The sequence below is a fragment of the Eretmochelys imbricata genome, chromosome 1, assembly GCF_965152235.1.
Source record: "Eretmochelys imbricata isolate rEreImb1 chromosome 1, rEreImb1.hap1, whole genome shotgun sequence".
Taxonomy (NCBI): domain Eukaryota; kingdom Metazoa; phylum Chordata; order Testudines; family Cheloniidae; genus Eretmochelys; species Eretmochelys imbricata.
In genome coordinates, this window is record NC_135572.1 from 160,253,177 (window position 1) to 161,392,358 (window position 1,139,182).

Genomic DNA, 1,139,182 nt, shown 5'->3' on the forward strand with positions numbered 1-1,139,182 from the left:
CTCTCTGAACTTTCATTAATGTATTACTCCTCCCTCCCACCGCCTCCAAGAGACAGGGAGATAGATATATATAGTTAGGAAGTAATTAGAGGAATAACTTGTGATCAAGAAGCCAGCTCCTCAGCCCGTGTAAATCAGTATAGCGCCACTGATGTAGCTATTTATGCACACAACACACGGGCTGAGTGAAGAGAAAAGGAGGACTCGGGGAACCTGAGAGACTAACAAATTTATTTGAGCATATGCTTTCCTGAGCTACAGCTCACTTCAGCGGATGCATCTTCTAGCCCAAGATCAGAAACGAAATGATGACCATTTACTATTTATTTTATGTTAGCGCCTGAGGAACACAATCAGGGATTAGGACTCCAGTATGTCACATATACACTCTGTGTAAACAAGTAAAATAAAAACGATATCTGCCCTGGAAAGCTCTCAGCCTAGGATTTGACAATAAAGAGGTGAGCCAACAAAATCGGGAAGACGTTCAAGGTAACAATAAAGATAAATGACTTTGCATGTTAGTAATCACCCTGATCTCAATCGCTATACATTTACATTCATTTTCCATATTAATATGGTATATCGTTTACTGACTTGAGTATGAAGTACAGTTATACGGAATAAATCCTTTGGTTGTAATCACGATGAGCTTTTTAACATAATCATAACACAAATAATAATCAAAAGATGTGAAATCTAACGAGCTTTTCTTCTAACCTGCTGCAGCATTAGTGGTTTTTTTAAACCTCTCCAGTAATGATAAAGTGAGTGCGAGATAATTAAATTGAGATGAAGGTCTGAAACCCTTGAAAAATAATAGGATCCAAGTCCAATCTGCACCCTTTCTAGCTCTTCCTCCCTGTGTTAAGTAAACAGGAAAATGTCCAGACCCAAATCGCAAACCTCTAAAGAATCGCTAAACAATTTGTTGTCCTGGGCAACCACCTGTTCTGTCTTTATGTGTAAGCCAGCCACCAGTTAAATGGCTTAGGAAGGAGAGCTTTGCACTGAGAGAGAGAAAGGATAGGCATTAACTTCCTTCATTATTATAATGAATTTCAGAAGATCTGCAAATGTTTCACAGATATTAATAAATCCCCACAACAACCCTGTAAAGCAAAAAGTATTACCCCCATTTTACAGATGGGACACCTGAGACACCAGCGGGGTCCAGGAGCAACATGCTGGGGAGAAATGCAGATGAGGGTGTTATCCCTGAACATTGCTTAGACGCTCCAGCCCAGATCCTCAGTGGGAGATAGGCACCCAAATATGGGCCTCCAGCTTTTGTATCACATGATAAATTTGAGGTTCCACAACCCTCTCTGAATGCTTCTTACAGCCTCCTGACTCTTTCAGGGGGAGTATCAGTAACTCTGTCCCTCCCACCATCACACATTTTGGAGCTCTTGTCCACTATTCCCACTTGGTCCACGTGCCTCTCTGCTGCTACTCAGAGCTTTCCCAAGAAGCAGCCTAGCAAAGTTGACATGAGTCTTGTCTTTTTAACGAATGTCTATACAGTTCTCAACAGCAGAGGGACACTGACCAGAGGTTTCTTAATTTCATTCTGCTGTTGCCTGGGAATGCTATATGCAGCAAGCAGAAACAATGGAAATGCCTGCTTACAGGCACAGATAGACACTACTGCTTAAGTTCACAGTTGGAAGGTTATTTTTGCACTCAAGGCTTAGACACTATGCTTTTAAATGGAAGCTTAAATTTTGGAGCAATTACTTAGGACCCCTGGCCATGGAAAACTTGCTACTTACCACCGAGAAGTAGGTGAGTGAAATTTTTCAAGTCCTGCTATATCTGGCCTCTCATGCCCTGGAATCACAGATAACAGAACTAGACACCACCACTTGGGTCAAAGAGTCAGACTCCCTGTGTCTAGATTGATAGCAGCTAAACAACTGTGGAAGTGGCATGTTCAGAGCTCACAAGAAAGGTTATATTGCTGTAGTAATGACTTTTCTAGTCTAACAAGGCACAGATAGTGACAGGTTATTCAGTAACCTGATCGTGACCTGTCTAATCATGGTCAATATGAGGCCTACTCGCAACCAGGGGGAGTCAAAGGATTAGGACTCTTTGTGGGAGTGCTGAGAATGGGAGGAATGATCTCACCTTGCCAAGGAAAAGGAAATTAGAAAACAATTTAAAATCCCCTCACAGCAATAAGGGTATATTATGTTAGTCAGCAGCTATATAAATTTTGTTTAAATTCTTGTGCAATACACTAAGTCGTCTTCCTCTGTTGCTAAGATATCTAGATGGTATCTCTGGCTAAAGCAACAGCAGTCAGAAGAAACATCTGTGAAGTAAAAGCTTTCAAAAGTATATAACATATTCTATAGTATCTTCTAGATGTTCAAATGGAAACTAGTCTTTTTGTAACATTTAAATGTAAGCATTTGGTAAAAGTTTGAATCTATCTGGTCCTGTTGCACACAGGACTGGGCTTTTAGAATGCCTGCTTACAAATGATGGGAGTCAAGAACCTTCTGCAGATTGAAGGATTGTGTTTTGTCTTATAATAAATTATGTGTGCACAGCTTCACTGTATTTCCCCACCCCGCCCCGCCCCACTCCGCTCCACCATCATGACAGCAGAACTTGTGTTTGGTTGCACAATGGTTAATTGTATGGGCTCTGCCACTTCTCGTTTCTCCTTTATTCACCCTGGTAGTTTATTCGTTTCTCCTTTATTCACCCTGTGGCCCTGATTCCATAACATGCATGTGAATAGTCCTATTGAATACTCACATGCATGACAGTGTCACTGCAGGATCAGGGTTTATGAAAGCAAGACAGATAACTGAAAGAAGTCAAAGTCCTTCAAAAAATCTGAAGACACTCAGATCCAAAATATTTCTTCCAGGGCAGATCATTTGCATATAGTACATATAAATTTAATACACAACTTTGTGCACAATATATATATAAAATATGAAATGTTGGAAGCAGGTAATCTTAAGTATCTGATTCTCCTGTTTTCTAAAATATCTTTCAATAATTCTGGTTTCTATGATATATTCCTCTTCTTATAAATATGAGAAAGTTATTTGATTTTATTGAAAGTTATTTGATCTATTTTGCTATAGGCATCTATGCGTAGGTATAAATCTATATTTATGAAGACATCCATTTACATGTAGAAATGCAAATTGGAACTTGATTCACCACTGTATTAATCCAGTTCAGTGGAATCATACCAGCATAAAATTGGAGTAACCAATTAGTGAACCAGGCCTATTGTATCCATATCTATTTCCAAAAGAGCCTTCCACTGGTATAAACGGAATGCCCTGTGTGACAGATATGGAGCTGATCTGTAATTTTACGAATATTTTATGTTGACCTGGTTATTGGGATGTTTACTGTATGACTATATTGGGTTATTCCATCGGGAAAACAAGCAGGAAGTAGGTTTGCCAACATTCTACTTGCGCAAAACTGAACACCCTTGCCCCACCCATCTTGAAGCCCCGCCTCTGCCATACCCCTTTTCCAAGGTCCCACCCCTGCTCACTCCATCTCCCCTCTGTCGCTCGCTCGCCCCACCCTCACTCACTTGCTCATTTTCATCGGCTGGTTCAGGGGGTTGGGATGCGGGAGGGGGTGAGGGCTCCAGCTTGGGGTGCAGGCTCCAGGGTGGGGCCAGGGATGACAGGTTTGGGGTGCAGGAGGGTGCTGGGGGTTGGAGCCAAGGGGTTCAGAGTATGGGAGGGGGTTCTGGGCTGGGGCAGGGGTGTGGGAGGGGATATGGCCTTTGGGATGGGGCCAGATATGAGTGGTTCAGGGTGTAGGAGGGGGCTCTGGGCTGGGGGAGGGGGGAGGTGAGGGCTCCAGCTGGAGGTACGGACTCTGGGTTGGGGCTGGGGATGAGGGATTTGGGGTGCAGGAGGGTGCTCCAGGCTGGGACCAAGGGGTTTGGAGGGCAGGAGGGGGATCAGGGCTGGGGCAGGGGGTTGGGGCACGGGAGGGGATGCAGGCTCCAGGCGGTGCTTACCTCAGGTGGCTCCCGGAAGCAGCAGCATGACCCCTCTCCGGCTCCTTTGTGGAGGTGCGGCCAGGTGGCTCTGTGTGTTACCCCATCTGCAGGCACCACCCCCACAGCTCCCATTGGCAGTGGTTCCCAGCCAATGGGAGCTGCGAAACTGGCACTTGTGGCAGGGGCAGCGTGTGGAGCCTCCTGACTGCCTACACGTAGGAGCTGGAGGGGGGACATGCCACTGCTTCCGGGAGCCGCACAGAGCCATGGCAGGTAGGGAGCCTACCTTAGCCCCACTGTGCCACTGGCCAAATTTTTAATGGCCCAGTCAGCAGTGCTCAGGAATACAGCTCAGGAAGTTTGCAGAGTTTTCACCAGGCAGCAGCCTACAGGAAAATTTATTTCTGGATTAGATTTTAATCTAGCAATCATTGATCTTCTGATTCCAAACATTCATACATTACAACCAGCAATGGTTATACATTTATAAACAATGAAAAATCAAACATGTGATGAACTATTATAGCACTTTAAAAACCTCACTAAAACTGTCAGGCTGCAAAGATTATTCAGATATTTGCATAAATTTGCAGGGCTGCAATCCACTTGACCAACACTAGAAAACATATATATGACCAAGTCCATTGATAAGGTTAAGGGTGGTATAAATGGTAAGGCAAATAGTAACATACAGCCAGATTTTCAAAAGTTCTCAGCTCCCACTGAAATATCTAAATGAAGTGGCCAGATTTTCTAAAGAGTTTAGCAGCCAGCAGCTCCCACTAAGAACAACAGGAGCTAGTGGGTGCTGAGCACTTTTGAAAATCTGCCCATTGACCACTTTGGGAGGTTTAAGTGTGTGGAGAGTATAACTTGCATGCTTCAGCCAGTGAAATCTACCTATTTACCATGGGGGTAGCACTGCAGAGTGGGCGCAGGTAGAAAAGGGAATGTGGTCATTTACAAATTGAGGCATGCCCTTCCTTGGCTGCACACACTTACAGCTATACTGTGGAAGTGGAAGTGCACCTAATGGTGACTCGCAGAACTTTCTAAGTTAAACTACCTCCTCCCTCTCCCACACATAAGATTTAAACATGTCTTATTGCTCTGGCCCAACTGCTCTGGTCTGCAGGGGCCATACCTGCTACTTCTGGGGTTGCTGAATATGCTACAGGAAATAAAATCACATTGTGATTGTGGCAAGTAGCCTGGCACAACCAAAACATCTAACTAAGACGTAGCACCTTTCATGTAAGATATCCTGGGTAACACAGAAGTCACTTAAGAACATAATCAGTCTTAAAAAATAAAACTATATTTTCACAAATTTTCTTTTGCATTGAAATGTGGATGAAAATTTAGTGGAAGTTTTAAATGTTGCAATTTTTGGACCACCCTCATATACAGTGAGGCATTTTGTGACATTGCCATATTACGCTGTCCATTCATCCAAACAATAGCTAGGAAATGGCCAGCAGGTTACACAAAGGAAGCAACGGCATAACTCATTATTTCTGCAAAGCCAAATAATAAAGAGTATCTATCGGTCATATCTGACATCCACAATCAATCCCAACAGATTGCCCTCATACAGTTTTTAAGTTATCTACCTTTCTCTCTTTTTCACACTAATTCCTGGAGGAGACTGTGTAGACTGGGTACGTTATACAAAATTACCACCATCCATGAAGATTTATGCTAAGATCTGCAACTTGTTTAAATTCCTGAAACTACAGATAAGTTACACTGTCCTGGGGTTCTAAGTTAGATGTAATGTAACCCCAGAGCAGATGTTCAGAACTGAATGTGGCCCACAGACTTCAGATCAGTGTGTCTGAGTGACGCTTGGCAGGAGGAGGGGGGATTTGGATTGGCAAACTGGGTACAGTACTTAGTAGGATTCATTAACTGTGTTTGGGGGGGAGCTAGAACACAAAGTTTAGCTGTAGTCTGACTGAGAATTTTAATTCAGAGCTGATTCGTTTGGAGTTCTGAAAGTGGTGCTGTGTGTGTGTAAACTTTGCTATTTTTATCTAAAATTATCACAGGAATTATGGGCCAAATCTTGGTCTCATTGAAGTCAATGACAAAATCACCACTAGGACCAGCATTATATACATCAAATTAGGATCATAGAATATCAGGGTTGGAAGGGACCTCAGGAGATCATCTGGTCCAACCCCCTGCTCAAAGTAGGCACAATTCCCAATTTTTTTCCCCCCCTCAGAGATTGAACTCACAACCCTGGGTTTAGCAGGCCAATGCTCAAACCACTGAGCTATCCCTCGTATGTCCACTCTTCTAACAAGGAAATAACCCAGCAATAGGGTTCAAATCTTTCCTGATGTCTCAGAATGATTAGATTTGCAATGTGGGCATATCACCAAGAAAAAATAAATATTCCACAGTTATCCAGATCTTTCTTGCAACCAAACCATGGTCCATTTGACCGGCATATGTCACAGTTTCAGGGGTAAGAGCACCTTTGTCCCCCTTCCTGGTCTTTCTTGAAGGCATCCACGTAAGATTTCAGGTTTCCAACCATCACCTCTCTCAGGTGGACACCTGCACCTTTCTCCCTCCAGACTGGGCGGTTTTGACTTGCAATCCCCCTATACCTCACTGCGATTTCCCTAGCAGGTCTGACCAGGGTCCAGCACTAGTGGTTAATCTTTCTCCAGGGGTTACAACAGTGCATACCAGTTACCAATCAGACTTCTCAAAAAAAAATATTTATGTAAAAGCATTACACAGAAAACATTTAAAACACAAAGACAAAAAAAAAAGTTTCTATGCTAAAAGCTTATGAGAGGTCACCCATCGTCTTAGATGGCTCTAGTGAGCCAAAATCTCTCCAGCCCTTTCACAAGGGTTATCTCCCCCCACACCAGAAGGTCCTGTCCATTTGCTGGATCAGAATGAAGGCCCTGAGTCAGTTTAAACTCAATCTTTTCATACCAAAACCCCTTTCTTTGTCTGATGAACTCTAGGAAACCCAGTTTGAACCAGTGTATGCATCCACAACTAGCCTTAATCACCCTCCCACCCCTTCCCAGCTGTTTTTAATTCCTGGACGAGTTGTGGTAACCCTTGCCCCCTGAAGTTGCATACAACCTCTGGCCCACAATGACATACAGACCATTCATAAACTTAATGCAATATGTTCCCCCAAAGATACTGCAGGCAGTCATAATATCTGTCACAGTGTATAGCTATCAACATTACAAAATATGCTTTGTTAGTATCTTCTTGTTCCTCTGCAGACCTTCATTAAATTAAACATTTTATTGGGGCTAAAGGACAAAGATATAGAATTTTATTTCACTGAATGCACTCCAATCCCAACTATAATCTTAGTTCACAATGTTCTGGGATAGATGAAGCTTTCTGAGTGTTATCTCCAACTAGAAGAACAGTCACTGCCTAAAACTCACACATAATTTAAAAACTGATAATGAACTACTGATAGCTCTGGACGCAGGACCTTCTGCTGAGGTAGGGACAAGGCTGTTCAGGTTTTTAAAAGTTAATTAGTAATAAAAGCACATGCCATCTTAAAGCCATATGGTAACTATTGGTAGATATTGGTGAACCAGTTTGTATAAAATATGAACCAGGACAAAACATCATACATCCTCTTTCAAAACAAACCAGAAACATTACTAAGTTTGAAAAACACTGAGTTATATTTACAAATATTATTACCTGCCTCTGCATTTCAATTTTTCTATTTATTTTAATCTTTGTAGTGGTTCATTGTTTCCTATCCTGATCTGGGCTCATAGATTTCATTGTAACTTTTGTATCTCCCACTGTTTGTTCCAAATACCTAGCAATGAGACTAATTATACTTGCCTATTGGCATTCTTTGATTTCAGGAAACAATGGACCAGGGAAACTGTTCCATTAAGGTAGATTCTCATAGGCAGATAGCCAAAGAAGGCAAAACTTCGAAAACAGCTTAAGAAACTTCAGGTCATTTATAATTGTGTAACTCACTGAAGTAAATGAGATTCGCTGGCTCTTTATATGGGCAGAATTGAGCCATTTTTCTTTAACCAATTTTTTTTAAAGTCTAATTCATTTTTATATTATATCTTTTGTTCTGACATTCAAATAATGCATTACAGGAGTTGGTAGTGCTATTTACAGTTAAGATTTCCCCACACTTTCCATTATAAGACCCTGTTTTCTGTTGCTTATAACTTTGCCAAAATTTAGCTGTTTGAGCTGAAATTTTCCATGCTAGGTATCTTGCCTTCAGCTGAATTATTTTGGAAAGTTTCAGCAAAAACATTTTAGACATTTTAGGTTAAGGAGAAAATATATTGTTTTGCCACTTAAAAAAAATGTGAGCAACCTTTGCTTTGAGAAGCTCCAGCAACTCTGTGCTTTGGAGATGGGGCTTGAAATTTGAAAGGGAGCTTGCTCTCATGTCACAGATGTGTCTTGCTGTTACAGTGAATATTCACGTCAATTTAGTCAAGTTATAAGCCTCTGAAAAATCTGAGTTTGCACATGCTCAGTAGAGACTTGTTAGAGTATAGCAACTAAATTCTCTGAAGACTCCATCTGCACTGAGCGTGCTCTGCCTCCTCAGAACTCCTACATGTTACCGCCCTTTGTATGCACTATCATTATGGGGCAACTGAGCATGCTCCATGCTAGGGCTGCAGAGGCTCAGCTGGACTTTCCCTGTAATTGCCAGAGGCCAAAGTGGTGCTGGACTCAGGAACTGAGAGTAGACAGACTGTGTCACCTGTGGTCTTAATACTCCTCTGGGGGTGCTCAGGCAGCATGCGGGAGAAGGAGGTGGTGGTGGTGGCCGCAACAGCATCTACAATGGAATGCAAAGTGGTAAGAAATGGAGAAATGGGTACAGAAGAAGACCGATTTGCAGCAGCCAGACGGTGCAGAGAAAACAGAGGAGTGGGGACAGAAGCAGGGATTAGGGGGGCTAGATGGGCACTGACAGAGTGTGGGGGGATATAAGTGAGGAGGTAAGGTGTGGGTTTGTCTAGGAGCATGGGGGACAGAGGCAGGCTAGAGGCATGGGGTAGAAGGATCTATAATCACTACAGTACACTCCCCTAAGTAACCTGGAAATTGAACCCAGGATTCCTCAGTCTCCACATTTCTCTGCTGTCAGAAAATAGATTAATAAATTCCTATAATAAATACATAGATTTTAAGGCCAGGAATGACCATTATGATCATTTAGTCGGACTTGAACAACACAGGCCGAAGAACCCTGGCTTATATTTTCTGCATCAAGCCCATAACTTCTTTTTGAGCAAGAGCGTATCTCTTAGAAAGAGATCCTGTCTTGACTTAAAGACTTCAAATGATGAAGGATCTACCAGGTCTCTGGGTAAGTTGTTCCAATGATGAAGTATCCTTGTAAAAATCTGTTAACTGTTTCTAGTCTGAACGCCTTCCGATGGGTCACCATACTTTTTGAATTGTAGACACCAGAACTGGACACAACAGCAGCTGCAGAGCATCATTTAAAGTGGTGCATCCCCTGCCATTCAACCCTCCCACTTGAGTCTTCTTCCTCCTCTCAGGCACCCCCCGTAGAGCCTGACCACTCCTCCCCCACAGGCCAATAAGCCTCCATGCCCCAACCCCTCTCAGGAGCCTCAGCCCTAGAGGGAGACCTCCTATCATCTCCTCCCAGGAGCCACTGCCTCCCCCACCCCACTTCTTACCTTACCCTCCCAGCTGGCAAGCCTCACCCTCGGGCGATGGGTCTGCCCTGCTTCCTGTCTTGTTCCCAGCTCTAAGAGGCGCCATCACTGTTTTGGCAGCTGGTAGGTGAGGGCGTGTCACTGCATGCCATGCACACAGAGCAGGCCACGGGTGCTGGCTGCAGCATGCTCCCAGCCCTGGTGTGTGGCACCACTAGTTACTAGCTCACTGAATGTGCAGCCGTACGCAAGTGCAGCAAAAAACTCTGGCAAATTACATCTCTTAACTGGCAAGAGAGTAGAAAAGGTGGCCAGGGTGGTCAAAAACGGGTCAGATGGTAACAATTTTTTCCACATTTCTGTTTAAAAGTTGCTGAGTCATAGCTCAGGTGCTCCCCTCTTCCCCTGCAGCTCTGCGGCCCACAGGACACAATATTCCAGTAATGGTTTCACTAATGCTGTATCGAGAGGCAATACCGCCTTCCTACTCCTATTTCATATTCCCTTGCTTATACATCCAAGATTTGCATTCACCCTCTCAGCTACAGCATTGCACTGTGAGGTCATGTTCATTTGGTTTTCTACCACAACCCCTAAGTCCTTTTCAAAGTCCGCAATATTATAAATGTGATCTCCATTTTTATTCCTAGATGTATGACTGTGCTTCTGGTTGTTAAAATGCACATGTTATGGTGTAGTCTGCCCCTACTTATCAATCTACCCTGCCACCTGGCATAGCCCTTTACGAGTTTGGGGTGATCTGATACACAAAGACTTAGGAGACCTGGGGAGAAAGGAAAGGGGTCCCAGGAAGAAGTAGTATTTAGAGGGGATCCTGGTACTGTATCTTTATGGGACTGCAACCTGGAGCCATGCAGAAAGGGTGGGGCAGGGCTGTCCTCTTACCCAGCCAATAAGGAATGATCACTACAGTACACTCCCCTAAGTAACCTGGAAATTGAACCCAGGATTCCTCAGTTTCTACATTTCTCTGCTGTCAGAAAATGGATTAATAAATTCCTATAATAAATGCATAAATGCTGCCTTTGACTTCACAACAGGTCAGCTGTTTGCAGATGCTGAAAGGAGTAAGAGGGCCCCTGCAGGGCCTTGAGTTAGCTGGGATCTAAACCCAGCAGGAGAAGATTTCCAAACCCTCTGAACTTGAGGATTAAGCGGGGCCAGTTGCATAGATTCATAGATATTTAGGTCAGAAGGGACCATTATGATCATCTAGTCTGACCTCCTGCACAACGCAGGCCACAGAATTTCACCCACCACTCCTGCAAAAAACCTCACACCTATATCTGTGCTATTGAAGTCCTCAAACCGTAGTTTAAAGACTTCAAGGAGCAGAGAATCCTCCAGCAAGTGACCCGTGCCCCATGCTACAGAGGAAGGCGAAAAACCTCCAGGGCCTCTTCCAATCTGCCCTGGAGGAAAATTCCCTCCCGACCCCAAATATGGCGATCAGGTAAACCCTGAGCATATGGGCAAGATTCATCAGCCAGATACTACAGAAAATCCTTTCCTGGGTAACTCGGATCCCACCCCATCTAATATCCCATCACAGGCCATTGGGCCTATTTACCATGAATATTTAATTATCAAAACCATCTTATCCCATCATACCATCTCCTCCATAAACTTATCGAGTTTAATCTTAAAGCCAGATAGATCTTTTGCCCCCACTGCTTTCCTTGGAAGGCTATTCCAAAACTTCACTCCTCTGATGGTTAGAAACCTTTATCTAATTTCTAGTCTAAATTTCCTGGCGGCCAGTTTATATCCATTTGTTCTTGTGTCCACATTGGTACTGAGCTTAAATAATCCCTCTGATATATTTATAGAGAGCAATCATATCTCCCCTCAACCTTCTTTTAGTTAGGCTAAACAAGCCAAGCTCCTTGAGTCTCCTTTCATAAGACAAGTTTCCCATTCCTCGGATCATCCTAGTAGCCCTTCTCTGTACCTGTTCCAGTTTGAATTCATCCTTCTTAAACATGGGAGACCAGAACTGCACACGGTATTCCAGGTGAGGTCTCACCTCCTTATCCCTACCGGAAATACCTCTCCTGATGCATCCCAAGACCACATTAGCTTTTTTCATGGCCACATCACATTGGCAGCTCATAGTCATCCTATGATCAACCAATACTCCGAGGTCCTTTTCCTCCTCCGTTACTTCTAATTGATGCGTCCCTAGCTTATAACTAAAATTCTTGTTATTAATCCCTAAATGCATGACCTTACACTTCTCACTATTAAATTTCATCCTATTACTATTACTCCAGTTTACAAGGTCATCCAGATCCTCCTGTAGGATATCCCTGTTCTTCTCTAAATTGACAATACCTCCCAGCTTTGTATCATCCGCAAACTTTATTAGCACACTCCCACTTTTTGTGCCAAGGTCAGTAATAAAAAGATTAAATAAGATTGGTCCCAAAACCAATCCTTGAGGAACTCCACTGGTAACCTCCCTCCAGCCTGACAGTTCACCTTTCAGTAGGACCCGTTGTAGTCTCCCCTTTAACCAGTTCCTTATCCACCTTTCAATTTTCCTACTGATCCCCATCTTATCCAATTTAACTAATAATTCCCCATGTGGCACGGTATCAAACGTCTTACTACAATCTAGGTAAATTAGATCCACTGCGTTTCCTTTGTCTAAAAAAATCTGTTACTTTCTCAAAGGAGGAGATCAGGTTGGTTTGGCACGATCTACCTTTTGTAAAACCATGTTGTATTTTGTCCCATTTACCATTGACTTCAATGTCCTTAACTACCTTCTCCTTCAAAATTTTTTCCAAGACCTTGCATACTACGGATGTCAAACTAACAGGCCTATAATTACCTGGATCACGTTTTTTTCCTTTCTTAAAAATAGAAACTATGTTAGCAATTCTCCAATCATATGGTACAACCCCTGAGTTTACAGAGTCATTAAAAATTCTTGCTAATGGGCTTGCAATTTCATGTGCCAATTCCTTTAATATTCTTGGATGGAGATTATCTGGGCCCCCCGATTTAGTCCCATTAAGCTGTTTGAGTTTTGCTTCTACCTCAAATATGGTAATGTCTACCTCCATATCCTCATTCCCATTTGTCATGCTACCATTATCCCTAAGATCCTCTTTAGTCTTATTAAAGACTGAGGCAAAGTATTTGTTTAGATATTGGGCCATGCCTAGATTATCCTTGACCTCCACTCCATCCTCAGTGTTTAGCGGTCCCACTTCTTCTTTCTTTGTTTTCTTCTTATTTATATGACTATAGAACCTTTTACTATTGGTTTTAATTCCCTTTGCAAGGTCCAACTCTACTTGACTTTTATCCTGTCTCACTTTATCCCTACATGTTCTGACCTCAATAAGGTAGCTTTCCTTGCTAATCCCTCCCTTCTTCCACTCCCTGTATGCTTTCTGCTTTTTCTTAATCACCTTTCTGAGATGCTTGCTCATCCAGCTTGGTCTACAACTCCTGCCTATGAATTTTTTCCCCTTTCTTGGGATGCAGGCTTCCGATAGCTTCTGCAGCCTTGATTTAAAATAATCCCAGGCCTCCTCTACCTTTAGATCTATAAATTCTTCAGTCCAATCCACTTCCCTAACTAATTTCCTTAATTTTTGAAAGTCAGCCCTTTTGAAATCAAAAACCCTAGTTGCAGATTTATTTTTGTTAATCCTTCCATTCAGTTTGAACTGAATTAGCTCATGATCACTTGAGCCAAGACTATCCCCTACAACCATTTCTTCTATGAGGTCCTCACTACTTACCAAAACCAAATCTAAAATGGCATCCCCTCTTGTCAGTTCAGCAACTACTTGGTGAAGGAATCCATCAGCTATCGCATCTAGGAAAATCTGAGCCCTATTATTATTACTAGCACTCGTCCTCCAGTCTATATCTGGGAAGTTAAAGTCTCCCATGATCACACAGTTTCCATTAGCATTTACTTTATTAAAAACAGTAAAAAGGGCTCTATCCATATCCAAATTAGATCCCAGCGGTCTATAGCACACCCCAAGCACTATCCCAGGGGAGGCGCTAATAGTTTTCCTCCCCAATGTAATTTTTGCCCAGACGGACTCAGCCATATCCATTTCATTGCTTCTTATTTCTTTACATTCTACCTCATCATTGATATACAATGCTACTCCACCACCTTTACCTTTATTTCGGTCTTTCCTAAACAGCACATACCCCTCAATACCTGTAGTCCAGTCATGACTACTATTCCACCATGTTTCTGTTATCCCTATAATATCTGGTTTTACTTCCTGCACCAGTAGCTCTAGTTCCTCCATTTTGTTACCTAGGCTCCTCGCATTAGTGTACAAACATCTTAATTTTTGCTGTTTGGCCTCACTCACATTCTGTACCCTATTAGGCACGGTCATTCTACAGCCAGTATAACCTATTAGACTGGTATCTACACTGCCCTTCCTCCTATCCATGGCTGTATCCTTTCTTACTTCGTTTTCTTTCCTCTCAATGCTAAAATCCGGCGTGGAGATTACCTGGACATCTCCCGATCATCTCCCCCAAATTCCTTGAGGGAGGTAACTTACTAGCCAGCTCCAGGAGGAGAGCTCAGGGTTCTTGGTAGGGAGAGGGATAATAATTTCTGGAATTATCCAGCTCCAGAAGAGAGCTGAGGCTCCTGCCATGAGGAGAGACTTAAAGAGTGAGAATGCTGAGACGACTAAGAATAGAGCTTAGCAGGCAGGCATCAGAGGAACCTGAAAGCCAGAAGTACCTTTTGTTTAGCTGGGACTTCTTGATTTGTTTTGTTTGTGTTGGTTTTAAGCTATTTATTTAGGAAACTAACAATTTTACAAATCCTTGCCCTGCAAATATCGGAAACAAAACAATGATTACAACAGTTAGTTTTGTTTTAAGAGCAGTTATATAGGAATCTCATCATCAGATCTTTCTATTTAACAGGGTGTTACCATATTACGGAGTGAGCATCATTACAACACCTGTGTCATTTCTAGTGATTTTATTAAATTGTGTGAAATCTCTGTATACACATGTCAAGGTTCCTCCCCCACTCTGAACTCTAGGGTACAGATGTGGGGACCTGCATGAAAAACCTCCTAAGCTTATCTTTACCATCTTAGGTCAAAACTTCCCCAAGGTACAAAATATTCCACCCTTTGTCCTTGGATTGGCCGCTACCACCACCAAACTAATACTGGTTACTGGGGAAGAGCTGTTTGGACGTGTCTTTCTCCCAAAAATACTTCCCAAAACCTTGCACCCCACTTCCTGGACAAGGTTTGGTAAAAAGCCTCACCAATTTGCCTAGGTGACTACAGACCCAGACCCTTGGATCTTAAGAACAACGAACAATCCTCCCAACACTTGCACCCCCCCTTTCCTGGGAAATGTTGGATAAAAAGCCTCACCAATTTGCATAGGTGACCACAGACCCAAACCCTTGGATCTGAGAACAATGAAAAAGCATTCAGTTTTCTTACAAGAAGACTTTTAATAAAAATAGAAGTAAATAGAAATAAAGAAATCCCCCCTGTAAAATCAGGATGGTAGATATCTTACAGGGTAATTAGATTCAAAAACATAGAGAACCCCTCTAGGCAAAACCTTAAGTTACAAAAAAGATACACAGACAGAAATAGTTATTCTATTCAGCACAATTCTTTTCTCAGCCATTTAAAGAAATCATAATTTAACACATACCTAGCTAGATTACTTACTAAAAGTTCTAAGACTCCATTCCTGGTCTATCCCTGGCCAAGACCCAGCATACAGACAGACACAGACCCTTTTGTTTCTCTCCCTCCTCCCAGCTTTTGAAAGTATCTTGTCTCCTCATTGGTCATTTTGGTCAGGTGCCAGCGAGGTTACCTTTAGCTTCTTAACCCTTTACAGGTGAGAGGAGCTTTCCCCTGGCCAGGAGGGATTTCAAAGGGGTTTACCCTTCCCTTTATATTTATGACAACACATAAAAGACCAGGTATGCCTATCAAATGTTAATATTCCAGAAAACTGGACAGGTGTGTTGGTTTTTTTGGGAGGGGGAGGGGGGAAGAGGGGAGGTGAATGTACTTCGTCTGGGCACTGAATGAATACAAGAGAAACTCAGATATTTTGTTACATCTGTCCTCTATCTATTGTGCTGGGTGCATAATTGGTGTATGTATTTTCCATAACCACAATGTTTTTGGGGAACTATTCCTCAGTGGTTGGGCTCTTTCTTTTTTCCAATGAGAGGCTACCAATTGCTGAGCCGCTACTAGCGGATTCATTCTTTATTTTCTTTTTGTGTGACCACTGCCACTAGGAAGCCCCAGGAGGATTACCAAAGGAGCGTTTGGTAATAAATATCCAACAATTTGTGATATTTGGTACGGATTTCCCAATAGTCTCTAATGACTGGACAGGTCTACCAAACATATGCACATAAAATCTCCTCTTTCACCACAGTTTCTCCAACATGAATCCCCATGTAATCTCTCTCTATTTTTAAACCTGACTGGTGTGAGGTATCATTGAAACAGTATCTGAAAGAAATTTTAATTTTATTGTACTACAGACTAAGGTTGCTGGTCCTCTTCTCCAGATCAAACCCCGTTCTCTTGGGGTAATTTGTCTATCCACATCCCTTTCTGAGCATGGCATATGTGGACACTTTTTTTTGTTCGGAAAGCTGTCTGCAAAGCTTGATTATAAATTCGTTTTTTTGTTTTGTTTCCTAGCTTACCAGATGGCATAGGTTCTATTAAAATTAGCTTTTAGTATAAAACAGGCATTCTAAAAAGTTGAGAAACATAATTCCTGACTTGAAAGTACTGGTACCAGGGGAGAATGGGCCAGTTAAAGTTATTTAGAGATCAAAACTAAGTTAGAAAAGTCTCTTTACTGAGTAGCTGGCCCACTGTGTGTATTCCACAGCCCTCCCCAATCTTTGAAACTCTCTGGCTTGTGATTTGGGTTAAGATCTGGATTATTTGCACTGGGTGTCACTGAGAGAAGAGAATGAATTTTCTCTCTAGTCTTATCCCAAATCCATAGGTTGAAGAATGTGTAAATTTCAGAAGGGTCTGTCGTGTGTGGTTTTTTTTTTTTTTTTTTTGTTTTAAATCCATGGTAGTTTACCCATTATTTATATTGCTGCAATTTTCTTCTTCAGTAAAGACCCAGCGTTTTTGGCTGGATTAGAGCACCTCCAATCCACTACAGTGTTGAGCTGACGGGCTTGATAGTAACAAAATATTTGGAACAGCTGGTCCACCCTGTTTAATAGGTCTGTACATAGTGTCTGCTGTCACTCTTGGTCTTTTCTTATTGGGACTTTTTGTTCTGGCCCTTTTGTAGGGGTCTTGTAATAAACAAGCCTTAAGGAGGGTATTATTGAATCAAGCATCAAGAGTGACTGAGGTGGAATTATTGGCTTCTCGAGAAGGAAAACTGAAGTAAAGTGTACTTACAGCATCACACTGACTCAGCAGGGGACACTACAGGGCAGGCCTAGCCTATGACACCATATTTTTCATATGAGTCCACCTACCAAGTGGTCCAGGTCAGTCTATATAACTGCCAAATAGCTGTGACACACACTAGCAAAGCGTATGTCTCAACCCTCTTTAGTGGCTGGTCCACACAGAGGATAACAGCCTCCTACCACTATCAGTTACTCCATTACTCAAGTGGTAGAGATCTGCTGTGGCTCTAAGTAGCCCAAACCTGCTGATGAACCATGTGGGAGTCAATATGGTTCCACGTGGTAGGGTTTTTTTCAGTTTTATATAAGAAAATAGGAAATTACTTTAAAAGAACACTAAGGATACAAAGTCAAGCATTGGAAAGTTAGGGAACGTCACTATTCAGGTTGCCCATGCAACCTTAATTCAGCCCCCTTGTGCATATGCATTACGATACAGCCTTTGACATGATCACATGCCATTTTTTTCCCCACAGGACCTCTGCCTCATTCAGTGCACAAGATAGACTGTCTTCCAGCAGTTCCCTATCTTGTGTTCACCACCTACCTTCCAACTGCTTCCACAAATTAGACAGGGGTCCAACAGATAACCGCCTTCTTCACTACACAATCCTAATCCATTCCAAGAGCACAAAGATTGTTCTCGTATTCAAAGGAGCAGAATGGCACCCTGGAGAATTGCATTCTATCCCTGCCTATGCCACAGAGTTCATATGTGCTTCTATAGAAATTCTAAGTATTCAAAAAAAAAAAAATCTGGTCCTGGGCATCTCAAATTTGGCACCCAAAATCAGTGAACCCTTCGACAACTTTGGGCCTTAAATCTCTGTGCCTCCATTTCCCCAGCTGTAAAATGGGGATACCACCACCTAATCTCAGATTGGTGGTATGAAGATTGATTGCTGTTTGTGAAGCACTCAGATACTCTGAGAGCATTATGGAAATGCCAAGGTGGAAATCAGTTTTGTATTCAGTGCTGGGTTTGGATGGTGGATGTTAAATAAAACCTAGGCCCACACATTGAATGTGGAGGATAAGATGAAATATTGGAAAATCTACCCATTCACTGACCGAGGCAGGGCTTATTCTGTGTGTGTGTTTGGAGGGGGCGGGAGTGAAATAGCATGAGATCATATATAATTAAAGACTGTATCATAATGCAGCTGCAAAAGGGAACGAATTTAAATTTTTATGGGATACCTTGATTATGACACTTCCTAACACTTGTGTCCTTGACTTTGCAACCTTAATTTTATTTTAACACTTTGTGGGATGTAAGAGAGATATTGACAATGTTTTTATGCTGTTTGGTGTGGGTATATATAACACACGTTCATATATACACATTTATAGGTGTGTCATATCTATGTAACTTTAACTATAAAAATGTAACTGTTGGCTGTTGTGCTTGGCAGACTCATTAGTTAATAATAAGCCTGAGTGAAAATACACTTAGAGAAAAAAAAACTTTTGAATGTGAAGCCTGTTTAGCGAGTAAAAAAAGAAATCTCTTAAATTAACTATAGTTGCATCCTATTTGTAAATGGTAAATCTTAGTCCATGTATGTATGTGCACACACACAGGATTAAAAGTTGAATAGAGCTGATAAAACTAGTTTTTCTCCACTTCATTCCCTGCAGTAGAATAGACTATTAGAATACTGAGTATATGATAGAAATATTGTGTTAATGTATTATTGTCATTGCATGCAAGTCTCTCTCATAGAGTACTCTGTCTCATCTATCTTAATAAGACTTAGACTTTTGGATCCTTATAGGTATATTTATCATTGCAGAGAATGACTGCATTGATTACAAGTTAATACATTCTACAGACCTACACAAAAAACCCGGCCTGTACACTGGCCATGACAAAGGGTTGACTGCTCCTGTATTTGAATCTGAATTTCAGGATATAGTAAACATAATCCTATTAGCCAGTCTAGAAAACAAAGAAACAAAACTCATTGCAATGTGGTAGTTAATCCCCTTCAGTGAATTTGCTGAAAATACAAATCTAAAGGGGGAAATAAGAGAGCACTTTCAAGGATCACAGTCTCTGCAGCAGGCCCTAGAAAAGCATCCATATTTTAATCACATAAAATGATCAGGCAACACTCAAGCGTCATCTCAGCACAGCACTTCACCATGTGCTTAACTTTAATCTCAACCCTCTTCAACAAAGCATGTGCTTAAAATTAAAGCTCTGCTGAATCAAGGCCTTAACAAGCCATTGTGGGTTCACCCTACCACACAGAATTATACTAGGAGATGCGTAGTTTACAACAACCACTTGGATTTGTAAGAAATGGTGGCAGGAGTGCCTCCTGCTTAGTGACCCTTGCTAATGTCTCTTCTGCGATTTCCAGGGCGTGAGACGTTGCTGTGTGCTAAACGGGTACTCTCATGGCAACTCTGACAAGGGCAACACTATGGATCTCTAAAGGGTTAACAGAAGATAAATCAGAACTGTCACTCTCCCCTTCATCCCAGACATCCAAAAATTAGAACTATTGCTGTGAAGAAAATCCTATACCTCTTGCACTTGGATTTTAAAGGGGAATCCTTCCAAACAAACAAACAAGCAAAAAAAACCATGAGTGAAATACTTCATTGCAAGGAAAATTAATATTAATGGGGGAGTTCTTCTTACACTATCCCTTGGTGATGAACACAACATATAAAGTGTCTAATGAATTTTAAAAAACAGCTGGAGGGGCAAAAAGGACATGCATGGCTGCTTTGAAGGGAAGAATGTCCTTACTTCATACTTCGGAAAAATCATTCAAGAGCAGTTCATCCATGTGAAAATGTGACCCCTATAATGCTGCCAAGGTCCGTGAGAGCCAGGGTGATCTGCTGAGGAAATGCAGCTTATGCAAGTTTAAAAAAACATACAAACAAACAAAAAAACACACACATCCAAAACCCACAAGAGAGCTTTGAACTTTACCATTTTTTCTGCGAGTAAAACATATGTGGAGAAGAGATGATTGGTAGTGATCATATGCTTATTTTGGAGTGATTCCTTTCCCCTTTTTGTGGAACATTCTCTCTCTTTTTGAATATACAGGCACGTCTCTGTAATTTTTTGTTGCAAAAACTGCTTTGTGAGAATAAAATATAATTAGCAAAACTGCCTACAAGTTAACGCCTCATCCTTCCACAAGAAATATAGGGTTGCCATCTTTCAGTTGTTTGAGTTGTACAACAAATTGCATCATTATAGACAAAGCTGATAGGGTTGCCTACAGTTAACATTGCCCAATGCATCTCTTTAGAATACACTGTCTTTAGTTACTTATAATTTCACTGAATTTTAACCATTTGGGATGAATTTTTCCACGCTGATGGTCTGCCTCAGGTTGAATTTTTTTGGGAAGCATCAGTTAAATGTTCCAGACAGAGAACTAAGTTAGGGAAAAATGAAAGTTCTCCCCTGGTTAAAAACAAATTCTTACAACATTTAGTTGAGAAGCTATAAGGCCTGCATGCTTTGGCTCAAGGATTAGAAAGATGGCAAGGGTATTTCCCTGTAGTCAGTGATGTGCCTTTTACTGTCCCCATAAAAATGCAAATTCACCCAATACATTTGGGTGAATTTTTAAACCTTTGAAAAAACGTAGTTGGCATATGCTCAGAGGCTGGTTAGGATTTGGCAGATAAATTCTCGAGGTTCCACCTGCACTGGGCATGCTCCAATCCCTCACATGTCACCAGCTCCGACCTGTAATCAGACTGCCTCTGTGCCATCCCCACAAAGTGACTGAGCATGCTCCAGCCAAGGGCTGCAGGGGAAACTGGACTTTCCCTGCACTTGCTCCTCCTAATGGCCAGGAGACCGTGCAGTGCTAGAGCCAAATGAAAGCAGGGAGATTCTGTCTCTTCTGTGCTGTCAGGGCTCCTCCTGCTGGCATCTAGGCAGTGTGGAGGAGTGAGAGCACAGGAGTGAGGACTAGAGTAGGGGAGGGAAAGGAGGAAGAGATGCAGAGCAGTAGGACGAGGGTGTAGGAGTCTAGGGGAAAGAGGCTAGGAACAGGACTGGAGAAAGGAGCAGAGGGGGTAGAAGAAAGAGCAGCAACTGAGGACTGGAACAAGAACTTGGGGGAAGGATTGGGGGAGGAGACAGATGCAGGAGTCGGGAGGGCATAAGAGGGGCAGAAGGATCTGATAGACCACTCTCCTCTACAGAACTGGAATTTCATCTAGGGTCCTAAGTCCATACATTTCTTTGCTATATAGCAAAGAGTCGTGAGACCCACTGAAAAAATGTATATCGCCTTCCCCTTCTAGCAGCCTATCCACATAGAGGATAGCAGCCTTTGACTGTTACCAGCTACTCTGTTTGCTAGAGGTGCTGTGTGTGCTGTGGGTGTTCTTCTGAGGACATATGTGGAGGGTCAGTGTGGTTTCCCCCCCCCAATATTTAAGTTTTTAAAAAACAAAGGAAATTACATCCAAAAGCTGTTAAAAGAACATTCAGGTTGCAAAGTCAAGCATTCCTTGGAAATGAATGATTGGCAGTGTCAGCCCCCTTGTTTGGGTGCATTCAGATACAGTCCTGAATTACATGATTACTTACTATTTTTTCCACAGGAAGGATCGTGCTCTAGGAATGTATCAGCGTTATGCAGTGAAATAGGCTGTTGTCTTCAGGACTCCTTCCTCCTTTGTTGTAGAAGTTGGAAGGTGTGTAACGAGTGAGGCAGGAGGCCAACAGGAGCCCTGCTCTGAATGTATAAAGTGCTATAAAATGTAAAGTACTCTGAAAAATCAGAGGCCCAGGGCTTCTCAAACAACGCTCAAAATTAGTTGACATTTTTTACAATTTTGGCTTTGATCTTTGTGCCTCAATTAAAATCTCAGTATAAAATGGGGATAATAATGCCACTTTACTAGAGTGTTATGCAGATAAACTTCATGTTTGCAAAGAACTGAGCTATGCCAAGAGCACCATAGAAAAGCCCATGAGGAAGCTAATAACTCTGTACTGAGTGCAGGGTTTGGCTAGTGTCGGTAGATAAAACTGAATGGTGAGGATACAAAGAAATATAGAATAGCTGCCCACTCAGTAAGCATTGGTCATTCTGTGCACAAAACAATGAAGGGGGTCCTGTGGAAAAAATAGCTTGTAATTACAAATGTATCAACACATACAAAGAGGCTGAAATAAGGTTTCATGGAAAGCCAGCAAGTGCTCCAGTACATGAATTCACTCACCACTGAAGTGCAACCACTTCTCAAGTGAAACCTGGTGGTTCCTTAACAGTGCCCAGCAACACTACACAACAGTTCAGGACAGAAAGCCAAGTATAGTTTATTCACTTAAAACAGCAGGAGGAATTTATGCAAGCATGTTGTCATCAGAACCCTGGATATGTGTACAATGCCTTATTATGTAGGTCAGTTATTCTAAAACCTGGTATTTTCTCAGTTCTGCAGGAATTGTTCAGGTAATGCTGTGCTAATGTACAAAGCGCATAACTAACATTATTGTAACTCTTCCTAGGATATCTAATCAGTTTGCCTTTTCTCTCTTACGCTTTCAGTCTCACTTGGACCTCACCTATTCTTCTTCCCAGCACTAATTCCTTTCCTTCTGTGCATTCCTTAATTGACTCCACATTCTCCATCATCACGGGAAATGGAATCAACTGTTTTTATAGATTTCAGAGTAACAGCCGTGTTAGTCTGTATTCGCAAAAAGAAATGGAGTACTTGTGGCACCTTAGAGACTAACCAATTTATTTGAGCATGAGCTTTCGTGAGCTACAGCTCACTTCATCAGATGCATACTGTGGAAACTGCAGCAGACTTTATATATACACAGAGAATATGAAACAATACCTCCTCCCACCCCACTGTCCTGCTGGTAATAGCTTATCTAAAGTAATCGTCAGGTTAGGCCATTTCCAGCACAAATCCAGGTTTTCTCACCCTCCACCCCAAACTTGGAGAGTGGTCAGTTTGGACGAGCTATTACCAGCAGGAGAGTGAGTCTGTGTGTGTATGGGGGTGGGTTTTTGGAGGGGGGTGAGGGAGTGAGAGAACCTGGATTTGTGCAGGAAATGGCCTAACTTCATTATCATGCACATTGTGTAAAGAGTTGTCACTTTGGATGGGCTATCACCAGCAGGAGAGTGAATTTGTGTGGGGGGGTGGAGGGTGAGAAAACCTGGATTTGTGCTGGAAATGGCCTAACCTGACGATTACTTTAGATAAGCTATTACCAGCAGGACAGTGGGGTGGGAGGAGGTATTGTTTCATATTCTCTGTGTATATATAAAGTCTGCTGCAGTTTCCACAGTATGCATCTGATGAAGTGAGCTGTAGCTCACGAAAGCTCATGCACAAATAAATTGGTTAGTCTCTAAGGTGCCACAAGTACTCCATTTGTTTTTATAGAGACAGTTTAAAGTTGCATCTTAAACTTTCGTTCCATCCTACAAACCAGGACAGACAGAAGTCTTTGTATTACAGTCATCTGTGGCCTTCATCACAAACCCTGTCCTTCCCTCATTCTTCCCATATAAAACTCTTGCTGTCCCCATTAACCCAGCACTTTCATTTTCTCTATTCTTTAAATCTTCCCTTGATCCAGTCCCACTGCAGCTGAGCTATTTGTCTGCTTCCATCTCCTAGAACTCATGGAACCTCCTGTACACTGATACTGTTCTAGCAAGGGATAGTGTTTATTTTTCTTCTCTGTAACTTTGCCCCTGATTGCCATTGGTCTGTTCTGCACCTTGTTATACACCCCCCCCCCCGTATCTGTCAGATTCTGGGAGCCATTAGGAACACAGAGGGGTCTCAAACATAACTTACAGTAGCCCCAAGAATGTAATAAACGAGGCAGGGACCAGGTAGAAAAGATAGTATGTGATCATGTAATTAAAAACTGACTCATAGTGCATATGTGCATTTTGCTCTTGAACCTTTCCAAACCATTTTTATCTTGTGTCATTTTACCATGATAGGTCTCACAAAACAAAACAAAAAAAAACCCCAAAAAACAAAAGTAAAAACTAAACTTTTTAAAATGAGCAAATCCAAAAGTTTCTCCCTTGTCTTCTTTCTTCATGATTTATCTTTGGATCATTTCCTTTTCCTTCCTCACCTTGGCACCTATGCTTTTTCATATTTTTTTCAATTTTTATCCGGCTTCTCTGGCTGATCCTTCAAGGCGTCTTGAGAGGATGATCCTTTTCCTCTCAGTGGATGTTTCTCAGGGTTTTGTTCTTGGCTCTATTTTATTTTTATACTTGCGCTTTTGGCAACACTTTTGCTTCTGACCTGCAATAGTTGTATGCTGATGACACCCAGCTGTGTTTCTCCTTTGTCTGGTCACTACTCATCAATAATTCTATTTGTACCTTCCTTATCTCCTTTGTTTATGAAAGCCAACTACTTTAAAGTAATAATTAGGAAAACAGCAATCCTTTCCTTCCCCTCCAATTCTCACTATTCATCTTCTCTCCTCTCCTTTCTCACTATTTATTATATTCTTATAATTTCAGTTGCCACCACCAAGAGTACATAGTCTCTTTAAAACTAATTATGTTCTTTTTTCTTAACCCTGGTCTCTCAAATGCTTAAAAGATATCTGCATGATTTGATAATTTCCCATCAAAATTACCACCTTCAGTTCTATCAGTGCCATCTTTCATGCACTTCTTGTTTTGTGTCTCAACTCTTACAACATTGTCTATGCCCATACCTTCCCCCCCCACACACCATTTTTCTAGTTGCCCCCTTCAATCTGTTCAAAACCATGCAGCATGACTGATTTTTCACTTTGATCTATTACTTATGTCTCCCAGCTGTTCTGTCTCCAAAGGTTCCCTCTTGCTTTCCTACTATTCTCACCTTATTTTTATTCCTACTGCTCAAAGTACTTTTCCTTCTTCTTCATTCCCTAGCCACCCGCCTGGTTCCTTTATTCAAAAATTCTCAATTTTAGCACAATTTGTTCATCCCATGCTGTTTCTAACATCAAGCTTTCTCCTCTGGCTCCTTCTCTTTGCAAATATGTCCCTTCCCCTTTCACTTTTCATTTCTTTCTTCATTCTGAGTCTCATCTTAAAGGCTTTCTATGTTCTACAACTTAATGCTACAATATTGTCTATGATGCATCAAGATTCCTCTTCTTAGCTTCCTTATGCCTCAATACAGCACTTATACTGGGATCTAGCGGTTGCTGACTTTGCCATTTCTGTTTATTATTTTTCATTGTTTCCTTTGTAACTCTTGTCCAGCTCCACAGAATTACAAGTGATGTATTAAAAACCTGCAATGGGATGTGATGGACTTTTAAGGGTAGACCCCAGATGCAGCGCTATCCTGGTATTATTTCAGCCCAGAACCCAGGCATTTGGGGGGTTGTAGTTCCAATAGGTACCAGTGCAGATATAGTTCACAGCAAGAAATATAAAGAGGGGCAGTCACAAGGGATTCAGAGTGTTGCTAATCCTCAAGATTTTATCTCAAGTCTTACAATATTTGGTGTTCTTTCTGAAGCTCTGGCTCCTGGTGTATGGATAGGTGAGAATCTCAGCTTTCATTTAGGTGGGGGAAACAAACAAACACTTTCTAGCTCTTACGATTGTGGAGGAATGCTTGAAAATGTGACCTGAGTGCACCTGAAAGACTCAGAAACCAAAGGGCAAAAAGAACCCAATATTAAAATAAAAAATCCTTATTTTTAATCCAACCTCATGATTTTTGAACATTTGGGGTTGACAATACTGGATATGAATACCTCACTTTCCTATAACAGAAGAGGTTTGGAAGAGGGCAAGGCTTCTAGAAGGTTTGTCCAGCAGGGCCGCCCAGGGAGTGGGTGGGGAAAAGTGGGGCAATTTGCCCCAGGCCTCGCAGACAGGGTGGGGGCAATTTCGGCGTCGGGTCTTTCAGTCCCTCTCTTCGTCGTCAGCGGCACTTCGGAGGCAGCTCAATCGCTCCGCTTCAGTCTTCTGTGGCAATTTGGCGGCGGGTCCTCCTGTCCTCTTCTTTCTTTGGCAGCACGATTTGGGTTTTTCTTCTTTTTTTCTTCGCTGCTTGGGGCGGCAAAACTAACCTTTTTTTACGGAAGGGGCCTCCGAAATTGCTTTGCCCCAGGCCCCCTGAATCCTCTGGGTGGCACTGTTGTCCAGTGGAAAACTTTGGAAGAATCTAGAGTGTAGTCTCCCTGTCTGCCCAATAAGCGTATGCCTAGACTACATCTGTGAGAGAGCCTCCCAGCATGCATCCACAGACTCAGGATAGTGGGGCTCGTGCGGCTTGTGCTAGTGAACTAAAAGTAGCAATGCAGACATTGCTTTGATGTTGCAGCTCACCTCACCCCCAGGATTCATGGACTCAGCCCCGATGGCTACACAGCTATTTTTTGAGCACGACTGCGAGCGCAGCTAGCACAAGTCGGTGGACCCAAGCTGGGAGGCTTGCTCTCAGATGCAGTACAGACATACCTAAAGGCCCTGGGGAAGGGCCCTGCATGCCAATAGCTTCAGCTGTTGCAAGAGTCATGTGGTGAGAGCCAGACAGCTGGAGAAGGGAAACCTGGAAGGGGACTGTGTGAAATTGTTTGTGAGGGGGATTGCATAAAGACTGAAGCTCTCATAAAACAGTATTAGCTGTAGCTAATTCATATGGGGATTGGTTGTGCCCTCACTCTGCCTTGAGGAAGGGATATTGAATGAGCTGTACCACACCAGGAATGGCCTGGTGAGACATTATTCCCTAGAGACACCTCAATGAGGCACAGTTCTGTTCCTGCTTCTCCCTTGCCCTGGGGGAGGGTGTATGTGCGTGGGACTGCTGGCTTATACCAGCAGCAAATTACAACCCCATATACTAGCTCAGCTGTGCTAGATGGTGTGGTGGGAGATGGAAATAATTCTCCACTCTTGAGTAGGCGAGCATTGTGTACACCACACCCACTTCCACTATATACCTGAACCAAAGTCTGGGTAGCTCAGACCCTGATGTAAGCGGGAGTGAAGGCGTTCTTCCTTCATCCCTTCGTCCGTACAGGTGTGTAGACCAAGTCAAGCTAGCCTATTGTTATCTGCATAATATATTGTGAACTGAACATTAGAGTATGGTGTTATCAAAACACCACAGCATCGCCAGACTTCTTAAAACAATAAAAGACTAGAAATATAATTGAATGTGTTGGAAAAAAAGTGTTCTGACAGCCTGTTGTTCTGGTTTGACGTCACCCTCAGTTTGGCTCCTTGTTTTAGAGTTCTGGCAGTCACTCTAATCCCACTCATTCTGATTGGCCAAGTCAGTTTCTATGGCTGAATTCTAGTGAATTTTATGGTCAAATTCTCTTCTTCAGAGCAGCCTCTCTGCCTCTGTCACGTCCATGTGGACCAGAAGCTGCAGCCTGTACTGTTCAGAAGTTTCTGCCCTACTCTCTGTAAATGAATGGGCAGATTCTGCCACCCTCACTCATACTGAGTAGCTCTTTACTCTGTGAGTAGCCCCATTGAAGTCAATGGAACCATTTTCAGTGTGAGTAACAGTAGCAGAATCTTGCCCTGAAAAACACTTCCACCTCTCCCTGACTTGTTGTCGTTCTTATGAAAAGATGCCTGGTTGAAATGCCCAGGGAATGAAAGATTCTGTTTACTCACAGGACAGGTGCAGCACAGACAGCTCCCTTTCATTGTTTCACCAGTGTGTGTTTAACTTACACTGGAGGACCCTTCCCTACCCCCTCAAGCCCCGCCATGCACACACAAGGGAGAGGAGGAGGCTATGTCTACACTTAAAATGCTACAGCGGCACAGCTGCAGTTGCACTGCTGTAGAACTTCAGTGTAGACACTTACTACAGCAACTCAAGGGGCTCTCCCAACACTGTAGTAAATCCACCTCCCCGAGAGGTGGTAACTAGGCTAATGGAAGAATTCTTCTGCTGACCTACTGCTGTCTACTTGTGGGGGGGGGGCCTAGGCTGCCTTAACTCTGATACTCAGGGTGTGGATTTTTCACACCCCTGAGCAATGTAACTGGGCCGATCTAATTTTCTAGTGTAGCGTTTCCACACCATTCACACTTTAGTCTTTCAGTGGTGAGTGCCAACAGCTGTGTTAATGAGTGCCAAATTTGGTGCAGATGCTTAAAATTGTTGACACCCCCCATCCATTAAATACTGCATTGAGAAACGTACTCATTTCCCACACAGGTCCCTAAACAATCAAATGGTAATAATTTTCAGTCTGTATCAAGCGGGGCTGGATTCAAACCGATGACCCAGAAGTGAAATGTTCCTTGTCACATGGTCAGTCCCCTGAGCCATCCAGACCTGCAATAATTGTTTTCATTATTATTATTTATTGCTGCAGCACCACAGCTGTGCATGGCATTTAAAGATGAATATTAAAAACAGATTGCTCCTTTCATAAAGGAGTTTACAAGGTAAGAGCCAGATTGAGGCTGGTCTGTGAGTAGTCCTGCATAAGGGTAATGAGGGAAGAAGGACCTTTTAGTCTCCCCCCCTCTTAGATCTGGTCACAGTTACAGCATTTGTGTGTCCCTGAGGGCAAGGACAACATATCTAGACATATCTTGTTAATCCATTGGTTGAACACAAAACAAAAAAGTGTATGTAATAATCTAATCAAGAACAGAATATTACATGGTCTTAAAACAGAGAATTAAGCTAATTGAAATACTGAAAGGGTGCAATGAAGGGAAACAAATATAGTTTGAGAATGGCAGTATTTACAATGAGAAACTATGAAGATTGGGATTATTTAACTTGGTAAGAGACTTGACTAAAATAGCCAAGATTATGAAAGAGAGTGAAAAACAGTGTCAGGCACTTCTTTCTTAACTCCTTCCCACAGTAAAAGAACAAGAGGTTCCTTCAGGAGAGTGAAAGGCAATAAATTTAAAACAAACAAACCAAAACACAGTACTTGATTAAATATATCGGCAATCTCTGGAGTTGTTGGGGCCAGAAGTTGAGACAAAGGGCCCATTTGTCTTTGTTCAGCACAGGAACAGGTGGGTTGGGTGATGGAAGGAAAGGTGGCTTTAAGCCACATTTCAATCACCCATTTCTGGGCCCTGCTCAACCCCTGGTATAAGTCAGAGCAGCTCCAGAGTTGCTGCAGTTTACACTCAACTTCCCATGCCCCCTTCCCCCCCCATAGGCCACAGGAAGTAGAAAACAGCTGGAGTGCAGGATCATACTAGTCACACCCCTTCCTGACATGGTCCACCACACACAGACATGCCCCTCAACAATCTACAATAGAGCTTGGGGGAGGCACAAGCATAGCGCCATTCTTTCAGCGACATGTTGTGTGTGTGTGGGCATTACAATGGGCTATGCCCTGAGCGCCATTTCTTCCCCCTTTCACCTATCAGCATATAATATTTATAGCCATGAAAAAAGAAAGATACAAGGGAAATAATTAGGGCTGTGAAGTGATTAAAACATTAATCGCTATTAATTACACAATTAAAAAAATTAATCATGATTAATTGCGCTGTTAAATAATAGAATACCATTTAAATAAATATTTTTGGATGTTTTCTACATTTTCAAATGTATTTTGTGTTGTAATTGAACTCAATATAAATTGTACTGCACTCACTTTATTTTTATTACAAATATTAGCACTGTAAAAAACAAAAAAAAATAGTATTTTTCAGTTCATCTAATACAAGTACTGCAGTGCAATCTCTTTATCACAAAAGTTGAACTTACAAATCTAGAATTATGTACAAAAATAACTGCATTCAAAAATAAAACAATGTAAAACTTTAGAGCCTACAAGTCCACTCAATCCTACTTCTTGTTCAGCCAACTGCTCAGACAAACAAGTTTGGTTACAATTTGCAGGAGATAATGCTGCCCGCTTCTTGTTTACGTCACCTGAAAGTGAGAAGAGGCGTTCGCAGGGCACTGTTGTAGCCAGCGTTGCAAGATATTTACATGCCAGATGTGCTAAAGATTCATATGTCCCTTCATGTTTCAATCATCATTCCAGAGGACGTGTCCATGCTGACGACTGGTTCCGCTTGATAACGATCCAAAGTAGAGTGGACCGACGCATGTTCATTTTCATTATCTGAGTCAGATGCCACCAGCAGAAGGTTGATTTTCTTTTCTGGTAGTTTGGGTTCTGTAGTTTCTGCATCTGAGCGTTGCTCTTTTAAGACTTCTGAAAGCATTCTCCACACCTCAACCCTCTCAGGTTTTGGATGGCACTTCAGATTCTTAAACCTTGGGTCAAGAGCTGTAGCTATTGTATCTGCTTTGAAAGTGTTCTTAAAACCACCATATGATGGATCATCCTCTGAGACTGCTATAACATGAAACATATGACAGAATGCGGGTAAAACAGAACAGGAGACATACAATTCTCCTCTCAAGGAGTTATGTCACAAATTTAATTAACGCATTGTTTTTTTAACGAGCATCATCAGCATGGAAGCACGTCCTCTGGAATGGTGGCCAAAGCATGAAGGGGCATACGATTGTTTAGCATATCTGGAACATAAATACCTTGCAACGCGGGCTATAAGAGCGCCATGTGAACACCTGTTCCCACTTTCGGTGACATTGTAGATAAGAAGCAGGAGGCAGTATCTCCCATAAATGTAAACAAACTTGTTTGTCTTAGCGATTGGCTGAACAAGAAGTAGACCTAAGTGGTCTTGTTTTACATTGTTTTGTTTTTGAGTGCAGTTACATAACAAAAACAAAAAATCTAAATTTGTAAGCTACACTTTCACGATAAAGAGAGTACTTGTACACTACCGTACTTGTATGAGGGGAATTGGAAAATACTGTTTCTTTTGTTTATCATTTTTATAGTGCAAATATTTGTAATAAAAATAATATAAAGTGAGCACTGTACAGTTTGTATGTGGTGTTGTAATAGAAAACAATATATTTGAAAATGTAGAAAAACATCCAAATATTTAATAAATTTTAATTGGTATTCTATTGTTTAACCGTGTGATAAATTTTTTTAATTGTGATTAATTTTTTTGAGTTAATCGTGTGAGTTAACTGCAATTTATCCACAACCCTAGAAATAATACCTAATATTTCAGGCCATAAAGTGTTTAGCATTCAGGAGTTGGCTGGGAAGAAGTACCTTCCGCCATAGAACTGCACATCTGAATAGGTACATTCTCTATGCTTTTGCCTTCCTCAGAGCATCTGAAAGGTAATGGTTTCTTTACAGCAAATGTTGGACCTGGTGTCACAACTCCTATCTTCCTAAAATAAAGAGAGGAATATCTCCCTTCTCTAAGCTCCTTCACTAAGGATTATTATTATTAATTGTTTTATTATAGCACCTAGAAGACCCTGTTTTGAACTAGGACTTTGTTGTGCTAGGTGCTGTACAAACAGAGAACAAAAAGACAGTCCCTGCCTCAAAGAGCTTACAAGGGAAGATCTAGAAGATAGGAGATCCTGTGTAGGTCAATTAGTCTGCTGATATTTTTATTTGACCTTTCCCAAAGACCTGCTGTTATGTTTTGCAATGCCAAGCTATCTTGTCTGAGGGCATTTTTTTACTTTGAGAAAATGAATCAGGACATCTTTATGTATTACCCCAGTAATCTAATAATTTACCTATATTTAAAGAAAGGAAGTTAAAATAATGGTTCAGAAGGTGAAAGATATTGACAAACATAGCAATTAGAGATGGTCAAATTATTCATTTGTAGCCTTGTAGCCATGTTGGTCCCAGGATGAGAGAAACAAGATAAATATTACCTTATCTTTTATTGGACCCAAGGGCACTGACTCCAGGGGCGGCAGGATTGTATAATTTTTGGTGGTGCCCAGAACACGTCCAAATCCCACCCCCACGCGCCTTGTAAGCAGATATATATTTTTTAAATAATGTCAAAATGTGAAGGCTCTGGGGTGGGACTAGTGATGAGGAGTTTGGGGTGTGGGAGGGGCTCAGAGGATTGAGGTTCAGGAGTGAGGGCTGTGGCTGACTATGAGGGGTTCATGATGCAGGAGGGGGCTCAGGGCTGGGGCAGAGGGGTTTGGGGTGTGGAGGGGCAGGGATGAATGGTTCAGGAGCAGGCTTAGGGCTGGGGCTGAGGGTCAGGGTGCAGAGGGGTGAGGGCTCTGGCTGGGAATGCAGGCTCTGGGGTGGTCCAGGGATGAGGAGTTTTGGGTGAAGGCAGGCTGCCCCAGGGTTGGGGCCAGAGAACAGGACTCCCCCCCAGCCCTCTCCCCATGGGCAGCAGTGAGCTCCAGGGGAGGGGCCCTCCTCTCCCCCCCCCACCGGCAGCACACTCACCTTGCACAACAGTCACTTCTAGGGCCCCTCTCTGGTCCAGGAAGCCCCCTTGCTTCCCCTGTGGTGGGTGCACGAGGTGGGGGGGCTGCCATCACATGTGCGCCTCCTCTTCCTGCTGCTGCCCCTCACTGTAGCCTCACAGTGGTGGGGGGTTGGGCTGGGGGGCACCTGTGCTGGTGGAGGGTCCTGCTGGAAAAGGGAAGGATCAGAGGCAGAAACCCAAGGGCAGGATCAGCCTGCCCTGGCACTAGTGGTTAGGGGGCACTAGGACCCTGTGGCAGAAGTTGATGCCGGGAACCAGTAGAGCGTAGCACAGCATGGAGCTGCAGAGGGCAGCCGCCCGCTTGAGGCAGGGACACTCTGGGGCGGGGGGGAGGCGCACAGCGGCGGCAGGTGGGGCCGGGGGAAGAGACCCAGACCTAAGCATTGGTGGAGCTGGGACCCCGGACCCTGAATATTGCTGAAGCCCTGGCACCATGGGCCCATATAACTCGCTACACCTGGCTGACTCTGTGGGTGCTCTGCACCCATGAGCCATAGTGGTTCTTGTCTCACCCCCCGAGTTTCATACCGGAGGTGTCCTCACAGTGCATGCCCTCCCCAGAAGAAGCTCGGAGTGTAGAATGTGATAAATTCTGTGCTGCTCCCAGCTTCTGCCCTTGGGGCAGGAAGTTTATTTATAAACAGAGTCAGGATAACAAGGCTTGTCATTAAATTAATTTAAAGATCATTAGATGATCCTGAAAGCATTGCCAGGCACTCCAGTTAAAAGATAGGAAAGAAAGGGTTGGACTAAATGGTCCATTTTCAGAATGGAGAGAGGTAAAGAGTGATGTCCCCCAGTGGTCTGTACTGGGACCAGTCCTATTCAACATATTCATAAATGACCTGGAAAAAGGGGTAAACAGTGAGGTGGCAAAATTTGCAGACAATGCAAAATTTGCAGACGATACAAAATTACTGAAGCTAGTTAAGTCCAAAGCTGACCGCAAAGAGTTTTAAAGGGACCTCACAAAACTGGGTGAGTTGGCAACAAAATGGCCGATGAAATTCAATGTTAAATTTAAAAGTAATGGATGTGGCAAAATATAATCCCAACTATACATACAAAATAATGCGGTCTAATTTAGCGATTACCCTTCAAGAAAGAGATGTTGGAGTCATTTGCAGTACCCTGGAAGCACTATGGTTCCAGAGTACTGCAAATTTATAAGAATCCCTCTCATTATGCCTGCATCATCCATGTGGAACACTCATTCTCCAGCTTCAGAAGACTTAAAAAATATCTCCAGTCATCAATGGGACAGACGGAACTGAATAATGTAGCTGTCCTTAATGTGCATCCAGACCATACCAGGGAACTAGATTTAAAGAAGATTCTGGATAAAACTCTCAACAAAGCTACCGTAAGATGTAACGTCTTTAAACTCAGATGTTAGTGAAGACAGGTCATACGTGATTGCAATGATTTTAATATACTGTAATGCATGATAATGTAATTGTGATGGGTTCAGTCCCTAGGGGGTCTCTGTGACCATCACCTGATGTGCTGGAATTACCTCCGAGCCCATTTTCCCTACCAGTTTGGGACTCCAGAACCTTGCCTTGTTGAGCCAGACACGCTAGCCTGCTGCAGCTCAGACCCAGGTCTGGTCCACGCCCCCAAAGCTGCAGACTTTAACCAAAAACAGCTCAGCAGGTTTCCTGCCTCCAGCACCCAGCTTCCATTGGGATCCAAACCCCAAATAAATCAGTTTTACTCTGTATAAAGCTTATACAGGGTAAACTCATAAATTGTCCACCCTCTATAACATTGATAGAGAGATATGCACAGCTGTTTGCTCCCCCAGGTATTAATCACTTACTCTGGGTTTACTAATAAACAAAAGTGATTTCATTAAGTATAAAAAGTAGGATTTAAGTGGTTTCAAGTAATAACAGATGGAACAAAGTAAGTCACCAAGCAAAATAAAGCAAAAACACACAAGTCTAAGTATGTTTCTAACATTAAGAAACTGATTACAGGAAAAATCTCACCCTCTGAGATGTTCCAATAAGCTTCTTTCACAGACTAGACTTCTTCCTAGTCTGGGCCCAATTCTTTCCCCTGGTACAGACCTTGTTAGTTCCAGCAGACATCTCAGATGGAAAGCAGGAGTGTTCTCATGACTGGCCTCCCCCTCTGTCCTGCTCCACCCCTTTTTACAGCTTTGGCTCAAGGTGGGAATCTTTTGTCTCTCTGGGTTCCCACCCCTCCTTCTAAATGGAAAAGTACCAGATTTAGGATGGATTCCAGTATCAGGTGAAATGATCACATGTCCTGGGAGACCCCAGCCTCCATTCTTCCTAGGCTGGCCCACATGTACATAGGAAGGTTTGCAAGTAAACAGAGCCATTTACAACCAATTGTCCTAGTGAATGGGACCCTCAAAATTCTAAACCACCATTAGTGGCCCACACTTTGCATAATTACAATAGGACCTCAGAGTTATACTTCATATTTCTAGTTTCAGATACAAGAATGATACATGCATACAAATAGGATGAAAACACACTCAGTAGATTACAAGCTTTGTAATGATACCTTACAAGAGACCTTTTGCATAAAACATATTCCAGTTACATCATATTCACATTCATAAGCATATTTTCATAAATCATATGGAGTGCAACATCACAGTAATTAGGTAGTTCATAACAATGTAATCGTTACTAAAATAGTAATTATACCAATGATAAACACATACTCAATAACTAGAATATGAATGAAGTGTATAACTATGCTGAAAATAGCCTCTCCCAAAACTGGCAGAGTCTTTTCTCCCCTCCCCGCAAACACATACACTTCTTCAAAAGCACCCACCTACAAAAATGAAAGCCAGTGCCTGTGATTGGGCAAACTTCTGTTGGGGGAAGATATAATCTTTTGAGCTAAACAGAGCTCTTCTTCAGGACTGGGGAAGGAAGCAGTGTGTCTGAGCTAAATACAAGTTGGGACAGATAGTTACCCATAAGGGGTGACACCTTGATGGAGGTCACTTGAGATGGAATGGGCAATAAGGGTTAATTGTTATGCAAAAGGGTTTGAAGTGGGCTGTTAAAGGTTAGCAGGCAGGTGTGTGTTACACATTGTTGTAACAGAAGTTGATCCAATAAAAATTATGCATTGGCAATTTAGCCCTTTTTCTGTTTGTGAAGTATTCAGACTGCAACTGGTTTCTACAAATCTATAAATTACTACTCACTGTATAGTTTGGAAGTTTCCAGCCTATGTGTACAATATGGTCAGTCTGACTATTTGTGGTGTGTGACTGTTCACCTGGCTACATATTTGCCTCCTGGTTGGATGACTGACTTTTTAAACGGAATAATGAATTACAGATACCCTTGTTCGAGCATGAACATCCTTGTTTATATGCAAATATGGATATTTGTACAGAGAAGAGCTATTCCTCAAACATTCACATGAACCAAAAGCTGTTCACCTGAATGTTTATGAACAGCAAACAATAAGGACTACATGGACATGATAGTGGTTCAGTATTTAAGCAAACATTTACAAACATTGTTTGGCAATACTTGAACTGCTTTAGTATCCGTGCTCTGTCACCGCTGTACATTTAATGGTCCAGTAACAGGGTGTACTGACCCTTCCAGGATGGTTCAGCTTTACTGAGTTCCTACTTTCAGTACAGCACCAGAGAATGCTGGGAATTGTAGTCCAGGAAACTACTGGGACCTGAAGGCTACCCCTGTATTGAGGGCTGGGAAAGGATATTAAAAAATAGCTACTCTCTCTCTTAATAAGAAAAGGAGTACTTGTGGCACCTTAGAGACAAGGTGCCACAAGTATTCCTTTTCTTTTTGCAGATACAAAGTAACGCGGCTGCTACTCTAAAACCTCTTAATAAGAGGACAGTAAAAAGGAGTAGGAGCTGTGATTGGTATCTTTAGTAAGGTTCCTGGGAGACATCCAGATGACCGAATGAGGAAATCTGGAGTGAGAGAAGTTTTTGGGAAACTGACACCAACTGATTGTAGAGAACCTGTGAACCCAGAAGGAGGGTGCGGAAGTTTGCTTTGTCCTGACTTTTGTTTTGTTCACTTAGATTTTGCCACCAGACTTGAACAGAAAGAATGAGAGGCATGGAAGGTGCCTTCAGGCTGCCTGAGCTGGTCAGACTGGGTAGTCTGGATTTTGAATGTGGTACCCTGAAGTGAAGCAGTTTAGGCTGGCTGGAGAGTCAAATACCAACCTGCCATAAAATGGTATACGTGTTTCTCAATCACAAAGGAAGAGTATCCGGAGAAGTGGTCTGGGTGGAGGAAGCAGAGAGGACAGGAGGCTAGGCATCTGTTTTGTTTTGTTTTTTTTTTAAAAAAAGGAGCTCTGGGCTACAGTTTCCAGAAGAGGGAGAGTGGGTGGGTGGGAGCTTCTCTTCCTCTCCACTATATCAAACGGGGAGCTTGCTACACTTTCTCAGTATAAATCTTGCTTTTTCCCCTCCATCACTTACTCATTTCATGCCTATGAAGTTGTGGCCACGGAGACTTTTAAAATGAACTCTGAAAGACACCCCCCCCTTTTTTTTAATAGAAAAGTAATACATTATGTATCTTTGTCTACAAACACTTCCCACAATTTTTTGAAGGGTGTAAACATCAGACTAAAAATAATAATTTTTGAACACGGTCCAGGGATGTATAATTATAAGTAACAGTGGGAAGCAAACGTGTTTGCTGAAGGACAGACTGAAAGACAGTGTCCCCCCACAAGGGAAATGGTAGAATCCCCATTTCTTGAGTCATATAAGACCAGTCTGAGCAAACCTTTTGAGACTAGCAACTTAGGGAACAAGCCTAGATCAGATTCCACCAAACTATCAAGCCCCATGAATTCTCACTGACTGTAATGGGAGCTGACGTGCATAGATTGGACCCCTACTTTCTTCCATGTGTAACTTTTATGTTAAAACAATAGCAAAAAATTAAAAAACACAAAAAAATCCCCCCACCAATTACTCCCATGTCCACCAGATGTCAGTATATTATAGGTCTACAAAGGGCACTCGATCAAACTAAATGTGATTCAATTCCTGTAAAACAGGTACTAAGGTATCTTAAATGTTTCCCTGCCCAAGTTCAGAAAATAATGGGGATGGTGGAGGGGAAGAACGTGTAGTCTAGTCTCCTTCAGACAGTGAAGGAAAGTTACTGTTTTCTGGTCTATCTGTATCGGTCTCCAAGGAATTGTTAAATGTTCAGACAAATGGCCAAATTTTCTGCTGGTGCAAATTGCAGCTTCATTGGCTCCAGCAGAGAATTGGATTCCGCCCCCAATAAACATTTGATAAAAGAAATAAACTTAAGGATGGTTGTGACACTCTGTACCTCACAGTAGCATGCTGGAACCCACATATTCACCATTGTGATATTATGATATGTTTTGCAAAAAGTGTGCCTTGTGAGGTATCATTTTGTAAGTCTTGATCTGTTGAACAATAACCTCCTATTGGATTGTACATACTATCATTGTATGTGAAGTTATAAAGTATTATGTGTTACTGAAATATCTTGTGAGGTTGGAAACACCCACAACCAGTTACAACAAAGGAGTAGCCATCAATAGCCAAACAGCATTAATGGCTCATCAACACTATCCACTATCCTAGACACTTCTTGCAGAAGGTATATAATAACTCTCGTTACAGCAAGGACCTTTCCAGCAAGCTGGAAGAAAGAGGGGAAGTGACATCACGACTTAACCTCTCTCTCTCCCTCCTCAACACCTGGAAGACCATCCGGAAGACAAAGACTTTGAAGTGGGGGAGGGTGGTCCCAGACTAGAAGGTAGTTCTAGCCTGAGTATCGAGAAACGGTAACTTGCTTGTACCATCTATCAGGGTGAGACATTGATTCAACTCTTGCTTAGACTAAAAGTTTAGGATTTAGAATGCATGCTTATTTATAAATTTTCTTAAGGTAGCTACCTCTGACCTTATAATCACTTAAAATCTATCTTTCTGTAGTTTCTGTGCTTGGGAAATCTCAGCTTGGGTTAACAAGGGCTACTGCACATCCATTACCCTCTTGTCGGAGTGGCGAACTAGGTAATGAGCGTACACTGGCCAGGCTTCTGACCAGTGCAAGATGGTACAGTTCTGGGGTGCAAGATTTGGGAGCTGGGCAGAATTGTCTGGAGCCCCTCTATTGATGGTTCATGAGTGACTGGGAGATCATTCATGTAAGCGAGTTGGGTATGTCCTTGGCTGTGGATGTCTGAGTAAGTGCAGTGCCTTGCAGAGGTTTGTAAAAGCGGCAGAGTCCTGTGGCACCTTATATACTAACAGATGTATTGGAGCATAACCTTTTGTGGGTGAATACCCACTTCATTGGATGCATGTAGTGGAAATTTCCAGAGGCAGGTATAAATATGCAAGCAAGAATCAGGCTAGGGATAACAAGGTTAGTTCAATCAGGGAGGATGAGGCCCTCTTCTAGCAGTTGAGTTGTGAACACCAAGGGAGAGAAAACTGCTTTTGTAGTTGACTAGTCATTCACAGTCTTTGTTTACATCAGCATCACAGTGTGAGATGCAACCCAGGTTGGTGGGTTTGGGGGGGGACTCAGTGGTTCCACAGTCCAGATTGCACCCTTTGGACCTCGGCACAGTGAACAGGGTAAAATGAAAGAGTTTGTTGTTCTGAGTGAGATTTGCACGTCAGACACCGGTGTAGAGATTTTAAGTGAGACTTTAAGTGTGGTGCCTGAGAACAGTCAAGGAGAAGGTTACCAGTTTGTTATTTTCTGTTTGCTTATTTCGGGAAAGGGAAGGTATAAAAATTAGCACTAGTGATGCAGTTGCAAGCTTGGCACTGTACAAACTGCAAGCAGCCAAAAAGGAGAAAGAACATCAGCAAATCTTGGTGCTAAAGCAGCTTGGCACCTGTGAGCCTTAAAGGAGAAGGAAGCAGAGGCTGCCAGAGGTTTGTAGCTTGACATCAGTGTCACAGTGTGAGAGGCAGCCCAGGTTGGTGCATTTTGAGGGCTCAGTGGTCCCGGTCCAGGTTGTACCCTGGGGACCCCATCATAGTGCTATTGTATGAATACCCTAAATAGAAAGGCTTAGAAAGACAATCAGCACTACCCTGATCCTGCAACTGGATCCATGTAGGTGGACCATTGTAATTTTGTATAGCCTCAGTAAAGTCAACAGGGCTCTATGAGGGTACAAAAATCCACCCACACAGATTGAATTGAAGTCTCATATTAATAACAAATTTTCAATCCCTTTGCACCCCCACTCATCCACAGAATGCGATGTTCTAGCAAGCACTTTGCTGGTGATGTCACATCTTCAGCTCTCTGTTGCCTTGTAGGCAAAGGGGAACCAGCAGAGACACAGATCTTCACTATTTGCATCTGCCTCCTTCTTACTCTGGGGATTCCCAGCTTAGAGAATTCTCCTCCCCTCAGTTGCTTGTGCTGCTCCACCCACTGGCAGGAAGACCTGAAGTCTCAAACACTCCAGCCACATTCAGCCCCTACTGCTGGTCCCACTGCAAATCCCACCTCCTCTAATTCTTGTTTAGCCTCTGTAACTGCTGGACTGATAAGAAACAAGTGTCTGTGATGTAACTAGCTCATCATAAGTAGAGGGCTGGTCCAATCTGAAGGGACAGGCCTCTGTGACATCATTGGCTCAGCATGTAGAGCTTGGTAAATGGATCTATTTGGAGTCTCTAGTTCAGCATCTCTACCAGTCTGAGCCGAGATTAGAGTTTATGCTTTTCTGAGACCATTAGCCTGGCAGCTTTAGCAGGCTGTGCCCAAAGCAAGGCATGGGTCTTCTATCTTGCCATTACCAAAGTCTCAAAAATCATGAGTCAGGACCCCCAAATGAGGTGTTTTTTTTTTTAAAAAGAAGTTATATTGTATTTTTGGTCTGGCCTTGGACTTTTGAGGCCCCCGTCCCCAGTGTGACAATTAGTGTTGCCTATGCTCTGAAATGTACTCGGTAGAGGGGATTTTGGCCCCTGCTGCTGGAGGTCTCACTCCATATTTAAGCAACCCCGACCAGGAATTAATTCTACTGCTAATCTCCAGATCAATCCTGCCCCCAGCTTCTGCATCAATTCTACTCCCCCTGTCCCTCAGCCTCGCTTCTGCCGCTCCTCGGGTTCTCCATCCGCTCCCCTCTCTCCGTGTGCCCCAGCCTGGGAAAAGGGACCAGAGGAGCCATTCCATTGCTCAGAGAAAGGGAAGGGGAAGAGGGAGCTGGGCTGCCTGGAGCTGTTGGGCTCTTGTTGCTCCCCTCCTGCGAGAATGGTGTCTGCTCCTAAGCAGAGGAGGAGAGTTCCGTCTGCTTCCTGCAGCAGCTCTGATTGGCTGCTCTTTCCCAGGAGGTGGGCAAGTGGGGCAGGCAGCTATTCAGGGGAGATTTCCCCCTTAGTAGGCCTGAAATTTGTGAGAGGCACTGGAGGTCCTCATGGCTTCCCCAGGCTGGCTCCAGACCCAGCCAAAATCTGTCACTTGTAGGGGGAAAAAAGAAATGCAAGAGTTAGCAACAGTTGTTGTGTGGGTCAGACGCAGAAAGCCTCTGGAAAAAGCAGACAGAAAAACAGTTTTAGTGTGGCATTAGGAGAAAGCTTTTGGGCAGAGTGCTGGCTGGAAAGCAGCCTGGATTTGTGAGCAAGGAACTGCCTGCTGTTCTCTGTTCCTGTTGCGTTGAAGGAAACAGGACTTTATTAACAAAGATGTACACAAACAGGATAGCTCCAAAGAAATCCATGACGGTCATGAATTTCTTCCCCTAGTAGAAACAGCCAGTATTTTAGGCTTTGTGGATTAACTGACTGGGCCAAAAGGAGTGATAGTATATTGGAAATCTGATCATTGTAGGCTCCTGGATTCTTGAGGGCAAGTCAGTGGTGGGGACTCCTTTTTTACCTGGGGAGGAGGGACTGCTAGAAATGGCAGGCCTCCTCTCTATTCTCTCTGGGGGGGGGTGGGGGGAGGGGGAAGCCTCCTTACAGAAAGAGAGGCAAAGATTTGAAGCCCCTGTAGCTGGGGAACCAGCTCCTCTAGCTGCTCGCACTGTAGTATCTTTTAACTGCTGTAGGCTTTGTGGGAGCCCTAGGCATAACTAACAGTGTGAACCCAAAGCTGTGAACCAGAATAGGTCTGACTTTGACAAAACACCAGCACCGTAGGTATTAGCTAACACCAAGTAAGCACATTCTTGACCTGAGAGGATGGTATAGGAACACCTAGCGTTCTCAAGTAATGGTGTAAACACATTCCTAGGAGAAGGCACAGGAACACATGAATCCCAAGTATGATAAGGATGAGATGACAGGGTAACGGATGGGGATGTTTTGTTCAGACTAGCAGTTACAAGGATAAGGGTGGTAACCAGTCAGGACTGTAATATGTAACTGGTTTGTATCAAAGTATAAAAGGGGCAGTCATAGGAAGGACACCTTTGTCCAGCCTAGCACTCCAGCAAGGCCTATACCAGCTATATCCTCATTTCACTAGTCATAGATACTAAGGTCAGAAGGGACCATTATGATCATCTAGTCCGACCTCCAGCACAATGCAGGCCACAGAATCTCACCTATCCACTCCTGCAAAAAACCTTTCACCTATGTCTGAGCTATTGAAGTCCTCAAATCGTGGTTTAAAGACTTCAAGGAGCAGAGAATCCTCCAGCAAGTGACCTGTGCCCCATGCTACAGAGGAAGGCGAAAAACCTCCAGGGCCTCTTCCAATCTGCCCTGGAGGAAAATTCCTTCCTGACCCCAAATATGGCGATCAGCTAAACCCTGAGCATATGGGCAAGATTCACCAACCAGATACCCAGGAAAGAATTTTCTGTAGTAACTCAGATCCCACCCCATCTAACATCCCATCACAGGCCATTAGGCCTATTTACCATGAATATTTAAAGATCAATTAATTACCAAAATGTCTGTGAAGTAGTAAGAGGAGCAACTGCTCTGTGCAAGCTGAGATGCCTTTGTTGCCGGCACCCAGTGCCAGAGGCAAACAACAGCAAGGTTCGTTGCCCGGTGTGCGTCACCCAATAATCACAACGGGGTGGAGAAGCAGAAAAGTTTATTTGTAGCTGCAAACAAGGTACAGGGAGAATAGAATCTCAAATCCTGCACACAGAGCAGGAAGCTACACAGGCTTTTGTACATCCTTTCTTCAGCATACTTATCCAATAGCAAGCTGCCCTAAGTATCCATATAGCCAGCCAATCCAGTTACCAGCTAGTTCCCTTGTTTTTTGTATCATTTGTTAAACCATACATAAAGCTGCTTTATTCAGCATTGTTCTTCCATATCTGCCCTGTTTGGCCTTGTTTAGTTTCAGGCAGTCTGACTTTACAACATATTGTTGCAGATCCTCAGCATAACTGCTGTGAGTGCCTCCAGGCAGGGGGCCCAAGGACACTTGGGCCTAGTGCGAGGGGGCTTCATCGACACTCGTGGTCTTCCATCCCCTCGAGTTACCTAGTAGCCATGCCCCAGTGTCCCCAACACCTTCAAAAGGAGGTGGAAGGCGGAACTCCCTACTCTTTTCAGCAGAAGAGGAAGAGCTGTGCTCCACACTTCTTTAACCTGACCACGGACAGTGTTTCCTTCTGAAATTCCCAACCATTAACTCTTGACTATGCCCAGGATTGGGCTCCTTTCCCTCAGTTTGGGGGTCTCCCTACTTGTAACAGTCATCTCCCTCTGTTCGCCTTTGGAAGTGGGGTAGCTCAGTACTAACTGTTAATGAACTCTCTCCACCTCCATGCTGGATTTGGAATTGAGAATCAGCATCTTGTCATATGGCCACATGAAGAAGCTTGGGTCTGCGCCTGTAGCCAGGCTGTGTAAGGAAAGAACAGCACAGCACATCCTGTATTGGGCAAACAATGAAATTCATTTTGAAAATCATCAATGAGTGTTGCATAGCAGACTGATTTTTGTGTGTCTCTCTCTCATTATACTTTTTTGGCCAGTATATTACAGACTGCCATATGGCCCAATAAAAAAAAAGCCTGTGTATATGCTGTCTCGCATAATATATATGGAGACAGGGTAATTAACACTGATTAAAATCACTAACACATATATGAAACATAACCTTACAAATTAGTTAATTGGAGTTTGTTGGCCAATTCTTTAGCTTTTGGCTGACTGCTAACAAGTCAAAGATGACGTTACACAAAGATGTGGATAACATACTGCCACTCTGTGCATCGCTTGTGCTGTAGAAACACTTCCTGTGCCTATGGATTTTCTTATTCTTTGAAGTAATCAGAGCAGGAGCCTAAATGTGGGCTCACCATTCCCAAGACAATTGGGAAAGCTAGCAGAGTACCTTTTCTTACTGATGTTGTGAAGGCAAAGGAAGCTGAATGAATGATTGAATGAAATTTCTCAAGTGCAACTCTGACTTCAGTCAGGTTGAATTTGACCTATTGTGCATCAGCATTGCATTCAGAAGCCAAGAAAGGAAGCGGGTAACAAAAGGCTGAGTCCCTACGTGATGTTCTCTGGACAGCTATTGTAAAGAGTATTGCAAAAGCATGGTGTATTCCCTATGCCTATGGGACATGAAGAGTGCTTTAGCTTACTCTCCAGGTGCCTAAAGATTAGGACACAGAAAGCTTTGCATAGCTCTCCTATCCAGAAAGAAATATTGAATACATTGCTTTTCTATTTCTTTTTCATGTAGTTGTAGCCTAAAGGATTTCCCCAGCCAATATACTTTGTTTATTTTAAAGAACTTAAGTGTTTGCTGACAGAGGCATAAGGGCTTTTATATGCTAAAAAAGCATCACTCTCTCTCCTGCTATACTCTTATAGAGCTACTAAATCAATGTCAATAAAACATCTGTACTTAACTTAAGATTGGACACCTATCAAGAACTCTCATTGGAAGAATGGAGGGCATGGATCAGTGTTCACGTCGCACTCCCCGTTAGTACCTGACCCAAGCCAGAGAAGCTAATGATTCAACCAGCAGATCAAATTCAGTGATGAATCCTAGTCAGATGCTAGATGAGATATTGCGCATAGGCTAAGAAGATGACTGGTAGAGAGTTTAAAGATCCTATGGGCATGAATGCTTGAAAGGCTCTGCATGGCAAAACGACTTCACCTCCATGGCCAGGTGGGGCTGGGAGGGACAGCTCAGTGGTTTGAGCATTGGCCTGCTAAACCGAGGGTTGTGAGTTCAATCCTTAAGGGGGCCATTTGGGATCTGGGGCAAAAATTGGGGATTGGTCTTGCTTTGAGCAGGAGGTTGGACTAGATGACCTCCGGAGGTCCCTTCCAACCCTGATATTCTATGGTTCGCTATGGATTGAAATAGCACAAGTAGGTCCTTAAAGCACAGACATTGGGAGTCATGGACTGGGTCTGCCTTGTCTCACTTTCACGTAGTGCCAGTCTCACTAACAACCTCTAAACCAGTGAAGGTTGCAAATTAAGGGCTAGATTCACCAGTATGCTTTGGTTGCTCTCCACTTCTCTAGTGGTGCAACACAGTGGTAAATCCAGCTAAAATGTCTGCTGTGCTTCAATCTGATTTTAAAAAGTAAAAGTTATTCAAAGTCTAATTATTTGAAGCTATTTAGTATCACATGGTAGCACCCTCTTTGGATTTCTAAGCTAAAGAATTTTGAGATAAAAACTGTTAAAATGGAATTAAGGCTGAGTGTACATATCAGTAACTTTAAGGTTAAAAAAATTATAGGGATTATAAACCCAGGACATTGAATTAAAGTTACACTTGAAAGAAATCCAAACATGCTAAGGAACCAAAACAACTTACTCTGCCTGTCAGGAATGAGGGCCAGCCACCAAGCCTGGCACTTACAGTTACAACAGAACTGCCTGACTGGCTGAAGGGAACCAGGCAGCACAGGTTACTGGCTGCTCAGCACTTACACTGTCTGGTTTGTTCCCAGCCTTGCTCCAGCCCTGCTCTGCCTTCTGGTTCTGGCTCTTGCTGTGACCCTAAACTCTTGTTAATAGTGCACCATTCTTTCTCTAGCCACATTCCAGTTGCTGGCACTCCAATGTGATGCCAAAGGGGAAGGAGGTGGCATATAGAAAAAAAAAAAAAAGTCAGTTTACTCTAATCTTGATCTACAAACACTAAAATGTCTTAGTCATAACTCTTTGGTTATTGCATGCCAGTGTTAAGGGACAGACAAAATTATTCATGCAGGAAACCTACAATGCTGTGGAATTAAGTCCTTTAATAGAAATGACTTTCTATAACCTTTAGCTTAATGATTCTTTATTTCTGAGGTACATAAATTTTCAACAGGAAAAGAGGAAACACAGTTTGAGTGAAATGTGATAGTTTTGGAATTAAAATGAGTGATCTCTCAAAATGAGAGATTTCTGATAGGCAAGGCTCCACAGGTGCCCTGATTTAGGAAGGCATCTCTAAACACATGCCTTAATCATGCACAAGATATGAACCACTTGCCTATGTTAGCTACACATACATGCACTGCCTCCTTTCATTCCAAACACTCATTAAAAATACTTTAAAAGAAAACAGCAAACTTAGTGGCAGATCCTAAACTAAACAGTGGGTCTTTTTGTACCAACAGCTAATGCCTAATGCAGTGGTTCCCAAACTTGTTCTGCTGCTTGTGCGGGGAAAGCCCCTGGCGGGCCGGGCCGGTTTGTTTACTTGCTGCGTCCGCAGGTTCAGCCGATCACGGCTCCCAGTGGCCGCGGTTCGCTGCTCCAGGCCAATGGGAGCTGAGGGAAGCATCACAGGCGGAGGGATGTACTGGTCGCCGCTTCCAGCAACTCCCATTGCCCTGGGAAGAAAGCTCCAGCAACCAACCAGAGCCAGAGGGGCCAGAAAAGCAGCCTAGGAAGCAGATCAGTGCTGGGAGCAGAGTAACAGAAGCAGTCTGCAGAGCAGATCTGTTGTGTGAGCAGAGCTGTAGCAACCAGAGGCAGAGGGCCCAAAGAAGCAGCCCAGGGAGCTGGAGGCATAGCAGCAGCAGCAGTGCAGAGAGTGGTGGAGCTGGGGCTGGAGCAGTCTGTGGTGAGCAGCTGGGGAGAGCGAAGGGGACCCTGGGCAGCTGGCCTAGCACAGGGAGACGCCTCAGTCAAGAGGCTCTGCAGGCCAGGCTTGGATCGTAACCCCGACAGGGCGGGGGCGACACTGGGAAGAAGGGTCCTGCCACTTAGAGCCTGAGAGCGTGTGGCCACCGCCAGAGCAAGTGTCCAACCCACAGCATCCCTGCAGCACAGCCAGGGCCGGAGAAGAAGGCCTGGGACTTACAAGGAACAGACTGTGACCTGCCCTGACATTCCGGAGACACTGTTTGTGATGTTCTTTGCCACAGAGCGGGGTGACGTGTTTCCTTTAACCTTTCCCATTTTTCCTTATTATTTTTAAAATTAATTGTTGATTAAATAACTTGCATTTGCTTTAACTTGTATGTAATGGTCAGTGAGTCAGAGAAGTGCCCAGTGCAGAGAGAGTACCCCGGAGTGGGGACACCCTAGCCCCTGTCCTAGGTGACCACAGCAGGGTTGGGGGGTCAAGCCCCCAGGAATCCTGGGCCCAGCCTTTTTGGGGTTATGAGGACTCTGCCAGACAGGAGAGTGGAAGGGGAGTCCTCAAGGGAAGGGAGGCCACTGGGTAAAGGAAGTGGGAGCGAGGACTCAGATCCTTTCGCTAGCCCGCTTCATGGGGGTAGTGCAGAAGCCAGGAAAGTTCCCCACAATAGTGGGGCTATTCCCCCGCTTACACCCACACAAGCGGCGGAACAAACGTGGGAACCACTGGCCTAATGTATTAGGTCAGTGGACCTCCCACCCAAGCCATTTCACTTCTGTCTTTGTTATTACATTGGAAAAAGTGTGATTTAGTAATAATGCTTTTTGCTGGTTTAGTGCATTTTCTTCTATTGGTCTCAAAACGTTATGAAGGAGGGTAAGCATTACTCCATTTGTTTTGCAATTGGTCTAGCTGAGCAATGAAAGGCCATGAAACGTTTGTAGGAGAGATGCTGTGGTTTAGTACCTAAGATAGGGATTTGATGACAGGCTTTCATTTCCATCTCCCTAGGCAAATGAGCACACAAATGTAATTTTTCCTACATTCCCACCACAAGGAGCTTTAAAGGAGCATGGATTGGGACTTTTCTGCTTAAAATTAGAAGTTCTAACTATAACCTTTCTGCCAGGTGACAATGGCAGAAACAATGCCCAGGTCCTTTTCTAAAATAAAGGCTAGAGCCCCTGCCAGAGCTCCTACTTACCAATTACTCCTATTTCTGCGTAATTAAAATAGAACCTCCCTGCTCACTTTTGCAAGTAGCTCAGAGTCCTTAGGGATGTGGAACCAATGTATCTTTTGGGAGGGGGCAAGAGAGAGAAGGAGTGGAAAAAAAACAGAAGAAAACAGGTACCATGTATATAGATTTACGGACAACAAACTGAGAAAAACCTAGTCAATGTAGTGAGGCGACGGCGACTCACCAGTGTGGTGCCTCCTGCTGGTTGTCTCAGGAATTAGCTCTTCCAGCCCAGAGCACCCTCTACAGGCCAGTGTCTTGCCTGCCTCTACCCCCCTCCCACACCCTCGTGCCCCTTTATGTCAGGATTCTGCCCTCAGCAGTAACCCACAATCTGGGTCTCCCCACCCAGGGCACCCCCGCCAACCCTCTATCCCCACCTTGCCTCAGTGGCCGCTGCCAGTCACCCTCTAGCCCCCACTCACTGGCGCAGACTGTAGTCTGTAAACCACTCATCGGCATAGGGCTTGGACCAGCTACCTCTGCCCAGTCCCAGTCCACCCCTCTGTAGTCCCAATACCTTTCCTGGCCTTTAGCAAGGCCTGCAGCCTGGGGGTTTTCCAGCCTAGAGATCCCCAGCTCTTCCCCCAGCCCTACTCCACTCCATGTACCCTTTTCTCCCAGGCAACCAGGTCTTTCTCTCTCTCTCTACAGCTAAAGAGAGACTCTTCCAGCTCCTGGCTCACTGGCCTTTTATAGGGCCAGCTGTGGCCTGATTGGGGCATGGCCCCAGCTGTGACTGCCTTCCCAATTAGCCCTATTGGGATCCAGGAAGTGGGCGGGCAAAGCCCGCCCACTGCTAAAGGATCCCCCCCAGCCTAAGGGGGGGGATCCACAGGACCTGGGAAACCAAATAATTTCGGGGGACAACTAATGAACAACAGGGACGGGAGTGCGGTCAAAGGGTCAAACGAAGGGAACCGGACGGGGACATTGAGCAGAGAACCCCGGACAGCGCCCACCGCTCCTCAAAGGCGTCAAGGGAGTCAGTGGAAGCTGCCCAGAGGAACTCTGCCCGGAGGCGTGAACGGACAGAGGATCGGAAATAGGCCCCGCAGTCGCAGGAGACTCCATCGGCCAACCTCCTCACCCCGGTTTTATAGATGGCCACTTTAGCCAGGGCCAGGAGGTCCCGCGACTTAGTGGGGCCACAGACAAGGAGTGCATAGATAAGGAGGTGAGGAGAAAAGTGCAACCAAAACCTTAACAAAATATTCGTGAGGAGCCGGAATAGGGGCTGGAACCTGGCGCACTCCAGGTAGACGTGCGCCAGGGTTTCCCTCACGCTGCAAAAGGGGCAGGTGTCCGGGATTGGGGTGAACGGCGCCAAGTACACGCCCGTGCTCATGGCCCCGTGAAGGAGCCGCCAACTGATATCCACAGCGGGTCTCGGAACTAAGGTGGAATAGAGGCTGGCCCACCGGGGCTCCTCACCCTCTAGAGGTGGCAGGAGGTCCTGCCACTTTGTGTCAGGGCGGGAAGCGAGGGTGAGGACATGAAGGGTGTGGAGCACAAGCCTGTAGAGATGTTGTTTTGGCGCAATCTGGAACCGGACTGGCTGCAGCTCGCGCAGCCGGCTCACGGTGAAGGGGCGGGGGGGGGGGTGTCGGTCGGGTCCACAGGGCAGGGGCCCGATGAAAAGGTCCGGAGGGCCTGGGGTGGAGGGTGGGCGGGGCGCGCCCTCTCGCAGGACCCGGTCGAGGTAAACCCGAGCAGCGGGCGGCAAAGTGGCCCTCGCCTCCTGAAGTACACGCAGGGGAGTACGAGGTCTGGAGAGCCCCATGCGCTGAGCGAGCGTCAGGGGATCCAGCCAGTCTCCCCCATCGTAGTCAAGGAGGTCTCTGACTCTAGTGACTTCTGCCAGGACCAACCTCTGGCGCACCGAGGGGGACTCCGCCACCTGCACACGGAGCTGAGGGTTGTGTAGCAGGGGCTCCGCGAGGAGATCTTCCCCCATGGAGGCCACCACGGACCTGGTCGCTGTGAACAGTTTCCAGGTCCGGAGGGAGGTCCTGGTAGAAGACCGGCAGCCCGGAGAGGTCTCGTGGAAGACCTCTCGGATGGAGATAAAGGAGCTGCCGGTCATATCGGAGCCCTCGGAAGGGGCGCAGGAAGGCATGCGCCAATACGCTCCACGCCGGACTACCTGCACCATAAAGGAGCCTCTGCAGGGCCTGGAGGCGGAAGACATGGACCTGAGTGCAGAGACACTTCAGGCCCTGCCCTCCCTCCTCCAGGGGTAGATGGAGAACCCCTGCAGAGACCCAGTGCAGTCCTGACCAGAAGAACTCCAGAATCAACTTCCGGAGGTTGGCCAGGAAATCCGGGGCTGGAACCAGGGTGTTGAGCCAGTACCAGAGCATGGACAGGACTAGTTGATTGAGCACCAGTGCCCGCCCTCGAAAGGACAGACACCGGAGCAGTCCTGTCCATCTCCGGAGCCGCTCTTCCACCCTGCCCTCTAAACCTCCAATCAGCCTAGCCTTTTCTCACAGCCCCAGCTCTCTCCAAGGGCTGGCTTTAACCCTTTCAGGGCCGGAGCAGGGTGACTGCCCCTCTACAGTCAGGAATATGACCAACACCATAGCCCCAAATATTAATTGTCTGGCCTATTTAAGTCCAGAATTCCTAGCCACAAAACACCGCCACCTATTTAAAACCACACTCACAGTTCCAAGTTGACTCACTAGTAGTTAAGGACGTAAGTAGGTGCTCTCTTCCACCTGATTGCTCCTGTCCAAAGAAGTCTGCACCACCAGGTACTACTCTGATGTGCGGTTACCTGGTTCAGTTCCATGCTGTCAACACTGCTGGTCTCATCTGTCCTCACTGCCAATTCAGCTTGGCCCAGTCACATAGAACCACTCTATGCATAGTTCAGAATACCTAGGTGAGGCACCCTAGCACACAGGGCTCTCCATGAGATAGATGTCCTAGTCCCCAAGACAGAGCCTGCTAGCTTCTTTTGTTGAACTTGAATTCTCTTGCTAAACTATTATACTGCCTATGAAACAAGGGTGACCCACTGAATACAGGATATATCTTGCAAATTTCTGTGCATTTTTAATAACAGTTATAGTAACAAAGACAAATTCCAACTAAACCAACAAAACATACCATGTGGAACTATAGATAAATTATGGGTTAGACTTTATGTAAATGAGGTTGGCCAGTGCTGTTCCCTTCCTCCCCCCATAGGGAAAGTAGACACATTTTGCTGTCCCACCACACCCTGTCTCCCATCTTATGGGCCAATGGGGTACTGAAACAGGTAGTAATCCTTCTCAATAGGAACAGTGTCATTTTAAAGTTAGAGAAAGGAACAGAGGGTCAGAAAAGCTTGGTTCTATTCCTGACTCTGATTTCCCATTTGACCTTAGGCAAGTCATTTTAACCTTTCTGGTGAAGTCCTGGCCCTGCTGAAATCAATGGCAAAACTCAATAGGGCTAGGATTTCACTCTCCATTTCTATTTCTCCATGTGTAAAATGGATAGAACATCCACTTCTGTACAGTGCTTTGAGATTCCTTGATGAAAGGCACTAAGTATTAATAAAATCAGTAGGACTATAAGTGCTTGAGAAATAAGAGTCTTACATTTCAATTCTCAGCCTGCTTACAGGAATGGAGCAGATAGCAGAGGGAAGGAACCGGGTGACTTACACATGATCTCAAAGTAACTCATTTTCCCAGGTCAGTTGATATATAGGTTCCCAACCAGAGAAATCTGTGGTTTGAACCAAGCGACTTGTTTCTTTCTTTTAAATATTATTTAATGAGTAAGTTTCGGCTCTTTGCAGCATTCCTTAGGACAGAAACATTAAACAAATATTACAACCGCATTTGCTCCAACCCCTCAGACAGGGACAAACACCTACAAGATTTCTATCAAGCATTCTTACAACTACAATACCCACCTGCTGAAGTGAAGAAACAAACTGACAGAGCCAGAAGAGTACCCAGAAGTTACCTACTACAGGACAGACACAACAAAGATAATAACAGAACGCCACTAGCCATCCCCTTCAGCCCCCAGCTAAAACCCCTCCAATGTATCAAGGATCTACAACCTATCCTGAAGGATGACCCATCACTCTCACAAATCTTGGGAGACAGGCCAGTCCTTGCCTACAGACAGCCCCCCAACCTGAAGCAATTACTCACCAGCAACCACACAACAGAACCACTAACCCAGGAACCTATCCTTGCAACAAAGCCTGTTGCCAACTGTGTCCACATATCTATTCAGGGGACACCATCATAGGGCCTAATAACATCAGCCACACTATCAGAGGCTCGTTCACCTGCACATCTACCAATGTGATATATGCCATCATGTGCCAGCAATGCCCCTCTGCCATGTACATTGGTCAAACTGGACAGTCTCTACGTAAAAGAATAAATGGACACAAATCAGATGTCAAGAATTATAACATTCATAAACCAGTCGGAGAACACTTCAATCTCTCTGGTCACTCAATTTCAGACCTAAAGGTCACAATATTAGAACAAAAAGACTTCAGAAACAGACTCCAACGAGAGACTGCTGAATTGGAATTAATTTGCAAACTGGATACAATTAACTTAGGCTTGAATAGAGACTGGGAGTGGATGTGTCATTACACAAAGTAAAACTATTTCCCCATGTTTATTTCCCCCACTCCTCTCTGCTCCTCAGATGTTCCTGTTAACTGCTGGAAATGGCCCACCTTGATTATCACTACAAAAGGTTCCCCCCCACACTCTCCTGCTGGTAATAGCTCATCTTAAGTGATCACTCTCCTTACAATGTGTATGATAACACCCATTTTTTCATGTTCTGTGTGTGTGTAAATCTCCTCACTGTATTTTCCACTGAATGCACCCGATGAAGTGAGCTGTAGCTCACGAAAGCTTATGCTCAAATAAATTGGTTAGTCTCTAAGGTGTAACTAGTACTCCTTTTCTTTTTGCTCTTAAATAAAAGTGTCTTGATTTTCAAAGGTCTTAACTACCTACAAATCCCACTTCTATCAGTGTACTACATAGTTCTCAGCATAATTCTATGTTTCTCAGTGCCATATATGATGATGTAAGAGAAACACGTACATGTCTGAACTAAACTCTCTTGATAGGCTTATAACAAAGGGAACATCAGTAAAGCAAAGGTGCAGTGACAGGAGTCTACTCCCTAAACTCTTGTTAGTGAGAGTGAGTGCCAGAGAAATATTCATCAGAAAATCACGGATGTTCTGTACTTGTTTGATAGGAAGTTTTACATAATACTGAAATATGCACTGCCTGGTAACACAGGCCTAGATCCTCAAATGTACAATGTTCTACTCTGCATTGTAATGCCTAACTGGTCATTGCCCTGCTGCCTAGTAGAAATCTCAGCCCTTAACTAGGCTCCCAGGCTCCCCTTACAATGCATGGGAAGACGTAGGCACCTAAAGAGGGAATCTGCAGACTCCAGCAAGCTGAGTCGATAACTGCCTAAGTCAGCAAAGAGTGAAATGCAAAGGGAAGGGGGGTTAGGCACTCAAGTGGCTGACCTGATTCACCTGGTTGATAGGCCAGAGATAGACACCATCTTCCTCTTGGGGTCCTCAGCTGCTAACCCTCTCCTGACACCTAAGCCAGGTCAGCTGCTTATGTAGCCCACACGGTAACAGCCAAAACCATCTCTCTCTCCTGCTCATGCTTGATACCAGTCTCATGCTCACCTTATGCAGGGCGAAGGCCTGGTGTTATTTTCTGTATGAAATAGCATGCATACTAATACTGCCACATACATTATGGAAAGTTTTGGATTTAACAAAACAAACCAGTCCTGCTAAACAAATAAGGAAAAAAGTAGCCAAACTTAAAGAACTAGAAATGCTATTTCTACCTCAGTCATTCAAAAATGAATTAGGCCATCAAAAAATCCTGATATTAGCTTATATCTCATTTTATTTATAAGCTTTAAATTAAGGTTTAAATAAACCCTAACTTGGGCTTCCTTTTATTGGTGTTTGTGGTTTCTGAGTCTTCAGGGTGCACTTGGGCCACATTATGAAGAGTTTCTTCACAACCATGAGGCTTAGAATCTTTTTAAAGGAAAGCTGAAATTCTCATGTAAGCACTTAACTCCAGGAGCTGCCTCTTTAGGAAAGGCATCACAAGACTCACAATGAACCGTGAGAGTTGGCAATACCAAAAAATAATGTTTCTTTCTTTAACAAAAAATGAAGCTACATTCAACTGAAAGAATATTAGAGTGTTTGTTCTACACAATGCTGAGCAAAGTGTGACATTGCTACCCTGGTGTCTCTTTACAGTCTGGAATCTGCATCAAGATTAGAAGCACAGATGTGGGGAGGAGGAAGTGCTAGGATTCAAGCTTATTGTAATACTTACAGCAATCTGTGTCTTCTTTAAAGATAGTTGTGGGGGGACAGGCTTCCATGCCAGCCAGGAAGAGGTTAATGACCTCTCGGGGCACAGTCAACTCCAACCCAATGCACCTGTGAGACCTGCTGCACCTGGAGGAGGCAGCTCCCTATAAGGAAGGATTCCAGCTTAATAAGCAGCAAACTTATAGGGAAGCAGAGTTAGATCCCAGAGCAGAGAGTACTAATTAAGCAAGTGGCTGAAGATAACCTATTGCCTGACTTCCTGTATAAACAGAGGAATCTTTAGTTTAGTTTCTTTTTCTTCAGAGCCTAGAAAGCTCTGCTTGGGCCCTTAGGCTAACAAAGGGTTAGAAATGTAGCCTTATCTCAGAGACACTTGAGCTATTGTCCCTCTAAGAAGAGAGGGGTGACCCTGCACTATGAGAGTGCTCAAGTGTACCTTTTTTATATGGACTATTGTTAACTCCCAGAACAAGGGAGGATTGCCTCCCTGATACTTGTAGGTGGAGAGATGCAGCCCCTTTCCAAGGTGACTGTATAGCAAGCACTGCTGCAATGGGAAATTGTTGAGGATAGAGGAAGTGCCAGTATTCATGCCAATGGGATGCTTTAAAGGTAAAGCCTGTGACCAGTTTAACAGTGGCTGCAGGTGCTGACTCTAGAGCAGGGGTTCTCAATCTTTTTCTTTCTGAGCGCAACTCCCCCCCCCCCGCCCGCTATAAAAACTCCAGGGCCCACTGTGTGGGGGCCTCTGGGCTTCAACCATGAAATGGGGAGCTCAGGACTCCAGCCACCTGTCATAGAAGGACTTGGGGCTTCAGCTGCTAGGACTACAAAACTTCTGCCCTATGTGGTGCCAGGGCTTAGGCCTCAGGGGCTGGGCTCCCAGCTTTAGCCCCACATGGGGGTGGACTTGGGGATTCTGCCGTGTGGGAGTACCAGAGCTCTAGGCTTTTAGCCCCCTGGGAGGGCATTGGGGATTGAGGCTTTTAAGCCCTACAGGGGGCATGGGGACCCCTGAAACCAGGTTGAGAACTGCTGCTCTAGAGAATGCTCAAGACACTGATGCATTGTCTGTGAAATTTTGCCTTTTTTCATCCTGAAAGTTCAAATACTGTAGAATGGCTGCGAATGTTTAACTGCACAAAGCAGTTATTTGTTGCGGGGGTTTCTTATGAAAACTGACCATGGTCAATGAAAACATTCAACACAGCTTCCTCAAGACGGTTTGTTTCATTTTTCAACTTTTTAAAAAAGCTTTAGCTCTCTCTGTTAAGGATCTTTACAACTTATGTGCTGTGAGTAGTTCAGCTGACTTTGTCTAAAGTTAGTCATATCGGTAGACATGATAACATATGTAACTAGTTACTTCATTGATGATCCTCCATGCGTGTGACATACTTCAAATACAAGTAGTCCCATGGAGGTCAGGTCAAAATAGTATTGTGCTAAAGTTTAAGCTTTGTCATGTTTTGCAGTATTAGGGCCTTATGCACAAAAATGTGTCCCAATGAACCAGCTCTTTCCCCCCTCTTTTTCTTTTCTCTCCCCTTCCAAGGCACAGAAAAGCTGTTATGGTCAAATTCATTTATGAGCCCTTGGTTTAATAGAAGTGTGATGTGTCCAGTTACGAGTGTGTAGGTTTTCACTGGTGCTAGGGTTGTTGCCTCTCTTATAGGTGGGTAAGCAGAGGGTTTCCCATGGTCACAAGCATGTCCAAGGTAAAGCTGGCAGTGAAGATGGATATGGCCTGTGATCTTTTGCAGGGTGTATAATAATGTTAGGCTGAGAGATGCTAATGGCTGCCATAAAGGGAGTCTTGGATCCAACGTCCATCCACGACCCCACTAAAGCCAATGGGTGTGCCAAGAACTCTTTTTGGCTCAACAGAAGGGGCCATTGGTCAGCCCCCTATAGTAAAAACTGCTGAAGGTGGGAATCTCCTGAGGCTAAAGCTATGTAGCAGGTCAGAGTTAAGACATGTGGACTAAGGTGTTTTCCCTGGTTGCAAACACAGGGACTCCTATCAGTTGCAAGCTGCCTGCATTGGAGGTAGAAAGCTAGGAGAGGGTGTGAGTGTGACCCTAATAGGAAGGAGAGATACAAGGCTTCTTGAGCATAGAACTTTCTGGAGTGCAGACTTTAGGATTTCTGGGCAAAAACTACCTGCTTTGTGTACGTTCTTCAGCCCAAGAACGCCTCATCGTATCCTACTCAATTTCCCACTTAACAGAAATAACCCTCCAAGTCCCAGAATGCCGGCCAACTGCTCAGCCAAAAGGGCAACGATACTTTGTTCCATTTGGTTAAGAAAATAATCTTGGCAACAGCACCATGAAAAGACTGTAGTAAACTGAATGGTCCTGCAGTGATAGTGGTAACCATCATGAGTGTAATCAGTAAATGGAAATGTATTTTACTAGCTTTAGGAGTTTGAATCTCTGGCAAACAGCTTGCTGCAGCTCTTGTACTCAGTAACAGCCAGCTCATGAAGTTTACCTAAGGGCTGTGATGACTCATGTTTGTTTTGAAAGGCACAGCACTTAAGGCCTGTGAATTATGTCTATTGTGAAAAATTGTATTTAAGTAATTACAAATGCAAAACTAAAACCAATTTAAAAAGAGAAATAATGCCCACAGAAGCTTATGCCTACCCTGCTCCTGAGGTTGCTTGTTGCAGGAGAGTCCTGACTTCTCTACAGCCCCTTTGCTGAGCTCCCTCACTCTGCTTATAAGACCCAGGTGACTTAGAGCTCATCACTTAGCTCTTCCACTCCCCCACCTGCCAGCCAAGAGACAATTAGTCACCCCACAAGTGTGGAGCATGTTGTTAATTCTGATTTTTCCTTCTCTAGCAGAGGATGGGAATTCACCCTATCACAGTTATATCTACAAATAAGCTGTCTCCACACTAGAAGCTTCTGTTGGTACAGCCATGGTGGTCACAAATCACACCCCTCACTGACATAGCTTTGTCAGCAGAAGCTTGTTGTGCAGACCTTGCCTAAGTGACTTGCTCATGATCACACAAGAAGCCTGTGGCAGGACATGGACTCAAATTCAGGTCTTCAAGTCCTAGGCTAGTGCCCTAACCAGTGGGCCATGCTTTTTTTCTGCTTGATGAAGAATAAAGGAAGCTGGTCAAAAATGCTGAAATTTAATCTTGCCTTTTTACTCCACATGTCTAAGATTCTTTTGGTTAGTATTCTGTAATAGCTCCCCACAGCCTCTCCCTGCTGCCACAGGAGGACACTTCTGATTGGCTAAAAATATTTAAAACTACCTCTCCCTTTCAGGAAATACCTGTGCCAAAGAAACATACTTTATATTTGTGGTACCAGAGGCACCAATTAAGATCAGGGCGCTGTTATACAAAGTGTTGTACGAACACACAGGAAGTTGTGCTCACCATCCCAAAGAGCTTACAGCTCAAAAATAAGGGGAAAGAATGAATTTATTGCAAGATCTGACCCAGTGCTAGTCAGTCCTACAGGAAAAGGCTTCTGAAGGGCAGATCTTCAACAAATGAAAATGTCAATGGAGCAGTGACAATTTATGCCAGCTGACTATTCCACCTCCTTCTTTAGGGTTTCTTTCACAGCCATCAAGGCTGTGGTACATGTATGTGCATATAACCTCTTAAGTATGACACTGCTGTGATTTCTTAAACATTAAATGTAAAATATCAGTGATGCAACTGAGGCTTTTCTGAACAGTTCAGAGGATTGGGTATAGCTGATTCTATGCTCCTGAGCATCAATAGCTTGTTTTCATCAAGCACAGTTGTCTGGACATAAGTTTCATTATTTCCTTCTGGGTGGCTTTAACTTTCTAATATTTAAATTTGTAAAGTTTGATGTGTAACTTGGAGGCAGAAATTTTTTGAGTGACAATCTTGTTCTTGCATGCCAATGAATATTGTATGCCATTTTAAGGGGAAAAATACCCTAGTTTAACACTGACATTGTTTCCTATGTTCAAGGATTTCAGCTGGAAGACATTAAGCGTATGTATTTGATCTTTATTGGCAAATAGAAATAATGAAGAGAAATTGACATTTTCTAAAATGTTTGTTAAAGAAAATGTGTTTTTGAAAAATGGTTTGAGACCCGTATGCAGTGGTAGTGTATGGAATTGATATTAAGGAAAACCTGCTTTTTTTATTACTTGATGGTCAAAATGCAACTGAGTGTTTATTTTACAGGAGTCTATTCATCACTGTAGAAAGGTAAATGAGCATTCAAGGCCTCATCTTAACTCTTTTCTGATTGCCATAATGGATCCAGTCCCCCCACAATTTTCCCTGCTGATGGGGAATCTCTGCATGGCACCAGGGATTTGGCTGGGTAGCTTTTATGCCCTGGCAATCCTGCCCCTTGGCACCACTGGCAGCTGGGTGTAAGTTAGAGCAGCACTAAGGTGGCTTTAATGTTGGGGGGCAGGACTGGCCCCTGACTGACCCTAGAATCTGGGGAATGCAAAGGCTTATCTCTGAGCTGATCCTCCTAGATAAAGATGGCAAAATTTATTAAGACACTTAAACTTTCTTTTGTAGACTTTTTATAAATGTAGGTAGGAAATGTTACTTGAGAACTGGTGAGGTTGTTTGTCTTCAGTTATACAGATAAGACATGTTTAATATAGAAATGGTTGCTCTATTTGTGTGACTCTGTACTTAATCAGCTGCTAGCAGATCAAAAAACCTTTTATGTTCAGTTGACTTGCAGAATTGACCTATCATTTTGGTACCATAAACCGCTGCATGAACAACTATTAAATTAAGAACCAGGGAACATGTCACCAGTGACTAGTTAGCCAAATTTTGGAAACAGCCACTGAAAGTTCTTGTGAAAGATAGGCCACAATAAGCAAAATAAAAAATGATAAACTATCAAAAATGTAACCTCCTGCATGCAGTACATAAGTGAAGAGGGTGTTTCACTCCTTATGGCCATGATCCAGTAAACAATTGAGTATGTGCTTAAACATTTTGCTAAATCAGTCACAGTTTATAGCTCCCATAACTTCTGGTATTCCAAACCAAAGGTTTTAGAATTAAATGTACTGGAGGTGTGAGACCCTCTACACTCTTGTTGTGGATTGTACTAGTGTGGCAGGTGCAGACCGAACACTGCCCAGAGGTAATTCTGTGTGTGCTCTGTTTTAAGTTGACATCTATGGTCTTGTCTAAACTTGAAAGTTGCATTTGTATAACAAATTTGGTTAGAGCTGTGATTTTTTTTTTTACACCAAATAGTTTTACCGATACAAGCCCTAGTTTGGATGCAGTATGAAGGTGCTTTATAGCAGTATAGCTTATTCCCAGCATGAAGGGGAATGAGCTATACAGATGACTCACCTTTTACCAATAAGCCCTTCTACAACTGGGGGTTGCACCACTTTGACTATACCAGTATAGTTAAAGTGGTACAACTTCTAAGAGAAGACCAGGTCTAAGTTGTGTGTGCTTTATCACTGATGCCAAGTGACAAGTCTGTTTCTGAACTTCCAACCACTTCCTCTAGAAGGGGTGTAGGGGAAGGGAGGATTTCACTTCCTAACCCAGAGGTAATGTTACAAAGAGCAAGTTGTCTGCTGGCAGACTTTGTGACATGCTTACAACTGATCAAATTGCTCACTTGAAACAACAAATATCACCTAGTGGTTGCAGGAATTTATGTCCCAGGGAACTGTAGTGAGAGAGGGATTAATTTAGTAAAAACTCATTGATCACCAAAGGTAAGATTAACGTATAAACACTATAGAAAAATGTTCCAAAGGCCTTTTTGCAAATGGCAGGAGCCAGTAAAGACCCGCACAAGCATTTAACTTGGTCAAATGGTCAGTTTTTTTTAATACTCCAAAATACAACCTGTCCTGGCAGCAATTGGAGGAAGCAAGCTGGCTTGCTCAGTTTTGGTGCTCAAAACTGGAATAATCTGTCCCAAGCCTGATTAACCCACTTCCACTCAAGGCTTTGATATTTCCAATGCCTTCAGCCCTACACAGGTTACTACACACAAGACCTTGGGCATCCTTCAGGGTCCAGCTTCTTCAGCCGAACTCACAAAAGAGAATTACTTCGTCTCCTATTTTCTCCAAGGTTGGGAGACCAAACCACCCCCCCACAGTAATTCTAACCCTTGCTGCCAGGACAAACCACATAAAGCAGAAATCCTAGGAAAGAAACAAATTTAACATGTATGTACATATACTGAGTAACTAAAGCCTAAGCAATGCACCTTGTGCAATTGCTTCAAAGTCCAAAAGGTATTCTGGAAACTTGCTGAGCTGTGAACTCTAATTCAGAACACACAATTCTGGACACACACCAATCTGTTAGCCCTGATGTTATTAACATGACTACTAGCCTATATTATCGGGCCCTCTCTGATAGTCTGCAACCTTATTGTGGTGGAGAGGCTAGCATAGGCTGACCACCCTCTGAGCTATATTGTCTAGAGCTTTTATACTCCTGGTAGGGTCCCCCTTGGCAAGCAGGTCTGAGGCAAAGCTCCTGACTAACCGTGGTCCAAACTTCAAAAGATCACAATGGTCAATCGGGTGCATATAGAGGACCTTCTAGTACTCTGCAGCTGCAATGGCAGATGGGGGCTGCAGCAGGAGAGAGGACCCTGGTTGCCTTGGATCTCCTTGCCACTGCATTGGGGTTTTCCTTCTGTCAAGTTTTGTGTGGTTAACTTGTATACACTGGTTTCCCCATGTTAAGACTTCACGTGCAGGTCTCTGCCAAAGGGTTCACACCTGCAGAAAGTCCTGAGGTGACAGATGAGTGGTGGGGAAGACGGGAGCAGTGATTTCTGGGAGTCTTTAATCACAAATGTGCACGCAGGCCTCACTCAACTCTGGGGCTGAAATGAGATAAGACCATGAATTTTGCCACCTGGTGTGTCCACACCATTATGGACTCTAAGCGCAGTGAATGCCCAGAAAGAAGAACTGCCATAATTGCTAGAGAACTGACAAGACTCAACACTGACATTGCAGCTCTTAGTGAGACCCGCCAGGCTGATGAGGGCAAATTAAAAGGAGGATGGAGGTGGCTACAACTTCTTTTGGAAGGGAAAGCCACCAGAAGAGACGTTCACAGGATTGGCACTGCCAGCAAAAATAAGATCACCAATTAGCTTTTGGAGCTTCCTGTGGGGATCAACAAGCATCTCATGATTCATTTTGGCTCAAGCATAGCAACAACCAATATGCCATGGTCATCCGTGCATGCGCCCAACACTTAATGAGGAAGACTTTCCTAGAACTCTTGATGCAGTCCTCACAACCACACCTAAGGCCGACAAACTCATCCTCCTGGGAGATTTCAATTCCAGAGTTGGATGGGATTCCCAACTCTGGAGAGGCACAATAGGTAAAGAAGGGGTGGGAAATGTAAACCCCCAATGGTATTCTCCTTCTTAGCAAATGTGTGGTACATGACCTGCTCATCACAAATACCATCTTTAGGCAGAGTAACAAATTTAAGACCACCTGAAAACATCCTCAGTCCAAACACTGGCACCTCCTTGACTGTCATAGTCAGAACCCAAGACTATACCGACATCCATATAACAGGAGCGGTGAGAGGTGCCAATCACTGTTGGACAGATAGATTAGTAAGATCAGTCATGTACCTGCAGCTCGCTCCACCACACTGCAAACACCAAAAGACTAAGCGAAAGCAGTACAACATCAAAGCACTTCAAGACCAAGCCAGCTGCGAGATGTTCCAGTAACATTTGTCTGAGAAACTCTAACCTGCCTTACAACATCATTGACATTAAAGAACACTGGGATCAATTTAAAAACGCCATTCACAAGGCATGTGCTGAAACAATAGCATGTTCCACTCATTGGCACCAAGACTGGTTTGATGAAAACCATGAAGAAATCCTAGCATTAATGCAACAGAAATGAATTTTGTCACTAGCAAAATGATTCCTCTAACAAATGAAAACATGAGGCCTATCACCTGCTTAAGCCAAAGTCAGCTATATAACATCAAAAACAAACGGTGGCAAGAGAGCCTCTGAGATCCAGAGTTTCATAGACCAGGATGATATGAGAAGCTTCTTTCAAGCAACAAAAGCTCTGTGAGCCAAGCTCCAAAGGCCCCAACCCAGGTAAATTCTCGGGATGGCTCCACCCTCCTCAGGGACAATGCAGCTATTAAACAACACTGGAAGGAACACTTTGAGAGCTACTAAACCGCGAATCCACGGTCTCAGAAGACACCATCAAGTTTATTCCACAACGCTCAGCAATTGAACACCTTGCTGATTCTTCCCGCCGCGGCCCCCCCCCCCAAATCTTCTGAGGAAGTCTAGCAAGCCATCACTCAGACAAAAAATCCTAAGGCATCAGGCCCAGACAGCATCCCAGCTGAGGTTTTTAAAGCTGATAGAACATTGCTCCAGTACAAACTTTGCCAACTCCTTGACAAAATCTGGACCTGTGAAGAAATTCCACATGACTTTAAGAACGCCAGCATTTACAATATTCAAGAAAGGGGACAAATCTTTGTGTGGGAACTACAGAGGCATTTCTCTCCTTTCCATCACAGGGAAGATTCTTGCCCAGATCCTACTAAACTGCCTCCTCCCCTTGATGAGGAACTCCTCCCCAAATCAGTGTGGCTTCAGGCCACCCCAAGGCACAACCGATGTGACTTTTGTGGCACGACAGATTCAGGAGAAGAGCAGAGAGCAACACCAGGAACTGTTCATGGCATTCATCGACCTAACCAAGGCTTTTGACTTTCAATTGTGGTGCCCTATGGAGGGTACTGTGTAGGTTTGGTTGTCCACAGAACTTCATTTCCATCATCAGACTACTCCACGATGGGATGACTGCCACCATTTTGTGCAATGGCTCAGACTGAACCATTTGCAGCAGTGTCCGGCAGGACTGTGTCATTGCTCCCACACTCTTCTCCATTTACTTTGCCATGATCTCGATGCTCATTCGCAACCGCATTCCTGACAGAATCAGGATTGTGTATAATATGGATGGCCATCTCCTTAATCTTGGTCTCCAAACAAAATCTAAGATCATGAGAATTGGCATCACTGACCTTCAGTATGCAGATGACTGTCATTCTTGCACACAGAGGCCAACCTGCAAAGAACACTAAATCTTTTTGCAGCTGCCTATCACAGCCTGGGTGTGTGTGTGTCTCTCTCAACATCAGGGGAAAACCAGCCTACCAGACCTAACCTGCACAAACTACTCTTCATACTCCACATTTCACCATCAGCAGAGAACCCCTGGAAAATGCGTACCATTTTTCCATACTTTGACTGCCACCTCTCCCAAACAGCCAGCATTGACATGGAAATCGGATAAAAGATCCGCTGTGCCAGCACATCTTTCAGAATACTACTCAAATGAGTCTTCAATGACAGGGATCTACAAACAGGTACCAAGATCTTTGTTTTACAAGGCAGTTGTCATCCCCACCCTTCTCTATGGGTGAGAGATCTGGGTAATATACAGATATCTCAAGCAGCTGGAGCAGTTCCAGCAGCACTGTCTCAGGAGGATTCTCAGGATCAGCTGGGAAGTCTGACACACTAACAGCATTCTCTCTGCAGCCAACATCAACAGTATATAAGCGCAAGTCAGGAAAAAAAACAACTCCACTGGGCTGGCCACTGTGTACGTATGCTTGACACTTGCCTCCCGAAACAAGTACTCTTCTCTCAAGTCAGGGAAGAAGGGCTCACGGAGGGCAGTGGAAGCATTTCAAAGCCCTACTGAAAGTACATCTTAAAAAGGGAGGCATCAACCCAACAAACTGGGAGGACTTGGCAAGGAACAGAACACAGTGAAGCTACGCCATATGCCAAGCCACAGCTCACTTTGAGGAGAGCAGATGTGCTCATGAGACAGAAGCGACAAAGGAGGAAAGAAAGGGCACAACAGTCCAGCCAACAAGATCTCCAAGATTATACCTGTCACTTCTGTGGGAAAATCTGCAGGGCAAGAATTGGGCTCCTCAGCCACTTAACTCATCAGTGAACCCCATTGGCAGACACTATCCTTCCATTGAGGGATAGCCGAATATGACATCTGAGGTGGCAGGGTGAAAGCACAGAGTCCTGCTTGTGTTTGGCACGTCATTTGAGAGTTAATTCTTGCTGACCCCCAAGCACTCAAATATCATGAGTCTGGCTAAAATTGGGAGAGTTTTTTTAAAATTGTTTTTAATTTGCCTTCTGGTTTCTGAATATCTAGGTTGCATTGGGGTCACATTTTTCAGGCTTGTCTGCAACCATGAGGGCTAGACTTTCTTTTTTTATGAAAAATGAGATACTAACTAACTACCTTAACTCCCAGAGCTGGGGGCTCAAAGAAACACCATATCGCAAGACTCACAATGAAGTCCCAAGAATTGGCAACACGAGGTGCTTCCCCATCTGCCAGCCAATCCCAGCACTCCTAAGGATGTGTCTACACAAAGTGGCAGCCTGTTACAGGAAGTCTGAGCCTGGGATGAAAGATTTGGGTTTATGGGACTTGGGCTACCTCAGTAAAACCAGCTGTGTAGCTGTTGCAGCCTGGACTCTGAAGCCTTGGGAGTGGGATAGGCTTCAGAGTCCAAGCTGCAACATCTACACAGCTGGTTTTACTGAGGTAGCCCAAGTCCAGTGACCGTGAGACTGTCAACCTGGGCTTTGAGACTTGCTGTTGCAGACTACGTAGATGTACCCTTAAAGGCTCTGGGATTAACAGCCCTTCTAGCAAAGAGAAGTCACTGTCACTGGCCAGAGGGCACTACACCTCCACCTTGAGGGTGTGACCTGCCTTCCTAGTCTTGTCTAATAATCTTGTAAAGGGTGGCATGGCCAAAACACTTCTGAATGAAGGAAAGTGATTCAAGTCTCAACAATCCAGTTACCTTTTCTTTCCTGGAAGCTATTAAGTTGTCTCAGAATGATGAATATGATTTCCTAACTCTTCTGCCTGCATTAGTTGAAAATGTCCAAGACTTAGTGTGTGTGCGCATCTCCTTCATTTGCAGATCTGTCAGAAGAACTGGCATGGATCTATTGTAATGCATTCAGGAACATTTGTAAGTCTTGACCATGGATCATTCATATGCAATATTCATTGCATACATTATCTGTTATATCATACATCATTCATTACAGCCATATGCACTGGATATAATGCATTCAGGAGGCTGTAAAGTTGCATTTCTGAAGCATTACAGTAAATATTTAAATTTTACATGGTGTGACAAAGTTCCTCCTCTGCCTCAGTGGGTCCCGCACTTATTGGCGGATTTGCTCGCCTCAGATTCACAGCAGCCCTCAGTTTGGCCGCTCTGGGGTGTGGCTCAAATCTACCATCTACTCAGTTAACCTCATCACTGGCCAGCATGGGGGAAACTGAGAACAAATCCCTGCAGTCTGCGTCCTACCCAGCGGGTCGGGGACAGGGCAGATCCCTTTCCAATTTAAACCTTCCCTTCTGGTGTTTCTCACAGACCAGGTCAACTCCTCCTGTGTCCAACCAGGAGTTGGGGGCGGGGGGGGGGGGGGGGAATGGAGAACCCGGGTCCACCCTATACACCAGGTTCCAGCCTAGGGCCGTGTGGATAGAAGATGTCCACAAAGTTCCCTGTATCAGCTGCATGACAGCTGCAACTCCCTCGGCTACTTCCCTATTACCTCCCCCCCAGCAACTTCTTTATCCTTACTGCAGGATCTGCCTCCTGAAGTCTGATCACGCTTGAACTCTTCACTCCTCCAACAACATACCTTCTCACTCCTAGCGTGCTCCCCTACTAACTGATGGGAAGTCCTTTTTAAACCAGGTGTCCTGATTAGCCTGCGTGCCATAATTGAATCTAGAAAGTTCTTAATTGGCTCCAGGTGTCTTGATTAGCTTGCCTGTCTTAATTGTCTCTGGCAGGTTCCTGATTGCTCTAGGGCAGCTCCTGATCTGGTCACTCAGGGAACAGAAAACTCTTCATCCAGTGGCCAATATATTTGCCTTCTACCAGACTCCTGTATCCCACTGGTCTGGGTCTGTCACAATGCTTACAAAGATTCATTATTGCCAATGAGTACTATGTAGTAGTGAGTCACAATCCCATAAACTATAGTGAGGTTGAAGTATAGGCACTGAATGCAATACTCAAAAATATATATTTCAAGTATATAGGATGGATGTTTAGTGATATGGACTGCCACGGGGGGCAAACTGTAATTCATAGTTCCATTATGAAACCTTGTAGACTAGGCCCAACCCATGGGCAGAAGAAATAAAGATTCATTAATGGCTCATATGAGAGGTTGGTGATTCTCTAGCTAGCTTGCTTTTAGCTATGGGGGTGTTTACTTTAGCATATGACTCTGGGAAAGAAAAAAGGAGGAAGGATGAGGCTTAAAAGAGCCTTTTAGGTCTCCTGGTCTCATGTGAATCCTTCTCCCTCACATAATCTGCCTGCTGCTAGGTTCTTACATTTTCCTCTGAAGCATCTGATATCAACCACTGTCAGACATGTTACTGGACTAGATAGGAACTGCCATATTGTATCCAAATCAAGATCCATGTTCCTAACTAAAGGGGAAATAAGAGAGAGAGAAATTCAAGGCATTAGGGTAAAAGAAATCTCGGTTGGGGTGTGTATACTGCAGCTGGGGTGTAAAAAGAGGCCAGGAAAAGGAAGAGATTAACTAACAGATTTTTCAGGAAGGTGTAAAAAGGGAGGGCAACCTTTCAAAACCTAATCAGATAAGTGCTGAGCTGAAGGGAAATAGAAAGGTGAGGCCCACAAGAACATGGGGGGGGGGGAGAAACTTGTGGTGCAGAGAAACAAGGGAAGAGAGGAAACAAATGTGAATATAAAGAACAAAAAAGGTGGCTTTTTAAAAAGGAAAAAGGGGGGCAGACACAGGAGAAAATGGTTGTTACTTAGGGGTTTTTTGAACTATGGCTTCCTTTAGAACACCTACTAGCCCCTTAAGGTTGGGTGTGGGTGTTTTTTTAAATTGTGCCTCTCTAGCTGTTAGTTTTCAACATGGGTTCTGAAAAGCATCATTTTCCATCCCTGCCCATCACATACTTGACGAGAATGATAGAATTATCAATCACAAGTCAGAAGAAGCAAAAGTATTCAACATATTTGTTTTGTATTCAGAAAGATATAGCATGATGTATTTGTATCTTACTATAATCTACTTCGACGCCATCAGTAACTAGAGAGGATGTGAAACAACTATTAAAGTAAACATTTTAAAATCTGAGGGATTGGATAACTTGCATCTGAGAGTACTAGGAGAACTGGCTGAGGAACTCTGAATCATTAAGGTTGACTTTCAATAAATCTTTGAAATTTCCCCGGTGTTCCAGGGACTGGGAATGGGGGGGGAGTCAGAGTTGTGCCACTATTTAAAAAGGGTAAATGAGATGCCAGTTACCCTGATGCTGATCCTGGGGGGAGGAGGGAATCAAAGGCTGATCTGTGACACAATCAATAAAAACATGGCAGCATAATTAATGCCAATCAATATGGCTTTATGGAGAGTTGGTCTTATCAAACAAACTTGGGTTTTGTTGGTGAGAGACCTTTTTTCCAGCCAAAATTGTGAACTTACAGTTTACTTAAGCTTCTGTAAGACTTTTGACGGAGTCCTGCATGATATTCTGATTCTACTTTTAAAAAAAATAGGACTCTATAAAATATAGCATATATTAACCAGATTTTAATCCATTTAACTGTGCATGGACAATCGTCATCCAGTGGGGTTGTTTCTAACAGGGTCTGGCAAGGATCTGTTATTCCAATGCTATTCAATATCTTGATCTGGAAGAAAATATAAAATCACTGCTCGTAAAATCTGCAGATACTACTCCACCAATTTGTGTCAAATAATGACCGGTCAGTTACCCAGACAGACCTGGATCACTTGGTAAATTGGGCTAATTTGAACAACATTCATTTTTAACCCAGCCAAATGCCAGGTCATACATCTAGGAACGGAGGTCACACTTCTACGATGGGGGACTGTCTCCTGGAAGCAGTGAATCTGAAAGGACTTAATGGTCATAAATAACAAATTGGACATGGACTCACAGTGTGATAATGTAGCTAAAAGGGTGACCATGGTCCTTGGCTGAATAGGCAATGTAATATCAAGTAGGAGTACAGAGGTGGTATTACCTCTCTCTAGTGTTAGAAACAGTTATTGAAATATTGTGTCCATGCCTGGTATCCACATTTCAGAAAGGGTGTTCACACATTGGAAAGAACAACTCGAATGATCTGAGGTACCAAAAATATGCTTTATAGTGAAACACAAAAGCAGCTCAATTTGCTTAGTTTATCCAAGAGAAGATGGAGGTGATCTGAACACAATCTAAAAGTATTCACATAGGGAAGAAATTTCTGATAATAGGTGGTTCTCTAATCTTGCAGAAAAAGGGATAATGCGGTCCAGTGGTTGAAAGGTGAAGCTAAACAAACTCATTAGAAATAAGGCCATGATTCAGCAGTGAGTGTAACTAATCATTGAAACAATTTATTGTGGTACATGGTGGATTCTCCATCACCTGAAGCCTTTAAGTCAAGACTGGATCTCTTTCTAAAAGAGATCCCATAGCTCAAGCAGAAATTAGAGGCTTTATGTAGAAATCCTTGAGTGAGGTTCTTTGTGCTGTTATGCAGAGGTCAGACTAATCATAATGGTCCTTTCTGGCTTTAAAAATCTATGAATCTGTTTTTACTTTGTCCCTGTAGCCACAGGTGCCAACTCTGTGGATTGCTCTGGGGTTGGGGCACCCACAGGGAAAAATAGTGGGTGCTCAGCACCCACAAGTCACAGCTGTTTGGTGGCTCAAGGAGGGTGGAGAACAGCTGGTGCCTTGGTGGAGATGGTAGAGCGAGGGTGGAGCACCCCCAGGGTAAAACAAGTCCACACCTATGCCTGTAGCTGCTAATAATAAATACTTCTCATTTTTCTAGTGCCTTGTTGTCTGGGAAGCTGAATGTGCTTTACAAAGATTAACGAATTCAGCCAGAGGAGAACCTCTATGTAGCATATCAACGTGAAACACACTTCACATAGAAAACTGAGGCACAGAGAAATTAAGTGACTTATCCACGGTTGCACAAGAAGGTGGCTCTAGAGAGGGGCAATTCTTGCTGGCAGTAATAACAAATGCAATATTAATCTCAGGACACTAAAATAGAAGCTGCCTTCATACAGAAACTTTTTGCTTTCCAGCAGCATTTTGGGGAGTGAAAGTGTCTTGTAATCTCCATCTTTGGGTACCTAGATGGTTCATCTACTACAAGTCTCTGGTGTATGCAGTACTCGTCTTCATCCAGAGCAGAATTCCCAGTGATGTCAGCTGGAGGCTTCCACAGGTATCAGATTCAGATTCCAAGGGCCAGAAAGGATCACTGTGATCATCTAGTCTGACCTCCTGTATAACAACTGTCAAAACTTCCCCAGAATAATTCCTAGAGCACATCGTCTAGAAAAACATCCAGTCTTGATTTAAAAATTGTCAGTGATGGAGAATCCATCACAGCCCTTGGTAAGTTGTTCCAATGTAAGTGAGGGAATGTGACTTTAATTAGTAAGTAAACATTATCATTTGTGCAACACCTTATTGCATTCTACACCCCAGCCCCCCCCGGCGCAGAAGGAAAATATGCTTATTTTTTGTGATGTCTGCTGTTGCACCTTTTCTTTCTTCCTTGGCTTGGTCTGCTCCTTTTGTTCTTTGCGTTTGTCCTTCCAGCAAATCCCAACTGCTCCCCTCTCAGCAGAATGACAAAACTATTAGTTTGTGCTTACATCCCATTTTTAAGGCTCTCTACAACTATAACAGACATGGTCGGTGGGGGAACCCCTGGCTTGAGGAGGCCCCTAGTCCCACCCCTTCTGCCTGAGGCCCCACCCCTTCTGCGCCCACAGGAGCCCAACCCCGCCTGTAGCGGCTGGCTCCTGCCTCGTGCCCCCAGCCACCCCCCACTGTGGCTGCTGGCCCCTGCCCCAGGCTAGCGCCCCTCAGCTCCCTACATTCCCAGAGCACCAGGCAGTGTGGCCCCAGCTAGGGTGTGACCTGGTGTCCGGTTTTCGACTGGAATGCCTGGTCTAAAAGGGACCCAGGGGGCTCCGGGTCAGCACTGCCTACTGGGCCGTTAAAAGTCCGGTCAGTGGTCCTGCCCGGCTAAGGCAGGCTAGTCTCTACCTGTTCTGACATCGCGTTGCACAGGTCCAGTTCCTAGGCAGGGGGGCCACAAGGTTCTGTGCACTGCCCGAGCATCAGCTCCGCACTCCCATTGGTCGAGAACCAGCCAATGGGAGCTGGGGAGGGGCAGTGCCTGCGGGCAAAGCAGTATGCAATTAGAAAGTTGGCAACCCTTGTCCCAGCCCCCCCTGGGCCCGGAGCGCTGGGCAACGTGGCCCCAGTCTTCCCAGGCTGCGCCGTCCAGCCCAATCCCTAGCCAGCATGCCCCAGGCCTCGGAGAGCCAGGCAGCTGGCCCTGGCCAGAGCAGCCCTGGGTAGATGGGTGCCATGGTGTGGCATGGCCCCAGGGGTGCACCGCGGCTCCCAGCCTGCCTGCCCCAAGGAACAGCAAGCGGGCTGGGGGTGAGCATGGGTGGGCGGGACGTCAGGCTGTTTAGGAAGGCAATGCCTTCCCGTGCCTACGATACCCACTACCCATGGTAACAGAGTGGCCAACTCTTGCAAGCACCCCCTGCCGAGGTGCACATCTTAGGCAGTTTCAGTGACTCAGCCCTCCAGCCAAGTCACATGCAGTTAATGTGAAATGGAAACAAAGCAGATTCTTTCCTCTTTATCTGTACCACAGAGACCTATTGCAACGCCTCTGTTTTTAAGCAGTCTCAGTCGGGGCCGTTCTTAGGCATAAGTAGCATGCATGGCTGTGTAGGGCACCTGAAAATTTGGGGCACCCCCAGGCTGAGGGGCCCCGGCCAGTTCAGCTTGTGCTGTGCACTGACTCCGCTGTCTCTACCCGTGGGCAGGCTGGCCGGGGTTGCTTGTGTGCAGTTTGTACCTGGTGTCTTCCTTGTTGCACATGTGCAGAGTGAATCAGGACAGCCAATCCATAGGGTGGGTGGGAAACTAAAAAGGTGGAGAGTGGAAGAAGCCACCTGGCCCCTCGCCCACTGTTCACTCCCTTCAGCCCGCCCGCTGGCTGGAAGGCTTCTCTTTGCCCCTTGGGAGATCAACAAGGTAGGAGCTGACATGGCTGTTGGGAGGGAGCCATGTGTGCTGGAGAGCAGCATCTCATCTCAAAGCTGGGTGCGTGGGGCGGGGGGTCCTGGCCAGAGCCTCCATCACTGCCCCCCCATGCAGATTAACACACAGGCCAACAGGGCACATGCCCAAAGCGCCTCCCCAAGCCAATATGGGACCCTCAAAAAAATGGGCACCCAAGCAGACAGCCTAAGCCGGGGGGTGAAAGAAGCCCCAAGCTTGCCTGGGTGCCCCGGCAGAAGCCGCACTGGGCGGGCAGCGGAGGGAAGGGTGGTGCTGGGAGGGGGGAGAGGTGGGGTGCTGGCTGTTCCCCCTAGACATCCTGGGGTCAGCGGCGCCAGCTGGGGACTGTCTTCAATGGAGCCCCTGCCTCCCCCATCCCTCAATATCCCCACTCGGGGAACTTGCGTAGGGCCCCATAAATCCTAAGGACGGCCCTGGTCTCAGTCTTTACACAGTTCTAGCCCTGGTATTGAGTCATACCCCACCTAATCTATCAGTCAGACAAAAGCTACATAGACATCGTAGTAAACTCTAGATCAGCAAACTTAAGTGGCTCACATTCCACCTTAATTTGATGTTTGAAGTATCATATGTACATTTATTCTTTTTGTACACATTTATTTGACGCCTTAATAGGCATAAGTATCTCTGGACTCTATAGTAATAAATGCCAAAGGAAGCCTAAAATATTCAATTATAACATCCTTTCTAAACATCTCAGGTCTTCAGACAGGGCATCAAAAAGAAATGCTATGAAGCAGCCATTATTATTACTTATGAATCTCATGTTACTCAAACAACAAGTAACAATTATGTCATAGAGGAAGTCTTTATCTTGGTGTGTGCCACTGAACTACACTCTCTGGTTTGGCTTTTTAAATTGGTCTATCTTAAGCAGCAGCAGGGACTTAAAATTGAACTGGATTATGGGTGAACATGAGCCAAAGTCTTGCCTGGCAGTGAGGGCTTAATATAGGTCTTAGGCAGCTTCAGTTCCAGGAGGCCTTTAGCTCCTCAGTAGCTCTAGCACCCTCCTAAGCAGGGCCCTTGGATGCCTGCAATGCAGGGCAAATGGCACAGTATCTCCCCCCTACTAAGAGGAGGCTCAAATAGCAGCCTGCTTGGCTCCTGAAGAGCCAGGCAAGGCAATTCTACATAATCCTGTAGCCAGGCTTGCAGTCAGTGGAACCAACCAAGTAGTCCAGTGTTGCTAACTCAGGGATCGGAAACCTTTGGCATGTGGCCCGTCAGGGGAAATCCGCTGGTGAGCCGGGATGGTTTGTTTACCTGCAGCGTCCATAGATTCGGCTGATCACAGCTCCCATGGGCCGTGATTTGCCGTTCCAGGCCAATGGGGGCTGCGGGAAGCAGCGGGAAGCACATCCCTCGGCCCACGCCGCTTCCCACAGCCCCCATTGGCCTGGAACGGCGAACCGCGGCCAGTGGGAGCTGTGATCGGCCAAATCTGTGGACACTGCAGGTAAACAAACCATCCAGGCCCGCCAGTGGATTTCCCTGACAGGCCACGTGCCAAAGGTTGCCGATCCCTGTGCTAACTCTTGAGACTTGAGTTGTGATATTTTTGGTGTTTCTTAAATTCCAGCTCCTGAAAGTGAGAGGCTCTGAGATTCTCTGCTTGCTTTAACAGGGAGAGTGTGTGTGGGGGCGGGGTTTGGGGGTTATTTTGTCATGTTAGCAGAGAAAAGCTTGAATGTGAAGTAAGTTCACTCTAAAGCCTCAAACCAGAAGGCAAATTAACCCCCACCCCCCACATTTTATTAGCTTAAACAAAAAACCTTCAGACTTTTGGAGCCTAACACATGACTTTTGAATGTTTGATTTCACAATAAGCACAATTTCCCTCTGAAGACAGGATGGAATTTCCCCTGGGTCTTTTTGCATGGACCCCTTTGTAGTAGTGACCATAATATAATTAAATTTAACATCCCTGTGGTGGGGAAAACACCACAGCGGCCCAACACTGTAGCATTTAATTTCAGAAAGGGGAACTACACAAAAATGAGGTTAAACGGAAATTAAAATGTACAGCACCAAAAGTAAAATCCCTGCAAGCTGCATGGAAACTTTTTAAAGACACCATAATAGAGGCTCAACTTAAATGTATACCCCAAATTAAAAAACATAGCAAGAGAACCAAAAAAGAGCCACTGTGGCGAAACAACAAAGTAAAAAAAAAAAAAAAAGGGTGGGGGGCAGCGAGAGGCAAAAAGACATCCTTTAAAAAGTGGAAGTTAAATCCTAACAGGGAAAATAGAAAGGAGCATAAACTCTGGCTAATGAAGTGTAAAAATATAATTAGGAAGGCCACAAAATAATTTTGAGGAACAGCTAGCCAAAGACTCAAAGTAATAGCAAAACTTTTTTTGAGTACATCAGAAGCAGGAAGCCTGCTAAACAACCAGTGGGGCTGCTAGATGATCTAAATAATAAAGGAGCACTCAAGGACAATAAGGCCATTATGGAGAAACTAAATGAATTCTTTGCATCGGTCTTCATGGTTGAGGATGTGAGGGAGATTCTCAAACCTGAGCCATTCTTTTTAGGTGACAAATCTGAGGAACTGCCCCAGATTGAGATGTCATTAGAGGAGGTTTTGGAACAAATTGATGTACTGAACAGTAATAAATCACCAGGACCTGATGGTATTCACCCAAGAGTTCTGCAATTTCACATTTGAGTTCCTTTAGGACTACTAACTGTCATCTGTAACCTATCATTTAAATCCGCTTCTGTACTAAATCACTGGAGGAGAGCTAATGTGACCCAATTTTTAAAAAGGGCTCTAGAAGAGACCTCGGCAATTACAGGCCTGTAAGCCTGACTTCAGTACTGGGCAAACGGATTGAAACTATAGCAAAGACCAAAATTGTCAGACACATAGATGAACATACTTTGTTGGGGAATAGTCAACATGGTTTTTGTAAAGAGAAATCATGCCTCACCAATCTACTAGAATTCTTTGAGGGGGGTCAACAAGCATGTGGACAAGGGGGAATAGTGGATATATTGTATTTAGATTTTCAGAAAGTCTTTGACAAGGTCTCTCACCAAAGGCTCTTATGCAAAGTAAGCAGTCATGAGATAAGAGGGAGGGTTCTCTCATGGATTGGTAACTGGTTAAAGATAAGAAATAAAGAGTAGGAATAAAGGGTCAGTTTTCAGAATGGAGAGAGGTAAATAGTGGTGTCCCCCAGGGGTCTGTACTGGGACTACAGTATCCTTTTGCACAGCCACAACACACACCTAAATAATATGATCAAATGTTCACCGTTATGGCTGAAAGCAAAGTGCATGTTGCCTCTTAAGGCTCTTCTGATGTGCTTCAGTGCATGCTATGACTTCATTTGAAATTAAATCCTTTTTTTGAGTTCTTGGTGTACCACTTCCAACAAGCTCACGTACCACCAGTGGTGCAAGTAGCACAGTTTGAGTGCCCCTGCTCTAGACCTAAAGCATCTCAGCTGAATGCATCAGTTCAGCTATTAGAGTGGTGAAGTCAGTGAGGCTGGTGCAGTCAGTGCAGTACAGAATCAATCTTGCTTGCTGTGACTACTGAGGTAGAGAGATGTTAAAGTTCCCTCTACAAAGGTGGGTGTTTTCCATTATCTCCCACCCATGTAGAAAGTGGGGTTTTAAGCTCACTATTTTTAGTCTAAATTTTTTTTGTATAAAGTCAACCAAATCTTAGTCTAACTTTGCCCCCTAAATCCAACTGGGGGTGAATGATGAGGGATTATGTAGCAGTGGAGAGCAAATGTCCATTTTCAGAAGTTACCGTGCATGTAGAATTTTGTTGTTCAAAATAGTGTTAGAATTTGGGCTTAACTGAGCTCAATGAAAAGACACTTTCAATTTTAATACTTTTTTTGTTGTAAATAAATCCTTTTTAGACACGTTTTAAAATTTCAAACACCTCTGTTGCTCCCTTCCCCCTCAAGAAATCCTAAGTAAAAATGTATATGCTTGTTTACGAGCAGCCAAAATAACGGTGAGAGAACATATATTTTTTTCAAACTCCAATGCATCAGTGGGGTATTAGCAGCTAATGGTGAGCAGTTCAAGCAATAACAGTGAAGGCATGTGAAACTACTGATTCGGCACCATAATGTCTAGTTAAATGCTACACTAGCTATTTAAAAAAAAAAAGCAAGACACCTGTGTATGACTCACTAATCACTGTCTGTGCTACAGAGTCAAGAGTACAAATGCCTTTTGTCATGAAAATGCTTGCTGCTTTGATCTCCACAACGTTCTTTAAACAGTTCTACAGAATAAGTAAATCTTTTGGCACATTCTTTGCAAAATAATCATATCAAAATTCAGTGTGGGAGTGTTTGATCCTGAGGAGATTGGTGCTAATACAATTTTAGTAGCAGGTGCATGCTATACATTGCTTTGCCCAAGGGGGGAGGAAAGTTTCCTACTTTTCCTAAGCAGTTAGTTAGAAAAGTGAAATACACTGTTGTCACGTAGAATTTCTATAAAGTGGTTGCCATTCAAATGTTGACATTTATCAATAAATAACACAGACAGCGGCACCGTTTTGCAAATCTATCTTGGCATGCAATACAGGCACACCAGCATATTTCCCAAAATGTTTCAAAGCTTTTACTCTTCAGCTTAAAACTCTAGATAACTTTGTTGGAGAGCTAGTAAAATACTGGCTACTATTCCAATAATCAAGACATTTCTTCAGTAGAAGATGTAAATTCCGTCCCCTCCTTTATGGCTACAGCGTGCAGAAGAGTGGTTCCATTGTGTGAGTGGGGTTACGGAGAAGTCATGAGTGTGTGCAGGGGTATGTACCCCTGGTTTGTATAGAGACATGATTTGTGGAACTCCTCCTTGGATTCCCATTCTCCACCCTATGGAGGGAGGAGACACAACTTCCCATAGAGGTTACCTCAGCCATTGAGGTGCAGTGACCACTAATCAGAGCATTTGTGAAGTGATGAAGTGAGCTGTAGCTCACGAAAGCTCATGCTCAAATAAATTGGTTAGTCTCTAAGGTGCCACAAGTACTCCTTTTCTTTTTGTGAACAGAGGTTTTCCTTTGCCTTCCACAGGTCAGGCTAGCTGGCAGTTTGAGGCTCTGCAAATAGTAAAATCAGGAAAAAGTTTCTCCCTACCTCCCGCCTCCCCTCCAACACGTTTGCCAAAGGTGGTGCTGTTTTCATCTAATTTCACAAGCTTTAGCTAAAAGGGGAAGAAAATATGAGTGTAATGTAAAGCTACCCCATTCAAAAATATGCCACTGATTAGAAGTGTGAGACTAGCATTCCTTTGCCACATTGTGATTCTTGCAAAGTAAAGTTAAAACCCTCAACGTATCGTCTGGTAGCAAGAAATGTTTCTTTTTTGCATTTCAACTGTAATAGTGTAATGAAAGATATGCAGCATATAACGTACACTTTTAAAATGATCTCATTGATGTTCTGTGGGTGGGATGGGTGGGATGGGTGGGATGGGGGGGAATGAAGCTGCTGCTGAAAGTTAACAGCTCTTGTTTGCGAAAGAACTGAGAATAGAATGTCGTGCTCAAAAGCGTGGCTATATAAACTACAGATAGACCAAAACTCCAGATCCATGCACCCCCAACATTATGAATATTCAAATTTAATCTCTGTATCTCTAAAGGGAAGAATCAAACCCTGAACTCTGGATCTGGGTCTAAACATTTTGTCTCAGGTCTATCTCTAATTTAAAACATCTCCCTTAGGATTGTCTCACTGTGAGTACCTGGGATATCACAATGAAACAGTAATCAACTTACCAAACCAAGTGTTACTAAAGAGCCCTCAGTGCCCACTGGCAAAGCCTTCGATGTCATGTGACAGAAACTCTTATCAAGCCTGACAAACTCACTACACCTAACACAGTGTCAGCGTTTATAAAGAATGTCATAAGATATCAAATAAAAGCCAGCAATGCATTGGTGATTGACATCCATTATGAAATCTATGTATTAATGCTACATGAGGAATTATGGCTACTCTTCGATATTATGCCTTAAAGTCTGCATCCAAACAAAGGGAAGAGAACCTATCTTTCCTAGACAAGAGGAAGGATAGTCATCTCCCTGTCTCCAACGTTAACTGAGCACGGCAATACCAGAGACAACTGCTATTCATTTGCATCTGAGGTAAACGCCAATTACCAGGAGTATGAGGCAACAGCATGACATCAGCACACTGGAGTCTGAAATAGGCGGGTGGGGGGGCTCATCCTGGCTGAGACAAAGACCATGAACTTTAGGGAATATATAAGAAGAAGCAAAAGGGCATCTTGTTATCCACAGCTCAGGGGACAAAGAGTGCTGATCTTTGTATCTAAGCCCTGGTCTACACTAGGACTTTAGGTCGAATTTAGCAGCGTTAAATCGATGTAAACCTGCACCTGTCCACACAATGAAGCCCTTTATTTCAACTTAAAGGGCTCTTAAAATCGATTTCCTTACTCCACCCCTGACAAGTGGATTAGCGCTTAAATCGAATTTGCTGGTCTTGCCGCGTCGAATTTGGGGTACTGTGGACACAATTCAACGGTATTGGCCTCCGGGAGCTATCCCAGAGTGCTCCATTGTGACTGCTCTGGACAGCACTCTCAACTCAGATGCATGATTGTTTGCCATTGCTCTGACGCAGCGAGGGGCGACTGACGACACGGCTTACAGGGTTGGCTTACAGGGAGTTAAAATCAACCAAGGGGGTGGCTTTACATCAAGGAGTATTTCAGGCAGGACTTCACGGAGGCTTCCAATAAGAAATGGTGCACCTAAGTTATTGTCCTTATTGGAACAAGGAGGTTAGTCTGGCCTCTGATTGATACATGGCTAGATTTACCTCGCTGCACCTTCTCTGTGAGTGACTGCAGTGTGACCTAGAGGAATGAGTCCCCTAGACGGGGCGGGGGGTGTTTGCAAATGAGTACAAAACAAATCTGGTCTATTTCTTGTTTTGATACACTCCATCTATCTTTTTACATCTTTGGCTGGCAGCAGATGGTGCAGAGGGACTGCAAGCCATCCACATCTCATGGCTGCTCGGCAGAAGATGGTGCAGTAGGACTGCTAGCCATCCTCATCTCTTGCCTGCCTGGCAGAAGATGATGCAATAGGACTGCTAGCAATCCGTATCACCTGCCTGCTCACCATAAGATGGTTCAATAGGACTGACTGCAGGACTAAAGAGAATGACTTGATCAAGTCACTCCAAATTTAGTCCCTGCGCCCATGTCTGCCCAGGCGCTCCTGATCGACCTCACACAGGCGACCAAGAGCACCTCGGACATGACGATGATGGCTACCAGTCCTATTGCACCATCTGCTGCCACAAGGCAATGGGTTGCTGCTGCTGTGTAGCAATGCAGCACCGCGTCTGCCAGCACCCAGGAGACATACGGTGACAGTGAGCTGAGCGGGCTCCATGCTTGCCGTGGTATGGCATCTGCACAGGTAACTCAGGAAAAAAGGTGCGAAACGATTGTCTGCCCTTGCTTTCACGGAGGGAGGGAGGGAACGAGGGCCTGACGATATGTACCCGGAACCACCCGCGACAATGTTTTAGCTCCATCAGGCATTGGGATCTCAACCCAGAATTCCAATGGGCAGCGGAGACTGCGGGAACTGTGGGATAGCTACCCACAGTGCAATGCTCTGGAAGTCGACTCTAGCCTCGGTACTGTGGAAGCACTCCGCCGAGTTAATGCACTTAGAGCATTTTCTGTGGGGACACATACACTCCGATATATAAAACCGATTTCTAAAAAACCGACTTCTATAAATTTGACCTAATTTCGTAGTGTAGACATACCCTTAGAACAGTGGATGAGTGACACTGAAAGGTTGCTTTAGATAAGAAACTTAGGAAGCATGATTACTTTTCATTTGTAACCATTTTCTATTTCTATCATCTCTGCATAGTATCACTTAAAATTGTTCTTCAGTAATTTCATCTTTGTACTCTTATGGTAAAGTGACGGGTGCATCTTCATGAACCCAGCAGGCTGATGTGTATTCTGTCCCTTTGGAGACAGAGGAATTGATCATTTTTGTGACTATCTCGATGCTGCCGCGGAACGCTCTTTCTGGGGCTTTGGGAGCTGGGGGGACCCGAGTGTAACCTGCAAGGCAAAGTAAAGGGTCACAGAGCCCTAAGGAGTTTTTTGGCTGGCTAGCAGACTGGGGTGGTGGGGAGCTGTCATACAGGTTAGCACCAACAAATCCGTCTTTTGGGATGGAAGATGGGTAACGGTGACTTTTCTGGATGCCCAGAGAAAGCATCTCCCCAACAAATACCCTCTGTGAGGGGAGGGTCAAGGATCAGCTCTTCTAGCTCAGGGCATAAGGCAAAATATATATGCTGACATATCTCTTTATTGGGTTTAAGTTGAGGAAATTAGTCTGTCCTTTAGATCTATAATGAAATATACATGAAGGCCTTTACATCCAACCTATATCTACAAGCTGTGGTGCTTCAATTAGTTTATATAAAAGATGGCAAAGGAGACAGAGCTCTGAAAGGGGGATGGATTATGATCACAAATTGAGAAATTTATTTTAATTAGTCTGTGTGCTATTTAGACTGTATCTCTTTCCCTGGGTTCACATTTAAGTTCATATTAATATTCTGTGGTTTATACATGTCTACAAATCTTTCATTTTGTCATCCAATTTAAATAGAAACTCTGGCCTCCCAATCAGTGTTTTGAATCACTAGGATATTGACTAAGTATATAATTCTTATCTTAGACACTGAACAGCTGTTGCTATTTGTGTCAGATATGTAATTACAGCAGGGGGAGCTGGACAATTGGAGATTAACGGGATGCTGCTTAATCTTCCACCACATGGTTCCACTTAAAAAAAAAAATACACTTGAGAAATCCCATTACAACACATGGTATATCTGCCTGTGTCCCTACCCTCTGTTCAGTTGATAAGGCAGAGACAGACCTCTTTCTAAAGTTACTGTGGGACTCGTGTTTGAATCTGGGAGTCTACAGGCTGCTTAAGAGCATTCTAAGCTCTAGCTGGTTTATGGATGACTCCATTCCTATATCTTTTGCCCCATTTTAAAAATGCACCCTGTAGTTTCCCTTCTAACATATACATTAGTAACTTTCCAGAAGGGCAGATGATTTCCCCCTGCACAAGTCAAAGGGAGCTAAATTTAACAGAATTGGGCAGAGGGTATGGCGATGAGACTGTGTCATGCTTTCCCCATGTATTCCTTAATAGGGTTCCACAGTGAGGGCGGTAGCATGTTGCAAGGAAGAGTTAGAGTAGCAACCATAGTACACGGCGTGCTCCCCTCACTGCAGTGAATTTCTGAATCTTCAGTGGGCCTACTCACATGATAATATTAAGCATATGCATAAGGGCTTGCAGGATCAGAGCCAAAGGTGACCCTAGAAAAGACAGCATGTAGTGGAAATAAATATCGGATAAGGGGGAAGGAGGAGCACACTCAAGTCTATGGAGTTGTGAAGTAACACAGACAATACTGTGCGATCTTTTGAGGTTTTATTATTTTTTGTCTAAGAAATGGCTGGACAAGGTAAGTTTTGACAAGAAAGGAAGGGGGAAAGGAAATTGCATGTCATATGGGGCCAAAGGAAGACATTCCTCAAACAGGGAGCAGCATGGGTGAAGGAACAGAGGGGCTTGTGTCAGGAGACAAATACTTGACTGAAAATACTGACTTTCATCAAAGTGTGAAAACTCGTCTCTAGTGTAATGCTACAGGCTGTCAGTTGAATTTCCCCCTCAGTGTTTATCCTCTAAGAGAGTAACTGCTGGCTCGGTGAGCAAATGTGTTGAAGGGTCTCCGGGTGAGTAGCAAGAAGATTGCAACTCTTCACAAATAGGAAGGACTTCTCTCAGAATTACTTTCAGCCAGGAAGTTAGGGGTGAGTTTACACATTCTCTAAAACAGGTAATAAATACAATGGCAACTCACCACCTCCTGCTATTGTTGATGTATCTCCCTTCTAACAATTGACCTGGTTTGTCCATTTAATAAACTTATATGCACTATGATTTTCCTGGGGAGTATGCCTATTTATGAAGACCCACCAGTGAGCAGAGTCTGAGCTTTCCACAGCAACCAGCTGTGATCTTGCAAACATTACTGCACATAAGAATGGCCATACTACTACCAAAGGTCCATCCAGCGCAGTATCCTGTCTACCGACAATGGCCAAAGCCAGGTGCCCCAGAGGGAGTGAACCTAACAGGTAATGATCAAGTGATCTCTCTCCTGCCATCCATCTCCACCCTCTGACAAACGGAGGCTAGGGACACCATTCCTTACCCATCCTGGCTAATAGCCATTAATGGACTTAACCTCCATGAATTTATCCAGTTCTCTTTCAAACCCTGTTATAGTCCTAGCCTTCACAACCTCCTCAGGCAAGGAGTTCCACAGGTTGACTGTGTGCTGAGTGAAGAGGAACTTCCTTTTATTGTTTTAAACCTGCTACCCATTAATTTCATTTGGTGCCCCCTAGTTCTTATATTATGGGAACAAGTAAATAACTTTTCCTTATTCACTGTCTCTACACCACTCATGATTTTATAGACCTCTATCATATCCCTCCTTAGTCTCCTCTTGTCCAAGCTGAAAAGTCCTCGCCTCTTTAATCTCCCCTCAGATGGGACCCGTTCCAAATCCCTAATCATTTTAGTTGCCCTTTTCTGAACCTTTTCTAATGCCAGTATATCTTTTTTGAGATGAGGGGACCACATCTGTATGCAGTATTCAAGATGTGGGCGTACCATGTTGAATATTGCATATAGATGTTGAATAAGCAGGTGTTGAATAAGTAATGGGCAAAAAGTAGAAATGGGGGAGAGATTCATCATGAGAAGCTTTTCAAATATTACATATTTGTTAATATAACATGTCATTTTATGTTTGTGGGGAAAAATAGGAGTGCAAAATTTATGTGAAATGGACAAAATTAATTCTGAATTATAGTAATAAAATGTTCATTAGTTTTGTCCAATGATAAGCCTGAGAGCTTCTTTTGATACCCATAACATTAGTAATGAATAAGGGAAGATACACAGTACGGTATATCAATGTATAATCACTTCTAGATAGGTTTTTAAATAGGTGTCATCAGCTCTTTAAATTTGTCATTTCCATATGCACTATTTCAGGCTTGATTTTGAAGTGCTTTTTGAGCATCTAATATACTTAAGCTTTCATCTGTTCTAGCTCCTTTTTTTAAAAAAAAATCATAACTACAGTGTTCTAAAAAGTAAACATACAGAGTAGTGTTTTTTTTGTTTGAAGAAAATTAATTTACAACTGCATCCCACTTCAGGCAGTTGCTGATTTTCCTATGAATAAGCTTTGGGTCTTGGAATAATTTATTGAGTGAGTTGGCTATTTTGAAATCCAGTGTCGTAGGTTCACTTCTCAGTATTATGACTTCTTTTAGAACACAATTGGAAAAGTGGTGTTTAAACTTAGGGTATCTGATACATGGAGCAGCATTTGAGAAGCATTGTAGCCCATGTAACAAGTCTACCTAGCAGCATAGAAGCAGTTAACAAGGGTCAGTTGCTTTGTCTAACTTGAAAACAACAATACTTCTAACTCAGAGGGTCTTCAATGCTGTGTTTGATGTAAAAATATTAGCTTTGGCATGGATGTTGGAATTCAAAATGGCAGCGATTCACAGAAGGTTGCTAATATCCCCAATTTCTAAATTGTTTTCCCCTTCGCACCCCCAAATTTATCTTTAATCCCTGTCAGATGCATAAAATGTGGTATTGCATCTTTGACACTGGAGAAGGGGAGTGTGAGAGGGAAGAGGTTTGGGCTCTGATCCAAAGCCTATCAAAGTAAGACTCCCATTGGAACAGTCCTTTCTAAGTATTTACATTTGTGAACCCTCTACAAAGCTTGCAGTTCTCAGCCACGGTGAGCACTGTTCAACACCTTTGCTTAGCAGCTATAGTTTCACTTATGTACCCGTTTACAAAACGGTAAGGTAAATGGCAAAACAAACCAAAATTATATCCTGCGCTTCCTGGAACTACTATAGCATGTAAACTATAGAAGAAGGGTGTGTGGCAGACCAAGATCCAAGGGAGGGTATCCTATCTTTCTTGTGGCTGGATCCTTAATAGGAAACACTGACAATATTTATGGAGAAATAAAAGGCTCGCCATTATCAGAGTTACTAAATGTACATGAAAGGCTCACAGTCCAAGCAGTAACTGGGACAGATTCTTCACTTGACATTTCCTCATTGATTTCCTACTGGTTATCTCTCTAAATTCTAAAATAACCCCCCTGCTATTCCAGTATGCCAAATCACCTTGCACAGAGAAAAAAATCACTCCGGGTGCATGGAGTATTCACTGATGCATGTCACTGAGTAATCTTGTTGGAAGGGCAGGGCCTGCTGAGGTTAGCGTTGTGCAGAAGACTCTGGGTGAACTACTGATTCCACACGTCTGGCTGGGGAATCCATTCTTCAGTAGTGCATCTTCCAAGAATGCACTGTCCACAGGCAATTTGCTTATGTGTCTTGCTTACATTATTGGCCATAAAAATCACATGTTGTGTGTGTTTGTGCTTTGTTTTTCTTTTTGTTTCTGAGCTTTCCATGGAATAATGGGCCATTCATCATTTAAAAAAGAGGAAAAAAAAAAAAAGAAGGATCGTCCCCTTCCTCTTACCCCTCAGTGATCAGTAGAGTGAAATTTACTCCTGTATGAGGGGTCAGCGCAGCCCTCTTTTGAGGCTTTAAGTGATACAGAAGTCTTGTGCTGAACCTTTGTGCAAGAATTAATCTTACCGCACTAATACATAACAATGTTTTGGGGAGTTGGAGTGGAAAAATATTATTTGTATTTGAGTGGCTTGTGCATGTTACAGGTTTGGTGAGAGGAGAATGAGGATACAAACTCTGCTCCACTTCATCTAAGCTTTTTTTTTTTAACATTAAAGTAAATATTTGTCATACTTCCTTGTAAAATATGTGAACTGATCACTAAAGACCCAAAACATATCAAACTATCTGTGTTGAAGTTGTATCTTCTCCCTTGAATTGCCCTATTGAAACCAATTGGCCCATGTATGGAGCAAGTTACTATTCAACACAAATTAGATTGGTAGAATTGGGCTGTGATTTATGTAAAGATTTTTATGGTGACTTTTCCTGGAAATCACAAAGTATTCAGGATGGCTTTTTTCTTTTTAAAAAAAGCGACCATCATTCTGGGATGTATTAGCAGGAGATTTGTAAGCCAGACACGAGAAGTAATTCTTTCTCTCTACTCCGAGCTGATTAGGCCTCAACTGGAGTATTGTGTCCAGTTCTGGGCACCACATGTCAGGAAAGATGTGGAGAAATTGGAGAAGTCCAGAGGAGAGCAACAAAAATGATTTAAAGGTCTAGAAAACATGACCTATGAGGGAAGATTGAAAAAATTGGGTTTGTTTAGTCTGGGAAAGAGAAGACTGAAGGGGACATAACAGTTTTCAAGTACATAAAAGGTTGTTACAAGGAGAAGGGAGAAGAACTGTTCTTCTTAACCTCTGAGGATAGGACAAGAAGCAATGAGCTTAAATTGCAGCAAGGGAGGTTTAGGTTGGACATTAGGAAAAACTTCCTGTCAGAGCAGTTAAGCACTGGAATAAATTGTCTAGGGAGGCTGTGGAATCTCCATCATTTTTTAAGAGCAGGTTAGACAAATACCTGTCAGGAATGGTCTAGATAATACTCTATCCTGCCATGAGTGCAGGGGACTGAACTAGATGACCTCTCGAGGTCCCTTCCAGTCCTATGATTCTATAATTCTATGGCCCCTGGGCAAATCCTGGTCCAAAGATCTGGCAAAGCTCCCACTGAGGTCACCAGGACCAATGATCCCATGCAAATACCTGCCACCTAGAGAGGAACTGAGTTACAAGGAAATGCTTCTAAGGCTGGGATGATCAACTTCCTTAGTTTAATTTTGGATACTTACAACCTCATGAATAATAGGATCACCCTAATCTCACACAGTCTACATAAAAAATATCCAGTTGAAACATTCAAAGGGTCTGATTAAACACATCAAACCAACAAGTCTGAATAGAGGATGGTATATAACTTAATCACATGCATGTATTTAAAGAGCTATAAATACTATAACTATTTGATCAGTTATTCTTCCCATTGTTTTGAGTGAGCAGTTTATTATTATTTACCTAATAGTGCACAGATGCTCCAACTGAGACTGGAACCATATTGTGCTTGGTGCTGTACAAACACCTAGTAAAAGGCAGTCCTTGCTCTGGAGAGTTTACAATCTAAATAGACAATGCAATGATTATTGTCCTCATTTTACAGATGAGGGAACTGATATACAGAGAGCCTAAGTGACAGACTAGCCCAAGCGCACAAAGTAAGTGTGTAGAGAGACTGGGAATCGAACCTAGAACCCCTACATCCTAATCCAGTGCTTTAACCACAAGAACAGATTTCCTTTCTTTTTATGTCTGTCAGGTAGCACAAAGCCAGGGTTATATAAGTGTGTAATCACAAGCAAGTATGTGCCATTTCAAGAGGAAATAAAGTTTGTGCATATAAAGATGGGTACGTTTTCTTAAGTGTAGAAGGTAGTGTATGCATTTCTTCCTAAAATCTTTGCGATTGTTTGTTTGATACTTCTTGCAGAATCATTAGAGTGACAACTCATCACAAGCCAACATCTTGGCAAGAAAATGACTGGAGTTCAGTGGTAAACAGTGGCTTATTATGCCAGGTACAATCTAATCTACATTTTACAAATTCTAGTATGCTGCTCACGTCAGACTGAAGTGGCTCTGTGGGAAGTAGTTATGGCACAGTGTGTATTGCTAACTAGTGATGGCTGAAACTCAAGGCTTGGCAGCTTGGTTCAGATGAGATACGCTTCCAAAAGCTTGGATATTGAACCATACCTTTCCCAAGCTGCTTCTGCTCTCCCCCACCAGTTCAGTAATAAAGAAACTAAATAATACACAGTGTACTTGATACACTCCACAGCTCAGTCATCTATAAGTACATATTTCATATGAATCACATTGGCTCTAACATTTGGTAGGATCCACTTTCTATTTCTTCTACATTCCCTGACAATATATTTTTTCATTCTGCAAAAAAGGAAGCTAGAATATGGGGCATGGGCACAGTGCAGAATGAAATATGTGATAAATAGCACGGGCCTAATTCTCCTCTCACTTACACCATTGGACTTATTGCATTGGACTTATTGGCCACTTTGCCATACTCCTGTAAAATGGAAGCAGTTCAGGCAGGCACCTCTTGCGGTTACCAAGAGGTTCCTGAAGGTGATCTGTAGCTACCGTGAGAGACATACAGATATGTAACAGGAAACCTCCTGCTAAAGTTAAATACTACAAATCCATTGTCTGAAGCAGCCTACACCAAAGTAGATAGTCAGTACAGCTGGGGGGAGAAATTTCAACAGAACTATATTTGGACAAAATCAAAATGCTTAGATTTAATTGGTGCAACTTCACTGAAATCTTGTTTCAGAAGAAAACTGTGGGGGGGTGGGGGTGGGAAATTTGATTGTCAAAATGTCTTGTTTTGGTATTTTTGGAATAAAACATTTTTGTCTTTTTGTTTTTAAATGACTTTCCATACTTTTAAAATTTGGTATTATAATACAAAATAACTTCACACACAAAATCAAAATGATTTGTTTGGATTGTCCCATAAATTCCCCACTGCATTTTCTTTGAGAACTTTAAAAGATTAGGATTTTTTTCCTCTGATTTGGAACAAAACCAGATTTTGAAATTCTTTGCGAAACAGAACTTCGATCCTCTGCACAACTGTAGCAGTCAGTGAAATATCACCTCTCTCTGTGTGTACAAAGAAATACTTGCTTAGCCAGGCATTGACATGCTAAGTGAGCTATGATCTTGATCTAATGAGTATCAGTTATCCAATGTGTAATGAAGGGCAATGCATTGTGAATTCACTAGATATATAAGAAAAATTGTCACTGGTGGAAAAATCCTGTTTTCATTGGTTTGCCCTCCAAAATATGTATCTCTTATGTTCACATTTTTTCTATAGCTAAAATAAAACCTGTTTTTTGCTTTATGTTGTTGGGATTTTGTGGTTCCTAAAATTAACCAAATGAGTCAGATGCCGGGCAGAATCAAGCGTCTTCGATACTTTATTCAATTCAGTTCACTAAGACTTTATTCAATGTGCACAAAGGGAGAGCCCCTGGTACAAAAATCAGCCAGAGTCCCTCCAGCAAGGAGCCCCTCCCATTGCTATTTTATAGCACATGGCAGTTACGTAACAAGTTACATAACACAAACCTCTAGCCAATCATATTTAACCTTTCCATATATGGATTTGTTCATCACATGCTTATACTTCTCCACTCCACATGCTGAGCTCATCCCTCTCCCCTTGGCCTTTTCCAGAATGTTCCTAAGGTGTTGAGCCACACCATGCTGCTTTATGCATAGGTACCTTCTAAATCATATTTTGTTTAAAATGAACACAAGCATACCCTTCAATGTTTACCATATTAAATAAATCAGTAACTAAGTTTACAGGAGCTTGACAACCTATTTGCCCATCAGCTAATTAGGATACCAGTGCGTGTTGTGTAATATATTACCTAGAAGTCTCTGGGAAACGACAAATTGAAACATTGTTGCAACTAATGTTCTATCTTACACGTTGGTTTGAATTTCTGCATATCAGTTGGAAGCTAAGAGAAGAAGAGTTCTGGATAGTGAGTAGGCAAGGTGGCTGCTAGTGCACAAAATAAATGGCGGGGCTGCAGGTAACAAGGCCCTCCTTACGCCCCTTCCATTTTTCTGCACAATTGCAGATGGTCTGTTGTGTCCTATGATGACTAAGTGGTATATGTTCACATAGCTACATACATATTGAGAATTTTTCATGGGGAGGTGGCATTTGTTTAGAAAACTATTGTAATCCATGTTCGTTTCTTATCTAAGTGAGGTGTGCTGATCAATGTGCATGCTGATCTACATAAGAGTAAGTGAGGTCCCAATCAGGCTCCCTTTAAGAAATGAATTAACAAGGCCAAGACTGAGAAGGAACTAGAATCTAGTCTCTGAAAGCTTTGTAGGTGAGTGCTCTTCCAGCTGAGTTACAAGATGCAAATCCCCTTAAAATGTGTAAGCATTTTATGTGCAGCTGAGTTCATGCATCGAGGAAATCTTGTACGATAAGTGCAGTAAGGAATATTTGCAATATAGTTTTCCGTTGAAAACTGAAAGCATGTTAGGAAATGCAGCCTCTGCTGAAGCTGAACATTACAGGATGAAATTTTACTCCTGGGTAGAAGGCCAGCATCAGGCCTTTGTACCACTGGACTCCCATTTAAACCTTATTTCAGGGTTTAAGTGGGCCTTCACTGGTGCACCAGCCTTGGTCTGGCCCTCTACACAACAGTGAATATCGCCCTTTAATATGGGTAGTCAGTGCATTTACAATAGACTGACTACATGAAAAGAAAACTCTGGAAATAGGCAGGGGATGGAAATATTTTTCAACTGAAAGCCAAAGCACGCCACAAAAATGAAAAGTAAATTGTTCTGAGAGATGAAATTGGATTTATTGTCCCCAAACTTGCATTTTTCATTTCTTTTTTGCCTGTTGCAGTGGCTGGTCAATTTTTTTTTTTTAATCCTGCTGCATAATGTACTGTTACTTCCATATCATTGGAATTTATTTTCAAGTTTGTCTTAAAACATTAGCAGATGTATCCAAAACCTTTTTTCACAAGCGTCACTTTCCACCACTCCCTTTGGGATTTCACTGTGGCATGGATTCTGTGCTAGACCTCTCTGCAGAGAAATGCATTTCACCCCCTGCTTCATTAGCTCACTCCCAGCATCATGCCTTCCTCTGTTCCACTCCCCAGGCCTGGAACAGTTTCGCAATCACCTCACACGCTCATTAAACCTTATATGTTCCATGATGCTGTACCATTTTGGGGAGTCTTTCCATTGACGTCCAAGGGCTCTTGTCAGGCCCATAATGGCCACTTGCCACCACAACTGTGAATTGCATCGACTGTGTCATTCTTTGTGTTAGCCTGCTTGCAGATCATAAAAGCTTGGGTGCAGGATGATTCTACGTATTTGGCACAACTCTCAAACTGTACAGCACTGTGGAACTATACAAATAAGATTACTATTTTTCTACCTACTAATGGAAGAAATGATATTCTCTTTAGCTGATCTACTTTCCTATTCTGATGGGGTATTCCCCCCCACCGTACAAAATGGGTTTTCTGACATTTCTGTGACCTCTTAGAATTAGATGCACCAGTTACCAAGCAACAGAGAGTCAGGCAACACACTTTCAAAGAGCTCTAATTGCACATAATGGCAAGAACTGCATCCACATTCACAAAAGGCTCATGTGCTAGAGACTTATTCAGTTGTGAGAATTCATTTACCTGTTTATTATCAATATAGGATTAAGCTATAATGATCACTATGTGGAGGAGTTGGAAAACTTAAGGGCACATGGGCTCTGGATCTGCTTTGCATACAGTGAACCATAAAGAACTATTGTCACTCCTTAGAATTCATACATCACATCTTTGAGAATATTTTTAAGTGTTGAGCTCCCAAGAAGATCCATTTGTCTCTACAATATTAAAACTAAAGGGAATGGAAAAAATGACTGACTTAAATCTTTGAAATATTGTGTAAGAGACCAAATAGAGGCTTTATAGCACCATATATTCTGATAGCTTGTCATTTTAAAACCTTAGAGGATATGTTTTAGGATTCCCACAATGAAATCCCTATAGGAGAAAAATACACATGCCTGTGTTGGAAGGTTTTCTTTTTACCCCAACTTGTATCTTGCCGCATGTGAGAACTCAAACACTTAACTCTTTGCATGGTACATCTAGACAGTCGGGGCATGCCTTCCCAAAGCATTCCCATTGTCATCAAAGGTCCATAATAGTATGCATCCAGAGTAGCAACCCTCTTTCCTCACAGGGGTTTGTGAAAGTTCAGCTTGAGCTACAGAATGACTCCACACAGAGTCAGAACTTCTTCTTTATTAGCCGTTGCCCCTTAGTTTCCTGCAGGGACGTGGTGTCTAGTGGTTGGAGCGAAGGAGTGGGATTTGGGACTATTTTCCACTCTGGCATTGGTTTCCTGTGTAACCTTGGACAAGTCATTTCATTTCAGAATGAAGGCAATTATTTGCCCTTCAGAGATCGGTAGATCCTTGCCTGCCTGTCACAGATGGTGTGAGGCTGGCTTAATGTTTGAAAAGTGCTGTTACTATTTTATTTGTGCATTTATTTTTCAAGCACCCAGGTATTTGCAAGGTGCCTCACAGAAACAGGTAAGGATTTAGGGCTTTGCTGAACTACACTGATGTTGATGAAAGTTATGTCCGTGTAAGTGCAGGAAATATCATGCTCATGGTCTGAATCTGAACATGATCTGGTCTAGCTCAACCTAAATTCAGCATGATGCATCAAGTGGAAAAATATTCCAACCTTACATGATATCAGGACCATTTTCTGCACCTTCTTCCTTGAGCCATCCATACCATATCTTTAGCTGTCTTGCCTCCAGACATGAGCTGGTGCAATGCTTTGTAGGAGAGGTGAGCTGTCCAAGGGCTCGATCCTGGAACCTGATGAGTGCACTGGCCCCAGTCCAGCAAAGTATTTAAGCACATGAGCAGTTCCATTAACTTCAGTGAGACTACGCACATGCTTAAAGTTAAGCCCCTAATTGCACAGATACCTGTATACAAAGTAGGTGGATACTCACTAGTTGAATCATCAGGAGAGAAATGAAGTATTGGTTAAATTGCCCACATCTATATGGATTTTTGGAGCTCTCTTTTTCTATTTCGGAACCTTTCAGTTCAGTAACTGTGTAATTACCATGGTTTCTAATAGGGTGACTGTGATATTACCACGTAGTTTATTGCAGAATATCTATGTAATTAACTTGTCTAACCACTGTAAGTGGAACGATCATGATTTTCCAATCCAAAAATCACTTTTTATAACCATATTCTGACACATTCAACAATGTTTCTGCCATATTTTAGTCCCACAACTGGTTATTGCTTTTCAGAGACCCAGTCACGGGGAGAGAATTACTATATTGGCCAAGTATATAACAAAGACATAAATTACCTGCCACTGTTAATGGCACAAAGTTCCTCTGCAATTCTTCCCAGATCATGAAGCTGTGGTTAACTACTTTAAGTAGGAATTGTTCAACTCCTATTGAATTCAATCAGATTTGCATAGATGTAGCACATTTTAGATGATCAGTTGCTTTTTTAAATAGAAATTTAAGTTGGATCCTCTTCCAATTACACTTACCCTCCAGAATCCTGCTCCCCTTAATAATATTATTAGATATTGACATGCTAACAGTTTGCTCAGCATTGCTCAATACATAAATATCAAGACAATCCCTGCTCAGGAGAGGGCTACAATCTAGGACACAGACACCAAAGAGCAAGGTGTGACAAGACACAGGGAGGAGGTGCTGCAGATAAGCTCCTTTCCCCTCTGAATCTATTGACTTTTTTTGTATTTGTGGGCATGAGGGAGAAACAGGTTCTTGGGAGGGATTTAATAATGAGAAGGAGCGGGGTCTGGAAAATTGGATGTGAGGGGCATCGTTCTGTCCATAGGGGCAGCATGGAACAAAGCACGAAGGCAGCAAAAGGATTAGAAGCACTTTTTAAAATTCATACCTATCTCCCACCGAAGTTAATTCATGCCCATTCCTGCAATCCTTACACATGGACGTTACTCACTGGAGTCAATGAGCGGTTTAAATGTGGGAGGGAGTCAGGATCAGGCCTAGTGGGTCTAAAAGCTATTGCTATGAGTGATTTTTCTGCCCTGATATACCCATATATCGTCAACATTCTGATCTGAGAGAGAAATAATAATCATCTTACAGATACAGGGCAATTTCCTTGCAAATATATGGCTAGTACACATTCCATTTTGCATCACGTCATTACAATGAACATGTAAGCAAACAGCACTTGCTGTATATTATTGTACTTTGTATGATGTGTAATCACCAATACAAGTATTAGCCTTGTGAAAGTATATATTTATAATACACTGTAACCAGGGAAGCAGAAAGTCGCTCGGGGTCCCAGAGCCTGGGCTCCAGCTTGAGCCTGAACATCTACACCAAAATTTGACAGCCTGAGCCCGGTGAGCTTGAGTCAGCTGCCACAGGCCAGCGTGGGTGTTTAATAGCAGTGGAGACATACCCACTGGGGCCAGGATTTCACCCAGGAAGGGGAAAACCAGTGTAAAGTATCCATGGGATCTATAACCTCGTGAAGCAACAGTTTCACCAGCTCTCAAAATATTTTCCAGATATTTGACTCGTCCAGAGAAGAACTCAATCAACACGCATACTTGCAAATGACGTTTTCTGATCAATTGGATAATAAGGTCAGAATGGTGATTCCCACTCTCTCTTCTCCCCACCCTTCTTAAAATGGTAACCCTGCAAAAGGTTTTTTAAATCTGCAGAATGAAACCTTTGCTTTCTGTTAGAAAGCTGTGGGGAATGGATTTCATTATATGACTAGCTCTGATTTCTTTTTGCTCTGTTAACGTTCTGTCACACACTACAGTGCGTGCCACAATCTGCCATGAATCTGAGGAGGCGGGCAGGCTGGTTCAGAAGCATTGACAATCCTGTTGAACCTTAATTCATCCCCTATGCAAGACCACAAATTCCCCTTTTGAAGGTTAAGAACTGTTTGCTGGGGGGGAGGAGGGGGGGAGGAGAGAGAGAGAGAGAAGTGGTGACATTACAGCACAGCCCCCTTCTCCTCTCTCACCACTTTCCAGATCCATGACTTCTTACCTGCAGAGGCCTCCTTGGAGGGGGCAGCATGGGGGCTTTCAACATCCCAATGTTACTTTCAGAAAGCAGACCTCTGGTCTCACTGGTCTTTTCAGGCACCTTAAGGAGGCTTTCTAGCAAGCCTTGTTCCCCTGCCTCATGCCCCCAGCATCTTCAGGTATTGCCATGAGTGAAGAACACATCTTCCGCTCTATCTTCAGGAGAATAGACTGGATTGGCCCACTGGTCCCCAAATTTATTTTCCTGGCCTCTTCTAGAGATGACCCTTCTTCCCCATTCTGGAGTAGCCAGCCCAATTATCTCCTCCTCTGGATCCCACTGTTCTAGCTCTTTAAAATTTAAAATCATACTGGAGTAGAATTCCCAGAATGTATTATGGGACTGTGACAACTCAGTTTTGCATGTTCCCTCCCTTCCATTTTTGCACATGATCTGAATTCTCCAACATGATGGGTAACCACGAGGGTTATTCTTTGTGTGTGTGCGCGCTAGTGCTTAGGAAGAATAACTTGGAAATGAGCATTTTACAATCCCATAAGGTTTAGTAATGATCTTTTATTTTACAAATGCAGTACAATATTTTCTAAGTACAGCTGTCAGCACAATGGGGCCTTGATTCTGATTGTAGCTCCTGGGTGCTACCATAATACAAATGAGAAATAATTAATAACATACTAACACAGGGGTGGCCAACCCGTGGCTCCAGAGCCACACGCGGCTCTTCAGAAGTTAAAATGCAGCTCCTGGTGTAACCACCGACTCCGGGGCTGGAGCTACAGGTGCCAACTTTCCAGTGTGCCAGGGGGTGCTCACTGCTCAACCCCTGGCTCTGCCACAGGCCCTGTCCCCTCCCCTGAGTCTGCCATGCCCTCGCTCCTTCCCCTCCCCACCACAGAGCCTCCTGCACGCCACGAAACAGCTGATCTGGAGGTGTGGGGATGGCGCTGATCGGCAGGGCTGCTGACGTATTACTGTGGCTCTTTGGCAATGTACGTTGGTAAGTTCTGGCTCCTTCTCAGGCTCATGTTGGCCATCCCTGTACTAACAGAACTAAAACCACATATCTGCTTTATGGCTTTGTGACACCAGCCTCCTCTTTTGAGCAACCTAGAGGCTGGTGTCTGTGGAAGGAATGGTGAGTCTGGTCATGACTATCTGTCTAATTTAAGAGACAGTATACTAGGTCCCCCTTTTTTTCATTTCACTCTCCTTGCAAATATTTATTGAACCATTTCCCAGCAAAGGCTATCCTTGTTACCAGTCTTGAAACATGTAAGTCTGATACAGCAACGGCTACTTGATCTTCATCGGTCTGGATCAATGGCATTTATCCCATTGAAGCTCAGGCTTTTCCCTCAGCTCAGCCTGTACCCTCAGCTCAGCCTGTATCTGGTACTAATTTCTGAGTGCTTTTTTCATACAAGTGTCTTGCATGCCGTACTGATCTATACACTTTTTTAGTGAATTTACCTTCAGAAGATTGTAACATGATTGATGTGCCCTCAGATTACTAGGATTCGGAGATTTTTAGAAGCTCTGACTGAGGAAAAGGATGACTTATTATGGTCCTGCCAGCTACTTAAGTGATCACTCAGCTGTGAATGTGATGTATACCATAGAATTGTACTAGTCTCTGGAAGGCTTTATGGCAGTGGTCCCCAAACTACAGAGTCGTGCCCCATCTTACCCCTGTCGCGCCCCCCACCACCACCTCCAGAGCTGGGGCTGGGAGCGGGGAGATGTGGACAGGGGTAAGGGGGTCGAGGTTGGGGCCACAGCTGGAGGTGGGTCTGGGCCCAGGGACAGAGCAGCCGCCAGGGGCCAAGGCTGGGGCTGGGAGCAGGCCGCAGACAGGCCGTGGTAGGGACCAGCAGCCAGGCCCTTGCCTGGGTGCAGTTCCACTCCTGGCCCTGCCCCCTCCCCCAACCTTGGCCCCAGGCTGGAATGGAGCCGCACCCAATGGCCGAGGCTGGGGACGGGGGTGAGGCTGGGAATGGAGCTGCCGTGGGGGCTGGCAGCTGAGATCTCGGCTGGGTGAAGATCTGCACTGAGGCTGGGGTCAGAGCCAGGCGTGGAGCCGGGGCTGCAGCTTGGGGTGGGGCCAGAGCAGAGTTGGGATGCAGCTGGATGGCGCTCACTTCCTGCCCCCTGTGGGAGCTGGCCTGCTCTGTTGCACCCCCTGAATGTTCCTCCATGCCGCCGTAGGGGGTGCACCCCACTGCTGTATGGCATTGTGCAATTGGTTGTTTGACATTGGGAGATTTAACGTGCCCTGCTCCTGTTATGTTTAGTTTTGAATCACTGCAAATGTCTCCAAGTGCTACTGGCATTGTAGATACTTTTGGTGCTGAAGAACTGAGGACCGCGTTTTAGAGCTGTTTGAAAATTTTTCATGTTTTTTTTTCCTGGCTTGGACAAAAATGGCTTTTCAACCAAAACAAACATTCATGGAAGATTTGTATTTTGGTCTATGAAAACCCCAATCCTAGAATGTGTTCAGTTTTTGACAACCAAAACATTTTGGGGGTTGGGATTTTTATTTTGTAGGGGGTGGGGCGGAAGAAAGGAGAGAAAGGTAGAAGAATATGGGAGGGGAAATCCCAACATCTTTTTTTGGTAAAAGGGCAATTTTTTTTCATTTTGTTTCCTTAGACTGAAAAATTCCAAAAAATGGAAAATTTTCAGAGAAAAGACTTTCTAAGACTTTTATTTTTCAACCATCTTTACTAGCTTTTGTCCTTGGCTATCATTACTGTCAGGGTGACTTCTTCAGTTTCTGTCCTGGAACCACCAAATGCTATTGCTGTAGACAATTTATTTGTTCACTTCAGGCCCAACATCAAGTTTAAACTTTATAGATAGATTGCTTACAAACAGTGTGGAATCCAAGCTTCTCCTGGGATAGCTGTGACTTTTGTGACCTGCTCCACTGTTCCTACAAACAGGATAGATTAGCACTCCTGTTTCAGTCTGTTTTTATCTCTTAAGTGGATTTGTTACTCTGCATGTTTGGGAAATTATTTGCTTTTCCACATAGGCTCTCAGTGATGATGTGGTGGTGGTGGTGGTGGTGTTTTTTCCTCTCTTTCTCACAACGGGGGGCAGAGGTGACTGTTGCTTTGTGCCAGCTCTCACATAGTTGCTGGATTCTGAACATGTGATGCTAAAATTGTGTTTAACAGCCCATACAAGCTCATCAGTAATTTGCTCAGCCTCTATCTTTATTTGTGATTTTTGTAGCTTTTGAGGCCCTGCAGATGTCTCTAGCTCTTGGCAAACACAGAGCAGGTTCTTTAAATAGGCTTTCTTCTAGTCTTCTACCAGTCATACTAAACACAGTTTTCTCTATAAGTGGATCACTGTCAGTGTTCACAGGCTCAGTTTTGTGGCTTCGGTCTCAAATCTGTTACATAATCTTTTCTCTCTCGTTTGCCCACAAATTAGGATGAGCCCAAAAGTGTTTCTGTTCTGAAACAATGTTCTGTTTAGGATTGCAATTGCTCCTAAACATTAAGACTTTGTGCAGGATGAGTTTCTCATTTCTCTCTCGCTAATGTGGTGTTACACACTTGAAGAATGTGATATTGTTTTCATATCTTTTCTACCTGTCTCTAAACCTTTGTAACAATTTTAAAATATGCTCCCATCTCTTCCAATTCTCTGTTAGGTTGCAACTAGGAACAATGGTGGTGATGGACTCTGGCTGTTCTCTATGGATCTGTCTTAATTATGACATTAATTTGCCGTTTTGTCCTACTTTCTTTTAAATCTGCAGATTCGCTTTCCTTTCCTGGTTGTGCTCATTGTTAACCAGGATCTTGGCACCAACTGTTCTGTTGCTCACTTGTTTCTGCTCCCCACTTTGCTTTCTTTGTCTCTTCTCCTCCCCCACCCCCCTTATTTCTCATCTTGGAAAAACTTGGAGTTTCTCAGTGCCTTAACCACAAATATTACCATTGGGGCCAGATCCCAGTGAGATCAATGACAAAGCTCCAGTTAACGTCACTGGGTCTGGTATTTTTGAGATGGGACAAAACACACAATTCTGCTGTAGGAAACATTTAGAATAGCTCCTGCACATGTTGAATTTCTTCATTTTTATTTTGTTACTCAAGAAACATAAGTATTTTGTTATGGTAGAAAAAAGCCTCCAACAAGACCCTCTAACGGTTTTTGGATCATCACAAAAATGACACAGGCCTGGTTTTTCCTCTTACCTACATCAGTTTAAATCCACTGACTTGAGTGGAGTGATTCCTGATTTATAGAGGTGTGTGAGCAGAATTGGACTCTGCATATGCCCATTTATGTTTGTGTATTAGTGTCTCTGAGCAAGAGGCAATGTTGCTTGTTCCTGTGATTTTTAACAAAGACTATGGCCAATATGGTTCCCTTTGTGATTTTAAAAGGGTCCTTTCCCTGCACAGATCTGTGTAAGCCCTAAATCCAGCCACAGAACAGCACTGTGCTAATTCTGTAATCAGTGTACATAATAATCTTTCAGTGACTGTCTCCTTGCAATAAACAAAAAGTACTGTACATAATTTCCCTTTTTTGTTGTTGTAGTGTGTTGTTAATTGGGCTCTTTAGTATTGAAGTCCCTAATGGAAGGAATAAATGAATAACTAACTTTTATGCAGAGCATACTTTCATTACATAGAAAAGCTGAAAATGTAGTGTGGACTGTATTTAGAGCCAGCATTACAATACAGACTACTTTTATGGATAGTAAAGTAGGAAGCAAATTGTATTGTAGTTCTGCTACCACTTAAGTGTTCAGTGGTGCCTCCTCAAGATTTCCACTCTCTTCTTACCAACCTGTGAATTTCATGTTAAAATTAGTTGAGTAAAATGTAATACTTTCAAATATAAAATCCAGTATTTAAAATGTTCCACTACAGGTAGGGTATGAATTCTGCTTACTCTAAATCAGAATGTGCCTCAGGCTGTTAATCCTAGAGCTGATGGGCCAGGTATGTGTCCATAGAGCGGGGATCGGCAACCTTTGGCATGCAGCCCGTCAGGGAAATCTGCTGGCGGGCCGGGCCGGTTTGTTTACCTGCAGCATTTATAGGTTCAGCCGATTGCAGCTCCCACTGGCCACGGTTCACTGTTCCAGGCCAATAGGGGCTGCGGGATGCGGCACGGGCTGCGGGATGTGCTGACCGCCGCTTCCTGCAGCCCCCATGGGCCTGGAATGGCGAACCGCGGCCAATGGGAGCTGCAATCGGCCGAACCTGCGGATGCTGCAGGTAAACAAACCGTCCTGGCCCGCCAGCAGATTTCCCATATGGGTCCTGTGCCAAAGGTTGCCGATCCCTGCCATAGAGGATGGTGATGGCATCTGAAATTGTATAGTAAATCTGGCATGTTAAGTGTCCTCAGAGCCAGTTTGTATCAGCAAGCATAGATCTGACTCAATACAGGGCAAGCCCTGTCTAATTTCAGGATCTTTCCCTGCATAAGGCCCATGGAAAATATTGTGAATGAGAAGGGATGCATCATCTCTAAGTTTATTGAAAAATTAAGAACTAGATTGTGATTTAAACATCTGCCCTGAGCATAAGACATCATGAAGCTCTGCTGTCTTTGGAGATTCTCCACAAATCCCCAGTTCTTGCTCCAGGAGGGAAGTAATCTACTACTGGTCTATCACACTAGAAGATTACATCCCCCTTCTGGGCTGGCCTCGTGTGTTTGGCTGTGTATGTGGAGTCAAGGCTCTACCCATTTCTCACCCCTGCCCACCCATCTGAATAGAAGGGTGGGAGTAGAGCCCCCATGGAGGCTGCTATTCATCTCCATCTCCCCATGCTGTGAGTCCCAGGAGAGTAAAGGGGCACCTTATAGCCTTTATTTATCTGAGCAGATGCATAAGGGGCAAGACCATTCCTGACCTGACCTAAATTAAACGGGGCCCAATTTTTCCATCTGCAATGGAAGTTACTTGTGACCTGTAGGTAGAAAATTGGAGCTGTGGATTATCCCTGCTGTAACAAGTTTGGTTTGTGTTTCTATGTAAGTTCTTCTGGGAAATAATAAGAGCCAGCAAGAAGGCTAAGCAATTTTATTCAGATATGATGTGACTGTCACTGCTGTTGTCTGAAATAAATACACTGTGTTTGTGATTTTCCTGGGATTTTCCACTGTGGAAAAGATATATAAAATTATTAATATTATTATATAATATACATATATGTATGTGTGTATTTTTATTTCTGTTTCCAGAAACCCCTTTCACCTGGGGAAACACAAGAGGGGATCTATTTTGGAATATCTATTAGCAGCATCTGTATAGCACACATCCCCTTAGGGCCTACTTTGTAGGCTGTATACATTAAAGGATTTTCAAAGCAATTTGCAACGAGCAATTCGAAAACAAGAAAGGTATAAACAACTACATTAAAAGACTGTTAAGGTTGGAAAGTCAGGCACTCAAAAAGTAGGAAACACCAGAACTAAGGTTGCCATTGCAACTTTAATTCTACCTCTTTGTGCATATGCATTATGGTGGTCTTGACCAGTATCACATAAGAAGACTGAAACAGAGCCAGGAATAGAAGCCAGTTCACCTGGATCCTAGTCTTGTGCCTTAACCATGCAAGCACAACTTTTACCTTCTTATCATGTGCACTGAATGCGGCAGGAGTTTTGTAGAACCAAGGAGTATGTGATCATGTAACTGAAGACGGCATCATAATGTTTACGTGAATGGGGAAAGAATTAAGGATGCATAAGCAATCTTAATCCTGCCACTTTGTAACTTTTTAGAGCTTTACTTAACAACATAGTTTTTGTAATTTCCTAGGTTTCTTTTTTCTTTTTCTTTTAATACGTCTGGAAAAATATAAATTTCATTCCAACATGTGAAATCTTGATGTCTTATAAAGGTCATCACAGATTTTAATTCATTTAGATCCACAGTACAGATCTCTCTCACTTGTGCTAAAGAAGGAACTAGCAGCAGTGGTAAGCTTTTTTTTTTTTTTTTTTTTTTTGGTCTGTGGACTAACCCCTGGAAAGGGATGTGACACAAACTTTGCCAGCTGGTTGCACAACTATTTTCTAGAAAGCAGATCAAATGTTGGGAATCAGAATTCCTAGGTTCTGTTCCTGTGTTTGAAGGGATTATAGTCTAGTGGAGACAGGCAGCACAGCCAAGCACATAGATTTGGTGCGTTCATTCTGAGAGGCAATGTGGCTAAGCAGATCAGACTTGAATCTGCCATTTTACGCACAGGATCCTTTTCTTAGCTCTGCCTGAAGTGAAATGGACAATCTCTAAATTACCCCATCTCTAAAGTAGGGGCGGGGGGGGGGGGGGAAGGGGAATTATACTGGCCTGCCTCCTAAGATGGAGGTATGAACCTTGATCAAGAATAATGATTCAGTGCATTTAACAGCCTTTAACCCTAGTTAGTGGAAAGACTGAATAAAACTCCTGTTCTCCTGGCTCCTAGCTCAGTTTATCATCTTTTGTTCCAAAGGGGCTGCTGTGATGGTGTTGGCTCGTGTGCTGTCACTGACCGTGTCAGCGCTCTAGCTGTGTTCCTAAAAGATGGAAAGGGTTGTGGGGCCTGGGAGTATGCTCAGTGCAGTTGGCATGTTGCAGGGTTTTTGGAGCAAGGCTCTAAGCAGCTCTGTTGAGCATGTGCAAATGGCCACTTTCAGATTCTTCTAACTTGGCCCAATTTGTGAGTGTTTTCATAGGGACAGCAAACTGCAACTCACTGATGCTGGGGCCGTTCCACTGCCAAATTTCAAGTCCCTGCTCCAAAGCAATGACTTGCTAGAGCTCTTCAAAGGAAAGGGGGGGGGGGGGAAACTTTGTGACACTAGCAAAACTACCTATTTTCCTGTAACCTTATTCTCAGGAAAGGCTGATCTACTTTAGCTGAAACTTGGGGGCCAGCCGCGGAGGGTGTGGGGGAATGGGGGGTGACCAGCCTCAGGACCCAAGAATGGAAAATATCAGACCAAATTTTGAAAGTTTTTTGGCAAAGTTCTAAGTAATTGAAAATAGGGATTTTAAGTTATACTGGAAAGTGTTAAGAAACTTTAACTATAGACATCGCTATCAGTTGTGCCTCTATCTTTGAAGTGATAGTCTGTGATGAGCTCTTCAGCAGAGGCCAAATTATTCAGTTCCTGTAGTGTACTATAGTATTATAAATGTGTGATGTGATACATTTTTTTAGTTCTGCTCCGTATAAATTGACTGCAGTTTTGGTATCTGTGTACTAGTTTTTGGTATGAGTATGCACAGCTATCTTTAAATAGTGAGAAACAACAGAACAGTATCTTTGTAGTTCAAAGAATAGAAAGTGTTAACACTGAATATATATTGGATCATTCCATTCCCTGGGCCAAATTGTGTCCAGTTGCTGTGCAGTGCTTCTCTGCAATCCTTCAATGTGGGAGGGCATAGGTATAGGTATAAATGAAGGTGGAATTTAGTCAGTAGTTGAAATTTCCAAATAAATACTCCAACTGTACCATGCAAAAAATAACATGGGTGTTGACTGATGACCATCTTCTGTCTGCAGTTTATGAAATGAACAGCAGATGGGAGAGAAGCAATGTATATCGTTCGCCAGCCCCCAGCTAACAATGAAACATCTGAAAAAACAAGGCATTCTGGACCTGAATCAAGCCTTTTATATAATACCACTTGAAAAATGCCAGAATGAAATTTAAAATAAAACAGGTTTTACTTCTAACATTATTTTTTTATTTTTCTTCCAGTTCCATACTCCCATTTTTCTTTCTGCCTGTCATTCATCAGCCTCTCCCCAACAATCTGCATCAAAATATCAGCTTACCTCTGCTCAGGTACCTGTCCTCATTCTGTCAGTCCCTGTCTTTACTTTTTTGTCAATTTCTCTCCTCTCGCCCCCCCCCCCCCACAACCATCTAGCTGCTGTCCATGTGTCTGTCCATCTATCTGTTTGTATTAAAATCTAAATACTGAATATCCATGAAAATAACACAGGTTTTTTCTGGGGACAAGGTCATTTGCATGACACTTTATGATTTCCTCCTGATCTGTGGTCAAACAGAAGAATCCTAAAAAGGGTTGTGACTCAGAACACTGATATCAATTGCATACATAAGCAATTAAAATCTGCTATATTTGCAGCACCCAGCAGGGCTGCCATAGTTAAGGGCCTCTCAGTGTTTTCATTATCATTACCCCTTATGAGAAATCCTGCCATTTCCTTCTCCACAATATTTCTAATAACTGACCCTTCCTTTTTGTCTCTCCAGCGAAAACACTCATCCATACCTTGATTATCTCCTGACTTCACGGCCTTCTCTCTAGTTTCCCTGATTCCCATTTTGCTGCAGCGCAACCTATTCAGAATAGTGCAGCAGCTAAAATTACCATCCTCACCCACTTAAACCACATGGATCCCCCTTTTTGGATCCCTTCACCATCTTCTCACCTTCCATATCCAACTCAAGCATCTTGTCTTTGTCTTCAAAGCTCTGTACAACTCCATCCAGCCCTACACCTCACCTCACCTCTCCTCTCCTCACACTCCCTTTGCTTCTTTAATGAAAACCTCCTCCCTACCCTCTTGTTCTGCAAGCTGCTCAGCCTTGGTGGAACCTTGGGTATATTCTGAGTGCGATTGACTGTGCTGGGGCTCTGGGCACTTGGGCAGGTGTCCGCTTCTGCCTGTGTGGAGCTGCTTGCAGGACTGGGCCTTAGCTTCTTCTACTCTCTCACCCATATGTTTTCTTCCATACTGGAAAGTCATCCTTCTCCCGGTGCACATTATTTCCCTCCCTGAAACTCAGTTCCTCCACTAAGCCCACAGACTCCAACCCTGGATATTTTGGGGTCCGTCTATACTTGCGACTGTACATAGTTACATGTGTGGTGGTGGTCTATAACCCCTGTGTTGTCCACATAAATCCCTTCCGGCTGCTGCGGGGAAGCATACGGGAAAGTGTCCCTTGCAAACACCTATGTGCACCATCTGTGTAGGCTGGGCTTCCTAGGCTGCAACTCAGCTTGTTTTTGCTGTTGTCATTTTAATGTGAAATCTCATATTTCTCACCTGTGAATTTGACACTGTTTGAAATACGTGGGTATTTGACTACTTTTCCACCTTTCCTTCAGTGTTAATGGCCTTCATTTTTAAAAACTTAAGTTAGTTTGAATGAATATTCTGTTGTATACTGTGACAGGGTTGGGCCAGATGGCTACAGGAGAGTAATAGAAGGCAGATATATTAGCCCCAGGTTAAGTAGGTCCCTTTTCCCTGGGTAAGGTAACAGGGAAGGTTCCAGAAAAATCAGGAACCTTCTGGAGACAATTAAGACAGGCTGATTAGAACACCTGCAGCCAATCAAGAAGCTGCTAGAATCAATTAAGGCAAGCTAAATCAGGGCACCTGGGTTTAAAAAGGAGCTCACTTCAGTTTGTGGTGCGTGTGAGGAGCTGGGAGCAAGAGGTGCTAGGAGCTGAGAGTGAGAACACGACTGTTGGAGGACTGAGGAGTACAAGCATGATCAGACACCAGGAGGAAGGTCCTATGGTGAGGATAAAGAAGGTGTTGGGAGGAGGCCATGGAGAAGTAGCCCATGGAGTTGTAGCTGTCGCACAGCTGTTCCAGGAGGCACTCTAGACAGCTGCATTCCACAGGGCCCTGGGCTGGAACCCGGAGTAGAGGGCCTGGGTTCCCCCCAAACCTCCCAACTCCTGGTCAGACACAGGAGGAGTTGACCTGGACTGTGGGTTCACAAAAATGGCCAAACTGAGGGCTGCCATGAAGCTCCAAGGCGAGCAAATCCACCAATAAGCGCACGACCCACCAAGGTAGAGAAGGAACTTTGTCACAATACATATTATAATGGCAGGAGATGGTGGTGGTATGGCTGTCTTAAAATTTCTTTATCGTAGTGTCTGAGCAGTACGCAGTCTTTGAGGAAATCATATATTTGTAGTTAGTTTTATGATGCAGTTTTCTTTTTGGCTGAGCATGTTCAAGCAGTGTAGCACAGTTTGTTCTGTTGTAACAAGACAGATGATGGGATGAAATAAGAAGGAAAATAGGAAGTATTTAGTTTGACCCAAATCTCAGAGTTTCAATACCGTATGGTAGGCATCCCACAACATACAGTCAGGAAAATCCCAGAATACAGAGCCTAATGGCAGCGCAATACCCGATGGGTTGTCTGCTCAGCATTCTGAGCACTTATTTCAAAACAATGCAGCACTTTATGGATACAGTGATTCCAAAGGGACGTGGCTTAATCTGCGATAACAATGTGCTACGGATCCACTGTTCGCGCAACATTGTTCTGGGTACACAAAATCTGCAACAACTTTCAGGTGTAGATGTATCCCTATGTAGAAACAAATCATAGTTGGTCCCTAGGAACCAAGTGGGAAGGGATTGTGTGCATTCTGTTTGTGGCCACCTCTGTTCAAGAACTGGTGCATTTGATGAAATATAAATAATTTACACTAAGAAAATACCCAGACTCAACACCACTGATTTCTTCTCCAACAGGGCACTGACCTGCAAGGTATAGATATCTGCTTCTGTATAATTTCCATTCATTTAATGAATTTGTGGGAATCAGAGGCTCAAACCAGAGTACTTGCACTACTAATTACCTAATTTAGTAATGTTTTAGGAGGAGCAAAAATGAAACGGGAGTCAAGGGGTGAGGGAATCTGGAGAGAAAGGAGCTGTGCTGGAGAAAAATCTTTGGGAGCTGAGAAGCTCTGCAAATTAATCTGCTTCCTGCCCCCACCATAGCTTCTACAGTCAATGTAGCTAAAGAATGCCTTTAAAGTTAAGCATGTGTTTTTGTGCTCTGTTGAATCAGGGCCATTACAGTGAGGAAACTGTTAGTAATAGTAATGTTCTGGCTCACACTGCCCAACCTTTTGCAAACAAATACACAATTCATTTATAACAACAAAAGAAGATATTTTTAGCATTCAATCCCTAATTCATGACGCCCCTCTGGATTGCTTTGTATTTAGGTATTTGCTATTAAATATGCACCTTTTTATGTGGATTTTTAAATGTTGCTTTGTAAGATTTACAGGTTTTAGAATTACCCCAGGTAATTACAAAAGGAAAAGAAAAGTCTTCTGCCTAGCCACATGGAAAAGAAATAAAATCACACTACTCATGCATGTATACTCCACACAGCTACAGGTAGTAACCTGTATTACCTGTCCGATGCATCTCTAGCACCCCTTCCAAATAATGTCTACGCTACAAAATTAGGTCAATCTTATAGAAGTTGTTTTTTAGAAATAGATTTTATACCGTCGATTGTGTATGTCCACACTAAGCGCATTAAGTTGGCGGAGGGCATCCATGGTACCATGGCTAGCGTCGACTTTCAGAGCGTTGCACTGTGGGTAACTATCTGACAGTTCCCACAGTCTCTGCCCATTGGAATTCTGGGTTGAGCTTCCAATGCCTGATGGGGCAAAAACATTGTCGCGGGTGGTTTCGGGTACATGTTGTCAGTCACCCCTCCATGACAGGAACGGCAGACAATCATTTCGTGCCTTTTTTCCATGCAGACGCCGTACTGCTGTCAGCAGCCGGTGCAGTAGGACTGTTAACCGTCATCGTCATCCACCGCTTCTGCTGCAACTCTGCTCTGCTACTCTTGTCTCAATAACGAATTTCTCCATGTTGTCTGTCATGTGCTCCCGGATACTTGTGTTCTTCCTCAGGAAATGTGAGCGGTGCTAACTGTTGTCCTGCATCGCTTCCGCTGCAGCTCCGCTCTTCTAGTGCCATGAATCCAACTCGCAGGTCCTCTCATCATTCTGTATAAATATCTATTCTCGTGGCATCCGTTGTCATCCACCGCTTCCTCTGCAACTCTGCTTTCCTGCAGACGCCATACCACAACAAGCACAGAGCCCCTCAGCTCACCGCTGAGTTGTGAGCATTACAAACACCTCGCGCATTATTCTGCAGTACGTGCAGAACCCGCAAAAGTAGGTGAGGAGGCGACGACAGCGCGATCATGATAGTGATGAGGACATGGACACAGACTTCTCTCGAAGCACAGGCCCTGGCAATTTGGACATCTTGGTGCTAATGGAGCAGGTTCATGCCATGGCACACTGATTCTGGGCCCAGGAAACAAGCACAGACAGTTGTGCTGCATAGAGTTGCAGGTCTGGGACGATTCCCAGTGGCTGCGAAACTTTTGCGTGCGTAAGGGCACTTTCATGGAACTTTGTGACTTGCTTTCCCCTGCCCTGAAGCACAAGAATACCAAGATGAGAGCAGCCCTCACAGTTGAGAAGCAAGCGGCGATAGCCCTCTGGAAGCTTGCAACACCAGACAGCTACCGGTCAGTCAGGAATCAATTTGGAGTGGGCAAATCTACTGTGGGGGCTGCTGTGATCCAAGTAGCCAACGCAGTCACTGAGCTGCCACTATCAAGGGTAGTGAGTCTGGGAAATGTGCAGGTCATAGTGGATGGCTTTGCTGAAATGGGATTCCCAAAATGTGGTGGGGCAATAGACGGAACCCATATCCCTATCTTGGGACCAAACCACCTTGGCAGCCAGTACGTAAACCGCAAGGGGTACTTTTCAATGGTGCTGCAAGCACTGGTGGATCACAAGAGATGTTTCACCGTTATCAACACGGGATGGCCGGGAAAGGTGCATGACGCTCGCATCTTCAGGAACTGTGGTCTGTTTGAACAGCTGCAGGAAGGAACTTACTTCCCAGACCAGAAAATTACCATTGGAAATGTTGAAATGCCTATAGTTATCCTTGGGGACCCAGCCTACCCTTTAATGCCATGGCTCATGAAGCCATACTCAGGCACCCTGGACAGTAGTCAGGAGCTGTTCAACTATAGGCTAAGCAAGTGTAGAATAGTGGTAGAATGCACATTTGGATGTTTAAAAGCGCACTGTCTCAGTTTACTGACTAGGTTAGACCTCAGCGAAACCAATATTCCCATTGTTATTGCTGCTTGCTGTGTGCTCCACAATATCGGTGAGAGTAAGGGGGAGACGTTTATGGTGTGGTGGGAGGTTGAGGCAAATCACCTGGTGGCCGATTACGTGCAGCCAGGCACCAGGGTGATTAGAAGAGCACAGCTAGGCATCCTGCGCATCAGAGAAGCTTTGGAAACCAGTTTCATGACTGACCAGGCTATGGTATGACAGTTCTGTTTGTTCTGTTGGTTTCTCCTTGATGAAAACCCGCCTCCTTGGTTGACTCTACTTCCCAGTAAGCCAACCAACCTCCCCCCTTCGATCACCACTTTCAGAGGCAATAAAGTCAGTATTGTTTCAAAATCATGTATTCTTTATTAATTCATCACACACGGGGAGAACTCGCAAGGTAGCCTGGGAGGGGTGGGTGAGGAGCAAAGCACCGGGTGGAGTGGTGGATAAGGGGAGGAGGGAAGGACAAGGCCACACTACAGTTCAAAACTTATTGAATGCCAGCCTTCTGTTGCTTGGGCAATCCTCGGGGTGGAGTGGCTGGGTGCCCGTAGCCTCTCTCCCCCCCCGCCCCACCCCCCCGCGTTCTTGGGCGTCTGGGTGAGGAGGCTATGGAACTTGGGGAGGAGGGCAGGTGGTTATACAGGGGCTGCAGTGGCAGTCTGTGCTCCTGCTGCCTTTTCTGCAGCTCCACCAGACGCCTGAGCATGTCAGTTTGCTTCCCCCATTAGACTCAGTATTGCATCCTGCCTCCTTTCATCGTGCTCCTGCCTCCTCTTATCGCATTCATTTAACGCTTTCCTGGTCTCTGCCATTGTTTGCCTCCACGCATTCTGCTGAGCTCTTTCAGTGCGGGAGGACTGCATGAGCTCAGAGAACATTTCATCCCGAGTGCGTTTTTTTTTTTTTTGCCTTCTAATCTGTGCTAGCCTCTGGGACAGAGATGATAGGGGGAGTGTAGAAACATTTGCAGCTGCGGGAGGAAAAAAGGGAGAGTAGTATTTAAAAAGATACATTTTAGAGAACAAAGGGAAGACTATTTCACACTGAATCAAGCGATTCACATTACATAGCATATGTGCTTTTGGTACCAGGTCGCATTTTGCCTCTTATATTAAGTGCCTGCTTGTTTGGTGTGAGACATCACACACGCTTGGCTGAGCAACAGATTTCGGCTTTCAGGCAGCCATGGTAAGGCAAAAGGTTTCGGCTTCTTCAACCTTCATAACATGTGGGAACGGTTTCAAACAGCAGTGCCCTCCTTTCCCATATCAAACAAAGCCTGTTGGGTTGGCCATTTAAAAGGAAGGGCTGCGGTTTTAGGGTGAATGTGCAGCACAACCCAACCCAATTCTCTGGGATGATTGCTTCACCCCGCCCTTACACTAGTATCAGGGAAGATCCCTGTCCGCCAAACGTGAACAGCTCAGCATGAACGGGCCTTCCCCCACTGCATGGCTAACAGCGGGGATGATTTCTTTTCAGCCAAACGCAAACAGCCCAGCAGGAACGGGCACCTCTGAATGTCCCCTTAAACAAATTTCCCGTATTTGAACCAGGTGACCATGAATGATATCACGCTCCTGAGGCTAACACAAAGAGATAAAGAACAGATGTTGCTTGAATGTCACCAAATCCCGGGCCCATTTGCTGCGATGCTTTGTTCTGCAGTGATTCCAGACTACTTGCTACTGGCTTGGCGTGGTAAAAGTGTTCTACCATGGAGGACGGAATAAGGCTGACCTCCCAGAAACCTTTTGCAAAGGCTTTTAGAGTACCTCCAGGAGAGCTTCATGGAGAGATCCCTGGAGGATTTCTGCTCCATCCCCAGACACGTTAACAGACTTTTTTCCTGTAGCTCTACTGGCTGCGAATGCATCCCAAGTCTTCAGGGCAAATTAATCATTAAACACGTTTGCTTTTAAACCCTGTATTATATTTACAAAGGTACACTCACCAGAGGTGCCTTCTCCGGCTTTATGGTCTGGGAGCCTGCCTTGGGAGGGTATTGGCTCCAGGGTGATGAACAGTTCCTGGCTGTCAGGGAGAAAGGATTCTCCACTTCCCTGTTGTGCGATATCCTTAACCTCCTCCTCCTCCTCATCTTCCTCATCCACAAAATCCTCATCCCTGTAGCGTGAGACTCCCCCCTTGCAGGTGTCCACAGACAGTGGTGGGGCAGTGGTAGGGGTGCTCCCTAGAATTGCATGCAGCTCATCATAGAAGTGGCCTGTATGGGGCTCTGACCCAGAGTGACCGTTTGCATCCTTTGTTTTTTGGTAGGCTTGCCTCAGCTCCTTAACTTTCACGTGGCACTGCTGTGTGTCCCTGTTGTAGCCTCTGTCCACCATGCCCTTGGAGATTTTGGCAAATATATTGGCATTTCATCTTTTGGAACGGAGTTCTGCCTGCACGGATTCTTCTCCCCATACAGCGATCAGATCCAGTATTTCCCATTCTGTCCATGCTGGAGCTCATTTGCGATTCTGGGACTCCACGGTCAGCTGTGCTGATGAGCTCTGCATGGTCACCTGTGCTGATCAGCTCACCACGCTGGCCAAACAGGAAACGAAATTCAAAAGTTCCCAGGACTTTTCCTGTCTACCTGGCCAGTGCATCTGAGTTGAGAGTGCTGTCCAGAGCGGTCACAATGGAGCACTCTGGAATAGCTCCTGGAAGACAATGTTGTCAAATTGCGTCCACACTATCCCAAATTCAACCCAGTGAGGTCAATTTTAGCGCTACTCCCCTTGCCGGGAAGGAGTACAGAAATTGATTTTAAGAGCCCTTTAAGTTGACAAAACAGGCTTGGTCGTGTGGACGGGTGAAGGATTAAATTGACCTAACGCTGCTAAATTCGACCTAAACTCATAGTTTAGACCAGGGCTAGTGGACAGCATGTGAAATCCTGGCCCCACTGAAGTAACTGGCCAAGCTCCCATTGACTTCAATGGGGCCAGGATTTCACATAATATTTAGAGCAAGCTCTTAAATTCCAAATAAGGAAACTAGTTAGTTATAGGTTTCCATGCTTCACCTATATTAATTTTCCACCCAAGTGTGAGTTAAAATTTGATTACATTAACAATATAAAAGGTGGAAAGAAACATTAATGCATTCTGTCAGCATTTCAAAAGCTAATATTGTACTATTTGTTATGCTAAGTCTTTCATGAACTCCCTTCAAACACAGTAAAACACCTCTCCTTTACCCTGAGAGTTAACCTTAAAAATTAGAAAACAGAGGAATTTGAATTTCAGGAGTTAGAAGTGGATGAATTTCTGCCTTATAATGGAAATGTCCTTAACTATGGAGAGATTCTCAATCTCCTCATTGTGTAGTTTGCAAACCCCTCAGGACAGGGAAGTGGTTTACTTTGTGTCTTATTCAGTGCTGACCATATTATTAGTTAGTATTTAACAAATAATAAAGAATACAGTAAGTGGTTTATATAATAACGCAATCCTTACTCTTCAGTTTGGTCTCTAACCTAAATGGCAAATTATCTGCTCAGAAGAACTATTTTTAGAAAATTTTATTTAGATTTCTTTAGCTATTTTGTAGTCACAAAGTTGCTTTGTTTTTAATGTGAGGTGTTATTTCTCTCATAATATTGTACAATGAAGTATGCTGTCTTTCTTTTAATTTGTATCTTGGAGCCACCTGGCCAACTTCAGAGATGACAGGTAAAATGATAAAACTTAGATTCCCTTTACACACATTCTCCTTTAGACTGTCTTACTCCCACTTAGTGCAAGGAAATTTAAGTTGGTTGTTGAGTTGCCATAAGAAGGAACAGTAGCCAGTTTTAATCTATGCATTCTTACGCCATGGTTTAGTTGTTTGTTTTTGCTGCTCTCTTCTCATTCCTTGGTGTATGAGTAGACTCCCTTAGACTTAGAAGGCCAAATTCAGAGGTTATATTTAAGGTGAAGAGATAAATGTTTGTCTGTAGTGTAAGTGTAAGTGAATCTGATGGACCCTAAGTTGGTGCGCCTTACTCTGCATGTTAAAAAAGACTGGGAAAAGATTACATCATAAGCCCTCTAGACTTTCTCAAGCTTTGACTCTCAAGTCCTGATTCAGTATATGCTCCCAAACATGTACTTCCATTTAAGCACATGCTTAAATGCTTTTAAAGTAGGGATGGGATTATTTGCATGCTTAAATTTAAGCACACAAGTACTCCCATTGAAGTCAATGGGACATGAGCACATTCTTAACTTTTCTGAATCAGGGCCTTAATTTGGCCCATCCACTTTGGTGCATCATGGCATATTTTTAAACAAAATCACTTAAAAGAGCTATTTGTTCCCAAAACAGCTGTCGTATACACAGAGTAACTTATTTGTAGGTATTGTTTTAGTAATAGCATAACTCCTGTACTAATATTATATAGGGAAGCAATGTCATGTAGTGGTTAAAATATGGGATAGGCAGTTCTATTCCTGATGCAGCTAAGTCACTGTGTGACCTTGGGAAAGACACTTTCCATGTCTTTGTCATGTCTGTTAACACTTAATTACCTTAGTAACGCTTTTTGAGATCCCCAGTGAAAGATGCTATCTAAGAATACAGTATTAGTAGAGATGGCTCTGAGGAGTGAAACTTCAAAATCTCCAACTTCGTGCTGGGTGTATAACTTCAGATGTTCTACTTTATAATGCTAGAGAACTCGCATTCCCTGATGTGTCAGAATAGCTTCAGGGTTCATCAAATGAAGCCAATGGCGTATTGCAACTCCTGTGGTTAAAGGGAACTGGTTAAAAGACAGGGAACAAAGGGTAGGAATAAACGGTAAATTTTCAGAATAGAGAGGGGTAACTAGTGGTGGTCCCCAAGGGTCAGTCCTAGGACCAATCCTAGTCCACTTATTCATAAATGATCTGGAGAAAGGGGTAAACAGTGAAGTGGCAAAATCTGCTGATGATACTAAACTGCTCAAGACAGTCAAGACCAAAGCAGACTGTGAAGAACTTCAAAAAGATATCACAAAACTAGGTGATTGGGCAACAAAATGGCAAATTAAATTTAATGCGGATAAATATAAAGTAATGCACATTGGAAAATATAACCCCAACTATACATACAATATGATGGGGGCTAATTTAGCTACGACTAATTAGGAGAAAGATCTTGGAGTCATCGTGGATATTTCTCTGAAGATGTCCACGCAGTGTGCAGCGCAGTCAAAAAAGCAAACGGGATGGTAGGAATAATTAAAAAAGGGATAGAGAATAAGACTGAGAGTATCTTATTGTCCTTATATAAATCCATGGTATGCCCAGATCTTGAATACTGCGTACAGATGTAGTCCCCTCATCTCAAAAAAGATATACTGGCATTAGAAAAGGTTCAGAAAAGGGCAACTAAAATGATTAGGGATTTGGAACGGGTCCCGTCTGAGGAGAGTTTAAAGAGGTGAGGAATTTTCAGCTTGGAAAAGAGGAGTCTAAGGAGGGATATGATAGAGGTCTTTAAAATCATGAGTGGTGTGGAGACAGTGAATAAGGAAAAGTTATTTACTTGTTCCCATAATATAAGAACTAGGGGCCACCAAATGAAATTAATGGGTAGCAGGTTTAAAACAAATAAAAGGAAGTTCTTTATCACTCAGCGCACAGTGAACCTGTGGAACTCCTTGCCTGAGGAGGTTGTGAAGGCTAGGACTATAATAGGGTTTAAAAGAGAACTGGATAAATTCATGGAGGTTGTCCATTAATGGCTATTAGCCAGGATGGGCAAGGAATGGTGTTCCTAGCCTCTGTCAGATGGCAGGAGAGAGATCACTTGATCATTACCTGTTAGGTTCACTCCTTCTGGCGCACCTGGCATTGGCCACTGTCAGTCGACAGGATACCGGGCTGGATAGACCTTTTGGTCCGGCCCAGTATAGCCATTCTTACGTTATGTTATGTTCCAGGTGACAACTTGTCAATGATTAGCATTCAAAGATATTAGCAGAAATGAGCATCAGTAACTAGAGCAAGTTTTTACTGGTTAGCATTCAGTACTGCTGCCATAGTAGGAAGAGGAAGTGGGTGTGTACGCACACACACACACACTCCCCCCCCCCTTCCTCCCCCCCCTAGAGAGAAGAAAAAACATTGCTTGTTTGAGCTGGGGAGTCCAAGGAGGATGCTGAAACAATGATGTAGGTGGCCTGCTGCTCTTCATTTGTGACAGTATCTCTCTCATAAGCTACAAAAATACCTGTGCTGCGTGGAGGGAAGATCGGGTACTTAACACTATGCGTCATCAACATTCCAGTCATGAGGCGAGGAGGTAGCAGCAAGGTGTTTGCAAGAAACTTGCCACTTTTTGCAACCATTAGAAGCTTCATCTAAACAATGTTAGAGGGATTGAAAATACATGACTATTACTCTGATTACATGGTGATTACGCTGATTGGGAGAGTCACTGAGGAAACACTTGGATTTTTTCCTGCTGTTATTTGGGAAGAGGTCCTTTTCACTCTCCTTTTATTTTATAGTAAAATGCAAAGGTTAAAGAATCTATGTCAGGAGAATCTCAGAGAAACCAGGGAAAGCAAGGCAATCCAGAGTCACTTACAACTAACACTTTATGATTTTTACTGGCCTTGGGGGAACAGAGGAAAAGGTAGTCCCAAGGTCACTTCAGATCACAGGCTATTGAGGGGCATTTAGGCTATGCTACCAGAAGAACTTAGCTGGCAGAGATGACCCTCTTTGCTATAGAGAGATAAAAAGACATTAAAAATATATGAATGAAATGGAAAACAAAGAAAATAGCAAGCAATACACAGAGCCCTGGAAACAAGATTTTTTTTATGTCCTACAATTTTCCTAGAAATAAAATGCATTGCAGAATTTAAAGCTTTAAAATTAAAATGAATATAAAATCTGTACAATTCCCCCTTATCTGCACAATTGCACTGTGCAGATCACAATAAATGAAGTATCCTAGAGACAACTGAAAGTTACAACCATCTGATGGTTCTTTAGTGGCTTATGTACCCTTTATTTGTGGTCTCAAACCTGTTCCTAGTTGAAAACTGTCCAGATCACAAAGCCACCATGTTGCGGTCCAAATACAAGACAGAACAAGGCTTTAAGCAAGCAAGCAGGCTGGTCTGCCGACGGGCTGGTCCACCTGTCAGCTTTCCACCCTCTCTTTTTTTTCTCTCCCTCCTCCTGCGCATTACATACTCCAACAGATAAAAGGAATACACTGGCTTTGTTTAATATTCTTATTTACCAATTTCTATCTACCGCATTCCTTGCTCTCGGGCCTTGAGCCCAGTCCTGGGAGGCTTCCCACGGTTCATGTCATCTGGGCGAGTTTCCAAGGTTCATGCCCTTGAGAGGAGCCGTGTGTGCACTGCTCCTACACAACACTCCGGGTGTGCCCTGAATGTTGCCAAGTGCATGAACCCTGCAAGAATCCTACGCACCATCACTAATGGCATGAATGGATACTTGTGCTGGCAGTGTAATTAGAGGTCAAGGACTGAATTGGCATGGATACCAAACAAAACTTGGACATGGGAGGTGCTCCTTCCAGGTCAGGGTTAAGGCAGTTTCAGGAAGCTTGACTGCCACTACCTGAACTCAATCTGTAGATACGAGGCCTTGCTTTCTTCACGTGCCAATGGGGTAACTTTAAGGAGCATTAAATTATCTTTTAACCACCCCCAAAATATAGACATCTGTCAATAAGACACCACTCATTATAGTGGTGCGATAGCGGTGCCATAAAGTAAGAATTTGTCAGAATTTTCTTTCTAAACAAGGCCTTTAACCTTGTTCTATTCTGACTTGAATATATTTGCATTGTTTCTCACCCAAGAGACATGCACATTACTTTGCCCTTTATGGAACCCCATGAAAGAAAGAGTTAAGGTTATCTGGATGACATCTTAATACCTGTATGTTTATTTCTTAGGAGCATGGATGGTGTGTATATATGTGAGGGGTGATGAATGTTCATATATGACTTTATTTTGTATTTCTTGGGCTTTCTGTGGTTTTAAGTTTATGAAAACCAGTTAATGTTGCTAAGAACCTAAGCAAGGTAAAATTTTCAGAAGCACCTAATTGGGAATATGATCTTGAATCACTTGGTGCTTTGACAGACTTGCCTAAGGTGTTTTGTGTTTTTATGTTTCAATAATATTATAAGATTAATTTTAATACCAGCTTTCACAACAGTAGGTCTGAATTTCAATCTGAAGCGATGTTTCTTGTTCAGCTGCAGCAGCTTTGAATTGAAATGTTTACCAGTTCTTTGATTTCCATGGCACTTTGTATGGAATCATTGAGGTGAGGAGTTGTGTGGTTTCTTGCTACACAAACTAGTACAGTCCCCACCAGAGAGAGGTAGATTCTTAAAAATGTGATAAGCATCTTGTACTGAACAGGTCACATGACAGGAATGGCATGTTGTAATCTGAAAGAGTGTAAAACCAATTCTGACTGATCTTGGTATGTGGGTGTGTGTGTGTGTGAGAAATATATATAATCAAACTTTTGTGGTAGCAATATCATCCTCAGAATATAAATGTTTACCTGTTCTTTACTCTTAGTGCTAAATGAGTAACCTAGATGGAAACATCTGGGAGGAGGGATTGGTTTGATGGATTAATTTAGTCTTTGTATAGCACTAGTCTTTTACCTTTTCAGACCTTGGCGTGTGTCCAGAGATTATGGTATTAAGAACTGTATTATGTAGTCATATTTTATTAATGTTGAAATCCGTTGCTGGTTTCAGTTTAGTTTAGAGTACAGAATTAGCCACTCCATCATCCACTCAAAGGATGTTGCACATTGAGCTGCAGGTAGAAATGAGGACCGCTGGTCACTTTTTATGTGAGGAATCCATAATGTCTACGAGTGCTGCTGGTGTCTCATGAGTCGCAAGACAAATTAAAGCATTTTATGGGGCAAAGGGGGTTTGTGCTTAATTTTTTGTAAAATTCTGTTGATGAGTGATTAGTCATAGGTAGTTGTGCACTAAGCTGTATGCTATAGCTGTGGGATATTAGCAATGGAACCTTGTGAGCAGGCTTTGCCTGCCAGGTGTTAAGTCATCTTTAGGATGATCCTTAACCAGTTCTAGAAACTGGCTCTGAGTTCACATATAAGCGTCAAGTTTGCCTACCCATTATTTTTTTAATGCAACCATCTTTCACTGGCCAAAGTGAAACCCAGAGCTCACAAGAGTTAACTAGCTTGCTGTCAGCAGACCAATTAGAGTCTCTGGCAGGCAAAGCTTGAACTCTTACCTCTATTTCATGTGTCCGCACCAGGCCTTGTGTCTTTGCGTTAGTGCTTGACATAATAAATTCATGTTGATCCATGTCAGATCAGATATTTCACTTACTAAGCTCAGTGAGCAAACCCCACTGATGCAACATAGCTGGTTTTGTGTGGGAGTTTTCTTTTTCTTATTTACTTTCAGTACTTACAAATAAAAATTCTTGATTGATCATCATGAGTCATAGGTTTTCAGAGGATAGCTTGGGATATTTGAGGACTGAGGTTTAGAATGCAAACACAGTATAACTAGAAAAAGTTTGTGTATTTAAAATAACTTCAGACTCATAACTAGATATGCAATTGTGTATACGTTATGCTGGACAAAGGGGTTCTTTTCTGGGGGAGGAAAGACCCCCACATGAGTGTGATATCACTCAGAAGACCACATTAAATAGAACACAGTGGCTGGTGAGTCATGGCTGAACTGCAGAGTGGAGAGGGGAATCATATTTTAAAGTGTGATCTACCCATGTCCAATAATCACAATGTCCATGGAATGAGGAAGTAGTATTTTCACACACTTTGCATAGGTCTGTGTGACTACACAAGGCAGTGGAGAAGCAGGCTAAAAATTTCTAGCCCTAATGGTTGCAAAGAAGCTTTTAAAATGAACAGTGTGTGTGACTGATGCAATAATGCTGACCGTAACCTTCAATTGCCCTGTAGCAATAGCTCAAAGAGGCCAGAGTTGCACAGTTCATCTCTTTGGCCAATTTGAAACCTAAAGTTGAGAAATGCCAATGCAGCTAACTTCACTTTTAATCAATTTAGCAGAAACATGCACTAATATACTTATGCTTTAATCCTAAATCATCTCCCATAACTTCCCAAGTGACAAAAGCCTCAACTGTGCCGTACTCGGACGTCAAAACCTCCAGCTTTCTCCTTTGACAACTTCTAATGCGCAGTTCTGCATTTTAAGTAAAAAAAAAATCTGCAATGTACACAACACCGAAAAGAGAGAGAAAACCTCATTGAATTTAATGTCAAAACCAATAGTATAAGATATGGTGCACTGATCGTATTTGTTTTCTTACTGAATTCTATAAGAAACCTCCACTGATGAATTTACCGGAATGTGCAACAGATCGTATTTTACAGTCTACTGCTGGTAAAGAAGGAAAGTGGGAGCACCTTCTGCGAAATTCTAGCTTGCTACCAAGCACCTGGTTACATAATGCGGACTTGGTTATAACTTTAAATGTTTTAGCTTTGCCTGAGGGTAGCAGAGATGATAAAGACCTGACAAACAGGGGTGTCCGCAAGAGGTGCTCATAAGAAGGAATTTGGGTTTGGAAGAGCAGCTGAGAAAAGAAAAAAAAGAATCTCTCTCTCTCTCTCTCTCTCCTCCCTCCCTCCCCTTATAAAATTACCTTTTCTCTATCATTAATACGGGAATTGTACAAATCCTTAGTTAGAATGGCAGTTCACAGGATGTTGATGGGGGCTGAGAAAGGGTCAGAAGTGCACACTTTAGAAGTTAATACATGATGTTTTGGAGCCACTGTCTGTGCCTAAGATGGGGTTTGATAAGTCATTGGGCTAGAGGCTTCCTCCATTACTTGTGGTTATGTCTACACTACAGCTAGGAGCAAGCCTCCCAGCCTTGGTAGACAGATGCACTCTACTAGGGCTCAAGCTAGTGCACTAAAAGTAGCAGTGTGGATGTTGAGTCTGCAGCGGAGATTTTGGAGAGCCACCCAAGCTCAGACCCCAGTAGATGGGCTTGAGAACCTGAACTACGACCCAAGCTGCACGGTCTACGCTGAGGGATGGGTAGGTCCATTATTGTGAGAATATGTAGATTCATTATCTTCTGTAAGCCTCCTCAACATAATATAGGAGTGGGTCAGGAAAGAGAAAATTAATTTGCTGGATGTTTATTTTGATGGAATTAAGATGATCTTCCTGTCAGCATCAGATATCCTATGAATCAAAACCAAAAAGCTAGAAAGAGAGAAGGAAGTTCACTGTCCTCGGATGTTACAAAGAAGAAGTAAAATTGTATGAAACAAAGTGCTGAAGAGAGCATTACAAAATCAAGCAAGATTGAGGTCTGGGATTTTCTTTACTGGCCAATCAGAAGAGGCACAGGATAAAATTCAATCTCCTTGTGTGCAGACACCTTCTGAGCCTTAAATCCTTTCTCTTTTAATCTTTGTCAGACAGAGAACTATTTCCAAGCAATGAAGATGCTTCATAAAAACAAAGAAGGCTGACACTACACGCAGTACCTGTAAGCAAAACTGTCGTGTGTTTTTGATCATTTACTACTGACAAACATCTCAAAGTATCTTGTCTTTCAAATAATAACCACAGTCAGGTCTTTCATTCTATCCATTTACAGCGTCTTGGTTAATGGTAGCTTCCCTCACCTATTGTCAGAATTCTGTAGTAGATGGGGTTGGCGTATGGGGCCAAGTGGCCCTCCCATACCCTGAAATGCCTTATAGCAGAGTGAAAGGACATACAGACATTCCCCGGGATATGCAAACCCGATTTACGCAAATCCGCATTTATGGAAAAAGTTCTGTAAGCTAGAAATAGGAGTTGGTGGTTTTTTTGTTGTTGTTTTGCGTAATGGTCGGAGATACATTTCCGATTTATGCAAAATTCGAGTTACGCAAGGCGTTCCGGACCGGAATGCTTGCGTAAGTCAGGGAGTGTCTGTATCATGTCGTTAATAGGGACACAACACAATGTTGTTTGACAGGCAGAGGGATGGCATCATTGGGACATCTGAAGACGCACGTTACTTTTCTTTACTGAACCTGTCAAGAAATAATGTTGCAGAAGAAAGCAAGTTCCAATACAGTTGAGACTTCAGTTTTTTTACCCTTTTCTTTCTACTATCTTGTAACTCCAAGGTTTTTATCAGAACCAGCACATACCAGTGAGCCACAAAGCATTTTCTTAAAATTTAAATTTACAGAGTAAAACCCTAATAGTAACATCTTTCTGCAAACTTGAGCTGGGGAGGGGGGTGTAATAGGGGTCCGCCTCCACCCTCATCCTCTTCCCTGCAGAAAGTCCTCCAGGTGTGCTGCTGTGATTTCCAAGTCCTCCAGGTGTGCTTTATTTCCAAGTCCCTTTCACCAATATCACCACAGTCCCCGTGCTCACCATTATTTACAGTGTTTGCTGACATTTAGGCCCTCTCAGCAGGACCTGAAGGGAACAGCGGTCTCCCTTCTCTGAGACCTATAGGTCAGGCTCAGGTAGACTTGTTCCTCCCTCTCTCTCCTCTTGTGCCCCCCCGCACTTCCTTCCTGTGCCTTTTATCAGCCCTGGGCTGATGGGGCCAATTGAGTTCTTACCCCCACCCAGCCCACCAGCCTGATCAAATTATTACCACAATCCACTTCTCCTATGGCCCTAGTTAGCCTCCATGTGATCAGAGTGCTGGCTCACCTGCTCACTCCCTACACTCTGTCAAAGAGGGTGTGGGGGGGCAGAGGCGGAGGGAAGAATGGTTTTCCTATCTTGAGAGAATTATCAAGATTTTCAAAATGATTCCCATTCTCAATCTGGATGAAAAATTTGAAATCTCAAAATTTCACAATCCAAAAATCCTGCCCTGTCAAGGTTCCTCCCCCACTCTGAACTCTAGGGTACAGATTTGGGGACCTGCATGAAAACCTCCTAAGCTTACTTTTACCAGCTTAGGTTAAAACTTCCCCAAGGTACAAATTAATTTTATCCTTTGTCCTTGGAATAACCACTGCCACCACCAAACTCTAACTGGGTTTACTGGGAAACGTAGTTTGGACACGTCTTTCCCCCCAAAATCCTCCCAACCCTTGCACCCCACTTCCTGGGAAAGGTTTGGTAAAAATCCTCACCAATTTGCATAGGTGACCACAGACCCAAACCCTTAGATCTGAGAACAATGAAAAAGCATTCAGTTTTCTTACAAGAAGACTTTTAATAGAAATAAAAGTAAATAGGAGTAAAGGAATCACCCCTGTAAAATCAGGATGGTAGGTACCTTACAGGGTAATTAGATTCAAAACATAGAGAATCCCTCTAGGCAAAACCTTAAGTCACAAAAAAGACACACAGACAGAAATAGTCATTCTATTCAGCACAATTCTTTTCTCAGCCATTTAAAGAAATCAGAATCTAACACATACCTAGCTAGATTACTTACTAAAAGTTCTAAGACTCCATTCCTGTTCTATCCCTGGCAAAGCAGCATACCAACAGCCACAGACCCTTTGTTTCTCTCCCTCCTCCCAGCTTTTGAAAGTATCCTGTCTCCTCATTGGTCATTTTGGTCAGGTGCCAGCGAGGTTACCTTTAGCTTCTTAACCCTTTACAGGTGAGAGGATTTTTCCTCTGGCCAGGAGGGATTTTAAAGGGGTTTACCCTTCCCTTTATATTTATGACATGCCCCTTCCCACTAACTCCCCAAAATTGCAAATTGGGTCCATAGAAAGGGTTCAGATGCGTGCAAAGATCTGCAGAGAAATTGAAGCCATTCAGGCAGATGTCCCATCATGCTACCCTGTGGGTCTTCCTCCCTTGGGTAGCCCAGATTCTGTGGAAGCCATGCTGCCAATGGATTCCCTTTCTTTCTGGACTGTGCCGCAGAGGCCATGACAGGGAGTCTCTGGGACTTAACTAATGTTAAACATTAACTGCCTCACATATGTACAAGTAGAAATCTGCAGGGTCTTGAGGGGAGCATGCTCAGACTGGGTGATGCCAAATTCTGTCTCCACCCATCCCCCAGCTTCTCCCTTGCAAATCCACGGAGCTCTGTGTACGTGGATGAGAAGCGGGGCAGGAAAGGAGGGACCGTTCCACATTGGCTTCACTTCCTTCAGTGACTTAGGGACTTTCTGCCATAATTCCCACTGCTTTGGGCCATGCAACAGAAAGGTGCTTGTGACTCTCAGTTGTCACATCCAGGAACTAACTCTCATGTTGCACCTCATGTGCTGAGGGAGTGACTAGATGGTCTTCCTGCATATGCTCTAATTCCGCATAGACGGAAATGTCTGTACTGTCAGTGGATACTGGGAAAATAAGCTGTCAGGAAGCAAAGTATGACTTCTCTGTCATTCAATGGGAAATATACTCTATTGATCAGATTTCTTCAATAAAACATCAGTATAATGTATAATGGCCTGGCTGATAGCTGAATGGCTAGTGCCTATAGTCCCTTCTACAATGGTCTGAAATGCCCCTTCAGCCAGGAAATCTAATGCTAGTGTTACTTTGACTACTAAGGATAGAACTGTAACCCCCACTGCCAAATAACTTAATTTCTGCATCTTTTTGTCATTCTGTGTAAAGCTCTCATGAATGATCTTTTATCAAATCTTTTGGGTTTTGGTAAAATATGTAGGACAATAAAGCTGAGTAGTTTTTGTTTTTTTTCTGGGTTGGTGTCATGGCTGCTTCTCAGCTGCCCATCGCTTGTTTCAGCTTCCATATCATTGCTGATCCCTGTGAGGGAGCATAAACTTATGGACTTATGGACGGAAAGAATTTTATATAATGTGGATAATGGATCAGTCATGTTGCCTTTCATTCAAGGAAGAGTCCTGATCTCCCATCCCCCCCCCCACCCGCTCCAACTGGTACTTAGAACTAAGTGTGTGACTAATCATTCTCCAGATTTTTCATGGGGGTGGGTCCCAATTGGACTCCATCCTTGGCCGCCTCCTCTTCTCCTCCCACACTGTCTGTGTGGGTGATCTCATCCACTAGCCTATCTTCATCTATCTTCATTAAGAGCTGAAAAGCTACCTTTCCTCTCCTAATCCAGTCAGACATCTTAGCCTGTCTCTGACCTTTCTTCCTGGAAGTCTGGCCCTCAATTTAAACGTAACATGGCCAAAACTAAACCCCTTGGCTTTCTTCCCAAACTCTCTCCCCTCCCCAACTCTTTCTCTTGCCCTTATGTATATGTACCCAGCTCTTTTGTGCAAAGAAGAGCAAAAGAATTTGGATTTATTTTTGGCATTTCTAATAATTTTTCATTTGTGAGGAAAGTGAGCTTGTGTACCTCTTACACAGCCATACTCTGCTCAAATTCCCATACGGTTTTTGAAGATGCAACTTTATACATTGGTCTTGCCTTCACAAGAGAAATAGCACAGAAGAAAGATAACTTTTCCTGTATTTCAGCCTTGTGACTGATGATCAATGAAAGGATAAACCCAGATGAATAGAGTGAGCCTATAGGACTTGCATCTTTTTTTGTCAGCAAATAACTTGTAGTAAAATAAAGTACATATGATTTCCTTTAATGTATATTGACCCAAATCTAAATAGGGAAAAACTGAGAATGACACACAGCAACGTCATGGCTTAACGTAAGAGAAAATAGGGGCTTCTTTCACACTGTTCTATGACTCATTCCGGATAATGTCAACAATTATACATGGGTTATAAATCCAACACAACAGCAAACCATATCACAAATCCCTGCTGGGATCTTCTTTGAAGTGCCTAACAGAAATCAGCACCCAAGCCTCAATCTGAAATGTTTCACTAGTTCCAAGATCTGCTGGAGGGTGAAGAGATCTCATTGAAATATGAATCGCTACAGAGAAAAATCTCCAAGTCTTCATTCCATAGCAGGAAGGAACACAAACTGATGAAAAAGATAAATTAATGGAGCAATAACTGGTGTGTTTTTGCACTTTCCATGGTATCAGGGCCTGATCCTCCAGTTTTTATTCAGGTGTAACTCATTGAATCCAAAATGAGCTTTGCTTCAGTAAGGACTGCAGGAGCTGTTCCACAATAAGTTTTAATTTACTTAGATTGGGGACATCATCAAGAAGCTTACACAGAGTAGGCATTAGATACTCTTAACCCAATCACTCAGGGTTTTTGTGATTCCCTACTCCCCCGAAGCCCCAATAAAACTCACCTTTTCAGGAGGCTGGGGGGTGAGGGGTGTGCACATACATACCTGCCCCCCTGAGAAAACCCAGTGACAATATCTACAAAGGTTTTAACAAATGAAACATGGAACACATACTATGTGATTCACTTCATAGGCATCTTTCTTCATCCAGGATTATGCCCAAAATAAAAAGGGGATGGTATGATGAGACTGCCTAAAATGGCATGTAGCTGATCTGCAGCTGCTAGCAGCAAATATCCCCAATGGCTGGTGATGGGACACTAGATGGGGAGGACTCTGAGTTACTACAGAGAATTCTTTCCCAGGTGTCTGGCTGGTGAGTCTTGCCCACATGCTCAGGGTCCAACTGATCGCTATATTTGGGATCAGGAAGGGATTTTTCCAGGGGTCAGATTGGCAGAGACTCTGGGGTTTTTTTTCCTTCCTCTGCAGCATCGGACATGGGTCACTTGCAGTTTTAAACTAGTGTAAATGGTGGATTCTCTGTAACTTGAAGTCTTTAAATCATGATTTGAGGACTTCAGTGACTCAGCCAGAGGTTAGGGGTCTATTACAGGAGTGGGTGGGTGAGGCTCTCTGGCCTCCGATGTTCTGGCCTTAATGTCTATGAGTCTGAGCTTGCAATTCTTCAAGTAAAACACTAGGCCTCCCACTCTTTTGTTTATGCCCTCTGCTTTTGTGATGCATATTTTATTGTGAGGCTTCAGTCAATCTGAATGTAATAAAACAGACTAACACATGGAGTCCCTGGTGTCAAATATCTACTACATTTTGATTGAAGTCCTCTTCAAATTCAGTGCAAATGTTGACATATTTATGGTAGTTGGATGCAAACATAGACAGTCTTCCTGATGGTTTCACTAAGTGTCATTGGGAAGCTGGGGCATTCAATTCCCCCCCCCCCCAGTCATCCAATCCTGAGAGGGGGTGTGGGAGGGGGGGTTGTATGTTGTGGAATAATGTTGAAAAACCTTAATTACCATTGTGACTATGTTTCAATAATTATGATGATTTATAAAAGTCTCACTTTCTGTATCATCCCACACATCAGTATTCTGCTCTTCCAAGTTAATGGTACATTTGATCTTGAAGTATCCAAAGAAACAAGCCTTCCATATCTTTTTTATATGAGCACAAGATCTTGCTAATTAACTCCGGATGATGTCTATCTTAACTTATGACAATGTTCATATTTTGCTTTGAAAGAATTATCTGTTTTTATTACTTCACCCTGTTCGCTCCTAGCACTCCTTTCAACTTTAGATATGTTGAATTGTATACATTCATACACTGATGTGTGATCATCACTAATACTAATCACTAGAGCTGCTGGAAATGTTTTAAATTTTGAAACTTCAACAATTTTGAAATCCAAAATTTTGGAATTAAAAAAAAACCTTTGCATTTGTTGTGAAATCCCCTCCTCACTCCTCCATTTTTCAACCTAGTATATAGTGGATTTTTAATGTTTGAAATTTTGAATTTCTGACATTTCTAACTTTAAAAAAGGGGAACATTTTTTAAATTGAAAAATTGTCTGCTTTTTTTGGTCAGCTCTACTAATTACATACTTGCAGTTTTGATCATCAGCTTTCACATTTAGTACAACAGATTGAAAAACACCTACCCTGTGTACTGAATATTGAAAACGCAAACAGAATAGTAAGACGAACTAGCTAGTTTCATTTAGAACCACTTTATCCAAAGCTATGCAGATCATTCAGAAGTTTCTAGATTCTAGCAAACCAACCCCCGCAATAGTTGACAATGCCACCCTTCCCTCTTTTCAGTATCCAGTGACATTTGATTTCACCCACTAGTCGCCAAATAATTCTACCCATTCTTTTCCCCCCCAGGCTTCTAGACTCTTATTGTTTTTCATAACTCTTTTATTGTTTCCTAATAGGCATTAAGGATTTCAATAATGGAGTGGAGAGTATGCTTATAAAATGTGCAGATGACACCTATCTGGAAGGGGTTGCAAACACTTTGGAGGACAGGATTAGAATTCAAATGACTTTGACAAATTGGAGAATTGGTCTGAATTCAGCAAGATGAAATTAAATAAAGTGCAAAGTACTGCAACTAAGAAGGAAAAATCAAATACACAGCTACAAAATGGAGAATAACTGGCTCGGTGGTAGTGCTGCTGAAAAGGGTCTGGGGGCTATAGTGGATCACAAATTGAATAAGAGCCAACAATGAATGTGATGCAGCTGCAAAAAGGCTAATACCACTCTGGGGTGTATTAACAGGAACGGGTGTGGCCTCAGCTGCAGTACTGTATCCAGTTCTGGGCGCCACACTTCAGGAAAGATGTGAACAAATTGGCAAGAGTCCAAAGGAGAGAAACGAAAATGATAAAAGGTTTAGAAAATCTGACATATGAAGAAAGTTTAAAAAACTGGGAATGTTTACTCTTGAGACAAGAAGATGGCAGGGGAGGGGCTGATATATTTGAAGATTTGTTAAGGGCTGTTATAAAGAAGATGGTGATCAATTGTCCCCCATGTCCACTGAAGGTAAGACAAGAAATAATGGGCTTAATCTGCAGCAAGGGAGATTTAGGTTAGATATTAGGAAAACCTTTCTATCTGTAAGGGTAGTTAAACTCTGGAATAGGATTCCACAGCCTCCTTTGGAAACCCCCTCACTGGAGGTTTTTAAGAACGGGTTAGACAAACACCTGTCGGGGATGATCGAGGTTTACTTGGCCCTGCCTCAGTGCAGGGGGTTGGAGTAGATGAACTCTGAAGGTCCCTTCCAGCCCTACATTTCTATGAAAGCAAGAACTTTAATATTCTCATTACTTTCCTGTTGACATTTTAAAGTAGTTAATTTCATTCAGAATTAAAATAGAATAAAAACTACGTCAAATACTTAATGTTCATATAAATACTTCAGAATGAAATTAGAAATTTAAGAGGAAAACAACCAACACCTAAAGCCATATAAATCTTATGCACGCCCTTCCCTGTCCCCTGAACCAACACCGGGTAATTTATTTTTCCCCGCTGGAAAAAAGGTCATTTTTTGCCAATACTTTCTATCACACCCATTTAGAGGCAGATATAATTTATTCCTGAATGTCTTTCAGTGGAGCAAAATAAAGTCAAATCAAGGCAAGTTTTTTAACATTGAGGGTAATTACCAATTTGCCAAGGGTAATTGTGGATTCTCCATCAGTGGCAATTTTTAAATCAAGTTTGGATTTTCTTTTTAAAGATATATGGTGTAGTTCAAACAGGAATTAATTCAGGGAAGTATCATGGCCTGTGTTATACAGGAGATCCGATTAGGTGATCACAGTGGTCTCTGCTGGCTTTATAATCTGACTCTTTGCACTAAGCAATGAAATAATCCATTAAATTTTGTTGTATTCTTTTTCCAGTTTTTAAACTTCTCCTCTGCTTGCATTTATCTTTTGTTTTAAAGAGAGATGTACCAGAAACTATAGTTCAAAAATAACTCATACTATCTACGTGCTGTTTGCCCTCTTCTCAAAATTACAGTTAAAAGCTTCTCAACAGCCCTAGCTCACTTCAAAAATTGAAATCAGATACCATTACAGTATATTTGAATTGATAATGCATATATCTCATCTGAAAAACAATGCATGTTCACTTTCAATTTTTTTCCATTCACGTTGCTTTATATTTTCATCTTATGCCATAGCAACAAATGGACAGAAGACTTGGATCAGTATTAAATAAGTGATTTCATTTTGGAGGGATAAATCTTTTAGCTTTCAGAGCTGCTAAGTATGGACCACATTTTGATATCCTTACTCATTTGAGTAGCATCTTCCTTCAAGTGTGGAAATATTGGCTTGGATGGGATAATGTATGGCGTAAAAGCCTTATTCTCAATTAATAGTACCATCATAAAGGGACCCTATATTAGAAGAGGGTTTTTTTTTTTAAAAAATCGTATCTTGGTATACAGTAAAGGCAATAAGGAAGTGGTCTGAGGATGGTAATGATGCATGTTAATATCATATCCATCATAAGATGTTGAAATAGCACAGGGTTCTGGTTCTTTTGGGAATTATAGTTATTATAACACCTAGAGGCTCCAGCTGAGATCAGGAATCCATTGTAGTCGTGTCATGGGCTGGCTGGCACTTTGAGGAAAGCTGGGCTCAGCTTTGTTCATGACTTAGCAGCTGTCCCACAGCCTCACTGATCAGTTGGCAACATCCAAGCTAATTAGTGACCTCAGCTGGGTATAATGTCATTTACTTAGAAAATGACCCCAGCTGTGGTGGTACAACAGGGAAACTACCACAAACAGAGCTGGGAACGCCAAGCCCCCGTAATAGTCTCCTTGACTGGATTTCAGTGAAGATAGAGGATTCACTAGGAGTTGAGAAGAAGGATGGGTTGCACTTATTTGAGTTACCAATAACATTTCTTTCATGGATAGGGTGTGTTTGTTTTGGTTTTAAAGGTGCTAAAGGATTGAGGGACACTAACTCAGGTTACCGGTGTGTATGAAGGTTGGAGTTAGCAATACTCTTGTATGAGCCCTCTGGCAGAATCCTATTTTAAGTTTGAAAAAAAGCTACCTCAATCCTTTAGCACCTTTTAAAACAAAACAAAAACACCCTATACATATGAAAGAAATGTTATTGGTAACTCAAATAACAGCACATTACACCTTGGCCTAAACTTACTCCGTAAGCTTCACTGATCAGATGGTTTCCCCGAATAACCTCCACTGTTCTAACCCCTAGTTCCGTCTATCCTGAGATACTCTATCCCCTCATGTCTTGGTTAAAGCTAACAAGAGTTGCCTTCCAGCAGGAGTCAGCAGTAATTAATCAGCATCTTTTTATATGAAGTTCTAGCTCCTGATCTTCAGTGGAGGAGGAGCTTTGATTACACTATAGCAGGACAGTAGTACCTAGGTCTATGCATAGGAATCTAACTTCAGTCAGATCTGTTACTTCAGTGGTGGTTTGAAGGATTTTTGTGAACAATATTAATGTTGCATTTGAAAGACATTCCATTTACACCCAAGAAATTGTAGAACAGAAACCTGTCCATGATGCCCTCTCACCCATAGGCTATGTCTTCATAACAACAAGATGTTTCAGGGAGATAAGTCGTGTGTGTGCGTTAGCTATCCAGCTGTATAACCCTAGTGGATAAAAGGCACGGGCAGGTTTTACTGTGATTTAGCTAGGCCAAGGTCAACTACAGTGGGAGGAAATAGTGTTGATCTCACCTACCTATGTCATAGTAGAAATATCCTTTTTTTGACAGTGAAGACGTAAGACTTGTAAATGGTCCCGCCATGTCAAGGTGAGGCACCATGCTTGGTAGTGTGGAGAAGCTTGCACCTGTGCTGCCTTTGCTGAACATATTTTGGGGGAAAAACAGATTTAATTCTTCAGCACTGTCCATGCTGTATCTTTTACCTTTAGCACAGCAGAGTGGTGCAGTAGAGGTGTGCTGGGTCCATGACTCAGAGGAGAATAGATATTTTTTTCCCCACTTTGTCTGGGCAGCATCCATTGATTCTTTGGACTCATTCTTGGAACAATGGGCATTGTCTGGGATTCTCCTTCTGGTTCTCTTGTAGGTCATATCGTCAAAACATCCCCCTCTCTTTGTTCTTCTTTTTTGCCTCTCAGATTCAGTTTGTGTCTGGGTTCTGTGGCCCCTCCCTCTCTTAATAGGGAGAAGGGTTCTGTTGATTTGGTGGGCTCCAGCCACCAATCCTAGTCATAAAGTAGGCATACACCTTTCACAATCACTAAATTCACTTTAATGTGAACAGAGAAATCTTCCAAGGAAAGACAATGTTTTCCTAGATGTACTGATATAAAGTGATGGTTATTTCACACTGGGATCTCTCAATATGGAAGAGATGCATGATTTTATAACTATTCAGCTTTACAGATACCCAAGCATGTTGAAAATAGGACCACACATTTATGGGAGACCAAACAGTTTCATAAAAAAAAATCTCATTCATGGGTGTATGGTCTAGGGTATTTTGGTAGCCATTATGAAAGAAATGCCCCCCCCATCCCGCCTGCTTTTATTCTGATTGTGAATATTAAAGTTGAAAAATTCCCAACTTATTAAAAAAACCTTCCTTATTTCATACAAAATTGTTAAACTTAAAATTTATATCCTAGTGTTTGGTTATCCGTGCTCACCAAGAGAATCACACAGCAGTCATTAAATCTTATTACAAAGCAAAGTGCCGAAAGTAATTGCCCATATTTGTAAGTAGCTTAGAATTGATTTAAAAATGCATAAAGAGAAACTGCAAAATTTTCTTCAGGCTCAAGCCTGCTAACCCCTTTGGGTAAACACTACACCAGCTCATTCCTCTAGTTACTTTCTCTGTTTTCTACTGATGTGGCAAGATGGGGATTTTCCCTGTTTTTGAGGACAATGAAACTGTATGTGTGATCCGTTTCAAATGAAGCAAAGCTGTACAAGATATGGAAGGCCTAAATTCATATTGAAGTTAAGAAGTGTTAGGAGAAGCTCACCAAGTGATTTAGTTTAAGCTGTTCCTCAGACTATGTCCCCTGTTCCCTCTTCCCCGGCTGCTGCCACAGAAGATTTTATTTTCCAAGTGATGTATCGGGAATTAAGTGCTTCGGTTCCTTGGCTCTTAATGTGATTTTTAGTGAATCCCCTCCACCGACCAACATCACATTGAGACTGTAACCTTTTGTGAGGTTATAGATATCCTTGTGACACTGACAAATAAGGATGCATGTTAAGTATCTGGGTAACTTTAGAAAGTTCCTGTATGTTAGGTTATAATTAGTATATTTGCAAATATTTCTCGAACTAAGTATTTAGTAACAGTCTTTTTCTGGGGAGGCTGAGAGTGGAAGGGGTGAGAAAGCAATTATGTTTGGTACATTTGATATAACAGGATGAAATACGTTAAACAACTTTCTATACTATATTTTGCTTTATTATGTAATCATTTTCCCCAAATGAGCAAGACTTCGTATGAGTTGAAACAAATTCAGGTGCTTCAGAAAAAGCAAGAAATAGTCAAATCTTATGCCATTCAGACTGCAACAAGCAACCTTTTAATTTTAACTGTCACACATTTAAGCTACACAGCATGTCTCTGTCAGTGTGTTCAGAATTCTTAAAATCTGCATTGTGTAATCATTTTCTCTTCCTTTTGGATTCACATTTTTCTTTCAGCAGCGGCTGTGGGAGGTGGTGAAGAGGAGACTGAAGGTTGGGTTTTTTTTTGTTTTGGAACCACTATACTTTCCATCATACACCAGACAAACATCTTATCTAGCTCAGTGACCCCAATACTTTGTTTTGAATCCCCACAGCATTACAGTCTTCAGGTCAGAGTGTGTCCAGCCCTAGGAGAGGCAAGGGGGAAAACAGCCCTGCCCTATAACCTTGGCACAGTGGCTGGGTACAGGAGTCCTTGAATTCTAGGGCTAGCATCCCTAACCTTTGCAGGTAGGGTAAAGAGGAACTTGGCTATGTGCCTCCCTGAAATGGCCACTTGGAATATGATGTGTTTTCTTTAAGGGTGGCATCGAGAGTGCACTCCCCAGGAACAAGAGCACCCATGAGAATGCTTTTTGAGGGAGTGAGCTGTGATTTCTGTGTGTTAATTTACAAAACTGCATTGTATTTTTTCCTTTCTGAACAATGACAATCATCAAACAGATCTAACTAAAAGGATTACAAAAGGATTTTGCTCCTCTCTGTGTTAACTTAGAGCATTTTTGCGGAATTTTGAATAGCCTTTATTCATAGCCAAGCAAAACCACATGGTTTTGCAACTTATTCTCAATTAATGCCGTGCGACTAGATCTGCACAGCTGCCCTTAATGCTAACAGGACTGAAGCCTCACATGTTGTGCTGAGTACGTCCTTATAGAGTTTACTACTGACTTAGTCATAGCTTGCAACCCTAAGAACCCCTCCGTCCCAACTGGCAAAGGGTTCACTGTCAGGCCCAACAGGCCTGACAAATTCATGATACTCAACACATTGCTGTGATAGTATTTATCTATAAAGACGGTCAAGTGAGGTCTTAAATGAAAGTCAGGATCACACTGCTCCTCAATCATTGCATGATGTATGTACAGATATTTAAGAACTAGTGTATATATGCTAAACATATATCTAAACTAAGGCTTGGTTGACACAAGTTTTTGAGTCAGACAAAAGATGTTGATTCACCTATTTTTGCAGTGGTGGCTGTGTAAATTAAACCTTGTAAGCCAACATAGTGGAAGCCAAATCTTCATGTGGCATAAACGGAGCTGGGAAGTCACTGGAGTCTAAACCATCAGGGGTTATCCTGACTCTGGAGACAAAACATTGAACTTCAGGAATATATGAAGACAAAAGGACACATGTTTATCCACAAGTGAGGGAGCAAAAAGGACAGTGCTTTTTTGCATTAAGGAAAGGTGGCTGGATTCCAGTCATATTGGTGTTGGGTTTTAGGTGAGAAACACAACTTTAAAAGGCTAAAATATTTCTCTAAAGTAAACTTTAACTCACTTCTTAGTCTATGCTGCTTATTTTATATGCAACCATTTCTGTTTCCATTATCCTTACTCAGTATCTCTTAAATCTTCATCTTAAGTTTATTATCAATGATTGTCTTTGTGATAACTATAGCCCAGTGCTGTGATGGTATAAAGGACTGGATCCCAAGTTGTACCAGTCGAGCTGTGTGTATTCTGTTTCCTTGGAGACAGCAAACCTGGTGACTTTTGTGAGTGTCCAGTGACAGGGGCTGGATACTACAGGGAAATGCTTTCAGTGGGGAGTGAGGGCTGGGGCATACCTCTTGTTACCTGAAAGACAAAATAAGGGCTGGCTGAGCCCTGAGGATATTGCTTGGTGGGGTGGGTGGCTAACAGACAGGTGGTATTAGGGAGCTGACATTGAGTTAAGCACAAGCAAGTTTTTATTTCCTCACTGAAGTGGGGGGATAACAAGATGACTCGCAGCTTGAGAAGCTGCCACACAGCTCTTTGAATCACGTGATTACATGGGAAACTCAACTTTCATTTAAAATAAAAAGGCAGTATCTAGCGTTGTAGAGAAGATCTTGAAAACATGAACCCTAAAGGCTCAAAACTCAGATGGGCAATAAAAAGACTCCAAAATGTATTTTTTTAAAAAAAACTTTCATTATTTTTAAGCCAATCTCAAATTTTGTTTTTTGTTTTTTTTTTTTAAACAAAGGCAGTATTGCCAACTGCATATGTTTCTTCTGAAAAGAAGAAACACCTCCCTGTGGGGCATTATTTACAAGATGCCCCCAAACAAAAAAAAAACACCACAATTACAAAGTTGGGAAAATTCTGCTGTCAGTCCCAGATCATCCCCTGTGCTGGCTACAGGCATGTAAGAAACCTGAAACTCAGTGGATTTCCACTCACTGAGTTTTCAGCAAATTGTACATTAAGGAGTGGCTTTGACCCCTCTCACAGAGAGCTGGCAAGGGGGCTCAGCCCACAGAACCTGTTCCTAAGAAAGCTGTAGACTGGGACCAGCAACATGACACTGTTTCTGTCTTCGCTCACCCTCCTCTATTCCCCAAGCTCATGTGGCTCTAGTAGGGGCTGAGCTTCCCTGGCAGCCACTGCCCTGCAGCAGGGCTCGAGGGGAAAGGGTGAGGATGCCATGGAGCAGGCATTCTGCTCTTCCTGATCCCAACTTCTGCTCATGCCTGAATCGGGAGGTTTTGACTCCAGCCACAGAAGCAGCAGGGAGCATTTGCCTGTTACTCCAGTGCAACGTACTTGAACCCTAAGGCGGCTGCACTAGTCTAACTGCCCCGTGTTGTATAATGTGCCTGTGGAGAAAGCAGCTGATTTCATTAGTCGGAATATTTTCATATTTGAAAACAAATTAAACTATTTTTCTTATTACTGGTGAAACTGTGATAAAATCACTGGGCCAAATTCCTTCTTGTCTAATTCCATTGACTTCACTGGGATTATACCAGGGATGGATTTTGCCCTTGTTTTGTTTTCCAGATGATAACTTTGAATGATGCTGCTGAATTATAAATAAATCTATCTTGGTTTTTTTATTTTAATGACCTCCTCTTTGGTTTGGCCATCAGATTGTGATGTCTGTAACCTTTGTCACCCATGGACAAGAGGGTGTAATTCAGACCTAGTCAATATGAATGTAACTGCAGCAGTACTAACGCCAGCTGAAGACAAAGGTTTCCTAGCAACTGGAACTCTGTAAAAGCTCACTGAATAACAGTTAAAATGTGTCATGTAGAGCTGGGATGAGGATGTAAGTTAGTGGAGTCTCCTCCCAAATCAAAACAAGCTACACATTCAAAACAGTTACCCCACTTGACAGTAGGTTTTATTAACATAAAGGGTGATTAAAAGTCATTACAGAATACCAGCCTAAGATGCCTGCTCAAACTAGGCTGCTCCTAAGGCTCTTTCCCCAGCTTAAGCCTTCCTACTAGGAGCCTGGCTGCTCCTGGGGTTCATTCTCTCAGGACCTGTCAGTTCCAGACCCAAGCTCCCTCTTTCAGAAGAGAAGTTTAATGAGCCACTCCTATTTTAGTGAATGAGCAGGCGTTAATCTGCAGCACTCTGCAGGGTTCCAACATCTGCTAACTGGATGGGGCATCAGCTGAATCCTGGTGTCCTGACACAGAGAAGAATAGAATAAGTATCTAGATTGCTCAAGAGCCTGCAGAAATCCTGAGTATGTGCCCAGATTTGAGCACTGGGAGGGTACATTTTAAAAAACAAAATACATTTGCAAACCCCTGGTACTGTAAGAATCCCCACCCTATACGTTTGCTGGAGTGCTGAGGAACTCCAAACCTCTTTACATACATGTGCCAAACGTACCACAACTCTAAGGCAAGCACTAGAGGCTCTGGCATCTGGTGGGTGTCAGTAAACATGCAGAGCCATGGCTCACACAACAGGATTGTTTACTGGGGCTGGCAAAAGAGGAAGTTGTTACAAATACCTTAAGTAGAATGGCTTAATTACAATTATCACAGCAATTCCTAGGTTGGCCCCTAGGGGAAGCTGCATTCCCAAGGCCTAAACACCTAGAATACCCCTTTTCACAGTTAGGGATCACATACAGGTCCCAGGGGCCAGGATTCAGCCCCATAGCCTGCTGACTCATTGTGGGCCCCTCCACACAGTTCTCCAGACAAAGCTGCATTCTCATCGGTAATGATTAGGCTGCAAACCCCACCCCACAGTATCTACGATGTATATCTACACAAGCCCTTCTATTAGTACCTTGGAAGTCAAGGTGCTGCTTCTGTGCTCTTGAGTCCTCTCCACTTTGTGGTCTGCAGATGAAAGATACTACAGAGATATTGTATTTTTATCCTGTATCAGTTATTCCTCAGAAAACACCCAGTCTACTAACAGGGAGATTAGGACTCTTGCTGCATTAATCCCCACACATGTGGAGCTGGTTTGATTGAAAACTCACATTTTTACAGTGAACTGTGGGTTTTATAATGTTCCTTTGATCTTTAGCACTTCCAAAATTTCACCCAGCAACATTTCAGACTTCAATTTTCACATCCAAATTTATTTCCTTCTCCAGTAATAGCTCAAAGCAGTAAAAGAACTTTCATGAAAACATGCAATGGAGTTTTGCTTTGACTTTTCACCATAAAAGCACCTTTGGCAAATTGTTCCTAATATTACAAAAGTCATCTTCTTTCATATGGAAATAGCAACATTTCCAAGTGAATAGAAAGGTTTGAGATCTATTCGAGGGCTTCAGGAGATGCAAAGTGAGACTTTGCTATACCTCCCGGAAATGAAAAGATTGAACGCTTGTTCACAATATGTTCAGTGGTTTGGAAGTCTCCACGTTCGCACTGTGGTGAATACTTGATTCTCCATTTCTGAATCAGGTGCATGCATCTTCCATGTAACATCCTGATAGAGTTGAAGGTTGTCCATTGTCTTCAGCAGAGGAAGAAACCAGGAGGTTCAACAATGGGATTGTCTATGAGGTGCTTGTTGTTTACATCACAGCCTGCCCATTGCATCTGCCAGGTGTCTTGTGGGTTGAAGTTGGATGACACAAGATCTGCTCCAGCTACCCAGAATGTTTGTTGGGACTTAATGTGAGTACAAGGCGAGTGAACAAGATTGTCATGGAGTGGGAGCTTTTGGTTAGCTAGCTCGCATAACATAGCTATCTCTCAGTGGATGGTTGGAGGAAAGATGTTTGTGAGGACTGGAAGCCTAGGCAGAAGAGTAGATTTCAGGGTGCCAGTTACAAGTCTCACTGACATTACAAAGTCACATTGCAGAGGGTATTTTGAAAATGCTTTAGGTTCTGGTGCATGGAAACTTCCCAGTTTAGGAAGCACAGTTAAACACGTTTAACTTGAAGCACATGCTTATGCCTCATTGAAGTCTCTATGTTCTAAGTGCATGGTTCAGTGCTCTCCTGAATCAGGACCTTAGTTTCTGAAGGGGATTCTTTCTCTTCATTTTCACTGCACAGCATTTCTTAGCATACGTTAATACTGTCATTACTTTATCAACAACCAATTAGAATACAGGAGAGCTGGAGTTTGGCTAATCACAGCCTTGAGAAAATTGTAAGCTGATATCAGTACAAATAGGCAGGTAGGAGAATTTGCTCAAATACAACTTTTTAGTATCTTAATTAGTGCTGTACCAGCAGTTGATTATTTGCAGAAGAATTAAGATAAATGCTAGTTAAGAAAGTGTACTTGTACTTTACTTATTTCCTCTTCTCAGAAGATCCTGTGGGTGACATCCTGGCCCTGCTGAAGCAGATAGCAAAACTCCTATTGAATTCACTGAGGCCAGGATTTCACCCAATAGGTAAGTGTCTTGTGGATAAAGTATTTGGCTCCCCTGTCTTGGTGTGATACTCATAAATTTAGGATAACTCCCTCAAAATGAAGATTTCCGTCTGTAAGGGAATCTTCAAGCAAGAAGTTCCTAACTGAAGTGCTACATGTTAAAATAAAAATTCCCTGAAAAAGTGATTGGTGCCATAATCACAAAAAGAGCCCTGGATTCAATGGCATCTCCAACACGTAATGCAGGGCAGTGAATACAACTCTCTACATTGCTTTTAGATGCCAGTAATATCAGCTGTTTCAGAAGGACCTGAATGCTAGACAGGTTTAAAAAACATGTCTGGTCCAGATTCTGCTCCTACACCGGAGTAAATCTCATTTCAACGGAGTTATTCCAAATTTAAATCAGTGTAACTGATTGCAGCATCTAACCCTTTCAGATCACAGTTAAACTGAGTTAGGTCTCGATCCTGCAGTCAGATCTGTACCTATTCAGAGCCTCATGGAATACCATAGGTCTCCATATCAGTTGACCTCTCCCCCCACTATGACAACACTGTATCAGGGCTTAATTTATGATGTATAGCTTCACAAATTAATCACAGAGGTTAATCCCATCTTGTCTCCAATCTACATGAGTGGAAAGTCTGGAACACAATGAAACTGGTGCAATTCTATTGCGTACCGGTGAGTAAGACATGAAGTAAAGGGAGAATGCACTACCTCTACACAGAGAGGCCGTGTCCCCTGGATTCCATACAATAAGATGTGGGGGCTTCCTTAGCCTCAGCATGGAGGAGGGAGAAAGCAATGGGTCAGTGGATTCACAAGTACTTGAAACCAATAGCCAACAGACTGTGTGAACTTAAGGTTCTCTAGTGCGAGTTGAAGGTGGAGGTTCCAGCCTGAGGAGACATACCCACGCTAGCGCTGATCAATCAGAGTGTATTTGCAGCAGCACAAACACTGGCAGGGGTTAGCCACCCTAAGTATGTGCCTAGCATCTCAGATAGGTATGCTGCCTTAGCTAAACTCTATTTTTAGCAACCTAGCTCAATCAGTAAATATGGGTATGTCATCTTGAGCTGAGGCATACACTTCCCGCTCAAACTGTGGACGGACCCTGAGAGAATGGGTTCTGTAGTTACACAAGCTTCATTCTGTTCTGCTGGAACTTTATAGTGTAGGGAGAGGATTCAATCCTGACATCACCTGCTTTGGGCATCCTCATTTCACAGCCCGTTTGCCACTCAATGGATCCTGAATTTGATCCTTCAATGATCTGAAATCTCAAACAGTTTTTTCAATGTAGTATTTTGTTTAAAGCATTTCTATTTCTCTCTAAAGAACTAAGTAATTTAAACACAGGCGTAGAATTAATCTTGTGGGCTACATTACTTTACCATGGTGATTTCAGTTTTAGTATGACCTTGTTAATTAAATACAAATGTTTGCTGGACTGGCTATGATGACACTGATTCCAAGGAGAGAATGGAGTTTGTTTAAATGTAAAGAACTCAAGTATGCTTTAGTTTGTGTGTGTCTGCCTTTATGCGATTGCACACACATGCACAAGCAGTCTCCATATTATGGCCTACCCTTTCAAAAGTAACAAGATTCTGAGTGCCTCAATTTTTGCATGTCCTAAAGAAGCAGCGCTCAGCAGTTTCTGTGAACGAAGCCTTTTTAAGCTGTCTCAGATTGGATGCCCAAAACTCACTAGCCACTTTTTTGAAAATGTAGGCCATAGCCATATATTTATATAGATGTATATGTGGACACACACACCTTGCATATAATGCAACCAGGTAAGCTCTCCCTATGATTAGACCAAATGCCAAGCATTAAATATGTTTAATTTTGTTAGACGAGCTCTAAAAATAAAACATTTTAAGGCAAAATAATACCTTTCATTTTTATGCAAGTACCTCAGATGGAATACGGAATACAAAATATTGATTCAAGAGGCTAGCTGTATTGAAAATCAAATGAGTTTTTGCCATTACTGAGAGCAGACAAGCCCAGTAATCAGCCTGTTCAACTAATCATTACCACAGTGCTGTTTGTGGCACTCTAGTTAAGAGTCTGTCAGCAAATTCATTAGAAACCTCATTTTTCAGGGATTTATATCTTGGCTATACAAAGTTGCTCCAGTCTGAAACTTTCAATACATATACTCATGTGGATGGGGATTAAGAGAACTGACTTGCCCAGCTGTCACTGAGAGTCTGCTAGTGCACTATTGAAGTCAGTGGGAATCTTGCTGTTTATATCAAATGGGATTATGATTTGGCCTGCTTGTACCCTATTTATGTTAATGAGAGTTTTGCCATTGAGTTCAAATGGCCTCAGATTGGGCCCCATTACTACTTACCTGCTGCTGATACACGGACCTCTAAAAATGCCTATAAGAAATGGCACTACTTCTTGAGATAACACTACAATGTAACTCTTGGTCGAAGCCTTTCTGATCAGGCATTTCAGTGAGTAAAGTAACCCAACGTAGTAGCACATGACAAGGTTTCGAGGCAAAGGTTTAAATGCAAGATTTGATGGAGGTATTGTGATCTAAGTCAAATTGGTCTTTTTACCAAAGTGCTTCTGTTCAGGGTATACCCAAGAGGAAATAGCAATTCCTATGGGCTATAAGCTAAATAAAATATTTAAAACATTCCCAATTACCTGCAATACATGCATTTGCAAGGTGGAGCTGTCACACTAACCACTATGGAAGGCTGTTAAAGTGGTTGGCTAAATGGGGATCAAAGCTTCAAATTCAGATTTTGGTAGACATCAAACTTCCCATCATTTGGGAGTGTTCAGACCTCAGCTTTTGCTTTGGCCCATTATAGAGAAAGGGCCATTTTGCAAAATTTGGATCTGGTTTCAGTGTTTGAACACCCCCAAACTTCAGGGGTATTTGGATCTGGAGTTTTTGTTTGAGTCCATCTATATGTATTTAGGCAACTTTTACAAATGCACCCTTCCTTATCCTTTCCTAATATGTATTCTGTGAGCACTTAGATAACACCGTAAAGGAAATACTAAGACTATAAAAAGGAAACAAAAAATAAAATAAAACTGCCAATAGTGTTAGAGAACTGACATTGTGATGACCTTTGAAAAAAATTAATCTACCTGTTTCAGAAGTGCCTAAGGGCTAGGTTTTCAAAGGTATTTAGGCTTCTAAAGCTGCAGGTGTATACTTTTGAAAATCCTGCTAGGTGCCAATCTGCATCTTTAGATGCCTAAATACCTTTGCAAATCTGGCCCTGAATGACTTAGGAGCCTAAGTATCATTGCAAGTCAATAGTATTTAGGCTCCTAAGTGCTTAAGTGAATTCTGAAAACACACTTTAGGCTCCAAATTTACAGCTGCGTTTGACAATTTTGCCCTTTCAAGTCATGATAGCATTGGCACTATGGGTTATGGTTCCATTGCATCATCATTTTCTCCAAAAAAACGGGCAACTCCTCTGTTACATCAGTACAATTTCAGTGGGGAATTTGGGCTATTGTGTCTGGTTATTTCAGGTCGCTTCAAGCAGCAAGTGAGAAATACAGTACCTACAAGAAAAGGATAGAAATTAAGGAAACTGGAAATTGAACAGTACAAAAGAATGTCAAAAGGCCTTTATAACATGTTAATTTACTATTTTTAATTGCATAAAAGAAATCATACCAGTCGCAGGGCTGAGAAGAAAAAATACCTACTATATTTTCTCAAAAAACCCCACCATTTGCTAAAGCGAAAACCACCTGCTGTTTTTCTGGCATATACCATGAGGGAGAGACTTGTGGAACAAGAAAGTGGGAAGAAACTGAAGGCAGAATTTATTTGGTGAAGATTATGGTAATAGGACACTATTTCCCTCAATAAGACAGGATTGCAAGCTTATATCCATGATATGAAATATTACACATCTGAGAGAAAATGATCCCTATGTAGATTGTCTCATTTCAAAATATTAGAGTATTACATTATCCTGTGAAAGTATTAATAGACTGTCTATTGACAAAATACGGATTCATCTAGCCATTATGTGACTCAGACTTCATTAGATATGACTAACTTTTTACTATGTTAGATAAAGGATTCATGACATACAGATGAATATATGAATGGTCCTTAAAAAACCCTTCCCAAATACTGCATAATCCCTGCTCTTTACCATTATCCCAATTTTGATATGCCTGGCATTGCCTCCTTATAGTTGAGCATGTTTTTGGTTCTCTAGTTACTGATTAGCTCCTAATCATCTGCTCTGTACAAGCTTTAATGGGTAATTTGCTATTGTATTTTCGTGAGCATTAAGAGCCTTTCTTTTGGATTTGACTAACTTCAGCTCAGCCTCTCTGTAATTTCTAATTTTGCAGAAGGTGGTTGTTTATAATTCACAAGATGTTTGTTTTAAAATAAACAGTTGCTTCAATACTTAGCCACGCTGCAGTCCTGCAGCTTGTTCCTGAGTCAGCTGCTCTGCTTGTTTGCGCCATCATTATCCTGGCTGAAAAAATGTCAGAGTGATGGAGTACCCAACAGCAGCTTCCCTGAGGAAAAAATGAAGGGATTTGCTGACTGCGCATGAGACCCATTCCACAGAGAAGCCTAATATCTGATGGTAAATCCATGAGACAGGACAGAAGAAAGCCTTGTTTCAAGAGGGCCAGTTGCTAATGGAAATGTAATCCTCTTGGAGGGGAGAGGAGCTAAGAAGCAAGAACTGCCTCTCAGTCAGCATTTTCTGATAGCTGTTCAGGAGCCTATATATAAAATTATTTCCCACAAAACAACTTTAGAAGAATGCTAAGGTTGTACAGTCAAGTACTCAAACGTTAGGAACTGCCAAAATTATGGTTGCCCGTACTTCTTTCAATTCAGCCCCTTGTGCACCTGCATTATGATGGTCTTTAATTACACCATTACATACTATTTTTTCCCCCACAGGATCCCTAAATCATTCAGCACACAGGCTAGAACGTGTTCTTTTAACATATGCCTTAAAAATGTAATTTCCTCATCTTTAATCAATCTTAAACTGAAAAAGAACAAATCATATTGACTCTCCGCGTGGGTCATCAGCAGGTTTGGGATCTTTACAGCCACAGCACCGTCCTCTCTACCACTTGAGCTAAGAGTAATTGGTAGCACCAGATGGCTGCTAACCCCTGTGTGGGTCTGCCACTAGAGGGGAATGGAGAGAGACACTGCTGGTAGGTGTCTTAGCCGCTTGCTAGACAGCAAGGGAATGCGGAGATCTAGAACTTCTGGGTTCCATATCAGGCTCTGAAGGAGGGAGTTTCCAGTGGTCACAGACCCTTCTGCGACCTCTACTCTTCTCTCCTGCTGCTACGCATCTCACCTCTGCTGAACTCCTGCCCCATCCCCACACTGTAGCTCTTTCCTCTATCTCTTAATTTCTTAGTCCTCTGCATTTGAGTCAGGCAGGTTCCTACTTCTGCTCCATGCTGCCTCAGTCCAATACATGTGTGGGGTTATTGAAAGTACAGAGAAGACTGTCTCACTGCTCTCAGTGTCTGTGCCTGCCACCATAGGAGCCCCTGTCAGGCAAGAGGAACAATTACAGGGAAAATCCTACTCAGCCACTCCATCCCCTGATGCTTATCTGCCAGTTACTCACTGGATACCTGTTAGAATGTGCAAATTATTTTTTTTAATTTGAGGCTTATAACTTGGCCTAATGTGGGCACTTTTTAGAGATGGTAAAAGCTGCATCCTGGCATTAGGACAATCTGCTTGTCAAATTTCAGGTTCTTGCTCGAAAGCGTGGACTCACTAGAGCATCTCAAAACAGTTGTAAGAATGTCTTTAACAGGAACAAAACAATCTTCTTTCTTTGACCTCATTCTGAGAAATGTCTGAACTATTTTAGCTGAAACTTTCCAAAAAAATTCAGCCTGAGACAGACACCTAAATTGCAGTTTGAATTTGTAAAGTTATGAGCAACTGAAAATAGGATCTTATAATGGAAAGTATTGGGCAACCAGATCTATTAGGGTCACTATCTGCGTCACCTGAAATACTTTTGAGTTAGTGGTCAGGGTCCAGTGTATGTTGCACAGGTGTCCCTGTGACAAACATCAGTCATAACAGGTAACTTTAACAGTCTCAAGAGGGAGGCTATGAACTGATGTGTGTGTTAAGTTGGTTTTGGAGACTAAATTAACCTGTCATCCTTAGATCATCCCTTTGGGTCAGAACTGAGGCTTTTGAGCAAGTCAGGATGGAAAAGCTTGCCTTGCCACTCACTAGACTGTAAGGTTTAGTTTCCTTTCCCTAATAAACAGAAGACCTTAGGTTCTGGGGGGTTTGCTGGGTTCTGGCTTTTCATCCCCTGTGGATACAACAGAACCATGTTGTTTTCCCTGAGCGTAGAACCCCCTACAGCTGTGAAAGGAGGGGGCTGAGACTTGGCCTTAATTTCATCTTAAAAATAAGAGTCTTCTGTCTTACAGTAAATCTCAAATAAATAGAAGAGTGCTTATAGGATTTCTTGGAGTTTTGCATATTAATTTCTCTGAAAGATGTAGCAATCAACTCCATTCTTACTAAGAAATAGATATGTTCCAATCAAGTCCGTTCTTACTAAGAAATAGATATGTTCCACTGCTGGCAAAACTGCTGACACTGCTTGTGGAAATGAGGAAAATATTTTTTTCTGCCCAGTCCTTAAAGCCTCAAAAAAGAGAGCTATAACACCTTTGCTCTGTGTGGCTTTATTTTTCACAGCTCTAAAAAAACAGAAGATGATGCCATTCTGTGGAGAAAGATGCACTATTACTTTAGTGTTTATTGTTAACTGTATGGTTTGGGAATGTTCTTGACTTCCCTAGGGAACAAGCTGTTTCACAATGTACTGTACTTTCTCTAATGATGTTCTTAGTCTTCTAGGATGAATGTGCAAGTAGTCTGGATAGGATGTACTTTTCCTCCTACAGTGCAGATGAAAAAAATTCCTCAGATGGTCTCATAGGACTGTATTGTGTCCCTGAGATCTGCACACAGAAGCTATCCTCTGCACATTGATCTTTCCCTTCCCCCACTGGGTGAGGTGGGGCTCATACATCTTTGCAGCACAATTGTCCCCATCCTGAAACTCTGTACTCGCCCTGTAGAAAATGAGATTAAACTACCTAGAGACAAAGGATAACAAGAAAACATTCTACAAATACATTAGAAGCAAGAGGAAGACCAAGGACAGGGTAGGCCTGTTACTCAATATGTGTGTGTGCGTGTGGGTGGAAATGACAGACGTGCTAAATGACTTTTGTTTCAGTTTTCACCAAAAAGGTTAGTAGCAATTAGGCACTTACCATAGTGAATACCATTGAAAATGAGGTCGGATCGATCAGAGGCTAAAATAGGGAAAGAACAAGCTAAAAATTTCTTAGATGAATTAGATGTGAGTCACCAGGGCCTGATGAAATGCATCCTAGAATACTCAAGAAGCTGACCAAGGAAATATCTGAGCAATTACCAATTATCTTTGAAAAGTCATGGACGACAGGAGAGATTCCAGAGGACTGGAAAAAGACAAATAGTGCCAATCTATAAAAATGGAAATGAGGACAACCTGGGGAATTACAGACCAGTCAGCTTAACTTCAGTATCTGAAAAGATAACAGAGCAAATAAACAATAATTTGCAAACACCTAGAAGATAAGCTGATAACAGTCCGCATGGATTTGTCAAGAACAAATTGTGTCAAACCAACCTAGTAGCTTTCTTTGACAGACTAACAAGCCTTGTGGATAGGGAGGAAGCAGTAGATGTGGTATATCTTGACTTAGTAAGGCTTTTGCTACTGTCTCAGATCTCATAAACAGACTAGGGAAATACAACCTAGATGGAGCTGCTGTAAGGTGGGTGCATAACTGGGTGGAAAACCATTCCCAGAGAGCAGTTATCAGTGGTTCACAGTCAAGCTGTATGATCATATCAAGGGGGGTTCTGCAGGGATTGGTTCTGGGTGTAGTTCTGTTCAATATCTTCATCAATGATTTAGATAGTAAATATTGTTTTAAAGTTCGTGGATGATACCAAGCTAGGCGGGGTTGCAAGTGCTTTGGTGGATAGGATTAAAATTCAAAATCCTCTGGGCAAACTGGAGAAATGGTCTGAAGTAAATAGGATGGAATTCAATAAGGACAAATGCAAAGTACTCAACTTAGGAAGGTATAATCAATTGCACAAATAGAAAATGGGAAATGACTGCCTAGGAAGGAGCACTGCAGAAAACAATCTGGGGGTCATAGTCGATCACAAGCTAAATAGGAGTGAACAGTGTAACACTGTTGGCAAAAAAAAACCAAAAAAAACACACAAACATCATTCTGGGATGTATTAGCAGGAGTGTTGTAAGCAAGATGAGAAGTAATTCTTCTGCTCTACTCTGCGCTGATTAGGCCTCAGCTGGAGTATTGTGTCCAGTTCTGGGCACCACATTTCTCTGGACTTTCTCCAGTTTGTCCACATCTTTCCTGAAGAGCAGCAAAAATGATTAAAGGTCTAGAAAACATGACCTGGAGGGAAAATTGGAAAAAAAAATTAGATTTGTTTAGGCTGGAAAAGAGAAGACAGAGGGGACATGATAAACAGTTTAAGTATATAAAAGGTAGTTATAAGGAGAAAGGAGAACAATTTTTCTCCCTAATGTCTCAGGATAGGACAAGAAGCAATGGGGTTAAATTGCAGCAAAGATGGTTTAAGGGGGATATTAGGAAAAACTTCCTAACTGTCAGGGTGATTAAGCACTGGAATAAATTGCCTAGGTAGGTTGTGAAATCTCCATTGTTGGAGATTTAAGAGCGGGTTGGAAAAAACACCTGTCTGTGGTGGTTGAGATAATACTTAGTCCTATCAGGAGTGCAGGGGACTGGACTAGATGCCCTCTTGAGATCCCTTCCAGTCCTATGATTCTATGCTGTTGGGATCCATGCAGTAGAAGGAGCAGGGGCTGAGAAGGCTGGGAATGGAGTATTGATTGGTTGGGAATTGGGTAGAACTAGGAGGACTTAAGTTGTCCAGCTCCACCTCCAAACTCATCAGCTCTATGGAGATTACTAAGAAAATACAGCCTCCTTTTCTAAGAATCCCCTCTGTATTGGGCTGTCCATGGGTAGCTGTAGCCAGGGGAAGCCCTGGTAGTAGGACTCCATTGAGGCTGTGCTGCTGGGTGTTATGGAACACCAGGTGCACCATATGCAAAGCCTGGATGGTGCTCTGCAGAATTCTCTGTGGATCTAAAGGATACACTGGTTTCTGGGATAGCATAAGGGACTGGGGTGTAGGTGGTCTGGCCTTAGAGCAGACAATCAGTATGTAGCTAGGTCAGATATTCTAAGTTAGACTTTCCCTACTAACATACCAGAACATCACAAATTGGAAAAAGGAGCTGCAGGTTTCACACTGTCAGACAGTTTTTGTTATTGAAACTTACAAATCAGAAAGTTGGGCTCTTGCTACCAGCTCTTTCTTAGAAAAGAGACTTTAATGCAGTCTGAGAATTTTCTTTTTAAATTCCTTCTGTTAAAATAGAAGTGTATCCTATTGTGTTGTACAGGGTCCAATATACAAGTCAGTGACATGAAGCACATTTGTGCATGGGTTCAGTATATTTCTTTAAGTTGAAAACATTGTGTACTTCCAGGATTTTTCAATGAGATCTTTCAAGAAGCGATTTTCCCCTTGGTTGTAGATGGTGGCATTAACCACAACAGCAGCGCACAGAGCCTGACCCCTGCTTCTTGCTGTGGACTGAAGACTTAAACCAGTTTTGAATGGAATAACAAAGCAGTATATATATTCTCTTTCTACATAATATAAGAAAAAGTATATTAAGGTTGCAGTATTAATCGCTCAAGTAGCCACTCACCTTACAAATGGTAGACAGGCCCTGATCCTGCAACTTGTTGCATGTGTACAGTCTGGTGCAGAGCCCCAGTTAAATCAGTGGGAATCTGCATGGATGCAGTCGTTTGCCCTCATGACACAAGCTGCAGATTGAGGTTTAAGGATGCAGTGCACATACAATCTTAACTATGCCCTTGGTGCATAGGCACCATGATGCAGTCTTGGATCCTATGGATCTATGTAATATCATATGGATACTACATAATATCATCTTGCCCTTTAAAGAAAAGCCTTGTAGAATGTAATAGGGATGCAATTAGCAGGTTTCATAGAAATTACTCAAATCTATAGGACATTTACAGCAACCTATACACTTGAGAATAATATTTCTGTTCTAAGAATTCTGTGGACTGGTAATATTCCTACAATTTTTTAAAGAATATTCTCTACTAAATTTTGTAGGGCTTTATGGAAAAGTTCTATATAAATGACATAAGATCTATATATCTGGCATACAAAGAGTAGTAGAAGATATTAAGTGTCTATCTAAGGTTGAAGAAAAAAAGGGTTGGCTGTACCTTCACCCTGAACAAGGACAGACTTAAGTGCATGCAAGTGCTTTCCTGAACCTGGGCCTCCATGTTCATGCTGAATGCAATGCAAAAGTGAACTGACAAAAAAATACTTGGTGACAGTTAATATTTTAACTACTCAGTCAGTTTTCATCAGGACCTTTGCAGTGTCTTTTCAAGATCAAAAATAGGCAGCAAATATGGCACAACCCAGATTTTTCATGGTACAGTCAGTAGTGGGACTGGAAGAAGAGTGTACAAGTTAGCACCCAGCATTTGTGGTAAATTTGCATTTGCACATCTGTTCATTAGACCTGTTTTGGGAATTATTTAACTAAAGTGTACACATGGTTTTAGTGGTTAAAATAAACCTCATTTCTAAATGTTCATAGACAAAGAATGGTGAGTAGGTGGTGAAAGAGGGGAGGTGTTCCTAATCTGTAACATTACATGTACAGTAGTATATATTATACCTCATAAAAGCCTAATCACTTTTTATGGTATCTGTTAATGTTCTTGTAGGTGAAAATTGCTAACCTGCTTTCAGTATTTTATCTCTGAAATTACTAGGGGGAAAAATACCTGAATGTACTATAGGATTGCTCAATAATTTGAGATCAACAAATTAGACATTGAAAACAATCAACACAGCCATCACATTCACACTGTTGTAATCACTGCTCAAATGAAACATTGGAAAGGCATCTAGCTACAGTGCAGGGAGAGTAGTAGGTTTGTTTCAAGCTACAGAATACTCATACTGAGCAAAGACGTGTGGGGTGGGGGGAACCTGGTTCTTGTGTAAGTACAGTGCTAGTAGCACTACCTAGAAGACAGACATAATGTGGACAGACTTTTGGTAAATTTCCCTAAACAGATCTATTGATGCATCTTAGTCTTGTCCTGCTATTACAGGTTATCTGAGCAAATATTGACAGCAGTATATTGCATTAGCTGTGTGGACACATGTCCACAGTGGACTAAGAGGAGACCCATTAAGATGACCCATAAATGCATTTTCACATGTCTCCTAAAAAGAGCTGAATCCAGTTTTCCAAAGGCAAAAGGCTAGCACTCTGAAACATTGGTCTGTCAAGTCTTACAGCAATATACTTATGTTTAAGATTCTTGTTCTCCATGTTCTAGGGTATAGCACTGAAACATGGCACAAAAAGTGTGTTTCAGAAGATTGAGTGAAAATTGGAATTAGATTTCAGGCAAAGAATTTGGTCAATACATGAGCTACTATAGCACTGGAAAGTTAGGCCCTTTTCCAAAACTTTTAATGAGACGTAGCTGGGAGTCAGCTCAGAAAGAAGAACGAACTGCAGCTGACTTGTGCTGGAAGAAAATACTTTTTCATCCTACAAAGAGTACTTCAGGGAAGTCTGGAGAAATAAAATGTTGAGCCCTGCACATATCATGAATGGATCTCAATATCTATAATCTTAATAGCAAAGATTACCAAAAAAATTGTTCAAAATTCAATTTCCATAAAGAAAAAACCCTGGAGAACAAATGACATGAATCCTGGGGAAATTACGCTTAATGCATGTTTATGACAGTAGCTGTCTGCCTAAGAGCAAAAATCAATGGTTTATCATTGCACAAGGTACTCTTGAGGATATGGGAAAGCAAGATCTGAATAACTTTTTTTGAAATAGCATTGGAGTAAGCTTAAAAAAACCCCACGCACCTGAACACCAACCCAGTCTCTGATTGCATAATGCCATATAATACTGCTTACTGCATGCCAGCAACTCTATTTCTATCATGTACATTTCTATTGAGGCTGGGTATGTTTTTTTACAGAAAGCTGGGTTTTTGGTTAAGGTGAAGAACAGAGATACATGGAAACCCTGGATTCAGTTTCTGGCTCTGCCATAGACTTTGTGTGACTTTGGGCAAGTTACTTAATCTCAGTGTGCCTAAATTTCCCCTCTGCAAAATGGGGGTAATAATATCTTCCTATGTTTCATGGGTGTTATGAAAATTCATTTTGTGTGGGAGATGCTCAGTGATGGGAGCCATGTAATGACGATAGCCTGCTCTCCCATTCTACCATATAAGCAGTCTCCGTTGTGTTCCTTTATTTCTCATGTTAATGTTAGTGCTGGCTTCTCTCTCATCTACTGTCATGCATCTTGAGGAGGCCTAATTATAATGCAGTTTACTTCCATAGGGGAAAACTGGTTTTGATTTCTGGCTGGTAGATTGGAAATATTGTACAGACAGCCAGGGGTGAAAGTTAATTAAAGGACTTGCCAGTACGCTGGAGTCCTGAGCAGGTGGCATGGCCTCCACTGGAAGAGGCAGGGCCTTAAATCCCCGGGTCCTTTAAATCTTGATTTAAAGGGCCCGGGGCTCCAGCTGCGGTAGTGGCGGCTGGGATCCCCGGGCCCTTTAAATCACCCCGAGCTACCAGCTGCAGGGGCAGCTGGGAGCCCTGGGGCTCAGGGGCGATTTAAAAGGTCCAGGGCTTCAGCTGCCACTACTGTAGCAGAGCCCTGAGCCCTTTAAATTACTGAGGAGCCCTGGTGGCTCCAGCTGCCACTACTACCCCAGGGCCCTGGGCTCTGGCAGAGCTTTAAAGGGCCTGGGGCTCTGCTGTGGAAGTGGCTGCCGGAGCCCTGAGCCCTTTAAATCCCCTTGGGGCGCCGGCAGCCGCTACCGCTCCGGCCGTTTAAATCCCCGCCGGAGCCCTGCCACCACTACCCTAGGGCTTCCTCAGCAGGGCTCCAGCGGGGATTTAAAGGGCCCGGGCAGTAGCGGCAGCTGGAGCTCTGGGGCCCTTTAAATCTCCACCTGAGCCCTGCCACTGCTACCCCAGGGCTTTAAATTGCTGTCTGGGAAAGCCGGTCCTGGTATGGCGCACCGGCTCTTGGCAGTATGCCGTACCGGAGTGTACCGGCTTACTTTGACCTCTGCAGACAGCATACATATCCCTTGAGAGAGTGTGCATCTGCAGAATGGCTCAGGAACCCTTCTTTTGGCCATTTAACAGCAGAATATCAATCTGTTTTAATTCAGTTTAGTTTATATGAATTTGTTTATCTTTGATAGAGGTCTTGTTGCCAATCTCTCTGAAGCTATGATGGACTTATTTTGGCTTTTTTGTGTGGATGATTTAGCTTTGCCTAAGAAATTTATGAAATGGGCTGCGTCCTAAAATATTATACCCATGTTAGTGATCTCGATAAAGAGCTATTGCTTTGGATCCACCCAGGAAGGAAAATCCTAGCAAATACTGTCATGTAACTTAATTATTAACAACCAGTATTACTCAGACCTCAACAAGTAAGCACATGAAATACAGAACCCCCAGCCCAGTTAGTGGCTGTTTGATACTCTCCTAGTTGACATGCAATAAAGTATAACATGGATATTTTTCTGTTTATTTAACTGAGGGGCACATTTGCTCCAGTGCAGAAGACCTGCATAATCCTTTGAACTCCATTTAAGCTAGTGTGTAGTCTTTTGTTGGCCCTGTGCACAGGGGTTGGGGTAAATATCACCCTCACAATGCAATTTTCAGTCTGTACTCAAATGCCTTCACTTAGTTTTTCAATCAGATCCCCAAATGTCTGGGAGTTTTAGGCATTTGGTCAAATGCCCAAGTGAAATTGGTCACTTGACAAGATGACTGCAAGTATGAGTCATTTGGCCAAATGACTGTCATTCTGTTGTAGTAGTACACTTAGTCACTTGAACTGTCACTGTGTTGGTGGGGCCATTCTGTTACATAACGGACTATACCCTTTTATCCGTGGGCTTCTTCTTTTGCCCAAGCAGTGTTGCCATAGTAACTTCTTGTTTCTTGACCATGTTGTCTTTCTCGGTTCAGGGCTACTTCTATCAGCATGGTTTCAGGAAAGCTCTGGTTTCAGAACGTTTCTCTGTTAAAATTGACTTCTCAGAATATATATTAAGTGGTGGTCTCTCTCTATATTATAGCTGAAGCTGGTAGTACCATCTGTTGAAGGTTGCTCAACACTTTCCATTATAAGACCTTGTTTTCAGTGGTTAATAGCTTTCCCAAACTTTAATCATTAGGGCTGAAATTTTCCATGCAGGGGTTGGTGTGGGGTTTTCTTATGGTTTAAATTTCAGCCAAAACTCTGTGTGTGCATACACTGGCACAGTATAATAGACATTTTTTTTCAAAAAAGCAGAAATATACAATGTCTCAGGTATAAACTTTGGAGGGACCAATCTTCTTTCTAAGCCCAGGCTTAAATTTTGAGAAGTGACTAGTGATTTTGAGTGCTCAGAGACACTTTGAACCCTCTTCTCTCCAGATTGGGAGAGCTATGCTCTCCCACTGTTTGTTTGACCAATGCAAGGAAACCTCCCACTCCTGTTTGTCTACTTTAACCACTGGCAGTTGTTTGGACAAAATGATATAAAGGTTGAAGGAACTGACCAGTGCCAGACTAGAGAATTTGCCAAACCATGGGAGATCAATTCAGAGTGCCAGCAGGTCTTCATAGGCATGAATAGCAAGGGTTGGGGGTGCTGCAGCACCCCCAGGCTTTGCACCCTGTGTGGCCCCCTGGCCGCCAGCCCTGCTGCCACCCACGGTCCCGGCTGCTGGCCCCCTGCCTGGGGGCTCCGATGCCAGCCCCAGGTCCCAGCTGCCAGCCCCAGGTTCTCCCCCTCCCTCCTGGAGCTTGAACACTGCGAATCAGGTCTTCCCAGCGCTTCTGGAATGCCACGAAGGAGGGTGGAGAAGGAGGTGGTAAGTGCAGGGCCACCAGCATGAGAAAGGCACGAGGGGGGAAGGGGACTGGAGGCGGGGGAAGCTTGGCACCAGTGGATGCTCTGCACCCACAGATTTTTCTATATGGGTGCTCCAGCCCTGGAGCACCCACAGAGTCTGTGCCTATGCTGGACCATATATGTTGCCGGACTAGGGAGTGCCAGATTAGAGGGTTTCAAACTGTAACTGATTATGGTGGTGTATGCAGACCCCATCTTCTGTCAGGGTGGATAGTGGGCGTGCAGACACTGCAGTTACTGTCTACCCGACTGTCTTGGGTCTCACCACAGTGAGGTGTCAGGGTCAAAGCAGTGGCCCTTGGGTTCTGGGCTGCCTGGTCTAATGGCTGGGGTCAGTACAGCAGCCCTTATGTTCAGGGCCACATAGCCTAATGGTCAGAGTCAATATAGTAACCCTCAGGTACAGGGCAGTGTGGCCAAGTGTCCAGAGTCAATGAGGCAGCCCTCAGATACAGGGCAGGGTTGCCTAGTGGCCAGGGTCAATATAACAGCCCATACATACAGGGCAGTGTGGTCTAAGGACCAATACCCAAAGGACAGCCATGGGGGAGAACCCAGTGGCCCAGGTATGGGGGCCCATGACCACCTGACTCCACCAGGCCTCAACCCAGGGCCCCTAACAGTGGCAGAGTGGTCCACCACTGGGTCAGCAGGGAATCCCACTGACCTCACACAGGTGGAAGATGTCACTTGCTCACCCTTCCTGGGTCACTTCTCACCATGCTTCCTGAAGCTACAGTCCATGGGGCATTGGGATCTCTGGGCTCCTCAGCGTGGGTAATTTCTTGGGGCTGCATTGGCCACAGATCTCCATTCTAGATTATAGGATCTCCAGCTCCTGCAGGCAAGAACTATGATGGCTCCTCGGCTACAGCCCATACCAGAGGTCATTCCTCTGCAGTAGTCAGCCTAGACTCAGCTAGGCTGCTCCCTTTTATACTAGCATAGCACTTGGAGCATGCCCAGTATGGTCGGGCGGGCGGGACTTCCTCCACCCATAGTGTGGGGTTAACCCCTTCTGGCCCAGTGTGTGGTATGCACACCCTGTCTCAGTGATCATATTGTATTGATGCATTCCACATGCCACTGATGCTGCTGGATGGTGGAAACACAACTCTGTGTCTAGTTTCAAATCAATCTTCTATCATCAGGTTATTGCTGGAGTTTCCCCCAGGCAGCATAGCATTGCAGAAACTGTTTTGTAAAGCACAATATAAGTGTTAAAGTCTGTATTGGCTGCAGGTTGAATATGCAAGTCATATCAGCACCTCCAAATATTAAAAAATTGAGTCAGGCCCTCAACATCATGTGACTGACTTTAAAATCATGAGATTAAAGAGAGAGAAGGGGGCTTGGCAGAAATATTTTTTTAAAACAATTTTCATGGATAACATTTGTTTATTATTAAGCATTTTTTATTTTATTGATTGAAATGTTCATAGCTGCAGGGAAATTATGGGTGAGTCAGACAATTATTTTGGGACCGTAGATGTTGAAGTTCAAAACATTATAGCTTTATAACTGTCAAAACACAAATTGTCAACATCACATGTTAAAATATACCAAGTAAATATCGTTCAATCCAACTCTAAGTTCACAAGCCATATTTGTCTTACTTTTCCTATCTATAAATTTCTGTTACCAATGGAAATATTGTGTGTGTGCGTGTACAGAGAAATCAACATTGACCAACACCGATATACATCCAGTCCTCTCTCTCTCTAAAACATGGTTCTTTTTATTTGCCTGCTAGCTTTTGAGCTTTGAGACTGTGCTCAGCTCATATTTCCAAACTCTCTTCCACAGTCACAGGGACTAGAAAGTAACTTTCTTAAAAATGAAAGCCAAAATTCTCATGTAATCATTTGTCTCCAGATGCTGGGTCTCTAAATAACATATCATGAGACTGGTGATAAAATCCTTCAAGTTAGCAATGCTGGTAAACAAATGAAGCCTGTGATAATGTGGGTTTCCTCTTTGTTTGACTTTGTGGTTGTTTACATGCCACGTGAGCGCTTTCTTTTATTTAATCTGACCATCAGAATGACCAGTCATAGTATATTTTGTAATCTTTGAAGGGTGACCAGATGTCCCAATTTTATAGGGACAGTCCCAATATTTGGGGATTTTTCTTATATAGGCACCTATTACCCCCCACACTCTGTCCCCATTTTTCATACTTGCTATCTGGTCACCTTAAATATTTGTACCTTTTTCAGCATTCACGATATGGACCAATAACCTACCAACGGGGGCTATTCAGACCCTCCTCCAGGACTGTGGAGAAAACATTTCCAGGATGTTTGCCCTGCGTGCCCTGCCCCGTCCCATTTCTCTGTCTCCTTGGGGAAGGACAGCAAATGGGAGCTACTGCATGCACTGAGAGAAGACCTGGTACTCCCTTGTCATCCCAGCTGCAAGTGCAGGGCTGGAGTGCTCCTTTAGCACTCATCCTGCTGTGCTCAGCTGGCTGAAGAGTAGCTGCTCCTTTCCCAGGCCTGGGAGGGGTGATGATCCTGCTGCTACCACCCCCTTTCCAGGTCTATGGTAAAGGCAGGGATTAAGAACTTAATTGTGCTGCCCTGTCCCTCCCCAAGATTTCTAAATTGAAATGTGGTGCTAAAAATGAAAACCCTAGGGAAGTGCCTGAGGGACCTATTACAAATACAATGCGTGGGGCAGGGACGTTATGAACAAAATATCTGGGGAGAAAGAGGTTAGAATTAAATGCTGAGATCTCATTCTGCCCAGTACTCACTACCTTTCTGGGATTTTGAAAGTGATGAGATTGATGGCCATTCGAATGCCCTCCAGTGATGATTTCTAAGACTTTGGCCCTCTCACTGAGAGTCCTGCTCTTGCTTTCCTGAATGCCATACGTACAGCAAATGGCTTCATAGTTCCTGAGGAAAGTTATCTAGGAATAGCTTTATTTTAGACTTGACTTGTGTATAATTAAGCTTTAAACATACCTAGCAGATTGGAGGTAACTCAAGAATTTTTGAGCAGAAAGGTTTAGCAGGGGTCCTGTGGGCAGATGGCCTATGAAAAGACAGATTTCTATACAGAGGTCAAGAAGGGAAATCTCAGCGAGGTTCCCTTATGGAGATTCCCCAGATTGTTCTGTCACAGGGTAGGGAACTGGCTGTCCTTTCAGAATAGGCAACGGATCCCACCTTCAAAAACCACACGTCTTGTGGGAGCTGCAGGAGGCTAGAGTCATCTGCCCAGAGTCCCTGTGTCCTCGCAGCAGTGTTAGGCCACAGAGCCATGTACACAGCCCATGACAGCAAGTGACAGAGCCTGGGCTGACAGATGGGCTTGTGCTACAGCTGTGTAGATGTGGCCCAGGCTTTGAAGCCCATCCCCTGCCCTTGGCTTTAGAGCCTGAGCCCGAACATTTACACAGCTATTTTTAGCACTGTAGTGAGAGCTCCCACAAGCCTGAACCTGTAGATGCAGGCTCAGAGTCTTACTGCTGCTCACTCTGTAGATGCAAGGAGAGACTCCCTTAATTCTGTGGCAGTACAAAACTACTGGACCTCTGCTTTCTGAGCCTCCCCTGACCCTGGCTGCCCACCAGACCTTCATGTAAAGCAGGATTCCCACTGCAGAGGAAAAGGCTGAAGAACAGATAATATATGCCTAGGCTGTGTTTCCTTTTCATAGTAACCTTCATTGAGCAGTGGGCACACCTTATAGACTTCAAGGCCGGAAGAGATTATCTAGTCTGACCTCCTGCATGTTGCAGGCCACAGAACCTCGCCCATCCACTCCTGTAATAGACCCCTAACCTCTGGCTGGATTACTGAAGTCCTCAAATCATGATTTAAAGACTTCAAATTGCAGAGAATGTACCATTTACACTAGTTTAAAGCTGCAAGTGACTTATGCCCCATGCTGCTGAGGAAGGCTGCAACAAGACTGGCTGTTGGAAGAGTATGGTATTTACTAGTTTCTAAATCAACTGCCATCGTTTTTATAGGCTAAGTTGGGGAGGGAGGTGGTAGAAATAGCACTGAGTGGTCCATTTATGGCCTGGATTCTGCCATGTGTTGTACGTGATGAATACTTGCATCTGGACAGAGCCCTATAGAAATCAGTGGTCTCTAAACCCACCTATGTGTAATAGTTTTCAGGATTAGGGTTTCCTGCACCCTGACTTTTCCCAGGAATCTGCAGTATTTCATAGTGGATGATGTATGTAGTACATGTATGTAGTAAGCTATCCTTACAAGCTGTAGAAATACCCTGCACTAGACAATTTCCCTATGAGATGTGTGAGTTTCACTTAATTCTGAAAGTTTACTCAAACTTTTCAGAACTGTTGATTATTAATAGAGTATGGAATATCTGTTCCATATGCAGTTTATAAAGTGGTTAACATCAATATATTTTTGTGTGGTGTGATATCATACTTCATCTGCTTCACTGCAGTAATTTTTTTTTACATCAGTAACATATGGCATTAATTTTTATTCAAGACAGTTTTAGGATTAACTTGACTATTATTATTCTGTGCTGTATCTGTGGTTTTCAAAAACAATTACTAAGTGAAAACAGAATAAAGATCTCACATTATTACTATTAATAATAAACACCTAATGCCATAAATGTGCATAGTATTTTGCAGAATCCAGAAAAGGCATGTTGTTGCAGAAATGTCAAACACATGACTTGCACAATGCGTTTGTGGTCCATGTGGCACATTCAACATTTGCAAGAATCTAAGTTAAAAATAAATGTCTAATCCTTATGGTTCTGAAAAAAACCTTCCAAATGTGAACTAAGTGTAACCAATGTGGTATGACTTTCTTGAATCTGCAAACTGTTTTAAAAAAATGTCTGAAGTGTGTGCTTCCCCACCTAGCATTAATCTTATTGGGGCATTGACATTAAAGCAAAATGACACTTTGAATGTCAACATTTACTATTTCTTTGCTTATTTTAGCTGATGGGATGGGGAAAGAGGCTGGGAGAAAAACTAGGTGGGGTAGGTGAATTGAGAATTGTTGAGGGGACTCAAAGGCAGAAAAGAAAGCAAGAAATAGAAAAAGGAGGCTGGGGAAGGAAGAGAAACGAAGGGCAGAAAGAATGGTGGCCCTAGAGGAGAGCTGTGACGGGGTGTGTAAATGGTTAATGTGGGCCTGCTGCTAATTGTTACCTGGCTGCACCTGGAGAATGGGCCAACCTTCATTAGAGATGAAGCTCTGCTGGGAAGGAGGTTGGTGGTGCTATAGAGGCAAAAAGAGTGGAGCAGAAGGGGGCTGCAGAAAGGAGGGAACTCTGCAGTCACTCTCTGGCCCGGGTGCTAGAGACTGGAGAGACCAACAGGGTCAGCAAGAAAGACCAGGGGGACAATTGGTCCTGGGATCCTCTCCTAAATACGGAAGGCTGACAAGTGACCAGGAGAAGGACAAGAGCAGCCAATGGGGTGGAGCAGGCTTTGGTGGTGAACCTTGAAAAAAGGGTGGGATCTGGACTTCCAGGGAGAGAGCCCTGGGAGGTGTTCAGTTGAGGAAAAAAGCAGGGAAAACCAAGCAGCAAAGAGGGATAGAAGGTCAAGCCTGAGGAGGGGTGAAGTTGGGTTTGTCCATATTTTGGGATTCTGTTGGGAGAGGGATTCTGGGGAAGAGCCTTGAGGGAAGGGTAAACCTAGAGAGGCTGTGGGGAGAAGGTCTGGTAGAAGACTACAGTCAGAAGAAGCGCAGTGAGGTACCAGGGGCATGCCATATAGATAAAACTTGCTTGATCACTATAGGGTCTCTGGGCTGAAACCCAGTGGAGTGGAAGGACCTGGGTTTCCCTACTAGCCACCAGAGAAGATGGTGTGAAGCCCCTGATAAAGGAGTAAGAACAACAGGAAGCCCTGAGAGACAGGAATGGAGATCACGGGCCCAGAGCTGGGGCTGAGATCTTTTGTGAGGACATAGGGCTGTTTTCTGTTGGATTTTCTGTTACCACACAAGGGGTGGACTAAAATATGACCTAGCCAGAGGGCTGAGTTACAGGAAGAAAGGGGCCAGACCAGCTGTCAGCAGGGGGTGCAAGAAGGTGAAAGAGCCTACTGTGCCGTACCCATTTGTAACGGGGTGTGCTAGCAGTGAGTTCACTCTGCTACAGGAGCATATTTTCTGACTGAGTGATGCTGACAATTAAGTTCTGAACAAATAATCAAGAATAACAAAGACTAGCTAGTACATTAAGGCCATGTTCTACACCCATGGTGAAATTCTCTACTCCCCTGAAGTATCATTAGCTTCATTAGGGTCATGATTTCACACCTGCACTCTACAAATCTCCCATTGACTAGAGTTGGTCTGAAAGTGGAATTTCCATTCCACGGGAATTCTGACACTTTGAAACTTGTTTTCATTCTGAATTGGAATGAAAAGTTGAAATTTTCCCATGGAACAGAAATTGAGGAAAAAAATTCATTTGGAGACATTGAATCAGTTTGTTTTAATGTCTAAACATTATAATATAAAATTAATATTTCAATATAATATAAATGTTGAAACAGTGTTTTAAAATGATAGGGTGAAAATGTTTAGTTTTGACTTGATCTAAATGAGTCTAAATTATTCATTTCAATACTTTTCCAGTGAAAATTTCATCAGTCCGTACATTCCTCTGGAACATTTTGATGTCTGTGAAACATCATTTTCTGACATAAGTGTTCCATTGAAAGTTTGGTTTTTTTGTCCAGCTTTATGATCAACACCTTTGGGAGTTCTAGTGTGGATGAGAGTTTATTGTTCTAAATTTTCACTTTGGCCTACAAGCTATCATTCAAAATGGAATTCAGTCCTCTCCCCAGGATGAGATTTATACCCCTTTTTTACAAAAAGAAAGATTAACTCATGATTCAGATCCATTAAATATCTGATGGAGAAGTTCCAGTAGGCACAAGATTTTTAAGGCTCATTCATCAATAACGTTCTGTAGTCAAACTTTGGAGCCTTACTCCTGAAATACTGCTATCAGTATTGCCTCTAAGCAGATTTAGTTGAGCCCTTATATCATCCAAATGATTCCTCTTTCATATGAACTAGAGGATATTGATATAATAGGCATCACAAAAACTTGGTGGAATGAGGATAATCAATGGGACACAGTAATACCAGGGTACAAAATATATTGGAAGGATAGAACAGGTCATGCTGGTGGGGGACTGGCACTGTATGTGAAAAAGCATAGAATCAAATGAAGTAAAAATTTTAAATGAACCAAACTGTATCATAGAACCTATATGGATAGTAATTTCATGCTTGAATAATAAGAATATAGCAGTAGGGATATATTACAGACCACCTGACCAGGATGGTGATAGTGACTGTGAAATGCTCAGGGAGATTAAAGAGGCTATTAAAATAAAAAACTCATAATTATGGGGGATTTCAACTATCCCCATATTGACTGGGTACATATCACCTCAGGAAGGGATGCAGAGAGAGAGTTTCTTGACACCTTAAATGACTGCTTTTGGAGCAGCTTGTCCTGGAACCCACCAAAGGAGAGGTAATTCTTGATTTAGTCCTAAGTGGAGCACAGGATCAGGTCCAAGAGGTGAATATAGCTGGGCTGCTTGGTAATAGTGACCATGATATAACTGTAAGCAGAGTCAGGATGAGCTCCACTCTGACATCTGGTGGTGAGGTGTGGCAAGTTGTGGAAAAGAACTTCAGGGGCTGATCTCATTTGCATAGGCACAACCACCCCACCTAGAATGAGGCCATAGCTGCCCAAATGGTCACTTTAGCTGCTGTGGGATCCCCAGTGTCTTTGTTATTGGTGCAGGAAGAATAAATTGTTATTACCCTGATTATGGGAATCAAGGACAGTGGAACTGCACTTGGCCTTTTGTTATGATGGAGGGACTTGCCATCAACTAAGTAGCACTCGCTAGGCAAGGGACATGGGTTCCAAAACTCTGTGAATGGAGAGAGAGGCTGTGGACAGGTATTAATACTTGGTGGTATGGGCCCCCTGGTGAGGGCCTTACATGCTAATTGTACTTTCTCCTCTCTCCACTGTGGAATATCAGAGCTAATTTTGATTCCATTAGGAGTCTAGTTACAGGCTGCTGAGCTGAATTCACTTTGGGCTAATGGTGCACCAGCACTGAGGCTCCCCTACTACAAGCTGAAATCACAAAAGAGCTAAATTTACTAAGAGCTGAAATCATTGAGTGTTGTGTTAAGTAGTGGGGGAGCTTGAAGGTATATGGTGGAGCAGTTTGCGGGACGGCGAGCAGAGCAGTTTGTTGGATGCCTAGAGCAGCTCATGGGGTGGCTGGCAGAGCAGAACCCCATGGAGAGGTGGGGCCATCAGCTTTGGACCACGTAAGGTGCCCCTTAAACCCCTCCCCCATCTCCACCCAAGTTCGGAGGTAAAACTCTGCAGGTAAACTTTTGAACTCTGGGGTTGCCCTGACCAGGGACAGAGACTTTTGGGACTTTGGGTGATTTGGGGTTGCTGGACTCAAGAACTAAAGGGAAAGGGGCATGCCCCAGTTTGCTTGGGGTGGGTTTTTTGCTCATGGGTTATGTTATGAATCCTGTTGGTGGTGTTTCCCCAACATACTGCCATGTTGTTTGTCTCTGTTATTAAAAGGCTTTTTGTTACACTCAGACTCTGTACTTGCGAGAGGGGAAGTATTGCCTCTTGGAGGCGCCCAGCGGGGGTGGTATATATTTGTCCCAGGTCACTGGGTGGGGGCTCGAGCCGGTTTTGCATTGTGTTATTGGAATGGATCCCCTAGATATTGAACCCGGCCCTTGTTGCTGCGAACTCTGACAGGCAGAAGGGTTACATAACTAAATTTAAACATCCCTGTGGTGGGGAAAACACCACAGCGGCCCAATACTATAGCATATAATTTCAGAAAGGGGAACTACACAAAAATGAGGAGGTTAGTTAAACAGAAATTAAAAGGTACAGCACCAATAAAATCCCTGCTAGCGGTATAGAAACTTTCTAAAGACACTATAATAGAGGCTCAACTTAAATGTATACCCCAAATTAAAAAAACATAGTAAGAGAACCAAAAAAGAGCCACTGTGGCTAAAAAACAAAGTAAAAAAAGCAGTGAGAGGCAAAAAGGCATCCTTTAAAACGTGGAAGTTAAATCCTAATGAGGAAAATAGAAAGGAGCATAAACTCTGGCAAATGAAGTGTAAAAATATGGTTAGGAAAGCCAAAAAAGAATTTGAAGACCAGCTAGCCAAAGACTCAAAAAGTAACAGCAATTTTTTTGAGTACATCAGAAGCAGGAAGCCTGCTAAACAACCAGTAGGGCCACTGGACGATCGAGATACAAAAGGAGAACTCAAGGATGATAAGGCCATTATGGAGAAACTAAATGAATTCTTTGTATCAGTCTCACAGTTGAGGGTGTGAGAGAGATTCCCAAACCTGAGCCATTTTTTTTAGGTGTCAAATCTGAGGAACTGTCCCAGTTTGAGGTGTCATTAGAGAAGGTTTAGGAACAAATTGATAAACTAAACAGGAGTAAGTCACCAGGACTAGATGGTATCCACCCAAGAGTTCTGAAGGAACTCAAATGTGAAATTGCAGGACTACTAACTGCCACCTGTAATCTATCATTTAAATCAGCTTCTGTACCAAATGACTGGAGGAGAGCTAATGTGATGCCAGTTTTTAAAAAGGGCTCCAGAGGAGACCCTGGCAATTACAGGCCAGTAAGCCTGACTTCAGTTGTGGGCAAACTGGTTAAAACTATAGTAAAGACCAAAATTGTCAGACACATAGATGAACATAATTTGTTGGGGAAGAGTCAACATGGTTTTTGTAAAGGGAAAGCATGCCTCACCAATCTACTAGAATTTTTTGAGGGGGGTCAACAATCATGTGGACAAGGGGGATCCAGTGGATATATTGTATTTAGATTTTCAGAAAGTCTTTGACAAGGTCCCTCACCAAAGGCTTTTAAGCAAAGTAAGCAGTCATGGGATAAGAGGGAAGGTTCTCTCATGGATTGGTAACTGGTGAAAAGAAGAAACAAAGGGTAGGCATAAAATGTTCAGTTTTCAGAACGGAGAGAGGTAAATAGTGGTGTCTGTACTGGGACCAGTCCTATTCAGTATATTCATAAATGATCTGGAAAAATGGGTAAGCAGTAAGGTGGCAAAATTTGCAGATGATACAAAACTACTCAAGATAGTTAAGTCCCAGGCAGACTGTGAAGAGCTACAAAAGGATCTCTCAAAACTGGGTGACTGAGCAACAAAATGGCAGATGAAATTTAATGTTGATAAATGCAAAGTAATGCACATTGGAAAACATAATCCCAACTATACATGTAAAATGATGGGGTCTAAATTAGCTAACTCAAGAAAGAGATCTTGCAGTCATTGTGGATAGTTCTCTGACTAAAAATTTAAAGTATCCCTGTTTTTCCAAGTAGTAGTAATAAAACTATATAGAATAAGTCAAATTCCTATGGAGGTGCAGCAGGGATGAATCTGGCCTGAAATAATAGACTTTGTGCATTTATTACGTTTTTCCATCAAAGGCTCCCAAAGCGTGTTAGTAACATACATCACTATTGGGGTTTTGGATGCTTTGCTTCTAAAGTGAATAGCCATAAAAAAATTCAATCTTCAAGGCACTTTTATAGACTCTTTCCTGTTGTTCTGGACATAAATTACTTTTCAGTTCTTGGTAACTAAAGTCCCATGGCATTTAGTGTGGAATTAGCTACAAGCAATTGAGAAATTACAGTTTATTCCTATACAGTGGGGAACCTCTGAAAATGTTCCTGTATAGTGCAGTCCATGTGAGATTTTCAATGAACTCTGTTCATTACTTACTAATTATGGGGAAAAATCAGGTCATGATTGCAGAGCCCTTTGATACCTCAGCCTCATTTTGTTTCCAGTTTTGGGGATGCCTCAGGGGGTGGAAGTTCTTCCTGTGATTCCAAAAAACAAATTCCATAAACTCAATGGAATGTCATGCTATACCTATGCTTTTAGAATCAGTCAACATGTATGAGGAATTTGAATTGTTCCTTTCAACAGGTGCAAGGCATTGTGCACTGAAAAGAACTGTTTGAACTACTCATAAGATTGATGAGCTTTAACTTAACTGTAACCACTCAAGGAAAAGACCAAGGTATCCTTGTGAATATCTCAATGCCTTCCTTCAGTAAAAAAGCAAATATGATTTTTAGGCTGGCATTAAGGATATGATAGAGAAGAATAGTGCAGATGTCATAATGTCCTCATTTTTAATATAGTTCAACTTTTAATTTGTCTCAAAAAGACATAGTACAAATGGGAAAGGCCCAGAGATGGACAACAAAAATGATCAGAGGACAGGAAAGACTTTCCCGTGAGATGAGATTTAAACAAGTTGGAAGTAATTAGTTCAGAGAAGAACTTATAAGAGGAAACCTGATAGACATACATAAAACAAAGAATATTATGTGGAAGGAGTCACTTGGGCTATTGTGTTTACTGTTCCTCGTAACACAATAACAAAGGGACTACCCAAAGAAATTCTCAATAAATAAGGCGAGGATTTTAAAAATGGTACAAGGATTTTTTTTTCCTGTCTTACACAGCACACAGTGTCTTATGGAACATACTGCTACAAGCTATCATCAAGACGAAGGACACTGTAGAACTTCAAAAAAGAATAGATGTAATAGAATATGTAAAATAAAAACAGCCCCAGTTATATTACCTATATTAAAAAATTATGGGGTATCACCCCTTGTGCTTCTGGATATAAGTCAAGTGCTAATTAACTAGGAACATGAATGAACTTCCCACATGGACATATTATTACATAAGTGTCCTTTGTGGGTGTCTCACAGCTCTTCCTGAAGCAGCTGTATAAAATGGGGCTAATAGTACTTACCCACCTTAGATGAAAATTGCTGTAGAAGTGCAATATACTATATCTGGTACTGGACAAGGCTGGAGGCAGATATCGGATTAGATGGATCACTGGGCTGACCTGGTATGGCAATTTCTATGAAAACTAATCAGCACTGGAGTTATGTTGTGCCAGGTGTATTTCATCTAGTATGTTAGACAACTGCTAAATTTGTAGTTTTAAAAGACTTGTAAGTAACAGGATGATGCTGGAAATTTGAAATAAAATATTATGTGTTAGCATCACAGAATCAGCAGAGAAGAACGTATAGTGGAATGACAGAATTTAGAAGTTGGGAAAGACCCAATAGGGTGTGCAATGCAGGATTGTTCCCAACAGTGTGTTTTCTAATGTTTTATCCAATAGCACAGTCACTGGCCAGAAAGGCCCTTATTATTCTCATCTATGTTGTCCCCTTTACACTGCTCTAACTGTATAAAGGGGGTGTAAAGTGGGAGGGAATTACAATTACACCCACTTTAAGGGCTTTGCGCATGGCTAAAGCTGTGTACAGGGACTTAGTGTGAAAGAGATTCAGGCACATTTAACTTCCTGGAAAAGTGCAGCCTCAATACTCATGTGCATCCCATAGTCAAAGCTCAGACACACATTTATCAAAAAGCCCATTATGTAGCAGATGGTAGAATAAAGTGGTTGTTTAAACACAATGTGACTCAGTGTAACCTGGCATAGCACATTATCATAATGTGCTGCATGTGTTTCTTCACAGTTCTGGACGAAAAATATAGCAACTAATAACTTTAAAAAAATCCTGGTACAGCAACGTGCCTTTTTTTTGCTCCTACTGGGATATCTACAGCGTCATAACAGCAATTGCAAAACAGTTGAAGGGCGGGGGGAGCAGAAAATGAATTATGTACATTCGTAGTAATATAGATAATACCCAAAACAGAAAAGAATTAGATCTGTAATCAAGGGGATTTTTCTCTGTTATTCATATGGCGCTTCGCTGAGTATAAGTGGCACAGAAAGAGGGGCCTCTTTCTTACAGCACGGTCATCAGACTGCAGTAGATGAAGTCTCATAGGATTTACCCATGCACTGGAATATACATGATAGGCTAAAACCTGTATAAACCCCAAGCAAATGGAGCCCTTCATAGCAGTATGAGTGTATTGCCTGGACAGTATCCTGCCGATACTGCATCCACAATATCTACTCATGCACAGGCTTCTGGAATAGATGTGGCAAAGTGGTGCATTTGACTGCAGATTTTAAATGCGGAATCAGAGTAGACTTACCTTTCTGGGCTATACAAGGAAACTATAAGCCTGATCAATGTACACTTGTGTAATGAGGCAGCCTTCCCGCATAAGCAATGTGAACAAGTTTCATAAGCCAATAATTGAATGGATTCCCAGAAACCCTCTAAATAAGAAGAATTACTTTAGAAAAGAGAAATCCACACTATCATTTGCACTACATCGGTGCTTTACAATGAGGGGTTAATATCACCTAGTTCTGTGGTTCAAATAAATTCCCAGTGGTTCAAATCCTTAGGAATCTGCAATATATTGGGCTGCAACTTTCATGAGGACAGGCCTTCCCGTAAAGTTTCTGGGGCTTGAGATCAGGCCAAATGTTCTGTAAGAAAATATTTCTGGTGGTATCTTGGTAATTGTACTTCTTGTCTATTGAGAAAAAAATCCTCAATAGGCTGACTGGTCTATAATTCCCCAGGTCTTCTTTGTTCACCTTTTTAAAGATAGATACTATGTTTGCCCCACTCCAGTCCTTTGGGACCTTACCTGTCCTCCATGAGTCCTTAAGGATAATTGCTAATGGTTCCAAGATCATTTCCTAATGCTGATGGGATGGGAAAAGCTGCTGGAAGAGTTGGTGGAACTTATATCAGCACATTGCACTGGGGAGTTTGACTACTATTTGTAAAACAGGCATGCAACATGAGGGTGTTTGATAGTGGGCTACTCTTAGATGCCTAGATAGCAGTTGAGGCCAAGAGCAACTTTTCTTTCACCTGAGCCTTTTCACGCTGATGTGGACCTTGCCACAATTGATTCATGCAATTGCCACCTTCTGATAAAATGTTTGTAATGAGCTTATTATTGGAATATCATGTTGTCATAAATATAAAGGGAAGGGTAAACACCTTTAAATCCCTTTTGGCCAGAGGAAAAATCCTTTCACCTGTAAAGGGTTAAGAAGCTAAGATAACCTCGCTAGCACCTGACCAAAATGGCCAATGAGGAGACAAGATACTTTCAAAGCTGAAGCGGGGGGAAACAAAGGGTTCTCTCTGTCTGTGTGATGCTTTTGCCGGGACCAGAGCAGGAATGCAGGTCAGAACTCCTGTAAAAAGTCAGTAAGCAATCTAGTTAGATATGCGTTAGGTTCGGTTTTGTTTAAATGGCTGATAAAATAAGTTGTGCTGAATGGAATGTATATTCCTGTTTTTGTGTCTTTTTGTAACTTAAGGTTTTGCCTAGAGGGATTCTTTATGTTTTGAATCTGATTACCCTGTAAAGTATTTACCATCCTGATTTTACAGAGGTGATTCTTTTACTTTTTCTTTAATTAAAATTCTCTTTTAAGAACCTGATTGTTTTTTCATTGTTCTTAAGATCCAAGGGTTTGGGTCTGTGTTCACCTATGCAAATTGGTGAGGATTTTTATCAAGCCTTCCCCAGGAAAGGGGGTGTAGTGCTTGGGGGGGATATTGTCGGGGGGAGACGTTTCCAAGTGGGCACTTCCCCTGTTCTTTGTGTACCACTTTGGTGGTGGCAGCCTTTAACCTAAGCTGGTAAGAATAAGCTTAGGGGGTCTTTCATGCAGGTCCCCACATCTGTACCCTAGAGTTCAGAGTGGGGAAGGAACCTTGACACATGCTGTTGAAAACACTTTGAGACCAATTCTCTATTATCTGTGCTGGGTTTCCAGAAGCTTCCAAGAGGAATTAAAGGCATTAGTTTTAACTTGTAAAGCCCAAAACGTCTTTGGACCTACTTACCTGAGAGATCATCTGTCTCTGTGTGGTATATAGCCACAGTTGAGATCACCATTGGTACCTGAGCTGGAGCTACCTCAATATCCATAAGAGAGAATTAGGTCTTGGTATGGTAGGTCATTCTCTGAGCACAGTCCATGGTTTTGAAACTCGCTCCCCATTTTGGTCTGCCAGAGCCCATATTTGTTAATCTTCTGCAAATGGTACAAAACTCATCTTTATTCTTTCTTCTCTAAGGCTGTTGAGGAGGGAGGGTACTGAGGTAGGGTAGTTTTGGATAAATATTTAATTTGTGGGATAGATACCCAGGGCACAGGATATGGGCCTATAGTCATATTTTAAAAATTTGAAGATATATAGCCATATAGGTAGAGATAATGATCAAATGACCTTGCACAAGCCTATGTCTTGACATCACCCCAGGAAGTTGGAGGTGCTGCATCAGTGACCTCACAGAGGCCGGATCCTTAGCAACATCCCAGTGAATTACTATACTGATTCACTGACCTCACAGTGGCTTGTATCTTGAAATTAGCCTAGCAAGCTAGGGGTGTCGAGCCAGTTGGCTCACAAAAGCCCGTGGCTTGTCATCAAGCCAGAGCTGCTGACCCCCAATACCATTGGTAAGGTCAAAAAGACTCCATGGCTGCAGATAGATGAAACACAAACACAAAATTTTCCCCAAAAAATCCAAACACTTTTTTGACATTTTTGAAACAAAACATTTAGATTTTTTTATTCAAAATGAATTTTTGTTTAGATATTTAGTTCAATTTTCTATATCAAAGTTAAAAAAGATCAGATGAAACAGACATTTTATTTTGGGTTGAACAAAGCATTTCATTCAACCTGAAACAAAAAAGCAAATTGACTTTTTCAGTTCAGCCACCAAACCAAAAAAAGCAGTTATTTGCACAGCTCTAGTCACCTGCATGTCCTGTGGTCTTTTACCCCTATTGTCTCACTCTCCTTCCCAACAGCTTCATATAGATGCTGAATATCTTGCGTGTGAGGAATGATGAGGCTTTGTGAGTCTTTGCAGGCTCAGGAACTGTTGCGATTGGTCACAAATCATATGGTGTTTGTTCCCTTATTTGGACAAATGTTACTCCTTATCAGGTTTTGGATATGAATGCTTGTAGAAAATGAATTTGCAATTTACTTCCTGTGAGCGTTCATGCTAGTAAAACTCAATCACACATGTTGACACAAAAAAGGGCCTGAAGACAGCTGAAACAAATCTGTTTTGAGTTTGTGTAAGAATAGTCACAAACATGTTTGCAGTATTTACCCAAATCTATTAAAAGGAATATATCAGTGTGCAACAAAAATGGGATTATGGTAAAGTGAGCATATACTCTAATGCTTAGAACTAACGTGAAAGTACTGGGTATTGTAAACAGTTAGTTTACATAGAAACAAAAGAACATCTGAAGGCTATGAGACAACCAAATAGAAATAAAAGTCATCCACTGGTGTCAGATCCTATTGACTTTAGTTTAGTTTGGTTTTCTTCCTCTCATGAGTGAATATTTATTTCATTGTTAGATCAACTTCTGAAATCAGCATCTAACCTTAAAAGTTTAGCTTGTGACTTAACAGTTCCCCTCTTTACCCAAAATTTGTCTAAATCCCTCTTGAACTAATTCATGCTTCTTTCTTCTGTTGGTATCATTGGCAGCTTATTTTATATTTCAGCCACTCTGTGAACAGAAATTCTGTCTCACCCTGCTTTTGAGATCACCCTCCTTAACCATGGCCTGAGACCTCTTGTTTCTGTCTTAGTTATCTCAAATATCCTGTTGGTATCCACATTCATTTCTTTCTTTTCTCAACCTTTCTGTGCATCAAGTGAGACACCAAACTGATGCCAAATTGGTATAACACATTCAAATCTCAATCTTGCTGCCAAAATGAAAGCAAACAAATTAAAAACTATCTAGCCTTTGAAGTTTAAGAAAAACAGAGGCTGTTGTACAAAAACCTTTATACCCAGTGATATGATGGCCAAGGCCTCTGGGAGGAGTTAGTTTAAAAAACAACAACAACAGAATCTCCAGAACTTTGGGAAACCAGAGGTAGCTGAATTAAAGATGTCCCTATGGTGTATAATGACTACAGTATAGCAAATGTAGCTGTTATGGAAATGAAAATACTGTATTAAGTAGTAATACTAGAAACTTTTTAGTTATTTTATAATAGTGAAAACTAATCTCATGTGAAGCAAAGTTGCTAAAAGCCAAATAATGTTGAAATGTTGCTGCAGAACAAAAACCAGTTGCTTTTAATGAGGTCTAGGTTACATTTGTTCAAGATTTACACTTTGGCTTACTGGGTTGCCCAGAGGTTTAGTAAGGGGAGACATAGGCGGTGGGTGAAGCCCCCGTTCTGGGAGGCTTGCTCCTGGCTCTGCCCCTTCTGCCTGCCCCCCCTCCCCCCTCGCCTGAAGGGGCCCCAAGCCAGCTGGAGCCCTGAGCTCCTCCCCGCACAGCCAGAGGATCCCCGGGCTGGCTGGAGCTGCCTCAGACATGCCATGCCTCCCCTCCCCAGACCCCAAGCTACCCTGCCAGAAAAGTACTTTGTCTCTTCTGAAAGAACCTGAACTTTTATTTGTCCCATGCAGCTTCTAGGGCAGCTGAGGAGGCTGTATGTGCTATTCAGCTTCCCAGGTCCATCAGTCATCTCTCCGGCATCCTCAAGGTCACTAAATAAAATCAAGCCCAGGTTTAGTAAATGGCTGAAAGTTGTTACTATCTGTTGGTCATTTGGTCTCTAGTTTCCAGTGCAAAAATGTCTCTGTCACAAAACCAACCACCATTAATTGGAATTTTTGGCGGTCTCAGCAGAAAGGTTAAGGGCTTGATGCTGCAAGGAAGAGCTCAGCAACATGCAGGTTCAGACCCTAAATGAATATGGAAACTAAACTCTCCTTCCTAGGAGTTGTTCTTTTAGGACAGGCATGAGATACTTTCGTGGATATTTGCTGAGACTTGCATTTCACCTGTTCTGTGGCTTAATAAGATTTCTCTCTCCAAGGCTGTCTGATCTGTCACCTCTCATCAGCCTTAAAATCCACACAACTTGTAGAGGATGCACAGTACATTTCTTATAGCTTCAAAAGTCCTCAGCCAAGTGCTTTCACCTCAAACTATAAAATAGGGATACATTTTAATAAGAGAATGTCAAATATGAAACCAGGTCAGAAAACCAGGTGAGAACCAAGTGAGAACCGGGAAGAGCAATTATCACCCACTTCACCAGCAGCATCAGTACACACAGGGGTTCTCCTGTGGATCAGGTAGTTCATTTTGGTTTATCTGCCGTATTATATAAAGTAAGGTTCTATTAGAGAGAGATTTCGGTAAGAGCAAATACTGATACTTTATAGAAGCTTGTCAGCAGCAGCATAGACAAGATAAACAGCCTCCAGACAAACCAACCCCATAGAATCTTCCACTTGCTAAATTTTAGCAAAATAAATGAAAGAAAAACTACAGTTAAGATGAGAAGTTAGTGGAACCCATGGGGAATCAGGGGGCTGATGCTGCTAGAAGTTGAGTGCCTTTTTTTGACAGACATGGCAATTTCCTGTAATATCTTTGGGGGATTTCACAGTATTCAGTTTATATAATATTGTGGGCCAGGTATTGTATGTAATTCTATGCGAGAAGGTGACCACAACTCCTCCAGGAACTATGCACAGTGTATGTGGGGGTGATTAGACAAATTCACTTAGATTGTAACACCTCCAGAGAGGTACCACCACCTGGAGAGGTTTGTATATACTAATTCAAACTGGATTCTCCAGTGACCAACAGACAAAGTAAGGTTTTTTGGGTAAATAGCCTGAGTTTAAACTGACTCATGACTTTCTTTCTGATCCAGCAAATGGACAGGGCCTTTTATGCAAGGTTGGGGTGGGAGGGAAGGGGGCACTATTCTTCCTGGGAAGGGTTGGAAAGACTTGGGTGTACTGATGCACCATGAGACCATTAGGTGACCTCAACTAAGCTCTTAGCATGCATATAAGGACTTTTATTCTTTTTATATGTTATATGTATTACCACCCGTACTTCTGCATTGCTGCCTGCAGAGTGTGGCCCTCAGCCAGCAGCAACTACTCTCCGGCTGCCCAGCTCTGAAGGCAGCAACACAAAAGTAAGGGAGGCCTGGTACGGGATTGCCATCCTTACTTTTGCGCTGCTGCTGGTGGGGTGCCGCCTTCAGAGCTGGGTGCCCGGCCAACAGCTGCCACTCTCCAGCCACCCAGCTCTGAAGGCAGCACAGAAGTAAAGTTGACAATACCGCAAACCTCCTAAAATAGCTTTGTAACCCCCCCCCCCGCAACTTCCTTTTGGGTCAGGACCCCCAATTTGAGAAATGCTGGTCTCCCCAGTGAAATCTGTATAGTTTAGGGTAAAAACACACGAAAGACCAGATTTAATGGGTGGGAGACCAGATTTTATCGTCTGTGACATGTTTTTTTCTGGCCGCGAATTTGGTAGGGCCCTACTTATAGTACTTTAGAACACTACTACTTTGATATTGTTTCTAGGAAAGTGCATATAAAGACAGCAGATCAACAATTAGTAGATCAAATCCCTAGAAATAATCTATTCCATTATCATCTTGCATGCAGTGTTGAATCAAAATTTTCTGTTGTACAAGGTCCGTACCTCTGTGTCTCACCTGTTTTCAGAACCTTTTTTTTTCTTCAAACAATGCAAGAGGAATTTGAACCATTGTGTATTTGGTGTTTTGAATGTTGTTTTTAGTAAACTAAGAAAAACCAGAGCATAAGAAAAGCTTGTTTTTCCCCCACATACACACAATCCACATTTGCTGTCTAAGCAGAAGTGTTGTGACATCAGAGATAATTGGCCACTCAAAACTCCAGTCCATTTGCTTTTGGGGAGTCACTATTGTCCTGGTTGTCATGGCAATGGCTGCCTTTGGAAACTGATTTCACATCATCATTTCACATCATCCACACTATCAGAGGCTCGTTCACCTGCGCATCTACCAATGTGATATATGCCATCATGTACCAGCAATGCCCCTCTGCCATGTACATTGGCCAAACTGGACAGTCTCTACGTAAAAGAATAAATGGACACAAATCAGACGTCAAGAATTATAACATTCAAAAACCAGTTGGAGAACACTTCAATCTCTTTGGTCACTCGATTACAGACCTAAAAGCGGCAATTCTTCAACAAAAAAACCTTCGAAAACAGACTCCAACGAGAGACTGCTGAATTGGAATTAATTTGCAAACTGGATACAATTAACTTAGGCTTGAATAAAGACTGGGAATGGATGTGTCATTACACAAAGTAAAACTATTTCCCCATGTTTATTCCCCCCTCCTCCCACCCCCTCCAGCTGTTCCTCAGACGTTCTTGTCAACTGCTGGAAATGGCCCACCTTGATTATTACTACAAAAGGTTCTCCCCCCTGCTCTCCTGCTGGTATTAGCTCACCTTAAGTGATCACTCTTGTTACAGTGTGTATGGTAACACCCATTGTTTCATGTTCTCTGTGTATATAAATCTCCCCACTGTATTTGCCACTGAATGCATCTGATGAAGTGAGCTGTAGCTCACGAAAGCTTATGCTCAAATAAATTTGTTAGTCTCTAAGGTGCCACAAGTCCTCCTTTTCTTTTTGATTTCCCCCAGACTACCGTTGGTCACAGGAGGAGCTGTAATGAAAGCAGGCTGAGTCTGGATAAGCTCCTGCTGTGCTCCTTTGGGTTTGAACTGTGGTAAGGTGCACTGGTTTTTCAAAGGACAATTGTTACTTTCCTCAGAAAGGGTTACATGAAAATAATATACAGAATTCCAGCTCCTTTTCCTGTGTATTGTTTATCTGTTTCTTACAAACAGAGGTGCTCTGACTTGCTGAATAGTTACATCTCAAAAAAGCGGGAAACGATAGCTTTGAGTCCATACTCAGTTTTCTGTTACACAGTTAAAAATCTCATTTGGAAGTTGCAGTAAAACTGAAGTTGCATGGAAAAAATGCTGTTTAAATACAGTTTCTATATTGGTCAACATGGCAATAAGGCCCAGCTCCACAAAAGAATTTGGACTCCTAGCTTTCAGTGAAATCATAGGAAGTTAGGAACCTAAATACCTTTGTGGGTCTGCACCCAAATGGAGAAATACAAAACTTCACAAAGATAGCAATGGCAATAAAATATACATTGAAGACAAGAAGTGTGTAAGTAGGGAATAAGCTAAGGGAATAAATAGCATGTATATATTTTTGTTAAAATTCTGTTTAAATAAACTAAGGAAATTCAGAAACAAAAAACCTGATTTAGTAGTTAACTTTCAGTTAAGGTTGCTCTCATCAATAAACCAACAATAAAAAAAAGGAGGAGGAACAACAGTAGGAGGAGTAATCATTGTTATTCATAGTGACAATTCACAGTCCTCTATCATGACCTTGAAGAGACACGGGGCCAAGGAAACAGAATGGAAAAGTAACTCGGGCAATTAGGGCACTCACCTAGGATGTGGCACATCCAAGTTCAGGTCCCTGCTCCAATGATTCTTTAAGCATTACACAAAGTAGAAACGTTTTAACAGGAGAGATTAATTGCCACACACCAGATTATCCCATAGTCCACTAGCTAGGGTGCTCTCCTGCAATGTGCAAGACCAAGTTCCAATGCCTTCTCTGCATCAGATAAAGGTGGCAATTGAACCTGGGATTCTCACATTCCAGATGAAACTAGGCTAAAAGTTATAAGAAGGGCACCATCTCTGGCCATTTTGGGAATCTAGCCCTTTGAAATGATGGAAAAAATCCATTTCAGATTGAACAAACCATGTTCTGCTTGATTCCAAATGATTCTTGTGATTCATTGAAACATTTTTCCATTATTGGTTTCTGTTCAAATTTCGTTGGAACTGCGGATGAACTGAAAAAATCACTTTTTCACCCAGTTTTACCCATGTGCTATCCCTGTCCTTTGCCTGTCGCATGTTCTTACTTGGCCTCTTGGATAGTGAGCTTTTGGGGGCAGGGATAGCATCTCACTATATGTTTGGAAAACACATACTACATTCTCGGCACTATGTTAAGTAAGGTAAGTAATCCAAACAACAATATCGCCAGTTGTATGGAAGCACAGAGAATATCAAAGTCAGATAACAGATTCAGGGGTAGGGCTGGGGAATAGTGTTTTTGACTCCATCTCTAAGGGTAAATGAAATTCCTTGCTGTGGAGAAGACCAGTACAAGGCTTATATACCACTGAAGCCCCACTTCAGCTGTACTTTAGGGTGAAATTCACCCTGTGTTGAAGGATATGTATTATTATTATTCAGTGACAAAAGTAAACTGTTTTACTATAAGAATGGGTTATTTCATCACAGTCCCTCCCTTGCAAAAACCTTGCTGTGTAGGTACTGCCATAGGACCCACTGATGTTAGGTGGTGGTGTTGCAGAGGACTTTGACTCTAGCACCCCCCTGGTGGCCACTTCCATAGCCTCACAATGGCCTGCCTCTGTGCATGTTTTCTAGTGCTTCACCCTCAGCCAGGTCACCTATAGCTTTGATCCTCTTCCAAGGTAACACAAGGTCCAATTCTAAGACCAAATAAATAGCTAAACTAATTATTCTTCTGCCTCTTTTGGGCTACACTGAAATTATCTGATTGTTGGCTCCTGCAGGGCTTCACCTATGCTGCTTCCTCCCTGCAGGTTCCTCCCCACTGCCTCCTTCCTCCAGGGAATCTTGCAGCTTCCCTCAGGGATTTCCCTGCTCCTCACAGACCCTATCTGAGCCTGTCATCTGTGGGCCTCTTGCAGCCTGATTTCCCCAGGCCCTTCCCAGAGAGGGAACTCCCCTGGTTCTTCTTTCCTGACTGCTCTTCCCCTCCTGAGTTTGCAGCTCTGTTAAAGAAGTCCTCTCACTAATCCCCGCCACAGCTGTGGTTAGTCATTAGAATTAAGTCTCCATCACTCTCAGCTACGGGATAGCTGTCTGGTCACAGGCAAGTCTGAGTCAGGCTTGCCTTCAAGGGCCAGCAAACCTGTGACACTTGCTATCTTGTAACTCCAAAATAAGTCTTGTGCACCACAAAAGTACAGCTTGATTAGTGTGTTTCTAGGAACATTCCACATGGCAGTGTCTGTATGTAGATTTGGGGCACAAAGATCAGTCCATTATTAGGGCTGGTTCAAAGTTCTCCAAGGGAAAAACAGTGCTGACTAGTCAAAGTCAACAGTGAAAATATGTTTCACAGAGATGGTCTGATTTCGACTAGGTTGTGATGAAACTCAGGCAGGGTTGGAAACCTGCCTGGTTTCCTGCCAACTCACCCACCCAGCTCCTCCATAGCCTGCCGGTCTGGCTGAAGGGGAGTCAAGAGCCTGGAAGCTTTGGGAGTCCCAGCTTCCAAGATCCACAGCTCTGGGGCACTCCTGTCAGGTGGCTTGCCCAAGAACTGGAGCTCCCTTTCATGGTGAATTTTGAAATCTTTGGGTTTTGTTCCAAATTGAAATGAAACCAGATTTTGAAATCCCAAAATCATCCACAAAACAGAATGACTTTTCTTTGCTCAGCTCTAGCCGTTGGTAAAAGAACTTATTGTCTAATTTAATAAACACATTATGGGCTTTCTTTTTGGTGTGTGCTGAACCTCACCTTCAGTGTTTGTGTGTTCATGCACAAAAGGATTGGTATTTTTGGTGTGCTAACATCAGCACATAGACAATTCATTCGGTCACCTGTGTGCAAGAGTACAAGAACTTGCATGTGCAAAACTCACTGGGTAAATGAGGCTTGTGCCATAAAATTCTATCACCTACAGGCACAGGTGTTAATGCACTAGGGGGCATGGATGAAAAGTAGAATGTCTGCAAGTAGATGCAGCCTGCTGAAAACTTGGCCCTAGTTGCCTAGCATAGCTTTTCTTTCAGCATTTGATTATCCTTTTGGGGCCAAATATGTTGCAGCTTCTTATCTGCATATTGACAGGGTTGACACTGCACAGAGACATTCTCTTATTGCTAACCAAGTTTATAAATAACTATTTTAAGTTGACTCTGGTAGATAGCACATTTTAAATTAGGTTTGAGTAGTCGGCGGGGGGGAGAAGACAGATATTTACTGTAAGTGTAATATTTTGGACATTTTTCTCAGTAATATCAAGCAGCAAATAGACAAATACAACAATGCACTGGTTTTATTGGCTCTGATGTTAGAAGAATGGGCCATGCTAAACACCCTTGTGTTGCCTCTATGCTGTTCTCACATGACATTCCCTGTCCTTGACTTATCCCTTCTCTTGAATCAATGATGACTCCCATCCTAGCCTTTGGGCTTCTCCATGACAGCTTTCAACTGAGCTAGTCTTGTTTATGGTTTCTTACTGCCCTAGTTTTGTGCCTCCCTCCCTAGCTCCCCTCCCCTTTTAAATTCGCCAGCAACTTCGACTAAGATCGCACGTGTGGCTAACGCACAAGCTTTTTTACAACGTGGGAATTTTCTACACCATGCAGGGTTCCTGGTAGAATTCTCCAACCTCGCATGGGTGTCAGTGAAGCATTTTGAGTGGCCTGTTTATAACAGCTATAACCTCCTGCTTCTAAGCGTTCTGACACAAAATGTTGGTTGCAATGCACACAGGAATTCACTTAGATATTTGTGTATAATAGCAAAACAATTCATAATAGCATTGTGGTCTCTCCAGTAGATACAGCTATCATGAGGTAATCACACCCTCGGGGGATTAGAACCACTCATCTGTTCCTCATTCTCTATCACACCCCAAGGATGCGATTATCTCATGCCAGTAGTCTTATTCCTTCTTATGCCTTACTGCTTAATTGCGGCATCCTTTAAAAAAAAAAATCAAGTGAGATATTGTTGAAACCACTTTAAGATAGTGTGGTAGCTTCTGAGCTGTTAGCTATGTATATTAATTAACCCTTCTTAGAGAAAATCCACAGAGGCACGCTAAGAGACAATGTTTTCTTTCCCTTCTTCCCCCACCACCCTCCCGATACCCTGGTGTAGTCTCTCTCCTGGTATCTCATGCACTGCTCCAGGGTGTTCATGTCAAAATATACCAGCTGAGAATGTAGGATAAGAACAGCCAGAGGCTTTCTTCTGGTCCTCAAGACATTTCAAATCTATACTTTCCTGATTAGTATAATACCCTGTATCTTCAAGAGCACAAATATTTTTCTTCTGGTCTCCAAATGGGCAACTTATACAGCAACACACAAAAGCAGTAATATAAGCAGAGAAGAGAAAAACCAGGGAAACAAAAACTATAATGTATATTTACTTTTTACATTATGAGAAATATTTAACCAATTCCTAAACATTTGTAACTACACATCCATTTGGAATAATTGAAACTGAAATGTTAAAAGACATTACAATTTGCTAATCCGTTTACAATGGTATAAATTGCTTCTCATAGCCAACTGCCAGGTTGGCTGCTTTATTTAATAACATTAATGCTAAAGTTCCCTGAGGCAAGGACATAGTTATACCACCAACTGAGGAAGATTTTACTGAGGTCCCCTGGCTATTGTCCAGGTACTGTGTGAGAGCTTAGCTAAAAGGTTCAGTTGCATTCTTTATCTTTTACAGATGTTGCAGCTGTTATACATTTTAATTCAAGATGGAATAGAAAGCAAATAAACAATGTATCTTACCAAATCAGACTTACTTATTACTATACAACAGTAACTCTGTGACTAATAATTTATTATAATACAACATGCATTGCTTTTATATTTAAGAGCCTGGAACTGAGCAATTATGACTGTATTGACCAGTAGAATCATAGAAATTAAGTATTAAAGGATTTTCTAGAAGAAATAGTATCTAGAAAGATAGTGCAGTAGAATAACCATCTGATAGACACTGCTGTCTATAATACAGTTGTCTATGAAGCTTATTCCCCTGGGTCTTTCAAGAACATGAAGAAGCCTTGAGGATTTTCTCTCCATTTAGTTCCTCTCCCTCCACAATGACCCACATTGGGCTGAACTTCTCTTCAGGCTGAGGGCTGGACATGGCCTCCTTGGGCAGACTCCTGATCTCATTTATGCTGCTTTTACATTGGTGTAACTCCAGTGGCTTCAATGGAATTATTCCTGACTTTTATCAGTATACAAGAGATTCAGCCCATTCTTTCCTTGTCAGCTTGAATGTGCTGTCTTGGCAGTTTACATTTAACGAAATATGATATTTAAAAACATGACATTCATATACTCGATATCTTTGAAAAATCAAATTATTCATTAACTTTCCTAAAACCATAACATCAAAGATAACTGCTGACTTTTTTAGAAAATTGTATTTCTAATATCTATTATGCATGTATGTTGTATGCATGATTGTGACTATTTTTGTATACAAAGAAAAGACATTTTTATTTTGAGCAAAATTGTCTGTAGGTCAAGCTCTAAAATCGTTCTCAAACAGATAGTATAATTAAGGGTTTGACCTGCATGATGGAAATAGATTAGATGAAGCAGAGGCTAATGCGACTCATGTCCATTTTTTCCTTTTCTGCTTACGAAAGGAGTGTTTACTTTGCATACTGTTTAATTTCTGACACATTCACTTCTGGGGTGGAGACTAGAGGTAAGAGAACTTGCAGATAGTAAATTTGCAGTTATGGAGGGTGTTCTTCCTATGTGAAATAACTTGATTCCCTGCCTTTAATATAAAAGGTAAGCAGAGATTAGAGTGGACAAACCAAGAAAAATTAAGATAGAGATCTGCTGGTAACCCAAATGTTCCAAGAAGAATAGGGCTATTGGTGGGCTTGGGAGTCTGGCAATGTGAAATGAAGCCTTTGACTTGAACGTCCCTGGTTTGAATCTAACTCTAAATTAAATTCTATCAGGAAACCTACTGCAATGTGCAGTTAAGGTTTTGGAAACTATGAAGTTGCAGCAGCTTCTGAGCCCTGAGGTCATAGTATTTCTGAGTGCTATGGAGTAGAGAGAGAGAGAGAGAGATCTTATGCATTGTTTCATCATGCTACAGTGGACAATACTACTCAAAGAAATTATCTGCTTTGCCATATGTGGGATTTGTTGGAAAATTATTTCCATTGTCAGTCAAAGCTTGTATTTAACCACTTCATTCTGTGAGAACACATTTTCCTTTATAATGGTGGCTTGGTCAAGAAGACTCATAAAATGAACCCCATGTGTATATAGAAGTAAACATGCTTGGATTTATGGGTATCACCTAACAGCTCTTTCTAGGTAATATCAGGGAAACCATCAATTATACATAATCACAGTGTCAAATACAACAATAAAATAATAGAGCCCCCATAAAATAATACCAAAGAATGTCATACAGAACACTTACATGAATCATTCAATGCTTATCTGACCTAAGACTGGGATGATTGACAGAGACATACAGGTCATTATCTTCAAATCATTTCAACTACACCTTTTTAGCACTGTGACAAGATATGACTTGTGTGCACATTTTTCTTTAATAAGATATATTTTTTTGATCCTGTGAGAATTAATGATATTGAAGTTCATGAAGTGTCTGTGGGAAAAGGTGATTCACAAAGAGCAATCTCTTCTGCTGGGTAGAAGGACAGTGCCTCTAATGGGCCTTTTATGACCTATGGTAATGGAGCAATGCACTTTCGAAGTATGCAAACAAAAGGACAACCCTCTCCCAATGACTTGATGTGAACTGCCACCCAATGGTTGTCCTTATGTTATATTCTCCTGAGGTCCACCTAGATTATCATAAAATTGACTTGAGCATGCATAGCCATATTCTTTTGTTTTGTGGATGCAAATCCTGTTTAAGTCAATGAGAACAATGCCTGTTTAACTGTCAGCAGAATTTGGCTTATAACCTCATAGCTGTTGGTTCATCTAGCTTAAACAATTAAATTATTTAGTCTGGAGGCTGGGCATAAGCACAGCAAGTCTCTCTGTTTTGTGCAGGAAGGATGGAGGATAGAAATCATGTTAGATAAGGATCAAACAAAATGTGTCATTCTTGGTGGGTCCCTCTCAGTCACTGATGCACACACTCATTGGTGAGATAGTTGGGTCCTGAGAAAGTGAGGTAAATCTCTAAGATTCCTCGTAACATGTATGTGTAAGTCTTGGCTACAAGGATGCCTGATGTAATTTCATGAACTTCTCTTGAGTAACATCCGGCATGAAGCTGTCCCATTGTGTTTATCTTGTATCTGTGTCTCTTCAGTTACCTGAGCAGTACTTACCAGATAATTTTAGTAATTTGGTTATTTAATTCTTTGTATTTCACGTTTCTTTTACTGTGTACTTTTGGTCTTGTGAATGATCAGAATAAATTCCAACACTATACCGTATTTCACTGTGACTATATACGGGTATATCCATCAGCTGTAGGCTTGTGGAAGCAGATTATCCAAGAGTGAACCAATCCATCATGGATGGTGATGTTCTGAGCCATTTGATCAGCAGACAAGAGTAAATTTGAAGAAGAAATTCAAGAATATAGTGAAACCCTTGTCTTGTGTTGTGAGGATTAATTGATTAATTAGGTAGTTTTGGTAATGTTCTTTGAAGATGAAGTTATAAGTAATATGATTATTATAATCACAAAGCAAGACCAGGAAATGATATCACTGTTATAAAATCTTGAGCATTTCATATAGCTCCAGGCAGCATCGTATGGCCAAGCACTGAACAAGCACAGTATTGAGTTGTCTGAGATTAGACTGACGTGCATACTCGTGGAATCCAGGTTAAGCTAATGTCAGAGAAGACATTCATTTTAGACTTTTTCACTGTCTGGCAGAGATTCAGAGTTAGATGTCACTAAACTTTCTGAAACTCAGCAGGATATAGACAGGCTTTTTGAACCTTAGGGCACTGGAGTATGATTCCCAATGCTTCTTGTAATCTAAAGAATAATGGTAACTATTTTGGCTGTGCTGTGACTATTCTGAAAAAAATACACGACAGAAGAGCATTCTCTGTTTCATTAATAGCACACAGCAATCAGAACACTTTGTTAACTGTCAGTATATCTAAACACTAACTTCCATTGCCTCCAATACTGAAATGACATGCGTGGATCACTTCCAGAAGTGCGCATCACTTCTAGAATAAACTCAAATCAAGTCATATGCTGTTTTACGTGAAAAGCTACTGCTGCAATGGTCTGTAACACTTTGAACATCGTCCCATATTGATCTATTTAAATCAAATTTAGCAGTTTTGTATGACAGCACCAGGAGTTCAGCTCTAGTTGCTGTGGTTTCAAGCTCAACAAAGTGAAAGTCACCTCTGATGCTTTTCTCAAATTTGGAGACTCTAGGAACATACCGAGTCCAAGGCTAATGATGACAGACACAATCACAAGTACAAAGTCTTATCTGTACTACAAGTTTTATTGAAGCAATAAGTAAAGTCACAGTTACCCGTGTGTGTGTGTGTGTGTGTGTATATGTATATATATATATATAAAAATCCTACACAAATCCATGCGAGAATTATAACTGTAATCATTCTCACATCCTCCAAGAGATTCTGGGGTATGATGGATCTTTCACCAGATTATCATTAATAGAGGGATGATTCCTTCTGGGGTTTCCCATGCAGTCGTCCCTGGATCCTTCCTACTTTACCCAACCAGGGAACCCTTTTAATATTGTAATTCTGACTACACCTAACACCTTATGCACATGCATAAATGTTTCAACCCTCTTTTCTGTACTTCCACACCCAATAAATATTGGGGTGCCCTGTTTTTCATAGGTTATTTCTTAGTTCCGCTGACTCTTTTAGGATCTACGCATAACATGTGTCTATGACAACCTGCAGTCAGGACTGAACATTCAAAGATGTTACAGTCAGGTGTCTTGTGGTCTTGGACAATACACTGGGGTCTATTGTAATCTACTTTTTCGTAAATCACCTATTGGCACATCTTTTAGGAGTAATCTTGTAACATTACTGGCATAGCATTACCCACTCATGTTAAGCATCCTTAAGTTTATAGTCTAGTCTGGTAAGCTAAAGTCTTACAAGTCTCAGCCTGTGGGCCTTGCGTTCCAGCCATGCTTTACTTATATACCCAATACATACTCATCACTCCTAAATACCTGTCAGTCTCATACTTCTGTAATCCTACAATTTAAAACCCATTTAGCATACATTGATTTTATATATATATAATAGCATATGAATTGACCATAACACAATGAAAATTAGATGATACAATGAACTCAGAGAATCAGATTTTAAGGCCAGAGGGGACCACCAGATCATCCAGTCAGACCTCAAGTGTATCAGAGGCCACTACTACCACCCCAGTATCCACACACTAAACCTGACAACTGAAATTATACCAAGGTTTTATAGTCCACAGGAGATTAAACAATTATGTGCCACAGGGAGAGATGAGGAGGGGACCAAGGTACACTGATGCCTGGGGCCCTGCAATAGAATCATAGAATATCAGGGTCAGAAGGGACCTCAGGAGGTCATCTAGTCCAACCCCCTGCTCAAAGCAGGACCAATCCCCAATTAAATCATCCCAGCCAGGGCTTTGTCAAGCCTGACCTTAAAAACTTCTAAGGAAGGAGATTCTACCACCTCCCTAGGTAACGCATTCCAGTGTTTCACCACCCTCCTAGTGAAAAAGTTTTTCCTAATATCCAACCTAAACCTCCCCCACTGCAACTTAAGACCATTACTCCTTGTCCTGTCCTCTTCTACCACTGAGAATAGTCTAGAACCATCCTCTTTGGAACCACCTCTCAGGTAGTTGAAAGCAGCTATCAAATCCCCCCTCATTCTTCTCTTCTGCAGACTAAACAATCCCAGTTCCCTCAGCCTCTCCTCATAAGTCATGTATTCCAGGCCCCTAATCATTTTTGTTGCCCTTCACTGGACTCTCTCCAATTTATCCACATCCTTCTTGTAGTGTGGGGCTCAAAACTGGACACAGTACTCCAGATGAGGCCTCACCAATGTCGAATAGAGGGGAATGATCACGTCCCTCGATCTGCTGGCTATGCCCCTACTTATACATCCCAAAATGCCATTGGCCTTCTTGGCAACAAGGGCACACTGTTGACTCATATCCAGCTTCTCGTCCACTGTCACCCCTAGGTCCGCAGAACTGCTGCCTAGCCATTTGGTCCCTAGTCTGTAGCGGTGCATTGGATTCTTCCGTCCTAAGTGCAGGACCCTGCACTTATCCTTGTTGAACCTCATTAGATTTCTGTTGGCCCAATCCTTCAATTTGTCTAGGTCCCTCTGTATCCTATCCCTACCTGCCACCGTATCTACCACTCCTCCTAGTTTAGTATCATCCGCAAATTTGCTGAGAGTGCAATCCACACCATCCTCCAGATCATTTATGAAGATATTGAACAAAACCGGCCCCAGGAGCGACCCTTGAGGCACTCCACTTGATACCAGCTGCCATCTAGACATGGAGCCATTAATCACTACCTGTTGAGCCCGACAATCTAGCCAACTTTCTACCCACCTTATAGTGCATTCATCCAGCCCATACTACTTTAACTTGCTGACAAGAATACTGTGGGAGACTGTGTTAAAATCTTTGCTAAAGTCAAGAAACAATACATCCACTGCTTTCCCTTCATCCACAGAACCAGTAATCTCATCATAGAAGGCGATTAGATTAGTCAGGCATGACCTTCCCTTGGTGAATCCATGCTGACTGCATGGATAGCAGAGAAACGATTAATAACACATACCCAAATAATCCTGGCAAGTGATCAGCACCCATATGCTACAGAAGAAGGTGAAAAAACCACCCCAAGGTCACAGCCAGTTTGATCTGGGGGAAAGATTCCTACCTTGCCCAATATGTGGCGATCAGTAACACTCTGAGCATGTGAGCAAGAACCAGCCAGCCAAGCTCCTGACAAAATGCTGAGCGCCACCTCCGTGAACTGGCCCACCCTGTCCTGTGTCACATGTCCAGCCATGGCCATCTCCAGGGGAAGGAGAGCAAAAACAACAATAGCCACACTCCTTCCCCCCAACAAAAAACAACAAACCCAGAATACATTGGGGGCGGGGTGGGAGATAAATGCCTTTCTGACCCCTAAAGGTTGCTGGCTGAAGCCCTGACACATGAGATTTTAGGAACAGAAGACCTAAAGCAGAAGGGAGTGCAAGGGCGGCTGTGTTCTGATCCCTACCATCACGAGCAACTGTATCATACAATACACTCATACATGTCTCCGGCTCTCTCAAAACTAATTAAGTTGTTAGCCCCCCACAGTTCCTATTGGGAGGCTGTTCCAGACCCATACTCCTCTGATGGAATGAACAAATCACATGTAACAGCACTCCTGGCTGGGTCACCTGCAGGGATTGAACCTGGGATATCTGAATCTAAAAGCATGAGTCTCTAAAAAACCCAAACAAACTGGTCCATTAGCTTTGGGGAAGCAGCAGACTCAAAGAAAAAATAGAGTTTATTGGAAATTTTCTGATGAAGTGTTTTTTGGTTTGTTTTTTGGAAAATGCCACTTTGTCAAAAGTGAAATATTGCATGGAAACTTGACAATGTTGACAATTCCCCCCTCCCCCCCCAATTTTCTTTCTAGAGAATGTTGAAACCTTCCATTTTGATCATTTTGTAACAGAATGTTTAGCATTTCTATTTTGAAAAGACTTTTAACATTAATTTAAAATAAATAAATAAATAAAATGTGAAAAGTCAAAATGCTTCAATCAACCCTAAATTAACGTTTTTCCTAATTTTATTTTGTAGGAAATTTAATTCCTTTTTGATTTCATTCCATTTTGTAAGAGACTAGAAATTTCAAGTCATGAAATACCCCATGAAATGAAAAATCTGGTTCTTGCCCAGCTTTGCTTATAAGACTTAGTGATCCAGCCACTAATGGGGGACAAAACCACACTGATTTAATGTGGGGTTTTTCATGTAACCTATTTCATTAGTTACTACATAAAGGTGGCATGGTCTAGGATCCTTATTAATGTGTAAATTTCTTTTTGGACTCAACCTATTATTGGGAATTAAAACACTCCTATAAAGGTGCGAATGATGACTCATAGTGGCAGGTGTATCTCGTTAACACCCACTAGGCTAGATGTAGGCTTGCAGCTTCCTTATCTACTTTGTGGAGAGAGAATTTGTAGAAAGAAATCTTTAGAACAAAATCATGCTTAAGCGGGAGCCTAATTTTATGTTCTGTGGCTGCTTATGTTTACAAGATAAATTCTTGGAGAGGGAGTGAGTTTTGCACTCTAACCTGTTGTATTGGGGGAGCAGAGTGAGTGCTGTTCAGAGTCACCAAAATGTTTTGACTAGCCCTAGCTGACTTGCTTTCTGTGTACTGTTGGATAGAACGTTAGAGACTCGAAAACCCTGCTTGTTGTAACAGCTTGCAATGAATCATCACCTGTGTACAGGCCTGCTGGACTCAACAGCCTCGCTTTTCAGACAAAATAAGAGTCATGGTGAGTTACGTGACCAACCTTGGTCAGTGTTTTTTTTTTTAATTAATACAAACTCTAATTTAGCTTGTTGTGAAAATTAGTCAGGGAGTCACTTTTTCTTGGACAGGCAACATGCAGCTGCTGCTGTTTTATACAACAGCAGCAGCAACATCCCAAAGAAGATCAGGTAGGGAGAGAAGAGGCGGAGCACCTAGTAGCATGAGAAGTATGGGGAAAGCACCTAGAGAGGTGGGCAGGAGCAATGGAAAGAGGTGGGTGAAGGGAAGAAAAAGTGTGTGGCCAGCTAACAGATGCTGAAGTTTCTTGGCCACTTAACTCTCTGCCACTCCCCCTGAAGAGAATGTTGCAGCTATTGAAGCCACTGTATATGATGGAAACCACTTCAAGCCAGGGAGTACTGCCACACCCCCAGCATCCCTAGTTCCAGCACCCATGCATGTGGGTGTACATCTTAAAGGGAATATTGAACATAAGTCAACACAATCACACACCTTGTAATAGCAATGGTGGGTGACTGCTTTCTTACTTAGCAATTACTGATAAATATTCAAGTCACAAATACTGACTTGAACATTCAGGAAAATAATTAATGGTGCAAGCAGTAAACTAACAATTGCAGCTGCCAGCCACAGCGTAGCCTTTCTCACCATTACCTACAGTATATTTATGCTAAACCTTTTGAACAGCACTGGCATGTTTTTGCATGTCTGAGGATAATGTCCCCCAAAAATTCATGCTGAGCTTGCCTAAAAAAGGCCCAATTACTGGGGGTGGGTGAGGAGCGAGTGGGTATGTTTTCTTCTCTTTTTGCCACGTGAATCTGTAGGTTAACCACTAGCTTTGATCCTAGTGTAATCCAATATTTTAGGAGCATGTGTTTTTGCGGGACACGTGCAGGGAGGAATTAGCTTGTGAATTACTGGTAAAATGTGCAATGTGCTGTCTCCCAGCTAATACAATGTTCCTTTTTTAATCATCTCCATGAATGCATTCTTAATTAATTCTTCTTACTTTTTGTTTGAACAAAAGTCTAAATAAATAAAATTATAGGTATATTAAATAAAAGAAAAGAGCTAGGTTTAATATGGTACTTTTCATCTATACTTCTTAAAGTACTTTACAAAGGAAGTGGAGATACTTATTCCTATTTCTGAAATGTTAAGAGGAATGTTGCTTTGCAGGAGATGAATACCACAACATATCTGTTCACTTTTAAAGAGGTCTGTTTACAGGCATCTGGGCTATTTTTCTTAACACACGCGCACACCCCCCCCACACCCCTCTAATATAAATAGTATTAAAATTAGTTTTACCATTTTAATCTTATTTTAAGTAATGTTTTACAAGGTTCCAACATGCTATGTATTTTTGCTGCCTAAAACACTAAAATTTATTTCTGGCTGAATTAAAACCTTCAGAAAAATGCAAAAGAGAGAGTGAATTTGGGAATTTCACTCACTGGGATTAAAGCTGCTTCCATCAATCATTACTTATGAGACATCAATTCTTTTCCCCACGCCATCCTCAGACTGCATAATGGCAGACAAAGACATCTTGGCTCCTAATCAAATGTACACTTAAATTTAAATCAAATAACTTAAATGTAAAGACAACAAAAAGTTTCAGCAAAATATCACATAGAGTAGCCCCAAGAAAAACACCACATACATACATACTATCTCTCTTTCTTTCTCTCTCTCTCTCTCTCAAGGAGAAAAAAAACTTCTCCTAAGTAACCTTAACTGAACTCTCTCAGCCGTCTCACCTGTTCCCTAAACATAACAACTATATTAGTTTATCTAGATTTCATTACTGGATCCATAAAGACTTGTAAGTAGAGAGCCATACACAATAGTTTGGGCAACAGATATAGGGAGATTGATTAATTAATTAAAATACAGAAAAGTAGACAGAAAAGGAGTTCTTGTGGCTTAGAGACTACTTAGAGACTAACAAATTTATTTGAGCATAAGCTTTCATGAGCTACAGCTCACTTCATTGCCTGCATGTAGTGACAAAAGTAGAAGTAAGCTTCTAGAGGTAGTTTAGTCTAAAAATACCGGAAGGAAAACAAGCAGCCAATACTTGTGGTTCTGCAAGAAGAATTATTATAAAACCAGAACAAAAATCGAAAAAGAAATGAGTGTCAAAAGGGTGGAGAGAAAAAACTAGCAGCCTAGATAAAGTGCTCCCATCCCCCAAGCTTTCTGTGAGAGGAAGCCCCAGAGGCTGGAGTGGATGCTACAAGCATGGCAGTGCACTGGAAGTAGATGCGCCATTAGATGTACTAACAGAAATTGCAGCTTCTCATGCACAACTCCCCATTCACCAAGGCCACCAGGGGTGGCAGCAGCCATAGTTACTCCTCCTGAACAGTTCAGTCTCATTTTAATAGCCTGCCACTAGAGACAAGAGATGTGCTGCTGGTTTCTCTAACTAATTAGCAAAGTATGGAGATGCACTGTGAGAAAACCACCAAGTGATCCTCTGCCATCCCTGAGAGTAGTGAGTCTCTGCTTGCACGAGAGGCTCTGTAACAGCCAGGTGCAGGGGCTGCAGCAGTGGTGAGAAGAGATTTGAATTATTAATAATCAGTGATATCAAGTTGACTGTGAATTAATGGCTGTTCTGTCATTCTTGGTTTAGTGTTGTTTAGAGACCCAGTTTGATGCACTGTCTGTCATTTAAACCCTGATACTTGTTACATTGAGGTCAATGGTAAAAATCCCATTGACTTCAGTGGTACAGGATTAAACCATATTCAGCATTGCCCATTATTGTTTTAATTCACTTACACTGAAGGTGTATGAATAGTTGTTTCAGCTAATGCTGGTAGCAATAAGAAATAAATCAAACTGATGTTTTGTCCCTTTGCTTTATTAAAATTACAGAGGATGGAGGGACTTGCTGGTGGGGAGTGCAACTATTTCTTGTTTTCCTGTTTCATCTTTGGATTTGTAAATTGGCATCTTCCTCATTGTACTGTGCCTCTGAGGGAGGGCCATGTTTCCATTTCCATTACTCATTGTGTCCCTTTCTGCATTCTAAATGAGATCCAGAATAGATGCTCCCTGGGATTTCATCCTTTGAAAGCTGTGACTTGCCTTGGGGGAGTATCACCTCCCCCACCTGCTCACTACTGCACAGCCAGGAGGAAGGGAAAGATGCTTAGCTCCATCGCCGTGCTCTGTCTGTACGTTGTCAAAACTTTACGAAGAATTCTTCACACAAATGAGCTTCCAGCTGATAATATATGTTTTTAATTTAGCTCACACAGTTATACATGGGCAGTTGAGAAAGGTCCTTTTTTTTTTTAATCCTGGTAAATGTATTTCATTTTATAACTTTCGCTTTGGATTAAAAAGCTGTTGCCTTTGGCACTAAACAGCCCAGCAGGTTAGTGAAAGTGAGGTTTCCTTTCATTCCTATGTTAGAAACTACAGTAACCTATCACGTTACTGTAACAGCCAGAAATAAATGAAAAAGTCTAATACAATCATGTAGGCACCGGTAGCCATATAGATGCATTACAGCTAATGCAGATTTTTCACTCTTCCTCTTACCCTCATGTCAATGGATAAAGTGGTCACATATTTTCCACTGACAGGCAGCTGGGAGTTTACTGTTAAGAATCTTTCAGGATTATCTTCATGATCTTCTCCCCTCCCCCCATTTCTTTTTCACACTTGGCTGGGGAACCTCTTCAGGAAGCAACTGACCTTGCCCTGGTGTTATCCACTGTGCTGGGTTCCCTCGTCACTGGTGGCTTGTTTACACAGCGGGTAATGCGCTCTACAGGGGTGTGATTTCTAAAGCGCACTAACATGTTGAGCTTTATTTGGTCCCTTAAACCCTGCTGGTGTGCACTAAAGGTTCCCTAGTGTGCTTTAATGCATTACAGTTTCAGACAGCACCATGTTACAGTGCACCAGGGAAACTTTAGTGCTCACCAGGGCTATGTCTACACAGCTCTGAAGCCTAGACTTCAGAGCCTGAGCTCCAGCCCAAGCTGCAACTTCCAAGTGCTGTCTATACAGAGCAAGGGCAAGAGTGAGCACTGCTAACCTGAGTTCGTTGACCCAGGCTGGAAGGTTCACTCCAAAAAGCTGGGTAGACATATCCCGGCAGAGTCTACATGGCCCAATTAAAGCGTAGCATATTAGTGTGCTTTAGAAATTGCAGCCCTGTAGCACATTACCCCACTGGGTAGACAAGCCCTGAATTAACACTTCATGCTGTACAATAATGTATTATGCAGAGTTTGCAGAGAGGAGAGAGGCAGTGGTTTTTTGCTTTAGGTCCTGGAGTGAGCCAACAGAGATGTGAGTTCAGTTCCTGTCTCTGCCACAGAATTTGTGTGTGGTCATGGGCAAGTCAGTGAATCTCTCTCCGCTTCAGTTCCCTATTTGTGAAATGAGTGATAATTAGAACTGGTTATGAAATGAATTTTATTCTCACAATGTTTTTTGACCAAAAAACCCCAAAATTTTTCTTCAGAAGTTTTTGGGGTTTCATCAAAAACCCCAAAACCCTAAAAGCAAAAATTCCCCCTCCAAATGGTCAAATTTAGATGTTTCCGATTAAAAATTCTCATTTTGCTGAGTGTGCCATTTTTCATCTAAAAATATTTCAGACAAAAAAGTTTTTAACTTGCTCTAAAAATAATACTTTCCCCCCACCTTTTCTCCGTCTTGTCTATTTCAATTGTTAACACTGTGGGGCTAGAATGATTTGTTATTGTGTGCATATATATAATGTTTGGCACAATGAGAGCTGAATGGGGCCACTAGGTACAAACACAAGATAAATAAAAGAATAATACCCATGCTAACACCCCCACTGTATGTGGAGAGGTAAGAAAACATCTTTAATTGAACTTTTTTACACCTTGAAAGCTTGGGCTCAATTTGATTCATGTTGGGGTGAGTTCTCATTTAATCACCCAGTAGGACATACCCAGATCATAGATTTTCCCACTTAGGTGTGCTGTGATTTATGCCTATTAGCTGCTTTAATGCTACCATTACTGGCTTTCTACTCCATTAATGTATGTTCCTTTGAGAGCTAGTTAGTGAATAGTAACATATAGGGATTAATTCCCCTCCTCCCCACCCAGTTTCCACTTTCTGCCATTATTTACTCCTGTACAAAGTAGGTGGAAAATGCTTCCAGATCATAATGGCTGTGTTTTTACACCCATTTTGCTTAAGAGTAGTTGATTACAAAAGGTGCAAGGCAGTGAAGATTCAATCTCATGCCCTTTAATAGCTAATACTGCGCCAAATTTTGCTTGCCTAATGTACAGGTAGTTCCACAGGAATCGGCATAAGCTCTTTGAGGCAAGGTCCTTATTCCACTAGGGCCTGTTCCAGTACCTAGCAAAGTAGGTACCAATACCATAACAGGGTTAAAAAAGAAGTAGATAAATTCATGGAGGATAGGTCCATCAATGGCTATTAGCCAGGATGGGCAGGGATGGTGTCCCTAGCCTCTGTTTGCCAGAAGCTGGGAATGGGCGACAGGGATGGACCACTTGATGATTACCTGTTCTGTTCATTCCCTCTGGGGCACCTGGCATGGCCACTGTTGGAAGACAGGATACTGGGCTAGATGAACCTTTGGTCTGACCCAATAGGGCCATTGTTATGTTCTTATGTTTTAAATGGACATTGGATTGGTCCCTTATTTGTTTGGACAGTGCCCAGTGCACGTCAGTTGCTATAGAAATAATACTCAGAGTTCTCCTCTTTGACTAGTCACTCACATGTTCTTTTACAATAATGTAAAGCACATTTTAAAATATAGATTTGGCTGCCTAAGCTCTGCAGAGTTCTTATAATTATTTATTTGTAACAGGAGTGCCTAGGAGAGCCCCCAATCAAGAATCAAGGCCCCATTGTGCTAGGCACTGTACTGAAAAATAACAAAGACCATCACTGCCCCAGAGAGCTTACAGCCTTGGTGCCAGACAGAGCACAACTAGAAGACAAATAAGGTGAGGGTGAGTTGGGAGGTAACAATAAAACAGAATTCAGGAGGAAAGTAGAAGGTACAGCTCGTCACTTGCCTAATCAATGGCAGATGATAGTGATTTGTATGCATCCCAACAGAGCTAGGCTTTGAGGATGGATGTAAGAGGATGAGATGGTGGCTCCATGAATTTGACAGAGTTTTTTCCCAGTGTGGGAGGTGGCACGAGAGAAAGCATGGAGGTGCTTGATATGGGAGTGGATAGGCAGACAATCAAGGCTGGCATGACTGGCAGAGCAAAGGCTGGGGAGTGACTGCTTAATAACTCAATAGAGTTTTTGGGGTGGAGCTCCCTAGTGAATGGCCTTAAAGGCAAAGAAAAGCAGCTTGTTTTTGGTGCAGTGGAGCCAGCGGAGAGACACAAAGTGGGGAGGAGGGGTTGTGAGCTTTCTTAGATGGAGCATGATGTTGAACCTTTCACTTTAGTGCTGACTTTCATCATGTGACTGCTGGCATTCTGCCTTCCACCTACTCTAGACATGATTACACTGAATAATTAGCTGAAAATCAGAGCTTATTTTCTAATTACCATTTTATACTGGCTGGTAAATGTCATCTTTATCAGAGATTTCGTGAGTGACAAACCTCAGATTCAGATCTGAACTGTCCCATTTGGTTTTTGGATTGAGAGTCTTGATTCAGGGCCATCTCTAGTTTTTATTGGTAAGGAAAAGCTTTCTATCCTGTCATGCTACAGAATGCTTCTACCAGGAAGTGTTAACCTTTTTATTCATAGTATTCAGGAGGGTTGTGATTTTATCACAAGGAATACATTGGTTTATAGAAAAGCAGTTGTATGTAAGCATAATAATCATACACCCAGCATTCTTTCTCCACCCTGTGAAAAAGCATTTTTGCTTTACAAAGGTACAGTCAATGCTGAGTGCAACTGATTTTGTAGTTAACAGTGATATCAGCAGTTGCTAGTGAAAAAACAATACAACTCTACCTATAAATGTTATAATTAATCAGGCACAAAACAATAAGGCTTTTTCATGATTCAGTATTCAGTTGTGGGCTCCTTAGTCTGACAAGGTGCTTAAGTGATAGTGCTGAAAGTTTTTCTAATATACAAGGACATTTTCACAGGTGATTTCTCAAAAACAAGATGTCGTGAAGTTTTATCATCAGATATCATTCCCATCCCTCCTGTTTCTATGGTCCCGTCCCCTCTCCCCCATGAGGTATAAATTAGGACATTATCACTGCAATACTTTTGGATGAATTTCTGTAGCATTGCCTTGCAGAGATGAAATAAAACAAGACCATTCTGAGAAGAGATGGCATTCATAAATAATTTCAGCTCATCCACAGATTACAAAACAGGATGTAATTTGAACCATTTAGTACCAACTTACTAACCTTTAACAGCCTGTATATCACAGTTTTATTTTTGCAGTGATGTAAATTACAGTGGCTTGACGGCTTGATTTGTTTTGGTTCACATAAGATGACTGTGAATAAGATCTGCCAATTTTCATGACAATATGGTTTTTAAAATATATTTTCTTTGAACAAGAGAGAATGTCCTACGGTGACCAGACAGCAAGTGTGAAAAATCAGGACAGGGTGGAGGGTAATAGTGTCTATATAAGAAAAACTCCTGAATATCGGGATTGTCTCTCTAAAATCAGGACATCTGGTGTCCAATGTCCAGTCCTTCTAGATGCTGACAGTCTGTGCTCACACACCGTTGAACTTCTAGGGATCCCATCATTCTCACCTCAGTGTGAAACCCAATAAAAAGTGAATTGTTATTGTTACCACAAAGGCCCTGATCCTGTAATAATCTCATCATGGGCACACCTCCACCTCTCTGTGGCACTCCAGTGAAGTTAACGGGGGCTCTGCATAGGTGCAGGAGTCTGCCAGGATAGAGCCCATTGCAGAATCAAGGCTAAAATTACCTCACATTCTTAGTGATGGGGGAAAAAATTGATATTTCTCATACCAATGTGTGGCAACTGTTTGCAATGTGGATTTTTTTTTAAGGTCTATAGGTCACCAGGCAATCATTAGTTCTTTTTCTGTGGTGAACAATAGCTGTGGAAGCTCCCTGCATCCTGAAATCCATCCATTTAAAAAAAAAAAAAAAAAAAAAAGGAAAACCCAGGAACATATTCGAACAGACTCATGGTCTAACTAGTTCAGTATCTTGTCTCTCTAACAGTGAGTGGTACCAGATGCTTTAAAGGAAGGTGGAAAAACCCCACAGTAGGTGGATACGGGATAATCTGCCCCTAGATAGATCTCATCCTGGTCTCTAATAGAGATTGGCTTAAGCCCTGAAGCACAAGGTTTAATGTCCCTTCCAAAAATGGCCACATAAATTATAAGATTTCTGGATAATCCTGATAGTCCTATAAATGTCCAGTCTCATATTGAATGTCATTAAGCGCTTGGCCTCAGTGACTTTCTGTGGCAATGAGTTCCACAGTTTGGTGGCGCAATGTATGAAAATAGGCTTTCCTTTTATACATTTTGAGAATAAACACAGATGAAATAATTTCATCTTTCTCCTTTTTTCCTGTGCTAGATCCCCCTCAAGTTGGTCTATTTAATTGAGAATATTAACAGAGTATTTAAAAAAAAATGACCCTTTTGCTGCATGAGCCTTTTAAGTGATGTACAGTGCCTCCCAGTGCTTGAGAAGAAAAGGGCAATTTTAGAAATAAAATTATGAATGTTTAAAAAGGATGGAAGTGGACTTTATCATCATCTGATATGCAAACATTTCCACCTTAGAAGCAATATCAGTGGAAGCCTGAGGGAGACAATTTTAAAAAAAATTAAATCCATGAAATTTCTCTTTAATAATATATGAGGTTACCTTAATAAATCCTTATGGAAGTTGTTACACTGGCAGCTAATGACTGGTTTTAGTTAATGACCCATTAACACATTAGCAAAGCAGCCACTAACTGTGATATTTGGTAGGAATCCATTTCAAAGGGACTATTAATATTAAAAACTGACAATGATTTATTAACCAACACATTTTCAGGTATTATTTTCTACCTGGAGCAAAGAGCATGCACTAAAGTGGCCGTGCTGGGAAATCAGTAATTCCATGTGGGTTAATAACCAGTTTTACTCCAATCAGCAGACATACATAAATTAAAATGCTAATACTTATACCCCCACCCTGATTTTATTGTTGAGGCAAGTCTCACTATAGGATGGTGAAATAAAACAACAATATTAACACTGTGGTCTTTCTATGACAACCTGAAGATTTGAGACCTGCAGATGTAAAACCCACTTCTGTCTAATTTGGCCAGTGAAAAAGACCTTCCATTTGTTCCTTGCAGGGATGTCTAGGATGCTAAAAGGAATATAAAGAAAGGGTATCCTCCAATTGCGGGCAAAAGACCTCAGCAGCTGAGGTCACTAAAGAACATTTATTTTCTATACCTGATAGGCATTTGTGGGGGGCGGGGGCACAGTTGAATGGTTCCAATTCTGTATTGCAAACTGATCTAGAGTGTGTCAGCATTCTCCAGTATGCTCCAGAACTCCAAAAAGACACATCTCAGGACTGTGGGGTTCCAGGGTTGCTGCTCTGTTGAGAACACCATTTTCATGGTCACTTCTGTCTTTGGAGAAAGTGAAGCTGCCTGAATTAGTATCCAGACTTTCTTTGAAATTCATAATTGGTGGAAATGAGGATGGTCAGAAAGATGAGAGCCAATGGGAGTACTGTACCACCCATATTCTCTTAACCCTCTTCTTCTCCAAATCCATTCTATTCTATATCAGTTCTTATCCTGCTCTCATCAACATAATGTTTGAGTGCCTCCCTGAAATTTATCTAGCAACTTGACTAACATCCGTCATGTGGTGTTCTCTCATCCTCTGCTCAAAGGGAGAAGTCTGCACAGTGCAATGTTTTCTGTTAGTAGTGTGTTACACACACACACACAGTCTCTATGTGTTTATATTAGAGAGGGCAAGATCAAAGAAAGGCACCTTGCACTTAGAGTGGAAAGTAGTGAGGTTTGTGAAGGTCCTTAGTTCTTTTGGGAGTTTGTTCCTTTGGGACTGGCCCCTGGGAAAGTTCTGTCTCCTGCACGGATGAGCTTTACCCTTATTGTAGAAAGTTTTGTTGTACCAGAGGAGCAAAGTTGCTGACCGTGGTCTTCCTCACAGAGCTTTAAGCTCCCTCCTCAAAACATTCTTTTTTTCTTGAAGCCTATAAAGCCCAGTTTTCCCTTCAAAGAAATGATATCTTGCATGCAGGCACAGCTGAAAAATCAATATATGCTTGGAACTTCCATGATGCACGCATTGCCAACCTGATCAATCACGTAACCTCAGTTCAGTGACCCTCATTCACTCCCACACATAGTGTTTGTAATCAACATGCATCCAGTTCCACCTCAACTTAAACTGCAAGTTCTTGAAAATAGGGATTCTCTTTATTTTGTGCACCATATGCCATTTAAGGAACAACCTTAATAAACATCATTAATAATAGTACCTTGCTCTTATATAACACTTTTCATCAGTAGATCTCAAAATGCTTTACAAAGGAGGGCAGTGTCACTATCCCCATTTCACAGATGAAGAAATTTCATCTGGCATTTTGTTGCCCGGTCACCGAGTTTTGTGAGATCCATTTCAAAGTCCATTTCAGTCAGCTTTGGACTTAACTATCTTAAGTCATTTTGTATGATCTGTAAATTTTGCCAGCTCACTATACATCCTCTCTTCCAGATCATTTATGAATATGTTGAACAGCACTGACCCCAGTACAGCTGCTTGAGGGACCTGGCTATTTATGTCTCTCCATTGTGAAAACTGACAATTTAGTCCTACCCTTTGTTTCCTATCTTTTAACTAGTTACTGATCCATGAGATGACTTTCCCTCTTATCCCATGACAGCTTAGTTTGCTTACAAGCCTTTGGGGATGATGGATCTTTCAAAGGCTGTCTGAAAGTCCAAGTACACTATATCCACTGGATCACCCTTGTCCACATATTTGTTGACATCCTCAGAGAATTCTAATAGATTGATGAGGCATGATTTCCTTTTACAAAAGCCACATTGATTCTTCCCCAACATGTTTTATTTATCTATGTATCTGATAATTCTGTCTTTAACTATAATTCCAACCAATTCGCCTGGTATTAAATTAGGTTTATCAGCCTGTAATTGCCAGGATCACCTCTGCAGCCTTTTAAAAAAATTGTCTTTACATTAGCTACCCTCCAGTCACATGGTACAGATAGTTTCAGTGATAGTTTACATATCACAATTAGTAGTTCTGCAATTTGGTATTTGAGTTCCTTCAGAACTCTTAGAAGAATACCTTCTGGGTCTGGTGAGTTTTTAGGTATTACCTACTCTTCCTGGTTGCTGAGTAGCAGTGGGGAAGTGCTGGAACTACTCCAGGCTAAGACAGTCAGCATTTCATTTCTGGAGGATTGTGAGTTCTGTTTTCCTTTAAGGAAGTCTTTGTTAAGCCTCTGCTCAAGAAGTCATCTTCTCATATAGACAGACTTGCCCATTATAGACCTATTTTGATTCTTTTTTTTTCACAGAAGTAATTGAGAAACTTGTGATAAGACACAGATCTAGCAGTATCTGGAGTTTTTCCATGACCCCAATCAATCTGGTTTAAGGTGTGGGTAAAGCACAGAAACTGTGCCAGATGAAATAGTTGATTTCATGCCAACAGATGAAGATCAGGTGTGTAGGCTGTATTTTGGGGATTGTTTGTTTTGGTTTATTTTTTGGATCTATCGGCTGTCTTTAATACAGCTGGGCCTGGAGGTTTTTGAAACTTCTAATAAGGGATGGTAGAGCTGCCTTGAAATGGCTTCTCTCTTCCTTATATGACAGATTGCAGAGGGCTAATGAAGAGGTGTGGGCTTTGATGCCTTCAGTATACTGATGACACCCAGATTTATTCTACATCTCCAATTCAGATAGTTTGGGTGAGCAATTTGGCCAGAGCCTGCATGAGACTGGGGCTTGGATGAGCAGGCTGAAGCTCATTCTGATGACAGTAAAGGGGGAGGGATAGTTCAGTGGTTTGCGTATTGGCCTGCTAAACCTAGGGTTGTGAGTTCAATCCTTGAGGGGGTGATTTGGGGATCTAGGGTAAAAATTGAGGATTGGTCCTGCTTTGAGCAGGGGTTTGGCCTAGATGACCTCCTGAGGTGCCTTCCAACCTTGATATTCTATGATTCTAAGACTGAGGAAAAGAACTGGCAGAAATTATATCAGCATCCTTGACTGCCTGCCATTTGTTACTCAGCTATTAACCCAAGGGTCTTTCAAGAGCTGCCCCTGCCCCTCTGTGTTCAGCTAGCAGCCAGTTCCAAGACCAGATGTCCCGATTTTATAGGGACAGTCCTGATATTTGGGGCTATGTCTTACATAGGTTCCAATTACCCCCCACCGCGTCCCGATTTTTCACACTTGCTGTCTGGTCACCCTAGTCAAAACTGCATTTTATCATCTGTGCTTGGCAATCAGGGTATAACCATTCTTTCTGTATGTATGCTAAATCTCAACACCATTTGAAACATTGGTGGGTGGGATGTGAAGGATAAGCCCTGGCCTGGCTGCCACAGGCTGAGGAGCACTTGTCTGGGCCCAGGACTCTGCATCCCCGTTGTGTTAAACCCACTTATAGCTCAGCTGGCCACAAACGGAGCAGATTTTAGATGGCCCTGGTCCTTTAAGAGGGAATTGGGCCAAGGGAATATGGCATCAGCCTCTGGGACCAAGGCCACTGAGCGGTGTTTATCAACATGCAATTGAACCACATTGTAATAGGAACGTGCAGCAGAGAAAAGTTAAGGGTCTACAACCTGCCTTCACTTGTACATTCCATGGCATTTTTTCCACTTACATTTTGTTCTTGTCAACCTTTGTAGATGCAAAACAAGGACATTGCCGGTACAGTTAGTACAAATTGTTCAAAGAACCTTTAAAAAGAACTTCGATGTGATCTTTACATATTTACAGAGGGTAAAACTGGCTGCCACCTTTCTTCACAAGGTATTGAAAGTAGTTTTTACATAAAGGTAAGCTATTCACAAAGATCCTCAGTAATGTTACCCCCTGGAACTATCACTATAACAATGAACATTCAAATAGATGGAGACATATAATTACTGACATATTCAATTACTTAGACCATTTTAGAGGAAGAAAGGGCTTGAGAACAAATGAAAAGAATCACTTCATAAATTAGAAGTTACAAATTACACTTGGGAAATCTCAGGTATCTGTAAGAAATTTTTATCAAATATCCAACATCAAAGGATACCTTAGTATATTAATACCATTGCCATGAGAGGAAGGACTGTCCAGTGGTTAAGGCAGTAGCCTAGGAGTTGAGAGACCAGAGGTGAGGGTCAAGTCCTTCCTCTGCCATAGACTTTCTATCTGACCTTTGGCAAGTCACTTAGCCTTTCTGTGCCTCAGATCTCCACCCGTTAAATGGCAATAATAGCACTGCCCTACCTCACAGGGTGTTGTAAGGATAAATACATTAAAGACCGTGAGGTGCTCACATGCCATAGTAATGGGAGCCCCATAAGTATCTAAGATAGATAAATCACATGGAATAACTTGGATTAAACCACCTCTGAGGTGACATCAACATACCATTTTGAAATTGGGTAGCTTGGAGCATGTCCTATATTACTTAACTTTGTGTATTTAATAGCTATGCATTCAGGGTGAGATTTTCAAAAGTATTCAGCATTAGCCTAGCTCTTCTCCTACTGAAGTCATTGATAAAACTCCCACTAACTTCAATGGGAGCAGAGTCAGCCAAACAGCAAGTGCTTTTGAAAATTCCTCCCTCATGCACCACATGACTCAGAAAAGTATCATTCTTTAGAATTAAAATGTGTTATATAGTCAAGTATTTGGGCCCAATCCTGCAACTTGTCCCATGAAGTCAATCACACTGGGATGCCCAGTTACAGGCTCAGGGTCTCAGAAGATAAAGTGTATGTGAGTATAGGAATCATAGGCAGAGAAGAGAGGACAAATTAAATTTCAGTCAGGACTAAAGCCATCAGACACCTTAGCTTCCTCTGCTTGTTCACCAGACAGTTTGCCTATGTCGAAATCAAGGGCAGTACTGGCCTCCACTAGTGATTTATTTATCTATTTATTTTTCAAGTACCTAGAATTCTGGGCCACTTCACCTTGAATGATCCCTAGAATATGTGCTAACTAACTATGCTAAACTCTCTGTTCAACCTTGTATTTAGCTGTGACAACAGTGAGTACCTTTCCCAGACCTGAAGAAGAGCTCTGTGTAGCTCCGAAAGCTTGTCTCTCTCGCCAACAGAAGTTGGACAAATAAAAGATATTACCTTACCCACCTTGTCTCTAGAATTCCAAAGACAGTCTGGCTAGATACATGAGTACTAGATACATATGTTCCAATGTAAAGAAAATCCTATTGGCCTCTAATATTTTTTTTTAAATGTGAGTAGCAATGTGTAGGTAATTGGGATATTGGGATCCTTGAAGATCGAGATATTAAGAGCTTAGCTGCTCTTCAACACTCATATTTTAATACAATGTCTTCAAAAGTGGTCTTCAGTGTTTTAGGGTTGAAAATGGAAGGGGATTTTTTTAGCAGATAATTTGTGGAGTTATGTATGTTGGAGAGACAGTTGGGATAGGTGGAGTAAATGGATCATTTAGCTGAGCCTGAAAAAACTTCTCAGGAAGCAACTTAAATTTAACTAGGCCCCTCCTTATCTTTCATCCTTAGATTTTTCCACTTCTTCTCCCTCTTTTCTATCCTTCCTACCCATCACTCAGACCACAGTATGGAGGTTACTTTTGACTCTTCCATCTCCCTTGCCTCAGAAATCCTGCTGCTTCTTCCTCCTCAGAATTGCCAAGATCCATGCTTTTCATACCACCACAACAACCTAATCTCTTGTCTACATTCATATTATAACCACCTCAACTTCTGCAGGATCCTCCACTTTGGCTTCCCAGATACACACACATCTTGCCTCCCTTCAATCTCTACAAAATACATCCACTGAGGTCAGCTTCCTTGCCTATTAATTTGTTGGCATCTGTTTCCTTTTTGAATCCCTCTGCTGGCTCTCCATCTGCTAATAGCTTGTCACCCCTTTCAAAACATGACACAACCTTGCCTCTCCCAGCTTATCTTCCCTTGAGAAGCTCCATGCTGCCCCACATCATCTCCTTTCCACCACATTCCCAACTTAAACGTCTCACACGATCACCTCCATCATGCTTTCATTCATGGGACAACTTTCCCGAGCCCATCTTCATGGCCCCAATCTTCTTCACTTTTTAAAATCCCTCTTAAAGACCCACTTTTGCTTGGTTGCCTAGAGTGAATAAAAATTACTTTTTACTGTTCCCTTTCCCCAAACCTTGTGTACCTATGAGCCCTGTGAGACAGAAGGTTTTACTCGTGCCTGAAGTTAAGCAGGCACATAAGGGTTTGCAGGATTGGGGTCTGGGATTTTAGTCTAGATCTTAACCCTTGGAGCACTGGCATTTTCTTCTGGCTTGCACAATACAGTTATTGGTTTGACAACTTGATATTCTCTCATTTACTTTAAAATTCAGCTATTTCTTTCAGTAAAAGAGATTGCAAACCCAGTGAGCCTATTGCAACTAAAAAACTACTGTGTAACACACTATTTAAAAATAGAACTGGACAGACATAGGACAGTTTAAAAATTGTAATGCTCAATATGATTTAGTTCAATTTATTTTCCTGATGGTCCCTCCAGTGTATCTTTTTATACATCTTTCTAATAGCCATTATATATAACTATCAAGACCCTAATATAACCAAAAATAAAGTTACTAAAATCCACTTTATTATATCAGTCTTGCTTTTCCCCTCTGTGAAAATTTTCTTCTGCTTTAGGAACGCAGAGGGCTACAACTGACAGAGGCTTGTGATAGGGTTAATACTTTCCTCTGTTCTGCTCAGAGGCAGAGAAGGTTAGCAGAGGGATCAATGTGATTAAAGCTGAAGGAGAGGAAAGATGTGCCTGTCTGCTTGCTTGCTGCCTGGACGTGGTGGTTGAAGGGTGGTGTATATGCAGCCTGGTTTCTGCAGATCTGGGCTGAATATTACCAGGGATGATCTTATGCTTGCATCGGAGGATTTTTTTCACCTGCGGACCTGCCTCTGCAAACCTGCTGGTGTCTCCCTGAGCTAATGACACACCTGGGCTTAAAGTACCCACCTCCCTTTTTCCTCTAGCTGCATCTTTCTGAAACAGAAAGCTAGCAAGCATCAGTGGAGAACAGAAGCTAAAGGAGAGACAGATCTCTTGCTTTAAGGACAATCAGACACATACACACATTCTCCAAGTAGCTACACTGCTACCAGCAAAATAAGCTGGACTGATCTTCCCTCTTAGCTTGCAGCTTTAACCTTGCAGTTGACAAATAAGAAAACTGAAGGCAAGGAAAAGAGTGGAAAGCTAAAAGCACATAGCTGGGAGGATAGAAAGGAGCAGGGGCATGTGGATATTGGCTATCTTCTTGTTCCAGAGCATCTTGAATGGTGAGCAATATAATCATTTAGTTTGTGATTCATTTTATTTCAGCTAGTTGGGTAGGGTGTCAATAGGATGATTTTTTATCTTTTGTATTTAAAGCATCACGCTGGTTGTTGACAGCCATGTAGAGAAGGAAGAAATTTTTCTGTAATCATTTAAACTAGCTTACCTAGCAAAGTAATCATCCATAATTTAACAACATATCTACTACGACTGGAATTAGATGCTGCTGTTTGGGCATTAGTGATCCATGTGGTTTGGTTTTGTTGTGTACGTAGGTTATTTTCTGAAAGAGGTACACAGCTAACTATATGCCTTTCAGCAATGTGTTTATTTAATCTAAAGAAAAATTAATTTCTGTCTGTATTTTGATTTGATTGGCTTAGAATTACAATTATTAATTTGCCTTGCCACATGATTTAAGTGAGGTTATACATAATTTATTGTAAAAAGAGGAAAATATTTCAATTACGTCTTCTAACAAATTTAATCTGGAGACAGTTTTCATGTTTATTGCACTTATGAATATATAATGGACACAAGCAAAAATTATTTAATCAGATTTCCAGAATGTTGAGGAAACATACAGTTAATAAGTTATCCAAGAGCACTACTAATTTCAGAGGACTGACAAGTTTTTAATATTAACTACTATGCGCAGGTAATTACGGGGTTTTGGGTTATTTTTAAATGTGGTAGTGTGGGTGAATTTGATGCTCATTAAAATGATGAACTGATAACACGTCAGCAGGACACAGCGTGTGCAGGCATTCTGCCATTTTCCCACAAAGCTCTGCCAATGTCCATCAGTCTTGATCTGCCACAGTTGTTAATGGTGTTTTAGACCTCTACTGAGCAGAGATTGTTTGGTGGGTTTTTTGATAAGTATCCAGTAGGGACTGAGGTGAGACCACCAAACTCTTTACTTGTAACCTGAACAGGATTTGAACTTTGGCTTCCAGGACTGAAAGTTTAGGCCCCAGTACTGCAAGCTTGTATGCCGGGCACAAGATTCTCAGGGGGAGCAGGAATTTGCTTGTGTCAATTTGCAGGATTGGGATCTTAGCATGCTAACTAGATCTGGTTGAATTTCAGAGGGTCCTGCGGAAAAAACTGGAACACAAAATCAAAATTTCCCACAAAATGAAAATTCCAAAATAATTAATTTTGAAAATATCGAAACCACCTTATCCAAGTGTTTGTTTTGATAAGATTGAAGCGCTTAATTTTTATTTCTGTATTATGAAATATAATAGTAAAAACAATGGAGTCTAAATGAAGTACTTCGACCATATTGACATGAAGCACTTCGACCATTTTTCATCAAAAATTTGGATGAAATTGATCGTTTCCGTGAAACATTTTGATTTAAGTGAATCGGCATTTTCTGATGGAAAATTTCCCTTGGAAATTTTTTGATGCGCTCTAATGTTAATTCACCATGCTTGCAGTCAGTGTTAACTCATTAGCATCTCTACAGCAGTATTTAAAGTGGGACTTTTATACCAGAGCTAACTCTGGGGGAGGAAATTGCATAAAACCAGTTGATGTGGCCAGTCATTAGTGCTTTGATATATAAGGTACTATAAAATAGACAATGTGTACTTTGTGCTTGCTAAGATCTCCCTCACAACCCAGCTTCTCTTTCAGTTTGATCCTGCAATGAATTCATAATCCTATGTTTATGAAAACAAACCTTATTTCTGAAACTGTTGTGATGTTACCAATTGAGCATACTCTTCTTTTACCTCTCACTGTTCTTGTTGCAGTCCTAAGCAGAGATACCAAAATAGTAAAAAGATATTCTCGTGCATTCAATGCATGACAAAAGCAGGAACTACTAGACATCACATAAGAGAGCTTAGTCTTGTTAGATCTTCTAACTAACCCCCTTAAAAATACTCAAATACTCTGGTCAGTTTGGGTCATACCATCTCCATAAAAGATGTAGTAAAAATAGAAGGGTGGTGAAAATGATAGAGGCAAGAAAGAATTCCATATTGGGAGAGCATGTTAAAAATGAGGAGTGCTTAAAGAGCTGATAAATATGAAGGGACATGATAGATACATAACATATATAAGATAAATAAATAATAGAGACTAGACAAACCAGGCACTTCTATTTACTCTTCATAATATAAGGAAAAGGGATATCATGATATTGGGTATTCTACACCTGGTGTCACTACATAGCTCTTCCCACAGTCTTGTGCCTTGTTTTGATCTAGGCCTATGTTTGGATCTAAATTCCTAGAGCTGGTTAAAACTAGTGGGGGAAAAATGCTTTTGACCCATGCTTAAGCCTTGTCTAGATCAATGTCTCCCAGGTGAATTATGTAGCCTCTTTGACTGTTTCCCCTCCTATAAAATGACATTAAAATACTTGATTAAAGTGGCTGCCATTAAAAGCAAACAGTTATCAACTGTTAGCACATTGCTGTATCTGAGATAACAGTTTTTCCTTATACTCACAAAAAGAAATAACTGTTAGCAAATGCTGACTTTTTAATGAGTCACCATTACTTACATGTGGCCAAAAAAAAAAAAAAAAAGGAACTGACAATGATTAGAGGGCAGCTGAAAAAAAATTATGAAATGAACAAGATGTGTGCCAACGATTTCCTTGATCACTCTGGCCCAAATCCTATGAGCTGCTCTGTGCAGGCAGACCCCTGCACCTATGCAGAGCTCCACAGAAGTCAGTGATCAATGTGGAAAGGGCAGTGTCATGATCACCATATGTTTCCCATGTTGCTAAATAGAATGAGATTCCTTGTCCCTCCAACTGTCAAACTCTAGCAGATCTCATGTGTGGTACCAACATGTAGTGAATGTTTCTGAAAATATAGGTCTTAATCTCCCTAAGCTTAAGTTCCCCTAGCTGTAAAATGGGGGTAATGATGCTTTAAACAGAAAAGGCATTTTGGGGACTAACAATGGTTGTAAAGTGCTGTGTAAGTGTACAGTGTTATAAGGGTCATTCAGTTGCAAAGGTAGGAATCAGAAGTTCTGGGTGCTCACAGCCCTGGGTATGTTCCTCTAAGTCTTGTGACCTCTATTGCATGTTCTGTATTTCTTTTCCCCACCTATTAATTCCTTCTTTCGTTCATCATTTCTGCCTATTACTTAAATTAGAAATTCATCCACTGATGTTATAATGATGTCACTGATGTCATGTTTAGTATGGAATATTTGTGACATCACAAATGGCACAAAAAGTGGATGAAAACTTAATATGGAAATGATCAGCAGAAAGAAGATAATTGTTGAAGTCAAAGTTCTCATGATGTATAGGGAAAATTAAAACCTCCAATATGATGTTGTAGCGGGGTCTTATTGGAAAACCCGGGAAGTGGGCGGGCACAAGCCCACCCACTGCTAAAGGCCCCTCCCCCAGCCTAGCAGGAGGGACCACTGGACCCAGGGACCAACTGATTACGGGGGGACAACTAATGAAAAAACAGGGACCAGAGTGAGGGTCAGAGGTTCAATATGAGGATACCAGATGGGGACACCGAGCAGAGAACCCTGGACAGAGCCCACTTCTCCTTCAAGCTGTCGAGGGAGCCAGCGGACGCTGCCCAGCGGAACTCCGCCCGGATGCGTGAAACTAGGGAGGAACGGAAATAGGCCCCGCAGTCGCAGAGCACCCCCTCGTCCAACATCCTCCTCCTGGTATTGTAGATGGAGACTTTGGCCAGAACCAGGAGGAGGTTGACAAGGAGGTCTCACGACTTCGTGGGGCCACGGATAGGGTGTGCAAAGAAGATTTTGGAGGGGAAAAGCAGATGGAAATGCTACAATTGCCCAAAATGGGCAGATGCATTTTATATCTGCTTTTCTTTTCTCAGCTTTATACCCCACCTTTACAATTTTGCTCAGCAACCCTACTTCATAGCTGAGCTGCTTTCCCCCCATCACATACATAAAAGACTTGGGAAGGTTCATCGTCATAGAAATTTTCAAGCAGCAGACATGCCTCTTCAACAGCACATCTACACAGGTGGAAGCCATTAGTGGATGACAAGAATACAGAGGACACTCTGCATCTCCTGAGACATGCAGAACTCTGCTCTTCCTGGCTCCTTCTGCATGCTGATTCTGACCAGAGGAGAATTGGCCCACATAAAGGGTTCAGTTCTATTCTCATTTATATAGATACAACTCTGTTTAAATCAGAGGAGTTCCACACAGGTAAATGAGGGCAGAATTTGACTCAAGATAAACTCCTTCCCACATTATTATAGTACTTAATGGATTGCACTGTAGCAATAGTTAAAAAGAAAGGTCTGCAGACCTCTGAGACTGTCATTCATTTTTGAAAAAGCCTCTTGGAATCTGCAAGACCCCAAATTTCCTCAAAAGCTCCTGTGGCATTTTTAAAGGATGTGGCTATATATTCCACAAAAAACTAGAACCCGAATCTTCCTAGATCCCAGTTATTTGTTCTGGCCACTTGATTACTCAGCCTCTTTTATAATCAAACACTGTTAAAACTCTGACACCCATAATAGATTTACTAGTGAAATTCCTGTGGCATATACTGTATGGTCTGGATAAGTCAATGATTCTGATGCTGCTGCAGTAGTAAAGCACAGGGTTCCCAGATCTAGGACTAACCACCATCTGTTCATTTTTCACAATCAGGGCTGGCGTTAGTGGGTAGCAATCAGGTCATTTGCTCAGGGCCCCATGCCACAGGGTGCCTCCTCAAAGCTAAGTTACATGATCAGGCTTCAGCTTCAGCCCTGTGCAGCAGAGCTCAGGCTTCTGCTCTGGCTCCTTGGTTTCTGCCCAAGGCCCCAGCAAGTCTAATGCCAACCCTGCCTGTAATACTGCAAGCCCAACTTTTTGTGAAAGATAAAGTTGTCTGAAACCTTGGACACAGTGTTCTGATCCTCGACCCTCCGTTACCTTGCATGAAGTTTTTCCTCCGCTCTATCACAAGAACATGGTGTGTTTTTTTTTAATCTACGTGAAGAAGTTAGTCATTCTCTCTCCTACCTTTCTCCTCTTTATAAAAGAAAAAAATAATGCTAGGCATTCTTCCAAACTCTAAGCCCCCACCCCAAATTTCACATAAATGTTGCTGTTTGTATCTTTGCATGTTATGATTCAAAAATTGCCCCAAATGGTCACGTTTTCTTAAATTCTCACAGTTCTAGTCACCATCCTTCCAGCCAATGAGAACTGAGTGAGCTTCCTACCAAAGCCTGTTAGTGATATTCCTTAATCATTACAATTAGTTATTAGTAAAGCTGGTCAGAAATTTTGGAAATTTCACAATTTTGATTTAAGGAAATTGTTGACATTTTGAGGGGGGGAGAGAAATTGAATTTTTTCATAATAATTTTTGCAAAAATGGTGTCCTAGTGTTTGATCAATTCTAAATGTTTAGGAGGCATTTTTTGTTGTTTATCATTGGGTTTTTTTCTCTTCTAATAGAGAAAAAAATAGATTTTTGATAATCTCTGAGCAACAAAAGCAATTTTGGGAAGAAAAGCTCCCAAGAGAATATGAACTACGTATAGTCTTAATACCATTTTTGCAGGTACTTGGTTCTCCCATACTCAATAAGAAATAAGTTCTTTTAAAAAAATTTCCTGCAGGACATTCCTAGAACTCTAGAAACAGAAGCTGCTGAAGGAAAGAGAAACTTCAGTGAAAATACTCATAGAACGACCATTTTGTTTTTCTATGTGCTTTCAACTTTAGTAGTTTTAACATGAATACTATAGTAACATTTATGATGTATTGATTCATGGACATATCATGACTAATAAACCAAGGGTGGGATCCATGAAGGGACTTAGGCATTTGTACACTCAGCATTATGGCACCTTAGTTTTAGGTTCCTAGAAAATCACAGGAACAACACAACAATCCGCAAAGCTGAGTTAGGCTCCCTATACAATGAAAGGGAAGAGATGGGAACCTAAGAATGCAATCCGCAAAAACCAGCACCTAGGTAGGTCCGTGCCTAAGCTTGCCAATAGGAGATGCTGACAAGATGGGCATGTAGTAAGCCCCACCCCTCTCTTGGATATAGGAGCCTCCCTGCAGCCTGGACTTAAGCTCCTATCTCTGCTTAGCGGTCCATGAATGGGAACCTGTCTTCTGGAATCAGGTGACTTAGGTACCTAAAGTATCCTGAGGGAATGAGTTAGGCACCTGCCTCACTCCATGCAGAATGGGCTGGGGATGGGAAGGAGGTGATTGTGGTGGTTCCAACCAGCAATTGGAACAATAACCTAGGATGTGAGAGATCCAGGTTCAATTCCTCCCCCGACCCCCACACACCACCTCTGCCAGAAAAGGAGAGGATTTGAACAGGGGTCTGCCACCTCTTGAGAGTGCTTTAACCACTGAGCTATGGGATATTCTGATGTGAGGCTCTCTGTCTCTCCTGCTGAAGCTGTTTCAATATGGATAAATACTTATGTAGTCACTGGGCCAGAGAGAGAGTGAGACTGAGAATGTCCATTTGTTATGGCACCCATCTGAGCACCCATGTGCCTTAGGCAGCCAAGGCCTAACCTCCCTTGGTTCCTTGGGGTTTAGGCAGGAAATAAGCATGCGGATGTCTTGAGGGAGACAGCAGTGCTCATGCTCAGAGGCAGACAGTGTGCCTAGGGAACTTTTACCCTGAAAACTTAGGCATCAGGTGAGTGTCTACAGGGTTCAGTGGGAGTTTTGTGGATTGCAGTGAAGTCTACCACTGGACTTGGGTGTCTAAACGTGAAATATAGGTGCTTAAAGTTGGGGTTTAGACATCTAAGAACCTTGCCAGTCCCACCCTAAGTGTGTGCAAGCTCAATGGACAAGTCTCCAGAAAATACAAATGTTTAACCAGGTGACAATATTTTTGCATATTATCTTCTTGGAGTAATGTATGCTTTGTGGTGTAAATGAGGAAATTAATCACACATATCCCCTAACATTACTGGGAAAAACAAGACATCTTTTTATCAAGGAATCTTTCCAATGGTTGCACAGTGGAGGACATATAGATTCTATTAGTCCAATTTGTTTTGTTATTTTATGTTCCAAACTCATTGTCTTTCACCATTAAGTTAATAGCAATATTTATAGACCTAGAAATGGCTTTCAGTTCTGAGGTATCCCATTGAAAATACTCTATTTGTGCTGCTTAAATTCAATGTATTGTGATCAAAATGGCTGATTGTGAGTGCATGAAAATAAGTATTAAAACAGTCGTGAGTGAACAGCAAAAGGTTTAGAGATTGGTTCTGACAAGCATTCAAAATTTATCTGAATCACTTTGGTATGAAATTTTGTGAGAACATGTTTTCTCACAAGACTCCTCCTGGTTCTATTTACTTTCAGTCAGGCTGGAAATATGGCAAGAAAAGTCTCCCTCTACCGCACCCTTCACTCCACACACACTTCTTGAATGCATTCTCTTCTAACAATGGCCCAAACTACAAATCTCAGGATCATATGAAAATGAGCGGGGAGGGGAGTTTATCAAGGTTTCTATTTTCAATATTCAGATAGGATTGATTTGGATAAAATTTGAGATTTGGGTAAAAGTTTGGACTGGAATTTATTTTCACCTAACTCATTCACCAATCCTTCATTTTAGCTACCAACAAATTTTTCTGATAAGCCTTTAGCTTAATAAAAAAATGGAACATTTCAGTATATATTGCCATTTTGGGTTTTTTCAGTTGAAAGAATTGTAACTCTTTTCAATGGTACTCAAAGCATCATGACAGGTAAATAATATCATTTGTAAAGATTGCCCTTAATGTTAGCTCTGTTTCTATTAGAGTTGCACCTGTACTGGTTACTTTTACCTAGATGAGAAATTGATAATCAATAATGACCAAAAGATGCAAAAGAGTTTCAGAAGCTGGGAGATGAATGACCCATGGTAATGATCACTGGAGGTCTGTCGTCGTCTTCATCTAGTTTTTTCTCCCATGTTAACTTCTCTACTCTTCTGACCACTTTCTCACAGTAAATTCAGCCCTGTCTCTAAATACTATCCTGGCCTTTTAGAAGTTGAATTGGGAAACCAGGTACATGTAATAAACTGCAGTGAGGTGCTCCATTCGAATTGTTGAACTCTCCAGTGGAAGAGATTTGGGTGAGCTTCTTAAAGCCTTAGGACCATGACATTACCCTACATCTGACTAGGTTGATTATCTCTATTATATCTGATCCAATCAGTCTTTGTGAAAGGTTTTCACAGCAGTCCTTGAGGACCAAATCAGTGTTGGCTTATAGTAGATAGGTCCTCATATCTTTGTCCATAAAGGAAAGGGAATTTTACTTCAGGACCCGATAAATCATCTTAGTAAGACTGGTCCAATCTTATATTTCTTATTAGAACATGAGATGTTCAGCCAGTTAGAATATAGCAACCTACTCAATCTTCTTTGTAGTCATTTTGAGTCCGCCTTTCTTTAAATCATGATTTGAGGACTTCAGTAACTCAGACAGAGGTTATAGGTTTATTACAGGAGTGGATGGGTGAGGTTCTGTGGTCTGCAATGTGCAGGTCAAACTAGATGATTATGATGGTCCCTTTTAGCCTCAAAGACTGAGTCTATGAGATTGCTGTAGTCATTTGTTGGATGTGCTATCAAAATCAAGTATCTAACAACAATACTTCCTATCAAGAATGGGAACAGAGTATATAAAAGATGTCAGGCTAGTCTGCTGACCTTACCACTTAAACCTTCTTGTATTTGTTATTCAGAATGCTGAATTTTGTGCTTTTTGTCCTGGATTTAGTAGTCTTTTTAGCTTAGGTTGTGTTGGTCCAGGACACACCATATTTGGAATATGTGTGGGCAGAATGGTCAGAAAATGTTTTGCTGTTCTAGATGCTCCGCTGGAATCCATTGGCCTAAGTGTTTCAGGGTCTTAATGAATTCCCAATACGATAGTTTGCTGCTTTCATGTTCTATAATATAACATCATCTGGAATGCTAAGTGTTTAAAAGTCTAGGGGGCAGATCCTCAGCTGGTGCAAACTGTCATAGCTCTATGGAAGTCAGTGGACAGACATATTGCAGTTTTCACCAGCTGAGGATGTGCTCCTTAGATTCTGTAAGGTGATCGCTGAACGTTAGAGTAAGGGTGATATTCATGTCCTGTGCAGAAGGTGAGCATGAGATCTGTGTGTTCCTTACATCCCACTAAAGCCCTGTTTTCAAGTACTAAGAGGTATTTATGTGGTGGATAGGGCTTGTGCTGGCCTTCTACACAGGGTTGAATTTCATCTAATGATCTTGCTTTGATTGTGGCCTTTCTGATGGAGCCTAAAACAGCTTTTCTGTCTGATAGAGGGGATGTGATGAAGGACCACAAAGGAACTATAGAAGCTATTTTGATTTTCCAGAAAAGACCAATTTATATTATAAATTTATAGTGTGTGTGTGTAAAATATATATATATATATATACACAAATATACATTTTGACATTTTTCTGGAAAATTCTTGGATTTTTTTTGGTAAGATTTAAAAAAAAATTGCTTTTCCATATCCTTAATCCACAATGTTCTTTACAGTAAAATATACTAAAAGACACCCCTCGCAAATTAATAATACAAAAAAATAAAAATTCTTCCCCTTGGATAAAAATCTAATGCACGTTAAATCCCAAATGATGAGGCTGGCCATTCTTGGCATCCAGACTTGAAAGAGTGCATGCTACCTATGATTTCACATACTCGTATGGGTGATCATGTGGCATTGTTTCTGTTCTCTGATTGGTTGGCTGAAACAGAAACAAAAAGAAGGAAAACAAAGCAATTCAAAGATGGCTGCATGAACAAATCTGGCCCAAATCTTTGCCAAAACTCATTCACAGGAGTATTCATCAGATTTTGCTTATCACCAATGCTTTTGCAAACTAAGAAAACAATTTATGGAAATATTAATATTCAGGGTATTGAATCCCATCAAAGCAAACTGGCTTTTTAAAAAAAATATTTGCCCTTCCTCCCTCCTCCCCACCCTGGGCTTGTCTCCACCCAGTATTCTCCACTCTACTTAGGAAACACTTTTCCCCATTTAACCCCATGAGCAATTAGCTCCTGCCCCCTATTACGCCCGGCTATACTACTTTAAACTAAAGAACTGAGGTTCTTCTGCCTTTCCTGACCACAACCCCAGCTATAACATGATGCAGAAAATGAACCATTTGTCCCTGATGCACTTCGCTGATTTTCATTTTGGTTTTTAGCTTCCTTAAGAATTACAACTGGAGGACCTTATATCATGCTTCTGATACTGTTGAGTCGATTTTCGGTTGGTTACTAATGTACCACAGAAGTCTCTGGACTGTGTATATTTCCTGTCTGGCTATACTAGTGAAATTTCTGGCTATATTCATCCTTTTGTCTTATTTTGGGGCATCCTTTCTTGGGTTGTACTATAGTGAGCAAGGCTGGGTCTTGCCAAGTTGCCATCTTTAAGACCACAAAGCAGGTGTTTTTTAATACTGATGTGTTGTGTGCAAGTCCCCACTTTAAGCTCGTACCCTGCAGAGCTCCCTTTGGGACAAGACAAGATTCTACAGACCAGTAATAAATAAGACTTTTTTTTGTTTCACTAATTTTAACACAAATCTTGAACTCACTAATGCTGCGGTGTAGTTCACGGTGTTGATTCTAGTTATTTTAACGTTTCTACTCTTTGATTGACCGTCACATCATGAAAGACAAGGTAGAAGCACAGATAGTTGTTAGTGAGGCTGCAGTTTAGTTTTTCTAAAAGAGGAAACAAAATCAGGTCCCACAGTAAAGAAACTCTTCAAAGCCTAATTGTAGTGGGTGCTTTAAAAGTGTTGGAAATGGAGTTTACTATTTTGTTAAGAATCTCAGTAAATTATTTCACATGCTTCTTTCTGTGTCTAGGCTATGACCTTCCAGAAGTGCCACCCCCTACTACTTGTCAACACATTAGTCATATAAAACTCAGCTCATGCCAAACGGACGCAGTTCAGCCAACTATAGAAATGTATCATATTCTACTATGTTCTTCTATTCGTCTAGTTTTTCCCCCCGGCTATGGATACTTTCTGCTGCTTTAAGACTGCAGAGGGCTAAAATTGACAGAGGCTTGTGATAGGGTTAATACTTTCCTCTGTTCTGCTCAGAGGCAGAGAAGGTTAGCAGAGGGATCAATGTGATTAAATCTGTAGGAGAGGAAAGATGTGTCAGTCTGCTTGCTTGCTGCCTGGATGTGGTGGTTGAAGGGTGGTGTATATGCAGCCTGGTTTCTGCAGATCTGGGCTGGATATTACCAGGGATGATCTTATGCTTGCATTGGAGGATTTTTTCACCTGCAGACCTGCCTCTGCAAACCTGCTGGTGTCTCCCTGAGCTAACGACACACCTGGGCTTAAAGCACCCGCCTCCCTTTTTCCTTTAGCTGCATCTTTCTGAAACAGAAAGCCAGTAAGCAAGTGTCAGTGGAGAACAGAAGCTAAAGGAGAGACGGATCACTTGCTTTAAGGACAATCAGACACATACACGCATTCTCCAAGCAGCTACACTGCTACCAGCAAAATAAGCTGGACTGATCTTTCCTCTTAGCTTGCAGCTTTAACCTTGCAGTTGACAAACAGGGAAACAGAAAGCAAGGAAAAGAGTGGAAAGCTAAAAGCACATAGCTGGGAGGATAGAAAGGAGCAGGGGCATGTGGATATTGGCTATCTTCTTGTTCCAGAGCATCTTGAATGGTGAGCAATATAATCATTTAGTTTGTGATTCATTTAATTTCAGCTAATTGGGAAAGGTGTCAAAGGGAATTGGATGATTTTTTATCTTTTGTGTTTAAAGCATCACGTTGGTTGTTAGCAGCTGTGGGGAGAAGGAAGAAATTGCTCTGTAATCATTTAAACTAGCTTACCTAGCAAAGTAAGTGCCCATAACCTAAGTGTGTTACTATATATCTTCCTCATTCAGAATAAAACTGTGCTTGGTGAAATAGGGATAGATGCAATTTTTCTTTTTTGGCTGAAAAAAGTACAGAATTTTGCCAAGCAGAGCATCAATCTGTAAGAGCATACTGAGTGAATTTGAAGGGCTTGTATATTAAGCTTTTGGATTTTGATTTTGTTTTCATGTTTTTATATTTCAATGCTTAAATTGTCATGGGATTTAACCAAAATAATGCAGGCTTTTTATTTAAGGGAAAATATTTTTAAATTTTCTCTCGCCATCATTTCTCTGAGAAGATACCTGCTATGTGTTCAACACACTCATTTATGTAAAAATATGCACTGATAAGCATTACATCATCTTAAAAAAGGTTGAAGACTCTTTCAGTCAATTTCAAAGTTATGAAGGGGAAATAACAATGGAAAGACCGTGAAGAATAAACCCTTATTTGTGTACTCCTCTGCAATAGATAAATGTTTTCACAGTTTTTAATGTTATTAATACAGGTGAGGTTTTATATATTTAATACTTAGACTAACTATGTATCATCCTAAGGTGCATATTGAATTATACAACACTTAGGTAAAATGTACATAAATATAGTATCTTTAAGGATAGAAAACAAATTATGGTGTATATTGTGATGCTAGTTATTCCCATTATTTTTCTTTCCTGTTTTCAAATTTGAGAACATAGCTCTGCCTAAAATTGTACACAGACAGTTAAAATAGAAAGATTAAGCACACAATTTTCAAAACAGACAAACCAGACAGAATAGAAAAAATGTTGCTTGAATGAAGGATAATCTCAGGGTAAAGTGCAAAATTTTTCCTGGAAGATACAAATATAATTGAAGCTCCAAGCAAAGGGTGACAAATAAATGCTGGATGAGAGCGCCTTCACATCTGCTTAGGTAGATACTGGATGGGAGAATACATTGACAGGCAAAGCAAATCCAGTATGAATAGATAGAAATATCATAAAATTAAGGCATTAAGAGATGAAGCAGGAAGGAAAGTAAGGGAGTAAAGAAGATGTATCGAGAGGTATGTTTTTATGCACAGTATACTGTACAATGCAAAATGACCAAAATAACCCCCAAACTTTTTTTTTATTTTGAAATCCTCCTAGCAGTAAGACATTGCAAAAAGTTCTGGCATTAAGAATGTATTTATTTATTTTGTCAGATGGCACTATGCCTTTTCTGTATCCTCTGCAGGCAGATATCTTGGAGAAAAGATTTGCTTTTAATAACACAGGATCACTGTGAAAGTATATTTGCTTATCAGGGCTATTCAGTTAAACAAGGATTTGCATAGAAAATTAGAACTGCAACATTTGTGTCCAAAAATTGTATGTCTTTAAAAGACCGATACATACGTACCCTGCACACACACCAATTCACACCCATTTAAATTGCATACTTTTAAGGTAGACTACCTGAAAAAAAATAAAATAAAACCCGCAATTCTGAGGAATAATAAATTAACCTTGTTTTCCTTTTAAGGTTGAAATTGTATGAAAAACAGTTTCTCTCATTTATTTATGTAGTCTGCAGCAATGTCACAGTTTCAACATCCACAAGTGTGGACCAAAATCAAACAGAGAAAATTCTCAGAATACATATTTATCCTTAACACGCTAAACCCAGAAGATACATGTATCTTCCCAGGTTTTATGCTGATATACATACACTTTGTGCGTGTGGGGGTGTGTGTGCGCGTGTACATATATACATGGTACGTATACACCACAATTTTTTAAATCTTACAACACTAGAAATAGCTAATGGATGGTTCAGTGAACCTTTATTAACTTAAAAACTGGTTAAAATGGGATATTTTGACATTATTTACTATATCATTGAAAATTATAAGATAGTAAGGTAGGGGTGTGTGTGTGTATTGCAGATTCTTATATGTACACACCACAGGGTATGTATACCAGCATAAAATCTGGGAAGATGATACTTCTGCATTTAGGGGTGCTAAGGGTAAATATACATGTATTCTCATAATATGATAAGTGTTTCCTGAGGTAGTGTCTGGCTGCATATAAAACATCAAATGCTCACTGTTACTTTTACGTTGTGCTTTCAGTTACACTGTTGAATTTAGAATAAATACACTATTCACATGACTCTAGTAAGATTTTGGTGATATTTTGAAAATGATTAATACTTCGGTGTTTGAAGGAAAATACAGTATGCACAAATGCAAATATTATATACACATTTATTTGAATTGGTCTGCCTTAAGGTAGATTATTTTATATAATATGTGGCACTCTTTTATGATGCTGTATAAAAATTAACTCTTGAAGCTTGACTTCTGTTATTGCTGTTACCCACCTGCCTTTCAGAAGCCCCCTGGGAAATGCACAAATCTACTTACAACACACATGTGCTCTTGCACCCACGTGTGTGTGGCATCTAATTATGTTCTAGATATATTATAAAATGAAATAAAAATCTAGTATATCATGTAAAACTGCTAGTTTTAATTTCTTTTCTTTTTTATTTAACAAACATGGGGCCCAATCCTGCAATCTTTCTATCCGGCAAAATTTCTATTGGAGAGTTACTGGGAGCCATCTGAATAAGGACAGCAGGATTGGCCCCCATATCTCCCTATAATCTCTCAGCACAAATAAATCTCATCACAATAAATGGCACCTTCATTGGATGGACTTACTATCTGTAAAGTATCTTACTTATGAGTGCAATAGAATATTAGTACGCTGCAATGGCCAAATAATAGGATTCCTGGACAAAATTTCCAAATTCTAACCCCAATTGTTATTTCTAACTACTGATTTTATTTATTAACACTTGGTTTCTTAAAACATGGATAAAAAAGTATTATTAACCATAAATACAGTCAAGCCATTTGAGAAGATGGGGGTACCCTTTCTAAACAGTGAATTAAGCTGCATAGCTCCAACTGATGGTAAGGTGAGTCATGCAGTTATAACCCTGAGCAACACACTGAGAAATTTACCTTCTGGGTTACTGTATTAGAATATTCTTGAAGCAAGCATTTAAAATGATTGATCTAAGTGGAAAAAATCCACTATAGTCCAATCCCAATGGGTATGGGCATATTTTATTGATTACTTTATGGAAAAAAATCAGAAAGGTCAAACTTTTTTTTTAAACATCTCAGAATTCCTGCACCCATGCGATACATTGGTTTATTTAAAATGTGGTATTAGACATGCTATTGCTCTGTGTATTTAAATGTCCGTATTTCTTGGTAACATTTTAATATGTTGACGTAAATATGCTGAAACCATTTGCAGGCTTCTCTTCCACTGCAACTCTTGTTTGCCTGTGGTCCATTGATCTGTGTTGAAATCAATGGAACACCAGGATGTAACCAATACAGTACAACTGATACTAAAAATAAATTCCCATTAAAATGATTTCCATTTTGTATCTGTAATGCACGAATCCCAGTGTGCACATGTCCATCTTTGATAAATCAAAGGAGTTTTTACTAGCATATCAGACTGTAAGTGGGACAAGAGCCAGACTGTAAATTGGGATGGGGGCAGAGGGAGTAGACAAACTGTAAGAATGTACAACAGGGGTACTAGGAATACTTGCCACAAGAAACAGTGATCGGTACTGCTAGAAACAAACAGGAAGGCTAACACCTTTACTGAAATAAATGGGGCTTTCCCCCCCAATGGAAGGTTTTTTTGAATAGCTGTGACATCAAAATATAGCTTGAGTAGCCAAAGCCTTGCTCTCAGGTAGTAAGATACTTCATGTGCTGATATATAGTTATTGATGTATTTGTGGATAGCACAATCATACTGATTGATTTTGACCTTGCTACTTCTGAGGCTTTTAATTCTTTTCTTGCAATAAATATTAGTTGGTCACTGAGTGATTAAAATGCAATTTGCATTAACCAGAAAGCTAGATGGAGTGCAACAGAAATCTGCTCCTCCACTTTAAAAGAGAGCTCATTTCCCTTCTTTACGTTTTTAGTAATAGTAATATTCCAGAATATAGCAACTACTGAACGTTAAGAATTCCTGACTAGCTTCACCAAACACAAACTGAGATACTACGACTTGCTGCTTGCATGTTAGTGTGTCAGTGTCACAGGACACTAGTGGGCAGCAAACCACACAAGACTGGCAACGCTTCAAAACAACAGTGGGAATAAACAGTCACTGAAGGGAGGATTTATGAAGGTAGATTGTCTTGCAGGGTCACTATCCCTTTAATTTTCAGAGATCACTATTCTGTTTTCTTTTCCTCCTGTGAACATTGAATAACAATTATTAATGACAAGACGTCTACAGGCTACATTTATATTAAAATTTAAAATGAGGTTGATTTCCACAAATGGCAATAAGCTGTAATGAGAACTTGGGGCTTGATTCTGCATTTATTGAAGGCCGTGGTAAAACTCCCTTCTCTTTAGTGGTGCAGCATCAGGCTTTCGGGGTATTAAAGGTCAGAGGAACTGGTGAGTGGGAAAGCTAATGGATAGCCTGAAGCTGGTTGGTTGATTTTAACCTGCCTACACTCAGCAGTTCCACACTGTATTAAATTATGTCATTTATAGAGGTACCATTCAACTCCCCACACCATCAAACATCAGGCCTTTTCTTAAATTTAAGCTAATGGGTCCTCAGCATTTTTGAAAATCAAGCCATCTATTTAGGTGCCTAAATTATGGATTTGGGAGCTTAACTTTATGGCCCCAATTTTGAAAATCTTGGTGTAAGCCTCTCTCAGCACCCCGAAGCTCAAGAAGGTGAGTCAGAAGTTATTGACTTGATTAGTGTTATAAAAGGGGTCTATAGCAGGGCCAGGAATGCATGGCATGATTTTCAAAGGTGTTTGTAAAACATTGCATTATAAGTGATCAGATACTACAGGGATGGGTACCAGTACAAAACTCTGAACCAGAACAGCCAATACGTTTTTGGCAGTTGCACTAGCTAGGATTAGCATTATTTTGTAGAACTAGTTGATATTGTTTTTGCCAAAATGGTTGTCAGAAGGTGGTGTTTCAACAAATCTGACATTTGTTGTAAAATTATACCAGTTCTAGTAATTTTGAAAAAAAAATAGTGTTTTGGAAAAAAAATTAGAAAAAATGTTTTGCAAATTTTTAAACATCCGATTTCAACATTTTCAGAATGGAAAGTTTTGATTCCCACCCCCCCCCATGACTCTTTTTCAAAAATTACTTTCTTTTATATATAATTTTAAAAAAAATAAAATGTCAAAATTGAAACTAAATATTTAAAATGAATCAAGATAAAATGCCTTGATTTTTTTCTTCTGAATTTTGTTTTGTGAGAAATTTGGAAATTCTGGCTTTTTTCTATATTCAGAATGTGTGTGTGTGTGGTGTGTTTTAAATCTTTTATGGGACAGGAAATCCATTTTCTAATTAGCTCTATTGTTTAAAAGTGGTATCTTTGCTAATTATTCAGATCATAGGTAAACTATTCACACGGGGTTAGGAAGAAACTTCCCCTAAAGGCAGATTATTGTATGCATTGTCCATCACGCGGGCCTTACAGCTTGCGTTGAAGAATCTTGTACTGGCTATTGTTAGAGTGGAATCTTTTCTTTAAGAATGACACTGTTTCTGATTTAGTATTACAATTCCTATAGCATGGCAAAATGAAAATTCCTTTAAAAGGTGTGGGGATTTATTATCTTGCCCTGATTACTTTAAGTTGCAGAATATTTGATTTTTTAAAAATTATTATTCCTTATACAGTTTCTGATACCATAATTTTGTAAAAGTAGCAACAAAACCTTCTTGAGCAATAAGGTTCTCCAATGTACTGCAGACTACAAGATCCTGAATACCTACTCCAAGGTGAAAGAGTGGGTGAAGTCTGTTACATTATTTGTTTCAAAATGTAGTTTGAGATCTTTCAAGATCTCGATGTGTTGACATGGTCTTTATTTATTTTAACATGTGCTTTATTTTTCTTGTGGTCTGTTGAAAGCTTCATTTCCTTGATCAGAGAACAATTATATTATTCCATAAAATAAACCCCAGCTTCTTAACCTTGCTTATTTACTTATATGAGACATCTCATTTCATTAATTCATGGGCCTACACTGTCTTATAGGAACCACATTTAAAGCTTGGTATCTTCAACAAAAGAGCCTTTCGTATCACAAAAAACTATTGAAGAAAATTATCTTTAATAGTAAACCACACATTCCACAGATTCCTGTTACCTGGTGTTTTTTGCCATTGATTTTTCACACTGCTCTCCAGCTATCATACATCATTCATTTTTCATGACTTTCTAAATATTTTCCCCCCTTTAAAGTAATGGCTTAATTACCAGAAAAAGAGAAAATAGTCTGCATAAATATATGTCATAGTGAAATGGGAGAACAGATATTAAGGACATAGACATTGAGATAGGAAGAAAGGAAGGCTAGTGGATGGATAGTCAGATTGACAGAGATTAATGACTCTTGCCTGCGTCCCGATTTAAGTTATTTTTACTCAGGAGGCAGAGAGTAAGATTTAAGAATGAGCCAGCAGTCTTATTTATAGAAAGCCATTTTTAAATGCAGTGGCTTTGAGAATGAGAGTCACCTCCATACTAAACGCCTGCATCCCTGGAGCTTCCTAGTAACTCAGGGAGAGAGCAGTGCAGCAAACTGTGCTGAATCACTGATCAGGCTATCTGCTGAACATTCTAGAAGGGCAGACCACACATGAGCTCAGGAACACAGTGGAGCACAGGAACACCACTGGGAGTGACACTCATGGTCCATGTTTAAATGGCAGCTACAAAGCCAGATGCAAACAAATGGGAGTGCAGCAGCTCAGAGGCTATGTTGATGAAATACCATTCAAGGCATCTGAACGTGCTCTGCATCACCTAAAATGAAGACCAAGCACACAGTTGTTAATCTAACGCTGTCACTGTTACAAGCAGGGACAAAATTATATACAGTAGGTGTGATGGCTTGGAAACTACTGTGTATGGAAAAACAGGATGCTCGCTCCAAAGTCCAACTTTAGGTGCTGCTGCCTCCTTACACTTAATTATACATTAATCCTGTACTGAATGTTTGTCTTAAATTATGATACCTCTCTCTTTGTACTGTCAGCAAATATTGAAAAGTAATATTCCCACAGATTTCTTTTCCAATATCTTTTAAGGAAAGAGTAAAAGAAATAATAATTTAAACAAAAACCAAACACACAGCCTTTAAAAGGTGGCTGTTATTGTATACTAAGAAATTAGAGACATGATTTCTGGAGTGACCAGCAATATTCTAATGGGACAGATAGCGTTGTTAATACGTTCTGATCTGAATTAAAACGTATTGCATTGAAGCTTTGAATAATTTGGTGTCTGTGCATCTTTACTCATAGCTATGGCAATTATAAAGATAAAGCATAGACAGAGCAATTCTGCGACAAGCATCTCCCAGGGTGTGAATTCCAGGGAAAAGAAATGCTGCCGTGTTGTGTTTGCAAATGCTTGACCTATGCTGAAGTCTGCACACTAAGGACTTCTGTCTTTCCCAATGCAGAGTGGCTGCACTCGCTGTTTCGTTTTTTCGTTGCCACAGTATGAAGGGACTTGATGGAGGTTGGCACTGGCTTGTTAGCTTCAGTGTTGCTCTTAAGCAGTATCTTCATGGTGAGCATATTTTAACTAACTTGAGGCCACCAGTTGTTTAGTAGCATCATTCTGTGATATTAAATGAGAGTCTAAGTGGGGTGTAGGTGTGTGAACCCAAGGATATAAGCTGGTTGAGAGGGCCAGCCATACAGTGAAACACGTAACCTCTGAGGAAGCCATACGTTGTTGTTGTAATATCCCCTGTTGTAGACAAGTCAGAAAGTGGGGTTAGTATTTCCTGAAATGAGTCAATTATCTGTGCTTCCAGACAATGGAAGATTATGTATAAAAGTAGAAATGCTAGCTCTAAATCTGATTGACACCCCCCCCCCATGGGTTAGGCAATCAGAGATTATTGTTCCCACCTCACTTCAACAATGTTATTTTCTACAGTTGAAAGCAGAGAGAGGTTTTGTTGTTGTTGTTTGTTTTTTTAATTTATTTAACCTGCTGTAAAAATAGAAATTGTCATGGAGCAGCCAGGAATAAAAATATTAAATTACGTTTTTCTCCAGGCCATGATATCTCATCCCAAATCCTGCCATGCTGTGCAACTGCGGCAGCAAGGGATAGACTATTGACTGTCCTTATTTAGGAAAACATATTTATTCACTTAAGCATAATACAGGGAGAGGGGGAGGGATAGTTCAGTGGTTTGAACATTGGCCTGCTAAACCCAGGGTTGTGAGTCCAATCCTTGAGGGGGCCATTTAGGGATCGGGGCAAAAATTGGGGATTGGTTCTGCTTTGAGCAGGGGCTTGGACTAGATGACCTCCTGAGGTCCCTGATATTCATTCTATGATTCTAAGGACTTCCATATTAAGTGCTGGCTCAAACCAGGGCCACTGGAAGCCTCCAAACACAATGTATGTGAGACTAGCTGAACCTGACAATCAGTCTCCCACTCTTGTTTTTTGTTTTGGATCTTTGCTTGTTTGTTTCACCAGAACCACAACAGTCTCTGGCTGTTGGCACATAAAGACTGGGAGAGCAGGACATGTGCTAGAGAGGGGAAGTACAACGTGCTGTTCTGTTAGGTCAGGCTAATGGTGGTGAAAGAGGAAAAAAGGGAGTTATTAATCCGGGCCAGTTTTGGATATATACAAGGGCCACATTTTAAACAGAAAAAGCCCATCCTGGTTTATCCTCAGAGGGGACCCAGGAGCACTGTACCAAATCCCACTACCACTAAAAACCATGCCCTGCTCTAATGGTTTGTTTCTGTCTAGCTGCCTTAAAGTTTTGTTTAATTGTGCATCCCTCTGGGCCTGGTGAGCTGGAAGTTGTTGGATTACAGGCACAACATTTGGCAAAACTGAAACTTAATGATGCTATGTCATAATGTCCACCCATTAATAATGTCCACACCTAACCAAGGTGTGGGTTATTTTAGGTGTTTCTGGTGGAGTTTTTGGTACACCTTTTTTAATTTCAGTCCACACTTTAGCTTCACTATCTAGGAAGATTCCCTTTCTCTCCTTCCTCTCACTCTTGCTGCATGCTTGAAATAATTTCCCTCTTCTCTAGGCACCAAGCAACATCCCTTTCCTCCTTTATTATTGTCTCTACTGCTGTAGACCCAAAAGCCCAAATCTGGATCACAGCCCCATTGTGCTAGGCACTGTACAAACAAGCTTATAATCAAAATGAGAGGAAGTGGGAAGAGAAGCAAACAGGTAAGGCCTACAAGCAAAGGGAACAGGATAATGGTAGGCTCACATCATAGTATTTGCAGATTTGTTGAGGTTGTGTATTTTCTTTTGGGTTTATTTTCACTTATTTGTTTATATTATGAAAAGTACTTTTAGCCAGCTTTTTTGGGGGGGGGGGGGAGGGGGGCGCGAAATAGCAGCCTTCTGCTGCCAGCTGATGCAGTTAGTCTGGTATCAGAAGTGGTAAAAGTCTGCTGCGTTGCTAGTCTATTCTTACATGATCACTTACTATTTTTCCCATAAGAGCCCTGCTGCATTTAATACATGGCATGGGTCCACAAAGGGGCAGAATGAGGTTGCATGGGCAACCATAAATCTGGCATTTCCTAATCTTCTACTATTTGACTTTGCAACCTAAATAAAGTTATTTAAAATATATATTTTTGAAGTAATATATATCTGCTGTGAGGAGGTCTTATCTACAGTGAATTGATAGGAACCGGAAAATGAATAACTTAAGCATTGAGTTATTGTATAAAATGATCTGGCAAAATACTGGCAGCTCCCTTTGAATAAACAGCAGACTGCAGAGTATAGAGGTACATTGGTGATACCAGCAGGGGATGCTGTTATCTGGCTAAAGATTTCTGTGTAACGATAAGCCAAAAGGAAAAGAATTTTTGTTGTTCATGTACCATGTTATCTCTGACCTTGGCTGTAGTCTCAAACTGTGTTACCAGCTGTTCCTTCCCCACTGTCTGTCTCTCTTTTCCCCCAATGTGATTGTTCTAAGATGACATAGTCTCCTGAGTTTATCTGATTATTTTTTTTTAATTAGCATGTAGTAAAAACAAGTGTAGAGTTAAACTAAGTATTTAAAAACTCAGGAAAAAAAAGATTCTAAAAGTCTTGTAGCTCATGCATCAAAAGATCTGTACTACAACTAAGTGGGCTACTGGTCTGTTGCTGCATGAATGACTGATTTAAATCCAGGAATGTTTGCAACATGGGTGCTTCTCTCTAGATCAGCAGCAAAACAAGTCAGTTGAATTGTACCAGCTCCTTTAGCACAAAGAGATCTTTAGTGACACATCTGCAGAAACTGAGAAAATTCAGCTCTTTATTTTATTTTTAGATTAATATAATGTTCATATTACTTTTAGCCCTTGAGATTTTGTTTTTGGCGTAATAATTTTCCTCTACAGAAAATGAATACTGTACTTTGGGGTGTGGTTCTTAAATTGTGCATACTGAACCATATATTTTAAAATAGCATCCCCTCTAAGCATAATGTGGAGAAATAGTAGGGAAAATAATGGCCGCTGTATTGTAATTGGTTGCCTTTTTTATTAATGTAAAGTTATTTTGAGACACCTAAAGGATTATTGATAGAGGTCCTTAGTGGGGGATATAGTCAATTTAAATTAGCTCACAGTTTATCCCTTATGATCTGGAATCTTTAAAATGTAGGTAGCACCTAATTATTCTGCTAGGTTATATTGTACTGTAGGGAATTTCTTTCATTCAGGGCTTGCTCACTAACATATAATAAACTCCCACATCCCTATATTTAGTACTACTAAACTCAACTAGAACAGTCAATTTGAAAAGGCTAACTAGTTGCCTTAAAAATAACTCAAATCCCATCTTTTGTCAGAATAAAACAAACAAAATAGTTTTTTTTAAAAATATTGTTTAAAATATTTTCCAGGTTTCCTTATGTCACTACGTTTCCCCCACTGTCTCCATACAAATGAGTGTCACTTGATTACTCAGGTAAACATCAAGGGTATGCTTAATGTTTTGCTGCTTCAGGAAATTTTCTGCTGTTTCTGCTTTTATAACTGAAATGGATTTACAACCAAATTTTGCTATTTTATTACACAGAGAACCTCACTTAATGGGTCTTCTTTCCCTCCCCCCCCTTTTAATTGAGCCACCAAAAGCAAGTAGTGAAGCATTGGACTAATTACTACCAATGCAGGGTTTGTAAGAGGACACTAATACTTTACTGTATCCATGAAGGTCATCCAAGTGAACTATCCTTAAACACTCGTGGGGGGGGGGGGGGGGGGAGGAGACTCTCGGAATAAGGTTGGAGATGATTATGATAAAATTGTATGGGCTAAAATGTGTGCCTACTCTTAAATCTTCCTGTGATAATCTTGTGCAGAACTGTCCTTGGGATTTGGGGACTGTCTAAATTAAGAAATCATAGCCATGGCAAATCTGGTTCTAACAACATCTCTTCAGGGTTAAAGAATAACATGCAATCCAGACGACAAACTTAAATTGCTTCTCCAGCACTACAGACCTCAATTTCCTTTTTATTTTATTTTTTTTTAAAAAGTCATCTGTGCACGATCTTGCGTCATTAATGTGCTGGGTGCCTAAATTGTTCCTTCATCTGTTCCTCTAGCAGCTTTCCCCCTCAAGTGATTATGCTAATTAGTGTTTGATCAGATGATTAAATTATAATTCGATTAATCCCGTGTGCTAAACGCTCTGAATGCATTTTCCATTGCCTGAATGCCTTGTGCTTTTAGCGCCCCTGTTTGCAGCCTGATACGAGGCTTTTGCTTTTTCCTGTGGATAGTGCTTTTAAAACAGAAAACACCATTGATTCTCTTTGACATTAGGAAAGGGAGGAGAAGCCTTTTTGTTTCCTACCCTCATTACGAGGCCCTGAAATGTGGCTCCCCCTAGTTGAACTGAATTATATGGAGAGGGATAAAACAAAATGGGGAAAAGAGTTGTCTGATATTTACTATTCACACCCTTTTCATAAGCTCCCAAGAAAAATAAATGCTGTGTTCCTCCTAGATCATCGCTGTGCCTATTCCTGTTCTAAGTGTGCATTTCCTTATAGCAATACCTTCCCTTTCCAAAGCTGAAATGCTTGAGTCCAGAAGACTTTTTTTCTTTGTAGGACAATGTTTGTTTGTTGATTGTGTCAGGATCCCCCACACCAAACCCCGCCTCCTCTGTTTTATCAAGGTTTTGTTTTTACATGTCAAGTACAATAGATAATCTCCAGCAAGAGAAGAACACAGAATATACTGAATTCATAAACTCAGTGCAGTTAAAAGATTAACACTTAGCTGCATTTGTTCCTTTCCCTTTTTTTTTTGAGTGATCTTCAAAGAATCTTCATAAATAAAACAGACGACACTGTTGGCTTTTAAAGTTAATTTGTAGCACATATTTGCATTTAAAAGGGGGACATTTTGGCTTCATTGCGGCCTTTTTCCATCTTTGTCAGTATAGGACAATAACATGTGTAGACACCAGTGGCTTATTGTAGCAGCCACTGTAGAGCAGCAGTGTCTGTAAGAGTTCAGGAAGGGTTGTGGTAGCTCAGGAGGTTGCTTTACCCTGTAATTTAAGTCTTTTGTTTTAATTTCCAATTATACTGCAAAATCTTTTTTCCAACTGAGAGAATCCTACTGAACTGCCTCCCAGGGGAAGTGTGAGAGACAGATTTAACAAAGAGCTGCCAAGCTTTGTGTATGGGGATCTCCCTTTTCTGAACCCCAGCTGCAGCAAGGTAGAGCAAGGCAATGGGGATATTGGGTCCTACACATCCCTACCCCTTTGTTACCTGGAGAACTAGTAACCATTTGTGAAACCCATCTTAAGTGGTGTTCAACCCCTGCCAGGCTGTCCATAAAACAACTTAGCCCGGAAGGTAGCTGTTCCATGATATAATAGGGTATTTTGTTCTTTATTTGTTTTTTTAACCAAGTACAAATCAAAAGAGGGAGGAAGATTAGAGACTGGGGAGTTTTAATTAAAGTGCTGTTGCTCGACAGCCCCTTTCCACATCTGGTCTTTACAGTGCAGAGTCATATAGCAATAGTTGATTTTAATATCTCATCACACAACTAATATGAGAAAATCCACGCACTGACACTAACATGAGCAGAGGAGGTTTTGCCAGAACAACAACAACAACAAAACCCCCCAACACCTCTATACTTTCCAGTGTACCTGTTAATCACAACAGAAGCTAAAGTAGCTATACAGTTTGGATACCTGCAAAACCTTCAGCTTGGGAGACCCTTATTTTCATTTATAATTATTTGTATTTCAGTAGCACTTAGAGGTCCCGGCTGAGATGGAGGCTACATTATGCTAGTCACAATAATACAACTACATAGTAAGGCCTGGCCTACCCACAGTTTTTATACTGATCTAACTGTTTTGGTTAGATTTGTAATTTTTCTACTGAAATAGTTATACCAGAACAACTCCTAGTGTGGATGCAGTTATGCTGGTATAAAGTTGCTTATACCAGTGCAATTTATTCTGCTTCCCTTACGGGAATAACTTAAACCAGCATAAGCACCTTTATATAAATATAACTGCATTCGCACTGCGTGAATGCGCTGCTTTAACTATACTTATGTATGTATAGTATGGTATATAGTAAGGCTTTTCGTATTGTTGCACATGACTGTCTCATAAACAAACTAAGGAAATATTGCCTAGTTGAACTGACTATAAGGTGGGTGCACAACAAGTTGGAAAACTACTCAGACAGTAATCATCAGAGTTTAAAGGTCAAGCGGGAAGGGCATATTGAGTAGGATCCCGCAGGGATCAGTTCTGGGTTCTGTTCTGTTCAGTATTTTCATCAGTGATTTAGATAATGGAATAGAGAGTACAGTTATAAAGTTTGCAGATGATACCAAGCTGGGAGTGGTTGCATGTGCTTTGAGGGACAGGATTAGAATTCAAAACGATCTTGACAAACTGGAGAAGGACAAATGCAAAGTACTCCACTTAGGAAGGTATAATCAATTGCACAAATACAAAATGGGAACTGACTGCCTAGGAAGGAGTACTGCGGAAAGGGATCTTGGGGTCATAGTGGATCACAAGCTAAATATGAGTCAACAGTGTAACACCATTGCAAAAAAAGCAAACATCATTCTGGGATGTATTAGCAGGAGCATTGTAAGCAAGACATAAGAAGTAATTCTTCCACTTTACTCCACACTGGTTAGGCCTCAAGTGGAGTATTGTGTCCAGTTCTGGGCACCACACTTCAGGAAAGATGTGGACAAATTGGAGAAAGTCCAGAGGAGAGCAACAAAAATGATGAAAGGTCTAGAAAACACTGGAAAAAAAATTGGGTTTGTTTAGTCTGGAGAAGAGAAGACTGAGGGGGGACAAATAAGTGTTTAAGTACGTAAAAAGTTGTTGTGAAGAGGAGTAGGATAACTTGTTCTCTTGAACCACTGAGGACATGACGAGAAGCAATGGGCTTAAATTGCAGCAAGAGAGATTTAAGTTGGACATTAGGAAAAACTTCCTAACTGTAAAGGTAGTTAAGCACTGGAACAGATTGCCTAGGGAGGTTGTGTGGAGTCTCCATCCCTGAAGATTTTTAAGAACAGGTTAGAGACAAACTCTTATTAGGGATGGTCTAGATAATACTTAGTCCTGACATGATGCAGGGGATTGGACTAGATGATCTTTCAAGCTCCCCTTCAGTTCTATATTTCCATAGTATATAGTAAAAACAGAATAAGCTTGAGTGTAAAGAATCCCTTATAGAGAGTTACTGCTCCAAAGAGCTTACAATCTAGATATTTTCAGGCAACCATGCAGGGAGGGCAAATGGAAGATATTTTAGCCTGTCTTTTCCAATGGTGCAGGGCAGAATGAGAAGAGGAATGAGAGGTTGAAAGGGTGACACCATCCTATAACCCCTTTCCCACCTTCCAAAATCTGGGAAGCTGCTTTGCAAATATTTTCCATATTCGTGTTAGCAGTGAAGAGCCTTTCACCATTCTAAACAGAGGCATATTTTTATTTCAATGAGAGAGAATGTTTACGTATTGGAGAAAGATTTGAGTCCCTTTGGGATCGGACCCCCACTTTGTATTTTAGTTCAGCAATCTCAATACTGCAGTAAAACACAAAAGATAGGCATCTCAGAAATCAAGGGAATATGTAAATTCTGCTCAGTTTGCTTGACTTTATCAGGTAAAGTTGAGTCTTTTTGCTACAGATATTTGTAGTAAACTCAGTAGGGTAGTGACAATCTGCCTCTGAACTACAATGAAGTGTGTTTAATATCACCACCCTTCTCTACAACTCATTCATTATGTGCACCCAGCCTTGCAAAAAGTATGATGTACAAACAATATTCAATACTATCTCAAGCCAACTTTTTTTCCCTCCCCAAATTCTGAAAAATATACAGGTGAGTTTTTGTATTGCATACTGCAGTATTACCAACATCAAGAGATCAAAAATCATGAGTTGGACCACAAAAAGTCTGTCTATATATCTGTCTATCTATCTAGTGGTTTTCTTTTTCTTTCTTGATTCCCTCCTCCTCCCCCCCCCGCCCGCCCAGCCCTCACTGTGTGAGTGAGAGAGACAAGAAAGACAGTTAGCGTTGCTAATTCTCCCAAAAGTATTGGGTAAGGTGGTTTTGGTGCAGGCGCTCCCCTTCTGTGCATCCTCTATCCAGCAATTAATCCAGCCCCCAGCTTCCTCAGCCTCCCCTTCTCTCCTCCTGAAGGGTTCTTCACCCCGCCCCCCCCCCCACGCCTAGGGGACCTTCAGCTGGGTCCCCTCTTCCCATTCCAGCCTGGGGTATATGTGACTCTAGTGGTTCTGCACACTCCTCTGCCCCTTCCCCGGTTGGGAGCTGGGGGGAATTAGCAGATGAACTGTCCATCCCTGTTATTCACAGGACAGGAGGAGGGGGTAGAGCTTCCCTGAGCTGCTGGGCTCTTTAACTCCCGCCCCTCCTGTGAGAGTGGCTTCTGGTTGCCATGAGGAGGGAGAAATCTGCCTGCAGCACTTCTGACTGGCTGCCTGACCCACTTCTCCACCTCCTTGGGCTGAGCAACCAATCAGAAAAGGGTTGAAATGCACTGAGCTGGAGCTTCTCATGCCATCACCAGACTGAGTCCAACCCCAGCTGAAATCGTGTCTCTCACCAAAAAAAATCAACAATTACTTTGTGTTACTTTGGACAAGCTATTTAGTCTTTGTACCTCAGTTCTCCATCTGTATAATGGGAATAATCATAGAAATGTAAGGCAGGACCCATTAAACCTAGATCATCCCTGACAGGTGTTTGTCCAACCTGTTCTTAAAACCTCCAGTGATGGAGATTCCACAACCTTCCTTGGAAACCTATTCCTGAACTTAACTACCCTTATAATTAGAAATTTTTTCCTGATATCTAACTCAAATCTTCCTTGTTGCAAACTAAACTGATTACTACTTCCTACCCTGGGCAGACATGGGGAACAATTGATCAGAGTCCTCTTTGTAACAACTTTTTCCATATTTGAAGACTGTTATCCTGTTCCCCCTCAGCCTTCTCTTCTTAAGACTAAACATGCCCAGTTCCTTCAATCTTTCATCATAAGTCGTGTTTTCTAGACCTCTCATCATTTTTGGTGCTGACCTCTGGACTCGCTCAAATTTGTTCACGTCTTCCTTAAAGTGCGGTACCCAAAACTGGACCTGATATTCCCTTTTCCTAGAGAAATATGTCTGTGCTGTTAAATACATACAATCTAATGGTGTCTAGCAGCAGAAGTCAGAGCTAATTACATTGTACCAAACACACACATGTACCAGAGTGACAAATCTAAGCGTAAGCACAAGGGGCAGCCATCACCAATCCCTCCCTCCCTCCTCCACACTAGCACCGATGCCCTCTCTATATGGTGTCCCTGGGTTTTTAGAAGTTCCCCCATCCTATTATAGGGGTTTATTTGGGGTAAAAGATTGGTAGTGTGCAGCAGTTTACCACTATAGTGAACCTTTCTAAATACAGCACATCTGGACACAGTGCTGTAAATGTTCCCATCCTTTTAAATTAGGATATACAAAATGATTTCATACTCTTTGCCACTTCAGTGGCATTCTGAAATAACAAAACTACTGGTAAATTTGGCAGATCCCTGTTGTATGCCCTGATTGTTCTATGTATCTGGCACTCTTTTAAGTTTGTTTGGGAAAATACTCAAGCTTCTCTGCTCTATTTTAATGTACAATATATATTTCCCCCTCTCTTTCTCTAGCTTTACCTTTTAAAAAATATAAATAGGTTGATGTAAAATTAGTATCTGGTACTGTTGTCTATTACAGTGTTCTTTTTTATAACTGCTGAGCCCACAGCCTATCATGCTGACTCCTTGTACTCCCCTCCAGATCTGTCTCTTGTCTTTTACTTAAATGATAGGAACTTGGAGCAGGGTTCATCTTCTTGTTCTGTACAGGGCCTAGAACAGTGGGGTTCCGATCCATGACTAGTGCTCCTAGGTGCTATAAGACAAATAATAATAATTTGCCGTACTAGAGCTATACACATTTAACTTGTGTGTGTGTGTGTGTGGCTTGAATCTGGCGCTGCCCATAATTAAATATTTTCTTTATTCTTTTTGTATTCAATATAAGAGAGGCCCCTGGTACATCCAGGGAGATGAGGGGAAGGGGGAATGAGAGATACCAAATGTCATCACCCCCTTCAAAATCCCATTTTCACCTGCTCATGTGGTATGTATCAAATGCTACTTATAGGTAGTGCCCTTTGGTTATATTTTGGGAAACTCCTAGATTTAAATTTAACCATATGTCTTTGTTGTCTGGAGGTGGCTGAGTTTCTTCTATCAATTGTATAGTTAGGAAAGTGCTGTTATCCCCATTATTCAGAGGGGGGACTGTAAAGAGACTAAATGACTTGCCCAGGGTCACAGAGGAAGTTGGTGGTGGAGCAGGGAACTGAACCTGGCTCTCCCCAGTTCTGGGACAGTGCCCTAACCACGGGACCACCCTTTTCTCATCTGTAAAATGCCTTTTGGGGAAAAATTCCATTTAATTATAGTCCAGGTGCTAAAATGTAAATTAAGGATTACAGAATCACCTGCAGCCACAGCAGAGCTCTCTCAAAAATCAACATGTTGTTTGCCTAAAGATCAAAGGGAGAGTGGTCTTTTTATTGTTAACATTATTTATTTGTTCAGGACATTGCGTTCAATCTTGCTCATTAGAAAATATGCTTGCCTTTGTGACCAGGACACTCTGCCATTTGTTCCCCACCTCTCTCATTCACTGTGTGTGTATGTTCCTGTTCCTTTCTTTCCTCTACATCTCCTGCCCTGCAGCAGCTCACAATTCCTACTCCCTTGTTACCTTCATTCTTCTTCTATCTGCTACAAAACAATAAATGAGAATGGGTCTTCTGTGCCCCTGCCAAGAATTCCAAGTATGCTTCCTCTTTCGTATATTCTAAGGCCAGAATGGACCATTGTGATCCTCTAGTCTGACCTCCAATATAACACAGGGCATAGAATTTGCCTGAAATAATTCCCAGAGCATCGCTTTTAGAAAAACATCCAATTCTGATTTAAAAATCAGCAGTGATGTAGACTCCACCACAACCCTTTGAAAATTGTTTCAATGGTTAGTTTCTCTCACTGTTAAAAATTTACATCCTATTGCCAGCTGAATTTATCTAGCTTCAGCTTCCAGTCATTGGATCATGTTATCCTTTCTCAGCTAGATTGAAGAGCCCATTATCAAATATTTGTTCCCCATGTAGATCCTTAGACTGTAGTCAAGTCACCCTTTAACGTTCTCTTAAGCTAAATAGGTTTAGCTCCTTGAACCCTCTCCAATATATCAACATCCTTATTAAATTGTTCTTTTTCAGCTAATTATTCACTGCAACCCCCAAATCATCTTCAGAGTGATTGCTTCCCAGAATAGAATTCCCCTTCCTTTAAGTATGGCTTACATTCTTTGTTCATAGATGTATATGTTTACACCTACCCATATTGAATCACATATTGTTTGCCAATGATCCAGATGACTTTGTATCAGTGATCTGTCCTCTTCTTTATTTACCACTCCCCTAATCTTTCCTCCTCTCCAAGGTGAAGCGTTGTAGCTGCAATCCTTCTGGCCAATGGTGACTGCCTAGGAATCTATCTGGAGTCTTCATACTTCCTCCTACATATGTAATGGTTATTGTGAACTGCAAGGAACTGATCCCCCCCGATCTCAACTGATGCTGAGCCAATGATGGCAAGGGAGACAGAAAGTGGCATAGGATAGATATCGGTATATCCTATATAGGAATGAGCAGCAAATTCTTGTTTTTTAGTTCATAAATAGTTGTCATCTCCATAGTAAAACAAGCAAATGCTGTCCAGAACAACTAAACAGACTTGGAATTATGATCAATGAGTAGAAGCACAAGATAGCCCACTTTGCTCACAACTTATACTATTTAGTGAAGTTAAACAGAGTTAAATCACTGTACTTCACTTAAAGAACACAGTTCCATCTCATGACTTCCTGTCTGTACAAATACATGGGTTGGAAGAAGGAAAACTCACCCCTTACTTTACTTGATTTTTCTTCCCAACCAACTGGTCACTTCACAAATGTAAATAATCAGAATAAATCTGTCCTCCAAGATGCACAAATTGATCTTATTCAATTTTATGTTGTGCAAAAACCAACTTGGTTTTAAACAGCTGGCACAACTTACCTCTGGCCTTTCTTGGAAGAGCTAACTTAATCAAAATAAATGTGCTTCCACAGAGTCAATATTTCTTTCAAGTTTTGTCTATACTGATCTCAAGCTGGTTTAAAAAAATTAGACAATATTTAGAAACCTTTTCTGGTGAAGAAAGAGATCAAAGAGCAGATCAATGAAATTGCCACAGAAAAGAATATTGGAGTGATTTAATTTTATTAACTGGAAATTTTACACCTGGGACCAGTTAAATTTTTCTAGAAACTATAGCAAATAAATTTATCAGACAAAATATCAAAATTAATTATTTTGGAAAGCCTCAAAAACACAGTCTGATGTATAATTTCAACATGCACATACCTGGACAACCTCTGGCTATGACAGGATATAAATAATACCAGCACAACAGCTTACTGTTTGTTTGTATCATGGTAGTGTCCAGTCAGGTGTTAAGTACTCTGTAGAGACACATTCCCTTTCCTAAAGAGCGAACAGTCTTCCCATCTCAAGGGACAAGACAGGCAGACAGATATTTTGACAAAATTGCAAAGATACATGTCTTACTGGTTATACTTTAGTATCTCAAAGCCTTCCCCAGCTTGCTTACCTGGGGCCCCAGCCAACCTGCTCTGCCATTACTGAGCTAAAGTGACTGCCTTCCACTCTGGTCACTCCATATGTGACATGTGCAGGAAGGAACAAATAGGTAGTTCTAAAAAGTCCTGTCAGGGCTGGCTCCTGACAGTCCCAGTCTTCCCTCCTCCACCCTTATCGCATACAAACACCGCTCCATACTGCTTCCCTCCACAGACTGCAATGGTAAGGCAGTAGTTCCCAGCATAGTTTCCCAGGTAAAGGATCCATACTACATATATAGATGTATCTAATACATCTGCTGGGATTTATTCAGGATCAGACAACTATAAGTGCAAGTACTGAATTCAAAGAACTGGCACAAATTCATGCCTTCTTTTTGGATGATGCTATCACAAATATTAACACCTAAAGGCGCAGTATTAACAACTGAAGGCCAAATATAACTTCTCCCATAGAGATATCTATGATTTCAAAATGAACAGGTATTTTATAAACAGTAAACAAAGCAGGAAATGCTTTGAGACTTATGTATATTTGAGTTTTCTCTGCTTAAATCATAAGCCAAAATTACTTGTCTAGAGTAAATGACACATTGATTACCATACTTAAAAAAAAAAAATACCACAAAGCTCAAGAACAAGATATTAGACTTATGCTGGATGAGGAGCAATGGAATGTGTACTTCCCTTTTGAGCACTTCATAACTAACAAATACAAATCGGTGTGATTTTATTTTGCATAGGCTATATTGCACTCCCATGCCTTAGGTAGGATCAACTCTGAATTATCAAATACTGTACATTTAACACCTGGCCAAGATCAAGCTGTTTTGGGATTTTGCCTAAAGATCCAAGTGTTCTGACACAAACTCACCCAATTAATTAAGAAATCAGCTGGATATGAAGTATGACTTAAACCCAGTATTTTAAATCCTTGGTATAGATAACACAGACATTTTAAGATAGGACAAAAGGCTTATGGTACCTACCTCCCCTTTGGAAAGAAATCAAGAAATTTGGGGACTATATCCTCAGTGCACATCTTTTAAGACAATGCACAAAGATTGTGCAAAATATGAAATTGGGAAATATCTGAGTCTTTAACAAATTACCTTTTCAAAAATATAGAGTACAAATTTTACAGAATCCGGGGGTACATATGATATGAGGGGGTATTTATTCATGACTGTAAAACAACAACAAACTTCAGTTAATATCTACAGGCTCTTAGGCATATTGATTGAAAAACTATACATAGTGCTGCTACTAACATTTTAGTTCTATTGATCTGTGGCTCATTATCACTTATGCGATCTAATGAAAGCTTATAATTGATGAAATCTTGGAAACTGAAATAAGAAAAATGTGACTGACGTAATTAATTGGGATGTATATTACTGTGCATATGTAATATTCAACAGATGTACACATTGTTTTTCTTACAATTAACATGTATTAAATTGAGTACTAATTGAGGGAATTCTTCATTAGACATATTTACACTTCATTTTTTTACTAGTGTGTTTTTTTGATTAAGCGGTGGAGTGATGGTCCAGTGGTTAGGGCATAGACTAAAACTTGGAGAGCTGGGTTCAAGTCCCTATGCTGGCACAATCTTCTTATGTGATCTTAGACAAATCACACAAATTGTAGAAGATATGTGCCTCAGTGCCCCCATTTGTAAAACTGGGGATAATAGTGCTTTGATGCTCTCTCAGAGGGCTGGGGGCTGTCAGTTGCCTTAATATCTGCCTCCACTGAGAGGAAAACCTGTTGATGCTTAACTGGGTGTCACTTCCCTGATACCACCAGCCCCTTAGCTACTCAATTTCCGTAGGCCTCCACCAGTCCTTACTTTGCCTTGCAGGTTAACAGTAGGTGGTGTATCCTAGCACCTGAGTCCCCCTGAAGTATCCCACCCCTGTCGCTGGACACTAACAGAAATTACTGGGTTTGTTGTCCACAAGGAAACAGTGTGTACACACCTTGACTAGTACAACTCAGGATCAGGTCCTTTATAATATCACAGCCCTGAGGTATATTTATAGTGAAAATAATCCTAAATTTATTATGAAAGACTAAGATTTAAGAGATAATGAATAAGGATAATGGAAAGCAAAATGTTATAAAACATAACATGCAAGCCTGGGTCTGTACTTATGAATAAAGCAGATTTCCCACCCCATGGATTCAGTCTTTTGCAGAGCTAGCTAGTTTTCATTCAACCAGGATCCAAGCATTCATGAACACTTCCCACTCTTCAAGGGGTTTCCTCAGTGAATGGATCACAAAATGTCCTTTCGCTTCTCCTTCTGTTTCCCCAAGCTCATAATTTTATCCCCAGAGTCAGGATGACCCCCGTGGTTACCTTCCTGGTATGCTGGCTCCATGATGTCTTTACATACATGTGTTGACTCCATATGCAAACTGGAATTCCACTGTGTTGGCTTACAATGCTTAATCTACATATGAACATAGGCAGGCAGGTGAATATGTATCACTTTCTCTGGCAGAACCTGTCAACCCTGCCTGGGACATAGACTCTAAAATATATTTTCAGGACATATACACAAGTCCTTAAATATCATCTGTACGTACATCTTACAATGGTTATGAGAATCAGTATGACAAGCATTTATAGATACTTTACATGATATTCTTTATGAGTAAATACAATGAACATGGTGTGCTAAGTGTAGTGAGTTTGTCAGACCTATTAGGCATCGCTGTCACAGATTAGTGAACCCTCTGCCAGCTGGCACCAATGGGCCTCTGTCACAAGTAGAAAAGGAGTACTTGTGGCACCTTAGAGACTAACCACGAAAGCTCATGCTCAAATAAATTGGTTAGTCTCTAAGGTGCCACAAGTACTCCTTTTCTTTTTGCGAATACAGACTAACACGGCTGTTACTCTGAAACCTGTCACAAGTACTTTCCTACCTCACAGAGGATAAACACAATAAAAACTATGAGGCAATCAGATGCCATGGCAATGGGGATTATATAAGTACCTTAAATAGGTACTAATGACTGATAAAGTTTCTACGCCAGTAAATCATTCCTAAAAACAAACCAACAAAAAATCCCCATTCTAAGAGTGAGAAAAAAATAACAGGTGACTCTCTGTCCAGTAGACAAACAAGAAATGGTGGCGAATTAGTAAATAACATTATAAGGAAGGTCAATAACTCCATGCATTCCTGCTTAGCTATGAAATATTTTTAAAAGCCCTAACAGACCATGCCTACATCTCTTTTAAATACAGTATACCTAGAAGGAAATTGTGTGTTTTATTCAAGTGAGAAATATACTCTCATGTATCAATTTTATTTTTCTTTTTGGAGAAGGGCAGTCCTTTGAGGTAATCTGGTTGCAGGGTTAACTGAGAATTCCATCAGCTGCTTCTGGAAGGCATTGCTCTGTGCACGAGACAGTAATTGTGTTAATCATCCATTTTTAAATAACTACGTTTGAAGTTAAGTTGAGAATTGCTTTTTAGATCTTTAATTTGCGCTGGAAAAGTGAAATAATTCCCAAAGGGGTTGTGCTAATCAATATTCCAATGGCAAATAACCCTGGCTAATACTTGAGCATAGAATGCCCAATATTGTGCTGCTTAAAGAATTCTATGGGGAAAAAAATACACCAGTTCAATCTGTAATTGGCAGGTTAATAATTTTTCTGACTGCCAGGCAAAGGGAGTTTTAGTCAACAGGAGATTCATGTAGTGGAGAATTGCGTTGCATTATCATCTTCTTTTTTACCCTCTTTCTAATATAAATGATGACAAATTGCATAGCTGTAAACTTGAAAGTCTCTAAATGGTGTTTTTGTCAAAGCCTTTAGAATGAAATGCTTGCTTGGAGAGATTTTGAACTTCTGGAGCTGGAGGAGGGGTCCTAATTATTATGCATCTTGACACAATGCATTATGCATCCTGGTTGCTTTTCTGCTTTTTAAACACTTGTTATGGATGATGAGACTAATATAAATGGACATACAGTGAGAGCTTCTGCAAAACATTCTTATGATGTCATATTCTGTTTCTAGGGACTTTCATTGTAGCCTTTCTTGGAAGCCAAAGAATATGCACATTTTAAAAGGCACTTAGAAGCACACTAATTATTAGCTCCTAGGTAATTGTCAAGGCAAAGTCACCTTTAATCAAAGGTGCCCTCATTGTAGGCAATATAACAAACTATAGGTTTAACACTGGCAATGATTTAAATTGGTCTTGCTGTTTTAAATACGTGAGTGCCCGCTCCTACCCTCATTTTCGTCAATAGCAAAATATTAGCTGGCTTCAATGGATTCAGGATCAGTCCCTTTGTGCACAATCTTATATAATGTAGTTCCCTTCCCTATCCTAACTTACACACAATCTTAAAATAGATATTTAAAAGGATGTGGCAGGGCCTTTTAAAAGCTTTAAAAGGGCTATGGGTACTGTCCATGAGGTAAAACTTTTCAATCAAGTGTTGTCAAATCAGGGGTGACTTCCTTGGCTTCCAGGGCAGAACCAGTTTATATTAGGGTTTTGCATAGACTAATAGGGATGTGATGGAAAAGCCATATTGTGTCAGGTGTGGGGAGATTATTTATGTTTTTTAATAGCCTAGGCAATCTCAGTGAATATCTATCTGCTATCAAATCTGAGGGAGAGAAAAAGGTCAGTCTGAGCAGATGTTGAATGAGTCAGCAGCAGGTAGTGGATTAAAAAAATTACTGCAGTTCCGCAGAAGGTAAATATAACACACTATCTCATTTTTGTGGGCTAGGGGGAAATACAATTTCAGTGTCAGTGTTTGCGTTTAAAGAAGATACCGCTCAGTGACCCACTGAGAGTGTTAACACGCATCTCAGGAAAGGAAGTGTGGCAGCTTTTTCCACCCCTTGAATATCAAGAAAATTAATCCATGTGTAGCTGTGCTGTGAATGTTTAAGGGTGTGTTTGGAACTGCTTCTGTGTTACTTGTGCAGGTACTAAAGGATCCTTCCTTTTGATTGGAGGATACTGTCATCCTTAAGAACCAAACTTGAACCATAAAGATTTGTGTTCATTTCAGAGAAAGGGCTGAGGTACAAATAGGGTTGTTTATATCTTCTAGTCTTAGCTGCAATACAGAATAGTTTCAATTTTAACTTGTATTTCTCTCTCCTAAAATTGTGGGTGTCTTGTCAAGGTTTTGTAAAGTTTATCTTGGTGGGTTGTTTTTTTTTTGTTTTTTCCAACTTTATGGTTACAAGAAGATACTTTCCCCCTGCCAATGATTAAAAGAGGGTGACAGCACAGGTTATGGCAAATTTGAGCTCATGTTAATGATGTTACTCAACATAACCTCCTCCAGGGACTCCCTGCTTGCCCTGCACAAGAGAGCTAAAACAGAAGATCTGAGGAGAATATACTGAGAGCGGATCCTGACAAGGGCAGGGAGCATGAATATAGCCCCTGTGCTAAGCGTCTAGAAAGACAGGACTCACTCTGCATCCAGACTTGACTGGGTAATAAAAGTCTGAGAGCTCTAACATAAATTTGCATAAATTTACATACTACATTTCCTCAGTGAGTATCTTTCACGTTATACACACTTGGGAGCATGAAACCTCATTACCCTTCTGGAATATCCAGGAGCACCTTCCTCCCTTCTGCAGAGAGCTGATCACATAAGTTATTCCCTTCCCACGCGGTGCCACCCTTCCCAATACTTCCTTTCTACCTCCCATTTTTATCTGTCCCACTTCCCCCAATGTCCTAAGCACCACATTCACATCTCTCCCTCCCCTTAGTGGTGATCCAGGTTCTTCCCTCTTTAATCCTAATGCAGTTCTCCAACCCCCTCTAGCTCTCAGGGCCTTGATTAGGAGTCTTGCTGCAGTGCCCATATCCCCTTCTCCTCCGACGTTTCCCATGGCTTGCAGAGGATCTTCTCGTATCCCTGCTTGCCACTCCGTAGTCTTTTCTCCTATCTGCTGCTGTGTTTCTGTATATGGGGGCAGATGGCAGAAGAGTAACCAGGTGTAGAGGTTGGTGAGCAGCAGGGAATTGGAAAGGGAGGGAGGGAATCTCTGCATTCAACTGCGGCCACTCAGCAGCCATATGAGAGCACAATGAGGAAAATGACATTTGTAGTGAGCCAGGAAGGCCAAAGACACATGCTTGGGAGGTCAGAAAATCAGAGAAGAGGGCAGAAATCAGCACTTTCCACCAAAAGCCAGAGGCTTTGCTCCATCCTCCAACCTAACACCACAACATGAGCTCACCCCAAAGCTGTGTAGGTGAAAAGAAGAACTCTACAACATCGAATCCTCCCAGTGGGGCTGGAGGAATAACTCCTGGGGGTGAAGAGCAAGTTGCTATCTTGGAACTCTGCAGAGGAAGGAACTGATCCTTGGACTCAGATACCCTGAGGACAGAAGTGGGCCATGTACTTTGGACAGCTTCACTGCTACTTCTCAGTCCAGGAGGCACCAGTGCACTTTTCACAGCATCACTATCTCCTCCTAAGGGGGAAGGGATACAGCATAGTGGGGGGTCCCTAGAGCTAAGGAAGGAGAGCTCACCAATGAGGTGGCTCCTTGTCCCTGTGGGAGTCTCTGGAGTAGCTCACCTTTTTCTGCCTTCACATTTCTGAGAAGACGACTGCAGCTCTTGTCATCCTCAAGAGAACTGGGTGTTACCTGTCAGCTCTGTGCTCATGGAGAACTAGGACCCAGAACTAGGATCCAGCCTGTCTGACTCACGAAGGACCCCCCGCCCTCCCAGCCTCTGCTTGAACCAAAGCTGATCAGAAGAAAGACTTACAAAAGGCAATGAAAAGGCAATGGGAGACACACCTAAACCTCTCCAGACAAGGGTGACAGGATTAAGGCAACTCTCCTAGCCTCATTTGCATCAAAGATGGGACAGGGGAGGCATCTCTATTAGCATACAGAATGGAGAACTGAGATTCCAAGGCAAGAACCACACTGAACTCTGGGACCAGAAAAGCAGGGAAGCACTGCATAATGGGGGATCTCTGCTCCAGATGTTAAAGAACCCATGACTGCACACAGCCAGCTCAGTAGTTATCAGACCAATTCTAGTAATAAATCCTTTATTGGTATCCAAAATACTGAAGCTGCCTAATTGCATTGGGAGCTCCTTCGAAGGAACACCACCCATAGCCAGGAATGATCAGTTCCTATTGTCTAGGCTGAACAAAACAACTTTTGTATGCTTCCTTGAGCCATCAGTTGAGCCATAAACAAATCTAGTGTTTTCCCTTGAACCATTGTTTTTTCTCCTACAAAAACCCCCACCCATGCTCAAGTAAATGTTCTGATGCTTGGATCCAAAATCTGCATCAGTTCCATTGCGACTTCATCTTCTCCTGACTGATTGTGCTGGGGGCTCTGTTACCCTCAGCTACCACCACCACCTGTGACCCCCAATTGATTCAAGCTTCACGGAGTGGTGAGAACCCAACTCTCTCTCCGTGGTGTGTTTTTCCCCCCCTTGCTCCCCGCCCCCCAGGTATAGCTTTCTAACCCTGACTTGTGTGATCAGTTAGTTTTCTAAACCTGACTTTTGTAATCAAATTTAAGCTCGATTTAATATTGTAACTATTTTGTTTGTTTGGCTCTCCGTGTTTGGTTATTATCTGGCAATAAATTACTTTTATGGTTAAGCTGGCTGCTTCCTTCCCCACCCCCCTTTTTTTGTGTGTTTTTTTGGCTTCCCCATTTGCTCTGCAGCAACGCTCCTCTTACGAAAGCTAAAGATCCCTGTAGCGCCCAAAAATCCTGTGGGTTTTGCTCATCAAGTGGGTTACTACCAGAACAACTGTAATGTGAAAGTGGGGATAGGGACGTGCTGAATCTGTGGCATAGGAGGGTGGCAGCTTGGAAGTGCTACTCAACCCAGCCTGCTGAGTCCAGGGACATATAAGGGGTCAGCTTGGGAGTGCTGATTGACCTGGTCCACTCAGCTGCACTCTGTTAATGTGTGTGTGTGTGTGTGTTTGTCTGATTCTGGGGCTTGAGAAACCCAACCCTGGGGAACCTAGGTGCTGTAGGATAGCTTCATTGGGAGGGAACTTGCAGCAGGGAGAAGTAGAGCTCTGTGAGAACACAAGTGACACAAGCAGTACGTTGATAGAATTACAGAACCCCTCCCACCCCGCTGAAGAGAAACTAATAATTGAGCATATCCCAAAGTGACGGGCAAATCTGGTAACAAGGGGAGACACAGTAACAGTTTCTTCTCTTTCTGCCCTCTTCAAGGGGAAGTGAGTCCTCAGGGCAACACATCTTTCCCCTTGCAAGTATGAGAGAGTGAGAGGGTAACTGATGGAAATAAATGGAGATGGGGTTCACAGAGGTGTCACAGTAAGCACATGGGCCTTTAAAAGGAAACTGGGCCAACCTATCTGTCCCTTATTAACAGCCTTGTTACAGGGCCTAATGGAAGGCAGCTGACCCCTTAGTTTAAAGAGCCAGGCAGGAACCTGTGGCTGAGGGGAGCTGTAGAAAATTAGAAGGCTTCTTTAGGTAAGTTCAAGACACCCAGGAACAAGATTTCAACCAGGTAGGGCTGAGAGTGGCCTGCTAACAGCAGGGACTTGAGTTGGATTTTGAGTCCTATATTTGCAAACTTCGAGTTTTGTTTTCAACTTTGATATTAATAAATCCAGACCCTAAGGGTATGTCTATACTACCTGCTGGATCAGCGGGCAGCAATTGATCCAGCAGGGGTCGATTTATTACGTCTAGTCTAGATGCAATAAATTGATCCCCTGAGCATTCTCCTGTCGACTCCTGTACTCCACCGCTGCGAGAGGCACAGGCGGAGTTGACGGGGGAGCAGCAGCAGTCGACTCACCGCAGTGAAGACACCACAGTGAGTAGATCTAAGTACGTTGACTTCAGCTACGTTATTCACGTAGCTGAAGTTGCATAACTTAGATCGATCCTCCCCCCAGTGTAGACCAGGCCTAAGGCAGGGTAAATACACAGAGAGAAGTCTGTGTGTGTGAACTTTATTGAGGAGCCCTGGAAGAAGGGAAGCTGTGGCAGGCTGCTGTAGAGTCGCCCCTGGCCATGTCCGGGTGTGTGGAAGGTGTCTGATTCTGTCACAGGGAGTACAGGGGGTGAGGCACATCTGTCTAAACACTTTGGTATATGGTACTTTGGCAACAAGATGGTATGGATCTAAACACTAGTATAGTCATCTTCAGCTCCCTACAACTGAAATCTGTTGAGGAAAGAGGATCTCTGAAGGAAAGTGTGACAGACTTCCTCATACTTCCCCCATGTCTCCTGATACTTTTTGCTGTTCAGAATCAATAGGGAGCAGGCTTTTAGCTCCTTCTCTTGCCGCATCTGCAGGGAGTGTGTGTGTGTGGGGGGGGGGGCGGGATTGAGATTTAAAAAAAAGTAAAATAAACAAAGGTTCATATTCCCCTGCCATTTGATGATAAAAAATAGCATATTTAAAATCAGTAATGCTTTACTTTGTGGTATGTTGGTAGCTAGGTTTTCTTGCACACCTGTAAATTTGAATAAAATTCAATGAGAGTTGTGTAATATATGGTTCTGTAATAAATGGTTACTTCCTGGATAATGCTTCAACTTGAATGTCACTTATCATACAGGTATGAATGATTTTTTTTTTAATTTCCCTTTTAACAGTAGTGTGTTTACACTAAGTGGATCTGTCCTGGAAGGCTCAATCTAAATGGAAAGTTTATGAAAGCATCTAATGCAGTTTCTGCACCCAATTAAGTCCATTTTTATGCTGTGGGCTACCAGGTCAGCCAGAGGAAATGCTGATGTTGTGATAAACCTGTACTAATTTACAGGACTGACTGCTCTCACTTCATGCCCTTGTGCTATATAGACTTTTTTTTAAAAAAAGTAGTGAAAGGTCTACATAAACAAGTATAGCTAAGATGTAGTGATGCAATTGTTTGTTCAAGTTGTAACATGTTCAGCATCCATACCCTGTTAGAGCTCGACCCAACTCCCACGGAAGTCATTGATTTGTGTGGGAGTTAGATCAAGCTATTTGGAGCAAAGTATGAGCTATATTTTTTTATGTTTCCCTTTTAAATAATATTATAAAGTCAAGCAAGGTACTGTAAAAATGCTTTGTAATAGTTTTGTATAGTTTTGTAAAATAGTTTTGTAAAAATAGTTTTGTAAAATATACTTTTTGCAAGAGAACCTCTAAAATAATTTTTCACCTTTGTATACAGAGAAAAATACAAAAGAAAAATGAATTCCATAAAGCGACCCAACATGTCTCTGAGTCACCTGTATTGTTATAAAACACAGTTGAAATATCTGGCGGAAAAAGCATCCAGTTTAGAATCCAGTCTTGGCAGCATCAAGTCAAAATGAGAGATAAACGGGGGACAGGGTACTGGTTGATCGTCTGCTAGAATTTGTAATGGGATATACAGATGCTCATTTCCAAGTCTCCAGTTTAAATAAAAGTGATGTATGCAGTAATCCAAAATCGTTGCCATCTGATGGCTATTTATTGGCTTGTCAGATTAGTTTGTGGTCTCCATCCAGTCCGCTGGGCATGCATCCACATCACCCCATGGCCCCTTTGTTAGCAGTCTAAACAGAGACACAAGTAGCAGCTCTGTCTCCAGGCTCAACCTAAGTTTTCACCCTTAAACATGTTTCATCTTACTCAGTGGCAGTCCAGGGAAGTGCACGCTGCGCATGTCTGTGCTTCACATTTGCAGATACATAGTTATCTCTCCAAGACTGTCCTGCTAGTAATTTTCACAAACTTGCATTTATGTATTTATTTAAAAAAGAAAGGGACCATTAATCTCCGTTAGGAAGCAAAATGTGTTAAGAACTGACCAGAGCACTACAAGCTATTTAAAATTTAATTTATGCAAAAATGGGGGTGGGGGGAAGGCAGGTTAAGGATATTGCACCGATGCAAACTACAGTTGAAGGGCCCTATCTCATCTATTGTGTCTATAATATATACTTTCATGCACATGTTTCCCATCTCAGTAGTATCTGAGCACCTACCCAGGATCCTCTTGTTCACTATCTTTAAAAACTGAAGTGAGAGCTGGCAAAAGCAAAAAACAACCTGTCAGTGGTTCCATCTGTATCAATTTTACTGCCGAAAATCCTTATGATTTTAAAAACAAATGTCTTCCTGCTGCTGAGCTCTTGTGGAAAGAAGGCTGAGTTGTTTAAGCCACGAGGGAGCTTTGTATCCTGATAAAGATTGAGGCTTCTCTTCTGAAAGTCACTTGTTTGCCTCTTTTAATTAGCTAAATATGACCAACACATTTTTCATGGAAAGATGGGATGTTCACATAACCACCGTCATTATTCACAGGTAATGGATAGAGGTGGTTAAACATTGGAGTCATAATATTTGGCTTCTGTGGAGCCCCTTCTTTTTCCAGTCTGCTACCTTCACAAGTATACCAAGTTTGCAGCTGGTAAATTTGGCTACTATGCATGAAGCCCTGCTTCTGAAAATTTTCCATTAAAATAAAAATGTCAAGCCACTCAGATTTCTTGTGTGCTAGTGAGGTTGTGAGATCCACAATAAGCAGCTTTGTAGTTCCCCAGCTGATTAGTTGACACTTCTACCAGACTTTTGAGGAAAATTTGAAGATGTTGGCCAGGGAAGACGTGCTTAAGTAGTATGGAATTTGGTACAATTAAAAAAAAATGAGGCAATGTCATGGTGCATCCTCAAGGGGCCTGCTGTAAAGCCCATTGATTTCGGTGGACTTTGGATCAGACCCTTAGTCTTTACCCAAGACAAATTCCCCCTTTGCTTTGAATGGGAGTTATGTTCGATTCCGAAACTTCATTTTCATGTTTGATAATTTCATCCCTGTCTTTTAATGAACAAGTCATATAGCTGAAAAAGAATTATGAGCTGCTTTATGCAAGATTTAGAATTTTTCTTTCTGGTACACTTTACCTGGCTGTACCAACTGGCTCTGTTATCAGTTTAATCAAGTTCCCTTAACAGTCACAAGAAAGTTGAACGCAACAGGAATCCACATGATGACAATTAGGATTGGTCATCACTGTGTCCTGACCTATCCCTTTGCAACACATAATTTGTTTGGGCATTATTTATTTTAAAATCAGCTTCTACAGATGTTAACTTTGAGAAATTATGTAGTGGTGATCTCCAAAATATTTGTGGAGAGCAAGATTGGTTTGGGGCCTACTGCTTATTATTTTGTTTTTTTTTTAAGTTGGGCTCGTTACACATATTGGTGATGTGGTAATGTTGTTTGGAGTCTGTTCCTTTAAAATGTATCTAATAAAATAGGCTGTTAAAGCTGAGCAGAGCTTGCTAAGTGCAGTATAAATTCAAACAAATATATTACCTTTGCCTCCTTCTGTTATTTGTACAGGGCCGGACTGTGGTGCCCTTATTCATGCTGAGTGGTACTTTTTCACCATGAGTTGTTTCAGTGAACCTAATGGGATTACTTATGGAATAAGGTACTCATGTTAACTGGTACCTACTGTAGTATTGCTCACACATATTAAGGGCCAGATTGTGACGCTGTTCACTTCAATGGGGCTACTCACCATGAGAGAGGGTATCACATTTGGGTTACGTTTAAACAGCTACAATAGGGGGGAAATGGTGCAATTATTTACAGTATGCTGAACAAAAGTACCCAAAATGGGGCTAGTTCAGTGGGACAACTTGTGGGAGTAACTGTCCAGTGTCAGGACTAAGGGATTCAGAATCTAGTCCTAAATGTGTAGTGATCAAAATACCTGCAAACAGGACAAAAACACTTCTTTGCAAACTGTATTTGAAAATATTTCCTGTAATAAACATGGTTACAAGGCAGACTGCCAAAACCACAGCTTTTTAACAAAACAAGCAAACAGAAAAACCCTTAGGCCATGGGACATGAAATTTTGTGATTCTAAAAAAGAAAAACACTCATTTTGCAAAGGTATGACTTTGTGTAACCATCTGAATTAAAACATCATCATACCCGAGGGCACAGGAAGTCCCAATAGGTAATTCATTTTTAAGCCTTATTTACACAAGTATCTGCAAAACTATTCTTGACCTACATAAATCATTGGCCATAATAAGCTTTTATTTTAGGAAGGAGATTCAATGGGAGACTGTCTGCTTTGAAAATGCTTCTAATATGGTGAGCGAAACATCAAACAAGATTAAATCAAAAGGTGAAATAGAACCCCCTGAAGGAAAAGAAACACATGTAATTCTGCTATTTTTTCCCTTTAACTACATATAACTTTCACATTAGAAATAAACAGTTTAATGTAGCAACTTTATGGGAGGGGGGACCAAGTCTGTCTGTAAGAAGAACTGAGTTCTTCTCTCTGCCCTTCGAGAATATGAGGTACATCGCTCAGAGTAGTCGATTGAGATTTAGTTAGGTCCTACAGATAAATGATTTCCTCACTATCTCTGTAAATTGAGCCTCTACTAACTGACTTAGAAAAATGTCATGTCTTCTTTTACGTGTGTGAAAGAAGATTGTCCCATAACCTTAGTGACCTAGTTTATTGTCCTTCATTTTATATTTTGTTAAAAGTTGAGCTTCAGGAGGTTGAGAGCCATAGCTCAGCCTCGGGCTCAAAGGACACCTTGCCAGTACACTAATAACACTACATTTTAGATACTGCACTAAAAAGAAGTATTGGAGTTTAGATAAATGTTTGAGCTGTTCATTTTTTATTGATGGTAAGACCTGATTATTTCTTTCTATTTATGTGGCATTGCTGACATGGTGCCATACATGAAAATTTTGGTATGTTTTCTCCAGTAATAATTTGGGCTTGCTAGTTATCAGTAGCTTTCGCAATCAAGCTTGTGCTACCAGGGAAGCCCCATTGTTACGGAAGTTTGCGTGTGTTTCCATGGAAAGTATTAGGATGCTCTAGAATGTGTAAACTGCATATTTTGTAAGTAGAACAGAAGAATAACAGGGTTGTGCAAAAAGCAAGGTAAATATAAAAAAACAAAAAACCCAAACTCTGAAGTTGGGGTAGATACTGATGGACATAATGAAATTTCTAGGACCTCTTATTAGGTAAATTAATGGAATTGTAATGGGGTTTTTTTTTCCAAGGAATTTTTTAATCTTGTTGAATGAGAATTAATTTATGGCAGATGTGTAGGTTTATGTAAAATACATCCAGTATTATATTTTCTTTGAACTAAAGACAATAATACTTTAAAGTGGTTAATTAATCTCTGAGGGCATCTCTTCACTCCTGAATTAACTCAAGCATTGACCCTAAACTCAAATTCTGTTCACACATAAAAACTGGCCCCTCAGGGGATATAGGCTACAGCTGGCCCCTCAGGGGGTATAGGCTACAGCTTGAGTTAGCACAACTCTTCAGCTGCTAGTACAATCGCTCTGTGTGGCTCAAGCGTTATTTTGTAGTGCGGCCACTCTCGAGTATAGACAGGGCTTAAATTCTCAGAGCATTTCTCAGAGCCCCCCACGTCTCCTCCCCCAATATGCTATTAAAAACTTCAGGGTAGTTGAAAATATTTACTGGAGCTCCGCTCTGGACAGCTCTGGCTACATGTAAGTTAATTTATAATGAACTCCGCAGTGAAGACAAAGCCTAAACCACATCAGTACCATGAACCTATGTGCATTTCCATCAGTCAGGTTTGATCCCAACAGGAGGATCAAATTACAGCCTTGATCTTGCAAATACTTCTGCACATGAGTAAATGTACTCAGGTGAATATTTTGGCTGAACTCGGACTGTTGATGTGATTTAGTTATGTGTATACATCTATTTGCAGGATCGGAGCTTTAGTAATTATTCTAGCCATCATTTAATCATTCACCTTGAGGTCTGTAACCTGCACCAGTGACTACACACACGAGAATTTTGCTTGAATTTCTAGCATTTGAATTTAGAAGTCATCTCTGATAAATGAGTCAATGTAACAGTTCAGTTCTGTCCCTCTCCTGGGTAGTTACCTTTTAAAAATAATAGTTCAAAGGAGCATTAAGATGATATAGGAAATTTCAGGCTGTTGCTTCCAGTGTAACTATTTATGTGCAGATAGTCCACTATAGTTTTCTAGGACTGTCTGACTGCTGGTTTTTTGAGTGTAAAAAGTAACCAAAAATAGACTTTTATGCTGTATTTAACTGTTATCTCTTCAGCTTTGTGTGCAAAATAGCATAATCTTAAACTCAGTATGCCGTTGTATATTACTTTTATATAGGGATAGACAGTCACTTTTTACAATCTTTCTGACTAGAGAATGAATTGAGCACTGCATTTGTGTTCTGCTGAAGAGAGATTACTGGGGGAAATGGGTGGAGGGAGAATACACTTCTCATGAAAAAAACATGACATGTACAATTTGCAGTACTCCCACTTCCAGCAGAGGTCTTTTTATAGTTAAAGGGCGGGTGGGTGTGTTCCATTCCTCATATGCAGCACACATGATTCCTCTTTTCCTAGAATAACTTTTTCTTCTAATTGGGAGACCTATGGGTAGCTGAGGGTGGGAGAGGGGGGAGAAATGAACTGAAGAATTTGAATATGTCTTTTATGTAACTAGTTCTGCAAATCACAAAAAAAAAGAAACCCCAACATTTCAAACAGGTTGTTTTTGCAAAATTTCAAACTTCTGGAGACTTGCCCCTCTCATTTCTAGTAAATCTTGGATAAAATATTATATCAGAAAATCCAGATTGCTCACAGATAGTTAAACAGTGTAGGTTCTGATGAGATACATTTCTGCCTTTTCCTGTGGGGCTAAATATCCAGTAGTCTTCCATGATTAAACCTAATTTATTTTAATAGAATTGTAAAGTACAAGTTCCCCACTTGCAGCATTGGTTATATGCTATTGAATCTTAGAGCCTGTTTTGTCTGTAGTATATCTCCTATTCGGAGAAAGCTGTGCTGTCAACTCTTGGGATTTTATCAGGAGTCTCATGATATTTAGTGTGTTTCTTGAAGCTTCTGAAGTCATTTGAATACATGAGTCTCTCAGCTTTCATTCAAAATAAAAACATTTCTAGACCTCACAGTTGCAGTGGAAAACTTGAAGACATGACATAAATACACCTCAAAGGAGATAGATATATATCTATAAAAAGTTAAATAAAAAACCACAACATTTTTAGTCCAATTTTTAAGCCTGTCTTAAAGCTGAGGGCTTGACTTACACTTTTTTTAAATGACTGGGGTTGGCAATACAGAAAATAAATGAATCAAGCAGTCAGTTATTTTCGTATATTTCTATAAATATACTGTGTGTATGTTCTAAATAGCATCTGTTTGAAGCTTCTCAGCTGTTTGGAATTTTACACTAAGGGAGCGAAATCAGTTGACTGAGAAAACCAGAGATGGTGATATCAGTTTATCAAGTACCTTTATCACATGGCTCTGCCATTTATCACATGGATTTCACCTCCAGCCATATAAACTATGGATTCTCACTGTTTGATTGTATTACCAAAGTTACCTCCTGGTGTATAAAGTTGGTGGGGGTATGGGAGCTTGTAAAAAAGAGTCCCCTTTGGTTATTCCCAGAAGGTGGGAGACCCTGGACACGCCTAGTTATCTACAGTGTTTGTGTGTGTGTGTGGGGGGGAGGTGGGGGGCTTACACACAAATCCCTGTTTCTTAGACCTTGTAAGGGGGAACCCCACCCTTTTCAGGCCTTCTTAAGTCTCTTCTGATAGGGGCTCAAAAGGAAAATTTAATGTTCCAGCGCACTTGAGAATAACTTCTTGCTAGGGCCAGCTCAAAGGGACAAAGGCCAACAGTGCCACCTTATTTCTGGGCTGTCTGTCTAGCAGTTTGCAAGAAGTCCTTCTGGCTGCGCTGCTGAATCGGCCCCCCTCTGTCAGGTTTACCTTGGGAGCTTACTGTGCTACCCATAGAGTCGGGAGTGGAGATCTCCTGGATGGCACTTCCCGCTTGCAGCTTCAGGAGTCACTCCAGCAGCTGTCTATCTCTTGCCTAACTTACTGTAGTATCCTCCTTTTTAAAGGCCTCATCCCATCATACATGATTGACAGGACTGGAGGAGGAGGACTAACACTGCACACAGACAGGGCCTCTCTGGCACCTTTCCTGTCAATGCGGGGCCTACTCACATTGTCAGAGAGCTCCATAAAGAAAGGTTGGAGGAGATACATTGGTACTGGAGGCCTATTGGGTGCTCTGATGAAGTCTTCCAAAAAACTGAAAATAAACAGCTGAAAACCTTTTTCGTGTTCTATAAAAGTTGTTTACTTGTTTTTTGGAATAACACTTTTGCCCTCTGTTGTGATTTTTATTTCAAATCTTATAGACCCAGCTCCTGGAGTCATGTGATGATGTGAGAATCTTTGCTTTAGTTTAAAAAGAAGGTCGTTTCTAGTCCTTGTGGTTACTGAGATAAGCTTGAAAACATGAACCCTAAAGACTCAGGAGTCAAATAAAAAGACTAAATATTTATTATCTTTTTTAATCCTTGTGATTGTTTTAAGATAACCTCATGCATTTTGGGGGACCTGACTCTTGGTTTTTGAAAGTTTGGTGTTACCAATACTGGAATAAAGGCTGGGAATTTTCAAAAAAACCCAAGAGAATTAAGTACCCATATCCTCCTGAAATTCAATGGGAGTTAGGTTTTTAACACCCATTAGACACCTTTTGAAAATTCCAACCAAAATGTGGACTACAAAAGAGTTAATGCATTAAAGTCAACATTGATTTGAACTCGAGTTGTCGGAGTCTCCATAGCAAACTAAAACAAAAGTGACATGAGAAAAGCAGTCATCCATTGTTGCCTGATGATAGAGAAGGTTTTAAAAATCAAACACTCCGGTACAGCCTGGCAGTGCACAGAGAAAAAGCTAATTAATTATAAATAAGCTGAATAAATAATTTAAATGTATCACTTATTCCTCCTTTATAGTTTAACTCATGAAAAATCATTTCAATTAAAATTTTCAGCTTACTTGGAGATGCAAAGAGGCACTGTGGTTCAAGATGGATGCAAAGTCCTTTATGATTTCTTTTTTTTTTAAAGTCTGTTTTTACAGGAGGGATGATATTACAATAACTAGCAAGGAAGAAGGAAACCACACCAAGTAAAGTTTCCTCTGATAGAGTAACTGAGCTTATTTTTAATTTATGAATTAATAAGCATGTTAATTTTAAGGCCCAATTTGTCAAAAATGTCTTCGTTCCCCTAGAATTCATGTTATATGCATGAAGTAGACACAGTTTCTCCATGAATTATAATTTCGCGTTTTCTCAAGATCAACAAGAGATGATTCATTCCTCTCATCTTCTGGCCCAATTTGGCTCCTTTGCTCTACTGATAAGAGCGTTTTCGTTCATTATGACCTGTCGAACTATTTCCTTTGACTCCAGTCAGTAAACTGGAAGATTGGGGAAAAAGATTTCTATCCTTTTTGCTTTTTTTTGTTTGAACTAAGATGCAATTTTTCTATCAAAAACATGCTTTAGCCTGCAAGTTCCCAGTAAGAGATCCTTGAAACATAAAAATACTTTGTTTCATTGTCTGAAACCTTAGCATCATCATCCTTGACCCTGAACTTTGCTTTTCTTCCTAGCTCTCTTATGCATGTCTGTTTATAATCACAAGTGCACTGCTGTCTATTCTAGCTTGCATGCTCTTGCTTTTCTTCTCATATATGAAGTACGAACACATCATTCTGATTCACTAGTTCTCCCTTAATTTCAAAATCTCATTCAAAATCTCCTTTTTACCCCCTAAAATCCCTCCATACACTTCTCCCAGCCTACATTATGAAGCCTGTCACCAGATGTAAAACAAATATATGTAAATGTGTGTTTGTTTGCAAATGGAGAATTCCTGCTGATCTGGCATGGTCCTATTAGCACTCATTTGCAATTACACCATACTTTCGCTACAGAGGTTTCATCAGGGTAACTTTGGTGTTATCCTGAATGAGTGCTAATAGAACCTTTACACTATGCCGTATCATGTGATTAGTTAATATCTCATGTTAGAGATGGATTAGCAGGCAAAGGGCAGATGAGGTGGTCAGCTGTACATGATAGTGATTTATCATACGGCCCTTCAGTTTATTGTATGGATATCATTTGTGTATGTCTGACATTGCTTGTTTATGTAGGATTCTTGAAACTACCCCATGCCAACTAAAAACAACAACAAGGAAGAGAGGTAAAGTGCAATAACAGAGAGAAGTCAGTAGGTACTACAGAGAAGAACAGAGTTGTTTCATCAACTTGCCATCTATTTTGTCAGAGTTGGAGCGATTCGAGAATTTTTAGATGGGAAAGGCTGCAAAGAAGAAAAAAAACTCATATGCTAACACAAGTACCATTCTATGAAGGGACATAGAGGCCACTGCAAGATGAGCAGGGGGATGAATAGAAAGTGACCAGCTGCATGAAGCAGGTTGGAGCAAATGCACGAAGTATTTTAAAAATGAGAGGGACATTTTGAGCCGGTGCTTGAAAGGAAAGGGTAGCCAATAGAATTGTTTGAGCATTGAGAGATGTGGTCATGATGCCCTGCATCTGAGAAGGAAGACTGCAATGTTCTGCACATACTGAAGTAGAGAATTGCAATCTGGCAAGTGCATATAAAGGAGAACTGCAGTAATCCAACTGTCAGAGATGAGAACTAGCAGAGGTAGTGTCGAAGCAGTCGCTTACATGAGCATTGTTAGAGATGATACCATGTAGATATGTATAAATAAGGTAGGTAGGAAGAAAGGGAGAGAATATATATATATATATATATATATATATGGAGAATCTGTAGGGGTAGGTGTGTGGTATCTGTATATATAATATGCATAGGGTGAAATGCTGGCCTCAGTTAAGTCAGTGGGAGTTTTGCCATTGACTTCAGTGGGGTCAAGATTTCACTCTGTGTTTGTGAATAAATTGACTAGCTTGTAATTGTTCAGGGGGGTTTCCTATTTTTGTTAAAATTCACTAAAGATTTGATATTTTTAAAAGTAACTTTTTTTTTTATATTAGCTTTGTAGAGTGTTTTGGGATACAATTGTGAGAGGAACATTTTATTTACTAAAGCTGTCCTGTACACTTCTGATGCAAAAGAAGAGGTCCCTTTGGCACCAGGTCAGCCAACATAGGTCTCTATGTGCATCAGTTTTAAAGGAAAGCTGTTGGATGATTCCAGCCTCCTTGTAGACATGGAAGTATTTTAGGATTGCAATCTTTAAAAAAACAAACAAAAACCCCCCACACTAGTTATCATTGAAATCCTGATACTCTGGACATGGGAAATGCTAAACCTATGATTAGTATACTAGTCTATGAGAAATTTCAGGGTCTTCTCTTCTGATAGTGCTACTGTAGAAGGAGCATATTGGTTATCCACCACGTGGGGTGTATAATTATCAAGCAAGAGTAGAAACATATTGATCACTAGTTCAGTCCCATACAACCTTACAGAAACTATAACCTGTGACAGAATGTGGTAGACTGTTTAGGTATACAGAGTAATTGCTCTTTTTCTCTACGGTGGTTTATTGGCCTTAGTCACAACTCTTAGAAATGGACGACTTAACTTTTTGCAAAGGTTCTTAATCTTCTAGTGAATTTAATCTCATGTAGTCTTTGTGGCAAGAGAAGCCTGGTGCACTATGGGCCAGGTGTCCGTATTTATGTTTAATGATTTACACCCATTTTTCCCTCTTCTGAATTCCCCGGGAAAAGCTCATCTGTTGCATTTCTGATGAAGCATTTGATGGAAAAGTACTGTGAATATTTTTTTGTCACACAAAGTACATTTTTATGTAAATCTAAAAGTTTATCCCTCATCTGTCTTGAAAAATTATGCTTTTCCAGAACTGAACAGTGGGTAAAGGTGTAGTGGAAGAAAATGGCTACAAAAGAAATATTTTAGTGGTTAGCCTTTTATTTACCTATTACTTTTATTCACTGCTTTTACTCTATAAAACATTAATAGTTAACTTCAAAGGCTTATTTTGTCATTTGGAATCTTGAGACTTCTGCTGGAAAGACTATATCACAACTAGAGCTAGGAGGATAATAGATTTTTTTGTTTCACTGTTGATTCCAAAATAACTTAAAACCTCCTCCATTTTCATTCGTTCAAAATATTAGTTTGACCCCAAATGAAATATTTTGTTTCGGTTTGGACCATTTTTGATTTAAAAAAAGATAAAATTGAAGAAAATTTCAAAATGAAACGTCATTTTGAAGCAAAAATGTGAAACCTTTTTTTTTCTGAATGAACAATTTGGTGAAACTGATACACATTTTGAAAATGTTTTAGGCTTGCTGGATATATATGTCTGTATGTATGTTTTTTCTTTCTTTTTTTGCTTAAAAAAGGTTTCAGCTGAAAAACTTAATCTAGCTCTAATTATGATATTTTAATAGCATGAATATTTTAGTGGATTATGATGCAAAATGGAGACTTCCTGCAAACATTCATCCATTTGACAGTTGCTTTAATGTCATTGTCAGTTTGGCCCCTGAGTAGCCAAACTAGGAAAATTTTGGAAAAATGTCTCACCATTGTTAGCACCGTTTTGGTTCCACAAGTGTTATCAACATTGGGAGCCCACGTGTAGACAGGCTTCAGATCTAATCATTACAGTATTTAAAATGACAGTTGCAGCTGGCAACCCATGCATACTAGTGTTATCACGATTGCTAACACTTGTGGAGCTGAACTGATGTTAATTGCTCGTGGGACACTTTAAAAATATTTCACTACTGCAGAAAAACTAGTGACTTGTAGAGGGATATTTTTTGACATTACACTCCACTACCACTCAGAAGCTTTGTGACATCACTAAGAATCTATTTCCCAGAATTCACAAGTGAAACTTCCAGCAGACTGACTGAGAGGCAATGGTACAACTCTTTTATACACTGGGATAGTATGAACTAGAGAAATGCTAAATGAATTAGTTTTTCCATTTTAAAGTAGTCAAAAGAAGAATCCAAGAGGAATTCCGAGGCTTATATGAAATTACTTGGTAGTCTCAGCCTAAATCTTACAAGGATGGAGGAAATGGCTTCAATAAAATAAGAACCGATCCACAACTTTGTCTAAAATGTGAATTGAACCAAATCAAACTGGAAGCCAACAGCAAGTGTGCCAGTAGTGTGAGAACAAATTGAACATTCTGAAGCTGTTCAGAAAAATCCCCTAGTAAGAACATTTTACGTCTTTTTATTCTCTCCTCGTTAGTTAGTGCAGGTCAAGTACTGTGTAAAGAATAACCAAATGCCGGGGTAGTGGAGACTTTATTCAAGTTTTATAATTCTGCTTCCAGTCACTGCTATAGCTTTCTCCCATCTCTATTACATTTTGTGTGAGAACAGTGCCCTCTTATATCTTGTTTATGAAGAGGTATGCTGGCCTTGGAGCATAACAGTAAAAGCATATTGAACTGGACTCACCTCCATGGGTTTAGTGGAGTACAGTTTGCATTCCTTGCATCTGTAGGAGCAGCTGCACCTGAGGGGGGATTGATGGCTGGTGGGAAAGGCAGATGGAAATACTGCTATTTCCCTCTGCTGAAAGGGGGAGCAGCTATAAACTCCAGCCAGGACTCCACTGTACACTGAAACCCTGCTAGCATTCCCAAAAGCAGATACGAGATGGACATGTGCTGTATCGAGCACATTGGGCTGGTGTCCTGGCCCCTGCCATGTATCTGGTTGACCGTATGGGGGTAGTGGAAGGCTGGTCCTGCCATTTCCTGCTTCTGCTGGGCTTGCTGCTCTGAGGTACCACAGCCTTTGGTTCTGCTGTAAGAAAATGAATGGAGCACCTTATTTTAAAATGTGATAGGGAGGAAGAATGCTGGAGATTCCATGATAATTTGAACATGGCTTTGATGTGAGTCTTCTGCATATAGTAATATCATCTTTTGTTCAGTGTGATTGTATTATAACAACTGGACATGCAAGTTCTCGTTACAGTCTGTACAATTACTACATATCAGTTTTTGAACACACAGTAACATGCAGTTGGTTAAATACTCTCCTTTGCCCACCCCCTTTATAATAACCCTTTGGGCACTTGAAAATAAAAAGTGAATCTTAACTGTTGTTCCTGCAGAATTATATCTGCAGCATGATGTTAGTGCTTTTGGCAAAGGAAAGGTCCTTTTATAAGGTACAAATAATTATATGGACTTTCTGACAGAGAACATTACACTTTGTCTTGATGAATCTTAATAGTGCCTCTTTCATTTGAGTTGAGCGTGGTGGTGAATTTATTCATTGCGTGTGTGGTCTGGTTTCACAATAATAGTTGCCTAATCTCACATTGATATATTTAAATCCAATCAACTATAACAAGCGTGCGTTGTTGTCTCCCAAATAAAACACCCAATTAAAAAAAAAAGCCTATGCAAACTCTGAGTGAGTTTAGGCCCAAGTGGACTTTACTCAGTGCTTAGATATTTAGTCTCATTTTATTAAGCTTAACAAATGCATGTGTGGGAACAGTTTGATAAAGAGTATTCCTGTTCAGTACTATAGTTTTACCCATACCATTCTATGCTTTGGAGAATAAGCAAATCTTCTGTTTGTCTTTCTAACATTAGTCCCCCATTTAAATGTAGTTTATAAGCTACAAAGAAACATACCTTTTTCGTTGTTGTTTTTGTCTTGTCCCATGATAGTCATATCAGACCCTTGAAGTTCAAGCATGATTTGGGTCCTTCATATGGACTTGAGCCAGTGTGTCAAATCTGAAGAGCATCACTTTCCTTACAATATGCCATTTTAAAAGGTGGGCAGGTGTTAACGCCTGCTACCGACACATTGCTGCTGACTTTGATTCCTGAAGTGTGCCCTGTCCGCAAGCTCGCAATAGTGGATGTTATTTTCTGAGATACTTTGATGTCAATCAGAGGCTCTTTTCTCTTTCGACCACGTATTTCAGCTAAATTTTCCTCGATAACATGTCAATGTCCTCGACTGTTGTCATTCCTACCAGAATTTCAACCTTCCAACTTTGGCCAAATCAGCTACCTCACTCCTGTACAAACAAACATATGATGGAATACATTGAAAAGTCAATTTGTTGCCTCCCTCTCTGATACTCTGAGCCTTTTTATGAATTACATTGATGACAACATTCTGGTTTCTTTGAAAGAAACTGAAGTTTGCCGTCTGCAAGTCAAATAATCTCACAACATATGCCTCTTTTTTTCTGCTGTTTGTTTTTTCAGTGCAGTGAGAATAGCTATCACTTCAGCCATATAATTCGAGCGGATATATGCTGAACCAGTGCTTGCTCTTGTACTCTGTCCATTAAGCCACTGGAAGAAGGCATCACAACCACCAACTGCCAGGGTCCCGATGGCCAGATATTTGTATTCTCTGTTATTTACATGTATGTAAATATGCAGTTGCTGCTTATACAGATGCCCATCAGTACTCTTACAACTGTTTGAACATTGTTTGGTGTTGAAGCTCACCTTTTTAGTTTAGAAATGAATATGTAACCTCAGGAAATAGAGCACAAAATCAATGTACATCACAATATCATGTATGACATTTTAGTCCCATAAATAGTTCATCAGTGCATAATGAATTTTACCCTCAAAATGCACCTGCCTTGATAGCTGTTTTAACTTGGGCTGTCAAGCGATAAAAAAATGAATCGTGATTAATCACGTGATTAATTGCACTGTTAAACAATAATAGAATACCATTTATTTAAATATTTTTGGATGTTTTCTACATTTTCAAAAATATTGATTTCAATTACAACACAGAATACAAAGCATACAGTGCTCACTTTATATTTATTTTTTATTGCAAATATTTGCACTGTAAAAAACAAAAGAAATAGTATATTTCAATTCACCTAATACACATACTGTTGTGCAATCTCATTATAATGAAAGTTGAACTTACAAATGTAGAATTATGTACAAAATATAACTGCATTCAAAAATAAAACAATGTAAAACTTTAGAGCTACAAGTCCACTAAGTCCTATTCACTCAGTCACTCAGACAAACAAGTTTGGTTACAATTTGCAGGAGATAATGCTGCACACGTCTTGTTCACAGTGTCACCTGAAAGTGAGAACAGGTGTTTGCATGGCACTGTTGTAGATGGCATCGCAAGATATTTAGGTGCCAGATATGCTAAAAATTCATATGCCCCTTCATGCTTCAACCACCATTCCAGAATACGTGCGTCCATGCTGATGACGGGTTCTGCTCGATAACGGTCCAAATCAGAGTGGACCAATGCATGTTCATTTTCATCATCTGAGTCAGATGCCACCAGCAGAAAGCTGATTTTTTTTTTTTGGTGGTTTGGGTTCTGTAGTTTCTGCATCGGAGTGTTGCTCTTTTAAGATATCTGAAAGCATTCTCCACACCTCATCCCTCTCAGATTTTAGAAGGCACTTCAGATTCTTAAATCTTGGGTTGAGTCCTGTGTCTATTCTTATAAATCTCACATTGATACCTTCTTTGCGTTTTGTCAAATCTCCTGTGAAAGTGTTCTTAAAACGAACATGTGATGGGTCATCATCCGAGACTTCTATAACATGAAATATATGGCAGAATGCGGGTAAAACAGAACAGGAGACTTACCATTCTCCCCCAAGGAGTTCAGTCACAAATGTAATTAACACATTATTTTTTTAATGAGCATCATCATCATGAAAGCATGTCCTCTGGAATGGTGGCAGAAGCATGAATGGGAATATGAATGTTTAGCATATCTGGCATGTAAATACCTTGCAACGCTGGCTACAAAAGTGCCATGCGAATGCCTGTTCTCACTTTCAGATGACATTGTAAATAAGAAGCAGGCAGCCTTATCTCCCGTAAATGTAAACAAACTTGTTTGTCTTAGCAATTGGCTGAACAAGAAGTAGGACTGAGTGGACTTGTAGGCTTTAAAGTTTTACATTATTTTGTTTTTGAGTGCAGTTATGTAACAAAAACAATCTACATTTATAAGTTACACTTTCACGATAAAGAGATTGCACTACAGTACTTGTAAGAGATGAACTGAAAAATATTATTTCTTTCGTTTATCATTTTTACAGAGCAAATATTTGTAAGAAAAATAATATAAAGTGAGCACTGTGTACTTATTCTGTGTTGTAATTGAAATCAATATATTTGAAAAAGTAGAAAAACATCCAAAATATGTAATAAATTTCAATTGATATTCTAAACAGTGCGATTAATCGCGAATAATTTTTTTCATCACAGTTAATTTTTTTGAGTTAATTGCGTGCGTTAACTGAGATTAATCGACAGCCCTAGTTTTAACTTCCTTATTGACCCTTGGTATTTGGTAGCTGCTTTGTCTCTGACCTCACTGTTCACTGTATGCTGAGAGGATTTCTGATATCATTCAGCAGTACTCTCCCAGGATTCCTTAAGGAGCACAGATACTGCAGTAGTCTGTAGAAATATTCTTGATTTATAAAATTCTTGAATAGATATCTTTAAAACCTATTTGATAACCTGAGCCACGTGGACTAGTGGATAGAGCACTAGACTTGGACTCAGGAGACCAGGGTTTTGTTCCCAATTCTGCCACTGGCCCTACTGGGGGACCATGGGAAGTCACTTCACCTCACTGTGCCTCAGTTGCTCCATATGTAAAAGGGGATAATGATACTGTGACCTCCTTTTTAAAGCACTTTGAAATCTACTGATGACAAGCACTATGTGAGAGTTGGGTGCTATTATTACAATACAAACAAATCCTAATTATTCTCCACTTTCAACCTATTTTTTATTTTTAACGTATGGATAACAGTAAAAGCTATGTTTTCTATCCTGCTTAAACTACATCCTGAATATTCATCAGTGCAAGATATTGTATCCTAAAATATCTTTAGCATTTAGTTTTTTCCACCAGAAAAAGCTCCATGCCTATTTGCTGCTTACTTGAATAAAAGGAATATTGTACACTTCAAAATCATGTATTCTTTATTTGGGATCTTACAGTATACTTTTAAGTTCGAGAGTCATTGGCCACAGGTTTCAATAAAATGAGGGCGTGTTTTGATAACTCTTTTCTCAGTGCTCTTATGACTGGGGGCGAGGGAGCTGTGTTGCTGTTTAAGTAAATGAATGGTTTTAGGACTTTCTAATAAAATACCCACAAATTCTGTGTGTATTTGGTATATTGCATAAGTCTTATTTTGTACACACGAATATGGATATTTCTGACTTTGTATCGTATGAGAGGGACCTACACAATGCTTCTTTTCTCCCTGGTGTATTAATTTCTTTTGCCCTGTAACTAGCACATTCGCCTGTATAAATCTAGTTTGCTGGGGTTATCTTTGGAGCCTAAAGGCGCCAATAAAGCATATACTGTTATTATGTTTTCCCATTTTTTTCCATATAGAGGAGTATTTAGTACTTCTGGATTTATCCCAGTGGTAAGAATTCATGTGGAATAAAAGATTCAGAATGAAAGCCTTTTAGATGAAGAACATTCTCCAGTAGTTTTTATATTGTGAAGTCTTTGTCTCTAGATTTGGAATATCCTAAAAGCATTATTAATATTTGATGGCTTAGTGAGAGTCCTAGTAATATAAATGTATAACGGTCACACACATAATCCATCTGAGTTTAAATATTTTCAATCCTATCCTTTTTAGCCAAAGCTTGGCATGTGTCATAGCAAGGATGGTGTCCCACTGAATAGGGCTGTGTATAAACTGGCTCATGCTGGTGAAACTGTTCATTTTTCTTGATTATTTTAATAACTTACAGGTGAGCCTAGTATAAAGCAAAAGCTATAGCACTTTGCTTTAGCGAATGATCTAAGAAAAGGTTAGGATCCCCCCCTTTGTCGCATGGCTTGACAAAATTTCGCGAGGTCCTTAGAATCCCCCAGACATTATGTAGAAATGTCAGGACACCATGGAGTGTGTTAACTCTTTCATTACTGGTCTGATGCGGCTTCTTTCTTGGGGTGGAATCTTGTGGGGGGTTTTCTTTTCTTTTGGGATACATCTATGCTGCAATGGGAAGAGTGCTTCACCGGGAGCGCAGACAGAGGCACTAGCTCTACTTGAGCTAGAGTGCTAAAAATAGCAGCATAGCTGGGGGTAGCAGAGGCAGCAGCTCAGGCTAGCCACCAAGTGCAAACCCACTGGTACCCCCTGGGTTTGTACTGGGGCGGCTAGCCCGAGCCACCACCCATGCTACTCCCTGCAACGCTACTATTTTTAGCAGGCTAACTCAATCAGAGGTAGTGCCTGTCTGTCTACTCTTACAGGCAAGCATGCTCCCAGATGCAGATAGATGTACCCTTATGTGGATGGGGCGGGCAAGCATTGCCAAGTCAAAGACTGCCTAGGAAATGGGGCAGCACTGGAGAGGATTTTTAATTTTTGTTCCAGTTATATTAAGCAACAATGATATGATTAAGGACCAAGTGTCAACCTTACCTTTGTTAAAGTTGTGATATATAAAACAATACCTATACACATGGTCTTTCTATTTAAATTCTGATTATGAAATCACTTATTCTTACCCATTAAAGAAATAAACGTCTTGTATGTTTTATTGGTGTCTTCTGTACTAAGTTATCACTCAGATTATGTAATGCAGGTTACTTAAACCTCCTTGTGGGCTGCTGGATGTAATAAACCAAAGGATTAAATGCAGCATGTTTTCTAGGATAAACAAAAGCTTTGGATTGACCCAGAAGTGCTTTAGTGTGACCTTGTCCAATGATCGGAGAGTTTAGGTAAAGGTGAGTTAACTGTGTGAATTTCGGACCTGAGTTAACTGAAAATGTCTTTCCTCTTATAAAAAGAAAAGGAGTACTTGTGGCACCTTAGAGACTAACCAATTTATTTGAGCATGAGCTTTCGTGAGCTACAGCTCACTAACACGGCTGTTACTCTGAAACCTTTCCTCTTATACTTGTGACTCAGTGAAGTTTTCTGTCATCAACAGACGGGAATATCTCTGGAGCAAAGCCCACCCTCTTGAAGTTAAGATTAGTCTAGAAACAAAACACCCTGGTCTGTGCAGAATGTTTGTAGCATACAAAAGAGGCTGAACTTAGCTGTAATCTGTTCAAAGGTAGATGTATTTTGGTAGTGGGGTAGCCAGTGACTGACCTTCACAAGTCCAGCAGAGATTGTAGGGCCATTGTCAGTCTTTCCAAATCTTTGCCTGACAAACTAACTCTGGAATCAGATTGATTTAGGAACTCTTTTGGGGGCTCATGTAAGTGGAGATTGCATTCTATTTTCATTACTGTTTTGAGACCAAAAACCATCTTGTTGTGGGGTTTTAAAAGGTTTGTTTTTTTCTTTGAGCGATTGCATATATCCATTCCACTTCAGGTGTGTGATCCCTAGTGCACTGTTGTCTGAGACTTTCCCCTCAGTGGTACCAGTCGGGGCAGTGCGTATGCCTTCTGTTGCCTCATGCTGTTGTGTGGTGGTATAAAATGCAGAGGTTCCCTGACCATCCTCAGTTCCTTCTTACTGCCTGTGACAGTTGTTGGAGTGTGTTAATAGGAGCATAAGAATGACCATATTGGGCCAAACCAATGGTCCATCTAGCCCAGTATCCTGTCTTCCAACAGTGGCCAGTGCCAGGTGCTTCGGAGGGAATGAACAGAACAGGGCAACTATCGAGTGATCCATTCCCTATTATCCAGTCTGAGCTTCTAGCAGACAGAGATTTAGGAAGACTCAGAGCATTGGACTGTGTCCCTGACTATCTTGGCTTCTAGCCATTGGTGGACTTATCCTCTGTGAATTTATTTAATTCTTTTTTGAACCTGGTTATACCTTTGGCCTTCACAACATCCCCCAGCAAGGAGTTCTAGAAGTTGACTGCGAGTATGAATCAGAACCCTACTTTGTAATAAGCAGATGAATTTCTAGATTCCCCCCTACCGTGCTTTTGTAAAAGTTCCAAGTAACGGTTACTTAAAGTTAACATTCTCGTGTGAACTCTGAGAACAAATTTATGATTTTTTTTGGATTTGTATTGTACTTAAGAAACATACCTGCTCATCTTTCTTCTCATGTTCATCTTCCATGGGTTTTTCGGGCGAGAAAAGATACTGTAATCTAATCTGACCTCCTGCATAACAGAGGCCATAGATTTCAGAGTAGCAGCCGTGTTAGTCTGTATTCGCAAAAAGAAAAGGAGTACTTGTGGCACCTTAGAGACTAACCAATTTTTTTGAGCATAAGCTTTCGTGAGCTACAGCTCACTTCATCGGATGCATAAAGTGGAAAGTACAGTGAGGAGATTTTATATATACACATAGACCATGAAAAAAATATACGTTGTAAGGAGAGTGATCACTTAAGATGAGCTATTACCAGCAGGAGAGTGGGGTGGGGGGAGAGAAAACCTTTTGAAGTGATAATCAAGGTGGGCCATTTCCAGCACATTTCTAGGAGTTAACAAGAATGTCTGAGGAACAGTGGGGGGGAATAAACAAGGGGAAATAGTTTCACTTAGTATAATGACTCAACCACTCCCAGTCTCTATTCAAGCCTAAGTTAATTGTATCCAATTTGCAAATTAATTCCAATTCAGCAGTCTCTCGTTGGAGTCTGTTTTCAAAGTTTTTTTGTTGAAGGATACTCACTTTGAAGAAACAGATTGACAGAGCCAGAAGAGTACCCAGAGGTCACCTACTACAAAGAAAATAACAACAAAGAAAATAACAGAACACCACTAGCCATCACCTTCAGCCCCCAACTAATACCTCTCCAACGCATTATCAAGGATCTACAACCTATCCTGAAGGACGACCCATCACTCTCTCAAATCTTGGGAGACAGGCCAGTCCTTGCCTACAGACAGCCCCCCAACCTGAAGCAAATATTCACCAGCAACCACACACCACACAACAGAACCACTAACCCAGGAACCTATCCTTGCAACAAAGCCCGTTGCCAACTGTGTCCACATATCCATTCAGGGGACACCATCATAGGGCCTAATCACATCAGCCACACTATCAGAGGCTCGTTCACCTGCACATCTACCAATGTGATATATGCCATCATGTGCCAGCAATGCCCCTCTGCCATGTACATTGGCCAAACTGGACAGTCTCTACGTAAAAGAATAAATGGACACAAATCAGATGTCAAGAATTATAACATTCATAAACCAGTTGGAGAACACTTCAATCTCTCTGGTCACTCGATTTTGATCTCAAAGTGAGTATCCTTCAACAAAAAAACTTCGAAAACAGACTCCAAGGAGAGACTGCTGAATTGGAATTAATTTGCAAATTGGATACAATTAACTTAGGCTTGAATAGAGACTGGGAGTGGTTGAGTCATTATACTAAGTGAAACTATTTCCCCTTGTTTATTCCGTCCCCCCCGCCCTCACTGTTCCTCAGACGTTCTTGTTAACTCCTGGAAATGTGCTGGAAATGGCCCACCTTGATTATCACTTCAAAAGGTTTTCTCTCCCCCCACCCCACTCTCCTGCTGGTAATAGCTCATCTTAAGTGATCACTCTCCTTACAGTGTATATTTTTTTCATGGTCTGTGTGTATATATAAAATCTCCTCACTGTACTTTCCACTTTATGCATCCGATGAAGTGAGCTGTAGCTCACGAAAGCTTATGCTCAAATAAATTGGTTAGTCTGTAAGAGGCCATAGACTTTCACCCAATGACTCTTGCATCTAGTCCAGTGGTTGAACTAAAGCATATTTCTTACAAAGGCAGCCAATCTTGATTTAAAGACCCCTTAAGCGATTAATAATTTATCTAACCCTGTGGGGTGCTGTTCCAATGGTTAATAACCCTCAATTAAAAAAAAATGTATGTAATTTCCATTTTGAACTTTGCAGATTTCAGCTTTCAGTAATACTGTGGCTGAAATGATTTACACCTGCTTCTCATGAAATCCTGTAGTTGAGAGCACTCGGGATGTAGCATTTGTGAGGAAGGCCTAACTGAGCAATGACCATAACCCTGTTTATTTTTGAATTTGTGGACGGTGACTTGTGAGAGCTGTATAACCCCTTGTATGAGAATCAACTCTGTCATGGAAAAAAGATGTAGGATATGGGGTTCAGCAATCAGCCTAAATCTGTAATTCTGAATCTCTTTAAGTGTGAATTTCAGATATGAGGCCAGCATAATGTGCTTTCTGTTGTCCCTTCTCTTACTTTCAATCGGTCCCCACACGCTCCTTTTCCTCTTCTTGGTCTGTGTCCCCTTCTTCCTGTTGTTTCTTTCATTTCCCTCCCTCCCTGCCTTCTTCCCCTTTAACACCCTTCTTCTCCCTGACTCCACTTCTGATGATAAAACAGTAGTAGAGATATGCACCACCTCCTGCAGGAACACACTAGTAACTGCTTGTGAAGGATGTTTTTATGGGGAAGAGATGTGACACTGACTCAGGCTTGTAGGATCAGCTGCAATGCAACCTTATCTTCTCTGAGATTCCAAACTGCACTTGAGGCCGGCATAACAGGCATCGCTGTGCTACAGAGATAGCAACAGTGCCCTAAGTTATTGTGGTTAATTAGAAAATGGGGTAACCAGACATAAGTAGGTCACTTTTGTTTAGAAATGCCATTGGGCAAAAACAGGTAGCAGTCTGCAGATATTTCAGTATGCTCGCTCAGACATTTTGTAGTTTTAAAGCCTACTTGTTTCAAAAACTAAACCGCAGCTTTGATATATTTTTATTGAAAGTCATTTTTCAGAAATATGTCCAAGTGTGGATGCCTCCTGTTACACATTGGTGAGATAATTAGGGGGACTGAATATTTGACAACATTGTTTGCAGTGGTGGTGTAGCCATGTTGGTGCCAGGATATTAGAGACGCAAGGTGGGTGACATAATATCTTTTACTGTAAGCTTTCGAATTGACGCATACCTGAAGAGCTCTGTGTAAGATCGAAAATTCGTCTCTCTCACCAACAGAAGTTGGTTCAATAAAAGATATTACCTCACCCAACTTGCCTCTCTATCTGACCATGTATTTTTTTATATTAATCTTTCCTACGCAAACAAACATACTTCATGGCAAATGTCTGTCTGGAAGAGGCATCTGTATTTTGAGAATCAACTGAGAGGAGGGCACTACAGTCAGTTGTCCTAATGGCACAATCTTCTTCAGAATAAAGGCATCTTCTCTGATGTGTATTGTCCTCACTTCCCACCAGTTCACTTCCCAGTTCACATTGTTTAGCTGACGGCTCCACTGTGGCCATGTGATTCAAACTCAAATTCACTGTTTTTTGTTTTTGTTTTGTTTTAATTCCTGGAATCCGTTTGTTTCTTTCCCCCTCCCCTCTCATTTCAGGTGAATAGTGCTGTACAGACACTATAGTTGCAGTACATGACCTCTGTCTGAATAAAACCCATTAGCAAAGGGGACAAAGTCTGCCAACAAATGTTCGTGTGCGGTTTCCACTAATTATGATGAGATAGGAATGCATGTATCCAGGGCTGAATTTGGTGCATTGGGTAAAATAGATATGCTGGTGTGGCAGTAGCAGTCTCTTCTCTTCAGCGATCTACAGGAGTGTTTGTTTTCCATAAAACATTTTTATATTTATATTTTATAATCTTTCCCAGAGGCCTCTTCTCCCTTCCTCCATCCCACCCTCCCATCTTGCATGTATACCCCCTGTCTTTCAGACCCTTCCTTATCACCGAATTAACTGAAGCTGATTTCCTGCTGCCCTTGTCCCTAGACCTACTCCTCTGTTTTCAGATTTAAAATGCGAGAGCTGCTTTTGTTCACCATAAGATAGTGTGCTATAAATATGATCCATTGTCATTTGCATTCCATTACTTTACATCAGCTGTATTCCTATTGACAAGATGTCAGATGCACAATAATCCAGTACATTTTCACATCAATAATAATTCAGCATTTTATCCTGATGGCAGTCTTAACAGAGGAATTTTGAAACCATATGTTATAAATGGTGGTATGAAACCTTAATATTAACATTCAACTGTGCTGCGTGTTCCTTTCAGGTTTCTAGTGTGCTGTGCATCACTTTTCATTAAGTTTCAGAATGTTATGTAGCTGCTCTTTAACATATTTTACTCTTTAGTGGGTTAAAACCAATGAGACAGAAGAATTTATTTTGGCTTTTCCACATTGCCCATCGGGATGGGGGAGGACTCCAACTTTCCTTGGAGTTGGTCTAATTGCTACTTATTAAAAATAATGAACTATTTTACCAGTTATACTTTCTGCTGTAGATTTAATTAGCATTTTCCCTCCTTTTGCTAGGCTGATAGAGCTGAGAGGAGGGAAACTGAAGCAATTTGAAACCTTGTTAGAAATTTATGAAGTGCTAAAATGTTTTATTCCCAGAGGCTGGTTTGCCAGCTGTCACTGGTAAGCCATTCGCTGCCTGCCTGTGCGTATGTCTGTGATAGCAAGGGGAGGCAGTAGGCCACAGTCAACAAGAGCATGTACATCATTTGGCAGATTATACACTCCTTAATTAGCAGGAAGTAGAGTGAAACTAATTATTTTTCTCCACAATTGACCAATGACATTTCAGAGGAGGACGGATGTGGCATTGGATGAGGGAAGGGCATGGTGATCCTCCAGCTTTCAAATGATAAATGTGTCATTATATGATTCCAGTAAGCTGTTAACCTTGTGTACATGCTAGAAAGGAAAAACTTTCAGATCCTTATGTTTTATTCTGTACGGGACTGACTTTTTTTTGTGTTGATACTTAACTTGTGAAAACTTTCTAACACATAAGTAGAACCAGGTTGTGAAACCGAATTCTTTTGATTGCAGGACAAGTTTATGGGTGTGTTGATTGCTGTTGCTCACACACTAAGGCTTAAATTCTGTGCTTAGATGTACATGCATACCCCAATTCACTTCTTTGAAGAATCAGTCCCTATAGCTGGTTCTGATGGACTATTTATCCAGAAAAGCCAGCTTGTGGCATTTAAAAGGATAAGCAGTTTATTCGGAGATTTAATGCTGGTTTTTATTTTAGATTTCATTAAACAAAACACAAATCAATCTGCTTCCATTTTAGAATAAACCATTCCTCATTTGCATGCAAGGCAGGTGCCCCTTAACGGAATATGTGAACATAGCATCTTGAAAATCACAAGGCTGACCTTTAAAGTCCATTTCTATCTATGCATTTTTTAAGAAAAGACTTTTACAAGATCAGTTCAAAGACCTTTTTATCTAAGTGGAGTCACTTGAAGTACTTGCATGGAAACATATTACTAGAAGAAAAACTACTAGCAAATGGATATGGGAGAATTTAGAAAACCAAAAATAGCAGCTTTCCCTTACCCTTAAAACCAGAAAGAGATGAGATTTTGCTTTCTATAATTTTTCTTCTTACAGATTAAAAGTATTACCTTACAGTCTTAAATATGCCTAGAAATGTCCTTCTGGGTCATTAGTCTACCTTTTGGCATGGAGCAAGATATGTTTTCCTATGCTAGTCCCTCAAGTGTTTTATTGATCATGCTCTTAACACCTCTAATGACAATGTGCCAGCTACCTCCCTAGACAGATCATTTCTTTGCCTAATTACCGTTGGTTAGAAAAAGCATCATATGTAACTTGATTTTTTTTCTCTCCTAATTTGGTTTCAAGGCATTTGTTCCTCATTATGTCATTCCCAATTATTGGAGATGAGCTTGCAAAAATCCTAATCCCTGAGAGATAAAGTGAAGGAGGAGAAAAGGGGGCTGGGGACAACCCAACAGGAAAGGCATTTAAATCTAAGTCATGTAAATATTCTGAGAACTCTCTTTTGCGTGTGTGTGTAATATATAAACATATATGTGGACAACATATTTCTCGCAAATACGTATGATTAAAGTATATGCATTTTTAAATGAAATGAAATATCTTTACAAAGAAACCATTTTAATGGTTTTACTATTAATCAAAAGGAGCAACAATTGGCTTTTGTATACAGAAGGTTAGTTTGTAGTCATTCTACCTATTTCTTAGGGCTCCTGAATTGTGTGTGGGGGTATTTATTTTAAGGTTTGACTTTTGATTTTTGAATGCTTGTTGTTGGCAATACTGGGCATAACAACTCTTACTGAACCTATAAAACTCAATAATTAGGGTACATACTCATGAATCCTGTTGACTGCCATTTTATCTAATAACTATTTACGTATATACAGACATCTCTCATTTACAGAGCACTTTTGTAACTAGAGCAATCGGTGCTAGAAGCCGCAAAGGTGTTTGGGTTAGCACAGAAAGGAGTGATAATTATGTAACAAGTCTCTCTCAGTATATAAGTTCATAGCGTAATCCGCTTCCCTCTAACCCCAACCAGCTGGGCTGCAGATGGATGTGGTTTGAGAAACACTGGAGGAAAATAAAACAAACTATCTGTCTTGGAGAGTGGAGTTCCCTGTTGGCAGTAGAACTGGTCTAAATGAGGGATTTCCAGTTTGTGAGAAACGTTTTGTGTGTTTTCAATATTTGTTTTTATTCTGAATCAGACTCGGGAGTATGGAAGCTCCGAGGCCCTCAGTATGGGGCCTGTCGCATGGTGGGGTTGCCCGAGAGCCACAGACACAGGCTTCTAGCTCCATGACAAAGGTCTTAAAAGTCCTGAGAAGCTCTGGCTCAAGCTGGGATTCTCAGGGCTTCCAGTTGCATGATAGGGAGATGAGCCCTGGTTAGAACCTGGGCTTTGAGAGGCTTTTAGGGTTCTGGCTCCAGAGCAGGGAGTCTGGAAGCCCTGGCATGGTGGGGCTGCCCAAAAGTTGTGGACCCTGGAAGACCAGTGTCCCCAGCAATCAGGTGAGCGTTAATTCACCATGTCTTTGATTCACTTAAAATTCTTGGAACCCATGATGTTTCAACAAAAACGCAACATTGGGTTCTAGGAATCAACATTTCTGATAAAACTGTTTCATTGGACCATTTCCAGCTGGCTCTAATTAGCTGCTCTAGCAGAGAGAGGCACGGTGGGGTGGGATCTCTGGCTGCACTAAAGCTTTGTGTTTTTGACAATGTGCTCTCCCCTCATGCTACAATATCTTATGACTATTGCCAGGTCATGAAAAATCCACTCGCTTCTCAACAGTAGTAAATGGGAAGCTTTTTTCCTTGCGAGAGGAGGAGAAAAGGGTAGGTGGCTTCTGGAAAAATCTAAACTGTAATAACTTGCGAAGAAGAAGTTGGTTCTTAAACAGTGAGCAGGTCGTTGCAGTTATATTGTTCTTTGTTTTCTAGCGAGAAAAACCTGCAAAAAAGAATAAAAGTGAAGATTTCATGAGCGAGCACAGAATATGTGCCTGCTGTGCAGCCTACCTCGAGTTTTTAGAACAAAATGCATTTTGAGAGCATAAGAAAGAGTATCACCATTGTAGCGCAGTGTACTAAGCATGGAAGTTAGAACAATTTACCAAAACTTTCTAACCTAAGCTCTGTTACAGAATCTCTCTGCAGCCAGGATCAAATACCTTCACTTTTCTTCCTTCGCTTTCACATCTTTAAACGGAGCTAATCCGTACACTGGAGCGTTGTGGTAGTGGTGCTTAATGTAAAGGCTTGATTTACCAGTGGAAGTCGGCGTAATGCAGGTGGTAATGTGATGTAACTTGGCGGCTACTCTTTGGAAGCTGGCGTAAAATGTGATTTACTATGTCAGATAGTCTTGCAGAATTCAATTTTTATTTTTTATAAGTAAAATGGATAATATGTTTGGCTTCAAGCTTTTCAAATTTTTATTTAAATTTTTACAGTTGCAGGAAATTATGGGTGGAGAGTCAGACAACGTGAGGGGCCAGACAACTATTTAATAACAGTAGATATTGAGGTTCAAGAAGTTAAAGCTTTATAACTGTTAAAACAGAAATTGTCAATGTCCCATGTCAAAATATAGAAAGTAACTATCTTTAAGTCAAATTCTAATAAGTTCTCAGCAGCATTATTCTCTGCCAGTCTGTAAATTCTGATTATTATTATTACTGATGAAAATATTTTTTCCTTGGTTTGTGTGTGTATGGCGAAATTCACATTTACCAGCTTTTACCAATAAAAAAATCTAATCCTTCCAAGCCTAGTTATAGATGAGCGCTCTTAAATACTGAACTGAATTATGGGGAAAGGATGCTGTCTACAGCTGCTCAGGAACTCTTCAATTAAACATGTTTTTCATCTGAAAATACCAATTAATTGAAACCTAATCTTTTTGCTGTTTATGCATTGGTTTTGACAAATTTTCCAGGAAGATTTCTTAGGTCTAGGTGAAGTTTCTGGTCGGAGACAGATGTACCTCAGCCAAGAGACTTGGTGGTTAGGGCACATGCCTGGGATGCAGGAGGTGCAGGATTCCTTGTCTGAATCCAGCAAAGCAGGGACTAGAACATGGGTCTTACATACCCAGGTGAGTGCCCTAGCCACTGAGCTATTGGCTATCTAGGGTGAGTCTCTTTCTTCCATGGTTCTTCATGAACATTTTTGAAAGATCTCATTTTCATTCCCTAGCAGAACAAAAACAAATTCCACAACCCCAAAACACTGCAAAATAAATTTGTTATTGTCCCGCAAGCCATCACGGTTTGTGGAGAGAAGTCAAAAGGCAGGGCTACACCTGTTGGCATAGGCAGGGGGCAGTTTTCAACCCTTTGTGCCAATGAGGGTAAATATGAGCTCAACATGCCTGAAGTTCTGTATAGGTGGAAAATTCAAGTGGAGAGAGTATGATGAATGACAGAGACAAGCAAATGCAAGGAGGTGGGACAGAGAGATGAGAATGCAGGGAGAAAAGGGGACAGTACAGAAGAGGAGCAAGGGGAAAGACGCTAATATGGGAGAGTGTCAGCACCAGAGGAGGGGGTGAATATGAAAAGGACAGAGGGGCATGGAGAGAGAGAGAAGAGAGAGAATGGAAAAGTTCATACATTCATTTTAACCTGCAAGAAAAAGACCTAGGTGTCACTGTGGACAACTCACTAAAAATATCTGCTCAGTGTATGATGACTGTCAAAAGAGCAAATAAAGGGTTAAGTTTCTGCAAGAAAGGCATAAAGAATAATACTGAAAACATTATAATGACATTGTGTAAACACTGAAATCCTGGTCCCACTGAAATTAATGGCAAAACTGCCATTGACTGCAGTGAGGCCACGATTAGTTCAGTTTTGCTCACCCCCACTCCAAAGGAATTAATAGAAATCCAGACAGAGACAATAAAAGCTATTGCAGGTATGGAGAGACTTCAATAAGACAGGGGAAGAGAGAAATAAGATAATGGATAACTGATTTAGAGCGGGAAGATGATGAGGTGACACGGTTGAGGTGTATAAAACTAGTAAATAGTATGAAGAAAGGAAACAGAGAGTGTCTCATCATTCAATAACTACAGGACACTGAATGAAATTAAAAGAAAATACCACTTTAAGTAATGATGACCTATCCAGTTCACTGCCACACAATATTGTGGAGATAAAGAGCTTAGCTGGATACAAAATAAATCATTCATTTTTATAAATTGGAGAGCTGGTAAATTTCTATCAAAATCAAGAATTGAAAGGGGGAAAATTGTGATATTTGTGTGTGCGGGAGGGAGTTGGGGTGTGTGTGTGTGTGGTTTGTTTTTTTTTCTCTGAAGAGATATAATGAATATTCTCCTCCTCCACCGGTGTATATTTTATTTCTCTTATCCCGAAGAATGGGGGTTGCTATCCATTTAACATTGCTATCCATTTACCATTACTCCAAAGGCTGGTGGCTGAAGTAGTAGGAAGCGCTCTACAAAGGCATATTGTTGCATAACAATCCGTTATGGCAGTTGTGCACCTTCCTGCAGAAGTGTTTGACGTTAGATGCCGTTTCAGACAATGGCTAACTAGGAAGACCACTGTTTACTAAAAGAGAATTGAGAGACTAGGTGTGGTGTGGAGACTGAAGGAGTGGAGAAGGGAAAGGTATAAAGAAATGGAGGAAGGAGGTATGCAAGAAAAGATGTGCACCTTTTGAACTGCTGAATTACATTAAATATACTTTATACTCTTATTGTACTTACCTGAAAGATATCCCAGGTCTCTAAATACGGGGGGAAAGGAATGAGTTAGCTATTATGAACACTTATTTATATTAATATTGAAGGCTACTTTTGATTGTGCAATAAATGAACTGAAGAAAATGACAGTAAAAAAATAACCTAAATTTCACCAGAATTGTTCAAATAATCCTCTGGTTTGGGTGAGGAGAAAGACTAGCAGCCCCCAGACGCTTATCTTATTAAGAAGAAATGGAGTACTTGTGGCACCTTAGAGACTAACCAATTTATTTGAGCATGAGCTTTCGTGAGCTACAGCTCACTTCATCAGATGCATACTGTGGAAACTGAGTTTCCACAGTATGCATCTGATGAAGTGAGCTGTAGCTCACGAAAGCTCATGCTCAAATAAATGAGTTTCCACAGTATGCATCTGATGAAGTGAGCTGTAGCTCACGAAAGCTCATGCTCAAATAAATTGGTTAGTCTCTAAGGTGCCACAAGTACTCCATTTCTTTTTGCGAATACAGACTAACACGGCTGTTACTCTGAAACCTATCTTATTAAGAGAGTTTTCCCTTGAAAAGACAAAGGTTCACACCTCCTGTATGCAGGTGTAATACGTTGTCTTAACCTGTATAATTCATGTGTCCCTCTAGCAATTTGCTGTAGCAATTATGACACCTTGGTACTTACAGCTAGGAAGTTTTTCCTTTTAGCTCAAGTTGTGGGTGTGTGGGTGGGTTTTTTTTGGTACAGAGTTCCTTATTTCGATCCCTGCTGATGACTGTACTGTGTGTATGTGACCACAGTCCTAATAACACTCTGTGCTAAGTAATCATGATTCATAACCTCCTGTTGGTGACTGATGTATGTATGTGACCATAGACAACAACGCTAATAGAGGAGACTGGTAGTGGCCCAGAGTCCACTCTCTTGCCCCTCTTTATTTGTATGTATGTATGTCTACAACTATGTATATGTCAATTAAATCTGGGAGTGGTCCCAAAGAACCTTCTTACAGACCACCTCCAATACCACCAGGCTGGTGCTATGCATGTTGTCGTGTGACCATAGCATTTTCAAATAGGTCTCCAAACAATTATTTGTGGTCCAAATTTAGCTCTAGCCTCTCTTCTTTTTGTCTCCCCTACACTGTTTGAGACTTCCTCTCCCTGCACTAAATTTCTGTCCTGTTATCTGACAGCATTTTCATTATACTTTTTGTACAAAGATCCGAATAGGGTATTTTAAAATGTCCTTGAATTAGCTTTTTAGATTAAATAAACAATTTAAATGCTGCCTTAGATAAATATGCCTGTAAATGAAATAAAGTTGGCAGTCAAATTAATTTGAAAATTGCTTTTTGAATTACATTACTCATAATATCTGAACTACATTACATTGGTGCTGAACTATAAGACCTCGTTCCACTATTGACTCCACAAGACTGATATCACATATATCATCAGCAGAAGAATTCTAGTGGCTCATTTATATAACTTAGGCTCCTCCCTTACCTCAAATAGAGTTTCCTTCCAGTAAATGAATACTGATATCTTTAAACAGACCTCAAATAAACCCTACTTCTAAGGCTATTTTTTCTCCACTGAATGATTGTAGTCCAATTACTTTTTGTCTAGGAACTTCATGGTGTCTGCTGGAAAAAGTGTGTGTGTGTGTGTGTGTGTGTGTGTGTGTGTGTGTGTGTGTGTGTGTGTGTGTGTGTGTGTGTGTGTGTGTGTGTGTGTGTGTGTGTGTGTGTGTGTGTGTGTGTGTGAGAGACAGACAGCCCTCCATAGGAAATCATCAATCTAGACCGGGGTGGGCAAACTTTTTGGCCTGAGGGCCACATCTGGGTATGAAAATTGTATAGTGGGCCATGAATGCTCATGACATTGGGAGTTGCGGTGCGGGAGCTGGTGAGGGCTCCGGCTGGGGGTGCAGGCTCTGTGATCAGTCCAGAAATGAGGAGTTCAGTGTGCGGGAAGGGGCTCCGGGCTGGGGCACAGGGTTGGGGTGTGGGAAGGCAGGGTGAGGGCTCTGGCTGGGGGTGTGGGCTCGGGGTGCAGGAGGGTGCTCTGGGCTGGGACCAAGGGGTTCAGAGGGCAGGAGGGGGGTCAGGGGTGCAGGCTCCTGGCAGCACTTAACTCAAGCAGCTCCCGGAAGCAGGGGCATGTCCTCCCTCCGGCTCCTACATTGAGTCACGGCCAGGCAGCTCTGCATGCTGTCCCATCCGCAGGCGCTGCCCCTGCAGCTTCCATTGGCCATGGTTCCCGGCAAACGGGAGCTGTGGGGGTGGCACTTGGGGTGGGGGCAGTGTGTGGAGCCCCTTGGCTGCCCCTACATTTAGGAACTGGAGAGGGGACATGCCGCTGCTTCCAGGAGCCGCACGGAGCCACGTTACGCAAGGAGCAGGCCAAGCCCTGGACCCTGCTCCCCAGCGGGTGTTCGAGGGCCGGATTAAAATATCTGAAGGGCCACATGCGGCCCCTGGCTGTAGTTTGCCCACCCAGATCTAGTCAAATAAAGCAATATGAAACCCACGAGACAGGGCTGGCTCTAGGTTTTTTGCCGCCCCAAGCAAAAAATTTACCGTCCCAAGCTCCGAGAGTGCAACTGCAAAAAAAAAAAAAAAAAGAATGTCTGGAACGCCGCCCCTTGAAATGTGCCACCTCAGGCACGTGTTTGCTTTTGCTGGTGCTTGGAGCCGGTCCTGCCACAAGAAGCCAGACACGGTTGCACTAAACTGTGCCCTGTTAGGAGAGTTAGTTTTCTTAATGATACTGTACCTTTTCTTCAGAAATATAAGCTACAATCAAACCCACATTCTTCAAATACATTTTTTTTGTTCTTCCCACCACTTCCCTAATTTAAACATAAATGACATTTGTGTCCCTTAAGTAGTTAGTTTGTGTACACTGTGCATGATTCATTAACATAAATATAGTTTGCAGAAAATCTCTAGTAAATTTGAATATCTACAGAACTCTAGTAGAAATATAGATAACACATTTAGTATCTGTTGTATCAATTTTCAGTTTCTGCTGTATCAATTTTCAGTATTAGATATTTAGCAACAATAATTTCATGTTTACACTCTACTCCTTTTTATGAATGTGGTCTATGGTTTGAACTCGTGGTAAAACAGAGCTTTAACCATAAAATCATATCCCCAGATTTGTTTTTCAAAGACCACACCCACACTTCACAAACTTCTTCTCTCTCACACACTCACCCACCAAACAAATGTAAGCAGTTTCTCAGAGAGAGGTTTTCTTATCTCCACGGATCTCCCCAGGAAAGCAAGGCTGTTGTCCTTCTAATCATTTTTAGCTTGCTCTCTAAGAGCTTGTCTAGACAAACAGTGCATGGGAAAATGGGGTGTAGCTCTACAGCACACTAGTGTGTAGTGCACTAACTGTTTGCATGGACCCTGCTATCACTCACTGCAGTTTCCCTAATGTGCTTTTGTAACTCCGACAGACCTCAGTCCTCGGCGGGATCAAACCGGTGATCTCAGTGCATGAGACTCTATCGCATGAGCTAAAAGCGGACTGACTGTTAGCTAACTCTCTCTAAGTGGTCTTGGTGCCACTAGATGGCCAGAACACCACACCCAGGAGTTGTGTGGGTTACCCTTTGATCTTCTTCCATTTTAAAGTGCAATGTTAAAGCATGTCAGCTGGGAGAATATAGACCCCTTGGTGTGGACTGAGAAGAGATTGCTAGGAGTTACAGAGTGGGACATTCAGACTTGCTGGGACCTGACAAGTGGGACACCCCGACAAAGTGGGACCTGCTCAGACTTGCATCATGCCCTCTTTGTTTTTTTTTCCCCTTAAGCTCTAGTAGTATATTGTTGTTAAAGTTCAATTTAAATGTTCAGCTTAGTGAAAAGCAGTAATTAATACCGTGGTTTGTATGCATTCTTCCCAGAAGGTAAGGCATGTTTGTTTATTCATAAGAAGCATGTGCATTGTAAAGATTCCCTAGGGCTAGGAACTGGGAGAAGAAAACCATTTTCAAAGTTCTTGAGGATAAAAAGCAGAGGATTTAAGATCTCAAAACAAATCCCAGTTTAAATTGCCACACCCACTGAAATAGTCAAGACATCAAAACATTATACTTTACATCTGAAGTGATTGCTTTAGAATATAAAATCATGTTACTTTATCAAATTATCACCTTATTTGTTTCTGAGTGGATGTTTTTTAAAATTCAGTTTTACTTGCACAGGGAAACAAATGCTTCTTTTATATTTCTGTCCTTCTGGGTCTATCACCCAATAATGACCTAGGTTCTGAGACTTTTCAGGTAACAATATTCTTTAAGAAAAATGTATGTGGAAAGAAGCCACTTCATTTTTTTTCAAGGTAGCATCTCACTTAATCCAAAAATAAAATAATTTTAAACTCATACTGTCAGATTAAAACTAGGTATTCTTGAGTTACAAAGGTTTCAGAGTAGCAGCCGTGTTAGTCTGTATCCGCAAAAAGAAAAGGAGGATTTGTGGCACCTTAGAGACTAACAAATTTATTTGAGCATAAGCTTTCATGAGCTACAGCTCACTTCATCAGATGCATTCAGTGGAAAATACAGTGGGGAGATTTATATACACAGAGAACACCTTAATTTATGAAACCTGAAACAAAAGCAAAAAATCCTTAATCAGATTATGGTATTTAGCACTGCTTGTTACCTTTTTTTTTTGTTTTCTAAACTTGAACACAACAGTCGATAAATGGGACCTGGGGGTGGCTCAACAGTTTTGAAAAATAGACCACTTTTTATAGGAGTTGAAGTATGGGTTTGAGAAATTACTTAAAAGCACTAAGGTTTGACTCTAAAAACAAAATTAGCCAAAATGTTCAGTATCTCGCACAAAAGAACTTGAAACTGGCTAATGTATTTTATGATGCCTGGGCAGTGGCCCTCCCACTTTTTACTGGCTGTAAGGACAAGTGGCGAGGGAAGCAGCTGGGGCCTTGGGGGGAAGGGATGGCGGTTATTAAAACATGATATTCTGTTCATAAAATTCATACCTTCTAGCAGTATTTTGATTGACTTTTGTCTCTTTTTAATTGTAGAAGTTACAGTTTATGTTTGCTCGCAATTAAGCATTACTTTTGCATGTTTCTATTGTGTTCACTGGTTAGGAGTTGGTGTTCTATCATAGTAGGTCAGTCTGTTGGAGATTTGGAGCTGATACCTGTCTGTAAAGAAGCAGAAGGCCAGAGAAAGGGAAAATGTGGTCTTGGTGGAGGCAGCTGATGGATTTGTCCAGATTCTCTTTTAATTCCTACAAATGAAGAAGAAAATACATTTTGAATAATCATTCCTGAAAATTCATGGTACAACAGAGAGGGGAGGAGGAAAGGGAAAAAGACAGAGCATAATTATCTGAACCAGTAGCCAAAAGTGAGGGGCTGATCAATATGCTCTCAGTACCATAATAAACTTTTCTACACAACATTAGTACAAGCTTCAGAGATGTGAGGGATATTAATCTATACCCCGGCTTTGATGAGAGAGAGAGAGAACCAACCTGAATTCAAAATTTATCTGGGTGAGTAAATGTCAAGGTTCCTCCCCCACTCTGAACTCTAGGGTACAGATGTGGGGACCTGCATGAAAAACCTCCTAAGCTTATCTTTACCAGCTTAGGTCAAAACTTCCCCAAGGTACAAAATATTCCACCCATTGTCCTTGGACTGGCCGCTACCACCACCAAACTAATACTGGTTACTGGGGAAGAGCTGTTTGGACGCGTCCTTCCCCCCAAAATACTTCCCAAAACCTTGCACCCCACTTCCTGGACAAGGTTTGGTAAAAAGCCTCACCAATTTGCCTAGGTGACTACAGACCCAGACCCTTGGATCTTAAGAACAATGAACAATCCTCCCAACACTTGCACCCCCCCTTTCCTGGGAAATGTTGGATAAAAAGCCTCACCAATTTGCATAGGTGACCACAGACCCAAACCCTTGGATCTGAGAACAATGAAAAAGCATTCAGTTTTTTACAAGAAGACTTTTAATAAAAATAGAAGTAAATAGAAATAAAGAAATCCCCCCTGTAAAATCAGGATGGTAGATATCTTACAGGGTAATTAGATTCAAAAACATAGAGAACCCCTCTAGGCAAAACCTTAAGTTACAAAAAAGATACACAGACAGAAATAGTTATTCTATTCAGCACAATTCTTTTCTCAGCCATTTAAAGAAATCATAATCTAACACATACCTAGCTAGATTACTTACTAAAAGTTCTAAGACTCCATTCCTGGTCTATCCCCGGCAAAGACCCAGCATACAGACACACAGACCCTTTGTTTCTCTCTCTCCTCCCAGCTTTTGAAAGTATCTTGTCTCCTCATTGGTCATTTTGGTCAGGTGCCAGCGGGGTTACCTTTAGCTTCTTAACCCTTTACAGGTGAGAGGAGCTTTCCCCTGGCCAGGAGGGATTTCAAAGGGGTTTACCCTTCCCTTTATATTTATGACAGTAAATAAGAGCTACGGTCTTCTGTTTGAACATGTCCTCTGCTTATGGCTTCTTCTCTGTCTGTGCAAGTAGCAAATAGGGCAAGAGTGTATTCAAACTCCTCTCCTGCTGTTGTGTGTGTCTCTCTTTCCCCTCTAAGATTCTGCCAGCTGATCTTAAACCCGCATTTCCTCAGCGTGTGTGCAGACTCCACTAGCTGCATTAATGTCCCCCCATTCATGGGCAAAGTGACCACTTGAAATCCAATACTTTTTGGATCAATCGAAAGCTTTTTCTTTGGCCCAGAAAATTACTCTCATATCATCCTTTGACAGATTAGATCCAGCACTCCCACACAGATGCCTAAATGTCTCCATAATACACAATCAGAAGGATGCTGTTCTAATAGCTTAGTAGTACATCGGAAACTAATGAAACAAATAAACACAGTATGCCATATAGCAATAAATGCATGAAAATGTAGAGTGAAATTCTAGCCCCACTGAAGTCAATGGCAAAATTTCCAGTCGGGTCAGGATTTCATTCAGAGTCCTTAACTCTTCTTCCCTCCTTTCCATTGTGCTTAAGTAGCACATGCTGTGGTTATGTTGCTATTGTTCATTGACTTCTTCTGTCCTGACTGGCTTAACAGAGAAGATTAAGGAGTGTTTGTTGTTTTGAGTTTCTTTGCTATTGCTTCTCTGTTCTACAAACTGAAGACTATGTGTTAAACTAAAAACCCAGAAATCTGTTCAAAAAGGATAAGTTCAAAAGAAGTACCTTTACTACCAATTTGAGGGCCTGATCCTGCACACCATACCACTTCCTACTTCGAGTAATTCCATTGAAGTTATGCAGTTATTCATGGTTGGAAGCCCTTTGCCCGCTAAACCCAGCAACAAAATTGAGACCTTAATTAGTGCTCACAAAATAGAAACAAACAAAAATAAATACATCATAAAGCAAAAGCAAGATATGGGCGTTTTGAAGTGTATAACTTCTACCCTTCTTCTGCCACTGTGTTTTTTCCTCAGAATATATTTTTAGGCACATAGCATGATGTTTACGTATGTATGCACACACAAAAATATATACTCTTGCATATTTCCCGATCTGTCTTTCACTAGCAAGTGTGTGGTCTTCTATGATACGTATTACAGGGTGGGTTGGTTTGTCTGACTGGAAAGGAAGTCTTCTGGTGTGGCTTTTCCTATCTCAGCCTTGTTAGTCAGCGATATGACAATTTTTAAAGGATAGAATTAGTATTAGTTAGTATTAGAATTCTTCATCCCAACATGGGGTCTTCATATCCTTTCAACTATAACACTATAATTTCCACAGATATCTTATTTCAGTGGTCCCCAAACTTTTCATGGTAGTGCTGCCCGCCCTCCCCCTCTCCTCCCACTCCCCACAAAGCCAGGCCATGAATGAGGCCACGGCTGGGAGGGGGGCATGGACAGGGGTAAGGGGGCCGAGGCTGGAGCCACAGGTGTGGGTCCGTCTGGGGTCAGGAGCGAGACTGGGGCTGGGATCAGAGCTGCAGACAGGGGCCGAGGCTGGGGGTGGGACTGGGGTCAGGGCTGGGAATGGAAGCTACAGCCAGGCAGTGGTTGGGGCTGGGACCAGGAGCCAGGGCTGTGGCTGAGGGCGGGGCTGGAGCAGAGCTGGGGGCAGAGCGGGGCTGTGTGACCCTTCCTCCCCGCCCCCTGTGGGGGGTGGCCCTTGGCCCTACCATGATGCACCCCCTGAACGTTTCTCCAGGCCCCCCTAGAGGGACATGCCCCAGAGTTCAGGGACCTCTGCCTTATTTGCACCAGACTAACCTGCCAAAGGTACACGTGGCAGCTGGCATTTTTCTAGACAGCTGGGGCAAAGATGAAGGGTAAAATAATAAGAGGTGGTTAGACATCCTCATGCCAGCTCATAGTCCTGTTCCAGCAGAAAATGCCATTAAATTGTGATAATGATTACACATAATGACTATTTCATACTTTGATTTTGCTTCAAAGATCTTTTATCTCATCATTATTTAGATTTTGAAGTCTGATTTAAAGTATACATTGCTGCCAGTTATATGATGCAGGTACTTAACTAGCCCTGATTAGAAGTACAAGTGAAAAAAAGTATTTTGTCAAATAGGTTCATTTTATTGGGTCTCAGTTATTATTTAATGTGGTTGATGAACTGCAGGTTCAACTTTTAATGAAGACCAACTGCCTTGTTCACATCAACTCATACTGAGTCCCTCAGGCTGAGGGGTAAAAGATGGGTCTCACAGGTCTTTGTTATAAATAATGACTGTGGTGCAGGAGGGCGGCAATGGCATGCCCTTACTAGCATATTTCACCATACCAGTGTGTGAGAAATAAGGAGATATTGGGGTTACTACCTTCTGAGAAGTTAAGGTAGGAATTAGAGAGATACTTGCAAAGCACTGTGCAGATTTTAAGCTATGTAACTAAAACAGCACAAAATGCCTTGAAAATGTACCCTTCAGCTGCTACAAAATGTTTTAATAGAGCTGAAGATACTGGATGCAGTCTGAGACCTTTTCTGTATCTTCTACCCTGGTTAAGCTTTTGTGGGACTGTCTTTTTACAAAACCCCTCACTAAATACTACTCTTGTCGTCGTTTAGAGTATATTTCACTGTCCTATTAGGTAATGTAACTGCTTAGAACTTTAAAGTCACTTTCTCTGTTCCTTTGGGCCTAATTATGTGAGTGAAACTCCCATTGTATGGGACTTGTGCCCGTGACACTAAAGGTCGAACTGGGACGTTTTTCTTTTGGACAGTTCGGGTCTGGGCTGTCACACCCTTTACATTAGCAAGGATTTGGAGGACTGAATCCTTTCTGAATCTCTTTCCATCACTGGTTTCTTGTGATTTTCAACACTCAGATCTTCTGGCAACCTTCCTGGATAAGTTGTCTAAACTTGGTGCTCAAGGTAGACAGTCCAGCATTATCCTGTCTTTGCGTAAAGATTTCTGTAGCTTTTGACAGGCTTTAAAAAAAAAAAATCTTGTGAAAATTTTATTTCTAACTGCTCTTCAGAGAACTGTTACCAAATAGCAACCTCAATTCAACTATTTAACCCTCACCCCTACATCCCCAATTGTTTTACAATCACTTTCAGCCAACAAGAAGAAAATGTTTTATGTAAACAAACTGTTCAAGGGAGCACGAGCGCCCCAGGGCACAATCTTTAGAGTATTATGCTACAGGAGTTGCAACAGAGGGTTTGTTTAAAATGAACCTATCAAAATGCAGTAAATGGTCTAGTTTCAGTCATTTAACTGATACAGGCTTGAAGGAGCATTCCCTTGGGTCAATCATTAATTTCAGGGCATTGACACTACTTTCTACTGGATGAAGTTTAACAAAAATCTAAAGTAGGCAAATCATTTTGGAGCAAATAAGGTACAAGCACTTGGAAGCTGGTGTCCGCTCTACAAAGACAAAGGTAATGTAAGTTTAAGTTAGTATGTATTGATAGGTTTAGCTATAGCACTCATCACTGTGGTATCTGAGCATGTCATAAATGTTAATGAATTCATTCCTGTAACACATCTGTGAGGAAGCAAACTTTCATGCGTCCCATTTTACAAATGGGGGGAAAATACCCAGAGAGACGTAGTGACCTGCTCAAGGTCACACAAGAAGTTTGACAGAGCCAGGTTCTGAACCCAGATCTCCTGAGTCCAAGTTCGGTGCATTGTGCGCTTGCTTTTCAGGAAGGCTATGAAGTCCTTAAGACCAAAGTCTTGTATTTTATTAAGACTATCTAAGGTATAACTGTATGGCAGCGGTATATAAAATGCTTACATACTGTGCCCCGGTTACTTTTTTTAAAAATTCATTGTAAATCTCTGCTCTTCAGCTGATCAGCACACATGATTCTCGATTTTCAAGGACTGAATGTTATCTTAGGAATCTTTCAGAATGCTTGGGAATGCTAATCGGCTGATGATGCAGTGTAGTTGGTCCAATAAAAGATATTACCTCACCCACTTTGTGTCTCTAATTGGCTGATGAGGAGGTTAGTTTTCCTGTTAATGGAATGTCCTCTTTAAAAAGAAAACATTGTACATAAATAGAAAACACAGATTTCAAAGTGAGCCTGAGCTTCCCACTGCCCAAGGATTGATGGAATAAAGTGGTTTTGGTCTTTGTAAGAAATAGAAGTAAATGAGGAATAAGTGTTTAAATTGTTATGCTCTTAGAGACCAAAACGCTGGGTGAAAATCATCTACTTTCTTGGGTACATGTAATTCACCATAGCTTGTCTGGGCTCTAGAGAAATAGAGGTCAAGAGCAGTCAGTCCATTATACTTTCTCTTCATCAAGAGAAAGAACTAAATAAAAATTAGTACTTCATAGCAAACTCCAAAGTGGCTTAAAAAAGCTGATCAGTAAGTGGTAAAGAGGCATCTTTTCTTTCCTATGCCTGACTGTGTTGCAGTATATAAATTATATAATGCCTACATAACGAATAAGCTTTATTCTGATGCTTGACTAAAGTCAGATCATTTTAGGAGTCTTTTTCCAATTTCAATACAGATTCTGTTCCTGTTACAGAAGGGAGAATATCTGCTTAGACCCATGAAGACCTGACTGTATTTGAACTTGTACTCGCTGGTCAAATTGACAGGAAGGACATTTTACTCTGCCTGCACCATGCACTAATTGTGGGCCATCTTGTCCGCATGATTAGAATCTGTGTTCTCTTTGGTGCCCAATCCTTGCATGGGCAATGCAAAGTAGTTCTTACTGTGTTCTCAATGCCTATGTCCTGGATAAAGGCGTGCCACTCTTGTTCTGTAGTTGGGATGTTTGTGACTCAGCCAATCCAGCCTTGTCTAATATGGTGGGCAAACTGACAAAACTAATAAAATCAAATTGAGATCCAGTCCCCAAGGGGAAATGTCTGTTACAGTTGTGAATTAGCATTATGCTACATAATACCCTAAATATACTCCATGCTCTGTAACTGTCTGAAAAGGCACAGCAGGCTAAGAATCCCAAAGGGAAATGACTGTAACTGGGTTTCTAGTTTAGGAAAGGACTGTGTCAAGCAAACTTGGGGCCCCCTTCAGAGTCATTCAGTATGGCCTCGAGTTGCGTGGCCCAAGCCCCAGTTTCTCTTTCCCATCCACCAGTTGAAGCTGGCCCAAGTTGCTCTCCCAGCGTGGATTTGGGGGCTCGCATAGGTGGGAAGCAGACAGATGACAATTTCCTGTTTTGAAAAGGAATAGAGGGTAATTTAGTGTGATCTAGTCAGGGTTGAGATAAAGGAGAAGAAATGTCCCAATTCTCTCCAGAGAGCTCAAGTTATTTGTGTCTCAGCTCTCTCAAAATGAATGAGCATGTACCTGACATAATATAGTAGTGCAGCATATGTTGCACATAGCATTTCAACCTGTCCTTGGTGGGCTGGGGATAGAGAGGGCTACTAGAACCCAGAGGCCCCTTGTAGCTTTAGGTATGGCTCTACTTTCTGAACAAGCTGCTATGTTCAGTAAAGAATAGAATTGGAATACACCAATGCTTTTAGCAATATTGCTATGGTTGCAAATCCTGACTTGCAAAACCTTTACTGCTCTGTTTCTGGGTCTCTATTATACATACTGGGATTAGAATGATACAATCCAAGTTTTGGCCTAGTTCATTCTGTATTTTAGTTTCTTGTTGCCAGCGCTCAGTAATACATATATTGAATGTGGGAGAACATTTTGTAATGCTTTATTGTGAGCCATGAGAAAAATGTGTCCTTCATCCATTGGCCAATATATAGTAATGTGTGTCATTACGCTTTCTGCACCTCCCAAGATAAAATCTGTTTCAGGTTCCACTTTCCTATGTTTTCTACATGAGTTGATATCAGAATGTTATTTGTTATATTTTATAGCAACTCCAGGCTTTCAAGAGTATTGGAACATTTTTAAGAAGGTTTTAGGATCCAATTTATAGAGGTTTTAAAAAAGGAAATCCTATTACTACATTGCCATGTCAACATTTTAATTAGCCAGAGTTGGCTAAGTTTCTAGTCAAATTGGATGGAAAATATAGTCCTGTTTGGAACGTGCCTTTCACTCTGTGTGTAGGACCGTCCTCATGTGACATATGTGCTCCCCTCACCATTTTAGGGCCTGATCCAACTCCAATTGAAGTGAATGAGTCTTTCCATTGACCTCAGAGGCAGTTGGATGAGGCTTACATCAAGGAAAGGAAGGTCCTGTTTGTGACACAAGTAAAGCTGGTATGTAATAAAGTTATGAATACAAAAGGAGCTGCTATGTAAGAATATTGATATGTACCCTAGTTATTGAGAGAGGATGCATAACTTTTATATCGGGGTACTGGAATGTTGTTACACACTGTAATACTTGGATTCAATAGGGGCTGTGGGAAGCACAAATAGGAAAGCAACTCAGTAGCTTCCCAGATAATACCATCTAGATATCACCCTAGAAAGACAAGGGGACAAGATGTTAGTTTCAAGAATCCTGTGTCCTCTGTCTCGAGTGAGTTGCAAACCTTGTTTTTCTAGAACCAGAACTACCTGATTAAAGGGCTCCAAACAATTAAAGTGTCTTGTAACCCCCTTCACAAGAGTCTTGTGAGCAGATGTCTAGGGAGACAGGCTGTGGGGAGGATCCTAGAGGAGCTGGGCCTCCCCAGATCCAGGAATGGTGAGCCTTAGGGAAAATCTAGATATGCGCACAGTCTGTTTTATTATTTAAGATATATTTTATCTTAAATGCTTTTGTTCTGAGTAAATGTTACTCTGCTTTAAGGAAGCTGCCTGACTGCTAATTACCACTGTGATTGCTCAGAGAACAAAAGTGAAGGGTCTGGACATAAATCAAGACCTGCTCAGTTGATCACAGTTGATACACAGGGGACTACAAGCAAGTAACCAGAATCACATGATTCCACACTAAGTAATAGCCTGGGATCTGTGGGGTCAGAGGTGCAGTTTGCCTGGTAACTCTGATGCTCCCCTTTAAGAATCCCTCTAAAATAAAGGGAAGGGAGATAGTGTGGCTGCCCTTCAGCCTACAGTCATTCACTAAGCATAGGGACTCAGAGTGCACTGAGAATAATGTTGCCAAGAAGGATTCTATATTGCTGTTTTCTATATGTAATTATGCACTTGACTGTGCTGTATGTGGTGATTGAACCTGGGATTTCTGGGTTTTTCTGCACGGCCTTGCAAACTACAAACTACAACTACCAGGGCCTGAATTGCAATGTGCCCCAAAGTGCTGCTCTGTAACTTCCCCCATGTGGACACTGTGAGCAGAAACTAAAAGACTCCTAGTTTGTGCTAACATTGTCCTCTTCACTGGGCCTTTTGTGTATGCCCTAGTGTCCAAAAGTTACTGTGTCATACAGACAAATAAAGTTGCATAAGATCCTGAAGGTCTCACAGTCTGAGTAGAGACATGTTAGATGAGGGGAAGACAAAGTGTAGGAAGGAGTCATGAAGAACAAGGTACCAGATGAAATCTTGGGTTAGCTTAGTGATGCTTCAGACATCTTGTTGGTGTTGGGGTATTGTTTTCAGTGTATAGCTGGGGATAATTTAGACGTTAATAAGACTTCTTTGGGAGGGGCAATCAGCAGTCACTGTGGATAGTTCTCTGAAAACATCCACTCAATGTGCAGAAGCAGTCAAAAAAAACAACAAACTGTTGGGAATCGTTAGGAAAAGGATTGATAACAAGGGAGAAAATATATTGCCTCTATATAAATCCACATCTTGAATACTGTGTGCAGATCTGGTCACTGAATCTCAGAAAAGATATATTGGAATTGGAAAAGGTACAGAAAAGAGCAACAAAAATGATTAGGGGTATGGAACAGCTTCCACATGAGGAGAGATTAATAAGATTGGGACTTTTCAGCTTAGAAAAGAGATGACTAAGGGGGGATATGATAGAGGTCTATAAAATCATGATTGGTGTGGAGAAATTAAATAAGGTAGTGCTATTTACTCCTTCTCATAACACAAGAACTAGGGGTCATCCAATGAAATTACTAGGCAGCAGGTTTAAAACAAACAAAAGGAAGTATTTCTTCACACAATGCATGGTCAACCTGTGGAATGCTTTGCTCGAGGATGTTGTGAAGGCCAAGACTATAACAGAGTGAAAAAAAAAATTAGATAAGTGAATGGATAGGGCCCTACCAAATTCACGGCCATGAAAAACGTGTCATGGATTGTGAAATCTGCTTGGTTTTTTTGTCTGCTTTTACCCTGTAGTATACAGATTTCATGGGGGTGACCAGCATTTCTCAATTTGTGGGTCCTGATCCAAAAGGGAGTTGCAGGGGGATTGCAAGGTTATTTTAGGGAGGTCACGGTATTGCCACCCTTACTTCTGTGCTGCCTTCAGAGCTGGGTGGCCAGAGAGCGGCAGCTGCTGGCCGGGCGCCCAGCTCTGAAGGCAGCACCCCGCCAGCAGCATTGCAGAAGTACCAGGCCATCCTTCCTTCTGCGCTACTGCTGGTGGAGGCTCTGTCTTCAGAGCTGGGCTCCCGGCCAGCAGCCGCCGCTCTCCCGCTGCCCAGCTCTGATGGCAGAGCTGCAGAAGTAAGGGTAGCAGTACTATGTCCCCCCTACAATTACCTTGTGACCCCCCCCCCACAACTCCTTTTTGGATCAGGACTGCTACAGTTACAACACCATGAAATTTCAGATTTAAATATCTGAAATCATGAAATTTACCATTTTTAAAATCCTCTGACTGTGAAATTGACCAAATGGACCATGAATTTGGTAGGGTCCTATTAATGGAGGATAGATCCATCAATGGCTAGTAGCCAGGGCAGGGATGGTATCCCTAATCTCTGTTTGCCAGAGAATGGGCAACAGCGAATGGATCACTTGATGCTTGCCTGTTCTGTTCATTCCCCCTGAAGAACTGGCACTGGACACTGTCGGAAGACAGGATACTGGGCTAGATGGACCTTTGATCTGACCAGTATGGCCGTTCTTATGTAGATGTCCAATTGCACATCACGGGCAAGGAATATTTACACGAAGTAGTTCACAGGCAATTCACAGGCTGAAAACTCAAGTCAGCAAATACTTGTAAATAATTAATGTTTGAGAAATTGAGATAATTTTGTAATTCAAAATTAAAAAGGGGCTAAATAATATTTTTATTTGTCTGAATAGGCCACAGAGTGCTGTTCAGTAGATGTTCCTTTTCCTCCTCTCTATCACTTTTAAATCTTCTGGGGGAGACATAAAGTAGCTTTTGGACTCTTCTCTTGCCTCTGAGTAGTTATTCATGATCCTTAAACCACTTTCTTCAAGTCCGCTCATTTCTTTATTCTTACCGTAAAATAACAAATAGGATTCACCTGAGCTTTCCATTGCAAGAGGCAAGAATATCTCATTGAAAACAAGCTAACAAATAAAACTCAAAAGAGCCCTATTAAAACTTCTCTTGTATTTTAAAAAGGAAATGACCAATCCCATCCCCCCAAAAAAATTAAAGTGCCATCACACAGCTTAAAACATTAACTGTTCAATTACAGAATGAATAAGCAATGAAGTATCAGTCCCACATGCATTTCTGTCAGTCAAGACATTATTGGACACAAAATTGAAGGCATGCATTTATACCACAAACAAATGATATCTTCCTTACTAATTAGAGGCTTCCATGCCTTTCACACATGGTATTTGTCATTTAGTATCTGTGTTCATGTCCCTGCCATGCACTATACCAAACAATCCCACTTTTCACACTTCCAGAGATGCAACTCACTTGTGGGCTCCACTTTTTATTTTATGGTTTGACCTGAGGACCTTTTATTTTAATTGAGAAAGCCTTCTTTGATTTTAATATAAAATGCTATCCTGTGAGAATGGCAATGTAAAAATGTGCACTTTTTGTTGTCTTGTAGTAATCTTTTTCTATGGAAAAAACAATTGCCTACTTAATTATCCTCATTAGAGGTTTTGAGGCTGCTTTGGATGAATACACCCTTGGAATAATAAATTGAGAGTAGGCACATGAAATAGGAGTAGCAATTTGGAATGCACAGTCTGGTTTTGTTCCTTTTGGACACACTGTAATTTTATACTTCTCAGCGCTAAAATACTAATAGCTTGACTACCAGTACAGAATACACTACATGGAAAGTAGTTCTACAACTATGGAATGTATTCCATGGAAAGAAATTCTTTGCTTTTTTGAGAGGCACCAGTTACATAAGACATATTAAAACAATATGTAAGGTAACAAAACTTATTTGCACATATTGTGTTCCATATTGTACCTTGATCATTCCATTGCACATTACTGCAATAGCAATGCACTACAGGATTGCTTGAATTTTGTAGAATAGTACGGCCAAAAATTACTTTGTATTTTGAATTGTACTTTTATCATACTGTAAACTGACTCTGAATATTTAAAGTATTTGGTTGCTACAGTGATGCCAGAGAATAACTAGAATTTTCTTGTACAATAAATATAAATTAAGACAGGTGCAGTTCACTAACTGACACTGTGCCAGAACTTTAAAGCAATAAACATCTAATTTCAGTATGGAATTTGACATAAAACAGATATAATATCTATCATACAAGCACTATACAGGGAATAAGTAATAATGGAGAATGGGCAAACAGTCATAACACCAATACATGTGGTTTCCCTCTAGAAAATTGCCCTGACAACTTAATCCATTATCATGATTAAATCTTACCTCATTACCCTCTGATGATACAGTGTATCAAGAAGGTGAAGAGGTGAGTATTAGGTACAAAAGAGATTGGAGTTGGTAGCTGACTTGTTCAGGATCTGTATCATGACCTGAAAGAGGAAGCAAGTAGCATATTAATGGAATTTACAGACTGTAACTGGGTGTATAGACCCTTTGAAATTTAAGGGAAAATCTCTTGGACTAGTATTACTCCAATCCAGGTTTGCCTGTGGCATTAGGGGACACTGTCACTGAGAGAGAAGTGGTCTGGATTTCATTGAGAAGCCGAAACTGCTGATGCTGGCTTTATAGCCCTTGTTTGGGGTCCCATGGATAGGATGGGCTGGAACTCCACTCTCGACCACAACTATGAGAGGTCCTGGCGGGTTCTACTAGTTTCCTTCTCAGAACTTGAAGAGCAGGGCCAGCTGGGATATGTAGTCCAAAATAGCAGCCATATTACTAATCCGAGCTTCTGGCATGACCAGATAGGGAAATAAGGGAAGTATGCAATCAATATCCTTTCCATGATATAGGAGACCTAGAGGTAGCCAGGCTGTGGTTTTTTGCTTAAGGCTCAGGACAAGTAAACACACTATTGAAAATGGACTGGAAAAAATACTGTATAACACAATGCTACAGTAACAGGAAGATGAAGTGGATGTTCACCTGTCTCCTTTTTTATATTTAACTTTTCAGCTTTCTGATTCATGACATTTAATCTGTTTAAATTGATATAATGAGTTCCTGGAGAACTGAACTTACTGGTAAAGCTGGGCAGAAAATTGCTTTTTCCAGCTTTTACTTGCAAAATTTTTCAAGATACTGGAAAAATTTCTTTCCCAAATTGGGATTGAAAAATTGAAATCTAACATTTCCACAAACCAAAAATTCCCCCAATTTTTTTATTTTCAATTTCAACCACTTTATTATTATTATTATTTAATTTTCAGCTACCTTAAATTTCTAAATAAACACTCAAAACTTTGAAACTTTTTCTCATTTTGTTTCAAGTTGAAAAATTTGTGAAAACCAACCCAGCAAAAAGTTTCAGTTTTGACATATTGGCACTTTCAGACAAAAAGACATTTAGTTGAAAAATATTTGACCAGCACTATTTAATTGTGTTCTTCAAGAAAACCATTCAGAGCCACTTATGGAGAGATTGGAGAAACTTGTTCTGTTACTGAGAGCCGGGGATGAGTTAGTGTTTTTTGCCAAGAGATAGGAAGTATTTAGTAAATCCTCTCCTCTAGTAAAACTATCTATTTACTGGTCTGATTAGAACAAATTCTGAAAGTTTTGTTTTGGGGAAAGAGAATCTTATTTTGTCTTCTTTGAATTCCTAAAAGAAAGCAGCATTGGGCAAGTAAATGTTTTTTCTGTTCATCTCTTGTTTGCTTCCAGTTAGACTTAAAATTGTTGTTCCATAGCATATTGGTTTTATTGGTGCTTCCATATTCATTTATATATTGATGGACTAATTTAATATACACATTGTCGGGTCATTGTTAATTATATTTTTTTAATCTCATGATTGTTTGTGCAATTGACTTCATTTTTTGTTTTCTGTATTTGAAATATTTTGTGTTGATCTATCACTCTCCTTATCTCTCATTATTATGCTTAATGCAGCCATTCTTTCCTTCATGCTCTTGGTGCCATTCAGAGAGTCCTTTGAGGTCCCCCTTCTAACTTGCTGTCATTCAATGCCATTTTTCTTTTTCTCCTACTTTCCGCAACATTCCTGAGTGTCTGCCTTATTTCTGCCCTAGTTTTGTTCCTTGTGTGATCCCCATTTACCTTCTCACCCCAAATACAGAGGGCCAGGAAATTCTTCCCTCAGGTATGAACATCCAATTCCCATTGACTTAAAAAGGAGCTGTGTATGCTTCTAAGGTCCGAATTTGGCCATTCATTCATTCATTCATTCAGTCATTCATTCATTTTCTTCTTCCTCTAATACAAATATTTAATATCTATTCCAGTTCCACATTCGCTGGTCACTGGGGCAAGTCCCTAGAGGGAGATATGACCATGGCAAATGTATTATATACCATGCTTCTCTGACGTTCTTCTGGCTGAAGCTACTCCATTACGTCTCTTTGAAAAGTCCTGGCAATCATGATTATTTTCAGTTGTCCATTCAATTTTATATATAATTTTTTTTTACCAAGGTGTGGGTGGGGATTTGTTGGGAGGGGAAGGAATGTTTGATTACATTTAAAGACTTGTCTACCTAATCTATATTTCTTGTATACTATGCCCACTACAGTGATATCCAAGTGCCTTGAAAAATTCTTACAATGGACAAAAGGAGATCTCTGCAACTTTCTCTTTCCCTTCCAGAGTAGTCTTAAAATAGTGCCATTTACTGTGTATAAATTAGTCATTGACCCAGGGATATGAACTTGAGTCTTCCCCCATCAATTGAGCGCCCTGACCACCAGACTGTAGAGTCAGTATCACTTACTCTCTCTGGCCCGATGGCTATTCAAGTATTGGATACAAAGTGCAACAGCTTCAATCAGAGACATTGAGAATGATGTACCCCCTAGCTCAGTGGTTAGGACACACTCTGGCAATATGGGAGACCCAAGTTCAAATTCCTGTTCCACATCAGGCAGAAAGGAGGGAGGATTGAATGTAGGTCTCCCACATCCCAGGTGAGCACTCTAGCCACTGGGCTCAAGGCTGTAAGAGATATCCCACTTCCCACAGAATTTGTGAATCTATCTCTTCCTTCATTTCCATTGCTTTTATTTTAAAAATGCCCAGAGACTTAATGTTTTGTTCAACTAAAATGAAATTTTTGTCAATTTTTTTGATTTGATGACATTTTTTAGCATTAGGAAACCAAACTGACTTTGTTTAACTGCCAATGAACCAAAAAATCAGTTGTTTGCCCAGGTCTAGCTCTGTTGTAAACCCTCATGGCCACCCAATTTCTAGTTATTATTCTGGGTGCCACTTCTTTTAATGCAGGTAACATTCTCTTTTCTTTGCCAATTTTTAAGGAAAGTGAGTATTTCTTCTGAGTCTTTATGATTAATCTATTTCTTTTATCCAGCTTTAATTTTAATAATTTAAGTTTTGTGCATTTTAAATATTAAAGCTGAAGGGATTTGGGAATAGGTATAGATTCTTTCAATATAATCCCTATATATTGTACTCCTCTTGACCAAAACACTTAGTCAAAATTCAGGGTCCTGCAGGCTGTTTCCAACAGGAGGACAAATTGATGCTGGAGTCAGGTATTTCTTTGCTGCAATCTTGTTTATTTACAAAGAATATACACCTAGTCCTGTTTTCCAGAAAACAGCAAAAATAGCAGATGACCTCTTGGCTCACAACTGCAAGCCTCTCTCAGTCAGCACTTTAACCCAAAGCACACTCCCTTAGCTTTTTCTTAGGGTCACATTACAAGTGCTTGTCTGGCTGTGTCCGAGACTTCTTTTCTCTTTCTCTGGGTGCTTCTTCTCTCTCTCTCTCTCACTGACACTCACACTCACACACACACCCCCCTCTGCAATCAAATGAATCAGTCCCCTGCATTTGCATTCACCTGTAGTGAAACCGCTCCACGCACATAGTTTAGATTTCTGAGTGACATTACATGCATTGTGGTCTTCATTTTGGCTGGTGGCTCCTATTGCTTCACTTGTCTCTAAACAAAAGGTTTAATTGTTCCCCCATTTAGCCTGAATGGAGGGCACCTGTTATGCCCACCAGCTTTAACAAGGTTGGACTCTATATATAGGATTAGACCCTACCAGTCTATTTGGAAACTAAATTTAGTACTGAATGGGGGCTGCCTACTTAATTAGTGACACGCTACACCGTATACAATCATGCTCCAGAATCTACACTTGCTGTCTGATGGCTTTCTGGGTGGAGTTAAGGGTGCTGGGTTTTGTCCAGTAAAACCCTAAGTGGCCTTAGACTCCTAAATACTTGAGAAGCTGCTTCTCATCCTGTGTCAATACCTGCCACAGTTGGTCTGCAGAGATGCTCAAACCAGGCCTCCGTAGTTGCTGAAAATCACAAAGGTGATTGCTGGCAGAGTATTCCTCTCTTCTGGAATGTGCTCCCACACTTTAAATAAAAGAGACTCAATCTGCTGATTAGGCTAGCTGGCTCAGCAGTGCACGGGAACATCCTGAGAAGGGAGTGCTGTTTGAGGGCTGATATCCGCTGAAGATGAGTTTTTGTTTTATTCTGCACTGTACAGTTTGCTACTCCTTACTTACACTTTGTGGGTTTGCTGCTGGCTCACCTTTGTTCTTGGGACTTATGCTTAACTGTCAGTGGTGCTAAAACTTCAGAGATAGGCACACTTTGTGATTGAACCAGTTTAAATAAGGTCAAATATTTGATAGCTGACTAATAAACTAATTTCTAGCTCTGGTCTGGAATTTTCTGAAGAAACAGGGTTTAGCTGGAAAATGCCAATTCATTGAATTGGAAGTGTCTGTCAGAAATTTACTGGGTTTGACAAACTTCTGATGAACCATGGGAAGGGTTCTGATGGAACCTACACCAGACAGGTGGCTTCCTGCCAGCTCTCCTGGTGGACTGCTGGGGCCCCCGGGCGTCCAGGGTCTGTGGCTGCAGAGTAGCCCCACTAAGCCATGGAAGCCTTTGGAGCCCCTGCTCTAATGGGGCTTGATCTGGGGCTGCCAGGTGGCAGGTTCCAGCTCCAAGGCAGGAAACCTGGAAACCCCAGGAGGTCTTAAGGCTTTCAGGCTCGTTAAGGCTTCTGGGAGCCCTCCTGTGAGACTGAGTCTGGGAACCCTGGCTTCCAAGCTCTGAGGGTCCTGGCTTAGTTGTGGCTCCAATGGCTCCTATGCTCCCACCGCCCTGTCAGCCCTAATTAACAGACGGGGAGCCGAGAGCCAAGAAGTCCTGGGAGTTGTCTGAGCCAGGAGCCTCAGACCATGGGCTCTCAGGGGATCAATTTTCTTTAGAAATTTTCTAAACAAACTTTCCAATTATTTCTAAATAGCTTTTTGTTTTGAAAGAATTGAAATGTTTTCAGAATTCTGGATTTTCCCACAGAATGGAAATTCTGCCTTTTGACCGGCTCTCCCATATATGTCCGGTGCTACGCCATGCACCTGATGTTCTACTGCACTACTGCTTCAAATTCTGCTGCCACACATCTGCAGTGCAGAACAGCAACAAAGGGTTTAATTATGTCACTTATCTAATCTACACTGACTTTATTTAATGGTAAAATAAGATACGGGGGGTCCTCTTCACCTCTGAACTTGCCCTTCATACATGTCTTATTATGTCTAAATATTTGATGCCAGATTGGATTCCTCAAAGGGAAAATGGGGAAATATTTTTGTGTTTTAAAAAGTTTTATTAGTTTAGGTCTGAATTCTTCCTTACATAACCAAGGGTAAGGAAAGGATTTGGCCCTTAATGTAAAAAATGAAGGCAACATAAATTAGAATGCTGATAAATAATCACTAACTGAGTAATGTAATATTTTTTCAATAGAATTAGTATTAAATTACAATAGCTTTACAACTTTGCACACAGAAATTGTACTATTTAAATATTTGTGTATGCATATTCTGTCATCTATAAATATTGAAATTCAACGATTACTAGAATTGTTGCTGATATTTGGATTATTGTAATTTCCTTTTACATTCCAATACTATCACTTTTAAAATTAGTTGAGGAATGTGTTGTATGACTCCCTACCCAAACTGACAAAGGAGTTTCAGAGTAGCAGCCAAGTTAGTCTGTATTCACAGAAAGAAAAGGAATACTTGTGGCACCTTAGAGACTAACAAATTTATTTGAGCATAAGCTTTCGTGAGCTACAGCTCACTTCATCGGATGCATTCAGTGGAAAATACAGTGGGGAGATTTATATACGCACAGAACATGAAAAAATGGGTGTTACCATACACACTGTAACGAGAGTGATCACTTAAGGTGAGCTATTACCAGCAGGAGAGCTGGGGGGTGGGGGGGGGGACCTTTTGTAGTGATAATCAAGGTGGGCCATTTCCAGCAGTTGACAAGAACATCTGAGGAACAGTGGTGGTGGTGGCGGGGGGGGCGGATAAACATGGGGAAATAGTTTTACTTTGTGTAATGACCCATCCACTCCCAGTCTCTATTCAAGCCTAAGTTAATTGTATCCAGTTTGCAAATTAATTCCAATTCAGCAGTCTCTCCTTGGAGTCCGTTTTTGAAGTTTTTTGTTGAAGAATTGCAACTTTTAGGTCTGTAATCGAGTGACCAAAGTGATTGAAGTGTTCTCCAACTGGTTTTTGAATGTTATAATTTTTGACATCTGATTTGTGTCCATTTATTCTTTTACGTAGAGACTGTCCAGTTTGGCCAATGTACATGGCAGAGGGGCATTGCTGGCACATGATGGCATATATCACATTGGTAGATGTGCAGGTGAACGAGCCTCTGATAGTGTGGCTGATGTGATTAGGCCCTATGATGGTGTCCCCTGAATAGATATGTGGACACGGTTGGCAACGGGCTTAGTTGCAAGGATAGGTTCCTGGGTTAGTGGTTCTGTTGTGTGGTATGTGGTTGCTGTCTGTAAGCAAAGACTGGCCTGTCTCCCAGGATCTGTGAGAGTGATGGATCTTCCTTCAGGATAGGTTGTAGATCCTTGATCATGCGTTGGAGAGGTTTTAGTTGGGGGCTGAAGGTGATGGCTAGTGGCATTCTGTTATTTTCTTTGTTGGGCCTGTCCTGTAGTAGGTGACTTCTGGGTACTCTTCTGGCTCTGTCAATCTGTTTCTTCACTTCAGCAGGTCCAGGCTGAGGTTGATGGTGGGATGGAAATTGTTGAAATCATGGTGGAATTCCTCAAGGGCTTCTTTTCCATGGGTCCAGGTGATGAAGATGTCATCAATGTAGCGCAAATAGAGTAGGGGCATTAGGGGACGAGAGCTGAGGAAGCGTTGTTCTAAGTCAGCCATAAAAATGTTGGCATTCTGTGGAGCCATGCGGGTACCCATAGCAGTGCCGCTGATTTGAAGGTATACATTGTCCCCAAATGTGAAATAGTTATGGGTGAGGACAAAGTCACAGAGTTCAGCCACCAGGTTTGCCGTGACATTATCGGGGATACTGTTCCTGATGGCTTGTAGTCCATCTTTGTGTGGAATGTTGGTGTATAGGGCTTCTACATCCATAGTGGCCAGGGTAGTGTTTTCAGGAAGATCACCAATGGATTGTAGTTTCCTCAGGAAGTCAGTAGTGCCATGATTTCAACAATTTCCATCCCACCATCAACCTCAGCCTGGACCAATCCACACAAGAGATCCACTTCCTGGATACTACGTTGCTAATAAGCGATGGTCACATAAACACCACCCGATTCCGGAAACCTACTGACCGCTATTCCTACCTACATGCCTCCAGCTTTCATCCAGACCACACCACATGATCCATTGTCTACAGCCAAGCTCTACGATACAACTGCATTTGCTCCAACCCCTCAGAGACAAACATCTACAAGATCTCTATCAAGCATTCTTACAACTACAATACCCTCCTGCTGAAGTGAAGAAACAGATTGACAGAGCCAGAGGACGACCCAGAAGTCACCTACTACAGGACAGGCCCAACAAAGAAAATAACAGAATGCCACTAGCCATCACCTTCAGCCCCCAACTAAAACCTCTCCAACGCATGATCAAGGATCTACAACCTATCCTGAAGGAAGATCCATCACTCTCACAGATCCTGGGAGACAGGCCAGTCCTTGCTTACAGACAGCAACCACATACCACACAACAGAACCACTAACCCAGGAACCTATCCTTGCAACTAAGCCCGTTGCCAACCGTGTCCACATATCTATTCAGGGGACACCATCATAGGGCCTAATCACATCAGCCACACTATCAGAGGCTCGTTCACCTGCACATCTACCAATGTGATATATGCCATCATGTGCCAGCAATGCCCCTCTGCCATGTACATTGGCCAAACTGGACAGTCTCTACGTAAAAGAATAAATGGACACAAATCAGATGTCAAGAATTATAACATTCAAAAACCAGTTGGAGAACACTTCAATCACTTTGGTCACTCGATTACAGACCTAAAAGTTGGAATTCTTCAACAAAAAAACTTCAAAAACGGACTCCAAGGAGAGACTGCTGAATTGGAATTAATTTGCAAACTGGATACAATTAACTTAGGCTTGAATAAAGACTGGGAGTGGATGGGTCATTACACAAAGTAAAACTATTTCCCCATGTTTATTCCCTCCCGACCCCACATACATACTGTTCTTCAGACGTTCTTGTCAACTGCTGGAAATGTCCCACCTTGATTATCACTACAAAGGTTCCCCCGCCCCACCTCCGCTCTCCTGCTGGTAATAGCTCACCTTAAGTGATCACTCTCGTTACAGTGTGTATGTTAACACCCATTTTTTCATGTTCTCTGTGTATATAAATCTCCCCACTGTATTTTCCACTGAATGCATCCGATGAAGTGAGCTGTAGCTCACGAAAGCTTATGCTCAAATAAATTTGTTAGTCTCTAAGGTGCCACAAGATCTCCTTTTCTTTTTGACAAAGGAGTGTTACTTTCCACGCAAACCTGCAATGGTTAAATCTCATGAGATACAGTTCAAATAATCTGTAAAAGGTTGATTACTTGTCCAAATCTTTTCAGGCTCCCTCTTCAATTTATTGTTTACTCTCCTTTCTTTTTCATGATTTTACAATAACCCTCAGAACCTTCTCCATCCTTAGAAACATGCTGTGGGCTCGTGGCTCTAGGCATCTATTCCTCCCTCCCTGAAGTATTATTATATAGGATCTAGACCACTCACTTACCTTTTCATTATTTTACAGTAGAAGGAAATTAGGTCTACAATTCATCTATCAGTAGAAGAAACTATGAGCTTTAGAATGGAATTTGAAGAGCAAATAGACAAGAATATAAAAACAAATAAATGTTAGTGTATTCAGTGGCACAGGAAAGACAGCATATTTAAAACTGATAAAAGGAATATACAACTCAGTTAGCCTCAATTAAATTATGTGGCAATGAGTTTAATGGAGTTGGAGAATAATAGGATTGAAAAAAGGGTTGGACACTATATGGATAACATGAATATTTGAGTTGTCATAGCAAGAATAAAAAAAAGTAATGAACAGTTGTGGAGGGGATCTATATCCCCATGATTCAGAGCATAAACCAATAATTAACAAGGGTTAGGGGAAAACTTCCTTGAAACTTTCCCTGGGGCAGATTATCCCATAACTGCTTCCTGCAGGGTTTTTCATCTTCCCCAAAACTGGTACTGATCACTGTTGGAGACCGGATGTTATACTACAGCTAGATGGACCTCTCCACTGGCCTGCATCACTATGGTAATTCCTATGTCTAGCTCTCTCTCACAGTTACTATGACTCCCCCTGCAGACACTGAGTGACCTCATCTTCCTTTTGCCTTTGATCCCACTGTATAATCGACAGTTATAGCGGCCCCTATTGTGTGCTGCCTAGTGCGGTGTGAACTCAGGAGCAAGAGACACCTGTAAACACCAGCAATATGGATCAAGCAGAAGAATTATCAGACTGGCTGGCCTTGTCATAAGACCTTCAAATACAGAATTTGTAGGGACAAGGGAGTCATGATTTATTACAGAGTTGCGGGAACCTAGTGGCTCTCAGGCCGGGAGAGAGGATAATTACTAGACTATACTTACCAAAATGGGTGGCTATTAGACCGAGTCTAACCCTGTAAATAGGTTTTGGTTTGGGGGAGAAAGTTAAAGTCCAGTCTGGATTCATATCAGCTCCAGGGCCCTGCAACTTGCTCCACATAGGCAGACCTCCTGAATCTCTTCAGTGGTGGGTGCTGGGGTCTGCCCATGCAGAACAATTTGCAAGAACATAGCCTAAATTTGTTTACTTGTATCTATAGCATGTTGTGCTCTATGCTGGGAAATGTGGATTGGCTTCTACAAATCAACTTTAGATCCAGTTTTAAAAATAAATAAATAATTGCGTTTCTTGTTTTCTGAAAAGTTTATGGGTTTGTTCCAACATCTGTCTGATTTTCTTATCCTTTGCTTGTATTCATACTCTCTTTCCTATGTCAAGCTTTCATCTCTTTGTTTTCACCCTTAACCTGACTGCCTTCATCAGTTACCCCCTTCTCCTCCGTTCAGTAGCATCAGGTATGGTCTGACTGCTGCTTTCCTGACTAAGCCCCCATATTTTTATGTTAATAGTTAACAAATTTTAAGGTACAACAGCATATAATTATATTTTCCCCTTATCTCAGTTTCAGTTAATTTTTGGTACCTCATCTGTTCTTCTGTTCAGCAAATTACTTTTTTTCTATGAAGCATAATAGATATAGCTCTTTAATGAAAAATACTGCACATTATCCCATTCTGGATTTTTTTTCTGTAGTATGCATCCAAACAGCCTGTACATTGTGCTCAGCAACAAAATACATCTGGATCTTCAGTTTGTGTGTATATTATATCATTACAATTACTTTCCAGGGATTCTTTTTGATATATGCATGTGTCTTCCATTAAGATGAATGTGGACTAGATGCTACTTTAAAGTGAAGCATTATTCTATAGGCAGATGGATGAAAAGTTAGTCGGGAGTATTGAAAGTTGCTACTTGGGATACCATGCAACTGAAATATGTGATATTTTCTTAAAGGTGTATTATAGCATTTAGTATGCATCCAGTTCACTTGCACAGCATTTTGATTTAAATTGTGCATGGAAAAGTTAGGGTCTATGTAAGGCACCAAACTTAATGTCTGATAATTTCTCTATTTTATGACACTGACCATTTGGTATCCGCCTCTTCATCCTAAATCAGAAAACCTACTGGTTATACCTGACCTTCTGTTGAGATGCAGCAGAGCATATTAAGAGCTGGTGATTGTACAGTATATTTATTATTGTGCGTGTCTCTTCTTTGGAGATGAATATTAAAATATGTTAAACAATATTTCAGTTCTAATTATAGAGAATAGCTCTTATAGTTAAATGAACAATGGTGACTTCCATATCTTTTTTCATTCTCTATCCTGTTACAATCAGTTTTGTTCCCTACTTTAAAGTGTGGCTATAATTAGAAATCTGACTATATAGAAATGGCACCATCTTCTTCCTGTATGTATTCAGTTAATCTGTTTGCTTTACTTTAAAATAAAAAAAAAAAATCAAGTTTTGACTATGGCTGAACCAACCTTGAAGGATCTGTTTCATATGTGTTACTCTGAACCAGCACCTGTAATATCTGTTTGCCAGGGATGGCTGAAAGCCATCCCCGTCAGTCCGCTCGAAGAAGATTCAGATTCCTAAACCTACAAGATCATTGCAGCCTGTCTCCCGAGATTTCCCCAGAAATCCCTCTCCACTCAGCTTTGCTGTCTTTTAGGTGGACAATCTGCTTTTCCTGCTACCTAATGTGTCTAGAGGATCTCTCCCATTGAAGTCTTCTGGGGGTGCCAGGCCAACCCTCATCTTTCTTTGTGGGGGTCACTATGAAGGGTCACTTATTCCAACCTATTATGATCTTCAAAGAGGTAGCAGGAAACAACTTATTCCTTCCTTATCACCCACCCCCTTAGTGGGCTGGAGAAGTAAGGAAACCCTCCCTCTCACACAGCCAACCACCATGAGATTGAGTAGCAGAAGTAGATAGCACCCTGTAAAGATTAGCTGTGTGGTTGCTAGGAGTTCTTTATACCCAACACAAGATAATACATTTTGCAGATAAAGGCTAGTATTGAACTCTCTGGCAGATGTTTAATCTGGCCTGATACACAATAGATACCTTTTTAAAACTTGCCAGTTACTCTTTACTGGGTAACTTTACTTCAATGTTTATAGATTCAAGCTGTAGTGAACTGGAAATGCAGCTTATAATGCAATCTTACCTATTTGTTTAAGGTAGAATTGGCTAATTTTTAGGGTGAACACTATATGTATATTAAATGCAAAAATATATTATGCACTAGTATGGTTGTACAGTTAAAAAAATCCCAATTTCTAGAAATGCAGAAGTAAAGCTTCCCACTGACATGTTCTCAATCACAGAGCAGTAGGGAGATGCTGCTGTATTAGAGGTGTAATACTTTGGATGAAACAAAGTGAGGTCCCTTCTGCTTATTTGTGGCTTTCTGGGTAGAAGGTAGTGCTCTCCTGGCTAGCCTTCTTAAAAGAATAGGGGGATAACTTCCTATCCTGACCAATACTTACCCTCTCAGTATAACATGATCTATTGCCCAAGGCCACGGGGGAGCTATTGCTGAGCGAACTATAGTTGACATGTTAGCCTTAAACAGTCTCTCTACTAAACGTATCCAACTCTTTTTACTACTGCTGGTCAAATAATTTTTTTCTACACATTTCTTGTTACTTTTTGCATTAGTTGCTCAGTTCTTCTTATTGCATTGTTTGGATATACATCAGAGATGAAAAATACATAAAAGCAAATTCTGTTTATAAATCTAACAGTCTTTGCCAGACAGCAAACTGTAGTTACTGAAAGTTTCACTGAAGTAAATTACTGCGAGTATTTGACTGGTCTTAGCAAGAATCCTGGATCAGCAATGGGAAAGGTGATCTAATTTGCTTCTTTCCAGACTAATGGTAATCTTGCTGGGGAGTAACGCCTTTGTTTTGTGTTTTGAGATCCATAGCTTTTTGGTTGTTTTATTCTGACAAAACACAGAAACAAATTGTCATATCCTATATTAGGATCCAGTTGCTCTAGTTACCTCCATCAACTGTCATAACAGTTCAAAATTGATTGTGATGTGTGTGTTTTACAAAAAGAAATTACTTAAAGGAGCAGAAAAATCCTGAGCATCACTATATACTACTAAGTTGTAGGTGTAAAATTGTGATATGTGCAGTAATATTTTCTTAGCTGTTAAATACACATTTGTCTGTTTTATCTTGCAGTTTTCAGTGAAGATCTACATGCCAGCCTGTATTTTGTCAATGCATCTTTGCAAGAGGTAGTGTTTGCTAGCACCACAGGGACACTGGTGCCCTGTCCTGCAGCAGGGATCCCTCCTGTGACACTCAGATGGTACCTAGCAACGGGCGAGGAGATCTATGATGTCCCAGGGATCCGCCACGTCCACCCCAATGGCACTCTCCAAATTTTCCCCTTCCCTCCTTCAAGCTTTAATAACTTAATCCATGATAACACTTACTATTGCACAGCTGAAAATCCTTCAGGGAAAATCAGAAGTCAGGATGTTCACATTAAGGCCGGTAAGTATGGTTCTTTACTTCATAACTTCAAGTTGGGCAAGGGAGGAGACCATGTGTTTCTGGCTAAAAGTGGTAGCGATTGTGAACTGGAGCAAAGACTGTGGCCTAGAAGGGCAGTCTAGAGTTCTTAATAAAATCAACTGAAACAATATTGGCTTAGCCTATTTTTATAAAAGAGAAGTTAAAAGTCCCATCCCAAAGTCCATCAAGTTTCTGAAAGATGCCAAGATTCCCAGCTGAACAGTTAGAGAGAGGCCATTGATCAGAATCTATTTACTCTTTAAAGAGTTAGGGATGGGGGAGATGAGGACTCTCCCTGCAATGTTGTTGGGGTTTTTGGGGGGGGGCGGGGAATGAACATGTATATTGATAAATAATAATCAAATGCTATTGTAAATATATAGGAATAGCTTTATGTTTAACTTAAAGTATGCAAAGGATTTTTTGTATTGTGGGCATAGCAGTTTGGCAACTATTTTCTGAGTTGACTGAATAAAAAGGGGTGGACTGTATAAAGGGAGAATTGATTTTAAATGTAATTAGACTCAAGTCTATTACCACTATTCTACTAGTGCACAAAACTCTAAAATCAAAATTTTAATTAAAAAAATTTGGGGGGGACAGATCCTCAGCTGATCTAAATTGTCAAAAAGCACCTGTAACTTCAGTTTACACTAGCTTAATCACCAGTTTACATCAGCATAATATATACCATCTGAGGATCTGTCCTAGAGTATCTGCAGTCCAGTAGCTGTATTAGAGAAATTGCAAACCATGCACAAATATAGCGTTTTGGGGTTATAGCTCTTCTTATGATTATCTGTTTGCAAACAAGGAAAATCCAGATTGTGAAGTGCATTATGTCAGTTAATAGTTTCTGCTTCCTGACTTTTAGTCTTACTAATGCTAAATATTACTTCAAAGACATGCAAAGTGATAATTAGAAGGTACAAAGAAAAACTGACATCTCCAAGAAATTCGTAAAATGCATTATCCAAAACATACTGTCTACAAAAATACATGCATTTTCTGGGTAGAATATGCTTTTTTTGAGTTTATTGAATCTGTGGACAAGAGATTTGATCTTTTTAGGGAGAGCAGATGTCATATCAGCTTCCCTGTGTGGTTTTGCCAATGCATCTGTCTTTACTTCCTTGCAGTTCTTTTCTGGAGCTTCTTTTAAGCAGAAACACTAAAGTGTTGGGTGGTTTCCTCATAAAATTTTGCATGCTAATGATGCTTAAAGATTCAAATATTAGTTAATCAATTTGCAATTCTTTTGTGGATACACTAATGTGACTGCCTAAAGAAGACTGTATCTTGAAACCCGTGCTAACTAAGGCTCTGATGCAATGAGGTCCACGCAGCTGCAGGGACCTATGAAGCAGCTGAAAATGTCTGCATACCTCCACAGGTATATAGGTGTATATTAAGAAGTAATTGTGCAAATAGGTACTTGAATGTGCAAACCATTTTTCTGTTCCCTCTGTGGCTTGTGGGATCACCAAGACACCACCTTAGAATCTAAGGATAGTCTGTGGCACAAAGACAGCGATTTTGCTAAATAAACAAACATCAAGAGCATAAGCAAAGGAAAGAAGGGAATAACTATACCCTCTGCAAAGGATGGCTGCAGCTTCTGCCCAGCCATATTTCACTCATTCTCCCCACGGTCAAAACAGTTTTCCATCCTGATAAACAGCCCAGTCCAACCGGGCCTGCATACACAAATCACAAATGCCCCCTCTTCCTCACCAACAAATTTCAAGAGTATTAGAGCTGCCATTGAGCCAGATACCAGGCTATCTCCACCATTCAGTCTCAGTCCCAGGGATATGCCCAGTCCCACAATTCTGGGAGATATATACCCCTCCTTACTATCCCTACAGAAACTGGATAATGTATTTGCAATGTATAGGAACTGGGTGATATCCCTATAAACCGGGGGCGGGGAAACTTTTTGGCCTGAGGGCCGCATCGGGTTTCAGAAATTGTATGGAGGGCCAGTTAGGGGAGGCTGTGCCTCCCCAAACGGCAGGCGTGGCCTGGCCCCCACCCCCTATTCAACCCCACCCCCGCTTCTCGCCCTCTGACAGCCCCCCTGGGACTTCTGCCTCATCCCCGTTCCCTGACGGCTCCCCAAGACCCCTGCCCCATCCACCCCCCCTGCTCTCTGTCCCCTGACTGTCCCCGGACCCCCCACCCCTAACTGCCCCCCACTGCCCCATCCAACTCCCCTCTCCTTCCTGACTGCCCCCCCCGGAACCCATGCTCCACCCAACCACCCCTTCTCTCTGACTGCCCCCAGAACCCCTGCCCCCATTCAACCCCCCTGTTCCCCGCTCTCTGACCGCCCCGACCCCTATCCACACCCCGGCCCCTGACCACCCCGCGAACCACCCTGCCCTCTATTCAACTCCCCTTCCCCACTCCCTGCCCGCTTACTGCGCTGCCTGGAGCACCGGTGGCTGCCGGTGCTACAGCTGCGCTGCCCAGCTGGAGCCAGCCACGCCACTGCGCAGCACAGAGCACCGGGTCAGGCCGGGCTCTGCAGCTGCGCTGCCCCAGGAGCTCGCCGCCCCGCCGCCCAGAGCATTGCGCCGGTGGCACAATGAGCTGAGGCTGCGGGGGAACAGCAGGGGAGGGGCCAGGGGCTAGCCTCCTGGGTTAGGAGCTCAGGGGCCTGGCAGAATGGTCCCGTGGGCCGCCATAGTTTGCCCACCTCTGCTATAAATAGTTGGGGAGCCCTCTAGTGGGCCTCCCTATTTTCTATTGCAGGAGCCGTCAGAACGCTGCCAGAGTAGCAGTGGGTACAGATAGCAAGGCCTTGTATATTTGTATATAGTTAGTAAACACAGTTACTTGGATCCCAGCTACCAGTGTGGCCTCTGCATATCCTGTTATGAAGAGAGCAAAGAGATGACAAAATGTAAGTTTTGGCAAAGAATACACAGTCCCCCAAAAGTTCTGACACAAAATGCTGGATCATATGGAAGCCTGAAAATGATTCTGACTTGGCCACGGCAGAAAAGAGAACGCAGTGATTAGTCAACATAAAAATGCTCTCTATTTGGTAATTAAATGCAGTATCCTGAGAAAAGGACCAACGACTGGGTCTAAGTCGTACCCCACAGCAGGTAGAGAGAAACCCTGCTGCAAGCAGGATGAAAGCTGGAGTGGCTCTTTGCTCTACCCTAACTCCACTTAAAGTGGGTGCAGTGCCCTCTTTCCCAGCCAATTAGAGGACTTCTTAGAGCTAGACATGTGACTAATGGAATAGCCTGACACAAAGCTAGACCCTGACTGGTCAGGAGAGGCAATGAATCCCTGGCATCCATTGCAGGAAATCCCTGGAGGAAAACTTAGCCTGTCCGGCAGCTACCCTGTGGATTTTTGTGGATGGTGGAGGTGCTCAAAGGGGATGGTTGAGCTGAAATTGTTTTGGCTTTGCACATAATGTAGATAAACTTTCTGGGCAGATCCTCAGCGGGGGTAAATGGAGGTAGGTCCATCTTGCTTTCAAGTGTTTTTTTTTTCCCCAAGCAACTGTGAAAGAGAATTTTTTTTTTTCCCATGAAAGATGAGTCTCATGCAATCAAATGACTCTGGGATCTGGGCTTTAAGAAAAACAGCAAAAATCACAAGGCTCGTGATAAAAATCATGAGGCTTAGCAACATTGTGAATGCATAAAACAAAAAAGTTAGTGCATGTACACAAACAAGAACTGTCTCATGCAGTTTGGGACTGAATAATTACTTTTGTGATCTATCTCAACCTCCTTGGATATTGCAAATTCCAAAGATTAATGGTTTGGTTTGGAAATCTGATGAACGTGTGCCCTCTCCCTTCCCATATGCCAAAATGTCAAGGTCCACATACTGTAAGTCTCCCCAGCAAGGGATTGAGGAAATGAGATTAGTTCTGCCTCTGTCAAGTTTCATTGATTTACAGGTGTTTGTGTATGTTTGCTTCTTGGAACAATTGCCCTGGAAGTGGCTTTTTTAATGACATGACAGGTTTTTGTAACTGTACAAGTAGTTCAGAAAAAATGTGAATCAGCTTGCATTAGCCCTGTTCATAATATTGTGTCATGATACCTTCTCAAAATAGCCCATGCTCTGCGAGCTATCCCTGGAGCATTAGTGGTAGGAGACAGTTAGCCACATAAAGAAGGAGATGCTTGTGCTTTGCGAGCTCTTCACTGGAGCATGGAAAGACGGTAGCTGGCTTCTTCACACGGGAAGAGGCGTTCCAAGGTTGCTACTGTAAGAGAACAGTAACAATCCAGCAAGTTTGTGATCAGAGTTAGTAACTTTGACTCATTATTTATAATCAGTAATATATAGGCTAATGGTGCCATCTTCTCTTAATACTTAATTTTGATTTATTTTATTTTTAGACCTGTTAACCTTTAAACTATATAATTGTCTATGCAGATTGTAAAACTAAAAAAAAAAACCTTTTCTGTTCATGAGCTAGTGGTTGCACTGTAATTTTAAACCCTTCACTATGCTTACCTTACCATTTGAATCTGGCCATATACAAGGTTTTTTTGGAGTAGTTGTAAAGAGGTCACCATTTTATGAATCCATGGCTTCTTTATTCCAGAAATATACATCCAAATACTGGGAAGCAAATACAGCCACACCCACTTAGAGTGAGTGTGTTTATACTTAAATTTTGCTCTCAGTGAATTTTTTTTGTTTAGTTTTTTGTTTTTGTTTTGTTCTGCAGTGGGAATAAAGGAAGTTTCTATACAACGGTCCCATAGCTCTACTGACTTGATTACCTTAGGGCACTGAAATTATTGTCATGGGTAATGATGACTTCTAGACCTGCGTGGCCGCTTTGCCTCTTGCTCCTTTCATCTCTCTTTGTATTCACTGAAACTGGCTTCCCCCTTCTCCAACACCCCTTTTGTAGCTGCGTCCTTGTAGCGGTCTCTTCTCACACAGCCCAGATATGGAGCAGTGGTGATATTGAGCTCCTACTGTCTCACTCATGCCACTTCCCACCTTTTCCACTTCTGAACTGTACTCCATCAGGCATTAATCTCTATCTCCCTCTCCTGTTAGTTACTGTCCACAGGCTTCTCATCTCTATTTTTCATTGATTACAGTGCCTGGATTTCCTCTTCTCCCATTTATCTTCCACCCCCTACTCCAGAAATGCTCACCTGTCGTATTGATCTGGTAGATGCTGTTGCCTCTTCCACTCCCTACCATCTTCCTTTGACTTTCATCTCTGGATCAATTCTCCCAGCTGCCAGCAGGGTCACTAGTACTGTTCCCACTAACGTATTTCACTATCAGAGTTTCCCTTTTCTGATCACTACTTTATTTCTTTCAGTATTGCCCACTCCACCTCCTCCCCCACTTTTCTGCTCAACCTTTGAGACTTTCAGTCTATTAACACGCTTCATTTCTCTGCAAATTTGAGCACCCTTCTTCCTTACTTCTCACTCATCTCTGTTGATTCCATGGTTAGCACCTTCGACTCTTCTCTCTCCCCTCCATCCTAAATTCCTCTCTCCCGTCCTTCTGGTTGTCCCACTTATCCTTGCACCAAGAGAAGGTTGGCAGCTTAATTCAACGGAACCACCATGTGGGAACTTCCCACCAGTATTGGGGGAGCCTGTGCTCCCTCTGGTAAAGTAGAATGCTCAGCTTCTGAAGGAAGTGTGCTATAAAAACCTAAACAAGCTGGCATGAGACAGAGCATCATTTTTTTTTCATGTTGTAGGGAGCCAGGGTGGCTCCCCTCCAAACCAGAGGGTAAAGAGCCACCCTCTCAGCCTGAGTGGGTGGGGCCAGGCCAAGTTTCTGCCAATCCCCAGAAGGGGAGGGATGGGAAAGGAAGTACAAAGGGTGGGGCCCTTTGCCCAGTGAGGAGAGCACCAGGGAAGGAGACAGACGCAGGCTGTTCCCTCGCGATCTTGCTGCTGACCCAGGTGAGGCCCTGGGCAAGGAGGAACCGGACCGGGAGGAAGGCCTGTGGCAACCAGGACTGCCAGCCGCTGAATACCCGGAGGACCTGGAGGGGCCAGGCTGCAGCCCGGGCTGGCGTGAGTCCAACACAGAGGGGGAGCTGGAGCTGCCAGCAGCGGAATACCCGGACGAGCTGGAGGGACCGGAGAGACCCGCCGGAGAGACCGGGTAGGAAGTAGCCCAGGGGTAGAACGGCACCGTGGGGTGGGTGTGTTTGGTCAGCGGGGTGCGGACGGCCCTGCTGACCCAGCAGCAGGACCTTCGCCTCCCGCCACTGACCGGGCCCAGGGGCTGGAACGCAGTGGAGTTGGATGGGCCTGAGTTCCCCTACCCCGGCGCTCCCCTGCCTGAGGGGCGCGCTACAGACTCCGGCCGGCACACCTTCCCCGCTAATTCCCCAGCACCCAAAAGGTGTGACTGAGGCCTGCCAGTGGGACCATAGCTCTCCATCGCCCCCTAGGGGCTCAGAGGACTGACTGAAACCTGTCACAATTGGTGGAGAATGCGAGCAGGCGATCCCTATCCCTGCAGAAAGGGGTTAGCGCGAGGCGGCCTCTGAAGCTCCCCTCCTGGAACGATGGAGATGGAAAGGCTTATCAAGTTCCTGGCTGAGAGCCAGCAACAGCAGCAGTACCAACTCGTACAGCAGCTGGGCGCCCACCAGCAGCAGTTGCTTCAAACCCTGGGGGCCCAGCACCAGGAACAAGAAACCCAATGCTTCCAGCAGCTTGCAACCCTGTGGCCGGGCCATGGTGGTGCTCAACCGGAGCGGGCAGCCACCCCAACCCCTCCCGCCCCACCGATCCGTCTGGCCAAGATGGGGCCGGAGGATGACCCGGAGGCCTATCTAGTGACCTTCGAGCGGGTTGCCTCAGTGGCTGGTTGGGCGCCCGACCAATGGGCGACACTCCTCGCCCCATATCTGACTGGGCTGGCCCAGAAGGCTTACTGTGGGCTCCCAGATGATGAGGCCCGCATTTATGCTCGAGTGAAAACAGCTATCTTGGATGCCTTCGACATTACCCCGGAGACTTTTCGGCGACGGTTTCAGGAAAAGGTCTACCCACCGGGCACCAGACCCCGGGCTGTGGCCCAGGAACTGAAGGACGCAGGTACCCGATGGCTCCAACCCGAGCGTCGAACCGCAGCTGAGGTGACTGAACAGGTCATCGTCGAACAATTCGTGCACATTCTCCCACCTCAGGGGAGGGCTTGGGTGTTGTGGCACCGGCCACAAAGTCTGAGCACGGCTGTCACGCTTATGGAGGACTTCCTCGAGGCAGAGGCCCCGACAGGACCGGCCGCCCGCCCCCCAAACCCTGGACCCAACGCACAGAAACTTGAACAGAGGGGGCCCACCTCCCAAACCAACGCACCCCACCACACCCGACGACCAGATGGCAGCAGGGCCGAGTTTTCCCGACGCCTCGAGTCCATGCCACTCTCCGGCCCTGGACACTTAACCCGACCACCAGGCCCCCGTCCCCTCTGCAGCCCCACTGGTGCCCCCACGCGGCCGGCGCACCCAGAGGTAGGACCTTGTTTCCGATGTGGCGAGCATGGTCATCTGCAATGGGGCTGTCCTGCAATGGACTGCAACTTTGGCCTGGTGTGCGCCGGGGAGCGACGGGCCCGTCTGCCCTCCGTGGCCAAACTGACAGCTCCCATGGAAATTGCTGGGGTCCCCGTGGTGGGTCTAGTTGATTCGGGCTGTGGGCAGACTGTCGTCTGCCAGGCGCTCTTCTCGGACACCAAGCGGACCATTGGGGAAGTACGGATTCAGTGCATCCATGGAGACGTAAAATCGTACCCCACGGTTCGGGTCCCATCACGGTGAACAGAGCAACTCAGTTAATGAATGTGGCGGTGGCGTCATCCCTTACCTATCCCGTGATCCTGGGCCGTGACAGGCCAGACTTCATTGGGGTGCTCCATTCCCTACCCACCAAAGAGGCGTTCGAGGGAGCCCCGCCTGAGAGGAAGACAGGACCTGACTCGAGCTCCGACCCTGGAGCTGACCCGGGTCCCACCCCCGCACCGGATGGCCTGGAAATGGCTGGTCCCCCTCCTGACCTGGTGGACTTTAGCCGGGATCAAAGGGAGGACCCTACGCTCTGGTTTGCCTATGAGCAGCTGGCCCGGGTGGATGGTGAGGTCGTGGAGGCGCGGCGCACCACCCAATGGCCCCGGTTTGAACTCAACTACGAGCGGCTCTACTGAGACCGAGACCCCCAGACCCAAGAGGTCCGGACCCAACTCGTGGTCCCCCGCATTCATCATCGGGCTGTCCTGAAGCTTGCACATGACATCCCGGCTGCCGGCCATTTAGGGCAGGAAAAAAACGGGGCCAGGGTCCTGGCCAGGTTCTTCTGGCCTGGCGTCCACCGTGAGGTGAAGGATTACTGTGCATCGTGCCCGGACTGCCAGCATGCAGCCCCGGCAGGGGTACGGAAGGTCCCCCTGGTCCCGTTACCAGTCGTAGGTGTACCATTTGAGCGAGTAGCAATGGACCTGGTCGGGCCTTTTCCAAAAAGTAAGGCAGGCCATCAATACATCCTCGTCCTGATGGACTATGCCACCCGCTTCCCCGAGGCCGTCCCCTTAAGAAGTATCACCGCCCGCACTATCGCAGCGGAGCTCGTGAAGATCTTCGCAAGGGTGGGCCTTCCACGGGAGATACTAACTGATCAAGGGAACAACTTCACGTCTAAGCTGTTCCGCCAGGTATGTGCCCTATTGGGGATTAAGAAATTGCAGACCTCGGTCTACCATCCCCAGACTGACGGACTAGTCGAACGGTTTAACCGGACCCTGAAGGGAATGTTGTGGCGTTTCCCCACCCAGGACCTCCGCCAGTGGGACCAGCTGCTCCCTCCTTTGCTACTGGCAATTTGAGAAGTCCCATAGGCGTCCACGAAGTTCTCCCCGTTTGAGCTCTTCTATGGGTGGCGACCCCGCGGGGTGTTGGACCTCTTGAGGGAGACTTGGGAACACATCCCGTCCGCAACACAGGGTCTCTTGCAATACGTCTTACAACTGCAGGGGCAGGCGAGCTTGCGAGGGAGAACTTAAACATCGCCCAAAGAGTCCAGGAGCAGCACTACAATTGGGGCACCCAGGCTCGATCATTTGGGCCAGGAGACCGAGTACTCCTCCTTCTCCCCTCAGAGGAATCAAAGCTTTTTGCCCGCTGGCAGGGTCCATATGAGGTCCTCCACCAGGTAGGGCCAGTAACCTATGAGATTCGGCACCCTGGCCACCATAAGGAAAAACAGATTTATCATTTAAACCTCTTAAAACCCTGGCAGGACCGGGAAGGGCTCCTCATTGCCCCATATCCCCCCCGAACCGGAACTGGGGTCCCAACCACCTGAGGAGTCGGAAAATGGTGAGCCCCAGCTTGCAGAGACACTCACTGTCGAGCAGCAAGAACAGGCACCCTGCTTAGTAAGGGCATTCTCCAAGACATTCACTGTGAAACCCGGGCGGACTACGCTCACCTACCATGTGATCCAGACGGAACCCGGGGTGGTGGTCCGACAGACAACCCGGCCATTGCCTAGGCGAATGCGGGAGGCCGTAGAGGAAGAAGTCCAGGCGATGTTGGAGCTGGGTGTTATTGAGCGCTCCCAGAGTGAGTGGCGGAACCCCGTCATCCTCGTACCAAAGCCAGATGGGAGCCGGCGGTTTTGCATTGACTTCAGGAGGGTAAACGCCATCTCAAAATTTGACGCCTACCCGAAGCCCCATGTCGATGAGCTCCTCGACTGGCTTGGGGAGGCCTGTTATATCACCATTTTAGATCTCACTAAAGGGTACTGGCAGATCCCCTTGGATCCCAGGTCCAAGGAGAAGACCACGTTTGCCTTCCCTTCAGGGTTATACCATTTCACCCGGATGCCTTTCGGCCTACATGGGGCCCCGGCAACCTTCCAGCGTTTGATGGACTGGGTGATGCAACCCCACACGGAGTACGCTGCGGCCTACCTGGACGATGTGCTCATCTATGGCAATAACTGGGAGGAACATCTTAACCAAGTAGCGGCAGTCCTCCGGGACCTCCGCGCAGCCGGGCTTACGGCCAATCCAAAAAAATGCCGAATCGGGTGAGAGGAAACCACTTACCTGGGGAACACCTTGGGCTGGGGACAGGTCCGCCCCCTCATCGGGAAAGTCCAAGCACTCCAGGAATGTCCGGTGCCGACCACGAAGAGGCAAGTGCGTCAATTTTTGGGCTTAGCTGGTTATTACCGGCAGTTTGTACCCCACTTCGTAAGCATTACGGCCCCGCTAACGGAGCTCTTGACCAAGGACAGTCCCCGCCGGATGCATTGGTCTGATGAGTGCGAGACAGCCTTTCGAACCATCAAAGAACGGCTGTGTAGTGATCCAATACTCTTCAGCCCTGACTTTCATCGTGACTTTATTGTTCAGACTGATGCCTCAGGCGTCTGGTTTGGGGCGGTCCTCTCGCAGGAGGTGGAGGGGGAGGAACACCCGATTGTTTACCTCAGTCGGAAGCTGTTTCCCAGAGAACGGAACTGCTCCGTCGTGGAGAAAGAAGCCCTAGCTGTTAAGTGGGCAGTCAATGCTCTCCGCTACTACCTCCTCGGGGCCCCCTTTATACTGGTTACGGACCACGCACCCCTAAAGTGGCTTAATAAGATGAAGGACAATAATGCCAGGCTGATGCGGTGGTATCTCGCTCTGCAGCCCTATGCCTTCGTGATTCACCATCGGGCGGGACGAGACCATGCCAATGCGGATTTCCTATCCCGCCTCGGAGAGGGTGAGGACGCCAGCTCCGAAGATCGGGAGCTGGATTTGAGGGTTGGGGTATGTAGGGAGCCAGGGTGGCTCCCCTCCGAACCAGAGGGTAAAGAGCCACCCTCTCAGCCTGAGTGGGCGGGGCCAGGCCAAGCTTCCGCCAATCCCCGGAAGGGGCGGGGTGGGACAGGAAGTACAAAGGGCGGGGCCCTTTGCCCAGTGAGGAGAGCACCAGGGAGGGAGACAGACGCAGGCTGCTCCCTCGCGATCTTGCTGCTGACCCAGGTGAGGCCCTGGGCAAGGAGGAACCGGACCAGGAGGAAGGCCTGTGGCAACCAGGACTGCCAGCCGCTGAATACCCGGAGGATCTGGAGGGGCCCTGCTGCAGCCCGGGCCGGCGTGAGTCCGACACAGAGGGGGAGCTGGAGCTGCTAGCAGCGGAATACCCGGACGAGCTGGAGGGACCGGAGAGACCGGGTAGGAAGTAGCCCAGGGGCAGAACGGCACCGTGTGGTGGGTGTGTTTGGTCAGCGGGCGCGGATGGCCCCACTGACCAAGCGGCAGGACCTTCGCCTCCCGCCACTGACCGGGCCCAGGGGCTGGAACACAGTGGAGTCGGATGGGCCTGAGTTCCCCTACCCCAGCGCTCCCCTGCCTGAGGGGCGCGCTGCAGACTCTGGCCGGCACACCTTCCCCGCTAATTCCCCAGTGCCCGAAAGGTGTGACTGAGGCCTGCCAGTGGGCTCATAGCTCTCCATCGCCCCTAGGGGCTCGGAGGACCGACTGAAACCTGTCACACATGTGGAGACTGTTTCTCTTGGAAAATGATTTTCCCCTTACACCATGAATTAACTGGAGGATGAACATTGAAATGTGATGGGGTATAGTATAGTATTGGAGTAAGCAAGAGGATCTTGGAGTTTTTTCAGGGAGACCCTTCAGATCAGCAATGTAAAATTATTTCAGATTTACCAGCCAAGACACAAAATTTACTTTCTTACCCTTGCCGTTAGGATGAAGAAAGTCTAATAATAATTTACTTGCCTGCCTAATTTGTCTTTATCCTAGGTGAATTGTGAAAGACCAATGCAAGAACTGCAGCAGGGCACGATCCCAACATTCTGGGTTTGTGGCTTTGATTAAGCCTGCTGTAAGGCATGTGAAAGTGAAAGGGCTGATGGGCATGAGCTCATCTTCTGATTTCCTTTATAAAGGTTGAGGAAATGTGTTGTCTACATTCAGTCCTTGGGAAAATGATACCCATCTGCCTTTCCAGACAGGACTTCTTTCTATTTAATTCTACATTGGCTTTACCATCTCCCTCATTAACAAAAACTCACTATTCTTCCATTTTAGTTTTACGGGAACCCTACACAGTTCGTGTGGAGGACCAGAAAGCCATGAGAGGCAATGTAGCGGTCTTCAAGTGCATTATCCCCTCCTCTGTGGAGGCATACATCACTGTTGTCTCTTGGGAGAAAGACACAGTCTCACTTGTCTCAGGTAGGCTTTAATGGCTTTCTTTCCCTATTGGATATGGTTTCTGTGTTTTCCATAATGCTCAATGGTTCCTTTGTGTTGATTATAGCTGAATGATATTTCATCTTTCCACTGTAATTAATGTATAGCACATGTAGCTCTGATGCATCCTCGTGATTAGGTGTGACTTGAAGCTTTGAGACAGCTCTGGCTTTTTTTAGCTTCCTCCCAGGGGAATTAACATGTATTTTGTTTTATTCCAGACATGAAATCAGAATTTCTTGGCATTGTGGCATAGTGTTGACTTGATGTTTTTTTTTTTTAAAGGAAATTCTGTTTGCCATAGAATTTTTTTGTTTTGAGTGTCATAATCTATTTGTTGGGTTGTGATTGGGTTTTCTAGTGGTGAAGTTAGTTATGGAGTAAAAGAAATCTTGTGTTACATTTATTTTGGTTGTTTTAAATGATATGTGCGATTGACTCCTATATTTCAATAATATTTTTGTACCAGGTATGCCTATAGACAATATTTGGAAGCTTTCACAGTGTGAAAGCTTATATACTATCCACAGACATAATATAATAAAATCTTTGATGGATGCCAAATATATTTATGCATATATTGAAGTTAAACTGTATGTTTATAAAAAGAACTATCTGCACTGCTGTGTATAAAGAAAAATTATTTTGCCATTGGAAAACTGCAAACTGTCATGCAAATAATTGAATTATCTAGTTAGGGCTCCACAAAACACCTACAGTATGTACTGAAAGTATGTATAGAGGCAGCAAAGATCCCTTTAAAAAAAATCCCATTAACCTGATTTAACCTCCCAAACTGAGGTCTAGGAGTGAAATCCTGGCCCCGTTGAAGTCAATGGTGGGAGCCCTACCGTTGACTTCAGGGGAGCCAGGATTTCACTGTAGCAATCCAACATTTTCTATAATATATATAATATAATTAATAGTATGTAAGAAATCCATAGAACAATATATTCTGTATACAGACTGTATCGTATGGAAAGTGCATGTTGCTGTACTACAACTGAAATGTGTATTATGTGGTTAAACATAAACATCTGCTATTATATGCTCAAGTAAATGATGTACATGCACAGGATGTGAAAGTACAGCTGTTGAGTATTGCAGCAAGGGGACAATAATCAGAGCTAAATGTCAGTGCATTGTATTATTAAGAATGTGTTTATACTATGCTACAGTATATGCTGAAATGAGTTAAAGATTGTAAGTTCCTCCACTAGGTTAACCACCCCTCTGTTTTGGATAAATGTGGTGCTGATAGAAATGGAATTCTTTGTTTCTATATACCTTGTGTTCTAAACTTGGCTTCCTGTCTCTGGCAAATCTATTGCTTAAATGGTTTTGTCGCTTCTTAGATATTTTTGGGACAATATGAAAATAGATTTGTTTGGTACAGAAATGTAGTATTTTTAAGTGATCCGTCACCTTGTCCACAGATATCAGTATAGTTTTAAGTGCACTAAATCCACTTTAGTCTGTTCTATGTGGGCTGTGATCCAACGATCTGATCTTAGAAACCTGCACCCATGCAGACCCCCCTTGAACACAAGGACCTGTCTACACAGATCCACTTATAGTAGTTGGGACTTCGGGATCGCAGATACAGCACAGCAGTTGACATGATGATGTGATTTGCGCTCAGGCATTAAAGAACAGGATTGAGCCATTAACTGTTACAAATATCTTTTTTATTATTATTGTAACCTGTTAAAAGAATATGTAATACAATTAAAATGACCAAACATATAATTACATGGGTTTCTGATTAATTTCTCTTAATCTTAAAATAGTCTTTAAATTAGATAATTTAATATTAAAAGTTCCTTCATTCTCCATTATCAATTCAGAACATCTTGAAAAATTACCACAACATGACTTGTCTCCTCACAGCCTGATTCTACCCTATTGGAACATGAAAAAATACCTCCTCCCACCCCACTCTCCTGCTGGTAATAGCTTATCTAAAGTGATCACTCTCCTTACAATGTGTATGATAATCAAGTTAGGCCATTTCCAGCATGTAAGGAGAGTGGTCACTTTGGATAAGCTATTACCAGCAGGAGAGTGAGTGTGTGTGTGTGGGGGGGGGTGAGAAAACCTGGATTTGGGTTGGAAATGGCCCAACTTGATTATCATACACATTGTAAGGAGAAAGAAAAGGAGTACTTGTGGCACCTTAGAGACTAACCAATTTATTTGAGCATAAGCTTTCGTGAGCTACAGCTCACTTCATCGGATGCGAATACAGACTAACACGGCTGTTACTCTGAAACCTGTCATTGTAAGCAGAGTGATCACTTTAGATAAGCTATTACCAGCAGGAGAGTGGGGTGGGAAGAGGTATTTTTTCATGCTTTGTGTGTATATAATAAGATCTTCTAAACTTTCCACAGTATGCATCCGATGAAGTGAGCTGTAGCTCACAAAAGCTTATGCTCAAATAAATTTGTTAGTCTCTAAGGTGCCACAAGTACTCCTTTTCTTTTTATTAATAAGACTGGGACTTTTCAGTTTAGAAAAGAGATAACTAAGGGAAGATATGATAGAGGTCTATAAAATCATGACTGGTGTGGAGAAAGTAAATAAGGAAGTGTTATTTACTCCTTTTCATAACACAAAAGCTAGGGAGCATCCAATGAAATTAATAGGCAGCAGGTTTAAAACAAACAAAAGGAAGTCTTTTTTTCACACAATGCATAGTCAACCTGTGGAACTCCTTGCCAGAGGATGTTGTGAAGGCCAAGACTATAACAGGGTTCAGGAAAGAACTAGATACATTCATGGAGGATAGGTCCATGAATGGCTATTAGCCAGGATGGGAAGGGATGGTGTCCCTGGCCTCTGTTTGCCAGAAGCTGGGAATGGGCGACGGGGGATGACCTGTTCTGTTCATTCCCCCAGGGGCACCTGGCATTGGCCACTGTCGGAAGACAGGATACTGGGCTAGATGGACCTTTGGTCTGACCCAGTATGGCCGTCCTTATGTAGGAACATAATAATGGTCCTTTACTGATTCACCAGACCTAAACATTTTTTCTCATAGGAATTTTTACTTCTTTAATTGATGAAGCTGCATCCATTAAAAATCATCTTCTCATCCCAAAGCATCCTTGTATACATGGAGAGCAGTACAGTATCACCATTCATTCCTCTCTGTGGCTTGTTCCTCCATTAAGTCCAGCCTGGCTATGTCCCTGGAAGAAACAAAGGGCGGAACTGCATTTCCATGAGCTGGATAGGGTGGGTTGCCCTAATAAGCCATTACATCTGAAACTTATTTGTTTTAGAAACCGTACAGCAAGCCATTAAAAATGAAGCCTTAATACATTTATCATGGCCTTGATCCTACAATAGTATATCTGAAAAAAAAATTCATGTGCACTGACAATGCAAGTAAAAACTATCCATTAAAACTGATGCTCCTTAAAAGGTGGTTTAGCGTATCTTGCCATATCATGTAAAATAATTTAGAAAATCTGATTCCTGAGGTGGTCACAGTACAGATTAAATATAAAGTCTATGTTTAATTACAGTTGTTCTGATGAATGCCTCAGTTCCAGTGTTAAAGGGAGGCAGGGAACATCAGTCCAGTATAACTAGAATGATTGTAGGGTTTGCTGTTTACTATCACAGTACTTTAGCAGCAGTGCTAACTTTTTAAAAAGTGGTGTCTTTTGTGAGACAATTGCATCTATTTCTCTCCATGATCAATGCAACAATAATATTGCCATGAACTCAAATGGTGGATAGTGATTAACCTCAAAGTCTTGGATTCCCAGTGCTGATGAATAGGATGCTAAGACATAATAGGACTATTGATTTGCCTTCCACTAGTGATCAATATTTTGAGGGAAAATGTATACTAACATAGGTATCAAATATGAGAACAACTTTCCCATATGTCTCTGATCAACTTTTGTGAAGTGTTGATAAGAAATATGCAATAGTATGTTTTTGCATCTGACAATTTAATATGAGAACATTAGTGGCAGGATAGGATTAAAAGAGAAATGTGGCTGATTATCAGTGAGTAGCGGATGTTATCGGAAAGGAAAGTTAAAATGAACAGAAACCTCTACAAGGAATCTGCTAGGGATGTATATTTACTGGAGATTATCACAAACTGTATTAGACAAAATGCCATGGAAACGGGGATAAAACTAAGTATACAGTATGGTAAAAGAGAGAAAGTTGAAAATAAAGTCTCCCATAAGGATTATCTGTTAAAGAACACACAAGTAAGACAGCAAGCGTAGACCCATGGAGGGAAGTGTGAGACTTCCTAAAAAAGTTAAACAAGCCAGCACCCTAACAGGTGCTGCACGTTCTAGTTATAGAATAGTGATTTTTGCTTAGTCTCTAAGGTGCCACAAGTACTCCTTTTCTTTTTGTGGATACAGACTAACACGGCTGCTACTCTGAAACCTGTCACTTTACTTTTGAATTAGTTACACTTGCATACAATCCTTTCAGATATAATCTAGAGTAAACGTTTCAGATACTTAAATATATGGAGTCCCCATCCTGAATTTTAGAATAAAGGGACTTGCAAATGAGCCACAATCCTTGTTTCAGATGCTGCACTATTACACAGTCCTTTTTTCTGTGTCAAACCAGCTATCTGCTTGCTTGCTTGCTTCTGAAAGCATTGCTGCTCATTATATGTTCCAAAATCTAGTTTTTTAGAGGAAAACTTAAGAAATATGTCTTAGCTCAGACAGTAGGAGCCTTGTTGGTTTCATAATAATGCAACATGCTAGACATCTCTCACTTTATAATCTATTGGCTAGATTCTGCTTTTGGTTGTGCATAAGGAGGTCCCACTGAAGTTATCTGAGAGCAGAAAGCTGTCCATAGGAACTCTAGTGTGTAATAAAGATGTAATGCACAGGACTGCTGGTAACTAACAATGAGGTTAACAAGAGCTGCATGGACCCTCCTGCGTAAATTCCCCCATTTTTCCTGTATAATAACGAACCTTGAAAGGATCTGAGTTGTGTGAAAAATATGATGCCTTAAAAAAGGTAGAAAAAGAAGAGGGACAGTATTAATTGTGCACGATGGGGATTTAATTAGCAGTGAAAGATTAGCAGCTTTGAATGAAAGGTATAGAAATATGAAAGGTAAACAAGTCTCTGAAGGGCTTTGATTGACATGAGGATGACAGCTGTTGAGTCTTTGAGCCTCTGTACTTTCCATGGGCCATAAATTAGACACAGCGGACCAAAGCTTGAGAATGTGTCACTGAGGCACAATGACCTGCATTTAATGTAATGAATTGCATAATTTATACCGTATTCTTTAAGTCTTAACTTTAGAAGGCTCCATGGGTTCTTGGATCTCTTTCCACCAAGAGTTCTATGAATTGCAGTGATTGATGTTCAGCAGTCCTGTTTGCCAGTAGTTACCACATAGTAGTATCTAAGAGACAGAACTAAAGTTTTCATCTGTACTTATATCTGGAGATTATGGCAGCATCTCAAAGTCCTTGGAGAGATAATTTTTCTCCTTAATAGCTCTGCATGGCTAAAATGGGTTAAATTTTCTAATTAATATTATTCATGAATGTAGATAATTTTCTATATAAATTATAGTCCTTTAGAAATATTGTCAGTGGTCCCACATGCAAAGATGAGATCCAGATTTGAATGCATCCAAAATTCTATCTAACAATCAACAGCCTTATAACATCATTTCAAATGCTCTAGCTCTAAGATTTTTCATTCTCCAAGTTGAACAGAATAAAAATCTAAATTGCTAGACCTGATGGTGACAGTAAAAGAGGTTTAAACATATGTCGAGTTTTTGAATAATCTAATGTAATATCAATAATGCAGCTAAGGAATTAAAATACTCTTTTAAATTGTAATACTACACAGAAAAATGCCACAGCCAGGTGACTCCTTTTTCTTTTTTTCAGGGAATGATTTTGAGAGTTGCTGAGCACCTGCAACTTCTGTTGATTGCTAGTGATGTTAATAGGAAGTACAGATGCTCAGCATTTTTCAGGATTGGACTTTAAATTTGCTGCAGCAGCAATGTGTTTTCCAAACTTCTTGCAGACTTGTAGAGCTCACTCATTTCTAAAACTGAGATTGCTTCTTAGCTTTCTCTTTCAACAAAAAGAACAGGAGGATTTGTGGCACCTTAGAGACTAACACATTTATTTGAGCATAAGCTTTCGTGAGCTACAGCTCACTTCATCGGATGCATTCAGTGGAAAACACAGTGGGGAGATTTTATATACACAGAGAACATGAAACAATGGGTGTTGCCATACACACTGAAATGAGAGTGATCACTTAAGATGAGCGAATACCAGCAGGAGAGAGGGGTGGGGGTGGGAGTGAGGAACTTGTACAGATACAGACAGACATCATCTTTCAACAACGTTATTTTCCTAAGGAACCATTAGGGAAAAGTAACTTACTGCATTATTTAAGAAATGCCTGGTCATTGCATTTGCAACTTTTTCTACATTTGGTAGCAGATTTTAAAGAGGGGAGTACCACATGATAGAAATTAGAGATGGGAAGGATCTATTAGGTTTTGTATACCTCTCCTGCCAATGCAAGTTTGTGTTATGTTCTCCTGTGACTGCTTGAGTCAGCTAAAAATGAACTATATAAATGTTGTTTCCCCCATTTATGGGAGAATCTTCCCACTGACTGATGTACAGTATCTATTCCATCTATATTTTCCATTACATTGTATCAGAGTCTGATCATCTGAGAACCATGCTAAACTGTGGGTAGGGGAGGATATGTTTAGATACAAGTGTGTCAATAGTATTGGACACAGGGAGGAATAATGTCTCACCAGACTTTCCTCTCCTTGGTCTATGAGTTGGCTATGGTGTTCATAAGGAAGCCTTGGAATTTAACTGGATCTGTTAGTCATTGAGGACAGACCGTGATGACTAAGGTTTCCTGTTTGTGAATTTGGGTTATGATGTCTGATTGGAGGGGTTAGTGATCCGATCAAGATAGAGAGGAACTTCTGTCTCCTATATCCACTTTTAGATTACGGTGTGAGCAGTTACATGTGTTGGTCAGGCGATTCATGATCTATAGGTGCATAGAAAATTTTGGACCATTGTATCAGATGTGTCACCTCCATGGGCCTGAAGTTTCCTAGGGCAATGAGTTTTTGGGACTCTTCCACAGTCCCTCAGCTTCTCTGTGAAAACCTTCATGATCTGGAGGTCAGTTGTATGGCATGACTTTTAACTTGGATTTTGTTGACTTGCAAATAAGGGATACACTTTAAATATTCTGACTTTTTTTCCCAGGGAAGATTCTTCTTCTTTAGGAGTGAGACAGTGTTCTGTTTCTGTGCATTCTGGGCCTGGTCTAAAGTTCACTGAAGTCAATGGGAGTTTCTCTGTTTACTTCAACAAAACCAACGAGGAGTCCTTGTGGCACCTTAGAGACTAAGAAATTTATTTGGGCATAAGTTTTGAAAGCTTATGCCCAAATAAATTTCTTAGTCTCTAAAGTGCCACAAGGACTCCTCATTGTTTTTGCTGATACAGACTAACCACTCTGAAATCTGTTTACGTCAATGGATTTTGGTTCTGGTCCTCTGACAGGGTGATGTTTGGAGGGATGCTAGGGGGTAGCACCAGATCCACAGTCATCTAATCATGTTTTGATAATGTAGACAAAGGGAAAGAGGGTTCATTGGATTTAAGGTCATGCATAGTGAATAGAAGAGGACGACTTGTGGCACCTTAGAGACTAACAAATTTATTTGAGCATAAGCTTTCATGGGCTACAGCTCACTTCATCGGCTGCATTCAGTGGAAAATACAGTGGGGAGATTTATATACATAGAGAACATGAAACAAGGGGTGTTACCATACACACTGTAACCAGAGTGATCACTTAAGGTGAGCTATAACGAGCAGGAGAGCGGGGTGTGTGTATGGAACCTTTTGTAGTGATAATCAAGGTGGGCCATTTCCAGCAGTTGACAAGAATGTCTGAGGAACAGTGGCGTGGGGGGGAATAAACAAGGGGAAATAGTTTTACTTTGTGTAATGACCCATCCACTCCCAGTCTCTATTCAAGCCTAAGTTAATTGTATCCAATTTTTTGCTGTCGAGCTAGCATTGCAGAACATATGTGCAAGAGTTGAGTTGGGAGCAGAGTTCTGTTTTGTGTTTCCTAGAGTGGCTGCAGATGGAGTGGACATAAGTAGCACAGTTATTTTCTTTCTAGATAACAGTTGGACCTTTCAGACTTTTCACCCCCAGCCCCTTCATCCTTTTAGTATTAAGAATGTGGATGGATGCCTGTGGGAGGTTGGAGCAGGGGGCAAGGGATATATCAGAAAGGGATGTACCAAAAATCCAGGGAGCAGAAATCTGCCCCGCCTTTGGTTACTTTATTTGTACTACAGTAAGTGGAAAGGACATAGCTGGTGAAGGTACTGTTGGCATGTCCGTACTGAAGAGTGCCTAGGAAGCAAGTGGCATTTTTTATTTTTCTTTCTCCTTCATTTAAATCTCTTCATCCCATCTCTTCCCTCTTTCTTCCACAGCCTTTTTTTTTTCCTTTTAAAGGTGAGGAGTATTGACAGGATTCAAACCTCTCCAGGGGAGGGATCTTGCACAAAAGGAGGGGAAGCAGAGGTGGCATGGGTACCTTGGAGAGGAGAAGGGGCACTGCCCTTCCTTCCTTCCTCAAGTGGGAAAGGAGAAATAGTGAGGAGCTTCTTCCTGGGTCAGGTCTTCAAATATTAGGAAGCTTTTTCTGACACTCAATCTCTTTCTAATTTAATCCCATTCCTCCTGGTTACAACCTCTCTCCCTTTATTGCATCACCATCCTTGGAATATTAATAGACAATTACACGCCACACTCCCTAGTCATTATAGCCTCACCAAATATAAATATATACATAATAATTAGTTTTTCCAAATGACTGAGTCCCTTCAGTCCTTAATCAATTTTGTTTCTCTTGAGGTTCTCCTTCCAGTTTTGTCCACATCTTTCTGGTACTGAAGGTCCCTGAAAGTAGCACCATGTTCTAGGGCCTGGCCTGTGCCACAAAGAAAGGTGCTTTCACCTTCTCAGACTATTGCATGATGATTCTAATATATGGCCTATGGCAATGCTGCAGTATAGTATATATGGGAGAACCCTTCATGGAGCTCAGCACAGGCCTGGTGGCCTGTTGCGCAAAACATCACGTTACGAGACGTGAGCGCCAAACTATATTGGTTTTTGGTTTTGATTTTTTTGGGCTGTCTTATTATTTTGTACACTAATATTTAATTTGATATCTATGCATTGGATTATTTTCCCCCAGACGTACCTGAGTTTATCTGTATTTTTCCAGGTTAAATCATATATTATTGCCTGCCAGATTATTCTTGCAATTCTGTCTCTCATTATATCTATCCGCTTTCTGGAGTTTATAACACTGCCAAATATTCTCCACTCTTAATTAACATGATATTTACCCCTCCCCTCCACTGGATCTTTATTAAAGATATTAATTAAGATAGAATGGTCTATTAAACTTCACAGTCGCTCACTGGACTCCTTTCCTGTACCAGACACAGTGAATTTTATTATTGCTCTTTATTTACAATTCCTCAGAGAGTTTTTGATCCATATGACTTTGCTTATGTGTTCAAGGCACTGTCTAAGCCTTTAATTTGTGAATGTGAGATACTGTCCAAGCCTATAATTTCTGCATGGGCTCTACTCATTCAAGCCCCAATCCCATGATGTGTAATACAGATGCGGACTGGTTGTTCATCTGTGTGGATCTAGCCCTAACTTTGCAATTCTATCAAAAATAGTGATCATAGCATTTTTTTTTTTAAATCTCATGCTGTTAGCTGCTTCTGGATCTTGTTACCCTCCTAGATATTTACATATTTTTATATATACTGGTGAATAGATACTGAGGATCCTCTAGGTTTCCAAGATGATTCCAAAAAAATTCTGAAACTGACCTGAGAAAAACATTCTGTGATCACTGTTGGATTTGATATGAAGGGATGAAATTGACGTATCAGCTCATTCATTTTAATGAAAGCATACCTTGCTTCTCAGAACCAATTACACCATAAAGCTGTTGTCCTATAAAAATTTGATGTTTATTTTGAAATAATTTTAATGGATAATACCAGTGTTTATTTTTCGGGTATTTTTTCCTATTTTATTTATTTATTTAAATATTCATAATTGTGGGAAATTATTGGGAGCAGGTGTCAATAATTATTATGTAATGACAGTAAACATTGAGTTTCAAAAAGTTAAAACTTTATAACCATTAAAACATAAATTGTGAACATCATATGTCAAAATATACAAAGTAAATATCCTTAAGTCAAACTCTTAAGTTCTCAAACACTTTTTTTCTTTCTTTGTCTATCTGTAAATTTCTGTTATCATTGGTGGAAATATATATGTGTTGATTTATAAGTGTATGGTGAAACTGGCATTTGCTGATAAATATCTCATCCTTCCAAGTTTATATATTTGTGGTTTAGCTGTGATTTCAAAGTGGTTAAATGTAGACACGTTCACTAGCAATGATGTCTGACCTATATTTTATTTTGATATGGAGTGAATTCATAACAACGGACATTAACATTGATTAAGCTTGAAATGTAATATTTTCTGGTGAAGTTCTTTGACCAGTCTAACTGGTTGAAGTAAAATAATCCCATTAATGGGCGTAGTACTGTTGCCATGAATAAACCTTTAAATGTTCAGAGGTTCAGACAGACACACCAAAATTCAGGGGCTTACTCTGATCCATCCATCCCTCTTGAGAGTCAAAGTTGAACTGAAAAGATCACTAGAAAATCAGTTCTGTTGAGATATCTAGTACCTTCTGATTTCACTCTGGCTAAAGAAATCATTAGAACAGTTTTTCTTCTTCTGTTTCTTCACTTTGGTCTCCAAAATGCAGACCACAATGATATAGATAGATAGATAGAGATAGATATAATTTGTTCAGTCTAATTTTTAGATGATCAGTTATTACTTAGGAATACAGGTTGTGTTAAAACTAGTGGTTTGTGCAATAATTACAAGAACTACTTATTCCTAATTTTCTGGGGGAAGCACTATCCTCTTGCTTGATGATAATTGATCTTCCCATTTATACACAATAACAGTTAAAACTTTTTCACTGTCCCAAATTTTCTTTGCTTTTTCTAGTGATTTGTTAGAAGAATTGAATCTGTTGGCTTTCTTGTAGGGGAAACCCTAAACAACGATTTTAATACAAAGAAATGCATTATACTTTCAGTATATTTCTCAGCTTTTTTAGGCTACTGGTTCTCTAGTTCATATCTGCCCAGTTAGAAACAAAGGGTGTTTGTTTTTATCATGCACTCAAATCCTATTTATGTTGAAGTAGTAAAAATGTTTACTCCAGGCCACGGAGACCAACATGATGCCATACTTTCAACTGACAGAGCAGTGTGATCCACATAGACCTGTCAACAAAAGCAGGTCAGCAGGATTGTGCAAGGAAAAAAAAATCAATAAATCTTTGAATTAATCATGCAGCTGCCAGAGAGAATTATGAGTGCATGAAATGAAGTATGTAGGTATATATCTATGGCAACTATTTTTTTTCTATCTCAGTTCAGTCTTTCTTCCTGTGCTTACCTGTTTTTTTCTATTTTAACGGCCCTGTGTCTATTCCAATATGTTCCTCTAACATTCAGAATCCATTTAAAACCAACTAATCAAATTCAGTTCTCAGAAAAATGTATATTAACTTTCTCTGTTCTGCCATTTTTCTCCATCTGAATTTTATGCAAATTGATATAATTAATACAAGAATTTTAGCTTGATATAAAGCGAAGATTTTTCCATCTCATGCAGTGAATTGGACTGAAAAAAACCTGATGCTTCATTGCACAGAAGAGTTAAAAATTCATATCTGCACTGCTGATGTCTCAGGTGGGCCACTGTCCTCATGTCTAATTGAGCGCTTCTGCAGCAGTGCAGTGGGGTATGAGCTTTGACCTCTCAGGAGAAAAAAATCCACACCTGTGCATGAATGCCAGCCCAACTTCCCCATCTGAGTAGGCTGTTCTGAATAGTATATCACAGGCAATCACAATCAGTCACCTTGATTTCTAAATGTGTGTGTTTGAGCCTTGACTTCCAAATCTGGATTACTGTTAGAAGCAACCATGGGGAACTTAAAAAAATAAAAATAATAAAAATAAAGTTGGGGTGGAGGGCCACTGTGGAGAGTGGGTTGATGCTAGTGAAATGTATGAGCTGATTGAAACTAATTATGAATTAACATTCATCTTTTCAATAGATCTTTGTGGTTTAGATTATAAACTTTAGTTCAATCAGATTTTTTTTTTAAAGGATTTAACCTTAATTACACTGGAGTGGTTTTGCTAGAGAAAGATATATGGAATGATCCACCTAAAAACTTAAGCTTTACTACTGCCCTGGTTTTGAGTCTGGTAACATGGACAGCTGATAAGATTAATGCTCCTGGGTCTTTAATCCTACTGTCAGCCTGCTTTGAGGAAGAGACTCTCCCACCTCCCCGCTCCACACACGACAAATATCTACATCTGAAAAATATAGCATGTACAACCAGTAGGACATTGTCTCTGGCTCTGTGCCTAGAGATCAAATCTGGCTAAATTCCATTTGGGGAATGGCCCAGCACTTGATGTTCCCTCTCACTGTACATTCAAATTAATTTTCCTCTTTTATCCATGGGCTTTCTTTTCAAATAGATGGTGATACTCATAAATTCCCTGAAAACGATCACCCTGCTACTTGTGGAAGGTCAGAACAACTCAGTTCAGGGATTATCAGTTTCAGCAGAGAAAACAAAGTTGACTTATAGCATTTTTCTTTGTGATCATATTCATTGTGGAAAAAATAAATTCCTTCTAAACATCTGTTTCCAAAAGGAGGACACCACATTACAGACACACTCTGAGAAAGGTATTCAGAGTCAAGGAATAAGTTGAATTTGTAATGAAAAAAATCTCTTTGGAGCTTGTCATTTTTGTGTGGGTTTTTTTAAACACCTTGGTATTTATATAAATAATAAAATGCAGGGGTTTATTTAAAGGGGCACAATATAAAAATCACATTTCTGTGTTATGTTTTTCTACACTGTTACAAGTAACCCTCAAAGCAGTCACTGAGAGATAATAGTGGAAAAAATATTTTTCTTCGTTTTTATACTGTTTACTTTGACCATTTATGCATTCTGTGTGAGTCAGGCAACACAGAAGAAAGAGAACCATTTATTTGAAAATAGAAAATCTGCTGTGTGTTTTTATTTTTATCACAATAATTTGACGGAATGAATTGGTGCCATGTGCAAAATGAGTTTTATCTCCTGTTTTAAAAAATTGGTTAGATTTCATGTGACAGCGGCCCTTTAAATGTAAAAAATAGTATGTGCATTTTAAAAAAAGGATTAAACTATGTAAAATACTATTCAGGGCAAAAAAGAAGAAATTGTCCTTACAAATGAAATAACTTGCCTTGAAGCAAATTTCTCATTTAAAACAAAATATCTGTGTGAAGTCTCAGATCTGTATATTCAGCCGCCTTATAATTTGTATATGTGCATGCAGCATGATTTACAATAATCTTTTTATTGCAATTCATTTATCTGAAGTCTCATTCAACTTCCTCAGTACTCCTGCAATAAAAAAAGCATAAGCAATTAATGGAGTGAGGGAGAGGTTGGAAAAAAGAATATAGTGAAACACAAGGAATGTATCAAAGACTAACTACACTTGCACCATATTATTTTTAAATATGGAATGCAAGGCTGGGAACAGAGGTGAAGTAAGAGGTTTTGTGAGTTTCATGGCCTTTTTTTCCCCAAACATTTTTGGTTTCATAAACATATTAGTGTTTCATAAAATTTTCTGTCCCTGAAAATAACCCCATGCTGATATTTAACAACATTCAATGAAAAAACCCAACCATTTCTACCCAAGTGGAAATTATATGCCTTGCCAAAAAACAACTTTAGAACTTTGCAACAGAAGCGAAAAAGAATAGAAAGTGGTCAGATAGTGCAAGCAGTGGTACGCCAAATACTCAGCATTTTTAGGGTGGAAAATAGAAAGATTTCCCTTACGTGTCCTAGTGGAACAAAATATGTACATTCTCTGGTGCTTTGCTAATTTTTAAAAAATTCTCTGCTACTTTTGCCTACCGTGTTTTCCATATCCATTATACTTTTGTTACTGGAATAGCATTATTAATAGTAATACTTTGCAGTTCAATAGGGCCTTCCATCCAAGAATCTTAAGGTACTTTGGGCCAGATTTTCAAAAGTGCTTAAGGAACTTAGGAACACAAGTCCTGATGAAAATCAGTTGAAAATCTCTCTTTGACAAATATTAAGGCTCTGTGAGGTATTAGTATTATTATCTTCATTTTATGTATGGAGAAATTGAGACCTAAAGCGGTTTATTGAAATGCCCAAGTTCTGAGACTCTATGGGAACAGAAATTGGGTCTCCTGATGTGTAGTCCTCGGTTTTGAGCCTTCATTTTCGTATATTTCTTTATAAGTACTGGATTAGCAGAAGAAAGGTTTCACACCCTATACATTTTCTCAGTTAATTTCCCCATCACCTCCAACAAAGACATGAAAAAAATCAGAACTGGGAGAACAATGGCAACAGTTTTGTGGTGAGAATGCCTCTGCTTTGTCTTGTGTGTAGACCCAATCCTACATGCTCTCTGTGATTTGGATTGCCATTGCCAGAACTCCCTTGACTTGGATTGGAGTTCACTGTGTGGAAGACTTAGAATGTCAAGCTTGCTAAAAGAAATGCGATGGGAAATCATTGCTGATAAATATAGTCAGTAAAAATCAAATAAAACTGTTTGCCTTTTGCTGCTTCATTTTATTTAGATGTATTTTCTTACTGTGTGTGATATTGCCTAGTAATAAATCACTACAAGGAAGCAGTACGAACAAGTATTAAAAAATGCCCTAAATATGTCAGAGAAAACTGAAGATTCTCTGTGTTTTAATCAGTGAAAATGAATTGCATTTAAAACTGGAGACTTCTTTCCTTTCTTCTTTGTGACTCATGTCCTTTACAAATGACATGCATTGCTAAAGTTCAAATCTCATTCTAATCTCTCCAGTTAATACCTTCTCTGACTCATGTGTGGAAGTTAAATGGCTTAGCTGGAGTTTTCTACAGTACTGTTAATTTCCCACATTCTTCCCCAGACTCTTGTACGGAGAAAGGAATACTAAGTATTTCAGTTCAATTAAGTTAACATGTTGTATGTTAACAAATTCCTTCAGAACTTTTGTGCAGACTATTGTATTTTCTCCTGAATTAAAACTGTTGGAGCTGAGATGATTTGTATGTAGCAGTTTAACTACGCCATTCATCCAAGCTGCTCCTCTTAAATGAAATCAGTGCCATTTTTGCATTCCTAATAGGAACCTATTTAGTTAAATACACAGGCATTTTTCACCTTTGTTCTGATTGCAGGAGCATAAGATTCCCGAATTGCTGAGTTGCAAGTAGGTATTGACTTCAACCCAGTGTATTAATGAGGAACACTGAAGTATATGGTCACATCTGCGTGCCCTGCTTGCTTCATTAAGACTGCTTTGTTGTCCTACAGTACCACATCCAACATTCATGCAACTGAGGTTTGAGGGATGTTTTAAAATTTATCATTAACCCCGTTATCTCCACATTACAATTAATATATGGGTACTTTTTATAGAGATCTATTTCTATTCAGAAATCTTGTTGTTGGGAGTTTATAAGACAATCATAAAAATGATTTTTGGGCTGAACTTGGTCTTGTAGGTGCAACATTATTTTAATGACAATCTATTAGGCCATTTTAGATTTATTGCTTTTAAAACCAGCAGGTGTGAGAATTGCACAACTAGTTTAGAAAGAAAATGTGGCTGTACGCTGTGTGGCTCAAGAGAGCGAGTGAGGGTCCAGAAGAGCAGGACAGAACTGAGGATTGGGTTAATTTGGCTTTGGAAGCGGCCTCGGAATGAGACATGTGGCAATAAAGTTAAAATGCAGACATACCAGTGAATATGAAACAATGAAAAATGTGCCAATGAGACAACCCCAACACCCTCAAAGGAAGTAATGGAATTTCATCTTTGGGTACCACGGCTTGCCACCACAGGGCTGCTGTCCCTCCAGTGCCCTGTTTAACGTCACAATGGAAGTTATTGGAAATGGGGAAGAAGGTCATTGACTGGTATTCAGGCCTCAGAATAACCATCTGCTTCTGAAGTTTGATCCAAATATGTTCACCATATTTCAAGGCCCAAAGGGAAGAGAGACATTAGAGTTAGTCCAAAAATGGGGAAACAACTTTGCAAATAACTTCCAAATGTTGAAGTTGTTTCTGGTTTTCTGGGTTTGAAATGGAACATTTTTTCACTTCACTGAAAATTTTTACAATTTTTTGGAAAAGTGTTTAAAATTTTGAAAGCTCATTTTTTTTCTCCTCCTCCCTTTTTATTTCCCTTTTTGCCACTGAATGTAAGAAAATGAATGGGGCAACCTTAAGCATAATTCATTTATTCTGCTCCATTCAGTAACAAAAGAGGTTCCGGGGGCAGAGAAGAAAAATACAGCAACTTTCAGTTTTCAGTTTTGATGGAAAAAACAGGATATATTATAGTGTGTGTGTGTGTGTGTAAATAAAAGATCAACTTTACATGAAAGTTTCTTTTTTCATTCAAAAAGGTTTTTTATACACCCCCCCACCCCCCTTCCTCAGTTTCAAACCAAAATGTTTGACCAATTCTGGAACACATTAATCTAATAGAGCCACAGGCCCTGTGCCTATACTTACAGCAAGCTGAGCTTCCATCATACATGATAGGACTGGGGCCTGATTGGACTGACAATAGAACAAATTGTTTGGAGTGTTGTTGTAGTTGTGTTGTTCCCAGGATATTAGAGACCAGGTGGGTGGGGTAATACCTTTTACTAGACCAACTTTTGTTAGTGAATGAGACAAGCTTTTGAGCTACACAGATCTCGGCAGAAGAGCTCTGGGTGGCTCAAAGGGTTGTCTCTTTCAGCAACAGAAGATAACCCATTAGTGAGCCTGACATTGGAAGCACTCCTATGTAAAACACAAAGGGTAAAATATAAAAGCCAATGCAGGCACATACAAAATGCATAGAAATGCCTTGTGGGGGGCTTTGAAAATGTGGCCTAAAGGTTATACAATGCGGTCTAAGCACAGGACTTAGCTACAGTGTAATTTTTGGCACTGACTTGTTGTATGACCTTGGGCAAATCATGTAACCCCTCAGTGTTTCAAGGTGTAAAATGAAATTACACTACTTATTGAACTACCACATGTGAGTGTTGGGAAGATTAATTTAAAAGTATGCGTAAAGTAATGTAAGTGATAAATATCATTAACAGTACGCTGCAGTATAGCAATATGAGATCTCTTCTAATTCCTATATGTAATTATCTTATTTTCCCCTAGTTTGCAAAGTGGAATCTTTAAGGAAGGAATAAAGAGATGCTGAAATGCTTCACTGTGGCATTTTATTGTCCTTTGAGCCATTGAAAGATGCTTACAATTTATCACAACAATGTTTTCGGGTTTTTAAAAATTCAGTATTTCACACAGTCAAAGATTTATCTACTTTGAGCCTCAAGGCTTTCTGTGTTTTAAAATAATTTAGTAGCCACTTGATTAATTATAGATAAAATGCAAAAGTTTGGATATTCTCATGAGTTTTCCAACCCTTTAGGTAACACCTCCCACTCACCTAGGTCTAGCTCTTCACCATCTACACCCTCAACAAACACACTCTAACACTATCCAATAGGGTGTCAGTACCTCCAGAGGGTCCTTGATTCTCTAATTCATAAAAGAAGCCACAAAAGGTGTGCATGGGAGTTGTGTTCTTGCAGCCTTCTCCCATGAGGATCATCACTACCACCACCTCCCTGATAGGCTGGGGGTGGCGGGGTGCACACTTCCAGAACTTCACAGCTCAGGGCAAATGCACCCCTCAGGAGGCAGATCCTCCATATTAGAGCTCATAGTGATTCGTTACGTTGGCCAGCATTTCCTACTCCACATCAGGGGCCATCTGATCAGAATAATGTTGGCTACCAGAGCAGCAATATATTATATCCATCAACAAGGAAAAGCAAGATCCCAGCCCTTATGCCCTGAATTTGTAAAACTATGGAACTGGTGTGTATTACACCGCAAATCAATCTCAGTGGTTTATCCACCAGGGTTTACTCCCTCAGCAGGCCTTTCCACATTTAGATACTGGCATAGAGACTGCACTTATAATGTTTGAGGATGATCTCAAGCTGGAAGGGGTTACAAGTGCTTTGGAGGATAGGGTTAAAATTCAAAATGATCAAACTAGAAAAATGGTCTGAAGTAAATAGGATGGAATTCACTAAGGACAAATGCAAAGTACTCCACTTAGGCAGGAACAATCAGTTGCACAAATGGGAAATGGACTGCCTAAGAAAGAGTACTGTGGAAAGGGATCAGGGGGTCATAGTTAAGCCTGTGAGTTTGTCACGGAAGTCACGGATTCCGTGACTTTCCAGGACCTCCATGACTTCTGCAGCAGGTGCTATGCCTGGCCCGGGGTCCACCTGAGCAGCTCAGGCAGCCCCTGGGCCAGTTGCACTGGCTGCTGCTGCTGGGGCAGTCTCGGGCCACTGCGCTCCCCCCACAGCAGCAGGAGTTTGGGTGTGGGAAGGGGCAAGAGGTTGGGGTGAGGTGGGCTCTCGGTGATTCCTAGCTCCCCGGAAGTGCCAACATCCTCGTTGCTCAGCTCCTAGGCAGAGGCATGGCTAGGTAGCTCTGCGCGCTGCTTCTGCCCTCAGGCTCCTCCCCCACAGGTCCCATTGGGCACGGTTCCCAGCCAATGGGATCTGCTGAGTTGGCACTTTGGGTATAGGCAGTGCACAGAATTGCCTGGCCACGCCTCTGCCTAGGAGCTGAGCGAGGTGGATGTTGCCATTTCCAGGGAGGTGAAGAGCTGGGGTGGGAGTGTGCCAGCCTCCATCCCCTCCCAGCACCAGCGGGGGTCCTGGGATACATGCTGCCACCCTTGTCCCCCTGGATCTGCCCCCAGCAAGAACTCCCAAGCCACCCCCCTGAGCACCCGCAGTACCCCTGGGTACCCCCCCCCCCGCCATTTTGGCAGGGGTATATAGTTGAAGTCATGGAACAGTCATGGGCCTGTTTACTACCCATGACCTGTCCATGACTTTTACTAAAATTACCCATGACTAAAACATAGCCTTAGTCATAGTGGACCACAAGCTAAATATGAGTCAACAGTGTAACGCTTGCAAAAAAAGCAAACATCATTCTGGAATGCATTAGCAGGAGTGTTGTAAGTAAGACATGAGAAGTAATTCTTCCACTCTACTCTGCACTGATTAGGCCTCAACTGGAATATTGTGTCCAGTTCTGGAGACCACATTTCAGGAAAGATGTGGCCAAATTGGAGAAAGTCCAGGGATGAGCAACAAAAATGATTAAAGGTCTAGAAAACGTGACCTATGAGGGAAGATTGAAAAAATTAGGTGTGTTTAGTCTGGCGAAGAGAAGACTGAGAGGGGACATGATGACAGTTTTCAAGTACATAAATTGTTGTTACAAAGAGAAAGGAGAAAAATTGTTCTCCTTAACTTCTGAGCACAGGACAAGAAGCAATGGTCTTAAATTGCAGTAAGGGCAGTCAGGGTAGTTAAGCACTGAAATAAATTGCCTAGGGAGATTGTGGAATTTCCATCATTGGATATTTTTAAGACCAGGTTAGACAAACACTTGTCTAGGATGGTCTAGATCAGTAGTTCTCAAACTTTTGCATTGGTGACCCCTTTCACACAGCAAACGTCTCAGTGCGACCCCCTCTTCTAAATTAAAAATACATTTTTTATATTTAACACTATTATAAATGCTGGAGGTGAAATGGGATTTGGGGGTGGAAGCTGATGGCTTGTGACCTCCCCACCTGAAGTTACCACAAAGACAAGAATGAATGTTGTGATTCCTGCCACATGATGCAACTGTGCCTGTGATAACTTTGAAATGTATTTAATACACCTCTACCCTGATATAACGCAGTCCTCGGGAGCCAAAAAATCTTACCGTCTTGTAGGTGAGACCGTGTTATGTGAGGGTAGGGAAAGGAACCTCTCCCCACCCAAGCTTGCCGCCGCTCCACTTTTCCCCCCAATCAGGTGTTTGGCATGGGAAGCCTGGAAGGAAGGGGGCGGGGAGAAGCAGAGCGTCAGTGAAGCGCTCAGGGGCGGAGGAGGAGGTGGAGGTGGGGAGCGGTTCCTCTGTGCCCCACCCTTACTTGCTGCGGCCCCGCCGCCCCAGCTCACCTCTGGTCCGCCTCCTCCCATGAACGCACCACAGCTCCGCTTCTCCCCCCTCCCAGGCTTGCCACGCTGCTTTGCTGCATTATATCCGAATTCGTGTAAAATCGGACCGCGTTATATCGGGGTAGAGGTGTATTTATGTTTCTGACCCTTCTTAATCATGAGGTCACCTGAAAAGGGGACAAAAGATATCCCTTTTCAATGATGGAGGAACTATGTGAAATATTCTCTTAATGTAAGAGATGGAACTTTTTGTTTGTTTTAATTTTGTAAAATAAAATTAGACATGTATTGAAAAATCATTAGGTAAATTTAGATTTATGCTAGAAGTGTGAGATATGATCAGTGTAGGAATGGCCATAATGCCCTCATTTTGCAAAGCTTTCCAGTACTTATGTTCTTCCAGAAAATGAAAACTATTCCTCCCAGTGCTCTCTTACGGCTGGTCTACACTAAAGCTGTAAGTCGACTTAAGTTACACTACTTCAGTTATATAACTTACATAAGTAAAGTCAACGTAACTTAAGTCGACTTACAGCGGTGTCTACACCACGCTATGTCGACAGGAGATGCTCTCCCACCAACTTACCTTCTGCCTCTTGGGGAGGTGGAGTACAGACGTCGATGGGAGAGCACTCTGCTATTGACTTAGCTTGCCTTCACCAGACCTGATAAATCAACACCACTGCATCGATCTCAGCAGTGTTGATTTTGACTGAAGTATAGACAAGCCCTTAGTGTAGGTGGTGGAGGAATATATATTATGATTAATTTCAGAAGTCTGTGGTAGGGGAGTAGAATAAAGCATTTAAAAAAAGGTGAGAAACAAAGCAGTGCTTAAACTAGGAAAATAAAGTGATGGCATGTACACCCCAAAATGTGATGACGTGCTCCAGCATTTTCTCAATGGTTCAACTTGCAACAGTGTCACAGGTGTAGGAGCATAGTATAACTGCTGGTTATACTCCTCCATTAACTCCAAGCATATTTTGATTATATGTAGATCTTTTGATTTTAATTTTGTAATGTAATCATTGAATAGTGTGTTATTCTGTGTGGTTTGCCTATACATATACAAAGTATTGATTGGGTGTGATGGGAAGCATCAATGAAATATTGCCAAAGTCTTAAAAACAGATTATGAAACTACTCCATTATCCAAAATATAATTCTTTTTATCCTCAGATTTGTTAATCTTAGGGATTATTGTAAGAACTGGTTGTGTGGTGCCTAAGAAATTATGAGGATAGACCTGGTCAAAATCATTCAAACTCTGAAATTTTAACTTTAATGGTTTTGGTGAAATCACCCTTCCCCCTTCTTCCCTGTTTGCTTGCTGGCTGACTGGTTGAAATTTCTGGGGAAACATTTCCTTGATTCCCTTCAGCTGCTCTATTAGAAGAAAGAAAAGGAGGACTTGTGGCACCTTAGAGACTAACCAATTTATTTGACCATAAGCTTTCGTGAGCTACAGCTCACTTCATTGGATGCATACTGTGGAAGATACAGAAGACATTTTTATCTTTGTATCTTCCACAGTATGCATCCGATGAAGTGAGCTGTAGCTCACGAAAGCTTATGCTCAAATAAATTGGTTAGTCTCTAAGGTGCCACAAGTACTGCTTTTCTTTTTGCAAATACAGACTAACATGGCTGTTACTCTGAAATCTATTAGAAGATACATTCTTAAATAACAGCAGAAATAGCAGGTAACATGCATGGACTTCATACTTCCCTTTATACAAGGATTATTGCCTGCTGGCATGAGTGTGGGACAACTAGCATGTGCTGCTTTTGATCAGAAGGTCATGCCTGCCAACTCATTGTTCAAAAATGCAAAAGGTTAATACGAGCCACTAAATACGATATAAAAATCAATATATAAGAAAAATACTCACTATAGTACATATATGTGTGCATTGTGTAACGCTGACAGACCCTGGTCGTCGATGGGTGGGATTGAACCTGGGGTCTCTGGAGCTTAGTGCTTGAGCCTCTAGCGCATGAGCTAAAAGCCAACTTCCTCTTAGCTAAGGCTGTAGGACAGACTCATTTTATCTCTCTGTAAGTGGTCTGAGTGCCGCTAGATGGGACAGAACACCACACGCAGAAGGTGTGTGGGTTATACAAGCAGATCATATTTAAATACATACTGTAGTTACTTGTAACACACACACTCTGAATTACGCTTTTATGTAAACAAGCAAGACTTAGAGTTGTTTTTTGTGCAGAGGCAAGAGAAGTGTGAATCTAATGATAAGCAAAGCACATTTGATGACCCCATTCATCAGTCTATAGCACAGAGGGAGAGAGACTTGACTGGCTTTTGGGGGATGGGATGACTGTGGGGTATAGACTATTTTACAGAATAGCTCAGAAATTGATTTTGTTCCCTTACAGTGTCAAACTCCAGCCCCTTGAGTCATTTAGAATTTGAATTTGCTGTGCATTGGTTGTGGACGCTGTTTAGGAGATTAAATATAGTAACTGTACAACAGATTATTGTTGTTTTTTTGGAAATTTAAAGTTCACAATTTTTTGCCCACCTTTACTATATTATTATTTGTAGTTCAACAATGCACATAGGTTATTTGCAGAAAGGATCTACTGTGTGGGGGTTTTTACTCTATATGAATACTTGTATTGAGGGATATTGGCAAAACTCCTATCGTCTTCAAGAGGCCTGAATTTGGGGTTGTCTTTATTACTTTATGGACTATGAATTGCTAGTATGAATTTATTTATAAATTGTGTCTACACCTTTTTAATCCTATTGAGAATGCAGACGTTACATACTGGAATTAAAATAACCCTTATAGGCTCTCACTTAATGTACGTTAGTAAAATACAGGTGTCCTACCTAGCTAATTACTGTGGAAGTGTCAAGTTATACATTTTAGACTTAAAATTTTCGGAAGGTGGGTGTTTAAAAAACTTTTTTTTTCTGAAGTTTTTAAAAGAAATTCAGATAGCATGCTGCATTTTGACACCTCTTTCAGGTTGCATTAGTTGTGTCCCTTTAAAAGCAGACTCTCTGGACCCGAGAAAAGTTGTCACTGTTTCTTACCTGAGGGCAAGTCTACACTATAAAATTAAGTCCATGTAAGTTATGTCGATGTACAGCCACCACAGTAATTAAATTGGGTTGGCACGTCCACACTTGCACCTTCTCTTGGTTGTATGCATCCTTATCAGCGGTGCTTGCACTGGCTGTTAGTATGCGGCACAATGGGGCACTGAGAGCCAGAGCCCTGGCACCCAGGGCTTCAGCTGTCAGCCCCAGGTGGCAGGGCTTCAGCTGTCTGCCTTGGGGAGCCTTTAATACTGGCCTACCATTTTTGGTCTGCATTTTCTCCCATTGCTTCTAATTTTTCATGGTAGCCAGCTGCCATTGCGCAGTTAGTGGTTCTTGGCAGCTCATTTAAAGGTGACCTCCAAAAGAAGGAAAAAGTATGTGTGTATGTGTTGCTTTATGGTATATGAACAACCACTGAGGGGTTTTTTTATTAGAAATTTAGGACTTGACCGTCGTTGAGATTTCTGTGGTGACTGGATAAGCTCCTTGCTATTGAAATGGAGGACACAGTGTATGCTGAAGGTGGCAGGGGAAGAGACAGGGCCCAGGATGTAGGAATCATGGGAGGCAGGGGTGGAGTGGCAGATGCAATATGGGTGCTGACATGGAACTGAGCCACAACTGTGATCTTATGCGTGCTGGGGGTGGGAAGCGGTTGGGTAGGGGGTGAGAGCACTTCCCTGGCAGCCTGGCTGTCTGCAGGCTGCTTTCTGTTCCTCAGAGCACTGTCTACCCAGGTAGCCTGTGGCGTAAATACAATGGTGTGTAAGCAGGGCCGGCTCCAGGCACCAGCGTTCCAAGCAGGTGCTTGGGGTGGCAGTTAGAAAAGGGCGGCAGTGTTTCCGCGGCAGCAATTCGGCGGCAGCCCCTCTGTTCCGCCGGCTGCAGCGGCAAATCGGCGGCAGCTTCTCCCTTTTGCCGTCCGCGGCTGCAGTTTTTTTCACTGCTTGGGGCAGCAAAAACTGTAGAGCCGGCCCTGTGTGTAAGGTAGTGCAGCGTCAGCTGGTTGGGCCCCCTTTATCTCATGGGCCCTGGTGTGACTGTACTGCTGGAGCCATTGTAGCTGTGACACTGGACACTTTAGTTTGACATGAGGTAAATTCTCCAGAGTCAACCCCTGAAGGGGATGTAGGGCAGATTACCTCGCAACAAAACGAATGTGCCCAGTCGCTGAAGTATTAGTAACTTAATGAGTTACAAGCAGAAGTGGATTGCATTTGTTTTATGAAAAATGATGTTCAAATACCAGTCTTAAAAGCAACTTTAAATGCCTGGATTCAAATGTGCTTCTTAAGCTGAAAGGCGTGGTGCTAAGCTTGTCTGATGCAGGGGAGGAGGAGTTTGGGTACTGAGGTCTAATTGTTTAGAGAGCTCAATTTCTACAGCTGGCATTTTCATTCTTGTTCATTCAGGCCATATAATGGCAAGAGGGGCAAAAATAAGTTTGTACATCTAGAATGGCTTTTAATAGCAACTCATCGTGAGTTTTGGTATAGATGATCTTTACCAGTATGTAAAACTGGTAAGTCACTAAAATGAAGGGTATCTTTACTTGTCATGATCCTGATGACCATTTCAGATGGATCCCTCATTAGAGATTGTGTTTGCTATCAGAATACACAGCACACCTAACTGCTGTCAACATATCAGAAGTTTACAAGATAAACTGAACTACAGGTGTTTGGTAGCTGAATCCAATACCCTCAATTTATCAGTGAAACAAATGGCAGTATTCATCAGAGGCACTTGCTCGCATGTTAACAAAGCTCCTAGTTTATTTACCTGATTGTAGGTTGCAGAATCAGGGAGTAGAACTTAATAAAATTCCCAGCCAACCCAGTTCTGTCACTACTCCCCAAGTTCAGATCCTCAGTTTGGTATACTGGGCCAAGTTTGGTCACTTCTTCCCAAACACAAGATTCAACTGCTACCATTTCAGAATCCTCATGTCTTGTTTTAGACTACATATGCAGTGAAGCTCTCAACTATTTTATTCAAATAAAATCTAGAACAACTTTTAAAAAAGTGAATTCCAGACTGAAGTACACTGATGACAAAGGTGATACAGATGTATGTAGATGTAGTTCTGAAATTCCATTGTCTGGATAACCATGCTAGAGAGAACATAAGTTTGATTTCTCAATTCCTGTTATCTGTGGCAGTGGCTCCCAAACTATATAGTCTTCCTTCCATGAGAACTTCCTTGTGGGCTACAGAGAATATGCTGGTCACATGGTGCTGGCTCTCTTTGTTTGAAGCTTTTAAATCAAATTTTAAAAGAAGGTATAATACATTGCTTTCTTAATTTTGTTTTACTATGTAAGCAATTGCTGTCGCTGATGTAGGGAGGTGAGGGGGTTTGGGGATGATCCATAAATAGGCAAGGTGTCCAGGAGCTCTTGATAGCCTCTTTCCTAAGATGTAGAAGTTTGCAAATCCCTCATCTGCTCTTTTTCAGAACTCTCCATGAATCTTAGTTTGATTTCATGAAAAATATTCATTTGCATATCCTTGAAAGTGAGCCACACATAAAGTAAGTGAAGGTCTCTAATACTGTAGAATTCAATATATCCATTGGAAGAAAATGGCCTGACCCCAAGTTTTGGAACAGCTTTTTATTGATCTTGGTGTTTATGAGAAGGAATATAGCAATATCGCCCTCAGAAACAAACTTCTTCTGTGAAAAACTTTTGAAAAACACGTCAGCAACAGTCCTGCACAAACTCGGACTTATTCTGGCACCTGAAGCAGTACTATATAGTATATGTCTGATCTGTTTTGTCTGTACTAGGTGGCAAGCTCCTTAGGCAGAGAGCATGTCCTCTTATATGTTTTTATAGCACTGATGGAACTATTTTCCTTTCCATGTGCAAGCACCTAGCAGTATCTGTTATGGTTACAAAACAGTTCCCATTATAATCCCGTTTTCAGACTCAAAAATGGCAATAAACTAAGAGCTGAACCAACCCACTTTTGTTTCAGTTCAGCAGCTACTTATTGTGGTGATGGGGATTTTATAAAATCCCAAAGGAAGATAAATATCTTACCTTATTTCTGGCTCTTCAGAATGCAACTGGTGCAGTTTAAATGCTAACATTATTAAGCATGTGACTTTTTTTCTTTTAAACAAGCGAGATTAACATTTCATTAACAGTTCTTTTTACATCTATAGTTACAGAACTAAAATCAAAGGTCAGGAAATGCAAATATTAAGGTTCCAACAGTAATGTTCTATCAATTGTTACAAAGTCATAGTATCTTCTATCAATTTTTTGGTTAAGTACATACAGTGGTTTAATATATTGTGATTTTAGATAGATGTAATATAATGTACTGGATGTGCTGCTCTTTCAAGTTCATATTGTTGTTAATATTAATGTTGTTAATATTATCAGCTTTTGTATTTCCTGACTTGCCATTTTAACTGTGCAATGCTGATGTTGATTTTTTTTAAGTAGGATTTTTTGGAATTTGATATATTCTTATAGGAGAGATGTTAAATTCCCACCAGACAGAGAAAATGGCAAAGGTCAAGATAAAGATATGCCATTAGAAAGGTCATGCAATTGTAAGTAAGATTTAGCCACAAGTAATAAAGTGGATTAAATTAATTGACTTGTTACAAACAATATTCCTCCGAATGCTTAGAAACCTAGAAATGTTGAGAACTAGGGCTATGCAGGAAAAGCAATGGATTGGATTGGTGAAAATGACATAAGGCTCAACTTTAGTAAAAATCTGTCTAATGTCAAAGCCATCGTATTTCACTGAAGTATTTTGTATGTAATTACTTTTTAAACCCTCAAAAGTACTGTCAAAACCACCGATTTCCAATGACCCACCTATCAAAGTAAAATATGCTGTGAAAATAAACATAACAATATTTTAAAATATTTAAATTCAGTTAATCCTCATTTAACTAAAAACAAAAACAAAAAACCCTATGATGATCACTAACTACCACTGTCTGCCACAAATCCACAAGCCAGGCATCTGCAATAGCCACTCAGAACTTCATGCCAGTTGTGGGAATAAAACTCAGAACCTCGTGTTCCCAAAGCACAGACACTTAAGCCTGAGGAAAATCTCTTGTTATCTATTAGCTCCTTGATAGACATATGCCCGACCTATTAGAGCAATACTGATTCCATCCAGCTGAAGGCAACAATACACGTCCGCTTTAATTGCTTGATTATAATATATTGGCTTGGGTGTGGCGGGGGAGCCCTTTCTCAAAAATAGCTGAATACTACTACCACGGCTACTTCAGCATGCACAATGCTACAGGCAATCTGCATAGTAGCAGGCGAGGGCACCAAGACTATTCCCACCATCAAGACTGCCTTTATGCAGAAGATGGAGCTGTTTTTAGTATTCAGAAATTGCTTTTTATAGACAGCTCCTTTAAAACACTAATCCTAAAATTTGCAGTGGACATTGATTATAGTGGTGCTGGGGTCCTGTGTGGATGCAGAAGTCCATCTGTGTGCTGTCAATTGCAGGATTGCAGACTCATTTGTTAAAGAACAGAAGAAGCTCACAGAGTTGGAAGCTCACAGTGGGGAGAGGTTAAAAATAGTTAAAGTCATGATGGAGATGAAGCAACGAGTTAGTATTGAAAATCAGCTTTAAAAAAACATCAGGCAAAACCTCAATTTTTTTAACGAATAAAGAAATCACGCAGTCTCTGATTACGTGGTACAAAATAGCTCGGCCTATCTGATGATCATGGATAGATATATTCTGTAGTTAGCATATGATTGTTTAAAATTATATTTGCTGCATAATAAGAATTAGATTCTTGCTTAAAAGCACTCTGGTTTACAGGAGAATTCTATTTCTCATTAGCTTTGAAAGGAAAGAGGAACAGTCATAAGAGAAGGGGACTCTGAAAAAAGTGAGTGGACTAGAAAGGGGAACAGAAGAGAGACTAGATGGATAATGAAGAGAAGAAAATGGAAGAAAGACAAATAAAGGTCTGCTAATAGTAGTATTTTTTCCATAGGGCCTTTCATCCCGAAGGATCTTAAAGTGCTTTATAACCAATCATTCAAACTATACAGGGAAACTTCTTTTCTAACCTCTGTATAGGCAGGTGCAAAAAACATGTTTTTAAAGGCTTTTCAAATCCATTTTTGCTCCACATTAAGTAATAGGTACCCATGCAAAATTGGCCTTAGCCCTTTTTCATTAACTAAAATAGTCCTTTAAATCCATGCTCTTGACTGCCTGGGACACAAAAGGATTACCTTATTCACTTATTTATAATTGCCTTCCAAAATGCATAATTTTGTCTGTCTTCACCAAATGTTTCTTAGTGAGATGATCTGCAAATCCTTTACATAATAATCAAGTTGAGATATACATCATCTTTGTCTAATGTGTAAATAACAAATTGACACTTCAAGAAGCTTCCCTAGTTTAGGAGTACTTGTGGCACCTTAGAGACTAACAAATTTATTAGAGCATAAGCTTTCGTGGGCTACAGCCCACTTCATCGGATGCATAGAATGGAACATATAGTAAGAAGATATATATATATACAGAGAAGGTGGAAGTTGCCATACAAACTGTAAGAGGCTAATTAATTAAGATAAACTATTATCAGCAGGAGAAAAAAACTTTTGTAGTGATCATCAAGATGGCCCATTTAGACAGTTGACAAGAAGGTGTAAGGATACTTCACATGGGGAAATAGATTCAATATGTATAATGACCCAGCCACTCCCAGTCTCTATTCAAACCCAAGTTAATGGTATCTACTTTGCATATTAATTCAAACTCAGCAGTTTCTCGTTGGAGTCTGTTTTTGAAGCTTTTCTGTTGCAAAATTGCCACCCTTAAATCTTTTACTGAGTGGCCAGAGAGGTTGAAGTGTTCTCCTACCGTTTTTTGAATGTTATGATTCCTGATGTCAGATTTGTGTCCATTTATTCTTTTGCGTAGAGACTATCTGATTTGGCCAATGTACATGGCAGAGGGGCATTGCTGGCACATGATGGCATATATCACATTGGTAGATGTGCAGGTGAATGAGCCCCTGATGGCGTGGCTAATGTGATTAGGTCCTATGATGGTGTCACCTGAATAAATATGTAGACAGAGTTGGCATCAGGCTTTGTTGCAAGGATAGGTTCCTGGGTTAGTGTTTTTGTTGTGTGGTGTGTGGTTGCTGGAGAGTATTTGCTTCAGGTTGGGGGGCCGTCTGTAAGTGAGGACTGGTCTGTGTCCCAAGATCCGTGAGAGTGAGGGTTCCATTCTATGCATCCGATGAAGTGGGCTGTAGCCCTCGAAAGGTTATGCTCTAATAAATTTGTTAGTCTCTAAGGTGCCACAAGTACTTCTGTTTTTTTGTGGATACAGATTAACACGGCTGCTACTCTGAAACACACTAGTTTAGGAATTGTAGTGAGGTCTCTGCCAAGACAAATCAGAATCCCCATTGGATATTGACATTTATAGGGGACCCATTAATAGCTAAACTGGTGTGCATGTGCGAAGCGTGGGTATTTTAATGCTTTCAGAATAAAAAAATAGATTGTTGCCATTACCTCATTATCGTCAGAAAGCTCACAATATGTTTTACACTTGTAAAACTCTTACAGCCTTACAGTAATTGTGAGTAATTAGCAGCTCCTTCATCTTTGACCTAAGATGTTCTTGCCACTGACAAATATCTCCCAGGTTCAGTGTTGGGGACGCAGTACGCTATGAAGGGTCACTGATATTAACAGAATAAATGTCCAAAGAGATGCCTTGTTTAGATGACATTAAGGCAAGCCATCTTTCACACTCTAATGTGCTGGTCTGTACAGGTATCTGATTTATTTATTTTAATGCAGACAGCTACAAAACATGATGTGAACTTGTAGATCAGTGGTTCAAATATGGTTAGTCTGCTGGGTAGCTGGTCTCAATCAAGTTACTAGGTGACTTACAAGTGTCTACCTATTGAAACAACCACCACAATGGCACTAAACATCAATGATGCTCCCAAGTGAAACCGAATATTGGCAGTGACCCAGTAAGGTCAGACTGGCTGGACAGTGAGGATGATGCCAGTGTTGTGCCTCTCCTGGATATTTGGAAGATTATGCCCAGAAGCTATTTTTTTTCCCGATGTTTAAACAAAGTCACTTAACATGTATAGTGCTATTGCCATTTGAAGGGCTCCAGCATCTGGGTAAATTGCTTCTGTGACTGCCTTCTGTTATTAATGATCATAATAAAAATGATGATTTTCAGTGAAAATTTATCTTATTACATTAGATCTACATGGAATTTAAATAGTTGGCATGTAGTTGCTCAAGCTGGAATTTGGAAACGAGTGTGAACACCCTTACTCACATAAAAGGTGTCATGGAATCACTAGTGAACACAAGGACCTTGGTTTTACATTTTACCTGAAAGACAGCACCTCCTCCACCACATCATCTCCTGGAACCATGCTAAGTCACTAGTTCAGTACTGACTCAAAGGACAGGGTACCATCTACTGTTTCACCCACAGTTCTTCCTGCAGCTACAAAAAATTCCATTTTTGTCTTTACCTGTTTCAGATTTCACAGGCAGGATTTAAAAGTGGATGGAGTGGAAATTTGGTCATCTCCAACTATATTGGCTTAAACAACATTGCTATTTTATTTTTACTTGTCATCCTATAGACTTATAGGCTCATATATTACAAGGCCAGAAGGGACCATCATGATCATCTGGTCCAACCTCCTGCACATTGGAGGCCACAGAACCACACGCACCCACTCCTGTAATAGACCCCTAACCTCTGACTGAGTCACTGAAGTCCTCAAATTGTGATTTAAAGACTTCAAGTTATAGAGAATACACCATTTACATTAGTTTAAACCTGCAAGTGACCCGTGTCCCATGCTGCAGAGAAAGGTGAAAATCCTCCAGGGTCTCTCCCAATCTGACCCAGGAGAAATTCCTTCCCAACCCCAAATATGGAGATCAGATAGACCCTGAGCATGTGGGCAAGACCCACCAGCCAGACACCTGGGAAAGAATTCTCTGTAGTAACTCAGAGCCCTCCCCATCTAGTGTCCCATCACTGGCCGTTGGAGATATCTGTACTAACAGTTGCAGATCGGCTACATGACGTTATAAGCAATCTCATCATACCATCCCCTCCATAAACTTATCAAGTCTTGGAGCCAGTTAGGATTCCCCCCCCATGCTAAGTCCCTGTTTTCCCACATTATTTACTCGAAATATTAGGGTCCCCATTCTGAGCAGTGGCTGAGCTGAACTTATTCTGAGCAAGACTGGGTGAGCAGGAGATCACAGATGGCTGTTTGCTACCTTTGCAGCTCCCTGGGTTCATCTGTAACCTACATCTGGCTACTTATATTTCCAGAGGCAACAGCAGCAGATGAGAAAATAATGCTCCAGCCACAATTCCTTTTCCCTGGTCATGTCGCTAACACATCCCTTATTCCATAGACTGTAAGAAAAAGGACACAAAAGTTGGTATGTTGGCAGCATGCCACACCGGTTCTTCTGTCTGTCTTTCTGCTTTTCCTGAAAAGATCTGGGTCTATGCATTTTCCTTTCCCACAGGAATGCCTATTTCATAGCTAACTTTAAGAGTCTGAAATTATAGCAAGAGCTAATGAACCCCAAGAATGACATATTACACCATGCATGACTGTTGTTTTAAAAGACTGAATTTGTAAGAGGTTTGTGACCTTTTGTCATCATTCCTAGCAGTGATGTGTGTTGTGTGATCTCTAATGCTTTGAAATGTTGTTGTTTTATTTTATAATAAATACCACTTACTTACTTCTTGCCTTTCTCCTATAATATGCTGTTCAGGTGTTATTGACCCTCTTTGCTATGAAAGTTGTATTATGATTAAAAACATCGTATTTCTGAAAGCATAAGTAATTTCCTTTCTATGGCAGCAGTTCTAGTTTTTCAGGATAAATGTGTCTGATTTTTTTTTTTAGTGTGTTTACATTTGTGCTTCTCTGCACATACTGTAGAGACATCTCACGGGAAACATCTTCTCTTTGTTCATGCTTTAGTCTTGAAATCAGTACTTGAATGTAGCTGTATTTTGCAAAAAGGCAATTTTGCAATAATTAAGCTTCACAAAAACAAAGATTCATGTAGAATTCCTTAGATACCCTATGGTTCAGTTTAGCAGTAAAATTCCATCTCATCTCATTGTAACCTGTTGGTGTTTCACTGTTGCTCAATTGCATCACAATGCAGATTCTGAAATCCTGAAGGTCAAGTCTTTAAAGATTCAGCAGCAGCCTGGAATTAAATAATACTGATACTGAGTGCAGTGTAGTTTAGTGAACAGAGCACTGGACTGGGAGTCAGAAGCACTGTTATATTCCTAGATCTGCTGCAGGTCTACTGTGTGATTTGGGCAGGTTACTTCACTTTACAGTGCCTCTGTTTTCCTGCTCACCTTCTGACAAAAAGACCCAGTCTCTGATCCAAAGAGCTTACAATTTGTGTGTAACTATGACAAGAAAAGAGAAAACAGAGAGATGTGGCAGGGGGAATGTAGGGCAGAGGTTACAAACAGAGCTGGGTGAATAACTGACTTTTTTGGTTCACTGGTGGTTCCAAAAAATAAAAATAAATTTGTTTGGGTCTAACAAAATATTTTCCCCCGCCTAACCCCCAGGCTATAGGCGTGTGTGTGTGTGTGTGTATACACATGCTTCAGAGCAGGAATTTGAATCTGGGTCTCCCATATTCCCGATGAGTACCCTAACCATTGGGCTGTAGGATGTAAGGGAACCACCTCTTCTTCTGTGAATCTAGCCCTCCTGCCCCAATTTTTTGTCTGAAACTATTCTTCAAATTCATGTTGAATTCACGAATAGTTTCAGTTGACCCAAATCTGCATTATTATTATTTTATTATTTTGGTGAATAAACTATTTGTCCAAAAAAATTCTCACACCTTTAGTTACAAAGACAATATCATGGGCAAACTCCATGGTACTGACCTACATTTTTCTTAAAATAAAAACAAAAAAAGCGTTTGTGTGTATGTATATATACATACACACTCTACGTAAATGTAACGGAATATTTTAGAAACTGAGTATTTATCTTACTCACACAAGTAGTCTCATTGACTTCAGAATTTGACCGTCAATGAAAAAATACAAAACACAGTCACAAGATAAAATTAAGACACACTTTCCACTTACCAATCAAATTGTTTTGATTTTAAGTTTTAATTCAGAGTTAAATGTTGACATAATTAACTAAGAGTTAATTTTACAGTAGCACTTGGGTAACTTGCATTGCTAATACGAGATCCTTGGATTTATAGACAGAAGAATATCAAGTAGGATTAGGGAGGTGGTAGTACCTCTATGGCATCAGTGAGACCGTTACCGGAATATTGTTTCTCATTCTGGTGTCTGTCCTTCAAAAAGGATGTTGAAGAATTGGAAAGGGTTTGGAAAAGGGCTACGAGAATGGTTTGAGGAGGTCTGAAAAACTTGCCTTACTGTGAGAGACTAAAGATGAGCAATCTAATGAGTTTATCAAATAGAAGACTGAAAAGTTACTTGATTATAGACTATAAGCACCTGCATGGGGAGAAGACTTCTGATAATAGAGAGCTCTTTAATCTCGCAGGCAACCACATAAGATCCAATGGCTGGAAACTGAAGCTAGACAAATTCATACTGGAAATAAGGTGCAAATTTTTAACAGTGAAAGTACTTAACCCATTAAAACAACTTACCTAGAGACATGGAGCAGTCACGTGCAGTCTTTAAATCAAGATTAGATAGCTTTCTAAAAGTTATGCTATAGCTCAGGTAGAAGTTATGGGTTTGATGCAGGAATCACTAACAATGTTATAGCCTGTGTTATACAGGAGGTCAGACTAGATGATCACAATGGTCCACTCTAGCCTTAAAACTAAAACAAGTTCCTGTTGCTATTTCTCCATCCTTCCTCAATTTCCCTTCTCCATCTTAGTTTTTCATCTGCCTGTTGTGTCTTACTAAGGTTGTAAACTCTTTGGGGTATGAACTATGTTTTACTATATGGCTGTACAACATCTACAGCAATGAGGCTTCTGAGCATTACTGTGATGCAGGTCTGGCCACTGTCAGACACAGGATATTGTGGTTCACTGGAGTGATGCAATATGATAGTTCCTATGCTAAATAGTAAATAATATTAAAATATAGGGCAGGATCAGTTTATTATTTCATTACTCTACCTTCTCATATATTTAAAAATACTTTGAATACTCCTTTTTAAAAAAAATGATGGAATATTTGCTTCTGTGTAAATATTTCTCTTTCTGTTGGCCAGTATGACACAAGACTTGCATTGTGCAAGACATAGTGCTGTAATAGTTTTTTTCCTGACCTGGAGTGAACATCTTCTCAAAGGCTGATTTTGATGTATGTGAATGCATCAATACATTTTGATGTATGATCAATGTCAGCTCAAAGGACTTGTCTTCACTACGGACTAAATCAGCGCTGCTGTGATCGATGCAGCAGGCATCGATTTAGCGGGTCTGGTGAAGCCATGCTAAGTCAATGGCAGAACGCTCTTCCATCAACTTCAATACTCCACCTCCCCAAGAGGTGGAAGCTATGTTGATGGAAGAGCATCTCCTGTCGACATGGTGCAGTGTAGACACTACTTTAAGTCAATCTAAGCTACATCAATTTAAGTTACATATTTTAAGTAACTTAACTAGCGTAACTTAGATCGACTTACCTTGTTAGTGTAGACCAGGCCAAAGAAAGCTCACCAGAGCAGACACCATCCAATCTGTCTCACTATATTTAAAATAGTTACTCTTGTGATGTGAATTAGTGTTTGCTGGGAATAGAGTTGAGACTACCAAACTCATGTCATCCATATGAAGTTAAATTCATACCATGATTCCAGAAGTAAATGGAGATAGTGTTGTATACTGTGACAAAGTTCCTCCTCTGCCTTGGTGGGTCCTGTGCTTATTGGCAGATTTGCTTACCTCAGAGATTCACAGCAGCCCTCAGTTTGGCCACTTTTGCTAGTGGCTCAAACTGCGGCTCACTCAGCTAACCTCATCACTGGCCAGCATGGGGAAATGGAAGGAGATCAATCCCTGCAGTCTCTGCTGATCCACCTAGTGGGTCAGGGGATGGGCCAGGGACCTTCCCCTCTGGTGGGACCCACAGTCCAGGACAACTTCTCCTGTATCCAATAGGGAGTTGGGGGGGGGGAGTGGGAGGAAGCCAGGCCTGTCCCTCTACTCCGGATTCCAGCCCAGGGCCCTGTGGATCACAGCTGTCTACAGTGTTTCTTGTAACAGCTGTGTGACAGCTACAACTCCCTGGGCTACTTCCCCATGGCCTCCTCCCAGCACCATCTTTATCCTTACCACAGGACCATCTTCCTGATGCCAGATAGTGTTTGTACTCCTCAGTCCTCCAGCAGCACGCCCTCTCACTCACAGCTCCTTGTGCGCCCCTCACTGACTGAAGTGAGGTCCTTTTTAAACTAGGTGCCCTGATTAGCCTGCCTGTCTTAATTGATTCTAGCAGCTTCTTAATTGGCTCCAGGTGTGCTAATTAGCTTGCCTGCCTTAATTGGTTCCAGCAAGTTCCTGATTGTTCTGGAACCACCCCTGTTACCTTACCCAGGGAAAAGGGACCTGCTTAATTTGGGGCTAATATATCTGCCTTCTGTCACTCTCCTGTAGCCATCTGGCCCAACTCTGTCACAATACATTCAGATAAAAATCTATTTCAGAAAGTTTCTGAATGCAAAGGTTCTGCGATTGGTACAATTTGACCCCTGAACCTAATTTTCCAGTGTCCTCTTAGGACTGTAGCGATGTTACTTCTGTTAAGCATAATTTGCAGTGCAAATTTCCTTTGTCAAGCTGTGACCTGAAGTAAGTCAGAGGGATTTCACATTGTCTAGGTTTCCCTTTTAACTGTCATCTCCCTCCTTGACCTGGGAAGTTATAATATCTAAGAGCACAAGGAAGGTCATGCTCTGTGCATGTGTCAAGTTTAATTGCAATCGAACACTTCATTCTTGACTTTTCTTATCCTCAAAACAGACAGGTAGAAAGCCTGTACACAATTAACTGTCCTGAGGCAATTATCCTGGAAGACTAATTGTGGTGGTGATAGTGCAAAAATAAACTGCCTTTTTCTCCAGAAAAGGGAGGCAAAAATGGTAGGATTGTACATACAGACCATCTTTTCACACTGAAGTACATAATAATACAATTTAGTTCAGTCTTGTCAGATTGAGGAGATATTAAAAAAAATAATGCACACATAGCTTGTCTGACAGCCCAGGCACTAATGGAGTAAGTGACAAAGGCTTTTTGTTCACTGCACACCAGGGAGTGCCTGGAAATTTTGTGAAAATAGATGGAAATCTAGTGGTATTCATATTCCCGAGGGAGCTGAGGGATCAGTTGTGTGTCATTGTGAGATAAATGATGAGAGTAGACTCATACCAGTGAGGGAATGCAAAATAAATAAATAAATAAAAATTGCTATAAAGGGAAATTAGGATTTCTGCTTTCACAGTGTAGATGTGATAATATGGTTTGTCTATTTTATAATATGGCAACATTCCAAATTAGAGTTTGTTAGCACCATGGAAAAAATAGCAAATAATTAATTTCTATTTAAATGGCTTTGTATTGCAGATGATGGACAGCATCAGGACAAGATTTAGTGGCCTGAGTTTGAGCTAACTGGTTTAGACAGCCAGTGGTTGTGGATTCAATTTGGAACAAAATAAATAAATAAATCTGACAGGCTGACTTTAGCTGCTGCTGTAACATTTCAGGGTTTATGAATCTGCAGCTTAATAAAAATGTTTTTATATGTAGAAGCATTGCTTATTAAATGAAAGCAGAAATTTTGCCTCCAAAGAAGCAGAAAACTGAACTTGGGGATGATTGCCACCATTTGGGGTGTTCGAGCTCCGATACAACAGTTTGAAAGGGCTTTATTGTTCTTGCTAGGCCTAAAGGGCTAGGAGGGATAATTTAGCATCCAGCACTTTTATGGTTTCCCAAGATTTATTGAATTCAGCATGCAAATGTGAAAAGCCTGCGTTGAATCCTATTACAAAACTTGATATGTGTATGTGACAGAGAGTTGTCACCTCAGGTACCTAAATGATGTTATTTTCCTTCTTCCTTGGATGAAGGGGGCAAAGTTGATTCACATAGACCTAAATACATCCATCAAAATGGAAGGTTGGATGAACAGGGTTGATATAGCTTGGAGACAGCCTGCCTTTTCTGAAAACAAGGCTCTGGACTTGATAGGAATAGGTTTAAATACGTTATAGAAGAAAATCTGCTTTTTGCTATCATATGTTCTGAAACATTCCAAATTTGTTCAAAATCTGTATGCTTGTGACTATGGATTTTATTTTGTCATATATTATCTTGGAATAATCCAGATCATACTGCAAAATGCAGTTTTTCTTTCAATTAATTGCAAATAATACTTCCATTCCTGCCAGGCTTTCACCACATTGCCATGGGGTTTGATATTGAATAATGCCTGTATTCTGGTTACAACACTGATACATTTCTGAAGTAAATTACAGAATAGCTGACATTTCTCAGTGTGAGAAATGCATAATTATTACCTGAAAATCTAATCACACTGTACCAACTCTAATCAAAATGGATCATCTCCCTTTGCTGGAAATGATAGTTTATATAAAATACATTGAAAATTAATATTATCCAATTACAAGGAATTGTAATAAACTCCTTCACCCCCAAAGTAAACTCAAGGGCCATATGTACTACTGGCTCAACTCCACTGAGGTCAATGGAGTTCCACTAGCGGAAAATTTGGCTAAAAATCCTTATTTTTCATCTGTCCTTACGCACCACGCCTATTTAAATTTTTGAGAGTTCTGCAGGCAGATTAAGGACAATGTCCTAGCTAACATACAAATGTTACGGTATGTTCTTTCACTCTGTGGGAGGCCAGTAGGATTTAATTTGATGATAAGCTTAAATGGGAGGTCACCATAACTGTTCCTATAATATGTCACCATTGGACCCATAAATGCATCTAATTTTTATAGAATTATTAGTAACATATCTATAGAAAGTCTACATAAGTCTTGAGCAAGAACAGGTTCTGGGTTAGGTAAGAACCACCCCACAAAATAAATGCAATGCTTTTAAAAATACAATCTTTACCACTGAAAGGTTCAGAATTTGCCAAATAGTCTAGGATGAAGGTATCTCAAAGTGTTGTACCTGGCTGCATTTTAATATTAACAGACTGATTTAAGAGATCTTTGATTTATACTTTGGTATTTCTTGGAAGTCAACCAAACTCACTTTAACTGATAAATATTTACATAAATTCACCCACGAATCCATAATGTTTTTATTTTATTCTCTACCTTAATTTCAATCAATATGTTTTATTTACCTAAAAATCATCTTTTTTTCTTGATTAACTTTGTCCATCTCACTAAAATTTTCCCATATAGAGTATATATAAAGTATATTTGAGAGATGATTTATTCTGCTGTGGGTCAGAAGATCATAGAGGCTCCAATTCTATTACCATGATTTTTTTCATTATTAAATCAACCTTGTAAATCAATAATTAAAGTATGAATCAAAGAGTTACACATTTCAGGTTACATGGTTGATCACCTAAATCCCCATCTAATCCAATCTGTCTGTGGTGTGTGACACACTCATCACCTTGGTAGCCAAGAACCTCCTCCCCCATTCTTCTCTCACATGCATTCTGCTCTCTCTTCTATCGGATGTCCTGTTCAGAGTGGGGCACAAACATGAAGCTTTGAAAATGGATTTTGTTTTGCTTGACTTCAGTATGTGCCCCCAGACATTCATATTTACTGCATACTAATTAACAGAACTGCTCTGATTTTAGTTGACTTATACCAACTTGTATCATGTTGCAGAGTGCAAGGATCCCTTTTCTGCTGTCATCCATTCATTAGAGCCTAGAATGCCACAGTGGTTGCTCTCAGTTCCTACTCTGACTTATTTTGATCCGTAAGGTCCTCTTTTAAGGTAAAGACTAAATCTTAATTTGGGCCAACAAGGTTCTAACTTTTCCCCTCAAACTATTTCACACAGAGGGTAAAAAACCACCCCACTCCCGAACGACAAAAGTTTTACCGATGAAAAGCAGCAGTGTGAACAGCACTTTGTCCGCAGGAGTGCTCTACTACTGACAAAGCCGCTGCTGCTTGGGGAGTGGGGGGAGTTTTTTGTCGGCAGGAGAGCTCTCTGTTGCCGACAAACAGCAGCTACGCTGTGTGCCTTTTAGTGGCATGGCTGTAGTGGGACAGCTGTGTCGCTAAAAGATGCATAGTGTAGACAAAGCCTTAGAGTTTAGAGGTAAACTGTGGAAAGGATGATCTTGTAGTTAAAGAAGTGAACTGCCACTCAGAAGGTCTGGGTTCAGTCCCCCCACACTGTCACAAACTCCTGTGACCTTGAACAAGTCACTTAGTGCCATTTTTCAGTGGTATTAAGCCATCTAAAGATTTTAGATAGGTGCCTAGTGGCATTTTAAAAAGTGCTTACGCAGGTTTGGTACCTAACTGTCATTGAAAACCATGGGAGTTTAGTTGCCTAACCTGCTTAGACACTTTTGAAAATCCCACTGGATGCCTATCTGAATCTTTAAGTGCTTGAATACATTTGAAAATCTGTCCCTTAGTCTTTATGTGCTTCAGTTCCCCTTCTGTACAACACCTACCACTGTGGTGTGCTGATCTCTTTGGGGACCTCTGTCTTACAAACAATCGATAGTAAAAAACCTCTGCTTTAGAATTTTGTACTACATTGGAATTGCTCCCTTTCCTTTTCCGATAGTAGACTGGGTAATGAAATACCCCATGTATATCTCTAGATTATTTTCTAATGAAGTAAGATTTTTCAAAAATATCTTGATTCTGACAATTTTTTCAGTGTGTGGAATATTAAAATGTTACTAGCTAGCTGAAAAGGGTAATTACTGTATTTATTACAATTTGCTTAGGAACCTGACAGAACAGTGGTACAGTAGGTGTCATGGTGCAATTAGTAACATCAATAACTTTATATTACCTATTATACTGTTGCAGTAGCAGTATTAATTCAGCTAAGAATCAATTGGTAAGCCCTCAGCCTTTCAGTTTAACTTTTACCTTTATGCAGTTGCCTTTCCTATGCCATTTTTTTATAGTATATCAATTTCTACACTTTTTTTAAATAGCCCTAACATAGGCAATTCATCTAGGTTTCAATATTTACCCATTATACTAATCTTTTCCAAAGCACAAATGTGGTGGCCGTTGTTTAGTACCCCTATATTCTACATAATTGTCACAGCTTTAACTGTGTCATAAAAAGAAGGGGGAAAAGAGAGGAAAAACATTGAAGAAGGAGAAGACAAGAGAAGAGCAAGCACATAAATTCTTTGCGAAAGAGAGGCCAATAAGCAGTTATACTTGGAGAATGATTGTTTTGCATTAGTCAATTCAAAGTCTATTCTGGCTTTAATAAAATAAAATAAAAAAAAGAGCAAAATATGAAGCTTTAATTTCCTTTTTTTTTTTTTCATTGCAAAAGAAGGTTTAGAAATAGTGGTGGGTAGGTTTTTTTCTGGTCTCGGGTCATTCAATGACATCTATTTTTGAAAGAGGCTGTGTAACAAGCTGACAAGGATTTTCCTTTAGCTAACCTTATTAGCAAGTATCTTAGTTGGAGCCCAGCAGGGAGTTGCAGTCTTATTATTCAGTGGGGCAGGTCTAGTTCCTTAGACATGAACTTGAATGTAAGGGAGATAGATATCTCCCTCCAGGAGATGGGATGATGGTGTGAGGCCCGATGGAAGGGACCTTAGGAAAAGCCAACCCTTGGTGGAATACTTAGGCTGAGATGTATGCAATGTACAGTTTTGGAATTAATCTTTCTGTTTACAAAGCCAGGCCCCAGGAGGGGTGGTGTTTTAACTTTACAAGAAGTATGTAGAGTTTGTTTGGAGCTGGGTGGGGATTACAGGTAACACTGTCAGTAGATACTGCACAGGTCTGGGAGTCAGGAGTCTTGGGTTGAAACCTTTGCCCCACTGAAGTGAAGGGCAAATTCTTATTGACTTCGGTGGGACAAGGATTTGGATTTCACTCATAGCTGGTGTTATAAATACTATGAATAGTTCACTGCCTGATCTTAGGTCAGTCACTTAGAGCTAATCCTGCAAACTGCTCCATGCTGGTGGGCCCATTGCTTAGAATGGTCTCTTTAAAAGTCATCTAGAGGGAGGATTGTGGGAGAACGGTTTGTGCTGTCTTAACTTATCTGTTTTATCCAAAGAAGTCCTGAAAGATGTTTTGGCTTTGTAATGTTTTTGTTTTACTTGGTTTGTTTGTTTTTTAAATTAAAATTAAGATCTTATTTTTTTACCTTGTTTTTCCTGGCAGTCTCTATAGGTGAGTGGAAAAATGATAAGTTTATGGCATCATAGACTATGTGGAAGTGGACTCTGATTGAGAGGAAAGTGATTTTTAGTCACACTGCTTGAAACCTTTTGGGTTTTGTTTTCTTTTTAAGAACTCTTGGGGAACTTAAATGCCTGAATAAACAGTAGGAAAAAAAGGTCTCTTGTTAAAGATTCAAAACTCTTTCTGCTGCAGGTAAGAGCTGAAACAGCCCCCAAACCACATCTTGGGTCTTCCAAGAAAGACCTACAGCAAAACAGGGAGGATCAGCTTTGACATTTGTGATATTTGTAAGCTACAAAATAAACAAACCCTGCTAGGCCTCCTTTACACATTGTAAAAGAACACACATGAAAAAGGCACAAAATATTTTTTTCACCCTTTCTCTTCATGTTACGACTTTAAAAAGGAAAACATTACTCTCTTTTGACCTGAGTACCACTCCACCCCACAATCTATGTGGGGTAATGGTTAACAGTGCAAGGTTCATGTAAATATATAAAAGATACATAACACTTTAATAAAACAATCCTTTACTAGTATTGTCATTTGATCAATCCTTGAATTAAGAGAGGGTGGCAAAGAATTTAAATTGGTCTGGTATTTCTTTAATCGTGGGGGAAAAACTTGCTGTCTTCACAGCTCAGCCAGGAAAAGGGTATGTGTGTTCCAATCTTAGAGAGACAATTTGCTTAGTTTGCTCAAGAAAGAAGTTGGTGTTCTGATTTAGTCACTAATGCTTTGGTATATAAACACTGTCCGTAAACTTCCTCGAGTCTTCTTTAGAAGAGTAAGGCACAATAATAACAATTTTAATGTGTTTTTTTGTACTAGAGACCCACTTTATTTATACATGCTGCTCAGTTAATATTTTTTTTTCTAGTAAGATGCATTCAAATTGCCAGAGCACTAAGGCATGATTATATGAGATACTAAGTTAACCACAAAGGCTAGAATGTAATCAGATACCTTCAGAGATGAGAGAAACCTACAATGTTTATTTAGATTAAGTTGGCTGGATCTGGATTTATTTCCTTTTCATGTTACTGGACCAGATAAATCAGACAATCCTAACCAAAACACACTTCACAATTATCTCTAAACATGTTATCCCTAGGATTACATCAAAGAACGCACTGTAAATTATTCAATGTGTAACTGGTGTTTACCAGCTTCTGGGACTCTGGACTGAGGCTCAGAGCCCTCTGACATACCTGAAGTCAGGTTTGGGGACAGAATAGACTTTACCCCTGCTGAAGTCAGTAGGCAAGTTTCTGCATGGAGTAATAGGGACAGGCAGTTTTCTGGGCCAATGATGAGCCAGGGCTGCTCAGCCCTTCTCTGGGCAGGGCCAGCCTGACACAAAGAGACTAGTTTTCATTTCAGATTTTGAGCTGTGTGTTTGGGAATTGGGAGCTTAAAGAGAAGCAGAACAGCCCAGGGAGTCTCTGATTAACCCCCCCTCCCCACAAAGAGCGTCTTTGAACTACTGTGGGATCTAGTGCATGGGTTGGGCAGTTCCAGCCCCACAGATGCCAGCACCCAGAGTAGCAGAGATGTGTCCTGGTGCTGGCTACCAAGAGGCAATCGAGAGTTCTACAGCAATCCAGACCACGGAGCCAGGAGAGGAACCTTCCCCACAGGGGCAAAGACATTGTAAAAGGACACATTTTGTTATGTGTTTAAGGCACCCAATGTTCACAGCACTGCAGCGCTCATCTCTCGACTCACTCTCAACATACCACCTGCCTGGGAAGGTGTCAGAGAGGTAGCTGGGGTTGAGAAGAGTTGAGTGTTGGGAGGTGGGGAATTAGTTCATTTGTTGATGTTTTAATACTTATTAGTTAACCCTAACCCTTTCCCAGATCCTCTTTTCCTGCTCCCAACAAAGTCCCCCTTTGTTTTACTGTTATTTTTGGGTGTGTCATTTCTTTGCTGGGGTTAGTGTTGGTGTACTTTATTATTTTTTGTGTACTGGGTTTTATACTCCTGGCCAGCAGTGGTAGCATTCCTAATTTTCCCAATGGACAGCACCCATCTGTTCTGGCCACAGTGAGAAGTCACCTTGGGAAACCACCAGGTGTCACAAAAAAGAACCCACGACTCAGCCCATGTGAGGGGAGGGAAGAAGCCACTCCAAGTAGCAAACACCAGGGAGGAAATGTGAGCCTTAGGAGAGGGGTTCCAAATGGATTGTACAGTTTGTTTGCCAATTATCCTTACTACTGCTTTTCTTTAGCCATTCATATACTTAAAATAAAAAATCAAGGAAGATTTTTGACCTAAAACATCCATGTATGTATCATAAGTTCTAGCCTGACCTTATCAAGGATATTATTTTGATCATTTAAAGGTTTGTTTAGCATGTTACTGAACCTGTACCATAAGTATTTCTCTGTATGTGTAACTTTATTAGTGAACATGAAAGAAGTGCCAGATTGCATAACAGCTTCTAAAAAATGATATTGTTTAAATTCATGTGTAGGAACTGGATTGAGACTTATTTCCCAGGGGCTTTTTATTCACAAGGCATTTAAAAGCAGTTTTGTGGGCCTGATTCTCATTTACACAAAGACCCCTTTACACAGCTTTGGCCCTCAGGTTACACCCTATAGTATGCAGAAAATCCCCTCAGTGGTGATATTTGTGCAAACCTATTGTAGGGACAAACCTTTTCTAATAGATATTATGTTTACGTGTGTGACTGAACTGTTCAATTCATAGCTTTTCTTTTTTAATATCTGAAATGTCTTTAATCAGGATAAAGATACATGGCTATCTGCAGAAAAGTATGATGTTCCAAAAGAGAAACTGAAGAGTAATTTGTGGTGATATGTAGATCTTGCCAAACCTCGTGACCACCATTTTTGATTTCTTTTAGCTGCTGCTTTGACTGAGAACATGGATAAGTAACCCTTTATAAAGTGTGTTCATTGGTAGATCCTAATGTTAAACACTAAACATTCAAGCAAACCTTAGGGGCTAGTTTATTGCCAACGCCTGCAGACTATATTGTGTGGGATTCAGTTGATGCAACTAAAATAAGACCCACTTTAGCTTGTCCAGCTATCTTATTCAGTACATAGCCAGTCCTGCAATGACTTTGCCTAAGACCATAGGCTAAGACTTTTTAAAGTGTCACTGTTCCACTCAGTGTTGCAATGCCTAACATACTTAGAAGCCTAAAGGTCAATTTCTGAAGTAACTTAGGTACCGAAGTCCCAGTAGCTTTCAATGAAACGTAGGCTTATCTTTGTCCAAAAACATTTATTCATGAAAACAAACTTTGTGAAAAAATGTGGGCTTGATGAATTTCCTGACTCAAAAAATTGTGGAAGAAACGTTTTGAAATTGTTAAACCTTTTTTCACTCCAATTAGATACAATTTTGAAACAAAGTCATTTGAAACAGGAAAAAAAAACAAAATTTTCCTTTTGAAAATCTCAAAATGAAATGTTTCGAAGTGGAAATCTAAATGAAACATTTCTATTGACCTAAAATGGAAAAAAAAAGTGTTTTCTGGTTTGTGAATATTTCAGATTGACTTTTCATCCTGATTTGAGATGGAAAAAAAATTCAAACTCTCAGACATTTTCATGGGATGGAAAAACAGTTTCCTGCCCATCTCTTTTAAAAATGTAGGCCACAGTCCCATTGTTTCCATCTGCAATGTGTAAGCTTCCATCTCCCTTCACGTACCAGCTTTAAAACAAATAAATTTGTGGACTGAACCACAGAATAATCCTTGCTTGGCTCTGGAATTAAAGTATACCCTCGTGGACGTAATCTGAGTGTTTTAGGAATGCAGGCATACTGTTAAAACCTTGCATTGCATGTTCTATGGCATTATAAAGAAGATTCCACTAAAAGTGGTTGTCATGGTTCAGGGCAACTGCACCTTTATTTCCCACTTGTGGTCCACCAAGGGCATCAACTCTAGACTCCTAGTTCCTCAACTGTCACTTCTCTTGGACAGAAAGAGATCCATGTGTCTCTCCCTTCTGACTGGGGTTTTCCAGGCTGCACAGTTCCCTGCCTACACTGTTATTCCCAGAAAGCCAAACTGCCTAAATAGGCCAGTATCTGTGCTTTGCCTTGTCCTTAGAGGCTATAAGGAACATAACTGCCAGCTTCAAAAGTGTGGGTTTTTGGCATAACTGGAGGGGGCATTTGCATTCATCTCCCCTTATATATTTTCCAGGAATTCCACTTCACATGTTGTCCCAAAATACCATTCTTGTCTGTGTCACAGGGTCTGCACAGGCTTCCACCTCCTCATACCTGTGCCCTGTGTTCCTACTGGGATCCGGGAAGTGGGCGGGCGAAGCCCATCCACTGCTAAAGGATCCGCCCCAGCCTAAGAGGGGGATCCACAGGACCTGGACACCAAATAAATCCGGGGGAGCCTGTGCCCTGTGTTGGCAGGCTAAATAAAGAGTCCCAATGCCTTCTTTGGTGCTTTACCCTTGTGTCTTTATTTACAGTGCAACCATGTAGTTCCTTTTATTCCCCCAACAGCTATCCCCATTCAGACCCTTCCCAGGGTCTCCTGACCCGGGAGGCTCTTTGCCTTTGGTGAGGAGACAGAGCTGTAAGCCTCCTATCCCCTCCCAGGCTAGCCTCCTGACTGAGCTTTCTCCAGGGCTTTTATAGCCCTTCCCTTCCTCAGTCCAGCTGCTGCTACTTAGCTCAAGTCATTGCTGTGAGCCAGCCCTCCTGAGGGCCTGCAGCTGGGCTCTCTGCTGGCTGCCTGGGCCCCTGCACCTGGCTTCCCTACCAGAAAGCAGGGCTTAGCCAGCATTTTGGCAGGGCACTCAAGGGGTTTTACCCCTGCCCTGCCACAGTCTGCCACATTTTCAATATAGTCCTTTGATCATCCAGGCCTGCAATATTACATAATGTTTGCATGTAATACAGTGGACACCAAAGATACTGAAACAAATATGGACATTTCTGAGCCAGCTCTAATGGAACTTGTATCATTAAATATTATTGTAAGGCTCTTCTCTCAATGAAGATAGACAAAAGAAAGCTCTGTTTCGGAACTAGCTGGGACTTTGAGACAAATGCTTTTATCACAGAATATTGTAAATTAGGTTAGTGAAGTTTTGTGTGTGTGTGTGTGTGTGTGTATCTGTATATGCAGAGCATAGCATTAGCTGAAACATCACCTGCAAATATTATGAATGAATTCCTAGAAATAGTATTAACATACTCTAAATGGACCAATGTCAGCGATTTTTGTGCTTTGAGAAGGACTGCCTCTTAATTTTTCAGTTTGACGTTTCTAATTTGTATATTGGTTATGTCAGAAACAATCCTTGTTTGTCTCAGCTCAGTTAGAATGCATGTTCCACAGCGATCAGAATTGGACATTTAGGTCCCAATTCTCCACTCCTTTTCAGCAGTTTTACACCAGTATAAAACTACTGTTGGACCTTGGTCTGTAGAAATTTTATTTCCAAAAATGTTGAGTAATAGGGCTTGCCTAAATGCGTAACCTTTATGAAGTTCCCTGACCTCTAAAGCCACAGATTTGATATAGCCTAACAAGCAGAAGAACCAATGGGCTTAGATTGCAGGAAGGAAGGTTTAGGTTGGACCAGGGGTCAACAACCTTTGGCACATGGCCCACCAGGGTAATCCGCTGGCAGGCCCCAAGACATTTTGTTTACATTGGCTGTCCACAGGCACGGCCCCCTGCAGCTCCCATTGGCCGGGAGTAGTGAACCGCTGCCAATGGGAGCTGCAGGGGGCCGTGACTATGGATGGTCAATGTAAAAAAAATGTCTTGCAGCCCACCAGCGGATTACCCTGATGGGCTGTGTGCTGAAGGTTGCTGACCCCTGGGTTGGACATTAGGAAAAACTTCCTAACTGTCACGGTAGTGAAGCACTGGAACCAACTGCTTAGGGAAGTTGTGGAATCTCCATCATTGGAGACTTTTAAGACCAGATTAGACAAACACCTGTCAGGAATGGTCTAGTTATTATGTTGTCCTGCCTTGAGTGCAGGGGACTGGACTAGATGGCCTATTGATCTCCCTTCCAGTCCTACACATACATGATTATATGATTAACAAACCCAGGCTCTGGAGGACCAAGGGGAGAGCAAGCTTCAAGGTCCCCTCATGGAGAGCGCCATGTCGCCAGCTCTCTCTTGTTTATATTTAGGGGATTCCAGCACAAGGGCCTGCAGCAACTACCTTAACTACCAGTTATGTCATGGAGAGGGAGGTGTCAATCACTCTTTGCCTTGTCTGCATACATATTTAAATGATGTAACAAATGAAAGAGTTTTCTCCTCAGCTCAGGCTCTGCCAGCAGTACCTCTAGGAATCTTTTCCAACTCCTAGAGCTGTTTTGACAGTAGACTACTAATCACAATAAATGCATACCAACTGGTGCAATAGTTTTGTAATATGGAACAAAGCCCACTAGGGAAATGACCATGGTCACTTGTGATGTGAAACAAATTTGAGTCAGCCCATGGATGTGGAAGGCTAGTTTGCTAACATGCTTGGTCGCCAACCTCTCTAAGGTGATGTCTTAATTTAATAATAATATGGAAAGGAGGCTATGTTCATCTTGAAGATGATGGGGGTGGAAACAGCTGTATTCCCCCCCCCAAAAAGCTATTCATTTCTTTCATATTTTTCCTAGTCTGTAATTATTCCTAATCAAACTACAACAAACAGTAAACACTAAAAATGAAATAAATGCAGTGACAGTTTGCCAATAATGAGCAGAAAATGTTCCATCTGTCTAGCAGTGAGTAAAAATCTGTGTAATTACTGCTCATTTTTCTTCTAATTGCTGAGTTATTAGTTTAAAGCTTATGCACAACTGGTGAACAGTGCTGACTACCCATTCTCTAATTACAGTCCCTGCTTTTTTGTGCTTGAAATCAGAAAAAGCAGAAAACGGAATTTACATTTAGAAAAGATGTCTCCATTAACCTCCCCGGTAATAGCAGCTGTTCAGTTTTGTCTTAACAAGACCTTGAGACTAAATCCTCAGCTGGTGTAAATCAGCATACAATTTATACCAGCTGAAGACCTGATCCTAAATTTTGCAGTGGAAGTACCACTTTTTAATGTACATGTTAACTCTCCAGTGTCTGTCTTGTCTATTTTGGGTGTCAGCTCTGTGGGGCAGGGAACATCTACTGCCCTGACAATATGGTGCCTAGCACAATGGGGGCCCTATTCTTTGTCATTCCTTATTCTTGGGCACTAATATTATACCACCAATATTAACAATCAGCCAAAGCTAACTAAAGCGTTGTGTTTGAGTTGGCAGTAATGACTTCAGGAGTCCCTAAAACATAACACTTGTGTTTATCTAGCTAGTACCACAACTAAATGAACCAGGAATGATCTAAAACGTGTGGGAAATTTGGTTCTTATTATGCCTATAGTCTTAGTCATTGCCAGAGCTGGAATCTTTCTATGCCCAGAACTGAGGTGAGGAGAAAAGAGACTGTTTCTATGGGAAATAGGTAGGAAAGGGTATCATGATTGAACATTCTTCTGATATGCTTGTGTAACCACATGTCCCCGGATGGGAGATTAGATTCTATAGATTAACCTACTTTAAAAAACAAAACACACAGCAGCAGTAGAAGGGCCTTTGATTTCTTTACTTTTTTCCCGCTTTTTTGGTGATACTTAACCTCTTCTTGTGTATGTGGGGGAGGGGGAAATCATGAAAATGTATTGAAGAATCTCTGCTCTGTGCCTAGAGGACTGCAGTATTCCCGCTTCTTTTCAACTCTGAATAAATGTATTTGCTTCGTGGGCTCACATGCATATTATTCATAATCCATTAGATACAGTTGCCAGCTGTGTGATGGAGATAGGGAATGGTGGGACTTCATAGATTTAAAAATTGCAAGGATAGTTCACCCTAAAAGTAGCAGAAATGAAATAATTATTTGCATAATCTTTCTCGAGTCACCTAGGTTTCCTGAAAGTGGCTTAACCTGTTTGGAATAATCTATTAGGAAAATATTAGGGGGGGAAATACTCCTTTTTCTCATGACCATATGCATTTTGATTTTCTCTCTTGGTCTAAAAGATTTACATTGTGTTTTATTCATTTTAAGAATATTTTCTTTTCGAAAAATAACTGTTCTTTAATCTTTGTTCACCCTCGAAGAATGCCAGTGAAAGCTCAAGGTTGTCACCTGAAACAAGCTCACATTTCTTTTTATTTTATTTCTGATATTGTGTCCCAAACATAGTATATTATAGAAAAAAGTATTAATGATTTTAAAAGCTATCAATACACATTACTACTTTGAAATTTATTTTTTCTCTGATGTAGAACTACTTGTTATGCTGCACCCAGAATGAAAAATCCCCTTGGCCTGCTAACCAACAGAGCTAATGAAATGCTCTTCTTACCATTATGCATTAATGTAGCCCGACTGAAATTAATCAGACTTCTCTCATAAATTAAGGCTCACTTGCATGAGTCAGGTTTTTCAGGGTCTGCCCAAATAGCTGTTTGTTTCACTATATGTGTGTGTTATCCAGTATTTAATATTTGGTTTAGACTATTGAGGATAGGTACATGAAAGTAGATATTGTTCTTTGGGATATATAGATTCAGTTCAGCTGTGCATCTCAGCTTCAAGTAATGAAAATTAGCACTCAGGAGGCCTGTTCCTTCAGGTCAGCAAAGTGAATCTTGTAATGTTTGGGTTTTTTTCACAGTACACTGCAGATGTGCATAGTCTATGTTAAGGGAAGAAGAGAGGCTGAGACAGCAGTGTAAACCCAACAGAGAATTTCAAAGGCACCTAACTCACTGAAGCTTCTTAATAAACACAGAAATTCAAACATCTATACACCTGTTTTGCATGGATACAATATGGCTTGCCATTGAATGCTAAGTCCACCTTAGCAATTTATTGTACCTTCAAAAATTATGGCATAGCATTAGCTGTGTTCACTCCCTAGAAAATAACAAAAAACAAACAAACAAAAAACAAACCAAAAAAGGAAGGTTAAGTGCTTTTTAATCACCTAAGCTCCAAATTTAACAGCTCCTAAAGTATTTCTTTTAACAAGTATAAAATGAATCACTTTAAAGCTCATTAAAACCTACCCAATTTATTAAAACTCAGATTTGACCATTTAAAAAAATATTTGCCACCAAAAATATCTACTTTGTAAAAATCCATCACTCATTAGAGGATTTTTTAAAAAAACACACAATATTTCTGTGACCTAAGTGTGCTTCTCTGGTTTTGCAGCCACTGCTATCTAATGTGAACTGCTCTTAGACCTTGTCTACACAAGCAAGATGCACCCGTGACATTTAACCAAAATAAGTGTTTTGCACTGGTTTAACTCAGTTGGTTTAAAATTGCATCTTTAGTTCAACTGGTTCAATTTTCTCATGTAAACAGGGCCTGAGTTACATGCGAACATCATCCACCAAGAAGCAAACATCAAAAGAAATTGTAATGTTAATTTCAGCTTCATTGGGAATTGGGAGGTTGGGGGCTGTTTAGGGGAAATTGCTGTTTGCCAAGGAAATGGTGTGCAAGAAAATAAATGTTATTTTCTAGCTTGTAAACTGGTGCTACAAACCATACAGCATTGAAAACCGTATTAAAAGCTGTAAAATATAGCTTGTGTCTTCATAAAATGTTAAGAAAAATAAATCTGCAGACTAGATAACACTTTAAAACACAAGAAACTACTCACTTGTTTATTATAACTGTAACATATGTGAGGACTTTTGTTTAATTCCCAGTTGTCAGAAAGGAGGTTGAAAGTTTTTATAGCCTCTGGGTATCAAATCTACAGCCTCAGGCTCTTATTTGTAATTTAATAAGAGTAATTTATTATAAAGAGAGTAAAAACAAGAATTGCCCACTAGCTATGAAAGCCCATTTACATTATAATTATCAGGCACATAACAGCTAAAAAATAGATAAAAGGAGCATTACAGTAGCACCACCACCAGCAACAGTAGAGTCTGCTAAGATATAATAGAAAATCACAGTTATAAAGAAATGTTATATGGGGGGAAGAAGTGGTTATAGGTGAAAGGTCATCACCACTTCAGCTGGCAGGCTGATCCACCTGGTGGTATTACAAGCCGCTCTTCAGAAGGTTGAGAGGAACTTTAAAACACACTGTTCTTGAACCAGCTGTGGTTGGTTGGGCATTATAACAACAGACCAACAGGGAAAGGTGCACCTTGTATCTCTAAAATACTTCTAGATCAGTGGATCCATAAAGTATATTTTAATTACGCTTCTTTCTCAAGCACTGGTATGTCAGAAAATCTCAGTTCAAGACAGCAAAGGTTTTAATGATACTGGTAGACAGTGAACAACCTTTTCCGGAATATTACACAGCATAGATTAGAGCAGGGATCGGCAATGTTTGGCAGGTGGCCCGCCAAGGTAAGCGCCCAGGCGGGCCGGGCCGGGCCTGTTTGTTTACCTACCAGGTCCCCAGGTTTGGCCGATCACAGCTCCCACTGGCCGCAGTTCACCACTGCAGGCCAATGGGGGCTGCGGGAAGCGGCACGGGCCGAGGGATGTGCTGGCTGCCGCTTCCCTCAGCCCCCATTGGCCTGCAGCGGCGAACTGTGGCCAGTGGGAACCGCGATTGGCCGAACCTGTGGACCCGGCAGGTAAACAAACTGGCCTGGCCCTCCAGTGGGCTTACCCTGGCGGGCTGCGTGCCAGAAGTTGCCAATTCCTAGATTAGATTTTAGAATCATAGAATCACAGAATCATAGGACTGGAAGGGCCCTCGAGAGGTCATTTAGTCCAGTCCCCTGCACTCATAGCAGGACTAAGTATTATCTCGACCAGTGGTGAGCAACCTGTGGCCCATGGGCCACATGCTGCCCATCAGGGTAATCTGCTGGTGGGCCATGAGACAGTTTGTTTACATTGACCGGGAACGGCGAACCGCGGCTGGGGGTGGACGTGCCTGCGGATGGTCAATGTAAACAAACTGTCTCATGGCCCACCAGCGGATTACCCTGGCCAGCTGCGTCTGGGCCGCAGGTTGCCCACCACTGATCTAGACCATCCCTGACAAGTGTTTGTCTAACCAGTTCTTAAAATTTTCAGAGTTCAGCATGCAACTCCTATTTTAGGAACCTAAATAAAATGTTTATCCACTGTTCTCAATGGGGGTGGGGGATGGGGGAGCTGCTAGGTTCTGAGAACATTTTGAAAATCTGGTCTATGTTAATAAATAACCAAATCTCTGCTTGTAACTTCTACTTCTGTCTGAGAGGGCTATTCTCATGGAACTACATCTTGGAATTTTTTATACACCTCATGATGGCTTCAAGACTAAAAATTAATGCAACTAATCCCTTGAGTGTGTTTAAGGAGATAGCATTCCCAACCTAGATATGGTCCAGATTTACACCTTTCCTGATATTGTCTTTATTGTTAACTTACATGACATCAAAGATAGACTTCTCTCTGCGCTTTTCTGTTCTGGGATTGCTCCCTGAAGGGATTTCTCTGTTGCTAATATTTCCTCTGATTCAGATTGTTATTCAGACTTTTTATAGTTTACTCCTGGCTTGGAGCTAATAGGGTCCCCTTGGTGTGGCTGCCAAGGTGACTCACCAGATCACTGCATCTCACTGCAGGGTCTCAAAGATGTTATCTTGTTGCATGGGTTGTTTGCTGGGTCTCAAAAATGTAACAGTACATTGCAGTTCCACCTTCTGCCAAGAACTGACATGATTATTTTTTCCTGCTGGCCCAGTAGAGCATGTATAGAACCGCTGCTGTGTGATTTCTGCTTTAGAAGTGTATTTTGATATTCTTGAAACTGAAAAAATTCAAGGACAAAACTCTGCATCTATCTCATAATTCTGAAGTAAGATACAAAAGTAGTGATGTGCTGTCAGTGTGTTTGGAAGAGGTTTCTGCATTTTCCCCCCTCTTTAAACTGAGTTAAATCACATGCATTATACTCCTCCTCTGTACCCTGCTTCTATTATGAGGCACCTATCTCATCCTGTCAGTAGCAGCACTCATCAGAGGAGTGGCTAGGGCCCTGTTTCCTCACTCCCAACAATTGTACAGGGATTTTAATGCCTCCTTTCTGTGTCAAGAACCTTTGTAAGAGATGTTTGGCAGTTCTTCCTTCTCAATATCAGCCGTTGTTTCATACATCAAGCTTCATAACTCCTGTCACCATCTAGAATCTTCAGAGGGTCACTGGCCCCAAGATATACCAGGTTTAGAACTTCCCAGACATGTTGTATGCTTTGATGCATAGCTACTGAGGAAGCATCAGACTGCAACAGCAGTGGGCAAAGATCCTACTATGCTAAAATGAGGGACTGAGAAACAAGAAGTGCAATTTAATGAAACTTTCCCAAATCTCAAATAGTTTTGGCATAATGATCTAATTTTACCCATCCTTAGAAACTATCACTAAATATATCTGGTGTTTTTTTTATTTACCATTTGCGTCATGTTTGTTTAAAATTGGAAAATATAACATACCTTTGTTATTCCTTCAATATACATATCCACAGGCAGCAATGACTTAGTAGAAAGAATGTGTGATAAGGCTATGAAATTTGCTGCTGCTACACAACTGGGGACGGCAGGGGGACAATAACATTCAAAATTACTTGAATAAAAATAGAAAGAAGTAGCAAAAAATGGCAAAGGCAATTCAGAGTAACATCAGGTAATGAAACTAGGGAGAAAAAAAAAAGAAGAAAATAAACTCAAAATAGCCACAAGTTACAAAACCCTCAAAATGACATTGTAAGTCTCTAAGTTCTTGTCTTCCCTAGAAAATTAGGTCATTTTAATTAACATGATGTTAAATATGATTTTGTAATCAGCAGGGGTGAGTTGTGTTTTAACACTGTTTCAGCAGGTTGTGGGTAAATCCTACTGGAACCATAGGTCAATTATAATCAGCTTACATAAACCTTATAGTTCCAGTAGGATTTACCCATGATCCAGTGGCATGATGGTCTCTGTCTACAGTGCCATGTTTTATGCAGTACTGAAACAGAACCTGGAAGAACCATGTCATCTAACTTGACCTCATTTTCAAGTGATGACAAGCCTCGAGAGCTTAATGTTTGAAGCAGAGGAAGAGACAGATTTTGCTTTTGAAACCCTTCCTGATATTATTGGGACATGAATAAAGCCAAATTCTTGCTGTGGAAATGTTATGCCTAAGCTTGAGCGAAATGTTAATTTTTTACAATCCTTTCTGTAAGGAAAGCTCATGCTTTCCCATTAATGGTGCAGTAATTTCTGTGTATATACCTCTAACTTCCATATAAAAAAGATGAACAGCCCAAACAACATCAAAATAGAGATAGGGAAGTGTTTGATTCAGAGCTAGAATTTAAAGAACTAGAAGGAGTTTATATGGCCTTTAATGGTGTTTGGAGCAAGAGTGTAGATCTATATATCCCATAATAGTAAAAAGTAAATCAAGGATTGAAATTTAAAGATAAGACTATGAGCTAAGCATTGCATTTTATTACATGGTGAACATTTAAAAATAACTTTTTGGACACATTTACTGGTGCTATGTATGGGTTTGCACGTATCCCAAAATGCATGATTCAGAAAAAGGCAGAGAATTAAAAAATGGTCAGAAAGTCCACGTGAACAACTCTTTTAGTTGTTGAAATTCAAGAAGGGACATGTTAGATATGTTTGGCACTCTACTTCACAAAGAGATTTTCCATTTTCACTGTCTCTGTCCTGCTCCTGATTATGTTTAGTTTTATATTTATAAGTATAGAAATAAATATTATGGTTAGCAATAAAACACAAAGAAAGGGTTAGAGAGGAGAAAAAAGTAAATTATTGCTGGGAAATTATATATTCTTTTACAAGGGCATCTGTCCCTTCCAGCTGTTGGGTGGTACCTCCCGGTACCTTAAGCTTGCAGAACTCTTGGCAAATTTGGGTCCTCTGGGGCTGCATGACCATCCCCTAGAGCAGGGGTTCATTACACCACGACCTCCTTCTGACAACAAAAATTACTACATGACCCCAGTAGGGGGGACTGAAGCTGAGCATGCCCAAGCCCCACTGTCCCAGGTGGTGGGGCCAAAGCCTGAGCCCCAGTGCCCTGGGTGGGGTGGGGGGCAAAGTTGATGCCCAGTGGCTTCAGCCCCCCTCCAGTACCCAGCCCCTGAGCCAGCCCAGTAAAAATGAGCGAGTGAGTAAGGGTGGCGAAAGCAAGTGACAGAGGGAGGGGGGATGGAGTGTGTGACGCACTCTATATGATTTTATAAAAGTATGCTAATGAATGTGAATATAATGTAACTGGACTATGCTTCATGCAAAAGGTCCCTTGTAAGGTATCATTACAAAACTTATAATCTACTGAGTGTGGTCATCCTATTTGTATAAATGTATCACTCTTGTATCTGAAACTAGAAATATAACTCTGAGGGCCTATTGTAATTATGCAAAGTGTGGGCCATTAATGGTGGTTGGGAATCTTGATGGCTCCCATCAGCCTGGACAATTGACTGTGGATGGCTCTGTTTGCTGGCAGGCCTTCTTGTGAGTCAGGCTGGGAGGAATGAAGGCTTGGAGTCTCACAGGACATGTGATCATGTCACCTGGTATTGAAATCCATCTTAAACCTGGTGCTTTTCCATTGGGGGAGAGGGGGCAGAGACACAAAGGATTCTCGCCTTGTGCCAAAGACATATCAGGGGGTGGAACAGAATAAAAGGGGCGGCCATCATGAGAAATCCCCTAGCCTACCACCTGAGCTGGAACAAGGCCTGTGCAAGGGGAAAGGATTGTGCCCAGACTAGAAAGGTGTCCAGTCTGTGAAAGAAACTTACTGAAACATCTCTAAGGGTGAGATTTTACCTGTATTCAGTTTTTATTACTGTACTAGACTTAGACTTGCGTGTTTTATTTTATTCTGCTTGGTAATTCACTTTGTTCTGTCTGTTACTACTTAGAACCACTTAAATCCTACTTTCTGTATTTAATAAACTCACTTTTTACTTAGTAATTAACCCAGAGTATGTATTAATACTTGTGTGTGTGTGGGGGGGGACAGCTGTGCATATCTCTCTATCAGTGTTATAGAGGGTGAACAATTTATGAGTTTACCCTGTATAAGCTTTATACAGGGTAAAACGGATTTATTCAGGGTTTGGACCCCACTGGGAGTTGGGCATCTGACTGTCAAGAACAGGAACACTTCTGTAAGCTGCTTTCAGTTAAGCCTACAGCTGTTAGGGGACGTGGTTCAGACCTGGGTCTGAGTTCGCAGCAGGCTAGCGGGTCTGGCTCAAACCAGGCAGGGCACTGCAGTCCTAAGCTGCCAGGGCAGGAAAGCAGAAGCAGAAGGAGTCTTGGTCAGGGCCAGGTAATGCTTGCTTTGCTGGTGCCTAGAGCCGGCCCTTGTCTGGGCACATCAGGTGGCAGCTCCCAGAGGGTTTCTGTGGTCCAACCCATCAGAGAGTGAGTGGGGGCAGAGCCTCGGAAAAAGGGCAGGGCATGGGGAGGGGCCTTGGAGGAGGGGCAGGGCAGGGAGCAGGGCAAGGGTGTTTGGTTTTCTGCGAGTAGAAAGTTGGCAACCCTAACTTCAGAGGTGCACCTTATCCCTGAGACTTTACCTGGAAATGGACATGTGTGTTCAGTGCCTCATATGCGTTGGGGAAACTCATTCCCCAGAACAGTGCTCAGTCTTCTGAGTGTTCACCCCCAGAGTGTTCTGGGATCACCAGATGAACTCACTGAGACTGCAGACCTACCTCACAGGAGAAGCCTCAAAGGGATAGGCACGAGCACCTGAATGTAGGGCACACAATGGCTATCAGCAACACTGAGGCCCAGTATTGCCAAGTGAGCAAAGGCATCTGCTCTGGCTTCAGCCCAACAACGTCCAAAAGAAGCTCTGGTGCAAAGTCTTCTGAAACACCGATCGCTGTTTAGGCGTTAAAACGGCACTGAAGCTATCTGCTGTGGCAGGCTGAGCACTGATGTCTCCAGGGCATGTTATCTCTATGCAGGAGTCCAGAGCTGACACCTCCCTTAGGGATCTGAAGGCAATTCCCCTCTTCCCGTAGCCCAGGAATCCTAAGTCACCCCGGCACTGACTGCGTTGAGATGCCCTTCGTCAGAGTAGATGCCTTAGAGAAAGGAGAATAGAAAGCCTAGCTTCCCATTCCAATAGTGCTCTGAGAAAGACACCTTTCCACCAGTTGGAGGAAGAATCACTGGCACCAACCTCTCTGTCACCAGAGACAGGACAGCAGAGATATCTGACACTAGTGCAGCTCCCAGGTGCAGGCAGAACTGTCCTGAACCCATGTTTCTTGGGGAGTTGTGATCTGCCCAAAACTCATGTTAGATGCAGCATTCAAAAAATTAGTATACTTCTTTTGACAGAGTCATTTAGACACATACTAACAAAAAGAGAATTTAAACAGTTAAAGATATTTGTCTAATATTGACAAAGAAAATCTTTCTAGGGCTGCTAGGTCACTCTACATTTATCCAATCAACTAGCTTAAACTCTGGGGGGACTACTGTTTTTGCATTTTTTGGCCCCAATCGGATGTGTTGAAGCGGAGCTTCACTCCATCGTAAAGTCAGTGCTAGTCTATAATAGCATAAAGGTCCACACAGGTGCATCTATTTGTAAGATTGGGGCCATTTTCTTTATTATTTGTGTTTCATAGTACCTAAAGGCCCAAGCAGAGACCTATTCTGCTAAGCGCTGTGTACATATGCTATTACTAAGAGTCATTTTGTTTCTCTTGCTTTGCCAGCATTTGTTCATCTTGAGCTTCAGCTAAAGAAAGAATTTTTGCTCATGTTTAGTAAATACAAAAGATTACTGTGTTGTACTAATTGGACCCTGAGGTTAGTTGTAGCTTTTAAAAAACATTAATATAAAGTCTACTCCATAGCTTGTCTGCAGCGTGAAAGTTTAAGTCTAAATTCTGTATTCTGTGTAGGGAGCTGAGAAGAGTTAGCTATATGCAAGAGGATAGTTACAACTGCTTCTCTCCAGGCTGTTAGTAACCTCTACAACACACCTGGGAAGACGTCTAAGGAAGATCTCAGAAATACCGTATTTATAAACTTCATGTCAGAAAAGGGGAAATCACTCTGCATTAATTAGGGACGGAATAACAGAACACCTAACGAGGCAATTTAATTTTAAAAAGTAAGCGAGGGTTCACGAAAGGGAGGTCATGCCTAGCAAATCTAAATTTCTTTTAAAAATTATTAGTTTAGAAATAATATAATGTTATATGAATAGCTATGGAAATAATTTACCTGACCAATTTTTAAAGTTAGAGATCAATGTGTGGGATACTTGAGAGTAAAGAATAGGTTATCAAAGAGGATAATTTGCATAGAAGCAGTTTTGGATGGAGGCAGGTGACTAATGGAATGCCACAAGGATTAGTATTAGAATGAACGCTGTTCACTTTATAATGACCTGAGGATGGAATATGCAGTTTGGTGATTAAATGGCTGATACAAAATTAGGGAGCAAATTAATCTAAAGAAGCAATATAGTAAAATTCAGAATAACTCTGAGCATAGAATGTGTTAGATAGGTTTGCATCAGCTACTTATGTAGAGCACAAGAGACTAATGACCAACAACATAGCAAAAGGAGTAGAGCAGAGACTCTAGCAAAGTACCGGTAATTAACAAACAAAAATGCAAAGCCATTGTGATATACTTTCTTGACATAGAATCTAAAACCATACATATCTTTTATTTATATACAACGTACACATTTTTGTTGGTTTTTTTTTTTTTTTGGCAGAGATCTACTCATTTTGATACTGCAGAGTAAAATACATCTTATAAGTATAACTAGTCCTTTTGAAAGTTTATTTGCTTCACTTAGTCCCCAGATGCAGCACTGAGTGTCAACATTAAACATTAACCAGCCATATCTCAGTAAGTAAACTGGTATAAGGAAGGAAGTTGTGTGCTCAGTTTATTTCCTATTTTCAGGAAATGCTTGGAACATGACATTGGTTTGGATGACTTTTTTAGTTTTACCCCATCGTTGTCAAAATCTGAATTAGACAATTTCAGACAGGTCACTGCAGCTCAGCTGAGAAGATAATGGATCTGCCTGAATGCCAGAAGTTAACGGTTCTTGGAGATGTTCACATATAATTCTTAGCAGCTGTCATCCCAGCCCAATCAGTGGTGTGAATCACTCAGAGTTACAACAGTGTCTGGTTTGTTCACCTTGGGCAATTAGCCATATTCACCACTTCAGCTGACTAGAAGGAGAATAGCAATAATGTTTCCATTTGAATGGCAACTGTTATTCTATGATGAACATAGGATGTTGTCATCATCCTCATCACTGTTGTCATAGTCATCCTCAACCTCACAGTTCTCATCAATTATGTCTGCTGTGAGAGCACTGACAACTTTTCTTTTCGTTCACACTTGGACTGTTTTCTTAGAAATAAACCCCTATACTCATATTCGTCTCAACTGATGGAATAGTTATTGAAAACAGCCACGATACACTTTTTTTTTTTTTAAAGGTTGGCAAAGGATGTTGTAAAAACACTGGCCCCTGATTTCTTGCCTGGCATGAAATGTGTGGCTGGACACAATTCTGCTTCTAGGACAATGAATTCCCTCTCTTAGCGCAATCCCAACAAATCTGTAATACCCAAGACCTCAGACTGATGGTTGGAACCAATTAGAATAAATCTGACACTTAAGATTGCTTATTTCCTGTGGTTGATTGCAAATCAATTGTTTAGGCTGTTGAATATTTGAGAGAGGAGAGGGCTCTTAAGGGAGCTTTACAGAATAAATACTGCTTAAAAACAGTGGGAACTTCAGCTGCAGTATTGTCTATCTCACAGATATATTATAAGACTTAGTGAGTGAGGGACAAATTTTCAAAAAGTGGCCTGTATTTATACACATGCAGCTCTGTGCCTGTCCACAGCTGCATATGTATTTTTCAAGCACTAACACGTGAATGCACAAGAGGTAGAATTTACCTGCCTAAAACTCATTTAGGAGTAGTGGGGATTGCACAGTTACATTCTGTAACTGATATGCTTGGAGGTTAGTGCTTGAAATGTACTACCAGATGTTTGCAGGAACTAAGCTTTGTGTTCACAAGTGGGAGATGGGGATAAAATGGCTTTGAGAACTTGGCTCTTAATTTTTTAGAAGCACTTTAGAGATCTTCAGCTGGATAGTGCTTGCTACTATAATATATGAACCCCCCATGGGGTTATGCTTTTGGTACAGTTGTTTTTATATTTATTGTATTTGTTGGCACTCTGGTAACAATGCCTCCAAAAGGTATAAACCTTTAATACATGAGCACTGGGATTTTTTTTTAGTAGGGTTCTTTCTAAAGTTTCCCAGGATTTTTTCCCCAAGTTATTCCATTTCAGTCCAAGGCTGTATCAGTGTTTGATATTTTGCTTTCCTGGAATTTGGACACTTCCCTACCTTTCAGTATTTTCAAACTAATTAAAAGGCTTATGGAATTTAAATACATTATAATGTTTAGATTTCCATTTTCTATATAGTGTAAAGCTGCTTACTGTAATTACTAGTAAAATTTTCTTCTCCACTCACTTCTCTTCCAACAAACTAAGTTTCACTTTACAGAATTTTTATCTGTCTTCAGTCTCAGGTTATAATCCAGATTCTTAAATCTCTGGGCCTCTGTTATTACTGAGAAATATGCTTCCCAATTATTTATTTATTTTGTTTAACTTCCATGAAACTGGAGGTGATTACCACTTCTAATGCTCTGGAGGATTTAAGACCTGTTCGCTCATATACAGGTTTATGAAATCAATAAGGATTTATTATAAACTGCTAAATTTAATAGTAGAAGAAAAAAGTGTATTTTTAAAACACCAGCCCCAAACATCTCTCTCAGTTATATTAGATGAAGATTTCAAATTAGGTTTAGTACGTGGAGACAGGGAGTTCCTTTACTTTTCTATACTGCCTTTTTGTACTCAAAAGTCTCAGCTAACTTAAAAAAAATATATATATATATATAAACCTCTAATACTTACTGTTCAAAATAAACCCTTCCAAGCATGAGTGGAGGCCATGTCAACTCTACAAAATTAGGTTGACCTAACTTACGTCGGCATACAGCCACCGCAGTTATTATGTCTCTTGTGGGTGTTTACACTTTGCTCCTTGTGTCAGTGGTGCATATCCTCACCAGGATGGTTTGTATCAATTGCACTGTCAGTGTGGGGCATTGTGGATGACTTCTGAAAGTCAGTAATAATTGATGTAAGCAATGCAGCGTAGACAGACACTTCATCAACCTAACTACATAGACATTGACTCTATGCCTCTTGTGGACGTGGAGTTATTAAATCAGAGTAGCTGGCGAGTTACGTTGACAGGAGCAAAATTTTAGTGTAGACATTTACAGAGTTAGGTCAATATAAACTGCCTTGTATTGACCTAATTCTATAGTGTAGATATCTCCCTGAATTTGCAAAATGAAACAAAAGCTTGGAGAGGTGTGAACTACTCCTGTTCCATTTCAATGAAGCATTAGCTCAGATGCTCATGGATAATGTAAATGTCAACCTTATTTAATTATTTCATTACTGATAAAATCATGCAAGAAAGGAGATGGATGATCCTGTTATAAAAATCTGCACAAATTAGTGAGAATGACAGCTTATTTTGGTGCCTGAAGTCTGTGGCGCTTTGGAGAGTGTAACCACTTCCCTGCCCCCATCAAGAATAAATCAAGGAGCCTAGCATAGCTCAACAGGACATCTGAGCAAATCCCGAAGAACTATGCAGAGCCAATGGGAACCCCTCTGTCAATGTGTCAAACCAAAGGAGCCCAGTGGAACCCAGTAGAGCATACATGACCATATTTTGAGCACCTACATAATCTGTTTTGAGAGACATCTCAATTTGGCATGTCAAATGGACAGAAATTTGTTTGCGGATGGATCTTGATTCATAGCCAGGGTTTGAAAGTGTACCATTGCTGCCCCGACCCCCTCCATTCAACCCCTAAGTGGAAGAATCTTGATTAATTATATATTAAAGATTTTTGCAGCCCTACGAGTCAACTGTAAGGTGTTGGACCCAATTGCCAATGCCAGCCACATGTAAAATAATAACTTGAAAAGCTTCACAAAATGCACAAGTTATTGTACATAGCCCAGTATCATTTTAAGTAGAAATAAAGAGAAACAATATGGGAAGATGCTACCAAAAGACACTGGGGGACAAAACAGGGAACCATATTGTCTAGGAAACTTTTTTTTGTCATTGCAGAAGAAATTTTATATAACAATTATGGTTGTGTTTCGTTGATCTCTTTACAACAAGCGGAGAAGGAATATTTTTTACTGTGTCAAGAAGTATATCACCTGTTCATCTGTGTGTAAGATAACCTTTTTAGATAGTCACATGGAGTTGGCATTCCAGCTGCTGTAAGTAAATGGGCAGGTGATCAATGAGAGAAAAGCAAATACTCTTAGCCGTAATAACTGGAACCTTTCAATTGTGTTTGCTTTCATTCAGTGGTGTTTGTCAATGGCAGATGTGCTCAGGAAGTTTAGGCTGGAAGGGAAGAGGTGGGACTCCTCATGCAGTTGTTAATTTACAGTGCTTACAATAAGTCCATCTTGCAAAAGTCAATCTGACACAGACATGGTGGGGAAAATCAGACTGGAATAATTGGAAACAGCATTCTTTGTAATGTTCTCTTTCTTTCACATCTATTACTACTACTTCTCTGTGAAGAATTCTCTCTGCCTTATATAGGGTGACCAGATGTCCCGATTTTAAAGGGACAGTCCAGATATTTGAGGCTTTGTCTTATATAGGTGCCTATTCTCCCGCCGCGCCCCCTCCCCCCGGTCCAGATTTTTCACACCTCCTATCTGGTCACCCTAGCCTTATCCTATATTTTGGAGATAAACACTGACCTATCACTAGCTTGCCTTACCCTTGAAACTGTACATATTAGTGGGTACATGATGAGTTTATTATCCTAAAAGTACTTACCACACACTGAATATTTTAGCATGCACATGCATTCTAGTGGAGTAAAATACTAGTAATAATAATACAGTAATACAAGCCCATATGGAAAACCTAACCTAGCTAGCACAAGTTTACAGTGGACTTTTTTGGACTTGTAATTGCATTTTTCACTGATTACACTAAATTTTAGTCACAACACCAACACTTACAACTCTATACTAACAAAATATTTCTTCAATCATAGTCCTCTAAACTTTCCAATTTCCTTTTTAATAGCCACACAGATCTGCTAGCATTATTTTTAATGACCAGAAATGGCTGAGTGATTAACACTTGAAAATTAGCTACTGCACATACACAGAAGTTATTTAAAGTGACAGCTTAAATATTCATATGGATAGGCGCTCAGATGTTATGGTGAAGGGCAGGCTATAAAACCCCAGATATTTACTAACACAATAAAGGTAGTGTGCTACAGGTGAACATGAAAAATTACATATACTTTGGAGCCAGTGAGAACACTCAAAGTTAGAGTAAAAATGAGCAAAATTCTGCTATAGCAGTTCACACAAGATCTGCAGGCAAACCAGATAGCATTCTATCTGTCATAACAAGTTACACAGTAGTAGCCATTAAGTGCATGTCTTAGGTGCATATGTGTAACTGCATACAAAAGAGGTTGGGGGTAGGGATGCAGGAATGAGAATGCCTTAATTCCACGGTCACCTCGAAGAGGCAATAACAAGGTATTAAAGTTGGGTGGTGAACATACCACACCTCCCCAGTGGTTGCGTGTATGGTTGAGTGTGCTGTGAGCTCCTCAGGGCGAGGACCAGCCCTTCTTGTCTGTCGAGAAAGCCCCAAGGACATAGTTAATATAAGTGCCTTCCTTTGCTGGAGAACAGCACCAGTAGCTGTATTAATTCGCAATGTGGCATGGCTTATTGCTCTGGGGCTATGGCTCTTTAATTTTACATTAAATTTCCTTTGAAAACAAGGGAGCTGTGCAATGGATGCTTGCATTTTACACTCTGAACAGTAAGTTGCAGAAGGATCTTTCCCTTCCTTCTGTTCCCCAGGAACTTTCAGCAGCAATCTGTGCTCCAAACAACCATTTTTAAATTATAAACAGGAATGATCCCCAAGCTGTTCGTGTTTGGTTTTGTTTTTTTACAATACATAGTTGGTTAAAAGAAACGGGAGTTCCCCAGACTTCTGTTGAAAGGGTGAAAGGGCAGCTTGGCGCTTTAGGGGCAGTGATAGCATAAAACTGTCACTTTGTCCTGCTCCACACACACCTCTCTTAACATTTCAATCTCGTGCTGCCTCTATCGTTCTCCCTCTCACCTGCTTCTGGGATCCTTTAGAGGCAGCCAAAGAGTAGGTTGATGATGGAAAGGCAGCTGGGAGTGAGGGACGAGGTAGGGGGATCAGGAAGGGGAAGAGAAGATAATATCCTTAAGCCAAAAACTGCCTTACCTGCTCAAACGTGAAGACTGAGATTTCCAAAATCATCTAAAAGGCTTGAATGCCCATTTCCCATTGAAAATTAGGTGTCCAAATCCTTTGCTCGACTTTGAACATTTCAGTCTGTGCATGTGCGTAATATGAATTGAAATATCACTTTGAAAAGAGATGAGAGAGGGTAGAAAGAATGACAAAGTAAGATACTTTAATGACTTTTTTCCTTAGTAACTTAATGGCAAAGGGAATATTTTGGTTTTTTTGGTTGTTAGATCACAGCTATGCATGGTGAGGAGTCCATGCACAAATGTGACATCAAAAAGGCACCAACAAGCAAACCAGGATATATTTTGCGGCATTCAGTGTCCCCAGTGATGCTGTAATGCATGGATGATCGGAAAGTAATGGTCATTGACCACATTATCTGCAGTGAGAGTGGGGGAGAGACTTTCTCATTTCTGCAAAGTGGAGCACCCTTCCTGCTATTGAAACCCTTTGAGTCAAAAGTGCTGAAAAATATTATTTTGTCAAGCAAAAGCTGATCCAGAAAAACAACTTACTTGGGAAAATCAGGGAAAACCTAGACCTCAGTCTGTCCCTGCCTTACATCAATAGCTTACTTTATCATTAGTCTCCTAATAAAAGCTGGTAGCCAACGCAAAAGACTAAGTAGGATCCATGAAGGGACTTCGCTATTACAGTGCTGACGGTCAAACCACCTAACTTGTAGGTGCCTAGACAATCACAGGAACAACACTGTGATCCACAAAGCTGAGTGAGGCACCTAGGCTCCCTACACAATGAAGGGGGAGAGAAAGGAATGCCTAAAAATGCAATCCACAAAAGCCAGAACACTAGGCAGGGAGCTGCCTGAACTACCTAATGAGTGATACTGATACTAAGTCCCAACCCTCTCTCAGAGATAGGCTGCAGGGAGGCACCTATTGCTGTTTGCAATCCATGAACAAGAGCCAGCTGCCTAGAGTGGGGAAGCTTGGGTGCCTCAGCTGTTTCTTGCAGGAAGGAGTGAAGCACGTGTCTCACTCCACAAGAGATGGCCGGAGGAGAAGGTGGGTTGTGTGTGTGACTAGTGAAGTATTTATCTGCAGTAGAAGAGCTTTAGCAGGAGAGATTGAGGGAGTGCCACCACCATCGGCACCCCCACCCCCACCCTGCCTCCTCCTGCAGTCAGAATGGGACCCAGTCTGTTAGGCAGACTCAGAGGCTGACAACCAGATCGGGTCCTGCCTGTGACTTACGTGGACAAACACCTGCCTTTCCTCGGTTTGTGTCGGATCAGGCCCTGCATACGTCTTATCTTTCCCTGATTTATTAATTGCTCTGGGGCTTTGGCATCCGGGTGCATAGAGGGAGGCAGCAGTGCACATGCCCAGGGGCTAAAACTTAGGTGGTGCCTAGGTAATTTTTACAGTGAAGATGCAAAAAGAAAAGGAGGACTTGTGGCACCTTAGAGACTAACCAATTTATTTGAGCATGAGCTTTCGTGAGCTACAGCTCACTTCATCGGATGCAGGCGCCAAGCACAAGCTGAGCGGGAGTTTTGTGGATCACAGTCGTGCTATGCACAGGGACTTAGATGACAAACTCTGGAGTATAGGTGCCTGAATTGCTTCATGGATTGCACCTTCGGTGTTGTCTTCTGGGCTTCATCCTTACTTTGAGACAGACCACTCAGTACGGTACAGACAGCACAGACTTAGAAAAGGAATAGAAGTAATTTTAACAGTTGGAATAGAGATCGAGTTACTTTCTATTGGCTAGTATTGGTGATATGCTGGAAGGGTCTCTAGAAGGTTCCCAGGAACCACTTGTTGAAATTCCACAGCCAAGTTGACGGAAAAAGAATTTCCTGCTGTTTCAGAATTATCCATGGGGCAGTGCACGGGCCCAAAGCCATTATCTTTCACTTGTACAATACTTCTTTCCAAGAAAGTCTTTGGAATTTTCTGTATTTTGGATGTACAGGAATGCTAATGATGGTTTTCCTTAGGTTCCTTTTGCAAGAAAAAACAAGAAAATCCCTGTTATTTAGTTATTCCATGTGGAACTGAATAAATAATTTTTAGCAAATAAATTATTTACATGTAGGCCCTCTCTGTTCACAAATTGTCTGATTAATTACCAAAATACCTGTACTGTCTATTCTTGGTCTGTATATGGATCATAAACATTTGTGAGTGTTTGAGTGGACACACATGTCACTTAATATTTTCTATTCTGATTGAATGAGAATAACTCTTTTATAATGAGGTTTCTGGGGTGGATACTCATGTTTACATGTTCAGAATTTGCTTTCTGCAACATTCTTGAATATTATGTTAATTTGCCCTTTCTGCAAACATTCCGACCAATAAACTCATTCACTAGAATATTCATGGAAAGCAAATGCAGATGAGGAGCAGAAAATATCTGAGGCATTCGTCCGACTCTGCTTTTTAGTCTTTCAGAAGTCCATGTGAGAGAAGTGAGACCTTGTTTAGAAAACTGCTAAATAATTCCTGCTGTCAGATGACCTATTCCTGAGGCTCATAAAAATATTTCTGAAGAGCAAATCTGAAGCAGTCACACCAAATGACAAATATAATTTTAACACTTTCCTTGGAAGATAACTCTACCCTCTCCTAAAAGGTCCAGCAGAGACCACCTAATAAATGTTTGCTTGCCAAATGGCACTGCCTCCAGCCTTAGTTCTGTTTATGACAGGGTGCTTTTATTAAAGGGGGAAATTTCCAATTCCCACACCCTTACTTGCTGTAAACACATGCATCCCTGTTCATCTTGTTTATTTTGTTAGGCCCCTTTGTTAACACGTTGGCAACAAACCTCTGACCGGTATTATTTTCCATCTACACATGTGCACACACACAGTGTCCTACTGGCTAGTATGTTATCTGAAGCACTGACTGCTGGGGTAGGCAGGTGAGTTTCTGTTACAAAACCACTTGCCCATTCCTGTTCCATGCCAGTTATTCTACTAGAAGGTAATAAAATGCACTCATAAAATTAGGGACAAATCATCAGCTGGTATAAATATCTATAGGTCTATTACTTAATGGCCCTATGCCGATGTGTTCCAGCTGAGGTGCAGCCCATGCCATTTGCTGTCTCTGAGACTCTTCCTTATGTCCCATCCATTTGAAAAATACATTTTGTTTTAATACAGTTTTGTTAGACCATTTCTCCAACTGTGAGATCCATGGCAAACATCAAAGACAGCTTCTCTAGTACCAAATCAAACAGAGTTGCACTCTCAGCGTATATTTGAATCTGCTAACGTTAGGCAGAGTATAATTTCCCACCCCTTTTACCCATCCCTCACGGCAAGCACCTCTACATTACATTTTCACTCTTTTAATGAAAAGGTCCCACATTAAAGCCTTCCTTCTTTCTATATTTCATGGCTTTTAAGCATAATTCCATTTCAAAGCAAGAGCCCTTCCATACAGAAAACCATTTGTTTGCAGAGAATAATTCCTCCTTGGTGTTTGCCACATATTTATTTTGTCTCAGCATTATAAAAAAGTGTCATGTTGCTGACTCAGAAGGAGCTCATTATGGATAGCCTTCACCTTTCAATTGCAAAAGACATTTCCTTGAAATGACAATGTAATGAGTGTTAGATCAGCTGCATGTAACTGTTAGGCTATTCTTTTGATCGGTTCAAAATACCTTTGTTAAAAAGCTGCTTGATTGATTTCCTGGCTGGTTTTTATGCTGTTTGGATCTTCTGTACATATACACATCACGTTTTTACCACTTCAAAGTGGTTAATAAATTCACACTACTCAGGAGACTGCACACGAAACACAGTGAGCCCTTTCGACAGAGATCTGTTGCTCAGTGCTTGATAGAAGGATTCTTAACGATACACTGAGCACCTCCTTTAAAATATTTTAAAACCATCTGCCACGAAGAGAACTGTGTCAGTTGAAGCAAAAGAATGGGACTCTCAGGGCCATATTCCCAAGATATTGAACCCTGCAAATGGCAGCGACACTTAGTAAACAGGGAGACAGGAAGCCTGGATGAGAAAATGTTACTCACCTTGTTCTGGGTTTAACCCCAGGTATATTTTTTTGTTCTGCTTTATGTGAATAATAAATTGAGGCATTATTTATTTATTTATTTATTTAGATGTTTAAAGTAATTTGGTATTTAAATAAACTTAAATGTACATGTATCATACACACATTATTAGCTATGCAAAATACCCACAATTAAACTCAAACCACTTGAAACTGTAAAACTTTGGGTTACCGTACAAATACTGAGACTATTGGTTGAAGGACATACTTTGCCTCAGTTTTGAGAACACATGACCCAGATTATGATTTTGTGTTAAAATTCACAATTTCACTATGTTTTTGTGCGAAACCAGGAGGTTGTTAGTGGTCTCAATCCAGTATTGATCTGAGTTTCAGATATTTGTTTTTAACAGCAAACAAAAAAGGAATGAAAATTATTGGGTCATAAACTTCATGAACCGAAAGGAAAGTTTAGATGAATCCCTGCAAAGTGAAACCCTGAGGATGTGCACAGATCTGTATAAAGTACTGCATTGTAAATTGGCATTTGTTCCCAAGATAACAATACTCACAGTACAGCTTGTCTCTTCCTCTCCTCCCACTAAAGCAGAGTTGCCAATTTGGATTTCACATCAAGATGATGTTGGGTGTTAGAAACAAAATCTATTATTATTTCATTGTCCTCACATGGGCATATCCGTGACTTGGCTATGTAGTTAGCATACCATTCAAGTGATTGTGTGTACGGGTCTTGTCCAAGCAGTGCAGATGCATAGAGTTGGATGCTGTTCTCCTGTGGACACTTAAAATCCATGTCAAGGTATCAAAGTATAATTTAAACACCAGAGCATTTTGGTGTTAAGTAATGTCAAAACAGCCAGGTATGAAACAAAAATGGAAGGTAAATTAAGGAGAAAGAATTTTTGATGGTGTTTTTAGCATAGATTTCCATATATTTTTAGCATATAAAGAGTATTGAGAGATGAGATAAAATAGAATAAAAGTATTAAATAAAAACCATTAAAACCTAGTCACTGCGGATTCTTTATGAAATTCAAAGTGTTTGTAATGACTCCACTATGGACAAAAGTGATTTCTGCACCCCTAGTTGAGCCATTCAACAAAAATTTGATTAAGCCATGTAATAGTTTGCAGGCAATTCCATTGTTTCACACTATGGACTTGCCGTGTGACCTTAGGCAAGTTAATTACCCTCTTTTTGCCTCAGTTTCCCAGCTATACAATGAAGATAGTAGCACTTCCCTAATTCAGAGGTGTTATGAGGATAAATACATTAACACCTGGTGTGGTGCTCAGATAGTATGGGGATGGGAGAGCCATAAGTATCTAAGATGGCTGTGAACAGTTGCTAAGGAGACAGAAGCTTATAACAATAAATCTTGCTCCTGCTGCTCTCAATTCCACCTGACAGAATATGTATGATCTTGCACATCTACTGAAGGTGGGGGGATGTTTTAAGATGATTAAGATAGCCAAAAGTGGTGAGGTAGCTATACTTCTGACCTAGCTTTTCTGGACTGTTGATCACCCAACTGGGTATGAGTACCTACAAGCACAAGGAAGACAACTGTTTTCTGATGGAGGTTGCTTTGTTTTCAGTACTGAAGAATCCTATTACTAAGAATCAGGTCCATTACTTGACTGAAAGCAATATGGCCTCAATCTATGTACTAATATTTTTAAGGGTTTACAAAGAATTTTAGGCTCTCTGATAGGTTGGTGAATGGCTTGCTGCCAGTATGCCTTGAGAGATTTTCCCCTTTGCCATGACAACGGGGAAAGGACACAGTGCAGTTAAATTCTATGATGTCATCATAGCTGACTATCTTCGATATATGTTTATCTGGGAATTAGCATCTTCAAGATGTGGGCAATGTGATCGAAGCCCAGATCTGTCCCTTTTTGTAGGATTAAGTGCCGAGAGGGTGGAGTCAGCATCTGTTATATTATGGGTGTGTGGGGGACAACTTACGTCCGAAAGACCTTCCCTCCTCTCTTTTTCTGAATAGGATCAGAATTCATCAGCTTCCATAGAACAAAATGGTTAACTATAATAATCATGTTTGTGAGAATGCAGAGTCTGTATATTCTGCTTTGATTCTACTGAAGAGACCTGCTGCTATGTTTGGTTTAATAAGAGCCCTGTGAAGGAGACAAAAAGGTTCTGGGGTTTGTTTGCAAACAGATTGTAGTTGTTTGAGATGGTTACTGTATTTGGTGGTAAATGAGAGAAATATGAAGGTAATTACACGTCTGAAAATAAAGCATGTATTTTGAAACTATTAAGACAATGGACTCATTATAAATACACATAGTAATTTACTCCTCATCAGAGAGATTTATTGCTAGATGAGTCTTTTGATTAATACCTTTTATTCCTGAATATTGTAACCACATTTAAATTAATACATTCAGTATATTCTATTTTAGCATTGACAATATTTGGAAAGTACTTTGTATTCAGGGAATATAAACACCCATCCATCTGTCTATCTCACTCATATAATCAAACATGCCCATCATCGTGGTGGCTGGGCACCAATACGACTACTGTACAAAAACAATATTGGGTTAGAAGAACTATACTTTCCACACCACCTTTACAGTAAGCCAGTAGTGCTTGCAAAGAAGTTATTAATGTGGGGTTTTTTTTGTTTTTAAAATGTGTCCAGTACCTTGATAGAAGTACGTCAAGGTCAACCAGTCAGTCTTCTGAGTGGCTGTTCCACCCTCTACTAAAGCAGTGTTTTCCATTTTAATGTGCAGCCTAGAAGCTCTGCTGTCAACCTCATTTCTAGAGTATTAGTTCCTAGACTGTGATTCATGGACTGCTGGGTCCACTGAACACTTGCTGGTGGTCTATGGAAAGCTGAGGTCATGTGGTACTAGTTCTGCTTCCAGCCGCTACATCACTTTAAACCCAGCAAAAAATGCATTAAAGTTTTTCCTAATATTACTTTCCCACATAAATTATCACTTTACTTGACACAAGGATGTTATGAATGTTAAGGGAGGTGCTTTATGTGACTTTAAATGGGAGGTGACAGTCAATAATACAATCTTTCTCTTAAGCTGATAGCCACACTATATGAAGAAGATTTTGAACTCTTGTTCTAAAGAGAAGGAGTTCCTTAGCCTTGGAAACCAACACTTTTCACATATATGTCTATATTGAAACCAATGTGTTTATTATTGTAATGGACATATTCTGTACAATGGCCCACTGTAATCTATGCACATAAAGCACAACTAAACATAATGCTTTACAAAAATTTTCAAGTATGCTAAATTTCTTCTGCTATATCATCTTGTGTTCTTCACCATTTGAACAATAAAGAAATCTCCATGTATTTCCCCTTGGTAGAGATGGGATGAGGCAGAGTAGGGTTCTTTTGGTGAAACTGTAGTCATTGTAGTTTTTGCTTTGCCAAGTGAAAACAGTGAAAGGCCTTGCACCTAATTAGATTAGAATAATTAAGGAATGTTATCGTACTACCAAGAATCAGAGATGCCGTGTGCATACACAGAAATGAAAATCAAGGAGGATTTGGGGTTCAGATGTACACATTAATTGCAGACAGAGAAGAGTGAACAAAAGTTGTCTTTTTGGACCTTTGAATACTGATAGACCATGGGTCAGAATGAGAGACAATCAAGTGCAGATGTGAGAAATGGAATCACCAGTATTTAGAAAGTTTGAGTCTAAAAGGTACCTGTGGCAAATAATAAAAATAGGGATACTGCAGGTGGGCAGTGGAACTGAATGACACCAAAAGTGCAGTAACTGTATAATTGGAGAATTCCCTGTAACTAACACTCTGTATAAATCAGTACAGAGTGCCTGTGTAAGACTTTTCAGCTCTGTCAAGGCTCTTCTTTGTAAATTCTGGCCCAACAAACTCTAGGCTAAACATGAGTTCCCATTGCAAAGTTGCTGCAAAAAGGGTCAATTTTATCCTTGGATGAACATATTAAGCAGGACTAGGGATCTGATATGATCTCTGTCTATTCCCTCTGGTGAGACCACTACCGGTATCCTGTGTCCTGTTGTACAGTCCAGAGTAAAAAGGTTGTTGCAAAATTGGAAAGGGTTCAGAGAAGAAATACAAGAATGATCTGAGTGAGAGACTTAAGGAACTCTACCACTTTAGCCTAATGAAGGGAGTGCTTAATTTGATCACTACCTAGAAGCACCTACACAGGGAGAAGATATTTTATGCTTCAGATCTCTTTAATCTAGCGAAAGCGTAGCGTGACCAGTGGCTGGAAGCTTGTCAGAAGTGTATCGGTTTTATTTCTGGTTTGAATGTTAGCAGCATGTCAGTTAATCATTGGTGCAGATTGCCATCCAGGTTATGGTAAACTCTCTGTCACTTGAAATCTTTAAATCAAGATTGGGTGCTTTATTTCAACCTCTGGTGATTGAGCTCAGTGGAGGAATTACTGGGTGAAATTCTGTGGCCTGTGGTATACCTGAGGTCAGAGCAGATGATCTTAAAGGACCTTTTTGACTCTAAACTCTGAGTCTATATCAGAATATGTCGTAAAATGAGGGAGATAATCTCTATAATTTCTTCTGGACCCTTTTTAATCTGCTCGACCTATTGAAGTCAAGGGAAAGATTCTCAATAACTTCAGTGGGTTTGGGATCAGGCTTAACCTACCTCCCCCTCTCACACTCATGCTATTGTTGCTGTCCCCACCTAGGACTTATGCAAGTGGCCCATACTCCTGTAAGATCAGCTGTTTACACGCAATACGCTTCCATAATATCATTCAGTGTTTGAACTGCAAATAAATCAATAAGTGCTTATGTACCTCCATATGAAACCCCATTTAACATTTGTCTCCCCAGCAGCCCGGTTGTTTCACTTATTATTGTAATTTATTACCTGAATCATGAAACTGAGCTTATGGAAGATGGAAAGCAAATCCACATACACGATGGGACAGGCTGAACACAGTTTTATTGGAAGAGGATCTGCAGTTTGCGTCATCATCTCTAACAGCTCATGCCCTGCCTTCTGATTCTACCAGCAATGGTGGGTTTCCAAAGTTACAGCTGTTTAAAGGCCTTAAGGTATACATTTCTTACCCTATGTGTTTTATTGATTGATTTATTTTGTGCCCCGGATTCTGGGACCACTGTAACTTTTATTGTATCTTCAACATGTGGGACCATGGCAGGTTAATACTGTCTGGATTGATTCCATGATTCCTGTCCAGTTCTGCCCTTTATATAGCAATTCTTGACATATCCCTTCTGCTGTTGTAGGGCAGGGTACACTGTCCTGGTAGCTAGCGTTCCTAGTGAAGTAGTAATAGTTCACTGCTACAGAAATGTATATCTCCCTTTCATAAATGCAACTTAAATTCAGGAAGCCAAAAATCCTTCCTTCTTCACTTGAATAAAATAATGTGCAGAGCAGGCATCCTCATCTTGCATTAGAACATTATATTCATCTGTTTTTGCTGGCTTCAAGGGAACTTGATTTTTTACTAGTCCAAAGTGCTGCATGTTTGCAGTTTTTCTAAGTATATCAGTCAGATAACATGAAAGCCAAGGTTTTGTGCATTTTATACTGGCATTCTAATACAGACTGCTATGCCACTTCAAGAGCATAGATAGCTAAATAGCATATCTGTATTTGTACAGCATCATTCTTACTTCCCTTATTTCCATATGGGATGATTCCTTGTCAGATAAAATAACTGGAGAAATGATGACGAGTCTTAACAAAGTATGTCTGTATGCCAAAGAAGGTCAGAAGGACAGCCTTCTGACATATAGAATTGCCTACAGTCAATTTACCATGATTTTTGGTTTCACAGTGATGTTAATATCTCTTTTATAAACAACTACCTTGGAAATAAACTTCATATTTGTGTTCCTCTATTTGGAATCATTATTGTAAAGATCAGCACTCAACAAGAAGAAAGCAGAATTTATTATGTAAATAGTAAAGCCAAGCAACCAATGAAAAGTAAATAGAGGTTTATAATTGATCAGTAAAGTAACATAACAAATCACTCCTATCAAAGTATTGTTTTAGAGAGTACACAATCCCTCCATAATCATAGTTTTGGCAATTCTGATATTTATAAAAAGCCAAATTGTCTTGTTCAAAACACCTAATGAAAAACAACTTGAGAATTTGAGACAAATGCGTTATCCATAATGGGTTAATACTCTGTTTGGGAAAATATCTCTATTAATGAGAATACCAGTTTATGGATTAGGCTCTCTGAGACTGATTTTACATCTTCTCTTCATGGATGGGTATGTTGCACAACTAGTGCTCTTCTGCCTTTCAACATGAAAAGAGACATTTACTGCAAGTGGAAGACAGAGCTCAGGGTCAACATCACAGTTACTCTAATGAGGAAATTTAAAAACTTGTTAGGGAATGCAGAACTTCAAGTTTGAAGTGGGAATATTTTGTCATTCAAAATGGAAATTATAGGAGATGAAAAGGAATATGTTTGAGAATGCTGTGTTAAATTCTTTCCTGTTCTTATTCACCAAGCTACAGTAGCACTGCACTAAGAGACAAGGGTTCTGCTATAGTTAATGCTTACCTGTAAAATAGCTACATATAAGAAACCTACTGACCCAGAAACGGGAGAAACCGCAATCAATTAGTGAGTCAGTGGCAACAAGTCTGACGAACCACCAAGAGATGCTGACATTGAGTATTTTATATTTGCAGGTTCAGCCTTAATGATAGAACCAATAGGGAGACAAAACTGGAAAGAGTATCACATCTTTGATACTCTCAGTCCATGTGTAGAACAGATCTGGGTAAACAAAATTCTCATTCTCTGGTAGTGAATGGGGGAGGGGGTTAATTTGAAAAAGAAAGAGGGTGGGGTATTTTCTGTTATCACATTGATTATTTAGTGAAAACAAAAGACTTGAGAATTCCATAACAACCTACTCTTCTTCCCACCATCTCATACATGCATTCAGCTTTTTTCATTTACTAGGAAAGTTGTGAATTTCCACGGGTTTGTAAAAATACAGAATTCAGCATAAGTGCAATTTCACTGGGCTGCAAAATGGGAAAATACCTAGCTCTGATATTTTTAAAATATCCATTACATTAATGTGCAGATTGACAGTAATGCATAGTTTCACACACTTATGTCGGTCAGCATGTCCAATACAGATAGAGAGATGAGTAGCGATGGGGAAAATTGAAGGACTGAACATACTTTAAACTACTGGTTTTGATAATGCCATAGAAATTTTATATAAACAGTAGCCTCAAACTAGCAATATATATTAAAACAAAAAGCTGTGAGAGGAGAGAAAATATTTTTAAATTAACCTATTTAATAACATAGGGATATAAATGTGCATTCTGTAAAAAAAGGCACATACGTAGTCTTCTGCATATAAATTCTGTGTGTTCTTGCCAATAAGAAATAATGTTAATGGTTTATTTGGCCCTGGGTGTGCAGTGAGACATGGCATGCTAACATTAAGCATTTATAAAAATAGTTATGTTTTCTACTACCACTCTTTTTTGCTTGCAGAAAGTGTAGTCTTATTGATACCTTTGAGGGAACTGGAATGCGTTACCTAGGGAGGTGGTAGAATCTCCTTCCTTAGAGGTTTTTAAGGTCAGGCTTGACAAAGCCCTGGCTGGGATGATTTAACTGGGAATTGGTCCTGCTTCGAGCAGGGGGTTGGACTAGATGACCTTCAGGGGTCCCTTCCAACCCTGATATTCTATGATTCTATGAGGGAGATTGTATGGGTCCCCTAACCTTGTGAATACCTTATTTATTCTTTTTCATTAACTTATATCTCTTACATTCTTTCTGCGGTAAATTCTGACACAATCAGCCAACAGACCCTAAACTCCTTTCACTTGACTCTGTCTGAATAATCTGTTTCTTCCGTGTGAAACTATAAACCATCAGCATGCAGTTCCCTGTGCTGAGTAATTAATAATAATGAGGATTTGTTGACTTTGTAGTTATTTCACGTTTAAGTGGCAGAGAACCCAAGAATCCAGGGGAATGAGACGTCGTTTTTTTCAACATAAAACAATATAATTCTTTTGAAACCATTAATGACTCTCTATATGTATTCTTTGATTTTTAGAAAAAATAAAGGAATCACGTTTCCTGCAAACATTCATGTTGGCACAAAAGAGTATGGGGGAAAAATTCATTAGCTGCTGCAAGTGATTGAATACATCAAAAGAAATAATACATGATGTACACTGGAATTATTACAGAAATATGGTAGCTTTATATGTAGTGATTAAAAGAGGAAGAGAGCTATCAGTATGCAAATTGATGCTGCTAAGAAAGTAAACCATACCGCTTCTAATAGGTGAAGCTCAACTGTATGTTAAAAGGTTATGCTCTTATCCAGGTTCAATAGGTTGCTTTGTAGTACAACGTATTATGTGAATGGAAATTGTGGTGGGGGAAGAAAGAAAGATTGTGTATGGAGGACTGTTATGTTAAAAATTGGATACATTGGTATATTACATCAAAAAGGAAGTAACAGTAAACTTATTCCATGGAACTATAGAATAGATCAGAAAATAACATTGTCCATATACTGCTCCAAAAGATAACTTTGTCTCAAGTGGCAATGTAACAATGTTTATCCCTAAACAGTATAAATAAGAAAAGCTGAACTGGGATAAAAAGCCAAATTAATCAGTCAAAGATGGGTGGCAGGAGGGTGCTTATTGTAAAACGTGCTGCAGAGATGCTAGCTGTGGTCATTGGTGGGTGTTATAGTGTGGGCATTCACCCTCAGAGCCTCCCCTTGTGTTAGCCCTAGGGGGGCCCACATGCTCGCTGGTGGCCCAGTGTGGAATGGCAGGTATGTCCCTGACTCAGTTCCCCCTTATGGGTTATCAGGAAGTTTAACAAGACTTGTACATAGTGAACGATGCCCCTTCAGGAGTCTAATTTATTTAATCAAAGGCCAAACAGACATGCAAGCAAGTCTTCACCCCCAGTGTCCTAACTGAGGAAGAGGGGAACAGTTAATATTGGTCTGTCTTCCCCACCTGAGATCATCTTTCTCCTTTCGCCAGTAAGGCCCTCTTGACCCAGGACCATCTTTGGAGTCAGGCCTTCTGCCATCACCTGAGGACAGGTTCATTCCTTGGACTCAGGGCCCCAGCAGAGGGCAAATCTCTGCAGCTCTCCTTTGGAGTAGTATGTAGTTTCCCAATGACCTAGACCTCATGCTGCTGTGTGGTAAGGTCCTTTCATTGGGACCAGCCCTTTACCACATATAGCCCTTTTTGAATCCACTTCAGGAGCATCTTTCCTAGGTCCTGTTTTCTGATGAGCTCTCTAGCCAGCTTCCTGAGCAGTCCCATTCCTCAGGAGCTTCTTTATTGTGTTTTGGGGCTTCCAGTCTGAGCCCTCATAACCCTTTATAAGGCTCAGGTGTTCCCAATTAATTAGCTGCCACCCAGCTACCTAGGTAATTAACTACTCACAGGTGAATCTGGGTTGGCTCATTCTCATTAGCAGAGCCTGTCACAGGTGGGCTGGTCCCTGACTCACCTTACCGAACTAGCCCCCGCAACACGGGGTATGGCGAAATCTTAAATGAACATGAGAGCAGGAGCAAGGAATATCAGGATAGAGCCACCAAGAATGATTTGGATGGACCAAACCACAAGATAACTGAGAAATATCAGTATTTTGTAAAACTAAAAATATAAAAAAATAAAAAATAAAAACATGCACTGTTGTATATATAAAAACACTACTTCAGAAGTCTTCTGGATAATCTGACGCTATGAGACAGAGATTGTGTAATCCACCAGATTTTGAGTATTTCTGTTGTGAGACTGACTCAGAATTATTTGTCCTCAGTCTAATGTCCTGAAAACGTCCAGGAAAGTTGCAATGATGACAAGTGACTGTCTATGTGAAATACAGTGAGTAGTCACAGCATAACTCTGTTTAACTCAATGAAATTATTTTGTGACCTGTTTTGATATTTTACACTTATCTAATCAGGCTCTAACCTGGATTATGATTAGAGAATTGCTATATATTCATGTTTTTCCAATATATCAGCCGAACCCAAACTATGCAGCACGCTCATGCATACATTTTATACAGTTGCTCATTATTTTGAAAAAATAAAGTGATGGAGTAGCATGGCAAATAAAGTGTATAAGGGTCAGTGTACAATAGTTGCTTCTTTAGATGATGTAGATGCTTCTTTAGCTCAGACTTCTGCAACACTTTCAGTAAATATGTAGACCAAAGAGGGGAAAGACTTGTCCAGCTGCGATATTTTGAAAACTGTCTTTCACATCAAACAGGATGCTGTGGTGACACATGTTCTGCAGCACCATTACTGAGATAATGCAGCGTCGTTATCCCATTGAACCACAAGTTCCCACTACTAGGCACCTGTTTCCTGAGGTAATGACTCATAATGGCACCTGTATCTTACATTACAAATTACACTATTTCAGATCTTGAGTTTTCTCTTAGGAAAAACAACAAATCAATCTGAGAACTTAACTCCTTAGCAGTAACTATAAGCAGGGTGTACCCTAGCATATTGGATATGTCAAAATTAAAGATGGATATTAGTAATAATTTTACATATTTAACATAGTTGTCTATGGTCCACACACTCCATGCCACTACAAAAAAGCTGCTGTCCTAGGTCATAGGGACACAGTGATGTTTAGGGTTCAAAGAGTAGTTCAGTATGAAGAAATATTTTCTTTGTATAAATTCTTTAAATATATTCAGAACAAAAAGCATCCTAACAATGGTATCAATCCATTACTAGATGAAAATGGTAGAATTATCAATAATAATGCAGAAAAGGCAGTAGTGTCCAATAAATATTTCTGTTCCCTTGGGAAAAAAACAAACAATGTGGTCATATCATATGATGATGATGACACTCTTTCTATTCCACTAGTAACTCAGGAGGATGTTAAACAGCAGCTACTAAAGTCAGACATTTTTAAATCAACAGGTCCAGATAATTTGATCCAAGAGTTTTTAAAAGATCTGGCTGATCAGCTCATGGAACCATTAATGATGATTTTCAGTACATCTTGGAATATTGGAAGTTCCAGAGGGCTCAGAGACAGCTATTCATTGTACCAATATTTTAAAAGGGTAACTCTATCAATAAAGAATTTAAAGGAGGGCAATATAATTAATAAAATAATAAACATGGTTTTATGGAAAATAGATCCTCTCAAACTAACTTGATATCTTTTTTTGATGAGATTACAACTTTGGTTGATAAAGGTAATAGTGTTGCTGTAATATATTTAGACATCTGTAAGGCATTTGACTTGGTGCCACATGATATTTATATTCTAGTTTTTTAATTAAAAATTAACATATCATACATTAAATAGATTAAATGCTGGCTAACTGATAAGTCTCAACATGTAATTGTAAACAGGGAATCATCATTGAATGGGTGTGCTGCAGTTCTTGGCCCTACCCTATTTAAAATTTTTATTAATGACCTGGAAAAAGAACCAAAACCTTCACTGATAAAGTTTGCAGTTGTCACAAAGATTGAGGTAGGGGTAAATAATAGAGGACAGGTCACTGATGCAGAGCGATCTGGATCACTTGGTAAACTGGGTGCAAGCAAACAATATGTGTTTTACTACAGCTAAATGTAAGTATATACTCCTGGGAACAAAGATTGTAGGTTACACTTACTGGATGGGGGACTCTATCCTGGGAAACAGTGACTCTGAAAAAGTTTTGGAGTTGAGGGGGATAATCAGCTGAACACGAGCTCCCAGTGTCACACTGTGTTCAAAAGAGCTAATGCAATCCTTGGATGTATAAACAGGAATCTCAAGTAGAAGTAAAGAGGTTATTTTACTTCTGTATTTGGCACTGGTGTGACCACCGCTGGAATGCTCTGTCCAGTTCTGGTGTCCAAAATTCAAGAAGGATGTTGATAAATTGGAGAGGGTTCAGAGAAGAGCCATGAGAATGATTAAAGGATTAGAAAATATGCCTCATAGTTATAGATTCAAAGAGCTCGATCTATTTAGCTTAATAAACAGAAGGTTAAGGAGTGACTTGATCTCAGGCTAGAAGTATCTACATGGGGAGCAAATATTTAATAATGGGCTCTTCCATCTAGCAGAGAAAGATACAACACAATCCAGTGGCTGGAAGTTGAAGTTAGACAAATTTAGACTGGAAAAAAGGTGTTAATTTTTTAACAGTCAGAGTAATTAACCATTGGAACAACTTACTAAGGGTTTTAGTGGATTCTCCATTGATGGCAATTTTTAGATCAAGATTGGATTTTTTTTTCTAAAAGCTCTGGTCTAGGAATTATTTTGGTGAAGATCTGTGGCCTGTGCCATACAGCAGGTCAGACTACATGATCACAATGGTCCCTTCTGGATTTGGAATCTATGAAGGAGGGATCAGTAATCCATTGTGGAAGAAAAGGTCATCATCTTGGTTTGGTTTTTGAGACAGAGGGCAGAGTTCTGTGTATTTTTTTGTTTATCACCTTAAGTTCTTCCCTACCCGTTTTTGTTTGTTGTGTTTGTTTCTTTAAAGGCTCCCATGCTTATTAACTCAGCAGCACCTTCTTACTTTGCTGGTGGTGGCAGGTTGTCATATCATTGTAGACATTCCCATTTCAGAGCTCTGTCAATCATAAACTGACTCACAACTAGGCACCAATCCAAAAATCACAATTGTAAAAGTCTGAAATCCAGCCTCTGAAGCTTCCCTCTAAGGATTATCCTAAAATCATTTCTCTCTCATCCTCCCTGCATTCTGTCTCTTCTACTCACGGCCACTACCACAACTGCAACTCTCAGTCCGACTGGATCACAGGCTTTCAACTGCAGCAAGCAGCACATGCGCACGCCTGTTACTGTGTTAAGTCACTAGAATGTGGCAAGCTGTTTAAGGCCTATCAGAAACAGTAGATGAGATCAGCCATTAACTAATGTTAATTTCACCTTCCTGTTCCCTTTTCCCTACTTCTAGTTAATATTTTTCTCCACACACCTGGGATTCCTATGAATATCACCTTTCTTCATGTGTTAGCCTTCGGCCTATGCAGCACTTACAGCAGACTGGAAGAGGGCAGTGATTGTGCACTCACACGCTCCTAGAGAAGGCTACAAATAAGACTTCCATGTTTTGCTATGGTGCATAATTATCTTGTTTATATTAATGCAGTATCACCGCATTCTCTGGCAAGGAAGCTTTATTATATTTTACATTTTCTGAAGAAAAGCATTGTTCAATTGCCCTCAGTATCATTGTTTATATACTGAAGGTCATAGAAGGTGGCCACATGATAGAAGAAAATAGATATCTAAATTGATGGGAAGAACCTAAAGGAGGTGAACAATGTCACCTATCAAGAGAAATAATTGTATTGTGGAAAAAGGGAGCAAGAAGGAAGATCAGCCAGTGCAAATAACAAATAGAAATAGCAACTGCACTCCAGCAGTTAATGAACTGGCTGTGCAGTACCTTGAGCCTTCTGCAGATCCAGAATTGAGAGTAGGTCTCAGGTCGCTCAGTCCTCATACTTGCCAATGTGTGATGTGACCTATCAAAATATGTGATAAGCGACCAAATGTAGAACTCCTGTATTGTGGTGGCTGTTGCACCAAAGTAGACTGTTTTAATGTTTTTAATTAACAATTGATGGATTTTAATATCTTAATGGTTTTAAATATATTTTATTTTTAATTTAATTTTGATCAATTGTTGACAGATTTTAATGGTTTCCAAGGCTTTCTTTAGTAGTTTGCTGTGGTCCCATCCCCTTGAGGGGAAACATCTGAATGAATATTTTAGGGGAAAAAACAGGCGTATAATGTAGGTCCTTTGTTAAATGTAGAGAATGAAAGGGAGATGGATGAAAGGGAGTGCAGAGGAAAAACCCGTTGGTAAATGGGCTTCTACTCCCCACAGGAATCCTGATTCCCAGTCCCCAGCTGTAGACACTACTGCCTGAAAGAAATTAATATAGAACCAGGACTTTATTTTATCCCTGAAGTTTCAAAGATGTTTAATTTGATACAGTTTCATGTATCTGAAATCTGCTAGGGATGTTTTATTGTACTAGATTATCATCATTTAGGTGCTGCTACTCTCATAGCTCATCTGGTCCTCAGTCCTTTAGTATGGACATATATAAGGTCCTGTTTCAGCAAGCAAACATTTGTCAAGTTCCTCATTCTGGCTATCCATGGACTGGTGGCTTAACTAAAGACTAAGAGGTGACACCCAGAGTAATGATGGTGGTTGCAGGTATTAGATACCCTGGCAGAAGGAGAATGGAACAAAGTATCTTCCAGCATGGCACTGGAACAACAGTCAGAGTTTAAGTAGAAAAGTTACCAGATATGTATTGCCATTTTGAGAGCTTATCTTGTATTTGGCAATCATGACATAAATGAGTAAAGGATTGTCCTCTTCTCCACTCCTTTTATTTTTTTTAAAAAAACATGCGTATCTCATGTTCTTTTTCTGAACGAGTAAAAGAAATAGTCAAAAAATCTCTCCTCAAGTTTTCTTTAACTCACAGTGGGATGAGCCCAAGTGCCCTCTGTTTATAATAATCCTACAAGAAAAATCAGGAATAAACCTGTATAAAGTCCACAGAAACCCTTAGTATCATCTGAGTAGTCACTGTTTCTGTGATCCATTCCACTGAGTGGAGAACTTCCTGGTAAATTAGGGAATATGAAAATGTAGAAGTAAATCTTATTAGACAGTGCTAGTGTTGGCAGAAGACGCTGTAAGTAATTTTCAAAAGGCTGATGGCAAGTGCCCCTGATGCAGTAACAACATGCTGCATGGCTTTTGAAGAATCATTCCCTCTAATGGCAGGGGTGAAAGTAATTTAAAGGACTTACCGGTACGCTGGAGTCCTGAGCAGTGGGCGTGGCCTCAACTGGGATTGGTGGGGCCCTTAGTACCTGGGCCCTTTAAATCACCCCCGGAGCTACCAGCTGCAGAGGTGGCTGGGAGCCCCGGGGCTCAGGGGCAATTTAAAGGACCCGGGGCTCCGGCCGCCACTATCGCAGCAGAGCTCTGGGCCCAGCAAAGCTTTTGATATGGTGTCCCACAGTATTCTTGCCAGCAAGTTAAAAATGTGCGGATTGGATGAATGGACTATGTGGTGGATAGAAAGCTGGCTAGATTGTCGGGCTCAACGGGTAGTGATCAATGGCTCCATGTCTAGTTGGCAGCCAGTATCAAGTGGAGCTCCCTGCAGTGGCCAGAGCCCCGGGCCCTTTAAATCACCAGCCTGGGAAAGCTGGTCCAGTCCGGCACGGCATACCAGCTCTTGCCAGTACGCCGGACCAGACCGGACCGGCTTACTTTCACTTCTGTCTAACGGAGACAGGCTTGGATTCCCCGTAGAATGCTGTTTGCATTGCTTTTTTTGACTGCTCTTGTTCTTAATCCCTTGACATTAGGAGAAGGAAGTACTTGTATCCTGCTTACAGTCAAAGCTCAGTGTACATGGTGGCAAACTGGACCTAAATTCTGCATTGAGGTCCCAGCATTCTGAAGTGCTCTGGTGCGGCATACAAGCATTTCCTCAGCAGCTTCTTTTAAATTCAAAAATGGAGGATTTAAATTAATTTAATTTGAAAATGAGCAATACAGCCACAACAATAGGCCCTGTTCTACCTATTTTATATTATAATCTAGTTATTTGACTCTGTCCTCACATTGCCAGTTTTCAATACGGTGTAGATTTGTCCATTGGCAATGCATAGCTAAATTAGAGAACTTGTGAGGGAAATCTGAAGATGTGGGCGAATGGGGGTTTTGACAATGGGGGGGGGATATGGGAATGGTGCTTCTGAGATGCGCATGTTGGCTGCATAATTCTGATAAAAAGATCAGCAAGGAAATAGCTAACAAAGTTGAAATTTTAACAACTTTGTGTTTCAGAATTAATACCCCATTGATATGAATATGAAACCCAAAAACTCACATTAAATTATCGGCTTTGTTAATAGTTTAATTTTTTGTATGTTACCTGTGACACTTCAGAGTAATTGCTTCATGGTACTTCAGACTCAGAAAAATAACACAGCGTCAGTTTCCATTCAGGCCTTATTTCGAAGGTTATCGTCAAAGGCTAGAAAATTATTAAATAATAACATTTTAATTTCTAGTGACTGATGCTGCCATTAGGGATGGATTCAATAGCTATTTCTGTGGTTGCGGAATCAGGGCATGGTGCATTATGATTTTGTGTTTGCTGGTGTTTCTTGGGAAGTGTGGGGGCTAGGGAGTCTGAGGAGGTGCCTGGTGCAGATATCATGCAGAAAACAAAAAGGAGTCCATTAATTATTTTCCTTTCTTCGAATGATAGATGAACCTAAACAGAATTACATACAATTACATACAATTCAGTTACATACAATCAATTTTTGAGAACTGAGAAGAGGCTCTTTTGGAAAGTAATGGCGAAGATGGAGTAAGCTGTAGCCAGGCTGCGAATGGAGAGAGGGAATAGGAAAAACTCTTAATCTGAACCCTTACAGGTGTAGAGTTCATTCAGTTTTGTTACTTTATTTTGAGTTTCTGGAACATTCCAGAAACATACCCACATCTCCCTTGGTAAAATCTACTTGGGAAAGGATGTACTTAATGACTGAAGAGTAAATGAAACCTGCAAGGTTTTCCCTTCCCCTTAGGGCCAGTTTTTTCCCCTGCTTTCATTTTGCAATATCAACAAAGACTCCATTATATTAAAATAAAAACAGTGGAAAAAATGGGTAACAAAATAGAATTCAGTAGTTTTTGGTATTTTACCCCCTACACTACGTTCTTTATTTATATATTTGCCAGCTTTTTCTATCAGGTGGTACAGCAAAGCTTTTGATATGGTGTCCCACAGTATTCTTGCCAGCAAGTTAAAAATGTGCGGATTGGATGAATGGACTATGTGGTGGATAGAAAGCTGGCTAGATTGTCGGGCTCAATGGGTAGTGATCAATGGCTCCATGTCTAGTTGGCAGCCAGTATCAAGTGGAGTATCCCATGGGTCGGTCCTGGGGCCGGTTTTGTTCAATATCTTTATTAACAATCTGGATGATGGGATGGATTACACCCTCAGCAAATTCGCAGATGACACTAAAGTGGGTGGCGGGGGGAGAGGCAGATACACTGGAGGGTAGGGATAGGGTCCAGAGTCACCTAGGCAAATTGGAGGATTGGGCCAAAAGAATCTGATGAGGTTCAACAAGGAAAAGTGCAGAGTCTTGCACTTAGGAAGAAAGAATCCCATGCACCGCTACAGGCTGGGGACCGACTGGCTAAGCAGCAGTTCTGCAGAAAAGCACCTGGGGATTACAATGGATGAGAAGCTGGATATGAGTCTGCAGTGTGCCCTCGTTTCCAAAAAGGCTAACAGCATATTGGCCTGCATTAGTAGCAGCATTGGAAGCAGATCAAGGGAAGTGATTATTCCCCTCTATTCGGCACTGGTGAGGCCACATCTGGAGTATTGTGCCCTGCTTTGGGGGCCCCACTACAGAAAGGATGTGGACAAAATTGGAGAGTCCAGCAGAGGGCAATGAAAATGATCAGGGGGCTGGGGCACATGATTTATGAGGAGAAGCTGAACTGGGCTTGTTTAGTCTGCAGGAGAGAAGAGTGAGGGGGGATTTGATAGCAGCCTTCAACTACCTGAAGGGGGGTTCCAAAGAGGATGGAGTTAGTTCTCAGTGGTGGCAGATGACAGAACAAGGAGCAATGGTCTTAAGTTGCAGTGGGGGAGGTCTAGGTTGGATATGAGGAAACACTATTTCACTAGGAAGGTGGTGAAGCACTGGAATGGGTTACGGAGGTGATGGAATCTCCATCCTTAGAGATTTTTAAGGCCCGGCTTGACAAAGCCCTGGCTGGGATGATTTAGTTGGGGTTGGTCCTGCTTTGAGCAAGGGGTTGGACTAGATGACCTCCTGAGGTCTCTTCCAATCCTAATCTTCTATGATTCTATGATTCTTCTATATGATGCAATGTCATTATATTGTAGAAATCATAGCAGTTCAGTAGTTTTCTAGATGTCAGCCTTCCAGGTATGTGAGCTGACAGCAATTTGTATTTGTCATTTTTTTTTGTATGCTCAAAATATCATGTAGTGTTCATATACAGATATGAAAGTTTGCTTCCCATAGAGCTGAATCAAACTGCCTAATCAGAACTATAAAAATCAATAAAATTTTGAAGGGTGAGCGTTTAAGGAATATGCCAGAATTTTGGAACTCATAAAACATAAACAAGAGGTGTTGCCATCAAAACTCTGAACTATTATGATAGAAATCATAGATCTTAAAAATTAGCACATCAGTTATATTCTCCAGTTTGGCAGAAACAGCTTTTCATTAGGAAAGTCATGACCAGTAATTCTCTTGATGCCTACCTCTCATACACGTACTGCATTGCATGACTTGCTCCATGACACACTATGATGAATCACCTCTTTGTTATGGCTCAAAAATAGACCCAAATCCCTAAAAAGCATTTCCTTATACTTCTCCTCTTTCTCTGTAGCTCCCCATTGGACATGTAAATCTGCAGATTTGATCTATGCAGTGATTTTTGTTCCAAAGTACCTGTTCTTAGAGTGGTGCTGAATACAAGAACTCTGCAAAATACTGTGCAAAAATAACTGTTATTAGTCCCTGCCTAGAGTAAAGCCAGAGGCAAGCTCAGAAATAGGAAACTAGCAAAATAATGTATTTTATGGACAATGCAGTTTGTTGCAACAGATATATCCCATTAGCACTATGATGACATTAGGTGCCAGGATATTCCATTTTAACTAGATCATAAATTGTACTTTGCCTAAAGGATTTATCATCAGTTATGTTTGTGTCCCAGTCGTTTGTTTTTTTTTTATGGTTTGCAATCACAAGTTGGGCCTCCCTTCAAATACATCTTTTATCAAGAAGTTGGAACTGGATCATCTTGTAAATTAGGATCAGAGCATGAGGTTGTATTTTACTGCTCCCTCCTGTTGATAAATGTTCTTTCTTTTAATCTAGCTAGCAGACAAGGCAATGAATTAAACATTAGCTGAATTGGCAAGCAAAATGCTGAAATCCTTTCCTTCTAGAGAAATGAGATATTTCACCTAGCAGGTGCCTAAATAGCCTTCTGGTTAGTCAGGATTAAAAGGGAACAAAATGTTTAAACAAACCTAGAAAACAAAACACACACACACACCACCTTCTTAGCTTTTATGTCTTCTGGGGAAAAATACAGTTTTATAAGCAATATTGTTTCCTCTGGCCATCCCATTTATGTTTGCTCCCTTGTAAACATGTCATAATCTAGATACAGAATGTGGAATTTAAATATGCCACTTTATTTTGATTGTAGGGGGGAAAAAACCCTTGCCATTCTTTTAAAAATAAAAGTATTGCAGCAAATTGGGTGCAGGTAGGGTTACTTCACTTCAGTGGCATTGACTTGATATCAAATTCTGAACACCTTACTTCCACTGATGAGAAGTTAATCACATGGTTAGTCCCATTGACTTAAATGGAACTACTTGCTTGAGTAACTGCTCAGTGTAGTGAATTAGGTTTTCACAGAGTGGCCATTGAAGAGATCTCTCTTACTCTGTTTTTGTAAAATACCTAGTAGAAGTGCCCCCTTCATCTTGACTGGTATCTCTTGGTGCTACTGTAAACTAAATAATATGAATCGGCAGTAATATTTTCAGTTTATGTAGATTTTTAAGGTGTCTGGTTCCCAAACTAGCTGAGTGTGGGTTTGGACACTAGTAGTTAAATTATTCCTAAATCATATGCAACCAGTTTTTTTGACCAGCCAAAAAGAATGTTTTCCTGAAATCTGCAAAAATTCTGATATTAAATTATTTTAAATGAAACTCTTAAATCTCTTTGCTTTCTTTAGAATGCAGAATAAATGAAAGTAATGCAACTACAATATATGCTTTAAAAAGTAAGTTCGGTGTTCTTACAAACAATCCTTTTAGTTTGACATAACTAGCAAAGAACAATTTCATAATGATAAATGTAACTTAAAACGTTACATGTGGTTGCCTCTTGATGACACCATGAAAAATGTGATTCAACTCTTGTCTTTGTTCTTTTTACTTTATGTACTAGTGGGGAGGGGCTAAGAGCCCTCACCGGACCAAGATTCAGTTACTGTATTTTTTCCATGGATCTACAAAGTTCCACTGGAGCTCAGTCTGAGGTCTATGGCAATCTTCCACCCAGAAAAGAAAAGCGAGGCATTACGATTCTCTTCCATATGTATATGTGAAAGCTGGTCCACAATTAAGATATTGGATGCCCTACTTATTCAAATTTCCTATGCACTTAAAAACATTCTCCTTTAACTGAAGTTACAGTATATGTGCCTGTCAGTACCATTTCTTCATTTGGCTCTGTCCCTCTAACACCAAGGCATATATTTAATCTTTAGGCACATGAGTGGTCCCACTGAAGTCAATAGTTCTATATTAGACAAGTTCTTTACACATGTAACTAGTCCCTCTAACCATTATTGTTTCACTAATGACCATTTTGACGTAAACATCCAACCCATGTACTTATCTCACAATTCCAAAGTCTCCCATGCATTCTAGAGTGCTCCCTTACCCAACTGCTTCAACTTCCATGCTTCCCCCTTCACAGCCCCTTCAGTGCAGTTAGCTTGGTCAGTATAAACATCCGTGTCCCACTGAAAATTTCAAATGTAGGGTCAGAGTTAAACACATCAAATCTAATATAAAAATAAATAACATGGGACATTGTATTCATTATATTATTCATTTTCACACTTAATGTCCAGCCTGATGCACTAGAGTTCTGCAAAAATTAGGGCACCTTGCAAAAACTAGGGGATTTCTGTCCATCTAGCTGCAAGGTACATAGGTCTTGGTTATAACAATAAATTGAATCCTTGCTCTAACCTTGAAGATTATTTTATAGTGCTGAATATTAACATTAAATGAATCCTGGGATGTTGATCAGAATAAAAACAACTACCTAATTCTCTATGGATGTACTGTATGTGAGGACATGACTCCTCATTGTATTTCATGTGTTATACTTCTAATCTCATTGCCTGCAGTGAAAGAGGCCCAGTATTGTGGTGATTACAAATATGATTCTGAATGTTGAACTGAGTTTCTTAATCAATATTATTGGGCAAAGATTGTAAAGTTGTCTTTGCTAAATATTGTAAATTATTTAAAAGTCAGAATAATACGTTTCAAAGGAACAATAGAATATCTCTTATTCACTCTCCTCTCCTGCCCAGTTTATCAGACAGTCATCAGTCCGAGTCACTAACTTAGGGTATATAGAAGAACTACAGAATATGTGCCCAAACTAAGAAATATTTTGATTCACCTGGTGGAAAGGAAGATACCCATAATAATGTGCGAGAGAGAACTACAGACTTATTGATGTCTGTGACTCTTTATATGAGTTTTGGTCAATTGCATTTCTTTTTCTTGCCATGTCCTTTAGAGTGGATATTCTCAATTCAGATTCATAGACCACATGTAAAATGCCTGGCCTTGCACCCTGCGGAACACACAAAAATGTTGCTGCCTTTTTTATTCTCCGCTCCCCACCGGCCCTGCATGAAGTATAAACGATTCCCTCCCCTATCCACCAAATCACCATCTCCCAAACTGACATTCCAGTGTGAGTAATGGGGAACTTCCAAGGAAATGGACAGAAATATGCCTCTCACTAAACTAGTATTATACCCACAAATCTTAAGACACTTATTACATAAAGGGCAACTGTGGGTTTATTCTACTTCATACTCTCTCCTCAGAATCTCTTCTGGTGACTGGCTTGGATCTAGGAAGGGGGCCAAGAGGTTAATATAGGAAAGAACTATGAATAGCCATGTCTGCCTGTTAAGAACCTATCTAAAAAGGAAATGAAGAAAAAGCAGTTACTAAAACCTGTTGGGTGATGAGGTGGGCTGTAGGTGTGGATTAGATTTAAACTCATATCCCTAGACCCTTGGGTGTTGGACACCAATTCTCTCATAGAGATAAAATACCCTGTGCCTTCGGAGAGACTGATGCTTGCTGTACAGAGAGACTTCATGGCCATTCTGGAGGGAATTCTTCATTCACATTCCTATCAGCAATAAGCATTCACTTTGATGACCAACAGTCTTTCTGATGACCAGAAATAAACTAAAGAGAGAGGAAGATTTTTTTAGCAAGGTGAAATGAAGAATGGTTAAATTTCGTGTTTTGTCTTTTTCAGAGCATTGCCACTGGAAAGAATGAAAGTGGCTACACACTATTTAAGCTTGACTGCTACAACAATTTAAAATTCCCCTCACAATATATTTTAGAAACAATATTTCATTTGATCATCTGCAGAGCTTAATCTAGCTCTGGAAAATAAAAGGCAGATGACATTTTGCCTTTTCTCAGCTATGGTGTCTTGCATCTCAAAAAGATGGTAATCTTGGAACAAAAAGTGTTTGTTTTTGCTGTAGCTTTGTTATTGATAAATGTTCTGTCTTTTCCTCTCCCTTCAGGAAGAAAACATGAATTAAACATTAATTGAACCATATTGACTGCCAGCGTGTAGAAATCTTATTGTAGATGTTAGAGAGTGCAGAAGGCTGCAGGGCAAATTGCTGTTTCTTCATTGATTATTTCAGTAGTAAAAGAGACTTGTTGACAGAGTGCTGTTCTGATGTGAATAATATTTACTCCCATAATATTGCAAGAGAGGTGAGAAGAACTGGAGTGTCACATTGTTTAACGTACAGTCTGTTCAATTAAAGGGAGGTGGGAAGTGCTCCCCTTCAGTCATTTCTTGGCTACTAACTACATTAAGACTTTCAGCCTTTGTAAAAGAAAAAGGCCATAGAGAATAATTTCCTACTGGTGTTTGTGAAATGTTCCCCTCCCCATTTCTTTTTGCTACAAAAAATGTGTGTCTGCCTTTTTCTTTCTTGTTGCTCTTCCCTGTGTCTTGTAATAGGCTTTCCAGTACCCATAGTAACGCATATTGAAAGTGACTAGCAAAGAATCCCAAAGCTAAGATTCTTGGGATACATGACTGCACTAGAATTTAAACCAAACACACACTAGACTCAGAATGAAAGACCCCTAAAGCACTGAGTCAGTGAATGAAGGGAGGATTTGAAAACTTGCGAGGTCTCAAAGATTGCCCTAACGCATCTATACAAAGGAAACTGACTAAAATAATTAATCATACTTTTGTCTTGTTGGCTTGTGTTTCATATAACAATCTTTCTGCAAATAGCTTAAACATAAACAGTGCTCAGAAAAATTTCTAGTTAGAGCAGGTGGGTGTATAGAGCATATCAGAACAATAAAATACACTGGCATGTATACACTGTATAATTTTTGAACTATGCAAAAAGCGTTCCATGGATAAATATGTTTTTCTTTCATCTGTGTGCATTGTAACCATTAATCCTATGTGACCCAGGTGCATTATACACAGTAAAACACACACATAACTTCATTGTTTCCCACCCCTTTTCTAGCAATTAAACAGCCATGTTTATAAATAGATACATATTTGAATTTCTCAGAGGGCCCTGATTTCAGTGATACTAAACATTTAATACCTTTTTGTAGCAGCCAAACTCTCTCTGGGACTCATAGTATCAGGAAATCTCATTTGCTTTTTCATTATGAATTTTGCAGATCAGCACCTCCCATAAGTCATAGCATAACAGTGGCTGAAAAGTGAGATACTGTACCTTGATATGTATACCAATTTTCTTAATATTGGTGTGTGTCTCTCTCTTTTTTTTTTTTTTTGTTAAATGCAGTTAGTGCTGAGTTGACAGAGCACTGGTGAAAAAAGTCATCTTATTACTCTCAGGACAAGTACAACAGAGGAGGCAGTGGTACAAACCTCCCCATATAGCTCACTAAAGTATTTCAGCTTTGAGCTGAAGAGGACATCTGTAAGGATAAGAGCGTAGTTCACTCTCCATGCTCACTCTCACTAGAGCTCTCTGCTGCGACTGCCAATAAGGGCGATAATCGGGAAGTCTTAGGCATAGAAACAGAATGCCTTACTATGTCTAAAATCCTCTTAACTGTATCCCTCCATACTAGCCCCACGGAGCTTTCGTGGCTTCCTAAATTCATGTGTGATAATATTTTGCGATCCAGATACCCTTCCATTGAGGACTGGAACCCCTTTCACTTAAGGTATGTCTATGCTGTGATAAAAAAAAACCACTGCACCAACAGGGGTGCTGGAACAATTTTTCTAGTGGGGTTGCTAAAAGCAGAAACCATGTATTTGGGAGCAGTATGTGTTACAAAGGGACCAGCCAGGGTCCAGGAACTACACTTTTCCAGTCTGAGAAACTGTATCCTGAAGGCCTATCTCCCAGATTTGGCTGAATAACCTTCTATAATTGGTTGTGGCACATTACTAGCTTCCCTCTTCATGTGCCACATGTTTGCTTTTGCTTATGTATCCTGGCTCCCCCTTTATGTTAATGGACATATAGAAATGTGGTGTGTTTCAGCCACAGCCTGGGTCAAGGTCCAATATTGAGAAGGTCTGATTTGCTGCTTCCTCTGATGGAAAGAAATCCTGAGGGATTACAAACTAAGGCATATGGAGACCAGGTCTTCCTCCCCAAAAGACTTCTTTCCCCTTCACAAGAAATCTGAGAATTTACCTGTGGTAGGCAGGAGTTACAAGGAAAGGCAGAGGAGTGTGAGGATGAGACACCAGATAGGATAATGAGGTTTTTACAAATACTGTTATGTGAAGTTTAAGATGTAAAGGGGAATGTTTGTTTGAGAGTTAATATTCATGCAAGAAATTATTTTAGAAAGTGGCTTTGCCTTCCCAGCTGGGAGTTATAGTCCATGTTGTAGGCAGTTGTCAGGAGTAAGGAGAGAGGAATCATAGAACTATAGGACTAGAAGGGACCTTGAGAAGTCAACTAGTCCAGTCCCCTGTACTCATTGCAGGGCTAAGTATTATTTAGACCATCCCTGACAGGTGTTTCACTGACCTGTAGTGAAAAATCTCCAATGATAGAGATTCCACAACCTCCCTAGGCAATTTATTCCAGTGCTTAATCACACTGACAGGAAATTTTTCCTAATGTCCAACCTAAACCATATCTGCTGCAATTTAAGCCCATTGCTTCTTGTCCTATCCTCAGAGATTAAGGAGAATAATTTTTCTCATTCCTTCTTGTAACAACCTTTTATGTACTTGAAAACTTTTATCATGTCCCCTTCAGTCTTCTTTTCTCCAGACTAAACAAACCCAGTTTTTTCAACCATCCCTCATAGGCCATGTTTTCTAGACCTTTAATCCTTTTTGTTGCTTTTCTGTGGACTTTTTCCAATTTGTCCACATTTTTCCTGAAATGTGGCTCTCAGAACTGGACACAATACTCCAGTTGAGACCTAATCAGCGTGGAGTAGAGTGGAAGAATTACTGCTCCTCTCTTGCTTACAACACTCCTGCTAATACATCCCAGAATGATGTTCCCTTTTTTTGCAACAGCGTTACACTGTTCACTCATATTTACCTTGTGATCCACTATGACCCCCAGATCCCTTTCCACAGTACTCCATCCTAGGAAGTCATTTCCCATTTTGTAATAGTGCAACTGATTGTTCCTTCCTAAGGAACTTTGCATTTGTCCATATTGAATGCTGGTTGCATTGGGAGTTATTTGCTGGAGGCTGAGGCTTCCTGTTTGGTGCTTCTCATCAAGCATTATGGCAACTGAATGAAAGCACATTCCTGAATCTGTTTGTCTGTGTGTGTTTGGTCTAGAGTAAACACACACACACACACACACACACACCCCCGAAAATACTTTTGCAACTTAACTTTACACAGAGAACTATGGAAGATAATAGACTGTGCAGACTTAACCTATCTCAAACCCTCTCCTGCTGGGATACAGCAGGTAAGTATTACAGGGACAACAAGGAAAAAAAAAACCCTTTCCAAATATACTAGATACAGAGACAAGAGACTGGTCTGTCATTAGATATCCAACTGTGCATAAAAGTTGCATATATTCTTCCTTCTCAAAACTGCCTGTTACATAAGGCTTATATTAAGGTTAAGTGATTTAGCTTCGATTAAATTCCAGCCCATTTTAACACTAGAAGTTTAAGTGATCCAAACCAAATCCGATTATGTGGTCGTTTCACATATCTTATGAAAGTGGTGAGATGTTAGTTAAGGTGAACACAGATTGTTTGCTATCTGTCCCCCTTTCCTCCCATCCTACAAAAGATTACAGACCATCAACAGGTCCGTCTCCTGGGAAGCAAAAAGGCAGATTTATAGACTCCCAAGCACCCCCACCCCGACCTTTAGTATTCTTTGCGTCCTCTCCTGTAATTTTGGAATTCAGCTCTCAGCTCTCTCAACTTCTCCTTTCTGCATTGAACTCTGAAATAGGGAGAGGGAGAAGTGGGAGAAGAACAGGAAGGACCTTGCTGAAAGAAGGCCAACACTAAGCACCATCTAGTGATTTTACGCCATTTGAACAGGTTTTGAAAGCCAACAAGTCATGGAAATCACGCACCAGGGAATTTTACATCATTTGTGCAGGCCCCCACTGTTGGATCTGATCCTGCATAATAGGGGGGAGGGTCATAACACCCTCTGGGATGTTTCATCTCTAGGTTGCAGGCCACCCTTAAGGTGGATTTTTTCAGGCTGCATGGTGGTCTGTTTTTTTTGGGGGGAGAGCATTTCATGTTTCAGTAGTAGGGTCAAATTGTCAGGAATCTTGTCATTCCTGAAGCCTCCTTTAGTACCCTCCTGTATTGCCTGTCTGTACAGCTACTATGCCTGAGATTTGAAAGGCAGTGGTTCAATGCCCACTGAACTCTCCGTAACAATGTGTATAATTCGTATTCTCACTGCATTCATAGACATTTAGACCAACCCTCCTCTCACTTTCTATATTTGTTGAACTCAGGCCTGATCATGATTTTTCTAAATTTGAGGATAGTCCAGCCCAACATCCTGAATCCAAATACACCTGAACTTTAGGGAGGTCTGATCTGAAATTCACAGCTGGATTCCATCGCTGTAATGGACTGAACCATTTGATACATAAAGCATCATGCTTTGAAGTTTAGATCTGGTTGCTTAAGTTTATTTCTGGGCCAAATACCTTTCTAGGCTTCTTACTAATCAGTGATACCTCACTGGTTCAATATCTGTGACAAATAATATTGAGGACAGTATGTCTATTTCTTGAATAGCCCGTGCAAAGCTGAATTGTTTGTTATTGGGTTTTTTAATATCTTGGACTTGATTCTCCACTCTGTTGCATGGGCTTTTATATCAGTGTAAATGCAGTGACATAACGCTGGCATCATGGAGTGGAGAAGAAAGCCCCTCATTTTTTTCTATTCACACTTTGGGAATTGTTCTCCTGTGGTGGTGGTGGTGGTGGTAGTTTTCTCTTATTTGTGTGTGGGTTTATTTCCTAGTTTTATTTCTTATAATACCTGGATCCATGATTTCTTGGTATCCATTATTATGACTTCTTTGTGTCACCACATCATTACTAATTATTATTATTTTATTATATATTCCTGTATTTTATTTTATTATGTGTGTTTGTTTATTTAAACTCTGGTTTGACCTGCAGATAATCGTAACATCCTTCATTCTAAATTTCCTTCCTTTCTGTTCAGATCTTTGTCATTATTTAAATTAGTGTTTTGTCTGATAACAATGAGTACTTTCCTTGCTCTAACTTGTAAAATGCCTAACTTCGTTTAATCAAATATTAATTCAGTCATTAAAAGGTATTTATATTAATTGATTTACAGATTGATGATGTAGGTTGTGTTCAACTAAAATTACAGTATACCCCCAACAGCTTTATGCAGCCAACTCAAACAGTGTTCGGAGGTGACCTGTCAAATATTAATTCTCCTGTTTAATCTGGAATCACAGAATGACCATTTTCTAAAATAATTACCTGGGTAACTCCTCCAGAAAGATTTTAGTGTTAGGCCTTCTTACTAGTATATGGAATCAGGGAAGTATCATTTAAGAAATGAACTTTTCCATTAGTTCTGGAACATGTTGATGCTGGAAAGGTAAATATAAAGTACAGCTTCTACATAAGATTTTTGTCTCTCTGACTGTATAGTAGTAAACTATATTTTTTTCAAGTGCTGCAATTAGTATTCTTGCTTACATGAAAGTACAGCATGACTCAACAGTTAATTTTGCAATATATAGAATATAGTCATTACATATATTTTTGGGTGAATCCAAAACTTTAGTGAGATTTCAAAAAAATACCAAGTTTGCATGTTTCTCCATTGCATCTTTCCCAGACCTCTGTAGGTCTGGGAGTTTGCATGAGGGGGAAGAGATGGCAGATTCATGGCTTGGGAGGGACTGGGGCAGGGCTTCCCTGTGGGTGCGAGTCATAAATCTACCTAAAAGTTAATAACAGAGCCTGAGTCTGGATCATCTTTTGCCTGGTAGCCTCTCCGCATTGGAGAACCTCCTTGCTTTGGTGGGGAGAGGATATTCGAGGAACATCCATCAACGGCAGTAGCCGTAAGAGCAAGATTCCCAGGAACCCAACACTGCTAGGGAGCAAGAAGGAGCGAAGCGTCCCACAACCAGCATGAAAGCATGCTGACTGCCTAGTCACCTTACTGTCTCCAGAAGAGCCTCCTGAGATATGTGAGTTCTGAGGAATTGAATGCCCGGATCATTCCACACTGGGGACTTCCCCTGCATGAAGATTCTGGCAAAAATGCTGTGAGCCTTCCTCCTCTGCTGCCCTCCACCTCACCAAGGAGAGAATAAATTGTGCGTGTATCTGAGTAGTTGGTCTGTAATATCTGCTCCCTGTAAGGTATTACAAATACCTTGTGAACGTCCAGTAAGGAATTGTATATCAGCCTATGCTTTCCATAGCGCGATGTCTTCGGGCAGACAGTGATTTTAGTTGTCTTTCTCCTTCCTGGAGCACATGCCTAATGCAAACTAGTTGGAGAAATCTGAACCATGAAATGTAAGTATTGATAACAGATAGGGGTGGGTAGGAGAGAAGGTAAGTGCACCACTTACTTGGCAAGAACTGGATTTAAATATGAATTCATCCTCCATAAATAGAAATTATTTTGGGGACCAGCCCTGACCTAGAAATTCGGTATGCAGTTGTCTTTAGAAGAAGACATTCAGAAATGCCACAAAAGTGATTCATTTAAGTAAATATACTGTATCATCTGTCTCCGTGTTGATGGTGTTGCCGCTCCTCATTCCCTGTGGCATTATAACACCTCGAGAAATATAATGTTCCAACTTACTGTGCTATATAAAAAGCTGTAAGTAACTTTTAATAATAAACTTCAGGTTATTGAGAATTACATACAAATACATTTTCTTTTTGAATTGGAAAGGAAGGCTTCTGCACAGCTAGATGTTCAAACTCCAATGCCTCAATATTCTGCAATATATATTATTAATTTTTTTTTAAATGAAAAGACTGTTTGCCCATTGAATTATCCCTGTTGTCTTAAGCCCACTGTAAGAGGTATAATCTCCTTTTCCTCTGTGTATAATTGCCATTAGTGGTTTATACATGGTATGGAAAAAAAACCAGACTCTTTCATGCAAACACTACAAAGGTAGAGTTCAGCACACAGGTAGCTTTAGTGTTGCTATACATATTTTTCCCATCTAGTATTATTCATATTATTAATCTTATAACTAAGCATAACAGTATGTCCACAAGAAATTTTCAGTCACTCAAGTTGTTTCTATTAGGAAAATGTCCTAGTTCATAATAATCATACTTGCAGATCATCCTTTAAGAGAAGACATGGCAATTCTATCATCCACTGCATTTTTAAATGACTTGTAACTTTAAAAAAATAGTTATGCTCCATTTTTACCTATTACATTTCAATTTTTACCTTATTTTTCAAGTCTTGTTCATTTTAATTTACTCTGATAAATCTACATCATTCAGCTGATTCTGCTATTTCCTTGTCCCTTCCTATATCTGCAGCTAGTATACTTGTGGGCCATAGCGTAGCCACAGATTTCTTAATCAGCTAAATAAATTCAGTTGTTTTATTTGTTATAATGGATGAGTCCTATCTGTCTAGATCAGATTCATTGCAGGTATAAAGTCCTGCCAATGACTGATCAAGTTGCTATGTGGTTGTTTCTTTTTCTTCTTCTTCTTCTTTCTCATTCTAATTCAACCAGCCAGTGGTATTAAACCTGGTTTTCTCAGGCAACTTCAATTTGCAAAAACTGATCAGGTCAATCTATTGTCCTTGCTGACAGCCCAAGATGCAGCAGGCCTACTGCACAATAGGCAGCCTACAGGGGTCAAAGCCTGCATGTGGCTGATAACAGTGCTATTCTTGGATGGAAAACACCATGATTAGTGAGCTTCAATTTGCCTCAGCATGGGACTATAGCTCAATGGCAAATCCTAAAGAAGCCACATTTAGGAATCTCTTCTGTCCCTATATTTTATTTAAAAGTGGAAGCTGCAAACTCAGAGATCTGAACACTGTTATTTCCCCCTCCCCACCCCCACCCAAGTGAACCCTACAATAAATAATCAAGGATGGTAGAAGCCGGGGCGGGGGAGGGAGATGAAGTTCAGAATTATTACCTTGCCTTCTCACGTTATCCATACAACTCTACAGAGATCTAACATGTTAGAGTTAAATTGTGTCTTCTATTTTCCAGGCTTAATGATTTAGCTGTGAATGTGGCTGAGGATCTCTGTAATTTATATAATTATATACAATTGCCTACTCAGGCTGTGACCACTTTCCAGTAAGTTGATCATTTCAGAAGTGCTAAATAAAATTATATATAGATATATGCTCTCATATGTTTCATCCTGAAGGATCTCAAAGCACGTTAGAAACTGATATGCAGTATAAATTATATATGGGGATCCCTTATTCCACCATTGCTATTCAGCACTGAAACATTACCCAGCCTTTTGGGAAAGAAAGCAGATCAAATGTACAGAAGTGAGGAGATAGAACAAGAAGAAATTTCTTGCATGTTGTTATAAACGTTTATGTATAAATTGGTTGATTCTTTCTACATATGATTTCATGGAGACTTGAAATCTTTTAATTGTTGATGTTGAATCTGCAGCAGGTTCACCATTTCAGAAGCTGTTAAGCAGCACCCTACTGTACAATATTAAACAGGCAACTACAACCAACTAAAATGAAGGAGTTTTGTCACCTTCCTCCTCAGCACTGCCATTTAGCCAAAACTTACCATAAGCACGCCTATGAGAACTAGGAATCCTAGCATTAGAACCTGGCTTCTAAAAGAGCCCAGAATAAGATATGTAATCATTGAGTGGAAAAAAACTGATGGCATGCTCTCCCTCCCACCCATCTCTTTTTTTCCTTTAGTTATCAATGCAGGAAGATATCAAAAATGTGAATTCCTGGGGAGTTGCTTCTGAGATATTACAGAAGCAAGTAGAATAAAACAGTAGATTAGAACTGATGGCTTGAGCAGATAATTTCAGATCTGGTGGGTGATCTTGTTAACACGCTTTGTTTTGAAACTCTGTTGGGGCTGGGAGTGATTGCAATAGAGGGTAGATCTGAATGTTGTATAGCAGCAGGGGAATAATGAACTGAGTAGCAGCAAACCATTAAACTTCTTGGATAGTGTCTAGACCTTAAGTGAAGTCTAATGAGAAAAGAGGACATCATTAGTACATAAAATATCCAGTGGAAGAAACAAAACAGTCTGATGCTGAAGTTATGTAGTGCTCCTATTTCTTAAGATCAGGGTAGGGCTACATAGTCCCAAAGTATCAAGCTGCTTCCACGATGGAGGAGAAAGAGAAGCACAAGTCACTCAGGGAAACTGAATCATATGGCTCACAAAGGGAATGTCATCAAAAAAGCAAGAGAGAATCAGTACGTTGATAGTAGGATAGAAAGAATGGGAAAAAACATATGAAGATATTCAGTGAAGGCACCATTTATAGAGATTCTTCCTTGGATGAGTTTGAGTATGATCACACTACAAAGAGCTAAAGTGCAGACAACATGACCAATGAGCAAAGAAGCAAGTTTATAAAAAGCAATTAAAGTCAAAATGGAAAAAATAAAAGAGAGAGTTATTGAGCTTTAATTCTGAGGGCTGGAACAGAATAAGAATTTAAAATTTCTGGATCAGCTATTGATGGGGTTGAAACCACATGAGACTATATATATATATAGTCCCATATATGTATATGGGACTTGAAGTGCTCAGACCTTTGCTGAATGACTGTAGTTCACCCGCACGGGCATTAATGATACTGCCAGGTCTGACTGTGAGCAGATCAGCAGTAACTACATAGCTCTGGGAGCTAGGGTGAAGGAGTTGGAGACTTAGATCATGTTCTTGTCCATTCTCCTGGTTGAGGGTAAAGTCCCAGGCAAGGACAACCCCATCTGGAGATGAATGGTTGGCTGCACAGATTATGTCGAAAGGTAGGAAAGCTTTGGCTCCCTCTGCCATGGGATGCTGTTCCAGGAAGGAGATCTACTGGAAAGAGATGGGATCCACCTGACCAAGAAGAGGAAGAGCATCTTCACGCACTGACTCACCAACAAATTATTAAACAATCAGTTTGTAAGCACCTAGAGGATAATAAGGTTATAAGGAATAACCGGCATGGATTTGTCAAAAACTAATCATGCCAAACCACCCTAATTTTTTTCTTTTCCAGTAAGTTACTGGCCTACTGGATTGTGGGAAGCTGTAGACAGGATATATCTTGATTTTAGTAATGCTTTTGGCACAGTCCCACATGACATTCTCATAAGCAAACTAGAGAAATGTGGTCTAGGTGAAATTATTATAAAATGGGTGCACAACTGGTTGAAAGACTGTACTCAAAGAGTAGATATCAAAGGCTCACTGCCAAACTGGGAGAACATATCTAGTGGGGTCCCACAGGGGTCGGTCCTGGGTCTGGTACTATTCAATATTTTCATTAATTACTTGGATAATAGAGTGGAGAATGTGTTCATAAAAATTGAGGATGACCCCAAATTGGGAGGAATTCCAAGCACTTTTGAGGACAATATTAGAATTCAAAATGACCTTGACAAATTGTCTGAAATCAGCAAGATGAAATTCAGTAAATAAAAGTGAAAAGTACTTCACTTAGGAAGGAAAAATCAAACACACAATTGCAAAATGGGGAACAACTGGCTAGGTGGTAGTACTGCTGAAAAAGATCTGGGGATTATAGTGGATTACAAATTGAATCTGAGTCAACAATCCAGTGCAGTTCAGTAAGAGGCTAATATTATTCTGGCGTGTTTCAACAGGACTGTCATATTTAAGACATGGGAGGCAATCGCCCTGTTTACTCAAAAAATGCAAGGAACAAGAAGTGGTAATATGGCTTCATGAAGGAGTGCTGAAGGATCAGAGGGTAAAGCATGCTGGAAATAGAGAAGGAGGGTTTGAACCAAACAAGAACAGATAGATTGAATTAAGGTTTAAAAGGGCGAAGGGTAGACATTATTGGTAGCAAAACAGATCAAAATGAATTTTTGTTTGTACAAATATATCAGACAGAAAACAAATCCTAGAGAGAAAATAGTTAAATTAATAAAAGAGAGGAAGAAGGTAAAATAATGATTTTAAAATGACTGAACTCATGAAGTGCTTTTTAAAATGACTGAACTGCAGAAGTAAAATAGGGAAAGCAGTAAGGACAGTTAAGAAGTAATGAAGACCTTGTAAATGCAGTGGTTTAATATAAAATATCTAAAAGAATACAGTAAAACCTCAAAGTGTACATTTAACTGACATGCACAAATCGTTATTTTTCTTCCCCACTTTTCAGCAACCAGATAGCAGAACAATGCTATGAGATCTTACATTACTAGAATTGCTTTGCTTTTACATAATGTACAATATTCAATACTGTGTTGGAAAGTCATAAATAATTAGAACTATACTACATTTGTCAAAGAAGTGGGAGGGAGAATACATTTCATATAGCATTATTAGGATGTGTATAGTGCCATACATGTACACAGCAATTTATAGGCAAATATAAATACAGTGGTTCTTCCTCAAGAGTCTTCTAATCTTCTGTTAGCCCAAAACACAACAAAAGGACAACAGGCTATTCAAGATGAGGAGAGGTGATTTGGGCAAAGGTATACAAATGTGGCATGGACATTGGATCATTCGTGCTGGAACTATGGGTGCTGTGGTGTAAGGCAGCACCCCCTTGCTTGAAGTGGTTCCCATCATATGCAGGGTTTATAGTTTCAGTGGCTCTCAGCACTAAATAAATTGTTCTAGGACCCCTGTCTTGGGGACAACTGGAGAACAGAGATTAAAGGTTGTTTTCTTCATGGATTCCTTGTTTGTTATTTATTTTATTTTAATTTGGAATAGCATTGGCCAGTACTTTCTTCAGCCCGCGCCGCTTCCAGTAGCTCCCTTTGGCCTGGAGCAGCAAACCGCGGCCAGTGGGAGCCGCGATCGGCCGAACCTGCGCACGCGACCGGTAAACAAACCGGCCTGGCCCGCCAGGGGCTTTCCCTGCACAAGTGGCGGAACGAGTTTGGGAACCACTGGTCTATGATGTAGATAATCAATACTTATACACAATTGGTAGGTCCAGCTGAAGTGTCCTTGGTTGTTAAGGAAATTAGCAAATTAATTTACTGACCCTCTGGCAATTATTTTTCACAATAATGGTGAGTGGGCAAGTACCAGAGTATTGGAAACAGCAAATGTGGCACTGGTCTTTTTAAAAAACGGCAACAAATCAGTCCTGGAGATTACTGTCCAGTAAAGCTGACTTCAAATGTGTGTGGGGGCTGGGGTATAATATGAGTCTGTAAGAACATTGACTGGGATTTCCAAAAGTGAGTTAGGTGCACAACTTAATTGAAAACCCCAGCCCCAGGGGATATCAGACCCATGAGTAATAAACAGTGATGCTATATAAGGAACAAACTGCTCCACACAAGGGTGATAATTTTCAGATGGAATTATAAAATTAGTGGCTGAATGGAGTAGACACTCACTTGTTAAGGAAATTTGAGTTAAAATATTTGAAAAATTCATTCAGATTGGCTCATATTAAATACTGAAATATGCATTGCAAACTGGCTGAAGGATCCCATATAAAGGCATTCAATCCTTCACTACCAGGCGAATGGACACAATGATCTAACTGGCCTTTTCTATATCTAGTTTCCTATGCTTAAATGATCGTTCAGCCTTATGCTTTTAAAATACTGTAGTGGTCGAAATAGAATTTGCTATAAAATGTACTCTCCAGTATTGCTTACATGAACTTTAAGTAACAGATTCCTTACGGTATATCACTGGATTATCTTCGGTCCTGCATGGCAAAATCATTAAAGTTTTAATGCAGTCCTGCACCTCTGAGTTCCCTGCAGCATCTGTTTCCTGGTCAGATATAATCAGTTTCCTTGTGCTGCATGCTAAGAGCCAGCATGGACTGTAAATCCAGACATATGCATGCTTTGACCTTTTTCTATATTTTACTTCCAAAGCAAAGTATCTCTGGGGGAAAAAAAGAAGTACTATAAAATCAGAAAACCTGTTAAAATATCTTCTCTCACAGTAGCCAGGAACAATTGTCCAGCTGTGATTTGGATGTGTAGATAGGTACATATACACTTTACCCTGTAGGCTTCTGTATAGATGTTACTGTGCTTGAGAATCCCAGTTTGCTGTTTGGTAATGTAAATTTGGTAAAAATGTCAGCATAACAACCTGAAGCAAGTTTCTGTTCTCAACTGCTTAAGCTATGCAGGATTGTTGACTAGGGATGAGGGAAGCAAAGGGGATGTATAGTGCTACATTTGTTTTTACACTCTCAGGGTATGTCTATATAGCAAAAGGGGTACATGGGCAAGCCTAGTTTGAATCCAGCTGGCCTGGGTAACAACAGTAAAGACAGAGGATGAGGGCTTCAGCACAGTGCAAGCCTGGCATAGACCCTGGGTATATACTTGGATCGCTAGCCTGCTCTGAAGCCCGTGTTGTGCTGTTTTCAAAGCGACTGTTATCTGTGCTAGTTGGATTCTGTCTAGCTCAGGTAGGTGAGCCCAAGAGAGCACTAAGGCGTACTAAGACTTGCTTCATCATAAGCAAGCTGAAGAGGAAAATAATATCACAGTGTGTGTCTTTTTCCATTAGAATCAAGAGTCAACAGTCAAGAAATACACTGTTTGCATGCAGAAAGATTCTATGTTAAAAAAAAAAAGTGAAATATCTGTTCTAAGAAACCACTTGAAAAATTACCTTATGAAATAATTTCTGGTAGATGTCCACATAAGGTGTGGATTAATCAATGCTAATAAGAGTCATAAAGCCTGATTCTTCTTTTGCCAGATTTTACACTGGTGTAATTCCATTGATTCCAATGCAGCTACTCTCAGTTTGCACCACAGTCAGTGAGAAGACAATCAGACATAGGGTCCATATCTTCTGACACCTGTTAGGTATAGCATAACCTTTCTGCCTAACCTAATACACATTCCATAGCTTATAAGTGGGACAATTTGAGTGTCCTTGCAATAGGAGAGGATCTTGGGTGAAGCCTCGGTAATATAGGCACTGTGGGCCAGATTTTTAAAGGTGGTTAGGCACCTAAAGATGCAGATAAGTGCCAAGGTACTTTTGAAAATCCCATCATGTGCCTGTCTGCATCTTTAGGTGCCTAAACACCATCTGTCTAAACACTGTTAAAAATCTGGACCTCTGTGACTGTTTTCCCCCAGGATTCCTATAAGGCAAATGGTTATTTTTCAGGTGAGTTCTTATGGCAGGCATTTGCACATCGTGATGTTCCTTTTGCAGAAACGTTTCCTCTTTCATTTCTTTGCTAAGGTCCTTTGAATGTTGAGTATAAAACTGCACTGAGAATTTTTTTTTCTTTTTGGCTTCTTGGTAATGGTGCATATAATTAGCAACCAGTCCAATCTCTTCCCATTGCAACATCTACTTATTGTGTAGAACACGTTGATCTTTTGCTACTGTGTCTTCTCTCATTACTGTTGGAGGTTTTTATCATTTTCCTCAAAGTCTGATCTCTTCCTCTTCACTAAATATATCCAGTAATACAGTATATCATCATCATCTTCCTCTCTAGCTTTCATAACAGTGTGTTGTAAAGTAGAACAGTGAAGATGGTATCTAGGCTCGTTGATGACCCTAAACAAAAGATTTTTTTTTTAATTTATATTAATCAGGTTCTGCTCCCTGAAACTCCACGTTTTGGGCAAAAGTAGGGTCAGTTTAACATTATAACTGGCATATATTTTGTCAGTAAAAAAAAATTTTTTTTTACCTGTGATAAGTGTATCTTACACACTTTTCTTTTAGGTTATTGTCTCTGACTCTAAGACCAGAAACTTGATTACCCTATTGCAGGAACATTAGAAGAACATTCCTGACTCAGCTGTATTAGGATCATTACCAAGTTTTACGTGGTTACTAGTAGGTGAAAGCCCATGCTGTTAAACAGGCGCAATTCAAAAAGCATGTGTGTAAAAAAGCCCCAAATGGCTAAGAACTTAAATATTGGGGGGAGGGTAACAGGCAGCAAATCCAATGATGATTGAACTGGTGATATTCTAAATAAAAAGTGCTCTCAACCATATGTGTAACTCTTTCCATCTCTTTACACAGTGACTCAACAAACTTTTGAGGCTTCAGAATGATGTTTGAGTTTATTATGTGTGCTCTTTGTGGTGTCTGTGTGGGTGGCTGGAAAAAATTGCATGTAGATTATGTTGTGTTGGCAGAGTTGTGTGGATTTTTGTGTGTGGCAAATGAGGGTTGTGTTCTGCAGTGAGGGGCTGTGTTTTGGGGTGTATTGCTATGCTTAATTTGTGCCAGGGCTTGCCAGGACTGAGCCCTGGCACCTTTAGACTTGGCAATTTGTAGCCCTGGCACCTCTGGGCTTGTTGCATCAGTTATGAACGTAAAAAAAAAATTGCTTGAGCACCAGCACCTAATTGCTTGAGTCTCTGCACTTCTTTCATTACACATTAAGCAGTGGTTTATTGTGTATGCCGGTTGTGGTGTTGTGTGGATGGTTGTGTTGATTTGTGTCTGGGAGGGTTGTACTGAGAGATTTGTATTGAATTTATGCAGGTGGCAGTTGGATTCATGGGTGTAGCGGATGGGTCAATTAATCCCCATCTGTGTGGCCTCCTTCATACAGCCAATGAAATTGTTGCAAAGTAGCTGTAGTGTAAGGGTGGTGATTGTCTGATATCACAATGGTCTAGGAGTCTTGGCATGGCACAGATATCTGACTTACTGTAGCTGTACACTGCACAGGTGTAATTTGTAAAGTCAAAATGGCTGAGAAGTTAGACTTTGGATGGTAACGGACTGTGAATCCCCGTGATGATTCAACTTGGTAGTATTTTGAACAAAAAGACCTCTCAACTATGCTTGTAACTGTTTCCATTGCCTCTTACTGATTCAACAGACATTTTAGACTTCAGAGTGACATTCCTGGAATATATATTATAGATTTTAAAAAATCCACTTAAGTGTTTACTTTGTGGGAGGATTTTGCGTCTAACTTTCTTTTTTTAAATCCTGTTGGCTAATTTTTTTTCTCTCCCAACAATTTTGCATAGTCTAAATTTTGTGAGTCTAAAATAGTGTGCAAAAGCCATTAACCCCTCTGTTCCAACACACGCACACAAACCATGGGCTTTGGAGTCTCTTGTCTAAGGTGCATGATGGTTGTCATCTTGAAAAATGTAGTTGTCCTTTAATCCAAATGCCATTTTATATATGTAATAAAAATGATTTCTGCCCACTAGTGAGCTCTATCCATTGGCTCATAAATTCTATCCCGTATCCTGTTGTCCCTGACGAAGGACATTCCTTTACATGAAGCTAAAAGTAACCAGGGATTAAAACCCCTTCTGGTTGGTGGACACATTATGATTTGTGAAATAAACAATGATAGGTGTCAGAATTAGTAGAGGAGAGCTGATTGGATCACTTAAACCTTAGCAAAGTGAAAGAGCTGACTTAGAAAACAAATCTCCTGCTCTTGTAATCTGAAGACTTGCTAAGTAAAAGAATGAAAATTGAATGCTTCTGGTGTTTTTTATTATTTTCATGAGGGATCAGAGATAAAACTGTTTTGGCAATTTTGTTTGTCTATCAACCATTACTACATGGAGAATGAAATCAGGTGATAGTAAATAATAATCGTACTGCAGACTGATTACTAGACAACTACCCAGTAAACCTGGTTTATTGCAGCAGAGAAACTACTTTCCTGGAACAGTTATGACTGACACTAAATCAGTATTCTAAGTAATGTATCAGATCAGATACTATAAAGCTGCACTGCTCTAACTTAGAAAACAATATGGTTTCAAGAATATAGTTGAAAATATGTTCAAGTAGGACTTTCACTTTAAAAACCCACTGCTTTATTTCTGATCAGTTTGAACCAGAGATAGGAGAGTTCTCATTGTCATTGTTTGAGGCTTCATTACCTGCAAAAAAATCCATAAGTATTTCTCGTGCTTTCCATAGAATCTCTTCAGCCTTAGCTAACTCTGTCATAGTGCTCTTGGAAACTTCAGCGCTTAAAAACTCAGACTGTATTGGTTGGTTGTTTCAAACATGCAGAGACTCACTAAATATCCCAAGTCTGCAGTGCTGTGCAACAGATAGTCCACACAAGGGCAGTTGTTCAGACATAAAGAAAAGCAAGAGCCACAGTTAGTAAGAGTGGTAGTTTTTCTCAGCTGTCTAACAGATATTACCGTGAGTACATCTAAAAGAGGACAGAAGGACAGTTTTAGGTTGGTCATGACTAAGGCATCTGTTTAGTGGGCATTTTGGCCACTTGGGCCAGTCCATTGTTTGGGCTGCAGAGTTGGCCAGATGCACCAGTGGTTTTCTCCATGTCTAATGTTAGATCAAGCAAAGTGAGCTGTGTCAGTAAGTCCATGCTTCCATTCACCAGCACTACTTATTGGCAATGCTGAAACACCCAAGCAGGCAATTTCCTTCCCTGGCCTCAGGTAGGAAAACTGAAAAACCTTGTTATCTGGGTTAATTTCTGCTACTTCTGTGGGAAAGAAAGCAGGAAGGAAGAGAGCTTCCCCCACCCCACTGGACCCCTGCAAAAAAGAAAACAAAACAAAAAATACCGTCAGCTGAAACCAGGAGTGAAGAAATGGTCACTGACTGGACCAGCATTCCTTGGAAGGGACCTGCTCAGCAGGTCTGATTTAATATGAGTGACTGGGTTGTAGTGGGGGAATGGTGTACGGGAGCAGAAGGTGAGTGTGAGGTGTCAGAGTTATCAGATGGAGTGCAGAGTTATTGGGGACAGAGTGGAGAAGAGAAGGGAGAGTGAGTGAGAAGGAGAAGAGTGAAGATAGGAGTGAAATGGAAAAGACAGAGGATCAGGGAGAGCTGGAGATTAAGGTGAAGAGGGAAGGAGAGTGACAGGAATAGGAATGGTTTCAGAGTAGCAGCCGTGTTAGTCTGTATTCGCAAAAAGAAAAGGAGTACTTGTGGCACCTTAGAGACTAACCAATTTATTTGAGCATAAGCTTTCGTGAGCTACAGCTCACTTCCAATGAAGTGAGCTGTAGCTCATGAAAGCTTATGCTCAAATAAATTGGTTAGTCTCTAAGGTGCCACAAGGAATAGGAATGGGAGCAGAACTGAGAGATTTGAAAGGATCTAGAAAATGGAGGAGTAATAATACAAGGGATACAGAAAATGAAGGGAGAGAAGAGTAGGTATTATTACTCCATAAATTAAAGGAAACCTAGACTGAGGGGAAATGGAGGGAAGATTCAACAAGATAGACGCTAGAGGAAAAGAAGAAATGAAGTGAATAAAGGTAAATGAAAAAGAATAAAATGAAGGGAACCATCATAAGGTAATCTACGGTAATTTATTAGATCATTTCATTCCAAAATGTTACAATAACTGAACCTCTTTATTAATGTTGAGTGTGCAGAAGAACTGAGCACTATCTTTTTAATGACTGACAGAAGTCTACTAAAACTTCCACACACAGAGCACATGCACATGCTAATGTGGGAAATAGAAGGGAAGGGTGATCAATTTTGTGGACTGCTCTAAAGATATTATCTGAGCTGACTGTATCTACCAGTCTGGCCATGGTTCTGGAGTGGTATGATGGGAAGTTCTAGCTTACTAAACAGGTCAAGTTAACTAAACAATTGTGAATAGTCCTTGCATCAAAGAGAAGCTCTGGCTGTAGAACTCAGAACTGGATGGCCACAAGAGAATCCCTCCTCAGCCCCCTGGCTATGTAACCCAGACAGAGAGTGAAATAATGCTCCACTCCCATACTGAGCATGAGAGCCATCAGGAGATCCACTCACAACAATCTCTAACATTGGGTATCTCAAACCTCAAGACTGAGAGATACAGACCACCTTCCCTCAACTTTAGTCTGCTCTGACTGAATAATTTGATCATCTTGTAAGGACTCCCTGTGTTTGTTCAATCATCAAGCTGTGACAAATGGTTCATAGTCATAATAAGAACCAGAGTAAACTGCTTATGTCCAAGTGCTATGTTAGTATTCCCAATAGAGGAAAAAGAAAACCCATGATTAAAATAACATAATAAATAATGTCCAGTGACAACATAGCAGTGAAAGAGTGCAAACAGGGTGACGACAATGCCAATAATATTTCTGATATGCCACTCTGGCACAATGGTGACCCTGATGGGAAGCAAAGGGCAGAATGGCCTGGATTTGTTCAGCTCCTCCGATGTGAAGAGAAATCTCTTGGGCCATTCAGCCAATAATTAGTTTACCCCTAGGGCCAATGTGAGGATCCAAGTGGCTCAGTCTAGCAGTCATAGGCTAGCTGACTTAGGAACCTTTTGGTCTTTCATCCTCAATCTGGATACTTCAGCAATATAGCTGGGACAGGTTCTACTCTGATACCCCCTGCACCTCTGTGCATTACCATTGAAATCAATATAGCTGCATGCAAGTAGAACTGAAGTTCCTAGTCTGCTCTCTTTCTGTTCTATTTTCTTCAGATCTTTTATCCCCTGCTCATCAGTGTAGTGTCTGAGTTCTTTCAAAAGTGAAGTAATTGACAAGACTAGCATCTGTCATATGAGGCTCAGTCTGTCTTTCTTCCACTCCCCAGGAGGAAGATTGTGTGTAGAGTATTGTTATTTCTGTATGATATGCTATGTGATGTTTATTAGCGAAGTGAAGATGAAAAAGTGCACCTTGCTCTTCCAGCGGAGAGTGGGGAGGTTTGTGGTCGTTCTTTGAGGAGTTCATTCCACAGACGTGGACCAGCACCAGAAGGAACTGTCATCTACAGAAATGAGCTTTACCCTTGATATGGACACTTCTATTGTGCCAAAGGATTGGAGTTGTCAACAGTAGTCTTTGAGCTTTTGGCAATCTTTTAGTATCCCAGCCCCAGATAATTAGGTACCTTGAAGGTAAAGACTGTGCTCTTTAACTTCATGTGATATCTGTGGGAACCAGTTTAGTGTGTTCACATGTCCATTTTGTAGATGTCATTTCCTCAAGGCTGACAGTTTCATGCCCAGATAGATTGCATTGTTTTAGTCCGTCAAGATAGACATAAATCTAAAATTCTGAGAGTGGGTATTAGAAAACAAGTTGGGGCTAGCAAAAAAATCCCAGGTAATCCTGGAAGGCTCTAGGCACAGGTTAAGCATTAATAGCAGCAGTATATTAGATGGTTTGAAATTGCAATAGTGGGATGAGCAGGCAACTGGAACGTTTGCACTTTATACTAGTTATAGCAGTTAGCAATATGTCTCCTATCTGGAGTTTGTATGTGAGAACATTTTTATAATCTTCCACTCTAGCATTAGCAAAAAGCTCCCTCTAATTGGGGAGGGGGGGAGGGGAGAAGGAGAAGGGTTAATAAACTGTTGTTACAGAATCCTGATTTTGAGTTGAACAGTTAATGAAGGTCACCTGAGTAGCCCCATTCTATCATTTCCTAGCATGCCAGGGAATTAGAAAAGATACAGTATAAAAGTGTTTGTTATTATTAAAAATATTCTTTTGATACCATATGTCATGAGCTATATCTGTCTGAGCATATTGCAGAGCTTTCATTGCTTTATGCAATGTTTTAAATTATATGCAAAAATAAATTTTGCACATGTGTGTCAAGCTTCATAGGTGTATAAGATTTAAACTTCTGTTTTATAGTAACTTTATATTTAAATAGTGTTTTTCATCATCTTAGACTGTAAACACATCAGTCACTCATCTTTATATGTGTTTGTACAGTGCCAACACAGTGGGGTCCTGAACCTGACTTGCACCTTTGAGTTAATATAAATACTTAACTGTAATTGGGTAAAGTTTCCAAGTTAGGCTCCTAAGAGCCTAGTCTCATTAACAGTGAGTGAGTGCCATGGTGACGAATGGGAGTTGTAGTTTGGATGTCTTCTTCATGGGGTGGGCTCCCTGACCAGATGACATGTCTCATAATGCAGTACAACCATGTGACTCCCATTAAGTCCTGCAACAGGTCGGCAAGAGTAGAGACCTTGGTAAATAATGCGAGCTGTAGTCTGACCATAGAACTAAAAGTGGCAGGAGTTACAACTCCCATGAGGCACCATGGCTGTACAGGTCAAACCTCTCTGAAACAAAATATTTTAATTCAGTTTAACAAACCAAAATAGTTTGAGTCAGTTAGTACTTTGTTTCAATTTTTCTTTTTATTTCTTTTGGTTTTTGGTCAAAAGTGTTTGGTTTTTCAATTAAAAGTCAAAATTTCCATGGATGAAAATGAATTTCTTTGCTGTTGAAATTTTCCACAGGAAACCCCCATTTTCCAACCAGTTCTACCCTCTGGTCTTGGTTGGTGCCCTGAGGCTCACCTGTATCTCCAAAGATCTCTAATAGCCAACGTCAGAATCAAGCATTATTTGGATAAGTTTTAATGGTGATGGTGGCAGTTACCAGCCTCTCAGATAGCCAGTGGTCAGGTGAGATCCCACACTAGGACACCTAGCTACTTTAGGGGATTTCCAGACATCAGTCATAATGCTCAGCGGAATTTATTTTGATTTGCTTTGTTCTGGGCTTTTTTTAGTTATTGCATTTACTGTTTTAGAGAGGGGTATACATGGGTCAGAGAATTTCTGAGATTAAGAATGACTCTGGAAGCCATGTTCATTTTGGGATTGTGGGTAGCACAAGATCCCACACATGTTTTGTGGGTATCAATATTTTTATTTAAGATAATGTCATGGGTTACACAGAGGGGTTAAACCCCCATTTGGGGTAAACTGGGGTAAACTGGCATAGGGCCGTTGACTTCAGTGTATTGTGTGGCTTAGAAAATAGGGGGTAGTGAGCTCATTAAGGCTATGCCACTTTACACCAGCTGGGGATCTGGGTTTCAGGATTTGTAATTATTATGTTTTGTATCGATATCTAATTTTTACACTACCCCACAAACCACATCCATTAGTAGCTCTATTTTGCAAATGAAAACAAAATCTGATAAGGAGAATTTATTTAAAATTAAATCTTCAGACGTATACCTTTGTGTATAAAAGATCACCCTAATCTCAGAAAAATATTACATCCAGCATTAATAAATTACATGTATAAAATTAAATAGAAAAGAAGTAGGAGAGACATTTTGTTATGAAAGATATTTTGTCACTATAATCCTTAATACAAAACTTAGAAATGATATAGAAAATCTTAAAGCATGACATTTGAAGTATATGTTATACAAGTTTTAAGTATTTTATTTTTAATATATTTTGTGAAAATATCCCTGAATATAATATGAATATTTGCTGTTAGTTGTGGGAGAGTGTCTGGCTTCAAAATATGAAAGAATCAGTTCAGGTTTGTAGTAGTTTAAAAATATTGTGTATCTACTAAACTACACAATATTGAGGGGGTCAGTCCTGCCCCATGAGGTGGGGGGATACACATTGTTTTTTGGCACATCTGTTAAAAAGTTGCTTTAGACATACACACATTAGGTGACTTTTAGAGTCGCTTGGGGACATGTGTCATGAATTACAGCAGAGAAAATTCAAAATAGAAAACTTTATGTTCCTTTGAGGTAAAAAGGCGTTAGGACTACAGATTTTTATCATGGAAAATTATCATGCACAAGGGATTAAACTTCACTGTGGGTTAGTGCACTAACTCTTCAACTTTGAAAATGTATATCAAAATCTGGATTTGGGTTCTGATTCAGAAAATTAGCAATGCACCTGCTTAAATCAGGGGCTGAATCAGGGCCTTTAATTCACAAGTGAATGTTATACGGATACTTTGGAAAGTTACTTTGAAGTGTTTGAAACATTAGACAAAATCAGACAGGAAACAAAATGTAAATTTTAAACAGTGAGTATAATTAACATTTGGAACCATTTACCAAGGGTTGTGGTGGATTCTCCGACACTGACAATTTTTAAATCAAAATTGGATGTTTTTCTAAAAGATACGTTCTAGGAATTATTTTGCAGAAGTTCTAGTCTTGTACAATACAGGCCATAGATGATCACAATGGTCCTTCCTAGTCACAGGCCCATTTAAAAAAGTTTTTTTTTTCCAATTTAAAAAATAAACATATAAAACATGTTTGACATAGCTATTGAATTTGTTGTTTGCCAAACCCTGACTCTTCTAATGTTTGTGATGAATTTTAAAATATATTTAAAAGTTTTGCAAATAAAAAAAATCAACAATATCAACAATTCTTTGGGGGGAAAAACATTCTTTTTAGCAAAAATTGTAATTTTTCAATTAAACCTTTTTGTTTGAGAAACTTCTACCAGCTGTACAAATCACAAAGTAAGCAATATTAACTTAATCAAAATTATTTTACTGAGAAAATGCAAAGATGTTTGTGTTGCATTTTTTTAGGTAAAACACAGAATAATGTACAAAAAGTCTGTTGAGAATAAACTTCACTGTAATATAGAATCCAGCCAGTAGCATATGGATTATATAAAATGATGAAACTAGTCATACCAATGTTAGTGTGTTGAGTAGCTCAGAATAAGTATTTACTAGTGTATTAAATACATGTTTACTCTAGCTGGTGGATTATTAAATTTATTTTCCCATTCATCTTTAAATATTTTAACCACTTATTTTCAAGGTAAATTCATTGTATTTACTCTGTGAATGCCAAGAGACATTTCCTTTAAATCTTTGATTCAGTCTCTGATCCATTATACAAAGCTTGGATTTTCTTTATTCTGATGAAGAATCAACAAAATCAGACTGCCATATATTAACTTCAGAAGGACTGTAGTACTGATGCTATGAGAGTGTTTACTTTTAAGATGTCCCTCTTTCTTACCCCAACCCCCCACTCCACCCCAAGTTGGCCAACCTCTGTGTGTGTGTGTGTCTATATATATGTATTAGGACTGTCAATTAATCGCAGTTAACTCATGCAATTAACTCAAAAAAATTAATCGTGATTTTAAAACTTAATCATGATTTATCACAGTTTTAATCGCACTGTTAGAATACCAATTGAAATTTATTAAACAAATTTGGATGTTTTTCTACATTTTCAAATATATTGATTTCAATTACAACACAGAATATAAAGTGTACAGTGCTCACTTTATATTATTATTTTTATTACAAATATTTGCACTGTAGAAACAAACAAAAGAAAAAGTATTTTGCAATTCGCCTCATGGAAGTACTGTAGTGCAATCTCTTTATAGTGAAAGTGCAACTTATAAATGTAGGTTTTTGTGTTACATAACTGCACTCAAAAACAAAACAATGTAAAACTTTAGAGCCTTCAAGTCCACTCAGTCCTACTTCTTGTTCAGCCAATCGCTAAGACAAACAAGTTTGTGTACATTTACGGGAGATAATGCTGGCTGCTTCTTGTTTACAATGTCACCTGAAAGTGAGAACAGGCATTCCCATGGCACTTTTGTAGCCGGTATTGCAAGGTATTTACGTGCGAGATATGTTAAACATCCGTATGCCCCTTCATGCTCCGGCCACCATTCCAGAGGACATGCTTCCATGCTGATGACACTTATTAAAAAAGAATGCTTTAATTAAATTTGTAACTTAACTCCTTGGGGGAGAGTTGTATGTCTCCTGTTCTGTGTTTTACCTGCATTCTGCCATATATTTCATGTTATAGCCGTCTCGGATGATGACCCAGCACATGTTGTTCATTTTAAGAACACTTTAACTGCAGATTTGACAAAATGCAAAGAAGATACCAATGTGAGATTTCTAAAGATAGCTACAGCACTCAACCCAAGGTTTAAGAATCTGAAGTGTCTTCCAAAATCTGAGAGGGGCAAGGTGTGGAGCATGCTTTTCGAAGTTTTAAAAGAGCAACACTCCAATGCAGAAACTACAGAACCCAAACCACCGAAAAAGAAAATCAACTTTCTGCTGATGAAAATGAACATGCATCAGTCTGCACTGCTTTGGATAGTTATCGAGCAGAACCCGTCACCAGCATGGACACATGTCCTCTGGAATGGTGGTTGAATCATGAAAGGACATATGAATCTTTAGCGCATCTGGCATGTAAGTATCTTGCAATACCAGCTACAACAATGCCATGTGAATACCTGGTCTCACTTTCAGGTGACATTGTAAACAAGAAGTAGGCACCATTGTCTCCTGCACATGTAGACAAACTTGTTTGTCTGAGCGATTGGCTGAATCAGAAGTAGGACTGGGTGGACTTGTAGACTCTAAAGTTTTAAATTGTTTTATTTTGTTAATACAATTATTTTTTGTGCATAATTCTACATTTAGAAGTTCAACTTTCATGATAAAGAGATTGAACTCCAGTACTTATATTAAGTGAATTAAAAATACTATTTCTTTTATTTTTACAGTGCAAATATTTATAATAAAAAATAAATATAAAGTGGGCACTGTGCTTTTTGTATTCTGTGTTGAAACTGAAATCAATATATTTGAAAATGTGGAAAACATCCAAAATATTTAAATAAACGGTATTCTATTATTGTTTAACAGTGCGATTGTTTACATGATTAATCACGATTATTCTTTTAATTTCACGATTAATCGTGTTTAATCTTTTTAATTGTTTGAAAGCCCTAATATATATATATATGTGTGTGTGTGTATATATATATATGTGTGTGTGTGTGTGTGTATATATGCAGTAGAGCATATATTAAAGTTAAAAGGGGCAAACGTCCAAAGTTAAAAATCAGAGGAGGAGAATAAGGCAAACAGCAATATTGGCAAGGAATACCAACGTGAGTTGAGGTGGCAAAACCTGAAACAAGAATAGGAAGGGTTTGGTTTTAAAAAAAGGGGATGGGAGGGGAGAATACAGAAAATTAAAAGTGAAGGAGCCCTGAAGTATGAGAGAATGGGGGAGGAGCACAGAGAGGAGAAAAGACTGGAGTTGTTAGAGTGATTTGGTTTTGAGGATCTGGTCAAGTTACTTATTGTGAGTAAACTAGCCAATTAATGATTATTTTTTCTATTCACAGATGATTTGCAAACCGTTTTAATCTTGGCAGACTTATAATTATTTGCAAAATTTACCAGATAGTTTAGACTACTGGTTCTTGGTATATGGGTTGTTTGCAGACTGTTCGCTTTGACTGTAGATGATCATTATTTGTTGTGTGTGAATAGCCACCTAAGTCACACTATTTTTGTTGAATGAATGGAACAAACGGTCAATAGCAAATAACAAAATAAATAAAAGGGGACATGAACATAGTTGAACCAACCAGCTGTTTGAAACTGTATTTCTGCAACATTCAGTATATATCTTGTACCAGCTGCTATTCAGCTGGTACAAATCAGCATAATTACATTGACTACAGAGGAGCTACACTTATTTAATCCATCCAAGGATCAGGATGTTTCCCTATTCCACCTAGCTCAAGCACCATATGTATTCTTCATTTTGAGGCAGAAAAAATGGGCTAGGGCTAGTAGACCTCATTTAAAACAACAACAACAACATATGTTCTCAGCATGTGTCCCAAATTGACTTCTGCTCCTTTGCCCCAGTTTCTTAAGCACGGGAGTCAACCGAACACTTGGTGTCAGCAGCTGATCTCTTTGCCAGATATGAACTTTAGGGCCAAATGTCAGGGAACTCACAAACTAGCAATGGCTTGATCAGCAGAGTTTAAAACTCTGATAAACCTCTTATTGCCCCTATAAAATGATGAATGAGGTGACCGTCTATATTTTTGCGTATACTAAGAAAACAAACATAAGGACTTGATTGACATATAACATCTAAAAAGGAGTACTGTGATCTCTCTTCTTTAAATTTCACTAATATGAACTGTTCATAAGAGGCTTTGTCCTTTAATCCTCACTGATTTTTAGACAATTTGTTGTCTTACAATTAAGTGCAGATGGTTTGGAGCTGTAATGCAGATAAACAAAGATGCTTAGGACTGTTTCAATTTCCGGGCTGGATTTTAACAATAATCCAAGTCTAAAACATAAGAAATCTGATTTTAATGCTCTTTTACTGTAATCACTGAAATATGTCAGCTATCTGTCTGTAAAATAATACCCATTATAATATTTAGTGAAGGAATAAATCTAAGAAGACGGTGCAGAAATATACAGCTCTTCATCCTATTATGTCATGTGACATATAATAGTAGACAATTCAACCACGCTAAAAATGACGTGTAGTGCAAGTCAGATTTGGCATTGAAAAGGAGATAGCACTATCATGAAATATCTGTGAAAGTTTGCAATGAAAACAAAATTCCCTCATTTAATACACAAAGAAAATAAAATCACTGATGACTCCAAAATGGCTCAGATACCGAACTGCTTTTATAAAAATCTGATTTTCTTTTGTTAAAGACACAAATAGAAATGGAGAATTTTGAAAGGCCTTGTAATACATGAATTGGTAGAAAGCAGGGGAGAGACTGCCTGATAAATTTGAATACATCATCTGCAATGGGTCCCTATGATAAGCATTCTTGGATGTTAAGGGGATTAGCTAAGTGACAACTCTCCAATGACCATATTCATATTGGGTCACACCTTGTTCCACAAATAGTCCCGTTGAAGTCAGTGGGTTTCTTCACAGAGCAAGATGCTATTCGGTGGAAGGGTGACAGAATCTAGCCCTTTGGGAAACAATGTTGCTTATTTTTGAAAAGTCATGGAGAATTGGGCTGGCGAAATCTTACTGATCTTCAGAAAAGGAGAACCATTTTAGCAATTAATACAGAGTAGGGTAACTTTAATTCCTTGTAAAATGATGGGAAAAATACAAAGATGATAAAACATAAACCATAAAGGACATCAGAGCCATTATCAGCATGGGTTTATAAACCTGACAACCTTGACTGCTTTTGACTGTATCACTACAGTATCAGTCCCTGATCTGGAGCTTCGGTGTCTGACGCAAAGCCAGCAAACAGATTTTAGTAAAATGTTTGGTAAATAGTCTGACAATCTTACTTGAAAAAAATCATTTTGACTTGGATGTCAGTGCTGTCACGTGAAGTATAGAAATTAGAGACAGAAGGGAGTTATTGGATCACCCCTCCTGCTGGTGCTAGATTATTTCAGTGGAGGATGGACTAGTGCTTTGTTCTGGTTAGAATTATGGAGCCAGACCCTCAAGTGGTGTAATTTAGCGTAGCTCTGTTGACCTCTCTGCAACTACATTGATTTACACCAGCTGATAATCCGGCCCATTAGTGTATGGTTGTCAAAACATTTTTTAATCTCCAACAGCATGCAAGTAGTGTTGGTGCTTGAAGTAAGTTCCATAAACTGTTTAAAAAGAGTGAATTAATAGTTGAATATGCACTTTCCCAGCTCCTATATCTACTCACTACTTTGAGAAAGGGCAGGAAATTATCTGCTGTCTACCTGCTTGTGCCCTTTAGGGACTTAATGCTAGTAATGGAGAACACTCCTGCTCTCTCTGCCTCTTTCTCTAAAGGTTGAGCTGAAAGGGGAAGAAAGGGAGGTGACCACTACTGGTAACTGGAGGGCGGGGGGTGACCTGGCTGCATCATGTGCAGTGCTGCTCGCTGCTGGTTCCTTTCCTTCTTCATGCAGTAAGAAGCAAAGGGTGTGCTGCAGCTGCGACTGGATCCTGGAAGCAGTCCAAACCCAAGCTGTTCGTAGAAAACAGCTCTTCCCCAGTTCTCACTCTTGTTTTATTATAGCAGCTGGGCATTGTCCTTCCCTTCTGGCTGACTTCCCTTCTCTGCTTCGCTTGCTCTCGCTAGCAGCAGCAACAGCATCCATCCCCACCCCCTCAGCCACCTCCACACGCAGCTGGCGAAATTTGGCTTCCCCTCCCTGATCATTATGGTAATTATCTGCCCTCACTTTTGTCCCCAAAAGCAGATATTACGCACTGCTCCAAACTTTGTCCTTGCACCTGTTCATTTGCAACGGAGGGAGTGCTAATGTAGGTAGGGTGCGCTGCTAGCCCTGATCAGGCCAACTGTGGGGAAATGCTGGTGTAAATAAGGCCCCACAGGTGGTTTATGATCACTCTGTAGCATCCCAGGAAGGATACTGCTTGTATCAGGTAGGATACTGCTTGTTTAGTGTCTATCTGCTTTCATCTCCACTCTCACCAACAGGTGATTCCCAGCTCCTAGCTTGAATTAGGAAGTGGAAGCAGAAATGGGAAAATGCAACATTGAATTCAGATTTAACTATTAGTAAAACATGATTTTAAAACAAATTTTGTTAGTTTATTACCCAAGAGCCCCCAACTCTGTGTGTGTGAAATTTCTCCAGATGATGCTGTACACTCTTTAACTGTTCCAAATTATGGGGCTTTCACCAGTTACCTAAAAATATTACACTATCTAATAAATCTCACTATCAGAAGGTTACCCCCCTCCATACTTGGTCCTAATTTTTTTTCTTTTAGTTTTATCCAGTTGTCCATCCTACTTTGTACCACCCTAGATACATATGGATTGCAATCTGGCCAAAAGGGATAATGATGGGCAGCTTCAGAGACATGTGTCCCATCTAATTTAACATCTTGACTACTTATCTGGAAGTGGGGATTAATTAACTGCACATTAATGAAATTCTCAGATCATATTAAATTAGGAGCTGTTGCAAATAACACTGAGGACAAACATTAATGCAATGAGACCTAGATAGGTTTAAATATGGTGTAAGCATTAAAAAATAAAATGAGTTTCAGCTAGGTAGAATACACACTAATACGTGGGCGGGGGGAGAGGGAGGTGAATTTGAAGCAGATATTCATTGGAAGAGTGGAATCCTGTCAAGACAGAACTTGGGGTGATAGAGCAAGTTGGCAATAAAATTGCATGCAAGCTTGCAATAAAATATGGGCGCAAGAAAGCAGTTTGGGCACTGTATGTGCAGAAGCTGCACATCATAGAGCAGGGAGATGACAGCTGACCCTGGTAAAAATGCACCTGAAATATTTTGTTCATTTCTGGCACCTCACTACTCAAAAGATGTAGGTAAAAGTGGAGGGATTTCTCATACTTTGTGCTGGCAGCAGAATGTCCATTAACTTGTCTTGTTCTAGGTCCATTGTCGAACCAGCAAAGAGTAGTCTCAGGTTGCTAGATAGATTCTACACTGGGCTCTTTTATTCTGTGTTCATCCAGTGCCCAAATGGTGCTTTGCTTCATGTGTGTGTAGGCTATGACATAGCGGCGTATTCATGACACATCAGAATGGCCACAAACCTCACTGCCTTCAGAACAAAATGCAAAGCTCACTTGTTTGATTTAGCTTTTCCACAGTAACCCCACCTGCATTTGTGGGAGGGCCTAAGGAAAGAAACTGATGATATCTGTCTTTTTAAAAAGAAAAGAAAAGAGATGGTTATGTTTATAGTAAAGGATATTGAATAAAAATAGAGTCTTGGGGATGAAAAGAGGCTAGTTTGCATTCAGACACGATTGGCACCATATGTGATACAATAACTGTTTCGAGAACACGTCTGTTATTGATTTCTCTACAGCTTCTCTTATAAATACAAATAATAGAAAATCAAAAAGAAGAAAATTAAAATTGTAGCAAAATGTTGCTGAAGGACTGCCACCATAATAACCCATCATACATAATTCATGCCAAGCCCGCAGCTTCAAAACCTTGGATCTCGGCTTTCTTCTGAAATATGCATTTAAAGTGAGCTCCCTCACTTTTGCCAACTTGAAACACAATCAAAATAATTTTCCCCCTTTCCGCTCAAATGAAAATGACTAGGAAGCTATGACCTGAAATGTTCTGTTTTGTAATGTTGAGGGGGAAGAGGCCATGTTTGTCTAACGTAAGATTCCCCTTTTCCCTAAGCTCTTACAAAACCTTCATTAATTCAGCATAAACTCTGCCGAGTTTTGGATATAGCTCAGATGCTCTCTCTGCTTTAAGAGCAGAGTGCTTGTGGAGTCTGAATTTCATTTCTGAAGCCAATCACAAATCTCAGACATGCATGATAAATATGCACAATATCATCTCCAGTGGTTGTTGAATAAAATGGTAAAAAATACAGTTAGTGAGTAGACCTTCCAGGACATTATGTCGTGGTTTCCATGGAGTCAGGAAAGTTTGAACACAAAAAAATGGGTTGTTTCTCTGTTATCAGAGAAGTAAGTTGAAACAGACACACAATATCGTATCTTATTCTCACCTTTATTTATAATTATGTACACTCTTTGTTGGGAGTATTAGACAGTGAAAGGAAGGTTCATGTAATTCCACTTCAAAACACTAGCCAAGGCCCTCACCTAATCTCTAGTCCCATTTCCCGTCCCCCCTCCTACCACATTTCTCTAAGTGTACCAGCTGGTACTTGGCAACTTCATCTCTTGCTTTTTGTGCTAAATGTTTCTTGTACTTGGCCACATGGTCCTAGGGGTTAGGTAAATGGATCATCCTTTCTGTCTATGGCTGCTTTGTGTCAACCAAATAATCCACTCACATTTGACCATTTCCTTCTTAAATACTAGGGTGTAAGCTTCTGTTTTTACTGGCCCATTCAGCTTGCTAGAACCTTTGTCCTAACTAGAGCTGGGTGACATTTTCAGCTAAAATATTTTTTGATGAAAAATGCAGATTCAAAAACACCGCAGCCTTTCACAAATTTGTCAGTTTTGCCAAATTGTCTTGAAAAACAAACAAACACTTCCCAAAAGAATCAAAACACTTCATTTAGACATTTTCAAAATTAAACACTTTGAGTTTTGGAAAGGGGGTGTGTCAAAATGATTTTTTTTGTTCTGGAATTTTCAGCAATTTCCTTTTTTAAAAAAATGTGAAAACAAAACTCTCAATCTAAATGAAACATTTTGTTTTGGGACAAATGAAACACTTAACTCAACCTGAAACAAAGGGAGGCTTATTTTAATTTTCAAATTCCTGAAAATTCTGAAAATTTTCACTTTGGCTTGATGAGAAACAGGGTTTTCTTCCCCCCGAAAGTATCTGTGCACTGAAAAAATCTGTTACTCACAGAGTTGTAATCTTCACCAATTAACTCAACTTGTTACTGAACTGGGGATATTTGTTTGGACCCTTACTTTGGGTTCCCAACTCAGATATCTATTTCAAGGGAGTAATTAATTTCACAGTAGTACCACTCTTTGTCAATAGTTTGAAATTGTTCTGGGTCAAAAGATACGAAGGATTTTCCCGAAGCAGGTTGTATGGAACGAAGAGGTTCTGAGCACTGTCATTGCCAGGAGGTGTTGGAGATGGATTGGCCATGTGCTTCGGATGGAAACTGATTCCATCACCAGAGTGGCAATAAGATGGACACCTGAAGGCAAGTGAAAACGAGGCCACCCAAAACCAACATGGTGAAGAGCTGTGGAAGCCGAGCTGAAAAACCTGGGGTACAGCTGGGGAACAACTGAAAGACTCGCCAGAAACAGACAGGAGTGGAGGAGCTTTGTTGCTGCCCTAAATGCCAGAGGTATAATGGGAACGTGATGATTATGACCACTCTATCACAGATATTTCAAGGCAAAGGAGGGAAAAATGAGAAGATACTATGGAGGAGTGTTTCTGCTCTCAGGGGCTGACTATAGTTGTTGGATCTGCGTGTCTAGGTACAATAAAACTGGATATGAGGGATTCTCCTTTCAGTGACTTACTTCTGCCCACATGTTGAGGATAACAAACAGCAAAGGAATAATGATTAGGGCTGTCAATTAATCGCAGTTAACTTGCGATTAACTAAAAAAAAATTAATTGTGATTAATTGCACTTATAACAATAGAATACCAACTGAAATTTATTACATATTTGTGGATGTTTTTCTACATTTTCAATATTGATTTCAATAACAACACAGAATTCAAAGTGCACAGTGCTCACTTTATATTATTATTTTTATTACAAATATTTGCACTGTAAAAATGATAAACAGTAGAAATAGTATTTTTCAATTCACCTCATACAAGTACTGAAGTGCAATCTCTTTATCATGAAACTGCAACTTATAAATGTAGATTGTTGTGTTACATAACTGCACTCAAAAACAAAACAACGTAAAACTTTAGAGTCTTCAAGTCCACTCAGTCCTACTTCTTGTTCAGCCAATCTCTAAGACAAACAAGTTTGTTTACATTGACGGGAGATTCTGCTGCCTACTTCTTACTTACAATGTCACCTGAAAGTGAAAACAGGCCTTCACATGGCACTTTTGTAGCCGGCATTGCAAAGTATTTACATGCCAGATATGCTGAATATTCGTGTGCCCCTTCATGTTTTGGCCACCATTCCAGAGGACATGCTTCCATCCTCATGATGCTCGTTAAAAAAATAATTTGTCAATTAAATTTGTGACTGTAGTCCTTTTGAGAATTGTATGTCTTCTGCTCTGTTTTACCCACATTCTGCATATATTTCATGTTATAGCAGTCTCGGATGATGACTCAGCACATATTCGTTTTAAGACACTTTCACAGCAGATTTGACAAAACACAAAGAAGGTACCGATGTGAGATTTCTAAAAATAGCTACAGCACTCAACCCAAGGTTTAAGACTCTGAAGCGCCTTCCAAAATCTGAGAGGGGCAAGGTGTGGAGCATGCTTTTAGAAGTCTTAAAAGAGCAACTCTCTGATGTGGAAACTACAGAACCCAAACCACCAAAAAAGAAAATCAGCCTTCTGCTCGTGGCATCTGACTCAGATGATGAAAATGAATATGCGTCAGTCCGCATTGCTTTGGATCGTTATCAAGCAGAACCCATCATCAGCATGGAAGCATGTCCTCTGGAATGGTGGTTGAAGCATGAAGGGACATATGAATCTTTAGCGCATCTGACATGTAAATATCTTGCAACACCAGTTATAACAGTGCCATGCGAACACCTGTTCTCACTTTCAGGTGACACTGTAAACAAGAAACAGGCAGCATTATCTCCTGCAAATTGTAACCAACCTTGTTTGTCTGAGTGATTGGCTGACCAAGAAGTAGGACTGAGTGGACTTGTAGGCTACAAAGTTTTATATTGTTTTATTTTTAATGCATTTTTTAAACATAATTCTACATTTGTAAGTTCATCTGTCATGATAAAGAGATTGCACTACGGTACTTGTGTGAGGTGAATTGAAAAATAATTTTTTGTTTGTTTTTTACAGTGCAAATATTTGTATTCAAAAATAAATATAAAGTGAGCACTGTACACTTTGTATTCTGTATTGTAATTGAAATTAATATATTTGAAAATGTAGTAAACATCTAAAAATATTTAAAAGAAATGGTATTCTATTGTTGTTTAATCACGATTAATTTTTTTAATCTCTTGACAGCCCTAATAATGATTTAATTATTTTTCTTTTAAAATCTCTCTACCACTTTATATTAAACATGAGATTTATAACTTCGCTTTCTAAATTCAACATAGCTCACTGCGAGTCAGAGGCAAATCGCAGTGAGCTTCTGCAGTCATCAAAGTCAGGCAAGAAACAAGATACTGCATCTTTAAGAAGTGCTTATTTGGCATTTACTTATTTAGTTAAAGATTATCACCAAGCAGAAATCCCTCCGGAGGAGTAGATGGCTCATTGGGCCCCATGGGGAGGGCGGTAATTAAACTCTGAAGGCAAGCACTGATGTTAAGCTAAAAGCTCGTCTTTAAATAGTAATACACTTACAGTGTAAAGTGGTAGGCCCTCGGGTGCCTGTTGACATAGCGTTAGGAGCTGGCACTTTTTTATATAAAAGCTAAATTGAAGAAACTGTTATGAGCTCATCTGCATAAAGCAATATGATTCTGCCTGAGGGTGCAGGCAACAGGGACTGATTAGCAAAACGTCTTTTTCCCTGCTACTCTGTTGCTCTGCTAACATGCCACTTGTCACTGAGAAATTTGAGACACCATATGCCAACCTGCAGCTACAGAGACCCCCTTGCTGATTGCACATTGAAGAATTCCTCTTCAGCACATGAGGTGCTGTCAAGAGAAATTTTTGAGGGCATAGGAAACGCATGGGAAAAAAAAAGCTGGTGTTGCCTTCCTTATCCCTTCTCCTCATGCTGCATCAATCCTTACCCAGTGAGAATTTTATATTTTAAATAAAATACTGTTACAGGGAGAGTTCAAATGTTTTTCCCCCTCAGTGGGGTACATTGTTCTAGTTATTCCCTTTACTATACAGAAGCCTAAGCTGGCTTCCTTTTTATGATTTATTGAATAGCGATTTGTTAACTTGTTAATTATCTTAATTATATATTATATATAAAGTTAATTAACAAGTTAAATTGATATTTAAAACCAAAGTAAACAAAAATATTGAAAACCCAGTTAATACTGTGACAGCAATGTAATAATCTATCACACCGTTTTGTGAAACCCAATTACTTAAAACAAAGGGAATAGATAATTGAAAATATTATAAAACTTAATGCACATGACAATTGTGATAAAGTATAAAGAAAGGCATATTTCATCACCACAAAACAGCCTTAACTCTGACCCATAATTTTGCTGTTTTTCATATTCAATAACAATTCATATCTTTTGTTAAACTGGAAAAGTAGTTGATATTGTTTATAATTATATGTCTGTGTACTTATATGGCTCTTGTCGCTATGCTAAGTATCTCACATTTATTAATGTCAGCAAAACACCCATTTTACAAATAGGGAGCTGAGGTACAGACAGACCAAATGACATGCTTGGTGTAATTAATGATGAGTGCATTAATTATAAAAGATTTCCTCATCTGTGTATGTTGTCAGCACATTTTAAATGCAACCTGAAGAAATTTAGTTTTTAATATTCTCTAGAACTGGGTTGTTCACCCATATTTAGATTTTGGTAAATATCTCAGCTTTGCGGTAACTTGAATTCTAGATTGTTTTATTATTTTACTGGCCTCACAAAATGCAAGAATCTGAAGAATATGAGTTGATTTTCACAGAAGATGCAATGTTGATTGCCCTAGAGATTTGATATGAAGGTTTAGAGGTAGAAGCACTATTTCCTTTAACCTCTGTACTCTCGTATTGTGAAATGTATCCTATGCAGTGACATTCCTACCATTTAGACCCATGGACATTATAATATGGAGAATGCATAGGCATGCCAACTTTTCTGCATCATAAATTATGAGGCTCCTTTCCTGAAATGTCAGCTCAGTCTTCTTTTGTGGCTCATGTCCTAGAACAGGAGGAAAAAACACCTTATTTGCTCAACATAACAAAACAGTGGAAACATCAAGGAACTGGGTGGATCAGCAGACAAATGATATATGGGGACTTTCACAGCTAGGTCACTGGTTCAGATACAGGACTGGTAGAAAGTGAAAGACATTTCCATCTAATAGATGTTCAGTGGCCTATATAAAAATGCATTAGTGGCTACAGTCTAATCCCTAAAGACTAGATGTCCACTGTACATCACAAAAATCAGTAACACAATGGGCATTTTTGGTGATAGTCTCAGCAGTAAGGTCAAGGACTGGAGGATGAACTGAGCTTCCACCCCTTGAGGGATTGATTAGAGTGCCTAGTTTAAAAGTAGAAGCTTTTGGGGCATTAAGGCAGTCTAAAGAGGATATGAAAGAGGGCACCTTCCAAAACACAGCTGAAGCATAATGACAGGGTAGGTTTGGGAGGCTTACCCACTGTCACTGTGACCATGCTATGCATCTTGTGGGAATACATAAAGGAGGATTTCAGTGCCCAAGGCTGCCAATTTGGCACCTTTCACAAGCACTATATTTTATTTAGTTAGTTAGTTAAAATGGGTTCTTGAGGGCTAATCAGTTTTATTTAGTTAGTTAGTTAGTTTAGTTAGTTAAAATGAGACTTGAGGGCTAATCAGTTTTTAGGATGTGACGCATATTTAGAACTGGCATTAACTATGAAATGTACAGAATGGCCTCCAGCTTCTTACAAAAGAGATGGCAAATTTGTATTTGGCAACAAATTAATAAAAATCTCGTGACCTGTTGGCCAGTTTGAAACACTTGGGACCAAGCCTCTCCCATCTCGCAAAGTTTAGTGCTTCATTAACATTTGTCTACTGTGTTTATTCAGTCTTTCAAGTAGCAAAGAGCCTTTGCTGTTTACACTGAATGAGCCTAAATTAAATCCCAAAATGGTGTACCTTGCCATGGAGGCTATCTGTAAAATTCAGGTGGCTCTAAATGCATCATGGAGCCAAAAATCTGCAGCAGTTCAGGTCCATTTTCAGAACAAGGTCACAAAATCATGATCTGTTTATAACACTGAATGTATTTCATTGATGTTTGAACAGAGCCTTTAAAACACTTCAGGTCCTCTGGGATGAAAGATGCTGGTAACAGTCTGGCAAGTGTTTGCTTGCAACACCTCACCTGTTGGCAGGGGAGGTTCTATGATGGGAGAAGGCCCCTTGCATTCTGCTGACTCATTGAATCAGGTGACTCATTACCTCAGGTGAGAAAGAGGAGGTGGGAGCATCCAGAGAGAGAGAAAATCTAGGGTGTGAGCTGAAGAATCCTAAAGTAGGGATCCTTGGAGCAGTCAAGTCTGGCCAGAGGACCCGTGCTACACTTCATGCTGTATTATTGCTAATTTCTTGGTTGGGCATACTCTAGGAAAAGGGAGTTTCTCTGTGTGGATTTTCTATGTGTGGAGTTCGACACCATTATAGAGCAGGTTGTGAAGGGCACCTGCTCACAGTGCTATATAAACATAAGATGTTACATTAAAAAAAATTCTATCGTGAGCTGATGTTAAAAAAAATACTGTCAGTGTCAGAGATGATACTTATTTCTCTTGTTCATCCCCTCCCCGTTCTTCTTTTGCTCTGGCAGCTTTGACCATTGATTCTAATTAGTACTGAAAAGGACATTTTTGGCAAGGCTTTTAAATACAGCTTTTATCTTCTCTAGCAACAGGCAGAGTTGCATTTAATGGTATTTGAAATCTAAGAGTGACTGCAAGTTTTTTGTTTTTCTGTTTTTTTTTAAGAAGTCCTTCTTAGTCCTGAAATTAATCAGGAAACCAGAGCACTTTTGTTCTTAATAAACAAATATATTGTGGGCTTGACCAAGTGTATCTAATCTGTCTATCTAGCTTATGAATTTAAAAGGAAAACATGAACATTGTCAGTGTTACATTGAAACATCAAGAGTTCCTTTTATGAAAGTCTCCATCACATATTCTGTTGAGCTGTTGCCTTGGTTACGTGCACCTTTTTAAATTAGTCTTTCCCTTTGGTGGTTTTAAGATATTTCCTCCAAACCCCCTTTAGTTATTGACCTGTATATTACAGTTTATGTACTGTGGTAATGGGCCAAGGAGGAATAAACAATCCAACTGGGTTCCTGCAGATATTTCTTATGCATTTAGCAACACCCAGTCTGACTTAATATTAGTGACCAGACATTTATGGAATTGCTTTAATTGTTTTCAGAAGGTCTTATGGTAACTTTAGGGAATGTGCTAATGCTGGCCAAATATTATTGCCAGCTATTATGATATTGACCTATAAGTACTACCTTTTGGTATAGGACTTCTAAGAATGATTGTAAGTTTATGGTACCCATCAGAACTAATGACTGGCTAACTACTTAACATAAACCTGCTCACAGACATCTGACTAATAACTACTCCTGTTTCAAGAGATTTGTGGTCCAAACTCAGTTTATCTACTTCTGTGCTACCAAAAATGTGTTTTTTCCCCTCTTTTCAGTCATTTGCATTGCAAACTGCTGGAAACAAGGTGAAACAGGTATATAAAATTTGAAAGATGGAGGGGATTCCTCTTAATATATTTCTTTTTACATATTGCAATGGCCTATATATTTTAAAGACTTTTGGGACTGTACTTTATGCTACAGTGTAGTTTCAGTAATCTAAGGAGAGAAATGCACATTCTTTGGACTATTTCCTCTTTTATAGCTGCCTGCAAAGCACTACTAAATTGCTAATAATGGCCAGATTCTTGGGAGCAGTGAGGATGCTTTGCTCCTCACCGCTGGCAGAATCAGGAAACATAACTGCCATAGGAGAATTGTCCCAGTGAAGGAAGATCCCACAGCAGCATAGAGCTGATGTAGGGGGTCCTATATCAGAATACTTCTCTGCTGTAGGCATGGAGAATGTGTTCAGAGGAAAGGGGGCATGCCGGAGATGTTTTCACCCTGCTGAGCTCTATCTACTCTATTGGGGCTTGAACCCAAACCAGCTAAAGTCAATGGAAAGATTCCCATTGACTTCAACAGACTTTGGATAAGGTCTTTGGCCATTGACATCTGTCGTAACTTAGAGCAACTCTAAGACTACTCTAACTTAACCTTGTAGACTGGCCAACACATAGCTGGCCCAGTTTCAGGAGAATGAGAAACTATGCTCTATCTCATCTTTGTATTCCCCACCTGTACAGTGTACCTTGTAGCCATACCCTTGGTTCTAGCTGTAAGTATTTGACAAGGTGATGGGTAGAGCTGGTCAGGAGTTCTCCAATGGAAAATGAAAATTTTCAATTTTCCATCCGAAAAATCTAAATCACTTTGACCCGAATAAGAATATTTCCAAAATGTTTCATTTCAAACCAGTTCAACAAAACATTAAATTGCATTTCCATATCAGAGCATTTCCTTATGGGAGTTGCAATTTGGACTCCCATTCTCTCCTGTGGTCTGGGCTCCTTGGAGGACTACCTCTTCCATAATGAAATGCGGATTTTCCTCTGACAGAGGTGCACAATGCATTCTGGAGATGTAGTCCGGACAAGAAGCCTGATCCATAGGGGATAAAGAGTGGCATCAGGCTGCCGAACTACAACTTCATGAGGCAATGCACCACTATGGGAAAAAGCCATTTAAGATAGAACTGACTCAGAATGAAGTGTTTTGGGTCAATTCAATTAACCAAAATGAAACATTTCAATTTTGGGAATGTTGAAATGTTTCATTTTGATCAAAAATATTGAAAGTAAATGTTTTGACATTTCCAAAATGACATTTTTTGAAATTCCTGTTCTGTGGAGAAAAAAAGCCAAAATTTCAAATTTTGTACCTATTTGGGACAAAAAAAACCAACAACTCCAAAATGAAAACCTTTTGAAATGCTGGAATTTCCCACAGGGTGGAAATTTCAAATTTTGCTTGACTCTAATGGTGTGTTATTTATTTGGGGATTTTTTGTGTAAACAGTATGGTACATCAGGAGTTCTGTGTCTGATGCATGTAAAACTTGTTAAGTAATAACAGACATTATGTGCATAATTGTTCAGATACCCTCTGCTGAGCTAAAAGTATAGGCCTAAATGCAACTCATGGAGTTGATATGAACGACTTTCCCTATGAAAGGTAATTACTGTGTCTCCACAACCAATGTGAAAAGAACTGTTTTGCCTTGCAGGCTATTAAGGTTTTCTTGAGGAGTGTAAGAAACATAATAATCAGTATTTGCCAAGTGAGACATTCTTTTTATGCTAGAGAGAGATTTTGGGGCTGGAGTGAAGTTCCATTCCAGAGTGTCTAAAATCTACAGCGGTTAACGTTAACTAAGATGTTTCAAATGGATAATTGGTTGCTACTTTTGGGAACAACATAATTATCTGTTTCCATAGAATATTCTGAAGTTTAAAGATTTAAAACAAGGATTTTGGGTTAATGATGCAACTAAGGATGAATTTCACCCCAAAGGACCCTTACAAACCTTTAAGTTAAGCCCTTAGCCCTGATCCAAAGTCTAATAAAATCAGTAGAAAGTCTCCAATTGATTTCAATAGGGTTTGGATCATTAACCTTGAGTCACCATTCTGCACTGGAGCTCCTACTGGGTGATGTAGCTGCACATCACCCCGTGCTCCCAGAACATAGAACAAATGTTCTATCTAATCCTTAGGCAGTAAGGGCCAAATTTTCAAACAGATGCCTAATTTCTTCCTGTGGAATCTGTTTAACGTTTTATAAGCACAACATAGGCCCCTATGTTTGAACACGTGGTTCATTGTGAGCCTTAGATTCATACTACCTCATATGTATTAAACATTTCTTTTCAAGGGGTAACTCCCTCTAACAAGGCTTACCACTTCAAAAGAAAAAAAGCAGAAAAACTAAAAAGCATAAATGGGTATATTTTCACTGCCTAGAACCATTCTTAAAATAAAATATTTTATTCAGGAGAAAGATAATGAAGGAAGAGAATCTTACTTCATTGGAGAACCAAGATATCTTTTTTTTAACACCAGAAGACAGCATTTTTACTTGTTTTTTGTAGTTACAGTAAAGTGTCATTTCCTTCTGTCACCGCTGAAGTCTTTTCTCCCCTATTATTGGAAACTCTTCTTTATTAAACCCACAAGACCATTTGATCCAGAAAGATATTGTGGCAGTAAAACCATATGTTTTTCACAGTTTTCTTTGTTGGTTGATGGAGTTTTATCTCTTTATGTTCCTGCCATTTCTATATCTCTTAAGGCTTTTTCATCTACTGGGAGATGTTTTCATTTCACATTAATTTTAAGACAGGTTTGAAAGAGTCTCCCTTTTATGAAGAAAAATGTTTCAGTGAAAAGTTTAAAATGTCATTCAGTTTTTCTGAATGCTCCCTCATTCACATTGTTAGCCCCTATTATGTTCCACAATTTTAATGATCATTATTGCCCTAATCCTCTTCCCATTGAAGTCTATAACAAAACTCTCATAGTGCAAGAGTCAGCCCAATGTCTGCCAATATGTGATACTTTTAAACCATTTCTGTTTTGACAATTCTGACGGTTAGATGTTTGCTCTTGAATTTGAAAATTTGCATTTGTAATAAAGAGTGAACACTGGCTGATGAAGAGGTCTACTTAATTGCAAAATACCTTTGAAATGCCCCATTATTCTGTTGAGTTTTTAGATATTTCTTTTGAGGAACAAAGAATTTTTCTGACCACTCTCCTTGTTAAGTTTTCATGGCTTCCTTGACAGAATCAGCTTTCTCTGTGGCCCCAAGTGTATTAATTATATTAAATATCACAAAGAGTCTCTACACTTATAGTTATAAAACAGCTGAAAAATGTGGACACGTATCAAGCTTTAAAAAGAATATAGGTACATCATAAATATTGCACATTAGCGAAGGAATAGTAATGAGAATTACAGAACATTTTTAACTGAAATAGGTAAAAGGAATAATTACATACCAGGAAGTATAGCCTGTTTGACCCGCAAATTAGATACTATATGGGGGGAGGGGACCCTTATCAATGATTTTAAAGAAAAGAATTAAAGTTCTGCTAGAATGGTAAACTATAATATATCTCAGTTAAGAATAAAGTGAGCAGCAAACATGAATAACTTTGCCAGGAATAAATTGTATTTTCTGTGGAGAATTATGGATTTTCATTCTGTTCTATATATACTAATGTAAAATATAAGATAAAATGAAAATGCTGCTGGACAAAAAAATCTTCCTGATCAAGTAGAAAGATTCTGATAATACATAACCCGAAGAGATAGTGAACTCTTAGCATTATCTAGTATGCAAGACTTCTATTGGGCAACATACAGATGAGGGCCCCAACTGACTTGGAGTGAGCTGTAGCTCACGAAAGCTTATGCTCAAATAAATTTGTTAGTCTCTAAGGTGCCACAAGTCCTCCTTTTCTTTTTGTGGACACAGACTAACATGGATGCTACTCTGAAAACTGACTTGATGTTACACAATGACAAAATATGGTTTCTAGTGGAATAAAAATTACTCTCAGAAGTAACACTAAAGGATAGAGGGTGAAATGCTAGCCACGTTAAAGTCAATGGCAAAATTTCCATCAACTTTGATGGAGCCAGCATTTCATCCATAGTCTAATTTTCCACTCAGTTATATCAGTTTTACATCAGTGTAATTTACTTCTTTTTAATGAAATTCCACTATCTAGAGCAGGTGTGAAATAATATACCAAGAATTGGATCCTCTGCCAAATCAACATATGTCATTAGTACATTTTCCAAAGGAGAAATGTTTTATTTTCTTAAATTTAAATAGATTCCTTTTAATAATACACTCTTCTGTAGGATCCAAAGGCCCTGTGGAGGCTAGAACAAAAAACAAGGAGAAAAACTTGAGTAGTAATACGTAATGGAGCACAGATCGAAAATATCTTCTCTTCTTTTTCTTCTGGTACTACACGCACTGATCTTTCAGAAATGTAAGCTAGGATAGCATGTAGTTGCCCGTTTATTTAGTGTTGCTCATGGGGAGCATGGAATATCTGTTTCATTGTTTGAACTGTCTTCAGACTAGTTTCTGGGAGCAGTTTAATGTGTTGAATGGTTGCTTAAACCTTTCCATTATTTAAAAATAAATAAATAATTCAAAACATGTTTGAAATATCTGTAATGCCTACATAATTTGCAGCAAGGACTTGAAATTTGGCAAGTGGGTAATCCTGAGGTCAGAGAGGTGCGTTCTGCTGAAAATCCATTCAGAATTGGCAGTTATAATTTGTTGAAAAATCACCACTTGCCGCCTGTGTTCTGCTCCATAGTGCTTACTAGAGGCTTGCTGCAAAGAAAAAAATATGAACATTGCATGTGCCCCAGCCCCAAAATCCCCAATGAGCATGCTCACCGACAGCATGCTGTTAGGCATCTCCCTGCATATATCGAAAGCAGCCAGATGGAATCGTAGATGCAACCACTGTGCAGGTGTGGGTGGGGTGGAGATGGAAGAATCATGGAATCATAGACTTTAAGGTCAGAAGGGACCATTATGATCATCTAGTCTGACCTCCTGCACAATGCAGGCCACGGAGTCTCAACCACCAACTCCTGTAACAAACCACTAACTTATGTCTGAGCTATTGAAGTCCTCAGATCGTGGTTTAAAGACTTCAAGGCGCAGAGAATCCTGCAGCAAGTGCCCCGTGCCCCACGCTGCAGAGGAAGGCGAAAAACCCCCAGGGCCTCTGCCAATCTGTCCTGGGGAAAAATTCCTTCCCGACCCCAAATATGGTGATCAGCTATACCCTGAGCATGTGGGCAAGTCTCACCAGCCAGACACCCAGGAAAGAATTCTCTGTAGTAACTCAGATCCCACCCCTTCTAACATCCCATCACAGGCCATTGGGCATATCTACCGCTGGTAGTCGAAGATCAATTAATTTCCAGAATTAGGCTATCCCATCATATCATCTCCTCCATAAACTTATCAAGCTTTGTCGTAAAGCCAGATATGTCTTTTGCCCCCACTGCTTCCCTTGGAAGGCTGTTCCAGAACTTCACTCCTCTGATGGTTAGAAACCTTCGTCTAATTTCTAGTCTAAACTTCCTGATGGCCAGTTTAGGGTGTGGGGGGCTAAGACATGTTCCCTGCTCCAAAACTATTTTCCTAGTCAGTGATGCCCATGGCCAACCAACACTGCCTGCCTCAGGTCTGGGGATTTAAAAAAATAGACTTCCCATAGAATCATAGGGTTAGAAGGGACTGCAAGGTACAGCGTACCCTCCTGTTGCTGCTTCCCTCCATTCAATGCATTCTGTCTCCTCCCCACCCTTGCTGTGGTAGGTGTATGTCTGTATGCTATGGAAGCAGAGTGTGTAGGGAGAGGAAGGGACACAGATACTGCAGCACTCCCTCTTCCTGTGCTGCAACTGACTTCCCCTCCCAACACGGGAGAAAGCTTGTGGGTGGGGTGTGGAGGTGAGAGAGAGAATGAATGAAAGCCAAGAAGTTACACAGGCAACTTTAATTCTGGCATTTTCTAACTTCTGAGTCTTTGACTTTACAACCTTAATGGATGAAATTCAGGCACCAAAGTTGGATGAAACACGCACTTGACAGTGGATTTCACAGCTATTTGCTGACAGCAGAGGAATACTGGGACTAGAGCTGGGTGAATAATGGATTATCTAGTTCACTGACCATTTTAAAAGTTTAAAAGAAATGTTTTGGGTCAAACAAAATAAAGCACTGACCCAAAATAAAGCATTCAGTTTTGATTTTGAGGATTTTAAATGTTTTTTGAAATTTTAAACATTTAAAAAAGGAAATTTTAAAAGTTAAAGGAAATTTTCAGACAACGGGTTATTTTGAAACTCCCCTCCCCCAAAAAAGAGAAAGAAATGCTTCATTTGGAAAAAAATGTCGAAATGAAACATTTCAGTTTTTCCTGAATGTTGAGGGTGTTTTCCCCCAGAACAGTTTGGCAAAATCAGCACAGCTTCACCAAATATTTTGTTGTTACCAAATCTACGTTTTTCACTGGGAGGGGAGGGGAAAATGGTCAAAAATTATTGCCCAGCTTGTATTGGAACTCTGGAATCCTGGGTTCTTTTTCAAATGGACAGTTTTCTAGTGGCTGTAGTGCCTTCTGATCCTGCACTCCAACCTCTCAGCCTGTCCTTATTTCCCTTTCTCTTTCCCTCCACTTTCCAGATTGCCTCTGCTTCCTTCAGCTCTCCTTGGGGAGGTGGAGAGGGGGAAACAGCCAAAGACACATCGCCAACATGGAAAGCATCAGTTCAAATGGCTAAAATTTGATGAAGTGAGACATTACAGAAAATGACAGGTTTCAGAGTAACAGCCGTGTTAGTCTGTATTCACAAAAAGAAAAGGAGTACTTGTGGCACCTTAGAGACTAACTAATTTATTTGAGCATGAGCTTTCGTGAGCTACAGCTCACTTCATCGGATGCATACCGTGGAAACTGCAGCAGACTTTATATATACACAGAGAATATGAAACAATACCTCCTCCCACCCCACTGTCCTGCTGGTAATAGCTTATCTAAAGTAATCATCAGGTTAGGCCATTTCCAGCACAAATCCAGGTTTTCTCACCCTCCACCCCCCCCCCACAAATTCACTCTCCTGCTAGTGATAGCCCATCCAAAGTGACAACTCTTTACACAATGTGCATGATAATCAAGTTAGGCCATTTCCTGCACAAATCCAGGTTCTCTCACTCCCTCACCCCCCTCCAAAAACCCACCCCCATACACACACAAACTCACTCTCCTGCTGGTAATAGCTCATCCAAACTGATTCTAAATTAATCATCAGGTTAGGCCATTTCCAGCACAAATCCAGGTTTTTTCTAAAGTAATCATCAGGTTAGGCCATTTCCAGCACAAATCCAGGTTTTGATCCAAATCCAGTTTGGATGAGCTATTACCAGCAGGAGAGTGAGTTTGTGTGTGTATGGGGGTGGGTTTTTGGAGGGGGGTGAGGGAGTGAGAGAACCTGGATTTGTGCAGGAAATGGCCTAACTTGATTATCATGCACATTGTGTAAAGAGTTGTCACTTTGGATGGGCTATCACCAGCAGGAGAGTGAATTTGTGTGGGGGGGTGGAGGGTGAGAAAACCTGGATTTGTGCTGGAAATGGCCTAACCTGATGATTACTTTAGATAAGCTATTACCAGCAGGACAGTGGGGTGGGAGGAGGTATTGTTTCATATTCTCTGTGTATATATAAAGTCTGCTACAGTTTCCACGGTATGCATCTGATGAAGTGAGCTGTAGCTCACGAAAGCTCATGCTCAAATAAATTAGTTAGTCTCTAAGGTGCCACAAGTACTCCTTTTCTTATTACAGAAAATGGGGTTTTATAATGGAAACTATTGGGCAACCTTAAACATAGAGTAGGTCTTGTCTATATTTAAAATGTATACCAGCATAGTTCTGAAAAACTCACAGCCCTGACCAACATAGCAATGTGGACCAAACACCCGTGAAGATGGAGCTATTCTGACAGAAGAGTGCTTCTGTTAACATAGCTAATGTCCTTCAGTGAGACCGTGTTCCTACATCAGCAGAAAAACTCCTTCTGCCAGCATATGCTGCATCTACACTAGGGGGCTGTGCAAGCCTGGCTATGCTGACATAGCTGTGCCAGCATAGTCTCGGTAGTGTAGAAATAGCCATAGCTACCAGCTACACCTATAATATTATATAAACATGTATAACATAGATATATGTATATATCTTGCTTCATGTGCAGCAAAACAAACATTTCTTTTTATGATATGTAATGATTATGTAAAAGTAAATAGTAACCAAAAGTCAATAAAAAAACCTTCATGGGAAAAAGTGTGTGCTTTCTAAATAATTTCCAAATCCATGGAGAAACATTCAAAATGATTCCATAAATATTTTTATACATGTTATCACCATTTGTTGTTTTCCTTTGGTGTTGCTACAATGTATTCATTTATCTATTGTTTAGGACATGTATAGAGCACATACAACAGAAGGCTGTTGAAAATCCTCTTGCCTTCCTTAATGCAAAGAAAGAAACATGCATACAGCCTTCTCAGGGTTATTTACTACTTCAGAGCTTAAAAGGAGGACATGTAAGAGAGAAACTGATTTTGATGTATTATGGTGCAGAAATAAGGTAGAAAAGAGCGTATATGAGAGAGACAGACTGAGTGTTATGATGTATCATTTATTCCTCTTGTTGATGCATTCTGTTCTTGTCACTGATGTCATACGGCTCTTATTTTCTTTGGTTGTCAAAGTAACTATCATTTTGGCCCATCCACTGATATTAAATAAGGATGTCAAGTGAAGGAGAGCCAAAGAAAGACATAGAAGAAGACAAAAGATAGGGAGAGTAGGAAAGCATGAAAAAATGAAATGCTTCGTATCAAAATGTGTAGCATAAACTTTGAGAATTAATTTGCATAATATTGGATTTTCCACCTGGATGTAATAATCATTTTGAAGGAGGTCAGTAAAAGGATTTCCTCCTGAGTTTAGTTTGACTCTGATTTCCACTTTCAATGTTCTGATTTTAATAAGATCCTAAACCAACCTCTTTCACTGTGGATACAGAAAACATGACTTTTAATTTAGTCTGTGGCAATACACAGCACTTGTGTTAAACACAGACTGTGCTGGGGAAAACTAAGAAAAAATCATGTAACCAAAACACCTCACTGTTCTGCCTAGAACTTATTCTAGATAGCTCATAAATGCTTACTATGAAAGCATCTACTCTATATTCCTTTATGTAGTCACTGCTTATTTTTAAGCTCCAATATATCTATTTCTCTCTCTCTCTCTCTCTCTCTCTGTATATATTTATATATCAGTTTCAGAATGTTACATGTATTATTGTTAGGACAAATGAGTATTATTCCTGACTGGCACTCTCCCCCTACAGTTTCTTACTAGTAAAAGTAGTTTTCAAATACAGAAACTCGCTTATTCATTGTTTGCCGGTTGCACAGATTTGATTTGATTTGATTTTTTTAACCATGAAACAGTTTTGTGCTCCCTGTTGGAAATGGTAATACACAAAACAACTTTTTGAAATTTGATCTGAAAGTTCTTTAAATTACATCCACTGGAGTAGGATGAAGGGGGGCAATATTTGTATTAAATTTGGACCTGACAGCAAATAAAAACGTTGAGGTTGTCTATCTCCTTTGCAGGCCTCACTGGTGAAAACATGGCTTACATTTTCAAATGTGAATAATGATTTTGGGTGTCTCAATTTTTTGAAGCTGAACTAGAGACACCATAAAAGAGTCCTGATGATGAGAAAGAGCTAAGCACTCACCCTCTGAAAATCAGGTCCTTTTTAATGTGTCTCCAGGTGAGCTCCCAAAAAGTTGAGGCATCTCAAGTCACTGTTCACTAAAATTTATGACTGCATGTGTGTGAATGATGCCATGTGTGTGAAAGCAGCACTTGCCCCAGATCTTTTGGATCTTATTTCCCTCCTTCTACAAAAGGCAGACAAGACTATGGTCCCTGTGTTTGCACTGTTAGAGATACTATCCCTCTGCTGAAACATTATACAAAGGTCCTGGTTGAATATCTCCAGTGGTTATCTAGGTGGAATTTAAATATCCTCAGAGATTTTTACCAAAGAATAGAATGACAGTAAACACTCTGTGGGTAGGAAGGTACATGAAGACCCTGAAAGTCTTCATTTAGACAAATCACAAACTTTATCAAATCTTCATGAAACTTCTTACCTTCAGGTAAGTGCTGCCTCATGACATCATTTGCATCTAAACTCCATACCACAAAAGCTAAAATTATTAGGGTTTATTTGTACCACCTGAGAGCATTATATGAATGCTTTGTGAAATATCTGAACTATGGGTGGAAAGTAGCTAACTGACAATTGGGAAATGACCACAAAGGCAGCATCATATTTTCCCTCTCCAAATTACCTATCCCCTTGGAGTACTGTGAAACTATTATGGGTATGTTAATCATGACCCTCTCAGTGTTAATTACCAGCTAAGCATCTTCACGGTTTGGAGCACCTGGCATCAAAGCTCTTACAGAGGGGCCAAGAGGGTTTGAATAGCAGTGAGGAGGCCTTGAGCCCATTAGGTAAGAGGTTTAGGGGATGAAACCTAAATACGTTCGGTGTGGGTGGAGCAAATACTGCCTGCTTATGGAAGAATTCCAGAAAAAAACTGCAAACATACAGAGTTTTGCTTATCAGTCCCCGTGTGGGAATAATGCCCACCCCAAGGCACAAATCTGAACCAAAGGGATTTGTTTTTTTATAAAAAAAGCTGAAGTGAAATGGCAAAATGTTTTCAAAAAACGGATGGCATACTATTTATTTTTAGCTTTCACCAGTAGTGCACTTTGTAAATAGCTTTAGGTGAGCGTTTCGAGCTGAGCCTCTGACACACTGACACCTATAAAATGGTGCACTGTACTGGTGTATAAAAAGCATGCAGCATTAAGCTCTTGAAATAATCAATTATTTAACAACTTATCACATTTACTTCCCACTGAATGAAGGATCTTTACAGCATCAACTGTCATCACAATTGGATCATCTGTTCTAACATTCCATCTTCAAAACATGAACACAGCTGAGAGTTCCTACGAGGAAAAAGAAAAGCTGGGATCCCAGGTTTTGTTAAATTATTTACAGCAAGAGAAAATGATTGTTTATAACTTATAACTGTGTACCTTCTTGGACTACAAAGGGCACAAACGTCCAAAAAGAGGGGTTTCTGATTATGAAGATCAATGGAAATCTTTTGGTTGACTTCTGTGGGCTTTGGATAAGGCCACTGAGCAGCTTTAAGGATTCCTTAGTGGAGGATGAAGCTAGCTTCCAATTATAAACTCAGTTTCCAAACCCCCTTCTCCTCAGAAAGAAATGAATATTGTTGAAATATTACACATTTCATTCCATCCTCAGGGAGAGTTGTTTTTTTGGAAGATTAGAGGAAGAAATCAAATGAGGAGTTTTGAAATTTTGGCATTTACAAAAATGCCCCGAATTTATTAAAATTTGTAAATATCCTCTCTTTTGGAAGAGGGGCTCATGTCTTCAAAATGGTGTGCTGCAAATGTTGTGTGTTTGGTTGGCACCTTTTATTATTTTGGGAAGATAGGGTTAGTGAGGAAATTACTAAGATTCAAAAAGAGCTTGTGATTTGGCTGTTAGAATATCCCTGCTGGAAGATAAGCAGGGAAAGCTTTAGTTAGATGTTCATTAGACCAGAAATATAAAGAGGAAGCCGCGGAACTTTGCGGGAGGATCCTTGAGACAAAAGTGAAGCTTTCTGCCTGTCCTGTCCCAGTTGGAAACAGCCCCCAAACACCACAGACAACAGCTCAGAGCCCCCACACACCAGACCAGGAAACAATGAGAAGATGGGAAACTGACCACTTTGCTTACATAATACTGTACACTGCTAACCAGAGGGTTTTGTAAGTTACAGCTATTTGGTTTTACATCCTGCTGAAACAACCCATCCTTTGTTTACTATTTTGCTCTTTCTTTTTGGTTGGCCTGAAGAAAGGACAAAACCTAACTCCCCATAAAGTAGTCCAGAGTAGGGAAACACTCTATGGACACAGGTATTTGTGCGGCATAAAATGTCAGAGTATACATGTGCAGAGGGGGGCTGGAACAATTTTTATATTGGGGGTGCTAAGAGCCATTGAACCAAACTGTAAACCCTGAATATAATGGAAACCACTTCAAGTACCCCCAGCACCTCTAGTTCCAGCACCAGTGTGTGCATGTGCATATGGGTGTTGGGGGTGTCTTGGTTTCTTTTCCTTCTTTTCATCTGCCCACTGCTAAGGTCAGTCGATGCTTGTTCACAGCCCTTTTCATGTGTTTACAGACCAACGTCCTAAGTTATTTTTAAAGGTGACTTGCCTATGGGAAGCAAAAAGGGCAGATGTGCTTCCTTGCTCCTTTATGATGTATAAGGGAGGCCTGAAAGGCTGGGTTTTTTAATGTAAAGAAGCTCTTGTTCTGTTTCTTTTGGACATTATAAATTAAAATTTTGTTTGACCGAGAAGAATTAAAGGTTAGTGGAGAACTAATGATATTATGACATAATGAGACAGGTGGTGGAAAGCAGTGACACTGAGCAGAGAAGGGATCTTAGTCTGAATGTTTACAACTTTTGACTCTTTTTGCTTTATTTTTTTACATTTCATAAACTCCAATAATTAATGAATACATTGGAAAAAGGATGTCTTGGTGAAAACTCTCAGGAAGGTCCACAGATCCTCCAGCAAAACGAGTGAAGTCTAGACTAGACATTTCTACGATTAAAATACAAGCAGAAATGGATCTATTACCTCTTACTGAGGCAGACTGATAGGTTGACAGAAATTGTGTTGATATATGGTAGCACTGAAAATTCTGGACTGCATGTCAACAAAGAAATATTTATTGGCACTACTCTACATTTATATGTGCAATAGCACTCTCCAAGTATAGTAGTATTTTAAAAGAAGGTGCTGGAAGTCATGAAATATGAATAGGAAATTTGAAAGACCCTATTTTTACATATATATTTTTTCTACTGCTATTCAACATTCCTTCAGTCAACAGTCCAGTGTTAAAATTATGTTAAACACTGCAGGGTCAGAGTCATCCCCATATAACTCCACTGAAATGAATAAAGTTAAACTAAAATGAAGTTGACCCTGAATCAGTACAAAGCAACAAGGGGAGGGTTGTTTATATACTTCAGCTTTTGTAGATAGACTCTTTTACTGCCTTTTCTAGAGTCACAGCAAAAACAAAGTAGCCGTGTTGGAAAAAATAAATCTGAGCTAGTATGGCTGCTGTCAGTGCCTGAAGAATGTGAGTATTATGCAGCACAATGCATTTCTTTTCATACATAGTGCCTTGAAACAGCTCCAGTGCTGAAATACACATTCAGCAGTGGGTGGGAAATAGACCATTTAATCCTTAAAAAACAACCACCCTATATTTGCAAATGTTATAAATATTATTAGATGTATAACATGAAAAACGACAACTCCAGTAACTTGAGCTTTTAAAAAAAATGTTCAGTGTTTTTAATCAACAATTTATCCATGCAAATATCTTGAATATGTTTAAAACTTACACATACATGTTAATAGGGCTTTATGCTCGTGTGCCAAGTTTTTAAATAGGAGGCCTCCTTGTTAAACATCTAATTCTGCATTTAAGATAGGTGGTCTCATTTTCAGTGGTGCAGGTCAGCTCTGGTGTATGTGGTGCAGAATTTAGCTTGAGATTTCTATCTGTGGGCTTGCCTTCACTACAGGGGTAAGTTGACCTATGTTACACTGCTCCAGCTACGTAGCTTAGGTCAACTTACCCCAGTGGCTTCACTGCACTGCGTCAATGGGAGATGCTCTCTGGTTGACTTCCTCTACTCTTCTTGGGGAGCTGGAGTATTGGGGTCGACCAGAGAGTGCTCTGCCGTCAATTTAGTGGGTCTTCACTAGACCTGCTAAATCGATCCCTGCTGCGTCTATTGCAGCAGTGTCAATCTCCCCATAGTGAAGACCACCCCTGTGTTGGGCAAATGAGTTTCCCTCTTTTGTCCATTTGCTCTGGAACACAAAGGGAGATGACTAGACCTCAATGAACTTTCCTGTTTATTATAAATACAAGGGATGAAATCCTGGCCCCATTGAAGTCAATGTCTAAACTGCCATTAACTTCAAGGATTTCATTCAAGGTCTTAAATAAGCCCATCAGTAGTTTTAACATATTGTACTAACAGACATAGCTTCAAATAATGAGCTGTTAACCCATCAACAAGGTAGGTGCCCATGAAATGGGTCTTCCATGAGTTCTAGTCTCAAATATTTATTTCAGACCATTATTGTTTCTCATATCTTTGCTATTTTGGTATATTTTCAGTAATTCTTAATGTAAATATCCTATATTATGCATATATACCAAAACCTTCTCCATTCTCTCTCTGTTCCTTTTAATATTTTGTTGAATCTTCAACTAACATGTAATTACTGGAAATAATAAAACGTCTCTTACCCCATAAAGCAAATCAGGCAAACACTGATGTGTTTAAAAGTATGTGTATGAGCAAAATGATTTTATCCCTCTTTTTAATCTAATATGTTACTTCAGTTATCATTACCTTAAGTAAAAAGTAAATGGGAAGTGCTGGTACATGTGATTGAATATTTATTAAAATAGACATGCAGTGAAAAGAGGAAAAGCAAAGCAAATGGGAAGACATGGATGGGTGTCAAACGCAGAGACTTTTTTTCTAAAATCCTGCAAGAATTTCAGTTTCATCAACAAGCAGAAGACATGGGGAAGCCTCACCTTGCATTGAAATATTGAAGCAATTAATGTTAGGGGCCAATCAGGACTGTCTTGTCTCTCTTCTAGAATTCAAGTGGGAAGACAATTAATGAAATGGAACAAATCTTGGTACTTCAGCTACCCTCCAATAAAACTTGCAGGGCACTCTGCAGACCATGGCATGGGATTTTTCAAAAGCACTTAAGTGTTTTAGGAGCACAAGTCACAATGGCTTTCAGTGAGACTTTTGCTTCTAAATCCATTAGGTGCCTTTGAAAATCTCACCTCATCATGCATATTTGTACTTTTTATTCCTGACCAGATACTATATTGCAAGGGAATATGGCATTTATATAATAATAATACCATAGCCATCTATACTTTCATATCTCATCTGAACATTATAAATCACACAAATCTGTATGCCAACAAAAAAAAAGAGAGAGAGCACACTGTAGTCACAAGGGTAGCTGAATTCTGCAGCTACGGTAACACAGACTTAGCCTTTGGAATCTTGTCTGAGAGGACCTGCTAAATTCTGATACTCACAGCTCCTTTGCTGTTGATTGGACTCTTAGTCTTCTACTGAAAATAAACATAATTAACAGTGTCAACAGTTCTTTCTGTTTTTGAAAACCTCCCTTAGAGGATATGCTTTGTGACACTTTTAGTGACTTCATACTTAATTGATTGTATGAGAGTCAAGGTTAACATACTGTCTGATAAAATGATGATGGGTTTATTGCTACATGGGAATGTGTGTCTCACTGTTTTTTTAAATATGGAAACAGAACCAGGGTAGAGAGGTCTCTCCTGGAACTGACTGTCATTCTGAGGCACATAATTTTCATTTTTCAGGCCACATTCTCATCCAGCTGGGGATTCCAACTTTAAGGAGGTTTGTGACTCTGGGTCATACGCTAATGGAAATCAGCTTTCATTACAAACTCTGAAACCCTATATGTAATTAAAGATGATGGGTATAAGAGGGTTTTTTTTAAAAAAAAAATCCTGAATAGAGCTGTCATGAAGTCTGTTTTTGTCTTCACTTAAAAGGAGTGGCTTTAATGAGGTCTGATCATTGTGACAAAGCTAACGAAAATATATTCCTGTCAATGGACAGCTAGACAAATGAAGAATGTCTTTTTTCCCTCTTACCAAGAGATGCCCCAAATGAACTGAGAACAGGGGATTCGTAAGAAAATATGTTCTTCATTGGTCAGTGCAAATAGTCTTTGGAATTCTCTCAGAAAGCAAAAATGGATGTGAAGCCCCTCCCTACTGTGTGTTTTCCCTTCAGACCTCACAAATTCTTCCTAAAGTGACCCTCTATACAAGAAAAGATCCATATATTCTATGGCAGAACAAATAAACAAAAAAGAGAGATTCTATTTCCATGGCAATATCAATGCACATTCTGCAGGTACAGCAGCTGCCAGTTAGGCCACTGACAAAATGAAGACTCCTGAAGGCTCTTTGTACTGCAGCACTTGGCCAAAAATAACTTGGCATGCCACAGTTTCCCACAAACCCACAGAGAGAGGAGGATTAAACTGACTGGCAAGCAAACTGTCAGCTCATTTAGTGTCTTCATGCTAAGAGGAACAAAACAGTCACTGTAAACATTTGAAAGGAAAAAAATGTTTATGATTTGGCACATTACATTTATGGCCTAAAAGGTAAAACATTTATGCTGTTGAAGGAATATAAAATATGTTCCATCTAGTTCACCCCAAGGACACTGGATAATTTGTTTTCCAGTAGAACTATTATAATTACATACATTCTGAATTGGAATTAATTAGCATTTTTTTGGAAGTAACAGCGATAAAACTAAACCATTATTTAAAATTCATTCTTATGGAAGTAAATCAGTTTTCTTAGTCAGTCTTGGACTTTTTAGTGATATTTTTTCTGAGAGTGACATAAAATGATTACTTCCCTAATTATCTTAATACTGAAGCCCTGTTCATAATTAGATCTCACCACATGATATTAAAGTCTGCATCAGTGCTACCTGCCCTGAGTAGATTTCAGTGCTAATCAAGTGTAACAATAGTGCTCCATAAGGGTATTCAGTATGAGCAGGTACAATGAAACTCTTTTTTGACACTCCTGTTACCAAGTGCATATGTAGTGTTTTTACCTGTAATGTATCTAATTAAGTTAATTAGAACTAGTACAGACACTCCTGAGTTGCAGCATTTTGAAAGTGTGATAGCAGGTCATCCAAAGGGACAAGGGACTAGGTGGGCACTCTGTTCAAAAGTTGATTTGGGAAAGTGATCTGGGCATGGAGCCTGAACTTGCTCATTGATATGGTCCTTCCAAAATGGTGTTATGATATACAAGTTGATTATGGATGGAGTGGAGGACTTGCCACTCTTCTGTGGATAGCAGACTTTGGATGTAAGGCTTGTCAGCTCACAAGCAGCTAATAAACTTAAAGGGGTCACTATTCAGTCTTTGAGTTTGCATGCAGAATTTTCAGTGTGCAATTTACTGTCAATACAAATGCTAGCATTTAGGGAACTAACTACTTGCTTTGTGGCACATGCAGGTAGGTAGATACCTAAATTCAAATATTTGCAACAGCAACTAATTACACTTTCAGAATCAAAGACTGTTTTTAGATTTAGTCCAAAACATTCTTCACTTTTTTATCATTGCTTAATAGATATTTGTACAGTATACAACAGGAGTAATTCAAAACACTACAGCTTGTTGCAATAATGATACAAAATGCTACAGTTCTTACTATTGTATGTTAGGCCTTTATTGTGAAATGCGTGACTTATTTTTCTATAAGTAACAATAGTGAACTTAATTTCCATTTTGCCATACCGAGACTTCACTTTTACCTTTTATTTCCTTAATTGGTCTATTTTTTAAAACACCATTTCTATAACACAGCCTTAAGAGTTAGCTTTAAAACATTCCATCAGGAAATTCCACCTTGATATTTTAAAATGGTAAGCAAAGGTAAGTTTATGTCTCATCCAAATGTAATCATAGATTCTCCAGGGACTTTCCCATTTAATGTGTTTCTTCGGGAATATGCTGTCTGAAGCACACATTGAAGCCTTGTGAATGCTTATAGGAATATCAGTGTGAATTTTTTTATTTTAAGAGAATTTCTGTGGAAACTGACTTTTCCTGAATGTGTCATTGGTATCTTATTTTTACAGAAAATGTATTTGGTGTGTACTTTAAATATAGGCCTTCTAGTATGACACCTAGTGGGCAATCAAGATAGATATTTTGGAGTGTCATTCACATTAGACAAGGATGATTAGCTTTTATCAGATCTACAAATACAGCATGTGAGAAAAATATGTGAAACAGCACAAACATTTCAGAGAGGTCCTTGTTGATGGCAATATGCATTACCTCCAGGGCCTGTAATGCAAAACATTTGTGTCATTTAAAGGAACATCAGGTATTTTCCATCTTGTTCACCCCATTAGCTATTACCACAGGACATTAGAATATGCATCAGTGCAACTTGGATGGTTTTTATGACATCTGTAAATACAAGAGGAAGTTTCCCTCCCTTTGTGTTATTTTTCCCCTCCAATATAGCCTGAAAAGAATAATATCCAAAACCATGTTTAAAGTGATTTAAAATCCCCTGGTACTTGGTTTAAGAGAATTCAGGAATTAGAAATGAGATTCAATTGTGGACTAGAGGGTACAGTTAGCAATAAATAAAAATACAATTGTATGTCAGGTATTGGAAAACTATAGCTGCAGAAGGTTTAAAGTCAAACCCAGATGTGATTTACATTGCCTAAGCCAGATTTAATATATTTTGGTCATCTGTGCTTTTGAGCCTGAGGATAGAAGATGTTTTAGGGGCTTTCATCTTGAGTGAATTCCTTCTATAGAATTGTCCATTTATTCCCACCTATTTCTTTCCTTCTGCTGCCCCAACAAAAATCCTAATGTACTTATGTAACCCAACTGCATGTCTGAAATTTAAGTAAGGTAGCTTCACTTTCTGCAGGATCCCCTGCAGACCACAGAACTCACTTGAATTTGACTGTGATATTGGAATTTTCTTCCAAAGGGAAATGGAAATCTTATTGTTGGGACCAAACTCGCCTGTTGCATAACTTATTCAGAAGACTAGCCATTTCCAAGGATGCCACATTTCTCACTTTGATTCTAATAATAATAGCATGATTATGTTTTTGACATATTCGCTCCAAAACAATTAAGAACACAGTTTAATTTAAATGTGGGAAGAATGACGATATGGAAGATAAATGTAATACTACAACATTCAATCTTATAAGAAAATAGACTTTTCTGGATATATTGAAGAAGTCATTGCAGCAATAATCTTTGTTTTTATATTTGAATTAAACTGCATTCCTTTGTGAAATGTACTTCTACAGCATTTTTACTGGGGAACTGTGGTGAGGTCTCGCTCTTACATAAAATGTCTATTTTATGTATTTTATTTCATCTCCAAAAATTCATTGTGGCTTAAAAAAACAAAATGATCTGCCAAATAGGTCCTCAATTCAGCAAATCACACAAACGTCGTAGAGTAGCAACCGTGTTAGTCTGTATTCGTAAAGAGAAAAGGAGGACTTGTGGCACCTTAGAGACTAACCAATTTATTTGAGCATAAGCATCCGATGAAGTGAGCTGTAGCTCACGAAAGTTTATGCTCAAATAAATTGGTTAGTCTCTAAGGTGCCACAAGTACTCCTTTTCTTTTTACAAATGTAGTAGTGGTCATGGCTTTAGTAATGTAGATATCTGTTCCCCCATGCACTGAATGTAGGCCACTAAACCGTTATATATAGTCCACCAAAGAGCCATCAGAGGTTAATAAGTTCTGGTCAGTGAAAGCATTGTTGGCCAGATTCAAAATAGCAGCCTACAGCTGAAACACTTCTGATCCCCTGAACTGTTCAGTCCCTAGGTAGGTCCATTTATTTCGCGGAAGGAAATGGAGTATGCTCTTCTGGGTTCTAAATGAAGTTGAATATAACCCATTTAATTCCACCCCCAACTTGTCCCCAATTTTGACTTGTTAGCTCCTTTTATAGTGACTGAAAAATACATAAGTGCAGGTGTACAATAAGGAAAGCACCAGAATCTGGATTTAGTCCGTAGTACTTTCCTTTGAATTTTTGCAGAGTTGTACAGTCATAAATATAGCTTCATATTAGCCTTGCTTAGCTTTGTCTCTGGCCATCAAAGGATTTTAAAAATTGCAGGCCCATCAACGAAGTTGTTTAGCCACATTCTTAGTAGAACTACAAGTTTAAACATTATTCTTTAAACACTGAATCTTTCTTGCTCTTTGACTTTATTATTCCTGGAAGTTTGGATTAGTCCGTCTCTGAGTGAAAGTAAAAAGAAAAGGAGTACTTCTGGCACCTTAGTCTCTATGCTCAAATAAATGTGTTAGTCTCTAAGGTGCCACAAGTACTCCTTTTCTTTTTGCGAATACAGACTAACACGGCTGCTACTCTGAAACCTGAGTGAAAGTAGGAAGCTAAAGAAATTGGCAAAAAAACCCCGCAACCTATAGTATCATTCATTTGTTTTCCCTCAGATTAAATTTTGTAGGTTAACTCTACCATTTGGCCCTTTCTGTGGCTCATTAATGAAACCTCTGGTAAAGGGTCCTAGAAAACTAGATCAGTCCCATTAATTGAGGATTTTAATTAGTTCGTATATGCATTCTTCATTAGTTGTCTTGGGACCAGATGCAGTGTACATTGTTATTGTCCCAGTGCATGAGTTTTGGGGGTAGAGATAAATCTGTAACAAAGCTCTGACAGCAGTCATTAGTCTTTAAGATTAACAGAGTGGTTTTATACATTGGCTACATATTAATGAAACAAGAGTGCAGTATATTCTAATAAATGTTTCTCCAGTAGGGTGGAAATATGCTTCATAGTAGCAGAAGTCAGCTGGGTATTATTATTCCTGTTTATTGGGGGGCTGTGTTCCTTATTTATGGGACTTTACATCATCATGAACATGAATGAAAAAACGCCAAATATTTATAATTGCTGCATGCTCATTATATGAAGGATGTGTCAATTAATAGAGTTACTGGTAAAGTGTTAGTCTAGAATGTCGTTATCACTGTGCACAGAGGTGCTGCAAACAGAAATAGTAGTGGATTTTTTAATTAGGAGCATTGTTTGTCACTGTCATTAAACAGGTCGTAAATGACCATGTGTTGTGAATTTAAATCCTAGGGGAATAGTTTAATTGGAGAACTAGAGCTGCAGGGTTCTCTGTGATTACCACCCACACCTTAGCAACTGCCTGATCTCTTGCCAACATGTACTGCGGTTGCTGTAAACAGGTGTGAAATTTGAAGCAAATCAGTAGTGTTTACCAAGTGAGCACTCTCTTGTATGGATGGTCAAAGATGTGAACTGGAGTTCCAGAAGAAAAGTAGATGTCTCTAGTGGGAGGATGTGACACATTTCAAAATGGTGGAGAAGCACCTTAGATCAAACCAGTCATTTCTGGAGATTTGGCAGGTAATTCATTAACACACTTGGAAGCCAGGTATGATGTTTCTCAGGCCAATGGATTTGTGAAAAGTGTGGAAATTGTAGTAATAATAATGATACCCTCCCCCGTAGACAGCCAGATCTCCTAACTGGCTTTAAAAATGTCAATATAAATATGCAATGGCAAGGAAAGCAGCCATTTTTCAGTTCAAACCAACTATGAACTTTTTCAGACAGTGAAGATTCTTTTCAAAATGAAGTCATTTACTGTATATAACCTTCATTGTTAATTTTAACTGCTTAAATCCTCAGTAATAAACACTATACAAACAAACCTACTCTGCATATCCTAGGAGGCATGGGGACAAGAAAACCATGGGATTTGCAGAGATCCAGAGGTACTGTCTACAGCCGAAAAACTTTTTAAAAAATATCCTACTGTTGCTAACTTCTCTTCAGCTTGATAGGTATTAGCAATGTAGGGGAGCCCTCATGAAGAGCCTGCTGTCATGTTTAACACAATGTCATGTATCCTTGCTCAAAGCAGGTCTTATTGACGTGATACTTTCAGATATTGCCAGCCTATAGAGAAAACAACCCAACGTCTCTCTTTTGAACCTGGGTATTTAGTGGACTTTGTCTTATGTCTCTCTTGATTAGGGCAAATGCATAACATAAGTATATTTACTAGATCTATTTACTTCACTGGGACTATTCTCATACTTAAACTTAGGCCTGGTTTTAAGTACTTTGATGTATTAGGGCTAAAGTCATTGGGGTGCCTCGAACACGAATTATTTTGAATCGAATCGGTATATTTCAAATGCTGATTTGCTTCAGGCATTAAGAACTGTAAGTTTTATAGAAGAAGATTAATAAAAACAATTCTCAGTTCATGTGGCATTACTCTGTAGGCAAGATATGAACCCCTTAAATTTCAGTACTAAAGGGACAGAATATAAAAGATTTTTTTTGTCATAATACTTGATATTTTTATTCTTTCTTAAGCATTTCATAGTTCTTGTAGCTATGTGACATGCTGTAGGTAACAAAACCTGATGTGAATAGGACTTAAGACACATGACAGCTCTGTGAGAAAATGAGCATCTGCTTACTTCCTTATTCTAGTTATTTCATGACCATGACAGAAGACATTCCCTTCTCCTGTCAGAAATTTATGTTAATAGGCCTCCTTTCGTAATGCAGGGTGGCTGATAACAGAAGTGACTTGAGTTTGTGTTTCAGAGGTGCATTTCTAGTCTGGTCAGGTGCTCCAGGAAAAAAGCAAAGATACTTTGGGTGTTAGTATTTCAGAAGCTAGTGCTGTGAAAACAGAAGTGTGGGATTATATTGAAGCTTTCACCAGTGTAAAATACTTGGGGGGAAATGGAGGACGATCATGCATTTGGTATAAAATAATTTTGCTGCAATACCTCACTTCACAACACTGAAATACTCTTTTGGAAAAAAATTATGCTGATATTAAGATGCATTAAATGTGTGTATATATAGTCATAGATTTTAAAGGTCTGAATGAACAATTATGATAACCTAGTCTCATATCTGTATTACACAGGCCACAGAATTTCATATAGATAGATAACTTCACAGTTTAATTCAACTATTGAAATGTGTTGACTTGACGCTATTTGTGGTACATTAATAATTCTATTCCCTTATATATTTCAATGTAATTAACTTTTAATTTACATTTTCTAAGCCATTAAAAGTAGATATGGAAATATACAGAAACATAATATACAGTGATAAATAATCCTGTTAGAAAAAAACTGACATGGTGGGTGGGGAACGTAGTGTCTTTTATCCTATGAAGTGAGTCGCAATATCATTTTCTGATAGTGTGGCTCCAGGAAGAGACTGCCCTGAAATTATTCGTGTCTAGATTAGTAAGCAAATCTAAATTTTGCCAGAATTCAGGGTAGCTCAGGTCAGGAGTTCCAAGTCTGACTTGACTCATGATCTGTAGTAGTAATAATGCATAACATTTCTCTAGCATCTTAAATTTTCAAAGCCTTTCTCAGACGCTTAGTAATTAATCCTCAGAAGTGTGCATCCTCACTAGAAATAGGCCAAATTCTGCCATCAAGATTGCCTAGGTTGTGGTGTTGTGTTTTATTTTGTTTTTTATGGATGACCAACTCATGCCTTTGCAACTTTATTGTCTTCAGACTCTGCCTTTGATGATACACGTTCTAAATAGAGTTGTACAAGTATAAATGAAAGCAACACTTAGCCCTGCAGTTCAGATATAGTAAACATAATTTTTGATGCACAAACCTCTATAGAACCAGGCCAAGTGGCCATAGCTTTGTCGTCTCTGCAAGGTTCGCAGGGAAAAAAACAATACAGTTTTTTTTTCCTCCTGCAAAAAGTAAGTAGGTAGGACTCAATGTGCACAAGGAGTAGACTGGTTGAGCTAGGAGATGCCATTTTTATATAGCTTCAGAATAGAACCCCACTTTAATGTATTTGTCACATTGCATTTGAAAGTATATTAATTTCTATACTCCCTAGGTATTTCATGCACAAAGCAAACCATCATTTACAAAGCTAATAGGAAGGGGAATATTGGTAATGCAGGTGTGAAAATGGCATCGGCCCAAATTAAGGTAATTCATACAGTATGTTTTTATCTTTCTCCAGTAAGAGATGTATACTGGGAATTGTTCCTCTCCATGCTGAAATGAGACTTGTGGCTCATCTGCACCAACTAGTGGGTGTCATGCTGTGACTGTGCATAGTTCAGACACTGATTAGTACATCACAGGAAAGGAAATTACCCTCTGCACCAGCAATAGTCCCTAACACTACACTGTGCCCTAATGCTTTCCTCAACTATCCATACCATTTACTCCTGTTCCTTGAGACAATATATTGTGCGGTAAGAAGAGGCTGTATAAATACAAGGTTGCTGCTAGCCAGGATATAGACACACACTAATGGAGCATTTGTGTGCACCTGCTTGTCTGAGGGAGGTTAAACCCTGTTATGCATATAATTACAAATAATGCGTCTGTCTTCTCGATTTAATTTGTAAGCTCTACAGGACAGGGATGATCTCTTGCTTTGTATATGAATAGTGCTAGTACAGTGGGGTCCTGATCTTGGTTGGGGCTTTTCCTGTAATACAAATAACAGCTCCCCTGTACTGGTCACAATTTGTTTATATCTCCAAGTTACACCTGATTGATATGTACTAGGTGGTTATGTCTTTTATCCGTGTCAGCCTCGTCTGAGAAGCGAGAGGAGGGTGCGTTTGGATGCTAATAGGTATGCAGATGGTGCCGACTGGAGAGACTCTCCTGCAATAAGGGTGGTGGGGGGGAAACGATGTATATGGTAGCCCTGCTCAAGGGGAGTAGTGTTCTCTTCTTTCGAAGTATGAACAGCCCGACGTTCCAAAGGGGGGAAAGTTTCATGAAAGATTCACGAGCATTAATTTGTTAGATAATCTCACATTACTGCCATGCTTGACATCTTTTTAATGGAGGCAGTCAATAAAAAAGGGAAAAGCAGAGCTTTCTTTGCACACATGAACAGGCACAAAGCTGGATTCTCAACTGGCGCTGGAGTGATGAGAGCAATCCCCAAAGAATGTTTCCTCCAGACCAGGCCTTGAATATTTAATAATGGTGAATTACCAGAACCCTTCAACCATAATGAAGGAATAAGCAAGCAATTAGAGCAAACTCCAAATCCCTAGCCTTAAAAAAAGAAAAAGAAAAAAAATCCCAGCTTTGTAACTCACTATGTTCAAATTTCTTTCCTTTCTGGTTTTTGTTCTCCCATTTATTTGAAACCAATGCTGAGAAAGAGGTCTTCTGCCATCCCTTTTAAAAAAAAAAAAAAAAGAAGAAACAACCATGCTATCATCTTCTGTAGTAATATTCCCAGACACCACCACTTATTGAAGTGCTATTGTGTTTTGCATCATTACTGTAGCATTTTTAAGAGGGATTCTACAAAGCACTTTGGAAACCAAGATATATCAGTCTGTAATAAGCACAATTTTTAATACCACCAATGTGTCAATAAGGCACCTTGTACCATATATAAAGCACTAGTGCCACACTACTGCAGGGCAAGAGAAACCATTATCCATTGGTATGCTTTAGGTTTGTTAAGCAGAAGAGTCTTATAAATCTGGTAAAGATGCTAAGGAAAAGGTATTGATTATTACAATTATAGCAACAAACTCTTTTAGACAATAGCTACCCCACATTTCTGAAGTCCTTAGTAATGTGCCACACAGGTTAATGAGCATCTGTATCTAAATCTACAAGTAGGTTGGGTATTTGGTACATACTGGGTACCACCATGTTTTTTGCACCATTTCAGGAAGTAATTGCACCTGAATGTGTCTGATTCAGAGAATGATGTTGCACAGTCAGAATCAGACACGATATTTTGCCCCCCTTTACCTCTCATCCACTCTCTAAAAATATTAATTGCATCATTTTCATAAACCAATACATATACCAACACAGCACATATTAATATATTTGTTAAAAATTCCACATTAAATACAGTAGATTATATTTGGGGGGGCAATACTAAATTGGGGCCCCCTTGAGTTGCTTGAAGCTCTAAACAATTGTTTAGTCTGCTTATGCCTAGTGTGACCATTGGTCAGAACTTCATGGTTTTAGGACTTATATATATATTGTGTGTGTATACATATATATATATGGATAAGGTATGGAAAATAAACTCTCCTATCTTGTAGATGACACGAAAATGAGAATCAGAGAAAAGAATGAGAAACAGTGCAACCAGACTGAAGAGGATTTGGATTATTTAGGTAATTAGGTCAGCAGATGGCAAATGCAGTTCAATATAGAAATATGTAAAACAATAGTGTGGGAAGAAGAAACCAATCACCCTAGCACACAAATCAGGAAAGAATTAATTGGTTATTGAGGAAAAGTCACTAAAATCATCAGGACTATGTACAGAGCAATAGTGAAAAATGCTAAACACATTGCTAAGTTGTACTGGCAAAGGGATGGAATACAAAACCAAAAATAAGCAATTTGGTTACTGTGACGTTGCACCCCATAATGCTTTATAGAAATATGCTTATATCTGTAAATATGACATAACTGGGATATGTTTTATGCTAGATATGCCATGTAACATATCTTTGCAAAGGTTATGTTCTTCTGCATGTATTCATCCTATTCAAATGTATGTATCATTTTTATATCTGAAATTATGAGAGTTGGCTCTCTGCTTGTATTTAAAGTGTTTACTGTAGAAAGCACCTAAGGCAAATTTGATCAACATAGTGTCAGGGGGGTTATTCAAGTAAATGAAAGTACCTGGAGAACAATGAACCTTGATAGACACCAATCCACATCTGAACATTCCTGTAGAGAACTAAGTCATGCATGGACATGTGACTTGCCCATGTGACTCCAAAGCTCCTTCTTGTAGAGGGGATTCTACGCAGGGGGAGGGAGGGGTTTTATACCCAAAGGAGAAACTATATAAGGCCTTGGGAGACCCTTCCATTTTGTCTTCAGCTGGCTCAAGAGGTAGCCTCTCTACCCCCAAAGGATACCTGGAAAGAAACTGGAACAAAGGACAGTAACCACAGGGGTGTGAGCGATTGCTGGACCCAGACTAGAAGGAGGCTAGTCTGTAAAAGAGACTTATTGGAACATCTCTGAGGGTGTAATTTATCTGTAATCACTTTCTTACTATATTAGATTTAGACTTGCGTGTTTTATTTTATTTTGTTTGGTAATTTACTTTGTTCTGTCTGTTATTACTTGGAATCACTTAAATCCTACTTTTTGTATTTAAGAAAATCACTTTTTACTTATTAATTAACCCAGAGTATGTATTAATACCTGTGGGGGAGGGGCAAATAGCTGTGCATATCTCTCTATCAGTGTTATAGAGGGCAAACAATTTATGAGATTATCCTGTATAAACTTTATACAGGGTAAAACAGATTTATTTGGAGTTTGGACCCCACTGGGAGCTAGGCATCTGAGTGTTAGAGACAGGAACACTTCTTAAGCTGTTTTCAATTAAGCCTGCAGTTTGTGGAATGTAGTTCAGACCTGGGTCTGTGTTTGTAGCAGGCTAGCATGTCTGGCTCGAACCAGGCAGGCTGCTGAAGTCCCAAGCTGCCAGGGAAAACGGGCTCAGAGGTAGTCTCAGCACATCAGTTAGCAGTTCACAAAGGGGGTTTTTGTGATCCAACCCGTCATAATTACTTTTTGAGAGAGACTCCAGCCTATCATGCAATGTGTGTTTGTGGATATTATTTCCTTAGTATTACATGTGGGCTTGGAAATAGGAATCAAAATCAAAGCCCTTACATATATAATGCTTGAGACAACACTGTTCATGGAGAAGTGTCACACTATGAGATGTGGCTGACAAGATGACATGGACTTGTATAAGAGATTTGTTGGTCCCCATTTGGTATTCTGTACGTATTATTATTCATAGGAAGGGTGTTATCACCTTGGAGAAAGTCGACAATGCAAGATGACAATATCAATAACACCTGATTTTAAGGCACAAGAAAATACTGTTGAGTCTATCCTCTGTGGCTGAAATGAGACTTTGAGATAACCTTGTTGAGATATTCAAAATTATAGCTGTCAGTTAAGGCACTTTTGTTTTTCACATTGACAAGGGGTGAAAAAACTTCATCTGCAAATTAGAAGCAGAGTGAATTGAGAGTAACACAATACGATAATACTTATGAATTTGCATAACAGTATGGGCCACATTCTCTGTTGGTGTACATTGATGCATCTACAGGGAAGTCGGTGGAGCCGTGCCTGTTTACACAGTACAGAGTTCAGCACTATATATTCAAAGTACTGTACAAACATTAATTAATAAACCCACCTGCCTCACAGTTTGTTGTTTTGTAAGGATTATTATCTCCATTTTACAGAAGAGGAAATTAAGATAGGGTAATGAAGTGACTTGTCCAAGGCCACATAGCAAGTCATTGGCAGAACCAGCATTAAAATTCAGGACCTCCTGATATCGAGTCCTGCACACATTCCTCCAAACCATACTGCCTTTCAGCAGATAATTGCTACATATAGGCCCGCCGACAGCAATTCTGGGCCCCAGGGCAGAACAATCAATGCCCCCCCTTGAAAGGGATGGCTGAGGTTTATGACAGTACTTTTTATCCTATTGACAACACATTAGAACCCACTATATGTAAGTTGTGACATTGCTTGACCTAGTAAACTTTTTTTTCCAGTTACAGCACCAGTATTAAACAAATTGTGAGCCTAAATATAAGATGTAGAATTTGTTATTTTGAATTATATATTTAATATAAATAAATACACTATGGAATGAAATTAATTAATATGTAAGACATTTAAAGAAGCACAGAGGAAGAAAACACCTAAAGTATCAAGTGGGCTAATTAAACACCTAATCGTAATTCATGCGTAATCTAACGACAAGGAAAAAACGGATAGACAAGATGAAACTGAATATAACCAACAAAGTTAAAATGTACAATAGAATACTTGCACTGCTGGTGCTGAGGGACATTAACACCCAGAGCAATGAGGAGACGGCAGGCATGGCACGCCACACCTACCTGGAGATATTCGAGGAGGTGGCCAGGGGCAAAGGCAGAGGGAAAACCCGCACCTCATTCCTTGGCAGAATGGTGGAGGTAGCCTGTCATTCTGTGCTTGTGATAGCAGCTCATCAGCCAGTGCTCATGGCAGTGAAGAGGGGGGCTATCCCCAGCTGCCTCTCAGCAGCTCGATTGAGTGGCTGAACTTGCTGGCTTGTGTTTGGTGAGGAGCTGCCGTCCTGGGGGAGGAAATCTGGTAGTGCGGAGGGAGCTTGTTCCTCTTTCAAATCTCCCTGTCCTCAGCCCTGCAACTGGAGAGCCAGCACAGCAGGCACAGCGGCTCCCAAGCAGCCCGAGGCGGCAGCAAGCTCCATGGTTCCCAGGCTGCTGTTGCTGACTCTCTGCCAGACCAGCAGGGTGCAGCAGTGCTCTGGCAAACTGTTACCGTCATGAGGGACGGTGCTCTGTACAAAGCAGCAGCAGCATCTGGAAACCAGATTTCTTTTTTTAATCTTAATTTTTATTAAAAAAAATACATATCTATCCCATCCACCTGGGCCCTTGTAAATCGCAGGGCCCCTGGGCAATTGACCCCTTTGCGCCCCCCCCCCCCCCGCATCTGCATGTAATGTATTATTGGAAACCACCTTTGGATATTCCCATTCCCACATGCTGTCATATTATCTCTTTGTGTTTGAGAGAAACTTCAGTACAGTGAAATTTGGAGATCTCACAGAATATATTCCTTCTACTGAGATGGCTTTTAATCATGATTTCTAATTCAATCTGAAAAACATCTACAGTAATTCACTAAATCTAGATTTCAACAGCCTTTATCTAAAGAATCTCAAATAAGGATGAACATAAACTCCATTTCTGATGTATCTTTAGCATCAGTGTTTCAGGTGAAGTTGCATTTCCTGGCATAGAACCCAGCAAAGAAACATGGAAGAAGTGGGGTCCTGCAGGGATCTGTCTTGGGTCTGGTTTTATTCCATGTCTTCAAAAATGATTTAGATAATGGCATAGAGCAGTGATGAGCAATCTGCGGCCCATGGGGTAATCCACTGGTGGGCCGCCAGACAGTTTGTTTACATTTGCACGTCCGCCCGCAGCTCCCAGTGGCTGCAGTTTGCCACTCCCAGCCAATGGGAGCTGCGGGAAGCATTGGCCAACATGTCCCTCCGGCCTGTGCCACTTCCCACACCTCCCATTGGCCGGTAACGGCGAACAGTGGCCACTGGGAGCTACAGGCAGCCGTGCAAATGTAAACAAACTGTCTGTAGGCCTGCAGATGCCCACCACTGTCTTAGAGAATACACTGATAAAGTTTGTGGACAATGCCACGCTGGGAGGGGTTGCAAGTGCTTTGGAGGACAGGACTAGAATTCAAATTAGACAGGATTAGAATTCAAATTATCTTGACAAACTGGAGAAATGGTCTGAAATAAATAAGTTGAAATGCAATAAGGACAAATGCAAAGTACTACACTTAGGAAGGATTAATCAATTGCACAGATACAAAATGGGAAATGTCTTCCTAGGAAGGAGAACTGCAGAAAACGATCTGAGGGTTTCAGTGGATCACAAATTAAATGTAAGACTGTTGCAAAAAAAGGGAACATAATTTTGGGATGTTTAGCAGGATTGTTTTAAGGAAAACACAAGAAGTAATTCTACTCTACTCTGCGCTGATTAGTCCTCAACTGGAGTATTGTGTCCAGTTCTGGATGCCACATTTCAGGAAAGATGTGGACAAACTGGAGAGAGTCCAGAAAAGAGCAACAAAAATGATTAAATGTGTAGAAAACAACACCTTCAAGGAAAGACTGTGGGAAAATGAGTTTGTTTTAGTCTGGAGAAGAAAAGAAAAAACTGGGTGGGGGGGGGAGTGACAGGACATAACAGTCTTCAAGTACATAAAAGGTTGTTATAAAGAAGAGGGTGATAAACTGTTCTCCTTAGCACTGTGGACAGGACAAAAAGTAATGGATTTAAATTGCAATAAGGGAGGCTTAGGTTGGACATGAGGAAAAACTTCCTAACTGTAAAGGTAGTTAAGCAGTGGAACAAATTGCCTAGGGAGGTTGTGGAATCTCTGTCATTGGAGGCTTTTAAGAACAGGTTAGACAAAAATCTGTCATTGATGGTCTAGATCAGTGGTTCCCAAACTTGTTCCGCCGCTTGCGCAGGGAAAGCCCCTGGCGGGCCGGGCCGGTTTGTTTACCTGCCACGTCCGCAGGTTTGGCCGATCGCGGCTCCCAGTGGCCACGGTTCACTGCTCCAGGTCCATAGGAGCTGCTGGAAGCGGCGACCAGTACGTCCCTCGGCCCGCGCCGCTTCCAGCAGCAGTGAACCGCGGCCACTGGGAGCTGTGATCGGCCGAACCTGCGGACGCGGCAGGTAAACAAAATGGCCCGGCCTGCCAGGGGCTTTCCCTGCACAAGTGGCAGAACAAGTTTGGGAACCACTGGTCTAGATAATTCTTAGTCCTCCCTCACTGCAAGGGACTGGAGTAGATGACCTATGAAGATCCCTTCCACACCAGAATTCCTATGATTTCTATGGAAGATGTGAATTCAAATTAGTTCTCACCTCTCTCTAAGCTTTCCTAGGAAAGCAGCAAATTTACTTGTGTTTTGGATGTCCCAAAGCTTATACATCATTTTTTAGAACTAATCCATTTCAGTTAGGCCAGGGATCAGCAACCTTTGGCACATGGCCCGTCAGGGAAATCTGGTGGCGGGTCAGGACGGTTTGTTTACCTGCAGCATCCACAGGTTCAGTCAATCGCAGCTCCCACTGGCCGCGGTTCGCCATCCCAGGCCAATGGCGGCTGCGGGAAGTGGCGTGGGATGATGGGTGTGCTGGCCGTTGCTTCCCACAGCCCCCATTGGCCTGGAATGGTGAACCACAGCCAGTGGGAGTTGCAATTGGCCGAACCTACGGATGCTGCGGGTAAACAAACCGTCCAGGCCTGCCAATGGATTTCCCTAACGGGCCGCATGCCAAAGGTTGCCAATCCCTTAGTTAAGAGCTTGGATCCTTCTAGTACCCTACATAAAACAGAATCCTTTTAAACTAGGTATTTTTTTCTCCATCTTTTTGATGTGTCAAAAGTTTCTAACTATTCAAACTATAATTATCATTTTATGCTTGAAATTTTATGTTTGCAATATTTAATTAGGCATCATCTGAAATTCCCCAAAAAACTATTAATACTTGACATGTTTTTTATTATATGGTATTATGTAAAACCAGAGAAGTTGACATTTTTGCTTCTTCATGTGTACATAGATTTTAAGGAACAATCTGTTTCTCTTAATCTAGATTTTCATCCTTTCCTCTTAGATAAATAGAAGACTGTATTAAAGTCAATTGTTGGAAAGTCATTTTGATTCAGCACTGTAGTAATGAATTTGGTTCCTCTCCTCTGTGATCTGCCTCAGTTTTATATCACAATATCTTGGTTATTTCAACTTGATTTTGCAATATTATTTTGTCAGAAATGATAATCCATCTAACATTGGTTTGTTCAGAGTTCTGAATCTCTCCTTTGATGATTATAATAGAATAATAGACCAAGTAACTCGATCATGTAACCAACAACTCTTCCCATGTAAGTGCTGTCAGTTCGTTTGCAGTATGTTGAGATATTTTGCATGTTTTACTCTTTTTACCATTTACTGTTAGAGATGGAAATACTACCAATATTTCTCCTTTATGCCTTCTCTTACATTCCTTTGCACCTTTCTTCAAAGTATCAATGAGTAATAGCTACAAGAACAGGCAAGAATCCCAGTAATCAGACGTTGCTACTGTTGGCAACAGCTCTGGCAGCATATGCCCACTTTGTAAAACAAAGCCATTTGTAAATCCATAAACTGAGAAGGAAAACACTCTTGCTTAACACGTTAACATAAAAAAAAAATCCTATTGTTAATTCAATTCCCTGTCAGTTTGGGGCCCCAGTATTTAGACTGAAGAGATGTAAGAGACATGATAATTTGCATTCCAATCATTAATGCTGCAGAACCATTTTTCTAATTTTAATTCATTTGAAAGAAGTTTAGTGCCATGGTCCAGTGGCTAGAGTACTAGACTGAAACTTAGGTACCCGTGATTCTGTTACTGCCTCTGCTAATGACCTACTGCAGGGATCAGCAACCTTTGGCCCATGGCCTGCCAGGGTAAGGCCCCTAGTGGGCCAGGCCAGTTTGTTTACCTGCTGCATCCACAGGTTTGGCTGATTCAGCTCCCACTGGCCGCGGTTCACTGCTCCAGGCCAATGGGGGCTGCAGGAAGCGGCGGCCAGCACATCCCTTGGCCCGCACTGCTTCCCGCAGCCCCCATTGGCCTGGAGCAGCAAACCACAGCCAGTGGGAGCTGCGATCAGCCGAACCTCCGGACGTAGCAGGTAAGCAGGCTTACCCTGGCGGGCCAGGTGCCAAAGGTTGCCGATCCCTGACCTACTGTGAGATCTTGGGCAAGTCACTTCAGCTCTTAGTGCCTCTTTCTTCTCCCTCTCTTTGTCTATCTTGTCTATTTACATTGTAAAATCTTTGCAGAAGATAGTGGCTCATGCTATGTGTTTCTACAGCATGTACTACAATGGGGCCCTAATTTTGGTTGGGACCTCTAGATACTATCATAATACAAATAATAATTAGTAATCATGTTTATTTCCTAATCCATCATTTTTAATATTTCAAAATTTAAGTATAATTGTAATTTTTTAACTGCTGATCCATGACACTGTGTTAGGCAAATCCAAATTTATATGTAACATTTACTTGTTATAGGCAAAAGAAGTAGATTACTTCTTGCAGCAATAATTAACCATGTAATTTTATTGGCTAGGGTGAAATCCTGGCCCTAGTGAAGTCCATGGCGTTTCCCATTGACTTCAGGGGGACTAGGATTTCACTGTTATGATCTAGTACCTGAATCTCTAAATGGAAAACATGGATAGACAGTTTTTTTCTGGAAATAGCAAATATGTGACACTCATCTACCCATGTATAATACACTAAAGTATGACAATATTTTTTTGCTGTGTACTCAGAAAGCTATAACTTTTTAAAAGTATTTCTCGTAATTTTATTATGTAACAAAATATGGTCCTACTCTGCATTCTAATGCCCCAAATCACAAAGATGTCATTTAGGGAGGATGTATATTATTGCATTCCTTCAACACTGCAGGTTGAAATTTGGTTTTTTTTAAAGAAAAGGAGTACTTGTGGCACCTGAGAGACTAACCAATTTATTTGAGCATAAGCTTTCATGAGCTACAGCTCACTTCATCGGATGCATACTGTGGAAAGTGTAGAAGATCTTTTATACACACAAAGCATGAAAAAATACCTCCCCCCACCCCACTCTCCTGCTGGCAATAGCTTATCTAAAGTGATCACTCTCCTTACAATGTGTATGATAATCAAGTTGGGACATTTCCAGCACAAATCCAGGTTTTCTCACCCACCCGCCCCCCCCACACACAAACCCACTCTCCTGCTGGTAATAGCTTATCTAAAGTGACCACTCTCCTTACAATGTGTATGATAATCAAGGTGGGCCAGTTCCAGCTCAAATCCAGGGTTTAACAAGAACGTCGGGGGAGGGGGGGGTTAGGAAAAAACAAGGGGAAATAGGTTACCTTGCATAATGACTTAGCCACTCCCAGTATCTATTCAAGCCTAAGTTAATTGTATCCAATTTGCAAATGAATTCCAATTCAACAGTTTCTTGCTGGAGTCTGGATTTGAAGTTTTTTTGTTGAAGAATTGAAACTTTCATGTCTGTAATCGCGTGACCAGAGAGATTGAAGTGTTCTCCAACTGGTTTATGAATGTTATAATTCTTGACATCTGATTTGTGTCCATTTATTCTTTTACGTAGAGACTGTCCAGTTTGACCAACGTACATGGCAGAGGGGCATTGCTGGCACATGATGGCATATATCACATTGGTGGATGTGCAGGTGAACGAGCCTCTGATAGTGTGGCTGATGTGATTAGGCCCTGTGATGGTGTCCCCTGAATAGATATGTGGGCACAGTTGGCAACGGGCTTTGTTGCAAGGATAGGTTCCTGGGTTAGTGGTTCTGTTGTGTGGTATGTGGTTGCTGGTGAGTATTTGCTTCAGGTTGGGGGGCTGTCTGTAGGCAAGGACTGGCCTGTCTCCCAGGATTTGTGAGAGTGTTGGGTCATCCTTCAGGATAGGTTGTAGATCCTTAATAATGCGTTGGAGGGGTTTTAGTTGGGGGCTGAAGGTGATGGCTAGTGGTGTTCTGTTATTTTCTTTGTTAGGCCTGTCCTGTAGTAGGTAACTTCTGGATACTCTTCTGGCTCTGTCAATCTGTTTCTTCACTTCCGCAGGTGGGTATTGTAGTTGTAAGAATGCTTGATAGGGATCTTGTAGGTGTTTGCCTCTGTCTGAGGGGTTGGAGCAAATGCGGTTGTATCGCAGAGCTTGGCTGTAGACGATGGATCATGTGGTGTGGTCAGGGTGAAAGCTGGAGGCATGTAGGTAGGAATAGCAGTCAGTAGGTTTCCGGTATAGGGTGGTGTTTATGTGACCATCATTTATTAGCACTGTAGTGTCCAGGACGTGGATCTCTTGTGTGGACTGGACCAGGCTGAGGTTGATGGTGGGGTGGAAATTGTTGAAATCATGGTGGAATTCCTCAAGGGCTTCTTTTCCATGGGTCCAGATGATGAAGATGTCATCAATATAGCGCAAGTAGAGTAGGGGCATTAGGGGACGAGAGCTGAGGAAGTTGTTCTAAGTCAGCCATAAAAATGTTGGCATACTGTGGGGCCATGCGGGTACCCATAGCAGTGCTGCTGATCTGAAGGTATACATTGTCCCCAAATGTAAAATAGTTATGGGTAAGGACAAAGTCACAAAGTTCAGCCACCAGGTTAGCCGTGACATTATCGGGGATAGTGTTCTTGACGGCTTGTAGTCCATCTTTGTGTGGAATGTTGGTGTAGAGGGCTTCTACATCCATAGTGGCCAGGATGGTGTTATCAGGAAGATCACGGATGGATTGTAGTTTCCTCAGGAAGTCAGTGGTGTCTCGAAGGTAGCTGGGAGTGCTGGTAGCATAGGGCCTGAGGAGGGAGTCTACATAGCCAGACAATCCTGCTGTCAGGGTGCCAGTGCCTGAGATTATGGGGCGCCCAGGATTTCCAGGTTTATGGATCTTGGGTAGTAGATAGAATATCCCAGGTCGGGGTTCCAGGGGTGTGTCTGTGTGGATTTGATCTTGTGCTTTTTCAGGGAGTTTCTTGAGCAAATGCTGTAGTTTCTTTTGGTAACTCTCAGTGGAATCAGAGGGTAATGGCTTGTAGAAAGTGGTGTTGGAAAGCTGCCGAGCAGCCTCTTGTTCATATTCCGACCTATTCATGATGACAACAGCACCTCCTTTGTCAGCCTTTTTCATTATGATGTCAGAGTTGTTTCTGAGGCTGTGGATGGCATTGTGTTCTGCATGGCTGAGGTTATGGGGCAAGTGATGCTGCTTTTCCACAATTTCAGCCTGTGCGCGTCGGTGGAAGCACTCTATGTAGAGTCCAGTCTGCTGTTTCGACCTTCAGGAGGAGTCCACCTAGAATCCTTCTTTTTGTAGTGTTGGTAGGGAGGTCTCTGTGGATTAGTATGTTGTTCAGAGGTATGTTGGAAATATTCCTTGAGTCGGAGAGGTCAAAAATAGGATTCTAGGTCACCACAGAACTGTATCATGTTCGTGGGGGTGGAAGGGCAGAAGGAGAGGCCCCGAGATAGGACAGCTGCTTCTGCTGGGCTGAGAGTATAGTTGGATAGGTTAACAATATTGCTGGGTGGGTTGAGGGAACCATTGCTGTGGCCCCTTGTGGCATGTAGTAGTTTAGAAAGTTTAGTGTCCTTTTTCTTTTGTAGAGAAGCAAAGTGTGTGTTGTAAATAGCTTGTCTAGTTTTAGTAAAGTCCAGCCATGAGAAAGTTTGTGTGGAATTACTACAGGACAGGCCTAACAAAGAAAATAACAGAACGCCACTAGCCGTCACCTTCAGCCCCCAACTAAAACCCCTCCAACACATTATTAAGGATCGACAACCTATCCTGAAGGATGACCCAACACTCTCACAAATCCTGGGAGACAGGCCCGTCCTTGCCTACAGACAGCCCCCCAACCTGAAGCAAATACTCACCAGCAACCACATACCACACAACAGAACCACTAACCCAGGAACCTATCCTTGCAACAAAGCCCGTTGCCAACTGTGCCCACATATCTATTCAGGGGACACCATCACAGGGCCTAATAACATCAGCCACACTATCAGAGGCTCGTTCACCTGCACATCCACCAATGTGATATATGCCATCATGTGCCAGCAATGCCCCTCTGCCATGTACGTTGGTCAAACTGGACAGTCTCTACGTAAAAGAATAAATGGACACAAATCAGATGTCAAGAATTATAACATTCATAAACCAGTTGGAGAACACTTCAGTCTTTCTGGTCACGCGATTACAGACATGAAAGTTTCAATTCTTCAGCAAAAAAACTTTAAATCCAGACTTCAGCGAGAAACTGTTGAATTTGAATTCATTTGCAAATTGGATACAATTAACTTAGGCTTGAATAGATACTGGGAGTGGCTAAGTCATTATGCAAGGTAACCTATTTCCCCTTGTTTTTTCCTAACTCTCCTGCCCCCCCCCCCCCCCGACGTTCTTGTTAAACCCTGGATTTGAGCTGGAACTGGCCCACCTTGATTATCATACACATTGTAAGGAGAGTGATCACTTTAGATAAGCGATTGCTAGGAGGAGAGTGGGGTGGGGGGAGGTATTTTTTCATGCTTTGTGTGTATAAAAGATCTTCTACACTTTCCACAGTATGCATCCGATGAAGTGAGCTGTAGCTCACAAAAGCTTATGCTCAAATAAATTGGTTAGTCTCTCAGGTGCCACAAGTACTCCTTTTCTTTTTGCGAATACAGACTAACACGGCTGTTACTCTGAAACCGTTTTTTTTAAGTTTTTTTAATGAATTTTTGCATAAAATGAAGATTTTGTTGAGTTCAAACATCTTCCCTTCTTAGATTTTGAAAAAAATTGAAATGAAGCTTTAATTTAGAATTTTCATTTTTCCACAACTGGTAAGTAAAAAAGTGAGAGTAAGCGGGGTTTCCCCAACTGTCATAAATATAAAGGGACGGGTAACCACCTTTCTGTGCACAGAACTACAAAATCCCTCCTGGCCAGAGGCAAAACCCTTTCACCTGTAAAGGGTTAAGAAGCTAAGATAACCTCACTGGCACCTGACCAAAATGACCAATGAGGAGACAAGTTACTTTCAAAGCTGGAGGATGGGGGGGAACAAAGGGTCCTCTCTGTCTGTGTGATGCTTTTGCCGGGACCAGGTCAGGAATGTTCTTCAGAACTTCTGTTAAGTTAGTAAGTAATCTAGCTAGAAATGCGTTAGATTTTCTTTTGTTCAATGGCTGGTAAAACAGCTGTGCTGAAGGGAATGTATATTCCTGTTTTTGTGTCTTTTTGTAACTTAAGGTTTTGCCTAGAGGGATTCTCTTTGTTTTGAATCTGATTACCCTGTAAGGTAGTTACCATCCTGATTTTACAGAGGTGATTCTTTTACTTTTTCTTTAATTAAAATTCTTCTTTTAAGATCCTGATTGCTTTTTCATTGTTCTTAAGAGCCAACGGTTTGGGTCTGTGTTCACCTATGCAAATTGGTGAGGATTTTTATCAAGCCTTCCCCAGGAAAGGGGGTGTAGGGCTTGGGGGGATATTTTGGGGGGAAGACGTCTCCAAGTGGGCTCTTTCCCTGTTCTTTGTTTAACACGCTTGGTGGTGGCAGCATAGGGTTCAAGGACAAGGCAAAGTTTGTACCTTGAGGAAGTTTTTAACCGAAGCTGGTAAGAATAAGCTTAGGGGGTCTTTCATGCAGATCCCCAGATCTGTACCCTAGAGTTCAGAGTGGGGAAGGAACCTTGACACGGTGGCAGAGTGGTGGGATCAATCTGAGATTTTTTTGGGATCATTTTGAACCAGAAGCACAGTATGATTTTAAAAGGACTTTTTTTTTCCTTTGGGCTGCTTGAAAGCAGGTTTTTAGCTGAAAGCAGCTAGAGTTTTTTTTTTTGTCTCTGCCTGGGGCCCAGAGCAGCAGGCATAAAAAAGGGATCATTCTTTTTGAGCTGGAGTTTTCTCTACCTAAAGGCAGGGTAGTTAACCTCCTGCAGGAAAATTCATAAGTTTTTCACAGATCTGAAGAGGTGTTTTTTTTTTTTTTTTTAGCTAAGAGCAACTAGAGGGGTTTTCTATCTATTTGCCTGGAGACAAAGGTGTTAGTTTTTTTTAAAAGGATTTTTCTGTAGGTTGAGAATAGCTATCAGAGAACACAGGTATCATATTACAGCACAGCAAAATTTTACAAGCCAAGTTTTTGTTGTTTTTTTAACTCTCGGGTGTAAAGTTAGTTAAAAACAGAGAGGCTAAGATGACAGAATCCAAGGGGGAAAAAGCCAAAGAGGCTGCCCACAGGAGAGCTATGGACTTAAAGGAAAAAGAACTGGAGGAAAAGGAGAAAGAGAGGAAGCATGATGAGGAGGAAAAGGAAAAAGAGAGGAAGCATGCACTGGAGATGGAGAAGTCAAAGGCTCAGCAGAATATACCAACAAATCCTAGCAATTCTTCTCCAGGTACTGCTTCACATCCCAGGAAGTTCCCCACCTACAAGGCAGGCAATGATACCGAGGCCTTCTTAGAAAACTTCGAAAGGGCCTGCCTTGGGTACAGCATCTCTACAGACCAATACATGGTAGAGCTGAGGCCGCAGCTCAGTGGACCCTTAGCTGAGGTGGCACCTAAAATGCCTAAGGAACACATGAACAAGTATGAACTGTTTAAAACCAAGGCGAGAGTCAGAATGGGGCTAACACCCGAGCATTCCCGTCGGCGGTTCAGAGCCCTAAGGTGGAAACCAGACATGTCATTTACCCGACATGCCTACCACATTGTGAAACACTGGGATACCTGGATATCAGGAGCAAATGTTAAATCTCCAGAAGAGTTGCCCTTTCTAATGCAAATGGAGCAGTTCTTAGAGGGTGTTCCTGAGGAAATAGAAAGATACATCCTAGATAGGAAGCCCACAACTGTAATCGAGGCGCGGGAGATTGGAGCCAAATGGGTGGAGGTGGAAGAAAAGAAAAAAACTAGTAGCAGTTGGGGAGAATACCAGAAGGGGCAAACCGGAACAAAATGGGTGGAGGGAGGAAAGAGGAACAATCCTGGTTGCAGTTGGAGCGGAGAACAGAAGGGACAACCTCTGACCTCACCATACTACCGGGGACAGCCCAAGGCCCCAACTACACACCAAGGAACACTCCAGACACCTTATCGTCCTGCCACACCGTTCTCCAGGAACCCACCTCACCCCAGTGACCCGTCAGCTGGACGATGTTTTAAATGTAACGAGCCGGGGCATGTAAAGGCCAACTGCCTCAAGAACCCCAACAAATTACAGTTCATTGCACCGGAATCACACCAGAGGTCCTCAGGCCCAGATGCCTCCCAGGTACCCTCAGAGCGGAGGGAAACTGTGAGTGTGGGCAGGAAGAAGGTCACCGCATGGAGGGACACCGGAGCACAAGTGTCAGCTATCCATGCTTCCTTAGTGGACCCCAATTTAATTGACCCAGAGATCCAAGTAACAATTCAACCCTTCAAGTCCAACTCTTTCAATTTTCCTACAGCCAAGTTGCAGGTCCAGTACAAGGGCTGGTCAGGAACATGGACTTTTGCAGTCTATGATGATTATCCCATCCCCATGCTGTTGGGGGAAGACTTGGCCAATCATATGAAGCTAGCCAAGAGGGTGGGAATGGTCACCCGTAGCCAGGCTAAGCAAACTGTCACGCCTAGCTCTGTTCCGGAAACTTCTACCAGGACCCGGTCAGAGGTGATGGAAACGGACCCCATGCCAACATCTGCAACGGCAGTAGCGGATCCAGTCCCAGAGTCCCAGACAGAGCCAGTCCCAAAACCGGAACCGGCGGAACAACCAGCACCAGAACCACTGCCAGCACTGAATCCAGTACTTGCAACCCCAACACCAGAGGGCCCCACCGAACCTGCAGCAGCAGCAGCAGATAACCCTATGCAAGAGGCTTAGCCGGAGCCTGAACGCCCACATAGTGCACCAGTGGAGAGTGGTTCACAGTCAACGGAAACAGCCCCATCACCTGCATTGCTTCCAGAGGGACCAAGCCCAGATCCACAATCCAATGAGGAACTGATGTCTCCAGCCTCAAGGGAACAGTTCCAGATCGAACAGGAAGCATATGAAAGCCTCCAAAGAGCTTGGATGGCGGCACGGAGCAACCCACTGCCTCTCAGCTCTTCTAATCGATCCAGGTTTGTTGTAGAAAGAGGACTTTTATACAAGGAAACTCTTTCTGGTGGACACCAGGAAGACTGGCATCCTCAGAGACAGTTGGTAGTTCCAACTAAGTACTGGGTTAAAGCTATTAAGCTTAGTCCACGATCATCCTAGTGGCCATGCCGGGGTGAACAGAACCAAAGACCATTTGGGAAAGTTGTTCTACTTGGAGGGAATGGGCAAGGATGTTTCTATCTATGTCAGGTCTTATGAGGTGTGCCAAAGATTGGGAAAACCCCAAGACCAGGTCAAAGCCCCTCTCCAGCCACTCCTCATCATTGAGGTTCCATTTCAGGGAGTAGCTGTGGATATTCTGGGTCCTTTTCCGAAAAAGACACCCAGAGGAAAGCAGTACATACTGACATTCATGGATTTTGCCACCCAATGGCTGGAAGCAGTAGCTCTAAGCAACACCAGAGCTAAAAGTGTGTGTCAGGCACTAACAGACATTTTTGCCAGGGTAGGCTGGCCCTCCGACATCCTCACAGATGCAGGAACTAATTTCCTGGCAGGAACTATGGAAAGCCTTTGCGAAGCTCATGGGGTGAATCACTTGGTTGCCACCCCTTACCATCATCAAACAAATGGCATGGTGGAGAAATTTAATGGAACTTCGGGGGCCATGTTACTCCAATAATTGGGACCTAGTGTTGCAGCAGTTGCTTTTTGCCTATAGAGCTGTACCACATCCCAGTTTTCGGTTTTCACCGTTTGAACGTGTATATGGCCGCGAGGTTAAGGGGCCATTATAGTTGGTGAAGCAGCAATGGGAGGGGTTTACACCTTCTCCAGGAACTAACATTCTGGACTTTGTAACCAACCTACAAAACATCCTCCGAACCTCTTTAGCCCTAGCTAAAGAAAACCTACAGGATGCTCAAAAAGATCAAAAAGCCTGGTATGATAAACATGCCAGAGAGCATTCCTTCAAAGTAGGGGACGAGGTATGGTCTTAAGGGCACTCCAGGCCCATAAAATGGAAGCATCGTGGGAAGGGCCATTCACGGTCCAAGAGTGCCTGGGAGCTGTTAATTATCTCATAGCATTCCCCACCTCCAACCGAAAGCCTAAGGTGTACCATATTAATTCTCTAAAGCCCTTTTATTCCAGAGAATTAAAGGTTTGTCAGTTTAAAGCCCAGGGAGCAGATGACGCTGAGTGGCCTGAAGGTGTCTACTACAAAGGGAAAAGTGATGATGGCGTGGTAGAGGTGAACCTCTCCATGACTCTTGGGCGTATGCAGCGACAGCAGATCAAGGAGCTGTGCACTAGCTATGGGCCGACATTCTCAGCCACCCCAGGACTGACTAAACGGCCATACCACTCCAATGACACAGGTAATGCTCACCCAATTAAAGTCCAACCTTACTGGGTGTCTCCTCAAGCTAAAACTACTATAGAACGGGAGATCCAGGATATGCTACAGATGGGGGTAATCCGCCCCTCTGACAGTGCACGGGCATCTCCAGTGGTTCTAGTTATCAAACCAGATGGGGAGATACGTTTTTGCGTGGACTACCATAAGCTAAATGCTGTGACTCGCCCAGACAACTATCCAATGCCACGCACAGATGAACTGTTAGAGAAACTGGGACGGGCCCAGTTCATCTCTACCTTGGACTTAACCAAGGGGTACTGGCAGGTACCGCTAGATGAATCCACCAAGGAAAGGTGGATCCTTCATTACACATGTCAGGCTGTATGAATTTAGTGTGCTCCCTTTCGGGCTGCGGAATGCACCCGCCACCTTCCAAAGACTTGTAGATGGTCTCCTAGTGGGATTAGGAGAATATGCAGTCACCTACCTTGACAATGTGGCCATATTTTCGGATTCCTGGGCAGAACACCTGGAACATCTACAAAAAGTCTTTGAGCGCATAAGTGAGGCAGGACTAACTGTTAAGGCTAAGAAGTGTCAAATAGGCCTAAACAGAGTGACTTACCTTGGACACCAGGTGGGTCAAGGAACTATCAACCTCCTACAGGCCAAAGTGGATGCTATCCAAAAGTGGCCTGTCCCAAAGTCAAAGAAACAAGGCCAATCCTTCTTAGGCTTGGCCAGATATTACGGGCGATTTGTACCGCAATACAGCCAAATCGCTGCCCCACTGACAGACCTAACCAAAAAGAAACAGCCAAATGTCGTTCAATGGACCGAAGAGTGTCAGAAGGCCTTTAACCACCTTAAAGCGACACTCATGTCTGACCCTGTGCTAAGGGCCCCAGACTTTGCCAAACTGTTCCTAGTAACCACAGATGTGTCCGAGCGTGGTATGGGAGCAGTTTTAATGCAGGAAGGACCGGATCAAGAATTCCATCCTGTAGTGTTTCTCAGCAAGAAGCTCTCTGAGAGGGAAAGCAACTGGTCAGTCAGTGAAAAAGAATGTTACACCATTGTCTACGCTCTGGAAAAGCTACGCCCATACATTTGGGGACAGCATTTCCACCTGCAAACTGACCATGCTGCGCTACAGTGGCTTCATACCACCACGGGAAATAACAAAAAACTTATTTGGTGGAGTTTATCTCTCCAAGATTTTGATTTCGACATCCAACACATCTCAGGAACTTCTAACAAAGTGGCTGATGCACTCTCCCGTGAAAGTTTCCCAGAATCAACTGGTTAAAATTGTCCTTGAGATGTGGAGAATATTCTTAGTCTTTATACACTTGGTAGTATATTTAGAGGTCTATGTGTCTAATTAACTCTGTTTTCTCCTAGAGCTCCAGGAAGAAATCACAGCCAGTGTTTCACCCTGTCTGTGATTTGGGGGGCATGTCATAAATATAAAGGGAAGGGTAACCACCTTCCTGTGTACAGAACTACAAAATCCCTCCTGGCCAGAGGCAAAACCCTTTCACCTGTAAAGGGTTAAGAAGCTAAGATAACCTCACTGGCACCTGACCAAAATGACCAATGAGGAGACAAGTTACTTTCAAAGCTGGAGGATGGGGGGGAACAAAGGGTCCTCTCTGTCTGTGTGATGCTTTTGCCGGGACCAGGTCAGGAATGTTCTTCAGAACTTCTGTTAAGTTAGTAGGTAATCTAGCTAGAAATGCGTTAGATTTTCTTTTGTTCAATGGCTGGTAAAACAGTGTGCTGAAGGGAATGTATATTCCTGTTTTTGTGTCTTTTTGTAACTTAAGGTTTTGCCTAGAGGGATTCTCTTTGTTTTGAATCTGATTACCCTGTAAGGTAGTTACCATCCTGATTTTACAGAGGTGATTCTTTTACCTTTTCTTTAATTAAAATTCTTTTAAGAACCTGATTGCTTTTTCATTGTTCTTAAGAGCCAAAGGTTTGGGTCTGTGTTCACCGATGCAAATTGGTGAGGATTTTTATCAAGCCTTCCCCAGGAAAGGGGGTGTAGGGCTTGGGGGGATATTTTGGGGGGAAGACGTCTCCAAGTGGGCTCTTTCCCTGTTCTTTGTTTAACACGCTTGGTGGTGGCAGCATAGGGTTCAAGGACAAGGCAAAGTTTGTACCTTGAAGAAGTTTTTAACCGAAGCTGGTAAGAATAAGCTTAGGGGGTCTTTCATGCAGGTCCCCAGATCTGTACCCTAGAGTTCAGAGTGGGGAAGGAACCTTGACACCAACTTTTTCAAATCGAAAAGATACACATACAAAAAGTAAATGAGTTTTTCTGTGAAAAATTTCAATGTCATCCAAACTCCACTTTTCAAATTAATGTTTATAAACTCTAATCATTTTCATTTAAGACATGATTGAAGCATTCTTGCTTCTACAGCAATATTTATATAATAAAGTTTTACCATCAGTATAGCATATTACAAATTTAAATAAGCAAAATGACTTTGATTGCCTAGCAGCAGAATACCTTATATCTCTTGAAAAAAAAATGCTGTCGTATCACATCAGTCTGAGATCATCCTAGCAAAATGTAACCCAAGTTGATCAACACAGTGCGGAATAGCAGAGTAATCATTTAAAAGTGGTGGTGAGAAATAACGCTTTAAACTGCAAAAAAGGTATTAAACCACAGTTCAATTCACGAGTGAAAGTCATTATCCATAGATGTAGCAATGTTGAAACTTGCACTTACTGAGGTGAATGGCAACCCTTCTGCAGGATCAAGTCCAGTAAGAATGGGCAAGTGCAATGCATATTTTGTTCTTCTAGAAGGATTGTATCTGTGTCTTAGTATGTGCACATATGTAAAACAGTACAATGACAAATTTTATTTGCAGTGTACTTCTCTATAAAGTGGTTGTTGGAAGCCAACATTCTGCCATGTCATAACAGATTTAGCAGAAATTGTCATCATTATGTATCGGGGTAGCTTTACAACAAAGAATGGAAAAATCTTTGCTCCCTACTTTCTATCATTCCCTTAGCATATTTACCGAAGATGACTAAATAAACTACACTATTTATTATAAAAAGAAAAGGAGTCCTTGTGGCACCTTAGAGACTAACCAATTTATTTGAGCATGAGCTTTCGTGAGCTACAGCTCTATGCACCCCAGTCATGAACCAGGACTCCATTGTATTTGGCGCTGTACAGACAAAGCCCCCAAAGAACTTAAAATCAATTAGATCTTCAGCTGATGTCAGTTGGGGTAGTTCTGTTGATTTAAATGGAACTACATCGTACTCCAGCTGAGAAGCTAGCCCAATACTACCATGTGAATATTCCATCTTTAAGTCTAAATACCTGTTGGTTCTTTTTTCTAGCTATGACAGGGACATTTTAATATAGATCTGTTAGAAGTAATCAGAGAACATGCAGAACGTTAATAATCTCCACATTTCCAAAAGCAAAGTAAACTGTCCAGGTGGAAAAATAATTAAAGTTAACATTCATCTACTGTCCAGCAAATAGTTGTGCAAGCCACTAGTAAAGTATGTGTCTTGTTTCCCTCTAGTGACTGGTCCATATATAGAATAACAAATATTTACCACAACCTATTACACCATTAGCTCAAGTGGTAGAGATTGTGCTGTGGACCCTAGATTCTATGTTCCTTCCTTTTCCTCCCATGCAAGGGGTAAACATGATTCCACATGATGGAATTTGGAAGGGGAGGGGTTGTTATTCAGTTTCCTTCAAGAAAGAATCATTAAGAAATTGTTTACAGAAAACTATATTAAAACACTAAGGTTCCAGAGTCAAGCGTTCAAAAGTTAGGAAATTCCAGGATTCATGTTGCTCCTGCAATGTTCATTCAGCCCCCTTGTGTGTATGCATTAAGGTACAGTCTATAATTACATGATCACATAATCTTTGTTCTACAGAACCCCTTTCTCACTCAATGCCCAAGGCAGAGGATGATGGAGGCAGAGGGTTGCAAGGAAGGATGTTCTCTTGCATTTAGGGCCCTGGACTGGAACCCAGGAGAGCTAAATTCTATTTTTTTGGCTTTGTCACAGACTTCATATATGATGTTGGATAAGGCTATATTAATCCATACATTCAAAGAGGTCAAATTAAGGTCATCTGAGGGACCTTAATTCTTGCATTCTTAACTTTTAAGTGCTTAACTTTGAAACTTTAACAGTGTTTTATGTATAACTATATATATTTACTAGTAGGATTGGTAGACTATGGTACACACCGGTTAACATTTTCAAAGCAAATGGATAAAGACACACAAGCCTATCAAAAAATTAGTGAGTTATGTTATCCTTTACTCAGTTTTGAAAATTTCTCCTGGTACCTTTATGTAATTCAGACAATAACATTAAGTGCAAAACTCCTCCAGCCATCTGCTTATTTCTCTCACATAGCCCATGATGCTTATGGATCAAATCTGGCAAAAACGTATTTCTGAGCCTTTTCACAGTAGTAAGTGCTGCTCCTGGTAGGAGGTTTTGCAGGACTGGGTCCTATTTTAGGCCATACAACTGACAAGATTGTATTCAAAGTTAAAGTGCAAAACTTAATATTGTTTGAAAATATATATTTTTTTAGTGTCTGGGTTTTTTGTAGTGCTCTTTGGATACCAGTATAAATTCTGGTAAATAAATTAATTTAAGGAGTTTATTCAATAGCAGATGAGAATAAGAATAATATAATTTATCATGGGTTGTTTATGGGTCCAAAGTATGCAGTTTTATTTCAGGCAAAACACATCCTGAAGGAAGTGAGATTTTTGCCTGAGTGAGGACTGCAGGATTACTTCCTGTTGTTAAGCACTGTGGACCTCATCCAACTACCGTTTAAATCAGTTGTGTGCAGTGTTTTGGTAGCCATGTTGGTCCCAGGATATTAGAGAGACAAGGTGGGGGAGGTATATATTTTACTGGACCAACTCAAAGCGACACCAGACCCTGCCAGAACCAGAGATGCGAAACTTGCAGACATATCTCCACTGCTACGATAGTCAATACTCCTCCCAAACACTCTGTTCAAGATCCATAAGTCCAATACATGCCTATCACAACATGTGGTGTACCTCATCCAGTGCACTAAATGCCCCAATAACAACTATGTGGATGAAACCAGACAATCACTACACTCTGGAATGAACTCACAAAGTAAAATGAAAGATCAAAACACCATTTCATCTGTGGGTGAACACTTTTCACAAAATGATCACTTCATATCTGACCTCTCAGTTCTCATTCTCTAAAGAAACACTAGACTAGGAGCTTAAATTTGTAACTTTGCAAGATATTTAAAATTATGCTTTTGATAAGAGCCTGGATTTATGGCTTATTACAACAACCTGTAATCCACTAGCCACCCTTTTTGTCCTATGACTGCAGAGGTGTTAACAGGCCACCTCACCTTGAATGGTCTCTTATGATGTGTATTAACTACTTATGCTAAACAGTCTGTTTCACCTTGTATTTAGCAGTGACACTCTAAGTATGTTTCTCAGACCTGAAGAAGAGCTCTGTGTAGCTCAAAAGCTTGTCCAATAAAAGATATTACCTCCCCAACCTATGTATCTATTGAAATCCCTGGCAGTTTTTTCATTGACTTCAGTGTGGCTGGACCTTTCGTAACCCAAACAAACTGTCTCTTCCCATGTCCTCTACTTCCATTCAAGCTTCTATTTATGTGAACATTAAAAATATTATATAAAACAAAATGCACACACATTACCTTGGTTGCAGTCTGGTCATGAGCCTATTTTTAGTTGAGGAAATTTATTTTAAAGAGTTCTTAAAGAAATAATTGTAATGTTTGTCACTTTCAAAGTAGAGTTTGTCCTACTTGAATGCCAAGGTCAATCTTTTTCTTGAAATAAATGATTTTCCTTCCTACTAATCAGAATTCATGTGGTAAACTGTAATTTGGTAATCAGTTCATTTTTTATTTAAAATCATTAGTTGGGGGAGGCAATTACGCCCTGTGTGGCCTATTTTGTTCTTAATACTGTACAGCTTACATTTTAAGATGAAAATGTAAACATTGGGAATCTGTGTACTGTATATTCCATCTCCCATTTAGATCTTTAAGAAAAAAAGAAAACTTTGACAGCTTTGATCACCATATATTCAAGATTAATCTAACATTTCTCTGCTAACAAACTAGGTGAGGAATTTATTTTTACTTAGTAATGGCTCATGAATATTCAGGATGTTGCCCCCTGAGGCTGGAAGGGAAAAACACCCCGAAGTATTTGATACATGGAAGAAAAAAGGCCAGTACACTATAGACAGCAGTAGTTTAATGAGTTGAATCTAACATTGTCCAATTAAGCAGTATATAGCATTTGCCAAGATTTGGAAAATCCATCAATTTTCACAGGAAATTAAGGTTGAATTTTTGCCATTACTTGGCCACATGACAAGGATCCCAAATGACTCTGAGCCCTGAAGACCTAATTGAGAGCTGTGAGTACATGCAGGGATTTCTCTCCTCTATTGCATTTTATGCACACAATAACTACTTTGTTTACACAAGGTCTCTGTGGTGTTGCCTAGTGGAGTGCAGCTTTCTTTCAGACTGAATGTCATGCAGTGGAGCTGTGATCGCAGTAGTGTTTGCCACCACAATTTGATCATAGAAAAAATATTTTGCATTCTTCAGTTGCTTTACTTTTGCATATAGCACAAAAAGTGTAGATGGCACTTACAGAGAGAGTAAACCATGGGGGTACTTACAATCTAAAGGTCCAATCTTTCTAGGTATGTGAGTACAGTTAGCCATATGCATAGCAGTTCACAAGATTGGGGACCGGGTTAAAATGAAGCTGAATAATTAGCACTAGAGAGACTTGGGGTGAAATTCCAAACTACTAAAGTTAGTGGAGTTTTGACATTGACTTCAGTGAGGTCAGGATCTCACCCTGGATATCCAGTCCTGCAGCCATAGAAGCCAGTGGCAGCAGAAATGTGCCCTAATAAATACGCTTGTTTCCTTGACCAAAAATTTATTTAATGAAATTAGCTATCCCAAATAAAAAATGAAGTATCTTTTATTATGTGTAATTTGTTCTTTGGTAACAGAAAGCAACGAACTCCATGTAGGGTGCATTACCAAAACCTACATAGCTGTCAATTTCCACATTATTATATGGCTTTCATTTTAATTTTTCTTCCCATTTCCAATGGGAAGTGCTTTTTTCATTTTCTATTTGATGGTGTTGCGCTCTCTTAGTTCTTTCATACGGCACTATTTTCCGGAGAGCAGAAGATACATTATTTGGAATTATCCAGGATGATATATACGTTGACAGTGTACGTATCAAGAAGGTGCAGGTTTTGCATTTTGTGACTATCCAGTGATAAATTGGAACCAATCATACAAAATTGTTCCTGTTTTGCATATCTGCTGTCCTTTCTTAGCTGGAGTTACTAGATATTTTGTAAACTGCACTGAAATGAGTCCTTCCTTTTTATTGTTTTTTAAAAATACAAAGAACCTTAGAACTAGAGTTATCTCTTTTAGCCAAGTGACATGACTGTGTTCTTCAGTGTTATGATTTTGGAAGACTTTCCTTTTCTGTTTTCCTTCTGAAATTTAAGTTCTATTATAATTTACACTGAAACAGAGTGCACGTTCTGTGACACTTAACCCCTGCATGTGCTCCTCCAGCACAGGAGACAAGTAAATCCATGAATTTCCACTTTTAAAGTTTCATCTTCCTTCTTTGTTTGGGTCACACATAATTTGCCCACCTCTTGCCCAACACCTGTGGAAAAAGTGGACGGTTTGCCCCCCACAAAATCAGTGGATCTCCAATGATCTGCAAAGCCTTGTGTCTCCACGTGAGCTTCAAGGACTGCTTGGGCTCTCCACTGCCTTGACTGTCCTACTGCCAGTAATGATGCCTTCAGGTGATATAAATGTATTTCGCTATTTTGAGCCAGATTCTCACTCTGCAAATGAGCTGCTTTTGAGACCCACAAAAACTATTTTGTGCAATCTTTTCAGGCTCAATAGCAGCATTTAAACGGCACTATTCCTGGAGCTACCATTAATGATGCTGGTGCAGAAAACAAGATGTCTTGGAGTGACACCATGCTAGAATAAATTTGAAAGTACAGGTGCTGTAGTGTATGCGGGGATGAGAAGAATTGTCTGCGCTCTATTTGAAACACTGTGCTTGTGTGTTTGACGCACTGAAAAAGGTAAAATCATTATGAGAATGTTTTCCTCTAAATGGGATAGGTTATTTTACATGGGGGAGAGAGGCAAGAAGAATAAACTGTGGAAAAATAACTTAATTGGGTGGAGTCACAGGATGACTTGGAGGGTTTGAGGTATCAACATCTTCACCTCTAGGTCACTAGTTCAACTCCAGTCGAGGATGCTATTGACAGAAAGTCACTTTTAGCTGCCTTCATTTCCCTATGTGAAATGAGTTGGGTACCCTGTGTCCTTTTCCACCTGGGCACAAGTGTAGTCAAAATAAGAACTTTTACACATTTCTAGGATAAAACTTGAACCAAAGCTTCTTTAAGGTTCAGAAATGTTGTTCACTTCTGCTTTCCAACAGTGTTGAGAAGGGCTGAAATACCAGGAGAAATGCTGTTCTCCCAGTAATTCCAGATGAGACTGGAAGTAAAAGAGTTGGAAATCTCATGTGAAAGATTTCAAGCCCAGTTTTTTCAGACTCAGGTGTTTTGGATAGTTCAGATAAATGTTTGGATGCTTATTCAGAGTTTATCTGCTCACACACCATCTGTTGTTGTTTTTGGCTTTTTACAGAGACTAGGACAGACGTGAGGAGAAATTTTCCCTACAATAAAGAATTTATAATCTGTGTTATACAAACATAGAATCTAGGGTACACCACATCTAGTTGCATTTAGAACAATTTAAATTGATCTGTCTAAGGTACTTTTTATGTCTCCCATCACTTTGATATCTGAGTGCCTCACAATCTTTAATGTATTTATCCTCACATCATCCCTGTGAGGTAGGGCAGTGCTATTATCCTCACTTTAGAGTTGAGGAATTGAGGCACAGAGAGACTAACTGACTTGCAGAAGGTCATACAGGATGTCTGTGATGAAGCATGAATTTAAACTGGGTCTCTCATAGCCCAGGTTAACGCTCTAACCACTGCACCATCCATCGCTGCTATGGAAGGATGTCAATGGTATTGCCTTTCCTGTAAGGTGCTACTCAGTGTGAGATTGGGCCCAAGTGAAGTAGATAGGAAAGGAGGTGCTAATAACAAATACTGAGTCATATTCTAACGAGCCAGTCTTGTAATGTCTAGTACTTGCCAGAGATGGAGGTTGGGAAAAAGTGAGGAGTCTCCAGCACGTAGTGGTGGGAATCGGCAAAGGAAATGGATAATGAAAAGGGATCAAAAAGAGGAGAGTGAAAGCGCCTGCTGAACCCAATGGGGGACAGTGATCCGGGCTTAGAGAGCCGTGTGAAAATGCCCTGCGGCAAAAATGGGAGCAGGCAAAGGGAGCAATACAAGAAATGTTTCTCTTGCAGTAGTGAGTATTTTTCAACCAGAGATCCCAGTGAGCCAAGGCCAGCATCGTGGGGCTCCATTATCCCCATCCCAGAAGCAGCAGTAGGGCCTCTTTGCCACAGTTACCCCAGGAGCCAGAGTGCATTTTCTTAGGGGAGTGGGGAGTGCTAGCTCAGTACAATCAACTCCTGCCACTCCCACAATCCCCTGCTTGGTTGGTGTTGACATCTTCCCTCCACCCTGAGCAGTGGTTCCTGATGTTCCCCCTTTTGAGATGCCAGGAGTAGTCCCCACTCCTCAGATCTGTTTTTCCAGGCTCTCTACAGGCTCAGACATCATTGCACTGGCTCCATTTTGGATCATGTTTTCAAGTTTTTCTTCACAATCGTGAAATCTAGAAATCATTTTTAAAATTTATTTTATGGAAGCTGAGATTCTGATGTAATCACACAATGACAGGATCTGGAGCTGGAGGCACAGGCCAATAGTATCTATGCCTTCATCAGTTCCTGAGGAAAAGTTGGTGGTCAATTGTCTTAGGCAGGAGGTCAGACTGGATGATCACAATGGTCCTTTCTGGCCCTAAAAATCTATGTTTTAATGGTGGCAGAGGGATTGAGGAAGCGGGAATGAAGACAAGACTTGGGCCTTGTCTACACTACAGAGCTTTCTTGGGAAAAGGCAGCTTTTGGTGGCAAAACAGTGGAGGTGTACGCACTGCAATGCCACTTTTGGCAAAAAAACAAAGCCACCTCTGTGAGAAACAAAGTGGCAAAGTTAAAACGAGAAAGTGTCAGTGTAGACGCTGCTGTTCATTAGATCGCCAGAATTCCCCCCCACACACACCCGTATCCCACAATGCCTGCCGTGACTGCTCTGCTCGCTGTTTTGAACTCGGCTGCCCTGCAGGCATGTACCCCTTCCCCTTTAAAGCTCTGTGGAGTTCTGACAGCTCAGTGTGCTGCTCTGCTCCAGGAACAAAGAGCAAAGCATTACAGTGGAATGTTCCTGTTCTTTCCTGTACTAGGAACACAGAGGCAGGCAGGGGTATGTATGTGTGTGTGTGTGTGTGTGTGTGAGAGAGAGAGAGAGAGACTGCTGTGCTGTGCAGAGCCAGAGAGGGAGGCGGGGACTGATGTCGGGGATGTCCCCTTCCCCCTGCTTCAGGACTGGTTGCTGTCTAATGCGCCTGGACAGCATGCCGACAGACTCACTCTCCCCCAACACACACACTGTCTCTCTCGCATGCACCCCCCCCACTCTCAGACACTCCCTCAACACACACTATGTCTCTGTCTCTCCCCCACACCCCACACACTCCCTGTCACATGCACCCCCCCCCCCACATTTCAGTTGAAAAAGAAGATGGCAATCTAGTAGGATGCCCATGGAATGATGGGACTGAAAAACCTGCATCATGTAATGCTGTACCCATTGCAAATCATTGCATTGCAAATCCATTGCAAATCCTTCCCACAGCACCCTGCGGCCAGTTGCACAGTGGGATAGCTACCCACCATGCACTGCTCTTTGGGTCAATGCAAGAGCTGCTAGCGTGGATGAGCTCTGCCAACACAAGGAGCATAGTGTGAACATGCAAGCGCACTTTAATTAAAGTGGCATAACTTTTTTGATGACAAAACTCTGCAGTGTAGACATAACCTTGGAAATGAAGAGGTGATCAATAACTTTTTTGAGGGCCGTTTCAGTGGAGTGGGGAGTATGGAGGATCCCTTCATAGTCAGATCCACCACTGACCTGACTTGCTTTTTGACAATCACTTAGCTTTTCTGTGTGTCAGTTTCTGCACCTGTGACAATTTGCTTTTTTCCTGAGCATTACATTTATGTAAGAATGTAAGGAAGATATTTTCTGCTAAACGAAACTTTAAAGTTACGATGTGCACTGTTGAGGTATGCCACATAACATAGCTAATTGCTGGCTTTAGAAGCAATGTATATATCATCCTGGATAATTCCAAATAATGTATCTTCTGCTCTCTGGAAAATAATGCCGTATGAAAGAACTGAGAGAGCGCAAATTTAATTTTGTCACAAGCTACCAAACTTTTCTTCCTAAAATTTTTATTGCGTACTTTGTCATTTATATAGTCATCTTTGCCGTTCATAGCATTTGAAGTTATATTATAAAAATGCTATACACTGTAATAATGGGCTGCCATATAAGATAAGTGACTGCCATTCTATGCTTCTGACTAGAACTCACGCATGTGGATTATTTTTTCAATTCTATTGAAATATTCTCAACCTACAATTGAGCAAATTAAAATATTTATATGAATTTGCTTAGCTCTGGTCTTTTTTATAATTTGCCTACTATACATTGAAACAACAGATTGATCTGACACAGAAAGCCAAATATATATTTTTAATAATTACATCACCATTACAGCAGCTCTGCTTTAATTAAATCATCCCAATTAGACAGGCTTGTTATTGTATGTCATTAGTCTCCTTAATACCATTTTACCTATTATCACCTGGTTTTCAAGCATACAGCTGTCAAAGGGAAGCTACTTTTCCACCTCACTTCATTGCTCACTGACTTACACCTAAAAGCCTTTAGGCAATTATATTAACAATTATGAATTGCCTTGGTGAAAGTCACAGGAATAATAAATAAATAAATTAAATGGACTACTCAGGTGCATTAGACTGAATAAAAACATGAGGAGAAACAGATTCTGGGGAGTCAGTAAGGTTTTTCCTGTGGGGTTTGTGTTGCCATTTGGTCTAATTCTTTCTGAAATGTCCCCATAGTGCGTTATTTCAGTGCACATTCCCTCACTTGATTTTGCTTCCTAAAGATAAGAAACACAGTGTTGATGTTAAATTAATCAGCTTGATTGATAGACTAAATGTAATTCCAGTTTTCCTCAATTTCACAGCGTTGAAGAATTCTTCTTTTAATTATTTGGTATTATTATAATGTAATTTTTTTGATAGAGCTCCCAGTTGCTTGTTCAGTAATTCATTAATATTGTGAGTGTGATGTAAAAAGCTACCCCACCCTCCCTTTATCCTAAACATTGATTCTTTCAGTGTGTGCATGGCTTTCTGGACTTATTTGTAGAGTAAAATCTGGACAGAGTTATTATTTAATCTGAACCCACATGACTGGTGTTTTATTCCTGCTGTTAAAGTTCATCGCAAAAATAAAATGTCAATTACACACAGTGTACTAATGATTCAGTCCTCTACCAATTTCAAAGGGAGGAATAAAATATCTATTCAGCAACCATTACATGGATTACTGCTAACAACTTCCCCTTGTAAAAATCTGTGGACCCCATTTTCAAAATTGCAGGAACAGTTATCTCTCTTCTTGATGCTATGTATGGTTATACTCACGTAGCAGTATTTTTTCTGATGGAAAAATGATACCTGTATGTAAATTTAACTAATACTAATTAACATCACTCATGTTACCTTGCACATAATAAATAAGTGAGGTTGTTGGGATAGGCTCCACTAAGTCATTTGGAAATGAGAAGCATATTGTCTTAAATATATATAAATTATTTTTCATTTTGTATATTAACTTTTCAAATGTCGCATATTCTGACAGATTTAAATACCATCCCAAAGAAAAGGCAGTGAACCATTGCTGAAATATCCGTTTCAGTGCAGCTGTTTCCAAAATTATTCAATCCCTTTATCAGCTCTTTGATAACTCATAAATCTCCCGAGATAATGCATTTAGAATGTCACTGTAAATCAATTCTCAGTATTAAAAATACTTCGTTGACAACTTCATAACTTTTAAAGGGAATTTCCAATGCACACTCTACTCCCTTCCCCATACACAATTCTCATTGATATCAATAGCAGCAGGGTGATAGGACCCAAGGTACCTACATTGCTGAAACCATCCTGACTTGTATGGTAAATGGCTTGTCTTTTTGACCATCTGGGCATGAAACACGCCCCCTCCCCCCCACTTTTTTTTTAATTTAGATCTGCACATGGAAGAGATATTTCAGCTGTAGCCTTTAATTGTAGCATAGTACCCTGACCTACAGCCCAGCCTGTCTGTCCATGAATGCTAACTCTATTCAGAGATCAAGGGTAGCAGGTTACCCCAATAATAATAGGAGTATCTTAAAAAAATAAGTAGCCATTAACCATATTCAAAACTAGATTCTTTTTGTACAAAGAAAACTCCAATAATTTTTCCAGATGCATACACTCTAGTTTTTTAGTTGTCTGTTTGGAATTTGCATCTTATGGCACTAACTAATGTGCTTACATTTATACATGTGCTTAAGTGCTTTGCTGTATCATGGCCTAAAATTGCTTATTTTCTAGCCCACTATTTTATTAAAGAAAAAATGTATATAATGTTAACTTTGGACAATGTATGGCATGGAAAGAGTTTTGGACTTTCTCCAAGAAATGAAAGTGTAATGAAAGATGTAAGGTAAAAAGAAAATAATACAGAATAATGAACTGACTTATCCAGTGGAGCAGTCATCTGATTACTAAACACTCTTATTAATATGATCAATAAATAAAATAATCAAAAATATAGCTACGAGCTTAGACCAAACCATGAAAGACAGCAAAGGTCCCTAAATTCAGCCGAGCAATAGCCTTGGGACTCCAAATTTAATTCAGAAAGAGATTAATAATGATGAAATGATAAACTAATTGAACAGGCCTAGCTGGGAAAGATTTCCACATTCCAGTATGAAAAAGAGTCTATCTTTGTGTTTGTGTACAGGTTGTTAGGCTGAATATTAAGATCTAAGGGAAAAGATTTTTGTGTTACTGAATAGCGAACACATCTAGAAATGACCAGATGAGAGTGGATCAGGTCAGCTGACACTCTGATGAGTGTTAAGGAATAAAATAAATCTCTTTAATTGTGCATGAGGGCTAATAGAAGGAATACAGAATTGCTTGAACACTGAAAACGAAATTTTAAAGCTGAAGGGTTTATTTGGTGGTATACTTTACAATCAGAAAATGTACTCAATTCAAATATTATCTAAATTCACTTGAAAAACTATGTTAAATGAGGGTTACAGTTGCAAAAATGAAACACTTTTAAGTCAGGAAACACCAAAGCTAAGGTTGACTGTATAACCTTAACTCTGAACCTTTTTGTGTATGCATTACTCTACAAACTTCAAAAACATAGAACACCAATGTGGTAGTGTAAAGGATCATAGTGTAAATGGGTTGTTACAGGATGAACTTACCCTTTAAGAGGGTTGGGGCAAAGCTACAGCGGTGTCACACTTACCCCGCCCTCCAGGTGAAGGAAACAAGTAAAGTCACATGACAAATGGTCAGATGACTAAGAGTGAGGTGTACAGGGAAATAAAAAGGCAGCCTATGGTTCAGTAAGAGGGGAAGAGACAAGTTGAGAAGATTTCAGAGGCTGGGGAAGATAAAAATCAGGAAAGATCTGCAGGGAGGGGTGTCCGGGGATAGAGCAGAACCAATCAGTTGGAGAAGCTTGCCAGAAGTGAAACACAATCCCAGGAAGGATGGCAGTGGTCCCCCGTCCCAAGGGAGAAGATGTCTGAGCCCAGGATTGAAGGCAAGGAACAGACTGGGAGTTACTCCAGAAGAGCAAAGGAGCAGGGAGGAATTCTGAGGTGGAGCTTGTGACGTTATTAACATGAACTGTGACCGTATAGATCATTGTTGCAACCAAGGTTCTATAGTTGCACCAAATCTTGTATAAAGGAGGTCAAGTAAGGTGTCTATAGAAAGGTTGTAATTTGCTGGTTATGATTATGCTGTCTGTATGTGTGTATCATTTTTTTATTTGAAAGTTATGAATATTGGCTATGTACTTGTATCTCAATGTATTTGATTCTAAGTAGTGTCAGTGAAGCATTTGGTCAGCTTCTTGAGAAAGGACTATTCTGAGTTCCAAATCAAGAAACACTTAACTGACAATGGACTTTGGAAGACACCAATCCACATCTGAACTTTCCTGGGAACGTTCAAACTAACATGTAAACAATGGCATTGGCCTGCTAAAAGCTGAATCAGTCATGGACATGCGAATTACCCAGGTGGCTACAAACTCCATCTTGTTGTTGTGATTTTGCACAGAAGAACAAAGAGGTTTCTGCCCACAAGAGAGAGAATATAAAAGGCCCTGGAAGCCCCTCCATTTTGTCTTCATCTGGCTTAAGAGAGAGCCTCTCCACCCCAAAGAGATGCCTGAAAGAAAATGGGACAAAGGACTGTAACTATGGGAGTGTGAGTGATTGCTGAACCCAGGCCATTAACCATAATGTTGGTCTGAAAAGGATTGGGCCCAGACTAGGAAGGAGTCTAGTCTGTGAAAGAAGCTTATTGAAAAATTTCTGAGGGTGAGATTTACCTGTATTCAGTTTCCTACTGTATTAGGCTTAGACTTGCATGTTTTGTTTTATTTTGCTTGGTAATTTACTTTGTTCTGTCTGTTATTACTTGGAACCACTTAAATCCTACTTTTTATACTTAATAAAACCACTTCTGCTTATTAATTAACCCTGAATAAGTAATTAATACCTTGGGGAGCAAACAGCTGTTCATATCTCTCTATCAGTGTTATAGAGGGTGGACAGTTTATGAGTTTATCCTGTACAAGCTTTGTACAGAGTAAAATGGATTCATTTGGGGTTTAGGCTCCCAGAAAGAATGAATACTGGATGCTGGGAAAGTCCCTGTTAACTGAGAAACCCCGGGGCTAAGCGAATCTTAGTTTCTGTGCACTGCAGGGGGGCATGGCCCAACCTCTTGGTCTGTGCTGTAACTGACTGGAGTGTCTAACTCATCAAGATGGGAGTGGAGGGGGGCTTGCTCTCAGTGGCAGAGGGGCTTGCTCTCAGTGGTATCTCAACACATCTAGTGACAGTCTTGAGGGAGTTTTTGTGACCGAACCCATCACAGAGCTGAACAGAGGAACTCCAGGAAGAAAGGATGAAGGCGTCATGCTTTAAAACAGAGGAGGAGAGCAGCCAGTAAAGGAAGAGGCCCTAGGAAGGAGCATCAGGGTAGCTTGTGACTACAGGGGCAAAAACCTCATTGTTTAGTGACTGCAATGTGCTGAAGGCTGAGGGAAACTGAGGCAGGATGCTTGCAGTGCCATGCTGTGCCACAAAGGGTCACACTCTGGGACAGGACCTTGCAACACAGGCCTATTATTATATTTTATTATTTCTCTAGGATTCATGCTTTATTTGGGGCCCAATTTCACTCCCATTGAACTCAATGGGAATCTAACCCTTGGCTTCAATGGGCGTTGGATCAGGACCTCTCTGTCTAGGTTTGACAGTGTGTAGCATGCAATGTGCAGTGTTTTGAAGAGCTCATTCTATAACTAGACATTATAGTCCACATGGTACATAATTGGTTGGAGGTCTCTGCAATGTGTAGGTGTGGTAGAATATTTTTAGGACAGTGCGGCAGCCTTATCTCAGATTTCTCAAATATATTTTTGGTTTCAGTAATACCCTTAATAGTGTGTTCAAGCCATTCATATATTTTTAGAAAGAGAAAATGCAATAAAAAGAAAACTGGATGACACTGGATCTGGTGGTTCTTTGGCTCAGTTATGTGCATTACGCTTTTTCTACTGAAATCTAAATGTAATGAACAAATCAGACCTGGTTCAATGGGAATTGACCCCATTTATGCCTAAGCTGAATTTGGCTAAATGCTGCTTCTCATTTCACTGCTACTTTAGATCCAGCATTCACCCCTCCATAGAGCTTGTCAAGTGATTTGTTGTGAATAAATTATCCTACAAATTTAGACCACTTTTCTGTTTTGCAAGCCATTTTCAAGCCTATCATGATTTCTGCAAATGTATTTTCTTTGGTTGAACGTATTTGCTGCTTCAGATCTTTGGGGTTACAGTCTGTTCTGTTGGGAAGGAGAAAACAATTTAAAAACTCATTTAAAAATATAATCAAGTATGCATCAACATACGCACACTTGCACAAATATTTAAAACTTCTATATCTGAAGAAGGAATGGTGTTTTAATTTTTTTGGATGAATATAAAGGTGGTATTTTGTCTACCTCCTCTAGGATCTAAAGTCAGTGGAAAGACTCCCATTGATTTCAGTGGGCTTTGGATTAGATCTCTAATGGGGAATATTTATAAATACACAGTTTTTCTAAAATTGTTAAAATCCCTTTAAACCTTTATTGTGAAACAATTCTAAATATTTAAGGTTTATTTTTCCACAGAACTCCTAGAATTACTTATAAATGCTGTAATGTAGAAAACAGTTGTAATACTACTCACTAAATAGGAATGTACGCACTTCAGGAACAGGAATCCATATATTTTACTTAAGTAGTTTACTTAAAACTTCTAATAGAAAATGTCTCTGTCTTGCTCTCAAATGTACAATATGTAATGTGCTGTGCATGTATAACAGCATATTTGGAGCAAATTTACATCAAAACTGCCCGATATTGCTGCTTTCTATGTGTCTCAATATTCTAGAGAGCCCAATTTTACAATGAATAACACCAGATGCCTTCGAGGAACAGTGGGCACTGTCCCAGGTTCTCTGTTTGGTGTCCCCCTCTGGTTCCCTGCTTTTGACCCTGTGACCCTCACTCCCATCTGTTTTTTTCATTTGTTGTCCCCTGAATTTACTTGAGCCCTGGGTTAAGTAGCTCCTCCCCTTAGGTGGGGGAAAGGGCCTTCAGATGCGGGTGGGCTTGTGCCCACCCACTCCCCCAGACACTCAATAGTGTCCACCTCCAGCAGAGCCTGCAGTGACTCACCCTCAGGCATGCTGCAGCAGCGTATCCCTGGACAGGGCCTAGGTCAGATGACCCCCAGGCACAGGTATTTCACTCTCACTGTCAAAGCCACACGTTAGTCTGTGCAGCAGTACTGCTCGGCGAGGAACCCTCCCGTAGCCTCATGGTGTTAGACTCCCTAGGCTTCCAGACTGCTCTTGATCCTGTCCCTATCCCTGCCTCAGCCTTGTCCCAGCCTGTGTCAGCCTTGTCTGTGCCCTGTTCTGCCCCTGTTCCCGACCTTCTCCAGCCCTGACCCTCACACCCTTGGACTGACTCCAGTCTGGTTTCAGCCTGCTTCCAGACTCTGAACCTGATTTGGCTTGTCTATGAACTCTGACCCTAGTTCTGACCCATGGCCTGTCCCTGGACCCCTGTGTCAGCTCTGCCCTCGGTCCAGTCCGGACTCTACATCCAGCTTCAACCCTTGGTACCTGTTCTTGACTACTGCATCTGATCACCTAGAACCCAGAGCCTGACAGACCTGATTAAAACCACAATTTTACTGAAATCAACTAAGCCCCATTAGTGCCTCAAAGCCAACTTTCATAAAGCATAACATTTTCAAAAGCACATGAGCTGCCTTTCCATGAGTGTCTAAGGCGGTTTTTAAAAAGGAATTTTACACTCTGAAGCAAGTGCATTAACATCAAGATATAGGATCAGATTTCATGATGAAACTGAGGTATAGGATCAAATGTTGTTCTTTTGGTGTCATCTTGTCCCATGATAATCATATCAGGCCATGAAGTTCGAGAATGAATTCAATGACTTTTACAGGGTCCTTTGTAAGTGTTTGATTTAAGGTATCACATCCAAAGAGCATCACTTTCCTTACAATATGATGTTTAAAAGGGTGGGCACATATGAAAGCCTGCTCTCCACACATCTTGCAGAGTGGGGCAAATTCCAAACTCGGTGACACCCATGCAACCACATTGACATTATGCTGTTTGATCACTTACAAGCTTAACTCTTTCCACAAGGTTTTTACTTTTTAAATACAGACACATGCTGGCATTCTAAAAAGCTGAGCGCTTTCCTTTGGGGCTGGATTGTTCCTGGCCTTTGTATTCGTGTGGCAGGCAGAGTGCCCACCACTTTCAGATAAATGCAGGGGCCATTACAGTACTTGAATTCAGGACAAACATGACCCAAAAGGGGGAGAGACGGAAATAGCTCCATGGCCCTGCCTAATTTCAGATTCTTCCTTAGTGGTGTGCACCTCTGCTTCATTCCCTACTTAGAGATGTGCCCTATGGGCACTGTTTTGCCATTTCTTCCTTATTTCTTTTTAAAGGAGGCTGTGAGAATCAGGAACCAAGGATTGGGTCATTTAACTCCCTTAGGCTTCTTTGAAAACTCCAGCCCAAGCTTATAAATAAACCAATGATAAATTATTATCTATACTCCTCCATTGACCACCAGCCCAGTAAATGAACCTTGTAAATCTCTCACATAGATTGTATGCTCTTTGGAACAGGGACAGACTTTTTTCCTGTGGTTGTATAGCTCCTAGTACAATGGGGTCCTGGTCCATGAATGGGGCTCATAGGTGCTGTGACAATACAAATCATACCTGGGAAAACAAACCCTTATTTTTGCCATTCTCTTTAAATTAGAAACTTTGGCAACTTGAAGACAAAGTTTGAAGACTCCCCCCTACCCCCCCCCCCCAAAAAAAGAGCCACTAACCATTGGGGGATGTACAATAGAACAGACAAGCCCATGAGAGCAATGGTTGACATTAAAAAAGGTAACAGACACTTAGGGTAGTGACCCTGTGAAGTGCCACTATAATAATCACAAGCCAATCAGAATCTAAGCATGAACCAGATTTTTTTTTTAGAAGAGTCACATCACTAAGCAACTGGAAACTAACTAAATATATAAAAGCTAGGAAGACCAGATAAATTCTGTGTTGTTAGCTCTCCAGCAAAGCTGCTGCTGCTGCTGTTTTTCCTGATTAGGAGTTGCAAACCTTACAGGGTAACTGTCCCATCCCCCTCAAAGGATGCCATTCCTTTTAAATCTTGAAACTTCATTATAATGGCAGTTGATTGTTGTGATGCCAATCAAAGGCTTTGTTAGAAGAAAGAGGCTGGAGGCTCTTAGATGATCTACAGAAATGCTGATCACTCTGCAAAAGGAAGGTTTGGGGCTACTACACATTGCTTTTATAGCTTCCACTCCCTTCCTGCTCTAACCCTTATCTGAGATACTGTATTAAAGAAGTTAATTTGCTTCCTTTTCTGTCCATGCAGTAGATAGGAATCTTTTGTAGTATTTGAACATAAAAAACACAACCAACAAACCAAAAAACTGCTGCAGAAAAACACTTGAGGGAAAGGGGTGAGAACAGGATAAGGAGTGAGCAAAACTTATTGTAGTATTTATTAAAATGCACAGAAAGAAATTATTTTTTCTTGTTTGTTACAGACATGAAGTCATTTGCCATTTATTTACTAGGGATAGTGAAAAATATGCTGGCATTGCAGTAGTCAGCTTGTCAATGTGACCTTTTTTAATGTCACATGTCACAGAATTTCATGTCACATTAAGACAACATGACAGGACCGAGCAGTGCTTTTCTAATGTTTCCCCTTCACGTTCTCAAAAGTGTTTGCATCCTAAAGAGGAAAGGTACAGTATATCCAGCGTTTGGTGATTCAGTGAACTCTGAAAAGAGAAAGGTCATACTGCAAAACATACTTCTCTTACCCTCCCCCCTACTCTTCTCCCTTCCCTCTGTTGTATGTATGTATGTATGTATTTATATTTAGAAATACACTATAAAATTCAAATAAACTAGCAAGGCAGTCATGATGCTTTATGCTCGGTGACAAGAACAAACTTGAAAAGTCAGGGCTAGTTTAGAATGTCACTCAAAGTCTTTATGTAATGTTATCTCTTTACATTTAATATAATGAGAACTAAATGCAAATACCTAGGTCCAATTCTAGTAGCAATCTGTGGTGGTTATGTGTCTGCAAAGTGACAAGGGCCATATATATAACAGCACCATTTTTCAAGATTTCCTTTTAAAACCAAACCAAAACAAACAAAAACACTACATTAAGGCTGACTTTAATGATAAAACATCGAAATCAGTCTTCATTTTGTGTACTATATGTGAAATTTTTGGCAACAGAATAGAGACCCTAGATCTGTCATTAGTGTTGTGGAAATCCTTCTTTCTTACATTAAAGATACCGATACTAAGGCAATTTTATGAAAGAGATGAAGACCTTGTTTAAGGCACTTTAATTTTTCATATAGTAACAGGTACCAAAAACTATCTCTACTTGTCTTTCATTTTCTTAGTATAGCCAGCAAATACTAGTTTTTTTAATGGTGATTGCTATAACATATAGCACCAGACCTCAGCTGGTGTTGGCCCATAATACATATATAAATGCTTATCACAACTGGTTTTGTGTTGTGTTAGTATGTACGTTGATACACAACATGTGTTGTATTTAATACAGTTGTATTTTCTACGTTTAATTTAAACTATTAAATGGTATCATTAATAGGGTGGGCCAGCCCATGTTGAATACATGACTGAATTACCTTTTTCACTGTTGGGTTTGGGTGCTTTTTTCCAGATGGTGTAGACTCAAGAGGAAAGGGTGAGGGGGTGGGGGTTGTTTTTTGTTTTGTTGTTGTGGTGGTGGTTTTTTTGTTTTTTTAGCTAGACAGGCCAGATTCCCAGCTATCTTAGATTACCTGCAGAAGATTTCGTCAAGATTTTGACCTTTGCATTGTTAGGCTTCTGCATTAAGAGTCTTAAGGGGTTCAGTAGTTGTGGGGACTTTGGATCCTTCCCCCCTTTTGTCATGTTTCTTGAAGGAGGTGACAACTGAGACTTTCACCATACTTGGCTTTCCTACCCTGGGCTTTGATAAGAGACTCAACATCTCAGTTAGGGGGGTAAATTAGGTTAATAATATCTTGATACCAAAAGGAATCGTACTGGAGAAGTAGAGGAGGGATCCCTAGAGAGCAGGAAAATCCTGAATGATGATTGGTTGTCATCTAGCTTGTCAGTGTGACTCGAGATAGTCAGTCCATAATGCACAGACATTGAGGCTAACAGAAGGCCAATTAGCCAGTAAATGGGAATATAATTTGCCTTTCCTCTGAATCTTTTAAAAAATATTTCCATCCATTATGCAAAAATCATTGGGAACACACACTGGCCATATAGGGCATAATCCAAAATCCACTGTAGTCAGTGAAAAGACTCCCATTGACTTCAATGGGCTTTGGATCAGGGCCATGTTGCCATTGTCACTAGTGCAGAAAATTGGTTCACATCATTTGTTTACATGAATGGGTGCCATAATGGGTACTAACCCTGACGGAAATTAACTAGTGCTATAGCAATGAAAGGGTGCAAAATTGCTGAAATCAATAGAATACAATAAATTAACAGATTTTCCATATACGGTGTTAATTCATATTAGAATTCCTTGTAGCATTAGGCAAATGGGTTTTTGTAAAATAAGTAAAAATCTGAACTTTCTCCCAAACCTTTTTTTTATTTTTGAGTGTTTTGGTTTGCTTTATTCCTTCTCCAGTTTTGCATTACTGGGTTTTAGCCTGAGATAGAAGTGAAAAGATCAAAATACTTCACTTGCCAAGGACCTCTCCTAGGTATCAAATTTTGGCATTCTCTCCTTACTAATTCTTTGACAAGTATCATCATCCCACTGCTTCTATCCTCCTTGTCTGCCCTCCCACACACCTTTTAGGATGTTTACACATTGTTGCTGACACTGCAGAAGAACAGAAGAGATTAATTCAGAACCTCACAAGTACTGAGTCTCAGCTGGTTTTTGTAGGGCTACATCTCTACATGTTTATCTTTATTTTTTTGTGTAAAATTATGGCACATAGCCAGAAGACCGTGTTTAGGAGGTAAGCCATACGCATGGATCACGAATGAGTTCCAAAGTTGAAAGGGCATTGGTTTAATGGACTATGCTGGATTTTGGAGCCAGAGTTTGGTAGTGTTATAATTTGGAGATGATAGTGTATGTGGCTAGTTTTATAACACTTTGGCCTTTGGCCCTTATTTCATTTAGATTGTGCTGGATACAGATTTAAAAACATGTTCCTTGTTTGTTTGATTCCCCGCCCCCCATTTATTTTCAAATTGCTGCTTCACAGAAAATCCACCATGTTTGTAAAAACTGGAATCAAAGTGCTATTATTCTGCAAGCGTATGGTTCAGCATGAGGAGAGAGGGGGATCAGGCTGTGCGGTGCTGGCTGTGCTTTTTGCATTTAATTTCAAGTGTAGGTGTTCTGCTATCTTGAAGATACATCTAACTTAGTGTGTCCAGCTGGTGCTTGAGTCCAAGATTGGGTGTGAAGGGGCTTGTACCGATTGTCAGGAATACCTTGCTGAGCTGATCCGTTTATTCCCTGTGGTGGTGGTGGTGGTGGTGGTGGTGGTGGAAACAGCCAGGCTAATAGTGCTTGATAATTTCAGTGTCCACGCATATGGAATTCATGACTTCCAGGATGACAAATGGACTATCCCAGGTGACTTCTGGGTCTTCTCATAGAGCTGGCCATACTGCGGAACCAGTATTCAGGACACCATTAGAATAAAATTAGTGTGTTCATTTTCAATGTGTGTACGGTAGCCCCCACAATTTGTTAGATGTTCTTGATATGTTCAGGAAAGAAGTGTCCCTGCTCTGAGGAGCTCACAGTCTGACTTCATGTTGATTTTACTAGCTCTGTTGGGCAGGGACTGTTTTTTATTGTATGTTTATATAATGTACAGCCCAATGGGGTCCTGATCCTGTTTGGGACTCCTGGGCATTGCTGTAATACAAATAATAAGTAATACTGCTAATAGTCAGCCAGCTGTGTTTCAAACCATTGCCCAAGGTCTTTTGTTGGGACAATCCTAGTGAAGTGAATGGAGTTGTTCTTGAGAGTTTCTCTTTCTTCCGATCTTAGGAGATCCCAAATGGTGATTTCAGGAAATTGCTCCTTGTGCCTTGAGGGCTCTGTAACGAATGATGTTCTGCAGGGGTACACTTTGTCTCCCTTCATGTTAAACACATATATGAGGTCATCTGTAAAGTGGTGAGGAAATACGGATGGCGGTGTATTTAGCATGCTGATGACACCCAGCTCTATGTATCCATAACAGTGAATCTGGCTGGTGTAATGGAACGAATAACCCCAATGTCTCCATGAAATCTGAATGTGGACAAGGGCAAGCTAGCTCAGTTTTAATTTAGACAGGATCACAGAAGTGACAATGGTTTGTGGGAAGAGACTGGAAGCTTTGTTGAAGGTGATATCTACACACTCAGGTGAAGGACTATGGCCACAGTTTGTGAGTCAGCTTCACAATCTTGGAGTTACAATGTAGCCTAAAAGGTGGGGTGTTTTGGCATCTCTGCCTAGTGAGAAGGATGTGACCTTCCGTTCAGGCCTTGCACACCATCATCTATGTCTGTCACCTCAAAACTTGATTATTGTAACACACTCCAGATGGGGCTGCTCATCAGTGCTATTCAGAAGCTCAAACTACGGCAGAATGCAGTTGCCTGCCTACTGAGTGGATTGTCACACAGGAAGCATATATTACCAGTACTACTATGCTTTTCACTGGCTGCCAGTCCATTTCTGGGAGGAGCTGAATTGTGCTGGCTTTAATCTATAAAGTCCTAAATTGTTTGGTTTCTGGTGATTTGAGGCGCTACCTCACACTTGGTGTGGTATTACCTCATTTGTGATCTGCTGAAATCTGCAAGCCCTGTGGATATAAACAAGAGGAAGTTGCTTGGTAGGATATTCCCTGGGGTGGTTCCTCAGCTCTTCTTGTTGTTCTGCTAGAGTCCTGATATATTAACCGTTCAGAAAGGCTGCAACGCCCTTCTTTTCTCCCAGGCAGTGGTTGTGGGTTTTCAGGAGAAGGAGCTGGGGAATGAAGGAGGATTTAGGTTGTGTCTTACGGTATGGCTGGGTAGATTGCCTTTATTCTATTAAAGGGAGTCTATTAATAGGACAATCTGTGTATTTGTAAATCTTGTAAGGTGCCTGGAGACTTGAATAGCAATCAAAATGAATATATAAAAATAAAGAATATAGTGCATCTGGGGGTTAACAGGTCTGTGAAATTAGCCTTTGGCCAATAATGGCTCTTTCCTGGGTTAGTGCAATTTACTGTAGGAACATATTTTGTTAGCCAGTTACTATATTGTTGTTGATGAGATGGTACTTGATTACTGTCTGACAAAAAAAAATGTTTTAATCACAAATGTAAAAACACTAGAAACATGCCCAAGCCTTTACACCACATCATCATCAGTGTTCAATGGAATATGTGTATAAACACTTACATATATCATCATGTAATGTGTATAATTCCATAAATTAATGTGATGAGTCTAAGCTGTTTTTTTTAGTTTAATAAAAAGAACTCCCAAAGAATAATAGTGTAGAAATGAGTGATGGGAATATCAAAATAGCAAATTGATGTCTGTAATGTGATAACACCCAAAATTTCTTCTGGGGTTGAAGCTTTGTTTGTCTTCTGTAAAGAAAATTGTATGTTCAGGAATAGAGGATAGCAATTAGCCACTCTGCACCCAAGAACAGGCTACTGGGAAAACACTTGCAGTAGTCTGTTCTTGGTATATTGGCTAGCTGTTCTCTTGGTAATGGCTTTAGGAAACTCACAGGTATAGGGCTTCAACATTGGTCTGGAGATGAATAAGCTTCTCTAGCTTCTTTTTCTCTTTCTCCTCTCATGTTCTTGTTTTCTTTTTCCTCTTTCTTTATACAGTTCATTTACAACTTTCTAGCATTTTTGTTTTTTATTTTCTCCTTTTTTGTTCCCTTTCAATAGAAATTGTAATTTCTCAATTATATCTTGCATATGTTATTGGATGTGATTGTTATTGTTCTTTGTATTGTCCTAGCGCATACAAGCCCTAGTCACAGACATCATTGTGCTGGGCACTGTACAAATAAATAACAAAAAGATGGTGCCTGTACCAAAGACCTTACAAGCTAAGTCAGTGGTGGGCAGCCCGCGGGCCACACGCAGCCCATCAGGGTAATCCGCTGGTGGGCCGCGAGACAGTTTGTTTACATTGACCGTCCGCAGGCACGGCTGCCTGCACCTCCCAGTGGTCACGGTTCGCCATTCCTGGCCAATGGGAGCTGCGAGAAGTGACACTTAGCCTGTGGCTCAAGGCAGGCTTTGCGCTTTCACACAGGGACTGCATCTTGCCAAAGCCCAGGGCCCTCCCACAGCCCTCTGGCCACTCCTGGCTCACCAGGGGCACCATTTCAGATTGAGGGGGAGGTGCAATTTTAACGGTGATTCCAGGGGCTACTGGAAACTCCAGGTTTTTTGCAAATAATAATTTAGGAATTAGCTGACAGGAGCACTGTATCTAATTCCTGTATAAAGAAAGAAAAAATAAATACAACCCCCAATTAAAGCCATAGTTTAAATGTATATGTAAATTTTGAACAATCTGGAAGATATTCCCAATCCCAAGCCTTGAGGTATCAATTCTGGAGCTTTAACACAGATATCAGAAAGCCAAGTTTGATACTTTAGTAGAGATAAATAAAAAAAAATAAAATCTGTTTACTTTCTCTAACAGACACACTCTGTTACTGCCATTATTGACTCTATTTTAGTCGATTGTTTTTCACTCAACTAGAAATGTATTTACTTAATTTTAACATACATGATTAAGGTTTTTTTCTCTTTTATTACGAATGGGAATTTATTTTTCTAACTATTTTGGCATTTATGTTTACCAATCACAATCATGTACGTGACTCCCTAACATCTGACTCCATCATTGCTATTAGTATCATACTTGGAACTGCATTTATTTTTGTATGAATTGTAAGTTATTTTACAGATATAACTAAAAATACAATTTAAAAATAAGCGACTTTTATCTGCACAGTGTCTAAAGTTTTGTGTTTAGCTAATTTTTTTTTAACTGGCACTGCTAAGGTGAGTACAAGCTAAATTTACATTCTAGAAGGATACTATTATTTGATTGTACCATTTTAAATAATGAATGACAGAACACAATATGTAATCAAAGTAATAATGATAATTACTCTAACCAGGATAGGTGAGGCATTTTAGAACTCACTACTCAAAGAATTAAATTTAAACATAAAAGAGAACTAAAATTAGGAAATGCACAGACCAGTCAAAATACTAAAATAACAGCACTGCAATCCTTAACAAACTTTGAAAGAATAAAATTATAGAGAATATATATGTGCATTGCACATTTTGACAGGAAGTACCAAGAAGTAATTACAACAATAACAATGCAAGCATGTGTTAGGGGAAGAGTGTGTATGTTGGGGAAGTGATGAGAGATGGGGAATGTGTGTGTGCGTGTGTGTGTGAGAAAGAGAGAGAGACAGTGTGTGTGTGTGTGTGAGAGAAAGTATGTGCTAGGGGAGTGTGTGAGAGTATGTGTGTGAGAGAGAGACAGTGTGTGTGTTGGGGGAGTGTGAGAGAGGGGTGTGTGTGTGTGAGAGAGAGAGAGAGAGAGCAAGCGCCAATGTGTGTGTGAGAGCGAAACAGTATGTGAAAGAGACTGTGTGTGTGTGTGAGTGAGTGAGAGAGAGAGGCTGTGTGTGTGAGAGTATGTCTTGGGGGAGTGTGAGAGAAACAGAGTGTCTTGGGGGGAGTGTGTGTGTTGTGTATGTGTGAGAGAAAGAGACATAGTGTGTTGGGGGACTGTGAAAGAGACAGAGAGTGTGTGTTGTCGGAGTGTGTGAGAGAGAGACTGTGTGTGTGAGAGAGAGAGAATGTGTATTGGGGGAGTGTGAGAGACATCATACTGTCTCTTTAAGCTCAGCACTCACTAGTATGAAGGCTTGTTCAGACAGCAGCAGACACTAGCAGCTCCCACTCCTGACCTAGAGACAGTGGCACAGACTCCTGTCCCTCACCCCAGCTCAGCAGAGACTGGGTACATGGGTGCGGAGATGGGGACACTCTGACCTCAAAAGCCCCACCCCATGCTCTGCACAGCAGACAGAAGACTCCTTGGAGCAGCTTGGGCAGGGACAGCTCCACGGCAGGGAGGAGGGAGCAGGAGCAGCAGTGGCTGCAGAGAGGGGAAGGGCACCCTGGATTGTGGTCCAGACCACCCACCCCTAAGGCCAGCCCTGCTTGTGCAACATACTACCAATACTTCTCTCTGTCTCTCTCAGATTTTCCCATCAGTTATGGAGATGGGCCTGCCCTGCAAATTTTGGGTGTGGATTTGAGCTTCTCCAGGGGGATTTGGATCCGGGGATTTTGGTTGTGGGCCATCTAGCCTGTTCTAATTAAATTATTGAAGACATTCAAAATAAAGCTAGAACTCATATATATTTCCATCAGTAATACATTCCTGAATTTTATAAGTGTTTTAGAGGAGAGGGAAGAGTTTTTAAAGTTCAGAGACCAAATAAAATATGTTCATTTACTTCTCTCACTCTTTCTACTAAAAAGATTAAACTACTGTGTTATATTGTGTGTGTTATTGCCTCTTTCTTCTCAAGCTCTTAGACTTATAACATTCCATGAGAGGCAGCATGATGCCATTATAATCACAGAACAATTTTTTTCCTGCTGGGAGGAGACACAGGGTTTCCCATCAGTGAAAGAAAATGGATCCTTTCAACACTGCAAGTAAAGTAAAACAAAATACCTTTTAAGTTGCTATCTATTTTTAATTACTGTAGACCTCTGGAAAGTAAGCCTGGGAAAATGCCACATTTTGAAGGAAAATATCTTTCTTGAGTCTTTGTTCTATTAGAAACAAAGGGATTTTTTTCTCCATCTGCAGAGATTAGATTGTTTTTGTGTTTTAAGAGATAGAGTTTTAATGATTCAGGCATCACCAATACACCTGTAGCTGTTTCAGGTAACAGACTGGCTTGGTGCTTGAATGTTTGTGGGTCAGGTGTGTTTAATATCCAAAGTAATTACCTAAGGAGCTGCCTGGTGTTACACTAAGTATTGCCTCATTAGCATTCAATGCCATTGCTAGAGCATGAAGGAGGAAAAAAATCACTCAGAAACATGTGAAGACAAGATAAAAGGAACATGCTGAGAAGAAAAGACAGTTGTTTCCTAATTGAACGGGGAAGGCAGATTAAATGGCCTGTAGCAGGTTTCCTGTGATCTATACCTGCTTCACGTGGAAGTATGATGCTGCATCCTGATACATTGTCAGCACTCTGATTATAGGTAAGAGCAGTCCCTGATGTTTTATGCCACATGCAAATAATTAAATAGTACCACCATCCTTTACAATATCTGCCTCGTGGGCACTAGTGTTTGATAAAATATTTACACATGTTGTGAACTTTCTCTCTCTCTAGAAAGCTCACCTCCTCAACCAATCTGATTTGGTTTTCACATGGCATTGTGACACAGAGGCCCATTGGTGCTTCTATGCTGTCAGCAACTCTTATCAGGCCTGACATACTCACCACACCTAACACACTGTTATCATGATATATACCCAAAAGTTGACGTGTAATATATCATTTAAAAACTAATAACTCACTGACCATTAATATTCTTGCATGATGTATATACAGGGTGTGCTCAAAGAGGTATGGATATGTGCTAGGGTTATGTTCTTAAAATGTGTTTGGCAAGCAATGCATAAGCACAGTTTGCAGTAGACAAAGGAATGTGTATTTGTATGTCCAGCGTGGTCATCAGGCAGAGACAATCAAATTACATATAAGGCATACAATGCTATCAAGCAGGGGAGAGGACAGCATGGTGTCTGCACCCCACTATGAGAGAGAAACTTTATCTGGGCTATAAAGACAGGGGGTCTGAACCTCAAATGATAAGTAATGGAATCAACTGATTGTATACAATGTTACTGTATTACAAAAGTGTATTGAGTAAGGTCTTTTATGAAAGCTAATGGCACACTGATGATTAATATCATTGTGAAATGTATGTGTTAACACTATATGAGGAAATATGGATACTTAATGATATTATGCTTTAAAGTTGGTGACCAAACACAGGGAGAAACAGGAAGGAAGGAAGCTATCTTTCTGACTTTAACGAAATTAAGCAAGGTATGACCAAAACCAAAGGAAGCTCCATATACATATGAATCAGCAGGGAGATAGGAAGTCCACAGGAAAGGAAGAACAGTATGAACTTGTCCTGAGTCTGGGGAAAAACAGTAAGTTTGGGAAGATATAAAGAAAAAGACACCGCCATCTTGGTGTCCATCATGGTACGTACACAAGGGGCCAGAGCCCTTTCAAGCTGAGACTGTTGAAATCTCTGGGAATAGAAGATTGGTAAGGTAACTACCTTGAACAAAGACTGTATCTTGTTAAATTAGATCTTAGCCATTGGGGAGTATATTTTTAATGTTGTTTGTTTTTAACCGTTTCTAACTTTATTCCTTCCACTTGGTATCACTTAATGTAGGACTTGTTTAATAAAGTTGCTTTACTTTTTACAATAAACCAACTCGGTGCTGTGCTTGAAGGGAAAAGTGTATTTACCCTGTTCAGTTAATAAACTGTGAGGTGCTTGCGTCTCGCTAAGGAGCAAATGAACCTTATTATTTCTCTGGGTGTTCCAGGCGAGGGCTGGACATATCGGGGAAGATGATATTGGGGACATTTGGGACTGGGAGTGTATTGGGGTCAGGGCATCTCAGGTAACTGGGTGATAGAGACTAGAGTGAGGCTGTTGTGCTGTAGGAAGGCTGCTGGAGTCAGAGTGCTAAACCAGGGCTGGACAGCACACAGACATTCAGGATACTACATGCTTATCAGCTGGCTGTTAGAGTCTGTGCTGTGAGCTTCAGCAGCAGAGCAGTTAAGGCACCCAGGGTGACAAGGCAGGTGAATGACACAAGCCCTCACTGCTCTGGATTGCACCCCAGGATGTAGCAGATATGTTCTGCAGTCTGCAGATATTTTAGCTGTGTGGAGTTTTATTTTATCACCTCCTCCTGTTCAATATGTAGCTAAACCCACCAAAGACAATAGAGAGATGGTTGGGCCATGGTGTACCATTTATAAGCTGATGATACATAACTATTTTCATTACGCTAAACTTAGAAATCTAGTTTCCAAATGCCTGTCTGAGACAGGGATGTGAATGAAAGTAAACTCTTTATGATTCCTCTATAAGCCAGAACTTTATCATCTCCAGGCTAGAGTACTATAAAGTGCTCCATGTAGAGATAGTCTTCATTATTGTTATCTAGAACAGGATCGGAAACCTTTGGCCCGGGGCCCATCAGGGGAATCCGCTGGCAGGCCGGAATGGTTTGTTTACATGCAGCGTCCGCAGGTTCGGCCAATAGCAGCTCCCACTGGCTGCAGCTCACCGTTCCAGCCAATGGGGACTGTGGGAAGCAGCGCGGGCTGAGGGATGTGCTGGCCACCGCTTCCCGCAGCCCCCATTGGCCTGGAGCAGTGAACCGCGGCCAGTGGGAGCTGCAATCGACCAAACCTGCGGACGCTGCAGGTAAACAAAAGTCCCGGCCCGCCAGCGGATTTCCCTGATGGGCTGCGTGCCAAAGGTTACCGATCTCTGAACTAGAGGCTTTCACTGATGAAAAATGTAGTGGCCAGCCTCCTGAGTGAGGTAGGCTGCTATTTGTACATAACATGTCTCTAATAAAATGTATGCTTTGACTTTCTATTTTTATTCAGGTGTTACTCATGGTGTTCGCTAAGGTTTTTAAATCTTTGAATGATTTGGGACCCAGTTACCTGAGATACTCTTTACCCTATGCTTGTGTGTGACTAGAGCTGGGTGCACTATTTGCAATGATTCCTTTTTTCAATGAATTGAGTGTTTTATATTCTGTTTGTGAACTGCCTCTGACCCCATGTGGCTTTTCCTGAATTTGTTTTATCATTCATAATTATTTATGGCACTACTAGCCAGAACAAATTACAGCCTGTGGCTGACTTGTTAAGTGAGCACTATTATTTGTTGTGTGGTTGGTCATCTAAGTCAAATGGGTGTTGTTTCTATTCCTTGATTGAATGACTGAAACTATTTAAAACAGGAGCGTAAACAGTGATGAATAGCAAATAACAAATGACCTTGTTCACAGGTGTGATTAGTATTAATATGAAATAACAGCAGTTCCGCACACAAAAAATGAACAGAAACCAGTTATCCAAAAATTCGTGGGAAAATGAGCAAAAAGGGGCACAAACAATACCAAATGCAATTCAGAGTTGTCAGTGAAATCCTATCAGGAGAGCACAGTGAGCTTAGTTCTCTCTGACTCGCTTTGCATCAGTGACAGAAAGTGTCAAATTAACTTAATCGTACCCAGAGGCTGTGCATTTCTAGGAAAGAAGGGTTTAAATTCCAGGCAGAGAGGATAGAGGATTTTCTGTACTTTTACACCATCATGCACCATTGTAATTCTGGACAATTTGAAGTGGTATGCCAGTGCTCTCAGGTAAAACAAGTACATTAAGGTTGGCAAAAATTTGTGGGATGATATGGGTGTCTTTATATTTTTTGTATTTTTTTTTTTTTAAGATAATGTGTTCAGAACTGGAAATGTATGGTGTAAACTTGCAACCATTTGCACCATAAAAGTAAAGAGAAAATAAACGAAGTATGATTTTACTAAGTGCTAGGACAATGCATGTCTCAATGATCATGCATCATTTTCTTGTTTTTGTTAGCATTGCAATGCATTCTGAGTCTGCACGATTTTTGTAGAACTTCAAGGAAGTTTTGTGGAATTTCTTTATAATTAAATAAATGATTACAGACTAACATACAGAATCTACAGTCAGACTTAACACTATTTTTTGTGCTCTTTACACTCTTTAATATCCCTTTATAATTAAAATTTCATATTTGGTATCTAGACTCTGGTTCCGTATTGGGGAATGAACTGATTAAATGTAAGGAATTATGTCAATTTTAAATTTGGCCCCCAATCTAAATTCTGTAAAAGAATTCTGATAAGTTTTTCTTATTCAGTCAGGGCATAAAGGCATATGATATGTGTTCTATGATCTATGTTTCAAATAAAAAATCTGTAAGTGGGAATCATTTAAGAACACCTTACTAGATGTCCCAAAAGCCACAACTGAGGAAGAAGATTGTGCCAGTTAAAAAAACAACTGCGTTTGGAGGGGAAGTGAAGGCAGCTATAAAAAAAACAAGTGTGTGTGTGTATATATTATAGATATATAAAATGACAAATGGAAGAAATGGGAAGTTGATAGAAATGAATATAAATCAGAAGTTAGGAATTGTAGAAAATTGATAAGGGAAGCCAAGGGACATAAAGAGAACTTTGTGGCCAGCAGAGTTAAGGACAATAAGAACAGGTTTCAGAGTAGCAGTTTTTACAAATATATTAGGAACAAAAAGAATCCTGACAATGGTATTGCTCTGTTACTAGGTGGAAGTGGTAGAATCATCAATAATATTGTAGAAAGGCCAAAAGTGTTCAATAAATATTTTCTGTTCTGTATTGTGGAGGGGGGGGGGGAAGGGAGGAGAAATGATGTGGCCTCATCAGATGGTGATAACACTCTTTCCATTCCACTAGTATTTCTGAATGATGTTAAACAGAAACTACTAAAGTTAGACATTTTTATATCAGCTGGTCCATATGATTTGCATCCAAGAGTTTTAAAAGATCTGGCTGAGGAGCTTGCTGGACTGTTAATATTGATTTTTCAATAAAACTTGGAGCACCGGGGAAGATGCAGCTAATGTGCCAATCTTTGAAAAGAGTAAATGGGATGATCGAGATAATTGTAAGCCTGTCAGCCTGACATCAATCTCAGGTGAGATAATGGAGTGGCTGATACAGGACTTTATTAATAAAGTACTAAAGGAGGGTAATTAATGCAAATCAACATGAGTTTATGGGAAATAGATCCTGTCAAACTAACATGATATCTTTTTTTTTTTTAAATGAGATCACAAGTTTGGTTGATTAAGGTAATAGTGTTGATGAAAAATACTTAGACTTTTGAAAGGTATGTGACTTGGAATCACATGACATTTTAATTAAAAAATTGGAACAATACAAATTTAACATGGCACACATTAAATGGATTAAAAACTGGTTAACTGATAGGTCTCAAAATGTAACTGTAAATGGCTAATTTTCTGTTTCCAGTGGGGTCCCACATGGATTGTGGTCCTGCATTATTTAAGATCTTTATCAATGACCTGGAAAAACATAAAATAATCACTAATAAAGTTTGCAGATGACCCAAAAATTGGGGGAGGTGTAAATAACGAAGAAGACATGTCATTGATTCAGACTGATCAAAGTAGTTTGATAAACTGGGTGCAAGCAAACAATATGTGTTTTTAATATGGCAAAATGTAAATGTATCTGGGAACAAATAATGTAGGCTATATTTAGAGGGTGGAAGACTATCCTGGGAAGCAGTGACTCTGAATTATATTTGGTGGATAATGGGCTTCTAGTATGACTCTGTGGCTAAAAGAGTTTATGCAATCCTGGGATGCATAAACAGGGAAATCTCCAATAGGAGTAGAGAGGTTAATTTATCTCCGTATTTAGCACGGATGTGACTGCTGCTGGAATACTGTGTTCAATTCTGGTGCCCACAACTCAAGCAGGATGTTGATAATTCAGAGAGGGTTCAGAGAAGAGCTATGAGAATGATTAAAGGATTAGAAAACCTGCTTTATAGCAGGAGATTCAAGGAGGTCAATCTGTTTAGCTTAACGAAGAGAAGGTTAATGGTAACTAGATTACAGTCTGTAAGTACCTATATGGGAACAAATATTTAATAATGGGGTCTTCAGTCTAGCAGAGAAAGGTATAACCCAGTCCAATGGCTGGAAGTCGAAGCTAGACAAATTCAGACTGGAAATAAGGTGTACATTTTTAACAGTGAGCATAATTAACCCTGGAATATTGTGTCAAGGTTCATGTGGATTCTCCATCACTGAATTTTTAAATCAAGATTGGAGGTTTTTCTAAAAGCTCTGTTCTAGGAATTATTTGGGGGAAGTTCCATGGCCCGTGTTATAAAGGAGGTCAGACTAGATGGTCACAATGGTCCTTTCTGGCCTTAGAATCTATGAATACAGGATTTAGTGCAGTGATTTTTAATTTTTTTTAAATGATTTTTAGGAGAACTTTATGGTTTAATTACAAATCCACAATTTTCCAAGATACTTAGGCAACTAGTTTCAATTTTCAAGCAAATTATGCTTTAATCAAGGAAACTTTTCCATTCTTTGGTTTGTGCCTACAACTTAGCTTTTTCCTGTGCTTAGCTCCTGAATCTCACTGAAGACATAGTATATATGTGCAGTAATCCTCACAATACAGAAACCTATGTTTTAAATCCCAAATGTTTCTCTGCCTGATGCACCTACACAATTGCAGCACTACCTGTATGTGTGTGTTCTGACCAGTCAAGGACCAGGCTTCATTAAGAAGCAAGAGGAGTGAAAAGTGCTGGCTGCTGCAAGATACTTGTTGCCTAGTGACAGAGCCAGACCTATAAACTCAGGCTTAACCCCCAACTCCATTTATCCTCAAGGCACCAGGAAATTGTATTTTATTCCTGGGCAGCTGTTCACTCTATTTTTTTAGAAATAGGGTGTGGATTTTTAAGTGCCATAATTCTACCACTAGATTCCCTTAGGAACAGATAGATACTGGGCAGTTGGAAGTGAAATTAAATCAAGGTTAGATCTTTACTTTAGGGCCAATATAAATGTGCACCTCCTCTTTGAGCATAATTGACTTAGAAGTGAAGTACACGTGAAATATGAAAATACAGCTGTGGAACTGTTTTGCAAACAACACTTCTCAATGGGCGTTGTAGGGATCATATTCTCCTAGGATCAGGCCTTAACACTGAAAAATGGGGAATAAGGGGGAGGAACAATTACATTCTCTCATTGTAGTAATTATGGTAAATTGTATCCTGTTGTTCTATTGCTTTACTACAAAATGCACATTGTTGTTAGGATTAATTTCCTTTTTCTCTATTCCTGTTGGGCAAGACAGTCTTTTTTCCCACAATCATATTGAATGAATTGCATTAAGTGCTCAAGGTATTGTCTGAATATTACTGCAGTAATGAAGTAAGTTAGACTAAAGTAGTGATAGTTTTAAGTTCTCAGGATTTTTAATGGATCAGACTTCTCTGAGTTACCACATCACAATAGCTTGTATAATCTGAGCATGACATGTTTCTACCATTTCCTGTGCCAGGTATTTTTGAGCAGCTGAGCTAAAATGTATTAAAACCCAGGAATTTGGGAAAAAGATTCATCGCTTGTGTTGTCACTCCAGAAACCTCTACCTTTGAAAGTGGCTTTAGGATTACTGACCATTGCCACAGTTAGATTTGGGACTTGCTTAAATTTAGAAGCAACAATCATATTCTTAGAGCAAAGGAGGCCGATAGCCCTCCTTATCTGCAGTGGCAGAGATACTAGTTTCAGAAAATGTGCCCTCTGCAGTAAGAATACTAGTCAGATACACATAACATGATAGAAAATTAGGAATCAGAATGGGAAATGTTAAGATCCAAGGTAAAGAAATGGATTAAAAAAACCATAACTCCATTTGCATTGGACCAGCGTTTTCTGTCCCTCCCACCATTCTGCATTACTGCTACCAGTGTAGTAGATGAGCTACTATATTAATTTGTTTTACAGTAGTGCCTAGAAGTCCCCAAACCGGATCAGGGCCCCATTATGCAAAGTACTGCATAAATACCTTCTAAGAGAGTCCCAAACTTGAAGTGTTTACAACGTGACAGACATGACAGATAAACCAAGGTGAAGTGACTTACCCAAGGTGAGACAGCAGGTTAGTGGAAAAGATGAGAATAAAACCTAAGTCTCATGGTTCCCAGTCTAGTTTCTTTGCCAGTAGACCACACAGCGGAAAAGGAAAACACAAAAATCCAAAACTTCTTGGTGAGTATTTTGCTTTTAAAACAGTTTATTGTTTTACTTGATTCCATTTAAAATGCTTTTGATTTTTCTAACAGCCAGTTTTTCTAAATGGACTTGCTTTTTAGTGTAGTGAAGCTAGAGAGGGACCTGAGAAATAGAGGGGCAGATTCCCTTCTGTCTGAGCAAAACTTAGGACAGGATACAGGAGGGTGGCCGAGGAGGGAAAGAGAGATTTGGAGTGCCAACTTTGGCCTTTACATACCTTAAAGCATTGCTGCTTGACTGGCTTGGGGTCCATAATGGTCATTACGCTAGTGCAGGAACTGCCACATGCCTTATTCCAGGGAGGGGTGGGACCAGGGACACTAGGCTTGGCTGCAGCACAAAAGCAGTAGAATTGTCTGCTGGACACTTGAGGCTGGCTCATGCCCCTTTTGTGCCACCTGAGTGGTGCAAAGGGGCATAACCCATTTTGTTAATCTAAGCTTGCGTCTAGATCCCAATTCAAACGTTCCCCCAGATTTCAGGGCATAAGAATCCACAGTTTTTATTTGGGCCTATCTATAAATGAAACATCTCAAAGAATACATATTAAAGAAAGCTGAGAGGGAGTGTTAAGATTAACAGATGTTAAAGGACAATGGCTCATGTGTAGTCAAATTTACTAATGATATGGTACTGATGGGGGTCAAATAAGAACTAATAAAAATTAGAGCTAATTCATAAAAGGATGCATAACTTGGGTACCTGTCCCATCCATGCTGTTTTCTATAATAGCAAATATCACCCTGGTGGTTGTTTAGCAACAGGACTACATAGTTATAATTCACCTCACACAGTAACTGCTTCTGATGGAATGACTGAAAGCCCTTGACTCAGACATTTGCTTCCTTAATCAACAGCAAAAACTACTATAGGTTGTACATAGTGGGCCAAATCCGGAGAGATGCTGAAGACCTGAAGTCAGTGTGTGTTGTAGGTATTCTGCGCCTCTGAGGATTTGGGCCTTTGTAAGATATAAAGAGTGTGGATTGTGGGTTTTTTGGGTTTTTTTTGTGAATTTCAGTAGTCGTGAGAGCAATAGAAAAAAAAATAGCCTTAGGCTGCTGCTGGGATGAACCCATTCTACTACACTACCAACTAGAAGCACTCCACTTTAGAAAATTACTTTTACTGAACTCCATGAACCCTGCTGTAACCACTTAATTGTATTCACACCTCTCCCACATCAAGTATAAAGCAGTTCTATCTGTCTACAGCCCCCTTTCAGGTAAAAACTTTAGATACCTTCTTCTTGGCATTATCCACCTTATTTATGCACACAAATGCTTTCAAGATTAAACAGAAAAGTACTGCCTGGTTTGGACAATCTTCTGGCGAACGATTACATGGATTTGCATGAATGTGTACTGTTGTGACCAAACAATGTCCCCATTTTAGATCGTAGAAAGAATCAAAATTAATTGGGCAAAAGGTTATTTACCACTGAATAAAATATAGAGAAATGGCATGCCAGTGAGTGCAAATTAAATAATCATGTTAACCAGTTAGAAATATCTGATAAAATGGATCAACTCCCTCATCAAAGTGTTCCTAAATAATTTTGCCATCTGGAGGGGCCTCCAGAATGATTTGTTGCCACTGATTGCTGTTGGGACTTCACTAATATGTCTCTTCTTAAAGCATCAGTTGTTCAGAGTATGCCACTGGAACCCTGTGGATATGCTGTCTTTCAATAATCTAGATTGCTTTTCAGCCTGCTTGTCTTTCCCCTTTAATTTTAGGTTTCATTGTAACAGAAACTTTTGTACAGTGCTTTACATTAAGAACAACTGGGCATTTTTCAAGTTGTTCGTTGTGCAAAGCATACTGTCACTGCAATAGAACCAGAGATTTTGATTAGAATGGATACGTGCTAAATGCTTTTACAGAAAAGCTGGATAGTAAATGCTTTTCTGTCCTAGGAAAATTTTTCCAGATTTTAAAAAAAATTTACTGACCTAATTTGGGACAAATTGTATTCTCAATTTTTTTATGAATTGATTATCTGAAAAAAAAAAAGTTGGTTCAGGTCAATCACACCATTTATTTTAGATGTTGATCTTTCTATTTTTTTTTTTTTAGAATGAAAATGGAATTTGTTTTGAAAATGTCTAAATGGGAAATTGACAATTTTGAAACGTTTTCCCCAAACTTTTTCAAATGAGAAGTTCATGAAAACCAACCTTTTCCCTCACACACACTGTTTAGGTTTTGATGAATTGGCTCTCTCTTACTCGCTTGTTCTACTTTTAATTTCCAAGGCCATCTGCTGGGCTGTGAGCCTCTATAGTAGAGAGCCTTTCACTTCAAGGCACTAACTTTTGATAAAATGGTCTATTTTTAAAAAGATAAAATTATTATTTAAATGGCTTTTCATAATCTTTGATTTTTAGAATATCACACCACTTTTAGAAATTCCAGTCTGTTATGACATTACACCCCTCCTAGCATAAAAGATGGACTGGTGTAATCACTCTTGTACTGAATCAGAGGGGTGAACTTACAACAGACAGTTCTTGTTAATCATGCAGTCACTAAAGCATGCTACTTCTAAAAAATAAGACATTACTTTGAAAATGCCTTTGTATAGTGTTGTCCTGAAAGCCCAGCTAGCAGCAACCCATCAAAGAATAAGTTGTACTCTTTACAGCTTCATTGCTGCAACAAATAAATGGCAGAAAAAATTAAGGGTAGATGTGACAAGTGTCACACACTTCACGTGACAGGTTTCAGAGTGGTAGCCGTGTTAGTCTGTATTCGCAAAAAACGAGGAGTACCTGTGGCACCTTAGAGACTAACAAATTTATTTGAGCGTAAGCTTTCGTGGGCTAAAACCCACTTCATCAGATGCATGCTGTGGAAAATACAGTAGAGTGCGTGTGGTGCACAGGCATTTTGCAGGCCTGTCATGCATTCTTGCACCACCTGTAAAATGTCTCTTACTGACAGACCAACCCCTAACGGAAGGTGCATTGAACTATAAGCCAAGATCTCCGCTCTTCTACTGACTGTTCTTAATGTTCCTGTGGACTACACAACTCTTATTAGCGAAGACCTCTTATTTTACTTATCTGAGGGGAATACAACTATTATTCAACCATTTTACAAATACGGTAACTGATCAGTTGAAGCAGTTCACTCTAGGCAGAATTGGGACTAGAACCCAATTACCTAATAAAACAGCTCACAGCCACATTACCTTTCAGGTGAAAGCTGTCAAATTATGTGTTGTGTAATCCACATTAACAGAGAGTGCAGGTCTTTTTCTCCCTCTAGTGGCTAGACCACATAAGGCCTGATCCAAAGACTACTGAAGTCACTGGAATTAATTCCAGTGGGCTCTGGATCAGACCTATATACAGTTTGAGTCCACCACTGTCTCCATGCTAGCATGCATCATCACATAATTCAAGTGACAAAAGCTTGCACTTTTAGATCCAGTCATCCAAAGGTGAGTCCCTGCAGATTATCCAAACAGGGGTTTCATTCAACATAAGTATGCTCTATCTAACTACTATGCTGATCCTGGGACTAGAACCCAGGATTCCTGATACCCAGAATTATAGTTCTGGTTCACAAATTGAGTAACCACTGATAAAGTGCATGTTTGGTGTCTAGGCAGCTTCTCACACAGAACAACAGCATATTTCTCCCCTGCCCCCGTCTCCCTGTCCTCCTGTTACTCTAACAGCTGAAGCAGTAAAGATCTGTGCTCCTGACAGTTGCAAGCTCTAACCGGGGTTGTCATAAAGGGAAGGGTAAACCCCTTTAAAATCCCTCCTGGCCAGAGGAAAAATCGTCTCACCTATAAAGGGTTAAGAAGCTAAAGGTAACCTCGCTGGCACCTGATCAAAATGACCAATGAGGAGACAAGATACTTTCAAAAGCTGGGAGGAGGGAGAGAAACAAAGGGTCTGTGTCTATCTGTATGCTGCTTTTGCCGGGGATAGAACAGGAATGGAGTCTTAGAACTTTAAGTAAGTAATCTAGCTAGGTATGTATTAGATTATGCTTTTTTAAATGGCTGAGAAAAGAACTGTGATGAATAGAAAGACTATTCCTGTCTGTGTGTCTTTTTTGTAACTTAAGGTTTTGCCTAGAGGGATTCTCTATGTTTTGAATCTAATTACCCTGTAAGGTATCTACCATCCTGATTTTACAGAGGTGATCCCTTTACTTCTATTAAAAGTCTTCTTGTAAGAAAACTGAATGCTTTTTCATTGTTCTAAGATCCAAGGGTTTGGGTCTGTGGTCACCTATGCAGATTGGTGAGGATTTTTACCAAACCTTCCCCAGGAAGTGGGGTGCAAGGGTAGGGAGGATTTTGGGGGGAAAAACGTGTCCAAACTAAGTTTCCCAGTAAACCCAGTTAAAGTTTGGTGGTGGCAGTGGAAATCCAGGGGCAAAGGATAAAATTAATTTGTACCTTGGGGAAGTTTTAACCTAAGCTGGTGAAAGCAAGCTTAGGAGGTTTTCATGCAGGTCCCCACATCTGTACCCTAGAGTTCAGAGTGGGGAAGGAACCTTGACAGGGGTGATAACCCATATTAGGGAAAATTTATATATGTTAGTGTGAAGATTCTGGAATAATTGTTTCAATTATTCTGTATTAGAAGACATTTAAAGTTTGAATTTGTATGTTGTGTTACTATTTGATTTTTATTTTTATTTTTTGGTTAATGTTTGCTATAAGTCGTGGTTTGCACGAGTGCAGTTTAATTCCTTTCTTGAAATTGAAGTAAACTGCACTAAGGCAAATCACAGCTTATAGTGCCTTTGCCTGTCTACACTAGAGGTGTGCAATGAAGCAGTTACACCCAGTCAGTCACTGGCCACAAATACGTAGCTAGGACAAATTCTCAGTATAGACGAGGCCTAAGGTTTGTATCCAGCTCTGACAAATAGGGCAAGAGTAGTTTTTAATAAAACAAATACCATTTTTGAGTGCATTATTTTACTGCTGTTGTCCTCAGAGCTAGTCAGCGTATGTACATGTTGTTTGTCTTCACATTTGTTTGCTATATTCACGTAAGCCCAGAAAGATACTGCATTCAAATGGAATTCTTCCAGCAGCTCTTGCCTCACTTGAAAGCTCAAAGATTAAAACTAGTTAGGAAATTAAGAGTCAGAATGGGAAATGTTAAGATCCAAGGTAAAGGAGTGGATGCAAAGAATGGAGCTCTATTTGCATTGGACCAGCATTTTGTGTCCTTTCCACCATCCTGCAATACTGCTAGGAGTATAGTAGGTGAGTTACTATATTAACCTTGGGTGGCGCATGAACCGCTGGCTGGGAGAGGTTAGCCCCCAGCCCCACCCCTTCCACCTAAGGCCCCGCCCCTTTCATGTGCCCCAGAACCCAGAGCCCCCCCACTGAGGCTGCTGGCCCCTGCCTCAGGCTGGCTAGTGCCTGCAGTTCCCCCAGCCCCGAGCACTGGGAGGGAGAGTGCACAGTGGCGCCATTGCAGCCCCCTTCCCCCCCGGCCCCGAAGCACTAGGAGGGAGAGCGTGGGCGCTGCTGCTGCAGCCTCCCCAGCCCTGAAGCGGGACCCTGGGGGCGGAGTGTGGGCAGTAGCCATGCCTGGCTGTTTGGGGAGGCACAGCTTCACCCAGCCTCCCATACCCGTCACCCATGATATTAGCATTTATTTGTTTTAGAGTAGTGCCTAGAAGTCCCAAACCAGATCAAGACCCCATTATGCAAGGCACTATATACACACTTTCTAAGAGACTGTTCCTACCCTGAAGTGTTTACAATCTGACAGACATGACAGATAAACGGAGATGAAGTTACTTGCCCAGGATCACACAGCAGGTCAGTGGCAGAGATGTGAATAGAGCCCAGGTCTCCTGTTTCCCTCATCCGTTCCCTAGCCACTAAACCCACATTATGGGAAGGGAAAAGACAAAAATCTGATGCTTCTGTCAGTATTAAAACATCTTTGGAATTTCTAAATATTGTAGATGACAATTTCCTAACTCAAGAACTATTGCAGCCAACATGGAGGAATACTATATTAGAGCTCATCTTGACAGATGAAGAGGAACAGATCACAGAACTAAAAATTAATGGTAACTTAGGCACAAGTCATCATGACTTGATCACAAATCAGCTGGGAGGAAGAATTTAATCAGAAAAATGTCAATGATAATTGGTAATTTTTAAAAAACACTTTACTAAAGGCCCCAAAAGAGACAATCTCAAAGTTGAGGAAGAAGACCATAATGGTTAAAAAAAGACGTGGTTAGAGAAGTGAAGGCAGCTATAAAAAAATTAAAAATAATAAATAGCAAACAAAACAGAGGGGAAGTTGATAGTAATTAATATAAATCAGAAGTTAGGAACTGTAGAATATTGATAAGGGAAGCAAAGTGATACAAGGAGAAATCTATGGCCAGCAGAGTTAAGGACAATAAGAAGGAGGGGTTTCTTTTTTAGTGACTATTAGGAACAAAAAATAATCCTAACAATATGAGTCCATTATTAGATGAAAATGATAAAATTATCAGTAATAATGCAGAAAAGGCAGAAGTGTTCCATAAATAGTGGAGGAAAACAGATGATTTAGTCATATAATATGATAACACTCTTTCCATAGCGCTAGTATCTTGGAAAGATGTTAAACAGCTACTAAAGTTAGACATTTTTAAATCAGCAGGTCCAGATGACTTGCATCCAAGAGTTTTAATGCAGCTGGCTGAGGCGCTTGCTGAACTGTTAATGTTGATTTTCAATAAGTATTGGAACACCGGGTAAGTACCAGAAAACTGGAAGAAAGCTAATTTCTTCCACTATTAAACAAGGGTAAACAGGATGACCCGAGCAATTATAGGCCTGTCAGTCTGAGATCAATCTCAAGATAATGGAGTAGCTGATACAGGACTTGGTTAATAAAGAATTAAAGGAAAATCATATAATTAATGCCAATCAACTTGGGTTAACAGAAAATAGATCCTGAAAAAAAACTTACTTGATATCTTTTTTATGAGACTTTTATCAAGCAAATATTATAGTGTTGATGTAATACACTTAGACTTGTGTAAGGCATGATATTTTGATTAAAAAACTAGAGTGATATAAAATTAATTAAAGATATTACATTACCCACCTTGTCATTCTAATATTCTGGACCAACACAGCTATAACATTGCAAAAAATAAATAAGTCATGTTTTTATCCATTTAATGTATGCTAACTGGTGGGTCTCAAAATGTAATTGAAAACAAGGACTCATCATAGAGGTGTGTTTCTGCATCCTCACTCCTTCCTCTCCCCCACAGCCTTCTGCATGCCACAAAACAGCTATTCGCAGGGGGCGGGAGGCGCTGGGAGGGAGGGGGAGGCGCAGGGCCCGCTGACAGGCTGGAGGAGCTGGGGTGGTGTGGGAGGGAGCTCAGCCCCCACCATTTTTTTCCTGTGAGTGCTCTAGCCCTGGAGCACCCACAGAGTTGGCGTCTATGGCTAAACATAGAATGTATGCCATACATACAGGATTGGGGGGGGACTATCCTGGGAAGCAGTGACTCTGAAAAGATTTGAGGGTCAAGCTGAACATGAGCTCCCAGTGTGACACTGTGGCTAAAAGAGGCAATGCATAAACAGGGGAATCTCAAGTAATAGTTGTGGAGTTTATTTTACTTCTGTATTTGGCACTGGTGTGACCACCAGAACTGGACACAATATTCCAGCAGTGTCCACAATTCAATAAGGATGTTGATAAATTGCAGAGGGTTCAGAGAAGAGCCATGAGAATGATTAAAGGATTGAAAAACATGCCTTAAAATGATAAATCCAGGAGTTCAATCTGTTTAGCTTAACAAAGAGAAGGTTAAGGCGTGTAGTTTGTAAGTATCAACATGGGAACAAATATTTAATAATGGGGTCTTCAATCTAGCAGAGAAAGGTATAACCCAGGGGTGGGCAAACTTTTTGGCCCGAGGGCCACATCGGGGTTGCAAAACTGTATCGAGGGCCAGGTAGGGAAGGCTGTCCCCAAACTACCTGGCCCCCGCCCCTATCTGCCCCCTCCCACTTCCCGCCCCTCTCAGAACTCCCGACCCAGCCAACCCCATCCTGCTCCTTGTCCCCTGACTGCCCCCTCCTGGGACCCCTTGCCCCTAACTGTCCCCCAGGACCCCACCCCCTATCCAACCCCCCTTCTCCCTGTCCCCCCTCCAGGAACCTCCAACCCCCCCTGCTCCCTGTCCCCGACTGCCCAGACACCACCCCCTATCCAACCCCCCTGCTCCCCGCCCCCTGACCACACCATCCCATCCAACTGCTCCCTGTCCTGTGACTGCCCCCCAGAACTCCCTGTCGCTTATCCAACCCCCCTGCTCCCTGCCCCCTTACCATGCTGCTCAAAGCAGCATGTCTGGCAGCCGCGCTGCCTGGCTGGTGCCAAACACACTGCTGCGCTGCCCTGCAGGAGCGCACAGCCCTGCCGCCCAGAGTGCGGCAGCATAGCTGCGGGGGAGGGGGGACAGCAAGGGAGGGGCCGGGGGCTAGCCTCCCTGGCAGAGAGCTCAAGGGCCGGGCAGGATGGTCCCGTGGGCTGGATGTGGCACATGGGCCATAGTTTGCCCACCTCTCTTATAACCCAATCCAAGGGCGGGAAGTTGAAGCTAGACAAATTCAGACTGGAAAAAAGGTGTAAAGTTTTAATAGTAAGAGTAACGAACCAGTGGAACAACATACCAAAAGATATGCTCTAGGAATTATTTGGAAAAGTTCCGCGGTTTCTTTTATACAGGAGGTCAGACTAGATGATCAAAATGGTCCCTTCTGGCCTTGGAATCTATGAAAACTGTGAGTAACCTAAATTATCTGTTGCTCCTTCTTTAGCAGCCTATGAGCAGCAGAATATGGTGTTAATTTATCCTTCACTACTTACAAATCTAATGCATCTTGTGCTGCTTGATTTGCCCTACTGGTGACGTTGCTAATGAATGTTTTTCAAATAAACCACTGTGTTGTCACGGTTGCAGTAACTTAGTGATGCGCGAAAAATCATCACATTGTAAAAAGGAGACCTTGAATTATAAAACAAATACTCCCCTCCCACAACCCAGCTAGTTTAACTACTCAGCAAAACAGAGTAAGAAAAAAGGTGTGGGGTTTTTTTGTTTTTTTTTGGTTTTTTTTAAGGATGCTGAATTGGATGTGCAATTATTAGTGGAGCTGGTGAAATGTTTTCACAGAATAGCTTATTCCCTGATTTAGGGCCCTAACCTCAGACTACAGAGTCATTCGGATTTTCTTTCTCTGGTCCAATGACTATTCATGATCCTTATGAATGACTATGAAGTGCCACTGTGAATGACAATGAATAGTCATTGAGCAAGGAAAAGTGCATCAGAATGACAGGATAACTTGCTGGTCAGGGCACTCAGCTGTGATGGGAGAGCCTCAAGTTCAAGTCCGTGCTCTAATGACTTTATTTATAAGAAGTGGAACAGCTTCAACAGGAGAGACTGAGAAAGCCCCACATTAGAATATTCGATAGTGCTCTAGCCACCAGACTATCTAGCAACATGAGACACCTAAGTTCAAATCCCTTCTCCTCATCAGGCAGAGGAGGAAATGCATCCTAGGTCATTTTGTGAAACTAGTCCTCCTTTGCTTTGGTCAGAATGCCCAAAATCAAAATAAAAAATGTCAGGTATTGACCTGGTTTTGTTTTGACATTGTTTTGACCTGACTCAATTTTTTCTAGTTTTTCATTTGCCTAAAATATTCTTTGATAGAATCATAGAATATCAGGGTTGGAAGGGACCTCAGGAGGTCATCTAGTCCAACCACCTGCTCAAAGCAGGACCAATCCCCAGTTTTTGCCCCAGATCCCTGAATGGCCCCCTCAAGGATTGAACTCACAACTCCAGGTATAGCAGGCCAATGCTCAAACCACTGAGCTATCCCTTCCCCTTACAGTGATGGTCTCTCTATATATTTTCCAGTGCGGGTGTACATGTGTGCCATGTGCTGGAGCCGGAGGTTTTCAAGACCAGTGTACGTTAAGTGACATGTGCATCTTATGATGTCTTGTGCTCCAGGTGAGGTTACAAGAGGCCGTGCCAGGCAAAACGCCCCCAGTTCCCTCTTACTGCCACATATTCAGAATCTTCTCTCCCCACACTCGTAGCCTCTACAAGAACGATCACCTGTTGCATCTAGTTACATATATAGTTAGCTAGTTCAGTTGTTTTTCTTAGTTGTGCACATAGCTTCTAGTTAGTTAGTGTAGGTAGTTGCCCCATTTGGGCCCCATCCTGACTTTGTCGGGGGACTAAGCCCCGTGGTCAAGGGTTTAAGAACTGTGCCTCATGCCGTTACTCATTCTCGGACAATACTACTTTCCCTTTCCACTGTGGACCTGCAAAGCTTATCTCCTGTGCCTCTGAAAATTCCTCATGGAGGAAGCAGTCTGGCCCTGCATGGCATTCAATCCTGGACCGGTGAAACCAGCTGTCAGGGTTCCTTCCCCACTCTGAACTCTAGGGTACAAATGTGGGGACCCGCATGAAAGACCCCCTACACTTATTTCTACCAGCTTAGGTTAAAACTTCCAAGGCACAAAGTCTTTGCCCTTGGATTAGGTAAACGCTGCCACCACCAAGTGATTTAACAAACAATCAGGGAAAGGACCACTTGGAGTTCCTGTTTCCCCAAAATATCCCCCCAAACCCTTACACCCCATTTCCTGGGGAGGCTTGAGAATAAACAAGATGAGCACAGACCAGCCTTGGATTTTTAAGACCCAAAAAACCCAATCAGATTCTTAACAGAACTTTTATTAGAAGAACAAAAAAAAAGATAAGAGAACAACTCTATAAGATCAGAATGGAAGATAATCTTACAGGCAGTCAGATTCAAAACATAGAAAATCCCTCTAGGCAAAACCTTAAGTTACAAAAAGACAAAAACAGTAATGCACCTTTCCTCCAGCACAGCGAATTTCACAAACCAAAACAAAGAAAACCTAACGCATTTTCTAGCTAGATTACTTACTAACTTTACAGGAGTTGGAGGGCTTGCATCCTTGATCTGTTCCCGGCAAAGGTATCACAGACAGACAAAAGCCTTCCCCCCCCCTCCAGATCTGAAAGTATCTTGTCCCCTCATTGGTCATTTTGGGTCAGGTGCCAGCGAGGTTACCTAAGCTTCTTAACCCTTTACAAGTAAAAGGACTTTGCCTCTGGCCAGGAGGGATTTTCTAGCACTGTATACAGACAGGTGGTTACACTTCCCTTTATATTTCTGACACCAGCGGTGCCCCACACTTCACTGGTGGTGAGTGCCCCACCTTCTACCTCCTGCCCAGATCCAGCAGCACTACCGAAGCACGATAAGGCCAAGAAGAGAGAGAGCTACAAGCGCTGCCATGGACATCACAGCAGGTCCTCATCGCGGACTACTGCACAGCACAGCGTTTCCTCCCCGAGTCATGTCTGATTGGACAAGACATTGTATGCAGAACCCACCTCGCCGCCCCCTACAACTCCACATGTGGCGGGGAAGGTCAAGAGGAAGAAGGCAGCACTGGTACTGTCGGCTCCCATGCCAGCCGTGCAATGCAACAATTCTCTGAGGCATGCTCCTCCACCTCAAGAGGAGTCCCCACAATCTGCTCCGTGCATCCCCACCCCCTTCAGCAGTCAGCGGGATGTGCTTGGGACTCCCAGCAGGTTGAGCCACTGCTCCCCATGATTTCCCCTTCCTCCTCTTGGCTCTGCAGCCACTTACACCAGCAGATACACCGCTACGCCTGGGCTGGGGTCCGTACCCGACGGTCATGGGACTGCCCACTCAGATGGCCCCGCCGCTGCTGGAGGCCTCTTCATACTCTGAGGGATTTTTGACAGAAGAGCTGTCATTTTCCCCAGTGTTCCAGCACAGCTCAGACCCCCAAGCACATCCACCGCACCAAACAGGCTACACCTGGTCCTGCTGTGGTGGTATCCTTGTTCTTGGGGCCCACAGTACCCTGCCCCACAGCTGCAGTGTTCCACATGAGATCTTTATCACTGCCTGTACCCGCCTTCACAGGCCTCGCACCCTTCCATCCAGGCCTCTCCGCCAGAACCGTCCAGCTCAGACCCGGAAGCAGACCCAAAGTGTGAGCCAATGCCACTGGTGCCATCCGGTCCTGATGGTGGCATCCTCGTCTCTGGGTGAAGCACGGGTTGCCCCAACCCTCTCACCTCCTGATGATTACCGCCAGTACCAGGAACTGCTGCAGTGGTTGGCACTTGATTTGGGTATCCCCTGGGAAGACCGACCCCATCAGCTACTAGACATCCTTCAGCCTCAAGGACCGGCATGCATGGCTCTGCCCATTAACGAGGCCATCTTCCATCCCACGTGAGAAGTCTGGCACACACCAACACCCTGCATCCTGACCCCTAAGAGGGTGGAATGTTGCTACTTTGTGCCATCCAAAGGATCTGATTTCCTTTTTTCCCCACCCTGCTCCAGCCTCACTGGTGGTGCATCCAGCAACAGAACAGGCATGACAGCACACCTCCACCCCCCTGGATAATGCAGCAAAGTGCCTGTACCTGGTTGGAAGCAAACTTTACTCCTCCGTGGCCCTGAAGTTCCACATTTTGAAATATCAGGCTCTGCTGGCTATTTATGATTTCAGTAATGATGTCAAGCTGGCAGAGTTCTTGGAGGATATCCTGAGAGACAAACAGTACAGGTTCCAGACCCTAGTGGAGGAAGGCCACTTGACAGCCAAGGTCTGCCTCCAGGCAGCAGTGGGTGCAGCGGACACATCCTCCTCCTCCTCCCTGGCCACCAGCATTGTTATGTGCAAAGAGGCCTGGATGCAATCCTCAGGCTTCCCCAGGGAGATCCAGTCCACCATCCAGGACCTTCCCTTCGCTGAGGACAAACTGTTCTCTGCTAAGATTAAGGAGGCCCTCCACTCCCTGAAGGGCTCTAGGGTGACCCTCCTGTCTCTGGTGATTTACAACCTCAGACCCACACCACAAGCAACATAAGCCACCATTCCGCCTGTGGCCCTACCCCCATACCAGCCCACCTACACCCAGTACCAGGAGTCTGCCTGATGGTGCCCGAGATTCCAACATCTGCAGCCACCGGCCACCATCACCTCCTTTGTCATGCCACAACACCAACTGAAGGCCCAATTTTGATGTGCCTGTCAAGAGTTGTGAACCCCTTGCGTCATTGCTTCCATCCCCACTATTCACCTACCACTGAGGCAAGATCACCACGGATCATTGGGTCCTGGAGGTCATACAACACACCTATTCTATAGAGTTCCTCACCTTCTCCTCCCACTGCCCTTCCCTCCCTCGGACACCTCTGGGGAGCCTCGCCCAATGCACCCTCCTCCAACATGAGGTGAACGCCCTCCTAACAAAGGGTGCAATCAAACACATGCCCACCCCTTCATCGGCAAGGGCTTCTACTCCCCATACTTTCTCATTCCAAAGAAGGGGGGCCTCTTCTGCCTTATCCTCAATTTCATCTACAGAATCAACAATATCACTGCCTGAAGCATCCTCAGTTTTCCTCAAAAAATCTTCTATTCAAGTACTGACAAGGTCCAAACTTGCTTAGCTTGTGAGTTTTGAAATCATCACAACCTGAAGTGGTGTGGTTGCCGTACCCAAGCACCAACAGGTTTTTACTACTATAACCTACACAAACTGTTGGCACAACAGTATCGACTGACACACTGCTGTATGTGAATAGCAACACAGTACCGTGTGAGAACTGGTGTCACACAGTAAGCACACTCCTTCCCCTGCCCCCAAGGTCCCTCACAAGCAAAGTAAGCTGTCATGGGATAAGAGGGAAGGTCCTCTCTTGGACCGGTAACTGATGAAAAGACAGGAAACAAAGGGTAAGAATAAATGGTCAGTTTTCAGAATGGAGACAGGTAAATAGTTGTGTCCCCCATGGAACTAGAACTACTCAAATTATTCATAAATGATCTGGAAAAAGGGATAAACAGGGGTAAACAGTGAGGAGGAAAAATTTGCAGATGATACAAAGCTATTCAAGGTAGTTAAGTCCAAAGCAGACTGCAAAGAGCTACAAAGGGATCTCACAAAACTGGGTAACAAAATGGCCGATGAAATTTCATGTTGATAAATGAAAGTAAAGCACATTGGAAAACAATCCCAACTATACATACAAAATGATGGTCTAAATTAGCTGTTACCACTTAAGAAAGAGATCTTGGAGTCATTGTGGATAGTTCTCTGAAAACATCCACTCAATGGGTAGTGGCAATCAAAAAAACAAACAAAGAATGTTGGGAATCATTCAGAAAGGGATAGATAATAAGACAGAAAATATCATATTGCCTCTATATAAATCCATGGTACCCCCACATCTTGAATACTGCGTGCAGATGTGGTCACCCCATCTCAAAATAGTTATAATGGAATTGGAAAGGGTTCAGAAAAGGGCAACAAAAGTGATTAGAGGAATGGAACAACTTCCATGTGGGGGAAGATTAATAACACTGGGACTTTTCAGCTTGGAAAAGAGAATTCTAAGGGGGGGGGATATGATAGAGGTCTATAAAATCATGACTGGTGTCGAGAAAGTAAATAAGGAAGTGGTACTGGCCACTATGGGAAGACAAGATACTGGGCTAGATGGACCTTTGGTCTGACCCAGTATGGCCATTCTTCTGAGTACTTCATGTCAGAAGGACATCAAATAGAGGTGTCACCTGATATCCTGATAAGTCTTTTAGGAGAGGGGGTGTATATATATATATTTTCCATTTAATTCCCCATCAATTCCAGTTGGATAAGATTTCTTCATGTGCTGCAGATTTTTCATTCCAGAGGTGGCAGCATTTTACGATGAACGGTTCTTATGCATTGTATAAGTTTGTAAAGCATTATGGGATCCTGTAGGGTTGCTCAGTAGTATGTAACTGTATGGGATTATTACTCATTATTTAATTCTGGTAAAATATTTTTTGTTCAACCTTAATATAATAGGTTCTACCATTTGTTTATATCCTTCCATAACAAGTTATTAGCTATTTCAAATTATTACTCTTCATACATACTTTTTACCTTATACAAATGGGATGTGAATTTGAGAGATATAGTTAGGGTTGCCAACCCTCCAGGATTGGCCTGGAGTCTCCTGGAATCAGCATTGATCTCCTGGTGACTATTGAAAGCAATCCAGGAGATTTTAATAGGATATTTTAAGAAAATGACATTATGTCATGTTGGGGAAAAAAAAATCTCCTGGAATTACCTTCAGTCAGAGTTGGCAACCCTAGATATATTGGGGAATGGAAAGGATCTTTTTATACTCTTCATTTTTCTGTGCCCTATTAGTCTCCTATTTCCTTGCAGTTTAACTACTGTTCTTTAGTGATAATAGATGAGATCAAAGTAAATAGTGATGAGTGCCCCTTGACAGCTTTAATATTGCTATTATATTATGGTACATTAAGTTTTTAATTAAATCAAATACGGCAGATTGCCGGATTACATTATTACAATTTCAGGAAGCAGTAAACAGGTTACTCGCTCGTTTGGAATTGCTGCAGGTAATTTAATAGCCAAGATGCTTCCACACACTGATGGTAATTTGGATTGTGCTTGGATAAATTAATTGATTGTGAATAGCTGACGAAGAGAATTTGCGGTGGGTGGGGGCGCGGTATTTCACAGTTAGTATTTTTGTTCAATTAAGTACAATTGATCTTCTCCTTTTACATCACATTACATGATATACTACCAGACAGTGTTATACCAACATGTAATTTAGCTATATATGTCCAGTTGCAGATCAGAGGGTTATTGTAAAGTCAGTGAGAGCTGCATTTACATATCAAAACAGAAGTTTTTTACTTGGTTGTCTAGACATGAAGCAGGTCTCCACAAAAGCACAGTTTTTAACCATAGTTAAGCAGGCCAATGCAAAGCCCTCCCTATTCCTATGTCTCTCATTAGGGCTGCATGGGAGATGCTGCCAGCAGAGTGAACCAACCTGATACTAAGGAGAGGTCTTTGTGCTAATCAGCTCTGATAAAGGTTGAGTCACAGGATTCATATTTATGCTGATTGTGGTTCTCACACAACAGAAATGATATGGAGGGGCTGCAGCCAATACACCAATCTACAAACTGAAGAAGCAACTGCAGGTGTTCATGCAGCAGCTCCATGCATTTCACCTCTCTAACTTTGTGCAGTTTAATCTGCACTCTGCACCAATAATGGGTGTCATTTCCATGAGTGAAGTGATTTCCCCTATTCAAAGGGGTGGCTAGTACCTATGTGAATTGGGCAGTACTGGGAGTTGACGTGATTTAATGTAAGAGCTGGTATACTACAGCTTTTGTACCAGTATACGTATTTTGGTGAGGGGTGTGATATTTTTACCAAAATGGTCACACCAGTACAACCTCTCATGTTGATGCAGTTATACCAGTATAAAACTGCTTATTTCACTTCCAGTACAGCTACCAATATAACTGACTCTACACTAGGAGGTTGCACCACTGTAACTGCATTGGTATAGGTAAAGCAGTACAACTTGTGTGTTTAGACAAGCCCATAGGTTTGATATGCTTTATATAATGGGAATAAGAGAGTGAGGTGGCCAAACATCTTTACATAAGTCAATATGGGAAGGAATCCCCAGACATAAGCGATTACTTGAGGGAGATATATTGGATGAAGCGCACCCATAGTTCTTAGTGACTATGACTGGGATTTTGAAAGGGCCTAAGAGAGTACCAACTCTTTGACTTTCAGTGGTAGCTGGGGGTATGATTCTCTGTTGAAAATTCCACCCTAATGTATATATAAATGGGGAAACCTATGGTATTTCATAAGTCCTAAATTCACTAAATTTCCTCCTATTCTGGGCATTTTATAATGCTGCTTAGTTTGGGTTTTGGCTAACACCCACTTTGTCAGTCCCCACCTGCTTTAGATGTTGCATCTGTAACATGATTGTGAACAACATGCGGACCTGGAGATTTGCCCTTTAAGGGAATGGCATCAGACCAGCTGAGCCAAAAGTTACTGTAGAGGCCACTATAAGGTCTTTAAAGCCTAAGGCTTTAGTATTGCCAAATTTCAGAGCTCCACATTGTGACTCTGATGGTATTAGGTGACCCTAAATGACCCAAGTTAGAAAAGAGTGCAATTAAGTTACCTTGGCAATATCTTCTGTACCTTCTAGACATGTATGGCTTGTTATAGTTTAAACCCACACAAAGAGAAGTAGAACTGCAGTGTTACCAAGGCAACAGCAGGGGCCTGTCAACACCTCTCTCACTAATAGTGACAAATGGTACTTATTACATCAGCACTAATTTCATCCGATCCCTTTCAGATGAAGATACTTAGTCCTTGCTGATCGAATTGTGTTGCTATAATTACTGAGAACAGACCTTATTAGATGACAGCACTCCTTACTCATTGCCTCATCTCATGTTGAGGCTCATCACTTTTCTAGTTTTACTACTTTTGATGGTGTTTCTGCCTCTTATGCAGTGTGCTCCCCATTCAAAAGCAATGACTTTTTATTTAATTCAGGGAGTTGCAGAGAGCAATTTAAACTATTTATATTAAATAACTTTCTGGGTGGTTTTAAAACACATATGAAAAAGCAAAAGTTAATTCTCAATAAGGTGTGAAGCAAAACAACGAGTACACATACAACTTTGCAGAGTTCCTTTTAAAGAAAAACTAGAAGTTTAATCTGCACACTCGTGGGACATACAGTATGTTTATGTTAAGCTTGCATTATTTTAATGAGAAGCATATATTGCAACAATATTTGTTACATTACTAAATGTTTTACAAATACAAGTGCCTCATAATAGAGGCAAGGTGGCTCAATGAGTAGGGCACTGGACTGTGCCTGAGGAGAACCTGGCCTCTGTTCTCTACCCCCGGTCAGCTGTGTAACCTTGGACCCTGCCCTGTATACCCATTCCACTCCCATCCTGTTACTTGTCTACTTAGATAGTAAGCTCTCTGGGGCAGGGACTGTCTGTCATTGTGTGTATGTAAAGTGCCTAGCACGATAGGACCGTGATTTTGTTTGGACACCACTGTAATATAGTATAATGGGAAATAAGCAAGTGGCTCTTACAAATCTCTCTTTTCAGCTACCATTTCTTATGGTGACACAAACTACATGCTAGGCCCTACAAACACTTAGGCATGTGTTAATGCACTTTCTCATATACTTAAGTGTTTGCAGGATCCACACTTAAAACAATGAATCTGAAAAATGTAATCCACTTTGGTGGAAAAAATGCATAATAACCACCATACCCCAAATATACCACACAGAATATACTTTATTCTTCAATAGCAACACTGCACCTGCTGTGTTGCTATAAGAAATATTGTACCATAATGACCTTTCCATTGAATTCTCTAATAACTTGTTCTATTGCAGGTTCTTTGGATCAGTTTTTAGTCCATAATTTAAAATGTGTTTTATTAAGTAAGGACTGCAGGTAAGGCCCTATGGTTTTAGAATAAACAAATTGTCGTGGAAAGGGGGTGTCACAGTTCCTTCCCCACTCTGAAGTCTAGGGTACAGATGTGGGGACCTGCATGAAAAACCCCCTAAGCTTACTTTTACCAGCTTAGGTTAAAACTTCCCCAAGGTACAAGCTATTTTACTTTTTGTCCCTGGACTTTATTGCTGCCACCACCAAGCATCTAACAAATATAACAGGGGAAAAGCCCACTTGGAAACATCTTTCCCCCCAAAATCCCCCCAAGCCCTACACCCCCTTGCCTGGGGAAGGCTTGATAAAAATCCTCACCAATTTGCATAGGTGAACACAGACCCAAACCGTTGGATCTTAAGAACAATGAAAAAGCAATCAGGTTCTTAAAAGAAGATTTTAATTAAAGAAAAGGTAAAAGAATCACCTCTGTAAAATCAGGATGGTAAATACCTTACAGGGTAATCAGATTCAAAACACAGAGAATCCCTCTAGGCAAAACCTTAAGTTACAAAAAGACACAAAAACAGGAATATACATTCCATTCAGCACAGCTTATTTTATCAGCCATTTAAACAAAACAGCATCTAACGCATATCTAACTTGATTACTTATTAACTTTTTACAGGAGTTCTGACCTGCTCTGGTCCCAGCAAAAGCCACACTGACAGAGAGAACTCTTTGTCCCCCCCCCCACCTTTTAAAGTATCTTGTCTCCTCGTTGGTCATTTTGGTCAGGTGCCAGCGAGGTTGTCTTAGCTTCTTAACCCTTTACAGGTGAAAGTGTTTTTCCTCTAGCCAGGAGGGATTTAAAGGTGTTTACCCTTCCCTTTATTTTTATGACAGGGGGGAATACTGCCTTTTAACCAGATCTAAACAAATCTAATAAGATGGGAAATAGGATCACATTTTGCAGACAGGGAGCTTTTAAAATAAGAATGCCCTTTGTGAATTTGAAAAAAATGTAAATGGCAGAAATATTTGTTTTAAAATTGGCTATTGGGCATGCACAGTACTCCTGTTACTTTTCATAATGTTATTATCTTGACATCAAAATGGAAATGACTTCATGATTATTAGAATTATTATTATATTGTCATCTGATTAAATGACAAAACCATGCTAGATTGTTGTTTTTCCAAGACCATGTGTCAGTGCTTATCTATAGACAAAGATGACATTTAGTTTCAGAATTAAATGAAATAATACTAAATCAATTCACATTATCATAATCACATGGAGACCCATAAGCAAAACTATAGTGTCGTAGAATTCACTATAGGCCTGATCCAAGTCCCATTTAAGCCAATGAAAAGACTCCCATTAACTAGCATAAGCCTTGGATCAGGACCCAATTAAAAAAGAAGAAAAGAAAAAAGAGACTTCACACATTTGCAAATGTCTTTGTAACAAAGGCAGCTGTATTTTGTATTAGAGCAATACTGTAGAATTTTTATACGACTCGTTGCATGCATGTTTAAAGCACAAAAACTTTTGTATACATGCAATTATCTTAAAATAGCACATGCCACAGACAGACTCCGTGCCTAATATGCAATTTTTTTCATCTACATTTAACTACTTGGACATAACTGTGACATTCAAGGCAACGACATTTGGTCATTCCTCTGGGGAAAATATATCATCCCAACTCACGATTAGGTCAAATGGGAATAATCAAGTCATATTCATAACTCATTGGAAATAGACTATTCTGAAATTGCTACCTGATACAGAACAAATGCCTCATTAATCAGAAACGTATCAACCTAAGAACACTAGTTGTGTCAGTTAGAATTATGAATGACACTACAGGGAACACAACATTCTGTACTACACGCAAGAATGCGTCTACCTATTAGGAATGGCATATCCTTATAGCACTTGTTCTACTGATCAGGGTACTGTAGAAACATACCGGTATATAAAAATAGACCTGGGTGAGGAAGAAAGATAGACAGCTTGACATACCGAAACATAGCCTGTTAAATAAATCCCCTTTAGTATACTTCACAGGAGAGAGAGCAGCATAATCATAAATGTATGAATCCTGAAGTCCTTACTGAGGGAAAACTCACATTGGAGAAAATAGGAGTTTTGCCTGATGAATAAGGACTTCAGGATTAGATAGAATATGAATAATAAGCCTGTAGTCACACAGCAAGTCAGTATCAAAATAAGATGTAGAATCCAGCTCTCTTGACTGCCAGGTCCAAGCCAGACCTGAAGAAGAGCTTTGTGTAGCTCAAAAGTTTCTCTTTCACCAACAGAAGCTGATCCAATAAAAGATATTACCTCACTCATTTGGTCTCTCTAAGGCTCAAGCATAATTCACAAGTCAACCGCGGCAATTCATTTCTATATACTATACAAAATACAGTGTGCATGCACTTAGGTGTATGTAATTTAAAACATTGTAACTCGGCCAAATCAAAATAACTTTTTACTGGCCCACCAAAATGTACACTCATAACTAAGGAACTACATGTCTGCCACATTTCAGATCTCTACAGGCTGTTGAGGTGCTAGAGATGCCTTTTTTCCTTAAAAGAAAAAAAAAGTTGAAAACTATTGTTTTTAGAATGGCAAAGTGTACTTTTTTCATGCTTTTATTGCTGAATATGGCCAAATTATATTTTGTCACAAATGTTCAGACAAAATTGACTGCTCAGCTGAAAACAAATGTGCAAAATATCAGCCTGAAAGGTATAAGTATGACAAATGTGTGGCTATGTCCATTTACAATAGGAATGCTTGTGTAGCCTTATTATAAACATCACTGTGTTTTCCATCTACTCACTCTCTTGATATATATACACATACATAAGCACACACACTTTCTCTCTCTCTCATTTTCACAAGGAGCCACTTAGGGTATGTCTATCCTGCAAATAAAAGATGTTAACTCAGGTTAGCTAACCCACATTAGCTAACTCATGTTAAAACAGCAGTGAAAACATGGCAACTTGGCTTTAACTTGGCTTAACAGCTCTAGTTCAACCTCAGGTTCCCCTAGGGTATGTCTACACTGCAACGGGGAGTGAATCTCCCAGTCCAGATAACCAGACTCATGGTAGTGGGGCTCAAGTTAGTGCCCTAAGCAGAGCAATGTGGATATTGTGGATCTAGGTGAATCTCTGATTAACCACCCAAGTTCAGACCCCGGGGGTCGTTTCGGCTTGAGAGCCTGAGCTGCTGCCCAAGCCCCAATGTCCATACTTATAGCATGCTGTGAGTCTGTCTACCTCAGCTGGAAGCTCACTCCCACATATTTCCTTGTAGGCTTTAATTTGAGCTGCTAATCTTAGTTAAAAGTCAACTTACCATGTCTTCACTGCTGTTTTAACCTGTCTGTTTTAACCTGAACAGCAAGTTTGCAGATGACACTAAACTGGGAGGAGTGGTAGATACACTGGAGGGTAGGGATAGGATACAGAGGGACCTAGACAAATTAGAGGATTGGGCCAAAAGAAATCTGATGAGGTTCAACAAGGACAAGTTCAGAGTCCTGCACTTAGGACGGAAGAATTCCATGCACTGCTACAGACTAGGGACAAAATGGCTAGGCAGCAGTTCTGCAGAAAAGGACCTAGGGGTTACGGTAGATGAGAAGCTGGATATGAGTCAACAGTGTGCCCTTGTTGCCAAGAAGTCTAATGGCATTTGGTGCTGTATAAGTAGGGGTATTGCCAGCAGATCGAGGGACGTGATCATTCCCCTCTATTTGACATTGCTGAGGCCCCATCTGCAGTACTGTGTCCAGTTTTGGGCCCCACACTACAAGAAGGATGTGGAAAAATTGGAAAGAGTCCAGTGGAGGGCAACAAAAATGATTAGGGGACTGGAGCACGACTTATGAGGAGAGGCTGAGGGAACTGGGATTGTTTAGACTGCAGAAGAGAAGAATGAGGGGGGATTTGATAGCTGCTTTTAACTACCTGAAAGGTGGATCCAAAGAGGATGGATCTAGACTATTCTCAGTGATAGCAGATGACAGGACAAGGAGTAATGGTCTGAAGTTGCAGTGGGAGAAGTTTAGGTAGGATGTTAGGAAAAACTTTTTCACTAGTAGGGTGGTGAAGCACTGAAATGGGTTACCTAGGGAGGTGGTGGAATCTCCTTCGTTAGAGGTTTTTAAGGTAAGGCTTGACAGAGCCCTGGCTGGGATGATTTAGTTGGGGATTGGTCCTGCTTTGAGCAGGGGGTTGGACTAGATGACCTCCTGAGGTCCCTTCCAACCCTGATATTCTATGATTCTATGACTTAGCTAACGAGGGTTAGCTAACCAAAGTTAAGAACACACCTCTCTTTGCACTGTAGACATAACCCTTAGCCTGTTGCTGAAATGTAGCTATTTATGTTTTTTGTAGCTTTTGAAAAGTGCTCTGTGATACCTTGTAGAATACAGTTTCCTATATGCAAGCAATGTCTATTCTATTAACATTTCACAGAGCCATCGGTACTTTACAGATACACCCACGAGTTTCACTGCAGGAGCAAATATTAGCAGACTTGTTAGGAAATGGCAACAAAGACTTTACCTTACTTCAATATTAAACTTTAGAACTACTGTATCTGGGTTTAAAACCACAGGAAGGTAATTCCAATTGATATGTGCTGAGACTGCAAATGCTTACTCCCACATGACCTTTTCTCTGATGTACCTCTTAAGTTGTTATGGCCATCTGATCATAAAGTACAGTATAAACCCCAACATGAATCTTTAGTAAGTGTAATGAATTATTTCATGTATTTTCTGTTCTCATCCGGGAGACTGAAGATCTAGTGGAGCAGTACTAATGGGGGCACAATGTGTTTTATCACTTGTTGCAAAAAAATGTTACCTTAGGTAAATAAAATATTTAAAAACTTTAAATTCCCTAAAAGTTAAATTTCTAGTTATTTTTTTTTAATTTTCTGCTTGTCTGCATTATTAGTAAGTGTGATCTATTCTGTCCAAGAACCTACACATATATTCAGACAACTAGCCCCTCCCACTGCCCCACCATCACAGCTTCACTTCTATTTTTAGTGCACTACCAGGATCAGAGCTAATGTAGGTGTGTCTGCTTGAGCTGGAAATTACACCTCCCGCCTTTGGTGTAGACATACCCTATGATTCAGAATGCTCAGAACAATATGAAATTGGGTGGTTGTGTTTTGTTTTTGTGTTTTGTTTTTTGTTGAGGATACAGACAAGAATCCAGAGTGACTCCATACTGTTTTGAATCAGCCTGTCAGGAGATATTGTCTGGAACTCAATTGACCATCCCCCCGATAACCCATGAGGTGGCACAAAAATAACTGAAATTGGGTGCCAACTATGAAAGAGGCAAAATCTCTGCACATGAACCATTGTAGCAATGCCTTGGGTATTTATAAAGTATATATCACAACATTTAAGTAGTGAATAAAATTATGGAGAAACAAAAGAATCCCGAACAAAATGAAGGATTACATAAGAAAGCAAACATTTTAAATGCACATCTGTTTGCAGCCTATATGGACAAGATGACTGATGGGTACGGCTTTTGTATTTTTTATGTTTACATCAACACTGGGATTTTGAGTTTTAAAAGTGGTATTTTACGCCACAAGCATGATCCATGACTTTATACTGTTGGGGAAATAAAATAATACTGTGGCACTTTTGAAAATAGAAAATATATTAAACAATTGATTAAACTTTTGCTAAAAGGTCCACAGCCTTTATAAGCTGGTGCTAAATGGCCATCAGAGGATTCTGCCGGTTAGCAGAATCTCCTGGTAGCATAGAATCGGTATAGCCTACTCTATGCCACCCTTCCCTCCACATAACTCCTTATATATGGGAATGTGTCTGGGAGGAGCTGTGATTGGAGCATGCCCTACTGTTCTTAGGGGGTGGCTGTGCCTGGGAACGTCTGGTTTTGCAGTTGGAAAGAAGGGACCACAGGGGTGAGCAAGTGAGGCTGATATCTGGGTCACTAATGGACTGGGAGGCTTAGGCTATGTGTGCAGTACACATCACTGATGTGTTAGAATGTGGAGTGTACCTGCAGAACCAAAAGCCTTCCTCCATGTTAGAAGGTGGGTTCTGGAGCCCAGAGGGCAGAACAAGCAATGCAGGATGCAGACTCTCGTTGCTGTCATGAAATGTTTAAATAAAAATAATTTAGTTTTTAATTACCAGCTCTCTGAACCTGAATAAGAATGACAGCTAAAGCTAGACTTCACCCTGCCCCACTGACAACCTCCACTGCACACACACAAGGCAAAACACTGATTCATGCTAAATTCAATAAAATAAACCTTACATTTAGGGAAGGCCTTTTTCTCTTTTAACTAGTAGAACCCCAACACTTGAGCACCTGCTTTTCAGCTGTCTGGTTTGCCAGTGGCATTTACGTGTGCAGGGAAGAAGAGTCTGATTGGACAAATTAGATCATTGATTCTCAAGAGACTAGAAGGTGATAATGGAAAGAAGCCATTGTTCAAACTGGATCCTAAAATCAGAGTCACTAGAGCAGACAGATTGGGTCTTTGGTTTTGAGTTTAACAGCTGGTGGTGCTTGTGATGCTTTTGCCATCTATATTTATAGTGTCCTCAAAACCTGAGGACAGCAATTACACCAAATATCTAGACATCTCTGTTCAGTTACCTCTAGTTCTGACCATAGGTTGCAATGATTTCTGTGCTCACTTGTTGGGATTTCTGGATTGGAGTAGAGGAAGGTGGAGTGAGGGCTTGTTCTCTGACCTGGTAGGAGTGAGTGCTTCCTCAAGAAGACAGGTACCAAGGAATTTTTGTCTGAAACTAACAATGGCAGATTCTGATCTAATGAGCAAAGTGGGGAAAAATTAAAAAGACAGAATGGTGGCACAAAAAAGCTACCTGTTGTTGATTAATGGTTTTATCTGAAGTTGAATCTTTCTGCTACCTAGATGGCTGAGTTATTAAAAATAAAATGAAAGAAATATTAAAAATGTATCATCTATAAATATGAAGAGAGCTTATGTCACTTATATGTGTGGAGTGGGGATGTTTTTTTTAAAATATATATATATAGAGAGAGAGAGAGAAGTGATCAAGCTGCAAAATTCAGGTCTAGATCAAGATTTCAAAGTCCCCAAAGTGCAGATGCAGAGTTGGTTTGAACCCATCTCTACATATTAATTTCAAATCCAGTAAAAACATCTGCAGTGGGTGAGAAGCTGCTTTTTTTTCAAATCTTTAAAGAAAAAACAACAATATAATGAATAATTTCAAGTGAAGAATCAGTTCTAGGACTGTGTGATCTTGCTAACATATTGTGAAGAGAAAAAGCGGTGAAATTTGATAAATAAATTATTTGCTATGAATTATTTCCTAGGAATGGTGCATCTTTTAGTTACCTCTCTCTCTCTCTGCTGCTTTTGTTGCTATAGGACATCTTCACTGTGTGCAGTTTTATTCTGGTTCCTCAGTCAAATGAAAAAGATTTCTGATCCTGGGATGCTATGTTCCAGTTATAAAACTCTAAACTAAATATGAGATTGTTACAATGTGAAATAGATTAAAAACTGCTCACTTGCCCAACTATATGGTAGGGAGAGATTATAACAGGGCTCTGTCCTAAATTGATAAGAGAAGATCTGTCAAATATCTGCAGTCCACTTACTTTCCTGTATGTGTAGTCAAGAGGGGATTAAATATAGCCATGGCCATACATGTTTTATTTTTATTCATGAGTGAGTCTCAGTCACATAGCTGAGATAGTAGGGACAACATTTGCAAAACTGAGTGCCTAAAGTGAGGCACCTACATCCATGTGGTCTGATTTTCAGGAGTGCTAAGCATTCAAAGCTCCCGTTGACTTTGGTGGTATTGTGAGTGCTCAGCCCTTCTAAACATGAGGCCACGGATTCAGATGCCTAACTGTAGATTTAGGTACCTAACATTAGGCACCCAAGGTTTATCATTGTGGCCTAGGGCACATTCACAGCAGATTCTTTGGACACATTGTGCTGGGCTATAATGTGGTGAAGGACTATGAAATCTCATAGGATGTCAAATAGATGAAAATGCAATTAGTCCTTCACCTGTATAAACTGGATATTTATACAAAATAGTAGCCATGAGGAGTGAAGTACTCTCTGATCTGTCAGTCTGTGCCACTTGTACTACCAGTCATAGTTTTGACTAGGAGAAAAGTGGGTTGAATAGGGAGCACAGACACTGTATTTCTGACTAGCTCAGAGAGATGAGTTTACACAACTAAAGCCAGCCTCTCCCTCAGAGAAAGAGAATAAAAAGGCTTGTGCTGACTCTCCTAAACACATGGGGGGGGAGGGGAGGAGTCAGACAATTAAGACAGAAAGAACAGCACATGATTTAAACCACATGACCATTTCTAACTACCTCAGCTCAGAATTTATCTTGAAATTCCCATGGGAATCCAGATAGACTGGGGGAAGTGGGAGAGGGGAACCAGCACTCAGCTTCTAATTTTTCCTTGTGCAGAAAACGCCACAAAAAAGGATGTATTTTCCAAGATGCAATGTGAATGCAAAAGGGGGCCAATTTCCAGTGTTTACAGTTTTTATACAGATGTTCCACACAGCCCTGGATGGATTCTTATTTTGAATTATCCGATCTTATGCTGGTGTTTTAAAATAGGGGTGGAGGGAGATGCAACAGTAGTGAAAACATCTTTCATAACTGTAGGAAGGTAGATAGCATAATTTGCATAATCAAACTTTTCTGAACTGTTACTCACTAACATTTCACACATCTTTGAGAATTGGTTGTGTTTGAACTATATAGTTGTTTGAGAGAAAGAGGGTGTATGTGTGGATGTTCTTAAAATCATATTTCTATGAGGGAATATTTCAACATTACAAATGCCATCTTATCTTGGCGATTTAACACTGTAAATGCTATTCTGGAGTTAATGAGTCGACATGTAACTTGGAGGCAGTGGTATGGTAGATTTACATACACTTGGGACCAAAGACACAGCTTTTCGATCAGACTAATGGCTTGGAAGTGGCTTCAGAAAGAGTGCTGGTAATCATGTTTGACGGTCTGAATTGATGGCTTGTAAAGGGCAATGCAATGGAGTGATTTCAGGGAGCTTTTAATAATGCTTGGCAAATGATCAGGCTCCACAGTCATTCACTTTGTAGGTGCCAATATTCTTTTTCTCAGAGAGGCAACAGAGCATAAAACAAAGGAAGCATAAAAATGCAGACATTGTTAAGGGAATCTGAGTTTCCAGATGAACAGAATAGAATGTCAGGTTTATGGAATAAATCTTATATAAAAAAATCATACCTATAATGATCCCTTGAAATTTACATATTACATATGGCTCTCATTATATATTATTATTTATTTGTTGTTTCCAGTAGCACCCACAAAGTGCTAGACCTTGCACAAACAGAGGTGGGGATTCTTTCTGCCTCTCTGGACAGGGACATGAAGCAGCAAACTCCCTTCACTTTTTCTCTCTCACTCTTTTTTTTTTTTTTTTTAAAGAAGTGACAAGCCAGCAAATGATCAGTGGTGGCTCAGGAACGAATTTTGGTTCAGCTCCATCTCCCCCTTTTTCATCCTCTGTTATTTTGTGAGTAAAATTCCTTTTGAATATCTGGCAATATGATGCAACTTCTCCAGAAGGCCTACCAATTTTATGCACAAAATATCACAAAACAACCCTCCCACCCCCCAAATAAGCTTTGCTGTCCCATAGTTGTAAGTGTCATCAGAGTCTTTAAAGTTAAAAGTATATGAGATACAGTTTTTGAATTGCTACTTTTTCATATAGCTTTTATTAGAATATTTCTATTACACCTATTTGTGGGATACCTTCTAGATTGCCCATTTGGCTTAGCCTCCTTCAGTGACTAACTTGAAATTACTTATGCTTTAAAATTGTGCATCAGCCTGAACAATGGAGTGTAGAAACCATCAATTGCATGAATTATTTTTTTTCCGTGTTGCTTCCTCTTGTGGGCTGGCAAGTTGTCCTTACCTCTGAAACTTGCTACCCCCCTTTGGTCTGTCAGACATCAGATTTAGCAAGCTTCAGGGCATGCTGCAAGAATTGTTTGGTTTTTTCAGGCTCGTCCTGGGAGAGCTGAGTGGAGTTGATTAGGGCCCTCAGTTAGGAAAATTTTGTTTCAAGGTTGGATGTCTGTTTAAGAGGGCCTTTTAATATCTTTGGACTGGTTGTGAATTTGATTAAACATTCTGTATCCATGTAGAGAGTTTGTGATAGACACAGTATACGAATCAAAATAAATAAAAATGACAGCAGGCGATAGGTACTGACTGCTACAGATAAACTTTCAACAAGTTTTCATTACAACCCCTCAATTTCAGACACTCATCACATTTCCGTGCTCTGTGTGAAATCCTGGTCCCATTGATGTCAATGGGAATTTTTGCTATTGACGTCAATGGAGCCAGGATTTCACCCCTGGTCTCTGCCAGTAGGTAACTTCCTCTCATATCCCCTCACACATGATTCTGCTTCCCCCTGCTTTTAAAGATTCAGCAAAAAAATATTTTGCCATGTCCAAGTTAGGCAAGAATGAGGGGAGAAAAAACTTGTCCCCTTGAAATTCTCTCCTTCTCATAACAGCGCTACAGCAAAAACAGCTGAGGTTTGCAAGCAGTGACTTGGCATGGAAATACAGGAGTTCTCACTAAGCACCAGTGCTTCTGTTGGTTTTAAAAACAATTTTATTTTAACTTACCCACGTTATTAGTACTCAAAAATTGTGCACAAGTAAGTAAGTCTTCAGTGTTGTGAAGTGAAGTGTGGGGAAAAATGAGGTGCACAGTATTTTGGCACTTTCACTTCCCATCCCAAGTAGAGGTGCTAATAAATAGTCAGAACAAAATGTAAGAATATGGCCCAAAGCATATTTTCTTAGTGTTTTTACTGTTATATGCACACTTTAAGATAAATTTGGAACCACTTTTCCGTGAGACTGGATAAGGCTTTGAGCAGCCCCCCGATTGCTTTCTGAGCCCCAAACTGGCAAAATGGGGTAAAAATTCATGCTTTCAGGATCTGCTGCAAAGCCAGCCATTTTGTTGAAATACAGGTGAAGCAGAATGAGGTAACACAATGTGAAACCAGTACAAACGTTTGTACAAAACTTCACAAAGTATTATGAATTTTACACAGCTCTAATCTTGATTGAAACTAGGAAGTTCAGGGGACTGTGAATATGGAAAGAAGCATATAAAGGAGGATGGATGGGAAGTAAGCTAATCATTTTTCAAATCTCAGAAAAGGTTTGGTTTGTGTTTTGGTTTAAGTTTTCTGTAAAAGTTTGTCAGTTCTGATTTTGTTTGAACCGCTTTTCCCACCTGTAATTAATAAAATGACAAAAAAACAAACAAACACTTTACGAGTCTTTTCTGATGTTCTGGCTCCCTTGAGTGATGTTACTACTTTTAGGACATGTATCTCTATCACATTTCTTTTGATATAATATAGATAAATTACAGATATTTTATTTGGATATGATACATTCAGTCTATTCAATGTATTAAAAAAACAAAAATAATTTCCCAAAATGATTGTCTGACCCCTGATAGAGCTTTCTATACTCAAGCTTTCTAGTTGTTTTGTTCATAGATTGAGGCCAGAAGGGGCCATTATGATCATCTCATCTGACCTCCTGCATAACACAACCACAGAATTTCATCTAGTAATTCCTGCATCAAGCCCTTAACTTGTGGCTGAGCTAAAGCAATGGCTCTCAACCTTTCTAAACTACTGTACCCCTTTCAGGAGGCTGATTTGTCTTTTGTAACCCCCAAGTTTCACTTCACTTAAAAATGACTTGCTTACAAAATCAGACATAAAAATACAAAAGTGTCACAGCACACTATTACTGAAAAATTGAGTACTTTCTTATTTTCACCATATACTTATAAAATAAGTTGATTGGAATATAAATATTGTACTTACATTTTAGTGTATAGTACATAGAGCAGTATAAACAAGTCATTGTAGGAAATTTTAGTATGTTCTGTCTTTGCTAGTGCTTTTTATGTAGCCTGTTGTAAACCTAGGCAAATATCTAGATGAGTTGATGTACCCCCTGGAAGACCTCTGTGTACCCCCCAGGGCTATGCATACCTCTAGTTGAGAACCACTGAGCTATAGCATATCTTTTAGAATGACATCCAGTCTTGATATAAAGACTTCAAGTGATGGAGAATCCACCACATCCCTCGCTGTTAAAAATTTACACCTTATTTCCAGTCTGAATTTATCTAGTTTCGGCTTCCAGACACTGGACTTCAGGGGTGGCGGAACTGGGAACAGGGGTGATGCCTCCAGAGGAAATATTGGGGGTTGGGGACAGGCCCGCCAATGGGGGGGTGGGGAGCAAAGCGGGCAATTGCCCAGGGGCCGGGGTGATTTAAAAGGGCCCGGGGCATAGGCACTGAGTTTCTAATCTGCGGGGGGGGGGGGTGCTCCCTCGTGGCTCTGCCCAAGCCCCTCCCCCACACCACCCCTTCCCCCAAGGCCCCACCCCACCTTGCTTTTTCCCGCCCTGCTCCACCCCTGCCCCGCCTCTTCCTGCCCCTGCCCCACACCTTCCCTGACCAGTTCCGCCCCCTCCCCTGAGCATGCTGTGCCCTCACTCCTCCCCGCTCCAGATGCCATGAAACAGCTGATCCACGGCAGGTGGTAGGCACTGGGAGGGAGGGGCAGGCACGGATTGGGAGAGCCTACCCGCAGGCAGGAGGCGCTGAGGGGAGGTTCTGGTAGGGCAGCTGCCAGTGGGTGCTCAACACCCACCATTTTTTTCTGTGGGTGCTCCAGCCCCGGACGGAGTCAGTGCCCTATGGACAGCTGGGAGCGCCAGGCCCTTTTAAATCGCCCGGGAGGGCCACTGGGCTCCTAGGCGCACGCGGGGTGGTATCGGTGGCAGCGAAGGCAGCTGGGCGGGCATGTGGAAACTCCGTTGATTGTCCTGCACTGGGGCCTGGAATTGCTGTCGGTGGGCCTGGGTGGGGGAAATCTTCTGCAATATCTTGTGGAAGCAAGAGTGGGACCTGGCTATGTTGTGCCTGCAGGGGGTGGGGCAGGGCAGAGACAAGAGTGAGATCTTAAGTAGGGCTGGAGTGGCCACTGCTTCACACAAGATCAGGCAGGCCTGTGGAGATCAGATAGGTCTCCCTGGCCCAGCCCAGTCTATCCTAGTTCCAGCCACCATGGGGCCTGGCACAGACACCAAGTCCAGGGGAAGAGCAGAGGCACATGCACCAGCCACCGGGATTAAGGACAGAACTGGCACCTGGGGAGGGACAGGGGGCATCAGTACACAGATGCCAGCCACTGGGGAGGTAGGATAGCACAGGGCACCAGCTGCTGAGGAACTGCCATAGGAACAGCAGTAGGAACTACTAGGATGCCCCTTCCTAGCCCTCCACCTCCTATCCCTCCACCCAGCCCCATTCACAGGGATCTCCCCACACTGGATCTTGTGATGCCTTTGTCTTCTCCTTATGTACGTGTATAGCAGGCTTCACTCAGAGGCCAACAGGCCTAGTGAGCAAGCCATGGCTCAATAGTCGCTAAAGGCCTGTGATACCCTTGCTGGGCAGTCCAGGAGCCTGGCAGCTGCTGCAGGCCACTGTTCCTCAGTGTCCCTTGAGTTCTTGGATGTGGATAAGTTGGAGAGAGTCCAGCGAAGGGCAACAAAAATGATTAGGGGTCTGGAACACATGACTTATGAGGAGAGGCTGAGGGAACTGGGATTGTTTAGTCTGCAGAAGAGAAGAATGAGAGGGGATTTGATAGCTGCTTTCAACTACCTGAGAGCTGGTTCCAGAAAGGATGGTTCTAGACTATTCTCAGTGGTAGAAGAGGACAGGACAAGGAGTAATGGTCTCAAGTTGCAGTGGGGGAGGTTTAGGTTGGATATTAGGAAAAACTTTTTCACTAGGAGGGTGGTGAAACACTGGAATGCGTTACCTAGGGAGGTGGTAGAATCTCCTTCCTTAGAAGTTTTTAAGGTCAGGCTTGACAAAGCCCTGGCTGGGATGATTTAATTGGGGATTGGTCCTGCTCTGAGCAGGGCGTTGGACTAGATGACCTCCTGAGGTCCCTTCCAACCCTGATATTCTATGATTCTATGATTCTTCTGGGAAGGGGAAAGTAGTGGGACCCAGGCCCTTCCTCTCCACAGGATCCTGGCCCAGGCCCAAGAAAAGGGAAAAGAAGCGTCTCAGTCTCCTGTTCCTGATACACCAGGCCAGCCTTGAGTGGGTTGCTTCCTACCTCCCTGCTCTCTTTTCAGTTTGGGATAGGATCACAGCACTCTGCTCCCCAGCCCCTGTCCCACAGAAAGTTCCCAATCAGTCTCAGCAGTTCAAATAGCCAAATGAGTACTCCCCAGCCCACTTATCAATGTCCAGTTTTTCTCCTTTGTCAAGGAGCAGGGGACAGACAATGGTCAGATCCTTGACCTACCAGTTGGGTCTTACCTGCAATCCAGACCCTTCTCCCATGAATCATTCTGTTCAAAAAGCTGCAAACTGGCTTCATCTTTTTGCACAGACTTTCCTTCACACACACACACACACACACACACACACACACACACACACACACACACACACACACACACACACACACACACACACCTCTTGACTGTCAGTCTCCTTAAAGCAGATCCTCTATTTGGAGTATAGTCCCCAGCTGCTGAGGGGCAGGGCCCTCTTGGCCCTGTATTGCTCCTTTGTGTGGGGTCTGTAAACCCCATCAGAAGGTGCTTAGAGAGTGTGATAAATCATTTCTTAACCTTTCCTTTGAAAAGCTAAATAGATTGTGCTTCTGAACTCCCACTGTAAGGCAGGACTTCCAGACCTTGCCTCATTCTTGTAGCTCTTTACTGTGCCCTTTCCAATTTTTCAACATTTTTAATGGTAATTTAAGATGTCATTTTTGTCTTACTCTCTCCCCACTAGTCCAGTTCAGCTTCCCGGATACGAAGACTTGATAGCTGTTGTTTATGATAGGGTGACCAGATGTCCTGATTTTATAGGGACAGTCCCGATTTTTAGGTCTTTTTCATATATAGGCTTCTATTACTCCCAACGCCCTGTCCCAATTTCTCACACTTGCTGTCTGGTCACCCTAGTTTATGAACACTTAATTCAGAAAGCAGTGCTCTAGACTTGATATTTATGTGTATTCCCTCTGTCTTCAATACAGCGTCGTAAGTAGCTGGACTCCATCCTTCCAACTTCTTGTGTGAGAATAGTTTTGCCCACAGTTAACTCTCAATTTATGTATTATACATCACTTACATAATTTATCACACGCAGGGGCCTTATATTATTTATCACGTGCATAAAGACATTTATGTGCAGACACGCAGGCGTAGGATATTTTCTTACATAAATACTCTTATTAGTATATTAATATTTAACCTTGGTTATATTCCAAGCAAAACTTGCTCCCAAAAATTTTACAAATCATTTCAAAAAGTAGCTTTATATATAACATGTAGTATGAGTACCATTGAAAAGCAAACGTTTACCATGCTATGAAGTGAATAAATCTTCATAATATTACATTTTAAATATAGTAAATACCACAGTTAATTCAAATGCTGTAATGTGGTAAATGTTGGCTTCTTAATAGCACCACTCAATATTTTTCTTCAGATATTCTGATTGTCTAGTTGTGAACAGTCTTCTTTTAAGAGATATTGTCATTGACCTTATGTCACATTCCAAAATGCTATAGATGAAACAAAACTTTCTGAAAAGAATTACAAATTTTTATGAGTAGACACTGAAGATTATTTTACTTTCAGAATAATTATTCTGTTCAGTGTAGGTTTAAACAGGGACTAGAACATAGTCAGTTGTCAAAAAACAACAGAGTTTGTTGCAAAGTGCTGATTTGTCAAGCCTGGAATCTTTCACAGAAATATCTCCGATTTGAACTTGCATCATATATCAAACAGTGTTCCAATGGAAACCTTCTCAAAAATCTCGAAACCTTAGGGGTTCTCAGGGCTTCCTGATATGGAGCTGGGAGCCTGGAAGCCCTGGGATCCCCAGCTCTAGTGGGCACTCCAAATGGTAGGGCTGAAACTGACATGAATCATGTCAATTTCAATCAGCCACAGCCTAGGGAGCATATTTTGTTTCAGAAATACCATGTGTCAGTGTTCCCAAAACAGAAATTTCACAGAAGTTCAAATTTGCGTGATATTGTGGAAAAAATTTCTTTCGGTCTGAACTGGACCAAAAGCACATTTCAAAATGTCAGTTTTCTATGAACCAGAAATCCCAAGTTTCAGCAAGTTCTTATACTTACCTCGAATTAGAATTTGGCCAGGATGCTTGAGTGAACCATCTTGCTCTTGTAAAAAGGGCTGTGGGATATTTAATGACCACAAATGGTCAGGAGCACTTCAGTTTTACCTCTCAGCCAAAAGACATGCTAGGTGAAAGTCTTCCATATTCTGTCACTACATTGCTAAAGTAAATAGGCACAGTTTAAGTTAGAAGTGCAGCTGCTTGCATATTTTTGCCAATGATTGTTTGTCCTTCTGCCTTTTTAAAAACAATAGTTTGGCATTTTGACATTTAGTCAAAAAATGCTTCCGAATTTAAAGGTGAGAGTAGCTCTCTAAGCAGAGGTTTCTCAAGGTAGAAAGGTAGCCATTAGGCTGTTGCCTTAGGCAATATTACTTCCTCTCCCTGCTGCTTCCCCTACTCAAGCTCCCTCCCTCTCTTCCCCTCCCCCTCCTCCTTCTCCCCTGCGCACACACGCACTCCCACATTTTGGATGTCTACCACCAAATGGGATTGAATGTCAAGAATGCCAAGTACGAAAACAAAAGAGGATTCCATTTCACAGCCTGAAATCCTAGTTCCCCAAGTGAAATCAGGTCTCTCCTTTGTTTACAGTCATCTCAGAGGTATACCAGGCAGACTATTCTACATGTTAAAAGATAGCCAGGTAATAAGAGATTATTGAAAAGAGTTGCAACTTTAAGACTCAGTTTTGAAAGAGTAGGTCAAACACAACAAACGTAATAAGTTGGTCACACAATCAGATCCTATCCAACCACTTGTAATTAATTATTAAAGCCCTTCTTTGTGCACTTACTTGTCAGTTTGAATAGAAGAGCTGTTGGGTCACTATTGAAGATCAGCCTTAAATCATTATTATTGAACTGGTAGACTCTGGCGCCACTACTGCTGTCTTGAAGAAAAATAAGTGAAGCACAATATATTGACTTTTGGAGGAAGTTTTTTAAAATTTAATTTATTTTATATTTACTCCCATCCTCTGCCTCCTCTGCTCTTCAGTGTGCTACATTTTGAACAATGTGTTCCTTACACTACAGAAAGAACACAAGTCAACCAAACTCCAGTAATGGAGTTGCTATATATCTTGTTTCTGAAGTAAATTCTTTAGGGGTGGGGATGGGTATAGGGTCCAGAGGTACACAGTGTAGAATGTTAATACTGGGTACTATGACACAAGCTAACTGGGATGGCATCATAAAGAATTTTAGAAAGAGAAATTGACCTCTTCCTGGGAGGTAAAGTCCCTGTGAGAGGCTAAAGAAATAACTATGACCCTGATATATTCTAATGAGGCAGTTGCTTAAGAGGTTGAAGTTTTGGAGAATTAGCATGGAATCAGTGGCGTAGCCAGGTGGAAAAAAACAGGGGGAGCGGAGATAAAAAAAGGTGCCACCCCCTGGTACTCACCCGGCGGCGCTCCGGGTCTTCAGCAGCACTTTGGCGTTGGCTCCTTCGCTTGCTCCGGTCTTCGGCCGCCGTAATGCTGCCTATATGATAGAATAAATGCCATGTGCCGTCCAGCTGTTCAGATTTTACCACATTCGTTTTCTTTTTATGAAACTTATTTATGGCTGTTCACATCCCTGACCATTGGCTGCGGAAAACAGAGTTCTCAAATTAAAGTTTAATATCAAGAAAGGGAAGCAAAAATCATTTTAGTCTAAAGCCTATATCTCTATTATTTTTATGCTGTCTGGTTTTGAAAAACAGGAATAGTTTTCTTCTTTTTTTCTTCTTTACTTTGCAATCTGGAAGAAATTGCCATTTTTTAAAGTTGTCATAGCATGTCAATCATAAAAATTGCAGCATGTTTCTTTTCAAAATTCACTGGGTACATGGCCCCCATATTAAGTGAATTTGCCTATAAGAGAGTGTCTGTAGGCCTTGTGTGTGTTTAACTTTTTCCACACTATCAAAAGGAAATTGAATATTCCTATAGGATGAATTTCATGTCTGTGCAGAGAGCTAGCAAACGGGCTATGCACCATTTAAAACCATCTTAAGCCCTGGTTTGAGGACTTACATGAGACTTAACTAGTTCATAGGGTTCATGTTGGTCCTCTGCATGAAGGTAAATTTCACCCATGTTCATAGCTATAGATATTTAGGTCAGAAGGGACCATTATGATCATCTAGTCTGACCTCCTGCACAATGCAGGCCACAGAATTTCACCCACCACTCCTGCAAAAAACCTCTCACCTATGTCTGTGCTATTGAAGTCCTCAAATCGTGGTTTAAAGACTTCAAGGAGCAGAGAATCCTCCAGCAAGTGACCCGTGCCCCATGCTACAGAGGAAGGCGAAATGTTAGCTAATCTCCTAACAATGCACCTTTAAGCATACTCCCCATATGCCATATAAATATAGGAAATGCTCATCTTCTAATCTTTGTATAAAAGTATTGTCAATGAGAGAGTAGATAATGTGTCAGAACAGTGGAACTGTACCAATAGCACAAACTAAAATACCTAGTACATTTTCCATGTCCCTAGCATTGCCCTCATTCATACCCTCCCAATCTGCAGAATGGGCCTCAGAATGAGGCCCCCTGTGTAAGGTTCCCTTCACTAAGGTGCTCCCCTATCGTCCTTTCAGGTCTTTGTTCCATACAATGGCCGTGAGGAACACTCCCCAAACTAGCAAATCCTCAGGGAGCTGCAGGAGGCCAAAGCCATCTGTGATGAAGACATTTGCCTCCACATTGAATCTGGCTGCAGACAAGATCATGTTTTCTCCCACCAGATTCTTTTATAGCCTCAAGAGCTGGGAAGGGAAAGAATTGCTTTCCAGCATGGATCTGTATGGGTTGAGCAACACATCTTATGTTCAGTAAGGCAGACTTCTACATGTGTGTTCCTTGAAAAGCAGGCTGTAAATAAAGGGGGAAATGTTTTGTGACACTCAAAAATTGCAAAACTTGGGGGGGAAATTTTTGGCAAAGCCTAAAGTACCGCTGGAATCTTCCATATGTAATTTAAAAAATGAGAAATAGCATTAGATCATTATATGCTTCTTAAAATAACTCACATCTCAGAAAAGAGAAATAGAGCTAAGTAACACAAGTTGAAATAATTTTTTTTCTGATATGTAAAATGAATTCAATTTTAATTCCTAGATACTGTTAAAAAAATCTAAACGCTGTGTAAATGGAGGGATATTTAACAGGATTATCTGAAACAAAATATGGAGTCTATCAAAGGGCTGTATTTTCCAAATGATTTGATTTTGAGTTCTGCATACAAAGTGGGCAAATGTACACTCAAATGGGAGTCCAAGTGTACTTACACTTCAGCGATTGAAATAGTAATAATATTTAGCATGTACATAGTGTTTTACATGTTCAAAGTGCAGGCTTGCTGTGCTCTGACCTAAACAAAAGAGCAAATAGAAGTTGGCAGGCCCACAGACAGACCATTTAAGTACTAAAGATGAAGGAGGATGATCTTGTGCTTAAAGCACAGGACTGGGAGTCAGGAGATCTAGGTTCAATTCCCAATTTAGCCACAAACTTCCTCTATAACTCTTCACGTTTCTGTGCCTCATTTTCCCCATTGATTTACAAAAATGGGGAGAATAAATATTGCCTCACAGAGATGTTTGGTGGCTTATTTCATTAGTGTTTCTGAGGTAGTCAGATGATGTCTAGTGATGAGCACTGGAGAGGCGCAAATACATAAATAAAAGAAATACTTAAATTATTGATTTTTATGCTAAAGGATTTTGTTTGTAATGCATTTCTTTCCATATCCTGCCAGTCCTGAGGGACACAATATTACTGGATGAAATTCCCCTCTAGGGAAAAAGATCAAGACCTGACGTACGTGCTGGTTAAATCTCATTTCCACCCTCTGTCTAGAACAGGGATCGGCAACTTTTGGCACGCGGCCCATCAGGGAAATCCGTTGGTGGGTCAGGACAGTTAGTTTACCTGCAGCGTTTGCAGGTTCGGCAGATTGCAACTCCCACTGGCCGCGGTTCGCGGTTCCAGGCCAATGGTGGCTGCGGGAAGCAGCAGCCAGCACATCCCACAGCCCACACTGCTTCCCACAGCCCCCATTGGACTGGAACGGTGAACCGCAGCCAGTGGGAGCCCTCAATCCGCCGAACCTGTGGACGCTGCAGGTAAACAAACCGTCCCAGCCCGCCAGTAGATTTCCCTGAGGGGCCGCATGCCAAAGGTTGCCGATCCCTGGTTTAGAAATTAAGATGGATTTGAGTGGCTCATAAGCCTTCAGTTGATCTTCTGCATGTGGGTGAATGTCACCCATTTTAAATGACTATATTTAGTAAGTGTTTTAATTATTATTTTTTAAAACATTCTTTGAATAAATGTTATGTGATTAAAATGTCAGCCTTATAAACCAATAACGTACCATGACAAGAAAAAGTAATCAGAATTTTAAGGTTATATAAAACACCACATCACAACACAATTCATATCTTGTCATTTTAGTGTTGATTATAGCTATGTTTTGAGAATGTTAAGGTGTCGAAGTTAAACTCAAAAAATCAGGAAATGACAAAGTTAGAGTTGCATGCACACCTTAAATCTAACCCCTTGTGCAGATGCATTACGGTCTTTAATCATATACTCAATTTTTTTTTCAATTAATACAATGTAATATAGTTGTTTTTCCCCTATAACCTTACTTATACATGTATGGCATCTTGTATCCTTCTTAGTTGCTGAATACCTCATCAAATATTCAGTCTAGGAAGCAGCCTCATTACATCATAGTAGACAAGAAATATTTAATTTCATAATTCAGACTAGCACAGCCACCTCTGCATATTCTCCTATTGTAGTGATCCTGCTGCTGGTACTTCTAATCCTTTAAAGCACTTCTCCAACAAATAGGTTGTCGTTAATACAACTACACGTTTTTCTGTGTTGGTACCAGATAAGGAGTCAGCATCTTTCAATGCCAAGAAAAATTATGCTCAGATCCTAAAAGATGGGACTAGCAATGCATAAGGCATTGAGACATTTCCACCAACTCAGGGACACTGCAGAGGTGGAAAGAAACCTTAAAACAGAAAATGTGTGAGAGATGGTCCTATGCTCCACAGTACTCTGTGACAGTGCATATGAGTGACCAGAGAAATGTATTCCACCAATATGCTGTAATAGTGTATGAGAGAGAGAGACATTTAATGGGGGGAGAAAGAGAAAATATACACTTGATTGTACAGGAGGGACAGTATATGGTTAGTGCATTGGAGACATTTCCAAAGAACAGTCACACTTTTTATGATATATTATTTATATTAGTATAATGCCTAGAAATCCAAGTCATGGGCCAGAACCCTGTTCTACAAGGTACTGTACAAACACTGAACAAAAAGATTGTCCCTGCTGCAAATAGCATACAATACAAGTCTACAACAAGAGGCAACTGATGGATACAGTGTAATTGTAGCTATGTCTGTCCCAGGATAGTAGAGAGACAAGGTAAGTGAGGTATTATCTTTTATTGGACCAACTTCTGAAGCTAGTCCAATAAAAGATATTAGCCCAGCCACCTTGTTGGTAAAGTTAGAGACAGACAGACAGACAGACAAGTACAAGGAAACCATGAGAAAATATTGGTCAACATGATAGGCAGTGGCCTCAGCACCAGAGCAGTCTAACTGTTGCCAAGTTTTTTGGAGGTACCCTGTCAAAGGGGAGTTTTATGAAGGGATTTGAAGGAGTATAATGAGTTGGTTTTGCAGATGTTTACACTGAGTACTGCCCGACTGTGGCAGCATGGAGAAAGCACAAAGGTGCTTGTTTGAAACTTTAGCAAGTGGGCAGTGGACCAGCCTCAGCTGCACCAAGTTTGCACTACTGTCTTGTTCAGGGAAGTGGAAAGGTAGCTTAGAGCTACAGTTCTCCCCCTCCTTTGGGTCCTAGACTAAGCAATGCACAGCTGGACCTAAAGAGCTGGGCCTTGGTGTCCAGAAGCCATTATTTTAATTTAGTCCTATTGACGTCTCTGTTTCTGGTTGAGTTGTTTCCAGGCAGGTGAATACTTCAACGAGTGTTTATCCAATGGATAGCTTATGTTTACTTGCCAAATCAATAAGGGAGAGAAAATAACCCCAGCCCAAACCCCAAATTATTTGTTTGGGATTCCCAGATTTGACAAACATAAAGTCAACCATCAGATCAAAATACTAAACTAGAATGCATCAAGTGACACTTTGTCAAATAGAACGTATGCAATAGGTGAATATACTGTGAAACTCTTACAAGATTTTTTGGGGGGAGAGGAAGAGATACTGGGGCAATGTTTTTGATAAGACTGTCCCTTGTTTCATTACTTTTGCAGTGACTTGTGAGGTGATCCAAAGCAGTAACTCATCAATGTATTTAAAATATGTGAAACTATTAAACTGCAGCAATTCTAATCAAATGTAGCATAATATTGATTATATGGAATTAGTTACAATAAGCTTGCTGCTACTGGCATTAGTAATTCCCCAGGCTATGATTTATGCTAATCATATTGTTTATACCTGAAGTACTATGCATACAAAGTGACTTTGAAGGTACAAACCATTAAGTCTGATGCATAAACCTAACCATTGTTCAGTTCAGAAGAAATGCAAGTACTTCCTTCATATAATGGGTGATGTCTTGCTTGTTCTTATATCTCCCAGTTGATGGAAAAGGGGATGAATTAGGTTTCCTGGTATCATAGAGTAAAACATTAAGTTTAGCTGTATTGTGCCACTGGTCACCTATAGGCCATATATTTATTAAGGATTCACCAGCAAAAACTTGAAAGAACTGATTTTAATCCTCAAACAGCTCCATACATCACAAGTGAATCCGTTTAATCAAAAGCCATCTTAAAACTAGCTAGTGATTTAAAACTTAGCTGCTTTCTTTGCCACTGAAAGAGGAAAAGCAGCTGACAAGAGTAACATCTATAAAGGCCTGAATCATCTAAAACAGCAGTATTAAGATTATGACAATTTTCCTTAACATGCTGGAGGATTGACAGCTAACTACTACAGGAGAGATTTGTAACTACCCAGACCAAATGCTCTCAAGGGAGATTTAGAGAAAAGAGACTGTGTATTATGTACATGTTTTGAATCATTTTTTATGATCAAACAGCACAAAAATAATTGACATAACTGAAAATTAACACAATCTTTTTGACAAATGTACATAAAAGTACAATTCAATATTGATCATTTTCTTTTCCCCCTTGAACTACCAATCCCTTAACAGAAAACAAACACATCCTTTTAAAGCCCAAAACATAACATAATACAAGTACAATTAGGACTGACAACTGATAGCAAATATGCCCCTTCTTTTTCAAACTCTAAAACATGAGTGAGAAAGGAAAAAGAAATAAGGAGGAGCATCTCCTTAAATGTTCTGATTTATCTAATGTAACTTTCAGTTTTCTATGGTGCCCATTATCACAGTATCTAAGTATTATATTTAACTTCTTAAAATGATTGAACTGTATACATAATAAGATTATCTATTCTTTTTTCTTACTTATTCTGCTCTTAGCGAGAGACAGTATTATGATACTAGAGTTGAGCCCATATCAACCAAAAGTATGAATTCAAACTCCCCTAAATTTTAGGGGTGTTTGGATTTGTGTCATTGGATTCAGACCACTTCCTGTGGATCTGATTGCAACATGGCTTCAAAACCTAGGAAGGACTCCTGTGCTGACATATATCTTGCCAACGTTAGGGGCTAGCCACTGCTTAGTTGTCAGCATAGAAAACACAGATTCCTACTAAGATTGGAACCACTGCACTTCACTCCCATGCAGGGCACCAGACATTATTGGTGGCTTTCAGCCTCAAATTGCTCCCTCAAGGCATCCCTAATCCTTGCAGCCCCACGCTGGGCCCCTCTAATAGCCCTGCTCTCTGGCTGTTCAAATTCAGCCTCCAGGTGTTGAACCTCCGAGTTCCATGCCTGAGTGAATCGTTCACCCTTCCCTTCACAAATGTTATGGAGGGTATAGCATGCGGATATCGGCCAGGTCCAGCTTCCATACAGAGAGTGCCAGTGGCCCTTTAAACGGCCAAAAGCACACTCCACAGTCATTCTGCACCGGCTCAGCCTGTTGTTGAACTGCTCCTTGCTGCTGTCAAGGCTCCCTGTGTAGGGTTTCATGAGCCACGGCAATAAAGGGTAAGCGGGGTCTCCAAGGATCACAATGGGCATTTCAACTTCCCCTATGGTGATCTTCTGGTCTGAGAAGAAAGTCCCAGCTTGCAGCTTCCTGAACAGGCCAGTGTTCCAAAAGATGCGTGTGTCATGCACCTTTCCGGGCCAGCCTGCATTAATGTCAGTTAATTAATGCCCACGGTGATCCACAAGCGCCTGGAGAACCATAGAGAAATACCCCTTCTGATTAACATACTTGGAGGCTATGTGGGCTGGTGCCAGAATTGGAATATGTGTGCCATCTATCGCCCCTCCGCAGTTAGGGAAACCCATTGTGCAAAGCCATCCACAATGTCATGCACGTTACCCAGAGTCACGGTTCTTCTGAGCAGGATGCGATTAGTGGCCCTGCAAACTTGCATCAACACGATTCCAACGGTCGACTTTCCCACTCCAAACTGGTTAGTCCGATCAGTAGCTGTCTGGAGTTGCCAGCTTCCAGACTGGAATAGCCACCCACTTCTCCGCTGGCAGGGCAGCTCTCAATCTCGTGTCCTTGCGCCACAGGTGGGGGTGAGCTCATCACACAGTCCCATGAAAGTGGCTTTTCTCATCCAAAAGTTCTGCAGCCACTGCTCGTCATCCCAGACCTGCATGACGATGTGATCTCACCATTCAGTGCTTGTTTCCTGAGCTCAAAAGCGGCATTTCACAGTGGTGAGAGTGTCCATGAATGCCAAAAGCAGACTCATGTCATATGCGTTACTCAAGTCGATATCATCATCGGAGTCCTCACTGTCACTTTGGATCATAAGGAATAACTCGACTGCCAAATGTGACGTGCTGGCGAGACTCGTCAGCATAGTCCTCATCAGTGCGGGCTCCATTCCCGCAGACCAAAAGGGAAGACAGAGCGCGCAGTACAAAAACGTTGAAAGATGGTGCCAAATGTGGACAGAAGCAAAGGGATTGCTGGGATACGAACCGATGCATCACGGGGCATTGGGATAGGACCCAGAATGCCCCACACCCCCTGTCCCCTTCCCACAAGCCACAGCGCCAGAATTGGAAGAGGTGCTCTGTGGGATAGCTGCCCATAATGCATTGCTCCCAATGCCACTGCAAGTGCCGCAAATGTGGCCACACCAGTGCTCTTGCAGCTGTCAGTGTGGACAGACGGCAGCGCTTTCCCTACTGCGCTCTCCAAAGGCGGGTTTAACTCAAAGCCCTCTACATCTGCAAGTGTAGCCGTGCCCTCAGTCTAACCACATCACTCAGGGGGATAGATTTTTCACTCCCTTAAGTGATGTAGTTTTATTGATTACAAGTTGGTAATGTAGACCAAGGCAGGGTGTAACTCACGCAGAACTATCTGTGAGAATCTGCAGAGAACTGGAACAATACCTCTGAGAGGTGTGAACTGCCCCATTCATCTCAATAAGGTTTAACTCAGATGCCCAGTGATCATGATTTAAATGTTTTAAATGATTACCACTACTTGTTTTATTTCTCATGTCAGAAAAGAGATGAGGGATCATAGATCTGCAAAATTTATTGAATAACATCTCATTTCAGTGCCAAAAGTCTGTGACATTTGAAAGCTATCACAACTTATTTTTTCCCCGGGCAAGAAGGAGTTATGCCAGCCTAAGGAGCCCTGCAGGGCCCTTGGCTATAATCAGTCCCCCCCTGAAGGGGAGCCAGTGGAGCTCAGAGGGATGCATACTCTTATTTTGGACATCAGCACAACCTATTGTGAGTGGCATCTTGTTTTGATGACTCACATGGATAGAACATATTGCTAGAAAACTGTTTTCTCATTTGGAAGTGATGGGTACAATTGATAAAAGTTTAGTTGTGCTATATTATCATTTAGCATCTGATTAAAGGAACCATCTGTACTTTTAATTTCTGTTAACCCAATTTAGGCTGCAATAATATGAAATCATAATATGTTTCCTACAAAGTAAAAATCAAATATTTTTATTACTCCCTCTTGAGAATAACATTACCCCTTATTCAAAGACTAACACTGTGGCTGCCAGAAAGGGGGAAATAAATAATGTTGTTTTTTTTAAAAAAAAAAACCCTTGAAAGCAAGCTAAAAGAATAATGTTCGAGTCTTAAAATATGCTCATTTTCATGCAAGAATATTTTACACTAATTCCACAAGAAAGCAGTCGAATACTCTTTTATGAATTATACATGAGAAAAATTTCATATTAGAAACCCAAACAGAGTTATCTTAACTTTATTACTAAGACCTGTAAAATTTTATTTTACTCTTTGATGTTATCCAATCTAATGGATGGCATAAAAACCTTATATAAGAGCAATTTCATATTGTTAATGTGGCCTCTCATCACTTAGAGAAATTAATACAAGATTTGCCAATGCAGCTAAACTTTAATGAAGTCACTGGGTTATTTAGAGCAGTAGGCAGCAGTTAGTAAAATGAGAGCCGCACTTCTCTAAATGCCATCCAGGAGGTTTAAAGGGAGACAGTTCAGGTGGGCAGGCTCTTCTTGGCCTATTTTCTCTCCATCTATTTCTTTTCAAGATTATTAATTTTTATTTGTTTCCTCAAATTAAATGCTTCAGTAATGTCTCCTATATAAATACAAATTGAATGTTATTCACAATCGATGGAAAGTAATTTGATTAAGGAAACTAAAATGGTTGCTGGTAAAGTTTGCAGATGGCATGGAAATTGGTGCAGTTGTGAATAATGATAAGGATTAGGTCAATTGTAGAGCGTGATCTGGATCATTTTATAAACTGGTCTCATTTGAACAGCACATGTTTTAATACAGCTAGATGCAAGGTCTAGGAACAAAGATTATATGTCATAATTTCATAGAGTTTAAGGCCAGAAGGGATCATTAGATCATCTAGTCTGATCTCCTATATATTACAGGCCATTAATTTTCCCCATATATCCCTATACGGAGCCCTATGACTTTAGCTGGACTAAAGCATTTCAGTCCCCAGAAGACTGAACTATTGTGTGCCACAGAAAGAGAACAGGAGAGTGTCAGGTGCCACCAATGCCCAAGGCCCATGCAGGATGTGGGGAGCTGTATTCTGGAAAGCACTCTGAAAAGGACACCAGAGGTTACAGTGAATAATCAACATGAGTTACTGTGGCTAAGAAAAGGAGTACTTGTGGCACCTTAGAGACTAACCAATTTATTTGAGCATGAGCTTTCGTGAGCTACAGCTCACTTCATCAGATGCATACCGTGGAAACTGCAGCAGACTTTATATACACACAGAGAATATGAAACAATACCTCCTCCCACCCCAATGTCCTGCTGGTTATAGCTTATCTAAAGTGATCATCAAGTTGGGCCATTTCCAGCACAAATCCAGGTTTTCTCACCCTCCACCCCCCACACACAAATTCACTCTCCTGCTGGTAATAGCCCATCCAAAGTGACAACTCTTGTGCTGGAAATGGCCCACCTTGATTATCATGCACATTGTAGGGAGAGTGGTCACTTTGGATGAGCTATTACCAGCAGGATAGTGAGTTTGTGTGTGTGTTTTTTGGAGGGGGGTGAGGGGGTGAGAGAACCTGGATTTGTGCAGGAAATGGCCCAACTTGATTATCATGCACATTGTGTAGAGAGTTGTCACTTTGGATGGGCTATTACCAGCAGGAGAGTGAATTTGTGTGTGGGGGGGGTGGAGGGAGAGAAAACCTGGATTTGTGCTGGAAATGGCCCAACTTGATGATCACTTTAGATAAGCTATAACCAGCAGGACATTGGGGTGGGAGGAGGTATTGTTTCATATTCTCTGTGTGTATATAAAGTCTGCTGCAGTTTCCACGGTATGCATCCGATGAAGTGAGCTGTAGCTCACGAAAGCTCATGCTCAAATAAATTGGTTAGTCTCTAAGGTGCCACAAGTACTCCTTTTCTTTTTGCGAATACAGACTAAGACGGCTGTTACTCTGAAACCTGTGGCTAAGAAATCTAACATGGTTTTTGGATGCATAACCAGGGGAATATCAAGTAGGAGTATGGAGAGGGGGTATTACCTCTGCATACAGCATTTCTGAGACCACTGCTGAAATATTGTATCCAGTTCCGGGGTGTGAACTTAAAAAGGCTGTTGAAAAACTGGGAAGGGTTCAGAAAAGAGCTGCAAAAATGATTCAGCATCTGAAAGATCCACTTTATAATCAAAGATTTAGGAGGGTCAATCTATTTAGCTTATCAAAAAGAAGGTTAAGAGGTAACTTGACCATGGTCTGTAAGTACGTACGTAAGGAGAATATTTCTAATAATAGAGGAGCTCTTTAATCTTACAGACAATGCCTGCCAATATCAAATAGCTGGGCACTGAAGATAGGCTAATTCAGACCATATATAACGTATAAAACTTTTAACAGTGATGGCAATTAGTCACTGGAATAATTTACCTTGTGGTTGTAGTGGTTTCTCCATGGAAGTCTATAATCAAGATTTATGTCTTTCTAAAAAAATATGCTCTAGCCCAACCTCAAGGTATGGACTTCATATAGGAATTACTGTGTTAGTGGAGGATTATAATGGTTTCCTTTAGGCCTTAAAATCTATGAATCCAGAAACTATTCATCTTCATACTGAGGTGAAGTTGTACAGTGGAGACAGCTGAAGACTGGGGGCCAGGACTCCTGGTTCTGGTCCCATCTTTTCCACTGACCCTTGTGATATTTGGCAAGTCCACTGGTTAATCTGTGTGACTCGGTTAACCCATCTGTAAAACAGTTATAATTATAATATTAGTAATAACACTTGCCTACCTCACAATTGTATTCTGAAGAGTAAACAGTGTTTGTAATACGCTTTGAGGTCCTTGAATGAAAGACACTATATGCAAATGATGGGCCTGATTTTCAGAGGTGCTGAGCACAGAAAACTGCAATTGAAGTTAGTAGGAGCGACAAGCACTCAGCATCCCTGAAAATCAGGCTCTGAAATTATTATAATTATCAAGTTTCCAAGGGATTATTACATTCAATAGCAAGGAAAAATAAATGTAAATTATGAAATATATTTTGACAGTGTTCTTTTATTAATTGGGATGAAGGTGATTTCTCTGCCTCCCTCCCTCCCTTGAAGCCTAACAGCAAACGAACAAAAAGCTTAAATTTCTCCAAAAGGATGCCTCTTTAAAAAAATTCTTGTTTAGCATATTAAGTAGGTAAATAAAAAAAATTGATTTTGCGAGAGCAAAACCAAAAGTGATTAAATTAAATATGGCTGGAGAAGAGAACACTCCCCAAGATCAACAGTGTAAAAAATGCATGTCGTTCCCCATCCTGGTGCTTTTCTAAACACTTTTGAAGTATAGTACACAGAATGCTCAACACTTAGGCTTTGTTGCAGCTGACAGCCTGTCGGCTTTAATGAAAATGCTCTCCGTTTAGAAGGTGACAGAAATTACATACATTTTCCTTTTTATTTTTTGTCATCTTTTATGTCTAGCTTTTTTATGGTTTAAAGGAGTTGGTTATAAAAGTGTTACATAAGTATGTAAAATATATTAAGAAAAAGAGGAAGAGAAATGCTTTAACCTTGTAATTATACACAGTCTGCGTTGGTGAGAAATGTATACTGTGTCATAAATCTGACAGGTGGCAATAGCTCCTATTTTTAGTCATGTTTAAAGAGGGTGAGGCAAAAATTCATCAGTAACGTAGTAAGTAAAGGTTTTATTTAACAACTCCCTTTCTTATATCCGATTGTGAGATCATTTAAAGCGTGTTAATATCAGGTGTACGTTCAAAGAGGCAAGCCCATATACATGGGGCTAAGACTAGAAGAAGATTACATGTACATCAATAACTCTATATTTCAAAATAATTGTGTTTAACACATTACTTGGATAATGATCATTTACAAATTCTTAGCTATGCAGAGACATAATGTGATGTTTCTCTAGCTTTCAGACCGGCTTTTTAAAAAATAAGACCAAATTTGCCTGGCATGTGTACATAGGCGCATGTGAGAACTTTTGGAGGCTGGAGTACGGGAAAGAAGGCTCAACCAACAACATGCAGAGGTGCGAAGGGGCATTGTGGGGTCTGGGAGTGGCTTACGTATCCATTCATATATGTCCCTTAGAACAACAATAGGCAATATACATAGGTCTTAACATAAGATTCCTTTTTCTGTATTGGCAGGAATAATATGCATTAGGTGGGAGATGCTGAGGGAATTCAACTTTTAAACGCAAGTATATGCAAAGACTTTGGCATGTGTGTAACTTTATGCATGAGTAATCCCTCAGTGGCTTAAATTTTGCAGGACTGGGGCTTTACTTAGTAAAGATACTATTGCAATAAGAATCAGTCAATACTGGAGAGGGGGACATAGATTAGCATTCACAATGCACTCCTTGTCAGTACCCAGCCCAAGCCAGGGAAGCTAATGATCCAACCAGCTGACCAAATTTGGTGATGAATCCTGGTCACGTGCCACCTGAGCCACGTTGTGCATATGCTAAGAAGAAGAAATACAGGAGATAGTGATGCAGGGCACTTTTAGGATGTTTGGCCATTTGCACATACAATTACATTATTCTCATACATGGTTGGGTAAATGAGATAATTAAGACCATATCTATACATTTAAATTACTTAAAATTCATTCTTTTCAAGTGTGATCATTAGGCTTAAGAGTTAGCCCCAACTGAGATTAATGAGGGCAGCTCGCATCTCTTGGAGGGATCATGTCAGCCTGCCTGCAGTCAGAGGAAAACATCTATGTCTTGGTTACATGGTTCACATCATGAGGATTTCTTTGCAAACAAGGAATATAAACTTTTTTTAAAAAAATAAAAGTCTAGATTCTGCAGACATGTTGGTCGGATACCTCAGAAGTTCTGGATCGGGACTGTGGGCTGGGTTTTTGGCATGACATGGCAAGTGTCCTTTTTAGCACAGATGTTGGAATCTTTACAGAGTAAAATGTATGAAAATGCTGCAAAGAAGTTAGGTGGCCAAATGATGAGAAAGGGGCAGAGGAGAGTGGATTGCATAGTTGTCTGAGTGTGTGTATAGGTTGTAAATGCCATGGAAAAGGGAGGGTTACTTAGCATGGTGCAAGGGTGTATAATGAAGAGTAATATGGTGAAACTAAGGAACATAAATTTTTCACTGAATACCAGTGAAACACCATGGAACTGTCTTCCAAAGAATTGATAGAAGCCCCATCACTGGGGCCATTTAAAAGTAGACTGTACAGATAATTAGAAAATGTAATGTAGAGAGCGAGCATATACCAGCTAGTGAATGCCCTAGATGATCTAATAGATACTTTCAATCTCTAATTTCTGTGTTTTCACCCGTTGCAAGGTTTGACAGTAAAATTTTTCACTGCTGTATGAAGAGTAACATGCACAGCCAAAGAATCCCTGTTTGGCTAAGCACTACTCCTGGAAAGAGCTCGTAGTCACACTAGTAACCTCTTACGTAAAAGGAGTGGTGCTGACCATTCTTCTTGAGTTAGTTATGCATTGTTAGATCGACTACACCATTTTCTCCAAACATTGTAATTAAAGATATTCCAATATTTTAAAATACAAATACTGATTTTTTTTCCTTGTGAGATTTACATTGTATATTTTAGCCATAATTGTACTGCTCTGAAATACTATCTCCCAGGAGGTGGTATCTAACTTCCATTATGCTAAGAAGCCTGTTTTGTTTCAAAGTAATCTGGGCTAAAACACAAACCCTGTGCATTTCAGTAATTACAATTTTCAAGACAATGATCCTTGGATAGTCAAAAAAAAAAAGCAGCATCTAAAGGTAAACACTTCATGTTTTAGGTTTGAATATACTCCCAGAGTGCCTCCACAGATATGCTATGGCTGAAAAGCCTTTTCCCCTCGCTCTCCCTATGACATCTGTCCCATGTCTACCACATCTGCTCAGGTTGGACCCTGAGCTCTGCATCCGATCCAAAGTGAGCAGGAGCTCAATATCCTGTATATTTTTGGAGTTCAGTATAATAGTTTAACATCTTTTGCAAAAATGAGAAAAAATAATAGATTCAAAGTTCAGCCTAACTCTGCCTCCACTGAAATAATTGGCAAATATTGCATAGATTTGAAAGGAAGCAGGATCAGGCCAAGCCAGTGTCATATCTGAGGTTATTTTATCATTCGGCACCTAACGTGAGAAAGAAAGGTTGTCTAAGGTTTTTTTAGCACACTGTGCCTTGTTCCAAAGGTTAGTCTGTGCTATGGTTTTAAATGAATTTCTACAAATTCTTTTAGATCACTGCTTAAATGGGATGTCTCAGGTAATTGTCCTCTCCACAAATATCATTTTATTTTGATTCACTGATTCTTAGAAGTGCTTATACCTTGACCCATTTGTGTCTAAATGCCCTTCATATTGTTAATCACAGACAAAGCTGTACGTAAACCCATGTCTGGTTAAAAGGAAGTGTTTCTCACATCCATGTTATTGACTATTGGTTTATAACTTGTCATCCCTGTATATTTTCCACCATAATTCGGGGAGTAGGATATATTTTGCAATATGCATGTACAAATGTTCTCATTGTAAGAGTTATCAAACACCAGGAGAACAATAGTGCACTTAGTGTTGCTATATACTGTTTATCTCTTACTTTTATTAAATGCAGTCATATGTAGGGCTAAAATGCCAGATGGGTCTTCAGAGGAAGTTGGGTGGGTGTTCTTATGAGTGCAAAAACTTGCACTGCATTCAAATTACAATGCTAGTTACAAAATGATAGATAATGTTACCAGAAAAACAATTCTATATATTTTCTTTTTATCCTGTCTCTCTTAATTCCCATTTACTCTAATGGAAAAACTTGGTAAAACCTATTTTTTCCCTGAAAGATTTATTTATTTGTTGATTGATTAATATTCCAGCAATGTCTGGAGGCACCAAACAAGATCAGGTTTCCCTTGTGCTGAGCACTATACATATGCAAAGTAGGATATAGTCCCTGTCCACAAAAGTTTATGATCTAAAGAGGCAAGGTAGACAAAAAGTGGAAGAAAGAGAGGATTATCACCATTTTGTGGATGGGGAATTGAGGCACAGATAGATTAAGTGGTTTGTCCATGCTCATATAGGAAATCTACGATAGAGCTGAGAATTGAAGTGAGATCGCCAGTCTCCTTACCCACAAGACCAAATTTTGTTCATTTTTATTTGACAGTGTTCTCCTCATCAATACAACTAGCTCTTCATCGTCCATGATTCTTATGGTGCACAGGACAACATTGCTTCACCTTGTTTATTTCTCGTCATTGTTGTTCGCATTATCAATTAGACCAACAAAACATGGAGAACAGAGCTTGTTCATTATTCTGTGTTCCCTTTATTGGCTGCCTGCCTGGTTCTGTTAGCACAGCAAATAAATAAATACATAAACAAAAATTATAAAAACTTGTATACAAAGAAGAATGGATTACAAAGAAATGTAAATAAATATATTCACATATTATGTGTAGATGCATAGACTTTAAGGCCAGAAGGGACCATCATGATCATCTACTCTGACTTCCTGCACATTGCAGGCCACAGAATCTCACTCACTGACTCTTGTAGTAGGCCCATAACCTCTGGCTGAGTTACTGAAGTCCTCAAATCTTGATGTAGAGACTTCAATTTACAGAGAATCCACCATTTACTCTACTTCAAATCAGCAAGGACCTATGCCCCATGTAACAGAGGAAGGCTTCAAAATGCTTAAAAAATCCAGGTTCTCTGCCAATCTGACCTAGGGGAAAAATTCCTTCCCATCCCTGAGCATGTGGGCAAGACCTACCAGACATCTGGGAAATAATTTTCCATCGTAACTCAGAACCCTCCTCATCTAGTATCCCACCTCAGTCCGTTGGAGACATTTGCTAGTAGCAGTTGTGGATTGGGCCATATGCCATTGTAGGCGACCGCACCTTACCATCCCCTCCATAAACTAATACCAAATGCAAGTGGTTGTTTATAATATAATATTTTAAAAATTAATTGGAGAAGACTTTCCACCACATTTCGACAATTTTAAGGGACTGTGGGTCAAATGATGGAGCAGAACAAATTCGTCCTGTCCCTTTTTAAAGAGCAACCTCTGCTGGGCTTACTTGCTTCTTGAAATTAGACTTTGCTTCTAAAATTTTAAGAATATTGCTGTTTTTTGTTGTTGTTGTTGTTTGTTTTAAAAACTTTGGTTATTTGAACTTGAAAGCATTTCCCTTTTCTTCTAATTTATCTGAGCTCTTAATCTAGGCTCAAAGCCCAGGAGTCTCCCATTGCATTAACCCTTCAAGTCATCTGAGGTTAGCTTTGCTGTCTTTGTTTTCTGTTCTGAGGTCACACTTTAAAGAGATGAGTGGCAGGGCCTTCTCAGTGCAGGGTCCCAGTCTTTTTCCAGATATGTCTCCTGCGCTGGAGATGTTTCCAGATCTTGGTGTAAAATCTTTCTATTTTTGCAAGTTTCTCTCTAACCTTTTCCCTTTTCCTCACAATCTTATTTGAAAAATTTCTGTTTGTTTTCTGGTGATTCTGAACAATGAGACCAGTTTGGTTTAATATGGTTTTATTATGCATATCCTCCCAGATAATTATTTTAATGTATATTATTCCCCAGGTAAATTACTAGCATAAAATAATACTCTTTGACATTTAAAGTATTTGGCTCAAATTCTATATTAGCCAATTCCCTCCTATATTTTATTTAAAACACCTCTCTGGTATTCGGTGTTGTAATGATATGAATTAATGATATCTTTCTTTTATATTCATATGTCATACTTTTCATATATGTTCTCATAATTTTATATGAAATCCACCTGAGTTAATTTCAAGATAGGCATTCATGAATGGACACTTTGTAAAATATAAGATTTGCAACACATTATCTCTAGACTCTTATGAGGAAAACGTCTATTTTTTACCTCAGAAGACAAAACAATAATAAAAATCTTCAGGGGTTTTGAACACTGTAAACTCTTGTATCTTTCAGGATCTAGATTTCTCATCACATCCACGGGAGCCTTGTATATTGTAGATGTACAGAATGAAGATGGATTGTATAACTACCGATGTATCACGCGGCACAGATACACTGGAGAAACAAGACAAAGCAACAGTGCAAGACTTTTTGTATCAGGTACTCTGGAATTTCTTAAACTCGGTATACTACATATTTCTCTTTCTATCAGACTGCACTGATAAGGCAGGAACTACTGGTACTAATAATGACTTGTCTAGCAAACTAAATGCACAAATAAGTAGGTAAGACTCTACAGTACTTTCCCTGTAGAAGTGAAACATTATAAATGTAAGTTGCCTTTTCTCTTTTTTTTTTTCACTCAATTATGTATTTTCTGTTGTATCATATGTGGAAAATACTGTCCATAATGCTATAATGTAAACTATCCCCTCAAAATATAGAAGCTACAGGTCCAAGGCTACACAGCAATTCCTTCTCAGAACTGGGATAAAAATGCAGGAGTTCCTGGCTCTCAATGAAACTCCACCTTCCTGTATCTTGGTAATTAAATACACATGGCTCTACCATTTGAAAAAAAAGGTAGGGCAGTAAAATTTGTCCAGGGATTTGGTTGAATTATGCAAACAAATGTGCATGTCCAAAAAAGGAAACTATTTTCAAAATTGGACATGCAAGCTGCTTAAAAAAACAAATGCTTCTCCCAATCTTAATACAGGGAACCGTGAGGGAGCTGAGAGTGAGGACAGAAGGCAATGGCTGCTGGGACTGGGATTTAGTGCCACAGCATAGGATTAGAACCCCCACTTACAAACAGAGGCCTCGAAGGGATCTTCTGCATCACTGAATCCAGTCCCCTGCTATTGCAGGCAACGCTGCCATGTAATCCCTTTCATAAATGTAACAAATTCCATTTTAAAACCAGTTAGGTTTCTTGCCCCCATTACTCCTACTGGAAGGCTGTTCCAAAACCTCCCTCCTCTGATGGTTAATGGGTGTATGTGTGTGTGTGAATGTCTTTGTACATGTCTGTTTCTGTATCCAAAAATCACACACATCTGCAAAATCAGCTGATTTTGTGCCCCAGACTGTACGTGCACAGCCTCTCCCTGTCCCAGCCCCCCAAGAGGCTAGCCTTCCTATGTGATGCATATGGCATGGGTTATAGCTAGGGTTTCTGGGGTTTTTCTTTATTTAATTGATAAACAGTGATAAAACACCCTTATATATCTCATTTAAAAAAAAAGAAAGAAATTTGGTGTTTATCCAATAAACACTAGACATGGTTATTCATATCCAAGGCAGTGGTTCCCAGACTTGTTCCGCCGCTTGTGCAGGGAAAGTCCCTGGCGGGTTGGACCTGTTTCTTTACCTGCCGCGTCCGCAGGGTCAGCCGATTGCGGCTGCCGAACCTGTGGACGCAGCCGGTAAACAAACCGGCCTGGCCCAGCAGGGGCTTTCCCCGCACAAGCGGTGGAACAAGTTTGGGAACCACTGATCTAAGGGTTTGTCTACACAGAGCAGTAATGCAGATTACAGGGGTATGATTTCTAAAGTGCATTAATGTGGTGTGTATTAATTAGTCAGTATAAACCTGGCAGGTGCTCACTAAAGATTCTCTGGTGTGCTTTAACATAGTGCTGTCTGAAACAGTGCTACATTAAAGCATGCTAGAGAATATGACAAAGAGATTACTCATTACAAAAATCCCACCACCCCCTGATTTTTGGACAGCCACATAAAACTCAAAAATTGCTAAAAATAAATTCTGAAAAATGAAATTAATAATCTTGAAAAACAGAAGCCCTAATTATGGCATTGCAGCAATTACCTGTTTTCACTATCAAACAGCTGTTATATGCCCATAGCCCTGCAGATCATTCTGGGTATAGCAATTGTCACAAGCAAACAACTGAAGGACTCATTCTCCTTCCCTGGCATTAATCCTTTATCAGGAAAATCTGGTGATTAAATCCACAAATCCCCACTTCTTGCAGCTTGCCAACTGTGACTGAGATCTTAGGTCACAAAGACTTGCAAAAGTATCAGACCTGCTGTTCCCCTTTCTTCTGTGAATATTTTCTAATGATTGTTCAGCCCCTTTGAAAATATAAATCAGTATGTAAATGCTAAATATTATTTCATTATACAATCCAGAAGTATTTCACTATTCAAGTCCTGCTATTTGTACTATGTCCCATGTGGTTGAAACACTAACCTGTACTTTTTCCAGCCAGATGAGGAAATATAAGTCCAGCACAATGGTCTGTCTAGTTATCCCAGATATTTGGTCTTAACAGTAAAAGGTGATTTCCATCCTTCCCATTCAGCCCTGAAATATATCCCCACTCTCTCATGAAATCAAGCTAAACCTGAACCAGTGGTAATCTATAATCAAGCCATTATCTTGACCAGCAAAGGAGGGTTTCTACCCCAGTTGTTTCCTGGAATAAGGAGGAGAGAGGGCTTTCTGCCTGTTCCATCACTTATGCCTTTTTTGAGTGGCCCAGAGGATATATCCCTGCAAAGAGTTCCCTTTCCTGCCCAATTCCACACACACAGTCATTGTGGGAAGTCTGGTACATCCTAATGTACACTACCTTAACTTCAGCATTTGGGGCTTTTGAAGTGGTGAGTTTTACACCCCTGAAAAGCTAACTTCTGCTCTCATTTACACTCATGCACTCCTGCTGAAATCCCTGGGGTTCTACAGGTGTAACCAAGAGCCCAATCTGCCTTCACGCACAGAATTCCGCCTCCCAGTGACTTTGTCTTAACAGGACACACACACAAGATCTACAGCTGAACAGTTTCAGACACAATGTTTTGCCTCAATTTTTCATTGTCCTTGTTCAAAGCCGACTGCTGAATCACAATATTTTAAAGAGGTTGCTGCAGTTTGTTTTTCATTAGATATTTGAATTGGGATACAGTGCTTTTTTTTTTTTTTTTTTTTTTTTTTTTTAAGATCAGGTTTGGAAGGGACCTCAGGAGGTCATCTAGTCCTTGAACTCACAACCCTGGGTTTAGCAGGCCAATGCTCAAACCACTGAGCTATCCCTTTCCCCTAAAGGAAGTGCTAAAGGAGTTGGCAGATCTGATTGCACAGCCATTGGACATTATCTTTGAAAACTCATGGTGATTGGGGGAGGTCTCGGACGACTGGAAAAAGGCTAATGTAGTGCCCATCTTTAAAAAAGGGAAGAAGGAGGATCCTGGGAGTTACAGGCCAGTCAGCCTCACCTCAGTCCCTGGAAAAATCATGGAGCAGCTCCTCAAGGAATCAATTCTGAAGCACTTAGAGGAGAGAAAAGTGATCAGGAACAGTCAGCATGGATTCACGAAGGGCAAATCATGCCTGACTAATCTAATTGCCTTCTATGATGAGATAACTGGCTCTATGGATGAGTGGAAAGCAGTGAATGTGTTATTCCCTGACTTTAGCATAACTTTTGACACAGTCTCCCACAGTATTCTTGCCAGCAAGTTAAAGAAGTATGGGCTGGATGAATGGACTATAAAGTGGATAGAAAGCTGGCTAGATTGTCAGGCTCAACAGGTAGTGATCAATGGCTCCATGTCTAGTTGGCAGCCTGTATCAAGCGTAGTGCCCCAAGGGTCAGTCCTGGGGCTGGTTTTGTTCAATATCTTCATTAATGATCTGGAGGATGGTGTGAATTGCACCCTCAGCAAGTTTGCAGATGACACTAAACTGGGAGGAGAGGTAGATATGCTGGAGGGTAGGGATAGGATACAGAGGGCCCTAGACAAATTATAGGATTGGGCCAAAAGAAATCTGATGAGGTTCAACAAGGACAAGTGCAGAGTCCTGCACTTAGGACGGAAGAATCCCATGCACCGCTACAGACTAGGGACCAAATGGCTAGGCAGCAGTTCTGCAGAAAAGGACGTAGGGGTTACAGTGGATGAGAAGCTGGATATAAGTCAACAGTGTGCCCTTGTTGCCAAGAAGGCCAATGGCATTTTGGGATGTATAAGTAGGGGCATTGCCAACAGATCGAGGGACATGATCGTTCCCCCCATTCGACATTGGTGAGGCCTCATCTGGAGTACTGTGTCCAGTTTTGGGCCCCACACCACAAGAAGGATGTGGAAAAATTGGAAAGTGTCCAGCGGAGGGCAACAAAAATGATTAGGGGACTGGAACACATGACTTATGAGGAGAGGCTGAGGGAACTGGGATTGTTTAGTCTGCAGAAGAGAAGAATGAGGGGGGATTTGATAGCTGCTTTCAACTACCTGAAAGGGGGTTCCAAAGAGGATGGCTCTAGACTGTTCAGTGGTAGCTGATGACGGAACAAGGAGTAATAGTCTCAAGTTGCAGTGGGGGAGGTTTAGTTTGGATATTAGGAAAAACTTTTTTCACTAGGAGGGTGGTGAAGCACTGGAATGTGTTACCTAGGGAGGTGGTGGACTCTCCTTCCTTAGAAGTTTTTAAGGTCAGGCTTGACAAAGCCCTGGCTGGGATGATTTAGTTGGGGATTGGTCCTGCTCTGAGCAGGGGGTTGGACCAGATGACCTCCTGAGGTTCCTTCCAACCCTGATATTCTATGCTTTCCTGTTTATTTTATTGGAGGTGATTACAAATAGAGAAATGGGTTTCCTTTCCTCTTTTCCTTTCTGTTTTTAACTGAAAAATGGTAGGAATCTATTTGAGGACTAGTCTATGAGAAAATATGGCTATTGAAGAGATACCTGAATACATTAGAACAGAATGCAAGAAAGAAGGGTCACTTTAGTTTTATTTTGTGCATCCCAAAATGGATCTATGTTACCTATATCTGTATTATCTTCTCCACCACACATGCTTTGTAAACCAGTGCATGTGCCACAGGGAATAACTGTTCCATGAAGCAAGCACATGCATGTTGGACTCTGGTATTTTAGATATCTTTTTCTTCTTCATCCACTTCTTTAGTTCCCTGTATCTGAATAGGTGATCCTTGTTGTGTTCCAAGGTCTGAATGCCACTTCATGGATTTGCACTTTAGGGGATTGCAAACTGTACCACTTAGACCTGTCAAACACTTTGAAACTGAAAACATCTATTCAAAAGCCTCCTGCCCCTGGAAGCTTTTGAATAGTGTTGCACAAAAGTGGCAACCACACCAAACAAACAAAAAAGTGGAATTTCCTATAAAATGTGTAGCCATTTTATATGCAACTTGTAGAGGAGGGATGCAAACTCTTTTTAAAAAAATATATTCAGATCTGCCTAAGTGGTGTTTGGGATTCAGCTGGAGCCAGTAGAGGTTGTGATGTCATCTGGGTCCCTCTCTCTAGCCCAGTCTGGTCAGGACCTCTCTCAGGATTAGGATTACAAAGGCCCAGGAGATAGAGAGACTGTCAGCCGCGGTGATGAAACTTGCTCTAGTAGCCAATTTTTCTTCCAAAATTCTCTTTCTTTAAGGACCTGCAAACAGAGGGATGGATGGAATAGCCTGTCCCCTCATTATTTTGTCAACAATTAGGCGTAGTTTCCGAAACACCAATTATGGTTCACTGATTTCTTGTTCCATACTTTTCTTGTTTACCAAATATGATTTAGCACAGTGCTTGAGTAATATCAGTCGGCCTTTTAAAAATATTCAGTCTTTGTCTCCTTTTCGTACCCTTTTCCATACACATTTGTTGTTATGGGTTATTGTGACGTCTCATGAACATACACTCACTTTTTAAAATTGGGCTCACAATCAGGGTACATTTGCAGGCCCAATTATCACAACAGGATATCCAAACCTCATCAGTTTCAGTGAAACTTGGGCATCTAGTTCCCTTAGGTAGCTTTGCCAATCACAGCCAGGATGTATTTTAAAAGTCACTTCCAAGTTTTAAACAAGTTATAAAATCAGTTTTAAAAAAAATTAAACAAACTGACTTAAGGTGGCCAGGATGTTATGATCTTCTCACTGCATCACTGATTCTAAGCCCTGGTCTACACTAGAAGTTGAGGTCGAATTTAGCAGCGTTAAATTGATTTAACCCTGCATCCGTCCACACGATGAAGCCCTTTTTATCGACTTAAAGGGCTCTTAAAATCGATTTCTTTACTCCACCCGCAGCGAGGGGTTTAGTGCTGAAATTGGCCTTGCTGGGTCGAATTTGGGGTACTGTGGATGCAATTCGACGGTATTGGCCACCGGGAGCTATCCCAGAGTGCTCCATTGTGACCTCTCTGGACAGCACTCTCAACTCAGATGCACTGGCCAGGTAGACAGGAACAGGCCCATGAACTTTTGAATCTCATTTCCTGTTTGGCCAGCATGGCGAGCTGCAGGTGAGTGCAGAGCTCATCAGCAGAGGTGAACATGATGGAGTCCCAGAATTGCAAAAGAGCTCCAGCATGGACCGAATGGGAGGTATGGGATCTGATCGCTGTATGGGGAGAGGAATCCATGCTATCAGAACTCCGTTCCAGTTTTCAAAATGCCAAAACATTTGTCAAAATCTCCCAGGGCATGAAGGACAGAGGCCATAACAGGGACCCGAAGCAGTGCCACATGAAACTTAAGGAGCTCAGGCAAGCCTACCAGAAAACCAGAGAGGCAAACGGCCGCTCCGGGTCAAAGCCCCAAACTTGCCACTTCTATGATGAGCTGCATGCCATTTTAGGGTGTTCAGCCACCACTACCCCAACCCTGTGCTTTGACTCCGTCAATAGAGGGGGAGGCAACACGGAAGCAGGTTTTGGGGATGAGGAAGATGATGATGAGGTTGTAGATAGCTCACAGCAAGCAAGCGGAGAAACCGGTTTTCCCGACAGCCAGGAACTGTTTCTCACCCTGGACCTGGAGCCAGTAACCCCCGAACCCACCCAAGGCTGCGTCGCGGACCCACCAGGCGGAGAAGGAACCTCTGGTGAGTGTACCTTTGTAAATATTATACATGGTTTAAAAGCAAGCGTGTTTAATGATTAATTTGCCTTGACATTCGCGGCCAGTACAGCTACTGGAAAAGTCTGTTAATGTGTCTGGGGATGGAGCGGAAATCCTTCAGGGACATCTCAATAAAGCTCTCCTGGATGTACTCCCAAAGCCTTTGCAAAAGTTTTCTGGGGAGGGCAGCCTGATTCCGTCCTCCATGGTAGGACACTTTACCACGCCAAGCCAGTAGCATGTAGTCGGGAATCATTGTAAAACAAAGCATTGCACCGTATGTTTGCTGGCATTCAAACAACATCCATTCTTTATTTCTCTGTGTTATCCTCAGGAGAGTGATATCATTCATGGTCACCTGGTTGAAATAGGGTGCTTTTCTTAAGGGGACATTCAGAGGTGCCCATTCCTGCTGGGCTGTTTGCCTGTGGCTGAACAGAAATGTTCCCCGCTGTTAGCCATGGGAAGGGGAGTGGTTAGCCATACAGTGGGGGCAAACAAAATGCAACCTTGTAACGAAAGCACATGTGCTATGTATGTAATGTTAACAGCAAGGTTTACCGTGAAAGAGTGTACCCGTTGTTCTATAAAATGTGTCTTTTTAAATACCACTGTCCCTTTTTTTTTCTCCACCAGCTGCATGTGTTTCAAGGATCACAGGATCTTCTCCTTCCCAGAGGTTAGCGAAGATTAGAAGGCGAAAAAAACGCACTCATGCTGAAATGTTCTCTGACCTCATGCTGTCCTCCCACACTGACAGAGCACAGACAAATGTGTGGAGGCAGACAATGTCAAAGTTCAGGAAAGCACAAAATGACCGGGAGGAGAGGTGGCGGGCTGAGGAGAGTAAGTGACGGGCTGAAGAGAGGGCTGAAGCTGATAGGTGGCGGCAGCATGATGAGAGGAGGCAGGATTCAATGCTGAGGCTGCTGGAGGATCAAACTAATACACTCCAGCGTATGGTTGAGCTGCAGGAAAGGCAGCAGGAGCACAGACTGCCGCTACAGCCCCTGTGTAACCAACCGTCCTCCTCCCCAAGTTCCATAGCCTCCTCACCCAGACGCCCAAGAACGTAGTGGGGGGCCTCCAGCCACCCAGCCACTCCACCCCAGAAGATTGCCCAAGCAACAGAAGGCTGACATGCAATCAGTTTTAAAGTTTTAAAGTGCTGTGTGGCCTTGTCCTTCCCTCCTCCACCACCCCACCTGGTGCTTCCCTCCTCCACCACCCCTCCCGGGCTACCTTGGCAGTTATCCCCCTATTTGTGTGATGAATTAATAAAGAGTGCATGAATGTGAAGCAACAATGACTTTATTACCTCTGCAAGCAGTGATCGAAGAGGGGAGGGTGGTTAGCTTACAGGGAAGTAGAGTGAACCAAGGTGTGTGTGTGGGGGGGTTCATCAAGGAGAAACAAACAGAACTTTTACATCGTAGCCTGGCCAGTCATGAAACTGGTTTTCAAAGCTTCTCTGATGCGTACCGCGCCCTCCTGTGCTCTTCTGACCTGGTGTCTGGCTGCGCATAACCAGCAACCAGGCTATTTGCCTCAACCTCCCACCCCGCTATAAACGTCTCCCCCTTGCTGTCACAGATATTGTGGAGCGCACAGCAAGCAGTAATAACAGTGGGAATATTGGTTTCGCTGAGGTCTAAGCGAGTCAGTAAACTGCGCCAGCGCGCCTTTAAACGTCCAAATGCACATTCTACCACCATTCTGCACTTGCTCAGCCTGTAGTTGAACAGCTCCTGACTACTGTCCAGGCTGCCTGTGTATGGCTTCATGAGCCATGGCATTAAGGGGTAGGCTGGGTCCCCAAGGATACATATAGGCATTTCAACATCCCCAACGGTTATTTTCTGGTCTGGGAATAAAGTCCCTTCCTGCAGCTTTTGAAACAGACCAGAGTTCCTGAAGATGCGAGCGTCATGTACCTTTCCCGGCCATCCCACGTTGACGTTGGTGAAACGTCCCTTGTGATCCACCAGAGCTTGCAGCACTATTGAAAAGTACCCCTTGCGGTTTATGTACTCGCCGGCTCGGTGCTCCAGTGCCAAGATAGGGATATGGGTTCCGTCTATGGCCCCACCACAGTTAGGGAATCCCATTGCAGCAAAGCCATCCACTATGACCTGCACATTTCCCAGTCTCACTACCCTTGATATCAGCAGATCTTTGATTGCATTGGCTACTTGCATCACAGCAGCCCCCACAGTAGATTTGCCCCCTCCAAATTGATTCTTGACTGACCAGTAGCTGTCTGGTGTTGCAAGCTTCCACAGGGCTATTGCCACTCACTTCTCAGCTGTGAGGGCTGCTCTCATCTTGGTATTCTGGTGCTTCAGGGCAGGGGAAAGCAAGTCACAAAGTTCCATGAAAGTGCCCTTACACATGCAAAAGTTTCGCAGCCACTGGGAATCATCCCAAACCTGCAACTCTATGCAGTCCCCACCAGTCCGTGCTTGTTTCCCGGGCCCAGAATCGGCATTCCATGGCATGAACCTGCCCCATTAGCACCATGATGCCCATGTTGCCAGGGACCGTGCTTTGAGAGAAGTCTGTGTCCATGTCCTCATCACTCTCGTCACCACGCTAATGTCGCCTACTCACCCGGTTTCGCTTTGCCAGGTTCTGGTGCTGCATATACTGCTGGATAATGCGCGTGGTGTTTAATGTGCTCCTAATTGCCAAAGTGATCTGAGCGGGCTCCATGCTTGCCATGGTATGGTGTCTGCACGGAAAAAAGGCGTGGAACAATTGTCTGCCGTTGCTCTGAAGGAGAGAGGGGCGACTGAGGACATGGCTTACAGGGAATTAAAGGGGGTGGCTTTACATCAAGGAGAAACAAAAACAACTATCACACAGAATGACCCCCTCAAGGATTGAACTCAAAACCCTGAGTTTAGCAGGCCAATGCTCAACCCACTGGTATTCCAGGCAAGACTGAATCTCTGTTAAATTTTTCAAGGTGCCCCTGACAGACCTCACCGAAACAATTGTCGGACGTTGATTTCATGGAGGGAGGGAGGGGGGAGGGGGGGAGCAAATGAATACAAAACAAATCTGGTCTTTTTCTTGTTTTGATCCACTCCATCTATCTTTTACATCTTTGGCTGGCAGCAGATGGTGCAGTAGGACTGTAGCCATCCTCATCTCCTAGCTGCTCAGCAGAAGACGGTGCAATACGACTGCCGGCAGGACTAAAGAGAATGACCTGGTCGAGTCACTCCTATTTTAGTCCCTGAGCCCATGTCTGCCCAGGCGCTCCTGACCGACCTTATCGAGGCGGCCAAGAGCACCTCGGACATGATGACGATGGTTATCAGGCCTATTGCGCCGTCTGTTGCCACAAGGCAATGAGCTGCTGCTGTGTAGCAATGCAGTACCGTGTCTGCCAGCACCCAGGAGGCGTATGGTGACAGTGAGCTGAGCGGGCTCCATGCTTGCCGTGGTATGGCGTCTGCACAGGTAAATGAGGAAAAAAGATGTGAAACAATTGTCTGCTGCTGCTTTCATGGAGGGAAGGAGGGAGGGCCTGACGACATGGACCCAGAACCATCCACAACAATGTTTTTGCCCCATCAGGCATTAGGATCTCAACCCAGAATTCCAATGGGCGGCGGAGACTGCGGGAGCTGTGGGATAGCTACCCACAGTGCAACTCTCCGGAAGTCGATGCTAGCCTCAGTACTGTGGAAGCACTCCGCCGAGTTAATGCACTTACTGCACTTAGAGCATTTTGTGTGGGGACACACACTCTCAAATATATAAAACCGATTTCTAAAAAACCGACTTCTATAAATTCGACCTAATTTCATAGTGTAGACATACCCTCCATTACTCTGTAGCATCTGTTGTATTCTGCACCCTCATGATAGTACTACTTCATCTACCTTTTTGTTCTGATGGCCCTCAGATCTTTTGTCCACTCCAGCACCATAATGGACAATATCATCTGGTTGACAGCAGCAACATCACAACTCATCAGCTTTGTGGTTTGATTTAATGCCCATAAAATAGCACACATCAGGGGTGATGTACAGGTTAGTGTCCTCTTGAGTGTGGTTAGAAAGCATATAAAATGTTGTATCACTATAGCCATCCTAGGCACATCCCTGGTGGAATTAAGACCACACACACTTACTTCATTCAGTAGCAGAGAAGACCACTGTGCATCTGAAGCTCTTTAAACTTATGAGATGTTGAACAGTCCACTGAAGTGTCAGCATATCATAGGGACCATTACTAGCATCCTATCCATATTTGCATTTCTCCTGAGTTAACTCCATCAAAACCAAGTTGAGGCAGCAGAGTGCCAAACAGGATATATACAGAAACTCTTGTTACACAACATCTTCACATTGTGGCTGTGGTCTGACGCTACAAACCAGAGATGAAGGAGGAGCAGGTTAACCACTTTGTTATGATTGCTTTCAGCTTTTCTAAAATGTTACTGGGAGAATGTAATTTCTGAAAGCCACACATGCACAGCACGGCATGCTAACAAATGTTATAGGTGTTGTTGCCAAAGATAGGCCCAGTGGCTACTAATGCATGTAAAATCATTGGTTTGGATGGTAGAGCTTACAGTTGGTGAAAACATGCTACAGCACTGATGTTCTTCCTCAAGTAATTGCACATGTCCATTCCACTGTAGGTGTTTGTGCACTCCACAGCACAGCTGTCGGAGAGGTTTTTTCCTAGTGATACCCATTGGGGTGGCACAAGCGCTTTCTGCTGACTCGTGCACCACACACAAGCATAAAGGGAAGAGCCACCCTGACCGCCCTCACCCCCTTACTTCCCTCCTACTGCCCATGACAGTTGCTGGAGCTCCCTTTTTTATTGATTCTGCAAGTCTTTTATTTTAGTGTATAAGCAGTACCATTTTTAGAATCTGTTTAGTTCATTAGTGTAGATGAGTTGAAAAAGAAAAAAATGATTTTTTTTGTTGTTTGTGTGTCTCCAGTGCCTAATATGGGTACCAGCCCTAGTACTGGAGTTATGCAGTCTCCGGGCTTCAAGCCCTGCCACTCTTGTGGTAAGGCAGTGCTGATTAGGGACCCTCACCTCAGCTGCTTTAAGTGCTTGGGGAAGGCTCACGTAAGCAACAGATGTAACATCTATAAGGGCTTTAAGCCCTGCTCTGAGAAGTATTGAGGGTTTCCCCCTCAATCAAGAGCACCTCTGCATCCATCTCGGCCAACTCCATCTACTGGCCACAAGGAACATCAATGCTGCAGACAACTTAGCATTGGTACTGAGCCCAGCACCAAAAATTCAGGACCCGTTTCATGATCAATCTCAAGAAGAGTGGGAATGGGACCAGCCCCCAGTTGACGTTGGTGGCAGAGTCCTGCTCTAGGGAAGTTCAGGAGGTGCTGCTGAATAGTACAAAACCATCAAATAAGAGCGCTTACCTGGCTAAATGAAAGAGATTTTCCATTTGATCCAGGCTGAAAGGGTTTTCCCCAGTCCTTGCTTCTATTCAGCACATGCTGGACTATCTTCTATCCCTAAAACTCCAAGTGTTGGAGATTAACTCAATCAGTGTGTAGCTAATGTCTATCCTAGCATTCCCACCTATTGCTAACTGATCTCTTTTTTCCATCCCAATGTCTGTAAGACTTTTAAAGGGCTTGGACAGACTATTTCTGCATGCGTAGAATGCTGCTCCCCTATGGAGCCTGAATCTAGTCTTAGCAAAGATGATGGGTCCCGCCAGCCACGCCCGCATGGAGCCTCAGTTGACCTGCTCCCAGTTGCCTCCTTTGATGAAGGTAGCTTTTTTTAGTGGCCATTATACCAGTCAGGAGAGTGGGAGAGCTCAGGGTGCTAGTGTCAGATCCTCCATATACATGTTTCTACACTGAAAAAGTTTGCCATCATCCTCACCCAAAATTTCTTACCAAGGTGGTTTCCACTTTTCATATTAACCAAGGAATCTTCTTGCTGACTTTCTTCCCAAAGCATCATGGTCATAAGGATGAGGAGAGCCTTCATGCTCTGATGTTAGAAGAGCTTTCACTTTTTATCTAGATCAGATTAAACCTTTCAGGTCTTCGACTCAGTTGTTTATTGCATTTGCAGACAGAAGGAAGGGCAGTTCTGTATTCACTCAAAGGATCGTGTCTTGGATATCCCGTTGTATTTGTTTTTGTTACCAGTTGGCTAACATGAAGGCTCTTGATAGAGTGTTGGGTCATTCAGCTAGGTCCCAAGCAGCGTCTGTGACTTTTCTGGCTAACATTCCCATATTAGACATTTGCAAAGCAGCAATCTGGTCATCTTGTCATATATTTACCTCTCACTACGCCATCTCCCAACAATCTAGAGACAATGCTCAATTTGGACAAGTGGTCCTCCAGTCCCTGTTCACACAGACTCACACAACCTGCACTTGGGGTTGCTTGTGAGTCAGCCACAGAGGCATGGCCATGTTCAATCACTCAAAGAAGAAGAAACAGTTAGTAACCTTTCTGTAACTATTGTTCTTCAAGATGTGTTGCACAAGTCCTTTCCACGCCCTGCTTTCCTTCCCCTCTCTATCAGAGTCTTCCGGGGGAAGGAACTGAGGGAGGTCAGGGACAGTTCTTTCCTTTATAGTTGTGTGCAATACATGAGGTGGCAGTGGGCCTTTGTGCCACTCCAATGGGTTCTGCTAAGGGAAAGAATTCTCCAATGACTGTGCACTGGGGCACACACACCTACAGTGGAATGGATATGTGCAACATATCCAAAGAACAACAGTTATGGAAAGGTTAATAACCATTTTATAGTGGTTCAAGTGTTTTGCTAGCCTCCAGAGAGAGGCAAAGATTGTGTGGTTATCTTTGATTAAACCTGACAATTCATATTTTACTAACTGTTTATATACAATTAACGTGGGTGACTGCTTAGCCCATTTGTTTGCAGTCTAATGGTGTTTTATTTTTTAGAACTGTTTTTATAACTTGCATAACAACTCTATAGTACACAGCAGATGGAGTGCAACAAATAGATCAACATATGCTAGGTGAGAGAGAGGGGAAGTTTAACATGTGGAGTCTACCATTGTTGTCGCAAAATTGGTTAAGATATAAGAAAAATAGCTTCATTTAAGTCAATATTTGATATTTTCATTATTATTTATTGTATTTTATTTTAGTAGTAGTAATAAACATGTATTGTGTGGTGGTGCCTAGAGGCCTCAATTAGCTTGGGCCCCATTGTACAGCGTGCAGCACAAACATAAGAAAATGACAGCCCCTGTCCTAAAGAGCTTACAGGCGAAAAAACAAGACATAGCATGTCGATCGTTATGTTTGGTGAGGTATTGAAGCATAAACATGGAGTTAATGTGCCACATTTCTCTAGAATAGAAATAACAACGGTCACATGGCAGTTTGGGACCTGTTTGTGTGAGAAAGTCTTCTGGGAACCTGGACAAAGAGCAGTTTGCTGGAGTTATAAGCTGCAGTTTACTTTTGCTGTCTAAGACTCCTTTTTAAGAACATACAATATTTGTCAATTAGACTACAAACACACCGCCCCTTGCTTCTGCCCATTTCTCTTCTAACAAGGGAATAATTCACTCTTCTAGTTCAAAACCTTCTGACCCCTTAGAAGCGGGTGGAATATGTTGGTTTAGTTCTAGGTGAACTGTGTTTACACTTTCTGGCTCTTCTCTTTCCTGATGGGTAACGTGAAGAATGACTGCCACCTGGAAAAAATCCAGTGGGAGGGCTTCCAAGTAATCCTGCAATGTTTATTTAGTACATGCTGCTGGATGTAAGCCAGTACTGCTGAGATACCACAATCTGGATGACTGGTCCACACTAGCAGTTTACAGTACATAAAATTCTGGGATAGCAACTGAAAAAAGGAGGATAAATAGCAGCATATTGCTTCAAAAATGTAATAATCTTAATTAACTACACTGAAAACATCTATTTGCTTTCCAGACCCAGCAAACTCAGCACCATCTATTCTGGATGGGTTTGACCAACGTAAAGCCATGGCAGGACAGCGGGTGGAGCTGCCTTGCAAAGCATCGGGGCACCCAGCACCAAAGTACCGTTGGCTGAAGGACAATGTTCCCTGGGAGCCAGATAGCAGGTTTCGGCAGACAGTCACAGGTCTGCTGATAGAGAACACACGTCCTTCAGACTCAGGCAACTACGTTTGTGAGGTGTGGAACAACTATGGTACTGCTGAGGTGATAGGGCATCTGCATGTAAAACGTAAGTCCAGGATTGAATGTGGCAAGTATAATTTCAAACTCATGATCGTGCTTGCTTTTGCAATGGAAGGAAAAGAAGGAAACCTAGAAGCTTCTTTTGTTATTGTTTTTGTTGCTATTACTTGTTTTGTTATTGGCAATGGTGGCTGCTTGAAGCTGCTCCAAGGTTTGCAATGTTATAAGCTGTCTCAGTGGAGATGGATTAGTGGGCAGAATGCAGATGAGAGATCAGAAGTGCAAAATGAACACAGTTTATCACACGGTTATGTGATTTTTCACATAAAGGATATATTTTGCTTGGTAATCGAACTGGATGAATTGCAAAGAGTCTTCTGAATAAAAGTGTCAAGCTCTGGTCACTGGGATTCCTGCTATTCATTATTTTGAATATTCAGGTAATCCCTGAGTATTCATGAAAATGTATGCAAATCCTGAATGTCTCATGAATTTTATCATAGATGATTATTAGTCTGAAATGCTGTATTGTTTTGCTCTTTGTTATTCTTCTGTTGTTTAATTTTTTTGCTATAAAGGAGCAGAAACAATACCATCTGATTTAGATTTCCAACCACACAACATGAATAAGAAATCGTCAGAAGGAAAAGTGTGTGAACAATCCATTGTCTAAAAATTATTCAGCGAATAATTACAAATAACAAATACATCCAAAGAAACTCAGGATCATTTATCAATGATTCACAAATTAAAAAAGAGAGCTAAATTTGTAAAACATTCATAACAGATAAGTTTAATCAGATCCACTTAATATTGTACAGGCTCATAACAGACCAGGAATATCTAGCAATCCTCAATAGGGAAATAATAATAACTTTTAAATGATCATATTATACAATATTCTTTAAAGCAGAATTAGGTTAACTAAGGAATTGTGTATGTCTGTATAAAATATAATATATAATTCTTTATTTAACTCATCTATTTTACAGAATATAGTCTAATATCTTATATCCATAGCTGTGTCTGTGTGTGTGAGAAAGAGAGAGAGACTGAGAGAGAAATGTAAAATAAATAATATTGATAGTGTTTCCAATATTAGTTACAATGCTGGTCATTAAACATGCTAAATAAACAATATCTCATCACATTTAATTCATAATAGATATCCACAGACGATAAAAGAGATGTATTATGTTTTAAATTATTTCTTGTTGATAGAGGTGGTATTGAACAAAAACCCTGGGGGAGAATCCCATCTGGATATAAATTCCATGGTGGTCTGTTATATATGTACTGGGCCCAATCAAAATGTAGGGTGGTTGGAATGGAGATCCAAATTCAGTAGTTTTAGTTGTTGGTATGTGTGTGGATAAAGACTCCCTTCCTTGTGTTTACTATTGTTACTTCAATACTGTGAATTTTCTTTCACACATAATATCAAACTTCAATAAAAATATATCATAATATTCTTAAATGGTGACACTGAGATTAAAGTCCCTTGGGCTATTTTACTGCTTTGTTTGCTTATCTCACAATGAGTTCCACACAGGGGCACACTCGCATCCAGGCAGAGCCCCACTGATGGCAGTGGGACTCCAAATGGGTATAGAGGTCTGCCTGTGCAGAACTAATTGTGGGACTGTGGCCTTGAAAAGCCCTTGAAAGCAAACATGGCCGCCTATTCTCATTTCAGTGATGTGTGTTTGTGATTCAGCATTTTTTCTCAGTGAAAGGTCACCTGTTAGTCATATTTTTTAAAAAGATACATAATGTCTTCCTTTCCCCCCCCTCTCCTTTTGACTTAAATCTTCAGAGCCTCTGAAAGCCACAATCAGTCCACGGAAAGTTAAAAGCAGTGTTGGTAGTCAAGTGTCCTTGTCCTGCAGTGTGACTGGAACTGAGGACCAAGAACTCTCCTGGTACCGAAATGGTGAAATCATCAACCCTGGAAACAACGTGAGAATCGTGGGGATCAACCGTGAGAATCTCATTATGGATGGCATGGCCAAAAGTGATGGTGGAGCGTACCAGTGCTTTGTACGCAAGGACAAGATGTCTGCTCAAGACTATGTTCAGGTGGTGCTAGAAGGTTAGTCATTACCTGCTTTAGTAGTGTTATTGGCTACAGTGAAGTGTTATAGTATGTATATAGTACAATATATATAATATGCTTGTGGTCTCCAATTATAAGGAGAGAGAAGACCCTGTGCCTGTAGGAAGGATGAAGCTAGCCACACACTTTGGGAGATATATGTACCTTTCCAGGCTCCAGAACAACAAATGAGAGGAAATGAAGGTCCAAGTGTCAAATAAATTGATTTGAAAAATATCCCTCCTACCGAAGCCCCACCAAATGCGTTAATTTTCTGCTGCTATCCAAAATTCTGTAACTCCAGGACAAGAGAGAAGAGAGATCCCCACTGAGGATCAAACATTTCATTCCAAACACAGTTTTCAGGCTGGCTGTGAAATCAGTTGAAGGTCTGGAGATCATACTAAGTAACTGACATAATGTTCCACATAATAATCAAGTGAGGAAAGTAATCAATTTGTACAGAGCCAGTTCACTAATGAGGCTGTAGTGCAGTCATGGCATGGCCACTATTTTTAGTCTTTATAGAAAAAGAAGAGATTACCTGCCTGGACCTAGTTACCTCGGCAACCATCTCCTGTGACTAAGAAAGCCTAAAGAGCATATTGATAATCTATAATGATGTCGAGAGAGTGCAGGTTATCAGAGAGCGACAGCAGGAAAGATTTCAAAGACACTCAGGTCTTGCTGGGAAAATAATGTCTGCTTTCATCTCCAAAAAAGCCTGTCACTTGAATAAAAAAAGGGCAGAGGTGCATACTGAGCACACTCACTGATTTATTTGTCGTGTGTCAGTTTCCATTCAGGATAAAAAGCCAATAGCTTTTTTGTCTTGTGAGAGATGACAGTGCAAATGCATGGAAAAGGAAAGGAAGAGAGAGAGTCAGAGATGAAGAAAGACATTTTAAATACTCTGTCGCACATCCAATAAGACAGGAACAAAGAGAGAGGGAGAGAGAAAAAATATATAAGAAACCCAACCTAATGTCCCTGCTGAAATATTTAGGTGTTTCAGTGTACTGGGAATGATAATTTTGATGCTCCTAGGTGATTGTGCTGGGGAGAGAGAACGCTGCTGTACTTTTTTTTTTTTAAATCCTGCTCAGATTCAGCACATTTAGTGGGGATAGCAATTCAAGCTCCACACACATCACCAGATCTCCCTCAGTTTTCTGTGTGATCCTGTGTTGAGATTACTAGGTAAGGAGAGGCTATTTCTAATGGAATTATGCTGGTCTGAGCCTCCATGAAATGTGCTGAGTGCACTGCATATTCTCTCACAACATTAGAGTTACTGATGCTTGTCACTGATGTCCTTCCCCATTACATCTTGTATGGAATTAAAATGAGTTATTCCCATAGGGCAAAGCCCACTGGGTGGGAAGAGAGGGGTTTTCAAGAGGTTTAAGCTATTCTCTATACTGTGATTAAACCACCCCCTTATAGTCTTTGCTGATGCTAATATTTTCTCAACTTTAAAACGAATTGGCTGGCCATGCTATGCATTAGATCCAGACAATGGCAAGCAGAATTGTTTTCTAAACCTCTGACTAGACTGCTTCGTACAGATTATGAGCTGAACCAGATGCATTCTTACCCCCGATTATATTTAAATCCATTCTAAACACCAGTCTTAAAGTATAATTTAAAAAAGAACAACAGAAAGAGTGTACTGCGTTGCAAGATCTGGGAAAGAACCTTCTAAATAATAATCGAGTGTCATTTTTCTTAAAACCATTATCCCTCTGGGCTATCCAGATAGAGAGTAATTTAATTCTACTCCATACTTCGAAAACCCCGTACCTTTTCTTTTCTCACTTGCACTTTGGAGACTTTGGTTAAATTGTGACATGGGTCAGAAGAAAATATATTTGGTGTCCTTTTCAGCCTGGGAGATCTGTGTACAACACTAAGATACCTCCAAAATGGTCATCATCAGCATGAGTAGCAATTTGTATTTGGAAAAGGCTTATTTTAATACCGGTAAAAAACAAAAGATATTGTAGGACTGGACTGCACTGAACAGAGCTGTGTGGAATTAGCAGACACAAGTTATGCCTGGTTTTGGCCACTGTTATTCGTCCTTAACTTTCAAAGGAACTGAAATGTGTACTAAGTATATCCCCAAACATCTTAGGCTTACACTATACTTCTTTGGCTTCTCAATTGCCTATGGAGTCTAAGCCTTTTTCACAGGAACATGGGAATTGCTATATCAGAACAAACCAATGGTCCATCTAGTCCAGTTTCATCTCTCCAACAGTGGTCAGTACCTGAAGCTTCAGAGGAAGGTGCAAAAGAAACCCTGCAGTAATCCGTTATTAGATAACCTGTCCATAGGAAAAATCCTTCCTAAACTTCATTAATTAGAGGTTGGCTTATGTTGCTGAAGGATGAGGGTTAGCATCCCTTTCAGAACTCTTGGTTTATGAGCTGGGCTAAACAAAGGTAGGGAGAGCAGTTTTATTGTGCGTAAGTGCTGTTCATTTGCTTTCCATTTCCTCTTCAGATGGAACTCCCAAAATCATTTCTGCCTTCAGTGAGAAAGTGGTGAGTCCAGGAGAGCCTGTCTCCCTTATGTGCAATGTGAAGGGGACTCCTCTGCCTACGATCACCTGGACACTAGATGAAGATCCCATAATCAAAGATGGTAATCATCGTATCAGCCAGATTATCACCTCTGAGGGCAACGTGGTCAGCTACCTGAATATCTCTAACACTCAAGTTCGAGATGGGGGAGTCTATCGCTGTACTGCCAACAACTCTGCTGGAGTCATCCTGTACCAGGCTCGAATAAACGTAAGAGGTGCTTGTCAAATCAGCTCCTCAAAAAAACACACATAACTCATTGTAGTGGAGAAGAAGATTGTTGCATGCACTGGTCTGAATCTTGGAATGCCAAAACTGACTTACTGTGGTTCTCCCATCTTCACACCTCCCTCAACCCCCTCTAGAAACTCTGTTGTATGGTTTAAGGTTGGAAGGCCCATCCCCTCTTTGGCTTGTGAAGTCAGCTTGTTATACAATCTCTTTCCCTAAACTTATGTTCCTCAAGCATGAGGGTTAGTGTCCTCACTAATATGTTTTCCTATTTTAGTTTTTGCATGCATGTGTTTCTTATTTTCCTCTCCTCTTTTAGTTGTCCTACATTCATTGTAATTACTCATGCACATGGTACATTAGCTTGAACCAGTAGTTCTACATGTCATAATACCCATCCTCATGATAATATATTTTATATACATCAGAATGAATGCTAACTTTGTCAGTGTTCTCATGTGTAACAGGATTCTAGCTTAGCATACGTTTTAGTATTTGACGTTTAATTAAATCATTCCCTAGCCTTTAATTTGTAATGCAGTAAAGATTTTATCAGACACGTATTCAATAATACAAACATATACCACAGCCCTAATTAGAATGTATGCTGTAGGGCGAGAGAAACTAGAGCACATAAAGATTAGGAAGACTGCTTAAGTGGTTCTTAAAAGCAAAAACTGTCAATGTTAAGAAGAAATGTCATGCAGGATACATTAATGGATGTTGTAAACATTTATATAATCAGCAAAAAATGAATATTTCCTCTAGCAAGTATGCCCTTAAATTATTTTCAAGAGTTTCTTTGTACTTTTCCAGGGCCAGCAAGCATCCGTCCAATGAAAAATATCACAGCAATAGCAGGACGGGACACCTATATACATTGCCGTGTGATTGGCTATCCATATTACTCAATTAAATGGTACAAGAACTCTGACCTGCTTCCTTTTAACCATCGCCAAGTAGCATTTGAAAACAATGGAACGTTGAAACTCTCAGATGTGCAGAAGGAAGTGGATGAGGGGGAATATACATGCAATGTTCTGGTTCAACCCCAGCTGTCTACAAGCCAGAGTGTTCATGTGACTGTAAAAGGTAATGTTTATACTGAAATATAAAGCTAAGCTAATGGCCAGATGGTATTTAATCAGTCCAAGAATCCACACATATAAAATTGTACCGGTGATTAGAAAATAAGCTATAGGACAGTTAATCTGCTTTTAATCTGCTTTTTTTTTTTAACAATTGTGTAGGCATGATATAAAGCCAATGGTCATCTACAGATATCATATTGTACCATACTTGCTGTCATTGAGTTGTGCCTTATTCTGTTGACGTCAGTGGCACGACTTGCATAGTAAGGTACTGCTCACCATATGTAAATCTCGGAGAATCTGGCCTTATATGATGAGGAGGACTCTAGTGCTTCTAAAAACTGAAGACTGAAGAGCATGGAATGTAACCCTTTGTTTTCTTCTGAGATGACTCAGAGGCTGAGGATGGCCGATCATTCACCTGAATGTTACGATCATCGAAGTTTCATTGGTCTTTGTCTCTTCTTGATGACTAAAGTCAGTTTTGCAACCTAGTTATTTTTCAGCTGTTAGCAAATGCAATGAGGTTTTGTTAGTTATGAATTGTGTCTATTTCTCCTTTTCTCCAGTAAGCAGTAAACAGATACAATAGCTAAATTAATTAAACTTGGTTTAAAAAAAAATGAATTGTTCTTTTTAGGGAGATGTTGATGTTTTAAAGAGAGAGCCATTTCTCTAAGTTCATTTTAACGTTACATGACTTGTAATTTGGAACAGGATGTTTGAAATCAATACAAAAGTTTCCATACATACAAGGATGTGGAAACTGATATGTAAACATTCAGAAGTAGATGATGATAATTTCCAAGCATTGCATCCAGACCATTCGCAAAGACATTAAAGATAAAAAGCACAAAAATGCTCATTATGCCTGATTGTTCAAAACTAGGTTGTACTGCGATATGGTCTGGTCCCCCATCCAAGATGAACAGGTTCATTTCACATAAGCCTGCAGGAAGAACTGAAGTGCATTTTCCCCTTATGAATTTGTTCAAAAGCTTTTCTACCCTTTTGCGTTTTTCTTTGATTAATATGTGTCAGGCCTTGGATAAGATACCAAGAACATTTATACACTTTTTTTCTTGTTTTCATTCTAGAATTATATTAATTGCTTACTACTTGAAGGGGTGGAGGGATTAGGTTGTAACCAGTAGTACTGTGGACCCTTCAAGGAGTGACCCATCATGTTCTTTAGCCCAGAAGGGGCACTGTTCCACGCAATTTGTTATAAAAAGCTGCTAACACTGCAGCTTTTTATCATGTGCTCTATCTTGTCTGTCACTGTAACAGTCTTGCAAAACTGCCGTTGGTGCATCTCTGTGAAAATGAATGTTAAGTTAGTGATTGTGCTGATATCATCTCTAATGTTCCCCTGGTTGAGAATGCCACCTTTTAATTATATCATTCTTCAAGTGCTTATGACAGCTAATGTAATCAGATGTAAATGGGAGTGCTCTTGCTATAGTTGTAAAAAAAGCCTAGGTGCCTTACCTATACAATTCAGATATCTAGACCAAAACACAACTGCCATTCTGAAAGCGATTTGATGCCTTAGATTCAGAGTATTTTGATCCAGACGTGGTGGCAAAATGAGGACAGACGTGGATGGATTTTAAGACCACAACTTTTATTAAACTTTAACACAGGAGAGGGGTGCTATCCACCTATCGGTCCTGGTCTCCTATACCAGGCATTTAAGTGGTTCCAGTACATCAATTACAGGGCTCCTACCATATAACCCGTAACTTGGGGTAGGATTTCCTCAGCCCAGCTCCCAGGACTCAGCAGGCTCTGAGTCCTACCACCCCGCCCCTATGAGGGGACAGAGGCAGAAGATGGGGACCTTGGCCCATGTGTACCACCAGGTCTCAACCTATCCCATTAGCCCAAGACACATCAGCAAAATCCCAGGTCTTTTACCTCTGGGAACCATTCACTTTATCTTTTTAACGGCACTGGAAACTGGCCACAAGTTGTGATGAATTAATAACTCACCCAGGTACCTCAGTTAGCAAGCACATTCCTGCTTAACCTACTGCGGCTTGAAGGTGCTGTGAGGAAGGCAAAAAAATCCCCAGGCCTCTGCCAACTGGCCATATGGAAGAAAAAATTCCTTCCGACTCTCATTGGATAAACAACTCGACCCACATGGCCCAGGCTTCAAGAATGGGAATCTATCTGCCAGACTGGATTCCTATTCTTAGCTCCGAGTGGGTAGGAGGATGGGGCTGCTGTAATGGAGATGAAAGAGGCCCCACATGGCCCAGGCTTCAGGTTAAATTCCTGGAGTTGGGGGATGTGAGCCAAACATTGCCCTTCCCCTCCAGCTGGCCAATGAGTGCCAGATACTCCAAGGGGGGAGAGAAGCTAACTGGTGTCCCTCAATGTGTCTCCCACCCTCACTGCTGGAGCTCTCCTTCTTCACTACCAGCACCATTAAGTTCCCCCACCCACTGAAGTGGGTGGGTGGCATTTTGATTTCCAGTATATATATATATATACTGTATAGTGTATAACCAATTTCAAACTTGACTCTGCCTCTCTGTGAAAGTCTCAAACGATTCAGAGGCCTTTAATTTATCTTGACGAGAGTGAGGTATTTTAAAAAAAATACTAGCTAAATCCGTATCCTAACAAAATTATTTTTACAATAAATACAAGATTCCACAGATGGGCTTTATTCTGTTGTCTCATCAAATCTGAACAAATTTTAATTTAGTTGTTATATATTTTAGCTGTAGTCCAGCACTGCTGTAAATTAGCCTAGACAGCTAGACATTTTTTGATGCAATAGTTAATAACTACATACAGATTTTATCCTGCATATTATATATAGTTTCTTGGAACATTAGGAGTTAACAACAGTCAGTATATGCCTATTGCCTGAAAATATAATGTAAACTATTATAATTTTAGTGTGCTATCTTTTCTTCTATAATTCAGACTGACACCGTTATGTCTGATACTGAAAAATACAAAATATGGGGCAGCTTCGATCGATGAATTCAAATATCTTGAAATAGTTTCATAGAGTTTAAAGCCTCAAAGGACCATTAGATCATCTAGTCTGACCCTCTGCATATCACAGGCCCTTATATTTCATTTGCACAGCCAACCTTAATTCTGGCATTTCCTAACTTCTGAGTGCTTGCCTTTGCCACCTTAATAATATTCCTTCAATATAGCTATTTGTGGATAATTTCCTGGCTTTTTAATAAAGCAAATTGCAAAAATAGAAATCTATCCTATGGCATCATATTGATCATAGGTGATCAACAGGGTTGTAACCTTTAGATCCACTGCGCAGACCTCTGTCTCTTGACCTAAAAGAGGATTCTTCTGTTTGCACAGACTCTTCTGCTCATTCCTCCCAAGCTTGACCCATTCTGCTGTGCCCTGTCCAACCTGTCCTTATTCCAGTCCTATCGTTTCCCCACCTGTGTCCTTCTTCCAGTTCCATTCTCTTCACCTTGCCAATCCCAGTCTCTGCTCCTCAGGCTTTTCAGTCCCAGTCTTCCCCTCTGAGCTCCCCATCCGAGTCTCCTTGTCCAACCATTTTCAGTTCTCCCTCACCCTCTGGGTACAGCTCTTGTTCCCTCTGCATTTGAATTGGGCAGCTTCCTCCTCCATATTGACTGGACCCAAAAGGGAGTATAAACCCTGCACTGGTGATGAAGGGTTTAAAGAGTTGCTGTGGGCAAAGTTAGCCCCATCCCTCTGGCTCTGTCAATCACGTCAAGGATGGAATAAAGGCTTAAAAACAAGAAGTTCCCAGCAGCTGCTGGGCAGCTGTGGGAAAGACATATGGCAACTCAACACCTCCCAGAGGAGGCTCCTGGAAGCCTACATGGGAACTTCCCTCGGGAAGGCCATTTACCATCCCCTGCCCCATATGCTTACAAGGAGACAGTGACCCAGTTATACCAGCAAGGTAAGATAGGTCCAGCAAGCCCCAAGGCAAGCTGATTAGTTGCTTGGTGCTGCTACTCTCTACTCCTTTTGGGATTAGAGAAGCTGAGAACAGACAAGAGAGAGAGTGAGAGCGCTACCCCAGCACAGCCAATAGTCCAGTGGCTAGGGCACTCATCTTGGATATGAGATACAGGGTCTTAAACCTGGGTTTTCTATATCCCAGGTGAGTGTGCTAACCACTGGGCTGACAGCATTAAGGGAAGCATGGACATCACTGTCTGAAAAACGTCATCCATCTCTATCCTTAACGCCATGTTAATGTGGGGTTTTTGTTTGTTTTGGTTTGAGTTCTTTGCATTTGCATTTCCCTTGTTAGGGGAAATTTTGCACTTCCCTTACTGAAAAAGAAGTCCAGGAGAGAGGACGATGCAGCACAATTTTAAAAGAATGCAGTTTTCAAAAGTGTTGTCACTGATTTCATAAAGCTTATTTATCTCCGTGATTTAGAGACCTTCCCCCTATCTTCTGCTGAAGTTACACTACATTACCTCCTGCAAACCTGATAGAACAATTATATCAGGGTATTTTTTCTCTAATAACTGACTCTCACTCATTAAAATGAGGGTTATGGATGGTGCATGTGTATGATATATATATATTCATATATATATGTGCCTACATATGAATATTATATATATGTACTGTGACAGGGTCGGACCAGATGGCTATAGGAGATTAATAGAAGGCAGAAATATTAGCCCCAGGTTAAGTAGGTCCCTTTTCCCTGGGTAAGGTAACAGGGAAGGTTCCAGAACAATCACGAACCTTCTGGAGACAATTAAGACAGGCTGATTAGAACACCTGCAGCCAATCAAGAAGCTGCTAGAATCAATTAAGGCAGGCTAATCAGGACACCTGGGTTTAAAAAAGGAGCTCACTTCAGTTTGTGGTGTGCGTGTGAGGAGCTGGGAGCAAGAGGCACTAGGAGCTGAGAGTGAGAACGTGGACTGTTGGAGGACTGAGGTGTACAAGCATTATCAGACACCAGGAGGAAGGTCCTATGGTGAGGATAAAGAAGGTGTTGGGAGGAGGCCATGGGGAAGCAGCCCAGGGAGTTGTAGCTGTCGCACAGCTGTTCCAGGAGGCACTTTAGACAGCTGCATTCCACAGGGCCCTGGGCTGGAACCCAGAGTAGAAAACAGGCCCGGGTTCCCCTCACATCCTCCCAACTCCTGGTCAGACACAGGAGGAGTCAACCTGGACTGTGAATTCAGAAAAACGGCCATCTGAGGGCTGCTGTGAAGCTCCAAGGCGAGCAAATCCGCCAATAAGCGCAAGACCCACCAAGGTAGAGCAGGAACTTTGTCACAGTACACACATATATGTAAGATTATAAAATCAGGATTATGATAATGGAAAAGTGGATGTAAAACCAACTGCCTGGGTGTAATTCTAGAATTATGATAGCAGGGTTGTTGGTGTGAAACCAGTATGACTGTCAAAGTAGTCGCAGGAGTCAATTTGAGAGCCAGTGGTCCTTCTTTAAAATCATCCTGCCAGTAGTCCCCTCTCACTTACATCTGTGGCTCTTAGCTCAAGTCCTTTAGTTGATCTCAGCCTCTCACATATAACATGAGGAGAGAGGCAATCTCCAGTGTGGCTAAGGCCCAAACTGTGGAAATAGTTAACTCCCTGTGCAGACAAAGGCATAGTAAGACTTCACTGGTTGGAAGCTGATGTTACATACATTCAGGCTAGAACTAAGGTGCAAATGTTTAACAGTGAAGGTAATCACCCATTGGAGCAATTTACCAAGGAACATGTTGGATTCTGCATCAACTGAGATCTTCAAATCAAGATTGTTGTCTCTGTAAAGTATATAGTCCAGCTCAACAACAGTTCAAGGGTGAAAAACTGTAACTTGTGTTATGTGGGAGGTTAAACTAGGCATTCACAATGGTCCCTTCTGGCCTTAGAATCTATGTAAACCTTCTTGCATTTCCTAATTTATGAGTGCTTGATTTTGCAATACTTTTAATGTAGGGGTGGGTATTTTGGCAGAGGGGGTACTTTATATATATGTCATTAGCATAGAAATGAAGAACGCACTATGATTCAGTACCCTGATAAATGAGTGTCTTTGTACAGCAATAGAATCACACAGATCAGCCTCTTCTTTTCTTTCCTTTTCTTTTTTTTATGCAGTTGCTTAGCAAAGGCTTTTAGAACATTGTTTCTCCCTTTTCAGGACAGGTTAGATTAACACTTAGCAATGAACCCAGGATATATGGAGACAGTAGCTCAGATCAATAAATGTTGTTAGCAGATGTAATGTTAGCAGATGTCTAGTCTGTTTGTCTGTTCACTCTTTTCAGTTTGGAATAAATATTTTGATGAATGATAATCCCTGCTGATAAGGTTCAATATGCTGCAGTAAGGGGCAGACAATTGAAAGTCTAATGCTCCAGAGACTAAGTTGGATTCTGTACCTGGTAACACACAGTTGATGAAACTGTTTAGGAGAAATCAGCTGTTGTTAAGGAAATTTACAAAGAGCTAGACTGTGTCTAGTCCTGGGTGTCTGCACAAGGCCCAGACACAGTCCTGATCCTTGCACTCTCAATGCATAAAAACCAAGTGAATCCAGTCCAAATGGAGGTGAGTAAGCACCCCAAAGGGGCAGAACAAGTTGACAAGGGACAGGCCATTATTTGTATCAGCCAAGGTATCTAGACCAGTTTGGGAAGGGGAGCTCACTCTGTACCCTGTGAAAGGGTGGGTCAGAAGCCATTCATGTAGATGTTTCTGTTTGCATGCTGCAGAAAACTCCACTAAGGAACAGGTTTCAGAGTAGCAGCCGTGTTAGTCTGTATTCGCAAAAGAAAAGGAGTACTTGTGGCACCTTAGAGACTAACCAATTTATTTGAGCATAAGCTTTCGTGAGCTACAGCTCACTTCATTGGATGCATTCAGTGGAAAATACAGTGGGGAGATTTATATACACAGAGAACATGAAACAAGGGGTGTTACCATACACACTGTAACCAGAGTGATCACTTAAGGTGAGCTATTACCAGCAGGGGAGCGGGGTGTGTGGAACCTTTTGTAGTGATAATCAAGGTGGGCCATTTCCAGCAGTTGACAAGAACGTCTGAGGAACAGTGTGTGTGTGGGAGGGGGGTGGATAAACATGGGGAAATAGTTTTACTTTGTGTAATGACCCATCCACTCCCAGTCTCTATTCAAGCCTATGTTAATTGTATTCAGTTTGCAAATTAATTCCAATTCAGCAGTCTCTCGTTCGAGTCTGTTTTTGAAGTTTTTTTTGTTGAAGTATTGTCACTTTTAGGTCTGTAATCGAGTGACGAGAGAGATTGAAGTGTTCTCCAACTGGTTTTTGAATGTTATAATTCTTGACATCTGATTTGTGTCCATTTATTCTTTTACGTAGAGACTGTCCAGTTTGGCCAATGTACATGGCAGAGGGGCATTGCTGGCGCATGATGGCATATATCACATTGGTAGATGTGCAGGTGAATGAGTCTCTGATAGTGTGGCTGATGTGATTAGGCCCTATGATGGTGTCCCCTGGATAGATATGTGGACACAGTTGGCAACGGGCTTTGTTGCAAGGATAGGTTCCTGGGTTAGTGGTTCTGGTGTGTGGTGTGTGGTTGCTGGTGAGTATTTGCTTCAGGTTGGGGGGCTGTCTGTAAGCAAGGACTGGCCTGTCTCCCAAGATTTGTGAGAGTGATGGGTCGTCCTTCAGGATAGGTTGTAGATCCTTGATGATGCGTTGGAGAGGTTTTAGTTGGGGATTGAAGGTGATGGCTAGTGGCATTCTGTTATTTTCTTTGTTGGGCCTGTCCTGTAGTAGGTGACTTCTGGGTACTCTTCTGGCTCTGTCAATCTGTTTCTTCACTTCAGCAGGTGGGTATTGTAGTTGTAACATTCAAAAACCAGTTGGAGACCACTTCAATCTCTCTTGTCACTCGATTAGAGACCTAAAAGTGACAATACTTCAACAAAAAAAACTTCAAAAACAGACTCGAACGAGAGACTGCTGAATTGGAATTAATTTGCAAACTGGATACAATTAACATAGGCTTGAATAGAGACTGGGAGTGGATGGGTCATTACACAAAGTAAAACTATTTCCCCATGTTTATCCGCCCCTTCCCCCCCCCGCCACACACACACACTGTTCCTCAGACGTTCTTGTCAACTGCTGGAAATGGCCCACCTTGATTATCACTACAAAAGGTTCCACACACCCCGCTCCCCCGCTCTCCTGCTGGTAATAGCTCACCTTAAGTGATCACTCTGGTTACAGTGTGTATGGTAACACCCCTTGTTTCATGTTCTCTGTGTATATAAATCTTCCCACTGTATTTTCCACTGAATGCATCCGATAAAGTGAGCTGTCGCTCACAAAAGCTTATGCTCAAATAAATTTGTTAGTCTCTAAGGTGTCACAAGTCCTCCTTTTCTTTTCACTAAGGAACAGTGACATAAAGTGACAACAACCTCAGTTTCACTGCGGGGGGACCACAGGCGGTGAGGGTCGCAGTGTTCAGAGGGAAGATTGCAAAGACAGATTAGTTGGAGGATGTGCTGTTTCAGTGAATCCCCTCAGCAATTTCCTCCAAGGTTCCTATGGACCTTTGGCCAAGAAATTAAAGCTGCTTCTCTCCTAATGGAAGGCAGTGGTGCAAACTGAAGGTAATGAAAGGAATCTCTCACAGGTGCGCTTGCTGGGGCAAGGAGACCTAATTTGAACCTTTCTGTGCTAGCACTAGTGAGCCTGACCAATGATCCTCTTTTTAAATAAAAGAAGTGCTCTTAGCTTCAGCACTCCTAAGACATTACATTGCTTGGCAGAGAGCTGAAATTTGCACTGTTTTTCCCCAGGCTTACTCTTCACTGGATCTTTCCTTGTCCTACTCGATGCTTTCTTACTTACAATGGGAGTGGAAAAACAATCGACTGAGCGTATGGGGAAAAGCCCACAGGCTCTGGAGACCTGTTTGCTCAAGTACAAGCTTTTGCCAAACAGGAAAAAATGTTTGTTATAGCAGTACATTTTAGCAACACAGTTTTTGAAGTATTTGTTATAGTATACTTGTCTGTACATTTAACAGTACTATATGGCTCTGTGTTACACTCCAGTGTAACTGCAGTTATACCAGCATAAAACTGGAGTAATGCAGTGGTAAGGTAACATATTATATTATATTATATTTAAAAAAAATTAAATAGTTTCTTTAGTTGGGGATGGATGCAACCTTTGTACAAATTATATTTATTCAAACATGACATATCAGAAATATCTCTCTTATAGCCACTTTATTTTAGAAATATTGTGACATATTTTGCCTAATAATTTTTTGTTGTCTGTCATTGGGTTCTTGAGATGTGAAGTATATTTGTTTTCCAAGAATATACCTACTCAGGTTAGCTCATTGAAGCTGTCTTGAGCAACTCAAGCATACAAATGTAATATCCGATTAGCTGTTAGCAACAAGTTGGAGTTGTCACTGAAATATTGACATTGGTCAAAGCAATGATACTAATAACATATTGGTTTTAAAAAATAGTCCCTCCCAGGACACCAAACCGCTACAGGTTGCGTGCATGTTAAAGTTTATACAACAGGAGTAAACAATGGTCTGTCTCATTTATGCTCTAATAACGTGTTTGGAGAGACAATGTGCTGGTCTTCAAATGTCACAACTTTCTGAATTCCAGCTGGAAACTGCTACATAGTGGTGAAGTCAACCTACATATTATAATATAAGAGATTAGGAGTGGGGAGGCTAAATTCAATACCTTGCAAAAAGCTACTCAAAAATTTGAATGTTAATTTGATCCTTCAGAATCTCCAGAATTAGGGTGGGAATTTCATGAGACAAGTCTTTCTTGCAAGTTTCTGGAACTTTTCATTTGTACATAAGCCAAAAATTACCTCAGACTATACACCTGCTTCTGATCCCAGCAAGAACCTGGAAGTATAGATGTGTGAAAATTATTTTCAGATGTTACATAAAAACATTCCCTATTCAGTCTGAACTGCTTTGCTGTTGTCTAGTACAGCATATCTAATACTTTCAGGCTTTAATGCGATCTCTAACAAATGTTTGCTAGATTTGGAAGCCATGACAAATAATGTCAAGTGACTTCCTACATGGGAGCTTGTACTCCTAAATTAGCACCTTTACTTCAAGCTATACTACTCTCAGAGTCCTCTGAAATGACATTTTTGAAGGGGGAAAGCCAGTACTTTGTTCCTCTTTGTCTCCATTTTCACGACTATGGAAATGTCAACCTCAAAACTACAAATTGAAGAAAGAACAAGTCAAAGAACCCTAACCCACACTCTAGTGTATAGCTATTTTTGTCATCAGTGTGAATGGGAATTGGGACTGTTCCAATGTCCAACATCTGAAATTAATTTATTGGATCAGTATGGACTGTCACTGCTACCTGCAAGAATATTTCTGCTGTCAACAACAGCGGGGCTTCCAAATTCAAATTATTTTTTCTTCGGTCTCTTGACATCTATCCCATGATTCTGTTATAAGAGCTTGTGCAAATGGGTGAAGTTAATATCAGAACTTCACATATTTATTATTTCTCTGATTAATTTGTAGACACAAATCATAGTCTTTGACATATTAAACCCAAAATGCTTCATTTTTCCATCAGATACAAGGCCCATGCACAATGTTTAATTACAGTTAAGCCTTCTTAATAAATACATGATGTGTTGAACTAGGCCTCTTAATAGGACTTGCATACGACTGAAGTGGTGCACAGAACTTTTGCTGCCCTTGTGCATAGAAATTAATTTCACCCTAAGGTTCTGATCTTGCAAATACCTATGAATGTGCTTAACTTTAAGAACTCTGAGTAGTCCCATTTGAAGACAGTAGGGAATATTACGTAACTGGTAAGTAACTGTTTGCAGAGTTGTCTAGTGGTTAGAACACTAAGTTCTATTCCAGACTTATTCTGTGATATCAGAAAGTTACTAAGGCCTAAATCCTCAAAGGTATTTGGGCATTTAACTCTCACTAAAATCAATTGGTGGTAGGTGCCTAAATACCTCTTGAGGATCTCGGCCTAAGACCTGATTCTGCAAGGTGCTGAATCTTTCCAGAGCAAACTGAGCACCCTTGATTTCCTTTGATTTCCATGAGAGTCTAGGATGCTCAGAACTAGATCTGGGCAGGAATTTTTCAACAAAACATTTTTTCATCGGAACTAAAACTTTTCACAGAAAGATATCGATTTTGATCAAACTTTAGTGGCGAAGGTTTCTCAAGTCAGGGATAGAACTGAGAGAGAGGGAGACACACCCATCCACCACAGAATAGCCAACAGTCCAGGGGCTAGAACATTCAACTGGGATGTCAGACCCCGCAAGTTTAAGTTCCTGCTCTTAATCAGAGCAGAAACTTGAACCTGGGTCTCCCCCACCTCCCAGGGGAGTGCTCTAACCCCTGGCTATTGGCTATTCTGGGGTGGGTTTCTCTCTTGCTCTGATTTTTCACACAAAAAATTAAAAGGTCTCAATTTTTGTCCCAATGCAGACCACCATCAAATGCTGAAACCTCAACATTTTTTGCAAAATGGATTTTTTGTTTTCTGGGCAGCCTTACTGAGAATGTTTCAGGAAACACAACTTGCTGGATCAGGATGTAATCGTCTGATTTTAAGAGGTGCTGAGCACTCACAGGTGTCATTGACTTCAGTAGGAATTGTGGGTGATCAATATCTCTGAAGGTCTCATCACTTATCCATCTGTTAGATGGGGAAAATAATGCCTACATCACAGAGATGCTGTAAAGCTTATTTAATTCATGTAAATCATATTGAGATCCTTGAATAAAAACTGCTATGTAGTTACTATTTTTTATTTCTATTACATATGCGACATACCAGCTGGCAGGTTGAAGATAGTTTTCTTTTCAACAATTATCAGTATTTTCCATAATTATACTATACTTGCAACAACTCTTTTCTTTTAATTTCTCATTTCAGTTCCACCTTTCATCCAGCCTTTTGAGTTTCCAAGGTTCTCCATTGGACAGCGAGTCTTCGTTCCATGTGTTGTGGTCTCAGGGGATTTGCCAATCACAATCACCTGGCAGAAGGATGGCAGGCCAATCCCAGCCAGTCTTGGAGTAACCATTGACAACATTGACTTCACCAGCTCCTTAAGGATTTTTAATCTTTCACTGATGCACAATGGGAATTATACCTGTATAGCTAGAAATGACGCTGCAGCTGTGGAGCGCCAAAGCCAATTAATTGTGAGAGGTAAGATATGTAATTAGTCTGAAGGGTACCAATTAAACAGAAGTCAACAATATTTCCAAATGATCACTGTTTGATGGAGGTAGAAAATCGTGGAATATGTGGTAATCCCTTCTGTCATCTTAAAGAACACAGAACAATAAAGCAGAAAAACAAACATAACTTTTTCTTTCTGAAAGTATTGAGCCTTGAGCCTAATCGGCAACCAAGGAATGCATTAGGGCACAGATGGGTGCCACAGGATTTAATTTATGGAAAATATTTTGAAGCACCAACCCACTCATCCTTTGGGAACAAAGCATTTAAACCGCTATTAGATTAGTTTCCCTTTATTGGTGTTCTCGTCTGATTCTCCATATTTTTAATTTAGAAGAACAGTATCTCCTACAAATCATGCTAATAAACTGGAGAACATGAAAATTTCTAGGAACTGCCTTTAGCAGGAGAATGATTTTTTCCTCCTGCTTATCAGTTTTTAAAATATTATTGTAATTAGCTAGATATTGTCCTTCTGTGTCTTTTCACCTGCTCTAAACGTATAATCTCTGGAATGTGAATATAGGATCCCAAAAGTTAGAGATGGAAAAAACCTGTTAGAAGAGATACTCTGGAATTCCTTTTTCCTGTGAAAAAATTCAGGAAAATAATTTTGTTTTTGTAAAAGATTTTCTGCAACATTTTTTGGGTTTCCATTTAAAAGAGAGAGAGGGTGAGAGAGAGAGAGAGAGATGCGTTTTCAGTTTCAGCACCAAATTGCCCCCCCCCAATAATTTTTTTTTATTGTAAGGCAAAATGTTTAGTTTCGTTGACATTTTGTCTGATCAGACAAAATTTGTCAGGTTTTGATTTTTTAATTATAAGCGTGAAAAATATAGTTAAAAGTAGATATTTCCAACTGAAATTTCTCCTTTTGATGAAAAAGCCATTTCATAAAAAAAGCTATTGATGAAAAGTCATTGAAAAAAATTGAAACAAAAAATTTCAACCAGCTTTACATATTATATTTAACCCATTTCCTTGGGGCCCAGTACTAGATTATTCCCTTTGTCATATTCTCAAGTTTATTATCCTATTATAGTATTATTACAACTATTTTTGTTATTGTGTTATAGTAGTACCCAAAGACCTCAGTCAGAACTGGGGCCCCATTGTGTGAGGTGCTGTACAAAGACACAGTACCTACCCTGAAGAGTTTACTGTCCATGAAGACAAAAACAGACAAAGACTGGGGGAACAGGGATACAATTTACAAGCAGGGGCCCCATTTCAAGAAAGCCCTTAAGAAGGTGCTTAAGTTCCTCCTTATTCAAGACAGCCCTTAAGTGCTTAACTGTTTAACTTGAAGTCATGTTTCTATTTCATTTGGGGTTTAAGTATGTGCATAATGTGAAGAATGTGCTAAAGTATTAACCTGAACAAGGCTGCCTTCCTGAATCAAGACCAGAACAGGGTGTGTGTGCGTGTGTGTGTTAGTTTTCATCCCAACCATCATTTGTAATTGTGAACGTAGAATGTCCCCACCCCCTTCTTTCCTTTCCCAAGCAATGAAACCTCAACACCCTATTCTTTTTTTCCCCTCACAATCTCCGGATGGGCATCACCTCTATGCAAGAAATCATAATGAGTTCTAATAATCTCACCAAGCCACTGGGCCTGTGAAAGCTGTTCTGTTCTACCTGTCCCCTGCTTGTGTTACTACCTCTGCTGCTGTCCTTCTATTGCCCATACTTGTCTCCTGTCCAGGTGGGTCCCCACTGGCCTGTTCCCTCTCCCCTCCCCATGCCAGTATTGCTATTGACTCTCTCTTGTTTCCCCTTGTCACCTATTCCTAAGGAGGAGGGCTTGGCTGGCTTTCTCTCGCTTCCTGTGTTTATGTTACCTCTGTTGGGTGCAGTTGTACCCTCCCCTGGGTCGTCTTGCCCTCCTAGGGAGAGGTTCGAGCTAACTTACTCCCTGCCACTGCTGTGTCGCTACTACTACTACCCATCATCGGCTCGTCTTCATGAGGGGCTTGGCTGGCTTCATTGGTCCTCTCTGCTGAAGATGCTACCTGTTGCTGTGCCTGGGTCCTTGATTTTCCTTTTCCTAGAGGAAGTCCTTACAGACCAACCTCTGGAGATGACTGGGGGTAGCTGCTGTCCTACGTATCCCTGGGGGCTGAGGAAAGCCTCCTGGTGTCCTGATGCTTCAAAGTTCTGAGGGGGCAGGGGGGTGGAGTGGCTGGTATGTCTTCCCCCCTTTACCCATGCTGCTACAACCACTGACACTCTGCTGGGGTCTCCTTTAGTCTCCTCTCATTTATCCTCTCCTCCTATCAACTTAAATGATAATGACTCAATCAGTTTCCCTTTGGACACTATTCCATATCTAGGGTGATATATTTCTGTTGGGAAAAGTTTTCTAATACTGAGCCTAAATTTTCCACTAGGTGCTGGACTGACCCCCTCCTCCTCATTGTGCCACCCCCAACACCCCATTTAAATTCACATAGGTCAGTAGACAGCTAGTATCAGAGGGTCACTGTTGGTCACTACTAATCTGGACTTAACCTGACCTAGACACCCTGAGGTAAAAGACTAGCTATCCCACTATCTGTTCTCTGAGACTATCAATCTGTCATCATTTCTCTTCCTATTATGAGTATCATATTACAAAAGTGTTATATTTTTCTAAATAAGCAAAGCAGATTTCCCCTATATAATGGGAGAATAAATGGTACTTAAGCTGTTCCCGTTTCTAATCCATATTGTGCAACAGCTTCTGAACAATATGCTCTGGACTTAAACACTGGTCTTACCAACTGGCAGGGGATGGGTTCTTGGAAAAGTCTCATTTATGTGAAGTGTGTGTTTCTTTTATACAAGAGTAGAGAGAAATCATGTGTGCTGGTGTGGAAAAGTCAAGAGAAATATGACTGTTCATCATAAATATTTATTCTCCCTTATTGCTCTATACACTGATGTTATTTATTTTAAAAGTTGAATTTAAATGTTTTTTATAAAAAAGATAATTACATTTAAAAATATCTGGGAATCTAGATAATTTAACAGCACATGGGTAGACTTAAAATAGCATCTAAATACACTGCAATCCAAAATTGAATTGAAGAGCATTTTATCTGCCAACAGTTGATTTCAGGAGTCTGTATTTCTCCTGCAGTGGCTGTTGACAACATCATTAATACCTACAGTACTGTAAAGCAGAATAGGAAACTGTTTATTACCAGTGAGGTTATGAACTTTTGAAGGGTTCATACGGTGACTCATAAATTGGGGAGAAAATAATCTTTATTCTGTCAAACCGTATTTATCTGTAATTTTTAAACATGCATTTCTTTGTTAATTTTGGGGGGCTGTCAAATAAGTCTTGTGTGTTTTAAGTGTTTTAATTTGCCTTTAGACTCTGCCATTTTGCAGGCAATAAAAATGGTGGAAAACATTATTTTCTTTGAATTGCTTGCACCTTAGGTGAGATCCTTTGCCATGCTCCAGCCCTGTTGTGCTACATAAAAGTGCCAGAGTGATCCCAGTGCTGTCTGAGTTATACTGGAGGCCTCTCCTATAGACCTTTGTTTTAAAAATAAACTCACCTACTTGAAGGGAAATCCATCCACCCTCTTCTTTCAAAGATGGCTGGTAATCAAGCCAAATGAATGAAAATGTGGCTCACTTTTATAAATTCATGCTATGCGGGCTCCTGTCAGTTTTTACAGAAAAGTTCTATAGAATGTACTAGGAATTAAATCAATAGGGCTAAGTAAAAATTACTCTAAAATCTATATTAATCATTATTATTATTATTTTGATTATTTTATTTCCTGGTAGCACCCTCAATGTGCTACACACTATACAAATACAAAAGAAAGAAAATGACTCCTGCTGAGAAAAGCTTTCACAGAATTTCAGAGAACTGTGTCCTTCCTATAGAATTTTTAAACCATCTTACAGAACTAAATTCAGCATTTTCTCTCTTCAATAGGCTGGTTAAAAATTCTACAGAAAGATTTTGATTAATAATTCCTCTGGGGCTTTTCTAATACAGGAGTAAAGTAACTGTGAAATAAAAAGGTAGTCAAAAGTGTTTTAATTGGTGAGAAAAATCCTCATAAATATATTATGAATTCACAAATTCTAAAATACTTCTAGAACAGAGATTTCAAAGAAAGCAATGTGTGCATAAATCATGATTTTAACATCCTTTTGTGTGAACACATCATGCGTTTAAATTGAGATAAGGTCTTTAAATACCTAATATCCCCCCATAATGCATTTAGTGGAAATATGCTTTCATTGTGTCCTTGCTTGATCTATCTTATATTGACAGATAGTTAAGCAGCCAATGAGGAGCTCCAGAGCCTTGAATGTTCCATAAAGGAAGAAAAGAAAAGGAGGACTTGTGGCACCTTGGAGACTAACAAATTTATTTGAGCATAAGCTTTCGTGAGCTACAGCTCACTTCATCTGATGCATCCAGACGTTGAAGTGTTCTCCTACCGGTTTTTGAATGTTATGATTCCTGATGTCAGATTTGTGTCCATTTATTCTTTTGCATAGAGACTGTCCAGTTTGACCAAAGTACATGGCAGAGGGGCATTGCTGGCATGTGATGGTATATATCACATTGGTAGATGTGCAGGTTGAACGAGCCCCTGCGTGGCTAATGTGATTAGGTCATATGATGGTGTCACTTGAATAAATATGTAGACAGACTTGGCATTGGGCTTTGTTGCAAGGATAGGTTCCTAGATTAGTGTTTTTGTTGTGTAGTGTGTGGTTGCTGGAGAGTATTTGCTTCCGGTTGGGGTGGGGGGGCTGTCTGTAAGCAAACCTGGTCTGTCTCCCAAGATCTGTGAGAGTGAGGGATCATTTTTCAGGATAGGTTGTAGATCTTGGATGATGCACTGGAGAGGTTTTAGTTGGGGGTTGAAGATGACAGCTAGTGGCATTCTGTTATTTTCTTTGTTGGACGTGTCCTGTAGTAACTCCTGGGTACTCTTCTGGCTCTGACAATCTGTTTTTTCACTTCAGCAGGTGGGTATTGTAGTTTTAAGAGTGCTTGATAGAGATCTTGTAAGTGTTTGTCTTTGTTTGAGGGATCGGAGCAAATGTGGTTGTATCTTAGAGCTTGGCTGTAGACAAAGGATCATGTGGTGTGTCCTGGATGGAAGCTGGAGGCATGTAGGTAAGTATAGCGGCCAGTAGGTTTCCGGTATAGGGTGGTGTTTATGTGACCATCGCTTATTAGCACAGTAGTGTCCAGGAATCTTCTTGTCAAATATCTAAATGGGCCACCTTGATTATCACTACAAAAGTTTTTTTCTCCTGCTAATAATAGCTCATCTTAATTAATTAGCCTCTTACTCCACTTTTTCATGTTCTCTGTATGTGTGTGTATATATATATATATCTTCTTACTATATGTTCCATTGTATGCATCCGATGACGTGAGCTGTAGCCCACGAAAACTTATGCTCAAATAAATTTGTTAGTCTCTAAGGTGCCACAAGTACTCCTGTTCTTTTTGCAGATACAGCCTAACACGGCTGCTACTCTGAAACCTATTAACAATAGTTGGGATCAAAAACACTTTCATGCCTTTTAAGGCCAGAAAGGCCCATTATGAGTGCCTAGTCTGACATCCTACAAACTTTGATCATGCTACTAAGACTATGATGAATACTGTTTTTAAAATTTATTCAGGAAGGATATCCGGGTTTATGAAAAGCAAAATTAAATTAAAGAACAGCAATGGTTGTGTAATCATTTATTTTAAGTAACCTTGTCTCAAGTCCATCAATATGACACTGGTGAACAGTGTGTAGTTGGATCACTGACCGACCTTTCCCTAACTTTCTGGGACTTTTTCAGACAAGCAGATAGTAAAATATTTCCTAGTCTAAAAAATGTCACCATGGCAGTAAATTTTATCTTCCACAATCTGTTTTGATTTCTCTGAACCTTTGTTTCTCTTTGTTGAAGCCTGAAACTTTTAGTCATGAGGGAGAATACCTTTTAGGTGCTTCTGACTTCAACCATTAAATAGTTTGAGTCTGTCAATTTATTGCTGATCACCTAGTCAACTCAAACCTTAGCACAGATCCATCGGTTGCGGGAAATGAGTGAGCCTTAAAGAAACTCAATGCTAAATCAGTGTAAAATGTCTACCTTTATAAGCTCAGGAGCCAAAGCTGCTGGAACAAAGATAATATTCAGAAAGGAATCACTCCATCATATTCTCATTAGATTTTTTGAATGTATTTGTGAAGTGATGTGTAGGCAGGTTAGGCCAAAGCATTAATACGATAGCGAGAGGTGCACCAGACTATTGGCTCTTTCCCCAGAGTTGACTTTACTAAAGCTCATCAGCCTGGTCAACTTGGAGAAGTCCTTACCAGACAGATTTTCTTGATTTCTCCAAGGTCCAATGAATGCCTTGAAGAAACTGGAAAGTGAGATCATCTTTATAGGGCAAAACTAGATCAAAAGTCAAAATCAAAAGATGACAGCCTGTGTGTATATGTTCCAAAAATATGTTGGTAACACTGAAGTAGTCACTCATTTGAAAATAAAATTGCAGGAGGTACGGATTGAGAAAAACAAAAACAAAAAAAAAACCCACTATGAAAAGAGAAACTGAAGATGTCCTTTCTTTTTATCACCTGGTTACTTCCCATGCCAGTCATAGAAGAAGAAAGTCCTTTGGCTTGGCTAGAAGACAAAATAAAATAAGTAGATGAAAAATCATTGAACTACTGTAAAAGTCTGTGTCATTTTGCTTTGTTGTAGCAACATTTCTGGTGTCCAGTGGAAATCTAGTAATAGCAATAAAGATACCAGCCCAACTGGCACCAAATGGCATTCTTGTAGATAATCTTTACAGAGAGACAAAAGTTTGAATGGGCATAGAAATGAATTCGTTCATTACTCATAATTGTAAGGGTTGAAGCACTCTGTATTTGTGGAACTATGTGGGAAAGCTTTTATGCTGCTGTTCATGCTGTATTTGTTCTGTAGCAAAATATTAGACTCCAATTTCCACAGTTGTCAATCTGGCACTAAATTTGATAATAGTAGCAGTATGTTAATAATGATAAATTATATATACACATTTGATCCGGAAGGATACAAACCATTTCACAAAATTATTGTTCCTTTTTGTAAAACAAGTAATCGCATACCATGCTTCAGGGCATCAGCTGATCAGTATGGGACTGGGATTTCCTCTCCCTCGCTCCCCATGTACTACACTGTATGCGCAACTGGCCAGGTACACCTTGACAGGTTTTTTTCAAAATCCTCTCAAGTGTCATGCTCCTGGTAGGCTACAGTCTGAGGAAGGGTCCTCGATGTGATGGACCATTTTGTCTGAGCTGGTATGGAAAATTATGTTTGTACATAGCACCACTGAACAGCAACCACAACTGTTGTGGTAAAGTGGCAATCAGCTAGTGTACAACATATTGCTCCTGAGAGGGGAAATTTTGGCTAAGGTGATCTGAGCAAAACCAGACATTGTGGAAGTACAGTGGAATCTGTAGTGTCCATAAAGAGCAGCCCAGAGCCTGGTTTTTTAAGGCCCTATCTGATAGGCATTCACCCCCAAAGGATAAGAAACTCAACTTATCCCTCTAAGAGGAATGCGAGACCGTGTCTGGACATGAACAAGTGATTCCAGGGAGTCAGACTTTAATCCTATGTCACTAAGCCACCTGTCCCATCATGATGAGATGCCAAAGTCTGGTAGGTTGGGCATAGGACTGGGAGTAAGGAGAGCTAGGTTCTAACTCATAGTTGACATCTTCTGAGGTGCTGAGCTCAACGGAAGTTGTGACTGGTCAGCACCGTTTATATGAAGCCTGTGTGTGACATGGGCTCTCTGTGGTGTAGTTACCCTGTCTGTAAAACTGGAGTAATGATACTGACCCATTTTTGTCACGTTTTGAGATTCATGGATAACAAATATATCTGTAAATCTCAAAACACTTCACAAAAATGGGTCAGTATTGTAACGTTGTAGCCTCCACTGTTTTGAAGGACAAAATAAGTCCCGTATTTATCTAGTTGCATATTATCTTAGAGCAGGGGTGGCCAACCCGTGGCTCCAGAGCCACATGTGGCTCTTCAGAGGTTAATACGCAGCTCCTGGTACAGGCACCGACTCCGGGGCTGGAGCTACAGGCGCCAACTTTCCCCAACCCCTGGCTCTGCCACAGGCCCTGACCCCACTTCACCCCTTCCCCCAACGGGTCCCTGTCCCTTCCCGCCCCCTCCCCCAAGCCTGCCATACCCTTGCTCCTCCCACTCCCCCTCAGAGCCTCCTGCACACTGTGGGAGTCACGGGGAGGGAGGAGGAGGTGCTGATCAGTGGGGCTGCCAGCTATTGGGGGCTGCTGATGTATTACTGTGGCTCTTTGGTGATGTACATTTGTAAATTCTGGCTCCTTTTCAGGCACAGGTTGGCCACCCCTTAGAGTGTCGTTTGTAATTACTAAACTACTATGTTCATTTATTATTCTAGTAACAATGTTTAGGCGATATATTATCTTGCACCTTGGAAAACCAAGGGTAAAGATACTGATTCTGTATTGGACACATCTTTATTCTCAACCTTTGACAATGTTACTATGCTCTTCAATTGACCCGTTATCCACTGACTCAGATCCCATCTCTATCAAACCCGGTCAAGCTGAGTGCAACACATTTCCATCCAATTCTGGAGGAAATTCAAGTGTCTCATTATTTTTAAAATGATGTCTCCTTTATTATAAATATGTCCATTCTCCAGCATATCCTTGTATGAGGCAGGTGCTACTCTAATCAGAACTGTAGCCTTTTGTCTCCAGGTCTAAGGCAGTCACCTTTGTATGCACCATATCTTTCTGCCAAAAATGTGTTCCAGGATGTTTCCTGAATCAGGCAAAGTATTTGTTTTACAGAATGTTAGCAGTTTATTTCCATGCAGGAATTTACGGATGGTCACTTCTTTATTGATTTTGGGAAATCTTGAAGATAATTTGCTTCCCTTTAACAATTCTCCAGGTGAAACATGCTGATGTCACTAGACTGTGAGCCATATAAACCCAAGTATGTTTGTGTTACTGACTAATAGTGGGGCGGGGGGGTTAGAAGGCCTTGGAGAATCAGTACCCCAGATCCCCTTTTCTGCTTTCCTATTTGCTTGGTGATTAAATGGATTTATAACAATTTGGTTTCATATGCTGATGTAAATATTTTATGTTAATGAATGGAATAATGTGGACAATTGTCCTAGATTATGATTGCTAGGGTTGCCGTTTTGGTGAATAGCTTTCATGTGAATTAATGCAATACTTGATTTGTGCTTGACAGCATGGCAATCCTCTGGAAAACTGGAATAATTATGAACAATAAATACAGTAGCCCTTTCCATTGCAAAGTAATAAATGGGAACCTGCCTTTTTCAGTGCAAAGGTGGATATTGTTTCTGTCACAATTAGCTCCTGTGGTTTATTGCAGTAATATTTAAGACATACTGACATTTCTTGTCATCTGCTCATTGTCTTTATTCATATTTGGTTAATAAACAGCTTCACACTGTATTAGATTTTTCAGTGTCCTTGATAAAACTTTAGGATTTAATTTAGAAAAGGAACTTGTAAAATGATTGTCTGCCCTCCATAACATTGCTCCAACAAGTGCTAACTCATCCTGCAATGGATGGTACTACTTACATAAGCCACTAAGCCACTGTACTGGATGGTACTGGATGGTACTACTTACATAAGCCACTGTACTGGAAATGTTAGGTCATTGGTATAGCACTGGTCATTCTGCTGTTTCTGCTTTGCTTCCATTGCACTGTTTTTCTGATGCATGCCATATACCAAATTAAATAAAAACACCTTTTACAGGCTCAGTCACCTAACATAATTTTCTGTCTGGCACTAAAACAAGAAGAAGAAGATTTTTACATATTGAGGATACAAATAGTTTATACACTTCCGTTTTCCAAGTGTGTGGTCATTAGTTAAGCACTGGAACAAATTACCTAGGGGGGCTGTGGAATCTCTGTCACTGGAGGTTTTTAAGAACAGCTTAGACAAAAATCTGTCAGGGATGGTCTAGATAATACTTAGTCCTGCCATGAGTGCAGGGGATTGGACTAGATGACCTCTTGAGGTCCCTTCCAGACTTACATTTCTATGATTCTATGATTATGGGCCTGATTCAAAGCCCATTGAAGTCAATGGAAAGACTCCCATTGACTTTAATGGACTTTTAGATTAGACCCTATATGCCTGAGGCCTTCTTTTTTTTAGAACCTTTGGCTCAGAGTACTTCAAACTCTGAAAGCCATAAATCATGGTTGTCACCTTTGGAAGTCTATGTCTATGCAAGTCTATGACATTCTGGTCAGTTCCTCAAAACCAACAGATCTAGTGACCTCTGCAACACATACATATCAGGTAACGCAGATAATTTCTCTCTCATTTGAGCATGACCTCAGAGAAGTAGAGATCAGCCAAAAATTTCCACATTTGTTTATAGAATGATGGGCACTGGTTTGAACCGCATCATTTTAAAGTAAAGTGATCTTTCTACGAGGTAGGTGGTATTAATATTCTTGTTATCATATTACTTTGTTCAATGATATTTAGATCTATTTTTCTGCTTTATTTTCTTTGATTTCCTCTTTTTCTAAAACCTGTCAGCATATATAATTATTTTGATACAAAAAGGAAGCAGTTTTTAAAAAAAAAATATTGCTTGTTCCTAGACACCCGTTCTACCTCTGTCTTCCACAGCGAGCACTCTCGTGCTGCATGTGAGGATATGTCATCATAGGAGCCTGATTCTAAGGCTGATCACATGAGACACCAAGTGGAATTTACCATTCAACCTTTTTTTCCCCCTGTAATCTCTCACGCAGTGGTGCACAATATATATATATTTCATTTTCAATGGAAAAAAACTGCTTTAAATTAGTGCAAATTAAAATGAAGAAAAATCAAAAGTAAAAAGTTTAGCGATTAGATTTGAATTCTGAAAAGTTATCTTTTTTTTATTTTGCTTTGTGTGAAATTTTGTGCCCATTTCTAATTTTTATTCCCATTAAAATTCCTAGAGTTGGTCAGTAATTTTCTGAATTATCTTCTCAGCTGCACAATTTCTCAATGATTCCTTGTTTATCCCTCAGTTCCCCCTAGATTTGTGGTTCAACCAAGTGATCAAGATGGGATTTATGGTAAAGCTGTAATCCTCAATTGTTCTGCAGAGGGTTATCCTGTACCCACCATTGTCTGGAAGTACTCAAAAGGTATGACTTCTTTCATAATCATTTGGGTCCATATTCTGGTACTCATACTTCAGTTTAGTAGCACCTTACTCAGTGTAATTCAATAGCACTAGTCATGGAGTAATAGTGAATTTGAGTTAAGAGTATCACAATTTAGTCCCCCAATATTTAAAGTAGTACCATTACAATTCATGTGTTGCATCTGCATGTATGGGTATACACTCTTCTGTTGGCATTTGACTGTCTACAGTGATTGTAGGTTCTGAATAAAGTCTCAAGAAGAAGGGTGCAGAAGGTAAATGTTGCTTTGATTGCTGTGACCTTCAGAACAAGGTTCATGGTTACTACTTGGTTTGGGTTTTGTTCTTTTAAAATCCATGATAACACAGCCAATCATACCTTTTCTGCAAAGAAGAAAGGTCAGATAGTATTAGCATAACCCAGTAATTCAGTATGCGCTTTACATAATGCTTTAACATTTTATTCTTATGTAACAGAGCATTAAAACTGGCCCCACTTGACCCCAGCTAACCACATGAAATTGACAGCTTTTTAATTAAAATGTGCTGCCTGCTAGATTGTGTCTTTTAGCCAATTATCTGTTAATGCTTACCTTGTGTCAAAGCGGGTGTTATTTCAGAAAGCAACTGTACTGTATACGTTAGTTAGATGTTCACACTTTACCACAGTATAAAAGAGAATACCTTATCACACCAAGTTGTATGTAGACCAAAAAAAAAAAAAACCCCACAAAAAAACAATTGACTTCTGGCTAAAGTTTGGTGCCCGTTGGGGCAAAAGCTGAGGCAACACTATATGTCCTTTTCAGTTTAATAGCACTGTTTCGCTTTACCAGTGCATGAAAGAAAATCTGGAATTAATATAAACACTTCACGATGTGCTTTTATTTTCACTTTCCATGTTGTGGTAATAAGGAAATAACAATTATTCTGTGTTCCATTTGTATTCTGAAGAGGGAGGCCAAGTCAGGCAAGCTAGATTCCAGCTAACAGCATGTAAGCACCACTAGGGGTTTTTTTTAGTAGCAGAAAAGAGAAGTTTAATTGTAATGATGTTCTACACATCTAAGTGAAAATCCTGTAATGATTTCCATTCAGAGCTCTTCCTGAATCTTGGGTAAAGTAGGTTTCTCATGCAGAACGAAGTTTTAGATGATATTAGAAGTGATCAAAAATGTTTGAATTTTTGAAGTTCCAATTTTTTTTCTCCAGAACAGCTCTAGCTGACATGGACAACATTTTTATGCTGACACTGTATTTTGTTACTACATCATGATTTCATCAGAAGATTTAATTAAAATGTTGTACAGATCTCTAGGCTATACAGTCCATCTTGTCTTAAAATGGCACACTATATACTGTGATAGGTTTCAGAGTAACAGCTGTATTTGAGCCGTGCTCAAATAAATTGGTTAGTCTCTAAGGTGCCACAAGTACTCCTTTTCTTTTTGTGATAGGTTTGTACTAGGATCCAAAATAAGTACTGTAGTGGAGATCTTTAGGAACAAAGTGCACAGGTACCATCAAGTGTGTAGATGCCATGTAGAGTTTACAGATTATCAACAAATCCGAAAACCAGTTAGCATCATGACCAATAAAAGGTTTCTAAAGTTAGTGCAAAAGGAAAGGCAGAATGGTGTTTGTGCACAATGGATTAATGTTTGACAACCTTATCACTGCTGTAGACTTATGACCTAAATCAATGTATAAACCCAAGTAATAATGAGCAAGGTGGTATTATCATAGTCTCTAAAGAACATTCAGTCATGTCACAAAACTCAGTACACAGTAATGTATGATTGACTGTCACGGCTCAAGATGGACTTTGGCCTGGAATAGCTGGTGTTTTGCAAGTCTGGAGTGAGATGCCTTTGCATAGCTACATGTAGACACTTTCCCAGATTGTGCCTGTCTTTCACCAGTGCTATTAGTCCTTCACTCACTTTCTATGAGCACCAAAATTACCCACAGAATTTTGAATACAACAACAAGAGAGCATCTGTGCACAGACACCTGGGCTTTGCACTGCCAAGACACACACACATTCATGAAGTGTAGCTATTTCCCGTGCACTAACCACAAGAAAGTCGGTTCATTCAAGAACAAGAAGTAGGAAAAGAGAAACATCATTAATGTGACTAATACAGTTGAAGATCTGTGCAGACATTATCCTATAGTGTTACCAAGTTCAGTGCATCTGCCTAGGTAATCTTCCATGTAACTGCCAGTCCCAAAAGTAAGCTCTTTTAGGATTAGAGAAGCTTAAATTTGCACATATGTTAAATTTTAATATTCCAAATGTTGTATTCATGCGTTGTTATAGCTTTCTCTTTCCCCATAGTATTTTCTCATTCATTTTCTTTTAGGCTTACTCAGCCCAATGCTTATAGTAATTAATGTTGATGGATATCAAATTCATGTACAGAAAGTTATATAAGAGAACCCCATTGAAAAATACATCCATGTGATTTCTCTGATAATGCCTCCTGCTGCCTCCCAAATTAGACTGTCAGACCTTTGGAACAGGGCCCTTGTCCTTGTCTGTGTTTGTAGAACACCTAACACTGTGAGACCTGATCCTGATTTGGGCTTCTAGGCACTATGATCATATAAAGATTATATTGTAATCAACTATCTAAATGGAAGCTAAATTGATAGCAATGGAAATCCGCATCCTCTATCAACAATACAAATACTATCTATGTAATCTCTCTAAGGTGTTCCAAGGAATCTATCAACACAATATCAAAGGGTATGTCTATCTGTGGTCCGGTGTTTCGTTGCTGCGCATGTAGAGTTACCCAAGCTAACTTAAATCTAGCTAGCTCAGGTACTGGAGTAGTGAAGCTGTGGCAGCGCAGGCTTCAGTGTGGACTGTACAAGTCCACATGGGACCCTGGGTGCTTACTCATGTGGCTATCCTGCACTGAAGCCCATGCGGCCATGGCCACACTATTATTGGTAGCCATGCTAGCTAGATTAAAGCCAGCTCAGGTACATCTACACTAAAGCGAAGTGAAATTTTTTGGATGAATAGTTTATTTGCAGAAAAAAAGAACAGTTTGTGGTGAACCGAAACTATTCATGAATTCAGGCTGAATTTGTCAAATAATTTTAGATGGAAAAAAAAATTGGACAAAGATGACATTTTTTTTTCAGTTCAGCCACCAAAATGAAAATTAATTATTCCCTGAGCTACAGATGCTGCAATCACACCTCCAGTTGCCATGTAGACATACCATAAGTGCCAAAGCATAGACAATGGTAGTGCAAGATTCCCTTTAAACGCACTTCAGTTCTGTTGTGTTCCAGGAGTACCTATAAAAACAAAAGGGTTGTTTAGTTGCCATACCCAATTCTTGGTGAATTTTGTGAGGAGAGCATTTCTAGCATTAGAATGGGACTGAAACCACTAATGTTGAAGTGGGAATAGGGAAGCAACGATATTCAGTACAGACTTGGGCCAAATTCAAGCAACTGCTCTTGAGGTACTGCATCTTATCAGTAGTCCCCTGAATCATTCAGTCTCTCCATACCCATGCAAAAATGACTTCAGCTCAGTCACTTGGGTTTGGAAATGGGACCTTTATTCTCTTGCATGAGCAAGACCCTTGATGTTTAATGATGATTCAAGAATCAGTGGATTCCAGATCAGAAACATGCACAATAACTTTGCTACTGAAGGGTATTATGCTTCACTCGGCTGTGTAGTGGAAGGGAGTCAAAGTGTTCAGCTAAGGAGTGGAAGGGAAAAGTGGCCACATGAGAGGTTAACCAACTCTGTCTATTTGCTCTTTTCTCCTTGACAGTTGTTATATATAAGACCTACTCCACAGAGCTGGGTAGGGTATGGCCATAGGGATGAGGGGAGGAGTTGAGGGAACAACTACTGTGTCGCTTAATCCCTTATCAAATTAACATGAAAGCACCAAAATTTAGTGGTGCCATGAGCAAGAGTGAATCCATCTTTGCAGTTTTTCCCACTGGGGACTATGACATTGGGGTTCAGCCAATGTCAACGCAGCAAAGACAAATGTCATGCTGCCATTGTTGTGTGGGAAGCCTGGGAGAAGAGCAGACAGGCTGAGATCTAAGGGGCATGACTCTGTTATTCCAGCAAATATTTGTCTGTCAGAAGAAGTAGCAGAGTACACACTGCTTGTGGACCCATCTCCAGGAAGTGTAATGGCCCATGCCCTCTAGATCTGTCCTCCTTTTTAACATGCAAAATGAAGCATATGGGCCTAACCAAGTAGATTTTTCATTTCTATCCAACCAGCCTCCATGTCTGCCAAGTCTTAAGATGGATCTGAATTCTGTATTTTAAACTAGTTATTAAATTGAGCCTGTGATGGGTTGTGCCCCTTCAGGATGCCACCTGATGTGCTGGGATACCACTGAGCCCACTTGTTCTGCCAGCCAGGGCACCCTTTTTACCTGTCTTGCTGAGCCAGGCTATTAAGCCTCCTCTAGCACACACACAGGCAGGGCCACACCCAACTGCACAATGACAGACACTGAGATCAGCTCTAGAAAGCCTCAGCTTAAGGGACTTGCCCCAGCACTCAGGTATCCACCTCCCTTGGAGTGCAGATCCAAAGGTATATTGTCTTGCGCTATAGAGAAATGTATGCATAAATTCGCCCCCTCCCTCAATGTGAAGGAAGCTATGCACAATTTCTCCCCCCCACCTCAGTTAGAAATTACAGAAACTGCGTTTAATAATAAACAAAACAAATTTTATTAATTATAAAAGGTAGATTTTAAGTGGTTAAAGGGGTAGAAAACAGAACAAAGTAGATTACTAAGCAAATAAAACAAAACATACAAACTAAGTTTGATTCACTAAAGAAACAGGTTACAAAATATAATTTCTCACCCTAAATCTTGTCACAGGTAGATTATAGAAAGTCTTGAAAGGCAGCTACACTGGCCTGCAGCTTGAGACTTCAGGTATTTCCACTCACAGACTGGATGCCCTCCCAGCCTGGGTTTATCCTTTATTCCCTCAGTTCAGTACTTGCTTCCAGGTATTTTTCAGTCTCTCTTTGGGTGAGGAGGCAAAGGAGAACCACGGTGATGTCACTCCCCTGCCTTATATAGCTCTTGTGTATGGCAGGAACCCTTTGTCTCCCAGTGGAAGAACACTGGCATTCCGAGGGGTGGGTCTAGTACCAGATGACTCAGACCTATGTCTCTGCAGGGCTGTGGCAGCCATTACTCGTAGGCTGTCTGGAGCATCCACAGGAAGACTAAGCTCTTTCACAGTCCATTGTCTTTGTTAATGGGCCATCAGCCGTGTCTGGCTTTTCCACTGTTGTACCTGAAGGGATAGTTGGGGGTGACACCCAAAGTAACACATTTGAAATGCAGATACATAGTCAATATTCCTAACTTCAGATACAGAAATGATACAGGCATACAAATTGGATAATCACATTAAGTAAATCGTAACCTTTCCAATGATATCTCACATGAGCCATCTTGCATAAAGTATATCTCAGTTATGTCATATCCATATCATAAGCATATTTTCATAAAGAATATAGAGTGAAACATCACAGAGCTATTTATGCAGCTTACAGCAGTTTCCATATCTGCTCACGGGGGGTTGTGCACACTTTGGGTTTTGTTTTTGTTTTTAAAAGTTTAACAGCTTTGTTCACACCTTATTAAATTCTTTGCAGCTCTGACTGAGAAAATTAACGGATTGAAATCCTTTAAATTGTACATTGCATTTTAATTTGGTTTCATTGCTCCTACTCATGCCAAAGAGTGTCTACATATTTGCAGGTATCATAGATTTATCTTTAGATGGTTGTTTCAGTCCAAAAATTATTATTAAGCTGGCTTCTGTTTGCATAACTGATTCTGGTAGTAGAATGTTTGGTGTCAGTTATTAGATATCCCAGTATATTACAGTATTCAGTCTAATCTAATCTAATGCATATAAAATTCACCCATCACTGTGGTATCTAGGAGCCATAAAAACAATTTAAGAAGTAACAATTAGCAAAGAGCATCATACTCCCTATTTTGCCTGATGTCCAGCTCAGGAATGCTCTGCGCAAGTCAGTGTGGGGCTGCAAAGCTGTCCTCCACTTACATGCACACCTCAATACTGGGCCACCCCAGATGCCACAATTCGGAGAATAACACTACAATACTGGTGAATGGAATCAAAATAGAGCAAAAGAGTGGGATTTAAGTGCAGCGTAGGCCTCAAGCTGGCCCTATGAGAATATGTACTACAGTATTAGAAAGGGATACCGATTAGCAAATAATAAATATATCTGAAATGAACTGAATTTGATCGACACATGCAGGAGGGTATTATACAATATTGTAAATCTAACCTTGAGAAGTGAGGATTTTCTTAAGGAGATGAATATCAACAACTCCATCTCAGCATTCCCTCCTAAAAGAGTTCAATGAGATAAATTCGTCCCTGCTGAGCTCCCTTGACTGCAGTCCAGTTACACCAGAGTTGTATTTGGTTCAATGCCTCATTTCACTGTTGATAGAAAAGTGACCAGTGCATGTTTTGAGTGAGTTGTGTACCAACTATAGTTCTTTTATGGCAAACTGCACCTGCAGTTAGATGTGTTCTTGCATCAATCTGTCCCAGAACACAGTGAGTCAGAGATTATGTGTGATCAAACTGTCAGTTGTAGCAGGAAATATTCACTGATGTGCTTGTCCACATGCTACCATGAGTTTAGTGAACAAGGTCCTTAAAGTCCCTTGAGCATTCCATGTTTACTACAATAGACATCCCTCATGATCATAAGGAATTCATTTGGTATATGCATAAGGAATGTAGACTTTGTGGCTGTTCAGCTGTAATTTTGAATAATTTATCAGCCACTAAATGTACAACAAATGTACAACAAATGTGACTTTTTACCCAGGAGCTCTCTGCAAATCTTTCTCTCCCTCTTACTCCTTTTTCCCTCTGCCTCCACCCCCTACCTTGTAGTGAATTGTAACTACAGTTATCATTGAAAAGATAAGACTTTTTTTTTCTTTCCATTGAATGACTTTAGTTTTGGCAACAGGCATTCAGCTTGTTCTGTAGATGGTTATAATGCCAGAAAGCAACATTTCATTTTAATTGACTTTAGCCTGTAATAATAGGCAGCTGTGGTTGCTGCCTTTTAAACAACTTCTTCTTTCCCCACCTCTTCCTTTCTGATTAATCTTTTGGGTTCTGCTGTAGGTGCTGGGGTCCCCCAGTTCCAGCCCATTGCCTTGAATGGCCGTATCCAGCTTCTCACAAATGGTTCCTTGTTGATTAAGCATGTACTGGAGGAAGACAGTGGATACTACCTCTGCAAGGTCAGCAATGATGTGGGAGCGGACGTCAGCAAGTCCATGTACCTCACTGTTAAAAGTAAGAACTAAAAGCAATTCTTTTTGATCCAAAGCTGAATTACAAAGGTTGGTTTGTTACCTCCCTGTTCCTGATAAAATAGGTTTTTTTATTGGATATTGAAATTCAATTGCATATTCTTGTAACTGGAATGTCAATATAGATGGGTAAGGTTTATTTAGGAAAGTTAAAAAACAGATGAAAAGGCAGAACCTTGACACTACTTATAGTTCAACAGTGAAGAATGTGGTGAGAACATTCTTTGGGTAAGGACAAGGAATGAATAACGAAGGAGAAATACTGTGAGTATCTGCTAGCAAACCCCAAGATTGGCCGAGAAGAAGGATGAAGAATCCCTGGACTAATTCTCAAGGTACCGTATGCTGCAGTTATTGTATTTATTTTAAATTGGTCAATGGTTGAATGTTTTAAGGAAATACATACATATTTACTTCTGCAAAAGATTTGGTCAAAGCCTTTTCTATCTGATCTGAGATCTTTACGGGGCTTAAATATATCTTCTTTACTGTGCGGGCAGTAGGGACAATTTTTAACATCTGTGCGTGTTCTGTGTTTGTAAAGGTCTAGCACAATGGGGCCTGGGACCATGACTGGGGTCGTAGGTGCTACAATAATACAAACAATACATTTTAATAATAATATCTACACAACTTCTTTTAACATAAACACAGATGAGAATATAGAGATGATGATATTGTCATGCTGTCTGGAGTGGCTCACAACCGAGAGTGCCAACCTCAGGTCAAACTCTCAGAAAACAGGGCAGACACCCGAAACTGATGGTATGTTCTATAATTAGATTTCACCAAGCCAGTAACAAATGTGTATTCCTGGATCTCTAGAACAGTCTTACCATGGAGTCATGGACAGCCCATTTAGGCTCTCCAGCCTATATTATCATCCAGACAGGTGGATTTTGTGATACTGGTCGCTGTACCAAACATCTCATTAGGTTACTCCCAACCCCAAAGGGTCAGTCACTTACCCCAGGTCAATGGATACTCTCAATCTCACACCAAAGACAACGCTGACAGCCAATTTCTCTAGTAAAATAATTAAAGGTTTATTATCTAAGAAAAAGAAATGAGAGTTATTGAGAGGTTAAAATAGGTAAAATACACTAACAGGTGAGTCTACATTTGTAAATCCAAAATGATAGCAGAGATGTGGTAATCTGCTAGTCTCCAAAAGTCTTTCAGGGTTACCCAATATAACTCTGGGGATCTCTGTCCACTCGCTCAGTATTTCCACTCCGTTGGAATCCAAAACAGTCCAGAGTTGAAGGATCTTTCCTAGAATCCATCTTTTATATCTTCTTCACACAGAATGCTAGCTGACAGCTTTTGTACTCACATGGGCCTTCCTTTGAATAGATAATGAGAACAATACACCTAGCATTCCATAAGTTTTCATGAAGTTCTAACACCTGAATACACTCTTCATTAACACACCTTTGATCTAGGGTTATTTAATTACAGGATATACATAATGTAGAAGTAATGTAATAGCAAATTACAGGATATGGACAGATGAAAGCAATACAAATTAGCATCCCCCCTTTGATCTCTATTAGCATACAAGTGAATTAGTTTGAACACATACTAACACTCGACGCTTCTTTGATATTCACATACAAGTGAATTTGCCTATGGTTTTGGCTAGAGCTGGTTTATCAGTGTGTCAGCTATATTTCAGGGGAAGTCAGAATGTTGATACATTTCCTCACCATAAAGAGGTCCAGGAAATAGTGACACACTAGCACACAACATCCTTCAAATATTCCTTGTTGACTTATTAGAACAGCATTGATGGAGATCACCAGGGACAGCATGCACTTTCATGCCTGTAGTATTTCACAGATTGATTGAATGCTTTGGAAGTTCTGGATGTCAATTGTCTCGGCAAAGGGCTATCTTTGAAAGTAAAAAGGTATTTTTCCCTGAGAGGGAGGGAAAATCCAGATTATTAATTCTTCATTTGATCTGTAGTCTAGGATATACAGTTTTTGAATACCAAAAATTGCAGATTGTTATAAATGGGTTGCAAAGACTAGTGTGAATCTTATTACACCTGCTAGTATTATAGTCTCAAACATCTTCCACGTTCCAGTTTATTTTTTGCCAAAAGTGACACACTGATGGGTACGAAGGAGAGGACTAGTTTTCCTGATCACTGCAGAAATGACCAGAGTAATGTGATATCCAAAATGTCCAAAACCAAAAATACGAAAAGCAATTACTAATGGTTTTCATACATCCAGTTTTAACACCAGTTTCCCATGCTTCTGTAATTGACCATTTTGGGGACCAGTTTTGAACTACAGTATCAGTACATTTCCGTAATACGCTATAGAAAAGCAGCTTCTCTCTTGTTGGCAGCTATGCACAGTGCCTGTCTGATCACTGCATGCAGTTTCATGTGTGATAAAAGAGCATCCCTTATCAAATAAGAACAGGAGCCTCCCTGGAGAGTTAGTTACTGTTTGAATCTAATGAAAACCCCTCTGGCTCTAAGATAGCAAACACAAACATGCATGCACCCTCACACATACACACTCACACACATACTGTTCCCAGCATGGGATTTGTAAAGCAGCTATAGCATACACTGTTTGTATGTGGGAGTATGCTTAAAGGAGATTCAGACTTAGCTTTAATCAAACATACATTAAGCGCAATCTGGTTTCTGGAGTGACATCAGTAGAATAGTGCAGTTGTGTGCCTATGGTATGGCTGAATCCCCAGTTATAGTTGGGATTGTTATGGTTGAAATATAATAAACTGCTGTGACTCCAAAGGAGACCCTATACCTATGTGGTGTTCTCCAGATGTATTCTATTGTTTGTTTGTTTTATTTTCCCCTGTGATTATTCTTACTCCTTTTCCCACTCTGTCTGTCACACACTGGCTTCTATGCTGTAGTCCTCGGCGATATCCCTGCTACTAGATGAAAGCCTCAGATTTCCTCAGTGAAATTCACTATGCTAGTCATTAATTGATCCTGCATAACGTGTTTGCCCAGCTCCATGTGTTCACCCTAACTGCCTTCTTTTACTGAAAGGCAGAAGGGGATAAAATATGCTACAGGCAGGGATTTTGGGGTGACAGGGTTAGAAAGGAATATCCTTTCAAAAATTCAAAAAGATTAACACAAATATTTTGCTACTTATTTTCTTGGAAGATTCCTTGTGACAAATTCCTTTCCTCCTCCTTGTATTCCTTGGCACTCTATATAGCTTTTCAATCTGTATACCATACAGTAGCATCTCAAATCACTTGAGAAAGAAATAAGTGGCTTAATACAGCCACTTAATGTAGCCCACAAAAGCTTATGCTCTAATAAATTTGTTAGTCTCTAAGGTGCCACAAGTACTCCTGTTCTTTTTGCAGATACAGACTAACACGGCTGCTACTCTGAAACCTCTTAATACAGACCTAAACTCACTCAGCTCTTGAAACCAGACTACCACTCTGAAAAAGAGACATTTTAGCCTATCTCTTGAACAACTAGCAACGTATGTACACATATGCCAACCATTGAAAGTAAAAGTATAACCATGAATTAAAAATAATAATCTTACATGCAGGTTACTTTTTCCATTTTTAATTAGTGTTCCTATCTACTCCATTTTCTCCTTTGTCTGCCTTAACACTTTCAGAGAAGTCTTCTATATTAACTGAGATAAATCTCATCTGTCTGAAAGACTGGATTCTTTCCTCTTCCAACTTTTCTAGTATCAAGTATGCAAAGTTATCCCCTATTTACAGAAGGTGTTAACATAAGATAAGTGTCTTTACTGGTAGTTTATAACTGGCTAGAATGAATATTTGAACTGATATACTTTCCTGGATTATTGCTTCTTCCTCATTTTTTCTCAAATAAACAGACTTACTATGCAGTTCATATAGGCTAAAAAACAACCTCACGAGCACCTGGTGGTGCTTGTTGCAAGATGAGTCGCCTCAGACAATGTAGCTAAAGCTGCATGACTGATGGAGATTGCGTAAGGAATGAGCGTACGGGGAAGAGAGAAGGTACCAAAGGACAGAGCCCCAAGGAAAATCAACCAAGGGTGAAGAGGAGAAAGAGCCTCCAAAGTGGATATTGAGAAGCAGCCAAAGGGCTAGACTGAGAACCGTAAAAACATAGTCTACACCTAACTATTATTGTCCATCTCTTTGCCATTTGATAAGTCCATCTGAAGATTACCATCAGGTATGTTTGTCTTTCTGCTGGGCTCAACATATGCAATTTTCAAACTTCACATGCGCCAGGATACATAAAATGTGAAAAAAAACAATGAGAGAGCCCTGAAATAAGGTATCCAGAAATGGACTTTTTTCAGTGGTGGTTGGAATTAAGGAAATTCTACAGAGCATAAGAAGCCTTTCAAGGTAAGGGAAGAACTAAAGTTAATTGAAGGTTGTCCAGGAGTCATAAGAGAAGAGATATCTATTTAAAATGGGCGCCATTCAAAAACTAACTGCACAGATTGGTTCATCTGAATACTATCACACTTTAATTCCAAACTAGAGTGTGTATAACATGTTAAAGCAGTTTTGTAAGAATTTCTAATGGGAGCCAAGCTTCAGTATAAAATATAGGAAGTAATCTGCGGTATGTTCCTATTCAAATCATCAACTGGATTCAGCCATGATTTCCCTGATCCTTCCTAAATCCATTACTCATTTGCATGCCATCCGGGAGACTGGTGACATTTAATTTGAACACCAAAACACATCCAGCAAGTCCCGTCTACCAATAAAATCACTTCATTCACTTTCCTCTCAAATACACTTCTTTTCAATTTGCATTATACATGATTAATACATAAACCTAAAGCTGTACCCTACAGTCAGACTCATGCATCCTTCCAGCATGAATGTATTAATCGCAGATAATACTTATCATGCTAAGCTACCCCACTTTAAATATTTTAGCTAAAGCCTGCTAGAGATCTGTGGCAAGAGCTAAGAGCAGAGAAGAAAACAGCCTGGGATAGGCAGCAGTGTCCAGTGGCTAGGGCCCTGGGTTGGGAGCCTGGGGTTCTAGTCCCAACTCTACCACTAACCTGCTGTGTGACCTTGGGTAAGTTACTTCACCTCTCTGTGTCTGTTTCCCCTCCCACCCTATATCTGGTAAGTCTATTTAAATTGAAAGCTCATCACAGCAAGGGTTGTCTTTCGTTCTTTCACTCTGTACAGCACCTGGCACGGTGAGGCCCTGGTCTCGGGGGCTCTAGGTGCTACTGTAATACAAAGAAATTATGCTAATAAAATACAAAAATACAAAGAAGAACAAATGGAGGCTTATATAAGGGAACTCTGAGTCCTGTGAAACTATATTTTCCACTGTTGAACGGAAACACGCTACCATATCACTGAGACATTGCAGTAGTCATAGGTGAAAAACAAATGTACATCTGTTCTCCTTTATGTACCTTTATCCTGGCAGGATAAAGACACACTTAAATAGTTTGTCTTGCCAAAATACCTACATAATAAGATAAGAACAGCCATACTGGGTCAGACCTAATGTCCATCTAGCCCAGTTTTCTGTTTTCCAGTAGTGGCCAATGCCAGGTGCTTCAGAAGGAATGAACAGAACAGGGCAGTTATCAAATGATATATCCCCTGTTGTCCAGTCCCAATTTCTGGCAGTCGGAGGTTAGAGACACCCAGAGCATGGGGCTGCATCCCTGACCATCTTGGCTAATACCCATTGATGGACCTATCCTCCATGAACTTATCTAGCTCTTTTTTGAACCCAGTTATAGTTTTGATCTTCACAACATGCCCTGGAAACGAGTTCCACAGGTTGACTGTGTGTTGTGTAAAGAAGTACTTCCTTTTTTTTTTAACCTAATGCCTATTAATTTCATTCGGCGACCCCTTGTTCCTGCAGTAAAGCCAGTGTATGATAATGGAGCATTCAGTGTGCTTACCTCAGCAAAGTAACTGCAACTAATCACCCATGGCGAGCTGTAAAGGCAGATAAAAATTGCCATCTGTAGCATGTTCAACAATACATTGTGGGAAAAACAATTATCTCGCTGTGTCAAGTTCACTGTGAACAAGCCCAACTATTCTGACTGATATTTCTTCATCTGGTCTTATTCCATATTTTACAGTTCCCTGTTCCATAAATAGTGTTTTCCTTGACAAAAATGACACCCTGGTTGTACACTCTGTGTTTTATTATTTTCTCCTTCTGTTTTCTGCGATCTTGAGCCAAAGTTTAAAATTTCTTATCTATTGCAGCCACCTTAGGCAGAGAGGGCTGAGATTCTGGCCAATGGAAAAGGGAGACTCCATAGTTCAATGACTTAAACATCTCTTCAGAACAATGGAGTAAATAAAGGTGAAAAATAATAAAAAATTAATTCAGTTGAACTGAAAGCAGCATATACACCTAAAAGTGCCTTTTTCTTGCCATATCCAATTGCCTTGCCTTTTTCTACCCCACCCTCCTGGCCAAAGGATGGGTGTATCTTTGTTGAAATACAGTATGCAGGTATAAGTGAACTATTGGGAGCCTCTGATATAATTTCAAGTAAATGTTGATGGATTGTAGTACTTTTATTTTTTAATGCAGTCTAGGAGAAGCTATAGAAAAGCTATGGTAAATCTTGAAAACATGAAAAGGTTCCCTAGACACAAGTACTCAGTCTTGTTAGTGTAACAGGCCCCTGTTTTATTCTAATGAGGTCCTCCCACTATGAGAAATGAACAAGCTCTGAGTGCTGTTTGCTGCCTCTTCAGACCATCGGCACAGCTTTGATTTAAGGACTTGCGCTTTAATCACCCATCATGTGTCATTACCCCGACAGGCGGCAGCAGCCACAAGATACAAGCACCAGTAAATTGCACTGAAAGTCGCTGAAGCGACCCTTTGTTGATTTTCTTTTACAGCTATTCCATGGCAGATCAGCCGTCATAACAACACAGTGCCTGTGGCAACATGGTGAAATTAAACGTGAAGTATGTTCAAGGTAGCTGGTAGAAAGCTGGAATATCCCTTTTTTTCTGTAGATTTGAATGCTTCTTACTCTTCTCATTAATGCCAAGCCTGTGGCAATTGGCTGAAACGACTGCTATATCTCGTCAGATAATTGCCAGATGCACTACAGTACAAATATTAAAGTGCTTTTGTATGCAAATCATTACATTACTATCAATTTTTAAAGAAGGGACTGGACATTTGTTCTCTTTTTTTAAAAAAAGAACCCTGTTGTAATTGGCTATGCGGGGGGTGGGGGGGGAATAACATCGCCTTTTTCTTTCCCAGGAGACTAGCTGCCCCAGCAATGCTGCTAGCAGGAAGATGAAATGTAGAGATTTTTCATCCTAAGGCATATATAGATAAGTATATATAGACCTACAATATCTTTTTATCTGGATAAACGACATCACACTCATTATCTTTTCTTGTAGATAGTCATCTCTCCAAGCCCTGTGGTGCTGGCATAACAAAATTAAACATGAAGTATATGTGGATTTTTTTTAATACTTACATAGAGAACATTCGGTTGGGACTGTAATTCTATTTTCAGAAGTGTTCTGCTGTCAGAGGTATCATAAGGGATGTAAAATATTAAGGCATCATTGCAGAGATGATCAACGTAGTAAAGTCATTATCGTTTCCTGCTTCAAAGCCTTCCTTCATACTGACTTTTGCTATGAGGCCTACAAGAAACTACCCAATTACTACTGGACAGTCTGAGGGAGATGGTGTAGTGTAGCCAATATTTTATTTCTTTATATTTAAAAATGTATAAATAAACACGATAGGAGAAATGTGTATAAAACTACAGATATTTTCACTGTGTCTCTTCCCTGCCCTTAGTATGTTGCTTGTCCTATTAAACTGTAACTTTTTTTGGACACAGGACAGTGGCTCTGATGTTGCAATGAGCACCCAGACAGAGCCCTACTGAAGGCAATGGAACTGTGTACATGCAAGGATCTGCCCAACAGAGCTCATCACAGGGTTGGGATCTGTGTCTCCTATGTATATGGACAGCACGTAGCACATTATGAGTGGACCAGAATAAATAATAGTAAAATATTTCCATTTTTGCCATTGATATTCTGGTACTTCCGTGATGGCTATTAGATAGAAGAATATCCAGTTCATATTTACCTTTATCAATCTTATAAACCTTTTGTGATGATGGGAGTGGAATTAAAAATGGACATTTAAAATGTAAGATACAGTAAAGCTAGCTAAAGGGGCAGCATGCCCAGCTCAGAGAATAGTTCACCTGTCACAGCAATGCAATTCCTGTGGCGAGAGGGAAATGAATCCAGTGTCTATTATAGGTGGCTGGTTGAAATGTAGAGCACCGCTCTTTCTTTTTCTCTCTTTCTTCTCCTGATATTCAAGTCTAATTCATTTGTCATAGAAATGCAATGTCAGTGGCACTAGAATATAATGGAATATAAAGGAAGCTGGTTAAGAGGCGAACTTTAATTTTGGAAGGCTTCCGTCTTACAGGAAGTGTATTGGAAAATGTCCTCACTTATCATTTGGGTTTTCTTTGTCTTATTTGGAAGAGAGAATTTAAAACCAAATTATTCAGTTTAGATGTACCATCAGAGGAAGCCTGCATGTAGATTTCTGGAATAATATATGTTTTTCTAAATAGGCTTTTAAGCAAATATATGCCAACTAGCTTAACAGAGTTTCACTACTACTTGTACTTGCTTACTGCACTATTACAATATATTTAGAGAGAGCTCTGTATTTTTTCTATCCTGCCCCCTTAGTGACCCAGATCATATTTTGTTATTCCATTGTGACACTTTTCAGAGTTACCCAAGGTATCTGGTGTGGATCACTGTCACCTGCTTACAGCACAAGAGAGCCTGGTCTTTGCCCACCAGGGGAGACCCTCCCCAATGGCAGTTGGCAACACAGGCACTCCTATCCAGCCTCCAGGAGCCCAGCTCTTTCCCAATTCAGGCTAGCAATTTACACGTCCCACTTTGTTACACTCGAGTGGCCTGTCCCTTCTCTTCTGGACACCCACAATGTACACCTGTCTGCTGCCTCCATGAAAGCAGTGAGTCCTAGTTCACCAGTCTCCTTAGCATAAGGCACTTAGGCAGAGGCGCCGACTTTCTGAGTTCCCAGGAGGGTGCTCAACCCCCGTTCCGCCCCAGACCCTGGCCCCACTCCTCCCTTTCCCCATAGGCCGCACCCCTGCCTCGCCTCTTCCCACCCCTGTCCCACCTCTTCCTGCCCTGTTCCGCCTGCTCCCCCAAGCACGCCCCACCCTCACTCCTCCCCTCCCCTTCCACTTCCCGCTGCCTGCCACTAAACAGCTGATCCTCCGCAGGCAGGAGGCATTGCGCGGGATGGGGAGGAACTGATCGGCAGGGCCCGTGGATGCTCCAACCCTGGAGCACCCACAGAGTCAGCACCTATACACTTAGGTTTATAGTAAAATCAAACTGAAGTTTATTTAATGGAGCTTGAGACAGAGATTGAAATAAAAGAAAGTATTAAGGGTTTGGAACGAAGGTTCCTGGTAAAAGAAAAACATAAAATGCAATCAATAGCCTACACTTATTAACAAGTTATTTCCTGTCTAATAAGGTACTTCTTACCCAATAGTAAATCCTTACAGCTCTTGTCTAGTTCAGAAAGCTCAGATGCACCTTTCGTGAGACACCCTTCCTGGCAGAGTCTCTCCTCTGCAAGGGATGACAACTTGTGCTCTCTCCTCATCACTTATATAGTTATAGACTATTGTCTCTTACTCCAGAGGGTCCCTTTTCTTGGCTTTTTTTTTTTTTTTGGTCTTTGTAAATCCTCAAGCTCTACTTGAGACCGGTGTCAGGAGTCCAGTGTAGTGCACTAAATGTTTGAGTTCTTCCTGGAGGGATGCACCCAAAGAATAGTGATGGGAAACTGGACCTCCACCAATAAATCCTTCACTTGTGCAGTCCCACAAGGATCAATTTTCTCTTTGGTTCTTATCAACATTTACATTCAGTCTCTAAGTGAACTTGTCAGATGCAAGGGCTAAAGTGCCAGCAATATGTAGATGACACACAGCTCTACCTATCCTTCATCACATATGACCATACCTCTACCCCCAAGATGTCCCAGTCCTTCCATTAGATCAGCTCATGGATGAAGAACGGCTGGCTGAAGCTGAACCTGGGAGCTACAGAGAGGTTTTAAAGTCCTCTCAAAGTCAAAAGGTTAATGCTGCCTTAAATATGGAGTTGTTACAGTGCCACCAAAATACTCTGTTAAAACAATTTTGTGGTAGTTTCATTTTTATTCAATATGTAATAGGTAGTATTGGCTAGTATATTGTACATATGCATACAGCTCATCTGTGATTCTGATCAGTTTACATTCAGGCAGATGAGTTTTTTTAATACTACCATATAGACACAGGTATACAACTCCACTTTTTCCCTATACATTCACCTTATTTGGTGACCAGTCTGTACAGTACATAACTCTCTGGGATTTTCATTTTTCTGTTTTATCATATCAACCCCGTTTCTTGAATAATGTTTAAAAATATATGTGCAATTATGAAAAGATATTTTTTCATTGATGATGAAGCAGATTTAAATTATTTTCCTAATGTGGAAGGTGTGTGTGTGTGTGTGTTGGCACCCAGCAGAATATAAATTCCCATTATAGGAAATATGTGCATGATTCATCATCACTCACTTATTTTTGTATTTGCGGTTCATCAGGAGTTGGGGCTAAATTTGCTAACAGAAAATGAATATGCTTAAATCAGTGATAAATGGCATACTTCTAAAGAAGATATGGTAAAACGGATAGTGAGATACCAATCAGTTTACCCGCCATATACAGTACATGTGACTATTTTCCTCCTCAGAAGAGTTGATTACTTCATCCCTATTTTTAAGAAATGAACATGTCTCCTTTTTAGTTTTTCTTTTCTCCACTTATTATAGTGCTAACTTGAGGGTGCTTCCTATTTATACAGTTATAAATACACCAACTTAAATACACTCCAAGGCCAAGATGCACCAAGATATGGATGTTGCTCATAACTTCCATCATTTTTCACCTGCCCTCCTTCTTTTCTTCTATCCATAGCCTGTCAAACCACTTTCTTCTGTACAGGTCATCAGGCCACTTCTCAGTATATTTTTGATCACAGTATGTTTCAAAACTCAGCTACAAGGCAGAAGCTGATATTCTCAAATGATAAACAAAGAGCAAAAGTGCAAGTTTTGTGACCCTAAGAGCACCAGAGTTTCAGCTGGCCTGACCAATTCAGTGTACCCCAACTCACTGTGATTATAATCTATATCTAAAAGGTATCTGTAATGTGTCATTGGAAAATTAATAATTCATTGATCATTAATATTCTTGTGATATGTATGTACACAGTGTTTCGTGAGCATTATGGAGATATGCTGGAATTATGACTAAAGTATGTCTAAACCAGGCATGTCAGGGGGAGTTGGCACACACATCTGCCCTAGACAAAAGAATGTATATTTGCTTCTCTGGCTGGCCCAGTCATCAAGCAGAGACAACGAAGATCCATTTACATATTATATAAACAAAGCTATCAAGCTAACAAATGTGACAGAGACAGCTTCCAGCAGCCAAGAAAAACTTTATCTGAGCTATAAAGGCAGGGGGTTAGAACCTCAAGTAATAAGCAATTGAATCAACTGATTGTATACACAAAAAGAAAAGGAGTATTTGTGGCACCTTGGAGACTAACAAATTTATTTGAGCATAAGCTTTCGTGAGCTACAGCTCACGTCATGTATACATGTGACATTACTGAGAGTACAATCTGGACTGACGAACAACTGTGTCCCCTCAGTTCTCCAACCTGGGATACCTTTTACACTGTTTTGCTGTGAGAGCCACTGGTCCTAGTCTGCTCACACACAGCCTCCAGCATGTAAATTATACTGCAAGAATTCTACAGCCAGCCACCCTTGAAATATACTTCAGAATAACACCAGCAAATTCCCAGTGTGGGCGGAACCCCCAATGTTTCTTTGTCAGGATGTAGATTTTCACTAATATCCTCTTTTCTGCCAAAGAATGGCCACTTAACCAGGTGATGGTCCATTTGAGGCGTTGGCTAGCCTTTTGTCCCTGGGGAACTGGTTTGTGGTCCCTCCTCCACAACTTCTAATATGTCTAGTAATACCATACAGAGGAACTCTATAACTTTACATCTATTGTTGCCACACATATTTTACCAGGGCAATAGTGATAAGCAAATTATGAGTTTTAAAATGATACTTCACAAGGCATACTTTGTAGAAAATTTATCATAGTCCTGTAAAAGGGGCGAATATAGGGGTACAGACAATCAAATTACAATATGTCTGTATTAAAAAAGTTTATCAAGTGAGGTGTTTTATGAAGGTCTGTGACACACCGGTGATTAATATCATGGTAAAATGTAGGTATTGACATTACTGTATATAAAGAATTATGGATACTCATTGATATCAGGCTTTACACTCTGTGTCCAAATGAAGGGAAAAACAGGTTTTCCCAGAGAGCAGGGAACATCACAGCTATTTAATAAATAAATTAAGCATGGTGGAATCAAATCAATGGAAGCCCCATTTACATACAGGAGAATGAGAAACCCACAGGAAAGGAAGAAACGCATGAGGTCATCCATCCTCTTGAAACAAATTCATTAAACTTTGGAAGATATATGCAAGGACAGAAGCCATCTTTGGCATCCATCACTAGACAAACACAATGGAACAAAGCTCTTGCAAGCTGAGAAAGATGGTTCCTTCAACCAAGGTGGGGTTGAAGTCTCTGAAAACTGAATATAGGTGAGAAACCTGTTTAGGCAAAGATCTTTCACCTAGGAAGACAAGGGAAAGCAGCCCTTTGTGCTTCTGTGGAAGGTCCTGACTGTGAGAGAAAGTCAGCCATGGCTGGAAAGGAAAAAGATAAGTATCACATCTTCCTTTAACAAAGACTGTAGCTTGTTAAGTCTTAGCCATTAGAAAGCGTAATTTGTTTTGTTTAACATGTAACTCTTTCTATCTTCATTCCTTATACTCAAACTCACTTAATCTCATGTATATGTTGTTAATACATTTGTTTTATTTTTACTATCAACCAACTCAGTGCTGTGTTTGCAGGAAAGGGTGTATTTATGCCCGTTAATAAGCTATGATGTGCTTTTATTTCTTTATAGAAACAAAAGGAACCTTATTATTTCTCTGAGCTGTCCAGGAGAGGGATGGACACTTCAGGACACACAGTTTTGGGCAAAATTGGGACTGGAAGTGTGTTGGTTGTCACCAAAGCTGGTGGAAGCCAGAGTGGGGCTGCAGGGCTGTAGACAGGCTTCTGGGGTCAGAGCTGCTGAACCAGGGCTGTCTAGCACACAGACACTTAGGGCCCTGCATGCTTATGGGCTGGCTGGGAACATCCCAGGCTGGGAGCTATAGCAGCAAAGCATTGTTAGATGCCCAGTATTGCAGGGCAAGAGATAACACAACCCCATATTGATCTGAACTGCACCCTGAAGTGTGACAATGTCCCGTCTCTCTAAGAACCTTGAATGGGCAATCTACAACAGATGTCTTGACTTCCTTTCCTCTTTTCCTACTTGAACCCCTTCAACCTGACTTCTGCTCCCTGAACTTGACTGAAACTGCTCTTACCAGGGCTTAAGTGACCCCTTCCTGACTAAGGCCTCAATCCTATGATATGTTGACTTCAGTGGGGCATTGTGTGAGCATAGCAGTCTAACCACACACAATGAATTGCAGGATTGAGGCCTAAGTCAGAGGACCTTTACTCTTTCCTCATCCTCTTTGATCTCTCTGAAGATTTTGGTATCCTTGGTTGTTGCCTCCTCAACAATCTATCCTACCAGTCAGCGTTGTGAGTCTGTTCTCTCTTAATTCTTCTTCTATCTCTCTGCCCTTCTTCCAGAATCTAGTCTGGATGAGGTTCCTCCTTCCTCCACCTCATATTTGTTGGTATTCTACAAGGCTCAGCCCTTCCTCCTGCCTTTTTCTCTATCTGATCCCTAGGTGACCTCATCCACTTACGCCTGTTCAGATACCATCTCCTTACTGATTATTCAAAAATCTATACCTAAGCTGTCTTCCCCTCACCTCTCATATGAAACTGTAGACTTTGAAGAATATTGTCAAATGTAGCAAAAGTTGTGGACAGATCCTTAAATCGTGAATCCATGATTTTTCATGCCTACAGTTCTCATGTTTTCCTGATGAACTAAGCATAGACATTTTCAGCACAAAATGTTTGTTTCAAAAAGTTGTGCATTTTTGAAAATGGGGATTATAATGGAAACTGTTTTTACTAATTTTGACTATCATAGGTTCTACAAGGTGCTCACTATATTAGTTATAAAAATTAAATTATCTTGCATTCTGGGTCCTTACAAGAATTTAATGTTAGACTCCTCGTTCTTCCTCCCTCCCCAGGCAACACAGTGGAAAACTTAGGGAGCATTTTAGACATTAGCATCTTATACTAGACTATTTATCCAAGACTTTTATTAAGTCTAAAAAAATGTCATTTTCAAGAAAAAGGCACTGAATTCCAACAAAAAAGTATCCTTTGAGAATACATGCAGAGAGTATAGACCATCCCTGAGAACTGAGTGACACATACACTCCACAGTAGTTACATATATTTTCCTGCCTTATATTCATGTGGCAAAAGAAAATGTAAAGAGCGTAGTTCCTATGCAAATATTTTTTGCTTTGGATCCAAAGAGCATATTTGATTTTAAATACAATATTAAGTATCTCTACTAGCCAAAGAGGTTGTCATCTAGCTGCTTCCATCATTATACTTATAAGCATTTTTTTGTAAAGGAAGCAATTTTGTCTTGAGAGATAAGCATTTTTGTGGTCTTTTGTATTTCAAACTGTTATTCAAGAGTTACATGGTAGCTGTGATCACATCTTTCTATGAAAATCCTATGATTATTCAGTATAAATACCATGTGTGTACCCTATAATAGTCACAGTAAAAGCAAAGGTTAAGTATACAGTTTGGAGACACACTGAAGTTACAGAAGATGCAGGACTAAAGGAGGACTGTACATTAGGTCAAAGATCCCTGCAGACAAGTGAATTTCTGGCATTTTGTTTCCCAGACTGCCTCTTGCTGTGTGTTCATCATGTACAGTAATTCACAGAGAAGCACTTGCAAATGGTTAGTAAAGTACAGTCGTTTTCAGCAGCCTAGATAGATTTGCTCTGTGGGAAACTGTTTTTCTTTGGCCTGAATTGTATACTTAAACAAAGATTTCATCTCGGCATCAGTGTCTGAATGCCTATTAAAGTTTTTTCTTTTTCCTTTCTTCAGATATTTTCAATGTGTGATGCCAATATATACAGTACCATAACCATAACCAAACTGCATGTTTCTTTGGAAGCAAGGACAGCCTTTGGAGCTGTCCATTTATGACAATGGCTGTTACCTTTAAACTGGTACACAATCCATCATAAAGAACTAAAGAAGTGTGTCTTAATTTTTAAATAAATGTCATTAGGATAATACAGGGTTAAGTCTTGTCAAACAAAGAACCATGATTAGCCAATGAAAGAATTCACAGTATAGTCCCAATCTCTTAAAAATGGTACAGTCTTGGTTAATTGTATCTTTCTCCATCAGGCACAGAATAATTAACAGGTTCTGCATTGACTTTTTTCTCTTTTCCATCATATGGTGGAATATTTGAGTATTTTCATTTAACCTGTAAAAGAGTGTTGTCATAAAAGTAATGGACTACTTTGTAAAACTCATTTTGCTTCCCTTAGTGTCATTTATTTAACTCTTAGCTTCCATCTGGCAAATGCAAAGGTAGTCCACAGGGATGTAGTTTCAGATTAATGTGTAGGGATGTATGTGCATAAAATACTTCATGATTCTTCAAGATGAGAATAAACACCAAAGTCTTTACTCTTTAGTTGAAGAGAACCATTGTTATTATTGAATGACAGGATAATACTTTCTTTACCCTATGGACTTCTGTTAAAGTTCCAGTATTAATTTGAGCCTCTGAAACATTATTATTCACTCTGCTTTGAAAATATTAGGTAATAGTACTAATTGATCTTTTACAACTGCAGATATTATTGAGGGATTTAAATTACTGATAAACAGCACTCATTGTGGACAGATAGTTGGAAATCTAAATATATCCTTCTGTGTGGGCAAAGTGTGTGCATGAGATTAACATTATGTAATTGTTGTAACTATTATTGTATTTTTGTCTTTCCCACGCTATGTCCCATCACACAGGTTAAAGCAGTATCACTTGTACAGTGAACTTGCACAGTACAGTTAAGACTGGTAAAATGGTTTCTATATAACACCCTGTTTCCATATACTCTCAACTTTTTGTGATGAATATTTCCATGCTTAGTTTTGCAGAATGTCACACTGTGTCATCATCCATTAAAACATACAACCACAAAAAGTAGTCAGCTACCCGTCCCCTTTTGCTCTCCTTTAATTACTGGCCACAGTCACCAACGTGTGTGTGTGTGTGTGTGTGAATGTGTGTGTGTGTGTGAGAGAGAGAGAGAGAGAGAGAGAGATACACTCTGTACCCTACCTAAGAGAAGGGACCGAAAAGTGAACAAAAAGGAGTACAAATATGGTCAGATGATATTGAGAGTCAGATTTCATAAACATAGCTATGCATATTTTGTCCACTATTTGCCCAGTTCTAAATTTAGTTTTTGCATAGCATGGCCATCCATCAGATAGTTCTGTACATGTTTATACTGGTGGCAGTTTCTACACACGAGTCCTGTATGAGAACTTACACACACGGATTTTGAGAGAACTTTTTAAGGCCATATGGGGAAGCTTGCCAACACCATGCATGGCTTTCATATTTATAAGCATTAAATGTAATCTTCAAGGCTACAATTTTAGAAAAATTGGTTCCTAAGTCTATATTTATACACCTATATGCTCTATGGCTTGATTTTAAAAAATGCTGAGTAACCAACAGTTCCCAGTGATTTCAGTAAGAGCTGATTAATACTATCCATTTTGAAGAGCTGGACATTTATTTAGGTTCCAAAATTTAGGCACTATCTTTTAAAGTCTTGACCTAAACTTTTAAGAAAAATAAACGATGACTAGTATTTATGATAGTACTATATACTGCAGTAGTGGGCAACTTGAGGCCCACGGGCCAAACACATCCCGTCAGTTTGTTTATATTTGCACAGCTGCCTGAAGCTCCCAGTGGCCATGGTTCACTGTTCCTTTTGTTTTTTGTCTTTTATCATTTTCATCTGAGAGTGTCATAATTGCCTGGTTTCATTCACATAGTTGTTATTGGGGCATTTAATGCACTGAATGAGATACACCACATGTTGTTATAGGCATGTATAGGACCCCTGGATCTTGGAAGGTGCGGAGGGGAGGGTGTTGATCATTGTAACAGTGGAGATAAGTGTGCAGGTTTTGCATCTCTTGTTCTGGCAGGGTCTGGTGCCGCTTTGGGTTGGTGTGTCCTGGTCTGTGGGGAGCTTGATTCTGATGATCTTATAGAGACAAGGGGATTGTTTGAAGGCTAGAAGAGGGATTTCAGGGAAGGTTTATTTTGGGATGGGGTCCCCATCAATTATAGGTTGTAGTTGTCTGATGATACCTCATATGGGTTACAGTGTGGGATTGTAGGCAACACCACCAACTATAAAGAACTCAGAGAAGACCCGACACTACAATTTACCCAGTGTGACGGGGCAAGGCCAGATGGCTATAGGAAAGTAGAGGGAGATAGATATATTAGCTCCAGGCTAAACAAATCCCTGGCACCAGGATAAGTGAAATGGCAGCTGCTCCAGGTCAATTAAGACACCTGGGGCCAATTAAGAACTTTCCAGAAGGCAGGGAGAATGCTAGGTTGATTGGGACACCTGAAGCCAATCGGGGGCTGGCTGAAACTATTTAAAGGCCTCCCAGTTAGTCAGGTGGGTGTGCATGTCAGGAGCTGTGGGAGGAAGTTGCGCTGTTGGAGAGACTGAGTAGTACACACCATAACAGGCACAAGGAAGGAGGCCCTGAGGTAAGGGTGAAGTGGAGCTTGAGGAAGTGAGGGCTGCTGTGGGGGAAGTAGCCCAGGGAATTGTACATGTCATGTTTCTAAAAGGTCAGCTACCATAGCTGATACTATTAGGGTCCCTGGGCTGGAGCCCGGAGTAGAGGGTGGGCCTGGGCTCCCCCCACCCTTTGCCCCCTGATTAATCACTGAGACTGGGAGACAACAGAGACTGTGCAAGGAAGGATAACTTCTCCTCACCTCCCCGCTGGCTTATGATGAAAATGGCTCAGTAGACTGTGACCCTTGTCTCTAGAGAGAGAAGGGTTACGTGGAGCATCACAGTGAGCCTCTGAGGCTAGCAAAATCTGCCAGGAAACGCGGGATCCACAGAGGCAAGAACAGAGCTTTGTCACACCAGGAATTTAAGGATATCATCAAATCTTTCCCCAGACCATTCCAAGAGAAACTTTACAAACTCATCCCCCCAAAAAAGCCTACCTCAGGGACCTTCTACATGCTTCCCAAGATACACAAACAAGGGAACTCAGTCCTTCCCAGGAATTGAAATTAGAGGGGGTGTTTGAATTTACAAGTGGGGTTGTAAAACAACTAAATTGGAAATATTACATGTAACTAGTTGACCACTGTGCAGGAGGGATGGGGGAGTTCAAGGGTGTGTGTGCGCGTCTACACATATCGGGCCACGGCACTCTTACTAAAGGAATATCAGTACTCATGGAAACCATCCTCAAAACTACTCACCACACAAAGGACCAGCTTCCTCCAGGACACAACCAATTTCCTCCGCCTTGCCACCATGCATGTCACTTCTCTCTACACCAACATCCCTTGCAATGACAGCATAGCTGCCTGCCTCAAATATTTACAAGACAATGGACAATCCTCAGATAGCCACCCCAAACACATTGCCAAACTCATCCATTTAATCTTCACCCATAACAATTTTACATTCAACAACAAACACTTTGTCTAAACCACGGGAACTGTCGTGGGTACTCGGATGGCTCCCCCAATATGCGTTGCGTGTTACAGATTGTTGTAATGAGCCACGAAACCAGTATCTCTATTAAGTCCATGGTTTTTAGTGTCTAGCAGTGTCATGAATTTAAGTTCCCAGGCTCACCTTTTGAAGGTGTTGTGCAGGTTTCCTTTGAGGGTCAGTATTGAAAGATCAGATATGGAGTGAAAAGTGTTCACCAATCCTTACTGTTCACTCTTTTTCAAGTGACCTCCTACAACATGTGTTAGTGTGACCCTAACAGTACTCCAGTGCCAGATGGCAAGGGGCTCTCTGGTATTTAGTTGAGTCTCAGCTGGCCTGACTCAGTGTACCCCAACTCACTGTTGTCCTCATCCTTATCTAAAAGCTGTCATGTAAGGTATCATATGCAAATTGGTAACGTGCTGGTCATTAATATTATTGTGTGGTGTATGTATGGGTGATATATGAAAAATTATAAATATGTACTGGAAATATGTACTTAAAATGTGTTTGGCAGGTAGGGCTTAAACCACCCCACACTAGACAAAGGAAAGTGGTCTTACGTGCTTGAATGCATCTCCAATATAAACTGAGCAAAGAGGGACAATGAAAGTACTTTTACGAAAAAGGTAAAAAAAGCCATCAAACTAGCATGTAGCTCCGCAACCACTTAACTGCAAAATTTAACATGGCAACAGCTCCCTAGTGGAAACAAGCCAAGCCCCCAGGAGGGCTTCCTGGGGACTTTGAAAACAAAAATAAAACTTCAAGGGTTTAAGCAGAGAGAAAAGGTCATTTTTGTGTCTTTTCACCTGAAGAGACAAAGAAAGCAAGTGCTTTGAGCTCTGTATTGGATCCTGGCTGAGAACTTGCCAGTCATGTTGGAAGAACAACAGTAGTGAGAAAATTACCCTGAACCAAACTCTAGTTTGTTAAGTTAGATTTTCACCTTAGAAGCGTATTTATACTTTTGTTTGTTTAAACCATGTTGAGCTCAATTCCCTCAACTTGGTATCACGTAAATGTCTGGATTTTTTTGTTATTAATAAACGTAATCTTGTTTTATTACACAACCATCTCAGTGCAGTGTTTCAAACTGAAGAGTAAAAACCTCAGCCAAACTAACAGGCTGGTGCTGTGTACTGTCTCTTTAAAGGAGTAGTGACCTTGGTAAGGTTTTATTAGTAATACCGAGAGAGGGGCTGATCACGGCAGGCGAGACGGTTTGGGGGAGACTTGGGGCTGGAAGCAGTATTGGCATCACCCTGCAAGGAATAACTAGGCTGGTGGAAGCCAGGATGAGGCAATTGTGTTGAAAGCCAGCTGCTGGTGTCAGAAATCTGAGCCAAAGCTGCACAGCATAGAAGAAACCCAAGTTGTAAAGCAGGTGGTGACACAACCTCTTAGTGGTCTGGGTGAACCCCCAAAGCATCACAGTTACCCCTTATGCTTAACTATCTGTCCTAACGTGTATTTAGCTCAGAAACTCTGATTTCCTTCCCCAGAACTGAAGAAGAGCTCTGTGTAGTTCAAAAGCTTGTTTCTTCCGCCAACAGAAGTTGGTCCAATAAAAGATATTACGTCACCCGCCTTCTCATATCCTGGAACCAACATGGCTACAACTATGCTGCAAACAGCAAGGAAGAGACATTTTGTGATGTAGGCATGTCACGCTGTTTCATACAGCAATGCAGTATAACATTGTGGCACCGCTGGCTGACAAAGGTTGGCTCCCTGCCAAATATTTAAAGTCATATCCAATATTTTCAGCTGGAACTCAGTTTTTAAAACAGTAACTTTCCCAGCTGAAATAAGGCAGAGCAGACATCCAATAAATGATTGTGTGTGATCAGTGAAAATCCCCTCACTGTTTGCAAACCTAACATCCATCTCTGATTAAGATATAAGTAATTGCTTAATGAAGTTAATGCATTTTAATGCAAATGGACATGTATTGAAATGGTGACTATAACTGCCAAAGCCCTGGTCCTCATGATTTTTGCTGATTCCATGTGATACATGTACCCGATCATACAGCCATTCCTATTTGAAAAATTCCAGACAGGATTTTGCTTTTCGTCATAAAACGTCTCTGCTTGACTGGCATTTTTGATGGAGCCTAAATAATCCATTAGACATGGGAGTAACAAGAAAATGCCGTTGCTGTGTGTCCTTGCTACTTTTATAAACATATATATTCTGCAAAAGGAAATGTGTATGAAATACCAGTAACAGCTTTACTCATCTAGTCCCTCTTAAACTCAAACATATTTAAAGCAGGACACCTATAGACAGATTGTTTTGGAAAAGGGTTTGAATTTTGTTAATTTATAAATTCCATGTCACAATGGTTCAAGTTTATTAAAATTGCTATCAACAAAACAATTTCTATAAAGATACCAGTTGTGCGGGATTCTCACTTCTTGGTTTTAGCTCCTGAGCACAAAACTGGCAGAACTCACAAAGCTCTTAAGCAGGGATTAAAATAAGGTGTTGAGCAGAAGAGCATACTTGCTTTTTCTTCCCTTGCCCTGGAGGAGCAGCTCCCTCATCTACATTTGCCCTGGCTGGTATGGCGAGAGCTCCCCCTCCTGTTTCAATCTATTTTAACCATTGCTCCTAAGGTTATTTGACCCAGGAGGGCAACAGTAGCAAGGTGGAGGGTGAGCCAGGCTCCCTACATGGCTACACACTCACATGCTGTCAAGTATAAATCCTGCTCTCCAATCATTCCATTCAGTTCATTCAAGCTTGTCTACCTGGGATATTTTTCCAATTCTTCCTATAACCAGTACAGTTAAAGTGCTATAGTTACACTGGTATAACTCCCCATGTGAACACTTCTATTCCAGAGTAAGAGTGGCTTTTTTCAGCTTAGTATAAACCACTTCCAAAGCAACATAAACACAACTGGGAAAAGGCCCTTTGATACTGCAATAGGAGTGTCCTCACATGGAGTTATACTGTTATGCTTATACAAAGTACACAAGATCTTTTATAGGGGAGTAGGCAATACACCGCATTTATTGAGAATACAGCAGTTAGCATATGCTTTTCAGTCACACACACACACCATGTACACAGTCCCGCCAGTCGATGTTATAGTTACCAGTCCAGAGTCTGGATCAATCTAGTGGCCAGCCAGATTGGCCGCAGAGGGAAGCCGGACTCTGTTGGTCACGATCCGATGCTCCTGGAGTTGTTGGCAAGACGAACCGAAAGTTCCAGGGCAAAGCACCCTGTTCTTATCTCCAGTGAAGTCTATGGATTTTGCTGTGTCATTTATGACCCGTTACTCCTTAATTGGTGTTATTTTTTTATGTTAACACTCCAAAGCACCTCCGAGAGGGTCATCCTGTCCTGGTTTCAATTTAATCAATTATCTTGTCTTTAACGGAGCCAGCCTCCACCTCAGCATCGTCAATCTGCCCTTTCTCAATCATGGATGCACTCTGATGGTTCTCTGGAGTTGTTAAGTCTCTTCACTTCTTCCTTGAGCATCTGGCTTCAACAATGGCCTTCACACCTTATCATTTCCTGATGCATACACTCCTCATTCACACAAACAGTCTTTTACAGAGACCTTCAAAGGTATACAAACAGCAGTGTTTTATGTTGAGCAAGAAAGACATTGTAAATTAAACCTTACTAAATCTTGTGGCCAAAACAGTTCACACTGGGGCCTGTGCCTTCAAAGTTCCTCTAATCTAATTAACACAGATACAATACAAGATCCTGTCTCTTACTTACTAGACCTTAAAACAAAGAAATATATATTTAACTAGAGGGCCTCATTTGTAATGCATATTCATAGATTCATAGATATTAAGGTCAGAAGGGACCATTATGATCATCTAGCCATAGTAGACATTATAACAACCTAAAACAGAGGGTGACCATAATCAGCCATAAGGACTGTTCTGGTCTGTTCCTACCTTAACATCAGTACAGACACTGGCAGTCTGTCAGATGCGTTTCTACCAATGTCCCAGAGGGTCATTCCTTTCTGCTATTCAAAAAGGGTGGCTGGCAGGATGAAATCAAATCATACATTAATACATTTAATACATACTACATTATTATAACTGTCAATCATTATAATCTCTAATACAAATATAAAATCCTACTCCTACAATACCAGCATAAATATAGTGCTTTACATTCACACCGTACCTTATACTGGAATAACTTCCCCACACAGAGAAGCCTTTAGTTGGAGGGAGGTGAAGCTCCCAGAAAGACAAGACAAGACAAGGTGATCAACATAAGAATGTGCCCCATTTATATAGCACCATGCTATAGAAAAACTAGTAAATTGTCTCAAGTTTAATTCAAGACCCATAGGCTCAGTCCTTCTTTTCATAGATATCTCTGCATCCCATAATGTCAATGGTGGGAGGGTTACATCTTTTTCTTAAGAACCTATTACATATCTAACAAGTAGAATTGGTCATGGTCAAGATACTGTATTTTTTTTGTTTTGCTTTTTTTAGTTCTTTTCCTTCCAACGAGATTAAGATATTGCATTTGTATCTATTTAGTCTTCTTATTGTGTGTTTCAGCAATGAAATATATGATTGATTTTCCCAGCTCTCATGCAAGTAATGTAATGCTTGAGTGGAATTTGAGTCTGGCATACCGAATGTATGCAGTGTGATATTTTCCTAGCAAAATATTGACTATTCACTAAAAATCTGATTTGTGTGGTATTGCATAGAATTATTTTAAAGCAAGTACATTTTTTTAAAGTACATTTAAAAAACCACACTTCATATCATTTCCTATATGGGGCCATGAAAAAGGTCAACATTTAAAACTCCACAGTAATTGCAGCATAGTGGTATCTTCTCTGTATAAAACGATACCATGGTTACTGAAAATACCCCTGGCAGTGAATATTTAATTTTTAACGTTATTCACTATATACATTTATAGTGGAAGTATAAGACTAGTAGTTCTAAAGTGTCATTTATGAGATGTTCTTCTTTTAGGTTGTCTGTACGAAACAAACATTTTCCAGCTAAACTTTGTGTAGTATTAAATTATAAGAAATATATTCTCATTAACTTTGACAAGGCATACATCTTCTTATCTGCTAAAAACAATGCTTTATCAGCACTTGTGTCTCAAACTGTTGAGTCAGATGAGGAATTTGAATTTTCAGTGAACTTTTACATCCCTCATTTTGACTTCATGGCAAATTTTTGTTTTGTTTTCCCATCAGTTTTAAGGTCTGTGATCTACTTACAATTGTTTCAGATAAAAATAAAAATAAATACTTCTCAGTAATGCTTGGTTCAGCACCATTAGACTTTGCTTGGACTTATAAGATTTTTTTCTTTTACTGTTTTGGGAAGTATGCTGTATGAACAGTGTTATGTCAGACTACGAGGTAATAAGCAATTATTTAAAATACTATAAAGAAAAAGTCAAATTAATTCAGTATGGATATTTGAATGTTAGGCCCTGATTCATGAAAGCATCTCTCTTTAAGACAGCACTTAAGCATATTAAGCATATTGAGGTTAAGGAGACTTAAACATATGCTCAAGATTAAGCATGTGCTGTCCTGAATCAGACTCTTAGATTGTGGGGAGGAAACAATGCTTTGCTTTGTTCCTTAATATGATCAAAAATATTTGTTAAAATACAAATAAAGCAAAAAATGATGGCAATAAAACATTATGGTTAAGCACATGTATAAAAGTCAGGAAACTTGATTATGGTTCTCCCAGCAACAATAACTTGGCCCCTTGGACATTTTTAGCATTGCATTAGTCTAAACTGTAAATTTATCCATGTGACAGACTACGCTATTGAGTTACAGTTCTAGAAACAGTAACGTTGAATTTCCTGACCTTCATGCATTTAAATATTCAACTATAATTTTGCACCAACCAAGTTGCTCTAGTTGTTGCTTAATTTTCTTTGCATCTACGGAGTTTATTATTGTTATTTTAGTAGTAGTTTAATTTTCTTTGGTTTAAAAGAAATGTAGCATTGCACACCAAAATAAATGCAATGTAAAAAAATTGAAATACACACAACAATGTTTCTTTCAGTGTTCATGGAGCCCATGTGTGTAGGCTTAATATATGTATACCTAGTGTTCTGCACCTCAGTGCAATGCTAACAGTTTTGAGATTAAATATTCCTTTCCCATATAAAAATATATGTGAGAGTGAGCAGGAAGGGTAATGAGGTTGACTTTGTATAGTTTCCAAGCAGTCATCTTCTCATGTTGCAGAGTTCTGGTGTGGGGCATAGAGTAGGCAGGGATACGTACAATCTCTCATTTGTGGATCCCAAATGGAAGCCTTGGACCTTCAGGCCAGGAGGTGGAGAGCTGGATCCTCTGTGCTGTTCTGCTGGGCCCCATCATCCCATGCCCCTGGCAGCACACTCCCCCAGGAGCCATGTTGCCATAGGATGGCCTAGCTGGGATTAATGGTGCTTCAAGCAGCATTCACTCCAGATCAGATTTCTGCTTCAAAATCTGGGGACAATGCTGCTATCATTACTGACTGGTCCTCTGTTCTTTCCTGTCCTGCCTCAAACCCCACCCTCAATATAATCCATTGCCCACCTCTCACTCCAGCAGAGAAGTTTACCTAGGGTCCCAGGAAGAAGTGAGTAGGGAAGGAGACATGAAGCCTTCATAGCAATATGTAGCTGATGTGGATTGTCCTCCACTTCTGGAATCAGATATGAACTAGCCCTTAGAGGCTTATGTGAAGCGCATGCCATGAGAGGATTTTCATATATCTTTAATATTGTATAATCTAATTCCAGTCTCTTCAAATGCATCATAGGCAATTGCTGTTGAGGGCTAAACCTATGACAGACTTGGAGTTTTGCTTAAATCAAACAATTTTTTAGTGACTGTGTCCAAGTGCAAGTATCTATATGAAAATATTCTGTAAGCACTAACATACTTTAAAAAAAATTCTAATAACTCAAAAAGACTTGGAATTTTACCAAATTTAAGAGAGAAGGAAATAAATTTTGTGCTGAAAACAAATTTTGAGAAGTCCCAAACGTTTTAGGGTTTTTTTTCCACCCCATAATGCTATAAATGGGGATTTGCAATCAAAGTGCCATGACCCTGATGCTATAATACTGTCCTACAACTGGTATAAGTGCATCAAAATAGTAATAAACATTAGCATCAAAATGCATTGGCAGGTGACTCCTTCTTACAGTTTGTAGACAATATGTTTACATGACTAAGGAGGTATTTATTACTACAGCATAATTCATAGAAATCATTATGGATTATATAGAAATTTTGATCTGTCTCAAGCTCCCTAAAGAAATTTTGCTTTGCATGTGGCTTATGGACAAGGATGTGAGAAATGTATTTTCTGCCTTATCTCTTGTGTGGGCGGAGGAGGTTGCATTAACTGTAGTAGGTTTGCTATCTAAATTACTTCAGCTTCATTAGGTTAGTCAAGAACTCTGAAATTTAATTGTTTTCGGGCTACTGTTGGTAGAGCAAAGGTGACAAAGGGTTTGTAACACCGTTAGGTTCGTGTTTCTCTTATTGATCTCCATGAGAACAAGCATTAGTATAATGATCCTAATCCAAGATCCCATAATATAACAGGGAATAAACACTTCTTGGTTAATGTGCCGCAATTAATAGGTCAACCAATATTGCTGCAGCAGGTTGTGAACAAGTAGGTTTTAGGATCTGAGCTCAAAAGATATTAGGTTTTCCTACTCTGTTTAGATAAAATGGATTCCTAAGCTTTACTCAAAAACGAATCACTCTTGTAGTCTTTAATTATAGTATACGCGTGTAATGACACCATTGCCCGGAGATAATACAATGTCCCAAGGACCACGTGCTACAGTTGCTTCCTATGAAAACAACTGTGTGTGATAATAAAGCCTGTCACACAATGTCAAAAGAAACCACATGGTGTCTTGCAATGAAATTATCAGGTGTCACCATTGCATATATGATAAACAATACCATCATAGCTGAACTTCTGATGAATTTATTAGGTGACTAATAGTGGAGAGAGCAAACAATTGAGATTTTAGACATCTTAAATGCACAGAATGATGCAACAATGAACTGTTTAAGGCTTTTATTGTGATTGAATAACACTACATTAATCATGAATCAAGGATATATCTGGTAATAAGTAGCATTCAATAACTGTTTTAGAATTGAAAATGTGCAGAAGTGAATTATTGTATGCTTACTAAATACTAATTGATTTTTTTGTAACATACTGCAGTTAAATTTGATTTAACATACTCATTATAGCTGTTGTCAGTGTCTACTGCTATAGTTAAGGGCTGTCAAGCAGTTCCACTTTCAACCCATTTTCATTAAAGGCTAAGGGTAAGATCCTGACCCCTCAGAAATCAATGGCAAAACTCCCCTTCACTTCAATGGGGCCAGGATTTCACTCTAATAGGCTTAAGGGTCTTGCGAGTGCAGAGTCCCCTGCAATTATAGTTAATTTCACCCTTAGGCCCTGTCATAAACATACAGCTAAGGGTAGCATAAAATCCCTCCTTTACCTGTAAGGGGTTAAGAAACTCAAATAACCTGGTTGGCACCTGACCAAAAGGACCAGTAAGAAAAGAAGATACTTTCAAATCTTGGGGGGGGGAGGGGGAGGTTTTGTTTGTGCTATCTTTGTTGGGCTCTCTCGGGACAGAGAGAGGGACCAGGCAGGAAAAAAAACCTCTTCTAAAACCCTACCTGAAATAAGCATCTAAGATTACAAAAATTGTAAGTAAAGCAAGGAAATGCATTAGATTATCTTTTGTTTTAGCTTGTGAATTTTCTCTGTGGTAAGAGGGAGGTTTATTCCTGTTTTTGGAACTTTGAAGTTGAGCCTAGAGGGGAATCCTCTGTGTTTTAAATCATTTTATTACCGTGTAAAATTACTTTCCATCCTGATTTTACAGAGGTGCTTCTTTTACCTTTTTCTTTATAATAAAGTTCTTCTTTTAAGAACCTGATTGATTTTAGTGTCCTTCAAATAAAGGGTCTGGTCTGTACTTTTATTAAAGGCAATTGGTTAGGATATTATTCCCAAGCCTCCCCAGGAAAGGGCGTGAAGGGGCTTGGGGGAATATTTTGGGGAAACAGGGACTCCAAGTGGCTCTTTTCCCTGGATGTTTGTCTAAATCACTTGGTAGTGGCAGCAATACCGTCCAAGGACAAAGAAAGGATTTGTGCCTTGGGGAAGTTTTAACCTAAGCTGGCAGAAATAAGCTTAGGGGGTCTTTCATATGGGTCCCCACATCTGTACCCCAGAGTTCAGAGTTGGGAGGGAACCCTGACAGGCCCTGATCCAGCAAAGCTTGTAACCATATGCTTAACTTTAAGCACAGGGGTTTTCTTGTTGAAGTCAGTGGAATTACTCACAAGCTTAAGGGCTTTGCTAGTTGAGGGCCTTAATGAATAACATAGACTCTATGTTATTAAAGTTAAATGTCATACAAATAAAGCATAAACAATTCAATCAAACTACCCAATTTACACTATGCATTGCTTTTCTTTTTCCTTCATATGAATGGCCCATTCCCAGTCACATGCAAGCAAAACTCCCATTGAAGATTTTCTGTTACTGTATTTTTTTAGGGGAAACTAGATCTGAAGGTCAAATATACTGGCCTGTAGAAAGAAATGAATGAGTGTGAATATGAAGGTAGATTAATCTTGAAGGGACTACATTCTTGGTTGGCAGTTGGAAATACATAGTAAGTCTGAGTAAGCATCCAGAAAATTCACTGATGCAAGGGTTAATTGTCAACAAAAATCCAATAGCACTTTAATATTGTCCCGTAAAGGAATCAATAGTTAGTCTTAAGCCTGTACACGCATGGTCACAGACCACAACGGCTCATAAATATATTACTTACTGACAGATTGGGACCTCAAAGTGTTCTTGGATGGGCTCTGAAAAGTTCTAAGACCAGCTCACTGAGAGAGGCTTGACACCGGTGAGACAGATGATACACATTCTGTCATGAACTCAAACAAGACTGAAATACTGTAGCTGCTGCTGAGTATCAAGACAGAGTATTTCAGGAGAGTCGTTTTCCTGGCCTGTGCACTAGTGAGTCATTTCTTTTACTAGTTGATTTGTTAGGAAAGCTCAGAGTGCCCAGTTTATCTGTAGTATAACTCCTTTGACTTCAGTGCAACTGGACCATTCAGGAGCTGTCCATGTGTAAGCACATTCCATTTACCATACCATGAGTTTATCTTGGCTTATTGGTGAGGGTTAATGAAAAAGATACAGGGAGCCACATTCATAATAGGAGATGGAAGGAAAAGTTGGAGCGTTCTTTATCTGAACCAGTCCAAACTTGAAGAGCAGTCCAGATTTCAAACAGGAGTGCATGAATGAAGGTTCTGGGCAGATAATTGTTTCCAAATCATTTTGAGAGTGTTTTTTTATTTTTATTTTTGCTATATTTTTAGGTTTTCTTTCTAAACCATAAGGCTACAGTTAATTGGTTTCTATATTTTTGTTCTATTGGATTTCTGTAACAGTACTAGGAAATATTAATACAATAAGATGGCATAGAAATAATGTTTACTTTTTATTATATACCAGTTCCCTCTTCCCCCCTCCCCCACCCCCCGATGCCCATATGCATTTGGCGGATCTCATGTCAGTTTTGTTGCAAGTAGAGATGGTCCCAAGAGAAATTTTTCGATCTGAAGACTTCAACTTAGTGGAATTTTTGAATCCAGAAATGGAATCCAAAATACTCTGGTAGCTTCTAATTCTATGCAGAGCCAAACTAAAACCCAAGATATGAACATCCCTAGACTCCAGAATGTAGTGTAATATTTTGTACATTCAAGGTGCTCACAAGTATGAATGAAAAAAGCCTCACAACAACATCCCACTGTGTTAGATAATATTGCTATCCCTATTTTACTGAAGGGAAACTAAGGCCTGGTCTGCACTACAGGATTACATTGACATAAACTGCCTTGCGTCAACGTAGCTGTGGAAGAGTCTTCACTTACGTTTGGCTCCTGCTGACGTAAGTGCCTCTCTATGTCGATTTAATAACACCATGGTAGATGTCAAGTAATTAGCTTGATGTGGTGTCAGTGTAGACATTGCATTGCTTACGTCGAATGTTATTGGCTTTCAGGAGCCATCCTGCATGCTCCACACTGCCAGTACAATCAATACAAGCACTTCTGGTGAGGATGCGCACCACCGACACAAGGAGCCAAGCGTGCACTCACACAAGAGATTTAATACCTGTGGTCGCTGTATGCCGACATAAGTTAGGTCAACATAGTTTTGTAGTGTCGACGTGGCCTAAATCAAAGAGAAGGTAAGTGATTTCCAAAGCCAACACAGGAAATCCGTGACAGAGTTTAGAATAGAACTCTTATCTATAAGATGTGGATAATGATACTGTCCTCCTTTGGAAAGCATTTTGAGATCTGATGAGATAAAGCACTATATAAGAGCCAGGTGCTCTCTCACAGACTTGTGCTTTATCTGCATGAACATCTCGTTATCCCTTTCAGTAGCTTTATTCAGTCTTTAGATACTAGCAATAATGGAGAGAATCTGACCTTTGCTATCCCATTTACCTTTATCAAACCTTGGATTTCGATAAACATATCCTCATGAAATTAATGCCTTTTTCTGTAGCAAATACAGATGGGTGATTCAAACTGGTTGAAAGCAAGTCCAAGTCTGAACACAAAATAAATCCTTTTGAGATTTGGAAAATCAAATGGATAACATTTAAAACACTAATATTCTAGTTCCCACCTCTGTTCTACTTGTTTCTAGCTGAGTCCAGAAGGGGAAGTGCCAAAACAGCATGAAAGCATGTTCTTGCAATATTTCTATCCCTACCAGAAGTAGTAAATATAGGAAGTTAGGCACCCAGAGTCCATGGTGATGAGCACAGTATAAAAACTTGTGTAGGATGGAATAGAATTCTTGACAGGTGACTCATTTTCATAAGATTTCCAGCCTAATTTTCAGATGATTGGATATGATTAAGATAAAGATCCAAATTTGGGGGTGTTTTTTCTGAGCTGAAGTTCCAAATCTTTTGATGTTTTCTGTAAAACTCCTGCTTATTACAGCATTGCAGTTGCCAGCTAGGTCTGCCTGATACATATAATACATTTCCAGTGGCCTTTTTTTCACCTCCTTCCCTCTAAGGCCAAGTCTCTACAAGAAACACAACCTAATTAAAAGACCAGCAGGAGCCTGCTCAGAAAGGGGAGAGACTTGGAAAAATACTGTGTATGGTATTACAGGCTTTTGTTCTGGCCAAAGCCAAGGCAAGGAACATGAGCTCCAGATAGAGAGGTAGAAAGGATTGAGATTTGTGAAAGATTAGAACACACAGATGATGGCACAACTGACAATAGGAGTTGGGTGAGTTACTGGAGCTGCCAGCAACTTCACAGGCTTTTGGAAAGAGAATCAAAGGGTTATTGTTTGTTAGCCGTATTAAAAATGTATTGAATTGACAGAACTGAGCAGGCTTTTCCTTTCGTCCCTGCTGTGGATAAGCCTGCATTTTTTAATAATTTTTTTACAGCTCTCTAGAGGTCACCTTCTAGTGAGCTGCTCATGTAGATCAAGCTCTGAACTGTCTGACTCTTAGCTGATGCTACACTTATACAAAGCTAGTGAATTAAATGTACAGTATTAATATTGGTACATTTTGGGCTCTAAGCCCACAGATCTTCATGAAGTTTCCAGGTGTGCCTTGGAGAAAGCATTGCTTCATCAGACTCTGAGTCTTTGGCAAACATAATGTTGTTAAATTTTTGTTTCTCCTAGTTATGGGTCCATTTCTAGAAGGCAACAAGCACCTGCTGCTTTACTTTTGTCCAGTGAAAACTCTTTACTGCCCAGATAATCAGGACTTCCTCTTAGGATGACTTCAGTTGCTGTTGTGGGTGCTCCGCACATCACTAAATCAGGCTTTCAAGCTGGGCACCTAGAAAATGAGGAACACACAGTTAGTGATCGCCTGCCAAAATGTTGGTTTAAACAACTTACCCAATGTAATATAGAAACGCTGTGGCAGAAGGTAGGCTAGGACTAAGTTATCCTATGTGGTGTTCACATGCCTTAACCACAAAACCATCCTTTGTCTTCCTGCACTTCTTTGTCTTATTCAGCGTATATCCATGAACTTCTCAAGCAAAAGAGACAGGAGTCCTACAAATAGCCTCATTTACTACCTACCCCTGAATCATTGCCTGAGCACTGTCCATCCTGCAAACCAAAGGAGGCAGGGTTTCTGTGAAACAAACAGTATGTGATCATTCAATTAAAGATTGTGTCATACTGTGTAGGCACAAGGGGGCTGAATTAAGGTTTCTCAGGAAGCCTAAATTCTGTCATTTCCCTGTGTTCGAGTGCTGGACTTTTTAAACCTAAAAAATGTTCATTTGTTGTAGGGTTTCTGTACATATTAAAGAGCCACTGTGGCTCACGAGCCTAAGTCTGAGTATCACTGCTTTAATTAGTTTGAACTGCTGTTCTAGGAGGTGCAGCTGTCCAAAAACGGATGGAATCTTAGGGAAATGTTTCATAAAAATAGTCTTTCTTTTCATATAAATTCAAAATGTCAACAGTTTTTCAGTGAATTTTGTAATTTCCCAATCAACTGTAACTAGGACTACAGGAACCTTACATATAAAATAGGATTTATATTGCATGAGTAAGGTGAGGAAGATTTGGACAATATAGAATTAAATGATATCCCTCACTGCTCTTTTCCCTAGCATGATGCATAGCTTTATTCCTTTCTCCAGTTCTGCCACATTTTTCTAAATGCCTTCAATTGGTGTTGCTGCTTCTTGTTAGTTATAGAAGGATATTCGTTATTAGTTACTGCAGGGTGCAGGGTGGAGATTTAAAACAAATACACTATGCTCTGCTTATCATGCAATCCTTATTAGATAAGCAGCTTTTGTCAGATAATAAATATTCTTTCTAAGAGGGTTTCTGTAATTCTAAGTAGATTTACTCTAATGGGTTACATCAGTCGCCATGTGTCAGAGTATTAATATGGACCAGAACTGGTGGCTCTGGAGATTGATAATGGAATAAGTAGTCTTTTCCCTCTAAGTCACCAGTTTGAATCTGACTAGGTTAGTGGTGAATGAAAATATCTGACAATTGTTTGGTGCTCTCAGTCCAGTTTTCGAGTAGACAGGTTTCTACATAACAAAGCTAACTGTTACAGTCAGCTCTCCATTTGGCACAGGGAGGCTTAGAACTGATTCGACTTGGATACCCAAAAACACTTTGCAGCAGATGGACTGTACAAGTAATAGCTGAGACGCATTAGCAAAGGGGTATGGGGAAAACTTCTATTGCTGTCATCCATGTTGTAACTGTCGAATGAATAAACAGAACATGTTTTTCTCCTGATGAATAAGTAGAAGATTTGTGCCTCAATCAAGAAGTGGTGATAATGACAGTCTTTACCAATGAAGTATTCATTCCATACCCACTTGATAGACGACACAGGAGACCAACATCTTCTGTTTCTTGACTAAACAATTTCACTATGAGCAATGGCAGAACTTTCCTCATACAACCAATTGATAGACACCCTCCTACCCCCGAGAAATGCCTTACTTGACAGTCTTATCAACTATTGCTCTGACTCTAACCTCCCATTTTTGAACCAGGCTATTTGATAAAGTTATGGCAAGACACCTGTAGTATTATCTCGAGTACTGTGACTTTCTTGAGTTCTTTCATTCTGGCTTTAATGCCATCTCCATGCCCTATATGGGCCTAGTCAATTTGGTTGGTGATGTCCTACTGCCATGATGAACAAAGAGCTGATGTTCATACCAATTCTTTTAGATCATCATCAGCTATCGTTACGATTAGTCACTTTGAGCTGACCCACTTGGAGACGCCGGCTGACGTGAACAGCATCATTTTTGAGTGGTTCAGCATCTTTTGGAAAGTGTGCAGACAGTTCAGGATTGGGGCTCTGGAGTTGAGCTAGTCATTTTTTTGTTAATTTTGATTAATTCTATTAAAATGTAGGTGACAACTGTAAAGAGAAAAAATTAACTACATTTTCATGACACTCTTTCATTGTTTTTCTAGCAGGTCTATGCCTAAGCCAGCTGGGTGCTTTCAAGGAGATCCTGTGCTTCATGAAAGCAGACTTATGCTGCTGTATTAGACATCCTGTCTAAATCTAAAAAACTAAGGAAATGCATATACAAAAAGACTGTCAGTAAAAGTTGCTGCCCACTTTACATATTTAACATGCAACCTGAAAAGCAGGGAAATGAAAAGTTAAAGCACCTAACAGTGCATACTATCTACTCTTCCACCCAGAGACACAAACCTCACCATCAGCACAACCACCATACACAACAGCCATTGTACCACACTGTCAAATCTGCTCCATTAGGCACGACAGCCTTCCAGTACCCTCGGGGAAGTTTGGTTAGGTGCAGGGAGAGAGGGGGGTGGGAGTTTTGCCAGAGCAAGGCTTTGCATTGACTAGAATGGATCAGCCACTCATCTCGCGGTGTTGACCCTAAACCAGTGCTGATGTGTGGGTTTTGTATACACAATGGGTAGATCCATTTTGTGGGTGCAATCAAGATGGCAAATTTTGACAATTGGATCAAAAGTCATGCTAAAATATAGTCCTCATTTAATATAATATTGTAGCAGGTGGTTTATCTTGATTAATTATATTCAGTACCTATTACAAAGCGTGTGTTAAACCATGCTGGATGACATGACTCAATTCTTACTTTGCATGCAGCTATGATATCCCTGTTGCCATTCTTGTTCACTACACATTGACGTGTTTTTGGAAGTGGAGGTGTTTGCATTCATTTAAAGCAAAACATTAAAGGAAACTATAAACCAAATGAATGAAGGTCTTCATAGATTTTATGAAATGTGCCAGTTAGTGGTGGTAAAAAGGGGTCTGGAGTCTTTTACCAAGTGTTTTTTCCATGAGATTGATAGCTATAATTTACTCCAGTCTGAAGCACTGGAATTTATTATGCCTTTCCTTAGCCCAGGGATAAACATGGTCTCCAGAGAAGTAGAAACATATTTCTTTTCAGACTATGCTGAAAACAAAAATCCTTATAATAATGGAAATACTAGGTATGGGCGTGATGGGGGATTCCTCTGTTCTTTTCAAGATATTTTAAATCCTTAGTCCAAGTTATTTGACTCCATGAAAAACAGCTTTTAAAAAATCAGATCCTTTTGGTCCAAAGCATCAGCTACCACCCAGGAGAATACTGTGCAGCTGAGGAGGAGTACAAACATGGCTTTGTGCTCCCCTGGTCCTCAAATGGCTGGACAGGTTGGTCCCTTAGAATAAGTCAGAGCAGCCATAAAGCTGCTTTAAGTTGCATTAACTTCCGTTGGCCCCAAGGGCTTCATACAACAGCCAGATTGCAGCTGCATGTAGGGATGCCCAGGCCATGCCACTTTCCCCTGGGTTCAGGGAGGGTGTGTGTCATAGAGACTGTTGTGTTAGCTTGGTGCCACTGGAAGAGTTCACTACACTGGGAGCAAGCCTCCTATGGCTGGCTACACTGGCTTTATGGCTTCTTTGTCCTGTGAGTGTGGCAAAAAGTGATGGCAGTGCAAGGATCTGGACCTGTAAATACCAAGTTCTGTATCATCAATAGCAAAATTTGGCCATAGAGTTTGTATCTCTGTTGCCATGTATTTATGTAGTGGTCATCTGTACAGTGTCTGAGCACCTCTTGCTGTCTTGCTACTATTCTAGTTTAGTTCTTACACCATGGCACGCCCATCACCTCATCTGATACCTTTCATAAAATCATTAAGGGAGGTGACTAACATCTGTCAAATGTGGTTCATTCTTTTTCCTTCCTCTCCCAAGGAGGAAAATTCCATACAAAGTTGGGTTTTTAAAATAACTTTATTTTATTTTAAAGCACTTTTATTGTGTAAATGTTGTGGTGTGAATTGAGGAAGTGCACCTTGTAGTTAGACTGGAAAGAGAGGAAGTTCGAGATGCTGTAGCCATTGGTTCTTGGACTGGTCTGCAAGAAAGATCTCACAGCTTCATAGAAGAACTCTTTGCAATGGTGTCTGAGGGTCAGACTTGTCAGCCACAGTCCTCATCCTAGAGCTTTAGCTGATCTTTTAGGTATCCTGGGCCCAACTCACTGACTGTCTTGAAGACAAAGACCTAGGCCTTAAATTTGACAGTACGCTATACGTACCCTGACTATACAAAAGGCTTGCCCACCTATCGCAAAGGGATAGGTAAGCCATTCTACGCCCTCACACAGATTTAGGCGAAAAAAGTGAGAGTTACCCTTTTGTGGTCATCTGTTGCTTCCTCCATTCTGGGTCACAGATACATCCTCCAAAAGATTCTGTTAAATCATATTCAGTTAAGCAGTTTTAATTTACAACTGGCAAGAACTAGGTGGTTTTTATCCCTGTGATTAATGCCATATTTACTTTGCATAGGTCTTCCTACATAAAATGTTGTACACACAGTAAATACAGCTACCTACCTATCTGCTTTTAGACCTGGCAGCCTAGTTTCTCACTCCCTGAGCAGGTTCCCCATTCTTCATGAACTTTTTCCTTTTACATACCACAGTTCAGGGGTCCGTTTTCCCCTGGAGAAACTTCTGACATTCCAACAGCCATAGATGAACATATTGCTGAAAGGGCAAAACATCTAGGGAGTTAGGATTCAAGTCTGGTGTTTTTGTTTGGCAGTGGATGATGCTAATACTCAGCCACGGAGCTGGTCCAAACACTAGTCAGGATTCCTACCTGCCTGCCTAATTCCCCAAATGGTCTCTGGAGCAAAGGACAATATTAAAGTTTTGATTGGAGAAGCAAGATAGATGCATGGTAATATAAATACAATGTCTTCAGCACGTTGATTAGGTTTTCATTCAAACTAGGGATGATTCTACTGTCTTGCCGTCTCAGAAAGTTATATTTATTGATATCATGAATCTCCTTGTTTTTGTCTAAATTAGACTCAGTGCTTGATTGTATATATGTACAACCATGCATATAGAGTGTGTGTGTGTGTGTGTGTGTGTGTATAAACACATCTTTCTATCTATATGCAGAGGAGCTCTATCTACTATGTGTGTCATACGGTATAGTTGTAGCCCATGTCGGTCTCAGAATATTAGAGAGACAAGGCAGGTGAAGTAATATCTTTATTTTGCTGTGAGTACCTTTCCCAGACCTGAAGAAGAGCTCTGTGTGGCTCGAAAGCTTGTCTCTCTCACGAACAGAAATTGGCCAATAAAAGATATCACCTCCCCCATCTTGTCTCTGTGTATGTACCACACACACAAATATATATGAATAGATATATCCTGCTTCGATTCTATTCTAGTTCTTATGCTGCAGCCATCACCATGGTATCAGATGCTATCTACCAATCTATGCACTAGAACCATAATTCATTCTGAAAAGGCAAAACAACACTAGACTATTTCTACCAGAGCTCTACTTTGTATACCTCAGCAGATCGTATTTCATGGCTTTTTAGCTCAGAACTGTGCTGTTATAGACCCAAGTCACCGTGCTTAAAAGTATACTTACTTGCATGAACGAGCAGTGAATGAAAACCATTAGTGTCCCAGCATGCATTGCTCAGCAGCACTCATTTTTGCTGGAGCTGGAGCTTCTTAGTGTGTTTCTGCTTCATTTAAACCCCTCAATACCTCAATTAGTGCCTGCTTCTCTTCCCCTGGGAGGGACATTTACACATGTCACTTCACAAGGCTCAAAAATCTAAAAAGCCCCTGAGAGCAGCATGGTTATAAAATACCTCCTGATTAAAAGCTTGTGTTTTCCAAGGACTTTCTGCCCCTGTTTTGTTTAATTTGTAAACAGTTCTGGCTTTATCAAAGGACACAAACAGAAGATTTCAGGAATGGCAACTAATCAGAGAGTAAATAGGAAGTCTCCCCAATGACCTCTGCTGATTTTTACTGATTTATAATCTGTAAGGGTAAGCCACAAAAATTTGAAAACTCAATGGGTCTAAAATTGTGGTAACAGATATATTGTTATTTAACATTATAACCTGATGGTGTTTCGGTACATGCACTGAATTTAACTTAGGATCAAAGCAAAGGGGAAAACATCCAGAATAATCTACTACTACTTTTAACTACTGTAACATTTCTATTGATCTTAGATTTAACTTTTGCACACCAGCTAATGAAGCTGATAAAAAAGGGTCCAAGAAAATTTACTCTTAGTGGATGAACATTTCAAATACCAATACATTTTTGAGAAATCTATCCTTTGTAGTGTAATAATAATGCTCATTAATTTCCCATGGAGAAGATGGTCTTTGTCTAATTCTTCATGAATCATACTAAAATAAAAATAAACTGTTTATAAATCTCCAATTAGTTATTCTTCTTATTAGCTATTAGTCTAGCTTCAACTATATTTATCTCACAGAGTCTCATATGATCTATCATAATTTCTCACAAATTTCCTCAGGCTTTTACTATAATTCACTGCAGGGAACTAAGCTGTCAACTTACCATTTTCCATTTTCATTCTGTTGGTTATTAGAAAGTTCACTTAGCAAAATGGGAATTGAACACACATGACAATGCAGAATCAAGTCACATTCATTTCAGAAAACTATGGCAGATGAGAGAAAGAATGAAAAATATAAGCACGGTTAGTCTCTGGTATGTTATTTGCAGACAGCAGTCTACGCATATAAAATAAGTGCAAGAAAAAGCTCAGGAAAAGGGAAAGACTTGCCTGTAGTGAATTGAGAGAAAAACCCTTGTTATTAATGTGTCTTTTGGTTAAAATTCATAGTTGCCATGCAAAATAAATCAACTCCTTTTCCTATAATCTGACCTGAAACTGCTTCTGAGTGAATAAGATATGCACCCTAAATGTTCACAGCCTTTACCCTGACAAATTCAATCATCTCATGAGGCTCTGCAGAAGCCGCCTAGTGTTCAAAACATTGTCATTCTTTTTAAAGCTTAGCATTAAATAAGGCCTGTTCTAGTTTGGAAACACATGTATGAGTAATAGTTTTATCAAGTAACTTAATTATATAACTGTAGTAAGCCACCAGAGATGATATTTAAGAATGTGCTGAATGTTTATTAATTCCAGGCTGAAGAAATAATTTCATTCATAAGGATTAAGGTTACAGAGTAATCAGGCCCTAACTCTTCAGTTTTTACAGATCATAAAGTTTTGGGTAAGAAAAGTTTTGATTTGAGGATTACAAGGTCACTGACAAGAACTCTATTTGTGTTTACAGTTATAGTTTATTATTTATATGGTGTTATTAAAATGCTGGGTGCTATATAAACAAATATGAAGACAAGATCCCTGCTGTGTTTTTATCTTTCGTCCAATGTGTCATTGTTTCTCAACAAGTATTACTTTCAGACAACTATCCTGCTAGTAGAGAGAACTTTTAATGAAACCTAAACTAGATGCAAGGGATCTGTCAATTAACAAGTGCTGTTACATATTTAAATATAAGGCTGAAAGGCCTTATTGTGTGCCAGGTTTGATTATTTAAAAAGATTCCGCTAACTAGCTGGCCTGAACTAATTTCATACACATTGCAATATCTCCTGCATTTCAGTGAAGAACTCTAAACTAAAGCTGAGTGAATAATTCATACTGAAGAATTAATTCATCAGACTCCCCCTCATTTTCTGTTTGCACAATGTTCATGAGCAGATTGCAAAATTCTCATTTATTTGTTTGAAATTATTTGTAATGTTTTCCCCTTGTATTAATACCTCACTAACAGTTCATTCCAAAATATTTGCTATTTGAACTTTGAAATTCATTCCACATTGATTAGTTACATAAGTCACCTTGCATTGCTTCTGTTCATCAAATAGATTACTTGTGTCATGAATTCAGGGTGCATTCCAAACATGATAATAAAATATACAATGTAAAATTCCCTTCCAACAACTATTCAAATATTTGAGCTTAAAATTTTCTTTTTGCAAGTATTTGTGCCAAAAAAGCTTGATTTTCAGTATTCGTGACAAGTAAATATGAAAGGATCCAAAAAGCAGTCACACTGAAATTTATTTTCAAATTTGAATAAATACTAATAGAAAATATTTTCCATTATTTGCTAAGCTCCATTGTAAGTCATTGCTTCCTTTAGAAATAGCACTATTTACAGAAGAATTGGTGAGATACCATAGGGCTGATTTTTCTAATTTATTTGTGAGAGTGAATTTAGTGTTCTTAAAAGTGAACGATTCATATAGTATTAATATGTAGAGCCCTGCGCAGATACAAAATTTGTATCTGCATCCGATCCACGATTCGCAAACATGATCCATGGGTAGCCACATCTGCGGATATAAAGCTGATATCCACAGATTTGCAGGGCTCTATTAATATGAACCAGCCACATTGCTATCTTGCTCACACAGCTCTGTCAGTCATGACAGGCAACGTTATTTCTGTTCTAGGTCTGGGTGTCTCCAGGGTTATCAAATGATGTGAACCAAGTGGGGGCTAAGACAAGACAAGTATTTTCACTTTTTGTGTAGACCCTGATCCAGCAACCCATGTAAGCATATGCTTACCTTTAAGCACTTGAGTAGTTCCATTGGCTTTAAGTTCTTTGCTAGATAGGGGCCATTGTATGTATTTGAAGTCAGGTCTCTAAAAGATGGAAGCTAATGTATTAAACTTAGACTCTACCAACAGGGAAATCTATAATTAAATGGCAAATTTTAATGGTTTACTAGTAGGATATTATAGGGTTATTTGTATTGAAAGGAAATTAATTAATGAGAATTAATTAGTAGATATGGGCAAACCAGTTGATCTAGTTTTGGTGTTATTTAGAACTATTTAGAAACTGTGAACTTTTTTCCTGATGTTTAAATTCTTTTATTTTTAAGGGTGTTTCAGTTTTGAAAAAAACATATTTTTTTCTAGCTAAAGTGAAATCTGCTGTGTGTGTTATCATTCCCTATACTCTTAAGTTTTCCTGCATAAGTTTTAAATACATTTATTTTTGCATTCACATTTTTTCTTTTCTCCTTCATGCTAAATTGTTCATATTATTATAGTTACAGAAGTACATAAAAACCCCTGTGACTGGTTCCCCCCAGGGTGCCATGTGGAACCGGGGTACCACTGAGCCCCTTGACCCACCAGCCTGGGCTCCCTCTCACACTGTACTGCTGTGACAAGCTACAAAGCGCTCCAGCCTGCATTTTCACCAGCATACATACAGGTATGGACATACCCAGCTGCAGTTACAAGCAGGCTCTCTGACCAGCCCCTGCATGGGAAAGCTACTCCCAGCTCCTCAGGCACTCTGCCTCTCTGGAGTATAAACCCAAAATTATACTGTCTTGCGCTGCACAGAGAACTGTACAGCGTCAGTTCATAAAATTCTCTCCCTCCCTCAATGTGGAGAGGAATATGCAACAGCCTTCTGCCCCTGAGTTATGGTTCCCACACACTTGTTTAGATAAAGCAAAAACAAGTTGATTAACTACAAAAGATAGATTTTAAATGATTATAAGTGATAGCAAACAGATCAAAGCAGGTTACCTAGCAAATAAATAAAAAATGCAAACTAAACTTAATATACTAAATAGATTTGATATGAATAGCAGATTCTTACCCTAAGAGATGATACAAGGAGGCTGCAGATTCTTAAGGGGCATATTCTTTAGGGGCTTTACAGCTTGGAATCTCCAGATGTTTCATTCACATGCTAAAAATCCCTTCCCCCAGTTCAGCCTTTTTTCCTGAGGTGTTTCCAGGAGTCTTCTTGGGTGCGGAGTGAAAAACCCCAGACGACGTCACTCCCTGCCTTATATAGCTTTAACATAAAGCAGGAACACTTTGTTTCAAAGTCTGGTTCCCAGACCGGTCTGTGGAAAAACAATGACATCCCAAGATGGAGTCTAGAGACATCTGGGATCATCACATGTCCATGTAGAGTCATAGCAGCCATTACTCACAGGCTGTTTGCACAGGAAGGCTCACCATGTGCTTTCTGTGAAGGCCTATTGTTTTTTCCTATTGGCCCATTGCCCTGAATAGGCCCTTCCCCTGCCCCCTCCCCGGCCCCTCCTACTATCTAGACTGAAAACATCTTGTCTAGTGTAGTGTTTCTCAAACTATCTGTTGTGGCGGACCGACAATTTTTTTTTCCACTGTGCCAGGGACCGGTACCACATTTTCCAGGGACCAGTACCATATTTACCAGGAACCGATACCATATTTGTGCCATATTATTGTCGTATTCGCATAGGCACGTAGCACATCAGATCAGAAAAACTAACATTTCTTCACTGTATTAATTGGAATGGGAGTCTGGTGTACTCATGGAGATGTTCCTATTTAAATACATTGAAGACTACTGAAAGGCTGTGCGTCTGTATGGATAGTATAAAATGACTATTATTCGTTTACGAGCCAAGAAAATATTATTTGAACATTCGTAGTAATATTAATTTATATCGGAAACAATATAGTGAATATAATAAAAGTTGGCAGACATTTTTAGGGGGCTTATCTGCTCCCACCAGATAACCTGCTGCAGTGTATTTTTCCTCCACCAGCTCCGCTGATCAGTGCAGATGCTGTCAAATTTCACGGAGCAACAACACTAACAATAATAATTAATCCTTCTCTCCTCAAACCTGTGCTAAACTGTCTTCCAGCATCAAGGGGTTACTTTTTTTTTGGAGTGGGTTGGAGGGGTGAGGAAAGGAGAGGGGGTGGCAGCCAAGCCCAAGACATTGCCAGAGATTAATGAGTCTTCTCCTTATTAGTGTATCCATGGGCTTTGTCTGCTCGGGGCTGGGCGGGGGGCAGCATGAATGGATGGCACAACTTGCAGGAAACACACACATACATTACGCACGCTGCAGCTCAGGCAACGCCTCTCCCTCTCCGCCGCGTAAGGGTGAGCGGAGGGGGGGGGCGACCTGGCCAATGGCAGCAGCTGCGGCAGAGCCGCTGGCAGCTGCTGCTGCGGTGCCCAGGGTCGAGCCAGCATGAGCCGGGGCAGCGCGTGGGGAGCAGAGCGGAGCCGGCGTGAGCAGAACGCACTGCCTTGGGTCCCAGGTGCCGCTGACCGTCAGCCGATGGCACCAGTCTGTAGACCACCACTTTGAGTAGCACTGGTCTAGTGGACGTTACCCAGGTATAACTACATTTGAAATACCATACCATGCCATCTTTACTTCTGCGCTACTGCTGGCGGAGGCTCTGCCTTTATAGCTGGGCTCCCATCCAGCAGCTGCCACTCTCCAGCTCCCCATCTCTGAAGACAGCACTGCTGCCAGCAGCAGTGCAGAAGTCAGTAGCAGAACCTCAACCCATGCCTTCATCGGATGCGCCGATGAAGTGAGCTGTAGCTCACGAAAGCTTATGCTCAAATAAATTGGTTAGTCTCTAAGGTGCCACTAGTACTCCTTTTCTTTTTGCAAATGCAGACTAACATGGCTGCTACTCTGAAACCTGTCATAAAGGGAAGGGTAACCACCTTTCTGTATACAAAACTATAAAACCCCTCCTGGCCAGAGGCAAAACCCTTTCACCTGTAAAGGGTTAAGAAGCTAAGATAACCTCACTGGCACCTGACCAAAATGACCAATGAGGAGACAAGGGAACAAAGGGTCTGTCTGTCTGTGTGATGATTTTGCTGGGAACAGATCATGAATGCTCTTCAGAACTTCTGTTAAGTTAGTAAGTAAGCTGGCTAGAAATGTGTTAGATTTCCTTTTGTTAAATGGCTGGTAAAATAGGTTGTGCTGAATGGAATGTATAGTCCTGATTTTGAGTCTTAAGGTTTTGCCTGCGTAGTTGGGTTCTTTTTATTTACCTCTTATCTTTAAGGCTTTTGGGTTCACACAGTGAAGAGTGACACACACACCCCTAACAGCCCCCCACACATGGGGAGGGGTGACACACACACACTCCTGTACACCCCTCTCACACGGGGGAGGGGGGTGACCAACTGACACGGTCCTCCCTGCCCAGCACTCTCCACCCTCCATGCCTGGCTGGGCTTCTGGGTGGACCCGCCTCTCCTGGTACCTGGCACTGGATCTTCCTAAGGCAACACTTTGCGGGGGGGCATGCAGGGTTACATCCCCCCCTCCCCAGATTTCTGCCAGGGTTCACACCAGAATGTGGCCAGCAGCAGCCTTTTGGCACTGTACGAGAGGGAAGGGACAGGAGCTGTTTCCAGACGCAGGGGAGGGGGAAGGGATGACCTGGCCTATGTCTTTGTAGAGCTCATCTCTTCCTTCTCCCCCTCCCCCTCACCGCTCCCATGTAGCTGGAAGCACCTTGTCCCTTCCTGCCTGCACAGTGTTGAAAGGCAGCTAACACCTCCAGGCTGCTGCTGGCCACCAACAACAGCACGGGCAGGAAGGGGTTAAGCCCTCAGGATGCATTGTGCACCAGGGAACCTGACTGCAGGGGCTTCAGTGAACCCAGCCAGAGAGGTAGCTCAGCAGAGGAGGGTGCCTAGGGGACAGAGCAGCCCCTTGCTCCCTGGGGGCAGGACCCAGGGCAGGGTGGGTGGGTGCAGAGGGTGCTAAGTCCCTGCTTGGGGCACTGCGGTGGAGCTTCCAGGGTCAGGGCATGAACTGGCTGGAAATCACTTCCCTCCACCACTCCAGAGCTTAGCTAAGGGGCAGAGAGGTTTCCCCGTGCCAGCGCTGTGTGGGGATTTGGCACATGCAGAGCTTAGCTCCTCCTCACCAGCACCCTAGGCCAGAGGGTCTTGGGCTTTCCTGGGGTGCCGTCCCAGCCAAAGGCAGTGGGGGAAGGAAGGAGCCTGCTGGCCAGGCTGTTGGTGAGCTGAGCATGCTGACCAGGGGCTGGTTTTCTGCACAGTGCTGGGAATGGGGTGCGCTCCACTGGTGGGGGGGAATATGGAGGAGCCACAGAGCTGGGGAGGTGGAGGGGCAAAGCAGGGAGAGGATAGCGAGGGGGAAGCACATAAGTAGCCAATGGGTGGGCAGCAGAGGCGACATGTAGCCAGCCACTGCCTGGTGCCTGCCCGCACTCATCAACCACTGCAGATTGCAGCAGGCACCCAGTGCCAGCCAGAAACAGGACAAGGGGCGGGGGCCCTGCTGGCCAAGAGCCAGCACGCAGCGGGGGCTGCACTGATGGACCAGCAGGGGGAGTGGCCAGCCCTACATGCTGCATCTTCACCCCGCCAGCAGCCTTGCACACTCACCCCCATCATCGGCTACTGGACCCCTCATTGGGTGGCTGGCGAGCAGGGATCCAGCCAGCAGCAAGACCCACCAGTACTGATGTAGGGGAGACAGAAAATATGGGACAATTTGCCTGTTTTAAAGAAAAAGTCAGACACCTGCAGGAGGGCTTAAATATGGGACAGTCCCTTTAAAAATGGGACATCTGGTCACCCTAGTTTTAAAGGTGGTTTGGAATTGGGCAAACAACATTTGCTCCTCCACCGTACTATAGAGAGCCTGCAAGTGCTATCATCCCATCAACAGTTCTTTCTTCAGCTTCTAGGAGTCCTGAGGAATATAGCACCTATTTGCTGCTTGGAGGCTCACTATGGTGGTAATTATTCATTATACATGCAGAGAGCAGGTATTTTTAGAATTTTTTTTCCTTGGTGGATGTATTTAACTACCTGGTTGAACTCAGCTAAACACAGAAAAAATGAAAAAACTCACAACGTTGCAAATTTCTTATAAAGAGATTTTCAGTGGAATTCACGCCAGGTTCACTTCAGTTTACTAACGCCTTGTGATGGGTGACTCTAAAAAGATTGAGAAGTTTGGCTCAGATGATTATCTCAAGCTTATCCTAACTTATTAAAGCCTCCTGGTGTGGAATAAGAATAGCTTTTCTAAAGGTAAATCAATACGTCCATTTTCAGTTCCTGATGAAATAATAAGTACAGTGGTGGACAAACATTAGAGAGAGGAAATAAAGGCAAGTTAACAAACTTTACTGAAACTCAGTGAAGATCCAGGTTCAGTATAGTTTGAGATTTAGGTGTAAGATGTTTGCATAAGTTCTTATTTTATCTGAATCAATTCAACAGTTCTTAATAGTAATCTCTTCTACTGAATTCTGCACCTTGATTTTGGATGGGGAAGTTAACAATCTCTACCAGGGAAGTTGTTCCCTACAATATCCACTTAAGGAAGGAGAAGATAACTGGTTGACATAAAAAATTAAACCATCATCCTTCCAGGCAGAAGACCAGCTTTAAACACAGAACCCTCACTACATATATACCAGCAGATCTGGGCTCATACGGCAAAATTCAGATCTTGAAGATATGAATTGTCATACTGGCTCAGACCTATGGTCTATATTGTCCACAATCCTAGCTTCAACAGGGGTCAGCACAGCAACAGATACTATGCAAAGAACCCCCCAGTAGGCAGAAGTGGGGTAATCTGGCCCGCAGCGAAGCCTTCTCCTAAATCCTAATAACTGGAGAGGGTTAAGCCCTGAATCATGAAGCTTTATATCCCTTCCAAAACACTTTAAAAGTAAGTATTTACTGTGACTTCTTGTTATTCATATACATTTTCTTGTTTGAATCTTACTACATTTTGACCTTGATGACATGCTGTGGGAGTTTGTTCCACAGTCTGTTTATCTCAATCTGAATGTTCCTAATGTCATTCAGTTGTTTGGCTTTGGGTTTTGGTTTCAGTACATTTCTTATGCCAATAAAGCCAACAGGGTGAATTCTACTGAGAAATATATTTTATTGATTTTATTAAATAGATTGTTCAAGATGGTTTGTCGATAAAGAACCAAGATATGAATTAAGCTACTTACACCACTTAACAATAGTAGGTTAAAGATAGAAGGAAAGAGAAACATGCAGTCTTAGGAATGTGGCTTTGATACCAGAGATCTTCTTTTGACATGGAGGGAGAATAAGAGGAGAGTCTTGGAAAGTTTATGGGCTAGGATCATTGCAAACAGATTGTGGAGAGTAAGAAATCAGCTCTGGAGGGAAAGGAAATATGTAGCTATACGAATCCTTGCTATGGCAATGAAGAGTCAGTGCTGACGACTGTGTTAGAGGAAATGGAGGCTAAGGAAGGATATAGCTGTCAGTAAAGAATAAAATGATTTCTTCCTATATATTTTTTCTAGTGTCCTTTCTAAGAAAGTTTGCTTGAATATTTTGTTTCTTATGATCTATTTACTTGTGTCACACAGACAGCCCTGGTAACACTCCCTCTGCTGGACACTCACCAGACTGCTGTGTCTGGGTCCCACATCCATGTGTCCTTAAGCTTCCCCTGCTCTGAGTAGACTGTCACACTGTCTCTTTCCTTGGCCTCTCTGGCGCATTTCCTGGGCACAGGCTCTGTGTCTGTTACTGCTTAATAAAACAGGACCAGATGGCCCAGTTGCCCCAGGACCAGCATGCTTACCCCCCAAGTAGCTTCACCAAACCCTCTCCCAGAGCTGTATCCTTGTGTGCACTGTGGTTTTACCATTCATTTTTTTTTCAGGGACACATGATAGGTGTAGCACATAACATACACAGGCTTTGCACAGATTGCTAAACACAATTACTATTTACATTAGTGAGCACAAAAGATACACAGATCCAGAAAAAATAAAAGATACACAGATCCTATAAACATTTCCCTGCCTCGGTTCCCTCGCCATCCTGGAACATTCCTTGGACTTAGGTCAGAGTCTTCTGCAGTGTTGTTGACCGCTGTCCTGCAGTTCATGGTTTCTCCTCTGAATCATAGAGTTTCTCTCTCTGATCCTTCCAGTCAGTATCCCTTCACACATACTCTTCCCCCACACCATCCCATATTCAATGAGAGGCCCTCTCTTTTAGAACCTCCAATCCCTTTTGGCAGCCTCATCAGGTGATCAAAGTCGGGTGATTCGTTGCTTAGTTACCTCACCCCTGAAGTTCAGACTTGAAAAACTGGTGTTCACTGGGGGCAGCCATCTCTTTGTCCAAGGGTATTCCGTTTGAATGTTCAATCATCAAAGGTTAATGACCATCTATTGTTAGCCATGTGCCACGTGCAAGAATTTCTCCTGTTATCTCCTGTGAGTTTCAATATGGAGGCAAAAGACAACAGAAAACAATCTTTGCATTCAGAATAGAGTTTGCAGTCTGACACAAATACACAGAAGGTCCCCAATATCAACCAGAATTCATAAGCTGCATATAGATAGACTCCCCCAAATCATCGCAATTTTTTTTATAAAGGAAAAAGGATAGGAATGGAGTTTGGTTTGGCATTGAAATATCAGTTAATTAGCTGTTTGCTGGCACAGTTAAAACTAAAGAAAAGAAAAACCCAAAACCCCAAAACCAAATTTCCCTGAAGCTCAGAGAATTCAGATTCGAAGCCAAACTTCACACTTTTTGCAGCTAGACGGTGCTAAATTCTGCCTTTGCCACTAGCTCAATGTATGGGGCAATGTATAGTTGCCATGAAAGCAGATTGTGACTCAGACATGCAAATTGGTAGATGTGCTACCACCCAATGTATTTTTAAGATTCTTATGTATACCTCTGATGTAAAAGATCAGTTTTGGACTTTGAGTACTCATAGAAATATTAGTATTATAGAACGCTCTACTCAAATTCTGAAAATATCAAAAGCTTTTTTTATTAAGCTGACCCTTTTGAGTTAAGCATTTAAAATACCCCCCCTTTCATTTTGTAGGCCATATGAGATTTAATGTTTGAGTAATTAAATTCATGCAGCAAGTATTTAAATTAAATTATTCTCAGACTTGTGTCCAGGACATTCTTGAACTACAAGTCTGGAGCAGAGGGAGAGATACTTGTTATCAGTTTTATGCTACTAGAGAAAATATTAATGAATTCAGATTAAATTTGGTGAATAATTTTAGCTGAAAAAAATTGATTTTTTTTTCAAACAAGTGAAAAGGGTTCATTTAGACCATTTTGAAATTAAATGTTTTGAGTTTTCATTTTGAAACTTTTCATTTTGAAATTTAGCTCTGTTTATTACAAAAAAAGAGTTTAAAAAAGCAGAAACAAAACAAAATGAAAAACAGTTTGTTTTTTTTCTTGGTTTCAAATAAAAAACACCCAAAAACAACAAAGTAAAATGAAAAACGGAAGGGAAAAAAAAAAGGTTTCATGGTTTCGTTTCATTTTGGGTTGTTTTTCAATCTGAAACAAACTTTTGTTTTTTGTTTTCATTCTGGTGAGAAAATAGAACAAATTAAGTTTAGAAACACTGGGAGTTTTTTCAAATTTCTGGAAGACACCTCAAGAGGTGCCGAGGCAAGGCCAAATTATCCTAGACCATCCCTGACAGGTGTTTGCCTAACCTATTCTTAAAAACCACCAATGATAAGAATTCCACAAACCCCCTTGAAAGCCTGTTCCAGAGTTTTTAACTATCCTTATAGTTAGAAAGTTTTTCTTAATATCTCACCTAAATCTTCCTTGTTGCAGATTAAGTTGATTACTTCATGTTCTACTTTCAGTGGACATGGACAATAATTGATCACTGTCATCTTTATAAGAACCTTTTTAACTTATTCGAAGACTGTTTTCAGCCCTCCGTCCCCCTCTCTCCGGTGTCCCCACCCTTCCTTCTTCATTTCTTAAAAGACTAAACATGCCCAGTTTTTTTAACCTTTCCTCATAGGTCAGGTTTTCTAAAACATTTATCATTTTTGTTGCTTTCCTCTAGACTCTGACCAGTTTGTCCACATCTTTCCTAAAGTGTGGCACCCAAAACTGGGCACAGTACTCCAGCTGAGGCCTCACCAGTGCCAAGTAGAGTGTGACAATTACCTCTCATGTCTTACATAAGTCACGCCTGTTAATACACCTCAGAATGGTTTTAGCCTTTTTTGCAAATGTATCACATTGTTGGCTCATATTCAGTTGTGATCCACTATAACCCCAGATCCTTTTCAGCAGTACTACCACCTACCCCGTTATTCTCCTTTTTGCATTTGTGCATATGATTTTTCTTTCTAAGTGGTAATACTTTGTACCAGGGGCAGAGGTAGCTGCCTGATTCAATGGATGCACTATACTGTAGTCAAGGGGGTCACTGACCACCCACGGAAGTTCCCTCTGCCCCAGCACCACAACCCTAATCCTGTCTCGGTATGGAGGGGAAGCCCAGAGGGAGGGGAAGCTGGACAGTGACCTCATCCTGCAGTGGTGGCTCCTGACCCACAGGGCTGGGCTGGGCTCCCCACTGCAGTCATTGTGACCTGGCACACAGATTCACAGTGCCACTCAGGTTTGGCCTGCTTGATATCATGGTGGGTGCAATTGAATCCATGCTACAACCGCTCCTGCTTTGCACTTTTCTTTATTGAATTTCATCATGTTGATTTCAGACCAGTTCTCTAATTTGTCAACATCATTTTGAATTCTAATTCTGTCCTCCAAAATGCTTGCAATCCCTCCCATCTTGGTGTCACTTCTAAATTTTATAAGCATAATCTCCAGTCCATTATCCAAGTCATTAATGAAAATACATAATAGTACTGGACCCAGGACAGACCATTGTAGGGCTTCACTGGATACATCCTTCCAATCTGACAGCATACCATTGATAACTACTCTTTGGGTATGGTTTTTCAACCAGTTATGTGCCCACTTTAAAGTAATTTCAGCTTAATCACATTTCCCTAATTTTCTTATGAGAATATTATGTGGGATTGTGTCAAAAGCCCTACTAAACCTAAGCTATATCACATCTACTGCTTCCCTTCCTATCCAGTAGGCCAGCAACCCTGCCGAAGAAGGAAATTAGGATGGCTTGGCATGATTTTTCTTGACAGATCCATGCTAGCTATTACTTATCACCATATTATTCCCTAGTAGCTTACAAACTGGTTTTTAATAAATTGTTCCCGTATTCAGGTATCAGCTTTAGGCTGACTGGTCTGTAATTCCCCAGGTCCTCTTTGTTCCCCTTTTTACTAAGCTCTACATCATGCTATAACCTCTATTTGGGGACTATCCCATACTGATAAGGGAATCAATCAACTAGATAATTTAATAGTTTTTTTTCCATTGCTAGCTTCCATGATTAACCAAATTTGTGAATATTGAGTTCATACACTACTGTAGAAATACTGTCTGAGCATAGTTTACAACAAACAGAAAATGCCTGTGAACTTCTAAGCCCCATGCCCGCTCTGACTAAATCCAAAGGTGCAAGCTCAGACACTTGGTGCTAGAATTTGTAAGCCACATTTTCAAAGGGCCTCCTTTTCATTTCCTACAACATGTAGAGCATAGGTGCAGCTGTCTGTCCAAAGTTTCAGGACCAGGGACAAAATGTGCCAGTGCCCCCAGGTACACATATAAAACCTACCTTTGTGTCCATAAATTGGATAACTGTATATGCCTAATTTAGTGATTTGTAAGTTTAGATGCAAATGGGTGCATGCTCCAAAAGCTGACCCTCTGACTATATGGCCTTGTTGACAGTTGGAAAGTCATACTTTTGTGAAATAAATCAGCTGAGCAATACAGTATTATATTTCGTGAGACTCCTGGAGAAATGGGGACCACCACTTCTTTTTATGAAAGCAGGAATTCCTCTCAGCTCAGTTTCCTCTTCCAAGTAATCTTTCATGTGGAACACTTCTCTGTAAGAAAGTTGATCAGGATTTAATATACAAACAGTTTTACAAGACATAGGTAATCAGACTGCATAATGATGCCTGGTAAATGTATCATATCTCAGAGAAAACCTTTCTAAGAATCCCGTCTGTAATTAGATCCAATTTTTAATTCTAACCAACAGCTCCACAACCATTTTAATTATCAGATTGGTTTGTTATGGTTCAGAAACCCTTCTAATGGAAAGGGCTGCATCCTGACATACTGTCATATCCAAGCATCAATAGCTCTGACATGTGAAAAGGTCATGCCACCAAACATTAGCATTTCAAAACAGCAATTATAGTAATTCATTTAAAAAAGGTTTCTTCTTCTGTCCACTAGCAATGGCTTAGTCTGGAAGAAAAGAGTGGAAAGGCCCTGAACCAAGTTGAGTGGCACTATTTTCTTTCTGAAATTGAGACCCACAAAAATTTAAATGAAACAAATTGACTGTTTGCCTGACAGAAAGAGGCAGGCTCACCAGGCATAGAAGTGGAGAGAACAGTACTGTGGAAGTAGCTCTGGATATGAGAGGTTGGCAAAGAGTGTCCTCCCTCTACTCCCGCCCCCAGGCACCTCCAAGTAAAGGGCCTGATTCAATTCAGAGGAAGGTGGTTCCATTTCAGCACACAGAGCTTTCAAACTTTTTCAGCATGGGCTAGATCTTAACTGAGTGACGGACATCATTCCTATTCGCAATTGCCCAGGCCCCCTTTCCTCCCATTCATGAATGCATAACAACCCTACAGCAAGGGTTGACTCGGAAAAGTACTAGTTGTGTTTTTAACTGCCTGAATGGCTGATAGTGGAGACCTGAAATCATGTCTTAAACATTTTATTTCTGTCATACGCTTTCTTTATGTTCATCATATGAACATATTATCACAATAATTTACTGTGTTTCTCCTGTGCTCCCTCTCACCCCCCTGCATGGAAGGTATTTATTTTTTCATTACTTTCCAAGGCTTGGAGAGGACCGAGGCAGTGAAACAACATTTCTAGTCTCAGTCCAGAGCATCTGAAAGGGTTAATCCTTCATCGCCTCTTATCACCGAGACTCCTCATATCTTCCTGTCCTTATCCATTGACACTCATGTCCGCATACTTTTATCCACTGTTATTCCAAACCCTGGATAGTAGGGTGTGACGTTATTGACATAAATTGTGACCATATAGATCGTTGTTGCAACCACTGTTATATATTTGCAGCAAATATTGTACAAAGGTTGTCATGTGAGGTGTCTACAAAAAGGTTATAATTTGCTGGTTACGATTATGCTATCTGTATGTGTGTATCATTTTGTACTTAAAGTTATGAATATTGGCTATGTACTTGTATCTCACTGTGTTTGATTTTAAGTAGCATTAGTGAAGAATTTGGTCAGCTTCTTGAGAAAGGAATTTGCAGAGTAAGAGCCCAATCAAGAAACATTTAACTGACAATGGATTTTGGGAGACACCAAACCACATCTGAGCTTTCCTGGGAATGTTCAAACTAATATGTAAACAATGGCATCGGCTTGTAAAGAACTGGGTCATGCATGGACATGTGACTTACCCATGTGACTCCAAACTCCATCTTGCTGCTGTAATTTTCCACAGTAAGAACAAAGGGGTGTCCTTCCACATGGCAGAGAATATAAAAGGCAGCTGCATCATCTCCATTTTGTCTTCAATCCTGCTTCTTACCTCTGGAGTAACTTTGCTACAAACTGAAGCTCTGAACAAAGGACCAAATGACCCATCCAAGCTGTGGAAACTTGATTTGAGCCTGCAGTTTATTCCATCACTGCTACAAGCCTGAACCAAGAACTTTGTTGTTACTGTATGTAATTGATTCCATTTAACCAATTCTAACTCTCATCTATATTTCTTTCTTTTTATGAATAAACCTTTAGATTTAGGATTCTAAAGGACTGGCAACAGCGTGATTTGGGGATTGACCTGGGTCTGGGGCTTGGTCCTTTGGGATCTGGAGAACATTTTTTCTTTTACTGGGGTATTGGTTTTCATAACCATTCATCCCCATGATGAGTGGCACTGGTGGTGATACTGGGAAACTGGAGTGTCTAAGGGAATTGCTTGTATGACTTATGGTTAACCAGTGGGGTGAGACCGAAGTCCTCTCTGTTTTGCTGGTTTGGTGTGCCTTAATAATAAAGGAAACCCAGGTTTGGGGTGTAACTGCCGTGCTCTAAGCAATTTTTCCTGAATTGATACTCTCAGTTGTGTCCCGCCAGAGGCAGCATCGTTACAGTGGTGACACTCCTCATATCTGCCTGTCCTTATCCATTGACACTCATGTCCGCACGCTTTTATCCACTGTTATTCCAAACACTGGATAGCAGGGTGAGGCACAACATGGCACCATTTTTTATACCTTGTGCCTGTGGTAGCCTACCCAAGATCAGAGGACACACCTTCAAGATCGTACCCACAATCTAATCTGTGGGCATACCTACTTCCTGTCAGTGTAAAGATGGAAGTGGCTGTCTTGAGCAGACTTACTTCAGTCCATTTCCTCGGATGGGGACTGTTTTCTCACTCTGCTCAGACAACAGCTTAATGATGGTAGCACCCAGAAGAAGGGAACACTTAGCTTGCCTGACTCCAAGATGAAGAAAAGGAAGCAGGCTTTGCTCCTTTCCTGGAAAGAAGCGGGAGGCTTGTGGCTGGCTTATCGGACAGACAGAGAGAAGGACCTCAGAAGGTCTCATTCTGATGCTGCAGCAGCAGTGCAGGTCAGGCTGGGTTCTAATCACCGAATGGTTCTTTCTTCTCTCCTGCCATGATCTCCACATAAGCGGGGAGCCAGATGTGTGAGTGAATAAAGCACTTCTCCTTCCCTCCCTCAGGTGGCAACTCAGGGAGCAGAGTCTAGGTATATGTCCACACACCATTCTGGAGATAGCCTCCCAGCCAAAGTCAACCAACTTGGATTAGAGGGGCTCTTGCTGGCACTCTAAAAATATCTGTGTAGAGAGCACGCTAAAGCTGCAGCTCAGGCTGGAGCTGGGCTCTTAAGCTCACACCCCTCCTTGACTCCAGAGCCTGAGGTCCAGCCTGAGCTGTAACTTAAAGTATTGTCTGTACAGGTATTTTTAGAGCTCTAGCACAAGCCCTGCTAGCCCAGGGCTGTTGACACAGGCTGGGTGGCTTGCTCCAAAATGCTGTGTAGAAAAGCCATAGTTGGCCAAGAGCGAGTGTAGTGTGATATTCAGCAGCAGATCACAGCATTTGTGGCAGTGCTCACTTTTTGGCCAATGTGTGCGGTGGGAACAGGCAGTGGCCCTGAGTTCATCCCAGATTCCACTCCACGGGCTACATGTCTGATTGCTCCACGGCCCATCCTGGCCTGGCTTAGAGCATGTTGTTCAGAAACTTACATATACAATTGGACACAAAGCTGATGCCGCACTGTTCCTCTGAGTGGCTCTGCTGCTCCTTTCTTGTGATCAGGCTACTGTCAAAATTTAGGAGTCTCCTAAATGTCAGTTATCTTCTGGCTCACGAGAACAGAACAAGCAGTGCAGAGAGACAGTGCAGGGCAGCAACCACAAACTAACCGAGCACCCCTGTGTGCTTGTTGTTGGTGAGTCACTCAGCTGTGGTTCGCTTTACTGCATCACCCAGTGTCAAAGGAAGGCAGAGATTTCAGGGTCTGATTTTCTTGAAATGATATTTTGAGAAGGGGTTCAGTTTTGGATTTGTCAGTTCTGAGCCTGTCTTTTTTTAGGAACCGTGGGGGGAGGACATGCAGTAAAAGACTTCTAAGCACTACAAATAATTACATCTATGCCAGAATGTAGATTTTGAAATGAAACTTGAAAATTGCATTTTCTTTATATAGATTGTGACAAAAGTAAGATTTTACAGCTTTTTTATTCTTCTTAGCCCCATAGAGCCAACACAGCAGACAATTAGTGTGAATAGACTGAAAACTGACTACTCAATATGGTAGGAGAAAATCAGGATAGATTTAGCATCAGCTTTATATCTAAACATGTGCAGTACATATGATAATTATATACTCTGCCTACATAGATCATAAGTTCCTCTGTGCAGCCATCTGTCTCTTGTGGTTTTGTACAGCTCCTAGCTTAATGGGGCCCTGATCGCCATTTAATGCTGATGATAATGCAGAATATATTTATAAATAAATAGAAATATAAATGCATGTTCCATTGGTTTTCCTCAGTCATTTCTGCTGAATCTCAACATAGTAGCATGGCACTGAATGTAAAGTTCTTCCATCACATCTTTACAGGCCATGTCCCTGACTGCTTACGGCTCACAGTAATTTTCTGTATCGTTGCATATTTTAATTTATTAAAGATAAGGATGAACTCAAGCTTCAAATCTAGATTCCTAGCTCTTTAATGTGTAGGAAGAATTGTTTGGATCTCAGATGTTGGCTCAGGACCATCTTCAGTTAAAATATTATTTCTGATATTACATAAAAATGAAAATAAAACCATTGTCTAAGGATTTGTGCTAGCTAGTGACATATCAAGAGCATTGCTGAGCCTGAGACTCCAAGGCCAGACCTCAGTTAGAGTAGCTGTCTCACTGACGATCTGCCTTGTTTTTGATTTTTAGTTCCTGCTATGATCACTTCCTATCCAAACACCACTTTGGCAACACAGGGTCAAAAGAAGGAGATGAGCTGCACAGCACATGGAGAGAAACCCATCATAGTCCGCTGGGAGAAAGAGGATCGAATCATTAACCCTGAAATGTCCCGCTATCTTGTTTCCACCAAGGAAGTGGGTGATGAAGTCATCTCTACCCTGCAGGTACTAAAGCACAGTGACCGATGACCTGTTCATACATTCTAGAGCATTGCTTGCTTCTATTTTTTATGGCTGAGGACACCAGGCACAGCTGCCCCCCCCCCCTTCCTGCCTATCTAAAAATAATGATGCGCTTCTTGCTTATACCGCTTTTAGTCAGGAGAACTGAAGTCAGTGGAGTCATATTGGTACAAAACCAGTGTAAGAAGGAAGAGAATCGGGCCCTGTGTTTTTCAAGTGTCCTCTCTCCCTCTTCCTGTCTGGGCTTCTGGGTGGCACAAAGGCAGCCAGAGTAATAATCAGATAAAATGTCCATTAAAATATCCTAAACCAAGTGAGGTTAAAGGAAAAAGTGCCTCAGGGACATGAGAAGGACTTGCACTGTGTCTGTTAATATTCAGCAGATACTGGATATTGTAGCAAAAATCCTCCAGCCAGCTGGCAAGAAGTCATATTTCACAGCTTTGCTGTTACTTATGTGAAATACAGCTCTCTGGTGGTATCATAGCTATGAATCTTGCATTATCTGTCAAATATAGACAGGGCTCAGTTAAGCGAGAAGAGGCTCAGTTGGAAAGGATATGGGAAGGAGGTGTACCACCTTAATGGCATTATGGCTTTGGGAGGCATAGTGTCGCATGGGCACTAGTGGGAGAAAGAGCAGAGGTAGCCCTTGCTAAACAAGTGAAGCTATCCTAGTAGGCTGGTGCCATGAGCCTGCCCTCACTCTGCCTAGAAATGCACTCTGGATACAGTATTGTTTCTGGTGGTGCTAGCTTGCCCCTTCTTCCATTACGGCAGCCTGCAGCAAGGGACAAAGGGCTTCTTGCACCCTCTCCCCATCACAGCATCCAGCCTGGCACAGCCACAGTTTGGCCTGGAGTCTGTATTACCAGTACGTGTATAACACACTATCCAAGTCGCTGAGACCAGGTGATGAATCCTAATGTGGTTTTGTAATACGACCCTTCTTAGTGTTGAAATTGACATCAGGACTAAGGACATCAGCACAGGCTACATCTGATGCTGCTGTACTTTTTGGTCCAAATACCCTGTATTTAAAGATTTAGGTGGATGTCATGCCTAATGTAGCAATTGGGGCACCTTTCTTTGATCTTCTTTTGCTTTTAAGTATTGTTTCCAGTGCGATTTGTCACCAGGAATCCCTCCAGGCTCTAGAGCCCTGGAAGCACCGGTGTCTCCCCATGTCCCCCACCTCTGCTTGGGAAGGTCACCAACAAGGCTGTTTCCCCCTCACTTCTCTCTGGGCAGCAGGGCTAAGCAACACTTCACTTTTCTGCAGCTCATCTGTTGAGCCGCTACCGTCTTCTGTCTTGGGATGGATGGAAAGATGTAGTGGAGGAGGGACTGACAACATCTGCAAAGGGAGGGATAAAAGGAAGTGGAAGGTCTTTGGGAAGAAAATTATTTGGAACAGCAGATGGGAAGGATTAAGAAAAGACAAGGTCAGGTGAATTAAACAGTGAGTTTTACTTAAAACTCATCAATAAACATAAGTTACTAACCCGCCCATCTATGTTTTTGCATGTATATTTAGTAATATACTAAAAAAAAAAAAAAAAAACCCACAGATTTTTCAAAAAACCTTCCAAAGAATACAATGCAAAACATTCTGCATAATTTGGCAAAATTCTTGTTCATTTCCAGTACTGCTTTTCAGTTACACTATAAAAAAAACAATAAGAGATGTTTTATATCAAACTCAAGGAAATAACTCTAGCTCTGTGATGATGTTAAGCTATACTCACACAGTCAAATATAGCTCTTTCTTCACTAGCTGGAAGATGTTTTGAAGAATATCCAGTAAAGCTCCTGTTCTACTTTTGTTGAAGTCAATGTGAGTTTTGTCATTGACTTCAGCGAGAGAGGATAAGGTCCTAAGTGGGTGTGTGCATGTACATATGCAATGAATAATATGTATTACATACAAATAAATCTATTGTGCAAATAGATACATTAGCATGGGTCCTTGCATCCACAACCATCTTGCTGATTTTAGTATGATTCCATCTGGGTGCATATGATAGCACTTCTGTGTGCAAGATTGGGGCATTAATCCCTTTCTTGGTTAGCAAATTGTTCATGAAATAATATGGTAGTGATATATATATATATAGAGAGAGAGAGAGAGAGAGAGCTATATATATAAATGCACAAAAAAAGTTACAAGAATATTATTAAGGTTGAAAAGTCAAGCTCTCAAAAGTTAAGAAGTGTCAGAATTAAGGTTGCCCGTGCAACCTTAATTTGTCCCCCTCATAGTCTTTAATTATATGATCACAGAATGTTTTTTCCACAGGAAACCCTACCTCATTCAGTACACCGGATGGACAGTGCTCACTTAATGAACAGCTATTGAATATATAGATATATATTTTATTTTAATTGTTCTGTGTTGGCCCCAGGCCGTATTTACTGCACACTATTCACACACTATTCTGAATATAAAACTATTCATTTCCTCATAGGATTCTCTATGGCACTCCTAATTATACTGAGTGCTTCTCAAACATTAATTAATCTATCTTCACAGACAGCCTGGTGAGGTGAAGTGGAGGTATTATCCCCATTTTACAGACGGGGAACTGAGGCACAGAGAGATTATGATCAAATGTTTCCACAAATTTTGGGTGTCCATTTTAAGACTCCTACAACTTGATTTTTCAGAGTATGTAACATTATATAGCACTTTATATGTTAAAAGCACAGCTCCCATTGATTTCAGTTGCAACTATGAGTGTTCAGTACTTCTGCAAATCAGATCCAAGGGTCTCAAATCAGGCACCCAGAAAATGAGAAAAACACAATTAGTGACCATCTGTGAAAAGTCTGGTTTAAGTGATTTGCTGAGTATCACATAAGAACTCTGGGACAGGGATAGAATCCAGTTCTCCAGGGCAGCATTCAGCTGCTTTAACCATGAGACCATCCTTTCGCTTCCCACAATTCCCTTCCCTCTCTATGTTAGAATCACACAGTTTCCTTCTCCACACTGCCTGGATCGCCAGCAGGGGAGTTATTGAGAGCACAGGAGAGACAGGTTCCTTTCTCTCAGTTCCTTTGCTTGGCCCCACCCTGGCCTGGAGCAGCTGGGAGCAGCCATTACAGGGAAACTCCAGCTTCTACAATATAGCCCTGGGCTGGAAGGCACATGTTCAGCCACTCTGTGAGTATGGCTCATGCAGAATCTGGTCAGCTCTAGGAGAAGAGAGAGGATGCAGCATGTTCAGTAAATTTGTGTGATGGCTCATGTGCAGTCCTGTCACATGTACGATTTGTGAGGGGATGATGCATGAGCAGTCTAGTCAGCACTTTGAGCTGGGAGAGGTTTGAACATGCTCAGTTAGGAGGCAGTCTGTGGAGATTTTAGCTGCTGAAGTCAGGGCTCTCTATTGTGCATTTACAAACTGGGATTTTTAAAGTCTTATAACTTGGCTACATTTGGGTGGATTTTCAAGGGCATGAAAAAAAGGCACATCCCTGATAGTCACCCTCTTGCCAAATTTCAGGTCCTTGTTCCAAAGCATGGAGTTTGACCATTGTGACCGAAATTAAAAAACCAGTAGCCTGAGGCAGATACCTGGTATAAAAAAATCTCAGCCCAAATGATTGAAGTTTGGCAAAGCTATAAGCAACAGGGTCTTATAATGGGAAATGTTAAGCAAGCTTAATAATAGCTGGCTCTACCAGCTGCACCTATAATATATGTAAGTGTGTATATATATAATGTGTAGATATCATTATTATGGTGCTTATATCCAGAGTTTCATGCAATAATTTGTGACACCATACATTAAATTGCATTTATTATGCATTCTTGACCACCTCACCCGCACTCTGCCCACAAATCCATCTCCACTAGGATTACTTCCAGATATTAAGTTGCTTCAAACATCTGCCATTTTCCTTTTTAAAAAAACAACCTGCCAAAGAAAAGTTTCTTTCATGCTTCCAAAGTAAAAAATTAAAGTGATCTTAGGTGCAGAATAGGGAATATTGAGCCCTGGATCAGCAAAAAATTGAAGATCTGACCCCATGTAACCCAACAGAGCTAAAAAAGGGTTTTACCACTGGAAAGGGGAAATGCCCAGCTTTCTAGTAGATTTAGCTTTTGCTTCTAGTCTTGATAGATACCAGCTTTTTGGACCTTACACTCATGCCATTAATATTTATTCTGCATAGTTACATGTGTGTTTGTATATTCCATGTATATACACACATACAATATCAGTGTACTACTGCAAAGAGAAAGTTTGTATCATTTCCCCACCATGTATCTGAAAGATGCTTACATTTGTTTGTTTTCTGTACATATTGTTGAATCAATTGCTTCTTTTCAATCCACCTCTAGATTTTGCCAACTGTGCGTGAAGATTCTGGCTTCTTTTCCTGCCACGCTATCAATTCTTACGGGGAGGACCGTGGAATAATTCAGCTCACTGTGCAAGGTAGGAAGAGGACAACATAAGGAAAAAAACACAACTATTGTAGTACAGTAAGTGTATGCCATGCTCAGAAATCTGTTTTGGGGGGAGGTGGTAGTCCCTAATTAAACATATTCCTAATTGTCAGAGAAATTAGAAGGTGCATCAGAATCTTAAACTCATATTTTCTAGCACCATAGAATCAATCACAATGAAGCTTAAACTCCAGAGTCTTTGTAGAAATGTACAGATGAGTAAAGGGAGTGTTTCTTATATGCACTAGTTGACAATCTTGTCAGGCATAAAAATCCATCTAGCACATATGCTGTAGGGGCGGTATACTTGAGGGTTGGTTTATTTATTTTTTAAATCAAGAAAATGGTTTAAACTCAGGGAAATAAAGCAAACGCCATTTGATGTGATTTTTTTTTCAGGAGAAATGTTAAACCTACTATATATTTAGAAACAAAATATTTCAAGTTTAATCAGTCAAAATAAATTTTAATATATTTGTGCAACTCAGGCTCCAGTAGCCTGTATCGCCTGGGGCTGGGTTCTCCCTCCTGTGGGGAGTTCAGTCGGGTAGACAGCAGCAGGTTGTGGAGTGGTTTAAGGTGATGGTATTTTAGATGCAGAGCAGAGGCAGTACTCAGCCACTGGCCGCTGCTGGTTTGCCACATGACACTAGCTCATGTGCTTTTATGCCTTGGAGCATAACATTTCTAGTACTTGCAACAAATTTTTCTCCCAACCCTTGGTTCCCTGTGACTACAGGTTCCACAGCATGTCTGAACCAGCCCTGTCAAGAAATTCAGGAGGAAACTGGGAGCCAGGTTCTCATTTGCCTAAGGGTCCTTTATACTGCTCTGGCAGCGTAAAGGGATCTTAAAGTGGGCATAAGCTATATCTATATTTATATAGATATATAGATATGCCATATAAGTGGGAATAAGCTATATATAGATATATAGATATATATATGCCATAAGCTGTATATATATATGCCACATTGTGTAACAGCATGAAATGGGCTTAATGTAAATGAGAATCAGGCCCTCGGTTTTGAACCCTTCTTTTATTAATTTATATTCAAAGGGTTGGGATTCTTATTCCCCCCGACCCCTGACAGTTTAGCCCTAAAAGTACTGTCCTTATGTATATACCATCACATACATTCAAAATGTAGAAGTACCAATGCAGTGTGACAGTTATAGCCAGAACCTCCCCTGGCATGAATACTGCAAATGGGAGTGGAATTTAAGCAATACTACAAAATGTTGCATCTATGCAGGTGTACCGTTAGTTAGTAATCCAAGACAAATTCAGTCGCTCTTATTTTGAAAAGTGACTTTTCCTTCCTCCATAGAATGTTCTTCAATACGTGGTTAAATGGGTATAGATATTAATGAGGGAGCAGAGAAAATGGCATGAGATCATCCTGTTAACAGACCACATTAGAGCCATGCTCATTATTATACCTTATGCTTCGTACCGGCGTTCTTTTGACTAAAGCAGAGTCTGTCTGTTAACTCAGAGCCACCAGATCCTCCTGAAATAGAAATCCGAGAGGTGAGAGCACGTAGCATTGCCCTCAGATGGACCATGGGATTTGATGGAAATAGCCCTATCACAGGCTACGATATTGAATGCAAGAACAAGTCTGGTAAGAGATAGTCTTCATTTGCAAGTGATCCATTTCTTATAACTTGTTTTTATTCCTTCATTATTTTGTTTTTACTGTAAACAGTTAATCATAAATCAAAACATCTTGATGGAAATTCTTCCTTAACAGTCTGTTTATTTCTCTACAGTGAGCTTTGTCTTTTGCCATTTCACTGTTTTTGATTTCTTATATTATGACCATTTTGTTTATATTTGGATGGTTGCTCTTCCCTTTTTTTTAATTGGGATATCCACAAACAACTGCATCAGATTTCCTGGTGCAGCCTTAGCCATTCCAGCTTGTGACTTCCACAATGGATGCTGAATGGTAGTAGGCCACTATTATTACCTTTACCTCCTTCTTCACACCCCCCCCCCAGCCCTCACCCCGCTGCCCATTTTTCCCAGTGGGGTAATTTCCCTGAACAGTGACCTTTTATCTGGAGTGCTGAGTTACAGAAATTCTCTTCTGTTGTACGTAGGGTTGTGTGACGTTTCACCTTAACAGCAGGGTTAAGAGCCAAACTGCAGTCTTAGGAACGTACTAGGATCGACAAAGCAAGCTGTATAGTAGCTTGCTAAGCCACCAAGCTGAGTTTGCAGTAACCTCTGAAATGCTGCAAGGGACAGGCTAGTGGCACATATCTGCAGTACAACGTAAGCAGATGTATTTCTGCTAGGTCAGCATTCAGCCATATCAACATGCAGCTCATAAGTAAAGCTGACCCATCCGTCAGTATCACTACAGGTGTGCTAATTCGTATTCTTAAAGGGAAAATACAGAGACACAGTGACATTTTAAACTGGTAAATATATGAACTTTTGCATTAAATATCATAGCTCTGCCTCTGGGCTGAACTTCATTTGCTCTGTAACGTAAAAGCTGCATGTTGGCTTGAGTTTCAACTGTGTTTTTAGACAGTTGGCAGAAAGAGTTACCAGTCAAGTCATGACATCACTTTCATTTATGCTTTCTCACATGTAATATGTTGTTGCTGTGTGTTATGCTACTGTGGTTAATTTAGTGTTACAAACATGTAGGTGAAAGATGTGAGTCCATCTGTTTCACAAACATTTTATAAGCAACTTTGTAAGACATTACACACTCACAAATAAAGTCTTTCAAATTGTCCGGGGGGAAAGAAGGAAAATACCCTGTATAGGAATAGAAAATGCAAAAAAGATAAAGGATTTTGGAGCAAAGCTGAAAGGGTCATTGGAGAATGGTGAGAACTGGGAGAAAATAAACATAACTCCTGGTTCAGGAAATCATCCCTATTCAGGAAAGAATTTAAACACAGGTTTGTCTTTAAGCACATGTTCAAGTTCCATTGAAGTCCATACAAGTTAAGGTTATGTTTAAAATTTAATCCTATGTTTAAATACTCTCGTATATCATGGCCCAAGAAAGGACTAGGAAGAAAGCAGAAAATTATGGATGAATAAGGTTCACCTTATTGATAAGTAAGCTTTAAAAGATATTAAACAGGGACATTGAATTTGTTTGTTTGTTTTGTGCTGCTTCTCATCTTGGTGTTTGTTGTACTCTGTCTACGGAAATTATCTGTGGACACAGTCTAATACAGGCATGGGCAACCTTTGGCAAGCGGCCCACCAGGGTAAGCCCCCTGGTGGGCCGCGCCGGTTTGTTTACCTGCCATGTCCGTAGGTTCGGCCGATCGCAGCTCCCACTGGCCGCAGTTTGCCGCTTCAAGTCAATGAGGGCTGCAGGAAGGTGTGCAGGCCGAGGGATGTGCTGGCCATCGCTTCCCGCAGCCCCCATTGGCCTGGAGCGGCAAACTCTGGCCAGTGGGAGCTGCGATCGACTGAACCTGCAGACGCGGCAGGTAAACAAACCGGCCCGGCCCACCAGGGGACTTACCCTGGTGGGCCGCTTGCCAAAGGTTGCCGATTCCTGGTCTAATAACTGATACATTTTGAATATATATGGTTACCGGTGCAAACATATTGCTGATGAAATTAATAATGAGAAAGTATTTGTATAATGTTATACTTTTAACTCTTTGAAACTGATAACTAATTATACAAATTATATTCCACTCTATGTCTTTAATATTTTGCATTTGATTGGTCTGTATTGTATTTTTCCTGTGCATGGGGTTGTCACTGTCCTGGTTTTCCCTAGATTGTTTCTTTTTTTGAGGTGGCTGTCCCAGGAAGTCTGTAAGGGTGCTCAGTACACACCGCCAGCTGCTCAGTTTTATGGCTTCAGGATCATCCTGGACATCCAAGTTTGAGTAGCACAGAGGTAGCAATCCTACCTGTGCATGGTCTTTGATATGCAAAAATAGCATAATATTAATATTACTATTGCTAGGTTAGGAAGTGGGAGTTAGGAGGATTCTGTTCCACAAAATAGAAGCAAATGTCATACTTGGTTGTATAAACTGCTCATAAATCACGGTTTTTTGTTTGTTTTTTAAGGAGAAATTAGATTATTTAAAAATTGAAATTATACCAGTGAGTATAGTTCCCTAAAGATTATGGGCCAGATTCTCAGTCTAGCATCCCTGGAAGCACAGCCCAGGATGTGCAGCTTAGCGGGTGATATGATTTTAAGTTATGTGTGCACTTCCATGTTTCTGGTTCTGGCTTTCCCTATCCACCTGTAATCCACTCCACCAACCCAGAAGAAGTGGAATTTAGAATGCCATTCCTCCCTGATGCACCCTCCTCCAATTCTGAGCCTACCTCTACACTGCTCAGGGAATCCCTTGCATCAGGATACTTCCTGCCTGGAGCTATCCAACTGCTTTCCTGCCTGGAGCCATCTAACTGTGCCCAGTTTTTGGCCATAAGTCTATAGAAAAATCATCAAGAAGATAGAAAGGCAACAAAAAATATGAAAGCAGTGGTAAAGTTAACTTATGCAGAATGGCTGGGGAAAGCAATGCTGAAGAAAAAGAGAGTCAAGAATGGTTATTGCTGAATTTTTTCAGATGTTAAGAGAGACAGTGATCTTAGGAAGATAAGATCCTTGAACTAATATTAAACCCAGTGCTTGGTGTACACGTACGAAAGAAGGAAATAACAGGCTAGAAGATAATTTAGGCAAAACATTCACACAGCAGATGATAATCATCTGTAATACCCAGCAAGAATAAAAGTGAAAATAACCAGCATAGTTATGTTTAAAGAGAATTAGATACTTAAGAAATAACAATGCAGGTTACTGCTGGATATGCCAACTGACTACTTCGGTACCAAGGTCCGAGTGATTGAGTAGCGGTCAGAGTGGTGACTAGAAACCAGAAGGGGTGATTCTTTACCCACCTATTCTGGAACTTCTGCTTCAAGTGAGAATTCGTGGAAAGACCTCAGGACGCTACTCTCCAAGCTATGGCTTTATGGCCATACACATTACACCCAGCATGAATATGTGTACAATTGTTTTTTCTGATTATATTATACTTGAGCGTCTTATTCGCAAGTCTTAAAATGTGTGTCAGCCTAGAAATATCAGTTAATGAACAAAGCTCTAGCTACAGTAAGTCTTAGGTGAATATTTAAAAAATTAATGGACAAGTCACTTGGGGGAAAAAGGCTAAAGTCATAAGTACAGTAGTTCCAGCAAACCCCCAATCAAACCAGCAAGTCTCTCACAACAGTTCCTAAACAGTGACCCAATGTCATCCCCCTTTCTCTTTCTCTGATACCAAACCCAACATAAGACCCTCCAGTGAGGGCTTCATTCCAACTCTTGAGTAAACCCACCTGTAAATGTTCTCAGAAAGCAACCAGATTTACTGCCACTTCCAGAATGACAGAAATGGCCACAAACCTTTGACAAGCATCCTGAGCTCATCTTCCATCACCCAAACCTACCCACTGCCCAAGTAAGAAGCATTTGTAGCTCTGAAGCTCCTGCAATTTTAAAAGAGTACTGATAAGTAATTAAACATGGGAAATCACAGAAGATAAGAAAATTCCGTTTGCATGACTTCCATGAGAATATGACTCAAATTCACTTTACATGAATGAATGAACTGTAGCAAAGGCAGGGGAGGATTTGAGGGGCCCATTCAGGAGCATCATGGGAAGGAAGCATTCTGCAGATTAAAATGGCATGCAGTGTTTAGTAATCTATTTTTGAAATTATTGCCCAATCACACTGCATTACATTGTCATTAGTCCTTTTCACTCTCACCGTGATGTTTTTACCATAGACTTGATCCTGTACAATGCAGGTGCTCAGTGTTGTGTTATAAGGTAAAGTGTGATGAGCAAGTCTGGGGAGCACAGGGCAATCTAGGACCGTATAAAGGCAATCTCTGGTTTGGGCGCATCATGATATGGGGCCTCCCATGGCCCCACCCATGCACCATGGCCCTTTCCCCATTTGAAATGGCAGTGGGCCCCTCTCCTGTCACAGAAAGGCAGAGCAACATAAGAATGGCTGTACTGGGTCAGACCAATGGTCCATCTAGCCCAGTATCTTGGTTTCTGACAGTGGCAGGTGCCAGATGCTTCTGAGGAAATGAACAGAACAGGACAAATATTGGGTGATCCACCCCATGTCATCCAATCCCAACTTCTGGCAGTCAAAGGTTTAGGGCATCCCTGACCATCATGGCTATTAAGCACTGATGGGCCTATCCTCCATGAACTGGTCTAATTCTTTTTTAAACACAGCTATACTTTTGGCCTTTGCAACATCCCCTGGCAATGAGTTCCACAGGTTGACTGCATTTTGTGTGAAGAAATACTTCCTTATATTTGTGTTAAACCCATTGCCTATTAATTTCATTGAGTGACCCCCAATGGTTCTTGTGTTGTGTGAAAGGGTAAATAACACTTCCCTATTCACTTTCTCTACAACATTCATGATTTTATAGACATCATGAGGCTCCCATCTCTCCACCAGAAATGGCAGCAGGGCCCACACCCTCTCTTCAGGGATGGCAGAAAGGGGGGTTTCCCATACTTATTCCAACAACTGGGGTGTCACTGTTGGATCGGTGGGACTCTTATCCTCCTTCCACACACATAGTCCTCGAGAACAAAGGGTGGCGAGGAGTTGCAGGGCTCTCCAGAGGAGTTGGTCTTGGAATTAACACCTCATTGAGGTGAATGGGTAATTCATCCCTCTCTGAGCTGTGGTCTCAGTTTCCCTTCAGACTTAGGCAGACATTTCTGCATCCTTTATATGTCACATTTTCAAGCTTTTCTTTACAACCAGGTGGGCCAGAAACTTTTTTTAAAATAAAAGTTGAGATTTTGATAGAATCACATGGCTTCAGGAACTAAGATTCCAGGCTTGGGCTGATATGCCTATCTGTGTCTTAACCCATCTATGGCCCAGGAATCTGACTGTAGTGAAATTACTGCTGTCTGGTCACCAAATTACTCCAGCCTTCTAACAGGAGAAGGAACAAGGGGTAAGAGACATGATGTAACCAGATGTCTCATCATGCGTGAGCTTATGTCTTCTCAAACATGTCCATTCTTTTCTATACCCTGCCTATTTTTGATGCTGCATCCTTGAAAGTTAGGGAGCAAGGTGCACAAAGGGAGGATTATGCCTAGTGCTTAGCCTTCCTCATGCCCATACATAGACTCAGCTCACACTTGCATTTAAGCACAACAACAGCTTGGCATTCATTCCTTCAGGCCGTGCATGGATTTGCAGAATCAAGGTCTTTATCTGCAGCCTGACAAGAATAGCTTCAAGAAATCATTCAGCTTTTAGCAAAGCGTGCCACAAATGTGTGCAGTTTTAAATAGTATCACTAGATGGCATTTCACACACAAAATAGAAATTCACAATGTTGGCTAAAATCTTATATATACAATCAGAAGTAAAGTACAATATAAAACATATTTAGCCTCGCTAGATTCTATAAATGGACCTTTGTGGGTCAATCATTATCTTAGGAATTCGTGAAAAATACAACACAGAGCTATGGATTTTCATAAACACTTTCTGTCTAGGTGCATTTTATATAGCTCTGAGAATTGCCTGATTTTTTTTTAAATCTCTTTTTGAGGGGGAAAAATTAACTGAAATTTTATGCTTTCTTTTTGCTTCATTTCTGTATGGGTCTTACCTGTTCTGTATATTGTTTCTAAGTTAAAACCCTCTTAATACATCGATTTTAAAATGCTTTGGTATGGTATCAGGAAAGTAAAAGGAGCCATAAATCAATCACAGTTACCCCACTGGATGATTATTTTACTGCCTACACAGGAACACTCATTTTATTTCTATCATTTAGCAGCAGAATTTAAATCAACATTTATTTTTTGTTGCATCAGCTGGCAACAACAGTGGAGAGAAATTAAACAATTTCTTTCTTGTCTATGTGTCTCAAGCTGTTCTTATTTTTCCCCTAAGAAATTTATATCAAAATATACTCTAAAATCCATGTATTACCTACACTTTATCAATCTGGAACAAAATATATCTAGAAGTCTTGAAGATTCTGGTTTTCCATCTCCTCCCTTATCTTGGTATGTCATTATTTAATCTACAAAGAACGCAGGGGAGGTTTCAGGCTGGATTCTCTGATTTGAGTAACTTAATAGTTAAAAAAAAACCCAGTAACATTGAAGGAAATCTTTTGAAAAATCATAATCAATTTTGTAAAATATTCAAACAAAAATTATCCTCTACCACAAAGGAAGTTTACTTAATCCTCCATACAAACTGGATCTTTTTAGTCCAGAACCGTTGACATAACAAACTGGGACAGAGACTGTCTTTCTCTATGTTTCTACAGTGCTAAGCACAATGGGGCACATACCTTTGTTGAAGTCCCTATGCACTGTTCTAACAACAACAACCATTGCTAAATATTTCAGGCCAGATTCTCTGCTGCCCTGAGATTCTGCGGAGTGCATCTGAGTTGTGGGATCATCAGGGAGCCAGTTGCAGCTCTCTGATTCTTTGCCCAGCCCCAGAGCAAATTAGTATAGCCCAATGGCTGCTCTTAAATGTATCAGCTGGCAATAGTCTCTGAAGGACCATCTGACAGAGAAAGAGAGCCAGAATACAGTGCATTCCAGCTATGCTTCCTTCTTGCCCTCCAGTGATAATGGCTGCAGGGAGGGTAGCATAGGAATATGTTTTGCCAGCTGTACACCGAATAGAGAGTCTCCCATTTCTGGAGGCATTAATGAACTTTAAACATTTTGAGGTTTGTTCTTCACAGAATGATTCCCCATTTCGTATAGTATGGTGGCTTAATTCTTTCTTCTGAAGTATTTGGTATCGACCAGTCTCATATACAGAATACTGGACTAAATGAACAATTGGTTTATTCTGGTATGGCAATCCCCAACTTGCAGCGTTCTGAAGGGTGATGGCTACTGTCATTAATTCAAATGTTAATAGTTTTCCAAGACACATCAGGACAGTTTCAGTTTTTAGTACCATTTAAAAATGTCCATAAAGTGTACAAAGAGTATTCCAAGCAAATGTTATTGAGGCTATGTGCAGAGAAGGCCTTTAGGCGTTCTGGGAGCACCACTGCAAAGGCAGCAGTGATGAGCAGTAAATGAATTCAGATGCTGTTGATTAGCACTGCATCAATTGATACCTACATGTTTAGGAGTTTTTAAATTAACATCAGTTGATAGCTAAATGTTTGGGCATTTTTAAATACAAACAGACAGAGGAAGAATGAAATTGTTCTGCGACTGACAAAACTGTTTAGTATGTAAACAATTTGCCCATCTCTAAGGGATGTCACAGAGACAGAGAGAATTACACACTGCCTCAAAAACTGGACATAATATATTGTTTCTTGCTATGCTTTCCTATTTTTAACTGAGACTTTTCTGTCTGGTGAGCTTTTCACGATGCTGCCTGCAGTGACCCTTGCTATACACCACCACTGTATAGCTCCCAGCTAAATCCCATAGGATACTGCAGAGGTTAAAGGAGAAATATGCAATACAGTGAGAAAGAAATGACAGATGACAACACATAAGAGATGTCAAGATGATTTAAAACAGATCAGTCCCGTTGTTTTATTTGGACTGATTTAATGTTACGTTGAGGCTGAGTGGTTACTACTTGCAACCAAATTCTGTCCTTTCTAATACCACGTGTCAAGCAAGTTTAGTGAATAATTTATGCGAAATGTGGATAACCCCAGATTTCCTTAGATATTGATTTAATCTGGATAAAATTCCTCCTTTTACAAGCACATACAAACAACTCATGGGATTAATGACTGCACCAATGTTAAATCTCATTGAATTTGGATCTGCATCATTAACCTGAAAACATCTCAATGGCTTAGTACTCAATACTGAAAGGTGTCAAATAGTCTGGCCCCAATACCAATTAAACTCATGCTTAATTATCTACATAGTTCATCGAATAAGCTTGCAGGAACGAGCCCTTAAGAATTTAAAATATAAAACATTTTTATCTTTCTAAATGATCCTTTGCATCTCTAAGAATCCTTCTGTCTCCCTTTTCATTCCTGTCAAATATTAATTCCTGTCAATTATTTGAAATAATAAAATGAATGTGAAATTATCTTTAGTTTTTTCTCTCCCCCCCCCCATTTATTAAATAGACTCGTGGGATTCTGTTCAGCGAACCAAAGACGTCTCTCCTCAGCTGAACCAGGCCACTATCATTGACCTCCACCCTTCCTCCACCTACAACATCCGCATGTATGCCAAAAACCGCATTGGCAAGAGCGAAGCAAGCAATGAGCTCACTGTCACTACGGATGAAGCAGGTATGCTCTGGCTTTGTAGTGTCTAAATCAGGGGTTCTCAACCATTTTCTCTCTGCGGCCCCGCTTGACATGCTATAAAAACTCCAGGGCCCAGCGGGGGCGATGTGGGACTCTGGGCTCTGGGCTGGTGCGGGGGGCAGGGGAGAGGAGGCCTTGGGCATAAACGTAGTTTGAATTTTATTTGGAAGTGGGCAAGGGCCGGCGGGGCTTGGGCCACCTCCACACAACGTGGTCCAGGGAGAGAGTGCCACCTCCACTCCCTGGCTCACCTCAGCAGGCCATCCAGGGGGGATGCAACCAAAAAATATAACTCAAAGTGGGGACTCAATTCAAGAAGTTTGAAAACCACTCAGGGTGCAGGGAGAGGGGTAGCTAGGGCTGCCCCCAGGACAGCCTCACTCTGAGTAAGGCACTGCAGTTTGGGGGAGCAACACCCTTGTGCCTCCCCAACTCTGCCCTTGGGCTCAGGGCTTCTGCCTGCACGGAGGGCTTCATCCCTGCACTGCTCCCAACTTCAGCCCCAGGGGGGCAGCACCAGGGCTCCTGGCTTCAGCCCCACGCTGCTGCTAGCTTCAGATGGGGGCAGGAGTGCCGGGGCTCCACCACTGCTCCCAGCTTCAGTGAGGGGGAGGGGTGGTGCCAGATCTTCCGTCTTCAGCCCTGCAACGCTCCCAGCTTCAGACCCTGGGGCCACTGGGGCTCCCAGATTCTGCCCCATGCCACTGCTGGCTTCAGCCCTCGGGGTGGCACCAGGACTCCCAGCTTCAGCCCTACACCGCTCCCAGCTTTAGACCAGGAGGACGCTGGGGCTCCTGGCTTCAGCCCTGCACCGCTCCTGGCTTCAGACCCGGGGGAAGCGGGGCTGCCAGCTTCTGCCCCACGCTGCTGCCAGCTTCAGCTCTGCGCTGCACAGCTGCCAGCTTTTGTGGGGGTTGTGCCAGGGCGCAGTGCACCGGGTTTCAGCCGGGGGACCCCGCGGCCCCCCTGAAAGGTCTTGTGGACCCCTAGGGGGTTGCAGCCCCCCGTTTGAGAACTGCTGGCCTAAATCTTACCTGAGCTCAAATTTTCTTCCTTACTAGGAATTTCTGTTTGAAATGCCAGCTATGCTATTAGAACTATTTCTCAGAGGATGCTAAAATATTCCAAGAAAGCACAATTTCAGAAACATCATTGTGCAGGCCTCTCATTAAAACTGTTCAGTGGCATCTAGGGGTCAGAGAAGACATTATGCCCCAAATTTTCAACCCTGGGGACTTGAAGCTATGCATTTAAATCCCTATTTAAGCACCCAAATATGGATTTAGGTGCCTAATGATCTACACGAATAATGTCATTATTGAGCTATTCTCCACCCATTTAATGTGCTGACCGCAATTAAAGTTAGTTTGCTGTAATTAATTATATTGTTTCCTTGAATTTAATTTTCATGCAGTCCTCCACTGCAGAGGGCATTGGCCATTGCAGCACTTCCTCTCCAGCCAGGGGGGCAAGGGACTGACTTTTCACAGAGCACTCATGCCAGCACCACTGTCTCTCTGTTCTGCCAAGAGGACTCTGCCAACACCTTCCCCTTAATGCCCGGGATAGCCCCTTTTAAGCCTGTAATTGCGGTGTGCAGTGGCTTCTTTGCATTCAAATCTCTATGTGTCTGACTTGCTGAAGTGAAAGAAGTTATCCTTTATTGCTTTCCTTTGCTCTGACACCTCCCTCTTTCCAAAGTCAATGCCATATCGTTTTGTACCTGGAATTATACTTCATAATGTTGAATGTCTGCAAATATCTTCCCTCAAAGATACACACTGCAATTAAATGAATAGAAATCACAGCAGGGATTCCTAAAGGAGCCTAAGGAAGTTCAACATACAAACACCACTGAAATTCCTATATCCCTTAGGTTCCTTTGAAAACTCCAGGCCATATAAGTATCTGCCATTTCTTGTTTGAAAAGCATACCTGCACCATACATATTTTTTTTCTGTGTTAACATGCTAATACCTCCGTGCTTGTTTGTTTTTTTTTTTTTCCCCTAAAAGATATATGCTTGGAGTTGTTTTCGGGAAGCCCTATGGTCTTGTGTTTTACAAGAGGTCAGCCTATGATCACCATGGTCCCTTCTGGCCTTGGAATCTATGAATCTATGTACAGTTGAGAGGAAAAATAATAATGTAAGTGGTTGGGGGCAGATTGTGGCAGATAAAGTCCCACCACATTCTAAAGCTACATGATAATCTAGGTTCTAGACACTCAGTGGCATGGTTTTCAGCCCACACATGAGAATTTGGCTGTGCAAATCTTATTAATATTAATAGAAGACTAAATCACTGCAGTGAAAATTTACCCCTTGCTGGAATCATCCTTGCCTGCAGTGAGATCAGATTCTCAGTTCTCAAGTGTTTGTGACAAAGAATAAGAGCACAAGGGCTTACTGTGCAAACCGAAGCAAACAGGAGACAACATGAACTCCATTCATTTTTTCCCCCGATGCTGTTTTTTCAGCATATATATTCTGCCCACAAATAATGTCTGTGTTAGAAAAGGAAGAGAACTCTGCATTATGGGTTTTAATTTTATATGATTCTTCAGTGGTGGGGCAGATGGCAGATTTCTTTACTATATATCAAGGAAAGGATGAGTAATTTGTTTGCTTTTAAACTACATGCTGTATGCAGAAATGTTTTTCCTGTTTGCAAGGTGAAATGTGAAATCTTTAGAGAAACAGGTTACCCATCCCCAGAGCCTGGAGTACCTCCACCTCCCACTCCCCGCTTTCCAAAATCTCCCAAAGAAATTGTCTCTCTCATATACTCACACAAAGTTATTAGTATGTGCTGTTAATAAACTTGGAGTGTTTCTTACTTAGTGACTTTCTTTTGTCTGATAATTAACATGTCAGCATCAGCAACTGACCTCCCATTAAAGACTAACTTCCCCATTAGCAGGCTGAAACCTGGATGTCACATTTTATCCAATGCCTCCTGACCTAGTTTCAGGATGACTGAGCCTTTCACTGCTCTCATTAAGGAGCTGTCCAGTCCGAGTGAAAGGTCAGTTATGTGGAATCGCAGTCAAAAGTCATTGATTTATTCAGGGAGCAATCAGAGGAAGGGAAGGTCAGGTCTAGGCAAGGCAACAGCATTTGTTGTCTTGGTTTTGGTTTGATCAGTCACACAGTATACAGAAGTGCAGTGATTTGTCATTGTTTACTGTTTGCTGCTCTTACATCGGGAGGGTCGAATTAGCACAGGTGCTGAGCTTGAGGGAGACACCTAAGGGAAGAGATCAAAATGAAGGCTTGAGAAAAACAACATTAAAAATTTAAAAATCCAAACCCCTTCACTGCAAAGGTGCAGATTACATATCCTGCACTATTGTGACTCCGGGCTGCCAACATTATTTATTAGAAAGTAAACCAAAAAGGATGCCTTCAGCAGGAGGAGAGTCAAACAATATCCTCTGTCCTTTCACTAATCTAGAGCTGATTTCAGGGATATTGGAGCTTTTCCCCCCTATAACCTTTAATAGCTACTGCTTTGAAAAATAGACTGGAAGAGCTCATTTCTGTCAGTGTTTGACAGGAAAGCAAAGGGCTTATTTTCTTTGTTTCTGTGTATTGTTAAAGTTTAGCAGTGCAAGGTGAGCTATTGGGGTTCTCTTTCTGGCTTTGTCAGACTCTGAGAAAGTGACCTTAAGATGCTCATTTATCTTCTCTGTGCCTCAATCTCCTCATGTGTACAATGGGGATAAAACATTTACCTGCCTCACAGCGATGTTATGAGGCTTAAATCTATCATGTCTGTAAATCCTTTAGAGATGCTTAGATGGAAGACCCTAGAGAGATGTATGACATGCTAGAGCAAGCAAGGCTGCAGGAAAGTTGGCTCCCACATGCAAATAGTTATCAAAGGCTCAGTGGATTTAGCGTATGTGTATAAGGCTATGACTACACTGCAGTTGGGAATGACCCAGGTAGACAGACATGTGCTAGCATGGCTCAAGTTGGCATGCTAAAATAGCAGTGTGGATATTGTGGTTCTGGCAGAGACATGGGCTAGCTACTCAAGCTCAGAACCAGAGGTGTTGGATGGGCTTCAGAGCCTGAACAGCCACCCGAGCTGCAATGTCCATACCGCAATTTTTAGCATGCTAGCTTGAGCCCCACTTGTGTGAGTCTGTCTACCTGGGCTGGGAGATTCGCTCCCAGCTGCAGGGCAGACATACTGCAATTAAAAATACACAGCTGGCCTCTGTGGGGCTGCTTAATTGTGGTGTAGACATCGCAGGCTTGGGCTGCAGCCTGAGCCCTGGGACCCTCCCACCTCACAGGGTCCTGGAGCCTAGGCTTCAGCCTAAGTCCGGATGTCTACACTGCAATGAAACAGCCCCATTGCCTGAGCCCTGCAAGCCCAAGTCAGTTGGCACAGCCAGCCACGGGTTTTTAATTGCACTGTAGACATACCTTAAGGCAGTGGTGGGCAACCTGCGGCCCACAGGCCACACGCGACCTGTCAGGGTAATCCACTGGTGGGCTACGAGACAGTCTGTTTACATTGACTGTCCTCAGGCGTGGCTGCCCACAGCTCCCAGTGGCCGCGGTTCACCGTTTCTGGCCAGTGGGAGCTGCGGGAAGTGGTGGCCAGCACATCCCTGCGGCCCGCACCGCTTCCCACAGCTCCCATTGGCCGGGAACGGTGAACCGCAGCCACGGGGAGCTGCAGGTGGCCGTACCTGCAGACAGTGAGTGTAAGCAAACTGTCTCGCAGCCCGCCAGCGAATTACCCTGATGGGCTGTGTGCAGCCCACAGGCCATAGGTTGTCCACGCCTGCCCTAAGAGGTTAACATAATCTTGCACATTTTGGATGGAGTTTTTGCGAAAAATCACCTATGGGTCCCAAATAAATTCCTGGAAACCATACTGGAAATTCACCTCATTGCCTTCAGGGTAGTAGTTAGATTTCTAGGAACTCTTCATAATCATGTAAGTTGTGGTGAAAGTGTACAGTGAAACTGGCAGACACTAATTTCACTCCACTGCAACCTCTGTCATAGAATCATAGAATATCAGAGTTGGAAGGGACCTCAGGAGGTCATCTAGTCCAACCCCCTGCTCAAAGCAGGACCAGTCCCCAGTGTTTGCCCCAGATCCCGAAATGGCCCCCTCAAGGATTGAACTCACAACCCTGGGTTTAGCAGGCCAATGCTCAAACCACTGAGCTATCCCCCCCCCCTCCCCCCCAGCCTTCATTCCACACACTTTGTCACAGTACACTCCCGTCTCTCCTCTCTATGCCTTCTGTCACCATCCTCTCCCCTAGCCCAATGCTCTGACACACACACTCTGCTATACCCTCTATCACACCTTGCTCCTTCCCACCATATCCTCTGTCATGGCTTCTCCATCACAAACTCACCCACAGTCTGCCTCCACCATTCACCTTCCTCCACTCTCTCTGTCATAGTCCCCTCACCTCTAACTCGACTATACCATCTGCTGCATCCCACAGTCCATACCTCCATCTTTCATGACCATTAGCATCATAGAACGATAGGCTGAGAAGGGACCACAAGGGTCATCTAATCTAACCCCCTGCCAAGACACAGGACCCTTCTCCCTCTACTTGCCCTCACACCTATCTCACCCCCCCCAACCTCAAGTTCCCCACTCACTCAATATACAACCATTCACTCTGTCATGGACACATCACATTCTTTATCACAACCCATTCAACTGCAACTATCTCCTTCACAGTCTCCCAGGCAAGGTCCTGAGTCTGCTCTCACTTACACTGATGTAAATCAGGAGTACTAGTATGAAACCAGTGGGAGATCAGAACTGGGTCCATGATGTGTTATCCCAAGCATAGCAAAGCAATCCAGAATCTTTACAGAAATAAGCACAATCGCGAATATTTGCTGCAGTGTTTCTCTCTGATTTCTTTCCTACCTGCACGAGCTTCCTGTGGTGAGTCTGAATTCTTCAGACCAAATGAGCAAAGGTTTAGCCTATATAAATATGTCACAGCAATAACCTCTACGTCAGAGACAGAGAATATGTTTCTGCACATGGAGGAATGAAATAAACTGTGGGCATAAAGAGGATTTATGGTTGCCATTTTGTGACACCAGTGAAAAGCCAGGATTTTATCAGCTAATTTTATGGGCCAAATGTTTTGTACATATCTACTACAGAATAATATGTCTGGAGTGATGACATTTGTGTCTGTAAACTGGTGGTCAGAGTCTAGAGTTGACTTAAAGAACTAGCAGAGACCCCATTCTTCCTGTTGTACTCACTCTGTTTTCATCACTGGGTGTTTCTGCATAGGAAACTTAGGGTACACCTACACTGCAGCTGAAACCTGCAGCTGTCCCATGCCAGCTGACTTAGACTCATGGGGCTCAGGCTTAGGGACTGTTTAATTGCTGTGTAAGCATTCAGGCTCAGTCTGGAGCCTGGGCTCTAGCATTCTGCATGATGGGAGGGTCCTAGATCTCAGGCTCCAGCCCAACCCAAACATCTACATCACAGTTAAACAGTCCCTTAGCCTGAGCCCCACGAGCCTGAGTTAGTTGGCAAGGTCCAGCCACAAGTGTCTGATTGCAGGGTGGACATGCCCTCAAACTAAGGACCCACATGAGCTATAGGCAATGGTTCCACTTCACCATGGATGAAATTCACCCCTCTGTGCAGGGCCAACAAAATCCCACAAAATAGGACTTGTACATGATTTCAATGGAGCATAAGCCATGTGTTAGGTCTCTGTATAGGCGTGAATTTCACCTGGGTAAGCCAAATGGACTTCTTTCAGTTCAGCTGTCATTTGCCCCTCAGTCTGCTTTCATTGCAACGTCCATTTCCTCCTGCTCTCCCTCTCACAACCTAGTCTCACCCCCTTCGCTCCCTTGCTTCCTTTATCATATTATTAAATTTGTGATTTCATACTTTTTATTCACGCCAACTTATATATATAGAAATCTTCTGCTCAAGCTCTGAGATATCTCCGTCTCTTCCTTCACATCCTTCCATTAAAATGGCTTGTTTTTGTTAACTTTCTTTTACAAATCCCCACTGCAACACTAACTGCCTCCAATCAGCGATCGTTGCGTTGTAACTGCCTAACATAGATAGAAGTTTCTCAGGACCAGAACTTTGTCTTCCCACTTGTTTGTGAAACACCACACATACCTTTGGCAGTATATAAATAATAAGAGAGACTCCCTCTGACTGAGCCAGCAGAAACTGTCCCATGCTCATTTCATCAGGCAGGATATTCTTTATATGGCTTCCACATTGATATATTTAGACGCAGAAAAACTCTTTGTGCATTTTTTACTTCATAAAATAATAATTTTGTACTGAACACGCTCAGTCTTTAGTTAACAGAATGAGTTTAATCAGAAGCTACATGTTGAAATGATCAAAGCTGGTTGAAGAGTTGCTGTGTTCCCTAATTCTGAGTGGGTACTGCTGTCTTTTCAGTGCCGGCGCATTCACAGCAGCTTAAAGCACATTCAGGAAATCAGCAGAGAAGACTTCAAAGGGAAAGAAAAGCATCTTGAGCATGTCACTAAACAAGGCTTTTGAAGGAAAGTCACCCGCGACTCATTCCTGTTTTATTTGCAAACTTGCTAAATCTTGAAGTACACGACATTTCATTGTCACAAATACCACACAACCAGCTCGTGCAGACGCCTTAGCCTTTTGGTTTTGTTTGAGTAAAGCGATACCTTCAGTGCTTCATATGCTGTTAAATGGTTTCATACCAACCCAAAGCCTCCGTTCTATGCCACAGTGTTGGCATCAACACTGTATATTTTGTTTATTTCTGCCACCTTATAAGAACCTGCCTTATGATGGATGTGTCTCTCTCTTTCTCTCTCACCAGCTCCTGATGGCCCACCTCAGGAAGTTCAGCTTGAGCCTGTATCTTCACAAAGCATTCGGGTCACTTGGAAAGTAAGTCACCATAGCAGGAAACACAGACTCTAGCAGTATTTATGCCTGTTCAGAGAGCTGTTGTTAGGGTGAATATTATAATAACTGTGGATCAGAAGTATTTTATTTTGAATAAAATTCACAGGTCATTTTGCCCACAGATCTTACATGCTTTGCCAATAAGACTGTCCTTTTATTCCAGGAAAGAACATTCCAGAGGAAAATCATTTCTGCAGGCCTGTGTTTCTATTGAGCAGAGTTACATTTGCTATTTGTGCTCTAAGTGTCCTTATTCTGAGTTTGCAAGCAAGGCCTTGTGCTGACTGAGGACTCACTGAGGACTAGTATGATTGTAGCGCTCACTGAGGACTATAGTGCTCACTGAGGACTAGTATGATTATAGGGCATAATCCCCAAAAGTCTTTGGAGTCAAAGGGAGTCTTTCCATTGATTTTGGCCCAGCACCTTTCCAAAGGAATGCCTGCACAGATAGAGGCAAGGAGACCCTTTTTGGTGCTATGTCTCAATTTGATCAAAAGTAGAGTCCATGAGTTCATACATGGTTTAGTCAAAATTATCTATTTTTCCAATGCAGTTTTAAAAAATCTCCATTATAATTGCTGTACTCTAATGCTTGTGACTTGGTTTGTTTTTATTCAGCGTCCTGATAACTGAAAAGTTTTACATATGTTGTTTGACAGTGAAACCAATAGGTTTATAAATACGTTAAACCAAACTGTACATCCTGATGGATAGAATAAAGATGTGTAGTCACTATGTATAATCTTAATAAGAGTGGCAATTTCCATACCATGTTCAGAAATATGTAGGGTAAACTGTTACAATAAGGTTACAGCATAATGGCCATTAACTTGGAGTCATCGTGGATAATTCTCTGAAGACATCCACGCAGTGTGCAGCGGCAGTCAAAAAAGCAAACGGGATGTTAGGAATCATTAAAAAAGGGATAGAGAATAAGAAGGAGAATATCTTATTGCCCTTATATAAATCCATGGTACGCCCACATCTTGAATACTGTGTGCAGATGTGGTCACCTCATCTCAAAAAAGATATACTGGCATTAGAAAAGGTTCAGAAAAGGGAAACTAAAATGATTAGGGGTTTGGAACGGGTCCCATATGAGGAGAGATTAAAGAGGCTAGGACTTTTCAGCTTGGAAAAGAGGAGACTAAGGGGGGATATGATAGAGGTATATAAAATCATGAGTGGTGTGGAGAAAGTGAATAAAGAAAAGTTATTTACTTGTTCCCATAATATAAGAACTAGGGGCCACCAAATGAAATTAATGGGTAGCAGGTTTAAAACAAATAAAGGAAGTTCTTCTTCACTCAGCGCACAGTCAACTTGTGGAACTCCTTGCCTGAGGAGTTTGTGAAGGCTAGGACTATAACTGGGTTTAAAAGAGAACTGGATAAATTCATGGAGGTTAAGTCCATTAATGGCTATTAGCCAGGATGGGTAAGAAACGGTGTCTCTAGCCTCTGTTTGTCAGAGGGTGGAGATGGATGGCAGGAGAGATGTCACTTGATCGTTACCTGTTAGGTTCACTCCCTCTGGGGCACCTGGCATTGGCCACTGTCGGTAGACAGGATACTGGGCTGGATGGACCTTTGGTCTGACCCTGTATGGCCATTCTTATGTTCTTAACTTGTGTAAAAATTCTATATGGTTACTGTAACTTAGTGGTAATGTGAACTTTGCCATGTAACACAGAACTTTTGGAGTGTCTTGGTAATAATTGTAGAATGCTGACAATTTATCATACCAGCACAATCTCATTTCAGACAGTTCATGATGGAACAAGATTATCCTGCAGACAGACTATATCTAATGAATTGTATAGCTAATGCAGACAAACCTCACATGCTAGGGATTCTTGAGTAGGTTAGTAGTAGTTTAAAATAGATACATTGAAAACGCTGTCTCCAGAGGCTGTCCACTGAAGTACAAATACAGGTTTCCCTATCATCAGTCCTAAATTTATTCTTCCCCACGCCACAAACGTGAGGGTGGCATGAAAATACAAATAATAGTAAAGGTGTGTTGCACAAAACTCAGTGTTTCCTCAGTGGTCTAAGTTTCTGGGGATGATTCTCCTTTGCTGCTGATGTTTGCATTGTTCTTTGCAGTGCATGAGTCATCTGCAAAGCATTGCATTTAGTATATAAATCTAATAGCAAAATATAATTATTCAGATTGGGAGGTTTCAGAGGAGCAGCCGTGTTAGTCTGTATTCTCAAAAAGAAAAGGAGTACTTGTGGCACCTTAGAGACTAACACATTTATTTGAGCCAGTTTGTTAGTATCTAAGGTGCCACAAGTACTCCTTTTCTTTTTTCAGATTGGGAGGGGAGATCATAAAATTATAAAATGTAGCAAATTGCATCCTATTTAAAATTCTTGCAATGTGTAAGGAAGTGATTTTGCCCTGACTTGTCCAATCAGGCAAAAATTGTTTGCTACTCCTTTTTTAGTTGTCAGATATACAGTGATAATGTTTGTATCACCTTCATGTCGTTGAGTTATACTTTTTGTTTCTGTGGTTTCCACAGGTAGCAATGGTATGTGGCTACAAAGAATAGCATCATATAGCAGACAAAATGAAGCTCCATAACATACCAGTAGAGAAAGCTGAAGAGGGTACATGAAGTGCCGTACTTTAATATATTTTACCATTGCAGGAGAGCACATAGTCATCTTCTAAAATAATGTACACTGTACAGTATACTGACTCTGGCCTTATATGAAGAAATGCTTAAAAGCTGATTTTGGAGGAGATTTCCAAAAGCACAAATGGGAGTTAGGCACCATTGACTTTCTGTGGGCGTTATGCACCTCACTGCCATTGGTGTCTTTTGAAAATCTCCTCTTTAGCATTATGGACACACATCTACGCAGATATTTACAGCTGAAATGAAACTTCCTGGCCTAAATTTTCAAAAATTGCCTCCATCATCATAGGTACAATTTTGCACGCTTAATTAAAGGTGGGCACAATTAGCTGTGCCTGCAGTTGTACCCATTTAGACATTTAACTACCTGGTCTGTGTGTGCTGTCAGGAAAGTAAATGCATCTAAAGGAGTGCCACTGGAGTTGTGTTTTTCTTGGTCCCTTTCTTGTGCAGAGGACATTCAGAATCATGGCCAAGACTGATTTGCTCTGTGAAACTACAAAACTTTTCAAGTGACGGCATTGTACACTTTATAATAAAATGAACATGCAAGAGCACATTACAACTGAAAGAACAAATGGCAGACGCTATAATGTAGCAGTAAGATAATTGATTATAACTCATGTACAAATAAATAATAGTATTACTAATAATAGTGCCAGAGTTAAAGTTGCTACACACTCAACCTACCTGACATAAACCACAAAAGCAAAGAAATGGACGTTTAAGCCAATCTAACACTACCAGTGCAGACCCTCTATTCTTCTATCCCTAAACACAAACCTGAACTCTACTGCAGCTATCATACACCACAGACCATGAACCACAACCTTCACTCTTCTGCTCTCGAGAGGCACCATAAGAGGCATGACGTTCACTTAATTAAAATGATTTTCAGTTCAGTATGCGGTAAGAAGTAATACATTTTGGTTACAGCTGCACCAGTCTCCCTTCCTCTCAGTTCCCCAGGTGTCTGGCAGGAAACTGGTCACTTTGATTCAGTGGTATTTAGAGTTGCACTAGAATATAAAGTGTCCACAGATGATCTGTTGGCTCATCTAAACAGTGCTAGGTTTCACCATGGTGTTTAAAACAAGATGACTTCTTCTTTCTTTCTTTCTTTCTTTCTTTTTTTTTTTTGACCTAGGATATCACTCACTGGTTAAGCTCAGGCTACTGTTCTGCCAGTAGCCCTCCTGTGCCCTTCCCTTAGGACTACTGTTCACCTATCATGATCCTTACTGGGAGAATTCTTTTCTGACAGGGAGACTCGGGGCCTTAATCTCTATGGCCCCATTTAGGGGTGGAATGAGCACTTTGCTATACAAGTGACATGTAGGCAACTCTTGGATACAAACAGGCTGCATCCTTATTGCTTTGCATAAGATAAGATAAGAACAGCCACACTGGATCAGACCAATGATCCATCTAGCCCAGGATTCTGTCTTCTGACAGTGGCTAGTGCCAGATGCTTCAGAGGGAGTGAACAGAACAGGGAAATTGTGGAATGATCTATCCCTTGTTGTCCAGTCTCCACTTCAGGCAGTCAGAGGCTATGGACACCTAGAGCATACGGTTGTGTTCCTGATAATCCTGGCTAATACTCATTGATGGACCTATCCTCCATGAATTTATCTAGTTATTTTTTGAACCCATTTATACATTTGCCCTTCGCATCATCCCCGGGCAATGATTTCCACAGGTTAACTGTATGTTGTGAGAAGAAGCACTCCTTTATGTTTGTTTTTAAACCTGCTGCCAAGTAATTCTACTGGGTGACCTGGTTCTTGCTATATAAAAAGTACAACAGTAAAACATTGCAGCTAACATTTTCAAACCTGCTCACGTAGAGTAAGGCTCCAAAATCCATATTTAGGCACAAGCTGGTCAGGATTTTTTCCACAACCGTTTTTTTTATTTTGGTCAGAAAATGCTGATTTGTCCCAACTGAAACTTGGTGCAGCAATATATCAGTTTCAACAAAACTTTCTGCAGTACAGGGTGGAGTTTCTGGTCAGAAAAAGACACCCATTCCAGAATAGCTAATCGGGTATGTCTGCACTTCAACCTGCAGGTATAAATTCTCGCATGAGGAGACAGACCCATGCTAGCTCTAATCAAGCTAGCACACTAAAAATAGACTGTAGCTGTGGTGGCGGGAGCAGCAGGCAAGTCTAGTCACTCCATGTGCATGCCCAGCATTTCAAACAGGATCATACTCAGGGCATCTAAGCCCCTGCCTCTACTGCCACATCTACACCCTATTCTAGCATTTTGGTTTTCAGACATTCAGCTTTTGAACAGAAGAAAACCAAAATTTTCCCTTGAGATTGTTTTCACAAAAAAATTAGTTTTCCATCTAAAAACAGTTTTGACAGAAAATTTTCAACAAATTTTCAATTTCAACAAATTATAAGAAAAGGACATTTAAGCAAGAAAGTGAATGAATGACCAGTTAACTGAGTATTCTAATACTTCTGCTGTCTATGCCCTGGTGGGCTTTTTTGTTTTGTTTTCTTTTGTTTTTGTTATTTTACTAAAACAACAAAACTACACTGTCCATTCACAAAGATGGTCCACATTTTATACAATGATTATGAAACAGAGTGCGCAGTGCTTCAACTGAGAAAACTATTTGCCTTTTACTTGCTCACTTAACCACTAAAATATAACTGTGATATTTCCTTCTCAACTGGAACAAATGTTCCGGATTCCCATGAAGATATCCAGATTTTTAAAATTCCAATCAGGTTCCCCCCTGCTCCCAATGGTAAAATATGAAGTTTTACAATAATTTAATGAGCAACAAACTGTAAATGTATTGAGACTATGATGCCACACTGGCAGCTAATGCATTTTTTATAAGATGTGACTTTTTAAAGAAATGTCTTCAATCACCCAACAGAACAGTTATTCAGGAAACCAAGAAAAATAACTGGTCTATTATATATCAGAAAGCATGGTTCTAGTCCCACCGAGGTCTCATGTATGAACTTAGGCCCTGATTCTGCATTTCTTTTGCATACTTTTGCTGAAATCAGTGAGGATTTGGGCTTAGTGATTAGGCAATGTATATTTGTCTTTACTACTTCTTATTACCTAAAGGTCCACATTGAAACAGTAAATGAGGAGGCAACCACTGTCTTAGAAAATTTGTTGTTACTGGGGGAATTGAAGTATACTCTTGTCCCAAGAAAAGATTCCTGCCTGTAGCTTCGTCTCCTTTTTTGGAAACCAAATGCAGTGGAAAATAAACAAGGCATCTGAAAATGAAATCCTGTTACTCTAGGAAATCTGGTTATAGACTTCAGTATTGTGTGCTGATGGTAGAGGGAGAGCTTGTTTGGGTACACTGATGGGATCTGTGTGTGTATTAGTTTTTGTACATGGACCCTAAGTAGTAGTTGTAATTTTTACAATAATTGTATATGCACCCAGTGCATTAGATGAGAACATTTTTACAGGCAAATTTCAGTAGTTCAACAAATTTCAGCATCTGTGTAAGCGGAAACATAACAAACATTTCTGTTACTAATAGACTTTCTCACCAAGTTAACAATGCTTATTTTATTTTATACTGTATTTTATACTACAGTCTACTGAAATGGAAAGATCTGTCAGTCAGAGTGCAGGAATCTTGTATGGTGACTCAGAACTAAAGTGTATAATACATTTCCTGGGCACATTTTTTAACATTGGATACCAAACACTTGTTTCAATAGCCATTCAGTGTAGAAATTCCTACATTCTGATTCACTACTGCCTTCAAAGTTCATCTATGTGCCCACAACAGACGTGGCTGCCTCAATGTCTTGATTTATCCAGGAAAAACTTCCAAATCTAAATGAGGTCTCAAAAATATTTCACCATTAGGCATTTTAGTAAAATAACAGTCTGGAATTCTTTTTAACTGGATGATTATATCCTGGGTAATAGACAACTTGGCCTGAAATTTGTTTAGTATAGTAAAGAGTTGTTGCCTGATGAACAGTGACTCCCTCAGTTTATTACTTAAAAATAGAGTGGTGTTCATTTAAAGAAATCGTTGACTTTCTGTGCAGTTAAAAGTGCTTAAAGGACAGAATTTATTTGCATTTCCACATATATTCTTAACATATAATATTTCCTATCCTGTTCAGGCTCCAAAGAAGCACTTGCAAAATGGAATTATTCGTGGATACCAGATAGGCTACCGAGAGTACAGTGCAGGGGGCAATTTCCAGTTCAACATCATCAGTATTGACACCACTGGAGATAGTGAAGTTTATACCCTGGATAACCTGAAAAAATTCACCCAGTATGGCATGGTAGTACAGGCATGTAACCGGGCTGGAATAGGACCTTCTTCTCAGGAAATCATCACCACTACCCTAGAGGATGGTAGGTCCTAGGCAAGCAAATATCATATATACCATTGCACACATTTTATGATTTCTTTATCGGGCCTTTTATTCCCACGGATGAATATGTTGACCTAATTGTATCTACTGCCTGATTAGTGTTCATTATATAGTGGATAATAGAATGGTTACATTGGGAAACAATAGTTATATTATAGACAGGTGGGAGGGAACAAATCAGCCTGCGTGTTGTGTACAAATTTCAAATTGCTAGCTATACAATATAGTTCAGTTTAAGAAATATGACTATTCTGATTTAATAACATCTCCAGTTGTGAGAGAACTTGATTTAGAATGTACCCTTTCTTAGAAACACCCTTGTTTTGATATTGACTCGGTTGCCAATTTCATGCTCTCAACATAGGATCATAGTGAGGTTTGATATCTCTTAAAGTAAAAATCCTAAAACTGAAGTAACTATTTTTTTCAGAGAAGTCTGCTGTGAAACCCAGAGCTGTGTTTATGCAGTAACGTAATTTGCCAGCCTAAAATGAGACATGAGTTTTTCCAAGAATGTCCAAACTAATGAAAGAAAAGTCACTGGCATGTTCTGTATATTTCAGACTGTCCATTGAGAAAAGTAATTCAGAATTATTTTTCTAAACCACACAGAAGAGCATTTCTCAAATAATGATAGAGAGTCCTCTAGTGGAAGAAAGAGTTATTCCATATACTATAGAGAGGACGTTGATACTTTAAAACAGTATAAAAGTAAATTCTAACACAAGCAACCAAGGAAGATATCAAAAGGCTGATTTTTAGCAATTTAAATTGGCATAAATCCACTAAAGTCAATGTCAGTTTACACCAACTGAGAATCTGACCTTATGTATGTTAAACAGAGTAACACATTTGTACGTTCTTGAGTATTACAGTGTTTGAGGCATACGCTTCAGAGAATTCTGGTGTTTTACATTTACTGCAAATCCTGTTTGTACTAGACAGAGTATAGCATGATGGAAGACAATTCACTTAAACATGCATGTTTTTACTACTGCAACAGGTGTAAAGTTTTTCTGCTTTATCTGGCACATATGGGTTTTTTCTTGGGAACATTTTTGTAACATCACTGTGAGGTCATTATGGGAATTGGGGATAAGATAAATCAAGAAGGCAAATCGATAGATTAACAAGTATTGCATTTGAAACAGGAATTACTAAATATAAATTTGTTAAAACTGATTGAAAATTTGAAAATGTTCTAAATTTTTGGGAAAAGGGGTTGAAATTTTTCAAAAAACTGTAAATTTTGATTTAGAAAAATCTCAAATGTATTCAAAAAATCCATTTTTATGTATATTTTAATCAGCTCTAGAATTTATTTTCCTTTTAGTAGCAAGGGAAAATCCTAATGAAGGGCAAGTCAGTGAGGGAGAAGGAGTGGGTCCAAAGACATTTCTGGGAAGTGAACTGTACTCTCAAAAACAAATGTAGCCGTAACCAAGCAGTTCCATCAGTAGCAAAGTAGAAACTCAGGTTCAAATAATGGATTTTGCTTAAGTGATGAAAATTGAAAATGTAGTAGAAAGGGACTCTTCCAAGAAGTGGGAATGATTGTTATTTAATTTGTGTCTCCAATGAATTTTGAAAAAAATATATGTGTGCATTTTAAGCATTCAGTTTCACATTGGTGACTGTAATCTCTTAAGAGTACAGTTTTACTTGTCCACAGAAGTTATCTAGAGCTAAAATTGGTGAATATCTCATTCCAGTGCCCAGTTGCCCACCAGGGAATGTCCAAGCCACTGCTACATCACCAGAAACTATCTCCATTTCCTGGTCTACACTTGCCAAAGAAGCCCTGAATGGGATTCTACAGGGATTCAGAGTTATTTACTGGGCTAATCTCTTGGATGGAGGTAAGCAGCTTTAACCAACCTATCAGGTGTTTGCCAATAGCAATGACAGGATAACAGGCAGATCATGGCAGTTAATATCATTTTGTCCTCTGGTGTGAAAAGCATATCAGAAAACTAAATTTTCTTTCATCTTCATTTTACACAGAGCATCATACATCTGTGTCTGAATCATTTTGTAGAGAGCTTTGAGTTGTTGACAGGTTGTTACAAAACTATTTATGAATACACACGTGTTCAAAAGAGAATTTTGGCAAGTGTGGGAGTATCATCAGTTCCTCTTTACCTCCTCAGAGATGAAGCTACTGCCTTTCCTTTAAAGATTACATTGCTAGTTTTAGCAGCATTATCAAAATACTTATCTGATTATTCATCCAGGAAGAACAACATTAAACACAGGAATCCTTGTTTAAATGTCACAACCGTTTTTAAAAATATATTTTTTGAACTACTCAAAGGGTTCTTGTTTTCAGGGGGGGAAAAGAAACCTACCTGGCATTTCTTTTTCTTAAGGTCAACAGAATTACCTCTCAAATCATTGGTATTATGGACTTGTCTTCAGTGATTGGCTTTTGAGGGGATTTCTGTTTTGTAATTAGTAAATGGCTTGAAGTTATTTCAACCATTTTGGAGAATAAACAAGTTGCAGTTTATCTGACACTAGCACTTTTCATCTCCATGTGATTTGAAACAAAAATTACATAGTGAAGTGCGTGTGTACACTAAGCAGTGACACTGTAAACATAACACCATCCTCCTCAATAGATTTGCTCCCTGTATATTTTTTTAATAATGTGCTGACAATGTGCTTTTGCCTCCACAATTAGGGTGAAGGAAGGAAACAGATTTGGGGCAGCTTTTTTCCCCCCACATGTATTTGAAGTGCTCAGATGTTTGGAATGTTAACATAGATCCTAAGGGAAGTGGATTAGTGGGGAGAGAACAAGTGAGGTGGTCAAGTGTGCATGCATTTATCACATTCTGCAATTTATCATGATATCACCTCAATATTTGTTTCCTTTTTGTGGACTTTAGTGAACAACACATTTTAACTCTTTTTTTAAACTCTTGCTAGCAGTGCAGAGCTGTCTCAGCTCTGGCAGAATGAGCTGGATTATATTCTAGTGTGTGTACCCATCAGTAGAATACTTAATTAAATTCCAACTGTCTTGCCAAGTTCTGTCCTCTGCTAGTTACACCTGTTCAAACATGAGGTTGCGCAGTTGTAAATGAGGACAGAATGTAACCCAGAGGCTCACTATTACTAGTGATAATGCTCAAGTCAGAAATTTTTTGAGGTACGGTGACTACTCATTGGTGAATGAAAAATAAAGATGAGAAAATATGCAGTCCTGATTCAAGACAAGGTAATTTTTTTTCATTGATTTCAGTAGGCTTTGGATTAGGCCCTACACTGCTGAAAAGCTACATTACAGTATAGCCTACTATACCCTGCAAAACGCAGCTATTGGACCTGAAATTTTAACTTTGAATGTCCTTATTTTGTTAGCTATATTTTCTGTTCTAGTTGTTCTTTTAAAGCATTTTTGCACATGAACACTTCCCAGCTTAGTACATTGAGGTTTATGTGATGAGCCACATCTCTCCATGCAAGTGAATTTGGTTTTACCTCATTTAAATCTATTGTTAACTAATGCTTCTGACCATTGTGTTCTTTACAGTAGAGCTGGGCAAAATTTTTCAGACAAAAAGCGTTGTTTGTTGGCTTTTTTCAGACACGAAAACTGTTGTAAAAATTGTTGACTTTTTCTAATGTTTTTATTTTGAGGGGAAAATGTTGCATCATTATTACCAATTTTTAAATTGTAAGTATTGTCAGTACCATTATAGAAATATTTCATTTACCGAAAAGCTGTTTCTCAGTAAATGCGAAATTTCAATAACCATTTTGACAGTGGTTTTGATATTTTTGCTTCAAATTTCAATTTTAAAAAAAAGGCCAAATAAATTATAAAGTTAAAAACAAGTTTGCTGTTAATCATGTGAAATGGAACTGACATAAAAATTTCAAATGTTGTCATTTTTTTCCCGTCTGCTCTATTTTATAGTATTGATCAGTGTGAGCATTTAAGGTATCTATTTTATAATCACAAAATATTCTTTCTCTTTCATGAGTGAATATTCTTTAATCAGAAGATTCCCCTTTTATTTTCATACCAAGATAGACACGTATGATTAAGAGAAGAATAGCATTGCCAATAACTTGGTTCACTTTTTGTTCCCTAGAGCTGGGAGAGATTAAAAATGTCACTACTACACAGCCCTCACTAGAGCTTGATGGCCTGGAAAAATACACCAACTACAGCATCCAGGTTTTGGCATTCACACGAGCTGGAGATGGAGTCAGGAGTGAACAAATTTTCACCCGCACTAAAGAGGATGGTAAGAACTAAGAAATTCTCCATAGCCAGCCTGACGTGATAGGAGACTGCTTGATTTGGCCCAGATTTTCAAAGCAATGTGTGTACAAAACCCAGTGTGCATGCACAAACTGGGTTTTGCATACATAGCTCTTGAGTTGTGAGCACATGTTCGGTGCTATGTGCCCAATTTAAAAAAAAATGGGCATTTCTATTTATTCATTCCTTTTATGGCCAGGTTAAGCGTTAAGGCCCCAGTTCAGCAAAGCATCTAAGCACGTGATTAATTTTAATTATGTTAGTATATTTTTTTTAATGTAACAGTAGTCTATTTAACAACTTTGACATGTTACTGTTTTTGAATTATCCTTGAGATAGACTTTCTAAATCAGTAGAAGGTAGGAGCCTAACCTGCTTAGGCACTTTTGAAAATTCCACTAAGCACCTAGCTGCATCTTTGAGCACTTTAATGCCTTTGAAAGTCTGGGTTCTCAAGAGGTCAGGGATGTTTTGGCAGAGATAGGAGTGTGAGGCACAGAGATAGAGGCACAGAGCTGATGGAATAATATTAGTTCAATCATTTCTTCAGTGACATTTGTGATTTTTTTTCAAATAAATGAGTCAATAACTTTTTTCTTTATTATTCATCCAATTTATAGATAATGCATAAATATTAGTAAAATTGATATGGACGAGGATTTACAGAAGTGCGTAAGGGAGAGGCTGTCCAACCCCTACTGACTTTCATTCATTGAAGAATTCTATTCAGTTAATCAAACCAAGTATTAAGGGGTTGGTTCTGAAATTTACCCCCACTTTAATGTCACTTTACACTGATGGAGTGGTGTCAAGGGACCTCACAGCAAATGAGGATCAGGCTATTGCAGTGTGGCACTGGGCCTTTAAGAAGGAAGAGGCTACGCACATGTGACTCATCAGCTGCCTCCTAACTGGGTCTTAAGAGGTCACCTGGCCCATATAAAATGGGAGTTGCCTGGAGGAGTTAATGAGGGAAAGGGCAGGTGAGAGCTGTCAGGGACCAAAAGACTGGAGGTGCTTGAAGGAAGCTGTAGGAGATTTCTGGGGGAAGGCTGAAAGCAGGAGAGCAGCAAGTTGGGTTTGCAGGCTGGTCTTCCTAAACCAGCGAGCTAGGGCTGGAGGCCAGAGAGCAAGAGAGGGTGTTGCCTGCTGACTTCTAAGCCAGAGAGCCAAAGCTACGGGCTGAAGGCAAGGGAGCAGTGTAGGGCTTACCTGCTGACATCGCTGTGGTGTAGAGCTGGAGCCAGGTGAGCAATGGAAGGGCCCATCTGCTGGCCTGTGTGGGATATGAAAAGTTAACTGAACAGGAGGAGCGGTGGTGCCCTCCTAATGAGGATGAACTCCCATCAGAGTGGCTGGGGAAAGAGTGTTCCTGCTGGGAAGAGTGGATTATATCCCAGCTGGAAGGTCTAGGGAGGCTGACCTGGTTAAAGGACGAAAGTGAACTGAAGAAGAGCCCAGGAGTGATGGCAGACACTGCAGTGTGGTATGTGAGATGTTGAGGAACTAGATGTCTTGGGGTTTTAAGGGACTGTCTGCACTTGGGTGATAAATGGACTGTTTGGGGACTGTTGTTATGGGCTATTTGCACTATGTTTTTGTAATAAACTGGTCCCAAGGAGAGACCTTATTAGGCAAGAGACTGTCATGGAGGTTTTGGGCTGCCTGAGAAGGGAAACTGAGGCAGTTGTGCCTGTTCTGTCACAGTCTGCTACAAGAGGGCACTCCAGGCAGAGCCACCCTACAACGCATGCCCTTAATGTACATTTCTTTTCATTATTCACTCAGCTCTACTCAGGCTATTTGTTCTCAGACTTGTTTTTCTTTTCAATATTTACATAGTTCCTTTTATTACTTTGATCAAAGATGGATTAACAGCATCAAGGAGCATGTCTTATGATTCATAAATGTAGTTCTACTTCCAGAACTCAGTAGAAGCAGCTATGTTTTAACTCCTTTAGAGAGACAAGGTGGCTGAGGGAATATTTTTACCTTTATCTTTTATTTTTCAAGTTCATTTATTTTTCAAGAGCTCGTCTCTCTCACGAAAAGAAGTTGGTCCAATAAAAGTCATTGCTTCAGCCCCCTTGTCTCTCTGATATTCTAGGACCAACACAGCTACCACAACACCGGAAACTCCTTTAGTTCATCAGCCGCAATTACTCTGTCTGAAACTGCCTTGAGATGCTGCTTCCCACTCTGTCTTAGCCACACCCCAAAAGACACTGAAATCCTGTTAAATCATTTTGTAAGACTATATGTTTGGGCCATCAGTACATTGAGTCAGAGGAAGTAGAATCATAGAATCATAGGACTGGAAGGGACCTCGAGAGGTCCTCTAGTTCAGTCCCCTGCACTCATGGCAGGACTAAGTATTATCTAGACCATCCCTGACAGGTGTTTGTCCAACCTGCTCTTAAAAATCTCCAATGATGGGGATTCCACAACCTCCTTAAGCAATTTATTCCAGTGCTTAACCACCCTGACAGTTAGGAAGTTTCTCCTAATGTCCAACCTAAACCTTTCTTGCTGTCATTTTCACCCATTGCTTCTTGTCCTATCTTCAGAGGTTAAGAAGAACAATTTTTCTCCCTCCTCTTGTAACAACCTTTTATGTACCTGAAAACTGTTATCATGTCCCCCCTCAGTCTTCTCTTTTCCAGACTAAACAAACCCAGTTTTTTTCAATCTTCCCTCATAGGTCATGTTTTCTAGACCTTTAATCATTTTTGTTGCTCTTCTCTGGACTTTCTCCAATTTGTCCACATCTTTCCTGAAATGTGGTGCCCAAAACTGGACACAGTACTCCAGTTGAGGCCTAATCAGTGCGGATTAGAGCAGAAGAATTACTTCTCGTGTCTTGCTTACAACACTCTTGCTAATACATCCCAGAATGATGTTTGCTTTTTTTTGCAACAGTGTTACACTGTTGACTCATATTTAGCTTGTGGTCCACTATGACCCCCAGATCCCTTTCCGCAGTACTCCTTCCTAGGCAGTCATTTCCCATTTTGTACGTGTGCAACTGATTGTTCCTCCCTAAGTGCGGTACTTTGCATTTGTCCTTATTGAATTCCATCCTGTTTACTTCAGACCATTTCTCCAGTTTGTCCAGATCATTTTGAATTTTAATCCTATCCTCCAAAGCACTTGCAACCCCTCCCAGCTTGGTATCGTCTACAAACTTTATCAGTGTACTGTCTATGCCAATATCTAAATCATTGATGAAGATATTGAACAGAACTGGACCCAGAACTGATCCCTGCAGGATCCCACTTGTTATGCCCTTTCAGCATGACTGTGAACCACTGATAACTACTCTCTGGGAACAGTTTTCCAATCAGTTTTGGACCTATCTTATAGTAGCTCCATCTAGTTTGCATTTCCCTAGTTTGTTTATGAGAAGGTCATGTGAGACCATATCAAAAGCTTTACTCAAGTCAAGATATACCACGTCAACCGCTTCTCCTCTATCCACAAGGCTTGTTATCCTGTCAAAGAAAGCTATCAGGTTGGTTTGACACGATTTGTTTTTGACAAATCCATGCTGACTGTTACTTATCACCTCATTATCTTCTAGATATTTGCAAACTGATTGCTTAATTATTTGCTCCATTATCTTTCACGTACAGAAGTTAAGATGACTGGTCTGGAATTTCCCCGGTTGTCCTTATTTCCCTTTTTATAGATTGGCATGATATTTGCCCTTTTCCAGTCTTCTGGAACCTCTCCCATCTTCCATGACTTTTCAAAGATAATCTGTAATGGCTCAGATATCTTCTCAGTCAGCTTCCTGAGTATTCTAGGATGCATTTCATCAGGCCCTGGTGACTTGAAGACCTCTAACTTGTCTAAGTAATTTTTAACTTGTTCTTTCCCTATTTTAGCCTTTGATCCTACCTTATTTTCACTGACATTCACTATGTTAGACATCCAGTCACCACCAACCTTCTTGTTGTGGCACTCCAAAATGCCGTGAACTTGAAGTTGCTATAGATGTGTCTCTGGCTTCAAGAAATGTCTAAAATTATTTTAAATTTGTAAAATACAGTAATATGTTCTCAAAGGACTTTTGCATTTGAGGTGACAGGAGAGCCAATGTGGCAATGTTTGAGTAAATATTCCATTCCAGTGACCTAGCATTGAGGGCTCAGCCCCCATATCAAGAGTGGAACATGTTGCTCCAGGGGAGCTCAGGAAGAATTCTGTCTCAGGGAGGCAGAATTCCTCTCAGAGCTCCTCAGAGTATAGAGGGAGAGCACCTGCTGCTATGTCCCTTCAGGGAGAGTAGAGCACACTACCCAATGTGTGCTGGCCAGTTTTATGATGGAGGGGCTCGGTCATGTCTCTCCCTTCTCCCTGACTCCTTTTGGGTGTCTTGCTCCCTGGGACGCATAGAGTGAGCAGTCTCCACAGTCTGAAAAGCACAGAGGCAGTGACTGAGAAAGGTAAGCAGCAGGATACGGACCCTGGACTTCAGGAAAGCAGACTTCGACTCCCTCAGGGAACGGATGGGTAGGATCCCCTGGGGGACTAACATGAAGGGAAAAGGAGTCCAGGAGAGCTGGCTGTATTTCAAGGAATCCCTGTTGAGGTTAGAGGGACAAACCATCCCGATGTGTCGAAAGAATAGTAAATATGGCAGGCGACCAGCTTGGCTTAACGGTGAAATCCTAGCGGATCTTAAACATAAAAAAGAAGCTTACAAGAAGTGGAAGGTTGGACATATGACCAGGGAAGAGTATAAAAATATTGCTCGGGCATGTAGGAATGAAATCAGGAGGGCCAAATCGCACCTGGAGCTGCAGCTAGCGAGAGATGTCAAGAGTAACAAGAAGGGTTTCTTCAGGTATGTTGGCAACAAGAAGAAAGCCAAGGAAAGTGTGGGCCCCTTACTGAATGAGGGAGGCAACCTAGTGACAGAGGATGTGGAAAAAGCTAATGTACTCAATGCTTTTTTTGCCTCTGTCTTCACGAACAAGGTCAGCTCCCAGACTGCTGCGCTGGGCATCACAACATGGGGAATAGATGGCCAGCCCTCTGTGGAGAAAGAGGTGGTTAGGGACTATTTAGAAAAGCTGGACATGCACAAGTCCATGGGGCCGGACGAGTTGCATCCGAGAGTGCTAAAGGAATTGGCAGCTGTGATTGCAGAGCCATTGGCCATTATCTTTGAAAACTCGTGGCGAACAGGGGAAGTCCCAGATGACTGGAAAAAGGCTAATGTAGTGCCAATCTTTAAAAAAGTGAAGAAGGAGGATCCTGGGAACTACAGGCCGGTCAGCCTCACCTCAGTCCCCAGAAAAATCATGGAGCAGGTCCTCAAAGAATCAATCCTGCAGCACTTACATGAGAGGAAAGTGACCAGGAACAGTCAGCAGGGATTCACCAAGGGAAGGTCATGCCTGACTAATCTAATCGCCTTCTATGATGAGATTACTGGTTCTGTGGATGAAGGGAAAGCAGTGGATGTATTGTTTCTTGACTTTAGCAAAGCTTTTGACACGGTCTCCCACAGTATTCTTGTCAGCAAGTTAAAGAAGTATGGGCTGGATGAATGCACTATAAGGTGGGTAGAAAGTTGGCTAGATTGTCGGGCTCAATGGGTAGTGATCAATGGCTCCATGTCTAGTTGGCAGCTGGTGTCAAGTGGAGTGCCCCAGGGGTCAGTCCTGGGGCCGGTTTTGTTCATTATCTTCATAAATGATCTGGAGGATGGTGTGGATTGCACTCTCAGCAAATTTGCGGATGATACTAAACTGGGAGGAGTGGTAGATACGCTAGAGGGCAGGGATAGGATACAGAGGGACCTAGACAAATTGGAGGATTGGGCCAAAAGAAATCTGATGAGGTTCAATAAGGATAAGTGCAGGGTCCTGCACTTAGGACGGAAGAACCCAATGCACAGCTACAGACTAGGGACCGAATGGCTAGACAGCAGTTCTGCGGAAAAGGACCTAGGGGTGACAGTGGATGAGAAGCTGAATATGAGTCAGCAGTGTACCCTTGTTGCCAAGAAGGCCACTGGCATTTTGGGATGTATAAATAGGGGCATAGTGAGCAGATCGAGGGACGTGATCGTCCCCCTCTATTCGACATTGGTGAGGCCTCATCTGGAGTACTGTGTCCAGTTTTGGGCCCCACACTACAAGAAGGATGTGGATAAATTGGAGAGAGTCCAGCGAAGGGCAACAAAAATGATTAGGGGTCTGGAACACATGACTTATGAGGAGAGGCTGAGGGAACTGGGATTGTTTAGTCTGCAGAAGAGAAGAATGAGGGGGGATTTGATAGCTGCTTTTAACTACCTGAGAGGTGGTTCCAGAGAGGATAGTTCTAGACTATTCTCAGTGGTAGAAGAGGATAGGACAAGGAGTAATGGTCTCAAGTTGCAGTGGGGGAGATTTAGGTTGGATATTAGGAAAAACTTTTTCACTAGGAGGATGGTGAAACACTGGAATGCGTTACCTAGGGAGGTGGTAGAATCTCCTTCCTTAGAAGTTTTTAAGGTCAGGCTTGACAAAGCCCTGGCTGGGATGATTTAATTGGGGATTGGTCCTGCTTTGAGCAGGGGATTGGACTAGATGATCTCCTGAGGTCCCTTCCAACCCTGATATTCTATGATTCTATGACTGTGCCTGGTTCAAGAGGGGGCTCCTTTAACCCTTCTCCTCCCTGCAAAGCCACAGAGGTGTTAAGCAGTATCTGGCCCTAAATCAGTAAGCCCAACCTTTTCAGATATTGCAAGAATCAGCTCAATGCCCCTACTGTTTAATTCTTCAACAGGGAATCTCATTTAAGATACGTAGATATGTATCTAGATAATGTCACTATTTCATATCTTGCACTAGCTTCACTGCAGTTATTTTAATTCTGATACAGATCTTTGCTAGGATAGTGAGAGAGTTAAAATTAGAAATGGTCCAAACTGAAGCCCTGGAGCCAAACACCCCTGAACTTTGAGGAAGTTAGCATCTGAACGATGCTGCTGGCTGCTCTTTCTACAAACTCTGGTAGTAAATATCTGACATTTTTGGGAGAGTTCAGATCTGGAGAGCTCATATCTTCTACTTGTGGTCAGTCATCCCTACTTAAATTAAGGACCAAGTATACTGATCTTCAGTAATAAACTTATTCTTGAGTGTCTTTACCTTACCATCAAGCCTCCTACTTTTTTATTATTATTGGGTTATACCATGTCGTTTTTGTTTTTACATCAGTAGGAAGTAAAATCTGCTCATATTGGGGGAGGGATAGCTCAGTGGTTTGAGCATTGACCTCCTAAACCTAGGGTTGTGAGTTCAATCCTTGGGGGGCATTTAGGGATCTGGGGCAAAAATTGGGGATTGGTTCTGCTTTGAGCAGGGGTTGGACTAGATGACCTCCTGAGGTCCCTTCCAAACCTTGTATTCTATGAAGGTTTCCTTAAATCAGTGGCCCGGTATGTCCCATATTATTGATAAAGGCACATTGTGGCCATTCATCACTTAAATATGGGTTACCAGCTCTGACATATATGTCCATGAATCCAGAATATCTTTAGCAGCCCTGAAATTGAGAAAATATTTTCTTCCCAAGTAGCAAATTTAAACTGTAACCCAAGTGATAATGAAATCAGGCTAGAGAAAATTAGTTTGGATTTGGATTTCTTGTAATAATCAATGCTGATTTTAGACACCAGAGGTCAGACATAGCTGCTGTTGAGCTTAGGAAATGAGAGAGGTTCCAGCTGAGCATATGAAGTGAGGCTTCCTTTTAAGGTGGCATCATTTATGTTTTTGCACAGCTTTTCTCCCCATGAGCCTTCAGAAAAAGTAATTGTTCCTCTCAGAGATCCTTGTGGCACCATGAGAAGTGGAGCAGAAACTTCCTATTTTAAGAATTCATTGCATTTTCCCCTACCCTTTTCACTCTCAATGGAGCCACTCATAAGCCAAGTGTCATCTTCACCCGTGGATTTATTTTACTGATCATTAAAAATTAAAATAGATTTTCTAATTCTCTCCCTCCTTGGGTTTAAACTACATTTTCACAAGCTATTGTATTTGATGGCATGGGGATTGAATTATTTCCTTCATATTTCTTTATTGGAAATGATACATTATAAAACCTTAATTGAAACAATGAATCTCTATTCTTTATTAGAGAGACCCATTGAGCCAGATCCCCAGCTGGTGTACATCAGCACAGCTCCGTTGATTTCAGTGGAACTACACCAATTTGCACCAGCTGAGAATCTGGTCTATTAACTCACTCAAGTTCAAAAGGGATACTCAGATGTGGATACATACTGCCCAGTTTGGCCTTATGTGGCAGCCTTAATCTGCTATGCCTGACTTTGTATGATTGCATAGTTGCCATATGCCGCTTTTGGGACTCGGATGATCCAGAAGGATACACATGTCTTTCTTTTCAAATGCACTTTTTTATTTTAAAACATTCTGCTCATATTGTCTAGAGGGTATACAAGTTTAGGCAGCAGCGTCTTTTTGTCCACCCAAAACCATTGGGTGCTAGACATAGTCGTTAGTGGCTTGGCTCTGTATACTGCAGAGTTGGAATCCTGTGTACAGAGCAAAGCTCTGCTCTCACAGGGGTGATAGAGCCTTCAAATGCACCATTCACAGCACTTTAGCCTCCCAGGTGTCTGGTACTGTGAAGAAAAATAGCCAGCTACACACCTGCTGAGAGAGAACTCCTGGAGCCACTCTGGATCCCCACTCTCTACCATCAGTAACTTCTATTCCCCATCCTAGTCCTCTCAGTATAATTGTCCTCTCCATGTTAATGTTGCCCCTCCTCTCCAACCTTTCAACATATTTTCACGCAGCCACAGGGATACCACAAAGCGCTCCCTTTCCTGCATAGCATGAAACATACTATCTCTATGCTGGTTTTAAGCTCCTATTGTCCAGGGAATGAGCTTGGGGTCCAATGTCTGATTACAAGGACAGCTTTAAGTGGTGTTTAGTGTTTTGGTGTTGTCTTTCTTTCCTCCCAACTCACCTTTATTCTGTCTCACCCTTGGCAGTCACTGAAAAGCAGTCCATAGTACATGCCATGTCTAGCTTGTCATTGTTAGGAATTAGAGGACTCAAAGAGCTTGTGAGAATGATGGAAATCTCAGGCTGCAACCAAAAGATCACCTTCGAATTCACCCTCTTAAAGTCACTACAGCCATTAGCCAATTTTGAGAGAACATGTGGGATTATCTGTCCTATCATAACCAGAAGCTATTAGGTACAGTCAGTCAGGAATTTTCCAACAAAATACTTTTTCATGGGAAAATATCAGTTACTTGAAATCTAAACTTTTAGTGAGAAGGGGTTGGTTTCAATCTCTCTGTCTATATATTTTTGAAAAATGAAAAAAAAAAGTAAAATTGTCAAAGTCCTGTTCTGACATTTTCAAAATGAAATGTTTTGATTGACCCAGTCTGTATTTTTTCTAGATTATCAACTCACAAAATTTTTTGTGATTTCAATTTTTCATTCTGTTTTGAGACAGAAAAACATTCAAAATCTGAAAAACTCTAGCAGGACAGGAAGATCATTTCCTGCCCAGCTGTACTATTAGTTCCGTAGAAAAGAGTGGCAATGGGTGACAGTGGCTACCAGTATAGGACTCTGAGCACGTTTCTCATAATAAAGTCAGCAGCACATATCACCACCAAATGTAGGTTCTTCAGAATATTCAGGGATCACATTTAATAAGCATCCCAGTTATTTTATTATATAAACCCACTCTATGCTCCAGGATAGAACACCAAAACCCGAGACTTTCACAGTCTCATGTAGTTTTCCTGAATGCAGAAGCTGGATGTGTGTGTAAGTATGTTTGTATATATATCTAGAGAGAGAAGCAACAAGGAGTCCAGTGGCACCTTAAAGACTAACAGATTTATTTGGGCATAAGCTTTCGTGGGTAAAAAAATACCTTCTTCAGATACATCTGAAGAAGTGGGTTTTTTACCCACAAAAGCTTATGCCCAAATAAATCTGTTAGTTGATAAGGTGCCACTGGACTCCTTGTTGTTTTTGTGGACACAGACTAACACGGCTACCCCCTGATACTAGAGAGAGAAGATTATTGAATTTCACTGTTTAGTAAAAACAAACTTGGATTTACATGTCATAGCAATATCCCTCAGGGTTTTATCTAAATATCCCCCAGGATAAATATCTAAAATGAAAAATTATTAGCAATTAAAGTTTGTCAATATCTACACGTTATAGGAGAAAATATAGGAATCCAGTGAAAAGTAAAGCTTTTCATGTGTCTGGAAAACTCTAGATCAATTTTGAGTTAATCCTTCAGCAGTTGACAGATAAGAACCGCTCCCGTCAGAACCTCTCCCCATGGATCAAACACTAATTTGGCAATAAATTATTTTAAACTCGCTTATCTAGTTGCAGTGATTTTCAAGAGACATTACTAACCATAAAGGATTCTCCCACTGGGCTAAGTAATAACCCAGGAGAGCCAGGTTTCATTCTTCAGCAGCAGTAACAAATAGCATTTCTGACAAGCTGGATAGAAATATTGAGCTGAATGCTGTCAAACATCAATATTTACTCTGGATTGGATAGAATCGACTAAATGAATTAGCCTTTCAGAGCAAGGATTGGTGGGAGGTGGGGGGTTGTGATGTGAATATAATGATGAGCTCCTCATTTGGACCCTTAGTAACATTCTCAAGACAATATAAATAGAAAATGCTGGATTACAGGAAGCTTCCATAGTATTTTGAATGGCTACTTCTTAGGCAAAATTGTACTTAGTGGTACTTCCCAATCAGCTTTCTTATATTGTTTAGGAAAATATTAGATGCAATTGAGTGGCAGTGTATGACAAAGCTGATTTATCTATGCACATGTAGAAACTGAAGTTTTCCTTAAATGCATGTCAGAGGCAGAGGCATTTAACTATGAAACTAAATTTAGCTGTAAACATAGGCCCCGATCTCGCTAGCTTCTTCTTGCGAGCAGAACTACCACTTATGTGGGGCCTATTAATTTCAGTGAGGATCTGGACAGGGTTAAAGTTCTGTCTGTGCAGATCAGCTTGCAGAACCAGGCCCTGAGATGGTATGTATTTAGTAGCAATTTTTTTTATGATACTGAAAAGACCAGGTGAGCAACCGAAATTTTCATTCCACAGGAAATTACAACATTAAAAACAAATCAGAATCAAAACAATAAGCTGAAATTTCCCACAAAACAAAAATTCAGAAAAAAAATTATTTGGGATCATCAGAATGGTTTGTTTTAATACTATCAAAACATTTCTTTTTGATAGTGTTGAAAATCTTGTTTTAATTTTTGTTATCTGGATCTCTCTAATTAAAATAATATTTAATGTATTCTAAGTTGAAATGATAATGTTGAAATGAAAATTTTCAGCACTATCTAAACAAAAGGTTTTGACATTATCAATATGAAATATTCTGAATTTTTCCCATAAATTTTTTGTTGAAATGGACTCATTCCCACAAAACATTTAGACATTTTACTGACTTGCATTTTTCAGTGGAAAACTATTCTGTCAAAAAAAAAAAATTCAACCAGTTCTCACACTAAATAGACCTTTGTAGCATGTTGTAATAAATACAGTTTATTGGCTACTTTTCATATACATTTCATATTTTATGGATGTTCTCACATGCACAGATTGTACACAATAGGAAGAGGCTATGCCTATATAGCTGAAGTTGTAGAAAAATTATACGCTGTATTGTATGCTTGAGAAATATGAGTGCATGCCATTAAATTCTTTCTCATAATGCAAATACACAGAGAGGCAGGGTTAAGATTGTACACAGAAAATTAAATTTGGCATTTCCTGACTTGAGTGTTTAATTGTGCAGCCTTAATTAGTTTTTTCCATGTAGTTTGTGATGCAATACATAAGGAACTACTGTAAATAAATAATTAAATGTGTGCCTATATATATGCATAAATATATGCAAATTTATATTATAAGCACATAGAGCACATAATTTTACATATGTAATCTCTACAAAGATTCATTAATATTTGTGGGCGGGGGAGTGACATATACAATTTTAATATATTAATTGTAACAAATAATTAACTGGATGCAATTGAATCTTGGTAGGATTTCTTCCCCTTCTTTTCCATTTCTTAAGTACATTAAGACCTCTGAGCTGTTTTCTTGTTAGATATCCTGTACTGTACAGGTCACTGTGTTTCGATTGCATTGGTCCACTTTGATAACTATACATGTTGCTCTTTCAGTTCCAGGTCCTCCTGCTGGAGTTAAAGCAGCTGCAGCATCGCCATCCACTGTATTTGTGTCCTGGCTCCCCCCATTTAAGTTAAATGGTGTCATCCGAAAGTACACAGTGTTCTGCTCACACCCGTATCCCACAGTAAGTTGTACAAAACAACTTTAGAAATTCAGTATTAATCTATCCATATATACATTGCCAGATGTTTAGTTCCTAACACTTTTATTGGATTTTCTCCTTTTTTTTCTCTCTCTCTCTCTGAAATGTTGGTTTCTTTTCTGTAAGGGGGATTGCTGTTTTCACATATATCCTTTTTGACAGTACTTAAAGCTTAATATAGCACACTAATTTACAAACTATTTCAAATCATAGGATTCCCAGGCTGAATGATGCTAAAGGCACAGGTTCTGAAGCTTTTTAGTTGGGTTCTCACAAGACCAACTGCCAGCTATCTGTGACACAATTACAGCTGGGTAAATTGTGGAAACATTTATTTATGAACATATTTGCTAACTCCAACTTGCAATTGGATCTCTGTTCCGACAGTTCTGGCTTTGCGAATGAGTATAATGATGTGTGAACGAAGATATTTGCTTGTGAATATGCGTATTTGTGCCAGAAACATTTGCCCATCCTATATATGCACATTATTACTTGCTGAAAATGTGACAAGGGATAACTGAATTGAAAATTGGCTCGCCATTTCATGCCTTTCTCTCTCCCTCAGTCAGGAAGGAATCCAGCTATTTTAAAATCTGGGGGACATCTATTCTTTATAAACATCAATGGTTGTCTCTCTGCTACAAATGTAACATATTTATTGATACTTTTTATTTATGGCATTATGTATTTATTTCTCTATGTGGAGGAAGGGTGTGGGAGTGTTAAATGATAGTATTAATCAACCATGGTACTTTAAACTGAACATATCCTTAGTTTATGATGTAATAAAAATGTTGTTCTTGAATTAAAATGAGGTCGAGGGGGAAATATTCAAAAGTGTCCAAGTCCCATTTTCAAAAGTGAGTTAGGAACCTAAGGACTAATTTTCAAAGGTATTTAGGCACCTAAAGATGCAGGCAGGACCCTTTTGTGATTTTCAAAATCACCTACTAGGTTACATACCTACCTCCCGTTGAAATCAATGGGAAATAGGCTCCTAACCTGCCTCGATGCTTCTGAAATCCCACTAGGTGCCTGTCTGCATGTTCAGGCACCTAAATACTTTTGAAAATCTGGCCCTTTAGAAATGGGACTTAGGCTTCTAAGCATTTTTTGATATTTTTTACCCCTAATTCCATTATTTCAAAAATCATTGTGTTGAAACCCAAAATATCTTGATGATATGGTGGTGGTAGTGTTAAACTAGCTATTGGTTTTACAGCACTGACTACTAAGGGAGTAGGTGTTGTCAAAGAAGGTTGTTTGGGTTTTACTGAACCAGAGTTTGCCTGCATTTTTAAAGTCCTGACTGTGATGCTTCAAAAAGTTAATTACTAAGTAACTAGAACAGGAGGACTTGGGGCACCTTAGAGACTAACAAATTTATTAGAGCATAAGCTTTCATGGGCTACAGTCCACTTCATCGGATGCATAGAATGGAACATATAGTAAGAAGATATATACACACAGAGAAGGTGGAAGTTGCCCTACAAACTGTAAGAGGTAACATCTCACACCTTCTTGTCAACTGTCTAAATGGGCCATCTTGATTAGCACTACAAAAGTTTTTTTTTCTCCTGCTGCTAATAGCTCATCTTAATTAGCCTCTTACAGTTTGTATGGCAACTTCCACCTTCTCTGTGTGTGTATGTATATATATATATATATATATATATTCTTACTATATGTTCCATTCTATGCATCCAATGAAGTGGGCTGTAGCCCACGAAAGCTTATGCTCTAATAAATTTGTTAGTCTCCAAGGTGCCACAAGTCCTCCTGGTTTTTTTTTTGCGGATACAGCCTAACAGGGCTGCTACTCTGAAACCTGTTACTAAGTAACTGTGTCTATGGTTTAGAAAAAACACCAGGTGGTGCTGCTGCTTCTTTTTGTTTACTTCTCACACATTTCCTCCTTCAGCTTCTTTGCTGGAAACATTGTTGTACTTGGGTTTATATTACAGGGAGCATACAGTTATATATTAAGCACCATACAGTACATCCAGTAACTGGAATTTGTTTTGAAGGTTCTCTCTGATTGTATTCTTTCTTAGGCAAATCCATTTTTTGTGGCTCATAAATTGTGTCGACCTCCATGTTTTGCTAACACCTCATTATTAGGCTCAAAATGCTTCTCTCTTGGTTTATGCTACGGAGATATTCTGTGGAGTAAATGTGAGTGTTCTGCAAAATAAGGGACTGCTAGGACTGACTAGAGCCACTGCTGGTGTTAGACTCTGTTGAATTGTGCTGCTGCAATTTTGTGATGTAATGTCAAGGTTCCTAGAGCCTATGGATATGAACCCTTTTGCTGTTTGCATACATTATAAATAAATAAAAAAAATCTTAAGGGCAGGCTGGGTAAACTCCTCCATAAAACTCTGCTGATTCATATAATTATGACTTTCCCAGCAGCACCTCCTATTCCGTGCAGAGCACTCTATCTTGAGTAGAGATGGCCAATCACACTAAATTGTCAGCACCTGTAAACCACAATTTAGGCATCGTCCCTGGGTAAGACAAGACCACAAGACTCATTTTAGGACCTCAGCCTGATATTTTTTTGTTAAGACAAAATGTCTTGGGTTTTTTGCTTGGTTTTGTTTGTCATAAAAACATCCTCAGATAAGGATTTACCATCGTCTATTGAAACCTAAACTGAGAGAGAGACATTGTAAGTAGGACAGTGCTTTCATATTGCATGTGGCAGCTATAGTACCCTGGAGCTGGCAGAGCTCAGTTTTAAAATACACCATTATTACATTTTTTCATTTGGGAAAAAAAAATAACGCTCACGAGACTTATTATGGGGACTTCTTGGACATTACACACTTGAAAACAGTTTCCTAAACAAGATGCAGATATTTCCCTCACTTACCCCCTGCAACCATAATATAATGTTGCACTCATCCCTAAATTCTCCTCCCTCCCAGTCCCATATGTTAACTTGTAGGCATTCATAAAGTAGATGAAAATAGAAGTCGGCGCTCATCAATTTTGGTGGTTGTATGCCATCCTGGGTTTTGATATCATGTAACGAAGAGACCCTGTATCACCTTCTGTGGGGAGACTTGGTCTGAGGACAAAGGAATAAATGAATTTGGCAGGAGTCCTTGTCCTCAATCAGGCCCATAGCCAGCCACACAAAGATGGTGTGTGTGTGTGCATATGTGAGTGCATGTGTGCACTCAGAGAGGGTGCAACTATGAAGAGGCATAACCCTTGTGCTCCTAACCATCTCTGTTTTGGCTGGGCTGGGGAAACTTGTGTGAGAAGCTCCCTTTTCTCCTGGAGGATGATCTGAAGGCACCATGCTCTGCCTATTTTCCTCTCTTCCCCACTTGGCAGGGAGGGGAATCAGCAGGGGAAGAGATCTTACAGGAGAAGAAAGACGAAAAATAGGTGACCTCCAGCTTCACCAATTCTTCTATTCCTGGTACAGCTCCACCTAGTGGCAAGAAGACCTGGAGTCCCATAAACCCCCCAGCCAGGTACATTATCTGCTGCTGCCACTGCAGAGTCTTCTTCATTTGTCCTTCTTCTATCAGTCAGTCAGTCAAGAGGTGGTGGGAGAAGGTAGAGCTTTAGGGCAGTCCAACTCCACCAAACCCAGGAGAAAGAGTGAAAGGGAGACTCTTCTTTCTGCTTTCAGTAAAGGGAGAGTGTAGCGGGGTGGTCACCTGCTCCAGCCTTAAAGGGCTTAAAACAGCCCAGGAGAGGGCTGTGGCTGGGAGCAAGCAGTTCCCAGGCTGATTGGGGGAAGCAGGCTCAGCTGTGGCCAGGCCCCAATCAGGGCTCAGCTGGCCCTTATAAGAGGGCAGTGGGCCAGGAGTAGAGAGCCTTCTCTAGCTGTGGAGGGAGATAGGCCTGGCTGCTGGGGAGCTTGAGAAGGTACCTGCAGTGGAGTAGGGCTGCAAGAAGGCCAAGGGAGCTGGGGAGCTCCAGCCTGGAAACTCCCCAGGTTGCAGGCCTAGTAGAAAGCCAAAAAGGGTACTGAGGTTGCAGGGGGCAGCCCAAAGGTTGGCAGAGGCAGCAGGTCCAAACCCCCCTTGCCTGTTATGATTGGCTTAGACACTGCAGTCTGCCCCAGTGTGCGGGGGCTCAGTGGTGACTGGCAGGAGCCAAGACTGAGGCAAGGTGGGGATAGTGGGTGGGTGTTCCCTGGGGAGGGGAGACCCAGAGACTGTAGGAGTACTGCCAGGGGGCAGAACCCTGGGTAAAAGGGGCACTGGGGTCTGGGAGGGACACGGGGACATGCAGAGGGCGCTCTGGAGGCTGGAAAGCTAATTTCCTGGATGACCAGCAGGAGGCGCTACAAGGGTGAGGCGCCACACTGTGACAGAGAGGATCAGTGCTCTGCACTTATCCCCCTTACTTGAACAGCTGTCTGTAGGGTTGCAGAGAATCCACCACATTAACAGAGTGACACAGAGTTTGCAAAAAGATACCAGGAAAAAGAGAATAGGTCAGAGATGAAGGTGACCAACTTTGACTACATCTCTTTAAGTACTCTATTTTTATAATGGGTGGCATGTATAAAAGGCTTGGAGAGGCAAAGCCTCCCCAAAATAATTTGCCTGAATTATCAGGGAAAAAAGGCTGGCCGTGCAGGAGGCAAATGCCAGATGCGGCTCACCTCCCTTTGGAGGATCATTATTTGCATTGTTTTTCACTTTTCAGAGACCCTTGCTGCAGGGGGTTGCCTCTCTTCCTCTTCCTGCCTTTGCCAAGAAGGTGGCACAGCTCCTCCCCAGCCTGCTGCCTGTCCCTAGACGTGACACACCCCTCCCCCCTCTGCTCATGGGCTCAGGCTGCCTTCTTGCTCCAGAAGGAGGCTTTGTGGCCACTCATCCCGGCTGCTGCCAATGGATTTGAAATCAGGAGTAAATCTCAACCAGTGCCTGATGAAGCAGAAATGTTCCTTGTACCTAATCACCCTGTTCTCCTACCCCCCAAACCCAGGTCATTTTCAGCCAAGACCATTTTTGGGGTGCTGCTGCTCAGTCCCAGGATTCCCAGGAGTCAGGGGACTACTCACGATTGCGTTGCTGCCCAGGAGTTCTGACCACTCCCCAGAATCGTTAGACCTGCACACAAACTAGGAGGCAGTGCTGAGAAGAGTTGAGTGACTGCCTAAAAGGCATCACACTTCTCCTATGCTCCTTGTGCCCCATAATGGACCCCAATGCATGGTTCCCATTTCTCCATAGCCCTGCTATGCAGGCTGCCCACTGCATGACTCCCCCCAGTACATAAGACCTTTCCTCCGCTAATGTGGGACTCTCCTCTCTAACACCCCAATGAGCCCTTTTCTAGATCCGGAGCACCCTTTTCCCTGGCTCTGGTCTCAGCTCCTGAAAATGGCCTCTAAAACGTGTTGTCACCATCTTGTGTGATCCCATCTGGGAAACTTCTGCAAACTTTGTCCGACTGCCAGCCCCCACTGCTCTCTCCCGGTGGCTGAACTTTCCTTCTTTGATCACTGAAAGGCAAATCTGGGACACACCTTCTCTTGCTTCTGGGATCCTGCCTGTTCTTGGTGAAAAGGGAGGCCCGAAAGCAGGATGGACGTTCCCCATTTCCTTTAACCAACTCCTATGAGCAGGGGAGGGAAGAGCGCAAGAGGCTTTTACAAATCTCCCCAGGAGGAGCAAGACTTTTAAAGGTAATCCAAACTGGATTGAACTGAATTTCCTCTTGTGTGTGTCAAGGGGGGAGCTGAGACCAAAACCAGGGCACAAGGAGCATTTGTTGACATGTGATGTTGACAATTTGTGTGTTAATGGTTATAAAGCTTTAACTTTTTGAATCTCAATACGTACTATCATTAAATAATTATTGTCTGACCTCCCCATAATTTCCTGCAACTGTGAAAATTGAAATGGACAAAAACTGGAGAAAAAAAAAAGCTTCAAAATAAACATTGATATCTGTCAAAATTATAAAAAATTAAAAATCAAATTCTGCCATGCCTAAATGGAGTTAATGTTCTTTCCAGTAAAAAACAATGCTTGTGAGTCCATTGGGTATTTAAAAGCCACAATAAACCACTCTGAATTAACAAAAAATGAACAATTACTGCTGGCCATATTGTGCACACTTCTACACCATGCATCCATCAAATGACCCTGTGGGTTTCTGAAGTGCAGATTTGCCAGCACTTCTCACAGCCAGATTCAATTTGCAAGGGCAGACTCTGAGAAGTTCTGCTGACTTTAGGCGAAGGGATGCTGAAATTTTCAGCTTGAAACACTTTGATTCCAAAGGGCAGCATCTGCCTGGAATATTTCAAACAGAAGAATTTCATTCACCAGTGAAAACAGAAAAGCAGCTATCACTGAATTCCCAATTTCTGTCCAAAATTCCAGGAGAGGACCCCTGCACCGCACAACATTGTGAACTACACTCTCTTTTCTTTTCATTCTGGAAGAATATTTTTTCATTGTGCAAAACAGAGAAAAATACAAAAATTCAGATACTGATCCATTCATTTTAAAGCTGACTACTAACCTTAATTCCTTGCAGAAACAGATTTCCATTTCTATAAGAGATCAATGAACCAATTTAGATTAAATACAAACTGGGAAGCAGAAAGAGCCTGGAAAACAGTATCACAATAGCAAGTGACAGCAGCCTCCCAGCTTGGGGGAAATAGCAATGTCAGGATAGGAAAAGGGAGACCGAAGACACGTGGGATGAGGCATAAGGAGCAGGATTTCATTGGTGGAAAAACAGAGGGGAAGAGTAGCAGGACTTCAGATGTGATGCTAAAGCAGAGCCAAAGACTAAGGACTTGTGACCTTATGTAAAATGTGGACTACATATGTAGTACAACACTGTCTATCAGAAATATACTGTATAAAAACCTAGATTGCATAGCCGGTTACAAAGGTTCTCAGTTCGTAACATGAGGTAGTACATTTATCAAGCCACATATTTACTGTTAGAAAGGAAAACCATTAAAGCAGGTTATTCTGCTGCTTTCATGAAGTGGGTCATTTAACTGAAACTAAATTGGCTATTCTGTCTATGGGTGGTTAGAGATGGGGAAGAAGGAGCGATTTAAGTAAAAGAGCACTCTGAAAGGATACTAAATGGAAGACAGTTAGCTCTTTTCTTCTATTCCACCCATATTAAGATGTGGAATAAGATGACTTCACAGCCACACTCCAATTTCCTGATAAGGGAAGTCTAAAAACAGAATTAGTTTGGCCTATTGTACCTAGTGAGGATTGAAATGCAAGGTGTGCAGCCTCTGCTGATGACCTTGAATTTTGAAGGATTTCAGCGGTGCCTTTTCTTCTGTCTAATTAAGGAAGTATCTTTGTTGCCATTGTACAGTCCATTTTTCTCAGAAGGTTACATCTCAGCTGTAAAATTGTTGATTTTTTTTCTTTACATACTGCATAAATATTTCCATGGTAGACAAAGAAATAATATGCACTTTTCGTAATTAGGGAAGGTTTAATTACATGACAAATCATAATGGTTGAACAGTAGACTAGAGTGACTTCTAAATTACTTTTCAAGTTCATTTGGTCTATTTTTGTAAAAGTGTATGTGTAATAGAAAAACACACTGCTGGGGATTTTTTTTGTTAGGAAAGTATGGTTATTTAAATTCTTATCACTTTCCTTTGAAAAGCTATCTTTGTTGTGCACAGCTATTACTGGGTTCCCTAGAGACTGTGTGATTTGATATACCTAACGCAATGCCATACGAAATCATAATACTTCAGCAGATTATGGAAGAATAGTGATCCTTAAGTGCGTTGCCTTTGACTAATTGCTTCACACTCTTCATCTTACTGAAACTAGTTTTCATAGTGTTTCCTGAAACTCTGAAAATTGCCTAGTTCAACAGATATGGAAAAAATGGCTTTTATAAATACCCCCCCAAAGTTCCAAATAGAAGTGCAGTGGGCCTAGCACAGATTCGGCTAGGTCTGTCAATACTTCTGTAAAAGTAAGAGGGGGAGATAGAGGGACCTAAAGAAGTTGTGGGAAAAGAGGAAGTAAAATTATGTTTGGCCAGGGAACCAAACCAATTGGGCCTTAAAATATTGTTTGATTTGGGGAATTGACAAAGTTAAGGATTGTTTGACTTTTGTTTTGCCTGAACCAAATTTGTCCACCACTATTGTAGACCCTACGTCTTGAACTTACTTCATTTGGTAGTCAGTATCTGATTCAGGTTTGATTTGTACACAAATCCACCAATAGGAAAGATGTATTACATTGTTTGACATTACATTGTTTGTCCAGTATCAGACAACATATGGATATCTGCTGGCCGTATAATCCCTGCATGCCATGACTTTTGCATGCACCACTGTACATGCTCTGTCTCCTGGCTCCTGTGATTGTACAATCAGTAGAAGAGACAGATCCCTACACACCATTCACTGGAGATCCATAGAATAAAATGGGAGGAAAATATTACAATTAGCCTTCCTCATCTTCCTCTTATTGAAGTGAATTTTTTCTCTGGCATTACTCACTTTGAGAGATTATTTTGTTGCGCAGAACGTATGCATGCAGAAAATGCAGGAAGATTGGTTATTACAATGATTATAGTTTATTCTGTTATTTATATAAATATTATAAGGATACATGGCACTGTATGGCAGATGACCTGTGATGAACAAATACTTCGCTGTTCTAGCTCTCTAGCTGCAGATTTAGTAACACAACTGGTGCTACACAGGGGCTGCCTGCATCCTAACCCTGATGAAGATGTCTTTGCATCCGTCTCTATCCCTCCCCAGTTTTGAAGACACAAGCAAAAACTGCACAATATAATACAAAACCCGTTATAAACAAAGTGGGGGAATGGTCATCATAATTCTACAGGCTTTGTAGATTAAGAGTATGATCAGTTTTTTAAAAGAGGAAAGAGAGAAATTTGGTGAATATTAAAAAGGCAGAGCCGGGGTAGGCTAAGGCGGTAAAAGGTGCACTCAAGAGGGAGGCCTGGCTGGAGTCAAGTTTGCTGGAGGGGTGCTGAGCTTTTTGTCTCTAATCCACACTTGGGTTCATGCATTACAGGAAGTATCTGTCAATTTCATTACATGGCACTTCATACAGCATGAGAGTATTTGTTTATTTAATACTTATTTTTATAAACCACACATAGACTTATTTTATATTTTTAGCTATTTTAAAAATACTTACCTATTCATACACCGTAGTCTTATTTTATAACCATTTTACAGCTTTATTACCAGCACAAATAATTGTAGATTCATTGTTTTAATCTGTCGGCTTTAAATTTTTGTTTAACATTTTTTGCCATAGTGCATATCTCTAAAATAGATTGTAAATAACAGATTAATTGATACGCACAAATGACACTGATATGCTATATAATATCATTTTAAACAGCTCTTCTTTTAAAGCCCTGCTAAAAATAAAACTCATCCTGCTTTTTCATAAAATGGTGGACTTGTCTCATTACGTAGCTTCAGATTTGGCAGCTAATGGATTTTAATAGAAAATACTGAGTATCTGACAATTTCAACACATATGGATTCGTCACACTCTCCAACATATATCCGTGATAGAATTCACAACCTTTAGCTCCAAAAGCACAGGGCGAAATCCTGACCCTTTTAAAGTCAATGCAAAACTCACATTATCTTCATTTGGGTTAGGATTTCACATACAGGTTTTTTTAAGTCTGTAAATTAAAAAGTTATTCTTCTTTGAAGTGTGGCTCATTACAAATGGCATTGCTGGGGTTCTGTGATTATTTTCTCTCTAAGTCTCCAAGCTCAAACATCTTCAATTTACAAGTAAAACCATGTTTATTTCTAACTGCCAGCCTTAAAAATTCTACCAGTGACGTGTAGCAATGAGAGACAGGACTTGGCTGTAGCAAACAGCTAGGTGATTCTTTATTGAGGCTGTTGGACACATAGATGCTCTGTAACTCCCTGGCTCTCTGGTTTGCCAGCGGACACATCTTGTGCTGCCCCACTCAGTGTCTGCTTAAATCCCAGCCCATTTGGAGTAATCATGAAATGGATTACTGAGGAATAGATTACACTACAGGATGGGAGATTCAAACTGGGTTTTCTCTTACTCATCACCACTAGTAATAGAGGTTCTTCTGGCTAATTCATTTCTTCAGCACCACCTGTACAATCCCTTTGTCTTCAGTAGGTTTGCAAAGGGTGCACCGAAGGACTAAGCTGGGATGTAGTAAACAAGTCTGTTGATGGTGATGTACAAGAAGGCATAGAATACAGTTTATTATTAGCTGTATTGACTCTGCAGTGTTAAGGGGAGTACAAAGGAGTAACAATTTATTTTAGTCACTAATTTAAGGAGCTGTGATTCTGAATACCCGCACGGAACAGGTCTATTGAATAAGAAGGTAACATTTATATAGTCACATTTCAGAATAGAATCACACTTTCTAGTAATGCTGTCATTTCTTTTACATTTTAATTTGATGCTTTTTATGCTCATGCTGGGGGTGTTAGCTGCACTGACTTTGCTGTTTCTTCACAAGCCAGAGCATAAATCTAAGTGAGTCCCAGTTTGCATTCTTCTCTCAGCAGTCTTCAAATGGCTCTTTCAGTTCATCCTAGTCCTAACCTGGATCTCTGTGATCCCATAGAAAAATGTGCAAGGAGAGGAACACTAGTGATACTTCGGAATCTTAGCAGGGCCAGGACAGAGAGATATTTCCAATGAAGCAATTATCCTCAGCGCAGAACTGTCCGAGATACAGTGCAGACAAGGGAAGCAGTTTGCTTTTGTGTCCCACTGGCTGTGTATCCACAGGAAATCCTGGCCTTAATCCTAACCCTTTGGATGCCTGGACTGCTGCATAGAGGCACTCTTCTTCGGCAGTTTCCATAGGTTTGCCCCAGCCATGGCAAAACAGGTGGCCCAGCTGCTGTTCTGCATCTAGCTGACAACATCTAGTTACCTGCACCTTGCAGTCCCTCTGATGAAGTCACAGAGTTTGGAAGGGATAGTTAAGGCTGTCTTTAACAGCATTAACTAATCTATTTTAGTAATATTTTTGAGGCTATGTGGGAAGGAAAGTATGCTGCCTAGAATGGCTGTTCCTCTGATTCTCTTTCTGTTGCTTGGATTCCACCAGGTAGATGGTCTACATGGATAATTAGAAGAGAGAATGCACAGAAGGGAGAATGTGTCACATAGCTTCCATTTCATGCTGCACAGTCCCAGCTCGTTTCCATGGTTATGCTCCCTGCTGTGCTTCACAGACAGTGAATTGAAACAGAAAACAAAAAACCTAACAGAGGGGAGCTGAAGAAGCCACTGCACCAGCTCAGTCAGTTAGTCTGGGAGGAATTCTGTGCCACTGTGCATGTGCAGAATTCATGTGTCTCGCTTTTCTCCCCCAAAATATATTCTGCTGGAGAGGTGCTGCAGTTACACTTTTTGCCCACCAGGGGCTGCTGTGGCTCACCGGCAGTAGCAGCTGGCTGTTTTCCTCACAGCACCCTGCCCACAGGGCCAGGTTAGGCGGCCTGGAGATATGGTGGGGGACAGATAGAGTGGGGTACATGGGGCTACTGGGGATCACGTAGACTGGTGTTCAGAAGAGCTAGTGGGGGAAGACAGACTGGGGCAGAGGCTGAATGGGAGTGGGGGTGCAAGGCCACATGGGGATGAGGCAGGCGAAGCAGGGACATTATGGGGATGGGCAGGGTGGCTGAGCAGGGATGCAGGAACACATGGAGATGGGTGAAGGGCCACATGGGGACAGGTGCAGGGGTGGCTGAGTGGGGGTGCAGGGACACATGGAGACAGGGACAGATGTTCTTGACTGAATGGGAGGGACTATGGGTCAGCCAGGGTCTGCATGAGGGAGGCTCCCCAACTCCCTAAAAATCCCTCTGTCCACCCCGCTATTCCATACTTCTCCCACCCAACACTCCAGATTCATTCCCAGGCTTCTTCCCAGCAATTACTTCCCTCTCCTTCAGCTCCTCTGTTACCCTGTCTCCACCAAGCTTTTGCACTGCTTGTGAGGGGTGTGGGAAATGCATTTCCGTATTGTAGTTTAAGTGAATTATTACTCAGAATTCTGTATTAATGTGCCTAGTAAAGAATTTATTTGTCAAAAAATAACAAATTCCTGAATCTTTTTTGTTGTTTGTATTGTTACACACATACTTGCTGACAGGTATTATTAAATAAATTACCAACATTTATTCTAGTGTTATTTTGACAAATAAAATTTGCAGAATTTTAAAATATTGTGCACAGAAGTTTTATAATTTTTTTGGTGCAGAATTCCCCAGGAGTAGTCAGTAGAAATAAATCCTTGAGCAAGTTTAGCATTCCTTTCAGTATAGGGCATTCATAATGGGACATGCAAAGCCTAATATATGACAAGGAGACATTTCCTTTAAAATATTTTATTACAACTTTTTTTCAGTTATTTAATCTTCTTGCTCATAAAACTCCCTTTCCCCCCTCATGCAATGTAAGTCTCTGACATATTAGTCTAAATGAAATGAAAGAAAAAAAGGTGGAAGTAAAATCAGTTCCTTGTCACTAAAATGTCCCAAAGTGTTTGGAAGTTAATGTTAGATGCTGAAATGTGATAATTCTGTTAACCAATTAAAAACTAAAATGGTTTGCTAAATAATCTTGCTAAAAAGGTACCAGTTGAGTATGGATATATTTGCTAGTTATGCCAGATTCAATTCATGAATTGATTCAGTGAATAATTAATTGAAGTAGATACAGTTACTAATGCTGTCCAGTCTCTGTGGCAGTCGCAAAGGAGCCAAACATGAGGGAGCTTAAAAGGAACTGGAGACTCCAGTGTTGTGATTCTTCCACCAATGGAATGGCAGTAAATGTCCCAGTGGCCACAGAGGTAGAACTCCGCTCCCTCGGAGCCTTGCCCACCTGTTAGGGACCACTGAAATGCTCTTTTTGCAACCACAGGGATATTTTACTGTGGTTCTAAAGGTCTGGAGAACATAGCACCAGTGACTCCAGTTCCCCTGTGCAATTTCCCTACCTACTATATTCCTTTCCTAACCGCATCTGACTGTCTAGAAGCTCACCTTATCCCAGTAACCCTACTCAGCCAAAGCAGCTAAAATTGCCTTCCACCTGCAAACTGTATCCCAAGATCTTAGCATGTCTGTCCTGGACCCTGCCATTTGCAGAACTAGTCAGCCAGGCTGCCCAGGAAGGTGACCTACAGATGTACTCAGCAGACAACTATTTACACCTGCCTGAAACCAAGAAGTGCTGTAATTATGAGAAATAAGAGAATTTCCATGTAAATTTCAATGAAGTGATTTTTAAAGCTTTGATTGGGGTTTCAGTAACACCAGTCTTCTACATTCTGGAAAGTGTTGGAGAGGAGAGCAACAGTATAAAGGTAAATTATTTTCAGCGAGATCAATGTACAGATATCTAACTTATTTGTTTCTCTTACACAAAGATACCTTGTGAAGAGGTGCCAGGTGGAATTAGTGATACAAAGTCACAGTTCTGAACACAAAAGCAGTTCCATGATGAGAACCTTTACAGATGCCCAATTACTTCAAAATACTTGTGTTGATTTATAAATATGGCATATCCAGTATTCTGTATGTTTTCTTAAATTCAGATATTAGCTGAAATGGAATATTGACAGTTCATGTTAAACAAAATACCAGCGTATATTCCACTCTGGTAGACAACTTACCAATGGACCATTCTAGAGAGACTAATGAACTGAGCCCAAGAGCCAGAGAGCATCTGGCCTTTCTGACTGCCCTTTCAAATTCACCCCAGATAATTTTAGCTCAAGAATATTAAAATTCAATCTGCTGTACTATTGAGCAATGTCTTACTGTTTGTATATGACCTCACACAGGATTCAGCCTGTCAAACCACAGGCATTTGTCCAATATTCTTATGTAAATATTGAGACAAATTATTTTCAAATCCCTGTGTAATGTCCAGGACAATAAATGAAAGTTGATCCATGGCTTCACTCCATGTCAGCAGTGGAAGCCATGACAAACATATGATCAGTTGGGCAAAGTGACACCGCATCATGACAGGAGGAGTCAGAGTGGCTAAGAAAAGCCCATCAGGCTTTGGGCTTTGATAACAATGAGTGTGAGCAAGCGAATCCCAAACCAGAGGCGGTCTCCGCAGAGGGGGAGTAGGTTGGACAGGGAAATCAGGTGAGCGAGTCCACCAATGGGAGCAAACAGGTTTGGGCTGGAGTTGCATAAGAGATACTTTATGTCAGATGAAGCAGACCAGTTCAAAGGAGCTCATACAAAGGACTGGCCCCATCACAGCAAGGAATCATTCCTACAGTAGAATGGAGTAAAGGGTTATTCAGTGACACTTTAAGAAGTTTTTATGGACTTTGGCCATGGCTGCACTGGGAAAATATGTTATGTTAGAACAAATTAAGTTAAGCAACATAAAAAGCATAATTTAGGACGTGCTTTGACTGGGCCAGGTTAAGTTTAAAATGTCAGCATTGAGGGGGGCCTTCAGGTTAATAGTGACCAGACAACACATTTTTAAACAAAGTGTTCCTTGTCCACCCTGAAGGCAAAATGGAGTTTAACATGATGTTAGTTAACAAATGTTCTGACATAATCCATTTTTTCCAGTGTAGAAGATACCATTTCAATGGTAGAGGGTTATGCATTGCTCCACCAGTTTGCTAAGACTTCCTGTCAGTTCAGATTACAGAGGTATTGATTGACACCTGAGAAACAGCCCGTTTATTCTGAATTTCCTTTTGAAGGACAATTTATGTGAACACTTTCAGGTCAAAGTCTCCTTTGAAATACCAATTACTTGGAATTGGCCTTTACCACCCTGAGATATTTGTATATCAAAGGGCATTCATGCACCCAACCTGTCTGTTTTAATGAACCTTGAATTATATGAATATTTATTTGTAATAAAAAAAAATCTCAACACAATTGTAATTTGTGTCATTAATACTCTAGTCTCCTGGCATTAGCTAATGAGACCCAAGTGTAATGTTGCACATCAGAATTATTCTATTTTATTCCTTTGAACTGATTGGTTATCCTGGCTGTTTTTATATTCAAGATTCACAGAACCTGTGTTAGAAATAAAACTGGATGTTCTGACTGTACATAATTGCTAACTGCTGGCTTCAGTATTTTTACTGCAACTCCCTTCTAGCTGAACCAGCAGTAGAAAGTAAGTTGGTAATAGTGTGGTGTCAGGCAGTAATATCCCAGCTAGCTCCTGATACTCAGCACTGTCTATTGTGTTATTCCAGTTGCATTTACTGTTCAAGCCTGAGACAAAATTTCCTTCCCAGATCAAACCCTCAGAAGAATAAAGCTTCATTGTACGGTGTGTACTTACATACAACTTCTCTGGCCATCCTTAAATCCCCATGCTTCTTTAATTACATAGGTTATTTTGGATACACTGTAAACTGTCTCACCACAACTGGCACTAGCTGGCACCTTGTTAGTATCTCTCCAGCACACAGTTGAAGCATATTGGTGTGGCAATTTGGGGAAGACTGACCTTCCACTGCCCGCACTATGCCTAGTATCACTCTGATCCATCACAGTAGCTGAGAAGACCCGTAGCTGAGAATCTTTGAATCAAAAAAGAAAACAAAATTCATTTTGTGACTAAACAAAATTTACCTGGAGTGGAGGTAGTTTATAAAGTTTAGATCATCCAATCAGAGTAAGAAACTGGGTTAAGTCCTTCAATCAAAGTATAAGAACCATGCCTTAAGATGTGGATGACCTGTCACGAAGCATATCTAGTGACTTCCAATTTTCTAATCAGACAAATGAGTGAATATTCACTCAGGATAATTTGACTACAACCCACTGTGCAATGTGTTCATAAGAACTATTCATGGAGCACAGTTGTCAAATATGTTAATTAAAATTATTCATCAACCCAATTAAAAGAAACAAAGTCATAAAAATCATGATCTATGCACAGACAATTTGCAAACAGAAAATAGGGCTAAATTCACTGAATCAACTGATTTCAAAATGTAGTTCTATCCTATTAAGTACCATGTGCAGTCTATTTGGAGCAATTACCATCATTCACTCCAGACACCCAGAGGCAAAAGACCTGAGCTACTCCACTCAGCAATCTTTCTCTAGATACTGTTTATTTTAGTTTGGAAACATTTGTCTCTCCCATCACAGGTAATCAGCGAGTTCGAAGCCTCTCCTGACTCATTTTCCTACAGAATCCCCAACTTGAGTCGGCATCGACAATACAGTGTCTGGGTGGTGGCTGTCACTGCCGCAGGAAGAGGCAACAGCAGTGAAATTATCACCGTGGAGCCACTGGCTAAAGGTATGGAGACTACCCTTTGTAAAATAGTCTGTCGGTTTGTCTTTTAAGAACACCAGTTACTAACATACTTTAATTGTAATTGATCTTGTGATAGCTTGGTCTTGTGGTCTGTTTATTTTTAAGTTTCAGTTCTAAGTTTACCGTAGGGTCTGTCTGCATGGCAATCAGAGATATACCTGTCTTAGCTTTAATTGAGCTAGAAGAGCTGAAAACAATAGTGTATCAGGATGGCAGAACTGCGGGGGGTGGAGGGGGCTAGTGCCCTCACAGTGGACATATTGGGGGGGGGAGTTGTCAGTGCACCCCCACCAGGTCTCAGGCCTCAAGCTATCACATCTCTCTTGGGGTGGAATCACACGTCTCCCAGTCTCAGACCAGGTGCCGGGCTGTAGTCCCCCGTGATTACCTGTGATTACTTCAGTAGGCCTGACTTATCTTCAGTGCTTGCAGTTCTGTTCCCTCCAGGAACAGTGACATGGGACAGAGTGTTCATAGGTGAACGTGTGAGAAGCGCCTCTGGGGGAGAAAGGAGAAGAGCAGAGCTATTTTATGCCAGCTCAGGACTGGTGAAATTACAAGATACAGAAGCAAAAATCACACTAATACAATATCATGTCCTCTAATATAAGGATAGTAGGCAGTTTGCAGGCATGCAGCGTGTTTTGACAACACAGTAAAATAATGTGAGACTTGCAAGTAAGCTGTTGATAGCTTGGGCAAAACAAGCTCTCTCAGGTCACTTGTGAGGATCAAAGTATTTTATACTCATATATGCCTGCTATAATTTCAAAGCTAGTCATTGTTTTCTAAGGAATTTGAGAATTTTGTTTGTTTCTAGGTTAGGTATTTTGTATTTTTTTTTAGAATAATCTCAGATTATTAGAAGTTAAGTTATGTGGAAATGTTTGTGTAAGGATTTCCAAGTTGCTTTACTATCTACTATACAAGCAAATAACGTTCAAAGAGTATCTAGTGTATGGAAAGTAGTGGGCCTTACCTTAGACCTTAGTTCCTCCTGTGCCACTGACACATTGGGCAGTCCAGTTCCTCCATTGATTATGATGCTACTTATGGTGGTACTTCCCAGGCGATACCAACACATTCAGTATCCCCTGTCACTGTCTTCTTCCAGTTCTTCTTTGGCCTTCCTCACTTTTTCTTTCCTCCTTCTGGAGCTCAATTCAGTGCTTGCTTAGCACGTCTCCCATCTTCCGTATGGTGTACATGTCCCAGCCATCTGATCCTTCTTTCTTTGATGATATTTGTTACCATGTCCTGCTCTGTGAGCTCCCTTCTCTCGCATTTGTTGTTTTGTCTTTCTGTGAAATGTGTAGTACCTTCCTCAGCCATCTGTGATGGTGATGGGCAGCCACCTGTTTTCATTAGCCACTGTCATTGATCAAGTCTCTGCTACAATAGGGTGACCAGTACAATCACATGGTATAATTTGGTCTTTCGTTTGGTGTGAAGACTTCTGTGTGACCACCTGTTGTGGTGTGCTTTGTGGTAGAGGCCTGCAAATCAGCAGATATCCGCTTCAGATCTGTGGATCATTTTTGCAGATTGCGGATCAGATGTGGATACAAATTTTGTATCCGTGCAGGGCTCCACTTTGTGGTACAGAGGAAGTGGAGCCCTTTTACAATTTAAAAATGATAAACTGTAAGAAAAGTAGCATCATCTTCTTTTATATGGTGAACGTGGTCCCTGGGAGTTGCATTCTGTCCGTCTGTGAGTGGTTTGCGCTTCTGTGAAGTTATATGTTACTTCTGCGCACCCCCATGCTGTAGAGCACACAAAGTGTTGAAAACCGTTTCCTGTCATAACCACAACTGAAATGTCCGCAGGGACCTTACATCTGATTTGTAACCTAGGGAGTAAGTAACTTCTGAAGTTACCTTCAGAGAGTAAGTGAACTACACAAGAAGGTTGGTAGGAACCTGGTGAGGCCTTTTACTGGACTTCTGCTGTGTGAACACATTTTTTTTCTCCAAGTCTGGGATCTTGCAGTAGTCCAAAATAGTAGTAAAAAATAACAGAAATTTTCAGTCAGTATAAGAGAGCTTAAGGAGCCTAAGAAACAGTTTGAAACTATCAAAATGAAATAGTCTCTTGACATTTCTGAAATGAATATCTGTTCCATGCGAAATTTTGCAGTTTTGGTCTTTTTTGGAATGATTATTTTTGGAGGAAAATTTGGAATTTCCAGTGGAACAGGACTTCTAGTTTCCTGCCATCTCTGCTCACAAGTGGATTGCAGCTTTTACTGATACTTCAAGGTATTTTTGGGTCTGTTTTGTAGATAAATTATAGTGACTGCATTAACTGCTATTTTCTTAGACAGGATGACTAAGTTAAAAAACCCCTCCAATAGTGAAATCTTGGGTCCACTGAAGTCAAGTGAGAGTGTGGCATTGACTTCAGTGGGAGCAGGATTTCACTCCAGGTGGTCAGTCTGTGGATAGACTTTTGGGTTTTGTTTGTTTTAGTTAGCTTGTTTTTTAACTATCCAGTTACCTTTTCCTACTGTGTGGTCTTGTCATGCTTGTGTCAGTCTTTCCCAAAACATATGCCCCTGAAAATGGCACTGCAGAAAACAACACTGTAACATCACAAGTGACAACTGACTTTCTTCATGCTGTGGTATCATTTACTCAAGACAGTGCTTCTGAAACCACCATCCCATCAAGGCTAATGAAGTACCCGCACGTGTAGAATAAGTAGGTATTTGTTGAGTGCTGTTTAGCATCAGCAAGTAATGGGCATTTTCAGTCTGGCTCTTTTTCTGTCAGTAATATACTGTAGTCCTACTACCTAGGCTTCATTTCAGCTGTTCCTCTCAATCATTATAACTGATTTTTGGTGTGTGTTTTAATTAATTTTTTTTCCAGAGCAAATGTCCTAATAAGCTGAGGCTTCTACCGCACATTAAAAGAATCTCGGCATCACAGTCCAAAATGATTACATAATATATGGCTTCATTTTCTCTTCATGAATCCCAGCAGTCCCACTGCAGCCCACAGAAGTAATTTCCTTTCACTCTTCAAGACCTGTTCTGTTATATATGATTTTACTTTAAATATTATTTGCAGAGGATAAGAACCCACTGAGATGAAACATCTCAATTACATTTGATGCTGACTCTCGTTTTCATGTTTGTCTAATTGGCACAAAATGGATCATTAACTGTCAGTTCTGATCAACATGCACGACTGAAGAATATCAGTATTAAAAATGCACTATGAAATGTAGCTGAATCCAAATTCAGCATGGTGCTTTTAGATGCAGATTTAAGGACTAAAAATGAATAATAATTACATTAAGGGTCATACCTGGGAAATTCATTATGTTAAAGCTAAAACATGACCCCACAGGGCCTATGTGTTATGGAACAAAAATACTACAGTAACATTTTGCTGAAATCCTTGGGTACAGTATGTGTTAAAGATGGAGCTGCCATCTTAACTCTGAATTTATTAGCTTTTGTGGATTCAGGTTAGACTCCTATCCCCTCAGGACCCTTTGATTTATTTGCCTAACTCCCTACTAATTGCGGTGAGACTATCCCTCTTAAAGTTAGCAAATTTCATATTGAAAAACAAAACAGCTTTGTGTTATGCAGCACAAAAGGAATCTATTAAAAATGACAAATCTATTTCTCAAGTTCCCACAGCTCAAAAAACCAGTCTGAGCTTTTCCAATTCATAAGAAAATTCATCTTCTCCAGATACAATGTTTTAGTCTGGGCTTGCTCATAGCATGGTGAAGAGAACACACTGTTGACTTGTGTTGAACATCCTGCTGCTGCAGACACAGACATTTAAAATTCATGACTTAAGCAAGCATGTGCTAAAGTGGAACAAAATGAAGTTTCCTCTATGAGCCAACTTATAAAATATTTCCTTGATCCTGACAACCACACTTTTCTTATTTTTAAAATTCGTTGTCCCACATAGATTCATCCCATACAACGTAAAGGCCTCATTTTCAAAGCAGACAGCTCATTTTGAGTACACAAATAACAGTTTTATAGGCACAAACTGGTGCAAGAACAAATTTAGAAAGCGCCTTTAAAAATTGTGTCTTGTATTGCTAAAATTGTCTGTGGGCCATGCATTTGAGGACACATCTTACACAGCCAAATGAATGTTTTCAGATGGGATACCTTGCTCACTTTAGCATGTGTGTGATCACATTTCCCATGACCAGCGATCTGTTCTTTTCTGGTGATTTCTAGTTGCCAAAATGGCCCTTGGGTACTATTGCAACCTGAAGGAACTTAGATCAGACAAAGGGCTGTTCTAAGCTGCACCAGGGACTGGCTCCAGGATCAGGGGCACAGAGGTCACATAAAGCCACATTTTCCCCCAGATGAGTTGGGTTCAACACTAGTGCAGCTGAAGATCTGCCCCTACATGTCACGAAAGAGCAGTTCCAGTAAATTGCATCTTTACCCTCAAATATCCATTCTACTCTATATCTGAAGTGAATTCTTGACAGAGAGTTCACAACTATGGATAATTTTAATGTAATGCTCATATAGAGGAGATGAACCATCCATAGCCTGACCTAATTGTCAAAATCTGTCTGTCTATTTTAGACATTTTTATACCATGCATCACTATAGTATTTAATCATTGGCACTCTTTTTTCCCATTGAGCCAGTCTCAGCCAGAAAATATAGACCTAACTGAAAATCACACATCAGGTTATGAACCCTGGCAGTTCCACCAACAATCCCACTGTGGTACAGTAGGTATCTAGCCTAAACTGCTAACTCTCACAAGGCTGTGGATAGTGATGATACCCACTGGACTTCAAGATGACAATGTTTTATTTGGGGTAATAGTTTTCTTTTTTACATTAACATTGCTTTGGATGGAAACATTGATAATGGGCAACACTACTTCAAAGAGCCTATTGTATTCCATGAACTGCTAGAAAATGAGAAAGAAGAACCTTTCTACCCCAGCCGCTCATACAGAAGTAGAGCAGGTATTGGGACAACCTCTGATCACAGGATTACCTTAGCCCTGGTCTACACTAGGACTTTAGGTCGAATTTAGCAGCGTTCAATCGATGTAAACCTGCACCCGTCCACACGATGAAGCCCTTTATTTCGACTTAAAGGGCTCTTAAAATCGATTTCCTTACTCCACCTCTGACAAGTGAATTAGCGCTTAAATCGGCCTTGCCGGGTCGAATTTGGGGTACTGTGGACACAATTTGACGGTATTGGCCTCTGGGAGCTATCCCAGAGTGCTCCATTGTGACTGCTCTGGACAGCACTCTCAACTCAGATGCACGATTGTTTGCCGTTGCTCTGACACAGGGAGGGGCGACTGACGACACGGCTTACAGGGTTGGCTTACAGGGAGTTAAAATCAACAAAAGGGCTGGCTTTACATCAAGGAGTATTTCAGGCAGGATTTCACAGAGGGTTCCAATAAGAAATGGTGCACCTAAGTTATTGTTCTTATTGGAACAAGGAGGTTAGTCTGGCCTCTGATTGATACATGGCTAGATTTACCTCGCTGCATCTTCTTTGTGAGTGACTGCAGTGTGACCTAGAGGAATGAGTCCCCTAGACGGGGGATGGGGGGGGTTTGCAAATGAGTACAAAACAAATCTGGTCTATTTCTTGTTTTGATACACTCCATCTATCTTTTACATCTTTGGCTGGCAGCAGACGGTGCAGAAGGACTGCGTGCCATCCACATCTCATGGCTGCTCGACAGAAGATGGTACAATAGGACTGCTAGCCATCCTCATCTCTTGCCTGTGCGGCAGAAGATGATGCAATAGGACTGCTAGCAATCTGTATCACCTGCCTGCTCACCATAAGATGGTTCAATAGGACTGACTGCAGGACTAAAGAGAATGACCTGATCAAGTCACTCCAAATTTAGTCCCTGTGCCCATGTCTGCCCAGGCACTCCTGATCGACCTCACAGAGGCGACCAGGAGCACCTCGGACATGACAATGACGGCTACCAGTCTTATTGCACCGTCTGCTACCACAAGGCAATGGGTTGCTGCTGCTGTGTAGCAATGCAGTACCGCGTCTGCCAGCACCCAGGAGACATACGGTGACGGTTAGCTGAGCGGGCTCCATGCTTGCTGTGGTATGGAGTCTGCACAGGTAACTCAGGAAAAAAGGCGCGAAACGATTGTCTGCCCTTGCTTTCACGGAGGGAGGGAGGGAAGGGGGGCCTGACGATATGTACCCGGAACCACCCGCGACAATGTTTTAGCCCCATCAGGCATTGGGATCTCAACCCAGAATTCCAATGGGCAGCGGAGACTGCGGGAACTGTGGGATAGCTACCCACAGTGCAATGCTCCGGAAGTCGACTCTAGCCTCGGTACTGTGGAAGCACTCCGCCGAGTTAATGCACTTAATGCACTTAGAGCATTTTCTGTGGGGACACACACACTCGAATATATAAAACAGATTTCTAAAAAACCAACTTCTATAAATTCGACCTAATTTTGTAGTGTAGACATATCCTTAGAAAGAATATGCAGTGGGGCATAGGACCATACAGGCAAAGCCTAAGGTGGTTTGACACTTGTAAAAAATGAGTCTTGTTTATAGCAAGAGCAGGAAATAAAACAATGTTGACTTTTGAAGGAATGTATCTGGGCCATTGAAGACATAGATTAGTCATAAAAGAGATTATCAAGACAACTGTTGATAAATTCAGAATGTTTTCAACTTTCACTTCACTGAGGTGAATAAGATTTTGTGTTTGCTAGTCAAAATGAAACTAGGAGATACCATAGGATACTGACATACTATTCTTCAGTAACTAGAGTCTTTAAGAATCTGACATGTTGTAGATATGACTACCAGAAAATGTGGACTAGAAGATCATTCGAAGAGGGGAATCCCTTTGAGATGACATTTCATCTTAACTCCTACCAATAAATATACAAAAGATTAAGTTTTCATAAAGTACTAGGAAAGTAAAGAGGGCTCAGTGATTAAAAGCTTTTGGGATTTATTCTACTTCAAGGCTCTTCCATCCCCAGTCTTCTTTCCTCCAGATATTAAAAATGCATGATTTGTGTTCAAATAAATAGCTGATAATGTGGGTCAAAAATAATTAATTTCATTGAAACAGAGCTTGGAGCAAGTTGGTTTTTCCTTTAAATATTTAATTTTGCATATGTGTGTTTTTACTCCGAAGAACGCATGAAAAAGTGCTCCTCTGTTTCAGTCTTCCTCTTCTTATTGTTCAGCTCCAGCCAGAATTCTGACATTCAGTGGCACAGTAACAACCCCATGGATGAAGGATATCATCCTGCCTTGCAAAGCCGTTGGTGACCCATCTCCTACAGTCAAATGGATGAAGGATAGGTAACCAGCAACTATATGTGTAGCTTGAATAAGACACTTTAGCTTAAAATCATGGGCAAGATTGTGCATGATACTGCATGAGTGTGTCAGGAGGAATTTACCCTTGCTTCACTGTGTGGAGACTGATTACAGCTGCAGAAGGGAAGTTCAGAATGTCCGACGGACTAAAACTTGTTGACTTTAAAGGTTAGAAAGTACTGAAAATGTGGGGGAAGATAAATATTAAATACTTTAAATATAGTTTTAATTGCTGTTTAGATATCAGGCTCAGGGAATATAACTGTAGTGTCAGTGGTCATTGTGTTGCTAATGTGAATCAAAATCCATGGTAAATGCCAACAATAGTAATTTTCTAAAAAGAAAACATTCATGAGTATAGAACACGAGACCCATTTTGCTCTTTTCTAAACATACTGGTCACGTTGGAGAGCCATGCTTGTAACTGCATGGGCAATAATTTGATCCAAATATTGGATCAGCAGTGAGAGAGAGAAATCCATGTCCCATACTAGTGATTATGATGCATTGTACAACTTTGAGTTACATTATGCCCCGAGTTGGTTGTACTTTTTGAAGTGGCAGATAATTAAGGAGGGAGCCCTCTGCTTTATTATTCAAATCATAGCTAGGATTCCCACCTGTCCAAATACTGACCAATGGCATTTTCCAGCAGTATGCTTCCAGTGCTGCTTTAACTAAAGAGGGTCCTGTTTTTTCTTTTGTTTGTTTTAATCCGATTGTAACTTCTTTAATGTATGCATTTTGTTTCCTGTGAGGTAGTAACGGGACACCCAGTCTAGTGATGATTGATGGGCGAAGAAGCATCTTTAGCAATGGCAGCTTTGTTATCCGTACTGTGAAAGCAGAGGATTCTGGATATTACAGCTGTGTGGCCAGTAACAACTGGGGATCAGATGAAATTGTTTTGAATTTGCAAGTACAAGGTAAGCCAATTGGACCTTTTACATAATTGTTTTTACAGTCTTATCATGGCTGTTAGTTAATGTGTGAGAGTGTATGTAATATATATTTCAGTGTGTGTGTCTGCTTGCATGTCTATGTACAAATAATATTTTTGCGAAGTTGAATATTCAAAAAACAAGACATGAGAAATCATAAGAAAGGTTCTCCTAGTAACGGTGACTTGGCTGCTTCGCAGTTTATCATCCTATGTATTTTATGGTATACATTTTTCAAGCTAAAAATTAATATGATAAAGTCATTGACTTCCGTGGGACTTATGTACTTAAAGTTAAGCATGTGGATAAGCATTTGCAGAATCAGGTCCAAAGTGTTCACTTTCAATTGGTTTTGAGTTTCTACACAAGGAAAATAGCATCCTATGCTTTTACTGTTGTTATGTGGATATATAAGTATGTCATTTTAAGGTTACAAAATTTAGCAATAGCTGAAGGCATTTTGTTTAAACTTCCCAAATCAAATTTTGCTGGACTGAGACCTAGCATGGAAAACTTCAGTATGAAAGGAGAAATGTACAGAAAGCTATGGTGACTATAGGAGGGGGTATTAATATTTTCCCCTATTATAATCTTACTTAGCAGGTATTACCAGGTACCTGCTAGAATATTTTTTAAATGTATACAGTCACCCAACATGGTATTGCTAGGTGCACAAACAATGTGAAAATACATATAACACTGATGTCAACAAAAGCACACAATGTTCATGTGCGCACGCACACACACACACACACAAAGATCCCTCAGCTCACAAGACTCTTTCCCCCTCAGTGCAAAGCTTGAGCAAATAATCCTTGCAATGTGCCTTAATTGTCAAAAACATATCAGACACGGGAAATCTATTACTGAATTGAGCACATGGAACACTCTTTGGAAAACACTCCATTCCCAGTCCCCAGATAGACGATCCTAAAAATTGTCAGTTCAAGCAGCCCAGCAATTTAGAACACAAAGAGAGAGGTGGTCTCTGTGGCAGTGTAGGTATCCCTATCTATTAAGCCTTGAAACAAATATCAGTGAGTGGATTAACTCACCTAAAATCCAACAAAGGAGTGGGGATGCTTTTTTGTAATGTCTGAAACATGATCACAATAGGGAAATGGGACAGAAATAATATTAAGGTGGAGCCTTGTTTCTTGTACTCTAGTACATGCTTTCATAATTGTTTAATCTTGAAGTTATTAAACTGCAGTAACTAAAAGCAAATCACTATTAATTCCTTGGAATAAAGGGAGATTGGCATTTAATTTGTGGGATTTTAGGTGGAGAACTGTGATAAAAAAATTTATGTTCAATCTTTTAGTGTGTAGTATGTTCAGTAACTCTCAGTGGAATGTACCAAAGCAAAGGGAATAAGGGAGCAATGGTACAGTACATCTGATGTAACTAATCTTCCCTGGCATATAGAGTTTATTTTTTCTCCAGTACTCATCCTGTACTTAGCAAGTTAAGTAACTAAGATCAGCCCCCCTATAAACGAGGTGAAATTGGTGATCTTGCTTCACATCAGCATTGATCAGATTGCTGTCCTGTGACTTGAATGGGAATTTCAGCAGATGATTACTCCAGCTGCTTTGTTCTGGGGAGCACAAAGAGTCCATAAATCCAGCTGTATTTAGAGCTGCTTTGTGTCAATAGAACAGCACTTAGTAGCTGAAGCATGCTTGTGAATCTGACCTAGAGGATGAAATTCTGGCTTCATTGAAGTCAATGGGAGTTTTGCCATTGATTTCAGTGGAGTCTGGATTTCAACCATAGTGTTCAATTTCACAACCTTCAGCCTCCAGTTTCTTTCTCACTTCCCAGAAGTCTCCTACTACAGGACAGGCCTAACAAAGAAAATAACAGAATGCCACTAGCCGTCACCTTCAGCCCCCAACTAAAACCCCTCCAACGCATTATTAAGGATCTACAACCTATCCTAAAGGATGACCCAACACTCTCACGAATCTTGGGAGACAGGCCAGTCCTTGCCTACAGACAGCCCCCCAACCTGAAGCAAATACTCACCAGCAACCACATACCACACAACAGAACCACTAACCCAGGAACCTATCCTTGCAACAAAGCCCGTTGCCAACTGTGCCCACATATCTATTCAGGGGACACCATCACAGGGCCTAATAATATCAGCCACACTGTCAGAGGCTCGTTCATCCACCAATGTGATATATGCCATCATGTGCCAGCAGTGCCCCTCTGCCATGTACATTGGTCAAACTGGACAGTCTCTGCGTAAAAGAATAAATGGACACAAATCAGATGTCATAAGAATTGTAACATTCATAAACCAGTCGGAGAACACTTCAATCTCTCTGGTCACGCGATTACAGACATGAAAGTTGTGATATTACAACAAAAAAACTTCAAATCCAGACTCCAGCGAGAAACTGTTGAATTGGAATTCATTTGCAAATGGGATACAATTAACTTAGGCTTGAATAGAGACTGGGAGTGGCTAAGTCATTATGCAAGGTAACCTATTTCCCCTTGTTTTTTCCTACCTCCCCCCCCTCCTCAGACGTTCTTGTTAAACCCTGGATTTGTGCTGGAAATGGCCCACCTTGATTATCATACACATTGTAAGGAGAGTGGTCACTTTAGATAAGCTATTAGCAGCGGGAGAGTGGGGTGGGAGGAGGTATTTTTTCATGCTTTGTGTGTATATAAAAAGATCTTCTACACTTTCCACAGTATGCATCCGATGAAGTGAGCTGTAGCTCACGAAATCTTATGCTCAAATAAATTGGTTAGTCTCTAAGGTGCCACAAGTACTCCTTTTCTTTTTGCGAATACAGACTAACACGGCTGTTACTCTGAAACCTTTCTCACTTCGACTATCTATGGTGAAAGAAGAGATGGAACCTATATTAAGATTCTGCTCCCTCCAAGTATTTTTGGGCGGGGTGTCTCTGACAGAGCTGAGTGGGAAACAGTTTTCCAATCCTGGGAATATTTTCAAAAGTGTGAAAATATTTCCTTATTCTGAATCAAGACAAAATTTTCACAAACCAAAAAAAAAAAATCAGTTCAGGTTAAGTGAAACATTTCATTTTGATCATTTCAAAATGTTTGATTTTGACATTTTTTTTTCTTTGTACTGCTTTTTCACTCAAATTGGCTTAGGTTTCTAAGCAAAAAGTCATGGCAAACTGAATTTTTCATTTTGAAAATGTGGAAACAAAAGATTTTGACAATTTCAAAAATTTTGTCCAAAAAATTTTCAAGGCCAGGAGATTCATTAAACGTATCTCTTTCTCAGACAGTTTTGTTTTTGACATATTGGCATTTTTTAATAAAAAAAAATAATAAAAAATGTTCCTGATCAGCTCTGATCAGTTTCCAATCCTAGAGAAGTCCACGGTGTTTCTTACAATATGGACTACATCATAGAATTCTTAGGAAGAACATGCTAGTTGTGGAAATGATAAGGGCGGGGATTCCCTCAGGAAAGGGCAAATGGCAGAAAGATTTTTATCTACTCATCAGTACCTGAAAGTAAAGATGGATAAGCCTGGTTGAGTAGAGAGAAAACAAATCCAAACTCTCAGACAAAACCTCGACTTGAACTGAATCTGTGTTGTGATTGTAAAGTTTATATAACTTTTTAAAAAATATTAATCTATAATAATCTTGAACCTCTGACTCTCCTGGTTCAAACTAGGAGCAGAAGGGGAAGCGAAGTGACTAAATACCACAACAATTTTTCTTGCCATATTTCTGGCCTGACTCTAACCAGGCAGTCCCAGAAATCATACGAGAGCTTTTTCTCATCAAATGTCTAGTTCAGAATTGCAAACACAAGAGGTTCCGATAAAGTTTAAATAAATTTTCAGACTTTAGGCCTCTGATCCAAACTGAATCAACTCTTTGGAATTTCACCTATCACTACTTGTTAATTTTTTTTAACAAACAGCATTAGCTTGGCAAATGTTAGTCTTTGAGGAGTCCACAACATGCACTGCATTTTCTGTCCCCCCATTCAGGAATCGTCAGTTGGCATAATAGGACTAGATAAATAGTTCAGTTGGAAACCAAAGCCATGTACGAGTCTGCCAAAATGAACCAGAATATTGCAAGATGAGCTCACGTGATGGAATCATGATATTTTGTCACATTGAAAAAGAGGGAGGGATGGTCACTTTCCCACAATCAGCCCAAGACGCAGTGTGCTCTGGGAATCCATCCTTTATGCCCAGGCAAAATTTTGGGTCTGATAGACTCTATGCACAGCAACAGAACCAAAATGTCTCCAGGTTTACCCACCTCTTGTTGGTAGTGCTTCATCTCCTCCATGTAGATGGGCATCATGAGTGGAAGAAAAACATCTGGAGGAGCTGTGGCTTTGCAAAAGCTGCTTTTGCACATAGAAAGCTGGATTTCCTTATGGCAGAGATACTCCATTCCTGTGCCATTTAACGCACACAGCTAAATTTTCAGCACACGGAGCTGAACAAAAAAATGTGTATGTACCCACTTTTGCTTGTGTAATTACCACTATTTGGTGCAAACGCATCCCTGCGTGTGCCATTTAGTTGCAAACGGGCTGCACTTTCCATCAGCTAAACATGCAGCCATTGTGCTTAAAACAGGTGTGAAAATTAATAGAAAGTAATTATGAGAGGCCAAGTGTGTTCCTGGTCATTTGGAAGGAGATCCTGCAGGATAGCAGTGCTGAGAAATACAGATGTTCAGAGAAAAAGTGGGGAAAAATGAAAGATAAAATTGTATAGAAATGTAAATATAAAAAATGAGAGCTTGTCTGCTCGCTCCTAACTGAGGATGTCAATTATACAGACACTTTGACAGAAATAATTTGCATTTTTGCCACACAAAACAGTTATTTGATAAATGACTGTTAGAATGGTTTAAAGCTATACATAATCATTTAAATCTATTTTCTATTTTTAACTCCTTCCCATCCAGTGCCCCCAGACCAGCCAAGACTTACTGTGTCCAAAACCACATCCTCTTCTATCACTCTTTCCTGGATACCTGGAGACAATGGCGGTAGTTCTATCCGAGGTAATAGAATTCAGGTTAACTGCAACTTCTTACTAAATTATCATCTCTTTATAGGCCTGGCAAATAATAATGATTAGGGCTCCATGTCTGTCATGGAGGTCGAGGAAGTCACGTACGCAAGTAATATGTATATTTATATTACACAGAATCTATTGGAACTAATCCAGTAAGAAGCAAGTTCAATATCTTTCTGTGCTAAACGGTTTCCAAATATATAAAAGTCCTCATAACATCTTGTCATATTCAGCAGAATTTGTGATTCATATCTGCTAAAGAAGTTAGGTTGCTGGTTTATCATTGTCTTTGCTTTTCTTGCAGGTTACATACTGCAGTACTCTGAAGATAATAGTGAGCAGTGGGGTAGTTTTCCCATTAGCCCTAGTGAACGGTCCTACCGTTTAGAGACCTTGAAATGTGGTACCTGGTACAAGTTCACACTAACTGCTCAGAATGGAGTGGGACCAGGACGCATCAGCGAGATCATAGAGGCCAAAACACTTGGAAAAGGTACTGAATTGCTGTCCTGTTTACTCAGACAGTTAATGAGTGTGAGCTCTCCCATCCTGCTATAGAAGTAATTCTGTTGTTATGGTTAGAAAGAGAAGCACAGATGTTCCAATTTTAATTGCTTTGAGTATTTTGTTATTGCTTTTCAACACGTGGTTTGCATTGTTGTTGTAAGTATGTTGGTCCCTGGGCATGAGAGAGACAAGATGGGTGAAGTCATATCTTTTATTGCACCAACTTCTGTTGGTGGAAGGTGTCTGGGAAAGGAAGCAGAGTTTCTGAACTAAATATAGGTTGGGATAGATTGTTAAGCAGAAGGGGTAAATTACCTCAGCTACTTTGTCTCTTTGAAAACATTTTCAGCTATGTCTTTATCATGCAGAAGAGGTTAGCAGTACAAGCCGTTATGTGCACCTTAACTGCTTCTCTTTCTTGATTTAACTGGTAATAATATCCCAAAATGATTTGGCAAATTTTACCTCTCAATCTGAAGTTTTTAGCATAGCTGTCCTTTTTTGTCCTTTTTAGTTAATTTGAAAATATACTGTCTGTTCCCTCTACCGTTAATGGGACTTGCCCATATGTTTCAAGGTAGAGCTAGTCAGAAATCAGAATTTCCATAGCATGGGAAATTCCAGTATTTTTGACATTTGTTTTGATCTTGAAATGGGATGAAAAGTCAAAATATCAGCTGCTTTTCAGGAATGAAAAGTTTAGATTCAGAAACTTCAAAACAAAAAAATGTGGACATTTTTGAACAAAACAGTGTTTCATTTCAAAATGTCAACATTTTGATGCCTTTGCTTTGAGATTTCCCATCACAAAAACAGAAAATTATGTCAAAATTAACATTTTCCCACAAAATATTTTGATTTTGACAAAACCCCCTATACCCCAAAATGTGCGGCTGAAAAATTTTGATCAGTTCTACTTCAAAGGGAGAATATAGCCCTAAAGGGCAATTCACTAATGTTAACTTTTTCCCCCAAGTTTACCTGCCTTTCTATGAAACTTAGTTTTCTATATATTTGTTTTTTGTTTGAAAATCTACAACCAACATTTCAGAATGTTATTCACTGCTGCCCAAACTGACTTGTGCAAAAGTGCAAACTGATTTTTGCAAGTCTGGTCCACACAGAAATGCATACACACTGTTTCTGGGTTTAAAAATCTGGGTCTCTGGAAAAAAAAAAACATTTTAAAATGGGGAGAAAAATTTGCTGTCTAGTGGACACTTTGAGAATGATTTATGACAAAGGCAGGACCCTCCTATCAATTATTCCTTATTTATTTTTATTTATTTTAAGTATTTCACTTAAAATATACTTTCTCTTAGAGCCACAGTTTTCCAAAGAACAAGAACTCTTTGCCAGTATTAACACCACTCGAGTGCGATTGAATCTTATTGGCTGGAATGATGGCGGTTGTCCAATCACCTCCTTTACTCTGGAGTACCGGCCATTTCGGACCACAGTATGGACAACAGCTCAGCGGACATCACTTTCTAAGTCCTACATACTGTATGACCTCCAGGAAGCAACTTGGTATGAACTGCAAATGAGAGTGTGCAACAGTGCAGGCTGTGCAGAGAAACAGGCCAAATTTGCCACACTCAACTATGATGGCAGTAAGTGTATCCATTTTATGTATTTGGTTTAGATCAGTGGTTCTCAACCCGCTGCCGCCTGGCCCCACAAGCTCCAGGGGTCCAGTGTCGGGGTGGGGCAGCCGCCCAGCCCCACAAGCTCTGCGGGTCTGGAGTCGAGGTGGGGCAGCTGCCTGGCCCCACAAGCTCTGGGTGTCTGGGATCGGGCAGCCAGCTGGCCCCACGCAGTCAGAGTCCGGGCTGCCGTTGCCCTGTCACCCAGCCCCTGTGGCCAGGTAACAGACTGTGGGCCGCATATATGTTCCACAGTGATAAATAAGTTGAGAACCACTGGTTTAGATACAGTTTTTGTGTAATATCTAATGTTTCTCTTCCATCCAGCAGTCATTCTGATCTTTTTTTTATGACTGGTTCCTGCAACCATCACCAGAAAGAATGTGATTGGCTGCAGTGTCATTCCCCAGAGTTTCTTTGTGACAAAACTCCAGCCCCACTAAATAACCTAACACCGAGCAACTCGGAGTGCTGGACTAATAGCTAAAACTAGCCTTTTTTGAGTGCAGTAAGTTATTTTGGTGCAGGAGTTTTCCTTACTGTGTTATACAGTCAGTGCTGTCTATAACTCAAGTACCATCAGCTGGCTTCTTAGTGTTTTACTTAGGCCCTTCTGTCTCCTCCTTCTCGATCCTTTCACACACAGTTTTTCTGCCTTTTCCTGCCATTTAAAAAAGCCAAGCACAATAATTACTGCATGGCTGGATCTGCTGTTTTAAGCTGCACATTAAGTTGGGATGTTGTGAAAGGCGCAGATCAGAATGTATAATAAAAGAACTAGAGCATTTAGCCACTACATTCATCTGAAAACCTCTTTTCAAAAGGCAGCTCACATGCTTTTTGGTCGGTAGATGGTAAATAATTTAATTTCATATAACATTACCTAAGTGCCATTTAACTTTATGTGCGGCGATATAGAATCTGCAATAAGAAGACAATAAAACTGTAAAAGTATTTATATTTCAATGGGGCAGTGCTTCTGGTCAGCTGGAAAATCTCACAAAGAGCAGCAGACATTTCTGACACTGATTATCCTGTTTGATAACAATGCTTTGGTAGTGAAGATCTACAGCCAAAGCGGCTACAGTCAGACTTAGAGAAAGAGAGTATGATCTAGAAAAATGAGCACATGACTGGGAATCAGAAGAGTTTGTAGAGCTGGGTGGGAAACAGAATTTTATTTACATGAAAGGATTTGTTTCATACCAAATTGAGACAAAAACCATGAAATTCTGAAATTTGTTGTAGAAACACCAAAACATTCCTACAGCAGGGATGTTTCAGTGTTGCCAAAATGAAATGTACTCCCCATGTTCTCTGGCTCTCTAACTGCTCCCTGGTGGGCTGCCAAGATATGGGGGAGCTATAGACAATTTTTCTATGGAAACCCAAAATATTCTGGCAAAATTTAAATATTCCTGAGGAACATTTTGATTTTGCAGAAGATGAATTTTCCATTAGAAAATCATTCAGATGTAAAAGTTCCAACCAGTTCTACTCATGAGTGCTAATCCTGACCTTTTTGTCTCATTGTGTGACCTCAGGCAAGTCATTTAACCGATCTTTGTTTCAGTTTCCCTACCGGTAGAAAGGAAATAATAATACTTCTGAATTTATGTACTGTAAGTTGTTTTAAGAACTATTGTACTGGGGTTTTAAGATGTAAAGTGCTACACATGAGTGCTTGTTAGCAATTGTAGAATTTGGGTAAATCCTTCAGAAATTTAGCAGAAAGTTCTGAATTGCAGATCCTTTCAGTTGTTTGGTTTGCATTTAGTTTGGAACTGCTAATAGGTGTTAGATGAAATGCCCTAAAATGTAAAGCTCTGTACAGCCAGTTAGTCTGAAAGGCTAGAGCCTTGATACTAGAGCTCTGTGAAATTCTTTGATTTCAGTTCCCAAACATTTCAGCTAACCTTCCCCAGTGGTTTCAGTTTGCAGAATTTTGTGTCCCCTCTATTTTTGCTTGAGTTTCAGTTACATTCAAACCAAAATACTTAGGTTTGGATTCTTAGTTGTAAGTATCCACTGGGCATAGCTGTGGCATGGGGAATACAAAGAAGCCAGTTTTGGAACCCTAATTCTGAGGCTGGTTCAATTCTAATCCTGGAATAAATTAGAACAGTTCAGTAGCAGCTCTAAACTACACTAGTTGACTAGGCCCACAAAAGCTAGTTGAGTAGGCCCACAAAAGCTGGAATGCAGAAAGACACTCTGGAGTACCAGGTCCAGAGTGTATCATGGGATATGTGGTCTGGCTGGGGAGGCTGGCCCATAGGGGTAAATGGGGTCATGAGGCACCCGAACTACAACTCCTGTGAGGCACCACAGTAGCTCGGGCAGATGCAGATGAATGTTGAACTGATCCAAAACAAAACATTTGCAAATGGAAATATTTATAACTTTTGTTCTTTGAAAAGTTTTGATATTTTAACTTTTAATGGCAATTCGGGATGAAAAAAAAAAGGTTGAAATATCAGAAATTGCCATGGGATGGAAATTTTGTTTCTTGCTCAGCTCTAATTACACACGCTAAACATCATACAGTGATTGTGTGAAGCATATATAATTCTATTAAACTTGTAGTACATATTGTATTAAACTAACAGTGCTCATCTGTAGTGTACCAGGTTTGCACTTTATTTAGAATAGCTATAGAACATTTATTGTATTTACCTAAAAAATGAGGTTTTAATTTAAAGTTAGGGCATTATTTTAATATCACTTAAGTCAAAATATAGCATCTCGAAAGACATGTTTTTAGATACTACTGAGCCTAACTCTCTTCTCAGCCAAAGGGTTTGTATAACCGTAACTGAAGGCAAATTTTAGTCATTAGTATTCAGGAGAATTTGGGATGATTACATTGCAGAGACTAGTTTGCCCTTCATTAGTTTGCAGTTCTTTCCATATCTTTATCTGATCATTCTCTCTGTCGTTCCCTTAGCTAACCATTTCTGTTTGTTCTGTTTAAATGTGTTTTCATGCTTTACTCTATAAAGCTGTTATTATTCTTGGTTTCCTATTAAACCACATTATTTTTGGTATAATATGAACACTGTAGCTCAGTAAAGGGGAAAAAAAACATACACAATGTGCATGAAAAATGCTACTGTATGAAAATAAATGTGCTGAAGTATCTGAGATAACCTTGGATGTTGCCACAGCCTGTGCTTACAGGGTATCGCTGTGCTTATTATGTACAAAATAAGTAGCTATTCTGCGAAAAGGGTGTAGATCTTTACATTTGATCTGTAATTATTGGCACTTACATTGCATCACATCATAATACTTGTATGATTTTGAATGCTACATAATGAGAGAGATCCCACAATACAGCAGTTAAAATGTAAAAGAGAATGTATCTGTTTTTTAATCCTAACCTCCTATCCATTCAGCAAGCAGATAGCCAGTTTTATGCTTCAGTAGCTGGTTAAAATTAAATAGTTTCCATCTGCAGTCATCAGAGTTCACAATACTTACATATTTCCACTCATGTTCCACACAAATCTACATTTTATAGCCCCACTTGTGGGTGCACATGGCAGGTTAATAGTAATCAGGAAGTAAATGAGAACCCTCTCACGATTAAACAGCTTTCTTTAGAAAGGGCTGCATGCTGCTCATATCCCTGAAAAGGAAAACAAAGAGTGAAGTATTACATGCCATACGTCAGGGAATGGTGCTGAAAATGCAAATGCATCCCAAAATGAAAAGAGCAAGTTGCCTGACTCTTAGAATGGCTTTGCTTTATAAACTACTTCCTCTACTCCACTTTTAAAATCTCATGGTTTCCTCATATCCTTGTTGTCCTATTTTTCTCATGAGCTAACCCTCTGAAAGTCTTTATCAGCTCCAGAATTAGCAGCAGGTAGGTTCTCTGAATTCAAGATCAATGCAGTGCTGCCCACTTAGACACCTGATGCAAGAATGTTTCTGTTTAAAGGGCCCATTTGATATACATAGCAGTGAATGTACATTACTTTTTAAAGGAATATCTGATAAATGATGTAAATCTGTTACACAAATACTAATTTCCCATAGTAAACAATGAAACAAATAGGTTAGACTTTAGATCTGAAATTTCTCTGTAATGGTTAAATATGTCATGTGTAAAGGTAATACCGTGTTGGACATGACAAAAGCCTCTAAATGGCTTGTATGCCCTTGGAAGATAGAGTACAGTTTCTATGAAAACTCAACCTTTTCTCTTCATTAATAGGCATCTAATGTCATGAAACTGTTTCCAGGTACAATCCCTCCACTCATTAAATCAGTTGTCCAAAGTGAGGAAGGTCTGGCAACCAACGAAGGGCTAAAGATGCTGGTGACCATTTCCTGTATCTTGGTGGGGGTCTTGCTGCTTTTTGTGCTTCTGCTGATTGTACGAAGGAGGAGGAGGGAGCAGAGACTGAAGAGACTCAGAGGTAAGAGAGGACATCTGGCATTTATTCCCACATGCTCATAGTCACCTAGCATTAATGTATAAATGGGACTGTGAAGAGAAAAGCTTCTGAGACTTTTTGTGGTGTACCAAAGATATTTTTCTTCATAAAGTGTCATTTTCCTGTGATATTAAGTTAGTATCTGTAGTAATACAGGTGACTTGTTTTTTAAAAAAATCTTTTCTTTTCTTTTCTTTTTTTTTTAACAGAAATGAACATTGTAAAGAAATAACTTTTTGAAAAATCAGTCTCTCATCTCCATAAGCAAAGTGATTATTTTATCTGGGGGGAAAATCATGTGTTCCATTTGTTTTTTTTTTTTTAAAGGATTTCCACATCCCCCAGTTACAGTTTCTTTGAAAGATCATATTGGTTGTTCTTTGGGGGAGAGAGAAATCCACTTTTCAAGAAAACATGAACCACGCATCTAGGATAATTCTGATGCAGTAGCCAGATATCAATGAGCTAGAAAAACACACCCATAAATTCTCTGACTTGCTCATATATGTTTTGCAAAAGATGTGATTGCATATTGCTTATTGGGATGGACATTAATTATATTGTAGAATGTACTGTAGTATAGCAGGAGAAGTATCATAATAGCATACTTCATTGTTTACTTCAGATGGAAAAAGTTTTATACTGTCTGTTTAACTCTGCTCTCCTATTATGTCTCGTTTTCTTTGTTGTTGAGCTGTCCCTTTCTCTAATCACTACCCTATTCATACATCAGTGTCTGCACTTGACATAGGTATTAAAGCTATGAATTAATGCAATTTCATTGCTTCTTCTGATGAATGCACTGATCACTCCATCACCACTAATTGCAGTGCGGGCAGAATACCATCTCTGCACCCTGCCCTGTGTGCCTCATGACTTGGCTGTGTTTGTGAAGCGTGGAGAATAGTACATGACAAGACTTACTGAAATTATTTTTCTAAAAGCTTTACACAGCCTGCGCTACATAATAAGAAAAATATTTGTAATCCTTAAAATAAGTTTATTTCCAAGTACTGCATGAAAGAAAATTAGACATAGATATTTCACAAAACATGTGATCTTGATTATTAAAACTAGGGCCAGCCCTAGGTTTTGCAGCATAACATGTGGAAAATCCTGTTCATCTTCCTCCCAATATTAGTATCCACCCTCCTCTTCTTCAGGTTGCTTCCTGCCTTCCTGTACTGTGTGTGCTGATGCAGGGCCCTTAGAACTGTGCAGATGTGTGGGTCACAGAGGAGGAATGATCTTGTATATAAAGCATAGCACAGGGCGTCAGGTGACCTGGATTCAGTTTCCTGCTCTTCAGTAGGTTTCCTATGTGACATTAGTCATGTCACACTTCGCCTCTCTGTGCCTCAGTTTTCCTCATCATAAAAACGGTGACACTGATACTTACCTACTTCTCAGAGATATTGTGAGACTCAGTCCTTTAATGATTGTAGGACAGTGCTTTGAGATCATTGAGTGAAAAGCATTATCACTATGCGTGCCCAGAGTAATTTTACTCTGATCATTAATTTGAGTTTTCATAGATTCATAGATTATAAAACCAGAAGGCACCACTGTGATCATCTACTTTGACCTGCTGTATAACACAATCCACAGACCTTCCCTGCATTCATAGATTCATAGATATTTAGGTCCTGTTAGAGCATAACTAGAGCTTATATGTTAGAAAGACATCTTACCTTGATTTTAAAATTGCCAGTGTTGGAGAATCTACCACAGCCCTTGGTAAATTGTTCCAATAGTAAATTATTCTCATGAAAAAAGTGCACCTTGTTCTCCGTCTGAATTTGTCTAGATTCAACTGCCAGCCATTGGATCTCATGGCATCTTTGTCTGCTACATTGAAGAGCCCTCTGTTATCAAGTTTCTATTCCCCATGAAGGTAGACTCTGATCAACTCACCCCTTAACCTTCTTTTTCATAAACTAGCTAGATAGAGCTCCTTGAGTCTTTTGATATAAGGCATGTTTTCCATACACACAGAATGCTGCAAAACAATCCTCAGCATCCTACCAACCTATTCTAATGAAAACCTGCTTTGGAACATTACATGGGGACTTTTCACATGTCATAGAATCATAGAATCATAGAATATCAGGGTTGGAAGAGACCCCAGAAGGTCATCTAGTCCAACCCCCTGCTCGAAGCAGGACCAATTCCCAGTTAAATCATCCCAGCCAGGGCTTTGTCAAGCCTGACCTTAAAAACCTCTAAGGAAGGAGATTCTACCACCTCCCTAGGTAACGCATTCCAGTGTTTCGCCACCCTCATAGTGAAAAAGTTTTTCCTAATATCCAATCTAAACCTCCCCCACTGCAACTTGAGACCATTACTCCTCGTTTTGTCATCTGCTACCATTGAGAACAGTCTAGAGCCATCCTCTTTGGAACCCCCTTTCAGGTAGTTGAAAGCAGCTATCAAATCCCCCCTCATTCTTCTCTTCTGCAGACTAAACAATCCCAGCTCCCTCAGCCTCTCCTCATAAGTCATGTGTTCTAGACCCCTAATCATTTTTGTTGCCCTTTGCTGGACTCTCTCCAATTTATCCACATCCTTCTTGTAGTGTGGGGCCCAAAACTGGACACAGTACTCCAGATGAGGCCTCACCAATGTCGAATAGAGGGGAACGATCACGTCCCTCGATCTGCTCGCTATGCCCCTACTTATACATCCCAGAATGCCATTGGCCTTCTTGGCAACAAGGGCACACTGCTGACTCATATCCAGCTTCTCGTCCACTGTCACCCCTAGGTCCTTTTCCGCAGACCTGCTGCCTAACCATTCGGCCCCTAGTCTGTAGCGGTGCATTGGATTCTTCCGTCCTAAGTGCAGGACCCTGCACTTATCCTTATTGAACCTCATCAGATTTCTTTTGGCCCAATCCTCCAATTTGTCTAGGTCCTTCTGTATCCTATCCCTCCCCTCCAGCGTATCTACCACTCCTCCCAGTTTAGTATCATCCGCAAATTTGCTGAGAGTGCAATCTACACCATCCTCCAGATCATTTATGAAGATATTGAACAAAACCGGCCCCAGGACCGACCCCTGGGGCACTCCACTTGACACCGGCTGCCAACTAGACATGGAGCCATTGATCACTACCCGTTGAGCCTGACAATCTAGCCAGCTTTCTACCCACCTTATAGTGCATTCATCCAGCCCATACTTCCTTAACTTGCTGACAAGAATACTGTGGGAAACCGTGTCAAAAGCTTTGCTAAAGTCAAGAAACAATACATCCACTGCTTTCCCTTCATCCACAGAACCAGTAATCTCATGATAAAAGGCGATTAGATTAGTCAGGCATGACCTTCCCTTGGTGAATCCCTGCTGGCTGTTCCTGATCACTTTCCTCTCATGCAAGTGCTTCAGGATTGATTCTTTGAGGACCTGCTCCATGATGCTTCAGGATTGATTCTTTGAGGACCTGCTCCATGTCCACGAGTGGGTGTAAATATTTCATTATCAAGACATTCAAGACCCCATTCTGTTAAACTGTACAGAGTGTGAAACTCACCCTAAAGTTCTTCTAATTTATTAAATTAATCCAACTCAGAGAAAAAATATTTGTGGCTCTTCTCTGAACACTTTCCAGTTTTACAACATGATTTTTCAATAGTGGACATCAGAACAGGACACAGTAGTAGTCACACCAGTGCCGAACACAGAAGAAATATAACCTCTCCACTCTTACTAAATATTCCTCTGTTCATACATCCAAAGATTGCATCAGCCTGTTTGGCCACAGCATCATACTGGGAGCTCATGTTATGTTAATTATCCAACACGACCCCCAAATCTTTTTCAGAGTCACTGCTTCCCTGACTAGAGTCCCCCATCCCATAAATATAGCCTGCAGTCTTTGTTCCTAGATGTCTGATCTTACATTTCATTGCATTGAAAAACATATTGTTTGCTTGCCTCCAGCATACCAACTGATCCAGATCATTCTGTATCAGTGACCTGTCCTTTTCATTATTTACCACTCCCTCAATCTTTGTATCTTCTGCAGACTTTATCAGGAAAGATTTTATGTTTTCTTCCATGTCACTGATAAAAATTATTAGATAGGGCCAAGAGCTGCAGGACCCCACTAGAAACACCCCTGTTTTGACATTTCTGAATCTAAACTTTTCATTCCTGAATAGAAGTTGATATTTTGACTTTTCATCCCATTTCAGGATCAAAACAAATGTCAAAATATTTCTTACAGTTAAATTTTGAATTTTATCAGCAAGGCAGTTTTTAAACCATTTAATGTGTGCTATATTGTTTTTTTGTCTCATTCTAGTTTCTTATTCAAAATGTTGTGTGGTACCAAGTCAAATGCCATATAGAAGTCTAAGTATATTACATCAACACTATTACAATTATCAGCCCAACTGGTAATCTCATCAGTGAAAGATATCAAGTTAGTTTGACAGCCCCTGTTTTCCATAAACTCATGTTGACTGCCATTAATTATATTATCCTTCTTTAATTCTTTATTAATCAAGTCCAGTATCAGCCATTTCACTATTTTGCCCAGGCCTATAATTACTTGGTTTGTCACCCTTTTTAAATTTTGGCAGAGCATTAGCTTTTATCTGTCCTCTGAAGCTTCCCCAGCGTTCCAAGATTTTTGAAAAACAGTAATGGTCCAGTGAGCTCATTGGCCAGCTCTCTTAAAACTCTTGGGTCCAAGTTGTCTGGAACAGCTGATTTAGAAATATCTAACTTTAGTAGCTGCTGTTTAACATCTTCCTGAGTTCCTGTCACAATGGAAAGTATCTGATCATATGATATGAAGACATCATCTGGCTTTTATCCAGTTACAGAACAGAAATATTTATTGAATCATTATGATCCTAAAGCTATCACTGACTCACTTTTCACTGACATTATTTACATTTAATATAATTCTGAAATTGTTTTCTCTGCATAAAGGCTTTTACAAATATTTTTTTAGGAAGTATGAACATTATTGCATGGTGTCAAGGTTCCTTCCCCACTGTGAACTCTAGGGTACAGATGTGGGGACCTGCATGAAAGACCCCCTAGCTTATTCTTACCAGCTTAGGTTAAATGCTGCCACCACCAAAGTGTTACACAAAGAACAGGGGAAGTGTCCACTTGGAAACGTCTCCCCCGCAAAATATCCCCCCAAGCACTACACCCCCTTTCCTGGGAAAGGCTTGATAAAAATCCTCACCAATTTGCATAGGTGAACACAGACCCAAACCCTTGGATCTTAAGAACAATGAAAAGCAATCAGGTTCTTAAAAGAAGAATTTTAATTAAAGAAAAAGTAAAAGAATCACCTCTGTAAAATCAGGATGGTAAATACCTTACAGGGTAATCAGATTCAAAACACAGAGAATCCCTCTAGGCAAAACCTTAAGTTACAAAAAGACACAAAAACAGGAATATACATTCCATTCAGCACAACTTATTTTATCAGCCATTTAAACAAAACAGAATCTAACGCGTATCTATCTAGATTGCTTACTGACTTTTTACAGGAGTTCTGACCTGCATTCCTGCTCTGGTCCCAGCAAAAGCATCACACACACAGACAAGACCCTTTGTTTCTCCTGCCCCGCCCCCCCAGCTTTGAAAGTATCTTGTCTCCTCATTGGTCGTTTTGGTCAGGTGCCAGCAAAGTTATCTTAGCTTCTTAACCCTTTACAGGTAAAAGGGTTTTTCCTCTGGCCAGGAGGGATTTTAAAGTGTTTACCTTTCCCTTATATTTATGACATGTGGTGTGTGTATCTTCATGAAGATAAACAACTGAGGGAGAAGTAGGAATGCGGATTCCAAGGCCAGAAGGGACCACTGTGATCATTTAGTGTCTGACCTCCTGTATAACACAGGACATAGAAAATTCCCCAAATGATTCCTAGAGCACATCTTTTAGAAAAACATCCAGTCCAGATTTAAAAATTGCCAGGGATGAAGAATCCACCACAAACCTTGGTAAATTGTTGTAACGTTTAATTCCCCTCACTGTCAAAAATTTCCAGTCTAGCGTCCAGTTTCAGCCACTGGATAATGATGTACCTTTCTTTCATAGATTGAAGAACCCGTTTATAATATGAGTTCTCCATGTAGATACTTATAGACGATAATCAAGCTACCCCTTAACCTTCTCTTTGTTCGGCTACATATATTGAGCTGTTTGAGTCTAGCGCTATAAGGCATGTTTTCGAATCTTTTCACCATTCTCGTGTATCTTCTCTGAACTCTCTCCAATTTATCAACCTCCTCGTTGAATTGTGGACACCAGAACTGTTCATGTTATTCCAGCAGCAGTAGCACCAGGGCCAAATGCAAAGGTAAAATAACCCCTCTTCTCCTACTTGAGATTCCCCTCTTTGTGCATCGCAGGATCTCATTAGCTCTTTTGGCCACAGTGCCACAATGGGAGTTCATGCTCACCTGATTATCCACCATGACCCCCACATTTTTTTCATAGATTGATGTCACTTGCAGTGCATTTTTCATAAGAGCATCCTTTCCATGATCTATATTTGGGGTTAAGGTTTTGATCTAGAATGGGGTTATGGCTTCAGTTCTGCCCAGGCAAATTAAGCAACCTACCCAGTATTCTCTACCTTCTAAAGCATTTTAATGATTGTTTTAAAATGTAGAGACAGCTAAAAAATTGTCTTCCTCCAATGTCACATGTTGTACAATTTATTTATTTATTCAAGAACTCTCCGTACAGAGACACTATTTGGTTTTCAACCAGTTATTTACCCAATTTTTCGGCCATATTAGTTGAGGCACAAGGAGGTCAAGTGATGCCTGAGGTCATATAGTGATTCAGTAACTCTCGATATATAGTAGAACCAAGGAACCTGCTGACTTTCTCTCTTTTTCTGCTATTAACCTAGCCCCCACTGTTACTGAAACAGTATCTCCTTTGCTTTGAATTTCAGTTCATTTTAATCCACGCAGGGGATACCAGCACAGAATGATACCTGATAAGTGGCAACGCCCAATTTAAAACTACAGATAATTTCCCCAGAGTCAACCCTAATGGGTTAAGAAATATAACTGATGAGATCCCAGTGAGCAAAAGTGAGCGCAGAAGCTGGATTTCCCATTTTTCACATCCTGATGTAGTCATGCACCAGAAGCCTTTCTAGCATGTACAGTTAGCATATCAATGAGTCTGAATTTCTGCTTCTGTTAATGTTTTGAACATATTGTTGTCTTATTGCAATTGGCATAGGTGTGTTTTTACCAAATGTGTAAAGTATTCACAGACTTTATGAGTCACCCTTCATGTAGTTTCGGTACATTAGTTTTCATTCAGTAAGTCACTGCCATGCACATGTAAGCTCTGTGCAGAGTTTGGAAAAGGCACATATAGCCCTTGTGTATTATGTTGCGGCTACTATCTGAGGCAATGGACCAACTTGGGCAGTTGCTGTGCTAAATATTGGTGCTGCAATTAGACTGCAGTGTTTTCTCATTCAACGTTTTATGCACCATTGCATAGTGCTGCAGGTTTCCTTCTGGCAGTCTGGGTGAAATTGTGAGGAGATGCTCCCTTACACAAATGTTCTAAGGCCAGCTAAATACGTATATGAATCCCCTAACACAGATATATGGTGATGAGAACATAAACTCACTCCATTTTTTTTTCAGATACAGCAAGGAGCACAATATAGGTGAGCAGCAGCTGAGAATATCTGGAAAGAGGTTGCTTGAAACCAAGGGAAAAGGACACACGAGTGAGCATATTGATACTGCATTGCATTTATTCCAGACAAGTGGCACTGGGTAATTCACAGTGTATTTGCTTTCTAGAGCCAACTGGACAAGCTGCAATGAAAAAAAGGAGCGAACATTTAACGAAAAAGCTTTTCCTTGGTTTCAACCAGCATTCTAGCTATCTGTAGTGTCACTGTAGGAACTATGAGTTGCTGATTTAAAGCTTCCTGCAGGGTAGAGGAGAGTTTTATGTATCACAGCAACACTGTTAAGTGTGAGTTGTGGATAATATTTGGCTCTGGTCTCTTCATCATCCCAGATATTGCTGTAACTTGTCAGCAACAAGAAACACAAACGAGATCCGCAAGAAATCAGAACTTACTTTGCATCAATGGCTGCATTTTCTAGGCAATATAGGCTTCATTTTCCCTTGTCTTTTGTACATAAAGACCTTGCCAAGTCCTTAAAAGTCAATGGTAAAACCATCATTGTCTTGAGCTGGAAGCAGAAGCAGGGCCTTAGTTTGGTTTATAATTTTAAAAATATTGTTCTTGTTATCATGTAGCCCTATTTGTATAAATTGTCAATCAGCTGTTAACAGCAAAACCCATTGATGTAAAAGAGAGAGAGATGCTCAGTGGCAGTGATTCAAGTGGAGAATTTCAAGTGAAAAAACCCCCGTCTCCTCTCTGTCCCCCCGCTATCTGCTCTTGCATTGCAAAGGGAAAAAGAAGGTTAAAACTGAAAGAATGGAATGAGCAGAAGGGGAGAAAAAACATTCAGGTACTTCAGTCAAAGTGAGGTATAAAACCCAACGTAGATAGATAAGGTGGCTGATGTCAAGATGTAGGGTATTGCAAATCCCTGTAGGATTTTAAAAGCAAAGAGAGCTCAGTTTGCATTATAGCCAAAGTTGAAAAAAAATCCATTAAGAGTGAGGCATTAAGTTGGTGGTGATATGCTCCTGCCTCCTGAAACATGTGAATGGTTTGCCCATTGTAGCCTACATCTTTGGAAGTTTAGAGATGTGACATTTAATAGGACCATGTATGAGGAACTTGCAATACATGCAGTAGACCCCGGAGGTGATTAAGGAATGTAAAAGATTTCAGCAGAGGCAGGGAGAAGAGAAAGACAAATTCTGCCAATATCCTGGACATGATGATAGATTTGCAAACAAGGAGACAAGGGAGGAAAAGGTAAATTAAGGATTCTACATGACCAATTTTTGATAGAACAACTCCTTAAAAGCTTGAAACTTGAGATTTGTTTTCTTATCACATTTCTTTCCCTCTGTTGCACCTGCACACTGCTTTGTTGTTCTGGGATTGCTTGTGATCTCTGGACTCATGAATTTTTAAATTACTTCATGTTTTGGATGCGGGGGGATGCACATCAGTCTTTGTTTTATTAAAAATGCCACAAAAATAATTATATTCATTTTACAAACAAATAGAAGAGGCAACATTAAAAGGCAGACTTTGGGTTGACCAGCCTTCCAAGGGTTCCCTTTAATCTGTTTTCTGCGTTGATAATGATACCCAGAAAGGGCTTTATTTTAATAATAGTTACGGTAGTGCCTATGAGAAGGTCTACATAGCATTGTACTCTTGTGTCTGTGTGACCTGTGCCTGCAGACTCAGTGTTTCCAAGCCTGCACTTGAGCATTCACATTGCATTTGAAACCTGGGCTTCACAACCATGCTAGTGGATCCATACTTCAGATCTGAGTCAGAACTTCAGCTTCTGAGGGCATATACCATCATATCCCAGAGTTCCTAGTGCTTTTGCCAGCTGTAGCCACTCTCAGGCTTGGTTCATAGTGGGATGTGGGAGAACTTGTCTGTCTGTCCAGCAGGAGTTGGCTGGAAGTGTTTTGAGTGTTTTTTGCCCATCAACACATCCAGCTGAGCCATTGTGTATCTGCACACCCCCAAGAGCCAGAGCCATCAGCATGGATCCTAACCCAGTGGAAGAACTTCTCCACCACACGCTGTCCATCCTATTTCAGGAATCAGGCAGAGCATCTGCAGATGCCAGTGGACATTTCAATGGCAGTTTTTGGCCTGCCGAAGGCATCTCTCAGAGAGGGACACTAACATGCCAGTCACAACCCAGCTGATGCTGTTCATGCCTTAGCTGCAGACTCCTCATATGTAGATTGGTGCTTCTGGAACAGGGCCATAAGCACAGACTGGTGAGATCACCTCATCATGCGGACCTGGGATGACATGCAGTGGCTTCAGAACTTTTGCATGAAGAAGCAGATGTTTCTGGAGGCTGGTGATCAGTTTACCCCAACCATCAGGTGCCAGGACACCCGTGTGAAGGAAGTCATATATGAGTCCAGATGCAGGTCACTATAGCCATCTGGAAGCTGGCTACTCCAAACTGCTACAGGTCCTTGGCTAACCAGTCTGGAGTTGGCAAATCAGCTGTGAGGGTTGTCATGGCACAGGTTTCTGAAGCGGTCAGGACTGTGATGTACTCAGAGGCGCTTGGCATTACAATTGTTCCTGAAATAACTGCAGGCTTTGCACAGGGGCCATTCATGGGACTCGTGCCTATAATTTTCCTCCTCAAGGAGCATATCAGTACATAAACAGCAAAGGGTATTTCTCCATTGTTATGCAGTTCCAAGCACTCAGTTGTAGGAGACATTTACAAACAAATAACATAAAGTCAGTCTCTGCCCCAGACAGTTTACAATCTAAAATTTAGATAATCTGTAGCAAATTGATAAACAGATAAAAAGGGGCAAGAGGAAGGGAAGGGGGGAGGTTACAGAAGCAAACTGAGTTTGGATCTCTAGGAGGAAAAATAACATAATCTTAGAAATTGGAAAGTGGAAAACCTGTAAGTAAATATTCATAATAAATAAAATAATAATCTTCCTCTTTCTGGGATGTATATTAACTGGGGATCTAGCTAATTTCAAAGAGCCACCATGGACTTCTGTGAGAGGAAGGTGGGACAGTTTCTGAATACTGGATGTCAGATTGGATTGGGACTCCTGGGAGGAACAAGACCGTACCCACCCCATTTTACTATCCGCCTGAACAGCCCTCCTCCATTGGCCTGGTATCCCATGAGAACTGCTTTGTCCTTGCTGCCAGTTCCCAACTGCTGTCTGGAGAATGTAGTCCCTCCAAGAGGTCAGGCTGAGGATATAGCAGAACCATTATGACAAAAGAAACTTCAAGGTTGTAGAGTCTCAGTGTGAGACTTAGTTCTTAGGGGATTACAGTGGAAAGTTTTAAAAAAAGAATTAAAAACTAGTGGCTTGAAACACAAAAACATACACCTAAATGGACCTTTACTCCTGGTTGGAACCCTATTGAAGTCAGTGGGACTCTGTAAGGGAATAAGGGTCCACCCATTGGGATAGTTTTGAATGACTGACTCTTATGGGAATAAGCTGCTACCTACTGATTTGTATGTAGGGCTCTCTCTGAACACAAAGGGGTAGTTCTGCATAATAGCTAATGTAATGGTGTGGATACCTGATTGTGACCAAACAAGATCACCCTTTCGTGATCTTCCTTGGCCAATTCTCCAGGCAATCAGATTTGGTTTGGTGGTGCCCAGGTAGGAGATTGCTCATTCATGTCATGACCTACCTGAAACTTTGTGAACTACTTTAACTCATCTTGATTTCTTTTAAGCCAATTGTGTTGAAGAAAGGACAGTGCTAATGCTTTTATTAGGGCTGTTCTAGTTTTTATATTGTCTCTCTCTCTTCTACTGAATTTCTTTAGCTTTTTCAAGTTAAATTCTATTCTGCTCTAAATTTAGTTTTCTTCAAAGTCAAGACGAACAGTTTGCAATAAAGCCTTTAATATGTTTCTGAGCATTTTCACTGCCACTGGAGAATTATACGTGCTCTGTGTGTCAGAAAGATATATGATAGTCAAATGCAGTTTTAACAAAAATAAGGAATTTTAGAGGCTATTATGTCTTGACGGCTGATCTGAGGAAAGAGAATAATCTTTAATAAGTGGCTCGTCTGAATCTTCCACTCCTTAATAATCCATCTACCAAAAAACTTCCATTGTGGCACAAAAATTAAAGTGTTAACTAGCTACTTATCAGGTACTAATATTTGCCATGTTTTCTTCTAGATGCAAAGAGTTTGGCTGAAATGCTTATGAGGTAAGAATAATGTTTAGTAATTCCAAATTTAATGATGTTTCTGGTTCAAGGGATTATATTAAAAATCATTCCTGGGAACAACTTAATTATTAAACTTTCCATTCCTGAATTCTTTGTTTCTATGTGCCAAATGCACAATTTTAGTTTTCTTAGGAATGGGGGCAGTGATTTCTAATGGTCCAGGAACGAGCAGAGTTCCACAGAAATCTGGTCAGTCACAAGGTGCTGATTCACCTCCTTGTTTCCACCTATAACATCATGTTAAAAGAGGCTGAAGATGCATTGAACGCTTTCCTAATATTGGATGTGCATTTAAGCAGTTGCTGAACTTGCTGCAGGGATTTTATTCAATCAGTGAAAAGAGAGGTGATCAGTGCAGTCATAAATGGCAAAAAAGGTGACCTATGAAACAATATCTCCATTAAGATGTGAACCACAGTATAAAAAGTTTTGATCCTGTAGTAGTGGATTAAATTACAGAACATGTTTAGGTCCCTTTGGACATTTTGCCTGTTCACTGAAGTGTTTTCATAATATGCATAAAGGGAATTGCTCTTCAGAGATCATCTTATTGAAGGCAATAAATGGCTGGAAGCACATATTTGCAAATACAATACACATACATACACACACACACACAGACATACCATTGCTAGCTGATTATAAGCAGAGCTTTGTGAAAGTAAGATAATTTATTTATTATTCTGCTGTTTTGTTCTGAGTCATTTCACTATCCAGAAATATAATTCTTTTGTGAAATGACAACAAAATGTCTGTTCTTGCAAAAATAACCTGCAAATATGGAAATTTCATATTTCCAGTGTTTGCTTCTTTGTCTGGAAAAAATGTTGAACTTTGAAACCATTGTGGGGTTTTGAAAATAGGACCATTTTGGTTCATATTAACTAAAAATCATACTTATTTTTAAGAAAATAATAACCTCCAGGTTATCTGATGATTTGCCAGATTGGACCATTTTCAAAAATTCAAACTCCTCCATCTCTGAGGTTTTAGATTTAATTTGAATTTACAGCACACCTTAGTAATTAGACTATCTCTGGTGTGTTGGTGATACATAGGGTTAATCAGTTAACCTAGATTCAAATCTAGACCCCCATCCTGCAGACACTTACATATCTGTAGAGTCCCACTGACTTCAGTAGTATTGCTTGTGTGAGTACAATTACATATGATTGGAGTCCTAGCTAACTGTAAGTAACACGTAAAAATGATTTCAATAGAGTCATTCTTTGGTGTTTCTCTATCTCACAAAAAACCCAAGTAGTTCAGCATATTTGGAAAGCCTCTGCTCAAAAGAGACCCAGTACTAACATAGCAGATCAGATCAAGTTGCATTGGCAAAATGTTTTAGTATAGCTATCATGTTACTTATCTGCAATCATTTCTGCCAACCTTTAATTTTTGTAAAGGAGTACTTGTGGCACCTTAGAGACTAACCAATTTATTTGAGCATAAGCTTTTGTGAGCTACAGCTCACTTCATCGGATGCATACTGTGGAAAGTTCAGAAGATCTTTTTATACACACAAACCATGAAAAAATGGGTGTTTACCACTACAAAAGGTTTTCTCAAAGGTACCCTGCAGCTTTAGAGATTAGTTGTTGCCTCAGGTTTCAGAGTAACAGCCGTGTTGGTCTGTATTCGCAAGGAGAGGGGGAGTGCTTGTGGCACCTTGGAGACTGGCCAATTTGTTTGAGCGTGGACTTTCATGGGCTACAGCTCGCTTCGTCGGATGCGTACTGTAGAGGGTACAGAGGATCTTTTTATGCATACAAACCGTGAGGGGATGGGTGTTTACCACTACCGTGGGGTTTTCTCTCCCCCCACCCCGCTCTCCTGCTGGTAGTGGCTTGTGTAGGGTGATCACTCTCCTGGCAATGTGTGTGATAGTCGGGTTGGGCCATTTCCAGCACGGATCCGGGTTTTCTCCCCACCCCCCCCCCCCCAACAAACCCACTCTCCTGTTGGTAATAGCTTGTCTGGGGTGATCGCTTTCCTTGCAATGTGTGTGGTGGTCGGGGTGGGCCATTTCCAGCACAAATCCAGGTTTTGTGCTGGAGGTGGCCCAACTTGATTGTCGTGCACATTGTGGGCAGAGTGATTACTTTGTATGGGCTATTGCCAGCAGGAGAGTGGGGTGGGTGGAGAGAAAACCTTTTGTAGTGGTAAACACCAATTTTTTTCATGGTTTGTGTGTATAAAAAGATCTTCTGTACTTTCCACAGTATGCATCCGATGAAGTGAGCTGTAGCTCACGAAAGCTTATCCTCAAATAAATTGGTTAGTCTCTAAGGTGCCACAAGTCCTCCTTTTCTTTTTGCGAATACAGACTAACACGGCTGTTACTCTGAAACCTTTAATTTTTGTGAGTATTGACAATCATTCCTTCCCCCATCCCATTAAAAACCAGTATGTTTGATTTTAAAAAAATCTACTGCATATATATCTTTTAAAGATATAAATAACAGCAAACAATAATCAAAATAGGCATTTTGAAAAAAATATGTGATTTAGGACAGTTTCAAAAGTGACTAGTAATTTTGAGTGCCCAACTTCTGACACCCTGTTTTTCAGAGGGCGCATGCACAGCACATTCTGAAAATCAGGCCTCTTTAAGAGTTACCTCAGATTGGGTAACCAAAAACTGAGGCTCCCAAAATGACTAGTTAATTTTTGAAAATTTAGGCCTTTTTTAGACAAAGGAGGCAACACCCCAATAACTCACAGAGTTAAATATGTTCAATTGCTTGGTACATAATGAATAAGATTTCTTTATGTTATACCAAAACCTAGTATCATATACAAATCTAGAAAGTCTAGAAATCTCCCTTGGGGATATTTGTGCCCCTGTGAGTGCATTTAAGAATAAAAAGTGTTAAGGATAGCACTTTGGTCTTTGTGTTGAATGCCTTGGTTTGGGGTATTTAAGTCAGATCCCTGGGGAAGCTACGCAAGCCCCACATATTAACAGTTTAATGAAAGTTGTATGATTTGCCCCTCGCACCTCAAATTAGTAACAGTTACTACTAGTATTTGAGCTCAGCTTGGTGATGTTTTCTTTAGCAGCAAGTTCCAGATAAATTCCTCTTAACTGTTCATCATTGATTAGCATAAGGAACTGGCTTATGTTTCTAATTTTGAGCATAGAATAAGACATAAATTGCCCCTGAAATCTCTAACCCAGCCTTCACATTTACAAAGGAATGGTTTTCCTTACCTCTTTTGCATTAACCTACTCACTGACCTCAGCCCCAAAAATTAATGAAGAGGCGTGACTGTTGGCCAAGCATCCAAAATGACCTTAGTTTTAAATAGGTGCCATATGTAGTCCTTTTCTGTATAAATGGGTGTGTAAGATTCAACCCTGTTCTGAATGTACAGATTTTTTCAGTCATTCAGTTGAGAGGGGTGGTTATAGATAGATTATTCAAAATGATGTTCATATCTTTAATCAGTTTTGAACAAACTTTTAGCACATCATGCATTTCACTTGCTTAAAAAACAAACTAACAAAAATATTTATCCATAGTCAATAAATGAAGTATGTTATATACACACACCATCACAACGTCTACGGAGCTAATTAGCAACCTTGAGACAAATTTAAGGTTTGTGATCAGTAGAGTCTCTTTTTTTTTTATCATCTCAGAGTAACTAAAATGTAAGTAAATGATATTTTTCCTGTTCGGGAAGTAGTCTCTGGAATCCTTATCTATGAGATTATAATCCCTTGATGCTAATAGCCTGGATTTTCTAACATTAAAGACCCACTCACTTGAGTGGGTTGGGAATTTTTCAACAATTTTTTTTGGTTGGAAAATGCCAATTCTTTGAAAAAACAACCATTCATGGAGACAAATCAGTTTTAATAAGAGGGTTTCTCATCTCCAGGATGGAATTTTGATATATAGAGAGAGAGAGAGACTTTTGTGAAGAAGTCTTCTTAGGGTGAGGTCATGGTGGATTCTCCATCACTGACAATTTTAAAATCAAGATTAGGTGTTTTTCTAAAAGATCTGCTCTAGGAATTATTTTGGGGAAGTTCTATAGCCATGTGCTCTACAGGAGACGATTATCACAATGATCCCTTCAGGTCTTAGAGTCTAGGAAGAGTCTATGAACCTCACAGGGCTGTTGTGAGAATAAACACAATAAAGACTGTTGATAGGGGCCATAATTCCTAAGATAGACAGAGTGGGGAAAAGACTAGAAAAGTAGAATCTGGCAGATATGTCCTAGCTCAGTTCTGGTGGATCCCATTGGATCTGTTGGGTTTAGAGACAGAACTGCTGTCAGTTTTGTGAGGGGAGGGAATTCCTCTTACAAAATGATTCAGGGAAAACAAGGGGGCCCATAAGGAGAGTTCCTTCCTTCCCTTTAGCATTTCTGTGGAAAGGGGTGAATACAATATGGAGGATTTTACCACAAGTTCTGTATTGCATATGATTATGCTGCTCAGTTTTATTACCCATTTCCATTTGCTTATTAGTAGATGGCTCATTCCCAGAGTAATTTTCTGGTACACAGACTTTAAAATTGTTATGGCTTGTGTGATGTTACAATAATTGTTTTATAGTCCTGTTCTAAAATACCAAATTCAATTAAAGGAGTTAATCCATGAGTGCTAACAAGGTCTATAATTTCTTACTACTGCAATGTCAACAGAACTAAAGTCTTCACTTTTCCTTATGCAATTCATTACTATTAATGGAAATTCTAATGAATGTTTGATTGATTTCTTAACTTACCAATTCTCATGATGTTCAGGATTTAAATCATTGCTGAAAATTAATGAATAGGAGAAATTTATATAAAACACCATCTTCCCACTGACCTGTTTGGTCAGCTCAAGGGTTCATTAGCCAAATCTGAGAAATGCAAAAAAATGGCAGCTTTATAACTGTTTCCATCAGTTTCAGTATTCAACAACTGCATCGAAAAGATTCAATAAGGGCTTTTGATAGATAAACCACTGAATAATGGCAGACTCAGTCCCTTGCCCCACTTACTTTTTCTCATCTCCCTACCAAAATACATTAAATTAATACCACCTATTTGCTTCAAAGTACAATGAAAGAAAATGAAATGTATGAGAATTTTGGTGACTACGGTAATTTTATTATCTTAAGTTGAACGGATTTTTAAAAAGGAAATCCTTAAATATCTTTTCATATGGGGAGTGTTTTCATGTTTGTCTCTCTTTTGTGCTTAGTAAGAACACCAGGACCTCAGATACACTTAACAAGCAGCAGCAGACGCTAAGGATGCACATAGATATTCCCAGAGCTCAGCTTCTGATTGAAGAGAGGGACACAATGGAGACCATTGGTAAAATGTCAATGCACTTATGTTGCTTATATAATAAATGTTATGGTCTACTTTGCACTGCATTCTTTACACATAAAAAGGGCTAGGGTCCTAATTTACAAGATAATTTGTCCTGGTTGAAAAGTGAATTGAAGACTGTTCTACATATGCATCATTCTGAGCTTTAAGGAACCCTAGCAAATTTAAAGTAGAGTAGGGCAGCAAAAAGTGAAGTGTTCCATTCTGACATTTTCAACATGAAAACTTCACTTTTCTATTTCAACATGATTTTTTGTTTTTAAATTTGAATTTGTTTATTCTAAAAGAGGTTATTTGTAAAAGGTTGAAATTAAAACAAAACATTTCAAAATTACTGAAATAAAATGTTTTGATTGACCCAATCCAAATTTTTTTTTCAGACTATCTACTTCTGAAATGAAAAGAACTAGATAAGTTCACGGCGGATAGGTCCATCAATGGCTATTAGCCAGGATGAGCAGGGATGGTGTCCCTAGCCTCTGTTTGCCAGAAGCTAGGAATGAGCGACAGGGGATGGATCACTTGAGGATTACCTGTTCTCTTCATTCCCTCTGGGGCACCTGGCATTGGCCACTGTCAGAAGGCAGGATACTGGGCTAACTGGTCCTTTGGTCTGACCCAGAATGGCCATTCTTATGTTTGAGATTTCAATTTTTTGCCCCAATTTGGGACAAGAAAAAATTAAAAAATCTCTAAAACTTTTGCAGGTCTAGAAAATGGTTTCCCACCCAAATCTACATAAAATGACCTAATTATATATCTGCCTCACTATAGCAAAAGTTATTCTGTATTCTGCTACATTGAATAAATAAGAAAAAAACTGAGATACATTAAAACTGGGACCCTGAAGCTAAACTCTTTTACATTTCAGAAGGTTGGATACCAAATCTCCTGGAACCAGACTCACCACTGTCATTCAGGTTTCAGGTCAAAAGCCATAAATAACTTAAGTTATGCCTGGGATGAATCTGAAATCTCACAAAAACAGCAATTTTCCTAAGAGTTCAGCCCCACATGGTGGCTGAAACCTTGCCAAAACAACTGATCTAATGAGTGTCTTGCTATACAAAATGGCAGGGCTCTCACAGAGGGAGCTGATCTTGCCAGATTTCTACCATTTTGGACAAAAAGCAGTCTAAAGCAAACTTGAAGCTGGCTTAAGTGGTCAGCAGAGGATTCTACTTGTATAGAGGAATATAACGCATATGTTGTGGTTACATTTAGGATGTGGTCAGAGGGGAGGGGACCAGTGGAGCCAGCAGGGATGTAGCTTAGCTCTGAGGCTCCCAGTCAGTCCCAGGATTGGGGAAGAATGAGCTAACGTTGTCCCATCACATCCTGTGCCAGGCTAGCTTGATTTGGCTGGACCAGAGGATTCAGCCCTTTCTGTGTTTCATGTTTTATGAGGTTGCTTTGAAGACAAGATCCACACATCACCTGCAACATGGACATTTTTGTTTCCAGTTTTATGTTTCCAAAGTTCATTTCTGTGCTGCAATCTTTTATGATAAGTTTTATCCTATTGGGAGATTTCACTCTTGAGTTATAGTAGTTGGGCAATAGGGGTTTATAATGGAAATGCCATTAGCTCCTTAACTACAGCAATGTGATTGGTGCCACAGTAATAGACTGTGTTGCACAAAGCAGTAATAGTAAGCCAGCACTTTGACAGGATTTTACATAGGCTTTGGCAGGTTTTATTCATGACCGGAGTAAGAGCTCCTCTTTTGCCAGGGACCGCATAATTTGGTTTCATAACGTTCATTCTATTTAGGGCCTTTTTTGGGCAAAAAATGCCATTTATGTTACTGTGCAGAATTTTTCACATTAATGTTCTCTTGTCAGTTGAAAAAAACCCCAAACCAATTGTTAGAAGCAGTGGATCAGCCACAGCTGATGGGTAAATTCACAGAATCACCATTGCTGGCAGTCCCTTTAGAAATGCATTAAAAATCTGTACATTGTATGATAGCAGGAATTTCCCGTGGTTTTTATTGCTATTAAGAATAAATGAAAAAGACTGTAATAATGTAAAAATAAAACCTGGAGACTAAACCCAGATAGCACTAAGCATTCAAATGTAGATGTTCTGCAAGCGTGAAGTCAATGGAAGAATTACCACTGATTATAGTGGGGGCAGGAAGGGACTTATTATTAAATCTTGTATGATTGAGAATACTCTGCATTCTGTATAGCTTCTTTTTAAAAAAAAACAAAACCAAACAGCACTGTGATCACAATTGTAAAGAAAAAAGCTACTAGCTGCCACAGGACCAACTGCTCCCCCACATAGCCTGGCTTGGTGCAGGGAGGGGTGGAGATTCTGTATGGAAAGTCAGAAGGAATCCTCCACAGTGGCTTCTGCTGTTTCTTTGCAGATAATCCATGTAGTAGTGGATTCACAAGTGTTCCTTTCTCCCCTCCTTGGCCTGGGGTCTAACTACCTCCCCTACCCCGCTCCACCAATCCTGCTGTGCAGATCAGAAGAAGCCTCCATTCAGCTGTACTCCGTGGCATGCAGGAGAGCCACACCACTTGCACCAAGCTCTCCAAATCCTCTTCCTATTGTGCCACTGACCCACACCAGTCAGTTCTGCTGCAGGAACTTTGCAACATAAGGAAGAGGCAATATTTGGCCCATGGGCTCCAGACCACAAAAACATTTATGCATGTGCATAACTGTAAGCACAAGATTTGTCCCACTTCCGCGAGAATGTTCAGATTAAAGCAAGTTCATAAGTGCTTTACTGGATTGAGGCCCTAATGCTGCAGTATTTTTGTTCTGGTGCTGCAGAGGCGAAGCTAGCCAGAAGAGAAAGCACAAATGAGCTAACAGTCTGCTTTCGACATCACAGATACAATCACTTATGCTAATGACAAACATGAAGGGGCGAGAGGAACCAGTGTTTACAAAATGGAAAAAGTCCAAGCACTTAAGGCAAAAGATCGTTACAGGCAATAGAGAGTGTCTAAAAGAATACACAAAAAGCCCATCTATGTCCCTTAAAGTCATCATATCACAAATGAAGGCCCACAGGCAATACTCTTTTCTTTAGTTTTGTGTAAACTTGAGGACTTAAACTATTTTTAAGGATCAACAAAAATGTGATTCTTTATTTTAATATTCATTTTCTATTGCTTATAGATGACAGATCAACAGTGTTATTAACTGATGCTGATTTTGGAGAGACATCTAAACAGAAGTCATTGACAGTTACTCATACAGTACATTACCAGTCTGTCTCACAAGCTACTGGACCATTGGTTGATGTTTCTGATGCCCGGCCAGGAACAAGTGAGTATAAAAGAGACTATATTACCTAGAACAGATATCATTACCACAGTATTTATATTATCATGGTATTGCCTTTATTTTGAATGTAGTGCGGAAACTATTTTGTGCAGCAGAAAATAGTCTCTTTTACAATTGGACCCACTGTAAAAGTGGTACATATTAAGGTTAATACAGTAAAAGTTTCCTTTGCATGTTAAAATGTAGATGTAATTTAAGGTAATTCAGACCTGAGTATTCCTCAGAGGAAATTTATGCTGCATTTTAACATCTAGAATCTATTGAACAAATGTTTCTAGTGGATTTTCATAGCTAATAGATATTTATTTCTCACAGCAATCAATCTTTATTTCATTTCTCAATTACCTGTGATTGTTCCTAATGTTCTAGGATATGAGAAATACATTTTCTAATTACTGCATTTTTGGAAAAGTTACATTTCTAGTTACTGTATTAAATCCATTTTCCCAGCTATATCCATGCGGAGATCATCTTACAATGATTTAAACAACAAAATTAATAAATATACCCTTACACTACATTCTTCCTAAACTCCGTTATAAACTTGTTCCATATCTGCATAATTGGAAAAATTTCATTAAATATAAGGACTACTTACTAGATAGTAATATGGTGTAATGTGGCATACTTGAAGTATATAAACAATTCCTAGGAGGTATAGAAAATACAAAGATCAAATACTGTCATTGAAATTTATTATGTTGAAGAATCAAGATTATGAGAATGAACAATATAATAGAACCCTGCAGTGTTTTAAAAACTAACTATCTTTAATGCTGCAAGATCCTGCACTCCAAAAGTACTTGTCTTTCTTTGTGATGATTAGAGGCTGGGCAACACCCCAGAATACTTACACTTTCCATCCCTTATCTCCTCCAAATCAAAGCCCATTGAAGTCCATGGAAATACTGGTACTTAGAATCATAGAATCATAGAATATCAGGGTTGGAAGGGACCCCTGAAGGTCATCTAGTCCAACCCCCTGCTCGAAGCAGGACCAATTCCCAGTTAAATCATCCCAGCCAGGGCTTTGTCAAGCCTGACCTTAAAAACCTCTAAGGAAGGAGATTCTACCACCTCCCTAGGTAACGCATTCCAGTGTTTCACCACCCTCTTAGTGAAAAAGTTTTTCCTAATATCCAACCTAAACCTTTTAATGAAGCCCGATAGTCTGGTTCACATGCATCCCAGCAAATTTCGTGGGAAAGGTGTTAAATATATTTACTGTGCATTTTAATATTCCTTGAATATTTGAAAGTAACACTGTAACATAGGTGCTGGAAAGTAACATAGGTGCTGGAACTAGGGATGCTGGGGATGCTGCCGCACCCCCAGGCTTGAAGTGGTTTCCATCATTTTCAGGGTGTACAGTTTGGTTCAGTAGCTCTCTGCACCCCCACTGTGCAAATTGTTCCAGCACCCCTGCTATGCACAGCATCAGTCTTAGAATTTTGAGTAGCTTTTCCCAAACTTAACAGACTCATTTAAATGAATTTAAGGGGCTCAAGGATATGCAATTTTCAGCCTTCTCTGCTGCAAGTGAAGAACATCCCAGCTGTTTGTGCTGAGCCCCATGAATAGCTACCAGCATATAAACAGATTTGTTAAAATAACAATTCTCCAAACAAGCTGGAAATCTGAGATTGTCAACCCCCCCACAAATGCAGAGACCATCCATCCATCAGAATCCATATATGTGATTGCAAAAAGTCTGTGTAATCATCCTTTTTTAAGTTGTAACACAATTGTTGTTTAAATCTAAACGTTTATTCAGAAGACAAAAATTGGGTACAACTGTTGCAGTGTCCACATTCCAGCTGGGCTCTGCTAGGGCCTTCATTCCATTTGTTCTGTCTCCTTTCGGAAGTCTAGTGATTAGACTCTTCTGTTCCTTACATTCAGGGAGCATGAGGTCTAGGATTATAGCTGGCACCTGCACAGCAGGAGGAAAGCTTCTTGCACTTTTCTCCCATGCTGCTCACCTGCACTGGGACAGTCACAGTCTGGAGTGAAATCTTGGCCCTAGAATCATAGAATATCAGGGTTGGAAGGGACCTCAGGAGGTCATCTAATCCAACCCCCGCTCGAAGCAGGACCAATCCCCAATTTTTGTCCCAGACCCCCTCAAGGATTGAATTCACAACCCTGGGTTTAGCAGGCCAATGCTCAAACCGCTGAGCTAGCCCTTCCCCTCTCTTCCCACCCATTGAAGTCCATGGCAAAACTTACACTGACTTCAGTAAGGCCATGATTTCACCTTTGGTCTTTAAAGTTCATGCATGTTTCAAGATATTTCTAAGACTAAGTCTGGGAAATGTACTCTAAGATTCAGGAGATTTAGGTCATGTCTTCGGGATGACTTTGATACCTCAAAAAACTGAGGGTCTTACATGACGTGCATGGATTTCAAAGATCCACTGGCATTTTTCTTTGTAAGAGCTCCAAGTTCCAATATTCTTGGCCAAAATTTGTCCTCTGCCCAGTGCTGTGCTATGTGTTGTTGTGTACTGTTGGTGGTTGCCCTCTCCTGCTAGAGATGATTGTGTTTCAGTGGTGTACTGTGCATATACTTCACAGTTGGTTGTAAAGGGCTTTGGGATGCTTCAGGATGAAAGGTTCTGAAAACATATACAATTGTTTGTTTATTCGTGATATTCTGGGCTAGCTGAGATCTTCTAAAGAGTATAGCTATCAAATGCCAGTCAAGGAATAGCTACTCACTTCCCAGCTCTGGGAACACTGCTAAATGGCAAAGAACTGTGATGCAGCCGAAGCCTGAGCATCTACACTTCAATTAAACAGCCCCTTAGCCTGAGCCCCCAAGCCTGAGTCAGCTGGCACAGGCCAGCCATGAGTGTTTAATTGCAGAGTGCAGCTGTTAGACACAGGGAATTTGTGGAGGGCATCTTCCACACACACCCATTGCCTCTTGGATTTCAGGTCTGCAGAGAATGTGAGTTACCCTTACAAAGCCACACAGGAGAATAAGGAGGCACAAGGTACCCCCTTGCTCCCCATTCCTGACCATCCAAATACTGATATCACAATTCATACTAGGCGAGAGCAGCAACAATGGACAGACAAGAATGGGGAATGATCAGAGGCAAGGCTGTGCCCCTCCATCCAGCAGACCTCAGCTGTCACAGAGAAGGAAGATATCTGCTAATGGTGTAGTAATTTCACAGTTCCCAGCACCCAACTCTACCACCCCCTTCAGTCTGCTTCTGAGGTGGCACAGCTATGCACCATGCCTTGCTCAGGGTAGATTGAAAATTTACAATCTAGTCTCTTAATAATTTCCAACATTAGTATCTAGTTATGAAAAGATAGCAGGCTAGCCATCTAACTATTGTCCTTGTTCTAAAGAGCAGGCATGCTACCATGTTTATCAATGGCATTGAGTTTGTATTTTTCTTTTGCCTTGGAGGAGGATTTGAAATAGAAGGTCAAACAGGCATGGCCATTTTGTATTTATAAATAACGAGCACCTTTGAAGTAACAGGCTGTAAATGCTTCATAGGGAATGTTGATTCAGAAACAGTGCTCAAAGTCAGTATCTAGTGATGGTTTATCCTTAAACCCATTCCTGTTCAAGTCTCCCACTCTGAAGTGGTAGAACAGACTTACCATTTGAATGTCAAAGAGCACTGTTTAATTCTTTTACTCACCATTGTTACTAATAGAAGCTTCAAAAGAAAAATCTTTCCCTGATGGTTTAGTCACTTTCCATTTGCCAATTAAAGATTTTTCTTTTCCCTTTGGCTTATGATTAAGGCCCTACAAATTCATGCCTGTGAAAATCACATCACAGACCGTTAAATCTGGTGTCCCCCATGAAATCTGGTCTTTTGTGTACTTTTACTCTATACTATATGGTAAATGTGTACAAAAGTACACCCTTACTTCTTTGCTGCTGATTGCAGCAGTGCTGCCTTCAGAGCTGGGCACCCGGCCAGCTGTTGCTCCTCTCCAGCCATCCAGCTCTGAAACCAGTACAGAAGGAAGGGTGGCAATACTTTGACCACCCCCTACAATAGTTTGCGACCCCCTTATGGGTCAGAACCCCCAGTTAGAGAAACACTGAGCCTTAAGAGCTTTACATGATTATATTTTGTTACAACACCGTGAATTTTAAGTTTTAAGTATCTGAAACCATGAAATTAAAGATTTTTTAAATGCTATGACCGTGAAATTTAAGAAAATGGACTGTGAATTTGGTAGGGCCCTACATATGATGAAAAACAAGACTTGTTTTTGTCCCAGTGCTACTGATGATGTCAATAAAGCCTAAGCAATCGATTTTGGCAGTTAGCTTACTTGCACTCCCTTGGAAGGATGGATGGATTGTCTCTGGAGCAGCAAAGAATAAAATATTTGAGGCCCAACATAAATAGTTGATTTTTTTTTTTAATTTCTAAGGAAGAATTGGGATGATTTTATTTTTTTCAGACACTGTAAGAATCTTTATGGATAAATTTACCATCAGAACTTGGAGGATTTTACGATTTGCCATGTTTTCAGCTACCTGGTAACAGCCTTTTAGCATGCATGATTAATAACATACTAGCCCAAATGTAAACTAATAAATAAATAATAAACACATAAGGTTTTGGTAGTGAGTAATACTATTGTATGTTAACGTTAAGCAAGATCCCTTGCATAGGAAATGTGATCATATAATCGCTTAGCCATTTGTAATCTTTTCATTTATATTTTATAAATTTGGAGTTATTATGATTCATATGAAGTGATAATGAGGGAATGGCAGTAGGGAACGGGTTGGATCCCTTTACCTGTTTCATTCCCAGACTATTTAACATTTGTGACTGTATAAACACGTTGAATTTCTGTGAAGAAAATGTCCTAATTTGGGGATTTACTCACTGCACTTCACTGAAACACATTTTCATCCTTAACTCCTTTTCATTGTTTTTTTTTTTTAACAATATCTCAGTCACCACTTCATTTCAGTTATTCTGCTGGTGATTTTCCATTGACTAATTAAGAACTTAATGGCAAAGATTCTCTGTTGGTCAATCACAGATCCTACTACAAGAAGGAATGCAAAAACTGGGCCCACAGCTCGCAACAGGTATGCTAGTCAATGGACTCTCAACAGACCCCATCCCACTATATCAGCCCACACCCTCACCACAGATTGGAGGCTGCCAACACCCAGAGCTGCAGGATCAGTAGACAAGGAAAGTGACAGCTACAGTGTCAGCCCCTCACAGGATACAGGTATAATGTCATTTGCAGAATTCCTCTCTAAAGACAGGACTAGCATAACTGTAGTATTCAGTGCATGAGATTTACCATATTTGCTGCTGGGATTAAGAGTTGTATTTTCTTTTTAAAGCATTTTAAAAACATACCTTCTAACTGCAACTGCTACTGGGTTATACTACCATTTATGATAACAGGCATTGTGTACGTGACTTCCTATGCCAAAAATGCACTCCAAAATCTTTTTGATGGTTCTGTGGGTAATTTTTCTGGTCACTGAAACTATGTACTTCCTGAGCTCTAAGGGAGAGGTATGAGAATTTGCTTCAGGAAGTAGTAGTATTAGTGCCGGGAAAATGGAGTCAAAACTAGAATGTTTTTAAGTTTGAGCTACTATAAGGTAAGTTGTTTCCAGTGGTGTAATTTGCTCACAGGGGGAATGCCCAGCTTTCAGGCCCAATCCAGTACTCAGTAACATCGATGGGCATTGGACAAAGCCCTGATTTTATTTGGGAACAACTATATCTATAACTAATGAGAAAGGGGAACTCGAAGATGCAATTCTTCTCTCAATCTTAATACTAGCCTTGTTGTGTCCCGGTTAAAATGCGGTTGCGAGACTGAAAAGTGAAGCTGATTTTCCTTTTCCTCTATACTGAATAAGAGATGAAGAAATGTACAGCCTTAAATGAATTAGATCCTGTGATCAGGGACACACTCACACAGCAGTTCCAAAGTTAGGTTTAAAAAAAAAACCAAGGAAAATGTTTGTTTTGAGGTATATCACTGGCAGAGGCAGTGACTCCCTATCTAGCTCAAGGCTGGCCAGAAGCAACTGCTTGTATTCCCTTGGAGTTTAGACGGGGTGAAAGTAACTTAACAGACTTACCAGTTTGCAGGGTGGTTGGGGTCCTGAGCAAGGTTGTGGGGGTGGCTCTGAGCCCCCAGAAGGCCAGACTCCCCAAGCCAGCCCTTCAGCGCAGTCTGGCCCATGCTGCCCAGGGCTTTGGCGGCAATTTAAAGGTCCCAGGGCTCCACCTACTTGCATGATAGCAGTAGCAGCAGTGGCAGCCGGAAGCCGCAGGTCCTTTAAATCACCGCCGGAGCCCCTGGCCCTTTAAATCACCCCCGGTAGCCACAGCAGTGCCCGAGAGCCCCAGGGCTTCAGCAGCAATTTAAAGGGCCAGGTGCTCCAGCTGCTGCCAGGAGCCCCATGCCCTTTTAAATTGCCAGGCCACGGGGTATCTGCCCCTTTTGCCTCCCACCATCAGTGCCCCTGCTGGTACGGTCAGCTGTGTACCGGCGGCCACTTTCTTACAAGTACGCCGTACTGGATCAGCTTTCTTTCACCTCTGGCTTTAGAGTGGCTAAACAGGAAAGTCTCAGAACAGTCAAGCCCCAGAAGAGAAAATCATCCAAAGCGGTATACACAAAGAGCTTTTCACTACATAGAAATATGAGGGTTTTTTTGAAAATATCCAGTTATTTTCTGAGTAAGAAAAAGCAGACATCTGCCTTGCCTTGATCTAAAAACGTTTGATCCAAGCTTTTCAAAAATATATTCCTAAAGATAGTTCCTTAAATCCTATTTAGGGACCTAAATATGCGGCTTGATATTCAGAAGTGCTGAGCACTACATATTGCCCATTGACTTCCACTCGGCTACTCAGAGAAGTAAGCACTATACTCAGTAATATTCGTAGGATTAAGCTGTTATCTTTTAAGAATGGACACCCTCCTTTTAAATATCTTTTAAAATCTACCGCTGCTTACATATGCTATCCAACATTAATATCAGGAACTTCCTATGGGCTGTGCTTTTGTCATTGTAAGGTACATCATTAAATCAAATGATGTGAAATTTACAAGACTATGTGGATAGATACATAAAAATAAAAAGACTTGTAAGACTTATTCAATTAAGAATCAAGGTACATTTACTTTGCTGTAATAGATTTATGCATATCTAAATCAGTAGGATATTTTTTTATTCTTCAAAGGGAAGGTTTGGTCCTAATAATGTACAAATTATATCTAAAAAAGCACAGTGGTGGGCTGCCCTAATGGCTCATGGATATTTCTGTGTGAAGCTGCATGAAAATCCAGGTGACTCTCTCTTGGGCTGTAAGGAAGTAGGAGAGTTAAGGAAGGCAGTATGTCCACTTTGGTTAAAGAGAGAGTACTTCATGTTGTCCATCAGACATGCCTCCAGTTTCATCCAGACTTCTTTATCTGGAAGGAAGGTGAAAACCTTATTATGGGCATGCTAGATTGTGGGCATAATCCTGGATTTGCTATGCTCCAACTTGTAGACCATCTCCAGGGGGTACCCCTTTAGTGTGCCAGATCCCCCCCAAGGGGTCACATTCTTCGATAAGGTAGGCCACATGGGCTCAATGCCTCTGGCACTGAGCCTCCCAGGCTCCAGAACACCTGTTCCTCAGCATGAGCTTTGCTCAAAGAATCCAACTGGAGCAGACTCCTGTTCAGAGATTTTTACCCCTTTGGGAGATTGATGCACTTCAGCAAATATCTGGTGTGACTTTATGTGGCCTTTTTCAAAACAGAGTAGGGTTTATTAGTCAACTAGAAGACAGCATCGGGAAGTCCTCAGGTTAGCATAGAGAAACAAAGGTAAAGAGAGGGTTCAGACTGGCCAATGCTAGGGCTGCATCCAGCCAGGCTATTCTAGAATCCACCTTGGCTCTGTCTCTTTGTCCTTCAGTCTCTCGTGAGAGCTGCTGTGTTTCTGTAGCTCACGAAAGCTTATGCTCAAATAAATTGGTTAGTCTCTAAGGTGCCACTAGTACTCCTTTTCTTTTTGTGAATACAGACTAACACGGCTGCTACTCTGAAACCTGTGTTTCTGTGTTGCCAGTTCTTATCACACATATCTGACACCTCTTGCCTTTGTTCTCAGGACATGGCCTGGCTGTGTTCACATGTTCAGCTGCCTTTGCAGTTAGATGTTAACCTTTGGTCATAAAAGTTTCCATTGTCTCTTCCAGGACCTCCATTCACACATGTTCAATTTGCTAATTATTCTGGTCTCCAGCCAGGCAGCTATGTGAGTCAAACACCTCATGTGTCCTGCTCTGCCCCTAGAGCAACATTTTAACCCTTCATTACTCATTGGGTAGCAATACTGAGGTGAGAGGTACAGAGTCATACAGATAGTTCATTAAAATGTTACAGAAAATTCCCACACAAGCATATTGTCACATATCCCAACACAGCAAGATTCTTCTCGCCCAGGGTAATTTTATTTCATGGACAAGTAAAATATCATTAGTTTTTCTCATCATCATCCAGTTATCATGGAAAAGGACATGCAAGTGGGTTCACTGCATGGGCTTGTAAACTTTAACAATGATTTTACAAGCCTGCTTCATAACCTATAGTATTTGAACAAAAGTTGTTAATTACTAGACACCTTCCAACTGTATCCCTGCCCTTTAAGATGTGCAGGGTTTTATATTAGAATTAAAATAGATTTTTAAAATTAAAAGTAAACGTGGAAACTTGGGTCATGGAAGGGGTACACAACACAGGGGTGACAAAACAGTAGATATGTTATGCTTTTGATTTCTAGGAAAGGAATGGGGTCAGAGTGATAAATCTATTGTTATTTTAAAAGGTGAAACAATTGCATATTGAGTTGTACAACCAAACATAGCCGTGCTCCATGTCTAAAGCTTTGTCTTCACTAGAAACACCACAGCAGCACAGCTGCAGTGCTTCAGTGTAGACACATACTACAGCAACAGGATGGGTTCTCCCGTCACTCTAGTTCAACCTGAGCCTGAGAAGGAGCCAGAATTTACCAGTGAACATTGCCAAAGAGCCACCGTAATACGTCAGCAGCCCCCCATCAGCTCCACCTGCCCTGCTCCCAGCGTCTCCCACCCACTGGTGACTCCCGCTCCCTCCCCGCACCTCCCGATCAGCTGTTCTATGGCATGCAGGAGGCTCTGGGGAGGGAGGGGGAGAGAAGTGAGGGCACTTCAGGCTCAGGGGAGCGGGCAGGAAGCGGTGGAGTGGGGGCAGGCCCTGTGGCAGAGCCAGGGGTTGAGCAGTGAGCACCCCCGGCACCTTGGAAAGCTGTAGCTCCAGCCCCCGAGTCGGTGCCTATACAAGGAGCCGCATATTAACTTCTGAAGAGTCGCATGTGGCTCTGGAGCCACAGGTTGGCCACCCCTGCTCTAGTTAATCCATCTCCTTGAGAGGCCATCAACCGAAGAATTCTTCCATCAACCTACTGCTGTCTACTCCGAGGATTAGGTCAGCTTAACTCCATTGCACAGGGATGTGGATTATTCACACTCCTGAGTGACATAGGTGGATCCACTTAACTTTTTAATGTAGTGCTGGCCTAAGAATCCACAAATGAAATGAACGAAGGGTCTACCAATTTTCATCTGCTTTCAAGCTCCAGACTCAGATTTGCAAAGCATGGCAACTTGGGACATATGGGGGCAGAGTTGACATTTCATGAATTGTCCCAGATTTATGGGCCAGTAGCTTTAAACTTAGTGGAGATATGTCCAAGAGTGCTTTAATCATTCAAGGTAAGCTTGAAGGTCCTAATCAAATTAAGTCATATAATAAAAGTACTTATGAATTAAAATAATGCATTTACCTCTTTATAATTGACAGGTGTAATGCTCTTCTTATGGAATAAAAACTGATACCAGGACTCTAGTATATGATATAAAAAATAAAGACTTGCAATTAACAAACTGTTGCATCTAGTTACTGTAGTAGTCTCATTTTATGAATTAGTTGTTGTTGCAGCTACTATTAATATTATTGTTAATGTATTGAGTATCAGTAATGTGCATGGAACTGTACAAAACCTGGAAGATGACATGGTTCCTGCTCAAGGACCTCGTGAAACTTCTCTTCTCTCCTGACACACCACAGCTGAAATGTATAGCATTCCAGGGACTTTTCCATTTAATTAAATAGAAACCTCTCATCTGCTTCACTTTTCAGGGTTTGGCATTGTACTTGCAGTATGCTTTACCATAAACAAGTGACTAATTAAATCTTCAAGAACAAAGATGCTTGTTCAAGGGAAGTTGATATCTCCAGGAATTGGTAATGGGAAAAGAGACACTTCTTTATTACAAAGGATTTAATCCTGTGTCCATTAAAGTCAATGGTGAAGTTACCATTGACTTCACTAGTGATGAATCAGGCATCAGAATACAAGCAGACTGGTAGTGACCAAAAGATGTTACCTTCTGATGAAGCCATTTGCTCTATGTGAGATGAGTTAGTGGTTTCAGTCCGGTTCCCAGAAAACAGATGTTGGTCTCAGAATTATTGCCATTCTGTTGTACCTTTGTTGGCATTCTCAACAGAAGGACCAAGGTGTGAATGAATATAGAAAGAGAGCTATCCTTTCACCACTCGAGGTGAGCCCTCTGAAACATGTCTGAGGCACATTAACAGGATACTGTATTGAAACTGCCCATGGCAGTGCTGTGTCTGTTTTGTGAATAAACAGTGGCCTTCTGTTTTTCTTTTGACATGTAAAGCACTAAACTTACTTTTCAAAAGGGAAAAGTGTGGGGGGGGGGGAAAGAGTAGTCACATTTTTCTCACTGAATAAAAGTTTTTTTCTGCTTCTAAGCAAACAAGTCAATTCTGATTCATATGCTGCTGGTAAGACAATGAGACCTCGTTCATGATGAAGTTGTCATAGTCAGGAAAACTACACTCTAGTAAAAACCCTTTAATATTAATGATTTAGGTACTGAAATGACCACACTTTTTTTTTATCCTTTTTGGATGTTTAGATCGAGCAAGAAGCAGCATGGTCTCCACAGAAAGTGCCTCCTCTACGTACGAAGAGCTAGCGAGAGCATATGAACATGCTAAGATGGAAGAGCAGCTGAGACATGCCAAGTTCACAATTACAGAATGCTTTATATCAGACACATCATCGGAACAGCTAACGGCAGGGACTAATGAGTACACAGACAGTCTGACCTCAAGCACACCATCAGAATCGGGGATCTGCAGATTTACTGCTTCACCCCCCAAACCTCAGGACGGAGGGCGCGTGATGAACATGGCAGTTCCAAAGGCACATCGGCCAGGTAAGAGCACAGAGCTAACTAGCTAACTTTTTGGTACTTTGGGTGAGTATTTCACTGCATGCATAACATGATAGATGGAACAAGATATATCGTAATGAAGGAAGAAAATGTTCCTATTTAAGGTAAGTATTCGCAGAGTAAAGAATCACTTTTTATCATAACTGATGTTATATTCAGTGTAAGTTTATCCTCCTGTATACAGACAAGTTAAAAACAATGGCATGGTAATACTCTTTCACTGATCTCGAAGGAATGCCACAAAATGTCATTGAAATTGGTTGCAGACGGACATAATACCTTTTCAGGGACGTTGTTGAGATGTTGTACTATCCCCTTGATGTCTATGCTTATGGAATTATAACTATCTGAAACTGGAAAAAACAAAAATGTAAAAAATATCAAGGGAACAGGCTACCTCGGGCAACTGACAGCATAGGTGTTGGAACTAGGAGTGCTGCTGCACCTCCGGTCTTGAAGCAGTTTCCAACATATACAGGGTTTACAGTTTGGTTCAATGGCTCTCAGCACCCCCACTGCACAAATTGTTCCAGAATACCTGACTGACAATGGGATATGGAGCCTTCCACTGGTAGGTCACTATCTTAAGTCCATCCCAAGTTGGTAGTGACTAATAATGCCTCATGGGTGCCTATTCATTTTAGTTCAGCTCCTGGAAGGCAACAAATTCGATCTTTAGTGACACCCTAATACTATGTACTTACTTATACACTTCATAGGTATGCATGGTGTTCTGCAGGCAAATATGTCAAAATCCCTTCTCTGAAGAGTTTACAGTCTAGGTTAGACAATACATGACATGACACAGGGAGAGATGACGTAAGTGAAGAACGATTTACACAGTACGTTATGAGGTTATTTATTTTATTTGTAATTTCATTTTTAGTAAGTTTGCTCATTAGGCTGGGTTGGTGTCGGGGCTCCCTATATGTTTAGAAAGCAACTCATACATTGTGGGTGCTATCCTAACACAAATAATAAATACTACTAATTGAACAAACGGAATTTGGAGGAAGAGAGAAACAAGCATAACAAATAGTGTTGAACAGGTTGCTCCAGGAGCAGGAAGTAGCATGGAGGGAAGTCAGGAGGGGTTTGTGGGACAAGTATACAAGAAGAATGTGAAAGGACTCAGAAAAAGATTAAATGAAGTTGTAATAATATAGGCAGGGAATTACCAAGCCAATCAAAAGGATGAAAGAGGGATGGATAGAGGAAATACTTTAGTGGAGAAATTGACTGATTCCCACCTGGTTACACACTGGAAACACAGATCCCAAGAGTGATGATCACTTGGGATATGTGAATCGACAGAAAACAAGAATTAAAGGTAATTTTTTTTCTTCCTTTGCTTAGGGGAAATATCCACATTTCACAGTTGAAGGAAAATTACAATCAGGCCCTTCCAGTCAGTCAACAGACATGTTCTATAAATTCCTTAGGCAAACAGAAAAGTAAACGCCTTTCATTTTTCCAAATAAATTACTTATGCTTATTTAATATTTTTAAATGTTCTAATGTATTCTAAATAATGTACATGCTCCCTGAGGACAGCCAGTGCTAAAATTCAGTCCCCACGCTTGAGCTAGAAAGCTTCATGGTTTAAGATCTCAGCAGTTCCCCTCCAGTGAATTAAAGATTTGTAGTCAGCCCTGAGGCCATCAGCTAAATTGATTTGAATTCACACCCTTTTTCTTCCTCAATTTTAGCTTCCTCTTGCATTAAGGAGAGGCAATATATCATGTGTCATGGTAATTAGTGTTAGGGGGCTTATTCCTTCACCCACTTACTTCCCTGGTCCTTCTTCTCGCATGAACAGAGAGCAACAATACCCGAAGTCCAAAGGAGCAAACAATTCGATGTTTATTGGGGTGAACTTCCAGCAAGCATGATTCCAGTTTCCTTCCTTAATGTCCCCCTTCCCAGCTTTGACACCACAGAGGCTTACCTGTGTCCCTGTTCCCATTTCCCCCTTTAGCTAAACATGATTCCAATTTCCCCACCCCCATTCCATGTTCCCATTTCCCCCTTTAGCAAAACATGATTCCAATTTCCCCACCCCCACCCCCATTCCCTGTTCCCATTTCACCCACCCACCCACTTCCTGATTGACTGCAGACTATATAGTAAAACTTGAGTTCTTCTCAGCTATCATTTAGCTTTATCATTTATCATCTTAGCTTCTGAACCAATCATTTTACTGAAATTTAACTAACCAATCCTAACATATTGTAACATGATTATTTAACCAATTATATCCCACCACCTTAATTAGTTTACACCCAGCAAAATTAATTATACAGCAGACAGGAACAATCACAGAACCAGACGGAGATTATACAGACAAACAATAGCAAAGTGGGAACTATAATGACAAAACAATACAGAAGTGAGGATTTCACATCCCAGCTATTGATAAATGAGTTCTTGCCAGACAGGATGCTATCAAACTAAGTTTCCTTTTACATCTTCTAGGCACTTCCCTTTCTCTGGAGGTGATAGGCATTATCAGGACAGGATTGTATTCCTAACAGCCCAAAAGCACCTTCTTTCAATGTGACTAGTTTGGAATGTGAGGAGGTGACCATTCACTTCCCAGCTTATGGCTGCCTCTGTTGCTTAGCCAAAGGCCTTAGCCTAAGCACAGGGCCTCAGACTGTCACAGTAAGAGAAGGACCTTACACTGGCAGACAGTGATTTTGATTCTTTCTTTTATACCTCTAACTAGCCAAGTGATAAGAATACACCTAAATTCTTAGAGTGCAGGCCTTTACAGACAGGCCTGAATATCTATATCCTAACAATTAGATTTAATAACTTGGAATAGTGATGCAAGTTCCAGTGGCCCAACAGGATTATGGCTAAGGCTATATTTTAGTCACGGATATTTTTAATAAAAGTCATGGACAGGTCACGGGCAGTAAACAAAAATTCACAGCCCGTGACCTGTCCATGACTTGTACTATATAACCCTGACTAAATCTTGGGTGCTCTGGGGCAGGGGGTGGCCCAGGCGTGCCGCAGGTGCTTGGGGGGGCAGCCCGGGGGCACTGCTGGTGCTCTGAGGGAGTGGAAGTGCATGGCCTGGGCCCCCCGCTGGAGCTGGGAGCCATGAGGGGAGCTCAGCAGCCCAAGATCCCCGCTGGTGCTAGGTGGGGGTGATGGTGTCCAAGACTGGCCCAGGGGCTGCCCGAGCTGCTCGGATGACCCTGGGGCCAGACACACTGGCTGCAGCAGAAGTCATACAACATCCTGGAAAGTCATGGAAGCCGTGACTTCCATCACAGACTCTGAGCCTTAATTATGGCTCATTGATAATAAATGTTTCTTAACATGAGCTTTCAATGATACTTTATAACTTAAAAGACTTAGACAACATATGGAATTATAAGGAAGTTGATTCTTGAATGCTAGAAGATAGATTAAGATTCCCAGTGTCCACACTGTTGATGGATGACTCAAGTGGCATTATTTTTAATCATTTAATTTTTAGAAATTCTGAGGAAGTTAATAATAATTGAAATATAATTACTTAAAGACATCATTGAGAATCTGGTAGCATGATGAAGAAATAAAAATGATAAAATGTTTAGATTTGCTTGATGAAAACGTTTGAAGGTGCATACCTTGACAATGCTCTTTGATTCTGGTTCTCTCATTTAATGTCATTCTGTTTCAAGATCACATCTACCTGTCTGTTTCCATGGTATTTTTCTTTTCCTCTGTCTCTTGTATTACATCATTTTCTTTAACCTATGCCTCCTTTTTATTAATTTCTGATCTCACCTTTCAATCAAACTTCTATAGCCTCTCTGCTGCCAATTTATGGTTGTAGGGATCTGCATAAATAATCGCTATTGTTCAAAAATAATCCCAAGAGAGTTTGGGATTAAAAATAGAATGTATTTAGAATTTACAAGATATTCCACACCAGATTAAAACAACTGGATATTTTCGAAGACTGGAAATATTGAGGCTAAACTGCCTGATGGTAAGAGCTCCTTTTCATCAGAGGAAGGTAATGGAGAGAGAGAGGTGCATAAGATAACTGCACGAATATTAGCCAAAATCAGTGAGTCAAAGATTTTGGGATATTTTGGGCTGACATTCAGACCACTCAGGTACTTAGCTAACCATTCCTCGGTCTGTTGCTCCCATTAATGTAGACAAAACTCTGAAACCTTAGGACTCAATCATGCAAACTGCTGCATGCTCCTGTGTGATGCTGAGCACCCTCTATTCTTATTAATTTCATTGATTTTGTGGGGACATAGCATCTCACAGTAGTGCTCAGCACCTTGCAGGATTAAGCCCTTTAGTCAGAGTGACTGACTCATCCAACAAGTAGCATTTGAGCCATTAGGTTGAGCCACTGAAAATGGCTAATGGTGAGCAGTGGAGAGTTTGGGTGCCCATTTAAAAGAAGGGAGGGAGAAAGGCAGGGTAGCCCATTTTCAGTTTTGATGAGGTCTTTATTCAGGGATCTGAATAATAGGATCATTCCTTATTCCCCTCCAGCTCAGCTTCATTCAGAAAGTGTCATCTCAATCCAAATATTTGAATATTTACTTATCCTTATAAATGACAGCTGCAAATAACCATGCCAGGTTGGCATTTTACATTGGAATTCAATTTGGATGGCTCATCACACATGCAGGCAGGCTTAAAATGTGAACTTTTACAGCACTAGAGCTGGGAATTGGGACTGCCCTTCCAGAACCTCTACACTTTAAACGCAACTCTAATTGTGTAATTAGTAATATATGATAGAAGACCTCTACTTATTCCAATCCACTGTAAACCTTTCAGTCCTTTGGAATGAAATTAGAGACCGTGACCGTTTTTTCTCTCCCAGTCAACTGTGTTTCTGATCCCCTGTTTTCTGATGCTCATGCTTATTTGAAAGTGGCATATTTAGAATTGGCTTCTAGTTTACCTGGATTTCTGCTCCTATGTTATTCATGATGTTTAGTCTACACAATGAAGAGAGTCAGGTACATGAAGCTATGAAATCATGAATTTAACATTTAGTCAATGTAACTGCAATAAGAATCATTTAAAAGAAAAAGAAAATGATAGGACCTAATAAAACAAACTGACAAAGCTGAAAACAAGAATACTTTTTATACTAAATTAGAGACATGCAGCATCACTTAAATATTCAGCTAAATTATTCTAAAACAACACAGACTGTCAAGCATATTCTGCTACAATATGTCTCTCTCTCCATCACATCACAAGCGTTCCATCATTTTCACTTATATCAGTAGAACATATTCCAACAAAGCATATTTATAAGGTACCTTTGGAGGGGTTGCATTACTAAATATTCCAGTAGTTGTGCTTTTCTAAATATTTTTTTTTTTTAGAAATCACAGCTGCAGGCGATGGAACAGAGAACTAAAATGGTTTATGAATTCTCACTTGCACAGTTCTAAAGGCAGAATTCTAAAAGCGTTTTTGCTAATCTTTCCAAACCCCACATATAGTTTTTTTTGAAGACTTCAGATTATTTGCTGGTTTTGCTTTTATGTCAACATTAACACAGTGGGTTTTTTTTTCTTTTACCTCTTAATAATGGTCAATTGGACATTTTAGACCATTGATCAAAATAAAATTGCTGCACTGTATCTCCTTCTCCCTAAGTTTCAAAATGAAAGAGCATGTTTTCTGATCCACCTCCTGGATGGACCAAGAGTGATATTCATAGAATCTTCTTGTTAATCATTGCATCATGATACCTTGACTTTTTACAGTTTTGCAGGCACAGAGCAGCCTACAGATTTTGCAAACCTTGCTGACTGTACAATATCTAACTGGGTCTCTGAGTCTAGGTCATCTTGCACTGGTGGTGATGGTCATACTGCACAGTATGCCACTGTGATGGCATCATGTGCTAGAATGAAGGTTAAAAGAACAAGGGGCTATGAGAGACAGTATGATAGTATTTTGAACTTTGTGTGCAAAATGGGCCCTTCATAATGAGGAGGCCTGTCATGTTTTGGGGTGCAACCCAAACCAGTGAGAGGTTGTGTCACTGCTCTTCCTGTAACTCTGAGTTTCTTTAAATGTTCTGCTGCTGTAGTTTCCTGTCTGGACACTCCCAGCCAACATACAAGTATGCACTGAGTGTCTGTGTGTTAAGCAGCCCTGGTTCAACAACTCTGACTCCAGCAGCCTGTTCGTTACACCTCAGCCATACTCTTGTCTCCACCAACCTTAGTTACTATTACCCAAGTGGACCCCAACACACCCCCAGTCAAGAATTTCCCCCAAATCATCTTCACTGAAGTCTCAGCCCTCTCCTGGAACACTCAGAGAATTAATAAGGTTTGTTGCTTCTTCAGAGAGACAAAATCACAGTTTATTACTTTAACTAGAGTTAGCAAACACTTCAGTTCAAACACAGCTGAGCTGAGCAGTTTCACTGGGTTGGTTTAGATTAAAAGCAAAATAAGTTTATTAACAAAAAGAGACCAGTTTTAAGTGAGGTCAAGTACAAGGGATAAAGACAAAATGGTTTCAAGCAAATAAAAATAGTGGGTAAGACCTAACTTGACGAGTTACAACCTTGGTAGATTTCTCACCAATCTTTTTCCTTCCACCCCTGGCTGAGTTTCTGTCAGTCAAGACCTTTCACAGAAGTACAAGTTGATCATTCCCCTTGTTTTCCTAGGTGAAAGGTCTTTGCCTAAACAGGTTTCTCACCAATATTCAGTTCCCAGAGACTTCAGCCCCCATCTTTCTCAGCTTGCATGAGCTCTGGCCTTTTGTATCTGTCCAGGGATGGAGAACAAGATGGCTTTGTCTCTCACCTTATATCTTCCCAAACTTACTGTTTTGTCCCCAGACTCAGGATGACCTTATACTGTTCTTCCTTACCTGTGGACTTCCAATGGGGGCTACCTTTGTTTTTGATCATGCCTGGCTTAATTTCATTGGAGATAGGTAGATAACTGCCTTATCTCCTGTCTGTAAGAAAACCTGTTCCTCCCTTTGTGTGATCACAGACTTTAAAGCATAATATCAGTGAGTATTTATAATTCCTCATCTAGTACTAGTACATAAATTTTACCATGATATTAATCACCAGTGTGTCATTAGCTTTCATAAAAAACCTTACATGATGCACTTTTATAATGCAGTAATATTGTGTACGGTCAGTCGGTCAATTGCTTATCATCTGAGGTTCAGACTCCTGCAAGAGGCAGTATCCCACACTCGCTAGGTTGATGCCTTTATCTTTTATTTAAATGTGCCTTCATTGTCTCTGCCTGACAACAAGCAAATACATGTTCCATTGTCTAGAGCAGACTGGGCTTATGCACTGCTTACGAAACACATTTTAAGAACATAATTGTAGCATGAATCCATAATTTTTCGTATGTACCTCATAAATACACCATACAAGAATATTAATGATCAGTGAGTTACTAGTTTTTCAATGTTATATGACATGCTATCTGTTTGGGTACACATCATGACAACAGTGTATTAGGTGTGGTTAGATGTCAGGCCTGACAGAAGTTGCTGACACAAAGTAGTGAACCAACAGCCACTGTGTCACAGACCCCCAATACCCATCATCTTCAAAGTGTTAAAAACATGTAATACCTGAAATATGATGCCAAGATATTGTTAGCATTGAACTTAATATCATCCTCAACTTCAAAGCTCCTGGAAGTCTGGGAGTTCACCTAATTTCAAGAGAACAATGGATAAATCAAACGAAAGCAATTGGAAATTGAAAATATAGAGATTTTTAACCTCTTGATCAACAATGTCAGACTAGCTCAGGCTAGTAGGTGCCTCAATCAATTAACATTTCATGGTGATCCAGTCATCTAGGTGAGAAGAGTTGATGGGCTTAGTGCGGTTCTTAGTGGACAGGTGTCCACATCACAGATTGCACCCCCATTGCCACTATCTGGCAGTCTCAACTGTGATTGAACCAGTTATGGAGACTGAACTATCATTTCAGCACAAGCCCTAGTCCTTTGGGTCAGGACTGAGGCATATTAGCACATCAGTGTTAGGCAATTTCCACTGCTCATGGCTGTGGTCTACCTGGGGAACTGATAAAGTGTTAGTCCTTCATTCTCCAGGGCTGTCACTCAGCACCTGCTTTGAAAAAATGGGTTTGGGAAGTTGAAGCTAAACACATTCAGACTGGAAGTAAGGCATACATTTTTGATTAACCACTGAAGCAGTTTACCAAGGGCCATGGTGACTTCTGCCTCACTGTCTATTTTTAAATCAAGATCAGATGTTTTTCTAAAATATATGCTCTAAGAATTATTTTGGGGAAATGCTACGGCCTGGAGGTTCTATACAGGAGGTCAGACTATATGATCACAGTGGTCCCTTCTGGCATTGGAATCTGTGAATTTGATCTATGAACATGCCCTGTTCTTGTCTTTCACTGCCCTCTCAATGTTTTTTTTAAATGGAAGAGAAGAGAAGGTAATTGTAAGTTTGTGAGGGGATGTTTACGTCACACAAGGCCTGAGCAGGTTAAAAGGGCCAATTACCCTGTGACAGGCTGCACCTGGAGGAGAATCAGGGCTGATTGGGCCTAATGGCTGATGAAGCCCAGCTTGGAGAGGAGCTGAGCTGGGTTTACAAAGAAAAGAAGTTGGTGGTAAGAGGGGACTGTAGGAAGGAACTCTACTGTCACACCCTAGAGAGAAGGGGAGTTGGCAAGAGACAAGGAGGAGTCCTGGGGGGAATAAACTCTGGGATCCGGCCTGAGAAAACAGACTTTGGCAAGAGCCCAAGAGAGGGCGAAGTAGCCGCAGTGAATGGCAGAGGTTCCAGTGGTAACTCAGGCATGGGCCAGAAGACAGAGAAAGGAAAGTAGGAAAGAGCCCAGAGAAACAGTGGCAGGGTTTGGGATTGCTTAGACCAGTGGTTCTTAAACTTCTGTACTGGTGACCCCTTTCACACAGCAAGCCTCTGAGTGTGACCCCCCCCCTTATAAATTAAAAACACGTTTTAATATATTTAACACCATTATAAATGCTGGAGGCAAAGCGGGGTTTGGGGTGGAGGCTGACAGCTTGCGACCCCGGTGTAATACCCTCATGAGTCCCTAAGGGGTCCTAACCCCCAGTTTGAGAACCCCTGGCTTAGACCATGGTTGCTAGACATAGGGTCCCTAAGCTGAAATGCAGAGCAGAGGGCAGCCCTGGGTTCCCCTACCATCCCCTGGGGAATTGGCATAGTCTGGCCTGTGGAACAGAAGACTGCCTGAGACAGATCGTCCAGTGAGACTTTGATACCCTGGAAGGGGAAAACAATAGTGACCTGGCTGGAGCCCAAGCCATGAAAAGGGAGCAGTTGATTCTAGATGGCAGGGGAGCAAGAACTGAAGGAGGGGGCATCAGACTGGCTGAGAGCTAATCCCCAGGTGCAGCCACAGGGAGGCGTCACAGCAGTAAGTAGAAAACCCCATGACATAGTTGAAGTTTTCTCATAATGTTGCTATTTTCTGCTTTGAAAATACTGTATTAACACAAAATTGAGTTATCACAACCATTACTCTAACTGCAATAAACATACCAGTCATGGAGTTTATTAAAAATACATTTCTGTTATTATCATTTTAAATCTTGTAATATGACTTCTGTTGATGAGGCTAATAAAATGAAATAGATTTAGTGTCACTTGGCGGCAGGGGGGAGGAATTATGGCTCTGCCTACTCCCCACCCCTCCTTGGTGACTTGTTCCTGGAGGATTATGTCAGGCAAAAAGCCTTAGCACTCCCCACAGCACCCAGTGTGATGGCTGTCTGAGGGATGGAATCCTAGCTGTCCTCTATCCTTTGTGTGGCCATATGAAGAACTACTCACAACATAGATTTTAGTATGCATATTATCCACACCCTCTGATTTAAATAAGTTTACATTGTCCAAGAATTCTCTTACATGCTCTTTGTCAATAACAACTTTTATAAGGTCTTTAGTTTCTAATTTATTCAATGCTAGCCATGCCTACCAGAAGACTGAGGTCTAGTCTACTCTGGCATAACGATATTAGTTATCAATATGATTGTTTTGGAAACATAACTTTGCCAGTAAAAGACCTAGTGAAGATGCAGTTATACTAGTATAAAGGTATCTTATACCAGTATATCTTCTTCCACTTACCAAACCTCAATAAGCTATACCAATATAACTGCATCTACGCCAGGGGATTTTGCCACATTAAGTATAGCAGCATAGTTAAAGCAGCAAAATTTCTAAGTGAGGACAAGCCCATGAGATGCAGAATGCAATCACTTCTGTGAAATAATTGCTCATAAAGCCCCTCAAGCAGACGTTGAAGATTAATTGCAGCATGTGGAGTGCTGCTTTATGATCCCAAGCAGGAGGTGAAAGTTAAGAGAATGGCCTGGGCACAAATCTTATTTTCCAGACTCACACAGTATGGATAAAAATAAGCTACTCAGCGCAATAGGGGTGGGGGTGGGAAATGAAGTATGCAGTAATAAAGTTCTAAGGGTTCATTCTTTTTTTTCAAACGTTAGCCCTGCAACTCAGGCAAAAGAAATGTGAACGGGTATGTGATGAATTCAATGATGCTGAAGCTGGGGGCTCAGTTTTCTACCTGGCAAAGATTAGAGTGCAACATGGAGGGGAAATCTATTTTGAAACTCAATTTCTGCTGAAAAGTGGCTGGCAGCAGTACCTGAACCTGATATGAACTCAGCCATTGGAGATTTATTAATGACTGTGAGGCTTGACTCCAGAATAACATTGACCTGAGAAAATAAATGTTTTATGTCCCCTTTTTTTCTCTCCCTTATATTTCTGCACTGGTTGAAACTAGAGGTGAGACCAAGCCACAAAGTCTGGCTCCAGAACCAAAACTGAATTTCCTTAAAGATTCAGGGTGTTTGAATCTGGAGTTTTGGTTCAGGTTCACATCTAAACTGAAAACCTGTATGCTGTTTGATAAATCGTGTAGTTGCAGGTTGTGTGATTTGAGATTACCCTTTATTGTGACAAGTCTATAGAGCTGATTAAACTGGTTGGAATAGCATTGGGTTTCTTTCTGCTTTTTTTAACTCTGTGAAAAATTTGCACTTATATGGTCACTCCATTTTTCATCAAAAATTGGGCCAAATTCTCCATTGCCTTATACCTGATAATCACCCACACTTGGGCTAAGTGAGAGAAAAGTATTAGTCACCCAATTTGCAGAAATGTGAATGCCTGCATGAGGTGTAAGGCAATGGATAATCAGGCCCATCCTTTCTATTTTGTGAAGGAACCTGGATTCCCTCTCCAGTTACCATCAAGATTCAGTAGCTGCTAGACATATCCTAGGGAGCACTACCCAGTTCTTCACAGTGCTTGTTTAATATCCTTGGATTTGAAGTACTAATTCTATGCTCTTCAATCTGCACAAATGTTGCAAGAGGACATTCAGCAGCGGTCCCAGGATTCTGACTAAAAAGTGAAATGGATGATATAAGAACATAAGAATGTCCATACTGTGTCAGATCAGTGGTCAGTCTAGCCTAGTATCCTGTCTTCCAACAGTGACTGGTGCCAGATGCTTCAGAGGGAACCAACAGAACAGGACAATTATCTAGTGATCCATCCTCTGTTGTCCAGTTCCAGCTTCAGGCAGTCAGTGGTTTAGGGACACCTGGAGCATGGGATTGCATCCCTGACCATCTTGGCCAATAACCATTGATGGACGCATCCTCCATGAATTTATCTAATTCCTTTTTGAACTCAGTTATACTTTTAGCTTTCACAACATCCCTGGCAATGAGTTCCACAGGTTGACTGTGTGTCACATGAAGAAGTACTTCCTTATGTTTATTGTAAACCTGCTGCCTATTAATTTCATTGGCTGACCACTGGTTCATTGTTATGTGAAGGGGTAAATAACACTTCCCTATTCACTTTCTCCACACCAGTCATGGTTTTATAGACCTCTATCCTATCCCCCCTTTTCTCTTTTCTAAACTGAACAGTCCCAGTCTTTTTAATCTCTCTTCATGAGAAAGCTGTTCCATGCCGCTAATCACTTTTGTTGCCCTTCTCTGTAACTTTTCCAGTTCTAGTATATGCTTTTTGAGATGGGGTGACCAGATGGAGGGGGATGCTTTTTCAGTTGAATATTTGCATCATGTGGCTTAAAATGCAATAGAGAATATTTTCAATCAAGGTTTTGTTTGCTAGAAGCAGTTCCAAGACTGATTCAAATCATCAACTTGACTCCGTAAAAGAGTTAAATGGACCTGGGACCAGTGCTGAGAAAACTAGTTGAGTAAGCTAATCAAAACAGGCAGGAAAATAATGGAGCAGGTGGAATGTTTGTGCATAGATTTTTACTATGTTTTTTAAATCTTCACCCAACAAGTCTCTTAATACATACTATGTGGCAGAACCCTTACACATCTCCTGATTCCGAAGTTACTCCCTTGGATCAACTTTGCAGGAATGGCATCTAACATCTTATTTTATGATGTTTTTCTCTATGCTTGGGATAAGTATTTATGTTTTATTGTGCTGTTGGTAAACTGGGAGCACCTTAGCAAAATTCAGATCCATGCAGTCTGCATCTTGTCACAGGGGCAGCACATCAGTGATGAAAAGAAATGTTCAACATCTTCTCTCAGCTTTTCTTTTTTGAGATATCAGGGGTTTAGCTATCTTTGAGCCTTGACAAGCTAATGTTCTGCAAACCACTTAATTCCACATTTAATAGGGACTCATTACAGAGTTTAAATCACTGGCTTGTGTCATTTCCTTAATTGGGTTACAGAGTGAGGTTCATTTTTACAATTTGTATAACCTGGCTGCTGCATTAATATTGAACTAGAACAGTATTAGATCAGTGACTCTACTGGTTTTGTATCAAACTGGAAACTATATTGAAGTAATTTTAATGCTTAAATCTTGCAGCTGTTTTGATCCAATCCTCTTTTCCAGCCAGCTTTAGTGTGGAAAATTTCAGTTTAAACAGAGTGTGATAGACCTGAACATTATATTTAATTTAATGGGCGTAAAAGAGTTGGAGATTGCTTCTGCAGCTACTATATAATTCAAACAACAGAATTGTGAACAGTTTTCATCTTGTTCTCAAATGATGCTTCATCTTTATTTTTTTCATTTGAAAGTTTATAATGGGTTTTTCACAAGTACTTATTCTAGACTGCTTTGGTTTACAGTGTAGTTTGTTTTCTCTTTCATGTTCTGTCAGGTTAAAAAATCCCATGTTTTTATATCTAATGTGTATGCATAAAAGAATGCCCTTCTTTATTAGCAACAACTTAAATTATTAAAAATGAAATATTTATAAAATCTTTACTTTTCATTACAAATTCTGGTTGTTTACTTTCTTTGTATATCTCTCAGCTGCAAATAAAATTAAACAGCCCAGTGTCTTATATACCATGGAGGTAATGGATGCAACTCCATAATGAAGGCAGAGTTTTGCACTTAAAGCAGGGGTTACATTTATAGTTTGTTTTCAGTCCATGCTCTAGCCCATTGCTGAAATGTTTAGATTGCAAACACTACTACAAGGGAATGTTCAAATCCAAATAAAAAATATTGGTTTTATTTTAATGAAAATAATAGTTTGTGAAAACAATTCTATTAATCTGATTTTTTTTAAACCTTGGTTTTACGAAACCTTAATTTTGGACCTAAACGGACCTAAGAAGCATCGTTTGAATGTATAATGAGTGAAACATTTCATCTTGCTGGTTTTGTGAGATGCTGTGTGATTTTTATATGCCACGTCAAGGCCGCCCCAGAGTAACCAGAAACAATTATTTCCATAGAAACAGTAAATGATCCAGCTGTGCCATAAGATGCTGTGGTCAGTTACAGGTGTCCCTGTTACAATTAGCCCATACCTGAGGTTCTGTTTCTTTCCATTATGCCATGGGAGCTTATTACAATTTTAGATTTACAACAGATCTAAAATGTTCACAACTGGAAGTGATAGTTTGTTGTTACCTGCAAGAACATGATCATGCTCTTGTCAGACCATAATGTGCAAGCTAACAAGTGTCATTGTATGTGCAGGTAATCAATTTAACAGCATATCCTTGTCATAACTGCCGTTTTTCTCTCAGTGTGAAGGCTTCTTTAGATAGTGACATTTAATATATACCAGGGGTCAGCTACCTTTCGGAAGTGGTGTGCCGAGTCTTCATTTATTCACTCTAATTTAAGGTTTTGCATGCCAGTAATACATTTTAACATTTTTAGAATGTCTCTCTCTATAAGTCTATATTATATAACTAAGCTATTGTTGTATGTAAAGTAAACAAGGTTTTTAAAATGTTTAAGAAGCTTCATTTAAAATTAAATTAAAATGCAGATCTTATCAGTTTAGTGCAGTGGTTCTTAATCTGGGGTACACACACCCCTTGGGGGTGCAAGATGTCCTTTCTGGGGGTGCAAGATGTGAGATTTTTTCAGAAAGTAAATCATCGAAAACACAAATTAAGCACAGGCACATAAGTACAACTACTTTGTTTCATCAATCCTGTGTATTTATTAACATTATACATTTTTAACAATTACTGTAATATACAAAGTTTTTAAGTTTTCAAGTTTTTAAGCTAATGGTATATAATTTTTGATAAGGGCTGCAGAGCGCTGAGCCCAGGCCAGGAGCAGAGCCCTGGGCTGGCTGCCGGTATCCCAGGCCAGCAGCAGGCTGAGCGGGGCCGATGGTCGGGACCCCGGCTGGCAAGGGGCTGGCAGCCGGAACCCCAGACCGTCAGCAGGCTGAGCGGCATGGCAGACAGAACGCCAGACCAGCGGTGGGCTGAGCGGCTCAGCCCACTGCCGGTCGGGGGTTCCATCTGCCAGCTCCTGCCAGCCAGGGTCCCGGCCACCGGCCCCACTCAGCCCGCTGCCAGCCTGTGGTTCCATTCACCCAGGCAGGCAGCAGGCTGACCGGGGCCAGTGGCCAGGACCCTGGCTGGCAGCAGTGTGCCAGTAAAAATCGGCTCGCGTGCCGCCTGTTGCCGATGCCTGATATATATGTATTTTTATGTTGTTCAACCTTACATTCTTTTAAAGTGTTCCATATTAGAGGGAATTTTCATTTTTGATCACTGTGGGCCAGGTCCTCAGCAAGTATAAATCAGTTGATATATAGCTATGCCAGTTTACACAAATCGAGGTTCTGGCCACAAAACTCAATCCCCCGTGGATATTTGGATTATAAACAACAAGTAGCTGAACGATGATGAATGGAGTCAACAGCAGGTGGGTTTGTTTCATTGTGTGAAACTTAACTGCTAATTATTCAAAAAACTAGGGGGAAAAGCTTTTGTGAACATGCAAACATCAGCAGCTTGCAAGAAGCAGTTAAGTATATAGGAGTGCACAGATATATAGCTCTGCAGAGATTTCATAAAAACAATTCCTCTCCCAAGTATAAAGTGCAACCATGAGGGGAACTAAAGAAGTTTTAATATCCCAGTCTAGATATAATAAATATTACAGGGAAGTTCTGGATATCTCCAAATGAGTCCCTCACTAGCAGAGTGTAGCATGGAGATTTTACTTCTTTTGCATTATGTGCTTATGGGCATATGTCCGTGTTTTCATCTTGGGGTTATTTTTGTTTTTGTTTTTTTAGTACCATCTGTGAACTATTAAAACCTCTATCTCCATCTCTGTGAGAAACTCTAAATATGGAATGGCATGGGCTCTAATGTCATAGTGGTTACCCATATGAAAAAAGAATCATAGAAAATCAGGTTTGGAAGGGACCTCAGGAGGTCATCTAGTCCAACCCCCTGTTCACAGGGGGACCAATCCCCAATTTTTGCCCCAGATCCCTAAATGGCCCCCTCAACGATTGAACTCACAACCCTAGGTTTAGCAGGCCAATCCTCAAACCACTGAGCTATCCCTCCCCTCACCCAGCTGCAAGTTAGCAAACTACTAAAATGCATCAAAAATTGATCCCATTCAAAATTAACCCTTTAACTCATTTAAATATACCAAAAGTTGAGCCCTTTGAGGTGTTTTCATTGGCGTTTGAGCTCTAGTTGAAATCATTCAAACCAAGCTGAGAACTAGTGAGTGCTTTCACAACTAGGTTCCTAGTCAATCAGAGAACGAGTACACTTCCACTTCCTTTTTGCTCCCTGCTACATGGGTAGTCAATAATAGAGCCCCTCCTTCTTTGACGAACACTTTCCAACTCAGGTTAGATAATAGTTCTATCTCTCTATTAGTGTGTCTATGAGATATTAGCTACCTTGGGGTAGAAAAAGGAGTAAATAGGCTAGGCCCAGTCCTTCTGTAATAGGGGAGGCAGGGCATAACTCAGCCAATAGTTTTTATAACCATGCACTCTCTTCCTTCTTGCACCTGAACTTAACTCTTTGCTGGAGCACAGGCCAGCATTTTGTTTTTTCAGGACTTTTTGAAAAGCAATACACCAAGTTAAACCTCAGGGCTGTTGTAGGTAAAACCTTAGAAAATAGATGTTAATAGGTCCCAGTCAATTTCAGAGAGCTATACCATACATAAATATTTAAATGGTATTGGGAATACTATGAATAACTTTTAAACAAAAGCTATTAGACAGTAAATCTATTGATGTTCCTTACACAGACTTTTCCTAGACTCATAGAATCATAGAACTGGAAGGGAGCTCGAGAGGTCATCTAGCCCAGTCCCCTGGACCCCTGACAGGACTAAGTATTATCCCCCTTTGTTTCTGTTACAAAGATTCAGATATAAGATTTCGACATAACACTTGCTGTACTTCAGCACACACACCAAGACACATTCCCTTCTGATCTCCTTTCTGAGATGATTTCTCAGTCTTTATAGTGTGACCATAGTATATAGCGTGTGTCATCTATAGTCTTCAGAGCTGGAGGAGACTGGCAGCACCTCAGTCCTTTCGAGCACTTCAGAGCCCTGTCAGCAAACAAACAGTCTGGGGATCGCCACAGCTAGTGGCATCGCAGCCCTTGGGTTAATAGCTGATTGGGCCTCTCAGTTGCTGGTTCAACAGAAGTCTGTATCCAAAGTAGTACAAGGACTGGGACTCAGCCCTCACAGCAATCACATTTCTTGGTCCTGTGCTGATCAGTCACTGAGTCCAGAAAGCTGTTTTTAATGCCTCTACTTACAACCTTCTTTACCCCCATCTATGATTGGCTCCACTCTCAGAGGGCTACTAGGGTATAACCTGCCAGGTAAGCATCCCTCAATGAAAATTTCCTATACAGCCTCAGAACAGTTATTGAGCATGCCTAGTAACTACCACAACCTGTTCTCAAAGTTCCTGGGTCTTTCTAATTGAGGAACCCTGCCTGGCTCTCTGCACAGACCATCCAACTAAGATGTCTCCTCCCCACTGGTTCTCTTTCCCTCCCCTGGAGAAAGAAAGTCAAATGCTGTGGTATAAAGCATGCGGTTACACTTCCTCTTCTGGCTTAGGCTAACCTAAGGGATTCAGCAACCAGAGCAAGCTCTGAAGCTGCTACAAAGCACGTGTTCTAGAAAGCTTCCTATTAAAGTTGAAAGATTGTTTCACCTGGTGTTCAGTCACCCTGCCTGTTTTGTTAGAGGGTCTAGAGGTCACCCCATGTGCTCTGAAGTGCCCAAAAGAACGTAGGTTTCCATAGCCCATTGCTACTGGAAGGCTCCATTTGCTTGAGAGCTAGCTGAGGGCTCTGTTCAGTTGCGCAGTCACTAATTTGCATGGGGAAATTTCAGTTCCCTTTCAACTAGTCTTCAGAACACAGTGGAGTCCTGTTTGAACACTCTGCCCTCTGTTCAGTTTTCCGTATTAGTATATTAATTAAAAACACCCTGGCTGTGTTCATTCCCTGTTTTAACACAGCATTTTGTTTCATTTCCAAACCGATGAAAATAAATGGCTTAGAGGGACTTGCACACTGGAGCAGTCGTGAAAAAAGCAAACATTTAAAACATATTTGGCTAATATTTTTCTAATCTTTTTCTTTTTCCTTTTTCCTTTTCTTTAAGGGCTAAATTGAGCCTGTGAGTAAGTCCACGCAGCAGCTGGGAGGTGTAATTCCCAGCACAGGTAGACAGTTTCACACGAGCTCTGCTCAAGCTCGCACGTTAAAAATAACAGGGTGACTATGGTGACCCAATGGTGTCTCAGGCTAGCTGCCCAATTATGTTCCCTAGGGGTCAGGTGGGATTGTACTTGGGCAGCTAGCCTATGCAACTGAGGACACACTGCTTTTTTTAGGTGCTAGCTCAAGCAGAGCTAGCACATGTATGTCTGTGCAGGGTATCAAACCTCCCAACTGCAGTGTGGACGTACCCTGAGACTCAGTTCTTAGTAAGGGGTGATGTAATTTCTACTTGCCAGGAACAGCTGTTCCCCTTCTCCTGTGAAAGAGCATAAGTAACTTTAGCTCTTGAAAGGATAGAGCTTATTTCCCCCTCATGGCTGGCCAGTTACTCTGCCAGTGAGTAAGAAGGGGAGGAAGTGGAGCAGAGTTTCTCCCTGCCCATTTATTCTCTGGGGCTAGCATTCACAAACCAAGAGATGTGCTCTCCATCAGACTCAAACCCAAGATCTGTGTAGAACAAGCTAGGAGGCACAGGCTGATCCTTCTTACTGCCCTGCTCAGTTGAGTAAAACATGAGCACTATCTAACCCTAAGAGATTTGTGTTTGAAAGAGGCTTTTTCTTTCTCATAGCTCCAGTTATTCCTTGTGATTATTATAACTCCATAGCCTGTTGCTATGGAAATGATTGTAATGCAACACAGACAACTCTATTGGTTCAGTGCAGCAGAAAATGGACAATGTGGGCGCAAGATCTCATTTCAAAATACTGACAGCAACAATTGTAAGAAGTATTACAGCTAGGCTATCTAAGAATATCCTAAAAAAGAAAAGGAGTACTTGGGTGTCAGAATTTCCTGACACCCAATTTTCAGCCACTTGTAACTTTCTGAAATGTCTCTTTTGAACTGATGTTTCCTAGGCCTGCGATCAGCCAAGGTGAATTTTTTTTAACGTTTGAGTGAAAACTGTTTAGCCTTATTTGAGAACGAAAACCCTTTTTGATTATTCAAAATCTTGCCCCCTTTGTTTGACCCCCTTTCACACCTCAAGAGGTGGGGATAGAATGTTGAAATTTGTCACGAAAATGGTCGTCGTTGAGGAGAAATACTTTGGGGTGTTCAGGTGAAAATTGGTTTTGATTTGGCAAAGTCACGATCCATTAGACACACCACACAGATACTGCATACTGAACTGGTAAGGGTATCTTTTTACAGCCTACGAGACTCCCATAATGAGTGTGGCTCAGATCCTTGGCTTGTGTGGAACAGTTTAAAAAAAAGATGGAGGAACTGTCTGAAGTTTGAAGGATACTTAGGCTATGTCTTCACAGGTAAAAAGATGTGGGCTTGGTTTGGGTTTGAGTTAATTGGTGGTTTGGATCAAAATAGCTATCTCACTGTAAAATCCTAGTGGAGGAAAAGCATAAGTAGTTTTTATCTCATTGTAGCCAGTCAAGGTCAGCGCTATGTCCCCCAGCCTCGATCTGACCTCCCTTAGCTGCATGAAGGTACCAATTACCCATCTCAGCTAGGATTTTCCATCAAGTTAACTTTCTCAGTGTAAAAACACACCTTTTTCGCAGTGCAGTCACAGCCAAAGGAAACATCCTTTTTCTGCGCAAAAGATATTGTAAATGATAAATGCATGTAGGGAAGTCACAGTATTTGGTTATTTAAATTTTTTAGAAGATATCACTTCATAACATGTACTGCGTGGACTATTTCAACTGCTGTAGAGGTTTTGCCACTCAGAAGGAAGGACAAAGTCAATGCTCAATTAAATTGCAGGGTTCATATTTGAATGGATGATTATTATTGATGTACATACTCCATTTTTCAACAGACAGTATATCTCTTATTTTTAAACCCCTCAGAAAGCTATAGATTCTGAATGGTTTTTGTACTAATTAAGCCTAAATGCATAAATTATTAAACGTATTCCTTTGCCCTGCTTACGCATTTGAAAGGTTTGCTTTCATTGCTAATAAGGCGCACACAGCACTGAAAAGAGGTAATTAGAGCATCAAAGGCAATGAACCATCTTAAAACTTCATAATGCTTTGCCTGAAAAATTTAACATTCAACTGAATTCAACTTTGGCAGGGTAGGAACAAACTGAAAAACAAATAGACCAATGTATCAGGAAATATGAGAAATGAAAGCTTGCCATGTTATTTCTGTAGCCATGGCTCTCCCATCCTTCTTAATCTTCTTAAAATACCCTCACCCTTGATCTAGGAAGCCAAAGTGGACCCCTGTGGTCATATTTCAAAGACTGTTTTTCAGTCAGAAATATTAGTTCTAACAAATCAAAGACTTTTTTCATGCCGTGATATGGCTCCAGTCCTAGCGAGGGGGGTAAGGGGGGAGTTAGATTCTTGAAAGTTTTCTTTTTCAACACTTTTAATCATCTGTTTATCTTAGAAGTTGCAGGGAATGATGCTTCTTTCTTGTTACAAAAACTGCTGCTTCATTACAATATGAAAATCTGCACATCACACGAAATAGCTAGTGTTCAGGGTAAATCCAAGATAACTTTACATACTGTGTTAGGGGATTTTGGAGAATCATAGGACTGGAAGGGACCTCGAGAGGCCATCTAGTGCAGTCCCCTGCACTCAAGGCAGGCCTAAGTATTATCTAGACCATCCCTGACAGGTGTTTGTCCAACCTGCTCTTAAAAATCCCCAATAATGGAGATTCTACCACCTCCCCAGGCAATTTGTTCCAGTGCTTAACCACCCTGACAGGTAGCAAGTTTTTCCTGATGTTCAACCTAAACCTCCCTTGCTGCAATTTAAGCCCATTGCTTCTTGTCCTGTCCTCAGAGGTTAAGAAGAACAATTTTTCTCCCTCCTCCTTGCAACCTTTTATGTACTTGAAAACTGTTATCATGTCCCCTCTCAGTCTTCTCTTCTCCAGACTAAACAAACCCAATTTTTTCAATCTTCCTTCATAGGTCAGGTTTTCTAGACCTTTAATCATTTTTGTTACTCTTCTCTGGACTTTCTCCAATTTGTCCACTTCTTTCCTGAAATGTGGCACCGAGAACTGGATACAATACTCCAATCAGGCCTAATCAGTGCAGAGTAGAGCGGAAGAATTACTTCTCGTGTCTTGCTTACAATACTCCTGCTAATACAACCCAGAATGATGTTTGCTTTTTTTGCAAAAGTGTTACACTGTAGACTCATATTTAGCTTGTGATCCACTATCACCCCCAGTACTCCTTTACGCAGTACTCCTTCCTAGGCAGTCATTTTCCATTTTGTATGTGTGCAATTGATTGTTCCTTCCTCAGTGGAGTACTTTGCATTTGTCCTTACTGCATTTCATCCTATTTACTTCAGACCATTTCTCCAGTTTGTCCAGATCATTTTGAAGTTTAATCCTATCCTTGAAAGCACTTGCAACCCCTCCCCGCTTGGTATCATCCACAAACTTTATAAATGTACTCTCTATGCCATTATCTAAATCATTAATGAAGATATTGAACAGAACCGGACCCAGAACCGATCCCTGTGGGACCCTACTTGTTGTGCCCTTCCAGCATGACTGTGAACCACTGATACCTACTCTCTGGGAATGATTGTCCAACCAGTTATGCATCCACCTTATAGTAGCTCCATCTAGGTTGTATCTAGTTGCACTTCTTATTTTGTGATGTATTAATACAATCCTGTTAAAATTGTGCACCCCTTCATATGCAAATTACTATAAAAATGACTGCATATTGTTTGTAAAGATTAAAGACTCTCCTAGCAGAAGTGGATTTAGAGAAACCCTTTTTCTTTCATATGGTCCAGAAAGCTCTTAAATGTGTGTATATATATTGTTTTCTATCCGGCTCCTTGAAAGTAAAATCCTAAGCTATATGAAGTTAAAGACTTTTCTTTTTTACAATCCATGTTTAATCCACTAGTCTCAGGAAGCAGCAAAGTGGTAAGTGATTGAAATGCATATTTAATATGAGAGCTGGGGCCTGCCAATAATCCAAGATCTGGATTTCACTCTGATCTTGTTGCTGTTACATAAAGTATATTGTGGGGAACATATAGTGCAAGCAGCAAAGGGTATAAATGGCCAGTTTGTATGGCATATTTAAGACATGACCAGTTCCATTCTACTCTTAATGAAGTGGTATAGCTATATCGTCTTGCACTGTGGGTAGTAGGAGTTAAGCGTGCTAAAAGCATTACTATGATGACGGTGATCTCCAGGGAAAAGGCCCTTGCTGCACAAAACGGTATTGGTGATTCAGTACAGTAGGTAGCGCTCGTTCCCTGAAACATATGGAACCAATGTTCCAACATGGTGTTAAAGGGCTCTGTGCTGCTGAGTGTGTCATTGTTCCGATGCAACATAAAACCCAGGTCCTGATGGCTAATGTTTGCAAGCATAAAGGTGTGACTGCCAAGGGCCTGTATGGGTACTTACGTGCCATCTACCATAAGTCTTCCTCCCATTTCAGTTGCATACACTGTTGTTCACTTCCTGTCCTTACCAGCTGAGCAGTGTAGCTGTGTGATGGTGCACTTCACCCTGGTGGTGGGTGCAGTCCTGCAGTAGTTAAAGTGACTCATGTACATGTAAACTGCTTTGGGATGAGGTATCAGAGAAATGTAAAGTAGTAATTATTAGGCCCTTGACAATTTGCCTTTCATCTTCTGAGTGGTAACCATATGATTATGGGCACACACTGTTTTTCCTGTTCTTGTATAAATGATGCTGCAGTATGTCAGCTGAATCCTGAGACTTGCACTACATCCTACTATGTGGGGGTTAAATACAGTGTACTGTACATCTGTATTGGAAATGTAACTAGAATAAAACATATGGTGCCAGACAGTGCCTGCAGGAGATCCACAGGAATAAACTGTGATTCTGTCCAAATATAACTTCTCAGCAATTTTTCTGTCTGTGACTTTAAATCATGAATAGATTAGAAGCTATTTATCTTTTAGATAACAATAACATTGCCTTTACTTTTAGGACAAGGTAAAGAATCTGCTTTATTTTAAGGTATTGGGCAACTTTCAGTTTGATTAGTCAAAAATACCACCCTCCCGCATCAATTGATGGGGCCAGGACAGTCCTAGTAGCAAGGGTGGGAGGAACTTGCCAAGGCATAATATGTAGCTCCTTCTAGGGGGGTCTTTGGCACCCATTGGCCAGCTCAAGGAGAGGGGTGCTGATTGACCAGCATTCCCCACCTCCCAGAATTTAGTCCAGTTCAGGGGCCATATGGAGCCTTATTCGGCTCTATTCCAGCAGCCCACCCTACCCACCTGAACTAGGAATGGGAACCCAGCCTGACAGATGCCGCAGGTGTTGCCAATTACCTGTTTAGGGGGTCAGGAAGGATTTTTTTCTCCCATGGGCTGTTTGGCAGAGGACCAGTGAGATTTTTGCATTCCTCACAGCACTTTCAAGCCACCGTGGGTTAAGTAGGATCATGCTTACTACCTACATGAGGTACTTGGGTAGAGTTGTTTATCCATCTCAACTTGTGGCCGGTTTCCAGAGTGGGTAAGAGAATAAAATGAACAGTTCCCAGAAGTAAAAGACCTGCGATTTGTGTGATGGGCCTTGGGCTCATGTGATAGGGTGAGACCTTGTGGCCTTTGCGGGCTGCGGTCCCCACCCTGCTGCACCCTCTATCCCCTTCACAGAGGGGGAAGGTGCTAGGACTCAGAGAGAGCTGAGTCCTGGGCAGTAGGTTGAGGAGAGCCACCTCATGTTATGGGTCATATGGTAAGGAATCCTGGAAACAACTCCATGTCTGGTATAGAAGAGTAAGGATGATTGGTGGGTAGCGCCCCTCCCTTGTGTTAAAGTTTAATAAACGTTGCAGCCTGTTGCTTAATGCCATGCATGGGTTCTCCTTTTGCCACCGTGTCTGCATCAAACTCTCTCTGCAACAGGGTACCAAGAAGTCCTCTGCTGTTTATGATACTGACACAGACTAGCCTGTATTTCTGCCATTTCCAACAGTTCAGGTTTATGTACTATTGTTTGCTCTAGAAAAGACTTTTACTTAAAACACTTGGCATGCATTCATTTTATAAATGTGGGTGTCATTTTACATATAACCCTGAAGGGAATTATTTCCATTTACAGGGGTACTTTGACATGTGAAAATGCTGCTCCCCAATTCATCTAGATCCATTCTAGTTGAAATGGGATGTTGGAAGCGGTTGCTGTTGCATTGTAATAGAAAACTATAAGCTTCTGAGAACTCTCATCCCCTTTTAGGATATGTCTACACTGCAGTTAGACACCTGTGGCTGGCCCACGCCAGCTGATTCAGGCTTGTGGGGCTTGGGCTAGGGAGCTGTTCAATTATGGTGTAGACATTAGGGCTTCGGCTGGAGCCCAGTCTCTGGAACCCTGTGAGGTGCAGTGTTAGAGATCTTCAGTTATGTGGCTGTGGATGGGAGTGGATGCCCAAAATTGATGAATTGTCATTATCTTGCTATACCAAGAACCCAGATCTGAAGGTATTTCTCACCATCATCACCCATGGATACATCTTCAACATCAAAACTTTTTGGAAGGAAACATGCTTTAAATTTGCTTCTTTTTTCTGGTCTCCTTGAATTTTTGCAAGTCAGTCTATGAAAGAATAAGACAATATTAGATTAAATTAAACTGATTTGTGTAGCAGGGCTAGCAGATGGGCAGATGCATACATAAGAACAAGGATACGCTAAATCTTCTTCCCCACGTGGTGCACAGTGACCACAGAGCAGCTCCAAAGAGGGTATTCCAACTCAAGAGTGGGAGTGGGTTCCCTAGCTCTGTATGAAGCCCCTTGCCTGCAAAAAAAATGATGGGAGGATGTGTGCAATCATAAATCCTCTAGCCCCATCAGTGTAGCATTATTGGCTACAACTATAAATGCTCAAAAGTCAGGAGATGAAAAAAGTGAGGGTTCATAGTAATGCTAACTGAACAGTGTTAATTGTTCATGTGTTGTATTTTGTATCCCTGTGTTGCTCTTTTAATGTGTACGCTAATAAGTGAATGTGTGTGTAGTTAAACGTCTACCATAAGGAAAGAAAGACGGATGCTGTAGTGTCTTGATCACTATCCTGGGTAATCTGGAGACCCAGATTCAATGCCCTGCACTATCACAGATTTAAGCTCTGTGCCTCAGTTCCCCATCTGTACAATAGGGATGATAGAACTTCTCTACCACTCAGATGGTGGTGTGATGGGGACCAGTGATGGATGTCATAAGATGTACAGGCTGTGCAAAGAGGGCACACTGAGATTAGCATCAGGGCCCTCACTTTTTTATATTTTAACTTTGGGGTGTTTAAATTTGTAACCTAGTGTTATTTCATCCAAATGTTGTATAATTAATTATTTTTGTGCTAGATGGAGCCTTTTGTCAAAATTCGGGGGGTGGGGGGGTGTCACTGAAAACCAAACCAATATTTTTCAACGTTCAGTAGTCAAAGCCTTCCAGTTTTTGACAACCAAAAACCAAAAAAAAATATTATTTTTTGGTCTTTAACGATAAATTATGAAAAAAGTCCTTCAATTTTTTTCATACAAAATAAAATAAATTTTGACCAGCTTTGTTGCCTTTGTGTTATGAACATTCTGACGGGGTCAGGGAAGTCTTGCTTTGAAATCAGATTAAATGGCTGCCTAAATGCTTGAGTCTATATCAGCCAAATAGGCAGTTTTACTGAATTGCATGAAGATAACTAAGAGGTGCCTCTTCATATTTTTCTTCACAGGTGACCTCATGCATTTGCCACCGTATCTTAGAATGGACTTTTTGTTGAATCGAGGAGTTTCAGGCACTAGCAGAGACCTGGGTTTGGGCCAAGCCTGCTTGGAACCTCAGAAAAGCCGAACCCTGAAGCGTCCCACTGTTCTGGAGCCGATACCTATGGAAACATCCTCCACGAGAGAAGTACAGTCATGGCAACCTGGTGCCGTGGCAACATTACCTCAGCGAGAAGGGGCTGAGCTAGGACAGGCAGCTAAAATGAGCAGCTCCCAAGAATCCCTGCTGGACTCCCGGGGCCACTTGAAAGGAAACAATCCCTACGCAAAATCTTACACCCTAGTATAACAAAAAGAGCATGGCTGGACAGTGGCTGTAAATACTTACAATTAAAAAAACCAATCAAAGCTACCTTTTTTATTGAATTCCAATATTTATAATTAAAGAAGATTGCCAAAATATTTGAAAAAAATGCAAACTACAGACAGTGCAAAGACTCTCCTGCTTTTTTTCTGTCTGAGTGTGAGCTTCATCTGACTGGACATCTGAATTTTTGGGTAAAAGAAGTCCAGTTTTCTGATCTTCACAAGCTTTTGTGTTTTTACTGATTTTCTACAAAGTGCATGGGGACTAAATAAAACATTTTAACTGGAAGTTCCATCACACAAGATTAAAAAGAAGGAAAACAAATCACCCTATTTGTGAATTTAACAGGGACATTGATCTGGGAAATCAAAAAGTCTTTTGTCATGTTTGCACACTTTTTTTTAAATTAGAAAATGGGTCCTTGATCGATCTTTTTGTTTTGTTGTTAATTAGGATGAGTGCTGTCAGTGGAGGGGGGGGATATCAATTTGCTTTTTTTTTTTAATAATTTAATGAGACACACTTTGCATTTTGTCTATGCGAAATAAAAGGGTCTTCTGCCTTTATTTGTGATCTTTGCTTACATCACTTTCTGCTGTGCTTGGTTTTCCTTATGTCCAGTAACTATTTCAGCACTTTCACCCTGTATACTTTACACAGGCAAAACCTTCATTGACTTTGCTGTTTGGATGTTTTTTCTAAGAGAGATGCTCTAGTTCAGTGATTCTCAAAGCCGGTCCGCCGCTTGTTCAGGGAAAGCCCCTGGCGGGCCGGACCGGTTTGTTTACCTGCCACGTCCGCAGGTTCGGCTGATCGCGGCTCCCACTGGCCGCGGTTCACCGCTCCAGGCCAATGGGGGCTGTGGGAAGGGTGGCCAGCACGTCCCTTGGCCTGCGCTGCTTCCCACAGCCCCCATTGGCCTGGAGCAGCGAACCGCGGCCAGTGGGAGCCGCGATCGGCCGAACCTGCGGACGTGGCAGGTAAACAAACCGGTCCGGTCCGCCAGGGGCTTTCCCTGAACAAGTGGCGGACCGGCTTTGAGAACCACTGCTCTAGTTCAAACAGGAATGAATTCAGGGAAGTCCTATGGCCTGTGCTATATATGAGGTCAGAGTAGATGATCACAATGGTCCCTTCTGGCCTTAGAATCTATGAATCTTTGATTTGGAATAGAGTTTGGCCTATGAAAGGAGAGCAGGGACATGCCTTTAAAATTTATTGGTATTTGCTGAGACAGAGATCCCTTGCTAATGGGGTAACGGGCAAGACTGTTGCAAAGGAGTGAGGTGCTTGGAACAAAACCAGCATTGGATCTTCAGTGTACTCTTTAGACCTGATCCAAAACCTATTGAAGTCTGTCGGAGTCTTTCTGTTGACTTCAAAAGGTTTTTCGATCAGGCCCTTTATTAGTATTTTGAAAATGTAACAAGAAGTGTTTTGATGTTACTTTGCTAGCTCTCTAGGGGTAAATCTTGAGTCCTTTATGTAGGCGTCATTTCCATTGGCTCCACTGTTATCTTGTCTAGTTCAGGACTGAATAGTCAAGCTTCTCCCTATGACAGGACAAGGTGGGTGTTTCCAACCATCCAGAAAAATCTTTGTACGCATTACTTCCTAAGCAATTGTAAGAAATGTGCTTTCTATCAACCTGTCTTTTCTTTTTAAGAAGACAAAGACCTCTTTTTACCGAGGACATCCCCACTCACGGAGCTTCATTGCACCTTTTGCTTACATGAAAATATTGTTTATTTGCAGAAAATAGAAAGTATTAAACCAATACAGTTTGTGGGTTTAACACAACAAAAAAATAACCTTGGTAATCTCTAAGCTCCTATTTCTGTGTTCTAGTCTTTCTGTCTTTGACAAAATATCCATAATAATGGGGTAGCATACTGTATGTCTTATTATTTTATTATGTATTTGTAAAGACCCTGAGCATAGTATTTGAGCACATGCTATTGAAGTCAATGGGACTTAAACATGTGCTTACATGCTTCATTACATCAGGGCCTAAGCACCAATAATGTGGTTGGTACAGCAGAAGGGACAAAATGAAGATGGCCTAAGGGCTTTTCAGGTGGCAGGCCAATAGAGAAATAGAGGGTGATAACTAAGACTATGTTTATGTCACGGAGGCCTGGAAGTCATGGAATCCCTGACATACAGAGACCTCAGTGATATTCTCTGCTTCAGCCCCTAGGGCTGTGGGACTCTGGCCCTGGCAGGGTTCCAGGGACAGTCAACAGGGGGCTCCCTGCATGGTTCCAGTGACAGGTGACAGACTCCTGAGGGGGCCCTCCTCAGGGTCCAAGGACGAGGGGAGCAGTTGGGGGTGTCCCATTTTTCCTTTGGGAAATATGGTGACCCTGCAGCTTCCAGCTGCCGCAGACAATGGGGGAACCCCACAGCTCCCAGCCACCATGAAGCTGAAGCAGCAAAAATCACAGACAGGGGTTTTTCCAGAAAAAATTTCCAAATTACAAATTTACACTAAAAACATTTCAATTTTTCATATGAAATTTCACTTCGAAGTCACCTATGAAAAATGGAAGCAGTTTAATGTAAACTTGTCATTTTTTTTTTCATTTTGGTTCAAATAGAAATTGCTGTTTTGTTTGGGTTTTTAATAATCAACATTTTCATCTTCTGAAAATCAAATGAAAAATCCAAGCACATGCTGCAGTACTTTGCTGGATCAGAAACAGAGAACTCAGCGCCCCACAAGGCTGAGTCCTTACTGCTCTGTGACCCTTATGCATTTTTTCCTTTTTTATTAAGAGAAAAACACACACCTGTTAAAATGTGTCTTAAAGAATTAATTGATTTACATAAAAACATGTGAATGACCCAGGGAAGGAACCTGGGCTTGAATGTATTACAACGGACTTAGAAATGCCTGGTTGAAATTGCTTTCTTGTGATGCATGCAGTAACTGTGAATAGATGACAGTGCCCAGGGTTGGGGGTAAAGTCTCCGTTTCAGCTTTTATTATTTTAACCCCCCAAAACAGAAATGGAGCAGCCACCCCAATTAAACTAGGTGTAGATCATGTAGAAAAATGTCTAACGTTCTTACCTGTTTCACAAAAATAAAAAGCTATGGGAGGAATTGTTACCCAGGATCCACGCAAAGAGGATCCTTGCTGCATGCAGGTTTCCCCTTTCCTACGCTGGTGTGGGCGTGTCAACTATCTCCAACATGTGCCTTTCATAGATCTACAGAGGGATGGCCAGGAGGACACACATTGCAACCAGTGGTAACTCTACTAAAAGCTAATGTAACCTGAGTCTGTATTAACTCTTGTATGGAGCCCACTCCTTATTGCAAAACATTTATAATGAGGCAGGGAGAGTTCTAGAGTTAGTTGTGTAAGAGCTTAGCCTAAATAATGGATCTTGGTGCTAGAGACCCAAGCCCTAAGCAATAGGGCAGGCATTCCCTGAGCCTCTGGGTAGACACAGGCCCTCCATTGGATTCCCCACACGCAGGGTGGAGATTGACAGCTTCTGGGGGGATAAACCCTACCACATGTTCTACAGCATTGGGACTGGGATAGAGGTGAAACCCCATCCACCAGATAAAACAAACTGTAGGAAACTAAATAAGGACAATCTCAGTGAGGATTCTTCCTCCACTGCCACCTGCCCCCAAGCCTCCTTGCACAGATTTTTCTGCAGGAGATGGTGATTCCCCTGCAACTGCTATTTGTATACATCAGACCTCCTCCAATGCTCCACCCCTAGCCATGCTTGGAATAATCTCCTATTTGCTGTCCACCAACCACCCATTCTCTGTCCTTTCCATTGATCCACTGAGAGGAAGAAAGATGGTCCAGTGGTTAGGGCACTAGCTGAAGACCTGCATTCCAGCCCCTGCTTTCTTATAGCCTACCTGTGTGACCTTGGGCAAGCCACTTTGTCTCTCTGTTCCCCAGCTGAAATATGGGGCTATTAGTACTTACCTGTCTTACTAGCACCCACGAGCAGCTCCCCGCCTCGCACCCGGCCTCAGCTCACCTCCGCTCCACCTCCGCCTCCTCCCCTGAACTCGCTGCCCCGCTCTGCTTCTCCACGTCCCCCCACCCCGGCTTCCCATGAATCAGCTGTTCGGCGGGAAGCAGGGGAGGACTGAGAAGCAGGCCGTGGCTTCCCGCTCAGGCTGAGGGTGGCGGAGGCGAGCTGGGGCGGGGAGCGGTTCCCCTGGGCGCCCCCCCTTCCCCAGATTATCTGCTGCAGCGCAGGCGGCCCTCCTCGCACTCCCCCCCACCCCAGCTCCCCTCCTCTCCCCCTCCGCCTCCCTGAGCCTGAGCGCGAAGCCGCCTCCTGCTTCTCAGCCCTCCCAGGCTTCCCGCGCGAACAGCTGATTCGTGGGAAGCCGGTGGGGGGGGAGCGGAGAAGCAGAGCGGGGTGGCGTCTTCATGGGAGGAGGCAGAGGCAGAGCGGAGGTGAGGTGAGGTGAACTGGGGCAGGGCATGGGACAGGGCTGGGCAGAGAGCTGCCGGTGGGTGCTCTACACCCGTCAAATTTTCCTCGTGGGTGCTCCAGTGCCAGAACACCCATGGAGTCGGCACCTAAGGCGCCACTTTTGGCCAGTTGTTAAATTTAGAAGCCCTTTTAGAACCGGTTGTCCCTCATGGGACAGCTGGTTCTAAAAGGGCTTCTAAATTTAACAACCGGGTTCTAGCGAACTGGTGCGAACTGGCTCCAACTCACCACTGACCACAACTCAGAGATGGTATACAGAAAGAATCTGCACAGTTTAGACATAGCTTGGATGTGAGGAACTAGAGAGAGATCGAAATTTAAAGATACCCATGTTACAGGCCTGAGTGGCAGGCCGGTTGGTGGGGTTGTCAATAGTGCTCAAGAAACAAGGTAGTAGGGAGGACTTTGGGGGAGGATTAAGAGCTCTGTTTTAGCCATGTCGAGTTTAACTGAAGGCTAGACATCAACAAGGGGATGGCAAAGACATAAATTGAGATTTTTGTTTGGCCAGAAGATGATGGGTCTGTATATCTAGATATTATCTCATCACACCCTTTTTTACTTACATTTTGTCCATTATTTTGTTTGTGGTAAATTGTGGGATCCTTGTTGCAGGGACCATGTCTTATTCTGTGTCTTTTAAAGGGTCAGCTTCATTTACACTAACTGGCAGTCTCTGCAGAAAAGCCAAAGATTGCATGGACTTGGAGACTGAGAGTCAAGGATGTGGAGGTCTGTGTGGAAACTTGTACAACAGTTGACATGCTTTAAATGATTTTGGATTAACAGAGAATATATAAGAACATAAGAATGGCCATACTGGGTCAGACCAAAGGTCCATCTAGCCCGGTATCCTGTCTTCCCACAGTGTCCAATGCCAGATGCTCTAGAGGGAATGAACAAAACAGGTAATCATCCAGTGATCCATCCCCTGTCACCCATTCCCAGCTTCTGACAAAGAGAGGCTAGGAACACCAACCCTGCCCATCCTGGTTAATAGCCATTAATGGACCTATCCACCACGAACTTATCTAGTTCTTTTTTGAACCTCGTTATAGTCTTGGCCTTCACAACATCCTCTGGCAAAGAGTTCCACAGGTTAACTGTGTGCTGTGTGAAAAAATACTTTCTTTTGCTTGTTTTAAACCTGCTGCCTATTAATTTCATTTGGTGACCCCTAGTTCTTGTATTATGAGAAGGAGTAAATAGCACTTCCTTATTTACTTTCTCCACACCAGTCATAATTTTATAGACTGCTATCATATCCCCCCTTAGTCGTCTCTTTTCCAAGATGAAAAGTCCCAAACTTATTAATCTCTCCTCATATGGAAGCCATTCTATACCCCTAATCATTTTATTGCCCTTTTCTGAACCTTTTCCAATTCCAATATATCTTTTTTGAGATGGGGTGACCACATCTGCATACAGTATTCAAGATGTGGGCCTACCATGGATTTTTATAGAGGCGATATGGTATTTATTATCTATCCCTTTCTTAATGATTCCCAACATTCTGTTCACTTTTTTGACTGGTGCTGCACATTGAGTGGATTGACTCCAAGATCTCTTTCTTGAATGGTAACAGCTAATTGAGACCCCATCATTTTATATGTATAGCTGGGATTCTGTTTTCCAATGTGCATTTATCAACATTGAATTTCATCAGCCATTCTGTTACACAGTCACCCAGTTTTGTGGGATCCCTTTGTAACTCTTCCCAGTCTGTTTTGGACTTAGCTATCTTGAGTAGTTTTGTATCATCTGCAAATTTTGTCACATCACTCTTTGCCCCTTTTTCCAGATCAGTTATTAATTTATTCCTACCCTTTGTTTCCCATCTTTTAACCAGTTACCGATCCATGAGAGGCTCTTCCCTCTTATCCCATGACAGCTTACTTTGCTTTAGAGCCTTTGGTGCTTACTGAAAATCTAAGGTTTCAGAGGAGTAGCCGTGTTAGTCTGTATTTGCAAAAAGAAAAGGAGGACTTGTGGCACCTTAGAGACTAACCAATTTATTTGAGCATAAGCTTTCGTGAGCTACAGCATCCGATGAAGTGAGCTGTAGCTCACGAAAGCTTATGCTCAAATAAATGTGTTAGTCTCTAAGGTGCCACAAGTACTCCTTTTCTTTCTGAAAATCTAAGTACACTATATCCACTGGCTCACCCTTGTCCACATGCTTGTTGACCAAAGAATTCTGGTTCCCAGGGTTGTCAAGCCAACACCTTTCACCAGGATGAATGTGTGTATGTGTAATTTTTATTTTTATGTAGACAATGCAAACAACACACAGATGAGTTTGAACATGCTGAATCCAACAGACTCCTCCAACATATCATAAGGATGAGAACATCTGGGCTGAAGCACTTTATGCTGACCTGCTACAAAAAGTCACAGAACAAACAATCTTCCTGATTCCTCACTTCGTCTTTCTAACTATAATTTGGTGCCTTGTGCAGCAGTCGACGCAAACTTTGTCATCACCTTGCTCCCCTGAGGTAGAAACAGAGAGAGCTTCAGCTTTCTGAAAGATACATTGAAGTCAAAGGAGCTACACAATTTACACCGCATTAGAATCTAGCCCATTCTTCTATATTTTTATTTTAAAAATTGAGTTCTTTTTCAAATATTGGCGGGGAGGAGAAGGAGGATGGAGGGGAGATCCCCTTTGGAGGAAATTAAATCAAACATGCAGCCTATTATTTTTAAAGTCTTTTTAAGCCTAAGTTACTTCCACTTAGGTCATGGCAATGGTTTAATGGTCTATTACTGCTGACTCTGGAACATTCCAGCAAGGAAAAAAACACCTTTCACTATTGATTTTGTCTGAGCTTCCCAGGGGAGATCTCCATTCCTCCCCAAAAAGACAAGTCTCTCACTAGGAAATACACAGGTCCAGTGAACACATTAGGCCACAGCATAATGCAGTGAAGGGGACATTCTACACCTGCTCTGTTTTAAGGCAATTATATCCAATAGGTTATATTGCTTTATGTCCTCATTTCCATGCAGCATGCTTAAAAAAGCTAACTTAGGTTTCTAAAGTTCCATATTTATGACCTGCATTAATAGTGGATTTCATGAAATTGCTGGGCAATGTCATCATGATCTGATTCTGGGAGTGTTCAGAGGTCTCTGCAAATGTCTGTAAATGTCCAGGTGAGTCTACAGAAATGGTATCTTTTGTGTGGCAATTTGTGGCTAGAGCTGGGCAAACACTTTTGGATGAATAGCTTAGTCACCAAAAATGCCCCTTTTTGGGGTCAAATTTGGTGAACAGTTTAGGGCAAAAAAATGAAAAAAATTGAACCATTTTGTTTTGTCATTTTCCAAACAAAATGGTTAGTTTTTTTTTAATTCAAAATGATGTTGTATAGAAATTTAGCGCGATATAGGAAAAGAAACACAAAAAAAGGAGTAAAAACACCCACAAACAAAATGAATTAAAAATCAAACAAAAGCGCAAAGAATTATAATACTTTTGGGTCAAACAAAATGTTTCATTTGACTGAAACAAATGTTTTTCAGGTTTCCATTTCAGCCGCCAAACAGGCTATGCCACAGGAAAAGCCATAGGTATATTGTGTGTGGCTTGATCCTGCAAAGTGCTGTGCACCTTTCACACCTTCAGTGGGAGTGGAGAATCCTCAGCACTTTGCAGGACTGAGTCTGTGCATATGGATATGTGAGAGTGTGATTGTGTGGGATGACTCCGAGAACACAACAGGCTAAATTCAGTCTTTGTGTAAGTGGCTGCAACTGCACTGACTAATTGTAAAGTGCTTCTCATCCCATGGTAGTATTGTCCTTTTACAGAAAATCATGTAAAGCCTGAAATGGATTTCTTCCTCCTTCGGATAATTAGAGAGAGTTTCATTGTCTCAAGGTGTTGAGTTGGGAGGGAGAGCAATAACGTTGTTTTAGGCATCTCTATGTCCCGACTGGATAAGAAAAGTTACCCCTGATTTGCCTGACAAAAAAAAAAAGTACCGTAACCTTGAACTCCCAAGTAAAAACACACCTTTAATATGTATTTATTCTCGGTTAATTGGTCACAGTAAAAGTGGTTCACATTGTATGAAGTGAACAATGTACATTTAGCCACACAGCCTGAGGTCAAAATTTACACATCTCGCTATCTAAAGTTTAGGCTCCTAAACTCATAGTTAGGCACCTAAATAAATGAGTCCTCATGTTCAGAAGTGTTGGGAATAGCTAGCTCCTGTTGTCTTCTATGGAAATATGGCCACTTTTATCTTGGTGCCTAGATATTGATTTAAGAGCCTAACATTTTCTGTTTATCTGTGGCATCCATGATCTTAGCATCTGAGTGCCTCACAGTCTTGTATTTAATCTTAAAATACCCCTGTGAGGCAGGGCAGGGCTCTTATCCCCATTTTACAGCTTGGGAACTGAGACAAAGTGACTTGCCCAATGTAAAAGCAAACTAGGAAAATGTGGTCTAGATGAAATTACTATAACTGGTTGAAAGACAGTACAAAGAGTTTTATCAGTTGTTTGCTATCAAACTGGCAGATGTATCTAGTGGGATTCCACAGGGGGTCTGTCCTGGGGCCAGTACTAGTCACAATTTTCATTAATGACTTGGATAATGGCGTGGAGAGTGTGCTTACAAAATGTGTAGATGACACCAAGGTGGAAAGGGTTGCAAGCACTTTGGATGGCAAGATTAGAATTAGAAATTGGAAAATTGAAAAACCTTGAAAAATTGGAGAATTGGTCCAAAAATCAAGAACATAAAATTCTGTAAAGACAAGTGCAAAGTACTACACTTAGGAAGGTAAAAAATCAAATGCACAATTATAAAGCGGGGAACTGGCTAGGTAGTAGTACTACTGAAAATGATCCGGGAGTTATAGTGGATCACAAATTTAACAGGAGCCAGTAAAGTGATTCAGTTGCAAAAAAGCTAATATAATTCTGGAGTGTATTAACAGGGTATCATTGGTAAAACACAGGAGGTAATTGTTCCACTCTACTCAGCACCGGTAAGCCTCTGCTGGCATAGGGTGTCCAGTTTTGGGTGCAACACCTTAGGAAAGATGCAGATAATTTGCAGAGAGTAGTTTCCAGAGGAGAGCAAAAAAATGATAAAGGTTTATAAAACCTGACCCGTGAAGAAAGGTTTACAAAATGGGCATATTTAGTCTTGAGACAAGAAGACTGAGCAGGGACCTGATAGCAGTCTTCAAATATGTTAAGGACTGTTATGAAGAGGATGGTGATCAATTGTTCTGCATGTCCTCTGAAAGTAGGACACGGTGTAATGGGCTTAATGGGCAATAGAGATTTAGGTTAGATATTGGGAAAAGCTTTCTAATGGTAAGAAGAGTTAAGGACATTGTAGAATCCCCATCATATGAGGTTTTTCATAATAGGTTAGCGATCTGTCAGGGATGCTGTAGATATACTTAGTCCTGCCACAGCACAGGGAGATGGACTAGAAGTCCTCTATAGGTCCCTTCCAGCTCTACATTCCTATGAATGTTACACAGGGAGGTAGTAGCATAGCAGAGGACTGAATTCAGGTCTCCCAACTCCTGACTAGCACACTAACCACTGGACCATTTTTTCAGAGGGGTAACCGTGTTAGTCTGTATCAGCAAAAACAACGAGGAGTCCTTGTGGCACCTTAGGGCATGGCTACACTTGCAAGTTAGAGCGCATTAAAGCAGCCCCGTGCGCTCTAACTCACAACGCGTCCACACTGGCAAGGCACGTAGAGCGCCCAGACTCTGAGGCTAGAGCTCCTGGCGCTCCACCTCGGCGAGTGGAATAACGTTTGATGCGCCCCTGCTGGAGTGCCGCTGCACCAGTGTGGTCTGTCAATGCGCTCTGATTGTCCCCCAGAAGTGTCCCACAATGCCTGGTCTAGACACTCTGGTCATCACTTTGAACTCTACTGCCCTGCCCTCAGGTGAGCAACCGTCAGACCCGCCCTTTAAATTCTCTGGGAATTTTGAAAATCCCCTTCCTGTTTGCTCAACCAGGCATGGAGTGCTCTCAGCGAATCTTTCCAGGCTACCATGCCTCCACATGCCAGCTGATCCCCAGTATGAAGCAATGGCGAGGGGCTGGACCTTATCAGTGTTTGGGGGAGGAAGCTTTCCAGTCCCCGCTGCGCTCCAGCCATAGGAATTATGATACCTTTGGGCAGATATCAAGGGACATGATGGAAAGGGGCCATGACCAGGACGCACTGCAGTGCAGGGTTAAAGTGAAGGAGCTGTGGGATACCTACCACAAAGCCCGCGAGGCAAACAGCTGCTCCGGTGCTGCCCCTGCGACCTGCCGTTTCTACAAAGAGCTGGACGTGATACTTAGGGACGACCCCACCTCCATTCCGAGTACCACCATGGACACTTTAGAGCCCAGTTCAACAAGGCAGGAGGAGGAGGAGGAGGAAAGTGGGACCGAGGGTGCTGAGGAGGAGGAAGACGCCCCAGCATCCCTAGATGCATGTAGCCAGGAGCTGTTCTCAAGCCAGGAGGAAGGTAGCCAGTCGTGGCAGCCAGTGCTTGGGGAAGGACAAACACCAGAGGACGTGCCCGGTAAGCGGCTTTTATTTTGGGAAGGAAGTTATTCGGTGCAGGCTCTTGGGGCGAGGAGGGTTAGGGCTGCATGCATGCCTAGATGCAGAATAGGGCATTGAGGTGCTCTCTCACATCACGGTAATCGGCCTCAGAGATCTCTTCAAAGGTCTCATCCAGAACTTGGGTAATGCGCTTGCGCAGGTTTCTCGGGAGAGCCACTGTGCTCCTTGTCCCAGTCAGGCTAACATGTCCACACCACTGTGCCGTGAGGGGCGGGGGGACCATTGCTGGACACAGGCAAGCTGCATATGGGCCAGGGCGGAAGCCGCATTGCAGCAGAAGACCCTCCCTTGCTTCCCAGGTCACCCTTAGCAGCGAGATATGTGGGGAGAGTGTTCAGTATAGGGGCCCCCTGTAGCTGTTAGCTCTCCCCAAGGCACAGCAACCCAGAGGACAGTACGGCTGTGAAACAATCAGTCCCCCTTGACCCCGTGCTTACTCACCATTTTGGGGCTCCCGTGGGTTATTGCCCATCTTGCTTTGAGATGGGAAAATTATGCTATTGTGTACACTGTGCTTGTCTTTAAGTATGGGGGAATCATTGCTCTGTCTGGTGTGAACAATGCTGCCTCTGTTAAGTGTTGCATTTTGCCTTTACAGATGCAACCTTGAGATCTAAGCCGTCTGTGTTATCACCGGCCGAAAGACTCCAACTAATTACAAAGAGGCCACGTAAAAGCAAAGAAGACATGTTGCATGAAGTAATGCAGCAGTCCCTTAACGAGAATCAAGAAGCGCAGCAATGGAGGGAGAGCGAAAGGAGGATCCACCAGCAAAATGCGGATCTCCGGCACCAAAGAGTGGAGCTCCAGCAGCAAAGCATGGATCGGCTGATAAGCATAATGGAGCGCCAAGCGGACTCAGTACAGGCGCTTGTAGCAATGCAGATGGAACACATCTGCGCCCGCCCCCCCGCTGCAGCCTTTGTCCCAAAACTCTTTCCTTTGTGCCCCCATGTCACCTCCAACCCACTTTCCCCATCATCCGGATTCTTATCGCCACCAGCTGCCTCCAACACCTGTAGCTTCACCACCCCGCCCTGCAAACTACGACCCTTACCCACTGCACTCAGCCCCCATCACCATGCAGTATAGCCAGCCTGAAGTGCAGCACTCACTGCACAGCACTCCAGACAGGAAGGCTGAGTATGATAACAGGACATACGCAAATCTGTGATTGTCTCGTTCTCCACCCCACCCCCTGTCCCTTTCTGTTTCCCAAGCAGTTGTGTTTCTTTTCAATAAATGGATTTTTTGGCTTTGAAAACATTCTTTATTATTGCATGAAGTAAAAGATACCTTAGCCCAGGAAAGAAACAGGCACTGCAAGTCAGTGTAGCAAACATAGATTCCTACTAACATTGGAACCACTGTACTTCACTCCTGTGCAGGGCACCAAATATTACTAGTGGCTTTCAGCCTCAAATTGCTCCCTCAAGGCATCCCTAATCCTTGCAGCCCCACGCTGGGCCCCTCTAATAGTCCCGCTGTCAAGGCTCCCTGTGTAGGGTTTCATGAGCCATGGCATTAAAGGGTAAGCGGGGTCGCCAAGGATCACAATGGGCATTTCGACTTCCCCTGCAGTGATCTTCTGGTCTGGGAAAAATTCCCGGCTTGCAGCTTCCTGAACAGGCCAGCATTCCAAAAGATGCATGCGTCGTGCACCTTTCAGGGCCTGCCTGCATTAATGTCAATGAAACGCCCACGGTGATCCACAAGCGCCTGGAGAACCATAGAGAAATTAACGTACTCGGAGGCTAGGTGGGCGGGTGCCAGAATTGGAATATGCGTACCATCTAGCACCCTTCTGCAGTTAGGGAAACCCATTTGAGCAAAGCCAGCCACAATGTCATGCACGTTACAAGGAGTCATGGTTCTTCTGAGCAGGATGCGATTAGTGGCCCTGCAAACTTGCATCAACACGATTCCAATAATCGACTTTCCCACTCCAAACAGGTTAGTGACCGATCGGTAGCTGTCTGGAGTTGCCAGCTTCCAGACTGCAATAGCCACCCACTTCTCCGCCGGCAGGGCAGCTCTCAATCTCGTGTCCTTGCGCCACAGGTGAGGAAGAGCTAATCACACAGTCCCATGAAAGTGGCTTTTCTCATCCAAAAGTTCTGCAGCCACTTCCTGTCATCCCAGACCTGCATGACGATGTGATCCCACCACTCAGTGCTTGTTTCCCGAGCCCAAAAGCAGCGTTCCACGATGGTGAGCATGTCCATGAATGCCACAAGCAATCTCGTGTCATATGTATTACTCTAGTCGATATCGTCGGACTCCTCCCTGTCACTTTGGAGCATAAGGAGTTAACTCGACTGCCAAACGTGATGTGTTGGCGAGACTTGTCAGCATGTTCCTCAGCGGTTTGGGCTCCATTCCTGCAGACCGAAAGGGAAGACAGAGCGCGCAGTACAAAAAATGTTGAAAGATGGCGCCAAATGTGGACAGAAGCACAGGGATTGCTGGGATGCGAACCAATGCATCCTGGGGCATTGGGACAGGACCCGGAATGCTCCCCACCCCTCCACCCCCTTCCCACAAGCCACAGCGCCAGAATGGGAAGAGGTGCTCTGTGGGTTAGTTGCCCATAATGCACCGCTCCCAATGCTGCTGCAAATGCCGCAAATGTGGCCATGCTGTCATTGTGGACAGACTGCAGCGCTTTCCCTACTGCGCGCTCCAAAGGCTGGTTTAACTCAAAGTGCTCTATATTTGCAAGTGTAGCCATGCCCTTAGAGACTAACAAATTTATTTGGGCATAAGCTTTTGTGGGCTAAAACCCACTTCGTCAGAGGCATGGAGTGGAAAATACAGTAGCAGGTATATATACACAGAACATGAAAAGATAGGAGTTGCCTTACCAAGTGGGGGGGTCAGTGCTAACGAGGCAATTCAATTAACAGTAGAATACAAAGGGAGGAAAAATCACTTTTGTAGTGGTAATCAGGGTGGCCCATTTCAAACAGCTGACAAGAAGGTGTGAGTAACAGTAGGGGGAAATTAATTTTTGTCAGTTTTAGCCCTTGGGTTTAAATCTGTTGGCCTTAAATTCTTTGTGACCTAGAAGAGATGCTGCTGTTATAGACAGGATTATTTCTGTGGTCCACATGCTGAATTATTTTTCTGGAAACCATAAAGAAAAAAGTGGCATGTGTTCAATTAGTTTTGGCATTTCCGTTAAAATGATCCTGTGCTATCAGGTTACAGGGGATTATATTGTTTAGGATTTTGGTTCATAATCCTTTAGTCCCATTGGAAGTCAGACTCTGTGGGACCTGTCAATGTCTCTACATAGAAAATTGATAATCTGTGTTTTAATATCTCCTTCTTTTCATTCGGTTAACCATGACAAATTGGTTTCTAAAAGTTCACCGAGATTGTTTGATGTAAGTAGTGCTATTCCAAGGGCCTAGTTTGAAGATACTTTTGTTCACAAATTAAAAAAAAGAAAAGCATTATGGAGCTATAAGGTTGCACACCACATCGGTTTCTTCACCTCTCTATAATTACCCTAGCTTCAGTAATAATGTAATTATATGCTTTTGTGAGGGAACGTACATTAACTGCAACCTGAATCAATCTGAACTTGAAAATTGCCAAGCACACACCACCATTGTTGCCAATAGAGCAAGTTATCTTAAAACTCCCACAAGTCAGAGCTAAAGGAAGGCTTAATTAAAGTTGGTGGCAGAATACAGATTCACACCTGAACCAACATATACAAAGAACCGAAAGCTGCTAATGTTGTTTGGGGATTCCAGTCTCTATTAAAATAATCCAATAGCTATTATTTAAAAAACAAAACCAAAAAGTAACAGCCTCATTTGTCTTTTATCCTAAACATAGGGAAATGGGTGACTGACAGGTGGTTTGGTAAACTATTCCAAGCCAGCCTAGAGGGGCTTGTTCATTAGGCTTTGACTTGTTGGCAAACAGCTCCAGCCAGCTCTAATTAAATCACTGTCTTTGAAGGTGAACCCTTTTCAGTATTTATAAGCAGAGTAATGCAAGGTAAAGTGGCTCTGAAAAGTAATAGCATGGGCTCCGTTCTGTACTGTTGAAATCAGTGAGAGTTTTGACATTGACTTCAGTGAGAAGATCAAGAGTCAAATCTTATAATGCTGTCAAGAATTGTGTTGCTTTTAATAAAAGAGGGGGAGGTTGTGTAACAACTGGAGAAGAGTGTAGCTAGAGTAGCTATTTTAAAACTGGTTTGGTACACGGGAAAAGGAGAAACGGGATATATTTCAATGCCATTGTGTTGCAATTTTACATGTTACATACACGAACATTTTAGGTGTAGGTGACTAAAGTTAGCAATCTAAACCCATATAAGGGCACCAAAATATGTGGCCTGGTTTTCTGAGGCACTGAGTTGGGTGCTCAGCACCTCTGAAAATTGAGCCATTTGTTTAGGTGTCTATCTTTAGACCCCCAAATCTGAAAGTGTTGGACTTTAATTCCTTGCACACCTCACTGAAAGTGCACTCCAAAAACTGCTTGAGTTTCAGTTTAGTACACGGAAGTGTAGCCACTCCAGCAATATTACGTATAACACTCGGCTGGTGTACTCACCTATTTACACAACATATGACACACAGGACATGTTCCGAATTTGGCTTGAGTTTGATTGGCAGTGCATTGCCACTGGTACAGCCAGGCATGCTGAAAAAAGTGCTCATTCTGAAAGACAACCATGAGGGTGGCGCATACTCTCAGCTATCTAGTGAACAGCAGAATGGGATTTCAAGGAATCTCAAATCAGTCTTGCTTTGCAGATCCAGCTGTCTCTCATCAATACTATGATTGGTTTGTTTATTTGTGGTTATAACAAACAGACATGAATAGACATTCTCCTGCACAGAAGATGTGAAGATCAATGTGAAATCTATGACAGGTTTCAGAGTAACAGCCGTGTTAGTCTGTATTTGCAAAAAGAAAAGGAGTATTAGTGGCACCTTAGAGACTAACCAATTTATTTGAGCATAAGCTTTCGTGAGCTACAGCTCACTTCATCGGATGCATGAGCTGTAGCTCATGAAAGCTTATGCTCAAATAAATTGGTTAGTCTCTAAGGTGCCACAAATACTCCTTTTCTTTTTGTGAAATCTATCACATTCTTGTTACTATCACTGTACCTTTTACTTAATGGAACAGAAGAGGGAAAGCTGCTTATCTTCGTGAAACCACATCAGTGAACCACTCGCTACCACATCACTCTGAACCGTTCTTCTGTGAGTGTATATACAGGTATTACTAATTTAGGGCCAACTCCTTTATCAAACGTTTTCCTTTCCAGCTGACAGTGTCTCCCCCTTATTTGGATCATTTTGGTTCTTATTCTGAATTGATCACAGAGTTGATCTTTTGAACCCTTTGCCCACAAGGCCATGAATCAGAGCATTTATGGGCAATTTTCTAAAAGAGTGTGTTATAAGAACTGATATAGAATAGAATGCTCGGTCCAGTGCACAGCTGGAATCGCTGAGTGCAGAGAAGATGTGAAGGGGTTAGAGGAATAGACACCTCTCCCCAGGCCCTAGGTGGCTACTACATCTGTCCTAAAGCTACATAAGTCCTTGTGGTCCTAAAATATCCCCTTCAAAGGGGTGTGGCTTAACACAGCAGCAAAGCCTCTGACCCACCTTCTGCACAAAGGCAGAGCTATGAAGCTGAGTTCAACACCACCTGTTTCTCCCCCACAACCCCCCCATACAGCAGAACTACATCAATTCCCCCAGCAGGGGCCCTGAGCAGATGTGGGAAAAGGGCCCGGGTTTTGCCCCGTAAAGCATATGCAGGAAGTGTTATTACAAAACTAACACTTTAACAAGGAACATGTTCAGTGTATAACAAAGCAATTAACACTGCATTAACTCCTATGCTTTATGGTGTGTGGTTTAAAATGGAACAGCCAGACTAGGATTGGTTCTAAGCAGTCTTGATAAAATTATTTGGTATAGCCCATATGGAAACAGTGAACAAAACGCTGAGCTAGAACTTTCAAATAACACTCAACTAGCAGTACGCTGGGCACTAGGTGAGAGGACTTGAAATTTTGTCCTGAAAATTAGTGACTGACATTCTCAACCAATGGAGCGATCAACTCGCACTTATGTATTTGAACCTGGCATTGATCTCAGAGTCCATGGAAAACTGAGCCTAAATCCCCGTGTGCAACCTCTGAACACACTAGTAATATGCAGAGTGCCTGGAAAATAGATGGTGCTGTGACATACCAGGGTACAATTCAGACCAGTAGGGTGCTGTGTCACCCTTTCCCTCTGACCTGGGGTGCCATTTACAATGTCTTGCTGCTGTAGCCTCCAACCTGGACTGCTTACAACCAGCCACCACCATGCAGGTTGCTCCCAGATGTGTAACTGCAGCCTGCCAGTCAGACCCTGGCTGTCATCAGCCTTAATTATACTGTGGGATGACCCAAACACATGCCCAAGCCTGGCCTTTCCTCCAGAAAGCTACGTCCTGCACTGTCCAGCCTTTTCCCAGCTAGTCCAGAAATAGTAAGTTTGTTATGCCTTTAATATACACCAGTTTATCATGATAAATGAAGTTACCCAGACACTTTAACTTAAACACACTGGATTAGATGTAAACAATAAAACAAGTTTATTAACTACAAAGAGAGAGATTTTAAGTGAGTACAAGTAATGAGGCACAAAAGTCAGAAATGATTGCAAGAAAAATAAAATGGTTTCTAGTACCTTAACTTAACAAACGATATTTGATTCAAGAAAGAAATTCTCCGCACACGCTTCCTTCCAGCAAGATTATTGACCAAACTCTTTGGGTCAGGTTCCTCCCCCCCTCCCACCCCCAAAGTCCAAACAAAGGCTGTTTCCTTTTGTCTTCTCAGGTGAGGAGAATGTAATGGGCAGGGAGTGGGGTGTGTGTCTTGGGGTGTTTGTCAGTCCCCCAAAACATTTGTAGCTGAGAACTGGGAGACAAAGCGTCTCTGTGGAAGGATGGTCCCTGTTGGGTTTTTTTTCACCTGTCTGAGCTTCCTTTGTTTTCGCTTCCTGCTCGCTGACTCTCTTTACTGCTTCAATGCAAATTAAGACAAGCACACATTCCTTTGTTTGGGGCAGACCTGTTTGCCAACTTGTGCCTGGCTAGGGCTGTGGGGTTTGGTACATGTGTTAAGAACCTCTTCATAACTTCACACACACAGTTGCCACACATATTTTATCAGAATATTACTGATCAGCAAGTTACGAGTTTTCAAATGATACCTCACAAGACATAATGTATACAAAGATTATTACAATAGTGTGTAGCACTTGAATACAGGCATGTATTCCATCACAGTGAGATACCCTGAATTGAACAGACTGCTTTCCAGAACATGGGTTTGGTGCAGGCTCACGGGTACTAACTGTCTGAGCTTAGGGTGGGCCACACAAGGAAAAACAGGCCCAACCTACTCACTCCTCTACTTCGCTATTTCTACCAAAATACAGGGTAACTTCTCCATGCATGCTGCAGTAACACATGTGCCTATGCAACCGATCTGGGTGAAGAGCCGCAAATTAACCTTGAATGGGTAAGCAATTCTCAGAGAGGGGCAGCCCTTCTTAATTTCCAGCCATGCAGAAAGAGAGACAGGAAGAGGAAGTGTGGGATAAGAAAATAAGCAACTTGCTCAGTGATGGACAGTGACCTGTGACAGCGCTTAGCTCCCTCTCAGACCTCTACCAGCACTCAGTTTGCAGCATGCTTATTTTAGATAATGCCTTAAGTCTGAAAGAACCCAGCCAACTTTTGATGCGTTTTCGCTGACTCCTACTTGAACAATTAAAGTGATCAAAATATCAGTAAAAACACAATCCAAATTAATTGGTACCTGGAAAGCAGAAAAATTAACACCCACAATAGAATTAATCAGTGATCAAATTATGTGACAGCCAGTTGTACTCACAGTAAAATAATAATGATAATACGACAAACCCAAATTATGTCCTGCTTTATAACCTGTAGAACCCTATGACTTCAGTGGGGTTTTATGGTGAGCAAGGTAAGGCTGGATTAGGCCAGCAAGAAGCAGTGTAAATGATCCCCTGGGTGCACAAATGTTGAAAAAGTTGCAGTTCAAAAGCTAAAACTGCACAGTGTACTGAAATTTGCCACAGTTTTAAACCCAGCGTGATACGAATGTTGACGTTGCTACACATTTACATGTCTGTATTACAGAGCCAAACTGAAGCTCGGTAGCATCCTTTTTATTGCTCTTTTTATAGCTTTAATCAAAGTTTAAACATTTTGGAACAGCTGCATTGTCAAACGTTAGTTTTGATCTGTGAGATGCGGTAAGTGGAAAGACTTCAATTGTTGTTAGGATGACACAATTGTAAGCTCAAATGTCACAGGACTAGGTCTAAGTGCCGTGTCCCACTGCAAAGAGGGGAATCTCCTCTCCCAAGTGGATAAAGCTGCCATTCCTAGTGTAAGCGGGGGAATAGTCCCACTATTGTGGGGAACTTTCCTGGCTTCTGCACTACCCCGGTGAAGTGGAGTAGCGAAAGGATCTGAGTCCTCGCTCCCACTTCCTTTACCCAGTGGCCTCCCTGCCCTTGAGGACTCCTCTTCCACTCTCCTGTCTGGCAGAGTCCTCGTAACCCCAACAAGGCTGGGCCCAGGATTCCTGGGGGGCTCGACCCCCAACCCTGCTGTGGTCACCTAGGACAGGGGCTAGGGTGTCCCCACTCCAGGGTACTCTCTCTGCACTGGGCACTTCTCTGACCCACTGACCATTACATACAAGTTAAAGCAAATGCAAGTTATTTAATCAACAATTAATTTTAAAAAGAATAAGGAAAAATGGGAAAGGCTAAAGGAAACACATCACCCCGCTCTGTGGCAGGGAACATCACAAACAGTGTCTCTGCAATGTCAGGGCAGTTCACAGTCTGTTCCTTATAAGTCCCAGGCCTCCTGCTCAAGCCCTGGCTGTGCTGCAGGGATGCTGTGGATTGGACGCTTGCTCTGGTGGTGGCCACACACTCTCAGGCTCTAAGTGGCAGGACCCTTCTTCCCAGTGTCGCCCCCGCCCTGTCAGGGTTACGATCCAAGCCTGGCCTGCAGAGCCCCTTGTCTGAGGCGTCTCCCTGTGCTGGGCCCGACTCCAGCTCACACGGAGGACGGGACCTCCCTGGCCTCCTGATTAGCCTGCCCGCCCTGTCATTCAGGCTGATCTGGAGCATTGGCCTCTCCCCATTGTTCCTGGGGACTATCAGTCTCAGGGTCCTGATTCCCCATAGACCCTTCCCCTTTTAGTACTGGGAGCTAGCCAACCAAAACACCCCCACTGAATGTTAGTAAGGGGGCAACAGTCCCCTTACACTAGCACTATAGAGCCAGGGGATGACAGGCCTTAGGAAAGCTGTTATTTTGTTTCCTCGGCAGCTTTTCTCTAATACACACCTCATTTATTGCAGAAGTTGGAAAATGTGTAATGGATGAGCCAATGGACTGTAGGAAGAGAAAGGCTGGGCTCCTGGTTAAGGCAGTTGCTCCTGGGAAGGAGACTCTATCCATACCTCTGTCACAGAGTTCCGGGGCAATACTAGGCAAGTCACACTTCAGCCCACATCCTTAAGAGGAGTCAGGCACTTACCACCTATTGACTTCAATAGGAGTTAGGCACCTAAATGCTTTTGTGGGTCTGGGCCTTAAACCAAAATGTGCACAAGTGGCCAATAACTGTGTTCTTCATTTTCTGAGTGCCCAATTTGAGATATCTGGTGACAGATTTGCAGAAGTGCTGAGCATTCACAGCTGCAACTGAAATCAGCTAACTCTAAATACTCAGAAAAATCAGGCCCTGTAGGAACATTTTTGACAATTTGGGCCTAATCTCCCTAGTCTTCCATTCCCCTGCTGTAAAACGGGAATAATACCACCACCTAATCGCACAGAAATGAAGTAATGTTTGTGCAGCACTCAGGTACTGAAGTGAGAACTCCATAAAAACACTCAGGAGGAAATTAATCACTTTGTATTCAGTGCAAGATTTGGATGGTAGGTGTTAAATAAGGCCTGGGGCTACACATTGAAAGTGGAGGATAAAATTAAATATTGAATATTGTTTTTTGTTTTGGGATTTTTTGGAAAAAATATTATCTGAGCATGTAATTAAAGACTGTACCCTAATGCATATGCACAATGAGGCTGAATTAAGGTTACACAGGCAACCTTAATTCTGGCATTTCCTAACTGTTGAGTGCTTGACTTTGCAACCTAGTTTTATGGATATTATATAGTAAATATAATATTACAAAAATACTGAATAGGTGTCAGCCAATAGTTATGTTTATAAATAACTTTTATAGGTGATTCATTCAACCAGTAGGATATTCCTGGTTCCAAGCCAAAATATATTCTGTCTACAGGAATGTCAATATTTTTTAAAAATCTTTTTTACTGAATTAAGTACAGGTTTACAATGAAGTTTTGAATTACATGTCAAAGTATTCCAGAGCCCTAGAAAGTGGCCACTGGGGCAATCCATATAAAAAAACAAAAATAATAAAACTACTATTAACAAAAGGTCACATTAATATGCAGAGAAGCTTGCAAGGTTTGCTGGTTGATATACATTTAAAGTGATTTCTACATACTTAATAAAGGGTTGACATTTGTAAAAAATGATGCTTCCATTTTGTGTTATAGTTTTTATTATACTGACTTCCAGGAACTTTGAATTCCATACATTAGGAATTCTGTATGTTATTCTGGGATGGTTTTATATGTCTTGTTTTTAAAACATTGTTTCCAAGCACATTGAAATGCTGCAATATTTTTACAAAGCGTAAGTACTGGTCACCAATTCCTAGGAATTTCAGTACTGATCTTAGTGCCTCAGAAACCTGTCTAACCCTTTAAACCATCGCTGAAAAGGGGTAGACATGAAAACTTCCTGGATACATGCAGACAAAATCTCTGTACTTGACTAATTATAAAGATAGCAGTCCAATTACCAACCAGATGTCAGATTCTTGATAATTAAGAGCCCAATTCTGCAACCATTTATGCAAATGAATAACTTTATTCACATAACTTGCCCCATTTAGTTCAATGGGACTCTCTGAGAGTCAAGTTACTTGTGCGTAAAGTAACTGAAGGTAAAAAAATCCATTATAGTCTACATACCACACAGACTATGCTGACAGAAGCAGAAACTATGAAGCAGAAACTAAGTCAAAGGGAGAGCATCTCCCGATGACATAATGCTGGTGTGGACAGCACAAAATTTGTGTCACTTGGGGTGGAGGGAGGCCTTTTCATACCTCTGAGCAACATAAGTTGTGTCGACTTCGGCTGTAGTGTAGACCTGCCCTGAGAGAGAGATCAAATGCCTTCTTAAATTCTTCATTGGTGTATATTCTCTTTTCTTCTTCACTCCCACTAGATGACATATATTTGAGTACATAGCTTTGAAATGGACTTTTCTGTTTTTTTATTAACATCAATATAATCATGACTTTACATCTGAGCTTTTAATACTTGACCGAATGTGCCTCCTTACTCTTTAGAATGCGCTTTAACTGTAGAAAGTATGCTGGGTATATTTAAGGCTTGAGTAGGTACAGGAAAACATATAGTTTGGGGGGGGTTTTTTATTTCCCTAATGGACATGATAATTTTCTCAGTCTTGTCAAGAATCAGAGTAAATTAGTTTCCTATAACAACTGCATTTGGAGTTAATCAGTATGCTTCGTTACTGCACAATTATTTTCTAAATGAAAAACTGCACATTATCATGAATATTCAAATGAGAATGTAGGCCATTAAAGCCTCATTTGTTCTACAAACAGAACTGTGGTGATTTTTGAAGTAGGACTTCCTACAAAACAGTTTACTAAGGATGTGTGAGGCAAGAACTTTTGTGAAAAGGCTACGTCTGTTTACTAAAAGAACCATAACTGAACAGGGCTGCTAGCTCAGTCTAATTTTCTATTTGATTTTTCAAAATTGCCAGACTTTTCAAATGTCTCAGAAAATCCCCAAATGAACCTGAACGAAATTGCTTGTTCCTTTGAATTTAATGGAGCTGTTACTTTTTATCCAGGCTAAGTCACTGGTCAACAAGTTTACTGTTATGATTAGAGAGTGTATGAATAGACCCTCAAGGTTTTTTATATCACTTGTAAAGGTGCAGGAATAATTCTACTGCTATTCTACATTGCTTTTCATCTGACAATCTCAAACTGCTTTAAAAACTTTAAATAAAAGCCACCAAATCCCTACAAGAAACCTAGTCTACAGTGCGAGCTAGTGGTGTGGTTCCCGGGCTCAGGTGCACATACTTCAGTAGCTCACGGAGAGCAAGGCTAGCACAAGTATAAATCGCAGTGTAGCCGCAGTAGCGCGGGTAGCAGCCGCAGAAGCACAGCTGAACACAACCTGCCTGAAAGCTCGGCCTGACTCAGCCTTGCATCTGCTGCCGCTCCTCATGCTACTGTGGCTACCGTCTACTTATACTCATGCTAGGTCAATGAGCGCTAGGGCAAGGATGCGTACACAAGCAGGGAAGTCACACATAGTGTAGACATAGCCTTCATGTTAAACCCATAAAGAATGTTAACACCAATATATTAGCCAGATTTCTACAAGATGTTCTTACTGAGAAATTGGTAAAAGTGCTGCACTCCAATAGAGTGGAGAACAGGTCTGATAATTCAGCCGACAAAAACTCTGTCTCATGGATCCGAGGCTATAGATTTTCGAATGTAACAAGAATTGTATATTGAGACTTTTTTCCTCTGATTTTCAATGTGGTGTAGCTTTGGCCCACATCCTCAAATGTATTTAGGTGCCTAAATTTCATAGAAATGGATCCTTGTGTGTAAAAGGTGGTCCCTTGTACAGGGAGAAAAGAAATTCATTATCACTTAGAAAAAGTTTTGTCTCTTCAGTAGTAACATGCAGAAAGGAAGAGAGAGGGAAGGAAGCATACAGTGCACTATTTAATTAGGGAATGGGGAGAGAATGTGGATTGCGCTGATGGCACACAGGATCAATTTTCCCCTCAGTGCACATAAATGCTGAAAGATGTCATGCAGCAAGAGGAATGTTGTTGCAAGTGGGATCTCCAGGCCCTTCAACGGGTGAGGAGGGAGCAAAGGGGGCAATTTCCCAGGGGCCTGGGCAATTTAAAAGGCGGGCCTCAGGGCTTCCAGGCGCATGCGGGGTGGTACCGGCAGTGGGGCGGGCATGTGGAAGCCCTGGCCATGCCGGAAGAGAGCCCATTGACTGTTCTGGCCTGGGGCCCGGAATTGCTGTCAGCCGGCCTGCTTATCTCCAAGTAACCTTGTTCAAGTCAATGAACAAAAAAAATGGGGTGTGCCTTGAAGTCAGCACCGTTGCACTGGTGTAGCGGAGGGACAATTTGGTCAACTATGTACACTACCTTTTCCTCCCCAAAACTAAATTCTAAGGCCTTAATCCTCCAAGTTTCTCTGGCAGTCCCCAGCACACGTGCAGCACTCCTTTGACTTCACTGAGGTTTTACACAGGAGAAGGGGGCCACCTGTGAGATGCTCCTTACAGGTTTGGGGGCCTAGGATTGTAAGCTCTGGAGGTCATGGAGTCTCCCATTACTCTGTGTTTGTACAGGGCCCAGCACAACGGGGGCCCAATCGTGACTGGGGATTCTAGGCACCTCTCCAAGGCACATAATAATAATTGGCCCCATTATAGTTTATCATTAACTATAATGATGTTTTTCCTTTAATTTTTGAAGAATACTGAACCAGGTTTTTTTTCTTTTTGAAGGGAAAATCCTGTAAACACAATCCATTTTTCCCACCACTGCCAAGCTTCCAATGACATACCAGAGCTGGATTGCAGATTTTGCTTTCTATTTCATTACTTATTTCATTGAGGAAAATAATTAACACACAAAGGGTCAAGAATGAAAAAGGAAGCCTTGCTTTTTCACATAGACAGGCTGTAAGTGCAATTTGGATTGCTGTATAGCTTTAATGGCTTCGGAAATGGATATAGCAATCTTAATATGCAACTGATGCGTGGTGAACAGATGCAGCTCCTTGGGAGGCATTCGCATTGACTATTATGATGTTTCCCTAATTAGATGCCTCCGAATACAAATCTCCTATTTCCAGCATGTTTTTTTATGTTGAACTTCCCAAGAAATTCAGTTCAACTGGCAGTTTAACTTACCCAAATGCCATCAAAAGAAGTTGGCTGAAATAATTTACAGTAGCAGTAAGGTGCTTCCAGCACTAATATTAGCATTCCATGGCCTTTAGCTAGCTTGGGCAATAAACAAACTTGAATTGTGAAAATTCATTCAAACAAAAGTTTACTATGTGCTGCCAATTTGGTGGCAGAACATTAGGGGCCAGCATGCGGCTGTTTGTCAGAAGCCATGGCTTGCTCTCAGCTGATGGAATGCTGCAAATCTTAAACGTGGTCACAAAGCCTCTTCCTCCCTAAGAGGAGATTAAGTGTGAAAAGTAAAAACAAAGAATGGCATCGTGACCTTACACTCCATATTCTTTATGGAAATATGCTTATAATATGAATATGGCATAACTGAGATATACTTTATGCAAAATGGCTCAGGTAAGATATCATTGGAAAGGTTATGATTGGCAGAATGTGATTTATCCAATTTGTATGCCTGTATCATTTCTGTATCTGAAGTTAGGAATATTGACCATGTATCTGTATTTCAAATGTGTTCCTTTGGGTGTCACCCCCAACTAGCCCTTCAGGTACAACAATGAAAAAGCCGACAGGGCTGATGGCCCATTAGCAAAGACAATGGACTGTGAAAGAGCTTAGTCTTCCTGTGGATGTTCCAGATAGCCTGCGAGTAATATAGCCCTGCAGAGACATGGGTCCAAGTCACCTGGTAGGTACTGGACTCTATCTCCCCCCCCCACCCTCCCCTCTTCCCCTTATGGAATGCCAGTGTTTTTCCACTGGAAGACACAGGGTTCCCGCCTTACACAAAGAGCTATATAAGGCAGAGGAGTGACACCATCTTGGTTCTCCTCTGCCTCCCCACCCAAAGAGACACTGAAAAATACCTGGAAGCAAGAACTGAACTGGGGGGAGAAGAGTTGAGCCCAAGATGGAAGGGCACCCAGCTTGTGAGTAATAATACCTGAGGTCTCAAGCTGAAGACCAGTGCAGCTGTTTTTCAAGACTTCCTGTAATCTGCCTGAAACAATATCTAGGGTGAGAAATTACTATTTGTAATCAATTTCTTTAGTGAATCAAGCTTAGTTTGTGTGTTTTGTTTTATTTGCTTAGTAATCTGCTTTGTTCTGTTTGCTATCCCTTATAATCACTTAAAATCTACCTTTTATAATTAATACATTTATTTTGTTTATTATTAAACTGAGTTCATTTAATTTCTAACTGGGGGGAGGGGAAGAAGTCATGCATTTCTCTCTTCACATTGAGGAAAAGGGCGAATTTTTATGAGCTTGCGCTGTGCAGATTTTTCTATACACCGCAAGACAATATATCTTTGGGTCTGCACTCCAAGGGAGGTAGGCACCTGAGTGCTGGGGCAATTCCCTTAAACTGAGCCTTCCCAAAGCTGATCTCAGTATATGTATCTTTCTGCACGGGATGTGGCCCTGCCTATGTGTGTGCTAGAGAAGGCTTAAGAGCCTGGCTCAGCAATACAGAGTAAAAGGGGGCCATCGCTGGGAGAACAGGTGGGCTCAGCAGTACCCCAGTACATCAGGAGGCATCTTAAAAGGGGGCAACCCATCACGGGCATAACTGAAGGAGGCTTGATGTAAGAAGCTTGGCCCGGAGCACTGTAATAAGCTGATGGTGTTGAAGGGATGGGTGACTCAGTAAATTTGGATATTGCACCTTTCAATTCTAGATCATGGGTTCAAAAATAGCCCAGATGAGTAATGTCTCAAAGTTTCCATCGGCTAGCTGTTCACTGGCTCATGGGAAATAAGTTGGTCATCTCAGTCGTGTCCCAAGAGAACAGGTGTTCATGTTATCTGAAATGTCATCATTAAATGGCTTTATAAAGAATCCAAAGTTGGAAGGAACATGGACATTGTACTACAAATCACCCCCAGGTCTTATGGTGGAACAGTATGCCCTAGAACTTGTCCATTGTGGGACAACATGAAGAAGCTTCCATCGCTGCTTTCCATGCTATAAGTATACTGTACATGTAGACAGGACTTCAATCTCCAGGGCTGTCAATTCAGGAACCTTAAAGAGTAATAAATTAACTAAAGATAATATTAGAAAAGTTTTCTGGAAATCATAGCAGCACATCTAAATCTCATCAAGAGAAGTATCATATCTCTATTAGGATTTCTGATAAAAACTTGCTTACAAAAGGTGCATTTTGCTCTTTGATAACATTCTACCTTGTCCCCTCTTGTTAGAAAAATAGATAGTTTTAAATACCTTTGAGTACATAGGTAAATCATAGCTGAGGGGTTTTTTTAAAGTACCTAAAGTTAGGTTCCTAAGACCCAGATCCTCATGGGAATTTAGGCATCTAACTCCCTTTGACTTTGAGGATCTGGGCCTTAGTCCATATTTAGGCACCGCTGGAGGTGGCTGGCCAGATTTTAAAAAGTACTGAGCACCCAGCAATTCCCATAGAAGATTAGCAGGCACTAAATGAAAGCAGTTATTTTAGCAATGGTCCATTGGAGCATGACTTTGTCCAATGATTCATGCTATGACTTTATCCAGAAAAGGAACAAAAAGAAACAACCAGATAACTATATTATCTTCATTAATGATCTGTAGGATGGCATGGATTGCACCCTCAGCAAGTTTGCAGATGACACTAAACTGGGAGGAGAGGCAGATATGCTGGAGGGTAGGGATAGGATACAGAGGGACCTAGACAAATTAGAGGATTGGGGCAAAAGAAATCTGATGAGGTTCAACAAGGGCAAGTGCAGAGTCCTGCACTTAGGACGGAAGAATCCCATGCACCGCTACAGACTAGGGACCGAATGGCTAGGCAGCAGTTCTGCGGAAAAGGACCTAGGTGTTACAGTGGACGAGAAGCTGGCTATGAGTCAACAGTGTGCCCTTGTTGCCAAGAAGGCCAATGGCATTTTGGGATGTATAAGTAGGGGCATTGCCAGCAGATCGAGGGACATGATCATTCCCCTCTATTCGACACTGGTGAGGCCTCATCTGGAGTACTGTGTCCAGTTTTGGGCCCCACACTACAAGAAGGATGTGAAAAAACTGGAAAACATCCAGCGGAGGGCAACAAAAATGATTAGGGGACTGGAACACATGATTTATGAGGAAAGGCTGAGGGAACTGGAATTATTTAGTCTGCAGAAGAGAAGAATGAGGGAGGATTTGATAGCTTCTTTCAACTACCTGAAAGGGGGTTCCAAAGAGGATGGATCTAGACTGTTCTCAGTGGTAGCAGATGACAGAACGAGAAGTAATGGTCTCAAGTTGCAGTGAGGAAGGTTTAGGTTGGATATTAGGAAAAACTTTTTCACTAGGAGGGTGGTGAAGCACTGGAATGGGTTACCTAGGGAGTTGGTGGAATCTCCTTCCTCAGAAGTTTTTAAGGTCAGGCTTGACAAAGCCCTGGCTGGGATGATTTAGTTGGGGATTGGTCCTGCTTTGAGCAGGGGGTTGGACTAGATGGCCTCTTGAGGTCTCTTCCAACCCTGATATTCTATGATTCTATGATTAACTCAGAGGAAACTGACAGTACTGAGTTACTATCAAATAGCCATGAACAGCTAACAAGGGTGATGATAGAAACTTTTCTTGTCAAATAAAATGGGGTCCCAAGATGTACTCTTACAGAATGAGAGCAAGGCTGTTCCAAAAAATCTTTAACTTTCTTGAAGCCCAAATGGTGGAGCTGCCTTTAAACCCTGTAAGGGTGGACATTAATAGTTTAAGTGAATACAAAACCTGCAAGGATCTTGAGTGAAAAAGAGTAAAATGATATATATGCAAAATGAGTGACCTAACCAGGTGCCTATCCACCCCAATCAACACAGCATCTGAGCACCTCACAACCATTCAAGGTTCAGAGGGAAAGCAGCTTCCTCCCCACCCCTACTAAAAGCAGAGGGAGAGATTATTTTCCCGGGTTTTGTTTGAGGGAGCTAAATTTCTCTCCTGATTATTCACTGACTGGTGAAATAAGTTTGCATCTGGCAGGAGAATCTGTGGCAGAAACAGCAGACAGAGGTGTTTATAGAGTCCCAGGCCTTCCTGCTAGTCAGTGGACCACAATCACTCCTGATGGGAGAAAAAGAATTGTCCAAGCTGTTGGTCCCCTCTCTGCTTTTATTTTACAGAAAGATTTACTCCCCATACTGGCTTCCTCTCCCCCTAGGAAGACAGAGGCGGAAAAAGGTAGAGCCTGCAATCTCTGACATTCCATCTTCTGCAGGGGAAGAGGGAGAGCCTGCTACCAGTTTCCCCTTAGCCAGAATCCAAGAGAAACAGAATAGCCCTCTTGGATCCATTTACCCTACTGGCTCTCCATAGTAGGGTTGTGTAGAAAGGGTGGTTGTGAAAACAAGGGCTGTTCTTCTGCATAGCCCCACATTCTCTGGACCTGCTGGGGGACATGGACTCCATCATGGGGGCTGGAACAATTTTTCTCAGCGATGCTGAGAGCCATTGAACCAAACTTTGTAAACCTTGTGTACGATGGAAACTTCAAGCCAGGGGGTGCAGTGGCATGCCTAGAACTGCTAGTTCCAGCATCTATGGACTCCATTCAGATATGTTTATTCCCCTGTCCCCATTCCCTTGCCGATGGCATGTCCCCTCTCACCTGATGTTGAAATATAACTTTAGTAGGTGATGTCATTCCTGCAGGACAACATGCAATCACCAGGATTAGTCAGCTCACCCCTCCTGTTTGGGTCTACTTTAAGCACCATCGCTGAGGCAGTGACTTCACAGTGACCTGTGTTTTCCCAGGAGCCCAGCTAGCATGGGTGCTGAGCCTAGAGTGACCAAAGTGAAACACTGAGACAATTGCACAGCAGCAGCAGGGAGGAAGGAGACGCTGTTGCAGGAGGATGGAACGATCTTTTCAGACTATCTTGGCCATAGTAACAGCTGACCAGAAAAACCAAAAACCAAACAAATACTAACACTCTCCCTTTGCCTCAAGTCTCCCTACTTCTGCTTCCCACCATACCGACTGTCCCGGCACCTGCTGCTCAGGCTCCCCCAGCTCCTCCACTATCTCCCCTCATTGTGCCCCAGTCTTCCTGGCAAACATTCCACCCTGGTGCCCCAGAGTGACAAACCTGGGTCCAGGACAGCTGGGCCAGCAGGGCAACATCAGGCAACAGGTCACAGCTCTTCAACAGCAATTTGTCCCCTCCCCTCTCTGAACTCCATTAATCTTTCCCTTTTCTGAACTTCTTCCCCTTTTCCCTCCTGGCCCTTCCTGACATCACTCAAACAAGCTACAGGAGTTGAGCAAGTGACCTCACAGAACCATACAATTGACCAGCAATTAGAGCAAGTGCTGAGCAAGTGACCTCACAGAAGACTGATCCCTCTCATAAGACCAGCAGGTCAGAGGTGAAGGGCCAGTAACACTACAAAGACCTGTCCCATGACATTAGCCCAGCTTGACACTGTAGAGGTGCTGAGCCATAGTCATCAGAGTGGTCTGTCCAGTGACATAAAAAGGCTTAAGCCTTGATAGCCACCCGCCTATCTACAGGTTCTTGAATCAGAGACATCACAGAAACTTGTGCCTTTAAATCAGCCCAGCAAACTTGAGGTGCTGAGCCAGTGAGCTCACAAAGTCTGGATCTTGCCATCAGCCAGTTTGAACAGGATGACCTAATGAGATTTTCCTTTCCCTAATTTTCTATACGTATGTATCTCAAAGCGGCAAACAAAGAGCGAGCAACACCTTCAGCCCCCTTCCCTCCTCATGTTCACATGCAAAGTTGTGTGTGTTACATGCCTGCAACCCTGCCTTGCTCTCACCCCATTATGACAGTCTTTCTCTTACATAAGGGTTCAAAGGAGATACTTTCCATGGCTGGCCCCACCAACCAATGAGCTACCCTAATAAATACATAGGCCAGGCACATATTTGTTGCCTCGCCTGTTTTTTTTTTTTTTTCCAATTTAACACAGATACAAAGAGTTGTACAGAATTCTGCTTGCTGAGCAAAAAGGGTCCATCTGAACAAAATGGGACTGAGGCTGCACCCTACAATCCTGACAAACACTCCTTCTTCATGGGGTAGCTGCACTGTTGAGCTCCATGGAGAGCTAATTCTTCCTTTTGACTTTCTAGTAGGGCTGTCAATTAATCACAGTTAACTCACGTGATTAACTCAAAAAAATTAATCGCAGGTAAAAAAATTAATCACAGTTTGAATCGACGGTTAAACAATAGAATATCAATTTAAATTTATGAAATATTTTGGATATTTTTCTACATTTTCAAATATTTGATTTCAATTTACAACACAGAATACAAAGTGTATAGTGCTCACTTTATATTATTTTTATTACAAATATTTGCACTGTAAAATTATAAACAAAAGAAATAATATTTTTCAATTCACCTCATACAAGTAGAGCAATCTCTTTATCATGAAAGTGCAACTTACAAATGTAGATTTTTTTGTTACATAACTGCACTCAAAAACAAAATGTAAAACTTCAGAGCCTACAAGTCCACTCAGTCCTACTTCTTGTTCAGCCAATCACTAAGACAAACAAGTTTGTTTACATTTACCAGGAGATAAGGCTGCCTGCTTCTTATTTACAATGTCACCTGAAAGTGAGAACAGGCATTCGCATGGCACCACAGCATTGCTAGGTATTTACGTGCCAGGTATGTTAAACATCCGTATGCCCCCTCATACTTTAGCCACCATTCCAGAGGACATGCTTCCATGCTGATGACACTCGTTAAAAAAAATGTGTTCATTACATTTGTGACTGAACTCCTTGGGGGAGAACAGTATGTCTCCTACTCTGTGTTTTGCCCGCATTCTGCCATATATTTTATGTTATGGCAGTCTCGGATGATGACCCGGCACATGTTGTTCATTTTAAGAACACTTTCACTGCAGATTTGACAAAACGCGAAGAAGGTACCAATGTGAGATTTCTAAAAGTAGCTACAGCACTCGACCCAAGGTTTAAGAATCTGAAGTGCCTTCCAAAATCTGAGAGGGATGAGATATAGAGCATGTTTTCAGAAGTCTAAAAAGAGCAACAGTCCAATGTGGAAACTACAAAACCCAAACCACCAAAAAAGAAAATCAACCTTCTAGGTGGTATCTGACACAGATGATGAAAATGAACATGGGTCAGTCCGCACTGCTTTGGATTGTTATCAAGCAGAACCCCTCATCTTGCGACGCTAGCTACAAAAGTGCCACGCAAACACCTGTTCTCACTTTCAGGTGACATTGTAAACAAGAAGCAGGCTGCATTATCTCCTGAAAATGTAAACAAACTTGATTGTCTGAACAAGTAGGACTGAGTGAACTTGTAGGCTCTAAAGATTTACATTGTTTTGGTTTTTGAGTGCAGTTATTTTTGTACATAATTCTACATTTGTAAGTTTAATTTTCATGATAAAGAGGTTGCACTACAGTATTTGTATTAGGTGAATTGAAAAATACTATTTCTTTTGTTTTTTACAGTGCAAATATTTGTAATAAAAAATAAATATAAAGTGAGCACTGTACACTTTGTATTTTGTGTTCTAACTGAAATCAATATATTTGAAAATTTAGAAAACATCCAAAAGTATTTAAATAAATGGTATTCTATTATTGTTTAACAGAGCAATTAATCACGTGATCAATCGATACTAATTTTTTTAATCGTTCAATTAATCGCGATTAATTTTTTTAATCACTTGACAGCCCTACTTTCTCGTGAGAGTTATTTTCCTTTCCTGCTCCCAATTCCTCTCTAGGCCACTCAGACAAAATGGCTGCTTGATGTGCAGATCTACCATTTCCCACTCCTGACCGTTGGTTTTAGAAATCATCTATTAAGCTTAAACAGCCTACTTTAGGGATCCTCTTCAAATAATTAAGCCTTTTAAGGGTTACGTATGCATCCATGAATGATTTTAACACCTACTCATGCAGAACTGTTAGAATTTTTACCTGCAATATATACTGGTGCAAATGGATCTTGTGACTTCAAGTTACAACATTTGTGTGTATGCAAATATTAGATTTTGTTAAGTGTGCACATGGGTCGTTGCACCTGAGCAGAGTGTGTGCAGATATGAGTATGCTTGGCAGCTGGGTAACGGTAACATTTACCTGAGAATATCCAACTTTTCTTCACAATACACATCTGCCCATTTCTGTGAGCCGCCTGGGGTGAGCACCACCCGGAACCCGAACGCTGTCCTGTACCCCAACCTCATGCCCCAGCCCTGAGTCCCCTCCCACAGCCCAACTCCATGTCCCAGGCCTGAGCCCCCTTCTGCAGCCAAACTCCCTGTCCCAAGCCTAAGTTTCCTTCCACACCCAAACTCCCTCCCGGATCCCATACCCCATGCCTGAGCCTCCTCCTGCACCCAGACTCCCTCCCAGAGCCTGCACCCCGTCCTGCGCTCCGAACCCCTCAGCCCAAGCCCCACATCAGAGCCAGCCCAGCACCCCCAGCTGGAGCCCTCACCCCGCTGCATCCCAACCCCCTGCCCCAGCCCGGAGCCCCCCACACACACTCTGAACCCCTCATTTCTGGCCCCACCCCAGTTCCCACACACCCCAGCCAAGAGCCCATACCCCCTCCCACCCCCTATCCCCCTTCCCCAGCACAGAGCCCCGTCCCACACTCTGAGCCCCTCATTTCTGGCCCCACCCCAGAGCCCTCACCTCATCCCACACCCCAATCCCCTGTCCAGTCCGGAGAAAATGAGTGAGGGTCAGGGAGAGCGAGCGACGGACGGAGGGGGCATGGAGTGAGCAGGGGTGGGGCCTCAGGAAGGCACGGGGCAGGAGGCAGGACTGGGATGTTTGGTTTTCTGCAATCAGAAAGTTGACAACCCTACAGCAGGTTCAGGTCCAGGGGCCCTTACCTCACTCCTAAGGGCCAAGACCCAGATGCAGGTGGAGAGCTGAAGGCTCCATGCTTAGGGTCAGGAACAGCCATCTCTACCACCCTGACAGAGAGGCAAGAGGCTGGAAGTCAGGTGCTCTAACCACTAGGCTGGCCAACCCCCTGAGGACCCTATCACACATTTGAAGGCTTTAAAGATAAGGACCAAGGCCCAGATCCTGAAAGGTATTTAGGCACCTAACTCCCAATGGGAGGTGTCTAAACACTTTTCAGGATCTGGGCTATGGCTCTTGAACTGGACCTGGAATTGGATCAAAAGCCAATGTAGAGCATATATGTGATGTACTGTCTTGTGACAATCCTCCCTGAAGCCCATCTTGCTCATTCATTTCATCACCTAGTTTAACTGTGAGCAGTTGTTCATACAATGGCTCCAGGAAAAAAATCTGTCCATTAATGTTAATTGTTTTTTTCTGATGTCCCCATTTACAGATAAAAGGTTTTACTCTATTGTTAACATATGCAGCTCTCATAACAACAAAAATAAGATGGAGTGTTGGTTTTTAATTTTTCAGTGTAAAAACAATTGGATATCACTAAAACTGTGACAGTGTAAACTGTTGGTTACTAATTGGAAGCTGGTGTTTAATATATGTGGTTTATCATGTTATTGATGAGAATTCTTTAACAATACTTCACTGTGCTATGATGAAAGGGGGCTGACAAACCTCACCAGCTGGCAGAAACTTTGTTCATCACTGAGTCGTTACAATAAGATATAGTACAGTCATAATTCTGGGAGATATTTTCAAAAGTGCCAATGGGTATGCCTACATTGTAATTACAAACGCACAGCTGGCCTGTGCCACTGACTTGGGTTCATGGGGCTCGGGCTGGGCGGCTTTTACTTGCAGTGTAGACTTCCCGGCTTGGGCTGGAACCCAGGATCTAAGACCCTGCGAGATGGGAGGGTCCCAGAGCTCGGGATGTCTACACAGCCGTGAAACAGCTCCAGAGTGTAAGCCCTGTGAACCCAAGTCAGTGGCACAGGCCAGCTGCAGGTTTTTAATTGCAGTGTAGACATACCCTATGAGGCTTAAGAACACAAATCCCACTGGCTTTCAATGAAACTTGTGCTCCTATGTCCCTCTGTGACTAAGGTAAATATATTTTTGCACTTAGTTCAGGACAAAACCAAAATGAATTGCTGTCCAATATGACATGAGTATGACTAGGCTTTTTTTTGTGTTAATTAGACTAAGACAGGAAGGAAGAACAAATCCATAATAATGAATTCTCTTTCAGAGGCTAACTATAAAAATGGAATGTAACTGTTACAATAATGCCTAAACTGGTGGAGTCAATCATGCAAGTATCCCCACCTGCCAACAAAGAACAGTTACTAGGTGGAAATCATCTGGTCAGCATAGCTCAGAGAAGAGGCAAGCAAGAAAAACTAACTAACCTTGATTTCTCATCTCATCTAAAGAATATTGTCACTGACAGCAGTACATGATAATGGATTTGCGGTTGGAGGGGAGGAGGGAAATGTGGTGTAAGGCATGCAAACAAGGGTAACCTTTAAAGCTGATATTCAACAGAGCCTTCCTATTACCTAAAAATAGAAATGGTGACACCAGCAACAGCAGAATATAAATCAAACTTTTTCTGTAGTGTATCAGCAGTAGAGCCATTTGTCTGATAGTATCTTAGCACGAGGAGAGAGAAATGAACAAAAGTGAGGGAGTTTTGGTTGCTAGGAAAAACTGTCAAGTCCAGCTGATTCTGACTGTGCCTATTAGTGCCACTATTGTTCAGTGTCTCCCTGATGTTCGTATTATTATCTGAGGGCTTTAATGCCACTGTTGTAATGTCTTCCTTAGCACAAGTGTTATGGCACTTCTTCCATGTAAAGGGTATTTTAAATTAAGTTTTACAGGTCATGAGTCTATAACGCAAGTTGTTGTTTTTTAAATGAGCGCTGCAGTGAAATGAAGCATTCTTCATTCTGCTGCTGCTGTACAGGGGTGCGCGTGATAAGCAGAGTTGGGGAAATTCCTTACACATTTTCCATAAATATTTGTTTGAATAAAACAGGGACTTCCCTCTGGGCTATTTTGTGAACCTGATTGTTCTCGGTTGTTGTTTGCATTGTGGTAGTTCCCAGAAGCCCCAGTCATGGGCCAGGACCCTACTGTACTAGACACTTTACAAACACAGAGTAAAGACATCCCTGCCCCAAGGACAACAATCTACATGTGAGAGACAACATGTGAGAGACAACCTACGGACAGATAGGGGAGGACATGGAAACAATGAGGCAAGTTAAGTCAGCCGTGATAGGCAGTCACATCACACCAGCTGCCTAACCATTGTTTTGAGCAGTTTAATGGCCAAGTTTACTGTCAAGAATGTCTGTGGGTAGAGTGAATTTTATGAGACTATTAGAGGATATACACAGAATATGAATTTTGAACATGTAAATGCAAGTATTCGCACTGGAAACAAGAGTCTGAGAGTTGTACTTATCAGTGAGTGATTGTGCCATCCTTACTTTAATTACCATTACCTATACTCATGCCTTTTGTACCAGTCAGTTGGACTATCTGTGGGGTGAAATACTACACTCCACCCAAATAAGGGTAAGATCCAACCCATACACAAAGGAAACATCACGACATTGCACCCAATAGTATTCTCGAGTGTACTGTTCTTTCTGTCCAATTGCGCCAACTGCTCATTTATGGCATGTAGATTGGAGGTACAGCTGTAACTGACTGGTCACTGGAGAATTTCCCTCCTACCCAGTCACTGGACAGTTTCCATAATTTATTTATTTATTTATTTTTCTTCGTGTTGTTAATATTGAAACCTTCGCAGACATGAACTGTGAACACTATTGTCAATTGATCCTGTAAATCAGTTTTATTTACTACAAGGCTTGCAGAATTATAACCTCAATGCCTGGCTCATTCATATATGTATGAATTGAGCCATTTTAGGTAGATTGCTAATGCTAAGGAAAACATATGGTAATAGAGAAGTGCCTTTCTCTGACCATAAAAAGACCATTTACTACTACTCATCTGTGTAAGTGTACAGACTATGAATGTATAATGCACAACTTTCCCTTACACTCTTCAGCACAGCAGTATTGAAAATGAGCAGAAATGGACAGGCTAAGCATCAATCTTCTTTGTGTGTTATGGAAGTCTTAAGCAGTTGTCTTCTATTCTAGGATACTTCCAATCTCCAGACAATGTCTTCTCTTTCAACACAGCCCATACTAATATCTAGGGATGTCGATTAATCGCTGTTAACTCACACCATTAATGCAAATAAATTAATCATGATTAATCGCTGTTTTAATCACACTGTCAAACAATAGAATACTAATTGAAATTTTTATTAAATATTTTGGATGTTTTTCTACATTTTCAAATATATTGATTTCTATTACAACACAGAATACAAAGTGTACAATGCTCACTTTGTATTATTTTTATGACAAATATTTGCACTGTAAAAATCATAAAAGAAATAGTATTTTTCAATTCACCTCATACAAGTACCATAGTGCAATCTCTTTATCATGAAAGTGCAACTTACAAATGAAGATTTTTTTTGTTAAATAACTGCACTCAAAAACAAAACAATGTAAAACTTTAGAACCTACAAGTCCACTCAGTCCTACTTCTTGTGCAGTCAATCGCTAAGAGAAACAAGTTTGTTTACATTTACTGGAGATAATGCTGCCAGCTTCTTATTTACAATATCACCTGAAAGTGAGAACAGATGTTCACATGGCACTTTTGTAGCCGGTATTGCAAGGTATTTACGTGCGAGATATGCTAAACATCCGTATGCCCCCTCATGCTTTGGCCACCATTCCAGAGGACATGCTTCCATGCTGATGACACTCGTCAAAAAAAAATGTGTTCATTAAATTTGTGACTGAATTCCTTGGGGGCAAATTGAATGTCTCCTACTCTGTGTTTTACCCACATTCTGCCATATATTTCATGTTATAGCCGTCTCAGATACTGACCCAGCACATGTTGTTCATTTTAAGAACACTTTTACTGCAGATTTGACAAAATGCAAAGAAGGTACCAATGTGAGATTTCTAAAGATAGCTACAGCACTCAACCCAAGATTTAAGAATCTGAAGTGCCTTCCAAAATCTGAGAGGGACAGGGTGCAGAGCATGCTTTCAGAAGTCTTAAAAGAGCAACATTCCAATGCAGAAACTACAGAACCTGAACCACCAAAAAAGAAAATCAACCTTCTGCTGGTGACATCTGACTCAGATGATGAAAATGGACATGCATCGATTTGCACCGCTTTGAATCGTTATCGAGCAGAACCCACCATCAGCATGAACGCATGTCCTCTGGAATGGTGGTTGAAGCATGAAGGGACATATGAATCTTTAGTGCATTTGGCACGTAAATATCTCGCAACGCCCGCTACAACAGTGCCATGAGAACGCCTGTTCTCACTTTCAGGTGACATTGTAAACAAGAAGTGGGCTGCATTATCTCCTGAAAATGTAAACAAACTTGTTTGTCTGAGCAATTGGCTGAACAAGAGGTAGGACTGAGGGGACTTGAGGCTCTAAAGTTTTATACTGTTTTATTTTTGAATGCAGTTATTTTTTGTACATAACTCTACATTTGTAAGTTCAACTTTCATGATAAAGAGATTGCACTACAGTACTTGTATTAAGTGAACTGAAAAATACTATTTCTTTTATTTTTACAGTGCAAATATTTATAATAAAATATAAATATAAAGTGAGGGCAGTACACTTTGTATTCTGTGTTGTAACTGAAATCAATATATTTGAAAATGTGGAAAACATCCAAAAATATTTATATGAATGTTATTCTATTATGGTTTAACAGTGAGATTAATCATGATTAATTTTGTAATTGCTTGACAGCCTGTTGCAGGGCAGTTACCCTGCTCCTGGGGGAAAAGGTAGGCTGATTGGGGAAGCAGCCACAGCTGGCCCTGATATAAGGGCTAAGGGAGGAGCTGGGTCAGGCTCACTCCAGCTTTGGAGTGGGCAGGACCTAGCTGCCTGGGAGCACAGGGTATCTGGGACTGGGCTGGGGCAGGGCAGGGCAGGGCAGGGCAGGGCAGGGCAGGGCAGGGCAAGGCAAGGCAAGGCAAGGCAAGGCAAGGCAAGGCAAAAAGAGCTGGGGAGCTCCAGCCTGGCAACTCCCCAGGCTGAGGCCTTGCTTAAGGCCTAAGCAGGTACTGGGGCTGCAGAGGTGCAGGCCGGGGATAGGCAGAGGCAGCTGGTCCAACCCCCTTGCCAACGATGAGTGGCCATTACAGACTGCAGTTTGTCCCAGAGAAAGGGGGCTAGATGACGACTGGCAGCAGCCACCAAGGCAAGGTGGGCATAGCGGGAGGGGGTTCCCCTGGGAAGGGAGACCCAGAGTGTGGGCACTGTGGTGGGGCAGCACTCCAAGGTAAGGGGGTCCAGGGGCCTGAGGCAGGTGAGACGCTGTGCCAGCAGGAGGCACTGCGAGACTGGAAAGAGCTAATTTCTGGACAACAAGCAGGAGACGCCCTGGCGGTGAGTGCTCCATCTGCTACACACCCCTACTAATATCCATGGATATGTGCATTAATGCTGAGTGGAAAAATAGTATTGTATTTACCTATGACCAAATTATATTCTATGTGTTTATAGAATAAATTCACTGCTTAAAAATGATTGATAGTATTAAGTTATTTACTGTAAATATGGGACTTCAGTGAGTAGCGAGATATGGATGACAGAAAAATTCTACTAAAATTGCATTTCCTTGTAAATAATTTTAATTTCATGATGATATGTCAGGAAAATTCTAGGGGCCGAACAGGAGGAGATGAGTGATCAAATATTGAGGTTTTCATTTTTTATTCTAAAACAAATGTATGTTATAAAGCTATGATCCTTAAAAATGTGCCAGTTGCTTTACAGAACTTTAAAATTTTACAGGACTTGCCATATTGCCTATAAACAATACTGCCCAGTTTTGTTTTGGATAACGAGGCAGGCAATAAATACTTAGGTAATGCTCTAAGTAATGTGACTTTTCCACAGGCAAAACCAGTATACTTTTAAGGGTGACCAGAGTAATTCCAAACCATATTAAGCTGGGAAGAAGAGAGATTTTTCTCAAACACAAAGGTTCCCATGTAGAACCAAGATAACTACGTGTGTTTTTTCCATGTTCATGCTGTTGGAAATTGTGATGAGTGTAGGTTGTAGCTTACTACCCTGGCAGCTGGGTAAACCTAAACTCTGCTGGGCTGCTTCTTTAACAAGCTTTAGGCAACTGATCTTAACCCTAAGAACATCTGAGGAATGAAAGACTCTTGAGAATATGGCTGAACCACTTATCCTGTGTGAAGATGTGTTGAGACAGATTCTCCATCATGATCCAGCTCTTAAACATCACTGTAGTGGCATGAGCGGCCAACAGAAATAGTCCCTGTGGAATAACCCTGGCATAAGGGGGTTCAGTGAGCAACATACGGCTGCCATAATGACTCAGTGCTGCACTCCCCACTTGCAGTCCCTGACTTAGGGGGCATGCTGTGTAAATTGGTATAAATCAATTAACTTCAGTGCAATTACACTGATTTATACAAGCTGAGGCTCTGGCACATCATAATGGCACTATAGCCCAAAATGCTACACTTTCTCATCTAGCAGTCTCTCACATACAACATAGACTGTGACCTTGCAGGATCCCCTACAAGACCGCCCTTGAGGGTGGATAAGCAATTACCTGGAACTGCCCTCTGAGATCTCCCAGAAAAGAAAAAACAGAGCCTATAAATAACCCCAATTACATATGTCCAGATCCATGGACTAATCTGAACCAATAAGCAATGGGTGACAGTTTTCATATCCTACTACCAATTGCCTGAGCCATCGCATTCCTTACTGGCACTTCATAATATAATGCATGTATGTTAAAATTAACAATGAACAAATCTGTACTCTTGATACCCAGTTCAGTTTTCCTTATCTTATCTTCATGTGCTGGAGACGTAGCTGATTCAAATGTCTTTGTTCTGGTCATCCAGTCTGTGATTATAGAGCAGTCTTATCTTGTATAACTAAATGACATATTTAGTACTATTAGCTTTTCCTTCCTATCTTTTGCTGTTTTATGACCTACTGTAGATAATCTACAGCATTTTTAGTACACTGGATTTAGATATACCCTTGGTTTCTGTCATTTTGCTTGTGAAGGGTTCTTACAAATAAGCAGTCAGTGACTCAGCCAATGAACACAGTGGAGCGGTTTGTTCAGGATGTGTTACTTTGAAATCATGAGAAAACAAAGGAGCTCCCTCAGTTGCAGAACTATTCCTTTCTACATGGTGGCAACGTTTTTGTCTGGATTTTGGCAAAAACTTTCCAAAGTGACTGGCAGTCTTGGGTTTCTTAATTTTCTGAGTGCCCAACTTGAGATACCATAAAGGGACCTGATTTTTTCAGACAGTGATGAGCACCACCTATCTTCTGAAAATCAGGTCCCCTCAAGATGTGTCAGGATGGGCAACCAAAAATTGAGGTATCCAAAATCAAAAACTGAGGCCAAACTCTTTACAAGTTAATACTTTTAAAAAGTTTTCTTTTTATGCATCCCAAAACATATGAGCTAGAAACTTTTTCCAACTTTCCTCCTCTAACCCTAAATTAGCTGTTCAGCTTCAGTAGTTTTTCATGAGATCTAAAGCCTGCGTGAGACACTGCCTCTCTCCTTATGTCATGTTGCCACAGTTATGACCAACAGAGATGCTCAAATTGTGTTTTTCCCCTTGATTTAAAGCAACAGGCTGGTGGTAGAGTTTATTCTGTGGGAATTAATCAACTGAAGAGCACACTGGTTCCTCTCTAATCTTCAGTCCAAAACAGCCTGACATTATTGACCTTCTGTGCATGCTGCAAGGTTTATCCATTTCCTTGGGGTTTGGAGGCCCTGTGTTTGTGGGGGCAGGGGAGTTGTGTGGGTATGAGTTCTATGGTGGTGTATTGGCTGCTGGTTTTATTTAATTATGTATTTTTAACTTGGTGTCAAGGGCACCCAGAGCACTGGAGAGGTGCCTTTTTGTATCTATAAATACAAATACATAAACAGACTTCAAATGTTACATCAGAAACTAGATGTGGGGCCTCCATTGTTAAGAGAAATCTAAACAATTAGTGAATCTAAAACATTCAAAACAAACTTCTTCTCACAACAGATTTTAACACTAATATTCTGCCCACTTTGCCATGGGAGTCCCACACATGAAGAGAGCAGAATATTGGCATCAGGATTTACTGTGCAGATCCAAGAGGAGAATTTGACCTTAATATAAATCAAACTTTAGAAATGTTCTCAAACTGAACCCCCAAACTACACTATCTGAACAGTGGGGAAGTTTGAATCTGGATCCCAGTGTTCTTACTAGTTCCAGTCACCATAGGTGGCTGAACCAAAACCCTGCCTCTAAAAACACACAACTACAGCTTTGGGAAAATTAAGATTGAAAAATTCCAAATTTTGCATCTCTGGCCCATCTTTAATAAGGACCATTTTAAGAAGCACGTAACACAGAATTCCTTCTCTGTCCCCTCTCTCTTGCACTCAGGGGGTGGGGTAATGATTTTCTATTGGATTATCAGATCAGCTATGGTGCCTGATATGTTGTGTGGAAGATTCAAGACCCTGCCTATTTCCATGATGCGCTCTGACCATTCCTTGTCCATTTGCATAGGACAGGGAAAATATTGGGTACCTAGGCTCTCTTCCCCCTGCTACTGCTGGAAGCAGGGATGGAGGGATATTAACATGGGCATGGGGTGTGTGTGTGGGGGGGGGGGTTGTGGCCCACTCCCCCTTATGCTTCTGTGGCAGCTGCATGTAGCTGGATCCAGAAACTGGCCCAAAGAAAGTGAAGATAAACTACAATTGATTGTCTGAAAAATATATTGCACTGAAAAAAATAACAATCCCAGTTTCAATAAAAATGCATTTTATTCACTTCAAGTGACATATGTTTTTTCAATACCAGTCTGTACACTTTTGGGATTGGGACAGTATTTTTTTTCTGTCTTTGGAAGTGCTACCACAATTTAAGATTTTGGCTTTGTTTTTGTTCTATTATCAGTATTTTATCACTATTAATATTTATATAGTGAAGCATTTTAAGTGAACTAGACTTGAATCCCTACTGAAATGTTGGTGATTAAAGAAAAATAGCAATATCATTTTGCCTCAACTCTAAACTAAATTTACCTATTTTATGTAGTTTTGGAGGGGCCAGATCATAATACTATTTCACATGATTAAGGGTATCTTACTTTACAAATAGACCTATTGACTTCAGTAAGGCTATTTATGCTATAAACTACAGTTCACTGTAAAGAATAGTATCACGGTCTGGCCCTTGTACAACAGCATTAAGTCATACCACACTGAAAGCAGGTAGCAGTCCTCAGGCTTATTTTATGGGTTATTTTTAGATAAGCATATTCAGACTTTTCCCACAATAATTCATCATTGCAAGGAGAGACCAGCCAACTCTTCTGAATAAAATAAGTGATCCAAACCTTTTCTTAAGTTCAAAAACGTTCATTAGTGTTTCTGCACCTGGCTGAAATAATTAAGTACTGGAAAATACACACAAGTGTGATCTAATTAAAATTCCTGCCCAGTTTACAGGGTAAAGAGCTGTGGATAAAGGCTATTTTCCTGGATTCCTGAACTGTTACAGAATTACAAAGTTGTAGATGAGTTAGAAAGATAGGAGAGGTACTTAACAGCCAATACATTCTTTAAAAATGAAGACAACTGTGTAGAGAATGGGAAAATATTGACTAGATAGTAGGAACACAGAGAGGATCTGAGACTTAATGGAAATGATAGTGAATATGAGCCAACAAAGTGACACAGTCATGAAAATACCAGAAACTATATAGATCTGTGGCAAGGGGAGTATCGCATATAGAATAACCAAGGTAATTATTTTGCTGTGCTTGGCATTGGTTATGTTTCAGCTGGACGGCTGCATTTAGTTTCAGGCACGTAGATAAACTGGCAGAGTTCACAGGCTAGCAACAAAAATTATAAGTTTTGGAATATGAGACCTGTGAGGAAGGTTAAGGGAACTGGGCATATTTGGTCTACAGCAAATGAGTATAAGTGGCACAGGGAAAATATGAAGAAATCGCTATAACTTTAAGAAAAGTTCAGAGTGGAACAAGCAGCCAAAGAAGGTTTTAGATTCACCATGACTAGAGGTATTGAAGGGTAGGAGCCCATCTGTCAGGGACAGATGAACAGTAATGAAAACAGCAGTGCCACATTATAAGAGATGGACTAAATAACCAACTCAGAGCTGGACTATGAGCACTAGAAATGTCACAGTTAATCTCGGTTTTCTTTTTTAGATGAGTTTCTAGACCTTTTCATTGTGAAGATATAAACTAATGCAACCCAGTCACTAAGCCGAAATACTAAATTGATTTTACCTTGGGTATGTTTCATTTGAATTTTTGCTTGTGTTTTTAACACACATTAATTAACAAACATGATTATAATTTGTAGTGTACAAGAACACACACACACACACACCTGTCCTGGATCCAACATCTGTAGAGTTTCTACACTAGAATATACAATCAGGTTAGATAATGTGTGTTGAAATACGACTAAAATGTGTACACATATCCATTAGAATCACAAGTAATGACCGCTCCTACAGCTTTCCAGTAATCAACTTTGGTTTCTGTGACAGCCATGGCTAAAGGTTTTGCAATATTTGAGAGGATTCCACCTCAGTGTCACCCACTCTGGCAATAACAGATCTTAAAGCTGATAAAAACTGTCCCACAGCCACTGCCTGTAACCTCTAGCCATGAGAGACAACTTTATTTAAAGGACTAAACACAGTACTGAGATCAGGGGACTCCAGCATTTCAATCCCAGCTCTGACAAAGACTCTCACTGTGGTCTTAATCAAGTCATGTAATCTCTCTGCCTTAGTTTGCCTCACTGTAAAATGGGGATAGCAATTCTTACTTATTGTTACCTCACAGACGTGTTGTGCTGATTAATGAGAGAGGACCCGATCCAAAGCCCACTGGAGTCAATGAGAGTCTTTCCACTGACCTCAGCAGGTTTTGGACCAGGCTCCAAATGTCTGTAAAGTGGTATATAAGTGTTAAAATTCACCAGAATGCACCCAATTCCTCTGGCAGTAGGAGCCCCCAGTCCTCTTGTTTGTTTGAACAATTTACCCTGAACGGAAAAAACTTTATCAAATATTGGCAACTACACATGGATCCTACCACATGGACAACACTTCTGTAATAGGAAACTGGGAGATCTGAAGATGCCCTCTCAACACACAAAACACACACAAATTTTTATTTAAAATTAATCAGCTGGGTTTGGTTGTATCCCAAGGAATCATCTAACTAATCTCCCCAAATCCTCAAGCCAGCCCGAAGCATAAGGGTATGATCATAGTAGACAGCAGTTGAGCATTTTTGGAGACTGAAGAAAAACTTGCTTAGCAGACCCCCCACAAAAAAGGTAAGAAAGGCTTTTAATAAATTAGCGTTCCCATTCAAATGATTCTGTGAACTTTCACCCACACCCCTTATTTACTACATTTATTTTCTTTTTATTCAGCCAACCTCCTCTGCTGTCTGCCACCCTCCTCCCAAATTCATACTTCTGTAAATATCTTTCCTGACATATTTACACTGCTATATTCAGCCAAGATATTTTGGATCAATTTCAAATGTGCTGCAAACTGATGTATTTCTGGCTGAACTAGATTATATAGTAGCTGCTGAAATACACTTCACTAAACAGATCTGATGAAAAGTCTGCTCTGCAAGCAATCCAAAAGAGTATTTGTTACTGCCTATGTACTCTGTGTGTGTGTGTGTGTGTGTGTGTGTGTGTATAATATATATATTTATATATATACTTGAAACTATCGTTCCAGTTACTCAGTCTTTTAACATTGCACCTTTACATTCACTGGGCTTGATTCCCTGGCTGATTCAAAATGGGTCACTTCATACTCAAGAAGGTGAATGTCAAAACTAAGGTGCAATTTGCATAGTCTAGCAAGGCTTGTGGTGATCTGCATTATATAAGATGTACAAATACAAAGGGAGACAGGCTTATTTCTTACGGCTGCATCCAGAACAACATGGCATTATTAACTACTAGCACATGGAGTGAAATAAGCACAAACAAGACACCTGTAAATATCTTATTTGTATGCCAGAACTGGGGCCTGGACAGGATATTCAGGAACACTACTACAACCACACATGGGCTGCAGGCTACTTTGTGGGATAACAGGCAGATAACTGGAGCAGAAAAAACATTGGTCATAATACAAGTGAGGCACCCAGGGGTGGCAGCTCACCAGGGTCCCATAAGGCAGAAGAAAATGTACCACGGGCCTGAGAATGGACATGTGCAAGCAATCCAGGAAGAAAATTAATAATGTGAAGAGCACTTTGAAAATCTCGAGTACTTGCCAGATCCCTCATAACAGGGAAGAGACAGGTGTAGGTGTAGTAAACAGAAAGAAGTTCCTTTATTGAGGCTGCTCGGCCTACGCAGACACTGCAGTTCCCTGGCTGTCTAGCTCACAGACACAGGAAGATAGGCAGTATTACCACACAGGATCTACCTAAATTCTGATCTGAAGTAAACAACCATGGAATGAGTAGCTGACTATTGTACAGGCCTTCCCCCATTGAATTATAGGCTAACAATAAAACATTTTTGCTTTGTCCTAACGACACTTAACCAGGCATGTATGCAGCTATAATTATAAAAAATAAGCTGCTGGTTTGTTTTTTTTAAATGACTTAAGCATTTGATCTCTGTCTCCATGGCATTGCTGCTCATTCACTGATGAGGTTGAGGGTTAACCATTTAGTGGGGCCATCTCACAGGAATCATTAGTGTTGCGGTCTCTGGAGCTGATTATGGAAAGATGATATCTTCATCATTTTCCACCTCGTGATTGTCTGGAGGTTTTATCCATTGAATTCACAGTTATAGTCCTACACATGGCAAGGGTCTAGATCCACTCAACCCACTGTCTAATATTACATTATCTTTGACCCATTTCTGATAGGTATTTTTGGGGGCTGATGACCTACTATTCTCTCAAATCATCTGTTGTGGAGCACTGTTTCAGATTACCTTTTGGGACCTGGATGTTTCAGTAGCAACATAAACATAATTGAGATATTAACCTTTCTCATCTAGGAAACTCCCAGGGCAAGTGAATTAGAGTGCCCACTTGGTGTTTGGAAGCAAAAATGAGATACAAATGAAAAGTATAAGCATAGGCCCAAGTACAGGGCAAGTTACTGGCTGAATATAGGTCATGTGCTTCAGAAAAGTATGCCTATGTCTGCAAACCCCTCCCACAACCCAAAAACAGCCATATTTGCCTATTGGTGGTACAGGTTTGTGACAAGGAAAACCTTGTTCAAAACTGTTCTGCCTTGAACATAAGAGAAAAAAACCAATGAAAATTAAGAGTTAGGTGTGAGAATGTTGCCCACATGGATGGGAATCTGCAGTGAAGCCGTGGTATAAAAATACTCTGCTATAAAAGAATTGTCTGCATCAAAGTCTGTAGCAATTAATCCAAATGTCATTCTCTCACGCCTTCTTGATTGTTCCATTGTGTGTGCAGACTTTATTTGTGAGTTGCACTCTGATCTTGAAGCTGAAAAATAGTCCTGGTGCTGAAAGGCCAGTAATCCATTTACCAATAGCCCTAGCTGCTGTGTCTTAACAATGAAATGGTTTTCATTCTGCCCCAACCATATGATTTAACCATGTGAGTTAAATTACTCCAAGGGGAGTCAGATAAAGAATAAAAGCCTATTGCTTTGCCCATAGCTTTTATCCAATTAAGGAACTATTACAAAGTTTATGCTATTTCAGATAACATAGCACACAAGGTTAATGCAATCCTTTATTATTTATTTTATTTTATAAAGACTTATTGGCCTAAACAAAATGGTATTACCACAACCCAAAACCTATTACAATTTTAAAATTATCATCCTGAGGCTCTTATTATATGGTATGGTGTACCTTTTGAAAGATAAATGGAAAGTCTGTGTTCTCTACATTCCATATCCTGAGATTACTAGGCTCATATTGGCAAGTTATTTGTGAAATTTCTAAAGGAGGTAAGCAACAGAAAGGCATCAAAGCTAGAGACAAAATATGGTCTTGTGACTGAGGCACTGAACTAGGATTCAGAAAATCTGAATTTAATCCTGGCTCTTACTTACTTTTGTCTGGAAAAATAGTGCTTCCCTATCTTACAAGGGTGTTGTAAGGCTAAATGTAGTAATGAAAAACTAGATACTTCAGTGAAGGGTGGGGAAGGGTCATCACATAAAGTACCTAGAGAAAGAGAAAACTGTAGCGGGAGGCAAAGCATATGTTGTGGTTTACTTAGCAAACCATGGGAAAATATAGAGGGCCAGGAAAAATACATTAATTGTTTGGATAGGTAATGAACTGTTATAACCAGGAAAGAAAGAGTTTAGAGGGGAAAATCTCCCTCTCCATCAAATCTCTGAATATGTATGGTGTTGGCGGGGGATGAAAGGGGAGGGTTATTTCTAGAACTGTTGACATCTGGCATAAACTGTGTAATTCTGACCAGTAGAATCCAAATGGGGATGTATTGTGTTCTCTGTTTTTGATCTTGGGACCCACTGTGGGTAGTGATTTCCTCACCTAAAGCATTTTATTGTCTGAATTGTGAGACAAAAATAAATGGCTCCCCTGCCTCCTCCATACCACCTCCTGTCTGTGATTTTTTACTTTCACCTCATTACAGGAAAAATCATTTTATTGTCACAATTGACTGGCAGCTGACATTCTCCAAATGAGGTAAGCAGGGCTCAGACATGTTCTCTCTTCCCTCTGCAAAAATCTCATAACATATGGTGCTACATTATGTCTCAAAGCTGTAAGTGAAGAGGAAAACAGGCTGGGCTGGATCTGTCTGTAACACTGTGCTTGCTGGATTAATCTAAAGACAGATGCAAGAAGACACTTTAATTACTTCATCCTAACTTTTTATTACAACATCAAGTAAAATGGTGAGTTACAGAAGAACAGGGACTGGAGATAATCACAAGGATGAAGTCACACATAAGCTCATTGTTATATACCTGCCAATAGGGTTTTAAATATTCTGTACATGCATCTTAGTTTTATTTATTCATTTCCGGACAGATCACCTCAGAACTACCACTTTAAACTATGAGGTAGCTACTAAGACTGGGATCCTGCCTTTTTCTTCTGGAATTTTCTGAACTGCGACTGTATCGCCACGGCAGCCCGTTCTGTCTCTGGTGCATCCATGTCTATGTCAAAGTCCTCTTGAACTTTCTTTTGTCCATCTGTCCCGAGAAAATGAAAAACAAATTAATATCAATTTGAGAATATGATAACCAACTGCACCATGAGATGGAAGCTCCCCGCCCCCCGCATTTCTCTCACATAGTCTGTCTATGAAGCCACAAAAGCTATTTGAGAACTAAAAGGCAACTGTGACAGAGTGCTGAGCCCCAACAGCTGAACTAACATTCTGGGGAAAGTGCAATGCTCTAATTGGTGCTCTAATTATAGCAGAGCTCTCATTATAAATAAGATCTATTTATTTGGTGTCTGAACCAAAAAAGTTTTGGTTTTTTTTTTTGTTTTTGTTTTCAAGATTATTTTAACCTTTAAAAGTATTTGTAATAAAACTGACATAAGATATGAAATGAAAAGTCGTTAAGTTGAGAAGTCAAAATGTTTCCTTTTGAAAATGTCAAAGTTAATTTGACTTCTTTGGAATTTTTGTTTCCAAAGGTTTGGGAGTTCTGACTGAAACTGTGGCGAATTCAACATGAACATGCTAAGAGTTTCAACCTGCATTCTTGGGAGGTAAGTGGGGGGGGAAGCTTCATCCAAAAATTTTCATCCTGCTCTACTTATAAAATGTTACGGCCAAATTTAGCACCCAGTCTTACAATGAACTGCATGCCGGGACACATCTATGCCTTCATGGAGCCTCAATGGCGTTAGTGGGGCTCTGTCCAGATCCAGAGGTCCAATCATTCAGAACAACTTGCCTTGTCTTGCCTCAGATTGAAATCTATGGTATATTTAGGGCAGAGACCGTTTCTAGTGTCTCTATATCTTGTAATTTTATCACAAGTTTTGCAATATTTAAGGTGTTTCTTACAGCTCTACATCCTGGACTCATGGGGCTACACCAGAAATTCAGCTTTAATTGAAAAGAATAAGGAAATAGCTAGCCCTCACAGTAGCAGAGATAAATTTTTAAAATATGAATCCTAAAGGTGCAAAAGTTACAGACCATATAAAAAGGAATGTCAAATGTTTTATTCTTGAAATCTCATGATTGTATTAAAAAGCTCATTGTTCTGGAGGCATCTAATTCATAATTTTTGAATACTTGGGGGTGGAAATACTGCATGTCTTTTCAACTGCTTACTGAAATGCCTACCACAGTTTAGACACTATGAACTCCAACTCAGTCATTCTTACGCTTAGTAGAACCTTAATCCAAAACTATCGTATTGATTTCAGTGGAACTACTCAGAGCAAGATATTCTTCCTCATGAGTAAGGATGATGCAAATAAGGTCTTCTATAAATAATGATGATTATTAATAAACAAATATGTTGACATTATTTTGTTTTTATTTTTTTAGAAAATTATAACAGATTTATAACACAAATTCTGAAATAAATTTAAATTTCAAGAGCTCTTTATCTATCTTTTCTTGTTACCCCATCTGTGATGGGGCCTCTACCCCACACAGGTGAACAGGTTAATAGGAGTCAGAGCTTAGTTAGTCCACTTTGTTGCATCTGGAGATTATAACGGGATTGATTTGTTATTAGACCCAGCTGGGGAGGACCTGGGTCGTCTTCATAAAGGAATGAAGCGGAAGCTACCGAGAAGGTCCAGGAGAGAGGCCCAAGAGTGAGAAATCCAGGAGAGAGGAGGTAGGAAATTCCCTGCCTCTGGAAAGGATCTGGGAAAGGCAGACTGGAGAAGCCCACAGAGATGGAATTAATTCTTGAGGAGATCCTGGAAATGGGGCAAGGCACTGAGAGCCAGTCCTGAGAGGTTGGTGTTCTGACACGGAAAGAAGGAGCAGTGAGGACCTAAGGAGAAGCCTGGGAACCAGAGGAGAGGCTGTGTTAAACATAGGCTGTGGAGAGGCAGCGCCAGGGACTGGGAGGCAGGATGTGGCCTGGGAACACTGGCAGAGGAATAGAGGGTGCAAGTGCACAGGGGCCCAGGCAATTTAGAGAGCCCCTGCAGGCTTGAAATTTTGTATCATTATTAAGGCTGTAGGCTTGTCATGGTGTGGAAAAAAGTCATAGTGTTTGTCCATTTGCTCATGACTTTTTGTGTGTGTGTGTCCATGACTCACTCTGCAGTAGCCGTTCCTTTTGTCCTGTGGGGATAGAGTTGGTGCCCTACTCTATGTATTGTAACCTGGCATGCAGGGTCACAGCACCACTCAGGTTTGGCCCACCCAACTCTCTGTTATGAGGGGGGCAGGTGAGCCAAACTTCAGTGAGTGGCATTTTGACTTGGAGAACTGGCTCGCAGCATTGCTCAAGTTTGGCCCCTCCATCATCATGATGGCCTGTTTAGGATCATACAGTAATTTTAGTTGCATAGTGCAATCAAAAGGTTAATTAAATTAAGGCTTCTTGGTGGAAAACTTAATCCCATTAGTATTACTTTGCACTTCTATAACCATTCCATCCAAGAAACTCAAAACTCTTTGCAAATATTCATTCATTGACCCTACGGGATACAGAAACATAATCTCCATGTTATACATAAGGAAACTGAGGCAGAAATTTGCACAGACTCACACAATGTGTCAGTAGGAGAACCAGGAACAGAGCCCAGCTCTCATAACCTCTAAAGATATGCCTGCACCGTGATTAAAAAACACACGGTGCTGAGTCTCAGAGCCCAGGTCATCTGGCTTAGGCTTGGGCTGTGAGACTATAAAGTTGCAGTGTAGACATTTGGGCTTGGGCTGGAGCCCAAGCTCTGAGATCTTCCCTCCTCACATGGCCTCTAAGCCCAGGCTCCAGTCCAAGCCCGAACATTTACACAGCTAGACCCACAGCCTGAGCTTGAGTCAACTGAACTGGGCCACCCACAGTCAAGCCACAGGTTTTTTTTTCGTTATGTAGACATACCCTAAGACATACTTGCTCCCCATTACAGAAATATGAGTTTCGATGCCAAGGCCCAGATCCACAAAGCTTAGGCACTGACTTTTATTTTTCCCCAGGGATGCTCCACCCCAAGGCCCCACCCTCACTCTGCCTCTTCCCGCCCCAGCCCCATCACCTCCCGTGAGGCCCCTGCCCACCTGCCGCCCTCTGCCCTCCCCAGTCCTTCCTGAGCCTCCAAACAGCTGTGGCTGGTGGGTGCTGAACACCACTATTTTTTTTCCATGGGAGCTCAAGCTCCGGAGTGCGCCTATGCACAAAGTGACTTAGGTGTTGCAATGCTCACCCTAACCTTTAGGCTGCTAGCCACTTAGTAGAATCCACAAAGCCTGGGTTACGTGCCTAGGCTCCCTATACAATGCATATGCAGAGATAAGCACCTGAAAACGGGATCCACAAAAGCCTGCCTGAGTTAGCCAAGAGTAGGGGCTGACAAGGAGCATGTTTCCGAAGTCCTGCCCATTTCAGGGAGTTAGGCACCTGTATCTGGGCTGAGTTAGGTACCTATGTCCGCTGGGGAACCACCTGCAGTCAGGTACCTAATCTGTTACTTACAAGAACAGTGGTGGCACATAGTGTGGAGAAGGGAGAGCTCCACCTTATAAATTTAGTCCAGTGATTAGGGGACTCACTTAGATGTGAGAAACTCTGATCCAACTCCCCGTGCTGCCTGATGAGAGAGGATTTGAACAGAGGTTTCCCACCTCTCACGCGAGTGCCCTGATCACTGAGCCATGGGATAGTCTGACATGGGTCTCTGTCTTGTTCTGTTGAAGCTGTCCCACTATGTATAAATATGCACTGGGCCAGAGAGCAGAAGCAGTGAGAACCAGAGGGAGAAATTTAAGCCCCTAGGGTTCTTTAACAAAGGCTAGATCTACACTTCAAATGCTACAGATGCAGCACTTCAGGGTAGGTCTTGTCTTCACGACCAGCTCTACAGCGGCACAGCTGCACCGGTGCAACTGCTCTGCTGGAGCACTTTAGTGAAGACACTTCTGCACCGATGGGAGAGCGTCTAACTGCACCGATGGCAATCTGCCTCTCCCAGAGAAGCTCTCCTGTCAGCACAGTGCGTCTACGGGCGGGCTAGGTCAGTATAACTGCATCGCTCAGGGGTATGGATATTTCACACCCCTGAGTGACACAGTGATACCAATACAGGTCTGTAGTGTAGACCTGGCTGTAGACCCTACCTACACTGACAGGAGGGGTTCTCCCATTGGTGCAAGTAATCCTTTTCCATGGACCTAGTGCTGTCTACACCAGGACTTAGGACAGCATACAAACTCCACTCCAGGCTGTGGATTTACACCCCTGACTGACGTCATTAAAACAACCTAATTTTCTAGTGTAGACCAAGCCAGAGAAAAGTTAAACTCCTAGTGAGTTTAAGTGCCTACACAGTTAAGTGACAGCTGAACAGGGCTTTTGTGGATCACAAGGGCACCCAGATCTGGATGTTAGATGCTTAAGTCCCTTTGTGGACCTGGGTCTGACTGGCAGACTGGTAACTAGAGCTGGAACAAAAAAATTTCCCACTGTAAAATATAGTTTTTTGACAAAACTGTTGGTTTTGGGTTTGTTCTGGGTTTGTTGTTTTGTTTTTCTGGGGGGGGGAATATATCAATTCTGGAGAAATATGGTTTTCTCATAGAAAATATCAAAATGAAATGAAAATTTTAATTGAGTCTTAGTGTGATTTTGTTTCATTTTTTTTAAATAAACAAACAAAAACCCCTGAAACGACATTTTACATTTAAACCAACTCCTTTTGTTTTGGTTCAAATTTACTGAAAGAGAACTGACATTCTTCAACCAAAATATTTCAAATGAAGATTATTCATTTGAAATGTTCCAGAGAAAAAAATGCTGGTGTTCTGACCAGTTCTACTAGTAACTAGATTGTGGCTACGAAGAAGTACTAAGGAGAGGGAGAGATTTTTATGAGATTACAGGTCACAGAAGCTCTCCATTAAAATATTACAGTAAAACTTTTCCAGGAGGAGTGGAATATACAGAAGTGAGCAATGTTCTTATTTTATCAAAATGTTTATTGGGAATTCTAAAGGGAAGCATTTAATCTGCTCTGATGTTGATACACTACTTTTGGCAGTCTGTGGAACGTTTTCCACTTCTACCGTACCTTGGCAAGCTTTTGGCTAGTGCTCGGCTTCTCATTGTCATCATAATTGAGAGACTTAGCATTTAAATACAAAAATAAACAGTTGCAGCTCAAGCTTCATTTAGAGTTTGCACAAGGGGAAGACACCAACCACACCTTCACTTCGTAATTTTAATAGAAGAAGTTAAGCTATCAAGTTAGGATGAGATAGCTACTTTCACACGACTGTAGTATGAAATCTCAGCTGGACTGAATCATTCCCTGTTGTGGCAAAGATTTGCTTGCTGCGCTGACATGAAGTTCTGGAGTTCTTTCTTGAATGTATAAGATTATAAAAAGAAAAGGAGGACTTGTGGCACCTTAGAGACTAACCAATTTATTTGAGCATAAGCTTCCGATGAAGTGAGCTGTAGCTCACGAAAGCTTATGCTCAAATAAATTGATTAGTCTCTAAGGTGCCACAAGTCCTCCTGTTCTTTTTGCGAATACAGACTAACACGGCTGTTACTCTGAAACCTAAGATTATAAAGTCTACCAACTGTGATACATTTTCTTTGGGCTCTCTGAACCAAATAATCCCCAACTGGTGTACATCAGCCTAGCTCCATTGAAGTCAATTGCACTACACTAATTTATACCCACTGAAGAGCTGGTTCCACCCTTTCTATTTTTGGAACCATTTTTGTTCCTGTTGAAATCAGTAGTGCAATTCCTCTTGCTGTAGTATTGAAACATGTGAACGATCTGATGATATAGACACAAGACTCATTTAGACTCTTAGATTTAGAAATTGATAGGATTCAGAAAAGGATTAGCCATGTATGTGGGTATATTAGTTATATTAGACAGAAGATAGATATAGATATTGTGATGGGGTGTATAAACCCCACAATGGCAGTGACAGAGTTACAGGGAGCTCATGCTTTGGCACCTTCAGAGGAGACCTGTAATTATGGATTAGATTCTGCTGAGGAAATGCAGGCTGGGGGTTTCTTATAAAGGAAAGACTACAGGGCAGGAGAGATCTAGGAATCTTTTCTGCTTGCTGGCAAAGGAACAATAGAGGCGCCTGTAGGAAGGAGCTTGTACCCTGGGACTATTTCTGAAGGGAAAAGGTAGCTGAGAAGACTCCTAAAGCAGGCCTGGAAGAAGTGACTCCAGGGAAGAAGCACTGAGAGTCACTGGGGAAGCCAGGCATCCATGGAGAAAGCCCTGGGAGGCAGTGGTCTGTAATAGAGTGAGGAAGTTTGTGGAGAATAGATTCTGAAAAGGATGGAAGAGTCTTTGCCCCTTTCAACTGGGGTGTTGTTACCCTGGAATGTGTGGGATTCTTCATGTGACTTGGTTGGAGGGCCAAGTCCACTGCACAGAGCACTGAAGTCCAGAGAAGGGTGAGGGGCAGAGGAGTTGCAAAGCCAGGTTTCACCATGTGGTGGTGCTCTGGCATGATGCATCTATGATAACATATATGTTTTGTTTTTAATGGGTTATAAACCCTCACGATTCCAGGCATTAACCAACCACTAACTGAAGAAGGTTAAGAAGAAATTTGCCCAGAAGGCAGGTTATTCCATAATTATCCATTGTGGGGTTTCTAGAAGCTCCCTCTGAAGCATCAGTTGGCCACTGACAGACACCAGACCGATCTGGTATGTCCCTATGTAGAATGAGTCAGATGGACACACGTGGTCTTGTTTTCACAAGGGAAAAAAAGGTGTTCTTAACTTGAGTTGGCTAACTCAGTTGAACTAACTCAAGGTAAAATCGTTAACATGACCAGCAACCTTCTGTGAAAACTACAAACTGGACCGTCTCTTGTAGGATTTTACTGCAAGTTGGCTAACTTGAGTTAATATCACACCTTTTTTCCCAGTGAAGACACATTCTACAGGTGTTTTATGGCAGTCAGGAACATTAGACTCTCCATAGAACATTACGTCCAATCTAAAATGAAACACAATATTCACAAACCAGACTCCCGGGTTAAGACTTGTCCACTACTAACATGCTCAAATGCTGGTACCGATACACAAGCAACAGGATTCCCCTCCTCTCTCCAAAGATTATCCCTCATCCCCACTCTTTTTATTTTATATGGGCAAGTTAAGCTGAGTCTCCCAATGATAACACCCCTCAAAATGACTTAACATAATGAAATATCTGCCAGCTGCAATACTATATAATCTGTATTGGCCAGTTTAGACAGCACCTCCATCAGTAGATGGTGCTATGTCCTTATCTTAGCTTTAAGCAGTTGTCTTGTATGTTATGTTTTTGTTGTTCTGATCTGGGGTTGTTAGCAAGTTCAGTCTTCCTGCCTGTGTGTGCTGGAGTTGGCACTGGAATTTGTAGTGTCCAATAAATCTCTAATTCTATAAGTGAGTATTACAGAACTATCTATTCCATTTCCCGAACAAACACTAGAATGTTAACCTTCTTTTGTGCTTCAGAAAGTTATAATCAATAACAAATACTAGATGGATAATGAAACTTTGTCAGACTCTTCCTGTAAAGAGGCGAACAATCCTTGTACACACTGAAGCTTCCCAGCTACCTCCTGAGAAACGTGGTGCAAGTGTAATTACTCACAAATGCCTTTGGCTAACTTCTTGCTTTACTTCTCAAGTCTATACCAAAATGAATGATGACAACACAGGAAAATGGAAAAACATTACATTTTCCTCCAGAGCCATGAATGCAAAACAGTCCTATGGGCATTAAAGCAAGGAGGTATAGGGAAATACACGTTTCAAACGATGTTAGAAAATTAGAGAGTTAAACTTAAGAGTTTCAGTTCACTCTTTGCTCTAGAATAGCTTCATGTTGCCATAAATGAAGCAAAGATTTTTTTTCTCATTTCCTCTAACAACATTCGGAATGAAACTGTACTGGAGCATGGGCTGAAAACTATAAATAGTAATGACACTTCAGATCTTAAGTACCACATGCTCTCCTTGTCCCAGTAAGGATCAACAGGAGTTACAGAAACGTGGGTAGAATATACCCCAAAGAATACATTGTTTTCAAGGACTGAACTGCAGTATTTAGCAACTGACGCAACTAAGGGATGGGGAAGAATGTCAGCACCCCACAGAAAGTTAGCTCATGTAGGCACTTTGTCTCCCATAGGGTCAATACCTCCTCAAGTGGCCCAGTGCTCAGGGGGACTACACAGGCTGCACCATCCTTTATGCTTCCCTGACCCCAGCCTGTTAAGCCAGCCAGTACAGGCCATGGTTAAACCAGACCAACACTGACTTGGGGAGCTCCTCATTTCTGGTCCCATGGATGTTACAGCCATGTGGTAAAGTGATGGTGCATCATCTTGTGTGACAGGACAAGAGACTACCTGACCAAATTTCACAACAGTTCCCATGAAGGCTCATACCCTGCCAGAGAGTGTGGATGTGTGCAGAGTGTGGAGAAACACAATAGGCAAATCATGGTCTTCCCAAAGACCCTCTCCACTATATAGGGCCAGGAGAGCTGAGAGAACTGACAACACCATTCTGTTTCCCCTGGATTCAGGCTAGAGGAGGAAAGCCAGAGCTTCCAACTGTCCCTGGAACAGAGGGAGAGCTGGAGGTGGCAGACTGCTTCTTTCCTTCTCTGTCCCCCTGGATGGGAGAGGGAGCCAGCAGAAGGACAGATCTTGCAGCTGAAGAAAGGAGGCAGATAGGGGTCTCAGCTCAGACAGTTTTTCTCCCATCAGATGCTGGTGCTGATCCACCCACTGGCAGGAAAGGTTAGAGCCCCAAAACGCCCCAGCCAGGGACAGCACCTCCTGCTCTTCTGATGCAGGACTGTAGATGCTTCTACCTGACGTCCTCATTTTACCAGACAGTGAACAGGCAGGAGGGAAACTTCAAGGAGCTGAGCTCTTCCACGCCCAGGAATAACATTGTTTCTAGTGTTAACAGAGTCAAGCTCTGGTCCAACATGCTCCCCCTTCTTCTTAACCCCTGCTCAGCATCACTCACTAAAAGATATCGCAGAGCTCACTGACTCAGCAATTCTACCTTGCTGTCCTCCGTGATGTTAGGCTCCTCTGAACTTGATTGATATCAAAGCACATGCTTCTGTGATCTCACCGGCTCAGCATCTCTAGCTTGCTGGGGTAATTTCAAGGCACTACTTTCTGAGAGGGCTCTCAGAAACTTCCATACTTCTAGTTTGGTGAGTTGATGTCAAGGCTCAGGTCTCTATGAACTCACCAGCTCAGTAGCTTTAGTGAGTCAAGGAAAATATCTGTGATACTACGGGTTACCACCAATCTTGCTTGTTTGCCTGGTCAGAGACCAGGTTTTTGTGTGGTTACTGCCTTACTACCACCACCTTATTGGGCTGGCCTTATCTTTTATCAGTTCTCTGGGTCAGCTCCACAGTTGCCAGCTTTCACACAGTAAATAAGCACCCCGACTTTCACAATAAGCCAAAAATCAAACTAATCTCATTTCAAAACAAGGCCAAAACAAGCCAATCACTTAGAACCCCAACACTTTGTGACTAGATCCCCCCCGCCGCCCCCGGCGTGCAGTCTGGGACTCTGGTGGGCCCGCTGTGCACCCCTGATTTTCTCCTCTGCTTGACCCTGCTTGCCAGGAGCTGATTAAAAAAAAAGAAGCAACAAGCCAAAACCTAGCCAACAAGCCAATTAAGCCATAACCAAGACCAACTTCTGCATTTTGTTTGTGGGTTTGGTATGTCTGGCCAGCTTTTAACCTCCTGGGTTGATATCTAGGCACAGACCTCTGAGAAGTTACATACTCAGCACCACTGGTTGGCTGATCTAATGTGAAGAAACAAAGTTCTGTAAGCTCCATGGCTCAACTACAGCTTGCTGGGTTGATGTAAAGAGACAGCCCTCTGTGAGATTCCTGGCTGATCTTCTCCAACTTGTTGGACTTATGTGAAAGACCAGAGTCCCATTCTGGCTCAGATCTTGCCTAGCTTGCTGGTATAATTCCAAGGCATAGGCCTTTGTGAAGTTACTGCCTGTGTGAGAGGAGCCATTACACTAAGTAAAACTATTTCCCCATGTTTATTTCCCCCACCCCCACCCCCCACTGCTCCTCGGACGTTCCTGTTAACTGCTGGAAATGGCCCACCTTGATTATCACTACAAAAGGTCCCCCCCCCCCCGCTCTCCTGCTGGTAATAGCTCATCTTAAGTGATCACTCTCCTTACAATGTGTATGATAACACCCATTTGTTCATGTTCTGTGTGTATATAAATCTCCTCACTGTATTTTCCACTGAATGCATCTGATGAAGTGAGCTGTAGCTCAAATAAATTGGTTAGTCTCTAAGGTGCCACTAGTACTCCTTTTCTTTTTGTGAGAGGAGCATGACCCTCTCTACTCCCTACCAACTTTGAGGACACAGCAGGGGTGCTATGTCTTCACACCCCTGCAGTGATAGGTCAGTAAACAGATTTGGGGTGGGGGGGGGGAGGAATGAAGCTCCCTCCCCCAACCCTTGTACAATGGCATATCAGAATCTAATTCTGAAGATGTGAATCAACACATAAATTTCGTTATTTTAAAAGGACATTCCTCCCAACAAGCTCAGGGATTACAGAAGAGCTTTCCTATCTATGCATTTAAAATTCTACAGGGTAGTACCTACACAGATATAATTTTGTTGTAACCATTCTACTTGGTGAGATGGAGTTTTCTCTGCAGGTAAATATATTGGTTCTGATTTCCTTAACTTATGGTATTAACAACTTTACGTTTTCAAGTACCACTTCCAAATCTCTAAGGCAACCCATTCTGTCTGAGAGTGTGAGACTGGGTTTTGTTTTATTTCTTTTGCAGTGGTTGGTTATTTTGAAGGAAACAGGTGCCTGGATGGTATAACTTCCCCGCAGTAATGACCACCTAACCCTGGACAGCAAACCCTAGAACCTGCATCTCTACTATGACAGCAGAGAGAAATAAAGGTTGTGATTAGTGATCAGGTTAACTCTACAGCTAATTACCTGACCAGCAGCAAGCAACTCCTTTAATATCACTAGAAACAAGAGGGGAAAGGAACTAACATCTTTCTGTTAAAACTGTAAATTATCGTTTGGTATAAAGATGACTTTATTTATTAGTCAGCCAGAATCCGTTTTTTCCTCAGATTGACCTTTACTTTGGTAATGCAGTGTTTTTATCTCAAATGTGGAAAAATTAGTTTTGATGTAGGGCAAAGACGGTCGTTCTTTTATGAGTTTAAAAATGTGTTTTTCAGCATGAGGCCTCTGAAGTGTCTGATATTTTTCCAGTTCTAAAAATGTTATAGAGAGCAGCAATATTACTTTTGACACAAGAGAAATGTAAGGGCTGAAAATTATGTATAATCAGATAAAATATAATAAGACAGAAAGGAACAGTCATAAAGATAAATTTACAAAATTCTATTTTAAACTAATATCTAGCCTGCTAAAAATGATTTTCTTCAACAATTAACATGGTGACAAATATTGTTTGTACTGAAACATTAATATTTAAAGTCATTCCTTTCTTTAGAAATAATTATATTGATGCCCCAATTATAGACTTTTAAAAAGGCTAAAAAATATGAGCTTGTGCTAACCGGGATCTTGGAGCGATTGTGGGTGTAAAGTTATATGCATAATTAAAATACCAATACAGGGATTCTGCTTCATGCAATGATGACCACATAGAACATGCCAATTGTAATGACCACCTCAAGCTTCTAATGTCATCAGATCTTATTAGCTAAGGTTGTGCCTGATCAGTCCTCAAGCGGCTAGCACACAGGGAAAACTCAGGAAGCCACAGGAAGTGGTGTTGATGGCCACCGGACAGCACTTCCTCTTCCTTCTGAATCACTACTGAACCAATTTCTGGCCAGCAGGTACTATGCTGTTGAAGGTGTTATGATTATATGAAAAACCAAGGTCCTCCTGACCACTTTTAGTCAGCTCACGGTCCTGTGAGACTCTTTGCAGGAATATGAGCATTAGCCCAATGTACTGGACAAGTTTGAACTAGGAATTTTCAAGCTGCCATATTAAATTCCCTGTATTATACTTTCTGTTGAAGCTGTTGTACAGTATTGCTGTGTATAAATGAACAGCTACACTGTCCTACCACAGAACTGACTGCATTTCAGTAATGTGTGAAGTGAACCTCCCTCTCACCCTACTCTGGTGTATTGTAAACTGCATTAAAATTACAAGCTATCACTTTAAATGCAAGAGGTTTCATGATCCTTTATGCATGTAGGGAAGTATGCAGTCTGGGCCTAGCAACAGTCTGTCTGCGGAAAGCCAGCATGTAATGTTTCATTAGCAAAGAGTGAGGCTGAATGCAGATTAAGTTGAACAAGAGCACTGCTCTATACATGTGGCTGAGTGTCTGCCAGCCTAACTCCCCATGTTCCAGTTTTCCTGGCATCCCATCAAGAAGTCCCTCCAGGGAACGTGGGCTCTCTGGCTTCAGTTCCATTGATCGTGATACGTTTCCTAATTTTACAAAAAATTTTACATAAACACTAAAAATAAATTATCGACACCCAGACCCCCACTAGCATCCATAGTGGACACTATGCCGCTTACACTGGGCAAAGCTGGAGAATTTTCACACAAAATGCCAATGTTGTATATTGGGCACAATGTGGAATGACTTCATTTGTAATACAGATGTTTACGGTCACTCCAGGCTACAGACTGGAGTGACCATAAACATGCACTGGAGCTGGCATGTCTCTGACTGCTTTGATCTTGTTGGGATCTGCTTTCAGTCCCTCTGCTGTGAGCAAACATCCAATATATTCACCTTCACTGTTTGTCACGTTTTTTTCTAGGTTGAGTTTTATGCTCTTGTCCCCGTATCACTGTAGAAAACTTTATAGTCTTCTGTCACAGTCTTGTTCAGCATCTGTATCATTGCTGCCTTTCCCTACAGTGAAGATAACATCTGCAAGTTGAACAAGTGGAACTTCGTAACATTTGTGCTCTGCTCTGTCCATGTGCCTGAGTGGCTTCCAGCCTAACTTCCTGTGTTCCTTCCAGGTGTCCTGGCAATAGCAGTCCAGCCAGGGAACATGGGCTCTCTGACTCTGGTTCCATTGATCATAGTACAGAGAGTAAGGTGGGTTGAGTTGCTCCTCTGTCTTGGAGAGCAGCCTGCTTTGTTTCTCTTAGTTTTGGGTTCTTGTGTGCTATTGTTGGGAATTATAAGAAATAAAGTAGAGTTATGTTGCAACATTCCAGCAAGAGTATTATATGTTATCTAACTTCACTGTGTGTCTGTTTGAAACAGATCATATATTATTTCTATAGTCGTAGTGCCTAGAAGCACTAGTTATGAACTGGGTCCCCAATGTGTTAGGTGCTATGCAAACACAGAATAAGTCTCTGCCCCAAAGAGCTTAAAATTTTTATGAAGTGCACAAATATTTCAGAATGTAAAGTTTAAAAGCAAGACCTAAGTCCTTACTCAAAAGTAGAATATTGAGTCCTTTGGAAGATTGGACATCTAACAAATTTAATTAAAATGACTTCAAACAAATGATTAATTGCAATGACCAATGGCACTCAAGGCCTTGATGAACAACAAAGCAAAAGAAGTATTCATCCTCAACACTGATACAGCCTCCTTCGAGTTATGACTTCCATATTTCTCCAAGAATACCTCAGCATAGCTCAGCATATTGACAGTAAGGGTGTCAATTATGGGGGTAACTTTTTATGAAGTTCTTTCACACTTACTGATTGGTCGGCATGTTTTGCTGCCTTTTTTGCAGTTGAGCAGTCAAATACATCAGCGCCTTCTATTCCCCTTTCACTTTAGAGCAAGGATATGAAATGTTAAATCTGCTGATAGGATATAGGTTGAGTATTTTCATGAGCAAAAGTTATGCTGAAAATTTTGAAGTTAACTTGGCAATGTTTCTCATGCTTTTGTAACAGGGAACTAAAGTTAACAGCATAGTAAGTAAGAGAAAATACTTCATGCGAACAAGGACCCAAGTGACACTTGCTGTGGAAACAATCATGGAATTGACTGCATGTGGTGAACACAAAATCCGCTATACTATTCTGCTAACATTGGGCCAAATTATGGCTTCTCTTATGCTCATGCACTGTAGGGTGGAGGGGACTCTGGGGCACTGTTCCTCCTAAGCTGTGTGTGTGTGTGTGTGTGTGTGTGTTTGTGTGTGTGTGTATGCGCACACAGATCCTAAACCCCACACACACAGCGAAACACCACGTGCACAAAAATTTGCACAGAAGCACAACAATTTGCATAGAAGAAATTTTTTGCGCACAAGGTCTGTCAAAAATTAGAGGGAACATTGCTCTGGGGGAATTTTCTTCTGTCTAGCACACATATGTGAAAGGCAGCCATGACTGGCTGCAGGTTTGAGGACAGCAAGACAGAGAAGACTGAGCGGGTGTGTCTAGTGGCACCCAGCACAGCCTATTTGCTCACTAGAGTGGACATGCTGGGTAGGGGGATCCTGGCTAGCACCCTGTTACATAGGTGCCAAATCCATGGGTGCTCTGGGGCTGGAGCACCCATGGAAAAAATATAGTGGATGCTCAGCACCCACCAGCAGCCCTGCCAATCAGCTCTTCCCTTCCCTCCCAGCACCTCCTGCACTCCCATGAGGCACTGGGGGAAAGGAGGAGGAGTGGGGGCAAGAAGAAGTGGGGGGAGGGGTGGAGTGGGGGCAGAAAGAGTGGGCGTGGGAGCTTGGGGAAAGGGGTGGAGTGGAGGCAGGGCCTGGGACGGAGTGGGGGTCGAGCACCCTCCGAGAACTCAAAGGCGGTGCCTCTGCCTTTTTAAAGGTACAGCAAAGGATGCTTCTCACCATAGGCCTGATTCGATGCCTATTGAATCAAGAGCCTCGTGTCGCCGTTAGATAAGCCCCATATTGCCCATGTGCAAAGGCAGGGTGAGTACCTCCAAGCACTGCTGTCCAAGCAGGGAATCTTCTCCCCCTCCTTACTGGAACTCATCCATCCTCCCTGCCATGCATGGGCACCCACTGAGTTATGCATGGAACATTGCTTGATAGTTGCTATACAAGTTTCACATGAAAATGATATAAATATTTATCTTAGTTTTTAAAAGCCCAGAATAGGTAAATCATTGATTCAGTGTTAACTATTGGTACACTTGCACAAATGTCACATGCCCCTTTCTTTACATTAGAAATTCACACAAAAGAGAGAATTATTAGTGGCCGTGAGAGAGAATGTGAAAAGTGTCACTCCTCCACATAAAACACTAACATTAGGAGTTCTTAAGAAGATTCAAATGTATTTCTTCCCAGTCTGAGCTCTAATACATGCATTTCCAACTGGGATCTTGAGGAACATGCTGTACAAAGAATCCACCAGGGCAAAAGGTAAATTTCCTCCCATAGAAGTAGCAGAGAACTCCTATTGGCATGCAGGACAATTTATTGTTAAGTGCAGGGGAAAAACAATGACAATTAATAGATTCCCTAAAAGACTAGAACATGAATTAAAAAGGACACGGTGTCCTTCTCAGATGCTTGTTCATTACTTATAGAGAGTTACTATGTTGCTGGCAGACGCCTGGAATTCTAACAAGTCAATACTAGAGCTCTGTGGGATTTCTCTCTCTGGCCTTTTATGTCTGTACTGAGTGAGGGTTGATGGTATAGGGTAATGCAATTTTCCGAGCCTTTTTTTTAAGCAAGGGAGACTAATGAGCAAGGTCAGGCACCAAAGGCACTAGACAGCACTTTCTTCAACCATTTCTTTTTTCCATCTAATGAAAAATAGAATTTCAACTTTTCTTTTACATAAGGGACATTGAACGAGCATCTTCTTTTGAACTTGAGGTTTTTGAAAAGAAAGTATGGTGCCCCAGGGACTTAGGGAAGGATTGTGACTGTTCAAAACACAATGCCTTCCTGTGTTCACCTTTGGATGGAGAGATACCAAACTGCCCCGTGTAGGGTCTACCTTCAAGACATAATCTACCCTTAGACTACGTACAGGCAAATAAACTGCAGTAACAGAACATTAAGGGTGATACCATGATCACCTGCTTTATGGAGTATGTCCCCAATTAGCTTTTAGCTGCAGCCTTTACTCCTTGCCCAGGCACCAGAAAGGAGAATATACAGTGATGTCACAAAGGGGGAAAGACTTTGTTAAGCTTTGCTGAAAGTTTAGCAAATGCCCACTGAGCATGACCAGAAGTGGCCTTATGGCTTTTATTAGTTTATAATGGAAAAATGTATTGTTCCATACCTCAAAAAAGGAGGATGGATTTTGCTTGAACCTCAAAAAAATCACCTTCCGGCAGAGAAATGCTATGAAGTACTAGAATGGTAATACCTAGAAAGGTATTTCTTAGAAAAAAAATGTCCACTATTTTAGATTCTTGTGGATTCACAATATTTCTGTGATATTCAAAAGGTGAAAAAATTGTCTATTTTCCAATTAAAACCTTTGCAATGAGGAAAATGGAAAAGGTTCCAGTGTGAGGGTGATAGGAAAACAAAGAAGATTGTGGTAGTTGTGAGTTTTTGTCTATTTCTTTTCACTTAGTTTTGACTTGGTGCCTTTTTTTCAAAACTCCAATTTAAAATCTATTTTATTAGGGAAGAGTGGGCATTGATTTAACAAAGAACTTGCAATCACAATTAGAAATATATTAAACTCAGTATGAGCCTAATCGAATACAAGAAATAAAGGCTTTCCCCTCGACTAAGTGGTGTTTGTGTGCGTGTATGGTGAGCAAATACACCAAAAAAAAAGTTAAGAATATTAAGGTTGCAAAGTACTCAGAAGTTAAGAAATACCAGAATTAAGGATGCCTGGGCAACTTTAATTCAGCTCTCATGTGCATGTGCATTGTGGTTATCTTTAATCACGTGATCATAAACTATTCTTCCCAGAACCTCTGCCTCATAGAGTGGACAGGATGGATGGTGCTCAATTAATGAACAAGTGTTCAATATTTTGTTTTAATCTTCATTGTTCAATGTGTGGTTCCAGGCCTTATTGACTGCACACAATTCAAACCCTGCTCTGAAGACAGAAGTATTAATTTCCTCCTGGGCTTTTCTGTGGCACTCATCACTATAGAGTGTTTGTTTAATCTTTGCAAAAGTTGGGTAAGGTGAGTGGATGGTATTATCCTCATTTTACAGAGAGGGAGCTAAAGCACAGTCAAAAGTGTCTGCTAATTTAGGATGCCCAATCTGAGACTTCTAGGGCCTTTTTTTTCCCCCTAGTGTTCTTAGCATTACCTATGCTCAAAGCACAGCTCCTATTAACTTCAGTTGCAGTTGTGAGTACTAAGAACTTCTGCAAGCCAGGATTTCTAGTCAGGCCCTCAGAAAATGAGGAACAGACACTTAGTGACTACCTGGCATCACACAGGAACTCTGTGGCAAATTAAGAGAGTAAATTCCACATCTCCAGGGCAACAGTCATGTCTTACCAATGAGACCCTCTTTCTCTTCCTGCAGTGCCCTACCTCATTCACTAAAAACCTTCCAACTTATATAACAAATAAGCCAGGGTGTCTTGCAAACAGCAGCCACCCTCCTTGCATGACCCTGCTTCATCCCCTGAGCTGAATGAGACAGGGAAAAACAGTATGTGATCATTTAATTAAAGACTGTATCATGACGCTTATACATAGGGGTGCTGAATTAGGGTTGCAAGGGCATCCTTAATTCTGGCTTTTCCTAACTTTTTACGTGGCAACCTTCATGTTCTTTTAACAAAATGTGTGTGTGTGTGTGTGTGTGTGTGTGTGTGTGTGCGCACACGTGTGCTATTTCCTAGGGTTTTTTTAAATCAAACAAATTCTATCATGTGGAACCATTTTGACATCCATCCAGGTCATAAGCAAAGTTGGAACATTTGGATCCACCACCCTGACCTCTGTCATTTGAGCTCACGGAAAGCAATAGTAGGTTGTCATCCTCTATTTGGACCACCACAAGAGCAGGATAAAGCCACACTTCGCTAGTGGGTTCTTCCTACTGTTTCCTAGTCTCCTTGTCCAGTCTGTCTTATTCTCCCACCTACCCCCGAGCTCCTTGTCTGATCTGTGCCCCTTCTCCCCCCATTTCCACCTCCCAGTCCTAGTCCCAGTCTCCTTGGCTGACCAGTACCGGTCTGCCCCATGACTCCCATACAAGTCTCACCTGGCTCCTTGTTCCAATCTACTCCTTTCCTTTCCTTCAGTCTGGCTGTTGTCCCCTGTGTATTTGAGTCAGGCAGGTTCCTCCTTCGTGCTGGGGGCGGGAGGGGAAAGGGGGCAGGACATGGGTCATTGCGAGCAAAGGAGAGTCAGGCTCCCTGTTCTCAGTTCTGGTGCCCAGCCCAGAGCAGGCAGGAACTACAATTACAGGAAAAGTTCAGCTTTGAAAAGTTCAGCTCTGTGGCAATGACATCTGTGCAGTTTGGTCAGCAGCCCTAGCAGCTGTGAGAAGATACAGCATGCTCCAGGAGGATGGAATCTTTTAACTACTAAACTCTAATAAATCTCTACTGAGCATGTGCACAATGTGATTTTTCAAAACCTTATAACTTGGCCAAATGTGAGTAGATTTTTCACAGGGATGGCAAAAGACAAATCCCTGACACAAAGGCTACTTCTCAAAGACGAGGAAGTCAGATTTCTTTTTAACATTGTTTCATTAGCCACATTCTTGGAAACAGCTGACCCATTTTGGGTGAAACTTTCCAGAGTAGAAAATGTCAGCCCCTAATGGTTAAAGATTGACAAAATTATAAGCAATTGAAAAGGGGTCTTATACTGGGAAGTGCCAGGTAGCCTTAAGAGGTGTGTTACCAATCCTGCCTATAATAAAAAAGAAGTTAACAGCTTAATTTAAAGCGAAAGAGAGAACCCAGAACAAATGAAATCGAAATAAAAGTTAGGAATAGATGGAATAGCTCTAAAGAAGGTCTAAAAAGAATGTGCACATTCTAGTGCTGGTGTTTTATTTGTACCAGTGACTTCTCAAAGCTTTCAACGTCAGTGCTTACTAGCAGCAGAGTCTGCTTTAAAACAATTAAATAAAAGACAGAAGATAATCAGTGATTTCCCTTAAGAATTCTATTTTCTAGAACTTCTCTCTTGCTTAGCTTTGCTCTTAATTTTAAACGTCTCTGAAAATATTTTCCCATGTGTGAATTTAAGCTTCGATAGACACTTTTTGAGTTCTGCTCGGATTTACAGACATGTCAAATTGTCAATAAAGCTTATTAGCCACACTATCTCCATTGACACACTCAGTTGGTGAGCTGTTTATTGCTCCAGACCATATTCCTCTAATCCATACAAACTCATTTTTCGCTTCCTTGTAGCTAAGGATTACAAGCCCTCTGAGTTTATGAGGCTGGTATCTAGATGAAGGACTGGAAATTTTATGTCTTTCCTCCACCCACCAAAACACAAGTTGGGCTAGTGTAATAAAGGATTTCAATTAGGATCAAAACCTCCAAATGACACAGTGAGCGCTGGCATGTTGAGGATAGGCAGTGTACAGTACATCCCAGGACCAGCTACAATTGTGCTATATAAAGACCAGCTAATTCCAAAAACTGCTCAAACCTTAGAATTGAACACAGATTGAAGAACCTCAGAATTTTTATTTTTCTTCTCTTTCCCTCAAGAGCCCAACCCTTCTGCCCTTTCTTTGTCATCTTAAATGGAGGAGAAATAGAGAGAATGAACTGAAAGCCCACTTGTCCTCCAAACAGTATTTTAAAACCTTGAGTCTAAAACAAGTACTCTTTACTCAGACAAAACTCCCACTGATCTGGTTGGAGGGAAATTTTTCAACTATTCAGATACCTTTTGGGGTTGTAAATTAATTGTATTGACTCAAAAAAGGGACTTAGGTGTCATTGTGGACAGCTCAATGAAAACCTCTGATTAAAACAGTGGTTAAAAAGGCCAACAAGACGGTAGGAGGAATGAGGACTGGAGTGAAGAATACTATGGAAAATATTACATTGCCACTATATAAATCAACATGCATCCTGACCTGAATTAGTATATGTAGTACAGACCAGGTTGGCCTCATCTCAAAAAGGATCTTGCAGAATTAAAGAAGGTCATTGAAGGGCAGCAAGAATGATTAGGGGCATAGAAAAACTCTCCTGAAGGGAGACTTAAAAGACTGGGATTGTTTACTTCACAGAGGAGGTTAATAAAAAGGGACATGCTAAAAGTATATAAAATAAGAATGGCGTGGAGAAGGTAGATTGGGAGTTTCTGTTCTCTCCGCCTCATGACACAAGATCAAGGGGACATTCAACTAAATGGGAAGGTGGCAAATTCAAAACTGATAAAATAAAATACTGTTTCAGACAATGTGTCATTAGACTGTCATTGCCACAGAACATCACTGAGGCCAGGAATTTAGCAATATTCAAAGGGGGACTGGATATTTACATGGATAGCAAAGGTAAGCAGAGTCTGAATGAGCTCTCACCTGACCTCTAGTGATGAGCTGGGAAGAGGACTTCAGGAGCCAACCTTGTGTGCATGGGTGCCTAGGTGTTCAGCATGATGTGGCTGCTTTACCCAAATGATCATTTTTGGCTGGTGTTGAATCAGAAGTCACTTTGTTATTGGGGGCAGGGGTTCTAAAAGGTTGTTATCCTTGTTGTGTGAATCAAGGGCAGCAGAACTGTGCTTGACATACCTTGATTCAGGGACTCACCCTCAACTAAACTTCACTCACCAGGCAGTGGACATGGGTGCCAAAGCCCAGTGAGTTGAGAGAGTGTGGGTACTTGTACCTGGTGGTGTGGCCCCCTGAGAGCTGTGTTAAAAGGTGGGACTTCAAGATATCCCAGAGGGGCAGAGCAGGCAGGCAGCGAGCAGCCATCAGGGCAGCCAGTAGAACAGAGCTGTGAGCAGCCAGCAGGGCGGCTGGTGGAGTGGACCTGATGCTGGAGCAAGTGCCTGGGCAGTGGAGCGAATAAGGTGCCCACCCTCCAGGGTGGGAGGTGAACTCACACAAGGGAACCTCTGAACTCTGGGTCTTCACTGACGAAGGACAACAACTGAGAGTGGGGTGTGATGAAGGGATAGGCATGTTAAAGGAACCTTTGGTTGCTGGACTTAAGAACCTGAGGCAAAAAGACACTGCCCAACGAACTCTGGGGTGGGAGTTTGGCTCATGGGTTTATGCTTATGAACCCTGCTTGCAACATTTTCCCAGATTAATGCTAAGTTACATTCGCCCTTTCTATTAAAAGTTTCTTTTCTACACTCGGACTCTGTGCTTGCGAGAGGGGAAGTATTGCCTCTTACAGGAACCCAGAGGGTTGTCCCAGGTTACTGGGTGGGAGCTCAAGCCGATTCTGTGTAGTATTGTTGAAAAGGAACCCCTAGATATTGAACCCGCCCTTGTTGCTGCCGACTCTGACTGGCAGAAGGGTTACACAAGGGTATCAGAATTATAATAAGTAACGCTAACAAAAAGTGTGGAAAGAAAACAAAACTTCATGCTTCATGGTTTAAAACAGACTATAACTATTAGTAATTAGGATAAGACCTCCATGAGGGGCAGATTATCACTCTTCTGCCTACTGCAGGGGCTCTTCTATCTTTCTCTGAAGAATCCGGTACTGGGCACTGCCAGAGGTAGGATACTGGACCAGATGGATCTCAGGTCTGACCCAGTACGGCAATTCTTATGTTCTGTGTTCTCATTTATAGCAATGCTTTATATTTTGAAGAATAATTCTTCTTAGATTTTCTTTTAGTTCTTAACCAGCCATTGGTTGGATTCCAAATCAGGTTATCATCTATAGAATAACTATAGTCATAGAAGGATGGTACAAGATTATGAAAATCAACAACAGATTGGCACTTAACTCCCAAAAGCCCCTGTGAAAATTTCAACCTGTATGACCAGCAGGTAGGGGTGCTGTGGAGAGGGGTGTGTGTACGTATATCTCAGGGTAAATTCACACTGAAGCTGGCAATATAATTTCCAGCTCACATGGATGTAGCTACGCTAGCTCTGATCAAGTTACCATGCTAAAAAATAAATAGAAGCGTAGCTAAGATGGCACAAGCATCTTTCTGCACAAGCATGTGTGGACGGGCTCATGCTTGGGGTGGCTAGACCCTCCTGCCACTTACATCTGCACAGCTACGCTTCTGTTTTTAGCATGCTGGCTCTACAATGGTTATGTCTCCTTGAGCTGGCAATTACACCTCCCGCTCCAATGGAGACAAACCCTACACTAAAACTGGTCTGATTTTATCCAGGCCACCAGATAAAGTGATCAGAAATAAATTTGGAAGCATATTTTAAAACGTCTTAAAAATAACATTTATCATTTCTGAACATAATGCTGGGAGTGGCCATCTTGCTGAACGAATAATAGCAGCAGTAGATAGGGCTAATTCCTACATGCCTGCACTCCTGAGCTTTAGGGATTCCAATGAAATGAGCCCTGTGATTATAACCACTCCCAGTTTTGGTATCACAAAGCCCCTAACCTCCTGCCCCTTCTGTGTTTTTCCATCTCTAGTGTCTCAAAGTTGTAATTCCAGCTGAAATAGCCCAGTCACATGTGATTCCTCCTGCAGCTCCTACTCCACACTCTCTGCTTGTCACAGGCACCAGGGGTGTGTTCAAGGAAAACAGGTGTGACTAGGACATCCCAATGTCCTCGCCATCCTTGGCTGATACAATGGAACCTTGGGGACATAAGCAGCCAGTGTAAGTTAACTTATTTTTCTGACTGTTCAGATTGGTATTGGGAGTCCATCCCATAGAAATTAGCCCAGGATCAAAAGATAGCAAAGGTGGCTTAAAGCTCCCTTGTATTTGTCACTGTCAGAGATTCCCCAAGTTCCACCTGATTACCTTCACAAAGCATTATAAGACACACCTCTTTCTCTGGGCTTATTGATAAGTACTAGTTCCATTTCCTCTGTTGTTTGGTCTAGTGGCAGTGTCATCCCATTGAAAATTTTGTTGCTGAGCTGGGTCAAGGAGTGATAGCTTCTCATACTATACATAGAAGAATGGTTTTGCTTTTAACCAAGCCATACACAGTGCATGCAGATACTGCGGTGCCATGTAAATATTTATAACAACTAAATGAAACACTGATATGCGTAAACTACAGCTCAGTATGAAAAAATTTGCAAGTAAAATATCAGCATACAGTTACTCTTATAAAAATGAAATTCTTTTGTGCCTAGCAAGATAAAATTATAATGAACTAATATGGTTTGAATATACAGTGAATTGCAGCTTCTTTGTAGAAAATATTTCATAAGTACAGGAGCAATGATGATCTTTTACTCAGAAAAATCCCATCAAGAACTATTACAACAAAGCAAAGCTAGCCTGAACTTCAGACTACAAAAGACAAAGGTCATGATGCTTAGGAAGTTAAGGCACCATTAATGCGCAGTATAACTGTAGATGTGCAGGTGAAAGAGTCTCTGACCTAGATTTTGTGTGATAGAGAGAGGCACTTGTTCCAATACATTCTCAAATATGAGGGCTAGGGGGAGATTTGTGAAAGTAGCAACTATCTGGAAGAAATTGTCCATTCATGATTATAAAGGCTAACACTCTGCCATTAACTGGTTAGCAATTTGAGATCTTTAATTTAGATTAGAACCTCAATTGCTTTTGGACTGACTAGAATAGACAAGGAATAAATTCCAAAATCATGTATAAACACATTGTATCCCTGGATATGAGCCCAGCTTTTAATATGTTTGAAATTCAAACATGGCTGTTTATTTATATTGCCCCATATTTACTGTGTTACTAATAAAGGGTTTTCTCAAGTGTCTACTGTGGCGTATCAGTTGTTTCACTAATAACTGATCAAGAATTAATAGTTTCCATACACAGAGCTGATCAGTAATCTATGGGACCATATGGATTATTAAGACAAATATAAGGCTGATGGCATTCAAAGTGCAGAAACAGAACTCAAGTATGTAATTTATTATTAATTATTACTATTAAATAATAGTATCGTTGCACACAATTGCTGGAAGTTCTGAACTCCCGGTTCCACACTTTAGTATGCCCGCTATCTCCTCACACAAGCACCTCTGTTCCCCCTCTCATGGTGCCTCTTACACCTGCAATGTCCTCCCTGATTCTGTATGTAGCCAAGTTTCCTCCTCTTCTGAAAATTCTACTTGAAAACCATGTTGTTTCCACAATCCTTCCTATTCCCACTCCAGTGATCTAAAATCTGACTCAAGTAAAATAAAATTGGAAATAATGTACAAAAGCTAATAGCCTCAGAACCTTCTCTTATTGCATTATGTTGAGCACCGGCCCCTGTCCTGCAAACATTTACATATGAGTGGACCCGTTGAGTTCAGTGGAATTACTCATATGTGGAAAGTTATTCACGTGCTTTGTGTGCGTGCAGGATCGGGGCCAGAAATAGTAAGCTCACCAATCTCACTTTGTTAAATTAACAACAACAGTAATAAAAATAGCACCAGGGTGGTGGTGGTGGGTAATCTGGTGCTTATGAAAATGAAGACATGAATATATTGAACAGAGACCAGCATAGTGTGGGAACAAATTTTTCATGTACAAACTTCCCACCACATGTGAAAGGCAGTATTATGGGTAGGCCACTGTGAAAGGTGCCACATCCATTAAGGACAGCCACTCTTCTCACTGACACGGTGATGCCATCTTCTAACTACCTTCTCTGTCCCACTTCAATCCTTCAGCTGCATCAATACACAGGGTTCACCCTGGCCAGTCCTCCCTTCGGCTGGCTCTCTAAGCCTGTGAATCCTCCAATCACTGGCAGCAATCCCTTGGCATGATGTCTTCCAGCATGTGCTTGCCCATTCTCCTTCAACCACACACTTATACTCCCAGCACATTCCAGCCTACTCCTTCTGGCAGCTTTCTGTTCTCATACATTACAGTTTAAGTCACAACCCTGTAGTTCGCCTTTTTCTACTTTTGTATATAAAGATTCACATGCGTTATAATGGACTCAGTCACCGTTTTGCCATGAGCGCCAAGCAAAGGACAATCCATGGTTGCCCTGTCTCTGGACCAGACCAGAAGGCAGCTAGTGACTCTGAGTAGCTGCGCTAGCCAGCGTGGAGAGAGGGGTGATGCAGCCAAGGCTCTGTCCAGTTGCATCAGGGCAAGGGCTGTAGCAGCCTCACTAAGGGTTCTCTCTTTCCCATTCTGTGCAGTTTGGGATTAACGTAAAGGGGTGCTAAACACAAGCCAAGCTGCCCTCTGAACCTATGTCAGCAGCTAGAAATATGCAGTTTCCCACTTAGCTGAGTGCAACTATTGGCTTTGGGACTCAGGTGCAAACTTAGTATCTTTTGTGCTGGTCACTCTAGTACCTCCTGTAACGGAACATGGTAAACATTGGAAAGGATTTTGGGGTACATCTGGAACTAAACGTGATCACTCAATGACTGAGAGGGGGAGAGAGAAGGTGTAAAAAACACAGGTAAGTAGCTGGAAGGTCACTGAGTCAAGAGGGAATAATGGATGACAGGACCAAACATGGGGTGGATTGGAACACTGAATCTCTTCTCTGTCCAGGACACCAGTTCAACTGGAAATAGCCTTGATTTCAGTCCGAACCTGTAGCACTCCTGCCATTCGGAATGCTGGCACTCCCTTGAGCAGGGACTTCCAATTATACCAAATTACACAGTGATTGTAGAGCATCAGGCTAAATGCATTATGGCTGCGATGCGCTATATATTAGAATCATAAAAACCTTTGGAAGCTGATTAATAGATTATCAAATTATTAACAGAAGAACTATATAAATGGGGAGGCATTTTTCATTTCCAAAAGCAAGCCTTCTGGGGGGAAAGAACAGTACTACGAATTAGTTTATGTACTAAGAATGAGAGTCATCTTGCTGCTTTAGAATGTACTGGTAACTAGTGTGGTGCACTGATTTCTTTCCTTCCTCATTTTTCACGTCCACTAAATTAGAGCTGCTGAGCTGCTCTACTTTTATCAGGCTTTTTAGACATGTGCTGTTCGGGGTTTTAAACACTGAGAATGACATCATTTGCTAGTGTAAATCAGCCTAACTCCATTGACTTCAATAGAGCTAGGTTGATTTATACCAGCTATGAATCTGGCCCTGACTCTGCATAGACACTCCCATAGAGTCCCGGAAGATACTGGGCCACATTCATCTCCGATGTAATGCCATTGACTTCACTGGGATGAATTTGGCTCATACTCCCGTGTCAGCAGCAAGACAGAATCCCAACAGTGTGTGTGTGGTAGGAAGGTTTTTAAATGTTAAGGCTGTCATTTGAAAGGAGCAAGTCAGTAGGTGTCTGGTATGTGCCAATCACAAGAAGCGGTCTCATTGCTTCTGGTGTGTGGTGAAGCAGCACACGGATAATTATAAGCCAACTTCAAAAAGAACTGTGGTACTTGTCAAGGGCATAATTTCAGTGACGCCCTTCCTCGCTAACATCTGACAGGAACGTAAATGCATTTCTGAGTGCTCTAAGCAGCAAAAACTGATGACATGTCCAAAGTTTCCTTTATTTCAATGTATAACTCCTGGGGGGAAAATGCCCACCCTTTTAACCTTTTTAACCTTGCAGTGCCCAACTGACTTAGCAGCCTAAGTCTCATTTTCAACGGGATTTAGGCACTTACATGTCTAAGTCTCACTGAAAGGCAATGGGACTTAGGCTCCTAAGTCAGTTAGGCACTGCAATGTTGTGAATAGCAATGCCTAAATACCTTTAAGATCTGGGCCTAAGTGACTGACATAATTAAAAGTACAAACAAACTAAGACAGACTCTCACCCAGAACAGATTCAGCCACCACGAATTAGTGGTGAAAGCTAAGAGGCAAAGAGCGCAATGCAAAACCAGAGTGTGACAGAGGAGAGATTGAGAGAGAGGCACTTTCTGCTCTAATTTCTGAAATACAAGGGTGTGTGAGAAAAAACAGTATTTGAGAAGCAGTGAGGTCTAATGGATAGGGCACTCAACTGGAAGTTGGGTGACCTGGATTCTATTCTTGGCTCTATGCTGACCTGCTGTGTGATTTCACCTCTGTTTCTCCACCTGTCCTTTGCCTGTCTTCTCTATTTTTTTTCTGGGGGCGGGGGGAGCAGAGACTCTTTTACTCTGTGTAGGTATGCCATCGAGCACAATGGGGCTCCGTTGCACTAGACACTACCATAGTACAGTTATAAGTAATAATAATTAATGAAGCTATCCTTGATCTTTCTGTAGGCTGCCTCCCACTCGTGTGCTGTACAGCCACTGCAGTTCTGATTTTCTCATTCCATAACAATGAGCCAGGATTTCCCATGGAAAGTGCTTTTTATGACCCTCATTTTCAGAAATGTACTTGGACTTTTGCGTGTGCCTGACTTGCAAGCATGCAATGGCCAGTAAGCATTCACAGAGTCACATGCACATAGGTATGTATGCATTCAAATCTCCAACTTGCACGCGTGCCGTCGGTATTGAGCTCCCCAAAGTGTGGCTAATTTTTTTGAAAATGTGGACGTATCTGCTCCTCTGTGCCCCATTTTAGATCTCTTCCAAATACATCCATACACACAAGCACAAGGAAACAAACACAAAAATCTGTATAAACTAATCAAGTCATTGCTCCTGCAGGCTGGAAAAAAAGAGAGAGACAGAGACAGTTATTGTTATCTCTATTTTTAAACACTTGGAAGGCACTCAGAGACTATGATGTTGAGGGCCATATAAGTACCTACACAGATAGATTTGCTGCAGGAGCATCAGGCGTGAGGATTTTTTTCTGTCCCATATGTTCCAGCTAGCTGGCTTTCTGCTAAGGATATTTGAGGGGGCCTTGAAAGGAAGAATGGTAGAAATTTATTTCAAAAGGTTTAAAATTTCAAGTAGAGTCTGGGGAATTGAAGTAGTTCTTGTATGTTTTTTATTCCCTTGAGGACTTCTGAGTTTGGTGTGCTTGTCTGGGAACATTTCATCAGATGAAAAAGGAATCTTTCTGTTCCAGTGTGTCAGGTTTGGGGTTCTTGGGGTTTTTTTTAAACAGCGTCATTAAAAGTCACATTAGATAAATCCCCACACACTTTATATACAATGCTGTATTCTTAGTGTTAGGGGATGTATTTATTTGGTGGAGTCACTGCAATCCATGATAAATGATACTAGAACTGAAAACTTCCTGTGCAGAGAGAGAACTCTGACCAGACTATACAGTCAGTGCTGTGCTGATTTTCTTGATGCAACTTTTAATAAGGTACTGGTTAAGAAAACATGTGGAATTGAGAGTTCTCTTTATTATTTGATGAAATATTCAGCTGCAACGTAGCAATAAAAAGCAAAACGACACTAGACACATCAAAGAAGAAAGAAACAAGAGCAGTAGCTTCTCTCCCAGATGCTATATCAATTTTTTAAATCATAGATTTTTTTCATATTTTTTCTTAATATTCCCTCAGACAGTCCTCTCCAAAAAAACCCACATAATCATTTTGTGTATGTGTGTATAATTTCAGAAGGTGTGAATTGTATTTCATGCACACGGCAAAAGTTGTGTTAATACCAAATAAACAATATATACGCAATTGTTTTTGGTTTGAAAGTTTTGGAGAAGATTCTTGACTGCTGATTTCTCCCTCTGGGTAACTAAGCACACAGTGCTCCTCTGATCAGAAACTGTACCTAGCCTTGAGCCTCAGAAGTGGAAACTCACCTAGGAGAGGAAATGCAATGCATGTGTAACCCCCTCACACATGGAAGATGTGAGAACAGCCTAAGAGTCCTAGTATAAAGGACAAGATTGGCTATACCTAAGATATGCTGGCTGAGGTGAGGAGATAGGAAGGAGGAAGTCAGTGGGAGACACTGAACATTCAAGTTGGGGGATCAGATCTGATGACTAAAGGAGTAACAGTCATGGGGAGGACATAAATCTGTAAAGACCTGTTTGGTTTGGCACCTGGTTACCTGCATGACTGGCTCTCCTCCTAAATGCTGTCTCAGCAGAGAAGTCACCTGGAGTGTTGTTTCTACCATCCCTAGATATGAATGGCTGGTGGCTCAGTATAGGGCCTTCAACTTTGGATCTTGCTTCCCACATTGGTCTGAAAGAGACTGAGTTTGTTGACCATTAGAGCATGGTGCAGGGCCCACCTGTACTCTCAGTGTGCGACTGTTAGGAATGATATACGAAATGTATGGTTAAGTTGACTATGGCAGGGATTTAGATACTTTTTTATGCACACTTAGTTAAGGTGTATTATTGTAACTGATGTCCACGTGCCTATGAATGTTCTTGAGAGGGGTATTTTTGCAATTTTAAGAGGTGGGGCTTGGACATGAGGCCAAGTTCTGTGCTGACTGACACGTCATGCATCCCAGCTGACATCAGCTGGGCTGTAAAGGGTATAAGATGGTGCAGAGTTTGACTGCTGGAATCTGTGGATCAGAAGTGGAAAGGAGGAGGAAGGTATGTGTTACTGATTTGGACATCACATTCTGGAAAACACCACTTCTAAGGAGAGGACACTGGTAAAATACAATGATGAAAACAGTTGAGGACATTTGTACTGCACGGTCACTTCCCCCTGCCACTCCACTTATAACCCAGGAAGTTCAATATTAACTAGTTTCAGACACTGCCACCTTACCTAACTCATTACTGTTGCCATGGGGTAAAATACCAGAGATAGCCTCAGTCTGGAAAGGATTTTTTTACATTGATTCAGCAAATGCCTGCCAGACCTTTTTTTACATGAGCAGCATTAGAGAGAAGGTCAAAATAAACAATGCTGTAGTATATAATGCAGTGTGATAGCTCAGTCACTAACCTCCCTTGTGACAAAAGGATATGACAGCTATAGCTAAGCAGATACTACAAAACATATTCCATGAATATTCAATTTGAATATGTAAACAAATTAGCTTCAGAGGTGTTCCCTTCCCTTTTGAGTTCATTTTCCACAAATAACAAGGTTACTTGCAGGACTGCGCCCAGAAATAATAAATGGTGAGTGTGTATTGGAAAATGTTCGTGGGAAGTGAATTTTGAGTTCCTAAACACAAGTATTTACCCCATTAATGCCTACGGGCCCCAGCCAGGGATTCTGGTGCCATTGTGCTCTGCATTGCACACAAGTGAATGCAAACATGATTGATTAGTCTTCTGGACACAGCAATTCTGTAGTTGTCTCTGGTTCTCAAGCTCTCCTATGTTGTGCAAGATCTCCCTAAGTCCTTGTTTGGACAAAGCTGTTACAGAATGGACTGCTGACTACAGTGCATGAGAATAGCTGGTTGGAGAGTTATGATGGATATCTCCATGCCTATTAATAATTCACACAATGATGAGAAGCACAGCGTGATGACTTCTTTGCATGTGTTGTAAATATGGCATACAAGCATGCATATTTCAGTGAGTTCAAACTGTGTTATTTCAGATGTGAAAGAAGAAATATAGATAAAGACTGAAACAGAGGTGATGAAATGCAAAATAACCCATACCTTGAGTTCATTAAGCAAAACTTCAGTTGTGGCCATGGCATATCGTAACCCTTGGGGACTATGAGATACAGACCACAGTTCCACTAGTATCTCTATGGACACACTCTGAAGCAGAGACCATACATCAAATGAGTAGGTACTTGAGACAGGAACAGAAAGTTGGAAAGAAGAATGGCATTTGTTAAATGATCACCCTAGCCCCGCAGGATGGGTCAACTCTACCTGCCAAAAGAGTTAATGCAAAACTGTCCAACTTTTCTCTTGACTCAGCAGCTTCAGAAAGCTGTCATAATCGTCACATGAAAATACATACAATTTGCAAAAAGAAAAGGAGTACTTGTGGCACCTTAGAGACTAACCAATTTATTTGAGCATGAGCTTTTGTGAGCTACAGCTCACTTCATCGGATCCACGGTATGCATCCGATGAAGTGAGCTGTAGCTCACGAAAGCTCATGCTCAAATAAATTGGTTAGTCTCTAAGGTGCCACAAGTACTCCTTTTCTTTTTGCAAAGACAGACTAACAGGGCTGTTACTCTGAAACCTACATACAATTTGTAATTGTAGTTATTCATAATGTTTGATGGAAGGAAGTAAGTAGTACTTCTTTGGCTACTATTTTCCACTAGAATAGAAAGGACATTTAAAAACACACTAGACCAGATTCACCAACGTTGGTAAACAAAATGTAACTTACACCTCCCTGCACTAAACTGGCTCCATGCGCTCAGGTCAGGTTCATACCATGAGAGGGCAAGTGGTGATACCGTTTCTGTCTTCCACCATGGGGGAGCAGCTTTAAGTTATGGCAGGGGTGTGGTAGCAGCTCTGCTAATAGAGACTGCTGAAGGGATACCATGAATCAGTAAATCTCCTGCCAACTGCTCCAATCTCCTGCTCCTTTCTTAGCCAGTGCCTCCCACTGACTGGGCTGTGCCTGGCCCTCTGTACATGTTCCAGTTGAAGCTAGTAGTTTGGGCTGCTTTGAACCTTCCCACTGCTGGGGGTGTATGCATGAGTTTACAACAATTGAAGCTGGTGTAAACCAAAGCTTAATCTGTCTGATGCCTCAGAGAGCACTGCCACAGTCCAGTTAAACATTGCTTTCTTGCTGGTGTCCTCAGTTTATCATCTCTTGTTTCCCTCTTTCTATGGGCAGACTGGGGACCTTGTTCAAACAGTGGCAGATGTGCTGAATAATGAGGACATCAAACATGCTGAATTCACAGGGAGCTGTGTTTAAGATAATATGCTAGTTCAAGTCCTGCAGTGAAGACAGATATAAATTTAGGGCAAAAATTTTAAACATGAGTGAATACATTTTTAGGTCCTTAAATTCATATTTAGGCATCTAAACTAATGTGGCCTGGTTTACGGAGATGCTGAGCGCTACCAACTCTCTCTGAAATCTGTGGGGAGATGCACCTGCTTTCCGTGCCTGTGCAAACCTGGCCATTTTTATTTAGGTGCCTATAGGGTTTAAAGGCTAGCTTTAGGAATCTATATTTGAAAAGATTACTAATGACAAAATATCAGTAAAACAGAAATGATTTTTTTCAATTTTCTGTGTAAATAGCACAAGCAACCTTGTCTCCTAAGATCATTAATTTATTGTGTCATTTTCCTAATAATAATTTTATTCTTCCCCACTCTTGGATAACAAGCTGACATACTGTAGCTTCTTAATAGCACTATTGTAAATATTGGCCAAAAAGGCTACTGGGGCCTTGTCTAGAGACCACTGAAGTCAATGTGAGTCTTTCCATGGGCTTTGGATCAGGCCATGATGGTATCACAATGGTAAAATGTCAGTCTTCAGCATGACTTGATCATACCTGTAGAAGAACACTAAGCCAGGCCACGGCTATTTACAATTGTCAGGTGAGATAAATGTCTTTAAGGATCTAATTCTGCTGCCACTGAGGTCAGTGTGACTTTTGCCATTGAGCTCCAGCTGGGTGGTATTATTATTTAATATTTCTATTATAGTAGGATTCAGAGGCCCCAAACCAGGTGGGGGGCCCATTGTGTTAACTGCTGTACATACACAAGAGGAGGACATGGTGTTGTGTGTTATACAGAGAATTGTCATCTTGAAATGTTCTGCAGAGAAATCCTGTCCTGTTTTGCACAGGTAGCCTGGGAGAAGAGGCCTTTTGCTCCACACCCTTCCCCGCTGAACCCACAGAGCAGCGTGATAGAGTACTAAAGAGAGCAGCAGAAGGGGAGTCCTGCTAGTACACCATGATCCCACAGGGGTCTAGTCAGGTCCCCAGTTTGTTAGGAATATGATTTGTGCACATGCTCTCCCTCTGCTACAAGCCATCCTACTCTGCACTGTCAAAATAGTTCTTGGAACTAGTCCGCACTGCTCCATTCCATCCCTCCCCAAATCTATACAGCTCACGCCAGTGTTAGGTGCTGGGAGGGGATCTACTGCCTTTTCTGAAGCCCACTTTCTGCTGTTGCTCTTCTTCAAGAACCAAGCAACAGGGCTACCACAAAGCAGGCCCAGATGAGTGAATTTGGGGCTGTAACTATATTGCTCAGGTGATAAAGGAGTCTTCCCACTGGGAGATTGGAACATGAGAAGTCTCAGCTGTGGAAGTCAAAATTAGACGTTGCTACCAAGATAGGGTTGCCATCTAGTGGCGATCAAACAAGAACATACTATCATGAGTATTTACCAAGATGTCCACTACTATAAAAAGGAGTCTTTAACACAGATTTCATTTCATTGTCTGAGTTGTGCGGAGAGCAATGCCACACGTGTCTTCAAGGAGAGAGAATGAAAACACAATGGTTCTTATGGTTGTTGTAGAGTTTTGCACAGTTTCCGTTCATTGAAAAATGAGCTCCTTGTGACTGAACATAGAAGCAAAGTCTGTTGTTCCAGTGCCGGAGTGATGTGTTGCACGAGTGTTATACATTTGTACAAAATGAAGTTAATAGGACTGCAAGTGTCCCAATAGCTTTGCTTATAAAAAGTTGGTCGGTAAGGATGCATGAGCTTGCAGTAAGAGACCAGACGGGCCTGAAATACCTCCAGATTTAGTATTGTATTTCTATCAGTAGAAAAAAAAGGAAATGGATAGATAGAGGAAGCTGATAGAAACAAAGCTCTCTGCTTTGGTCATAGCTTTCTGGCTGCAAACAACAGGAAAATGAGGTTTAATGCTGGGGATGGGGGTAGTGCTTAAACATTTAAAGGGACAGGACATCACACTTAGTACCTGTGGATCCAATAAAAATACCTCTAAGAAAATCAAACTTGCGTAGAACTCAAAAAAGGTGTTTGCTAATCAAATAAATTAACCTTCAAAAAGAGCAGCTAGAACCAAACTAAATCTTGTCCCATCACCATGCCACTGCAATCAGTATGTAAAGTATGAAGAATAAGAAAATGAAAGGAAAGCAGAGCAAAGAAATGGGCTTATTTGTCCCACAAAATGCCCTTTCTTTATTGGAAACTGTGATGGGGAGTAAAGGGGTTAATGTGGGCCTGAGAGGCCAGTTATGTTACCTGGCTACCTCTGGAGGGAGAGGCAGGCTTCACTGATCATGAAGCCCAGCAAGACAGGAGTAGGCTGGTTAGTATAAAGCCAGGAAGTTGAGAGCAAAAGAGGGCTGCAGGGAAGGAGTCTGGAGTCACTCTCTGGGAACAGGGAGGTGGTGAGGAGAATTCTAGGTCTGAAGGAAGGGTCAACCCAGAGAAGTTAAGTGGAGGAAGCCCAGGGAAACAGCAGCAAGGAGTGGGCTTATGTAGATCTTGGCTGCCAGTTATAGGGTCCCTGGGCTGCAACTCAATGCAAAGTGGTACAGGATCTGGATTTGGAACAGAAGATTGCCTGAGATGGCATATGGACAGCTTGTCTGGTGGGACCTTTGTTATCCCAGAAGGAGAGGAGTGGAACTATATAGTGACCTGACCAGAGGGCCAAGTAACAAAGAGAGCGCGCCCCATGTCACAGAGAGAGAGAAGGGTCACAGACTCAGTGAGAGTAACCAACAAAAGGGGACACGAGATGGGGCACGAGCTAATTCACTGTCCTAGCCACAAGGAGGCACACCTGTTTCATATAAACCTTTCTAAGCATATGACACATCAGCAAATAGAACAGCAACAACATGCATATTGTTGAATATTTATGCTATGGGCCCAAAATTCATTTCCCACAAACACTGCATGAACAACACTTTATCCGCACCAGTGTCTGCAAACAGGGATCTGAACATGAATCAAAATTCCACTTCTAATTCATCAGAATGCTTGAAAGTAATTATTTCTACGGTTCACCCAGTGCTAGTCTCCAGTAGCTCTTCCTGATCCTCTTACCAGTTAGATCATTGGCTGGTGGAGGAAGAAGGGCAACAACCTAAGTTCCCTCTAAGGTGCGCAGCCGTGCAGCAAGCTATAAAGGGCAGTGCAGGCACGCAGCCACAGAGGGCTGGAGAGGAGAGAAGTAGAGGGGTGGGTGAGGAGGGGAGCAAGCTGGGGCATGCAGGGCTACCGTGGGCCTCTCCCCCGGCCCCAGAGCTCCTGCTGCCCGGAAGAAGAACCTCTTCCCCGGAGCTGCTGCCGGCAGAGAGAGGGCTGGGGGGAGTCCTCTGGCCCCAGCACCAGGGCAGCCTGCCTGCACCCCAAACTCCTCATCCCCAGCCCCACCCCAGAGCCCGCACCCCCAGCAAGAGCCCCCTCCAACACTCCAACCCTCTGCCCCAGCGCTGAGTCACCTCCTGAACCCCTCGGCCCCAACCCCACCACACATCACCTCCATATTAGTGCACATATCAAAATTCATTCTGCACATGCATGGGAAAAAATAGCAGGAACGTTGGCAATGACTGGTGTTTAAACGCCACTTTTTGAGCTGTTTTCTTAGCACGACTCTGCAGCTGGGCAGCCTTCGATAAAGAGAAGGGGTTTCTTCCTTTAAAATGGAAAGCATCATGTCGACACTCGGGAGAGCATCAGCAGAGATACTGGGTGGCAGCACCAGCAATGGAAACATGCTTAGGATGTTGACATTTTCCAGACTTCCAGCCGAAATACATTAAGGAGGCTGTATAGCGTGTCTAGGTACGTGTACAATATACACACAGCTTCCAAAGGAATAATTCCCATTTGCTTAATTAACTAGGAGTACCTGCAAGACATAGTTCATGGAACAAGATCTAAAGTTGGGGTCCAACTTTCCTTTTCATACATTTGCTGCCTCATGTTTTGTTTAAAATTCCAAACGGGAAATCAGATTGTCCCTGACCCTCATGCAAGTGTGTGGGGTTGAGATGGCACAAAGGACCTTCACTCATCTCCCCAGGAGCCCCTGAACTTTGTTTCATAGACAGGACACTCTTTGTTATCATTACATTACATAAAAAATCTAACTGACACCAAATTTGCTTACATTGTACATAATATATAGTCAATACCATACATAAAAATGTCTCGTTTAACTAAAGATCTTATTTACCTTTGAACAAACCCTGCAGTCCTTATTCAGACAAAATTCCTGTTGAATCAAAGGACAGCAGGATTTGAGTCTTTGAGTCTGTATTAGTTTAGGAGATTGGACAGTTTTATTCATGATGAAACACAAAGAAAACAATCTCAGTTCACAATGTGCTGAAACAGTAAAGAAAAAGACCTCTCCAATAACCTTACCAATAACTAAAATATTTTCTCTGACGTCCTTTTAGTTAACTTGAGGACATGAATGACTTTGCTGTGTGTGCAAACTTGGGCAATGAAACAAAATCTGTGCCTAATGAGTCGACGTGTTAAAAAACCCTAGCAAAATATGTATTTCTCTTTCTTCTTTAATTTTTGTTTAACTGCATAGTTTTAGAATATTTGGAACCTAGGGTACTGATTTCATTTCACTATAACTTTATATAAACAACACTGCTGGGAAAGTCATCTATCCTTAATAGCAAAGTAAAACAGAAATAACATCTCAGGATGAGTTAATCTCAAGAGGTGCAGAGGTTCACTTCAGAATAACAAAATTGACAGGCATATCCAAACCTTATCTGAACAATCCAAATCTCTCAACACTGGGGAAAAATGGGCTTGAAATCTTGTGAGAACAGGCTTGTTCATACCTTTTTTTCAATTCTTCCTTCCTTCAGTTAGTCCACAAAGTGGATGAGGTAATATCTTTTATTGGACCAACTTCTGTTGGTGAAAGAGACACGCTTTTGAGCTTACACAGAGCTGCAGGAACAGTTGCTCTTTTGATTAGGCAACGAAATTGAAATGAACAATTTATTTGGTAAGTTTGGTCCTTTTCCTGTTCATGAATTATCCACAAGCTGACAGTGGCCCCATTTCTCAGCTGCATTAAAGCAAGGCTTGGTTAAAAAAAATCTTCAAAAGTGTTTATTGATGGATGGTTGGGGTTTTAAATAAGCAAAATTTTTGCTTTCTGCAGAAAATTGAGTTTTCAGCCATAAACTTTCAGGGGGTTGTTTGGTTGGTGGGGTTTTTGTTTGTTTATTTGTTTGTTTTGTTTTATGAAAAGTCAGGTTTTCCACAGGAAAAAAAGAAAAACATTTCCCAACCACCTCTACTTATAGCAGCTTTGTGCTTGTGATGGGGTGTAAATCCCTTTTTGGCACTGAAAGGGGTAAGGAGAGCTGGATATTCAATTAGTGCAGCTGGAGTGGGGACCAGGCCCAATTAAATAGGAGTCTTAGCTGGATGCGGAGCTGGGTGGTTACTATAAAGAGAGGAAGCCCAGAGTAGGAGGGGACTGCAAGAAGAGACAGACAGAATTCTGCAGTCCTGCTTGTAGCACTAGAGAATGGAGAGACTGGTAGGCTGAAAGAAAAGGCCTGGGGAGAGTCTGTAGAGAAAAATCAACATTTTTTAAGATTACCTCCACAACTGAAGGCTAAATTAAGCAGCACAAAAAGACACTTTATTTAGGCCTATACTCCCAACTTAGTTATTCTCATACTGGAAGATATCTGGAAATGAAAAACAAACACAAATACAAGTCTGGTTTTCGAAAATGAAAAGAAAAAGAGATTTTGTTGTTGCAAACTGCCTCCCGAGATCCCCGAAACTGTTATGTTGTAAACTTCCTGATCAACCCCTGCAGTCTGAAGTAGAAAGCCAAGAACTGCATCTCAGTTCAGCAAGCATGAATCTGTTGTTGTGTCATGATTAAGTCAGGAAAACTATTAGTGCAGTACCACTGAAATTTTACCTGTAGTAGTAGCTGATGATATTTCCAGAGAAACTTTGCTTGAAACCAGCACAGCTGAAGACCCTGAAGATAAGCCACAAACCAACTAAGCAAAAGATCCCACAGATGATCTTAAAACAAAAACCCAAAGACCCTGTAGGTGATCAGGTCAAAGCAATCTTCCTGATGAAACAGGATAAAAGTCACGTTCAAGAATCAGTTTTATCAACTGAGCAACTGCGTATGCTGATATGGACTGGTCCTTGACACCCCACTAACAGTGATATGCCAAATGAACAGTTTAATTTTTTTTCCTACAATCCACCATTTTCCTTTTCATTTTACAGAATGAAAAATGCAATGCATGAAGATTTGCATATCAAGTGGCTAGCATGATTAAACATGGATCAAGGCTTAAAAACTGTGGTCTTTATTTTTCCAGAAAACCATGTTCAACTTGTTTAAAAATGATTGTAAATGCTGGAGTGAACAGAATTTCTTATTTCAGATTCTGCATACTGTCCCTGTGTCGAGTGTTCGAGGATCCAGAAACTCAAAAATCAACTTAGATAACAGGTTTTAACTATTGGAAGAATACACTAAAGTTAATGTCTGTTCATGGAGGACCAGGCAACATACTCAGTCACCTGTGATAGCTCTACAGCTCATGAAGGGTCATAGTATCAATGCATGTTTTGATAAAGAAGCATATGAAAATATCAGGAAATGGTATGTACTAAAAATATTGCTTGACACAATCAAAGCTTTAGCTATTTTGGGTCTCCCCTTCCACAGCCACAGTGAAGTGCTGGAGCGTAATAATTGTGGTATTTACTCCCCAGATGTAATACAACTTTTTTCCCAACATATTAGTGACGCCAAGAGAATCAAATACTTGAACACAACAATTACTGATGAACTTAACTCTTTTAACATCAAAAGCCAGGAGGCACATACTTAATAACTGCAAATCAGCTGTTTTTCACTGTCATTGTAGATGCAACCCTGGATATTAGCTACGTTGATCGAATGGCCATTTAGCTTCACTTTGTTAGTATTGTTTATATCGAAGGAAAAAAGTAGATATAAAAGAGCATTTTCTAAGCTTTGGGGCAGTAAGCGAGACAGGCACTGCATCCTTGTTTGACTAGTTAAGTAATGTTTTATTCTGGAAGTATGGATTAGACTCCAAATACCTGGCTGGACAGGGTTACGATGGGGCCAGTACAATGAACTGGAGCTTGTGGAGGATTCCAAACAAAAATGAGAGAGTTTCTTTCAGGAAAGGGAGACAAAGTGTATGCAACATACCAGGCCCAGCTCTAGGTTTTTTGCTGCCCCAAGCTCCGAGAGTGCAACTGCCCAAGGAAGAAGAAAAAAAAAAAGGGTGGCCGGAATGCTGCGCCTTGAAATGTGCCGCCCCCAGCCTGTGCTTGGTTTGCTGGTGCCTAGAGCCAGCCCTGCAACATACATCCATTGCCCACCACATCACTTTAACCTAGTTTTGGTGCGTGCTGATGAAGATAAGGCTAGTTTGGACTGGAAGGTTGTCTTTTCAACTTTGCAGGAAATATATAAATATTTTGCAAAATCTTCCTGTCAGTGGGAAAAACTAATGCTTAAATCTAAAAATAATTTTTATCTTCAAATTCTTGCTCAAGAGAGCAGTTTTTCAAAGAGAAGAGGAACTTGATGATTCATTTTAGACCCTTGAAGAACTTGACAGCATTGATGCAGCAGATGAAATTGAACAGGCTTCTGAAGAATGAAGGAGACTGTGATGGGGTGTATTCCCCACACTGGCCCTAAGAGGGTAAATCAGGCTAGGTAGGCCTAATTAAACAGCAAGTAGGGGAGAGATGTAGGCTACAAGAAGGCCACTAATTAGAAGCAGAGTCAACTGGGCAGGAACAGGAGGGCCTGTATAAAGCCCAGGAGCTGCAAGTAGCAAAGGGGGGGGAGCTGCAGGGAAGGAGTCTGCAGTCATTCCCTGAGTGGAGGGAGAGTGGGCTGTGTGACAGTCTAGATCATTACGTTCACCACTTTTACAAGACCATGATACATTTTGTACTAAGTATACCTTGTGAGGTATCATTTGAAAAGTCATAACATGCTCAACATTATTGTCCTGCTAAAATGTGTATCAACACTGTATGTGAAGTTATAAGATTCCATTATGTATCATTGCTGTGACATGCTCCAAGTTTAAGAAAAGTAGGCCCAAACCAGTTTCATAGAAACAAAGCACAGACTGACACCAAGCCAGATGTTAAAAGACTGTCATTTGCTTATGCGGCCATTCTCTGACGGGGGAAGGTGTGAATAAGAAATCTACATACCATCACAAGGATGGTTCAGACATCATGTCCACAAGAGCCTGTTTGACGCCTGCACCGCAAACTGGAGGTAATCCTCAAAGAAGGGAGAGTGGTATAAGAATGAGAGACAGTAGCCTCCAATTCACCTTGCTCTCCCCTCATCTCTACTCATGGCAGCCACAATGCTTGAAAGACAAAGAAAGCATCATTGAACTGGCTCTAAGGCTTTTCAGCCAGTACAGACTGCTGTAAAACATATGGTGAAACAAGGCCTTTTTGCTTTCAAGTTCACTTAGCTTGTCAAGTTAGGTATTAGCTTGCATTTTACTCTTTTATTTCTTTTGTAACCAGTCCTGACTTTTATGCATCATTACTTGTAATCACTTAAAATCTTTCTGTAGTTAATAAACTTATTGTTTTATCTTAACCAGTGTGGGGGAAACTCCATTTGGGGTAACAAGGCTGGTGCATTGATGAAATGACAGGCTTTATGTGAGCTTGCATTGTTCAGTTGTGTGCTGGGCAGTACAAGACACACATTTCTTGGGGACAAGACTGGGACTGGGATTTTGCTGGTCTCACCCTGTCGGTAATGCTGGCAAAACATTCATGTAACATATCTGGGAGTGATTTTGCATGCTAGAGGATGTGTATTAACTGGCCAAGAGTGGCTGTTCACCAGTAAAGCAGTGTAAAATGCATCCAAGGTTGGAGAACTGAGAAGACATAGCTATTCCGCAGTCCAGATTGTACCCTAGGTAATGTCACACTGGCAAACCCAAAAAGGGTGGGGAGCCAGTTGTGTAGGAAGAAACCAGGGAAACAGCAGCAAGGGCTAAGACAGTACCGGCCTTGGCTTCATATTATAGGGTCCCGGGGCTGGAACCCAGTGGAGAGGGTGAGTCTGGGTTCTCCTACCAGCCACTCGGTAGTGGCACAGGGCGTTGAACTGGACAGCATGTCAGCTGGACAGCAGGTCTGGAAGGACTGCAATTTCCCCAGAAGGGGAGGAAATTAGTGACCTAGCCGGAGAGCCAAGCCACAAACCGGAAGCTGCTGCTCTGAGAGTGCAGACAGAGAGAAGAAGATGGATATAGAGATTGCTGAGGAGAGCACAGCACTTGGCAGAGCTAATCCCCAGGACAGCCAGGAGGAGGCACCACGAGGGTTGAGGGAACCCCGTCACAGAGACCTTTACATCTAAAAGGCACTCTGCAAGACTGAATGGGCAGCTCAAATGAAAGCCACTGAGGTAATGATAGTAAATTTTCAGAGTACAACTGAATGCCTAGAAGATGAAATTGTCACTGAACACAGGAGTAATGAGAACATTATGGAGCAAATGCAACTTGTCCTTCATGGATTGGCTGTTCTATCTCAATCAGTTTTGGTGGCATAGGATCTTAGTTATCAAGGCTGTAGCCTCTGGAATCCTTCAGTCAAAGAAAATTGACAAGTTCCATGTCCTCTGGACATTTGAAAGCACAGTGAATGAGCTCAGAAAATGCAAATCTGAAGGAAATTATAAAAGAATCTCAGAACAGGTGGGAAACAATGTGTTTTGAAAATGCAAAATATTCAAGCCACAGGAAGAGACATGTATATCTCATAGACGATGAATTTGTGCACAATTCTGTTAGAAGCAAAGGAAATAGTGTGAGGTCTTAAATAATATGATCAGGGAACTAAAATCTTGATGTTGGTGAATTTGACAGCTACTCCATTTGGTTTCCTCCGTCCCCGACAACTTCAAAATATAACTTTAGAGGAGTTAAAGGAGGAAGTCCTTAAACTCATGGGAAAACTAATTTTTCTTTAGACTTGGTTCATGAGATTATGAATTATTTTACAAAGGAGATGGGAGTTCAGTTTGTCACTTGGAGTCCAGAGCTACTTGAATATCATAGTGTCAAATTCTCTTGATGATGTTTTACCAGTAATGGAAATGTTGCATTGACTCTCTCATTACACCAGCTGGAGTGGTCAGTATTGAACATGCAATGAGCACAATAAGACATGTCAAAAACTACATGCGTTCAACACTATCACAGACATGGCTTATTGACCTTGTTCTCCTTGCAATTGAGAAAGACGAGACACAAGGTTGGAGCTGGACAGCATTATAGTACAATTTGCCAAGGAAAAGCATTGCCAGGGTGCAAGGTTCCAGTAACTGGAAATACGTAAGCCAGCACAAGTTGGGTGAGATACCACTTTTGTTCAGGCCTGTGATTTGTTTTATGGGGTTTTTTTAAACTGTTTATGTTTAAAAAAGCCTAAAGTGATGTGGCAAGGTGGGTGAGATAATAGCTTTTATTGAACCAACTTCTGTTGGTGAGAGAGACAAGCTTTCAAAACTACACACAGCTCATCTTCAGGTCATGTGACATGATGTCACGTAACCATTGGGCCACATGCTGCATATTTGCTGACCAGGCTCTGTCCCTTAAATCTGCCTCTGGAAGAAGCCCATACAGATATCAGGGGGTGTGTCTGAATAGACCTTGCCTGCTCACTACTGAGTCTCTGGGTTGGAACCCAGAGGAAAGAGGGCCTAGGCTCACCTGCCAGTCACACAGGAAAGTGGCATGGAGACCCTTGATACAAGGGGATAAGGACTTTTGAAAGCCCTGAGACAACAGGGTATAAGAAATATGGAGACCAGAGAGGACCTAAAGACCTGATGTAAAAACACTGGATTTTTGTTTCTTGGACTCTGTTATCCTGGGAAAGGTGGGACTATAAGTGACTTGCCTGGAGACCTGAGTCACAAGAAAAGGAAGACCACCACAGGGCTGGACTGGCTGTCGGCAGGGAGTGACAGATGAGGAAAGCTTACTATGCAATGCCCTGCTACAAGGGGGCAAGCCAGCAGTGAGTCAACTCTTGTACAGCATTCAAATGGCAAGAACCCATCCCTTCTTGCCTCCTCTTCAGTGTCCAGCTCCCCAGAGGGGCATGAGAACCCGCAATTACATGCTCCCCAAAATAAAGTCACATAAAGACTATTGTTGATATGAGCAGCCCTGGCACAGCTGGCTTGTCTTTACCCATCTTGCTCAGACATATAGCAGACACTGATGACCCAGTCCATAATATTGAATTACCACTAATTTCCTTGTCCATGATGCCAAATATTTTGGTACTTGATTCTGTTTTCACTTGTACCAGTTTATACCCATATAACCCATTGACATCAGTAGAGTTACTCCTGTTTGACACTACTGTAAGTTCAAAATCAGGGCTCTGGTGCTCACACTGAAATGCTAAAAACATAAATATGAAGACAGCAATGACAAGTTTTCAAAGTGATGCAAAGGGAAAGGCTGATGTATGTCAATATTGTAAATGAAACATTTTGATACAAGAAAACAACTTGGCTTGATATTCTCCAAAATGAAATAAAATCTAGGCTTACCATTCTCACCAGATGTCTTGTCTTTTCCATTTGTTGCTCCAGTACCTTGTCTCTGAGAGAAAAATAAAAAAGATATTATATGAATTCCCTGGGTTTGCAGTCTTCCATTTGAATTGCTATTAAAGCCTGGTTCCTCTTGAGTGCCTTACATTTGTGAAGTCATTCACCCCAGTGCAAAGTGGATTTGAAATGCTACAAAAAAAATTGGAAAACATCCAGTGGAGGGGAACAAAAATGATTAGGGGTCTGGAACACATGACTTATGAGGAGAGGCTGAGGGAACTGGGATTGTTTAGTCTGCGGAAGAGAAGAATGAGGGGGGATTTGATAGCTGCTTTCAACTACCTGAAAGGGGATTCCAAAGAGGATGGATCTAGACTGTTCTCAGTGGTAGCAGACGACAGAACAAGGAGTAATAGTCTCAAGTTGCAGTGGGGGAGGTTTAGGTTGGATATTAGGAAAAACTTTTTCACTAGGAGGATGGTGAAACACTGGAATGCGTTACCTAGGGAGGTGGTGGAATCTCCTTCCTTAGAAGTTTTTAAGGTCAGGCTTGACAAAGCCCTGGCTGGGATGATTTAGTTGAGGATTGGTCCTGCTTTGAGCAGGGGGTTGAACTAGATGACCTCCTGAGGTCCTTTCCAACCCTGATATTCTATGATTCTATGAAAATCAGATGGGTGTGTTTTACACCAGCTGTGCAGAAAGGCAAATCACCACACAAGGTCCAAGGGAGTGGAGAATAAGGACCTATGTTTGGAGGGACGACTCCCCTATCCCTCCTGGTTTAATCCCCTATGGAGATGGAACATTTCCCTCTGGTTTAAATTCAGTCAAAAGTAGCAGAGACTATGAGAGTCTAGTGACCATGTGTGAAAGTCATTTCAAAATGCATTTGATAGCTTTGCCTTCTATGCCATATGCATACTTTGAGCTGAAGGAAGTATATTGTCTTCCAGCTAATGGCAGTGGATTCAGGAGGAAAGGGAAAAATCAATCTTACCTTAACAGGGGCATTGAAACTCTTGTAAACAAGCAGTAGGCACTGCCATCAACCCCCCTGCAAAGTATTCGGCCTTAATTTAGTCCAGTCAAAGTGGTCCTATCTTTTAAAAAAAATGTGCACCATGCTGGTATTATTATTAACTCTCGGAGTCTTTGTGTTCTTCTACACTCTTTAATGATGCCAGCATGGTGTGCAACACAAGGGATAGCTTTTTAATAACATGATCAAAGTATGGAAGAATACACAGCTGGAAGTAGTTATTGTAGATATTGTCACAAATTAGTAGAACATAGCCCTGGGAGAGTAATAGCACAAATTCTCCCTGTACACAGCAGAATCAATAAAATCAACAAAATAAATGAATCACAAATTATGTTGGAGATCACAACACTGTCTTTTCATATCTACACAAGCCCTGAACCGTAGACCATATTTTAAGAGACAAAAGCAAAGGCTTCTATTCAACATGTCACTTTTGGCCAGTTTTACTATTTATGACTTCTGGAATTTCCCCAGGATTTTCTAAGGCAAACACCAGTTATCATCAGAGGATAGAGGCATTACATAAGATATTCACGATAAAATGAATATAAGTGCAAAACCATAATGATTATACAGTAAAATAGGATAAACAGTTTTGTTGCTAGCATGCGTAGGAGGAAACATAGTTTATGAATGCTTGGGGCCATATTAATTTTTAACTCAGTGGTTCTGCAGAATATCAAAGGCACATTATTAAATGTGTCTCCAAAATCAATGTCACTACTCATTTGTCTGAAGAGGAGGGAAAAGGGTTACAGAATATGCCAAATATTATAAGATAGGAACAGGTTTACTTTTCTGCCACTGATATTTTTTACAGAATTCTCAGTGCAGTACACAAAATATCTAGTTAATGTGGCATTTAAAACAGTGCTAATTTAATCCCCTATATGTAGAAAATAGGGTCAGAAGTGAATTTTCAGGCAGGAGTGGGGTTTTTTTGAGACTTAAATTAGAACTATAACATGAACCTTTTCAATTTATTCTTCAGCTCTAAAAAGCTTCAAGGCTTTAATTTTGCCTCTGATCTTAAATTCTTTTCCTATCTTGTATTTTACTAACCTTTGCTATTATACTGTACCACTTGGCATTGCTATGGTTAGGGATTGTGGTCAGGTGTTAATAAACACGTGGGGGGAAAGGCTTTTTTTAATCACTGGGGCATAGAAATTTCCTTTGAGCTGAAATTTGGCTGATTGAAGTCTCAGCCTGAAAACCATTTTTTTAATATTTTGTAAAAGTATTTCCCCTTATTTGAGTTTAATATATATTTAACAAATTAAAGGTATTACTTTCTGTCCGGTTTGGGGTACCACACTTTAAGAAAGATGTGAACATATTGGAGAGAGTCCAGAGAAGAGCAATAAAAATGATAATAGGTTTAGAAAAAAACCTCACCTATGAGGAAAGGTTAAAAGAAACTGACTGGGACCTGCTAACAGTTTTCAAACTTTTTAAGGGCTGTTATAAAGAAGACGGGGATCAATTATTCTCCAAGGCCGCTGGATGTAGGACAAGAAGTAATGGGCTTATTCTGCAGCAAAGGAAATGTAGGTTAGCTATTAGGAAAACTTTCTAATTATAAGGGTAGTTAAGCTGTGGAAAAGGCTTCCAAGGAAGGTTGTGGAATCCCCCACTGTGGAGGATTTTAAGAACAGGATGGACAAAAACATGTCAGTGATGGTGTAGGTTTACTGGTCCTGCACCAGTGCAGAGGGCTGGACTAGATAACCTCTTAAGGTTCTGTCCAGCCCTACATTTCTATGATTTTACAGTGCATTACAAGAGAAATCCAGTTTTTAAGCCTTGCTTACAGTATCTCCATTTGGGTACTCCAGTTGGTATCTAGGCACCTAAAATATGTATTTGGGTACTTAACTGCAGAACTGGGACCTATCTGAGGCACACAGGTTTGAAAATGGGACCCCATATGTGAGCTTGTTGGGTTTTTTTGTTTGTTTAACTGATTATTGGATTCGTAGACAGGCATACTGTTATGCAATTAGACAAAGGAAGAGGGCATGCAACTTCAAAGAAAGAGCTGCCAGTGGGGGGAAAAAGGGAAGGGAAGAAAGGCAGAAGTGAAGGACAGGAAGTGTTCAGTGGGTAAAGAACAGGTCAAGTGGAAGCGTGATACAGGCATTTATAGTGTATAATTGGCCATTCATCCCTGTCAACATCTTCCAAATTTTGAGACTTTGGTGATTTTATTTGTCCAAAATTCTATTTTTGATGAGAAACTCTGAAAAAAAATTGGATTGAAAATGCTTGTGTGTTTTGACCAACTATAGAACTGGTCAAAATTTGTGAACATTAAACATAAAATAGTTGGAATTTCACAATTTTTTAAAACAATTTTTGGATGTGTGTAAACTGCTGTGATTTTTAAAGGGTAGGAAGAGAAAATAAACTGTTCTTGTTTTCAAAATTAAAATCAGAAGCAATGGGAGTAGATTTGATTGCACTGAGGACAAAAAACAGTCATTTTTCATTGGCACTTAGTAAAGAGGAAATATGTTATAAGAATGTTGTAAGTAGGTGCAGTGAAATTTGTCCATGTGCACAGAGGCAGAGCAAAGTTTATGCACCACATAGGTCTCGTCTAAACCCTATTTCACTGCTAGATTACAAGCTTCACTAGCAGCAAAGAAGTTATACACAAATAATATAGGCTATGCCTTCAGTGCAAAAAAAAAAAAAAAAAAGCTAACTCATGTTAGCTAACCCTTGTTAGCTAACACAGGTTAAAATATTTGTGAATACACAGCAGCTCAGCTCTTAACTGCTCAGATTAGCAGCTATAGGAGCCTATGGTTGAAACTGAGCTGCACACTCATTTAAAAGCCGAGTTGCCATGTCTTCAGTGCTATCTTAACCCCTGTTAGCAGAACTGAGAGCGAGAGAATGCATGCTGATGTGATGTGGCATAATGGCAATAGCCTCATGAGTTTGGAATGTCATTATTCATAGTGGTCAAAACCATGAGAGAGTTATATAGGTCGTGCCAAATTGGTACCCATAAAGCCTTTATACCACACCATTATGTATTCCGTATCAACCTCATATTTTACAGAAAAACTATTGCACAAATGTCTTCTGTCTATTTACTATTTTTCATCTCTCTGTCTGTAAAGTCAGTTGCCTTGGTTACCTAGTGTCCAACTGCACAGACCCGAGAGGAAGAGACAATATATAACTCATACATTTTTAAAACTTCTAAAAATTGTATAAAAATAGCTTTTCCATGCATAAAAATGTTACTCCTTTAAAGTCTAATATCTGTGGACCTTCCATGGCTTCCAAGCAAGGAAAGCTTGGGATTTCCCATTTCTACTCCTGAACGGTCATGAGATACCAGACCTTAAACTTTCCCCTTGTCTGTCCAGGACTAAGTATTTCTTGTTCAGCTCCTCAGAAAAATGTAATTTTGGAGGGAAATTTTTACATTTAAGTGGCAAATGAAGTATTTCTCTTGCAAGCTGATTTGTAAACATTGGTGTCTTTTTGAAGCTGCTCAGAAGTTTGGAATGTTAGAATAAGCCTTGGTGAAGGTGGATTAGGAATTGGGCAGGTAAGATCAAAGTACATGATAAATGCAATTTAGCACATGACTATTGCTACTATATGCTACAGTATAAATTTAATATAGTGCTTTTTTAAAATCTTGTAATCAAAATGCCCCATATTCTATCACATTGTCTTTAATTTGTACAATGTATTTATGGTAAAGTATAAGAGAGAAGTCTGAAATAAAAACCCAGATCTGACTACCCTGACCCAAAAATCAGGATCCAGATCTTCAGCATGACCTCCTTCTCTGTTACATATATAATCTACACACACACATTCCTGCACTCCCTGACTCTGGAAAGTTTTCAAATACTCTAAATTTTTCTGAAATTTTTCTGGAGAAAATATTGCATCTTATTGGTAGATCAAAATCCTTTCAAGTGCCATTTTAAAATGACTCTAATGAACTCAATGGGAGTTTAGCCATTGATTTTAGTGGAGTCAGCATTTCACCCATGGCTTATAAGTCCAGAGAACACAAGTATATTGTTGGAATAGTAGCCATTGGACTCAAACAGCCAGCAGACAGGAAAAACAGAAATACCTAATATACAACTAAGGAGAGATAGAGCCAAGAAATTATGAGTTGGAGCCAGCAGATACATCCTGGAGAATTTAGGGTGTCAAATACATTTGTGTATGAAAGTTGGAAGATTAAATTTTTCCTGAATGCAGGGTTCTTGTTTTCTATGTTTGGCCATGCTAGCCTACGTTCAGAAGTTTACCTGTAATTGTAGCAGTCAGTACTTCCATATGTAGGTAGAAAGTTTGTTAATTTTTTCTTCTACTTACCAGATCTTTGTCTTTTCCAAGGATTATTAGAAGGTCATAATGATGTACACTATCTTCCCCCACAAAAAAAATCTTTTAAGAAGGGGAACACTGATGCTGGTGCCCCAGCTACAGACAGAAGGACCTTCTGCTTAATGAAGATAGTAAGGAACACCTGACTTTTAAAAGATGATGCTAGAATTTATTTTAATACACCTGCTTCTGGACCATGTACTAGAGAGGATGAGGGAGAACTGGGAGACAGAGAGCCATTACTGGCTGCTAGCTGATAACACACACCTATGTGCTTTCTCTCCTTTCTCCTCTGAAAACCCCTTGCTGAAAAAAACATGGGTGTTGCCTCCCCAAAACCTGGCTGCCATGTGGCCAGCTGGCATATACAAAATTAAATCCCTCCAAGCCAAATCAGCTCATCTGTATGTCTGGCAAATCAGCTCATCTGCAGAACATGTATTATGTTACTATTTTAGGATTAGCTGGAGGTCAGGGATCCTTTAGAGAATCTCTAACATAGTTAAGAAACCTTTCTTCTTCTCGTTGCTCTACTTTCACCTCCTCTTCATGTTTCTCTGCTTGTTTCCATGCTAGGGAAGTGGTGCTGAATATTAATGAAACAAAATTGTCTGTCCCCATCCGTCTTTTGGGGATAATTTTATCAAATGCAGACCTCCCTCCCCCCAGCCAACACTGGATATAAATGCAAGGTGAGTCAAGCTATCCAATTATTGATGTCTTACATATGGATGTAAAAAAAGTCATAGGCAATGGTGCCTGAGCACCTTACAGCAAGAGAAATACTTGAATATGCAGCTACTTGGGTAGACAGATGTGTCTGAGCTGTATTCAGCACAACCCAGGGGGAGGGGACATATGCCACTGTATGCCACCTTTGTAGCTCCTAGATTCTGGGACTAACCAGAAATGACTCCAGTCTCTGACACAGGATGGAGAGGCACAAAGGCTGTTCTAGCTTATACCTGGCTGATCACTGCTCCACGATCTCCTTTGTCCTGGCAATGGCCCCATGTCAGCTATGTATGCCAGCTTGTCACCATCTCCTGACACACTGGGAATTCACAAGTAATCAGTGGAGCCGATTTGCTGCCCGTTTTGTGCTATTAGAACAGTGTAAAATAGCACACCAGAATCTGGCCCTCAGTAACAGCATCTATCTGTCAAAATAAAAATGAGCTTTGGACATTTTGGCAGTTCCTCTCAGTATCTACATGGTCATGTAGTATGCTATTTAACCATCCCTTGATTGTACTAAGCTAGGACAGTCATTTTGATTGGGAATCTCCTATTAGCTTTATGAGTGAGAGTGCTGCAGGTGGGCTACAATGAACTGACCTGACCCAAACCGCAATGGCTGAAAAATTGCATTGCCAGTGGTAATGATTTGTATGCACTTCTATAACCACCAACCATATACACACGTGATGAGATTTCAATGACAGATGCAATATTTTTCAATAACCAACAGAACTGACAGGGAGACATAGAGCAGACCTGCCTTTTAGATACAGTGGACCTGCTTCTTCTCCTGATTCTGCACCTTATGCAGCCACTTACACCTGTGTAAAATGAGTGCAAAGTAGGTCTAAAACATTACCAAATCAGAGGGTAGCTTCTTACACCTTTTTTGCGCTAGTGTACATGTCTATAAAGGGTGCATGGGAGTGGGGAATCAGGCCACTTAAACCTCATTGGAAAAATAGCCCACCCAACATCCATAGGCTGAATACTTTAGTCTACAAACAAGCAAAACGCCCATGAAGTTAATATAGACCCTATACTTAACTGATTAACTGGCAGATATAGCTTTTAAAAATTGGCAGTTTAGGTCATATTACCACTGAAAATATGTCCTTCTTAATTTATTTTTACAATGGTGTAATGAGAAATAGCTATTTTTGGACATCTCAGATGGGATGAGCAGTCAACCTGTGGAACTCTTTGACAGAGGATGCTGTGAAGACCAAGAGTATAACAGGATTCAAAAAAGAACTAGATAAATGCATGGGGGATAGGTCCATCAATGCCTGGATGGGCAGGGATGGTGTCCCTAGCCTCTGTTTGCCAGAAGCTGGGAATGGGCGACGGAGATGGATCACTTGATGATTACCTGTTCTGTTCATTCCCTCTGGGGCACCTGGCACTGGCCACTGTCAGAAGACAAGATACTAGGCTAGATGGACCTTTGGTCTGACCCACTATGGTTGTTCTTATGTCTCTTAATAGTTTACAATGGCAAAGATTTGCAACAGAATTCCACAAATTGTATAAAGTATAGAACAGCTTTATTCAGGGTAAGAGAAATATAATAGTCATGTTTTAAGTCTTGTAAAAGTACAGAGGGAAAAAGCTTTCTTTCTCATCCTCTTTTACCATTGCAATCCTGGAATTTACAAACCAGCACAGCTAGAAATTGCTAATTTTGTATTCAAATTCAGTGTAATTTTCTCAACAAAGAATATTTACACCAACAGCAAATGTACTTGACATAATTATCACAAACTGTATCCTGTCTAATATTTGGTTTATTAGCATATTTTGAATTAAAACATTATTAAGCAGATATTTCTCCAAAGACATTATAATCACATATTTTTCTGAGGGGGCAGGAATTAATGGAATCTTTGCAGTTATTTTGAAAGCAGCTGCAAGAATGTGCTGTATTTCCCTAAATCCTGTTAATTACTGTGCAGTCCTTAAGAAGATATCTTCCATTATTCTGGTGGAGGCTGAGGGTTTGATCCTGCAAGATTTATTTATGTAGCAACCTTTACTCAGGCATGCAATTGTATTGACTTTAATAACATTACTTGCAAGAGTAAGAGAAGTAGGACCAAGCCCTTGGTGTGCTAATGTGAAATTCCTTTAAGCAACATATTAGATTTTGTTTAGCAAAGGGCAAACATTGTTCAGTTGGCCAAAGAACAAGCCTCACCACACTGCTTGCCAAAAAAAAATTACTTCCACTCCAATCTACAATAATACAGCCTGTACCTAATTAAAGCTGAAAAAAGATGTCCAGGTGGCCCAAGAGAAATGCTCTAAATTTTTTAATTGATAAATCTGATTGACAGAAATGAAAAAAAAATGGCAAACCTCTTAAACAAAAGGGTATCTTCCTCTTACCACTATTTCTTATCCTAGATTTAAGACCATCAATACATATCTCCTGACCTGCAAAATGTACATAGACTGGCCCAGACTCCAAAGTCTGGATTCAGGTCCAGAGCTTTCTGTCTTCCCTGGAGAGAGGAAACTCCACAAGGAGTTCCCCTTAAACAACTCTCTAAGAAGTCAGGATTATGCACCGAAATGCCCCTAGGGACCTCTGTTTGGAGGAGAGGGATGTCCTGGCTGTATTCATTATTCTGAATAGTATCTGTGGAGTTGGTGGGGAGATTAGATGCCCTCTGCCTTGTCATATCTGAACACATCTCCACTCATTCCTTCACACTTTCTTCTTCCAGGGAAAGCCCTCTTTAGTGTCCCAGGACGCAGAGGGACAGTGTCATATGGGCTGCTGAAGCCCAACCAAACACAAAGAAGGGATAATATCTGTCTGATGAGGGCCTTTCCATTGCTGGATCTCAGGGGTGTAATCTAGCACTCAGTTTTTATTCAGTCATCACTCAGGCATACACTCACTGACTACAGTGAGAGTTTTCTTCTAGGGGGAATTGAGTAATTTGGCTCAAGGAGCTGAGGAAAAAGCTGAGTACGCTAAGTCCCTCTACTTCTGACTACCAAGAAATGCCAAATGTGTGAAACCAACCAGCTTTTCTTCCTTTTTGTAATTTTCTAAAGATCAAAACTCTGTACAGCATAGTGGGCACTCACCACTGCTACTCCACAGCGATGGGAATAAGACTGTGTACCTGCTTCTAAGAAAAGGAAGCAGAGCTGAGGAGGAAATAGGAATTTCAGTCCGGTAAGAAATTCTGATATTTTGATGTTTGAAGCAGGACAAAAAGTTGAAATATTGAAACTTTATGGAGAATGACAGGGTCTGAAAAATTTTGATTCAGAAATGGCAAAGCATTCCATTTTGGCACTTTTGATTGAAACTAAACCTTGTGATACTCCGAAATCAAAATATGTTATTTCAGTTTGTTGAATGGAACCAAAACATTTCATTTTGAGTCAGTTAAACATTAAACTGCATCTCCCTATGGGTGGTACATTGACTCAGGGTGTTGTCGTTTGGATGTCTGATGGCCCATTCTTCCCTATGGGCTGGACTCCCTGGCCAGACTACATCGCCCAAGTCAAGTCAACAAACCAAAACATTTTGATTCACGTCAAACCAACTGCTTTGGTTTTCCCAAGGGGCAATATAAAAAATTCTGTGGAAATTTTTGATTTTGCAGAAACTATATTTTCAGTTGAAAGATCATTTTAGAGGGAAGGCTCTTCAATAGGAAAATACCACACCTCTGTTAAATGCCTGGAGACAAGACTATTCAGCTTTTGATGGTATTGACTGTAATGTCCAGCGTGGAGTGGATCAGGGACCTGAAGCAGTTGGATGATAGCATGCAGAAGCTGATATTTGGAGTTAGATTATAGGTTCTGATATTACCCAACTATTAGGCCCCACAAATTGGAATAGTATCCTAATCCAAGTATAAGTATCAGACTTTTTGCTCGTGCCTAGTCTGAATGAATACTGGTGGGTTTTTGTAACAAATGTTTGCTTCATATTTCATTTTCCAAACCCCCAGGAAATCCAGAAGAATTTAATTTGCTAGGAAACAAACCCAGCTGTAATTTAGTTTAAGGCTGTCTTCAAGGGACAGCAGAGTTATTAATGGCAGAAGTTTGCACCAACAAATTGCGCTGTATCGGAACATATTGATCCTAACGTTATTAAGACAGACTTATCTCCTTCACACGCCTGAAGAGTGAAAGTGTTTTTTTCAATTGTGCACTAAAAACAAATTTGTCTTCTCCTTCTCCCTGGACTCCCTACATATTACAATAGAGACAGAAATAAAACAAAAAGGCATTACTGTACATTTCAATAACTTTTGGTATATATTGCATTAGCAACTAGCAACTGACCAGTCAAAGTCTGAACAGATGATATTTGAAGAAAGTTTCAGATTGTCATACAATGCAGCTTCCTGTTTTCATAGAAGGACAAAACCCTCAGGACAAGTTATTCGATATCCAGTACAGCTCCAAGGAGAAGCAGCAAAAGTGGCTATATTTCATCTTTGCTACTCTTGATGTTCAGGCCGCCCGTTCAGTCACAAGGAGCAATTTAGAGCAGCCTCAGGGCTTGTCTAGATTATGCCAGCTGCAGTGACTTCACAGGGGCTACTCCACAAACTGGGGATTGAGGGTGAGTGCACTGCATGCAGACCCCTTGTCCTTGGCCATGATCCTTATGCTGGCAGCTGCATGGAGAGATGACGTAGAGCTGTTATTGCTGTCTCTATGCCACTGGAAGATTCCCCTATGCAAGGAGAATCTTCAGCTGTCCACTTGGATGGCTTTAAATTTGCTTTGAGACACTGGAGGGGCACAAATCAGATATAAGTGGACAAAGAAACTGCCCCTTATTGTTCAAATATGTATTGAAATTGAGCTGGTAAGACTTTGGAGAGCTTGAAGTTATGTACAAATCAGAGCAAAGCCCTGTTGTCTGGCTTGGCTCTGTGAGCCTAAACTGAAGCCAAGCTATTGGAAGTGACCCTACTGCATTGGAAAGAAAACAGACAGGGTGATATGTAAGGTTACAGTGACTACCAGGAAGTAGTGTCAAGCATTTTCACACACTCGGCTCTTTCTCATTCATAGACACAAAGCTGAAGAAAAGCCAAGAAACTAGTACCAGGCACTAAACCTTACATTCTCTGTGTGCCTCTGGGTCCCAAAACTCACTGGGTCTCATTCTCTGCTGCTTGTATCTAGTGTAGTCATGTGCACCTGTGCAAAGTGGATTTAAAATGCTACCAAATTGTCATGATATCATTGTATACCTACGCTGCACAGGTGCAAATGACTGCTGATTGTGAAAGGCAGCCAAAAAACAGTCCTATTATGTTTCTCCTTAAAAATAAATATATGTATTTAATAAGTTCATTGTTGCTTTGAATGTGCAAAATTTCACAATTTCAGAATTTCACAAGGAAAGCACAATAACCAAGTATGATGAAAGTTCACTATTTCTTGTTGCTTAGATCCACTTCTATGTTCCATCTATTTCTAAAATTTTGTAGACAGCTGGCGGTGGGGAAGCCTACATGGAAAACCCCCAAAGAGTACTGCCAGAATGCATATTATTTTCAATATACATTATTTTTGCAATTTTGAATCTTTAAGCCCAGATCCTCAGTTGATGCGAGCTGACATTGCGCCATTGTCTTCCGTGCATCTACACCAGTTTACACCAGCTGAGGATCTGGCTGAAAAGCCCACATCCAAGATTCAAACATGTCTAAACTTTTACATGAAACAAAAAGAAATGTTCAACCCTCAAACTCAGTGAAATGATGGTAGAGTGCCTCACACAATCTTACTGAAGAGGATAATTCAAACTTGCTTGCCTATTAGTACTGTCACCTGGATTGCAAAGCTGATTGGATGAACAAAAGGAAGAATAGTAATAAACAGTCAAGTATTGAATTGGAGGGACATTGGCTGGCATTTGGCTGCCCTAGCTTAACTGCAGCATGTGTACTCATAGAATCATAGAATATCAGGGTTGGAAGGGACCTCAGGAAGTCATCTAGTCCAACCCCCTGCTCAGAGCAGGACCAATCCCCCATTTTTGCCCCGATCCCTAAATGGCCCCCTCAAGGATTGAACTCACAACCCTGGGTTTAGCAGGCCAATGCTCAAACCACTGAGCTATCCCTCCCCCTGCATACTCCTGCATATGCATTTCAAATTGTGCTATGTATCCAATGTATTTGCTCTTCTTTTTCTCTCCTTGACTGTATATCTCAGTGTCTCAGTCCTCCCTCTTCCCCTCATGTTTTTCTATTGTGTATAACTTTTCCAACTTTCCTTCTCTCTCCTTCCACCTCCCTCCTCCCTGTTATGGCCTTGAAATCCAATAAGCCAGTCCCAGCGTTTAAGTTTACTAAAGATTTTATTTGACTAACAAACAATGAGAAAATAAAGTCACTCTTACATGTGCACACATGCATGAAGTTTATAGTGTGGGAGAGTTTCAACCAGTAAGGCTTCTTTGTTAAACTCTGCATCCAGAACACTCCAGGCCTTAAACGCGAAGCAGGATTTAGCCCCTGGGGGGGTCTAGAGGTCTATTAAATTGTAGAACACTTTTTCCATGAGGTGTAGCTAAGACCCATTACTTGAGACATTTAAACCTAGACTGGAAAAAGCACTGGAACTAAACTGTAGGGAGCAATTCTGCACCAGCAGGGGTAGGAACTAGCTAACTTATTTTGTTTTTCTATCTCTAATTCCTGTGATTGGCAGAATTAACTTTTGAGAAAAATATTAAAAGAAATAAATATCCCAGATCCTCAGCTGGTGTAAATTGGCTGTGTCATGTTTCACCAGGTGAGGATCTAGCCCATACACATAGCTTGACCGAACCAGAACTATGAGGAGATATGATAACCATTTTCAAGTGTTATCTATGAAGCATACAGACATCAAGTGTGGAGATGAGTTGTGATCTAAGAGCCTGTCATTAGACAAAACATTTGCAGTTGTAACTGTTCTGTGGCTGCATAGCTTTGAGCCTTTTCCATAGATGCTGCCATCCATTTTCCTGCCTCAGCAGGGAGGTGGCCTACATGATCTAATAGGTCTTTTCCATCTCTATGATAAAGAGAAATCAGAACAGAAAGTCATTTTGCATTGGAAGTGGGGTCAGCAACACTGGATCTCAATTTTAGGTACATTTCAGAGTGGCAGCCATGTTAGTCTGTATCCGCAAAAAGAACAGGAGTACTTGTGGCACCCTAGAGACTAACAAATTTATTTGAGCATGAGCTCTAATATGCTCTATATGCCATCATATGCCAGCAATGCCCCTCTGCCATGTACATTGGCCAAACCGGACAGTCTCTACGCAAAAGAATAAATGGACACAAATCTGACATCAGGAATCATAACATTCAAAAACCGGTAGGAGAACACTTCAGCCTCTCTGGCCACTCAGTAAAAGACTTAAGGGTGGCAATTCTGCAACAGAAAAGCTTCAGAAACAGACTCCAACGAGAAACTGCTGAGCTTGAATTAATATGCAAACTAGATACCATTAACTTGGGTTTGAATAGAGACTGGGAGTGGCTGGGTCATTACACATTGAATCTATTTCCCCATGTTAAGTATCCCCACACCTTCTTGTCAACTGTCTAAATGGGCCATCTTGATTATCACTACAAAAGTTTTTTTCTCCCGCTGGTAATAGCTCATCTTAATTAATTAGCCTCTTACAGTTTGTATGGCAACTTCCACCTTCTCTGTATGTATATGTATATATATATCTCTCTTCTTACTATATGTTCCATTCTATGCATCCGATGAAGTGGGCTGTAGCCCACGAAAGCTTATGCTCTAATAAATTTGTTAGTCTCTAAGGTGCCACAAGTACGCCTGTTAATTTTAGGTAAGGTTCAACATCTATGTCAAGCAAATGTGTGGACACATGTCGTTTGAGTTTTAACTTAAGTAGCATGTTTTTTTAATTTTATTGCCAATCAACGTCAAGAGAAGTGGAGAGGAAGATCAGTAGAATACTGTCAGATAAGGGGCTGCAGGTTTTCCATCTTCATTAGAACATCCTGGACATTGTAGCCAGTATAAGGAAATAGGGTTATGGGGGCTCAGAGTGATGTGACAGCTCTGTAGCAACAAAGATAGTAGAAAGAAAAAGACAGTCTCACACATACATACACAGTTGGATGCTTCTGTCTCCCAGTTTTCTCATCTGGAAGGAAAATGCCCCCCTTCCCCTTCCTGTGTTACGGACCTGGGTCTGTTCTCTATCTTTTGTCACCCACTCTGGTTAAAGTGGTATTACAGGTTCTTCTTTAGAGCAGGGGTTCTTAACCTTTTTCTTTCTGAGGCTCCCCCAACATGCTATAAAAATTCCCTGGCCCATCTGTGCCACAACAACGTTTTCTGGCCCTCCCCCCGGCTTCAGCCTTGCTGTGGTGGGGCCTGGGCCTCAGCCCCACTGCAGCTTGGCACTTGGGCTTCGGTGGCGAGGCTCTGGCTTCGGCTTTCTGCCCTGGGCCCCAGAGAGCCTAACAGCAGCCCTGCTTGACAGATCCTCCTGAAAGCTGCTCATAAACCCCCCAGGGGGTGCAGACCCCCAGTTGAGAACCGCTGCTTTAGAGCTTACAGTTATAGACCATAGTTAGAGTCCACTTGTTCTCCTGGCCATCATAATAGCGGAACAAGAAAGCCAGGCAAATGGTGGTACAGAAACCAAATACATTTTATTCAAATCAGTAAGCAAATGACTGGTGACTTTTCCCTATGATAAAAAGACTGACCCTGATCCCATTGAAGTCAGTGGGATTTTTGCCATAGGTTTCTGTGAGATCTGGATCAGGCCCAAGATTTAGAAACTGTTGGGAGAAAAAGAACTGCTCTTGTAAATAGATCTGGTTGGGATTTTTTTTATAAGATGTTTTTCCATCAGAAAATGCCAGTTAGTCAAAACTGACACTGTTTGCGGAAACAGATCAATGTCACCAAAGTTGTCATCTAGAAGGTTTCTCAGGCCCAGGATAGAATTTCTGGATTTGACAGGAAAGTGAGAGATACTAAGATAGTATGGGGGAGGGGACTCACCCAGGTGGTGAGAGCCCAAGCTCTGCCTGATTCAAAATAGGGGCTTGAAGCTGGGTTTCCTATATACCAGGTGAGGGTCCTAACTACTGAGCTATTGTGTGCTTAGTTGCTCGCTCTCAAAGGGCTCCATTTCACTCCAATGCAGAACAAACATAAAATTTCAAAACCTCATAATTCTTTTACTAAATGGAATGCTTGTTTTCCAGAAACTTGACTACAAAATAACGTGTCTTCATGACAATTAATCAGTTTCCAACATTGTAACCTACTAATCCTCATCAGACTCAGGCATGGAGGGAATCTGTTTATTTTTTTTCCCTTTAGAGTTGCACCCGTTTGTAGTTATTCTCTCACAAGCAAATGGAAAGATATAAAACCCAGCAATAAATCTCTAATTAGTGAAATGTAGTCAATAGTAATACACTGATATGGTGTTGAAATGTGCAGAAATTACACACCTGGCAGGAAGATTCCTGCTTTTCTTTTTAAACAACATGGTCACCAGTCTCTCAAACTTAAGCAGAACTTGACTTCCAATTTTCTAACTTTTAAGGGATATTTTAAGAGTTGCCTGAGCATGTTCTGATGCCATGCTGAAGAGGAAAGTAGGCAAACTGACAGGTCTAACACATACTGTTCTCCCTTTTCCCTCCCCTTTTGAGCTGCAGTTTGCCATCCAGCTAATAAATGGGTGTAAATTAAAATTAAAAAGTTATCTTCCTGTGCTTTCCTTCCCCCGCATCCCCAATCTATGCAAGCTGCAGAATTCCGCCCTATATTATCGCTGCAGTTTGCATAAATATTTATGTTCTCCTGATTTTGGCTACAGACAATTGGCTGCACTGAGGTAGGTGGGGGGGGGGGGAGAAATGAAGAATAAGTTGCAGAAGGCAGTCCCCAAAGAATTTTAGCTGCTCAGCCAGATTTCCTCCTGGATCTTCACACAGTGCAAGGCAGCTAGTTCAATCATTAAAAGGGAAGGGTGCAGCTTGTACTCCCTCTCCCCATGTACACCCAGCTTTGCTAGGCATTGTGGAGGGGTTAAGATATCATGGCCCTGCCCTTTCAGTTCCTTCAGGGAGGTTAGTTTCCACTCTAGTGTTTGTATTCCATGCCTGGATTATGCTTGGAGCTGGGAAAATAATGGATTTTTTTAGTTTGCTGGCAATGCCATAAAACTGGGGGAGGGGATCATTTTAGATCTAACTGAAAAAAAAATCATTTTGGGTTAAACTAAATGTTTTCTTTCAACAAAATTTAAACATTGTGTTTTGATTTTAATCACCGTAAGCTTTTAATTTTTTAAAAATAAAATTAAAGGACTTTTTGAAACAAAAAGTTGTTTTGAACCAAAAAAAATCAAAACATTTTGTTTAGAAAATGTCAAAATGAAATGGTGTTTTTTTTCTGGATTGTGTGTGTGTGTTGTTGTGAAGGGGAGAAGGAGGAGGTTGACCAAAACAATTTGGCAAAACAGACACAAATTCACAACACACTTTAGTGTGACCAAATCTGCATTTTTCACAAAATCATTTTGGCTGAAAAATTTTACCCAGCTCTAACTATGCTGTTGCAAGCGTATCAGAGAAGGAAGGCTCCTTGTACCTGAGCTATCTCAACTTCTGTACCTGGACAGGGCCAGCCTCAGTCTGGTCCTTTATATGTCTTTTAAAAAATCATCAAGACAAATCCTGGCGAAAGCTGTTTCCAAGCTGCCATACCTATTTCAGCTATCGCTTCATCACAGAAACAGCTGCAGGGCTGAATGACAGTGCTCATGTTTTGGGGGACTGCAACATCTTGGTGAAACACTGGAATGCGTTACCTAGGGAGGTGGTAGAATCTCCTTCCTTAGAGGTTTTTAAGGTCAGGCTTGACAAAGCCCTGGCTGGGATGATTTAACTGGGAATTGGTCCTGCTTCGAGCAGGGGGTTGGACTAGATGACCTTCAGGGGTCCCTTCCAACCCTGAGATTCTGTGATTCTGTGATTCTGTGATCTTGCATGACCTTTAATGGGAGACTTCTGCTCATGCCTAGGTCTGGATCTCAGATTCCTAACGATAGCCTCACATTTAATACTGGAGACAAATGTGCCCAGGACTGTTGTAAAAACCGTGTGATGAACTGTCTCCAGTGAACCCTCATACCATAAGAAAATGTCGGCGTGACCAGACGTCACCCATGAAGTGTCACATAATTAAATGTCTGTGATGAGATGCTGTGATTTCACTGATGTGTGTCAAGTTTATGCCAGATTTGAGTCTAAAGGCTCAGTGGTAGAGCTGTTCAGAACTCTTAGGTGTGAATAATTTATCTGATGTATTTTGGCATTTTTTCTGTGAATAATTTATTCACAATTTTTTGTCATTAGTTGACCAGCTCTATTTAATGGCAAGAAGCTAGAAAACTCTAAGGAAATCAGTCTGAAATTCTTGGGCCTGACCAAAAACCCATTGGAGACAACTGACAAGCTCCCATTGATTCAAGGATCAGGCCCTTATTGAACAATTATTTTGGGACAGATTTACAAAGATATTTAGGTGCCTAAAGATGCAAATAGGTGCCCAGTGGGATTCTCAAAAGTGCCTAAGCAGGTTAGGTGCTGAACTCCCATGGAAATCAATGGGGCTTAGACACCTATCCTGCTCAGGTACTTTTGAAAAATCCCACCTCCAGGGCCGGAGTTCCCATTAGGCACACTAGGCATGTGCCTAGGGACACCGGTATTCTAGGAGCCCTACAAATCCAAATTTTGTTGTTCCTGGGTCCTGGCAGGGAGCGGGGCCGGCTGAGGGGCAGACAGCCCCACGCAGCCCTGCTGGAGGGCTCCTTGCTCAGCCTGGCTGACAGCGTCACTCCCAGCAGGGCTGGTGAGTGCCGCCGGGGGGCAAGACTTGGGAGAATAGATCTCTGGGGGAAATTGTGGGCGGGTTCTGTGCAGAGGGAGTGGAGGACGCTGGGCAGTGGGGGGATTGTGTGGGCCACTGGGAAGTTGTGGGGGGGGGGTCTGTGCAGGGGGCACTGGGCAGTGGGGGTGTCTGTGGGAAGAGGGGCACTGGGTGGTGGGGCACCTAACGTTAAAAGTGGCAGGGTACCCCTGCCACCTGCACGGTGCTCTGCCGCCACAGGTGATGGTGGTGGTGGCGGGGCTCCGAGCCCCTGTGCCTAGGGGCGCCCAAAGTGTAAATCCGGTCCTCCCCACCTCAACACCTCTCTGTATCTTTAGGCATCTAAATACCTGGCTCTGTGTGACTAGTAACTCGATTTTTTTTCCCCTATACACACATAGAGATAGACCCCAAATGAGGACTTGACTCAGCAGCGCAATGCCAAACTTTGGGCACCCTGCTGCCTGGTGGAATCCTAAGCCCCAAATGAGATGCCCAGGCTCCCAACACAATGTATGAGGAGAGTTAGGCACCTCTGGGTGAAATGCACAAAAGCTGAGCAGGGAGCTGCCTAAGCTAGCCAATACAAAATGCTTCTGACTGGTGTGTGGGCTAAGCCCCACCACGCGATGGTGCCTATCGCTGCTTAGGATTCACAGCTATGAACCTGCTCTTGGAGTTAGTCGCTTACGCCAGGTCAGACCTTTCACACACACAGAAAACCTGAGGAGGCAGCACTGGAGCCCCCTTTATGTGCCAGTGGTTTGAGCAGGCACCCAGGCTGTGGGAGATGGGTTTAAATCCCAACCCTGCCCGCTATGGAGCAGGGACTTGAACCCAGGTCTTCCACAGGAGTACCCTAAACAGTGCCCTATGGCAAGCTCAAGCCCTCCTGGGGAAGTGGTTCCACTCTGGATGACACTTAAATATTCATTGGGCCAGAGAGAGCAAGCACAAGTGTTTCCATATCCCAGTGGTTAAGACACTCCCCTGGCGTATGTGGGAGTCTGGTTCCAGTCTCTGCTTAGCTCTATAGGTAAGTATTTCCATACAGAGAGGAGCAGTGTCAAGAGGCAAGACTGAGAGAGCCCTGCCCTGGATCCCAGTGGTTAGGACTCTCCCTTTAGGACAGGGGTGGGCAAACTATGGATCGGGGGCCGCATCCAGCCCTCTAGATGTTTTAATCTGGCCCTTAAGCTCCTGCAGGGGTGTGGGGTCTGGGGCTTGCCCCACTCCGTGTGGCTCCTAGAAACAGCGGCATGTCCTCCCTCCAGCTCATACATGTAGGGGCAGCCAGGGGGCTCTGCATGCTGCCCCCGCTCCAAGCGCCACCCCAGCAGCTCCCATTGGCCGGGAACTGCAGCCAATTGGAGCTACATGGGTGGCGCCTGTGGACAGGGCAGCACACAGAGTTGCCTGGCTGCGTCTCCACATGGAAGCCAGAGGAGGGACATGGCTGCTGCTTCTGGGAGCTGCTTCAGGTAAGTGCCGCCTTGAGCCTGCACCCCTGACCACCTCCCACGCCACATCCCCCTTCTCCAGCCCTGATCACCCTCCAAACCCCTCAATCCCAGCCCAGAGCACGATCTTGCACCCCAACCCCTCATCCCCAGCCCCACCCCAGAACCCGCACCCCCAGCCAGAGCCCTCACCCCCTCCTGCACCCCAACCCCGAATTTCATGAGCATTCATGGCCCGCCATACAATTTCCATACCCAGATGTAGTCCTCGGGCCAAAAAGTTTGCCCACCCCTGCTCCAGAAGGTGGGAGACCTCCATTCAAATCCCCGCTCCCCATCAGGCAGAGTGGGGATTGTGAACCCCAGTCTCACACATCCTGGGTGAATGTCAAGACCAATGAGTATTAATGGGGGCACAACCACTGTTTCCTGTGTTTTTGTGGGGCCCAGTCCAGTAGATGTACTCACAGGGTATGTCTACACTACACTGGCTTGGGCTAAGGGGCTGTTTAATTGCAGTGTAGACGTTTGGGCTCAGGCTGCAGCCTAAGTTCTGGGAACCTCACACCTTGCAGGGTCCTGGAGCCTGGGATCCAGCCTGTGCACGAATGTCTGTACAACAATTAAACAGCTCCTTAGCCTGAACCCCACAAGCCTGAGTCAGCTGGCACGGGCCAGCTGTGGGTGTCTAACTGCAGTGTAGTCATACCCGGCCTAAGATGACCTGTGAGCAAGCGAGATAGGTGGGGGAAGGCCTAGTTTGTGAATCCTTTTGGTTCTTAGGCATGAGCTAGGTACCGGGCTACAGTACCTAGGCAGCTGTGTGCATGTTCAGTGGTGGAAATTTAGACAGCAGCTGTGCAGGCATGTTGAGGATCTAAATTTTGCATTTAGGCACCTTTAGGTGCCTAAATACTTTTGTGGATCCAGCCCTTAGTGTCATAAACAAATTTGCAGGTGTCAATACTCCACAGTAAAGTCTTGTTGCTTTTTTCTTTAAAAACTCTATCTCTTCCCCCAAAAACAATGTTAAATGTAGAGACATTTAAATATGGCATGATTATATTGATGACTATTTTATGCTCTTCAGCTTATTTCAGGAATTGATTTGTAATCATGTGGCCAGAAAGGGGAAACAAAACAGATGACTTTTGTGCAGCAGTAATATGAAAAATAAAACAAGGTGCAGCAAATGGGGTTTGAAGGGTCTCGTTTTTGTTCAGTTCAGGAGTCTCTAAGCCTGCATTCTAAGCTCCAGTAACAGTGTGACAATGATTAGCATAAAAAAATACAATCGCTGGACCATCCTCACCATCCTCCCTGCTTTCCCTCTCCCACTTCTGGATATTTGATAGCCATATTTGAGTCTGGCTTTTCAGTCATATTATCCTCTGATTTCATGGTGGATAACAAAAGGATCTGGTGCAAATATATATCTTAAACATTTCCAGTTCAGACAAAATCCATCAGAAGCCACATCAGGAGTCTAAACATTGCACACTCAGACAACTAAAGTGATTGTCTTCTGCCAGTCTTTCTTTTCGCCTAGGTTCTTTTAACCAGAGCCCTTCTAATTAAGATAACCTGGTTTGCTCCATTTGTTTTTCTGTCCTGAGAGGGTAATAATCAACTAAAGAATAGTTAAAGGCATTCTTCCTGAGTGCAGTTTGTGAAATAGGTTCTCCAAGTCTTACCATTTTCTGTATGACAATGACAGCAGCTCTGTCCCTCGAAGCATCAATGATAGAGTTAAAAATTGTTAAATAGACACTCGGCAGGGGCTTGAGAAATGTACTGGGAAGGAAAGCAGTATCCTCTGTGATGGGGACTTGCTAGAAGTGCTATTTTGTGTGGGACAGGGAAGTATATTAATAAAAATATGGGATCCCAGTTGTTGTATAGATGTGATGACTTTGATGCTCATGGGAACTCTTCGCTTATTGATTACAGAAAGGAGAGGTTACGTCAAAGAGGGGAACTTAATGTAAACTATTGTACTGTGAACTTCTGTACGAACAGCTGCTGAAACGGCAACGTAATACAAAACTGCGTTGGCATGATACAGATGTAGACAATAATAATCAACCTGTCATCGTTTTACATTAGGAAAAGTTAACATTTTACCAGAATAATGATGCCATAGCAGACAAAGTATTTCTGTTAATGCATGTGACAAAGGGATACTTTGTATATAAAAGCTACAATATGAACGGTATCCAGTTTATTCAAATGTAGACATCCAATCAGCAGATGAAAGGCTGTGGGGTTACTGATGCCTTATCTCAGGATTCTATGCACATTACACATAGCAGGAACACATCATGAGGATTCCCCATTTGTTAGCCTGTTCAGGTATGCATAATGTGAATGGAAATATGCCTGCCGTGTGACCCTTTTGCAAAGACCACTATACTACGTCTCTTCTTATGTCTCCTCATTGTGTTTATATCACAAGTCAGTCATTTAAGATATGGTGGAAAACATAGCAATAGCCGTAGGCAGAAACATACTTTGTATGGTTGTTAATTTTACCCTGGCTGCCAAGAAAGGAACACCCATCTGTCAAAAAGACAGTGATAAAAAAGAAGCCTCCAAAAATAAGTGCTAAGACATAATTACAACTAACTCAATTGATTTGGGATGAGGTAAAGAGCAGAACTATAGAAATCAGGGTTCTACTAGCTGAACTTGCCTGACATTTGGAATGAATATGCTTTTTAAAATAAAAATATTGGCTTGTCACTGCCAAACTCTTTCACTGCAAATAGAGTAAGTGTAGTGACTGAATTTTCAGGTTTCTTTTTCGAAATACACAAAGGTCCTTTCATGCTTGATGTTATTTGCATTTTTCCTTTGCTGGTTATAAGGACAAGTGTAGATGTAATCCTTCCTAGGACAATAGCTACCCAGTTCGTAGCACTGGCAAACTACAAACAAGGCATTTTTCAAATGAGGTTTATACTTTAATATCTAACTTTTACACCACTGACCTCTCAGCTCACTTCTTCTACATTGAACAAAAACATAAAATGAAACCTTAAAAGATGATAAAGCTTGTCTTATTTTATATCTCCAAAGTATCATGCACACCTATGGAGCTTTTCTTAGTAATAGATAACAAGAATTAATAATAGTCGTTGTTAGAAACTGATGTATTTCACATTTCACAGCCAGAAATCAGACCTTTCATATGTCTGCAGGCTATGCTACAAGGTACTGTGTAATCTCATTCTGTTTTTAATTAAGTAAAAAAATAAGAACTACCTGATCATTTCCAAACAATCTTATTTATAAAAGTATAATATTTAGCTCTGGGTGCTTTACATATTCAAACAAAGCATTATATAATCCTGTTAACTACATGTATTCATTGATGTACTCAATTATGAATGTCTTCATTTCTCAAACTTTTCATTCCATCGTTGATTTAAATTGACTTTAAAAAAACTCATCTCATTTTTCTTAAGCTGTATTTCCCCCTGTTACTGGTGTTATTCCTGCTTCAGATTCCTACATCTCTCTCTCCCCAGATAATAGGTTTATCCACTCACCTCACTCATATTTGTTTTGAAATGACAGCTCACAGATTTCCACTTCCTCACAACAGGGAGACTGTACAAAAGCTCTTTCCACTGTTCCTGGCTTTTCTCTTAAAAAGGGCTGCCCAGTGGCATCATGCCGCTAGTAAACCAATAAGATGCATTCACCTGCTGAACTCCTCAGCATGCATCCGAGAGCACAAAGGGCCACCTAGTGGTACAAACTGAAAAGCAGATTCAAACTCCAGGTTGGGTTGTTCCAACTAATGGAATATTCATAGTTCAGGATCATTGATAAGGGGGAAATATGTGATGAGAACTGAAAAAATAGTGAGTGTGAAATGTTTCTTTGAATTGTAAGATGCAACTATGTCACCTAGTGACAAATGAAAATATTCAAAAACGTATCATCTGTAACAAAAGGAGCGAAGAGACAGCAAACCAGTTTATAAATCAATATTCCTGAAAACAAGGGTGTCTGTGCTGTCCCATATTTGTATATGCATATATTCATTACCATCTCATACTTCCTGCACATATCCAGCTTCTCTGTGTGTGTCTGTGTGTGTTTCTTGGAAGAATGAATTAGGCACCTGCCTCACTGCACGCAAAGTGGTTAGTGGTGGTGCCCATCTTACAACTTTTATAGCCCAATGGTTAGAACACTTATATGGGATGTGGGAGACCTAGGGTCAGTTTCCCCCCTCTGACTGAGCAGGAGAAAGGATTTGAAGAGGAGTCTCCTACAGCTCTCAGGAAAGTGCTCTAACCACTGAGCTATGCGATATTCTGATGTGGGGCTCCCACAAGCTGTCCTGTTGAAACTTTTCCACTGTGGATAAGTAATTAAAAAGTCATTGGAGCAGGGAGCTAGATATTGGGTCTCTCACATAAGTGTCCTAACCACCAGGCTACACAAGCCATTCTCACCCTCTTTCTGGCCCAATGACTCTCTAAGTATTTATCCAGTGTGCTCGAACCACTGGACTAAATACTGTAAGTTAGATATCACCAAAACATCCTCCTCCTATCAGATTTTGAATGGGACCTCACAGGCATGTGGGGGACCTAACAGGCATTGAATGGAACCTAACAGGCATGTGGGGCCTGTCTGGTAGGAAGCCTCTGACCATGCCTACTGGATTACAGTAGGCATGGTCAGAGGCTTCCTACCAGACAGGCCCCACATGCCTGTTAGGCAGCCAAGCCAAACAACTATCTTCCCCCGGTTTGTGGCTCATGCTTGAAGACAGGCACGCAGATGTGGCAGCAGTGTGCATGCTCAGAGGCAGAAATATAGGCAGTGAGGGAATGTGGGCACCTACAGGGTTCGGTGGGAGTTTTGTGGATCACAGTGGAGCCTAAAACTGGGACTTAGTTGCCTACATATTTTTGTGGCCTCTGGGCCTTACTCCTTTTTATTCCCATTAACCCTGTAAGCCCAACACAGCTAAGAGAGCATGAGCTGGATTCTGTTCCATTTTGTCCATCATCAATAGTAGAGTTCACTAACTTCCAATGGCTTTCACTTGTGCAACAGTGTGAAGACAGTTATATTATGCACGTGTGACTAGGAGCTAATTGGAAGACAAGGAGTTGCACATGTGTAACTAAAGGGCTCACTGGTCTGCAGCACTTTTATAGCTAGTGATGATATGTAAGTTGGCTGGAATCTTGATTGATTTTCAGAACCCAGGAGGAATTTGCAGGGCTAGTAACTGAGTGCATTTGAACTGGAAGTCACTGAGAGACAATAGCTATTAAATTCCAAGTACTGTTTTTTATAGTCACTTTTCAGCGTAGATCTGTATTTTAATGGTAACTGAAAAACAAGACAGAAGAGTTATCCAAACCCAGCACAATATTTCAGATTGGCACATATGCAGAAAACTTTCTTCTTTGCGTTTTTATGCTTTCTTGCTAAATAAACTCAAGAGCAGCTGAACCAATTTTGCTCAAACTTTCTTTAAGAAAAAAATCACTTTAGGGCTGAAACCAAGCATGGGAACTTCGGATAGGAAGGCTTTTGTTTGACGAAGGTATGTATCTCAGAAAAGGGAAGGGGTATAGAATGGAATATGGAGCTCAGCCTTAATTAGCCTGTGCATGCTATAATTATAGGCTTTAATTAATTCCTTAATAGTGATAGGTTTAACACACAAATCCCCAATCACTGTATGTTTTGAGACTGGTCATTCACACTTACCTGGTAGCTTACTCAATTAAAACATGAAAAATATAAAACTAAACCAAATTTCAAAGGTCTGAATGGTTTAAAATATAAAATAAACTTTAATCACTTGGGTCCTTAGTTGCAGTTTAACCTCTGGGCTCATGCAAGGGAAATGAGTCAATGGTTACAGCAGAGTCCCACAGTTGTCAATGTCACAAAAGAATCAGACGTAATTTAGAAAAATTGACAGTCTTACATCAGGAGACATGTGGGATAGAGCTTACTGTGTAATATGAATCATCTCTCCTTCCTAAAAAAAACCCCCAAAATATAAAACTCTGTTTCTAGGTCAGCCTAGAAAATAGTGATGCTGGTAACGAGAAGATGTCTGCTCTCTGATAACCTGTGTGTCCCTCAGCAATGTCCAGCTTCAGTCATTATAAATCCCCTAGACCTTTAGAATCATAAATAATGCTTCCTTGTCTCCACTCTGACTGGTTGCTTATTGCAGAAGAGAGTATTTGAAAATACCCAGCATTCAAATATTACCTGGCACTTACCCATGGCAGCTAACTTTTTAATTAAAAGGTAAAAGGCATATTAATTATCAGTTAAGAATATTCAATCTCTGTTCAGGCAAAGGAATTAATGGGTTTAAAAAGATGCTTGGCAGTTATTCTTTGAAGTTTGGGAAGAGGATGAAATTAAAAGTATACCCCTTTCCCTACTTCATTTTACTGATACAGGGAAAGTTAAGGACAAAATCTTCATGCTCAGTGTTTGTTTCTTTCTACTCCGGATTTTAAAAAAAAAGCATCATTTTGTCAACATGTAGAAATGAAGAATTTCTCCTCAGCCTTACCTCAGAACCTTCACTGCGTAACTGCTCATGAAAGTGTGTTTTCGAAGAAGACATTTAGGACAAGATCATCATGATTGTCCCCTGATTGTTGGTGCACAAGAGAGGAAGAGGATGCAAATGTGTCTCTTTCCCTACCACATACACCCTGTGCAAAGCACAGCCATCCAGGAGAGTCTCAGCAGTCAGGGAGTTGAAGAACATTGTCGAGTGGCCACTATTCACCTCTCCATAGAGGGAAAGGATCAGAATCCTTTTTTCTCCCCACCCCTGACAAGCTGATTTGGCCAGGAACAAGGGAAGGGGATGCTGCGTTATTATGGTGGCACAGTAGTTGCATACCCCCTGGACAGTCTCATGTCCTTAATGTGGTGGCTGTAATTATTATCATTCTTCCTCCTCATCTCAATAAAGGGGAAGAAATGAGTCTTGGTCTGGTTACTGTTCTGCTTGCTCTTCGTCTTCAGATGGGCAGTGGCTTCAGAAGAGCTGCTGCTGCCCATACTGTAGAGCTCCTCTGTTTTGTCTGATGCTGTTCACGGGACAAAAATAGAAAGGCAAGGCACAAGAACCTTGCCGTTCTATTCGTCCTGGGAAGTACCTTGGATATTTGGTGCTGTATACATAATAATTACATACAAAAAAACTACATTAAATGAATGTTAAGATTGCAAAGCCAAATACTCTAAAATTAGGAAATCCCATAATTATGCCTGGGCAACCTTAATTTCCCCCCACCCCCTTGTGTGTATGTATTATAATAGTCTTTAATTACATGATGGTATACTATTTTCCCGTGGGACCCCTGTGCCTGGGGATGAATCAGCACACTGCAGGAAGACAGAAGATGGTCAAGGAAGTTTCTAACCCCCGTGGTTGTGGGGAACATGACCTGGGTGCACCGTAAAGGCTCAGACACCAGAAAGGAAAAAGAAGAACATGACATTTATTTAATTTATTTATTTGTTTATTTTAAAGCTTCTGACTTTTTGAGGCCTGACTCATGATCTGAATGCTTGGGATTGGAAAGCCTGGAAACTGGTATTCTCTTTCACTTCATCCTCTCTGGGACCTGTACAGCTTATCAGGGGAGTGTAGCCACTGAGACATCAGGCTATTTGAAAAAAAGCACAGCGCTTTTATAATCTGCACCAATAAGTTTGAGATGAATTAGTCTGGGTCTGCTCAGGCTTCTAGAATTAGCTATTCCATAGCAGACGTACTCAGAGGCCCATCACAAGCATAGCCATGCTAGCATTACATCATCTCATTAGCATGGCCACTCCCATATGTGTAACCTAATATCTCTCTTCACAAGGAGGAATCCTGGGGAAAGGGAGACCAGGGAGCCAGGAGAGGGTGGTCAACAGGAAGCTGGTATATTTACTAGCACAAAGGAAACAAGGCCTGAAATGATATAGTACCAGCAGAATAGCTCCTCTTGGAGAGTATAATTTTTTAATATTAAAATATTTTAATTACATTTTTTTAAAAAATTAGAAAGCAGACCAGAAAATAAAAGCAGCCCCCATCTGACTAATGGAAATTCCTGGTTCTTCACAAAGACCACCTCACTTGCCCCACAAGTACTTTTGTTTTCCTCAAGCATTATGTTATAATGATTTATAATGGCAATAATGCTGTCTAGTTTGGGTATTTCTGTTCATTTAATGATGACATTGTGGTTTTAGAGTCCATGACCTTACCTTGGGCCCTGATTTCCCACAGCCTGAGCTAGACTATCCTCTCCCTGTGACCCATTAGTACTTTTTAAAAGATATTAAGAAAATAATACTTGTAACAGATTAATGTTACCCACACGCCTCCTGAGTGTGATGTTCTGTCCCATCTAGTGGCAAAGAGAGAGAGATGAGTCTGCTGTCAGCCTTAGCTAAGAGTCATATGGCTTTTAGCTCATGCAGTAGAGGTTCATGCACTAAGCTCCAAAGGCCCCAAGTCCAATCTTGCCTGCCGACGACCAGGATCTGTCGGTGTTACATTAACACAAACCATGAATTATGTATGTGTATATGACAGAGACATAGTTCCCTATTTTGAATCATTGCAATGAAACCATTTACAGTATTTTGCATATTCTGGGAAGCGCTAACCTATTTGTTCCCATCCAAACCTGTAGTAGTTCAAATTATCAGACACATAGATGAAAATAATTTGTTGGGGAAGAGTCAACATGGTTTTTGTAAAGGGAAATCATGCCTCACCAATCTACTAGAATTTTTCAACAAGCAGGTGGACAAGGGTGATCCAGGGGATATAGTGTACTTAGATTTTCAGAAAGCCTTTGACAAGGTCCCTCACCAAAGGCTCTTAAACAAAGTAAACTGTCATGGGATAAGAGGGAAGGTCCTCTCATGGATCAGTAACTGGTTAAAAGACAGGAAACAAAGGGTAGGAATAAATAGTCAGTTTTCAGAATGGAGAGAGGTAAATAGTGGTTTCCCCCAAGGGTCTGTACTGGGACCAGTCCTATTTAACATATTGATAAATGATCTAGAAAAAAGGATAAATAGTGAGGTGGCAAAATTTGCAGATAATACAAACCTACTCAAGATAGTTAAGTCCAAAGCAGACTGCGAAGAGTTACAAAGGGATCTCACAAAACTGGGTGTTTAGGCAACAAAATAGCAGATGAAATTCAATTTTGATAAATGCAAAGTAATGCACATTGGAAAACATAATCCCAAGTACACCTCTACCCCGATATAACGTGGTCCTCGGGAACCAAAAAATCTTACCATCTTATAGGTGAGAGCGTGTTACATCGGGGTTGGGAGAGGAACTGCTCCCTGCCCCAGCTCACCTCCGCCTCCTTCCATGAGCACTCCACCGCCGCTCCGATTCTCCCTCCCAGGCTTGCCGTGCCAATCAGCTGTTTGAGCGGGAAGCCTGGAAGGAAGGGGGCGCGGAAAGCGGAGTGGCGGTGGCGTGCTCAGGGGAGGAAGCGGAGGTGAGCTGGGGCTGGGAGTGGTTCCTCTGCGCCCCCCCCTCCCGGTTACTTGCTGCGGCCCCTCCGCCCCAGCTCACCTCCGCTCCGCCTCCTCCCACGAGCGCACCGCAGCTCTGCTTCTCCTCCCTCCCAGGCTTGCCATACCAATCCAGAGCTGCAGCGCGCTCGTGGGAGGAGGCGGAGAGGAGGTGAGCTGGGGCGGGGGGGCCGCAGCAAGTAAATGGGGGGGTGCAGAACCGCTTGCGGTAACACGAATTTGGATATAATGAGGTAAAGCAGCCCCACTCTCCGGAGCACTGCTTTACCATGCTATATCCGTATTCACGTTATATTGGACCTCATTATATCGGGGTAGAGGTGTATACATATAAAATGATGAGGTCTAAATTAGCTGTTACCACTCAAAAAAGAGATCTTGGAGTCATTGCGGATAGTTCTCTGAAAACGTCCACTCAATGTGCAGCAGCAGTCAAAAAAGCAAACAGAATGTTGGGAATCATTAAGAAAGGGATAAAGAATAAGACAGAAAATATCATATTGCCTCTATATTAATCCATGGTATGCCCACATCTTGAATACTGAGTGCAGATGTGGCCGTCCCATCTCAAAAAAGATATATTGGAATTGGAAAAGGTTCAGAAAAGGGCAACAAAAATTATTAGGAGTATGGAATAGCTTCCACATGAGAAGAGACTAATAAGACTGGGACTTTTCAGCTTGGAAAAGAGACGACTAAGGGTGGATATGATAGAAGTCTATAAAATCATGACTGGTGTGGAGAAAGTAAATAAGGAAGTGTTATTTACTTCTTCTCATACCACAAGGACTAGGGGTCACCAAATGAAATTAATAGGCAGCAGGTTTAAAACAACCAAAAGGATTTCTTCACACAACACACAGTCAACCTGTGGAACTCTTTGCTAGAGGATGTTGTTGAAGGCCAACACTATAACAGGATTCAAAAAATAATTAGATAAATTCATGGAGGGTCGGTCCATCAATGGCTATTTTTCAAGATGGGCAGGGATGGTGTCCCTAGCCTCTGTTTGCTGGAGGCTGGGAGTGGGTGGCAGGGTTTTGATCACTTGATGATTGCCTGGCCTGTTCATTTCCTCTGGAGTACCTGGCGTTGGCCGCTGTCGGAAGACAGGATACCGGGATAGATGGATCTTTGGTCTGACCCAGTATGTCCGTTCGTATATTCTTAGTCTCCCACTGACTATAATGGGAGCAGAGAAATGCCAGCAGTAATTCCCTCTGAAAATCCTATCCCTTAAATCCAGAGTCATTGGATGTAATTTGTACCATAAAGCCTTATGTGATATATGACACTATAATCTGGTTGAACCAACAATTCAACATTCATAGAAATAATCGTAAAATGTCAGATAAATTTAGCTCGGAGCAGAGTAGAAATTCTTTTTTAGAACAAACTTTGCAGGTTAATGAAATATGGATCATGGTTGGCTAACAAATAGTTTTATTCTCAAATGTAAAACTAATTAACCCTGATTTGTATGTGTTTTTATTTTTCAAGTAGTAAGTAAGCTCATCTATTATAAATTACTAGGAAGAGTTCCTGAAGGTCAGAGGAATTTAATCCTAGCCTCTCTTAAATATTTAGTTTACCGTCTCTTTGTATTTAAAGTTTCAGAAGCTAAAACTTTAATGGTGTTATGAAATAGTACACAGATGATTTCACCTGATATGCAGGATGAGTGTTGGATAACATACATTTGATTCATGTAAGGCCAGTAATTTGCAGGCTGCTCTTTTAGAGCACATCACTATGAATAAAATAGGAATTGCTAATGAGCATTAATTTATCCCTTTTGTATTGTGTTTTACAGGTGGGTTGTTACATAATACCAAAAAATGGCTGTAGAGTGGAGCCTTGACTTCGGATTAGACCACAAAAGTTATCTTAGTCCGGCCTTTCAAATTAGATTGTAGAGAGCATCACACCAATGATTCTTGTCCAGAGACAGGGTATATTATATTTTTATTAGTATTTACCCAGTCTATGAATTTATTATAGCATTGTCATATCGCATTCAATTAGGGATGTGACCACACCTTTCCATAGACTTGAGGTGAGTGTATCCCCCTCCTCTATCCTTCATCTGTTTGTGTTGTTAAATTGCAAGCCCTCCAGGTCAGGGATTTTCTCCTTTCTGTGTTCGTACATGGCCCAGCAAAATAGGTTCCAGCCTTTGGTTGCTATCATAATATAAATAACTACTACTGCTAATAATTATACTAAGAGTAAGAAATTTCCCAAACCTCAGACCAAACTCACATGCTTTTCTGTCTGTAAAAGTTAAGGTAAATATCTCCCTCTCTGAAGCTGCAACCCAAACAGGCCTGCTATTTTTGCAGAAATCCATTGTAGTATCTCAGCAGGTCTAGCAGACGTTATTGAACTGCCAGCTTCCCATTAGTCTCAGGAATTCTGGAACTTCCTCATGTTGGGGTTGTCCTACATGCGCACACTCATGTATAGAATCAGACTGAGATAAGCCCGGCTAGCAGGCTATACCAGCCTTTCTCTGCAGGGGCAGGTTTACACTACGAGGCACAATCGACCTACGTTATGCAATGCCAGCTACATGAATAACGTAGCTGGAGTCGACGTAGCTTAGGCTGACCTTTTGCGGTGTCTACACAGTGCTGGGTCGATGGGCGAAACTCTCCCGTCAACTTATGTTATGCTTCTCATTCCGGTGGAGTACTGGAGTCAACGGGAGAGCAATTGGCGGTCGATTTAGCGGGTCTTCACTAGACCCGCTAAATTGACTACCGATGCATCCATCGCCACGCGTCAGTCCTTCAGTAAGTGGAGACAAGCCCCTGGTAGCCAGTGGGATCTCTGAGAAACATTGTGTCTCAACAAGTCATAATGTCTCTTAAGCTTTGAGGTGTGCAGGAGAAGTGCAGCTGCTATACCACTCTTGGAGAGGGTGCAGCACTGCCTCTGCATCTGGCAAGCTCTGGCTTGGCCCTGGCTGTGGGAACAAGTCCTGTGCAGCGTCCCCTGTACAGGTCCAGGTCCAATCTGAACCGTATTGTCGGGGAGTGGCTACTAACTACTTTGGAATAGAGCTGTGCAAAAAATTTATAGTGAACCCGAACTGACTTGAACTGAGCCTGGGTTTGAGGTTCTTCTGTATTTTGTGAACCTTATGGCTAGGAATTTCACACAATTAGGAAAATTTGCAGACATCTTCCCCTCAGCCAGCTTCCCTCAACTTTTTCATTTCTCTCCCTATCACCACCACCTCCCTGCAAGACCTGGGACACTTCTGGTGTCTCCTCTCTCTTCTAGCTGCCTCCTTTTGGGTCCATTTCTGAAGTCTTTGGGAAGGGGGAGAATGGTCACCAGATTCCAAAAGACTTCTGAGGAGGAAAGGGCCAGGAAGCAGCCTGATCCTTGCTACACTTAGACCTTGTCTACACTGGTGGTGGCGTGTAAGGTATATGCAGCTCCCCACTGTGGCAAAAAGCAAGCTGTGTCCATACTCCAGTGTGTAGCTAATTGCAGGAGTGAAAGGCTCTGGCAGGGGGGATGCGGCAGGACACTACAGTACTAAAAATAGCCATGTAGACGGGGGAGGCACAGCTTCAGCATGCAGAAAGCCATGTAGGATATATTCCCTAAGGTGTTGGCATGTCTTTACTCACCTAAGCAGTGCCTCACCATCTACACTGCTATTTATACCTGTGCTGGGGTGGGTGGAGTGTATGTACTCTACACCAGTTGTTCTCAAAGCTGGTCTGCCGCTTGTTCAGGGAAAACCCCTGGCGGGCCGGGCCGGTTTGTTTACCTGCCGTGTCCGCAGATTCAGCTGATCGCGGCTCCCACTGGCCACGATTTGCCGCTCCAGGCCAATGCAGGCTGTGGAAAGTGGCACAGGCGAGGAACATGCTGGCCGCCACTTCCTGCAGCCCCCATTGGCCTGGAGCGGCAAACCACAGCCAGTGGGAGCTGCGATCGGCCGAACCTGCAGACACGGCAGGTAAACAAACCGGTCCGGCGTGCCAGGGGCTTTCCCTGAACAAGCGGCAGACCGGCTTTGAGAACCACTGCTCTACACATCACCATAAGTACTGAGAATTAGATGATATTACACATAGTTTCAAGCAATTGGGTGACACCTAGTATTACCTAGTTAGGTCAAGTATTTAATTATGCTAACCATAATTATGCTTCTAGTTCTGCATTTGTTTTCAATTTGACATTGATTTAATGATACCAAATTTAAATTCCTATAAAATATCAAAATACTATTACTAATATATATATATATATATATATATATATATATATATATATATATATATATATATATATACACACTGTATAATGGACCATGCTCAAATAAGGAAAGCAAATTATGAGCAGAGAACTCAATTGCAGAACATGGAAAAAAGCAACTTTTATACCCTAAAGCATATTTGATTTGTAAAATAATGGGCCAGAATCTCATCTCAGCTACTCTGGAGTACATCTGGAATAACTCTGTTGGACAAAGTGGCCTCAGTGGAGTTATTCTGGCTTTAGAGCAGCAAAACAAAGATGAGAATTTGCCCCAAAACTGCTGCTGTCATTTTATTCTGTGAAGTCATATGCCTTTATCTCCCCCCAAAACTGTGGCACTATTTTTGTGCATTTCCAAAAGCTTTGTTAAAATGTTTTTCTTATTTTTGACTAATATTACAGAAACTGATGTGCAGGTATATAAACAACCAGAATCTACCCCATCCCCCTAATAAATGTATTCTACTATATATGCTCCTAATTTTAAAAAATACATGACTGATCAGAGTATAAAGTAACCATTGTGTCCTTTTGAGTATTTTTATTATAAATTACCTTGGCAGTAATGCACGCTCAGACTGTTGGGAAAAGTCGTTCTCTTAGCACTGAAATGCCAGTTCTAAGCCCGGGGAAGGAGTCATTAGCTGAGGTAATGAAACTAAAAGAATGATAATAGATTTATTACTTAAATTGTTGATTATGCCAATTGACATTTCAGTCAGATCTTTAAACCATCATAAAGTTCGCTTGCTCCTTGACAGGGAAAAAATTATATCCCAGTGCTAGCAATTATATTTATTTGAGAACTGTGTTTGCAAAGCAGAAAACAGAGCTAGAGGAGCAAGCTGAGTTCAGTGAACTATTACCTCTGAGCTCTGCAGCTCCAGCTGACTCTCTGTGCGAAACTGCAGCTTATGATACCATATATGCATAGAAGGGGGAAATATAGTAAGTGCACTTTAGGACCTTTCATATAAATTGCTATAATTGTAGCCACTTTAGTCATTGCTTTGGATTATCACTGGCAGTGACCCACCAGCATGTGAGAAGAGTGCTGCAGAGCAAGAGAACTATAAAGAGGATGGAAGTCTAAATGTATTACCTTTCAGATGCAGTTATTCTAGCTCCATTATAAAAACCGTTCATTGTGTAAAACAAGAGTGGAAAAGTATGCTTGGTGTCTGTTAAGCAATTCTTATCCAGCTGTAAAATTAACAAATACAAGCAGGTGCATATCTCAGTAGTGTAACATTGGTAATTGTAGCTCCTGGGATCTTCTTACAGTTTCTGTTCTAGGGCACCCCTAACGACCTCAGAATGCATCTGCTGTTAATTCTATCTTCCTTCACCCCGTGGAAAGGGATCAACTGATGAATTTAAGGAGTCTAAGGTTTATTAATTATGAAGTTGCTGAGTGTAGTGGTAGAAGAGGGTGGGAAAAAACTGAGTCTGGTGGACAACCTATCAATACCCATTAGAAGTTCTTCATTAATTATTTCTGACTGAGCTCATTGTGATAAATGAACAGCCTCTGCAAAGCAGGGCAAAACTTGTCAGCAGCCTGGTCAATGAGGGTCAAGTGATATAGATTTAATTACTCATGCTTATTATTTCTGTATCCCCACATTGCTGTGTGCAGCACTTTGCAGCCCTGTAGGAAGACCAGATGCCTGCTCCGAGTGCTTACACTCTGACAGATAACATACTGAGAAGGGCCAATAGACCAAGACTGGAGGGAAAGAGGAGAAGCATCAACAAACAAGGGATAAGGGAACACTGCTCTAGAAAAGGGCATTTTTATAAGGACCCACATGCTTATGGATGCATAGTTCCGAGAAAGGCTCAAGGAGCCTGATCAGCAGAAGGACATAATTGCAGTCCCTGTCCTTCCTGGAGCGCAGAGACTGCTTCCTGCAAGCATCCCTAGGAAACACACTATATTAAGCTGGGAACTAGTGGGCCATGATTCTTCTACCCCTTCTGCATTGACCCAAAAGAACTGGCCCAGTGCAGCAGAGGAGGCTTGTTGCAACCCGGAAAGGTATAGCATCAGGCCTGTGCTACCACTGTGTTCTGGAGAACTCCAGGAGGAATTCTTGAGGCAGAATTGCACAAAGGTTATGCAGCTCCACACCACATCAGTTTGGGGCTGTGCTTAAATAGCATGAAAAGCCTAAATGAATTCAATTTCCATATGCTGATAGGAGCTCTTTGTAGATATATGCAACCGCGGGTAAAACTTTAAAAGATGGATCCAGATCATTAGTTTATGGGATTTCCAAAAAGCAAGCTTTAAACCTGTTACAAAAACTGACCTTTTCATTATCTTCCTTGGGACTTGAAAATTCTATGCACCCATTCACCAGTCGCTGTTTTATGAAGCAAATGCCAGTTATATGCGTCTAATAGTTACTCAGAAAGAGCCGGATCCAAAGTCCACTGAAGTAAATTGAAAGAAATTCATTGACGTTAATGAGATTTGAATCAAGTCCAAAATCTGGGTTCGTGTTCATGAAACAAAAATCATTCTGTGGAATCGCCACAACCACCAGCTGAATCTACCCCATGTCTGAATTAAATGCAACGAAATTTTGTATTTCAGTTACTTATTTCTTCCTCCACCCTCCCTTCCATAACCTCCACTTCCTGTGGTATGGTTGTGAGTAATAAATGTAAATAATCTTTATATGTTTGAAAGCATTGAAAAGTGTCAATCTTGGGTGCTGTCTATTTTGGCCCAATCTTGTAATATCTGTAAATTCAACTAGCTTATATCTATTTAAATTATTTTTCAGTATGAACAGTTTTACTCAGTGTGGTAGATTTTCAAAGGTACAAATGGCTCTTATGCATGTGCCTGATTTTGAAAGTCTACCTGATGTGACTAGATCTATACCAGCCTTTGAGCTACATCCTGCTGCTCTTATTCACTCTAAACTTCCACTGAAGTCAATAAAGGTTTGTGTGAACAAAAGGAGCAGGATCTGGCCCTTTGCTATGTCCTGAAATGAGTATGAGATTATAAATTCTTCTCACATTGAGTTTACATAATGCAACATGGAGTGTCATACACTTTTAAGGCTTCTAAAGGCAAAATGTATTCAGTGAACTCTGTGTTATGTTTAAATTACTGAGGTTGCTCAGTACATTATGTTCAGGTGATATTTTTCCTATGGCTTTCACTCAAACATTTGTTGCCTTGGCAACTAAGTGCTGTGGTAAAGCACTGTCTCACCCTTTCAACTCTCCTGCAACAATTCAACTGGAGCCTCAATACCCTAAAGCTCTTCATCAGGTGTTACTCTTACAAAGACAAGGTGTATGTGTATAAAGACCTTCACTAGCTGAATTCTGTTTAAACTATGCATTTGATCATCAAGTACCATACACCCCATTTCATAAATGTTTGAGACTAAGTATAACTGAAAGCTCTATGCCATCTTATTAGCGGGGGAATAAATATTTAGTCAATAAGGTGAATACTTTTTGTGGGTAATGCTGAGTGTTTGCATCTGTTACTTCTACCCAGACCACTCAAATGTGAGATGCTTTCTTGTTGTAAAGAGAAACCGCTGCATGAAGTCAAGGCTATTTTTAAATAGCTAGGACTAGGTGGGTTCAGGTAGCTTATTCCTAGTACCCTGTGAAATACAAAACTGAAGGAGACAACTTTAAGAAACCTTACTCTGGAATGAAATACTGTATGTCCATGAAGTACTTCTTTCCAGGCCTACGCGTAACGAATTCAAATCAGAACACTTAATAATGGAATATGGAGTGGTTTTACTATATCAGGCAGTAGTAGTGTTTGTGAACAACATAATAAATAGATATGGGCAGAATAAGAAAACATCACTGAAGTCTTAATCATAAAATCAACTTCTACATGTATAAGAGATCTGTGTCTCCATAAAGTGCCTCAAATGCTACATGTTTTACACTTTTTGAGGGATAAAAATCCTCACTGGATAGTATACAACTTGCAAGAGAGCCTAAAAGAGTAAAAGTTAAGGATCACACTCAGTTTATGTGAGATGTCTGAGAAAAATACATTTGGTAAGAAAATCTACCAGTGTTAGAGGGGCCAGATGCCCATTTTTTTACCGGAAAGTCCGGTCAAAAAAGGGACTTGACAGTGTCCAGTCAGCTCTACTGACCGAACACCCAAAGTCCGGTTACTGTGGGCGGGGGAGATAGGGAGGCGCTGAGTCATCACCCACACCAGCCCCTACTCAGCTGAGCTGTCTTCTACCTGCGTCGGGCAGCTGCAGCTCCCAGCCCCAGCAAAGCAGGCGAGTCCCTCCTGACCCAGGTGGAGGGGTGGGAAGGGAAAAGCAGCAAGCAATGCGGGGAGAAGAGAAGAGGAGTGGATGGGGGGAGCCTTGGGGAAAGAGGCAGGGCCTCGGGGGGGAAGGGGCAGGGCAAGGGAGGTTCCAGCACTCCTGCTGGAGTGTCCAGTTTTTAATTACCACCAAGTTGGCAGCTCCACCCAATGTCCCTGAGAATTTTCATTTTACCAGTTAATACTTTTAAAGGATATTGTTGGCATAAATGAACCTTATACTAATGCTATGTAAGAACCTACCATAGCTGAATGATTGAACTATAGATTCTGACAACAAAGAAAACAGATGCAGTCTATCAGTGCACATTTTGTGATTGCACTACACAGTTCTGAAAAAGTCCATTTTTTTAGTTTGTGACATTTACAATACCATGTAAACATCATGTTATGTAGGCATAATGTATATCGCTGTGCCCTGTCTTCTATTATAGAATGAAAAGAAAACTGAAGAATCTGATGCTGGGGATGGCTGTGTTTTTAGGGCTGGCACTCAGTGAAATCAATGAAAGGGTTCCTTTGTATCACTCATTTGCTGCAAATGGAGAGGCTCTTGTAACTCTGGGGCTGGGGAAGCCCTTGGCAGACATGGGCTGATTCTTGTTCCCCTCTCTCTGCAGACCTCAGTGCAGGGTAGGCATGTTGAGGTGGCGAGGGGAGTGATTGGAGCACACTGTGCTCTGTCCCCTACTGGCAAATGGTCCATAGGGTTCCCATAGTCAGATGCTGGAGTTTAGAACAGCACCTCAGGCTGAGTTAATCCACACCCATGATAAGAGCCAGGCAGAGAATGAGGGAGCCATAATTGGCTGTCTAACAGCACCTCCTCTCTGATGTGTCCAGAAGAAACAACACAACAGACCAGTTGGTCCTATATAGATTAATAGATTCTAAGGTCAGAAGGGACCCTTGCAATCATCTAGTCCAGTGGTTCTCAACTCTGGTCCACCGCTTCTTCAGGGAAAGCCGCTGGTGGGCCGAACTGGTTTGTTTACCTGTCGCATCCACAGGTTCGGCCGATTGCAGCTCCCACTGGCCGCAGTTCGCCGCTCCAGGCCAATGGAGGCTGCAGAAAGCGGCACGGGCCAAGGGATTAGACTAGACTAGAACCACTGATCTAGTCTGACCGCCTCTATGGCCCAGGCCACAGAACTTCCCCAAAATACCATGCACCATACATCAAGTAAAAACTTGAACTTCCTTGGAGGAAAGGCACCATATAATTGTGAAAATATTCTTAGTCTTATATCTTGTAGTAGAACAATAGAATCCATGTTTTTCACTATTGTGCATAGCAGTGCACTCTTTGGTTAATACAGTAGATTACAGATTAGTAGGAAAAAAGGTAAAAATACAGTTTGAAAGTCCTTACATTATGATATAAAAAGCATTTATACTTCAGCCATTCCCTGCTGTCCACACTGTAGGTCACAGTAGTAGGGTTTTTAAAAAACTGTAACTGAATTAAAAGCATTTTTAAACAATAGTACTAGAGATGACCTTCTCCTTCCCTTTGTCCCATCATCTGGGGTTGAGTCATCCTGCAAATATCCACAATCTTTGTCTGCCTGAGGCAGCACTAAGGTCCACCCGCTTACCATCTTCTTTGATGCAGTCTATCCATCTCTTCTTCAACTTTTCTCTGAGTCTCTCTCCTACCACCCTCTCCTGCCAGGCTAGCTTCACCAGGTCTTCTTCATTCATCCTTTGTGTGTGTGTAAACTAGTGAAGTCGCACTTCCTGGATTTTGTCAGCCACATCATGGACTTCGACTTTCCCTTTGTGTAACTCTCTTTACTGAGTGAAGACATCTCACCTCTAGGTGTTGCAGCTGCTGTCTCTTTATTCTCCGTGCTTCTGTACCATATAGCATGGTGGGACACATCATAGTTGGGATTTCAGTCTCAGTAGCACGTGCTTCCCATACACAACACCTGAGATATTATTTCGCACTCTTCCAGCACTCCCCAGTCTGGACTGTATCTCATGCTCAAGGTCTCCGTCTTCTGTAACCCAGCCACCAAGGTACTTGAACTGATCAGTCTGGTTTAGTCGTACTCCATTAATCTCTATATCCAGTTTCCCTGTGGTGCCTCTACTGACCCACATGACCTCAATCTAAGTCATGTTCATTTTCATCCCAGGGCTGTTTAGCTGGTCATACCACTGATTTATTATTTCTTCTACATCTTCTTTTGAGGATGCCCTTACTGCTATGTCATCTGCATACAGCAGCTTCTCACTTTGTTTCCATTGGGATCTTCCTGCTGATTTGGTCTATCAATATGATAAACAGAAGTGGATTGGGGGCCAACCCCTGATGCAGTCCGACTTTTACTTCAAAGGGGCTTGTTATTCCAAAGCATGTTTGGATCACTGTTTTAAGTGATCAATACAGGGCATTCACCATAGTTATTAAATCCTCACTCCAGATTGCCTCAGCACTGGTGTGAGCCTCCTTCGGTCAGCTTTATCATATGCCTTTTCTAGGTCTATAAATGCTCACAAACTTTTATCCTTGTGGTACTCTAACCATTTCTCTATCACTTGCCAAATTAAAAACGTGGCATCTGTGGTTCCTCATCCTTTCCTAAAGCTGAACTGTTCTTGTTCAAGAAGGGGTTCCACCATTCTCCTAATCCTAGAATCCAAGATCATTCCCCCTATTTGGCATTGGTGAGGCCTCATCTGTAGTACTGTGTCCAGTTTTGGGCCCCACACTAGAAGAAGGATGTGGAAAAATTGGAAAACGTCCAGCAGAGGGCAACAAAAATGATTAGGGGCTGGAGCACATGACTTATGAGAAGAGGCTGAGGGAACTGGGATTATTTAGTCTACAGAAGAGAAGAATGAGGGGGGAATTTGATAGCTACTTTCAACTACCTGAAAGGGGGTTCCAAAGAGGATGGATCTAAACTGTTCTCAGTGGTAGCAGATGACAGAACAAGGAGTAATGGTCTCAAGTTGCAATGGGGGAGGTTTAGGTTGGATATTAAGAAAAACTTTTTCACTAGGAGGGTGGTGAAGCACTGGAATGCGTTACCTAGGGAGGTGGTGGAATCTCCTTCCTTCGAAGTTTTTAAGGTCAGGCTTGACAAAGCCCTGGCTGGGATGATTTAGTTGGGGATTGGTCTTGCTTTGAGCAGGGGATTGGACTAGATGACCTCCTGAGGTCTCTTCCAACCCTGATATTCTATGATTCTATGTATTCCAGTATCTTTATAGATGAGATAGTAACTTTATACCATGATAGTTTCTGCATTCATGGATGCCTTCTTTCTTATGTATTGGGACCAACACAGACTTGAACTACAGTTGACCAAAAAGTGTAATTTCCATCCTGCATGAGATCTGGAAATTTGGTTTTGTCCCAGATTGGAGTTGAAAAGTCAAAATCTTGGAATTTGGTAGAAAATGAAAACATTCCAAAAATATTTTATTTCAACCTCAAAATGTTTCTTTTCAGCTTTTATGTTACATAATAATATAATATTCAAAATGATAAAGATGAAACATTTTGACCTTATTGAAATGAAACATTTTGATAATTGCCATTGAAATTGTCTACCATACAGCTGTTTTCCCATGAAATATTTCTGTTTTGTCATATCTACATTTTCTAGTGGAGAACCTGAACTGGTCTAATGTCATAATTTCTATTCCACGGGAACTTCTGATGTTTCAAAATTTCCTTTCACTGGAACAAAAAATCAAAATTTCCTGTGAGCTGAAAATTCTGAACATTATTGTTTCAGAAATATCAAAATGACCATATCAAAGTGCTTTTTTGAGTGTTTTATATATTATATTAAGGTAATATAAAAGTCTAAACATTACAGTTGAAATGAGGTTCTTCTACCTTATCAAAACAAAATGTCTGATAATTTTTCATCAAATCAGCATTTTCTGTTCTGTTTGAAATTTTTCAGCCAGCTCTAACTGGATGTGTCAAAATATGAATTGGCCTCAGCATTTGATCTGACTGATAGTAAAATGTTACTAATAATGCAGAATCTGGATTCAGTAGTCACAATGTAATGAAATCGAAAATACTCAGTGCAAAACAAGATTTTCCCACAATTCAGGATCTGGATTTATTCTCTTTGTTGCATAGAATATCATTGTAGAGATAACTGTGGTGTCATCATTTCTTTCCAACAGTCAAAAGAACTGGTCCTTATGTAATATCAATATATAAATTACAGGATAACTTAGAAAGTTATGAGTATATGGCAGCTAGAGCTGGTTAGAAAATGGTTTTTTCCATGGAAAATTTTAACTTTTTGGTGAAAAATCATAAACTGAAAAGTTTCCGCTGAAAATTGAAAAAGTTTCAGCCCATAATTTTTGGCTGAAAACCAAAACTTTCTACTTGGTAATGACATTTCAGTGCCTCATGTGAGGTGTAGTTCAGGTGCATCATGCCCCCATTCTCCTCTATAGGCCAAGCTCTGATGTTAGACTACATCATCCATGATGCACCACAGTCTCCCATCTTGATGAGCCACTGTGATGCATCATGAGAGAATCTGGCCAGAGTAAGCCAAGAGAGATGTCTGGCTGGAGAACTCAGCATAGAACTCAGAGAAATAACATATCCAAACTTCAGCTCTCATGAGGCATTGCCACATGAATTCTGAATCAACATTTTTCATTTTTCAGCTGACATATTCTGGTTTTTCAATCAAAAACAGATTTTTTCATGCTTTTATGTGTTTGCTTTTTTGACAAAGAGTTGAATTTTTCTTTAGAAAACAGTCACATTTTGCAAAAAAATTTTAGTCGACAACCTAATTTTTAGTATAAATCAGTTTTGATTGAAAATCCTCAACCAGCCCTATTGAAAATCTAAGCTCATATTAGGAAATAAGAAATGGAAAAGTTTTGTTGATGATGGAGCTTGAGAGGATTGGAAAGTATAAATTAAGTAATATAAAAGCGACATTACACTAACCAGCAGTAGATTTTGCTGTTCCGGACTAATAAATCTCCAGCTTATATAGCCACTGGTCTTTCAGTTGGATCGAGGTGAGCAAACCTTTGTGCCCACTTGGAGCCTTACTGATTTCCATGGGACTCCACTGAATGGCCCCTTGCCTTTGGGAAATCCCCTGGGAGTCAGTGGAGCTCTACAGGGTGCACCTGCCTGGATCCTACTACAGGATCAGAGCCATGATTTGTATACAGAATTTTATTGAAAATGTGTATGTTAAAGTCAAGATTGTTAGTGTCTCTTGGTAAAAATTGTTCATTATATGAAAAATAAATAAATCTATGTTTCTGTTTTCAAATATAAGTGAAATTATGATGACCTTTCTATGTTGCAGGAAGTCATCCAAAGGTATAAATTTCAGTGATACAGGAACCTCAAAGAGCAGTAATTCCTATACAAGTGTCACATTTCTGATTTTCCTTGGGTTGACTGGATAATCAGTAGGTCTTCGAGGTGATACTCTGTTCTGCTGCACCTTATAAGGTACCTATGGATAATTAACAAACAATTACATATTAGATTATATCAGAATGAAATCCATCAAGTGTCCCACTCAAAACCCAAGTATAAAGTAAAACAGGATTGGGAAGAAAGAAAACACTTATGTAAGTTTCACATGTGACACACTAATTGTAGGACTGACAATTCTGGCATTTGTTAATTAATCATTTGAAGTCTGAAAGCTGCTAGTACACCCTTGTAACCTGTACCCCTTTCAGCAAAAGACTGTTGGAATACCTCTTCTCTGATCTTTTTTACTGAAGCTATCCAACAAGCTGAAATACAAGTAGGACTTCTGGCATTGTTCTCTTAATACTAAAATTAAAAATATTAAACATGTCAACCAAAGGGAAGCAATATTTTAGCGGTAGGTTGCCTGACTTTGAAGTGTTGATTTAGGGTGGGATTTTAAAAAGGCATTGGCCTACCTCTGCTCCCATCATAGGCAATGGGAATTTTACAATTGATCGCAGTGGGGCCAGTGTTAGGTCTACGCTGAGCACTTTTGGAAATCCTCCCCTAGAAGATTTGTGGTTAGTATAACGACTTACATCCTTAATTACATATGAGTCTGTGCAAAATATTATATGAAAGAGAAAAGACAAGGTAGAATAAGATTCAAAATCCTCAGCTACTGCAACCAAGAAATATATACTTCAGATTGTTAAACCTCAAAAAAATACAGAGGTTTAAGAAAAATAGTTACTTACTAAGGAGATCCATGGACAAGAAATTACTGCAAAATTACAATTGTGCAACTTCACAAATGTAGTTTCACAATTGTAAACCAGCAGGGAATTATAGCCAACAACCCAGGTCCTCGACTATGGCTGAGGAGCATACAGTGCAAATCAGGACAGGTGGGACAAAAAAAAGTTGGCTTTGGGCTCCCCAAACCTGGGACAATCTGTGTGTCAGTATAGTCCCCAGTGTGACTAGCAATGATTGACTCATAATAGGCCTGACTGTAAGTCCACTGAAGTCAATGGGAGTCTCTCCATTCACTTCAGTGGGGCTTTGGATCATACCCAGGATGAGAAAGCTGGATCTCAGCTACTGAATAGTCTTCCTGTGGTTTGCTTGAGACTAAAGTGTAAGTGCATGAAATCTGTGTTCTCTTGGTATTCTGCCTGTATTTAACATCTTAAATAATGCATCTGGTACATATGAATTATTTAATAGGTCATAGAAGTAAATGGTAGGTAACAAATGTGGACAATATTGCTCCAGTATATAGCTTCGGATTTAATGGCTCCCAACACCTCAGAGAAAACCACAGGATAAATATAATTATTCCAGGAACATGTCATAAGACAGCTGTCTTCTGTTTCAAACATAAGTCTGTTTCTTTTTTCTTCTGCATCACTGAAACATAAGTAAGTTGCCAAATTTACCCATGTTATTAACTATTTATTTCAACGGAGAGTGAGCAGTACTTTCAGAAGTGACCAGGTGGCCCATCTCTCCTTATGAGACCCTCTCAGGGACCTTTCTGCTGGTCCCTGCTGATCTTAGCCTCTTGCAATTTAGCAACAGTCTGAGGACTTTGCCTATCTCCCTCACCAGAGTCATTGCTCACTTGTAATTTCCAGAGCACAGGGGATCTTTCCTTTGGTCTGTGGTATCTATGAGGAGAATAGCAGATAGCAATTGTTCAGGTTATGGCCAAACAATATTGGGCATTTCTTGACACTTCAGTTATAGGTATGGTCATTGTGTCAGACCATCTGAGACAAGTCACATAAATAAAAGTGCAGGATCGCTACCTGCAGAAAAATGTACAGATTTATAAAAGAAATGGTGCAGATATCAGCTGAAAAAATCAGAAGGCAAATGTTATGTTTGTGGAAAGCAGCCACCTGCTTCTCGGATATTCTGGACTGCCCATCTAACATAAATCATATTGAAAAGATTAAACTAAAGGTAGGGAGGTTCGGTCTGTTTGTTTGTTTTGTTGCACTTAATAACCATGAAGTCTCAAATAGAGACACAACAGAAATGCATAGTTCAGAACTGGCTCTGAACTTTCCCAACATATGGGATTTTTTAAAATCTGATGTTTAGCAAAGTGTAGATCCATGACATTTCCATAGATGTGTTGCACCAAAATATTTCATGGTGTTCGACTTTATTAAAAAAGTCAATTGCACCAAATACTACTGTAGTGTTATTGTAAGATATAGAGTTTGGGACCATTACTAGACAATGCCATAGTAGGGTCAGTTTTGCTAGTGGTGGTGGTTGTTTCAATAAGGGTGAACTGACAGAGGCAGTCTTGAATAATGTTATGGCCAGATTGCCCTGGTACTAGGGCTCATAGATAGGGAAGGGGAAGGGGAGTCTTCTATTGCCTTGGAAATCCCATCCAAAGGTATGGACAATTGCAGTTCCCCCCTCTCCACCCAGAAAGGGCTGGGGCAGTATGTGCACTCCCACTGCAGGCACGATAGAAAGGGATTATGCCCCTAAACGTACAACAGGCCTGCTTCACTATTGCCCTGCATCTTGTCTATACATTTACACCAGTTCCAAGTGAATGAAAAGTGTGTATAAAAGGCTATCACCCTGCTCTGGTTGTTTTACACCCACACTGCACTGGTATAAATGCCTACACAAGGTGCAGTGAATTAGGCCCAGTGTCTGAGAGATCCCTCTGCAGCCATGCAGCTCTACTCAGACTGTGGCTAATTGATACCATCTAGCCCCTGGCAATTTAGCTTTCCCTAATGAAGATTCTAAAAGATCAGATGCATTATACGGTTTCATACGTGAAATTCAAATACTTAGGAGCACAATAGTAACTTCTTGATTTCAATCATTGTGTTATGGATGCCACGCCCTCAGCTTGGTTTGATTCCAAGCTTTTTCTTCTTTGGAATAATTCAGCACATATGTGTTTCCAGTCTTTACAGGATCCCTCTCGGACCTCATGAAGATTAATGGCTTCATTGTCAATTATATCTAATGTGCTGCGGGGGGGAGGGAAGAAGTAGCAACAGTGAGGCATGATTCATTTATTGAAGTATCTGATGCTGTGTTATCAATGTTCTTAGATGGTCACAATGATCCCCTCTGCCATATATGAAGCAAAATGGAAGGATTCCTTCTTCATAGCTTTAAATCTCCCTGCAGTCATAGCATGAAATTCTTTATCCGTTGACAATTGTCAGTAAAAAGCTTAAAACCTCACATGCTGATTTATCAACTGCCCTCAAGGTTATTGAAAGCATAAAGCCTTTCTTATCACATTGGCTTGGTTGGGAGGAACTGGATACCCAATCAATCTTTCTGTCTATTACAGCTCTTCAGCCACACAAAAGGAAGTAGTAGTTCATGGATGAAGCTAAGGATAAAACTGGTGCATGCAGCAGCTCACTCCAGGGTTGAATTCTTTCACTGTGTTTCTTTAATCAGTGAAAGAAAGATTTCAGCGAGTACAAACACAGTGTAGTCACTTTTAATTCCTATATGACATCAAGTAGATGAATGATGTGTACACATCTGCTATTATGAAACAGAGGTTTGAACTTCAAATTGATTTGACAGGTGGCAGCTCCTCAGACGCGGATGCTATGGAAATGTGAGATGAGCTGAAGGCCCTGCCTATTGTTACCCAGCCAAAACTCCACCTCCGACGGCATTAGAACAAATTGCTGAAATTAATATAGTAGGCGTGTTTCCAAGCATGTCTGTTTGCTCGACGCACTCTACTGTACTAACAGCTGGAGCCACTGGGCAGCACACAGCTTAGGGGCCCGGTCCCTGCTCAAGCAAAACTCTGCCTGCAATCAGTGGGAGTTTAACCTGCAGGTTCAGGCCCTTGTTATGGGTTAGCTTACAGTGAGAGGAGTTTGTGTGCTTATATGGGTGATGTATCTTTAAAGAGCCTGACTCTCTTACTGGGGGACCTTTTTAGAAGCTCTTCCAATCAGGTGCATTCCAGAGGTGAGACTGAGTGTCAGCCAGCTGGTAGGTATGGGGACATCTCCTGTTTGTTTTAGGCTTCAGGGTTGCTTACCCCCATTTGTTTCTTTGAATTCCAAATTTTATTTTAGTTATTTATTTCAATGGATAAATCAGCAAATAAGCACCCATCCTAAAGCCTGGATACCCTAACAATAATTCAAATGCACCATATCACAACATCCACTGTGACAAAAATCATGTCACAGAACAGACTGCCTCCATACCTGCAGTTGTGTAACACCATCAGCCACACTCTCCTGCTCACCCAAAGTCACTCCCCGCACACGCCCAAAACAAGATCATAACCTTGCTCCCCTCCCTGGGCATCTGGAAAAAATTATCATCATTGTGTCTATTAACCGGAACTGCCTTTTCTTCAAATGTGTCGTGTCCATTTCTTGTCCTATTAATCAAGATTCACCGACCAATGAACATCATAACAGGACATACTCAATGGTACATTTCACCTTTAAATGGGAAGTTACTTGCTGTCACTGGTTTATATTCCTGTTTTATTGGTCTTTTAATTCAGTTTTGATAGTGCAGTTTTTCTTCTCAAACAATCCACAGAGTCCCCATGTGGTTATATGTAATGCAATAAATGTGGCCACTACCCTAGCCTCATTCCATCATAAAACCATAACCGCAACTAGCTAATATTTCTAATTTATGTGCAGTCATTTGTAGTAGTTAAAATGAAAACCAGATCTCTCCCCATTACTGGAACCATAATTCATGTTAGATTGAAAAATAAGGACTGCAGATATTATGCCAAATCCAAACCTGGTATAGCTCTACTGAAGGCAATTGACTTACGCTGAAGATGGATTTGGTCCACTATACATATACAGATGATTTTACAAAATGATCATCTTGTCTATTAGACAGGTTTCAGAGTAGCAGTCGTGTTAGTCTGTATTCGCAAAAAGAAAAGGAGGACTTGTGGCACCTTAGAGACTAACCAATTTATTTGAGCGTAAGCTTTCGTGAGCTACAGCTCACTTCATCCGATGCATAAAAGTGGAAAATTAGTGTCTATTAGAGATGTTTCGGGTATATTAAGTGAGCCAATTATGTGGCTTGCTTAAGAGAGTGCCCAGTCCTGCACGGTTCTGAGTGCTTTCAATGCCCATTGAAATCAAGGGGAATTGAAGGAGCTCAGTACCTCACCGAAGGTGCTCAGCAACTTTACAATTGGCCCTCATAGCCCTTTCTGGGGCAAAAATACCTGTGGTCCTGATCCAACGTGCACTGATGTCAATGTAAAAACTTCAGTTCGGTGGACTTTGCATCATGCCATGTAGGACTAAAATCAGTGCTTCAGAGAAGGTGAAACAACCCTAAGGCCAAAGCTAAATGCATTGAGAGTATCTTACTCCCAAAGCATAAATTTGGTCCACAGCTTACCCCTGTAACTCTGAACAAGAAGCACACTTCATTATCATCATTGCCAGTAACAAAATATGCAATTAAACAGAATTCATCTTCCTGTGGCTTTTCCTTAGCTAATGTATTCACAGTGGAGACTTTCCAGCACCTCTGGACAGATGCCTTGGCCTCGTCTTCTGCTTGCTGGCAACTTTCTCCTTAGCTCAATATTTATATCATATCATTTTTAAACTGATAAATGCTACAGCATTAGTTTTCCCTATGATGATTTGCCAAATCTTTTGCTTATGGTATGACTTGATCAGTGCAGTTGCTGTGCAAAAGAACCAGTATTCATAGTCTATGAATGTTTTACATTAGTTTCTATTCTGATGAGATTAATTTATGACAGCTGTTGTCTGTTGTTTTGTGTTGCCAGTTTCTATAAAGAGACACTGTATGTTCTTGAGTGCTTTACTCTAAGGGGTAGGGAGCAAGGATTTCTGTGTAAATCAAATCTTTGGTGTCAAGTCCCATCTAGTAATTTAAAATTGCACCTTGTTAAGCATTGAAAAGTAAATGCCAAATTTGATGTCAACATGGTTTAAGATCCTAATCAGAAGCCTGATCCAAAGCCCACTGAAGTCAATAGGAGTTTTTCTACTGGCTGCAACATGTGCTGGATTAGGCCCTAAATGCCTAACAGTTTGCATCTAATTTTCACATAGGCTGGGGAATGTACTGTACAGAAGAAATGTTTAAATCAATCAGTACAGAATGTTACAATATGCTAAACACAAGGAATTTATTTTAAACAAGGGAAATAAGACACAAACATGGAACTCAATAATGGAGGAAATGAAAAAGAAGAAGATCAACCAACCAAAATCTTCCTGATTAGAATGGAGGAAAGGGGAGACAAAACCAACAATTCCCAAATCTGAAAGGAGGAGCAAAACAAAAGGTAGAAGGTTTGCAAAAACAAAAGTAATGCTGCTGCACTTGATGGTATGGAAGATCACAGGGGCAGCTCCTAGGTTGATGGATCTAAGGTTCAGGTGAGGGCTTCAGGTTTGTTCGGTTATGAGTTGCTGGTGCTGGCCTCTGGATTGATGGTTCCTGGATTACAAATGAGGGTCCTTTGGTTTCTGAGTCACTAGTTGGGGGTTCTGACCTGTGGATTTCTGGTTCTTTGATTGGGGTTCCTGACCCCAGAATTGTTGGGTCCTGGTACGGGGGTGCTGGTTCTTGATTTGCTGCCCCTGGGGCTGGTGGATCCTGGGTTGTGGGTGCTGACTTCTGAGTTGTTGGTTCTTTGTTTGTAGGTGCTGACCCTTTGGTTGCTGGGTTCTGGGATGCAGGGTCCTAGTGTGTGGGTGCTGATGTCTGTGTTGGTATTTGTGGTGGTACAGGGTCCTGATATGTGGATGCTGGCTTCTGGATTGCAGGGTCCTGGGGTAAATAATCCTTAAGTGAGGGGTCTTTATTTGCTGCCTCTTGTAGTTTTGTGTCTTGGGTTGCTGCCTATGATGATGCACAGGTGAAATGGAAGTGTGGTATGGAAGAGAACATGATGATCTGGGGACCTGAGATGACTGCCACCGTACATGTGTTGAGATCTGTATGGGAAAAAGGAAGCAGGTTATGATCAGAATGCACGGTGAATAATCAGATGATGATAGATACCCAACAGGTTTGTGGCTAGATCAGTACCTATGAATCCACAACGAGTTGAAGACAAACGTAAAGGTCAGAGCAATCCTATCTGTGGCCCGATAGTGCCTGAGTGTGCAAGACCTCTTCTTAGTCCTCCTAAGATGTCAGCACTATAGGTATGATATTTTGATGTCTGCACACTACTTTATTTGCACTGCAGTGAGTACAACATTATGAACATAATAGTACTCACAATACTATTAGACCACACATACAGCTTTGACTAGGAAAAATGCTAATATTTGATTCAGATTCTGTTCATTCTCAGTGACTGTATTTGCATTATAGTCAATCTCTCCAGGCATGAATACCATCTGAAAATGAAGCCCTGTCATCAAACCCTGCCATTCTCCTGCTGCCACTGCTGCTTCTGTTCTTCTTTCTGCTGATTCCTCAAGGTGTCAAGGAAGCCAAGCACAGAGATCTCAATCCTTTCCTCCATCATCCAGAGATGGAGAGACAAGTGCTTGGGTCTTCACTTCCCATTCTCTTTCCTTCAATGAGGGGGAGCAAGTGTGTTCATTTCCTCTTCCTTCTCCTCCAGGGAGGTTCTTCACTCCCCTCACCTGTCCTCCATGGAAGGATTGCCAAAAGCCCAGATGTTTACTCATCCTCCCTTATTATCCAGGGACCGGGAGCCAGGTGCTTGGGTCTTCATTCCCATATCCTCCTGGAATGTGGAAACAATTCTTCACGTAATTCCTCTCCCTCCCCTTTTCCCATTTCTGTTAAAGTACCCAGAAGAGCAATAGGGTAAGGAAGAAGAAGAAAAAGAAGAGCCACTGGTAGTGTCTCCTGTACCTGGACAGAGAGAGCCAAGCAAGATGCATAGATGCCTGTGGCTACTGAACATGCTGTTTGGTTGAACAGTAATCACCAACCAAGAACAAATAACAGGAAGTTATATGGCTGGCCATCTGATTTTTTTCCGGGTTGACAAGACATTTAATATCTTGAATGAGCAGCACACTGTTTTACATGTTTGTCATGTGACATATTGGCAGCTGCAGTAATTGATCAGTCGGTGTACAAATGCAGTTACTGATGTAGATGTAAACCACCTTAACTTTCCCGTCTTCCTCTCTGGTGTGAGAAATCGGAGCTAGACAACACAGCCCTTCCATGGTCTGCCTGCACACTGGACTACCAGCTAGTTTAATAGAAATGCTTCATCTTTATATTGTGAGACCATCCAGGCTTCCCAAAATTCCAAAGGTTATCAGACAATGGTGAGAAAAAGGGAGATAATGAAAGACAGTTGTCAAATTGTTCATGATAATGTTGCAACAATTAAAAGAGCTAGTGATGATTTTGATGTTGCATCTTCAACTGCTTTGAACATATCTCACACCTTTGCATTAGTGAAATTTTTGTTAGCTAGCAGTCCATATGAAATATAATGGCTACCCAGAAAGATTTTTGATTATTTTAAGCAGTTATCCTGAGAAGTTTCTAAATTGCATAATATAAAGAAAGATCTAGGCTCGCTCTTCAATGAATTAATACAAGATATCATCAGAAGATAGATCTCAGCTTTCTATACGTTGAAACATCTCATTCAAAATAAACAAGATTTCAGTGTGCTGTATAAACTCATAAATGTTCCTCTCCACAGAAATCTTTAGTAAAGGTGAAAGATTTATACAATCTGAAGAGAAACCAGAGTATATAGGAACTGAATGTCACATCACTGACTCTTTTCTGAGAGAATATTGGTGAGATTGTAGTTGGCATACTAAAGCTCTTTTACAAATTTACAAGATAAATTAATATGGAGCAGACCAGCATTTCCTGACTGTGTTACCAGCTGTTAGAGCTTGAATTTACACTTAAGCGAGGAGGTAGCTGAGAGGGGAACAAATGAGAGAATAAATACTGAAATATGCTTCAGCCATATTGAATGGGCGCAAGGTTCTACATTCGCTTCTGTGGCACATCCATGCTGTAAGTTGTATCTTTCATTTTAGATGACAAATATTGTGATTCAAATAACTTGTAAAACTCGTGAGAAAGAATGTCAGTATCTGTAATGGGGGTATGAAATCTGAAATAAAGAAAATGTTGTCAAGTGGCCCAGCAAGAAATCATGCAGAGAAAATGCAAATCTGTGTTGTTACTCTGATTATGAAGGAGTCGCAATCCCCAGCTTCCACTACTACAATGGATAGAGAACTGATGTTTCATCTTAGGTTATGTCAACACTGCAACAAGAAAAGCCGCAACTGTGAGTCTCAGAGTCCAGGTCAAGTGACTTGGTCTTGCAGGGCTCACGCTCTGGGGCTAAAAGTAGCAGTGTAGGTGCTCAGGCTGGAGCACAGGCTCTGAAAACCGTTGAGGGGAGTGGGTCTCAGAGCCCAGGCTCCAGCCGGAGTCCAAAGGTCTACACTACTATTTTTTAGCCCCATAGCACATGCCCTGCGAGCCCGAGTCAGATGACCTGGGCTCTGAGACTCGCTATCGCAGGGTTTTTTTGGAGTGTTGACACACCCTCAGACAGCCAGGCCTCTTGGCCCTTTAAGAATGGTGGAAGCACAACACTATGAGGCCTCCAAGTTTTGATGGTATTGCAAGGCTTAGAGCCGTACCTAGTAGTGCCCCTTCTCAGACAGTTCAGTACTGCTTAGGATATTTATGCTGATTATCAACATAGTGTTCCTGAGAATGCCCAGAGGTTTTGTTTTTCAATGTGTAAGCCTGGGCAGGTGGGGCTTGGCAGCCCAGCTAGGAGAAGAAAAATTCTGATTTCAAACCAAGAACATCAGGCCTGGCTAACCGGTTTATAAAAACTGTGCAAATCACACATGCTCTATAAATCTGCACCACCGATCCCAATTTACAGTACAAGGCAAAGGCCAAGCAAGCAAGCAATGTGTGGGTCTGTGTCTGCCACAAATGAAATAGCTTCAATTAATACAAAAGTGGGTGAGTTTAACTAATAGACTAGCTAGCTGTACTGAAAGCTAACTTTTCCTAAACCAGTTTTATTTAAAAATGAGTCTTGTACCACAACTATTAATTCAACTTCAATTAAAAGTAACAGTAAATAGTAATCCACACGAATCTACATAGAAACCATTATTTGGTCATATTTCTTTTCAGTTGTTTTGTAACACCACAGAAAAAACACTTGCATATGTGCAGCATTTTAGAGCATGTGCAGTGGAACCAGTATCAAGTAACCGTCCAAGGTAGCAAAGGAAGTGGTGCTGTGTCTGTCTAAAGTCCCAATCTCATCCTTAGACTCTAGTCAGCAATACAAGGCCTCACACTTCATTCTGAGCATTTAACATCATCTGTGCCTATTTTAAACACATACTAAGCACCTAGTTCTGGGCACTTAAACACATAAATACACCTATTCTCACTGTGCCATAAATGTACATAGCTTCATGCAATAGCAACATGTTCTAAAATAGTCCACAAAGAACTCACAGTGTAATGGCCTATCCTTGTGAGCAGGTATGTGCTTCTATGTACTGGTGTACTTGTAACTTTTAGCACGAGCAGTAGTTTCAAAGGCCAAATCAGACAAACTTGAAAATCTAGAATAGCAAAGGGCTGACAAAATGGACAAAACTCCCTTTCACTTCAGTAGCCAGGATTTCACCTTTGGAGAGGAGGAAGATGCAGGCATAAAAGTTTTTTTCTGAGTTATTTTAGAAAAATAAATACATAAACCAGAAAGATTTTGTTTTATGGCTAAGTACTTATTAAATCCTGCAATATCAATATTCCAAAGTAAATAAGGAAATGCTAGGGGCATTTGTGAAATTATCTAGTTGGCACTCTGACAAAAACACGGCATGGTGAGTTTCACAGACCAGCTTGCTAGGATCTGTCTACAAAAGAACCTTAGATGGAGCAAAGTGGTTGGTCAAGTAGTCAAAGCCTTCTCAGGTTGGAGTAACACAAGAGAGGCGAGAGAGATACCTGTGTGTAGAAGTTAGCTTTTTAAGTCCCTATAGTGGCCGCGGGACTGCAGTTTTGCCAAACTGCTGCTTTGTGGTAACCTATATCTTTCCTCTGTACTATACAGAGGAGATCATTATGGAATTGAGCTACATCATTCTTCATGTCACTTTGTTGTTCCTACATTCATCTGAGCCTGTCACTCAATGTCATCCTGGTGCTTTCTTGTAACAGCTATTGTTCTCAGCTCCAAATCAAATAGACCAAGAGACTTACATGCTGAGAAGAACAAAAATCATAGAGGAAATGAACTTCCATATTATCCTGATCATGAATTACTGAGGGCAGAGAAGATAGTCTTATGAATGATAAACTGCCATCTTTTATGCCACAAAGTATGTTCACATTTCTTTTCTAACTAATGGCACTTCTCCCCACCCCGATTCTAATGAAGCAGGAGAGTTTCCTGGGATAAGTTCCGGTAGAATAGCCATCGCATTAAAGCATGTTCCAAGAGCATGCCCCATAGTGTACTTTATACCTATATCAATGTTTCATCTCAAAACTTTTTAGGAAGTGTGGGCCTGATCCAAACCCTGCTGAAATGAATGGAAATTCACCCAATGAGTTCAGTGTGGTTTGGATCAGGCCCTATGTACTACTGAATTGCAGCATCTTATGAGCTGGAGGTGAGCCAACTACTGCACACAGAAGCAAGGAAATGTTGCACATTGAAAGCAGAGCAAAAAACTCCATAATCTAATGGGCTCTTTAATATACAAACAGGTGACTTCTTGAAAAGCTGAACCAAGGAGGAATTCCTGCTGATGAATAAAAGACTGGACTGTTTTAAGTAATGATAACTATTGTATTAATGTTTCCTTGATTCTAGAAAAAGATGAGACGTTAATTGCCTATGGTTATGGCAGCTCTATGCCAGCAAAAGTCCCTATCACGCTGGCAGTGGAAATTCAGCTACTGACTATCCCCTTTGCTCCACCTGAGCAGCACAAAGGGGCATGTAGCAGAACCTAGGATCTGGCTCACAAGGTCTAGATTTTTTTTTTCAGGAGCAGATGGGTGAGTCTGAGGGGGTCTGGGTGGTTGGGAATAGAAAAGAGCATATGATAAGGAGCCCAGATTTTGCTTAGTTATAGCCCAGGCTGGTAGGAAGGTGTACATAATTAATAAAAACAAAAAACTTTTAAACCAAATTTTTAGATTTTTAATTTTAGATGCAAAGCTAAGAAACTAGCATTAGCCTCCAGTGTTTCATAGAAGCTAAAAGGAGATAATGTTGAACGCCCGAATGGAGCCCTACTTGGCTTTTAAATTTCAAAGTCCTTTAGAAATCCATGATCTAAGTATAGAACATATTTGCTATATGAAAATATCAAGATCTCAGTGGGTTGTTTTCCAATTACCTCTGACGTAGAACTGACTTCTAAATCTTGTTCTGGACCGTTCAAGCTGGAGGCCATTGGAGGAAGAGGGGCGATTCCTGTAACAGAAGAGTATATAAGATCATTGTTATTCACTGTCCAACATGGCATGAACCATAAATCATTCTGGTATAAAAATAAAACATGATTCGTTACTGTAGGTGTTTTGCGGAGTTACTTCTACCTAATGAATTTTCAAGGAACTCATCTAGGAGACTGTAGAATCTTCTTGCTGAAGTTTATCTAAGCTTGTCTAAGTTTATACTTTATGAAATAGCAATATATTGCTTCTGTGGACCACTGCAATCTTCATAGTAGATGCACTTCTTTATATGTACTTGTTTTTTAGGAGAAAGTGTGCATAGTTGGATTATACGCTGTGTACAATCATTTTACATCCTTGAAATGTTTGATACAGCAAACGAATGTGATTATAAATACAAGTGGCAAGCAAGGATTTGAGGACTTGGTTGAGATTTACATTTACTATTTGTCTATATACGTTCAAGTACAGGCCTCCTGTCTGGGAGCTGGAATTTGCATTACATTAGTCATTTATTGCTAAAATCTTAAATCTCTAGTATATTTTCATACATATATTCAGCAACATGGAGAAAAGGACTGCAAAGGGCAATTGTTTTTCCTTGTATTTCTGTGGGAAACATAAGCTGTTCAAAGAATTGGGCTCTCTCCAACTTTTGTACCTCCACCTATATCTTCCAGACATGGTACAGCAGTCAGTGGTCTACCAAGTCCTTAGCCACCACTCTGTAGTCACCATGGTGAATGCAAACATTATAAAAACCACCACTTTAAAATGTAGCTGTTGGGTTTTTTAACCACCCCCACACCCAGGATTATATAGTCTATACAGTTAAGAGTAGAGCTGAGTGAATAATTAATTTTTTTGGTTCGGTGGCCAAACCAAAAAAGCAGGAGGAAAAATCAGTTATTTTAGAATTGAAATTGCATTTTGATATTTCTCACGGCAAAAAAATTTGGGTTGAACTAAAGAGTTCAAATGTCAGTTTGAAATGGCATTTTTTTGAAGAAAATGTGCCTTTGGAACAAAACGTCAAAACAGTTCATTTTAAAAATGTCAAAACAAAATATTTCAGCATTTCAAAAAAAAAAATCAGCCTTTTTTGTCCTGAATTCTTGAATATTTTTAGTGTTCCCAAAAATGTATATGTGGGGTAATTTACTATTCCCTCCCCCACCACCAAAAAATTGCCCAGCTCTAATTAAGAGTTCTACTACATGGAAACAGAATGTACTGTGGTGGGAAGCTGGACATGTCAGTGGGGTTCATTGTTCCATAAGTATATCATCCATAAACATAAAAAGAAAAGGAGTACTTGTGGCACCTAAGAGACTAACCAATTTATTTGAGCATGAGCTTTCGTGAGCTACAGCTCACTTCATCGGATGCTTACGCTCAAATAAATTGGTTAGTCTCTAAGGTGCCACAAGTCCTCCTTTTCTTTTTGCGAATACAGATTAACACGGCTGCTACTCTGAAACCAATCCATAAACATATCATCCTCTAAGAATATCTCTGTACTATTGTATAAGATAATAACCCAAAGAAATACCCACCCATGCCTGAAAAACTATGAGGATATTGAAATGTTACCCTGAGATATCATTCCGAGAGTAGTAGCTGCATGAATGAACAATACAACAAGTCTGCGGCTTGCCAGGAGCTAGGATTCACGATGTGACGGAGATACTGCCGAGACTCATCAAGCCCTCGGATCGCTACCCCTTCCTGCTTCTCCACGTAGGCACCAATGATACTGCCAAGAATGACCTTGAGCGGATCACTGCGGACTACGTGGCTTTGGGAAGAAGGATAAAGGAGTTTGAGGTGCAAGTGGTGTTCTTGTCCATCCTCCCTGTGGAAGGAAAAGGCCCAGGTAGAGACCATTGAATCGTGGAAGTCAACGAATGGCTACGCAGGTGGTGTCGGAGAGAAGGCTTTGGATTCTTTGACCATGGGATGGTGTTCCAAGAAGGAGGATTGCTAGGAAGAGGGGCTCCACCTAACGAAGAGAGTGAAGATCATCTTCGCAAGCAGGCTGGCTAACCTAGTGAGGAGGGCTTTAAACTAGGTTCACCGGGGGAAGGAGACCAAAGCCCTGAGTTAAGTGGGGACGTGCGATACCGGGAGGGGAGACGAGCAGGAGAGCGCAAGAGGGGAGGCTCCTGCCTCATACTAAGAAAGCAGGACAAACAGCAAGTTATCTTAAGTGCCTATACACAATTGCAAGAAGCCTGGGAAACAAGCAGGGAGAACTGGAAGTCCTGGTACAGTCAAGGAATTATGATCTGATTGGAATAACAGAGACTTGGTGGGATAACTCACATGACTGATGTACTGTCATGCATGGATATAAACTGTTCAGGAAGGACAGGCAGGGCAGAAAATGTGGGGGAGTTGCATTGTATGTAAGAGAGCAGCATGACTGCTCAGAGCTCCAGTATGAAACTGCAGAAAAACCTGAGAGTCTCTGGATTAAGTTTAGAAGTATGAGCAACAAGGGTGATGTCGTGGTGGGAGTCTGCTATAGACCACCGGACCAGGGGGATGAGGTGGACGAGGCTTTCTTCTGGCACACTAACGAAAGTTACTAGATCGCAGGCCCTGGTTCTCATGGGAAACTTCAATCACCCTGATATCTGCTGGGAGAGCAATACAGCGGTGCACAGACAATCCAGGAAGTTTTTGGAAAATGTAGGGGACAATTTCCTGGTGCAGGTGCTGGAGGAACCAACTAGGGGCAGAGCTCTTCTTGACCTGCTGCTCACAAACCGGGAAGAATTAGTAGGGGAAGCAAAAGTGGATGGGAACCTGGGAGGCAGTGACCATGAGATAGTCGAGTTCAGGATCCTGACACAAGGAAGAAAGGAGAGCAGCAGAATATGGACCCTGGACTTCAGAAAAGCAGACTTTGACTCCCTCAGGGAACTGATGGGCAGGATCCCCTGGGAGAATAACATGAGGGGGAAAGGAGTCCAGGAGAGCTGGCTGTATTTTAAAGAATCCTTATTGAGATTACAGGGACAAACCATCCCAATGTGTAGAAAGAATAGTAAATATGGCAGGCGACCAGCTTGGCTTAACAGTGAAATCCTTGCTGATCTTAAACACAAAAAAGAAGCTTACAAGAAGTGGAAGACTGGACAAATGACCAGGGATGAATATAAAAATATTGCTCAGGCATGCAGGAGTGAAATCAGGAAGGCCAATTCACACCTGGAGTTGCAGCTAGCAAGAGATGTTAAGAGTAACAAGAAGGGTTTCTTCAGGTATGTTAGCAACAAGAAGAAAGTCAAGGAAAGGGTGGGCCCCTTACTGAATGAGGGAGGCAACCTAGTGACAGAGGATGTGGAAAAAGCTAATGTATTCAATGCTTTTTTTGCCTCTGTCTTTACAAACAAGGTCAGCTCCCAGACTACTGCACTGGGCAGTACAGCATGGGGAGGAGTTGACCAGCCCTCTGTGGAGAAAGAAGTGGTTTGGGTCTATTTAGAAAAGCTGGATGAGCACAAGTCCATGGGGCTGGATGCGCTGCATCCGAGAGTGCTAAAGGAGTTGGCAGATGTGATTGCAGAGCCATTGGCCATTATCTTTGAAAACTCATGGCGATGCGGGGAGGTCCCGGATGACTGAAAAAAGGCTAATGTAGTGCCCATCTTTAAAAAAAGGGAAGAAGGAGGATCCTGGGAACTACAGGCCAGTCAGCCTCACCTCAGTCCCTGGAAAAATCATGGAGCAGGTCCTCAAGGAATCAATTCTGAAGCACTTAGAGGAGAGGAAAGTGATCAGGAACAGTAAGCATGGATTCACCACGGGCAAGTCATGCCTGACTAATCTAATTGCCTTCTATGACGAGATAACTGGCTCTGTGGATGAGGGGAAAGCAGTGGACATGTTGTTTCTTGACTTTAGCAAAGCTTTTGACAGTCTCCCACAGTATTCTTGCCAGCAAGTTAAAGAAGTATGGGCTGGATGAATGGACTATAAGGTGGATAGAAAGCTGGCTAGATTGTCGGGCTCAACGGGTAGTGATCAATGACTCTGTCATAAATATAAAGGGAAGGGTAACCACCTTTCTGTATACAGAACTATAAAATCCCTCCTGGCCAGAGGCAAAACCCTTTCACCTTTAAAGGGTTAAGAAGCTAAGATAACCTCGCTGGCACCTGACCAAAATGACCAATGAGGAGACAAGATACTTTCAAAGCTGGAAGGGGGGGGGAAACAAAGGGTCTGTCTGTCTGTGTGATGCTTTTGCTGAGAACAGATCAGGAATGCTCTTCAGAACTCCTGTAAAAAGTTAGTAAGCAATCTAGCTAGAAATGCATTAGAATGCTTTGGTTTAATGGCTGGCAAAATAGCTGTGCTGAATGGAATGTATATTCCTGTTTTTGTGTCTTTTTGTAACTTAAGGTTTTGCCTAGAGGGATTCTCTATGTTCTGAATCTGATTACCCTGTAAGGTATTTACCATCCTGATTTTACAGAGGTGATTCTTTTACTTTTTCTTTAATTAAAATTCTTCTTTTAAGAACCTGATTGTTTTTTCATTGTTCTTAAGATCCAAGAGTTTGGGTCTGTATTCACCTATGCAAATTGGTGAGGATTTTTATCAAGCCATCCCCAGGAAAGGGGGTGTAGGGCTTGGTGGGATATTTTGGGGGGAAGACGTCTCCAAGTGGGCTCTTTCCCTGTTCTTTGTTTAACATACTTGGTGGTGGCAGCATAGGGTTCAAGGACAAGGCAAAGTTTGTACCTTGAGGAAGTTTTTAACCTAAGCTGGTAAGAATAAGCTTAGGGGGTCTTTCATGCAGGTCCCCAGATCTGTACCCTAGAGTTCAGAGTGGGGAAGGAACCTTGACAGGCTCCATGTCTAGTTGCCAGCCAGTATCAAGTGGAGTGCCCCAAGGGTTGGTCCTGGGGCCGGTTTTGTTCAATATCTTCATTAATGATCTGGAGGATGGCGTGGATTGCACCCTCAGCATGTTTGCAGATGACATTAAACAGGGAGGAGAGGTAGATACGCTGGAGGGTAGGGATAGGATACAGAGGGACCTAGACAAATTATAGGATTGGGCCAAAAGAAATCTGATGAGGTTCAACAAGGACAAGTGCAGAGTCCTGCACTTAGGACGGAAGAATCCCATGCACCGCTACAGACTAGGGACCGAATGGCTAGGCAGCAGTTCTGCAGAAAAGGACCTAGTGGTTATAGTGGACGAGAAGCTGGATATGAGTCAACAGTGTGCCCTTGTTGCCAAGAAGGCCAATGGCATTTTGGGACATATAAGTAGGGGCATTGCCAGCAGATTGAGGGACGTGATCGTTCCCCTCTATTTGACATTGGTGAGGCCTCATCTGGAGTACTGTGTCCAGTTTTGAGCCCCACACTACAAGAAGAATGTGGAAAAATTGGAAAACGTCCAGCGGAGGGCAACAAAAATGATTAGGGGACTGGAACACATGACTTATGAGGAGAGGCTGAGGGAACTGGGATTGTTTAGTCTGCAGAAGAGAAGAATGAGGGGGGATTTGATAGCTGCTTTCAACTACCTGAAAGGGGGTTCCAAAGAGGATGGCTCTAGACTGTTCTCAGTGGTAGCAGATGACAGAACAAGGAGTAATGGTCTCAAGTTGCAGTGGGGGAGGTTTAGGTTGGATATTAGGAAAAACTTTTTCACTAGGAGGGTGGTGAAGCACTGGAATGTGTTACCTAGGGAGGTGGTGGAATCTCCTTCCTTAGAAGTTTTTAAGTTCAGGCTTGACAAAGCCCTGGCTGGGATGATTTAGTTGGGGATTGGTCCTGCTTTAAGCAGGGGGTTGGACTAGATGACCTCCTGAGGTCCCTTCCAACCCTGATATTCTATAATTCTATGAACATTTATTGCATGAATTAACTAAAAAAATACAGTAGTACCAACTGTAATTATTATTAAGTAACATGTGTAGCAAAATAGTAGTGATGGACGAGCCTTAAAACATTCAGAGGTGCATTCACCTAGGGAGGTGTATTCAGAGAAGCATCCAAAGTTCCAAGAGTTAGCTAAACTATTATAATTTCTGCAAAACTGGATTGGAAATCTCACGCCAACAGGCTCTGTTGTGATGTTTCTTGCATTTTCTGCTTTCAGTCAAACTGTAAATCACTGCAAAAACAGCCTTTCTTGTGGGATTCTGTTCCTCCATCTCCAGCCCTTGCAGGAATTTGGAAGTGAAAAGACACATGGAAGAATTTTTTTTAAACAATCAAAGTTTTTACAACTTCACAAATGCTCAGTTCACACATTCACTTAGATTTTTGGGCAAAGGTCCACCCCTACAACTACAACTGTGTTTGGAAGCTTCCAAACACCCTAGCATTCTGAGAGATCTGAACTTCCCTGAATAGGGTCAGGCACACATTGTGTTTTCCATAATATATTGGGTATTCTAAGACTTTAAGTAGCACAGAGTAAAAAATACTCATTTCTTGGAAATCGGTGAGCCAACTCTATTATGCTTGCTTCATTATCACTGACATGTTTGACTCACTTGGCATTTGTTTTGTGTACACTGGGTCCTCTGGACTGTACCCAGAATTTTCATTACCACTGCTTCTCCTGGTCTTCATATTGCTATCGTTGGTTTTCTTAGTTGAAACTTTTCTGGAAATAAAAATTCCAATCATTAAAACCTACATGCTATTGGCATTCTTAGGCAGTATCCAACAGAGAGTGAGGCACAAATTCTCAAAGGTATTTCGGCACCTAATTCTCATTGATTTTCATGGAAGTTAGATACCTAAATACCTTTGAGGATCTGGGCCAAAGGACTTGCAGATGTGTCCAACTGCCAAAAGAGTAAAGAAAAATAATGTATAATCCTTGAAAGAATTTACCTACTGCATGCACAGTCTTGTATAAATTCTAACTAGGCTTTGCTTAAAAAGTTCTGATCAGATGCTTAATAACATTTGGGAAATTAAGATGATTAACATCTTAAGACTTCAAGTCTGTGACCCATTTCAAAATTTTTGTAAGAACTAAAGCACAACCCAATATTCTGACCTTGATTGTGTGATTTAACTACAGCCCTGCATTGGGAGCAATAAGGAGAGTATCCCTGGGGGCAGGGGGACTATGCAGTCTGCTCCTTCTGCCTCCCCACCATAGAGGAGGGTGCAACCTGCTTCCTGTGGTTCCGTGGGCCAGTTTGGTGGGGAGGCCAGGCTATGGCTCTGCCTCTGCCTCCCCACCCCCAGCTCCTCTTTGGGGTGAGGTGCACACCTGGAGCTAAATGGAAGGAGTACAACTAACAGGTCTTTTTGCAAGCTGTGCAAGGCAACAGGAGGCTTCTTGTGTGCATCCTCCCAAACACACCATGTAAGGCTCCATCACAATCTGACCTATGGCCCTGATCCTTCAAACATTTACACACATGCCTAACCTCAAGCAGGTGTCTCGTCCCACTGAAGTCAATAGGACTACTCCTCCGTTAAGCACATATGTAAGCATTTGCAGGGTGGGGGCCTACATTTGTAGCCAGTGGGATACAGATAATATAATTCTATTGATCACTCTGTTGCGCTACAAGGGATTTTACTCGTCATTTGTTCCAAATAGCTCAAGTCTGGGGTCCTCCAGGGCATGCTGAAAGGTCCATCTCTTTGCCCAGGCTTTTGGGGAGAGACAAGCCAGCTAAGGGCAGGGGTGTGTGGAAGAAGGGCTGGGATTTGTAGCTGGAGAGGGATTTTTTTCTTTGTTCCCATTATTTGGGGAAATTGCTGCATTTATTTCTATACTTTTAACATAATGTACAAAGTGCCTAGAGTTTCAGACAGGGGCATTTTCAATGCTTCTAGAGATCTAAATAAATAGATGTTAGGATCAGATGAGTAGACTGCAATGAGTTTTTTTAAACCCTATATGAAGCTAGTGTCGTTCCAATGCAGTATTTAGGGATAGAGAGCACTCATTTATAGATATAATTAGAAAACAAAAGTACCAGTCCTGCAAACACTTATGCTCATGTGTAACTTTAAACACATGAGTAGCCCCTTTGTCTTCATTGGGACCATTTAGGTGAGTAAAGTTGCACATGTACTTAAAGTCTTTGCTTTGCTGAGTTCCTAAATTCAATATAAACCCTAAGGCCCTGAGCCAGCAAAGTACTTAAGCATGTGATTAAAGTTAATCATGTGAGTAGCCCCACTGAAGTCAACAGGACTTCTTGTGTTAGACTAGGGACTAAAAAACATGTAGCATTTTATGAAGCTCCAACTTCATTTACCATGGGTCACATTCAAGCTCCTTTTTATTTTAATAATAGGTGTACACAGAAAAGAGGCAACCAGACATAACTGTTATGCCCTGCCTTGCACTCCTTCAAAACCTGTGGAAAAAACACCCTGTGGGCCCTCTATGGAAAGAGAGAGGCAGGCGTGTACCTGGATGAGGGCAATAGATTTGGACATTGTGTTTTAGCATGTACACTCCCTGAACTACTGACTTCATCTGTTGTGTAGATTCCCTCTTTAGAGAATCATAGGTGTGGTTACACTGCAATTAAAAATCCCTGGCTGGTCTGTGCCAGCTGACTCGAGCTTGTAGGGCTCAGGCTAAGGGGCTTTTTAATTGCAGGGTAGACATTCAAGATCAGGTTGGTGCCTGGGCTCTAGGACCCTGTGATGTGCAAGGATCCCAGAGCTCAAGCTGCAGCCTGAGCCCAAATATCTACCTGATGATTAAACAACCCCTTCACCCAAACCCCGTGTGCTCGAGTAAGCTGGCATGGGCCAGTGTCAAACTGCAGTGTAGACATACCAATAGGTTCAGCCCTAGCAGGATTAATCCATACAGTGAGTCTGGTCAGGACTCAGAATACGAGCCACAATGACAGATACTTTTACAGCAGTTTTATTTGAATCAAAAATAAAAATTGACTTGGACCTGCATTTGGCCTCAGATGCTTTATTGATTTAGTCCAACCAGTTTATCTAGCTGTACCTGATAAATTGGTTGAAACAATAATTACAAACAGAATAACAAAACACCTGGAAGATCATGATATGATAAGGACTACTCAGCATGGTTTCTTCACAGGAAAATCTTGTTTCACTAATCTCTCAGAATTCTTTGAATGGGTCAATAAAATAGTGGATAAAGGAGAACCAGATGACAAAATGTATTTATGCAGTGTTGTTGTAGCCGTGTTGGTAGATTTTCAAGAGGCTGTTGACCAGGTTTCACACAAGATGTTACTAAAGAAGTTAAGTATCATGGGGTGAAAGGCAAAGTATTGTCATTGATCAAAAATAGCTAGGAGACAGAAAGCAAAGTAGGATTAAATATCCCAGAAGCATATAATAACTATGGTTGGATTCACAGTGTACACCTAAAAAATTAAAAAGGATAACACAAAGTAACCCCATTGAAAAAGTTTTTCTGTTCACATTAATACTGACAAATAGGATCTTAATATTGATTAACAGGATCCTACCGTTTAAGGTGTTTCAACCTAATGCAGTAATGCAAAACCAATTAGGTTGCTTTGTATTCAGATGTGTCTGATACTCAATTTGGTTAAGTAGGAAGTGTTGACAGGTATCACTGGCAGCTTTTTCTGTAGTATAACTAATGATCCTTAAAAAAGCAGGGGACATCATCAAATTTGTCTGCCAATCGGTCTCATTTAATTTGCATCAATCCGTCTCAGTTTCAACATTTCTTCTGTACCACAGAAATTCTAGCTCAGTTATATACTCTGGGCAAATTGTAAATCTACTGTAATCTTGACTGGAAGAGAGAGCTATTTTGGTGCACAGTGACCTCCTGTGGAATTTGTTGCAAATGCTGAGTGTTGAGGCTGGAGGAAATCTGGTGCAAAATTGGAATATCTAGAAGTATAGGATCAAATCTAAACCCATATTCAGTGAAGTACTTGAGCATATGCTTAATTTTTGGGTACCTGAGTATTCTCATCGGCTTTATTGGGACTGCTCACATGCTTATAAGTTAAGCACGTGCTTAGGTATATTGCTGAATCTGGAACTCAGTAACTAGATCATTTTGATCATTTTCAAAAGAAGTTTTATGGGAACATCAGTTACAGTTTTCAGTAATATGGTGTTGCTGATTCACTCCAAAGCATGTAACGGGCACGTTTCTACTGGGGGTTACTTTTTTAAAGGTAGTGATTTATAACTTCCAATTATGTAGACTTGGTTGTATAATCATTTTGGGGAGAAAACTAGAAGTGGAATGAGATTTTGGGCTGTACCTCAAAAGCTACGTTTGCATTGTGAGCAAGGGGTATAATTCCCATATCACTCACACTAACTTGATGAGAACTGGCAGGAGTATAAATAATAGCACAGCCATAGCAGCATTGAGGTCTAGCTTAGCCGTGCCGAGTACATGCCCATGGGGATCAGGCAGGTTTGTACTCAACACAGCTAAGCTGCTGCTGCTGCCCATGCAACCCCAGTATGCTGCTAGAGCGAGTATGTGTACACAAGCAAGGAATCACACCCATAGCTTGCAGAGTAGCCTAAAAGGCTCAGCATAAAACTCGCATCCCAGAGGGAGGGACTGGGAAGGTTGATGCTGGTGGCTTTGAGCCACCTTTGCTTCCTTAGGGTTCTGGACTGCTGAGGGGAGCCAGTGAGGCCCCAGAATAATTTAGAAGGGCTGCCTGTGGGTGACAGCACTGCCCAGAATTCCCACAGTGCTAGAGGCTGTGGCCCTCCCCCACCTCTCCTGGCACATCCCTTATGCCTAGGCTTGTGATGGGGGCCTTATAGGGCACTGTAAGCTGCCTTCCACAGTTCTCTCCTGGCCAGATCTGGGGTGCTAATGGCTCTTTTGTGGTGCTGCAGAAACATACAAGGGGCATACCAGAGGGGGAAATCCATGGTATTCAACTTACCTCAACTCCTTTTGATAGGTGGACTCTGAAAGGAAGGAAGAAATGGTTTTAAAATACAGTGAAATAAAATAAGGCTTGCTACTGAGGTTCTCTCACTTTCTCACAGTTCAGACTGTATTTTAATACAGAAATTATTTCATAGCTGCCCTCCCCTCCCGTCTGCAGTCACATAACATCCTGGTGTACTTGCTTACATGGAAAATTAATACTAGGAAAGAATTTACTGAATGCATTTGTAGCTGGTGTGTACATTGGATAGCTGTACAAATCTAGGTGTAGATGTACAGTGACTGTCAATGAGATTTGTGTTCTACTTCATTTACTCACTTTTGAAAATCTTACCCTTCCTCTTTACTATTGACAGAAATACTAACGAGCCACCAATTCCACTGGAAACAAGTTACATCAGAAGAAGTCAGCAGGCAACTATCTGTAGTATCTACAAGCCACTGGTTATCAGAATCACCTTTCTTCCCTGAACAATCCTTACCAAACCATGCACTATGCTTTAACTTGCTGTAGGATTCTCTGCTTCTTGAAGTCTTTAAACTACGATTTGAGGACTTCAATAGCACAGACATAGGTGTGAGGGTTTGGGGTTTTTTTTGTAGGAGTGGGTGGGTGAAATTCTGTGGCCTGCGTTGTGCAGGAGGTCAGACTAGATGATCATAATGCTCCCTTCTGACCTAAATATCTATGAATCTATGAAACTGAAATAGTAATAGATTAAATCTAATCTGAGGTTTAAAAAAAAGCATAGCCAGTAGCAAAAATCTTCTTACCTTTGTTTTTTAGGCGGCAGTATATTATTATAAAAATAATAATGCTCAGAAGAAGAAAACCAATTGACAATGTGACTGCAAGTATAATAGTCCATGTCCGTGTGCTGTCTTCTTGGTCACCATTTTCTATTAAATGAAATGACGTATCATTACACTCGCAGAGCTGCGACCTTTCTTTTTCTGAAGAGCGTGACCAACTTTCTGGAAACATTATTAAATGACTTGTTGATTATTTAAAACAAGAGATGGATTGTGTTTCTCATTTGTGTTGAAAATGGCTTTCCCCTATATTGATGATACCCAGTTACCACAAAATGCCTTGATCACGATAATTCTTTGTTACAATTGTTCTACTTTATCTGCTAGTTGTATTTCTGACAAACCTAGGCTGCTAATTTTCTTCATTCTTCACATTTAAACTTGTTTTGTAGACATTTCGAGCCCAATCTAAACCCCACTGAAAGCAAATGGGAGTCTTTCCATTGGCTTCAGGAGGCTTCAACTCACTGTGCATAATTCAAAAACCCTCAGTTGTCCACGGTAAAGGACAAGCATGTTAACAACACATCTACTGAGTTTGAGATTGCTAACCGTAACACGTTCCTGCATCCTGGACTATAACATAATTTTGCATAGTGATGTACACTATGCATTTATGGTGTTTTCACATAACTAGGATTCGATTTTTTTTTTAACCTATAATACTAAATTGGGTGATTTCAAAATCATTCAGTGTATCCCTGTTTCTGGTTGCCACAAACAAAAGGTGCTCACCATATATCCCCCCAAATAATCAACATTAAATTGATAGCTTTTACCCTTTAACTAGTTGTCAACATACAATAGACGCTTCTTCTGATGGTAATACGGCCCTGTCCATCAGGCTCATCCAATATCTATGGTGCTCTTTAACCTAATTGGAACCAATCTTTGATCTTCCTAACTGCAGGGAGTAACCTCAGCCCAAAAGCTAAGGCAGGTTCCAAAAGCAGTCCAAAATATAGCCCTGGTAGCTATATTAAAAACAAACTTCAAATCCAACCGAAAAGCACAAGGTTTGTACAGACTTGACAATACTGCCTCTGTTGCACTGGATTTGTGTGTGTCAGGTACTTTTTAGTGTTCCTAATTAAAGATGGGCCTGAATGGCAAAATTTGGATACGGATTTCAGACTCACCAAAGTTTGCAGATATTCTTCTGGGGTTTCGGATTGGCCCATTATAGCATAATAGCCCAGATGCAAAATTTGGACTTGAATTTGGATTCTGAACACTCCAAAGATTGGATGGTTCAGAAATTATTTAATTTAGTCTCCTCTCTAATCCTAATGAACTATCAGCATGTAAATTAATCATGCAAATTAACCCAATTGAGGGGCTGCTCCTGCACCTAATTATAATCTACTACCCAAAATATTCCTGGATTCCAACTTTAACACATATCTTTACCCATCTAGAGCACTTCAAGGATGTATTGTCTCCATGTCAAAGGTCGTTATTAATGATCTCTCCTAAGAGGATATTTTGCCCTTGGGTGTGTGAACATTAATTCCGTTGCGAGTAATGGAAACCCTGTGTATAAATGCAAAGGCAGATATCAGCCCCCATTTTAAATGCTCTTTATAGGTTCTTCATCCGCCATCCTCCTCCTTCAGCCACACGTGACCCACCTAATTCCCCCCAATATTTTCTGTTCACGTCATTCCCGACACACCTCAAACACCAGATTTTCTTCCCCCTTCATCCCAGGTTTTTTGAGCAACCAATCCTTCTCTCTCCTTCTGTGCTCAATCTCTGGAACACCTGCCTTCTCTGAGCACCTTCCTGAATCCTGTCTGCCTTCAAATCTCATCACAACCAGATTCATCCCTCGCTCTTATGTAGGGCTCTCAATGCACTCTCTGAGAAAACTAACCACCCAGATCCTGCTACCAGTTAAATAAGTGGCAAAAACCATTTTACATTAAGGGAAGCAGAATCAAGCCCTTAATTTTCCATGTCTCTGTCTTCAATCATTCTTCCTAAGACTGGCCTTGTACAGCTTTTGTTCTGCCTCGCCATAACTACTGAAGTTACCAGTATATTATGATCTGCAGCCTTGTAGTTAATATGTATAAATCAATTGTGAAGTGTTTTGTGATTTTTTTGCATGGAAGAAATAAATCTACAGCATAAATCTGCATTTTATTTTATGTTATTTTATTTTGTGCCATACAAAATGCTATGGGAATTTTAAGGTAATTAAAATATGAAATGAATGTTAATCTTGCCTGTGTATTTAATTATGTTTTTAATAAGTTATTGCTACCAAATATCAGTTATTTTGAGTACTCTTATTTTTAGTTCTTGTTTTTCTATTTAGCTTCTTGTAATACATTTCTCAGTTAACTTTAATACAGATTTGTGATAAGATACATGCAGAAAATAATTTGTTGTGCTAAGTCATATCAAGGTTAGATACAAGCAGTATATAGATTAATAGAGCTGTGTTAGTCAATATTTTTTTAATGAGTCCTAGAAACAGATCTCCATATGTGATAGCCTAAGATTTCTGTTTGTCAGCTGCAACGTTATGCTTTGGCAAACGCTACACACTCATTAGTTTCACATTTCTTGGTACATACAGCAACTAAGGTTTGAGGAATAGTTCTTACAACAGCTTCATTTGTTCTTGTGATTTTCATTTAACCAGCCTTTCAGCCTTCATGGCCTATTCATTTGCCAAAGTAAGATAGCTGCTCAGGTCAAATTCAGGAATACCTGTAGTCTGCTTTCCAGGCAGCACAGAGCAGAAAGAGAGAGCAAGGGAAGGTTTTTGTTCAGTGCCTGCCCTTGAGCTTTGACATAGATGGATCGCTAAGACTTGCCAGCATTGGAATGTAGGAGCAGGAAGATGCCAATGGCACTGCTCCTGTGCTCTGCACCAGCTCTTCTCCCATGTACTTGTCACTCAAAATGATCACTCTGTTCAGGAGGACTGTTTTTAACACTTGTAATTCCCAAGAATTATGTTGATTTAAAAGCAGAGGACTCTAATTATCATTAGAAATTCAACATTAATTGATAGAAAAAGCTAAGCACAAGAAACCTGCACTGCATAATAATCATATACTTGGAGTTCTAAAAATGTCCTTACTTCTTTCCCCTTACTTTATCCATACTCTATAATCTCAGGTTAATATAAGTCTAATAAGTCTCCTGTCAGTATATTCTCTAATAGCATCTTTCACATTAATTCTAAGTTATTTCCATACTGTGGGAACTCCTTCAGTATGCATACTTTCACCAGTCTTGTTCACTGCCATTCTGTTGAGATCGAGGACTACAAAAAGCCTGCACATTGATGTTAAGAAACTTTACATACTCGAAACAAGTCTTGTAAGCAAAGTGCCCAGGATAATTTCAGATATTTCAATAAACCCCCCCAAAAGTGCATTGCTTAAGGAGTCATCTTCCTTCATTTCTTTTTTACCTGAATCCTCTGTTTAAGATGAGATTTGTGTGGAATTTTCACTGCAGTGGAGCATAGCCATCTTTCAGGATTGAAAGGGAACTAGCAATGGAAAGGTACTTCCTACTGTGTATCACTAGAATCCATTACAAGAGATCTTCTATATAATCTAGCGGAGGGGGAAACGAGATCGTTGTGTGCAAAACACAGCAGATTTTCTTTTTATAAAACGGATGAGAACAGACTGACTGTGGTATTCTTGAAGAAGCAGGGAGTCTTAGGTTTCACTAAAAAGCTGTTACGCCAACAATGTAATGGATGAGACTGCATCCAGTGTCTGGCTCGGAGAACTCTCTTTACGAGTATGTCTACCCAGCCGCGGTGTAAATCCCAGTGGGGGTAGATGTACACGCACTTGCTCTGCTCGTGCTAGTGCAATAAAAATAGCAGTGTGCCCATGGTGGCACACGCAGCTGCTTGGGCTAGCCACCCGAGTACAATCCCCCCTGATCCCTCGGATGCTCAAGCGACAAGCCCAAGGCACTTCCCACGTTGCCTGGCCCACATTGCTATTTTTAGGTGCTAGTCTGAGCAAAACTCGTGCATGTTTGTCTACCCACGCTGCAAATTAGACCTCCCAGCTACTGTGAAGACATACCCTCTGTCTGTGTCTAGCCTAGCCTACTTCCTACTAGTTACCTGGGGTGTCTGTGAGATGGCACTGTACCACATTGTCCCTCATAGTTCAGGATGTTGTGGAGACCATGAATGTGCCTGTAAGGAACTGGACTAGCTGGTGCTGGTATGGCTTAACACTTCCACATAAATCAGTGTGAAAAATAAACAGCCACAGACTTCCCATCTCAACTGCTGTCGTTATCATCTGCTTTTCCCAGTTTGGCAGTTTAATGAATCTCTTCCCTGTTTGATCTTCCTGCTTGTCCCAGGGACTGCAGCCCCATAAGAACTATAGTATTTTGCTAAATTGTGCATGAGGAAGCCCTCACCTTAGTCTCTGTAATGTCTACACTACCACTTACGTTGGCAAAAGTTGTCGTTCACGGGTGCGAAAAAACACCACCCTGAGCAGCATAATTTTTGCCAGCATAAGTGGCGGTGTGCACAGCGCTATGTCAGTGGGAGAGCTTCTCCTGCCGACATAGCTACTGCCACTCGTTAGGGGTGGTTTAATTATGTCGACAGAAGATATGCTGTCGGCATAGAGTGGCTACACAAGAGATCTTACAGCGCCGCAGCTGCATCGGTACAGCTGTGCCAGTGTAAGGCCTCTAGTACAGACATAGCTTAACTGACAGATTAGTTAAGTCTCTGTTGGCCAGGCCCAATGTAACATTATGTGATGCCTGGCCTCAGGCATTAAATAAAACATTAGGAAGTTCAACTAACAAGCTTTACGTTGGCCATCTCTCCATTTTCAGTGGTTACAAGTGAAATAAAGGATCAAATGACGTCATCTGGAATTTTCTGTGCAATTCTGATTTTCCATGTTTCAGAAAGAGGAAATCAAACTGGAACAGGTGCAGAGAAGAGCTACTAGGATGATCTGAGGAATGGAAGGCCTTTCTTATGAGACTCAAAGAGCTTGGCTTGTTTAGTCTAACGAATAGAAGGCTGAAGGGAGATATGATTGTTCTGTATAAATACATCAGAGGGATAAATAACAGGGAGGGAGAGGAGTTATTTAAGTTAAGCATCAATGTGGACCCCAGAACAAATACATATAAACTGGCTATCAACAAGCTTAGGCTTGAAATTAGGCGAAGGTTTCTAACCAGCAGAGGAGTGAAATTCTGGAGCAGCCTCCCAAGGGGAGCAATGGGGGCAAAAAGCTTAACTGCCTTCAAAATTGATCTTGATAAATTTATGGAGGGGATGGTATGACAGGACTCCCTGCAATGGCATGTGGCCCATTGGTGACTGCCTATAGCAAAAATCCCCAATGGCTGCAGACGGGACACTAGATGGGGAGGGCGCTGAATTACTACAAAGAACTCTTTCCCAGGTGTCTGCCTGGTGGGTCTAGCCCACATGCTCAGGGTCTAACTGATCATCATATTTGGGGTCAGGAAGGAATTTTCCCCCGGGTCAAATTGGCAGAGACCGTGGGGGTTTTCACCTTCTTCTACAGCATGGGGCATGGTGGTCACTTGCAGGTTTAAACTAGTGTAAATGGTGAATTCTCTGTAACTGGAAGTCTTTAAACCATGACGTGAGGACATCAGTAACTCAGCCAGAGATCAGGGGTATATTACACAAGTGAGTGGGTGAGGTTCTATGGCCTGCAATGTGCAGGAGGTCAGACTAGATGATCACGATAGTCCCTTCTGACTTTAGTATGAGTATCTGAGTAAGAATATATATTACAATTTTAAACCTAATCAGTGTCCCATAAGTGACTTGCCACAAGATGTCAGAACATGTTAGTATTAGAGCTGAGTGAATCTAATATTTATTTAATTTTCTTTCTTGGTATAGGAATTAGATAGAGTGCTCCTGTCAGATATTTCTAAATTATTATCTGCAAAAACATTAGAGTTTTCAGTTGCCTAAGTAGCCCCTGGAATCACGCTTAAAGTTGCAGGGCCCCCCAAATCTGAAATGGCACCCCTGTGGACAGGCACAGAGTTTGCCCACCCCCCGCACGTGTGGTCCCATTGGCCTGATCAGAGCCGCCCCTCCAAATATAGACGTCAAACTATGCCTATGCTGAGAAATCTTGAGTATCTGTTACTGCATAATCATTTTCCCAAACAGGAATGCATGATGGTCCTATATGATCACCAATTATGTACTAATTGTGTCTGTGACATCTGTTTTTCTCCTCTTCTAATGTACAGCATGTAACTATGGAAACTGTGGGCAGATGCCTCAATAGCTCTAGAATGAGTAGGCTGGGGAGTTTAATCATTTTATTAAGTCCTCAGGACAGATCTCTTGTTTAGTCAGTAATTAGAAGCAATTTAACTTAGAGGAAGCCTTATTAAACCTAGTAAAATGGCCTTTTTCAATTGCATTACAAAGTAGATGGTCCTGAGAAATTTGCTAACAACGGCTCACACTTAAAGTAAAAGGCCCAGCCAGTCTGCCTATCTATCTATCTATCTATCTAGGTTTTTATACCACACCCATCACTGTAGTATCTGAATGCCTTTTATACACCATGCCAGTGCCACCCATTTCAGAACACAGAATGGGTCACATGTCACGTAACACTCCGAGGGGTGCCAACTCAGCCAAAGAGCTGTCAGTTTGATGTCACAAGCTCAGCTCCTTTTTTCCACGCTCACCCAATCACTAAAAGAAACATGGATTTAAGGACCTCCTCTGCCTACGGGAAACTCTGGGTGGCACAGAGTCACCATAAGGGCTTCTACACCACCCCTCCAGCTCCCACCATAGGAGGTGTGACAAAAGTGTCTCTGTGCCCCAGTAATCTCACCTTTTGTAACAGTCCCTAGAGACCATGAGCAGCTGGTGTTAATTTCAGCAGCCCTGAAACGACTCTTCTTTGCAGCACTGGGGACAAACGGCCAGATAATTCCCAAGATTGAGGGGCCAAAAAGGGCATTTTCATGCCTCCTCCCTCTGCTTCACCAAGCGCTGCTTAGCCCCAGTTGAGGATCTAGTCCTGTTTGTTCTTATTGTGCTAGCACTTGGAAAAGAAAACCATCCATCACTACCTCAAAAACAGGAAGTGCTATTCAGGCAGCACAATGCAGGTGGCAGCTCAGCTTACCCAGCTGGTTGGTGATTCCCCTGGCATCGGGGGTCATATTAAGCTATGGGATTAATTTCCACAGGTTGTTGGTGAGGCCAAGAATTAGGCAATATGTCTGGATGCTGGCCACTATCTGGGACATGACGCTGGATGAGATGGGCCGCTGGGCTGATCGAGTATGGCAATTCCTGAGTTGGAGTGAAGCTTGGTAAAGTGCATGAGGCTGGAATGCCACTGTGCTAGAGTCATCCCTGGCTGATGGAACAGCCAGGACCCCCAAGGCGGAAACACGGTGGGGACCAAGCACAGTACGGCTCTGAGGCTATAACTACAATGGCAGAACAGCTCAATGCCTGCCGTGTAACCTTGTGCGGAGCATTGTGTTGTGCACAAGTGTTTACTTTGGGTTGTGTGTAGGGGTGAAATCCTACCTCTGTTGAAGTCAGTGGCAAAACTTTCAGAGTTTAGTATTTCACATTAGGATTTAGTCATGAGCAAACAAGACATAGCACACGATGTTTATGTGACTGACAGATAGAAATCTATTGTTATTTCATGCCCGGAATCAATTTTTTTCAATGCCTAAATTCATGTGGTGAAATCTTGCAAAAGGCAGAAAATCCAATTTTGTATGCAATGAAGCCCTTAATAAGCATTAGGGAGAGTTCTGTTTCCCTTGTGCTGTTCCAAATAAAGAGAATTTAGTGATGCTCAGGACTCGTGCTGGGGCGCAGCACAGGAGTGAATTTAACATTATGTGATGTCTGTATTGTTTACTAGAGTTTGAGTCTGTTACATTTGCAGGTGTCATGTTGCTTAAACTGGAATAAAAGATTTTCAAAATAAAAGGCATAGTATAGAGAACGTTCACTTACCTGCAAGAGAATCCTGCACAATAAGAGTTACAGTTGCATTCTGGGGCTTAGGGAGTGCCTCTATATAAGCTAAGCATGTCAGTGTCTCATTGGCCATCGGAGTCAAAGTTAAGGTGCTCCCTTCATTGTGAAGATCATTAGGTCCTTGACTGTGGTTAGTAACATACCTGGACTTATCTACAAAAGAGTCGTTTATCATCCAGGTCATGTTTGGAGCTGGAGCCCATCCTAAGGCTTCACAAACAATGTCAATTGTTTCATTCTTTCTTACTGTAGAGTTGTGATCTTTGATGAGCAAAGATCCATTAACTGTGGGGGGAAAAGATGATTTGTTCCTTCAGAATATTTAACTGCAATGGTGTCTTATTGCCCGTTTTAAATCATCTTTGGCTACCAAAAATCCCATTTTGAAATTTTCAAGTTAAAAAAATAATTAAAATAAAATAGAAAACCTAAAACATAGAGATGTTGTTTACATGAGATAAATGTGGAAGCCACTGCAGCTTCTCAGCCATGTTATAGTCCATTTCGGCTTCACAACTAGACTTTATTTTCCACCATCTGTCCAATGAAAACTTTGGAAGTGTCATGCTTTGGCCATACTGAAATATCTCCTGCACCAGCTAAAGGACCATGTGTCATCAGGATTTTATTTCTCTGTTACCTCTTAGAGATGTTCTTCAGGTTTATCACGGAAAGTTTATAGAAAGGTGATGCCCTAGGCATCAGCCTTCTTCTTTTTTGGACAAATGAATAGTAGATGGAAGGAAGATTCCACTTTATTGGATGCACTTCCTTAATAATGATGCTTGAGGAAGCTACAGAGAGGATGTCTGATATACATGAAAGGTTTACTGGATCCTGGAAGCTGTAGTGTACAGCAGCAGTCACATCCCATGATATCACCTTGTGACTCAGAGGCTAAATTTTTGCACTACGTTAAACCCCAACACAAACTGGGTGGAGGCTGGCTATTCCTAGGTCAGACAGTAGGAAGGAACTCTCCATTAAATACAAAAGAAGTGTTATGTACAAAAATGAGAAAAAAAATCCATAAAGACTCTGGCGAAAAGAGATTGTTTTTGACTGATGGCTGGCAGCACTGATACAGGCTTCTGGCACTTTCACACAACCCAGAACAGAGTAAGAGCTGCTACAGAAAAAAGTGAGCACAACTGAAGTCTTTTGCAGTGGCAGCCTCAGTCTACCTTGGAATGCCAATCTGTACATGAAATTACTGATCCAGCTTTCCAGATGAGAAACATAGCAGGCTTTGGGCATTCACTGAAAGTTGGTACACATACAGTCTGGTAATTTTGGCATTGTGACATTGGATTTCTGTTAAGTACAAATTAATAAAAACTCTGTGACAAAAATGAAAAGGCATACAGACCTTGCACAGAAAGAAAGGCATAGCTGTTGGGGCTACTAAGTTGGAGGCTGCATTCTATTTGACCAGAATCGTCCAGCTGGACGTTGTGGATGATCAGCTCTGAGGTAAAAGTCTCACCGCTGGTATAATTTTGCTGAGTGAAGCGATTCATTGTTACAACAGCCCCTCCAAGGGAAGTTGTCGTGAGAACAGCATTCCCGTTTAAAAGCCAGATGATAACTTTCCATCCTTGTGACACAGTACAGTTAAACCGGGCCTCTGAACCGGCTAGGACGGTTGCATTAGCAGGGCCATTAACAATAGAATAACCAAAGCCAAAACCTGGAAAGAAAAAAACAAGAATTGTAAATATACCAGCACCAATGTCAATGAGGTGCCTTTGGCGTACCTTGCATATTCAGCAAGATAAGACTACAAAACAAAAATACTTGGCTCTGAGTAACAGCACTTTGTCATGTGAATATTTTGTGTATTTGATATCTGAAGAACACATCAGAAAAGACCACTGAGTCCTCTAATCTGGCAACACATCTCTAATGATGAGTTTTACCAGATGCTTTTGGCGAAAGCTTAAAATCCCCACTATCATTAAGACAGGTTTCAGAGTAGCAGCCGTGTTAGTCTGTATTCACAAAAAGAAAAGGAGTACTTATGGCACCTTAGAGACTAACCAATTTATTTGAGCATAAGCTTTCGTGAGCTACAGCTCACTTCATCAGATGCATTCAGTGGAAAATACAGTGAGGAGATTTATATTCCTCACTGTATATAAATCTATATACAGGTGTATAATCTTCTCACTGTATTTTCCACTGAATGCACCCGATGAAGTGAGCTGTAGCTCACAAAAGCTTATGCTCAAAATAAATTGGTTAGTCTCTAAGGTGCCACAAGTACTCCTTTTATTATCATTAAGAATTCCCAGTAAAAAAATCTATGTTAAAATGGAGTTAAGGATGAGGAAGGTTGATTTTATATCAGTAGTGTTAAGGTCAAATACATTGCAAGGTTATTGTATTATCCCCAAACCAAGTGTTATAAACCCAGGAAATACACAATTAGAGTTAAACTTAAAAGAAACCTAAACAAGTTACCATACGGGAATGCATAGTTAGGGCACCCAGCAACCTGAACTCCGCTCTGCAGTGACAACATGGAAAAACAATGTGATTATGGCTGAGTCATTTTAAGTGTTTGTCATCCCAGATGAGATTAAACTGATTTGTAAAGACACATTAGATTTTTTTTTTCCTTTCATGGTGTCACTATAGAGCAGAGTTAAGGCTTTTGTTGGAGGAGAACTTTCAGTTATGAAGACTAATGGGTGGGAAATTAAATACATGTTCAAATGTGCCTATGCACAAGATTTCAGTTAAATTTAACTTATTTATCGTTTGAAAAGTTACATTATACCTCAGATTCTTAAACTGTTATTTCCTTAGGGGGGAAAATACACTTTTCCTTCAATCCTCCAGGAGGAGGTCAGTAGAAGTAGTCATGGGAATAAAAGATTCTGTGCAGACAGATTTGCTTTTACATTCATGGAAGCCTGTTATAGAGACTTGCTGCCTTCACAGGTTTCCATTAAAAACATTGTGCCTTTCTACAGCATTGCAGTCTCCTAAATATCTCTGTATATGAGCGACAGAATAGCCAATTAAACACAAACTTCACTTCTAATGTTAGTTATCAAAATCATAAAATATATCGTAAAGCACTCTCCTTTCAACAGAAATAGCCCATTTTTCCTTGTAGAGTTGCAGTTATCCTTAGCATGCATCATTATCTTAAAGGTGAACTGGAGTGCTTTAAAATGTACAATTGTTTCAAGTCCTGAAACACAATTATATGTAAACACTTAACATGTTTTATTAACAGTTGTTAAAACAAAATATGTGAAAGACAGTTCTTCCTCTTTCTACCTGCCAATTCCTAAACTGAGGGGATCCTAGCCTACAACTGCTGATGACATCACTAAAACAGCAGTGGCTTTTGTGACGTCAGTACAGTGGCTAGGAAACAGACTGAGACCACTAACCAGTTTTACATGCTCCATTTACAGCAACAGCCATCAGATTATCATGAATTCTGGTCATTGCTGACCATTGCCAGATGTGAACCACTGACTTAGGTGAAAAAGACTCTGTACCCTTAACAATTCCCGGAGCCACCAAACATTCTGACCAAGGGGTTTTCCTGTGGATTGTGACCTCACAGACATATGTGACAGAACTAGCCTGCTTATTAGTTAGCCTTTGAAATATGAAACGTCTTTACCCGTTTTTTCCTCTCTGTCCCTTGGGACTACACAATTTTGATATATTGAATTCTGAGGGTTAAATTTTCAAGGCTTTCTGTGAACTTTAGATGATTGATTGCAACTGACTTTAATAGCCATCATGAGGTTCAAACTGTACACAACCATTTTTAGAATTCACTACAGAAATCTGATTTTTCCTGAATCCTGGGTTATATAACAGCCCAAAAAACCCTAACAGGTTTTCAACACAGTGCGCAGAGATTTAGCAACACAATTCCCATTAATGCAAATAGATCCCTGTACACACATAATGTATTTCTTAGCCAGTGCTCTTACCCCTTTGCTATAGCAGCAGTAGCAGGATGGTGGGGGGGGAGGGGCATTAAAATTTGGAAAGGGCACCTGGAAAATTGGCTTGTTGGATAAACTGGAGAAATAGTTTACAGAATAGTACCCCATGGATCCAAACTCAGCACAGCTTTATTCAGCACATTCCTAGGTTACAGTGCCTCTGGCTTAAGTACTGGACAATTACAGGTTCATTCAGATTTAACAGAAACTTCAGCTCGTCAACTCTCTCCTACAGCTGGGGCTTATACAACAAAAAGTACATTTTAGAACTCACTGGATTCCGTTCAGAATGGCAAAAGTAGAGATCCAAGTCAATTATATGTGCTGGAGCAATGGAGCGTTGAATACTAATCTAATATATATGATTTTTGAATGTCCATTGTGCACGTACATGGGCATGAAATATTTCACAGAACTGATATGACTTTTTATTCTTTTGGATCCTAAAATAATCAATCTTAATTTACCTCACACTGGGATCGATATAATAAATCTACCATAATATTTAGCAGCTATAGCAGGTTTTGTCTTTGTGCTATTTCCATCTTGGAAATAATTTACAAATTTAGCTAAGCAATCTTCATAACCCTAGGGAAGTAGAAAGTAAACCTAATCATACTCAGATTACTGACTGCGAAAGTAATGCAGAGGTTACAGCAGAGGTGGGCAAACTACGGCCCGCGGGCCACATCCAGCCCGCGGGACCGTCCTGCCTTGCTGCTGAGCTCCCGGCCGGGGAGGCTAGCCCCCGGTCCCTCCCCCACTGTTCCCACTCCCCCTCCCACGCAGCCTCAGCGCACTGCGCTGCCGGCACTCTGGCCCGCCACTCCTGCCGGGCAGCGCGGGCAGCATGCCTGGCTCCGGCATGGTAAGGGGGCAGGGAGCGGAGGGTCCTGGGGAGCAGTCAGGGGACAGGGAGCAGGGGGCGATTGGATGGGGCGAAGGTTCTGTAGGGGGGCAGACAGGGGATGGGGAACGGGGGAGGGGGGTTGGATGTTGGAGGGCATTGGAGTCCGGGGGGGGCCTGTCAGGGGGCAGCGGTGTAGATAGAGGTTGGGGCAATCAGGGGACAGGGAGAATGGGTGGTTGGATAGGGGGTGGGGTCCCGGGGGGGGGCGGTTAGGGGAGGGGAGTCCTGGGAGGGAGCGGTCGGGGACAAGGAGCAGGGGGGCTTGGATGGGTCGGAGATTCTGAGGGGGACAGTCAGGAGGCAGGAAGTGGGAGGGGACGGATAGGGGGTGGGGGCCAGGCTGTTTGGGGAGGCACAGCCTTCGCTCCCCAGCCCTCCGTATAGTTTTGTAACCTGATGTGGCCCTCGGGCCAAAAAATTTGCCCACCTCTGGGTTACAGGCTAGATCTACAAAGGGACTTACACACTGCCATGCCCACTGTTACAATGTCCTGCCACCCAGTGGAAGCCTCAGCCCCAAGTTAGGCACGTAGGCTCCCTATTCAATGTATGGCAACAGTTAGGTGCCTAAGAATGGGATCCACAAAAGCCAGAAAGCTGAACAGGGAGCCACCTAAGGCAACCAATCACAGTCAGTGGCTTCCTCTGGGCTCGGGGGTGCGGTTCAACCCCCCCCACCTGACTCCTTCCCCCAGCCCCCACACCCATCCCGCCTTTTCCAGCCCCTGGTCCGCCCCAGGCCCCGCCCTCACCCCATCCCTTCCCCCAAGCCCCCACCCCCAACCTGCCTCTTTCCTGCCCAGTTTCACCCCCTTCCCCAATGTGCACCAGTCCCACTCCTCCACCTCTCTCCCAGAGCCACCAGCATGCCACAAAACAGCTGATCACAGCGGACGGAAGGCAGTGGGAGAGAGCGGAAGGCATTGATCAGCGGGGCAGCAGGCGGGTAGGAGGCACTGGGAGTTGAGTGGGGAGCTGGAGCACACACAGAGTTGGCACCTATGCAACCAATAGTAAATGCCAAGGAGAGAGGTGAGTCCTAAGCCCCACCCCCAACGGAATTTAGGTGCCAAAATCTGGGCTAGAGGAAGTTGCCTCCCTCTGCCTGAGATTTACAACTAGGTCTGCTTTCCTGGAGTTAGATGTCTAAATCCTTTTGTGTCTCTAGCTCTAAGTGACTTATCCAAGGTCAAAGAAAGAGCTGGTGCCAGAATTGGCATTAGAACTCAGGCGTTCTTGGTGCCAAGTCCTACTCTCAGACATTTCGACTGTACCTGCCTTTCTCAATGACCAACCTGGAACATTTCTGTGGAGAGCTAGTTTAATAACAAAAAGGCTGATCCTTCAAAAATAAAAGCATCTGAAAGTGTGCATTTTATAAACCATTCCAGGAGACTGAGTTAAACCAGTCAATACAGATCCATGCCATTAAAAATGCTGGAGGATAAGCATGGGGAACTATGGGTTTTGTGTGTGGTTTTGTAATCTTCTTATACAGTATTTTGTGCATCACTTACAAATGTATTACGTTTTGGAAATTTAAAAAAATAGAATGGAAATAAATGCACTCATACTGTTCCCCAGGCCATCACACTTCTTAGATTCGACAGTAGTTGCTTAGCTTCAGCATGCACAGCCTACCTTTCCTCTACGTCTCTCCAGTGCTCCAGCTTTCTCATTTATCTACACTGTCTTTTTGCTGTCTCGGAAGAGTCATAAAATCAGTCTTCATTCCGTAAACATTTTGTGTTATCAAAGAAGTTAACGGTTTACCATCCCTGTGAATAAATTGCCATGGGTTTCTGTACATCATCTATGGCTATGAGATCATGTTTATGAGTGCCACTGTATCATAGACTAAAAATTCTCAATTCTCTAGTCTAGGGCAAAATTGTGCCCTTGTCTTACGCAGCCAAGCAGGGTAGTAAGAAGAAGGAAGCATGATTTATTCCTCCTTCTAACTAACACAATTACATTTTAACAGTCCATGAGCCAGACAAAGCCCAGGATCTATGCTGCCTTACGCACACAAGGCCTGATTCAGTGCCTATTGAAGTCAATAGAATGCTTCCCATTCTAACCCAGACAACCTGGTTCAGGTCCCTACTGGGTGGAAAGTCCACTAAGGCGGGGAATGCCGCAAAAGTGAAAGTGGCAAGGTAGGTCACAACCGCCCCTTCCCTGGGAGCCCATAAGACACCAGCACAGCTCAGAAAGTATCCAGTGCTACTCAGAGAGGAGATGTGGTCACATCCACTGTGGGAAGTGTTGATTTAACCTATCCCCACAATAACTTAAAGCTGCCCTTCCTTGACAGAAAATCCCAAAACAGAACGTAGATCAGGGGTGGGCAAACTACAGCCTGGGGGCCGCATCTGGTCCTTCAGACATTTTAATCCAGCCCTCTAGCTCCAGCCAGGGAGCGGAGTCAGGGGCTTGCCCCATTCCACACATGCCTGGGCTCTGTGCAACTCCCGGAAGCAGCAGCAGTATGTCCCCCCTTTGCCTCCTACACCTAGGGGAAGTCAAGGGGCGCCACACATTTCCCCTGCAGCTCCCATTGGCCAGCAACCACAGCCAATGGGAGCTGCAGGGGCAGCGCCTGCGGGCGGGGCAGCACACAGAGTTGCCTGGTTGCACCTCCGCATAGGAGCTGGAGAGAGGACATGCCACTGCTTCTGGGAGCTGCTTGAGGTAAGCGCCGCCTGGAGCTTGTATCCCTTACCCCTCCGGCGCCCCAACCCCCTGCCCCAGCCCTGATCTCCCTCCCACCCTCCACACCCCTCATCCCCAGCCCCACCCCAGAACCCGCACCCCAGCCAAAGCCTTCACCCTCTCCCACACCCCAACCCCCAATTTCATGAGCATTCGTGGCCCATCGTACAATTTCCATACCCAGATGTGGTCCTTGGGCCAAAAAGTTTGCCCACCCCTAGTGTAGATGGTACCACTGCCTGCCAACCCACATTGTGTTGCATAGGGGAATCATTTTCCTACACCTGGGCTCCGAGTCTAAGGACTGGTTAGACAGTGAAATGCCTTCTCCTGTATCTTCTGCCAAAACATTTTCAGGCATTTACCCGTTGTTTCAAAGAGAAACTTCATCTCTTTGGTTTTTTTTAACTTTCATTCTTTATCTTACAGGAGGACATAGGCCTAAATCAATATGAGCTCCCATTGTGCCAGGCAATGTAGAAACATCATAAGAGACAGCCCTGCCATGAACTCTGCAACCTAAATAGAAAAGGAGAACTGTGGAAGAACTAGGAAGCGAGTGCAGCTCTTCTGAGTCTAAGACTAGTGCTTAAACCACAGGATTAGCATTCCTCTCTAATGTGCAGTGTTCCCTAATTCAACAAATACACTTCAATACCAATTTCATCACCTTACTGTCTGAAAAATACCTTACACGTTCATTGAGAAAAACTGAGACCTCAAACTAAATTCTCATTGCATTTTTCAGGGAGTTATATGTTCAGTTCTTATTAACACAAGTTCAGCACCTAACTTCTCCCATACACCTGATGGAAATTCTTGCGCTGACAATTAGCGCCACTTTATTACTCTCCACTGGAGAAAACTCTAAACCATGCACAATACACCATGAAATCATATTGTTCATTTGCTTTTGCACGATAAGGTGTGGATTAGTAAAGCTTCACATTGCCTTGGGCATATCAGTAAATGTTTACTAAAGGATCAATCTGATGAAAGTTCATAACAAGAATATTTCACCTAAGCCTAAGGGTACAGTTCTGTACCTGGTGTTTCAGCCATCTAACCTTTTCCAAAGGCAATCCAAAGGCATTCATGGTGCGCGTCAATTGCTCTATGAATGGTTATTCCCCACTCTGTCACACTAACTTACTGTAACAGGTCTTCTGGTTCCTGCAGAAATAAATGCTTTTCTTGTGTAACCCTTCTGCCCGTCAGAGTTGGCAGCAACAAGGGCAGGGTTCAGTATCTAGGGGTTCCATTTCAATAACACAATGCAAAACCAGCTCAAGCCCCCACCCAGTGACGTGGGACAATTACATACCACCCCCCAAGAGGCAATACTTCCCCTCTAGCAAGCACAGAGTCTGAGTGTAGCAAAAGCCTTTTAATAAAGGAGGGAAACAATACGGCATTATGTTGGGGAAATACCACAAACAGGATTCATAACACCAACCATGGGCAAAAGACCCACCCCCAAGTAAGTTTGGCAGTGTCCTTTTCCCTTCAGAGTCTTAAATCCAGCAACCCAATAGTCACCCCCACCCACCCACACACACACAGTTTCTGTCCTTGGTCAGTGCAACCCCACAGTGTTCATCTGCAGAGTTTACCTCCCAGCCTGGGTGGAAGTGGAGGGAGGTATGGGGGGGCATCTTACATGCTCTGCTGCTCAGGTCAATGCCCAAGTGGCACACCTCTCCATGGGGTTCTGCTGCAGCCTTCACCACCAGCCATGCCTCTCCGTCAGCTACCCTGCTATCCGCTCCACTCCACTCCTCTCCGCTAGCTGTCCTGCTGTCCACTCCTCTCTGCCAGCCACCCAGCTAGCCACTCCAGCCGTCCACTCACCAACTTGTCTTCAGCCCCCCCTTAACACAGCTCTCAGCAATTTCAGCTCTTTAGTGATTTTTAGCTGGTAACAGGGAAGCCCCAGTGCTGGTGCACCACCAAAGTAGGTCTAATGCTTAGACCTAGGTGTCAGTGACTTCAGCTCTGCAGTATGTAACAAGACTCTTAATGGAGCCAAAATTTGCTCTGTTACTACACCCTGGAGAGAGGATGGGTCAAAGTAGTGTTTAGAGCCCTAAGAAGGGGGCCTCCCAATCCCCATACCCTCTCAAGTCCCTGGCAGTTAGAACCCATGTCCCTTACCTAGCGAGTGCTACTTAGTTGAGGGTGAGTCCCTTTGTCATAAAATGCCAAGTATAGTTCTACTGTCCTTGATTCATTCACATAACCAGGATAACAACCCTTTATTACTCCTGCCCCACAAACAGAGAGACTGGGGATCCCACAGCAGCTAAAGTTACCATTTGGGCAAGCAGTCCATCATGCTAGGCAGGGTGGGTGTGCCCATGCAAACGAGAGTGCCCCTGCAAATGAGATCAGCCCCTGAAGTCCTTTTCCACAGCTCACCACCAAATGTCAGGGTAGAGCTCATTCTGACTCTGCTTACACTTGTTTACAGTTACTCAGTGCAAGTGGCAAATGGTGCACAAGTTAATGAGACATTTGTCCAAAACCCATCCCTTCCTACTACCATTTTCCTGTCCTCACTTGCTCTTCCTCTCACAGAGGGGGATCAGATTTTCAAACAGGTGTTTTGGCATCTGGAAAGGATTGAGAAGAAAGTGCCCATTTCTCCTTCTGCTCCCTCCACCACCGACTACACTCCTTCTCCTTGATAAATGACACATCAGGACACATTACAGCAAGCGATGGGATGGGGAAAATGTGTTTACTCCCAAGCCCTCCTCATTAATTGTTTTTTCTAGTTCTGTTATGGTATTTTTAAAGCATTCCCACAGTGCCACATCCTTTTTCTTTTTATCTCCCACTGCAGATTCTCCCACATGCTGAGTCTTCCTTTCATCAGCCATATAAGAGGTAAGAGATGGAAAGAAAGGGGAATGCTCCCTCTTTTTAGCAGAGGAGGGAGAGCTATACACATCCCCTGTACATGCATTCTCTCTCTCTCACACACACACACACACACATACTCACACTCTCCTCCTTAATTTATCTCCTGCTCAGCAACTCTTGCTTTCTGGGACTGATGTGAAAGCATAGACCTTTGTGGCCTCACTGGCACAGCCCCGCTAGTTGCTGGTTGGCTGGTATGAGACAGGTCTCTGTGATGTCACCGGCTCAGCTTGCTGGGAGGATGCCAAGATACAGACCTTTGTGAGCTCACTAATTCATCCCTTGTAACTGGTTAGGATTTCCAGGCTTGAGGCCTCTGGCTCAACATCTCTAGCTTGCTATGCTGGTGTCAAGGGCTATGCCACTTGACATTACTGACTCATCTCTAGCTTTCCGGAATGATTTCAAGGCAGGTTGCTATGCAGCTGTTGATTAAACACCTGTTACCTGCTGGGCTGATGTGAAGGAACATATTTTTCTGATGTCACTGGGTCAGCATCACTAGTTTCATGGGATGATGCCCAGTTACAGGCCTTTGTAAATGACTGACTCAGCTAGGGTCACCAGAAGTCCTGCTTTACTAAAATTGTCCCAGTTTGAAGGTGTCATAAATACAAAGGGAAGGGTAACCACCTTTCTGTATACAGAACTACAAAATCCCTCCTGGCCAGAGGCAAAACCCTTTCACCAGTAAAGGGTTAAGAAGCTAAGATAACCTCGCTTGCACCTGACCAAAATGACCAATGAGGAGACAAGATACTTTCAAAGCTGGAGGGGTGGGGGAAACAAAGGGTCTGTCTGTCTGTGTGATACTTTTGCGGGGAACAGATCAGGAATGCTCTTCAGAACTTCTGTTAAGTTAGTAAGTAATCTAGCTAGAAATGTGTTAGATTTTCTTTTGTTTAATGGCTGGTAAAATAGCTGTGCTGAATGGAATGTATATTGCTGTTTTTTGTGTCTTTTTGTAACTTAAGTTTTGCCTAGAGGGATTCTCTCTGTTTTGAATCTGATTACCCTGTAAGGTACTTACCATCCTGATTTTACAGAGGTGATTCTTTTACTTTTTCTTTAATTAAAATTCTTCTTTTAAGAACCTGATTGCTTTTTCATTGTTCTTAAGATCCAAGGGTTTGGGTCTGTGTTCACCTATGCAAATTGGTGAGGATTTTTATCAAGCCTTCCCCAGGAAAGGGAGTGTAGGGCTTGGGGGGGGTGTTTTGGGGTGGGGGAAGACGTCTCCAAGTGGGCTCTTTCCCTGTTGTTTGTTTAGCATGCTTGGTGGTGGCAGCATAGGGTTCAAGGACAAGGCAAACTTTGTACCTTGAGGAAGTTTTTAACCTAAGCTGGTAAGAATAAGCTTAGGGGGTCTTTCATGCAGGTCCCCAGACCTGTACCCTCGAGTTCAGAGTGGGGAAGGAACCTTGACATGGTGGCAGAGAAGTGGGATCATTTTGAGATTTTTTTTTAGATCATTTTGAACCAGAAGCACAGCAGGATTTTAAAAGGGTTTTATAAAAGGAGACAGCAGCAAGCATAATAAAGGGATCTTCCTTTTGTGAGCTGGAGTCTTCTCTACCTAAAGGCAGGATAGTTAACCTCCTGCAGGGAACTTCACAAGTTTTTCACAGACCTGAAGAGGTGGGGTTTTTTTTAGCTAAGAGCATGTAGAGGATTTTTCTGTAGGCTGAGAATACCTGTCACAGAACATAGGTATCAGGTTACAGCACAACTAAATTTTACAAGCCAGGTTTGTTTGTTTTTTTAACTCTCTGGTGTAAAGTTAGTTAAAAACAGATCGGCTAAGATGACAGAACCCAAGACAGAAAAAGCCAAAGAGGCTGCCCACAGGAGAGAAATGGAGGCAAAGGAAAATGAAATGGAGGCTGCCCACAGGAGAGCTATGGAGGTAAAGGAAAAAGAATGGAAGCATGCACTGGAGATGGAGAAGGCAAAGGCTCAGCAGAATATACCAACAAACACTAGCAATCCTTCTCCAGGTACCGCTTCACGTCCCAGAAAGTTCTCCACCTACAAGGCAGGCGATGATACCAAGGCCTTCTTAGAAAACTTTGAAAGGGCCTGCCTTGTGTACAGCATCTCTACAGACCAGTACATGGTAAAGCTGAGGCCGCAGCTCAGTGGACCCTTAGCAGAGGTGGCGGCTGAAATGCCTAAGGAACACATGAACAAGTATGAACTGTTTAAAACCAAGGCGAGAGTCAGAATGGGGCTAACACCCAAGCATCCCCGTTGGAGGTTCAGAGCCCTAAGGTGGAAACCAGATGTGCCATTTACCCGACATGCCTACCACATTGTGAAACATTGGGATGCCTGGATGTCAGGAGCAAACGTTAAATCTCCAGAAGAATTGCCCTTCCTAATGCAAATGGAGCAGTTCTTAGAGGGTGGTCCTGAGGAAATAGAAAAATACATCCTAGATGGAAAGCCCACAACTGTAATCGAGGTGGGGGAAATTGGAGCCAAATGGGTGGAGGTGGCAGAAAAGAAAAGAACTAGTAGCAGTTGGGGCGAATATCAGAAGGGGCAACCCGGAACAAAACGGGTGGAGGGAGAAGAGAGGAACAATCCCAGTCGCAGTTGGAGCGGAGACCAGAAGGGACAATCTCTGACCTCACCCTACTACCGGGGACAGCCCAAGGCCCCAACTACACACCAAGGAACACTCCAGACACCTTATTGTCCTGCCACACCATTCTCCAGCAACCCACCTCTCCCCAGTGATGATGGACGATGTTTTAAATGTAACAAGTTGGGGCATGTAAAGGCCAACTGCCCCAAGAACCCCAACAGATTACAGTTCATTGCACTGGAATCACAGCAGAGGTCCTCAGGCCCAGATGCCTTCCAGATACCCTCGGAGCAGAGGGAAACTGTGAGTGTGGGCAGGAAGAAGGTCACCGCATGGAGGGACACCGGAGCACAAGTGTCAGCTATCCATGCTTCCTTAGTGGACCCCAATTTTAATTGACCCAGAGATCCAAGTGACAATTCAACCCTTCAAGTCCAACTCTTTCAATTTGCTTACAGCCAAGTTGCCGGTCCAGTACAAGGGCTGGTCAGGAACGTGGTCTTTTGCAGTCTATGATGATTATCCCATCCCCATGCCGTTGGGGGAAGACATGGCCAATCATATGAAGCTAGCCAAGAGGGTGGGAATGGTCACCCGTAGCCAGGCTAAGCAAGCTGTCACGCCTAGCTCTGTTCCGGAAACTTCTACCAGGACCCGGTCAGAGGTGATGGAAACGGACCCCATGCCAACGTCTGCAATGGCAGTAGTGGATCCAGTCCCAGAGACCCAGACAGAGCCAGTCCCAGAACCGGAACTGGCGGAACAACCAGCACCAGAACCACTGCCAGCACTGAATCCAGTACTTACAACCCCAACACCAGAGGGCCCCACCGAACCTGCACTGGCAGCAGCAGATAACCCTACACAAGAGGCTCAGCCAGAGCCTAAACCCCAACGTAGTAGAAAGTGGCACCAGTGGAAAGCGGTTCACAGTCAACGGAAACAGCCCTATCCCCTACATCACTTCCAGAGGGACCAAGCCCAGATCCACAATCCAATGAGGAACTGATGTCTCCAGCCTCAAGGGAACAGTTCCAGACCAAACAGGAAGCAGATGAAAGCCTCCAAAGAGCTTGGACGGCGGCATGGAGCAACCCACCACCTCTCAGCTCTTCTAATCGATCCAGGTTTGTTGTAGAAAGAGGACTTTTATACAAGGAAACTCTTTCTGGTGGACACCAGGAACACGGGCATCCTCAGAGACAGTTGGTAGTTCCAACTAAGTACTGGGTAAAGCTTAGCCCATGATCATCCTAGTGGCCATGCTGGGGTGAACAGGACCAAAGACCATTTGGGGGGGTCATTCCACTGGGAGGGAATGGGCAAGGATGTTTCTACCTATGTCCAGTCTTGTGAGGTATGCCAAAGAGTGGGGAAACCCCAAGACCAGGTCAAAGTCCCTCTCCACCCACCCCATCATTGAGGTTCCATTTCAGCGAGTAGCTGTGGATATTCTGGGTCCTTTTCTGAAAAAGACACCCAGAGGAAAGCAGTACATACTGACTTTCATGGATTTTGCCACCCGATGGCCAGAAGCAGTAGCTCTAAGCAACACCAGGGCTAAAAGTGTGTGCCAGGCACTAACAGACATTTTTGCCAGGGTAGGTTGGCCCTCCGACATCCTCACAGATGCAGGTACTAATTTCCTGGCAGGAACTATGGAAAGCCTTTGGGAAGCTCATGGGGTAAATCACTTGGTTGCCGCCTCTTACCACCATCAAACAAATGGCATGGTGGAGAAGTTTAATGGAACTTTGAGGGCAATGATACGTAAATTCATAAATGAGCACTCCAGTGATTGGGACCTAGTGTTGCAGCAGTTGCTCTTTGCCTACAGAGCTGTACCACATCCCAGTTTAGGGTTTTCACCATTTGAACTTGTATATGGCTGAGAGGTTAAGGGGCCATTACAGTTGATGAAGCAGCAATGGGAGGGATTTACACCTTCTCCAGGAACTAACATTCTGGACTTTGTAACCAATATACAAAACACCCTCCGAACCTCTTTAGCTCTTGCTAAAGAAAACTTACAGGATGCTCAAAAAGAGCAGAAAGTCTGGTATGATAAACATGCCAGAGAGCGTTCCTTCAAAGTAGGGGACCAGGTCATAGTCTTAAAGGTGCTCCAGGCCCATAAAATGGAAGCATGGTGGGAAGGGCCATTCACGGTCCAAGAGCGCCTGGGAGCTGTTAATTATCTCATAGCATTCCCCACTTCAAACCAAAAGCCTAAGGTGTACCATATTAATTCTCTAAAGCCCTTTTATTCCAGAGAATTAAAGGTTTGACAGTTTACAGCCCAGGGAGGAGATGACGCTGAGTGGCCTGAAGGTGTCTACTATGAAGGGAAAAGTGATGGTCGCAGAGAAGAGGTAAACCTCTCCATGACCCTTGGGCGTATGCAGCGACAGCAGATCAAGGAGCTGTGCACTAGCTAAGCGCTGACGTTCTCAGCCACCCCAGGACTGACTGAACGGGCATACCACTCCATTGACACAGGTAATGCTCGCCCAATTAAAGTCCAACCTTACCAGGTGTCTCCTCAAACTAAAACTGCTATAGAGCGGGAGATCCAAGATATGCTACAGATGGGTGTAATCTGCCCCTCTGGCAGTGCATGGACATCTCCAGTGGTTCTAGTTCCCAAACCAGATGGGGAAATACGTTTTTGCGTGGACTACCATAAGCTAAATGCTGTAACTCGCCCAGACAACTATCCAATGCCACGCACAGATGAACTATTGGAGAAACTGGGATGGGCCCAGTTCATCTCTACCTTGGACTTAACCAGGGAGTACTGGCAGGTACCACTAGATGAATCCGCCAAGGAAAGGTCAGCCTTCACCACACATGTCAGGCTGTATGAATTTAATGTGCTCCCTTTCAGGCTGTGGAATGCACCCGCCACCTTCTAAAGACTTGTAGATGGTCTCCTAGCAGGACTGGGAGACTATGCAGTCACCTACCTTGACGATGTGGCCATATTTTTGGATTCCTGGGAAGAACACCTGGAACATCTACAAAAAGTCTTCAAGCGCATAAAGGAGGCAGGACTAACTGTTCAGGCTAAGAAGTGTCAAATAGGCCTAAACAGAGTGACTTACCTTGGACACCAGGTGGGTCAAGGAACTATCAACCCCCTACAGGCCAAAGTGGATGTTATCCAAAAGTGGCCTGTCCCAAAGTCAAAGAAACAGGTCCAATCCTTCTTAGGCTTGGCCGGATATTACAGGCGATTTCTACTGCAATATAGACAAATCCCCACCCCACTGACAGACCTAACCAAAAAGAAACAGCCAAATGACATTCAGTGGACAGAAGAGTGTCAGAAGGCCTTTAACCAGCTTAAAGTGACACTCATGTCTGACCCTGTGTTAAGGGACCCAGACTTTGACAAACCGTTCCTAGCAACCACAGATGCATCCAAGCGTGGTGTGGGAGCAGTTTTAATGCAGGAAGGACAGGATCAAGAATTCCATCCCGTAGTGTTTCTCAGCAAGAAGCTGTCTGAGAGGGAAAGCAACTGGTCAGTCAGTGAAAAAGATTGTTACGCCATTGTCTATGCTCTGGAAAAGCTACGCCCATACGTTTGGGGATGGCATTTCCACCTGCAAACCGACCATGCTGCCCTACAGTGGCTTCATACCGCCCCAAGAAATAACAAAAAACTTATTCAGTGGAGTTTAGCTCTCCAAGATTTTGATTTTGACATACAACACATCTCAGGAGCTTCTAACAAAGTGGCTGATGCACTCTCCCATGAAAGTTTCCCAGAATCAGCTGGTTAAAATCATCCTTGAGATGTAGAAAATATTGTTAGTCTTTATACACTTGGTAGTATATTTAAAGGTGCATGTGTCTTATTAACTCTGTTTTCTCCTAGAGCTCCAGGAAGAAATCACAGCCAGTGTTTCACCCTATCTGTGATTTGGGGGGGGTGTCATAAATATAAAGTGAAGGGTAACCACCTTTCTGTATACAGAACTATAAAATCCCTCCTGGCCAGAGGCAAAACCCTTTCACCAGTAAAGGGTTAAGAAGCTAAGATAACCTCGCTGGCACCTGACCAAAATGACCAATGAGGAGACAAGATACTTTCAAAGCTGGAGGGGGCGGGGAAACAAAGGGTCTGTCTGTCTGTGTGATGCTTTTGCCGGGAACAGATCAGGAATGCTCTTCAGAACTCCTCAGAACTTCTGTTAAGTTAGTAAGTAGTCTAGCTAGATATGCGTTAGATTTTCTTTTGTTTAATGGCTGGTAAAATAGCTGTGCTGAATGGAATGTATATTGCTGTTTTTTGTGTCTTTTTGTAACTTAAGGTTTTGCCTAGAGGGATTCTCTCTGTTTTGAATCTGATTACCCTGTAAGGTATTTTCCATCCTGATTTTACAGAGGTGATTCTTTTACTTTTTCTTTAATTAAAATTCTTCTTTTAAGAGCCTGATTGCTTTTTCATTGTTCTTAAGATCCAAGGGTTTGGGTCTGTGTTCACCTATGCAAATTGGTGAGGATTTTTATCAAGCCTTCCCCAGAAAAGGGGGTGTAGGGCTTGGGGGGGGTGTTTGGGGGGGGGAAGACGTCTCCAGGTGGGTTCTTTCCCTGTTCTTTGTTTAGCATGCTTGGTGGTGGCAGCATAGGGTTCAAGGACAAGGCAAACTTTGTACCTTGAGGAAGTTTTTAACCTAAGCTGGTAAGAATAAGCTTAGGGGGTCTTTCATGCAGGGCCCCAGATCCGTACCCTGGAGTTCAGCGTGGGGAAGGAACCTTGACAGAAGGGATAGTTCCATCATCCTGTTAGCACTGCAGATTTGTTCCACCTTCACTAGAACATTGAGACATCAGGTCACCTCCTCCATCCCAACGAGAACAGGAGGTGGACACAGGGAGCATTCCTAGTGCCCTTTCTTGTGTGGAGGTGAGAGAAGGGAGGCAGGGATCTGAGAGGGGTGGCTCAGGCACTACTATTGCTTTTTCAGGATAGGAAGCAAAATGAGAAACTGAGTAGATGGAGACATGGCTTGTTTCAGAGGAGAGGGAGAAGAGCAGGCTCTGCCCACTGCTACTTTCAGAATAGAGGCGGGAGAAACAGAAGTAAAAGGACCAGATGCAAAAGGAGGATTGGCTGGGGGCTGAGGGGTTCTACAAATCCAGGAGAGGAGCAGAGATGGGCCACCCATAGCACAGAGGCCTGCAGACAGGTAGTGGGGCAGCATAAATTGATTTGGGGAAGGAGGGCAGCATTAGTTAGTTTGCAGGATTATCGTCTTGTGGGGGATTCATTGCTTTATCGGGGCAGAACGTATTTATTGAATGATGAGGAAAGGAAAGGGGAACAAGAGCTGGAGCCAGCTGATTGGATGTGGCTGCTTGAGATGGGGTTGAAAGAAGAGAGAGGGAGAGAGGGAGCTGAGAGAGGAAAAGGAGCATGTTACTCTGCTGGCCCAGGCTGGAAGCTGTGTGTGATGATGACAAGTGAGGAGGAGCTTCAGCCTCACCTGTTCTGGACCCGGACCTGTCAGGATGAGTGAGCGAGCAAGGGCAGTAGGAAGGAGTGGGAATGTCTGGGGCCCAGGAGTTAGGAGCACTGAGGCTATGGGGGTAAAAGTAGAGGAGTCAAAGAAGCAGATGGGAGGAAGATCCTGGCAGAGGGAAGGCATTTTGGTAAGGTGGGGCTAGTCTTTGTATTTTATCAACTGGTCACCTAGCAAGGGAAAGTACCTTATTTTCTCCCCTTCTTCCTTCCTGCTGTGTAGCTGTCCTTGGTTTTCACTTTGTAAGCCTGGTCATGCTAGGTCAGCACTCCTAGCTGGCTGTGCTGCTGTGGAAGCTCAAGTCTCTATGAGATAACTGAGTAAGGTAACCAGAGGTTAAAGCAGATCAAAGTGGGAGGGAGGTGCTCCACAATTCTGGTGGCTTTATGTCATCATAGAGGGTGACATGTGGTGAAATGACATCGTAGTGATTGTGTGAGAGACAGGACATAGGGGTGATAAGGGAATAAATGTGCGTCAAAGGTGTCTATGTCCCCAAACAGGTGCCAAACAAAGTGAGTGTGAGCATGTAAATGTGGTGCTGTGGGAACAACCTGTGTGTGCCTTATCCTCTCCCCACCAACAAACACCCCACTATGGAAAGCTCGGAGGGCAGAGAGACCTGACAGGGCCATTCTTTTTCTCCTTAATTCAGTCAAGGAGAGGGGAAGGGTTTCTCATTTTTCCTGGAGGGGAGGGAGAGTTTGAAGTAGCAAGGTCTGCCTCTTTCCCTTCCAGTCCCCTAGGGAGAACCAGCAGGGAGACATATCGTCCTGTAGAAAAAAATGCAGTAGAGGTAGCTAGGAGATTCCCAGCTTGGACTATTCTTCTCCTCTCAGCTATTGGTGCTGTTTCGCCTGCTGGTGGAAAGACCTGAAGCCTCATAAATTCCCCAGACAGGTACAGCTCCCCCTGTTGCTCCCGACTGAAATTCTGCTGCCTGATGTGTCATTTCCCCAGGCAGTGCAGAGGCAGAAGGAGGGGGACTCTATGAGGAGCTGAGTTCCCTCAACCTCTGGAGAGGGCATGGATGGGGAACACTTTGCTTTTAGAGGAACTAAGGCCTTCCCTCTGCCACGATCTTCCTTGCATCTGCTTCCCTGACTCCTCTATGCCTTCTCCCTCTCCCCTCCTCCCCACTGTAACCCTTTCTAACACCTTCATACTGTGGTCCAGCCAAATTCATGATGTATTTTCAGGCTTGAAAGGTAAAGCAATCCCTTCTAAGAATATTTAATAAATTCATTCACTATTAAGCATTACTGTGAAACATACATTTGATACTGCCTGTAATAGATATTTACGGTGCTTTAAAATCAGTTTATAAATGGTCTTCATTATGAGTCATTTAATGAATTAGCAGTGTCCTACCTGTTAGTGAGGCAAATAGGATAAAAGTGACTGGAATAAATTTCTGGAGGCTATCCATTGGAGCATTTTCTCCTGAAACCTAGGACAAAAAGGCATGCAGCTGTCATTGGATAGTTATCAAGAAGCTACACAACAGAATTGCTTAGGAAATGTTGCTGCTGGTTTTTATAGCGATCTAGCACAGGGGTAGGCAACCTATGGTACGCGTGCCAAAGGCGGCACCCGAGCTGATTTTCAGTGGCACTCACACTGCCCGGGTCCTGGCCACCGGTCTGGGGGGCTCTGCATTTTAATTTAATTTTAAATGAAGCTTCTTAAATGTTTTAGAAACCTTATTTACTTTACATACAACAATAGTTTAATTATATATTATAGACATAGAAAGAGACCTTCTAAAAACGTTAAAATGTATTACTGGCACGTGAAACCTTAAATTAGAGTGAATAAATGAAGACTCGGCACACCACTTCTGAAAGGTTGCCGACCCCTGCTCTCGCATTTAAACATTTGTCCCTTTGTGTCCTGTATTACACACGTGTTGAGACGATTAAAGGTGACAGTGAGACCCTTTAACGTAATGAAAATGGATCATGGGCAGCTGGGAGAAATAATTCTGAGTTGTCTGCAATCAAATGTGTACTCGGAGTACATCGTCCATGCTGCTGGTACTATTCTGGCAGACTAAAGAACTCTGTGGTCACCCATATCCTCTCTAAAGTAATTGGACAGGGTTTAATTCATGACTGAGGCTACCCATGGGATGTGTTTAATCAGTACAGCTCCAGGCTCCCTCAGTACATTTCCACTCTGGCCAGCACCACACACTTTTAAAGCTATTCTGGCTAGCTCTGGGACCCTCAGCATAGTGGGTTTTGTGGGAATAGTGCTCCTCTGCAACCCCTTCTGTGTGGGCTTTGTGCCCCTGAATGTCCTCTGCTAGAATCCACATTGGTTTCAAGCCCATTTTATTTCCTCACAGCAAAGCTTGGCAGAATTTGAGTTTAGGGGTTGGTTTTGTAATTTTGATGGCTAATATCAATGTTTATTTTTAATCATTTTTATTTGTATCAATTTAAACTTTCACAGTTGCACAAAGTTATGGGGTTTAAACATTTATTTTTATTTTTATCTATTTAAATTTTCAGAGTTGTGGGAAATTAGGGGGGGTAACACAACAGGGAGGGGCAGACAATAATTATTTAATAACAGTAGACGTTGAGATTCAAAAAGTTAAAGCTTTATAACCATTACAACACAGCTGCCAGTATCAGCTGTCAAAATATACAAAGTAAAGATCCTTAAACCAACCTCTAATAAGTTCTCAAGCAGCATTTTTCTTACTTTGCCTGTTGGTAAATTTTGATTATTACCAATGGAAATATTTTTTTTCTTTGGTTTGTGTGTATCCGGTGAAATCAATGTTTATTGACATTTACCAAACAAAAATCTGTGGCTTCCTAGCCTACTCATAACACACCCATATTGGTTATGTTTCCAGAGAATTACTGACCAAGCAAACTACAATGAATCATGGTCAAAACATAATTTTCAAAAGTACTGATATTACTCTTATTACTGCACAATCCAGCTGCACACAAATCCTATTCACCTGTCAGTTATATATTAGTAGTTTTGTTTCCCTGCAGGTACAATATCATCTACATTTCTTATTTTCCCAGCTCTGACAGGGCTGCAATATGGGTGATATTTGCATCTGTGCAGATAAGGTGACACTTGGCACCCAAGGCAACTACACACCCCTATCTCTGCCCCTGCAGAGAACCAAGAGGAACTGGGAAAACATCACGGTACTTTACTTCCCCCTATAAAAACTGCCATTTTCTCTGTGCCCAACACAGCTCCTATTCAGTACTTTTATTCACACAGTTCAACAAGACTCTCAGCATGCTCTGTGTGGTGCCATTGATCCTGAGACTACTAGCTGCTGACGGACAGAAACAACAGGACACATTGAGCTGCCTTTCCTGGTTTCTATTTGTGCGGTCACAACTAAAGAAGCTATCTGTACATTAGGGTGTGTCCTAATATTATTTTTCTGCCCTTTACTCAGGTCAGAAAAGATAAATACCCCCACTCCCAAAAGCAAACTTCTGCTGGCGTCCCAAAGAGGGCAGAGTTAAGGTTGTATGGATTGTCCTGTGTGAGAGTACCACCTTAGCACTGCATTTCCCAGGTCACTTCTACATGTGAGTCTGTGAGGCTCAGCTCACAGAGACATACTTATGCTAGCTCTCATCAAGCTAACCTACTAAAAATAGTAGCATAGCTGCAGTGGCACAGGCAAGCCACCTGAGCATAAACCCATCCAGACCCCATGAGTACGTACTCATGGCAGCTAGCCCATGCCACTACTTGCTGTTGCCCATGCTGCCACGGCTACACTACTATTTTTAGTACGCTAGCTCACTGAGAGCTAGTACAGGTATGTCTACTTGAGCTGGGAATCACACCCCAGCTCCAAGTAGAGACACTGCACAATCCCAGTTTCCTAATAGTTGTAGTTTGTTTTATTGTAACCCTAACATTTATAAGAAGTATGTGGGAGGGACCTAGATTGCCTGTCATGGCTTGCACACTTTTCACTTTAGGGAATTAAACTCGTGCATTCAGGAAGAGGAAGAGGATGAAAGGATACTGTTTTGTGGCCACAACCTTTACTCCCTGTAACAAACTTCTGTTGCCTTTAAATAGACCTTGCTTTGTGACACCTAGACCCTCACTCTGGAACCTGTACAAATTAATAGCACAGCAGTGACACTGTGGGTTCCCTATAAAAATGTTTTACTTCTTCTTGCTTTTAAAAGCAATACTACTAGGGTGACCAGATGTCCTGATTTTATAGGGACAGCCCCGATTTTTGAGTCTTTTTCTTATATAGGGTCCTATTACCCCCCACCCCCCATCTCGATTTTTGACATTTGCTGTCTGGTCCCCCTAAATACTACATGGGGAAAAAAGCTGGCATGACCATTTTACTTCTCTTGAACAAATCCAGTACGTTGCTATGTTACAGTAAGAGCCTGTATTTAAGGGTCTGTATTAATAACCAATAGGGACTTTGTGATTATAGCTGTGTGGAAAAGGCAAATTTCTGCCTCAGATGAATTTGTAGCACTTCCTAGGATCAAGACCCTTAAAGGAATGTGCAGAATGTATGTGGCTCCCTCCTGCACTGGAACTATTTGTGCTGTGGTTACTTCTTGCAAAACAGCTAGAACCCTGAAATCACCCTGGCAGGTGAAATAAACAAACAACAGAAATGCCGTTTCAATTCATTTAATTGCAATTTAAAGGCTAGTGTGTGTTTTTGTTAGTGATTCAAGGTCTTAGATAGATAGATAGATTCTGAAAGCATTTAAGTTTACTTTAGATACATGCTCGTTCTCACATTTTGTGTGGTGAAAAGTCCATTATTAAGCAGCTGAAAAAGACAGGATCCAATTCCTAATAAAATGAAACTTTTCTCTTTCATCTGCAGCATTTATTCTCACCACACAAAATCTGGCAATGTTTGCATGTAATTATCTCCAGTATTAATAGAAATAATAGAGGTAAATCCCCAGACCAGGAAGCAAATCCAAAATTATTAACCTGCACTTTCTGTTGTACCCGTGCAACTAGAGAAAATTCCATGATTTCAGATTTTGTTATTCTTCTGATTTGGAATGGAAACATAATTATAATTTCCTGATTAATTAAATTTTCAAAAAAGAAAATTAATTTCTGGTCAATCAAAATATTTTGTTTAAATAAAATGAAAGTGTTTCATTCCGGTTTTGACTTTTTAAAAATTTTCTATTCTATTGCCATTTATAATAGAATATAAAATATTGAAATGAAAAATCATTTTGAAATTAAAAATCAAGATGTTCTGTTCTAATAAGTTTGAAACAGAATGTTTTGCCGTTATTCAACTGCTTCATTTCATTTTTTTCTATATGAAATGTTGATGAAATTAATGCATTCCCAAGGAAAGTCTCAGTTTTGATAAAACAGCATTTTCAGCCAGCATACCAATTAGTTGGAAAAATATCAACCAGCTACTTGTATAAACTTAATATTGCATAGTCGTTAAGACTAAATTTTGCTTTAAATCTCTTGTACTTGTAGATCCTGGGCCTGCTCCTGCACCTATTAAACTCAGTGACAAAGATGAACACTTTTAAATAAATAGGAGCAGGATCTGGTCCCCTACATTCATGTGGGGCCTGGGTCTCCATTGCTGTGAAATTTGTATAGTTGTTTACACCAGAGCTGACTGGGTGTAAAATGTGCCCATTCCAATCTGGCAGCATTTTACACCCACTTTGCACCCACTGTGTACTGAGGTAAATGACCCCACGTGGCGCAAAACAATGGTGAATCAGGGCTGACACACATAAATGAGTATGAATTGAAAATAAACATGGAACTTAAGGCTTAGCTCAAGCTCCATACTAGCAACTGTGTGTAACATAAGGTTAGCTTTTGGCATGCTAGAAGCTTCTTTGTTGCTCCACGAATAAAGACTGAAGACATGTAAAGAAAGGTTACACGATGAATGCTTAGGCTCTGATCCTGCACTGAGCCCGAAATGGGAGGACCCCTGTGCCCACAAGAGCCTTACTTAAGTCAGAGGCTCTGCGTGTTCTATTCTGTTTTATTCTATAAAGGTTGTTGTGCCACGCTCATCACCATAGTATTTGAGTGCCTTCCGGTCATGCATTAAGTGGCGTTACTAACTTCTGTGGACATGACGACACACCCAAGCAGAGCTCATTGCAGGTTCAGGGTCTAAGTTAAAGCTGAAAAGTGAATACAAGAACAACATATTACCACACTCACTGTTCCCAATGTTAGAGTTTTTTTAAAGCTGTATTTCAGACCCAATTCCTTATGCCAGAGTATTTAGCAGTTAACTGGTAACACAGCTGGAAAACTGAAAGCCTTTCTCAAACGCCATTTCTAACCCCAGGAAATAGTTTTAAAACTATCTAAATCCAATTCAGATTAATTCTGATTAAATTATTTGATTTATTTATGAAAATCCATTGTAAAATCATTAATCTATTTTAAACTAATAAATACAGATGATGTTTTCTTACCTTCGCTGTGAAGATTGTCTTTTAAAAGTCTTGGATAAATTCTCAGATATTCTCACATGAACAAAAAAATCTACTATCAGTGGCACCTGGATGCACGTAACTCCTCACACACACACACATACACTGAATGTCTCTCAAAAGTGTTGATTTCTCTTTCCCATTTTGCTGGACGATCTTAAAGAAACTATTTCAGTGTAGTTTCTGTTCACTGCTTTTAATGGCTGTGCTTTGCAGTGACAATGTAGTTGTGATAAGATAAGGTTAGATTCCAAAATCAATGTGCATATTCCTTTATTAATCATTAACCAGCACTGCGAAAAGAATTGCGTAAATGCCTGTGATGTGGATCCAGGAAAAAACTGCACATAAATCTGACCTGAGAAGTTAGGTTGGTGATGATACTTACTGCCATAACTAAGGCTTGCTCAGAAACATTGCCTAGGATTGATCTGTCAGATCATTCCAGTGTGAGCACTAGCACTTACTGTGATTATTAGTAACTCCAGAAAAAACAACGAGGAGTCCTTGTGGCACCTTAGAAACTAACAAATTTATTTGGGCATAAGCTTTCATGGGCTAGAACCCACTTCATCAGATGCATGGAGTGGAAAATAAAGGAGCAGGTATAAATACATGAAAAGATGTGATTTGCCTTACCAGGTGTGAGGATAGTCTAATGAGACAATTCAATTGACAGCAGGACACCAAGGGAGGAAAAATAATTTTTGTAGTGGTAATGAGAGTGGCCCATTTCAAACAGTTGACAAGAAGGTGTGAGTAACAGTAGGGGGAAATTAGTATTGGGAAAATTAGGTTTAGGTTTTGTAATGACCCGGTCCCAGTCTTTATTCAGGCCTAATTTGATGGTGTCCAGTTTGCAAATTAATTCCAGTTCTGCAGTTTCACATTGGAGTCTGTTTTTGAAGTTTTTTGGTTGAAGAATTGCGACTTTTAGGTCTGTTATTGAGTGGCCAGGGAGATTGAAGTGTTCTCCTACTGGTTTTTGAATGTAATAATTCCTGATGTCAGATTTGTGTCCATTTATTCTTTTGCATAGAGACTGTATACAGTTTCACCAATGTACATGGCAGAGGGGCATTGCTGGTACATGATGGCATATATAACTCCAGAGTTACCCTCATGGATTTGTTGAGGTTTATTGCATTTACATCAGAGTAAAGTAGAGCAGAAATTAGCCTTTCCGAGAAGTGTATTTTTCAAAAAAGATAGTCAGAAAATTTCTGTTTTAAAATGTTTTTGATAGAAAATACAGTTTCTGCAAAATCAAAGTTTTCCATGGGAAAAATTTCAATTTTCCTGATTTTTTTTTTTCATTTTACATTGGGAAAACCTAAACAAAATCTAAACAGTAGGTCAGGGTGACCTAAATCAAGATATTTCTCACAAACTTTAAGGCCAGAAGGGACCATCATGATCATTTAGTCTGACCTCCTGCACATTGCAGGCCACAGAACCTCACCCACCCACTCCTGTAACAGAAAACCCATCATTTACACCAATTTAAACCTGCAAGTGACTCATGCCCCATGCTGCAGGGGAAAGTGAAAACCCCCAGGATCTCTGCCAATCTGACCTGGGGGAAAATTTCTTCCTGACCACTAATCTGGCGATCAGTTGGACCCTGAGCATGTGGGCAAGACCCACTAGCCAGACACCTGGGAAAGAATTCTCTGTAATAACTCAGAGCCCTTCCCATCTAGTGTCCCATCACCAGCCATTGGGGATATTTGCTGCTAGCAGTTGCAGATCGACTACATGGCATTGTAGGCAGTCTTATCATACCATCCCCTCCATAAATTTATTGAGCTCAGTCTTGAAGCCAGTTAGGTTTTTTGTCCCCACTGCTCCCCTTTCAGTTTGTTAAATCAAAACATTTCTGGTCAATTTGACATTAATCTGTTTTCTGAGCTATCATGCTGCCTCATAGGAGTTGTCATTTGGGTGCATCATGCTCCCATTCACTGCTATGGGCTGGGCTCACTGGCTTTTCCTACATTTCCTATGATCACCATGATGTCCTAGCTGGTTGAATCAATGCAGTGCATCACGGGAGTCACATAATCACAGTGCCGCACCAGAGACATAATCCAGGGGGAGACGCTGTCCATAAGAAAGAATGGATGTATGAGACACCTGAACTGCAGCTCCCATAAGGCAGGCCAGCAGCTCAGATAAACACAGATTAATGTCAAATTTACCTGAAATGACCCTGAAACATTTTGATTCGGGAATGTTAAAACATTGCATTTCAATATTTCCACATCAAAGTTTTTTGGAACTTCCATGAGAAAAAAAATCAATATTTCAATATTTGATGAAATATTTGTTTGAAGTATCATCATTTCACCTGGTACACAAATGCATATTTTGACTCGCTCTCATTTTTTACTTTTCTTCACTTTTCCAAACATCTTTGTTGCTGTGCCTCTGACATCATAGTAGAAAAGTTGTGGTTTTTTTTAAATGAGTCTTATCCTCTCAGCCAATAAGCCTAATGAACTCCATAAAAGTATCAAATGTGTACATTTATGAACAAGTATGTTTCTAACTGTCTGAAGCCAGATGAGGAGTGCGGAAGTCCTAGAGACCAGCTACCATCCTGGATTGCATCAGTAGAGAAGGACACCTGGACAACAGCTTTAAAATATGTGTTTGGATCTCAAATTAGTTCTCAGGGAGGCTTTCTGAAGGAACATCTCTTTGTGAAATGGCCTGATGGCCTTCAGTGGCTACTTTCAAACTTTTAAAAATTTATTTTCAATTTGACATCAATAGCTCTCTTGGTTTGTAACTTCAGCCACATCACCCCTCTCTTTGTATTCCACCACTGCCTCTCCCATCTCTACTGCATTAAACACAACTGCTTGTCTTCAGTCTTTAACCCCTTCGTGGCCTGTCATTGCCTGTATCATATAGAGCTGCCAATGATGGTAGTCTTCATCACCCCTGGATACAATGTTCCCCTCAGACATCTTTATGCTTTCTCCTATGCCATCCCCTATGGGAGGAGTTTCCCATAAAAATCCACAAAACTATTCTATTATCCTACTTCAAATCCCTCCTTAAAACTCCCCTCTGTGACTGCTGCTTAGGACACTACCTGTGACCACTGCATGCTTGCCCTGTGCTCCCTCATCTGTGTGTTGTACCAATTTGTTGTCTATTATCAGACACTTAGACTGTGAGTTCTTTGGGACAGGGACCATCTTTTAATTACAGTTGTGTTCAGTGCCTACTACAATGGGGCACCAATCCTAACAGCAGTCTTCTAGGTACTGTTGCAACACAAACAAATGAATATTAATAACAAATGTCATTCCCATTCATGCATCAAACAGTGTCATTGCATTGTGTCAGCAGCAAGCTATTATTGCAGTCAAAACTTATTTTGTCACTCCTCTATTCTCACTGAGGCCCCAGTCCTGCAAAGATTTATGTACATGCCTAACTTTTTACACTGTTCGTAGTATCATTGAAAGAAATGGGACTACCCACAGAGCATAAAGTTACTCCCCTGTTTAAATCATTGCAGTAATGGGGCCCAAGCCTCCGGTCAGGTGAGTTTCCATTCCCATAAACACAAGCAGTTCTCAAGAGAGAAGGGAGGCATAGAGACAGGTTTGAGTGCCTGGGGATTTCCCTGGCATGCACTGCACACTGAAATGGAAGCTCTAGAGGCATTTTTAAACTTTAAAAGCACAGGATAGCAGGACTGAGCGGTGGTATTTCTGTGTCCCTCAGCCTCAGAAAAGAACAGGCCAGCTAGCCACCCATCTGCTAAGGGTATTAGCTGAAGGAGACATCCCAGGTACCCCTTTGCAGGGGATGATAGGCTGTTAGGCATCTCTCCTCTCCTACTGATAGCATCTCAGGTGAGAAGGGGGAAGATAAAGGTAAGGTTTAGGGGCTATGCTGGGACCTTCTCAAGCTCCCTCTAGAAGGGATGGTCCTTAACTTTCTCAAATGTCAGTAAGATTCTAGGCAAATTCCTTTTGAAGAATATTTTATTAACTTAATTGATTTATTTAGATGTTGGTTGGAAGGAAATTCCATTCCAAAGGGAGTCTGTCCAAAGCTCTCAGAGCCCTTGACAAACACTTAAAAACACAATGTAGCAGCTGCAAAGCACAAATTAGCCCAAACAGCAGTGCTGCTTCTTTCCACTCTACCATATCTCGAGTAATCACCATGGTGTGATCAGTGCAGCTTCACACCCCTACCATACTGTCCCATGAGACAAATACCCCACCTCAGCCAATGCCAGCTCAAACAGATGAGCTTTGCAGCATGCCAGGGAAGGTCAACAAATTTAGGCTATTTCAGAGATTGGGATGAGGAACAGCATTCCAAAAAAGAAGTGCCAGTATGGAGAGACCTCTGCCAGCAGCCCTCTTCTTTTGTGACACACATATTATTTTTACAATAGTAGATCATTCATCTCGATTTACCCACCCACTAAACCAGACAATGGATGCAATTTTCAAAAGTACCCAAGTCACTTAGGTTTCTAAGTCCCATTCCCAAAAGTAACTCAGGCTCTTGAGGCCAGATTCTTAAAGGTCTTTAGATAGGTGCTAGAACTAGGGATGCTGCCACTCCCCCAGGCTTGAAGTGATTTCCATGATATACAGGGTTTACAGTTTGGTTCAATGGCTCTCAGCACCCCCACTGTCCAAATTGTTCCAGCATACCTGGATGTTTAGCTGCCTAAAGATGCAGATAGGCACCTGGTAGAACTTTCAAAATGGCTTTGTGTCCAACTCTCACTGAAACTACTGCAAGTTAGGTGTTCAGATTATGTGAAAATTCCACTGGTTACCTACTTGCACCTTTAGGTGCATAAATATCTTTAAAAATCTGACCCACAGAAGCGTAAATACCATTGACTTGCAATGATACCTACACCCCCAAGGCCCAGACCCTCAGAAGATATGTAGGCACCTCACTCCCATTCATTTCCATGGGAATTACATGCCGAAATACCTGTGAAGGGTGAGGCTCCAGTATCTAAGTCACTTTTGAAAATGGAACTTAGTCTCCTAACTCACTGTCTACACTTTGATCTGGAGGCGTAAATTTCAGTTTGAGGAAACTTGCTAGCTCTGATGGAATGAGAGTGCAACAGAAGGGGCTAGCCGTCCCGAGTATGAGCCCTTTTAACATGCTCGATCAGAGTGAGTGCAGGTATGTCTCCTCGAGCTGGATATGTCAGCTCCAGGGTAGACATACTTTTAGATGCTTTTGAAAATTGTACCCAGTTTCCCCATGAATGAGGCGAATTTGCATGAGTGACACAAAGCTGAAGCTAAATTTTTTTAATAAGGAAAGTGTATTTTTCCCCACTCTGCTTCCTCTCAGAAATGGCTGATCATTTTTAGTTCACGTATTACAAAAAAATCTCCTTCAGGTTGGAAGCAAATTACTCCCTTCCCTCACCCTGCTGATCTTAGCTACTCTCCACAGAGCGACTAAGCAGGAGAGTAGCCTAACATGTCCAAACCCATAGTCCCTGTAGAGTACTGGTTCTCAAACTGTGGGTCGCAACGCCTTTTTAATGGGGTCCCCAGGGCTGGTGTTAGACTTGCTGGGGCTCAGCGTGGCAGGGAGCAGGTTACAGGCCTCCCAGCTGGGCTGAAGCCCTTGGGCTTTGGCCTCCCCGCCTACCGCTGTGGGTCGCAGGCTTTGGCTTTGGTCCCCCTTGCCCCCCCGACTCAGGGTGGGGGGCTCAGGCGGGCTTTGGCTTCAGTCCCTTCTCCTGGGGTCATGTAGTAATTTTGTTGTCAGAAGGGGGTCGTGGTGCAATGAAGTTTGAACAGGGCTGGCCTTACCATGAGGCGAACTGAGGCAGCCACGTCAGGTGCCAGACTGGGGGCGAGGGAGTGCCACTAGGACCCAGAGTGTAGAAAAATTGTGTCTGCTGCTGGGGCATATGTATTCTCTCTGCTCTAGATGCACAGAGATGGTGGAGCGCTGTGCTGGAGGAAGGAGGGCACAAGAGACATAACAGGCAGGCAGGAGAAAAGGTGAGAGGGAATAACAGAAAGCAGCAGGAGCTGCCGGGAGAGAGAGGAGGAGGAGCCTCTTACATACCTCTCTAGCATCCCCAGGAGCCTGGACTGATTAACACTGGCTTCCCAGAACCCACTTGAGGAGAACAGGCAGTCAACTGACGTAGTAGTAGGAGCCAATTAGGCCCTTAAGATGCTGATATCTTCCCTCACTCAGTCCCTGCTACCAGCCTGCTTATTTGTCCCCTTCAACTGAGTGTTGAGAGCCACTATAGCTGGCACAGAACAACAGTCATGAGTGAAAGAAGAAAACGCCCCTCTGGGGCAGCATTCAGAAAAAGAAAGAAAGCAAAGGAAGGAGCTCTCCTGAGATATATAGATACAACATTTTTATGGCTGATTTAGAACAACGCTTCCTCAGCTCTCGTCCCCTAAAGCCCCTACTCCACTTGCGCTATATTGATGACATCTTCATCATCTGGACCCATGGAAAAGAAGCCCTTGAGGAATTCCACCATGATTTCAACAATTTCCATCCCACCATCAACCTCAGCCTGGTCCAGTCCACACAAGAGATCCACTTCCTGGACACTACAGTGCTCATAAACAATGGTCACATAAACACCACCCTATACCGGAAACCTACTGACCGCTATTCCTACCTGCATGCCTCCAGCTTTCACCCTGACCACACCACACGATCCATCGTCTACAGCCAAGCTCTGCGATACAACCGCATTTGCTCCAACCCCTCAGACAGAGACAAACACCTACAAGATCTCTGTCAAGTTTTCTTACAACTACAATACCCACCTGCGGAAGTAAAGAAACAGATTGATAGAGCCAGAAGAGTTCCCAGAAGTTACCTACTACAGGACAGGCCTAACAAAGAAAATAACAGAACGCCACTAGCCGTCACCTTCAGCCCCCAACTAAAACCCCTCCAACACATTATTAAGGATCTACAACCTATCCTAAAGGATGACCCAACACTCTCACAAATCTTGGGAGACAGGCCAGTCCTTGCCTACAGACAGCCCCGCAACCTGAAGCAAATACTCACCAACAACCACATACCACACAACAGAACCACTAACCCAGGAACCTATCCTTGCAACAAAGCCCGTTGCCAACTGTGCCCACATATCTATTCAGGGGACACCATCACAGGGCCTAATCACATCAGCCACACTATCAGAGGCTCGTTCACCTGCACACCCACCAATGTGATATATGCCATCATGTGCCAGCAATGCCCCTCTGCCATTTACATTGGTCAAACTGGACAGTGTCTACGTAAAAGAATAAATGGACACAAATCAGATGTCAAGAATTATAACATTCATAAACCAGTCGGAGAACACTTCAATCTCTCTGGTCACGCAATCACAGACATGAAGGTCGCTATCTTAAAACAAAAAAACTTCAAATCCAGACTCCAGCGAGAAACTGCTGAATTGGAATTCATTTGCAAATTGGATACTATTAATTTAGGCTTAAATAGAGACTGGGAGTGGCTAAGTCATTATGCAAGGTAGCCTATTTCCCCTTGTTTTTTCCTACCCCCCCCCCAGATGTTCTGGTTTAACTTGGATTTAAACTTGGAGAGTGGTCAGTTTGGATGAGCTATTACCAGCAGGAGAGTGAGTTTGTGTGTGTATGGGGGTGGGGGGGGGTGTGAGAAAACCTGGATTTGTGCTGGAAATGGCCCACCTTGATTATCATGCACATTGTAGGGAGAGTGATCACTTTGGATGAGCTATTACCAGCAGGATAGTGAGTTTGTGTGTGTGGGTTTTGGGAGGGGGGTGAGGGGGTGAGAGAACCTGGATTTGTGCAGGAAATGGCCCAACTTGATTATCATGCACATTGTGTAGAGAGTTGTCACTTTGGATGGGCTATTACCAGCAGGAGAGTGAATTTGTGTGGGGGGGTGGAGGGTGAGAAAACCTGGATTTGTGCTGGAAATGGCCCAACTTGATGATCACTTTAGATAAGCTATTACCAGCAGGACAGTGGGGTGGGAGGAGGTATTGTTTCATATTCTCTGTGTGTATATAAAGTCTGCTGCAGTTTTCACGGTATGCATCCGATGAAGTGAGCTGTAGCTCACGAAAGCTCATGCTCAAATAAATTGGTTAGTCTCTAAGGTGCCACAAGTACTCCTTTTCTTTTTGCGAATACAGACTAACTCGGCTGTTACTCTGAAAATAGACACAAATGTTCACGGTGAGCCTTCTGGCCCCAGTGAGGATGTGAGTGGTGAGGAGATGCCTGATCTTCCAGTTAGTCAGAGTGCAGGTGACTTGGCAGCTACTGCACCATCCATATCTCCATCTCAAATGGATGTAACCGTGCACAATCCTGAAGAAAAGTGTAGATCAGAGAAGAGTGTTGTAGAGGCGCAAGAAACAGCTACTGCTGAGTTTAGTTCCTTAAGTCTAGATGATCCAGGACTGTGTACCCACTTGAGCAGTAGCCTGAGGAACCTCCTTGTACTGCATGGGCCACAGCAAGTGAAAAACTTCATGTTCCCCAAAGACAATGAAAATAGAAGTTTCCATCCAACAAATTACTGGTGTGAAATCCCCAATGGTGACAAAGTGGAGAGGCCATGGCTTATGTACTCAAAAACCCAGAGTGCTGCACATTGTTTTTGTTGCACACTCTTCCAGTCTAATGTTCCAGCCACATTGGATTCTACAGGAATAAAGGACTGGAAAAATCTGGCTAGAAATCTGGCATGCCATGAGAAGGCAGCAAATCACCAGAGAGCATTCCATAGGTGGAAAGAGTCTGAGATGAGACTAAGGTTAAAGGCTACCATAGATGCTCAGCATCAAGAGAAGACTGCATCGGAGTCTCTTTACTGGCAAAATGTTCTGAAAAGGCTCATTGTGAGAATGCTTGCTACCCAAAACCTAGCACTGCGTGGCACTTCAGATCAGCTGTATGTGCCAAACTATGGAAACTTCCTTAAAATTGTGGAGCTGATGGCTGAGTTTGATGCTGTGCTCTAGGAGCTATTAAAAAGAGTCACCACCCAAGAAATGTACACACACCACTACCTTGGAAAAGCAATTCAAAATGAGATCATACAGTTACTAGCAACAAAAGTCAAACAGAAGATTGTGGCAGATCTGAAGGCAGCAAGATATTATTCAGTTATTCTGGACTGCACACCTGACATCAGCCATATGGAACAAATGACTTTAATGGTGCGTTTTGTAACAACAACAGAACCTAGTGAAAATGCCCCTGCAATGGTGACTGTCAGAGAGCATTTTCTAGAATTTATTAACATTGATGATACTTCAAGAGCTGGTATGACAAATGTGCTTCTTAAAAAGCTGGAAGATACAGGAATTGCGATAGCTGACATGAGAGGTCAGGGCTACGATAATGGAGCCAACATGAGAGGAAAGAACAAAGGAGTGCAGACACGGATCCGAGAGTTAAACCCTCAAGCTTTTTTTGTCCCACGCAGTTCTCATTCATTGAACTTGGTGGTCAGTGACGCAGCATCAGCTTCTAGTGAGGCTGCTGAATTTTTTAATGTAATTCAAAGCATCTATGTATTTTTCTCTGCATCAACTCTTTGATGGCAAATTTTGAAGCAACATCTGTGAACATCCTCTCTGACACTGAAACCACTGAGTGCCACACGATGGGAAAGTCGAGTGGAGGTGATAAAGCCTATCAAACACCAAATTGGGAAAATAGATGATGCCTTAGTTGCCATTATGGAGGATAATGCTATGACAGGAGCTGTTCGTGGGAGAACAGTGGCAGAGGGAAATGGAATCACCAGAAACATACATAACTTCAAATTTCTGTGTGGCTTAGTGTTGTGACATGACATACTGTTTGAAATAAATGTTGTAAGCAAGAGACTCCAAGGTGTTGACCTTGATATATCTGGAGCAATGGAACAACTGGACAAAGCAAAGTCATACCTACAGTCTTACCAGTCAGATGAAGGATTTCAAAACGTTCTGAAAAGTGCACAGAAGTTGGCAGAGGAACTTTACACTGAAGCTATTTTCCCACCAATTCAAGAATACAAGAGTCACCAAAGAAGAAGACATTTTGATTACGAGGCACGGGATAATCCCATAGAGACCCCAAACAACAGTTCACGGTTGAATTCTTTAACCAGGTGCTAGATTGTGCAATACAGTCAGCTGAACATTTCATGCAGCTCAAGGAACACAGCAGTATATTTGGGATGTTGTATGATATTCCCAAACTCTTCCCTATACCTGAAGAAGGCCTACACCAGCAATGCAGGGCACTAGAGACAGTATAGACACATGATGACATGCGTGATATTGATGCAAGTGATTTAGGTGATGAACTGAAAGCCCTTTCAAGATACATTTCAGCAGGATCAACTCCAAAGGCTGTTCAGGAATATATGTGCACAGGTAAGATGACCATCCTCTTTCCAAATGCTTTTGTTGATCTGCGCATACTTCTAACACTTCCTGTAACAGTTGCAAGTGGAGAACGCAGCTTTTCCAAGCTGAAGTTAATAAAAACACATCTATGCTCCACAAGGACACAGGAGAGGCTGGTCGGCCTTGCAACCATCTCAATAGAGCATGAGCTGGCCCAGACTGTGGACCTTCAGCAGGAAGCAGTTCAAATCTTTGCAACCAAGAAGGCACGGAAAGCACCACTTTGATTATGCAAACAGATAAAAATGCCAGTGTTTACTATAAAAAGAAAAGGAGTACTTGTGACACCTTAGAGACTAACAAATTTATTTGAGCATAAGCTTTCGTGAGCTACAGCTCACTTTGTCTGCAACTCTGAAACCCGTCATTATGCAAGGCACAGTGTTTACTATGCAGACAAGAAAAGTTATATTTGCTGTTCAGGCGTTTGAAAGTTAAGTGTTACTTAAAATTTTTGAACAAGGCATTTAAAGTTGTTAGTTCTCCTTTATTGGGGTAGGTAGCAGAGCAGTACCGTGAGAGGAGTAGAACAGGAAGAAGGCAGAATTGAGACCGTCAAAGTTTTGGCCCAAGCAAGAGGGCATAGGGGTGTCATTTGAGCTCCCCACCTCAGGTGCCAAAATGTTGTGGGCCAGCCCTGAGTTTGAGAACCTCTGCTGTAGACTCATAAGGGCCTAAGTGGCCTTTCTAATGCTCCTGTGCGGGCATCTAGTCTGAGTCACAAATTAGAAAAGAGAAACATTTGTTTAAATTTTATCCCTAAAAAGAACCCCTAATTTACAAGTATCAGTATTATAATAATTAAGGTCCTAACACTGCAAACACTTAATGCCAAATATAGTAATGCATTTGCTACCATAATTAGTCCCACTTTTTTTGCAATAGGCTTGGTGTTAAGGGTTTGCTAGATCAGGCCCTGAATGTCAAATTTTTCATACCTCTTACAGGCCTGTACTGTTTAAAAATCTTAAAATTGTATTCTGCTATTGGTATGCAAGTGTATTCATGCTAACAGGAGTTACTAATGTTGATAGCAGCATAGTCTCATAATTGCTTTTCCTGTGGCTGCTGTTTGAAGTGTAGTCCTGCTCTTCTTATCCACTAGAGCAGGGGTGGGCAAACTATGGCCTGCGGGCCAAATCCGGCCCGTGGGACTGTCCTGCCCGGCCCCTGAGCTCCTGGATGGGGAGGCTAGCCCCTGGCCCCTCCCCCACTGTCCCACCTCCCCCACAGTCATGCTGCTGCACGGGCAGCACAGCTTGTGCCCGCCCGCCTCCCAGGCTTTCCAATAAGCCTGTCCTGCCGCTCTGAGCAGCATGGTAAGGGGGGAGTTGGACAAGGGGCAGGAGGTCCTGGGGGGCAGTCAGGAGACAGGGGCGGTTGGATGGGGCGGAGGTTGGGGGGGGGCGGTTAGGAGACAGGGAGCGGGGGGGGGGTTGGATATGGGATGGGGGGTCCTGGGGGGGCAGTTAGGGACAGAGGTTCTGGGGGGCAGTCAGGGAGCAGGGAGGGTTGGATAGGCATGGGAGTCCCGGGGGCCCTGTGAGGGGGCAGGGGTGTGGATAGGGGTCAGGACAGTCAGGAGACAGGGAGCAGGGGGAGTTGGATAGGGTGTGGGATCCTGGGGGGGCAGTTAGGGGTGTGGTGTCCCCGGAGTGGGCAGTCGGGGACAAGAAGCAGAGGGGGGTTGGATGGCTCGGAGGTTCTGAGCGGGGCAGTCACCACCTTTCCACATCCCAACCCACTGTCCCATCCTGGAGCCCCATCCTGCACCCTGAACCCCTCATTTCTGGCCCCTCCCTGGAGCCCACACCCCCAGCTGGAGCCCTTCCGCCCTCCCGCACCCCAACCCCCTGAGCCAGCCTGGTGAAAATGAGCAAGTGAGTGAGGGTGGAGAGAGCGAGCAACAGAGGGAGGGATGGAGGGGGGGGCTTCGGAGAAGGGGTGGGGCATGGGTGGGGCCTTGGTTGAGGGGCAGGGCAGGGGCAAGGCAAGGGTGTTTGGTTTCATGCGAGTAGAAAGTTAGCAACCCTAGGCTCCAGCCACATGGCCCTGGCCTCCAGTTGTAGGGCTTCAGCCTCCAGCCCCGGTTCCAGCTGTGTGGAAGCAGGCGCTGGCTCCTGGCTCCAGTCCCGGGCCTGGTCGCGCAGTGGCAGATGCTGGCCAAAGGCGCCAACCCCCAGCCCCAGCCACACAGCAGCGGGCTCCAACCACGGGGCTTTGGGCACCAACTCCTGTGTCTGGCCGCAGGGCAGCAGGTGCTGAAACCCGGCTCTGGCCATGGAGCTTCAGTCGGCCTCTGGCCCCCCAGATCTGTCCATGCGGTGACAGGCGCTATCCTCGGGCTCCAGTTACACGGCTCTAGCCCCTGGTGGTGATCACTGCCTCAGCTACACGGCAGCAGATGCCGACGCACAGCTCTGTTCCTGGGCTCCGGACACATGATGGTGGGAGCTGGCCCCAGGTGCCAACCCCTGGCTTGGGCCACGCAGCAGTGAGCACTGGCTCCAGCCACACAATGGCAAGTGCTGGCTTCTGGATCCAGACATGCAGCCCTGGGCTCCAGCACCCAGCTCCGGGCTCTGGCTGTGCAGCAGCAGGTACTGGCCCCGGACACTGACTCACAGCTCAGGCTGCGCAGCAGCGGGCTCCAATCCCTGGCTCTGGCCATGTAGTTCCTGTTCCCAGCGCTGGGTTCTGGCTGCGGGCACTGAGCCCTGGCCCTGGCCACATGGCAGCAGGCACCAGTTTACCCACAAAAGTGGCAGTGTAGACATAAGTTTGTAAGCTTGATGAAGATGGAAAATCATTCTGTAAGTAATTGGCTTGTCCTCCTCCAAATTCTCCTCTCAAATCCTCCACTTTTCTTGTGTTTGTAGGATTTTTTCCTCCTTTTTCTAATGTTCCTTTGAACCCTTTCAAAATCACTTTTACAAGCCATGTAATTTTTTCTGTAGGTACCTACACATGCAAGTGGGTGGGGAGCCTCCATTTAGTTCACCACAGGACTCAGTTTAATGAATGTGAAACCTTTTAAAATGCACATTCTAATGCACATTCTCTTTCTAAGAAGAATAAAAGCTTTTTTGCCACAAGTGTAATTTTTTTCTAAGCTCCTGGTTTTTATTCCCCAAGAGAGATGGGTAAATTGTCATGATAGAAACTGAAAAGCATGTAGACTCCCTCGTTTGTAAAACACTTCTAATGAGAGAGGGAGCATAGCAGGGGAAGTAGGCACTTACTACTCTTTAATATTGTACATTACTTTAATTAGCTCAGGGAGAGAAGAACCAGTCTGAGAAGTCATGCACTGAAATGTCAGGGACACTACACGTCTCCATCAAATTAAGAAAACGTTATTAGCAAATGCGTAGTTGAAATTGCATTGAGATTTGCCGTAGAAGCAGGATTAAAATCCATCAGTTTCCTAAGTGGAATTTGGTTTGGAAATGTCAACTGCACACTTAAGTGATGGGAGCATTAGAAATGTCTCCAGTGGATAGCTCCACATTTGGAAACGCACTTGTCTCCAATAGGAAACAGGAGAAAGTAGAGAGCACATTAAAGAGGATGAGCTAAAAGAGACGCAGACCTACCAGTTTTATAGGCTCTGTACCATGATGTCTATGTAGCCCTGCCTGCTGATATGCTGATAGCTGATCAGGGCTCGGCAGACACTGAGCCATGACTTTTCCTCTTCCCTTCTTTCCTTCTCCTGCTCCATTACTCCTACCTCTATCCCTAACTAAAAGTAGTAACACATGTAACAAAGCTACACCCATTCTTCAGCATTCATTTGCTTGTATTTGAATACCCTTATCCCCTACCTTTTGTCTGTTTGCATCTTTTAGCTCTGTAAGTACTCCAGAGTAGAGACTGTCTCTTTTCTGTTTGTACACCACTCAGCACAATGAAGTGTCAGTCCCAAGTAGGCCTTCAGGTGCTATTGTCTCATAAGTACTGGCTAGAAAATTTCAAAATGTTCTACTTTCTGTTGCACAAGAAAGGGCAAAATATTTGGCTACATATTCTACATGGACCCCAGATTTTAAAATAGCTGGTTTCCTGAGTGAGGCAACAGGTATTTGCTGTCAAGAAAACAATCATTTTTTTCATGTCACATTCCAATCAAGAACCTGCATATATGCAAATGGGCTGGAGAAGCACTTCTGGGACAGGGTTAAGTTCACAAATATCAGTATGTGGATAGATAATAACTGTATTCCATGGTTAACAGGAGCAATGGTGGTCTTGTGGTAAAGGAACTGCCCAGGATATTGAGACAGCTGATTTCTGTTGCCAACTGTGCCTGTGTGACTTTGGGCAAGTCACATGAAACCGTATTTTCAGAGTGCTCGCAAATTTTGCATACCTTAATTTTGGGTGCCTGTAAGGCGTTCGCGGCGGTCCCTCCATCCATCTGGGAGGGAGGCCATGCCCCTCACTACAAGTCCTCTGGAAGAGCACAATTCAGGGGGGAATTAATACCAGGTTCTCTGCCACTCAGCAGGGTAATCCAGTACTGGGTCTAGGGACCCCGGTCCTCTGACTGGACAGGGCACAAAACAGTTAGGGGGCTCCAGTCTACAATCAAGGTAGAGCAGGAGTGTCCACAAGCCACAGGCCTCTGGCAGGGAGAGGCACCAAGCAGTTAGGCAGCCTTGGCCACTGGTATTCAGGACAGAGCAAATAAGGAATCTATTAGCCCAGGCCCTACAGGACGGGCAGCAAAGTTAGGAAGCTCGAGCCTGGACTCAGGACAGTGCAGCAACCAGTCTATTCGCCCAGGCCCTCAAACAGGGCAGGGCAGCAAAGTCAGGACACTCGGGCTTGTACTCAGGTCCGAGCAATAATGAGTCTCTAAGCCCAGGCCTTCAAACAGGGTGAGGCAGCAAGCAATTGGGGGTCCTGGCTCTGGCGGACCGCCGACAAATGCAGGCTTCTTGGCCTCTGGTGGGGAGGCTGCCACCCTAGGGGTGGGGTGTCAGGGGTAGGAGGATGCAGGCCCACCCGACTCCACTGCATCTCAGTCCAGAGCCCTAACCATGGCAGAGTGGTCTGCCACTGGGTCAGTGGGGAAATCCGGCCGCAACATGCTGGCCAGCTGTCAGTCAGCAACACAGCCAAACTACATTTGGCTCCCCAGGCTACTTCCTACACTCCCGTTCGAGGGGTGTCCCTGTGTCGTCGTCGTCCCTCTTGCTGTGGTAGCCCCAGCAACTCCTCAGGGTCTCCGATGACTGGCAGCTCTGGCAGTCCCTCCAGTTCTCGGGCGCTGCAGTGGTTGCTGTTGGGTCTGAGCTCCAGCAGCAGGTGAGAGATGTCCTTCTCCAGCGGCTCCTCTCTAACTGAGCTGGAGGGCTGGCATTTTATACGTCTGGTTCCTGTTCCGCCCCTCTGCTTCCAGCCGGGCGGGCCTGGGTGTCCTGGGTCTGCCCACCGGAGCAGGGCTCGCGGCTGTCCCTCCTTCCATCTCCAAGGGAGGCTACGCCCCCTCGCTACAGTGCCCAAATTGACATACATGGGGCTAGATTTCCAAGGGGGACTTAAGCACCCTACTGCCACTTAAAGTGTCCAAGTCCAACATTTAGCGCCACTGGCATTCACAAACTACCTGTCCAGCTGTCGCCATAGGCCTCTAGAGCCCTTGGGCACCTAAGTTTCCACTGGTAAAGTTCCCCAGGTACCTAATTATCTGCATCCAGGCATGCACATAGCCACCTAAATCCTGACATCACTAAGCAGCATGGCACCTACTTCACACTTAAGCCCCAGCGAGATTCATAAATCATTCACTAGTCATGCCCGTGCCTATCTCACCTGTGAGATCAATGCAGTAGGCATGCCCAGAGACTGCTGAGCAGCACTGCTGCCAGATCGGGTCCTGCATAAAACACAGCTGAGGAGGAGGTAATGGTGTTGTCCCTCTGCTCAATAGCCAGTGGTTGGAGCACTCATGCAGGAGACCAGGGCTCAGACCCCTACTCTGCCTGATTCAGAGCAATGACTGGAATACAGGTCTCCCACCTGAATACCTTAATCCATGAGCTATAGGATAGGCTAGAGTGAGCTGCTCTCAATCACTTCTGTTGAAGCTGTTCCACTTTATATAAAATACTTAAATAGTCTTTGGAGAAGGGACTGGAACCCAGGTTTCCCAGAAGAGTGTGCTAACTAATAGGCTACAGAATCACTCATTCTCTCTCTCTCTCTCTCTCTGGCCCAATGGCTATTTAAGTATTTTATACAAAATAACCTGGCTTAAGCACCTAATTCCCTTTGAGTAGTGGGGGTTTAGGCCATACCCTTCTCTACAACATTTCCTTCTGGCTGGTTTAGGCAGCTACACACTCAGCTGGCTGGCTTCTGTGAATCACTTGTTTAGCTTCATAATTACCCATGCATTATACGGAGAACCTGGATACTTAACTCCAGGTTGTGAATTCCACTAAGTGGCATCCATGCCTGAAAGTTAGGCATTGCACTGCGTGTGTCCTCCTTGTGAATCTAGCCCCTGGTGCCTTATTTTTAAAGGACCCAAAGTTCCTGTTGAAGTCAACTAGAGCTATGAAGTCTGAGCACATGTGAAAGTCAGGCACTAGTGATCTAGATCTACAAAGGTGTTTAGGCTCCATGGAAGTTAGATCCTAAATACCTTTGAGGATCTGGGGCTACATGTGTCAGATTGGGAACCCAAAAACTTCAGAACACAAAATTAGCCCAAATCTTAATTCTTGGTTCAAGTCTTTTTCCCAGTTTTCTCTTGATTGTTATCACAAAGTCATAAATTTATGAAAACTGCAATGGGCCTCCATTTAGGGGCAGAGTACAGCTCTATTCTGGAATCATTAAGGATTCCTACTTTTACACAGGAAGTCATGGAATTAAACCTCATTTTAACAAAAAGCCTTCCAGATCTTAGTGTTTTTATCTAGCCTAAATAAATCTGCATGTCTGGAAGTAGTTGTCTGCTACCTTACTCCCAAGGCAACTTTTTAACAGCATTCCACGTCTTCCCTTTGGTCAGTCTTCCGATAGAATTAATTTTGCCAGCTAAATCTCATTACGATTTTTAAAGTGTCATAATTCAGGGGTTATGGACAAGATTAGTTCAGCAGTGAGTCATCCAACTGTAAATAAAGAATAATATCTATCACAGAGGAAGCAATTTTGTTGGGTGCAGAAGGCATGTAAATTGAAGAAAGAAAATTTTAGTGCACTTCCTACGCACTGATTTCCCTGAGCAATGTACACTTTAGCTTTAAATTTTAAAAGTTAAATTAGATTAAAAACAAATTCTCAGCACTGTCAAGTTTCCCAGTTGCTAGTCTGGATATCAGCCAGTCTCTTCTAGGGAGATTTTGTAACTATCAGTGTACTGCAGTCTGCTATGACAGTGTAAACATCATGAACCATAACTTGTTTTTCCTAAGGGTTGTGTCCTCGGAACTTGTCTTGGGCTTCCCATTTACTCCCAATTTCTTCGAAGGGTTCAAGTGGAGAGCAGATGTTACAACCACAGGAAAGCTGATGTGATAAGATATGAAGTCATACTCTCTCTAAATGGTCAGTTCTTTTGCAAGGTTGCCAATTATGAAAGATATAAGTACCTGTACCTTTTGAAAACTGAAGACTCTTATTGGAATTAATTGTGAATGACCCACAGTGCACTGATTGGAGAGCATGTCATCATATGTTCAGACAGTGGTACGTTTGTTTATTTCAATATTCAGCAGTTTGCTTTTTGTACAAAGTAAGAATCCCAGGAAGTGAGAGAATTGCTTTTAAAAATTGAAAATCCACTGGCATCACTCCTGATCTAGTGAGCATTTTTAAAACATTGGTGAAAGTGTCTTTAACTTCTTGACAAACGTTGCAGAAGGAGATCCTTCTCAGTTACACCTGTTCTTGGGAAAAATTCATCTGTCACTGATGAGGTGTAGGCATATTGGGGGTGTGAGGAAGGGCCTGGCCAAGGCTTTCCTCTCCCTTGGCTAACCTGAGCCCTTGCAAAGACCAATAGGGATAACTGCAGCAAGAATACACCAATTTAGGGCAGCAATAAACTGTGCCAGGAGCATCACTGGCCCCGACAGTCTCTGATTGGATGAGGCACAAACTCCTTCCCCTCTCCCTACATCAGTGTAGGGATGTTCCTGACCTAGGGTTGCAGAATCTTGCCCTAAAAGTAATTGGCTCTGAATCCAAATACACATAAGGGGATCTGATGTGGAAGAAGATGCTATTTCACATAATGACTTTGCAGAGCAGAGCTGCACAGAAAGGGCCAAAGTACAATTATGTTGCTTCTCCTCTTCTTAATACAGGAGAAAGCTGCATTACTCATGAGCCAGATGAATGCCTCCCACTAGTGCATGAAGGCTCAGTTCATTCTTTCCATTTTTTTATTCTCTTGCTGAAACTTTATTAACAAACCACATGTAAAAGCTGCAGGTCCCTTATAGGTGAGAGTCAAACATTTACTTACACGGCTTTTCCAGTGATGGCAATTAAATTAAACAAGAAGAGAACACTGCTGCTTGGAAGTTTTACAACCCGAAGGTGTAAATCACACCTTCATAACTAATTTATGACATTCCATGCCTTACAGCTCCTCGCTGGTGTTTTGTAAAGATTAGAAAGGATCTGCTTTCTATGTGCTTTTTGGGACAACAGAGTAGGAAGCTGATGTGTGTAGTCTTGGGTTGTGATCCCTGATCAAAATCACAAATTAAACAGGATCAGGGTAGGTCAGGATGCAGATGCAACAAAGGACGTAGATGACTGATTCACTTGGGTGACACTCTGAGTCAGCATCAAAAGGAGCCTGCTGAAATATTCCTATGAAGGAGGGTGAGGCGGGGGGAGGGTTGGTTGTTGTTATTTGACAAAACTTGCCTGGTTTTGAGTTTGTGAAACAATGTAACAGCAGGATTTTATGAAAACCTGAACTTGTCCAATTAAATTCTTCAGTGAAAAATTGTGGGAGGTTGTTTGCTTTGTAATGAGGAACCCTGAAACTGTTGTTTTAAACATTACTCTTTTGAATCTCAGTCTGGCTTGGTTGGTTTTGAGTAGTTACACAATGCACATGATATTGGTTCTAGCTCTTTAAGCAGAAGGATTATCTATTGGCTAGGCTGCTAGCCTGGGGTTCAGGAAACCTAGATTTAATACTCTGCTCTGCCACAGACTTTCCGTGTGACCTTGGGCAAGCCCCATCTCTATGTGCCCCAGTTCCCCCTCTGTGAAATGGGTATAGCAGTACTTCCTCAGAGTGGTTTTGACAGAATACATTCCAAAAGATAATGAGATACACAGAGGCCCTCTAAGTACCTCAGAGTTTTGAGTCTGCTCAGCAGTGTGGAAGACTTATTTAGGCTCTATTTCTCAGAGGGCAGCATTAACCTAATAAACAGGAATAACGACTATCCTGAGAAGGTGTCTCTCACATCCCAGGTGAGTGCCCTAATCACTAGGCCAGAGGGTTTTCAGCTGTGAAGGTTTGTGTGTGCATCTCTCTCTCTCTCAGGAAAAGGGGGCTGACCTGGGTTATTCTCCCAACTCCAGGACAGGTTTCACAGCTATGAATGCCAAATGACGATAGGTGCCTAACTGCCTTTGAAGGGTTCCTACTGGCTAGCTTAGGCAGCTCCCCACTCAGGTTGGTGACTTCTGTGAATCCCTTTCTTAGGTGCCTGACCCTCTCCATGCATTGTATAGGGAGCCTGGGTGCCTAACTCAGGGCTGAAGATTCCTCTAGGTGGCAGGGTGTTGCAGCTCCTAAATCCTTTTGTGGATTTAGCCCCTGGCCTCTCTGCCTCAGTTTTCCATCAGTAAAATTGGAATAGCAACATCTCACCAACGTGTTGTGAGGATAAATATATTAACAATCAGGATTTGCTCAAACACTGTGTTGATATGTATTTATAGGGCGCCTAAGATGGAGATGGAACATCCTCTTCTGTCCCTTGAAGTTCCAAGGCATCTGATTCTAAGATTCCAGTCTTGGCCTAGCTCTAGTCCTAGCAGCCTTTCCTTGTACATTTAACAATACTTTTATTGATAAGACATAAAAGTCATTTATAAAAATAGTTTACCTTCACATTTCCATGACCCTTTCTGCAAACAGTGTAATTTTTTACCCAAATGTTTTGTACCACAAAGAAGCATATTGTGGTGGCAGCTACAGTGGCAGTATCATATACTATCTACTCTGGAAATAAAGTTCTCCTGTTCTTGACCAAGGGAATTATATGCTTGCATTGGAAAAGAAACCTCTTATTAGAGCAGTGGTTCTTAACCAGCGGTCCGGGACCCTCAGATGCCATGAGCAGGTTTCAGGGGGTCCATCAAGCAGGGCCAGTGTTAGACTCACTGGGCCCCAGGGCAGAAAGCAGAAACCCGACCGCATGGGGCTGAAGCCCAGGGTCCTGAGCAATTTAGCTTCACGGGGGCCCCTGTAGCATGGGGTCCCAGGCAACTGCCCTACTTCCTACCCCCTAACTTTTAAATGTAGAGAACCAGTCTTGGCTTTTATATGTAGAGAATCAGTCATTGTGGCACAGGTGGGCCATGGAGTTTTTATAGCATGTTGGGGGTTGGGGGGCTCAGAAAGAAAATGTTTGAGAACCCCTCTATTAGAGGACCTCTCCCCCAAGGTATTTTAGAGACGGAAAGATATGACTCTTTGTTTTTTAAAAAAATAACCCTTTTAGAAAAATGAATTTCAAAGCATTAGTTGCACTCTCAAGTAGAAGACAACCAGACAGACAAAAAGCTTTAATAGCAATCTTTTATTACAATAGTATCAGACAGCAAGTTTTGTTAATTTGATATTTATATGTTCTATGCAAATAATGTAAAGAGTGTCATACTTTTTATATCAGCCTTAAAAAAGTCGCATGTGCAAATTCAAGGGGAGAATAGACTCATATTTAAAACATTCACATTTTGTTACATCAAATACACTATATACAAATAGCCCTTTTGTTCATTCAGCTTTTACATATATGGCCTGAGTATAATCATAACAATTGAGGCTGGGGTTTTCAAAAGAGACTAATGGAGTCAGGTGTCCAAATCCCATTAACATGATGGCGGCACCTCGTGCTCTTCAGCCCCTTTGACAATCCCAGAGGAAAGGGAAATGTGATGTTTGAGTTTAGAATTTTGCACTATTTACTAATTGCTCTGCATTCAAAAATATACCTTGTACTGAAGGGGGAATATAGCATGTTGAAATACATTATTTATTTACCAAATCCAATATTCTGTCAGCACTACTGATTTTTTCTTTCCATTGGGCTCTCGATTAAGCCTTGTATGCATAATTTTAAATGTGAAATGTATAATAGAAAACTAATGCAGTGATCTTAAAGGCTCAGAAGTTAACCTATGGTACTTAAGACCCTGCTCCTCCAACAGGCTCTGAATAGGTAGATCTGTACACCTGTGCAAAGCCCCATCAACTTCAGCAGGGTAAAGGGTTTCATGCAGATGCATGTCTCTGCTCACACAGAGCTCATTACAGGAGTGTGGCCTAACCTTGTTATAATGTGTCAGGGAATGGACTTTGGACTGTAAACTTTTAATGTTAGGGAAAACGAAAAAAGGATAGAGAGAACCAAATCATATGTAAGCATTCCCAGCCTTCTGCTGACATTACTATACGTGTTGGTACAGAGACAAAGCAGTTTTGTTGTCTTTTGCTCTAAAGAAAGTCCAGTGTTTGCAAATAAATAACAGCAAATTTGCAGAGGGGCAAGAGATTAAAATATTTATCTGTGTCTTTTTGACTGTACAGGTCCCCAGCCTGACTTCTGTGGCCGAGTTTTGCCTGACTAAAAGCTAGGTTTACCACCTTTGAAATGCAAAAAAACCCCGGCACCACTCCCACCCCTACAAGACCCCTGCAAATCCTGCCCCCAATAGCCACTTACAGTATCTAGAGAGATAACACATATAGATAAGATTGATAACATCATTTTCTTACTTAAACACTGCAGAATCTTTAGCTGGACACAGAAAATTTTAACATTAGATATCCCAGTGTAATGTGGTGATAATAATTCAAATCTTTAGACCCATGTAAAAAAAAAAGGCAGATTAAATTATTTTTCTGGCAACTGGCAAATCCATAAAAAAATGGCCCGGCCACTCAACTACTGGCCAGGTGGTAACCCTTCTAAAGGCTGGTCCTGGAGCTTTTTTGTGTCACTTTTTGTTAGCTCAGCTATTTCAATCATCTGGGCATTTTTCATCCATTGAGCTCTCCAGTGCATTCCAGTAGATCAGCAGTTCATGAGGTTTCACATAATGGCATGTCACAATTTTCTTGAAGCGACAAAGAGAGAACTCAACCCTGTCTGAGAAGAATGTCTGTTCTGAATGAAGTTCCTCCAGGTTGATTTTTAGTTTAGCAAGACACAGTCCTATGAAAACATCCTCCAGTTTAATAAAAGGGACACTTTCTGAAATTTTATAAATCTGACTAGCAACATCGGTGGAGAAAACATAACCAGTCCCTGAACAAAATGGAGGATATGTGCGTCCTGGATATTCATCTTTACTCACATACCATTTACTATATATCTTTCTTATTGGGAAGTCATTCATCTTTAAAAAGCCTGTGAAGAATCTAGTGTTTCTGTTTTTTCTTAAAAGAAGTTCGGTCAGGTAAAAGATATTGACAAACATATCTGTGTCAGTTTTCATCACAAACCTGGATTGATGACAAAATTTGTGAACCCATTCAATTCCCATCATTGTCTTTAAAGTCAAATTGTAATATGCATCTATAAAATCCTTCTGGATAATGTCTCTGTATTTCTGACTTTCAGCAATAATACCAGTTTGATCATTTTGGCTCATGGTGGTTCCCAGAAGAAAATATGTCACGATGAGGTTGCCAGCAACTAATCTGTGTTTCCCCCAGGTTTCACGGATAGCCATCCTAGCTTTATTCTCGCCATGTGACGATGTCACAAGGAGTACCAGGAACGGAGGAGTCCTACTGCAGTCTATATCTGGCAACTGCAAAAAGTTTCCGCTCTCTGTTATAAAAGTCAGTGACGTGGCCTCTTCCTTCTTTTGACAGAATATACCAATTTCAATCAAATACAAACAAGCAGAGGCCAATACTACAATTAAAAACAAAAGAATTTTGAACCTCTTCGAAGCCATCTGAAAGAAATAAAAACAAATGGTACATTGGAAAATAATTTTGCTCCTTTGTACCCAAACTCTGTGCTATTGCTTGGGGATTTAAGGGTGTTCTCCCTTCTGTGGGACTCAGCAGAGTGTAGCCTTTCCCCCAACAAGATCAACATACAAACACCCACTGATGTCAAGGGCATTCATGCAGATACGCCAGACCCATCGCAGACTCTTTGCCTCCAACATGACATAGAAATATGACTACCAGAACTACACTGCCAGGATCTCTCCCACCAGTTAGTGCTCCAAGAATGCATCCCTAAAGAGAGAACTCTACAACACTGATTGTAGGAAGCAGGCAGGAGTTTACCACAGACCTGATGGGAGAGGATAGTAGTAATAGCTTTATACCTTATTTCTCCATTCATTTTTTGACAGGTGACCATGCCCTGAGTTCGCAAGCATGGGCCACTTAGAAGGCTAAACTAGACCACTAGTCTCTCCTTATCTCCACCCCGCCATTTATAATGGGAGCTGCATATCGATTCAGAAGTTGCTCCTATGCTTTCCTCCCTTTCTGGGGTCCTCTAGGGAACAGTGTTGAGGTCTTGGTGGCCATTTTGAAAAGAAACAGCAGATACGTTGAATTGTGTTTCTCTTTTGTACAGTTCTGTGTAGGTTCAAATGATTAAAACACAAAAAAGGAGGGCTTTGCATTTTACTCCTCTTTTTGGAGGAAAGATGTAATTAAAAAAAAGTTAAACAAAATAATTCATGCTTGTAACCACAGAATATTCTTTGATTATCTCTTAATCCCTCTTATCCACTCAGTACAAATCTTAGATGGAACAAGCCAGAAAAGCCACAAAGTCTTAGTGATGGGAAAATAAAACACTTCTATATTTATAGTTTAACTCCGAGAGACAATTATAATTGAATTATTTACATACGTACAATGTGTGTGTCGCCAGTATCCTTTGAAAACTGCAGTCACAAAATAAAATGTTAGAACAGCTGCGAGTTTTAGACCAAAGGGAAAAGAGGGCAGAGAGAAGAGTATATAGAGTTATTTCTTCTTATGACCTTAGATATTGCCATTCTCTAGCAGTTATTCTCAGCTCTGGATCCCTGCAGAGCCACCAAGAGGTTCTTTCCTAGAATGTGGGGAAGAGAAAAAAAATGGTACTACAGAGACTACTCTCTCTCTTTTTCCCCATGTACTTTTGATAGGGAAATTAGCTTGATCTTCTAAAATTAAAGCGTTGGGCTTCTGCCCATGCAAGGAATTAAAAACATACATGGTGGCATACATACAAAGGCAAGTTTATATTCTTCAGAGCCGCAGGTTCCTTGGGAGCTTAATCCTCTGGGATTGCTCTGTGCAGAATGTCCAAAACCACTTCAATGTCCTTCTTTTACTCCGATTCAGGTTCTTGAAATACCATGAAAATATCTGGTCACGAACGTAAGTGTCCTTAAAGTTCTGAATAACTGTTCTTGGCGCCAAATCCAACTCATTTTACTCACATGAATGGTCCCATTAATGTCAATGACACTTCTCGCATGCATAAGGCAAGCAAGATTCGGGGCTATTGCTTTATTATAGATCATCTCCAGTCTGAGGCCTGCAGTGAACTCCATTGTTACTAGACATAAATCCACTTTTCAGATATATATATAAAAATACGCCACATGCCTTCTTCCCTTCATTTGCCTGTTAATTGTCTTTAGATTGTAAGCGCTTCTGTTCAGGGATATGTTTTTTTAATATGTTTGTAAGGCTCCTAGCACACTTTTGAAGCGACTGTCTCTGTGGAGTAACTGCTCACTAATGTGAATAATGGAATCACAGTCTGGCCCTTAGTGCAAGAATGGAAACCTGTCTGGTTCTGAATATAAGCATGGTAACCACTAGCTCCATTTAATCTTTATCCAGGTTTTTTGGCCTTTAAGTTCCCCTTCCTGCAAATGATCACACGCAGCCAGAGTTGAAAGGTTTCTGCTCTGGCACAGCAGTCTGCCTGTATGGATTGGAATCTCAGTTAGAAAGGTGCATTTACTGGAGCAAAGCAATGTCTAATTGTTTAATTGTTTTCAGTCCAATTGATACTTACCATTTTTTACTTGCTTCATCATACACTTTAAATTCCATTATGCTAATTTTAAGAAGTTGAATGTTCTTTTACTCTTTTGAAAGAAATTGCGTGCATGCACCCAGAGGTGTGATTCTTAGAAACCAAAAAAAAATATGAATTGAATGCATTTTCACTCTAATAATATTTTGCTTTTGCAATGTTCTTTCATTCATATAGCTGAAGTTCCCCTCACCCCCCCTAAATTTTCTTACCCAGATAAATTCAGTAAGCTTATTTAGTTTTGGTGGAAGCATTTGCTGCTCACTGACGCAGAGTCCTTGGACTCTTACCTGTTTTTATTTTATTCCCCTGGTAATCCCAGAGGCAAGGCAAGAATGACTATCGTGATAATATTTTCAGTTTTGTGTATAAGCTGTTTTTTCTCTATGCTTCTCATCATTGTAGTAGCTGAGCAGTTGCAAACATTAATAGATTTATCCTCACAACAATCCTTTAAGTATCATTAGCCCGATTATACAGACGGGGAATTGAGGCTCAGAGAGAGATTAAGGTTGTTATCCTGAAAGTTGCTCCCTGCAAGTGGATCCAGACACCTCTGTGGGGTCAGCACAACTCAGTGGGACTCCATGAAGGTTCAGGGATCTGCCCACACAGATGCAGTTGCAGGTGTGGGACCTAAATATCTAAAGCTGTGGGCACATAATATTTGCAGGCACTTTATAAAATTGTGGTTTACCCAAATGTAAACAGAAAAACTGTGGGAGAGCCAGCAAGAGAATCCCCCTTTGCTGAGTTTGCGTCCAATGCCTTAACCACAAGACCATCCTTCCTGCTTACAAGTGAACAGGGGGAATCTGGAAGTTAAAAAAATACCTAATATTAAAATAGGCGACTTCCAAAACGACCCTGTTTTGGCTCATCTTTAGTTCAGTATGCTGAAGTTCTGTTTGCCTTCCTCACTAACAGCTGAGCTGCTGCTACCTTTCAGTGCCATAAAGCAGGTATTGAAATTCCTCAAACTTCCAGCTCCTCTCAATGTATACATTTTCAGTCCTGCTCAATGCATGCACCAGTGGCATATAGTCCAGTTTGCTGCATGGGGTACATAGGAATCAGAAGGGTCACAGTGAAGTGAAAGATTGGTTATATGGTTGCATCCCTGCTCCATGCAGCCACAACTTGCTCCTTGTGCTTAGTGGGCTATGGCTAGCCAGAAGGGAGAGGGCATCAAGGAACAGCCACTACATGTAACATGGTCTACTAGGACTCCACTGTGAGTTACAGTGCAACTTCTTTCACAAAGAACAGCCATAATTCTTTCACCATGGCTTCTCATATCACAGACATTTGCCTGTTCAGAGTGTGGGGAACCAGCCGTTGGACTCTTGAAAGTAGAGATGTTGAAAACATCAATTATTTTTTGCAGGCAATTTAGAAAAATTTTCTTTGTCTTACTTAAATTTCCTGGTTGCGGGGGAGTAGGACAGTTTTTAGTTAAAAGGTTAAAACTATGAAGGGAAAACCAAAATATTCCATTTTCAAAACACTTTTTTGGCAAAGTGTTTCAGTTTTCAGTAAAAACGTTTGGTTTTCAAAAAATTAAATTTTTTTACCAAAATATATTTTCAGATTTGACCAAAATGGATTTTCATTTTGGACATAAAGCCGTTTTCCACCTAAAAAAAAAAGTTTTGGCCAATTTTTTTCAGACGCGTCTACTTGCAGACCCTCTTGTCATTGTTCAGGGCAGGGGAGATGACCCATGGAGGGGAAATCACTCTGTGAAGATGTTCCCAGATGTGTACGGTGTGCACAGAATTTCCTCATGGATTTTTGGGTTCTGAATGATTGCCTGGCCCTACCCCTGCTGTGCTGACACATTTGCAGCGACTGCCTACGCGAGCCTGTGCTCTCTAGGTTTAGCCTCTTCAAAACCATGAATTTGTATAGGTAAAACCTCCCAGTCCACAGCATTTTGCCCAGAAAATGGAAGACACAGGCCTTGCTCCTTTCTGCCATGCACTTCCCTAAGAGTCCTTAATGGGCCTGTGTACCTGCACTACTATGAATATTTTTTAAACATTAGCTGAGGCCCATGTGCCTACACAGAGTACTGAGCCATATCTGTCAGCCTTACATGTATAACCCACACACCTCCTGGGTGTGGTGCTCCATCCCCTCTAGTGGCACTGAGACCACTTGGAGATTAATGAGTCTACTACAGCCTTAGCTAAAGGCCTTGTGGCTTTTAGCTCATGCAGTAGATGCTCGTGCACTAAGCTCCAGAGACCCCAGGTTCAACCCTGCTCGCCAACGACTGGGGTCTGTCAGTGTTACACGTGCACTACAGTTAAGTGTGGTTTCCTTCCAAGTCATAACAGGATATTTTCAATATTCACCATATTAAGGCTGCTTCAGGAGAAATACTCCTGGGGGAATTCTGCACCACTGCATGTCTGCAGAATTCATGTCCCCTGCATATTACTTTGCTTCCCTACAGAAAAATGACTTTCTGACGGGGAAGCAAAGGGAAGCTGCAAGAGCAGTCACGCACCACTCCCTAACTGCGCAGGTACATTGTTTCAGGCACCCGGAGCAGCCGGTGGAGGGGTAAATCATTGTGTGGCTGGAGACACCCCAGCCAGTGGCTCCTAACCTGTGCTGGCGGCAGGAGAGGGTGGGACTTCCTCTTCCCCTACAAGGAGTGGCTGGGGCTGTGTCAAACCCAGCCCCAGAAGCCTTCCCCAGCTGCAGGAAGCTCAGCATCCTCCCCTGCTTTCTGACCCCATTGCTCCTCAGCTGTGGGGGGTGGGGAGGGTGTCACTCAATGGGGACCTGCTCCCCCATCCACATAACCCCCATGCGTCCAGACCTCCCATACTCAGACACCCCTGCCAAGTCTCACCCAGTACATCCAGAACCCCCCTAGCCCTCCATACCCAAATCCCACCCTACTGAACCTTAGCCCCTGCATCTGGAGGCTGCCTACACCCAGACCCCCTGCCTCCAGACCCCCACCCATGCACCCAGACCAACCCCCACTGAGCTCCCTGCACTCAAACCTCCACCCTGATGCACCACCCCCTGCACCACCTTGAGCCCCCACAGCCAGACCCGACACCACTGACCTCCAACTAGCTGCACCCAGACCCTGACCCCACCAAGCCCCAGTTCTCCAGCACCCAGACACCCCCCCCACTGAGACCCCCACACCAAGACCCCTCTGCTGAGCCTCAATCACCTTCATCTGGAAGCCCCTGCAGAGTCCCATTGCCCCTGGAACTCCACCAACGAGCCTGTGTGCATCCAGATCCCCCCACACCTAGACCCTCCACTGAGCTGCCTGCACCCAGACTGATCCACACAGAATCCTCTCACCCCACACCTGGATCCCCCCAGACTGAGCCCCCTAAAATTGGATCCTGCCTGGTTGAGCCTGCCTGCTCCACACCTGGTGTGCCTGGCACAGAGGGGAAGGGCCCCAGGGTGTTTCTGGGGCAGGCCCAGGCCTTGTGCTGTGCCAGGGTCATGTGCAGCCTCACCGCTGAGTCCGTGTCTCAGGGGTGGGGTGTGTGGAGGTGCAGGGTGATGTCTCACCTTCGTGCAGCCAGTGGCCTGTGCTCCCTACTGCCATGCTGGAGCCTCTGCATTTATTTATTGACAAATAAAACTTGCAGAATTTTGCAGAATTTTAAAATATTGTGCACAAAATTTTTAACTTTTTGGTGCAGAATTTTTAAGTTTTTGGCACAGAATGCTCTCAGGAGTAGAGAAAGGAGCATCTTGTGGTTAAGGCACTGAACTAGAATTCAGAAGAGATGGCTTCGCTTCTCAGCTCTCCAAAAGATTTCCTGTGAAATCTTAAACAAGTCACTTTCTCTCTTCATTCCCCATCTGTAAAATGGAGGTAATAATACTCCCTCTTGCCCACTCGTCTCTCGTCTGTTTATATTGCCAGTAATTTGGGGCATGGGCTGCCTTTTACCATGTGTATGTACAATGCCTCACAAAATGGGGCCCTTATCCGGACTGGGGCTTTTCAGCTGCTATTGTAATACAGATAATCAGTAAATAACTTTGGTGGGATACAGGCTTAAAATTAAGCACACATTTAAGCATTCTGCTGGACTGGGGCCTAAAGCCCAGATACTCAAAGGTCATATGCTCCTCACTTTTATTGATTTCAATGGAAGTTAGGACCCTAAATACCTTAGTGGATCTGGGCCTCAGTCTCTAATTCAGATTTCCATCCTGCTATGTGCATATGCTTATGGAAAAGTCCTACAGAATTTAATAGGGATAAAACAGTAGGATTCTACAGAAATTACTCTAAAAAACTAGAGAGATTTATAGCAAATTATCTCCTTTCTATAGGTTATCTTGAACCTCCTCTAGTCTTTTATATCATGAAAATATATCTTTTCTGTTCTACAGGAAAGTCATCATTTTCTATTAAATTCTATTAAAAGGAGGTTAGATTAGATGACCCTTGCAGTCCCTTCTAATGTGATGATTCTATGATTCTACAGGACTTTTCCGATATGGGTTTGAGCTGAAGATTGCATGGGTTTTGCTACTTCCATTGCTTTATCTGCACGGTGTTCTTTTTAGGGTATTGACCATTACCTGCTTTTTTGCCATTGAAAACTTTTTCCTTAGACTCACTGGTGCAGCAGTAAAAACAATGAGGAGTCCTTGTAGCACCTTAGAGACTAACAAATTTATTTGGGCATAAGCTGTTGTGGGCTAGAACCCACTTCATCAGATGCATGGAGTAAAAAATACAGTAAGCAGTATATATATGAAAAGATGGGAGTTGCCTTACTAAGTGAAGGGGACAGTGGTAACTAGGCCAATTCAATTAAGGTGGAAGTGGCCTATTCTCAACAGTTGATTACTTTTGTAGTGCTAACGAGGCCAATTCAATCAAGGTGGACCTCGCCCATTTACAACAGTTGACAAGAAGGTGTATCAGCGGAGGGAAAATTACTTTTTGTAGTGACCCATCCACTCCCAGTCTTTATTCAAGCCTAATTTGATGGTGTCCAGTTTGCAAATTAATTCCAGTTCTGCAGTTTCTCGTTGCAGTCTGTTTTTGAAGTTTTTTTATTGAAGAATTGCCACTTTTATGTCTGTTATTGAGTGTCCAGGGAGACTCAAGTGCTCTCCTACTGGTTTTTGAACCACGTTGCCAACTCTGTCCCCATATCTATTCAAGGGACATCATCATAGGACCTAACCACATCAGCCACACCATCAGGGGCTCATTCACCTACACATCTACTAATGTGATACATGTCATCATGTGCCAGCAATGCCCCTCGGCCATGTACATTGGCCAAACTGGACAGTCTCTACTTAAAAGAATAAATGGACACAAATCAGACATCAGAAATGGTAACATACAAAAGCCAGTAGGAGAACACTTCGATCTCCCTGGACATTCTATAGCAGATTTAAAAGTAGCCATACTTCAACAAAAAAACGTCAAAAACAGACTTCAAAGAGAAACTGCCGAACTACAATTCATTTGCAAATTTAACACCATTAATTTGGGCTTGAATAGGGATTAGGAGTGGCTGGCTCACTACAAAAGCAATTTTCCCTCTCTTGGTATTGACACCTCCTCATCAATTATTGTGAGTGGACCACATCCACCCTGATTGAATTGGCCCTGTCATCACTGGTTCTCCACTTGTAAGGTAACTCCCTTCTCTTCGTGTGTTAGTATATTTATGTCTGCATCTGTAATTTTCACTCCATGCATCTGAAGAAGTGTGTTTTTTACCCATGAAAACTTATGCCCAAATAAATCTGTTAGTTTTTAAGCTGCCACTGGACTCCTCGTTGTTTTTGTGACTCCATGGTAAGATTGGTACAGTGATCCAGGAGTTCACATTTGTCCCTGGCTTGGTGAATTCTAATTATAGAACACAACACCAGCTTGGGCTGTCTGCCCTGTTTTTGACAGTCTACCTGAGGTCAGCATTCACAGTCATGAGCCACTCCAGACAAAGACAATGCGTGTAGCTGTTTATTACTTTGTCTAGATCTGTATACTTCTTGTGCTAGATAAAGAGTGACTAGTTTTTAGAACCCTTTCAAAGTCTGTGTGTTCAATTATCACGTGTCCCTAAGGATGTGAACTGTAAACCAGAGTAACCACAAGGTTGGAGCTTTGGGGAAAAGTTGTGTTTAAGCTACTGAGAAGTCTGGCGGTGTCAGCACTGGTCCTGGGGGCCTAAGGCAGATGGGTTCCATGTTGATGAAGGGGTAACATGATCGAGAGCTTATGTCCAGGAAGTGTTCCAGAGAGGCCAAGAAAAAAGAGAGCATTGTTTACCCAGACCATGAGAAATGTAATAGCACACAAGTCTAAGGAACCAAATACAGCAGCCTGGTGTAGTTCTACAAAGGCGCTGTGACACCTTAGCACACCCACATATAAAGCCCTAGGCATTGTTTCCTGTTAAATATAGCTTTAAAATGTTCTAGTTATACATTTAAAGGACTTGACCCTCTAGAAAACAGTTTCTGCTAAACCAAAGGGAAAATTGGAGACTGTCATCTGACATGGAAGCCCTTCCTTTAGGCCCTATTAATTATTATATTTATTTATACAGTACAAGAGGTGTAAGGTTGCCTGGCATACAGGATCAGGGAAAATATTCCTGCCATAGGGAGAAGAGTAACAGTCTGGAGTCCTTGTGAGAAAAGGAGACTAAAAATGTCAGTTTAAAGAAATATTCTGCTCAGTTATTCTGGTGCAAATCTGGAGTAATGCCACTGAATTCAGTGGAGTTACTTTAGACTGGCACCATCAGTGTTACTGAGATCAGAACATGGCCTAATGAGCCAGCTACATCACCTTGGTGTGGTTTGGAGAACTTATTTCCCCCTCGCTGTAGTAAAAGACAAAAAACTAACAAGAGACTCAAAAGTCTTATGACACAAAAAGTAGAAGTCTGTTGTTAAATATCAAACAGAAGGGACGCTCCTCATCTGATGTAAATCAGCATTGCTCTGTTAAAGTCCATAGAGCTATCCTGGTTTACACTAGCTGAGGATCTGAATTAAAATGGTGTTATTATTTACTACAGGAAGTGTCTGTCTACTTTTGTTTATTTCTTAAGTGGCAAAACTCAAAAAACTTCCATTGTGGCCAAGAGCTACCAGTTCTTCTCTATCCACTATATATTGAATGGAGCCAAAATGTCAATACAAGGTTCATAACTGTGTGTTAATTTAGGCATGAAATTTCCGCAGAGCGGGAGTCAAGCAGCTCCTGGGAACAGAGGAAGTCGGCACCTGTGAACATAGGTATGACCAGGGAATAGAGTATATACAGAGAGACACAGTAAGGACTTGAGTCAAGTTAGTAATGATAGTTGTCTTTTTCTAGCTACAGAATCAAATTAAACACTTACATAAGTAGTCCCTTTGAAGTCAATGGAACTACTCATGTGTGTAAAGTTACACACAGGTAACTGAAGGATCAGGCCCTGACAGTAGCAAACAATGACATTTTATGCTTTTTGTGAGTTATTTTTTGTCTGCACCTAGTTGGATACAAAAATCATTTTAGTAGGTTTAACAGACTTAAAAGTGGCAATTCTTCAACAACAGACTTCAACGATAAACTGCAGAACTGGAATTAATTTGCAAACTTGACACCATCAAATTAGGCCTGAATAAAGACTCGGAGTGGCTGGGTCGCTACAAAAAATAATTTTCCCTCTGTTGATACTCACCCCTTCTTGTCAACTGTTGAGAATGGGCCTCATCTACCATGACTGAATTGGCCTCTTTAGCACTGACCGCCCACTCGGTAAGGCAACTCCCATCTTTTCATGTGCTGTAATATATATACCTACCTAATGTATTTTCCACTCCATGCCTCTGATGAAGTGGCTTATAGCCACAAAAGCTTATGCCCAAATAAATTTGTTAGTCTCTAAGTTGCCATAAGGACTCCTCGTTATTTTTATTTAATGACAGTAGATGTTGAGATTCAAAAAGTTCAAGCATTATAACTGCTAAAACACAAACTGTCAACATCATATGTCAAAATGTTTGCCTTAAATCAAACTCTTAAGTTCTCAGGCAGCATTTTTCTTTCTATGACTATCTGTAAATTTTGAATATTATCTATGGAAATAATTTTTCTTTGGTTTGTGTGTTTATGATGAAGTTGATGTTTAACATTTACCATTAAAAATCTAATCTTTCCAAGCCTATAAATAGCTCTTGCTTCATCATGAAAAATTATTTATTGCATCCTCATTTACAAATGCTTATGGAAAGCTGTGCTGACATCTAGTATTGAATTTTTATAATTAGTCATTTGACTGAAAGAGGAAAAACACGAACACGATATTTTTTAAAAAAGATGAGGGGCTTTCTCTTGTTACTTGGGAGTGATCTAAATGGATATAAAGAACGATGAAAAGAAAGGATACACAGAATTGATAGAGCTGCAAATATATCTTTGAACAAAAGAGAACATATTAGTGATACACATGTTGCAGATACTGCTATCAAATTTCTGAGACTATCAGTAAGATTTAAGAACAACCCAATACGTTTTCAATCATGTGCATTCTTTTTAAATCAGAACCTCTTTTGGAAGGTTTCTTTTACCATTTTAGCCACTTTCATTGCCCATGTAAGATAGCTCAACCCAGCACCCCCCTACCATTCTCTGCCCTTTCACTCCATGCCAATTCTTAGCTTGTTTGTTTTTTAGTATTTTGAGGGGTTTTGGTTTCTAGTGTAGAATTTTTTCAACTGTGTCTTTTAACTATCGTATATATGTGTGAGAAGGGGAGTTTGGTGCTTTTTAAGGCTAATGATCCTAGAAGTTGTCCAGTCTATCCATAGAACTAGCACAGTGCAGGCAGTGGCAATGCAGGCTTCCTTCACTCCTCCATTAATGTGCCAAACCTCAACCTGGAGGGAACATTTCCAACTATTCATTTCAGTGGTGCCAGGCAAACATTAACAAATACACTCACAGGGCATGAACCTGTAAGATCACCCTTGTGGTGCTTACTAATGTAAGTAGCCCCATCAGCTTCAAGGGGACTGCTTATGTGCATAAGTGTTTTCAGAATTAGGCCGAGTGATTGTTTTCTTGATTGTTTGCATAGAAGTAGGGGGGAGGGGAAATGCCTTAATAGTTGGAAGCATATAATCCAGGTGAGGTTTCAGGCAAACTGAGGAGGCAGTGAGGGAACCTGCATTGCCATTACCTCTTCTGTGGGTAGGTAGGACAATTTCCAAGACCACTATGGCACCTTTTAAGAGCAACACATACGCACTCTTATCAGTTAGATTATTTATTTATCAACAGTTTAGGAATTCTCAATCAATATACTCACGCTGAATGTTAAATACTATGTGTATCTTCTTGCTTAATTTTATACAGTATTATAAATACTTTAAAAACAGCTAATGTAACAATTTTTAAAAATACTTGAACATCTGCAGATATTCTGTGCTGTGTCAGGACCACATGCTGCACGCTTTGTTCATTCTCGCTCGTTCATTCCACTGATTTGTGGGGTATGATTTATGGGAGCAAGGCAGTGCTTAATTTGTAATGGAAGAGCTGCTGGGGCTCAAGCAATTAGATGCCGGGGCTCAAGCAGTTTTTTTACTTTTATAACTGATGTGGAGACCCCAGAGGTGCCAGGGCTATGAACTGCCAAGACTAGAAGTGCCTCGGCTCAGCCCCAGCAAGCCCTGACACAAATAAAACACTGGAGCAAGGCAAGATGAATTTCGGACCTAATCCTGCTCTCACTGAAGCAAGTTTTCATTGACTTCAGCAGAAGCAAGATCAGACCTGACAGAAGGGTTCTATATGCTAGAGTTAGTTACCCTCCCTTCCAAAAGTTGTCTACTATTGCAGTTTCTTAGGGGGACTAAATAATGTGGATGCATATGAAATAAAAAGAATCCAGATCCCCTTACCTCACGTTTCTGCAGAGCACCCTCCGCTTTTATAGCCATATTGTATGAAAGCTGCAGTGAGTGGGCTAAAATCTCTATCACAAGAAGCAGATTAGGGTCTTTTACTTCTTCACTGGTGAGTGATCCTGATGCAAATGAGCCCAAATAAGATGAGAAATGATAATCTCCTTTAGAAGTGGGAGTGGGAGCAAATATCAATGTAGCAATGGAACCCTGATCTCTGTGTGTGGGAGTGTCTCTCTCCCTCTTGCTACCTCATTCCCTCTCTCTGGTAGTTAACAGACTAACAGTATCACTGCAGTGTGATTGGCAGGAAAAGGAAAGTTAGGAACTGTCTACAAATGTTCTTATTTTGTACTTGGAGAAGGGGGAAAATATACCCGTGCATACACCTTAAATCACAACCATGAAGATAAATCCTAGCAGATCTAAGAAAATTGTGTTCTAACAGAATTAGCCCTTTGTTGAGGAGCACTGAGAAAGCCCCAGCTCTACTCTCATAATGGAAAGTCACATTGCCTTAAAAAGAAGAGGAGTACTTGTGGCACCTTAGAGACTAACCAATTTATTTGAGCATGAGCTTTCGTGAGCTACAGCTCACTTCATCAGATGCATACGCTGTTACTCTGAAACCTGTCACATTGCCTTGCGTCTCACAGTGGGAAACAAATCGCCCACTGCCAAAGAGGCAATCTTGAAGCATTCCCCAAGTTATGAGAACTTCTCCACTGACAAATCACAACACAGTGAAAGGGGGTAATGGGGCACATACCAATGCTCCCATAAGATTATCACTGACATGGCTTGGCACACACCCTTTCCTGATCTCTGTTTCCCCTTCTTTTCCTCCTAAACATTCCTCGCTTGATCATTGTTTTTATTTCTTTAGCAATTTATTATTTCCATTCTATTATTTCAGGCCCTGATTCAGGAAAGCAGTCCTACTTAGGATAGCTCTGAAACATATGCTAAATTAAGCATGTGCGTAAGTGCTGTCCTGAACAGGAATGGATTTAAGCTTGTGCTGACATGCTTTCCCGAGTTGGGGGCCTACATGCTAGAGCTATGTACATAGATATGAATTTTTTCTGTGGTGGCCTTTTTTTTACTATTGACAATCTGAGATGTTTAGAGGCCTTCAATTATTGTATATGGGGTATTTTATTCTGTTTTTTACTTTGTATATGCTTCTACCTTGTCAATAATGTATCCACAAATAATTACTGATTTAGTATTGTCTAGATTTATACAGAACATGTTTTAGGGGGAAAATGTTCTGTAGGCAGCAATCCTCTCAAAGAGAGCCTTAAATCCTTGAAGTTATGTACATACTTAAGTGCTTTCCTGAATGAGGGCACAAGTCCCATTCCTGCAAGGTAAAGCAGTCCCCACACATACTACCCATTGCAGGATCAAGGCCATGCCTGGGGTACTTGATTCGTTCACACACAGGAGTTCATTTCCTTTCTAACTCAGTCCTTGGGGGATAGATTCTGCATTCTTTCCACAGGATAGGGGTGAGGGTGCAGTATCTGGCCCTTCCACTATACGTATTTCTTCCATATATGTCTTTCCCATCCCCTTTCCCCTCCCCCGGTATCTGTTGCAAAAAAGTTCACACAAAACTCCCACCAATCCACAGTGTCTCCTAACCAGGAGAAATTTGCTTAACTGCCCTTGAATCATTTCCCAGAGTGCCTTGCATACTCCCTTCAGAAAATAAAAAGTTAAAGTGAGTTTCTAGGGCCCAACTCCACACTTCTTTTTGTGGCAAAGTTAATCCTCAAAGTGCAGTTGACAGGACAAGGTTTCAGTGCTATTTACCTAAAGAAAATCAAATGTATTGGTTACAGTCCCCACCACAGCAATTTGCAAGCCCAGCCTTTAGGCCTCAATAGCGCATTGCAATGAGGCCCACCATGTTCAAATGGTCATCTGGACTAAGTCATTATTGTAAGCGGAGCATTTGGTGTGCCAGGGCTGATGTGAACTTCCTCCAGACTGCTGGCTGCCTGCCTGCAGCTTGTACAGTTCATGAGCTGCCTATGTGGCCCTTAGGCCCTGCAAAACCACATGCATGTGAGTAACTTTAAGCATGTAATTGAACTCAATGAGGGCATTAAGTGCAATAGGACTACTCACACACTTAAAATGAGGCATATGCATAAGTCTCCGCAGGGTCAGGGCCTTAGTCATAAAAGGCCTGGTCCTGCCAAGTGTTAAGAACTCCTGTGAGGCAATGAGTGCCCTCAACTCCCATTCAAGGGATGAATGAACTCCTCTAGAATGTACAATGACTTTACCATATTCTACAGAGGGTTTCACATAAAAGCACTTGCACCTTTTAGATTTTATTCAGTAATCCCTTTAAATCAGCCTCCAAATTTTGATGGTGCAGGTCATGATTTTCCACAGGATTAAATACTGGTAGACTTTGCAGTATCTTATCCATTGTTAATAGGAAAACAGTGCTGCTAAATCTGCACCATCTGGTAGCCTCTAATAATGAGGCAAGTATAAATAAGTGCTTATGATGACAGTCTCCCCTAAAAGATCCAATTTTGAGAACCGTATCACCCATCTAGTTGCGTATGTCAAAGTTCCAGGGATGCTGCAGCTGTATTGCCCCTCGATGGCCCACCAACAGCACTGTCTTTAGGCTTCTGGCTCCCAGCCATCACTCCCTCCTGACCGGGGATATGAAGGCTGCGTAGTTCCCTGCCTTACACCGTGATAGCGTCAGCCAAGCCAGTCCGCCTGAAAAGGCCAGCACCTGTGCTTTGCTTTATGACCAGTGTCATGCCCAGAGTTACAAGTTACCACACAGCTCCTTCTAAGCAACCACATTTATTCTTCAAGTAAAAGCATTACAGAGAAAACATAAAAACAATAAAAGTTCCTAAACGCATGCTAAAATACTCACTAGAGATCATCCCCCTGCAACTCCAGCCTACGGCACTGGTAGGTTTTAGTCCTTCAAAACCCACAGCTGGGTTTCCCCTGTGGTTACAAGTTCATATCCATCTAAAAAAGATCCAGGATTAGAACAAAGGTTGTTTCTTTATACCGCTGGGGCCTTTGGTCTTGGCCTTCTGTAACAGGTAATTGGCAGAAAATGACCCTCTCCTCAGGGCACAGCTTCAAAAGGCTGGGTTTTTGCATAACTGGAGTTGGGGAATTTGCATTAACTTCTCCCAAGGGATTCCGCAGGAAATCCACTTAACACTTATTGTCCCAAAAGTCCATACTTCTCTGGCACATTTTCAGTATAGTCTTTCTAACTCCCAGGTCTTACATCTGTCACCCTCCAGAGAGGTTACATACGATCCCAGCCCACAATAATACATACACTTAATGCAATAAGGTCTTTCAAGGATATTGCAGGAAATTGCCAAATCTATCTCAGCATGAACACAGAGTCATAGAGTTTAAGGCCAGAAGAGGGACCGTTATGACCAGCTGTTTTGACCTCATGCCTAAATCAGGCCAAAGAATTTCACCTAGTGATTCCTGCATCAACTCAATAACTTGTAGTTAACATAGAACATAAATTTTAGAGAGACAGCCACTCTTTATTTGAATAGTGCTGGTTGGGAATTTTCCAATGAACCAGTTTTTCATCAGAAAATGCCAATTCAATGAAACTGAAATATTTTGTAGAAACATTTTGGTTTTGATGAACTTTCACTGAAACACAGACAGGTTTCCATTAGAAACCTGCCTAGTTTCCCGCCAGCTTACCTGGTGTGCTGCTCTGGAGCCGGGCTTCTAGTGTCAGCAGCTCCAGGACAGCCCTGTCCTACATAGTGTCTTGGGGGAAGGGATCCCTGGGCTTCCAGGCTCCTTTCCACAGAGCCAGAAACCTGGGAGCCCTGCCTGTAGCACAGACTCTCAAGGTCTAGCCTCCCAGCTCTGCAGCAGGGAGCCTGAGAGCCCAAGTTCAAGCTGGGGCTCTCAGGTCTTCTACACCCCCTGCTCCATGGCTGGGAGCCCGGCAGCCCAGGAAGCATGGGGAGTTCTGGGTCACACAGTTTGGGGAGTCCCCCAGGAGTTGGACAGCCAGCTGCTCCATTTCATTTAGAAAAGAATCAAACCAAAACTGTTTGATTTGTCTAAAACAAAAAAATTCACAATTTCCATCCTGTGGGAAATGTAGAAATTTCTAGTTTTCTAAAGTGTTGGACTTTCCCATGGAAAGGAAATTCCAAGTTTCAACCAGCTCTAGATTTAAAGACTGCAAGTGACAGGATCCACCCCATTCCTTGATAAGCTGTTTCAGTGCTGAACAACCTTTGCTGTTAAACATTTGTGCCATATTTTCAGTGTGAATTTATATAGCTTCAACTTCCAGCCTTATATCTTGTTATGCCTTTGCCTGCTAGATTAAAGAGCCTCCCAGAATCAGAAATCTTATCCCTGTTTAGGCATTTATAGACCATGATCCAGGAGCGGCAGAAGGTCCCTAAAAATGGGGGGGCCAACAGTGCTGAACTCCTGGCCCTAGCCCCTGTGCCGCCCCTCCCCGCTGGGGACCTGCCCCTGCACCGCCCCTTCTCTCCAAGGCCCCACCCTCACGCCACCCATTCCCTCAAGCCCCTGCCCTCACACCATTCCTTACCCTGAGGCCCCGCTCCCGCACCACTTCTTCCCCACAAAATCCCACCCTCTGCTTGCTCCTCTTCGCCCCCCCATCTCTCAACTTTACAACCAGTAAAAAGTGGGGGGGGCATTGCCCGCAGGCTGCCCCCCTTCCAGCACCCCTGCCATGATCAAAACACCTCTTTAATTTTCTCTCCAATAAACTAAATAGATTGAGTGCCTAAGGTCTCTCCTTTCTTTAGCTTTTCGGTTTTCAGTGCAGGAGTTATCTGTTTTCTGTGTCTATACAGTATGCCGCACAATGGGGCCCCAATCCAGATTGGGGCTTTTGGGTGCCACCATAATATTAATATTTACTATCACCGCTACTATTAGTAGTGACATGTTTTCCAGACCTCTAATAATTCTTGTAGCTCTTTTCTGAATTCTTTCCAGTTTGTCAACATCTTTTTTTGAAGTGTGGACACAAGAGCAGAACACAGTATTCCAGTACTGGTATCATCAGTTAAATGCAGCGGTAATACCATTGCCTTACGTCTACTTGATATTCCCCCTGCTTATACAGCCAAAGGTCACATTAGCCCTTTTAGCCACAGCACTGCTCTGTGTTCAGCTGTTTATCTTTCATAACTCCTAAGTCCTTTTCTGTGTCATTGCTTTCCAGGATACAGTGTCCTATCCTACAAGTATGATCTACATACTTTGTTTTTACAATTATATACAGGTCATCGAATCTGAAGACAAAGTACTGATTCTGGAACTTGCTGATGGCACTTTACAGTAACTAGATATATGCATGAATCTGTCTCATTTTCACAGATACAGTTTGTGCTGCTTTTTCCACATAGTCTACTTTCTCTGTACAATCCAGCCTTCTGCATTTTGTTCTTTAGAGCAGTGGTTTTCAACCTTTTTTTCATTTGTGGACCCCTGAAAAATTTCAGATGGAGGTCCTACCCCTTTGGAAATTCAGACTGTGGTTCATGGACCCCTACCATAGAAGTCTTAGACTGAAAACTGACTGAACAGAATTCAACTATAAATGTTACATGTGCTCGGACTGGCATTTGACGCAGTGTGAGAAAGGGTGCCAAACTGTTGGCTTCTCTGGTAACAACAACACTTCTGGGTTTTGACTTGTAGGTGGGGGTAGTCACATAATTTTGATCAGAAAAATGGAATGCCTTTTCTGGGATCTGAAACTTTATTTTCATAGTCACCTTTTGTGGACCCTTTAAACATCGTCTGTGGACCCCCAGGGATCTGCAGACCACAGGCTGAAAACCATTGCTTCCTCCCTTGACCTGCGCCACTTCCAGCAGCTCCTATTGGCCTGGAGCAGTGAACCACCGCCACTGGGAGCCGCCATCAGCCAAACCTGCGGATGCGGCAAGTAAACAAACCGGCCTGGCCCACCAGGGGCTTTCCCTGCACAAGCAGCGGAACAAGTTTGGGAACCACTGCTTTAGAGCATATGGCATTGCGTGTGGCTCACAAAATACAAGGGTAGCATTTTCCTTTATTTTTAAGTAACCTATCTGTCCAGTTTATTGTCAAACACACAGTATTTGGAAAACAATTTTAGATGGTCATTTTTCATACTCACAGATTACAGGACTTCCAGATGTTTGAGAAATACTTAGCCACTCCAAACATAATCAAAGAAAATATAACAGAGGGCAGGGAAACCAGTGCAAGCAAATGAATCCTTGCATTCTTGAGAAAATACCACCCAGACAATAGTACAGTCCCATAGAAATAATGATTGACAACCAAATTTCCTATCACTCCTTTTCCTCCAACTGGTCTGCCTGCCAAGATTTCCTGAATCTGGCTGGAGCCCGGATTTAGGGCCCTGGAGGGTGGGAAGGTCCCAGAGCTCAGCCTCCAACCCAAGCCTGGAAGTCTACACAGCAATGCAAAGCCCCTCAGCCTGAGCCCCGTGAGTCCAAGTCGGCTGGCACTGTGCAGCTGCAGGTTTTTCTTTGCTGTGTAGACATCCCCCTAGGAAACCCCAGGAGGATTAACAAAGGATCAATTGATAATAGATAGCTAAGAGTTTGCAGTAGTTGGTTATGAGTCACATCCCAATACTCTTTAACAACTGGACCTGTCTACCATATATGCATTAAATCTTCTCTTTCATCCCAATTTGGCCAACATTTATCCCCATTCAATCTATATATTGTACATATTTTTAACCTGACCGCTGTGAAATATCATTGAAACAGTATCTTAAAGACATTTTCTTTTATCATACCACAAACTGAGTCCTCTTTTCCGGATCAAAGCCCATTCCTTTGGGGTAATTCATTTATTCAAATCCTTTTCCCACCATGTCATATATGGACATTTCTTTTCAGAAAAGTTGTCTGCAAAGATTGAGATATTAGTTATAATTTTTTGTTTCCTAGTTGACCAGCAGACATCATTTCTATTAAGTTAGTTTCTGTATAAAAATTTTCTAGGAGATTAAGTAATATAATGCCTAAGATACTGGTACCATGGGAGAGTGGGCCAACTGATTATTATTATTATTTTATTTATTTCTGGTTGTTCATTTACTGAAAACACTTTTTTTTTTTTTTACAAAATTTGGACATTTAATGAAAAAAACTTGTATAAGAAAAGACAGTTTCTGTCCAAACAAACATTTTGACCAACAATTTTTGACCAGCTCTATTTATAAGTTATTGACAACTTTTTACCAGCCTTATCTTTAATTTAGACTGTTTTCCAGAAGAAAGAGCCAGTGGTCAGCTATGGAGAGTGAAGTTCTTAAGGACAGCCATTGGGATTCTGTGCCTCTCCAGAGGTATATAGAGGAAGCAGCCCCTTTGCTCCCCCAAACTGCAATTGTGACAGGCCCTTGTACACGTCAAGCAAATGGGGGAAGGCTCCCTGTGCATTCCCACCCTCCCTCACCACACCACACCACACCACACTGGAGCTCTGAGCTAGGTAAGTGTGTTGCTGTTAGCACAATAGAACAAAGTACTGTATTAAAAAGAGTCCCTCCTTCTTGTAATTCTCTTGCATTTGAGCATGTAAGCACCTGCTTTTAGCTTTCAGATGGAGCTCAGTAAATGGAGTTCCAGGTTAGAAAAATAAGGCAATTTAATTTTTGTTTTGGAAACATACTTCTCAGTTAAGAAATTTTAAGAAAATACTGCATAACACGTGCACAACAAATTATTGTTGCTTCACTTATACAACAGCCTCCTCAGAGCCAATTCAGCAAAGTAGACAAATATTTTGATTCATAGCTACATCTAACAGGAATCTTCAGGTATAGTCAGATATTAAAATAAACTGTTTTGTTGTATGAACTACTTTTTGCTCATGTAAATTCCCAGAGTTTGAGAGTAATTAAGAATGTCAAGACTCACATTTTCTCCTCAGGTCTTCAGGCTCAAGAGGTGCCCGAGCTAATATTGCAATCAGCCTCCTTTCTGTGCCCACTTGAATATAGAAAAGCCTTTGGTGCACTGATTAAAATCCCAGGACTGAGGCCTCTTGGACTGTGAGAACCACTTCAAGTATGTCAATGCAGTAACCATGGTAACCAAGCTACTCATGCATACTTAAAAAGAAAAGGAGTACTTTTGGCACTTTAGAGACTAACCAATTTATTTGAGCATAAGCTTTCATGAGCTACAGCTCACTTCATCGGATGCATACTGTGGAAAGTGTAGAAGATCTTTTTATATACACACAATGCATGAAAAAATACCTCCTCCCACCCCACTCTCCTGCTGGTAATAGCTTATCTAAAGTGATCACTCTCCTTACTTTGTGTATGATAATCAAGTTGGGCCATTTCCAGCACAAATCTAGGTTTTCTCACCTCTACCCCCCTCCCCCCACACAAACCCACTCTCCTGCTGGTAACAGCTTATCTAAAGTGACCACTCTCCTTACAATGTGTATGATAATCAAGGTGGGCCATTTCCAGCACAAATCCAGGGTTTAACAAGAACGTCTGAGGAGGGGGGGGTAGGAAAAAACAAGGGGAAATAGGTTACCTTGCATAATGACTTAGCCACTCCCAGTCTCTATTCAAGCATAAATTAATTGTATCCAATTTGCAAATGAATTCCAATGCAACAGTTTCTCGCTGGAGTCTGGATTTGAAGTTTTTTTGTTGTAATATCACAACTTTCATGTCTGTAATTGCGTGACCAGAGAGATTGAAGTGTTCTCCGACTGGTTTATGAATGTTATAATTCTTGACATCTGATTTGTGTCCATTTATTCTTTTACGTAGAGACTGTCCAGTTTGACCAATGTACATGGCAGAGGGGCATTGCTGGCACATGATGGCATATATCACATTGGTGGATGTGCAGGTGAACGAGCCTCTGATAGTGTGGCTGATGTTATTAGGCCCTGTGATGGTGTCCCCTGAATAGATATGTGGGCACAGTTGGCAACGGGCTTTGTTGCAAGGATAGGTTCCTGGGTTAGTGGTTCTGTTGTGTGGTATGTGGTTGCTAGTGAGTATTTGCTTCAGTTTGGGGGGCTGTCTGTAGGCAAGGACTGGCCTGTCTCCCAAGATTTGTGAGAGTGTTGGGTCATCCTTCAGGATAGGTTGTAGATCCTTAATAATGCGTTGGAGGGGTTTTAGTTGGGGGCTGAAGGTGACGGCTAGTGGCGTTCTGTTATTTTCTTTGTTAGGCCTGTCCTGTAGTAGGAGACTTCTGGGAACTCTTCTGGCTCTATCAATCTGTTTCTTCACTTCCGCAGGTGGGTACTGTAGTTGTAAGAATGCTTGATAGAGCTCTTGTAGGTGTTTGTCTCTGTCTGAGGGGTTGGAGCAAATGCGGTTATATCACAGAGCTTGGCTGTAGACGATGGATCGTGTGGTGTGGTCAGGGTGAAAGCTGGAGGCATGTAGGTAGGAATAGCGGTCAGTAGGTTTCTGGTATAGGGTGGTATTTATGTGACCATTGTTTATTAGAACTGTAGTGTCCAGGAAGTGGATCTCTTGTGTGGACTGGACCAGGCTGAGGTTGATGGTGGGATGGAAATTGTTGAAATCATGGTGGAATTCCTCAAGGGCTTCTTTTCCATGAGTCCAGATGATGAAGATGTCATCAATATAGCGCAAATAGAGTAGGGGCGTTAGGGGACGAGAGCTGAGGAAGCGTTGTTCTAAGTCAGCCATAAAAATGTTGAGCTCTATCAAGCATTCTTACAACTACAATACCCACCTGCGGAAGTGAAAAAACCACATACCATACAACAGAATCACTAACCCAGGAACCTATCCTTGCAACAAAGCCCGTTGCCAACTGTGCCCACATATCTATTCAGGGGACACCATCACAGGGCCTAATAACATCAGCCACACTATCAGAGGCTCGTTCACCTGCACATCCACCAATGTGATATATGCCATCATGTGCCAGCAATGCCCCTCTGCCATGTACATTGGTCAAACTGGACAGTCTCTACGTAAAAGAATAAATGGACACAAATCAGATGTCAAGAATTATAACATTCATAAACCAGTCGGAGAACACTTCAATCTCTCTGGTCACGCAATTACAGACATGAAAGTTGTGATATTACAACAAAAAAACTTCAAATCCAGACTCCGCGAGAAACTGTTGCATTGGAATTCATTTGCAAATTGGATACAATTAACTTAGGCTTGAATAGAGACTGGGAGTGGCTAAGTCATTATGCAAGGTAACCTATTTCCCCTTGTTTTTTCCTACCCCCCCCTCCTCAGACGTTCTTGTTAAACCCTGGATTTGTGCTGGAAATGGCCCACCTTGATTATCATACACATTGTAAGGAGAGTGATCACTTTAGATAAGCTATTACCAGCAGGAGAGTGGGGTGGGAGGAGGTATTTTTTCATGCTTTGTGTGTATATAAAAAGATCTTCTACACTTTCCACAGTATGCATCCGATGAAGTGAGCTGTAGCTCACGAAAGCTTATGCTCAAATTGGTTAGTCTCTAAGGTGCCACAAGTACTCCTTTTCTTTTTGCGAATACAGACTAACACGGCTGCTACTCTGAAACCTGTCATGCATACTTGGTGCATATGAAGTCATGGCATAATGGTACGGGAAAGTTTAAAATAAAGTGGTTACAATCAAAATTATATTGCAGTTTAACACTGGAGAAAAATGACCGTCTTTAAGAAATGAAGAAATCCAAAACATCAGGAGTGAACTTTTACTATTCAACAATCAAACATTTAAACAGTTAGTTACCGTAGTCTCTCTAGTTCAGCTTGTCATAGGTTTCCATTTAAAGCATGATTTTGAACCCCTCTAACAGGGGTGGCCAAACGTACTGACTCTCCGAGTCACATACAGTAATCTTAACAAATTTGAGAGCTGGGCATGCCTGCAGGGGCTCGGGGCTTCTGCCCCACATGGGAAGCACCAGCCGGGGCTCAGGGCTTCTGCCCCACATGGGAGGTGCCAGCTGGGGCTTGGGGCTTCTGCCTCGCAGGGTATGCCTGCCCCACTCCTGCTGAAGCCCCAAGCCCTGGCAGGCACCCCCTGTGGGACTGAAGCACTGAGACCTCCCTCCCCATAGGAACTGTAAGTAGGAGTGCTGGGGGTTCTGCCACACCCCTTGGCTTGAAGTTGTTTCCATTATATACAATGTTTGGTACAATAGCTCTCAGCACCCCTACTATAAAAATTGTTCCAGCACCCCTGTCCCTCCCCCCGCTGAGCAGAAGCCTCTAGCCCCACCACCCCACTGCAGGGCAGAAGCTCCGAGCTCTCCCCTCCCCACTCCTCTCCCAGTCTGGTAGGCAGAGAATGGGGGCGGGGAGGGCAGAGGGAGCTCTGCGAGCCACACATCAACTGTAAAAGAGCCACATGTGCCTCACAAGCTGCAGTTTGGCCACCCCTGTCCTAGAATTTCAGCAAAGGGAAACCAATTTCCCTGAAATGTCATGTGTATACTTCTACAGAACCTAAAGAGACATGTTCAGGAAAGTCTGAAGTTAATGAAACAAGGTATATTATCAATTATTACAATAGATATAAGAGATTAAAAGAAAAAGATGATTCGCTTTTTAGAAGTTTCCTAAGCTTTTTTTCTACTTGATATTTCAAAAACATCTTGGCCTGGCAACTCTAGATTTGTTTATTCTATTTACTTTAGTATGGATAGACTAGTTTTTGAAAGGGGATGTGATTTTTGGAGCAATTTGACTTTCTTAAAAAAAAAGTCTGAGAAGTTACAGAGTTACTAGAGGAACTTGGACTGTGGCTTCTTAAAAGCTGTGGACCAAATTATACTCTGAGTCACACTGGTGTAAATCCAGAATAACTCCATTGAAGCAAATGAGGCCAAGTTTTCCCCCTCAGACACAGATGCACACAACTCATTCTGGATTCTCTGGAAGCTGTGTAAATGTATTTGAAGGGACAATTTAACCCACTATTTCAATAGTCTGACTGAGAGCAGACTCTAACCCTTTATTTGTGCTTGCTGGTTACTACATGTGGGATTTAAAATTAAACATTCACCAGATGAAGGCTCCATGCTACCACAATACTTCTTCTGAGGCTTTTAAGCCTCACAGGAAGTTTGTAAATGCTACATTAGTCCTGGACCTTCCAAAGGCTTCCTCTCCCTCTACTTGGTAGTTATTAAATGTTTAAAAACTGGGAATTGTAAATTAAGGACAAAGGCCCAGTTATTCACAGATCACTTAACTCTCATTGATATCAATGGGAGTTAGGTACCTAAATACCTTTGAGGATAGAGTTAGGCACCCGAATACCTTTGGGGGATCTGGGCCTAAGTTTCCCAAATACCAAACATTTGAAAGTTTGGGAATTTAGAGTTCACGTAGTGCAAATAACCTTAACTCTACCCTGTCTTCCTATCTCTGATTGCTCTACATCTGTGTGGGACACACTGACAGCCACACATCATAACTTTTTCTACTGTGTTCTCAGTGTTCTTCCCGTAATGTTTCATATTAAGCATACTAATATGAAGAGACCACATAAGAGCCATGTAGCAAACTAGACTATCCTTGATCCTTGCTTTATAAGCCAGCTGTCCAGTATCACATGATAAACAAAACAACACTACCCATCATACATTCCTGTTATAGTAAAGAGACTACAATATTTTCACATCTTGCCCACTATGTACAATGTCACTGTAATAAACCACATATCCAAGGCAAATTAATAAGGAATATGTTTAACCCACACCCATTCACCCACCTTCTTCCTGGAAACTACAAAGACAACTATAATCATCTCAAACACTCTCTTGATGTGAGGCTGAGACCCAAACATCTGAGAACAACCCTCCTTCCTGCCCCTCATCATTGATCAAATAACGCCTGTAAATCATAGAAAACCTATTCTCCAAAATAAACTATTACCTGTTGCATGTAGAGGATAAAGGATCTAGGACAATTACAGCTGGTCAAAAAATCCAATATTATTTCAGTGAAAAATTTTGAACAAAACAAGTTCATTCTAATTTTTTCACTGAAAATTTATATTTTTTTCATTTAAAAAATCATAATGAAAAGTTGTTGATTTGAATTCACACCTTTGTTTCATTCTGGGTTTTTTTTGAAAACTAAAAAGTAATAAAAATATCAATTCAAAAGAAATTATTACTATTTTTTTGTCAAAAATTTCATTTGCTATAAAATATTTTGATTTTGGCAAAGTTGCATTTTTTTAATCAAAAAAAAAAAAATTGTGGCCTGAAAATTTCAACCAACTCTAATGAAAAAAAAATTGAAAAGTAATTGTGATAATTATCAGAGATATTTTTCTACGTCATGGAATGATGCACAGTATTGCAACATGGGGACAGCATTTGTGGGATCTTAACTCTGAATTTCCACACCTGTGTAGTTTACTAAAACTTTAGGTCAGATTCATCCTGGGTTAAAGGAGTTATTGCACAGATTAATTTGGCCCACTACCTTTAACTGAAAATTTTCAGGCCCCCATATTACATATTTTTATAATTACTTCACACTCATAAGGTTCTTCTGATGTAACCGATCTGTCTGCATAACCTTAAGCTTCTTGCCTGGCAATTATAATAAAATTTTGTGAAGAAATAAAGGTGAGTAGTGCTGGGTGTTAGAAGTAGGGTAGAGCAAAAACAGCAGAACAACTACCACCTTGCCATTCATACCACCAGCCCTGGATAAAAAAGCATTGCATTCGGCACTAGTACAGATGACTGTTGATTGGAAAAATCAATTTCTTTCTGGTGGTTAGCGAGAAAATGGATGGGAATCATAAGAAACAGCCATTGACTGTAAACTGTATGGTTTGAAATTACTTAGCAGTGCCCACTGAGCCATTTAGTCCTGATCCTCTGGTCTACTCAACTCAAATCTCAATACTGACCTGCTCAGCCAGAACACAGGTATGAAGAGACCAGGCTCTCAGCTCCCCACATTGCCCCTCTTAGGTCAGTGGAAGGACTCCTATTCAGGACGCACACCACCAACCCCAGGAGGGTAGTATGGACATGTACCACCCCTAAGATAGGTTGACTTACCGTTCTAGCGTAGACATACCCTGAGACACAAATTGACAGCCCAAGAGTTCCTTCTCCATATCAACCTCCTGAAACTCACAGTGGTCAGATATGCCTGCTAGCACTTCCTTCACATGATCAAGGTCAATCTGTCAAATTCATTGTGACGTTGCACATACTTTATGAAAATATGCTAATGAGCGTGAATATAATGTAACTGAAATATGCTTCATGCAAAAGGTCTCTTGTAAGGTATCATTACAGAGCTTATAATCTGACTGTTCGAAGGCATCAGCTAAAAAAGCCATCTCATCCACAGATTTTACATCTTTGTCCCATAGACATTGCTTTACATCAGCCTTACATATGCTTAGGAAATGCTCTTGAGCAACAAGATTCAACATTCCCTCAAAACTTGCCACCTCTTTACCCCTCACCCATTTTCCCAACAAATCTTTCATTTTGTTTACATATTCCCCATTACCCATACCAAGGGGAGTCTCTGACACAACTCAGACCAAACGTACTGCTTCAAGTAGAATCACTAGTGCAAGTACCGTGGTACTTTCCAGTGCACAGTACTGGCAAGAGATTTTAGGGGGTATAGGGTACTGGAGAGACTTGGGGCTAGCCTCCACCTCCAGAGGTGGCGGGCGGGGGGGCATTCATAAAGGAGCAGAACATGGCTATGGAGGGCATTCATTCTTTTTATGGCTTTAACAGCACAATGCATATGCTAACAAACTTAAACAAAGGCTTTGTTTAAGTTTGTTAGCATATGTATTGTGCTGTTACCTTGGTCAGGAGTCCTCAAGAGGAGAGGGGTGAGGGGGATGGAAAGTGTTTAAAAAGTGGTTTTGGCTCTGTTTCTCCCCATTAGTCTGAATTATCCATGACATTCATACTGCATCACATGAAGTCCAGATCATTAGAGGAATGCCTCTGCTTGCACTGACCAGAGGATGTTTGGATTCTGATGTCAGCTCAGTTCTGCAGCCTGACAGCTTTCAGGTATTGTCCCCAGTGTACATAGAATTCTTCTTTGCAGCCAAACTAGTCTAACATGCATTTTGCTGACTGGAACTGAAGCAGCAAAACAAAGAAAACAAATGCCTCATTTTCCAGCTTTGTGGGTGAGAGAACTGTAAGTGAAGATTATAATGCCAGACACTGATGACCTTAAACCAGCTGCCTCAGGAATCTGCCAAGAACTTTGCTGAAAATATGTTCCTCATTTTAGCAACATAGCTAAGACTTATCACACATCTGCCCTCCTTTATTCGAGTGACACTCTTTCTGATCTGACAGCTCAGGCATTGTCAGTTTCATCTAGAACAATTTACAAGCTTGGAAGCTAATCCTGTAAACCCTTAACCATTTGATCAATCCCACTGAAGACAATGGGACTATTTGCATGTCTATGGACCACTTTTGTGGTAAGAGTTTCAGGAGTCTGTTCTGTTCCTATAAAGGAAGCTGAATCTCCCATTGAAATGCAATGTTTGGATACAATACCATAATGCAGTTTAGGATACAGTTCTACTTAAAATTTGTCTTTTAATAAGTCATACATATACTGAAATGGCTCCTCACACAACTCCCATATTCCATATAAACAGACGGAAATACTACATATTCTGGGGGAAAGTGAGTAGTTAAGCATGTTGATGTTTGTATATGCAAACACCCATTTCATCACTGTACTGGAAAATTAAGTTAATTTTCTATGGAATTTGAAGAAAGTTTAACAGCCCCAAATGTTTTCTGTGTTAATCAGTGTGAACCTGAAAAAATTACATGCCTTCTAAGAGAAAAGAATCAGTCCACACTTACTGAAAAAAAAATTCCTTCCAACTGGTGTTCAGAAGAGTGCTACAAGACACAAACATAACCTCATGAGCAGAGGGCAGAGAAGATACCCTCCCACATTATGACGAGCAAAAATAATAAATAATAATAATAATAATAAAATCTCAAAGAGGCAGAGGTTCACAGATTCGCAAACCTAAAAACCTGTGTTATGCTTTAAACCACCTCAGCACATACCAGGTTTATGAACATTCAAAAGTTAACTGCAAAGGAACACTGCAGCCCATTAACCTGAATGTGTGCCAGCCAGTCTGCCCTCACTGACTAAAGGTGCAGTCACACCTGAACAGCTAAAAATTAACCTTGCCCTTTTAAGCTAAAAAGAGTCATGTCACTGGCTCCATCTCTGTTGTTACATAACAGATAAAACACCTGTAGGGCATGGTGCTGGCACATAGGGTCTCAGGTACGTGGTGTGATTTTTCAGAATCTCTTTTGGGAATAGTCATGTAGGTGAAATAGCTGGTACTTATGATTATGCTATTTCTATGCATGTATATTCATCTTGGTATCTGAAGTTATGAATATTAGCTATGTTTACTACATGTTTGCTCCTGTGGTAACGCCCACAAAGTATGTAGCCAGCACATGAAGGGACAAGTCAAGTTGAATGGCCCATTAAGGAACACTTAGCTCACAACGGACCCGGGAAAATGCCCGTCTACACTTAATGGACTTTTTGTGAATGTTCTAACTGGAATATGGGTCAGGGTAATGGACATATAACTTGCCCATGTGACTCCAAACACCATCTTTCACAGTAAGAACAGATTTCCCTTTACTTGGCACTTGGTAGAAGCTAAAAGGCCCAGGCCTGGAAACATATCCATTTTGCCTCCTTCCTGCTCTGGCCTCTTTCCTGCTCCAGCCTCTGTACTATGAACATATACTAATGGGAGCATTCTAACCAAGGGACTGAGGACTTTAAGGTAATCTGGAGCCTTCATATTTCCTTGATCCTTTGCACATGGACTTATGAGTTAGATATGGTACAGAGACTGTTCTAGCCTCATTGATTGCTGATTTCTCCCTTGCAACCGACAAAGATCAGATGTCTGCTGACTTCCTCACATGAGTCAGCAGCCTTTGATACCTGTGGTATAAGCAACATAGCCCTTGCTTGAGTGGTTTTGTTCTTTCCTCTCCAAATGTCAAAGCCTGTTTCCATTGAACTCAATAGCAAAACTCCATTTGATCTCAATGGGAACAGGATTTGGCAGCAAAAGATCAGAGAATGCGATTTTGATCAATTGCTTATCTGTCCAGAGACGGTTCTCATGCATGTTCTGCCAGGCTGATTTTGATTGCCCTTCCTGTATGTCATGCTGAGGAAAATAATAAAACAATTTGGGCTGTAGTTCTATCAAAATGCACATGGCACACACCGTTCTATGCCTCTTTTCCATCAAACCCCGATGGCGCAGCATCTTTGCTTTCCTAGTGACTGGTGGAGAGCAACACTTAGATAAAGGCAAGCGGCAGAAGCTTAGTTTGTACATAAGGGAGGCACTAATAGTGTGTTAAGGGAAAGTGGGGTGATTGTCCTTCCTGTCCTTCTTTCATTTAAGAAGGGGTGCTGCTGGATCCTCAACGACACCTGGAAATACAGGTGGCACCAAGGTCCCAAAGCATAATTTTACAACTGCATCTGTTTAACAGATGCAGTTGTAAAATTTTAGACACGTAAGGGGGATGCTGGAGGGGATGGGGAGAGCGTGGGGGCCCCGGGCGGGGTGGGGAGGAATCACATGGAGGGTCATGTGCGGAGGTCACGTGCCCTCCCTTGTGTCCCTCCCATGAGTGCAGTATAGGCAAGAAATTATTTCTGCTTGCACCACTTGGTAGAATAAACAAACAGATTTATTAACTATAAAGATATATTTTAAGTGATTATAAGTCAAAACATAACAAGTCAGATTTAGTCAAATGAAATAAAAGCAAAACACATTCTAAGCTGATCTTAACATTTGCAATACCCTTAGAAACTTAGATGTTTCTCATCACAGGCTGGCTGATTGCTCTTCAGCCAGGCTCTCCCCTTTGATCAGCGCTTCAGTCGCTTGGTGTGGTGTCTATAGACGTAGGTGGAAGAGAGAGGAAGAGCATGGCAAATGTCTCTTCCTTTTATCATGTTCTTTTCTCCCTCTTGGCTTTGCCCGCCCCCCCCCCCCCGAGTCAGGTGAGCATTACTGAGTCTCTCCAAGCAACAGTGAGCAATTCCCCTGGTGTGGCCTCCTGCAGGTGAGACATTGCATTGTAGCTTCCTTAACGGACAATGGCTGTTGATGGGTTGTTTGACACCCCACCCGGGCGTTGGTTACTTTCCTTGCTGTTGCCTCTGGGGAGCTAATATCTGGCTGATTCCCCCAATTTACAGCATGTTTTAGTGACAACCATACTACACAATTCTCATAACTTCATATGCATTGATGATGTACATATATGGATAGAGAAATGACTTTCAGAAGATCATAACCTTTCCCCTGATACCTTACAAGGCATGCTTTATATGTAAGATCACGATTATATGAAAATGAGGCATATGGGGGTTACAGCACGCTCCCCCAAGGTACAGAATCTCACACACCTCCAGTGTAGTTTGATTGTATGCCAATAAAGAAACCACAGTGACAAGTTTAGAGTTGAGCTGAATTCTTGGGAACTGAGTCAATAATGTCTCAGAAGCCACTCCAACATATTCCTGACTGGATAAAGTCTCTAAGGCTACCCCAACAACCGCATGTGGGAAGTGAACAATCTGATTGTCAAACATATTTTCCTCACCTGGAGTCTCCCGGGAATAGACCCTGTGACATAGGGCTAGAAAGGGTTAAGCAACTTGCAGGCTAAATGACCCCAAATTCAACCTTTAAAGACATATTAGACAAGTATAAAAACAACCAGGAGTCTGGTGGCACCTTAAAGACTAACAGATTTATTTGGACAGCTCTCCAACCTGAAGCAAATACTCACCAGCAACTACACACCACACCACAGAAACACTAACCCAGGAACCAATCCCTGTAACAAACCCTGTTGCCTACTCTGTCCCCATATCTACTCTAGCGACACCATCATAGGATCCAACCACATGAGCTACACCATCAGGGGCTCATTCACCTGCACATCTACTAATGTTATATATGCCATCATGTGCCAGCAATGCCCCTCTGCCATGTACATTGGCCAAACCGGACAGTCTCTATGCAAAAGAATAAATGGACACAAATCAGACATCCAGAATGGTAACATACAAAAGCCAGTGGGAGAACACTTCAGTCTCCCTGGACATTCAATAACACTGCAATTGTCTACCAGCTGCAGGTGTCCTAAGTCAGCTGACTTGGGCTCGGGGGTCTGTTCAAAAGCATCTTGTGGTCCGGATCCCTCTCCTACAGCATTACATTATTTTTTTTAATTGTGGTTTAATACAGTTTGTCAAGTTTTCACCTAAGCAAAACTTACATAGCTCACCATGTGGGTGAAAAGAGAGGATTTGAGATTATATCTTCTATATTGTTTTGGTGTGAGAATATAGAATTTATACTTCCAAAACTAGGAGACCAAAGTGAATGTACAAGCTGAATGTATCTTTGAAATGTGTACTGTTAGTCGATATGTGTTGACTGAGGGAAACAAGGTCTAACACAACTCAATGGCATTTCTCTGTTTGTTTACAGGACTGGACCATATGGGTACGTCTACACTGCAATTGTCTACCAGCTGCAGGTGTCCTACGTCAGCTGACTTGGGCTTGGGGGTCTCAGGCTACAGGGCTGTAAGATTTCTGTATAGACATTCAGGCTCAAATGTCTACACAGCAATGTCACAGCCCCACAGCGTGAGCCCAAGTCAGTGGACATGGGCCAGCCATGGGTGTTTAATGGCAGTGTAGACATACCCTAGATTTCCCCAGAGCAAAGGGTCCACTAGCAGGTCTTCTTAACTTATACACCATGGGGTTGATGTAGGGCAATTAACAATATAAATGGAGAGATAATTGAAAAGAAAATATTAATGAAAGTGTGTTTAGCAAATGGCAAAGACAACGTAAGGGAAAAGGCTACTACAAACACCAAAGAAGATGCATTTTAATTAAATATCAATGTAACTTTTGCACCCTCGTGGCCAAGATGGAGTCTGCTCTGCAGGCAACTCTGGCCAAGAGACGGCGCACGCAGGAGCGCAGCAGGAAAAATCCCTTCCACCCCAGGGGCACCTGTTCCAACCCCCCCCCCCCGAAGTGAACACACAAACCCACAGGAAAAGTACAATGGATACGACAAAGGGAGATATTTATTTACAGAGGGATGAGAGGAGAAAAACAACAAGAAGTATAGGGGGAGCAGTAGAACAGGGTTGCATCCAAACCAAGGCCCCACAGGCCCAGTGGTAGCACAGTCTGAAAGGGCAGACACTGCACACAGAGTTCAGGAGTCCTGAGCAAAGTTCCAGTCCAGTGGTGAGTCTTGGATGCTCCTGGTCGTCTTCGGCGCCAGTGAACTTTCCCCAACAAACCCCCCCCAGTGCCCTCTTCTGCCGCTCTCTGCAAAGCCACACAGAGCGACCACCTCCCCACTTCACTAGCTACAGCCTCCCTCCTTATTCCCAGTGCAGAGTCACAAGCCGCAGTACTCACAGCCCCATGCAGCTCTGGGCAGCAGTGATACTGGGTCCAGCTCCGGCCTGTCCTTCTCGGGCGAGTCCTCCCTGGCACAGTGCTCCTCCTGGCTCCTGTCCTGGGGAGTCCCCGACCGGCGGCCCTGTCCTTCCCAGGCTTCCGGCAAGTTCTCTCTGCTTCACTTCATCCAGGGCCTCCAGGCTGCAGCCCTTCCCTCTCTGGAGCCCCAGAGCCACACCCCCGAGTTTCCCTCCTTTCCCTCACTGCTCCCCCTCCCTCCTAGGAAAAAGATTTAAAGGGGCCCATGCTCTCTAAACCCCAAAGGGGTTACATCAATATACTGAGTAACTGGAAAAATTTGAAATTAGATTTTTGTGTATGAAAAACTGATTATTCAGAAGCTTGTAACAAAGGTTCTGTTAAGTGAAACACAACTGGTTTTTTAAAGAAAGATTTGTTTCTATCGTCTGTGTGATGTGACTAAAGAATTTACCTCCACTAAAAGGTGCCATGGCAGTATTTGGAGATCTGAAAGGGTACCACTGCTCCCAGCTGCTGCACCATCTCTGGCACATGGGGAATTGGGTACAGTTGGACAGCTCTAAGCTGAGATTTATTTCTCAGGGACTATCCTGCTTCAGCCATCAGCTAGAAGGGGATGAGCCAAACCCTTTCTCCTATTTCCTCTTTGAACCCCCTACCCCTTCCTTTTATACTCCACGGCCAGAGTAGCCATGTGAAAGGCAGGGGGACCTGTTACTTGCATTCTGCAATGTTCTTTGCTTGTCACAGCCTATTTCATGGTGCATATTTTTTTGAAAAGTAGTTACTGTGTTTGTATCTACCAGACCTCATATTCCAAGATAAGGAGAGATGTACTTTGCAGATTGGCAGGTAGGATTGAGACATTTTACTGATCATATTTTAAAAATCTAAATTAGCAGTACACTATCAAAGATCTAACAGCATAAAATATCTCAGCTGTTCAGGCATGGTCTGAAAAGGAGAAGAAATTTAGCGAACAACTTTTGACGTGTTTTAGTCATAAGCCAAAATATTACAAACTACTTCTGATTTTAGAGTAGCAGCCGTGTTAGTCTGTATTGAAAAAACAAAAGGAGGACTTGTGGCACCTTAGAGACTAACTTCTGATTTGACTTTTTGAACAGTTTCGATTTGTAATGGATGAGCTATAGCAGTGTTTCTCAAACCTGGGTCAAAAATCCCAGTGGGGTCACAAAAGGCAATCACAGGGGTTGTGAGGTGTTGAAAATTGTATAATAATCTAAAGCAAAGATAATCTTGCTGCCTGGCTCCCCACATATCCTCACCCTTCAAGGCCAAGTACCCTGTGTCACCCTCTTGAAACACACAAATAGATTTTATAGGCATATCACTTTCATCATGGATACATTTACTTTAAGAGTAAAAATGTAAGGAGTGAGTGAAAAATGTTGACTTTGACTAAGAGATTGCCAACCTGAAAAGGTTGCGAAACACTAGGATAGAGCAACTGCAGCTGACTAAAGAGGAACATTACTTAATGCTTGTACCAAGGAAACTATTGATCAAGTACAGTTGTCTCCATTCAATTCATCCTCAAGTTTCATCAGAAGAAACCCTTAATGTAAATAAATGTCATGAAAGATGGTTAACCAAAATAGGGTTCTGTAGTTTAATGGTATGATTTTACATCATTCATTTCCTAACACAAAGGAAATTCCAGTATAACTTCCTTCTCTAAATGAAACTAAAGGAAAACACAGGCACTGGGCTAGAAAGCATTGTTTCAAATCCAGTGAAATCAGTGGCTTTCACACACTGGGAGGAGCAGAGGAAAGTGATGTATTCCAGACACAGTATAAACAGATCTGCTTCCCTCAGTAATGCAGAAGAATGGGTGCTGCAACTAAGCCAGCTGTAAACAATTCAAAGGGAGGAGATAAGGAGAGGGTAAAAAGCTGTTTAAAAGCATATTTGATCTCCAAATTCTAACAAAGTTTATCTGTTTATTTCAGGCCTTGTCTACACCAAGGATTTTCCAAGCTTCAGCCATCGCTGCCTATCTACTGTAGCTGCACAAGTCTAAACCTTTAGCAAAGACAGGCAAAGTCAGTACAAGCCACGGTTTGCACTGACCCAACATACCCCCCACTTGATACTGAGGGATATTGCCTACACTCGGGGTTTTCATCTGCTGGTGGCTGGCCACAGTGGCTGTCATCATCATCATGATATTCCTATTATGCCTCTGGTGTTTAGGCAGTGACAAAGCTTCTCCACTCCTGGCTGTTTCTGGCAAGTCTTTCAATGGTTCCCCATCAGGTTTTTCAGCTCGGCTTCCACAGCTCTTTGCCATGTTGTTTTCGGGTGGCCTCATTTTCGCTTGCCTTCCGGTGTCCATCTTATTGCCACTCTGGTGATGGAATCAGTTTCCATCCGAAGCATATGACTGATCCATCTCCAATGCCTCCTGGCAATGATGGTGCTCAGATCCTCTTGGCTGCACTGTGTCAATAGATCTTAAAGTGAGATTGTTCTGGGCCAAAAGATACAAAGGATTTTTCTGAGGCAGGTTGTATGGAATGAAGACAGTTTGGACATGTCATACTTTGTCATTTCCCAGCATTCTGCACTACAAAATAGTGTGGAATGGTGTTGTCCATCATCCTGTCCAGAAAACAGAAAAGTTTCTCCTGAGGCTGTTGTTAATCTTCCTGATCCCGTCCATCTGCTCTCGCTGACACCCAGGATGTATAAGCTGTAGCGTCTCATCTCGGCTATGACCTGAGCTAACTTCCCTGTTTTGTACATTGTCCGTATATTCCAAAAACCAAGTCTGGTTTTCGTCTTGGTGTTGAGCACTTCAGTCTTCATGCCAGTTGCTTCCTTTCGGCTTTCACCACTGGCAGTCATACGGGTCATTGACTCCTGAAGGCCATCACACACAGTAATGGTCAATTTCTCTGTCGCTGTTTCTGTAATGTATTTTGTTTTTTACGGGACAGGGTTGTTAGCCCTGTGCCTAACCCCCAACCTGGAGGACCAGGGTGTCTGTTTTTTCTGGCCCCTCCCCCACAGACCAATGCAGCATGGTTGAACCTACCAGGAGCAAAATCCCCTGCCAACACAGACTCTGGGGATCGTTAGAGCATTCAAGCTGTCCCATCAAGACAAGGCACAGACAACAGAGGACAATGGCTGTAACTAAGACAAATTCCACTGTTGAGAAGGGGCTTGATTCACCTCGCCCATGTTGGTGTTAATCAGAAGTCAGTCCATTGAAGGCAATGGTGATGCTCTAATGTACAATCAGTGTAAGGTCAGAATCAGGTTCCAGGCCTCTGATACAACCTTAAAACTTTATCTAATAGTTTACCTTGTCTTGTATGGGCATAACAACTGAGAGAAGGTTTCTTCACAGCGGGGTGCAATTCATCCCTTCACTGTGGAGAGCATCAGCATAAGGCTTAATGCACCACATAAGCTCTCAGGACCAAGGCCTTACTGGTGTATGGATTTTGTGCCGGTTCTCTTCAGAGAGTTGAATTTCATCCATGCTGGTTTAATCATATGCTTCATGATGAGGGAGAGGATTAAAAAAAAATTGAAAAAGGAATCAACTGATGTAAAAATAACTTGAGTGCTTTTATTAGACCAGGCTGCACCCAGTACTCTCCCTTCATGGTCAAGTGCAGATTCACTGCTGCCTAAAGTGTTCCAGCCGGTGCACTCAAGAGACATTTGCTGCCATAAATGCATGGTCAGGGTCCCAAGAGAATGGGACAGAGGATTTTTGCCTTGTACCCATGAATACATTGTATTCCTTGTTTGGAAATGTTGTAGGGGGAGAGACAGTTGGGCACGCAATCCTACTGATTTTCAGAGGGAAATGGGCACCAACTTGTCCTTTTTATCTTTGAAAATCTTCCACCTTAAGGAACAAGAAAATCATGGCAAGACAATTCAATACTGAATATTAAAGATGGCGGGGGGGGGGGGGATTGTTGGTGAGGAGCCTTCCTGAGGTAATTTACTTTCAAAAGAAAAAAAGCACCAGGTAGTCTACAAATACAATTATGGTGGCAATTTAGCCCAACTGATGCTATAACTTACTGTGACGTGTATTTTTCATGATTATGGTGCATGTTTTGGTGTGGGTGTTAATGAGGGGTTATTTTCTATGGAGTTAGATCAAGGGGGGTTATGAAACCAAGCAGGAAAGATGAAACAACAGCCTAGATAAGGAGCTTCCTCACAAACACAATGCCCTGATTTATAGCGATGAAAATGTGACTTCTCAGCCCCAGCCCTGGTGACATAACTGTCTCCGAAGAGAGAAGCCAAAGGGAACGCTAAGCCATTAGAGGATGCTGGGGTCTAGAAAAGGCTGGGGATTGAATGAGTGCCAGGGGGTGCCCCAGGATAGCAGCAGAAGCTGACAGTCTGGCAAGGCAACATACAGACAGGGAAAGGCTGATGTGATCAGGACAGCCTCTTTCTCCCAGCCAGAGATGGGGGGTTAGCTGGTCTGAGGGGCACTAACAAAAGCTGGCCAGGAAAGATGCAGATGTACCAGGCCCAGGCGTATAGTGCTTTTATTAGTTTTACCCTTTGCTCTACATGTTTTGTACCTTTGGCGGAAGGAGTAAGTAGTGCTTTGGTCTGAAGGCACTGTCTGAGTCATTTTAATCAACTCTCTGGTCACAGGTCCCCATAATGAAAGGGCTGACAGTTGTATTAAATGCAGTTGGGCCTGTTGTATTAATATAGTCGGGGAAACAGTGGCGCTGTAGCCCAGACTGCAGGTTTCCACCCAGGGTGAAGTGCAGGAAGCCAGGCCTGTCACGCAAGAGAGACTAAAAGGGATCTAAGATGCAGTTTGCCCTGTAATTAGCATAGAATCTCAGGGTTGGAAGGGACCTCAGGAGGTCATCTAGTCCAACCCCCTGCTCAAAGCAGGACCAATCCCCAATTTTTGCAGCAAATCCCTAAATGGCCCCCTCAAGGATTGAACTCACAACCTTGGGCTTAGCAGGTCAATGCTCAAACCTCTCCCACCAGCCAAGAGCCCCTCTCCCCGCCACAAGCCAGACTCCAGCCCCCCCTTCGTTACCCCCTCCCCCGCTAGCCAAGAGCCCCTCTCCCCCTACAAGCCAGACTCCAGCCCCCCCTTCATTACCCCTTCCCCACCAGCAAAGAGCCCCTCTCCCCCCAGCCAGAATCCAGCCCACCCCCCTACCTCCTGAGGGGAGGGACAAACTAGGACAGCGGGTAGAGGGAATTATTCTAACCCCTCTCGCAACCCCCTTCCCCACAATTGTGACACATTCCATGGTTAAATTAATGCCTCGGTGGACAAACAGAAGGCCTGACCTAAAATGTGTTTATTTAAACTACTGTACAATGGAAATCACATTCATTTTAAAGGCCAGTTCAGAGATAAGCAACACAAAGCTTGTACACAGGGATCTTCTTTGGAGTTTTCAGTGCTGAAGTTCTTTACCTCCTAATACAGTTTTGATGCACAACTGTGGTTATTTACTGAGTGTCGATAGTGTGCTTGGCAGAGTACAAACATGGAGGAAGACACGGTCCCTGCCCCAAGGAGCTTACAATCTAAAATTAGACATAGACAGTACTGTTAGAACATATAAAGCTAAGTCTGAGATATTGTCAGACAGAATTAAGGTGACCCACTTTAACAAAAGACCAGAATACCAATATATATATAATATAGGGCAGAGTGGTGTCTTGTGTTTTGGGGATATACAGATGTCTATACATGTGTTGGTGCAAAACGCAATGGTGGGTTGTTTGGGGGGAAGAGGTGGTTTTATTTTCTCTGGTGCTGCACGGACTTGTGCTTCCTGAAGAGGAAAAAAGTAAATAAATAAATAAAATTAGCACTGTCATAGAATTTCACATACAAAGCACTGTACAACATTAGGGCACATTAATCCCCAAGCAGTGAAGGAACCCAATGCTGGGATGAGGTATAGTAAAAGAAGGGAGGGCTGGCCCCTCATCCCTCACAAAGCCATGCTGAGACACTGGGTCTCCACCCTGGCATCCATGAATCTGCTGAGTTCTGTGGGTGGAAGCCCAGATACTGAAGTCACTGGGAATTCCATTAACTTCAAGGGGCTTTGGATCAGCTTCTGCCTATACTGCAAAGAAGGAGAGAACCTGTCCCACCAGCGACAATCTGCTAGAAACACTGAGTTTCCCATTCCCTAAACAAGTGTTTTCCCAGTTGGGAGCTGAGCTGGCCCTTAATAACCATTTCTTTTTTAAGAAGAAGGAAAAACAAAGAAAACCTGGGGAATTAAATACAAAAACATACTTTGATGTAACACTAAATTTACGATATTAAACACTCAGACATCTGGTCATGGAAGCATTCAGAGGCCCTTTCTCCTCTCACCTAGCAGGTGCTAAGTCAGGAGTAACCCTTCGAAGTCAATGGAGTTGCAGTGATGAAGAATGGAGAGAACTCATCCACATCAGACATATTGAGTATGATGATTTATTAGTTTGTACTGCTGTGTCTATATCTTAATACAGAATGGGCTCAGTCCTGGAGTTGCATATGCATTCAGAAATGCATGTACAACTCCAGTAGGAGACGCATGACTATTTCTGAGGGAAAAACTGAGCTCCATATCTGCAAGGTGGGTTTTTTCAGAGAATCTTAACCTTTACATTTCCAGACTTCAGGGTTTAAAATGGGAACTTATTCAATATTTATTTATTAATAATTAATTATTATTATCATCATTATCATTATCATGGACAATTTTACTTTTTATATAAAAAAGTGCTTTGAATAGAACTGATTATCATTTTTACAAACCATGTAAACATTCCAGTTGTGCAGGAAGGAACAAAAGTTCAATGTACTGGTGAATAGCACCCTAGTATGCAGCTACTGTAAAATAACTCTTTAGTTATAGTAGGTGACACAAGTCTATCAGATCACTATGATTTTGATCCATTGGCAAAATATCAATGTGGGCAAAAAAAAATCTGGGAAGAATCAAATCAATCAAAAAAAAAAATTCTCCAGAGTACAGTATACAGAACTAGGTATTTAAAAAAAAAAAAAAAAAGATGTATGACTCTAGGGACTTGCTATAAAAGTACACTTCAAATACATCCACTTGGCCAAAAAAGAGGGTGCAAGTCTCTCTGTCTTCTGCTTATTACTAGCCAAATCAGAGAAGTGATAATGGCAGTCCTCGGTGGAACTGAACATCTTGGCTTCATAGTTAGGAGACTGGCCTCCTCTGATGACATCTATACATGGTTGAGGCCATAACGAGGGGTGAAAAGGATAAGTGTTGGTACCTGAAATACTGAGTATGGAAACCCCCAACACCCTTTCTATATTTTCTTTAGGGATAACGAGAGGGGTTATGTGTAAGGGCTGATGCTTGTATTCCTATCTTCCTCCGATTGCAAAAATAAATATAAAAATCAGCCAGCTGCTGAAGTTAAAGGGGCACTGTCCCCTTAAAATCTAGTCAAAAAGTAGTTAAAAAGTAGTTTCACACACTACACTTGCCTTTGAGGCTTCCTGGTGTTCTTTTGATTTTACAAGTCACTCTTCCTGTTTAAATATATATATTTGTCTGACTTTTGGTAGTCTAAAAGACTCACAAACAACAGGGAAAACTGACTGACTATACAGGGGTGGGAATAGTAATTAACTGTACACAAAGTGCTGTCAGGGAGAATCCGGATTTTGAAGTATATGATGCTTCCTTACGCTTGTTTAAAAACTAGAGCAAGCTGACTTCATAATTACCTGAAAAACCTTCTGAAGAAAAAAATGCCATAACAAAGTACTAAGATTCTTCCTCTTCCTCCTGTTCTTCTTCTTCTTCTTCCTCCTCCTTCTTTGTAGAACGGGGGTTCAAAAGTGATCACAGGAAAGTTGAAAGAAAAATGAGCAGTCTTGAAATACAGGTCCCTAAATTTGCAACTGTATCTAGATTATGTATCTAGCAGATGTCACATTCATTAGTGTATAAAACAAAATTAGCACAGATACATTTCATGATGTTTTTTTTTAAAAAAACATACACACAGTGCACTAGCCTTATGGTATTAACAGGCAAGCTTTGAGGTATAAAAATGCTTTTCACAAAACAGTTGGGGGAACAGATACATCTAAGCTGTAAAGAGATGCTAAAAGATTAGATTTTGAATATACATGTATGCAAATATGATAAGCATCTGACGTTTTGGATGAGATCTTATTCTATAGCAATGAGAAATTCAACATACATGCCCCATGAACTAGGCTACTGCAAAGCCTGAAGTCATTCAGAGTCAAATAATAAGTCTGTGTTTCCATTTCCAACATGTTCTTTGCTTTTTGAGATATAGAATGAATTTCAGAAGTGAAAAACAAAGCAAAAAAAACCTTTCTGACTAAGGAACATCAGCCAGCCAAAGAAGCCATTATCTGAAAGTTGCCATTTCCATACCATAGAGAAAACAGCCTATGGGTATGTCTACACTGTAATAAAAGACCCCTGGCATGGGCACAGCTAGCATGGTTAGCTGACTTGAGCTTGTGGGACTTGGGCTGGAGGGCTATAAAATTGCAGTGTAGACGTTCAGGCTCAAGCTGGAGAAGGTTGCCATTCAGACTCAAGCTGGAGCCTGGGCTCCAAGACCACATGAGGAAGGAAGGCCTCTAAGCGTGGGGTCCAGCCCAACCCCAAATGTCTACACTGCAATTTTATAGTCCTATGAGCCCAAGTCAGATGGCCTGAAACTCAGTTCTGTGGATTTTTTAATGATAGTGTAGACATACCCCCTGTTTGCTCTGTCTTCCTCCGCATAGCAAGTGAAGCTTTTAGAAGGCAGTTCTACTCTGAAAGTGACTAAAATGGCTTTGTAATGTTTTGCGTTTATTGTCCTTCAGTGATTTCTGGATCAAATATGCTCCCTTTGCAAGTAAAAAGTATTGCTAACTGCCACACCTACAAAGTCCACCCACATTGTGAAAAATTAAGGTGGGTTCTTCCAGGATTATGCATAACTAACAATTAAATATTGAGCAACTAGAGTTCAGTTAGAAGTTCTGATGATGATATGTGAGGCAGAATATAACCCAGTTCTCTCTCCCAGAACTATATTGACTCTGCAGTGCTAACAGAAACAATAAAAAAAAAAATCCTTCAGTCAGCAAAGTTAACGGTTGTAACTAAATACACACGTAGGTGTGGAGCTCTTGAGTACGAAGGTGCCAGTTTAACATAACTGCATTAAAGAACCATTCCTGCAGAATCACACTTTATAAAGCAAACTTTATAAAGCATTAAAATGAGCTTCCCCTTAGAGTAACTGAACTGGAAAATGCCCATCCAAATGGAATTTCATATGGCATCTTTGGAAGTATTTCCAGTCTATCCTTAAGAAGGATTTCTTTGGCTAGTGTTGTTGAGAACAATCCAAGAAGGCTCATAAAAAACTGACATCAATCCAGGTTTTGTGTATTGGATTTGAAATTCAAATCCATTAAATTTACAACATCAAGTGTAGAGATACATTTTTTAAAAAAAAGCTCTGCATGACATCGCTGTGATGTATGAATGTTCAGTGAGATGCTGGAGCAGAACCTAGGGAGATGTCTAAAGAACATCAACACAGCAATAAATGGATGCAGATTCCTTCCACCTTTTACAAGGGAGCCTCACTTCTCTCAAGTTTAGAGTTGGAAACCAAAGTGAAAGGGTTTTTACTCTTCTGAGGCACTGGCTGATAGAAGGAGTGAATACAGAAAAGCTGGGGCATCCCTAGCTATGGGTAGCTTGTAGGTCTATGTGACACAATACTGACCATAGCCATGTATATATAATAAACCTATGACAGAACACAGTAATGTGGAGAGATTTAGAATGTATTGGCTATTTTCCAGTATGAATCAGCAATTAACTCCCAAGGGTAATTAACCTTACTGAGGATATTAGGGAAAGATTTAGGACATAAACTGCAACCCCGGGGAAATACTCATAGAGGTAAATTTAATCACCTGTGAAAAAGTTTGATGGATAGGGCTCTAAGAATCTTGGGCAGGAAAAAGTTGCCCTGTAGAGACAACACCTCCTTCACTGGAAGGATGGTTTTTAGGGATTCAAGATATTTGTAAAGCATAATCAAGATAGTTTTAAATTAATGAGTTTCAAAGGAAATGAGTATCTTGAGAACCCACAGCAAATTTTATTAAAGAGCCTTTGAACAAAAGGTTCTTTTCATTTAGTTTCTAATTATCAAGGTCAAAGGTCTGCTCCTCAACCAGTTAGATACGGGCACTGAACAATAATTGTCCCTAACCAGACTTTCATATCAGTATTTCAAGTTTGGAAGTGGGTAGATGTCAAAGAGATTTGTGAATTTGCTAACTTCTGTTGGAGTAGATGGGGATGAGTGGGCACTGCACACATGCACACACCATAATTGAAAACATAGTGTCTGAACATTCTACTGCACCTCTGTCACTGGGTGTTCTTCCTCCTTTTCCTACACAAAAAGATACAGAAAAGATTTTTAAAAGGGCAGATCTAAGAAAAAATGTCAAAGGTCATAGAGGGAAAACACAGGTGAGACTAAAACCAATTTAAATTAAAGCAATTATGTGGAATTATGAGCTATATTTTGAAGTATTGTTCCCTTGGGGCTCACTCCCAAAGAACACTTACACTATGGTTCTACTCGGAAAAGTGACTACAAAATTATAATAATAGCGTCTTATATCTTTTGTCACTTAATGACTTCCAGTCAATTCTGCTCAGTTTACAAGCAAACCACTGCTGTTTTTTCTCCTAATTGTCCACCCTTCAAAATCAAAGTGGAATTTGTTATTGAGTCTGCCTAAAAACCCTAAAAATATACATTACAATTATTTGGATGTGAATGTGTGCATATTTAATTGTTTTTCCTAAAGTTAATTAAGTATTTTAGGGGGAAAGTGTCAGTGCAGACACCAGTGAGAGTTGGTGGCCGCACTTTAAGGCCATCAAAAATTTGTTGTGAGAACCCCTTGCCTTGGCTACTTGGGAGTGGAGCTTTTGAGGCCCAGTATCCTGGAGCAGCTCACAGCAGGGATTGGGTGGGAAGAGCTGTCAGGCCCTACATTTACCACCATTTGTTGCTAGTACCTGATTCTGCTGTTGTAACTTTTGTTGTGGAGAGGCCTTCCAGAATCTGGGCTCTTCCATATAGGGTGACCAGACAGCAAGTGTGAAAAATCAGGACAGGGGGTGGGAGGTAATAGGAGCCTATATAAGAAAAAGACCCCAAAATCGGGACTGTCCCTATAAAATCGGGACATCTGGTCACCCTACTGCCATACAACTCCTTAATTGAGACAGAGCCACAGCTTATTGTATCATCTGTCATATGTTTCTTGGCATAGATCAAGATATCTTTAACTAGCCAGGATTCCATTCGAATTTTTCTATGACATAATCACCAGCACAATTAAACAGGCTGGATTATACTCTACACCGAGCTTTCCTTTTTAAATTGTATGAAACAAAATAGTGAATAGAGCCAAAATGTCAGTACAAGGTTCAAAACTTTGTGTTAATTTAGACATGAAATATAAAACTATGGCACTGTAACTGTTTTATTTTGGTTTGAATGAGCAGAAGTTGGTCAACATGGTAAACTGAAACTCCAACTGGGACCTGACTAGAGTTCAGAAGATGCAACCATATGGTTGCAAATTACAGTGGGCACTGATGGAAAGGTCACCCTTTCAGAACACGAGACACACTGATGGCTTCTAAATTAACTGTAACCAATCAGGGGAAAACCTGGGCACGGACAGCTCAGTGAAAACCTCTGCTCAACGGCCAGATATGGTCAAAAAAGCAAACCAAAGGAGTTAGGCTGTAGAATAAATAGAGAATAAAACTGAAACTAGTGTAATGCCATTATATACATTGAAGCTACATGCTCACCTTAAAGACTGATGTCTACCTATCTTATGTACTTATATAGCCTCCATGACCATAGTAGCTGAGTATCTGACAATCTTTAACATATTTATCCACACATAATCCCTGTAAGGTAGGGAAGTGCTATTGTCCTCCCTTTACAGATAGGGAACCATACAGCGTCTAAGTGATTTGTTCAATTTCGTATAGGAAGTCCATGGCAGAGCAGGAAATTTAACCTAGATCTCCTGAATCCTGGGCTGGCACCCTAACTGCTACACCACCCTTCCTTTCTTCAGTTTTGGTTACCCTCCCTTACAAAGAATGCAGCAGAAATAAAAATGGTGATCTTCTAGGAGCTAGCAGAAGTTCATGAGTTTAATGGGATCTGGAGTACTGTATGACAGTTTTGGGGGGAGATTTTTTCCTCTATTTTGTGCCACTTGAAGGAACATTTGAACATTGCTGGAGTCTGGTGGGTGAAATATGCTCTATGAGAGAACTCAGAAGAAAAATCAGGTTATGCCATAACCATAAAAAGATCACTTTAAACACATTATTCCCCCCCCATACCCAGCTGTTATATTGGCCAAAAGACACTGTTTTCCACCGGGGACTCAAACCTATCCTGTAAGAAATGAAGACCAGCAAGTTGTTAGTTGTACAGAAATGGCATTGCATTATGTCATTACAAAGCCTCTCATACACAGCTGCTTGATACCTGTTAAGACTTCAACAACTAGTTCCAGCATTCTGTTCCCATTTGAAAACCATTAGACTCGAATGCCAGCCTGAACAGCAAGTAACTCAATACAGCCAAGGGGTGTTCTACAGCCTTACCCAGGGCTTCCCCCAACGTCTGAGGAAAGAGAATGTGCAAGCTGAAAGTGAGCAAAGCTTGGAACATGAATAGATGCAACTGAAAGATGAAATTCAGCCCTGTGCCGAGAGCTGGCAAAAGGACTAGGCACCACCTAAGTCCCAGTAAAGCCCTATTTTGAGGGTTAAAATGAAACTTTAATGGATGCCTAACCCTTATGCATGGAGGTGCATCTGATCCTTAATGATTTAGAATAAGTGAAGAGTGGGAAGAGGCTTTCAGAGAGGGGTACATCCTTTGGGAAAACCCTGCAACCAAAGGAAAAAAGCTTCTGTCTTCATTTTTAAGGTCTGTTGCTGGCAAAGAGGTGAAATGTCTGTGACTCCCATTTAAAGAGGACAGGCTCAGTTCAGCATAGTGTTTCTACTACCTTCTAAGCCACACAAGCTACAGAAGATTCTGGGTACTGACACAGCAGTAGGTCCACCTATTCAGAAGAAAGGTCAGCCTGCAGCAGAAAGACATGCCCCAACCAAACAACTACAGTCATGCAGAGTAGTGGGGGGGGGGGTGTGGGGGTGGAAAGGCAGTCATGTGGAAAATCATCTCCCTCTCTCCATACACCAGGGTGAATAAAAATCAATGATTTTAAAAAATCGGATTTTTTTTATTTAACTCAAATTTTTTGATAAAATGCTTTTTGAGGAAAAAACCTATCTAAAGATAGTTTTAATTAAGATACATTATAGCTCAAAGATATCTCATCATGGAATAGGGATTATAACTTCTAATTCTATAGTATGAGACAATATATTCATTTAATGTTTAAGAAAAGTTTTGAAAATGAGTTCCAATAATTCATGGATTAGGGAGCCAATTTTATGGGGTTCCAGGGCTTCTGTATAGATTATTTAGGTTAATCTTTCTATCTACTCAATGGGACTCAGTGCTCAGTCTAGAAGATACCATCAGAGATGCTTAGTTTTGCAGTTCTCAAACTGTGGATTTGTGTCTCCAGAGATAACATGCTTGTTAAGAGCAAAAATGTTTTTAAATAAATAAATCAATAATATATAGAGGTGAGAAATAACAGACCTCAACCCTGTTGTCCCTCTGCAAATTTGTGTACACAGAGTCAATCCCTTACCTCTCTCTAAAAGTGCAAAGTTTCAAAAAGTTCAATGAACAGAAGATTGTCTGGAGATAAATGTAAGAAGGGAGGGACAGGCAGTAGGAACAAAAGTGAAACTGTTTGAGCAGCAGCATATTCCAGAAGTTTTGAGGTCTTTCTGAGTGTAGCCTTCATTGATTTGAGATCTACCATACCATTCTCTCACTAGAAGGGAAAACCTATAATGGCAGCAGGCCATAAAAGAGACCCAGTTTGGGAATAAGAACCATTCAAGAAATATGTTTGCTGATGATGTTTTAAAGAAAGTCACACCAGTGAACTGGTAGAAGTCACTTAAGCACTTGGATTCAGATGATAATCTCACTTTTAACAGCAGTAGCTTCTTCTGCCTGTGTAGAAAGAATATTTTCTTCCTTTGGACTAATTCATTCAAAATTGAGAAATTGTTTGGGACCTGAAAAAGCAGGAAAGCTTGTTATTCTTTTCCAGATTATGAACAAACAGGAAAATGAAAGGGAAGACGACTGAGTTAGCTGCAGAAGCCAATATTTTAAGTTTCTCATGTTGACCTGGTTGACATAGTCGATTTAATTTTAGTTTTTTTCTAAAAAAAATATTTCATTTAACTATTTTAGTTTAAAACAATTTTAACAAAAACAAACCTGATTTTAAAAAGCCTGAATGTTTAACTACATTAAAAAATTCAGATGCTTGTTTTGTTAAAATATTATATGTTTGCTGTTGAAGAAAAAAATCCAGAACAATAACGTTGTTTTAGCTAAATAAAACAATTTAAATGTCTGTCTGGTGATGTTCTCCTCCTAATACAGCATGGCAAGAAAATGCTCCAAATATTAATGATTAACCTGTTGAACTGGAGATAGTTCACCTCCCAATGACTTCATAAATATCTGCTTCAATTACCTTTGGTAAATGAAAAAAACCAAACAATCATTCATTTTCTGATATAGCTGTAAAAATAATCTGAAATGTTTTCAAAATAAATCACTTTAAAAATGTATAGTGTGTACCTTCTTAAAATGAAACCTACATCTATCTCTGAGTTGTGAAGAATATGTATTAAGGTTATAACCAGTGATGGGCTGCCAAAATCTTAACAACGGGTTCCCTCCTCACCCCACGAGGGGGTCGTGGCCCACCCCCAGCCCCCGGGACTCGTGCCCCATCCAACACCCCCACGTTCCTCGATGCTCCCCCCCAGGATCCCTGCCCCAGCCACCCCCCTCCCCTGTCCTCTGACTGCCCCCAGAACCGGGCAGGAGGGTCTCGTGGGCCACCGTAGTGGGTGCCCACCCCTAAGAGCCAGAGGCACCTGCTGGGGAGCGAGGTGCGGAGTCCCGGCGGTGCTTACCTGGGGCAGCTCCCAGGAAGCATCCAGCAGGTCCCTCTGGCTCCTAGGGGCGGGGGAGCGTAGCTGGGGGGCGGGCAGGGGGAGCAGCCGCTCCCCCCACTGATCACATCAAAAGTGGTGCCTTAGGCACCGACTCCGTGGGTGCTCCGGGGCTAGAGCACCCACAGGGAAAATTTGGTGGGTGCAGAGCACCACCAGCAGCTCCCCGCCCTGCACCCGGCCCCAGGTCACCTCCACTCCGCCTCCACCTCCTCCCCTGAACGCCGCCCCCCCCCCAGCCTGGCTTCCCGCGAATCAGCTGTTCGGCGGGAAGCCGGGGAGGGCTGAGAAGCAGGCCGTGGCTTCCCACTCAGGCCGAGGGTGGCGGGGGTGAGCTGGGGCAGGGAGCGGTTCCCCTGCGCACCCCCCTGGGTTACCTGCTGCTGCGCGGGCAGCCCTCCTCACAACCCCCTGCCCCAGCTCCCCTCCACTTCCCTGGGCCTGAGCGGGAAGCCACCGCCTGCTTCTCAGCCTGCCCCGGCTTCCCACGCGAACAGCTGATTCTCAGGAAGCCTGGGGGGGTGGAGAAGCAGAGCGGGGCGGCGCGTTCAGGGGAGGAGGCGGAGCAGAGGTGAGGTGAGCTGGGGCTGGGGGTGGGGTGGGGAGCTGCCGGTGGGTGCTCTGCACCCACCAAATTTTCCCCGTGGATTCTCCAGGGCTGGAGCATCCGTGGAGTCAGTGCCTAAGGCGCCACTTTTGGCCGGTTAAATTTAGAAGCTCTTTTAGAACCGGTTGTCCCTCACGGTTCTAAAAGGGCTTCTAAATTTAACAACCGGTTCTAGCGAACCAGTGCGAACTGGCTCCACCTCACCACTGGTTATAACAACCAACAATAATGCAGTTTTATGTAGAAATCCATGATTAAATCGAGTCTTCCTGACTAGTGATTTAAATCATGATTTAAATCAATTTGATTTAAATTAAATCCACCCTGTCATACACATGGGCAGTCTGTGCCACGCACTCAGGGGAATTGGACCAGACCAGTAACTTAAAACACCTAAACAAGGAGGAAGAGGTTCCCCTCTTCCACAAACATACATAACCATCTCCACCATTCTGGATCTGCAGCATATTCACAGACAGCACTCCCACGGGCTGTTGCTGTACCAGACTCCTGAATAAACCACAAGGATAGCTGTATAGTTCCCAGCACATTTCTATCCACTGGCACCTTTCTGAAGTTAGCAAATTAGAGCAGGACCTGACTGGTATCTTTCACAAATAATGGCAAAAATCCAGAGTGGCTGGTGACGGGACACTAGACAGGGAGGGTTCTGAATTACTACAGAGAATTCTTTCCTAGGTGTCTGGCTCATGGGTGTTGCCCACATGCATCTAACTGATCACCATATTTGGGGTCAGGAAGGAATTTTCCCTGGGTCAGATTGGCTTAGTCCCTGGGAGGGGGGGTTCATCTTCCTCTGGAGCACGGGGCATGGGTCACTTGCAGGTTTAAACTAGTGTAAATGGTGGGTTCTCTGTAACCTGAAGTCTTTAAACCATGATGTGAGTACTTCATAACTCAGCCAGAGGTTAGGGGTCTATTACAGGAGTGAGTGAGGTTCTGTGGCCTGCAACGTGCAAGAGGTCAGACTTAATGATCATGATGGGCCCTTCTGACCTCAAAGCCTGTGAATCAATAAGGTTTGCACCAAGGCAGTGCAGACGCAGTGGTACTGGCAATGCTTGTGCAACATGAGGAGCACTTTTGTATGGGGAAAACAGGGTTTTACAAGCACCTCAGGTGCCTGAACCATTGATGGCAACAACTTTTCTCTCCGGTATAGACAGTGATTGAGCTTCTAGTTTCCGGATTATTCCTCATACTAGTTCTTAGTTCTAGGTGAGCTTAAAAAATGTGCATGTTTATAAGTGGCGGGGGGAAGCTGGTAACTAAAGGACAGCTATTGTTAGTCAAGACCCGCATTTACATATGTTTCCCATGCAGGTCCGGTGCAACCACTAGGCGAACTAGGCGGTCGCCTAGGGTGCCAAGTGGTTGGGGGCGGCGGTGGAGCGGAGGTAAGCTGGGGCAGGGGGGCATGGGGAGGGCCGCCTGCAGCAAGTAAGGGGGGGATGGCGCACAGGGGAACCGCTCCCCGCCCCAGCTCACCTCTGCTCCACCTCCTCCCCTGAGCACCGCCCTGCTCTGCTTCTCTCCCTCCCAGGCTTGCGCACCAGACAGCTGATTGGCGCCGCAAGCCTGGGAGGCGGGAGAAGCGGCAGCGTGCTCGTGGAGGAGGCGGAGCAGAGGTGAGCTGGGGCGGGGAGCTGCCGTGGGTGGGGGGCGGCGCAAGGTGGAAGTTTCGCCTAGGGAGTGAAACCTCCTTGCACAGGCCCTGTTCCCATGATTTTTGTGAACTTGAAGAAGAATGCACACAAATGCCAGTTGTGGCCAATTTTAAGATCAAAGTATAGCCAGCTCCACCCTGAGAGTTATGCTGAGGAGTTTAAAGATTTATATGGAGACATCTGGATTTAATTAATTTAGCCCAGATGTGGATTAAACTTCCAGAGAAGAAAAGAGAAAATTACCTGTTGCTCTTCTGATGGCAGTTCAATAGAATTAGCGACTGCATCTACATTGTCTTCTGTGTGTGCCTCGTTTTCTTCAGTTACTTCAGACTTTTCAGTCTCCTGACAACAAAGGAAAAGCACAGCAGAAAGAATATCAGAGGGGGAAGAAAGACAATAGATGTACAAAACTGATTGCTTAAGTGCTCTCTCAGAAATTCACTGTTCAAAGCCAAATAACCATTATACAGTTGCCAACATTTATTCAGACATTGGGCTATCTGACTTATTTCTTTCCAGGGAAATGTACAAGCAGCTAGTACAGAGTTCATTTTTAGTTCTGATGCAAGTTTACGTGAGCTGTTCAAGATCACACTCATCCATACAGAAACCATGGTTGCATGAGTGTACTCACTCCCTTTAAGACAAAAGGAGCCTCTTTTTTAAGTATGTGAATAGCCCCTAAGGATTTATTTGTCTGTTCCTTTTTAAAAAAAACAACCTCATCTCTACCTCTGCTGTTAGGCGAAAGGGCCACAATCCTGTGAATTCAATAGAACTATTCAAATTCTTAAAGTTAAGCATGTTGCTTAAAGGTTTTGTTGGACTGGAACTCAGGGGGAATAGAACATGCTGGATGATTAGAATGGGTGAAAATGGACTTCTGAGGGTGAACAAAATACTCAGTTATTACTTCCACAACTTTGTGCTCTTCACCCGAAATGTCACCGTTTGGAAGGTTTGATGTCTCTTCAGCAGTTTTCACCTCCTGAATCAGGGAAAATGAACAATATGTGAGAACCTGAATGAATCTACAGAACAAAGCTGGAGAAAGAGCAAGCAGGTGCTAAGAAAAAAAATGTTTAAAGATGTCTACCAGCATGACAAATTTTGGCAACTGACTCAGTACCTCTTTATACTGATAGTATTATTATTAAAAGGGCGTTCCAAGAGCCATTTGTTGGCTTAGTGTGCCCTTTACACTTCTGGCTTTTGGCCATGCAAACTAACAAAGGAATTCTAGAATGAAAATGGTGCTCTTAACCTTAAAAAAAGAATTCTAGTATTATGAGAGGTTTTATAAATTTGTTGAAATTCTCTTGCAAAATATTGCATTTATCATTTTGCTTATGTGAATGACAGTTCTCTTTAGAAACACTTTTTTGTAGTGACTCATAAAATTTAAAGAAATAGCTCGTATTGAGCATAGACTTAAAAAAAAAACTGTTATGCCTTTAGATTTCTTATGCCCCATCCTCACTGGCATTAATGACTTTTTATAAATATTTAAAACATACACAAGAAATGAGGATAAAATGTCCATAAAAATATACCACCATACAAACTATCCCAGGCTAACAGGACACTTACCCAAAATACAAGCTTAAAGGAGTGGTTAGGAGAATTAGACTGTTTGTAATATTTTACCACCAAATATATACACACACCCAGCTTGACTGAGATGTGCATGTCTACTACCAAGGGCAGAATTTAGCTTTGTATGATGTGTTAAAGAAACTGACTCAAAAACATATGAACGATGAATATAGAGTCATACTGAAATAACACCATTTGGAACCTAGTCATGAAACTACCACTTCAAAGCACCCCAAATAGTTTTTATTAATTTAAAATTAAGCAACATTCCTGCAAACTGATGAGTCTTTTTCTTGTCAATAAAACACATCTATCAGTAGTTTATACAGCTACCTTAAGAGTGCACATTTTCTCTTTTTCAATTTCACATTCAGAGATGCTTTAAAAGGAGAATTCTCCATTTACTAAAGTATATATGGGACTAAACTTCAAAATCAGCACAGCAAATCCAAAAAGGATTTAGGGATGAGTAACACATACAGGTCCAGATTCTCATCTGCCATAAATCAGCATCGCTCCATTGAATTCCTAGAACAGCTGCAGAAAGGAATAGTGTAGCAGGGAGCTATCTGGTTTCTGGGAGATGTAAGCTATGCTCCATTTTTGCTAAATAACAGTAGACAAGGATAAACCCATTACTTCCCCACAACAAATAAACCACTGTCAGCATTCAAACCTGGCTAACTACCCTGAAGCCATGATGGTACAATACACTGCTTGCTAACTTAAATTAAATTAAGTCACAGTCTTCTCATGAACAGGAGGCCTCTCCTGTAACATTTGAGAAAAAGATCAAGGGATAAGTCATGCTATACATCTGAACACACAGCCATGGTTTTAAATTAGTCTCAAAACAAACATCCCCAGAAACAATCTCTTGACTTCTTTGAAAAATGGGTTCCCTTTACAGAACAGTAGCTTGGATATGCAAGAAATAGAAATATTTTCAAAACCAGAAGCATACTAGGGGATAAAGCTATAAAAAGCCGTCAGCTAATCTATACCAACTAGAGATTAATCTACCAATTAGGCATTACATTGTAAGTGCTTTTCTGATTGATGGTTCCTTTTTCTTTACTTTATCTCACCTAATTATTTCTTGAGACCCCATCTAGGTTTGGGGGGCCAGAGGGAGGTTGGTTGTTTTTAAGCTTGCTCAGTACCGCAAGATTATCTTTCCATGCACATTAACAAAGACTGATAAAGAATGTTGAAAACAGAAATGCCATTCCCACCTTCTCCAAATTCAGCCAGACTTCTAACATAGCCATTCAGTCTCACATTACGTACAAGTATGAAAGGGGTAGGGGCACCAGGAAGATATCTCTCCAGCCTTACCTCATCACCCTGGTGATACCTAGAGACTAAGGTATGTGAGCCTAAATCACTAGAGTTACAACCTTTATGGGGCATGGCTCAGATTCATATGCCTAAAACCCTCCATCTACACTGGGGGTCTGATCCAAAGCCTGTTGAAGTTAGTGGAAAATCTACCACTGACATGTATGACCTTTGGATCAGGCCCTAAAAGTATAGCCATCCCCTGCATTCAGATCTGAAACGATACGTTCTTTTTCGTTTGGAAGTTAGGATTAAAATAGACCGGGTTTAAGATCAGGTGGTCCTTCAGCGCACATAAATAGATTAAAGAGCTTATAAACACAAAACTCCTTCTCTCCAGAGGAGTATAAAACTGTATTACTCATCCATGTTAAATGATACCATAGGAGATGTAATAACGGTTTTGGAAGGCTAGAGATGTAGCGGCAGATTGAATTAGTCCTGGTATAAATCAATAAGTAATTTGGCTCTTTGCAATGTCCTGTAAATTGAGGGCTAACAACCCCATTGGAAATGATAATATACTCAGCACTTAGAAAAAAACATCAGGTGCTTTGCCCTGACCCTGCAAAGACTTATGCAAATACTTAATGGTAAGCACAAGTGTGATCTCTAGTTGAGTTCAGCCGAGCTCCTTGTGTACTTAAAGGTAAGCACATATTTAAGTGCTTTGCTGGATAAGGGCCTACAAGTGCTGTAAAAACATGTATCAATATTATTATTAATTCTTTGTATTGTAGTAGTACCTGGGGACCCCAATCATGGCGCAGGGTCCCATTGTGCTAGGCGCTGTACAAATCCAGAACAAAAAGATGGTCCCTGCCCCAAGAAGCTTACAATCTAAGTGTAAATGAGAGAAACTGGTGGATAGCACAGATAGGCAGGGCTCGTCAGACAATACCGGTCAGCATGAAAAGCATCATAGCATACCAGCTTCATGCTAATTGTCCTAAAGCCTCAATGAGGAGAGATACTGTGAGGGAGAAGCACACTAACTGACTTGTTGGCTTTATAAATTTTCATGTTATGGTTTTAAAAAATTATCTCTGTGTACTAGTAAGTTCCTAAGACAAGAAGAGATTTACTGGAAAATATTGTTTAAAGAACTGCCATTACCACCACTACCCTTCTAAATTCACCATGCGTCTCCAAATTCATGCCACTGGCCATCGCTTTCACATTACTCCCATTACACTTCACACGAGGGCTGAATTGACAGCCAGGTGAAAGAAAAGCAGCAGCAGCACAATGAGGTCATTTATATGACAAGCTATAACCACTCTGGACTCCAATGAAGATGCTGAGAAATACTCTGCAATAAATGCTAAAAATAGGAGTTTGTCCTGATCTGTAGATCTCTCTCAAATTCAGCTGCAGATTTTAGATGGTGCTAGCTGTAAAGATAGTTCCATGTTTTAATTTTTTTTTTTAAAATGCTGTAAGGCATTCATCTCCAGATCTGAAAGGCTAGCACCTTGGTACAGCAGTTAAAGCAGTAGAAACCATTCTCACCAGCAGGAGAGTGAATTTGTGTGGGGGGGTGGAGGGTGAGAAAACCTGGATTTGTGCTGGAAATGGCCTAACCTGATGATTACTTTAGATAAGCTATTACCAGCAGGACAGTGGGGTGGGAGGAGGTATTGTTTCATATTCTCTGTGTATATATAAAGTCTGCTGCAGTTTCCACGGTATGCATCTGATGAAGTGAGCTGTAGCTCACGAAAGCTCATGCTCAAATAAATTGGTTAGTCTCTAAGGTGCCACAAGTACTCCTTTTCTTTTTGCGAATACAGACTAACACGGCTGTTACTCTGAAACCATTCTTTGCTTGTTACTAATAGCACCAAAAGGTTGTTTTTCCGGCAATAGGTCCTAAGCATATTGTTTTCAACATCTGTGGCGTTGCCACTGACTGGACATTTTAATAGCCTCAGGTGTAAGCTAGGAATAGGTGAACTCTTTAAGGGGAAAAATAAAGTATTTTGCTCCACAGGAAAAAAAAAACCACCTAGCTAAGCAATGCACGAAGGAATGGATGGTGTATGAAGTGAGAAAACAGGAGAAATACAATTTTCTTAATCCTATTGATTCACCACATTTTGATGATGATGATGATGATGATGATATGTAGCACATGTAGCTTCTTTAATCCCCTAAATGCTCTATGGACATTCACTAAATTATTTCTCACAAGACTCCTCTGAGATAGACATATAAGTGTTGATATTTCTGGGATAGAAGTGGGAAACTGAAGCAGAAAGTTTACAGGATTTTCCCGAGGTCACCCAGGGAATCACCAGCAAAGACAAAATTAATAGTAGTAATGCCTTTGTTTTATGTATGTAAATAATGTAACTTTTCGTTTGTAACTCTCAAAGCTCTTTACAAAGGAGGTAAGTATCATTATCTCCATATTTACAGACAGGGAAAGAGGCGCAAAAATGCGACGTGAGTCACCAAGCAGAACAAGGACTAGAATCCAGGTCACTTGAGTTCTACTCCAGTGTTTTATCCACTAGGTCATGTTAGAACAAAGGAGTGTATTGCTACCAATCTTGTGCTCAGACTATGTCTCACCCGCCCACTTGACTCATTATATCCACATCTGCCACGAGAATGATGGCAATATTTAGATCTGATCACATTTGAGTACGATCAAAGATAGAGTTATAAGCCCCCTACATGAACATGACATGTTAGGGACAAGCCAGCACAGCTTCTGTAAAGGAAAAAAATAGCATGCCTCTCTATTATGCTAGAATGCATGTCAACAAAATATAGTGGATAGAGGAGAACTGGTAGAGATAGCCTATATGGACTTTCCAAAAGCCTTTGATAAAGTCCCTCACAAGAGGCTATTAGCAAACGACAGAATTATGATGTGAAAGATAAAGCATTGCCATGTTTTAGAAACATGAGAGAGAAAAAAAGAAGAGGAATAAATGGCCACTTTGCATAACAGAGCAAAGGTTAACAGTAGAGGAGCCTCTGGGACCTGTATTAAGACCAGTACTCTAAGACCTAGGAAAGGGGTGAACAGTGAAGTGGGGAAATTTACAGTGGATACAACATTATTTAAGTTAGACAAAACTGGTGAAGACTGTGCAAAAATTTACAGGGACCCCACAGGAGAAAGGAGGCAAACAATTCATAAAAAACAGTGATGTATATGAATACTGGGAACATCCACAATTACATTGGTTAGGATTAAAAAATAGAAGAATATAAACCTTCATGCTTCAGGTCAAAAGATGACCACTAACTGATGAGATTAGGAATAAATTTTCTCTGTGTACAGGTTAATTTCACAATTGTCCATTGCAAAGTTTCTTGCAGCTTCCTCTGAAGCATAAGATGTCAGAGACGGGATATTGGACTAGATAACCACTGTTCTGGTCAAATTTGGAAATTCCCTTGTTATCTCTATCCCTACTATAGGTGGAGTCGGCCTATTATAACAAGCATTAATTATGAATCAGTGTTGTGCACAAGTGCCACTTCATCAACACAATCTGCACATTAGTGAGGAGGATGGAATGCCCCCTCCAGCACCATGGAACAGATGTAATTCAACAGACAAGAGGTGATCAGCTATGAAACCGTGTGCAGGGGAAATCAGCACATCCAGCACAACAGAGCTGGAATCTGAGCTTTATGTGGGACAGTGCAGAAGGGTGGCTTGTGGCACACCATGGGACTAGTTAAACAGCCCATGGTTGTAAGGACCCAATATTGACAACTCCCGCCGTCAGATTAAACAGAGTCACAGTCTCCCATTTCCTGATAGGGGATATCCACCCAGATAGGGGAATGGATTCTGTATCCGAGCCCTGCATAGTTCTCCCATACAAAGCCTGTTCACTCAAGGCTCTGTGCAATGGGGTTTGTATGGATTTCACCCATAATTTAATTAGGGATTGCCGTATGGTTTCAAAGTTGAATATGGAAAAATATATGTGCTTTTTTAAAAGTAGCAGAAGAGGTTGTAACAAATTCCTGGTGAAAGAAGACTTTCTATTGGAAAGCCTGCATTGTTGATTTTTTTCTCAAAAGACTTTGCTGCAGCCCTGTGCCAGCAAACTAACTTCTTATTTCAGAGTAACAGCCATGTTAGTCTGTATTCGCAAAAAGAAAAGGAGTACTTGTGGCACCTTAGAGACTAACCAATTTATTTGAGCATAAGCTTTCATGAGCTACAGCTCACTTCATCGGATGCATACTGTGGAAACTGCAGAAGACATTATATACACAGAGACCATGAAACAATACCTCCTCCCACCCCACTCTCCTGCTGGTAATAGCTTATCTAAAGTGATCACTCTCCTTACAATGTGTATGATAATCAAGTTGGGCCATTGAGTGGTCAGTTTGTATGAGCTATTACCAGCAGGAGAGTGAGTTTGTGTGTGGGGGGGGGGTGAGAAGACCTGGATTTGTGCTGGAAATGGCCCACCTTGATTATCATACACATTGTAAAGAGAGTGGTCACTTTGGATGGGCTATTACCAGCAGGAGAGTGAGTTTGTGTGTGTGGGGGGCGGAGGGTGAGAAAACCTGGATTTGTGCTAGAAATGGCCCAACTTGATTATCATACATATCATACTCTAAGGTGCCACAAGTACTCCTTTTATTTTAACTTCTTATTGCAGCACTTGTCACTGTCCACTTTTTACATGCTGAATCAGGGCCTACCTCCATCTTTTACTAAATTAAAATGAATGGACCTCAGCAAAGAACAGAAATTCATACCTTTGAACTCGGAGGAGGTGCCAGACCCAGGAATGAATAAATAATGTTTTCTTCCTTGGCAGAGAAGAAGGATTCGAAGTCCTAGAAAAGGAATTAAACAAAGAACAAGAAATTGGTAAGAAGCATATGCAAAAGAGAACAGAACCTACAAATCCTTCCATACATTGCCCCAAATCACTACTCTCATGACTAAGGATTTTCAGAATCTGAGACATAGAAAGAAGCATATTTAGAGCAATGTGTTTAATGCCACTTGGCAAAACGAATACACTTCTGCATCTTTGTAAGGACTAGGCAGAATCTGGCCTCAAGTTAGGTACAACAGAGCAATGGATGAGAAACAAAGTAAGGGGGAAGGAAGGACAAGGGTTACAACAGTGATGGATCATAAGATGTGCTTGATATTAAATACACACACCCTGTTAGTTCCTCTTTGGATAAAGTTGTTAGACTGTAAGTGTCCCAATAATTTACATGTACGTACATGGTATCTCCAATGGATAACCAGACCTAGGATCACACCAAAACCAAACCACTGGCATCATTTAAAAACAGCACCCAAGACAGATAGTAAGAAACACAGCAATTTCAATGTGTTCCTGGTATCTAATAATACTCTACACATAAGTAACCTTATAAGTGGATACTCTACCATACCCATGGTAGAGTTACCTCTACATTTTGGTAAATTAAGGACAACTGTATGAAAAATGTAGTCAAACTTATTTTTAAACAAACAATACCCCATAAGGTTTTATCTGTGATATAAACTCATACATTTTTATCACACTATATACAATCCTTTGCATAATTACTGCTGAAACACAAGACAAAAATGCATCATATATTATTGAGTATCAGCTATGCCAGACATTAGGTACAAAAATAAGGGATTTACCTCAAAATATGGGACACTCCTTAAAAATAAGGAGCAAGTAATCAATCTACTCTAGAGATCCAGATCACATAATGAACAGGATGTTTTTTTTCAATTTCTTCCTTAGAAGTTTTCTTTGTCATAGAATCATAGAATCTCAGGGTTGGAAGGGACCTCAGGAGGTTGTCTAGTCCAACCCCCTGCTCAAAGCAGGGCCAATCCCCAATTTTTTCCCCAGATCCCTAAATGGCCCCCTCAAGGACTGAACTCACAATGCTGGGTTTAACAGGCCAACACTCAAACCACTGAACTATCCCTTCCTCCCCCCCTGCCACAGGTAAAAGCAAATGCAGGAAAACAACACAAAGTGCTCAGTGTATTTAGCCCTGGTCTACACTAGGACTTTAGGTCGAATTTAGCAGCGTTAAATCGATGTAAACCTGCACCTGTCCACACGATGAAGCCCTTTATTTCAACTTAAAGGGGTCTTAAAATCAATTTCCTTACTCCACCCCTGACGAGTGGATTAGCGCTTAAATCGGCGTTGCCGGGTAGAATTTGGGGTACTGTGGACACAATTCGACGGTATTGGCCTCCGGGAGCTATCCCAGAGTGCTCCATTGTGACTGCTCTGGACAGCACTTTCAACTCAGATGCACGATTGTTTGCCATTGCTCTGACGCAGGGAGGGGCGACTGATGACACGGCTTACAGGGTTGGCTGAACAGGGAGCTAAAATCAACAAAGGGGGTGGGGCTTTACATCAAGGAGTATTTCAGGCAGGACTTCACGGAGGGTTCCAGTAAGAAATGGTGCACCTAAGTTATTGTTCTTATTGGAACAAGGAGGTTAGTCTGGCCTCTGATTGATACATGGCTAGATTTACGTCGCTGCACCTTCTCTGTGAGTGACTGCAGTGTGACCTAGAGGAATGAGTCCCCTAGACGGGGGGCGGAGGGGAGGTTTGCAAATGAGTACAAAACAAATCTGGTCTATTTCTTGTTTTGATACACTCCATCTATCTTTTACATCTTTGGCTGGCAGCAGACGGTGCAGAAGGACTGCATGCCATCCACATCTCATGGCTGCTCAGCAGAAGATGGTACAATAGGACTGCTAGCCATCCTCATCTCTTGCCTGCCCAGCAGAAGATGATGCAATAGGACTGCTAGCAATCCGTATCACCTGCCTGCTCACCATAAGATGGTTCAATAGGACTGACTGCAGGACTAAAGAGAATGACTTGATCAAGTCACTCCAAATTTAGTCCCTGTGCCCATGTCTGCCCAGGCGCTCCTGATCGACCTCACACAGGCGACCAGGAGCACCTTGGACATGACGATGACGGCTACCAGTCCTATTGCACCGTCTGCTGCCACAAGGCAATGTGTTGCTGCTGCTGTGTAGCAATGCAGTACCGCTTCTGCCAGCACCCAGGAGACATAAGGTGACAGTGAGCTGAGCGGGCTCCATGCTTGCCGTGGTATGGCGTCTGCACAGGTAACTCAGGAAAAAAGGCACAAAACGATTGTCTGCCCTTGCTTTCACGGAGGGAGGGAGGGAACGGGGGCCTGACGATATATACCCAGAACCACCCGCGACAATGTTTTAGCCCCATCAGGCATTGGGATCTCAACCCAGAATTCCAATGGGCAGCGGAGACTGCAGGAACTGTGGGATAGCTTCCCACAGTGCAACGCTCCGGAAGTCGACTCTAGCCTCGGTACTGTGGAAGCACTCCGCCGAGTTACTGCACTTAGAGCATTTTCTGTGGGGACACACACACTCGAATATATAAAACCGATTTCTAAAAAACCGACTTCTATAAATTTGACCTAATTTCGTAGTGTAGACATACCCTTAGAAAGTGATGAAGACCTCTGTGTAGACACCAACAGAAGAAGCAGCTTAAGTAAGAGATTAAGTAAAGAATATAATTGTCAACGTAGATGGTTTATAATGAATACTAAAAACTAATTTCAAGACTCATTTGACTTAGCTTTTAAAAATGGTTATCGTAACTGCCTTTTTTAAAAAAATAACACTGCACAGCACTCTGAGATGCTTTCACAAAGGATGTTGTATAAATATAAATTTATAGTAACATGCAAATTCTTTTTTCCCAATATAGCTTCACACACAGAGTCAAATACTGCACATTTATAATTTACAGGTGCTGCAGCTGGTCTGCCTAGCTTTATAAGGCAGTTGCTATTTAATGGTATACAGTCACTATGTAACTTATCTTTATGGAATCTCAAAAATCTTTATTGTGACACAAGTTGGGCAAAAGGTACAGACTCAGACTCATAGACTTTAAGGTCAGAAGGGACCATTATGCTCGTCTAGTCTGATCTCCTGCACAACGCAGGCCACAGAATCTCACCCACCAATTCCTGTAACAAACCTCTGACCTATGTCTGAACTACTGATGTCCTCAACTTGTGGTTTAAAGACTTCAAGGTGCAGAGAATCCTCCAGCAAGTGACCCGTGCCCCACGCTGTAGAGGAAGGCAAAAAAAACCCCAGGGCCTCTGCCAATCTGCCCTGGAGGAAAATTCCTTCCTGACCCCAAATACGGTGATCAGCTAAACCCTGAGTATGTGGGCAAGACTGACGAGCCAGATACCCATGAAAGAATTCTCTGTAGTAACTCAGATACCACCGTATCTAGCGTCCCATCACAGGCCATTGGGCATATTTACCGCTAATAGTCAAAGATCAATTAATTGCCAAAATTAGGCTATCCCATCATACCATCCCCTCCATAAATTTATCACACTTAGTCTTGAAGCCAGATATGTCTTTTGCCTCCACTGCTCCCTTTGGAAGTCTATTCCAGAACTTCACTCCTCTGATGGTTAGAAACCTTCGTCTAATTTCAAGTCTAAACTTCCTGATGGCCAGTTTATATCCATTTGTTCTTGTGTCCACATTGGTACTGAGCTTAAATAATTCCTCTCCCTCCCTGGTATTTATCCCTCTGATATATTTATGGAGAACAATCATATCTCCCCTCAGCCTTCTTTTGGTTCGGCTAAACAAGCCAAGCTCTTTGAGTCTCCTTTCATAAGACAGGTTTTCCATTCCTCAGATCATCCTAGTAGCCCTTCTCTGTACCTTCTCTTAAACATGGGAGACCAGAACTGCACACAGTATTCCAGGTGAGGTCTCACCAGTGCCTTGTATAACGGTACTAACACCTCCTTATCTCTACTGGAAATACCTCGCCTGATGCATCCCAAGACCGCATTAGCTTTTTTCACAGCCATATCACATTGGAGGCTCATAGTCATCCTGTGATCAACCAATACTCCGAGGTCCTTCTCCTCCTCTGTTACTTCCAAGTGATGTGTCCCCAGTTTATAACAAAAATTCTTGTTGTTTATCCCTAAATGCATGACCTTGCACTTTTCACTATTAAATTTCATCCTATTACTATTACTCCAGTTTACAATGTCGTTCAGATCTTCCTGTATGATATCCCCGTCCTGCTCTGTATTGGCAATACCTCCCAGCTTCGTGTCATCCACAAACTTTGTTAGCACATTCCCCTTTTTGTGCCAAGGTCAGTAATAAAAAGATTAAATAAGACTGGTCCCAAAACTGATCCCTGAGGAACTCCACTAGTAACCTCCTTCCAGCCTGACAGTTCACCTTTCAGTATGACCCATAGTAGCCTCCGCTTTAACCAGTTCCTTATCCATCTTTCAATTTTCATATTGATCTCCATCTTTGCCAATTTACCGAATAATTCCCCATGTGGAACCGTATCAAATGCCTTACTGAAATCAAGGTAAATTAGATACCCTGCATTTGCCTATGTTAAGATAAATAGGGTCTGTTATCTGTCCCCCTGCCCTTAATATTTATATAAGAAAAGTAAGCACTTCATGATTTGAATTTACATTCAAGCTCAAAATGGCAAACTAACTGTACCAGGTACCTCCTTTGACCCTTACTCATAAAAAACAGTTACTAACCTTCCATAACTATTGTTCTTCAAGATGTGTTGCTTATGTCCATTCCATGTTAGGTGTGTGTGCTTGCCACATGCACCAGTGCCGTAAGTTTTTCCCTCAGTGGTATCCATAGGGGACTGGCTCTGGCATCCTCTGGAGTGGCGTACATATGCACCAGTATAAGGGGCACCGCCGGCCCCACCCTCCCTCAGTTCCTTCTTGCCGGAACTCTGACAGAGGGGAAGGAAGGCAAGTCATGGAATGGACATGAGCAAAACATCTCTAAGAACAACAGTTACAGAAGGTTAGTAAACATTTTTTCTTCTTCGAGTGCTTGCTTATGTCTATTCCATGTTAGGTGACTCCCAAGCAGTATCTCCAGAGGCGGGTAGGAGTTCATGAACGTGTCGATCGCAACACAGCTTTGCCAAAGCCAGAGTCATCTCTGGCCTGCTGGGTGAAGGTGTAGTGGGTCATGAAGGTGTGCACCGACGACCACATTGTGGTCCTGCAGATAGCCTGGATAGGGATTTGTGCCAAGAATGCTGCTGATGACACCTGAGCTCTAGCTGAATGGGCCATCCCTATCGGTAGAGGTACAACCTGCGCCAACTCATAGCAAGTACGGATGCAGGTAGTAATCCAAGATGAAAGCCTCTGTAAAGACACTGGGAGGCCTTTCATCCTGTCAGTCACTGCGACAAAGAGTTGAGTCGATCTGCAAAAGGGCTTGGTATGCTCTAAGTAGAGAGCCAGAGCCCGTCTGACATCCAGGGTGCGCAAACGCCTCCCCTCGTTGGACGTGTGAGGCTTTGGTCAGAACGCTGGTACGAAAATGTCCTGGTTAACATGAAAGGGCAACACCACCGTTGGCAGGAAAGCTGGATGGGGATGCAACTGATCCTTGTCCTTGTAGAACACCGTGTATGGAGGCTCCGACATAAGGGCTTTAATCTCTGAGATTCACCTCACTGAAGTGATAGCCACAAGGAAAGCAACCTTTCACGACAGATGCGAAAGAGAACAGGTAGCCAGAGGGAGAGGCTCAAAGGGAGGGCCAGTGACCCTAGGATTAGGATTAGGTTAAGGTCCCATTGGGGCACTGGGTCCTGGACCGGTGGAAAAAGCCTTTTGAGGCCCTTAAGAATCCTGATCGTCATTTCATGTGCGAATACTGATCTGTCCTGGACACAGGGATGGAAGGCCTTGATTGAGGAGAAGGCTAGGCCCTGATGTTTCAAGTGAAGCTGGTAGTCCAGAATGGACTGCAGAGAAGACTGAATATGGGAGATCCTCCACTCCAATGCCCAGCAGGAGAAGCACTTCCCTTTTAATTCATGTCTCACAACATTTGTACAAGTAACATTTAATGTTCCTAGACAGTGAAGTTCTCTTGGATACTTGAGGAGATGCCTTTTCATGAAGTTTTGTGTCGGAACCATCTATCTGTCTCAGGTTCTGAACACCTTTTCCTCCTGTTTATGAATGCTTGTCAACAAGTCAGGGAGCAGAAAGGATAACAGCTGGGCCCAGATCTTCAAAGGTATTTAGGAACCCAATGCCCAGGCATTTCAATGGGAATTAGGTGCTTAAATATCTTTGAGGATCTGGGCCCATGTAACTAAGTCATGGGCCCATGTCAGACCAGTCATGACATGAATGAGGAATAGGTTTCATGACTATTTTGTTTAACAATTGTAAATGATGAGCAAGTCTGTAATAAATAAAATCAAAATCTGTTCATGGATAATTCTCAAACAGGGGTCAAAGGGATGATCTATGTGCTGTAAGTAGCTAACCAAGCTCTAATGGTGACTAAACAGTGCTATGTAGAAGCTGACTGAAATCAGTATGGGCATAGAACTAAAGGACCTAAGTGGCCTGGTTGACTGGATAGATGAAAGATTCACTTTTGGGCAGTAGCTCTTGCAGTTTTGCGGGCTGAGCAGCCTCTGTCCCTCCATATCTGGCTATGTGCCCACGAGGTTTATTGTTTTCTATTCCGCATGTGACACCTCTGCTGCTATTGTTTCCAGATGTGACCTTCATGTTCTGGAAAAATGTCTGATGCCGAACCTGGCATTACAAGATTAATCTAATACCAAACAATAAAACAGGGAAAAGATGTAGGGCTCTGTCTAGAATAATATACCAGGGAGTTCAATCTAATTATGCAACAAGAAAACTCAGCTAACCAGTAGGGAAAGAAATAAATTTTCCCTTGTAACACTGGGAGCTAATGGACTGAAACAGTGGGGCAATTATTATTTTATATAAGCCACAGTCTAGGAAAAATGCACTATACCTGGCTGAAAGAGAGAACTCAAATATCAAGGAAGATTCTCCTATAAACCTTTCCTCTTTACATTTCCTCTCTTTTTTTCCATTCATATCTTCTTCCCTCTCTGCTCTTTCCCTTTTCTGTATCCTTGTGTGTGGTAAATGTGATGGTTTTATGTTTTGTGTGTATTGTATCTTTCCATTTCTAGGAATTTTTCACATCTGCAGAGCTCATTGCCTGTTTTGTTCCCAGAGTTGCTCGGTGTGATAAGGGAAAGTGGGGTGATTGTCCTTCCTGTCCTTCTTTCATTTAAGAAGTTTTCAATTTGGGGTGCTGCTGGATCCTCAATGACACCTGGAAGTACACGTGGCACCAGGGGCCCAAAGCATCATTTTACAATTGCATCTGTTTAACAGATGCAGTTGTAAAATTTTAGACAGGTAAGGGGGATGTCGGAGGGGACAGGGAGAGCGTGGAGGCCCTGGGCTTGGGATGGGGCGGGGAGGAGTCACATGGTGGGTCACACGGGAAGGTCACGTGCCCCCCCCTTGTTTCCCTCCCATGAATGCAGTACCAACAAGAAAGGATTTCTACTTGTACCACTGCCAGCGATGCAGGTGCTTGGCTGGGCTCCAGAGACGTGCTGCCCCACATGGGCCTATGCTGCTCTCTGGATTTTCCCTTTTCAATGTGGGATGTCAGGGAACGCCCTCTCGCGGTGTGCTTCCTCTGCTTCTTAGCCGGTACCGGGGGCTGGGACCGGCATTGGGACGCTGGTGCCGGTGGCGCACTTCGCACCAATACCACTGTGCTCGGAGTCCAATCTCAGCGGCTTGGAGACTGGCGCGAGACCCAACTCCATGAGGAGCACTCTCGGTCTTATGTCACGCTGCTTTTTAGTTCTTGGCTTGAAGCTCTTGCAGATGTGACACTTATTGCTAACGTGGATTTTCCCCAGACACTTCAAGCAGCTTTGATGAGGGTGGCTGATTGACATAGGCTTTTTGCAACCATCACAAGGCTTGAAGCCCAGGAACCAGGGCATGCCCTGTCCCTGGGCTAAGTCCCTTAGGGGACTATCTAACTTATCTGCAGTACTATTAGCTAACTATTAATAGAACAAAAAGAACTACTTATCTAAGAACTAGTTATACAACGAACAATAGGAAGAACCACTGGGTAAGAGCACTTGCCGAAGCAAGGAGATGCTCTAGCACGGTCACTGGCGATAAGAAAAAACTAGGGGAGGGGGAGCCAGAGGCACCCCTTATACTGGCACATATGCGCGCCAGTCCAGACGGCATCAGAGCCAGTCCCCTAGGGATATCACTAAGGGAAAAATTTCCGGCACCAATGCATATGGCGAGCACACACACCTAACATGGAATTGACATGAGCAAGCACTCGAAGAAGAACATTTATGTTATGGTATTACCTTCCATTGGTTTAAACACATTAATATAAGGAGAGGTTATTTGCCCATTGCAAGCCCATATGCAAATATAAAAGCACGTGGGGCCTATTAACAGTTTCTGTCATAAAGTGGTGAATATTTATCATGTAAGCAATGCATATGCCAAAGCATTACAAGCAAAATAATCTGGTCGAAATGCTATCCATTGGAACCATTGCAGTTAATCTGTGTTTTACTATTTGCTTCCATTTATATTATAGGTTCCTCCTCCTCCAAAGTGCCTAGCCCAATGTGCCTTAGACATATACTTGCCTTCTTCAGTGGGGGCTTCATTGGATCTATAGCATTGCTCACTTAGAACTACATGTCGAGTAAACAAGAACACAGGCTCTAACATACAGGTTATGGAAAGAGATCAATAAAAATACCATAGATATTTAACTGAAAACTCAAGCAGGAAAATACATTCAAAATGGGACACAAGACCACCCTTGGTAGGAAACCTTTAGTCTTGAGTGACTCAGTATCGCCTACCCTAGGTATTCAAAATTCATGAGTCAGGCAGCCAAAAACCATGAGAGTGATTTAAAAATCACAAGATTTTAAAAATAATGAATCTGAGGTGCTTTTTATTTGCCTTCTAGGCTTAAGCCATTAGGGTGCATTCGGGCCATATTTTCAAACTTTCCTCTACAACCATTAGGGCTAGAACATATGCTCTCTTTTTGTTTAAATCAAAATGAGATTTTCATGTAATCACATGACTCCGGGAGCTGGAAGTGAAGATAAACAGTAAATTTCATGAGATTCATTGCAATATTGCAAGAGTTAGCTATGCACACAAGGTGAAGAACAGTCTGAATTAACTGGACTCTTAGGTCCAGGAAAAATTATGAAATAAATTGTACTCTGATTCAAGGAACAAATTAGATAATGTACATTCTGAGAGAGAAGTCTTGAATTTTTACAGAAGTGAAATTGTCTAATTCTAAATTATATGAGAGTTTGGGCTATAACTCAAAATAGGCTCACATACAGAATTTCACATCTGGCCTTTGATCACCTCAAAGTTGAGGCCCAAACCCGAGCCACAGATCTCTTCTTATCTATAACAAAGGAAGGAAACCTGTTTGCTGAGAATCTGTGAGAAGAAAGGCTGTCTCCTTGAATCTTTATGATCTGGACAAGTTGTCCCATTTAAGAATATCCATTTTTTAAATCTTTATGAGGTCTGATCATCAAAAGACAAGAAACATTGGGCTGAATTTTCAGAAAGGGAGCCCTAAGGTTCATGTGCAAAAGAAGTTCAAACAATTGCACACCTACAGCTGAGTATTCATTTATGTTGGTTCTGAGCATGACTGCATGTACAAATAACTAGATAGCTGCCTAAATATCTATGTGCAACAGCCAAATTTGTATGCAAAGATAAGCATGTATTTTTGCCCATGGAACTCTGAGTTCCAGATGTAAAAAAAATATTTTAGCTCATTTGAGCGGGGATCAGGGCTTATTTTCATTTTTAAAGCACTTAGCACATTGTGTGCACTACCAGAAAAATATAATACATAAAATAAATAAATAAATTATAACAATAATAATAATAATAATAATTGTATTCCTCTTTCAGAATTACAATCTTGTATATTGTAGACTATTTTGTAAATATATCTTTTTTCTATTAAGTTCTGTTACCTCGGTAATTCTAATGGTACAATCTATTTATGTCATCAAGGAGATGATAACTAAGGCTACGTTTTAGTCACTGGTATTTTTAGTAAAAGTCATGGGCAGTAAACAAAAATTCACAGCCCGTGATCTGTCCATGACTTTTACTATATACCCCTGACTAAAACATGAGAAGGGAGAAGGTGCAGAGGACAGCCGGGCAGGGCCCCGGGGGTGTTCGGGGGGCATGGCCCCACGGGGTGCTGCAGGTGCTGGGGGGCGCAGCCTGGGAGGGCATTGCAGGTGTTTGGGGAGGGCGTGAACCGGGGGGGGGGGGGGGGAGGCGCCACAGGTGCTGGGGAGGGGTGGCCTGGGGGGTGCCATGGGTCCTTGGGGGGGCCTACCCTGGGGGGGCGCCATGGGTGCTGGGAGGAACGGGGAGGCGCTGCAGGTGCTGGGGGGAGCAGGGAAGTATCCTGGGTTCTGTGGGGTAGGGTTGGTGGGGCTGGGGCAGGCTCCCTACTTGGCTCCTGAGCTCCACGTGCTACTTCCTCTCTGCCCCAAACCCTGGTTCTGCAGCTTCCATTGGCTGAGAACTGCAGCCAATGGGAGCTGTGGGGGCGGTGCCTGCCAGCAGAGGCAGCACGTCGAGCTAGGAGCCGAGGGAGGGGAGCCCCCCTCTCCAGGTAAGCACCACCCCACACCCCAATCCCCAGCCCTGAGCCCCCCCCACGCCCAAATTCCTGCTGGTGGAGGGCAGGGGGCCTAAGACTGCCCCAATAGCAGCCAGTGCACCTGGCCTGGGGGCTGCCCAAGCTGCTCAGGCGGACCCCGGGCCAGGCACACCAACCACTGCAGAAGTCACGGAGGTCAGGAAAAGTCATAAAATCCATGACTTCCGTGACAAACACTGAGCCTTAATGATAACTAACAGCCTGATCCAATGTTCATTAAAGTCAATGACAGCATTTCAAGCACTGGATGAGGCCCAAAGGGGCTTCTTCGTAGCAAATGTGCAATGTGACTCAGGTGGTACGTTACCAGGATTCATCACCAAATTTAGTCCGATGGTTGGATCATTAGCTTCCCCGGCTCAGTCCAGGTACAGACTGGGACCTACGGGGCTGTCTGAGAGTGCTGAGAGAGTGTTATTCACAAATATCCATACAGAAAAAAAAAAAAGCTGTATTAAGCATTTACAGATACAGTCACGGAGCCTAAACAAACTAATGAAACCCCACTCTTTGGCACAAAGGGGACAAAAGGAATAGAAATCATATCAGAAAAGGCCTCAAAGTTGCTGGAAGGAAGGAAGTAGAGCCAAGAAAGCAACATCCTGCACCTCCTCTCTGAGCTCCAGTGGTTCCCCTCTGCACAAACATCGTAGGGGTGGGACTCCCGGTTTATTTGCTGGGGATCCCACATTTATTTGCTTGCTTTGTATGTGTGGGAGGAGGTCATGTCAATCCAAAGGATGCAGAGCTGGACACCAGGACTGGGGAAAGGGACAGTTGCTCTCTAGGGTCTTGCCCCCTGACTACTCAGTGGAAGTTGCAGTATTGCCCATTCAGCACCCTTTAGCCCCCTCAAGATAGGGCAGAAGTAGAGTGTGAGCAGGGAGCCAATAGAAGAACAGCTCATGAATAAGCTATGCTATATCAGGGGCTGTGGTGAAGTGGGAGGGAACACATGATTTCCAGGGAGCTCCCATAAGAGTGGCAGGCTGACACTCCATGTACTTCACTGAACCTACAAGTCACTGTCTCTGCAGAGGACAGTTAGGAAACTCCATGCAGTTCACCAAGCAGAGTTTCCCTAATAAGTTTTCCCTCCCTGTAGGTGTCTCTGTGAAAGGGGACAATCAGGCCCTCTATTTTCTCTTCTGGGCTAAAGAAACATCTCCTAAATCTATTAGCTCGAAAGAGGATCTCAAATGATTTGAAGAGTGGTGGAATTTAGGGCACTTGTGAAATGTCCTGAAGGAAGAATGTCTGCAAAGTTATGAAAATATCAAATGACATCTCACCCCACAGTACTGCTCCTCATTGAAGATCTGTGGAGGGAGGGGGATTCCATTTTGTGGCTTCTTTTCACCTGGGACGTTCTCTCTCATCCATTTCCTGTTGTCCTCGTCACCAGCTATGTCCATTTGCTTAAAGTCAATCTTGTTGGCCTCTAAGAAGCCCACTACTTCTTGCTGTTTCTTCTTAATCTAGTTAGAAGATGGAAGGAAAAAACAAGAGTTGTTATTTTCATGTAAACTAAAAAAATAGAATTGTTATATTAAGAACCAATGCAGCTATATCAAACTTGATGCTTTATCCAATATAGAACAGATTCCTTTAAGCTAGTCTTTACTTATGAAATTTTATTCTGCCAAGAATCTTTTCTTTTGGTCCTGCCCCTTAACACTTAGGCCACAGGTACAATTAAGGATGCTTGATGAAAAATGTGTCCTTAGTTCCTGTATTGGAAACTTTCCTCACTCAATCTGTGCTTTTCGGTTTTACAGGAACATCAAGAAGCGTTGTATACACAATGTTAGGGCATAACTTCCATTGTTTATCAGATAAAATTTAAACATGTCACTTGTACATTTTTATTCTAATATTCTGAGCAATTGGAACCCAGAAACCAATCCTGCAGCATATGCCATTAGTTTGCAGCTATAATTCTGATGATTATTTTCTGTTTGTTTGGTGAGAGGCCTGCACTATTCAGGGACTAATGGCATGAGTTTGAGTTTAAGCACCATGCATGCTTCCTCACAGAGTTCTGCTAATCACATGCACCTAATCTGTGACCAGCAACATCTGTGTTCCAGACCTGGGTCTCTCTTACTGCCACTTTTGCTAAACCATGTGGGAATTTAATGACATGTCAAAATGGTTACTAGAATGATCCCACCAAGGTAATTTTTGCTTGTGACTCATCAGATGATTTGAAAGCTGATTTGCAGAAATGAAACATTTGACCACTGAAACCCACAATGCCACCTAGCCAATGTAATTCAGATCTTAGCAATGAGACAGGAAATAAGCCTGCAATTTAATTTACTGCTATGTGTCTATAATCTAATCAGACTGAAAAGCTGGAGAAGAAGTAGACAGTCAGAACATTTTATTAAAGGACTCATTTTCATTAGCGTTATTGTTAAAAATAATAATGAAAACCCCTCTGTGCTTATTTCTACTAAGACAGAAATAAAATGACAATGTGTACAATTTTGGGACAAAAACTTAGCTTTGCAAAAAGGGCTAAAACAGACACTTGGGATGCAAACACTGATACAAAGTGTTTAAAACATACAAGTGAATATGCAACTGATCAGTCTAAGACAGTGGTCGTTAACCTGGGATGCTCTTTCGGGGGGTGTGAGACATGCCAGATTTTTTTAGAAGGCAAATCATCAAAAACGCAAATTAAGCACAGGCACATACGTACAGCTACTTTGTTTCATTAAACCTCTGTATTTATTAACATTATACGTTTTGTAAAGCGATTACTGTAATATACAAACAAAACATTTATTTTCAAGTTTTTAAGCTAATTGTAGTGAAGTTATCTCGCTACAAAATACAGTGTACCGCCATGTTGCGGGGTATTTCTTGACTCATGCGCAGATGATGATGTGGCAGCACCGCGGCTTTGTTTGAATTGAGTTAGCGGCTAACTGTTAGCGTGTTGGTTACAGTTTACTTCCACAGCAAAACTCCGTAACATCTCTGGGTAGTACTTCCCTATTTTTGTGTGCCTACTGTACTATTATTTGTGGTGAGTAATAACATAAAACTATTTTACATATATTTAATATGCATTTAAAAGTGTATAGGCCCTCCTATCTCCGTTTATATATTTTTTTCATTTCAGTAACCCTTGCCGTGTCGAAGAAACGCAAATGGAAGGACGACTGTGTTCGTTACAGCTTCACTTGTACGAAAGAGAAGGATGGAAATCAACAACCACAATGTGTACTGTGCAGCTCGTTATTTTCAAACGCCAATCTCAAACCATCGAAGCTGTCTGAACATTTCAACAAACAGCATGGTGGTGCGGCTGCTGGACATGACATTGACACCCTGACATCTACGAGGGCACGATTTGATCATAGCGGAACCTTGAGGACATTTGGGTTTGTGTCACTTGAGAAGCCCTTGTTACAAGCATCCTATCAAGTTGCATATTTGTGTGCCAAGGAAAAGAAGCCTCATACAGCAGCTGAGGAATTAGTGAAACCTTGTGCATTGGAAATGGCAAAAATAGTATTGGGACCAGATGCACAAAAGAAGCTTCAGCAAGTTCCCTTGTCAAATGGCGTGATCCGTTCTAGAATTCATGAGATGAGCCAGGATATCTTACAGCATGTAATAAAGATATCAAAGCTAGTCCTCTTAAAGTGGGTATTCAGCTCTACGAGTCAACTGACGTTGATGGCTACAGTCAGCTGTTGGTGTTTGTGCGGTACGTAAAGGAGAAAGAAATCTTAGAAGAATTGTTGTTCTGTGAACCATTGCAATTAACTAAGAAAGTAATTGATGTGTTCAATCTCGTCAAAGACTTCTTTTTGGAGCATAGGATAACGCTTGACGTGCGTGGATCAATTTGCACCGATGGTGCCCCTTCCATGCCAGGAAAAAATTCAGGATTTGTTGCCTGTGTAAAGAAAGAAGTACTTCATATCACGATCACACATTGTATGTTGCACCGTCATGCATGTGCCGCAAAGACTTTGCCTACAAAATTGAAGGTTACTTTGTCTACTGTGGTGAGCACGGTAAACTTCATCAGAGGACGTGCTCTAAATCGTCGCCTCTTCCATGCTTTTTGCGAAGAAATTGTTGCCGAGCACACTGTCCTTTTCTTCCATACAGAAGTGAGGTGGCTTTCCCGTGGCCCAATGCTTACTCGTATTTTTGAAATGCGTGAAAAAATAAGTCAGTTTCTTTATAACCAAAGCAGTAATTTAGTTGATGACTTCGAAAATAGAGAGTTTATCCTTTGCCTAGCGTACATGGCAAATGTATTCACACACCTAAATGAACTCAACACATCTATGCAAGGAACTGAATGAACACGGTAACAGCCAGAGAGAAGTTATCTGCTTTTATTCAGAAACTTCCAGTTTGGATAAAGCGTGTTGAGAAAAGAAATTTCACTAACTTTCCTTTTCTTGAAGAAACAGTTGTTTTGGAAAATGAAGGAATGACCATCACAACTGAAGTGACAAACCATTTGCAACAGTTGAGTGACTCTTTCCAAGGATATTTTTCCACTGGAGATCTTGATGTGGCAAAGAAATGGATACTGGATCCATTTCTTTTTAACCTGGATTCCATCAATGATAGTGATTTGATGAAAGATGATCTCATTGAATTACGAGCCAATGGCCGAATCCGAATGGAGTTTGAGACAATGAAGCTTGAGCATTTCTAGTGTGCTCAACTAGCACCGTTTCCACAACCGGCGAAGACAGCGCTGGAGATCCTTGTGCCATTTGCCACTACATACGTGTGTGAGAGAGGATTTTCATCACTCTTACACATCAGAACAAAGGTCAGAAACCACCTAAATGCAAGTGATGACATGCGTGTGGCTATTTCAAAAAAAGTTCCTCGTTTCTCAAACCTCATTGAACAAAAGCAACAGCAAAAGAGTCAGTGAGCTGGTAAACTTAAAAGAAGTGTGTAATTTTTCATGGATTCTTAATTTTATTGTGAAATTAAAATAAATATATAATTCTCTCTCTTTCATTCTACAGTTATGAAATATCTAGGTTTAAAGAACTGACCTACTTCAACAATTTTTGATAAGGGGTGCGAGAACATATTTTGAGAACCAAAGGGGTGCAGGCTGCAGTAAAGGTTAAGAACCACTGGTCTAAGACCATGTCTACACTACAAAATTATGTTGACCTAAGTTATGTAGGCAAAGAGCCGCCACAATTATTTTGTCTCTTGTGAGTGTCCACACTACGCTTCTTGTGTAGGTGGTGTGCGTCCTGACCAGGAGCGCTTGTATCAGTGCAGAGTACAGTGCACCATAGGTAGCTATCCCACTGTGCAACTCATCACCATCCAGCGCAGGGTGTTTTGGGAAGTTTTCGCAATGCCTCCTGGGGTAATGAGTCATGCAGGAGTGACTGGGAGCAAGGGTTCAACTTCCCATAAAGTTATGTGCTCCATCCCATAATTTCATCTGCATCTCATAATATTTCATGCCTCTTTTCAAAATCCCCACAACTCGCTCATCCCTCCTTGCTGTCCACCATCGCTGGCAGAAACATGCATCCTGCACAGCTCTGACTATTGTGATGAGCATAGTGAGCACAGGCCATCTGATCCTGCAATATTTGCAGAGATGCAAGCGGAGTCATGGATAACATGACAATTCCTTGGAGGTTAGATTGCAGTGGGACATAGAAAGAAACAATTAAAGGTTGGTGGTGACATTCACAGACCAAATGCACAGGGTGGAGTGCCTGTTCTGGGCCCGAGCACAACCTCCCAAGCCAGGCTCTCGCAGGCAGCCACCCTGCTGCACAGAACAGGAAGCCAGAGTGGCCAGTGTGAAAAGTGATTGGTCCTGCCCCCTCTGCTACCCACCTGGGCCTCGCTGCCAGGACAGAGGCCGAGTGTGCTGGAAGGCAGGCACAGCAGAAGGACAGAGCCCCTCTCCCTCCCTCCTGGCAGACCAAGAAGAAATGGGGGAAGGGTGTGCACTTGACCCCACATGCCTCCCTATGCATCGCCAATGCCTGAGCCCTCCAGCACAGGGACACTAAAATGAGAACTGCATTTACAGTTGAGAAGCGAGTGGCGATTGCACTATGGAAACTTGCAATGCCAGATTACTACCGGTCAGTCGAAAATCAATTTGGAGTTGGGAAATCCACTGTGGGGCTGTTGTGATGTAGGTGTACAGGGCCATTAATCACCTGCTGCTACACAGGACTGTGACTCTGGGCAGTGTGCCGGACACAGTGGATGGTTTTGTATCAATGGTGTTCCCAAACTGTGGTGGGGCAATAAATGGCATGCTTATCTCTATTTGAGCACCAGACCACCTTGCCACAGAGTACATCAACAGAAAGGGCTACTTTTCTATGATAATGCAAGCGCTGGTGGATCACTGGGGATGTTTTACTGACATCAATGTGGGCTGGGTAAGGAAAGGTGCATGACATGCACATCTTTAAGAACAGAGGACTGTTCAGAAAGGTGCAAGCAGGAACTTTCTTTCCCGGCCAGCAGATTACCATTTCCCGGCCAGCAGATTACCATTCCCATTGGGAATGTTGGAATGCCAATAGTGATCCGGAGAGACCTAGCCTACCCCTTACTCCCCTGGCTCATGAAGCTATACACCTGTCATCTCAACAGCACCAAGGAGCGTTTCAATTACAGGCTCTGCAAGTGCAGAGTGACAGTTGAATTTGCCTTTGGTCGTTTGACCAATCGCTGGCATTGTCTACTTACGAGATTAGCCCTCAGTGAAAAAAAAAAATCCCAATGGTTATAGCTTCCTGCTGTGACCTACATAATATCTGTGAAGCAACAGGGGGGGAAAGTTTCTTGCTGGGTGGTGGAATGGCTGTCTGGTGAATATGAACAGCCAGATGCAAGGGCTATAAGAAGAGTTCAACACAGAGCTATATGGTTCAGGGAGGCCTTGAATGACCATTTTAATAGTGAGCCACAGTAGTGTGTCTTGCTGTAGTGTGCTCTACCTGGCCTTGCGCTTTTGCAGCCCGATATGAACCTTGCAGTGAGTGCTGTGTGTGTAGGAATATAGCATTGCAGATGCACCTATTAATATTTTCTGTGAATAATGTTATGGGTTCTGTGACAAAATGAAGTAACAGGATTTGGTGGGTGTCAGGCCTCCTCAGCACCAGACAGCATATGTTGCAAACTAATAAAAATGAATTATGTTCCAAAAAAATAGAATTTTATTCTGTAATCAGGCAAATATAAAAGCACATATAGAACTTAATAAAACTTAATAAATTAAGTGAACAGAACTTATGAAAGGGAAAGAACAGTCATTTCTATTTCAGGTACACGCACACCAGCCATGTATTTCACAGGTCAGTGTACATGGAACTGTGATTGTCTTTAATGTCTCCCGGGTTGGAGTGGTAGGGCTCGTGCATGGCTCTGGTGCCACTTGGAATGTTGTTGGGCGCAGGGGGGGGCGTCAGGAGGTTCCAACATTGAGTTGTCTATGGGCTGCAGAGGGAGGCGAGCATGGGATTCTTGGACCTACAGGTCTATCAGATCCGCAGCATCTCTGTTTGCTGCCTCAGAAGCCCATTATATCTGGTGCACCTCCTTCGTCTTATCCTGCTTGAGCTCCCAGACTTTTCTCCTTTCTACTCTTTCCTTCTCCATGCTGTCTGCAAGGGTCATCCTCAAGGCTCTGGTCTCATTCTCTAATGCAGCACAGGTTTGCAGCATCTCCTGGACCATATCATCCCAAGTCCTCTTCTTTCTCCTCCTGACCTGGCTCAGCCATTCCACAAGTGTGGAGGGAGAGACCCTCAAGGCCACAATACCAGCAGCTGAAGATACAACACACAGAGGGTACCATTATCAGTGTATTCAACAGAAATTGAAACTTAGGCTACTGAACTCACTCCCTTTGATCCACACAAGTTGTAACCACTACATTCTCACTTCTCCTTGAGATTGATACAGAACAGCGCCAGTCACATCATGAGCCATGGTGAGCCTGGGGAGCAGGAGGTCAGGGGGAGAGATTAAGGAAATTAGGGATAGTTGGGGATAGCTCACAGGCATGAGTCTATGTGTATAGGGCAATGGAACTGAATACTCACACCGTTTTCCACAGGCAGTGGTGATTTTAGCCAATATCTCACTCCTGAGGGTAAAAGAGACAGAGAGAGCCCAGCCGGTGCTGGCATCCTGATGCCACCCAGGCCCATACACTGCTAGCCTGTGCACTGCAATGGTGTTGGCTGACGTAATCTCTGAGTGGTGTGGGAAAGTATACTACCACAGCAGCAAAAATAAGGCAGTCCTCCCTAGAAACTTTCAGCAGAGGATTGCAAAATACCTCCATGAGAGTTACTTCGAGATCTCTACGGAGGATTCACGGGATACCCCGGTGCACATAAACAACTGCTCTGTGTGGCCCCTCTGACTAACTCTAGAGGGGAATGAAAAGCACATAGCAACTTACCTCTCCTGGTTGTTTCACTACCTCTCCTAGCACAAGTACAAAAAAGAGTAAATCAACAGATGTGTCCTGCTACTTTGGGGGTTCCATTCCTGCAATTTCAAAGCAAACAGCATACTTACCAGAGGTTCCTTCCCTTGCATCAGGCTAGGCCATGCTTGACTATCAGCACTGGCTGGACTGCAGTGGAGTCAAAAACATGGCCTGGCTCACTACACAGCTGGATCACCTAGTCGCCTGTCCCCCATACTCCTCCTCCTCTCCTTCGTCCACCTCCTCTTCCTCTCCGTTCATGGTGGAGGCCTGTGACTCAGGCTCCTCCGAAGTATCCATGGGGCTCTTAGGGGTGAGGGTGGGGTCTCCGCCGAGGATGGCATGCAACCCTTTGTCAGAGTAACAGGTCTGCGGCTCCTCACCAGATCGATTGTTGGCCCGCCTGGCTTTCTGGTAGGCCTGCCACAGCTCCTTGACTTTCACACAGCACTGCTGTTTGTCCCTGTTGTGGCCCTTTTCCTGCATCCTCTACCCAATCTGCTCGTTCATGTTGACGTTTCTACAGCTGGATTAGAGCTCTGCCTGCCCAGCCTCTTCTCCCCACAGAACCAGGAGATTTAAAACCTCTTGGGTACTCCAGGCAGAAGCTCATCTGCAGCATGGAGCCAGCTTGGTCAGCTGCAGACAACAATGGAGAGCTGCTAGGTGTGTTTGCCAAGTTGGGCAACCAGGAAAAGGAATTTCAAAAATTTGCAGGGCTTTAAAGGGAGGAGTGGCTGCCTGGCCCCTGGGCAGCAGAGTTCACAACAGTAACCAGACCAGTGAGGGTGGGGCATTGTGGGACAACTCCTGGAGGCCAGTAACAACCAATGTAAGTAACACAATGTCTACACTGACACTGCATCGACCTAACTGCATTGACCTTGCCTCTACGCTGCTCGGGGAGGTGGTGTTATTAAGTCGGTGTAGTGGGCCAGTTAAGTCAGCGAGAGCAAAATTTAAGTGTAGACACATCCACAGCTAGATCAATGAAAGCTGTCTTGCGTCAACCTAACAGTGTAGTGTAGACCAGGTCTAAGAGGTGGTTTGGTTTTGTTTTTAAAAGGAGATAGTTTTTAAAAAGGCCATTTAACTGCACAGTTCTTTTAAGGAAACTTTCTGATGACAGGATGGGTTGCCTTGGGCACTCACAAGGGCATCACATCAAAAGAAATTAACATGAGAACATCTGTATAAATCATACACAAAATAGACATTCAAACAATACTAATGCTTATACCTAATCCTATAAAAGCCAGTAAACACACTGCTGACAGCTCTAATTCCAGCATTATCCCATCTCATTGTGCACAGGAATTTAAGCACATATGGTATACAGGGTACAACATCACCTAGTGCTCCAAGAGCTTTGTGAGGAGGAACGACAGTTGAACTGCAACCCAGCATTCCCTAGTTTATGGCTTTAAATATGGGTAAACAAGGTTTGTCTAATTTCAGACTCACATAGGTATAGTGGGATAGAACATTCAGCTCTAACAATATTAGGACAGAGTGTAAAACAAATACAGAGACATTTAAAAAAGGAAACCAGAGGTGGGGGAAGGACCTCAACGTTTATTATTTTTTAATATCTGGTGATTCTTAAGCCAGTGTGGTACTTAGTGGGGGGTCTTAGTGGGGGGTCATGATTTTTGAATGCCTGGGGCTGTCAATACTGTATTATGCATTATTTACACATAGTTGTAAAAGGTGTGACTCACATTAATGTTATCTCAGGTCAGAGGCAGCTTCAGATTTTAAAAAGTATCAGTAAAAGTCGATTGTACTATGTTCAAAACAGTTCTGAATAAAAATCTTGGCCTGTGTTTTAGTATCAATACACGGGACTGAGGGCATACAAAGTATCATAACAGCTTATACTATATTGGTGAACAAAATATGGAAATCAGAAAATAAGAGTTCTGTTCTCATCTCTGCCCCAGACCTGTTATCTGTTGTTTGCATTGCAGTAACTTTAGGCACCCCAACCAGGGCCCTCATTGTGCTAGGCATTGGGTACTTAGATAAAGTAACAATCCCTGCCCATGTAACCTTTAACAGCTCTATGCCTCAGCTATAAAATCATTAAGGCCCTACTTGAATCCCGGGATGATCTTCAAATAATTGCGGCTGAATTGAGGACAAGACATGAAAAATCACAGAAAAGTAATAATGGACTTTTATTAATAGCAGCAATTTGGAAAAGCCAGAGTTCACCTATTTGTTTTTTAAAAAAATTCTGGAATGATATAAACCCTTAAGTGTTATATTATGCCTGCTAATTTTTTTGATAACCAGACATTTTGCTGCAACTATATTACATTTTTTTTTTTAAAGTGACCGGTACTGTCAGGGTTCCTTCCCCACTCTGAACTCTAGGGTACAGATGTGGGGAGCCACATGAAAGACCCCCTGAGCTTATTCTTACCAGCTCAGGTTAAAAACTTCCCCAAGGTACAAACTTTGCCTTGTCCTTGAACCCTATGCTGCCACCACCAAGTGTGTTAAACAAAGAACAGGGAAAGAGCCCACTTGGAGACATCTTCCCCCCAAAATATCCCCCCAAGCCCTACACACCCTTTCCTGGGGAAGGCTTGATAAGAATCCTCACCAATTTGTACAGGTGAACACAGACCCAAACCCTTGGATCTTAAGAACAATGAATAATCAATCAGGTTCTTAAAAGAAGAATTTTAATTAAAGAAGAGGTAAAAGAATCACCTCTGTAAAATCAGGATGGAAAATACTTTACAGGGTATTCAGATTCAAAACACAGAGGATCCCCCTCTGGGCAAAACCTTAAAGTTACAGAAAACAGGAATAAACCTCCCTCTTAACACAGGGAAAATTCACATAAACCAAAAGATAAACTAATCCGCCTTGCCTGGCTTACCTATACTGGTTGCAATATTGGAGACTTGGATGAGGATGGGTTGGAGAAGATGGATTTCTGTCTGGCCTCTCTCAGTCCCAAGAGAGAACAACATGTAAACAAAGAGCACAAATAAAAGCCTTCCCCACCCCCCGCAAGATCTGAAAGTATCTTGTTCCCTTACTGGTCCTTATTGGACCTCAGGTGCCAGCCAGGTTAGCTGAGCTTCTTAACCCTTTATAGCTAACAGGATGTTGCCTCTGGCCAGGAGGGATTTTATAGCACTGTATACAGAAAGGTGGTTACCCTTCCCTTTATATTTATGACAGGTACAATGTAAAATTCAAAAGACTAAATGTCTTAACACAACTGCTGTAGAAATTGAGTCCAGTCACTTTAGCCTTTTACATTGAATGTTAGTGCAGTACTAATTGGATACTCCAAATGTATGCAAAATTGTGGACTGTATAAAGTGGGCTAATTAAAATCAAAATTGCAGAGGAAGACAAATATTGCAGGATCCCCAGTTTCTGCAATATCATGAAGTAGGGCTTTAGTGATAACACTTATCTCTGTGGTGGGGCTTACTTAAGCAGTGACTGTGAAATTATTTGAGTCCTGAGATGCTATTTTGCAACTCTACTGCACCTATTATTTTGTGTGCCAGTAGTAAATGCCAAAATACAGTAGTAAATAATAATAATAATAATTAATAATAAATGCTGCTCACACATAGCATGCCCTTTTTGCTATCATCTGTACAGATTAAGGTAAACAATCCCTCTCCATCACCAGTGCAAGCCTGACTCCACCCCTTTACCACTCTTGCATCTCAGTAGGGACAAGGAATGGATAGTCGACTCAGAGATGGAACAACAGCTCCTTTCCTCCAGTCCCTTGGAGGGGATTGGACTGGGAGTTAGAATCATAGAATATCAGGGTTGGAAGGGACCTCAGGAAATCATCTAGTCCAACCCCCTGCTCAAAGCAGGACCAATCACCAATTTTTGTTCAGCTGTTGGGTCCCTGCTGTCCTCCTCTCCATTCAGGAGATGCCTGAGGGGGTAGGGGTGTGAGATGTGGGTGTGGTGGGTTAGACAGTGGGAGATGGGGATGTGGGGTGGAAAGAAGAAGAATACATTAAGGGGGATATGATGAAATCATCATGCTCTGTTCAGACACTGCTCTTCCATGCACTCAAATGGTGAAATTTATGTCCTTGTGGAAGGCCCATTCAAGGCCCTCATGTACATTACTGAAGTCTCCTTCACCCTTGTGTGGGTGAGGGGATGGTGCAGATAAATCAGCCATACAGGGTGCATTCTCTTTGTGCCAAAGGTGGGCTCCATGAAAGCTCTATATAGATCAATCTAAAGGGGTACCTAAGGTGGGGCCCACAGGATCTGATCTCACACATAGCTCCCAACAGTCCCAGGTTTCACAGGACTATCCCACTTTGACCTCCCAGACCGCCTGCCCCAGCTGAAGTGACTTCTGGTCCATTGGTCTGGCTGGGCTTGGCTCCCTATTCTGTGCACTGTGACCTACCCTCGGTGCACGGGGTTGCAGCATCACTGTTTTGGTCCAGCTCCCCTGACAGGTGGGCAGCTGGTCCACATTTGAGTGAGTGACGCTGCTGCATCCTGGCAACCACTGGTAGTTTCATCTGTTGTGGAGTAAAATATTTTCATCTATATCCCTGGCATCCAAAGTTTACCCACTGACCAACTGTCCATAGGTGTCCAGCAACAGCAGAGGGTATCTGGTCAGCAAGTTTATAGCAGCATTAAAGCTGGCAAATAAAGTTGATGCAGTTCTCTGATCTGACGCTATAAAAACTGTTTCTGATGGGCTGACAGAGAACTGTTTATGTTCATTACTTTGCTGCTTCTGCTGTGGCTCGGCATGCTATCCTGTTTGTCTGTTTGCAATATGAGCTCAAGCCTACATTTGGCCAAATTCACCCACCCCGTCCCTCCCAGATACTAGTGCTCTGGCATGTATTTCAATGTAAAAGAATACAGTTATTCTGTATTCAGCACAATCCTGCTGAATGGAGGAGTTATTGTAAAACTGAAGTGTAAGGGCTCAATACTTCAAATACACAGGCCTTCACTTGCCCTCAGCTGGCTAAGTGCCTGCTATGTGACCTCTCTTTCCTCTCCTCTCCTCCGCAACCATGCAGTGGACTGATATATACACTATCCAATCCAAATATTAACACACACAATTGTTATCAGGGTCAGCAAGAATTAAAAGCCTAAATATGTTGTTTACATTTTATGAAATACATTTTATGAAAGCAGGCTCTCTCAGGCAGAAGCGGCTCCGTGCCACTCTCCAGCTAGTTGCCAGGGAGAGTGGCCGGACAAATGTGTGCGATGAGACGCAAAGAGAGAAGGACAGAGAGCTCCCCTTTCCCCTACAACAGATAATGGGCAGGGAGAGCGCTGCAGCCCCAGGCTTGGCACAGGGTGGGAGGGGTCACTGGGCAGGGGATACACATGGGTCAGTCATGTGTTCTCCCCTATAGCTTGTGCCCCCATAGTATGGGGAGGTACTAGTCATCTATGCCTGGCAGGCTGCCCCCATCCCTCTCAGCTCCCCCTTTCCCTTTGGGAGTGGGAAGAAGCCGCCCAGGCTTCTTGCCCCTGCAGAGCAGGGTCCAGGTGCCCCAACTTCTCACCGCTGTTCCACCCCCCCTACTACCTGCCAGGAGCTGGGCAGGCTTTGTCAGTTTCACAACTCAGCTATGAAATTGACAAGACGGTCAAGGGTCCCAACTGAGCAAGGTGGGGGAAGCCGCCTGGGCTTCTTACTCTGACTTTTTGCTGAAGAATTGCCACTTTCAGGTCTGTTATTGAGTGGCCAGAGAGATTGAAGTGTTCTCCGACTGGTTTTTGAATGTTATGATTCCTGATGTCAGATTTGTGTCCATTTATTCTTTTGCGTAGAGACGGTCCGGTTTGGCCAATATACATGGCAGAGGGGCATTGCTGGCAGTAGAACACTTCAATCTCCCTGCTCACTCAATAACAGACCTGAAAGTGGCAATTCTTCAACAAAACAACTTCAAAAACAGACTCCAATGTGAAACTGCAGAACTGGAATTAATTTGCAAACTGGACACCATCAGATTAGGCCTGAATAAAGACTGGGAGAGGTTGGGTCATTACAAAACCTAAACCTAATTTCCCCAATACTAATTTCCCCCTACTTTACTCACACCTTCTTGTCAACTGTCTGAAATGGGCCACGCTCATTATCACTTCAAAAGTTATTTTTCCTCCCTTGGTGTCCTGCTGTCAATTGAATTGTCTCATTAGACTGACCTCATACTTGGTAAGGCAAATCACATCTTTTCATGTATTTATACCCGCTCCTGTATTTTCCACTCCATGCATCTGATGAAGTGGGTTCTAGCCCACGAAAGCTTATGCCCAAATAAATGTGTTAGTCTCTAAGGTGCCACAAGGACTCCTTGTTGTTTTTGCTGAAACAGACAAACATGGCCACCACTCTGAAACTTGTCAATTTCTCAGCAGGAACCCTGAAATTGACAAGACAGCCAACAGCCCATGTAAGTAATACAGTGTCTACAGACACTGCATCACACCAACATAAGCCCTACAATGCTACACAAACAGGTGGCTGTGAAATTATCTAGTTAAAATATAATCATGCAAATCATTATTGTGACCACTGTTATATACTTGCAACGAATCTTATAAAGAGCTGTAGCTCACGAAAGCTCATGCTCAAATAAATTGGTTAGTCTCTAAGGTGCCACAAGGACTCCTTTTCTTTTTGCGAATACAGACTAACACGGCTGTTACTCTGAAACTTATAAAGAGTGTAACACATGGCTGGAAAGGATTAAGCATCTTGCAGGCTAACTAACCCAGAGTCAGCCTGTAGAGACATGTTAGAAATGACAATTAAGGCCTTTCAAGGCTAGATAGGCTAGAACTTTGAAATGCAAACCTCTATTGTTAAAGAATGAAAGGTGATACTAAATGTGTGTATCTTAGATGATAGCCATGTAATCAGACAGTTCCTGTCTGTCACTATAACTATTAATTCAGAGATCAAAAGGGAATATTAACATTTAGATGAATCTTGGGTGAAATACTGTCATTGTCTATATTTCTCTTTGAAGTTTGTAATAGACTACCTAATGGACAAACTGCCCTATGTTAATTTGTGTAACTAATTACAGGTGGTGCTTAGGAAACAAGAGGTTACATCAAAAGACTATAGTTTACCCATGACTGTATGGTCAACCAAAACTATATAGAAGACCTTTGGGTCCTGATCCTGACATCTCAGATCTGCGTAAGCTTCATCAGGGGTGGTTTGAGTTGCAAGACTGAGGTCCTAGTTCATCGGCAAACACCCTGAATATGATATTGGACATTGAACTATAACCTATGGACTAAATTCTAAAAGAACTCTTTGCAACTACAAAGCTCACCATCTCTGCTATGTATCTGAAATTCAAGAATTGAACTCATGTCTGTATGTATATTGATCTTTTAACCATACTCTGTCTCTTTTCTTTTTTAATAAATTTTAGTTTAGTTAATAAGAATTGGCTGTAAGCATGTATTTGGTTAAGATCGGGAATATCCATTAACCTGGAAGGTAATGTGTCTGATCCTTTGGAATTGATGAAATAAGACTTTCAGAAATCTTCATCACATTTGACTTGGGTACCTGGATGGAGACCTGAGGCTGGGTTACTGTAAGGGAACTGTGTTGTTGGTTTCTGGGCAACTAGTGAGGTAATAAAGAAGCTGTTTTGTTTGGCTCGGTAAATGTAAATATTGAAATATCCACCAGCTTTGGGGATAGTCAGCCCCATTCTTTGCAGCTCATCCTAACTGAGGGACCTCAAATGCCCCCACTGGGATTCTGTTCACAGTGGCAAACCCTTTTTGTGTGGGACTAGGATGATCAGCAGAGAGGAACCCCACCCTCTGCCACTCTTATTATGAAGGGAAATGATTGGACTTACTGAGAATATGCAAGGTATGGGCCCAATCCTGCAAGCACTCTGCATGGCAGTAGACACAAGGAGCACTTCTAAGTGCATTGACTCATCTCCTTTTATAATTACAAATTGATTCTTAGAAGGCAGGTGAGCACATAAAAAGGTCAGATATAACAAGAGCTTATAAAGTGACATAAAAAGATTTTGGAGGTGTCATAACCATGAATGGCAGTAAGGAACATTGGAGGAGATATGGTATTCTCTCTCCTTAAGAATGAAACCTCCTTTTCTATTTATTATACAGCAGTGTACTTCTTAAGAAAAATGTATCAGCTTACAGGATTTCTAAACACTTTAAGAGATAGTTAGGAAATGACTTCAATGGTTATCACTTTTTCAAGCCAACCATCTGGTAAATCTAGATGCTAAAATTAAGTGTTGATCTTCATCTTTCCTTAATGAATAGCTCTGCATCAACTAAATGCTTCTATTAGGATATCTGTAATAGAGAATGTATTTAAAATATGTAAAGATTTAGTAAGGGAAAAATATATACAATAGATTTCACTCCAGAGCTTAACTGATTTTCACCAGCTGAGGATCTGGTCTTTGGCATCAAAATGTAATCAGGTTCACTGGACTCACTTTGGGAAAATATTTTACTAAGTCAATAACATATTGCAAATACAGATCCATATGAGTAATTTTTAAAACAGCAACAATTGAGCTAGACAGAAAAGGCGGGTGACACGGTAAAATCTTGTCTTGGATCAGCTTCTGTTGGTGCGAGAGACAAGCTTTTGGGCTACACACAGCTCTTCCTCAGGTCTGGGAAAGATACTCAGATTATCACAGCTAAATACAAGGGTGAACATAAATATTTAGCATAAGCAGGTTTCAGAGTAACAGCTGTGTTAGTCCGTATTCGCAAAAAGAAAAGGAGCACTTGTTGCACCTTACGGTTAGTCTCTAAGGTGCCACAAGTACTCCTTTTCTTTTAGCATAAGCAGTTAGCACCCATTAACACCACTTCACCTTGAATTGTCCTTTAAAATATGTGCAAACTACTTATGCTAACCTATCTGTTCAGCCTTGTATTTAGCTGTGATACCTTTCCCAGACCTGAGGAAGAGCTCTGCTCTGTCCAGCTGGAAAGCCTGTCTCTCTCACCAACAGAATTTATTTAGTCCAATAAAAGATATTACCTCACCCACCATGTTTCTCTAATATCTTGGGACCAACACAGCTACTATAACACCACATACAACAATTGAGTTACGCAGACTTACACCTTTTGAGTTTGGGCCAGTCGTGTTTTTATTCTGTTTCAAAACAAGAAGCATTTGAAGTAACAGTAAACAGCCAAACTGGAGGCTGCATCAGTAATACCAGTACAATTTAAATTCTGAATTGATAAAATTCACAGAAGGACAATACAAGACTGCTACAAAATAAGGCTTAAGTGGGACTTAAGCAATGTGTGTGCCTTGTGCTGGCCCTCTGTATGAGATGAGTTTCATGCTATATATATTTAAAGTTTATAAAAACTTTCCATTCCTATTGTTCTATAGTAATACTGCAATAAGAACAATATATGACTTCTGAGAAAATCACTCAAGCAAAATATTTTGTTAAGGAATAGTTAAGTTTGCAGGCCCATATCAATAGTCTGAGTGGATGTTACCTTTTGAGAACAGTGGTGTTTAAAAACGCATAAACATAACACACCTGTCTAACATTAGAAAGCCAGGAAATGCAGAATCAAAGTTGTGCTTGAACCATTTTTACACAACTAACAAAAAAAAATAAAAGAGTCAACCAAAATGTGTTGACATTTCACAAGCATAATATTCATATACAGCTAACAACAACTGAAGATTGGGCTCAAAAAATGCAAAATTTATAACGTCCATCTGGCATTGATCACCTTTCTTAGCAATAGTAGTAAATTGCTTTAGCACTGCTTAAACTGGTGCATCTGGATGATAAGCATATGTAATCTACTGTTCAGGGCATGTTATGTGTCCCTTTCATTTCAGTGCCTTATCCATAGAAGAAAGGAATCTGCTACAGATGCCAGCTAGGTGAATATACAGTAGCTCTGATTCAGGAAAGCACTGAAACGTGCAGTTTTAAGCATGAGTAGTCTCATTGGCAGCAATGATTTAAGCACGTGCCTAAGTGTTTTAAGGAATTGGGGCCTTAGTCCAGAGGCTCATGCTTTAGTCTCCCATATTCAATCCTTGGAAATAACCAAAATGATAGCCATTGCACACACATAAAAAAAGTCTGCAGAGTGACCTCAGTCATGCTTGCAGCCTTTCCTCAAGGACAGCTGATTGGGAACAAAGATAGCTAGGTATGACTTTCCTTCAATGATCAAACGTCAGAAAAGAGTAAATCTGTGCAAGGTAGATGGCAATTTATACAGCCATTTAAATAATCTGTGCTTGACTACAGATTAGCAACCCAACAGTATTTTTCCTTATCGCTGTTCTCATACTTTACATCTCATTTTTTCACATAAAAACAAAAGGTTGGTAAAATGGGTCTAAAAAGTCTACAATAAAAGTGTTTCAAGCTGAAAAGCTCTGTGTTAAGCAAGGTTAGTAAGAGCTTTGTCATTTCTCTGTTATGATCCACTTGAGGCATTAGTGGGGCTCTATACTTAGTTGCCAGAGACAGTGACTCGTCCAGAGAATGGTAGCTTTTTCGGTACTTTTCAACTCTTCTGCTCTGGAAGTTTCTTAAGGAGGTGGTGTCAGTGTAACTGTAGAGATGCAGTTACAGTTATGTGCATGCACTAGCCAGTTTGTTTACTGTGTCACCGTGATTGAGCGATTGCTAAAGCAGGGCTGCAATCTGAGCTCCTCTGGGAACTGGATATAAAAGGAAATAGTCCTTTCTCAGTTCCCACCTCCCCTGGATTTCCAGCTCTCTCTTCTCTTCACATGCCCTTCGCTTCAGCCAACGTGTTGTGCTGACAGCTACAGCAGCAAGGTTCAAAACTACAATCCCCAGTATGGCTTTTCAAGAGACAAAAAAAAAAAAAAAAAAAGGAAAAAAAAAAGGGAGGGAGGAATAACTGGGAACAATTTTACTCTTTTCACTTTGGTTCTGGCTTATTCCTGGAAACAATATCCACTATGCAACAGCATTAAACCCTAGCAGAATCACAAAGTATTGATCAAAAGTAAATATATATAATTTCTACTGCAAACAACCTAGCTCAATATTTTTAGGGCAATGGGCAACAGAATAGCCTATTTTGTATACACCTATTGTATATGTTATTTGCAAAGAGATTTCAGTCTATTAACTGAAATTATATTTAGACATCAATATATTAATTGCAATTAGAATTTAAATACGCACAACCCACATTTATTAACTATAATTCTCCATGTGTGGAGGCACTTGCAAGAATTAGCTATTAGATATGAGACTAGAGACATCTCACTGTTTCCCTCCCATTCAGACCCAGGCTCACCTGGTAACTAATACATACATATCCCATACTTAGACACCAGTTAATTCACAAAAATACTGATCCTGGTAGAGAGAGGGTAGGGGTGAAACATACATTACATGAGTAACCTACCGCTGTAGACCCAGAGGATGTGGCTACAAAGACTTTGATCACCATTTTGACCGTTATAGAAGAGAACCACCAGAACAATCCTGTTATCTACAAGTCACCGGAGCCCTGAGAGTGAGCCTGACATGCAGCAGCTCCCAGGGCAGCCAGAGTCCCTTCCCAAATGAATCTCCCCTCCACATCAATCTAACCAGTTTTAGCCTCTCCCTCCCACTGTTATCCTGGGCTTTCCCAACTTCATTGGCTCTTTTAGGTATTTTGGGAGCCTAGAAGCTGGGAGAGGATTGGTTCGCAAAAGTATCTATAGCAGAGGGACTTGCACCTGCCCCTAGCCTCTTCACTTTAGAATTGACCCGGTGACAGTCCATAAAAGGCAAGGGAGAGCGGTGCACCAATCAGACAGGGCAAGGGAAATGCTGGTGGGGAGGGGAGGGGAAAGAGTGTTGGAAGAGTTTGCAAAGCTGCAGAACAAAGTTTAAAGGGATGTCAGCATTTTCATAATAATCCCCTGTATTCAAGAGCTCACACCCACTCTTGGACTAAAATAAGGAGCCTTAGTTTGAAGCTTATACGTAGAGTAACACCCACAAACTCTACCTTTAAAAACAAAACAATTTGGAAACAACAATTCTGAGATCAGCCTGAACTAAAGCCGCAGTTTCAAACACTCTGAGGCTTTGCGAAATTCAGATCAGGATCCAAACTTTATGGCTCTGTTTTCTCTTTGCAATATATGTTAGGTCATTGTGAATTAATTTTGGGGTGGGCTAGATGGGGGGGAGGCATGCGGATGACTCTATGCATGAGACACTAAAAAAGAAGTTTTTCTGTACTCTATGTGACCAATGAAGATCCCATGGTACTTTTTGTAAAAGTAGGGCCAGGTTTCCTTGTGAAAATATTCTCTTCTCTGAGTAGTACAGGGCACTGGTTTTCCATGTGATTGCTGCTTTTCCTCCCATAGACGGCTACCTGTCAGTGGTGCTGAATACACATATTGTTTAGCTTTTGGGGATCTTTCAGAATGAACTTTATTTTAGGAATGTGAAATATCACATTTTTAAACTGTAAGGGCCAAATTCACAACCGGCGTAAGTAGGCTCATCTCCATTGATTTCAATGGAATTGAGACTCTTAATGTCAGAGGTGAATTAGGCCTCAAGAATTTAGGCCTCAGTTCTGCAAAACTTTTTAAAATGTTTAACTTTAAGATTCAAGGCTTCAAGGCTCCAATCCTGCAAATGCTTAACACTGAACATAATGCTAACTATAATTGACTCCAATAGAGTTATACCTATAGTAAGTAGTAAGAACTGCACTTGGCAAATGACTTACTACCTATTTGGACCATTATATAATTTTAAAGATACATTGCTCTGTTGTGTGAAAAATTATTTCCCTCTTTATGGAAATGGAATTCTGAAGAAATTTATTGAAAACAAACAACAGAATGTCAAACAAACAACAGTGTCAACAGAATGGACACTTTATAAAGTTCACTATTTCTCAATCTCTGTCACCTGCTTCTCCAGTAAGGAGGCGAGAGGCAGTCTTACAAGTAGTGAAGACAGGTAGTAAAAAACTTTCGCTGACAATTTTTCTAAAAAAACAACAAAAAAAGAAACTATGCCAAAAAAAAAATCGTACTTCATGCTAAAACTCAGCATACAAGCATTTACCCAGGAGACTTTTTTTTACTAAATGCAACAAAAATTATTTTAGAGCAGAGCAATGATATGAATTCAAAGAAACTTGGACCCTGTTTTTTGATAAATTTGGATAACGAATGCTGAGATAGCTCAAATAATGCCAGACTTCCATTGCATCTGTCCTCTCTGTTTTTTTCCCACCATCCTGCCCCACCTCCACTCCCCTCTTTCCTTTTCTTATCTGGTTTTATATTGTCTGGTTGTGCAGCTCTGACAAGCTGTCAAGTTGTATAACGGAATAATTCTATTGGATAGCCTGCAAAAATGTGCAATATCTGGTAACATATACAAGCTGAGTCATTTACCTTTTTGTATTTTTATGGTTTCTTTATTAAAATAAATTTAAAAAATCACAAAATAAAGATTTTAGCCAGTTTTCAACTATTACTTTTATTTATTGATTTGAATAGCATCTTTTACAGGCCTCAAAATGCTTTGCAGAATTACAAATGAAGGGTCTCATCCTGTAATC

The 1,139,182-nt window shown here is 41.4% G+C and overlaps 5 protein-coding genes and 1 non-coding gene across 6 annotated transcripts; 2 read left to right on the forward strand and 4 right to left on the reverse strand.

Annotated features, from left to right (window-relative positions):
• The first annotated feature begins 272,242 nt into the window (after positions 1–272,242).
• DSCAM (DS cell adhesion molecule) lies at positions 272,243–830,792 on the forward strand. Its single transcript, XM_077813965.1, has 33 exons — positions 272,243–272,261; positions 304,052–304,369; positions 316,481–316,627; positions 581,374–581,520; positions 596,201–596,479; positions 598,250–598,525; positions 601,038–601,334; positions 602,165–602,440; positions 614,395–614,673; positions 625,846–625,965; positions 633,184–633,357; positions 689,697–689,893; positions 694,263–694,359; positions 695,870–695,998; positions 704,547–704,714; positions 712,599–712,669; positions 719,480–719,720; positions 721,453–721,599; positions 723,844–723,999; positions 736,274–736,407; positions 752,609–752,762; positions 760,008–760,125; positions 760,906–761,069; positions 766,032–766,130; positions 766,449–766,637; positions 767,974–768,264; positions 772,548–772,724; positions 784,577–784,607; positions 789,841–789,956; positions 793,120–793,269; positions 798,331–798,528; positions 804,318–804,620; positions 830,452–830,792. Exons 1-33 carry the CDS (start codon positions 272,243–272,245, stop codon positions 830,790–830,792), a joined length of 6,003 nt encoding a protein of 2,000 aa, XP_077670091.1.
• Positions 830,793–880,298: 49,506 nt separating this feature from the next.
• PCP4 (Purkinje cell protein 4) lies at positions 880,299–947,079 on the reverse strand. Its single transcript, XM_077807241.1, has 3 exons — positions 946,998–947,079; positions 923,887–923,938; positions 880,299–880,455 (listed from the first exon to the last, which is right to left on the reverse strand). The coding sequence occupies exons 1-3, from the start codon at positions 947,004–947,006 to the stop codon at positions 880,328–880,330; spliced, it is 189 nt and encodes a 62-aa protein (XP_077663367.1). The 5' UTR covers positions 947,007–947,079; the 3' UTR covers positions 880,299–880,327.
• A 26,518-nt stretch (positions 947,080–973,597) lies between these two features.
• IGSF5 (immunoglobulin superfamily member 5) lies at positions 973,598–1,067,116 on the reverse strand. The gene is made up of 9 exons (XM_077807242.1): positions 1,067,063–1,067,116; positions 1,019,381–1,019,459; positions 1,000,728–1,001,048; positions 999,335–999,643; positions 991,270–991,395; positions 990,488–990,512; positions 986,114–986,226; positions 979,523–979,599; positions 973,598–974,092 (listed from the first exon to the last, which is right to left on the reverse strand). Exons 1-9 carry the CDS (start codon positions 1,067,114–1,067,116, stop codon positions 973,598–973,600), a joined length of 1,599 nt encoding a protein of 532 aa, XP_077663368.1.
• Positions 975,740–975,857, reverse strand: LOC144259770 (U5 spliceosomal RNA). Its single transcript, XR_013344906.1, has one exon. It is a non-coding gene; the product is annotated as a U5 spliceosomal RNA (small nuclear RNA).
• On the reverse strand, positions 1,047,215–1,049,773 carry B3GALT5 (beta-1,3-galactosyltransferase 5). Its single transcript, XM_077806181.1, has 2 exons — positions 1,049,660–1,049,773; positions 1,047,215–1,048,159 (listed from the first exon to the last, which is right to left on the reverse strand). The coding sequence occupies exons 1-2, from the start codon at positions 1,049,771–1,049,773 to the stop codon at positions 1,047,215–1,047,217; spliced, it is 1,059 nt and encodes a 352-aa protein (XP_077662307.1).
• A 52,782-nt stretch (positions 1,067,117–1,119,898) lies between the features above and the next one.
• On the forward strand, positions 1,119,899–1,121,968 carry LOC144263229 (protein FAM200C-like). Its single transcript, XM_077814093.1, is given in 4 exon segments — positions 1,119,899–1,119,908; positions 1,120,178–1,120,675; positions 1,120,678–1,121,370; positions 1,121,373–1,121,968. Coding segments are annotated over 4 exon segments (1,797 nt in total).
• Positions 1,121,969–1,139,182: the final 17,214 nt, after the last annotated feature.

Bases quoted from the DNA above. Each gene is read 5' to 3' on its own strand.
- DSCAM (XM_077813965.1), top strand. The intron at 316,628-581,373 runs GTAGGCTTTAAT...TGTATCTTTCAG, and splicing joins CACAGTCTCACTTGTCTCAG to GATCTAGATTTCTCATCACA. The intron at 736,408-752,608 runs GTAAGTTGTACA...CTCCCATCACAG, and splicing joins GCTCACACCCGTATCCCACA to GTAATCAGCGAGTTCGAAGC.
- PCP4 (XM_077807241.1), bottom strand. The intron at 880,456-923,886 runs GTAAGCCTAGAT...TTCTCGGGACAG, and splicing joins CAAGACATCTGGTGAGAATG to ATGGACAAAAGAAAGTTCAA.
- B3GALT5 (XM_077806181.1), bottom strand. From the start codon at position 1,049,773: ATGGAGTTCACTGCAGGCCTCAGACTGGAGATGATCTATAATAAAGCA. The intron at 1,048,160-1,049,659 runs GTGAGTAAAATG...TATTTCTTTCAG, and splicing joins ACATTAATGGGACCATTCAT to ATGGCTTCGAAGAGGTTCAA.
- IGSF5 (XM_077807242.1), bottom strand. From the start codon at position 1,067,116: ATGAATTACCCCAAAGGAATGGGCTTTGATCCGGAAAAGAGGACTCAG. The intron at 1,001,049-1,019,380 runs GTAGGACACTGC...TTTTCTTTCCAG, and splicing joins CCTATTTGCCTCACTAACAG to GTTTTGGCTTTGGTTATTCT. The intron at 990,513-991,269 runs GTAAGAAGATTT...CCTTCCTTTCAG, and splicing joins CTGCCGCCTAAAAAACAAAG to AGTCCACCTATCAAAAGGAG.